General features: G+C 43.0%; 8 protein-coding genes and 1 non-coding gene across 12 annotated transcripts; 4 read left to right on the top strand and 5 right to left on the bottom strand.

Moving 5' to 3' along the window:
- The first annotated feature begins 8,029 nt into the window (after window positions 1-8,029).
- On the top strand, window positions 8,030-12,238 carry LOC142197280 (barrier-to-autointegration factor-like protein). The gene is made up of 3 exons (XM_075267452.1): window positions 8,030-8,063; window positions 10,557-10,687; window positions 12,089-12,238. Exons 2-3 carry the CDS (start codon window positions 10,562-10,564, stop codon window positions 12,236-12,238), a joined length of 276 nt encoding a protein of 91 aa, XP_075123553.1. The 5' UTR covers window positions 8,030-8,063; window positions 10,557-10,561.
- Window positions 12,239-18,353: 6,115 nt separating this feature from the next.
- On the bottom strand, window positions 18,354-41,487 carry ENTPD6 (ectonucleoside triphosphate diphosphohydrolase 6). Its single transcript, XM_075267427.1, has 14 exons — window positions 41,390-41,487; window positions 39,114-39,352; window positions 36,388-36,464; window positions 34,272-34,415; window positions 33,015-33,090; window positions 32,565-32,600; window positions 31,778-31,866; window positions 31,381-31,460; window positions 29,964-30,028; window positions 27,026-27,127; window positions 25,161-25,301; window positions 25,014-25,070; window positions 23,841-23,953; window positions 18,354-21,687 (listed from the first exon to the last, which is right to left on the bottom strand). The coding sequence occupies exons 1-14, from the start codon at window positions 41,395-41,397 to the stop codon at window positions 21,601-21,603; spliced, it is 1,314 nt and encodes a 437-aa protein (XP_075123528.1). The 5' UTR covers window positions 41,398-41,487; the 3' UTR covers window positions 18,354-21,600.
- A 103,379-nt stretch (window positions 41,488-144,866) lies between these two features.
- Window positions 144,867-147,631, top strand: VSX1 (visual system homeobox 1). The gene is made up of 5 exons (XM_075267436.1): window positions 144,867-145,323; window positions 145,870-145,948; window positions 146,285-146,408; window positions 146,624-146,804; window positions 147,155-147,631. The coding sequence occupies exons 1-5, from the start codon at window positions 144,942-144,944 to the stop codon at window positions 147,421-147,423; spliced, it is 1,035 nt and encodes a 344-aa protein (XP_075123537.1). The 5' UTR covers window positions 144,867-144,941; the 3' UTR covers window positions 147,424-147,631.
- Window positions 147,632-169,197: 21,566 nt separating this feature from the next.
- On the bottom strand, window positions 169,198-169,279 carry TRNAS-CGA (transfer RNA serine (anticodon CGA)). The gene has a single exon. It is a non-coding gene; the product is annotated as a tRNA-Ser (tRNA).
- A 25,488-nt stretch (window positions 169,280-194,767) lies between these two features.
- Window positions 194,768-608,687, top strand: ACSS1 (acyl-CoA synthetase short chain family member 1). Of its 2 annotated transcripts, XR_012715306.1 has the most exons (15): window positions 194,768-195,296; window positions 207,991-208,087; window positions 224,505-224,704; window positions 227,612-227,787; window positions 228,479-228,631; window positions 228,738-228,885; window positions 230,512-230,649; window positions 236,865-236,957; window positions 250,177-250,289; window positions 250,679-250,805; window positions 252,603-252,730; window positions 254,316-254,379; window positions 269,405-269,526; window positions 271,346-272,844; window positions 608,678-608,687. XR_012715306.1 is itself a non-coding variant. In XM_075267418.1 (14 exons), exons 1-14 carry the CDS (start codon window positions 194,921-194,923, stop codon window positions 271,520-271,522), a joined length of 2,112 nt encoding a protein of 703 aa, XP_075123519.1. In that variant the 5' UTR covers window positions 194,768-194,920; the 3' UTR covers window positions 271,523-273,242. The 2 variants fall into 2 exon arrangements, 1 of the variants encoding a protein (XP_075123519.1); XM_075267418.1 differs by lacking the exon at window positions 608,678-608,687 and having other exon boundaries at window positions 271,346-273,242.
- On the top strand, window positions 287,202-309,699 carry APMAP (adipocyte plasma membrane associated protein). The gene is made up of 9 exons (XM_075267428.1): window positions 287,202-287,362; window positions 290,639-290,755; window positions 293,977-294,092; window positions 295,500-295,592; window positions 298,789-298,905; window positions 298,981-299,155; window positions 301,173-301,307; window positions 305,166-305,358; window positions 306,534-309,699. Exons 1-9 carry the CDS (start codon window positions 287,262-287,264, stop codon window positions 306,741-306,743), a joined length of 1,257 nt encoding a protein of 418 aa, XP_075123529.1. The 5' UTR covers window positions 287,202-287,261; the 3' UTR covers window positions 306,744-309,699.
- On the bottom strand, window positions 314,066-329,104 carry CST7 (cystatin F). The gene is made up of 4 exons (XM_075266550.1): window positions 329,014-329,104; window positions 318,659-318,819; window positions 316,608-316,721; window positions 314,066-314,332 (listed from the first exon to the last, which is right to left on the bottom strand). The coding sequence occupies exons 1-4, from the start codon at window positions 329,081-329,083 to the stop codon at window positions 314,210-314,212; spliced, it is 468 nt and encodes a 155-aa protein (XP_075122651.1). The 5' UTR covers window positions 329,084-329,104; the 3' UTR covers window positions 314,066-314,209.
- On the bottom strand, window positions 541,799-716,327 carry SYNDIG1 (synapse differentiation inducing 1). Of its 3 annotated transcripts, XM_075267441.1 has the most exons (5): window positions 715,762-716,326; window positions 619,797-620,363; window positions 598,652-598,789; window positions 566,669-566,774; window positions 542,694-542,706 (listed from the first exon to the last, which is right to left on the bottom strand). In XM_075267441.1, exons 2-4 carry the CDS (start codon window positions 620,274-620,276, stop codon window positions 566,703-566,705), a joined length of 690 nt encoding a protein of 229 aa, XP_075123542.1. In that variant the 5' UTR covers window positions 620,277-620,363; window positions 715,762-716,326; the 3' UTR covers window positions 542,694-542,706; window positions 566,669-566,702. The 3 variants fall into 3 exon arrangements, with proteins under 3 accessions (XP_075123540.1, XP_075123542.1, XP_075123541.1); XM_075267439.1 differs by lacking the exon at window positions 566,669-566,774 and having other exon boundaries at window positions 541,799-542,706; window positions 715,762-716,327; XM_075267440.1 differs by lacking the exon at window positions 542,694-542,706 and having other exon boundaries at window positions 566,370-566,774.
- A 263,066-nt stretch (window positions 716,328-979,393) lies between these two features.
- LOC142197241 (cystatin-SA-like) lies at window positions 979,394-986,563 on the bottom strand. The gene is made up of 3 exons (XM_075267395.1): window positions 986,246-986,563; window positions 983,899-984,006; window positions 979,394-983,018 (listed from the first exon to the last, which is right to left on the bottom strand). The coding sequence occupies exons 1-3, from the start codon at window positions 986,474-986,476 to the stop codon at window positions 982,947-982,949; spliced, it is 411 nt and encodes a 136-aa protein (XP_075123496.1). The 5' UTR covers window positions 986,477-986,563; the 3' UTR covers window positions 979,394-982,946.
- Window positions 986,564-989,035: the final 2,472 nt, after the last annotated feature.

The raw sequence follows: 989,035 nt of genomic DNA, 5'->3' as shown, positions 1-989,035 counted from the left end.
TTTTCTATTCCATTTTAAATTCGCAAGGCCTAGGAAACCTGTGAACCCAATAGACTGTAATGGGGTCCATGTGGTTTCTGCTCAGTTTCCGCACGAAATATACAGAGAGAAAATTCCTGTAGGCAAATCTTTTCTCTCCACATGTTTTGTGCAGAACCACACGGACCCCATTATAGTCTATGGGGTCTGCGGGTTTCCTTAGGTAACCGCTGTTTTATGCGTAATGGTTTCTATTCAGGACTCCAGAAACGGAAACCCGAACGCAGATGTGAATAGGACCTAACCAATATTTACTTTCTGCTCTGTCATAGCTACAAAGTGTCAGCTAAGGCAAAATGTATCAGCCTGGAATCCAGGATGTTCAGCTCCGAGGGGTCTGCCTACACTGTGTGTATTGTAGGAAATTCTCAGTATTGGGTCTATATTGTGTTTTAGACTCTAGATGTACACAAGATGGTTCCCATACAGAACTACTGAAAATGTAAGAAACGGAATCAGAAAGGAACTGATTTATTAAGTGTCTAAAATTTCATCTGCATTGGGGTTTCCGTTCAGGGAGTCCACTTAGGAACACCCTCCCCCCTCCCCAAACAGAAACCTATCCACATAAAGAAAAGTGGTGACCTACGGAAACCCAAGACCCCATGGACTATAATGGGGTCCGTGTGGTTTCTGCTCTATTTTTGCACGAAAAATGTGGAGAGAAAAGTACTGCTTGCAGAACCTTTCTCTCCGCATTTTTCCTGTGGCTAGGTGAACAGAATGGCCCAAACACAGATGTGAACCGGGCCTTAGAACTAAATGCGGCAAAGTTATCACAGTGGCTCATGCTGGATGATAAAGTTGGCACGTTTTTAGATACCTCTTAGTTGCCTTATTTTCTGAGAGTATGATCACATGGGGTTTTTTTGGACCGGAACCTGAGGCGGGCGACTGAAACCAGTGTACTGCACCGGCATCCAGCTGCGCACTCCGCTCCGGATTAGGCCTAGTCCGGAGGAGGGGGTGTATTCAGGCTGAATCGGGAGGCGAAATGGCCTGAAGAATGAACATCTCACTTCTTTCTCCCGGGAGCTGGAAGAAATGGCTCCCAGAAAAAACTCCTGAAATCAATGGGAGCCGTCTTTTTGGTGAGGATTTTGAGGCGGATAAGGCCTCAAAATCCTGACCAAAAATCCCTGTGTGAACTCAGCCTAAGGGCCCCTTCACACAGAGGATACGCCGGCTGATTCTGAGCGTGTAAACGTTCCGAATCAGCGGCGTTTAAAACAGATCCCATTGCTTTCTATGGGAGCCGGCATACGTGCGCTCCCCATAGAAATGGATGGGCTGCTTTTTTCCATTCATTTCTATGGGGATCGCACGTATGCCGGCTCCCATGGAAAGCAATGGGATCTATTTTAAACGCCGCTGATTTGGAACGTTTACATGTTCAGAATCAGCCAGCGTATACTCCATGTGAAGGGGCCCTAACAGTTTGGCACGTCACTTACCCATTAGGCTACGTTCACATCTGCGTTGGATTCTCCACATCGAGACCCCATTGCAATAGGCGCAATGGTTTTTGAAATCACTGTGGATGTTATTCTGCAATGTGTGGATGGGATTAGTCGGAATCCCATCCACTTTGCAGGGACTGTAATACGTAGCACTTTTTGGTGCAAAATGCAGTGTGTTTGCAACGCGAGGTCCCGGCCTTCCTGACTTGCTGAGTGTTATTGTCTGTGAGCTGTGCTGAGTGCTAGTGGTCATGGCCAGCAGCAATAAGATGTCGCCTGCTTTTCTTTCCCTATTTTGGCGATTGAACTGCTGGGATTCTTACAGCAGAGGATATTGATTCTTTTGTTGTCCTATTCTTGCACCCTTCCCCTCCCCCATTGAAGAGGTTAACATCAAAGTGGAGTAAATGCGGGACCTGGACCTGCCTCTTCCTCAGGTGTCACAGGAAATATCTAATGGTGCAATACAAACTACTCTGGCTGGTAGGTCTGGACAAGTGCCGGACATCTGTCACTTCCCCACCTCCATTCCCCCTCTTGCCATTACAATCTTTTGTATTTTGTGTTTTTTCCCCTCTTCTCTTTTCCTGTAACACAATTTACATAAAACCAAACAGAAACGTGTTAACCCCTTCCCGCCTCAGCCATTTTTTCAATTTTGGTTTAGCACTCCCTGTCTTCCAAAAGTTACAATATTTTATTTTTCCATTCACAGAGCTGTATGAGCACTTCATTTTTTGGGGGGGACAACTTGTACTTCATAATTGTACCAGAGGGGAATCAGTGGTGGTGGTTCGGCTCTTATCGCTCACTGTATGAGAAAAATATTTTTAGAAGTTGTTAGACCAGGCCTGAGCGGTCCCTGATGTCACTCAGGAGGCTGGAAGAGTCCCATAGAGGACTGAGACATAACACTGGGGGAAGGTAACACTGTTTGTTATGTTTACTTACCTCCACCGGGCCTCTGCTTATTATATACTGGGCTCTAAAAGGACCCCAGAGAATAATAGCAGTTCATAGTAAATTCCCAAAATTTCATGTTTGGCTGAAGGCGAATTTTTTGGAAACGAGAACTCCTTTGGTTAAGCCTATTATACAGTATGGAGGGGCCACTATGGGACATTATACTGTATGGAGGGGCCACTATGGGACATTATACTGTGTGGAGGGGTCGCTATGGGACTTTATAATATGTGGAGGGGCCACTATAGGGCATTATACTGTGTTAGGACCACTATGGGACATTATACCATTCAGAGGGGCCACTATGGGATATTATACTGTATGGAGGGGCTACTATGGGACATTATACTGTGGGGAGGGGCCACTATAGGACATTATATTGTATGGGGGGCCACTATGGGACATTATACTGTGTGGAGGGGCTACTATGGGACATTATACTGTATGGAGGGGCCACTATAGGGCATTATACTGTGTTAGGACCGCTATGGGACATTATACCATTCAGAGGGGCCACTATGGGATATTATACTGTATTTGGGCCATTATAGGGCATCACACTGTGTGGAAGACCATATGTCTTCCACACAGTGTGATGAATGTGGGGGAGGGGGCTTTCTGAACATCCAGGGGCCAATGGTACCCTTAAGCTGCCCCTGTGTACTACCATTGCTCAATAGAGGCAGGAGACATGGGACCAATGTTATAAGTGATCCCCCGAATAGGTGATACATTGTAACAGTGAGACAATACCTTGTGTGGGTAAACTTCTGAATCTCTGATGAATTTCTGTAAGGCCTTAGGTAGGACATAATACCATACAAATTCAGTGCATGATGATTTAGTGCGTTGGGTTCTTACACATACAAGTGTTGGATTAGGCTGTGTCATTTCATTCCAGTGACTGTAATATATACCTTGGTATACATGTAGGGTTGTCCATTTGGGATATCATTGCTGTCTGCACTTATGCTTTCTTCTCTTATACACAGTTTGTAGAGCTCTACATTACCAGGGATTATTGTTTAAGATAATGCAGACATATAGCAGAACCACAGCGAGTGTACACCGCAATAATAATGATGTCATGTGATGTATTTATTGTAGGGAAACCTCTCTGCAGAATTTGCTAATGTACAGTAATAGAAAAGTAAACTAATGAGTATGGCCCGGGGCCCTCTGCTTCCAGGAATAGACAGACAGCAGGGGCAATTCTGTGATTTATTTAGTGAGAAGGGAAAGGAACAGTGAGAGGAGTCCTGCTCCTAGTCATGTACACAATGGCGGAATGACATTAGAAAGTTGGAGACTCTATAGAAAACAAGTAGGTGTATGTCGGCTCTGTGTACAGTAGTGGTGCCCATGTATTTCTGCTGTCACCAGTCTAATGAAATAATAATATTGTTTGAGGAAAACATCAAAGGACTTGGTGCTTGTTTGCTGCAGTTCTCAGACAACCCGATCCACAGTTACCCTGGAAATACAATTATTCAGAACTGCCTTGTCCCGGTCATATCTGCATTTAGTCTTTTTGTTTGTCCCCTGTCCTGCTCAGCGCTGCATTATTTTGTTGGACTGGGTGTACAGATAACTTTTGTGCCTGCTACATCGTTGCCAGATGCCGACTGTATTACTCAGTTAGGCCCAGTTCTTGCTAACTTAGTGAAATATCACTCAGACCCCATCCATTTAACTCCTTAGATGTCATGATAACGAGTGATCACAACATCTAAGTAGCTGGGTGGGGGGGGGGGGGGGGCGAGTCCCTTTGTTCCTCCTCCGCACCTTCCCCCCTCACAAGATTGTGAGATTACCACAGCGGCCAGAAGGTGTAACAATAGTCTCCATTGTCATGCCTAAATGCCCTGCCAGAAACAGGATCTAATACGCATATGCTGAAAATGTGCAATATACTGCAATGCAGAAGTACTGCCGTATACTGTACATGTGATCCCTTGTGGGACATGTGCTGTAGGTAATAATTGCATGTATATAAGATATGTTTCAATATATAAAAGAAAAATACGGCATCCCCCGCAGATTTCACCATAAAGGTGTCATTCAGGGGGTCACTGCCACAAGGACACTATGTCTATTTCTTTAAGGATTTGGTCAGATTTGTGTTATTTTCCATTGCGCCTTCTCTTTTAACCCTTTCCTGATAAAGTCTTTTTCTGCTCATACCATTTAATTTTTTATTGCCTGTCTTCCAAATCCCATAACTTATTTTTCCTTTCACCCAGTCATAGGAGGGCTTGTTTTTTTTGTGGGACAACTTTCTTTTTTAAACTGTACATTTTTATTAAATTTTTCATAACAGAGTAAATAACATAAGGAACAGCAACAACATCTGTGTGCAAAACATCTATTACAACATAGAACAGTACAGAGCATCTAATGCAATGGAGAAAGGAATAGACAAAGACACAAGACAAGACAAGGGGGGAGGGGAAGGGGGAAGAAAGACAGGGGATATACAAGTGGTCAAGGAAAACAAAATAAAAAATCATGAGTAATACAGTAAGCATCCCAGGACGACCAAATAAGAGAGGAAGGCCCACTATGGGACGTTATACTGTGTGGAGGGGCCACTATAGGACGTTACACTGTGTGGAGGGGCCACTATAGCACATTATACTGTGGCAGCGCCGCACCTCCCATGAGGCAACCTGAAGCGACCGCTTCAGGCGGCGCTATGCCAGGGTCTCAGGAGGGCGGCATTTTTGCTGACCTAAGCCAGTCCAGGACAAGCTGTCCTGGACTGGCTTAGCGTCATCGTGTCTGCAGCCCGACACGGGAAGCAAGCGGTGTATTGGGGCGGCCCTGCTGGACGCAGCGCTGCTCCAGCGGCCGCCCCGCACACTCAGGCATAGAGCAGGTCCTCTCCCTGCCTGCGAACGCCGCTCGCTCCGCTCGGCCACGCCCCCTTTCCGATCGGGCCCCACCCCTTTCTTGTGACCCCCAACCCCTCCGCTCCTCCTCCGGGGGGGGCGGCTTTCTGAAAGCCCAGGTTCACCCCTGGTGGAGGGGTCGCTGTAGGACATTATACTGTGTGTAGGGGCCACTGTGGGACATTATACTGTGTAAAGGGGGCCACTATACATACCTCCCAACTTTTGAAGAACCGAAAGAGGGACAAAATGTGTGGCAAATTTAGCCCCGCCCACTTTTGTGTTGACTCCACCCACTCGTTAATTTTTTATGTGCCCGCACACAGTATAATCCTCCTACAGTCACCCGTAAATTATATGTCCCCCCTCTATCTCTCCCCCAGTTTCATATACACCCTTCATCTGCCCCCAGTTTCATGTCCCTCCATCTCTGCCCCCAGATTCATGTCCTCTCCATCTCTGCCCCCAGATTCATGTCCCCCCATCTCTGCCCCCAGATTCATGTCCCCCATCTCTGCCCCCAGTTTCATGTCCCTCCATCTCTGCCCCCAGATTCATGTCCTCTCCATCTCTGCCCCCAGATTCATGTCCTCTCCATCTCTGCCCCCAGATTCATGTCCCCTCCATCTCTGCCCCCAGATTCATGTCCCCACATCTCTGTCCCCAGATTCATGTCCCCCATCCCTGCCCCCAGATTCATGTCCCTCCATCTCTGCCCCCAGATTCATGTCCCCCAATCTCTGCCCCCAGATTCATGTCCCTCCATCTCTACCCCCAGATTCCTGTCCCTCCATCTCTGCCCCCAGATTCATGTCCCCCATCTCTGCCCCCAGATTCCTGTCCCTCCATCTCTGCCCCCAGATTCATGTCCCCCAATCTCTGCCCCCAGATTCATGTCCCTCCATCTCTGCCCCCCGATTCATGTCCTCTCCATCTCTGCCCCCAGATTCATGTCCCCACATCTCTGCCCCAGATTCATGTCCCTCCATCTCTGCCCCCAAATTCATGTCCTCTCCATCTCTGGCCCCAGATTCATGTCCCCCATCTCTGCCCCCAGTTTCATGTCCACTCCATCTCTGCCCCCAGATTCATGTCCCTCCATCTCTGCCCCCAGATTCATGTCCCCACATCTCTGCCCCCAGATTCATGTCCCACATCTCTGCCCCCAGATTCATGTCCCCACATCTCTGCCCCGTTTCATGTCCACTCCATCTCTGCCCCCAGATTCATGTCCCTCCATATCTGCCCCCAGATTCATGTCCCCACATCTCTGCCCCAGATTCATGTCCCACATCTCTGCCCCCAGATTCATGTCCCCCATCTCTGCCCCCAGATTCATGTCCCCACATCTCTGCCCCCAGTGTCATGCCGTCCTCTCCTCCATCTGCCCCCAGATTCACGTTCCACCTCCACATTAAACTTACCTTCTCCTCCGCTCCCTCGCCGCTCTCTGCGCGCCTCTCTCGCTGACACATATGCGGCTGCCGCATCGCGTCTACAAGCCAGGAGCCGGCGGCAGCGGCGAAGCGAGGAGCTGACACAGGTCAGCTCCTCGCTTCAGCCGCATGTGTCAGCGAGAGAGAGACGCAGCGGCGAAGCGAGCACGCGAGCAGCTTCAGCCGCATGTGTCAGGGAGAGAGGTGGGCAGCGGCGAAGCGAGGAGCTGACCTGTGTCAGCTCCTTCCTTCAGCCGCATATGTGTTCAACTCAGATCTGCGTCCTCTGGACACAGATCTGAGTTGAAATCGGGACATACCTCCCTCCAACCGGGACCGCGGGACATGTCACCCAAATCGTGACTGTCCCGCGGAAATCGGGACGGTTGGGAGGTATGCAGTGTAGTTCAGTTTTTATAATAAGGATAAGTTCACACGGAGATTTTTGGTCAGGATTTTGAGGCCGTATCCGCCTCAAAATCCTGACCAAAAAGATGGCTCCCATTCAAATCAATGGGAGCTGCTCAGGGCTCGTTCACATCTGCGCCCGGTCTCCGTTATGCAGGTTTCCGTTTCCTGCACAAAAGAGTCGCCTCACGATTCGACCTGAAGACACTCCCTCCTCCGGACTAGGCCCATTCATTGGATCAAATCCGGAGCGGAGTGCGTGGCTGAATGCCGCTACAGTGTACCGGCATTCAGTTGCAGCTACCAGGCTTTTGGTCCGGAACCTGAGGCGGCCTCCGGACCAAAAAGCTCCGTATGAACTTGCAGCCATGTTTATCTAAACCTGCACATCCCCTTTAAGGGTAATGCCACACGGCGACTTTGGTTGTGACTCCCATCGCGCGAATAAAAACAGACATATGACTTCTTCACTTATGTTAGTGAATGGTGACCCCAGGGCGACTTTTTAGTGACTAGAGGTGGTGGCGCCCTCTGCGTACACAGTGCCACCTCCCTATTCACTAACATGAGTGAAGTAGTGGCTGCGTGGCCCTAGTCTTCCTTCACAGTATTCCCTGTCCATACACGTCACCGCCCTCCCTCATGTGAGGTGACACGGCCGCCAGGCGGATTTCCCGCGGATTCCTTCAGATCTCGCATCCGTGACGTCAAGGGGCGGGCTTTAAATAGCAGCGAAAGGAGGCGTGGCGTAGAGGATCCCCGCAGTCTGTGAGGCGGAGGTGGCCGCGCTCGGTCCTCCGGTGTCAGGCGCAGCGCTGTCCGTCCATCTGCAGAGTCTTGGTCTCTTTTCTGCCGCACCTTTAGAAGTATGACAGTCCTCACATCTATGGCGCTGCTGCCAGTAATTCTACCATAGATTGCACTGCCCCCTGCTGGACGCTTTGTGTTTGCTTTGAAATTGGTGCATTATTTTGCAGCTGGTTAATGTGAGGGAAATCTACAGTGATAAAGAAGACTGGAAATTGTGTTCATGTGTCCCGTGTAAAGCTGCTGATCCACTGCAAGTCATTTCCATGGGGCACCTGCTAAAGTTTGTCTTTTTCATCACATGGGTGCTTCCTGTACCCCTAGCTCAGGCTCCATGCACCCATCTGTATGTTTAGGTCGGTGTGCAACACATAGCAAGTGGCCGAGAAGTTGGGCTACAAAACTCAGGACGTGGCCTATAATGGTGCATTTTGCACTGCAGCTTCATTCATAGAAGCATATGGAGCTGTGCAAAACCTGGCCGGTGGCGTGCATGTAGGCTTATACAATGGTAATGGTCAACCATTTGTTTGATGCACCCGGTAATTCCTGAAACTGTGGTAAAGGACTCCTATCTTTAAGACTTAGGCCCAGTTCACATCTGCATTTGGGCCATTGCGTTTGCCTATCCACATGAAATATGCAGAGAGAAAAGTCCACTGTAGTCTATGGGGTCCTTAGTAGCGTTGAGTGAGTAGTATTCGATCAAATACCTCGTTGGCTTAGGAATGCGTGTAATCGGCTGAACACCAAGGGGTTAAACGCATCAAATATTCAAAGCGTTTAACCCCTTGGTGTTCGGCCGATTACACGCGAGGTATTCGATTGAATACTACTCGCTCATCACTAGTCCTTAGGTAACCGCTTTTTTATGCTGATAGGTTCCGTACAGGGGTCCCCAAGCAGACTCCCCGAACGGAAACCTGAACGCAGATGTGAGACTCCATGTTGCAGAAACTAAGTTTTTTTTTTTTGTTGTTGTTGCAGATTTTGCTGCGTTTTTGAATCAAAGTCAGGAGTGGCTACAAAAGGAATGGGAATTATATAGGAAGTTCTTCTCCCCACTGCTCAATCCACTCCTGACTTTGATTCAACAAACAGCAGCAAAATCTGCAACAAGAAAAGCAGCGTTTCCACAATGTGGAGACTCAGGGCAGCTCTGGCTCTCTATGGTCAACCTGTCATTTGGATGGTCTGCATGTAAATCTATTGCATTACAAATTGTGGGTGACTGTAAAAATGTCCATCTAAGGCTAGGTTCACATCTGCACTGGGCTCTCCATTATTTGGGTCCTCTGGGGCATCTGAACAATGGGACCCTGACCACCAAAACGGGTTACCTGTGGGCACTGGCAGTCCCTATGGACTATGATGTTGTCCACTATTTTTATACTGAAACAATCTGCCAATTTCTGACGGTCTCCAACGGATCACAGCGCAGATATGAACTTAGCTTCAAGCTATATTCAGATCATGTTTAAAGAGGACCTTTCATGTCCTCGGTCACATGCAGTTTTATACGCTGTTAGAAAGTTGACAGTACGCTGAATTCAGGGCACTGTCAGCTTTCCCGTTCTGTGCCCCGGGGTTGGAGATATCGGTGCCGTTCTCTGCCCACTGTCAGAATAGTGTTCCCGTTAGTCTAGCTGGGCTGTGAGGAACATCCCCCCCCCCGACAGTACTATCCATAACTCTGTACTGTCAGAGGAGGCGTTCCTTACCCCCCCCCCCCCCCCCAAGTACATGTCTATGGACGAGTGCAGTCAGGGTGGGTATTCCTCGCAGCCCAGCTAGACTATCAGGAATACTATTCTGACAGCGGGCAGAGACCGGCAACAATATCTCCAGGGCACGTAGCTGGGAAGTCGCTGGCTTTCTAGCGGTATATAAAACCACATGTGCATGAGGATACAAAAGGTCCTCTTTAATGGTTGTAAAAACGGACGCAAACAGATGATAATCCATTTATATAGACATCAATGTTTTGTTTTTTAAATAATAACAATTCAGCTCCATTTTGTACAACACTATGATATTGCTGACATAGATGTCCCTAAGGGTATGTTCACACGGCGGAAAATGGATTCCACGTGTGAACATTCAGCGCGGCTAGCCGCGACGGAATGCCGGTGCAGTGCATCCGCATCCCATCGTGATATTCCGTTCCAGATTAGGCCTGAATGAATGGGCCTAATTGGGAGGGAGTCTCACGCCGCGGCTGAGTCAGCTTTGGAATCTGCGAGAAGACAGGGCATGTCGCTTCTTTTTTCCACTACTAGCTAGCGGGGAAAAAAAAAGTGAGCGGCTCCTATTGAAGTCAATGGAAGCCGTTTTTGGCAGTGGATTTTGAGGCGGATTCCGGATTTGAGGTCTATAGTTCCTGAGTATTGTACCAAATATAGGCCGTAGTAACTGCGTACAGTATAATCTTGTGAAATGGTTGCGAAGGGAGGGTTGGCTTATTCACCACTAGCATGCCATGGTCTGGAAATGTCAGGTTTAACTTTGATAAATCTGTATAACTTTTTTGATACCTTTTTTTTTTTCTGCAGAAAAGATGTCTCACACGTCACAGAAGCATCGAGACTTTGTCTCTGAGCCCATGGGCGAGAAGCCAATCACAGCTGTGGCAGGTATTGGAGAAGTTCTTGGTGGCAAATTAGAAGAGCAAGGCTTTGATAAGGTAAAATATGTGGAGTATACAGGAGTAATCTGTTCCATTACAACAGACAAGTCTTCATTAGTGCATCACATTATTGAAGGCATTGTCTATTTCTTAAAGGGATCCTATCAATTTTTTTCTCAATCACACGTAGGAATAACCTTAACAAATGCTATTCTTCTCCTATCTTTAGATGTCTTCTCCGCGCCGCCATTCGGTAGAAATCCCAGTTTTCGTCTCGCAGCTCTGGGGGTGGTCCTCAGCACTCAAACAGCACTGGGGGCATCCCCAACGCTGCGAGAGAAATCTCCAGCGCGGCCTCTCTGTAAGTCGTCTTCAGGTGCTGGGTTCAAACTTCTACACATGCGCACGGCCGTTTTTTTTTTGTGGCCGCTTACCCAAGCTTACTGTGTAAACGGCCACAAGAAAATGTCCACTTACACCAAGCGAGCATGCGCAGTCGGCTCTATCCGAGGCCCGACGGCAGCACCGACTACTCATGCATAGAAGTTTGAACCAGTTCTGGAAGAAGATGTACAGAGAGGCCGTTCCTGAAGAAGATGGAGGCGGCGCTGGAGATTTCTCTCAAAGCATTGGGGACGCCCCCAGTGCTGCGAGAGAACTCATTTACATACAGACGAAAACCAGGATTTGTACCGAACGACGGCGCGGAGAAGACATCTAAAGGTAGAATAGCCTTTCTTAAGGCTATTCCTACGTGTTATCGAGAAAAAAATGTGATTTTAATGATAGAAACCCTTTAAAGTGGATTTTCCAGGACCCAATAGAGGTCTTTTTATGGATGACCTAGCTATAGGATAGGCCTACAGTATTGGATTGTTGGGGTCTGACCCTGCACCAAACGGCTGTTCTGGCTTCCCCCTAGTGCCGGATGTTAATGCTGTGGACATAGCAGGAGGCAGCCCTGATCACTCTATAGCGGTATGGTAGTGTCAGGGTCCTTTCACACAGAGGATAATGGTGAGGAATTTGGTGTGAAATTTTCCACGCTGAAAAAAAAAAAGCCTCCCATTGATTTCAATGGGTTCTGCTAGCTTTCCACTAGTGGGGGGGGGGGGGAGCTAACAGAACCCATTGAAATCAATGGGAGGCTTTTTTTTTTTTTTTTTTTTTTTTTCAAGCGTGGAAAATTCCACACCAAATTCCTCACCATTTTCCTCCGTGTGAATGAAGCCTTAGGGTTATGCATCTCTGTACTTATTTGAGTCGGAATTGCCCATTCACTTCAATAGAGCTCAGCGATACAATGCAAAACTTAAGCCACAGAGAGGTGTGGTACTGATTTGACAAGAACGTAATAATGTTTTTCTGATAACAGACCCGTTGCTGTCCGTTTTTGACTTTTCAAAAAACAGACCAGACCATCATGATGTTGAGAAGTCCTTTTTCTTTCTTCTTCAGGCGTATGTACTTCTGGGGCAGTTTCTTATCCTAAAGAAAGATGCAGATGACCTTTTTAAAGATTGGCTAAAGGATTTCTGCGGGGCCAATTCTCGGCAAGCAGAGCTGTGCGCTTCCTGTCTGAAGGAATGGTGTTCGTCTTTCCTTTGATGCTACCTCTTGCACTTTGTTCTGTCTCTTGTTCTTGTTGAAGATTTTACCTGCAATATAATTTCATTGTTTAAAATTTTCTACGGAATAAAAGTAAAGAGAAAAAGTTATGTCTTCTAAAATAGTGCGTCGTATTAACCTAAGTCATCACAAAATTCCAGTATCTTTGATAAATCGCTTCGTAGGCTCCTAAAAACACTTTCTTATAGTGGATTATTGGAAGAAAAATTCTGATTGAGAAAGTGGTGGAAGGTGTGAAATGGCATCCACCTCTCCTGTGTCTGATCACTGGGGGAACCCCTATGAGAACAGTCTCTGTTCCCCATTTAAAAGGAGCAACTTCGCACATAAGTGTACCATTCAATCTCTATAGGACTGGCATAGCCACGAGCAGTTCCTGCCTATGTTTGTCAGGGCCATAGATTTTGATTGTAGTTCATATGTGTGCCACAGTCACTCCATTCAACCATGAGACAAAGGACCCCCATTCTCGTAATCCTTGAAGTGGTGATATTTTTGTCAGAATATCTGATCCTTGGTTTTAAAGGAAAAACCTACAGCAACACTACTGGCCGAGAATAAGGGCTAGTTCACACGGGTGAGTGCAGCCAGTAGCAATGGGGGAAATTCACTAAGCTAAATGTGCCAGAAGACAAGTCTTGTACAACAATTTCTTGCATGTTTAAGAAACTAAACATGTGATGTGGTTTAGCAAGAATGGGCGCGACAATGAATGTGACATCCTGTGCCAAAATTCTGGCACTTGGAAGGACGGTAGGTGCTTTAAAATTAGACAAAAAGTTTCTAACACACATCTAGCAAAATGCCAAAAATGTATCTCATGGCGTGGAAATCTTTACTGGTTTGTGTCTGGGGCCAGTGAGTGGGGTAGTGATTGGGAATGGACATTCTTACTCTGTAGTCACATGCAACAATCATCATTGCTGTATGGGAACAACAAATTGTTCATCCACATCCAACTCACCTTTGCTGACAGATGACCTTTTTACCCAAGGCAACGTACAGTGTTGGCCAAAAGTATGGGCACCCCTGCAATTCTGTCAGATAATACTCTGTCTTCCAGAAAATGATTGCAAGCACAAACTCTTTGGTATTAATATCTTCATTTATTTTGCTTGCAATGAAAAAACACAAGAGATTGAAAAAAAGTCAAATCATTGATCATTTTACATGAAAGTATTGGCCCCCTCAGCCTAATACTTGGTAGCACAACCTTTACACAAAATAACTGAACAACTGCTTCCGGTAACCAGCAATGAGTTTCTTACAAGGCTCTGCTGGAATTTTAGACCATTCTTCTTTGGCAAACTGCTCCAGGTCCCTGAGATGTGAAGGGGGCCTTCTCCAAACTGCCATCAAGAGATCTCTCCCCCACAGGTGTTCTATGGGATTCAGGGCTGGACTCATTGCTGCCACTTTACAAGTCTCCAGTGCTTTCTCCCAAACCATTTTCTAGTGCTGACCTGAAGTGTGTTTTGGGTCATTGTCCTGCTGGAAGACCCATGACCTCTGAGGGAGACCCAGCTTTCTCACACTGGGCCCCACATTATGCTGCAAAATGTGTTGGTAGTCTTCAGACTTCATAATGCCATGCACACGGTCAAGCAGTCCAGTGCCAGGGGCAGCAAAGCAACCCCAAAACATCAGGGAGCCTCCGCCATGTTTGACTGTAGGGACCGTGTTCTTTTCTTTGAAGGCCTCTTTTTTCCCCCTGTAAACTCTACGTTGATACCTTTTCCCAAAAAGATCTACTTTTGTCTCATCTGACCAGAGAACATTCTTCCAAAACGTTTTTGGATTTCTCAGGTAAGTTTTGGCAAACTCCAGCCTGGCATTTTTATGTCTCTGGGTAAGAAGTGGGGTCTTCCTGGGTCTCCTACCATACAGTCCCTTTTCATTCAGATGCCCGACGGATAGTACGGGTTGACACTGTTGTACCCTCAGACTGCAGGGCAGCTTGAACTTGTTTGGATGTTAAAGGTTCTTTATCCACCATCCGCACAATCTTGTGTTGAAATTTCTCGTCAATTTTTCTTTTCCGTCCACATCTAGGGAGGTTAGCCGCAGTGTCATGGGCTTTAAACTACTTGATGACACTGCGCACGGTAGACACAGGGACATTCAGGTCTTTGGAGATGGACTTGTAGCCTTGAGATTGCCCATGCTTCCTCACAATTTTGCTTCTCAAGTCCTCACACAGTTCTTTGGTCTTCTTTCTTTTCTCCATGCTCAATGTGGTATACACAAGGACACAGGTTGAGTCAACTTTAATCCATTTCAACTGGCTGCAAGTGTGATTTAGTTATTGCCACCACCTGTTAGGTGCCTCAGGTAAGTAACAGGTGCTGTTAATTACACAAATCTGTCTCCCAAGATGTAAACAGGGAGACAGTGCCTCTGTTATCCTGCCCTCTATAGCAAGCACCCTGAACATCATGCCCGACTTCCCAGCTTAGAGAGAATTGATTTGGTTTAAGTGAGAGGCTGACATTTGCATATTCTTCCCATGTTCCCTTGCAGTGGAGCAACTATGGCTGTATAAGTCTCCACACACCTGAGAAGGTGGTCTCTCCCTAAGCAGTGACATTACCCCCATAATCTGGTCTCATAGCCTCTCACTTAAACCAAATCAATTCTCTCTAGGCTGTGCTGATGAAGTCCAAAGAGACAGAAACGGTGCCGTCCGTAGCTGAGAAACTGATTTGGTTATAACCTCGCATTATGCAGTGAAGACTTCTGGGAAGTCGGGCATGATGTTCAGGGTGCTTGCTATAGAGGGCAGCATAACATAACATATATATATATATATATATTTATTTTTTTTATGGTAATTTTTGATACACTACACCCGGCGGAGCAATGTACCCGGCGGAGTCAAAAGAAGAAAGGCCTTGCAAAGTTTACGTCATACTACAACAAAGAATTTCCATCTACAGACTATGAGCATCACCAATAAACAAGTACATGTCAGGTGACTGCAGGAACAATTTTTAGCTGCTGCTCCTTTGGCTTGGTGGGAGTCTGATACCAGGGATTCCAATGATCAGCTGATCAAAGCAGTAAGTGCCCCTGCCACGTCACAGTCCATATGACATCACGTTCATCGTGGCCTGTTTTTAGCTCATTCACATTCAAATACTGTAAATGAAACTCAGTTGCAATACAAAGCAAAGTTGCTGTAAAATGTGAGGTGCTTGGTTATCAGAGAAGAGGCTGTAGAGCTGGTCTGCACACTGCTGATCGGTGGTGGTGCTGTGTGTCACATGCCCATCAATATGATATTGACCTATCTTATCTGGAAAAAAAACTATGCCGAGCTGTGGAGTTTATCTCAAAATTCAAGGCCACTTTTAGGCTCTGTTCCCACGGAGTAACCCGCTGCTCATTTAGACACGTAAACACGTCAGAGCACAGCGCTTCAAAACAGATCCCTTTGACTTCATGCTTATTGGCTTATGGCTCATGCGCGCTACACATTGAAATCAATGGGAAGCTTTTTAACATATTGATTTCAAAGTGTAGCGCGCATAAGCCAGCACCCATTAAAGTCAATGGGATCTGTTTTGAAGCGCCGCGCTCTGACACGTGTTTACGTGTCTAAATGAGTGGTACATTACTCTGTGGTAACGGAGCCTTAGATGTCAGAAAAATATACTTAGTCCAAAACTGCCAATTTTTTTTTTTTTTTTTAGCCCTCCCTGCTATGGCCATTTTTTTCCCCCGATTTTCATTTATACTCACCACTAGAGATGAGCGAACAGTAAAATGTTCGAGGTTCGATATTCGTTTCGAGTAGCCCCTCAATATTCGACTACTCGAATCGAATATCGAACCCTATTACAGTCATGCACCGTATATACTAGAGTATAAGGCGAGTTTTTCAGCAGTTTTATTTATTTATTAATTTTTTTTTTGGGGGGGGTCCTATGTCCATGCAGGTCTATGATAAGCTGCAATAGTAATGTATAAATGTTTACAAAAAAAGAGACTGTAACAAAATGAAATAAAAGTTGTAAATCCCTCCTTTCCCTAGAATACATATAAAAGTAGAAAATGACTGTGACACACATACACAATAGGTATTCCTGTGTCTGACAGTGCCCGGTCTACTGAATATAGGGGATCTGCAGTGCTCCTGTCCAACGGGAAGGGGTTAATAGTAGCACTGCAGACACCCTATATTCATAGTAGGGGGAAAAAAAAAAACAGTCCTCAAGCTCAGGGAAGGGGCATGTCTATGGGGGGGAAAATGCTCGTTTCAGGGGTAGGCAACGTTCGATCAAATTATACTTACCAAGACCACGAGTGAGGGTCGGGCTGGATCCTCCGAGAAGTCTTCTCCGTGCAGCGTCCCCGCAGCGTCTTCCGGCTCTGAATTCACTCTGCCAGGCATCGGGCCTGGGCAGAGCCGACTGCGCATGCCTGCACTACAAGCGGACATGTGCAGTCGGCTTTGCCCAGGCCCGATGCCTGGCAGAGTGAATGAAGAGCCGGAAGACGCCGCGGGGAAGCTGCACGGAGAAGACTTCTAAAGGTAGGAGAAGAACCAGCATTGATTGGCCGACTGTATAGCTTTCGGCCAATCAATGCTGGTTCTGCATCGAACTTTTCCATTCGAACAGCGAGTGGCACTCGATCGAGTACGAGTATTTCGAATACCGTAGTAGTCGATCGAATACCTACTCGATCGAATACTACTCGCTCATCTCTACTCACCACCTTTCAAATGCTCTAAAGGGCTTCATTTTTTGAGAGAAAATTTTTACTTTACTTTGTAATGGTATCCTATAATCTTCCATATGGCAAATAAATAAATAAATACAAAAAAAAAAAAATCAGAAATGAGCAAATTTAGAGGAAAAACTGTGTTTGGGCAACATTCTTACAGGCTTTGTTATTTTTACAGGGTTCATTTTGAGGCCGGAATAACATTAGCTGAATTCTGTGAGTGCGCTCGCTTATGGAAATACCAAACTAAGGGGGCATTCACACTACATATACGGCAGCTTATTCTGAACGTAAAACACGTTCAGAATAAGCGGCATATAAAGCAGTTCCATTCATTTCTATGGGAGCCGGCCTACGAGTGCTCCCCATAGAAATGAATGGGCTGCTTTTTTTCACTACAAGCAGTCCCATTGAAGTGGATAGGAAGTGCCCGTGTGTACGGCTCAGCATTTTTTTTTTCCGGCTACAGATCTTGAGATAAAGCATTGCAATGTACGTTCTTACTCTGGGCCTGGCGATCCACCACAAAATGGCACCCCGGTCACGTTTGATCGACACATTAGCAGGGTTATTGTCCATGATCAGTGGGATTGCAGGTATTGTCGCTGAATCTCCACTGTATGACACAACGGAGACATGGCGGCCATTCAGGTCTTGCTATGGATTAAAGGGGCTCCATCACTAGATTTTCGTGTTTTTAGCTAAAGATATGCCTGAATAGCCTTTAAAAAGGCTGCTAATTGTTTGTAGAAAGACCCCCCCTTTTTTTGTTAATTACCGTGGAAATTGATATGCAAATCAGCTTCACCGTGCACAGTGGGCATTCTGTGCACCCCCTTGCGTAATACGTTCTGGACGCCCACCGCTGCCTCCAAGCCCTCCTCCTCCTGCTTATTCACAACCTCCATTGTTGGCGGTTTCTATTGAAGTCATGCGCGTGCTCAGTAGCGTTCTCTCCGGCGCGCTATTGCGCAAGCTCCAGTACCAGCTTGCAATCTTCTCTACAGGAAAATGGCATAGGAATTCACTGGCTTTTTTTGGCGAATTAGAGGAGCTTTACTGCTTCTGACTAACCAAGGTTGTCAGCCATTTATGAAGGTGTCAGATTCAGGCTGTGGAAAAATAGAGTCGTCAAAATTAAGACTTTGGCCTTACCAACTCCTCAACCCTCTGGAAAACCACTTGGAGACCGTGGCCCCACGTAGTGTAAACGCCACGTGCGGGTTAGACCGGGATGAAATTGCGCAAGCGTACATTAGTCACTTATTTTAGGCCCCCCATATATCAAAATTAAAAACACTACGCTTCAGATTATAAAACTACATCTTTATTAAATAGAACATTTACATATCTACAAAATGTATGTTCATAGTAACAGGTTAATAAGTTAAAACAGACTTTCCCAATCTCCTTCATGAATGTGCTATAAAATAATGGGAAGGATTTATGAAACCATCTAAGGGTGGGCCGGACCCACTGCCAACTCGCCCATGTGTCCCTAGTCTCTGTTATTCATAGAAACCAATTACAGCGCAGCTTTCATTTCTAAAGAGCAGAATACCAAATAAAAGCTCTGCTGTGATTGGTTGATACGGGCAAGGGAGACATTTTTCATAAATCTGACCCATCGTACCCACTAGAAGAGCAAAGTACCTCATAGTTTTCATGACAAAACTGCCCATAAAAAAAAAGAAATTAAAATGCGACTGTCGGCAATGAATCCGGAGATGTAGTAGAAGCCCCGTGAGGTAGGAGGTGGTCGGTGACAGTCGCCACAGTTTGGCTTCAACCCATTTTACAAAACGTTAATAGCTAGTACAACGGGATAGGATTAGTACCAAAAGCACCTTGTTAGGCTTCTGTCACACATCATGGTGGTGTCCTGTATTTGTCGGTGGCAATTCTTGTTACTAGTCCCGTGGGTGGTTCTACTCACTGACGGACAGCCATGCATGTATATACGGTATACACTCTTTTACGAGGTAAGCTGTCATCTATAAGAACACACTGGACTTATCTCAGAGAAGGAACTTACCACTTTTCACCACAATAAAATATATCCCCACTATGTCCCAATAGTGGTTTAGCAACATTTTTGTGGTAGTAGAGTCCTAGCAAATGGGGGGAAGGGGGGGCGTTGTACTGAAGCTTTCCCCCAAAAAACTTTATATTTATCTGCTGAGCAGCCCTGCTCTATATACTGATCTCAGATGATACTGCTTGTTCAATGTGACAGGTTCTCTTTAAATCTCTCTACAATACAGAGGATACAGGAGACTGATCTGAGCCCCATGGATCATAGGAACAGGGTGGGTCTTTCTTACCCTCAGTTCACATCTGCATTCTGTATTCTGTTTGGGGACCCCCTAAATGGAAACCTGTACGCATTAAAAAGCGGTTAGCTAAGAAACCACATGGACCCCGTAGATTATAATGGGGTCCATGTGGATTTCTTTCCGCATGTTTCGTGCGGAAACCACACAGACCCCATTATAGTCTATGGGGTCCATGTGGTTTCCGAGCTAACCATTTTTTAATGCGTACAGGTTTCCATTCAGGGGAATACCGAACGCAGATGTGAGCCGGGCCTTACTTATATGAATGAAGAAATAGTCAAGCATGCTCCATTCATCTCTACAGGGGTTCACATTGGTCAGAATATCACCGATTAGACACCCCTTTAATGGTAATTACATATTAAGCCATATACGGGATGCCACATTTTCATTTACAAGATTTTTACTTGCCGGACAGGTTGCTGATAAGATGCCTTTCATGCTCTAGGTGATCACAATGTAACATGTATAGTCAGTGCATGTTCAAAATCTCCTAAAAAGTTAATTGGAGCCTCCAAATCTTTGGTACAATGATGCTTCACAATTGAAATGTTTTCTGCAGCTTATACGGGATGTTATCAGCTGTCAAGTCATGACAAATATATAGGATGCCCAACACAAAAGATCAAGCATCTGCGCTTCCTCAGGTAAAGGGGTATTCTCGTCTTAGGGGTGTGGTCACAGAAATGCCAGATCTATAGGAATCCCAGAGATGTGACTGTCTTCAGAATGGGAATGCTGTAATCTCTATCTCAACTGCTGGCTGCCATGTACTGGCAAATATTAAATGAGGAGGTGGGTAGTCAGATATTTATGGCATATCCTATGTGTCTAAGATGGTAATACCTCATAACCCCACTAGCTATACATATTTGTAATTTTGCACGCTGATTGGATCTCCATTAATTAGATATGCTAAACATTATCGAGTTTATTGTCCGTTTACTGCAAATCAGGACTGCAGGAGTGAAAGCACGGATGAGGCGATGTTCACACTAGTGTCCTTCCATGATCAGTAGGACAAATCCCAATGGATTCTCATAGATCTGCTTTGAGTCAGTCGGGGGTTCCAGTGTTTTTGACGTCAAGAGTAAATGTGCGGTCTATGCCAATCTTTCTGTCAAATGAACAAGGAAACTCTGATGTCTCAAAAAACATCTATAGGAACCGAACTTTACTGTATGACAAAAAAATAAATAAATAAAAAAAATAAAATAAATCATATACACAGTCCAGTCATATTAATGTGACCACCGCCTACTTTATAACCAATCGCAGAAGGCACGTGTCATCAGCCATCTGGGTGCACTCATCATTGTGGAAGGCACGATGGATCAACACAAGTATGCATCTATCCTTGCGGACCATGTTCACCCCTACGTGTGAATTGTTTTTCCTCAGGATGATGGCATCTACCAGCAGGACAATGCGACATGTCATAAAGCTTGCAGTGCACGTGCGTGGTTGGAGGAGCACCAGGATGAGTTTACCGTACTCCCTTGGCCAGCAAATTCCCTGGACTTGAACCCAATCAGAATTTCTGTGACCACCTCAATCGGGTTGTTCACACCATGGATGCTCAACCGCGTAACCTAGCGCAGCTTGCCACGGCACTGGAGTCGGCATGGCCCAACATCCCAGTGATCATCATCCAACATCCCCTCTCTTCCTGCACGTCTCGCAGTGGTCCGCTCTCTGAAAGGTGGTTATTCTGGATTTTGACAGGTGGTCACATTAATGTGGCAGGACTGTGTAACTTAGAGCTTGGGCTACATTTAGGGTTACCCTGCCTGCATCACATAGAATGTAAATGTGGTCATGTGGCAACTTGCAAGTTAGCCACAACACTATGGGTGCAAAAAATTCACACTGGACAGATTTTTCTACCCACCAAGTTGCCATAAGTCTGCAGTTACTTGCATTACATTTTATCCAGGCAGGGCAACACTGGGATCTCTGGCCTTATGGCTTGTGCTGCAGCCAACATCGACGACTAACCCCAACCTTATGGACCATTTGAGATCAATATCATGAAAGTGCAACCAAATGAGTAAATCAGGAAGAGTCGAGTTATAGCAGGACTTACCACGTGATAGAAGTCTCAGTACAATCTAGAGGTCTCAAGTTTTCAATCAACATTAGTCAAGACAAAGAATAAAAGAAATCAACCCCAGCACCGGGTGATATGGCACATAGTATGGCAAGGTCTCTGACGTCATCAGAAACGGTTCAAGTATTTGCCCTTTCCCTATAGTTCATCATATTAAACGTGCTGCTCTAGACGTTGCTCTTCAACAGATCCATGTAATAAAATGTTGCACCGAGGGCCCAGCTGGTTTCTACGTCATTGATCTTCTTAACAAGCTGCAGAGACACAACAATACAAAGATTTGGATTTACTAAATACCTTAGTACATTTACTCTTTGCACAGTATACCAAGGCGTCGGGATGTGACAGAGCTAAGGAAGTGCCCAAGTTATCATGACTTACATGTAGAAATAGAAAAGTATATGGATACGTCCTGCAGAAAACATCTGTGCCCAATGCACATGGAAAGAGAACTACAATGCAGATTTTAAAGGGTCTTTGCCATTGATACAAAAGGCAATAGGTACAATCAATAAGTTTTTTAGAGAAACTTTGTGAAGTACGGTTTAAAAAAAAAAATAAATGTTTGACACATAAATAATAACATAATAATAATGTTTGTTTTATGTAGTGATGGGGAATCACTTCATTTTGGATACTAATGAGGAAATTTAAAGGGGTTTTCCCATGTCGCATACTCACCAGTCTTCGTTGTTGTGAAATCTTCTTTCTTCCGGTTTTGTTTCGTCATTGGTGGGCGGGGTCACATATGCAAAGCCAAGCGGCGAGATGACGCTGGCCCTGCGTGCGCGCTCATAGACCAGTTTAGCCTTCACAATGAGAATACAGACCCGACATCCGCCTCTCTCTATTACAGCAGATACCGGGTCTGTATTCGCATTGTGAAGGCTAGACTGGTCTATGAGCGCGCACGCAGGGCCGGCGGCATCTCGCCGTTTGGCTTTGCATATGTGAATACACACCCGGCATCCGCTGTAATAGAGAGGAGGAGTGTAGACGCCGGCACAGATGCCTGCAACATCGCTATGTGCCTGCCCTGCATGAAGCCAGCAGCGGCAGAAGTGATGCTGTTATTCCGCTCCTCCGCCCCCCGGAATAGCAGCATCGCTCCTGCCGCTGCTGGCTTCATGCAGGGCAGAAGCATAGTGGTGTTGCTGGCATCTGTGCTGGCGTCTAACCATATCTGGCATCCGCCTCTCTATTGCAGCGGATACCGGGTCTGTATTGGCGGCCCCTTCCCCCCCCAAAGGGTACCCCCCCCCCCCCCAAGGCTCGCTCCCGTGCACTTAGACCCTCCTCCCTCAGAGCAGCAGATACATCACCAGATACATCACTTGACTTATGACCAGATAAGTCAAGGGATGTGTCCCAAAAAAACGAATAAAGTAAGATAGTGGACAAACAAAGCAGCTTTGCTGAAGCAATGTATTTAGGAAAAGTCTTACATTCACATTAATAAGCAGTATAGATAGGATCCTTGTGATGGGACTACCCCTTTAAGAAATCTGATCATTACAAGTATTTACAACATTAACACTATAAACTAGCAGTGCCATGTTGAACTCTACAAAGTTAAAGGGGTTATCCACTTTCTAATATGGATGGTCTATTCTTAGATCTGCGCAGTTCCAACAGTCAGTCATCGCTATGACTAAGGGGCAACAGCCCTGAAACGCGTCAGCGGGTTTCAGTATGTAATGTAGGTCTTGTCTTTTTTGTATTCAGTATGTTCAATTCATATTTTTGATCATTTTTTCTCACTCAGTGTTCTTGTGAATGTTTTTTATGGACTTTCCTTTATTAAAAGTTATGTTTTAAACACACTGGATTCCTTGGTTTGCTGGACAGCTTTCAAATTTGGTTTCCAATAGCCAGGACCCCTGCAGATCAGCTGCTCTGGGACGGCGCAGCTTGCAGTAAATTCTACATGGTGGGAGACCTGCTGCTCACCTGCCGTATGATTTAGGTACAGCAGAACTCTGCCCTATTGAAGTGCTGCAGCTGTCAGGGTGTGGGCTGTATTTCCCTTTCAGAACTAAAGTTGTGTAAATGGCACTCGCTGAATCATAAGAGACTTATGGTGCGGCAAAGTCCTGAATGTCCAGATAACTATTGCACTGATGTGACAGCTTTCTCTCTAGTGATCTGGCTGCTTAGGACCTTACTGCATCATAAGTCACTTGGACGCATGCGAGTTCCAGTCTGGGATATATAACGCACATGCAGATCGAGTTTTCACAAAACAGGAAGAGTTGTGTGACTATAGCCTTGTACGGTACAGCTTCTGATGTGATGTATGTTTGAGATAACCGCTCCACACTGGTCCATCATGAACCATTGTTCAGTCCTCGATGAGGAGGAGAGAATCTTGGAGTGGCGAGGTCGACAGATTACATATATTAGGTACCTTTAGGCGTTTGTCTCTTGGGAAACCAAGATCCTGAAGAAGGTGTGTAATATACGTTAGATCCATACAGAGGTAAGGGTTGCCGCCTGCGGCCTTTTCTATACTTGTACATTCTGAGGCAAAGAAAGCAAAGATGGTGAGACAACGGGGCAGACATTTCCACATGCCACACAAAGGTATGTTCACACAGCACAATTTGGCACTAGATTTGAGATGGATTCCACCTGAAAATGGCCCCCACTGATTTCAGTCAGGTCAGATGCTGAGTTTTTCATCTAGCTGATTTTTTGATATTCAGGCAGATTTTGTCGGATAACTCCTATTGAAGTGAATGGTACGTGTAAAAATACCGCCTAGTTGCTGGCAAATTTGCTAATTCCACTGTGGAGTTTGGTGAAGCAGAAAAATTCAGCCTCAAATTTCTTTAAAGCAGAATTTTCAAGTAGGAAAAATTCAGCAGTGTGAACAAGTGTACCCTCAATATACATACACAAAGATGCATAAAACAATATACATACACCAGGATACATAACACAATATACATACACCAGGATACATTTCCTCTAAAGTGCCTGCCACTAGGTGTCTCCCTCCTTTGCTGTTCACTACCAGTCACTAGGGAATGACCGTCTTTAGAAATCACCAGGTTCAAAAAAGAAGTTTGGGGGGAGGCAGGTCGCTCTTCACAGTCTCTGCATGTTTACACACAGTCTTGCTGCTCTGTGCTCCCAGCAGAGAAGAGTCTGCACCTTTTCACCCCCACTTTTACGAGCAGTGGTCAACACATCCTCTTGTGGCTAGATATCCTTTATACACAATAGTAGAGTACACATGCCACTTACGATACAGTAGGTGTTAAGTCCAGATTCTGTTGTGGCATGTGCTGCAGATTCACTTTAGATTTCACACCTGCTACATTGAACATTGTGGAATCCACAACAGAATGAGCATGTGATAGATCTGGATCCCTAACATGCTTTTCTTACAATGTGGATGAGATGTGTAGATTACCATCCACTTGCCTTACACTGTATAACTCATTACACTCAACAGTGCTCAGGAAAGATGGCGGCCCCCATAATCTATTTCACCATCCAGTTTTAATAAAGAAAATGATGATTCGTTCCTTTTCTGGAAAGCCAACCAGCCGGGTGTTACATGTCAGGGACTCACCTTTTATTGCTGCGGCCTCAAAGTCACTCACTCTTACAAAGCCACCAACACTTGGATCTAAGCAGAAAAGAAAAGCTCTATAATATCTGTCCATACATGCAGGCATAGCTGCATGTGTATATACTTATAAAATCAGCAGTTACCTACCTATCAAATGTGTATCTTCAGCTCGATCAAAGTAATAAGAAAAGGCGTAAACGTACAGAGTCAGCACTTCATCCGCACGCTTTACTTTGCCAGTTAGCATCTTGGATACGCTTGTATAACACGACTGATATAAAGATTTTACTGCACGAAAACAGAGAACAAAATGGTAAAATACACAGCAAGAAAAGAATGGCCCACATACAGATGAACAGTAAGTACTGACATTACCTTAACATCTTTGTTGTATAGATTGGAACAGAAGGACCATTACCTCCCAAACATGTACAGGGGATCTCCCACTATTAAATATCTTTGTTAGGGGCGGTTTACATCTATTTAGCAGATGACATCACATGTATTCAGTTTTGCATGTTGCTGTTGGTTATCCTGCACAATAGCAACAATCCCTCATGACTGTGTACAAAGAGAACCAAGATATAGGACTTGGATACCGCACATGTGTGTCCATCAGCAGTGGACGCATTCGTTCAGACCTGGGCAAAGCCCGACCCCACGGGCCATATCCGGCCCTCTGACTGATTCAGACCAGTCCGCACAGCGTGTCTAGGGAGGCGTGTCTTAGTGCCAGCAGGACAGTGCAAGAAGATGGAGACATGTGGTGTGTATCCTAAGGTACTGAGAGGGGAATGTGAGATGCAGGGCGGAGAGTGTGTGTGTGTCCGTATGTGTGTCTATCTGTATGTGTGTGTCTCAGTAACCTAGGGGCAGAGATGGAAGGGGAATGTTATACTAGGGCAGAGATGGCAGATGGAGGGGGGGGGGACATGAAACTGGGGGAAAGATGGGAGGAAGGACATGAAATGGGGCAAATAAAGGGGGATATGAAACTGAGGGAGAAATGGAGGGGGGGGGGGCATTAAACCGTGGAGGAGGCTATAGGTGGACCTGTCTGCCTCTAGTTGCCCCCAGTTTAATGTCACCCTCCAGCTACCCCTACGGTTTCATGTCCCGCTCCAGCTGTCAATTTATTGCCCCCCCCTGAAACTACCCCCACTGTTTAATGTCCCCCTCCAGCTGTCCCAGCTTCATGTCCCCTCTAGTTTCCACCAGTTTACACTGGGGCACCAGGAGAGGGACCTAATACTGTGGGGCAGTTGGAAGGGAACATTATAATGTGGGGGCATATAATGTACGGGTGACTGTAGGAGGATTATACTTTGTGGGGGCACATGGAAAGATGACTGGGAATGGGTGGAGTCAATGTAGAAGTGGGTGGAGCTAAATTTGCTGTGGCACGGCCCTCTAGCATAGTTTCAATTTCTCATGCGACCCCATGGGAAAATTAATTGCCCACCCCTGCATTAGGTGGATGTTCTATGAAGTGACTGGAAAGAACACTAGGGGGTGCTACAACAAATATGTAACAAACTGTTATATTTTGCATTATCTACCAGAGATAGGAACTATTTGTGGGCTAAGCTCTTAAAGTGATCCTATCATTAAATTGTTATTTTTCCTCACTAACACATTGAAATAACCTTTAGATGTCTTCTCCACACCGCCGTTCGGTAGAATCCCCGGTTTTCTTCTGAATGCCTATGAGTTCTCTCGCAGCACTGGGGGCGTCCTCAATGCTGCAAGAGAAATCTCCAGCGCCGCCTCCATCTTCTTCTGGAATGGCCTCTCTGCGCCTCTTCTTCTGGCCCTGGCTTCAAACCTTCTACACATGCGCAGTCAGCTCTGCCATCGGGCAGAGCCGACTGCACATACTGCGGCTATTTTTTTTGTGGCCGCTTACGCTTGCGGCCACAAAAAAATGGGCGCGGGCATGTGCAGCCGGCTTTGCCCGAGGCCCCCAGTGCTGCGAAAGAACTCATTTGAATTCAGACAAAGTCCATACGTACCATCTCTCTGCCCCTTAACTTTGTAAGTTATCCCTGCATGGTCAAACTCGGTGGCAAAGCCTGGTGTTATACAAGGTGTTACTAACTCTGCACCGGGCTCCACTGCACAGAAGAAGAAGAAAAAAAAAATCATTAGATTTGAGTTTTCCAACTAAAATGAGCTTATAAAACAAATGCATTCGCCTTAGGATCAGGTCCCACTATGTCCTGGGCTAGTCAGTTAGCCAAGCCACAGAGGAAAAACCAAAGCCCTGCTACAGCTTATCACTGGGATGTAAAGGGCTGGAATTTAGAGAGGAGTCTGAGGTGGAAGTTGCCCAAGTTCCTTTTCACTTTCTACTGTATATGCCTAACCTAAGTATCCTGCGGAGATCCTCAATAGAGCACAACCTACGTGCGGTCAAGACGGTACCAATTCTGCAATAGGAAAGGAATGGGCACCCAGGTCCCTACTTCTTCCGTCAAGTCTCTTGGTATGACATGTACTATGGGAGCTGGCAAACTTGCTCACTGTAATTACAAAGCCAGCCTCCATTGTACATATCATGCCAAGCGAAGAGATGGAGGAAGTAGGGATCTGAGTACCAGACACCATGTAACAGAACCTGCCTGGATGCCTGAGAGCCCAGGTTGATAACTGGTCATTTTAATTTCTTGGATAATGGCTTTAAAAGGGATCCTATCATTAAAATGCAATTTTTTCTCGATAAAACGTAGGAATAACCTTAAAGGAGCTCTATCACTAGGAAAAGTCATTTTAACTAATCACATCCTTGCATAGCCTTTAGAAAGTCTATTCCACACTTACCTTTTGTATGTAGATTGCCTCAGTGGTTTCTGAATAAGTCCGTTTTTATTCATATGCTAATTAGACTGGTGCACGATAGATCGTGCACACCTCTCCCTGTTGTTTCCTATGCACAGGCTAATGATGATGATGACTCAGCTTCCTGTTTGCCTCACACACATAGGAGATAATAGAAAAGAGGAGGCTGCTGGGAACTTCCTGAGCTGTCTGGAGGCTCATTAGCATATGAATTAAAACGGACTTATTCAGAGACCACTGAGGCAATCTACATACTAAAGGTAAGTGTGCAGTAGCAATTCTAAAGCCTATGCAAGGATGTGATTAGTTAAAAATGACTTTTCCCAGTGATAGAGCCCCTTTAAGAGAGGCTATTTTTCTCCTACCTTTAGATGACTTCTCTGCGCCGCCATACGGTAGAAATCACGGTTTTCTTCTGTATGCAAATGAGTTCTCTTGCAGCACTGAGGGCGGTCCTCAGCACTCAAACAGCACTGGTGGCGTCCTCAATGCTGCGAGAGAAATCTCCAGCAACGCCTCCATCTTTTTCTGGAATGGCCTCTTCACGTGTCTTCTTCTGGCGCTGGGGGTAAAACTTCTACACATGCACAAGTCGGCTCTGTTGTCGAGCCTCGGGCAGAGCTGACTACACATGTGGTACACAAAAAATGGCCACCCGCAGGTGCAGTCGGCTCTGCCTAAGGCTCGACGGCAGAGCAGAGTAGAAGTTTGACCCCCAGCGCCGGAGGAAGACAAGTGAAAAGGACGTTCCAGAAGAAGATGGAGACCGCGCTGGAGAGTTCTCTTGCGGCATTGGGGACCGCCCCCAGTGCTGCGAGAAAACTCATTTGCATACCGAAGAAAAACAGGATTTCTACTGAACGGCAGTGCGGAGATGACATCTAAAGGTAGGAGAAGAATAGTCTTTCTTAAGGCTATTCCTACGTGTTATTTAATGATAGGATCCCTTTAATCTAGTAAACATAATAGTTACCTTTTGGTGAGACCAGCTGACTATCTATTATGTATGGGGTCTCCAACTTTCCCCAGACAGCAGATGGCTTTGAGAAGAAGGGTCAGGCTGTTGCCCCAATATCCCTTATTTCAGAATCTAATTGTTTGAAAATACTAAACGAACTATAAAGACATTTTTTTGTTAATTTGACAGTTCCATCCATTACTGTGTTACAGTCTGGGCCCACTGGAAGATCATCTGAATCTCTGGTGCGCCAATCCGACAATGGTCTCACATATCATATCCTTTAAAACATATCTTATTTTGAGGCATTTGTGACATTAATACATTTTGGCTCCTTAGGGCCCCTTCACACGGCGTAAGCGCGTCGCTCATTTAGACACGTATCCGAGCGCGGCACTTCAAAACAGAGCCCATTGATTTCAATGGGAATCGCGCGTATATCGGCATATATGCGCGCTTCCCATTGAAATCAATGGGCTCTGTTTTGAAGCGCCACGCTCGGACACGTGCATACGTGTCTAAATGAGAAGCACTTACGCCGTGTGAAGGGGCCCTTACTGTGAAATCTCGTTGAATCTCCTCCTTCAAAGTTATAATGTTCAAAATATAACAGTGACCCTCCCCTAGCCTCTTTTTTCTTTACACGTTACACCGCCCTATACTCCCGTATTCCGTACACAGTAACATTTAGCGACTGGCAGAAACAGCTCTCAATACTGAAGCAAGGGAAAGAGTAAAGAGAGGCAGGGTTTCACATAAAGGAACCAAAATTTGTTAAACTATATTACAAAATTTATTTATGACAGATGCTGCCGGAAAAACAAAGGTTGTCCGAAAATTTAGTTACGCTTTAAGTCCGGGGGGGCATCCATGGCGGTAAGGTTTCTTGCCATTAGTACGTTTTGGAGCCCCTATGGACATTGTAGTAAACATGTTCATTGAACTGTTCAACTATGAGGAGGTAAACGTATGTTTGATGGCTTGGAATTCCTGATCTCAAGTCTTAAACCAGATTGCCTAACCGTGCAGCTTCTTGAAACGGGAGCCTATACTTTCAGTAACTACTGAGATATTACAGCTCCTACATCACTATACATAGGCACAATTCTGCACAGAGGGATTGTTTCCCCCTTCTTAACAAGACAAAAACTTACATGGCTTTCCTTCAGTGCCTCCCATAATCTGCAGTCTTGCTGACATTAGTCCAAGTCCAAGGTAACTGCAGAGAAAAAAATTAAATAAAATAATGAAGCAAAAAAATCTGATCATCCTGTAATAATCCTGTTTACACTGTGAGCAGCTGAAGATGGGTGAGACTACAGGATGACTGACGGCTCTAAGGTCAATGCATACAGCATCATATAATATATACACAGACTATTTCTATCTATACGCATTTATAAAGATTATAACAGACTAGCCTCTGCCTGCAACTTCGTCTGCGTGCTGTTGGCGTCAATGATCCACTTATATTCAGCAAATTGCTGCCGCCGATGGTTTGCCTGCTCTGGCGTTTCATCAGCTCTTAAGCTGTCCTACTGCTGAACTCGTTCCTCATGCCATGCCTGTGATTGTTCCAGCATCTCAGCAGCTCGCTAGGATGCCATATAATGAGCGTGTTGTTGGCATTGACTATCCGCATGCTCCGGCGTTTTGGCAGTTCTTAAGCTGGCCTGCCGCTGAACTTGTACCTCACACCGTGCTTGTGATTGTTCCGGGCATCTCAGCAGCTTGCTGGGATGCCATATAATGAGTGTACTGCTGGCGCGGATGATCCCCGTCAGCTCCGCTTGAGGAGAACTCTGTGACTTCTGGCTTCCTTCATAGCTCTCGTTGTTTTAGAATTTTCCAACAATTTAGATTTTCTTTTTCCCGGCATGTTTAAAAGTAGCAAACTGCCAATTTGGAGTAAAGGTGTTTTCCCATCCAGTGTGTCAGCACTGCCTGGAGCTGATCAGATAATATGCAAATGCAGGTACAGAATCCACTGAGGGTTAGCTGTGTATTTACACATAGAGTTAACAGACCTGGCTTTATCAGAACCTGAGATAAGCTCCTGCAACAGCAGTGTAATATAGAATGTGAACATAAATTCATAACAGTCGTGAATAAAAAGTAGCCTGTGTGTTAATCGAGGTTACAAGCTATGTGCCAAATTTCATCCAAATCCGTTCAGCAGTTTTTACGTGATTGAGGAACAAACATTCAAACACACTATTACTAGTAGGAAAGGATAGGATACCCAGTATAGTGGCTGGGTGTCGCAACTGCAGCTCACCTCCCATTGAAGTCAATGTGATCTGAGCTGAGGTACCGGTTCCCACCCACCCGCTTCCCTCCGTGCAGTGTATAGTATGGGTGTTGTAAGATGCTCTGAACAAGTGACCATGCAGGGGCCACCTGACTCCCCCCCCACACCCCCACCGATCAAAAATAAATCCTGGCCAACCCTTTTAATGCAAAACTATTGACAGAATTGTTCTAACAAGCAAAATCTTAAGCATATACACTGCACAATCCTAACCAATATATGGCCAACCCTTTATGACTACAACTGATCAGATAACTCACCTGTGTGAATAGAGGTGGAATGTGCGGTTAAACAGCTGAAAGTTGGTAATATATCCAGCGGGTGCATCCGTAAATGTGGTCTGTATATGAAAGAATACAGTGTTACTACAGTACACGAATACACAAGACGACGTACAACCCAATCCTAAATATATTAAGCTGGCCTAGAGCTGAACATTCAGTACATAGCAGGAGTCAATTAGTGCAAGGAAATGTCTCCACCTAGTGGCCAAACTCTCTTCTACAGTCAAGTGGTCATCAATAATAAAATCTAAGGATGTATTTCTGGCTATGGCCGTTGAACATAGGGTTTCTGGCTATGGCCGGTGAACATAGGGTCTACAAGAAACAGATGGTTCATGTAACTAGAGGACGATTTCATCTTGGCCAACTCTACCTTTTCATATGGATAGAAGGTAATTTGCGTTGAGCCACCCCCCAGATCCAGCATGCCAGCCAACTTTCCAGAAGGATTTGTTAGACTCCCTGTTAGAATAAGACAAGATACACATGAGTGGCAGAAAATACATAATATTAAGTGAGAGCAAATAACACGTATCAAAATTTTTCATGTACGTCATTTACTAGTTATCGGAATACAAAGTGATACAGCGATTTTGGCTGTGACTCCCATTGTGTGACCAAAGCTTGTCACTGTGCACTGCAAGACCTAAAGTGAAAGGGGTCACATACATAAAGTTTGTTTCTTTTTTTTTTGTGATGGTTGAAGCAATCTCAGGATCACAGGGCCGCAATGACTTAGGCCCGATTAACATCTGCGTTCGGTAGTCTGTTTGGGGAGTCCGCTTGAGGACTCAGGAACGGAAACCTATACGCATTAAAAAGCGGTTAGCTATGTAACCAAACGGACCCCATGGACTATAATGGGGCCCGTGTGGTTTCCTTTTGGTGTTCGCACAAATCACACGGAGAGAAAAGTCTGTCTCCGTATGTTTCATGCAGAAACCACATGAACCCCATTATAGTCTATGGGGTCCAAGCAGACTCCCCGAATAGAATACCAAATACAGATGTGAACCGGGCCTGACATTGCTTCAGCTAAGTGGGAAAAAACGTAGATGAGAAAGTTGTATCTTGTTCCGATCCAAACCCTGGGTTACAGAACCCCTTTTAATTTTGGGATCTATGCAATGGGCACATCCGAGGCAGTAAATATTGCTTACCTGTTAGAAAGTTAACAGTGATCCAAGCAAATATTCCTGGAAAATAAAAATGTGCTTGTTCATGAACGATGGTATACATTTTAGGCGACAACAGCTGAATGAATATTACAGGTAACTGGTTATATGAAACTTTGTAATATCTTATCGGAGAAATATTTTCCTTTCTCCTCTTATCGGGCCGTTTTCTTGTTTTTCCCTCCCGATTTGTGCCATATCCGGCTTGAGATGAACTACAGGTCACACATAACTCAGATTACACGTCTATAGGAGTGACCAAGATGCCAGACCATGTAACATTACAGAGCAGAGTGCCTAGATGTATAGTAGTAGAAGTCTCCAATGCTCTATGCGCCTCATTCACTTCTATGGGATGAGGCTGAATACAAATGAACTGAATAACCCTTTAATTGTCAGTGCTTGGAAGTAGATGGAAAACATAGCCGAGCTCACCTTCATCCGTACCGTCCATAATAGAGACGCTTTCTTTTCCAACAAGGAAGGGGGAGGATTGAAAAAGGTTTTTCACCTGGAATATATAGAAAGTAGGCAAACCAAGAAGTTATTGTTACCCTTATGAAATGTAGAGGAAATCACTTTATACATTTACTACCTCTTCCATCGAATTGTAGCAGTGGATATACACCATATACCACATCCAACTATCACATCTACGGTGGATGAGCTTGTTTGACGTATTCCATATCTACGGCTGTTAATATGGAGTTGGAATCTGATCTGATGAAGGGCTTTGAGCCCAAAATGTGTTATCCAGTGGAGACTTATAATAATACAATACTGACTATAATATATCCTGGGAAGGTTTCCAGTGCTGTAGAGTATTGTACTTTATGTGATGATTGGCATTGTGCATAGTGATCTCTAAGGGGCGCTCTCAGCCTGAACCATGTGAAGGTACATCTACGCTCTAACCACATGCCGCACCTGTACATGTGACTGCTGCCTGCTGTTATACAGTCACTATGGCTGGAGCATACAAACACCCCGAGTCTCTGCAGTTATAAGTCAGAACTGACAGATGCAAACTCTGAAATGAGATTCTCCTAGCGGAGCCCATCGTCTAAGTCACGGACCACAATAACGCCATTCATGGTCACGTCACTGTTCATAAGATACAAATGTGGTATCCTAGAACAATTCATTCTATAGGGTAAAAGACAAAGAGATTGTTGTATCTGTTCTCTGCTCCAGCTGCGGAGGATATGAAGGAGGGACCTTCGTGGGTTAAAGCTAATAGTAGACGTGAATGCGGGTTCTCTAAGCGTGCCAGTAGATTTTCTCGTTTTGAAAAGGTTTTTTTTTGTTTTTTTTTTAAAGGTCAGGTGTGGATCATAAAGGAATCCATAGTATAAGCCTACAGGGTGCATGTACAAGTCATTGAGAAAGCAGAATGGACGGTACATGATGTCTGTGTGCAGTCTGTGACCTCCATATTCATGTGCCTGGGACGCATAACACAGAGGAAAGGACTTATCCTGAGTTTGCTCACAGACCCATGATAATGTGAATAGGACCATAAGAAAACAATGGGTCAGTGTGCTGGAGGTGCTAGAACACCGACCATGCGCACACTCATGTACTTGGGGACTAAAAAACAGATGGTACCTAAACCCACTGAAAAACTGAATCAAAAACGTGAACAAAACCTGTCTGTGTAAACATAGCTTTACAACAGGTTTAGGGTATTACCGTATCCAGTAGTTTCTGTGCTTTCTCTTCTGATAAGAGGCGTAATCCAGCAGTTGCCTTGAGGACGAGCGGAGTAGAGCTCCGGAGGGGCGCAGGTATTTCTTTTATTGCGATATCTAGCAGCTCTTTTATTCCTGAGGTACACTGAGAAAACAAGAAAGAAAAAAAGGTAATGGATGCATGTTCTAAATGTAAAATAAAGCTACTTTGGGCACTACCATATTTGCCATCTTGAATTGGGTTCGACTACAAGTCACCTCCTATTTTTACAAATATGACGCCACGTTTGACACATCCAACCATTTGCTGACCAAATATATCACAGGAGTCACTCACAGACGTGCTTTGTCCGAGGAGTCTTGTGCACAAGTTCTATTAATAAAGTAGGAGCCGTGCAGGACACCGTCCTTATGTCAGGTTGTGTCCTTGGTAACATCATCCTTGGTTTTACATGAGGCCAGATAATGGAATTAGAAGTACCCCTTATAAAGACTGCACTTTCCAAATACTTTTGACATGTCAAATTTTATTGGTATCTGGGGGCTGAGGAAACACTGATGGATGAAATGATGGACAGAAGTGCTGACCTGAGTGCTGTACCCCTTCAACTGTGATCTGCCCTTCCCTGCTGAAGTTGGGCTCACAGTCTCTAGCTACCAGGGAGAGCTGATCACACCGAGGGGACAGAGTGGTTCTGCCCCTGCCAGTGGCGACCTGCAATTTTTGATTTTCAGATGACTTGGTACACGGGTGTATTCTGTTACTGATCCAGACAGTAGGCTGGACAGCGGTGGATTCATGACGGAGGAAATCACCAGCTGTTTGTATTTTTGCAATATCCACACAGTGGACACTATGGAACGCCTTGCGTTTCCCTCCAGTGACCATTTATTTTCGGTTTCTGGAGAAACAATTCCATGTAACTGCTTCTATGGAAAACCTTGATCGCTGTACAGACTTGTGGTTTTTCTGGCTTAACGAGAATCCATGTTCATTGTGTTACAGGAGGACGCTCTTAGGTTATGTAACCACTGAGAGACCAGCACTGCAGAGGTTACTGCCTGTTATTTGGCATATTGCCTATATAAACAGGTTGTGTTCCAGGACATGGGCAGAAGGTAATGGTTTACTACCAAATAGCGTGACATTTAACAAGTGCTTCACAGCTGTAAGGCAATGAGTAACCTAATATTTGGTTGGGTACTGCAGCTATAGGCTAGTGTCAGCTCACACTTGCATTATGGGGATCCATTTCCACCTCCTCCAACAACAAATAGGTTCCCTTTACCTTGGCTCCGATCAATTTAATTTCACGACAAATAAAAAGAGGTTTTGGTTTTCAATATCTTCAGTGTCCCAAATTCTAAAATTTGCAAACAGAAAACTGACAGATGGAAGAAAGACTTTCACTCTGGTGGATCAGAACTTACCGTATATACTCGAGTATAAGCCGACCCGAATATAAGCCGAGGCCCCTAATTTTACCACAAAAACTGGGAAAAACTTATTGACTCGAGTATAAGCCAAGGGGGGGGGGATGGGGGGGTTTTGGGTGCAGTAGATGCTGGGGAAGGGGAGGGGGTGTTTGGTTGTCTGTCTGCCCCTTCCCTGAGCTTGAGGACTGGGTTTCTCCCCCCCCCCCCCACTTGGAAATCAGTCTGACGGAATATAGGGTATCTGCAGTGCTCCTATTAACCCCTTCCCGACGGAACAGGAGCACTGCAGATCCCCTATATTCAGTAGACCAGGCACTGTCAGACACAGGGATACCTAATGTGTATGTGTGTCACAGTCATTTTCTACTTTTATTTGTATTCTAGGGAAAGGAGGGATTTACAACTTTTATTTTTTTTATTTTTTTTATTATTTTTTAAAGCTTCGTTTTTTTCCCCCTATTTTATGGGAGATTCTATACATTACTATTGCGGCTGGTCAAATTTTTTTTTTTGCTTGACTCGTGTGCTTTTTCAGCACAAAAACTGTGCTGAAAAACTCGGCTTATATTCGAGTATATACGGTATTTCATGTTTATTACTTGTAATATTTCATCAAATCAGAACTTTCTAATATGAGAAAACATGGAGGTCTCTGCATGGACACTAAGCACGGTACTTACCTTATCTGGCTCATCAGCATACGCAGACAGTCCGGGTTTTATGGCCTTGAAGAGTTCGTGTTCCAGATGAGGAGCTCCTGATCGATAGACACAAAAATTAATCTGATCAGAAAAGAGTGTTTGACGAGTTTCTGGAGTGTTAAACACTGATGTCCTATTATTAGGATAGATCATCAATAACACACCTAAGATCACCAACTCCCACTTAGGTCTTTGGAGCAACGGCAACATCCTTGGTGCTCCAAAGAGGTGATATCTCTGCACTAGGGGCACTGATTCACAAAGGAAAAACACTGGTACCCCCAACCCATCCATTTGTGTGACTGGGTTGATATGGTGAGGTCTAGAGACAGACTCCCTGTAAACAGTACATTATATATAGAGATGAGCAAGTACTATTCGAAACTACCGTTTCGAATAGCACGCTCCCATAGGCATGAACGGACGCAGCCGGCAAACAGCCGGGGCCAGTGTCCGGCCACTTAACCCCCTGCTCGCCGGCCGCTCCCATTCATTCCTATGGGAGCGTGCTATTCGAAACTACCGTTTCAAATGGTACTCGCCCATCTCTAATTATATAAATGGATACATGATTGACCTGATAACATCAGCTTTTACACAAGGTTGGACTTGTAAAACATTACCGCAAGGGAGATTTAGATAAAGTTGTCGTCCCATTAGTTATAACCAAGTCACAGGATAAATGCTAAGCATCTTATTGCTGATAATCCCGCCACTGGAGGTCATGGTCATGATATTGGGGGTCCTGCTCCTTTTAATCACTATGGCGTTGATGGAAATAGTCACACACAGAGCTCCTCTATTTTTGTCAGTGTCAGTGTCTTCGATGAGTGGTGACAAGAATGTGTAAGCATGACACCGTTCTACCAGGGGGCACGAGACCCTTTTCTTGTGATTGGGACCCCTAGTGATCAGTTCACATCTGCGCCCTGCGGTCCTGTCCGCTTCCCCTGATACCCGCAGCTAGAGCCAGTATGTGTGCAGGTCCGATCATCTTTCTCCAGAACTGCCACCAAAGAGATCACCGGAGGTCAGTGATCCTCAACGAGTGGAATTTTTGCATATACTCAATAGACTGAGCAAAGCCTGGCAATCCGGGACAATACGACAACTTATAAAACAGTGGGTGACATTAAGAATTGTAGATAACATAAAATAAAATCTATATATAAAACAGAACACGAGTTACATGTCTGCTAGAAAATATACTGATCTGGCCAATCATATCAGAATAGGTGACACTTCCATGTCTTTTGTACATATCCTATGATTCAGTATGTACTAATGTAGATAGACCTGGTTTCCTAAATTCCTCTTTATAAAAGTTTAATTCATCTATAGCATTTACCCAAATGTGAATAATGACTAAGCCGTTCGCATTTAGTTGGAGTTCTGACACTCATACACACTCCTGTTATAGAACTGCAATGAATCATTCCGACTGCACGTTTCAATGAGGTCACTACGGCTTCGAGGATATTTGACAGTCTGGATGCCAGAGATGTTTAACAGCCGAATCCTTTGTTAGGCTGAGGTTCCACGTTGCAGAAGAACTGCTTTCATTTGCAGATTTTGTTGCGTTTTATTGAGCATAAGTCAAGAGTGGATTGAAATAGAGTGAGAAATATAAAGGAAGCTCTTATACTTGTTTCTTCTGTTAAATCCACTCCTGGCTTTGACTCAAAGAAAAAAGTGCCGCAAAATCTGAAACATAAAAAGCAGCTTTTTTTTGGGCCTCAGCCTTAAAGATGATTTCCAAGACCTGGTTCACATCTGCGTTCGGGGAATCCACTTGGGGACTCTTAGAATGGAAACCCAATCTGCATAAAAAAGGAAACCCGCAGACTCCATAGACTATATTGCAGCGCTTTTTTCGCATGCGGATAGGGGAATGGAATGGCTCGAACGCAGGTGTGAATTGGGCCTTACCTATATGTGGCCTAGTAAGGAGTCATCTGATATCTGATTGGAGAAGGACAAAAAACCAGGCCCACCACAGATCAGCTGCTCAATGTGGCAACAGCGCTCACGTTCACTCATTACCTTGCTTGCACCTCAGTCCCATTCAAGTAAATGGGACTAAGTTGTAATACCAAGCACAGTCCCTACACAATGTATGGTGCCGAGTCAGGTAGTCAATCAAGAGGCCTCAGCGCTCAGCCAAATACTGCAGTCTCTTCAATAAGCTAATCCTTCGGGATCCTGAGTACTGGACTTCATTGAGATAGATAGATAGATATAGATATTAGATAGATAGAGATATTGGATAGCTAGATAGAGATATTGGATAGATAGATAGAGATATTGGATAGATGGATAGATGGATAGATAGATAGATAGATAGATAGATAGATAGAAATCTATCTATCTATCTATCTATCTATCTATCCATCTATCCAATATCTCTATCTATCTATCCAATATCTATATCTATCTATCTATCTATCTATCTATCTATCGATATTAGATAGATAGATATGTATAGATATATGGAAAGATAGAGATCTATCTATCTCTCTAGATAAATAGATATGTATAGATAGATAGATATGTTATAACCTAAGAAAAGGTCATCAACAATATGTAACTCCCAGAAAACCCATTTAATCGGGTTGGTTCATCAACAACAGCCTTTGTTTTCTCAACACCCCCCCCCCCCCTCCGCCATTGCTCACCAATAGAAGCTTATACACAGGATCACTTACCTAAAGATGTTTGACTAAACTTGTAGACGTGCACTCGAGTACCCGTGCTCCCAGCATCAAACATTATACCATAGAATATTCCATCTGAAGCAGATATCCTCCTATTCTTTTGGTCTGACAAAGATTTCTCGCTTGGTATAGTGGGACTCCATCGGAGGTAGCTGACATACAATGTGACGCATAGAGCCACAAACAGGAGAAACGGGAGCTTGGGGATTTTCATGGTTGTCGTTTCAGAACTGTAAGACGAATAAAGAAGTTTCAGGAATGTGACAGCGGCGGATATTATAAGCCGACCTAGATACAAATACTACGTCATCATACAATAAAACGTCCAAACAATAAATGACATAAGCAATGTGTAAACCGGAAGGAATTCACTACATTAGGTTAACCCCAAATATGCTGCTCAAGAAGAATCGATAGTAAATATCCATCCTTTAAATCATCATGGATCATTTGTGGCTAAAATTTCTATCCAGTTCTTTCTTAAAAGGGCTGACCACTTTCTGATATGGGATAAAATAATGTGCTCTGATATAGTAAGGATTCTGGACTGCGGCTGGGCAACTGTGACCCAAATCAAAAATTGACTTTACAATTAATTGAACATTTTAACTAGATTACAATTAAAGAGCGATTACTTTAGGATACTCCACTTATATATAGTATAATATGGCATTATTATTAGAGATGAGCGAGTACTGTTCGGATCAGCCGATCCGAACAGCACGCTCCATAGAAATGAATGGATGTACCTGGTACTTCCGCTTTGACGGCGGCCGGCCACGTCCATTCATTTCTATGGAGCGTGCTGTTCGGATCGGCTGATCTGAACAGTACTCGCTCATCTTTAATTATTATATATATATTAATATAATTTATATCAATGAATTTTGGGTTCTGTTATTCACATATCAGCTATTCTAAGTGGATATTGTACAGCTAGTGACATATCCTTCAGCCAATGGCAGTGATGGGATATAATCATACAGTCCATGGTCATGTGATGCACAGTAATTAGGCATCTGCATGTTAATGAGCTGTGCACCTGTGTGTTCATCACATGTCCAGGGACTGTATATCAGAATTATATTCACTAGAAATTAGCAGAATTACACTAACATTGACTAGACAACCCCTTTAATAGTCAATTTTGCAATTCAGAAGTCTATAAAAGCCCTCCAATTACTGGCCTCAGCAACCATGTGCAGGTGGTTGGGTACTGGCATTGAAAAAAAATAAAATAAAAACATACTCACATGTCCCCAATGCTGCGGTCCTCCTGCTGAATGGGTCTCATTCAGAGTTCCACTGAGGCCAATCAGCGAATGGGAGACAAAGTCACTACCTGTGAGATCATGGACCTCTTCTTGAGAACTACTCATTGCCCTCAGCGGACTTCAGTGGAACTCCGGATAAGACCCGGGAGAAGCTGCCGGAGTAGAAGAATCGGGACATGCTGGGAGGACAGCGGAGCAACGGGGACTGGTATTTTTTTTTTCCACTGCCCCCGGCTGATTGTAAAGTTAATGAAGGTCCTTACTGGAGCGAGTTATCGAGAGGCACCCCGTGTACCAGAATGGGAAGCTATACCAATCACAGCACTGATTTCCTATAAAATTCCACACACATTCACTGAAAGTGGCAAGCGTGCTGCATATTTGGCCTAAGAAAGGGCTGTGCGCCAAAGATACGCCACTTTATCGCCCATCTAAGCCAGAACACTTGAATAGATGGGTGATAAATTCCCCTCACTAAGGTTAGGTTGTCTCGGCGATTTTGGCTACAACTCCTATTGCGCAACCAAAGATCATCTGTCGCCTTGCGACTTCTTCACGTACATTAGTGAATGGAGACACTGCCACAACTTCAAGTCGAACGCAGCTTTGACTTTTTTTGTGACGCGACGTCACGTCACAGCAGAATGCGACTCCCTTCAGTAACATAAGAGAAGGAGTCACAAGGGCGACCCAGTGAGCCTGAGCGGTGGCCAAAATCAACACAAAGTATCGAAACATGACAAGATTATACAGGATATATAAGGAGGACGGAGCGCAGATACAGGAAGTATTATGGGAGACAGCAAGTGCACAACATGGAATGTGGAACAATCCCTGGTACAACCTGTGGGGGGCAGTGTGGAGCAGTGCTAGTAAATACCCCCCTGTCTGTACAGACCACAATGAATACACATGAAGGATCCCTCTTCCTAGTCCTTCAATGTCTCCCTGGTAATGAATGTCACACAGAGCGGCAGCCATGTCTCCACTCACCTGCTCATAGTCAGAAGCCATAGGAGGAGTGTTTAGGTGCCGGCAGAGTCCCTGTCACCGCCGAATAGCTCCACATCAGTGCCCTGCTCTGCGCTACGTCATCCCAAGGCGTCAGGAGGCGGAGCTCGGAGAAGCGGCCGCTCTGATTGGCTACAAGATACACAGGAATGCTGGAAGGGAGGTCACGTGGTCAGACAAGGAAGAGGGCGGGGCCTGGAGTAGTGGTGTGTGTGACAAGGCTGTGCTATTACTGCACTGGGGACTGGCAGTGAGGAGGCATGTCCTCTGCATCAATGATGGGGAGGAAAGGAAAGAGTTAACAACAATTTCTAAATAGATCAAGGGATTTGTTATCAAATGCACATGCGCAGACCATGACATTAAAGGGGCTGTCCAGGAAAAACTAAGGTGAAAAAAACAAAACAAAAACACACCACATACTCTGCTGTCCCTGGTGCTCCAATGTCCAAGGCTGCTGTCATTCTCGTGAGCTTGTTCCAGCGGCAGTCCTCGCCACAAGTGACTACTGAGACCAATCAGTGGCCTAAGGAAAGGAACTGGGACTCGTGTACGTCACCTGTGACCTCCCGGGTCCTTACTTTAGGCTGATTGGTCTCAAGGACTTCCACCGAAACAAGTTGCAGGGACCCCAAAACATTGGGGACAAGTATGTTTTGGTTTTTTCACCTTTTCTGACCACCCTTTTAAAGGGGTTGTCCCACCACAAGGATCCTATCTATACTGCTTGTTAATGTGAATGTAAGAATTTTCCTAAATACAATGCTTCAGCGAAACTGCTTTGTTTCTCCACTATCTTACTTTATTCATTTTTTTTGACACATCCCTTGACTTATTTGGTCATAAGTCAAGTGATGTATCTGCTGCTCTGAGGGAGGAGGGGCTAAGTGCACGGGAGCGAGCCTGGAGGGGAGGGGTAGTTTACCTTTTGGGGGGAAGGGGCCGCCAATACAGACTGTGCCGGCATCTACACTTCCCGGCATCCGCCTCTCTGTTACAGCGGATGCCGGGGAGTGTAGACGCCGGCACAGATGCCTGCAACATTGCTATGTGCCTGCCCTGCATGAAGCCAGCAGCGGCAGGAGCGATGCTGCTATTCCAGAGGGGAGGGGGGGGGGGGGCAGAGGAGCGGAATAACAGGAGCTCCTGCCGCTGCTGGCTTCATGCAGGGCAGGCACATAGCAATGTTGCAGGCATCTGTGCCGGCGTCTACACTACCCGGCATCAGCCTCTCTATTACAGCGGATGCCGGGTCCGTAGTCGCACTGTGAAGGCTACACTGGTCTCACTAGCTATGAGCGTGCACGCAGGGCCAGCAGCATCTCGCCGCTGGCTTTGCATATGTAAACCCCGCCCACCAATGATGCAACAAAGCCGGAAGAAAGAAGAATTTACAGCAACAAAGACTGGTGAGTATGCGACGTGGGACAACCCCTTTAGGGGTAAAGGCAACAAAATGAACTAAACACGTGTTGTGTTGCTGTGTTTTTTTCCCCCGCAGTGTTTTCCAGAGTTTTTCTCTGCCTTTTTTTATTCCCCCCTATAATGCCACACACAAAACGCTCACAAAAATTGCAGACGTTTTTGAAAAAGCAGCTTTTCTCCAGCTCTTTTTTCCATCACATGTGGATGAGATAAACCAGAATCTCATTTTCTTTAGTGGTAATGTAAAATCGCACTGAATTTTCACAACATGGGGCCTTGGACTTAGACCACATTCACATGACAGCGAAAACTGGCCATTCGCATGACCATTATTTTGGCAGTCCGTTGTCACAGACCGTCAAAATATAGGCCATGTCCTATTTTTGAACATTGTCACGGATCCCTCCATACACTGGTGTATGGGAGGTTCGTGAAAACGGGGGTCCCTCTGGTACAAGACGTTTTGCACCTCTTTCATGTGCGTATAGCCTAAAGGTATGCTCACATGACAGATTTTGTTCTGAAACCACCATTAATATTCACAGCAGAAATCTTCCTGTCACCTACCTATTCCCACTCATTTCAATAGGGAATTCGGGAGGAATCTGCCGAAAAATCGGGTAGGATGCTTTCCCCCTCTAGCTTATTTTTTCAGATAGCGGAAAATGAAAAGTCTGCCTCCCTTTGAAATAAATGGCTGGCTCAATTTTTGAGGCAGATTCCACTGCAAAAATTCTACTGTGTGAACGTATTCGTAGCATCGATTATAATGGTGCCTGTAGAGGGGTGAGGCCATGGGCAGCCATGCAGCGGCCCTTTTTGTCACGCCAGCTAACCCAATGATGTAGGTCAGGACAGTCAGTGTCTTACAAACCCTAAGTGCTTCCTAATGCGATGTGGCCAAATAAGTACTCAGACACTTGAAGGATTCGTGCTCACTGGGCAGTTTACTGAAGTTACGCAGGGTTCACAGTGTAGACACAACATTTGACAGCCCTGAATGACATTGTCGGAATTGCAAAGCCTGCAGAGGTCTCAGCCACAATTCCTCTTTGCACAGGGAAACACACCCAGCTCACACGTACCTGTTACTCTGTGCTATTGCCACGTGTTACACTGCTAGCTTCCAGGACAGAGTTGCAAAGCTCTGAACAGGACACAGCTCTAACTTTCACTGGACTGGAGCTTGAAAAATCCAATTTGCGGTTTGTTCTCACTGAGACCATCTGAGACCATTCCCATTGACCAGTGGTGTAACTACCGCCATAGCAGCAGAGGCAGCTGCCACAGGGCCTGACACATCAGGAGGCCCGGGCCCCGACGTGTCAATTTGAAATTTTTTTACATTTTTTTTACTTCTGAAAGCTCGGGCACCCCCCCCCCTCCTCTCCGGTGGGAGCACTTGTGAAGGCACAGGTGAGCGCTGGCAGGCAGGACAGGAGTGCTGAGCGCTTGTAAAGATAGGTGCACTCAGTGCTGGTGAAGACATCGCTTTGCGCTTGCTGTGTGGTGGTGACGGTGTCCATGTTGTTCACCGTGAGTAACAGTGTTTTTTATGTTTTTCTCCCCCTGGGTCTCTGATTATTATACTCTGGGATCTGAAAAGACCCTAGAGTATAATAATTGTTTATGAGTGTCCACAGTGTGGCATAATACTGTGTGCAGGGGCAACTATGGGGCATAATAGTGTGTGCAGGGGCCACTAAGGGACATAATACTGTGTGCAGGGGCCACTATGGGGGATAATACTGTGTGCAGGGGCCGCTATGGGGCATAATACTGTGTGCAGGGGCCACTATGGGGCATAATACTGTGTGCAGGGGCCACTATGGGGGATAATACTGTGTGCAGGAGCCACTAAGGGACTTAATACTGTGTGCAGGGGCCACTAAGGGACTTAATACTGTGTGCAGGGGCCACTAAGGGACATAATACTGTGTGCAGGGGCTACTATGGGGCATAATACTGTGTGCAGGGGCCACTAAGGGACTTAATACTGTGTGCAGGGGCCACTAAGGGACATAATACTGTGTGCAGGGGCTACTATGGGGGATAATACTGTGTGCAGGGGCCACTATGGGGCAGAATACTGTGTGCAGGGGCCACTATGGGGCATAATACTGTGTGCAGGGGCCACTATGGGGGATAATACTGTGTGCAGGGGCCACTAAGGGACTTAATACTGTGTGCAGGGGCCACTAAGGGACATAATAATGTGTGCAGGGGCCAGTAAGGGACATAATAGTGTGTGCAGGGGCCACTATGGGGCATAATACTGTGTGCAGGGGCCACTAAGGGACATAATAATGTGTGCAGGGGCCACTATGGGGCATAATACTGTGTGCAGGGGCCACTATGGGGCGTGATACTGTGTGCAGGGGACACTAAGGGACATAAAAAAGTGCGGAGGAGGGGGCCGGTCGAAGTCTTCGGTGTCGGTTGGGGGGGGGGGGGGCATGTCAAAAGTTCGCCACGGGGCCCCGCCATTCCTAGTTACGTCACTGTACTTTGGGGATGCATATCTAAAAGTAATGTCTGTGATTAGAGTATCTGATCGCAGACAATAGCTCCAGGTCTCCACTGTGCAATATAGTGACTTGCCTACTGGAATCAGAGAGCTGCGCCTATTGAAGGATCAGGAGAATAGTAGTTGATGGAACTGGTGAAAAGTCCTCGAAAGGAAGGAGAAATATAGGAAAACATGAACAAAAACCTATCAAAAATAAATAAAGAAACTTGTGCGCAAATGAAAGTTATCTCATATTCTATGTACAGTATAACTATCTAAGCAGTAAGAGTCCAACCACAAGGAGCCGCTTCAGACTGGGGGTCATAAGTCCCGTCCATGTGAATAGATTGGCCGTCATACCTGCACATTGCTGCTCCATTTGTCTCTATGGGACTACCGGGTATATCCAAATCCTCAGTCCACTGGATTTGACTTGATGAAATCCTTATAAACTGTATGGATATTGCTGTTGTAACATTTACAGAACTAATCCAGCTTTGTGGTGCTACGTTAACTTCTCTGTCCAGGAGAGGGCACTGTCTGCATGTTTATCAAATCGCCACAAATTACTAAACAACTAAACAGAGAATATCGATTTACAGGATTTTTAGGCTGATTTCTGTTAAAACAAACGCCGTATTTGTCTTCCTGTAAAATATGTTACATTAAAATTTGTTTTATAGTCCGAAATACACTTGGAAAATTGCTGCGTAGAGATAACCTTTTGGACATATACATTTATTTGCTAACCAGAAAATTATGGGGAAAATTTATTAAAGACTGACGTATCGTATGTCGGTCTTAATCAATGGCCCAACTGGTGCAGGGACTTGGAAATTTATGACGATTTCCATTTTATTTCATGCCAGGAAACGGTTGCGAATTTTAGTTAAATCAGCCAGGTTAAGGTGTCCCCACTTTAGTCCGTCCTGCAATAACCACCTTCACATGAATATGGTGGACAAGGTGTAGATTGGGGCTTGAAGCACCTCACCTGACGTCACATCTTGCCACGTAAACAGAGGGTGTGCAGCTGACAGCAATGTGAAGTCGGTCATACACTTTAGATTTTCATCAGCCAATGGATGACCGGGTATCACATGTAGGTGCCTCAGTTGTTTGGGGTTGCACACTTTAATCTGCCAAAAATAGATCCGGTCACTTGTATTTTTGACTTAATAGCCCACCATGCAAACGATCTCTGCCTCAGTCGGGAAACCAAGTGAACATGGCTAGTGTCATACCTCCCAACTTTTGAAGAACCGAAAGAGGGACAAAATGTGCGGCGTGCGTAGCGTGCCGTGGCAAATTTAGCCCCGCCCCGCCCAAATTTTGACTACGCCCATTCTCATTAATTTTTCATGTGCCCGCACACAGTATAATCCTCCTACAGTCACCTGTAAATTATATGTCCCCCCTCTATCTCTCCCCCAGTTTCATATACACCCTTCATCTGCCCCCAGTTTCATGTCCCCTCCATCTCTGTCCCCAGATTCATGTCCCCTCCATCTCTGCCCCAGATTCATGTCCCCACATCTCTGCCCCCAGATTCATGTCCCCCCCTCCATCTCTGCCCCAGATTCAGGTCCCCACATCTCTGCCCCCAGATTCATGTCTCCTCCATCTCTGCCCCAGATTCATGTCCCCCCATCTCTGCCCCCAGATTCATGTCTCCTCCATCTCTGTCCCCAGATTCATGTCCTCTCCATCTCTGCCCCCAGATTCATGTCCCCCTCCATCTCTGCCCCCAAATTCATGTCTCCACATCTCTGCCCCCAGATTCATGTCCTCTCCATCTCTGCCCCCAGATTCATGTCCCCTCCATCTCTTCACCCAGATTCATGTCCTCTCCATCTCTGCCCCCAGATTCATGTCCTCTCCATCTCTGCCCTCAGATTCATGTCCCCCCATCTCTGCCCCCAGATTCATGTCCTCTCCATCTCTGCCCCCAGATTCATGTCTCCACATCTCTGCCCCCAGATTCATGTCTCCACATCTCTGCCCCCAGATTCATGTCCTCTCCATCTCTGCCCCCAGATTCATGTCCCCTCCATCTCTTCCCCCAGATTCATGTCCTCTCCATCTCTGTCCCCAGATTCATGTCCTCTCCATCTCTTCCCCCAGATTCATGTCCCCACATCTCTGCCCCCAGATTCATGTCCCCCCATCTCTGCCCCCAGATTCATGTCCTCTCCATCTCTGCCCCCAGATTCATGTCTCCACATCTCTGCCCCAGATTCATGTCTCCACATCTCTGCCCCCAGATTCATGTCCCTCCATCTCTGCCCCCAGATTCATGTCCCCACATCTCTGCCCCCAGATTCATGTCCCTCCATATCTGCCCCCAGATTCATGTCCCTCCATCTTTGCCCCCAGTGTCATGCCGTCCTCTCCTTCATCTGCCCCCAGTTTCACGTTCCACCTGAGTGTACACATTACACTTACCTTCTCCTCGTTCCCCCGCCGCTCTCTCCACGCCTCTCTCTCACTCGCACACAGTTGTAGATGCAATGTGACGTCATCACATCGCATCTACACAGGCAGTAGGCGGTGTGCAGCAGCGAAGCAAGGAGCTGAAATGTGACAGCTCCTTGCTTTAGCCACGTATGTGTTCAACTCAGATCTGCGTCCTCTGGACGCAGATCTGAGTTGAAATAGGGACATACCTCCCTCCAACCGGGACCGCGGGACACGTCTCCGAAATCATGAATGTCCCGCGGAAATTGGGACGGTTGGGAGGTATGTAGTGTAAGTGAATGGCAAGAGCAGTGTTATGAACCAAATGCAGTACAAGACACAAAGTTAGTCCTCGGAAACCAAACTCCCCTGCACACCGAGGTAAATCAGCACTAAGCATCCAATGCCCTCCAAACTGGAGCAGAACCAGGCCCCAGAAGTCTTTGCCAAAGCTCCTGATGGTGGAGATGGACTTGGTTGACTCTGAGGCCCAGCACCAAAGCCGCCAAAGAGAGCACCAAACGCACAGCGCACCTCAAGTCATATCAGGACCCAGAAACCCGAAAACCACTCACCTCTGCGGATGTAGAAGCAGATGGAACTGGCAGCAGAAATGGATGCAATTGCAAGAGTACTCCAGAAGATGGCAGAAGCACAGTAAAATTGTTGTACTAGTCAGGTCGGCACCAGGAGGTCGCCCAGTACCAATGGATGAGGCGTAAGCGTGTCAGGCAAGCTGGGTCAAACACTGGAGGTCACGCAGTACAGAAATACAGGTCAAGGAGAAGTGGTCTAGGAGGCAAGCAGGGTCATAACAGGAGGCAAAAACGGAGGTGCAAAATCGGCAGGCAGGAATTGTAGTCAGGAGAATAAAACGGGTAGTTCAGACATCAGGACACCAGGAAAGCTCAGGGAGGAGCGGACAAACAGAAAAAATTGAATAACTTAAATAGGCTCCGGCCCGCCACATGACCTCCTGCCCCAGAAGTCTGCAGTCTGGTAAAGAGGAGGAGGCCGGAAACCCTTCTGGTCCTCCACTGGGAGAAACCGTAAGTAGTGGGCCAGGGACTGCAAGAGGAGAGGGTCGGCAAGTTCCGTGCATCGCTGTGCAGGTTCTGACCCTGCTTCTGACAAGCAGTTTGCTAGAATGATCATTTGCTCATATTCCTCGTGATGACTTCAATGTGAACATAAAAGTTAAAAGGACCTTAAGAAGATCAACCTTTTTTTTTTTTTTGTATAATTTTCTTATACTTTCTATGTCCCTGGGTCCATGAAAAACGGATAACACACATTGTTTTTTTTTCACAGTCCCAGGTTTCTTAAGGCTGCATCCACATTGCTGCTATTGTAAAATGCTGCAGATTATTGTATTGCAATTTTATAGTGTTTCAGTCTTGTGGAGTCGTTTCATCAGCTCGGCTGGTCTGATGAAGAGGCCTCAGTGCTGTGAAAGCTTGCAAATATAGATTTTCTAGTTAGGCTAGATTCATATGAAGTTGTTCAATTTTATGGCCTGTTTGAGGACCAGACGAACAGAAAAAACGGACCACAAAAGTAGCGGACATGCATAAAAACCAAGGGAGCCCATTGACTATATAGGGTCTGTCGAGTGTCTGGTTTTTTTTAACTGAAGTCTCTGGATGAAAAGAGCAGCACTTTTTCATATGCCGTTTTATGACGGATCTGCACCAGGTGAACCTAGCCTTAGCCACTACAGCTATCACTCCTATAAAACATTTGTCTTTTCTTTTGCCCCTTGCCGACGACCGTGGTGTGGTTCAATGTGCTATCCAGGTTTATTCTGAATAGCACACTGACCCATTCGTTCCTGCCAGCCCATGCACATAAACTTGAATTACACGGTCCCATGTGCGGGACGACAGTCCGGGCTGTAAAATATAGAACAGGTCCTATTCCTGTCTGGTTTTGCGGCTGTGCTTCTGCGGCTCCCATTCATTGAATGAATGGGGCTTTGGAAACACGACCATTGAACGGGCGGAACATGGATGAAAACTCAGCTTTTCCAATTAACCAAAACCTCATTCGCTTTGCCGGTGTCCGTCAGTATGTCAATTGTTTTTAAATAGAAAAAAATAAGAGGCACATTATTTATTTATTTCTTACCTAACCCATTTGTGCGTTTTTTAACGTCATTGAAACTGATGACTCAAAAAACAGGCATTAAAAAAGATCCCCTACCTTGTATTTGGGTTGTTGGGGTGGAAAAATTAACAAAAGTAGGACATGTCCTATGGTTTACATTGACTTTAGTGATTAAAATAATGAATGAATTTCATTGGTCTTTCTTTTTTGACCCAAGCCACTGATCCATTTTTAACTTGGACAGTGATCTGTTTACCATCCGTTAAACTATCCATTGATTTCTATTAGGTCCGTGTATCTGTCACAACCAAGATCTTGTCAGTTGTTTTCTGTCAAAAACGGATATGTGAATACGCTCATTCACCCTCATTGCTTTTAAAACGGTCATGTGACGGCTGTTAAAAAGACAACCATGGCATAGACATTTTTCACTGTTGTGTGAATAAGGCCTACCTAAAAAACTGACTGCACTAAATTTGTTAAAGGTTCATGGTTCACATGTCCTAGCAATCCTTGAGGCAGAAAATAAATCGACACCAGCTATGACCTGATGTGGTTTTGCGCAATAAGGCTACATTCAGACGTCCGAGGTACAAAACGGCTATAAAAAACTTCCATTTTTCATGGCCTCATTGCACCCATAGATTGGAGTGTATGGAGGGATCTGTAACAACGGCCAAAAATAGGACGTGAACTATATTTTGACGGACCGTCAAAATAATAGTCATGTGAATAGCCCTCATTCACTGACATTTAATGCCGTGTGATTTCCCTTTAAAAAAAATGGATGTCCCATAGGCATTAATCACTGTTGTGTGAATGTGGCTTAGCGCACACAGCGCACTCTCAGCACTGCTACATCTCTGGTGTAGCAGAGCTCAGTGCACACTCAGCTCTACTACATCTCGGGTGTAGCAGAGCTCAGCTCACACTCAGGTCTGCTACATCTCTGGTGTAGCAGAGCTCAGTGCACACTCAGCTCTGCTACATCTCGGGTGTAGCAGAGCTCAGCGCACACTCAGCTCTGCTACATTTCAGGTGTGGCAGAGCTGTGTGCTCAACACTGCTACATCTGAGATCAGACTGTGGACCGATCTTAGACTCCGCCTTCTCCGGCACTCAGCTCTGCTACATCTCTGGTGTAGCAGAGCTCAGCGCATACTCAGCTCTGCTACATCTCTGGTGTAGCAGAGATCAGCGCACACTCAGCTCTGCTACATCTTGGGTGTAGCAGAGCTCAGCACACGGCCAGATCTGTTACATCTCAGGTGTAGCAGAGCTGTGTGCTCAACACTGCTACATCTGAGATCGGACTGTGGATCTATCTTAGACTCCGCCTCCTCCGGCACTCAGCTCTGCTACATCTCTGGTGTAGCAGAGCTCAGCGCATACTCAGCTCTGCTACATCTCTGGTGTAGCAGAGCTCAGCGCACGGCTATCTCTGCTACATTTCAAGTGTAGCAGAGCTCAGCACACACTCAGCTCTACTACATCTCTGGTGTAGCAGAGCTCAGCACACGGCCAGCTCTACTACACCTGTGCGCTCAACACTGCTACATCTGAGATCGGACCAGAATGGGGACTGCTGTGGACCGATCTTAGACTCCGCCTCCTCCGGCAGAACCAGCGTTGATTGGCCGAATGCTGTACTCTGTATGGCATTCAGCCAATCAACGCTGGTCAATGCATTGCTATATCACAAGCTGACAGGGATCCTGAAGAGATAGAGCCCCAAAGAGCTGTGTGAGTAACATTCCCATCTAAATAAAGGTAATCCCTAGCTAACCATGCCTGTACATGTATCCCTGTCTCACAGTCACACAGTTCACAGTCTCATATGACCCGAATCTGAAATCAACGATTCGTATAAAGTGGAGGTCACCTGATTTAGCCAGTCAATTACTTTTTCCGATTTTTTTTCAATGCCTCTGTTTTCATAGTTCCTGTCCCACCTCCCCTGCTCAGTTATTGGTGCAAAAAAAGCGCCAGGGAAGGTGGGAGGGGATACGCCTGCCAGTGTCCGGAGATGACTCTCAGCCTGCGCTGTGAACAAGCAGCACCCCAGCTCCCTCCATCCCTAAGAGCAGGGAGCGCGTCATCCCCCGTAGCTGCTGCTGCCCGGCCTGCAAGTGTCCGGAGTGCTTGTTCACAGCGCAGGCTGAGAGTCGACTTTCAGCCTGCACTGTGAACAAGCAGACACCGGGGATCCCTGACTGCATCCCGCGATTGACCCATACATCCTTTGCGATCGACCGGTAGATCGTGATCGATGTATTGGGCACCCCTGGCCTACAGTATCTTCCTATCAGGTCTGAGTCGGGTTCTTCCTTCCTATTTATTCTGTGCTCACATTCTCGTTGGTGCTTGCTATTGCCTTGTGCTTGCTGGCTGTTACTTTTGCTGATTTGTTACCTGTACTCATATTATTGACCTCTGACTTTACCTTTGATTATTCTCTTGGATCTCGTTTCTGTACTGTGTTGCTCAACTGTTACTGATCTCTTGGCTAACTGTCCTCCCTTTTGTTGTTGTTTGTCTTGTCTGCATTCTGTGTCATCACTTATATCTAACAAGGGCTTGTCGACCAGTTGTCGCCTGTCGCTTAGGACAGGGCAGGCAAGCAGGAAGGGATGGGAGGAGGTTCAGCTGAGGGCTCACTGTCTTATTGTGCTTCTCCCCCCAGGGTTCACCAGTTAGCCATTAAAAAGGTATCAACTACTGAAGATTATCAAGTTTTCTTGTTTTTTATATTCCCAACCCACTGGCTAACACGGTACAACAACGAACATTTTCCCAGTAGCTACTGGGAATTGCACAACACACTGACAACTTCATCTTTGACTTGGACTAGATAACGGAATGCTCATCCCTTTAATGAAATAACACCCTAAAGGTCAGTCTCACATTTGCATAGCATAGGCAGGGCATCATATTTGTAAGTTTGATGGTGCCTGAACTGTTCCTAAGCTATGAGCTGGTGTACATTTCAGTGTAGGTGCAGAACCCGCTGGAGGATGCACCCTCAAAATTCAGGCACATCACTTCAGCTTTCTTAATGAAAAAATCTGAATGGCCAAAGCACGAGACAGGAAGTGTTGTCCCGGGGAGAAAGCACAATCATCAGGTTTGTAGCCTCTAATAATGGGGTATAGTAAGCGAAATGTGTATAGACCTCTCTATTAGCTGCCCATTAAAGAGCAGGGTAGGATTATCCGAGTACTTGCTGTACACTGTAGAAGTGGATCTACAAGTATGACCCAGAAGAACATAAGGCTGCTCAGCAGCTGCCAACCTTCAAAAGTCAGAGATAATTAAAAATCAAGCAGGAATCTGTTCTTAGACATTCGGCATAAAGTGCATTTTCACCACTTCTTAGCCGAAACGTCTGCACTAAATTTCATTACCCATCCTTTCAACATCAGCCAAAAAGCAACACGCTGCATAATGAAACATTAATTCCGCAACTCCTCACAAGTGATGTGCTCGGGATAAGAAGTAGAAAGTGCTTAAATCCATTTTAATTATCCAAACACTTCAAAACCATTTATCCGCAAAGCTTTCTAATTCACTGGACAGTCCTAGCTGTCATACTAGCGGTGCGTGTAGATCGCCCTTCCCAGTTTTCTGTAACGCTCTATAGACAGAACGTGCATCCTTATGGCAATGTACAAGTAAAACTGTCAGAGGTTGCGGCATCAAGGCATCCCTTTAAGGGTGTATGATATCCTAGAGAGGGGGCCCCACACAGGAGTGTGAACATTTTTGCTTTGGAGGACCTAAATGGTCATCCATTGACTACAGTTAGCAGCTTCTAATACCACCCTTTTGTAGGAGTAAGGTGACACAATGGCAGCTTCACGTGGTAAGGAGGAGAGCTGCACAATGATAGGTTGTCCTTTGTGTCCATGATGCTAATACATTATTATGGTGTGGTTTTTTAAAAAATTTTTGTTACTTTTTTGGCCACTTACTTTCTGATCGGTGGGGGGTCCTAATGTTAGGACCCCAAATATTCAGGCTGGCAACTGGATTGCTACCAACCAGAAAGTGACAGCACATTCTAGTGATATGCCATCAAACTCATCCCAGTGGCTGACCATGAGTGATACGTTTGGTGTGTTATAAGATAAGATAAGATATTCCTTTAATAGTCCCACAATGGGGAAATTTCAGTGATACAGTTTCATAGATGGTACAGTAGTATATAACAAGAGAGAAACACATAGAAGCTCATGGCAGATAGAGAAATCCTAGGAATCATAGCAACTAGAAAAGAAAGAAACACAGACATACTGCAGGATCATTTAGTTCTCTGTGCAGATTGATGTTAATAATAATAATTATAATAATAATAATAATACAGCCGACTTGGTTGTAGGACACGAGGAGGGGGGTCACAGCATGTGGATATAACACGCAGAAATTTTTGCAGAGGTGGGGGACATATGCAGCTATCATGATAACATGTGGCAGTTCCTTTGGTAGGTGGTGAGATCTCCTGCTCACAGCTGATAGTTCGGTATCTTGCATCAGCACTATTGTCCTTTTAACCACAAAAAATGCCCCAAATGTCCTTCATCACAAGCCCTCCTCCTCCTCCTTACCACAGTGTTCTACTGCCCCAAGGAAGTCAGAGACCATCCAGGTATACATGGTGCTGCTCTCTTGCCAAGCTTCCATAACTCCTGGGGTAGGTGGGTGATGGTAGGTTCCCAGGTTGTAACAGTGTCCCACGTGTCCACAGTAATAGAAAGAAATACCAGTCAGCTGTAGCATCTTCACACATCAGCAATTGACGCCAGAAATCATCTCCTTGAACGAAGAAGTCCGCATTTCCATGTAGGTTTCTCTTCCATGCCGCATGTTGAGCCATGCTGTCCTAGCTGGGGGGATGGTAACAGGCACATGTGGAAACCAGCTGAACCAGGTCTTGAGTCCATGCTTTACAATGGAAACAAAAGGAACAAAAAACTCCACAGGGTCTTCCATTCGATTTATAGTTGCTAAATTCATAGTGCTAGATTGCTTGGTTACCAGATTCTTGAAGATATAGAGAAAAAGAGTGAAAAAGGAAAGAAAAAGTTTGCTCCCAGCTTGGAACACTGCATCAAGGCAGCCAGCCTCTCAGGGGGCGGCGCCTAAAAAAAAACAAAAAAAACACGCCAAATCATCTCCAAGTAGGTATAACGTTATAGGACTGCGTCACTAAGGACACTAAACCACCAGTCCATAAGGACACTTGGGTGGTTATTTGTTCCATATCGGCTTGGTAGGTTCCCTTTAAAACTCAAACAAATAATAATTTTGGTGCAAAACGTATTCCAAATTCATTGGCACAAATTTGAGTTGAAATTCGTTTGCATTTAGCTTAGTAAACCTCCAAGTTTGCCAATACATACCCATACCACTGGTGTTCCTATGTACATTGGTGAATACTTTGGTCCCTACAGGTTCCCTTGAAAAACGATAATAAAACAACGTCCAATTGAGTAAATTTAGCAGCCAATTGTGTAATTTGTTAAGTAAATAAAATTTTTATTGGTTATGAAAGTTATTTTTAATAGAAAATGAATAAACGATTTTTCTCAAATTCTCTTTTGTGTTCTTTACTTCCATTTTGTATATTGACTAATGGTATTGACAAAGTAACTAGTTTTCAATTTAGACAAATCTGTAGAAAACGTGCGAATGTTCTAATTTCTAAAAAATTCTAAAAAGTAAAAATTATAATATGTCTTCAAAGGTATGAAGAGGCCAGTCTGCTTTATGGTTACTGACACTTGTCTTGTCTAAGTAGACTATAGCTTGTTGGCTTTGACAACCACTTGGGTTCATTGCCCCTATTTCTAGGGACCTAATGCCTTGACAATTGTGGCACCAAATTGTATGTCCGGCTAGAAAAACAAACCTCACCTCTATGGTCTGGGTATGAATGGAAGTTAAAGTTTACCAGGCTACAGCGGCCATTCTCTCCTACTCCCTCTCTATTCATTACTTCCAATAACAATCATTAGCTTGAAAAATGGGACAATCTGTTTCTCAGGAAGCTTCTCACAAAATATATGAGCCAAGCCAATTAACGCCCTGAATCGGGCCGCTCTGGGAATTTCATTTGGTCTCTTGGCTGACTTAAGATACCTTCATATCTATGCCATTTCCAAAGAGGGAAACAATGTTGATTAAATGAGAGGAACCCCCAAAAGGCCATATGTTACTGATATACTCGCGTCTCTCGTTGAGCGGGGCCAATGGGGTGACAATGCTTTGTTGCAGACACATGGCTCCTGTATTCTCGTGACAGCTCACAGCAGCTGGACACAGACAGCACAAACTGTTGCCACCCGTGGTAGGCGGGACAGCTTCCCCTAAATAGCTGCACACTTGAGCAAGCCCATTGTCTACAGAGAAAGCATTTCAACTGCCCATTAACAGTCATCATAGGAGACAAGGCAGCTTCACAGCGGAGAAAACCTTTAGGGCATATTGTTTGGGACAATTAATTTGTAAATTGCCAGTTTGCAAAACACACCATGAATGAATTAGCTACAATGATCAAATAGGCTGAAAACCTCTAATAGCATGGAATTCCCATGAATAATGAGGGTAATCACAGCGCTTCAATCTCATGTCATCTTCATTGCATATATATATATATATATATATATATATATATATATATATATATATATATATATATCGCATCTCGATAAATTGGAATATCATCGAAAAGTTTTTTTGTTTTTTTTAAGTAATTCAATTGAAAAAGTGAGCCCCACATATTATATTGAGTCATTACAAACAGAGGGAACTTTTCCAAGCATTTCTTTCTGTTAATGTTGATGGTTATGACTTACAGCCAAGGAAAACCCAAAAGTCATTATCTCAGAAAATTAGAATATTATACAGTCCTATGAAAAAGTTTGGGCACCCCTATTAATCTTAATCATTTTTAGTTCTAAATATTTTGGTGTTTGCAGCAGCCATTTCAGTTTGATATATCCAATAACTGATGGACACAGTAATATTTCAGGATTGAAATGAGGTTTATTGTACTAACAGAAAATGCGCAATATGCATTCAACCAAAATTTGACAGGTGCAAAAGTATGGGCACCTCAACAGAAAAGTGACATTAATATTTAGTAAATCCTCCTTTTGCAAAGATAACAGCCTCTAGTCGCTTCCTGTAGCTCTTAATCAGTTCCTGGATCCTGGATGAAGGGATTTTGGACCATTCCTCTTTACAAAAAAATTCAAGTTCAGTTAAGTTTGATGGTCACTGAGCATGGACAGCCCGCTCTCAAATGATCTGAAAACAAAGATTGTTCAACATAGTTGTTCAGGGGAAGGATACAAAAAGTTGTCTGAGAGATTTAACCTGTCAGTTTCCACTGTGAGGAACATAGTAAGGAAATGGAAGACCACAGGGACAGTTCTTGTTAAGCCCAGAAGTGGCAGGCCAAGAAAAATATCAGAAAGGCAGAGAAGAAGAATGGTGAGAACAGTCAAGGAGAATCCACAGACCACCTCCAAAGAGCTGCAGCATCATCTTGCTGCAGATGGTGTCACTGTGCATCGGTCAACAATACAGCGCACTTTGCACAAGGAGAAGCTGTATGGGAGAGTGATGAGAAAGAAGCCGTTTCTGCAAGCACGCCACAAACAGAGTCGCCTGAGGTATGCAAAAGCACATTTGGACAAGCCAGCTTCATTTTGGAAGAAGGTCCTGTGGACTGATGAAACAAAGATTGAGTTGTTTGGTCATACAAAAAGGCGTTATGCATGGTGTCCAAAAAAAACAGCATTCCAAGAAAAACACTTGCTACCCACTGTAAAATTTGGTGGAGGTTCCATCATGCTTTGGGGCTGTGTGGCCAATGTCGGCACCAGGAGTCTTGTTAAAGTTGAGGGTCGCATGGATTCCACTCAGTATCAGCAGATTCTTGTGAATAATGTTCAAGAATCAGTGACGAAGTTGAAGTTACGCCGGGGATGGATATTTCAGCAAGACAATGATCCAAAACACCGCTCCAAATCGACTCAGGCATTCATGCAGAGGAACAATTACAATGTTCTGGAATGGCCATCCCAGTCCCCAGACCTGAATATCATTGAACATCTGTGGGATGATTTGAAGCGGGCTGTCCATGCTCGGAGACCATCAAACTTAACTGAACTTGAATTGTTCTGTAAAGAGGAATGGTCCAAAATACCTTCATCCAGGAACTGATTAAAAGCTACAGGAAGTGACTAGAGGCAAAAGGAGGATCTACTAAATATTAATGTCACTTTTCTGTTGTGGTGCCCATACTTTTGCACCGGTCAAATTTTGGTTTAATGTATATTGCACATTTTCTGTTAGTACAATAAACCTAATTTCAATCCTGAAATATTACTGTGTCCATCAGTTATTAGACATATCAAACTGAAATGGCTGCTGCAAACACCAAAATATTTAGAACTAAAAATGATTAAGATTAATAGGGGTGCCCAAACTTTTTCATAGGACTGTATGTGACTAACTGTAAAAATAATTATTTAGCACAGAAATGTTGACCAAATGAAAAGTCAGTCCAGTAAATGTCCTCAGTACTTGGTGGGGGCTCCTTTTGCTTGAATGGCGGCATCAATGCTGCAATGTGTCATGGAGGGACCGGCCTGTGGCACTGCAGAGGTGTTATGGAAGTCCAGGTTGTATGATAGCAGCCTTCAGCTCATCTACATTGTTGGGTCTGGGGTCTCTCATAGATCTCTATGGGGTTATGGTCAGGCGAGTTTGATGGCTCATCAAGCACAGTGATACTGTGATTATTAAACCAGGTCTTGGCACTTTTGGCAGTGTGGACAGAGGCCAAGTCCTGTTGGAAAATGAAAATTCCTTCTATGAAAATCTTGTGGGCAGAGGGAAGCCTGAAGTGCTCTAGAAACTCCTGGTAGACGACTGTGCTGACTTTGGTCTTGATAAAACACAATGGACCTACACCAGCAGATGACATGGCTCCCCAAACCATCAATGATTGGAAATGTCACACTAGACCTCAAGCAGCTTGGATTGTGTACAGCGGCCTCTCCGCTCTTCCTCCAAACATTTGAACAAACAAGTGAAAAAATTTTACTTTCATCTGAAAACACTTTTGACCACTGAGCAAGCCAAACCACGGAATTTCACTTTCCTTCACCCCTTTGGGCCTCCATCTGCCACTCTCTCTCAGATACAAGATACAAGTGAGCTTTACCTTACCAAAGAATAAGACATTTGGTGTTGCCAAAGCAAAGAAGGGGGTTGGGGGTGGTGGAGGGGGGTGGGTAAGGGGTCCGTGGGTCTCGTCGTTCTTCATGGTGACATGTGCCCGGGGTCACCGCTGAGGTCTGTTTCCACATTGTAGACCATTTCATTCAATGATTTAGAGTGCTGTGGAAAAGTTTTGCAGAGTTATGGAAAAAATACTACCTTGTAAGAAAGCTTTCAGTTCTATCCAAACTTGTTCGACCTGGAACCCGAAACAAAATGAATCTTCGTAAGTTTGCCCATCTCTAGTAACAAGCTGTTTATTACTGTGTATATGCTATTGACTTTTTGTACTGTATGGTGTAACATTGTCACTTCAACTATGTTGTCATTGGGGTATATTTATTAAGGCTGGTGTTTCGTACACGAGTTTTAATAAAGGGTCCAACAGATGCAAGACATGCCTGATTTATCAAGGCGCTCCGGCCTCTCCATACACTAGCACACCTATGCACCAGAATGGAGGTCTATCCCAATTGGGAACTAGTGCAGATTTCCTATATAATTGGGTCTTAACTAGAGATGAGCGAACACTAAAATGTTCGAGGTTCGAAATTCGATTCGAACAGCCGCTCAATGTTCGTGTGTTCGAACGGGTTTCGAACCCCATTATAGTCTATGGGGAACAGATACTCGTTAAGGGGGAAACCCAAATCCGTGTCTGGAGGGTCACCAAGTCCACTATGACACCCCAGGAAATGATGCCAACACCTCTGGAATGACACTGGGACAGCAGGGGAAGCATGTCTGGGGGCATCTAACACACCAAAGACCCTCTATTACCCCAACATCACTGCCTAACAACTACACACTTTCCACATTCAAAAAAACCTCTATCAAAGTGGGAAAATACCTGGAAACCTTCTTTACTCCCCAAATGGATGGACACAAACCCCAATTTAAGCTCAACAAACAGTAACAACCACCCCTTTAAATCACGTTCCCCATGACAACCACAAATGGAATAGGCAATGGGAATTCCAAAAGCCCTCACCCTTAACTGTCATTTTGAGTGTGTGTGTGTGTGTGTGTGTGTGATGTGGTAAGACCTTCCAAAATTCACTTTTCTAGCCCTTAACATGAGCCCTTCCAAACAAAGTTACATGACCTTAAGCTGAGCTACCAGCAGAGATTGAGGCCCTTGGCATGAGTAGAGCCTTGCACCAGCAGTGTTTTTGGCACTTAGGGTGAGTTGAGCCTTGTACCAGCGTGTGTCCCTTAACATCAGGCGGGCCCTAAGTTCTGCGCTTTGCACAAAAGTTCCACATTAACTAGGCTGAATGGTACAAAGATTAGTAGGCCCGAGAACCAGGAACAGGTCTTGCAATGGCTGTCGGATAACGCTTAAAGCACATTGTCCACCAGCCAGTCAGCCTCTACCTCCTCTTACCCAACAGTCTTGTCCTCCTTCCACCCAAAATTCCCAATCTTCTCAGAACAATAACCCCAACTGTCCCTGCTCCCCAGAGCTGTTCTCCCTTCCTTTGACTGTACCGCAACCTGCCCCTCCATTTCGCGATTCCACGGACCTAACAGACGAGTATCTGTGTCCAGATGCTCAAACACTAGAGTCTCCTCCATTCCATCTCCGGTCGATTTGGTGGCGGATGACCAGCAACCCACCCTCATCGACGACGATGAGACGCAGTTGCTGTCAGGGCAGCCAGTTGACATGCGCATTGTGCAGGAGGAGGAGGCGAGACAGGAGTTGGAAGAGGAGGTGGTGGACGACGAGGACACCGACCCCACCTGGACAAGGCAGATGTCAAGCTGGGAAAGTAGTGTGGATGTTGAGGCAGGTGCAGCACCAAAAAGGGTAGCTAGAGGCAGAGACATGTCCAGAGGCAGAGGTCAGCTGCTTTGCCGAAGCCAGGCCAGACCCGGAATGTCCGAAGATGTTCCCTTTTGTACCCAGCCCAGAAAAACTCCCCCATCGAGGGCACGTTTCTTGAAGGTGTAGAGTTTTTTCAAGGAATGCGCCGAGGACAGATATAGTGTCGTCTACACAATTTGCCTCTCGAAATCGAGTAGGGGCCCTGAGAAGAGCAACCTGTCCACCACTTCAATGCACCGTCATTTGGAATCCAAGCAATGGAATCAGTGGCAGGCAGCAACGGCAGGACAAACGTCGCCCGCCGTTCATGCCACTGCCTCTGCTCACAGTGCTGGCGATGCACTCCAGAGGACGAGCCAGGACATCACTTCATCTGCCTCCGCCACTTTGTTGACTTCTCCCTCATCCTCCCCTGTTTCTGTCTTATCTCCTTCTCCTGCACCATCAAAGGCACCATCAGGCGCTTCTTTACAACAACCCACCATCTCTCAGACATTGGAGCGCCGGCAGAAATACACCGCTAACCACCCACCCACGCAAGCCTAGAACGCCAACATCGCTAAACTGCTGGCCCAGGAGAGGTTGGCGTTCCGGCTTGTTGAAACTCCCGCCTTCCCGGACCTGATGGCAACTGTGGCACCTCACTATGCCGTCCCTAGCCGTCTCAACTTCTCCCGGTGTGGCGTCCCCGCCTTGCACCAGCACGTGTCACTCAACATCAGGTGGGCCCTTAGTTCCGCGCTTTGCTGCAAGGTCCACTTGACCACCGACACTTGGACAAGCGCCTGTGGTCAGGGATGCTGCAGTGCTTATCTTTAATGACAGGCAGGGTGAATGTGGTGGAGTCTGTTCCCCGGGTGCAAACTGGGGTGGCCTATCTCCTCTCCCAGGCCAAAATTCATGGCAGGAGTAGACTGAAACCCTACGACGCTGCAACCTCCACCACAGCTTCTAGCGGCAAACGCTAAAACACTGGTGTGGGGAGACGTCAGCAGGCGGTGCTGAAGCTCATCAGCTTGGGGGACAGACAGCACAGTGCCTCCGAGGTCAGGGATGCCATCCTGGCTGAGATGGCATTTTTTTTTCCCTGCTACACCTGGGGCCTGGCATTTTTACGCCTGTGATAATGGCTGGAACCTGGTAGCGGCTCTGGAGCTTGCCAGCCTCCAACACGTTCCATGTTTGGCCCACGTCTAACCTAGTGGTGCAAAGTTTTTTAAAAACATACCCAAATGTACCGAAGCTACTGTTGAAAATGCGGCGCTTGTGCGCCCACTTTTGCAAGTGCACAGGAGTCGCTGCTAGCCTAAAAACACTCTAGCAAGGCCTACATCTGTCCAAACACAGGCTGTTGTCCGTCATTCACACACGCTGAAACCCTACAATACCATATCTTGAGCAGGGTGTGTGAGCTGCACAGACCTTTGATGGAGTTCCATCTACAAAACCCAAGGGTTCCTCAAAGTCAGCAACCAAAGTTTCTGCACCATGAGTTTCCAGGGGTGGCAGAGTTATGGCTAGGGGAAGAGGCATGGATAGGGATGATGTCTAGGGGCAAAAGCAGTGTGGATGTGGAGGCAAGCTAAGCAGGAAAAACTGGGGGTACAAGCTAAGGCATGGACTGGGGTGATGTCTAGGGGCAAAAGCAGTGTGGATGTGGAGGCAAGCTAAGCAGGAAAAACTGGGGATACAAGCTAAGGCATGGACTGGGGTGATGTCTAGGGGCAAAAGCAGTGTGGATGTGGAGGCAAGCTAAGCAGGAAAAACTGGGGGTACAAGCTAAGGCATGGACTGGGGTGATGTCTAGGGGCAAAAGCAGTGTGGATGTGGAGGCAAGCTAAGCAGGAAAAACTGGGGGTACAAGCTAAGGCATGGACTGGGGTGATGTCTAGGGGCAAAAGCAGTGTGGATGTGGAGGCAAGCTAAGCAGGAAAAACTGGGGGTACAAGCTAAGGCATGGACTGGGGTGATGTCTAGGGGCAAAAGCAGTGTGGATGTGGAGGCAAGCTAAGCAGGAAAAACTGGGGGTACAAGCTAAGGCATGGACTGGGGTGATGTCTAGGGGCAAAAGCAGTGTGGATGTGGAGGCAAGCAAAGCAGGGAAAATGGTGGCTAGAGGCAAAGGGATGTCCATAGGCAGCAAGGGCAAAGATGCAAAACTCTCCCGTTTCAAGAATTTTCCTGACTTGTTTCCCCACAAAACATTCCTGGGAGGAGGGCTGAAACACCACCCTCCTCCTCCTCCGCTGTTAGATTGACCCCAGCTACGAGCTGAAAACGCTGCAACACTGGTGTGGGGAGACGTCAGCAGGCTGGGCTGAAGCTCATCAGCTTGGGAGACGGACAGCACACTGCCTCTGAGGTCAGGGATGCCATCCTGGATGAGATGGCAATTTGTTTATCCCCGCTGCCCCTGGGGCCAGGTTTTTTAGCTTGTTGGAGGGCTCTGGAGCTTGCCAGCCTCCAACACGTTCCATGCCTGGCCCACATGTTCAATGTAGTGGTGCAATGATTTTTAAAAACATACCCCAAATTAGCTGAGCTAAGGGTGAAAGTGCGGCACTTGGACACCCACTTTCCCAAGTCTACAGTACCTGGAGCTAGCCGCAATACACTCCAGCAAGGCCTACATCTGCCTGAAGCACCTACTGTTGTGCGAGGTCACCACACGCTCTAACCCTAGATACCGTATGTTCAGCAGGGTGTGTGAGCAGCAGAGACCTTTGATGGAGTACCAGCTACAAAACCCAAGGGTTCCTCAGAGTCAGCTCCCTCACTTTCTGCACCATGAGTTTCCATGGGTGGCAGACTTATGGCTAGAGGCACAGGCATGGATAGGGGTGATGTGTAGGGGCAAAAGCAGTGTGGATGTGGAGGCAAGCTAAGCAGCAAAAACTGGGGGTACAAGCAGCCGGTGACATCATCACTGACAAGCACAGCTGTCTGTCAGCTGACAGGCTGACTTTCACCAAAATGAACAGACAATGGATAGACTCATCATATACATGTCAGTTACATGACAAATTTAGTGCAATTTGCAAGTCCAAGATGGTTTGGAGATCTGCGGAGAGGAATCTCACCACCTCTTGCGGGTGCCATCATTTGGAAGGCAAGCCCTGGGCTCAGTGGGTGAGAGCAAGCGCAGGATAATCGTCGTTTGGCCTGGCGGCCACTGCCTCTTCCACTGTTGACAGGGCTGGCGCTGCAGTCCAGACCAGGAGCCAGGACACCTCCACATCTGCCTCTGACACTTTGGGGAGTTCACCCTTATCCTCACCTTTTCCTGCCATTTCTCCTTTTGCCCGCGCCATCATGCGCCTCTTCCCAGCAACTCCCCATCTCCCAAGCCTTTCATTTCATGCTAAAGTACAGCGCAACCCACCCACATGCCCAAGGCTTCAACGGCCTCATCTCAAGAAATCTGGCCCAGGAGATGTTGGAATCCCGGCTGGGGGACACTCTGCCCTTTTTGGGCAGAGTGTCTACTGCGCCACCGCACTGTGCCGTCCACACCAGCACTTTCCCCCAAACATGAGGCGGTCCCTAAATTCAGCGCTTAGCCCTAAAGTTCCATGTGACCAGTTACGAATGGACAAGTGCATGCCGACAGGGACGCTACCTTTCAATTTGGGCACAGTGGTTGAATGTAGTTGAGGCGTGGACCGGGTCGCAAAATGTGGTGGCCTGACTTGTCTCCCCACACAACATTCCTGGGAGGAGGGCTGAAACACCACCCTCCTCCGCTGTTAAATTGACCCCAGCTACGAGCTGGAAACGCTGCAACACTGGTGTGGGGAGACGTCAGCGGGCCGTGCTGAAGCTCATCAGCTTGGGGGCCAGACAGCACACTGCCTACAAAGTGAGTCATGCCATCCTCGATGAGACGGCAATGTGGTTTTTGCCACTGCACCTGGGCCCAGGCATGTTGTCATGTGTGATAATGGCCGTAACCTGGGATTGGCTCTGTAGCTTGGCAGCCTGCAACATATTCCATGCCTGGGCCACGTTTTTAACTCATTGCTGCTAATCTTTTGAAAAAGGTACCCCAATGTTCCTGAGCTACTGGTGAAAGTGTGGCGCTTGTGCGGATAGTTTTTAAAGTGTATAGTTGCCGCTGCTAGCCTCTATGCACTCCTACAACGCCTGTACCTGCTGGAACAACGGCTGTTGTGCGACGTCTCCACACTGCTGGCACTAAACATATCATGTGTTGAGCAGAGTGTGTGAGCAGCACAGACCTTTGATGTAGTTCCAACTCCAAAACCCTCGGGTTCGTCAAAGTCAACTCCCTCAGTTGCTCAACCATGAGTGGCCATGGGTGGCAGACTTATGTGAAATCCCATCCCATCCATTGCACTGGACACGAAACATTAGCATGCGCTCAGCACAACTTCGGATATGGCAGATGCGTTAAGCAGGGTGCAGGGTACAACACAGACCAGGCCCGAGCACCAGGAACAGGTGTTAGAAATACTGCAGCATCTGCCATTTCCTTCCAATTTTGGGGTTTTGGACCTGCCACCGACTTGTCTGGACCTAAGTGGGGATCATGAGACACAGTTGCCATCAAGGCAAGCTGTGGTCATGTGCGGTTTGCAGTAAGGGGGCAGTGCGCAATTGGAAGAGGAGTTGGTGGATGATGAGTCCACCGACCCCACATGGACAGGGGTGATGTCTAGGGGCTAAAGCAGTGTAGATGTAGAGGGAAGCTAAATCAACAAAAAACCTGGGTAGAAGCAAAGGCATAAACTGGGGTGATGTTTAGGGGTGAAAGCAGAGTAGATGTGGAGGGAAGCTAAGCAGCAAAAACAGTGGGTAGAAGCAAAGGCATGCAAAACTCTACCCTGTTGGAAGACTTATTCCTAGGTCTGGAACACGTTAATGGCCCCCCTGGACAAATTACTGCCACTCAGGGGCCTAGTGTCACCAGGAGGGACAAGTATAGGCGCATGTTGTGGGAATACCTGGCCGACACCAGCTCTGTCCTCTCCGATCCCTCTGTGCTCTACAGCCTAAACTTATTTTCTCATCTTTTTTTCTGAACTGCACATCTCTTGCCTGCTTCCTTTGGGATCTTAGAAATGGTGGTCCACTTCCACAGATGGTAACTTCAATAGACAGTGTAACGGGAGTAGCTGAGGGATCGCTGTCTTAACCACTTTTTGGCACAAAATTAACTTCCAAAGCCAAATATGGTGCAAGTATATGATGCAAGGACACCTACACACCTATCTCTGACACATTGGGGAGTTCACCCTCATGCGCCCTTTTGGCCTGCACCATCATGCGCCTCTTCCCAGCCACTCCACATTTCCCAAGCTTTTCATTGCAGGCAGAAGTACAATACAACCCACCCCCATGCCCAAGCCTGTAACAGCCTCATCGATAAACTGCTGGCCCTGGAGATGTTGGTGTTTGTTTATGCTTCTGGAGACCCAGGCCTTCCGTCAGCAGATGGCAGCTGGGGCACCTCCCTATGCTGGGCCTAGCCGTTACTACTTCTCTTGGTGTGCTGTCTCTGCCTTGCGCCTGCATGTGTCCCATAACATCAGTCGGGCCCAGAGCTCTGCGCTTTGCTGCAAGGTCCACTTGACCACCGACACATGGACAAGCGCCTGTGGTCAGGGATGCTGCAGTGCTTATCTTTAATGACAGGCAGGGTGAATGTGGTGGAGTCTGTTCCCCGGGTGCAAACTGGGGTGGCCTATCTCCTCTCCCAGGCCAAAATTCATGGCAGGAGTAGACTGAAACCCTACGAAGCTGCAACCTCCACCCCAGCTACTAGCGGAAAACACTGTAACACTGGCATGGGGAGATGTCAGTAGGCCGTGCTGAAACTGATCAGCTTGGGGGACAGACAGCACAGTGCCTCCGAGGTCAGGGATGCCATCCTGGCTGAGATGGCATTTTTTTTTCCCTGCTACACCTGGGGCCTGGCATTTTTGCGCCTGTGATAATGGCTGGAACCTGGTAGCAGATCTGGAGCTTGCCAGACTCAAACACGGTCCACGCATGGCCCACGTTTTCCAACTTGTTGGTGCCATGTTTCTTTGAAACCTACACCATTGTGCCTGATATACAGGTCAAAGTGGGGCCATTTTCGTAAGTGAGAACTAGCCTCTGCTAGGCAGAAAACATTCAGAGCACACTCCTCTCATCTTCGCACCGTTGGCTGGCGGAGGAAGACGAGGGGGTTGGAGTGGCATCTGATGTCCCTATCCCACACGAGGCTAGAGGGTGCACTTCAGTGCATCCCATTGCTTCACCACAAATGGTGTGAAGGGGAGTGGAAAATGGAGGAAATGGAGAGTGACCCTTACAGTTGGGGCCAGCAAAGGCATGCCAAGTAACACACTGGCACACATGGCTGACTTCATCTTGGGTTGCTTTTCAACACATATTTCACATCATGAAGAACAAATAATACTGGATTTTTTCAAGCCTCGAACCCCGGTCTAGGTCTAATGTCTGTTCCTTTCTTATATTAGGGGAGAGGGAAAAAAAATTACTTCAGTGATACGTTTAGCGTACATAGACTGACTATTAATGTGTATCCCACTTAGTGTTGTTAGGGTTACACACCGTCACAACCTGGCTAAAGCTTCTATAGCTGTTAATAAAGTCAACATAACTTTACGGTATCCAAAAAGACAGCTGGTACCGACAGAGAGCAAGACAAATGTCACCCAAAGCTGTGAGCTCTGAACACCCACAGTGACTTTGGCGTCATCATCATTATAAGGGAGCGGGTGGTAATAAATAACTTGGCAGTGCCTAAAACCCAAAAAGCTTATACAACTATATTTACATTAAGATACACAAATGAAACTTTTCAGTAGCATGTCATGAGACAAGCTGATAAGCTCTTCCTTTGTGCAGTGCTATTTGAAAGTTAAACGCTGCCTTTATTTTAATTCTGGAGAAGGTGCAGACATTAGATTTAGAACATGTTGTCTTCATTGTCCAAATCCTCTATATAGGTAACGTGTTTTTCGGGCCGAGCTGTCTGGGAACGAGCTGGTGCAGCACTGACAACCTGGGTGAATATGGCAAGAGCCTGAGATGTAGGGTGAATGAATCCCCAAATTATTTGTGGAATTCCCAGTGAGACAATGGCACTGTATACCAGTATTAAAAATTGTGGGTGCACATAACCCCCATATATTCTTTGAATTCCCAGTGAGACAATGGCACTGTATACCAGTAGTAAAAATTGTGGGTGCACATAACCCCCATATATTCTTTGAATTCCCAGTGAGACAATGGCACTGTATACCAGTAGTAAAAATTGTGGGTGCACATAACCCCCATATATTCTTTGAATTCCCAGTGAGACAATGGCACTGTATAGCAGTAGCAAAAATTGTGGGTGCACGTCACCCCAATATATTCTTTGAATTCCCAGTCAGACAATGGCACTGTATACCAGTAGTAAAAATTGTGGGTGCACATAACCCCCATATATTCTTTGAATTCCCAGTCAGACAATGGCACTGTATACCAGTATTAAAAATTGTGGGTGCACATAACCCCCATATATTCTTTGAATTCCCAGTGAGACAATGGAACTGTATAGCAGTAGCAAAAATTGTGGGTGCACATAACCCCCATATATTCTTTGAATTCCCAGTCAGACAATGGCACTGTATAGCAGTAGCAAAAATTGTGGGTGCACGTCACCCCAATATATTCTTTGAATTCCCAGTCAGACAATGGCACTGTATACCAGTAGTAAAAATTGTGGGTGCACATAACCCCCATATATTCTTTGAATTCCCAGTCAGACAATGGCACTGTATACCAGTATTAAAAATTGTGGGTGCACATAACCCCCATATATTCTTTGAATTCCCAGTGAGACAATGGAACTGTATAGCAGTAGCAAAAATTGTGGGTGCACGTAACCCCCATATATTCTTTGAATTCCCAGTCAGACAATGGCACTATATACCAGTATTAAAAATTGTGGGTGCACATAACCCCCATATATTCTTTGAATTCCCAGTCAGACAATGGCACTGTATACCAGTAGTAAAAATTGTGGGTGCACATAACCCCAATATATTCTTTGAATTCCCAGTCAGACAATGGCACTGTATACCAGTATTAAAAATTGTGGGTGCACATAACCCCCATATATTCTTTGAATTCCCAGTCAGACAATGGCACTGTATACCAGTATTAAAAATTGTGGGTGCACATAACCCCCATATATTCTTTGAATTCCCAGTCAGACAATGGCACTGTATACCAGTATTAAAAATTGTGGGTGCACATAACCCCCATATATTCTTTGAATTCCCAGTGAGACAATGGAACTGTATAGCAGTAGCAAAAATTGTGGGTGCACATAACCCCCATATATTCTTTGAATTCCCAGTCAGACAATGGCACTGTATAGCAGTAGCAAAAATTGTGGGTGCAAGTCACCCCAATATATTCTTTGAATTCCCAGTCAGACAATGGCACTGTATACCAGTAGTAAAAATTGTGGGTGCACATAACCCCCATATATTCTTTGAATTCCCAGTCAGACAATGGCACTGTATACCAGTATTAAAAATTGTGGGTGCACATAACCCCCATATATTCTTTGAATTCCCAGTGAGACAATGGAACTGTATAGCAGTATTAAAAATTGTGGGTGCACGTAACCCCCATATATTCTTTGAATTCCCAGTCAGACAATGGCACTGTATACCAGTATTAAAAATTGTGGGTGCACATAACCCCCATATATTCTTTGAATTCCCAGTGAGACAATGGAACTGTATAGCAGTAGCAAAAATTGTGGGTGCACGTAACCCCCATATATTCTTTGAATTCCCAGTCAGACAATGGCACTATATACCAGTATTAAAAATTGTGGGTGCACATAACCCCCATATATTCTTTGAATTCCCAGTCAGACAATGGCACTGTATACCAGTATTAAAAATTGTGGGTGCACATAACCCCCATATATTCTTTGAATTCCCAGTGAGACAATGGAACTGTATAGCAGTAGCAAAAATTGTGGGTGCACATAACCCCCATATATTCTTTGAATTCCCAGTCAGACAATGGCACTATATACCAGTAGTAAAAATTGTGGGTGCACATAACCCCAATATATTCTTTGAATTCCCAGTGAGACAATGGCACTGTATACCAGTATTAAAAATTGTGGGTGCACATAACCCCCATATATTCTTTGAATTCCCAGTGAGACAATGGCACTGTATAGCAGTAGCAAAAATTGTGGGTGCACGTCACCCCAATATATTCTTTGAATTCCCAGTGAGACAATGGCACTGTATACCAGTAGTAAAAATTGTGGGTGCACATAACCCCCATATATTCTTTGAATTCCCAGTCAGACAATGGCACTGTATACCAGTATTAAAAATTGTGGGTGCACATAACCCCCATATATTCTTTGAATTCCCAGTGAGACAATGGAACTGTATAGCAGTATTAAAAATTGTGGGTGCACGTAACCCCCATATATTCTTTGAATTCCCAGTCAGACAATGGCACTGTATACCAGTATTAAAAATTGTGGGTGCACATAACCCCCATATATTCTTTGAATTCCCAGTGAGACAATGGCACTGTATAGCAGTAGCAAAAATTGTGGGTGCACATAACCCCAATATATTCTTTGAATTCCCAGTCAGACAATGGCACTGTATACCAGTAGTAAAAATTGTGGGTGCACATAACCCCCATATATTCTTTGAATTCCCAGTGAGACAATGGAACTGTATAGCAGTAGCAAAAATTGTGGGTGCACGTAACCCCCATATATTCTTTGAATTCCCAGTCAGACAATGGCACTGTATACCAGTATTAAAAATTGTGGGTGCACATAACCCCCATATATTCTTTGAATTCCCAGTGAGACAATGGCACTGTATAGCAGTAGCAAAAATTGTGGGTGCACGTCACCCCAATATATTCTTTGAATTCCCAGTCAGACAATGGCACTGTATACCAGTAGTAAAAATTGTGGGTGCACATAACCCCCATATATTCTTTGAATTCCCAGTCAGACAATGGCACTGTATACCAGTATTAAAAATTGTGGGTGCACATAACCCCCATATATTCTTTGAATTCCCAGTGAGACAATGGAACTGTATAGCAGTAGCAAAAATTGTGGGTGCACGTAACCCCCATATATTCTTTGAATTCCCAGTCAGACAATGGCACTATATACCAGTATTAAAAATTGTGGGTGCACATAACCCCCATATATTCTTTGAATTCCCAGTCAGACAATGGCACTGTATACCAGTATTAAAAATTGTGGGTGCACATAACCCCCATATATTCTTTGAATTCCCAGTGAGACAATGGAACTGTATAGCAGTAGCAAAAATTGTGGGTGCACGTCACCCCCATATATTCTTTGAATTCCCAGTCAGACAATGGCACTGTATACCAGTAGTAAAAATTGTGGGTGCACATAACCCCCATATATTCTTTGAATTCCCAGTCAGACAATGGCACTGTATACCAGTATTAAAAATTGTGGGTGCACATAACCCCCATATATTCTTTGAATTCCCAGTGAGACAATGGAACTGTATAGCAGTATTAAAAATTGTGGGTGCACGTAACCCCCATATATTCTTTGAATTCCCAGTCAGACAATGGCACTGTATACCAGTATTAAAAATTGTGGGTGCACATAACCCCCATATATTCTTTGAATTCCCAGTGAGACAATGGCACTATATACCAGTAGTAAAAATTGTGGGTGCACATAACCCCCATATATTCTTTGAATTCCCAGTCAGACAATGGCACTGTATACCAGTATTAAAAATTGTGGGTGCACATAACCCCCATATATTCTTTGAATTCCCAGTGAGACAATGGAACTGTATAGCAGTATTAAAAATTGTGGGTGCACGTAACCCCCATATATTCTTTGAATTCCCAGTCAGACAATGGCACTGTATACCAGTATTAAAAATTGTGGGTGCACATAACCCCCATATATTCTTTGAATTCCCAGTGAGACAATGGCACTGTATAGCAGTAGCAAAAATTGTGGGTGCACGTCACCCCAATATATTCTTTGAATTCCCAGTCAGACAATGGCACTATATACCAGTAGCAAAAATTGTGGGTGTATATAGCCCCAATTCTATTGCTAGGGGACTTGCAGGGTATTTCTGAGGTGAAGGTGGGGGGGCACACCGTTGGAACGGGGATTTGGGGTGTATATATGGGGTATACGGGAATACACTGTCAGTGTGTTCCATTCAGGATCCTGGGAAAGCTGGGTTGCGGCGATTGAGCCCGTCAGTGCCACGTTACACTGACAAGCTTCTCCCTGGAATTGAAGTTATATGTAAGCCCAATATATTCTTTGAATTCCCAGTGAGACAATGGCACTATATGGCAGTAGCAAAAATAGTGGGTGTATATAGCCCCAATCCTATTGCTAGGGGACTTGCAGGGTATTTCTGGGGTGAAGGTGGGGGGGCACACCGTTGGAACGGGTATCGGGGGTATATATCGGGTATACGGGAATACACTGACAGTGTATTCCATTCAGGATCCTGGGAAAGCTGGGTTGCGGCGATTGAGCCCGTCAGTGCCACGTTACACTGACAAGCTTCTCCCTGGAATTTAGCTCTTACAAGAGCTGTTGTGGTTGTCTTCTCCTTCCTATCCTAGCCTGTCCCTGCCTACCCAGAATCTAACCCCTAGCTAACTGGACGGAAACCTCCGTCCTCGGTGAATTGCAAGCTCAGAATGACGCGAAGCTGGGCGGCGCTGTTCTTTTAAATTAGAGGTCACATGTTTTCGGCAGCCAATGGGTTTTGCCTACTTTTTTCAACGTCACCGGTGTCGTAGTTCCTGTCCCACCTACCCTGTGCTGTTATTGGAGCAAAAAAGGCGCCAGGGAAGGTGGGAGGGGAATCGAGTAATGGCGCACTTTACCACGCGGTGTTCGATTCGATTCGAACATGCCGAACAGCCTAATATCCGATCGAACATGAGTTCGATACAACACTGTTCGCTCATCTCTAGTCTTAACAATTAGACTTTTGGCAACTGACTGTGTGGCATCAAATCTTTGTGCAGATGTCCAGTGAGAATTTCATTCAGAGGAGTGAAATTAGCAACAAGTTTGACAAAACAAGACAAAATCTGCATGCGGTTGTGGTGTGAAAAGTCTGCAGCATATACTTTAATGTGTGTATGTAGTCTTATAGCGGTAAATCTACTTTTTCTTATCTTGGTCTTTACTTGTATTCTGCCCTATAAATAGATCAGCCCTTGACCTGGTAGCTGAAGCCTTCATCCAGATATTACCTGACATCAGACCAATCTCTGTCATAAAAAACTAGTATAGGCTAATATGAATTGAAACTGTTTCCCTAAAACACATTGACATGTCTTGTCTACATCTGCTTTCTGTTTAGAACAAGCTCACAAATTAGAATTGTACATGGGTCAATAAACATCTATAGTAAGGTCATTGCGAGCCTTCACGAGGGCTGTAAAAATGATAATTTTCCCGCGTAGAGATCGCTCAAAAGACTCATCTCAGACAGTTAACAAAGCTTTTGTTTTGCTTCTTTTTATCTATCTATCTTTCTATCTATCTATCTATCTGTCTGATATCTATCTATCTATCTATCTATCTATCTCCTATCTACAGTATCTATCTATCTCCTATCTATCTATCTATCTATCTATCTCCTATCTATTATCTATCTATCTATCTATCTATCTATCTATCTATCTATCTATCTATCATCTATCTATCTATCTATCTATCTATCATCTATCTATCTATCTATCTATCTATCTCCTATCTATCTATCTATCTATCTATCTATCTATCTATCTATCTATCTATCTATCTCCTATCTATCTATTATCTATCTATCTATCTATCTATCTATCTATCTATCTATTATCTATCTTCTATCTATCTATCTATCTATCTATCTATCTATCTATCTCCTATCTATCTATCTATCTATCTATCTATCTATCTATCTATCTATTATCTATCTATCTCCTATCTATCTATTATCTATCTATCTATCTATCTATCTATCTATCTATCTATTTATCAATCATCTATGTAACTGCCTATCTATCTATCTATCTATCTATCTATCTATCTATCTATCTCCTATCTATCTATCTATCTATCTATCTATCTATTATCTATCTTCTATCTATCTATCTATCTATCTATCTATCTATCTATCTCCTATCTATCTATCTATCTATCTATCTATCTATCTATCTATTATCTATCTATCTTCTATCTATCTATTATCTATCTATCTATCTATCTATCTATCTATTTATTTATCAATCATCTATGTAACTGCCTATCTATCTATCTATCTATCTATCTATCTATCTATCTGATATATATAATCTATCTATCTATCTATCTATCTATCTATCTATCTATCTATCTATCTATTTCATCTAATGCAACCCTTTTCAAAACACTCTCTTGATACCCCCCTAAACAATCAGTCAATATAAGGGGTGACAGAGGGTCTCACCCTCCCTCTGACTAACCTTAAAAACAGATCCAAAAGTCTGATTTGTGAAAAAAATAATGCACTACTTTTTCTTGAATTATGGACAGCACACAGCCAAGCAACTCAGTAGTGTGAATAAGGGTTTAGGAATCTGGATTCATCTCCAATTCTGGATGTTGCAGGGTCACAACCAGGTTCTGTCCTGATAGCGTGTACACAGCTCTTGTGCCGTATGGTCACAATGATACAAAGGTATTTTGAGAAGAAAAAACTTCATTGTTTTTATTTCCTTTATCAACTCCTCACTGATTTCTAGATCTCTGCTTTCTGTCTGATTATAAAAATCAGTATGTGGTCATGTGATATATACACAGGTGCACAGTGCGTTACAAGACAGAGCTCTGATTACTGTGCTGTGATAAGTAGTGTTGAGCAAATCAGTCTGCAACAAACCAGATTTGACCTGAATATTCCAATTTGTTCTTTTTTTAATGAAATCGAATAATTTGGGATTCATCTTGGATGTTCTAAAATGGCCGGTGTGATAGGAATTACTGAAAAAGATTACACTCTGGGGTTTATTCAGACCTTGGAGTATACAGACGTGGAGAAAATTGTTGGTACCCCACATTTAATTAAAGAAAAACCCACAATGGTCACAGAAATAACTTGAATCTGACGAAAGTAAAAATAACAAAACTACATGATGACAAGCCACAAAGCTTCTGGGAGAATGCCCTATGGACAGATGAGACAAAAATTGAATATTCAGCAAGGCACATCAGCTCTATATTCACAAATGGAAAAATGAAGCATATCTTGAAAAGAGCACTGTCCCTACTGTGAAACCTGGAGGAGGCTCTGTTATGTTCTGGGGCTGCTTTGTTATATCTGGCACAGGGTGTCTTGAATCTGTGCAGGGTACAATGAAATCTCAAGACTATCAAGAGATTCTAGAGAGAAATGTGCTGCCCAGTGTGAGAAAGCTTGGTCTCAGTCGCAGGTCATGGGTCTTGCAACAGGATAATGACCCAAAACACCCAGGAATGGCTAAGAGGAAAACATTGGACTATTCTGAAGTGGCTTTCTATGAGCCCTGACCTAAATCCTATTGAGCATCTTTGGAAGGAGCTGAAACATTCCGCCTGGAAAAGGGACCCTCCAAACCCGAGACAACTGCTGCAACTGCTGAGAGGTGCAGAAGTCTCATTGACAGTTAGGGAGCCTTCACACGATGTAACGCTGCGCTCATTCTGATCGTAAAAAGATGTTCAGAATGAACGTGTAAAAAGCAGCTCCCATTGACTTGAATGGGAGCCGGCATATGAGCGCTCCCCATTGAAATCAATGGGATGCTTTTTTCCCTAAGCTTTCAATGTATTACATGCGTAACCAAGTTTTTCTTTCATTAAACGAGGGGGATCAACAATGTGGTCCACGTGTGTAATAGGTGGAGGCCCAAGGGAGATGTAAAATAAAAAACATTTATACTCACCTTCCCTCACCTTTTTCAGGCCTCCTTGTGGCGTCCAGCGATCTGCATCTTTCTTTTCCAGGTGCTCTGGAACTCTTCTTTGACATCACGTGCCCGGGGTCACCACTGAGGCCCTCAATGGTGACATGGGCACGCCAAGCATCACGTCAATCACAAACCTCAGCGGTAAGACATTACAGAAGGCACTCTTCTGTGATATCATGCACCCAGAGGAGAAAGACACAGATCAGCGGATGCCATGAGGAGGCCAAAAAAGGTGAGGTAAAGTTAGTATAAATGTTTTATATTTTTTACACCTTCCTTGGGCTTACACCGATTATACGCTGGAGACCCCAGAGTATAATAATTTTCACATCTGGTTCTGTCTTAAAAAGTTTGGATCTGATCGCTTTGTCCGAATATCAGACAAAATCAATGTTCAAAGGTTTGCCCAGAGCTGTGTACCTATGTGTCCATCACATGACCACTAGAAGTGAACAACGAAGGACAGCAAGCAGGTAGGATCGAGTTAATATTATGGGTGATATGATAATTAGAGATGAGCGAGTAGTATTCGATCGAGTGGGTATTCGAAATACTCGCACTCCATCGAGAACCACTCGCTATTCGAATGGAAAAGTTTTATGCAGAACCAGCATTGATTGGCCGAATGCTATACAGTCGGCCAATCAACGCTGGTTCGTCTCCTACCTTTAGAAGTCTTCTCCGTGCAGCTTCCCCGCGGCGTCTTCCGGCTCTGAATTCACTCTGCCAGGCATCGGGCCTGGGCAGAGCAGACTGCGCATACCCGCTTGTAGTGCGGACATGCGCAGTTGGCTCTGCCCAGGCCCGATGCCTGGCAGAGTGAATTCAGAGCCGAAAGATGCCGCGGGGACGCTGCAAGGAGAAGACTTCTCGGAGGATCCAGCCCGACCCTCACTCGTGGACTTGGTAAGTATAATTTGATCGAACGTTGCCTACCCCTGAAACAAGCATTTTCCCTCCATAGACTATAATAGGGTTCGATATTCGATTCGAGTAGTCAAATATTGAGGGACTACTCGAAACGAATATCGAATCTCGAACATTTTACTGTTCGCTCATCTCTAATGATAATATGATATGAGTTAACACAATGGAAAGTATATTGGAAAATTGTATAATCATTACATTGATTTTCTGAAACTGGACAACCCCTTTAAAGAGAACGCGATCCTTGACTATTCTATCTGTGCGACCAATCTATACAGTAACAATCTCTCATAAGGTTAATGAAGCTAGCTATTTCAATGCACAAATTTGTCACCTCGCCATATCCTGATTAATGGACTGTAGTGTATGTCACGTTGCACATCACACCCAAGTCCGTTATCTGCTTAAGTCATGATGCGATATCGCTGCATGTAAGGTGCAGATACCGCCAAAGCATTTGTTCCACTTTCCTATCCCGCATAATGACCATTGCTGCTAATGAACTATGGCTGTTATTATTATCATTATTGTTATGATTATTGTAAGAAGAGATCTGCTTAGACTGCTGCTAAATGCTTAGTGAGTGCATGTAACTATTTTATCAGCGACATGCAAAATATAATCGGATAAAACGCTCACTTATTGGTGGATGATTATGGGGAAGCATTATGCCATTTTGCCTTTTTCCATCTCTAAAATCTCTACATTTTAGATCAGATTTTACTTTCATTTGCTGCCATTAACACTTAGGAATTACACAGGAGTATATTTCAAATGCTAAATTCTCTGGGATGAGGATTATGTTATCAGAAATAAATATGAATTTCTCAAGTTGGCCTTGACTGTGTTGGTAATCAGGAAATCGCTTATCCGTAAGCTAAAATAGGGGATTGTATTCTTAAAAAAACGAATCTAAAATGCTTTTAGGATGATTTATTTGGAATAAAACAAAGATAAAAGTGCACATTTATTGTCATAAACTCGGATAGAACCGAGACCTACAAAATGAGGTTTCTAAGCTAATATATCATCATGAGAATCATGTAAAAAAAAATAAATAACAGGATTTCATTACAAAAACAAAACAAAATAATAATTCCATGTAAGTCTAGACAAGGGGCTGCCAGGACATAGCTTTTAGCTAAACCTTAGATTCCAAACCTGGACCAATTTGCTTAACCAAAGCTTACTGTACCTCTAATACTCTATTATTTATTTTGTTTTTGCCAATCATCCATTCCTGTTGCGGCTCAAGTTATGAGCAATACACCTTTATTAACAAAACTGCGGGGTTTAATCTCCTTTAAAGCTCTGGAAAGCATTACCACATATAATCTAACTTACCGAGGTTAGCGCAGATGCACTTGAGAAAAGAAGACCATCTTCACGGAAATTAGGTATTTTTACCATTATGCTCAAAAATGTAGTCAGCTATTCACAAAGAAATTTTTGCATGAAGGTTGTGTCTTATCAACATTGTTGTGTGATCTCAGGAAAGATCGGAGGAAAGCAAATCGTGGAGACAAAGAGTATTTTTCAGTTGGGTAATATTTAAAGGGAGTCTATCATTGTCCCCAGGTACTTTAAGCTGCTCCCATAGTGCTGTAGATGCTGTTAGCAGAATAAAAACCCCATACCTTTCTTATGTTTCAGAGCCCCAGGGATGCAGAGAAAAAGCACTTTTATTCTTTAATGGAATGAGGATCTTGGAGCACAGGGGAGTTTTCTTCTATTACTGAGCACTGCTGCATCATCACTAAATCCACCAAGCCTGCATTGAGGTAATAGGGATACATACAACTTAAAGGGGCTCTATCACTGGATTTTCACTATTTTAGATAAACATATGCCGGAATAGCCTTTAAAAAAGGCTATTCAAGTCCTGCTAATTGTTTGTTAAAAGACCCCCCCACCCGTTTTAACGAATTACCTTTTAAGCTTATATATAAATGAGCCCTTCTGTTTACCGTGGGCGTTCCCGTGCACCCCTCACGTCATACTCTGTTCACGCCCTCCTTTGTGGTTCTTCTATGTAAGTCCCTCCTCCAGCTTTCGATTCCCAGCCTCACAACTGTGTCTTCCCTGCTTCTGGAAAAGGACCTGTGATGACGTCACTGCTACTCTGTGATTGGCTTGTCCCTGTGATGACGTCACTACAAGGTCCTTCGTCATCTTCTAAGTACTGAACTGTGTAGAGCAGGGGCTGCAGCTCCCTGTGTCTATCATAGCATAGATCTCCATGTGCACAGTAGATCTATGATGTGATAGACACAGGGAGCTGCAGCCCCTGCTCTGTATAGATCACTACTTAGAAGACGACGAAGGACCTTGTAGTGACGTCATCACAGGGACAAGCCAATCACAGAGCAGTAGTCCTTTTCCAGAAGCAGAGAAGAGACAGTTGGAGCTGGTGAATCGAAAGCAAAAGGAGGGACTTACATAGAAGAACCACAGAAGAGGGCGTGAACAGAGGGGTGCACGGGAACGCCCACGGTGCACGGAAGGGTTCATTTACATATACATCTAAAAGGTAATTTGTTAAAACGGGGGGGGGGGGTCTTTTAAAAAACGATGAGCAGGACTTGAATAGCCTTTTTAAAGGTTATTCAGGCATATGTTTATCTAAAATAGCGAAAATCCAGTGATAGAGCCCCTTTAATGTATTTCCATGGACTACAATGGTTGCGATTGGAGCTGAGATACTACTAGAGCTGAAAGAATGTTGCATAATAAGTGTTTATTAACAACATAAACAACAGGACATAAAACCCGGAATGAAAACAGTATAAAATGGCAGTATTGTCAAATAATGCAAAGAAAGCATAGGGTATCTGTAACATCTCTGCCTGTTCAGGCCTCTGCGCCACCCTCTGCTCGCGTGCTGCGGCGCAGGAGGCGTGTGCAGTTTGAGAATCTGCTTAAAGTTTTTAGTTGCACTGTGTGAACAGGGCTCTAGTCCTTAATTGGATTTGCACCACACCCGTCTTCTGCCAAGGTTGCCTCTGTCCATTAAGTGGTTAATCTGGCCTTGCCCTTTGATTGACAGCCTGCCTTTCTGTGAACTCCATGGGTGGGTTCTTCCTCCCTATTTAGCCTTGGTTCCCATTCACACCAGTGCTTGTTATTGCCGTGCGCATACCTGCTCTTACGTTCCCTGTTTGCTTATACTATTATACCTGACCTTTGGCTTTTCTCATTGACTATTCTCTTGACTCCGATTTGGCACTGCATCGCTCTCCTGTTACCGAACCCTGGCTAGCTGACCTCCCTTTGTTGTTGTTCGTCTTGTTTGTGTTTTGTGTTTCACATATTCAGGGAGGGATTGTCCTCGTGGTTGTCGCCTATTACCTAGGATAGGGCCTGGCAATAGGAAGGGAAAGCTGGGGGCTTCAGCTTAGGGCTCACTGTCTCTTGTGCCCCTCCCAGGGTTTAACAGTTCTGGGAATTGCTGTCTTAGCAATTCCCTTACAGTATCCTTGTAGCAGTGAATCCTATTTGAGCAATAGAAAACAGGAGTAAAGCACATAAAGCTGAATATAAATTAACAGAACTATGAATAGAAGGAAAGAAAGAGAGAGAAGAGAAAAAAGGAGGAGGGGATAACAACAACAACATAACAACTATACTAGGGTGCCATAGGGGAGGAAGACAACGAAAAAATGCAAAAAAGAAGAGTGGGCACAGGATGTATGGGAATGTATGGGCAGGTTTGGATTGGGGTGCCTAGGACTCACCATAGAAATAATTTTGGTGGCCCACTATACAGCTACATCCTAATTTTACAGTGCAATTCTGTCAGATAATACTCACTTTCTTCCAGAAAATGATCTCAATCACAAATTCTTTGGTATTATTATCTTCATTTAATTTGTCTTCAATGGAAAACCACAAAAAGAATTGTCAAAAAGCCAAATTGGATATAATTCCACAGCAAACATAAAAAAGGGGGTGGACAAAAGTATTGGCACTGTTTGAAAAATCATGTGATGCTTCTCTAATTTGTATAATTAACAGCACCTGTTACTTACCTGAGGCACCTAACAGGTGGTGGCAATAACTAAATCACACTTGCAGCCAGTTGAAATGGATTAAAGTTGACTCAACCTCTGTCCCGTGTCCTTGTGTGTACCACATTGAGCATGGAGAAAAGAAAGAAGACCAAAGAACTGCCTGAGGACTTGAGAAGCAAAATTGTGAGGAAGCATGAGAAATCTCAAAGCTACAAGTCCATCTCCAAAGACCTGAATGTTCCTGTGTCTACCGTGCGCAGTGTCATCAAGAAATTTAAAGCCCATGGCGCTGTGGCTAACCTCCCTAGATGTGGAAAAGAAAAAAAAAGAAAAATTGAGGAGAGATTTCAACGCAAGATTTTGCGGATGGTGGATAAAGAACCTCGACTAACATCCAAACAAGTTCAAGCTGCCCTGCAGTCCGAGGGTACAACAGTTTAAACCCGTACTATCTGTCGGTGTCTGAATGAAAAGGGACTGTATGGTAGGAGACCCAGGAAGACCCCACTTCTTACCCAGAGACATAAAAAAGCCAGGCTGGAGTTTGCCAAAACTTACCTGAGAAAGTCAAAACCATTTTGGAAGAATGTTCTCTGGTCAGATGAGACAAAAGTAGGAAAAGGCATCAACATAGAGTTTACAGGAAAAATAAGAGGCCTTCAAAGAAAAGAACACGGTCCCTACAGTCAGACATGGCGGAGGTTCCCTGATGTTTTGGGGTTGCTTTGCTGCCTCTGGCACTGGACTGCTTGACCGTGTGCATGGCATTATGAAGTCTGAAGACTACCAACACATTGTGCAGCATAATGTGGGGCCCAGTGTGAGAAAGCTGGGTCTCCCTCAGAGGTCATGGCTCTTCCAGCAGGACAATGACCCAAAACACACTTCAGGTCAGCACTAGAAAATGGTTTGAGAGAAAGCACTGGAGACTTCTAAAGTGGCAGCAATGAGCCCAGACCTGAATCCCATAGAACACCTGTGGGGGAGGAGAGATCTCTTGATGGCAGTTTGGAGAAGGCCCCCTTCACATCTCAGGGACCTGGAGCAGTTTGCCAAAGAAGAATGGTCTAAAATTCCATCAGAGCATTGTAAGAAATTCATTGATGGTTACTGGAAGCGGTTGTGCGCAGTTATTTTGTCTAAAGGTTGTGCTACCGAGTATTAGGTTGAGGGCGCCAATACCTTTGTCCGGCCCATTTTTGGAGTTTTGTGTAAAATGATCAATGATTTGATTTTTTTTCATTCTCTATTGTGTTTTTTAATTGCAAGCAAAATAAATGAAGATATTAATACCAAAGAGTTTGTGCTTGCAATCATTTTCTGGAAGAAACTGAGTATTATCTGACAGAACTGCAGGGGTGCCAATACTTTTGGCCAACACTGTACCAACGTCCTAAAACTGCACTGACACACATTTTTCAGTATTAGCCTGCAATCTAGTACTCGCAGTGGACCATTTATATGGCCATCTCACTAGGCTTCTGACTTGTTCTTGCATTAGACCATGGCCCCCCATAGTTCTGTGGGCAAGATGATTGGTGATGGGAACCCCACAGTGACATTAAGGAGTAAGATCTAGAAGAGAAAACAGTGGTCTGTGCCTAGATGTTATCTCACCCACCCACCCAATACCTTTCTATACAATAAACTGGGCAGATTGTGAAATATTTTACTAAGTTTATTATATGGGAGCATAGGCTGTGTGAGATGCTGTACACTGCCTATTCCATTGCAGTGCACCACGCTTGTAGGGTTAGGGGTTTGGGGTCCACCATGGGATTCTTCTGCTTCCCTGTGGGCCAGTCCATGCTTGTGTATAGGCTATTGCAGAGAAAGGAATTCATATCTATCTGTCTTGAAAGAGGTGAAGCGAAACCTTGTCCTCAGTCCAGCGAAGCCAAGACCCAGAGCCTAGGAGAGCCATCTGTGGATCACTGGGCCAGAGTAGAAATCAAGGCAGGTAGTACATACTATCCATTCTCTAGCTGGAGGGTCTGCCACCTTCCAATGTTGCAGGATGATCACTGTAGCCATGGTCAAAAATGCCTCAAGATGATGGAGTGATTGAGCCATGGCAGTATGTACAACCTTCACAAACTACATGGTTAACCCCTTTGTTATGCTTTCTTGAATCTTATTACATCCCCCTTCCCCCATGGAGCCCTCCATCAAAGATTCTACTAATAACATTTTTCAAGGCAGCATCCTCAGGGACCTCGGTGAAGCCCTCCCTAATGTCTGCTTGCAAGGCGTCCCTTTCCTACTACATCAGACATAACTATAGGGCTGTAGGTAGGACTATACAGGTCCCTTTAGGATGATCACGGCCGCAAAATAACGCGGCGTATACGATCCAGGCTCCCATTGAAATCAATGGCAGCTTTTACGGCGCTCAAAGTCTCACACGCCGTATACGTGCCACATCACGTGGCACGTTACTCCATGTGAATGGACCCTAGCTATTTTTCTACAGTCATAACAAGGCTAACCTTTTCTGAACGGTGCGGCTATTGTAATCCAATAGTATATAAGATTTTTTGTGTTCTACGTGTATTCAAGAATGGTATCCAGCACTGTGATCATAATAATAATAATAATAATACTATATATGAAAATAAATTCAGTTTATGGAAATTCCATGTATCCCTCGAATGTGTTATTATGATTAGGAGGGACTGATTTCTGAATTTATCAGAGGCTTCTATTGTGGTCTAAAATTTACGTGTGCAGGTGCATGATGCATATGGCTGCCATATGCAGGTTATATCCGCACACATATTTCATATTGTTTGGCAGTGTAGACCACATTTTTCTTTGTTATATTGTACATATAAGAGTATGGCTGATTCCATTTTTGCAAAATGGTATGGAGGAAAAATGGGGTTGCATAGAGCGCTGCTGATAATGTGTAGAATGGAGATCCTAATGCTGGCAAATCCAAATACTTTTATTCCATTAAAAATAAACTGGCAATGTGTTTCGACATTGAACAAACGTCTTCATCAGGCCAACAAGGTACATTGTGAAATTAGAGTGGATTATGCTGATTCCATTTTTAGTAGTGTACGTCAGTCATCTGCCCAGTGCTGTTTTAAAGTGTAACTAAACTTTGTATTTTCTGCCAGCAGTTGTGTCATTCAAACATTTTGTAATCTACTTTATTAACAGATTTTTTCTCCTGCACTGAATCCACTTTCTATTTTCTCTGTAATCTTTCCCCAATTATTGACAGAAGCAATCCTCACTGCTTCTGAATGTGTATGTCGGAGTGTGGGTGTAATACAGAGAATTGTGTTTCTGGTGTCATGTGAAAGATGAGATTCTCTTCTTTCATATGACACCAAGATTACAGTTCTACCTTTATTATTTCTGGAGCTATCCACAGTTGAAAATGCAGAATTGGGAGCAACTGCATATAAATATACAGATCCTAAACTAGGGCTCTACAGTTTATAATTCCTGAGATATAAGTGTCTGAAGTCTCAGTTTCTCTGTATTACACTGGTATACTTCAGACTCACAGAGGCAGTGAGGATTTCTGGTGCCAATAACAGGGAAAAGATACAGAGGACAGAAAGTGGATTTCATCACAGGATTTCGCGGAAAGGAGCCAAAATCCATATATTACAATTTAAATTTTAAGTGACACAAATACTGGCAAAAAAATTACAAAAAAATGAACTATTATTATACTCAGGGGTCTTTTCAGACCCCCGAGTATAATAGTCGGAGCCCCAGGGGAGATAAAAGAACATAATAAACAGTGTTATTCACCTGTCTGGGATCCAATGTTAATCCTAGCAGGCTTCGGGTCTATATGGTAATTCCCAGGCGCCACGTGGTCTGGGATATTACCATATAGGCCCAAAGCCTGTGCTAGAAGTAACAGGCTATTACTACTAGCACAGGCTTCGGGCCTATATGGCACTGCTAGCACAGGCTTTGGGCCTATATGGTAATATCCCAGACCACGTGACGTCTGGACATTATCATATAGGCCCGACCCATGTTAGGATTAACATCGGATCTAGGAGACGTAAGTAACACTGTTTATTATGTTCCCTCGCCTCCTCTGGTGCTCTAATTATTATACTCGGGGGTCTGAAAAGACCCCCAAGTATAATAATAGCATACCTCCCAACCGTCCCGATTTTGGCGGGACAGTCCCGATTTTGGAGTTCTGTCCCGCCATCCCGCTTAGCTTAGTGTTTGTCCTGCTCTACCCCGAGTGTTCTGTCCTTAAAAACTCTCTTTGCCCCGATCTCCCGGCTCTCTGCTGCATCTCCTCCCCCACAGCTCACTCCTCGCGGGTCGCGCGACCTCCCGCTGAGCCAGAAGAGAAGACTGAACACATTACCTATGAGCAGCAGCGGCTGCTCCCTCCCTCCTTCCTCTACAGCCCAGTCCACCTGAGAAGAGCAAGCTCTCCCTGTGTAAGTAATAATAAATGTCTCTGTGTGGGGTGAATCAGGTGTCCAGAATGCTTCACAAACCTGCAATCTGTGCACTGAGGGGAAAAAGGCAGACGGGTATACATTGTTTAATTTGAAACTTCATTTTGCTGAACTTTGGAATAAGTTGTAGTGATAAGTTATATGGAACTCCATGTCGTAGTGGCTGAAGGTTGGAGAGGGTGGCTTTTGTGGGGGGTTTTTGTGTATTTTTTTTTTTTATTTAAATGCATGGGACTGCATAAATTGTAGGGCTGCTTTATTCATGGGACTGCCTGCAGGATGGAGCTGAAGCAGGGGGAGAGGATAGTGCTGTCTGCATGCAGTCCCATGTTGTAGGTGGGGGGGGGGAGGGGAGAGGGGTAATGATTTTTACATGAGACTGCATATTGGGAGGCAGCTGAAGGGGAAAAAGTGAAGCTGTACATGTGTAGTGTGCGGGGATGTGGAAATTAGGGGATATTCACATGGAGTAAAGTGGCGCTGATTCTGCCGCAATTTATCGTGGCAGAATCAGCTCCACTTTACTCAATGTGAATGCCCCCTTAAATTGGAGTATGTGTATAGGCAGGTGAAAAGTAGGGTCATTAAATGTGTGGATGTGACGTACAAGGAACACTAGGTTCACACCTGTGATCATGTTTCCATTCTTTGGGTCCACTTGCGGACTCGAAAAACAGAAACCCAATCCGCTTAAAAAACAGAAAACCTTGCTTACAGGACTTTTGTCTCACTGTTTTATAATCCATACTCCATACTCACACAAATTGCTGTTTTAGAATGAGGCCCCACGTTGCAGAAATGCAGTTTTTGTTGTTGCAGATTTTGTTGCATTTTTTTGAGCCAAAGCTAAGAATGGCTACAAAAGTAATGGGAACTATATAAGAAGTTCTTAGAGTTCTACCTTCTGCTCAATCCACTCCTGGCTTTGGCTCAAAAAACCGCAGCAAAATCTGCAACAAAAAAAAAGTTGTGTTTTTGCAATGTGGGTTCTCAGTCTTAGGCTGGTCTTGCTGATCATCAACTTACACTCCGCAGATGTCCGTGAGCTGCCGCACTCGCCCATAGAGTTCTATGGGCGAGTCCGTGCAGTGCCGTGAATTGTGGCCATTGCGGCCATGTTCCAAAAAGTGCGGACCTCGGTTGCGGCCCGGCACACCATGGATAAAATATCCGGTGGTGTAAGAGGCCGCACTGAGTATAATGTGTCCGCAAATGGTCCGCAATTGAAAACCCACATGACACTGGGGGCAGAGATGGGGGGACATGACACTGGGGGCAGAGATGGAGGGGGGACATGAAACTGGGGGCAGATGAAGGGTGTATATGAAACTGGGGGTGAGATAGAGGGGGGGACATATAATTTACGGGTGACTGTAGGAGGATTATACTGTGGGAGCACATGTACAATGAATGGGCGGAGTGAACATAAAAGTGGGTGGAGTCAACATAAAAGTGGGCGGAGCCAAATTTGCCACGGCGCGCCAAGCGCGCCGCACATTTTGGCCCTCTTTCTACTTTTCAAAAGTTGGGAGGTATGTAATAGCAGTAGTGGGATCGCGGCCTGGGCCTATTCACTACCGCCCTCCATGGCCTATAGTACAAGGGGAAGCGGGGGCGGCAGTGAACAGGTCCGGGGAGGTTGGTAAATAGGCCGCTTCCTGCTGGGAATACTCCAGCAGGTAGCCGCCTATTATAAAACAACAAAAAAAAAGTTGTTATACTTACCGACCTCACTGAACTACAGGAGCGTACTGCACCTGCTCGCGTAAGCGGCCACAAAAAAATGGCCGCCTGCATGTGAAGTTGGCTTTGATTGCGGCCTGCTGCATCATTCGCATACCGACAAAAAATGGGATTTTGGGTGAACGACGGCGTGGAGAAGACAATGAAAGGTAGGAGAAGAATAGCCTTTCTTAAGACTTTTCCGATGTTTTTGTCATAAAAAAATGCGTTTGAATGATAGGATCCCTTTAAAATCACATCACCTTAAAAAAGTTAAAGCATTATAGGGATTCTTATCAACAGCTTTTAACACTCCAGCAGTTCCACTGGGACACTGCATATGGTGTTCATGGACGTTCCCTTTTCAATGCTTAACTTTATTCACTTTCATGACCCATTCTTTGGTGTAGTGAGTTTGCTTTGTGTCTTAAATGGGTTATCTCACAAAAACAGCTCCTTCTCCATATGGTTTTCCATTGGCTTTCTAAACTTCTTACAATGGTCACCAAAACATTATTACTTGGTCGCCATCCAAGCGAATTGTTGGCTTTATTCAACCAGAGCAAGAGCCATTACTTGTTAGTGTTTTCTAATCTTGCTAGAAGGCGGGGGTCCTGAGCAGTGGATCTTCTCTGTGATGTACATTTTCCCCGCCAAAATACGCACAGGGACTGTCTTTAAATAATGTCAATATCAAGCAAGTGAATATAAAAATCTACAATTTACATACAACACCAATGGCAAGAGATTATATCCTATTAAACTGTCCATTTGTGGCTTTCCCAATGTAAAGTACTGATCATTCTCCACAGTTTTACCGTTCAGCCAGTGGCGTAACTACCGCCATAGCAGCGGAGGCAGCTGCCACAGGGCCCGGGACATTAGGGGCCCAGTGACAGCCGCTACCGCTGCTATCATTATACTCGGGGGTCTTTTCGGACCCCCAAGTATAATGATCGGCGGACCGGGAGAGGTAAGGGAACATAAAAAACATGTTACTTACTTCTCCACGATCCTGCCTGACGTCCATTCTGACGTGTCTGACGTCACATGAACCTGGCCTGCGTCTCGGGTCATGTGACGTCAGACGTCATTAAACAAGGACGGCAGAGGAGAAGGCAGCGGAGAAGACAGCGTAGGAGCCAGGGACAGGTAAGTAACAGTAGTTTTTTATGTTTTTATTCCCCGAAAAGACCCCAGAGTATAATAATTGTCTATGGGTGTCCACTATGGGGCATAATAGTGTGTGCAGGGGCCCCTATGGGGGATAATACTGTGTGTAGGGGCCCCTATGGGGGATAATACTGTGTGCAGGGGACCCTATGGTGGATAATACTGTGTGCAGGGGCCCCTATGGGGGATAATACTGTGTGCAGGGGTCACTATGGGGGATAATACTGTGTGCAGGAGCCACTATGGGGCTTAATAGAACGTAGTAAAGACGTAGCAACAAGAAGAGATGAGCTTGCAGCACTCCGAAGTCTTAAAAAATCTTCAAATTTTTATTTAAGCATTTCTTTAAAAACAGATAGTCCACAAAACATCCAGTGTTAGACGGAAAAAAACACACACGTGATTTAAATGAATCGCTTACGCGTTTCGGGGGATAGCGCCCCCTTAATCATTGCTTAACCTTGTCTGAAATTCTCAACCTTATATATATACCTATATATATATACCGTTAAAAGCTGTTAAAAGCGGTTTTGAGATTATCAGTAGTGTGAAGTGTATACCGCAGTGCACGTGTAGCCATAAAGAATAAATTATGTGGCTATTTAAATGGTATATCTCAATCTAGGATCAAAAACCCCATTATAATATTAGAAAAACTTCAATGTATGCAAAGGTTGGTAGACTATATAATTGCATGTATCTAACGTGTTGGTTTTCTTCCAAGAGAAATGTAAGGCAGTTTCTATTAATACTTTGCGGTATATGTGTAGGGAGACTATTGATAGTATATGTAGCGAATAATGAACAATTTACCCAGAGTTCATAACCTGATAGTGTATACGAGTTATATCTATAACCTGCCTATACCTTTTATTCCACACTAGAATTGGGTTAGTGAACCGAGGAATTTTTTATATACAGAAGGTAATGTAGATACATTGGCATATACGGAACTCTTCTATTGGCCGGTTTGTACCACGTGACCCGGAAGTGTCAAAGAACGGGACTTCCACTCCATAATAAGGTACGAGATTTGATTAGGGCCATTATACTTAGGGATTTTCCCTTATATATAGAAGGTTATGTAGATATATATGTGTATATGGGACTCCTTTATTGGCCAGTTGATATCACGTGACTCGGAGATGTCTAATAGCGGGGTCTCAATCATACAATAAGGTATGAAACTTCATGATTATGTGACATAAGGGATCCACTTTGATTAAGAACTGGGATCTCTGAGGTTCTCTCTTCTTCTTTTCTCCAAATAACACTTTATTGTTGCGAGCAAGGTGATAAATAGGTTTATGGATTGATGACGAAATGTGTAGTTGGTAAAAAAACTTTATTGTAACTCATGTTGACAACCAATTACTGCGGCAAGTTCAGGTGTGTAGTGAAATGGACACCATATATAAGGTTGAGAATTTCAGACAAGGTTAAGCTATGATTAAGGGGGCGCTATCCCCCGAAACGCGTAAGCGATTCATTTAAATCACGTGTGTGTTTTTTTCCGTCTAACACTGGATGTTTTGTGGACTATCTGTTTTTAAAGAAATGCTTAAATAAAAATTTGAAGATTTTTTAAGACTTCGGAGTGCTGCAAGCTCATCTCTTCTTGTTGCTACGTCTTTAATCGGATCAGGTCCCAGAGGTCCAGGGACGGAGTTTGGCACCTCCCGTAAGTCGGCTACAAGGGGTAAGAAACAGTCCTACACTTTTTTGTTTCATTTTTTATTGTGCTTAATAGAACGTGCAGAAATGCGTAGGAGGGGGTCGGTCGAGGTCTTTGGCGTCTGTGTCGGTGGGGGGCCATGTCAAAAGTTCGCCACGGGGCCCCGCCATTCCTAGTTACGCCACTGTGTTCAGCCATATGCCCGGTTCACATCTGCGTTTGGTATTCTGTTTGGAGAGTTCACTTGGTGACCTCCAAACGGAATACCGAACGCATTAAGAAGCAGTTAGCAGAGAAACCACACGGACTCCATAGACTATAATGGGGTCCTTGTGTTTTCCGCGCGGTGTCCGCACGAATCATGTGGAGGGAATAGTACTGCAAGCATCACTTTTCTCTCCGCATGATTCGTGCAGAAAACATATCGACTAGAGATGAACGAACAGTAAAATGTCCGAGGTTCGATATTCGTTTCGAGTAGCCCCTCAATATTTGACTACTCGAATCGAATATCAAACCCCATTATAGTCTATGGGGGGAAAATGCTCGTTTCAGGGGTAGGCAATGTTCGATCAAATTACACTTACCAAGTCCACGAGTGAGGGTCGGGCTGGATCCTCCGTGCAGTCTTCTCCGTGCAGCGTCCCCGCGGCATCTTCCGGCTCTTCATTCACTCTGTCAGGCATCGGGCCTTGGCAGAGCCGACTACGCATGCCTGCACTACAAGCGGACATGCGCAGTTGGCTCTGCCCAGGCCCGATGCCTGGCAGAGTGAATGAAGAACCGGAAGACGCCGCGGGGAAGCTGCACGGAGAAGACTTCTAAAGGTAGGAGAAGAACCAGCGTTGATTGGCCGACTGTATAGCATTCGGCCAATCAATGCTGGTTCTGCATCGAACTTTTCCATTCGAATAGCGAGTGGTACTTGATCAAGTACGAGTATTTAGAATACCGTAGTGTTCGATCGAATACCTACTCGATCGAGTACTACTCGCTCATCTCTAATATGGACCCCATTATAGTCTACGAGATATGTGTGGTTTTTCTTCTAACCGCTTTTAATGCGTTCGTTATTCCATTCGAGGGGGTTCCCAAGCGGATTCCCCGAACGGAATACCTAACGCAGATGTGAGCCAGGCCATAGTAAGAAAAGGCTAAAATAATTCTCCTTTCAGTCATTCAAAGGAACTGGAAATTCTTAGTAGAGACAACGCGAAGAAAAGTACAACTAAAGCCTGCAGAGTAGACATCTAAAGGTGACGGAAATTACCCGCCTGTGACACGAGAAGCCATACTGCTTGTCTATGCAAGGGTTAAACACTTTATTCAGATGGCTTCAGTTTGGTTATGTTAGTGCTTTGGTCGTCCTGAGAATTAGTGAAAGATAAGCTAAAAGTTCATTTATAAGAGTATTAAAGGATAATTATGATGGAGTAAATGCAGAGGGTCAAAAGGCATTATGATGAACATAGACATAATATAGGGCTTGGGAAAATAGGCTGAAATGCATTCAGTAATACAGGACCTAATATTGGCCCAAATTCCGTTAGACTCCGTGCACACTTACTATATAATGTAATTAATAACAAAGCAAACATACCAGGTCTGGACGCCGAGCGGAGCATCCGGAAAATTGATTCTTGTAAGTCAAATTAAACTTTAAGACTGTTGCAAATTTGTGACCTTTTAATATCAGCAAATAATAAAAAAGATTTTAGAGGAAATCTGTTTCAATCAGATTATAAGAGAAGTGGGTAAAGCTGATTACAAGCCCACTAAACACAGTATTTGTGTGGTATTTGTCCTCAAACAATAGAGTTAATTCCACCTTAACAAGTATTATCTATAAAATCAATAATTAATGGAAAACCATTATTAACGTGTTTACAGATGTGAAGGATGGGCGGAATTCTGTTCAGGTTTCAGATATTTTTACATGTTTGCACTTTTGGCCCACAACCTGATATCCAACATGTCAAGGTGAATTGCAGAAGCCTTAAAAAATAAGAATCAACATTGAGTCTTGAGGTTTTTGTCAATGAAAGTTCAACTAAAATAAGGGATCCAAACAACCACAGCTGGAACCCCTCTCTCCGTGGGCCCCATAGTATCCACATACAGTAGGTTACCTCCACAGTATATACATCTGTGAATGAAACACATAACAGCATTCTATCAAGAACATCTTTTTACATAAAAATTTAGAGCCTTTTGGGCCCATTCACACGGAGTAACGTGCCGCCTGACCTGGCACGTATACACCGTGTGAGATTTTGCGGGCCGTATACGCTCCTATTGATTTCAGTGGGAGCGTGGATCGTAAACGCCGTGCTATTTTGCGGCCATGATTATACGTGCCAGGTCAGGCGGCACATTACTCCGTGTGATTGGGCCCTTTAGGGTAACATCTTGAGAGGCCAAGTGAACTAAAGCAGCCGTGTGGACAGCTTGCAGGAGAACAGAGGGACATAGCTGTACAATGCCAGCTGATTCAGTGCACTGGTGCACCTCTAACAATCACTTGCTAAGATCACATCTGCACCACCAGAAATGGGCAGAGACAAAAGTCCTGTACAGGCGACTTTTCAGTCCACCGTTTTCATATTGATAATTGACTCAGTATAGTGAATGGGGTCTGCCGGTGTCCACGGGCCTCAGCAGATGTGAACACAGCCTTAGGCCGGGTTCACACGATGTATTATGGCACGTAATGTGGTACGTAGACAGCGCTGGAGCTTTTGCGGGCCGTATACCCTCCCATTGTTTTCAATAGGAGTCGGGACCATATACGCGGCACTATTTTGTGGCCGCCGCAAAATCACGGCCGCAAAATAGCGCCGCGTATATGGTACCAGCTCCCATTGAAAGCAATGGGAGCGTATATGGCCCGCAAAAGCTCCAGCGCTGTCTACGTACCACATTACATGCCATAATACATCGTGTGAACCCGGCCTAAGGCTGTGTTCACATCTGCTGAGGCCCGTGGACACCGGCAGACCCCATTCACTATACTGAGTCAATTATCAATATGAAAACGGTGGACTGAAAAGTCGCCCGTACAGGACTTTTGTCTCTGCCCATTTCTGGTGGTGCAGATGTGATCTTAGCAAGTGATTGTTAGAGGTGCACCAGTGCACTGAATCAGCTGGCATTGTACAGCTATGTCCCTCTGTTCTCCTGCAAGCTGTCCACACGGCTCCTTTACGTGCCATAATACATCGTGTGAACCCGGCCTTAGACAGGAATATGGGTTCTGTGATGGTAGAGAGTGCATCATCCTCAACAGCAGCAGCATGTTGTTTGTGGCCATGGCCTGGAGAGGTGCACGGTTGCTTTACCACTCCACTTTGTTTGCCAACCATTTTAAAGACTTGCTGTACAGCAAACTTCTGCTGCAATGGGCAATGTCTAGGTGGCTGTCTGGGGGCAGACAGATATGGGTCAGATACAGTGGCGCATTGGCTACTGAAGAAAACAATGGCAGCGGCATTGAGCGACCACAATGCCACCCTCCCAGTGCCAGCAACTGCCTGTTCACATCTCTTACAAAGCAAAGAATGAGAAAGTTGTTTTTTGTTTTTTTTTAAATACTAACAAAACTACTGAGCTCACATACTGCACCAACTCTGGTGGTTGCTCTTTGTTTACTTGTCTTGCATTACTGATATCACGTATTCCCACACGACATTACAGCCATACACATTAGGGACACTTTAACCATAGGGTCAATGGTAGAACTGTACTGGAGGAGGTTGACCTCTTTGGAGTACTGGCAACGCTCTCACTGCTCCAAAGAGCTCATTCATATAGTAACAAAAAAGGCAATATCTCGGAGGCGCCAATTCACAAGGGGACTTCAGGGGACTTTAAACTATATTCTGATGACAGAGCCATTAATCATACATGAATAGTGTATGGACTATAAGAAACTTTGTAATATATCTTATTAAGGATAGGTGTTTCCTTCATCACTTATTAAGCCGTTCTCATGCTCCTTATCTATAATATGACTCCTTATTTACATTAGATTTGTCTTTGTAGTCAGCCTTGGATACAGAACTCTATGGTGAAGAGAGAGGAGAGTAGAGTAGAGTTGCTGCCAGTTTGTTAATTGACATTTCCTCATTCTGTGCACTGGTAGCCTCTTATCTACAAACCTAGCAGAGTGTAGCAGCAGAAATTATCTTTTCTAGTAGTCACTTCTTCCTTCCTCCCATCTTCATAGATATCATTAAAAGGTAACTCTGCCTGAAAAGTAGAGAAGAAAACATATTTCTTTAATAAGATATATGACGTTTCTTATATTTATGAAAAGCTGGAGGTACAGCTCAACCTTATTACAAATTCTAGAAAAGGTCTTGTGTCCTGCTCGCTTTTCAGCCATCTATGTACCCAGGAACTCTTTTTCATAGTGTACATATCTATCTATATATACATTGATGAAAATATGTTGAATATTGAATTTTATGAAAATCTCAGAACAAATATTCAATATTCACATGTAAAACTACTATTTCATATATCATGGTCGTCAATCATTACTATGTATCCAATAATTTCTCGAAGCAGTGGCGCATCCCTCGAAGTATTTATGACTTTGTGCATTTTGCAAGTCCAGATAATCTTCATGAGACTCCTCTCCTTGTAGCAAATACATAATAGCGGTTTTGGCAATCCCTTATCATGTCAAACCTTCCTAAAAAAGCATTATTGGTTCTAAAGTAGCATTAGCAGCATCAGTGTGAGAATTCGGCTTGGATAGTCCATGTAATTGGAATGAGGATTGTTGTGTAGCTTTTTTGACAATCAAGGACATTGCTGGCTTTAACCGATTTAGCAGATTGAAGGCAGATTGTGTGGACAAGGGGTACAGTTCTATATATCGAGGGAGTGGTTCTGGAGATGACATTTAATCATTCAACATTAACACAAGACATCTGTCACATGCGAGATAGTGGCGAAGATACTGAGCAGCTTGCAGTGATACAATTTCCTTTGTAACCCATAATCACTTGACAAATACGAGTTTCTGCAGGAACTTCGTTTGGTACTGACTCTAAATCCCTGTGTTTTATTATAGCGATGCCAAGTAAATCCTTCAGTAACTTTATTAAAGGACAAGAAATAAAATAAATGAAACAGAAACAGATTGATTTCTTAGTAGTTAAAGAGCATGGAGGAACGCCATATATACTGACATGTGCGGGTCTTAGGTTCAATCAGAGTTTGGCTACGAGATACTCTGTAAAACCAAGTCTTCTTGTAATGGTGCCAGCTGTGCCACTTAAGGTAAAGGGGTTGTTGTTTGTATAATGGAAAGTTCTACAATTTTCCTACAGAATTTCTCGGCTTGCTGTCATTCCTTGTTTACTTCCAGTGGATAAAATTCAGTCCATGGTCATGTGATGGACACACAGGTGCACAGCACGTTACAGTTACAACACATCAGAGCTCTGTCATGTAACAAGCCCAGCAGCTGTGTATCTATCACATGACCATGCCCCTGAAAATGACCATGAACTGTACATCACATGACCATGCACTGTAAGTAAAAATGGATGACAGCAGGCAGAGATATTTATACTGGTGCAGGACTTAGCTCTCCACCGATTTTTAGTGGATTCTGCAGCAAAGTCTCCAGTTCTGTATGTAACAGCTGGGATAACTGAGTGCTGTTCTCCTTTATCTTCAGTAGCCCTATCAAGATTCTATCAAGGGATTCTATCATTAAAATGCTATTTTTTGTCCTTAACACGTAGGAATAGCTTTAAGAAAGGCTATTCTTCTCCTACCTTTAGATGTCTTCTCCGCGCCGCCGTTTGGTAGAAATCCCAGTTTTCTTCTGTATGCAAATGAGTTCTCTCACAGCACTGGGGGCAGGCCCCAGCGTTCAAACAGCACTGGGGGCGTCCTTAATGCTTCGAGAGAACTCTCCAGCGCCGCCCCTATCTTTGCCTGGAACAGCCTCTCCCTGCGTCTTCTTCCGGCACTGGCTTCAAACTTCTAGGCATGCGCAGTCGGCTCTGCAAAGCCGACTTCCCATGCCCGCGGCCATTTTTTTTCTGTCTGCTTATCCCAGCTTACTGTGAAAGCAGCCACAAGAAAATGGCCACTTACACCAGTTTACTGTGTAAGCGGCCACAGGAAAATTACTCCTGGCATCTGCAGTCGGCTCTGCCCAAGGCCTAGAAGTTTGAAGCCAGTGCCGGAAGAAGACGAAGGGAGAGGCCGTTCCAGGTGAAGACAGAGGCAGCGCTGGAGATTTCTCTCGCAGCATTGGGAACTCCCCCAGTGCTGTTTGAGCGCTGAGGACCGCCCCCAGTGCTGCGAGATAACTCATTTGCATACAGAAGAAAAACAGGATTTCTACCAAATGGTGGTGCTGAAAAGACATATAAAAGTAGGAGATGAATAGCCTTTCTTAAGACTATTCCTACGTGTTAGGGACAAAAAAATTGCATTTTAATGATAGAATCCGTTTAAAGGTACAATATAGCTACATCATTTTGCATTACAGTACATTGTGTTACATGTGCAATTCAACCCAACACAAAAAGGCTGTGATGTTTGTGGTGTTCTGGGTGTTTTACACTTACATCTGATACTACACTGTTACACTTAGGGTGAATTCACACTGAGTAAACGCTAGCTTATTCTGAACGTAAAACACGTTCAGAATAAGCGGCGTCTAAAGCAGCTCCATTCATTTCTATGGGAGCGGGGATACGAGCGCTCCCCATAGAAATGAATGGGCTGCTTCTTTCACTCCGTGCAGTCCCATTGAAGTGAATGGGGAGTGCCGGCGTATACGGCAAGCTCTGCTCATGCCGGAGCGTACACGCCGGCACTCCCCATTCACTTCAATGGGACTGCACGGAGTGAAAGAAGCAGCCCATTCATTTCTATGGGGAGCGCTCGTATCCCCGCTCCCATAGAAATGAATGGAGCTGCTTTAGACGCCGCTTATTCTGAACGTGTTTTACGTTCAGAATAAGCTAGCGTTTACTCAGTGTGAATTCACCCTTACAGCTTTAGAAACGCCCACAAATATTCAGTGATATTCAACACAACTAAAGCAACTGGCTCAAGCACTACTGGAAAGTCAAGAGTTAAACTACAGATTAAATCAGGATTGAGGTAAATGTCAAAGTGACCTCTGGGTCACCACTGAGTTTCAGAGTACATACAACTTTGTTGGGAAGGAACCCAAGAACTGTATAGTTACTATGTAATAGTCACATAGAATCTCTAAGTGGCAATCTTGGAATGGACTAGGGTATGAAGTCCTCTGGTTTTTACCATTACCACTTGCCATGAGGTTTGGAATTCACTGCAGGAGGATTCCTAAATTACGGTCTTCAGGATAGTCATGGATTGGTGGAAGACCACTATCTCAGTTGTTACCCAGTGTGGAACAGAGATAAGGTTCATCAAGCCAGAAGATATACCTGGAACACAGACAGGAGATAGCCACAGGTCAAGACCAGAAGGACAAATCAAGAGAGTTGTGAGGAACAAGGCCGACTTCAGGACCAAGGTCAAGGTCAGCAGACAAATACTGAAGCAAGAAGAGTCAGGGAAGGATAACCTAATCCCCAAGCACTGAACTGCAGCTCGAGCTTCCTTCAAGCATTCCCAAACACGAGATCCCTTTAGTAAGGTTACAATGGCAACTAAGGCTGCTGTGAGAAAACAAGATATGAAGACACAACAAGAGCCACAAGTGCCAGGAAAGACTTGCCATAGGAACTGAGAGCAGTGATTAAAGGGGTTGTCCAGGAAGAATGGAGGTTTGACATATAAAAATGTCGCTGGTGCTCTGTTGTCTGCTTCAGCGGCGGATAATGGAGCACCAAGGGTGTGTGAGCATTTTTTTTTTTTTTTTTTTGCACCTGCCCCAGACCCCTCCATAATTTGTCTCGTTATTGAACAACCCCTTTAAAATATAACATGATATACAGTAGATATGTAGTAAATGTCTGGCTGTCAGTAATAACTAATAATAGTTACAGTGAATAAGTTGCTGTTTGTACCAAAATGCAATTTAGAAGCTACTAGAAATGTACTATAGTCTCTAGGGCTATAAGTCTTGTATACGTGTGTACATTTGCAATGTGACTCACTAATCTTTTTTAATACTTTCCTTTTATTGAAGTCATTAGTATAAACAATGAGATTAGTTACAAGCTGAAACACAATAGCAATGTGACCCACTTAGCAAGCGCCCTTAGTGAGCATGCGTGCGTCTATACTCTGGGTACTGTAGTGTGTCAGTCTATTATTTTATCTGAATTTCTGGTCTCCTACCAATAGTCAGGCATTACATAGATACATTGACATAACCCTTTGTAAATATTTATGGATTTGCCAAAAATATTAGAAATTATTAATCAATTATCATAAGCAAAAATTACATTAGTAAGACTGTTCTAACATAGAAGATTAGATAGATAGATAGATAGATAGATAGATAGATAGATAGATAGGAGATAGATAGATGGATAAATAGATAGATAAATAGATAGGAGATAGATGATAGATAAATAGATAGGAGATAGATAGATAGATAGATAGATAGATAGATAGATAAATAGATAGATAAATAGATAGGAGATAGATGATAGATAAATAGATAGATAGATAGATAGATAGATAGATAGATAGATAGGAGAGATAGATAGGAGATAGATAGATAGATAGATAGATAGATAGATAGATAGATAGACAGACAGATAGATAGATAGATAGATAGGAGATAGATAGATAGATAGATAGATAGATAGATAGATAGATAGAGTCCCTGACAAAAGTTCTGTCGCTTATCCATGTTGTGGAATCAAAAGCTTATAACCTGACTTTAAATTCATCTATTGGTTTAAGAAATGACTCATATGAAAGCTGAAACCAATAATTCAGTTCAAATACAGGTAGTCCTTGACTTACGACGTTGATCCGCGTAGGAACTGATCAACGTGATTTAGTGTGCAGCGAGGAAGACCATGTCACCAACGTATAATGTCATCTGGCTCATCTTGGAGCTCTTAAACAGAATTCCATTCACAAACTGGGTGTTAGGCAGTAGCCAAATACGAGACTTATTGCAGAAATCCTTACTCAAGCTTTAGTATATTAAATACAAAGATATAATGTACAGATATATAGAAATCTAAATCCCATCAATATTTGGTATGACTCTCCTTTTCTTTCCATCCGTTCTTCTCGATACACTTGTAGATAGTTTCTGATGGAACTCGGCAAGGAGGTTGTTCCCACCATCTTGGAGAACTAAGCACAGATCTTCTGTGGATGTAGACTTGCTCAAATCCTTCTGTCTCTTCATGTGAGCCCAGACAGACTGAATGATGTTGAGATCAGGGCTCTGTGGGGGCCAAATCATCACTTCTAGGACTCCTCCTCCAAAGGGCAGTCACACCAAATATTGATATTTATTCACTTAATTTTTTTAGTTGACAAAACTATTAACAATTCTATTTTTGGAAGCATTCTTACTTTGCTGCAATTTTTCAACATTTGCCTTAAACTTTTGCACAGTACTGTATGTCAGTTTTTAAATGGAGGAGCATCGGCATCCCGCTCCTGATTAGGCCTGGATGAATGGGCCTAAGCGGGAGGTGTGTCTCAAGCCATGGATGCTGAGTCAGCTGCGGATTCCACGTGAACATCGGTCATACCGCTTTTTTTTCCCGCTAGTTGAAAAATATCTCTAGTGGAAAAAAACTGCGAGCGACTCCCATTGAAATGAATGGGAGGCGTTTTTGCAGGCAAATTTTGAGGTGGATTCCGCCTCAAAATCTGCCTGCAAATAACTACATGTGAACATACCCATAGAACTAGCAGCAGCAGAAAGTAGGAGCCAGAAGGAGAATAGACGATGCACAAGCTGCCACATGCACTGTATAAGAAGATTTCAGTTATACAATACATTAAAGGGGCTCTATCAGCAAAATCTTGCTGAGGGAGCCCCACATATGCGTGAATAGCCTTTAAAAAGGCTATTCAGGCACCGCTAAAGTTATATTAAACTACCCCCCCAGTTTTAAAATAATACCCTAAAAAAGAATGTGATCTACTTACCCATCGTGCACACTGGGCGGGCATTCATGGTGCGCCGTCTTCTTCATCCACGCCTCCTCTTCCTGCGATGTCCTCGGGTCACGTCTTCCTCCGGCGCTCGCGAACTGACATTGATAAAAAAAAAAATGGCCTGGGCGCATGCGCAGTAGCATGCGGCTTCTACAACGGCTACTGCGCAGGGGGGTGGAGAGTGGGGACGCTATTACCTATGTGGTTAGGGCCACAAGGGGGATTATTACCTATATTGTGAGGGGCACGAGAGAGCATCATGGCCTGTATGAGAAGCACTATTCCCTTATGGGGTGCACAAGAAGAGCACTATTCCCTTATGTAAGAGACAAGCAATGCAGCTAAAATGACAGAGATAGATGCGCCAGCCATGAAAGAAGTTGTGAGTGAACAGGGGCACAAGCTGAACTTTTGCACCAGGGCACTTGACCCTCTAGCTGTGCCCGTGCATATAATGCAAACATCAGATGACTATTAAGGAAATATTGGTTAACACCATTAGCTCAATAAGACAACTGCCGAACCACATTGCCCAGTTACCCCTACTAGGACAGTCTGAGCCCACTGTACAGTAATACAATCCAGCTCAGATACCGGTGCAGTCCAGGGTTGAGGCAGTTTCGGACATCCACCCTTTACAATCCTGAATACAATGCCGATATTAATAGTGTAATTCTCAAGATGGAGCCATTTTTATGGCGTCCTTGTCCTCTGGGGATGAGCCTGCTTATTTCATCCCCTTCCAAATGAAATATAAGGTAAAAACTTTATGCTGTGACCAATGACCAGGCACATTGTTTCTCAAATCACTTCCATCATTTCCAATCATTTTCACGGCGCGTTTTCTCCCTGAACATTTTTCTTCTGCATGCCCAATTGACCTTTATTTCCTCATCATTCACAAGCCTGTCATTCTTCTTTGGCCTCTTAGCTGGACGTTTGCCATTCTAACAGCTGGAGATTTACTCTCTTTTCCCTTCCTGTTAGAACTGATAAAAGATCAACCCGTGCTCATGAGAAAGTCTCAGGTAGCGACACACAGAGGTAAATCGCAACCTACAAGAAGGGGTTAAGACGATCTCATTAAATAGGATATAGGAAATGACTTATGGTACGTCAAGTGATGACTGATACTATAAAAAAGTAAAAGTTAAAGGGATCGTCTGCTATTAACAGTCTTTATTTTCGGATGGGTCCCTTGAAATAAAGCTCATCATGGTGGGCTCTGGTACAATGAGCTGCAATCTTTAAAGGGGGGCTAAATTATTGAAGATCTATCCACAAGGTAGGTCATAAATATCAGTTCGGTGATGGTCCAACACCAGGCACCCCCATCCAAACTGCAGCATTCTCCGTCTTCATTACTTACCAGGCTCGGTGCCATGCACTGTACAGCAGCTCTGCTTAAAAGGGACTGAGCTAAAAACAGGCCATGTGACCAATGAATGGGCTGTGACATGGGAGTGGTCCTCAATAGAGCGCTGCCACCACTGCCGCCACTCATCTATGGGCATGTAACGGATTGTGGGTTGTGGACCTACCATGTCACCATGCTGATTTGACCTGTATATCCCTATACGGGGATCTGGACTTGCTGTGTGATGACTACCAGGTTGCTGGTGTCGGATTGGGGTGCCTTGAACCCACCAGTAAAATTCATTCTTCAGTCCCACTGAACATACAATTGTTATCTGACACTGATTTGCAAATTCCTAAAATATCACCAACATAAATTTATTTTCGAGTAGTATTTTACTGCCTAGCCATGCCATGACCTCTGACTGTTTCTATAGTCTGCTGCCTGGCTCTTGCCTTGAACTAAGGCCCTCTTAGCTATGTGAGTCAGGGATATGTGCCCAGACAGCAGTAGATCTCAGGCAGCAGAAAGACAAGGAAATGGGGGCCCTCCTGGCTCAGGGGCCTACTGGAGGTTTCATTTATTTGCCTGTGGGCCAGTCTGAGTTTGCAGGTCACTACTTCTGGGAGAGGTCCCAGTATAGGTGGCATCTGGCCAATTTTTCATGATGTCTTTTCTCCACAGACAGAATATTTTTTTCATACATCTAAAATGACTAAAAAATACAGAAAAGGAAATAGTTTACAAAAAAGTTCACTAATCGATATGGGACACAGCTTGTATGATATCAGGGATCAAGGGTTCAATGTTGAATTCTAGTAGTACTATAAGAGATTCATCATTATCAGAACTTTGGCGACAATTTTAGAAAACTTGCTTGACGGGGACTTTGACAGCCAATCCAGTGCTAACATCTAAGATAAGAGTAAGCGGGGATCTCAGATGGTTAACCCTTTCTGCTCCATGATCAAGGACTTCCCATTTCTACTGTGTTATGTGATATGATGTATCACTAGAAATAAAGGTAAGAATGAGAAAGGACGGGGTTTGGGGTGAGTTATGGAGGACAGTCATTTATAGTATAGATGTTGAAAAGATTCATCTGACCCAGTGGTGTAACTACCGGGTAGCAGCTTCCACAGGACCCGGGACATTAGGGAGACCAACGATAGCCGCTACCGCTGCGTTTTTTTTTCTTCTTAATAGGCCGTTACTGGCTGGAGTTACTCCAGTCGGTAACGGGCCCTATTTACTTACCGATCCTGGCAGGGGCCGGGATCGGTAAGTGACGCCACAGGCCCCACAAACACTATTATTATAGTCGGGGGTCTTTTCAGACACCTGAGTATAATGATCGGAGGCCCGGGAGAGGTAAGAGAACATAAAGAACTGTGTTACTTACCTTTCCACGCTCCTGGCATGCTTCAGGCCTACTACTGTGAGGTCCTTGACGTCACATGACTGGGGCCTGCGTCCCGGGTCATGTGACGTCCGAACATCAAGGAAGATGGCCGACACCACCGAGGACTGCAGCGGAGCCCGGGATAGGTAAGTGACTGTGGTTTTTTATGTTTTTATCCCCCCCTTGGGTCTTCGATTATTATACTCTGGCGTCTGAAAAGACCCCAGAGTATAATAATTGTTCATGGCTGTCCCCAGTGGGCATAATACTGTGTGCAGGGGCCACTATGGGGCATAATACTGTGTGCAGGGGCCACTATGGGACATATTACTGTGTGCAGGGGCCACTAATGGACATAATACTGTGCGCAGGGGCCACTATGGGACATAATACTGTGTGCAGGGGCCACTATGGTGCATAATACTGTGTACTGGGGCCACTATGGGACATAATACTGTGCGCAGGGGCCACTATGGGGGATAATACTGTGTGCAGGGACTACTATGGGACATAATACTGTGTGCAGGGGCCACTATGGGACATAATAGAGTGCTCAGGAATGTGTGAGTGTGTGTGTGTGAGTGTGTGTGTGTGTGTGGGGGGGGGGCGGTCATTAGGGTCTTCGGCATCGGTTGGGGGGCCCCATGTCAAAAGCTTGCCATGGGGCCCCACCATTCCTAGTTACGCCACTGATCTGACCTTTAGCAAGTTCTGTAACAAGTCACGTCTTGCCTCATTGCCCTAATAGATACTTGCACATTTATATATAGCCTTACATTATTTAAAAAAATAAAAGGAAAAGCCTCCAAAGAGATTAAAATAAAGAAAAATGTATTAAATTCTGAGATAAACAATATCGCAAAAAAAAGATAACAAGTACGATACGTACAACAAAAATTGAGGTAAGCAGTACATGGCATAAAAAACTATATTTTACAATACATGAATTAAAGGTTAATGTATATGTATTTTAGAATGCTTTATAAAATAAAAACCACATCCCTTATACAAAAAACAAGACCTTAAGCAACGTAAACAATGTATGTAACCAAGGGTAAAAAAAAAAAAAGTTAAATACATATAAAAAAGAAAAAACTAGAAAAACTCTATGATCCATAAAGGGATTTGGTTTCAGCCTTATTGATTTTTTATTTTTTATTTTTGAATCAAGTAAAATTGGCTGGAGATATGTTCTTTGTATCAGAGACATACCCATGTGTGACCAGTCATAAGGGTTAATGTGGAGACTTTGTTTTGGGTTATCTTTGGTGAATCTGGTTTAGACCCTATTCACATTGAGAGTAGGAACCTGAACCGCATTGACCAGGGATATATTCATCTTTAACCAGCTACAAGTGTTAATGTGAACACCCTAGTTATATATGGTCATCTTAGAGGTGTTCGTGTTGAACATTGTTCACACATATATCAGAAGTTAGAACCATACATGACCACTAGGTACCTAGCTTGATTGATTGAGTTTTTCAAAGCATCATTATAAGCACTATTCACACTGGTAGTGGGGGGGCTGCGTTTTTCCTGTAGGATCGGTCATGGAGGAGGTGCAACCAGTTGTGATGTTTGTGCAATGATAAAGAATGACATAAATCAAATTTGGTTTCAGCCTTATTGATTTTTTATTTTTGAATCAAGTAGAATTGGCTGGAGATATGTTCTTTGTATCAGAGACATACCCATGTGTGACCAGTCATGAGGGTTAATGTGGAGACTTTGTTTTGGGTTATCTTTGGTGAATCTGGTTTAGACCCTATTCACATTGATAGTAGGAACCTGAACCGCATTGGTCAGGGATATATTCATCTCTAATCAGCTACAAGTGTTAGTGTGAACACCCTAGTTATATTTGGTCATCTTAGAGGTGTTCGTGTTGAACATTGTTCACACATTTATCAGAAGTTAGAACCATACATGACCACTAGGTACCTAGCTTGATTGATTGAGTTTTTCAAAGCATCATTATAAGCACTATTCACACTGGTAGTGGGGGGGCTGCGTTTTTCCTGTAGGATCGGTCACTGCAGGATAGGGACTGTGATCAGGATGTAAGATCACAATGTAGGTGTCGAACGGCTTAATAATAGATCGATAACCTCCTCCAGTCCTAAATGTGGTATCGCATCTTGGAGATATAAACTATGTCTCTGATATGTTATTAGGGTCTAAATGATCCAATGATGCGAGACTAAAATCAGATATTGTAAGCCCGATGCCCACTTGATGTCACCAGTAATAGGACTTACTGTAGCCCCAGTCCGATACTCTGCCTGCATAAATATGAGAAATCACGTACGTTCTGGTTTCCTCCTGTCATAGTATAGTATAAGTGCTGGATAACAGAGCACCGCGAGAGTATGTACACGCCCACGGAAGGGGAGTTTCCCCTGTTTGGACACTCTGCAAGCTCATTGGTGGAGGTCCGCATGACGCATGGTGGGCGTGCCCGTGAGAGTGCGAGGGCTCTATTTAAACCCCAGCATGAGAGCGGTCAGCGTCTGACACTGAGTACTGGCTCCCACCATCGGGGAACCGGGAAATGCGGTTTTTACCGCAACATCTTCTTTATTATTTTTCCTTATCCTCTCCTGATGAGAATATGTAATCGAAACGCGTAGAGAGATTAATTATTTACAGCATATCTAGTGTGAACCCTATAGAATGGCATATTTATCAAATGGACAGGGACACTAGTTATATGTTTAGGTGTCAGGTTAACTTTGCTATTGAGTGGACGCTTTAGGGCAGTGTGAACAGCATCAAAACAGTAGGGGGGAAGAAGGTATTTACTCTATACAACATTGTTATCAGCTACAGTATCAGTGAGATTATCATCATCTAGGCACCTATTTAGTGCTAACCGTCACCTGTTAAGTTGTGATTATCACTCCCCTAAGCTGAACTACCCTGCAGTATCTAGGAACATTGCAAAAAAGCTATATCTCTATAGTGTTCCCTACTTTTCTTATTGAGTTATGTATTCTAATTTTAGCCCTAGCTATACCGTTGAAAGGTTTTAGATGACCATATTTGACATTAAAAGTTATGTTTTATGCTAAGTGTTGTTTGTTTTAAGAGAAAGTGTAGCAGTCAGTGCCCATTGAGATTGAGGCTCGGTTAGTGATATAGTGAATGGACCTTTTTTATGTCAGGGCCCCTTCACGGCGTACGAGCGCTCCCATTGAAGTGAATGGGAAGTGTTTAGAAGCGCTCGCGTGTACGGCTCGGAATGAGCCGAGCGCTTACGCCGTGTGAAGGGGCCCTTAAAGTGTAATCTTGACACTGAGAAGTCACTCCTGCTGAAGCACCCATTTTATTTTGTAGTCCCCACGGCTTCCCCTGCAGTGCTTTTTCACTGCAGCCCGCTGTGTGGGCCTTAGTCTAAAAGTGGGTTTTGGTGGTGGTAAGACCCCCTTTAAGAGCAAATATTAATTTTGTCCTAAGGAGCTAAGGTCCTGACAATATCATGACCCATTAGACTCTAGACTTTAAGTGCTCTACTTAAAGGGGTTATGTCACAAAAAATAAATAAATTATTCTCTATCCTTAGGATAAAGGTTAAGTTGTTAATTGCTAAAGTTCGGACCCCTGAGATCTCCACTGATCCAGAGAACGGGAATTGTTATACTGCCATTGAAATTGTAGCTGACATGTTGTATAATCAACATCAGGCTAAGCGAAGATCACTCCGCACAGAGAACTAAATGATCCTGAGTCTTTCTTTTCTTCTTAGTTGCTATGACTCCTAGTATCTTTTCTATCTGCTATTCTGAGCTTGTATGTGTTCTTTCTTGTAATATATGGCTGCATGCACACGGAGTTACGCCGTGCTTGTAAAAATACTCATTCACTGCCGTACACGCGAGCGCAGCGGACGGCTCCCGAACACTTCCCATTCACTTCAATGGGAGCGCTTGTAATGCCGGCGTTACGAGCGCTCCCATTGAAGTGAATGGGAAGTGTTCGGGAGCTGTCCGCAGCGCTCGCGTGTACGTCAGTGTATGAGTATTTTTACAAGCACGGCATAACTCCATGTGCATGCAGCCTATTACTGTATTATCATGCTGCTGTAACACACTGAATTTCCCCATGGTGGGACTATTAAAAGATTATCTTATCTTATCTTATTCTATGTGCCTGCTCAGATTTCTTCAGTGGGAGCTGAGTGTTGTATTTTTGCTATTTCCATTGAATGGAATCGGGGGTGCATCTGCGTCCACCACGTCTACATTGTCATTGGGAATAATGCACGGTCATTCTTAGGATTGGCGGGGGTCTCAGTGTTTGGACTCCCATCGATCAGATACTTCTATATTGCATGCATAAATTCTAAATCAGTTTTGTGGCCTGGCCCCTTTAAAAAAATTTTAAGTTAATTTCTACAAAACGTCGAATGTTGGTAAATGAACACGATCATGTATTGTCTATCCGTAAGAAGATTCAGATGTCTAATGGCGGCGTAGTTCTCTAAGTTCTACCAGGCAGTGTAGTAGTAACTGTAACTTTCCCCGGTCAGCCCATTGCAGTTGGCTGCAGCTTTCACATGGAGATATTTCCCTTATTGGAGTTTTTATTTCGTTTTAATGAGAGCTTCTCTCTAATTGACTTGATGATTTCTGTTTAATTAGCACATTTTGGAGGGTAGATCAAAACATAATAAGCTAAGGTAATCAGACAAGCATTCTGCAATAAAATATTAGAGCTTTTGTGGGGGATAATCAGAGTGGACAGTCTTTCTGCTAGTTTATGGCTGCTCACAGTTGGAGCCCTTCTACCCAACTCCGTCTAGTGCCCAAACTTTTCCAGGCAGGCGGTTCCACAGAAATAGCTCATACAGTCATATCAATTAGCCTTAATGAGCTTTAAGCCAGCCTAACTAATAAACTGCGACGCTCAAGCCAATTTGTCTTTCTTTTACAAGATTCCAGCATAGTATATGTTCCCCTGAATGTTTCGTAGCCTATATAAAGGGGTGTAAGCTTCTTGTTACAAATATTGCTTTTTGTACGAAGACTCCTCATAAATTCGTAACATATAGACTAGATTGCAATTATTTATTTCAGATTTTGTTACTTTTCTTTTTTGCTTTTTTTTATTCTATTTTTTTCTACAGCTCTAATGAAAAAAATTTGGAACAAACTTTTAATAAATTCCTGACCTTTCACCTTCTTGATATATGTTATTAGCCATACCATATATGTTATCTTTCATTCAAAGAAGGCTTTCCATAATTCCTAGTAATATGTTCTAGCCAAGGTTTTTTTTTACTACTTTGCCTGCTCCTGCACGAAATGTATATTTTTGTCCATGGTGACAACAGTTTGCAAAGTATGGCTGAGGTCTGATGTTGTTGCAGATTTTGCAGCATTTTTTTTTAAAGAGGACCTTTCTTGGGTTTGGGCTCAGGCAGTTCTATATACTGCTGGAAAGCCGACAGTGCGCTTCTCCACAGCAGCGCCAATAGCGCTGAACTGTGAGAGCGGGGAGGAACGCCCCCTCCCCTCCTGATAGTGCTCCTCTATGGATGAGTACTGTGAGCAGAGGGAGGGGGCGTTCCTCCCCGCTCACACTATACAGCGCTATTGACGCTGCTTGTATAGAAGGACGTTCCTGACAGACTGTCAGGAACGCCCGTTTGACTGTGAAGAGCTACGGTACCGGCACAGATCATGAAAGCCGACAGTGCGCTGAATTCAATCTACAGTAAAAAAAAGTTACGCTTCAGCATTGTGGAGCCTCTTAGCCTAAGGCCAGGGCCCCACGTGGCAGAAATGCCACGGAAAAAGTTGCGTTTTACAGTCAGAACAAAATGGATGAGATTCTAGCAAATCCCATGTGCACTTTGCAGTAAAAACCACAGTGTGGACACGTGATGATTTCCAAAGCCGCAGCATGTCAATTATACTTACGGAAATGACGGCGGTTTCCCCATAGGTATAATTGAAACAGAAAGTCCACAGAGGAAACCTCTGCAAACTTTTTGTCTAAAGTGCTGTGGAAAGAACCGCTATGCGATGTTGCTGCGGTTTTTCCCGCAGCGCTTTTTTGCTGCAGGACGCCATGTGGGGCTTTAGCCATAAAGTGGAAGCTTTTCCTTCTGCTTTTTTTTTTTGTGGAACCAAGGTACTGTATATACTCGAGTATAAGCCGACCCGAATATAAGCCGAGGCCCCTAATTTTACTACAAAAAACTGGGAAAACTTATTGCCTCGAGTATAAGCCGAGGGGGGAAATGCAGCAGCTACTGGAAAATTTCAAAAATTAAAATGGTCGGAGTTTTTGGGTGCAGTAGTTGCTGGGTGATGGGGAAGCGGAGGGGGTGTTTTGGTTGTCGGTCTGCCCCTTCCCTGAGCTTGAGGACTGTTTTTGTTTCCCCCTATAATGGGGTCCGTGTGCTTTCTGCACGGTCTCCGCTCGGAACATGTGGATAGGAAAGTAGTTCACGAACTACTTTCCTGTCCGCATGACTCGTGCGGAGACCGTGTAGTCTATGGGGTCCGTGTGCTTTCACTGCACACCGCTTGCCAATACTTTCGGTAGTCCATTCGGGGGGTTCCCATGCGGTCTCCCCCGAACGGATTACCGACGCAGATGTGACCTAGGCCTTACCGAGCTTTGCATTGTATTACATATTAGTTACAAGCACACATTATGCTCAGAAATTCAGTTTCTGATCATTTATACAGGTTGCCTTCGTTTAGTAAATAGAATATTAGAGAATATAGATTGGTGTCATTGTTCACATTCTTAATAATGTAAGTAAACTTGTTTATTTCTTTTTTAGATTTTGCCTATAACAAGTCTGTTTTTCTTCTAGTATTATAACATGCTGTATATAATATGGATATGACAGCTTACCTGATTCAGCAGACTCTTGATGAGGGACCCGAGGCTTCTGGCTTGGTTCTGACCCCTGAGTCACTCTGCCTCCTCCCTTAACTCACAGGTAAAGCTCTCATAGAACAGGTAACCTGTGAGATCAGGGAGGGTGTGGAATGACCTGGAGGTTCGAGCACTGGTTCTCTGTCTTCTGGTTGCTTACAAAAATATAAGGACGCACGTTTTGGTTTTGCTGATGAAGTTTTTGAAGCCAAAGGAGTTGGTTTAAAAAAAAAAAAAAAAAAAAAAAAAAAATGGAGGGCACTGTTCTCACCCTTTATGATTCACACCTGGTTTTGGCTTCAAATCTGCATCATCAAAACTTGAACATTGGTGCTTGCATTAAGGCTGGGTCCTCTAGCTGCTTTTTAAATAAAGTTTTGGAGTTGCTCATATGACTATGCATTACCTTATAATATAATGGATAATAAACTGAAAATCTCTGGTTTATTTCAGTAAAAAATTGATCAACCGTTTTTGTTAAAAAAAAAATACTATTGCTATACTCTGCAATATGTTGTATCAGAGAATAATAGACGGCACATGGATGGCATTCAGGTGATTTTTAAGAATCTGTCTTTAATAGGTGCTCCTCAAAATGGACAGAAATAGGGAATGACTTCATTTTTTCTTTCTGGACCACAGTTTCATAGAAAAAATGGACTTAAAGGGGCCCTATAAGCAAAATCATGCTGATAGAGCCCCACATATGCGTGAATAGCCTATAAAAAGGCTATTCAGGCACCGCTAAAGTTAGCGGCCCAGGCCATTTTTTTTTTTTATCAATGTCAGTTCGCGAGCGCCGGAGGAAGACGGGACCCGAGGACATCGCAGGAAGAGGAGGCGTGGATGAAGAAGACGGCGGACCCTGAATGTCCGCCCACCGTGCACGATGGGTAAGTTGATCACATTCTTTTTTAGGGTATTATTTTAAAACTGGGGGGTAGTTTAATATAACTTTAGCGGTGCCTGAATAGCCTTTTTAAAGGCTATTCACGCATATGTGGGGCTCTATCAGCATGATTTTGCTGATAGAGCCCCTTTAAAGAATCAGGGAGGAGAAAAAAACCTTCCAGCAGAAGAAATATTTAATGAAAATATTTCAGAGAGTATTGACTAAATAGTGGTGTAACCAAAGTCTTATGGGTCCTGGTGCAATTTTCTGTCCGGGGCCCCCTCCTCATCCCCACCTTAATATGGTTAGGGCAGTGGTTCTTAACCTTGTTTGAGGTACCGAACCCACCAGTCTCATATGCACATTCACCGAACCCTTCTTTAGTGATAAATCAAATATGATCCATTTCCAAATTCAAGACATAGGTATATGTTTTTTTACTGGTACACAAAATGAACCGTGCATATGGCCTAGGGTTTGATCGAACCCTGGTTAAGAACCATTGAGTTAGGGTAATCTATGGGTCTCCTTGGCTTACGGGCCAGATGGAAGCTGCAATCTCAATACTGATGCCAGTGCTTATGGGCTCCCTAAGGCTCCTGGGTCCCGGTGCGACTGCACCCTCTGCACCCCCTCAAGGTACGCCCCTGTGACTAACTATTAAGACAACATTAAACTATTACATTGTTGATACTCCTCATTTCTATGACTCCAATTCCAACATCAATAATTAATAAGGAATAATAATAGGGTTTACTGGTAAATATCAATATAGAATCGATCGCAAAAACAGAGGCAAGCCAACCTATATATAATGAGAGTGTTTAAAAAAAAACAAAAAAAAAAAAACCCTCAAATTCAATTCCAAATATCCAGGCAAAACTCAAAAATAAAATAATCAGTACAACATTATTATATTAATATATGTTAATAACATATCTTCTTATTTGTCTGATACATTACTTTATTGTATTATACCATATCGAGATTACCGGCCCATTTTATCATCCTCTTATTTTTATGACTAACCTTGTGTCTGTTTTTTTCTTATTATATATTTACATATATTGATTATTTTATTTTTGAATTTCGCTTGGATATTCGGTATAAATTTTGTAAATATGAGCATAAAACGTACTCCTATTAGTAACTTTTGTATGTATTTCCCGTAATATAATATAGGAATTATACCAAGTAAAACAAAAAATAGGGCATTTACATTTACAGCAAAAATTAATTTGCATAAGCCTCTCCATTTGCAGGACCCAGATCAGCTTATGCAAATTAAGCTGTTTTAAGATGTCTCGTTTTGCCCCAATTTGCTTAATGAGCAATAGACATGCAAGTATTTATATGAGCAAATTAGGGAGTACAAATACTTAGCATAAAAAACAGGTTTACAATTAAGCACCAGCGTGCCTGGCGATGGATGTAATGCCATTCTGGCCTAAAGTCTTATTTCATAAACTGGGTCAATTGGCAACCCCAGACCTTATGTAGAAAATTGCCTTTTTCAAATCAGGTTTTTAATTAGTGTCCTTAACCGTTTAATCATATGCGTCTTTTTAGCCATTGTTTTTCTCCATTGGTTTTGATATTTATTTGTCCCAGCCCAGTTTGGTCATGCGTAGGCTAATGCGGGTCTACAAGAATGGTTTATCCAAAACTATGACACTTAGAAAATACTAAAATATCTGCAGCTCTATTACTATTAGGTTTATATATAGGCCCTTTAGTGTTAGATTAATGGAAATCCCAAGAGTATTTAGTATTTAGATTAAAGGTAGTTTTAGAGTTCTATTATATACGGTAGTATAATATAAAGTATTTGGAAACTCAATGTAGACTATGCTTTATAGCTATATAGAGATAGGAAAGCAGGGATTGTCTTGTATGTAGCCCATCTATATCTTAAATATGTACTTTAGTGATACATACATTTATCGGAGGTTGGGGTCATATTTTAGTTTTATGGTAAGTATTCTTAAATCCTTAAAGAGGACCTTTCATCATTTTTCCCACAGGCAGTTCTATATACTGCTGGAAAGCTGACAGTGCGCTGAGTTCAGCGCACTGTCGGCTTTCCCGATCTGTGCCCGGTGTGAAGAGCTTACGGCCCGGTACCATAGCTCTTCTATGGTCAGAAGGGCGTTTCTGACTGTTAGCCAGGAACGTCCTTCTGCCTCGCGGTGCCTATCGCGCTGTGCTGTGGAGCGGGGAGGAACGCCCCCTCCCTCTCCTGATAATACTCGTCTATGGACAAGCTGTGTGAGCAGAGGGAGGGGGCGTTCCTCCCGGCTCCACAGCACAGCGCGATTGGCGCCGCGAGGCAGAAGGACGTTCCTGGCTAACAGTCAGAAACGCCCTTCTGACCATAGAAGAGCTACGGTACCGGGCCGTAAGCTCTTCACACCGGGCACAGATCGGGAAAGCAGAAAGTGCGCTGAACTCAGCGCACTGTCAGCTTTCCAGCAGTATATAGAACTGCCTGTGGGAAAAATGATGAAAGGTCCTCTTTAAGGCCAAATAGTGATATATAGGGTTTGGATTCTGTACGTAACAACTGCAAATTCTTAAGGCTAAATATAAAAATAAAGGGTTAAAAGAGTATATGGATTCTATATATAAAAAGTACAAAATTCTTAAGGTCAAATATAGAAATATAAGGTTAAATATAAAGTTAAATATAAGGTTAAAAGAATATATGGATTCTATATACAAGTTCAAAATTCTTAAAGAGGACCTTTCACCATCTGGGGCACATACGGTTTTATATACCGCTAGAAAGCCGACAGTGCCCTGAATTCAGTGCACTATTGGGTTTCCCGTTCTGAGCCCCCGATAAAGAGATATTGGTGCCGGTACCATAGCTCTTCACTGTCAGAAGGGTGTTTCAGAAGGGTGAATGCCCTTCCTCACAGCAGCATCTATAGCTCTGTACTGTGAGAGCGGGGAGGAACGCCCCCCTACCCTCCTCATAGTACATGTCCATAGACGAGGGGATGCCATCGCTGGGTGGTAAGCAATGACCCCTCTCACAGTACAGCATAATAGACGCTGCTGTGAGGAATGGCGTTCCTGACTGACTGTCAGAAAAGCCCTTCTGACAGTCAAGAGCTACGGAACCGGCACCGATAGCTCTTCACCGGGGCACAGAACGTGAATTCAGCGCACTGTTGACTTTCTAGAGGTGTATTACACCACATGTGCCCCAGGAGGTGAAAGATCCTCTTTAAAGCAATATATAGAAATATTGGGTTAAAATAATATATGGATTCTATATATAACAAATGCAAAATTCTGAAAGTCAAATATAGAAATATAAGGTTAAAGAGGACCTTTCACCATATCCAGGCACAGGCAGTGTTATATACTGCCGGAAAGCTGACAGTGCGCTGAATTCAGCGCACTGTCGGCTTTCCTGATCTGGGCCCGGTGTGAAGAGCTTACGGTCCGGTACCGTAGCTCTTCTATGGTCAGAAGGGCGTTTCTGACCATTAGCTATGGGAAAGCCGACAGTGCGCTGAACTCAGCGCACTGTCAGCTTTCCGGCAGTATATAACACTGCCTGTGCCCGGATATGGTGAAAGGTCCTCTTTAAAAGAATTTATGGATTCTATATAGAACAAGTGCAAAATTCTTAAGGCCAAATATAGAAATAAAAGGTTCAATATAAATTTAAATATAAGGTTAAAATAATTTATAGATTCTTATCTAAAAAGTGCAAAATTCTTAAAGCCAAATTTGAAAAATATAAGGTAAAAAGAATATTTGGATTCTATATAGAACAAGTGCAAAATTCTTAAAGTCAAATATAGAAATATAAGGTTAATTGAATATTTGGATTCTATACAAAAGTGCAAAATTCTTAAGGCTAAATATAGAAATAAAAGGTTCAATATAAAATTAAATATAAGGTTAAATATTAGGTTAAAATAATTTATGGATTCTATATATAACAAGTACAAAATTCTCAAAGCCAAATATAGAAATATAGGGTAAAAGAATATATGGATTCTATATGTAACAAGTGCCAAAAGTACACTATAGGGTCAATCTAATTCTAAGAAACGTATCGTCTATAAATTTAGTAAAGGCAAGTGGCCATAGGCTCAAGACTGTGTTTTTTTTTGATAATGAAGCAATCAGATCATGATAATCACAGGATGAGGTCATTAGAGACAAATCAATGTCTGCTTATAGAATCAATTGAAGTCTCCAGATAAAAAAAAATGGGATCAAAAGCTGGGGGACGTATCATTGATGGCTACTTGGCCACTGGAGATTACTTACCGACCTGAAGGAAAGCCACTAGGAGCTATTAAAAAGGTGTTGTAACAACTGCTCATATTTGCAAAGCGTGCACATCATTTATGGTCATGGACCATCTGGTGGGTCACCAAGCACAGCAAAAGTGTTATCCAACCCTCTGGGGAGCAGGATTGCATGCGTGTGCCATTAATGAGGGCCGTGGGTAGAAAATTAGAGCAAAAAGTGATTTTTTTTTTTATGTTTATGCTCTTTAGGAGATTAATAATCTTTCAGCTGGAGAATCGACTTAAAATCTTCCCTGGAAAATAATGAGCAGAGAAACATTTACTGATTAGTCTAATCCCAGATAATCTTATCTGATGAGCAGATATCAAGATATCCCTTAAATGATTTATGCTCCGAGCAAGACATGAACATAATTGTTTGATATTCACAGAGCATAGACTAGAAGTGTGCCAGATTTATTAAAGAGGGAAATGGTTACGCTCCTCTAATAACCCCAAAAAGATCAAATTTACGTAAAATCGCTTGGATAGAAACTGTGTATGAGTGAGTTTGTATGCGTACTCTCTTATTCTGCATATTATATCATGAAATGCATGCAGAATATTAATAAATAAAAAAATAATCTATATGGGAAACAAGGGGGTAAGTTTTATAAACTGGGGTATCTAAAATGGGTAACGCGAGCGTCAAAAAACAAAATATTCAGCTATAAGTAGCTTCTTCTATCATGTAGAATTTTTTTATTGAAACACAAGGGCTCTACAGTTGTATTGTTGACTGTTTGCTTTTTCTTAATAATATGGCTTATTCTATATTTTATCACAGCCTAGAAAAATTTTTACCGATGAATTTTTCAAAAACAAATTATTAATGCGTTACCAAGTCTATAATTTTTCTATTTTTCACAACGCTATATGATGGCTTGTTTTATTTGTGGGATAAATTGGAGTCTTTATTGGCACCTTTTAAGTTATTGGTTAGCTTTTATCATTTCTTTTGGTGGTCGAAAGTAAAAATACAGCCATTGTTTTTGTATTTTGTGTACACCGTATATTGTGGAGTATTAAATATTGTTTTTGATGACTCTGAATTTCTATAGTTTTTTATGTTTTAGTAATTTTGCTGAATAAAACATTTTACTGAAAAAATAAATTTTGCATTCTGTAGCCAACATAGCAGTATTAGGGGATGTTTTTTGAGGGATGGGTTGTATCTCCCGCTTAGACTACTGCAACACCCTTCTCCATGGACTCCCAGCTAACACCCTCGCCCCCCTCCAGTCCACCCTAAACTGCGCTGCTCGCTTAATCCACCTCACCCCCCGATCTTCATCAGCTGCTCCCCTCTGCCAGTCCCTCCACTGGCTACCTATAGCCCAGCGAATTGAGTTCAAGCTACTAACGCTAACATACAAAGCCATACATAACCTGTCCCCTCCATATATCTCTGACCTAATCTCCCGCTACCTGCCCACACGTAACCTCAGATCCTCCAATGACCTCCTACTCCGCTCTGCTCTCATCCACTCTCCGACCCCCACAATCACAGGATTCAAGAAGGCCCTGAAGACTCACCTATTCAGGAAGGCCTACAACCTCCAATAACACTATCACCACACCACAATCTGAACAGACTCCCCCCTCTCCTTCTGTCTCTATCCCCCTTCCCTCATAGATTGTAAGCCCTCGCGGGCAGGGCCCTCTACCCCACCGTGCCAGTCGGTCATTGTTAGTATTATATCTACCTGTATAATCTGTGTATTGTATGTAACCCCCAAATGTAAAGCACCATGGAATTAATGGAGCTATATAAATAAATAATAATACTAATAGTAATAATAATAATAATAATAATAATATTTTTTTGGGGGGGAGTACATACAATTCTTTATTTGACTTTTTATTTGTAAATTGGTTATTGATTTTAAGTTCCCATTAGTTTTGTTTGTCCCACTAGGGAATTAGAAGCTGGGATTCTTGACCACGATAACTAGTGATAACTAGAACAGATAAATGTGTCACATCGTGTTTAGAAATTTCAACAATAAAAGTCTCTAACTCTTCTCTTTCAGTTTTTTATCCTTGTACTGATAATGTACTGGAATATATAAATATATCTTTTTATAACTGTGTATTATGCCTGTAAAGACAAAAACAATTGATGTTTTTGGCCAGAGAAAATCCTTCCATAGACAGCAGTTGAGCTGCTGTTCTTCTGCCTCAAATACAATATATGGTTGCCTTCACACGGAGTAATGTCGGGCTGAATTTGTGCTTATTTTTTACAGATGTAGGAAAAAAAACGTTGCGTTTATGCGGCGTTTTTTTTACTATGAGCGCATACGCAGCGTTTTAAAAAAGCGGCGTATACGCTCATAGTAAAAATACGCCGCATAAATGCAACGTTTTTTTTTCTACGCCTATAAAAATAAGCACAAATTCAGCCCAACGTTACTCCGTGTGAAGGCAGCCTATCTCTGTCGGCAGGCACCACACCTCTATGAATGTCCCGAACCAGACCACAATATGGGGTCAGTGGATACCAATGTATCTCTGCTTCCTTGCTGCTTCTTTTTTTCTTTTGTGCTCCACCTTTCTCTTCTCCCTCCAGCTCCCATAAGGCAAACATGTACCTCCTTGATGATTCTTAATAGTCCAACATGAACACACTCTTTGCTTCCCCAGTAAATCCCTTTCACTTTTAACATATTTAAAGTTGCTCCACTGTGCACCTGACACCTGAGAAATATAGGTTCATAGCTTGCTAATTCCTGTGGAGGTCGGAGGTCTTCTGCTTCTCTTTGTCCTTCAGCCAGCTTTCACTTATACCAGGACCACTGTGAGAGGCAGCGACCTGGTCAGATCAGTGTCATTGCTGGGCAGTAAGTTACACTCTCCTGACTGAACTCTACAATAGACTTGTACTGTTGGGGGGAGGGGGGGGGGGGGGAGTTCCTCATAGCCCAGCAATGACGCTGAGATGTAAAGCATGCCTTTCCAACATCTCCAACACCAGGGTGCATACCGGGAAAACCAACTGTTGGCTCTCTAGTGTTATATAGTACTGCACATCAATGAGGACATGAAAGATCCTTTTTAATGTCCCCCCAGCATTGGCCCCTTTATCTAACTCTAATGGCCCTAGAAGTACCAGAGGAGAGGAAAGGTAAGTATTTACTAACTTTAAATTACGGTCATCTTGACATCATGTTGGACAGAACTTGTAGGTTGTAAGCCTAATGTGGCCTATGGCCTAAAGAAATGTAAAGGGTTTAGAATCATGTTGGTGGGTTCTTTTCTTTACAGTTCTTCCATTCCATTTGGATTGGGGCACATGTTTGAGACCCCTGGTCTGTAGCACTCCCAATATTTTCATCAGAGCCAAGGACCCAGGATGCAACACCAAAACTTTGATATAAGAAAATAAGTGCATTGGCAAAGTGTGAAAAATAAACCAGTAACCCTATTACAGGCTTTAGGAGTAATAACCGAACCAAGGTCAAACGAGGAAAGTATGAAATTGTCAAAAGATAACTAGAGAAATGTCAGAGTCCACATGCCATAGTCAAACCCAGGAGGTTACAAAAATAGCCAAATCAGAACCAAAGGGTAGATCCAGAAGAACAAGCCAAATGTCAATGTCAGGAGATCAGCAGTGGGAATGAGAGAATCAGGGAATAAACTCAGGGAACCCAGCAGCAGAAACAATCTCAGGCAAATGATTGTGCTAAAGTCAAGTTTAAATACCCCACCAGGATTGGATGGTGAAGCAGAGTTCTGATGGGATCTGCATCTTAAGGTTTTGACAAGCTAAGCAGATCCAGGCAGAGTTCAACTGGTGATAACCTTATTGTTATTATTATTATTATTTATTTATTTTTTATTTATTTATTTATTTATAACCTTAAAGAGGTTGTTCCATCTATACTGGTAGCTTATGTAAATGGAGGCCTTTTTCTAAGCTTTAGCTTTGTTTGCCCATTATGTGACCTTATTCCTCCCATTGTTTACACAACGTTGCTATAACCACGGACCTATAGGACAAGTGACGTCACTTCCTCACTGCTCTTGCTGGCAGGACAATCCGTTGAGATAATCACAGTCTTGCTGATAAAGCCCGGTCTGTTATCTTTCTATGTAAACACACAGATAGCACGGAGTTCGTTCTGTACAAGAATCTGCAGATTATTGACCTGCAGAAGTGTTGTTTGTCCCGGTCAGAAGGAGGGAGGGGGAGGGACAGAAGTAGGGAGGGGGAGGGACAGAAATACAGGAAGTATGAAGCAGACACTGCAGGCAGCCTGGCTGATACACTGCGATGGGAAAACCCCTTTAAAGTGAAAGCTGCAAGCAGGAATTTGAACACTGAGATTCATGAAAGCAAAAGTTTTATAGTTTTTGGGGGGTTGTAAAGATTTTGGAGACTGCAAATATGTACATCTTATTTACTCTCAAGTGTATGGTGGACCTGTCAACTGGAGTGACCAAAACATTCTAATGTGACTATGGTAAAGCAGACAATAATGGATTTAGACAATGTTTCTTTGCTTAGGTTAATATATTTTGTGCAAATTTCTTTGTGTAGCTATTAGAGATGAGCAAACACTAAAATGTCTGAGGTTCGAAATCCGATTCGAACAGCCGCACACTGTTCGGCTGTTCGAACGGATTTCGAACCCCATTATAGTCTATGGGGGGGAAATGCTCGTTTCAGGGGTATGAAACATTCGATCAAATTATACTTACCAAGTCCACGAGTGATGGTCGGGCTGGATTCCCCTTGAAGACTTCTCCCGGTGCAGCGCCCCTGCGGCGTCTTCCGGCTGGAATTCACTCTGCCTAGGCATCGGGGCCTAGGCAGAGCCAACTGTGCATGCGCGGTCGGCTCTGCCCGGCCCGATGGCTGAGCAGAGCCGACTGCGCATGCGAGGGCATGCCCGTGCATGCTCAGTCGGCTCTGCCTAGGCCAGATGCCTAGGCAGAGTGAATTCCAGCCAGAAGACGCCGTGGGGACGCTGCACAGAGAAGACTTCTAAAGGTAAGAGAAGAACCAGCTTTGATTGGCAGACTGTATAGCATTCTTCCAATCAACGCTGGTTCTGCATCGAACCTTAAACTTCGAACAGCTAGTAGTGTTCGATCGAGTACGAGTATCTCGAATACCATAGTGTTCGATCGAACACCTACTCGATCGAACACTAGTCGCTCATCTCTAGTAACTATATAATCAGCTTTAGTTGCAGGGACATATATTTTTATTACAAAAATAGGAGAATCTTAAGATTTTTCTCCTACAAAAATAGGAGACTATACGAGATATGACTTAACATTTTAATCCCTTAATGGGTAGTCTATAAGGAAACTATGTCGGAATTGTTGTTTTTTAAACATGACACCTGCTCAGGAGCTGAGTGGGGACCATAGCTATTATATCACTGCTGTTTTACACAAAAGTGGTCCAATGGCAGTGTTGGTAACCAGAGACATCTCTGACCACTGGTACTTAACTTTTCAGATACAGCCGTCAGGGGTTCTGATCAGGTTTACTTTCCTTTTCACTGTCACAACTGAGAGCCTCTTGAAGCTTCCCAGGCCTGTCATAGCAATATCACTACCTCAATAGTAATACAGGATTTTACCCTAGACTGCAATACGATAATATTGCACTTTGTGGTATAAGTGATCCAATTATCGCAGGTTCAAACCCCCTATGGAAAATGGAATTTTTTTAAAACATTTTGTTTAATGTAAAACCATAAAACAATAAAAATTCAAATAACCCCCATTTCTCAAGAATACATTTAAAACAAATAAACAAAAAACCATAAACACATTAAAGGAGGATTCCAATGTCCTTCTCTCAGCAGTTTGCCTGCTGTCTCTTCTTCTTACTTCCTGTATTGTTCCACAAGCTAGTGGGCGGGCTTTGATGGGCAGGTCACTATGAAGTACCTCAGTAAACATAGACATTGCATTTACCATAACTGATTGTTTCTTTATGATTAATAGAAATCTATAATAATGCAGATCAAATATGCACTGTAAATATATATTACATTACACAGGTTTGGAGAATACTTACATCCTACTAGGACAGACAACAGACTTGCAGTTAACTCAGTGTTATCTTTGTGTTTACATAGAGATTTGGCACTGTCTGAGCCTTTATCATCAAACTGCAATTAGCTGATTTGAATTGTCTGGATAGAAGAGCAGTAAATAACAGCTCTGAAAGTATTTCAGAGAACTCAGATCCCCTCCCCTCCAGAGAGCATTGAGTTATGTAATCTGAAATATAAACCTGATTAAGTAGATAGAACAGGTCAGGTTCCTTGACAACAATGTGTGGGAGGAATATTTTCACATGCTAGCACTACCTATAGGGAATGTTCACACTTAGGAAATTGACGCTGATTAAGGGGCAGTTTCCGCTCACATTCTGTCTCCCATTGTTTTCAATGGGAGGTAGAGATTGCAGAAGGGTGCTGAAAAGATATGCCGGTGGCCAGAAAACGCCAGCAGAAAATGAAGAGGAATTAGAATATATTAATATTGCATTTACACCATAAATACATTTTAATAGTAAGAAGGTGTTAGGATGACAGATGCAGTTCTGAGCCAATAATGAGAACTGGTACTACATACACTGATCAAAATGGTTAATACGGTGCTGTGTGTCCAACACCCCCCCAGGCCGCACCAACCCCAACCCCACAGTGGTGTTCACCAGAGCCCTAGATGGTGGGAATGAACTTGGCGGCACTGCCAGGCAGAGCGGTATGCACACAGTGCACCACAAATCACAGTAGAACCAGAAACTTAGATCTCTTACCAGCAGATCTTCAGGTTGCGGTGAAAGTCCAAGGAACCAGAAGGCAGCAGTGGATGGTCAGTAGGTGGCAGGAGAGAGTCAAACGTAGTCATTCAGTCCGGGTCGTCAACAAGAGGGCAGCGTAGTACAGAGGGTAATCCAAAGGGAAGATCAGGCAGGTCGAGTTGGTAACAGGAGCGGTTGAGCATTACAAAAATGGGTTCAGGAAGCGGAGGTCTAAAGGCTAGCCAGGGTCATTAACTGGAGCTTGCACAGTACACACATCATCAGGCAAAAGGCAGAATCAGAGGTCAAGGCAAGGGGTCAAAAACACAGGCAATCAGATACAGGAGAATGCTTGCTATCAGGAACCAGAGGAAACACTGAATAGCCAGTGGTGGTCTGGAGCCAGTGCCATCCTTAAATAGGCTCCGGCCTGCCGGAAGTCCTCCGAAAACCGGAAGTCCTCCGCACAATGCTGCAGAGGTTCCGGCCTGTCTCTCGATACCCGGAAGCAGAGGACTCTGGAGCGCAGGAAGGAGAGGACCGGCAGCCTCTGCACAGCGCTGCGCAGACTCCGGGCCTACTCCTAACAGAAGGCCTCTACAACACTTAGGACAGTATAAAAGTGCAAAGCTGCAGCCTAAATGTAGATTATTAACATAAGCCTAATACGTGCATGCTAGTGAGCTATAAAACAAATGCAAGCCTTATAAACTGATTGAAAGCAGATATAAAGTCTATGCTTTATGACTACAAATGACTTGTCCATATGCATATTTAAGGCTTCATCATCCCCTGTAGCTCAGCTTTAAATGTGAACTGCTGAAATTAAGCTGATTCTGCCGTAACATCAAAAATTAGGGTTTTATCCACTAATATCTGGTCAGACAGGAAATTTTCTGTGGGAGGGAGGCCGGATTACCACTTCTAATTACGACAGGAGATTTACTCTTAGTTGTGGAAGTGAAAGTCTTCTGGCCGACCTAGACTTTCAACAAAAAGCAGCAAACTAAGAATATAAACACCCAAAAAGCAAACGACTGCTAAGAATGAAGAGAATGAAGAGACTGCTGAATACATTCTATATAACACTGGTATGATGCTACTACACACTTACAGATATTCTGATAGTGAGGAGACAATTTGTCCCATTAAAACAATAAAAACTTGACAAAAAGTGTATGATAGTTACATGGATGTAGATACAGGTCCATCAAGTCCGACCTGTAACCCTACAGTGTTGATCCAGAGGAAGGCAACCCCCCCCCCATGTGTTAGGACTGGAGCCGGCACCTCTACAGTTGTGCAGTGAGATGACGCCCCTATCCTTTCATGTGCAGGTAGTCACGCTTGTCTCTTCAAGGGTTATTATTCCTCTTGCTCCCGAACTTATATCTGCGTACTTTCGCGCTCCTGCTCCACTGGCTATTGAGTTTCTCTGTGTGTTAGCTTCTGGATCTACGTCTCTCATTACTGTTTGTGTCTGACTTCTGACCCCCGCTCCCTGACTTTGTTTTCTGCCCTCCGATTCTGTACCTGCGCTCCCTCCTGTTGTGACCATCGCTTGCATTTTAGACCGCTCCTCGTTGATCCTTGATTCGGCACTTTGTTGACCTCCTGATACCGATCCGGCCTGCTGACTATTCTCCCATTGCATCCTTCTGTGCTGCGCTACCTCTGATTGCCAACTAGGACCACACGATCACGATAATCGTTTATCCCTTCCACGGTTTAGCACTCACTTTCTGCTACAGCTCCACCTGCAGATGCATCATCAACCTCAGCAATTGTTCAGGTGAGTGGTTTTGGAATTCTGGGCCTGCTGTGACTTATGGTGCACTGAGCGTTCTGTGCACTCTGGGCTACTGCTACTGTGGCCAAAGGAAGTCAAAAAGTCTACCATCAGGAACTCTGGTGAAAACCTCTGGAGGTTGGTTTCAGCTCAGCTGGGAGGACGGCAGATGCTTGGGGCTATTTACCATAGTGTGCAGGGGTATCTGGTTTTCTGGAACTTATTATCTATCTCGGTACTGCATTTGTTCTTAACACCATGAGGCTGATGCCAATTGTCCCATGTTCGGAGAAAAAATTCCTTCCTGACTCTAAATCCAGCGATCAGTATAAAATCCTAGACCCTTGTCCTTACCAAAAATCTAAAGTTCTGTAATATTTTACCATTCAAGAAAACATCCAAGCCCCATTTTGAACATGTGCATTGAATTCAGCATCACAACCTCCTGTGGCAGTGAGTTCCATAATGTCACTGCTCTTACAGAAAAGAATCCCCATCTGTGATGCTGGTGAAGTGTTCTTTCCTTTAACCTTAAAGGGGTTGTCCAGGTTAAACTTTTAAATAGAGATGAGCGAACAGTAAAATGTCTCAGATTCGATATTCATTTCAAGTAGTCCCTCAATATTCGACTACTCGAATCGAACCCTATTATAGTCTATGGGGGGGGGGAATGCTCGTTTCAGGGGTAGGCAACGTTCCATCAAATTATACTTACCAAGTCCACGAGTGAGGGTCGGGCTGGATCCTCTGTGCAGTCTTCTCCTTGCAGCATCCCCGCGGCGTCTTCCGGCTGTTCATTCACTCTGCCAGGCATCGGGCCTGGGCAGAGCCGACTGCGCATGCCCGCACTAGAAGCGGACATGCGCAGTCGGCTCTGCCCAGGCCCGATGCCTGGCAGAGTGAATTCAGAGCCGGAAGACGCCGCGGGGAAGCTGCACGGAGAAGACTTCTAAAGGTAGGAGAAGAACCAGCATTGATTGGCCGACTGTATAGCATTCGGCCAATCAATGCTGGTTCTGCATCGAACTTTTACATTCGAACAGTGAGTGGTACTCGATCGAGTACGAGTATTTCGAATACTGTAGTATTCGATCGAATACCTACTCGATCGAGTACTACTCGCTCATCTCTACTTTTAAAGTTTAAATACGTTGGGGACAGTGAAAAACCCCCAAAACATACTCACCTCTCCCAGTTGCTCCATTGGGTCACGCTTCGTTGAGGCCTCAGGAAGAGAACCGGTGATGTCACAGGTAGTGACATTCAGGCCCTTCACTGATTGGCCTCGGTGGCTTCAGCATAACGCCTGAAGACACTGCTGGAGGGTGGCGCTGGAGGACACTGAAGCAACAGGGACAGGTGAATATGGATTTTTAAAATTTCTTTCATTGGCCCCAGCTTATTTAAACTTTAAAGTGGTTGGCCATTTTTGCCTGGACAACCCGTTTAAGGCCTAGGAATATAAGGATCATTAGAAAGGTCTTCGTGCTGTCCCTCCATTTATTTGCATACTGTGATTCGATCTCCCCGTAGACGTCTTTTCTCTAAAATGAATAATGCTAAATTTGTTAATTTGTCATTGTAGTCCAATCCACCCATTCCCCAAATTATCTTGGTCGCCCTTCTCTGTACTCTTTCTAGTTCAGTTATATCCTTATACCCTCGACTGTACACTCAGTACTCAAGTGCATGTCCGTAATAAGTTCTTCCCTTGATTCCTTTCCTCTACTCTGAGACTTCTTCATATCAGCCATTAACCTAGAGATTCCCTGTGGGAAATTCCTTACTCACTTGTGATCCTTGAAAAATAGGCAGAAATAAGCTTTTGTATTGATCGGCTACTTTTCTGGACATGTGAACAGCCCCCTAGACTGTCATTGTTCTGGAAATGGCCAGGTGACTGTCATTGTTTACGGTCAGGCAACTAGGACATAGTTTGTGAATGACAGTTTTCCAGTTGCTAGGTTCGGAGACTGTCTTAAATGGTTGTAATCTAAGTCATTGATGGTATTAAGCCTTCTGACTTTGTGAATTGTGTTACCCGATGGTGGTATGATGACCCTGATGATGACCCTTGTAATAGATTAATAGACCAAATAATCAATCAATACAGTTTTATTACTGATCATTACTCATGTCAACAGGCTAGTGCACCCAATTACAATAAGAGCTTAGAAAACGGACAGCAACAATTACAAATCAATGAGACAGATTTACCAATCCTGTCTAGTTTTTAGACAGTGCAAACTTAGACTAGACAATCTAAGGCTACAAAAAACAGATGGATGCCCATAGCTGCCCATGCCAAAGGCACTAATACAACCTCATACTACTTGTAAATCAGGTCTCTCTCCTCTTTAGTCCGTAGGACACGGGATCTGTGGTTTCCATAAAGAATTTCACATTTTGATCATCGGACCACATAACAGTTTTCCATTTTATCTCAGTCTAATTGTGAATGAGTTTTGGCCCAGAGAAAATGGCGGTGTTTCTGGATTGTGTTGCTCACCCTTTGCATGATATAGCTTTAACTTGCATTTGTAGATTTCATGTCATACTGTGTTCACAGACAATGATTACTGGAAGTATTTCTGATGTGTGTTGCCGATTTATGCCTGTTTTTAATGCAGTGCTGCATGGGGGCCAATAGATCACAGTCATCCAATATTGGCTGGCAACCTTGTCCCTTGCATACATCAGTTTCTCCAGATTCTCTGAATCCTTTGCTGATATTGAAGAACCTCTGACCATCTTTGGTTCTGAGAGACTCTGCCTTTCTAACATGCTCTTTTTTTTTACATTTTTATGCCCAGTCAGTTGTTAGTACCACTTACTTTTCCAGCATTTTGTTAACCCTGTCCCAACTTTTTTGAGATATTAAATGGAAAATGTCTAATTTTAAACTTCTGAAATGTGTTCTGTTGTGAATAAAATATGGTTACGTACAGTAGTGTAACTAAAGTCTTGTGGGCCCAGGTGCAAATCTCAGATACTCAAATATCTCAGATACTTGAAAGGGGTACAGCTTCAGTACCCACAACTGCATTTATCAAGAATACGGTCAGTGAGCAGCACAGTGCCCGACATGTAAACAATACTAGGTCAGTATTACATGCTCCGTAGTGGAACCCACACAGTATTATAAGCTCCACAGTGGCCTCAACACAGTATTATTTGCTTACAGTGTCCCGCCAGAGCCTGAACCCCCATTTCCCCCTCTTGCTCATACACAGCCTACACCCCATATAATCCTATTGCCACACACAACCTGCACCCCCATTTCCCCCTTTTGCTTACCAACATCCTGCACCCCCATTCCCCCCTCTTGCTCACACACAGCCTACACCCCATGTCCCCCTCTTGCTAACACATGTTCTCTTCTCTCTTCCTTACTTTCCATCAGATCCCATTCCCAGCAGCTTCGACACTGTCCTGTACAATCCAGAATAACTGCGCCCACACAAGTCTGTCTAGTGGATTAAATGACCTTTTATGATGTCATGATGTCATCAAAGGTCCTTTACCCCATTAGGATTTAGCAACAACCTCAGGAAGATCCCTGGAGCGGATGCTGAGCTCCGGACAGGTGAGTATAAGAATTTTGTTATTTTTATATACCTCCCCTGGGCTGGCATTTAATGGAAAGGGGCCCAGTCAGGCCAATATGTATAGAGGTCAGGGACCAAGGTTTTCTCCGACCACTGTCATGATGGTTGGCCTTGGGCCCGATCGTTACTCCACTGATTACTTGAGTTTTCCCAGATCATTGGGTTGATGGGTTCCTTTTTCCGTGAACGGTTTCTTCCCACTCACAGAAAAAAGAAGTGACCTGCCCTTTCTTGACGCGGATTCAGCCACAGAATCCACGGTGTGAGACTCCCTCCCGACTAGACCCATTCATTTGGGCCTAATCCGGAGCGGTATGCTGTGACTGGATGCCGGAAAACTCATGTGCACTGCACCGGCATCCAGTTGCAGCTAGCCGCGGGATAGTTTTTATTGGAGCGGTTTTTGCGTGTCAAAACCCGCTCCAAAAAACCCTGTGTGAACCCAACTTTATACTTCCCTCATCTGTTAAATCCACTCCTGCTTTGTCTCCAAAACTGCTGCAAAATCTGCAACAAAAACTGCAACTTTTCAGCAATGTTTGGCCTCAGTCTAAAACACATAATAAACGTACTTCACGGTATGTAGTGCAGACTTTTGGTCACATATTAAGCTCGTGTAGCTTAGTAAATCTAACCCAACGCATTTCGGGTAATGATGGGTAATTACAAAGTAAGCAGGGCAAGGGGCGCTACCGATTTACTTTAATCTTATCTCAAAATGATAGTCATAGTATGAAGAACACACAGGCTGGTATTTTACTAGTATCAGCCATATCTAAAAGGTCTTACCCCTAGTTCATGGTCCACGTGGCCGTGCCACAATCCTGTCTGTTCCCTTGACATCGATATCTCTTATTGGTACCTGACAAAATACCTGATTAATTAGTTTTCTGCTTCCTCCGCAGCCAAGAATAAATTGTAATTGTCAAAAGCAAAGCATAAACCCAAGCAATTCAAATGACAATTATCCTAAATGAAAGTTATTATTTTGCTAATCCCGGGAACAGCTTGCAAAGGGAGATTTGGGTCTTTCTTTAATAATGTAAAGTTAATACGTAGTCCTCTTGTAATTATCTTTATCAGAAGGCCCTTGTTTAATCTGCATGTTTAGCAGAAAAGGACCAAATCAAAAAGAGATCTGCTTTAGAGCAGTTGATGTAAGCTGTTTGTAAGTCGTTTGCATAAACAGATGAAGCATGGAATTGCAATCCAGGTGCAGAAATGGAAATCACATAAACTGATGTGGTTAGGACAAGTCTAAGGTCATGTAACAAATTCTTCCTATTTCTTTCCCCCGAGTGAGAACACATGGCACAAGACTGCTGCTCTCTGCCTCCGACCATAATGATTTCATCTGGGGTGATTTCATTGCAAGTAGAGTAAGCCTAAATCTGCATGTAAGGACTAAGATCAGTCGCTGCCTATAGGATATACCACATGTACAATTCAAAGAACTGCTAATATTGTTGCTTGCTGAAAAAAAAGCATAGTACATTGCATTGAGAAGAAAAAACATGTCAAGACTTTATACTCCAGTTTTGTGGCATACTGTCATGGCCAAAAGTTTTGAGAATGATACAAATATTAATTTTTACAAAGTCTACTGCTTCAGTTTTTCTAATGGCAATTTGCATATACTCCAGAATGTTACAAAGAGTGATCAGCTTAACAGCAATTACTTGCAAAGTCAATATTTGCCTAGAAAATGAACTTTATCCCCCAAAACACATTTGAACATCATTGCAGCCCTGCTTTAAAAGGACTAGCTAACATCGTTTCAGTGATTGCTCCATTAACACAGGTGTGGGTGTTGATGAGGACAGGGCTGGAGATCAATCTGTCATGATTAAGTAAGAATGACACCACTGGACACTGTAAAAGGAGGCTGGTGCTTGGCATCATTGTTTCTCTTCTGTTAACCATGGTTATCTGTAAAGAAACACGTGTAGTCATCATTGCACTACACAAAAATGGCCTAACAGGGAAGAGTATCGCAGCTAGAAAGATTGCACCTCAGTCAACAATCTATTGCATCATCAAGAACTTCAAGGAGAGAGGTTCCATTGTTGGCAAAAAGGCTCCAGGGTGCCCAAGAAAGACCAGCAAGCGCCAGGACCAGCTCTTAAAAGTGTTTCAGCTGCAGGATCAGGCTACCAGCAGTGCAGAGCTTGCTCAGGAATGGCAGCAGGCAGGTGTGAGTGCATCTGCACGCACTGTGAGGCGGAGACTCTTGGAGCAAGGCCTGGTCTCAAGGAGGGCAGCAAAGAAGCCACTGCTCTCCAGAAAAAATATCAGGGACAGACTGATATTCTGCAAAAGGTACAGGGAGTGGACTGCTGAGGACTGGGGTAAAGTCATTTTCTCTGATGAATCCCCTTTTCGATTGTTTGGGACATCTGGAAAACAGCTTATTCGGAGAAGTCGAGGTGAGTGCTACCACCAGTCTTGTCTCATGCCAACTGTAAAGCATTCTGAAACCATTCATGTGTGGGGTTGCTTCTCAGCCAAGGGAATCGGCTCTCTCACAGTCTTGCCTAAAAACACAGCCATGAATAAAGAATGGTACCAGAATGTCCTCCAAGATCAACTTCTCACAACCGTCCAAGAGCAGTTTGGCGATCAACAATGCCTTTTCCAGCATGATGGAGCACCTTGCTATAAAGCAAAGGTGATAACTAAATGGCTCAGGGAACAAAACAGAGAGATTTTGGGTCCATGGCCTGGTAACTCCCCAGATCTTAATCCCATTGAGAACTACTTGTGGTCAATCATCAAGAGACGGGTGGACAAACAAAAACCTACCAATTCTGACAAAATGCAAGCATTGATTGTGCAAGAATGGACTGCTATCAGTCAGGATTTGGTCCAGAAGTTGATTGAGAGCATGCCAGGGAGAATTGCAGAGGTCCTGAAGAAGGGTCAACACTGCAAATATTGACTTGCTGCATTAACTCATTCTAACTGTCAATATAAGCTTTTGTTACTCAAAATATGATTGCAATTATATTTCTGTATGTGATAAAAACATCTGACAAACACACATAAAAACCAGAGAGCAGCAGATCATGTGAAAATATAATATTTGTGTCATTCTCAAAACTTTTGGCCATGACTGTACACTGCCTACCAATAAGTATTAGGACAGCTGTGGTAGAATAGAAAAAACACATTTATTCCTATACAATAGTTGGTAGACCCAGCATATGCTTCCTTACAGATGGTATTGAGCGACACAATACTTCCAGGTACCTGGTGAGACTCCTGGAGTATGTGAGCCATCGGTTGGGTGCGGTTTCTCTGGCCAGCACCCGTCGGTCTCTATGTCCCAGTTTCAGGGGTCTGCCAACTCAGGGCACATTCCGACAATCATCGTGCACCTTCCACTTAATTCAGTTCGCTTGCTATGTGCCTTAAGGATCGACCATTTCTGTGCTACGTCACAATTACCCCTTTCTCGAAATCGGACAACTCTGCACTTCGTGGCATCTTGCCAATGCTGTTTCCTATTTAACGGCAGAAGGCATGATGTACATCACAACCGCAGATACTGTATCTTCATTTGCATGGGTGCGCCAATACTTATTGCTAGAGAGTGTATAACTAGGGGCATAACTATATCAGGTGAAGTTGTAGCAATCACTAACAGACCCAGGAACCTGAAGTGGCCCAAAGCACTCTCTACAATATAAGAAGACACCAGTATTATAGATAGCACCAGGTAATTGGGGCCCCTTTATAGATCTTGTACTGGGGTCCAGGAGCTTGAACTTATACCTCTGCACATGTCTGGTTTTTTTACACTAAAATTGAGTTTTTTTCAATTTTGTGACCTGCTTGCCACTTTTCAAAAGAGTAGGAAGAGCGAGACGGGGATATAGGTGGATAAGGTCAGGGACTCTTTGACTGAGAAGATTGTTATAACTTATGTCAGAAAACCTTCACAAGTTATAGCTGAAGCCAACAACAATTTCTGGTCTTCAGACCAGGTTTCAATTCTGATCGAAGCCCCTTAATAATTCTGGCACACCTTGCTCCATGGGACAAAAGAATAAAGAGGACCTTTCACCACCTCCAACAAGTCCAGCTCTTTACATCAATTAATAGTGTCTGTTCCACTGATTCTGGCACAGTTAGAATTTTTTCTCTAGCCCCTTCCATTCCTGAGCAAGCAATGCTTCCATCTTTTGTGTCTGATAGCAATTTGTACTGTCAGGTGGGCAGTGTCAGGCAGGAGAGGGCGGTGTCAGGCAAGAGCAGACAAGGGGTGTGATTCTGAGCTCTGACACTGGCTGCCTCTGATTGGAGCTCTGAATCACACCCCCTGCCTGACACTTCCCCCTGACAGTACAGAGCTTAATAAATAGCATGTCGGGCAGGAAAGGTGAAAGCTAGAGAGAAAATTCCAACTGCGCTGGAATCAGTAGAACAGAGACTAGAATAAGTGGAGGTGATGAAAGGTCCTTTTTAAGACCAAAGCACAAAACACTGGTCTAAATGAATTGGCCCCATTGTTTATAGAAACGCAAAGCCTATTCCTCAAAGTAGGTCCCCAAATGAGTTGCAATCCTTTTTTATATATTATATAAATATATATATATTGCACTAGGTTCACACTAGCGTTGGGGTCTCTGTCACTCAGGTCTATAAAGCAATTACCTGTGAAACCCACAGACCCCATATACTATAAATGTTTTTATACTGAAACTAGAGGAGAAAAAAGTCCTTGTACGAACTTTCTCTTCTTAGGCGCAAACTGCGGCAGATTCTTGTACGGAGACTCCAAAGCAGATCTGAACCTAGCCTTATATATATATATATATATATATATATATATATATATATATATACATACTGGGCCAACTCCAGGTTTTTATGGACCCTTGGGCGACAGAGCCTCAGTGGGCCCCCTTGTGGAGGAGGTGGGGGAGTCGGGACACTGCATGTCGCAGATGAAGGGAGTGACGTCACGCAGGAGTGTGGCGTCACCAACGCCATACCTCCCAACTTTTGAAGAGTAGAAAGAGGCATAAGATGTGCGGCGCGCCGCAGCAAATTTGGCTCTGCCCTCTTTTATGTTGACTCCGCCCATTCTCATTCATTTTTTTTGTGTGCTCCCACACAGTATAATCCTCCTACAGTCACCCGTAAATTATATGCCCCCCTCCATCTCTCCCCCAGTTTCATATACACCCTTCCTCTGCCCCCAGTTTAATGTCCCCCCTTCATCTTTGTCCCCAGTTTCATCACGTTCTCCCCCTTCATCTGCCCACAGTTTCATGTCTCCCCGTCTCTGCCCCAGTGTCATGCCGTTCCCCCCTTCATCTGCCCCAGTGTCATGCCAATCTCCCCTCCCTTCATCTGCCCCAGTGTCATGCCATTCTCTCCTCCCTTCATCTGCCCCAGTGTCATGCCATTCTCCCCCCCTCATCTGCCCCAGTGTCATGCCGTTCCCCCCTTCATCTGCCCCAGTGTCATTCTGTTCTCCCCCCTCATCTTCCCCAGTGTCATGCCGTCCCCTCTCCATCCCCCTTCATTGCCCCAGTGTCATGCCATTCCCCCCTCCCCTTCATTTGCCCCCCAGTTTCATGGGCCCCCTTCATTATGTTCCACCTTAATGTTTAACGAAACAAACGAACAAACACTGACACTCATCTTCCATCGCTCCCCCGCCGCTCCTCTCTCTGCTCTCACGCCATTCACATAGTTGTAAGTGCGATGTGACGTCATCACATCGCGCCTACACACTCCGCAGTGTTAAAGCAGGAGCTGAGCTGTCACAGCTCATGCTTTAATCGCCTATTCAGCCGATGAGCTGAAATAGGGACAGGCAAGTGCTGAGGCGGGCAAGTGCCGGGGGGCCCCCAGAGGCTCTGTGGGCCCCGGCACTTGCCCGATTACGCCGTGTGCTGACGCCGGCCCTGTATATATATATATATATATATATATATATATATATATGTTATACTGCATTTATGTTATACTGTAAATAAACCACACCGTATAGTTGTTTTTGCCAGATAATACAGATAATATGGGATTTCATTGTAATTACACTGCAAAGGTGGATGTTTTACCATTAGGATATTTACTGATCCATCACATCCCAAAGTGAAGACCGACGCGTTTTCTGTTTTCATTCTGGCTACTGAGCTGGTGCTTATAATTGTTGTTAATCTCAGTAGACTGGTTAGGAATGTATTTCTTTCCCTTTCCTGATACTTTCATGGACAGACTGTATAGGCCATAAAGGCAGATAATTCACTTTTACTCTATTCCTTTTCCAAACAGAGCCAGGAAAAGTGACGCTGAGTAATCTTTTCTGAAAGATGTCTGTCCCTGCCAACTGGGATTGCCCACTTTGTGCTTATAATGCCTGGCTCTGTTTTCGCATTGGAAATATGCCGCTGGTGAGCAGACTCTGCCTTGCTTTGGTCAGATTTGCAGACCTCAATGAGATGTGCTCCGGTCTTATTAACTCCTCACATTGCTGTGGATTGAGTTTATTTTTCTGCAGTTTTCCCATTTACTTTATTTGAAGATATTGGCCTACATTTACTAATAATTAGACAGTTCAAAGTTAGACAGGAATACGCCAGATTTACCACAGTGGATGATGCTGGATGATATCCTTAGACTGTTGTATATTTAGGGTGCATTCACACGGAGTAACACGCCGCGTATTCAGGCACATATACACGTGTCAGAGCATGGCTCTTCAAAACAGATCCCATTGATTTCAATGTGTGCCGGCATACACGCGATACACATTGAAATCAATGGGAAGCTTCGTAACCCATTGATTTCAATGTGCATCGCGCGTATGCCGGCACACATTGAAATGAATGGGATCTGTTTTGAAGCGCCGCACTCTGACACGTGTATACATGCCTCCTAAGAGTTCAAGGTTGCAGCTGCAGTACGCAGCTAAAAAAATGCTGCGGATACGCATCACATCTTTTCCGTAGCTTTTTTCAGCACCAAATTCTACCGTGTGCACAGACCTTTGCTGATCACTCAGCTGATATAACTAATAAAATCTGTATTCAGAGGGGAACAGACTGTCAAACCTTACAAATAGATCAAATTTTGCTAAATCATAGAAATCTATGGAGAGGGGAGGGGGGAGAATTTGGTGCTGAACAGAGACAGAAGGAGAGTGATATAAGACTAAGTGAATTCATAAGGTAGAAAAGAAGATGCTACATATAGAAAGATATGACAATGTTTGCTATATTCACTTTTACTTTGCATTTTTGAAAGGATGTTTTATACTTGGAGACACGCCTTAAGGATCATACATCAGGCATTTCTATTCTGGTGCTTCAACCTTCAGGGACCCTTTACTCATTCCTTTAAGTATTTGTGTTGCAGGTACCCAATAATCCTTTTTTTCTAACTGTTGGTTAGTAGGATGGATTTTATAATCATTCTGACCTGGGTGTAATAAAATCAGATCAGTTAAAGGGGTTGTCCCAGCTCAAGGATCCTATCTATACTGGTAGCTTATGTAAATTGAAGACATTTCCTAAATATATTGCTTTAGAACTGCTGCTTTGTTTACCTGCTATGTGACCTTATTTCTCCCGTTGCTTACACTGCGTTGCTATAACCACAGACTTGGGAGATAGGACACATGATGTCACTTACTCAGTGTCAGAAGGAGGATCCGTTCAGCAAATTGCACTTTGCTGATAAAGCCGATTCTGTTATTTCTCTATGTAAACACAGAGATAACACTGAATCTATTCTGTACAAGAATCTGCATATTATCTGACCTGCAGAAGTGTTGTGTGTCCCGTTCAGCAGGAGGGAGGAGAAATACAGGAAGTGAGAAGCAGACACTGCATGAAGCCAGGCTGATGCATTGAGATGGGAGAACCCCTTTAATCCAGTGGTAAACTTGTGTTTGTACAAGTAGACAATCTGAAGAGACACAGCTGCAGGGAGGAGGCGTGTCTCAGACTACTTCAGACTTCCTGCAGACACTGCAGATAACTGTGATCACACCGATCACAGTTCTGCCCTAAGGAGCTGGTCTAAAAAGCAAGATCTAAGGAAACTGTAACAGGTAGCAGACTGTGAGCCCATTGAGACACCAAACTATACGGCGTTCATTGTCTAAGTAGTCTCCCCAGTCTTTACCCTTAAGCCCTCATACTGGGATCTGGTCTTTGCAGCATGGAGTCTACCAGATCACTACATTTCAGAGGAGCCAAAGGCTAGAGACACACCAGTCCTAAGCACCAGAAGATCAAGTGAAAAGAGGTCAAGTATGAGCCAAAGGTCAGTGGCAGACAGCAAGTGTCCAAAGCCACAAACAAGAAGCGCAGGTTCACAGGCCTGGGACAGGCAGAGGTCGTGCACAGGATAAGATAAGATAATTCTTTAATAGTCCCACAGTGGGGAAATTTCAGCATGTTACAGCAGCATAGTAATACAGATACAGGATAAAAAACCAGTAATATAATACAGAAATAGACACACATATGCTGAGAAAAGAAGATATACTAGGAGTCTGTAGCAGCTAAGGAACAGAAGAAGAAAGAAGGAAGGATGTCACAAGAACAGGATCAGAATCAGCAGCAAAGTCAGAAAACAGACCAAGGTCAATGACATCAGAAGCAACTTTTACCATTAATACGTTTTGTATCAATACACCTTTTAGATTTGAATAGAGAATAAATATTATTCAATGTTTAACTCCATTAACCACTTCCGGACCGCCCATAGACTATATACGTCCGGGAAGTGGTTGCCTAGTTCTGACACTTCTAAACCACGGAGATCGTGCAGCTGCTTTCAATAGGAGCCGGCTGTAACTTCAGCCGGAGCTCCCAGAGAGAAGACAGGGCAGATTTATTACCTCCCCTGCCTTCTCGATCGCTGTGTATACAGTGCTCAATGAGCGCTGTATACACGGCTATGGACGCAGCCATAATTCAGCTGCCCTCTGACCCGGCGGACACGTGATCCGCTGGGAGCAGATTCTTACCAGAGCTGCTGGGTCCTACAGGACCCCAGATCAGCTCAATAAGCTGTGTATACAGCGTGCAGGAGGCTGGATTTCTCCTGCAACTGAGGCTAAATGTAGCAGCCCCAGTTATAGGAGAAATCAGCCTCAAGTACAAAAAAAAGTGATCAGATGTCCCCAAAGGTCTCTTATCACCTTATGGGGACACAATCTGGAAAAAAAATAAAATAAAAATATAATAAAAAAGTTTTTAAAAAATGTAAATAAAATAATAATAAAAAATAAATAAATAATACGCTAATTAAACGCCGTTATTAAAGGTTATAGCCCCACCCCCGACGACACCATACAAAATAAAAATTACCGTAACGGAGAGGAAAAACTATATTATAAAGTTTTTCAGTGACACTTTGTGTTATTAAATTAAAAAAAATTATAAATTGAAAACCAGACACAATTTCCCTCCTATTTTGTTTATATTTTCCTGGATATAAAAAAAATTAAAACACATTCGAAAATAAAGATAACATAAAAATAAAGCCCTATGTGTCCCCGAAAAAAGACGGAAAAATTAGTTGACTGAGACCACAAATTGGCCCAGTACTGAAGTGGTTAAAGGGGCTCTATCAGCAAAATCATGCTGATAGAGCCCCACATATGCGGGAATAGCGTTTAAAAAGGCTATTCAGGCACCGTAAATGTTATATTAAACTACCCCCCCCCCCCCCCCCGTTTTAAAATAATACCCTAAAAAAGAACGTGATCTACTTACCGAACGTGCACGCTGGGCGGGCATTCAGGGTGTGTCTTCATCTTCATCCACGCCTCTTCTTCCTCCAATGTTGATAAAAAAAAATGACCTGGGCGCATGCGCAGTAGCATGCGGCTTCTACTACGGCTACTGCGCATGCGCCCAGGACATTTTTTTATATCAATGTCAGTTCGCGAGCGCTGGAGGAGGACGGGACCCGAGGACATCGGAGGAAGAAGAGGCGTGGATGAAAAAGACGGCGCACCCTGAATGCCCGCCTAGCGTGCACGTTCTGTAAGTAGATCACATTCTTTTTTAGGGTATTATTTTAAAACTGGGGGGTAGTGTAATATAACATTTACGGTGACTGAATAGCCTTTTTAAAGGCTATTCACGCATATGTGGGGCTCTATCAGCATGATTTTGCTGATAGAGCCCCTTTAAAGAGAGTCTATGACTACAAAATCACTTCTAAACCACTGGGTATGGGGTGATGATCACAGGTGAAAATGAGTGCCCTGCCAGACTCAACCCCGTGCCCCAGAAGCACCAAACAGCTAAAAGCTGATTTTCTTGGAAGCGAGATTGCACATGAATGGGGTGAATACGGTGAAATATAGATCTCACCAAGAGATAATACATTAAATGCACAATGGTTTTATTCAGGTGATGAATATATACAGAAAACGTTTTTCTGCGTATATTCATCACCTGAATAAAACCATTGTGCAGTTAATGTATTATCTTTTCGTAAGAGCTATATTTCACCGTATTGACACGGATTGGGACCCTATCCCACGTTATACAACCCAGTGTACCACCACACCTGCTATAGATATGAATGGGGTGAATGTCCTGCATATTTTTACAGGACATATTCCAAGTATGTTTCACATAATTTCCAAAAGTCTTGTATAAACCTAGAAATCTGCATTTTTAAATTTGACTTAAAATCTCATTCTAGTGGTTTGACAATTCTCGTCAATGTCACCGCTATTTTGAATCATCATAAAATCTGCTTTTAAGTATTGTTGGACTGTGGTCCCTTGGCTCCTTTAATGATCATTCTGGGGGCCCACTATACAGCTAAAGTGTCTTCTTAAAAGGTTTGGCAACTTTAGACAAATCTTATTGTATAATAAAAAGTTCTTCAATTTTCCAATATACTTTCTGTATCAGTTCCTCATGGTTTTCTCTGCTTGCTGTCATTTATTACTCCCAGTGGATTAAAATCAGTGCATGGTCATGTGATATACAGTCCATGGTCATGTGATATATAGTCCATGGTCATGTGATATACGGTCCATGGTCATGTGATCGACACACAGGTGCACAGCTCTTTACCAGGTAGATGTCTGAGTACTGTGACTATAACGAGCTGTGCACCTGTGTGTGAATCACATGACCATGGACTGTATATCACATGACTATGGACTGTATATCACATGACCATGGACTGTATATCACATGACCTTGGACTGTATATCACATGACCTTGGACTTTTATCCACTGGGAGTAAGCAGTATGAATGACAGCAAGCAGAGATCTAGAAGAATGTGAGGCTCTGTTACAGAAATTATATTAGAAAATTTTATAACTTTCTATTATACAAGCAATAATATTTGTGTCTCAAATGGTCTAAAAGTGGACAACCCCTTTAAATAATCTACCCAGAATATTATAAGGACGCACAGCCTGCTTGAGATGCTGTGTGATGAGTATCTGTATGACGTATAGTGAGGGTACTGTGCCATACCAGAGAAGGTGAAGGCCCACCTGATTCAGGGGCCCACTGGGGGATTCAGTTGTGGTCTATAGTATGTGCATTCTCCTTAGAATATAAGTTAATAGTAGGTACAGGATCCATTAGGAATAGCAAAAAAGTGTTGTCTGAATTACACTTGTAGGTGTTTCAACTTGGAGTAGGAGGGCCCTCAGCACAAAACAGGTCTTCACTTTCCTGGTGAACATAACTGGCATGGTTTACTATATATGTTACAATCTTTATGATCTTTTTCCTGAAACAGCACCATTGTTGTACATGGCTGTGTCTGGTACTGCAGTTCAAGCACATTTACATGAATCTCAGACCACTTTAATCAATTAATGGTTTTCTATTGTATTGTATAATATATATTGATTTTTTTAAGACCTTATGCATGTATAGATCTGCATAGGCTTACCTGAAATATAATTTTTTGTGCATTTCCCTTGTTGATTCCAATAAAATACACATACACATTCACTGATGTGATACTGCAGTAGGTAATAATTTTGCACATAGACGTGTGATCAGAATTTTTGGGTGTCACAATATGGCAGGTTTTGCGAATCTGCATGGGCTAGGAATCTTTGACCAGTCATTCTCCCTTTTTGTACACTTCAGTAAATCCATGGCTTCCTGTTGTCAACCTAGAGAGGATAACAATATACCCTGACTTTACAGACAGACAGTCCAGAAGTATCTCTGGCCCCAGGGACATTACAATTATGGAACTGTTAGCAAAACTTGCCTTACTGTACCAGGACCACCCCACATAAGTAGCAAGTTCACAGCAAAGAAAGTGTACGATTATTTTGGTCTCCTTACACACAGGAATAATGCACATAGTGATGTCACAGTACAGGGATAATGAATACACTAATGTCACAGTACAGGGATAATATACATAGTGATGTCACAGTACAGGATAATACACACAGTGATGTCACAGTACAGGGATAATAAACTCAGTGATGTCACAGTACAGGGTTAATAAACACAGTGATGTCACAGTACAGAGATAATATACACAGTGATGTCACAGTACAGGGATAATACATACAGTGATGTCACAGTACAGGGATAATACACACAGTGATGTCACAGTACAGGAATAATACACACAGTGATGTCACAGTACAGGGATAATAAACACAGTGATGTCACGGTACAAGCATAATACACACAGTGATGTCACAGAACAGAGATAATACACACAGTGATGTCACAGTACAGGGATAATATACACAGTGATGTCACAGTACAGGAATAATACACAGTGATGTCACAGTACAGGGATAATACACACAGTGAAGTCACAGTACAGGGATAATACACACAGTGATGTCACAGTACAGGGATAATACACACAGTGATGTCACAGTACAGGGATAATACACACAGTGATGTCACAGTACAGTGATAATACACACAGTGATGTCACAGTACAGGGATAATACACACAGTGATGTCACAGTACAGAGATAATACACACAGTGATGTCACAGTACAGAGATAATACACACAGTGATGTCACAGTACAGGGATAATACACACAGTGATGTCACAGTACAGGGATAATACACACAGTGATGTCACAGTACAGGGGTAATACACACAGTGATGTCACAGTACAGGGATAATAAACATAGTGATGTCACAGTACAGGGATAATACACACAGTGATGTCACAGTACATAGATAATACACACAGTGATGTCACAGTACAGGGATAATACACACAGTGATGTCACAGTACAGGGATAATACACACAGTGATGTCACAGTACAGGGGTAATACACACAGTGATGTCACAGTACAGGGATAATAAACATAGTGATGTCACAGTACAGGGATAATACACACAGTGATGTCACAGTACATAGATAATACACACAGTGATGTCACAGTACAGAGATAATACACACAGTGATGTCACAGTACATAGATAATACAAACAGTGATGTCACAGTAAAGGGATAATACACACAGTGATGTCACAGTACAGAGATAATACACACAGTGATGTCACAGTACAGGGATAATACACACAGTGATGTCACAGTACAGGGATAATACACACAGTGATGTCACAGTACAGGGATAATACACACAGTGATGTCACAGTACAGAGGTAATACACACAGTGATGTCACAGTACAGGGATAATACACACACTGATGTCACAGTACAGGGATAATACACACAGTGATGTCACAGTACAGGGATAATACACACAGTGATGTCACAGTACAGGGATAATACACACAGTGATGTCACAGTACAGGGATAATACACACAGTGATGTCACAGTACAGGGATAATACACACAGTGATGTCACAGTACAGTGATAATACACACAGTGATGTCACAGTACAGGGATAATACACACAGTGATGTCACAGTACAGAGATAATACACACAGTGATGTCACAGTACAGAGATAATACACACAGTGATGTCACAGTACAGGGATAATACACACAGTGATGTCACAGTACAGGGATAATACACACAGTGATGTCACAGTACAGGGGTAATACACACAGTGATGTCACAGTACAGGGATAATAAACATAGTGATGTCACAGTACAGGGATAATACACACAGTGATGTCACAGTACATGGATAATACACACAGTGATGTCACAGTACAGGGATAATACACACAGTGATGTCACAGTACAGGGATAATACACACAGTGATGTCACAGTACAGGGGTAATACACACAGTGATGTCACAGTACAGGGATAATAAACATAGTGATGTCACAGTACAGGGATAATACACACAGTGATGTCACAGTACATAGATAATACACACAGTGATGTCACAGTACAGAGATAATACACACAGTGATGTCACAGTACATAGATAATACAAACAGTGATGTCACAGTAAAGGGATAATACACACAGTGATGTCACAGTACAGAGATAATACACACAGTGATGTCACAGTACAGGGATAATACACACAGTGATGTCACAGTACAGGGATAATACACACAGTGATGTCACAGTACAGGGATAATACACACAGTGATGTCACAGTACAGAGGTAATACACACAGTGATGTCACAGTACAGGGATAATACACACACTGATGTCACAGTACAGGGATAATACACACAGTGATGTCACAGTACAGAGATAATACACACAGTGATGTCACAGTACAGGGATAATACACACAGTGATGTCACAGTACAAGGATAATAAACATAGTGATGTCACAGTACAGGGATAATACACACAGTGATGTCACAGTACAGAGATAATACACACAGTGATGTCACAGTACAGAGATAATACACACAGTGATGTCACAGTACAGAGATAATACACACAGTGATGTCATAGTACAGAGATAATACACACAGTAACGTCACAGTACAGGGATAATACACACAGTGATGTCACAGTACAGGGATAATACACACAGTGATGTCACAGTACAGGGATAATACACACAGTGATGTCACAGTACAGGGATAATAAACATAGTGATGTCACAGTACAGGGATAATACACACAGTGATGTCACAGTACATGGATAATACACACAGTGATGTCACAGTACAGGGATAATACACACAGTGATGTCACAGTACAGGGATAATACACACAGTGATGTCACAGTACAGGGGTAATACACACAGTGATGTCACAGTACAGGGATAATAAACATAGTGATGTCACAGTACAGGGATAATACACACAGTGATGTCACAGTACATGGATAATACACACAGTGATGTCACAGTACAGGGATAATACACACAGTGATGTCACAGTACAGGGATAATACACACAGTGATGTCACAGTACAGGGATAATACACACAGTGATGTCACAGTACAGGGATAATACACACAGTGATGTCACAGTACAGGGATAATACACACAGTGATGTCACAGTACAGGGATAATACACACAGTGATGTCACAGTACAGGGATAATACACACAGTGATGTCACAGTACAGGGGTAATACACACAGTGATGTCACAGTACAGGGATAATAAACATAGTGATGTCACAGTACAGGGATAATACACACAGTGATGTCACAGTACATAGATAATACACACAGTGATGTCACAGTACAGAGATAATACACACAGTGATGTCACAGTACATAGATAATACAAACAGTGATGTCACAGTACAGGGATAATACACACAGTGATGTCACAGTACAGAGATAATACACACAGTGATGTCACAGTACAGGGATAATACACACAGTGATGTCACAGTACAGGGATAATACACACAGTGATGTCACAGTACAGGGATAATACACACAGTGATGTCACAGTACAGAGGTAATACACACAGTGATGTCACAGTACAGGGATAATACACACACTGATGTCACAGTACAGGGATAATACACACAGTTATGTCACAGTACAGGGATAATAAACATAGTGATGTCACCATACAGGGATAATACACACAGTGATGTCACAGTACAGGGATAATACACACAGTGAAGTCACAGTACAGGGATAATAAACATAGTGATGTCACAGTACAGGGATAATACACACAGTGATGTCACAGTACAGAGATAATACACACAGTGATGTCACAGTACAGGGATAATACACACAGTGATGTCACAGTACAGAGATAATACACACAGTGATGTCATAGTACAGAGATAATACACACAGTAATGTCACAGTACAGGGATAATACACACAGTGATGTCACAATACAGGGATAACGAATACACTGATGTCACAGTACAGGGATAATACACACAGTGATGTCACAACACGTAAATAATGTACATAGTGATGTCACAGTACAGGGATAATACACACAGTGATGTCACAGTACAGAAACAATATACACTGTGATGTCATAGCACAGGAATAAGGAAAACACTGTTGTCACAGAACAGACATAATGCACATAGTGATGTCACAGTACAAGGATAATAAATGCTCTGATGTAACAGTACAGAAATAATACACACAGCGATGTCACAGTACAGAAATATTGAACACAGTGATGTCACAATACAAGGATAATAACTACTCTGATGTCACAGTACAGGGATAATCCACACAGTGATGTCACAGTAGTGGGATAATGCACACAAAAAAGATATCTCTGTGACATAATGGCATATACAGAAAGCAATTATAATGATGTCACATGCAAAGATTATGATGCCCTGTCCCCCGCGCTTCCAGTCTTGCTTGTGCCCTGATGGGACAGAGGACCCGCGGAGACACCAGAGCCGGGCTGCTGACACCTGTGACACTATGACATTGACATAATCGATAACCAAAGGCATCTATTGGATGAGAACATTTGCACAACAACAGATCCGACCCCTTGTTATAAGCTACAAGGTTAAAAGGAAATTGGAATTTTAGCTTTGTATGAAAGGAGAGTGCACAATACAAGTCTTATCAGTTCTATCTTCCTAGGATATAGAAGATGACTGAATAAATGATCTATACCCATATCCATGAAAGATATACAGTATAGGCATATATAGGCTAGTTAGATAATTCTTCCATAACTGGAAACCTAAGCGAATGTGGCTTCATGTATATATAGGGGTTAAACATCTTCAATATGACAAGGTATAGTACTACTAAGAACCTCATATATCATACAGCATAGAGAATGATCTTTATTGGGAAGACTATGGAAATTGCATATTATCCAGAAAATGCCTAATAGCAAAAAGTTTCTTCCTTTGCAAGGATTAACCCCAGATATACTGGATCACTGGTCACTTGAATGTCAGGAGGTTTAGCCTTGTGCTTCCTCCCTGTTTTCTCCTGGTGTTGGTAATATCAGTGCCCCCTGTTGTGGTCTGGTAGTTATGTGTCAGAATCAATCAGGGGGCAATGAAAGGGAGGGGTTTTAACTCACTCTGTTAGGTCGCTATGTGCCATTCACTAATAGACAAAGGGTCTCCTCAACAGATGTAAAGTTAAGTGAAATCTGTCATCCTGCATAGAAAAAAAAAATGACCACGAGGAGGAGGGAGAAGGAAACAGGAGGTTAGAGCCAGGGAATTTATCGGATTGAGAAGGATAGGGGGGGAGTTGGGGGCGAATTGGTGCCAATTAATCCTGTGGGATTGAGAGGGAGGTGGAACCCTCTCTAAACACGATGAGGGGCATGTCCAGGAGCTTATTGGAGCCGGGGAGCAACATAAAAACCCCCTGCCTGGCACTGACCTCTTATATCCTTCAGATCAGCCTGGTAGTAGGAAAAGAGAAAGTAAACTTATCCCACATTCATACAGTCATGACTGGGCGCGATGACATCTCAGAGGGTAAATCAAAAGTGAAGATCCTGGCCCCAAGTGCGGGAAACGAGAAATCGGGACGTTTTCATGGACCTGCAATGAGATCCAAAGGTTTTGCCATCACTGACCTACTTGGTCTAGAAGCGGAACTACAACCACCATCGGTTTCTATTCCCAGCTGCGAAGGTCCGGGAGGTGGTCTTGGTGGGGTCTCCCTGGCTAATGGTTCGCTGCCCCTTGGTTTGGGGTTTCTGTGTGGTTTTGCTTCTCAACAACCCACTGGGACTACTTGTCTTCTCCCAACTCATATACCATTTCTACAGCCTCGAGCAGATCATCAGTACCTGCACAACTCCGACAAGCACAAGGAAAATATCTCCGGTAACTAAAAATATATCTGTATCTAAAATATATACCTAGGTCATATGGAAAATATCATACGAGGGATGATATCAGCTTTTAAAATTGTGATAATGGGAATATGTCTTTAGCGGATAGAAAAGTTACTATTTTATCTCCTAAAAATGATCTCCCATGGGAACAATATTTGCATTCGTAGCTTTAAGTTTTACGTTGCGCTTGTTCTATATGTATCGGACATGTGTTCATTGCTTTCTGGCGTGACAGCAGCAGAGAAAGTGACTGCTGTAGAGAATGAGCCCTGGATCAGAGAGCTGTCCAGCTTGTATGACCTTTCTGTGGTGCTGAATGGTTGGTCGTAAATACATCACACAACTTTCCCCTTTAGCCTGAACGAAGCTTACGCCAAGAGCTAATGAATTGCTTTGCCCTTATGGTACACACATACGATCGCTATCACAATCCTTCACCAAGAAACATTTTGGTTTATGGATGTTTTTGTATCGGAATGTTTTTTATTGATTGGATTAAATTCCATGTCATAATTCGTAACGTTTGCATTTCTAGATGACGACAGTCTCCTAGGGGATAAGAGTGATCTGAAGGCATCTGGCTCACAAACAAAAAGAAAGAAAAGACGACACAGGTAATTTAGAGATCTTTATAGTTTGCCCAGCTATGGTGACTTGTAGGCCTCTCCACCCAGAAGTCAGACTCTATGGATATTGTTCCAACTTTTGACCTGTAATATCAAGATTAATAACATAATATCTATCGGAAGTAGCTGGTCCTAGGGTCAGCCATGACAAGTGTTCATATCTGGACCAAAAGACTTTAGGATACAAGCCCATGAAGTTCTTTGAAGCGTGTATTCCCAAAATTGTTTCTTTAACTTCTCATCAGAGAGATACTGGGGTGGGCAGGGGCTTTATATTTTGTCAATGGATGGCAATAGTCCATAATCATATGTCTATTTCTACAGGACTGTATTTACTGCTCATCAGCTGGAGGAATTAGAGAAAGCCTTCAATGAAGCTCATTATCCTGATGTCTATGCCAGAGAAATGTTGGCTCTCAAGACAGAACTGCCTGAGGATAGAATACAGGTAACATATGAGAAAAACCCATCTACTGCTACAAATAGGTTTAGATGTGACTGCTAGAGCCAAAAACAGAGAAGGTGGTGGTACAACTTTTTGAAGATCCTTCTAATTTAAGAACATTATAAGGGACTTTGCTATTTTAGTGTCTATTTACATAGCGTCTACTTTGTCCATGACATTTTGTAATATTGATTACATTTTCCTATTGTGTCATGCAGGTCTGGTTCCAGAACAGGAGAGCAAAGTGGAGAAAGCGTGAGAAGTGTTGGGGCCGAAGCAGTGTCATGGCAGAATATGGGTTGTATGGTGCCATGGTGAGACACTCCATCCCACTACCAGAGTCCATCATCAACTCAGCAAAGAATGGGCTTGTTGGCTCATGTGCCCCTTGGCTATTGGGTGAGGAAACTTTTTTGCGGTTCTTACCTTGAAGTCCATATTTCACATACGAGAGACGATCACAGAATATTCAGCCCTGGGCACCATTTACGAGCATCTGAATTACAGCTTTTATTAAAAAAAAACCCAAACCTACTACTTCTTAGGTAGAGTTGAAAATATTGCAGCTAATATCATAGAAAATTAGATATTATTATGATTTTCGAAAATTGAATTTGGAACTTTCAATAAAGTTTTCACAAATGGAAATACATACATTCCTAAAATACAAACATAAATTTTAGCATTTGTCAGCAGTGGTAATATTTGCAATTTGTAACTAAAATATGTATTTTTTTTTACTTTTTTAGGCATGCACAAAAAGTCTATAGACATCACCAAAAAGGCAGATGTGGATGAACAACTAACAGATAATTACAGGGGGGAACATCATATCGACAACCTGTTATCCAGGCCATCAGAATCCCATAGGAACATACAGGACAAAGGCAATAGTATGGACACTTCAGAAGAAAGAGCCATTGACCTCTCAAGCACAGCAAAACAAGAGACACCATGCAATATAAGGCATGGACCCAACAGAGACAGTCAAAATGACACCACAGACAGCGAGCACTGAGTCGACTGTTTTTAGATCAGAGCAAAGAGACAGGTAGAGAAGGGGAAGGAGCGAGGGAGAGAATGGTAGGGCCAAATACAATCACGGACATTCATTCTTGCACATGTATTTCAAGCAAAAATTTCTGAAAACTTTATTGCAGTTTTTTTTTTATTGAGGTTATTTCATCAGAGCATAAGCTAAATGTGTATTTGTGTAAATTATTGAAATATTTTCTTAGCTTTTTTATGTATAGAAAAAATAGTTCATAGTTCATTTGTAATTTTCTTGTACAAATTTTTTTTTTAAAATATGTATTTCTGTATATAGATAATATGGCGACGACAACAGATACAATGGCACGGCAACAGTCCGATACAATTTTTTACCAAAATTCACTCATCTCGTATAGACTAATAAAAAATAATAGGCTGTGATAAATATAGCTTCATCTATACATTTAAAGGAAATTGGTTAAAACATTTTTTTTAACATAACCCATTAAAAATTTAACTTTGGGGAAAATTTTACGCAAAATCCATAATTGGTTTTTTAATATTTTTTGTTATTTTAGCTAAATATATCCAGCACTTCTATATATTACTGTCCAATTATTTGAGGTTTTCTTTTTTTTTAATGTACAGTCTTATAAACCACTTTTTACATTTTAAAGCTCAGAAAAATGTTATTATCTTTACGTCAAATTAAATTGAAATTCGACATTTTTAAAACAATTTATTTGTAAAACGTATTCATGAACGTAAAGCCATTTCATGGAGAATAATAATTCTATATAGTAAAATACACATTTAATAAAAATATAAAAATTCCAAAAATGTCACTTCCTAAATTTACTTCTATACATTAGACATAGATCTAAATAAATTATTAGCTAAATAAATTAAGGATTTTATGGTAAAAACATAAAACGTTAATAGAAAAGAAACGCACATTTATAAAAACAAATTCCAATTTTTATAACGATCAAAATTCATTGAAAATTATTCCCCATGTTTTTAATATATACCATATCAGACTACATAGAGCTTTAATTTTTTTCTAGCAACAGAATGGCGATATAAATTAACCCAGATAAAATATACAAATTTTTTTCAATGTGAGTTACACAATAAGAAATACTAACTCTGTGTCCTATGGCTGAATTTTTTTTTTTTCTTAAAATGTAGGAACTTTTTGGGGGATTTTGAGAATTTTTTAAATCTAGTAGCCAAAAAAGTCAGTAATATTTTTGTTCACTGGGATGACCACTTTCTCTGAATTAAGTTTTATGTATTAGAAATTCAGATATTGGGTCTTGTTTTTCATCTAAAATTTCAATTATGGAAATTTAAAAAAAAAAATCACCAGCCTTAGATAAGAATTGTACATTTTGTATAGAAATATAAACTTTTATAAGCTCATAGAGATAAAATGAGCGTGTTCCTTACTTATCTATGCATAGAACGGGAGAGAAGATGGTGAAATCGTGAAGAGAAGACGTTTGCGTCTAACAAGGAAATATATTTTGGGGAGAGAGAATAGTCAATGTTTTGTAACTGTCTGTAACTCTGTGTTCTAATGTTCGGCTTGTGTCACGCCGCCATTTTCTATTTATGTATTGAAGCACTTTGGTAGCCAGGGGTTTTACAAATTTGTTTGTTATACAGTATTTTATCATATATTTATTATATACGAACCAATAAAATTTCCTGTATCTTTTACTTGTGTTTGTGATGGACATGTGACCAAAAGAACAATTGCTTGTTATAACGTAACCATAGACCGGTGATGGATAAACTCACTATCCAGGTTTGGATCAACTACTGTATAATATGGACAAGCAAAAAAAAAAAAAAAAAATCTGAAAAAAAAACTCTACAAAAAAAAGCTATAACTATCAATCACTTGACCATATATATCAGTTGGAAGCCTTGACGTAACAGTGGACGGGAGATTAATTTTTGCATGGAGGTCAATTTTTTTTAATTTAATTTTTGATTTTAAAAAAATTACACAGTATTTCAAAAATTGTTATAAAAATGCAGAATTCCAGGACTAAAAGGCAAAAATAAATATTATTCAAATGAAAAATGTTATAAAAAATAAAAATGACTTTTATTTTAAATATATCATATTTAAATATAAAAACAATATAAAAAAATATATGTAAAAAAAAAAATAATTAACTTAATCCTTTAAAATAAAATTGCAAAGTAATGACATATATGTGTTACTCATATGCAATAGTGAATGTAGTATGCAGAGATGGAGCATATTCTCTGAATATCTGGATAACAAATGGTATATCAATAATAGAAATAATATTTTCTGAATGAAGTTACAGTATTGCTGCAAAAAAAATATTTAAATGAGGAGATAGCAATGCAGAGTAGTTGCAGTAACAAAGCCAACCTGTGGACAGTTGTGGTGCTGATCCCTGCAAAATCCATTTTTTCTCAGGCACCCCTATATGTTTTTTTTTTTACCAAATTACCCAATATAATATAAAATATGTAGAGACTGAACTGGAGCTGGAGACATGGCAGTCAAGTTGTCAAGGCAGCTGTTTGACACCCAGTGAATATCTTCCTTGGTCGTCACGATTTCAACAGGACCTGTATACTGTACAATACTGTCTAGGTGTCGGTTACCCCACTTGAAGTTGAGTCTTTGTATTCCTGATGTTACATTGAGTAGGGTTGTGTGCTTGAACTACCGCTGGATATGCCTCTGATTTTGCTGAGGGCCTCACAATTGGGATCCTAAAGGTCTCTAGTGCAATGGTTTGAAGCATCGATTCATCTGCACCCACACACTCTGCTATGAAGAGGTGTTAGTATGTCATGCGGTCATGCATGCTCACCATGGGGGAGGTAGCTTGGTAGCAGCAAAGGTGCGGACCCAAACAGTCAAAGACAGAGACACGAAATATGCAACAAACAGGTTTATTTAGAAAAAAACTGAAAAATAAATGAACCTTCACTTAGGGCACAAAATGAGCAAAATTAAATACAGCCTTATCTTTAGGCAAAAACAAAACAATCCTGCTCGTCTGAGCGACTAACTAAACAGTAATGTTACCCTAACTATACATGTGGCTTACTTACTTACTTACAGCCACACAAACAAAACAAGCACAATATTGTCTCACTGGACTCAGGGTTACAGGACAGATCCAGATGCTTCCTTTCACAACCTGGATCTGCACTGGAGTGCAGGATCTGCAGCCTTTTTCTGGCCCAGTAATGAACCAAGGATCTGCACCTGGGCTAAGGCCTACTCAAGACCCGCACTGGACCACACATAAGTTACCTCTGCAGAAGACTACTCCTTTGAAGAATCTTTTATTTTTTTGCTTGTTTATGTAGATTGTGAGCCCTGTTTGGGGCTCCCAATGTACATTTTTCCCTATCAGTATGTCTTTAGGGTATGGGAGAAAATCCACACAAACACAGGGAGAACATAAAAACTCCTTACATATGCTGTTCTTGGCAGGATTCAAAACCAGGACTCCAGTTCTGCATGGCCTTCAATCTGCCATGGAAGTAACCCAGCATACATGCAAACAGTCACAATTTTGCTAGGACAATCTTGGGAACTGGGGGAACAAAAATGAACGAGTAGGTGCATGGAGATACATGGATAAACCAAAAGGAATATTTAGGATTTTTTGGAATATTCTTGAATTTACATGGTGATGTCTTCTTTAGGTAGGTAGTACTTGAAGCCGCCTCTGGGGACAGTTTTCTGCTGCCTATCCTTAATATACCATATTCCATCCTATTGCATGACATGGGAGACATGGGGAAAGATTAATGCAGACTGGTGTAATCAACGCCATACTTCAGATCCCATGTTTCATTGGATGGTGCACCTCATGTATGATGGTGTCCTCTCTGCCTGGAGCAAAATCTACACCAGCTCATAGTGTAGATTTCCAGCATCATTTATGCCATTTTTATGGCATAAACGATCATAGATCTGGCAGGGATAATGGCTTCGCATCCATCATGCCCTCACCAAGCCCCCTTTAAGTGGTGAAAATTGGTGTGGGTGGCTCAAGAACCTCAGCAGCAACGATATATGTCTCAACTGATGTAACAAACCCTGAGCTGTATGAGTAAGGCTTCAGTTAAAGGGGTTGTCCCATCTCAAGGATCCTATCTATACTGGTAGCTTATGTAAATTGAAGGCTTTTATTAAATATATTGGTCTAGAAATTCTGCTTTGTTTGCCTGCTATGTGACCTTATTCCTCCTATAGTTTACACTGTATTGCTATAACCCCGGACCTGGGAGATAGGGCAAGTAACGTCACTTACTCAGTGACGGCAGGAAATCCAATCCATTCAGATAATTGCACTTTACTGATAAAGCGGAGTCTGTTATCTCTCTATGCAAACACACAGATATTACTGAGTCTGTTCTGTACAAGAATCTGCATATCATCTGATCGGCAAAATGTTGTTTGTCCTGTTCAGCTAAAGGGAGGAGGGGAGAGAGAAATACAGGAAGTGCGAAGCAGACACTGCATACAGCCTGACTGAAACACTGGGATGGGAGTACCCCTTTAATGGACTGATGTTACTAAAAGACAATCTGCACAGGCTTCTTTATTATTCTGTATTTGTATATTAATATCACAAGGAAATATTCTGAGCTGGCTTGGATTTCCACCAATCACAAGAGGGCATAGCACAGAATAACCTACCAATAGAATGATGGACCGTGTTTCTCCATAAACAAGCCCTACCCCGAAAATAAACCCTATGTAGATTTTGCAGGGTTTTTGGCCTAGGCTTGAAATATAAGCTCTCCTAAAAAATAAACAGTTGCAGTAAGGTTTAACCCCTTCCCAACATCTGTCATATGATTAAAGTGGATGCCGTCTTCTTAAAGATTGCCACTATTCTGTTGCAGAGCGAGTGCCATAGCTACTGTACTGGGTCTCCGCTATAATATACAGTGGAGAGTTAATGCTCGCGATCAGAGTTCAATTTGTGACTGTTCAATTTGTGTTTGTGTCATCTTGAATCTTGCTGCATGACTGCATATACCTCTTGCATTTTTTAGGGGTTAAAAATAAATGTTAAGTTTTAATATTTGTGCATCAGTGCTTGTATGATATGATACTGGACACATTAGGTTAACATTCCGAGAAGGGAGTCAACACCAGGGGGCGCCATAACAAGTATATAAGAGCAATAGACATTGTACAAATCATTAAAAAATTGTCATGTTATGAAAGGTGTAAGAAAATAAGAAAATGCTCATTCGTGGGACAACCGCGACCGAAGTATGTCCTAGTAAGGTATTTGAAATGGGTTTTCTCAGCTAGAAAATCCCTTTAAGATGAGATTGTGGTACTAGTGGGGAGATTTGTGAAAAATGTTTTGATACTTGATGTTTTATGTAATATCCAGCATTGTGAAGGCTGGGTTGGGCCAGGAGACATATACCAGGGTATGATAGGCAGCTGTATACAAGCACTATAGCCGCTGTTCAAAGGTGGAATCAGGACAGGGTGTCCCACCCTAATTCCCGCCTCTCTAGGGGCACTGCATATTAGTATAAAGCCCCTTTAAGTTTATTTGTGTGATGGTTAGAAAAACAAGTTCTATAAAAAAAAAAAAAACCTGCCACAAAGTGCCTTGTTATCCCGGGGAAAGCAAAGTGTAATTAGACTGACAGTACAATACAGGAGCCCTGAAACATTTCCAGCACAATCCGCTGGCCAACTTGTAAATGAATAAAGGACAAAAGATTTATTAATTGAAATCAGGGTAATTCCTATTTGGAATGAGTCCCAAAACAGTATCACACATGACCGGCATGTTAATAAGCTGACCCATCTGCCTTTAGCTTTCTTCACTTCCATAGGACACAAACAGGCATAATTCATGGCTACTAAATGGGTCTATATTGTGCTGCAGAAGCTACAGGTCCATAAATAACCTATTAGGAGAATGATGAATTCAGGTCATGGTAACAGAAAGAATCCTGATGCAAAAATATATCTATATAGCTATACAAATACTGTATACATAGATACATATATAATTTCATTACGTTGTCTTCTGTGATAAGATATCACACTACAGCAGTTTAATCAGTTGTAGAAATATTAAAGTATTAAAGTAAGGCTTTCACAATTATTTATTTAAATACTATATTAATTAATTCAATAATTATTTTATATATATATATATATATATATATATATATATATATATATATATATACAGTACAGACCAAAAGTTTGGACACAACTTCTCATTCAAAGAGTTTTCTGTATTTTCATGACTATGGAAATTGTAGATTCACACTGAAGGCACTAAAACTATGAAGTAACACACGTGGAATTATATACTTAACAAAAAAGTGTGACACAGCTGAAAATCTGTCTTATATTCTCGGTTCTTCACAGTAGCCACGTTTTGCTTTGATTACTGCTTTGCACACTCATGGCATTCTCTTGATGAGCTTCAAGAGGTAGTCACAGGGAATGGTTTTCACTTCACAGGTTTGCCCTGTCAGGTTTAATAAGTGGGATTTCTTGCCTTATAAATGGGGTTGGGACCATGAGTTGTGTTGTGCAGAAGTCAGGTGGATACACAGCTGATCGTCCTACTGAATAGACTGTTAGAATTTGCATTATGGCAAGAAAAAAGCAGCTAAGTAAAGAAAAGCGAGTGGTCATTATTACTTTAAGAAATGAAGGTCAGTCAGTCCGAAAAATTAGGAAAACTTTGAAAGTGTCACCAAGTGCAGTTGCAAAAACCATCAAGTGCTACAAAGAAACTTGCTCACATGAGGACCGCCCCAGGAAAGGAAGACCAAGAGTCTCCTCTGCTGCGGAGGATAAGTTCATCCGAGTCACCAGCCTCAGAAATCGCAGGTTAACAGCAGCTCAGATTAGAGACCAGGTCAATGCCACACAGAGTTCTAGCAGCAGACACATCTCTACAAAAACTGGTAAGAGGAGACTTTGTGCAGCAGCCGGCCTTCATGGTAAAATATCTGCTAGGAAACCACTGCTAAGGACAGGCAACAAGCAGAAGAGACTTGTTTGGGCTAAAGAACACAAGGAATGGACATTAGACCAGTGGAAATTTGTGCTTTGGTCTGATGAGTCCAAATCTGAGATCTTTGGTTCCAACCACGTGTCTTGGTGTGACACAGAAAAGGTAAATAGATGGACTCTACATGCCTGGTTCCCACCGTGAAGCATGGAGGAGGAGGTGTGATGGTGTGGGGGTGCCAAGCTGGTGACACTGTTGGGGATTTATTCAAAATTGAAGGCATACTGAACCTGCATGGCTACCACAGCATCTTGCAGCGGCATGCTATTCCATCTGGTTTGCGTTTAGTTGGACCATCATTTATTTTTCAACAGGACAATGACCCCAAACACCTCCAGGCTGTGTAAGGGCTATTTGACCAAGAAGGAGAGTGATGGGGTGCTACACCAGATGACCTGGCCTCCACAGTCACCAGACCTGAACCCAATCCAGATGGTTTGGGGTGAGCTGGACCGCAGAGTGAAGGCAAAAGGGCCAACAAGTGCTAAGTATCTCTGGGAACTCCTTCAAGACTGTTGGAAGACCATTTCCGGTGACTACCTCTTGAAGCTCATCAAGAGAATGCCAAGAGTGTGCAAAGCAGTAATCAAAGCTAAAGGTGGCTGCTTTGAAGAACCGAAATATAAGACATACTTTCAGTTGTTTCACACTTTTTTGTTAAGTATATAATTACACATGTGTTAATTCATAGTTTTGATGCCTTCAGTGTTAATCTACAATTTTCCTAGTTATGAAAATACAGAAAACTCTTTGAATGAGGAGGTGTGTCCAAACTTTTGGTCTGTACTGCATATAAAGGGTGTGCCCCTTAAAAATTACACCATATGTGGTGTTTTATATAAAAAATACAGATAACAATAGAAACGGCCGCGCTTCTAGAAATTCAATATGAACAAATCCTTTTTTCCACTAGTGGAATGGTATAAACCCATACAACGTTCTACAGTAAGGATGGACGTGATCAGGTTTCTTTCACACCGTCTGGATAAGGCTGCGTTTTCGGTCATTCGACTCCAGGTCGACTTGAATATGAGAAATTGTAACTAAGGGATATACCCCTAATTTTCTTGACCTACTCCGCGCTCATTTACGGTAAAATGAAGAATCGGTTTGGATGTATTAACCACTATTTTATTACAGATAACGCGTTTCGGAGTTTTTGCACTTCAAAAGTGCCACCCCTTCATCAGATCTATTTAAAATACAAGCATACACAGAAAAAAACAATTACACTCAGAGCAGAGTACAGTATATATCTGAATAACAAAGGTAATGTGACCTTATATATTTGTGGATTACCTGTGAGATATATACTGAAGCATGTGGTGCATATTATGTGAATAGATAAGCATATGGTTTAGCCCTGTGTTTATAAATGGAGCAATGGAAATTGGATTGTCTTTTATATTTATATTTATTTTCTATATATATATATATAAAAAAAGGATATATACACTATATTATATTGTTTTATTCTAGTAAGATACTCAAGCTTTGGTGGAATGTATATGTATATAATAATTTTTTCTTGGTTATTTGATACCAGTTGTACTCTGCTCTGAGTGTAATTGTTTTTTTCTGTGTATGCTTGTATTTTAAATAGATCTGATGAAGGGGTGGCACTTTTGAAGTGCAAAAACTCCGAAACGCGTTATCTGTAATAAAATAGTGGTTAATACATCCAAACCGATTCTTCATTTTACCGTAAATGAGCGCGGAGTAGGTCAAGAAAATTAGGGGTATATCCCTTAGTTACAAATTCTCATATGTGGTGTTTTATCAGTTTATCTGCTGCTAAAGCCCTCATTATGGCTAAAGCATATTTTACTTTTCTGTCTAAGGCTGTGGGAGAGTACAATAAGAGTCAGTCTGCCCCCTGCCCTATCCATTATTACTACTACTGGCTTACTTGCATGTAACTTATTTTTCCCAGGAATAATTGTAAGGTAACATGTAAAATAATAAAAACAAATAGATGAAAAAACCCAAGAGAACATAATATAGGAGATACTAGAACACTGGACTGCAGATACAGTACATAATGCAGCTAAACAGATCCATGACATAAGAAAGAGAAAAATCTGAGCACAGTAAAGAACTAATACCTATCTGCAATAACAATATAGCTAGTCACAAGTATATAGAAATAAATACATCTTCTTATGTTAGGTTCACACTAGCCTTCACGACCCAAAAGACAGAAACCCTGTCTACTTAAAAACCGGTTACATTCGGATACCTGCGGACTCCATAGACTATAATGGGTCTGCCGGGTTTCTACCAATTTCATACTGAAACCGACGGAAAGAAAAGTTGTCCTTGTGGGACATTTCTCTCCACCGTTGGAGTCTCAAGTGCACATGTGAACCTTGCCTTACAATGTAGAAACTGTACAATTCCCTCAGTGCCTTCTGTGCACATAGAAACCATCTACAGACGTGCTGTAAGGAGAAAAGCATCCCCCCATATTACAAGGGAAGTTTTTAAAGGTTCACAACTGCATATATGACATATTTGCTCCATATGGACTATTGTTGTTAATGTTAGTCTATGGACCTATTCACACATTGGCATTTCTATACAGCCACATTTCTAGGATTTGTGTAACCCCCTCACAGGAGTTACTAATGGTTATTTGGCCATAGAAGTGCCTTACATGTTATGATGGATTGTATGTGTTGTTATGTTTATTCTGTATTCATTTGTGTAATGTTGTTGAGCTATTGTTCTCTGGTATCACTTGTCCTAGTGAGCTGTGGTCTCCATAGCAACACACACTATGGTGAGTGGATCTGTAGCTGGAACAGGAAATAGTCACAGCAGGGACAGGAAGTAGTATTCTGTAAGAGCCAGGGAAGGAGAAGCAAGGAGAAGTGTGGCAGTGGCCATCTTGTGTTTCAGACACTGTGCTGTGAGGATTGCCACAGCAGTAGCAGGACAGAGAAGCTGTGTGACAGAGCCCTGCATCACCATCAGTAAGAGGACAGGATTATATCAGGCTGAGCAGAGCTATAACCCTGGCAGCCTGCACCGACCTCTACTAGGTAACTGAGCCCCTGCAGTAGACCAGAAGCTGGATCTGCAGACATCTTAGACTCTCTGCTAATACATGGGAAGGTGTCATCCAGCTACAAGCCACTGTGCCACAGCTCACTGCTACAGGACAAGTGACCAGCAGATGCCAGTTACAATAAAGCAGTGAGCACTTCTACTGATCCTGGCCTGGACATTGCCTTCCTTGCAGCTAAGCCCTGGGCAAATGCTCTTTGTTGGAGTAGAGCACTGGCACCCACATCACCATCTCAGCCCAGGGACCAGCGGGTGTCTCAATACTCCAACTGGCGTCACATCTAACTGACTCTGCCTATTTCCCTGTGCACCACTCCTGGGAGTTCTGGTGCCTATAAGGTCACCGTGACAGTCCAGCCTCCTGCACGGTTCTCCCGGGGTGGTCGCAGTTGGCGTCACGAACAGGATTGCTGTGCCATTGAAAAAAAACAAGGGAGGCACTTGAGCTGCTGGCAGGAAAAAGGATCTGTGACTGCGACACTGTGCAATATCGCCATCTTGGCCCTGCATCGCACGCTATACCTGAATCTAAAGCACAGGCAAAAGCAGGTGAGCCACGTACCTCCAGTATGTTTAGGAACAAAGAAAAATGGGATTTTGTCAGTTTTAAACACCAAGGGTTCAGTAGTGAAGATGAGGAAGAGGGGTGTAGTGTTTCAGCCCCCACAGCTGCAGTAATGCCAATCACAATGCCTTATTACCCAGGCGTGCCATGGCTGCCGCTCTATGTAGGCGAGCCAAATACCCTAAAGGACTTTAAAGAAAAGATGCAAGCAACTTTCAAAGTTTATCCCCTCACTGCTGAGCAGAAGGTTGCCATGTTAATGGGTCAGATGGGAGGAGCAGCCCTCCGTGAAGTTAAGTCCTGGGATGTTAAGGAGAAACAAACTGTTAAGAAAATATTTGATAAACTGCGTGCCATATTTGAAACTAAGACTCTGTCGGAACTAAAAGCTCGGTTCTTTAGCCGCAAGCAGAACGCAGGTGAAAGTCTTAGAGACTATGCTCTGAGCTTGGATGAAGCTCTCCGCCAGGTTGCGCAACTAGATCCTCATGAGCTTCACAATTATGATTGCACGCTGAAGGAGCAATTCATCGAGGGTGCTACACCTGATGCAGTTAAAATGCAACTACGTATGCTTAACTCTCAAGACCCCGACCGACCCTTCAACCTATTTAAAGAGACAGCCATCCAAATCCTTAAAGTGGACACAATGCCAGAGGAGCAGCATAATGTGCCCTCAGCTTCTACAGCACCTCCGCCCTGTGTAATCCAACAACCCATTGCTCAGTGCGCACAGATCCAACCTTCTGACTCCAACATTGAACTCCAAGGACAAATTGCTGAACTTTCAAAGAATCTAATTAAGCTTTGCAAAAAAGTGGATGACCTTCAGCTGACACCACCGAGGTCTCCCTCATCCCGGCACTGGCAGCGACCTTCGCCACGTCAGTATTCACGCAGACCGTTATTCCGACCCGGTCGCAGGGTCACGGACCAGTTTGATTCATCCGGAAGGCCCATCTGTCGAAGTTGTCATTTACCAGGACATGTTGAACGAGAATGCCAGTCTTTAAACTAGGCCGTCCTGGGGCAGAGGACCTACCCCCAGGAGACAACCACCACCATGGTCCACTATCACCTGAATGGGGCCGACGTTTCATTGGAGACCGTCCTATCCTTTCCATCAATATGAACAACATCCCACTGACTGCTCTCTTGGATACGGGATCACAGACGACCACCATGCCCCTTGCCCAGTTTGAAAAATATTGGTCTCGAGATCAGCTACAACCATGCAATCCTCATGAGCAGGTGACTCTAATTGCCAGCAATGGACAAGAACTTAAACAGGTAGGATACTTCCTAGCCACCCTTAAGATTGGCAAAACCGAACTGAAGGATCAAGGGATTGTCATTGTGGACGTTGCCAAAGACAGAGACACTCCCTCCATCATCATTGGGACCAATGTCCTAGTTAATTGTTTTGATGAAGCCATTGCTGCCTTGTCTGACACTCTTCAAATAGCCGCTCCAAAAGAGAGACACATCTACCATAAGGCCATTAAGGTTTTGGTCCAACAACAACAGGTCCAACTTTCCCAAGGTGAGATCGGAAAAGCTAGGGTGACTGACGCTAGACCCATCATCTTACCACCTGGTCATGTGATGATGGTCTGGTGCCGGGCCAGGTTTGGTGTCAAAGGCAGGGATTACTCCGTGCTCATCGAGTCAATGCCTACGGATCGTACAGTTATTGCTGCCCGTAGTTTGGCTAAGGTGACCCATGGACGAGTCCCTATACAGTTGTTGAATTTTGGGGATTCTGAAGTTACACTACCTCGGTATACAGTGGTTGCCAAATTATCCAGAGTTCAGGATGCCGATTGCCTCCAGAGAGTCCATTGTGAAGCTCAGACCACCAATTCACAACCCACATGTAACCCCACTAGGGAGCAAAAAGAATGGTGGCAGGAGATTCACCTTGGAACCCCTGAGGCGCCTTCATCTCAGCTGGAAGGGGTATTGCGGGTAGTTCACGAATTCGAACACATTTTCAGCAAGTCCCCTATGGACTTTGGGCATGTCACTGCAGTAGAACACACAATTCAAACTGGTGATCATCCTCCCATCAAGGAAAGACATAGGCCCATTCCCCCAGCACAATACCAACAAGTAAAAGGCTTACTCCAAAACATGAAGGATTCTGGTGTCATAAGGGACAGCCGAAGCCCTTGGGCTGCTCCCTTAGTACTTGTCAAAAAGAAGGACGGTACCATTCGCCTTTGCGTGGATTACCGCAAATTGAATGATATCACCCACAAGGATGCATATCCACTGCCCCGGATAGAGGAGTCCCTTGCAGCCCTTCAGTCTGCAGCCTACTTCTCTGTCCTGGACCTTACCAGTGGATACTGGCAGGTCCCTATGTCCCCAGCTGATGCTGAAAAAACTGCCTTCACAACACCAATGGGTCTGTTTGAATTTGACCGGATGCCATTTGGGTTGTGCAATGCGCCTGCCACATTCCAACGGCTCATGGAGTTCTGTTTAGGTCATCTAAACTTTGAGTCTGTCCTGTTATATCTGGATGATATAATTGTTTACTCCAGGACATATGCAGAGCATTTGGATCACCTTGCGAGAGTGTTTGAGTCTTTGGATCGCTATGGTCTGAAACTCAAGCCTTCCAAATGCCATCTCCTAAAATCTGAAATCCAATACCTGGGACACATTGTGAGCGCTGATGGGGTGTCACCAGATCCTCAGTACACTGAACGGATACGCGACTGGCCAACTCCTGAAACGGTAAAAGACATCCGTAGATTCCTTGGGTTCGCCGGTTATTACCGCCGATTTGTAAAAAACTTTGCCCGGATTGCTGCACCCTTACAGGCTGTACTGATAGGTCAGTCTACCACCCGATCTGGTAAGAGTCCAACTATCCAATGGACCCCTGAAATGCAAAAAGCATTTGAGGAGTTAAAAGCGGCCTTAGTCGGTCCAAATGTCCTTGCTTACCCTGATTACAGTAAACCGTTCATTCTGCAAACAGATGCAAGTAAAACTGGACTTGGTGCTGTCCTGTCCCAGAAACAAGAAGGTTTGATTAGACCCATTGCATTTGCCAGTCGTTCGCTTCGGGCAACTGAACGTAATGACTCTAACTATAGCTCCTTTAAGTTGGAGTTTCTGGCCTTGGTTTGGGCGGTTACCGAAAAATTCCATCATTATCTCACCGCCACTCCTTTTGTTGCATACACAGATAATAATCCTCTGACCCATCTTAGCACTGCCAAATTGGGAGCAATTGAGCAGCGTTGGGCTTCACGTCTTGCCAATTATCAGTTTACCTTAAAATTCCGTGCAGGGAGGGAGAATGTTAATGCTGACATTTTATCTCGGTTACCCCAAGAGTCAACTAATGACCTAGATGACCCTGACATATGGGAAGAAGTTGAACTCCCTGACTTCTATGACAAAGTCACTCAACGTGTTAACCAAAATGTCCGGACCAAATATTGTAACCTTCAGACCATGCGGGTTGAGTCCCTCGATCATATGGATTGGGAACAAGTCCAAAAACAAGATCCAACATTGCAAAGATTAAAAGACCTTTTAAAAGATTCTAATTCAATAGGTCCAGATAACAATGCAAGCCCTGAACTTCAAAATCTTTGGCGAGAGCGCGGTCGTTTAACCTATCTGCAGGGAAAACTGGTCCGCCGTTATGTAAATCCTCGTACCCATGAGCGAGTGTTTCAGATTGTGATACCAAGACAAGACGCTCCTTTGATCTTGGATGCGTATCATAATCAGTCAGGACATTTCAATGCCCAAAAGACAGAACGAACCATTAAGGATCGTTTCTACTGGGTGGGAATGCGCCCTCAAATTGAACAGTGGTGCCGGGATTGTGCACAATGTGCTTTGCGGAGAGGATCTAACCAACGGGCCCCTCTACAGGGCATTGTCACAGTCAGACCACTAGAGTTGGTAGCGCTTGACCACGTCAAGTTGACTCCAAGTCGGTCAGGTTACACTTATGCACTAACAATGATTGATCATTTTTCAAAATTCATGGTTGTAGTCCCAGTAAAAGATCTCACTGGTAAAACAGCAGCTCGGGAATTCCAAAGACATTTTGGGCGACCCTACGGTTATCCTGAAAAGATCCTTACTGATCAAGGTCCTGCATTTGAGTCAGAGCTTTTTCAAGAGTTCTGCAACCTCTATGGGTGTCAAAAGATCCGCACTACAGCCTACCATCCCCAGGGTAATGGTCTTTGTGAAAAAGCCAATCAAATCATTATCAACATGCTGAGAACAGTTGCCCGTGAAAAACGATCTGAGTGGCCAGAGCTATTGCCAGAGATCACTGAGATCTATAATAACACCAGACAGGATTCCACAGGGTACACTCCTGCATACCTCCTTAGAGGACAGTTAGGACAGCTCCCCGCTGATCACCAAATGGGAGTGATTACAGAGGTTAGGTCCCCACCTTTACCAAATGACACTTGGGTAGCAGAAAGACTAAGGGTTAATAGAGAACTTCAGGAACTTGTGTGTAAATCTCTGGACCAGGCTAGACACAAACAGGCTCTCCAGTATGACAAAGGAGCAAATGCTCAACCCTTGCAACCTGGAGATAAGGTCCTAAAAAGGCGACATGTTAGGCATCATAAGTTAGAGGATCGTTGGGAAGACAACGCCTATGTTGTCCAAGAGGCACCACATGATAACCCTAAAGTGTGTAAAATTGTTCCAGAGGATGGAGAAGGTCCATCCCAGTTAGTGTCTAGAGATGATCTCAAAGTCTGTCCCTCCTCTTATACAAGTACTAGAGTGACCCGTCGGTTACCGGCTACTCCACACGCTCTGTCACAACCAAGACGGACATTACCCTGTATACCCATTCCTGGCCAATATGGTAAAGAATTAGGACTTGCTCTGGCTTCCCCTAACTTATACTTCTTTGTGAGACCTACGGTTACACCGTTGCAAAGAGAGACTCCTTCTGTGTCAAGGGAAACAAGTGACTCCATTTCCTCAGATGACTTTGTATCAGAGACTCCAGACACTCAGGTACTCCCTGTTGAGAGAGAGGAGGCCTCAGAGCCTGAAACAATTTCTCAAAGGAGATCCCAAAGGGTAAACAAGGGTAAACCCTCAGTTCGCTACAGCCCTTAAAGGAGCATGCCCAGATCAGCCATAGTAGACTGTGCATTTCAGCTGATCATCTGCCTTGGAGACTGTTGTTTATCTTCACTTCAACAAATAAGCCATATACCTGGTGCCATAGTGGCGACACCATGCTTGGACTGCCCAAAGTTCTACCTCTATGTTTATTATTTGTTCCTAACCCATTTAACGTGTATTCCATTTACTTTGGACTATGGGATATTTAAGCCATTGACTGTTTTCTGTGTTATTGGTAGCCCGAGGACGTGCTACATTCAAGAAGGGAGGGATGTAACCCCCTCACAGGAGTTACTAATGGTTATTTGGCCATAGAAGTGCCTTACATGTTATGATGGATTGTATGTGTTGTTATGTTTATTCTGTATTCATTTGTGTAATGTTGTTGAGCTATTGTTCTCTGGTATCACTTGTCCTAGTGAGCTGTGGTCTCCATAGCAACACACACTATGGTGAGTGGATCTGTAGCTGGAACAGGAAATAGTCACAGCAGGGACAGGAAGTAGTATTCTGTAAGAGCCAGGGAAGGAGAAGCAAGGAGAAGTGTGGCAGTGGCCATCTTGTGTTTCAGACACTGTGCTGTGAGGATTGCCACAGCAGTAGCAGGACAGAGAAGCTGTGTGACAGAGCCCTGCATCACCATCAGTAAGAGGACAGGATTATATCAGGCTGAGCAGAGCTATAACCCTGGCAGCCTGCACCGACCTCTACTAGGTAACTGAGCCCCTGCAGTAGACCAGAAGCTGGATCTGCAGACATCTTAGACTCTCTGCTAATACATGGGAAGGTGTCATCCAGCTACAAGCCACTGTGCCACAGCTCACTGCTACAGGACAAGTGACCAGCAGATGCCAGTTACAATAAAGCAGTGAGCACTTCTACTGATCCTGGCCTGGACATTGCCTTCCTTGCAGCTAAGCCCTGGGCAAATGCTCTTTGTTGGAGTAGAGCACTGGCACCCACATCACCATCTCAGCCCAGGGACCAGCGGGTGTCTCAATACTCCAACTGGCGTCACATCTAACTGACTCTGCCTATTTCCCTGTGCACCACTCCTGGGAGTTCTGGTGCCTATAAGGTCACCGTGACAGTCCAGCCTCCTGCACGGTTCTCCCGGGGTGGTCGCAGTTGTACGAACAGAGCTTGGAAACGAGTGATTATGAAGATAATCTTGTTTCCCTTAGTCCTAACAGCGGCACAATGTGGGGTATTTCTGCCCCTGTGTGCTGGTAGGACAGGCGGATATTTAATTAGCCAATCAAATGCGTGGCAGGCCCTATAAGAGGGCACAAGAACCTCCCCTCTGCGTGTAAATACAAAAGTACCTCCATTACATTTATATACAGTTTTATACATAAGATATGATTCCCAGGGTGGGAAATCTTGTGCCGCTGTTAGGACTAAGGGAAACAAGATTATCTTCATAATCACTCGTTCCCTGTCGTCCTCAACAGCGGCACAATGTGGGGATATAGCAAGCAGGTCCCCAAGATGGGTGGGACAAACCCATGACCGAACTTAAACTGGTCTGGGCAAAGGCAGTGGAATCTGCCACTTGGTCCTTCAGGCGGTAATGCCGAATGAAGGTGGATTCAGATGCCCAAGAGGCAGCTGCATATATTTGGTCCACAGACAAAGCACTTCTTTCTGCCCGTGAAGTGGACACTGCCCTGGTTGAATGGGCATGAAGGAAAGATGGAGCCGACAGCCCTTGGGCGGTATAGGCGACTCTAATAGTCTCGGTAACCCACCGTGATATTGTAGCTTTGGCGGCTTTGGCGCCCTTGTTTTTCCCCGTGTAGCTGACCAACAGGTTTTCAGTCCACCTAAAGGGGCGAGTGCGCTGCAAGTAGATCTGCAGGCATCTAACCACATCCAGCTTGTGCCATCTTTCTTCTTCAGCAGAAGAAGGGAACGGAAAAAAATACTGGAAGGGAAATCAGTTGGTTCCTGTTTACAGCAGATGGCACCTTGGGACGAAACCCAGGGAGGAACCTAAGCTGTACATGGTCAGAGAAAAAGGTGGTATATGGCTCCTCAGCGGACAAAGCTTGTAGTTCACTAACGCGTTTGGCAGGTGTGACTGCCAATAGCAGCGCCATTTTGCCGGTTAGCGACTTGAGGGAGACCTCTTCCAGAGGTTCAAATGGCTGGCCACATAGGGCGTTCAGGACCGGAATAAGGTCCCATTGGTGGACAGGGGTGTTTACCACCGGTCTCAGCCTAGTTGCCCCTTTAATAAAGGTGCTCACTAAAGGATCCTGAGACAAACGCCTCCCCAGATAGGCGGACAGGGCCGCTACGTGTACCTTGAGTGTGGCCGCAGCAAGACCTCTGTCTAGTCCGTCTTGAAGGAAGTCCAGGATCACCTCCGTAGGGGGATCGGTGGAGTCCACTTGATGCTGCAGACACCAGGCATTAAAGATGTTACCTATTCGACGGTAGTTCCTGTTAGTCGAATCTGCTCTGGCGCTGGATAGGGTCTTCAAGACGGCTTGTGACAGTCCTCTATTTCTCAATAGGGACTGGTCAACCTCCAGGCTGTCAGGTTGAGTCTCCTCAGATCCTGGCATCTCAGCTCTCCTTGGGTTACCAGGTCTGGGAGTGGGGGAAGCCTCCAATATATGCCCTGACTCATTTGTATGAGCTGAGCAAACCAAGCCCTTTTTGGCCAGAACGGGATTATGGCTATTCCCGAGGCTTGGTCCTGTCTTATTTTTATCAATACCTTCGGTATGATTGGAATTGGAGGGAATATGTAAAACAGCCTGAACCTCCATGGGATGGACAGGGCATCCACCGCCAAGGGATTGTCCTCCTGGTACAGAGAGCAGAAGGTCCCCACCTTGGCGTTGAGTCGGGTAGCCATAAGATCGACCTCCGGGAGACCCCATCTCTGGACGATCTGTTGAAATACGTCTGGATTGAGAGACCATTCTCCTGATACGGTAATACCCTGACTCAGCTGATCTGCTACTATGTTCAGGGAGCCCTTTATGTGAACAGCGGATAACTGGACCAGATTCTTCTCCGCCTAGGCAAATATGAGATTCGTCTCTCTCAGCAAGGTTGGTGACCTGGTGCCCCCTTGTTTGTTTATATAGACTACCACCGTCATATTGTCTGACCGGTTTTTGACAGACTTGCCTTTCAATTCTGGGGCAAAGTGTACTAGGGCCAGGTACACTGCTCTGAGTTCCTTGAGATTGGATGACCCCAGCTCCGGACATCTCCATCGTCCTTGTACAGTTTTGTCTTGACAATGGGCTCCCCATCCCCACTGGGATGCATCTGTTGTCAACAGGGTCCACACTGTCGGGACCGTGGACCTTCCGTCTTTCAGGTGTATCCACCATCTGAGGGAAAGACGGGTAGCGGGAGAAAGGCAGATCTTCTTGTGCAATCCCCGTGGAGACCTGTTCCAGGTTCTCAACACTTCCATCTGCAGGGGACGCAAATGCCATAAAGTCCAAGGCACCGCCCTGGCCGAGGATGACATCAGGCCCAGGACTCTCATGGCGGTCCGGATGGTTACCTGCCGAGTGCGCAATAGGAATCGTGCACTGGCTTGGATTCTTTCCTTCCTTGGACTGGAGAGGAAGATCTGCATCGCTTCTGAATCCACTAAAAAAACGAGGAATTTTCTTCAGGTGGATGGAACGATTTCGGACTTCTCCCAATTGATAATCCTAACTCCTGTAGGAAGTTGATGGCAAGGTTGAGCTGCTGGAGGAGGGCAGCAGGAGACTGAGCTTTCAGTAGCCAGTCGTCTAGATAAGGGACGATGAAAAGACCCTGAAGTCTGAGGGCCGCGGCGACCGGAGAAATCACCTTGGTGAATACCAGTGGGGCGGATGTGATGCCGAATGGCAGAGCTGTGAATTGATAGTGCTCCCTGTGGCCGGCCATAGCGACGGCAATCCTGAGGAACTTCCTGTGGAAATGAGCAATGGGGACATGTAGATAGGCGTCCTTCAAATCGAGGGTAACCATCACCTCTCCTGGCTGAAGAAACACAGCCACGGAATCCACGGTTTCCATTCGAAATGACCTCTTCCTGATAAACCGATTGAGGTACCTCAGATCTATTATCATCCTCCAGCCCCCGGTGAACTTGGGGACCAGAAAGACGGGGGAGTAGACTCCCAGACCGAGGTCTGAGGCTGGTACCTTCTCCAGGGCGCCCTTGGTAACATATTCGGCAACCAAGGCTTCTAGACTGGCCTGCTGAGAAGGTGGAAGAGTTTGGGTGGAAACGAACCGATCTGGAGGTGGAAGATGAAAGTCGATGTGATACCCGTGTTGTATGATCTTCAACACCCATGGGTCTTGGATATGGGTGAACCATGCTCTGGAAAAGGAGGAAAGACGTCCTCCCACAGGAAGGGGGGCCACAGGGAGCTGCCCCACGTCAAAACTCAGGCTTCCTCTTGGTGTCCTCCTTGGAAGCGCCACGACCAGCTCCCCTAGGGCGATATCTAAAACGCCGTTGTTGGGAAGGGCGTCTATAATTAGAGGAAGAACCTCTGCCTCTAGGGGGAGCACGTCTGCCCCTGGATGCTTGAGGTAGGGACCTTCCCCTACCTTCAGCTAATCCCTCCATAATGGCGTCTAAGCTTTGGCCAGACCCTTCCCGGCTCAAAGGGGAGAGCACAGAGTGCTGCTTTAGACGCAAAATCTGCCCGCCAAGGCTTTAGCCAAAGGGGTCTACGGGCCGCAGTAGACAACGCCATAGATTTGGCGGAGATTTTAAATTGATGGCAGGAGGATTCCGCCAAATAATCTGCAGCCCTATGAACTCTTTTCATAGAGGCCAGAATCTCATCTCTGTCTACGCCCAAGTCTATATCCCGCTCCAAGGCGGCTAAGCGGTTGCGGAAAAAGTCACAAACCATAGAGGAGGCTATGGCCACAGAGGCTTGCGCGGAGGAAGCTGAGTAGACCTTCTTCAGAACGGAGTCCGCCCTACGATCCAGAGGGTCCTGAAGATTTGAACCATCTTCCAAGGGCACCAGGGTTCTGCGGGACAGCTTTGCTACGGCCAAATCCACCTTCGGGGGAGGCCCCCAGGAATCCCACTTGAAGATCCTGGAAAGCGAATGTCCTTTCTCTGGCTGTTTCCACTGCTGCACCATAAGGTCGGTCAGCGTGGCGTCCGCATGGAAGGCAATATGTCCCCCAGAGGCAGACGTGGAGGCTTCCCCATCAACATCTCGGCCCACTGTAGACCGGATGGACTTCAGCAGCCTGCCCGTTTGTTCATAATGGAACGCAGTTCTGCTGGAATAACTGAGTCGTCCTCGGAGGAATCATCCTCTGCCACCCGCAGGTGTTACAAGGGGGGGGGGAGAGACGAGGAACGGAGCTCAGAGCATGGTCTCCTGGTGAGCTGAGACAAGGTGCAATGGATCCCTTTGAGGGAATCATCCTGCAAAACAAAAAGGAGAGTACAAGCAAGGGAAAAACTATTTACCCAAGCGATGCCCAAACTCACCATCTCCTTGACCCATGCCATCATATCTCTGGGAGAGGGCTCCACAGGTGGAGGACCTCTGCACCCGCGACAACGGGCCCACTCATAGCCTAAAAATAGGCAAGTTATAGGACCAGTAGTACCCCGCAGGGCACAACCTTTCAAGCCGCTACCTACCATCAGGGAGCGGTGTGTCGCAATCGAAGCAGGAAAGATGTTTCCTCTTGGAAGAGGTTTTCCTCCTACCATCCCCAGGAGGGGTAGTAGAGGATGACATATCCTACAGAGAGAGATAATAGACCATGCAACACTGTCACCATGACATCATACCAGCTTTTAAAAAAAGGGTAAATCTTACCAGGTCCTGTAGACCGGACAGAGAGGTGACTTGGCGCCCAACGTGCGACTCGAACCCACGACCTTGAGATTAAGAGTCTCATGCTCTACCGACTGAGCTAGCCGGCCTGGCGCTGTGAACAGGATCTGAACCTGTGCGGGGAGACCCCATTGGATTTCGAGTCCAAAACCTTAACCACTCGGCCATCACAGCCGGTTCCCAATAAAGTTTGCAAACTGGAAAAGAGTTCAAGATCAATGAACACCACAATCGCACGCCTTCAGCAGATACTGCAGGAAGGTCTCTGACACCAGGCCAGCCAGCCTCTTAATTCTGGCCGGCTGGAAGTGGGCGGAGCCACAATCAAAGCAGGTGAGGCAACCTGCCCAGACAACTAACCCTGTAATCAGGGGTCTGCAAAGATATACATTCCCCCCCACCAAGAGGCCCTTAACACGGGCACTTACCCCCACATCTCCCCGTCTTTTCCGGCCTTTAATAAGGCCTGAATCTTCCCTGAGTGAGCGGCCGCCAGCGCCAGGCCGTTGCCATGGCGCTATGATACTTCCGGCGAAACCGGAAGTGCGCGCTTACAGCGGCCGGCGGGGAACAGGATACACAACAGTGTGGTTCCACCCGCCGGCAGTCCGTGCGGCCACCAGAGGCGGCATGCGGAGTCCCCGGACTCTCACCAAAATGTCAGGTAAGTCACAAGGAGCAGGGGAAGCGGAGGAGAGGGGGGGCAGGGGGGATAGAGGGGGGTAGCCACACATGGCTAACAAGCACCTTCTCCCCGCAGGGCACAGAAGGTGACAAGAAGAAAACAACCGCTCAGGAGGTGAGTGATCCTGCTGAGCTTCTCTAAGAGGACACAAGTCCTCCCACCTGTCCTCTGTCCACACAGGACAGAAAAAAACACGCAGAGGGGAGGTTCTTGTGCCCTCTTATAGGGCCTGCCACGCATTTGATTGGCTAATTAAATATCCGCCTGTCCTACCAGCACACAGGGGCAGAAATACCCCACATTGTGCCGCTGTTGAGGACGACAGGGAACAAGAGATTTATATTACCGATCTGTATTTTACATCCATATGTCATCCACGTAACATCTTTAGTTGTATCTGATCACCTATAATATCTGAATGCAGGCGAAACAAAGATTTTGTCTCATGGGGGAAAAGTTTTATATTTATTTTTGCATATATTGCTGTTGTCATATAAAAGTCATCAGTTGCATGGAGGGAGAAGTCGCTTTAAGAGTTATTTGCGTTCTTCTTTATTGAATATCTCTGTACTCTTTTGTACCTGCATTTTATCTCATCTTGTTAAGCTGCTTTAGATGGTAAGATTACTAGAACATACTGGAGTAGCCTGAGAATAGATGGTGCAGGGCGCCCTCTAGGGGTGGACTATTGCAGCCAACAGAAAATCGGCTTTATTTAGTGTCATTTATTTGTGTTCTGAGTTGTCTATAGCTGTTATGGATAACTCATAGTAGATGTCCATGGGTCCATGATGTGCCTCTGTATGCCTAACATGTGCTTGACATGGATTTGGTGTATGATGTGTTGTGGAATGTGTTGGCCATATATAAGTAAGCAAAATATGTGTGAACCAGTGGCGTAACTACCGCCATGGCAGCGGAGACAGCTGCCACAGGGCCCGGGACATTGGGGGCCCAGTGACAGGCGCTACTGCTGCTATCATTATACTCGGGGGTCTTTTCGGAGCCCCGAGTATAATGATTGGCGGACTGGGAGAGGTAAGAAACATAAAAAACACTGTTACCTCTCCACGATCCGGGCCAGGCCTCCTTCCTGACGTCTCTGCGTCCCGGGTCATGTGACGTCCAACGTCATTGTACAAAGACAGCAGCGCAGAAGGAAGTGGAGAAGACCGCGTAAGAGCCGGGGGACAGGTAAGTAACAGTAGTTTTTTATGTTATTTTTTATGTTATTCCCCCAGGTCTCTGATTATTATACTCTGGGGTCTGAAAAGACCCCAGAGTATAATAATTGTTTATGAGTGTCCACAGTGGGGCATAGTACTGTGTGCAGGGGCCACTATGGGGGGTAATACTGTGTGCAGGGGCCACTAAGGGACATAATACTGTGTGCAGGGGCCACTAAGGGACATAATACTGTATGGAGGGGCCACTAAGGGACATAATACTGTATGGAGGGGCCACTAAGGGACATAATACTGTATGGAGGGGCCACTATGGGGGATAATACTGTGTGTAGGGGCCACTAAGGGACATAATACTGTGTGCAGGGGCCACTATGGGGCATAATAGAACGCGCAGAAATGCGTAGGAGGGGGGTCGGTCGAGGTCTTCGGCATCGGTGGGGGGGCATGTCAAAAGTTCGGCACGGGGCCCCGCCATTCCTAGTTACGCCACTGGTGTGAACATACCCTTAGGGTACGTTCCCATAGAGATTTTTGTCCAGGGTTTTGAGGCCGTATCCACTTCAAAACCCTGACCAAAAAGATGGCCCCCATTGAAATCAATGGCAGCCGCTCAGGTTTTTTTTTTTTTCCAGGAGTCATTTCTTCCGGCTTCCGGAAAAAAGAAGCGAGATACTCATTCTTCAGGCCGAGTCGTCTCGCGATTCGGCCTGAAGAAACTCCCTCCTCCGGACTAGGCCTATTCATTGGGCCCAATCCGGAGCAGAGTGCGCGGCTGGATGCCGATGCAGTCGCAGCTACCCGTATTTTGGCCTCCGCCTCAGGTTGTGATCCGAAAAACCCTGTGCCACCTAGTGTAGGCACTGCGCTGAACCTATTACTAGGAGTAGATCCACCTCTGGCTCCTACAGTTCTATACATCTGACCAGGTCAGCTGATCAGTGCAGGGTCAAGGTGTTGGACCCCCCCTCCCCCACCAATTATATACTCATGACTTAGGCTTTATTCACATGACAGTGCCATTGGTGATGGATCTAACGTCCTTAAAAAGATGGCTGTGAATGTCCATTTTTGATGGCCATTTTACATCTGTTCTGTTCTTTTTCCATTTTTTTATGGGTAGGAGTCATCCCTTATGAATGGGATGAATATTATTAGTATTTTTGGCCATCTTACAAGTGTGCTTTCAATAGACTCGGATGTCAGTTTGTTTTACATCCATTAAAAATGGGTCCATTGATTTCTGTTTGGTCCGTGAACACAGACGCAATAGAGCACGTCCTATTTTTGTGTAGGTCAAAAAAATGGACATAGGCTTACACTCTCTGTGACTAAGGCCCTAAAGCCGGGGACCCTGGAAATCCCGTGTAATAATATAAAAGATGTCACATATTAATGTGTCATGAAAGGGAATAGCAGTTTGGAGCAACAGAGACGCCCTCAGTGCTCCAGACATCTCATATTGTGAAATAAAAGAATATCAGCCATGGGGACGTGAATTATCATGGGGGTAAAGATGTTATGGGGATATTCTATAGTATGGGTTAGTGACTCCATAGCCATACTTACGCTCCCACCTCTCATACTTTTCGGGTTGGATCATAGTAGTAGTTTAGCAGTTGTTTCAGATTTATTTTAGACCACTATGTCAGCAGATTACTTTCCAGATTCTAGAAATATTTGGTGAAGTCCAGATATAGCTCAGGATGTAAGATGTAGGTTACATTTCATTTCCCGATTTAGATCTTGCTAAGCTAAGCATGCATGTTGATGGCGGAGTCTGGATAACCCAATGAGCATCTGTCTGACTGTTATTTCCTGTTTGTGACCTGTTTAAGGCCCATTTCACATCTGCGTTTGGGTTTCTGTTCAGGGAGGCTACTTGTGGGCCCCTCGAACGGAAACCTATCCGCATAAAAAAACGGCCACCTAAGGAAACCTGCCGTCCCCATAGACTATAATGGGGTCCGTGTGGTTTCCGCTCGGTTTCTGCACGAAAAATGCAGAGAGAAAAGGGCTGCTTGCAGGACTTTTCTCTCCACATATTTCATGCGGATAAGGAAACGGAATGGTCCAAACACAGATGTGATCCGGGCCTTAGATAAATATACAGCTGAAGCATGGCTACTTTTTGTCTATTCTATACACCTTGAGTTGACTCTGTAAGGTTAGGTTCACATCTGTGCTCGATCACCGTTCAGGGATTCTATCCCCCATTCTGCTTGAAAAATGTAGAGAGAAAAGTCGTGCAAGCAGAACTTTTCAGGCGGAAACCCGGCAGATCCCATTATAGACTATGGGGTCTGCGGGTAACTGCTTCTTAAGTAAATTGTGTTTCCGTTTTTCGTGTCCCCAAGCGAACCTGAAGAACGGAAACGCCCAACGCGTAAGCTAACCTAGTGTAAGATAATGGAGTTGAGGAAGAAGTAGAACGGATTTGCTTTTTAGGCTTTTATTATTTCATCACACACCGTATAGGTATAGACTTCACTTTCCATATATGATATATATATGATATGTATATGATATATATATGTATATATATATATATATATATATATATATATATATATATATATATATATATATGTTTCAAGTACCCCGTACTCAATAATAATATTTCCTGCAACAGCTAATAATGCAGTATCTGCAGTCCAGCACATCCTACTCTTATATTGGAGGACCAAAATGACGGAAAGTAAGGGTTGGTTCGCATCTGCGTTGGTATTCCGTCCGGAGGACTCCGCATGAGAACCCCCCGAATGGAATACCAAATGCAATTGCAAGCACTGTGCAGTAAAAGGACATGGATCCCATAGACTATAACGGGGTCCATGTGCTTGCCGCCAGATCTCTGTACAGAACATGTGGACAGGAAAGTAGTTCACAATCTACTTTCCTGCCCGCATGATTCGTGTGGGCAGTGCACGGCAATCACACAGACCCATTTATAGTCTATGGGGTCCGTGTGCGGACTCCCCCGGACGGAATACCAACGCAGATGTGAACGAAGGGTAAGTATAAATGTTTTTTTTTGTCTTCCTCTTATTACACTCTGCAGCAGCCATTAGTTTGCCAGAGACAAATCTGGAATTTGGAATATTCAGGTCGAATCGTGGCTCGGTACAAGTCAGTTCACCCATCTCTAGTCTATACCGCAGCCTATCTAAGAAGCAAACTCATAACTGGTGTCCTGTTCTACTTCTTCCTGGGCAAGTGATCAGTCCCATCTTGAATGTGGATCTGATTATACATTACCATTGGGAGAGCGCTGCCAGGCATTTTGCTTTCCAGTTAGGAAATTGCAGTATCTGCAGCCCTATATAAAGTACAGATAACATTATAATATCAATTGTGCCATACGACAAACTCAGGATTATAAATAATGCTATGCTATCAGGGCTCATGACCATGGCAGACCTATGTCATTCACTAGGGGGCGCTGAAGCAATACAAGATGCAATAACACTAATGTGCCTGGTTCTCAGTTAATATGTGGTTTTGGCTAATATTGTCCAAATATTTTTTACCAGACACCATATGGTGATCGCGCTATATAAGTAAGCATAAGAAGTCTTATTTACATATACATTTTTCTTTTTTTGTTGAGGCAGCCATCATGTATTGATACCCTTGTTAAATAAAAACTGGTAAAATATGATTTTGTCACTATATTCAATCAATAGTGATGTCCTTACCATGAATTTCTCCCGAAATGGAGAAACCATAAAGTTCAGTTCATCATGGTCTACAATAGATTTATATTATGGAGGATTTGGAGGATTTGCTCCATGTTCCTGACTTCTGACCTGTTGGACGTACATCCTTCTTCTTCCTTCTTTTGGATTATCTGGTGCTGGCCTCTTTTCTCTATAGATAGACATATAAAGATGTATATATAGATATACTGTAGTATACAGTGCAGTAGTTTTGTCCACATGAAAATTGTACCAATGACCCAAACAAGGTAATCTGACAAGTACGGGATTTAAGTTTTCTGCGAGTTATCTAAAGACCCAAATATCCTAATGGAAGTCACAATCGCTCCGTAACACAAGGATAAGCAAAAGTAAGTTTTTTAATCACTGGAGTGAGAAAATAAACAAATGCCCGGAGCTAATCCTGTGATCATCGAGGCTTTTAGTGGTCTAAAGTCTTTAACCCAGATAGACTTGAAGAAGGGTTCACTTTAATGGACGTGATCTGTCCGTATATCCCCTGATCTTAATAATGCCTTGAACTATTTTCTGTTCTTTTCAGCTGTTCCTGACCAATATCCTACACAGACACTCAATGGCGGCCTAAAGGATTTCAATTAAGCCTTCATGTGTTGATTCAATCAGGAAAAGTAAGCTGTGCGATGGCTGCCGGCAACATTGACAAGTCTCGGTAAACCGCAACAACAAATGGAGAAATGTAAGAAAAGTAAATGAGATATTTATATATATGATGTCCATATGTACTATGATGTCTATCTATCTATATATATATATATTAATAGAGTTAATGGACAGTGTAGAGACAACTTGAATACGTAGTCAAACTACACTCACCGGCCACTTTATTAGGTACACCATGCTAGTAACGGGTTGGACCCCCTTTTGCCTTCAGAACTGCCTCAATTCTTCGTGGCATAGATTCAACAAGGTGCTGGAAGCATTCCTCAGAGATTTTGGTCCATATTGACATGATGGCATCACACAGTTGCAGTCGCAGATTTGTCGGCTGCACATCCATGATGCGAATCTCCTGTTCCACCACATCCCAAAGATGCTCTATTGGATTGAGATCTGGTGACTGTGGAGGCCATTGGAGTACAGTGAACTCATTGTCATGTTCAAGAAACCAGTCTGAGATGATTCCAGCTTTATGACATGGCATTGCATTATCCTGCTGAAAGTAGCCATCAGATGTTGGGTACATTGTGGTCATAAAGGGATGGACATGGTCAGCAACAATACTCAGGTAGGCTTTGGCGTTGCAACGATGCTCAATTGGTACCAAGGGGCCAAAAGAGTGCCAAGAAAATATTCCCCACACCATGACACCACCACCACCAGCCTGAACCGTTGATACAAGGCAGGATGGATCCATGCTTTCATGTTGTTGACGCCAAATTCTGACCCTAACATCCGAATGTCGCAGCAGAAATCGAGACTCATCAGACCAGGCAACGTTTTTCCAATCTTCAATTGTCCAATTTCGATGAGCTTGTGCAAATTGTAGCCTCAGTTTCCTGTTCTTAGCTGAAAGGAGTGGCACCCGGTGTGGTCTTCTGCTGCTGTAGCCCATCTGCCTCAAAGTTCGACGTACTGTGCGTTCAGAGATGCTCTTCTGGCTACCTTGGTTGTAACGGGTGGCTATTTGAGTCACTGTTGCCTTTCTATCAGCTCGAACCAGTCTGGCCATTCTCCTCTGACCTCTGGCATCAACAACGCATTTCCGCCCACAGAACTGCTGCTCACTGGATGTTTTTTCTTTTTCGGACCATTCTCTGTAAACCCTAGAGATGGTTGTGCGTGAAAATCCCAGTAGATCAGCAGTTTCTGAAATACTCAGACCAGCCCTTCTGGCACCAACAACCATGCCACGTTCAAAGGCACTCAAATCACCTTTCTTCCCCATACTGATGCTCGGTTTGAACTGCAGGAGATTGTCTTGACCATGTCTACATGCCTAAATGCACTGAGTTGCCGCCATGTGATTGGCTGATTAGAAATTAAGTGTTAACGAGCAGTTGGACAGGTGTACCTAATAAAGTGGCCGGTGAGTGTATAGTGGTCCTTCTTCTCTATGTGCTGCGTGCTGCCCGCACAAATCATGCGGAGAGGAAAGTAGATTGTGAACTACTTTCCTCTCCGCATGATCCTTGCGGAGATCTGGTGGTAAGCACAAGGACCCCATTATAGTCTATGGGGTCTGTGTGCTTTCACTGGTACACCGTTTGCAGTTACATTCAGTATTCCGTTCGGAGGGGTCCTCATGCGGACTCCCTGAACGGAATACCGAACGCAGATGTGAACGAGGCCTTAAGGGCTTATTCCACTGTCTATTAATGATGGCTTACCCTAAGAATAGGTCATCAATATTAGATCTGTAAGGTCTGACATCTGGGACCCCTGCAGATCAGCTGCTTCAAGATATCCTAGTGTCCAGTAGCACTTTTTACAGACTTTCCCCTACCAGTATACCTATAGGGAAACTACCGGTGTTTACACCATGTGGGGCCCCAGCCTTAGTCAATCTTTTCCATCACAGAGGAGAGTCATAGGTGGGCAGGACTGTGGATTACATGTTAGCATAGTTGCTTTGCAGCATTGTAGTCCTGGATTTTCTGGTAACATCTGCAAGAAGTTTATAAGTTCTCCCAATACTTATCTAGATTTCTCCCCCACAAACACACTAACAAAAAAAACATAAACAAGTTATTGACTTCTGTTGAAATTCACCCATTGTGTCTTTTGAGATAAGAAATTAAGATTGCGACACCCACTGGGGGACGGACTGATACACACAGAGCATTGTCTTCCTTGCCTCCTGCTTGAGATTAATAGATTTCTATTTGTCAGCTCATTCAAGCAGAGGGAGCAGTATGAAGCTGCATGTGATAAGATACTGTACACTGATACTCTGCACACAGCAGATATCAGAAGTAGGCAGCGTGGTGGCAAAGTTTTATTACGTTACAGCCTATCTTTGTATGGACCCATTATATCACCGCTCTCTCACATTGGTTTGCTACATATTGGCGTGTTCCAGTGTTTGCTCATTGTATGGAGCATTAGTGTCAGCCGGCAGATAAGTTGGATGTATGGGCTTTATACTGGGTATTTGCATGTTTTGACTTTTGTATTTTGTACTTGGTGGCGCTACCATTTTTAAGTGAAATTTTAAAATGAATTTATTTGATATTAATCCATGATGTATTAATATTATTTGGACATAAGGTGAATATTTCAGAATCTAATTTTGCTGTTGTTTCCAATTCACCCGAGCCTAATGAGCGGCTAAAAGCCACAATGGAATATTGATGCTCCGTTTCGGCATTCTGCTGCGGAATTCCTCTTTATTTTCAAACCGTGATGGATTGCTACCGCGATTTATCCTGCAGCGATTTTTGCTGCATCCTACTACGTGGGTCCTTAGACTTAAAATGCAATTTCAGACGCAAAGTGCTGAGTCCAAAGAAGACACCTCAGTACATTGTAGTTTCAAAAACTTGCCCTGTAAGTTCATGTATTTCGGTAAACTATTATAAGGTGTCACGGCTGCAAGACGAATAACTTGTTTCTTTGACCGAGAGCAATAAGACATTTTTCAACTGTCTAATATGTTACCAAACTTTTTTATTTTGCCCAGATTTTAATACATCCAGCCCTTAATGCTGTCCTAGGCTACTGCCTGTTTTGCCTACTTCTTTGCTTGTGAATTGTACAAATGAAAGAGAGGATTATGATTGCAACGTGCTGAGGTACTGTGGAGGAGGCCAGGAAATTCCTCACAATTTTGCTATAGTAGAATTTTTTTTCTGTGTTGATATTGGATATTTTTGAGTCATATTTTCCTCTTGGATTTATGGGATTGTAAGGGGTTTTCTAGGACTATAATACTGATGGCTTATCTTGGATCTGACTCTTGGGCATGGCATTCCTGTTGTTCAGCTGACTGAAGGGGTTGAAGCACTTGACACTTCAGCTGGAAACTGTAGCTCAGTCTCATTCGGTGGAATGGGGCTGAACTACTGTGAGCTGCGTGTCTTTGATCTATTCTGTGTAAAACTAACATGCCAGCAGACAGTAATAAAGAGAAAATCAATCACATTAAAACACAGTTTTCCTATCTTAACGCTGAGTCTATAAAGTCATTAGGCTCGTCAATTTGCAAGTCCAGATAATGACACAATGAGGTCACAGTGACTTGTAGATTTTGATATCAGATTTACTGTATGTTATTAATGTGGGTTAATGAGTTTAAGAACTCTATATATTATATTCTAAAGTACAAGATAAAGTATACATTCTCCCTTGCTGAACCTACACTTATATAATCGATAATTAACAATACATGTAAAGAACCGATTCATTGTTACGAGGACGGACAAAGTAACTAAAACACCCCTTTTTTAAATAGTTAAGTTCCACTTTTCCTGACAGGCCTGCCATCACTGATATTGCCCCTTGTTCCCTCTATCATTTAGTACTAATGATAAACTTTGTAACTTGCGCTGTTCTAAAAATCTGCTTATTTGTTATAGGAGCATGCTACGCCAGACCTGACTGGTTTCCAATGATTGTTGTTGTGCACCTGGTAGGGGTGTCTATGCTTCAGTTTGATGAGTTACGCTGGGTTCACACCTGCGTCTGGGGTCTCCGTTCTATGGTTTCCGTCTTCTGCATGCCAGAAGACAGAAACCATAGACCGGGTCCGGCCGTGCGCGGCGGTGAGCGTTTTGCGCTCTCCGCAGCGAAACCGGATTTTTTTATCCGGACACAGAGTAGTGCATGTCCGACTCTGTGTCCGGATTATAAAACCCGGTTTCGCGGCGGAGAGCGCAAAACGCTCACCGCCGCGCACGGCTGGACAGCTTTCTCACCCATTCAAATGAATGGGTGAGAAAGTCTCCTGCAGGTTTCCGTATCCTGCCTGTGTTTTAGGCAGGAAACGGAAACCTAAGTACGGAGACCGGGCCACAGATGTGAACGAGCCCTTAATGGGTATTTTGTCTAAAGGTTCCCAGACAGAAGCAGCTGTGGTTTAAAATCAAAGCTTGACACAAAGCACAAAAGAGCACTTTGTCAAAGTATGCTCAAAATACACAAAACTGCAGAAAAAAATTACTGCAGAGCTGAATACAAGTTAAAGGGCACTAGTATCAGTGAAAACTGTCAGAGATTATATCATATATATTGTAAGAAAGTGACAGGAAAAGTCCTGGACGGACGCTATATCTCCCCCAGAGTCCTCTCATATGTGTGGTGAGTGAGGGCTTCATATAGCTGTAGCAAGGCATCTGTTAGTTTAAACCTCTTCTCATCCTACTGCAGGAAGGAGTTTTGTGCTCAGGTGGGAACAGTTAGGCCTAATCACAGGCCTATAAAACCTCTCAAGACTTCAGTCCTGGGCAGTTCCTGGGGGAGAGTGGTGGAGCCAGGTTCTGTCCATCCTAACTGAAAACTGGTGAGACCAGTGGGTGCTCCACAGCTTATATTTTTTGTTGCTTTGTTTTGTCCGTGTGGTTGAAGCCAGCCACATGTATAGACAGATTGCATCTGTGTAGTTAGTCGCCTAGCCGGGCAGGTATTTGTGTTTCTGTTTTTGCCTGAAGTAAAGGCCTGTTTATTTTGTTTGCCAACACCTTTAAACCTTTTTTGCAAAATAAACACACAGGGCTAAAACCCTGTTCAAACTGATTTTGGTGTCTGTCTCTGACTGTCTGGGTCCACTGCTGCTACCGCTGAGCCTACACCCCCCCCCCCACATTTGGTGCTTCGGATGCGGGCAAGCCCAGTTTAAAACAGCTCTTAAAGAGACAGATACCTTTTTTTCTCTCGCTCTATCACCGGATGTCCTGGGTGAAGGCGGTGGTAGAACAAAAGATGAACGCTGCCGCAATGGAAGACCTGGTTAAGTTGCTTGGACAGGCCCAGGTGGATGCTGAGAGGCGGCAACAGCGTGCAATGGAGGCCTCTGAAAAATGGCAGCAAGAGATGAATGTGATGTTCATGAAGCAGTTGACTGCGTTAAGTGAGACCTTGGCTGCTCAAAAGCCCAGGAGAGCGTCTTCTGCTGAGTCCCAAGAGGTGAGACCCACTGCTCGAGCTGCTGTACAGAGTTCGCTACAAAAGATGACATCCACAGACGATGTGGAAGCGTATTTACATATATTTGAGTGGGTTGCAGAACGAGAAAAGCTGCCAAGAGAACAGTGGGCAGATGTTGTGGCGCCTTTTTTTAACCGGGGAGCCACAAAAGGCGTATTATGATCTGTGTGAGACAGAAGCCAGGGACTATACCAAGCTGAGGGGAGAAATCCTAGCCCGACTTGGAGTAAACATGCATGTACGAGCCGGAAGGGTACATCAATGGACTTTCTCTGAAAGTCTCCCACCCAGGTCTCAAATGCATGACTTGGTCTACCTGGTGAAAAAGTGGCTCCAGCCAGAAGAAGCGTCCCCTGCCAAGATGGTAGAACGTGTAGTGCTGGACAAGTACACCCGCTCCCTTCCTCCTAAAATCCAACGCTGGGTTGACCAAGCAGGGCCCACGACGGCAGAGGAGCTGGTTTGCCTGGGGGAGAGATATCGGGCCACTGAGGAACTCCTCCAGACACCCTCCCGGCCAACCTCCCCGAAATCTGGCAAGATCATACCCACCAATAGGGGTGTGAGGAGGATTGGACTGGAAGGTTGTATACCCGGGGAGCAGGCAGCCGGAACCGTGTTCCCTAGATTCAAAACGCAAAATGGCGACCAATCCCATTTACGGTGCTGGCGGTGCCATGAGATGGTTCATGTGGCGGCACGTTGCCCTCTGACCAGTGAGCCAATGGACTGTAGCAGTGTCCGTCAAGTCTCGCTGTTTTCTCAACCTGCCTGTTTAGCCGAACTGCCGACGGATGAGGATCCTCCAATGTGTGTGGTAACTGTGGGAGGACAGTCTGTGTCTGCTCTCCTGGACTCTGGTAGTGTGGTGACCCTGATACGTGCAACTCTGGTGGAACCTGCCCAATACAATGGACGTACGGTGGGGGTCTTGTGCATCCATGGTGACATCAGAAAGTACCCAATAGCCGAGGTCCCCATCGAGACTACCTGTGGGGTAGTCCGTCACCAGGTCGGTGTAGTGCAGAGCCTGTTCCACAGTGTCATTCTTGGAAGAGATTTTCCTGGGTTCTGGAGCCTGTGGAAAAACCAAGATAAAGAGCAGGATGGGTGTGAAAGGTTGCCGAAAATGGATCCTGAACCTTTCGACCCGGACTGTGGTGGGCCAGCAATAGCCGCTGTCCCAGAAGACAATAGCTCGCCTCTTACCGTGTTAGCTGGTGACACTGAAGGTCAGCAGGAGGTGTCTGACCTACCAGAACTTGAGGTGTCCCATAACAATTTTGGTACTGCCCAACTCAGGGACCCACACTTGTCTCGGGCACGAGAAAATGTAAAGGTGATAAATGGTCAGTCCCAATATCCAGGGGCTGATCAAGAATTTCCTTATTTTGCTATGAACCAGGATTTACTGTATAGGGTAAGCAAAATAAGAGCTAATGTTATTGAGCAATTGTTGGTACCCCAACCCTTCCAAAAAGTGGTTCTAGACTTAGCCCATAAGCATGCACTGGGAGGACATTTGGGGTATGAGAAAACTAAAGAACGTATATTACAACGTTTCTATTGGCCGGGGGTGGACAGACATGTACGAGATTACTGTAGCTCCTGCCCAGTGTGCCAATTGACTGCACCAGTCTCCCACTTCAGGAGTCCATTAGTACCCCTCCTAATTATAGAGGTGCCCTTTGAGCGTATAGCTATGGATTTGGTGGGACCCCTGGTGAAATCGGCTAGGGGACATCAGTACGTATTGGTCGTAGTAGATTATGCTACCCGATACCCTGAGGCCGTGCCCCTCAGACATACCTCAGCAAAGCTAATCGCCAAGGAGTTGTTTTATATGTTTTCCCGGACTGGTATCCCTAAAGAGATCCTGACGGATCAAGGTACCCCCTTTATGTCCAAAATTACAAAGGAAATGTGTAAGCTCCTGGGTATTAAGCACTTGAGAAGCTCTGTCTACCACCCCCAGACAGATGGCCTAGTTGAGAGGTTTAATAAGACCCTTAAAGGAATGTTGAAAAGGGTGGTTAGCAAGGATGGTAAGGACTGGGATTGTTTGCTGCCATATTTAATGTTTGCCATCCGAGAGGTACCCCAGTCCTCCACTGGATTCTCTCCCTTCGAGCTAGTGTATGGAAGACATCCAAGGGGTCTATTAGATATTGCTAGGGAAACTTGGGAACAGGAACCCACTCCCTACCGTAGCGTTATAGAACACATAACCCAAATGCAAGACCGAATTACCGCAGTAATGCCCATCGTAAAGGAGCACATGGAGCATGCTCAGTTGGCACAAAGCCGTGTTTATAACCGAAAGCCTCAGCTCAGATCCTTTAACCCAGGTGACCGGGTGTTAGTGCTCGTGCCCACCGTAGAGAGTAAATTCCTAGCCAAGTGGCAAGGTCCGTATGAGGTAACTGAAAAAGTGGGAAATGTAAACTACAAGGTCTTCCAACCAGGCAGGAGGAAACCTGAACAGATCTACCATGTGAATCTGTTAAAACCCTGGAAAGAGAGGGAATCCTTGTCGGCCCTAAGTACCCCTAGAGAGATTGCCATTAAAGCAAGGGGTGCCATTGGTAATCATTGTCCTGATGTACAGATGGCGGTGACTCTGTCTAAGGTGCAGACACAAGAGACAAAGGAACTAGTACAGAGAAACACTGATGTATTTTCAGAGACCCCTGGGCGTACTAATCTAATAGAGCACGACATTGTAACCGAGCCGCAGGTACGAATCAGTCTGAAGCCCTATCGTGTACCGGAAGCTCGTAGACAGGCCATAACCAAGGAGGTTAGCGATATGTTAGCTCTTGGGGTCATTGAAGAGTCAAAAAGTGCGTGGTCAAATCCTATTGTCCTGATTCCCAAACCCGATGGTACAATCAGATTTTGTAACGATTTCCGTAAATTAAATGAAAATTCAAAGTTTGATGCCTATCCGATGCCCAGAGTAGACGAGCTGATCGAGAGGTTAGGGACTTCCAGGTATTTCTCTACTCTCGATCTAACAAAAGGGTATTGGCAGGTGCCGCTTACGGAAAGTGCTAAAGGGAAAACTGCATTCGCTACCCCAGATGGTCTCTTCCAGTACGTAACTATGCCTTTCGGATTACATGGTGCTCCCGCCACCTTTCAACGGTTGATGGACAAAATCCTCAAGCCACATCGCAGGTATGCTTCAGCCTACCTTGACGATATCGTCATCTTCAGCCCTGATTGGGGGAGTCACTTGCCGAAGGTCCAAGCAGTACTAGATTCGCTTCGGGCAGCCGGATTAACTGCTAACCCCAAAAAGTGTGCGTTGGGCCTTGAGGAAGCCCGGTATTTGGGGTACACAATAGGAAGAGGAGTAATCAAACCCCAGGTGAATAAAGTAGAGGCTATCCAGAATTGGCCCCGTCCCGTAAGTAAAAAGCATGTGAGGGCTTTCCTGGGAATTGTGGGGTACTATAGGAGGTTCATACCCAATTTTGCCTCCATTGCAGCTCCCCTGACTGACCTGACCAAGGGAGGGAGAACTGGCTTCATCAAATGGAGTGAAGGGGCTGAGGGGGCATTTCAAAAGTTGAAATCGGTCCTTTGTATACAACCAGTCTTGGTCACTCCCAATTATGCAAAAGAGTTTGTGGTACAGACTGATGCCTCAGATGTAGGGTTAGGGGCAGTCCTTTCACAGGTGGTTGAAGGTGAGGAACATCCAGTCACATACCTGAGTCGAAAGCTCACTCCTGCAGAGAAAAATTACAGTATTGTAGAAAGGGAGTGTTTGGCCATCAAATGGGCTCTGGAGTCCCTACGATATTATTTGCTAGGCCGACAGTTTCGGTTGATTACTGACCACTCCCCTCTCACATGGATGTCTCAGGCTAAAGAAAGAAATGCCCGGGTTACGAGATGGTTCCTTACCTTACAAAATATAAAATTTAAGGTCGAACACCGATCTGGTAAATTACAGGGGAATGCAGATGCTTTATCCAGGACACATTGTATGGTGGCGAAAGGTGTTCACCCCTATAGGTTCGAACAAAGGGGGAGGGTATGTAAGAAAGTGACAGGAAAAGTCCTGGACGGACGCTATATCTCCCCCAGAGTCCTCTCATATGTGTGGTGAGTGAGGGCTTCAATAGCTGTAGCAAGGCATCTGTTAGTTTAACCTCTTCTCATCCTACTGCAAGGAAGGAGTTTTGGGCTCAGGTGGGAACAGTTAGGCCTAATCACAGGCCTATAAAACCTCTCGACTTCAGTCCTGGGCAGTTCCTGGGGGAGAGTGGTAGAGCCAGGTCCTGTCCATCCTAACTGAAAACTGGTGAGACCAGTGGGTGCTCCACAGCTTGTATTTTTTGTTGCTTTGTTTTGTCCGTGTGGTTGAAGCAAGCCACACGTATAGTCAGAGTGCATCTGTGTAGTTAGTCGCCTAGCCAGGCAGGTATTTGTGTTTCTGTTTTTGCCTGAAGTAAAGGCCTGTTTATTTTGTTTGCCAACACCTTTAAACCTTTTTTGCAAAATAAACACACAGGGCTAAAACCCTGTTCAAACTGATTTTGGTGTCTGTCTCTGACTGTCTGGGTCCGCTGCTGCTACCGCTGAGCCTACACCCCCCCCCCCACAATATATATATATATATATATATATATATATATATATATATACAGTCCTATGAAAAAGTTTGGGCACCCCTATTAATCTTAATCATTTTTAGTTCTAAATATTTTGGTATTTGCAACAGCCATTTCAGTTTGATATATCTAATAACTGATGGACACAGTAATATTTCAGGATTGAAATGAGGTTTATTGTACTAACAGAAAATGCGCAATATGCATTAAACCAAAATTTGACCGGTGCAAAAGTATGGGCACCTCAACAGAAAAGTGACATTAATATTTAGTACATCCTCCTTTTGCAAAGATAACAGCCTCTAGTCGCTTCCTGTAGCTTTTAATCAGTTCCTGGATCCTGGATGAAGGTATTTTGGACAAACAATTCAAGTTCAGTTAAGTTAGATGGTCGCCGAGCATGGACAGCCCGCTTCAAATCATCCCACAGATGTTCAATGATATTCAGGTCTGGGGACTGGGATGGCCATTCCAGAACATTGTCATTGTTCCTCTGCATGAATGCCTGAGGATTTGGAGCGGTGTTTTGGATCATTGTCTTGCTGAAATATCCATCCCCGGCGTAACTTCAACTTCGTCACTGATTCTTGAACATTATTCTCAAGAATCTGCTGATACTGAGTGGAATCCATGCGACCCTCAACTTTAACAAGATTCCTGATGCCGGCATTGGCCACACAGCCCCAAAGCATGATGGAACCTCCACCAAATTTTACAGTAGGTAGCATGTGTTTTTCTTGGAATGCTGTTTCTTTTTGGACGCCATGCATAACGCCTTTTTTTATAACCAAACAACTCAATTTTTGTTTCCAAAATGAAGCTGCCTTGTCCAAATGTGCTTTTTCATACCTCAGGCGACTGTTTGTGGCGTGCTTGCAGAAACGGCTTCTTTCTCATCACTCTCCCATACAGCTTCTATTTGTGCAAAGTGCGCTGTATAGTTGACCGATGCACAGTGACACCATCTGCAGCAAGATGATGCTGCAGCTCTTTGGAGGTGGTCTGTGGATTGTCCTTGACTGTTCTCACCATTCTTCTTCTCTGCCTTTCTGATATTTTTCTTGGCCTGCCACTTCTGGGCTTAACAAGAACTGTCCCTGTGGTCTTCCATTTCCTTACTATGTTCCTCACAGTGGAAACTGACAGGTTAAATCTCTGAGACAACGTTTTGTATCCTTCCCCTGAACAACTATGTTGAACAATCTTTGTTTTCAGATCATTTGAGAGTTGTTTTGAGTAGCCCATGATGCCACTCTTCAGAGGAGATTCAAATAGGAGATCAACTTGCAATTGGCCACCTTAAATACCTTTTCTTATGATTGGATACACCTGGCTATGAAGTTCAAAGCTCACTGAGGTTACAAAACCAATTTTGTGCTTCAGTAAGTCAGTAAAAAGTAGTTAGGGGAATTCAAATCAATAAAATGATAAGGGTGCCCATACTTTTGCACCGGTCAAATTTTGGTTTAATGCATATTGCACATTTTCTGTTAGTACAATAAACCTCATTTCAATCCTGAAATATTACTGTGTCCATCAGTTAATAGATATCTCAAACAGAAATGGCTGTTGCAAACACCAAAATATTTAGAACAAAAAATGATTAAGATTAATAGGGGTGCCCAAACTTTTTCATAGGACTGTATATAATGTTGATTCGGTAATAGTCAAACCAAAGTCAAGCTTTGACTTTCAACCACAGATACTTCTATCTACAGATGTTTTAACAGTCAAAGCATATTCAGATATGATCACAGAATCAGTAGACCTCAACACACCTATCAACTCATCAACATGGATCACAGATGCTCCTCCCTGGTGAACACCAATAGTCAGTCCATTTTGGAACGCTTTTAGTTCTGACCCAGATATCATACCCCTAAGATAAATAAACTGATTTTTAGAAGAGCACGAGTAACAATATAAGATATCTGACTGAGAAAAAAGGGGGCCATTACCAGTGATGACAGGTGTGTCAGAAGACTTAAATTTGACTATAGGGCTATTATAGTTATTTTGTCCAGCACCTGTACACAGTATTATACAGTATATTTTAAATAGCTCATATATTAGGAAGAATTTTACAATGATATTAAATGCGTCTGGTATTCATCAGGGCATTGTGAGTAGCCATGATGGGTAATAAGGTTGGTACTGTTGGAGCATTATGGTTGAAAGTCTATGTAAGGACAGTCAGGCAGGTATTCATGAGGGTGGTGCTATAGCGTGCACCAATAGGTATTATATTGTTAAATGAGTCTATCATAGTAGCATGGGCTATGGGCCTAAACTGAGCTTTAGCACCAGGGCCTGTGAACCTTTAGCACAAATGATGGACATAAAGGGCTTAGCCCTGTTACAAATTTCTTAAATAACGTGTCCAAACTGTGCCAAACAGTACGGAGATAATACTGAAATACAGTGCCCAAATACAACGTCCATCTAAAGATAAATTCCCCAAATACTGGTGTCATTCAAATGCACATTTCTCTACATACATGCATACATGTAGCAGCCATTAACACTGAAATTGGTCTTTCTCACTGACTAGTCACACCCTTCAGATCTAGGCCACAGGACTAAATTATATGTTATGCAATTACAGAAAATACGCCGCCACCTTCTTATTATTATTTGCATCCGACTTCTGGCAAGTTGTTGTTAATGAAATATCATATAATTACTTCTCCTTAGCTCAGGACCAGCTGTCATATAGACGGAGAGATCTGTGTAAGATGGTGGTGACAGGACAGGTGATTGATTTCAATGGGAGCCTGGATCGTATACGCCGCATTAATCACGGCGGCAAAATAACGCGGCGTATACGAGACTAACTCCCATTGAAATCAATGGGAGCGTATACGGCGCTCAAATTCTCACATGGCGTATACGTGCCAGGTCACACGGCACGTTACTCCGTGTGAATGCACCCTTAAAGCGCTAATAAACCTCTATTATTGGTTTGGGAGTTGGCAGACTCCTTGTAGAATTTTAAGTGACAAGTGTCAGGAATCTCAGTTTAGTTGCTGTTGCTTTCAAGTTACTGTGTCAACCAGTGAAGATTCTGCAGTCTACAGGGCTCTTCTATGCTGAGCCAATTAGCAGGTGAGGACGGATATTTAAACCCCTTTCCTGCTCATCCAGGTGCCTGCTATTTAGTTTGTACTTATGGAAGGCTTCTGAACTCTTAACGTTTGTGCTGGATTGCTGTATCATTGGCTTGGAAATCCTTACTAGAAATCCATTTGTCTTCTGATTTTTGGCTCTGACGTTACCTCTGAGGCTGACCTTTGGCTTGTTAACTGGAAATCTATTTGTCTTCTGATTTTGGCACTGACTTTTGGCTTGGACACATTCACTTTCCTGATTCATCCTCCTGGTTTTGTTCTGCCTTGTGTGTTCTGCTTTACTTCAGATTGTGGATCATTTATTTCTTATATCAGTTTCTGTGGTAATACCTTAGGCCCCAAATTCAGTACAAGCTCATCTGGCGTCATGGTTGGAGCTGGTGAAGTCGTTTGGGTGTCTGGGGAACTATCTCTCAGTGCTGTATGAGATTGAAACAGTTTGTTCTACTGCTCTCTGTTGTCAGCCAGCTCCTGCAATTTGTGATATTTGCTCCAGCCGCACTATTATAACAACAACGTAGAGTTTGCTACATCTGCAGATGTGTCAGCTCAGCTACAATATCCAACAGGACTGAATGCCAGCTCAGTGAAAAAGGAAATGCCTTCCTTGAATAAATATTCCCCTTCCCTTTGCTGCGGCCTTCTTTTTTAAAAAAATATAGACATTGTGGTGGGCAAGGATAATGGCGATTGTGCCTTCTGCAGTTTTTATGCTCACCCGGCCTTTTGTTTAAGACTGTTTTTGTCTATGCTGTAGAGTAGACTGCTTCACGCAGTGGCTTATGGTAGTGTGCAAAAGTTTTTGGAAGGTGAGGAAATGCTGCCATGTAAGAATGCTTTTAGAAATAGAAGCTTTAATAGTTTACATTTGTCAACTAAAAATCCAAAGTGAATAAACAAAATCACACCAAATATTTGCTGTGACCTTTGTCCTCTGCTTTCCATCAGTTCGTCTTGGTACTTGCAGACAGTTTTTGAAGGAACTCGGCAGGGAAGTTGTTCCAGACATCTTGGAGAACTAAGCTCAGATACTCTGTGGCTTGCTCCGATCCTTCTGCCTCTTCATGTAATCCCTGACCGACTGAATGATGTTGAGATCAGGGCCCTGTGGGGGCCAAATCATCACTTCCAGGACTCCTCCTCCAAAGGGAAAAGGTCCCCCCAAACAGGGGCGTAACTACTGTAGAGGCAGCGGAGGCGGCTGCCACAGGGCCCGGGCCATTAGGGGGCCCGGTGACAGCTACTACCGCTGCATTTTTTTTAAATAGGCCGTTACGAGCCCTATTTACTTTCCGATCCTGGCTGGGCCGGGATCGGCAAGTGACACCGCGGGCCCCACAAATACTATCATTATATTCGGGGGTCTTTGCAGACCCCCGAGTATATTGATCGGTGGACCGGGAGAGGTAAGGGAATGTAAAAAATACTGTTACTTGCCTCTCCACGATCCTGCCACGCCTCCTTCATACTTGTCTGATGTCACATGAACCCGGCCTGCTTCCCGGGTCATGTGACGTCTGACGTCATTAAAGAAGGACGAGAGTGGCGGCCGACAACATAGGAGCCGGGGGACAGGTAAGCAACTGTTTTTTTTTTTTTTTAATGTTTTTATTCCCCCGGGTCTCCGATTATTATACTCTGGGGTCTGAAAAGACCCCAGAGTATAATAATTGTTTATGGGTGTCCACAGTGGGGCATAATCCTGTGTGCAGGGGTCACTATGGGGGATAATACTGTGTGCAGGGGACATTATTAGGGATAATACTGTGTGCAGGGGCCACTATGGGGGATAATACTGTGTGCAGGGGACACTATGGGGATAATACTGTGTGCAGGGGTCACTATGGGGGATAATACCGTGTGCAGGGGACACTATGGGGATAATACTGTGTGCAGGGGTCACTATGGGGGATAATACTGTGGGCAGGGGCCACTATTGCGGATAATACTGTGTGCAGAGGCCACTAAGGGACATAATACTGTGTGCAGGGGCCACTAAGGGACATAATACTGTGTGCAGGGGCCACTATGGGACATAATACTGTATGTTGGGGCCACTAAGGCACATCATACTGTGTGCAGGGGACACTAAGGGACATAATACTGTGTGCAGGGGTCACTAAGGGACATAATACTGTGTGCAGGGGACACTAAGGGACATAATATGATTATTATTATTATTATTATTATTATTTATATAGCACCATTAATTCCATGGTGCTTTACATTTGATAATAATACTGTGTGCAGGGGCCAAAGGGTTGTCCAGGAATTGGAGCAAGTTGTGTTGAGGTCAGAGGAAGTGTAAGATAAAAGAAAAATACAAAATACATACCAATCCCTGGATCTCCAACGTTGGTCCGTTCAGTTTCGTGCCAGTGGCTGGATGCACGTGACCAGGGAGACCAATCAGTGGCCTCAGGGGTCGCTGGCAAGGAACCAGTGATCTACTCCAGTCAAAGGAAGCCCTGATGCTTCCCTACACCATTGAATGGATCTATCCCTGACATACATTATGGCTCGCCAATTAGACTGCAAAATTTGACACGTCCTGGGGCACATAACACTCCTACACCACTTGGTTCTGTGGTTGCACCTTTCTCACCCTGATCACATTGTGGCTCATGCCTTTCTGCCTATCACTCTTCCATTGGACTTATTTGAGTTGTGCTTGTCTTACCTGGCCAGCTTTGCCATAGACATGGACTAGACTGTTCTCTGAGCTAATTCTGATCTTTCCTTCTACAAATGCAATTGCAAGTGCCGTGCTGTAAAAGCACATGGACCCCATAGACTATAATGGGGTCCGTGTGCTTGCCGTGCACTGCCCGCACAAATTATGTGGATATGTTGTTATGTAATTTTTAGCATCACCCAAGGCCTAGGTCTTAAGCGTAACTCACCCCTCTCACCACTGGCAAGTGTAAGGCAAACTTTTATTTTAAATTTGATTTTTATTGAAAAGAAAAAGGAAAGTTTTACAACATATAAAACAATAATACAAAAACCAACAGAGAACCGTACAGTAGAAAGTTAGACATAAGGTTGATGCTCCATTCAGCCGTCCAGGAGTGGAGGCAGCTGTGTAAAAAAGTAAGGCAAACTTTTAAGTCTCCTAGGAAAAGAATTATTGCTGTTTCAGGAACCTTGATCAGCACACCATAGCTTTGCTATGTTCTCTGTGCTAGTTGATCCAGGCTGCTCCTTCACAGCTACCTATATATGTCTTTGAGGTCACATTTCCCTTCATTGCTTTCACACATATGAATTAATTTGCTCGGTTGTAACACGTTGCGCAGTAGTTCGATGCCTCTTCAGGCCTCCAGGCAGTCAGTGCGATGTTGTAGTTGCTTTCAGCGGCCTCACTGTTGGACCACTTGACCCACTCATAGCCTTCCTCAGGTCTGAACCTAGCAATGCAGTCACTCCTCCCTGATTTCCTCCAGATTTCCATGAACCTCAAAGTCACAGCAGAATCTCCAGCCAAGACTAACTGCACCCCTTATGGCCATGTTCCCGGCCTTCACTGATTCAGCAGGGGCTTGCATAATACCCCTGCAGACCCTGTTTCCTCCACAACGAGCCTATCAAACCTCTCTGCCAAAGTCTTACTAGCCCACTGTCTACTCCTGTGATGACTTTGGTTTGCTCTATAGAACAGTATAACCACTCAGAGTTTGGCCTCAGTACCCCAGGTAACCCTCTGTGCAGCTTTCCTTAGACCACAATCATTTCTCCCCATCATTTCTTCCCATGGAATCCATCAAGCATCACAATGATCATACACACTTGCTCCCTATTTGCTCCTAACCACCATTTTCCTGCACTGTAAAGGATATCAGTATGATGGCATGCCACACTGTCCACATGCCGTATACAACTACCAGGAGGAAACCAGAGGATGGGAATGGCATTAGCTGTGTTGTGAAGGACACTCAACTAATTCCTCCAGCCCACCTCCCAAGTTAGGACAAGGTTGAGGGGGCCTGCAGTGTAATTTATGGTGGTGGTAGTTCCCTTGAGGAGCTTCCAGTTTGAGAGGGGTTCTCTCCTCTCCAGAGCTTGATGATGGTTGCTGAAAGGGCATGTATGCTGTTAGTTTTGGTGAAAGAATGGCAGTGTCTGCAAGGGGTGTGTGATTCAGATCTCCAATCAGAGGCAGCCGCTGTCAGAGCTCAGAATCACACCTCCTTGCCTGCTCCTGCCTGACACTGCCTACCTGACAATACCGAGCCTAAATAGGATATCAGGCATCAGAACTAACAGCATTGGTTGCTCAGGAATGGTGGGGGCTAGAGAAAAAAATCCAACTGTGTCAGACTCAGTAGAGCAGCAACTATTAAATGGTGTATAGAACTGGAGAAAGGTTCTCTTTAAATCGATGTTCCATGAATGCCTTTCATCTCCACTTTGTTATGACTATGTTCTGCTTCTATCACTATCCGCATGGGGCTATAGTTGAGTAAGTTCCTCTGGTACCCTATCTACCTGTATACATTAAAGTTGAGAATATGAGGTTCTGTAAAACCAATTTTCCTGTGTCCTCCCGGTGCTTCCTGATTCTTCTGCTCTGGCGGTTTCTCCTGGGTCTCTTCCAGAGTTCTGCTAAAGCTCCTGATTGGCCTCAGCAGTCACAAGACCGCTGAGGCCATTCAGTGGCTTTAGTGGAATTCCCGAAGAGACCTGTTCTGCAGAAGGACTGGAACACGCTGGAAGGACACCGGAGCATCAGGGACAGGTGAGTATGAATTTTTTTAAAATTTTTTCAATGCCTTGGCTGATTTAAAAGTTAAAAGGGTTGTCCATTTTTGCCTGGACAACCTCTTTAAGCAAAGTCCAGGGGATGCTGTACAAATTTTACCAAGTAGAACAGGTTCTTCATACTCACCATCCATATCTACCTCCGTTGTGGTAGAGAAGTGAAAACTGAATTCCCTTGGCCAGACACAGTGCCATATGGCAGTGTCACCCTGTAAGGTCTTAGGAACCACCATCTTCCAGAAAATGGCCTTAGGTGGGAGACTAGTGTAGATCATTGGCAAGATTGGATTGTACAACTTCTGTATGTATTTGATTTGTGCAGCGTTTCATGGTGTGTATTGTATTGAATATCCAGATGACATTGCATTATAAGATATTACACTGTCCCTTTAATTGTGCATTCGTTGCTGAGTCATCACATCTACTTTTGGTGGTTTTAGGAAAGAGGGCAGCATGGTATCTATCCAAATTGCATGCATTGCCTGTATAACAGGTAGTGTCCCTTTGGCACTACTCAACCTGATGCCTATAACCTCTGTGCTAATGGTTTGTCTTTCCCTCCATACAGTTGAGTCAAAGGTTTGTGCTATTGACTCCATTGTGATCCTGACAACCTGTCATGGTGAGTATTGAGCCCAAATCCATGTGTGGTCTGGACAATCACTATGTACAGGACCATCGTACCCTCACGCTTCGAGAAGTGTTCTGTTCCTATTGCGTGTTCTGCTGTTATTGATCTTATCTGTTTTCTACTGCTGAGCAACTGCTATTAACCTGTGTTGTCCTGGACGTCTACCTGAGTAAACAATGGTAACAATGTGCCTGTTCCAGTAATGTGTATTTCTTGGCTGCGACATCATTACAGTCTATGAACGGGAAGTCAGGCTGCTCTGACCTTGGGTAGTTTGGAGTAGGGGAAAGTAAACCAAGTCCAGACTATCATCAGTTTTGAGCAACGTTCATGTGCATGGGGGCTAAGGATACAACGCCAGAAGTTAAGAGTATAATTCACTCTCCTTATATACACATAAGCCTCATTTCTTTTGGTTTTCGATACATTTTCCATTGAGAAACAATAAATTCCTAATCGATTGATCGCTTTGTCCATCTACATCAGCCGGTCATGAATTTCTTCATAGGTTTGGTTTTTCGCAAGTCTACTTTTTACCCACAGCAGGCAGATTTTTACTCCGGAGCAGGAAGCTTTTGATAAAGAAAGCTACTAAGACATCTGTCTACAGATAAGAATAACCCACTGAGATGGCGGGAATCGAGAGACCAACCTGCCAGGAAAACTTAAGAGGCTCTCAGCAACATGTGTCCTATGCACATGGATTATACCAGGGGCAATGAACTGTGATAGAGGTGCAGAAGAAGTTTCATTTACATTTCCTGGGTATGAAATAAGGAGGAGCTCTCGGCTCATGTAATTCTATCAGCTCAGCTCCAGCAGATGGTTTTGCAGTTGCAGTTATCATCAGAACAGAAACTCTTCCATCTGGGAAGCTGTTGCAACTTTTTTTAATCACTCCGGTCTCCTAAAGTTATGGTACTATTATAAGACACTATTCTACTATTATTATACATTGTTCTAACTCGTGTATCATCAGCATGGCAGCGAATCTAACAAGCAGACTACTATTGCACCAACTCCTTACCAAGCAACAGGGACCTGCAAGAATCTGCCCCTGGAGAAGACTTGGGGTGCGATACTGCGCCTCATACCAGAAACAGAAGGTGCAACCTGCATACTATACACCAGGACCCCAATGGGATGTCCATTCATATATGCCAGAATCCACCGCTCTACCCAATGTACAGACATTTCAGGATCTCCTGCAATTCTCAAATGAAGACCCTGAGACATTTTGGGGTGTTCTCGCCAGGGAGAGGCTGACATGGGTAAAACCATACCAGACAGTTAAAGACTGTGACTTCACTCAAGGACGGGTAAAATGGTTCCTTGGTGGACAGCTAAATGTATCAGGTGAGTGTTATACCCGGATTATGGGTTTTAGGGGGTAGTTAGTTCTATATAGGATCAGGATTGGGCAATATGTCAAGGGACAAAGTAAGCTCTAAACGTTTCATAATGCAGTAGTGTTCCTTTTAAAGTGAAAGGGTTAACATAACATTATAAAGTGCTGGTTCTCTGCAGAATGTGAATACTGACATATATAGCGGGAATGATCAATATGCATAGAATATGATATTTGCAATACCCTTTAAGCCTCGAGATGCCTTATATGAACGCGGGCTGTGTCCCCATATGGAATAGATTAGCAACGTAGCTGCAGGAAACAATGATAATTCAGACTACTTATGTCTACGGCTTATAGTTTCTGCAGCTGTTTGAGCCCATATCTTACTTCTCAGCACCCAGTATATAAAGTTTCCCTTTTTGCAGCTTTGTTCCATATTTGACATAGTTACGCAATGACCCTATGATGCCGCGACACTTCCCGATACACCCGTAGTATTATTAGTATTACTATTAGCAGTGCTTTGGCATTTTTAGAGGAGCGTCTCCATTATATTTCTTTTCTATTTTGCTGCAAAGAACTAAGATGGACACTTTCTTTAACTCAGGGATGGCAGTGTAATCCGTTTGCAGGAGCTGAAAGAGTTAAACGCGTCTTGTGTGTGTCTTGGCCTGCATAACAGTGACAAGGCTTGTGCTGCATTAAAAGGAGAGGGATGGGCCCAGATCTCGCCCCTGATTGGTTAAGACCATAAGAGTGGGTGTGTCTGCTTGAAAAAAAAAAAAAATTCCTGAGAAACTTCTACTTGTGTCACATGTAGAGAACACAATGCACATGTCCTGCCTGCAGCCCAAACAAGTATTACCGGGACAAAATAATATCCAAATTTCCATCATGAATCCAGTCCTAATGATCATGTCCTTTTATGACCATAGACTCTAGGTGTGGTCGGACCGGGCACATGTACCAGTGTTGTAGGGTATTGCCAGGGCTCACATGGTATGTGGGTAGATCACTGTCTGTTGTGCAACACTGTTTTCTGTTTTTGTGCATCATGCAAATTTGTTCATGTGAGGGGGCATGGCAGGGTGTGGCAACACGGTGCCAACTGCGTCCTTTATTACAATGGCGCACATAGATAAAGTTTTAGATTGTAATCTATCACGTAGATTGTGCCAAGGTGCATAGATTAGCTCTGCTAGCTTATTGTCCTATGCTACATACGTAATAGTTTGCAGTGTCACTTTGTCACATACCTTAAATGTATCTATGTATGGAATTAGTATGTTCTGCTCATGGGTCCCCTATGGGGCAATGTGAGCCCTACTTGGGACAGTGAGTGATGACAATACCTGTGAGCGCTGCAGAACATGTTGGTGCTATATAAGTAAGCAAAATAATTATAGAAAAAAATAAGCCCCCATTTACCGACAGAGGATAAATTGTGTGCTTTTGGTCTCCTCGGGACTGGTATATACAGGTGTTCGGGATAAGACACATAGACTACCATACAGGATGTGTTTTTAATACGGAAGCTCATGGGTGACATATGGCACTGTGTCCACCTAGCAAACACTCAAACAAACCCAGATTATTGTGCCATGTAAACATGCCCAGCCAGTGAATGATCTGCAATATTTGCTCAATTATGGCTGATCATATCTTTTATGCTTACCCAAAAGTCAATGTTAGTTGGTAGTACATCCGCTCAGGTAAACATGGGATCACAGCTCAGTACCATTCAAGTAAATGCACCAAAAATGTATGACATTGTGCTTGGTTAGTACTGAAGAGGCTGCAGCACTCACCGAAACGTTGCAACCTCTTCAAATAGCTCATCAGCCAAGTGCCGGGGTGTCAGAATACTCCAGTCTTGAACTGACCTATAGACATCAGTTAATAAGACCCTGGAAACCCCTTTAACTATAGGACACATTTATGATACTGGTGTATGTAGTAACTGAAATCGACTATGGCTCCTTTACTGAAGTAGATTTCAGTTTCTGGTACACAGATCACAACGCCTCTACCTCTTAATAATTGTGGCGCATTTGATACCACTTTGGCAAACATAGAACTGGTTCCTACCCAGATGATCTCCTCCAAGTGGAACATGCCACTAGGTTTCAGGCAAATTTGGCACGGATCTATTGGGAGCTACCTTCTAAAAAGACTAGAATTCTTAATAAATCCCAACTCACCACAAGGTGACCTGATAAGGCAATAGACTTCAAGGAGTTGTCCAGGCTTATTTGTTTTTTTAAATTAGGCTGGGAAATGTATAAAAAAACCCAACACCCATATCCACCTGTCCCCAGTGTTCCGGTGTTTCCTAGAGTGGTTCGGTCCTGCAGCTCAATTGTTTTTTTTCTGACGGAAGACCCCGAGTCCCTTCCAAGGCTGGTGATTGTTCTCAGTGGTCACGTGGCAGTGGCCTCAGCGGAAAGAACACAGCATGTCCCAACTGGTGGGCACTTCCTGTGAAAGAAGACAGCCAAGTAGCAGGACCGGACCATGCTGGGAGGACACCGGAGCACTGGGGACAGGTGAGTATGTTGGGTTTTCTTTAACCTTCCTTGGCTTTCTTTTCAAAAACTATATCCTGGACAACCCCTTTTAGGAGACTTAGTACCCCTTATGGCTCACAGAAAAGTTCTAAGGTAAAGTTATATGCAGCATAGTAATGACTATGATTATTGCCTCACTGTGCAGTATCGTGTTAAAGGAGCTCTGTCAGCAAACTTATGCTGTATGAGCCCCACATATGCGTGAATAGCCTTTAAAAAGACCATTTAGGCACCGCTAATGTTATTTTAACACCCCCCCCCCCCCCCGTTTTAAAATAAAACTATAAAACTTATATGTAAATGATACCTGAACATGCACGCTGGGCGGTCGTGCACGATCCAACGTCATCTTCGGCCCCGCCTTCCTCTTCTTTCTTCTTCCAGTGACGTCCTCCTGTCCAGGCTCTTCTCCACCTTCATCTTCTTTTCTTCCGGAGTGAAGAAGTTCACGAGCGTACTGCGCATGCTCGCGTAGTTCTAATGGCTACTTAGAAGTACAACAAAAATGGCGTCGGCGCATGCGCAGTAGCTTGTCTTGACTACAGTCAGTGGTTTGTCATTTTATGCAGCTACTGAAGTTGTATGCATGGCATGTTCCCCTATATAGAATTACATGACAAATCAGTGGACCCAGTCTGTGTTGAGCAGGGTAAGAGCCCCTCTTCTGATAACATGCACATCTAAATGGGGCAAATGGAAAAGGGAAGTCTCATTGTTGTCTCCCTTAAGTTATCCCCTTAAAGTATCATAGACTGGCAGGATTCTTGCTATATATAGGTATACATGCCTTCTAGGAGATCTGCATGACACAGTAAGGCATCATTCACATCTGCGTTGGAATCTGCGTCGGAGTCTCCGTCAGAAACTCCGTCGCAGACTCCGCTGATCGTCATTCGGGTTCCAAAATGGATATGAACGACAGAGAGCATGGCGTAAGTGTGAACTTAGCCTTATATATACACCAGTATAATCTATATGCAATAACTAACCGGGGACAAATCTTGTGCTTGTCATTCCAGACCTACAAATAAATCTGTTGTTGTATAGTGTATGTTGTCTTGGTGACACAAGTGCCTGATACTGTATCAATTCTTTTCAATTGTTCCTGTATAGATCCGGCATACCTCAGATAAAATATCTATTAATATCAGAATCCTTAGGTAAATATTATTTATGCTGTTGAATTTTGTATCTGAACCTATTCACACTATGGCCACATTCAATAAGGCTGCTGTGTTTCGAAAGTGCCCAAAATTATGCCTCAACTTGGTGCATTTTTGGCACCCAGTGGCACATCTCAGCTTCTTTGTCCCACTTGCCTCTTTTTTTTAGGGAGAGGCCCCACGTTGCAGAAAAGCTGCTTTTTTGTTGGAGATTTTGAGAATTTTTTTGACCCAAAACTAGAAATGGATTCAGCAAAATGGAGAAGTACAAGAGCTTGTTATACATTTCCCATTCCTTCTGTAGCCACCACTAGGCTAAAAAAAAAAACGCAGCAAAAACAAAAGAAAAATCAGTGTCCACAACGTGAGGCCTTAGCCTTAGGCGGTTTAGTCAGTAAGGGGACACCTCCATCTGCCAGATTTACTATAATTCATTCCAGAATATTGGCATGAATTATTCCGCTAATCTACGCCAGTCCCTAACTGGTGCACATTCAAGATCAGTCACACCTACAAGCATTAGAATTACTAAGGGTTCGGAGCTTCTTAGTAACTCTGGTGAGTTGTGCACCTGTCAGGAAAGCAATAAAGACTGGAGTAAAAATCGCCAGTCTTAATAAAGTCTCCCCTGTGTTTCTGATACTTCAGTTCAGTTTGGACAGTAGCTTAGGCTAGGTTCACACTAGTGCTTGCTCTCCATCGTTTGAGTCTGTCGGTTTGAGTTGTCGTCATACAACCAAGTAGCAGGCTGGTAAGAAAAGCGGTTACACTCAAAGCCCAGCGGACCCCATTGGCTATAATAGGATCTGCGGGTGTCCATATTTTGAATCTGAAAGTGGTAGAGTAAAAGTCTTTGTCCAACGGAGACTCCAAAGCAGTTGTCAACCTAGCAGGAATTAAAGGAGAAACATAACAAGTCACCATGGGGCCCCACAACACAACTTAGAATGTAACCGTATTCTTGTAAAAATTAGCAGTTTTGTGCCAACTAGTTGAATGTTGCATATGCCATTAATTTAAGAATGGTGGGAGTCTGACCTCTTGGACCCCAATCAATCCTAAAAATAAAGGGATAACAGTGCTGGTGTAGAGTTGTACCCTCTGAGGTCCCCAAGTAGAGTAAATGTAGTACATGCTGCACTTCCTCACACTAATAGAGAGAAGCTCCAGACTCATCTCTGAGCAGTCTACAGGCCGGGAGCAAAGCTGTGTATAAATATGAAGATGCTGTGAAGAGGGACTTACTCCTCCCCTAACTCATATCTTCCATCTTGAGCCTATTGGTTTCTAAAGACTGACTTGCCCTAGTAATGGGGTGTGAACAGCAAAATAACAAGGAGTTTTAGAGGGATTTTTCAGGCAGAGAACAGCAACATTTTGAAATAAAATGCATTACATTTTTTTTCCTGAATCACACGCTCTATTAAATGAGACGTTTTCCAAAAAGTTATTATTTTTTTATGTGCACCGATGTGTGGCGATTGTATGATATTATTCTAAATAAATTATTGGTGATGATCACTTTTGGATCTTTCTGATTTGTACAATTATCACTGAAATGACAACTACAATTTGCAAAGTTTTGGTCTTCTGGATAAATCTAGCTCTACATACAGTACCTGGAAAAGGAATTCATTGCAACCCATTAGTCCTTCCTGTTGTCAAAGGAAATTCCACTGAAGAATTCTTTGGACTGAATATTACAAAGCTTTCCTTTTTTTTCCCCAAAGCCAGCTTTCTGGGTTCTACAATAGCCGTACATTGCTGTAACTGCTTTCCTGGGTCTTGTAGGATTGGCAGCCGGTTCGGTTGTCTTTGCTCCACAGGCAACTTGCCAAAACAACATGACCTGTCGGAGACCCCAGCAGGCAATGTGGAATGTAATGTACCAAAAACAAGCAGCTTACGGAAGCAACCAGGAGCGAGCCAGAGGGGACCTGCCAATCCTATTAGTATCTAGAGTAGGTTTGCAAAAATTATGCATAAATTGATCCTGTATATCTAATTCATTCCCTCAAGACATAATACACCTTATATATTTATATAAGACCGAAAATGTAGCTCAAACTTTATTTTGGACTCAGTACAAAAACCTCACACTGATCATTAGAAATAGAGTTAGAGCACCATAGAGGTCTTTGGTGCACTACATACGGGTCTAATGACCTGTTGTTGCGTCCAAAATACAGATGCAAAAATACATGTGTATGGCTATATGTACACTATGTGATCAAAAGTATCCGGACACGTGGCTGAAAATGACTTACAAGTTGGTGGCGCCCTCCATTGGTAATGCTGGATACAATATGGTTTTGGCCCACCCTTAGCCTTGATGATGGCTTCCATTCTCACAGGCATACGTTCAATCAGGTGCTGGAAGGTTTCTTGGGGAATGGCAGCCCATTCTTCACGGAGTGCTGCACTGAGGAGAAGTATCGATGTAGGTCGGTGAGGCCTGGCACGAAGTCGGCGTTCCAAAACATCCCAAAGGTGTTCTATAGGATTCAAGTCAGGACTCTGTGCAGGCCAGTCCATTACAGAGATGTTATTATCATGTAACCACTCCGCCACAGGCCGTGCAGTATGAACAGGTGCTCGATCGTGTTGAAAGATGGAATCACCATCCCTGTATTGCTCTTCAACAGTGGGAAGCAAGAAGGTGTTTAAAACATCAATGTAGGCCTGTGCTGTGATAGTGCCACGCAAAACAACAAGGGGTGCAAGCCCCCTCCATGAAAAACACCACCACACCATAACACCACCACCTCCGAATTTTACTGTTGGCACTACACACGCTGGCAGATGACGTTCACCGAGTATTCGCCATACCCACACCCTGCCATCGGATCGCCACATTAAGTACCGTGATTCGTCACTCCACACAACATTTTTCCACTGTTCAATCGTCCAATGTTTACGCTCCTTACACCAAGTGAGGCGTCGTTTGGCATTGACCTGCGTGATGTGTGGCACCCAATCACCTGACCACGTTCGAAGTCCGTGAGTTCCGCGGAGCGCCCCATTCTGCTCTCTCACCATGTCTAATGTCTACTGAGGTCGCCGATATGGAGTACCTGGCAGTAGGTGGCAGCACAATGCACCTAATATGAAAAACATATGTTTTTGGGGGTGTCTGGATACTTTTGATCACATAGTGTATGTCTTAATGTCAGACAGGAGGTTTGAGCAGCAGGTACCCACTGCTAACAGTCATGAACAGTGGATCGTGTTTGTCTTTCTCTGTTATCTGCTATGTCGCATGGGTTCCTCCATATTGGAATAGATCTCCGTCCCCTTGAAAGTCATAGGGGTGTCGTTTAGAGATGAGCGAACACTAAAATGTTCGAGGTTCGAAATTCGATTCGAACAGCCGCTCACTGTTCGAGTGTTCGAATGGGTTTCGAACCCCATTATAGTCTATGGGGAACATAAACTCGTTAAGGGGGAAACCCAAATTCGTGTCTGGAGGGTCACCAAGTCCACTATGACACCCCAGGAAATGATACCAACACCCTGGAATGACACTGGGACAGCAGGGGAAGAATGTCTGGGGGCATAAAAGTCACTTTATTTCATGGAAATCCCTGTCAGTTTGCGATTTTCGCAAGCTAACTTTTCCCCATAGAAATGCATTGGCCAGTGCTGATTGGCCAGAGTACGGAACTCGACCAATCAGCGCTGGCTCTGCTGGAGGAGGCGGAGTCTAAGATAGCTCCACACCAGTCTCCATTCAGGTCCGACCTTAGACTCCGCCTCCTCCGGCAGAGCCAGCGCTGATTGGCCGAAGGCTGGCCAATGCATTCCTATGCGAATGCAGACTTAGCAGTGCTGAGTCAGTTTTGCTCAACTACACATCTGATGCACACTCGGCACTGCTACATCAGATGTAGCAATCTGATGTAGCAGAGCCGAGGGTGCACTAGAACCCCTGTGCAAACTCAGTTCACGCTAATAGAATGCATTGGCCAGCGCTGATTGGCCAATGCATTCTATTAGCCCGATGAAGTAGAGCTGAATGTGTGTGCTAAGCACACACATTCAGCACTGCTTCATCAAGCCAATACAATGCATTAGCCAGTGCTGATTGGCCAGAGTACGGAATTCGGCCAATCAGCGCTGGCCAATGCATTCTATTAGCCCGATGAAGTAGAGCTGAATGTGTGTGCTAAGCACACACATTCAGCACTGCTTCATCAAGCCAATACAATGCATTAGCCAGTGCTGATTGGCCAGAGTACGGAATTCGGCCAATCAGCGCTGGCTCTGCTGGAGGAGGCGGAGTCTAAGATCGCTCCACACCAGTCTCCATTCAGGTCCGACCTTAGACTCCGCCTCCTCCGGCAGAGCCAGCGCTGATTGGCCGAAGGCTGGCCAATGCATTCCTATGCGAATGCAGACTTAGCAGTGCTGAGTCAGTTTTGCTCAACTACACATCTGATGCACACTCGGCACTGCTACATCAGATGTAGCAATCTGATGTAGCAGAGCCGAGGGTGCACTAGAACCCCTGTGCAAACTCAGTTCACGCTAATAGAATGCATTGGCCAGCGCTGATTGGCCAATGCATTCTATTAGCCCGATGAAGTAGAGCTGAATGTGTGTGCTAAGCACACACATTCAGCACTGCTTCATCAAGCCAATACAATGCATTAGCCAGTGCTGATTGGCCAGAGTACGGAATTCGGCCAATCAGCGCTGGCTCTGCTGGAGGAGGCGGAGTCTAAGATCGCTCCACACCAGTCTCCATTCAGGTCCGACCTTAGACTCCGCCTCCTCCGGCAGAGCCAGCGCTGATTGGCCGAAGGCTGGCCAATGCATTCCTATGCGAATGCAGACTTAGCAGTGCTGAGTCAGTTTTGCTCAACTACACATCTGATGCACACTCGGCACTGCTACATCAGATGTAGCAATCTGATGTAGCAGAGCCGAGGGTGCACTAGAACCCCTGTGCAAACTCAGTTCACGCTAATAGAATGCATTGGCCAGCGCTGATTGGCCAATGCATTCTATTAGCCCGATGAAGTAGAGCTGAATGTGTGTGCTAAGCACACACATTCAGCACTGCTTCATCAAGCCAATACAATGCATTAGCCAGTGCTGATTGGCCAGAGTACGGAATTCGGCCAATCAGCGCTGGCCAATGCATTCTATTAGCCCGATGAAGTAGAGCTGAATGTGTGTGCTAAGCACATACACTCAGCACTGCTTCATCAAGCCAATACAATGCATTAGCCAGTGCTGATTGGCCAGAGTACGGAATTCGGCCAATCAGCGCTGGCTCTGCTGGAGGAGGCGGAGTCTAAGGTCGGACCTGAATGGAGACTGGTGTGGAGCGATCTTAGACTCCGCCTCCTCCAGCAGAGCCAGCGCTGATTGGCCGAATTCCGTACTCTGGCCAATCAGCACTGGCTAATGCATTGTATTGGCGTGATGAAGCAGTGCTGAATGTGTGTGCTTAGCACACACATTCAGCTCTACTTCATCGGGCTAATAGAATGCATTGGCCAGCGCTGATTGGCCGAATTCCGTACTCTGGCCAATCAGTGCTGGCCAATGCATTCTATTAGCTTGATGAAGCAGAGTGTGCACAAGGGTTCAAGCGCACCCTCGGCTCTGATGTAGCAGAGCCGAGGCTGCACAAGGGTTCAAGCGCACCCTCGGCTCTGATGTAGGAGAGCCGAGGGTGCACTTGAACCCTTGTGCAGCCTCGGCTCTGCTACATCAGAGCCGAGGGTGCGCTTGAACCCTTGTGCACACTCTGCTTCATCAAGCTAATAGAATGCATTGGCCAGCGCTGATTGGCCAATGTATTCTATTAGCCTGATGAAGTAGAGCTGAATGTGTGTGCTAAGCACACACATTCAGCTCTACTTCATCGGGCTAATAGAATGCATTGGCCAGCGCTGATTGGCCAGAGTACGGAACTCGACCAATCAGCGCTGGCTCTGCTGGAGGAGGCGGAGTCTAAGATCGCTCCACACCAGTCTCCATTCAGGTCCGACCTTAGACTCCGCCTCCTCCAGCAGAGCCAGCGCTGATTGGCCGAATTCCGTACTCTGGCCAATCAGCACTGGCTAATGCATTGTATTGGCTTGATGAAGCAGTGCTGAATGTGTGTGCTTAGCACACACATTCAGCTCTACTTCATCGGGCTAATAGAATGCATTGGCCAATCAGCGCTGGCCAATGCATTCTATTAGCGTGAACTGAGTTTGCACAGGGGTTCTAGTGCACCCTCGGCTCTGCTACATCAGATTGCTACATCTGATGTAGCAGTGCCGAGTGTGCATCAGATGTGTAGTTGAGCAAAACTGACTCAGCACTGCTAAGTCTCTGCATTCGCATAGGAATGCATTGGCCAGCCTTCGGCCAATCAGCGCTGGCTCTGCCGGAGGAGGCGGAGTCTAAGGTCGGACCTGAATGGAGACTGGTGTGGAGCGATCTTAGACTCCGCCTCCTCCAGCAGAGCCAGCGCTGATTGGTCGAGTTCCGTACTCTGGCCAATCAGCGCTGGCCAATGCATTCTATTAGCCCGATGAAGTAGAGCTGAATGTGTGTGCTTAGCACACACATTCAGCTCTACTTCATCAGGCTAATAGAATACATTGGCCAATCAGCGCTGGCCAATGCATTCTATTAGCTTGATGAAGCAGAGTGTGCACAAGGGTTCAAGCGCACCCTCGGCTCTGATGTAGCAGAGCTGAGGGTGCACAAGGGTTCAAGTGCACCCTCGGCTCTCCTACATCAGAGCCGAGGGTGCGCTTGAACCCTTGTGCAGCCTCAGCTCTGCTACATCAGAGCCGAGGGTGCGCTTGAACCCTTGTGCACACTCTGCTTCATCAAGCTAATAGAATGCATTGGCCAGCACTGATTGGCCAGAGTACGGAATTCGGCCAATCAGCGCTGGCCAATGCATCCCTATGGGAAAAAGTTTATCTCACAAAAATCACAATTACACACCCGATAGAGCCCCAAAAAGTTATTTTTAATAACATTCCCCCCTAAATAAAGGTTATCCCTAGCTATCCCTGCCTGTACAGCTATCCCTGTCTCATAGTCACAAAGTTCACATTCTCATATGACCCGGATTTGAAATCCACTATTCGTCTAAAATGGAGGTCACCTGATTTCGGCAGCCAATGACTTTTTCCAATTTTTTTCAATGCCCCCAGTGTCGTAGTTCCTGTCCCACCTCCCCTGCGCTGTTATTGGTGCAAAAAAGGCGCCAGGGAAGGTGGGAGGGGAATCGAATTTTGGCGCACTTTACCACGTGGTGTTCGATTCGATTCGAACATGGCGAACACCCTGATATCCGATCGAACATGTGTTCGATAGAACACTGTTCGCTCATCTCTAGTGTCGTTCCTTTGTCATCAGAGGTTTTTGGGCCATATCCAAGAATGGATTCCAAAGGAATGAGAAATATATAGGAAGCTCTTATACTTCTCCCTTCTGCTCAATCTAGTCCTGGCTTTTACTCAAAAAAACAAAAAAAAAAAACAAAACAAAACGCAGCAACAAAAAAATCAGCCTCAGCCTAAGGGAGCCTTCAAACGATGTAACACTGCGCTCATTCTGATCGTAAAAACACGTTCAGAATGAGCGCGTAAAAAGCATCTCCCATTGACTTGAATGGGAGCCGGCATACGCGTGTAATACATTGAAAGCAATAGGGAAAAAGCCTCCCATTGATTTCAATGGGGAGCGCACATATGCCAGCTCCCATTCAAGTCAATGGGAACTGCTTTTTACGCGCTCATTCTGAACGTGTTTTTATGATCAGAATGAGCGCAGTGTTATATCGTGTGAAGGCTCCCTAATATTGTTTTTTCCAGTTCTACTTCCTTTGGAGAAAATAAATCATCATACAGCTATATGAATGGTAAAATACAAAACTTATGGCTTTTGGAAGGTGGGGAAGAAAAAAAACAAAACAAAAAAGCAAAAATTTTTAACAGCTTGAAAGTGTTAACATAGACATTCTTCACCTTGCTTGGTGTACCTGTGCACATATTATGGACACGTCTGGTACTTTTTGAACTGATCTATGCCACTTCAATAGGTCCAGGTTCTGATAGATCCAATGAACACTAACTGACCTCATTGACTTTAGTGAAGCCCGGGGCCGGCAGTATTTTTATAGCAAGAATTTTGCTGAACGTGATAAATTTAAGGGAACCGTCCATCTGGATGAGAACAGAGTCTTATATTAGGCTAGGTTCACACTATTTGTTCTCAGTGGTGTAACTACTAGGGTAGCAGGGGTAGGGGCTGCCACAGGGCCCGGGACATTAGGGGCCCGGCGACAGCCGCTACTGCTGCCTTGTTTTTTTTTTGTGTTTTTTTAATAGGCCGTTACCGGCTGGAGTTAGTTCAGCCGGTAATGGGCCCTATTTACTTACAGATCCTGGCACGGGCCCCACAAACACTCTTATTATACTCGGGGGTCTTTTCAGACCTATGGGTATAATGATTGGAGGCCCGGGAGAGGTGAGGGAACATATAAACTGTGCAGGGGCCACTATGGATCATAATACTGTGTGCAGGGGCCACAATGGGGCATAATACTGTGTGTGGGGGCCACTATGGGGCATAATACTGTGTACTGGGGCCACTATGGGGCATAATACTGTGTACTGGGGCCATTATGGGGCATAATACTGTGTGTAGAGGCCACTATGGGGCATAATAGAATGCACAGGAATTCGGGGAGGGGGGGGGGACGATCAAGGTCTACCGGCGTCTGTGTAGTTGGGAAGGGGGGGGGTTACCATGTCAAAAGTTCGCCAAGGGGCCCCACCATTCCTAGTTACGCCACTGATTGTTCTGATTTGTCAGTAGACCACAACAATGAAGAGTCCGACTGCTGAGATAGTATCTTACATTGTACCTGTTGTATTGTAACTTGCACGTTATCTTTGTAAATCATTTTGTACATTTCTAATCTTAAACTCTTTCTCCCTGTTTAGTGAACTGTCTAGACAAGCACGTCCATCAGTGTCCAGAAAGAGTCGCCTTAATCTGGGAAAGGGATGAGCCGGGTACTCAAGTCAACATCACATACAGGTAGGACACACACGTTATGTCTCCTTCTGAATGATGGTGTTATCACCGTACACACAAGTCAGAACATTCATACATCATAATTATATATTTTATTACTATTTCATTTTTGGGCACTAACCTATTCCTTTTCAGTTTCTGTTAGTTTCTGTTAGACCTTGGGGTCGATAACCATGCTAAAGTACTTTGGTAGACCAGTTCAATATTGATCACTATTTGGTCTTGCCAGAGGTCAGGGGGTGCAGTCAAACCTGGACCCAGGAGCCTATGGGAGTCCATAAAGTATCTCTTTCCAATATGAGGAGGAAATACTATAAAATTTTATCTTACCCAGAACGGTATACTCTTCTTCATTATCAATGGCATGGTATAATATCATTTTTGGTTTGTTATGTTGTCCGTGGTTGATCCATTTTTCATGTCCATAAAAAAGGTTCAACTTTTTCTTAATTTTCTATATTTTGCTATGTCACTGGGTCCATGAGAATCAGTATATGTATATAGTATAACTCTATATGACTTTGACAGATCCATAGACATTAATGGGCACATCTAAGGCCGGGTTCACACAGAGTATTCTGGCTCATCATTTGGTACGTAGACGGCCGTGATTTTGCGGCGTCTACGTACCAAATGACGAGCCAGAATACTCAGTGTGAACCCGGCCTTAGCATGGGCATGTCTCTATTTCATAGATGTTAGCAAGCGTCCATTAAAATCAATGGGTACACATGCCGTCTGTGAATAAGAAGGACAGCAAAATACGGACATGTGACTAACACCCGGTCCTATGTATTTATTATCTTTTTCATAGTTCAGACATCATACACAATTGGGTTTTGTGTAGATTGTTGCTTATGCAGTGTGTAAAAATAATGTCCATAAACCAAGATGGTAAAAGGAAAATGTTTGTTTTGGTACAATGTTAGCCAGTGGTTATAAAATATAAAAAACAAAAAAAACTTTGCAAGTCTTCAGTAGGTGATACCTTTTTTAATGGCTAACTCATAATGATGACAGAATATGACGTTTCGAAGCTTCCTCTGAGCTTCTTCTTCAGATATAACTAAAAACACTTTCTAGAGGCTGCATATTTATGTACAACAGGACACATAGGGATAGGATTACAGGAGGGAGGGGGGAAGAGGCTTATTACTATATACTTATAACAACAAACAATCAATTGCCAGATCCCCAGTTCTTATCTTAATGACTGTCTTAATGATGTGTATAAAAAGACATAAACCCACGTGAGATGTTCATCCCATTGTCCAACGTCTGGAATAGGGTCATGGCCTTGTACTCATAAATCAGTCGCTGTTTCCTTGATTTAAAGTTCCCTTTTAAGATCAAGATTTTCATGTCATTGATGATGCTGTGGTCTTCCTGGCAAAAATGATTTGGCACGGGAAGATCAGTTCTCTGTTGTTTGATTGTATGGCGATGTGAATTAATTCTCATTCTGAGTTTCTGTCCAGTCTCTCCAACATACAGATTTTCAGTGGAACATTTGGTGCAAATGATCAAATACACCACATTAGGTGTGTTACAGGTGAACGTACCTGGGATTTGATATTCCCTGTTAGAGTTTGGTATCTCTATCCTGTCAGTGGTCAGTATGTGCGGGCAGGTTTTGCACCTCTTCTGTCCACATGGAAATGTTCCTTTGTTAGTTGGAGGTGACAGTGAGCTGCTAATAATCATATTCCTGAGGTTTGGTGGCTGTCTGTAGCATAGGAGAGGGGGGTCAGAAAATATGGATTTTAGACGGTTGTCTTTTTGCAGTAGTGGATGTAATTTGCGTGTGATTCCTCTCAGCGTCTCCAGGTGGGGGTTGTATGTGACAACCAGGGGCACCCGAGTGTTCTCCTGTTTGGTATTGTATTTTAATAACTCCGATCTTGGTATTCTGGTGGCCCTGGTGATTTGGTTATCAACTGTTCTTGGATGGTAACCCTGCCTCAAGAATGTGTTTTTAAGGCCCCCAAGGTGTTCGTCCCTATCTGCAGGGTTTGAACATATGCGATGGTATCTGATGGCCTGGCTGTATACAATGGAGTTCTTTATGTGTTTAGGATGACAACTATCCCATCTTAGGTACGTAGGGCGGTCAATTGGTTTCCGATACAGCGATGTCTCAATTTTGTTGTCCTGTATCTTGATGACTGCGTCCAGGAAGTTTATTTCGGAGAAGGAGTGATTGAGCGTCAGGTTGATGGTGGGATGGAACTGGTTGAACTGTTCATGGAAGGTTTTCAGCTGTTCCTCAGACCCGGTCCAAATGATTAGGATATCATCAATGAAGCGATAGTAGGCCCGAGGCCTAATGGTGCAGGGGGATAGGAAGTCACTCTCCAGCTTGGCCATGAAGAGATTAGCGTACTGTGGCGCCATTTTGCTCCCCATTGCGGTGCCGGTCTGTTGTAGGTAGATGCAGTCACCAAAGGAGAAGTAATTGTGAGTGAGGATGAATTTTGTCAGTTTCACCACCGATTCAGCGTTCATACCTCGCTTTTCCATGAAAAACTGGCAGGCATTTATACCGTCCTGGTGTGGGATATTGGAGTACAGGGATTCTACATCCATGGTGGCCAGGATGGTTCCATCTGGAAGGGGACCTATAGTGGATAGTTTGTTTAATAGGTCTGTAGTATCCTGTAGGTAGCTGGCTGTATCCTTCACTAAAGGTTTGAGGATGCCCTCCACCCATCCAGAGATTTGTTCAGTGAGAGTCCCAACACATGAGATGATCGGTCTCCCTGGGTTCCCAGGTTTGTGCAGTTTTGGAAGCATATAAAAAGTCCCTGTCCTAGGGCTTGCCGGTATGAGGCTGCTTAGGCTTATTGCTCCATCAGATAGGCCGGAGATAACCTTTTTTTAGTTTTTTGGAGTATTCCACTGTGGGGTCTGAATCCAACTTGGAGTAGTAGTGTGTGTCATTCAGCTGTCTGTGTGCCTCCTGTATGTAGTCTGATGTGTTCATCATGACTATAGCGCCACCCTTGTCCGCTGGTTTAATGATGATGTCGTTATTATTTCTCAGAGATTTTATGGCCCTTCTTTCTTTTCCTGTTGTTATAAGTATATAGTAATAAGCCTCTTCCCCCCTCCCTCCTGTAATCCTATCCCTATGTGTCCTGTTGTACATAAATATGCAGCCTCTAGAAAGTGTTTTTAGTTATATCTGAAGAAGAAGCTCAGAGGAAGCTTCGAAACGTCATATTCTGTCATCATTATGAGTTAGCCATTAAAAAAGGTATCACCTACTGAAGACTTGCAAAGTTTTTTTTGTTTTTTATATTTTATAAACCAAGATGTGAGTGAACATGATACACAAAAACATAATAAGATATGAAATGTTCATTACCCCAAGCTTATATATTCTTACTGGAGAAATTGTCTGAATGAAATAACCACAATGACTGTTATCAACACAATGCAGATCCATGTTGTGAACTGTGAACTAAGTGTGAATTGAGCAGACACAGCACTGGGTGGAGGCTTACCACTGCAGCCTGGTCGGCAAAGACAAGTAGTAGAGCTCAATGGGGGTCAATCAGCCGAAATCTACATCTATGATACAATCTATGAGTATGTTGGAACACCCGAAGAATTCAACATCTAAGATACAGTCCATGAACATGAAACACAGCCAGCCAAACTTTATATCTAATATACAGACCACAAATATGGTGGATAACCAGCTGAATTCTACATGTAATATAAAGGCCATGAGTATGGTGAGCACCCAGCAGAATGTTATATCTAATATGCAAACCATACTAATTCATTCAATTCAATTCAAGCAATTGGGGGCTAGTCATGTGACCGTTATTTTGACATATATGTATATATATATATATATATATATATATATATATATATATTGTGGGGAAGATAGCTCAGTAACAGCAATGGTGCAGGCCCACAGGGACACAAAACTGTAGCATCAGGTTTATTTAAAAAAAAACAAAAAGAAAAACAGAAAAATAAATAAACCTTCATGTCAGGCTCAAAAATGAGCAAAATAAAATACAACCTTAACTTCAGGCAAAAACTGTATGAAACAAAATCCTGCTCATCTGAGCACTAACTAAACGATATATACTAACTGTACAGGTGGCTTACTACCAGCCACACAAATCAACCAAAAAATACACACTACTGTTTCGTCAGACTCACAGTGTCAGGACAGAGACAGGCGCTTCCATTTGCTCCCAGGATCTGCCCAGACTCTGCAGCCTTGTATGGGTCAATAACCTGGCTGGAGGTCTTTTATGGAACCACACTGGGGCTGAGGCCTATTCAAGACCGTTCCTGGACCACACATAAGTTTAAGTTAGAAATCTGGGGCTTCAGCACTATGCCTGTCACCTTCTCACTATTCTATATCTATTATATAGGCCATAAGTATGGTGGACAACCAGTAGAATTCTACAATACAAAGACCATCTATACTGTAACCTAATTGTAAGAAAGAGCAAACCTAACTGAATGATCTTCCTTACAATCCATGCTCTGTCGCATGTCCTTAAGAACATGTCTTACCCAAATCTAAACCCAGCAGCCAGCATACTTTACATATCTTGGCCCTGCACGTTGTTATTGAGCTTCTGGTGGCTTTGAGCTGGAAGATCTCTTGAGCTTCATCTTACAAAGTTATATCCCCACCTGAGTGTTTGAGGCAGTAACAATAGTTATTGGCAGGCTACAGATCTTTCATCATCTACAGTAGGACATGATGTACCACAGCTTTCTGGGCATAACATCCTCCTTTTCATAAACCGGTTTGTCGACAATTGTACCAACTGGTAGAAATGTCAACAAATGAGGAAGACATTAAAATGGCATCAATGTTGAAGATAGTTGCATTTTCTTCATTAGGCTATGCTGATATCTTTTAGGATTGTCTTTGGAACCCTGGTGACTTTGAAGCCATAGATGCTACTTACAAAGGTCACATGACTGCTTTAGGGCTAATTTGCATGTTTGACCTTGTCAGGGCAAAATTATTAGACAGTGTGAATCTGACCTATTGCCTACAGCCAGATTCCTATACTTTCTGTATGGTTATGTCACGTGGCTTTGACATGATGTAACCTGAAACTCGGGACAGGAACGTTGCATCCTCTTCCAACAGTTATCATAACCTGGTGCTGTACCTGACCCCCCACCAAAATCACTGCGTTTTCTGATTCATTGTATTCTGATGAAGCATTCATGCCACATTGGCCCTGGCCTAAAAGTAAAACAGTGTAAACTTACCCTAGTCAGTCTTAAAGGGATCCTATCATACAAACGTTATTTTTTTTTTCTGAGTAACACGTCAGAATAGCCTTAAGGATGGATTCACACTAAGTATACACTCATCTCATTCTGAGCATAAAACACGTTCAGAATGAGCGCGTACAAAGCAGATCCCATTCATTTCTATGGGAGCCGGCATACGTACGCTCCCCATAGAAATGAATGGGCTGCTTTTTTCCCTATTTCTTTCAATGTGATACGTGCGTATCACATTGAAACCAGTCAGCGTATACTCATTGTGAATGCACCCTAAGAAAGCATATTCTTCTCCTACCTTTCGTTGTCTTCTCTGCGCCGCCGTTCTGGAGAAATCCCGGTTGTTAACGGTATGCAAATGAATTCTCTTGCAGCACTGGGGGTGGGCCCCAGCACTCAAACAGCACTGGAAACATCCCCAATGCTGCGAGAGAACTCTCCTCAGTGCTGCCTCCATCTTCATCAGCAACGTCCTCTTCATCCTCTTCTTCTTGTGCAGGTTTCAGACTTCTAGGCCTCGGGCCGAGCAGACTGCGCATGCCCACAGGCCACGAGAAAATGGCCACTTATAATACTGTGTAAGTGGCCATTTTCTCGTGGCCTGTGGGTATGCGCAGTCTGCTCTGCCCAAGTCCTGAGGCCTAGAAGTCTGAAACCTGATTCGGAAGAAGAGAATGAAGAGGACGTTTCTGACGAAGATGGAGGCAGCACTGGAGAGAGTTCTCTCGCAGCATTGGGGACGTTTCCAGTGCTGTTTGAGCGCTGGGGCTCGCCCTCAGTGCTGTGAGAGAACTCATTTGCATACCATTTAAAACTGGGATTCCTACGGAACGGCGGCACGGAGAAGACAACGAAAGGTAGAAGAAGAATAGCCTTTCTTAAAGCTATTCCGACGTGTTACTCAGAAAAAAATGTGTTTGAAAGATAGGATCCCTTTAAGTTTATTGTGTTGGGGGTGTTTAGTGAACATTTGTGTACTATACCAAATTAACATATCTAACTTCCTTTTAATAGAAAACAGACTCTAATATTCTCTCTAGCAACCCTCTAACTGAGCTGTTACCAGGTAAAATCCATGCACATTTGTATTGCCAGTATGTAGAGCTGTAGCATTTCACTTCAAATAGCTGTATCTCTGGTTTTATACCACGTAGAACAATTGTTTTGGTGTCATATAAAATCTGAGACTCTCAGTTTTAAAAATAGCCCCCAAAACTGCAAAGTTAATAACACAGCTGGGAATTAGAGCTGCATGCTTCATATAAAAAAATCACATTCCTGAATGTTTTTAACTAGTGATATTTGCGGTTGTTTTACAAGCAGAAAGTAGTTCAAACAGGAAGTAAATATGGTACGTGTGCCAATTTTTCTGAGAACACATTTTCAATAGTAAATCAGTCTCAATGTGCCAAAGTTGATTTGATTTGTAGATTGTAAACTGTAATGGATATGAAGATATTACATAGATATAATATATATACAGATATGACAACTTGTTGCAAAGTGATATCATATCACAGATCGCAACAAAGTAGTGTAGTCATCGCAGTAAGCATTAAGTTACACTATGCTACATAAACTGTACTTAGGTTATTGAGGCCACTTACTTGACTGGCACATCTTTGCTTTATATGATTAGGGGTTGTATGGAAACTGCAAATATAGTTACAATGTGTCATCCTACTCTAGCATTGTAGATCTATAATAGGAACAAGCCCAGTTTGGCATGAAGAAAAGTGATGGGATCACACAATGGGATGTTTCCTCTACAAATGAAATGACATGTCACCCGACTGCTATAAGGAAATCCTGATTATTGAAAGGGAAAAGTTTACATAAATGCTGAAGTTCTGTATCAGACTTTCCTATGACACGTGGCCCTCAGGCAGTTCTGTTATCTCTTGTTAGAACCTTACTCTTCATAATATCTATAGTTATATAAGGTGATTTTCTGGCTTGGGAACAAGCTATTCTTCATTTACCTGCACTTTGATGTAAATAGTCAAGGTGTTCTAAACAGTATATTATGCTCCCCAGACCCCCAGTATAATGCTCCACAGTGGCCCTACATAGTATAATATGCTCCCCAGAGCCCCACACATTACATTGTTCCACAGTGGCCCCACACATAGTGTAATATGCTCCCCACAGTAGCCGAATACAAGTATAATGCTTCCATCACATGGGATATAGCGCAGATAGTGGTCAGAGAACCGGGCTTTTCTTTTCTGCTATCATGGTGCTGTGTGACTGGCCGCAGTCCTGGTCACAGTCGCACCCCTTGCAATTGCTATGCCCCTGCTAACATGCCCTATTCTCAGAAGCATAGAAGCAACATGAGATCTCAGTCACCAGAAAAATAGGTAGAAACATAACAGGAAATTTATTAGAGTGGCCTTTGTCCTTTGACAATTTGGTTTTTGAAGGAACTCGGCAGGCAGGTTGTTCCAGACATCTTGGAGAAATAAGCACAAGTTTTTTGTGGATATAGACTTGCTCAAATCCTTCTAATCATGTAATCTCAGAACTTTACTCTTCATAATATCTATAGTTATATAAGGTGATTTTCTGGCCCGGGAACAAGGTATTCTTGTGCCCTAGACAGTGTAGGCAAACTGCCCCCCCCCCATTCACCTGCGCTTTGATTTAAGTAGTGAAGGGGTTCTAAACAGTATATTATGCTCCCCCAGACCTCCATAGCATAATGTTTCACAGCAGCCCTATACAGTATAATATGCTCCCCACACTTTCCCCCTAAACACATTGTTCCATAGTGGCCCCTCACAGTATAATATGTTCCCCACAGCCCCCACACCCACAGTATAATTCTCCACAGTGGCCCCACACAGTATAATATGCTCCCCACAGTGGCCACACACAGTATAATGCTTCCATCACATGGTTCCGGGCCCTTTAACATTAACAAAATATATAGCAGAGATAGCGGTGAGGGAACTGGGCTTTCCTTTTCTGCTATCATGGTGCTGGGTGGCTGGCCGCAGGTCCCCTACCCTTCCCTGGATGATGATGAGATCAGGGCTCTGTGGGGGCCGTATCATCACTTCTAGGACTCACACCAAATATTGATGGGATTTAAATTCCTCTTTTGTTATTCACTTTATTTTATTAATTGACAAAAATAAACTAACACTTTTATTTAAAAAAAAATTCTTACTTTGTAGTAGTTTTTCCACCCTTGCCCAAAACTTTTTTGCACTCTTCTATATCTACCATTGCCTTCTGTCTTCTATAACTCCTACAGCAATCCAAATTGACCTGGGCTCTAACATGAAATCGCCATCCACGTCTGTCTTAAAGTGATTCTACCATTAAAAACCTTTTTTTTTATCCTACCTTTAGATGTCTTCTCTGCGCTGCCGTTCAGTTAAAATCCCGTTTTCCGCCAGTATGCAAATGAGTTATCACGCAGCACTGGGGGCGGACCCCAGCACTCAAACAGCACTGGGGGGCGTCCCCAATGCTGCGAGAGAACTCTCCAGCGCCGCCTCCATCTTATTCAGGAACAGGGTCTTCACTGCGTCTTCTTCCGGGGGTTGGCTTCAAACTTCTAGGCCTCGGGCAAAGCCAACTGCGCATGCCCGCTGGCCACAAGAAAATGGCCACTTACAAAGTATTGTAAGTGGCCATTTTCTTGTGGCTGTCGGGCATGTGCAGTCTACTGTCTGAGGCCTAGAAGTTTGAAGCCAACCCCCGGAATAAGACGCGAAGAGAGTCCGCTCCTGAAGAAGATGGAGGTGGCGCTGGAGAGTTCTCTCGCAGCATTGGGAACGACCCTAATGCTGTTTGAGCGCTGGGGCCCGCCCCCAGTGCTGCGAGAGAACTAAAAAAAAAAAAGGTTTTTAATGGTAGAATCACTTTAATTAAATTTTCCCATCCAGAAAGGATAACTTGGGATGTCTGTAATCCTTTGATACTGCGTCATGTATAAGACTATAAGCAAGAAAAGCCGGTATATAGTGATATAGTAAATCGCTCTGCTTGTGTTCAATGACTGATTCAGAGCACTTGCCTGCTGGGACTGAGAACAAAGACGTAAAGCTATTTTGGAGAGCAGGACTTGGAGCCAAGTTTCCAGAGTCAGAGGGGTATGGGCTCAGCAACAAGAGGCTGTGTAGGAAAGAATGCCTGCCGCTAGAATGTAAATGAATGGCATGCTTAGGACCCAAGTGCTTGGAAAGGCTGCGGGACGGAAGAAGGTGGCAGGAACTATGGACTGTAGCGGAGATACTTGTATTTCATGTTACTGTACATATCAGGGTATTTCACCTTTCTCATATGTTCTAACATGTCGCACCAAATGAAGGCCCTTCTGTGACCGAATTATACCATATTTGTTCAGGACACAAAGCTTGTTGCTCCTACCCCGTCTTGGACATAAGAGAATTTTTTCTATTCACTTGTTTGGTATCATTATGGAATTATAGAGGCCTGTGCTGACCTTGTCCCTATTACCCCCAAGCGGAGCGCATGGTAGACCTCCTCCGAACCAAATGCACTGACTCCATGATAAGCTTATTAGCTCCTATGTATATGGTCTGCTTACTTGTAGCAATTGTTAGTAGCATACTGTATATGCACCGTCGTACGCCGTAGGGTGAAACCAATACTCTCTGCTCCAGCTCAAGGCTGGTTCAGACTAGTCTTTCCAACTTTACCTTCCATTACCCTCAAGCTAATTTCTAAATAGAGGCGACTTTTGCACGATACGTGTGCAATGTCAGGACAAGGTGATAGCCAGCACGTTACACATAGCAGGGTGACACCATGCATACTAGCTGTATACAAATGTATCTGTATGATATTATTGTATATGTGATATGTTAACAGATTTTTTGAGAAAAACTCACAAGTTCGTAATTCTAAGCATCAAATGGATGTAGTGTAGTTGATATAGGCTCAGTCCTCTGCCAATATCTTATTTATTGCCTTATTAATAATCTGTAGGAATTATAGAACTAATTTAGAACTAGAGTTTGTATTAGAATAAAAGAAAAACAAAACATGGCCACTTACCTCCGTGTGTTTTCCATGCAGTGTCCGCACGAATCATGCGGAGAGAAAGTGCTGCTTGAAAACACATGGACCTCATTACAGTCTATGGGGTTCGTGTGACGACTATTTGCTGTGTAGGGGGTAGTCTCGACGCTCTGTAACAGATGTTGGGGAAAGAAGGATCAGGCATGTTGAATTTTACATGCCCAATCTATTGGTTCTCTGGGGTGATAGACATCTCCGGCAGCAATTTACTCTCTTCGCCATAGTCAGAATTTATGCACACTTGGCCAAGCAGGGCATGCATGTGTATGGAGGGTAGGGAGGAATAACTGTTGGATACATTTGGTTGACAGGTATATGGCTACCTTTACTATACCTTGGTCATCTCATCTCCATTATCTTGCATACCTATCTTGCAGGAAATGTTACTTTGTGTTGATATATAGCAAGGTCATGTTTTTATGAGCTGCACGTGAATGTGCTGTATAAACAATAAGTAACGTACACAATAACATTTACATATCCACGAAGGGCAAGTACAATGTGGGCCATTCACTATATATGTTTACCAGATATATTTCATTCAGTGATAATTATATTGTTATATCTCCATAGACATATCCAAATGGTCTAAAGGACTTACCGTAAGTTATTGGATAGAAAATTTTACGTTTAAATGCGGCATCCCTCTCCCCTTGTGACCATCCCAGTTGTCAGGGAGCACAAGACGTCACCTCCAAAAACCTATCTATCTGCAGGGCTGGGTGATATGCTGGGTCTGGTGACACTAACCTATCTATCTGCAGGGCTGGGATGACATGCCGGGTTCTAATGACAAATTCCCTTTAAGGTGTTATTCATTCAATAGATTCATTATTTGGAGAGTTCCACTAAAAACGACTACTTATCTTCAGTGTACTTCTTTATTCCCAATACAGACCACACCAGAGAGAAGATGTAATTATAGTAATAATCTCTCGAGTGCCAAGTTCTTTCCTACATGGTGGAGCCAAGAAGTGTTCAGGAGAGAAGTCTTCTTGGCAAGGGATGGGGTTGTCTCCCTATGGGGTCATGGTTGAGAGGATATCGTCACTCCATAGGGAAAGACCACCATTTAGGTGTGTGGAGTATTATTAAGCCATGAGCGCTCCACTGTGCAAAGGAACATGGGAAGAATTTGCAAATCTGACTTCCATGATGTAATTAGGAAGCCAGTGCCTCAGTGTTGCAAACCAATAGAGGGCGCTCACTGGAATGTGCAAGTCTATCTTCCATGATGCAATTAGGAAGACAGAGTCTCAGTCAAGCAAACCAATAGAGGGCGCTCCCTTTAACATCATGCCGACCTTCTCAGAGGCCTTTGTTTGCAATGATGTTGGGATTTTACCAAATACAGTCTCTCAGCCAAGGACAGCTGTTTCGATGTGTTGCATCTCATCAGCTTGGCGCAGAGAGGACTGACCTGGCAGAGGTGTGGTCATGCACATGAGGTCATGCACAAGGAATCCCTGCAGTTCCTTATTACAAGGCCATAGGCATTCCATGAGCCGCCATATTTTCCTCTATATTAAATGCTATGACTGCTTTAGTACAGATATGTACAACATGGATTTATAGGTCTGGATAAGCCAGCTTGGAGAAGGAAGAAACTTACCCGGCAACTGTTATCAGAATTTTACGCTGCCCGCTCTCAATTTTTTACGCCCGAAAAACCTGTTTCATCTATAACATAGAGAAGAATGTGAGATAACTCTGGCGGTGATAGCATCGGCTGGATGCTTTGTGATGATTGTGGAGCATATGGCGGGATAATAAGGCTAATGTTTGGATATGGCATTGTAGACAACTATTACCCGATAACATTGAAGTGAATGAGGATTTTATGTGCGAAGCTGGAAATCTGAGCGCGAGGTGTTACGGAGTGTCTGTCAGGTACTCTATATAAATAGGTTTACGATTCATTTCTTTTTGTTTCCTTGTGGCTATAAAAAGCCAAGATAACGTTATGCGTCATATGTAAAAACAACAACATAGGGGCCGTTACATAAATATTATATAGAGGTTTAAGGTTCGGTAATAAAGTCAGGATCAGAGGACACCCGGCAACCCACCTATCAGCTGTTTGAAGAGGCCACAGGGTATAGATGACTATTGCAGCCTCTTCTCTATTTACCACCCCACAGCGCCATACATTATATAGTGGCTGTGCTTGGTATTGCAGGTCAGCCCATTTGCCTGATTAGGAGGGAACTGCAAACAGGCTACATGATTACAATGTTACATGATCTATGACATGGAATCAGTGCTCACCCAAGTGTTGTTGACACATTGAACATCTGATGGTGGGGTTGCTGGTTGTTGTTGGGCTTCTACCAATCGGACATAGATGATCTACTCAAATCAATATATAAGTCCTGGAAAAAACATTGATAGCTAGTTCGCAGCCCTATGTATTGCTGTATTGTACGACTCTCTAGTAATTTTCTGCATGCAGGTACTTATTAGGCCAAGAATACAAGGTCTGTTCCTAGAAACAGAGGGCCTCACAGTACAAGTATCCTATGAATAGAGTGATAGACAGCCTCTCCTCGGATGACGCGGTCTGTGTCAGACATAGTTCAGCCTTGGAAGAGAATTATCTTATATGGCTTGGCTTTAGGAGTGACCCTGGTATTCATCATTGGCCTGGGTCTTCTTATTATGGTGTCCATTAATGAGGACAATGATGGATTTATTTACATGTATAGGCTGATATCGTCACTTTAGGTAGCCATGCACCTTCATCAGCTGGTGACTGACAGCTATTCTTCCCATACACATGTATACTTGGTTCAGCTAAGGGTACATGTGTACTAAGTGAGCAGAGAGGGGTAGACTACTGTCAGACACCTGAATGAAAGCTCATTTACATCAAGGTCAAAGCCCATTATTTACAAGGTTACTCATTTTGGTGTTTTATATATCTAAATCTGTTCAGCTATTCCATAGATATAAGCCCTTTTAGTGTTCTTATAAATTAGGGTTTAGTGGCCAAGTGGGCGGTAACACGGTCTCTTCTTGGGGCTTCTATGTATGTCATGCAGTGTTACTCAACACTTGGTTAGTATACCTGAATCTGCATCAGCACTAAAGGGGCTTATATCTGTGGAATGGCTGAACTAATTTGGGCGGAATCTTAAAACAAACACATGCCCATTAGAGATGAGCGAACACTAAAATGTTCGAGGTTCGAAATTCGATTCGAACAGCCGCTCACTGTTCGAGTGTTCGAATGGGTTTCGAACCCCATTATAGTCTATGGGGAACATAAACTCGTTAAGGGGGAAACCCAAATTCGTGTCTGGAGGGTCACCAAGTCCACTATGACACCCCAGGAAATGATACCAACACCCTGGAATGACACTGGGACAGCAGGGGAAGCATGTCTGGGGGCATAAAAGTCACTTTATTTCATGGAAATCCCTGTCAGTTTGCGATTTTCGCAAGCTAACTTTTCCCCATAGAAATGCATTGGCCAGTGCTGATTGGCCAGAGTACGGAACTCGACCAATCAGCGCTGGCTCTGCTGGAGGAGGCGGAGTCTAAGATCGCTCCACACCAGTCTCCATTCAGGTCCGACCTTAGACTCCGCCTCCTCCGGCAGAGCCAGCGCTGATTGGCCGAAGGCTGGCCAATGCATTCCTATGCGAATGCAGAGACTTAGCAGTGCTGAGCCAGTTTTGCTCAACTACACATCTGATGCACACTCGGCACTGCTACATCAGATGTAGCAATCTGATGTAGCAGAGCCGAGGGTGCACTAGAACCCCTGTGCAAACTCAGTTCACGCTAATAGAATGCATTGGCCAGCGCTGATTGGCCAATGCATTCTATTAGCCCGATGAAGTAGAGCTGAATGTGTGTGCTAAGCACACACATTCAGCACTGCTTCATCACACCAATACAATGCATTAGCCAGTGCTGATTGGCCAGAGTACGGAATTCGGCCAATCAGCGCTGGCTCTGCTGGAGGAGGCGGAGTCTAAGGTCGGACCTGAATGGAGACTGGTGTGGAGCGATCTTAGACTCCGCCTCCTCCAGCAGAGCCAGCGCTGATTGGCCGAATTCCGTAATCTGGCCAATCAGCGCTGGCCAATGCATTCTATTAGCCCGATGAAGTAGAGCTGAATGTGTGTGCTAAGCACACACATTCAGCTCTACTTCATTGGGCTAATAGAATGCATTGGCCAATCAGCGCTGGCCAATGCATTCTATTAGCTTGATGAAGCAGAGTGTGCACAAGGGTTCAAGCGCACCCTCGGCTCTGATGTAGCAGAGCCGAGGGTGCACAAGGGTTCAAGTGCACCCTCGGCTCTCCTACATCAGAGCCGAGGGTGCGCTTGAACCCTTGTGCAGCCTCGGCTCTGCTACATCAGAGCCGAGGGTGCGCTTGAACCCTTGTGCACACTCTGCTTCATCAAGCTAATAGAATGCATTGGCCAGCACTGATTGGCCAGAGTACGGAATTCGGCCAATCAGCGCTGGCCAATGCATCCCTATGGGAAAAAGTTTATCTCACAAAAATCACAATTACACACCCGATAGAGCCCCAAAAAGTTATTTTTAATAACATTCCCCCCTAAATAAAGGTTATCCCTAGCTATCCCTGCCTGTACAGCTATCCCTGTCTCATAGTCACAAAGTTCACATTCTCATATGACCCGGATTTGAAATCCACTATTTGTCTAAAATGGAGGTCACCTGATTTCGGCAGCCAATGACTTTTTCCAATTTTTTTCAATGCCCCCGGTGTCGTAGTTCCTGTCCCACCTCCCCTGCGCTGTTATTGGTGCAAAAAAGGCGCCAGGGAAGGTGGGAGGGGAATCGAATTTTGGCGCACTTTACCACGCGGTGTTCGATTCGATTCGAACATGGCGAACACCCTGATATCCGATCGAACATGTGTTCGATAGAACACTGTTCGCTCATCTCTAATGCCCATATAAGACGACCTGCATCCTTCTAGCACATCTCACAGCTATGATAAGAGGCATTAATAAGCAGAGGTGCTTGGCCTTGCGCACACTGTTCTGCTTGATAAGGTCTGGAATGTGATTGTATTTCAAGGGTAACCTGATATTGCATTACCTAACTGTGAAATATGGCGCGGTGACAGGAGGAGAACTGGAGCTATGCAACAGATCGCTATTAGGGCAGCCTTTAGTGTACAGACACCCCTGTGGTCCTTTATGAATCCCCCCACAAGCCGACTAGAGGGGAGACCCAACTCGGATCACTCCGTCACCTAATGGAGCTGCTTATCTTAGCACAGGTACAGAGCCGTATAGAACATACAGTATAGTACTGCACTATGCTATAGAGAGGCGCTACTAGTCAGCCAGTCAGTATATGCAGTACATTAGTACAGGGGTTTGTATCAGAAAACAGTCCATATTGCTTAGTCAAATCTTCCATCCAGTCCTACACAGTGCTGCTAAATATGTGTGCACTACTGTATATTAAAATGGATTTACACCTGTTAGATGGAGCATAGTATACAGTACTATGCCATAGCCACATGAACTACGATACCACACACAACCTGCGGACAAGCTTGGCACCGTTTTTGACATAGCCTTGTACTGTCAGGCCGTTCCTCACCACATAGCGATGACGCTGAGCTGTAAGGCCCGCCCCTCTGACAGTGCAGTGATATCAGTACTGAAACTAATGGCACCAACACCTCTGCAACTGGGGCATATACTGCCAAAGTTGAAGGTGTGCTGAATTCAGCGTACTGTGAGCGGTATATAACACCGCCAATGTTAGAGGTCATGAAAGGTCTTATTTATACATTGCAGTTGGTGTAAACTTGGTTATACAGTATGTCACGGTTGTGATCATTAGATTTGGATATGTGTAGAAGAAATATTCCTTACAAATACAGGAATGGAGTCCTCTTCATTTTATCAATAGACATAAAGAAGAATTCGGGTTTGGACAACCCCTGTTGATCTCATCGGTCCCCTATGCCAATAACCTGTTATTACAGGGACTTTATCTCTTCTGCATTGTCAATGCTTTGTCTCCACAGATTGAAGGATTTTTAGGGTTAATGTGACCTGTCTTCATCCCTCTACAGGGAGCTTCTTGATACCACATGCCGCATTGCCAACACTTTAAAAAAGTATGGAGTTAAAAAAGGTGACCGAGTGGCCATCTACATGCCGGTTTCACCCCTCGCTGTGGCCTCCATGTTGGCTTGTGCAAGGATCGGAGCCGTCCATACCGTTGTCTTTGCTGGTTTCAGTGCTGAATCCTTGGCCGGACGTATTAATGATGGTAAGTAGTATTTTATTTTAGTGTTGTGTGACATTAGCCGCAATATTTTACAAACATGAGATAAAATGTCTTTTGAGATATTAATATTGATTTGTAGGCTAGGTCATTGATATCAGATTGATCACTATTCCATGCAGCTAAAAATTGTCTCCCCCTATTGGTATATCTGATACTTGCACGGGCAGCTTTTCAAGTGGATAATTGACATGGTGCGATTTCCAAAACTGCAACTATTGCATGTCCACTGCGCTATATTTCTGCAATGTGTGGATTTGATTCAGTAGAATCGCATCTACATTGCAGTGACTGTATAATGCCATGTTTTTTTTGCATTTTTGCCACGTGGGGCCCCGGCCTTATACAGATATAAGGATATTGTTGATGAGATCTACTAAAATGAGTTAGTCAGCTACAACTCGGCTGAAGGGACATGGATGAATATGACTGTAGCATGCACAACCTGCTATGGTACCTGACTCCTATATCTAAAATAATCAAAAATATATTAATGATGACCCCAAATTTCTTCTTGCACGCAATGGTCAATGTCCTATAAATTTGGCAAATATACTATATATTAGTAGAGTTCTCAGTTTGCGTTTGTAATGTTCAACATCCTATAAATTTGCCCTACAAGGCTCCTAAAATAAAAAGTTGCATGCAGGGAGAGACACAGACAGCAGGGGGGCCCTGTGCAAAAACTGTATATGGGCCCCTCACTCTCCAATAGTATAGCAAATAACAATGTATTAGCTCAGGACTTTTCTTAAGTAGCTCCCTGACAGCTGAAACGTCACATTGACTATTAATAGCTCTTGGTTTCTGGATCCTGGATGGTGTCCTGTTGGACATGGACCAAGTATTCCAGGCTTCTGATTTCTTTAGCTATTCTCCTGGGGCTATAGGATGTTAGGTTCACCCTAATTTCGCGTTCATTTTGTTTGTAGGTGGAGCGCTGTAATAGCGACAGGAATGATCAGATAATGCTTCAGGTTGCTGTTTTTGAGGGAAATGCGTGTGAATATGATTTATAGATCTAGCCCTGTGAATACGATAGTGTAATACTTGCCGGTGCAATGGGAATGGGTTCTCAAGTTCATGATGGATTAGTCAGGTTTCTATTTAGGTTCATAACGCAAGTCAATGAGATGGATGAGACAGTTACGGCTACTGCAGCTGGTACTACTTATACTTACTAGGCCTCATGTATAAATACTACTACACACCCACATACACGAACACCGAAGCTCTCCATTTATCTAAGACATGCTGTTGGATGAACAAATAAACTTCCTTCCTTCCTTCCTCTATATCCATATAGTATAGGTGCAGCATGAGAGAAGTCCTGCAGATCAGAGGTAGACTATGTGATAAGACAGCCATTGATCTCTTCACGCGTAGTGTAGGCCTGCACCAGTGAGTCGCCGGTATTGGGATGGTGCTCTGCTGTGGCTGACATGGCACCGCTCTGCAGTCAACTGCTCATTGTGTCCATTCTTTCTTGTCGACCTGCTGCCCAAACTATGATTGTACATAAACATCCATTGAGGCCTGGTGCACATCTGTGTTCGGCGAGTCGACATGGGGACCCCCCCAAACGGAATACCAAACGCATTGAGAAGTGGTGAGCTTATGAAAGCACGCGAACCCCATAGACTTTAATGGGCTCCGTGTGTTTTCCGTGCGCTGTCCTGCACGAGTCATGTGGAGAGAAAATTACTTCATGAACTACTTTCCTCTCTGCATGACTCGTGCGGACACCGTGTGGAAAACACACGGACACCATTATAATCTATGGGATCCACGTGCTTTCATTCCTCATCGCTTGTCAATGCATTCGCTATTCCATGCAGACTCCCTGAACGGAATACCGAACGCAGTTGTGAACCGGGCCTAACAATACAACGTTTCGGTCAGTAAAAGACCTTTATCAAGTGTGATCTGTGTACAGGGTGGGTAAGAGAAGAGCTGCTAGATAGCAGATCATACTTGATAAAGGTCTTTTACTGATCGAAACATCTTAGCGTTAATGGATCTGTTATATGAAATTTCTTTATATCCGCCCATCGGATGGATATATGTATAGTGTTTATGTAGCGTTTTTTTGCATGTGGCGTTTCATGGAGCGGTTTTGGATGTTTTTGGTGTTTTTACGTGTGTAAAAAAACCTCTTCCATAAACGCATCAACAAAAGTCGTAAAATGCGACTGAAACGCCACGCGCAAAAAAAAGCTCCAAAAAAATTTACACGCGTAAAATTACACTCCACAATACACGCCATTTTACTCCGTGTAAACTACCCTTAATACATCCCTTGAATGACAAGTGATTCAGATCTCTGGAACAATGTGTCCTGTGGATCTCTACTATTCTGATATTCTTGTTGGAGAAGTCATCCACTTAGCACGACAACCATAGAGAGCGCGGTACCATTACTACTACATAACTCCAATACTCTGGCCTGATGTCTGGGGCGGAGAGCGTTGTTACTGATGGAGTCATCATGGTGGAAAGATTATATGGCTTTTATGGTACTTGTAGAATTATATTTTCCTTGTTGTCTCCATGTCCCCTCCATAAGTGTTACAAGGAAGGTAATGCAAATTACATTTAATGGTAAGGGGCAGCATAAAAGCGACTTTACTCCATTATCACATTGTCCGCCTTCATTGACTGCAAAATTCTTGGTAACTTTTTAACTGGCCAGTGTTATATACTGCATAATAATAGTAAAAAGAAAACCACCACACTGCACAAACCGTACAGTGTGGACTGAGCTCTGGAAGACTATCACAAGTAAGATGATCTTAGTCTCATAATACTTAGGCCGCACGTGTCTACCAGACTGACTAAATGTTCTCCAAAAGTGAAATGGACACCTGACTCATCTTCACATTATTTCACTAGCTAACTGCAAAGCTGTCATCACTGTCAACCAAGGCCTGAGGGGCGGACGAGTGATAGAGCTGAAGAAGACCGTGGATGAAGCTGTCAAGAGCTGCCCATCCATTAAACATGTCTTTGTTGCTCAGAGGACGGACAACAAAGTCCACATGGGTAATCTTGACATTCCTCTGGAAGAAGTACGTCGTATACAAGTGTACATTATGGTGGCCATAGCAAATATCCTGATAGAAGAATTTATATTATAGGATATATATTGTAGGGTTAATGCAGATTATATATAGTGAGAATTACTTTACTGTATATATGAAATGGGACTAGAGTCTACCTGTGCCGGTCAAAATTTATCCAATCTCAGCCGGGCACTCTAGTCATTGACTATTTTTGGTGACTTTTGATCGCTTGGAAAAATGGTGGTTCCACCATTTAGAATTTTTTTTTCCCCGCTATGACTTTCACCGTATGGGATAAATGTTTTTATATGCTCGGCCAATTTTTGTCTATTAATTTTTATATGTGATCTAGCAAGGGGGAGGGTTATATTATATGTGATCTAGACAAGTGGGAGGGTTATATTATATGTGATCTAGTAAGGGGGAGGGTTATATTATATGTGATCTAGACAAGGGGGAGGGTTATATTATATGTGATCTAGCAAGGGGAGGGTTATATTATATGTGATCTAGACAAGTGGGTGGGTTATATTATATGTGATCTAGCAATGGGAGGGTTATATTGTATGTGATCTAGCAAGGGGGAGGGTTATATTATATGTGATCTAGACAAGTGGGTGGGTTATATTATATGTGATCTAGACAAGTGGGTGGGTTTACATTTTATTTTTTTATATTTTTGTCTGTGTTATACCAGGAAATGGCCAAAGCTGAACCAGTGTGCCCTCCAGAAACAATGGACAGTGAAGACATGTTATTTATGCTGTATACATCCGGCAGCACTGGACAGCCAAAGGGAATTGTGCACACACAGGCGGGGTACCTGCTGTACACATCCATAACACACAAGGTAAGTGCATGCTGGGGATGCGGAGCATTGATGATATTCTCTTCTGCTTTGTCTCCCACTGGTATTACATACAGTCTAATATCACTAATGTCTATTTTCCGCTTAGTACATATTTGACTACAAACAAGGAGACGTATTCGGATGTGTCGCTGATATTGGCTGGATCACTGGCCACAGCTATGTTGTCTACGGACCACTCTCCAATGGAGCCACCACTGTCCTGTTTGAGAGTACCCCAATTTATCCCGATCCAGGTGAACACAAGGGTTTTCTAATATTCAGATTAGTTTTTATTACTTAAATATGTTATTTGTAGTGACTGGTGCCTGTACTAACAATGTAAGATAATGGAGCCGCAGGTAATCTGTGTGATAAGCAGCACCAGATTCATTCATATAAGCAGCAGTGGCAGGATCATTCCAGATGTAATGCAGGTGGAAAAATGAGTCTATCATTTATTAACTTGTCATAGTCATACTGGATAGATCCCAATAACACAGAACTATAACAAAATAACACAACACTACAATACATTAACATAGCACTATAACACAACAGTCCTATAACAGAATAGCACAGCACTGCAATACAATAGCATAGCACTAAAAGACAACAACACAACACTACAATACAATAACACAATAGCACAACAGTACAATACAATAACATAGCACTATAACACAACGCTACAATACAATAACGCAGCACTATAACAAAATAGTCCTATAATACAATAACACAGCACTATAATACAGTAGCACAGCACTATAACACAACAGCACAACACTACAATACAATAACATAGCACTATAACACAACACTACAATACAATAAAACTGCACTATAACAAAACAGTCCTGTAATACAATAACACAGCACTATAATTAAGTAGCACAGCATTATAACACAACAACAAAACACAATAATACAATAATATAGCACTATAACACAGCACAACACCACAATACAATAAGACAGCACTATAACACAACACCGCAATACAATAAGACAGCACTATAACACAACACCGCAATACAATAACAGCACTACAACACAATAACAGCACTGTAACACAACAGAGAGCCCTTTAATACAACAACACAACACTACAATACAATAACATAGCAATAACACAATAACACAGCACTACAACACAATAGCACAACATTATTACAAAATAACACAACACTATAACACAGAAATATAGCAATACAAATCCAATAAATCAGCACTATAATACAATAGCCAGTCCCATAACACAATAACACATCACTACAGTACAATAGTATATCACTATAACACAACAAACAGTCCCATAACACAATTACACAGCACTACAACAGAATAGCACAGCACTATAACACAATAGTACTTTGTGGTTGAGTCCAGTTTTTGAGGGTTTTTGTGGGGTAAATTGATGCTAGGTTCACACTAGCCTCAGCTATCCATTGTTCTGGTCTGTTGGAGAACCCGAACAATAGACAGGCTGACCGTTAAAATAGCGGTCACACACAGAGAGCCCGACAGATCCCATTGACTATAAGGGGTCAATCGGGTGTCTCTGGTTTTTAAACCGAAAGCAGCGGATGAAAAGGTTCACAAAAATAGATACTTGCCATATTGTTAGTGTTGTTCGATGATTACCTATTTTAAGAGAAAATTCTTGAGATTCCGGCAGATTATTCATTACACAATTTAATGTGTATTTTATAAATATGTAGGTAACATTCCGACATGAGCGCAGGCGACTTTTATTTGTATATTGCTCTTTTACGGGAAACAGCCGCGTTTTACTAGTGGGCAGAAATCTTTTGGCGTGAGTTAAAATGTGGACGATTTTAATGACATTTACTATAAAGAATGTTGTTGATGTTGCTTAGGTCGCTACTGGGAGATGGTGGAAAGGTTAAGGATTAATCAGTTTTATGGCGCCCCAACTGCGATACGCCTTCTGCTCAAATACGGAGATGAGTGGGTAAAGAAATATGATAGGTCGTCTTTGAAAATGTTGGGCTCAGGTAGGTGAAGAGCACATGTCTAATACCTACATTTGTATATGTTGTAAGATTTCTGTAAGGCTGTTGTCACACCAGCATTGGGTGACCGTTCAGGGACTCCGTCCCCCATTCTGCTCGAAAGGCCTTTTCTCTCTGCCAATTTCAGGCGTAAACCTAAGGATAGGCCATAAATATCAAGTCTTGGACAACCACTTTCATGAGTCAAACACGATCCGAAAGATTAAACCTTGGGCTCCATTTGACCCGCTTTGTATTGGATATGTCTTCTGTGCTGGACAGATTAGAGCAGTCGTCTGTCTTATTCTGTCCAATATAGAAGATGGAGATGAACAGACCCCTTCTAGCATCAGGTCATGTTAGAATCCAATATCTTTACACCCCTAACACCTGCCATAAGTTTTTGAGTTGATATGCTCTTGTAGAGTAAAAATAATATTCAAAATTAATAAAAATATTAAAATTGGTTTTATAACTAGGTTCTATCACCGTGTGCAATAACATGTGCGGTTCATTTATATTCATTGTCATTGAACTTTAGTTCAGAAATGTAATATGTTCGAAATCAATATAAATGAATGGCTCTGGCGTCAGAATACAGTCACACTATCCGGCTTCTATTAAAAGCGGGTCCAGACTATCTAAAGGGAAAATGTGCAATTTCCATATGGTCTGTGTCACGGGATGGTTAGAGTCTATACTATAGGCAATGTGTAATATATATTTCATGTGGAATGTATTCTCTAACCTGTTGTATACATCAATGTGTAGTTGGCTGATTAGGGTCTAGTGTGTTAGTACATTGTATGCAAATACCTCTAACTAGTGAGGACCAGTGAGGACAATGGGTGGAGATAATCTGATCAGTGTCTCCAAGAAGATGTTGGATGGTGCATTGTCCATAGTAGACAGGGAGTCTGCTCTCCTTGGTATAGGTGAGGGGGGAAGGATCTGTGACTCAGCCCTTCCCACCCACAGATATAGGTGTAACAGTCTTAGTATATAGTTGTAGCTAGGAGTTAGTATGTGTTAGCCGGCCTGTGCACAGCTCTGCAGAGAGCCAGGATTTAGTTACAGGACCAAGGAGCCAAAGCTATCATTGGATTGTGACTTCTGTGGACTTATTGTTATTACGGATGATGTGACCGCCGCCGGCTACTAACTTTGTGGATTACAATAAATTGCTGTTGTCTCCCGACCTCTTGCGTCCGTGTTGATTCAAAAGACCATCCGGAGGAAGACGTATACCTTTGCTCCGTGACAACTGGTTGGCAGCGGTGGGATCAACAGCGGACAGCGAGATGGACTACAACAGCCCAGCGATTAATGGAGCCACAACCTCAGAATACAGGAACTGGACTATGGCAAGTCTACAAGTAAGGGCCCGGGAACTAAACCTGAGTTATCAGGGAAGAACGAAAGAGCAACTGATCGAGGCACTGGAGGAGATGACCCTGCAAAGCGACCATGAGGAGGGCTTCCCCCAGGAGACTGGAGAGATACAGGAGTGGCAGGTACAGACCCAAAAGAGCAGATGGGTTGTTTTGTATGAGGAGGAATTGGCAGTGCTGGGGCTAGGAGCAACTGCAGAGCAAAGGAGTAGAGCATTACAGAGGGCTCAGGAAACGGAGAAGGAGGAACAGAGAATGGCGCATGAAAAGGAAAGAATGGCGCATGAAATGCGAATGGCTGAGATAACTACGCGGAATTATAATCAAACGTCGACCCCCAGCCCAACAGTGAGAGAACCACCATATGTCTCCCATAAACACTTCAAGACCTTTGATGAAGCGGCTGGGGATGTTGATGGATATTTTCAGGACTTCGAACACCAGTGCCACCTGATGGAAGTCCCAGAGAAGGATTGGGTCTGGTATCTGGTGGGGCACCTACGAGATGGGGCTGCGGAAGCTCTCAGAGCCATGGACCCTAGTGATCAGCGGGACTATGAGGCCATTAAAAGAGCGGTGCAGAAGTATTATGCAGTCACTCCAGAGACCTACCGAGTTCAGTTCCGCTCTTTGCCTTACAATGGGGGAAGCTCCTTCCACATGTTCGCCCACAAGTTGAAGCAAGCATGCAAGCGCTGGCTAGAAGGAGAGGGGGCTGTCACAGTCGATAAGATCCTCCAAGTCATACTTAAGGAACAGTTCTTTTCCCAGTGCCCTGCTGAGATCCGTGAGTGGGTGCTGGAACGGAACCCAGCCACAGTTGAGCAAGCTGCTTCCCTTGCAGATGAGGGCCTGACCATCAAGCCGCAGTGGAAGAGGTTGTTTGCAGAGGAGCGGAAAACTACCACAGTCCGCCAGACACCCTTCATCCAGCCACCCACCTTTCGTGCCCGGCCTCAGGATTACAATTCCCCCTCTACCCCTGCCCCAGCCCATCGGCCTCCAGCTATGAACAACCCTGTCCCTAGACAACGACCTACTGGAAGAATGCTAGAGCGCAGATGTTTTGGGTGCGGGCGGCCTGGACATTTGCAAGCTAGTTGCCCTGTTAACATGGGGGCACGGGCCACCGTGGCATCCCGGCCTATTCACTACCTGGGAACCACCCCTAGGACAGAAAGTTTGGCCCCATTTCCAGATGACTCCATGAATGACCCATCTGTTCCACCTCCAGGGGTCTATGGGATTCAGCCTTCCACCACACATCCCGCAAACCTTCAGCGGAAGCACTTGCAGGAGGTCCTACTGGATGGCCGAACAGTTGTTGGATTCCGGGACTCGGGAGCTTTCCTAACGGTAGCGGACCCCCGAGTGGTTCAACCCGAGGCCCTAGAGGAGGGCCCTGGCCTTTCTATCGAGTTGGCAGGAGGTACTCGGAAACGTATTCCTAAAGCTACCGTGGAACTCGACTATGGTTATGGACCAAAACGATGCACAATTGGTGTGATGAGCGGGCTGCCGGCCGATGTTCTGTTAGGCAACGATGTTGGAAATCTACAGTGCCACTTTGTGGGAGCAGTGACCCGAAGCCAAGCTCAGAGAGACGCCAACATGGATCGACCGGATTTTCTGCCAGATGCCAGCCCTTCAACCCTACAACTTTACCATTCAGTACCGCCGAGGGAACCAACACCAGAACGCGGATGGGTTATCCCGGCAGGAGGACATATGAGCTATAGAGACTGATGTGCATTCCCCAATTTACCTGTGTAGGCCAATTGTGTCATGCACATGTTTTGAGAGGGGGAGGGGTTGTCACGGGATGGTTAGAGTCTATACTATAGGCAATGTGTAATATATATTTCATGTGGAATGTATTCTCTAACCTGTTGTATACATCAATGTGTAGTTGGCTGATTAGGGTCTAGTGTGTTAGTACATTGTATGCAAATACCTCTAACTAGTGAGGACCAGTGAGGACAATGGGTGGAGATAATCTGATCAGTGTCTCCAAGAAGATGTTGGATGGTGCATTGTCCATAGTAGACAGGGAGTCTGCTCTCCTTGGTATAGGTGAGGGGGGAAGGATCTGTGACTCAGCCCTTCCCACCCACAGATATAGGTGTAACAGTCTTAGTATATAGTTGTAGCTAGGAGTTAGTATGTGTTAGCCGGCCTGTGCACAGCTCTGCAGAGAGCCAGGATTTAGTTACAGGACCAAGGAGCCAAAGCTATCATTGGATTGTGACTTCTGTGGACTTATTGTTATTACGGTTGATGTGACCGCCGCCGGCTACTAACTTTGTGGATTACAATAAATTGCTGTTGTCTCCCGACCTCTTGCGTCCGTGTTGATTCAAAAGACCATCCGGAGGAAGACGTATACCTTTGCTCCGTCACAGTCTGTTTTACCTAAGGACCGTCACTTTTTTTAACCACTTCCGGACCACCCATAGACTATATCCGTCCGGGAAGTGGTTGCCTAGTTCTGACAGGACGTACCGGTATGTCCTATCAGAACACAGCAGCTGAACGGAGATCGTGCAGCTACTGAAGCTGCGAGCCGGCTGTAACTTCTGCTGGAGCTCCCAGAGAGATGGCAGTGAAGATTTATTACCTCCCCTGCCATCTCGATCGCTGTGTATACAGCGCTCAATGAGCGCTGTATACACAGCTATGGACCCTGCCATGATTAAGCCGCCCTCTGACCTGGCGGTCACATGATCCGCCGGGAGCAGCGTCTTGCAAGAGCTGCTGGGTCCTACAGGACCCAGATCAGCTCAGTAAGCTGTATATACAGCATGCAGGAGGCTGTATTTCTCCTGCAACTGAGGCTAAATGTAGCAGCCCCAGTTATAGGAGAAATCAGCCTCAAGTACAAAAAAAAAGTGATCAGATGTCCCCAAAGGTCTCTTATCACCTTATGGGGACACAATCTGAAAAAAAAAAAAAAAGCTTAAAAAGATGAAAATAAAATAAAAAATAAATAAATAAAATAATACACTAATAAAATGCCGTTATTAAAGGTTATAGCCCCACCCCCGACAACACCATACAAAATAAAAATTACCGTAACTGAGAGGAAAAACTATTTTATGAAGTTTTTCAGTAGCACTTTGTGTTATTAAATAAAAAAAATAAAATGAAAACCAGTCACAATTTCCCTCCTATAATGTTTATATTTTCCCGGATATAAAAAAAAAATTAAAACACATTTGAAAATAAAAACAACATAAAAATAAAGCCCTATGTGTCCCTGAAAAAAGACGCAAAAATTAGTTGAATGAGATGTATGAGAAAAATGTTACAGCCCTCAAAAGCGCACATACAAAAAAAACCCTGAAAATGTGTCCGGCCTGGATGACAAATTGGCCCGGTACTGAAGTGGTTAAGAAAAATGTTTTTTCTCCTGTTAAAGGGATCCTATCATTAAAATGCAATTTTTTCTGACTAACACGTAGGAATAGCCTTAAGAAAGGCTATTCTTCTCCTACCTTTAGATGTCTTCTCCGCGCCGCCGTTCGATAGAAATCCCAGTTTTCTTCAGTATGCAAATCAGTTCTCTCGCAGAACTGGGGGCGCCCCCAATGCTGCGAAAGAAATCTCCAGCGCCGTCTCCATCTTCATCTGAAACAGCCTCTCCCTGTGTCTTCTTCCGTCCTGGGTTTCAATCTTCTAGGCCTCAGGCAGAGCTGGCTGCAGAAGCCCGGGCCACAAGAAAATGGCCGCTTACACATTAAGCTGGTGTAAGTGGCCATTTTCTTGTGGCCCGGGCATGCTCTGCCTGAGGCCTCGAAGATTGAATCCCAGGACGGAAGAAGACACAGGGAGAGGCCGTTCCAGACGAAGATGGAGGCGGCGCTGGAGAGTTCTCTCTTAGCATTGGGGACTGACCAAAGAAAACCCAGATTTCTACCGAACGGCAGCGTAGAGAAGACATTTAAAGGTAGGAGAAGAATGGCCTTTCTTAAAGGGGCTCTATCAGCAAAATTATGCTGTATGAGCCCCACATAAGCGTGAATAGCCTTTAAAAAGGCTATTCAGGCACCATTAATCTTATTTTAAACCTCCCCCCATTTTAAAATAAAACCATAAAAACATATATGTAAATTATACTTATCGTGCACGCTGGGCGGTCATGCACTGCCCGACGTCATCTTCTGGCACGCCTTCCTCTTCTTTCTTGTTCCAGCGATGTCCTCCTGTCCTGGCTCTTCCATATCTTCACCTTCTTTTCTTTTGGAATGAAGAAGTTTGTGAGCGTACTGCGCATGCGCATGACTGTAACCCCATCAGTCCCGGGAATGGGGGAGCTGCATTGAGCATATAGGGTCACCACGCCATGCACTTCTATGGGATATGGAGCATTCAGGAGAACTCTTGGGCGTCCTCTGGAGTCATGGAGGTTCCCAGCAGTCATATACCCAACAATCAGACATTTATTCCCTAATATCTAATATATCTCTCTAATTTTACATTCTGTAGATTGTAAAAAATTGATGGATTTTATCGAAAGCCAAAGAATCCATCTGGTTAAATATTGCCTTGGACACAATTCACATGCAGGTTGCCGGAGTTTGGCAGTCACTAGTGTTATATGTCACACTTCACAAAGGACACAAATTCCTGCTGTCATTATTAACACACTCGAGAAGGAAACACCTTACTGTGACCCCAGTTATGTCGTGTGATCTTGTCACATGCTGTGGAAAAAGCTGCACTTGTGTGAACTTGTGTCTCCTTGTCCTGCTCTGCTAGGTCACCTCCATTAATGCAAACAGTGCGACAAGTGCCAGCGGCTTCATTAATCCTGTTCTGTCATTTTAGTGGGTGAACCGATAAACCATGAAGCTTGGGACTGGTTTTACAATGTGGTCGGGGAAGGACGGTGCGATCTTGTGGACACATGGTGGCAGACAGGTAAATCCATCTGATAAGTGATGCAGCACCTGCATGGAAGACTGTGAAAATGCACACTGTGTGTCTGTGTATGTTTGTGCTGGAAAAGCTTCCACATTAATCGGCAGAGACCAAAAGAGTGTATACCCACATGGTGACATCATAGGTACAGGCAATATAGGTAATACCCACACAGTGACATCATAGGTACAGGTAATATAGGTAATACCCACACAGTGACATCATAGGTACAGGTAATATAGGTAATACCCACACAGTGACATCATAGGTACAGGTGATATAGGTAATACCCACACGGTGACATCATAGGTACAGGTGATATAGGTAATACCCACACAGTGACATCGTAGGTACAGGTGATATAGGTAATACCCACACAGTGACATCATAGGTACAGGTAATATAGGTAATACCCACACGGTGACATCATAGGTACAGGTAATATAGGTAATACCCACACAGTGACATCGTTGGTACAGGTGATATAGGTAATACCCACACAGTGACATCATAGGTACAGGTAATATAGGTAATACCCACACGGTGACATCATAGGTACAGGTGATATAGGTAATACCCACACAGTGACATCATAGGTACAGGTGATATAGGTAATACCCACACAGTGACATCATAGGTACAGGTAATATAGGTAATATCGGCACAGTGACATCATAGGTACAGGTAATAAAAGTTATACCCACACAGTGACATCATAGGTACAGGTAATATAGGTAATACCCACACGGTGACATCTGAGGTACACATCATAGGTATTGTGTCAACGTTTTAGGCAGGTGTAGAAAAAATGCTGTACAGTAAGAATGCGTTCAAAAATAGATGAGTTAATACTTTATTTTTGTCAATTGACAAGATTAAGTGAATGAACGAGAAATCTAAATCTCAGTAATATTTGGTGTGACCTTTGCCCTTTGCCTTCCATCAGTTCTTCTCGGTACTTGCAGACAGTTTTTGAAGGAGCTCTTCAGGGAGTTTGTTCCAGACGTCTCTGAGGACTAAGCTCAGATCCTCTGTGGATATAGGCTTGCTCCAATCCTTATATCACTTCATGTAATCCCAGACAGACTGGATGATGTTGAGATCAGAGCTTTTTGCAGAAGGGAAATATAAGACTTACCAGGACATTTCCTGCACTGGATGAGTTTTATTACCAATATAAATGCAGGCCCCTGAGCCCTGAAAATAACCATGGAGAGCGTTGTGCAGTGTCCGAAATCTTGCCGTCTGCTCCTGCACTGACATCCTCTGTCTGCATGCCCCCTTTAGCTCTGTGTGACAGGAGACCTGTCATAACATCCTTAAAGGGGTTGCCTGCCACAGACCGATTTTTCATACTGATTGTCTGTACACAGGATAGAACATCAGTCTGTGACGGTCCAACACCCTGATCCCACACAGATCATCTGTTGTGGCTGCCTCCAGGTGCTGCTAATGGACAGGCAGTGCTTTCAATGCGTCTACTCAGGTAATAGGAGCGGTGCAGCAGCCCATCCACTGCATAGTGGGGGTTTGGGGGAATTGCAGCACCACTTCTATTACTTATAGGGGTGCATTTCTAAATTTACAACCTGTCAGCAGCTTCTGGCACTCGAAGGGCAGCTGGAACTGCTGATCTGTGTGATGGCCCCCACAGATCATATACTGATGGTCTATCTTATGGATAGGTCACCAGAATGAAAAATTAATTTTGGGCTGGACAACACCTTTAGCTATCAAGTCGTTTTACCAAGAAGAAGATGGTTACATGTAATCTCCCATTCATTAGTGACTAAAATGTCCCTCCACACATGGCTATACACTGGGTTAGTTTCCTATAAGGACACATTTGTCTCATCAGTTTATTACAGGACTGGTCACACATATGCACAACCTCTTATTCCTACTGTATACTACAGGGATCAGCAGCCTTGGCCCTTCAGCTGTTGTGAAACTACAACTCTCAGCATGCACACTTGCTTGGCTATTGTCAAAACTGCAATAGAAGTGAATGAAGGACCCTGGGAATTACGGTGCTAAAGGATATTGACCCCTGGTACATAAGGGATAATGGTGAAGGGTGAAGGGTTTGCTAGAGAAGACTTCTTTCGTGACCACCTCAGTCTCTAGAAGTTAGCCCCAGGCCCACAGGGAGACAAATACTGTTCGTGCACTGAGGCCCTCTTCTCTCTGGGTCGGTCCTTGGTCTAATGCTATAGCACCACAATGTAGGTAATATTTAACATGTATAAGCCCTATGTAGAATAATCGTGTGACTTTATCGCTAGTCTGTAAAGTTCACGCCTACTCAAATATCTTCTCCAGGGCTGGAATTTTCCACTGCTTGGTATTTATTATGTAAGGCTGGCCATTATATAATGTAGCACCTCTTATACAATATTAGACAACCCAAACCTCTGAAGATATGAAATGAAGTACATAGTGCAGGATCCAACCACTAGTGCTCACACTGCCTGGCTATAGTGCATACAACGCTTATGCACACTTCAGAATAAAGGGGTTATTTTCCCATTATATGATTGTATGCATTAAAAAATTCCTACTATTTTCTTCTGTAACTTGCATGTAATGCCATACATTACAAACTGCTCATCATCTAGATATTTTACTGTAGAATCATAAAGGATATGCTTTTATTTTTGCTGACCTTTTATTAAGGGTTTATTAAAGGGATTTATTAAAGGGATCCTATCATTCAGACGACATTTTTTCTAAGTACCACATCGGAATAGCCTCAAGAAAGGCTATTCTTCTCCTACCTTTCGTTGTCTTCTCCGTGCTGCCGTTCGCCTACAATCCCGGTTTCTTTCGGTATGCAAATGAGCTCTCTCGCAGCACTGGGGGCAGGCCCCAGCGCTCAGACAGCACTGGGGGCAGTCCCAATGCTGCGAGCGAACTCTCTCCAGCGCCACCTCCATCTTTCGTTAGGAACGGCCTCTTCATTCTCTTCTTCCGGCGATGTCTTCTTACTTCTAGGCCTCGGGCAGAGCAGACTGCGCATGCCCACAGGCCCCGAGAAAATGGCCGCTTACAATACTATGCAAGCAGCCATTTTCTCGAGGCCTATGGGCATGCGCAGTCTGCTCTGACCAAAGCCGGAGGTCTTAGAAGTTACAAGCCACCACCAGAAGAAGAGGCTGAAGATGATGCTGCTGAAGAAGAGGAGGCGGTGCTGGAGAGAGTTCTCTCGCAGCATTGTAGCCGCCCCCAGTGCTGTCTGAGCGCTGGGGCCCGCCCCCAGTGCTGCAAGAGAGCTAATTTACATAACAACAAGAACCAGGGTTGTAGGCAAATGCCGGCATGGAGAAGACAATGAAAGGTAGGAGAAGAATAGCGTTTCTTAAGGCTATTCTGACGTGGTACTTAGAAAAATTGTTGTCTGAATGATAGGATCCCTTTAAGAAATAAGGTTATATTTTTAGGTCAGTGATATGTACCTTCTTGTCCTTTACTAAGCTTTGCAGTCCTGCCCTGAATTTCATGGGATACAGTTTCTTTGGAGAAGGCTCAAATAAGGGCATGCTTATACTGCTACCATTCTGTCTGTTGGTCTCATCCATCATAGGATCAGAACAACGGGCTGAAAAGCTGACGATAACTGATGTAGACCGAGTACTCTCCTTTTACATCCATCTCCACAGAAGAAAAAGTCCTGCATGCATGCTACTATCTTTTTTTTAACATTAGTATGAATGGAGTCAGATGCAGAGAGAGGGTGCGCCGTCTACAAAAGTCATTCTGCAAAACAGACAGGAATAGGACCTGTCCTGAGTTTTGCCCCGGGCTCTTTGAAAATACTTAGCCATGTGTCATAGAAATGAATCGGTCAGTCGATTAGCCTTGGAAAACATCGATACCACACTGACAATGCACAAGTGCTCATGTGCATGCAACCTAAATCTGTAGATGTGCCGTATCATGAAGCCAGATATTGTGATAACAGCCGTATTGCTCTAAGCTGAGCAAATATGTTTGTTAATATACAGCTTCAGTGACCGAGTGCCAGACAAGACACATTTGCGTTATACAGGTTACATGAAGATCAGATGTGTGCCCAGAACGCACTGACTAAGAGAAGTCAGGGGATAAGGATTCTATATAACCTATTACTTGCACAAATCACTATTGTGTAGATAATAGAGGTAATGGATGCAGCACTGAAGCTGTCTCAGTGTATGGGAAAGTCACTGTAGCAAGCCAAGTGAGATATACTGTAGCTTCCTACATTCTCTATATACACAAGGAAGCTTTCTGGGTTAATGGTATGTAAGCAAATAAAGTATGGTTCAGTTTACATCTGAAGCAGCCAGGGTTACAATGAAAGTAAACGCTGAGTGGCCATGTGATATAGTTTATGGGTTTATGGCTTTGAACTGTGTGCATGTTTTATGTATAGTAATCTATGGATTTACCAATGTGCAGGATAGCCTCCTGTCATAGTGGCTCAGCATATAGGGATGGTAGGGGGCAATAAAAAGCAGCTGCATTCATACTACACAGATAACTTCTATGCACTTGTATACTCTTTCTCTACATGAAAAACTGTTACAAAAAGACTATGGGGGATTTGTCAAGGCTGGCATTATGTATAGCAAGGTACACCCTTACTTCTTCCATAGGAATTAAGGGGGTAAGTGGCATCCAGGTGCTGCTAATTAAATGCCCTTGATTAATTAATCATCAGGCGTGATAACCTCTATAAAGGAAGACGTTTTGGCAGCTCGCTGGTCTGCAGCATTCACAGTTAACAATGCCAAGGAGGAAAGACATCAGCTGTGATCTTAAAGAAAGATTTGTTGCTGTCCATCCCCCTAGAAAGCCCATTTCCAAACAGTAAGACAGATTATTCATAAGTGGCAGGCCTCCTTCCTGACGTCTCTGATGTCACATGAACCCGGCCTGCGTCCCGGGTCATGGGACGTCCGATGTCATTGTACAAGGACAGCAGCGCAGAAGGCAGCGGAGAAGACAGCGTAGGAGCCGGGGGACAGGTTAGTAACAATAGTTTTTTATGTTTTTATTCCCCCGGGTCTCCGATTATTATACTCTGGGGTCTGAAAAGACCCCAGAGTATAATAATTGTTTATGGGTGTCCACAGTGGGAGACAGTACTGTGTGCAGGGGCCACTAAGGGACATAATACTGTGTGCAGGGGCCACTAAGGGACATAATACTGTGTGCAGGGGCCACTAAGGGACATAATACTGTGTGCAGGGGCCACTGAGGGACATAATACTGTGTGCAGGGGCCACTATGGGGGATAATACTGTGTGCAGGGGCCACTATGGGGGATAATACTGTATGGAGGGGCCACTATGGGGGATGATACTGTGTGTAGGGGCCACTAAGGGACATAATACTGTGTGCAGGGGTCACTATGGGGGATAATACTGTGTGTAGGGGCCACTAAGGAACATAATACTGTGTGCAGGGGCTACTATGGAGGATAATAGAACGCGCAGAAATGCGTAGGAGGGGGTCGTTCGAGGTCTTCGGCGTCGGTCGGGGGGGCCCCAAGGCGAGGCGTCAAAAGTTCGCCTCGGGGCCCCCGCCATTCCTAGTTACGCCACTGCCTGAAAGTATCCCAAAATAAATAAAAACACATTAAAAAAAAAAAAAACGATGAATTAAAAAACAAATCAGTAAAAAAATGCAATAATATATTCAATATCCCAAGTATTATGCTGGTAGTGAAAGCATTACAGGACGCTGCTGTTGTGAATGATTATAGGACGCTGCTCCCATAATACAATGTCACCCCCATTTGTCCAGAAGGGGTTAATTGTCATTGCAGAGGGATAAGCATCATGCGTATTAAGCATCGCTGCCTTCCAAGGGACCTACTGTACCAATTACAGTTGAGCTTCATTTAAGGAGATTTCAGGCGATTAAGTTACGGTAATTAGTGGGGTCTCATTTGCATGTACTTAGTCAAATTAATTTGCAGAGATTTGTGTAATATCTTTTTAATTTGGTAAGTGGTCCTCGTGGATCCAGATGAATTTTGTTTGTAAACATTACAATCCCGTCTATATCCCTTATGTCATTTTAGATTCCTCATAGTCATTGGCTATTTGGCCAAAAGTAAATTTTTAAGGGTCCAATTAAGTCGGATCCACCGGAGAAGGAAATCTCTGAACGCATCTAATTCGGATCTCCCCAGAAGGAGAATGATTAAGATTTGTGGTGGTGCAGCGGCGTAATCTCAGGACGCAGATAATGGGCAGCATCGCCTAATACTGAGTAATAAAAGTAATTTGGTGCCCTAAAGCTCTTTATATATTCACTTTACTTCTTTCCCGATAAGGCAGAGGATAAATCTTCCCCTGGATAAATGAGTTCACTTTGCCGAGGCTTAGTTAATTGTTAAAAATGGCTGCTTACCGTGTAACATGTCGTAATGAAAGCGCCCGGAGATTTGTGGTTTCATCTGGGGCTAAGACAAAGCCCCGAATGTATCAATTAAAGCCTGGAGTCATTGAAGAAAATCACCAATTTAGTAACAGCTTGATGGATAGAGATATATTTGGTATCTATAGGTACAGTATATATATTACAAGATAGATGGATAGAGATATATATGATATCTATAGGTACAGTATATATAATACAAGGTAGATGGATAGAGATATATGTGGTATCTATAGGTACTGTATACTGTATATTCCATGATAGATGGATAGAGATATATGTGGTATCTATAGGTACAGTATATACCTTACAAGGTAGATGGATAGAAATACAGTGGGGCAAAAAAGTATTTAGTCAGTCACCAATAGTACAAGTTCCACCACTTAAAAAGATGAGAGGCGTCTGTAATTTACATCATAGGTAGACCTCAACTATGAGAGACAAAATGAGAAAACAAATCCAGAAAATCACATTGTCTGATTTTGTAAGAATTTATTTGCAAATTATGGTGGAAAATAAGTATTTGGTCAGTAACAAAATTTCATCTCAATACTTTGTTATATATCCTTTGTTGGCAATGACAGAGGTCAAACGTTTTCTGTAAGTCTTCACAAGGTTGGCACACACTGTTGTTGGTATGTTGGCCCATTCCTCCATGCAGATCTCCTCTAGAGCAGTGATGTTTTGGGGCTGTCGCTTGGCAACACGGACTTTCAACTCCCTCCAAAGGTTTTCTATAGGGTTGAGATCTGGAGACTGGCTAGGCCACTCCAGGACCTTGAAATGCTTCTTACAAAGCCACTCCTTCGTTGCCCTGGCGGTGTGCTTTGGATCATTGTCATGTTGAAAGACCCAGCCACGTTTCATCTTCAATGCCCTTGCTGATGGAAGGAGGTTTGCACTCAAAATCTCACGATACATGGCCCCATTCATTCTTTCATGTACCCGGATCAGTCGTCCTGGCCCCTTTGCAGAGAAACAGCCCCAAAGCATGATGTTTCCACCCCCATGCTTTACAGTAGGTATGGTGTTTGATGGATGCAACTCAGTATTCTTTTTCCTCCAAACACGAAAAGTTGTGTTTCTACCAAACAGTTCCAGTTTGGTTTCATCAGACCATAGGACATTCTCCCAATACTCTTCTGGATCATCCAAATGCTCTCTAGCAAACTTCAGACGGGCCCGGACATGTACTGGCTTAAGCAGTGGGACACGTCTGGCACTGCAGGATCTGAGTCCCTGGCGGCGTAGTGTGTTACTGATGGTAGGCTTTGTTACATTGGTCCCAGCTCTCTGCAGTTCATTCACTAGGTCCCCCCGCGTGGTTCTGGGATTTTTGCTCACCGTTCTTGTGATCATTTTGACCCCACGGGGTGAGATTTTGCGTGGAGCCCCAGATCGAGGGAGATTATCAGTGGTCTTGTATGTCTTCCATTTTCTAATTATTGCTCCCACAGCTGATTTCTTCAATCCAAGCTGGTTGCCTATTGCAGATTCAGTCTTCCCAGCCTGGTGCAGGGCTACAATTTTGTTTCTGGTGTCCTTTGACAGCTCTTTGGTCTTCACCATAGTGGAGTTTGGAGTCTGACTGTTTGAGGGTGTGCACAGGTGTCTTTTTATACTGATAACAAGTTTAAACAGGTGCCATTACTACAGGTAATGAGTGGAGGAAAGAGGAGACTCTTAAAGAAGAAGTTACAGGTCTGTGAGAGCCAGAAATCTTGATTGTTTGTAGGTGACCAAATACTTATTTTCCACCATAATTTGAAAATAAATTCTTACAAAATCAGACAATGTGATTTTCTGGATTTGTTTTCTCATTTTGTCTCTCATAGTTGAGGTCTACCTATGATGTAAATTACAGACGCCTCTCATCTTTTTAAGTGGTGGAACTTGCACTATTGGTGGCTGACTAAATACTTTTTTGCCCCACTGTATATGTGGTATCTATAGATACAGTATATATTACAAGATAGATGGATAGAGAGATATATGGCATCTATAGATACAGTATATATATATTATGAGGTAGATGGATAGAGATATATTTGGTATCTATAGGTACAGTATATATATTACAAGATAGATGGATAGAGATATATGCGGTATCTATAGGTACAGTATATATCTTACAAGGTAGATTGATAGAAATATACATGGTATCTATAGGTATAGTATATATTACAAGGTAGATGGATATATATATATATATATATATATATTATATCTATAGGTACTTTATATATTACAAGATAGATGGATAGAGATATGTATGGTATCTATAGGTACAGTATATATATTATGAGATAGATGGATAGTGATATAAATGGTATCTATAGGTACAGTATATATACTACAAGATTGATGATAGAGATATATATGGTATCTACAGGTACAGTATATATATATATATATATATATATATATATTACAAAATAGATAGATAGCGATATATATGGTATCTATAGGTACATTATATATATTACAAGGTTGATGATGGCGATATATATGGTATCTATAGGTACAGTACATATATTACTGGGTTGATGGATAGCGATATATATGGTATCTATAGGTACATTATATATATTACAAGGTTGATGATGGCGATATACAGTGGGGCAAAAAAGTATTTAGTCAGTCACCAATAGTGCAAGTTCCACCACTTAAAAAGATGAGAGGCGTCTGTAATTTACATCATAGGTAGACCTCAACTATGAGAGACAAAATGAGAAAACAAATCCAGAAAATCATATTGCCTGATTTTGTAAGAATTTATTTTCAAATTATGGTGGAAAATAAGTATTTGGTCACCTACAAACAATCAAGATTTCTGGCTCTCACAGACCTGTAACTTCTTCTTTAAGAGTCTCCTCTTTCCTCCACTCATTACCTGTAGTAATGGCACCTGTTTAAACTTGTTATCAGTATAAAAAGACACCTGTGCACACCCTCAAACAGTCAGACTCCAAACTCCACTATGGTGAAGACCAAAGAGCTGTCAAAGGACACCAGAAACAAAATTGTAGCCCTGCACCAGGCTGGGAAGACTGAATCTGCAATAGGCAACCAGCTTGGATTGAAGAAATCAGCTGTGGGAGCAATAATTAGAAAATGGAAGACATACAAAACCACTGATAATCTCCCTCGCTCTGGGACTCCACGCAAAATCTCACCCCGTGGGGTCAAAATGATCACAAGAACGGTGAGCAAAAATCCCAGAACCACACGGGGGGACCTAGTGAATGAACTGCAGAGAGCTGGGACCAATGTTACAAAGCCTACCATCAGTAACACACTACGCCGCCAGGGACTCAGATCCTGCAGTGCCAGACGTGTCCCACTGCTTAAGCCAGTACATGTCCGGGCCCGTCTGAAGTTTGCTAGAGAGCATTTGGATGATCCAGAAGAGTATTGGGAGAATGCCCTATGGTCTGATGAAACCAAACTGGAACTGTTTGGTAAAAACACAACTTTACGTGTTTGGAGGAAAAAGAATACTGAGTTGCATCCATCAAACACCATACCTACTGTAAAGCATGGGGGTGGAAACATCATGCTTTGGGGCTGTTTCTCTGCAAAGGGGCCAGGACGACTGATCCGGGTACATGAAAGAATGAATGGGGCCATGTATCGTGAGATTTTGAGTGCAAACCTCCTTCCATCAGCAAGGGCATTGAAGATGAAACGTGGCTGGATCTTTCAACATGACAATGATCCAAAGCACACCGCCAGGGCAACGAAGGAGAGGCTTTGTAAGAAGCATTTCAAGGTCCTGGAGTGGCCTAGCCAGTCTCCAGATCTCAACCCTATAGAAAACCTTTGGAGGGAGTTGAAAGTCCGTGTTGCCAAGCGATAGCCCCAAAACATCACTGCTCTAGAGGAGATCTGCATGGAGGAATGGGCCAACATACCAACAACAGTGTGTGCCAACCGTGTGAAGACTTATAGAAAACGTTTGACCTCTGTCATTGCCAACAAAGGATATATAACAAAGTATTGAGATGAAATTTTGTTACTGACCAAATACTTATTTTCCACCATAATTTGCAAATAAATTCTTACAAAATCAGACAATGTGATTTTCTGAATTTTTTTTTTCTCATTTTGTCTCTCATAGTTGAGGTCTACCTATGATGAAAATTACAGATGCCTCTCATCTTTTTAAGTGGTGGAACTTGCACTATTGGTGACTGACTAAATACTTTTTTGCCCCACTGTATATGGCATCTATAGGTATAGTACATATATTACAGGGTTGATGGATAGCGATATATATGGTATCTATAGGTACAGTACATATATTATGAGATAAATGGATAGATAGATATTTATTTATGGTATGAACAATTGCTCCCACATATGGCTCCCTATCATCCACCATGAGGAGTTCCCCATATTACTGAAGAGCCTTTGCTTTCTATCATATATGCTGCAATATGCATGAGGTCTTACTATACCGAAAGATGGGGTTTGCATTGGACCGCTACAACCATTTCTAATGTATCTACTACTGTGTCTTCCATTAATATCTTACATATCACACCTCACTATTGGAAGACCAGAAGAACGGGATAATGGTCTGTCTGACAGACAGGAATGGATCTTGCAGGGCCCCATTGATTATAATGGGGTCCATTAACGGTCCTTTATTTTTTTTAAAGACAATGCTGGATGGAAAAGTCAGGTTTGCAGAAATTTTTCATCTGGGATTTCAGTCAGACCTTACACCGTTGACTCTGAGCGGAGATGTCAATGCAGATGAGAATGGAGCCTTAGCTTTCAGGTGTTGTTACAAAGGACCCTCAATGACCGTATGGGTGGGATGGTAAAGGTGTAATGGTTTTATTCAATATATTTTTTTACTTTTAATTTCTGTATTTTCAAACTTTTTATTTATTTGTATTGGAACTTTTTTTTTTTTTTTTTTTTAAACCGTTTTATCTCGTAAACCCCCAGGGTTATCCGTAAAGTTGAATACATGATCCGCATTGTCTAAGACCGCACTTGCCAGTGATCTAATGACTAGTTTTAATCCCTTCTTGCCCCAGTGATTGCAGAAGAACATAATGATGTCACAGCAAACACTTAGTGATATATACTGTGCAAATTCTGTTACATTTCATCATGCGATAATAATATAAGCTTTTGTCATATTGAACTGTAAACCTTTAAGGATGAAGAAAAATTTAAGAAATCAGCAAACTACACCAAACCCCAAAAACCGCCATTAGTGGCAGAGCCATAGCACGTAGAAAGGATGTGGTAACCTACATGCTTATGGTGTGTGTGAGAACATATATTCTAGAATTGTTTGTTACAGTATAGAATTTCAGAATAAGAATAGAAATAGAACATATAAACATACTGTATAGAAACAACATAATAATATATAGAACAAATGCAGAAAATATATAGGGAAACTTTATAGAACTAGATAGAATCTGAAAAGAAGCAAAGAGAACGGCCTCCATGGTTGATGCATGAAGTCATTCTGAGTAGATCTCAACAATCAAAGGTAAAGGAGAGTTATTGATTGTGAGGTTGGTGTATTGCGGTACAATATTGCTCTTTGGATTCCATCTCATAGATCGTACACTCTTGCGCGCAGGATCCTTTATCCCACTGTACCTGTCAGTCACTGTTAGTATTGTACTTGTGGTGTATGTTTTGTGTATTGTATGTAAACCCGTCAAATGTACAGCACCATGGACTTAATATAATAATGTACAGCACCATGGAATTAATGTAATAATGTGCAGCACCATGGAATTAATATAACAATGTACAGCACCATGGGATTAACATGTTAATGTACAGCACCAGGTTATTAATATATTAATGTAATAATGTACAGCACCATAGGATTACTATAATAATGTCAAGCACCATGCAATTAATACAATAATATACAGCACCATGGAATTAATGCAATAATGTACAGTACCATGGAATTACTATAACAATGTACAGCATCATGGAATTAATATAATCATGTACAACACCAGGTTATTAATATAATAATGTACAGCACCATGGAATTAATGCAATAATGAACAGCACCATGAAATTAACATAATAATGTACAGCACCATGGAATTAATGTAATAATGTACAGTACCATCGAATTAATGTAATAATGTACAGCATCATGGAATTAATATAATCATGTACAACACCAGGTTATTAATATAATAATTTCCAGCACCATGGAATATATATAATAATGTCCAGCACCATGGGATTAATATAATAATGTACAGCACCGTGGAATTAATATAATAATATACAGCACCGTGGAATTAATATAATAATGTCCAGCACCATGGAATTAATATAATAATGTACAGCACCGTGGAATTAATATAATAATGTACATCACCATGGAATTAACATAATAATGTACAGAACCATGCTATTAATATAATGTCCAGCACCATGGGATTAATATAATAATGTACAGCACCATGTTATTAGTATAATAATGTACAGAACCATGGAATTAATATAATAATATACAGCACCATGTTATTAATATAATAGTGTACAGCACTATGGAATTAATATAATAATATACAGCACCATGGAATTAATATAATAATGTACAGAGCACCATAGAATTAATATAATAATGTACAGCACCATGGAACATATATAATAATGTACCGTACTTCAACATCAAATCAATATAATAAGAATGAATAATAATAATTTGTCCTGTAACAAAAACAGACTATACGTACCAAATCACCAGTAAATATAAAGTTAATGGGTTCATCATGTTTTACAGAAACTGGAGGAATTTGCATTTCACCTCGACCTTCAGAGCCTGACGCTGAGATCATCCCAGCAATGGCCATGAGACCTTTCTTTGGGATAAGGCCAACACTCCTAAATGAAAAGGTAAGTGATGATCAACACAATGCAATGTCCAATACACGGGATATATCATTGTTTCCCATTGCCTGTAGCTGTGGCCCTATTTCATAATAATGTCCATCAAGCAGATGTCTCTGGGCTGCCACCCCCGCAATGAGTATATAGTGTAATGCAGTGTGGACTGGGTCACATCACAATAGTCACATTTATGATCATCATCACATTGTTTTCTGGATGAGAAATACCAAACGCTCGTCCAGACATGGATTTCTATCATTCAACCATTTTGGTAATTTGATGTCACAACACCTTTTGGTCATAGATGAGAAATTTTAGGAAGAGGAGATGGGGGTACAGTAGCTACCACTCATAAGAAGGCACTCAAGATATAATATCTGTATTTCTGTTACCAGGGCAAGGTTATTGAAGGTGGTGATGTTTCTGGTGCACTCTGTATTTCCCAACCATGGCCTGGCATGGCTAGAACCATATATGGAGACCATCAGAGATTTATTGATTCTTATTTCAAGGCATATCCAGGTACTAGTTGTTGTATGTCAGATATACCTTCAGTGTCCATTATACTATATGTTGTATTCTCTAAGGGAATGAGCTATCTCTTCCGATCCATTGACTTGGCCAAGAGTGTTCCCAATAAGGGAAGCGGTTAAGCCACCATTAGGCACCTCTTGTGGTGGTGGTATATCTCACCAAGAACAAAGTCCAACAAGCTCAATCCTTCTCACCCCCGGCATCTGCTGAAATTGGCAGGTTCGGCCGTCTCATGGATTTTTTATGGCATGAACAAATAGTTAAAGTAGTTTATAATAAAGCAGACATAACAATTTTCCCATATAACATGATATTGTACAGTATATATTTCTTATACCTCTGCCCTACCAGGTACTTATTTACTGTAACCAACGCCTAAAAGCATTCAATGAGAAAACAATATGTGATTCTTAAGAAATAGGACAAGATTACTGTACTGGTTAAAGATCAATACGCTGAGTCTGTATCGTAGTGTGACTATAGCAAAGAATAGCAAAGTCATCATTGATAAGAATGCAAGTCAGGAATCACTGATAAAGCTGGAGACAGCCATTCATGAAATAAGGCCTCCGCCCGCGAAAGGTGTCAGCGTTTATGAAGCATTACTGTCATTATTGTGTTGCCTTATAATAATATACATACCTACCTGTTGTAGGGTTTGGACATGCACTACTATGCATGCATGTATGATGGGGGTCAAACACAAGTCAATGGGGAAATGCATTAAAAGGGTTTCCAATAGGGACAAGTTATATCCTATCTACAGGATAGGGGATGACTTGTGAATTGGTTGGGATCTTAATTCTTATGTCCCCATTGTTCAGGAGAATGGGAGATTTGGGAGTATCAGAAGGCGAGGTAGAGGAATGAGAATTTTGGCCTCCCCAGCTGCCCTCCGCAAAGGTGATAAACAAGGTTCTGTGGACTGGGGTGTGTATTAGTAATAAAGGTTCAGACCGCACCTCCAATGCTCCATTCATTTCAATGGGAGTGCTGGAGATACTTATTGTTCTAAAGGGGTTAACTACGGAATAATAATGTGTATCGGTGCACTCCTAGTGATATATACTCCAGTCCTTAGAGCAGGGGTAGGGAACCTACAGCTCTCCAGTTGTTCCAAAACTACAACTCCCAGCATGCATACTCGCTCTGCTGTTCTTGGAACTCCCATGGAAGTGAATGGAGCCTGTTGGGAGTTGTAGTTTCACAGCAGCTGGAGAGCCGAAGGTTGCTGACCCCTGGTCTAGAGTCTCAATTTTTCCTTTGTGGAGGGCAGCAGGGGAGGCAGAATTCTTGTTCCTCTGCCTCCCCTGCTGACACGCCGACTCTCGGTCACATGACTGCCTCCTCTCTACTCAATAGCCATATGGCCTGGGTTCCGACTTTCCTAGCCGTTTTTGGCAAAGGTACTAAACAAAGTACCGGGAACAGGGTATATATCAATAATACAGCTTTACCAGTGCAGGGAATGGCAATATTATATTATATAATAACCCCAAGTCCAAATCGGGGGCTATACAGCAAAGATTATGGCCGTACTGCAGTCTTCTGGTGTTATATAGATATGTTAGCAAATTCCCTGACTGTATATAATAACATACTCTTATTTTGGATCAGCTCTACATCCATAGCTTCTTATACTTGCTGCACTTTATTTTATTGCTTTTCATGTAGACTCATTATAGGATTAGAAGAATTATTTTCCACTAAACTGCGACTAAAGTATAACTTATGTAAGCCATTATCTCCTGGCACATGACATGACATTTTCCATACCTGTTCCAGGCTATTATTTTACGGGTGATGGAGCTTATAGGTCAAACGAGGGCCATTACCAGATAACAGGTCGGATGGATGACGTCATAAACATCAGTGGACATAGACTCGGCACTGCAGAGATTGAAGACGCGTTGGTAGGTAGCACTCCACTATTTCAATAAGTAGTGAGAATGTAGGTTGATGGTTCTGGTCTGTCTGACATATCCATGACAAAACCCCCCCTGCAAAATGGCTTGGTTAGTGATAGCAGATGATAGATGATCAAACATATCCAACAAATATTCCTCCTGATGCTCCCATACACATGCATGCTTGGTTCAGCAATGCAATGCAACATTACCAGGGTTCTGGGTACGGTGCTATATACATTTGGCCTGTTTACATATAGAATATACTACCATGAGTACTGTATAGGAAACACAAACCACCTTAGAATAAGAATTTCCTTGTACTCATGGTAAAACAGTTTTATAAAGCAACATGGCCGCTGGATGTTTGAGAATGGACAACATAGACGGGCCTCAGGTATCAAAACTGTATAGAAGAAAAAACTATCTTTATGTCCCAAAGCAGCCAAGCAGGGTTCCGCTTCCATTTCTTAACCTGATCTGGTAAAATGACGGATGGTTTTCTTTCAGACACTTTCATAAATTTACTCCATTATGTTTACTAACTCCAGTAACCCAGTAATCTGTGGGTGACATCAGCACCTATTTCTGCTACCCTGGAAGTCACAACCAAGGCCTCCTGTAGGTCTTCTAAGATTTCTAGAAAGGGATAGCGAGAAGTCAGGTAAACCTAGCAAGAATTCATCAGCAGGGTCCCAATACTTACCATATGGCAGTAACCTTATAGGATACACCCACCCTATGGCAGTAACTTTATAGGACATACCCACCATATGACATTAACCATACAGGACATACTCAACATATGACATTAACCATACAGGACATAGTCACCATATGGCAGTAACCATACAGGACATAATCACCATATGGCAGTAACCATACAGGACATACTCACTATATGGCAATAACCATACAGGACATACTCACCATATGACATTAACTTTATAGGACATACCCACCATATGGCAGTAACCATACAGGACATACTCACCATATGGCAATAACCATACAGGACATATTCACCATATGGCAGTAACCATACAGGACATACTCACCATATGGCAGTAACCATACAGGACATACTCACCATATGGCAGTAACCATACAGGACATACTCACCATATGGCAATAACCATACAGGACATATTCACCATATGGCAGTAACCATACAGGACATACCCACCATATGGCAGTAACCATACAGGACATACCCACCATATGGCAGTAACCATACAGGACATACTCACCATATGGCAGTAACCATACAGGACATACTCACCATATGGCAGTAACCATACAGGACATATTCACCATATGGCAGTAACCATACAGGACATAATCACCATATGACATTAACTTTATAGGACATACCCACCATATGACATTAACCATACAGGACATAATCACCATATGACATTAATCAATACCCACCACACAGCATTAACCATATAGGACTTACCCACCACATGGCATTACCTATACCAAACACACCCATTACATGGTAACCATACAGGACATATACATACCTAAAACAGTTTCGTACATACATCCCACTAATGAAAGGTTATTTATCTATTCTACTATTTAGGATGAACATCCAGCTGTTCCAGAAACCGCTGTCATTGGTTACCCCCATGACATCAAAGGAGAAGGTACAATGTCCTTATTACCTTATTTGTGATAGGCTGAAGAGCTTGTCTCACTGTGAAACCTATTTTTAAATGGCTTAAAAACTTTCCTGTTTCGGGGGGCTTCCTGGGACCCTGCAAGCCTTGACTTCCTGGTCCCTGTAGACCCTGGATGTGACCACTCAACCCAGTGGTGACCCAATTTAGACCGTGATTGGCAGTGAGTAGTCACACTTCTGTGTCGGGAGGGACCAGGAATAATAGAAAGGCAGGGGACATCAGAAAGTGTGAGAACAGGACTGGGTATGGATCAGGTGAGTATGTTTTTGTGATTTTTTTTTTAGTTTTGAAGCCATTCTGAGTTGTTTAGGTATTCAATGTTATTAAGGGCTTGTTCACACGGGGAAAGAGGGGGCGGATTTTGGCGCTGAATCCACGTCATAATCCGCCCCCTCACAATGGAGGTCTATGTAGACCGCTACTTTACTTTTTTACTTGGAAAAAAGAAGCGAGCTGCCCTTTCTTCAGGCGGATTCCGCGGCTGATTCAGCCCCGGCGTCCGCCTCGCAGCAGCATCCTCTAATCTAGGCCCATTCATTTGAGCCTACTCCGGAGGGGGAAGCTGCGACTGTCGGAAGCCGCAACAGTCATGGCAGGCGCATTTTGGCCCTATTGTGACACGGCTTCACTCTCAGGACCAAAATCCGCCAATCTGCTCCCCATGTGAACAGGGTCATTAATATTCTGACTATTTTGTATTTCCAGTAGCAATGTAGTACTCTTTATTACAGACAGTCCCATTTACTATATCAGTAACTGAAGGTTAAGGGGATATCGTCACTCCATAGGGAGAGACCACCATATAGGTGTGTGGAGTCTTATTAAGCCATGAGCGCTCCACTGTGCAAAGGAACATGGGAAGAATATGCAAATCTGACTTCCATGATGGAATTAGGATGTCAGTGCCTCAAGTGTGCACACCAATAGAGGGCGCTCACTGAGAATGTGCAAGTCTATCTTCCATGATGTAATTAGGAAGACAGAGTCTCAGTCAAACACACCTATAGAGGGCGCTCCCTTTAACATGCTGACCTTCTCAGAGGCCTTTTTTTTGCAATGATGTTGGGATTATACCAGATACAGTCTTCTCAGCCAAGGACAGCCGTTTCGATGTATTTGCATCTCATCAGTTTGGCGTAGAGAACTGAAGGTTAGGAGCTCTAGGCTAAGACCACCTGGGTAGGGTCTGCTGCATTGGTCCTGTCCATGGCATAAAATGGCAAAGCCGTCTGTTTTCGCAGCAGCTTTTAGATGCAGTTCCTAAATAACCGGTCCAGCTATCATCCTTTGGTTTTATTCTTGGAAGGTCCATACTTGGTTAATTATACATGCTAAATAGATGTAGCTTAATATGTAACGAAGATGAGTTCACGTAAAAAACCCATGAAAGCAGTAGAAGCACGAGACCACACATTCGTGTAAGTGCCAAACCACTTCACTAACCTCGTATCTATTTGATGTTATTACGGGTTGAATATTAAAGAGTGACCGATCTCCAGAGGTGTCTGTTCTGGAACATATTTTTATTCCCCAGAAAGGAACCTTTCGGGAGAACCTTTTCTAGGAACTCTTCGTCTGTAATTTTTCCTCGAATGTATGAATATTACGGTAACTGGATGTTCTATAGCCACCAACATTGGAAGTTAAATCCCTCTGACTGCTCTCTCCTAATTTAAGAAAAAAAAAAAAAGATTTTCACGTGCACATCCCCCATAACTGCGGACAAATGATGGCCCTATAAAAGTAAGTTCTAGCCATAGAAATCCACTTAATAGTGTATTAGGTTAGCCATACACATCAGAATTTGGACAGTATGAACAATCCCACCATCACATTTATCAGCCAGCTTTCCCATTGCGGGGAAATTTTGGTAAAATTAAGTGGCTTATTGGTGCCCTTCTTGCACAATTGACACATGCCGAGAAAGCTATCACTATAGCTATGTCCCTACACTTCACTGTTCATATCATCATATCCGTGTCAGTCAAAACATGTCAGATATATAGGACAGAACCTTCTGGAATCATTTCAAGGACAGTCAATGAGTTCTTATACATAGCGAGTCACTTAGGGAGCTAATACATGGAAACTCCTCATTGACGACTATCTGAGCTAATGAGTAACCAATCATAAAAGTATAATCCAAGTCTCTTGAGCACAAGGACTGTCATAAATCATTATCACTTCTACTTCTTTGGAAGTTTTTCTTCACAGCCTTCTAACTACTTGGAAAATGGAAGAGTGGGAAAATAGCGCAGCATTGTGGAAAGTAATAGTACTTACACAATGACTTTACCAATAACCTTACCAATGGTGCCTTTATTTTACGGGGTTTCAGAGATTTACTGATTGATGATCTATCAATTAAAGATAGGCAGGGATCCGACTCCCGGGCCCCCTGCAGTTCAGCTGTTTGAAGAGGCTGTAGCATACATGTAGCATTCAAAACATAGGTGTTATACAGTTTCTGCAACACACTAATTGGGGCCTTAGCCTAAAGGAGTTGTTATGACACATCATACATGTGCACATGACTGCTCCATCTAATCAATGGCTTAAGAAGTCATAAATCAATTATGCTGGCATCCACACTGAGAACAGGGTTTGGATGTAGCAGTCACATGCACATACACTATGTGATCAAAAGTATCCAGACACCCCCAAAACATATGTTTTTCATATTAGGTGCATTGTGCTGCCACCTACTGCCAGGTACTCCATATCAGCGACCTCAGTAGACATTAGACATTGTGAGAGAGCAGAATGGGGCGCTTCGCGGAACTCCCGGACTTCGAAAGTGGTCAGTTGATTGGGTGCCACACATCACGCAGGTCAATGCCAAACGTCGCCTCGCTTGGTGTAAGGAGCATAAACATTGGACGATTGAACAGTTGAAAAACGTTGTGTGGAGTGACGAATCACGGTACACAATGTGGCGATCCGATGGCAGGGTATGGGTATGGTGAATGCCCGGTGAACGTCATCTGCCAGCGTGTGTAGTGCCAACAGTAAAATTCAGAGGCGGTGGTGTTATGGTGTGGTCGTGTTTTTCATGGAGGGGGCTTGCACCCCTTGTTGTTTTGCGTGGCACTATCACAGCACAGGCCTACATTGATGTTTTAAACACCTTCTTGCTTCCCACTGTTGAAGAGCAATTCGGGGATGGCAATTCCATCTTTCAACATGATCGGCACCTGTTCATACTGCACGGCCTGTGGCGGAGTGGTGACACAACAATAACATCTCTGTAATGGACTGGCCTGCACAGAGTCCTGACTTGAATCCTATAGAACACCTTTGGGATGTTTTGGAACGCCGACTTCATGCCAGGCCTCACCGACCTACATCGATACTTCTCCTCAGTGCAGCACTCCGTGAAGAATGGGCTGCCATTCCCCAAGAAACCTTCCAGCACCTGATTGAACGTATGCCTGTGAGAATGGAAGCTGTCATCAAGGCTAAGGGTGGGCCAACACCATATTGAATTCCAGCATTACCGATGGAGGGCGCCACCAACTTGTAAGTCATTTTCAGCCAGGTGTCGGGATACTTTTGATCACATACTGTATTTACCAGCATTTTTGAAAAAAAGACATGGACCACACATCACAAGAATTTTTGTTTAGTTAGGCCCTACATCCTACTCTATTGGGTGCAGCACTGCACAGGGACCACCATCACTGCAATACAGTGCTCACACGGGTTGCGACCCAAAGCCCCTGTGACATCCTTGCTGCTAGGCTACCAGGTCCCCACGTGTGTAAAGCCACACACGGAAAAATTAAGCAAGCTGCTCTTTCTTCAGGTGGATTCCGCGGCTGATTCAGCCGCGGTGACCACTCGCCGCAGCACGCTCTGGACTAGGCCCATTCATTTGGGCCTACACCGGAGAGGGAAGCTGCGACTGTCGGAGGCCGTGGCAGTCACGGCAGGCGTATTTTGGTCCTATTCTGACGGAGCTTCCCGCGTCAAAATCAGGACCAAAATACGCCCCCCTTGTCCCGTGTGAACTAGGCCTTATGCAGTCTAATTACATGTCTATGGATGGTCCATCACCCGTGCAGGCAGTATAGACTGGCCAGATAGTGCTGTAGTGATGGCAAGCATGAACAGTCAACTGTTGGTTTTTTTTTTCCGTTTTATTACATCCCCTCTTCTCTGTATTGCAGTCCAGCTCCATGTATTCTCAGCTGGAAGCAACTGCAATGTCAGAAATAGTCTATGGACACGAGTAATGCCGCTTCTAGAAAATGACCAAATTCTTTATCTAATCCTAGAAAACCTCTTTAAAATGTACAAAAATTCATTGTTTAATATAAGAATCAAGTGTGTGCGCCAAAGATAACAGCTGGAGGTGAGAAGGCTGTTAATCTTTCATCTAAATCATGTGAGTGTTTGACAATTCTCGCATTCACTGTCCAGGCAATTCACTTTATACAGATCAGAGTTTTCTGCTATTAACACAGAGTTTCCCTGTCGTCCTCAACAGCGGCACAATGTGGGGTATTTCTGCCCCTGTGTGCTGGTAGGACAGGCGGATATTTAATTAGCCAATAAGATGCGTGGCAGGCCCTATAAGAGGGCACAAGAACCTCCCCTCTGCGTGTTTTTTTCTGTCCTGTGTGGACAGAGGACAGGTGTGAGGACTTGTGTCCTCTTACAGAGCTCAGCTGTTGAGCTTGATGTTTTTGTCAAGCACCCTCTTTCCTATGGAGAGGGTGCTGGTTAGCCTGCGTTGGCTTTTTTCCCCTGAATCCTCCTTCTCCTCCCCCGCTCCCTCCCCTCTCCTCCTTACCCTTTCAGCTCTGTTGAGCGCTGATCCTCAGAGCCGCACCACGCCACTGCGTGGTTACGGCGGGTCCGTGCGGCAGCCGGAACTCGCTCTGTATGGCTGCATTCGCGGCGGCCGCACTTTGCTTGCGCGCACTTCCGGGTTTGACCGGAAGTTCGCGGCGCGGGTTAGAGGTCAGGCCGGCCGGCGGCACGGCCAGCTGAACTATCGTTCACTACACTTCAGGCTCCACTCCAGTGTTCGGAGCCCCAGCGGAGGAGAGGGTGAGTGTTCCCCTGGCTTGGGGATTGCTGGGGAGGGGAGACAGTAGCCTTTATTAACCCCTGTTTGGGGTAGTGGATGGGAGCGGTTAGCTCCTCCCATTTCCGGCCGGCCAGGTTAAAGGTCAGGCCGGCCGTGTCACTTGTACCTTCCTGCTGCATCTGGAAGGCTGTGCTATTATTGTGAGTCTGGTTATTGGTCTCACTGGCATTGCGTTTTGCGTTGTTAACCTGAGTCTGGTTATTGTCTGTCACCTTTACTCATCCGGTCTTCTGAACCTGGTAAGATCTACCCTTTTTAAAAAAAAAAAAAAAAAAAAAAAGTGCAATGGTATGATGCATGGTGACAGTTTGCATGGTCTATTATCTCTTTATTGCAGGATATGTCATCCTCTACTACCCCTCCTGGGGATGGTAGGAGGAAATCCTCTGCCAAGAGGAAACACCTTTCCTGTTTTAATTGCGACACACCGCTCCCTGATGGTAGGTAGCGGCTTAAGGGGTTGGTCCCTTTCAGGTATTGTGGTCCTATAACTTGCCTATTGTTTTTAGGCTATGAATGGGCCCGTTGTCGCGGGTGTAGAGGTCCTCCACCTGAGGAGCCCTCTCCCAGAGATATGATGGCCTGGGTCAAGGAGATGGTGAGTTTGGGCATCGCTTGGGTAAATAGGTTTTCCCTTGCTTGTTTTCTCCTTTTGTTTTGCAGGACGATTCCCTCAAAGGAATTCATGCCACCTTGTCTCAGCTTACCAAAAGACCATGCCCTGAGCACCGTTCCTCCTCCCTGCCACCTTTGGAACTGTTGCGGGTGGCAGAGGATGATTCTTCTGAGGACGACTCAGTAATTTCCGGCAGACCTGTGTTCCACTATGAACAAACAGGCAGGCTGCTGAAGTCCATCCGGTCTACAGTGGGCCGAGATGTTGACGGGGAAGCCTCCACGTCTGCCTCTGGGGGACATATTGCCTTCCATGCGGACGCCACGCTGTCCGACCTTATGGCACAGCAGTGGAAACAGCCAGAGAAGGGACACACTCTCTCCAGGATTTTCAAGACTTTGTTTCCTGTTGACACTGCCCAGTGGGATTCCTGGGGGCCTCCCCCGAAGGTGGATTTGGCAGTTGCCAAGCTGTCCCGCAGAACCCTGGTGCCCCTAGAAGATGGTTCCAATCTTCAAGACCCTCTGGATCGCAGGGCGGACTCTGCTCTAAAGAAGATCTACTCCGCTTCCTCTGCACAAGCCTCTGTGGCCTAGCCTCCTCCACGGTTGGCGACTTTCTGCGCAACCGTTTAGCCGCCTTGGAGCGGGATATAGATGCGGGTGTGGATAGAGACGAAATTCTGTCCTCTATGAAGAGAGTTCATAGGGCCGCAGATTATCTGGCGGAAGCTTCCCGCCATCAATTGAAGATCTCCGCCAAATCTATGGCGTTATCTACCGCTGCCCGTAGACCCCTGTGGCTAAAGCCTTGGCGTGCAGATTTTGCATCTAAGGCAGCTCTCTGCGCTCTCCCCTTTGAACCGGGAAGAGTGTTTGGCCAAAGTTTGGATGCCATTATGGAGGGTTTAGCTGAAGGTAGGGGAAGGTCCCTACCTCAAGCATCCAGGGGCAGACGTGCTCCCTCTAGAGGCAGAGGTTCTTCCTCTAATTATAGACGCCCGGCTCAGCAGCGGCGTTCTAGATACCGCCCTAGGGGTGCCGGACGTGGCGCTCCCAAGGAGGATGCCAAGAGGAAGCCTGAGTTTTGACGTGGGGCAGCTCCCTGTGGCCCCTCTTCCTGTGGGAGGACGTCTCGCCTCCTTTTTCAAAGCATGGTCCACCCACATTCAAGACCCTTGGGTGTTGAAGATTATACAGCACGGGTATCACATCGATTTTCACCTTCCTCCTCCAGATCGGTTCGTCATCACCCGAATCCTTCCACCTTCTCAGCAGTCCAGTCTGGAAGCCTCGGTCGCCGATTATGTTACCAAGGGCGCCCTGGAGAAGGTACCAACCTCAGATCACGGCCTGGGAGTTTACTCCCCCGTCTTTCTGGTCCCCAAAGTCACCGGGGGCTGGAGAATGATAATAGACCTGAGGTACCTCAACCAGTTTATCAGAAAGAGGTCATTTCGAATGGAGACCGTGGATTCCGTAGCTGTTTTTCTTCAACCAGGAGAGGTGATGGTTACCCTCGACTTGAAGGACGCTTATCTACATGTCCCTATTGCTCCTTCCCACAGGAAGTTCCTCAGGATTACCGTTTCTATGGCAGGCCACAGGGAGCACTATCAGTTCACAGCTCTGCCTTTCGGCATCACATCCGCCCCACTGGTATTCACCAAGGTGATCGCTCCGGTCGCTGCGACCCTCAGACTTCAGGGTCTTTTCATCGTCCCTTATCTAGACGACTGGCTATTGAAAGCTCAGTCTCCTGCTGCCCTCCTCCAGCAGCTCAATCTTGCCATCAACTTCCTACAAGAATTAGGATGGATTATCAATTGGGAGAAGTCCGAAGTCATTCCATCCACCCGAAGGAAATTCCTCGGTTTTTTAGTGGATTCAGAAGCGATGCAGATCTTCCTCTCCCGTCCAAGAAAGGAAAGGATCCAAGCCAGTGCACGATTCCTATTGCGCACTCGGCAGGTAACTATCCGCACCGCCATGAGAGTTCTGGGCCTAATGTCATCCTCGGCCAGGGCGGTCCCTTGGGCTTTATGGCATTTGCGTCCCCTACAGATGGAAGTGTTGAGAACCTGGAACAGGTCTCCACGGGGACTGCACAAGAAGATCTGCCTTTCTCCCGCTACCCGTCTTTCCCTCAGATGGTGGATACACCTGAAAGACGGAAGGTCCACGGTCCCGACAGTGTGGACCCTGTTGACAGCAGATGCATCCCAGTGGGGATGGGGAGCCCATTGTCAAGACAAAACTGTACAAGGACGATGGAGATGTCCGGAGCTGGGGTCATCCAATCTCAAGGAACTCAGAGCAGTGTACCTGGCCCTAGTACACTTTGCCCCGGAATTGAAAGGCAAGTCAGTCAAGATCCGGTCAGACAATACGACGGTGGTTGTTTATATAAACAAACAAGGGGGCACCAGGTCACCAACCTTGCTGAGAGAGACGAATCTCATATTCTCCTGGGCAGAGAAGAATCTGGTCCAGTTGTCCGCTGTTCACATAAAGGGCTCCCTGAACATAGTAGCGGATCAGCTGAGTCGGGGTATTACCGTATCAGGAGAATGGTCTCTCAATCCAGACTTATTTCAACAGATCGTCCAGAGATGGGGTCTCCCGGAGGTCGATCTTATGGCTACCCGACTCAACGCCAAGGTAGGGACCTTCTGCTCCCTGTACCAGGAGGACAATCCTTTGGCAGTGGATGCCCTGTCCATCCCTTGGAGGTTCAGGCTGTTTTACATTTTCCCTCCAATTCCAATCATACCGAAGGTATTGATAAAAATAAGACAGGACCAAGCCTCGGGAATAGCCATAATCCCGTTCTGGCCAAAAAGGGCTTGGTTTGCTCAGCTCATACAAATGAGTCAGGGCATATATTGGAGGCTTCCCCCACTCCCAGACCTGGTAACCCAAGGAGAGCTGAGATGCCAGGATCTGAGGAGACTCAACCTGACAGCCTGGAGGTTGACCAGTCCCTATTGAGAAATAGAGGACTGTCACAAGCCGTCTTGAAGACCCTATCCAGCGCCAGAGCAGATTTGACTAACAAGAACTACCGTCGAATAAGTAACATCTTTAATGCCTGGTGTCTGCAGCATCAAGTGGACTACACCGATCCCCCTACGGAGGCGATCCTGGACTTCCTTCAAGACGGACTAGACAGAGGTCTCGCTGTGGCCACACTCAAAGTACACGTTGCGGCCCTGTCCGCCTATCTGGGGAGGCGTTTGTCTCAAGATTCCTTAGTGAGCACCTTTATTAAAGGGGCAACTAGGCTGAGACCGGTGGTAAACACCCCTGTCCACCAATGGGACCTTATTCCGGTCCTAAACGCTTTATGTGTTCATCCATTTGAACCTTTGGAGGAAAGCTCCCTCAAGTCATTAACCGGCAAGATGGCGCTACTATTGGCAGTAACAACTGCCAAACGGGTTGGTGAACTACAAGCCTTGTCCGCTGAGGAGCCATATACCACCTTTTTCTCTGACCATGTGCAGCTTAGGTTCCTCCCAGGTTTTCGTCCCAAGGTTCCATCCGCTGTAAACAGAAACCAGATAATCTCCCTTCCGGTATTTTTTCCTTTCCCTTCTTCTGCTGAAGAAGAGAGATGGCATAAACTGGACGTGGTCAGATGCCTACAGATTTACTTACAGCGCACTCGCCCTTTTAGGCGAACTGAAAACTTGTTGGTCAGCTACACGGGGAGAAACAAGGGCGCCAAAGCCGCTAAAGCCACAATATCCCGGTGGGTGACCGAGACTATTAAAATCGCCTATACCACCCAAGGTTTGTCGGCTCCAGCATTTCTTCATGCCCACTCAACCAGGGCAGTGTCTACCTCTCAGGCAGAGAAGAGTGCCTTGCCGGTGGATCAAATCTGTGCAGCGGCCTCCTGGGCGTCGGAATCTACCTTCATCCGGCATTATCGCCTGAAGGACCAAGTGGCAGGTTCCACTGCTTTTGCCCATACCGTTTTAAGTTCGGTTATGAGTTAATCCCACCCATCCTGGGGACCTGCTTGCTATATCCCCACATTGTGCCGCTGTTGAGGACGACAGGGAACGAGTGATTATGAAGATAATCTTGTTTCCCTAAGTCCTAACAGCGGCACAAGATTTCCCACCCTGGGAATCATATCTTATGTCTAAAAGCTGTATATAAATATTATGGAGGTACTTTTGTATTTACACGCAGAGGGGAGGTTCTTGTGCCCTCTTATAGGGCCTGCCACGCATCTTATTGGCTAATTAAATATCCGCCTGTCCTACCAGCACACAGGGGCAGAAATACCCCACATTGTGCCGCTGTTAGGACTTAGGGAAACAAGATTATCTTCATAATCACTCGTTAATGCACTGAGCGATTGTGTAGGATCATTTACCAGCGAAGGATAGTCTAATAAGACTGGAATGTCTCCTGCCAATCTACACCTACCTCACATTGGACATAAGACTGGTATAAATATTCCAAATTTGCAAAACTTATTCCAAAAATTCCATTTGGTATTCGCTGCCCCCCCATATAATTATAGAGGTACATAGTGGCTCTTCCCTTATAGACACTCTGCTGCCCCTAAAGACTTATAATGCCTTTATAAACATAGCAGCTCTGCCCTTATACACAGTCTTCTGCCCCCATAGAATACTACCTCCATAGACCTAATGGGTCTACTCTAAAATCCTCCTCTCCATACACACCTACTACCAATGGTCTATCTGTGTGGGAGAGGGATGCCTCCTCTCCGACACACTGCGTTCCAATGTGACATCACTAAGGGGCGACTCTTTCAGAGTTCTGGGGATGTCTCCTAAAGTTCCAGTACCCCGCAGGCCACAGATGTTAGCTTCAGGGGTTGCATGAGGCCCATGGGCTGCGTGTTAGAGAACCTTGTTCTAGGCCTTCAGCTCCTACATCTCTGTCTCCTTTTCCGTACGCTCAGTAAAACTGTTCATACACGATAGCTACAGTCCTATGAAAAAGTTTGGGCACCCCTATTAATCTTAATCATTTTTAGTTCTAAATATTTTGGTGTTTGCAGCAGCCATTTCAGTTTGATATATCTAATAACTGATGGACACAGTAATATTTCAGGATTGAAATGAGGTTTATTGTACTAACAGAAAATGTGCAATATGCATTAAACCAAAATTTGACCAGTGCAAAAGTATGGGCACCTCAACAGAAAAGTGACATTAATATTTAGTAGATCCTCCTTTTGCAAAGATAACAGCCTCTAGTCGCTTCCTGTAGCTTTTAATCAGTTCCTGGATCCTGGATGAAGGTATTTTGGACCATTCCTCTTTACAAAACAGTTCAAGTTCAGTTAAGTTTGATGGTCGCCGAGCATGGACAGCCTGCTCTCAAATGATCTGAAAACAAAGATTGTTCAACATAGTTGTTCAGGGGAAGGATATAAAAAGTTGTCTCAGAGATTTAACCTGTCGGTTTCCACTGTGAGGAACATAGTAAGGAAATGGAAGACCACAGGGATAGTTCTTGTTAAGCCCAGAAGTGGCAGGCCAAGAAAAATATCAGAAAGGCAGAGAAGAAGAATGGTGAGAACAGTCAAGGACAATCCACAGACCACCTCCAAAGAGCTGCAGCATCATCTTGCTGCAGATGGTGTCACTGTGCATCGGTCAACAATACAGCACACTTTGCACAAGGAGAAGCTGTATGGGAGAGTGATGAGAAAGAAGCCATTTCTGCAAGCACGCCACAAACAGAGTCGCCCGAGGTATGCAAAAGCACATTTGGACAAGCTAGCTTCATTTTGGAAGAAGGTCCTGTGGACTGATGAAATAAAGATTGAGTTGTTTGGTCATACAAAAAGGCGTTATGCATGGTGTCCAAAAAAAACCAGCATTCCAAGAAAAACACTTGCTACCCACTGTAAAATTTGGTGGAGGTTCCATCATGCTTTGGGGCTGTGTGGCCAATGCCAGCATTGGGAATCTTGTTAAAGTTGAGGATCGCATGGATTCCACTGAGTATCAGCAGATTCTTGTGAATAATGTTCAAGAATCAGTGACGAAGTTGAAGTTACGCCGGGGATGGATATTTCAGCAAGACAATGATCAAAAACACTGCTCCAAATCGACTCAGGCATTCATGCAGAGGAACAATTACAATGTTCTGGAATGGCCATCCCAGTCCCCAGACCTGAATATCACTGAACATCTGTGGGATGATTTGAAGCGGGCTGTCCATGCTCGGCGACCATCAAACTTAACTGAACTTGAATTGTTTTGTAAAGAGGAATGGTCCAAAATCCCTTCATCCAGGATCCAGGAACTGATCAAAAGCTACAGGAAGCAACTAGAGGCAAAAGGAGGAGCTACTAAATATTAATGTCACTTTTCTGTTGAGGTGCCCATATTTTTGCACCGGTCAAATTTTGGCTTAATGCATATTGCACATTTTCTGTTAGTACAATAAACCTCATTTCAATCCTGAAATATTACTGTGTCCATCAGTTATTAGATATATCAAACTGAAATGGCTGTTGCAAACACCAAAATATTTAGAACTAAAAATGATTAAGATTAATAGGGGTGCCCAAACTTTTTCATAGGACTGTATATACATTACAACATATAAGTACGTCTTAGGTGTGCTAAGGTTTGTTCTTTTAACTCTAAAAGTGGCTAAATGCTTGTTCAGCTGATGGCGATTCACTTCGGCCTACTCATACACTTGCACCATTTTGAATAGGTTTTGAATAAAAAGGGGTAATGAAAATTGGACATTCAACATTGCTAACTTCCACCCCTACATTGTTAGCCGAATAAACATGGGTTGAATGATTCGTTGGTTGGCTGAGTCTGATGTGTATGGCCGCCTTCAGCCATCCATTTATATTCTTTATCCTTTTGCTGTAGCTGGATTCAGCCATTTTGAGTAGCGAGTAGCCATGTAACTATATTTAAAGGGATTCTATCATTAAACTACTTTTTTTTCTAATTACCACGTCGGAATAGCCTTAAGAAAGGCTATTCGTCTCCTACCTTTAGACGTGGTCTCCGCCGCGCCATTCCGTAGAAATACCGGTTTTAACCGGTATGCAAATGAGCTCTCCGCAGCAATGAGGGCGGACCCCAGCGCTGAAAGGCCGATGAGCACATCCCCATTGCTGCCCGAGAGCTCTTCTGGCTTCTCTTGCTCTTGTAGTTCTATACAGGAGCATAGAGAGGCCACCCCAAAATGGCCGCCGGCCGGTGGCCATTTTTGGGTAGCCGCTCTTGCAGTTCAATACAGGAGCTGGCTGGCGGCCATTTTGGGGTGGCCTCTCTATGCTTCTGTATCGAACTACAAGAGCAAGAGAAGCCAGAAGAGGTGGAGTTGCTGCAGAAGAAGGAGGCGGCGCAGGAAAGAGCTCTGGGCAGCAATGGGGACGCGCTCATCGGTGTTTCAGCGCTGGGGCCCGCCCTCATTGCTGCAGAGAGCTCATTTGCATACCGGTTAAAACCGGTATTTCTACGGAACGGCGCGGCGGAGACCACGTCTAAAGGTAGGAGACGAATAGCCTTTCTTAAGGCTATTCCGACGTGTTCATTAGAAAAAAAGGTAGTTTAATGGTAGAATCCCTTTAAGTCAGCCAACCTTCACATAACGCCTACTTTCTGCCCCTTCCACCCTCTTTATCCTTTTCTCACTAGTTACTCCTTTTATATGCTGTACCTAATCTCCAAGTTTAGGATTTTTTCTACTCCAAATCCACTCGGAGAGAGAACTACCATGAAGCTTCATGGCAATAGCTTTGGATCCACTTTCAGAAAACTTTTTAAAGGGTCATAAAGTGAACGCCAAATTGCAGGCGATTGGCAGCTTTCCCGGCTGCCCAGTTCTTGTGAATGGTGACGTTTACGATTTCCTGAGTCAATAGATGATATCATATGGCTAAAGCCAAGGATAAGCGTCGTCCGGGACTAAAGTCCTTTACAGGTTGTTCAGTTTAATAAGAATGACAACGCATTATCAATAAATGTTTATCAGTTTGATCATCTTCCAGCTTCAGTTTCATTCCGGGTTCTCAGCCTGTCTTAATCCGTTTCTTGGAGAGCAGCCATGTAGTCTTCAAAATCGCCGAGCCTCCGCTGAACTTGGCAGACCTCGCCTCACAATCACCTTTTAATTGTGCGATTAGAAAGTCTCCTAGAAGTGTTTATAGCGGTAAAATTGTGATCTTACCAGACACTTAGGCTGCGGCTCATGGAGACTTTCTGTTTCCAGTTTTAACCACTGAGTGACAGCTGCGATCCTCAGCACGATATTGCTGTGGGCTTATGCATCGCGGATCGGAGACCTTCCAGATCCCTAGTATGGAGCCAAGTAGATGTCAAGTGCCTTATGTACAAAGATATTCTCCCTAGTAGGAATCGAAGGAAAAAATCCACTTACCTACACCAGCTTTCTGTGATAATGTGGCGCATCTTTGGCGCAAGACCCTTTCTTGCACCAGAGTGGCAACACATCCCCCATTTTGCCCTCGCTTGTCACTTTCAGCTAATGTGGACAGAGAAGCCTCGGCCCAACATATTTATTATAATTATCGCCAGTAAAAAGCACTTTCCATTGACCATTCTGGCCAACAGGCCAAAACCTCGTCTTGATATATCAGGCCCGCCTGTTGGGCCCTTTAAGACTGGCAACACCAATCTTAATAAATCTGCCCCCTTGTTTTTAGAAGAGAATACTTCCATACATACAGCAGTCAATGAAGCGACTCGTTTTATTTCTATAGTAGAGAACTTGGCAAATCGGAGGCATATGGAGATACAGTAGAGGCCACATGTGCAAGAGCCCTTATTCAATATATTCGCCTAAGCCTGTCCTTTGGAATATAATAATACACTTAACTAGTAGGTGCGGTTCCTAGTAGGTGGGGGTCCGACCGCTGAGAGGTGTTTTACCCCCGTTGTGAATGTAGCAGAGATAAACGCAGACACACACCTACTCCATTTGTTTCAATGGGAGAAGTGGAGATATAGCACTAAAATATAGCACTAGGCCACCTTCGAAGCTCCCATTGTAATGTATGGAGTGGGGTTACGCCATCCTGTTCTCAGGATTGGTCGGGTTTGGCAATGGTTTATCTTCTATCGAATGGTTAAAACAAATAAATATCTTTCGTGGCATAATCTCTTTAAACAACCCCCATGTCAGACTTCTTATCGGTATATTTGGCGCTGTAACCTACTGGTCTATAAGGACATGCTGGTAAATTGTGTACAGTTAGGCATTCACATATCTATTGTCTCTTTCTTTCAGCTGCGTTTGCTTTTGTTGTATTAAAAGATGATACTACAGTCACTGAGGACGCTATAAAGGAGGATTTGAAAGCTATAGTAGCCACAAAAATAGCAAAGTATGCCGTACCTGATCATATCCTGGTAAGTGACATCTTACAAAAGAAGTTCTATGGTGCAGGGGCATAACTACCGGGGATACCAGCAGTAGAGACTGCCACAAGGCCCGGGACATCAGGGGGACTGGCGGCAGCCACTGCCACTGCAGATTTTATTTATTTATTTTTTAATAGAGTAACTCCAGCCACTAACGGGCGCTATTTACTTACCGATCCTGGCTCCTGCTCACGGCCGCCAGTGCTTCCTCTTCTGTGGAGGAGGCTGTGAGCAGGAGCCAGGATCGGTAAGTAAGGCTGCAGGTCCGCGAACCCCACGAACACTATCATTATACTCGGGGGATCTTTTGATCTAATGATAGGAAGGCTAGGAGAGGTGAGGGAACATAAAAAAAACACTGTTACTTACCTCTCCTGGGCTCTGGAAGGCTTCAAGCCTACTTGTGTGACTTCCCAGATGTCACATGGGCCGGTGCTTTCATCATTATGTGTTGCGACGCAAGCCCCGGCTCAAGTGATGTCTCTTCCATCATTGAAGATGGCCGAAATCAGTGGGGAATGCGCCAGAGCCTAGGAGAGGTAAGTAACAGTGGTTTTTTTATGTTTATATCCTCCCCTGGGTTTCCTATTATTATATTCTGATGTCGGTCGTAGAGGGTGGGGGGGCATATCAAAAGTTTGCCAGGAGGCCCCGCCATTCCTAGTTACACCACTGCTATGGTGATCTTATGAGGTTACTGGATATTGGAAATAATGTTGACCTTATTCCTAGTGTATAGAATCTTAGTTATTGCATTTCAGTCCCAGTCACTGACGCTAGGTTCACACTAGTGTTGGTCACTCCGTTGTTCATGATGGAGAGCTCAACTACTAAAAAAGCGGTTACCATCAGACCCCATAGACTATAAAAGGGTCCAACAGAGACTCCAACGCAGATGTGAAGCTATTAACACAGAGTCCATGAACCTGTGACACTGTTTTAAGGAAAAAAAAAACAGCCCTATTTTTATCATCTGATATAACCACAAAATACACAGTCTTTCCACACTTCAGCTCCTTGTGACTTGCTCATTTTTTTCTCCTCCCTCCTGTAAACCTCAAACCACTCTTTTCCTCCTTTCTGGTTTTACCCTTCCTTCTATGGATAGGTCATCAATATGAAAATTCAATTTGGGGCCAGAAAACCCCCTTACAATCCTTTTCTACATTTACACAGTCCAGTTACATTAATGTGACCACCTATCAGAATCCAGAATAACCACTACGAGACGTGCAGGAAGAGAGGGGATGGTGTGATGATGTCACTGGGTTGATGAGCCATGCCGACTCCAGTGCCGTGGCCAGCTGTGCTAGGTTACGCAGTTGAGCATCCATGGCGCGAACAACCCGATTGAGGTGGTCCCACAGATTCTCCATTGGGTTCAAGTCCGGGGAATTTGCTGGCCAAGGGAGTACGGTAAACTCATCCTGGTGCTCTTCGAACCACGCACGTACACTGCGAGCTTTATGACATGTCGCATTGTCCTGCTGGTAGATGCCATCATCCTGAGGAAATACAATTCACATGTAGGGGTGAACATGGTCCGCAAGGATAGATGCATACTTGTGGTGATCCATCGTGCCTTCCACAATGATGAGTGCACCCAGATGGCTGATGACACGTTTCTTCTGTGATTGGTTATTTAACAATGACGTCAAAAGTAGGCGCTGGTCACATTAATAGGACTGGACTGTGTATATCCACTAATTATGAAATATTTCCATTGTCTAGAATAGTAATTTTATATATTTTTTTAGAAATGGTAGACTAGTAATCCTCTGTAACATGCACTTTCTCTGTCTATAAGATGGTGAAGCGACTTCCAAAAACACGATCCGGAAAAATAATGAGGCGTGTGCTGAGGAAAATCGCCAGTGATCAGACAGAAGATCTGGGAGATTTAACCACGCTGGAGGATCCAAGCATCATTACCGAAATACTGGAGGCATATCACAAGTACAAGACACAAAAGGCTGCCAAATAACCTGATAACGGATAACATTGGATAGAAACCATAGGGCGGAAGATTACAACAGTTACCACAGTGCTAGTACATCAAAGTCACAGAATGTCATCGTGCAGATATTTTGTAAACTGGATAATGGAATATCTAAAGGACCAGGTACAAAATTCTCATTCATTTAGAAAAATGTGACGTGCCAAATCCCCTAGAAACAACAAAAACTACTGTGGACTGGTAGGGTTAATATGTGTCTTATTACCTGCTCTAATATACAGTTATCACCATATACCTGAGTCCCAGTCAACAGATGTAAAAGGACAATAGGGGTAGTGGAAGACTTCCACCTCCGAAGCCTTAGGCACATAACATAAGGCCCCGTTATCATTGCCCTGTTCTCGGGCCAAACATTGATTGGACATTTAGACCGATCAACCCCCTGCCGATCACTATGATCAACCATAGCCAGGTCTATATTATGTTGCTCTACTCTTTTTCTCCATGGGTAGGGGAATCTGTACGGGATGGCCATATCTGGCTTTCAGCCAAATGGTCTATTCCTCATGACACCCCATCCACATACATACTTGATGGCCAAGTATGCAAGTGTTCTGAGTAGGGAGTATTCTTTTATCAGACTCTTCTGCCATTGTATATTTCCTTAGTACCAAAGGTTTAGGGATGTTGAAACCCCACAATTTAGTCCTTTCCTCCTTCCTCTACTGTCAAAGGATTGTCATAAGGCCCCCATACACATTATAGGGTTGCTGGTCCCACCAAAACTGGCAGATTTGTCGAACCTTAATCTAGTATGTATGGACAGTTTTACGTTACACAAATAAGAAATAGGAGAATCATGGACCCAAGCACCAGAGATGGCATCGGGCGGGGGGGGGTATTTGAAGGGGTTCCCATTACACTCTTGTTATAGCTCCATTTTCACCATGCACCCTATGTACATAGTGCCTTATGATAGAAGGAGTCAATAAATTTCTGATTGTCGGGGTGTCTTTTGGTGCCATTTCGAGGAAATATGCTCAAGATGCAAAATATCCATATATCAGAAAATCATAATTTATGGTCATTTCAGAATTTTTATTTTTATTTTGGAAATGCCCTTTTTTGGGTAGTTTTCATGCATCGCTTAGCAAAAGCTGGAAGAGGAATCAAAAGAAAAGCAAAATAAAATTAAAGAAAAAACTGGCGATATATTTGCAATTGAAACCAATAAAATTACTAAACGGTGTCTAGTGTAAAATCTGGTTTATAAATATATGGCCCGTTTTACATTTTGGGTGTAAATCCTGTAAATCTAATACATATTAGCAGCGGTGTATACTATGAGTGTGTTCCTGGATGGAAAAAGGAAAACTGTGCCTCTAGCGCCACCTACACACCTTAGAAGAACTGCAGATAGAAAGAACTCAGGGACACCCGTAATAAATTGTATATAGAAAGGAGAAACTTCAACATTTTTAGGGACGAGATGCAATAAGACCAGACCCCCTCATTGGTTTGGGTGAGGATAATATATGGTTGAGGGTCCATGTCCTACAAGCGACTATCCTAGTATGGTGTTAGAATGACACATCTGAATTCACATTTGGTTTAGAAAGAGAAATAAACCATTCGGCTTCTCGTTTTATTTGTATAACATGATATATTTTTTCTGCTGTTTTCGCACCACATTTCTCGGTTCATCTTGGTTGAACAGGTCATAAAGTCCAGGTAAAATAAATGTTTCAATAAAGTGAATTTAACCGTTTCTATGTCTTTTATTTGACTTGCACTGCGACCTCCCAGATCAAACAGTAGATGCCAATGCAAAGACATCCGACTGGGCCATAGATCTGGGTTTGGCTCAGGCTTTGTTCATGTCTGTGTTGTTTAACCCCTTCTGCTGGACCATCGTAGGAACAGAAGAATGAAATAAACAATAAAAACAGACCCGATAGACAACAACTGATCCTGAGGGGCCCCATTGACTGTAATGGGGTCATTGGGTATCCCTTAAAGGGTTCCTGTCATTAAAGTCGAATTTTTTGTCCCTAACACATAGGAATAGCCTTAAGAAAGGCTATTCGTCTCCTACCTTTAGATGTCTTCTCCGCCGCGCTGTCGGTATATAATCTGGTTTTCGTCGGTGTACAAATGAGTTCTCTCGCAGCACTGGGGGCGGGCCCCAGCACTCAAACAGCACTGGGGGGGTCCCCAATGCTGCGAGAGAACTCTGCAGCGCCACCTCCATCTTCTTCAGGAACAGGTCTTCTTCGCATCTTCTTCCAGTGGAGGCTTCAAACTTCTAGGCCTCGGGAAACCGACTGTGCATGCCTGCTGGCCACAAGAAAATGGCTGCTTACAATACTGTGTAAGCGGCCATTTTCTTGTGGCTGGCGGGCATGCGCAGTCGGCTTTGCCCTAGGTCCGCAGCCTAGAAGTTTGAAGCCACCACCGGAAGAAGACGTAAAGAAGACCTGTTCCTGAAGAAGATGGAGGAGGCGCTGGAGAGTTCTCTCGCTGCATTAGGGACTCCCCCAGTGCTGCGAGAGAACTTATTTGCATACCGGTGAAAACCAGGATTTCTATGGAATGGCGGCACAGAGAAGACATCTAAAGGTAGGAGACGATTAGCCTTTCTTAAGGCTATTCCTACGTGTTAGAGACAAAAAATTCGATTTTAATGATGGGATCCCTTTAACATAACATCATTAGATGAAAAAGTTGGTATTTTATTATCCGTAATTCTGGACAGACTCTGCACCGATGTCGCCAGTGCTTCAGAAGTATGGAACAGATTTTCAGATATGCCACAGGTGAATTTGTCCTTGTTATTCTGATGCAGAATCAGCATGGAAAATACCTTGAAATCTGCCAATAAGCCCCTTTCACACTAACTATAGTTTTCTGTCTGTGTGCTATCTGGGGAAAAATTGGACCCATTATATGGAGTTGATGGAGTTAATCCCACGTCCATTGTTTTTCATAGACCGAGAGGCACTGACAAAAATAGCATTAATTTCACTTTTTTCTACATGTCTTGGCCATTCAAGTGTAGTGTCAGAGTCTTGTACAGAGACTTGAACGCTAGTGTAAACCTGCTGTTATTTATCCCTGAATCCCATTGTATTCTGCCACGATATCCTCCAGCTTGGACATACAGAATACCGCCCTCTGTTGACTTCAACCTCCAGCAAAACAATCCTTGAAGTTTTCATTTTGCCGTGGAATTTATGGAATGATTATCTAGAAAGCTCTGCGCCCCTATTAATAGACTGCTGGTCATGAGAGCCGGCGCTATGTTAGATGGAAAGTTTGAATCAGCATACAAGGAATGGAGACTGTCATCCAGAGACTGGTTTACGGAATAGATATCCCTGCTGTCCAATGTCTGGAATGTAAGTTTATATATAAATCACATAACAGAACAAACATACGCTCTGTTATGTAAAAAGAATATCTCAGGAAAGGAAAACAAAGGCTTATAATAACAGTGTATTAATAACACATTAATACTAGAGATGAGCGAACACTAAAATATTCGATGTTCGGTATTCGTTTTGAATAGCCGCTCAATATTCGACTATTCGAACGAATATCGAACCCCATTATAGTCTATGGGAGAAAATGCTTCGTTTCAAGGGATCCCACCATTCGACTCAGGAGGGTCACCAAGTCCACTTTTAAACCTCAGCAAATGATGCCAACACCTCTAAAATGCAACTGGGACAGCAGGGGAAGCATGTCTGGGGGCATCTAACACACCAAAGTCCCTCTATTACCCCACTATCACAGCCTAACAACTACACACTTTACACATTCAAAAAAACCTCTATCAAAGTGGGAAAATACCAGGAAACCTTCTTTACTCCCCAAATGGATGGACACAAACCCAAATTTAAGCTCAAAAAACATTAACAAGCACCACTGCTGTGGATCGATGCTATGTTTCAGGCCCCCCAAAATTCTAAGCTTTTTCCAGCGATATGAACTTGTAACTGCTGTGGATTCCGGCTATTCTGTGTGCGGACAGCCAAAATGAAAGCTGTTTCTCCGCTATATATGAACTTGTATCTGTTGTATATCCCTGTTTTCCACCGTCCGGGGAAAGCTGGACTGATGTCCCTACAGTGTATAGCTCTGAGAAGAGCTGTTGGTTTTCTTCATTAGTTCTTGCCTGCCTATCTGAAGCTAATCGCTATCTAGCCCTCAGCAGATTTGTTTCTCTCCCTATGTCTGACGGCAAAAATGGCGAATAGGGCGGCGGCCGTTCTTATGAATGGGAGGTCACATGTTTTTGGCAGCCAATGGGTTTTTTCAATTTTTTTTCACTGCCTCCGTTGTCGTAGTTCCCGTCCCACCTCCCCTGCACAGTTATTGGTGCAAAAAACACGCCAGGGAAGGTGGGAGGGTGTACGAATTTTTACTGCATATGCGGCCTGGTATTCGATTGTAAATGAATACATCGAACGCCATGATATTCAATCGAATACTTATTCGATCGAACGGCGTTCGCTCATCTCTAATTAATACATCAAGTGTCCTATACCGGCTGTCACTCTAATCTGCATCAGCCTGTGTGATGATGGGATGTTCTCCTTGAAGTTTTGATGCCTGACTCCCTTCTGTCAAGTGGGTGGAATCTAGCAGGAGCAGGCTAGTATATTAGGCACCAAAACGTACTGCACTGACTGGTCAGAAAATGCTATAACTGCACAAGCATATTAGTGTATAGTGTAAATACTGAAGACTACGGTATGACATGTATCCTATAAAATAGTGGGTATATCTAATAACTCAATAAAACACCAGATATCAAAGTATGAATTTAGGACCGGTTAACATCTGCGCATGGCTTTCCGTTTCAGGGTCTGATCGGGGACCATCCTGAGTGGAAACCTAATCCGCATATAAAAGTGGTTACCTTAGGAAACTCGTGGACCTCATAGACTATAATGGGGCCCGTTTGGTTTTCACACAAAAAATGCGGAGAGAGGAATGGAATGGCCCGAATGCACATGTGATATGAACTGGGCCTTAGAGTGCTGTTTTGTGAATACTGAATCCGTTATATGTCACTCCTCAGAAGTAGAAAGGCAAGCCGCGACGGAATGCCCATGCAATGCACTGGCATCCTGTTGTGGCATTCCACTCTGGATTAGGCCCAAATGAATGGCCGAGTCAGCCCAGGAATCTGCGGCAAGATAGGGCATGTCGCTTCTTTTTTTTGCTACTAGCTAGTGAAAAAAAGAAGAAAGCAGTTCCCATTGAAGTCAATGGGGGCTGTTTTTGGCAGTGGATTTTGAAGCGGATTCTGCGTCAAAATCCGCTGCCAAAAAACTCAATGTACAGTCATGGCCAAAAGTTTTGAGAAAGATACAAATATTAATTTTTACAAAGTCTACTGCTTCCGTTTTTCTAATGGCAATTTGCATATACTCCAGAATGTTATAAAGAGTGATCAGCTTAACAGCAATTACTTGCAAAGTCAATATTTGCTTAGAAAATGAACTTTATCCCCCAAAACACATTTCAACATCATTGCAGCCCTGCCTTAAAAGGACCAGCTAACATCGTTTCAGTGATTGCTCCATTAACACAGGTGTAGGTGTTGATGAGGACAGGGCTGGAGATCAATCTGTCATGATTAAGTAAGAATGACACCACTGGACACTTTAAAAGGAGGCTGGTGCTTGGCATCATTGTTTCTCTTCTGTTAACCATGGTTATCTGTAAAGAAACATGTGCAGTCATCATTGCACTGCACAAAAATGGCCTAACAGGGAAGAGTATCGCAGCTAGAAAGATTGCACCTCAGTCAGTCAACAATCTAAAGCATCATCAAGAACTTCAAGGAGAGAGGTTCCATTGTTGGCAAAAAGGCTCCAGGGCGCCCAAGAAAGACCAGCAAGTGCCAGGACCGTCTCTTAAAAGTGTTTCAGCTGCGGGATCGGGCTACCAGCAGTGCAGAGCTTGCTCAGGAATGGCAGCAGGCAGGTGTGAGTGCATCTGCACGCACTATGAGGTGGAGACTCTTGGAGCAAGGCCTGGTCTCAAGGAGGGCAGCAAAGAAGCCACTGCTCTCCAGAAAAAAACATCAGGGACAGACTGATATTCTGCAAAAGGTACAGGGAGTGGACTGCTGAGGACTGGGGTAAAGTCATTTTCTCTGATGAATCCCCTTGTCGATTGTTTGGGACATCTGGAAAACAGCTTATTCGGAGAAGACAAGGTGAGCGCTACCACCAGTCTTGTCTCATGCCAACTGTAAAGCATCCTGAAACCATTCATGTGTGGGGTTGCTTCCCAGCCAAGGGAATCGGCTCTCTCACAGTCTTGCCTAAAAACACAGCCATGAATAAAGAATGGTACCAGAATGTCCTCCAACATCAACTTCTCCCAACCGTCCAAGAGCAGTTTGGCAACCAACAATGCCTTTTCCAGCATGATGGAGCACCTTGCCATAAAGCAAAGGTGATAACTAAATGGCTCAGGGAACAAAACAGAGATTTTGGGTCCATGGCCTGGAAACTCCCCAGATCTTAATCCCATTGAGAACTTGTGGTCAATCATCAAGAGACGGGTGGACAAACAAAAACCTACAAATTCTGACAAAATGCAAGCATTGATTGTGCAAGAATGGACTGCTATCAGTCAGGATTTGGTCCAGAAGTTTGAGAGCATGCCAGGGAGAATTGCAGAGGTCCTGAAGAAGAAGGGTCAACACTGCAAATATTGCAACGCTGCATTAACTCATTCTAACTGTCAATATAAGCTTTTGTTACTCATAATATGATTGCAATTCTATTTCTGTATGTGATAAAAACATCTGACAAACACACATAAAAACCAGAGGGCAGCAGATCATGTGAAAATAGAAGATTTGTGTCATTCTCAAAACTTTTGGCCATGACTGTACATACCTTTAGAGTGGCGGTGGGCAAAGAAGCAGGGAAAGGCTTATTAGTGCATGAGTCATACACTGTTAGAAGCCTCTGTCAAGTGGGTGGTGTGTAGCAGGAGCAAGCAAGGGGGCATGTTAGGAGATTAGGCACCAAAACTATCTGCAATGACTGGTCAGGAATAGTGGGGGCTAGAGAAAAAATTCCAACTGTGCTAGAATCAGTTGAGTGGAGTCTATTGAATGATGAAAAGTACATAAGTTGGTGCAATAGGTGAAAGGACTATTTTAACCAATTCCTAGGGATGCTGAAGATGTAACTATAGTTTCTTCACCTTCTCCAGCACAAAGTAAACATAACTTCTGCAGAGACTCCTCAAAGAATATTCCTGATTTGTTCCAAACAATATTATTCACGTTGACTGATGAGCATGCAGGATACCTAGAATGACTAAGGTCAATAAGAAGAAGGCCACTAGATTACTAGATTATTGCCCAGATTTCCATGCTAGCTTTCTCCTGGTCAATGCTGCCATCAAGAATGCAATGGACAGAAGTCCCAGGAACTACATTAGGGGTGAAACTGCTGTCAGGGCGAGGCCATAAATAGAAAGAGAATGGATCTTCTCAATACTAAGAGGGCCAACATAACAGTCTCTAAGATTTTGTGAAAAGAATAAGCACTATTAAGTATAGGACAAATGCACATGGCTACAGGTTGCCATCCCCCACCCCACGCTCTTAGGCCCTGTTCTTACGGAGTAACGCGGCGCTCATTCTGACACGTAAGCACGTGTAAGAGTTAGCGCTTCAAAACAGAATCCCATTAACTTTAATGGGTTCCGTCTTATGCGCGCTACACATGAAAATCAATGGGAGGCTATTTAACACATTGATTTCAATGTGTTACGCGCGTTAAACGGAACCCATTGAAGTCAATCTATACTTTTTCTTTGTAAACTATTATGTTTAGACTCCCTAGCGGTCTTAGTTTCATGTGATATGATCACTAATACAATACACTGTGATGCTAATGCATTGCAATGTATTGTAAAATAAATAGACTTCTATAATATACTGCATAGCGCAGCCTGTAATGGAAGATCATTGAAGACAATCCTGGGAGTCTTCAATAGGCTCCTGGCTGTCCTAGAAATAAACTGCTGTCCCTGGATCTTGTTCTGGAGGACGAAAATTATATGGAAAATGGCGATGCCTACATGTTGCCAGTAACATACCTGACTGAGGCATCAGTAGGGTTAATGCGTGTGACTTGCTGCGGGGTCTCCACTGTATTACACAGCACGGCAGCTATGACGGCTGCTCAGTGTCTGCTTAAAGACCTGACGTCGCCTTAATAGTGTGTCAGATTTACCTCTGGAATAATGTCCTCTAGGCAGACAACTCAACATATCAGTGCAAACAAATCACAGCAATTGCCCAGCATGTAGGTGGAAAGGTGGTAGGTGGAACAGCTACGCTGTTTCCATAACTCCCATAGAAGTTGAGTTACAGATGTTTCTGTAACTCCCATTAATCTCTATGGACGTGGAAGAAACAGCGTAGATCAGAGCTATACTGTATCTGTACAGTCCAAGTAAAGCTGCAAGTCTTCTCAGCGAGGTTACTGCTGGATAAGCAGCGGGGCATGGAAGCAAGAGGGGATTATTTTAGGGATAAGTGTCGGTCCTGTGGCTATGCCATAAATGTCTTTCATGGTAAACCCTTTACCCAGGCTCTATGAGCTTGTACACAAATGAACGCCCACAAACCTCAATGAAGTAAAGCACGGTATTGCAAAGACGAGTTGGCCAAAATTCCTCCAGAACAATGTGAGAGACTGATAAAGTTGTACCGAAAACCATTACTGCAAGTTACTGCTGATACATGTAGTTCTACAGGCTAATAAGTCATGGGGTGCTCTTAGTTTTTCACATATGGCTTTTCCATTGAGATGTCATTTTTGTTAAGCAAATACTGTAATAAAAAAGAGGAACCTGTTATGTGTTGCCGCATATCAGGTTGTACTTACCTACTTGTAAGACTTTCTAGGGATCATATAATTTTATTAGGTCTGAATACGATAGAATTCAGAGGGGTTGGGCTTTGTTTTTTTCATGACTTTCGTTAAAGACTAGAGATGAGCGAGTAGTATTCGATGGAATACCTCGCTCCCATAGGAATGCATGTAAGTGGCCGATCACCAACAGGTTAAGCGCAGTGAATATTCGATGTGCTTAACCCGTTGGTGATCGGCCGCTTACAAGCATTCCTATGGCAGCGAGGTATTCGATCGAATACTACTCACTCTTCTCTATTAAAGACAATTTCTTCAATGCTACATTACAACATGGCTTTGGCAGGCTGCAATTTGCAAAACCACCACTAGATGGCCAATACGCTGCATTTACTCATACTACAGTGAGCCTGCACTACAGTATATGGAGAGAAGTAGATTCAGGTAATTCATTCCTATTGTTCTTGATGTATATAATCCAGCACGCTTGGCTCCTTGTAAAGAGGTCACTGAATTCTAGCATGGTACTGTAATATCACCACTGCAATAAGTCAGGCTGTGAAATTTATCCCTCATAGATATTCTAACATCACCAGTGCATGATATCACGAAAAAGTGGAGGCGTTTAGAAACCACAGTGTGTACGTAGACGGTGCTGAGGAGCATAATACAGAAATGTCACCAACGCTATGCTGACTCACTGAGAGGGATTTGTCAAACGGGGAGCCGGCTGTAACTACAGCCCGAACTCTCATAGAGAAGGCAAAGATGGTTTATTACTGTCCCTGCCTTCCCGATCGCTGTATAAACAGCTATGGGTGCCGCCATGACGCAGCTCCCCTCTGACCCAGCAGGCACGTGATCAGAGTCTGTTTAAGTTGCTTGGTCCTACAGGACCCAGATCAGCTCTATAGTTATGGACAGGAGGCTGTATCCACTTGTAACTGGGGCTAAATGTACCAGCCTCAGTTAAAGGGGAATTCATTCTTCCCCACTAAAATAAATAGTGATCAGATGTCTCCAAAGGACAAGTCTACAGTATTATGATGTTATGGGGACACAATGGAAAGAAAAAGAAAGGAAGGAAGGAAAGAAGGAAGGATGGAAGGACGACAGATAAAAGAAAGAGTGGAAAAGTAAAAAATTTTAAATGAAAGTAAAATAATTTAAAAAATTAATAAAATACCGTATATACTCGAGTATAAGCCGAATTTTTCAGCACAGTTTTTGTGCTGAAAAAGCCCCCCTCGGCTTATACTCAAGTCAGTAAAAAAAACAAAAAAATATTATTATTATTATTTTTTATTTGGGGGGGGGGGGGGGCTATGACCCGCCACAATATCATTGTATAGAATCTCCCATAAAATAGTGGGGGAAAAAAAGAAACTTAAAAAAAAATTAAAATTAAAAGTTGTAAATCCCTCCTTTCCCTAGAATACATATTAAAGTAGAAAATTACTATGAAACACAAACACATTAGGTATCCCTGTGTCTGACAGTGCCCGGTCTACTGAATACAGGGGATCTGCAGTGCTCCTGTTCCGTCAGGAAGGGGTTAATAGGAGCACTGCAGATCCCCTATATTCAGCCAGACTGAATTCCAAGTGGGGGAAGAAAAAACAGTTCTCAAGCTCAGGGAAGGGGCAGACAGACAACCAAAACACCGACTCCCCTTCCCCAGCACCTACTGCACCCAAAGACACCGACCTTTTTAATTTTTGAAATTTTCCAGTAGCTGCTGCATTTCCCCCCTCGGCTTATACTCGAGTCAATAAGTTTTCCCAGTTTTTTGTGGTAAAATTAGGGGCCTCGGCTTATATTCGGGTTGGCTTATACTCCAGTATATACGGTAATACGTCAATAACACGCCCTTATTACACGGTTCTTGTTCTGTACAGTGATGAGCTCCGCCTCCTGAGCTTTCCTCACCCCTCTCATTGGAGGGCAGCAAGAGAAGGGGGAGCGTCCTATATCCGTGCTGTAGCAGGGCACCAAAGGGACCCTCCCCCTTCTTTAAATAACTGCAGGTCTCTGGCTGCCGTGCCAGCAAAATATGCCACAAGTGCCAAAAGTGACATATGCATGCCAGGGATTGCCAATCCCTGGTATAGGAGATGCAGAGGTAATGGACTCCAAATCCAGGCTATGATCCAGCAAAAAAGATCCTTGACAGAGAAAAAGAGAAATATGAACCCAATCAAGAATGCTCTTGCTGTCTATGACTAAGATCCCATCAGCAAAAACACAAGGAGCTAGTCAGAAGTAGATAGACTCTCTTTACATTCACTTTGAGCTGATCCTCTTTGTACAGTGTACACACAGTGATCACAAAACAGAAGTGGCTTCGAAGAGAGACCTGCCCCTCCCCCCTCTTCCTGTGTAATGTCTTGAGCTTGTTGATTCATAAAGACGTCTTCTCTAACAACAGGGAGTGAACGGCAACTTAAAGGGATTCTACCATTAAAAACTTTTTTTGTTGTTGTTAACATGTCGGAATAGCCTTAAGAAAGGCTATTCTTCTCCTACCTTTAGATGTCTTCTTACTTACTGTGTAAGTAGCCATTTTCTTGTGGCTTGTGGGCATGTGCAGTTGGCTCTGCCCAAGGCCTACAAATTTCACCGCCTGCGCCGGAAGAAGATGCATGAAGAGGACGTTCCAGAAGAAGATGGGGCCGGCGCTGGAGAGTTCTCTCGAAGCATTGGGAACGCCCCCAGTGCTGTTTGTGCGCTGGGCCCCGCCCCCAGTGCTGCAAGAGAACTCATTTGCATACCAACGGAAAACGGAATTTTAACCGAACAGCGGGGCGAAGAAGACATCTAAAGAGAGGAGAAGAATAGCCTTTCTTAAAGCTATTCCGATGTGTCAACGACAACACCATATCATACGACCATCACCCGTCATACCATATGATTTGAACTGAAACACTTCAGATTTTTAATCTCCCTAGATGGAAACCTGTTCTGACGTGTATTTATTATGCAGGGGAAAATTCTAGATGCGAGGTACAAGAGTTTACGGGAATTTTTCTGCCTGTTTCGTCCTCTATAAACTTTTAGAAATTTCATCACAAAATAAACATATAAAGTGACACTAATCCAGGGATGGGCAACCTTTGGCCCTCCAGCTGTTGTGACACTTCCCAGCATGGACACGTGCTTGACTATTCTTGGAACTCCCACAGAAGTGAGTGGAGCATGATGGGCGCTGTAGTTCCAACAACTGAGGCTTCTGATCTCAAACACAAATCTATTTCTTTATTTATTAGACTTAAAGGGGTTGTCCAGGATAAACTGATAATTAATCCCTAAACCAAACCCCCTTCCCCTGAATAACTTCTGGGTGGGATCGCTATTCTACAGAGAGACAGCGGAGGATGGTAATTGCTAGTGATGGGCTAGATCGCTATTCTAAAGAGAGTCATCTAGTAATGGGCGGGATTGCTAGGTTACTGAGACAGGGAAGAGGAGTGTATGAGTGAGAGGGAGTTAGTGCAGCAGCTATACAGGAAGCTGCACAATAGGAAGCTACACCATTTAAAACAAAGGGAGAGGATGCCAGCAGCTGCCAGAGAAACCTAGAAATCACTCCAAACCCTGCTAAAGGTATATGGGTACACTTCTTAACCCATTACTAGCACTAAGACACCTTTATAATAAATAAAAAAAATCGACCCGGAAAACTCCTTTAACATTATTAACATAGATGAATACGAAAGGACAGAAGATCACTGAGTTCTGTATAAGTGACTTATATCATATTATATATCACATCTGTATCACCATCCATATACAGGTTATATTTTCTTTCATACAGCTGTACATTGTAGCACCATTGTCGCAGATACCCCACCTACTACCACTATTGTCCCTTCTCTGCTCAACTCTAAACCACCCAGAACTATATAGAATAATTCAGTAGTGATAACTGTAACATTGCTTCATAGAAACTGCACATCATTACATCCTGCACCAAAATGTCTACCCATAGAATCAATTCACTTTCGCCTCTCACCAGCTTGTTTAAATAGCGACACAGTTAGATAGGGCAGGCTCACCTGAATGCATAGCTCCCAATTGTCCCGGATCTAGTGGGTCAGTCCCAGTTTTTCACTGCTGTCCCGGATGGCCTAAAGTTGGTCCCATTATGCCCCTGTAGTGTTTTGCTGTTAACAAACTTTGCGATCCACCGGCTCTTATCTCAGGGTAGGGTAATGGCTAAACAGTAGATGCTAAATCCTAGTGGGCTTAAAGGGGTATTCCCATGACGCTTGTTCACTAACCAGCTGTTGTGCTCTCTTCACTTCCTGCTTTTCTCGGCACATAGGTGGGCGGGGTTTCACTTGCACGGGATTGGTTGTAAATGAATTACCACAGTGTGAAGCTGATGTAGCAGAGCTGGATTTCAGTCAGTTTGCATTACATACAGAGGAAACGGACTCCCTATCTCAGCCCTTATCAGCCAAATTCAATTAAACCGACTGATAAGAGCTCAGAAATCCCGGAGCTCTCACCTCCCCTATCTGAGAAGCTCCGCTACTTATCAGACACAAACAGCTCAGAGCTGCTCCCAGCCCCTCCCTCCCCCCCTGAGATCAGGCAGCTACATCACTTGACAAATAAGCAGATAATCCCAAGGGCCATAGAAATGGAGTGTAAACAATAAAGTGAATAAATTAAAATAGCAGCCAAACAAAGCAGTTTTGATAAAGCAATGCATTTAGGAAAAGTCTTATATCCACATAAACTAGCAGTATAGATAGGATCCTTGTGACGGGACAACCCCTTTAAGTACATTTGAAGTCATGACCATGTGATCTTGTGTGGGTGGAGATATTCTGGATACTACAGGACAGTGCGGTTGGTGTTACACCGAAAGAGGAAACAGAGACTGATGGGTGGTAAGAAGGAGGTAAGAGACATCAAATATGAGCAAGAGGGGGGAACTTGGGGGCAGATGTAGGGGGAAATTAAATTGAAGGCAGATGAAGGGGCAATTGAACTGGGGAAAAAAAAGGGGGCAATTAAACTGGTGGTAGATGTAGTGGTAATGTGAGGGCATATAATGTTAGGGTGACTGTAGGAGCATTATACTGTGTAGGGGCACATATTAGCCACTTAGGTCTCAGCCTAAGCCACTCATACATATTAGATTTTACTCAACCGAAATGACTGATGCACAGCAGGTGATGGGACATGTAGAGGCTGCAAACAACCTGGGTCTTGTTAGCCGGCTGTTGGCCAAAAATACCAAGGTTTGGCATAAATGGCCGATCATTAGCGAACATGTGTAGACTCATTGGGGCAGGTTTGTCGCTCCTTTTACACCACTTTTCTAAATGGCATTAAAAACCACAATTTTTATTTTGCTTTTTGAGGGTGGGTCACCAGCCTTTCCCAAATCTGGTATGCATAAATTCTGAAATCTATGCCAACTCTGAGTCTTTATAAATGTCCACGACTGTGAAACCCCCACATGATGGCTGTCCGAATTGTAAAGTGGCCTCATACACACAACCACAAAATACGGCTCCATGTTCATTTGCTTGTTGTCCGTGTATCTTCAGCATCTGTGCCGCATGTCTGCATGTCCGCATGTCAGTTTGCATCAGTGTCATATTTGTATTTGAAGATCCACAGACCCCCCCCCCTCCCCAAAAAATCAAATACCTCGTGTGTAGCTAGGTGACTGGTCCACAAATAACAACCCCACAAAGATTACATCTGTGTGATGTCTCGTTTTCTGTGTCCCATAGGCTTCTAAGGGCTAGTCCATGCCGCAAACACTGAGTAGATTAGGACATACTTTGAGTTTTGTGCAACAGGCTCAGGGCCCATACGGACCTGTGGAAAACACAGTAGTGTACATGTAGCCATTGAAATGAATGGGTGAATGAGCTGGGGACACATACTGCAGGCATGCCGCTGAACTTAGCTAAGGGGACATGTGTCGTGCAACAAAAAGTGGCATTACTAAGTTAAGGTTAGGCCTCAAGCAGCCTCCCCGAAGAGAAACTGGAACGCAGATGTGAACCGGGCCTTAAGTAGTAGTAGACATGTTGCATGTGATTGCACCTCACATGAGACCTCTATTGAGACTATGGTAAAAACGTTGCATGCAACTTGCGACCAAAACCCCGCAGGTTTGGATTTTCTGTGATGGTTGTATGACATCACAACATGACATCACAGGATTTCCTTGCTAGTTGTGGTTTTGCTGTATCCCTGATGGGTGACACGGGCAGTGGATGAGACTGGTCAGGGTGTGATCCTGCACCAGAGAGATCTGCAGACTCGGCCACCAATGGTGACAGTATAAGCCGGACTTCTCTATCATGTGATCATACTCTTTATATGCGGCTTTGATGTCCCCCTCACCGCAATGTCTGAATACAGCCTTAGCACAACAATGTAGCCATTAGTTTCCCAGCAGCCGAGCTAGTCAAGGGTCTGTACCGCCATTGGTGAACCTCCAGCAGTAGCTTATACTATGGTGAACACTGCTGTGACTGTATCCTGCCATGTGCTATGACTACACTCTATATACCCGCTCTAGTATCATAGTAAACACATTTCATTACGTCACAGACTCCATCGTGACGCTGCGTGTGAACCACAAGTCCCAGAATGCCCCCAACCCAGCCGTAAGGTTAACGAGGGGTCACTGTCAGCGCGCGCTGGATTGCCTAGACCTCGAGCCCCCCTATTGGTCAGGCCGCGCAGACACGTCCATTCCTATTGGCTGGGCTTTGACAGATCAGCGGTGATTGGCTGCCCCGCAGAGTCGTCCTTACTCTATGTGACTGCGCCTGTGTACTGTGCCCTTGGTGTGAGCGCTGGATGGGCAGCGGATGACCATGGAGGAGGGAGACGGACTGCGCCAGAGGAGGCCGATCCGACCGCAAGTCATCACGGAGGATGACACCCTGGTCCAGGAGACGCAGAGCACCAGGTGGGCATGGAGGGGGCTATTCACACATGACAGCGGTGGGGCGGTGCACGCTTGCGTTACTGATGGTATTTCAAGGGATGCTCCATATTCCAACCTGACCTGATTGATGCCCTCGCCTGCAGCCTGAGGTGTGTGACCCAGCAATGCACTTACCACTAGAGGATCCTGTATGTGTTGAGTGATCACTGACTGCAGCTCCTGCCTATCTGACATAGGGAATGTTCATACCTGGCAGATCTCATGCAGATTTTATTGTCTGGGCGTTACATGTGGAATTCATGGTGTATCGTATTCACACGAGGCAGAAAAATCTGCTGTACAATTTTACCTGTGGTGCGTATAGTAAGAAATAGAGATGAGCGAGTAGCATTCAATCGAATACCTCGCCGCCATAGGTATGCATGTAAGCAGCCGAACACCAAGGGGTTAAATGCCTTGAATATTCGAGGCGCTTAACCCCTCGGTGTTTGTCCCCTTACACGCATACCTATGGCGGCGAGGTGTTCGATCAAATACTACTCGCTCATCTCTAGTAAGGAAACTTCCACATGGGATGGACACACAATATGGTAGCCATCTTGCTGGTGGCAAAGCGAAAAGCCACGTCTGACCCGCATGGCAATGCAAAGCGTTTACTTTGCAGTGCGTCCGCAACGTTCTTGTTGAATTCTGCGCCAGAAATTGATGGCTAGTTTTTTCTGCTGCGGAAATCTGGCCAATCCACTGCGGAAAATTAGCATTGGACGTATAGGGCCATACATAAGGGATCTACGTGTTAAAAATCCCGTTATGTTCACTCCTGTAGTTTGTGGGGGGTCTCCGCAGTTAGGCCACATGTACACAACCCACTCTGTCGTCCAAGGGGGGGTGTTTGATACTCTGTCCCGATGATCATAGAGCCGGTCATATCATGCAGAATGGAAATCAATGGGGGGGGGGGGGAAGAAGACCCTTGGATGTCACCTGAGTGCATTCTGCTATGAAATCGCCCCCTGCCGCACCCCTCACCCCCGGTCGTGTACATGACATTTTGATTTCCCCTGTGGCCATTTATTAAGTAGTGCAGTGCGGCTCTTGTTCCTATTCACTGAGGCTTCTTACTATGTGTGTGTGTATGGTGAGACATGTGCGTGTCATGTGTCTCCTCCTTAAATTGTCAGCAGGAGCACCCATCATTAAGGCTGACACATGCTGGGCGGACGCCAAGAATGGATGTGAGAGCTGTCACTGCAGAAAATGCAATAATTGTGCTGACGCCATTGTAACCTGCCGAGGTGTTACTATAGGTTGTGGACTCCATTCTGACCATTTCAGGAGTTCTGTGTGTGTATTATCAGGGAGTCATTGCTGACATGGCCGGGGGGGCTCCAGGAGCAACAAGTAAAGTCTAAGCACACGGACGTTCACACTTTGAGGCCCCACAGCTGGTTTTTGTTGCAGATTTTGCTGCGTTTTTTGGAGCCAAAGCCAGGAGTGGGGTTAGCAGAGCGTAGAAGTATAAGAACTTCCTATATATGTTCCCATTCTTTTTGGAGCCACTCTTTGATTTGGCTAAAACACTGCAGCAAAATCTGCAACAAAAAAAAAAACACTGATTTTCTGCAAAGTGTGGCTTCAGCTTAAAGCTCTATGCAGGGAGCTACGCGAGAGTTTTTGAAATCTCAACATTTCCACTGCAGATTTTTTTCTGGGATTAGCCAGAATTCTATCCACTTTACAGGTAATGTAAAAATCGGTTGTTTTTGTTGTGGCGCTCTCGCCACCGCGAAATCGTGACATATACTATGTAGGGGCCCCGGCCTAAAGGTGTTTTTCCAAAAGATGATATTGTTGGGCTGTCCTTAATTTAGATCATCAGTATTAAATTGGTGGCGGTCCAACACCAAACACCCCCTCTGATCAGCTGCTGCGGCCACCACAATCTACATAGTATATGAAGCTGGAAGTGGACAGCTCTGTACACTGTGTAGTGGCTGTGCCGGGGATGACGCCTCTCAGCTCTCTTCCAAATAAATGGGAAACAGTGTAGTGCAGCCCACTTTCACCCACTGCATCCAGACAAGTCAGGACCAGATTGGTGGGATTCGCATCTGACACTTTCTACAGGATACATTAGAAAGGGGTTTCTGAGCGACCACTGATGTTACGTTCATATTAGCACTGGTTATTGGAGGATCAGAACAACGGACAGTGGTGACATATAGAGCCCAATGAACCACATTGACTGTTATGGGGTCTGTTCGGTGTTTGAAACCATTTTAGTCTTCCTATAGACCTTTCGGTGCAGAGGAAATTGTCCGTGCTGTGAGTTTCATCATTTGTGATCTTTGGGATGTTGTGTAAGAAATGACACAACTGTCAATGTTGTAATGTGTGTGCAAGGGCTGAGAGCAATGGAGTGCCCTGAATCATGCTGGGAAACAGAATTTTGCAATGAACAGGGAAGAGAATGAGTAAATAATGACTACCGTACTTAGCTGCTCCCTTATTCCTCAGATAGATATTACCGCAGAGCAATCGAGTTTCAGGAACTGTTTATGCATAAATTAATGCATAAATGAAAGTATGTGTGTGTATGTATATATATCTTCATAATTCAAAATGATTTTAACATATATATATATATATATATATAAAGCTGAGTTTGCAGTTTGTGCCGTAGACACATCCTAATAAGCCGGTGATGATCTGCAGGCTTAGGTATAGTGTCAGCTGCATGCTGGATGTGCCCACCTATAATTTGTACTATGTACTATCTTTCTATGTATTGTACCTTGGTGGCCGCAACCTTACAATACAGTCTTGATATCTAAACCGGGCAATGCCCTTGGCTCCTCACAACCCATTTCCGTGTAACTAAAGGGAGAGACGCAAATAAAGAATACTCCTTGTTCCTCAGCACCCATAAGTCAGTGGACGGCTGCCATGTAATACTACAGTTCACTTGCATCGGCCTCCGCAGGGATTATAATGGTCAACAACTTCTTGTTTTATTACCAGACGATCCCTACAATTCAAAATTAGATTCTAGAGAGGAGACCACCCCTTAAGACTACATGTACCGTGCCGTGCTTTTCATGGCTACCACCTTGACTCATTATATTCTAATGGCCCCATACACATGACATGTATTATCCTCGGGCCGTGACCTCATGGGAAAAACAATGATGTATGCTGGGTAGCGTATATGTCTTTTGGAGATGGGGTCAGTATAGTCTAAGTTGGTATTTGTTCATGTCTATGATATAAAATCTTCTTCTCTATTATCTCCCGCAGCACATACAGTGGAAAAATCTTCCGGGCCACCTTTACATGCGTGTTGCTGTCACTCTTCGTACCGTCTCTGGGAGTCCTATGTTTTCTCGAAAGCCCGATAGAGCCGCAGTCACTCAGGTACGTCTAAGTGCGTCACCACTGTAGGGTTTTTTGCCTTTCGTGGGAGTCAAAGATATCACAATTTGGGTGGGTTCACTGAGCCCTGGCCAGGCTAAACTGTCTGTATGTTGGCTGGATTTACATGTCTGTTCAGCTAATCCAAGTTGTATTTAAATGTCAATATGGCGGATACACAAATTCCGGGATCTGTCCAAATCTGCACAGCAGGGGCTGAATGAAGGTTTGGGGACCACTGTAGATCTTAAATGCTGGAACGTGCAGTTAAGAAGAATTAAGAAGAACCTTTTTACTGCCTCTGCCGACTTCAGAGCACTGCATCCTTAAATAGGTGACACTCCACTGATTTTGGTAGCGTTGTAAGTTTTCCTCCCTAGCCCCGACGTTCCTGAGTTATCAGTGCTGTTAGCTTATGCACCAAATATGCTTATTGTACTCTAAGTCCTGGGCGGACCAGGTAGACAAGGACCACCCTCTTGACAATAGAGAGCCTAATTAGCATATAGGATGCCGAGACTTAGGGCTCATTCACACGGAATTTTTTGGCAGTGGATTTTGACGTGGAATCTGCTGCCAAAACAGCCCCCATTGACTTCAATCTATTCATTCGGGACTACACAGGAGCGGTATGCCGATGCTGCAATGGCATTTAGTCACGGCGAGCCCTGTGGAATGTTCACACGGCGGAAAAGATTTCCACGACCTCTTCCTCTGTGTGAACATACCCTAACTGCGCTGATTGCTCAGGAACGGTGGGTGCTAGAGAAAAGAACTGCAGATGTTGGTGGTGAAAGGTCCTCTAATAACTTGGCTAAAATAATATTAAAGTGAGTCTGTCAGCACCAAAACTACCACATATATGCTGTTGTGGGGCTGCTGGTGACGCTGGGTTCACATTAGCGTTCGGGTTTCCATTCTGTGGTTTCCGTCTTCTACATGCAGAAGACGGAAACCTGTCTGACCGGGTCTGGCCGTGAGCGTTTTATGCTCTCTGCCGCGAAACCGTTTTTTTAAAAATCAGACACAGAGTACTGCATGTCCGACTCTGTGTCCGGTTTAAAAAAAAACGGTTTCGCGGCGGAGAGCATAAAACACTCACCACTGCTCACGGCCGGACATCTTTCAAACCCATTCAAATCAATGGGTATGAAAGAGTCCTGCTGCTTTCCGTCTCCTGTCTCTGTTTTGTGCAGGAAACGGAAACCTGCAGAATGGAGACCGGGCGCAGATGTGAACGAGCCCTTAGTGACATAGTGAGCACACATTTCTTTTGTTAGGGGGTGTTCACACTAGCGTTGCTGTCTGCCTCAGGGTTTCCATCCTAAACCCCGGGGAAACTGGACAGGGGACGGCTTTAAACCCATCCACGGTAACGGCCGGTGTCTATATGCAGCCTTTCCGGTTTTTTTGGCCAGACACAAAGTCCTACATGTATAAAGGATATCTTTCTCTCAGGCAAAATGGCCGCCCCCCAAAACATATAAAAAACTCGAAGACTAGTGAATGATGATCTAGTATTTCTGAGCCGCTCACTGCTAAACAGAAAGATTATAATGTATTTCTTAGGGATTATCTTGGAGCTTTTTCTTAACCTCTTGGTCAGTCTGAGGATCGGTAATAAGATAACATTTTCTAATCGCTTAGATAAAGACTTGGGGATTTAGAAGAGGTGTCTGATCTTTACTCCTGGAAAACCGTATATAGAAGGAATGAATAATGACGTACACCTCAGGGATATTCTGAAGTCTACACACGGCTCATTTTGATGACATCCAGGTCAAAGCCATTGGCGCGTTGTCATCCTGACTACATGAGAGGTTTCCTGATGAGTATCTGCTTAGCAGTATAGTGCGGTGATATTTCCTCTCACTAGCTTGCTCTATATCTCTCCATAAAACGGGGCTGGAACGTTCTCATGGGGCAGAATCTGTAGTTGTTGGGTAAACAGACTTGCTAGACCTGTTAGACTTTACAGTTCCTGTTGCTATACATACGCCATGTTCTCCTCTGCAATGACTTCTTGTAAAGTTGTATAAAACTGGTTATACGGATACAGAAAGGCGCGGCAGACGTGGAGCGCTCAAGGTCCTCAAACCATAAAAAGTCATGGTCTTAAGATTACATGATAGCAATGGCTCCCACGTGACTGCTACAGCCGATCGTGGACCTCAGTGGTAACATGCAGTAGTTGGGTATGATTCTGGCGATGAAACGGTGTCGTGCCAGGCGACCGCATGTGACCACTGAAGATGGACAGAAAGATCTTTGTTCTGGTCCGTCAAAGAACAAGTAATAGGTGGACTGCTAAAATCGTGGTAACACACGGAGTGGATCCCATTGGCTATAATGGGGTCTGTCGGTTGGGTCCATCGTTTTAGAATTGAAACAGCGTTTTTTCTCAACCGATTCTCAGGCTGACATTGTGCAGTACAGATGTGAATTTGCCCCTCCCTTCCCTGTGCGTGCTATAACTGGAATTTGCAGTCCTCTCCGTGTTGGGGGTTGAAGATTGCCATATATTGCACACAGTGAGTAGAGGAGAATCTGCTCTATAACTCTCACATGCTCAGAAACATCCTCAGCACCATGCAGGACATATATAGAGAAGTACTGACCTGTACTGATGAAATTAAATTGTTTTCGCTATGGGTCAGACTAGAAGCTGTCTTTCCTGGCTTATCGCCCTCTACTCACTTTTCCCCACATGCTAAGAGGGGTTGGTGGAAGCATTTTGCATGTGGGTCTTTCATGTTTTACACTATGTTTACGTCTGTGCCTGGGTGTCCGTTGGGGGACCACAACAATGGACACATGCAGACCGCTAAAATAGCAGACCTCATGGAGTATAATGGGATCTATCAGGTGTCCGTTCTCTTATACTGAAACTGCCAGATGGTTGGGTTTCCAGTACTCTTTGGTTTGCCAATTTTTGATGGTAGATGCATCGAAGTCTGCAGACGGAGATTTGGTGCAGTTGTGAACCCAGCCAAAGCATGTAAGGCGGTTAGATTACTGGGAATCTGGAATTGCTTTCAGCTCATTCAAAGCCGTAAGTCAAAATGGAGACGATCAAAGCTAATTGATTTCTATTGGATTAAAGGCCATATATGATATTCACTAATAATCATCTATAGGAAGCTTCTCATAACAGAATATCCGTGCAAGAGTATATGAGCATGATGACTGCTGTGATATTATTATATATCTATTGTCTGTTTTAGCTTTCAGACACCGCCTCTTATGACCGGCGTTCTCGAGCCAAATCTGAAACTGAGAAAAGCTGAGAGATTGTTTGAAGGCCAACTAATAGGCCCAGAGTCACTAGCAAACATTGGAGGTGAGTTGTTGTTGTTATTGATAATAATAATAATAATATAATATTATTTAAAAAAAAAAAAAAAAAAAAACATTTAGAGAGAGAAAAAAAAACTTAAAGGGATTCTACCATTAAAAACTTTTTTTTTATTGTCGTTGTCACGTCGGAATAGCCTTAAGAGAGGCTATTCTTCTCCTACCTTTAGATGCCTTCTCCACGCCGCCGTTTGGTTAAAATTCAGTTTTCCATCGGTATGCAAATGAGTTCTCTCGCAGCACTGGGGGCGTCCCCAATGCTGTGAGAGAACTTTCCAGCGCCGCCTCCATCATCTTCTGGAACATCGTCTTCATGCGTCTTCTTCCGACGCAGGCAGTGAAACTTGTAGGCCTCGGTCAGAACTGACTGCGCATGCCTGCAGCCACAAGAACAATGGCCGCTTACACAGTAAGTAAGCGCCCATTTTCTTGTGGCCTGTGGGCATGTGCAGTCAGCTCTGCCCAAGGCCAGTAAGTAAACGGCCATTTTCTTGTGGGCAGGGGCATTCAGCTCTGCCCGAGGTCTACAAGTTTCACCGCCTGCACTGGAAGAAGACGCATAAAGATGACGTTCCAGAAGAAGATGGATGTGGCACTGGAGAGTTCTCTTGCAGCATTGGGGATGCCCCCAGTGCTGTGAGAGAACTCATTTGCATACCGACGGAAAATGGAATTTTTAACCAAATGGCAGGGTGAAGAAGACTTCTAAAGAAAGGAGAGGATTAGCACTTCTTAAGGCTATTCCGACCATTCAACAACAACAACAAAAGTTTTTAATGGTAGAATCCCTTTAAAGGGATTGTCCAGGATAATCTTTTTTTTTTTTTTTTTTTTTTTGCAAGAGGGAAAGTGAAAGAAAATAACCCTTAACTGTCTCTGGTACTATGGTGTCTCCCACCAAAGTATTTTCTTTTTTTCACTTTTTCTGGCCCTCTTGCAAAAAAACAAAAAAAACCCCAAAACAATGCTTATCCTGGGCAATCCCTTTAAAGGGAAATAGAGAGAGAAAGGAGCTGTTTACTTCCTGCTCCATTCACTGTGTATTGGCTTCTGAGAACAGCTGATCGGTGCGGGTGCCGGGGAGTCAGATCTCCTCCCATCAGATATTGATGATCTATTCTTAGTATAGGTTATTTGTTTTTAGCCTGGAAACCTCCTTTATATATTTTATTTAGATTTCCTTTTATGTAAATTTGAAGATGTCCCAACCAATATTACGCTACCATGTGCTAAACAAGCAAATGTGAAATTCCCCTTTTACTAGTCTTTTATTATAAATATTGTATGGTGAGTTCACCCCAGTACAGGTCATATATTCTTTCTTATGTAAGGTGCTGGCTATGTACTATGTGACTTGCACAGTCTTATATTTCTACTCCTGCTTTTTCTCTAGACGTCCTCTTTACTGGCACTTCTGATGGCCAAATTCTGAAGATCGAGGATGACAATATCCACACCATAGCAAGACTGGGGAGACCTCCATGTGGTGAGGAATGCAGATATCATAATGGGGATATTAAAGAGGCTCAGACATATCTCTTAAAGGCGGTATAGGATTGGGGAATGGCGCTGAGCTTCCAGTTATAGCCTTCCTAGCCCTCCCATGCTGATGGATTGCTCTCGCTGTATTCACACACCTACAGGAAAAGCTGTCAATCACTCTCCGCGGGGGAGGCAGGACTCTCACATTTACTCCGCAGTTTTTAGATCTCCAGTATAAATGGTTTGAGAGTTGCACATGCTGAGCCATCTCTTCATTCACAATGGTTGCGAGATGGGTTTTCTAGACTTTTGTTCTCAAAATAGCTGCAGGTGTCAGAGGTAGGACCAGCTTCTATAAAGGGTGTGATGCGGTATTGTTCTGGAAGAAAGCCGTCATGTTTTACTAATCCTGGACAACCTTATTGGCTTTATAGAATTATAGACTTTCCTAATATAGCTTGTGGATATTCCAGAAATGTCTGGAATGGGAAAAACCCTTAGAAGAGGCTATTCTGCCTAAATTACTAATCGGTAGGAGTCTGACCACTGAGAACGGGGGTTGGCTTACTCCCTTTGTGAATGACAGTCACCAATCCTAAGAATGGAGATTATCTCAGCGATCCTATGGATAAAGGATAAATTATATTTTATATATATATATATATATATATATATATATATATATATATATATATATATATACACACACGCATATATATTAGCCTCTACCTGCGACTTCGTCTGTGGCTTGTTGGCGTCGATGGTTTCCCTGCTCTGGCGTTTCGGCAGCTCTCAAGCTGTCCTGCTGCTGAACTTGTTCCTCGCACCGTGTCTGTGATTGTTCCAGCATCTCAGCCACTCGCTAGGACACCATATAATGAGTGTGTTGTTGGCATCGGTGATCCCCATCAGCTCCACTTGAGGAGAGCTCTGTTGACTTCTGGCTTCCTTCATAGCTCTTGTTGTTTTAGAATTTTGCAACAAATTACATTTTCTTTTTCCCGGCATGTTTAAAAGTAGCAAACTGCCAATTTGAATTAAAGTGTTTTCCCATTCAGTGTGTCAGCACTGCCTGGAGCAGATCAGATAATATGCATAAAATACATGTACAGAATGGACTGAGGATTAGCTGAGTGTTTACATAGAGTCAGGTCTGTTAAATTCTTTCTATCAGCAACGTCAGATAAGCTGCTGCAAGAGCAGTGTAATATAGTATGTGAACATAAATTCATAACAGTCGTGAAGTCATGTCATTTACCGGGATAAAAGGTAGCCAATGTGTTAATCGAGGTTACAAACTATCTATGTGCCAAATTTCATCCAAATCTGTAGTTTTAGTGTCTTCTGGCATGTTTGTAATCTCCTATAGCTCTCTATTCTTTTCTAAAAATTTCACCTATGTATAAAGGAAGAATTTTCTACCAGTATTTACTTCTCCATTTCCCTACAAGCCATACTTTAAAGGCAAGTGCAGACCTGTCAGATATGACAGATTTTGGGTCAGGTTTGGCTCTACAATCCATCCTATACATGTCATTAGGGTTTCTGCAATCCTTTTCACATGCAATGGAAATTTACCCAGCAGATTTTTAATGCCACAGCTAGGAGATCTTACTATGCTACTTATTTTTAGCAAAAACTCAGAGGAACAACCCCATTGGCTCGGCTGTGGCAGACCTGAGTGTAATCCTGAGGTTTCTGCTCTTGATCTTGTAGTAACATATGCATTGGATTTGCAGTATTTGGTGTATAGGGGAAGTGTTCCTTCTGTGGTGCGCACGGCGTTCGAGAAGGATTGTATAGGTCTTGTGTTCCCAGCTTGTACTCCAGACAGGTTTAAACAAGACATTGCCTTAGGATATTGTCCCGTACTTTCAGCCGCTCAATGGGTTGGAGTGGTTTTGATGGATGACAGCGGAGGATCATGGTGCACAAATACTTAAGTCTGATCAATTGCTTAGTATTTGTTAAATGATCCCCTCAATGTAATTAGAAGCTTCAGGAAATGTTCTGTCTATTCCCATTGTCATGTTCTATCTAATCCTGGAAGTATCCAATACGGGCTCACACGTAAACCTGTTACTGATCTTGTGGGGTGCGGAATAGGAGTATAAGCATACAGTACAATTAATGGGGGAGGGGCATATACATGTACAGTATACTGTCGTTGAAGGAGACTCTTTAGTCGGGTCATCTGCGAATTATCTGCAAATACTGCTTGCTATCGGAAGACAGGGACGCTGGATACGTCTTTCTGCAGAAGTGCCCTGTTCGATCCTGCCTGCGGATTTTGCAGCTGACTCCGTCGCAGAATCTGCGGCACAAAACTAGGCCCATTGTAAACCTGCAGCGGAAAGCTGAAGCTCTGCTCTGAAATTGCGCTGTGGGAAATACATTGCTGCACAATGTAAGACCACCTTGTGAATGGCCCCTTATATAGCACGATTCAGCGACCTTAACATTGACATGGTGTGCCTTGGTAAAAAATATGCAAATCTATTCTCCAGGATGTAATTAGGAGAACAGTGCCTCTGTATGTTGCCCTCTAGAGGGCAGCCTCCTTAACATCATGGATGACTCAGTTAATAAGCCTACTAACATGATGTGGATTTAACTGCCAAATTAGTATTTCTATTCCAAAAGGAACAGATTCCTAGCTATGGACAGCGCTGTTCCTGTCTTTTGGACCTCCTCAGCATAGCGCAGGGATACTGATTTGGCAGTGTATGATTATCCCCTGACCCTGGTCTATAGTATCTCACTCTGCCAAATCAGTATCCCTGCGCTATGCTGAGGAGGTCCAAAAGACAGGAACAGCGCTGTCCATAGCTGGGAATCTGTTCCTTTTGGAACAGAAATACTAATTTGGCAATTAAATCCGCATCATGTTAGTAGGCTTATTAACTGAGTCATGCATGATGTTAAGGATGCTGCCTCCTAGAGGGCAACATACAGAGGCACTGTTCTAATTACATCCATAGATTTGCATATTTTTTACCCAGAATCCCTAGCGGAGCAGGAATGACTTGTAAGTCTCCATACTGCCTATGTAGGCACACACTCTCCCTAATGTGTATGATTGTCCCCTGACCATGGTACGCCTTGTGTAAGTGTACGTAGACTTTTATCTATTCTTCAGAACTCAATGATGCTCATTTGCTCAATTTTGGCTTATCTGTATTTTACACTATTATTAAAAGGAACCCGAGACAATGAACCAAACTGTGGAAGACCCCTTGGACTCCGAGTTGGCCCCAATGGGACGCTTTTTGTTGTGGACGCTTACCAAGGAATATTTGAAGTGAATCCTGTCACAGGTTTGTGATGCCGGAGTGCGCTGGTACTTGTGGTGGTAACATTATACTATTCTAGTAATCCGTCTTCTTCTGTAGGTGCGGTGAAGCAGCTGGTATCTTCCAAGACTCCAGTCCAGGGGAAGAAAATGTCCTTTGTCAATGACCTTGCGGTGACCAGTGATGGCAGGAAGATCTACTTCACAGATTCCAGCAGTAAATGGCAGAGACGGGATTACCCTTATCTGGTCATGGAGGGCACAGATGATGGACGGCAAGTATTGGATATAATGGGCTTGTCTAATTGCTGTTGTCCCAACTATTGAGACCCTCACCAATCACTAAAAGGGGGTCCTGAGATCCCTTTCCCACCCAAATGTTTTACTGCAGTGAGGAGGGGTTTAGATAGGACCTGAATAGGTTTTGACGCTGCATAGCCTTATGGCTATGAGTAAGGAGCGCTATTAGGCTCCGTAACGCGGTGGCCAGACACTTTTTTTCTGTCATCATGAGCTATTGGTATTCATTATTTAATGGACTACATGATGTTCCTGAATTTTTTCAATAACAGTTAAGTTTTATGTATGGGATTGCTGGATATACGTATCAAAAATCAGGCTAATCCTCCGCTGGCACGGGTTATTAAGACCACCATAAAATACAGTGGTCATTATTATTATTATTATTATTATTTATTTATATAGCACCATTAATTCCATGGTTCTTTACATTTGGGGGTTACATACAATACACAGAATATACAGGTAGATATAATACTAACAATGACCGACTGGTACAGTGGGGTAGAGGGCCCTGCCCGCGAGGGCTTACAATCTATGGTCATGTTGCAAGATCCAACATTCACCCAGAAGAGAGAAGGTGAGGCTGCCAGGAGGAGTTAGAGGAGGGACCGCCTCACAGTAACACATGAAAGGTAATCACAAAGGGCGGCGCCCATAGATAGCAAGGCAGGTACAGTCCACAGAGCTAGGCCACAGACATTGTTGTCCATAGGAGCTACTGGAGGGTCACATGCAGAGCAGCGTTGACAGGTGACATAGGAGCCAACTTACATGGATTCAGAAGGACAGGGCCGCTGTAGGAGTTCCAGGCCAGGGAGAAGCCTCCAGTCCCAAGAGGCTCACCTCTGGTATGCAACTGGATACAGTCCTGGCCCATGCTGGACAAGATTGCCCCCGGCAGCGTGAGAAGGTGGTAGGCCCCAGGTCTTCAGGCAGCACCCCACTACAGACCACAGGCCTCGGAGGCAGGATAGGGACTCCCTGAGGCCACAGGGAGATTGTGGGGCCAGAGGCCACTGGTATCCGGCAAAGCGGGAGTGCGGGGTAAAAGGCTGCCAGGCTGAACAGAAGGCCGCAGCCTTATGAAAGCCACGAGGCAGCAGGCGGTTCCGGAGTCAGGAGGGGATCCACGGGGGTCTGCAGGAGCGAGTGAAGACCTGGGGTATCAGGTACAGCTGGAAAAAAAACGGATAAGATGAGTGAGCACTGCTTACTGGCGACCAACCACGATGAGTGCTTGTCACTAGAGATGAGCGAGTACTCGCATAGAAATGAATGGACGTAGATGACACGCGGGGGGGTTAAGCGGCCGGCCGCCGTCAAAGCGGAAGTACCAGGTGCATCCATTCATTTCTATGGAGCGTGCTGTTTGGATCGGCTGATCCGAACAGTACTCGCTCATCTCTACTAGTCACGCCCTACAGTGGTCATGTTGAGTCTCTCCCCTAAGCGTCTATGGAGCTGAGGAATCACAGCTGTTGCCTGTTTCCATCAGCCACATAGACACTGAATAGATGCCCATGCAATGCCCATGTCTGAACAGTACTCAATTCCAACCCCCCCCCTCGCTACATGCCCCATATAGAATTACAAAGAGAAGCTTTCCCGATGCAATTCACATATACTGCATAGACAATAGGGGGCAGCGCTGCTGCAATGGGTACACATGGTTCAGTGGGCAACGAGGAGACAGACCACAACATGGGATACCAGGAGCAGAGATGTGGACGGACAGAGACATCTGACAATGATGTGTACAGCGCCGTCTTTTGTAGTCCTAAATCCCAGCAGGTGACAACTTGTATAACACAGACATACAGCATGTAAAGGGTTATTTGACAAACTATGGGAAGGTTTTTAAAGATTATTTTCCATTGTGTTTGTTATGAGAAAAACTGTTTGAAAGGGAATTTACTGATGAAGCCCCTTCAATTCATGGACCTGACAGTCACGGGATTACCTTAATCCGTCTATTATGTTACTTTGTAGCTTGCTGGAGTATGACACATTGACAAAGGAAGTGAAGGTTTTGATGGGAGGATTGCGATTCCCTAATGGTGTGCAGCTTTCTCCTGCTGAAGACTTTGTGCTTGTTGCAGAAACCACAATGGCACGTGTGAGGAGGTAGGTGGTGGCGGTGTGTGGTGTGTCGTGTCCTGCGCTCGCTCTTACATTAATTACTTACCACAAAGGAACATAAAACCGTATTTATACATCTAACAAGGAGCCTGAAAGAAAACAAGAGGCGCATTGTCATCTGCTTCCTCAATGAGTAGTCCTGTGCTCTGGTTACATATGTAAAGATTAACTCCAGCAGGGGTAGGCAACCTTTTTGTTCGGCTTGCCGATTTCAATTAAAAAAAAAAATCAAAGATGATGTACTCGAAGTGCTGGGAAATAATTGTAAGGCTGACAACCCCTATACTAAAGTAATACCAGAAACCATAACACAGAAATGCTGCCACCAGCTTAGTGCAAAAACGCACCATTAGGGTGCATGCACACTGAGTAACGCCGGGCGTGTATGAGAGCCATACACGCCGGCATTACAGCAGACTGCCGAACACTTCCCATTCACTTCAATGGGAGCGCTCGTAACAGCGGCGTTTACGAGCGCTCCCATTGAAGTGAATGGGAAGTGTTCGGCAGCCCTGCTGTAACGCCGGCGTGTACGGCTCTCATACACGCCCGGCGTTACGTAGTGTGCATGCACCCTTATACAGAGTAATTTCACATGGTGACCCCTGCAGGTGGTTCTCTGCCCCATGGTGCTCCCTGCAGGCGGTACTCTGCCCCATGGTGGCCCCTGCAGGCGGTATTCTGCCCCATGGTGGCCCCTGCAGGCGGTATTCTGCCCCATGGTGGCCCCTGCAGGCGGTATTCTGCCCCATGGTGGCCCCTGCAGGCGGTATTCTGCCCCATGGTGGCCCCTGCAGGCGGTATTCTGCCCCATGGTGGCCCCTGCAGGCGGTATTCTGCCCCATGGTGGCCCCTGCAGGCGGTATTCTGCCCCATGGTGGCCCCTGCAGGCGGTATTCTGCCCCATGGTGGCCCCTGCAGGCGGTATTCTGCCCCATGGTGGCCCCTGCAGGCGGTATTCTGCCCCATGGTGGCCCCTTCAGGCGGTATTCTGTCCCATGGTGGCCCCTGCAGGCGGTATTCTGCCCCATGGTGGCCCCTGCACATAATATAATATTCCAAAAAAATTTTGCCACTCACTAGCTATTATTATACTAAGGGGTCTCTTGGAAGGCCAAGAGAACAAAAAAACAGTATTACTCACCTCTCCTGTGCTTCGTAGCGGCTCTGTTCTCTTCCGCGCTTCTGTCTGACGTCAGTGACTGCTGATTATGTGTAATGACCGACATGAACACTCACCTTATCAGTGGTCTCTTACGTCAGACAGGACCGCCAAAGACAGCAGGGTGTTGCTCCGGAGCGCAGGATAGGTGAGTAACATTATTATTTTATGTTTGACCCCTCTCAGCCCTCCACTGAAGAGACCCCACAGTACAATAGTAATTTTGTTTTGGCCTTGTTTGGTCCGATCAAATCTTCTGGGCAAGGCTGCTGTGCCAGGAGAATAAGCAAGCCTTGTGTGCCACTCTTGCCACATGTGCTGGGGGGTTGCCAACCCCTGAACTACAGTTACCCATAATAAGCTAAGAGGGAATTTAAAGCTGAAATCCAATTGTTGGTAAGGGCGATAGTTCTACTTTTTTTCTTTTCTTTAGAGGATAACCCACCCCTCCCCCTTCCAATTGCATTAAAACATTAACTCCGAGATACTGGTAACTTTGCTGTCACACCAGCTTTTGTTCTAAAGATACTTATAACACACAGACAGATATTACAGAAACCCCTTTCTTCATAGTGATTATACGGCTCCATCCAGCAGTCACAGCAGACGCCTTCCTCCAGGTATATACTTCCCGTATGCTTCTGCAGGGTGCCCCCTGCTGGTAGTAAGCTGCAGTGAAGCAGCCTATTGTTGTGTCTGCAGGATGTAGTTCCTTGCTTCTTATCTTACCATTAAGTATAGATTTTAAGGAAAAAAAATAATTGCTTCAATTTTCCTTATTTAACTTACACAGCCTGGTACGTCTGACGCTCAAAGCATTTCCCAATATGCACAGCCCCCTCCTGAACCATGTGCCAGAGGCTAAGCATGCTCAATTACTCTCTCACCAAGATCATCGCCCTGAATTTGGGGTATTGATCCTGCTCTATGTACATTGTATTCCAGCCAGGGAAAATCGCTTTCATCCCTGCATGTCAGGAGAGGTTACGAATTAAGAAGCCGCATCAGTTCTCCCTCCAAAAATACAGGATTTATTAACTCAAGGCACAATCTTTCTGGCGTTGCGTGGACACTACCTGCAAACTTCTATCTATTCATGCCCATAACCATGGAGGCCAGGAAAAGAACATCATGTAGATTCGTAAGCTTAGGGGCAGAGACGGCCTCAGATTTCACAAAAATCCAAACATTACAGATCCTATTTATTTCAGTGCTTGTCCAAAATGTATCAGTCTTCGTTTTCTGCCATTATATATATATATATATATATATATATATATATATATATATATATATACTCACCGGCCACTTTATTAGGTACACCTGTCCAACTGCTCGTTAACACTTAATTTCTAATCAGCCAATCACATGGCGGCAACTCAGTGCATTTAGGCATGTAGACATGGTCAAGACAATCTCCTGCAGTTCAAACCGAGCATCAGTATGGGGAAGAAAGGTGATTTGAGTGCCTTTGAACGTGGCATGGTTGTTGGTGCCAGAAGGGCTGGTCTGAGTATTTCAGAAACTGCTGATCTACTGGGATTTTCACGCACAACCATCTCTAGGGTTTACAGAGAATGGTCCGAAAAAGAAAAAACATCCAGTGAGCGGCAGTTCTGTGGGCGGAAATGCGTTGTTGATGCCAGAGGTCAGAGGAGAATGGCCAGACTGGTTCGAGCTGATAGAAAGGCAACAGTGACTCAAATAGCCACCCGTTACAACCAAGGTAGCCAGAAGAGCATCTCTGAACGCACAGTACGTCGAACTTTGAGGCAGATGGGCTACAGCAGCAGAAGACCACACCGGGTGCCACTCCTTTCAGCTAAGAACAGGAAACTGAGGCTACAATTTGCATAAGCTCATCGAAATTGGACAATTGAAGATTGGAAAAACGTTGCCTGGTCTGATGAGTCTCGATTTCTGCTGCGACATTCGGATGGTAGGGTCAGAATTTGGCATCAACAACATGAAAGCATGGATCCATCCTGCCTTGTATCAACGGTTCAGGCTGGTGGTGGTGGTGTCATGGTGTGGGGAATATTTTCTTGGCACTCTTTGGGCCCCTTGGTACCAATTGAGCATCGTTGCATCGCCAAAGCCTACCTGAGTATTGTTGCTGACCATGTCCATCCCTTTATGACCACAATGTACCCAACATCTGATGGCTACTTTCAGCAGGATAATGCGCCATGTCATAAAGCTGGAATCATCTCAGACTGGTTTCTTGAACATGACAATGAGTTCACTGTACTCCAATGGCCTCCACAGTCACCAGATCTCAATCCAATAGAGCATCTTTGGGATGTGGTGGAACGGGAGATTCGCATCATGGATGTGCAGCCGACAAATCTGCGGCAACTGTGTGATGCCATCATGTCAATATGGACCAAAATCTCTGAGGAATGCTTCCAGCACCTTGTTGAATCTATGCCACAAAGAATTGAGGCAGTTCTGAAGGCAAAAGGGGGTCCAACCCGTTACTAGCATGGTGTACCTAATAAAGTGGCCAGTGAGTGTATATATATATATATATATATATATATATATATATATATATATATCTCCCTCTTTCTCTCTCCTATCTATCTATCTATCTATCTATCTATATCTCATATATGATATCATATATTTTTATTTATTTATTTTTTCTTACTAATATATATCCTTGTTGTTCTATCTAGATATTATGTTTCTGGGCTCACAAAAGGTGGGGTGGACATGTTTGTGGACAATTTGCCCGGATTTCCTGATAATATCCGCCCTAGTAGTTCAGGAGGATACTGGGTGGCCATGTCTGCTGTAAGGCTTAACCCTGGATTTTCCATGATGGATTTCTTAGCGGACAAACCTTGGATTAAGAAAATTGTTTTTAAGGTATGTAAAAAAAAAAACAAAAAAAAAAAAACTTACTATGGGCAAGTTCACACCTTGCGCACAGTCTCCGCTTTCAGGTTTCCGTCTTCTGCTGGAGAAACTGGACAGGAGACTGAAACCGGCAGTCAGTTTTCAAACCCATTCACTTGAATGAGTTTGCAAAGTGTCCGCCCGTGAGCATCTTCTGCCTGTCCGCAGCGTAACGTGTTTTGGTTTTTTTTTAAACTGGACACAAAGTTGGACATGCAGGGGGCCACACGGTGGCTCAGTGGTTAGCACTGGAGTCCTGGTGTTCAAATCCCGCCAAGGGCAAAAAACCATCTGTAAGGAGTTTGTATGTTCTCCCCGTGTTTGCATGGATTTCCATCCCATATTCCAAAAAAGACATACTGATAGGGAAAAATGTACATTGTGAGCTCTACGTGGGGCTCACAATCTACATTTAAAAAAAAAAGTTGGACATGCAGGACTTTGTGTCCGGTTAAAAAAAAAAAAACTGTTTCGCCGCAGAGACTAAAACACTCTCATGGGAGGACACTGAATTCCGGGTTTCCGTCTCCTGTCGGCTGAAGACGGAAACCCATAAAGCGGAGACCGGGCGCAGGTGTGGACCCGCTCTAAGATGTAAAGTGAACGCAACCTCTGTAGAAAACAGTACGGTACAGAAATCTATATATTTTACTTGTATAGCCCAACATATTCCTTAGCGCTTTGCAGAGCTATTGTTCACTCGCTGCCCCAGTAGGGCTCACAATCTAAATTCCCTATCAGTATGTCACTGTAGTGTGGGAGGAAACCGGAGTACCCAGAGGAAAGCCGTGCAAACATGGGGACAACATACAAACTCCTTGCAGATGTCCTTGGTCGTATTCGCACTGCCATCCCTATGCCGTTACCTAATATCCCTATATCGGGCTCAAGGCAGTTTATAGTAAACTTGTTAACCATTCGAGATGTGTTTGGATCCCATGTAAATGCTGACTCCTTTACTGCAAGGAAATCATGTTAACCCCTGCACCAACCTACCGGGAAGGGCCTGGTGTATTCTAATTTCATTTACTACTTATCATTAGATATACCATAACGGAAATGTTATATTAAAGGGAACTTGTGAGCGTGAAATGTCTAAGTCCTGACGTGGATAAAGTGTTTTTCTGCTCTGTTTTGATCTGTAGATCTTCAGCCAAGACACTGTGATGAAGTTTGTTCCCAGGTATAGCCTTGTCTTAGAGCTGGGCGAGAAGGGATCTTACAAGAGAAGTTTCCATGATCCTAATGGAGAGGTGGCCACCTACATAAGTGAAGCTCACGAGCATGACGGATACTTGTACTTGGGATCTTTCCGGTCACCATTTATCTGTAAATTGAACCTTAAAGATGTTTGACATTTCCTTGTAAATGAAGGACAGATCTTCCAGGACCCCAGAGCACAGCGGTCACCATGTCGGCTGCCCCTGGACCGTTCTCTGCTCTGGCTCATAGAGGCGCTCTCTAATTTTGCGATATATTTTGGATCATCGTAGAGTAATGTTGAGTCTTTGGTTTCTAGAGAAACCCGATAATATATTTTTGTTTTTCATCAGTTTTGGATGATCTGTAATGAATTTCTTGCCTTGTTTTATGTGATAGAGAATGTATGGAGTAAGGACGGGTCCAGGTATACATCCTAATAGTATAGGTGAGGGGTCAGCAATCTTCGGCACTCCCGCGGGTGTGAAACTACAACTCCCAGCATGCTCCATTCACTTCCAAGAACAACAGAGCAAGTATGCATGCTGGGAGTTGTAGTTTCACACCCGCGGGGGTGCCGCAGGTTGCCGACCCCTGGTATAGGCTGTAGCGGAGTAAGGAAGTCTGTGTATTTGGAGCAAAAATTCCACCATGCATTGTATTTTCTAAGTTGGGATCCAGTTCTTTCCATCCCAGATGGTCAATAACAATAATACTGGTGTGAGGTATATATCCCTAACATAAGAATATCCTGTATCCATTTATATCCTGATCCTACAGGTTCTGGATATTTTTATTTTATTTTTTTTTAGCCCATTATAGACTCGAAGGAAATAACCAGCATGAAATCCAGATTTTTTTTAATTTTTGGAAAACTTATTCATGTATAGCTATTTCATTTTTTTATATGCATGAGTATCTGCATGAATCTCTATGGTTTGTGCACGTAGAAAAGTACTATAAAAATACCTGCTATACGATATGTGTGTGTCTATAATGGTCTAGACACGGCCTTAACCAAGATTATGTTGCCAGAATAACCCAAATTCACAAGTGGTTCTTTAGGAAAGCAGCGACCATGCCTTCAGTTTGACAGGTAAAACGCCCAAAGTCGCCTTCACACGGGCATATTCAATTTATGCAACATGGACTGTATTTCCTGACCAGACACTCAGCAGGGACCTGTACGTCGAACATCATAGACCTGTGCGACTACGGTCTCCTACTGAAGACGGGATTACGATATGGGTCAGTGGTCCCAAGGGGTGGCAGACTCCAAGCATCATACATGACTATGGTACTTTGAGTCCAGGTCTCTGCTCAGTCATTGGCAGATGGTCCCTGTTTCACAGTAGAAATACACGCATGTGATGCCAGCCTTAGGGGGCCCATAATGAGCACTGATTGGCAGTAAAACAAGTGTGTGCTCTGAACCTGAAGAACTGGGTTACTGTTTCCCTTTTTCTTGCCCCTTACAGAAGGCAAAAGAGGGGTCACGTGGAAGAAAGTCAGAAATGACCTCAGTATTACATATAGACACCTACAAAGCTGCTGTATACACAAGACGGTAGGATATCTTTATTCAAGCTCATATGTATAATTGATCGATTGCTCATTTTGGTTGCTTTGGATCAATACATATTATATATTGCATTTAGCATTTCTATCTTGTACCTGATTCGATAGCACAATCTTTATATGATGTACATACAGCCTGGGGGCAAGGGTGAAATGAAGAGTCGCACCCCAGTGTATGGAGTGTATGTGTTACCTGGGGTGCAAGAGCACCTTGCATGAAAGAGACTGCTTAGTAAAGCTTCATCTGTTAGCTTCTGTATTCATAGGCTAGATGGAGTATATTCGTTTAACCCAAGTAAATGGGAAGTTACTTGTTCATTGAGGGGTGAAAGGTTATCTCCCACTTCTGAAATGATTGGGCACATCAGTGGGGTCCAAGAGCTATGATCAGGGGTCACCTGAATTGAGGTATGGAAGCTTGTCCACTAATAGCGACTACTGCTCAGTAGGACTCGGCCTAGTCTTCGTACTATGTATATTTGACTGCCAGGCTGACTTCCTTAGGGTAAGTTTACACAGATTTTTTTCGGTCAGGATTTTGAGGCCATATTCGCCACAAAATCCTGACCAAAAAGTCAGCTCCCATTGAAATCAATGGGAGCCACTCAGGAGTTTTTTCTGGGAGATGTTTCTTCCGGCTACCGGGAAAAAAAGAAGCGAGCTGCTCATTCTCCAGGCGGAGTCTCCTCGCGATTTGGCCTGAAGACACTCCCTCCTCCGGACTAGGCCCATTCATTGGCCTGATCCAGAGCGGAGTGTGCGGCTGGATGGCGGTGCAGTGCTCCGGCTTTCAGTCGCAGCTACCTGGCTTTTAAACCGGAGCCTGAAGCGGCCTCCACCTCAGGTTCCATTCCAAAAAACTCTGTATGAACTTACCCTTAGACTGGTTTCATATGGTTGTGCTTGGGCCGAGATAAACACTTGATGTGTCGACCATATTTACCCGCCTGACCGCCGCTTGTCTGAGATGTACTCCGCTCTACTGAGCTGTATATGGGCAGTAAATGTGACCGATACATAGAATGTTGTTCCCAGCCCAAGAATGACCATGTGCAGCCAGCCTGATGAAAGGGTTATCCCGATAAGGACTATCCTATTGAGACACCCCTTTAAATTTAGAATGGGGTTGCTAGTCTAATAATTTAAGAATTATTATTTGCTGCTAAAAAATTTCATCTTAGAATATTTGTAAAAAATAGTTTGCAGATTATAAAAAGACCAAGATGTCAAAGGTCATTTATACAAAAAGGACATTTGTGTGTTCTCTGCAGTATGACCATGCAGGCTTCATGGGTCCCACCATGTTGTCCACACTCAATGTAGCCATGCATTCCTACACAAGACTGTTAATTTACTATGACATAACTTACAGCACTAACCTACTGTACTCACCAGTAATCTTTGGTCGTTAATTAAAAAAAAAAATGTAATGATCATCCACATAGACGAAATATTGCATTGATGTCGTCTTTGCCGTTGCATCTCTACAGTACATTGTTAATCTAATAAAATGTTTCGTTTTCTTTTTTTATACTGATTTTGAGAAATTCTTTGCATCTACTAAATGTGGTTGAATGCAGATTTATGTGGAAATTCCATAAAATTACAAATTCTGAGTAGAGGCTATGCATAAACCTGAAATAAAAGTACTGAACATGATATGGTAGGTTGTAAAGGGGTTAATAGATAAACCTTGCCGCACGTGTCCATGGTTGTCTGATATTGCGGCTCCGCTCGATTGCAGTGAGTGAAATCGTAGTTTCTTAAAGGAAAAAATTTCCCTGGTTTCTTTACAAAAATTGGGATGTGGTTAGAATTTATTGCATTAATATAGTAGTTCTGGTGTGACCGATTGTAGGCAACACATAGAATTGTGAAAATATCACATTTGTCCTATGTCTGCTTCATAGGAGGTTGTTACAAAGAAGACGGGTTGTGTAAACCACTAATGGAAATTACAGATGTGATAGATAATGAAAGAAGAAGTTGCTATTTGTCTGCCTGACACAGAAACCACACTGTCACCTTAATACTAAGGTCAATGTGACTTGATTATATATTGTGAGTGTAGGCTGTGGATAGTTATCCTGTAAGTCTATGTCTAACCCAACAGGCCTTGTAATATAACCTGGATAAATGCTGCAGATATGTATGTATGTATGAATGAATATTTCTGGGATTCGCAGTGTGTACCGCCCTTGTTAGGTGCTGTTTAGTTGTGTGTTGTTCTTATATCACCCAATATTTCTTCAGCGTAAGGTCGTAGACTGCTGCCCTTACCCTCTCCTGTAAAATATTCAGCTACACTTTACAAAGAAGAACAATGATTTCTGAGGTGCAGGACGTTACTAAAATTTTGGACAACCCACCACCATCACTTACAACTTGCACTGCTTGATCATTTTGTGACTAATAGTTGAAGTTCTGGCACCCTTGCAATTATCACTCCCATTAACGTACGTTAGTGAACAAGTTGTAGGGTGACCTGGCAATCTTGGGTCATGTGAAAGGAGTTGCTCCAACATCGCCATGTGCCCCAACCTAACTTTCAGCTGCCTTGTGGATGAGGGTGATACGTTTATATTGTATTCTGTAATGAATAAGCAGTATCCTGACACCCATCATGTGCGGGGCCGATTTTCATTCAAGGCAGAAGACTGCAATGAATAAAGAATGGTATCTGACCACCTCCCAAGAGCAATTTCCCCCAAACATCCAGGACTGAACTGGTTATGAACAATGCTTTTATGAATCCCCCATGTCACAAGGCAAAAGCGATAACCGTGGCCAGTGTTGGGGACATCAAGGGGTCCCCATGATAGAGTATGTTGCTGAGTTCCAAATTAAATATCAGGCCTGAAGTAATTACGCCCATTATCAGGTCTGGAGAAGTCACACACACACAGCTGATGGTGTATCAAGTGAGTTCTAATTTAATGGTGCACAAAGGTGGTTTAAATACAATACAGACAAGAGCAGGTTGGACTATTCTAACATGGTTGGCATAAAATGATTGGTTATAAGATAAACCTGGCACATGACTATTGGCTGAGGCCTCATGTAATCTGCATATCATTATAGCTTAATGGACTTTGTCCTTTAAACAAAGTTTCAAAAATACTTATGTGTGAACTAACAGCTCTCACTATGTCTATATGTATATATCATGGAAACAGAGATAAGATGTCATGTTGGTGCTAAATGAGTCTCAGTGACCTCCATATACCATGAAGATAAGAGATATACAAATAGCCAGCTGCGACTTACTTATACAGTTTATGTGTGAAAGGTTACAAGATGACTGACGAAATACAAAGATGGAGGATTTGACTCTAACACCAGGAAACTCCCCAGATTTCACTGAGATCCTGAGATGGACAAACAAAACGTAGAAATTGTGAGGAACTCCAAGCACCGGTTAGTAGAGATGAGTGAACACTGTTCGGATCAGCCGATGTGAACAATATTCGGAACAGCCGATCCGAACAGCACGCTCCCATAGAAATGAATGGAAGCACCTGGCACGCAGACTTTGCCGTCGGCCGGCCGCTTAACCCCCCGCGTGCTGGCCACTTCCATTCATTTCTATGGGAGCGTGCTGTTCGGAACGGCTGTTCCGAACAGTGTTCGCTCATCTCTACCGGTTAGGACTTTATCCGGAATGCCATGGGAATTGCAGAAGTCTTGAAAAATAAGGCATTAGATCACTGATCAGAAGGTCACAATGTAAAGTCCCTTAGTGGGAAAATTTAAAAAAAAAAAAAAAAAAAAAAGCACCCATAAATATAAAGCAAAGTTTTAGAAAAAAAAAAATCACAGTATTTTTTTTTTTTTAATAAGGGGATTATTATAAAAGTAAAACTAATGCCACCTTCATCACAACCCATAACAGAAAGTTAACACGTTATATACACGTCTTCACCCCAATGGCAAAGGAAAAAAAAATGTCTCTTGGATTTTGGCACTATAAAAAACCTATTTTGTCTATGAGGTGTGCTATTATGTTACAGAAGCAGTGAGACAAAAAAGATCGATATATATTTATTATCAACTTATTTCTACTGACCCATTGCATAAAATGAAAATGCAAAATCAATATCCAAATTGGTATTTTATATTCTGCTCCTTAATTAAAGAGAGTTATTATAAGTGAATGAGTTAGTGATATGGAGAGCACTGGAGACTTGTAAAGTGGCAGCAATGAGTCCAGACCTGAATCCCATAGAACACCTGTGGGGGAGGAGAGATCTCTTGATGGCAGTTTGGAGAAGGCCCCCTTCACATCTCAGGGACCTGGAGCAGTTTGCCAAAGAAGAATGGTCTAAAATTCCAGCAGAGCCTTGTAAGAAACTCATTACCGGAAGTGGTTGTGCGCAGTTATTGTGTCTAAAGGTTGTGCTACCAAGTATTAGGCTGAGGGGGCCAATACTTTCGTCCGGCCCATTTTTGGAGTTTTGTGTAAAATGATCAATGATTTGACTTTTTTTTTCATTCTCTTTTGTGTTTTTTCATTGCAAGCAAAATAAATGAAGATATTACCAAAGAGTTTGTGCTTGCAATCATTTTCTGGAAGACACTGAGTATTATCTGACAGAATTGCAGGGGGGCCAATACTTTTGGCCAACACTGTATGTATTTAGACATGTCTGTAAGTCTTTACACTTAGTATGTATGGCAGGAATCCCCAAGCCATAGTCCATAGGCATCTGCGGCAGGTGTAACAGACCGCTCACACATGTAGGGAATAAAGCTGCTTATATATAAGAGAAGGATCCGTAAACAGGCCATAGCATTGCTGTGACTGTGTGACGGCCTCGTCCTCCTCCCTTTTTTTTTTTTTTTTTTTATAACAATACCTATGCAGGGGGTTATTCAATGGAATATACTCTCTCATCTCTAGTCTTTAGCAATGCTTCTGTAGCTTGATGCATCTTTATAACATGTCTTCTGAAAGTGGTTTGTGTCGAGTCCTGATTCACACTAACTGAGAAGAACAGGTTTGTCCATAACCAGGCTTTGTGTGCCTTTCTTTAATGAACAAAGCCCTTGTGAAACCAATACTTTCAATCTCATCTCAGAAACTGATCTTTTTGTAATTAGCTCTCTGAGAGTTTATTAAAGGCAGCGGCGACATATTATGCAAAATGTGTTTTTTTTTGTTGCAGATTAAAGGGCCCCTTCACACGGTGTAAGCGCGCCGCTCATTTAGACACGTATACACGTTTACAAGCGCGGCGCTTGAAAACAGAGCCCATTGGTTTAAATATATATATGCCAATATACGCAAGCTTCCCATTGAAATCAATGGGCTGTTTTCAAGCGCCGCGCTCGGACATGTGTAAACGTGTCTAAATGAGCGGCGCGCTTACGCCGTGTGAAGGGGCCCTAAGAGGTATTTTTTTCTTTTGTTATCCAAAGCCAAAATTGGCCTTACAGTGAACATGGAACATAAAGGAATCTCTTTCTCCCTGACTTTGGCTGAAAAAAACGCAGCAAAAGTTGCAACAAAAACACAGCTTTCTGCTGTATCCAACAGAGAACTGGACTTCGGCTATCTCCAGCAGTCCTCTATTAATCTGCAACATACCCTGTATTTTGTGGATAGAGGATAAATCGTTGTGCTGACATTATATCCATGTGAGGTCATAGAATGGGGGTCACTGAGCTTAGGAGCACAGAAGACATTTTTACTTCCCAGAAAACTCCTTTAAGAAAATATGAAGTTGTGCGAGTGAGAGAAAAAAATTACAATGGATGCACCGCATAGAGTCATTTACATACTGCGACATACTGTATAATAGCATCCTATGCACACTTCATGTTTGATCATCGAAAAAACCATTTATTACAAAGAAGAATACACGGAATAGTCTAAAATATTGGGCACTATAGTCACTAAATTTCAACCAAGACGAATTCTACCACTAAACTTTGGAAGACTCTGGTCATAGTCATATTGGCTTGTGTAGAGTTGCCCTCTCTATATATTTACAGTGCTTATTTTTACATCTCTCCGCTTTGGCTCATCTTTAAACAGCAGAGTCTAAAGTAAGCGACTGTCGTCTTGGGTGCTTTGTGTAGACGGATCCGGATGACATTCTAAGATGGACACTTTCTCAAAGTTCATCCAGCTGATCTTCCATACTTCAGAATAACACGTCACCACCTACACGGAAGAAATTCAGCAGGTTATAACAGAAGGTTATAGGATACAATATGATAAAGATATAGGATAGAGAGGTTGTCTAGGAAATATTTTCTTTTGCAAAAATTTGCTAATATTAGGGGGAAAAAAACAACATACTTTATTCATTGACTTTGTTATAGGTCAGCCATGTGACCTTATTCAAGGACTTTTACATAATTTTGTGTTCATCCTACTAATATTATAAAGTTGAAAGTATGTGTATTTGGATGTTGGTGGGTTTGTGTGTTTGGATGTTTGTTCCTCAATCACGCCCAAACCGCTGAACGGAATGGCGTGAGATTTCACACATACCCCTAGATGGCCACCAGGACTGAACGATAGGCTACTTGGTATACCGCTCCAGCCCCCGAAATCCAGAACGTTACCGGCGAAAGTCTGCTCCGACTCCGCTGCGGGACCTCAGATGATGTCACCTCGGCTCTTTCAGATGGCCTCCGATAGGTTCGCGTCACATGCGGGGCGGGACGATGGACACTGTGCGCTACAGAGGGGGCGGAGCTATAGACACACAAGCCGGCCGCCGAGTGACAGGAAGAAGATGGCGTCGCATATGCGGATGGCAGAGCAGGCTGCCTCACATCGCCTCATTAGAGATGCAGCCCTGGGTGGAGGTATATAGGATGAAGCTGGACAGTGTGAAAGCTGAAGAAAATGGAGTCTCATGGAAGATCAGGAGACTACAGAACATGCAGACTATGTCTGTGCAAGAGGAGTATATCGGGTGTAGAGTTTCAGTGAGTAAGATGGGGAATGTGTTGTTCTGCCTCTGATGGAGGAGGGGGGAGAACTGTGGCACATTTCAGCAAGATCCGTTCAGCCCTTTGTAACACAGGAGCTGCTCAGACAGTCACATAACAAAACCCCTGTAATCACAATTGCCCGATGTAGCAGAGTTTAGGCAGCGCTGTAGCACAGCTCAGTAGGCTCTCCATATGCAAACATGTACATACAGCTGGGTATCCTATGCATATGCAGCGATGTAGCAGAGCCGAGACGCGGCAGCAGGCTGATCGAACTCTGGCACATTTCAGCAACATCCATTCAGTCCTTTGTAACGCAGAAGCTGCTCAGACAGTCACATAACCAAACCCCTGTAATCACAATTGCCCAATGTAGCAGAGTTTAGGCAGCGCTGTAGCACACCTCTATAGGCTCTCCATATGCAAACATGTACATACAGCTGAGTATCCTATGCATATGCAGCGATCAGGGGTAAACCTACCTTTTTCGCCACCCGAGGCGGACAACAGAAAGCAGGCAGAAAGAGGACCTGCTCTCTGCCTGAGCGTCAGGGGAGGCTGGTGGAGCAGCGCTGCGTCCACAGGGCCTCCCCAATCCACCGCTCACTTCCCATGCTGGGCTGCAAGACGGTGACGCTAAGCCAGTCCAGGATAGCTTGTCCTGGACTGGCTTAGGTAAGCAAAAATGCCGCCCTCCCCGGGGCCCTGGCATAGCGCCACCTGAAGCGGTCGCTTCAGGTCGCCTCATGGGAGGTGCAGCACTGGCAGCGATGTAGCAGAGCTGAGATGCGGCAACAGGCTGATCGAACTTTGGCAAATTTCTGCAACATCCGTTCAGCCGTTTCCACCACAGAAGCTGCTCAGACACTAACATAAGAAAACCCCTATAATCTAAATGGCCAGATGTAGCAGAGCTTAGGCAGCGCTGTAGCACAGCTCAGTACACTCTCCATTTGCAGAGATGTACCTACAACTGAGTATGCTGCGCATATGCTTCCATGTAGCAGAGCCGAGATGCGGAAGCAGGCAGATCATCCACAACAACAATTGGCTAAATATAAGCGGCTCAGCGCCAACACAAACCCGCAGACGAAGTCGCGGGCAGATGCTAGTAGAGATATAAACTCTAAGGACAACTAGATCGTCACTCTGCAGCTCTTATCTGGTATGGCACGAAGCTGACTGCAGATCGGTATAAAACACCTTGGCATCCATGATTGTATATCCCCATTAACTAGGCTATAATTGTCTACTTTTAATGTGAATTGGCACCAAGCTGACATCCGACAGGTGGAAAACACCTTGGCATCTGTCAAACTATACCATTCCTAATCTCCTGTGCTATTAAAATTAATTATCAATGAAGTCAACATCGCAACGGCGGTCATGATTTTCTCAAAAAGAACAAATTACATTTTTAAAATTGTCAATTATGGCAATAAAATTCCTTATCTGTAAATACATGAAGATATGAAGATATATCACTGTCTTACTCTTTTCAGAGGCTCTTTTTGAAAGTCACATTCATCCAAGATGTACTCCTTGTCCTTCCTACAGACAGTTCTCGCCAACTTCATCTTTAGCATATATTTAATTCCTTTCACAACCTATGAAAAAAATATGCAATTTACATTGAGGTTTCCATGAGGCCTTAGATAAGAGTGTTGTAATATTAATAAAAGGAGTAATATATAGGTATATTTATGCATTATTAGGGTCAGCGGATTGTCTAAGCAGCTTCAATAGTAGTTACTAGAGATGAGCGAGTAGTGTTCGATCGAGTAGGTGTTCGATCGAATACTACGGTATTCGAAATACTCGTACTCGATCGATGCAGAACCAGCGTTGATTGGCAGAATGCTATACATTCTGCCAATCAACGCTGGTTCTTCTCTTACCTTTCCGAAGTCTTTCTCCGCGCTGCGTCCCCGCGTCTTCTTCCGGGTGGAATTCACTCTGCCTAGGCATCCGGCCTAGGCAGAGCCGACTGCACATGCGCGGGCATGCCCTCGCATGCGCAGTCGGCTCTGCTCAGGCGTCGGGCTGGGCAGAGCCGACCGCGCAGTCGGCTCTGCCTAGGCCCCAATGCCTGGGCAGAGTGAATTCCAGCCGGAAGACGCCGCGGGGACGCTGCGCCGGGAGAAGACTTCAAGGGGAATCCAGCCCGACCCTCACTCGTGGACTTGGTAAGTATAATTGTATCGAATTTTGCCTACCCCTGAAACGAGCATTTTCCCCCATAGACTATAATGGGGTTCGAAATCCGTTCGAACAGCCGAACATTGTGCGGCTGTTCAAATCGGATTTCGAACCTCGGACATTTTAGTGTTCGCTCATCTCTAGTAGTTACCCTTTAAAACCTGCACAAGGATGTGGATTATGTACCAAGTGCCAGGTTGATACTTCCTGAGGTGGTCCTGGTGTTGGTAGTAGCTGGCCAGCAGGCCAAGGATCAGGCAAGAGAATGGTCTGGTCCAAGCAGTTGGTTAAAGCAAATGTCTATGGTACAGGAGTCAGGAACAAGTAAATGGTCTGGACCGGTGGCAAGGATTTAGTGGCTTGATACATGCCAAGGTTCAGGCACGAATATCACAGAACGGGAAAAGCAAACAGGAACCTAGCAATAAACTGAGGATCAGTATAATTTGTCAGGATAACAGGTACCCCTGCAGCATACCAGAACCTTATTGCTCATGTGTACGGTAGAAAGCGGAGCAGACTTCTTTAGTTAAGGTCCAGCCAGGATTTTCTAGGAGCACAATTACTAGCACGTACTGAACCAGTGAAGCCTTGCTGCTTGTCCAGACCTTTTGCTTGTTCCTGACTCTTGAACCATAGCTCTCTATTCCTGCATGTACGTGACAAGCACCAATCCCCGGACAGAAATGGACAACCTGGGACTGAGAGCAAGGCACTGATACATAGATTGGTAAGCCAGGAGGAGTGAGAAACAGAACCCTGGCTGCAATGAATTGGTGTTAAAATTATGATCATAATTAAGCTTTTGTCCAGTGTGAGAAAGTGAAGGGTGTGGTCTGGAAGGACAGGTATGTTCTCAGCCAGGCAGCTAAAGGGTGTTTAGTAAAGACCCACACCAGGGAGGTCAGCTGTGTAATTAAGCTTTGATATAGTCTGTGTGTCAGGACTAGGAGCTGTGGCACCACACTGACAAAGCTGAGAGTTCCTGTGTGAACTGAACCTACAAACCAGGTACTGTGCCACCGTTTGATGTACCCAGAGCGAGAGTCTGGCAGCCAGGCTCCTGTATAGTCAGGGAATATTTTCTGTTATAGTTAGTTCTCAGCCGAGAAGGCTTTTGTTTTGTTTGCTTATGCCTTTGCAAAAGCAGTTTATGCACCACAAGTGAAATAAATGCTGAACTTGTGTGCAACCCAGTCTCTGTGTCCCCGTTTCCTGCACTGCTACCAAGCATCTACCACACCAGACTTCAGCAAAATTGCAATGAAAAAATTCAGTTTATTATAAATTACAGCAAAATCTGATCTGAATACAATGTGTGAATATACGTTTAAAAATTACTCACCTGTATCATGGCTTTCTGTATCTCTAACTCTTTAGAAAGATAGATATCATTGGACATGTTATTATAGGCATAGACCGTGATCCTCACTGCTTTCTTTACTTCAGGGTCATTGGTGCTGGCATTTCTGGGAAATCCAGGGGCTACCGTCGTCCTGCAGGCTCCTGTAACAAAAAAAACATATCTATCAATCTGTATTGTGAAAGACAAAAACATTCCTAGTCAATTCCATTGTAATACCGTCTCTATACTATATTGTAAAAACAAATCTACAAATCTCTATAAAGTTGACTAATTGAACCCTCCTTGGTATTGCCACAGCTACTATTCCAATACTGTACCTATATGGACAGGTCTCTGTCAGTTTTGGTCCTTACGTTGCTAACATTGACCATACACATTAGATTTTAGACCTCTGAAGTGTCAGATTTTAGACTGTCTGGTGTTGGTTGGATGTACAGAAACCTATGATAGACTGTCCCATATAGTCAACTAAAGTTGGTCACAACCAAAATCTTGTGTGGTGGATTTTTTTTCCCTCTGTCATTGTTTGTCCTTGTGATCTGTTTTGTATGGATTACACTGACAGACCTGTGGGCAAATTTTTGCATTGTGGGCATATGTTTGTACTACTTATGCCACAGCCCAGATTGAGGGATCTGGAGGATGGGAGTAATAATGGCGGATGGCTGTGCCACCAGGTAGGCCGAGTGCCCTCAACCACTCTCCACAGCTCTGCGCCTAGGCCGGACACCAATGAGGAGGGCCTGCTTTGCTACCAGATGTTGGTAGTAGTAGTTCACCCAGGGCACTTCCAGTTCTGAGCCGGGGTTGTGGTTTTCGGAAGGGCCTTGGTGGTAATGCCAGAAAGACTCAGGAAACTGCAGTGCAGTTGAAACAGGTTACTACTTTACTCAGCAAACTGTAAACCATTGTGCTTCCAAATGGGTAGTAGTCTCCCACTGTTAAGTTCTTCCAGCCTTGGTCTTGAGGTGTGCCCAGTGATGACAAGGCTCTCCTAAGACTTGTTGGACCGATCTCCACACTCACGCCACCTCCTGCAGAAGATAGTGGGATCTGTACTCCTAGGAAGTCCTTGCAGGAGTCTAGTTATCTATTAGCAGCAGGTCCTAGATCACACTTGCAGACACAGGATTCCTTCTCTACTACTGGCTCAGTGTCCAAATATCAGACAGCTGAAATCCCTGTCTCAGGTCTTTATGAGAGCCATAGGCTTGTATTTCTTCCCTCTGGGGCTGAATGGAAGCCATTGGACCTTAGTGCAACAGAACTGGCTTGCTCTCTCTCCTTTGCACTACTCCAACTCTAGAAACAGAGGGTCCAATGGTTCCCCTGAAGACAAAAGTCTCCTCAGACACCACAGAGTGACCTGTGATCAAGACAGGACTGTACCAAGTGTGAGAAAGCAAACAGTATGGAGGAGCAATTGGGAGAGCTGTAAACAACGACATAGAACATATAGACAGGACATACAAACATACCCAGAGGTTGGGTATGCTGGGATGCTGCATTAACACATACCTATGAAATGTACAGAATTTCCTGTTTTCAGGATTTCATTAACATTAAATGACTGTCATCTGTTGATTTTCCAAGTGTCTGGGGTTGTCGAGAATTTGTCGGAAGGTTCATGATTTTTAATATTTATGGCCAGCTCTCCTCTCCTCTGTATGTCTGTGCAGGCACTACCAGAAATCATATTCCCAATAAGACAGAGACGGATTCTGGCACGGCCATTAAAGGACTTCCAAGGTTGCAGGAAAATTGAGCAAGGTCTCTGATTTTTAGGTTTGCTCATTCTCCAGGGCCTCCGATCATTATACGTTGAGGTCCGAAGAGACCATAGTGTATAATAGCAGGTAATGGGCCCTAATTATCTACCGATCCCCCTCTCCTGCTCACAGCCACCTCAGCTTCCCGTTCTTCCCTCCATGGGGACCCAGCAACATGGTCTGAGATGCCCTGGAGGCAATACGTGAGCAGGAACTGGGATTGGTAAGCAAGAAGGGCCCATTACTTGTTGGGTCTAATCTATTGAAGAAAAATAAAAAATCCAGCAGGGGGCCCCCTGTGTAAATCATCCATATGATCATGAGCATGCTCATAAGTGAGGAGACTGTTGCAAAAATAAATCACCTAGATAACAAGATATGGAAGCACATAATTTGGCTTAGTGGTTAATGTGAGTACTGCAGGATTTTTACAAACATAGGCTGCATGCACACGGAGTTACGCCGGGCTTGTAAAAATACTCATTCACAGCCGTACACGTGAGCGCTGCGGACGGCTCCCGAACACTTCCCATTCACTTCAATGGGAGCGCTCGTAACGCCGGCTCGTAATGCAGCTATAGATAATAACATGGAAATTTAAAAAATGTAAAAATAGGTTTAACATAAAAAGATTGGATTTAAATAATAGAGATCTTTCTGGTGACAAAATCTATAGTCATCTGATAAATCTCCCACCATAGCTCCAATGGTCGCTGCTGATCTTTTGTGATCTTCCATGTGACTATTCTAATCTGCCAAGGTCAGTCATGTTGTGAGGCACTGTTATAGCTTGTGTTATAAATGGACGTGAACGAAGCCTGAATCTGCCAGTCATTATATTGCAGTATCATAAGTACAGCACTGTAATGACTATGTGTCACATTATGCAGCATATGCTGAACATAGTCTTATCCTGATCATGGAGTGGGTGGAAATGAGACAAAGAACATTTAGCCTGAGGTCTAGACTCTTTATCTATTTTATGACAAGCAATGAATGAAAGCAAAAGGCATTGTGTTCTCTGCAAGAATATAAAGAGAGATAACTTTGCAGTTCTTCTGGCAGCGCTGTGTACTCAGTGGCGGTTTGTCAGTATGTCACAACCCTATCTCTGTAACCGAAAACCTGACTGCATAGATATCTGCTGCCTGTCTGAGCCCTGGTGTATTTCCCAATCCAAAGATTAGCCCAGCATCACTCAATAGACACGATAACTGAAGGCTAGAATGAATTTTGCAAGCATAAAGATGAGCAGACAGACCAAAATTTTAGGATTGTCCAAGTTTTCCAAACACATTGACAAGCGTTGAGTTTATGAAAGCACACGGACCCCATAGACTATAATGGAGTTTTCTGCGCGGTGTCCGCACAAATAATGCATAGAGAAAAGTACTTCATGAACTACTTTCTTCTCCGCATGACTCGTGCGGAAACCGCGTGGAAAACACACGGACCCCATTATAGTTTATGGGGTCCATGTGCTTTCATAAGCTCACCGCTTGTCAATGCATTCAGTATTTCACGGGGGGTCCACATGCGCAATACCGAACACAGATGTGAACCAGGTCTTAATAAGGAACCATATGCTAACATACTGTAATGGGAAAGTACTGCACTTGCTATCTGTGATGGTCCCATAAAGTTGAACGATATGGCAGTAGACATGTGTATCTTCATGGAGTGAACCGTACCCCATTCTTGTAAAGGCCCCCTAGCAACGAGGATAATGTACCCTGCAACATGGCACAAATTGTTCCAAACATGAACAAGGGTTCACTTGCGGATTTCAAAGCAACTAAGCATCTGAGAGATATACTAGAAGAACAAGTCCAATGTGTCACAAGGGAACAAGGGAATGAGTCACCAGAAAATGACCTATTTTTAACAATGTTTTGATCTTAAGACTATTTAAGAATTTTTTATATATTTTTTTTTTTATTTTCCAAGGTAGTGTCTATGTTTTTAAAAAAAGTATTTTTTATGTAGATTGTGAGCCCCATATAGGGATCACAATGTACATTTTTTTTCCTATCAGTATGTCTCTGTAGAATGGGAGGAAACCCATACAAACACAGGGAGAACATACAAACTCCTTGCAGAAGTTGTTTCTGATGGGATTCGAACCCAGGACTCTAGCGCTGCAAGGCTGCAGTGCTAACCACTGAGCCATCGTATTGCCCCTTGTTTTAAAAAAAAGTATTGCATCCCGCAATTTCCACTCTGGCCAATAAGCCTAATAATAGACTTACACTTGTCAATTCAGAAGCGATTTTATTTTCAGCAGTCACTGTACTTACAGAGAGGATTACAATAGAAGATAACAGGTCTATAGATAACGAAATGGCCCATCATTACATCTATTACTGACAGTAGATAAAATCACAGCTCATTGTTTGTATAGAAAATACCTAGAAAACTCTCCCACACCTCAAAGAGTTGGATACAGTCTATTATATATATTTTTTTATCATGCACACCTTGAAACCTTTACTCTGCCCACCCAAATTTACACAGAAAAATAATCTTTTACAGTATAGATCCACTCAAACGAAAAAGTATACAGCATGCAGGATAACCCCTCCCCCCTTACATTTTTCAGATTTTCGTTTTCATCTCCCTGCTTCAACTCCTCCCCCATAACATTTTTATTTTTCTGTTTACAGAAAATGGTACCATTTGATATTCCATGCAGCAGGGGTGCCCAATACGTCGATCGCGATCTACCGGTCGATTGCAAAGGACGTATGGGTCGATCGCGGGATGCAGCCAGGGATCCCCGGTGTCTGCTTGTCTGCTTGTGAACAAGCACTCCGAACACTTGCAGGCCGGGCAGCAGCAGCTCCGGGGGATGACACGCTCCCCGCTCTTAGGGATGGAGGGAGCCGGGGTGCTGCTTGTTCACAGCGCAGGCTGAGAGTCATCTGCCGCAGCCCCAGCCCCAGCCTGCCAGTGTCCAGAGATAACTCTCAGCCTGCGCAGTGAACAAGCAGACACTGGGGATCCGTGGGCGGCCACAGAACGCCGCTGTCTCCTGCTCTCACGCTCCGCCCGACCCCACATGCACGGCCCCTCCCACAGACATGCCCCGCCCCACCCAGTAGATCTTTTGCCTTGGTCAGTATATAAAGTAGCTGACATACTGAAAAAGTGTGAGCACCCCTGCCATACAGTGTACTGGGAAGTTGTAAAAAAAAAAAAAATTTAGAATGAGGTGGAACTGGAGAAAAACTGCATTTGGGCATCATTCTTACGGACTTTGATTTTATGGTGTTCACCTTGCAGCCAAAATGACATGTCATCTGTATTCTATGGGTTGGTAAGATTCCAGGGATACCAAATTTATCTTTATTTAGTGTTTTTCTTTTTTGTTTTGTTTTTTACATTTTAACTTAAAAAAATCCAAAATTTAGCCAAATTCTTGTAGTTGCCATATTCTGACACCTGTAACTTTTTTTTAATATTTCCATGTACGGGGATGCATAGGCGTAACTAAAGTCTTGTGGGCCTGGTGCAATCTTTTGTCCGGGGCCCCCTACTTCATCCCTACAGTGAATTCTTGATAGTGATGGTTACGGGTGCTAAGGAGTTTAATCCACCTCAGTGTGGTTAGGGGAATCTGTGGGTCTCCTTGGCTTATGGGCCAGATGGAAGCTGCAATCTCAATGCTGATGCCAGTGCTTATGGGCCCCTCAAGTTACACCCCTGCTCCCCTTTCCATTGTAGTGATGATGGTAAATCGCACTCTAAAAGACAGATAGAGCGGCACTGCCTATCATTAGATCTTCATTTTACATGTATATTTGTTATGTTGTGTCCTCTCAGAAGCCTCTCCTATCAGATTGACTAGGAAACTGACACTATGCGGAAATAACACTCACTGTGTGATTCACACTTTGTAATATAAGACCCCTTACCAAAGAGGAAACCACACAAGGTTACAAGAAACTATTACTACTAATTGAAAGAGGGAATGTCAGAAACTGATGCCAGATCTATGCAACACTCAACGGCCTCATACACAAGAGTAGGCATGGAGAGTAAGAGAAGCAAATCATAGGAAGGTCTCTGGATGCCCCTGGGCAGGACATTTTGTAGGTTCTGCCCTCTCCTAATATGAATGGTGTTAAAAAAAAACAAACAAAAAAACAAACACCCAAACTGTTCCCCACTATGTAGAACTGTCTGCTTTGCTTTCCCTTCTACCCGTAGCTTAAAAAAATAAAAATAAAATAAAATAAAAAAGTTATGCCAGTTGTCATGGATCGGAGTGACACCCAAAGATATACCCACTCACTATATACCAATTCTGGGGGTTATCCATTCATCTTACTCAACAAACACATAGGACTGGTTTTTTGCTCTTTAGGTTGGGGCCCCACGTTGCGGAAACGCAGGTTTTTTTTTTGTTACAGATTTTGCTGTGGTTTTTTTGAGCCAAAGCCAAGAATGTCTACAAAAGGAATCAGAAATATATAGGAAATTCTTATACTTCTACCTTCTGCTCAATCCACTCCTGGTTTTGGCTTTAAAGACCGCGGCAAAATCTGCAAAAAAAAAAAAAGCTGCATTTCTGCAACGTGGGGGCTCAGCTTTACATCGCTCACACCCGTTACACAGACTGTGCTCTCCCGTTCTAACTCCCAGCAGAATCGGCGCTGAAATAAAGACTCCCATTGACTTGCAAGGAAAATGGAAGTCAATGGGAAGTCAATTTTTTCAGCGCTGATTCTGCTGCAAGTTATCGTGCCAGAATCAGCGCCAACTTTCTCCGTGTGAATGACCCCTTAAAAGGATGCACTTTTGGCCTTCATTGAGTAAATAAGGGCTATGGCTACATTCAGGATATATCAGATATGTTCATAGAACAAGAGTGAACCCTGGCAAAAACTCCATACTAAATGTGGAGGAGAAACGCAATAGGAGCAGGAACTTTTTGAACACTTTGAGGTATACTTTGCTTTTTTCAAAGGCAGACATATTGAAATGTCAGGGGTGATGTCTTTGTATATAGGTCTCATTTGCAGAAGACATTCGTAGGGTGCAGTCACACAGGGGAAAATGGTGCTGAATTTGGTGTGGAATCCGCTAGCAGAAAAGGAACCCATTAAAGTCAATAGGAGGCTTTTTTTTCCCACGTGGATTTTGAGGCGGATTCCACTCCAAATTCAGCACTGTTTTCCTCCATTTCAATGCACCCTTCCTTCTACTTAAAAGAAAACAAAAACCTATAAAATACACACATAGCGGATATAAAGTCACATCCATTTTTTGAAGGTTAACTTTTTTTTTGGCCAAAGATACAAGTATGATGTGTCCCACCAGTCACTTGCTGAATTCTCACATTCTGTGGCCTAGTTTTGCTTCCGAGTGAAGTTCTATTTCAGATTTATCTTCGGTGTACATCTCTACATTCACACCGCTTAGCTCATCGCCTATGTGTGTGTATAACACACCGCCATAGCGTCCTCTTAGTGAATGGCATTCAGGCAATATTTTCTAAGGTTTGACATAATTCATCAAAAATTGCAAGGGAAAACAGAAATATTCTCACAGGTAAATATTAGGAATTCTCCTCTTCTTCCCCTGTGCTAGGATCCTGCAGAACTAGGTATATGGAGTGTTACATGAGTTGCTCGGGATTAAGGAAAGATGACGTCTTCTAGAAATATCACCATACATATCCATACTAGCCACCACTGCAGACCAAGTATATACTCGAGTATAAGCCGACCTGAATATAAGCCGACCCCCCTAATTTTACCACAAAAAAAACTGGGAAAACTTATTGACTCGAATATAAGGCGAGGGGGGGGGGGGGGAATGCAGCGGCTACTGGAAAATTTCAAAAATTAAAATGGTTTTTGGGTGCAGTAGGTGCTGGGGAAGGGGAGGGGAGGGGGTGTTTTGGTTGTCTGTCTGCCCCTTCTCTGAGCTTGAGGACTGGGTCCCCGTCCCCCCCCCTTGGAACTCAGCACTGCAGACCCTATATTCAGTAGACCGGGCACTTTCAGACACAGGGATACCTAATGTGTTTGTGTTTCACAGTCATTTTCTACTTTTGTATGTATTCTAGGGAAAGGAGGGATTTAGAACTTTTATTTTTTTCCCCCACTATTTTATGGGAGATTCTATACATTACTATTGCGGCTGTCACTGTCATTGACCCCCCCCCCCCCCAAAAAAAAAAAAAAAATAAAAAAAATAATTTTTTTTTTTTTTTTTTGCTTGACTTGAGTTTAAGCCGAGGGGGGCTTTTTCAGCACGATAACTGTGCTTAAAAATTTGGCTTATACTCGGGTATATATGGTAATAGGTATATTTAATTCCGCCCCGAATGCGTGGATACTTAGGATATCCTGTCCTTTTTAGGGCTAGGACATGCTTACATTTGCTGGGACTAGTGCTACTGAAAAATTGAGACAGCTGGAAAGTTTCCATGTCCATAAAAAAAAAACCAAAACGATAATTGCTCTGTGCACCACTGGATGAAGTTTTAGGATATGTTCAAACAGAGGAAAAGGTGGCGGAAACCATTCCGTTGCAGTATACTACTCCTGATTAGACCCAAATGAATGGGCCTAAACAGGAGCGTGCCTCGAGCCGTGGACACTGCGGCGAATTTACCTGTGGAATCCACGGCAAGATACAGTATCTCGCTTCTTTTTTCTGCTACTAGCTAGAGGAAAAAAACAAAAACACGAGTGGCTCCCATTGAACATCCCATCGCAGCATCCCACTCCTGATGAGGCCCGAATGAATGGAAGAGGAGGGAGTCTCGAGCCGCGGACGTCATGGCTGTCTCAGCCACGGAATCCGCGGGGAGAAGGGGCATTTCGCTTCTAGCGGAAAAAAAGAGCGAGCGTCTCCCACTGAAATGAATGGGGCCTTTTTTGCAGGTGAATACTGCCTCAAAATCTGACTGCAAAAAACTCTGTGTGAACTAGCCCTTAATCTATTTTATGGTGCTGTTCTCATTAGTAGGCTCATCAGGAAAAAAGTTTTATCTCCCTGCTGGAGATTTTTTACAGTCTGAACATTAAAGGGCAGTCTAATTTAATTATTACTACATGTTTCATACAAAAAGCCTAAAGTCCATGAACGGTGAACATGACAATGGAAAATGGATGTTTTTTGAACAGTTGCCACAGGGCCATTTTGAAACACTTTATTTATTTTTTTTACCGCAGACCCCATATTGTGTAAAAGCTCCTTTTTTTGTTGCAGATTTTGCTAGTTTCTTTTGGGTCAATGCACACAGAGTTTTTGGCGAGGATTTTGACGCTGAATCCGCGTCAGAATCTGCCTCCAAAAAACGCCTCATCAAAGAGTTCTATGTATTCCGCTAGCTTTTTTTTTTTCCTGCTAGCGGATAAAGAAAGCGACATGACCTTTCTTCAGGCAGATTCGGCCTGAAAAAAACAATGGGAGTCAAAGGGAGGCGGAAAAACCGCTAGCAGTTTTTTCAAAGTCCATACACTGTGCTGGAGGAAAAAAACCTAAAAAAAAAACCGCTCCAAAAAACCATTTCCTAATTCCTGAAGCAGATTTTTTCCTTTGCAAAATACTCCGTGTGCATTGACCCTTTAAGTCAAAACCAGGTAGGAAATAGAAAATATATAGGAAGTTCTTACGCTGAGTTCACTCATAGTTTTAAGGTCAGGATTTTGAGGCCAAATTCGCATCAAAATCCTGACCAAAAAGATGGCTCCCATTGAAATCAAATCCACCTGAAGACACTCCCTCCTCCCGACTAGGCGCAGTCATTGGGCCTAATCTGGAGCGGTGTTCGCGACTGGATGCCGGTGCACTGCACTGGCATTCATTCGCGGCTACCCGTTTTGTGGCCCAGAAACTGAGGCGGCCTCCACCTCAGTTTCCGGACCAAAAAACTCAGTGTGCACTCTGCCTTATATTTCTCCCTTCTCCTGGCTTTGACTTAGAAAACTGCAGCAAAATCTGCAACAAAAAAAGCAAATTTTCCACAATTAGCCTTAAAAACGTCTGTGTACAGGCCATTATACAGTGTATATAAGGCCTTAGCCTACATTCAGACCATGGGTGAAATTGGCCGTGAAAAATGTCAGTTTTTCACCCATGGGGCACCCGTCCTCTCTGATCCCTCATACACTGCAATTAATAATGGACAAACATAAAGCGTGACCTGTATATGGACGGTCCATTACAACAATATTGGTCATGTGAATAGCCGCCATGTGCAATAATGAATATTAATGAATGGCGATAGCATTGATGTGAATATATGATTAGACTAAGGCCACATGGGAAGTATCCGCAGGGGGTCAGCCATAGCACTAGTAGCACAGAGAATAAAATTTAAGCAAATCCACCTGCTGCCACTAACACCCGCACGCAACGTGAGGACAGATACAGGTTTGTAACCTACAGAATGTCAATTACAGCTGCAGTTTTTACCTACAATGACTCTTGTAAGCGAGCCGCAGCTCGGATGGATTTCTCCATGGTGGGAAGTATACCGCTGGTGGAAATTGAGCAGCACTTGGTGTATGTGGTGCAGCCTTATAGAGGAGATATAAAAGCACTTACCACTATGGATCCCAGCTGAAGCACCGACTGCTAGGAATAAGAGGATTGCAAAGCTCCACGGGGCAGACATGGTCACAGAGGAGATGGTGATGAGAAGACGGCAGGCTGGAGTATGTCAGATTGTCACAGGAAGATAAATTCGTATGTGGAAACTTAGTGGTGACAAATGGTTAGTACTGTATTCTTCCTGTTACTAGCAATGCACAGCCCCGTAACCACTCCGACCACTGCCAACGCCAGCCCCACACACTCATAACAGCTCATTTACATAATTAGACAATTAGGGAACATTTGTTAGTTATAGATTAGACTATACAGAAGCTTTATATGGAATATACGATGGACTATGACTAGTGCTTTGCTAGGATATTGTCTATTATGTGATTTCTATATTACTATACTGACAGAGCCAGCACATGTTAACCACTTCCTAGCTAGATCTTTAACTAGTAGCAGATCTCTGCTGTCAAGGCTTGCTACGGTTTAAAGGGGATGGCTAGAATTAGGCAAACATGACAGCTTTTTTTTTTTTTTTCCAAAAACAGCACCACGCCCGTCCACAGGTGGTGTATGGCATTACAAGTTTAATTCACTTTAGTGAAGCTGAACATCTAGGCACAAGCCATGGAGAGGTGTGGCACTGTTTCTGAAATAAGGTAGCCATGTTTTTCTAATCCTTGTAATATTATAAATGTGAAAGTTTGTGTGTTTGGATGTTTGTTACTCAATCACACAAAAACGGTTGAACGGATTTGGCTGAAATTTGGCACATAGATAGTATATAACCTGGATTAACACATAGGCTACTTTTTATCCCGGTAAATGACATGGCTTCATGACTGTTATGAATTTATGTTGACATACTATATTACACTGCTCTTGCAGCAGCCTTATCTCAGGTTCTGATAAAGCCAGGTCCACTGTGTACACGTATTTGCATATTTTCTGATCTGCTCCAGGCAGTGCTGACACACCTGATGGGAAAACGCCTTTAATCAAAATTGGCAGCTTGCTAATTTTAAATGTGCCTGGAAAAAGAAAATCTAATTTGTTGCAAAATTCTAAAACAACGAGAGCTATGAAGGTAGTCAGAAGTCACAGAGTTCTCCTCAATCGGAGCTCAGGGGGATCATTGACGCCAACAACATGCTCATTATATGTATATATGTATATCCCAGAGAGCTGCTGAGATGCTGGAACAATCACAGGCATGGCGTGTGGAACAAGTTCAGCAGCAGGACAGCTTGCGAGTTGTTGAAACTCCGGAACAGGCGAACCATCGACAGCAGCAATTATTGAATATAGGCAGATCATCAACGTCAACAACACGCAGACGAAGTTGCGGACTGAGGCTATCCCATGATATTTGTATATTTTTGCTCAGCATAGCTTTAGACAAAAAATAAGACTAAGGTTCATTTCCCACTTAAGGCTATGTAGCGAAACGCTGCAAAAAAACATGGCAGAAGCGTATTGTATTTTTTTCCCCGCAGCATTTATTATCGCATTTTCCCAGAGTTTTCTTCTGCGGACATTCTGCCCCTATTATATCTGTACAGAAAATGGCAGTTTTTCCATAGGTATAATTCACATGCTGTCGATGGAGTCTGAATGTAACCTGATACAGTAGTTACATACTTTATGGGAATAAAAGGATTGAAAAAAAAAAAGAGAAAATCCATGTGAATAAAAAAAAAAGGGGCCACACGGTGGCTCAGTGGTTAGCACTGCAACCTTGCAGCGCTGGAGTCCTGGTGTTCAAATCCCGCCAAGGGCAAAAAACCATCTGCAAGGAGTTTGTATGTTCTCCCCATGTTTGCATGGATTTCCATCCCATATTCCAAAAAAGACATACTGATAGGGAAAAAATGTACATTGTGAGCTCCATGTGGGGCTCACAATCTACATTTAAAAAAAAATAAAATTACAGAAAGTTCATAAAAAGAAAGCATACGGTACAAATAGTGAAAGGGAAAAACCTGCATCGGTCTTTTAAAGTGCAATGAGGGAGAAATCGCAGAGGGCGATAAGGGGAAGGCAAATTTACTAAACAGGTTTGTCTCCTCTATATTCATAAAGGAAAACAAAATGTCATGTGAAATGCAGAGGGACAAAGTAGGCTTTACATTAAATGTCATCTGTTTCACCAAGGAGGAAGTGCCGAGCTTCCTTAACCCCTCGATTTTCCGATTTTATGCTTTAGCTTTTTTCCTCTCCACTGTCCAAAAACCATAAATTTGAGTCATATGAAGGAGTATTGTTTGTGGAGTACCATAGTGGTACCATTACTTTTCCTTGACCTGTGGTTTGACCTTGGCTTGTTCCTGACTGCATGCATTTCTGCTGGTCCTGTTCTGCTTGTTATTCCTGTCCAACTTTCTGTCTTCTGCAATGCCTTGGTGCTTTGTATTAATATCTCTCGGCCCCCTGGACCAGCTGCTACCATTACCAGCAACACCTCAGTTTGGTGGACTGTGATGTCCTGCCCAACTAGTGCATGAGAATACATCAGGGGGGTTTAGAGGAAACAGTATTTGAGCTCTGTGCACATCTTTATAGGCAGCTCATCTGATTTGGATGCCTACTAGTCCGTTACTATTATTATATTGTACAACGTACAACCCCGAAGAGGAGACTGGAGAGTGAGAGTAAAGATGACACTGGCTGTGCCACCTGCTAGGCCGAGGGCGCTCCACTCTCACCCCAATCTCTCTCCAGGGCTGTGCGCAGCCCAGGGGAGTCCTGCAGCACTACCTAATGGAGATGATAGTGGTCTTGTTTTCCCCGGGGCACTTCTAGTTGGGAGAGGGGACCTCTCCTAGCTGAGCTGGTGTGATGGTGTTTGAAACGGCCTTTGATGTTGAATGCAGGCACCACTCATGCGTCCAGTGTTGCAGGGTAAACCAAAGAACTCTTTTATTGAACAGCTTTAACAGATTCATCAGCAGCTTCTCTCGAAGCATTGGGGCCACCCCCAGTGCTGTCTGAGTGCTGGGGCCCGCTCCCAGTGCTGTGAAAACTCATTTACATACCGAAATGTACCAGGATTGTAGGCGAACGCCGGCGAGGAGATGACGATGAAAGGTAGGAGACGAATAGCCTTTCTTAAGGCTATTCCGACGTGGTACCTACAAAAACTTGTATCTGACTGATAGGATCCCTTTAAATTCACATAAGCTAGCAGTATAAATAGGATCCTTGAGATGGGACAACCCCTTTAAGCGGATTGGTCCCCAAGCAGACCCAAAGAATGGGAACACAAACGCTAGTGTAAACCTAGTGTTACATTGCTTTCTAGAAAACCATATTGTATGCTACCTTATAATACATCACTCGAGCACTCTATATTTACTTTCGTTACTTACGTTGTTTTTGCATACTATTTAGTGCAGTCACATTCATTTCAGAGAATTATTGATGTGTAACATCTTTCATTCTCACTATCCATTTGTATTTATTTTATATAACCGGACAAAGGATTTATGATGACAACCCCGCGTTCTGTGCCATCCCAATAACAATAATTCTCATCTTTATTCACATCCACTTGGTTAATGATAGTTCTCCTTTGATGATGATCACATCCGGGCACATGTCCTTGTCTCTCTAATATAAAAGTGACACATGGCACATTTACTCATCTGCCATCTTTGAGACTTAGCCAAGCATGAAAGTAGTATTATAATGTTTTCTATGGTTCACTGATAAGGAAATAAGCCAAATGCTTCTACAAAGTATTTCTATTAAAATCATTGAACAACCAGTTTCTAAATTTTCGTTTTGCTCAGGGCTATCTTGTGAACGTATAAATAGTGACCTCCAATACAATAATAATTTGTTAAAGGGGTTGTCCATGAATTGGACAAACTTTGAAGGGTCCTGGGGCAAGTGTAGCATAAAACAAAGCTCATTTGTCCCTGGCGAAGTCTATTTGGTCACCTGCCTTGCCTCAGTCCCCGGAAGTCTCTGTGATCATTGAGATCAATTATATAAGAGGGAATGTGGGTAAAAAATATGCAAATCTATTCTCCAGGATGTAATTAGGAGAACAGTGCCTCTGTATGTGTTATGGTCAGCAGGGTTTATTAAAAAAAAAACTAAAATGAAGACCCTGCGGAGCCCTCTGGGCTACTGACTACTAAAAGCCTGGTGTGAACAGTGTCTGACAGTTGATGTCACTGCCAGCAAAATTAAATGACCAGGTGTGCTCTGCTGCAACTCACAGAGGCCTGTGCAGTCAGAACAGCCGCACAAATAAACAAACTGGCTAGCCTGAACTCCAGGACTAGCCAGAGACCATGTAAACCCTGTGTGCAGTTGTTCCACCCAACCACCCAGGCAACTACTGCCAAGCCCACTCCCAGTCACCCTGTCTGAGAAGTATTGCTAGCTGACCCTACTGAGTTTTACCACAAACACACAAGGCAGCATGCTGCCTAACAGTGACATTGCTATCTCAGGGGCAATTTACTAGCTAGGGCAATTCTTGTTTACAGGCTGGAACCCATACATACACACATCATTTCAGGTTTTGGAATGTGATCATAGAACGCCAGGCGTCCAGACCAGCCCCCTTATATAGGCAAGGGGCGGTCACCAGCCCAGCTGCCCAATCCGAGCGTCCATTGGTCGACACACCAGTCTATCAAAGACCCGACCACACCCGGCTATTGCAAGGCAGGTTAACCCCTGCAACCCTGGACTGTGCAGAGGAACTGACAGCAACGCCCAGATCATGGCCGCAGTTACTGCACAATCCTAACAGTATGCTGCCCTCTAGAGGGCAGTCTCCTTAACATCATGCATGACTCAGTTAATAAGCCTACTAACATGATGCGGATTTAATTGCCAAATTAGTATTTCTATTTCAAAAGGAACAGATTCCCAGCTATGGACAGCACTATTTCAGTCTTTTGGACCTCCTCAGCATAGCGCAGGGATACTGATTTGGCAGATTGAGAGACTATAGACCAGGGTCAGGGGATAATCATACACATTAGTGAGAGTGTGTGCCTACATAGGCGTACGGAGACTTACAAGTCATTCCTGTTCTGCTAGGGATCCTGGGTAAAAAATATGCAAATCTATTCTCCAGGATGTAATTAGGAGAATAGTGCCTTTGTATGCTGCCCTCTAGCGCAGGGATACTGATTTGGCAGAGTGAGAGACTATAGAGGGAATGGTGACCTCACTTACATATTATTATTATTATTTGATGATGGATACTGGAACGCCAAGGACAGGTGAGTATGCTTTTTTCTTTGGAAATCTAAAGAGTCGCGCTGGTACTTCTTTCCCTTGGTTTCACGTATATGTTTCTCGATTTGATTAATCGCATCATCAATCTCTTTCTTAAAAGTTTCCAGTTCTGAATTAGATAACTTCTTTTTCAAATCACGTTCAAGTTTTTCAATATCAGTGGTGAGTTCATCAACCATTTTTGAATTGTATTCTACAATTAATTCCATTAGGGACTTGCTTGCTCCATTGCATATGGTTTCCCATTTATTCAAGAAATCTTGATGTAATTCATTAAATGATGGAAAGATTTGAATTCGTAGGCCCCTAGGAATAAGTTGTTTACTTATATAATTTTCCAGAAAAGATTTGTTCCACCACATTTTAAGTTGTTTAATCTGTTGTTGTTTAAATTGTTGTTTAATCTCACGAATTGAACGTTGATCTGCAGTCTCAGAAGGTGCACCATTACCTCCAAAAACAGAATCTAGTTGGATACGCCATGACGCTTCCCTAGCCCTAAAGTCCATCCTATTAAATGGAATAATTAAACAATTAGTGTCAAACAAAAAATATAGGGCAATTTTAGGTAGTATTATCAAAACCATACACATTGGCCTACAGGCCAACTACCACATAAAAGACAACAATATTATAAAAAAATATATATAAATTTATTGGAAAAATACATAAATAAATAGTAATATAAATTCAGAGGTAATTGGTGCAACCAGCAATAGATGCAATGAAATACATACTAATAGGCTTCCATGGGGTAATATGCTTTATAATTAGTCAATGCAATATTCAATGAAGAAGATACTCATAAAAGTGGGTATCATTTGCTATATATAAGTATACAGAAGCTTTGAATCACTAAGATTCTTACTAAGAAGCCAATGTGTTTACATTTGAGTGTTTTACAGACATAGTATTGCAGACATAAAGAAAAGCATGTGAGCTATTTGAACATTACCTGTACGTATATCATGCACCGATACGTGCCCCGACGCGCGTTTCACCACGCAAGTGGCTTCGTCAGGGGGAGATAGCTATGTGGCTGAATGCCTATTGCAACATATATATAGTGTCTGGGTAATTCTAAATTATATCCAGCTGCCTGAAGAAAAACCATGCCGGAACCTAGGCCAGAATGGCCGTACATTGCAGACGCGTCCGCGCACTCCAAAACAATTAGTGCGCATGCGCGAGTATATCAAAGTATCGCGAGACGCCTACATTATGCTGTGTGTAAGGAACGAACCAACATATACTGCGCATGTGCGAGACGAACCTCGCAAAACACCGCACATACCACAGGATGTATATATCTACAAGGATTGGCATAAGAAGTTCTAACTAGGATATATAGCTGCACACGGAGAACAATTAGATATATACTGTGTACATAGAGGAAACATCTTAGAGTGCAACATATACCAGATGGCAAAGACGGCACATTGCATCAATTTATATAGCAGATCATCCATTCTTATTAAGAGCAGTGCCATTACTGCAATAGTAACGCATCAAGTGTGAACAGTGCTAAAGGTTAAATACCTATGAATTCAATGTAAGTGTAAATAACAACAAACAATTATATAAATTATTACATGCAAATAGTAATACATTATCAATACATACTGCAGGAAAAAATATATGCAGTACAAAATAAAGTGACGTGAATGGTGAGAAGTGCGCAGTGGCGAAGTGAAAAAATAACAGTGTGATAAATTGTATATATGATATATAATAAACTCTAGTTAAGAACATAATGCATCATATATCCCATAGGGAGCTCCATACAATAAGTACCATAATAAAGTGCACAATATACATATATATCATTTAAGTATTAATAAAAACTGTGTAAAGAGTAAATGATGCGTTGCGGTTTTCAATTCATTGAATCTTTTTCTTGTTCTTATAATGGTTCATATAATGTAGATACCAGAACACTATATAAAAAAGAAAAAAATAAAGAAAAAACTTTATAGCTATCTCCCCCTGACGAAGCCACTTGCGTGGTGAAACGCGCGTCGGGGCGCGTATCGGTGCATGATATACGTACAGGTAATGTTCAAGTAGCTCACATGCTTTTCTTTATGTCTGCAATACTATGTCTGTAAAACACTCAAATGTAAACACATTGGCTTCTTAGTAAGAATCTTAGTGATTCAAAGCTTCTGTATACTTATATATAGCAAATGATACCCACTTTTATGAGTATCTTCTTCATTGAATATTGCATTGACTAATTATAAAGCATATTACCCCATGGAAGCCTATTAGTAGGTATTTCATTGCATCTATTGCTGGTTGCACCAATTACCTCTGAATTTATATTACTATTTATTTATGTATTTTTCCAATAAATTTATATATATTTTTTTATAATATTGTTGTCTTTTATGTGGTAGTTGGCCTGTAGGCCAATGTGTATGGCTTTTTCTTTTAAAGCGGTATTCCCACCTCACATACTCATCAGTCTTTACTGCTGTAAAATCTTCTTTCTTCCTGGTTTCTTGCATCATTTGGTGGGCGGAGTTTCACATGCAACCTGCAGTTTAGCTCCGCCCCCAAATTCGCGTGTAGCTCCGCCCACCCATATTGGACTATGAAGTACAGGCAGCAGCAACTCCATTCTGTGTTACATACAGAGACTGCCTGTCTCTGCCATAATGAACACAAATGAGTTAGCTGGCCTGATAACTGGGAGAACAGAAGAAATGAAAGTAAGATATCACTGTTTTTGCGAATATGCAAATGATCTCTTTGGAGCAATGAGGACATTTCCATTGCTCCAAAGAGGTAAGCAGTAAATCCATCATTGCTCCTGTTATGATATAACCTGAGGAGCAATTTCTAAAAATTGCAGAAACTGCTAGAAAACAGAGAGCAGTAGAACAAGCTAGCAAAACCTCACACTGCACTTGAAGATGGGACTAAGGCAACCCAAAGGTCACTTTCCACCAAAGTCTTCTGCGAAGGCGGTTGGACTTAAACTGGATTTGGACCCAGGAGAGGGGACGCTCACACTTGCCCCCGTGTGCGCCCGCCGAGTCTCCATCCTGTTCCCCAGAGAAACTGCATAAGGGACAGCGTCCCAGCAGTCATTTTTAAAACCCATTCATTTGAATGGGTTTTAAAAGCAAACAGCCAGTGTTTGTATGTAGTCTTTCTGTGGAGAAACCATTTTTTGGCCGGACACAAAGTCCTGCATGTCTGCCCCCTGTGCTTTCTGAAGGTTCATTTGCATACAGCGAAGAAATGAAAAAACACCGGTACGGCGGTGCGAACAGAATAATAAAGGTAGGAAAAGAATAGTCTTTTTTTAAGGCTATTCCGACATGGACTTAGTTAAAAATTGGATTCTAATGATAGAATCTCTTTAAAGTAGTAGATGCGGTGCAGCAGCCTCATTTACTGCCTAGTGGTGGTTCTGGGGAAGTGCAGCCCCGCTCCTATAACTTGAATAGAAGCACCTGTCCATGCCGCCAGTGCAACGCTGTAACTTGCCGATCTGCATGGGGTTCAGGTGTCAGATCCCCTCCGATCACATACTGATAACCTACTGTATACTGTGGATAGCTCATCAGTATGAATACATCTATAGTGGCTATCTGTACAAGCAGAGCGCTCCGAGAAGGATTAGAACATTTATAACACTGAGCGAGCTCTTTCTAACCTCTCAGAATTGCATTTTTGGCCTCTTACTTGTTAAAAAAGCAATTTATTTTCTTTAAACTCTCCTATTTCTGATTTATGAGAATTAAAGGTTTTTCTTGATAGGCCTGGCGTATCAGCCTCCTCAAAGATCCTTCACCGGTTCTATCCTCTTAAGAAATGAATACTGGCACATACTGTAATTTCCAATTTAGAACTGTAATACAGATTTATCATAGGTCAAAGCGAGTCTTTGCTGGATCTAATGACCCTTATATTGAATTGTTAATGAAATGCCTGCTGGGCTTTAATGCCGACACCAGTAATTGAGTTATCAAATGAATACTTAACTGCTGAGAACAGTCTGCATGCAGAGGTCCCTGGCTGCGATGTGACTGAGCTACGGATCTATTATTTTCTATAGGGACATAGGATGCTTGGAGGATCCAGTATGACAATGCGCTATACAGTGTTGGCCAAAAGTATTGGCACCCCTGCAATTCTGTCAGATAATACTCATGTTCTTCCAGAATGATTACAAGCACAAACTCTTTGGTAATATCTTCATTTATTTTGCTTGCAATGAAAAAAAACCACAAAAGAGAATGAAAAAAAAGTCAAATCATTGATCATTTTACACAAAACTCCAAAAATGGGCCGGACAAAAGTATTGTCCCCCTCAGCCTAATACTCGGTAGCACAATCTTTACACAAAATAACTGTGCACAACCACTTCCGGTAACCAGCAAGGAGTTTCTTACAAGGCTCTGCTGGAATTTTAGACCGTTCTTTTTTGGCAAACTGCTCCAGGTCCCTAAGATGTGAAGGGGGCCTTCTCCAAACTGCCATCAAGAGATCTCTCCTCCCCCACAGGTGTTCTATGGGATTCAGGTCTAGACTCATTGCTGCCACTTTACAAGTCTCCAGTGCTTTCTCTCAAACCATTTTCTAGTGCTGACCTGAAGTGTGTTTTGGGTCATTGTCCTGCTGGAAGAGCCATGACCTCTGAGGGAGACCCAGCTTTCTCACACTGGGCCCTACATTATGCTGCACAATGTGTTGGTAGTCTTCAGACTTCATAATGCCATGCACACGGTCAAGCAGTCCAGTGCCAGGGGCAGCAAAGCAACCCCAAAACATCAGGGAACCTCCGCCATGTTTGACTGTAGGGACCGTGTTCTTTTCTTTGAAGGCCTCTTTTTTTTTTTTTTTTTTTTCCTGTAAACTCTATGTTGATGCCTTTTCCTACTTTTGCCTCATCTGACCAGAGAACATTCTTCCAAAATGTTTTTGGCTTTCTCAGGTAAGTTTTGGCAAACTGCAGCCTGGCTTTGTTCTGTCTCTGGGTAAGAAGTGGGGTCTTCCTGGGTCTCCTACCATACAGTCCCTTTTCATTCAGACGCCGACGTATAGTACGGGTTGACACTGTTGTACCCTCGGACTGCAGGGCAGCTTGGACTTGTTTGGATGTTAGTCAAGGTTCTTTATCCACCATCCGCACAATCTTGCATTTAAATTTCTCTTCAATTTTTCTTTTCCGTCCACATCTAGGGAGGTTAGCCACAATGCCATGGGCTTTAAACTTCTTGATGACACTGCGCACGGTAGACACAGGAACATTCAGGTCTTTGGAGATGGACTTGTAGCCTTGAGATTGCTCATACTTCCTCACAATGTTGCTTCTCAAGTCCTCAGACAGTTCTTTGGTCTTCTTTCTTTTCTCCATGCTTAATGTGGTACACACAAGGGCACAGGACAGAGGTTGAGTCAACTTTAATCCATTTCAACTGGCTGCAAGTGTGATTTAGTTATTGCCACCACCTGTTAGGTGCCTCAGGTAAGTAACAGGTGCTGTTAATTATGCAAATTAGAGAAGCATCACATGATTTTTAAAACAGTGCCAATACTTTTGTCCACCCCCTTTTTTATATTTGGTGTGGAATTATATCCAATTTGGCTTTTTGACAATTCTTTTTGTGATTTTCCATTGAAGACAAATTAAATGAAGATAATAATACCAAAGAATTTGTGCTTGCAATCATTTTCTGGAAGAAAATTAGTATTATCTGACAGAATTGCAAGGGTGCCGATACTTTTGGCCAACACTGTACTGTGATGAAACGAGCCAACTTGTGTACTGTATATATTCATTACTGAATTATATTGTTCATGTATATATCAGTAGTGAATACTTAGTCACTACCGTCATTGCAATATGATATGTAATAAGCAATATGTTACACTAGTATGTGTGTTATAAGGGCCAAGGACTGGTCAAGAGTAGAATATTTTCTCACTGTGAGCACTGGACCAGACTCCCTGTTGTTTTATGAATTGGTCTGGCAACCGTTCTCTTTGAAGTAATAAAGACCAGGCCAGGTTTGCGGCCTAACAACTCTCTGTCACTGCCAGGCTCACTCAGACCGAAAAGAGGGGGGGTTGTGACACTAGTTACCTCAAAAGCCAGCAGGGATCCAACTTTCTAAAGTGGAGATAGTAAAATTCATGCACCAACTTTCCCAGATGAGGATGAATTAGCTCATGCCCCACCTTAGGGAGCTGTAGAAGTGGAGCACCCTGGCAGGGGCGCAGCTAAGGACAAGTCAGTATTCACTAAACTGTGAATACTTTGGAGCTTTTGTCACACTTTGGAAGTCAGCGAACAAGTTGGGTACGTACATCTCTTCAAGTTTCCTGAAAACAAAAGAACTCTAAGTTAAGGTTCCTTTTATTTCTAAAACTGTTTGTTTTTCACACATGCATATATATATGTGTGTGCATATATATATATATATATATATATATATATATATATATATGTGTGTGTGTATATATATATATATATATATATATATATATATATATATATATCATGGTACTCTGTGTGAGCTATGAACCCATTACCCTTGGGTAGTATGTTTGTGTCTGACTGCTATAGAGAAGTGGGGATATATAAGCGAGGTTTTTGCTTAGCCTGCCAAGTCAATAGTACTTTTGGGGTGCAAGGACTGTGTTAGGATGCAAATTGAGCATAAACCACACCCTGAGTAAAGGGTGGGTGCAAGTTTTTTTTCTAAATGTAGATTGTGCGCCCCATATAGGGATCACAATGTACATTTTTTTCTCCTATCAGTATGTCTTTGTAGAATGGGAGGAAATCCACACAAACACAGGGAGAACATACAAACTCCTTCCAGATGTTGTTCCTGGTGGGATTTGAACCCAGAACTCCAGTGCTTCAAGGCTGCAGTGCTAACCACTGAGCCACCATGTTGACCCAAGGGTGGGCGCAAGTTTGAGTGTGTGACCCCACGTCACGTGCTAGGATGGTCTGTATGTGACCTATACAATGTATAATAAAGTCTTTGTCATTAAATTGTTCGGCCTCGCATGAGTTAGGCATATGACATAGATGTGTAAATACCGATTTAATAACATATAATACTGTAATACATGTTTAGAAATCAACCGTCTCCATAAAGAAAGGCGTAGGTGTCTTGGTTGTATCTGTGTTTTTGTATGCCTCAGTAATACTCCTTATTCAAACATTTCCATGAGGAATAACAAAGGAATCGCACAAAGCAGAAATGTCCCAGAATTGTTACTGTATGTGGAATACAAGGACGAAGAAACCTTTCCAAAGGATCATTGAAAAAGTTCACCCCTTTATCCAGACCAGTTCACATAGACATATATTTAATTCCGTCATATACTGTACATACTGACTATATTCTTTGATAAAACCCACACTTATTCTCAATTTTGGGTTTTTGGTTTTAAAAAACAGGTTTGTCAGGAGTAAAATTAATCATAACAAATAAATAAATAAATTAAAAAAAAATATACCGTATGTGACACTACTTTTTATGTGTGTATATTTGCCACATTATTGCTCTACTGGCACGATAACCATATTGGAAGATCTAGTTATACAGGGGTTAGTGGTTAGACCACCGCTGTACAATGTCTAAATACTGCTATAAGATTATTAATATTCATGGTGCCAAGTCTCGTTTGTTAGGCTGTGTGAAGTGCTTTGGGGAGGGAGGCCATTACAGTCACCTAGGGTCTCCTGCACATGTATGCAGATGGAGGGGGGCAATTTTATAATGGATTGCACATCCGTGCGTCTTCCATCCACCATTGATTTCAATGAGGGGCTTCAGATGCATTGAGGGTTTGCCAGACCTACAAAGGCTTGCCGGTATAAAGGAGTTGAGTCTTGGAAGCTCTTTGCTCTGAAAATCCCAGGATGAGCAGACGATTAGGGTCCAAACACGTTGGAATAGATCAATAGGATTTGTCTAGGGTCAGGGGATAATCATACACATTAGGGAGAGAATGGAAACTTCCAAGTCATTAATCGAGTCATGCATGATGTTAGGGGGCTGCCCCTAGAGGGCAGCATACAGAGGCAGTGTTCTCCTAATTACATCCTGGAGAATAGATTTGCATATTCTTCACCTAGGATTTGTCTAAGGACAGTTGTTGGGCCGCCCTTGTTAGAGGCTAGTGGTCACTTAGGGAAATATCTCTATTTCCCTATGCGTAGGACTCGGTGATCCACTGTGAAGACATAACTTTCTGTCCCCACTGACCACTATTTACGACTAATTGGTAAGACGGTTGTAACTTAACTCACATCATATTATATTTGCACTAATTTTCTTGACTCATAAGATTTTTATTTTTTTTTAAATTTATTAAAAGTTGCTTTTTTACTTTCTGCTCGATGATGCTCGAGGAGTTCCGGCTATGCTAAGAAACAGTCATCGTACACAGTTACCTGAAGATGTTTCTGTTCCTGGTTTTTGCTTTGGAGTGTAAAGCAATGAGAAATAGAGAAGGCGAAGATCTAAAGGCTGTTTTTCCACTGTTCTGTATCATTGCCGCGTGCCGTAGACCTGCGCTTTAACAAAACCATAAAAGATACGTTTGATTCCAGTTGGCGTTCCTAATACCTGCAAGGGGCGACCTTACTCTTTGTAGATTAGTTTGTCGCTTTAGCAAACATCTTTGAGTCTTGTGTCACCGCTAAGGATTTATAAAAGCTTCATAAAGATTTAGTTTGCATCCTCATCTCCCTTTGTCAAGAAGAGTGGGAGGTGACGTGGCATTTCCATAGCTTTTAGCAGTTCAATAAAAGTGAATAAAGTCGTTGTTATGTAAGATTTCAGACATCTGAAACTGAACAGAACATAAGATAATACCTACAGCATTACAAGGCGCTAGTGTCAGAGGTGCAATCAAAGCGACAGATGTATTTTTAATCTCTCTGAAATGATTTCTTTACCTATACACAATAGAAGAAAAGTCTGTGTCCCCGAATTATTATCTGTAGGTCTAGTCACATTACAGAATGTATCAGGGATTTCATAAAAAAGCAAGAACCTCATTCTGAGGAATAGTATTAATTGTATTGCCATCCCGGAAACTGACTTTTTATTTGTCTGCTCTTCTTCTAAGTTATCCAGCGTTCCTCTGCACAAAATGCAGTATGTAGTATGTGAACTGAAACCAATAAAGTATATGGGCAAAGGTATGTGGGCCCCCTAAAGGAAGTCTGTCACCAAAATCCAGGATATCATCCCACATAGATAGATAGGCTTAGGCCAGCTGAATCATATGGAGTTTTCCCCTTGTGAATCCGTGCCTCAGTTTCTGAAATATCGCCATTTATGTCTACATGAAATGAAGGTTGTACCACTTAAAGGGATCCTATCATTCAATCACTTTTTTTTCTCCCTAACTTCTTCTCCTACCTTTTGTTGTCTTCTCCGTCCACCTAAAATCATGTTTTTACTCAGTATGTAAATGAATTCTCTTGCAGCACTGTGGGCAGGCCCTAGTGCTCAAACAGAACTGGTAGCATCCCCAATGCTGCGAGAGAACTCTCCAGCGCCGCCTCCATCTTCTTCTGGAACGAGGTCTTCACCGCGTCTTCTTCCGGTGGCAACTTCTAACTTCTAGGCCTCGGGCCTAGGGCAAAGCCGACTGCGCATGTTCATGGCCACAAGAAAAATGGCCTCTTACATAGTATTGTAAGCGGCTACTTTCTCGTGGCCGACAGGCATGCGCAGCCGGCTTGCCCTAGAAGTTAGAAGCCACCACTGGAAGAAGACGCAGTGAAGACCTCGTTCCTCCATCAGAAGAAGATGGAGGCGACGCTGGAGAGTTCTGTTGCAACATTGGGGACCCCCCAGTGCTGCGAAAGAGCTCATTTACATATCGAGAAAAACTGGGATTTTAGGCGAACGACGGCGCGGAGAAGACAACGAAAGGTAGGAGAAGAATAGCCTTTCTTAAGGCTATTCCGAAGTGTTAGGGAGAAAAAAAACTGATTGAATGATAGGATCCCTTTAACACTTCGGAACACCGTCATTGCTCCAAAGAGCTCATTTGCATGTTGATATATTTTCTTCAGTTTTTTTTTATCTCGGCAATGGAGATACACACCGATACACATTTTGCCATTTTACCCATATTCCTTGCTAACTGATTCATAGTATTAAATGTAGGATGAGGAAACCCCCATGTCAAATCATCCGATGGTAAAAATGTTGGTGTCTATAGTGCAAGTAACAGCAATAGTAGCTCTGTTGGCACCTGTTATCCAGTTAGTGCTAGCAAACCACTGTTGGCCACCACTTACAGCAGGCGTATTCTTGCAAAATAAGCAGACTGGATGTTTTACTCATCATCTCAATCACAGTGGCAAGATAATGTTATCTTTGACAGCGATACTGTGACTTGGAGCCAGTGGTCTGCACATTCCTCCTCCTCCTATACAGTTAATTTTTAGCCCAATTTTCCTATTCCGCCAGCTCTATCTTTACTGATCCCTGGTGGAACACGTGTTCTGCTAAGAGAATATACTGTAAAGCAGAGTGTCCTATAGCCCAAATATCAAAACCTGCCAGAAGTGGATCTGCTTCTACTGTGGTCAGCTTGGGAGTTGGTGACACTGTAGTCTCAAAAGACAGACCTAGGGCATGTTCCGGTGGTGGTGGCAGAAATATTTTGAGCATTGCTAGTGGTGGGTTTGTGTTGGTATCTTCCATGCAAGAATTTTTTTCTACATTTTCGACAACAAATATACTGCAGTTTTCAGGCCGTGGCTGATCAGGCACTAATATAGAAGCTACATAATGTGGCATTCCCTGCTCCTGCGGAAAAATAAAATTGGACAGTAATGGGAGCAAAACCATCCTCCTCCTCGTTGTCCTTCCAGTAGACAGGCCACACCCATAAGTAGTAGCTTGGTCATTGTCATTATTTTCATCTGCTTCTCCTAGGCCTCTTCTTCTATGACCAGGAAACAACAATATGCACCCATACCCAATGAACTTTAGATTGAGCAGATTGGACCAGTGGTAGGAACTGGACACGTTTTCCATGGATGTTTTGTCTTGTCCACCCTTCAGTGTTCTGTAAGAGAAGGGATTCAGCGCTGCAGATGGCGTCATCATACAGGAACAAACAAATTTGTTCTCCACAGGTATTGAAACAGAATTACAACTGCGAAAAAATTTCCTACTGTGCCAGAGTCAGTGCAGCAGCTCCTATTGGAGGATGCAAAGACTTGGAGTTGGTCGATGTTCGTTTAAAATCCATCCGGGATAAATTAATCTTTACAATTTAAGCTAAACACCCCAACCCCCCCTTCCCTCCTCCCCCGTGTACCTTCTAAGTTACTTACTGTATATTTTCCAATTTTCTGGTGATGTTCTGTTTCCAAAAGGGGAGAAACGGAACGTCACCAATACTAACCGTCCCCCATCGTGCTTACCTATTTTCCATATTGGATCTTCTGGGCACGGGATGCCACTTCATCTGGGCTACTGCGCATGCCAGCACTCCCGCTCTATGGGAGGAAGTGCTGGCCACCCAGATGAAGTGACGTCCCATGCACAGAAGGTCCTGTCCAGAAGACCGGTAAGTATGATGGGGGGGGGGGGGGGGTTGAGCTGGTTAGGAAGGCCTAGTAGTGGATGACATAGCTGGTGAAAAAGGGAGGGGGAGTGAGTGAGAGAGGGAGGTGGTGTGAGTCAGCTATGAGTGGCCCAAGGCATCATAGTAGTTGTAGGAAAACAGAACAGGAAGATGCCCATGTAAACAAATGCAGAAGTTGCTAGAAACTCCTTTAGAAACCCAGAAATAACTCAAAACACTGAATTCAGCACACTGTCGACTTTCCCGTTATGTGCCCCGGGGGAAGAGCTATCGGTGCCCTTACTGATATCTCTTCACTGTCAGAAGGGCATTCCTGACAGTCTAACTGGGAACGCCCCTCCTGTACTGTGTGTAGCACTATACTGTGAGGGGGCTTTCCTCACCACTCAGCATCATTGCTGGGCGGTATGAAATGCCCCCTCACAATATAGCGCTACACACAGTACTGTTAGGAGGGGCGTTCCGAGTTAGACTGTCAGGAACGCCCTTCTGACAGTGAAGAGATATCAGTAACAGCACCAATAGCTCTTCCCCCGGGGCACATATATAAAGTATATAAACCCGCATGTGCCCGAAGACGTAAAAGGTCCTCTTTAATAGAACTATCTAACTTTTTTTAAAAAATTATTTTGTGTCCAGAAAACCCCTTTAACATTAATCAGTTTGCCATACATGGATTTTTGTATTCTGTAGTTTAAGTATACAGTTTCATAAGTTAATACTTTTATACCAATTTTCCTTTCACAAGAACAGATATTTTTCGTACTTTATGTTCTGATCAGCAATTATCTACAAGGAAAAAAAAGTCATTACAGATTATCTGTTGAATACATGAATAAGATTTAAGTTCTGTCCCCGATGTATTTAGTGTTGAGATGAGATAATAGTTGGTATGTATTAAAATGTCATACTACCTAATTTGAGTTCTTGACATTTCAGTGTATTCAATTGATTGTGATGTAACAAGGACAGCCACTTCTCCCTTAGAAATATCAACCTTTTATCTATACTTGCTTTTAAGTTATCCAAAGATGAAGATTACAACTTTGGAGGGTTTTTTATATAATAGATTCTATTGAATTAAAAATGTATAAGTTCTTAGTATTAAAAATGTAATTTAAAGGGACCTGATACTGGTATATTATTGAATTAACCCAGGCAAGCAGAAAAACATCACAACGTCTCATGCACTTGATAGATTTGGGGTACAGCATTCTGCTTGGCTTACCGTACACCCAACTATGCTACTTCACATCTGCGGACCCCATAGACTATAATGGGGTCCGTGTGGTTTCCACTCGAAATATACAGAGAGAATAGTGATTCTTGCAGGACTTTTCTCTCCAAACGGACTGCATAGTATTCTATGGGTCCGTGAGTTTCTTTAGGTAACCGCTTTTTTATGTGTCTAGGTTTACGTTCGGGGGGTCCCCAAGCAGACTCCCTGAACGGACACCCGAACGCAGATGTGAACCTAGCATAAGGCACCATATTTGTCCTCGAAATAATGACTATGATGTGTGATCCAGATAACTGAGCAGTTTTTTGTGTCTCCCAAGACTTTTACAACTTAGACCCAGTTCACATCTACGTTCATGTTTCCGTTTGGGGAATCCGCTTGGGGACCCCTCGAATGGAAACCTACATGCATAAAAAAGTGGTTACCTAAGGAAACTCGCGGACCCCATAGACCAGGGGTCGGCAACCCCTGGCACGCGTGCCAAGACTGGCACGCGAGGCATATTTTGCTGGCACGGCAGGCAGCCTGCAACTTTCATACACTAAATTGAGAGAGAGAGCGTCCTTTCAGTGCTGTGGTAGAGCTGTGGTGTAGGACACGCCCCCTTCTCTCACTGCCCACCAATCAGAGGTGAGCCTCTCACTGCACAGGATAAGGGCTCCCTGGACCTGCTGCTACATGTGAGGAGGAGCTCCTGCCGTCTGCAACCCTGAGGAGGAGAGGAAGCTCCGGGGAGCAAAGTGAAAGTAAAAACACCAGGTATGTGTGTGTTACTAACTATTCTTATTACTGTCAGGCATTTGGGGTGATTAAATTAGTTTCAGTAACTCCATGTGCCTCACATTAATAGCAGTTAACCCCATCATGTCCCTCACATTAACCCCCTGTGTGCTTTACATAAGGGACACTGATATGTGAGACATATGGAGGTACTAATAAAGGACCTATATAATGAAGATATTCACTTATTACCTCCATATGTCTCACATATCAGTGTCCCTTATGTAAAGCACACAGGGGGTTAATGTGAGGGACATGATGGGGTTAACTGCTATTAATATGAGGCACATTGAGTTGTAACCTGCAATGCACATGACCAGGCTCTTTATCTACAACTGCAGATAAAGTACAGACCTATATATTTCAATTTACCCATATATACAGCCATTCTTTTTGTGGCTGTGTATCTGGGCCAAATTGAAGAGCTGAAAACTATTGAGCAGGTCCTATACATACCCTATATCTGTCTGCACTTGCAGCCCTGTCAATTCATTTTTAATGTATAGGTCAGTGAAAATCACATGCGTGCCACTTGTATGTAGGAGTCGTAAGGCTGAGGCCCCACGTTGCAGAAATGCAGCATTTTTGTTGCAGATTTTCATGTGGTTTATTTCAACCAAAGCTAAAAATGGCTACAGAAGGAATGGGAAATATATAGGAAGCTTCTTATACGTTTCCCTTCTGCTCAATCCACTCCTGGCTTAGGCTCAGAAAAACGCAGCAAAATATGTAACAAAAAAAGCTGTGTTCCAACAACGTGGGGGCCTTAGGCTAAAACCCCACGTTGCAGAAACAGCTTTTCTTTGTTGCAGATTTTGCTGGGTTTTTTTGAGCCGAAGCCAGGAGTAGATTGAGCAGGAGGGAGACATATAAGAAGCTTCCTATATATTTCCCATTCGTTTTCTAGCCATTCTTGGCTTTGATGGAAAAAAAACCGCAGCTAAATCTGCAATAAAAAAGCTGCATTTTTGTAATGTGGGGCCTCAGCCTTAGTGTGATTCTATTGGGTGGTGACACTGTAACTAGATGCAATTATAGCCAAATCCAGTTCCTGGGCACCAGTGCATTCACTTTGTTGAAAGTGTGACACCCATTAATTCCTGGCGGGGGTTTTGCTGTTACTGCACCGCCAGGAACTAAAAGTGACAAATTAATCTGCGTTTCACTTAGGGGGCGTTCACACTACCGTCGGTGTCCGACAGCTAGTGTCCGCTGCTAATGTCTGTTCAAAATCTTGTGTGGACATTAGCAGCGGACAGTAGCTGTGTCTGTGACATTTTGCATTGATTTAAATGGACATCGGGTGCATTCGTTTACTGTCTGTGGGTGTCCTTAAGTGTCCGTTCCCAAAGATGTCCGACTTTTCAAGCGGACAGAAAAACCTACATGTCGGGTTTTGCTGTCCGCTTGAAAAGTCGTACATCTTTGAGAATGGACAGCTAAGGACACCCACGGAGTGTAAAACAACGCACCCGATGTCCGTTTAAATCAATGCAAAATGTCACGGACACAGCTAGAGTCCGATACTAATATCCGCACAAGATTTTGAACGGACATTAGCAGCGGACACTAGCTGTCGGACACCGACGGTCGTGTGAACGCTCCCTTACAGAAAACTGAAGTTACTAACGGCCGAGGACTGGATGGAGCATACAGGTACATTGTGTGTCAGCGCTTTACTGGTATGACCTCACTCTGCTCCCAGTCACATACATTACCACTAATTGTGGGTTACGCATGTACTTACATTGCTTCTAAAGGAAAAGAACATGTGTATCCAGGCAAATAGTGGTAAGCGCATGTGGCTGGGAGCGCAGTATGACAGCACCCCTATGTTGTGGTTTGTGCTATATGACTTTAGTGTAGGTGTCGTCAGCTTCATAATTATTGCCCGGCACTCCGAGGACCTCATCTTTGATTTTTTAATTTAAATCGGCACACCGAACAGAAAAGGTTGCCTACCCCTGCCATAGACTATAATTGGGGCCGTGTGGTTTCTGCTCGGTTTCTGTAAGGGTGCATTCACACTGAGTAAACGCTAGCTTATTCTGAACGTAAAACACGTTCAGAATAAGCGGCGTCTAAAGCAGCTCCATTCATTTCTATGGGAGCGGGGATACGAGCGCTCCCCATAGAAATGAATGGGCTGCTTCTTTCACTCCGTGCAGTCCCATTGAAGTGAATGGGGAGTGCCGGCGTGTACGCTCCGGCATGAGCAGAGCTTGCCGTATACGCCGGCACTCCCCATTCACTTCAATGGGACTGCACGGAGTGAAAGAAGCAGCCCATTCATTTCTATGGGGAGCGCTCGTATCCCCGCTCCCATAGAAATGAATGGAGCCGCTTTAGACGCCGCTTATTCTGAACGTGTTTTACGTTCAGAATAAGCTAGCGTTTACTCAGTGTGAATGCACCCTAAGTATCACTATTCTCTCCACATGTTTCATGCAATAACCACACGGACCCCATTATAGTCTATGGGGTCTGCGGGTTTCCTTAGGTAACCACTCTTTTATGCGTATAGGTTTATGTTCGAAGGGTCCCCAAGCGGAAACCCAGGGACCGTTTGTGGACCTAATCCGCTTAAAAAAGCAGTTACATGAGGGGCAACACGGTGGCTCAGTGGTTAGCACTGCAGCCTTGCAGCGCTAGAGTCCTGGGTTCGAATCCTGCCGGGAACAACATCTGCAAGTATTTGGTATGTTTTCCCTGTGTTTGTGTGGATTTCCTCCCATTGTACAAAAAACATACTTAAATGAGAAAAAAAAGTACATCCCTATATGGGGCTCACAACATTAGAAAAAAAAAATGGGGTTACACTCGGAAACCCGCAGAACCCATAGACTATAATGGGTCCACCAAGTTTCCGCCCGAAAAGGTGGATGCTTGCAGCAATTTTTGCTTTTTTTAATCCCCAAGGGAGACCTAGCACAGGTGTAAACTTAGGCTCAGGGCCCCTTCACACGGAGTTTATGCTCCGTTTATTCAGTCTACACTCCGTGTATTCTGTCCATTTTACACGTGTAAAAATACACGTGTAAAATGTAGTTATCCATTGACTTCAATGGCTTGTTCGTATAACGTGCGTCTATTTGTGCACGTTATATGAACAAGCCATTGAACTCAATGGATAACTACATTTTACACGTGTATTTTTACACGTGTAAAATGGACAGAATACACGGAGTGTGAAGGGGCCCTTACAATGGAATCTTACTATAGCAAGCAGAGTACCTATGGTTAAGTAATAAGGAATCATAGGAGTCCCAATGTTCAGCACCCTATGAAAACAAGGTCATATTATAAAAAGGGCAAACACTAAATTCCCTCCAGCCTTTTCCAAATACTCGCAGAATCTGTCAAAAATCATGCAGCGTGTTAGTGGGGTCAGTCGGGCATCGTGTCCATCATAAGTCACATCCGTCACTGCCATTTTTTTCATTCTGCTGTTTTTATGAACAGCGGTGTACGTGTGAATTTAACCTTAGATGACATTTCCGTAAGATCTATGGACGGCATACATTTCAGGACACAATGCTCCACGCTTCTGTAGTAAACTTCCAGATCATATTACTTGTTGAACCATAGGGCAAACCTGCAAATACTAAAAACCCTGGCCGTTATGGCTGAAATCTCACTGAAATAAGATAATATAATGTGTTTTGTGTGCTCATAATATTTTATGCAATCCCATTGCAGAAAGTGCCGGCTTACTACATAACCATTGTTTAGCTTCTATGCCAAGGGGAATTAGTCAGCACCATTCATGGGACCGGCGAAATGAAAAGGGATTTTAATCAGAAAATCAGCTTGGATCAAAATCTCATGTTGCCTTGGAGGTGACTTGGCGAGAGAATATGTATAGCTCAGCAATGGAAGTTTTCTGTGTACCTGGCAGCTGACTTCTTATTTGTTCCTAGTAATCTTTTGTTTGCTCCGTTTCTGGTTAAAATATTTATTTTGATCTAAAAAGCTTTAGAAAAGTATGGAATCGGCAAATAAATACGGCGTCCGTAACCTTGTGCTATCTCAGGAATGAGTAAAGATTATATTTAGAGAGGAGTTGTCGGCTCTCCTGACATGTCTTCTAAGAAAATAATGGCTCTATTCTATTCTATATTCTATATTCTATTCTATATTCTATTCTATATTCTATTCTATTCTATTCTACTATTCCTTTTACAAATTTATTAGTAAATTGACAACTGGCTGTTACCATTCCACTTGTCAAAGGAGTGATACTACACAGTCTGGCACTGTCGGTCCTTATTGGACAATGTCACACTCCGTAGGGACCCTCAACACACTAAGGGGCTTTTTACTTTTTAAAGATTAAGGGCCAAATAGTAATAATAAAATGCATCAATACAAAACATTTCTTAATATATTCGGCACCATTTATCTGATTTATTTTTAGGTCATTAAGCACAGATGAGATGTTCTGATTGCAAGCTTACTGCCCCTCCCTGTGAGCAGTTCATCCAGCAAACGAGACATCACATTAGCATGCTCTGTGGGAGTGATTTATTGGATGGTCAGATGTGCAGAGGAGAGTGGCTTCATGCATGGACTGAAGAAGTGATACTCAAGACAGAGACTGTGACACAAAACAGACCCTGTAGCAAGTGAGAGCAGGCAGACAAACCATGGGAAATTTAGTTTGTTTACAAATTCACTGCATGTACTGTACATAACTGTGATACAAGGAGCAGCAAGTAAAATAAAAAGGTAACAGTAAGTACATAGCACTGCTGTGGATGTATTTCCAAACACTTTCTGATTTCCTTTGGTGGCTAGCGGTCTGTGCACCATAAATATATTACTTCTGCTCTCTGATGCACTAGAACGAGATAGGGGAAGGCGATTTAAGATACATAATGAGCATTTTATCGTAAGAAAGGAGAAAATTAACTGCTTAATTTTAACACTAAAATTGATACTGTGCTCAATAACAGTCACTTTGCTCAAGCTGGTAAGGGAATATTATTATTTATTTTTAGAGCTCCTTTAATAACGTAGTACTGTACATTATTATATTAATTCCATGGTGCTGTACATTATTATATTAATCCCATGGTGCTGTACATTATTATATTAGTTCCATGGTGCTGTATATTATTATATTTGGTGCTGTACATTATTATATTAATCCCATGGTGCTGTACATTATTATATTAATTTGGTGCTGTACATTATTATATTAATTCCATGGTGCTTTACATTATTATATTAATTCCATGGTGCTGTACATTATTATATTAGTTCCATGATGCTTTACATTATTATATTAATTCCATGGTGCTGTACATTATTATATTAATTTGGTGCTGTACAGTATTACATTAATCCCATGGTGCTGTACATTGTTATATTAATGCCATGGTGCTGTACATTATTCTATTAATTCCATGGTGCTGTACATTATTATATTAATTCCATGGTGCTGTACAGTATTACATTAATCCCATGGTGCTGTACATTATTATATTAATCCCATGGTGCTGTACATTATTCTATTAATTCCATGGTGCTGTACATTATTATATTAGTTCCATGGTGCTGTACATTATTATATTATATTCCATGGTGCTGTACATTTATTAATTCCATGGTTCTGTACATTATTATATTAATTTGGTGCTGTACAGTATTATATTAGTTCCATGGTTCTGTACATTATTATTAATTCCATGGTGCTGTACATTGTTATATTAATGCCATGGTGCTGTACATTATTCTATTAATTCCATGGTGCTGTACATTATTATATTAGTTCCATGGTGCTGTACATTATTATATTATATTCCATGGTGCTGTACATTATTATTAATTCCATGGTTCTGTACATTATTATATTAATTACTAGAGATGAGCGAACGCCGTTCGATCGAATACAGATTCGATCGAATATCAGGCTGTTCGGGATATTCGATTACAATCGAATACAAGGCCGCAAACGCAGTAAAAATTCGTATTCCCCTCCCACCTTCCCTGTTGCACCAATAACGGTGCAGGGGAGGTGGGACAGGAACTACGACAACGGAGGCAGTGAAAAAAAATCGGAAAAAGTAATTGGTGGCCGGAAACAGATGACCTCCAATTTAGACGAATAGTGGATTTACCATTCAACTAATTTGGGACTGTGAACTATGTGACTGTGAGACAGGGACAGATCTACAAGCAGGGTTAGCTAGGGATTACCTTTATTTAGGGGGGAAATGTTTCCCACACAACTCTTTGGGGCTCCATCTCGTTGGGATCCCTGTCAGCTTGCGATATGCGAGTACGGCAGTACGGCATTCGGCCAATCAACGCTGGTCAATGCATTCCTATGCCGAGATGAAGCAGAGCTGAACCTGCTACACACTCAGCTGTACCGATGTAGCAATCCGATGCAGTAGCGCTATGTGTTTAGAAGGTCCAGCTCTGCTACATTGGACCTTGCTACATCGCCAGCACATAGGGTTGAGCCGATCTTGACATTTCAGGATCGTTTTTAAAATCCAATTTCCAATCATTCGGAGATTGGATTTTAAAAACGATCCTATTCACTACACAGCATGTAGTCCAAAAATTGTTGGACCCCACGCTGTGTAGTGATTACCCCCCCCCACCATTGTCCACTTACCTGCATAGCTGCAGCTCCCAGCTCTTCTTGGTCTGGTCCTCTGTCCACTTGTCTTCAGAGTCTTCTGACGTCTCCCCGCCCACACTCTCCAGCCGCACTAAGCCCCGCCTACTCCCTGCATCTCTATAATACTAGTCTAGGGAGGCTAGATTAGTATTTTAGAGATGCAGGGAGTAGGCGGGGCTTAGTAGGTGGGGCATCACTCACATCTCCCCTCCCAGTACCCGCTCATACTCTCCTAAGTCCCGCCTTCTCTATAATACTAGTTGGGGGAGAGGGGGGCAGGGCGCTCTGAAGACCGGACAGAGGACCGGACCGGACCAAGAAGAGGAGCTGGGAGCTGCAGGTAAGTGGACAATGGTGGGGAGGAGGAGGTTAATCCGATACTGCACACTCAGCTCAACTACCCCAGAGTTGAGCTGAGCGCACGGCCCAATGCAGCAGAGCTGGCAGATGTAGCAGTTTGATGCAGCAGACTAACACACTCAGCTCTGCTGCATCGGACTTCTAACATCGGCCAGCTCTGCTACATCTCTGGTGTAGCAGCTCTGCACTACTCCCAACCATCCCTCCATCTACTCCTCCTGTCACACACATCTTGTGTGTAGCAGAGCTCAGCACACCCTCAGCTCTGCTACATCTCTACAACAGAGTGTAGAGATGTAGCAGAGCTGAGTGTGTGCTGAGATCTGTTACACCAGAGATGTGTGTGACAGGAGGAGTAGCTGGAGGGATGGTTGGCAGTAGTGCAGAGCTGTGTGTGTGACAGGAGGAGTAGCTGGAGGGATGGTTGGCAGTAGTGCAGAGCTGTGTGCGTGACAGGAGGAGTAGTTGGAGGGATTGTTGGATGTAGCAGAGCTGAGCTCTGCTTTATCTCCGGTGTCCGGAGTAGCCGAGCTAACCGCATGGCTAGCTCTGGTTCATCTCGCCATAGGAATGCATTGACCAGCATTGATTGGCCAGTGTACAGCATTCGGCCAATCAACGCTGGTTCTGCTGGAGGAGTCGGAGTCTAAAATTGGACCAGAATGGAAACTGCTGTGGACCGATTTTAGACTCCGCCTCCTCAGGCAGAACCAGCGTTGATTGGCCAAATGCAGTACACTGGCCAATCAACGTTGGTCAATGCATTCCTATGGGAAAAAGTCAGCACCGGCATATCGCAAGCTGACAGGGATCCCGACATAATAAAGGTACTTGATGCCCCCAGACATGCTTCCCCTGCTGTCCCAGTTGCTTTCCAGGGTGTTAGCATCATTTCCTGGGGTGTGATAGTGGACTTGATGACTATCCTGAGTCGATTGGTGAGATCCCCTGTAGCGAAGCATTTTCTCCCATAGACTATAATGGGGTTCGATATTCGTTCGAATAGTCGAATATTGAGCGGCTATTCGAAACGAGTATCGAATATCGAACATTTTACTGTTCGCTCATCTCTATTACTTCCATGGTTATATACACTATTATATAATTCGATGGTGCTGTACATTATTATATTAATTCCATGGTGCTGTACATTATTATATTACATAATACATTCTGGCTAAGGGCTAGTTCACACGTGAGTATAAGGGGAGGTTTTTGACAGCGGATTTCGCGTCCAAAACCTCCCCTTATAATGGTGGTCTATGGAGACCGCCGGGCTTCTGTTCTCCGCTAGCGGCGAGCTGCTGCTAGCGGAGAAAAGAAAGGACATGTCCTTTCTTCAGGCGGAAGCCGCGCAGGCTCAGCCGCGCGGCTTCCACCCCCGGCAGCTCCCTCCTATGTCGGCTCATTCATTTGAGCCGACAGCAGAGGGTTAAGCCGCGACAGCGATGGTCGCGGCGGGCGGGTTTTGACAAGAGAGAGACGTGGCTCGCCGCGTCTCTCTCTCTGTCAAAACCCGCGCGGGCAGTTCACGTGTGAACTAGCAGTCTTCCTCTGCATGGGGACTACACAGCAGGAGTAAAACATATCAAGTATGGTACTTGTGACACAAAGGAGTGGATCATAAAATAACATACCAGGAGCAGAGTTATTGTGGGCTCTTGTGTCATGGATATGGCAATGATCACGCTTTGTAGTATGGTCTTGGAGGAAGAAGAATAGGGCTATATTAGGCCTCGTTCACACGGTGTAACGTGCCGCGTGATGTGGCACATGTACGCCGCGGGACCCTTTGCGTGTTGTACATGCTCCCATTTATTCACGGCCGCAAACTAGCGCGGCGCATACGATCCCCGCTCCCATTGAAATCAATGGGAGCGTGTACGGCACGCAAAGAGTCCCGCGGCGTACACGTACCACATCATGCACCAAGTTACACCGTGTGAACGAGGCCTTAGGGTCTGGGTCTGCTCCACTGAAAACAGGTCTGACATTCCTACTGTTTTAATGGTATAGGATACTGATAGCAAATCTGCTTGTCTCCAGGCACAGTATATGCCCTTATCTCACCTTCCTGCTGTAGACAGATAACTAAAGATTGTTTTATATATTTACTAGAGGTCCGAACGCTGAGACCCCCACTGATCGGGACAATGGGGGACTTTTGTCTTCCTTTTTCCATTAATTTCAATAGTAGTGTCAGGGATAGCCAAAGTACAGACCATAGCTATCTCTGTTCTCATGATCGGTGGGGGTCTGAGTGGTTGGACCCCTACTGATCTGCAGGTTATCTCCTATCCTATAGATTGGGGATATTTTCCTTTTCTGGGTAACGCTTTTAATAATTCTGACCGATCTTGTGCCAGCAGAACTAATGTATTAAGACTGGTATAAGAAATGTCAGTCTTTATAAATTCTCCCCATTGTCAACACTGAGTTACAACCTAAATTCCCTATCAGTATGTATTTGGAGTGTGGAAGGGACCTGGAGTACCCGGAGGAGACCCGTGTAACCCCAGTGAGAACATACAAACTCTATGCAGGGCTTGTCCTTGGTCCTATAAGAAACCCGGACCCCAGTGCTGATTTCCCTATAATATACCAGTGAGAAAACACAGGATGTGAAAACAAAAGAACAAATTTATTTTCATAACATCTAATAAACCATAAGTGCGAGAATGTTTGAGATGATATATTGAAGGTGTTTCCAGCCAGGTGGGTCAGGTAGTCCAGGGGTCTTCATTGTTCTTACTCGGGTGCCTTTGTGTTGCAGCAGCAGAACATCCTCATCCATGGTATTGCTGTCCAGGTCTTTGGGTGCCACCACTCCGATCCATCTTCAGGTGTCAGTTGTTCCTCCTTTGCCTCGCTTGCTGCACTTATAGCACCTGGTTCCCTGGTTATGATGTTCTCTATGTTGTTTCTTTCTGTATAAGGCCAATCTTCAGATGTTGTTTGGGCAATGATCTTAACTGCAGTCTCGATTTCCTCCGTTACCTCCTCTTCCTCCTCCTCCTCCTCCTCCTCCTCTATTATGAAGGTGTCGAGGTTGGGCCAACAGGACACCTCTCTATAGCGAAACGGCTTGAATGCTGGCTTTGCGTTTTTCACCATTTGCAGCCATTTCTCATCTGGATAATCGTCAATTTCCAACGTACTGATCATTTTATTCACTTCTCTCAATTCTACTCTCTGCACTATCAACTGTAACCCTCAAAGGAATGTCAGTGCGGCGCCCCCTATATAGTGTGCATGATGTCATACTGTTCCGCAGAGCTAACAATCCACAACATTCCATGACATCTGCAGATTTTTTTTGTTTTTGAACATTATATCTTTATTAAAAATAAAGCAACATAAAACCACAACATGTCAGTTACATAGTATACAAAATAAGGAGGATGTGTCAAGGGTTTGGAAATGGAAGCATGTCAATTCTATCTAACAAGCTGTACTCAATCTGGATATTTGCTGACATTGCATCACATTTTTACTGAATATGTGTTTTTTAGGGGATATTAATTAAAAGTTAAGTTTTATTATGATTATGTTCATCAGTCCTGCAACTATGTCACTTGTGAGCCCCCCAACATAACACTGCCCTGACTGACGTTACATTGTGATTTATACTCCACTAGCCTCTGCCCGCGACTTCGTCTGCGTGTTGGCATCGATGATCCGCCTATATTCAGCAAATTGCTGCCGTCGATGGTTTGCCTGCTCCGGCGTTTCAGCAGCTCTTAAACTGTCCTGCTGCTGAACTTGTTCCTCACACCGTGCCTGTGATTGTTGCAGCAGCTCGTGGGACGCCATATAATGAGCATGTTGTTGGCATTGATGATCTGCCTGCTCCGGAGTTTCGGCAGCTGTCAAACTGGCCTGCCGCTGAACTCATTCCTCGCGCTGTGCCCGTGGTTGTTCCGTCATCTCAGCAGTTCGCTGAGACGCCATATAATGAGCGTGTTGTTGGCGCTGTCAGCTCCGCTTGAGGAGACCTCTGTGGCCCTCTGCCCCCAGTGTTGTTTGAGCGCTGGAGACCGCTGCCCAGTGCTGCAAGGGATCTCATTTGCATACCGATGGAAACCCGATTATATACCAAACGGCGGCACGGAGAAGACTTCTAAAGGTAGGAGAAGAATAGCTTTTCTTAAGGCTATTCCTATGTGTTAGGCAGAAAAAAAAGAGTTTTAATGATAGGATCCCTTTAAAAGTATTAAACTGCAAATTTGGATTAAAGGTATTTTCCCATCCAGTGTGTCAGCACTGCCTGGAGCAGATCAGATAATATGCAAAGGCATGTACTTAATGGACTGAGGGTTAACTGAGTGTTTACATAGAGAGATAACAAACTTGCCTTATCAGAACCTGAGATAATGCTGCTGCCAAAAGCAGTGTAATATAGTATGTGAACATGAATTCATAACAGTCGTGAAGCCGTGTTATTTACTGGGATAAAAAGTAGCCGATGTGTTAATCGAGGTTACAAACTATCTATGTGCCAAATTTAGTTGAAATTCATTCAGCCGTTTTTGCGTGATTGAGGAACAAACATCCAAAATAATATATAATATATATATATAGGAAGGATAGGATAGGAGGATAGGATAGGATTAGTAGATAGGAAGGATAGGATAGGATAGGAGGAAGGATAGGAAGGATAAGATAGGATTTTTCGAGGTGTAAGAATGTATCTTATATATTATGCATTATTTTTTTTCCCTTTTATTACATTTCCTTATTTTTGTCAGGATATTACCCTGAGTTAGAAATGATCATTACTGTGAGATGATATGATTCATATGGCCTTCAGCGTAACTAGTGCTACACATGTAAATTATAGACAATCCTAATTAAATTCCTTCATTAAGACACAATTTATATTAATACATAAATAAAAGACTTGGCAATTCTAATACAATATGGTGACTACTTGTAATGTTTCTTATAGGCAAGAAGAGGGCTCCGCAGAACCAAATGACACCCTCGTTGGATTTTCTTGAACATATGACATCTGAAGTTACTGCTGTTTTCTAAGTCAAGCAAGGTTATTCCAAGTAAATAAGTCTGTGTCATTTGAATGAGATGTCTGCTGCTTGCAAGCTTCACTGGACATGTTATCTTACTGAAGTCCAGAAAGCTGACACTGTTTCCAAGTAAAAAGCTCAATCTCCCGTGAACGTGTATTAAAAATGCATCCTCTTTTTCTGCATGATCTAAACCATGGGAATATAAAAATTAACACAATACCAGAACAAAAAGGAAACGGGCAAATCCCTCGTTCCACACTGACTCAATGACCACAGAACACTTTCAATCAAACAGACCAAGTTGATTCAAAGCATGCCCCTAAATGTAGCTTAACATGTCACTGACTAGCTCTGCACCTCGGCTGATCAATCTGACCTATTCTGCACCTATAAGAACATTGCTGGTCATTGCTAATGGAAAAGAGTTTTTATGAGAAAATACAGTTCAAAACTCAGACGGACGGGGTTAAAGGGGTTGTCCCATTAAAAGCATCCTATCTATACTGCTAGTTTATGTGGATTTAAGACTTTTCCTAAATACATTGCTTTATCAAAACTGATTTGTTTGGTCGCTATCTTAATTTATTCACTTCATTGTTGACACTGCTTTCTATGGCCACTGGGCTTATCTGCTCATTTCCCAAGTGACATAGCTGCCTGCTCTCAGGGGGGAGGGAGGGGCTGACAAGCAACGGAGCTCCTCAGATAGGGGAGGGGGAGGTGAGAGCTCCAGACTTACTGTGCTTTCTATCTTCAGCTTTTCCACTTATCACCCGGTTTAATTGAATTTGGCTGATAAGGGCTGAGATAAGGAGTTCATTACCTCTGTATGTAATGCAAGCTGACTCAAATCCAGCTCTGCTACATCAGTTTCCACATCAGCTTTATACTGTGGTAATGCATTTACAACCAATCCCTCATTACTGACTGCAAACATAGAAGATAGCAGAGCAAGTAAAACCCCGCCCACCAATGTGCCGAGAAATCCAGAAAGTGAAGAGAGCACAGAGCCTGGAGGCTGCAGAACAAGAGTTATGGGAATACCCCTTTAGTTCTAGAAAACCAGGTTCCACTAGAAGCTATGGTCAGCCTCTGGACATGTTCACCAGGGCTCTTAGTGGTGGGGTTGGACTTGGCAGATTCCTTCAGCCAGAATTAGTAGCTATTGAAGAGAGTACAGCAATCCAGGAGCACCAGAGGCAACAGCGGACCCAGAAAAGTAGAATAACTCACCAAAAATGTATTGGACCTGGCAGATGGTCTGAAAGAGCCTGTAGCAGGAGGAGAGCAGCTTCAGCTGCAAGGTTTGTGGCAGAGTATATCATAGTCATTGGTGTGGCCATTAACAAGAGGTCAGAGGAGTACAAAAGGATCAGGCAAGATAATAGTCCACAGTCCGGTTGACAGCGAGAGAACGGCGTGGTACAAAGTCAGTTCAGCTGAGAGAAGTCTAGGAGGCAAGCAGATGTCGTAATAGAGAGGAATCTAGGAGCAGATTCAGAAGGCAGGGACGTAGTTAGGAACTGAGGCCAGGTGTCAAATACAGATGGTGAACAGGAACAAGTACAAACAGCTAACCACCAGGAATACTAAATAGCCAGCAGTGAGGGAAAGATGGAAGTGGACTAATAGAGACTCATGAAGACAGACGAGCAGTTCTTAAAGCGGATCAGTAGCAACTTTAGAGGTCCCAGGTTTATTTCTTACAAGAGTAATAAAACAAAAAAACTGGAACAAAGGCGCAGGGTTAAATCTAAACTGTTGTGGATCTTGACAAATGATCACATAACAAGTATTTTTGTCTGATAATCAGCAGAAGTTTAATATGGGGGTCATGAAAATCATATCCAAGCAGTGACAATGTTTAGACAAGCCTTTCTTGGTGATCCTACTTTCACCTTTGTCGATGTTTCTTGTTCTTAGTCTTTTTGTTACGTTTGACTTTCCAGTTTGAATAGAAATATTACATTTATAATGTCTTGTACATTCTATCTCTGTGCCATAATCTGCATTTTACCAAAAGAAGAAAAACAGCCCCGAGCCGGACCTCGTATGATACCGTCTCAGGTAGTGGTGTGGGACATTTACAATGAATTCCTGCTCACCTTATTTGGTGGTGAAGAAGTCACAACAACCATAAATGCATGTAGAGAATAGCCAGGTAACTTGGTAGCAGCCAGGATGCAGGATTCAGTGGTCCAGAACCAACCAGGATGGTGGAGTGGAAAAAAATGATCACCCAATGGATATGTAGCAATGGTGCCAAACAAACACAAGTGTAAAATATAGGCATTTGATAAAGAGGCACTAACGCTTCGAAATGCGTTGTGTGTGTTTGGCACCAATAAAGAAGGACTACTTCATATCCATTGGATAAGCACTGATCATTTTTTTTCTACTCCCCAATCCTGGTTGGTTCCGGTCCACTGAATCCTGAATAATCTGCATTATGTACACGGTATTTGAACACTGTGAATATGCGACCTCTGCACCCCGTATAGCTATGCCCCTGCCCACAGCTATTCTTTGGATACCAAATTCAAGGCAATTTCAAGGATTTAGACCCTTTTCTTTCTCAGATAATTATATCACGAAAGTCAGTGACTTTTTCTGAAATCGTCTGGCATCTGTCAAATATCAATATTGTTTCAGCCAGGAAGACTTTATTATTTTTGTTTTTTCATCACCTTCAAAATATCTGAATTGTGTTCGGCTGCCAAAGAAAACTTCAAATACACAATAATTTACTGACTTGGCAAAGAAAGAAAACAAACATCATCTATTGGAAGTGTGATAGAAATGGAGATAAAAAGTTAGGAAATGTAAGAAGACGATAATCTCCAGACCTGGTAGATAGGTTACTGACCATGTATAAATGCAATGGCCATGAGGGAATAGAGGGCAGCACTCTGTGATGTCATAGTACAGGGATAATGCACACAGTGATGTCATAATATTGGAATAATGAGCACAATGATGTCATGGTGCATAGATGATAGTCTGAAACTTAAAGGGGTTGTCCAGTTTCAACAAATAAATGTTACTGTTTACATAATGAAAACTATTTTCCAATATACTTTCGGTGTCATGGACTTCTAGATCTCTGCCTGCTGCCATTGCTTGATTACCTCCAGTGGATAAAAATCAGTCCATGGTCATGTGATATACGGTCCATGGTCATGTGATGTATACACAGGTGCACAACTCATTACAAGACAGATCTCTGACTACTGAGCTGTGACTGTAACGAACTGTGCACCTGTGTGTCCATCACATGACCATGGACTGTATATCACATGACCATAGACTGTATATCACATGACCATGGACTGTATATCACATGACCATAGACTGTATATCACATGACCATGGACTGTATATCACATGACCATAGACTGTATATCACATGACCATAGACTGTATATCACATGACCATAGACTGTATATCACATGACCATGGACTGTATATCACATGACCATAGACTGTATATCACATGACCATGGACTGTATATCACATGACCATGGACTGTATATCACATGACCATAGACTGTATATCACATGACCATAGACTGTATATCACATGACCATGGACTGATTTTTATCCTCTGGAAGTAAAAAAAAGAATGACAGCGAGCAGAGGTCTAGAAACTGTAAGAACTTATTATACAAATTATTACATTTATTTCCTGAAACTGGACAACCCCTTTAAGTTTCACCCATCGGAATTTGGAATCTTTGATATATACACTGCAGGTTGCCCCATGAATTAAAGGGGTTTCCAGGCAAAAATTATTATTATTATTTTTTAAAAAAGGTCTGTTAGTGCTATCAATGGGTTAATACGTACATCCATACACCTTTAGCAGAGTTTTTAGTGATTTCTGTGTTTTTCTAGGAACTCCTGGCATCTGCTACATTTGTTTACAAATGCTTCTAGCCTACAACTACCATAATGCTCCCTTCCCTCTCTCATTCTCTTAAACCCCTCCCTCTCTCACTAGCCGGCCAACTATTAGCCTTTCCAACTAACTAACTCAGCACACTCATCCCCATGCCCCACCACATAATACTTACCTGTCTACGGTAAGTATGTCTACGCTCCAAGACATGTCGAGAAGAGGAAGAGACAGGTAAGGTTCATTCACACGGCTTTTTCAGTACTGAAATTCCACACCAAATTCCTCACCATTTTCTTCCGTGTGAATGCACTCTACCTGTCTCTTCCTCTTCTCGACATGTCTTGGAGTGCTGCAGGCCTGCCTTGCTGCCTGGAGCCATGCCCGATGTCACTTCTGTAAGTAATATCACAGCTCAGCTCTAGACCAGAAGCAAAAGAGAGAGGTAAGTATTGTGTTCCAGCTTCCCATTGTGAGAACATGGGGAGCTGGCACACAGAAGAAGAAATGGTAAGTGTAATGAGGTTTACACTGACGTAACTTGTCAGGATATGGATTATACTGATGACCTGTTAAATCAGCGGAAAGTTAAAAAATATAATATATGTAGGTCACATGACCTACATAGTGTTAGGACTGTGCGGCAGGTGTGGCAAAGGTATCAGGGTCGCTACTGAAAGCACACAGCCATTGTTAAGTTGTGTTTGGTCTTGCAGTGCAGTAACTGCTAAGACTTTGTAGTTCATTTGTGGCTGCTCTGTCCTGCAGAGAACTTATCTATTTAGTTTCAGTTTGTACCCAGATGGTGCAGTTGCCCAGCAGTGACATTAACCGTCGGGCTTTGTTCACACCAGGGTGCTCTGCGGTTCAGAGCCCAGTAGGGCTCCGCAGAATATGTATTATTTAGTTTTTTTAAAAAATATATCCTGCCAATCATAACACATATTATTGAAAAACTATCCAATATGGGTAAAAAAGATATATTAGAAAGTTGGAGGGGGGGCAAAGGCAACTTAGCCATGAATTGTCAATTTATACTTGACCTTTAAGTGAAAACTTTGCCTAGGCAGAAAAGATAGATGATAGACAGATAGATAGATAGATAGATAGATAGATAGATAGATAGATAGATAGATAGATAGATAGATAGATAGATAGATACTGCAGATATATACTGTAGATAGATAGATAGATAGATGATAGATAGATACTGCAGATACATACGATAGATAGATAGATAGATAGATAGATAGATAGATAGATAGACTATATAGATTGGCAGAACTGGCAAACTATTATTAACATTTATTTGTAGACATATCTTACAATTCTACAAGGGTAACCTCTGAAAGTCAAATATCCTTAGAAATAGCTTTTACTCTGCAAAAAGGTGACTCTATACAAAAAATGGCTCATAACCTCTATGTAAACCAAGTTCTACCATGAAGAAAATGTCCATTTAAGTTATTACTGGCGGCAGCGTGTGCACTGACACCTCCTATTTAACTACTTGGCACTGATGTTCTTTTACCTGCTGTCTTCTGTACTCATAGGAAATAGATTCTGACATATTTTCAGTGCACTAAACTGCCATCTGCTTTCCAGGCTACTGCTTGTGAAGGTCTCTATGATCGGATCCTGATTGGAATCATCTCGGCCTAATACATTACCCCGGCCCTTCTGTAGATTAGCTGTCATTACCATAGATGTGTATAGGGAATGGTAAATAGAGCTATGAATAGATAATTTACTTTGCTGTCTTTTATATAATATATGATGCAAATATATGATGTTTAGCAGTCAGCTCTAGCCTACAGCGCGTTGCATATTTATGTGAATGCTCTCTGGTCGTATCATGAATCTTCTTTACTTTGGTAAACCTTTAAATTATTTTTCCTCTGGAACTGTGTAAAAGCAGGTGCCTTACTTTGCCCAAAATATTGTTGTTGTTTTTTTCCCATAATTTATTGCTAACATCTGGTTCGCGTGGACGGCGGAACTGCCAAATATACACAAGTGTCCCGAGAATTTTTGTTGCATGGTCCAAACAGTTGCGTGAAGTATACTTGTACTTTATTCTTAAAGGGGTTGTCCCATAACAAGGATCCTATCTATACTGCTAGTTTATGCGGATATAAGACTTTTCCTAAATACATTGCTTTATCAAAACTGCTTTGTTTGGCTGCTATCTTAATTTATTCACTTCATTGTTGACACTGGCCCTTGGGATTATCTGCTCATTTGTCAAGTGAAGTAGCTGCCTGCTCTCGGGGGGGGGGGGGGGGAGGGAGGGTCTGACAAGCAACGGAGCTCCTCATATAGGGGAGGGGGAGGTGAGAGCTCCGGGATTACTGTGCTGTCTATCTTCAGCTTTTCCACTTACCAGCCGCTTTAATTGAACTTGGCTGATAGGGGCTGAGATAAGGAGTACTCTGTATGTAATGCAAGCTGACTCAAATCCAGCTCTGCTACATCAATTTCCACATCAGCGTCATACTGTGGATCATAGCAGATAGCAGAGCAAGTGAAATCCCGCCCACCAATGTGCGAGAAATCCAGGAAGTGAAGAGAGTACAGAGCCTTCCGGCTGCAGAACAAGAGTTAGGAGAATACCCCTTTAAAGTAGCACTCCCACAAAAAAAAATCTCTGGTCTCGTAGACAAATACATGAAGTCAATCTGTAGTGTAGGTAATCTAATCTTATTACTGGTAGTTGTATTTGTCAGTAGTTCACTCCCTTGTGGTCCTCAGCTGTGTCATGTGACCAGCAATAAGACTCTCTAATAGACACAGCATTCATCCTTATGAGAGGCATGATGGGAGTGTCATAGAAACAAAAGCAAAAATTGGGATAGAAAAGGGGAAGGGAAACACAGCCCAAAACACAACACCATATGATAATTATGAGACACACTCACGATCCCTTGGATGAAGATATTGCCCGGACCTCCAAAAGTTTCCTCCAACCCAGGAAATGACCCTTGTGGGAATACTTGACAAAAAACAGAAGGAGAATCCAGCAAAATTTCTTCCAGCTGGAATGTTAGAATAGCAGTCACATGACACAGCTGAGGACCAGAGCAAAATGCATAGCTCACAAATGCAGCTGCTGGTAAGAAGATTACTTTTACTACTCCTTATATCATGTACTTACTGTATGGGAAGAATATGTAAATCTGTCTTTCATAATGTAATTAGGAAGTCAGCTGCTGCCTCAGTGTTGCAAACCAATAGAGGGCGCTCACTGGAATGTGCAAGTCTGTCTTCCCTGATGTAGTTAGGAAGACAGAAATTCAGTGAAATAACCCAATAAAGGTTTACTCCCTTTAGCATCATGCTCGACCTTCCAAGAGGCCTTTGTTTTGCAATGATGCTGGGATTATTACCAGGTATAGTCTCTCAATCGAGGACGGCCGTTTTGATGTACTTGCATCTCATCAGCTCGATGGGAGCTGGTTTTTACGCGCTCATTCTGAACGGCTTTTACGTTCAGAATGAGCGGAGGGTATACTCCATGTGAAGGCTCCATTAGTATAGTCTATAGTCTTTACATGCTGGGAACTTTGTGCCCAGGGAAACAGCTGAATATAGGGGTCCCGACAATCAGGCGATAGGCCATCAATTTGAAAAATCTGTATTAAATATTCAAAAATTGGAGATTTTGAGCATGAAGGACATTTACAAATGTGTATGTTATTTTAATGGACAGCACAGAAAAATCTAATAAAAAAAAAATAAAATTGAATGTCACAGGGGCCATACGGTGGCTCCGTGGTTAGCACTACAACCTTGCAGCGCTGGAGTCCTGGTGTTCAAATCCCGCCAAGGGTATTTTTAATTGCAAGTGAATATCTAATATTTTTAGATAGCCAGAATACATAATTCTTAAAAATATTCAACCAAGTTGAAAAAAATGCCAGCAAAAGAAAAAAAAAATACTTATGGTTATTGTCCATATATTCTATTATCATTGTTTAATTAGTTCATCCAGATCCACGTCCATGTTAACTATATACAGTAGTCAGTATAAAGGCTCAAGACAGATTGATCACAGTTCACCAAAGTCAGAAGATGAGGTTATAAGTGCGGGTCCAAATGCATGGACGTGGACATCAGATCTACTACAATGAATACTGTGGCCATAAACTGATAGACAGTCTTCAGTAGAGTTATGGTTATATGGTCACATTTATCCATTGGCGATAAGGTTCAACAATAAACCTATGGACATGCTCCTCTAATGTCCACCCAAATCTCCAGGTTCAATGGAGACAGTAGGCTATTCAAGGGACCTAGTTACTCTAGTTGACCACCATTGTAGGTTCTCCCTTGCCAGGTGTACAACACACATTTAGAGAAGCTCAAAAATCACTCAAAACATGGCTATAGATATTTGGGCACACTTATTAACCCATTAATTGCTCTAACAGACCTTCTTTTTTTTTTTAAATTCTGCCCAAAAATCCCTTTTAGGCTAAAGCCCCACAGGACGTCCCGCAGTAAGAAAGTGCTGCAGGAAAAAGCGTGGTGGCAAAGCATCGCAGTTCTTCCCGCAGCGCTTTAAACAGAAAGTTAGCGGAGTTTTCCTCTGCGGATTAACTGTTACAATAATACCTATGGGAAACCACTGCCGCACCTGGTATAAACAATGTGATTTGCCCACAGAGCGTTTTACAGTCTAGTAAATCCCACGCCCACTTTGCAGTAAAAACCGTAATAACCTCACAACCTTTCGTAAATTTTGCAGAATTGCTCTATACAAAAATATATTTTGACAGATTTACTATTGAAAATGCGCCAAGGTGAGAACACAAGGAATCATTGAGAATAATCAGGAAACTCACCATCAGGACTGAGAACCAAGGGAGGAAAGTATGAAGGAACTCGCCTGTAAAGCTTTCTGGCCATTGATGTGAGAAACTTCAGTCTTAGGGTGCATGCACACTGAGTAACGCCGGGCGTGTATGAGAGCCGTACACGCCGGCGTTACAGCAGGGCTGCCGAACACTTCCCATTCACTTCAATGGGAGCGCTCGTAAACGCCGCTGTTACGAGCGCTCCCATTGAAGTGAATGGGAAGTGTTCGGCAGTCTGCCGTAATGCCGGCGTGTACGGCTCTCATACACGCCCGGCGTTACGTAGTGTGCATGCACCCTTAGGCCTGGTTTACATCTACGTTCAGTATTCCATTTGGGGAATCTACATGGGGACCCCCTGAACGGAATACCGAATGCATTGACAAGCGGTGAGCAATGAAAGCACATGGACCCCATAGACTATAAAGGCTGAACATGCAGAAAGAAAAGTACTTCATGTATTACTTTCCTCTCCACATGACTCATGCGAACACTGCGCGTAAAACAAACGGACCCCATGTGCTTTCATTGCTCACTGCTTGTCAATGCGTTTGGTATTCTGTTTGGGGGTCCCCATGCGGACTCTCCAAATGGAATACCGAACACTGATGTGAACCATGTCTTAGCTGGAGATGCGTCAATACTAGAGATGAGCGAACACTAAAATGTTCGAGGTTCGAAATTCGATTCGAACAGCCGCTCACTGTTCGAGTGTTCGAACGGGTTTCGAACCCCATTATAGTCTATGGGGAACATGTACTCGTTAAGGGGGAAACCCAAATCCATGTCTGGAGGGTCACCAAGTCCACTATGACACCCCAGGAAATGATACCAACACCCTGGAATGACACTGGGACAGCAGGGGAAGCATGTCTGGGGGCATAAAAGTCACTTTATTTCATGGAAATCCCTGTCAGTTTGCGATTTTCGCAAGCTAACTTTTCCCCATAGAAATGCATTGGCCAGTGCTGATTGGCCAGAGTACGGAACTCGACCAATCAGCGCTGGCTCTGCTGGAGGAGGCGGAGTCTAAGATCGCTCCACACCAGTCTCCATTCAGGTCCGACCTTAGACTCCGCCTCCTCCGGCAGAGCCAGCGCTGATTGGCCGAAGGCTGGCCAATGCATTCCTATGCGAATGCAGAGACTTAGAAGTGCTGAGCCAGTTCTGCTCAACTACACATCTGATGCACACTCGGCACTGCTACATAAGATGTAGCAATCTGATGTAGCAGAGCCGAGGGTGCACTAGAACCCCTGTGCAAACTCAGTTCACGCTAATAGAATGCATTGGCCGGCGCTGATTGGCCAATGCATTCTATTAGCCCGATGAAGTAGAGCTGAATGTGTGTGCTAAGCACACACATTCAGCTCTACTTCATCGGGCTAATAGAATGCATTGGCCAGCGCTGATTGGCCAGAGTACGGAACTCGACCAATCAGCGCTGGCTCTGCTGGAGGAGGCGGAGTCTAAGATCGCTCCACACCAGTCTCCATTCTGGTCCGACCTTAGACTCCGCCTCCTCCAGCAGAGCCAGCGCTGATTGGACGAATTCTGTACTCTGGCCAATCAGTGCTGGCCAATGCATTCTATTGGCGTGATGAAGCAGTGCTGAATGTGTGTGTTTAGCTCAACTACACCGGTGGAGTAGTTGAGCTAAGCACACAGATTCAGCTCTGCTTCAATCAGCGCTGGCCAATGCATTCTATTAGCTTGATGAAGCAGAGTGTGCACAAGGGTTCAAGCGCACCCTCGGCTCTGATGTAGCAGAGCCGAGGGTGCACTTGAACCCTTGTGCACCCTCGGCTCTGCTACATCAGAGCCGAGGGTGCGCTTGAACCCTTGTGCAGCCTCGGCTCTGCTACATCAGAGCCGAGGGTGCGCTTGAACCCTTGTGCACACTCTGCTTCATCAAGCTAATAGAATGCATTGGCCAGCGCTGATTGAAGCAGAGCTGAATCTGTGTGCTTAGCTCAACTACTCCACCGGTGTAGTTGAGCTAAACACACACATTCAGCACTGCTTCATCACGCCAATACAATGCATTAGCCAGTGCTGATTGGCCAGAGTACGGAATTCGGCCAATCAGCGCTGGCTCTGCTGGAGGAGGCGGAGTCTAAGGTCAGACCAGAATGGAGACTGGTGTGGAGCATCGATTGACAACTTGTAAGGATACTTGTGTGTATTGTAGGTATATAGGTATACATGCAAGCAGCTCTTCATCATAGTTTATGAAGCTCTCTATTTCCATAACTAAAATTGGCTATAGTGGAAAAAGCCATGCTCATATGTGGTCTCTTCATCTGTGGAGTGCCAGATGTAGGGCCTACCATTTTTACAAGTTGTAATTAGAGATGAGTGAACAGTAAAATGTTCAAGATTCGATATTCGTTTCGAGTAGCCCCTCAATATTCGACTACTCGAATCGAATATCGAACCCTATTATAGTCTATGGGGGAAAATGCTAGTTTCAGGGGTAGGCAACGTTCGATCCGAGAAGTCTTCTCCTTGCAGGGTTCCCCGCGGCATCTTCCGGCTCTGAATTCACTCTGCCAGGCATCGGGCCTGGGCCGAGCCGAGTGCGCATGTCTGCACTACAAGCAGACATGCACAGTCGGCTCTGCCCAGGCCCGATGCCTGGCAAAGTGAATACAGAGCCAGAAGACGCCGCGGGGAAGCTGCACGGAGAAGACTTCTAAAGGTAGGAGAAGAACCAGCATTGATTGGCTGACTGTATAGCATTCTGCCAATCAATGCTGGTTCTGCATCAAAATTTTAGCACTGACATCCCACCTGATGAAGGTCCTAGAGAGACTGGTCCTGACACACCTACGCCCCCTAGTGAGCTCCGCTCTGGACCCCCTCCAGTTTGCCTACCGGCCAGGCATTGGGGTAGATGATGCCATCATCCACCTTCTTCATAGAGCTCTCTCTCACCTGGAGAAACCCGGGAACACTGTGAGAATAATGTTCTTTGATTTCTCCAGTGCGTTCAACACCATTCAGCCAGAGCTACTGAGGGAGAAGCTGAACCTTGGTGGAGTGGACCATCACCTGTCCAACTAGATCCTAGACTACCTGACAAACCGCCCTCAGTATGTGAGAGCCCGGGACTGTGTGTCTGACACTGTGATCTGTAGTACGGGGGCACCACAAGGTACAGTTCTTGCCCCATTTCTCTTCACACTGTACACTGCTGACTTTAGGCACAACTCCTCCAGCTGTTACTTACAGAAGTACTCCGATGACTCTGCTATAGTCGGCCTTATCACTGATGGCGACGATAGTGAATACAGAGACTTAAACCGGGATTTTGTTGAATGGTGCCAGCGGAACCAGCTCAGGATTAATGCTGGGAAGACCAAGGAGATGGTGGTGGACTTTGGGAAATGGAGGAGTGCTCCGACCCCGGTGGAGATCCAAGGGACATGCATTGAGATAGTCAGGACCTATAAGTATCTGGGTGTGCTCCTCAACAATAAACTAGACTGGGCTGATCACCTGGAGGCGCTGCACAGAAAGGGCCACAGCAGACTCTACCTGCTCAGGAGGTTGAGGGCCTTCGGAGTCCAGAGGACACTTCTTAGGGCCTTCTTCAACTCTGTGGTTGCCTCAGCCATCTTTTTCGGTGTAGCCTGTTGGGGGAGCAGTATATCAAGCAGGGACAGAAATAGACTTGACAGGCTGATCAGAAGGGGCAGCTCTGTCCTGGGGAGCCCCTTGGACCCAGTACAGGTGGTGGGTGACAGAAGGATACTGTCTGTGGTGACCTCCATGCGGGAGAACAAATCCCACCCCATGTATGAGACCTTGATGGGACTTGGCAGCACTGTAAGTGACCGTCTGCTTCACCCCAAATGTGAGAAGGAGATATCGCAAGTCCTTCCTTCCAACCGCGACCAGGCTGTATAATCTACATCAGACCAAGCGAAGACACTCCGCACAGAGAACTAATGATTATGAATGTCCTCCTTCTTTCTTCTCTGTTCCTAAGCTGCTATGGACTCCTAGCATATCTTTCTCAGCATATGTGTGTCTACTACTTCTGAAATATTTACTGTGTATTATCCTGTATCTGTATTACTATGCAGCTGAAACATACTGAAATTTCCCCACTGTGGGACTATTAAAGGATTATCTTATCTTATCTTAAATAGTGAGTGGTACTCGATTGAGTACGAGTATTTCGAATACTGTAGTATTCGAGCGAATACCTACTCGATCGAGTACTACTAGCTCATCTCTAGTTGTAATCTTGTAATTTTCTATGTATGAAAGGATCATTAGGTGGGACACTTAGCAATATACAGGTACAGGCACACACAAAACCTGACTTTAAAGGGAGTCTTCAGATATTTTAGATACAGATATTTGCCTAGAATATCATAAATACGGACATGTGAGTAAGTCAGTTTGGGTAATAGTTTGCCTGGCCCATTAGACAGAGGTTAATGGTCACAATCTCTGTACCGCACTTCAGAATATGTTGCTGCTCTACAAGTATTAGAAATATTGTCTTGGCTATACCTTCACGATTCAATGATTCAGCAGCCATTAATGGCCTATTACTGATCATCTAGCATTGTAGATTTTAGCTTCATTTAGATCAGATTTACAGTATATATCTCCGACTGCCCTCACTAACTCTTAGAAAGAAACCAGATCGGAACATTACCATAGAAACCTGATATACTGTACAAGCATTGACACCAATAGGAAGATCCATATCAATGTACACCAGTAAATTGGCTGTGTTTGATCAGTCTAGTGTACAAGATGATTTATGGGATGAAGCAGCTGAGACACACAGTGGGATAGCATTCGTTATATCATATTACCATTACTGGCTCCTGCTCCCTGAGCACCAGCTGCTGACAGCTGAGAAGCAAATGATACAAATCTCATAAAACAACTGCTGACGATTAAGAAAATCTCGACTGAATGACATAAATAAGCGCACAAAGTATACTGCTCCTCAAGGGGTTAACCAGCTCATCGCCAGCATGACCCATCTAGGCAGGGTATCCTGTGCATTCAATGGGCCAATTAGGGCTACATGTGCACAACAGTAAAAAAAAAGAGTAAGAAAAAATACATTCTATAATGTGTGTTTGCTATCAATTTTCATCAGTTTTATGTCCGTATGTTCATAACATCCGTTTTACATGACTTTGTCACCTGTCAGTTAAAAAAAATGGGATGACTTTCATCCAATGGTCTTGGTCCTTTTTTATTGTTTACCTTACCCACAGTTTTTTTTTTTAACATCAGGGAAACGGAAACACTAAGTGAAAAAATGAATGCTAAAAACTAACCCATAGACCTGTATTTAGTCCGGCGGGTTGGAAAAGCAGACAAAAATAGGATATGTCCTATTTATAATGCACATTATTATTAAAAAAACAGCTATGTGTATTTACCTATTGGTCTCCATTGTTTTATAAAGGTACATGTGATGGACATTCAAAAAACGTGGGCCTAAGGCTACATGTACGTGACTGAGTGTATTCTGTCCAAGTGGGGCTCCGATTGTCAGCTGCTATACCTTTAAGGTTATGGTGTCAACAGAAGTTCCCTGAGATTGTCCAATTAGCAGCTGAGGAGGACTATAAGACCCGACCCTCCTGACCCAGGTGCCTGCTATTTAAGCTTCCTATCTTGGCTCTAAACTTGATAGTGTGAAGTGTATTGCTTTTTCGATCCTTGGCTTGATTTCTGCTTATTCGTTTACTTGCTGATACTGCCATTGATGTACCTGTTTGGATTTATCTCTTGGCTTTCTATTGGATATTGCTTTTGTCTCTTGATTCTACCTCTGACGACTTATCCTGGTTTTGACCATTTTGCCTGGATGAAACTCGTATATCATCTGAGTGTTATCTGAGAGCCTTCCATTATAAAATCGACCCTCCCCCTCTTGGCCTGCATCTTGTGCATGAGGTTTACATCAAACAAGTAATCTCCAGTAAAGTGCAAATTAATGGTCTCCAACCTGTAGCTGTCCAGGTTTAGATGGAGATTGTAGGGAGACTGAGGTCAGGAGCTTTTAGGTCACCTGGTAAATCCAGCTCTTGTATGCCACTTAGTCAATCTGATGACATACCGTAGCATCACATAGGATTTCAATTAGGAGTCACGGACACTTTGTAGCCGGAATTTTTTAATGGCAGATAATAAACATAATATAATAATAGTAATAATAATAATAATAATAATAATTTTGGTCTCAAGATTGAATGAATTTCAATCCTATTAACCTAACAAATACCTTCACACCCAATGGGAAAGATTTATCACATGGGATTTTTTTAAGTCAGTACTCCTTGAGTCAGTATTACTGATTATTGTTCAAATTATTGTAATTTGGCTCATCTTTAAATTTTACATTTCTGTCCTGAGTTGTTGCATCTTCTTCTACTGGAGTGTAAGGCCGGGTTCAGACAGGGTTTTTGGGCTGGATTTTGACGTGGAATCCGCGTCAGAATCTAGCTCAAAAAACTGACTCCGATTGAAATCAATGAGAGCCGGTTGTCCCCTTTTTCTGCAAGTGGTTTGTTCCCATTCGCGGAAAAAAGAAGTGACATTCCTTTGCTTGAGGCAGATTCAGCCACGGACGTCTGCGACCCAACACTCCCTCCCGACTAGACCCATTCATTTGGGCCTAATCCGGAGTGGAATGCCGCAACTGGATGCCGGTGCACTGTATGCACAGTTTTTTGGACCGGATTCTGAGGCAGCCTCCTTGTCAAAATCCCACCCATGTGAACCCAGTCTAAAATAAATACCTCCCAACCGTCCCGATTTCCGCAGGACATTCATGATTTCGGTGACGTGTCCCACGGTCCCGGTTGGAGGGAGGTATGTCATGATTTCAACTCAGATCTGCATTTGAAGGACGCAGATCTGAGTTGAATACATATGCGACTAAAGCAAGGAGCTGTCACATCTCAGCTCCTTGCTTTGCTGCTGCACTCCGGCTAGTGGCTGTGTAGACGCTATGTGATGATGTCACATCGCACCTACAACTGTGTTAGTGAGACTGCGGAGAGAGCAGCGGGGGAGCGAGGAAAAGGTTAGTTTAAGTGGTTTTTGTGTGTACACATGAAACTGGGGGCAGAGATGGGGGGACATGATTCTGGGGCAGAGATGGGGGGACATGATTCTGGGGGCAGAGATGGGGGGACATGATTCTGGGGCAGAGATGGGGGACATGATTCTGGGGGCAGAGATGGGGGGACATGATTCTGGGACAGAGATGGGGGACATGATTCTGGGGGCAGAGATGGGGGGACATGATTCTGGGGCAGAGATGGGGGGACATGATTCTGGGGGCAGAGATGGGGGGACATGATTCTGGGACAGAGATGGGGGACATGATTCTGGGGGCAGAGATGGGGGGACATGAAACTGTGGGCAGAGATGGGGGACATGAATCTGGGGGCAGAGATGGGGGACATTAATCTGGGGAAGAGATGGAAGGACATGAATCTGGGGGCAGAGATGGGGGACATGAATCTGGGGGTAGAGATGGGGGACAGGAAACTGGGGGCAGAGATGGGGGACATGAATCTGGGACAGAGATGGGGGGGACATGAAACTGGGGGCAGATGAAAGGTGTATATGAAACTGGGGGAGAGATAGAGGGGGACATATAATTTACAGGTGACTGTAGGAGGATTATACTGTGTGGGGGCACATGAAAAATGAATGAGAATTGGCGGAGACAACATAAAAGTGGGTGGAGCTAAATTTGCCAAGGCGCCACAAATTTTGCCCCTCTTTCAGCTCTTCAAAAGTTGGTAGGTATGAAAATATAGTATGTAACACCTAAACCTTCTGCATTAGGACAAATGATGCAATCCTATGGCATTCCTATAATCCTATTATCTTTGCCTACAAACAGCAGACATCTGTATGGAATGAAGGAATCTTACTTTCACAAACCAAGTCGCCTACTAATATACTTCCATGTTTGCTTTTGCATGCAGTTTTTAGGATTGTTCCCCTAGATGGCGCTGTGTCACTGTCTGCTTTTTCATAAAATTCCATGTTCCTAAGAAATGGTCATAATAATAAAAAAAAATTAGCAATTCACATGATTAGCTAGAAATAAATGATTATTATCTGCCTTCATTCGCTCCTTTTAAATAATGAAAACCTTTATCTATTCTCTAATTCAAAGACTTTTCTCTCAAACTGGAAATTCATAGGAAGTGAACCAGATTAGCTCATCCGAAACTTAAATAGTCATGTGAATCTTATCTCAATAATGCACGAGGCCTATCTATTCATCTCTCTATCCATCACTCTACTGTCTATCAGATATCGTTCTGCCCATCCAGTCATTTGTCCTCTGACAGAGGTAGGAGAAGCAAATTAGTCTTTGCGTTCTGTGCGACTACATTGCTTGTGATATGTCGCCGTGTAGCTTTCTAAATTGGGTTAACGCTAAATGTTGGCATGTGGTCCTATGATAAATCACCAGTGATATCACAATGTAACAAATGACAAACCAAGCTCTGCTACATCTGATAGGTCTTTGATGCATTTTGCTCTTCTACATCCATATTATTTGTTAATCTGTTACAGGGATTTTAAAATCCATCAATGTATCTGTTATGCGATAAGTGCAATTGTCTGATGTATGGTGCATGGGGAATACAGGAGAGATATAGGGGCGCAGTATGAATAGATGGGATATGTAATGCCTTATCAGAATACACCTGACTATACCATAAAATAATAGATGTGAATATCGCTATATTGCTGGAAAAACTTAGAATCCAAAATAATAACAAAATACCAGTGCAAGCAATATGGCTGCCATACCTGAGGGTCATGACCAATTTTATATCTACAGCTATGTTGTTGTTTTATGCTGGACCGCCAATGGTTATACAAGTATGAATCCTGTTTGTCATATAACAATAGGAAAAAAGAAAAGAAATAATGTAGATTTTGTAGTAAATCTGGCAACGACTGTCATGTAGTGGGCACTAGAGATGAGCGAGTAGTATTCGATCGAGTAGGTGTTCGATCGAATACTACGGTATTCGAGATACTCGTACTCGATCGAACACTACTAGCTGTTCGAAGTTTAAGGTTCGATGCAGAACCAGCGTTGATTGGCAGAATGCTATACATTCTGCCAATCAACGCTGGTTCTTCTCTTACCTTTAGAAGTCTTCTCGTGCAGCATCCCCGTGGCATCTTCCGGCTGGAATTCACTCTGCCTAGGCATCCGGCCTAGGCAGAGCCGACAGTGCATGTGCGGGCATGCCCTCGCATGCGCAGTCGGCTCTGCTCAGGTGTTGGGCCGGGCACAGCCGACCGCGCATGCGCAGTCGGCTCTGCCTAGGCCCCAATGCCTAGGCAGAGTGAATTCCAGCCGGAAGACGCCGCGGGGGCGCTGCGCCGGGAGAAGACCTCAAGGGGAATCCAGCCCGACCGTCACTCGTGGACTTGGTAAGTATAATTTTATCGAATGTTGCGTACCCCTGAAACAAGCATTTCCCCCCATAGACTATAATGGGGTTCGAAATCCGTTCGAACAGCCGAACAGTGTGCGGCTGTTCGAATCGGATTTCGAACCTCGGACATTTTAGTGTTTGCTCATCTCTAGTGGGCACCCCTAGATTTTAAAGTCTTGGCTATACTAAAACATCAACATAGGCAAAAAAAAAAAAAGTTGTATACCAAAACCAGACGCTTGACCCTTCATTATACAAAAATATATCAAATTCTATCAGGTTAGGGAGGGTTCACACCTGCGCCTGGTCTCCGCTTTGCAGGTTTCTGTCTTCTGCCCGAGAAACTGGACAGGAGATGGAAATTGGCAGTCCGTTTTCAAACCCATTCACTTGAATGGGTTTGCAAAGTGTCTGCCCATGAGCGTCTTCTGCCTCTCCGCCGCAAAACCAGTTTTTTTTAACCGGACACAAAAACAGACGTGCAGGACTATATGTACGTACTGTAAGGAATACACTATACATTTGTATACAGCTCTGAATTCTATTATTGGAGCTACTCACGACTAAAGGCAAATGTCACCGGCTCCAACTCCCACATGTGTAAATTAATACAATTATACCAGCACATAAACAAATGAGTCAGAAACTTCATGTGTGGATGGAAAAGATGATCTTATGTATCATGGATAACCAAACAGCATCCATGTGTATAAACAAGGACTACAATGTATACAATACAGATAGATGCATCACCATAATGAAGGAGTGAAAATACATTAACAAACCTAAACTCTGAGACCTCATCTAATCCCCCAAGTCATTAAGTATCTAGACCAAACCCAGGAGAGCTCATTACCACTTAGCTTTTAGGGTCTGTGTTCATAATATGCAGGCATTAATAATAGAAAAAACAAACCCTAACTTAATCTAACCTAATTGTTTTTGTATATATATATATATATATATATATATATATATATATATATATATATATACACACACACACACCACACACACAGTATATATATATATATATATATATATATATATATATATGAATAACAATACCTATCTATCTATCTATCTATCTATATATATGAATAACAATACCTATCTGAATTTAACCAATATAAGAACATTTTAATTTTACTAATGGAATAGAATTTCTTCCTATTATCATATTTGCAGTTTTCCAATATGAGCGTCAAACATCCAATGCAAGGATTTTTTTCCAGTCTGCTCACTACCATTGGCTGTAGTCTATGCTAAAAATGTCCTTACATGTATCCCGAATCTAGCACAACATTAAAAAGAGCAACACACATATACAAATATGCAACTCTCATAATACAAAGTCCAGCCATATTAATGTGACGTCAATGTTCAATAACCAATCACAGAAGACACGTGTCATCAGCCATCTGGGTGCACTCATCATTGTGGAAGGCACGATGGATCAACACAAGTATGCATCTATCCTTGCGGACCATGTTCACCCCTACATGCGAATTGTTTTTCCTCAGGATGATGGCATCTACCAGCAGGACAATGCGACTTGTCATAAAGCTCGCAGTGTACATGTGTGGTTCAAGGAGCACCAGGATGAGTTTACCGTACTCCCTTGGCCAGCAAATTCCCGGGACTTGAACCCAATCGCAAATCTGTGGGAACACCTCAATCGGGTTGTTCACGCCATGGATGCTCAACCGCGTAACCTAGCGCAGCTGGACACGGCACTGGAGTCGGCATGGCTCAACATCCCAGTGATCATCATCACAACATCCCCTCTCTTCCTGCACGTCTCGCAGCGGTCCGCTCTGCCAAAGGTGCTTATTCCGGATTTTGACAGGTGGTCACATTAATGTGACTGGACTGTGTATGTTTCAATTGATGAACTGCCCAATGTGAATATACAGTATACGGATGTCTTTTGTAGGCAGCTGGTGGGGCAGACAACTTCCATATTGTGTGAAAATGTACATATAATTGATGTATATACACTCAGGGGTTGGATGCTGCTGATTCTTCCTGGTTCTGCCAATATAATAGTTAAAAATACTTCCAGATCACAGGACCTGAGAGAATTGGAGCCCCTACCCACTTCTGTTACTGGTAGAGCAGGAATCCATAGGCTTCTGACTTGTAGGCCGCATGCAGTGAGAGGTAAGTATTAGTGCAGTACTTACCTCTCTGCCCTCCCATTCTTTCCTGCTTATCACAGCGACATGTCACAGCAGTGTATCCCAGGCAGAAGACCATGATCGGGATATTGCTGTAGTGAGGTGAGTAAGTGTGTGTGAGGGCATTGTTTGGGGAAACTCCTGGGGCCAATATCAGTATTCAGAATGGGGTGGATTCGAAGATAAAGTGCATTTCTGCGACATTCTTACGGGCTTCGGTTTTATGGCGTTCACTGTGCAGTCAAAATGACATGTCCCCTGTATTCTGTGTTTTGGTACAATTCTGGGGATACCAAATTTATAGGGTCTTATTTACATTTTAACCCCTTAAAAATATCCAAAACTGTTAAATTTTTTTTTTCTAAAAGTCGCCATATTCTGACAGCCGTAACTTTTTTATACGTCAGTGTACAGGGATGCATAGGGCGTCTTTTTTTGCGGGGCTGGGTGTACTTATTAGTTATACCATTTTCGGGAAATGCTATTGCTTTGATCACTTTTTATTAAAATTTTTTATCAGAATCAAAATAGTGAAAAAACAGCAGTTTGGCACTTTTGACTATTTAGAGATACCTAACATGTAGGTGTTTCACAGTATTTGACTATATGTGTTCCAGGGAAAGGGGGTGATTTGAATTTTTAATACTTCTTACATTTTTTTTATATATTTTTTTTAACTTTTAAATTTTTTTTTTTTTTGCATTTATTAGATCCCCTAGGGGTCTTGAACCCCAGGGGGTCTGATAACTAATGGCATGCATTGCAATGCTAATGCATTGCAATGCATTGCAAAATAAAGGCACTTCTATTTCAGGCTATGTAGCAAAGCCTGCAATAGAAGCAATGTAATGACAAGCCTGGGAGCCTTCACAAGGCTCCCGGCTGTCATAGTAATGTGACGTTGGCCTCGGAACTTACTCCGGGTGCCAGCGATCACCAGAAAAATGGCGGCGCCCACGTGCTGTCGGGAAAATGGTGCCTCGGTCAGCTTTGACTGAGGTGCCAGAAGAGTTAATGCCTCCAATTGGTCCAGGGATGTCGGGAAAGGGTTAAAGAGGTCAATGTACTGGGGACATTATACTGTATGGGGTTATTATACTGTTTGGGCACAGTAACAGGGGCAATTTTACTGTATAGGTGAATGATTGGGCCATTATACTTAGGGGGCCTTTAAACACTGTGAGGGACTTTGTGGGCAGCACTATAGCTCAGTAGTTAGCTCTCCAGCCTTACAGTCCTGGGTTCAAATCCTGTCAAGGAGTTGGTAAATTCTCCCAGTGTTTGCATGGGTTTTCTCTGGGTACTCTGGTTTTCTCCCACACGCCAAAGCCATACTGTTCAGGAATGTAAATTGTGCGCCCTTTCTGGGACAGTGACTGACAATGTCTGTAAAGTGCTACGGAGTAGGATGGTGCTATATCAGTAAACTAAATAACTAATAATAATTTAAGTGTATATTCACAGGATGGAATCTGGCGCTGATTATGAGGCATAGACTTCCTCAATAGGAGACAGAGATGCTGAAAAAAATACATTTATTCAGCGGCATGATCGGTCCCATTCAATAATAACGCTATACACTGCCGACTTGCGGAAACACTGCCACATGTTATCCAACTGATAAAGCCTACATAACATCATCTATTGCACCAACATTATTCCAGTGCAGAGATAAAACTCTCATTCTGTTTCTTGTGTGAAAACTTCTGCCAACTATTATTTCCTTGTCTTGTGTATATACTTAGATACCCCTTGTGTTGTCTTGCAGATTATTCCTCCTGGCAGCACATCCTCCATTCTCACCATTTCCTCCTTTCCCTGCATTTTTTCACCCTTTTGTTCCCACTTCTGACAACAATTTTGTCCACAGTCTCTTCCCTTATCAACAATTGCCAAACATATACTCCCCACCACCTCTGGCAGACGTACAGTTAGGGCCAGAAATATTTGGACAGTGACACAAGTTTTGTTATTTTAGCTGTTTACTAAAACATGTTCAGAAATACAATTATATATATAATATGGGCTGAAAGTGCACACTCCCAGCTGCAATATGAGTTTCCACATCCAAATCGGAGAAAGGGTTTAGGAATCATAGCTCTGTAATGCATAGCCTCCTCTTTTTCAAGGGACCAAAAGTAATTGGACAATGGACTCTAAGGGCTGCAATTAACTCTGAAGGCATCTCCCTCGTAAACCTGTAATCAATGAAGTAGTTAAAAGGTCTGGGGTTGATTCCAGGTGTGTGGTTTTGCATTTGGAAGCTGTTGCTGTGACCAGACAACATGCGGTCAAAGGAACTCTCAATTGAGGTGAAGCAGAACATCCTGAGGCTGAAAAAAAAAGAAAAAATCCATCAGAGAGATAGCAGACATGCTTGGAGTAGCAAAATCAACAGTCAGGTACATTCTAAGAAAAAAGGAATTGACTGGTGAGATTGGGAACTCAAAAAGGCCTGGGCGTCCATGGATGACAACAGTGGTGGATGATCGCCGCATACTTTCTTTGGCCAAGAAGAACCCGTTCACAACATCAACTGAAGTCCAGAACACTCTCAGTGAATTAGGTGTATCTGTCTCTAAGTCAACAGTAAAGAGAAGACTCCATGAAAGTAAATACAAAGGGTTCACATCTAGATGCAAACCATTCATCAATTCCAAAAATAGACAGGCCAGAGTTAAATTTGCTGAAAAACACCTCAAGAAGCCAGCTCAGTTCTGGAAAAGTATTCTATGGACAGATGAGACAAAGATCAACCTGTACCAGAATGATGGGAAGAAAAAAGTTTTGAGAAGAAAGGGAACGGCACATGATCCAAGGCAACCACATCCTCTGTAAAACATGGTGGAGGCAACGTGATGGCATGGGCATGCATGGCTTTCAATGGCACTGGGTCACTTGTGTTTATTGATGACATAACAGCAGACAAGAGTAGCCGGATGAATTCTGAAGTGTACCGGGATATACTTTCAGCCCAGATTCAGCCAAATGCTGCCAAGTTGATTGGACGGCGCTTCATAGTACAGATGGACAATGACCCCAAGCATACAGCCAAAGCTACCCAGGAGTTCATGAGTGCAAAAAAGTGGAACATTCTGCAATGGCCAAGTCAATACCAGATCTTAACCCAATTGAGCATGCATTTCACTTGCTCAAATCCAGACTTAAGGCGGAAAGACCCACAAACAAGCAAGACCTGAAGGCTGCGGCTGTAAAGGCCTGGCAAAGCATTAAGAAGGAGGAAACCCAGCGTTTGGTGATGTCCATGGGTTCCAGACTTAAGGCAGTGATTGCCTCCAAAGGATTCGCAACAAAATATTGAAAATAATAATATTTTGTTTGGGTTATGTTTATTTGTCCAATTACTTTTGAGCTCCTAAAATGTGGAGTGTTTGTAAAGAAATGTGTACAATTCCTACATTTTCTATCAGATATTTTTGTTCAACCCTTCAAATTAAACGTTACAATCTGCACTTGAATTCTGTTGTAGAGGTTTCATTTCAAAACCAATGTGGTGGCATGCAGAGCCCAACTCGCGAAAATGGTGTCACTGTCCAAATATTTCTGGCCCTAACTGTATTCCACCCTTTCCTTTCCTCTTCCCTTGGCAAGTGTATTCTTTCATTTTCTCCATTCTATTTTCTTCTGCAGTATTGTCCATATTTACCTATATCTCGACAAGCTTCCGCGCGGGCGCACTATATTCATCTATATGCATTAGCGGTCATCAAATCTAGAAAATTGTAATGTTAATGTAGCCACAGGATGCAATGAGCTAAACAGGATCAAGGGATGTGCCCTGCTCAGACTACTTGACTTTGCAGAGTTCTGGAATTTCAGACAGTCCCCCGAATTCTGAGTTCAGTAATAAAGAAAAACTGCCGAGACTGCATTGCACAATAAGGCTTGCAGCAAAGCAAGGAGAGCAATAAAAGTGAAAATTAAATATATGCTAAGTGACTGGTGCAGTGCATGCTTCATAGTTGTGTGAGTGACTTTATGGCTTGAAACAAAAATGTAGCTTCTAACAGAAAGAGGCAATTAAGGGCAATCTATTGGATCATCACAAATTAACTCTCTTTATAAGCTTAAGCCTTATTATGCTGCGAGAACAGAATGTGCTGTTATTAAACTCTTGATCTCTTTAATGTGTCGAAATACACTATGCAAATCCAAAGCGGCGCTGCACAAATTGGGTTATATTGTCCAGAATTTTACATTACTTTGAAACCTTTATGTTTTCTTCTCAAGTCAAACATAATCAGAGCTGTCAAGACTTCGGCTGCGTCTGGTACTTGGTTTCAGTCCAAGATGAATACAGGGCACGGAGTGGAAGCAAAAGTCTAGACATCACCATGTTCTTCATATATGATTTGGAACCTGAACCCAGACTATAGTATCTCAGGCGGAGTTCACACCGGTTGAAAAATGCAAACAGGACTTTTCTTTGTGCATTTTTATGGCGGAAACCCGGCAGACCCCATAATAGTGTATGGGGTCCGCAATTTCCATGGGTAACAACTTTGAACCCGATTGGGTTTCTGTTTATTAGGGAAACCTTAACTTTTGTACAGTATACTAGTAATATTTACACATAAATTATAATATAATCATAATTCTATATTTCAATGACCACCTCTACAATTATACATATATAATAATGTACAGTATAGGCATGCCAATATACTGATATTAGTTTGCACTTCTAATACCTGTTAGGAGCCTGACCGGAGCCTCGGCTACAGCGCACGGAGATTACTGGCCCGCTCCTCTGTCTGCGCCGAGTCCTGCACTTCCAGGTCCTTTAGCAGGAGGACCGGAACCTCCGCAGTAGTTTGCAGGGATTGCCTTTCTCCTCCTGGACCAGAGCCCGGACTTCTGGGGTCAGGGGGTCAGGTGGCGAGCTGGAGTCTATTTAAGTTTTACTCTGGCTTGCCGTTGGTTATTCAGTTCCCTGGAATCAGCTCGTCATTGTTATCCTGGGTGCCCCTGTTCTAATTTCCTGCCCTCCTACTTTGTATCTGTCTTGCCCCCTGTGTATGACCCTGCTTGCCTTCAAGGCCACCTCTCCTTGACCTGCGACTCTGTACCTTGTGACCTCCAGTGTATGACCCGGCTTGCCTGACTTCCCGTTTTGCTCCATCCTTCTGTACCATGTGACCTCCAGTGTATGACCCGGCTTGTCTGACTACGTCTTGTTTCATCCCTGGATACTTCATGACCTCCTGATTACTGACCCGGCTAGTACGACTACTCTGACCAGCTTCATCTGGTGAGTGGTTTTCAGGTTTCTGGGTCCTGCTGTAACTTGTGGTGCTCTGTGCATGTGACGTTTGGAGGTTGTTGGATGCTCAGTGCTGTTTTGCCGTAGTGTGCAGGGGAGTCTGGTTGCCCGGTACTAACTGTCCGTTCTATGCTGTATTTGGTTCCTAACAGTAACCTTATTATTTTGATAATATTGTGTATTCTGACCTTCTTATAGCTAGAGATGAGTAAACTGATTTCTAAAAAAAAAAACAGATTCAATGCAAATTTTTCAATTTTAAATTTTGCCAAATCATTTTGCTGAATTTTTTATTTTTTTTTGCTGTATATTTGGTGATTTGTTTTGGATAAATAACCTAAAATGGCTACTCCCATATGAAAGCAAAGCAGCAGAGAGAGGAAGGATTGGATGACCTTTAGGACCAGGGGGGTTTCCCCATAATATCTTGCAGGCAGCCCCCTCAGCTAATCATGAGCAGTTGTGAGTGTCAGGATATGTTCACACAGTTGGAGCTGATTTTGTGAAGGACCCTGCCCCAAATAAGTGGCTCCCAAAACAAACTCCTCCCAAATTCTGTTGTTTCGAGATGTAGAAAGTGAAGCAGAATGCTGAAAAAATAAGTGTCTTGAGAAACTCCAATGACTAGGCCCATTCTTCTGAGTCTCATCAGAGTGAAAGTCGTAGCAGAAATTCCTCTTTCTATATTTTTGAAAATAATTTGTTTTCAAAGACCAATAGTATTTTACTGTTCAATCCACAGAGTTGTAAAAGGGCTTGTTTTTTGTGAGATTTTTTTTTAATTCAAAAGTTTTATTGAAATTTTTTTCAGTTTACAGCGTTTTATAAGTAACATACATAAAGTATACAAATAAGTAATTTAAAGCAAAGGAAACATATCTCCATGTTGATGCATAGAAGAAAAGGAGGGAAGGGGAGGGGGAGAAGGGAGATTAGTATAGGAAACATAAGGTGGTGAGGTAAGGGGAAGAAGGAGCAAATGGGGGGAAGATAAACGAAAGATTAGAGTAGAAAGCTGAGAGAGAGAGAGAAGAGAGAGTAGGATGAAGAGGAAAATGAGTGAAGAAGAAAAAGAAAAGAAAGAAAGAGAGAAGAAAAAGCAAAGGACTTCTGAATGTGTCTACTCTTGACCAGGAATCTGTGGGATTTCAAAGAATGGGGCCTATCTGATTCCTAAGTTGAATGTTGCAACCAGGGTGACCAGATCTTCAATAAATGATCATGAGATCTACGAGACCAACTCAGGAGTTCTTCAAACTTGGCAATCTGGTTTACCTTCTCCTTCCAGTGTGCGATTGATGGAGCGTCTTTTTGGAGCCAGAAAAGAGGAACCAAAGCCTTGACACCCGCCAGGAGATGTGAGATGAGAAGATGTCTCGAGAGCTTGTAGTCATCTGTAGGCATGGAGAGAAAGAGCATGGACGGGGGTGATTTTGAAGTTGGGGTAACTCAGTCCTTTAACAGTATCCTGAATAGTCTCCCAATAAGATCGAATAACCGCCACAGATGTAAATAGGTGCCTGTGGAGTCCAGGCATCTCCAGCACTTGTCTGAACTACTTAAGTGCTTGCAATAGAGCCAGTCTGGAGTTGTATACCAGCGGGACACTAGTTTGTAGTGTTGTTCTCTTGCAACCTGATGCGTCTCAAGAATCCATGGGAGTTTTTCAAGATAGAATCAACTTCTTTTGAGAAAGAAAGCTGAAGAAGGATAGGAAAGCTGGCTTGTGATAGATGATTGGATCCACAAAATGATGGAGGAAGCGAGAGGTTTTCTACAACAGACCTGTCTTGGAGGCAAGGAATTTTTCAAATTCTGTCAGCTGAGTCCGAAGTGTCTAAATGAACCTGGAGGTGTTGCTTATGCAAGAACAAAAGTACAGCTCCTGGGATCAGTTTTAAGATTTCGTAGTGACATTGCGCAAGGTCAGTGAGTTCAACTTAAGTGGAAGTAAATTTTGCTGCACACACTATATTTGCATTGGGAAACTGTAAAGATTTATTTTACAATAGAACAAACGCCATTGACACAGTGCAAAGAAAAAATTGAAAAAGGCAAACTAGATCAATCAATGTTTTGACATTTCTTTCGTTAGACCTTCATCGGAATAGATCTAGTGCATAGCATGGCAGGGAGAAGTGTCAGTGAGTTCAACTTAGACCACATGGAGTCATAGGAATCTTCCTTCACCTCTAGAAGAGTCAGAATCAGATCTACTGGGAGGTGAAGATGAGGGGCCAGGATTGGGCCAATCTCAGACCACACAGCTACGGAACCCTGAACAATGGACAGGTCATGGATCTCCTTCCACGAAATGATTTTGGTTGGCATAGGTCTGCTAAGAAAGTTGTAGGCCAGGATTTCTGAAGCAGATGTTCTGGGATAGAGGATCTGATAGGTGCAACTAGTTCAGCCCACCAGTTCAGTTGACCCGCTTTACGATATTTCTGTATGTCTGGAAGACCAATATACCCTTGCAGTTTCTTCTTGGTCAGTTTAGCCCATGAAAATCTGGGTGCTTTACAACCCCTGGAAAAAATTATGGAATCACCAGTCCCTGAGATTGTTCCTTCAGTTACTTAATTTTTTTAGAAAAAAAAAGCAGATCACAGACATGACAAAAAACTAAAGGCATTTTGTATGGCAACTTTCTGGCTTTAAGAAACACTAAAAGAAATCCAGAAAAATAATTGTGGTAGGCAATAACAGTTAGATTTTTAGAACAAGCAGAAGGGATAAATTATGGAATCACTCAATTCTGAGGAAAAAAATATGGAATCATGAAAAACAATAAACAAAATAACACTCCAACACATAACTAGTACTTTGTTGCACCACCTCTGGCTTGTATAACTGCTTGCAATCTCTGAGCCATTAACTTAGTGAGTGATAAACAGTACTCTTCATCAATCAGGCTTCTCTCATTGCTGTTGCCAAATCAGATTTGCAGTTTGGAGCCTTGTCATGGACCATTTTCTTTAAATTCCACCACAGATATTCAATTGGATTGAGATCCGGAGTATTTGCCAGGGGTTGTATTCCTCCATATGCATCTTGTGAATAAGTTTCAGAGAGACTTGAAAAAAGAGGCTGGTAGGTTGATGGGAAGCATTGAAATTTTGTATTAAATTTTTGGAACCAGATGAGTCTGAATCAGGTTTTTCCTGCCAATCCAAGAGAGTAGGATCGTGGTATAAGAAGCTAGGCTCCTAGTGAGTTCATCAAGTAATGTTAGCGAGATGACTTTATCTCCAAGATAACTCCAATCCTCGTCCAACCTCTGTCTGTGCTAGAGCCATCCCTATACCATAATATAAAGCAACGGGCATTAACTACCTTCTTACTACTAGACACCATGTTCCAAATTATTACGCAACTTATATTTTTCTCTGATTTTCCTAAATGGTCGATGCAAATGACAGTCAGTATAACATTCAAATCTTCAGTCGATAGAGTATAAATCAGATTTTATTGGACTAATCTCCCAATGATAACATTTTTTTTTCCACAAATTAAAAATTTAAATCCGCTGTTCCAAATTATGATGTGCAACAGAATTTCTAAACATTTAATAGGTTGTAAAGAACTGGAAATGGTCATTGTTTAATTTGCAGCATTAAGAGGTCCCAGTTTCTGAAATCCAAAGCTATTTCAATCAAAAACATCTTAACAGGCAAAATTACATGTTAAGATGTCACCGTAACAATTCTTGCATTCACAGAACTTGTGAGTTTTTGCATAGTTTCTGCTTGAATTCCTTTGCAGGACCTTAGGATAGTCTTCTAGACCTTCTGTTTTGATGCAAACTGCCTCCTACCATCATAAATCTGTTGCTTGAAGATCCTCAATAGGGTAGAGGTCAGGGGAGGATGGAGCCACACCATGAGTTTCCTTTTATGCCCATAGCAGTCAATAACTCGATTTATTCTTTGCTGAATGAGATGGTGCATTGCCATGCATGAAGATGATTTTACTACAGAAGACACAGTTCTTCTTTTTGTACCATGGAAGAGCGCAGTCAGTCAGAAACTCTTATATACTTTGCAGAGGTCATTTTATATCATCAGGAGCTCTGACTCCATCACCTACTTGTTGATGTTGCAGCCTTGGAAAACTTGGTGGCCATCCACCAACCATCCACTACTCCATCCATCTACATCGTCCAGAGTTGAACATCACTCATCAATAAAGAAGTCTCTCAAAGTTAGTCTTCATGTATGCCTGGGCTCACTGCAACCATTTCTGCTAATGAGAAGAAGTGGCGAAATAGTAGGTTTATTGCAAGACTCTGGAAGATCCTACAACTTGAGGCTTGTGCCACTCCAGAGACACCAGTAGCTTCAGATAACTGTTTGCTGCTTTATAATGGTATTTTAGCAACTGCTCTCTTAATCTGATGAATGTGTTTAGCAGAAACCTACCTTCATTCTACCTTTATCTGCACTAACCCATCTGTGCTCTGAATCAGTCACACATCTTAATATAATAATAATACATTTTCTTTATATAGCGCCAACATATTCCGCAGCGCTGTACAATTTGTAGACTTCAAATACAGACAGAAAGATACATTACAAAGAAAGTCGTTTCACACAATGGAACTGAGGGCCCTGCTCGCAAGAGCTTACAATCTATGAGGTAGAGGGGGTGACACGAGGTAGCAGGAGCGGTATTGCTTATACAGGGGTCAGACACTTTTGTAATAGAGGTGACTGTCATTACACAAACATAAAACTTTATGAGCCGTCACCAGTCGTGTCCTGTAACATGTGGATGGAGCTTGGACCTATAAAGTTATCCTGAGATGACATCATATCATGTGGGGGAAATGTGGGAGCGGGGACAGAGGAGGGTTAAGGGTTTACGTTAGACATTGTGATAGGCTTGTCTGAAAAGATGCGTCTTTAGTTTGCGTTTGAATCTGTAGAAATTGGGAGTTAATCTGATTGTCCGGGGTAGAGCATTCCAGAGGAGTGGTGCAACTCGGGAGAAGTCTTGTATACGAGCGTGGGAAGTTCTGATAATAGAGGATGTAAGTGTTAGGTCATTGAGCAAACGGAGAGCACGTGTTGGGCGGTAGACAGTGATGAGGGAGGAAATGTATGGAGGTGCAGCATTATGGAGAGCCTTGTGGATGAGAGTGATAACTTTATATTTTATTCTAATTTGAATAGGCAGCCAATGTAGCGACTGGCACAGACCAGAAGCACCGCTATAGCGTCTAGCCTGATAGATGAGCCTGGCCGCTGCATTCAGAATAGATTGTAGAGGGGAGAGTTTAGTGAGGGGAAGACCGATTAGTAAGGAGTTACAGTAGTCAAGGCGAGAATGAATCAGAGAGACAATAAGTGTCTTTAGTGTATCTCTGGTAAGGAAAGGGCGTATTCTGGAGATGTTTTTGAGGTGGAGGTGACATGAACGTGCGAGTGATTCAACATGAGGAGTGAAGGAAAGGTCTGCGTCAAACATGACCCCAAGGCAGCGGGCCTGCTGCCTAGGAGTTATAGTAAGGCCTGAGACTGCAATGGATATATCAGGGACAGATCTATTAGATGGTGGAAACAGTAGTAGTTCAATCTTGGAGAGATTTAGTTTCAGATAGAGTGAGGACATGATATTTGAGACAGCAGAGAGACAGTTGCTGGTGTTCTGCATGAGTGCAGGGGTGATGTCACAGGAAGATGTGTATAATTGGGTGTCATCAGCATAAAGATGGTACCTGAAGCCAAATCTGGCGATGGTTTGTCCAATGGGGGCTGTGTAGAGAGAAAAGAGCAGGGGGCCTAGGACCGAGCCCTGAGGAACCCCAACAGCAACTCTCTGATCACGCTTACGTTTACATGAAATATTTAATATTTTCATACCTTGTCCAAGGCTTTGCACTATTTGACGCTTTTCGGCAGCACAGAGATCCTTTATCTTTCCCATATTGCCTGAAACCTGGGCCTGCTTAATAATGTGGAACATCCTTCTTAAGTATATTTTGTTTAATTGGGCTCACCTGGCAAACTAATTATCACAGGAGTTTTAGATTTATTTTTAGTGATCCAAAGAGACCTGAGACACAAAACCAGCCATGAGTTTCATTGAAAAACCAAAAATTACATCTTTATGGCACTTAAATCCGATTTGTATAATAATTTGTATAATAATTTGTAATACAGTGTATACTATTATAGGAAAGGGGTTATTGACTGTTTATTTGTGGACTATGTAGAAAGAAAATAGAAATCTTCAGATGGGAGAATATAAGAGAATGTATTGTGGGGGAGGTAACTCTGTAGCAGCAAAGGTGCAGACCCAAACAGTCAAAGACAGGGACACAAACTATGCAGCAAACTGGTTTATTTAGAAAAAAGCAGGAAAATAAATAAACCTTCACTTCAGGCACAAAATGAGAAAAATAAAATACAGCCTTAACTTCAGTTTAAAATAAAAAAAAATCCTGCTCGTCTGAGCAACTAACTAAACAGAAATGATCACCTAACTATACTTGTGGCTTACTAACAGCCACACAAACAAAACAACTAACTGTACTAAATAGATATGTGGCTATATCGACAATATTTTCCAGATGCACCAGCAAAATGTATTACGTTTTCCCACAATTTAACATTTTTATAGTAATAACGTTACCCATACCAGGTAGCAATTTTGCAAACAAGGCTTATCTGAAGATGTGTATAAAACCCCTCAATTGAGACAATGATCCTTGGCCTTGAGGTGGCTACTACTGACTCCATACAATGAAGTCACAGTTAATTACTCTGCATACAGAGAGCGAAGCAGGGACAGACTGTAAGATTTAACATATTGTATAATGTAGCATTACCAGTAATAACATGAGACCAACCACCAGCACAGGGAAGCGACTCTGACATTGTTCTCACACAGCAGTTTCATTGCCATGAACTAATCCGAAGGATTAATGATCCATAAGACTATACATGACAGCAAGGAACTAAAGCTGACAAATAAAAACTAATACACTTCTAGCAGTTACCAAGCTGGCGCCTCCAGAAACATTGAAGGTGAACATAGCAAAATGCAAATGACACTTCGAATACAGAATGTACCCAAAAGAAGACAGAAAACACATACGTTTACACTTCTAAGAAATTCAATATGATCTGGAAATGCGTGTAACTTAACGTTTCTGGTGTCCCATGCAAGATCAGTAACAGGAGCTTTAAACTACCCTGAGCCATATATGATAGTAAAATTGGAACAGAGAAGTCATTGGGTGCCCTACTGTGGCAGAACCTGGGTGAAAGGTCAACCTCTGCACCCCCAATGTGAGCACTAATTCAGAAATGTGCCTAGCAGCAGAGGCCTATACCCTTCCTAGGTTACCCTTCCTAGGGCCTATACACCCATCTTTTGCCTGATGCCCATCGATTTGTTTTTTGGCATGCCATGATGCCATAGGAATCTTCAAAATTTACGAAAACTTCTAACTTCTTCCTAGTCCCTTCTCTTTGTGTTATTGTATCATGGTTTGCCTCTCCCTTTATCTAAAAAGATGTGCCCCAACAATCTGCACAGTAGTGTACAGGTAGTCCTCGACTTACGACGTTGATCCGTTCTTGTGCGGTGTCGTAAACCAAATTTCGACATAAGTCGGAAACCTACCATATCGACGCCGCGTAGGAACGGATCAAACCCCCCCCACCTTTAAAATAAAACCCTGAAACAGAATGTGAAACTTACCGTACGGTGCAGGGTGGGCGGGCGGGCATTCAGGCCTCCTCTTCCTCCGATGTTCCGTCCTCCTCCTGCGCTCGCAAGCTGATAATGGCCTGGGCGCATGCGCAGTAGCCGTAATAGAAGCATCATGATACTGCGCATGTGCCCTGGCCATTAACAGCTCGCGAGCGCCGGAGGAAGTGGTCAGGACGGAGGAAGAGGAGTCCTGAATGCCCGCCCGCCCACCCTGCACCGTACGGTAAGTTTCACATTCTGTTTCAGGGTTTTATTTTACAAGCTCACTTGTAACAGCAAGCTGCCAGCATTGATTTTCCGCAGGCTAGTCCTTGCTAGCTGGGAGTGCTGGCAGTTTTCTGTTACAAGGGAGCTGTCGTAACCCGAGACCGTCGGAACCCGAGGACTACCTGTATATAAGCCTGACCTTACACTTTAGACTTCTATTAATGATCGGAAACATTTCTAGGAACAATCCCACCATCAACAATAGCAACTTAACTGCCCGATCGGGGGGCAATTTAGTTGTAAAAGAAAAGAAGCCTCGAGTCAGTACAACTCGGCTAGTAATCAGAAAATGTGGCCACGTATGCCAAACATTGGGATTTTCATCTGACTTCTGGCCGAAATTATCCAGTATGGCATATATGTTTTCGGCAGATTAAAGTCTACCATCATCCAGTCGTAAATGACTGTTCATGGCATCTGCATGTCAGCTGTTCATCGGCCAAAAAGAACGGCATTGCTTTGGACCATGTAAAATACTAATTTGTTGGCCAATTGTAGTTTTTTTAATGCTACCTGATATTAATTGTTGCCGATAATGATTGTTTGTCACCATACAGGTTTTCACTGGACTATGAAAAGAACCTTTACATAAACACCGATCAGTTTGGTTTATTTTTTTGGCACTTGTTCTCAGTACAAACTGGCCCATGTAAGGCTAGATTCGCAACTGCACTGGTCTGTCTGCCATTCGGGTCCTCCGGTGAGCCAGACTCCTAAAACAGTGGCTACCAGCAGACCTGATAGACTATAATGGGGACCCACAGGTATCCGTCAGATTTCCAATTCTTTTTTACTGAAAGCAGTGGAGAGAAATTCCTCTAGGTAGGTTGTGGCCCAATTGCGAAACTTGCCTTAGAAAACCTTAACCAAAAAGGGTGTTGTTGCAACCAAAGAACCTAAGAGCAGGGGCGTAACGATCGTGGTCACGGGAAGTGCAACCATGACCAAGCCTGGCATAGCATGGCCCGTGGCCAGCTAGAGATGGCCAGGGCCCTGTACAACTATGGCAGTAGTTGGGAAGGCCTGGTTCCTCGACCTCTATATAGGAGCTATACTCACCTTTTCTGGGCTCAGCGTCCTCTCTGGCGCTCTTCTGTCTCGTGACTGAGGCCTATGATTAGGCCCCAGGAGTCAAATGGGGGGCGGCAGTGTAATGATGTCAGTATGCCCCCATGTGACCTCTGAGGACCAATCACAGGATTCAACAGGGACGTCGGGAAGATGCCCAAAGATGCTAAAGACATCCGGAGCCATAATGTCCAGGAAAGGGAGGGGAAGGTAAGTAGTAGTATTTGTAATTTTTATTCACCTTCCCTGGGCCTCTGATTATTATACTCTGGGGTCTGAAGAGACCCCAGAGTATCATAATAGCACTGGAGCAGAGGGGGGCTGTTGGGAGCATTTAATACTATTGGAGGGGGGAGGACACTGCGGGGATACAATACTGTGTGTGGGGACGACGACATTGGTGGGCATGTAATACTGTTGGGGGGGCACTGGTGGGCATGTAATACTGTGGGGGGGGCCACGGGGGCATGTAATACTGTGGGTGTGGGGCCACGGTCACTGGTGGGTATGTAACACTGTGGGTGCGGGAAGCCACTGCTGTACATATAATACTGTGTGGGTGCCACCATTGGGAGGGGGGGCTGGGATGCAGGGGGGCCCAGAAGAACGTTTGCACCCGGGGCCACAAGACACTTGTTATGCCACTGCCCAAGGGAGGACCAAAATATTGCATATGTCTCAACTAAGGACACTTTTTGAGAGGTCCTGTGACCAGTCTACATGTTATGCATCATACTATACACAAGAAGGCAACATGATGGCAGTGAATCGATCAACTAATATTGATTTGCAAAAGTTTCTATTTGTGATAGACCTATAGTAACTCAAGTTTTTTTTTCTTCCAAAACATATTCAACATGAACAGGATATTAAATAGGCACGGCTTACTTTCTTTTTTTAATATAATTGAATTATTTTGACAAATAATTTGTGCGGATCAAAGTGAAGCAATTATTTTAATAGGTCTACAATTTAGAAGGAAGAAGAAAAGTATTTTGTCATTTCATACACAGCCCCTAAATTTCCCCAATTATACCAAATTGTGTATTCATTTGTCCAGTTTGCTATTAACTGCAGAACACGGCTTTATAGCCGTTCAATAACAAAAAAAGTATTATTACTGTGTGTCTGGATAAGTTATTACTTGCTCTACACTTCAGTACACAGAACAGGAATAACCATAAAACTCAGTGAAATAAGAAATGATCGGAAAGACCATGAGCTCACTGCTGCCGAGATTTATCAATGTTATCTAAGGGTACAAAGAATATCATTTAAATCTCTAAGTATCATAAGCGACTGTGAAATATTCTGTACTGAAAAGAGAAGACTTAGAAAATGGATGGAATTTTGCTCTATAATCAATAGCTAACATCATAGATATAGCCTTGAACAATATGTATGTGAACCCAGGGCAAACGTCTGTATGGCTAATATCTTGCTTAGCATAAAGGGGTTGTCCGGGGACTTCACTTTACCTTGATTTATTCAATGGAATCTTCATTATGAAACTGGGGGTTCCGACCTGGTTCCAATCCCTGGATCACGTGATGTGAACCAGCCCCCAAGCCAGAGGTCACTTCTCCCCTCGCCTACCTGTGCTATTGGGGCTGGCTTTACCATACTCAGCCAAAACCTGTAGCACAGGTAAATTACCAGAAAGATCAAGAGAGGAAAGAGTGGTGGAGCAACCCAGGGTCAGGGCTGGTTCCAATTATGTGATAAACAATCCTCCGGCTAAATCAAGGACAATTTAGGTCCCTGGATAGTCCCTTTAACATCTTTCTATTTTACTCCTTGCCATTCATCTAATTTTAGATTTCATGGACCAATGCTAGAGATTAGAGGAGCTTTATATGGTATTTTGTGAGAGAGGCTCAAGAGTAATACAATATGATGATTGCAGATTACCACTTCAGGTTGTTCATCTGTAATCTGTGGTGGATCCTGACATGAAGCATTCAAATCCCCTACAGCATCACCACAGGGGAAACTAAATAGCTCAAAAGGGGTTATTAGGGCCCAACAGAGTCTTTATGCCACAACCCAGTGGAGGAGACCGGAGGATGAGAGTAGTAGTGGTGTTGGCTGTGCCACCTGCTAGGCTGCGCACACTCCACATACAACCCAATCCCACTCCAGGGCTGGACACAGTCGTAGGGGGACCTGCAGCACTACCGAATGGTGGTGGTAGTAGTAGTATTTCCCCTGGGGCACTTCTATTTTGGAGAGGGAACCTCTCCTCTTTGAGCCGGTGTGGTGGTTTTTAGAAGGGCCCTGATGGTAATGCAGGCATGACTCAGGAGTGCAGTGAAAACCAGGTAACTGTGTATTAACTTCAGATAACTGACAAACCAGCAGCTTTCAAATGGGGTAATAGCTCACAGTCAAATCCCCCTCCCTTGGTCATAGAAGGTTTGCCCAGAGGTGTTACAGGCTCAGAGATAAAAGTCCACAACTACTACTCCTCTCATGCCACTCCCCATCTGGGATATTGGGGTTTGTAGTGGAGCAAGGAGTCCTGATAGGGATCTGGATTCTAGGTCCGAATGAGTTTCTCCTGTCAGGATCCTCCATTGCTCCTCCTGGCACAGCTGGCAAATGTTATATCAGAGATGCACAGAATTATTCCCTGTCTCAGGGCTGTCTCTGGATGAGCCTGGGGTGTTGAATAATCCTCCTAGAGGCTGTACTAGCAGCCTTTGAGCTCCAGTCCTGGTCTTCCACCTGCACAGCCCAGCATGACCTGTGCAGGGTGACTGCTCTCACTAGACTGACTTTCAACGGTTGCTGGGGAGACTGTAGTCTTCCTACAACTCCACCCAGTGGCCTGTGATTGAACAGGGCTGAACCAAGGCATGAGTTTTGTACTGTGAAGGTGGAAAAATACAGCGAAAAGCTGCAAATAAATACATGTAAGGGCTCGTTCACATCTGCGCCCGGTCTCCGTTCTGCAGGTTTCCGTTTCCTGCACAAAACAGAGGCAGGAGATGGAAACCTGCAGGACTCTTTCTCACCCAATTATTGTACGGGATGGAACAAAATGCAGTGAAATGGGTGAAATGCTTATCTAATTGCGTTTCATTTCACTGTTTGCATCAGGCCATCTACATTTAGATATAATCCCTGCTATCCAGGCTGTTTTTTCTCTTTAAGAAGCAAAGGCAAAGACTATGTCCAGCCTAAATGATACAGCAGAAGCTGTACTGCATTCAGTATTCAGTACTGTACTGTATTCTGTATACTTTCATCCAACTTTATTCTGTTTTGCTTTTGAAAACAGAATTCTGAGGAAGCAATTGTTACAATTGCCTTGTTCTAATTCTTTTATTTTCTTGACCATCCATTCAGAGATGTAATTTGAAGCTCCTGAGCCCCAATTCAAAATCTGCAATGGAGCTCCTATCTACTATGCACTATTGAGAATATTGGTATATTCTTTGGGACAAAAGAACCCTTGCCTCCCCTACCCTCCCAGGATCCAGGGCCCTATAGCAACTGCTCCCTCTGTACAACCTATTATTTTTATTAATCAAGGGATTCCTATAAAGACAGCGTGGGGGAATTGACTATTTCTTCCACACCAGATGTTAGACATCTTTGGCGCCACTTCCCTATTTCTGCAGCCCATTTATCACTTTTTATGAAAGTGTGCGGATTGGGACCGAGACCAAGGTAAGGCAGGGACACTTTGGCCTGACAAATTTATTGGGGTGAGTTATATAGGAAATCTATGCTGGTTCCTGACTTGCATAGATTTCCATTCTGTTGCACAGGAATGTGCCAACATTATTAAGAAATTGAAATCTCTTAATAACTCAGGAACCTCTTGAACCAGGAATGTAAATGATGATGACTGGCATACAGAATGGCAGTCTATATAAATTCCACCCAGTGGTTCACATTTACTAATAGATCTCCATCTACACCCTTGGCCTGGGCTAACTCATAGAATCTCATGGTTTTCAACACCAATGCTATGCTGTTGACACTCAAATACGTCTCTCTGGACTAGACATAACCTCTCTGTTGGCCAGAGTTCCAGAGTGTTTAACAGCCGTAGCCTCCTTTCTCTCCTCCCGCTTTCTCAAACTCAACATGGAGAAAACGGAGTTCATCATCTTCGCCCCACCACGCATGTCCCCTCTACCTGATCCATCTATCAAAGTTATTGGAACCTCAATTACCCCTGTCCCACGGGTCCATTGCCTTGGGATAACCCTGGACTCTGACCTATCCTTCAAGTCGCACGTTCAAATCCTCAACAGCTCCTGCCACCTCCAACTCAAGAACATCCATTGAATCTGCTCCTTCCTCAACCCTGGAACTGCAAAGATGCTAGTCCATGCCCTCATAATCTCTTGCTTAGATTACTGCAACACCCTTCTCCATGGCCTCCCAGAGAGTAATCTCGCCCCCTTCCAGTCCACCTTAAACTGTGCTGCTTGTTTATTACACTTCTCCCCCCCCCTTCTTCATCAGCCGCTTCCCTCTGCCAAACCCTTCACTGTTGCCCAGCGAATAGAGTTCAAGTTACTAAGACTAACATACAAAGCCATCCACAACCTGTCCCCTCCATATATCTCTGACCTAATTTCCCACCACCTGCCCACACATAATCTCCGATCCTCCAAAGTCCTCCTACTCCGCTCTGCTCTTATCCGCTCTTCAAACAACCATCTCCAAGATTTCTCTTGTGCATCCCCATACTCTGGAACTCATTACCACGACACATAAGACTGACCCCCACAATCACAGGCTTCAAGAAGGCTTACAACCCCCAACAACACTACTGTCACCACACTATCATCTGAACAGCCTCTCCCCTCACCTTCTGTCTATATCCCTCTTCCCTCATAGACTGTAAGTCCTCTCAGCGGGGCCCTTTATTACACTGTGCCAGTCGGTCATTGTTAGTGTTATATTATATATATATTTGTGTACTGTATGTAAACCCTCAAATGCAAAGCACCGTGGAATTAATATAATAATGTACAGCACAATGGAATTAGTATAATAATGTACAGTACCATGGAATTAATATAATAATGTACAGCACCATGGAATTAGTATAATAATGTACAGCATCATGGAATTAATATAATAATGTATGGCACCATTGGATTAATATAATAATGTACAGCACCATGGAATTAGTATAATAATGTACAGCACCATGGGATTAATATAATAATGTACAGCACCATGGAATTAATATAATCATGTACAGCACCATGGAATTAGTATAATAATGTAAAGCACCATCGAATTAATATAATAATGTACAACACCATGGAATTAATATAATAATGTAAAGCACCATGGAATTAATATAATAATGTAAAGCACCATGGAATTAATATAATAATGTACAGCTTCATGGAATTAATGGTGCTATATAAATAAACAATAATAATAATAATAATAATAATAATAATAATGTAAACTTAGACAAACATTGTTTGCGACAAAGTCAGGAGTGGCTACAAGAGCAATGGAAAATATATAGGAAGTTCCGCAACATGGGGACTTAGCCTAAAACAGGAAAATAGTAACCTTTCCCCAGTGTATAAGATTAAATAGAGTCTGATTTTTTTCAAAAGTAGCATTTTTTTTATTGCATTGACTGTGTCTAGTACAGCAGCTTAGCCTCACGCGTCATGGTACCGAGTTGCAATACCAGACACGACCTACGTACAACAGGGGTGTTATTACCGGAGGAAATAAAAACAAGTGCAATTCACTTTGATGCAAAGTCTACAATGTTATTTTATTCCTTCCCCACTTACAATCTCCGCTATTTATAACACGGTTGCCATAATCCATATTTATGTTAGAAAATTGGTGTCTTAATTTTCATCTTTCTGTAAGAATTCTGCATAATAAACACATTAGATAGAAAAAGATTTATTAAACATCCCGCTCGGGTTGTATCATCTCGGTTGTTAATGTTCTCACTCTTTATGTCGCCTGTCTTCATCTTGCAATTTACATCACAATTATTCATACACGACTCACGGAGCCAAAATGTACCACGGCTACTTTTCATCACTATCTTTGTCATTATCAAATGAGCTGCTCGGGTATACAATAGACTTTCACCGCTCTTGTAATGGCAAGACAAATCTATATGGAGTCTGTTTGCGATGGGCAGAGAGACAATCCGTCAAGGTATACGGTGAACAATAAGTCGCCATTATTCCGTAATGAATACAGTCAATCAAATTTGCATGTTTTGAAAAACTAATAAGCCTTTTCAGAAAAGCAGATAAAAGTGTAGCAAAGTATTGTAGTTACGAGTAAATTCTCTCCATAATAACAATCCATTGTAGTCGCGAATCAATGTAACGTGTTATACCATCTCAATAGAGGTAAAATTGCATAAATCGGGCTAAGCCTTTAAGATTATCCCTGTAGTACATCGCAATAAAATCGTATCAAACGAGGACAGAATATTCAGTATAAATATTATATTTTTTAAAATGCGTTTTTTTTTTCTTTAAATTTTTTTTTTTACGACACGCTACATTAAGATGGTATTCTTTGTACGGAACTTGAATTGGCCATCCATATCTTCTTTCCTTAAAATGCCGCTGAAATGATGTTGCTTACAGTCCCATTACTGTTCCATTTTCAAGAAAGCCTTAGAGAAAGAGCTTGTCAAAAGCTTTCTGAAAATCTAATTATAGCTCATCAGCCGGCCTGGTTACTCATAAAGTTAAGAATTTTTTTTTTTTTTCCGAAGATTTCCAACAGAATTAATCATAAGCGAAGTAGAAATAGGCAGTGCTAAATGTTCTGCTTTGTATGTTCTGTAAAACGCCTATGCATGGTATTAGTCATGTACCGTATAGTGACGGTAGATCCTTACAACCACGTCTTGTTAAATCTCATCTGAAATGAAATAGAATTTATCAATATAATTCCTGCACGTTGCCATCTATTTGCCTCATCTAGGGGGTGGATGGAAGGGACTGTAACTACAGAATCTAACTACACATCTTATTTGAAGTCTGTTACCAAGGCAGCGCCGCACCTCTCTTCAGGTGGCGCTATGCCCGGGCCCCGGGGGCCGGCACGGGAAGCGAGCGGTGGATTGGGGAGGCCCTGTGGATGCAGCGCAGCTCCAGCAGCCTCCACTCACGCGGTCCTCTCCCTGCCTGTTCTCTGCCTGCTAACGCCGCCCGTCCACCCCGCCCCCTCCGCTCTGCCCCACCCCCTCCTCGGGGGGGGGGGGGGCGGCTTTCTGTCGTCCGCTTCAGGCGGCAAAAAAGCTAGGCTCACCCCTGTACCAAGGAGACACATAAGGTCTTGAAGGAGTCAGGCTGGAACCTCCGCGGCGATGCATGGAGGTTGCCGGCCCTCTTCTCTTGCACTTCCAGGTTGCTTAAGTGATAGTCAATAGCTTGTGGGGTTGCCCGTTTTCTGCTTGTCTCGGAGCATGGACTTTCGGGTCAGGGGGTCAGGCAACAGGCTATTTAAGTTTGACTCTGGCTCGCCGTTGGTTATTCAGCTCCACTCTGCATTTCTTCCCTGGTGTCCTGCTTCCTGACTACCTTCTGACCACAATTCGTGCCTGCTGATTCTGTACCCTCTTTGGGCTTCTGTTGCAACCATGCTTGCCTTCCATCACCACCATGTGTACCTGTACACCTCCTTTTAAGATCTTACCTGAGGAAGATCTTTTGACCAAAACATCCTAAATTTTGCAATCTACTTTCTTTTTTGTACGTATGGTCTCTAGAGATGAGTGAGTAGTGTTCGATCATAGACCTCCCCTGTATAGTCATTGGTGTAATCGGTCGAATACCACGCGGTAAACGCAGTAAAAATTTGATGCCCCTCCCACCTTCCCGTTCTTTGGTTGCAAGAGGTGGAGCAAGGCACTTTCAGGTTGGAGATGAAGCATCTGATGAAAATAAGGACCAGTTGTTTCGAATCACCTCCTCTGGGGTAGATGCTAGAACATTTTGTCCCATTTTGGTAATGATCAACATCACGGGGAAGACCTATACATACTGTATACCATACTCTCGAAATATTCTGGGGACGGCTGCAAATGCTCAGCGGCAGCGAAGGTCACTACGTGTAGTCTGCATATATTGAGATGGTTTTGAACCTGTTAGGTAGTGAGGGATCTGCTGGATAATGTCCAGAATAGTTTCTTTAGTATGGCAAAAATGTATTCCAGTAATAATGTCCCTTGGTCGGGTGGGTTCAAGGTTTTTAGGCTTAGGTAGGGGAATGAGCACTAGCAATTATTAGGTCGGATTGAGATACGTTTGGGAAGAGACAAGCCAACTAATCCATCAGGAAGAAGTTGGTTATATTTTACATCTTCTGGAATATTGCAGAATTATACTCCCACTGTTGGACATACGCGCACCCAAAGAGGTAAACTTAGTCTTACTAGTGACGAAAACCTTCTGCAAAATGTCCTCCTTCTTAATGGAGGTATAGAAAGTAGTTTGCAGTTTTTCATGGTGGCTTCTGTTATGGGGGAGTTGGAGATATCAGGGGGTGTCACTAGAATAGAGAGACGTAGTTGGTGCTGCTGTGACTCTTACCCTTGTTCTATTGAACAAAGCAGCCTGGGATGGCCTTCTGGGTTGTTGTGGGCCTCATGACTGTGCTATCTTGGTGTGCCTGGGGGGTTAATATGGACAGGAGTGTATGGGCGACACCATCTAAGTCCAGGGAGAAGAGAAGTACAGAAAGCAGTAGGTCTCTATGTGGTTATTCTGTCGGGAATGTTCCTGAGATGAAGATGTAGCTATAGGGTCTTTCCTGTCATGTGCAATTTCAGCGACTTATGTTGCTTGAAAATAATTTGGTCAATTTGAGTGGGTTCTTAATTTCCTCCCCCCCATTAGTATGTCTTTGTAGTGTGGGAGGAAACTCATGCAAACACTGGGGAAAATACAAACTCCTTGTAGATGTTCTCCTTGGTTGGCTTCAAGCCCAGGACTCCAGAGCTGCAGTGATAACCACTGAGCTACCGTGCTGCCTTGGGCGCTTCATTTTTTTCTCCCCTCACCATGTTGGCAGATGATAGAGGTTGAATATGGTTCGATCCGAACTGGTTCGGTCATGTCTACCTGTTACCAAGTGCCAAATACCCATATTCTTCTTGCCTGTTCACAAGGCTTCATGTTCTCACTAGGATGTAGCAAAGTGGATGGGACAAACTAAGAACCCATGACAGCCCATGATCTTCCTTTATGGTGTCCTTTCTACTTATCAAAGACAACATCTCATACTTTAGAACACATACTTAAATCTAATTTCGGAATAATTTTTTACTACTATATTTTTCTGAATATTTTTACTATTTTGAGATGTAGTCGGGTGTTTCTAGGTATATATTGCAACATTTCTAACTTTTTTACCTTGTACAATTCATGTATATTGTGTGACCCTTTCTGCTTGACAACACCTCTTAATATTTCACCCCGAATTAATTGGATTTATGTAATTCTGGTTTAATGAATAGTGAAGTTAGTCTTACCTAACCGATTGCCTGACACTTTTATATGTAGCTATATTATAAATTAATATGTTCTTGGTATCGGATGCTGTAAGACCTCAAGCAAAGAAAATTTTAATAAAAAGGACTTTGGCAATTCAAGTCCTATGTAATAAAATCATAATTTCCTTCTGTGCGAAGATTATCATTTTGTTCCCACAGGATCCATTATCTTTACGATCGCTCTGCACAAGTTACTTTACAAGTTATGAGATGCAGTAAATGCTTGGGTGCCCACTTCGAGAGAGTGAAGTGGAAGGTCTATATGTAGGATTTCGCTAAACAATGTGAATATTGGCCAAGTAGTGCCCAATGTGAGGCGCAGGTGCATTGTGGATGGTTTCTAACTTAGTCAATCAACATAGTGTCCTCCTGGTGAAGTTGGGTAGTGAATAGGGTTGAGTCGATCTTGAGATTTCAGGATTGTTTTTAAAGTCCGATTCCTGATCATTTTCCATTCGAACCCGATCCCAATTCCAATCCTAGTGCAAGTCAATGGGATTTTTTTAATAATCGAAGATCAGATTTTAAAAACAATCCTATTCACTACACAGCATGGAGTCTAAATATTGAGCGCTTTAATTTTTAGACTCCATGCTGTGTAGTGATTAAAAAAAAAATCCTCCGGCTGTTCTCGCTCCTCTTCTCAGCTCTTCTCGCCTCACTGCCCCTGCCTCCCACGTTAGTGTTACAGGCCTAGGAAGAAGGCGGGGCTTGTGGCTTAGTAGAATGTGGGCAGGTACAGGGTGGGGAGATGTGAGTGCATCACTCACGTCTCTCCTCCCAGTACCCGCCCACACTCTCCTAAGCCACAAGCCCCGCCTTCTTCTTAGGTCTGTAACACTAACCTGGTAGGCGGGGGCAGCAAGGCGAGAACAATGGACAGCGGCAGCGATCTGTGCAGGTAAGTGTTAGCTACTAGAGATGTTAGCTAGTCCTAGAGATGAGTGAGTACTATTCGAAACTGCCGTTTCGAATAGCATGCTCCCATTAGAATGAATGGACGCAGCCAGCATGCAGGGGGTTAAGCGGCCGAACGCCAGTACAGGCTGTGTGCTGGCTGCATCCATTCATTCCTATGGAAGCGTGCTATTCGAAACGGCAGTTTCGAATAGTACTCGCTCATCTCTAGCTACTAGCTAACATTGTTAGCTTTTCCCACAATGCTTGGCTAGTAACAAAGCATTGTGGGAAATAACCTCTGACTTCGATCCCACCTAAAAAGATCAGGATTGGAATTCCGATCGCGATCGTGAAATTTACTCGATCGCCGATCGGAATCCGATCTTTTTCGATCCCGATCGCTCAACCCTAGTAGTGAAGTCATGTGCCTTCTCAGAGACCACTCTTTGGCCTCAGCGCTGACATGCGGCGGGGACTTCTGCAGGAAAACAAAGGGCTGGGGGGGACTAGAACATGGGCCTGGACAGCCCCTTTAAGCTTAGAAGGAACAGAGAAATAAATATATAAATGACAGACTATACTGAATCTCTTCCCATAAACTATACACCAAGCTTCTCCTGCTCGATAACATGCTACCTGAAAATTTCACAGCATTCATGGTGACAGGTTCCCCTTTATGGGTCGATACACTCACAAGTGCTTTACAGCTTGCACAAATGCCCACCACATTGCCCCATAGGTACCAGTCTCATTAGCCCCATATATACCATCTATAGTAGTTATCTGACTTTTTATGAAATGCCAAATGTAGTTATCTCTGGTTTATTCTTAGATGGGCATGGGATTGTTTTTATATAGTTGTGGGCATGCTTTTGTGAAGGTTTGCCATGGATGTTTGCTCAACAATGACGGGTATGTCTTTTTAGGTGATGATTATCAACTTTTTCTCCCACAGTGCATGCTCCTTGGCTCAGGTCCATTAGGATAGAGGTGGTCGATGACTTCAATATCTACATGGAGTCTGAAGTAGTCTGAGACACGCATCCTGTTTCATGATTGGCTCAATCTGGTGGACCCTCCTCTACCCTTCAGCCTTGCCTCTTCAGATTGACAGCTGTGTATGAACACAAGTCACCCCCTGGTTTACTTGGAAATCAGTCCGAGAAAAACTATTTATAAATGGCAGATACCATTTATACTGTGTGTCCAACGCCAAAAGAACCCTTATATGGGAACCACTTTGGTAAATGCTATTGTATCGGCAGTAGAATGGCAACTCTTTGGAATAAAATGAAGTTCCATTATACAAACTATACCAAAGGGAAAATGAACAGCTCCAGGCCAGTAAATAATGGAGGATGACCATGACGGATGGAGGTTAATAAATAATGAAGAGATCAATCTGCAAGATTTTAAATAATGAAGAATCCAATACGGAGAACACAAAGCAATGATTCCATCCAGAATGGAAGAATGGTATATTCCCCAGTTGTAACCTTAAATAACATACAGTATATAACACAGTGCACGGCATTGTAGAATGTATCTTATTCCATGACCAGTAAAGAAAGTACACTTATATCCAGTGGCTTAACAAGTGTTTTGTGGGCCCGGGTGCAAACTTTTGTCAAGTCATTTGGACCTGACCAGTGAGGTGTCTCCCAAGTTGATGGGGAGGTGCAGCTGGAGAACATATGGTACATTGCTTTTTGTGGCTGCATTACTTTCTGGATAAACACACAGAGGGAATTATTTCTGAGCACGGTGGCTCAGTGGTTAGCACTGCAGCCTTGCAGTGCTGAAGTCCTAGGTTCAAATCCTGCCAAGGGCAACATCTGCAAGGAGTTTGTATGTTCTCCCCGTGTTTGCGTGGGTTTCCTCCGGGTACTCCGGTTTCCTCCCACACACCAAACACATACTGATAGGGAATATAGATTGTGAGCCCTATATGGGACAGTGACTGACAATATCTGTAAAGCGCTGCGGAATATGATGGCGCTATCTAAGTAATCATAATAAATAATTTCTACCTTTATTTTAATCAAATTTTTAGTTTAAGAAAAACGTTAAAGATACCGTATATACTTGAGTATAAGCCGACCCGAATATAAGCCGAAGCCCCTAATTTTACCACAAAAAACTGGGAAGACTTATTGACTCGAGTATAAGCCGAGGGGGGAAATGCAGCAGCTACTGGAAAATTTCAAAAATTAAAATGGTCGGAGTTTTTGTGTGCAGTAGTTGCTGGGGAAGGGGAGGGGGTGTTTTGGTTGTCTGTCTGCCCCTTCCCTGAGCTTGAGGACTGGGTTTTTCCTTCCCCAACTTGGAATTCAGTCTGGCTGACTATAGGGGATCTGCAGTGCTCCTATTAACCCCTTCCCGACGGAACAGGAGCACTGCAGACCCCCTATATTCAGTAGACCGGGCACTGTCAGACACAGGGATACCTAATGTGTTTGTGTTTCACAGTCATTTTCTACTTTTATATGTATTCGAGGGAAAGGTGGGATTTAGAACTTTTATTTTTTTTAAATCTCCTTTTTTTTTTTTTGCACTATTTTATGGGAGATTGTATATATTGATATTGTAGCTGGTCACCCCTCCCCCCCCCTTCCCTCCTAAAAAAAATTATTTTTTTCTTTGCTGACTCGAGTATAAGCCGAGGGGGGCTTTTTCAGCTCAAAAACTGTGCTGAAAAATTCGGCTTATACTTGAGTTTATACGGTACATTGAAGTAAATGATTAATTTGTGACATGTAATTGGGACAGACATCAAAGTCTTACGAAAGGTTAGGGATCAGGATTAGAGATGAGCGAACAGCATTATCAGGCCGTTCGAGGTGTTCGATTACAATCGAACACCAGGTGGCAAACTCACTAAAAATTTGTATCCCCTCCCACCTTCCCTGGCACGTTTTTTGCACCAATAACTGCACAGGGGAGGTGGGACAGGAAAAAACCCATTGGCTGCCGAAATCAGGTGACCTCCAATTTAGACGAATGGTGAATTTACCATTCACTTAATTTGGAGCAGTGAACTATATGAATGTGAGACAGGGATAGATCTACAGGCAGGGTTAGCTAGGGATTACCTTTATTTAGGGGGAATGTTACTCACCCAGCTCTTTGGGGCTCTATCTTGTCGGGATCCCTGTCAGCTTGCGAAATGCGCGAGCTTACTTTTTCCCATAGGAATGCATTGACCAGCGTTGATTGGCCGAATGCCCGTACCCTGGCCAATCAACGCTGGTCAATGCATTCCTATAGCGAGATATAGCAGAGCCCGTGCGATTAGCCCGGCTACTCCAGACACCGGAGATGAAAGAGCTCTGCACTTCACCCAACCATCCCTCCAGCTACTCCTCCTGTACTAACACGACTGGTTCAGCTTGACTATTCCTTAGTGTAATAGCTGAGCTGAGCGTGTTAGTAGTACTAAGGAATAGCCAAGCTGAGCGTGTTAGTCTTCTGCATATACAGTATATCTGTAATTGGTTTTCTTTTCTGAATGTAGATGGTTTTGACACATATTAGGGCGGCCATCTTTCCTGACCCTATAAATAGTAACAAGCAGAGGATCTGTATTCTGGTCTCTCTATCTATAAAAAAAATCTTTGGATCGTGACTTTCTTTAGTGAAGCAAGAATATAATTGTAACTTTTTTTTATTTCAAATTCTTTTTATTCAATATTTTGAATTCCAAAAAACAACGCGACAACATATTATTTCTCTTCCCGTTTCAATAACTCTGTGACTTTTGAGATCTAAGACAACTTTTTTCTTTTTTATTGAGACATGAGAAAGACATTGGTGATCTTATATTAAATGAAGTTGGGTTGTCATGGTTCTATCAGTTCAGGGTTACAACAGCTGTAAAGTGAATTGGCGTTGCAGTGATTGCTGATAAAGTTTTATAGTCGCTGTTGTCAATAACATGTAACATTGTGTTTGGAGTCTCGACTCTTCATCAGCTGTATAGTAATGCCATGGTAGCGCCTAACAGCAGAACGAGCAAAACGAGAAAATCACAATTTTTTTCACACCGCAAATGTATATCAGGATTATTAGAAAAAACATAAAGAATAGCATAGAGAGCTGACAATAGGTTATTGACTAGAGCCAAGACTAGGTAAAGCGAGGACAGATTTACATCTCTCCAAGGCACTTCTGTTGGGATTTATTGCATGTAATAGAACTGGGGGAATGGGTGGAAGAGTGAACTTAAATGATGTAAAAAAAAATAATAATTAAAATTTGAGTTAGGGAACCGGAGAGTTTGGCAAAAACAGAAATTCTACCAAAAATATTTTATACATGGATGTAGTTATCACCCACTTAGTATAACATTACTACCGTGTTTCCCCGAAAATAAGACAGTGTCATACATGTCCATGACTGAATCAATGGGCATGTATGTGGTTGCTAGACCAGTCAGCCTTCCCTGAATTAGTAGATTTATGGAGCTGACACTCTCATTTTTAGGCGCAAGGATTGCACAAAGCCACTGCTGGTTGTTAAAATATCAGAGAAAACTTGGTCAATAAGTTTCACTACCGAAGTTGTCATTTCACAAAAATTTTCCGGAAAGTAAATGAGACCAGTAGTATAATCAGTAGGGAACTTGTCATTTTCAAGACCTAGTAGCTGGTGTGTAAATTTATCTGCAGTTGTATTTCCCATCAAATGAACCCACATATTAGTAGTAAGAGTTTGCTTCTGAACATGTATCCACAGATAAGAAGATTTTAGACAGGTATTCAGCTTATCCACCGGTGTTGCTCCATTAAGAACAGGTAACGTCAGGCAGAAGTCACCTGCAAAAATTGCAACAATTCCCCCCATTAAACAATTGGTTCCCTGATCCTTCAAGGTGCAATCAAGGGCCTTCACTAATTTCTTGTTCGCCATGGTACATTCATCCCAAACAATTGCTTTGCAATTTTGCAACATCTTAGCTTTCCCAGAGCCCTTAGGCTTGGTTCAGATGGGATTTTTTGCACCGGATATTGACACCTCAGGTTCCGGACCAAAAAATGGGTAGCTGCGACTAAACGCCGGTGCACTGCACTGGCATCCAGTCGCGCACTTCGCTCTTAATTAGGCCCAATGAATGGGCCTATTCGGGAGGAGGGAGTGTCTTCAGGCCGAATTGTGAGGCGAATCGGCCTGAAGAATGAACATCTCACTTCTTTTTCCAGAAGCTGGAACAAATGGCTCCTGGTAAAAAGACCTGACTGGCTCCCGTTGATTTCAATGAGAGCCGTCTTTTTGGTCAGGATTTTGAGGCCGTATCTGTATCCTCAAAAAAGCTCATGTGAACTTACCCTCAGAGTTCGGTCTGAAAAACGGCTAGCCGTGACTGGATGCTGGTGCAGTGCATACAGTGCACTGGCATCTAGTCGCAGCATTCTGCTCCGGATTAGGCCCATATACCTGGGCCTAGTCGAGAGGGAGTGTTGCGCTGCGGACATCTGTGGCTGATTCAGCTGCGGAATCTGTGTCAAAAAAGGGCAGGAACAAACTGCTCGCGGAAAAAGGAACCCATTGAATTCAACGGGAGGTGGGTTTTTTTAGCCAGATTTTGATGCGGATTCCGTGTCATAATCTGGACCAAGAAACCCTGTCTGTCCCAGCCTAAGTGATATTACAGGCAGCGCTAGATTAAAGGGCAATCCTAATGCTGAATGAGCCATGCACCCTCCATCTAAAAGAGTGGCCATAATCCCAGACAAAATGCAACAGCAAAGGCAATGTCATTGTTTAAGCTAATAAGCAGCAAATTAATTAAAAATGTTTTACCAGTATCTCCTGCTGCATCTAGGAAAAATAAGCTCCCATTTCCACTGGAAATCTGACCCATAATTGCCCAAATTCACAACTTTGTGCACAAAGAAATCTATGGAACCGCCAAATCCATTGCCTGCGTGTATGTGCGCAGTGCAAGTGTCCATCCGTGCAGTAGTTGTGTGTGAGTACGCATGTGCTCTGTTCATCCGTATGCGTAGTGTGTATTCATCTGAGTGTGTTTGCGTGTGTGTGTGGTCCTTGTGTGTGTGTGTGGTGTGCATGTGGTATTTAAGTGGTGGTGTTTGTGTTGTGTGTCTAGAGTGCTCTGGTGTCTGTGTGGTGTGTTGTGACATTTGTGTGGTGTTGTACTTGTGGGTGTGTGTATGTGTGTTGTCTGTGTGATGTTCATATGGTGTTTGTGTGTTGTGTGTGGTGGTGTGGCTCCTTTCGCAGCAACTCTTTGGCGCCGTCACTATAATCCCTCCCTGTCAATCACAACTGTTGTTTTCCCCTCAGCAGTTTCGCTTTCACTTTTCCCCATTATATGTATAGGGTCTAAATTTGGGGGCCCCAATCTCATGATGGGGGGACGCTAGCGAGATGTAACATGCGCAGTATTCTGCTCCTGTGTGTGGAGAGGGGGCGTGACAAATTTAACCTAAATCAGGCGAGAACTGTGGATTTGAAAAGAGCAGACTACTACAGATGTTGAGTTTTATATACTGTATATAGATATTTATTTATATAGATAGAAGGAAGCAGTCATGATGACCTTTGTTATATTATTTATGTCAGCAGGGTTATATATAATGGAAGGAATAGACATCAAGCAGGAATACCTTGCATACCGACATTTTTCTCCAAGACTCTAACATAACAAAATTCAGAAATATATTTATCTCATCCACTCTCCCTCTACATGTGACTCCACTCGAAATTTTCCAAAGTTATACCCTAACACCCTCTTACACAGATGGTACCGAGCAAAAAGAAAAATAGCACAGAACAGCAGAGTTCAGGGAACAATCCTGCTTCAGGTGATCACCCATAGTCCATTTACCTATGTAACCACAACCCCCCTTGCAGTGGGGTAACTAGGAATGGCGGGGCAAACATTTGACATGGGCCCCTCCCCAAAGACCCCAACCGACCCCCCTGCTCCTGATCACAACTGTTTTTGTTTCAGCAGAAGGGGAAGCGTGGGCGGCCGTGAACAGGTGCCCGGATCGGTAAGTAAATAGTTATTCTCTGCTGTTCTGTTCTTTATTGAATCGACAAAGTATCATAGTAGAACAAAGGAAGAATCATTTCTGTATATATAATAAATAAATAAATAAATAAATAATATATGTATTATCCTGGTCAGACATAGACATTTATGCATATATTATTTTACATGGTGTAACTGAATGTTGTGAGTAGAGCCATAGTGGGCGAGGAAGCTTCCATATGCAAAGAACCATCTGGCATCTTTGAGAAAGTGATCAACAAAAGTACTAAAGTGCTAAGGAATGGAATTATGTACAGTACAAACCAAAAGTTTGGACACACCTTCTCATTTAAAGAGTTTTCTGTATTTTCATGACTATGACAATTGGAGATTCACACTGAAGGCATCAGAACTATGAAGTAACACATGTGGAATTATAGACTTAACAAAAAAGTGTGAAACAACTGGAAATCTGTCTTATATTCTAGGTTCTTCACAGTAGCCACCTTTTGCTTTGATTCCTGCTTTGCACACTCTTAGCATTCTCTTGATGAGCTTCAAGAGGTAGTCACCTGAAATGGTCTTCCAACAGTCTTGAAGGAGTTCAGAGAGATGTTTAGCATTTTGTTGGCCCTTTTGCCTTCACTCTGCGGTCCAGCTCACCCCAAACCATCTCGATTGGGTTCAGGTCTGGTGACTGTGGAGGCCAGGTCATCTGGCATAGCCCCCATCACTCTCCTTCTTGGTCAAATAGCCCTTACACTGTATATCTGGTACTCTTTAGACTAAAAGTTGATGGACTATTCTTAAAGGGGTAAAACCATTTTAAACATTGATAACTAATTCACAAAATGAATGTTTTATCTACTAATCTAAGCTATATATTTAGTATTTTTGCTACTTCAAATGACTAATACTTACACTTACCCCTTACAACTGGTATTGTTGTGTTACTGTTGTTGTCATATATCATTTAATGTTAATATTATTATTGTTATTATTTTTATATCTCAATTATTCCATGTACTTCATGACATAAAAGCAACCACATGTTCCCTAATTTGAAATTCAATTTAGCCTTTGTAAAGGCAGAAAATATATCATAAATGTCTCGTACAATCGACTGTCAGTTAGATAGAAAATCTGGCAAATTACTGTCATTTCATTATTTCACATTTCATAAAGGTAATGCTAACGTGCCATCCACAGAAGATCATTTCTATGTAAAAATTTGCAGTGATGGATGGGAAGCCATTTCTTTTATCATGCAAAGTATGTTAAACAGAATTTATGATGACAAATATAAAATTAATTAGTTCATTTTGATAAAGTTGTAATAAGCATGGCGGTTGTTCTCTCTGTAATATACGGTCATGTAAGAATATTTGGTTATCAACTTGTTTTGGGTTTAGGGGATATTACTTGGTGCATCATATAAAAGCCACATTTACCAGATGAATCCATGGTGCACTTATCTGCAGGAAAAAAGTTTCACTAATGCACTGCGAATGTCATGTTCAGGATAGTTAAAGTGTACCTCCGGGTTTAACCACTTCCGGACCACCCATAGATTATGTACGTCCAGGAAGTGGTTGCCTAGTTCTGACAGGACGTACCGGTACGTCCAGTCAGAACACAGCAGCTGCATGGAGATCGTGCAGCTACTGGAGCTGGGAGCCGGCTGTAACTTCAGCCGGAGCTCCCAGAGAGATGGCAGGGAAGATTTATTACCTCCCCTGCCATCTCGATTGCTGTGTATACAGCGCTCAATGAGCGCTATATACACAGCTATGGACGCTGCCATGATTCAGCCGCCCTCTAACCCGGCGGTCATGTGATCCATCGGGAGCAGAGTCTTGCAAGAGCTGCTGGGACCCAGGTCAGCTCTGCATACTGTGTATACAGTGTGCAGGAGGCTGTATTCCTCCTTCAACTGAGGCTAAATGTACCAGCCCCAGTTATAGGAGAAATCAGCCTCCAGTACAAAAAAAAGTGCTCAGATGTCCCCAAAGGTCTCTTATGAGCTTATGGGGACACAATCTGAAAAAAAAAAAAAAAACGCTAATAAAACGCCGTTATTAAAGGTTATAGCCCCACCCCCGACGACACCATACAAAATAAAAATTACCGTAACAGAGAGGAAAAACTATATTATAAAGTTTTTCAGTGACACTTTGTGTTATTAAATAAAAAAAATATATAAATTGAAAACCAGACACAATTTCCCTCCTATTTTGTTTATATTTTCCCGGATATAAAAAAAAATTAAAACACATTTGAAAATAAGAACAACATAAAAATAAAGCCCAATGTGCCTCGAAAAAAGACGCAAAAATTAGTTGACTGAGACATACAGGAAAAATGTTACAGACCTAAAAACTGCACATACAAAAAAAACCTAAAATGTGTCTGGTCCTGGAGCACAAATTGGCTCGGTACTGAAGTGGTTAAACAACTGTTCATAAATGAATAGCGCATTTGAGTATAAGTAACTTTTGTCAAATTTGTTAAAGAAACCTGTTTAGTTTTCTACCTCTTAGATTTGTGATGGTGAACCTATGGCATACGTCGTCGCCCGAATCGCTCACTAACAGGGAATCCGGAACAGGATTCCCCATTAGTGAGCGATCACTACTTTCAGCTTTCAATGTAGGCTGTGGTCTGCGTAACTGCAGCCTACAGTGACTGCAGAGTGTGTCCTCTGGGGGAAGAGGCTACTGTGCATCATTTAATACTGTGTGGGGAGGGGAGCTACTGTGCATTATTTAACACTCATAAAGCAACAGAGTGTAGCAGTGACAATTATTAGCCTTACAAAACATTGTATGATATGCACTTTGAGATAGACCAACTTTGCTCAAATAAAGATAAGGTATTTTTGGATTTTGGATTGGCAATCTTTGAGTCCATGGGCATACGGGGACCTCATTTTGATGCTGCCCATGCTAAATACATTAGATAGATAGTATGGAGAAGGTAGCTCGGTAGCAGCAGTGGTGCAGACCCAACCAGTCAAAGACAAGGACAAAAAATATGCAAAAAGCAGGTATATTTAAAAACAAAACAAAACAAAAAACAGGAAAATAAATACACTTTGACTTCAGGCAGAACATGAGCAAAATAAAAAACAGCCTCAACTTCTGGCAAAACAATAAGGAAACAAAATCCTGCTCGTTTGAGCAACTAACTAAACAGTAATAAGAAACTCACTATACATATGGCTTACTAACAACCACATGAACAAACTAACAAGCACGAAACAGTCTCACTAGACTCAGAGTAACAGGACAGACCCAGACGCCTCCTCTCGCTCCCTGGATCTGCCCTGAAGTGCAGGCTGAAGTATTAAAAATTAAGAAAGTGTCTTTTCCAGGGTCCTCCTCTCCATCCCCTCTCTATAGACTTGTATGTAGAAAGTAACTCAACATAAAAAGTGGAGAAGGAAACATTTCTTGAATAATATATATTACAACGTTTCTTATATTCACATCTGGTTGTTGAGGGGCCCAGGTGTTGGACATCCATAGATATCAAATGAAAGGACTTTTTCAAGCTTTGTTGATTGATGGTCAATCCTTGGAATGGGACACCAATTAAAGATCAGTTCTATCTATCTATCTATCTATCTATCTATCTATCTATCTATCTATCTATCTATCTGCTCTATCTATCTATCTATTTTTATAGAGGACCACCACCATGTTTAGGTCCCAGTGAGCCCACGCCATTTTCCAATACAAAGTCCAAATACGGTACTAGAAGGGCACATCACATAAAACAATTGCATCAGGTGTATCAGGTCTTTATTGGATCGAAGTTGTTCCATCCCATAGTGCATATCATACAATGTACAGTATAGGCAGGCATTGGTAGATAAAGGCAAGTATTCCTGCTGAAATGTTGCACAATATGACTTTTTGATGTACCCGCTTTCATCCCATAGACACAGGCAGTTCTGTCACCCGATACAAGCCTCTGCGGTGCTGTGACCTTCCTCTACGATCCAGTATCTATAGAACAGAATATTGTATTGCCTTCTCCTTTTATTGCTCTCTTTGTATATATTGCTCTTCCTTTCCCCCTATTATAACAATATCCAGGTATTACGGTTATGGTTTTCCTCTGGCATAGGAAGATATTTTCATACACAAAGCAATAAAAAAGCTTCCTCCTCCGTCTACCCAAATATCACAATAATAAAGTCATGTATTGTGAGACTTCGGCTTAATGTTTAAGCACAACCTTTCGTTCCTTAGACTTTATGTGTAATTAGTTACTATCATAGGACTGGTATTTAATTGATTTATGGCATAGTATGGCGTTATTACAGTAAACAGCTGCAACATACAATTTTCTGTTTTCCTCTGGAAGAAGTAATCCACCCCCACATTTCCTCCTAGAATTCAGTCCATTAATCTTCTGTGTGTGTACAATCTCTTATGTGCATTAACTATTTATTATTCGTGTAGGAAAGAAAGTCGTTCTACGGGAGAAAAAGCTTAGAAGGCAACTTACAGAACTTGTACGGGTTTAGTGTTTTTACTAAATTCTTCATATCAATGCACATGTTATTTTTGTCCTAATAAAACTGCTGCATTACAAATGTTCTTAGGGGAACAGGTCATGCGAAAAAGGCAGTTTGATGTTACAGAGCAGAAGGGGTTAAGCAGATTGATGTATCACTTTAAAGTAAAATATTAGATATTCCTTAAATTTTATTTGTCTAAGGCTGGGTTCACACCAGCGCTTGCTTGGCATTTGAAGATTCCGTTCCCGAATCCGCTTGAAGCATTCGGAGAAAAAAGTCCTGCTTCTATGGGGTCCTCAGGTTTCCGCAGGTAATCGGTTTTATAAGCAGATTAGGTTTCTGTTATTCAGGTCTCCAAGTGGATCCGAAGGACGGAAACCCAAGAACAGGTGTGAACTTAGAGTAAGCCCCTGCTAATTCTTACCCCTCATTTGCATCTGCGTTGGGATTCGTTCCAGGGGAGTCCTATCGAAAATCTGAGAGAAGCGTTTTAAAGCCAGAGATCTGCCCTACCAAAATATACCAGAATTGTTCTTCTCGGACCTGATTTGGAGGAGCTGCGGCCTCCCAAAGTGGGCCTATTTCACCCCATTTGGAAGCCATTCGCGCTTAAAGTTGCCTCTCTTCCGGGAGACGTAGCTCCGCCTCCTTACATTCGATCGACTGGTTTCTTGTTTCCTTGAAAAGTAGAGATCTAGAGCTTCCCAACGAGGGGTCAATCAACCCTGTATCCCCAAAGTCCCCGGAGTGGCGTGGCGGTGTGCCAGTGAAAGCACAATGACCCCATAGATTATAATGGGGTCCGTGTGCTTGCCGCCAGATTTCTGCAGGGATCACGCGGACAGGAAAGTAGTTCACAATCTACTTTGCTGTCTGCATGACTCTTGCGGGCAGTGTGCGGCCAGCACACGGACCCCAATATAGTCTATGGGGTCCATGTGCTTTAACTGCACAGTTGCGTTCGGTATTCTGTTAGGGGGGGTCGCCATGAGGATTCCCCAAATGGAATACCGAACGCAGATGTGAATGAGGGGTAAGGGGCAGTCCCATTTAGTGATCGGCAGCCTTTCTTGGAGTAATGCATACATGAAATTGCTGTCAATCATTGTTTGGAAATTTAATTTTGCCCACAAAACTCAGTCCGTATGTACGCCAGATTTACCGACCTGAACACTATGTGGGGAGATAGACTCTTACTATCTATGATGCAAAGAATTCCTGCCTCCCTATGAAATACTGAGATTACAGTAGGGGACAATATTTCATGTGAAGGCAGGGACATCAGACTGTAGAGAACTACAACACTAGGAGTCCATCTTCCTTCCGGGTGGTAAATCCGGCACACACAGAGGCCAATTTTCATGTCTGAAACTGAGGCTGGGTTCACCTCAGCGTTGGCTCTCTATACGGGTTTCCGTTCCCCTCTCTGCTTGAAAAATGTGGAGAGAAAATCACTGAAAGCAGCGCTATTCTCTCCACATTTTTCACCTATATAAATAATTACCTTAAAATGTATACCCAAAGTATATCCATGAAAAAAGCGTATAGCATACATATGTGAAATACAGACTTGTGAATAAAGCCTTAGGCTGCAGTGACACTCGTGTTCGGGGAGTCCATCCCCCATTCCGCTTAGGCAGAAACCGGGCAGAAATCTGGCAGAAACCCGACAGACCCCATGGAGTGTGGGTTTACATGGGTAACTGCTTTTTAACGCTAGTGTTATCCTAGAGTTACTCTAACTACTAGTAAAGTTGATTAAGGAATAGAGATAAGCGAGTAGTATTCGATCGAGTAGGTATTCGATGGAATGCTACAGTATTCAAAATACTCGTACTCGATCGAGTACCACTCGATATTCGAATGGTAAAATTTGATTCAGAACCAGCGTTGATTGGCCGAATGCTATACAGTCGGCCAATCAACGCTGGTTCTTCTCCTACCTTTAGAAGTCTCCGCGCAGCGTCCCCGTTCACTCTGCACTCTGGACTCTGCACGGAGAAGACTTCTCGGAGGATCCAGCCCGACCCTCACTCGTGGACTTGGTAAGTTCAATTTGATCGAATGTTGCCTACCCCTGAAACGAGCATTTCCCCCCATAGAGTATAATAGGATTCGATATTCGATTTGAGTAGTCGAATATTGAGGGGCTACTCGAAACGAATATCAAATATCGAGTATTTAACAACTCGCTCATCTCTATTAAGGAATATTACTGTATAGAAAACCACCACAGAAATAGATGGATAAAAAACCTCTTCCCACAGTGTAAATAGGGGGTCAGATTTGTACCCAGTGGCATCAGGTTTGCCAATGTCTTCCTCTGCCAAACAGATAAGCCCTGAATAGGATATTTTTCTGTCCGGTTCACATCTACATTTGGGTCATTCTGTTCCCCTCTCTGCATGAAAGGGAAACCGAGTGGTAAGGTAACCATTTTTTTATGTGGATTAGGTTTCTGTTCATGGGGGTCTCCAAGTGGACACCCCGAATGGAAACCCATGCGCAGATGTGACCGGGCCTTACTGGTCGAAGGCAAAAGTAACAAATAACAAAAAATCTGCTTAGAATTAAAAACATTCTTAAGGTTTAATAAGAAAACGCTTAGACATTAATCTTGACTAAAGTAAAAAACCTTTATCTTCTATATTCTGCTCTAACTCCGTGATAAGTTCTGGAAATCACACTGACCGGGGTAATGAATGGTCGGAGAATAAGAAAACTGCTCAGTTGTGAAAATGGCAAATTAAACACTTTCTGATCTGCAAATGAAAGAGACAATGTGATCATTATTATATCACCTCGCAGAGAGAAAATGTGCAATTAACTCATACAGAAGACTCTGGTATCTGCAGACCTGACCCCGTGCACTGGAGGTATGTCTACTATGCACAAAAATTCGGAATACCAAATAGTAGAACTGGTTTACTTACAATCTGCAAATATATAGATGTATTACATAAAACAATATATCTCCCACTTTGAATCACAAAAACATAATCTCAAGAGGTTATTGTTTTAGGATGCTGCAGGACGAATACGGGAGATCCTTGTTCAAGACTCCAGAGCAGGTCTCACTCTGGAGAACTCAATACAACTCGGTATTACTATAAATGAGTCCACCAGGTTTCAGCCCAAAAAATGCTTGCAGGACTTTTCTCTCCGCATTCTTTAAGTCGATTCGGGGACGGAAACCCCGAATGTAGAGCAAGCGTTGGTGTGAACCCAGCCTTACATAGTTATGGTTAAAAACAAACGTGTCAGGGGCAAAACGGTAGCCCAGTGGTTAGCCCTGCAGCGCTGGAGTCCTGGGTTTGAATCCTGCCAGGAACAACATCTGCAAGGAGTTTGTATGTTCTCCCCACGTTTGCATGGATTTCCTCCCATTGTACAAAGACATACTGATAGCAAAAAAAAATGTACATTGTGATCCCTATTAGAGATGAGCGAGTAGTATTCGATCAAGTAGGTATTCAATCGAATACTACGGTATTCAAAATACTTGTACTCAATCGAGTACCACTCGCTATTCGAATGGAAAAGTTTGATGCAGAACCAGCATTGATTGGCCGAATGCTATACAGTCGGCCAATCAACGCTGGTTCTTCTCCTACCTTTAGAAGTCTTCTCCGTGCAGCTTCCCCGCGGCGTCTTCCGGCTCTGAATTCGCTTGTAGTGCGGGCACGCGCAGTCGGCTCTGCCCAGGCCCGATGCCTGGCAGAGTGAATTCAGAACCGGAAGACGCCGCGGGGACGCTGCAAGGAGAAGACTTCTCGGAGGATCCAGCCTGACGGTCACTCGTGGACTTGGTAAGTATAGTTTGATCAAACGTTGCCTCCCCCTGAAACGAGCATTTTCCCCCCATAGACTATAATAGGGTTCGATATTCGATTCGAGTAGTCGAATATTGAGGGGCTACTCGAAACGAATATTGAATCTCGGACATTTTACTGTTCGCTCATCTCTAATCCCTATATGGGGCTCACAATCTACATTAAAAACAAACAAACAAACATGTCCTTTAGTTTAACCAGTGGAAGGGAGACATTGTAGATGAAAGGAAAGAGAAGTGTTACATCCATCATATTGATTCAGGGAATAGAAAAATACATTATTTTTTGAACTGAAAGAAAAAAAATCCTTCTTAATCTCAAGGATCTACATTCAAACAAGAATACTGTAAATTCACATAAACATTGATTTTATTCTAAGAAATCACCTCGGTAATTCTTTAAGCCATTATCTGTTTCTGCTAAATCCAGGAGGTAGGCTATTCCACAGATATGAAAATCCCAATGACATACATTATCTTACCTTGAGCATTTTTGATGTTTTGTTTATCCAAATCGGTTCAGTCATTCCAAAGATAGAAACCTTCATAGCCAAGTGGGCAGTGACACTGTGGCCTCTGTAGGGGTGGGGTCTCTGTACTGTATGTCATGCTGTTACTGTCCACTTGCCCAGCATAGCATTTGCAAATGGTCTTATACCTTTGAAATGATTGTCATAAGGCTTTTCAGTCCTGTTGAAATCCCAAAAGTAACCCAAAATTCTAGTGCCACAGATTTGAAACCTGAATTTTATTTCATCAATAAATTCTACTTGACCTACTGTGGCTTCCAGCTTTGATATTTCAAATAGAGTCTCATTAGAGTAAAAGCCAACTCAGCCTAGAAACTGGTAAGCGTAAAGCTGAGTAGGTTTTATATTAAGTAACTGCGGCATAACCGTGACATTATTACTGTGTTTTACAGGTAAAGGTTATTGCTTGGTCAGATAGAGTACTCTTGTTTCAGTTATTTGTATTATTATAGTTAATTTTAGTATTTGGTTAAAGGGGTTATCCAGAGAAAGTAAAACTTCCCTTGTGGCAGGAGCTGACATAACATAACAAGTACAACCGTACTCATCCCTCCATGCTCCACCATTGCAGAGCAGTAGTTCCCATTATCTTCTCTGGTCTATGTTGCTGGTCCTGTAAGATGACGTTACTGACTCCAGCTACAACCAATCACTATACCCTGTCACTGGCCAAAGATGGATTCTACCACTTCCGCCAAGCCGAAAAAACAACTTTGAAATCTTATGCAAATGAGTTGGTGCAGAATGCGGGGGGGGGGGGGGGGGGTTCTTCAGTTCCCTGGAAGACTGCCTTTGCTACTCATACCTCTACCATCGACTGCTTGTACCATTTCATGCAGTGAGTTGATCCTTCCACTGTTATGACATCATCCATCCTACTTGAGCTGCAAGAGCAGTGCTGCCGGGGCTGAAGACCCGCCCCCAGTGCACCAACTGTTGTGTTCTCAAAAGTGACAAACATAACAGATGTGTTGTTTATCACATTCTGTTACATGGTGATTAGAGATGAGCGAACAGTAAAATGTTCGAGGTTCGATATTCGTTTCGAGTAGGCCCTCAATATTCGACTACTCGAATTGAATATCGAATCCTATTATAGTCTATGGGGGGAAAATGCTCGTTTCAGGGGTAGGCAACGTTCGATCAAATTATACTTACCAAGTCTACGAGTGAGGGTCGGGCTGGATCCTCTGTGCAGACTTCTCCTTGCAGCGTCCCCGCGGCATCTTCCGGCTCTGAATTCACTCTGCCAGGCATCGGGCCTGGGCAGAGCCGACTGCGCATGCCTGCACTACAAGCGGACATGCGCAGTCGGCTCTGCCCAGGCCCGATGCCTGGCAGAGTGAATGAAGAGCCGGAAGACGCCGCGGGGAAGCTGCACGGAGAAGACTTCTAAAGGTAGGAGAAGAACCAGCGTTGATTGGCCGACTGTATAGCATTCGGCCAATCAATGCTGGTTTTGCATCAAACTTTTACATTCAAACAGCGAGTGGTACTCAATCAAGTATGAGTATTTCGAATACCGTAGTATTCGATCGAATAACTACTCAATCGAGTACTACTCGCTCATCTCTAATGGTGATAGTCGGTGAATATCTTGGGGGAGATTTTACATTCCTTTTAAGGTACACCAAAAAAAAAGAAAGTTAGATGGCGAATTATTTTACAATATCTACTATGATGTATTAAATATTCACAGTACTTGCATGAAATAACGTATTGTACAACCATATCATGAAATTTATGTCCTGTACCTCGAAAGGTCCAAAAGTCATTAACCTTCATCCCATCTCCCATAGCAATTAATCTAGTGCAAGTCTGACTGTTTCTATCAAGGAAATCAATTCATGAATTATGAAGGATTCTGGCTCGAGTTCAATAATCTCATTTGTTGTATGGCTTCATTAGTATCATCTGGTGTCCCCTATGTAGAGAAATCCACTGTTGAAGTAGCATTTCTGCGTTGTAATTTCCTGTATGTATCCATTTGTTTAGACGTATTATTTTTTTAATAATCGCAGAAATAAAATTTAACCCCTTCCCGCCATAGGCATTTTTTTTTATTTTTGTTTTTTAACCCTCTATCTTCCAAAAGATTTGTTTTTATTTTTCCATTCAGAGCCATACAAGAGCTTAATCTTTGTAGGATAAATTGTACTTCTTAATGGTACCATTTAATATTCCATATGATGTTGTTAGGGGCACAAGACCCCTGAGTTATGTTGTCATAGTTAGATATCAGGCCTGGAGAAGTCACACACACACAGCTGATGGTGTATCAAGTGAGTTTTAATTTAATGGTTCAAAAAGGTAGCTTAAATACAATACAGACAAAAGCAGGTTGGACTATAACATAACATGGTTGGCATAACATGATTGGTTGTAGAGTTGTAACATAAACCTGACACATGACTATTGGCTAAGGCCTAATGTAATCTCCATCTCATTATTACTTTTCAAACTGGGATGGACTTTCTCATAAAACAAAGTCTAGATGCATATATCATGGCAAGAGAGATATAATGATCACATGCTGGTCAGGCCACTCCAGCCTTGAGGCTAACGATCAATAGGCTATAGAACCTGTTTTTACACACCCAGTACATCTTCAAAGGTGAGGCCCTAAAGACAAACAGAGTGATAAGGATTCATAGCCCATTCACTAACATTTCATACTCCTTATAACCTAAAAAGGGCCATCTTAGGGGCCACACGGTGGCTCAGTGGTTAGCACTGCAGCCTTGCAGCACTGGAGTCCTGGTGTTCAAATCCCACCATGGGCAAAAAACCATCTGCAAGGAGTTTGTATGTTCTCCCCATGTTTGCATGGATTTCCATCCCATATTCGAAAAAAAAAAAAAAAAAAAAGACATACTGATAGGGAAAAATGTACATTGTGAGCTCTATGTGGGGCTCACAATCTACATAAAAAAAAAAAAAAAATAAAAAAAAAGGGGCCATCTTGGACTCTCTTCTTTGATCTTTTGTATACAGCAACATGAACCCAGCCCATAGTCCCAGCCTAACTGGCTCCATCTCTGAGAGGGAGATGGAGAGATAGAGCAATCTTGGCTCCCACCTTCTTATACTTAATTTTTCAAGAGATATTGTTGGCCCCCCACAATGTATGAGAAAGCTGGAAAAAAAAATTAAGTATGGGGTAAAATTAGAGAAAAACTGCAGTTAAGCAAGTTTCTTATGGGCTTCATTTTTATGCCGTTAACTATACACTCAAAATGACGCCATCAGCTGCTGGTGAGCCATGAAAAAATGGTGGTGCCCATGTTCCTCTAGAAAGATGGTGCCATGGGAAGCTTTGGCCAAGGCATCAGGAGTGGTAATACATGTCCTCTAGGTCTACACTATATAATTCCCTGGAAACCCTACGGTTATGTCATTCACTCAGCTCCTGAGCGGCTGCCATATTTAAACACTCAACATCTGACATAATAGTACAGTGGATGTTGGATAGCCATATACTGCTAGAAACAGCATGGAGTAACAGTGATCCCTCAAATAACAATATTAAGGTGGGTTCACACTAGTGTTCTCGTCTGTCACAAGATGAATGCAGGATGCTTAAAAATGAAGGGGCTGCTGGAAGCCTTAAATAAGTTTCTGTTTTGAAGACAAGAGCATCTTTAGCAATGGGATAACGATTGTGGTCGCAGGGGGTGTGACCATAACTGAGCCCGGTGAGGAACCACTATTATACTGGTTGGGGGAAGCCTGGTTCCCCGACCGCTATACATATTGTAAATGAATAGATGCTAGCCCAGGTGAGGTGACTTAAAATAATAAATATTTATGCTCACCTCTCCTGGGCACAGCTTCCTCTCCGGCGCTCTTCAGTCATGTGATTGAGGCCTGTGATAAGACCCCAGCAGTCACATGGGGAGCAGCGCCATAATGTGTGTGTCCCCATTTGGCCGCTGAGGACCAATCACAATGCTGAAGATAGCCTTCCCAAGCCACGATACCCAGGAAAGGTGAGTATCAGTGTTTGTTATTTTTATTCACCTTCCCTGAGCCTGGGAGACCCCAGAATATAATAATGGCACTGGAGCAGAGCGGGGCTGTTGGGAGCTTATAATACTAAGTGGGGACCACTGCTGGGCATATATTACTGTGTGGGAGTCACTCTGGAGCATATAATACTGTGTGGGAGCCACTGTGCAGTATATAATACTGTGTGGGGGCCACTGTGGATCATATAGCACTAAGTGGGGGCCACTCTGGAACATATAATACTGTGTGGGAGCCACTGTGCAGTATATAATACTGTGTGGGGGCCACTGTGGAGCATATAGTGTGAAGGTAGACCATGTCTATTCTTATTTTTATACATGCTTTATACTGCTTAAGAAATTATATTTTTCTTTGTGCAACGTTTATACATTAAGATGGCGCCTGTATCCAGTACCGCACCCAGATGCTGACGCACACGATCGTCATGTGGTTTACAAGAAAGACAGTATCATTTCTGGGGAAATCGAAAGCTAAGAGATGTTGAAATTTAAGAGCCAATGACTGATCGCCAGTGTATTCGGATACAAGACGTATATGCTTACAGCCTGCCGTTATCTTATCTTTCTTGCATTCCTGTATAAAAACTGTAACTTCCTCAATAAACCTCAGTACTGTGTGAGCAGCCAGAGCGTCCAGTTGCATGGACTGAGATGGAAACTGCATCAATGTCAGTGTTTATCTTTGTCAGCACGCACATGCATGATTGATTTGGAGCAGGTGACTGACCACTGGAAGTGACCCGTATTCTGGCGGAGGTCACTACCTCAACAATAGCACTATGTGGGGGCCACTCTGGAACATATAATACTGTGTGGGAGCCACTGTGGAGCGTATAATAATATGTGGGGGCCACTCTGGAGCATATAATACTGTATGGGGCCCCTTCACTATTCATAGCACACCATCTGTTTTATAGCAACTGTGCAGTAATAACATTGTTTGGTGATTATAAAACTGATGCTGTGCACCATAGTAACTTCAAAGAATTGATCAGCATGGGCCCCAGATGTTGGACCCCCACTGATCATTATATCTCTTAGACTGTTAGGACCCTCCAGATCAGCTGTTCCCAAAAGCACACAGCTCCTGTTTTATATGCCGGGTGCTGAACTGATCACTCATATTCTTGATTACTGCTGTTTTGGGTACTACAGTTGTATCCTTTTCAATTACCTAAGATACAACTGTAGAATCCGTAACTGTTACTGTCAAAAAATTGCTGTAGGGAGGGGGTAGGGGTTTGCACTGGGGCCCACAAGACTTTTGTTATGCCACTGATCTTCAGGATCCTGTATACTAGACAGGGCACGGTGAATTACAAGGAGTTGTCTTCTTCTGGTGTCCAAAGGGTCAGCTCATCCTAGTACAGATTAAGCAGATAACTGTAAAAAGAGTCTGTCTGCAGTAAACTGGTTTTAAACCTAATCCCAGGACCTTGTAGAGGTGTTTCTAAATATGCCTTGATGAAGGAAATAACTATTATACTCTTCATTAATAATTAATTGCTATTGTATTGCAATATTGTAATCCCATGGTATATATGTAATTTTCGAATTTTCACATTTGGCCTTGTGATGTTCACCTATGATCTAGTTACTTGGATCCTAGCAAGTCCACAAACATTATTTTACGTACATGAGTCAAAACAGTAGATACATGGGATTCCCTCGAACGTAACCGTGTTTAAATTTGAAGATAGTAAAAAGTTAAACATTTTTGCAAATACAAAGAATTAAAAATTTGCAGAGTTTTGGGCTAAGGCATAATATACAACAGGGGTGCCCAATACGTCGATCGCGATCTACCGGTCGATCGCAATGGACGTATGGGTCGATCGCGGGATGCAGCCAGAGATCCCCGCTGTCTGCTTGTTCACAGCGCAGGCTGAGAGTTATCTCTGGACACTGGCATGCTGGGGCTGTGGCAGCCCCGCCTGCCAGTGTCCGTAGATGACTCTCAGCCTGCGCTGTGAACAAGCACTTGCAGGCCGCTGTTAGGGATGGAGGGAGCTGGTGTGCTGCTTGTTCACAGCGCAGGCTGAGAGTCATCTACGGACACTAGCAGGCGGGGCTGCCACAGCCCCAGCATGCCAGTGTCCAGAGATAACTCTCAGTGAACAAGCAGACAGCGGGGATGCCTCGGCGGCCACCTCTCACGATCCGCCCGGCCACGCCCACATACCCAGCCCTGCCCACAGACACGCCCCATCCGCCTACAGGCCCACCCTGGCCCCGCCCTGGCCCCGCCCATAAGAAGTGGGTAGTCGATCTTAGGGCTTGGTCATTTAAAGAAGTAGCTCACATGCTGACAAAGTGTGAGCACCCCTGATATACAAGCAAGCATAACTAATAGAGATGAGCGAACAGTAAAATGTTCGATATTCGATATTCGTTTCGAGTAGCCCCTCAATATTCGATTACTCGAATCGAATATCGAATCCTATTATACTCTTTGGGGGAAAATGCTCGTTTCAGGGGTAGGCAACGTTCGATCAAATTACACTTACCAAGTCCACGAGTGAGGGTTGGGCTGGATTCTCTGAGAAGTCTTCTCCGTGCAGCGTCCCCGCGGTGTCTTCCGGCTCTGAATTCACTCTGCCAGGCATCGGGCCTGGGCAGAGCCGACTGCGCATGCCCACACTACAAGAAAATGGCCGCTTACAGTCAAAGCGGTCATTTTCTTGTAGCACGGGCATGCGCAGTCAGCTCTGCCCAGGCCCGATGCCTGGCAGAGTGAATTCAGAGCCCAAAGACGCTGCGGGGACACGGAGAAGACTTCTAAAGGTAGGAGAAGAACCAGCGTTGATTGGCTGACTGTATAGCATTTGGCCAATCAACGCTGGTTCTGCATCAAATTTTTCCATTCGAATAGCGAGTAGTATTCAATCGAGTACGAGTATTTTGAATACCGTAGTATTCGATCGAACACCTACTCGATCGAATACTACTCGCTCATCTCTAATAAATAAGTAAATAATAAGTCCTAGGTATACTCCAAATTTTGTAACTTGTGATCCCACTGCATATATATCGTGGATATCACACAGTCTAGTATTGACAAACTTTGGTATTATCAATATATAGCATCCTACAAAAACCACAATTTCGTCAAAAGCGCCAGGTTACAGCTGCAGGAACATTCTTTATATAGGCCCTCCAGGGAGTTAAAATATTGCACTTCCCCAGAGTCACTGCAAACTTTTAAAGGCTGGTAAGAGGGAATTGTAATGAAAACGCGTCGTGCTACATTCAGGTATATCTTTTGTAATGTATTATGACTGTTATTCCTATTATTTTCCTTCTTCTTGGCTATTATCCAAGCAGTCTTGTGTATCATACTTGCTGCTGGACCCTCACGGTTATTCATTGTCTTTAATTCACAGTATAATATATGTGCAATCTCATAATCTGTGACCCCGAAGGAATTCCCAAATATGTTTGAACATTGCCGTCTTGAAGAAGTCACCACCAGTAGAGTTAATTAAGCCAGAAAATAAGATGTGAACCTCGGCAGTGTACTCGGCTGGAACATTTGTTATGAAACAGTAAATTGTAAGTTCACATAGGGAGAAAGAGGTGAACCCTGCTGCTGCAGTAGATACTTCCAGCGGGGTGCCGACGGTGATTGATCATTCTACACTGCAACTAAACATACAATATTTAACCATCAAAACAGTTTGTATTGATGCTGCCTGATGCATTATAATGAATGCCTCTTCCTTATGTTTGGAGCACCAGCCAAGATCAAAACAAAGACATTAAATTTAATTGGAAAGTGAAAATTTACAAAAGTTTATAAAAAAAATATTTGTTAGTTCACGTTCTGGAAAATGATGGCATGACAATTACGACTACCCTGCAGCTTAAAAAAGCTCCCAGATGTTCGCGACAGTTCAGGGGTTGGCGGTTTCTGTAACTAACTAGTATTTAATTAGGGGGAGAAGGCGGTGTCGCGCTGGGGTTTAGTTTCTATTGCATAACCTTCGCGAACTAAAATATAAATTATTATGAAAAACAGAAGAATAACTGAAAATCAGAAACTGCTGGCTTTAGCATGTGAACAGGCAACATTTAGTCATTTAGTCAGGCTACAAATATTTATGACCTAAGGATACCAGATTGATGGGAGTCTGACAATGGCCACACCCACCAATCAGCTCTTCTTAGCACAAGATACACAGAGAATGGAAAAGGAAGCAGACTAGAGATGAGCGAACAGTAAAATGTTCGATATTCGATATTTGTTTCAAGTAGCCGCTCAATATTCGACTACTCGAATCGAATATCGAATCCTATTATAGTCTATGGGGGGAAAATGCTCGTTTCAGGGGTAGGCAACATTCGATCAAATTATACTTACCAAGTCCACGAGTGAGGGTTGGGCTGGATCCTCTGAGAAGTCTTCTCCGTGCAGCGTCCCCGCGGCATCTTCCGGCTCTGAATTCACTCTGCCAGGCATCGGGCCTGGGCAGAGCCAACTGCGCATGCCCGCACTACAAGAAAATGGCCACTTACAGTCAAAGCGGCCATTTTCCTGTAGCACGGACATGTGCAGTCAGCTCTGATCAGGCCCGATGCCTGGCAGAGTGAATTCAGAGCCGGAAGACGCCACGGGGACGCTGCACGGAGAAGACTTCTAAAGGTAGGAGAAGAACCAGCTTTGATTGGCCTACTGTATAGCATTCGGCCAATCAATGCTGGTTCTACATCGAACTTTTACAATTGAATAGCTAGTGGTACTCGATCGAGTACGGGTATTTTTAATACCGTAGTATTCAATCGAATACCTACTCGATCGAATACTACTCGCTCATCTCTAAAGCAGACAGTTCTGTTCTCTGTCTAGTGGCCAGACTCAACATTTATTTGAATAGCAGTTAAGATGCAAAAACACAAAGAAACGTCAAGCGGCACAATAGTGTGACACAATTTCAGAAAGGAGCTGTGAAAATTGTTTATACTAGGAGAGCCTGAATGGCCTCTTACCTTCTATAGTTGTGAGTAGTCACAACAACAACTAAGGCATAAATGAGACCTAATTCGGAGATGGCAGCTGTCTTGTCCTTTACATCACATGGAGACAAATGGGAACAAAAAATTAGGGTGGAGCACCCACAATAGTACTAGTACAAGGTTAGAAATAAATTCACTCTTTATTTGAAACAAGAAGTACCATGCGTTTCAGGATCACACTCCCTTTCTCAAGTACATACACTCAGGAGTTCGATGAATATCAGGGCTTGCAAGCACCAAGTATTCATCGAACTCCTGATTGTATGCACTTGATAAAAGGAGTGTGATCCTGAAACGCGTAGTGCTCCTTGTTTCAAATAAAGAGTGAATCTGTTCCCACTTTTGGGATCCAATCAACGGAAACCCAAATGATAGTGTGAACCTCAGACGCTGAAAACAGGTGATCGGTGAGGTGCTGGGTGTCAGGCTCCAACATATATGACATTAGCTACTTATATTTAAGAGAGGAGATCAATATTTTTAGCCTGAAAAAAACCCTTAATGCTCAGTGCATTTTCTGTTGTGCCACCCAATATTCATGACACAATTGTGCTTATATATCACTATATTCTTTATCAGGATAGGTAGTAGGGAATCTTTGGTTTCCCAAAAATGCCAGGATGTGCTCTCTCCCTTCGGAATACAAGACACGATACACTTATGGTACTCGATAAAACGTGGCATTTTATTGATAAGGATAACGCGTTTCTGGGCTCAGAGTACACTTACCACCAGTTTCTGGAATTACAACGCTTCTGATCTCTTCAGTACACTGCTGCAGAACTCCTCTAGTGCACTTTGGATGTGATGAAGGAGCACGCTCAAAGTAGCGTGTAATAAAGCCCCGAAACGTGTTATCCTTATCAATGAAATTTCACGTTTTATCAAGTACCACAAGTGTATTGTGTCTTGTATTCCCAAGGGAAAGTGTGCATCCTGAGTACACATGACTCCAGAAATATTTGTTAGACGTAAGCCAATGGGCGCTGCCCTCCTGGTATCCTTGGAACTTTAAGCGATTTCTTCATAAGAAGCCTGATATCCCAGTCGTGGATTGGATGAGCACCCCTGCTGGTTGCTCTCCTATACAAAGTCCATTGGTTTAATCTAAAGAAGGTCAGCCATCTTGGATTTTGGTTTACTCATATCTAGAGATGAGCGAGTAGTACTCGATCGAGTAGGTATTCAATCGAATACTACGGTATTTGAAATACTTGTACTCGAGTACCACTCGCTGTTCGAATGTAAAAGTTCGATGCAGAACCAGCATTGATTGGCCGAATGCTATACAGTCGGCCAATCAGCGCTGGTTCTTCTCCTACCTTTAGAAGTCTTCTCCGTGCAGCTTCCCCACGGTGTCTTCCGGCTCTGAATTCACTCTGCCAGGCATCGGGCCTGGGCAGAGCCGACTGCGCATGTCCGCTTGTAGTGCCTGACAGAGTGAATTCAGAGCCAGAAGATGCTGCGGGGACGCTGCATGGAGAAGACTTCTCGGAGGATCCAGCCCGACCCTCACTCGTGGACTTGGTAAGTATAATTTGATCGAACATTGCCTACCCCTGAAACGAGCATTTTCCCCCCATAGACTATAATAGGGTTTGATATTCGATTCCAGTAGTCGAATATTGAGGGGCTACTCGAAACGAATATCGAACCTCGAACATTTTACTGTTCGCTCATCTCTACTCATATCTTCTATGCACATACTTTATATATTATATGCTATCCTTTGGGTATCTGAGCAATCTGTTCTGAGATTCTCCATCAATGCAAAGGTATTTTTTTATACTGTCTTCATATCTTACGTTAACCCATTCCTGTTATTTTGATGTCTACCTTCCCTGTTCTCTGCCTGTAACGTCTGGGTGAAATGGCGGCAGGCATAGACACAATGTGGGGTTGACACTTTTTCTGTACTGAAGTGTATTGAAGAAATATTTGACAATAAAAATTAAGACCTGGTCTCAAAAAATCTTGCACCTTTACAGCAAACATGATCCGTGTCTCTTACACATGGCTGGGTCAAGGGTTAAGCTATGTGTCTCTTACATATGGCTAGGGAAAGGGTTAAGTAAATGCAAATAAAGGAAAAAAAACATTACATCCATAGTGACCAATATTGGAAAAAAAAAATGTAATATTCATGTCATATAAACAGCAGTCGCACTTCTCTGTACTACTATGACTCCTGGGTAGCAGTAGAATATGTTCTCTGATCTTTCCGTATACATAATCTGCATGGTTTCCCAACTCCTATGACTACACGGTTCAGTAACATTATCTGTGGAGAATAAATAATATACCGACATCAAAGACTGGTACAGTTATGTTGTCATGAAATGCGTGGTTGTTGCTAGGGGTCTAAATTTACAGAAGTATTTCACCATGAATGTCACTGAAGAATTGCATTTCTTACTTCTACAGTGATGTTATTCCTTGAAGTTCTTTTCAAGCATAAAATGTGACAAATTCACCATTCATTAGGCCGGCCAAGACACATGGTGGTCCCTTCAAGTGCACTGGCCTTGGAACTTCAGCTTCTATAGATAATGACTAGAGGTGATCGAACAGTAAAATATTCAATATTCGTTATTCGTTTCGAATAGCCGCTCAATATTCGACTATTCAATTGAATATCGAACCCCATTATAGTCTATGGGGAAAAATCCAAATCCACTATGACACCTCAGCAAATGATGCCAACACCTCTGCAATGCAACTGGGACAGCAGGGGAAGCATGCCTGGGGGCATCTAAGATGCCCAAGTCAATGTATTACGTCAGGATCCCTGTCAGCTTGCCATATGCGGGAGCTGACTTTTTCCCATAGGAATGCATTGACCAGCGTTGATTGGCCAGTGTACAGAATTCGGCCAATCAACGCTGGTTCTGCTGGAGGAGGCGGAGTCTAAGTTCCATCCACAACAGTTTCCATCGTGGTCTGATCTCAGATGTAGCAGTGCTGACACAGCACTGCTACACGGAGAAGCGGCAGAGCTCAGCACACACAGAGATGCAGCAAAGCTGAGTGTACACTGGCCAATCAACGCTGGTCAATGCATTCCTATGAAGAGTTGTAGCAGAGCTGGCCTCGCGCTCAGCTCGACTACTCCGAAGATGCAGACGAGCTGTGCGCACGGCCAGCACTACTACATCTCCGCAGTGGTGAGTGTGCGTTGAACCATGCTGCACACTCAGCTCAGCTGCATCTGATGTAGCAGTGCTGTGTGTGTGCTGAACCATGCTGCACACTCAGCCCTGCTGCATCTCTGTGTGTGCTGAGCTCTGCCGCTTCTCCGTGTAGCAGTGCTGTGTCAGCACTGCTACATCTGAGATCGGACTACAATGGAAACTGCTGTGGATGTATCTTAGACTCTGCGTCCTCCGGCAGAACCAGTGTTAAACACTGGCCAATCTACGCTGGTCAATGCATTCCTATGGGAAAAAGTCAGTTCACGCATATCGCAAGCTGACAGGGATCCCGACCAGATAGAGCCCCAAAGAGCTGGGTGAGTAACATTCCCCCCTAAATAAAGGTAATGCCTAGCTAACCCTGCCTGTAGATCTATCCCTGTCTCACAGTCACAGTTCATATTCTCAAATTAATCGAATGTTAAATTCACCATTCGTCTAAAGTGGAGGTCACCTGATTTCAGCCGCCAATTCCTTTTTCCGATTTTTTTTTCGATGCCTCCATTGTCATAGTTCCTGTCCCACCTCCCCTGCGCAGTTATTGGTGCCAAAAATGCGCCAGGGAAGGTGGGAGGGGATACAAATTTTTACTGCGTTTGCCTCGTGGTATTCGATTGTAATCGAATACCTCGAATGGCCTGATATTCGATCAAATCTGTATTCGATCGAACGGCGTTCGCTCATCTCTAGTGACTACCTCATGAAGCTGATAGAATGCCAAGAGTGACAAACTGTCATCAAAGCAGAAGGGAGGCACTTTAAAGAATATAAAATGTAAAACATATTCATATTTGTTTAATCCATTTAGGTTCCTCCATAATCCCATATGTGTTCCTTCATAGTTTTCATGTATTCAATACGAATCTACAATGTAGTAACTACCAACCAAAAAAGAAAAACCATGGAGTGAAAAGTTCTATCCAAACTTTTGACGGGTACCTAAGCTGTGCTTGAAGTGATGAATAACGTATTTGAAAGGTTACAATGTAAGCGAACACCTCTGCAGATTATTTTCACATCTAACCAGGAATAACTTTTTTAGGCAGTGAAAACATCTTCCTTTTATTTTCCTTACAGTCTTATATTGATATTATTCTGCCTTTTTAGCTTAAATACCATTTGACAGCAATTTCCAACACTCTACCATCTGTCTCGTTCGCTCCTATTTCTCATCTACATAAGTAAGGCTTTTTGTGGAGCGAATATATAACATTTTGAAGATTCAAGGGAAATCCATTTATTCTATTTCCATGCTTACACATACAGAAATATAGAGTAATGAGATTGAAACAGAGAGGAGAAAGTGTCTAGACAAAATTATGTAATGCTGACGACAGCGCCATCAGCTTTTCTTGCATCAACAAAGGTCACTTCCAGGAGGGCTTTTAAGATGTGATATATTGGTTTTGGCAGCCTACAGAGAGGGGTATAATTTACGGAAGCATTGGAAACATGCAGTGGGAAATGCATCAAGGCATGGAGGTGCAAAAAAGGGAATTGTATACAAAATGTAATAAATCGCATAGCAATGTGTGTTAGAATGCTGTGATGGCAAATCTAGAATGCTACATAATATACAATGTAAGGTGTATACGCACCCTTGACCATAAATAACAATAAAAACAATATCGTACAAACCATTGAAATTAGGATAAAATAGGATAATCCTTTAGTAGTCCCCCCCATGGGGAAATTCACTGTGTTACAGCAGCATGGATAATACAGTAATATATTACAAGAAAGAACACATACAAGCTCAGAATAGCAGATAGAAGAGATACTAGGAGTCATAGCAACTACAAAGAAAAAGAAAGTCAGGATCATTTAGTTCTCTGTGCGGAGTGATCTTCGCTTAGTCTGATGTTGATTATACAGCCTGACCGCGGTTGGGAGGAAGGATCTCCGATAGCGCTCCTTCTCACACTTAGGGGGAAGCAGTTGGTTACATACCGTTCCTATAATGGTGTTGACTTAGGCAGGGGTAGGGGTCTTAATGATTTTTTTGTTCTACTTAAAGAGGACCTTTCACCATATCTGGGCACATGCAGTGTTATATACTGCCAGAAAGCTGACAGTGCGCTGAATTCAGCGCACTGTCGGCTTTCCCGATCCGTGCCCGGTGTAAAGCGCTATCGGTCCCGGTACCGTAGCGCTTTACAGTCAGAAGGGCGTTTCTGACCATTAGCCAGAGACGTCCTTCTGCCTCGCGGCGCCAATCGCGCTGTGCTGTGGAGCGGGGAGGAACGCCCCCTCCCTCTCCTGCTAATGCTCGTCTATGGACAAGCTGTGTCAGCAGAGGGAGGGGGCGTTCCTCCCGGCTCCACAGCACAGCGCGATTGGCGCCGCGAGGCAGAAGGACGTCTCTGGCTAATGGTCAGAAACGCCCTTCTGACCATAGAGCACTACGGTACCGGCACCGTAAGCTCTTTACACCGGGCACAGATCGGGAAAGCCGACAGTGCGCTGAATTCAGCGCACTGTTAGCTTTCCAGCAGTATATAACACTGCCTGTGCCCGGATATGGTGAAAGGTCCTCTTTAAGACAGGGCACAGTAGGTAGGCTCCTGTAGCAGCCACACGACTATGTAAAGGAAGAGTTGCCTAAACCAGTCTGTAACAGGAGACAAAACAGAATCAAGGGAAAGGAGATTAATAGAGGAAAGGCTGTGAAATTTTAGAATTTTCTGGGTTTTATATTTATTAATTATATTATTATTATTTTACATTTATTATTAAAGTAAATCTCTTCTAAACTTGTTTTATCTTATCAGCACTTTGTCTAGTGAGTCATTGCCTGCAACTGCCTTTAAGAGCCCTTCAAATTCCACATGTACACCAAGACTGAAGACAGTTAGAAAGCGCCCCAGTGGAGCAATATAACCACCATCTTGTACTCTTCAGACCCCTTTAGCTTTGCACCAGCCCAGGAGGTACACTGGAGGAATTGAATGATTGTACTAGCCATTATTGACTACTCCTATTGCCTATGCCAGCCTATGGGTCCTTCCAACAGATTTCTAAAAATTCACTGTCGCTGTACAAATTTGTCCATCTCTCCTAAACTCACTGTGTTTCCATCCAGAGCTTGCTAGCGTCTAAGGACGGAACTTCCCTAGTAACAGGAGTGAACATAAAATTAGGAAGGTGGGAAACACCAAGTGGCAGCAACTTTATAGAGGTTTATCAGGCAGAAAATAGGAACATTTTGGTCTAGAATTACATGCTATAGTAAAAGACTAAGTTGTCTGAAAAGTTAATGATTATTTAAGTAAATCACATATCACAATGTTAATATACTAAATTTATCTCCTAGTGGTGTCAACATAAGGACATTATTAATATGGCCAGAAGTTTTAACTAAGTGGTGACACTATATATGTTTAATATACTATGCTGTGCCCTTTCTCCCTTTATATCATAGGGAGAATATATATTGGAAATTGGGTTGATATTTAATCACCTCCAGACAGTTAGTTCATTGGACTTGTGATAAGGGACACAAAGTGCAAGTGTCAAGCTTGACCTATTGGGAAGCTTTAGACTAATTGGGTAACTGAGCTTCAGCAAACAGAATGGAAAGAAAATGTGGAAATCTAATCTTTTTTATGTATATTTTTTTTAGCAACCATAGAACATTTTCCTTTATAATGTCAGTATTGAAATTTGTATAATCTAAAAATGATGAAAATGTGAAAAAATGTAATATATTTCTTCATATAGGAAAAAAAAGATAAACAATAGATAGTATTACTCCCAATTAAGTAGTCAACAACTGAGAATACTAAGACTGTACATACCTGATGATAAGCAATAGCAAAATATACTATATTGAATAAGTCATCTTCCTTTTCCCTGACTTTGTGTCTGTGCACCTCTGCCTCGATCTCCACTTTCAGGTTTCCGTCTTCTGCCCGAGAAACTGGACAGGGGATGGAAACCGGAAGTCACTTTTCAAACCCATTCATTTGAATGGGTTTGCAATGTGTCCACCCATGAGCGCCTTTGAGCGTTTTGTGGTCTCTGCAGCGAAACGGTTTTTTTTTTTAACCGGACACAAAGTCAGACATGCAGAGACCATAAAACACTCACAGGCATTCACGGGCAGACACTGTCTGCTGGGTTTCCGTCTCCTGTTGGCAGAAGACAGAAATCTGAAAGCGGAGACCAGGACGCAGATGTGAACCCGCTCTCACCCTGTGGAGAGGCTGCCTACGGACACCGGGGGTTTGTCTTAAAATCCCATTCAAATGAATGGGTTTTAAAACTGAACGCCGACAAGCCTTCCCCTGTGCATTTTCAAGCAGGGCTTAGGATGGAAACCTCATGGGCGGACACAGGCGCAAGTGTGAACGCCGCAATATGTTAAATATTATTTATTTAGCTCTTTATATGGAATGACTACTTGTACTCACAAATAGGTTATTACTCCAATGCCAGGGTATTCTTTATCTTTTATACCTATAGTAGCCATGATAATACTTCGGACCTGATCAAAGAACACCTGAAACGGTTATAATAATATAACTGATTGCAGACCCCAGGAGGCCTAGGGGAAGAGTTATATTCACCTTGCCTGTCCTGGACTGGCTTAGCACCGAGCGGTGGTTTGGGGAGGCCACTGGAGCAGCGCTGCTCCAGCAGCCTCCCCTCATGCTCAGGCAGAGAGCAGGTCCTCTCCGTGCCTGCGAACTCTGCTAAGCCCCGCCCCTTCACTTAGCCCCGCCCCTTCACTTCACCACACCCCCGCTCCGCCCCCTCCTAGAGGGGGGGGTCGGCTTTCTGTCATTCGCCTCGGACGGCAAAAGGGGCAGGTTCACCCCTGCGTGCACCGGGGTCACTGCTGAGGCTTTACTGGTCCTCAGTGATTACTTTTGGAAATTCAGGTCAAATCTTGTTTGAGCTAAGGCCCGCTTTACATCTGCGTTCGGGTTTCCGTTCGGAACTCCCCAATGAAACCTATATGTATTAAAAAGCGGTTACCTAAGGAAACCCGTTGACTCCATAGACCGCAGAAACTGGGAGGAAACCGCACTGACCTCATTATAGTCTATGGGGTCTGTAGGCTTCCTTAGGTAGCCGCTTTTTAATGCATATAGGTTTCCGTTCAGGGGGTCCCCAAGCAGACTTCCCAAATGGAACCCCAAACACAGATGTGACCCAGGCCTGAACCAGTTGATCATCTCTACCTCTCTACAGTATGAAGCAATTTATAAGAGATGTGGACTTCTCCTTCAAGTGACCTGATAAACAAGATCTACATTGTCCTGTATAAAGAAATTCTTCATAGCTATTACACAACCTTTCACATGTTTCTTATTTAATGTTGTACCAATTTTTTTATTACCGTAGTTCTAATAACCGGGCTTATCACTTTTCCCGTACCTTACATTTCCTGATTATTGTTTCACATCACATGCTGTGAGGATGTGACACCGTATTGTATTTTCTTATGTGAACTTTAAAATATAATTGGATTTTATTTGTAATTGGTGTATGGCAGCGCTGTGCTGGGGTGATATATTATTACAAGGCAAAACACTGTTTAATGACCTATTTCATGTCTAAAGTGCCTGACTACAGACTGCAGTATGTAAAAAGGTTCCATTAAATACACTTTAATATTGACATATATACACAAATGTATAGGAATATAAAATATGTAATGTATTAATTTAATAATATTCTGATTATAGCAGGACATACTATACTTAGCAGAAGTAATAACAGTGGAACCAATAGTTTTAAAGCAATAGTATATTATGTCTTATTATTATTCAACACCTTCCAAGATACATGCTTTAGGCTTTGAAAACACATTTTAGATTTTATTATTTACCAGGAATAATTTGTATTTTGGAATTTTAAAACATTTGTCGTGGAAAAATTCTTTACCTATAAAGATGTGTATAACAAGCAAGAACATGGTTGTTGAAAGTAACAGTGAATTGATGCATGGAAAAATAGCATGCATTTTCCAACAGTAACCAGATATGTGGAGCTGTTAAAGGGGTGTGAGTCTGAGCTCTGACAGTGGCTGCCTCTGATTGGAGTTCTGCTTCACACCCCCTGCTTGACACCACCCTTCTAACATTACAGAACTTACATAGCACATCAGGCATCAAAACTACCTGCGCTTGTTACTCAGGAATGGTGGGAGAGTAGAGAGAAACTAGCACTATTTTAATCCTGTCGTTCTGAGCTCTGACACTGGCTGACTCTGATTGGAGCTCTGAAGCACACCCTCTGTCTGACACTGCCCACCGCCCATTGTAACCTGTCTGATCTAATTGGGATCATTAAAACACTTACCAGTCCTTATAGACAATTGTTTTATTGTTCCAACCAGCCCTATTCTAATCCTGTCTGTCTGAGCTCTGACAATGCCTTCTTCTGATTAGATCTCTGAAGCACGCCCCCTGTCTAACACCACACACCTGACATTACAGAGTTTACATAGCAAATCAGGCACCAAAATTACCTGCCCATGTTACTCAGGAATGGAGAGGGCTAGAGAGAAAATTCCAACTGCACTAGAATCAGTGGAGCAGCAACTATTAACAGACAGAAATAACTTGAATTAGGGGAGGTGGTGAAATGTCCTCATTAAGGGTGCAGGCTTAGTTCATGAGTCTACTCCATTGTGAGCCAATAAAAGTCTGGTACATTGCTTTAACTACCTGGTGCCAGTGCAATAAATATATGGTGGATGGCTTCCCTGTCAATGTATTATAGTTTATTTTTAGAACAGCCTGTAATCTGTATACCTTTCACAAACACTGCAGATTATAGCCTGCTGATAGATATGCAAGGTGGAAGTGGGAAACTTGAAATACAGCAGTACTTCACTAATATAATCTGGTATTACTTTCTATTCTGCTCACCAAAGGTGGACACTTTGATTAGGATAATATACATTTTATGACCATAAGGCCTGGTTCACATCTACATTCGGTATTCCGTTCGGGGAGTCCGAATGGGGCCCCCCCGAATGGAATACTGAATGCATTGACAAGCGGTGAGCAATGAAATCACATGGACCCCATAGACTATAATGGGGTCCGTGTGTTTTCTACGCAGTGTTCGCACGAATCATGCGGAGAGAAAAGTACTTCATGAACTACTTTCTTCTCCACATGACTCGTGCGGACACCAAGTGGAAAGCACACGGACCCCATTATAGTCTATGGGGTCCTTGTGCTTTCATTGTTCACCACTTGTCAATGTGTTCGTTATTCTGTTTGGAGGGCCCCATGCGAACTCCCCAAATGAAATACTGAACGCAGATGTGAACAAGGCCTAAGACATCAATTTTTTACATGTATCCATTTATTCATCCATCCAAACTAATACTGTGGGAACCATTTGCAGCCAAAGCATTAGAAGAGTAACATGGTTTCATATTGAGTATTTGAAGGATTTTGAACTGAACAATTTTCCCTCTTAGCATCGATGTTTAACCCACTTATTTGCACATAGCATATGATAAGTCCTGACTAGGGTTGAGCGATCATGTTCGGAAAAAATTGGATTCCGATTGGCGATCAAGAAAATTTCACGATCGCGTTCAGAATTCCGAACACGATCTTTTTAGGTGGGATCGAGATCGGTAGTATTTCCCACAATGCCTTCACACTGAGTATATAGTGTATACTCAGTGTGAAGGCTCCGCTACGGTTCCATAGGAATGAATGGAAGCAGCCGGCAGACAGCCTTAACCCCCTGCGCGCCGGCTGCCTCCATTCATTCTAATGGGAGACTAAAGTAACATCTCTAGTAGCTACTTACCTCCAGAGATGGCTGCGCCGCTGCTCTTCACCTCACTGCCGCTGCTCTTCGCCTCACTGCCGCTCCAGCTGCAGTCTTCCTCGCCTCGCTGCCCCCTCCCTGCCAGGTTAGGAGAGTGTGGGCGGGTTAGGAGAGTGTGGGCAGGTACAGGGTGGGGAGACGTGACGTCTCCCCTCCCAGTACCCGCCCACACTCTCCTAACTCGCCCACACTCTTCTAACCTGGCAGGGAGGGGGCAGCGAAGGGAGAAGAAGACTGCAGCTGGAGCGGCAGCTAGGCGAAGAGCAGCGGCAGTGAGGTGAAGAGCAGCGGAGCAGCCATCTCTGCAGGTAAGTGGACACCAGGGGGGACTAAGTAGCCAGAGGATTAAAAAAAAATCCTCTGGCTACTTAGTGATTCACTACACAGCGTGGATTCTAACAATTAAAGCGTTCAATTGTTAGATTCCATGCTGTATAGTGAATAGGATTGCTTTTAAAATCCGATCTCCAATTAATAAAAAAATCCCATTGACTGCATTGGGATCGGAATTGGGATCGAGATCGGGTTCGAATGAAAAATGATCGGAAATCGGATTTTAAAATCGATCCTGAAAAGTCAAGATCGGCTCAACCCTACTCCTGACTCATTCCTTTCACTGACACTTGTTCTCATTGGCAAGACTAACAAAGCCATGTTTGTATTAAGGGTGCATTCACACGGAGTAAAATGGAGTGTAATTTGGAGCGTTTACGGAGCGGTTACGGAGCGTTTACGTAAATGCTCCGTAAACACTCCGTATACGCTCCGTATACGCTCCGTAAACGCTCCAAATTACACTCCATTTTACTCAGTGTGAATGCACCCTTGCACTCATTACTAGTGAAAAAGGAGAACCTATAAGTAGCATCTTGTTATTTACTGAAGGACATAGACTCGTGGAATTTCAACATCTCAACTACTAGTGGGAATCAACTTTAGCCTTTGTAAAAGAATTTTTGCTATACGTTTGTCTAAGAATGAAATAATGGAGTATTCTACTTTTATATAAAAGAACAACATTTAGTTTAGATCTATAACAACATGTTCTTTCTGAATAGTTAAAATTTTTGAAATATGTGTTCTGTTATCTGAAATGATCCATTCAAAGGTGGGGTGGGGGGATTTTTATATTTGAATCAAAACACAGAAATATATTGGAAAAAAAAATTGTGTACAGGTTGTCCTTGATATACAGCAACCAAAGTCACATACACAATAGGACAAGTGCGGATCAGCTTCAAGTTTGAGTCCTTGGTTCATTAGTGGGCCAGAAAAAGGCTTCAGATTCTGCACTCCAATGCAGGTCCAGAAAATGAAAGGAGGTGTATGGTTTTGTCCTGTAACCCTGAGTTCGGTGAGACAATATTGCCCTTGTTTTGTTCATGTGGCTGATAGTAAGCCACACGTATAGTTAGGTTATCATTTATATTTAGTTAGTTACTCAAACAAGCAGCATTTTGTTTTGTTTTTGCCTGAAGTTAAGGCTGTATTTTATTTTGCTTATTTTATGCCTGAAGTCAAGGTTTATTTACTTTCCTAACGTAGAAACAAAGAAAAAATTCTGGAGCTCACCGTGATATATGTTATTTCTATCTTCAGGGTGTACAATCCGCGAATTCCGGATTTAAAGAAGCATGGTAGCTGATGTGAAGAGATAGAAATATATCGGCTATATAAAATATAACTTTGAATCCTGGGAAATCAATAAAAAATACAAACAAAGATATAGAAAAGATAGAAAAAACAAAAAAAATCTATATTAAAAAACGCTAAAGCGTTTCGGAACCATGTGTTCTTTAGTCTTAGAATCAAAGGAATGACTATGATAAAGCTATGACTAAGGAACACATGGTTCCAAAACACGTTAGCGGTTTTTAATATATTTTTTTGTGTTTTTTTCTATCTTTTCTATATCTTTGTTTGTATTTTTTTAAATTGATTTCATGGATTAAACGTTATATTTTATATAAAACCGGAATGATGCCGATTAGAGATGAGCGAACGGTAAAATGTTCGATATTCGATATTCGTTTCGACTAGCCGAATCAAATATCGAATCCTATTATAGTCTATGGGGGGAAAATGCTCGTTTCAGGGGTAGGCAACATTCAATACTCGATCGAGTACGAGTATTTTTAATACTGTAGTATTCGATCGAATACCTACTCGATCGAATACTACTCGCTCATCTCTAATGCCGATCCATTTTTATTTATTTTCCTGTTTTGCTGCATATTTGGTGTCCCTGTCTTTGAGTATTTGGGTTCACACCTGTGCCGCTACCGAGCTACCTCCCCCACACCAGATTGACCAAAAACTAAATTAATAATCGTTTTCTAGATTTCGTTGGCGTTATGGTCTATGTTTGGTTCCATCAGTTCTTTTTTTCCACTGTTACACAATGTACTTTTTTTTATTTACACTGCAACATCAGGGAATCATAAAAGATTAAGTGCGGGTTGTTCTACTGTGTACTTACTAAGTATTGCTGTACAATTTGTGCAGAAAGCAGATATGCGGAATTTTTATGCATTATCAAATAAGTACATTGATTTATGAATACCATATTACAGTGAATAATAAGCAGCCAGTAAAACAAGACAGGCGCTATATTGCTGACTATCTGGAGGATTCTCAGCACATCCTCATGAAAGAAACATTCTTGACCTTTACGCTTTTTCAGTTCAAGCACTGTTTCCCAACAGCATCAGGTATTTGTGTTTTCTTAACTCTCTTTCAAGCACTGAAATAACACCTATAATTAAAAAATAATACCGTCACTAGGAAATTACGGTAATAATGGCTGGAACTCGCTGTCGGATAATTAGCAACCTCCGGAATATTAATCTGTGATATTTTTCACTTCTAAAACTGCAAAAACATAACATGTACTTGTGATTAACAGTTATATATGTATATAGAACATATATTTCTCTAAAGCTACAATTACTTCAAGAAATATCTGCATGAAAGCCTGATAGCACTACGAGGGGAATAATTCTTTAGGCTAAAGCCTCATGTACCAGGCGTTGTGGGAAAAACGCTGCAGGAAAAACGCAGTGTTTTTCACAAAAAGTCCGCAGAATCTTCTGTGGACTTTCTGCTTCCATTATACCTGTAGGGAAACCGCCGGCGGCCCGGGAGAGAGTTAAGAAACATAAAAAGCACTGTTACTTACCTCTCCACGATCCGGTCAGGCTTCGGCCTAGTCGTCTGATGTCTCATGACCCCGGCCTGCATCATGGGTCATGTGATGTCTGACGTCATTGAAGATGGATTACTTTGGAGGCTGACAGCGTAGGAGCTGGGAGATAGGTGAGCAACAGAGTTTTTTTTAAATGTTTTTCTCCCCCTGGGTCTCCGATTATTAAACTCTGGGGTCTGAAAAGACCCCAGAGTATAATAATTGTTTATGGGTGTCCACAGTGGGACATAATACTGTGTGGAGGGGCCACTATGGGGGATAATACTGTGTGCAGGGGACACTATGGGGGATAATACTGTGTGCAGGGGCCACTATGGGGGATAATACTGTGTGCAGGGGCCACAATGGGGGATAATACTGTGTGGAGGGGCCACTATGGGGGATAATACTGTGTGGAGGGGCCACTATGGGACATAATACTGTGTGCTGGGGCCACTATGGGACATAATACTGTGTGCAGGGGACACTATGGGGGATAATTCTGTGTGCAGGGGCCACTATGGGACATAATACTGTGTGCTGGGGCCACTATGGGACATAATACTGTGTGCAGGGGACACTATGGGGGATAATTCTGTGTGCAGGGGCCACTAAGGAACATAATACTGTGTGCAGGGGCCACTAAGGGACATAATACTGTGTGCAGGGGCCACTATGGGGGATGACACTGTGTTGAGGGGCCACTAAGGGACATAATACTGTGTGCAGGGAACACTATGGGGGATAATACTGTGTGGAGGGGTCACTATGGGGTATAATACTGTGTGCAGGGACCACTATGGGGGATAATACTGTGTGGAGGGGCCACTAAGGGACATAATACTGTGTGCAGGGGTCACTATGGGGGATAATACTGTGTGCAGGGGCCACTATGGGGTATAATACTGTGTGCAGGGGCCACTATGGGGCATAATAGAGCACGCAGGAATGCGTAGGAGGTGGTCGGTCAAGGTCTTCAGCGTTGGTGTTGGTCGGGGGGGGCCATGTCAAAAGTTCGTCATGGGGCCCAGCCATTCCTAGTTACACCACTTGTTGTGGGACCCCCAATTATTATGTGCTATCTATAGTATTGTGACTTTTTGCACTGTAGAAACGCCTTTCGATCCCCTGAGGCTCCAGAACCTATCAGTGATTTCTAACTCTGCGCCCCCTATAGCTACACCCCTGACACTGTCCATACGTGGTGGAGGCTGACAGCAATAAGACAATTTGGAGTTTCTTGGTGTTACATCATTTAGATTATTACTATTGCTTATGTTTGAATAGTTCACACATGAGGTTTGGTAAACCATCGTCTGTAAAAAAAATTGGCAGCTACAAAGCTATATCGCATCTATCCCGCCATGTGACTTGCCTTGCGTCTCTGTGACAGATTGGCCTTTTAAGTGTTTCTTCAGAATACTGCTGTCCCTCTTGAGATACAATATGGGATTTAAAAAGCTCTGTATTGCTTGGAAATATCTTACAAAATATTTTTCTGTTACCAGTGTCATTTTAGTCTGGATTCCTTGTTGTAAAAATCATAACTCTGAAAGGGTTCATGTCAAGCCATCAATCTGATCATAGCCCGGAGGCACCGCAGCATATTTAGTAGCTCCAGAACAGAGTGGAAAGCTTTCAGGTATCAATCACTTCCTCGGATATAAAGTCTCAAACCCGCTGTACTTGTAAAAGCACATGTTACTCTAAAAATAGAGAATATGAACAGATAATTCTTATCCAATATTTCTTTTAGGGACCTGTAACTTATGTGGGATGACAGAACATAAACATTATCAGCAGATAAACATTTGGGTCATCAAATTGTGATAATCTCTTAATTTATTCATCCATTTCCTAAAAAATATAATATAATAGTTTAAACTCATATGACAGTGATGAAGATCACCAACACATAAAGGGGTTGTCCCATCTCAAGGACTCTATCTATACTGGTAGCTTATGTAAATTGAAGACTTTTCCTAGATATATTGCTTTAGCAATGCTGCTTTGTTTGCCTGCTATGTGAACTTGTTCCTCCCATTGTTTATACAGTGTTTCCATAACACTGGACCTGTGAGATAGGACAAGTGACGTTAGATAGCAGGCAAACTTCTGAAAAAGTGAGACGGTACATCTCCCTGTCAATGTGCATGCTCGGGACCTCAGGCGCATGTGCAGTTATGCTGAAGTGTACCTAACTGGCTTCACAACTTTACCGGAGTCAAGAGCAACAGAGATGAGACTCACTGGACCCAGGATCGCTAGGAAAATATAAAGGTTTGTTTTTTCACCAACATTTTAGATAAAAAGATGTAGCCCATACATCTCAATACTCTACATTAATCTACTCATCTCTGCAAAATCTAGGCCACTACTGCAGCAGAGCACCCAGAGTAACCAAACAGCACAACAGCACCCCTGAAGCCATACTAAGCCATACTAAGTAGGTAGATCTATTGTTGAATCTGGGAGGGGGACAGAAAATTTTAGAAAATGGACATGACCCAGACTTCCCATTAATCTATGCTTTCCAGCAAAGTCTGCAAACTGAACACAAGGTTCTTACTATACTCCTTGATCAAGGTGTATAAGTACACTAGAAAGTTCACGTCAATCTCTGTATAGTGGGTTCCTCTTCAGTGTGCACCCACAGCTATTGCAGCCATAGACAGGTTTAGCACAGTGATATTTTGAATACTAAACCAAAGGTCCAGGGTTGGTTAGTGGCCAAATAGATCTGAAAGGGTTAGCAGTTTAGGATAATCCCTACTTGTTAGGGGGCATTCACATGGAGTAACGCTGGGCGTGTATCACAGCCGTACACGCCGGCGTTACTGCAGACTGCCGAATACTTCCCATTCACTTCAATGGGAGCGCTCGTAAACGCCGCTGTTACGAGCGCTCCCATTGAAGTGAATCGGAAGTGTTCGGCAGTCTACCGTAATGCCGGCATGTACGGCTGTGATACACGCCCAGCGTTACTCCGTGTAAATGCCCCCTTAGGTGTCAGGTATTGGGCCGAAGCCTCCACTATGATGCACGGAGGCTGCCGGCCTGCTCTACTAACTGCGCCAGGTCTAGCCCTTTTGAGTCCTTCAGGGGGAGGACGGGACCTCCAGGGTCAGGGGGTAAGGCAGCGAGCTGGAGGCTATTTAGGCCTGACTCTGGATCCGGCTCGCTGCTGGTTATTCAGATCTCCCTGGTATGAGCTTACCCTGCGTTCCTGTCTATCCCTGACCTTCTTTTCTACCTCCTACTGTGTACCTGCTATTTTGCCTCCCATGTATGACCCTGCTTGTCTTCCAGACCTCCTCTTCTTGACCTGCGATTCTGAACCACGTGACCTCCAGGGTATGACCCGACTTTCCTGAAGACCACCTCTCCTTGACCAGTGACTCTGTTCCTCGTGAACTTCAGTGTATGACCCTGCTTGCCTTCCAGACCTCCTTTCCTTGACCTGTGATTCTGAACCACGTGACCTCCAGTGTATGACCCAGCTTGCCTGAAGATCACCTCTCTTTGACCTGCGACTCTGCACTTCATGATCTCCAGTGTATGACCCGGCTTGTCTGATTGCTTGATCCTTTTGTACCACGTTACCTCCAGTGTATGACCTTGGCTTATTAGACTACATCTTGTCTCATCTTTGGAAATTGCGTGACCTCTGGACTACCAACCTGACCTGGCCAACTCTGCGGTGCTTCTGCCATCTCCTAGTGAACGCCCATTACAGCACTCAACTCCGCTGACCAGCTTCATCTGTTTTTCTTTACCCACCTAGTTGAGTGGTTTTGGGTTTTCTGGGTCCTGCTGTAACTTGGGGTGCGCTGTGCATGTGACGCTCTCTGGATGGCTGCGGTTCTGGGTCCCAGAGTTAACCAGTCCATCTCCACCATCAGGAGCTCCGGCAAAGACCTATGAGGCCTGGTTCTGCTCCGGTTTAGAGGGTGTTGGATGCTCAGTGGTGTATTGCCTCGGTGTGCAGGGGAGTCTGTTTGCCCGGGACTAACTGTCCGTTCTATACTGTATTCAGTTCCTAACATTAGGCTAAGCTAATAACAACTCTGTTGAAAACCCCAAAATTCAGCTATAATATTTTAGAAAACTGTCCACCACAGGGAAATTAAAGGAGTTGTCCACGAATTCGGACTCTATGGCCTTTCCTTAGAGTATAATGCAGCAGCCTATACCAGAGTCTAATTTTATTTTGCCCAAGATGAATCTACATTCGTTCGGTTTCATAAAGAAGCAAACAATTTGGAATATTCCAGGTCAGTACAAGTCAATTCAACTATCTCTATTAAGGAAAGAAATTTCATTTGTTAATTATAAAACCTATTAATATTTTGTTAATGTAATTAGAAATTCTGATGGTTTCATCCACATTTTCTATCAGGTCAATGTAAAAGTACATTTGCTCTGTATTATCTATGTACAAGGCATGTGAAACGTACAAGTATCATTCATTGGCTGCATTGCCGGAGAACCGTACATTTCCTAGGACTTAATGCTTAGATAAGAATAAAGGTCTGAACACGATGTTCGAGAAAACTAAATCCCAAAGGTTTGGGCCGACTGAAAATTAAAATATATTCTGCGTTCACAGTTACCAGGTTTTGGTTGATAATGAAGTTCAGAAGCGCATAAATTACAGCCTTTAGAAAGACTCGGAAATTCTATGGAGAGTCGGAAAACGTATTGTAGATTGCTATAAAATCACTACTAAAACACAGCACTTGTTTCCAGATTATACAGGGACAAATATATTTTTAAATTGACTAAAGGCATGAATTGTAAGAATGAAAAACCCAAATGTAAATGGAAGACATTGAGTTACAACGATGGTAAATGGTTATCAAGAGGAATATATGATAGATCAATTCTTTATTAGACTATCTACAGTATAATGTTTCTTAATAGACAGCTGAGCACACTTGATATTTTTACTTAAGTGGGCATCTATGAAGAAGACAGTGGGCATTGATGAGGGTAAGAGGGGTGCCGAATGATGAATGGTCAGTCGTAGAGATTCAGCCAGGCATGGAAAGAATGACTTGAGAATCTGCTTATTCTTAACAATTACCAAAATGGTTTAACAAACTTTGCCCACATGAATAGTACTGGCGAATACAAGAAACATTGTAATATATCTTATTAGTGAAAAATGCCTCTTTCCCTACTAATTCGGCTCCTTTTCTCCCTCTTGTTACCGAAACTGTTCCCTCACTTTACATTTACTGTTGAATCCGTCTTGAGAGACTGCATGTAGTGACTTTTCCCATAGAAGCATTGACTTGTGTTGAGCGATCGGGATCGGAAAAGATTGGATTCTGATCGGCAATCGAGCAAATTTCATGATCGGGATCGGCTGGAAAATGATTGGAAATCAGATTTTAAAATCGATCCTGAAATCTCAAGATCAGCTCAACCCTAATGTAGAATTAAATCTCAGGCTCACCAACTGGCTAACTGCTTCCTGTCAGCCTATATATGTCCTTCTAGAATGTGCCATTTACACTATGAAAATCTATGCACATACTTTCAGAGTATGATTTTGGTTACATTCTTAGATACTGTTGTCAATATCAGAGTAGTCTGACAAATGGGAGCGTATTCCCTCTGTTACTACATCCGAGCCCCATAATTTAATAGTAATATATGGATGAAAAAGCTACAAGGCTCTACTGCAATTTTAACAACTTTTAGAAAAGAGGAAAATATTAGATTTTTTTTAAATGTATATTGTGAGCCCCATATCGGGATCACAATGTCCTTTTAAGTATGACTTTGTAGAATGGTAGGAAATCCACACAAACACGGGGAGAACATACAAACTCCTTGCAGATGTTGTTCCTGGCGGGATTTGAACCCAGGACTCCAAGGCTGCAGTGCTAAGCACTGAGCCACCGTGTTGCCCTGAAAAGATTTGATTTAAACCACACCATACATGACTAGAAAAACATCCACACCCTATGTGACTAGATCAACCGACAAAAAGTAAAAAGGTTTTCAAAATACAGCATGGCTACACAATGGTTTTTCCCATTCGAAAAGCAAAATAGCAAAAAAATAAATAAAAATAAAACATAAATAAAACTATATAGGTTTGGTATCCTCATAACATGCTATGTATACCACACTGCCCATAGTGTGTGATAAAACATGTAATACAATGGAGGAATTACAATTTTTTTAATTCCCTTTTCCCCCTAAGTATAATAAATGTTCATCAATAAGTAATACGTAACTCAGAATACTGCCAAAACATCTTGGCACACAGAAAAAGCCTTCATACAGTAGAATAAAATCTCTTGCAATATATGAGTGACATTTTTAAAAACATTTCTCAGATCAAAATGCTCAGAATAGCCTGGGCCTTAAGGGGGTATGTAATAAAACACATAGGCCGGTGGCTTTGGCTTTCTCCATTCTTTTATTGCATACATCTTATGCTTATTTATATTCTTAAAGTCTGAATTTCTGGCAGTATTTGTGACATTAATAAATGTTGTAATATACTTTATTAATGCGTGTTGGGTCCACTCTGCGAAATCCTGCACTGAAATCCACGTCTTTCTCTTTCCTCGTTCCTCTTCCTGGCCTCTCAAGTGAATCTGGGGGTCACTTTAAACAGTTATATCTTGGCCATTATAAAACATAGAGAAGTGCTTTTGGTGTCATATGACAGATGAGATTCTATTTTCTCTGTTATCTCCAGAGATGTCATAAGTTAAAAACACAGAGAGAATTGACATACAGTCCTATGAAAAAGTTTGGGCACCCCTATTAATCTTAATCATTTTTAGTTCTAAATATTTTGGTGTTTGCAACAGCCATTTCAGTTTGATATATCTAATAACTGATGGACACAGTAATATTTCAGGATTGAAATGAGGTTTATTGTACTAACAGAAAATGTGCAATATGCATTAAACCAAAATTTGACCGGTGCAAAAATATGGGCACCTCAACAGAAAAGTGACATTAATATTTAGTACATCCTCCTTTTGCAAAGATAACAGCCTCTAGTCGCTTCCTGTAGCTTTTAATCAGTTCCTGGATCCTGGATGAAGGTATTTTGGACCATTTCTTTCTACAAAACAATTCAAGTTCAGTTAAGTTTGATGGTCGCCGAACATGGACAGCCCGCTCTCAAATGATCTGAAAACAAAGATTGTTCAACATAGTTGTTCAGGGGAAGGATACAAAACGTTGTCTCAGAGATTTAACCTGTCAGTTTCCACTGTGAGGAACATAGTAAGGAAATGGAAGACCACAGGGACAGTTCTTGTTAAGCCCAGAAGTGGCAGGCCAAGAAAAATATCAGAAAGGCAGAGAAGAAGAATGGTGAGAACAGTCAAGGACAATCCACAGACCACCTCCAAAGAGCTGCAGCATCATCTTGCTGCAGATGGTGTCACTGTGCATCGGTCAACTATACAGCGCACTTTGCACAAATAGAAGCTGTATGGGAGAGTGATGAGAAAGAAGCCGTTTCTGCACGTACGCCACAAATAGAGTTGCCTGAGGTATGAAAAAGCACATTTGGACAAGGCAGCTTCATTTTGGAAACAAAAATTGAGTTGTTTGGTTATAAAAAAAGGCGTTATGTATGGCGTCCAAAAAGAAACAGCATTCCAAGAAAAACACATGCTACCCACTGTAAAATTTGGTGGAGGTTCCATCATGCTTTGGGGCTGTGTGGCCAATGCCGGCATCGGGAATCTTGTTAAAGTTGAGGGTCGCATGGATTCCACTCAGTATCAGCAGATTCTTGAGAATAATGTTCAAGAATCAGTGACGAAGTTGAAGTTACGCCGGGGATGGATATTTCAGCAAGACAATGATCCAAAACACCGCTCCAAATCCTCAGGCATTCATGCAGAGGAACAATTACAATGTTCTGGAATGGCCATCCCAGATCCCAGACCTGAATATCATTGAACATCTGTGGGATGATTTGAAGCGGGCTGTCCATGCTCGGCGACCATCTAACTTAACTGAACTTGAATTGTTTGTCCAAAATACCTTTATCCAGGATCCAGGAACTGATTAAAAGCTACAGGAAGCGACTAGAGGCTGTTATCTTTGCAAAAGGAGGATGTACTAAATATTAATGTCACTTTTCTGTTGAGGTGCCCATACTTTTGCACCGGTCAAATTTTGGTTTAATGCATATTGCGTATTTTCGGTTAGTACAATAAACCTCATTTCAATCCTGAAATATTACTGTGTCCATCAGTTATTAGATATATAAAACTGAAATGGCTGTTGCAAATACCAAAATATTTAGAACTAAAAATGATTAAGATTAATAGGGGTGCCCAAACTTTTTCATAGGACTGTATTCCTATGCGGCTGCCAGTGCCGCACCTCCCATGAGGCGACCTTCAGGCGGCGCTATGCTGGGGCCCCCGAGGGGGCGCATTTTTGCTGACCTAAGCCAGTCCAGGACAAGCTGTCCTGGACTGGCTTAGCGTCACCGTCTTGGCAGCCCAGCACGGGAAGCAAGCGGTGGATTGGGGAGGCCCTGTGGACGCAGCGCTGCTCCACCGGCCTCCCCTGACGCTCAGGCAGAGAGCAGGTCCTCTCCCTGCCTACTCTCTGCCTGCTAACACTGCCCCGTCCACCCCGCCCCCCTTCGCTCTGCCCCACCCACTCTGCCCCGCCCACTACGCTCCGACCCGCCCCCTCCGGGGGGGGGTGGCTTTCTGTCATCCGCGGCATAAAAGCTAGGTTCACCCCTGGCGGCTGCAGCTGCTCATAGTCCCAATTGTGTTTTAGCTGATGACATCTCTGGAAAGACTAAAGCTAGATCCGTGATCCTGATGCCATATTAACCCCTTTCATTTATGACTCCCTGCCTTCCTAAAGCCATAGGAGGGCTTAATTTTTGCAGGACAAATTGTACTTTGTAGTGGTACAGTTTTATATTCTGTATGATGTAATCTGGTAAAAAATCAATTGGAATTGGAGAAAAATGTTCACTGTGGAGCCCAAATGATACATCACCTGCATTCTATTTGTTAGGGTGAGTTCACACTGAGTTTTTTGGCAGCAGATTTTAACGCGGAATCCGCCTTCAAATCTGATGACAAAAAATGGCTCCCATTGACTTCAATGGGAGCTGCTGAGTTCTTTTTTCCACTAGCGTTTTTTACCGCTAGCAGAAAAAAGAAGCGGGGTGATCTATCTTGCCACGGATTCTGCGGCTGACTAAGCTCCTGACTAAGTCCATTTATCTGTGCCTAATCTGGGGCAGAATGCCGCGCCAGAATGTCAATGTACTGCATCAGCATCCCATTGCGGCTAGCTGTGCGGAACGTTCACACGCAGAATACAAATTCCGCCATGTATGATTATGATGATACCACTTTTTTTTACGTTTTAACCCCTTATAAAAAATCCAAAACTATGAAAAAAAAATTCTTACAGTCGCCATATTCTTTGGGATATTTCTGCGTGATACATTAAGTATCTTTATTTGCGGGGCCAGTTATTTTTTCTATTTATTCCAATTTGAGGAATATCTATTGCTTTGATTGTTTTTATCCAGTTTTTTTTATGGCAAAGCAGTGAATAAGTTGGCTTGGCACCATAAGTATAAACCCCAAACATATGTGGTTAAAAAATGGTCCCAAAACTTGGCTGGCCATTTTGACGCAACTAAGACTAATGGATAGAGAGAAGTTTCATTCAACGGACCTAATCAAAGTCCCCTGGCCTATAATGAATGTTCTGTAAGGCTGAGTTCAGACGGGTTTTTTGGTCAGGAATTTGAGGCGGAATCCGCCTCAAAATCCTTACCAAAAAAACGGCACCCATTGGAATTAATGGGAGTCGGTAATTTCTTTTTTCCGCTTCCCAGTAAAAAGAAGCGACATGCTCATTCTTCAGGCAGATGCAGTTCTGCCGCGGATAAGAAGACACTCCCTCCTGACTAGGCCCATTCATTTGGCCCTAATCCGGAGCAGAGTGCCACAACAGGATGCTAGTGCACTGCATCGGCATCTAGTCGCAGTTGCCCGTTTTTTGGTCCAGAATCTGAGGCGGTGTACCGGACCAAAAAAAACCCACGTGAACTCGGCCTAACTATAGCCGCATTAAATCTAAATCTAGACTTCCAGGTAACAGTCCACAGTGTTGCCATTGCCATAAAGAAATTCCAAAAATAAAATGTGTCATTTCCAGATATGTTTTTGGGCAAAATGGAAAAAAGCAAAAAGTTAGAAATAAAAAAAACAAAAGCAAAAAAACAAAATAGTATATTAAACCATTATTGTTCGAGGGTTCCATAACCATTTACAGTCACTTTCCATTCCCAGTCTATGTCTTAGATGACTCCTTATTATTTCAGAATTGTGAGATTTTAGTAAACTGCTTGGTTGTCAGTTTAGGCTTTAAATTACCAACAACAGTCAAATTGGATTTCCTCTCTTTCGGAGATGCCAGGCTTGTACGGCACATTAGGTTACCACCTTATGAGCTTCCTTTGAAATGTAAGACAGACATAAAAAATCTGAATTGGACAAAACACCCTGTGGATGAACTAGCAAGTTACTGAGGTTACAAAGAGACATAAGTGCAAGAGTTCAACTCTTTACTCTTAAAAGAGGAAAAATATCCACTGAAGCAATTTCAGGCTTGTCTCAGAAGACTGACGCATTGTTCTTCCGAAAACACAAAATTCTTCAGACTAAGCGGCTGGTTAACACATCATTGTTTTCTAACTTAAAATAAGAAAAGTCGTTAATATCCTATAGATAGGATATCACCCAGTAAAATACAAAAAGGAAAGGTAGATTGTCTTCAAAAACTAGACTTCTACATTATAAAAAATGTTGGCTATAGGTAGGTTAATATTAGAGATGAGCGAGTAGTATTCGATCGAGTAGGTATTCGATCGAATACTACGGTATTCGAAATACTCATACTCGATCGAATACTACTAGCTGTTCGAAGTTAAAATTCGATGCAGAACCAGCGTTGATTGGCCGAATGCTATACAATGCCAATCAACGCTGGTTCTTCTCTTACCTTTAGAAGTCTTCTCCCTGTGCAGCGTTCCCGCGTCCTCTTCCGGCTCTGCATTCACTCTGCTTAGGCATGGGGCCTGGGCAGAGCCGACTGAGCATGTCCGCGCTACAAGAAAATGGCCGCTTACACTGCTACGCAGGGAGAAGAATCCAGCCCGACCCTGACTCATGGACTTGGTAAGTAGAATTTGATCGAATGTTGCGTACCCCTGAAACGAGCATTTCCCCCCATAGACTATAATGAGGTTAGAAACCCGTTCGAACAGTCAAACAATGTGCGGCTGTTCGAATCGGATTTCGAACCTAGAACATTTTAGTGTTCGCTCATCTCTAGTTAATATGACAAATGACTCAGTTTTTCAAACCCCTTATTAATGATTGTGTCATCGCCCTCCAATGTTTGTTTCCAATTAGAGAAGGTTGAACCTCACAAAATTTGTTTCAACAAATATTTGTGAAGTTTAGGCCTCTGGTTTATCTTGGGCCAAACTTGAAACAAGCCAGAAGTATCATTATTATACTCTCGAGGGTCCTAAGACCCCAGAGTATAATAAGTGGAGGCCTAGGCAAAAATAACCAACATTCATAGTACACAGCCCCTGGCTGACATCACAGTGAGAGCTGCGATTGGGCCTTAGCGGTCACGTAGATTGTGACGACATCATGAGACTGGGGGTAAAGCTGTGGCCCAAGGGACGTGACATCAGCCAGAGGCTAGAAGTGGCCTGAAATGGACAGCAAGTCATTATGTCATGATGCTGGGCATGCCCATGTGACCACTGGTGGCCCAATCACAGGCCTCAGCGATGGCCCTCAGGAGATGTCAAAGAAATAGGTAACGGAATGTATGAATGAAGGTTTTGTTTTTTTTTCATGATTTTTTCACCTCCCCTTGGCCTCTACCTATTATACCCTGGGAACTGAAGAGACCCCAGAGTATGATAATGTCACTTTCACATTGATAGAACTTTGGCCGTGTTTGCCTTAAAGAGCTTGAAATTAGATACATAGGTTTGTACCTAACTTGTTTGACCCAAAATGATTCAGAGACCCGAGACACTGAACCCATGCCCGAATCTTGAAAGGGTAAGACACAAATAAGTTGATAAGGCTTAGCTTCCCAATCATTACACAGACCCCATTATAGTCTATGGGGTCCGGGGGATTCCCAGGTAACCGCTTTTTAATGCGTATAGGTTTCCGTTCAGGGGGTCCCCAAGTCCCCAAATGGAAACCCAAACGCAAATGTGAACCAGGCCTAAGCCTGTTAAAGTGAATCAATATTGTAAACCAACAATACACACTATACTATAAAGTTGACAGAAGAAAGAAAGTTCAACAATAGTTTGTTCCTTTTGACTTTCAATTCTTCTGGAAAAATCCGATCTTCTTCACTTCTACCTACGATATAATGAGCCATAGGATGCCATAAAAACTGACATTTCCATGACTGATGCTGAGGCCGAGAACAGCCAAAGTGCTCATTGGACTTTACAAACACCTAGAAGCAGAGCGAGCAGCCAGAACACCAAGAAAATACACAGAATCGCAACATTAATGAGGAATGAAAGTCCGATAAATCTACAGAGTCACCTCGGGGAACTCAACCAGCAAGTGAACTGCGGAAGATGTACGGGTAAATAATTGTATGGCTGGAAGATGATTATGATGCTGATGATTTTCTTCTTCTACCTTCTTCCATAATGTATCTCTGCAGATTCCAGCACAAAGAATTTCAAAGTTTCTGTTACAGTTATGGATATTCGTGGATAATACATTCCAGATCTTACATTTGCTGTGATTTACTTTTTTTTAGAAATTATATTGCAATATTGAAATATGAACTTTGTTGCATACAAGGTGATTGAATGTAGCGTTTCTTTGTATCTTTTAGAATAACTGACCTTCCAAAAAGAGATCGGTGGATATTAAAGGGAGTCTGAGTGACATGTTAGGATGGAGTTACCGTTACCGTGGACATAATTGTTCCCCCCCTCGTTTAATGAGGAAAGAAAACCCCACAATGGTCACAGAAATAACTTGAATCTGACAAAAGTAATAATAAATAAAAATTCTATGAAAATGAACAAAAGAAAGTTAGACATTGCTTTTTGCTTCAACAGAATTTTTTAAATAATAAATCTAATGAAACAAGCCTGGACAGAAATGATGGTTCCTGTAACTTAATATTTTGTTGCACAACCTTCTGAGGCAATCGCTGCAATTCAGACGATTCCTGTAACTGTCAATGAGACTTCTGCCCCTCTCAGCAGATATTTTGGCCTCCTCATAAGTAAAAACTTCTCCAGGTGTCTCAGGTTTGAAGGGTGTCTTGTCCAGTCGTAATGTTTTAGCATCTTCCAAAGATGCTCAATAGGATTTAGGTCAGGGCTCATAGAAGTCACTTCAGAATAGTCCAATGTTTTCCTCTTAGCCATTCTTGGGTGTTTTTAGCTGTGTGTTTTGAGGTTATTATCCTGTTACAAGACCCATGACCTGTAACTGAGACCAAGCTTTCTGACACTGGGCAGCACATTTCTCTCTAGAATCTCTTGATAGTCTTGAGATTTCATTGTACCCTGCACAAATTCAAGACACCCTGTACCAGATGCAGCAAAGCAGCCCCAGAACATAACAGAGCCTCCTCCATGTTTCACAGTAGGGACAGTGTTCTTTTAAAGATTTGCTTCATTTTTCCATCTGTGAACATAGAGCTGATGTACCTTGCTGAAAAGTTCCATTTTTGTCTCATCTGTCCATAGGACATTCTCCCGGAAGCTTTGTAGCTTGTCAACATGTAGTTTGGTTAATATTACTTTTGTCAGATTCAAGTTATTTCTGTGACCATTGTGATTTTTTCTTTCATTAAACGTGGGGTACCAACAATTTTGTCCATGTGTGTACACAGTCGCTGTGTTGTAACTTTGCAGCAATTTTTTCAGGTAACGTCAGGGGTAGATTCAAATTGAATGGGAAATATAATGGAAGGACTTAGTGCAACCTCAGTGCAAAAACTACAGCAAAAAGTGCCACAAAAAGACTGTGGGGGGAAAATGTAATAAATCTATTACGCTACCTTTGTGGGGTATAATAATTGGTGATAAGATGCTAAATCACAAGGGGAGTGTTTGCATTGGCCCAGCCACTTTTTGAGAAGAAGGCAGGGCAGGGGCTTGGATGGGGCTTATGTTTGCACCATGTTCGTTAATATTATCATTTTTGTGGCATAAATGAACTTAGAATCTACAGCAGCCCCAGGGACTTACACCTAGGTGCAAGGGTACGAGAGGGCGCACCGAATTCATGAAGAGGCACAACCTTATCATGACCTTAGAGCACCCTCTGCTGGTGCAGGGGATATATGCCAGTCTTAATGAATTCCCTATATGTGCAACATCATCCTAAAGTAGCTAAAGGGTAAGTGGTATTATTATTATGATATGCAAGAATTATATGTTATTCCTGGGGTAGGGGATATATATTCTATCTCCAGTATATATTCATATTCATCCACAGCTAGGAAGATAAATAGAAGAAAACAACTATATATGTTTTTTTGGAGCTGGAGTTTCCTGGCACTACAACCAGAGAGCCCTGCACTGTGGTCGTGGTGTTATGGACCTGCAGCGACGCTCCCCATTACAAGAATAGGTGCAAAGCTGCTTCTGGCTGTATACTCTGCATACGGTTGAATCAGCTAATGGTGCAAGGTCCAAATGTCCGAACCTCACTGTGGATAAGACATTAATATCCAAAACTAGAGATGAGCGAACAGTGTTCTATCGAACTCATGTTCGATCGGATATTAGGCTGTTCGGCATGTTCGAATCGAATCGAACACCGCGTGGTAAAGTGCGCCATTACTCGATTCCCCTCCCACCTTCCCTGGCGCCTTTTTTGCTCCAATAACAGCGCAGGGTAGGTGGGACAGGAACTACGACATCGGTGACGTTGAAAAAAGTAGGCAAAACCCATTGGCTGCCGAAAACATGTGACCTCTAATTTAAAAGAACAGCGCCGCCCAGGTTCGCGTCATTCTGAGCTTGCAATTCACCGAGGACGGAGGTTTCCGTCCAGCTAGCTAGGGCTTAGATTCTGGGTAGGCAGGGACAGGCTAGGATAGGAAGGAGAAGACAACCAACAGCTCTTGTAAGAGCTAAATTCCAGGGAGAAGCTTGTCAGTGTAACGTGGCACTGACGGGCTCAATCGCCGCAACCCAGCTTTCCCAGGATCCTGAATGGAATACACTGTCAGTGTATTCCCGTATACCCGATATATACCCCGATACCCGTTCCAACGGTGTGCCCCCCCACCTTCACCCCAGAAATACCCTGCAAGTCCCCTAGCAATAGAATTGGGGCTATATACACCCACAATTTTTACTACTGGTATACAGTGCCATTGTCTGACTGGGAATTCAAAGAATATATTGGGAATACAAATACCCTCATTTCTTGCTACTGCCATATAGTGCCAGTGTCTGACTGGGAATTCAAAGAATATATTGGGGTTACGTGCACCCACAATTTTTACTACTGGTATACAGTGCCATTGTCTGACTGGGAATTCAAAGAATATATTGGGAATACAAATACCCTCATTTCTTGCTACTGCCATATAGTGCCAGTGTCTGACTGGTAATTCAAAGAATATATTGGGGTTACGTGCACCCACAATTTTTACTACTGGTATACAGTGCCATTGTCTGACTGGGAATTCAAAGAGTATATTGGGAATACAAATACCCTCATTTCTTGCTACTGCCATATAGTGCCAGTTTCTGACTGGTAATTCAAAGAATATATTGGGGTTACGTGCACCCACAATTTTTACTACTGGTATACAGTGCCATTGTCTGACTGGGAATTCAAAGAATATATTGGGGTTATAAATACCCTCATTTCTTGCTACTGCCATATAGTGCCAGTTTCTGACTGGTAATTCAAAGAATATATTGGGGTTACGTGCACCCACAATTTTTACTACTGGTATACAGTGCCATTGTTTGACTGGGAATTCAAAGAGTATATTGGGAATACAAATACCCTCATTTCTTGCTACTGCCATATAGTGCCAGTTTCTGACTGGGAATTCAAAGAATATATTGGGGTTACGTGCACCCACAATTTTTACTACTGGTATACAGTGCCATTGTCTGACTGGGAATTCAAAGAGTATATTGGGAATACAAATACCCTCATTTCTTGCTACTGCCATATAGTGCCAGTTTCTGACTGGTAATTCAAAGAATATATTGGGGTTACGTGCACCCACAATTTTTACTACTGGTATACAGTGCCATTGTCTGACTGGGAATTCAAAGAATTTATTGGGGTTATAAATACCCTCATTTCTTGCTACTGCCATATAGTGCCAGTTTCTGACTGGTAATTCAAAGAATATATTGGGGTTACGTGCACCCACAATTTTTACTACTGGTATACAGTGCCATTGTCTGACTGGGAATTCAAAGAATATATTGGGAATACAAATACCCTCATTTCTTGCTACTGCCATATAGTGCCAGTTTCTGACTGGTAATTCAAAGAATATATTGGGGTTACGTGCACCCACAATTTTTACTACTGGTATACAGTGCCATTGTCTGACTGGGAATTCAAAGAATATATTGGGAATACAAATACCCTCATTTCTTGCTACTGCCATATAGTGCCAGTGTCTGACTGGGAATTCAAAGAATATATTGGGGTTACGTGCACCCACAATTTTTACTACTGGTATACAGTGCCATTGTCTGACTGGGAATTCAAAGAATATATTGGGAATACAAATACCCTCATTTCTTGCTACTGCCATATAGTGCCAGTGTCTGACTGGGAATTCAAAGAATATATTGGGGTTACGTGCACCCACAATTTTTACTACTGGTATACAGTGCCATTGTCTGACTGGGAATTCAAAGAATATATTGGGAATACAAATACCCTCATTTCTTGCTACTGCCATATAGTGCCAGTGTCTGACTGGTAATTCAAAGAATATATTGGGGTTACGTGCACCCACAATTTTTACTACTGGTATACAGTGCCATTGTCTGACTGGGAATTCAAAGAATATATTGGGAATACAAATACCCTCATTTCTTGCTACTGCCATATAGTGCCAGTGTCTGACTGGGAATTCAAAGAATATATTGGGGTTACGTGCACCCACAATTTTTACTACTGGTATACAGTGCCATTGTCTGACTGGGAATTCAAAGAATATATTGGGGTTATAAATACCCTCATTTCTTGCTACTGCCATATAGTGCCAGTTTCTGACTGGTAATTCAAAGAATATATTGGGGTTACGTGCACCCACAATTTTTACTACTGGTATACAGTGCCATTGTCTGACTGGGAATTCAAAGAGTATATTGGGAATACAAATACCCTCATTTCTTGCTACTGCCATATAGTGCCAGTTTCTGACTGGTAATTCAAAGAATATATTGGGGTTACGTGCACCCACAATTTTTACTACTGGTATACAGTGCCATTGTCTGACTGGGAATTCAAAGAATATATTGGGGTTATAAATACCCTCATTTCTTGCTACTGCCATATAGTGCCAGTTTCTGACTGGTAATTCAAAGAATATATTGGGGTTACGTGCACCCACAATTTTTACTACTGGTATACAGTGCCATTGTTTGACTGGGAATTCAAAGAGTATATTGGGAATACAAATACCCTCATTTCTTGCTACTGCCATATAGTGCCAGTTTCTGACTGGGAATTCAAAGAATATATTGGGGTTACGTGCACCCACAATTTTTACTACTGGTATACAGTGCCATTGTCTGACTGGGAATTCAAAGAATATATTGGGGTTATAAATACCCTCATTTCTTGCTACTGCCATATAGTGCCAGTTTCTGACTGGTAATTCAAAGAATATATTGGGGTTACGTGCACCCACAATTTTTACTACTGGTATGCAGTGCCATTGTCTGACTGGGAATTCAAAGAGTATATTGGGAATACAAATACCCTCATTTCTTGCTACTGCCATATAGTGCCAGTTTCTGACTGGTAATTCAAAGAATATATTGGGGTTACGTGCACCCACAATTTTTACTACTGGTATACAGTGCCATTGTCTGACTGGGAATTCAAAGAATATATTGGGGTTATAAATACCCTCATTTCTTGCTACTGCCATATAGTGCCAGTTTCTGACTGGTAATTCAAAGAATATATTGGGGTTACGTGCACCCACAATTTTTACTACTGGTATACAGTGCCATTGTCTGACTGGGAATTCAAAGAGTATATTGGGAATACAAATACCCTCATTTCTTGCTACTGCCATATAGTGCCAGTTTCTGACTGGTAATTCAAAGAATATATTGGGGTTACGTGCACCCACAATTTTTACTACTGGTATACAGTGCCATTGTCTGACTGGGAATTCAAAGAATATATTGGGGTTATAAATACCCTCATTTCTTGCTACTGCCATATAGTGCCAGTGTCTGACTGGGAATTCAAAGAATATATTGGGGTTACGTGCACCCACAATTTTTACTACTGGTATACAGTGCCAATTTCTAACTAGGAATTCAAAATGCGCAAGGCTCCCGGAAAGGGACGTGGACGAGGCCGTGGGCGAGGTCGGGGGAATGGTTCTGGGGAGCAAGGTAGCAGTGAAGCCACAGGGCGTCCCGTGCCTACTCCTGTGGGGCAGCAAGCATTGCGCCACTCCACAGTGCCAGGGTTGCTTGCCACATTAACTAAACTGCAGGGTACAAACCTTAGTAGGCCCGAGAACCAGGAACAGGTCTTGCAATGGCTGTCAGAGAACGCTTACAGCACATTGTCCAGCAGCCAGTCAGACTCTGCCTCCTCTCCTCCTATTACCCAACAGTCTTGTCTTCCTTCCTCCCAAAATTCCGAAGCTTTACAGAACAATAACCCAAACTGTCCCTGCTCCCCAGAGCTGTTCTCCGCTCCTTTCATTGTCCCTCAACCTGCCTCTCCACGTCACGATTCCACGAACCTAACAGAGGAGCATCTGTGTCCAGATGCTCAAACACTAGAGTCTCCTCCATCTCCGTTCGATTTGGTGGTGGATGACCAGCAACCCACCCTCATCGACGATGATGTGACGCAGTTGCCGTCAGGGCATCCAGTTGACCGGCGCATTGTGCGGGAGGAGGAGATGAGACAGGAGTTGGAAGAGGAAGTGGTGGATGATGAGGACACTGACCCGACCTGGACAGGGGGGATGTCAAGCGGGGAAAGTAGTGTGGATGTTGAGGCAGGTGCAGCACCAAAAAGGGTAGCTAGAGGCAGAGGCAGAGGTCAGCAGCTTAGGCGAAGCCAGGCCACACCCGGAATCTCCCAAGATGTTCCAGTTCGTACCCAGCCCCGAAAAACTCCCACCTCGAGGGCACGTTTCTCGAAGGTGTGGAGTTTTTTCAAGGAATGCGCCGAGGACAGATATAGTGTTGTCTGCACAATTTGCCTCTCGAAATTGATTAGGGGCTCTGAGAAGAGCAACCTGTCCACCACTTCAATGCGCCGTCATTTGGAATCCAAGCACTGGAATCAGTGGCAGGCAGCAACGGCAGGACAAAGGCCGCCTGCCGTTCACGCCACTGCCACTGCCTCTGCCACTGCCTCTGCCTCTGCCACTGCCACTGCTGACTGTGCTGGCGATGCACTCCAGAGGACGAGCCAGGACACCACTTCATCTGCCTCCGCCACTTTGTTGACTTCTACCTCATCCTCCCCTGGTCCTGTCTTATCTCCTTCTCCTGCACCATCAAAGGCACCATCAGGCGTTTCTTTACAACAACCCACCATCTCTCAGACATTGGAGCGGCGGCAGAAATACACTGCTAACCACCCACACGCGCAAGCCTTGAACGCCAACATCGCTAAACTGCTGGCCCAGGAGATGTTGGCGTTCCGGCTTGTTGAAACTCCCGCCTTCCTGGACCTGATGGCAACTGCGGCACCTCGCTATGCCGTCCCTAGCCGTCACTACTTCTCCCGGTGTGCCGTCCCCGCCTTGCACCAGCACGTGTCACTCAACATCAGGCGGGCCCTTAGTTCCGCGCTTTGCACAAAGGTCCACTTGACCACCGACGCGTGGACAAGTGCATGCGGACAGGGACGCTACATTTCACTGACGGCACACTGGGTGAATGTAGTTGAGGCTGGGACTGCTTCCCAAACTGGCCCGGTGTACCTCGTCTCCCCGCCTAACATTCCTGGCAGGGACACGAGAAGAACACCCCCCTCCTCCTCCTCCTCTACCGCCTCCTCCTCCGCCACCGCCTCCTCCTCCGCCACCGCCTCCTCCTCCGCTGTTAGATTGACCCCAGCTACGAGTTGGAAACGTTGCAGCACTGGCGTTGGTAGACGTCAGCAGGCTGTGCTGAAGCTGATCAGCTTGGGGGACAGACAGCACACTGCCTCCGAGGTGAGGGATGCCCTCCTCGATGAGACGGCAATATGGTTTGAGCCGCTGCACCTGGGCCCAGGCATGGTCGTTTGTGATAACGGCCGGAACCTGGTAGCAGCTCTGGAGCTTGCCGGACTCCAACATGTTCCATGCCTGGCCCACGTCTTCAACCTAGTGGTGCAACGTTTCCTAAAGAGCTACCCCAATGTTCCAGAGCTACTGGTGAAAGTGCGGCGCATGTGCGCCCACTTTCGCAAGTCGACAGTAGCCGCTGCTAGCTTAAAATCTCTCCAGCAACGCCTGCATGTGCCACAACACCGGCTTTTGTGCGACGTCCCCACACGCTGGAACTCAACGTTTCAGATGTTGAATAGAGTGGTTGAGCAGCAGAGACCTTTGATGGAATACCAGCTACAAAACCCTAGGGTGCCACAAAGTCAGCTGCCTCAGTTTCACATCCATGAGTGGCCATGGATGAGAGACCTTTGTGACATCCTACGGGTCTTTGAGGAGTCCACAAGGAGGGTGAGCTCTGAGGATGCGATGGTGAGCCTTACAATCCCGCTCTTGTGTGTTCTGAGAGAATCCCTGATTGACATCAGGGATAACTCAGATCACACAGAGGAGTTAGGGATAGCATCCGATCCGTCACAGCTGGAGAGTAGGTCCACACATCTGTCCGCTTCACTGCGTTTAATGGAGGAGGAGGAGGAGGAGGAGGAGGAGGAGGAAGAAGAGTTGTCCGATGATGTGATGGTGATACAGGAGGCTTCCGGGCAACTTCGAATCGTCCCATTGTTGCAGCGCGGATGGGTAGACATGGAGGATGAGGAGGAAATGGAGATTGAACTTTCCGGTGGGGCCAGAGGAGTCATGCCAACTAACACTGTGGCAGACATGGCTGAGTTCATGTTGGGGTGCTTTACAACCGACAAGCGTATTGTCAAAATCATGGAGGACAACCAGTACTGGATCTTTGCTATCCTTGACCCCCGGTATAAAAACAACATCTCGTCTTTTATTCCGGTAGAGGGGAGGGCCAATCGCATCAATGCTTGCCACAGGCAATTGGTGCAGAATATGATGGAGATGTTTCCAGCATGTGACGTTGGCGGCAGGGAGGGCAGTTCCTCCAGTAGGCAACCAAGTTCTCACCGGTCCACACAAACGAGGGGCACACTGTCTAAGGTCTGGGACACCTTGATGGCACCCCCTCGCCAAAGTGCCGCCACGGAGGGTCCTAGTGTCACCAGGCGTGAGAAGTATAGGCGCATGTTGCGGGAATACCTTTCCGACCACAGCCCTGTCCTCTCCGACCCCTCTGCGCCCTACACGTATTGGGTGTCGAAGTTGGACCTGTGGCTTGAACTTGCCCTATATGCCTTGGAGGTGCTGTCCTGTCCTGCCGCCAGCGTCCTATCTGAGAGGGTGTTCAGTGCAGCCGGTGGCATCATCACTGACAAGCGCACCCGTCTGTCAGCTGAGAGTGCCGACCGGCTCACTTTGATAAAAATGAACCACCACTGGATAGAGCCTTCATTTTTGTGCCCACCTGTGTAAAGCACCCCAACATGAAACTCCATGTCTGTACTCAACCTCTCCAATTCCTCCGCATCCTCATACTCATCCACCATAAGCGTTGCACAATTCTGCTAATACTAGGCTCCCTCCAACATGATTTCCCCCAACTCTGCTGGTTAGAGGCTCCCTCCACCCTGATTTCCACCAACTCTGCTGGTTAGAGGCTCCCTCCACCCTGCTTTCCCACAACTCTGCTGGTTAGAGGCTCCTTCCACCATGAATTTGCCCAAACTGGGCTGTTTAGAGGCTCCCTCCACCATGAATTGGTCCAAACTGGGCTGGTTAGAGGCTCCCTCCACCATTAATTGGTCCAAACTGGGCTGGTTAGAGGCTCCCTCCACCATGAATTTGCCCAAACTGGGTTTTTTAGAGGCTCCCTCCACCATGAATTGGTCCAAACTGGGCTGGTTAGAGGCTCCCTCCACCATTAATTGGTCCAAACTGGGCTGTTTAGAGGCTCCCTCCACCATGAATTGGTCCAAACTGGGTTTTTTAGAGGCTCCCTCCACCATGAATTGGTCCAAACTGGGCTGGTTAGAGGCTCCCTCCACCATGAATTGGTCCAAACTGGGGTGGTTAGAGGCTCCCTCCACCATTAATTGGTCCAAACTGGGCTGGTTAGAGGCTCCCTCCACCATTAATTGGTCCAAACTGGGCTGGTTAGAGGCTCCCTCCACCATTAATTGGTCCAAACTGGGCTGGTTAGAGGCTCCCTCCACCATGAATTTGCCCAAACTGGGCTGTTTAGAGGCTCCCTCCACCATGAATTTGCCCAAACTGGGCTGGTTAGAGGCTCCCTCCACCATGAATTGGTCCAAACTGGGGTTTTTAGAGGCTCCCTCCACCATGAATTGGTCCAAACTTGGCTGTTTAGAGGCTCCCTCCACCATGAATTGGTCCAAACTGGGGTGGTTAGAGGCTCCCTCCACCATTAATTGGTCCAAACTGGGCTGGTTAGAGGCTCCCTCCACCATTAATTGGTCCAAACTGGGCTGGTTAGAGGCTCCCTCCACCATGAATTTGCCCAAACTGGGCTGTTTAGAGGCTCCCTCCACCATGAATTTGCCCAAACTGGGCTGGTTAGAGGCTCCCTCCACCATGAATTGGTCCAAACTTGGCTGTTTAGAGGCTCCCTCCACCATGAATTGGTCCAAACTGGGGTGGTTAGAGGCTCCCTCCACCATTAATTGGTCCAAACTGGGCTGGTTAGAGGCTCCCTCCACCATTAATTGGTCCAAACTGGGCTGGTTAGAGGCTCCCTCCACCATGAATTGGTCCAAACTGGGGTTTTTAGAGGCTCCCTCCACCATGAATTGGTCCAAACTTGGCTGTTTAGAGGCTCCCTCCACCATTAATTGGTCCAAACTGGGCTGGTTAGAGGCTCCCTCCACCATGAATTGGTCCAAACTGGGTTTTTTAGAGGCTCCCTCCACCATGAATTTGCCCAAACTGGGCTGTTTAGAGGCTCCCTCCACCATGAATTGGTCCAAACTGGGTTTTTTAGAGGCTCCCTCCACCATGAATTGGTCCAAACTGGGCTGGTTAGAGGCTCCCTCCACCATGAATTGGTCCAAACTGGGGTGGTTAGAGGCTCCCTCCACCATTAATTGGTCCAAACTGGGCTGGTTAGAGGCTCCCTCCACCATTAATTGGTCCAAACTGGGCTGGTTAGAGGCTCCCTCCACCATTAATTGGTCCAAACTGGGCTGGTTAGAGGCTCCCTCCACCATTAATTGGTCCAAACTGGGCTGGTTAGAGGCTCCCTCCACCATTAATTGGTCCAAACTGGGCTGGTTAGAGGCTCCCTCCACCATTAATTGGTCCAAACTGGGCTGGTTAGAGGCTCCCTCCACCATTAATTGGTCCAAACTGGGCTGGTTAGAGGCTCCCTCCACCATGAATTGGTCCAAACTGGGCTGGTTAGAGGCTCCCTCCACCATTAATTGGTCCAAACTGGGCTGGTTAGAGGCTCCCTCCACCATGAATTGGTCCAAACTGGGGTTTTTAGAGGCTCCCTCCACCATGAATTGGTCCAAACTTGGCTGTTTAGAGGCTCCCTCCACCATGAATTGGTCCAAACTGGGGTGGTTAGAGGCTCCCTCCACCATTAATTGGTCCAAACTGGGCTGGTTAGAGGCTCCCTCCACCATTAATTGGTCCAAACTGGGCTGGTTAGAGGCTCCCTCCACCATGAATTGGTCCAAACTGGGGTTTTTAGAGGCTCCCTCCACCATGAATTGGTCCAAACTTGGCTGTTTAGAGGCTCCCTCCACCATTAATTGGTCCAAACTGGGCTGGTTAGAGGCTCCCTCCACCATGAATTGGTCCAAACTGGGTTTTTTAGAGGCTCCCTCCACCATGAATTTGCCCAAACTGGGCTGTTTAGAGGCTCCCTCCACCATGAATTGGTCCAAACTGGGTTTTTTAGAGGCTCCCTCCACCATGAATTGGTCCAAACTGGGCTGGTTAGAGGCTCCCTCCACCATGAATTGGTCCAAACTGGGCTGGTTAGAGGCTCCCTCCACCATTAATTGGTCCAAACTGGGCTGGTTAGAGGCTCCCTCCACCATTAATTGGTCCAAACTGGGCTGGTTAGAGGCTCCCTCCACCATTAATTGGTCCAAACTGGGCTGGTTAGAGGCTCCCTCCACCATTAATTGGTCCAAACTGGGCTGGTTAGAGGCTCCCTCCACCATTAATTGGTCCAAACTGGGCTGGTTAGAGGCTCCCTCCACCATGAATTTGCCCAAACTGGGCTGTTTAGAGGCTCCCTCCACCATGAATTTGCCCAAACTGGGCTGGTTAGAGGCTCCCTCCACCATGAATTGGTCCAAACTGGGGTTTTTAGAGGCTCCCTCCACCATGAATTGGTCCAAACTTGGCTGTTTAGAGGCTCCCTCCACCATTAATTGGTCCAAACTGGGCTGGTTAGAGGCTCCCTCCACCATGAATTGGTCCAAACTGGGTTTTTTAGAGGCTCCCTCCACCATGAATTTGCCCAAACTGGGCTGTTTAGAGGCTCCCTCCACCATGAATTGGTCCAAACTGGGGTGGTTAGAGGCTCCCTCCACCATTAATTGGTCCAAACTGGGCTGGTTAGAGGCTCCCTCCACCATTAATTGGTCCAAACTGGGCTGGTTAGAGGCTCCCTCCACCATGAATTTGCCCAAACTGGGCTGGTTAGAGGCTCCCTCCACCATGAATTGGTCCAAACTGGGTTTTTTAGAGGCTCCCTCCACCATGAATTTGCCCAAACTGGGCTGGTTAGAGGCTCCCTCCACCATGAATTGGTCCAAACTGGGGTTTTTAGAGGCTCCCTCCACCATGAATTTGCCCAAACTCTGCTGGTTAGAGGCTCAATCCACCCTGATTTTCAAAACAAATGTTGGTGCCAACCTCAACTTACTACAAGGGCCAAATTCACTGCTGGTGACAAGCTCTCCTCACTGCAAGTGCCAAATACACATGTTTCAAGGTGTTTTCCTACTGTCAGAGAGGTGGTATTGAGTGTGTAAAGTGTGTAGTTGTTAGGCTGTGATGTTGGGGTAATAGAGGGTCTTTGGTGTGTTAGATGCCCCCAGACATGCTTCCCCTGCTGTCCCAGTGTCATTCCAGAGGTGTTGGCATCATTTCCTGGGGTGTCATAGTGGACTTGGTGACCCTCCAGACACGGATTTGGGTTTCCCCCTTAACGAGTATCTGTTCCCCATAGACTATAATGGGGTTCGAAACCCGTTCGAACACACGAACATTGAGCGGCTGTTCGAATCGAATTTCGAACCTCGAACATTTTAGTGTTCGCTCATCTCTATCCAAAACATATGAGTCTTGCTATGCCTAGTCATGCACTCCATGACCTACATAGCATGAGTATGGTTAAAGGGAACCTGCTGATTTGGGACTCTAATCCACTCATGGGTCTTTATGGACCAGTGTCCCAAATAGACCAATTGTAATACTGCAGCAACCCAGAGGGAGCTGCTAAACGTTTTGTGTTTGTCATTGGTACCTGCAGGTTGTCTTGTTTGTCTTGTCTTTTATATGTATATGGTAAATGCAATATGTCTGCCATTTCTCTGTATAAATGCACTTTTCTACAATTTGATAAATGCTGTGCTACCTCATGACCAATCACAGGCCACTGGGCGGGGTTGAAGAAAGGGTATATATTCTCCTGTAGCTGTTGCAAAGTTAGTCTAGGTTCAGGTCTGGGTCCAGTATCCAATTGCAGAGTGCAGTGGTTATCCTAGTAACTGAGAGCGAAGCCATGTTATTCCAGGTATATCTGGAGATGGCCCCAGAGTTAGTGAGAGAACTTGGGGTGTCACTGAGTGACATCTGTGTCCGTGCCATTAGGAGCTACAGGGGTACCCGACAGGAGTATTGAATATGGGCCCACCTTCCAGGTACCGAGGTTTCCCTATCAGGACTCTTAGCCCCGCTACAGCCCATATCTGCTGATTTAGGGAGTGGTACGAGAGGAGAAAAGTACGTGTAGAACTGGAGAGCCTAAATTACCCTTGGCGAGTCTCTTAAGTCTAAGACACTGCATATTGAACTGTATGCTGTAACCATCTTGCAAAGCGGCTGGTGAATCTGTTGGCACTGTTAAATAAAGAGTTAGTTGGTTTACTCTGCAATCCTGGACTCCTGAGTCGTTGCCTGCATCACCATCAGGTCAGCTCCTGTACAACACCACGCCGGCTCAGTATTGAGAGGTCCCCTCTCCAACAAGGAGTGCCCCGGGGGATAACAAGGACTCTATCACATCCAACAGGTAGAACTGCAGGACCCCCTTGTCTGTGCACAACTCTGGGGAGGGATGGGAGTGTATGAACAGCATACCAGGCCTAGCAGGCAGCACTGCCCATGTCATCTTTACACACACTCACTTATCCCCTCCACTGGGTTGCTGCAATACTATCCATGATTGCACAAAAAAATAACCTCTTTATACTTATCTAAGAAAAAGAAAAGAATGGAGTGCATGTGTTTTCCTTCTGTTGTCCAAACGAATCATGAGGAAAGTAGTTCTTGAATTACTTTTCTCTTTGCATGACTCCTGCGGACACCGCGTGGAAAGCACACAGACCCCATTATAGTCTATGAGGTCTGTGTGCTTTCATTGCTCACCCTTTTCAATGCGTTCGGTATACTGTCTGGGGGGTTCCCAAACGGAATACCGAACACAGATGTGAACCGGGTCTCACAATAGAGCTATTTGAGATACTAAACCAATGGTCCATTAGGACCTGTGGGTAGTCTAGTTTCCCAAATTGACCTGCCAGGTTTAACCTATGAAATTGAATTTCCAAGGATTCCTCACTTTTACCATACCTCCCAACCGTCCCAATTTCCGTGGGACATTCACGATTTCAGTGACATGTCCAGTGGTCCCAGTTGGAGGGAGGTATGTCCCGATTTCAACTCAGATCTGCGTCCAGAGGACGCAGATCTGAGTTGAACACAAACGCGGCTAAAGCAAGAAGCTGTCACAGTTCAGCTCCTTGCTTCGCCGCTGCACGCCACCTACTGGCTGATGACGTCACATCGCGTCTACAACTGTGTGCAAGAGAGAGAGAGAGGCGCGCAGAGAGCGGCGGGGGAACGAGGAGAAGGTAAGCGTAATGTGTACACTGAGGTGGAACGTGAAACTGGGGGCAGATGAAGGAGAGGACGGCATGACACTGGGGGCAGAGATGTGGGGACATGAATTTGGGGGCAGAGATGTGGAGACATGAATCTGGGGGCAGAGATGGAGAGGACATGAATCTGGGGGCAGAGATGTGGGGGACATGAAACTGGGGGCAGAGATGGAGGGGGGACATGAAACTGGGGGCAGACAAAGGGTGTATATGAAACTGGGGAGAGATAGAGGGGGAACATATAATTTACGGGTGACTGTAGGAGGATTATACTGTCGGCGGGCACATGAAAAATTAATGAGAATGGGTGGAGTCAACACAAAAGTGGGCGGGGCTAAATTTACTGCAGCGCGCTACACGTGCACATTTTGTCCCTCTTTCGGTTCTTCAACAGTTGGGAGGTATGCTTTTACCCTAGCTTTGGTGAAATGGCATATAGATATGTGTGTGTGAACAATAACAAGTTGCAAAAATGTGACCAGTTAATAACTTGTCTCCTCTTGTATTCACTATCTGTAGGTATCAGAGATAAGTTTTGTGTGCGGTCGCTTCTTGCTGTGTCTGAGCTTTATTCTGGAAACCAGCAAAGATTCTTCCTGTTAATTTGTAGTAATAGATGAGATGATGGCTCTGACATTTAGATCCACAGCAGTACATTGTGTCCATTGCTTCTACTCAGCACTATCTCTGCTCAGTACAGCAGTAAGTGCACACAACTGCTGGCAGTGCAGAACACAGAGATACCGAACATCATCATCTCTAGCTCTCACGCTTATGTGCTAACATGGCAACCGTGACGTGTTATTTCTATATGGAACGTCAGTATGATTATGAACATATCGAGCCTGCCGAGTTTTGTTATATTTCACTGCTACAAAAAATAAAGGTATAGTAAAAAAAAAAAAGTATACTAAGATTCATAACTCTATTGTCCATTGATGGAGATGCATTAGGGCTTAATTTCTGAGATAATATGACTTTGACACCTTGGATTGGCTTGCAAGCAAATTTAAAGGATGGGCAGATGGATGTGTGACTATCCCAGCTGGACACCCCCCATCAGATACAGGCATCTGAACTAAGAGACCAGAGACTAATTAATATTCATGGTACTTATTAATCTTTGCCCAGACACAGAGGAGGGATCTGTATAAAGACTAAGGCTGGGTTCACACCTGCACCCAGTCTCTGCTTGGCAATTCCTTTCCCCATTCCACTTTAAAAATGCCAAGAGAAAAGTCCTGTAACATGCCTAAAACTTTTGCAGATTCCTATACATGGCACATTCCCTTGCATGTGTTGCACCAAAGTTGCTGCTGCCCAAGATGTCGTAATAGTATATGATACCTCTTATTGGTGTCCACACAATATAATGTCCCTCAGTGGCCTCAGACACAATATAACACTCCCTAACATCCCCTGCACCATATAAAGCCCCCTTAGTGACCTCCATACACCCTTAGTATCTCCACACAGAATAATGCCAACTTATTTTCTCCCACACATTATAATGCTACTCAGTTGTCCACTACAATGTATAATACTCCCTTAGTACCCTGCACACTATTATGGTCTCTCGTCTAGTATAATGAATGTCAATATAATGGCCCCTCAGTGGCTTATTACTCCATATAGTGTAATGCTCCCTTAAAGGGGTTGGCCACCCTTAAGCTGAAAAAACCAAAGTGCCCCAGGCAATTCAGAAAGATGGTTATAGGACAAATGTGCTGAAAAAATGAAATTTATCTTACCTGTTCCCCATTAACATGAGATATTGTAGTGTGAGCTCAGCCGGCCTGTGTGGGCGGGACATCAATAAACTGAAAGTAAAACTCCTGGCCTGCATTCCAGGCTGAGGCGCATCACAGCGCTGCCCACACATAGGATGTGATCACACAGCTTCATTCACCTCAGCACCTCCAGCCAGCAGAATGCGCTCACAATGGCTGTCACTGTCACAACACTGGGCTGAATCCCCGAGGAAACTGGACAGGGGACGGCTTCCCGCGGTCAGCTTTAAAACCATCTATTTGAATGGGTTTTTAAAGGTGACCACCAGTGTCCGTATGCGGCCTCTCTACTTGGAAACGGTATTTTATTGTATGGACACAAAGTCGTACATGCAGAAAAAGCCATCCCCTGTCCAGTTTCCCCGGGGTTTAGGACAGAAACCCCTGGGTGGACAGTGGTAGTAGCGTGAACTTCCCCTTACAGTAAGATACTCCTCAGTGGTCCCCTACACATTATAATGCCTCTCGATGGTCATGCCCCCTCAGTGGCCTCATACAGCATAATGCCACCTTAAGCTTCCCCTAGTTACTGTAGGCAAATTTTAACTTTACACATCTTAATTAGAGATGAGCGAACAGTAAAATGTTCGAGGTTCGATATTCGTTTCGAGTAGCCCCTCAATATTCGACTACTCGAATCGAATATCGAACCCTATTATAGTCTAAGGGGGGAAAATGCTCGTTTCAGGGGTAGGCAACATTCGATCAAATTATACTTGCCAAGTCCACGAGTGAGGGTCGGGCTGGATCCTCCGTGCAGTCTTCTCCTTGCAGCGTCCCCGCGGTGTCTTCCGGCTCTTCTGGCTTTTCATTCACTCTGCCAGGCATCGGGCCTGGGCAGAGCCGACTACGCATGCCTGCACTACAAGCGGACATGTGCAGTCGGCTCTGCCCAGGCCCAATGCCTGGCAGAGTGAATGAAGAGCCGGAAGACGCCGCGGGGAAGCTGCACGGAGAAGACTTCTAAAGGTAGGAGAAGAACCAGCGTTGATTGGCCGACTGTATAGCATTTGGCCAATCAATGCTGGTTCTGCATCGAACTTTCACATTCAAACAGCGAGTGGTACTCGATCGAGTACGAGTATTTCGAATACCGTAGTATTCGACCGAATACCTACTCGATCGAGTACTACTCGCTCATCTCTAATCTTAATGTGTATTTAATTTTATTTATATGCATAGGATATATATATATATATATATATATATATATATATATATATATATATGTCTAGCCAGACAAGAGAATGCAATGCTACAATACATGGAATTATGGGAGGGAAAGAACTGTGACTGTGTAAGAGGCCATTTTTCTTGTGGCCTCGGGCATGCTCAGTCGGCTCTGCCCGAGGCCTAGAAAGTTGACCACCGGCATTGGAAGAAGATGTGTAAAGAAACCATTCCTGAAGAAGATGGAGGCAGTGCTGGAGAGTTCTCTCGCAGCATTGGAGACGACCCCAGTGCTGTTTGAGCGCTAGGGCCCGCCCCCAGTACTGCAAGAGAACTCATTTACATACCGACGAAAACCGAACGGCGCCCTGGAGAAGACATTTAAAGGTAGGAGAAGAATAGCCTTTCTTAAGGCTATTCCTACGTGTCAACGAGAAAAAATTTATTTTAATGGTAGAATCCCTTTAAAAAGAAGAGGATACAGAAAACCTCATGAATAAACCATACTATAATTTAATGGAAGTTAATATATTAGCAGATTTTAAGGTTCTGGCTCTTTCTAAGTGTTCTGAAGTGACTTATTTCCATAGCCGTTCTATCCAGTTACGTACGGGAAAGATGTCGCTTTTCCGAGCCGTCCAAAAACCTACATTAAGCAGTACGGCTCAGCAGCCATTTCACCACTGAACCTATATCTATTAAAATGTAATTCCAAGAGTTTCTATGAATTACCGATCACCAACAGAGAAATGAAATTTTAACTGAATAGAAAACTTTGATCAAGAGCCTTGTTTAACATTCAGTACGTGGGGAACAAAATGAATAAATCAGCCTAGTGAAATATATTAACATGTACAGCATGAAATCCTCCATCTTATCAGATGCTAGGTCAGCGGTATCCAAGGGAACAGATTTTTATTTTTTTTTTACAATTTTTATCAATTTTAGCAATAGCCGCATTTAAAGGGATTGGAAATAAGTCATTTTTCGCGTTCCCTTGTAATACAGAAAAAATGTTTGTGTTGATCTCATAAGTGGGATGAAATAAGGACAACTTGAGCAAAATCAATTTCACACATAACTATGTCAGTCCTCCTACTCCGTTACACTCCCCCGCTGCTAGAGATCACGATATGAGTCACTAGTTAACTTCAATACTTAAGCACAGAGGATGACAAATAATACACATTGGTAACAATTCACACGATCATCTAAATATGTGATTTATAAAAGAGAAGCAATAAAGCTACAGCAGCAAATTCTTCAATGCAATGAAATATATGGAATGATTTTTTTTTTTTTACATAGAGTAGGTAAATGGTTTACAAGATTGAAATAAAATACAGTATAGTCCTAACATTTTAATGCAGAGATAGGCAATATCTTATATTAGGGGAACAATTCCTACCCAACTCCAAATATAGCAATCAAAACGAAACCCAAGATCAAACTCCCATCTCTAGAAATCTATGCCCATAACTTGAAATATTATTGTAAAATGTCATCCAGACTCCTCTAGAACTTGTTCACCATCACAACATCTCTGGGCAGAGAGTTCCATTGTCTCGAGGGCTGTGGAGTCAGTAGGCCAAACCACAGGCTCCGATTTCTCTATTTTTACACACCCCGACTCCAACTCCGACAAAATCCTCAAATTCATGAAAATAATAATAATTAAATTCCTATGAAAGTAAATATGTAGCAAACTATGTATCAAATTAATTATACAATCAGGGGTGGAACTACATCCAGTAACTGCCCCCCCGGACAGTAACATTAGGCCAATATGTAAGTAACGGCTGCTATCCTTTTACCAACCTGCCTATGGGCTCCTCTGCTTCCCCTCCAGCCAGCCTCCATCATGTCCCAGTGCATTTTTCCAACAGCTTATCTCAGCTAATTGCAGGTTGCTAATAAAGCCTGGTCTGTTATCTCTCTATGTAAAGACACAGCTAACACTGAGTCCATTGTGTACAAGCATTTTCATATTATCTGATCTGCTCCAGGCAGCTGCTGACAAACCCCTTTAATCCAAATTGGCAGTTGACAATTTTAAACATGCCATAAAAAAGAAAATCTAATTTGTCACAAAATTCTAAAACAATGAAAGCTATGAAGGTCAACAGACTTCTTCTCAAACGGAGCTGAGGGGGATTATTGACGTCAATAACACACTCATTACATGGTGTCCCAGCGAGCTGCTGAGATGCCGGAACAATCACAGGCACAGCACGAGGAATAAGTTCAGTGGCAGGTAAGCTTGAGAGCTGCCGAAACGCCGGAGCAGGCGAACCATCAATGGCAGCAATTTGCTGAATATAGGCGGATCATCAATGTCAACAACGCGTAGACGAATTTGCAGGCAGAGGCTAGTATATATATATATATATATATATATATATATATATAGTTAGCTTGATAGCAGCAATGGTGAGGACCCAACCCAACCGAAAAACAGCAAAATAAAATAAACCTTTACTTCAGGTACAAAATAAGCATAGTAAAATACACCCTTAACTTCAGGAAAAGGATGTCAAAGAAAACCCTGCTTGTCTGAGCGCTAACTAAATAATAAGGTACTAACTGTATGTGTGGCTTACTACCAACCACATAAATAAACAAAAATAGCGCAATACAGTCTCACCCGACTCTCGGTGTGTCATGACAGACCCAGGAACCTCCTCTCGCTCCCAGGATTTGCACTGGAGTACAGGTGTTAGGACTGTGCGGCAGGTGCGGCCAAGAGAGCAGGGTCGCAGCCTGTTCCGCTGTCACTGCTCAGTCCAGCATGCATGGGGTTAATTCCCTTCCAGACAATGGGTGTGGTCGGTCTGCTGACTGACAGTGGTGTCAGCCTATGGACACCTGGCTTGGGCACCTAGGCTGGTTGCTCAGGCCCACCTTCCCTCCATTTAAGGAGGCAGGCGAGTGCTCTAGCCTCAAATGCCATATTGTGCACATCTGTGCAAGTCATTAGTTTTGGTAGTAAGCTGTCTTAGTTAGGCAGGTAGTAAGAATCTCCACCTTAAGTTAAAATTGTGGGAATCCTCCCCTTAGGTAGAATTGTGGGAATCTATCTCTTAGTTTGTATTGTTGGAATCTCCTACCTAGTCAGTCTGCTACTTGTACTGCTGCAACTGCAGGTGGCTGTGGTGGGTGTGGCCCGGTAAGCTACTGGGAGCACACGGTCATTGTTAGTTTGTGTTTGGTCTTGCAGTGGAGTAACTGCAAGACTTTAGAATTCATTTGTGGCTGCTCTGTCCTGCAGTGAATTATCTTTAATTTACTTTAGTTACCCAGATGGTGTTGTAACTTGGCAGTGACACTGTCTGCAGTTCAGAGCCCAGTTGGGCTACGCAGGACATTTATTATTTAGTTTTTTTTATAGTATCCTGCTGACCGTAACAACAGGCACTGCAGCCTTTCATGGCCCAGTAATGAGCCCAAGACCTATATCTAGGCTGAGGCCTACTCAAGACCTGCTCCAGACCACACATAGGCCAGAAACCTGGGGCTGATATTGATCGGGATTGGGACTCCAGCACTCTGCCTGTCATCTTCTCACAACATATATATATATATATATATATATATATATATATATATATATATATATATATATGGCATTTTTCTCAGTAATGCCTTCATTCTCTGTAGATTGCATTGCTGGTTTTGGCTTACTACAACTGATTCAAAATACTGACCTATACACTCCAGTGTGAAATAGGCCTTAGTATAATATATTTGCTATGAGAATCATCGCGGTCATTACTGTTCTGCTCACAATCAGACTAGAGTAATATTTTCAGTGCAGCCGTGATAGGAATTTAAGGCGACAGTAACTTTGGTTTCCATGAAGCAGATGGAAGGTTTGTGCCCTATTTATCTTAACTCATCTCACTAATTGATTAAGTGGCCTTGCCTCATGAATATTAACACAGTGTAAAGGGCAGGCATGTAGCAATTCATCTTTCCAAGGGAGCCCTAATGTAAAATGTCAGTTATTGTTAACATTTTTCTAAGGAGTATTTGCTAAGCAAATAAGTTAATAATTTACCTATTGATAAGATTAAACCTGATGCATTGAGACCCTACAAAGGATGGTGATATACTGGTAATATACTACAAGGAGAAGATATACCTTTGTACTGTATATACAGTAGCAACTCTTGTTTTGCCTTGTGAAAAGTCAAAGGCAAATTAACGTTGCTTGGGTTCAGTACATACCACACCTACCGTTGTTCTATATGTCCATATTCCCATAGACTTTACAGGAAAATGTAGAGATGTAACAAGGTTTACTATAACAATAGGCACTCAATGTGTCTCTTTATAGTGCCTTAGTAATACAGTGTCCAGAATAATTCTCTGTATGCCTGCATTTGAAATGGGAAAATTGCGGTAGTAATTGCGGTAGTATATATTGATCTCTCAGACTATAATGGTATGTTATGGCTTAGAGTCCATTGCAGCTGTAATAGGCTACTTTGCATGACTTCTTACTATGATATATATATTTTTTACTAGCAGGAGGACCCAGCTTCGCGCGGGTATATTTCATTTTTTGTTTGTGTAGTGGCCCTATAAGATTTGCTCAGTTTTGCACTTGTGTATTTTGTATGTTGTTTGTGTGTGTGTGTCTCTGCCCGCGACTTCGTCTATGTGTTGTTGGCACCAATGAGCCGCCTATACTCAGAAAATTGCTGTCATAGATGGTTTGCCTGCTTCGGCGTTTCGGCAGCCATGCCTGTGATTGTTCCGGCATCTCAGCAGCTCGATGGGACACCATATAATGAGCATGTTGTTGGTGATCAGCCTTCAGCTTTGCTTGAGGAGAACTCTGTGGTGTTTTTGAATTTTGCAACAAATTAGATTTTCTTTGTCCCGGCATATATAAAAGTAGCAAACTGCTAATTTAGATTAAAGGTGTTTTCCCATCCAGGGTGTCAGCACTGCCTAGAGCTAATCAGATAATATGAAAATGCATGTACATAATCCCTGAGGGTTAGCTTGTATTTACAGAGAGAGAACAGACCTGGGACCTGAGATAAGTGGCTGCAAGAGCAGTGTAATATAGTATGTGACCATAAATTCATAACAGTCGTGAAGCCATGTCATTTACCGGGATAAAAAGTAGCCTATGTGTTAATTGAGGTTACAAACCATCTATGTGCCAAATTTCATTCAAATCAGTTCAGCCATTTTTGCGTGATTGACTAACAAACCTCCAAACACACAAACTTTCACATTTATAATATTAATAGGATTGATCCGATAGCACCCCATATACACAAAATGTAAGACCCATAATAAGTGGAAATTCTGACCATGGTCATGTGATGAACACACAGGTGCACAGCTCGTTATAGTCACAGCGCAGTAATCGGATGTATGGTCACATGATCATAGACTGTATATCACATGACCATGGGCAACCCCTTAAAGAAGGAGGGCATCATTGGACTGAGAAGCAGGCTTGCTGTTCTGACAAAATTTGGTGCCACACACCCATTCTGTGTCTTGCCATTGACATCCAGCCACTGTTACCTTAATTTGCAGTGGCTTCATGAACAAGTACCTGGACTGCTCTAGACAGGCTCTGATTCACATCTTATGATTGTTGGAGGTCTTATGGTTAGAGATGGGAGAACATCTCAAGATTTGTTTTGTGTTCGATGGCTAAGGGCCCAAGTGTTAGTTTTGGGATCAACAAGATTAATTAAAAATTTAAATTGGTTTATACCATAATTTAGGTTACTCTTAGGGCTCCTAGGAACCTGTCTATCTAATGTCTAGCTTTCCAAGGAAAACAAAGCCAAAGTTATGTCAAAGTGTCATTATTATACTCTGGGGGTCTCTTCAGTATAATAGGTGGGGGCCTGGGGAAGGTGTAAAACATGAATAAAGGTATTCATACTGACCTTCTGTTACTTCTTCTTTTGTGATGTCATCGGCCCGGAGGTCACAGCTTAGGGCTGTGATAGGGCCACCAGCAGTCATATCAGCATGCTGAGCATCATAATATCATGATGTTTGGAGCACCCAAGTCAGTACTGAGGCCCTGTCTCATTCCTCAGCGCTGAGCCTGGGCCGATGATGTCACAGAAGGGCACCGGACTTCACCAGGAAAGCGCTGGACGATGTAAGGAGGCCAAGAAATGTAACAGAAAGTGAGTATGAGTGTATTATTTTTTGTACCTTCCCTGACCCTCTACGTATTATACTCTGGGGTCTGAAGAGACCCCAAAGGATAATGTGACAGCCATTTTAGTTTGTCCGAGATGAATCTCCATTTGTTCGGTTTCCTAAAAAAGAAACAATTTGGAATATTCACCCATGTCTACTAGAGCGCGTCTACCATGCCTTTGTTGTGGAGCAATATACTGCCCCAACTGCTGGTGTGATAATATGGGGAAGGATTACAAAGACAGTCGGTCACCCCTATTAGTGATAAGAGGGTCAATAACACTTCAGTGATATGTGGAGGACATCTTCCAGTCACATATATTACTTCTCATGGAAGAGCACTTGAGATCCTGCAACAAATATAAGTACAACATCTGTAGGCCTATGTGCCATGGCGCACCAGCTCTGCTATGTGTTTTTTAAATTTTACATAGCAATATATTATCCTTGATTTTTTAGCAATGTGATGGAAGGGATGATGGAGTTAGGTGCTGCCTGGCAATGCCTATGAATTGCAAGGTGTGTCCTCCAATGCAAATACATGCAGGGACCATATTGCAATTCAAATGAGTTGCCAGGCAGTGCTGTACAATTTCATACTAGCGTGAACCACCTATGTAACTCTGCTACATCTCTTCTGTATATAGTTTATTATTTAAAAGTACAACTTTAAAGTCCAAGTCATTACTTCACATGTGACATGCCAAATTACAGAACTGTCTGCGGCAGCTTTAGGCTTAGCAATATGTTAATTATACAAAAACACATTGTAAGCATCCTCATTGCTTAAATGTTCAAAGTTAGTTGTGTAGAGCTGCCAATGGCATCTTGTTGACAACTGAGCTATTGTTTTACAGTAAGCGAGCTCTGTCAGCTAAATGTAAGAGTGGAAGAGACATCATTCGGGTAATGTATTAGCGAGATAACTGCAGGTAACAGAACTTGCAAACCTTGGATATTGTAGACCTGGCTGAAAAGCAATCTCGGGCAGAAAACAAATGCAAGTGATCAAACCTTCAAGTGAAAATATCACTCAGCTTTCATCCAGACTGGCGTGCCTTAGGTAGTTCTATACATGACTGTTTTATGTGCCAATGTTTTATTTTATCATTATTATTATAATTATTTACAGAACATTTACTATCTTGAAATGTCTTCTACACAGGGAAACACGGGATCTACTATCTATGACAGTGATAGGCAATGGCCTAGGTACCATATGGGTTTTCCGGTGGTTAACCTATGGCTCCTAGATATGGTCTTCTATGTGTTTACTGTACAGTTTGTTCAGTATCCAGCATCCAGTATCCAGCACCCTGCTATACTACATGTTGTACATAAGGCACACCTCTCTGTAAGATAGATCAGAATTTTACAACGTAGTAATGTTGAGAAAGTAGGAGGTTTAGTTTTCTGGACATCTGGAGAAGTGCTGTTTCGACTCCCACCAATAATGAATATGAGGGCTCTGTGTTCCCATTTGCAAGAGATGGTGTTACATGTTTTTTTTCCCTATTTTCGAAAAGGTGCATGAGAGAGATTTGGAAAAACAATGTAAGGCTCACATCTGCATCTGTATTTCGTGCGGGATTTCTGTCCCCAAATCCGCTTATAAAATGCGAAGAGAAATATCTTGCAAGCAGAATTTTCTCTCCACATTTTTCTGCCTTTTTGTGCAGAAACCAGGTGGAAACCCGGCATACCCCATTATGGTCTATGGGCTGTGGGGGTTTCCATGAGTAACCACTTTTTAAGTGGATTGGGTTCCTGTTCTTTGGGTCCCTTAGCCGACCCAAGGATCGGAAACCCGAATGCAGTTATGAACCTAGTGTAATCAAGCAATAAAAACATAATCCCTTACCATATACAGTATATAAGGAGCATTGCCAACCTTAGACATATGAAGTACTAAATATGGCCTCCTTTAACAAACTCAAAAACTAATATAGACCCAGATCTGATCCCATATAGAAATACAAAACCAACACCAGACTTCCTAAACAAATACAGTCCTCAAACTAGACATCCTAAACAAATACGGATCCCGGACGAGACCCCAAAATATAAATCAAATATCAAACACCTAAATAAATACAAGTAAACAAATACAAACCCCTTACCGGACATATAAATTAATACAAACTCCATACCAGACCACCTCAACAAATACAGATACCAGACCAGACCCCCTAAGAAAATACAGATCGCAGACACCCTAAATATAAACTGAAAGCTAGAAATAGGTAAAAATAATTTACTAGTAAAAAAACAGATACCATAGAAATATTTGGCATCACAGTGTTCCCCTACAGCGGCAGCCATAACACCCCATAAATCATACACAGCATTATTTTATATCTTTTACTTTCTGACATTAGTATTCCTGGTTTTTGTATGTAATAAACAGACTAATAAGTCAATCTTAAGACTTTTGAAACTCATTTATTCTCGCATTTCCTTTCCCAATTTTATGTGAAGTTGAAAAAGCTCATTCCGGAATCCGCATAGATCATAATGATAGAAAAATACAGTAATTAACTTCTACTTCATTTTAATTACAGCTTGACAAAATGACTGAAAACACCTCCATATTATAATTTATGGTTTATTATAAGAATTCTGACTTTGTTTTCTTTTTTTTTTTTTTTTTTGACTTACATAAAAACTTTATAAATGAGTTTTTATTTCTGTATCATTAAATGAAAGCAAAAATGCTAAAATAAACTAATGCCATAATGATTGAGATCATATCACAGCACAAGGCAAGGCGGTATAAATATATAGCAGATGTAAGCAGAGCCTGCAGTATTCTAATTTGGCCAGTATACATACCAGTTCAATGGTCAGGAGACTGAATTTTGGATATCGTCTGATATCGCCTTTTAATTCCCCCCCCCCCTTTCCAAATCTGATTCCAGCTCCAACTGTTTCTGATAAGTTCTAGCCTATAGTAATGCAACTTGTCTGTAAAAAAGGCTTGGATTTGGATTTCTGAAGTTAATGAAACAGAATCATGGTTAACCCCTTCCAGCCTTTTTTGATTTTCGATTTTATTCCGCGCCTCCCAAAAACCTTCTTTATTTTTTCCATTCATAGAGCCGTACGAGGGATTGATTTTTGGAGGAAGGAGGAGTAGGAGAGTGTTAGGAGACTGAGATCAAGTCCCTGGTTAGGTCCACCTCAGGCCAACTAAAACCCAGCCTTTGTGTGCTTGTTTAGTCAGGAGATGGGAGTAATCCCTGCTCGATTGAAAGGTATTGTATGCAAGAAGAGACTGTTCAGGTAATATTATATGGATCTCATAGCTATGACTCTGCCTGTTAGCCACAGGTCTGGCATGGCAACCTGTTTTGGATCTGCACCAGGGGTGAACCTGCCCCTTTCGCCGCCTGAGGCGAACTACAGAGAGCCGCCCCCCCGCCGGGGAGGGGGCGGGGTTTAGCGTAAGGGGCGTGTCAGATCAAAGGGGACGGGGCTTAGCACCGTTCGCCGGCAAAGAGCAGGTCCGGAGACTGCCTGCTCTCTGCCTGAGCGTGAGGGGAAGCTGCTGGAGCAGCGCTGCTCCAGTGGCCTCCCCAAACCACCGCTTGGTGCTAAGCCAGTCCAGGACAGCTTGTCCTGGACTGGCTTAGGTTAGCAAAAATGCCGCCCTCCCTGAGGCCCTGGCATAGCGCCGCCTGAAGCGCTCGCTTCAGGTCGCCTCATGGGAGGTGCGATGCTGATCTGCACCCTTCAGAGCATTGCAGGCACCTTTGTGGATTTATAGACTGATATCTTAAGGCTGGGATCACATGGGTTTTTTTTTAACTGGATTTTGAAAAAAAAAGCCTCCCATTTACTTCAATGGGAGCCGTTCACTTCTTTTTTTCGCAAGTGGTTTCTTCCCGCTCCCGGAAAAAGAAGTGACCTGCCCTTTCTTGCCGCAGATTCCGTGGCTGAATCAGCTGCAGGCGTCCGCGGAGCAACACTCCTTCCCAACTAGGCCCATTCATTTGGGCCTAATCTGGAGCGGAATGCCGTAACAGTCTCGGCTCTCCGCGGGAGGCATTTTTTTGGACCGGATTCTGAGGCGGATTCCAGCATAAAAATCTGGTAAAAAAAACCCAGTGTGAACCCAGCCTAAATAGAACCTTTCATGTCCCCATGCACATGAAGTTTTATATACTGCTAGAACCCGCTTTTCCATTATGTGCCCCGGGGCTGGAGATATTGGTGCTGTTGGTTTCGGCGGTGATCTATCCCCACTGTCAGAAGGGCGTTCCTACCATTATAGCCCCAACCTCAGTGGATGGTGCTTAGTACTGTATCTCAAGCATCTGAAAGAAGTTGTTTATCACCTGTTCTGCTCCTTTATTACTTCATTTTCAATCCTGTCTCCAAAGTCTTACCCCTGCATTTATTATATGTATACTATATATATATATATATATATATATATATATATATATATATATATATAGTATATACAGTCCTATGAAAAAGTTTGGGCACCCCTCTTAATCTTAATCATTTTTAGTTCTAAATATTTTGGTGTTTGCAGCAGCCATTTCATTTTGATATATCTAATAACTGATGGACACAGTAATATTTCAGGATTGAAATGAGGTTTATTGTACTAACAGAGAATGTGCAATATGCATTAAACCAAAATTTGACCAGTGCAAAAGTATGGGCACCTCAACAGAAAAGTGACATTAATATTTAGTAGATCCTCCTTTTGCAAAGATAACAGCCTCTAGTCGCTTCCTGTAGCTTTTAATCAGTTCCTGGATCCTGGATGAAGGGATTTTGGACAAACAATTCAAGTTCAGTTAAGTTAGATGGTCGCCGAGCATGGACAGCCCGCTTCAAATCATCCCACAGATGTTCAATGATATTCAGGTCTGGGGACTGGGATGGCCATTCCAGAACATTGTAATTGTTCCTCTGCATGAATGCCTGAGTTGATTTGGAGCAGTGTTTTGGATCATTGTATTGCTGAAATCTCCATCCCCGGCGTAACTTCAACTTCGTCACTGATTCTTGAACATTATTCTCAAGAATCTGCTGATACTGAGTGGAATCCATGCGACCCTCAACTTTAACAAGATTCCCGGTGCCGGCATTGGCCACACAGCCCCAAAGCATGATGGAACCTCCACCAAATTTTACAGTGGGTAGCAAGTGTTTTTCTTGGAATGCTGTTTCTTTTTGGACGCCATGCATAACGCCTTTTTTTATAACCAAACAACTCAATCTTTGTTTCCAAAATGAAGTTGGCTTCTCCAAATGTGCTTTTGCATCCCTCAGGCAACTCTATTTGTGGCGTACGTGCAGAAACGGCTTCTTTCTCATCACTCTCCCATACAGCTTCTCCTTGTGCAAAGTGCGCTGTATTGCTGACCGATGCACAGTGACACCATCTGCAGCAAGATGATGCTGCAGCTCTTTGGAAGTGGTCTGTGGATTGTCCTTGACTGTTCTCACCATTCTTCTTCTCTGCCTTTCTGATATTTTTCTTGGCCTGCCACTTCTGGGCTTAACAAGAACTGTCCCTGTGGTCTTCCATTTCTTTACTATGTTCCTCACAGTGGAAACTGACAGGTTAAATCTCTGAGACAACGTTTTGTATCCTTCCCCTGAACAACTATGTTGAACAATCTTTGTTTTCAGATCATTTGAGAGCGGGCTGTCCATGTTCGGCGACCATCAAACTTAACTGAACTTGAATTGTTTTGTAGAAAGAAATGGTCCAAAATACCTTCATCCAGGAACTGATTAAAAGCTACAGGAAGCGACTAGAGGCTGTTATCTTTGCAAAAGGAGGATGTACTAAATATTAATGTCACTTTTCTGTTGAGGTGCCCATACTTTTGCACCGGTCAAATTTTGGTTTAATGCATATTGCGCATTTTCTGTTAGTACAATAAACCTCATTACAATCCTGAAATATTACTGTGTCCATCAGTTATTAGATATATCAAACTGAAATGGCTGTTGCAAACACCAAAATATTTAGAACTAAAAATGATTAAGATTAATAGGGGTGCCCAAACTTTTTCATAGGACTGTATATATATGCTTACTCATATAGCACCACTTTACAAATATTGTCAGTCACTGTCCCATATAGGAAACCCCTGAAAACACTGGGAGAACATACAAACTCCTTGCAGATATTGTCCTTGGTAGGGTTCGAACCCAGGACTCCAATGTAGCAGTGCTAACCACTGAGCCACTGTGTTACCATCTAGGGCATTCCAACCACCATCAGACTCACTTAATCTTTTGATCTTGTGAGATTCCAGATTCTCGTGACATATTAGAACTTGCTCCTGGATAATGAGGATTAAGGGAATTTTAAGCCTTTTAATGATAATAACTGTTTGACATTGTATTTTCCAGCATTGCTGTAGCTTTAGATCTTCATTGTGAAGTGTCTGCGTCTATTGTGTACTACAGTAGAATGTACATTGGATTCAGAGAACGATTTTTTTCCTAATGACTTCTGTCTCCATTATTTATCATTCCCCACCAAGCACTTTGGCTGCAGCACATTGCTTCATTTGTCTTTATTATTTGCTCATGTTGTATACCGGCCCTGTACATAAATACTGTATGACACTACCGCACCTTCATTTGTTATTTCCCACATAAAGACTCTAGTGACCGGAACATGCCATGACTTTATAGGCATCTACGTACAGCATAACCTTTAAATCACTTCATATTTCAGGAGCTTCCCCCAGTACTTCATTCTCCTCAACATTGCATTTTCAATTTATTTTTCAAAGAATATATTTGTTATAGAGAGACACAGACTGTATGAAAGACACTGCATAATCCATTCCTTCCCAAATTTTTGGCCAGCACCAAATCCCAAAGGCAACAATGTGTGTCTTGGCCCATTTGCCATAGTTCAGTTTATAGCAGCCCTTGCACTGCCTTTGGAGATGGAGATGGAGATAGAGATGGAGATGGAGTTTTTTTTTAATCTAACCCGCCCCGTGTTTGTGATATGATGTCACTTGTTATGGTTAATAAACTTTATAAAAATCGGGGGCACGTGGGGTTCAGGTCTCTTACCCTTCATCCAGTCCAACGTGAGGAAACGCCCGCCCACCCTTGCTCTTGCGGTATTTGGTTAATTTTCTAGTTCTGTGTTTTTGTAACTTTTCTTTGTCGTTACAGCCAGGCGGGAGTGCGCCACATTCCGTGGCGAGTTGAGATGTCATGAGGGGGCCCGCTGTCCACCAGCGGGCGGTTCAGGAGTCCGTCACGGATGTAGATTTGTTTTCATTTTGTTTATTTAATAGGTTTGTAAATAAAGCTGTGGCCAACCCACTTAAAACCATACTTGGATTCGTGTGGATTTGCTGAGGTGTTTTACACCGGGGTGGTTAATTTAAGAGTGAGAGTGGTCAGTCACAGCAGTCTTAACTAGATAGATAGATAGATAGATAGATAGATAGGAGACAGATAGATAGATAGTGTTGGGGGAACACCCCAGGGATAGATGTTGCCCATTTCCAAATCTGGGAAAGCTGTGTACCAGCGCTCGTAAAATCACAGACACAGACATACACTCAGATGCTGTATTCAAAGTGATCTAATTTAATAGTGGGAAACAGGTAGTTTATACAGATACAGATAAAGAGCTGGCTTGGCTATTCTAATTAGTATAACATGATTGGTTGTAGAGTTATAAGATTAGGCTGGCACATGACTATTGGCTGAGGCCTAATGTTACCTGCATCTCATTATAACTTTCCAGAGCAGGATGAACTTTCTCACTTAACAAAGAAGAATACAGAATGCTTAATATGTTAGCTGACATCCCCCATACTATATTCAGATGTATATATCATGGCAAGAGAGATAAGGAGACATGCTGGGTGCCAGACGTCTCCCAGACTACATCCTTGGAGATAACAAACCATAGCCTACAGAAAGTCTGTGCCTACATTCTTTCACACTCTGAATGACCTCACCTCATGGTATATGTGTTAGAATTCACAGAAAGGAGACACAATCTGTTAATAAAATGTATTACACAATTTATTAATGAGCCAAATACTGCCATAAAATCAAAAGTTGTTGATAGTATAAAAAAAATCACAATTTCTACATTTAGGTTCATAAATATCCAAATTGCAGCGTCATGTTCCAAAAAGCTGGATTAAGAAACTATCAAAAAGTCATGGTACCAATAAAAACTACAGCTCATCCCGCAAAGAGCAAGCCCTAAAACAGCTTAGCAGGCAGAAACAAAAGGATTTTTTTCCTATTCCACCCCACAAATATTTTTTTCAGTTTTTGAATGCAATATATACAAGAAGATAAAAGTGATGTTGTAATGGCAAAAGGTTATAATATGAAGTGTAAAGTCAAAGCACGAGAGAACAGAATATCTCATTTAGCAACATGCGCTATGTTTCCGCCATCGGGGTATATTTTATTAGGATTTCATTTACATGTAGATGAAAACAGTCGAGACAATGATACATTTTCCTCTCCTTTCACCTCATTGCTTTTATAACCATGCGCTCCTGTGTCTGTTGATCCGTCAGGCAACAGTTCCAAATATTGCTATGAAATACTGTAATCTGATAACGTATTTGCAATGTGATTTCTTCTGGGACGCGATACTTAATTATTACTAATGTGCAAGCACTATTCATTAGGGAAGTAGTTTGATGTTTCATTTATACACATTTTAATTTTTTGCCTTCCAAATGGATTCTATTAATTAATGACAAATCAAGAAATATCTCATCTGCGTAGCTCACGCACCTAACTCTTCGTTCCCATGTATATACATGGCCATATACACCTTATCAACCACACCTTTTTATTGTCTCTGTAAATCTAAGGCCTGGTTCACATCTGTGTTCGGTATTCCGCATGGGGACCCCCCGAATTGAATACCGAACGCATTGACAAGCGGTGAGCAATGAAACCCCACAGATCCCATAGTCTATAATGGGTCCGTGTGTTTTCCACGAGGTGTCAGCACGAGTCACGCGGAGAGGAAAGTACTTCGTGAACTGCTTTTCTCTCTGCATAACTCAAGCAGACACCATGCGGAAAAACACACGGACCCTATTATAATCTATGGGGTCAGTGTGCTTTCATAAGCTCACCTCTTGTCAATGCATTCGGTATTGCATTCGGGGGGTCTCCATGTGGACTCCTTGAATAGAATACCGAACGCAGATTTGAACTAGGCCTAAGACAAAGCAAGTTTGCAATAGATCATAACTGAACATTAAAATCAATTTGCTTCTCTGGTTCCTTGGCAATGTTTTATATAAAATGGAAGAATTAAAACAAAAAATTTCAAGGGAAGTTTTATTATAATGGCATTTTTTACATATTTCAGATAAGGAAATCTTTACTTATAGGCATAGGCTGATCTTCACTAGCCTGGTACAGTACAAGATATTGCCAGGGCGTGCTTCAGGTGCAATAACTGAGGCCGATGAAATATTATATAGGTATGTCAGAACTGTGACATGGTGAGGCTGGAAGATGGATGTGACAGGCCAAGAGATGAAACAGGTGCAATGTCAGGAGACAACCCGGAGTCAGGACCAGAAGTAGGATTACAAGGCTCATGCTAGATACAAACTAACAATGGAGTTTCTGTCCTTTGTGTCCACATGGGGCCCAAAAGACATAAAAACTGTCCGCTTAAAAAGCAGTTAAGCGTGGAAACCCGCAGACCCCATAAGCTATAATGAGGTCTGTCCAGTTTCCGACCGGTTTCTGCTGATTTTATACTGAAACCAGTAGCCGATTTTAAGCAGGATCTCGGATGGAGTCTCGTATGCTAGTGTGAACCTAGCCTAGCTAAGCCTTATACATCAATTATCTGGTGTACAAAGCTTAAAAAATTCATATTTTTTTTATTCAATATGAGTTTTGCAAAATAAATGAATAGGCAGGGACGTGAATTGTGTGCTAAATTTCCTATCATTTACTTCACTTTACTGAGGTAAACGATCCCTTACATCCAGGGGTGTAACTTGAGGGGGTGCAGTCGCACCAGAGGCCGAGAACCTTACGGGGCCCATAGGCACTGGCATCAGTATGGAGATTGCAGCTTCCATCTACTTATATCTGTCCAATAAGCCAAGGAAACCCACTGATTACCCTAACCACAATAAAGGTTGATTAAACTCCTTAGCACCCATAATCATCAATAACAATAATTAATTGTAGGGATGAGATAGGGGGCCCAAGACAAAAGATTGCATCGGGGCCAACAAGACTTTACATTACGTTACGCCACTGCTGACATCTATGCCAACTATTAGCTAGCGTAGATTTCCCTCTAAGCGCACCGCCCTGCAGAGGGTGCACTTGATTTATGGGCAGGGTGTATCTTGTCATAAATGAGGCGCATCCTCCTCCATCACAGGGGATATGAAGATTGCTCTTGACGTGGGAGAAGAGGCAGAGAAGAAGATGGAGGCAGCGCTGGAGAATTTTCCAAAAACACAGGGGACGCCCCGTGTGCTGTCTGGAGACTCATTAGCATAATGACAAAAACCGGGATATCTATCGAATGGTGGCACGGAGAAGAATTCTAAAGGTAGGGGAAAAGTAGTCTTTCTTAAGGCTATTCCGATGCAGGCTTAGTTAAAAACGGGATTCTAATGATAGAATCCCTTTAAGGTTACAAACTATACGACTACTATACAGTATGCTGCTGCCACGGCAGGAATGGCAATGGTTAAATTTCTTCTTTAATACACTAAGGCAGGAGTGGGCAATTAATTTTCCCATGGGGCCACATGAGAAATTGTAACGGTTCTAGAGGGCCATGCACGTCGTGGTAAATTTAGCTCCACCCACTTCCCCACTGAGTCTGCCCATTCTCAATCATTTTTCCCATGTGCCCTACAAAGTAAAATCCTCCTACAGTCACCCTAACATTATACCCCCCACATTATAACGTTTCCCTCTAAATGTCCCACAATATTAAGTCCCTCTCCTTGTGCCCCAGTATAAACCAGTAGAAACTAGAAGGGACATTAAACTGGGGCAGCTGGAGGGGGACATTAAACTGGGGGCAACTAGTGGCCAGCTACCTCCCATGGTTTAATATCCTCCTCCAGCTGTCCCAGTTTAATGCCCCCCCCTCCATGTGCATTCAGTTTAACTGCCCCCCTACATCTGCCCCTAGTTCCCCCCGTCTTGCTCACACATGCTGTCTCTTCTCTCTTTATCATCCAGCCGCCTCCATTGCCGGCAGCTTGCAGCAAGCACAGAGTCCCGTGTGGCTCCCCCCACTAACGAGTCATAGCCTATCCTGATGATAGGTTGTGATGACATAATCATAGGTCCTTGAACAAATTTCCACTAGCTATGAGGGCCGGATAGAAGCAGTCAGAGGGCCGGATGTGGCCCGCGGGCCGCACATTGCCTAGGTCTGCAGTAAGGCTTCGTTTATATATTTGTCGGGGTCTCCGTAAGAGACTCCATAGCAGATTCTACCGAAAATTGGTGGAGAGAAAAGTACTGCATGAAGGACCCCACTATAGTCTATAGGTTCCTCTGGTGTCTGTTTTTGCAGGTGGCCGCTCCGTCATTCTGGTCCCATGGTGGATCCAAATGACGAAGAGCACGGCACAAGTGTGACCCTAGCCCAAGAGTTCATGGGAAAATGTCTGCCTTTACAGCATGAATACGTGAAATGCGTTGTATCACCTGTAGCAGCTTGAGTTCTTTTACGTTATCACTGCAGAATTTGCATATATAAAACAGAAATTACCTCCAGTAATTATACTTCATAGTATACAAATATGAGCGTTCTTCTCACTTCAAGTGATCTCGAGGTATATAATCTGAAAGTCTATTTTACAGCTGTGCTGGAGATAAATTAATAGACGTGAAGGATCCTGTAGGCAAATGCCCCAGTGATTCCTGCATTAAATATTTGATGTAATAAATAAGTAGAAGAGACATGCTTTCAGTTTTGCTATAATATATACATGAATTGTAATGAAGTTTGCTTACTGACTGTTTATCAGTACAAGATCTAAATTCACTCATTTTTACGGTACGGTAGTTTGGAAGCATCATTTTGAGATATAGAAACAAACAGATACTGTATAAATTTATGAGGCTGCGTTCTGCTCTACTACGGGGGATTTACATGGCTATTACATACATTTTATGCAACTTTCAGAATGTATTATCATATATAATAGAAGCAGCGGGAGTGAAAACAACTCCGGTAACTTTCTAGATCTCAATACATTGGAAGAATGTCCCATTGCGGCCAGGGTTGGATTATAATAAGGGTGAAATGTGGGGTTGTCTAGGGCCCGAAGCTGCAAGATCAACTATATACACTATGTGACCAAAAGTATCCGGACACCTGGCTGAAAATGACTTAGAAGTTCATGGCGCCCTCCATTGGTAATGCTGGAATTCAATATGGTGTTGGCCCACCCTTAGCCTTGATGACGGCTTCCACTCTCGCAGGCATACGTTCAATCAGGTGCTGGAAGGTTTCTTGGGGAATGGCAGCCCATTCTTCACAGAGTGCTGCACTGAGGAGAAGTATCGATGTAGGTCGGTGAGGCCTGGCACGAAGTCGGCGTTCCAAAACATCCCAAAGGTGTTCTATAGGATCCAAGTCAGGACTCTGTGCAGGCCAGTCCATTACAGAGATGTCGTGTAACCACTCCGCCACAGGCCGTGCAGTATGAACAGGTGCTCGATCGTGTTGAAAGATACAATCGCCATCCCCGAATTGCTCTTCAACAGTGGGAAGCAAGAAGGTGTTTAAAATATCAATGTAGGCCTGTGCTGTGATAGTGCCACGCAAAACAACAAGGGGTGCAAGCCCCCTCCATGAAAAACACGACCACACCATAACACCACCACCTCCGAATTTTACTGTTGGCACTACACACGCTGGCAGATGACGTTCACCAGGCATTAGCCATACCCACACCCTGACATCGGATCGCCACATTGTGTACCGTGATTCGTCACTCCACACGGCATTTTTCCACTGTTCAATTGTCCAATGTTTACGCTCCTTACACCAAGCAAAGCGTCATTTGGCATTGACCTGCGTGATGTGTGGCACCCAATCACCTGACCACGTTTGAAGTCCGTGAGTTCCACGGAGCGCCCCATTCTGCTCTCTCACGATGTCTACTGAGGTCGCTGATATTTAGTACCTGGCAGTAGGTGGCAGCGCAATGCACCTAATATGAAAAAAATATGTTTTTGGGGGTGTCTGGATACTTTTGATCACATAGTGTTCATCCATAGTTGGTTACTGTTGTGAGGCATTCAAGTCTACTGGAGGTGAGTATTTGATGGGCAAAACTTGCAAGATTTGCAAGCATTGCCCGGTGGTTTTGTTCGACTAGAACTGCTATTATTATGCTCTGGTGTCTCATGGGTGACATCAGCCTTAAGGAACTTGTCACTCATGATGCTAGAGTGATCCATGTGACTGCTGAGGCCTCAGAGTCAATAATGTCATTTAGGTGGCCGCAGGAGGGCGTGGACTCACACCAGATCCCAGGGGTGGTGAGTAAAACTATTTATTATGTTTATTCATCTCCCTTGGGTCTCCAATCATTATACTAGTATTTTGTGGTGGCAAACCCCAAACATTTCAGGGCATAATAGTAGTTTGTGTGTTTATTTTACTTTATTTCTTGTAGGGGCCACATTATACTGTGTGGAAGCCACTATGGGACATTATACAGCATAGAAGGCCAATATGGGACATTATACTGTGTGAAGGTGCTGCTGTGGGACATTATGCTATGTGGAGGGCAGCTATGGGACATTATTCTGTGTGAACTATCAGGGCCAATCTGCCATAAGGCAACCTAAGGCTGAGCCTCTGGGCAAAAATGGAGGGGCAGCATTTTTTTAAATTGGTCGCTACCTATTGAATTATTGTATTTTGGGTTTTTTTTTATGTAGATTGTGAGCCCCATATAGGGATCACAATGTACATTTTTTTCCCTATCAGTATGTCTTTTTAGAGTGCTAGGGAATCCACGCAAGCACGTTGAGAGCATACAAGCTCCTTGCAAGTGTTGTTGCTGGTGGGATTCGAGCCCAGGACTCCAGTGCTGCAAGACTGCAGTGCTAACCACTGAGCCACCGTGTTGCTCCTCCCCCCCCCCCCCAATTAAATCATTGCAACAGGTAGTGACCCATATTAAACTCACCAATCCCGGCTCCTGTCCAGTCCAGCCTCTGCTTCTTTCTCTAGAGGCAACTGCAGAGTTCTTCACCATCCACACCGTGGAGGGAGAAGCAGAGGCCACAAAAGACAGGAGCAGGGATTGGTGAGTGAAACATTGGGCGATAACTGTTGGAGTAATCCAATAATTCAATATGCCATTGCCGAACTATTGCAGTACCAGGGAAGGTAAATATAAACAGCTTTACTCACCTCTCCTGGGCATCCAGCCGTCTCCAGCCATCCTCTTCTAGACTGTGGCTAACTCCACGTGCCCCGGGATCACCACTTAGGGGAATATGATATTTGTTATTTTTAGCCACATCTCAAAAATAGAATAGAATAGTGCTTTGTGGGTGATGAAACCCAAAAGTTTTAGGGGCCACACGGTGGCTCAGTGGTTAGCACTGCAGCCTTGCAGCGCTGGAGTCCTTGGTTCAAATCCCACCAAGGGCAAAAAGCCATCTGCAAGGAGTTTGTATGTTCTCCCTGTGTTTGCGTGGATTTCCATCCCATACTCCCAAAAAGACATACTGATAGGGAAAAAATGTACATTATGAGCCCTACGTGGGCTCACAATCTACATTTAAAAAAAAAAAAGAAAAAAAAAAAAAGAAACCCAAAAGTTTTGTGTCCAGCCTGTGCCTGAAATGTTTGAAAAAATTGGGTTGAATCTAAATTCCTTATTAGTATATTACATGAACACAGGGAGACTATACAAACTCCTTATAGATGTCCTTGGTTGTCCTTGCTTGAATTCAAAACCATGACCTTGGCATTCTCTCTTGTTTTATCTTAGTTGCTGATCTAATCCTGGTATTGATCCTCATCTCCCAATTTGGTACAATGGTATCAGTGCTGATCCATCAGGAGGGGGTTATGTGTCTTAGACCTTCATATAGCACTATGATGGGGGATCAGTACGGATGAGTGCAAAGAACATGGGAGAAACACAGGGTATGTTGACTATTGATCTGCCATATACAGTCAAATTTTCAGTTTTGACTGAAGTTGTTTTAACTTTAACACTGTGGAATATATAATACTGTGCAAATGTTTTAGGCAGCTGGTAATAGAATACTGCAAAATAAAAATGCTTTCAAAAGTAGAAGTGTGGATAGTTTATTTTTGTTAATTAATAAAATACAAAGTGAACAAATAAAAGAGAAATCTAAATCGAGTCAATATTTGGTGTGACCTCTGCCCTTTGCTTTCCATCAATTCTTCAAGGTACACTTGTAGACAGTTTTTGAAGGAACTTGGCAGGGAGGTTGTTCCAGACATCTCGAAGAACTAAGCACAGTGGATGTAGGCTTGCTCAAATCCTTCTGTCTCTTCATATAATCCCAGACAGACTGGATAACAACATCGGAGTGGTCAAACCAAATACTGATTCGGTTTAGATTTCTCTTTTGTTTATTAACTTTGTTATAAATTGAAAAAAATAAACTATCCACACTTACTGTATATACTTGAGTATAAGCCGACCCGAATATAAGCCGAGGCCCCTAATTTTACCACAAAAACCTGGGAAAACTTATTGACTCGAGTATAAGCCTGGGGGGGGGGGGGGAATGCAGCAGCTACTGGAAAATTTCAAAAATTAAAATGGTCAGCGTTTTGGGGTGCAGTAGTTGCTGGGGAAGGGGAGGGGGTGTTTTGGCTGGCTGTCTGCCCCTTCCCTGAACTTGAGGGCTGTTTCCCCCCCCCACTTGGAATTCAGCCTGGCTGTATATAGGGTATCTGCAGTGCTCCTATTAACCCCTTCCCGACAGAACAGGAGCACTGCAGATCCCCTATATTCAGTAGACCGGGCACTATCAGACACAGGGATACCTAATGTGTATGTGTTTCACAATCATTTTCTTTTGTGTATGTATTCTAGGGAAAGGAGTGATTTAGAACGTTTATTTTTTTAAATTTTTTTTAAAGCTTCCATTTTTTCCCACTATTTTATAGGAGACTCTATACATTGATATTGCAGCTGGTCATAGACCCCCCCTCCTAAAAAAAAAAATAATAATTTTTTTTTGCTGACTCGAGTATAAGCCGAGGGGGGCTTTTTCAGCATAAAAACAGTGCTGAAAAATTTGGCTTATACTTGAGTATATACGGTAATTTTTTAAAAAGTGTTCTTACTTTGCAGCATTTCCCCCAAACCTGGCCAAAACAATTGCACAGTGCTGTTTATGTGAACAACTGATCACAATCACTGGTGCTAATAGCCCAAATAGTAAAATCTCCAAGACCATCCATCAGATCAATATGCAGTGAACGTATGCCTGTATGATATCCATAACCATAAAAACATAAAGAAATGCTGGACAAAAAGGAGAAATATTTTCAATTTCTTGCTCATATTATTTTTTAGAATTCAGTAAGTGCATTGAAGAGATATTATAAAAGATATTATAAAAGATAAGATAGCAATCATATTAGAGCCCTTGGCTTTCCGGAGGCCTCTAGCACCATCTTTTTGATAGTTAGACTGACAGCACAAATCAATATGGTTGACGCTTACAGGAGACGTTACCTTACTTAACCCATCTAGTCTAGGCTTTGACTGGAGATATAATTAGTGAGAAGGCAGATACATGCTACAAAAACACGGCGCTGCCCTCCTCCCCTGCTCAGGAGTTGCCTTGGGGTCATAGCCTTTTTTTAATGTGGGAGCAAAGCAGTGAGCACATCCTCTACCATATTCCTACAAGCGCTGATATAATTGGTCTAACCATTTTATGTAACTGTTAAAAGTTTTGACTAAACTTCTAAAAGAAGACTAACTAACATGATTTCCATGAGGCCTCTGAAATTACTCGATTTCTAAGACGTCTCTTGTAAACCATACAGATGAGAAAGTTGTAAGGGCAGCACAATTGATATTATAACCTGATGCCCAATATAATATCTTCTAAAAAGGGGCCCACTTTAGCCATCCATCTCTGTAGTATCACTACATACAGTACAGACCAAAAGTTTGGACATACCTTCTCATTCAAAGAGTTTTCTGTATTTTCATGACTATGGCAATTGTAGATTCACACTGAAGGCATCAAAACTATGAATTATCATATGTGGAATTATATACTTAACAAAAAAGTGTGAAACAACTGAAAATTTGTCTTATATTCTAGGTTCTTCAAAGTAGCCACCTTTTGCTTTGATTCCTGCTTTGCACACTCTTGGCATTCTCTTGATGAGCTTCAAGAGGTAGTCACCTGAAATGGTCTTCCAAAAGTCTTGAAGGAGTTCCCAGAGATGCTTAGCACTTGTTGGCCCTTTTACCTTCACTCTGCGGTCCAGCTCACCCCAAACCATCATGCTTGGGTTCAGGTCTGGTAACGGTGAAGGCCAGGCCATTGTTTGTTCATTTCACAGCCCCCAGTGTCCCCTTTACCCGGAACCTAATGACAATATACTATGAAAGAATCCATAAAGGACGACTTTACAGAATCGAACAACTACTCTAAATCAGAATTAGAATCACATGATCTGTTAATTACATCATTGTTATGTCTCTCCATCCCAACACTCTCCTTTAGCCAGATGAAGTGCTGGAGATATATAAAGGGTATGGTATCTCTGCATAGAATATCTCAATAGCCTCTCCAGTCTTCTCCACCATTTCCATTCTCTGCCATGATAGCGTAGATAACATGAGAGGGACTAACCATTAGACTGTGTCACTATCTATAAAGGGGTATTCCATTTCTATCTTCTAATGCCTAAAGAGGCTTAAAGTAACAAACACTATATACTCATCTGTCCATTCTACCAAGGATTTCGAGGAGAGTCTCTGTTCAGGTCCCCGATCCTTCTGACCTTTGGCTCACATATCAGTATATATGTGAATCATAGCAGCCAATCAATGGAGAATCAGCACCAATGCTGGCCGACACACTCATGTGCATCATAAGATAAACGAAGACCGGGGACTGAAAAGTAGACTCTCCATTGGATCCCTGGTCTAACAGACAAGTGAGTATATTGTGTGGGTTATTTTAAACCTAACTAGAGGTTAAAAATGAATTGGAGTACTCCTCTAAACATATGGTTTTGTATATCGCTAGAACGCCTATAGGGCTCTGAAGGCTGACAGTGCTGGAGAGATATTTGGTAGCACTGGAACTAATACCAATCTCACAATAAATTTAACACAATATTTAGAATGATTGGTAAATGGCATCAATAATAATGGCCCAACTGAATCATGAATTCCAATGAAAGCTTTATATAATATAACTCAGATGTGTAAATGAAGCCAACAAGTAATAGTTATCAGGACCTGAGTATTTTATAAAAAAATTGTGTGTTCTGGTGGGGCTTGGTTGGGGATTTGACCTGGTGTTCTGTGGCTCTCTGGTGGTTTTCTTACCACTAGGCCATTCATATGGGTGTTGAGTATCGGCCTTCAGTGTACACTTGAGGTTTCTTTGATTTGAGCCTCAGGTGTTTGTCATACTCATCATCCTATCAGATTGTTCCAGGGCCTGTATAAGGTAGAGGGCTGGCTTCAGTCTTTGCCAGTTTTTGTTGTTACCAACCTGAATTCGTGGCCAAGTTAGGAGGAGTTACTTGTGGAACTTGCACAATTAACCCCTTCCCGACATGCGCCGTACTAGGGCTTCCCGCAAACCGCCGTACTATTACTGAGGCTGCATGGTGTGCACACAGAACCTGTGTGCGCACCATGCGCTGCGGGTGTCAGCTGTATGTTACGGCTGACAATGCCCCGTAACACCCGCGGTCGGAACCGGGTCAACATGACCGCCGGCACCTCCGGGGTTTCGTGTCAAAATGGTGGCGATCGGCACCCCCCGCGCCGGTTTCGGGGGGTGCCAGTGTTCGTAGGGGGCAGCCCGGGGTCTGATCAGTGACCCCGGGTCTGTCCCATCACTTACCCCCTTCACTACCTGGTTGATCCTGCCGTAAAGGAAGCTGTCAGCCTGTGCGTCCACACAGGATGACAGCTTCCTATACAATGCAATACACGTGTAACACGTGTATTGCAGCGTATATCTATTGAAGCGGTGATCAGCCGATCACTGCTTCAATCCCCCATGGGGACAGAAAAAAAAAGTTGGAAAAAAGTAAAAATAAAAAAGTTTAAATAAGTTTAAAATAAATTAAAAATAAATAAAGCCCCAAAAATCCCTTTTTCCCCATATAAAATGTTTTATTATGTACAATAAAGAAAAAAAGAAAAAAAATTACATATTTGGTATCGCCGCATCCGTAATAACCTGAACAATAAAATTAAAACATTATTTAACCCAAATGGCGAACGGCGTAAAAAAAAATGTAGAAAACCGCACAAAATAATGATTATTCACCACCTTTCCCTTACAAAATGTTCAATAAAAAGTAATGAAATGGTCAGATGAAAACCAAAATGGTATCAATAAAAATAAGAGGTCTTCCCGCAAAAAATAAGCCCTCAACCAGCTCTGTCTAGCGAAAAATAAAAACGTTATGCCTTTCAGAAAATGGCGATGCAAAAATAATTGATTTTTTTCCCTAAATTGAATTTTATTCTGCATAAATAGCAACGCATTATAAAATAATATAAATGAGGTATCGCCGTAACCGTACCGATCCGCAGAATAAAGGTAACATGTTACTTATGCTGTACGCTGCACGGGAAAAAAAAAAAATGCTAAAAAGCAATGCCAGAATTGATGTTTCCTTTTACATCCCACCCAGAAAGAGTTAATAAAATGTAGTCAATAATTTACAGGCCCCAAAATGGTGGCATTGAAAAGTACATCTAATACCGCAAACACCAAGCCCTCATATGGCCACATTGCCAGAGGATAAAAATAAAAATCTAGCTTATACAATATGAAGACAAAAACCCTAAAAGTCACCAAATCATCAGAACATAAGTGGCTGCGACTAGAAGGAAATGTATAAGCTGTGCGAGCGTTTTCAGGGGACCCCCATATTTAGAGCTTATGAGAGATAATACACCAGCGCTGACCCCCCAGAATGCCCCTCTTCCCCGTCCGCGTCATAGGAGCTAGGGGGAAAATAGAATGGGATTTGGTGTACCCAATTTACTCCGCACAGCTTACAAATTCACTTCGGGGTTACTAATGCTCACTACATCACTTGATAAATTCTTTGAGGGGTGCGGTTTTCAAAATGGGGTCACTTTCAAGAGGTTTCCACTGTTTTGACTCCTCAAGGGCTTTGTAAATGCGACATGGTTCCTGAAACTGATCACAGCCAGATCTGCCTTCTAAAAGCTCTTTGGCGCGCCTTCCCTTCTGCGTCTCGCTGTGCGTCCATATATTAGTTTACACCCACAAGTGTAAAGTGTAAAGTGGGGTACTGTGGTAGTCGGGAGAACTTGCCTAACAAATTGTGGGATGCGTTTTCTCCTTTAACCCCTTGTGAATGTGCAAATTCTAGGGCTAAACGAAAATATTAGTAAAATAAAATCAAATTTGAAAATTTCACCTCCATTTTGTATTAATTCCTGTTAAGCACTTATAGGGTTAAATTACTAGGTATATGTTGTTTTGGCTTATTTAAGGGGTGCAGTTTTGAAAATGGGGTGATTTATGGGGGGCTTTAATACAAGGGTCTTTCAAAACCCCTTCATAACTGGATTAGTCCCTTAAAAAATGGGTTTTGGAAATTTCTTGAAAATTTTGAATATTGTTGTTTCACTTGTAAATCTTATAATGTCCGTAAAAATTAAAAGGGCGACTAAAGTTTGATGCCGACATAAAGCAGAGATCTGGGACATGAGATTTATGATATAATTTTGGCGGTCTGACTATCTGTATGCAATGCACATCATTTCAAACTTTATAAAATGCATATTTTTCAAAATTTCCACCAAATTTCCTATTTTTTCATAATTAAACACAAAACATATCAACCAAAATTTACTAGTAACATGAAGTACAATGTGTTACGAAAAAACAATCTTAAAATCACTTTGGTAAGTTAAAGCGTTCCAAAGTTATTGCCACATAGTGACACATGTCAGTTTTGAAAAATCGAGCTTGGTCAGGAAGTCAAAAAGTGCCATCGGCGGGAAGGGGTTAAGGAACTGATTTGGAAACGGTGTGAGTGTTACCTTGTGTGAGAGTCTGCTTTTCCCTCTACACCCCTACTCAACCCCTGTCCTACATACAGTAGTCTGGTTGCCTGACACTGTCTTGGTATTTGTGAGGTTTTGTTTAGGGTTTCAGGTTTATTTTGCCCCTGTTCTGTGTAACCCTTTCCTCACTGTTCCTCTCCTCATACTCCTGTTTATGTTGTGCTGCGTGTTTGTTTTCCAGCACATCCCGTCCTAGTTGTTTCTGTTTGCGGCTGCACCTGTTCTTCGCTAGGGTTGACCACCTTTAGTATCCCCAGTCCCTAGCCTTTTTCAGCTCTCTCCCTACCTATCCAATAGGCAGGGGTGAACCTAGCTTTTAGGGCGCCTGAGGCGGACGACAGAAAGCCGCCCCCGGGAGGAGGGGCGGAGCGAAGGGGGGGGGGGGGCGGGTGGAGTGAAGGGGGGTGGGGCGGAGAGGACGGGGCGGCGTTAGCAGGCAGAAAGCAGGCAGGGAGAGGACCTGCTCTCTGCCTGAGCGTGAGGGGAGGCCGGTGGAGCAGTGCTGCGTCCACAGGGTCTCCCCAATCCACCGCTCGCTTCCCATGTCGGGCTGCCGAGACGGTGATGCTAAGCCAGTCCAGGTCAGCTTGTCCTAGACTGTCTTAGGTCAGCAAAAATACTGCCCTCCCCGGGGGCCCAGCATAGCGCCGCCTGAAGCGGTCGCTTCAGGTCGCCTCATGGGAGGTGCGGCGCTGCCAATAGGTCTTCGTGTTTAGAGAGCTAGAAGTTGTCGGGGCCAGGCTTAGCTTGGGAACAGCCAACCAACACCCTCAGGCAGGGCCTAGTCAGCTGTGGTAGCGCCAGGGAGAGTTTCCTACCCCATTCCCTTAGAGGTGCACGCTGCATTCAGTATCCGGTTGCTTGGGCATAGGCACAATTGTGACAATAGTGTCCGGAATAGGGTTTATATTTTATAGGGTTGCCATTATGGATTTAGTTAGATGTACTTTCAAATAGTATGAGCATATATAGTATAATATTACACTGCAAACTTTTATATACATTCCCTTTAAGAGTGCCTTGATTTTGACCACACTTCTAGTATTACTGTTGCTATATACATATACAGTAAATGAATTTGTATGACTACTGTATATTTTAGTATAAAATGCATTAGTGATACATTACAATGGCGTAGTCATTAAGAAGTGTGAAAACTATAACCATATTTAATGACTTTAATCATATATCAGTGATCCATCATAATCGCTTACTGTCTAATTAAAAGTCTCACCAGCCGTTTCTACTACATCAAAGATAAAACTCATTAATTATTGCTTAAGGAGGCCGGGCAACACTTGCCAACAACTTCTGCATATTACAATTGTTCTCTTACCATGCTAACAGTCTAAAGAAAATGTAATAAAGAATAGTTAACAAAACACTGATCTCTTACTCCATAAGTTATATGCATAAAGAGGACCTTTACCACCTCCACCAACTCCAACTCTTTGAATCCTTCCATAGGTCTCTATTTAGGAAGCAGACAAGCAGAACTCACACATGGACGGGGGTGTTGGGTGAACCATTCCAAGGATGACTGGCTGGATTCCTCCAGAGTTTGCTTATTATAGTATCATCAGAGTCCATGTAAAGCATAAAGTCGCATAGTACATATTACATAGGTAGCATAATAGGTGGCTGTAACTACCAACCTGAATTTCTCAGGAATGGTGGGGGCTAGAGAAAAAAATTCTTAAAACTGCATAATACATATAACATAATCATAGGACTTGAGAAACGTTTCAGGCTATTGGAGCCCTTCATCGGGCAAATGTGTAGTGTCAAAGGGAATATGGCTATAGAGATGAAGAGAACAAAGTGTAAAAAATGGAGCCCAAGTACTAAGCAGCTAGAGAGCAAAGCTGGACCTGGACATCACTGAGGAGGAGTATACAGCAAGGAGACCCCGCAGGTGCACTTCTTGTATAATGGACTATTATATGCTCTGCATAGATTACTACTTAGAAGACGATGAAGGACCTTGTGGTGACGTCATCACAGGTCCTGTGCCTCTAGTAGGGAAGAGACAGAGGCTGTGAATCGAAATCAGCAGGAGGGATGTACATAGAAGAACCACAGAGTATGACGTGAGGGGTGCACAGGAGCACCCACATTGCATTTACATATACGTTTAAAAGGTAATTCATTAAAACAGGTGGGGGGGTCTTTTAACAAACAATTAGCAGGACTTGAATATCCTTTTTAAAGGCTATTCAGGCATATGTTTATCTAAAATAGCGAAAATCCAGTGATAGAGCCCCTTTAAGGAGTTAAAATACATCTATAAACCATTAGACTTTTTTCTGCCTCCTCTAAAATTCCTACAATTTTTTCCTTCTTAGGACTCCTGTATCCTGCATGTAGACATATATACGCAGTACTTAGCACTGATTCCAGATTGTCTCAAAGGATTTAATAATAAAAAAAATCTTTTGAGAGTTAGCAATGAAACAAGATACTTTTTAATCTCACCTATCAATATAATAGTCTTTCTAGGTAGCAATTCTGTGCACTGGTGCGTAATTCTTCTAGGACTGTAAATGGAATAATAAACTCTAATTGTTTGTTACTGTCTCACCCAGCAGATAAGTTAGAATTACTATTGATTGTGTATGTCATCCGAGTCTACAGAAATTTCATCATACACACTCAGCTGGTTGTATTTGTTCATGTATTTTTTATAAATGCTATCTTCTCCTGGGTTATCCAGTTACTCAGCCAGGTCCATGTCTATTTATCCTTGGATTCTTTCTCAAGTAATATTGGCTTTGTAATTCTTTTTTTATGAAAAGGGGATTTTTATATAAAAATCAATAAAACATTAAATGATTAGAATAACACATAAGACAGCACATTAATTCTCTCTAATTTGTAATGATTTTCCCACGTATGTCATTATTGGATCACCATGCTGTGTATTTGTGTATATATATATATATATATATATATATATATACAAACACACATTCCTACATTCATGGTCATAATATATATATATATATATATATATATATATATATATATATATATATATATATATAGGGGAAGGAAGCTCGGTAGAAGCAGTGGTCCGGACCCAAAGAGTCATGCCAGGCACAAAAATGGGCAAAATAAAATACAGCCTTCACTTCAGGCACAACAGTAAGAAACAAAATCCTGCTCGTCTGAGCTACTCACTAAACAGGAAATACTAACTGTACATGTGGCTTACTATCAGCCACACAAATCAACCAAGATACATTGTACTGTCTCAGCAGGTTATCAATGTCAGGACAGACCCAGACGCCTCCTCTCGCTCCCAGGATCTGCCCTCTTCAGCCTTTTATGGCCCAGTAATGAGCTTAGTACCCACAGCAGGAGCTGAGGCTTATTCCAGACCCGCAGTCAGCAGTGACTGGATGCTTATGCAGTGCGTTGGTATTCCGTCTCAGATTCTCGCTGCTGAAAAGGCCCAGATGAATGAGCCTAATCAGTAGGGAGTCTCGGGCCGTGAAATCCGTGGCTGATTCGTGGCAATATCTGCATCCTGCTGCAATCCATGCCTCCCATTGAAAACAACGGGAGGCGGATTCTGCCCTCGATTTGGGGGCGAAATCCACCCTCAAATCTGCAGCAAGAGAAATATACTTATTGTGGCCGGGCTATTTTCTTGTGCTTGTTTTTGCAGAAATCTGGATTACTAACCAGAACCAGACCATACAAAGTTCCTAGATTCATGGTCATATCTATTCCAATTTGTCTAGAAGTCTTTAGAAAAAAATTAAGAAAATAGCGTTTCATTTCCTAGGGGGCTAAGATCACCCCTCAGATCAGATCTATTATAGATTAGAGATGAGCGACCACTAAAATGTCCGAGGTTCGAAATCCGATTCGAACAGCCGCACACTGTTCGACTGTTCGAAAGGATTTCAAACCCCATTATAGTCTATGCGGGGAAATGCTCGTTTCAGGGGTACGCAAAATTCGATAAAATCATACTTATCAAGTCCACGAGTGACGGTCGGGCTGGATTCTGCTTGAAATCTTCTCCCGGCGCAGGGTCCCCGCGTCTTCTTCCGGGTGGAATTCACTCTGCCTAGGCATCCGGCCTAGGCAGAGCCGACTGCGCATGCGCGGGCATGCCCTCGCATGCGCAGTCGGCTCTGCCCTGGCCCGCCTGAGCAGAGCCGACTGTGTATCCACGTGCATGCCCGCGAATGCGCAGTTGGCTCTGCCTAGGCCGGATGCCTAGGCAGAGTGAATTCCACCCGGAAGAAGACGTGGGGACGCAGCGCGGAGAAGACTTCGGAAAGGTAAGAGAAGAACCAGCATTGATTGGCAGAATGTATAGCATTCTGCCAATCAAGGCTGGTTCTGCATCAAACCTTAAACTTTGAACAGCTAATAGTGTTCGATCAAGTACGAGTATTTCGAATACCGTAGTACTCGATCGAACACTACTCACTCATCTCTATTATAGATCACGGCCTTATTATAGGATATGAATCCAAAGTACATTAAAATATACTCCAGCAAACCTCTTATCTCATTGAAATAATCTCTTTCCACAAAATGTCATTTTTCACACTTCCGCTGCCACCGTTTTCCTTTCTTATTGGGCTGTTTAAACATCAGTCCAATAAACTAGAAAATCAAGTCAACAAATTCCATGTAATCCTTTGTCACTAGACGGAATATAAATGAGACAATATTTCCCTAAACTGTGTCTAGAAAGTGTTGTGAGCCGCGTTATAGGCTGCACGCATAAAAAATCAAGTTCAGAATTAGTCTGTACAGCAAATAGAAGTGCAGATTTCTCCGATAAATCTCAGTAATATCTTTCCTAAACAGCTCTGCTCCGGAAAATAAAACGCCTCAACTTCTTTTCAGTACACACGAGGGAAATCTATTCCGTTTGCACTAATCTTTTATGTCCGGATACAACATGTCAGGTCTAGTTAGAATATCTATAATGTAACAAATATAACTCAGCCAATACTGATATGATATTGTCATGTGCCTATGGCTCGCTCTATAGATGGATAGCAATGTCTTACAGGTCAGACTCAGTTTACTGATGTAAATTTTGTTCTTATTTTGTCTCTTTAACCTTATATTTTATAAACTTAGAATATATATAGTTAAAATATTAACAGAAGTATCGTACTATGATATCCTATTTATACTGTATATATTAGTATTAGGGGGCTTTTACGCTTAGTTTGTGCATTCCACTGGGTTTCCATCTTCAGCACCGGCGAAACTGGACAGGGGACGGAAACCCGCTGGTTAGTTTTAAAACGCATTCGCTTGAATGGGTTTGTAAAGTTGACCGCCGGTGTCCGCCTTCTGCCTGTCCAGACTTTGTGTCCGGCTAAAAAAAACGGACAGGTGGAAGGCGGGCACCAGCAGTCACCTTTACAAACCCATTCAAGTGAATGGGTTTTAAAACTGACCGCCGGGTTTCGTCCCCTGTCCAGTTTTGCCAGGGCTGAAGATGGAAACCCGGCACAAACCAGACTCCGCCCCTTACACTGAATATGCATATATGAATGGGCATAGATCACAGATTGGAATGGCAGACAAAAAATAGATAAAACTTAGCTTTATTAATACTCATAAAGAGTGGATATACCACCAAACGTGTGGGAGAACTTTTTAAAACAAGCCCTAGGCCATGAAAACTTAGGAGACATTACATCATAGAGTGGCGAGAGTAGGTAATAAGAAGTGTCTTTTCCCTGTATACGATAAACAGTGTAATTGGGGCTACACTCACATGTTCAAATTTGTGGTGGACTCCATCGCAATGTATGCCTGAAAACGTCACATGGCTTCTTCATGCCTCGCGGTCAGTTTTATAACAATACCCTTGATGGACACCTTTATAGTCAATGAGGTCCGTTGGGCCTTGTATGTAACCACCATTTTAGCAGTCCGCCTAGGTGTTGGTCTTTGGGGGCCAAGGAAAATGGAGAGCTGATTCTAATGTGAACTTAGCTCAGATAACTATGATAGAAGATGGTCTTGATAAAGATGGTCCATTTTCAGTCACCCTTCATGCATTTCAGTGCATTGAGGGATATGTAAAAATGGGTAAAAATAGGGCATGATCGTCAAATTATCGGTGATGTGTATAGCTCCCACGGCGAAATTAATGCCGCCATGTGATGATCATTAAAAAAACAATAAAAACAATAAAAAAAACAAAAAAACAAACAGCTGATCATCACTGTTGTATTAATATAGAGCAAGATGTAAAAGGGTTGTCCCATCTCAAGGATACTATTCATACTGGTAACTTATGTAAATTAAAGACTTTTCCTAAATATAAAAAAATGCTGTAAAAATGCTGCTTTGTTTGCCTGTTATGTGAACTTATTCCTCCCAATGTTTAAACAACGCTACCATATCCACAGACCTGTGAGATAGGACAAGTGACGTCATTCACTGCTCGGCCAGCTGGACAATCAGTTCAGCTAATTGCAGTTTGCTGATAAAGCCCGGTCTGTTATCTCTCTATGTAAACACACAGATAACACTGAGCCCTTCTATACAAGCATCTGCATATTATCTGATCTGTATAAATATTGTGATACTTCAGTGTTCCTTTCAGTAAGGGGGGGGGGGGGGTGGTTTAGAAATACAGAAAGTGAGAAGAAGAGACAACAGGCAAATTGCTGAAACAGTGAGATAGGAAAACCCCTTAAATTCTGAATTAGAACCATACTGAGAAGTTAGAGATAAAACTGAAAAAAAAAACCAAAAGCTAAGCTAATGTACCTATTAGGTCCAACCTGTACACATATAATTTCTAACGCTAAATTGAACTTTAGGATATGAGCTATATGCCATGAAATAATATTGCACAGACCCACCTGGGATACTTTTTGGAGTTCTTCCATAACATCTAGCACAAAATTGAATTCTTCTTCCTGACTGCGGCCTAACCGGCATTGCAGTAAACTAGACATGCACCCATGTGAGATCCGCCTAATATCCCTGCCATCCAATTTTACAGTGCCATAATGTTACTCATCAGTGTATCATCATTTTAATAGCGCCCTGGAATAGGTCTATGATATACTGAATAATGATGTAATTGGGCAGGGGAAATAATGATGGCTTCTCGAGAAATCCCTCCAACTGCAGAATGTTTTGCAATTTGCTCTTTTGGATTTTTTTCATTCGTTTTTCTTTCAGGTATAAATCAGAAGCAATGTGCGGCTGTGCAATAGTTTCCCATTTCCCGGGAATTTTGTCATGTTCTTGGCATTGAAGAATTTCGCATTGCCATTTTTAATATAGATGTTCCTCTTTGGCCGTGGCGCCTGAATTTCCGCTGTTGTTTATGTAACTCCTCTTGTAGATTTTCCTATAAAAGTACAGTACATGCCGCATTTTGTAACTCGGGACAATAGCTAATTTTCATTTTTATGATTTACTTGCCATGCATAATAGCCGCAGCAATCTGTTGTTTGCTTACATTATTCTGTATCGCTGACAAAATATTTCCATAAAAATGTATTTGTTTCATAAAAGGGCCATAGAGAGGATAAAACATAGGGGTCTGCGCAATAAGGGAAAAATATGGCTTTTATGTTTTCCTTTGTATCTCTCTAATGTGATGATTGCACAAATGGCAGCGCCAAGCGCCATAGAAACGGTATAGGGAAAAAAGGGGAATCTGAATATTTACGATGCATATCACATAAAACTAAAAAAATTGGAGCTGTTTATGTAGTTCCATTACTTAGTGCATGTTATAGGCAGTGACAGGTTTTTGAACAATAGACAAAGGGCGCGGGAGTTTGCTGACAACTGGGAACTCTCGTAATGTTCTCTTTCACGGTGTACTGCCTATGAGGACAACAAACTAAGAATAATGGTGACAACAATGACATTTATTTGCTACTTCAAGCTTTACCCTATTACACCATGCTGTACAATATTTCTGTCTGAATGAGTTTCCCAAGAATTGGTATGGTAGAGTTTGCTACATGCAAAAAAACAAAAAAAAACAACAACAACCCCCCCCCCCCCCCCCGGCATAGTGGTGCTTATGGCTTACAATCCAGAATTATAAAATATCAAAATTGTACCATATTCCCACACCCATACAAGGTGTCTGAAAGGAAAAACCTTGTAAAAAACTAATAATTGAAAAAAAAAAAACCCAGCATTATAATACTATATTTACCCAGTGTCTTTTGTATGAAAGAATAATACACTGCTCAAAAAAAATAAAGGGAACACTCAAATAACACATCCTAGAAGTGAAGGAATGAAATCTTCTCATGGAATACTTTGTTCTGTACAAAGTTGAATGTGATGACAACAAAATTACAGAAAAATCATCAATGGAAATCAAATTTATTAACCAATGGAGGCCTGGATTTGGAGTCACCCCACCCCCCACCCCGAAATTAAAGTGGAAAAACACACTACTGGCTGATCCAAATTTAATGTAATGTCCTTAAAACATGTCAAAATGAGGCTGAGTAGTGTGCGTGGCCTCCACGTGCCTGTATGACTTCCCTACAACAGGGGCGGATCCAGGGCCGGGCGAGCCGGGCAACCGCCCGGGGCCCCGCGCTTAGTGGGGCCCCGCGGCCCGGCCCTAACAAAATGGTCCCGGTCAGGCAAGTGCCGGGGCCCACAGAGCCTCTAGGGGCCCCCCGGCACTTGCCTGTCACGATTTCAGCTCATCGGCGTCCGTCCGCCGATGAGCTGAATGCATACGCCATTAAAGCAGGAGCTGTGAGATCAGCTCCTGCTTTAAAGCTCCGGCCCGGCTTGCGTGTGTAGGCGCGATGACGTCATCACATCACGCTTACACACGCAAGCCGGGCCGGAGCTAAGCAGGAGCTGATCTCACAGCTCCTGCATCGCGTATGTGACTGCACTGGAGTGAGAGAGAGGAGCGTCGGGGGAACGATGGAAGGTGAGTGATAGAAGGTGAGTGTAAGTGTTTGTTTGTATTAAATATTAAGGTGGAACATAATGAAGGGGGCCCATGAAACTGGGGGGCAAATGAAGGGGAGGGGGGGAACGGCATGACACTGGGGCAGATGGAGGAGGGGAGAACAGCATGACACTGGGGCAGATGGAGGGGGGGAGAACAGCATGACACTGGGGCAGATGGAGGGGGGGAGAACAGCATGACACTGGGGCAGATGGAGGGGGGGAGAACAGCATGACACTGGGGCAGATGGAGGGGGGGAGAACAGCATGACACTGGGGCAGATGGAGGGAGGGAGAACAGCATGACACTGGAGCAGATGGAGGGGGGAGAACAGCATGACACTGGGGCAGATGGAGGGGGGGAGAACAGCATGACACTGGGGCAGATGGAGGGGGGGAGAACAGCATGACACTGGGGCAGATGGAGGGGGGGAGAACAGCATGACACTGGGGCAGATGGAGGGGGGAGAACAGCATGACACTGTGGCAGATGAAGGGGAGAGAACGGCATGACACTGTGGCAAATGAAGGGGGGGAACGGCATGACACTGAGGCAGATGGAGGGGCGAGAACGGCATGACACTGGGGCAAATGAAGGGGGAGAGAACGGCATGACACTGAGGCAGATGAAGGGGGGGATGGCATGACACTGGGGCAGATGAAGGGGGGGAGAATGGCATGACACTGATGACACTGGGGCAGAGACGGGGGGGGACATGAAACTGTGGGCAGATAAAGGGGGAGAATGGCATGAAACTGGGGACAGAGATAGAGGGGGGGGACATGAAATTAGGGGTAGATGAAGGGTGTATATGAAAATGGGGAGAGATGGAGGGGGGACATATAATTTACGGGTGACTGTAGGAGGATTATACTGTGTGGAATCACATGAAAAATTAATTAGAATGGGCGGAGTCAACATAAAAGTGGGCGGGGCCTAATTTACTGCGGCACGCTGCGCGTAGGGCCCCGCCAAAGTCAATTGCCCAGGGCCCCGCAAACCCTGGATCCGCCACTGCCCTACAATGTCTGGGCATGCTCCTGATGAGGTTGCAGATGGTCTCCTGGGGGATCTCCTCCCAGACCTGGACTAAAGCATCTGGACAGTCTGCGAGACATGATGTCCCAGATGTGCTCAATTGGATTCAGGTCTGGGGAACGGGTGGGCCAGTCCATAGCTTCCATTGCTTCATCTTGCAGGAACTGCTGACACACTCCAACCACATGAGGTCTGGCATTGTCCTGCATTAGGAGGAACCCAGGGCCAACCGCACCAGCATATGGTTTCACAATGGGTCTGAGGATCTCATCTCAGTACCTAATGGCAGTCAGGCTACCTCTGGCGTGTACATGGAGGGCTGTGCAGCCCACCAAAGAAATGCCACCCCACACCATTACTGACCCACTGTCAACGCGGTCATGCTGAAGGATGTTGCAGGAAGCAGATCGGTCTCCATGGCATCTCCAGACTCTGTCACATCTGGAGACGTGAAATGTGATGTGTTATTTGAGTGTTCCCTTTATTTTTTTTAGCAGTATATTTTGTGAGAAATAACTAAAAATTTAATTTTTCCTGAAAAGAAAGAAAAATAGATTTTGGAAGGTGAAGAGTAAAAATGAGAACTCAATAATGAAATGTTAGGCATTATACCGCACTGTTTGTATGTCAAAAGAATTCTTCAGGGTGATGCGGATTTAAGGGTTTCGCTCCTGTGAGTTTAGGAGAGGGTTTAACTCCTCCTGTGCAATGCCTGGTTCATATCTGCGTTTGGTAATCCATTCGGGGAGTCCACATGGGGATCACCCAAACAGACTACCGAAAGCACTGGCAAGCGGTGAGCAGTGAAAGCACATGGACCCCATAAACTATAATGAGGTCCATGTGTTTTCCGCGCGCTGTCCGCATGAATCATGCGGACATAAAAGTAAATAACGAAGAACTTTTCTGTCCGCATGTTCTGTGTGGATGTGTGGACACCGCACAGAGAGAACATGGACCCTGTTATAGTCTATGGGGTCCGAGTGCTTTCACTGCACACCGCTTGCAAATGTGTTCGGTAGTGTGTTCGGGAGGTCTTCATGCGGACTCCCCTGAATGGATTACCGATGCAGATGTGAACTAGGCCTAATTGACATTGATTTTAAGGACATACTTTATTGATAGCCTAAGGGAGAGTTCACACTACCGTCGGTGTCCGACAGCTAGTGTCCGCTGCTAATGTCCTTTCAAAATCTTTTCCAGCAGACATGTAGGTTTTTGCTGTCTGCTTGAAAAGTCGGACATCTTTGGGAACGGACAGTTAAGGACAGACACGAACTGTAAAAGAACGCACCCGATGTCCATTTAAATGAATGCAAAATGTCACGGACACAGCTAGTGTCCAATGCTAATGTCCGTGCAAGATTTTGAACGGACATTAGCAGCGGACAAACTAACTGTCGGACACCGACGGTAGTGTGAACGCCCCCTAAGATAGGGGTCAGCAACCTTCAGCACTCCAGCTGCAGTGAAACTACATCTCCCATCATGCTCAATTCACTTCCATGGGAGTTCCAAGAACAGCAGAGCAAGAATGCATGCTGGGAGTTGTAGTTTTACAACAGCTGGTGTGCCGAAGGTTGCCGACCCCCTGGCTTAAGGTAACAGTAGACCCCATATGGGACTTCCTTACTATTGATAAGAGAAGATCGACTGTCCCTAACCATAGTGGGGCCTAACGTTTGTTTTTCATCTGTGTTTGAGTTTCCATTTGGGGGGGGTGGAAACTGAATGGAAATCCAATCCACTTAAAAAAGTGGTTACCCGCGGAAGCCTGCGGAAACCATAGACTATAATAAGGTCCAGCAGGTTTACCCCCAAAAAGGGCAAAAAATGCAGAGAAAAAAGCGCTGCTTGCAGGAGTTTTCTTTCCACATTTTTTAAGCGAGTTCAGGGACAGAAACACCAAGCGGATTTCAAGCGCTGGTGTGAACCCAGCCTTAGTTGGGGAATTTGTTAGCAGCTTGTAACAGATTGCATTCTTATGTACTTTCTCACACTAGTGTTCAGGTTTCCGTTTTTCAGCTATAATGGGATCTACTGGGTTTCAGCCCAAAATCGGCAGAGAAAAAAGTCCAATGCAATGCCCTGCGCATTTTCAAGCGGAATAGGTCTGGATCACACTGGCATTGTTTGACCGTCCTCAATTCCTTTTGAAGATGCGGAGGACATTACCTTGGACTAGGTGTTAAAAAACAGGAAAATAGTGATCCAGCAAACGTTGGCACCTGCAGCACTTCATCTGAGATGATAGAAGAAGTTCCTGGAAAGGCATAAAAGAGATATTCCATAACAACTACAGTAATATATAAATTGTTATAAAGTGAAATACAGAGTCTAATGTCTAACATTGGAGCAGATCGGAGACGAGGAGCGGAGAGCGGACTGTTCACCTTTTCCCCTTATTAGACTTATCAGTTTCAATTCCTCTTACCATTTGTCATATCAAACCATTTATTAGAAAATATAGTACATTTAGTGCGGCTACAGAGAGACGCTCAATCATAATAATGCCGGATCACAAATGCTTAGAACAAATCCGTTCCTCCATTTCCAGGAAACGTCGTTCACTTGACCTTGCCTTCACTATATTCTACGTCTTAATGGCCGAACACATATTTAAAGAATAAAAAAAACAAAAAAACAAAAAAAAAAACACGTTTTTTCACGCACATAGTGATTTACTAGGTAATGTAGGCCTCGTAATCGCTGGTCGTATGTAAATCTATACACCTGACATTATTTCACTTGCATAAATGGAAAGCATCAACTTTGAAACACATTAAAAATGGATCAATAGTCAATTTGGTTTAAAGTCGGACGACTTTCTAGCAGTCTAATACGCTAAATACGCTAAATACGCTGATTCTGAAATTGGCCTTTCATAAATTGCCGTATTAAAGTCGTGCGTATTAGACAGTACATTAGCAGTGGCTTAATGAGCTAGGCTAGGACGAAAAATAAAATAATTTTATGCAAAAATAACCAAAAATACAAAAATACCCTCCTAAGAAACATACACACACACATAGAAGGAGAGAAATAAAGGAATAAAAAATTGTAAAGTATTTTTGCCTAAAATACATATTGACATTTTTGTCAGCCTTTATTATGTTACAAAGATGGATTTTGAGGGCAGCTTTCACCTTCATAACAGGACAGGATTTTTTGTATTTTTTCATGTTTTGAGAGCCATAACTTTTTTAGTTTAGTAAAAGTAAGTAAGCGGCCATTTTCTTGTGGCCTGTGGGCATGCGCAGTTAGCTCTGCCCAAGGCTTACAAGTTTCACCGCCTGCGTCGGAAGAAGACACAGGAAGAGGACGTTCCTGAGGAAGATGGAGGCGTCGCTAGAGAGTTCTCTTGTAGCATTTGGGATGCCCCCAGTGCTGTTTGAGTGCTGGGGCCCGCCCCCAGTGCTGTGAGAGAACTCATTTGCATACCGGACGCAAATCGGAAGTTCTACAGAATGGCGGTGCGGAGAAGACATCTAAAGGTAGGAGAAGAATAGCCTTTCTTAAGGTTATTGCAACGTGTTAGTCACAAAAATTTTCATCTGAATGATAGGATCCCTTTAATACAATGAAATGAAACTGGATGCGGTCAAGAAAACAGGTAAGGGAGGACACATCTACAGTCCTATGAAAAAGTTTGGGCACCCCTATTAATCTTAATCATTTTTAGTTCTAAATATTTTGGTGTTTGCAGCAGCCATTTCAGTTTGATATATCTAATAACTGATGGACACAGTAATATTTCAGGATTGAAATGAGGTTTATTGTACTAACAGAAAATGTGCAATATGCATTAAACCAAAATTTGACCGGTGCAAAAGTATGGGCACCTCAACAGAAAAGTGACATTAATATTTAGTAGATCCTCCTTTTGCAAAGATAACAGCCTCTAGTCGCTTCCTGTAGCTTTTAATCAGTTCCTGGATCCTGGATGAAGGTATATTGGACAAACAATTCAAGTTCAGTTAAGTTAGATGGTCGCCGAGCATGGACAGCCCGCTTCAAATCATCCCACAGATGTTCAATGATATTCAGGTCTGGGGACTGGGATGGCCATTCCAGAACATTGTACTTGTTCCTCTGCATGAATGCCTGAGGATTTGGAGCGGTGTTTTGGATCATTGTCTTGCTGAAATATCCATCCCCGGCGTAACTTCAACTTCGTCACTGATTCTTGAACATTATTCTCAAGAATCTGCTGATACTGAGTGGAATCCATGCGACTCTCAACTTTAACAAGATTCCCGGTGCCGGCATTGGCCACACAGCCCCAAAGCATGATGGAACCTCCACCAAATTTTACAGTGGGTAGCATGTGTTTTTCTTGGAATGCTGTTTCTTTTTGGACGCCATGCATAATGCCTTTTTTTTATAACCAAACAACTCAATCTTTGTTTCCAAAATGAAGTTGGCTTCTCCAAATGTGCTTTTTCATACCTCAGGCAACTCTATTTGTGGCGTACGTGCAGAAACGGCTTCTTTCTCATCACTTTCCCATACAGCTTCTCCTTGTGCAAAGTGCGCTGTATTGCTGACTGATGCACAGTGACACCATCTGCAGCAAGATGATGCTGCAGCTCTTTGGAGGTGGTCTGTGGATTGTCCTTGACTGTTCTCACCATTCTTCTTCTCTGCCTTTCTGATATTTTTCTTGGCCTGCCACTTCTGGGCTTAACAAGAACTGTCCCTGTGGTCTTCCATTTCCTTACTATGTTCCTCACAGTGGAAACTGACAGGTTAAATCTCTGAGACAACGTTTTATATCCTTCCCCTGAACAACTATGTTGAACAATCTTTGTTTTCAGATCATTTGAGAGCGGGCTGTCCATGCTCGGCGACCATCTAACTTAACTGAACTTGAATTGTTTTGTAGAAAGAAATGGTCCAAAATACCTTCATCCAGGATCCAGGAACTGATTAAAAGCTACAGGAAGCGACTAGAGGCTGTTATCTTTGCAAAAGGAGGATCTACTAAATATTAATGTCACTTTTCTGTTGAGGTGCCCATATTTTTGCACCGTTCAAATTTTGGTTTAATGCATATTGCGCATTTTCTGTTAGTACAATAAACCTCATTTCAATCCTGAAATATTACTGTGTCCATCAGTTATTAGACATATCAAACTGAAATGGCTGTTGCAAACACCAAAATATTTAGAACTAAAAATGATTAAGATTAATAGGGGTGCCCAAACTTTTTCATAGGACTGTATATCGGCTACCAATGTCTGAAGTTTAAGACACTTTGTCATTTGAGGCCTAACATGTTAGTGGGCCTGTTCTCCGGAATTTCAACTGACAAAGAGCCATGGTTGGCCTTGACCTTCAGACACCTCAAACCTAGATATCCTATCCTCCCTTACCTCCTGTTTTTTTGGCCACTTCCAGTTTCATTGTCCATGTATTAGTTTCTGGTAATCAGTTGAAGGTCCAAGATGTTCCGAAGGATACATACCGTATATGGTCCAGAAATTATCTGCTCTGATTCCCGACATTTGACATACACGTCATTTGACTTACCTGTTTTCTTTAAAGCGGCAAAAGTTGCACATCTGGTATGTCCGCCCCTCCTCCCTTCATAATCTGTTATTGCGTTGGTGCTCAGGAATGATGTTTGCAGCATCAAGAAGCCATCCACTGTATAAAAGTAATGTAGCCTGTACTGCATCAAATCTTCAGCTCTATTCAGTAACATAGTAACATCTCTGATAAGCTTTTGCGTTTGATCCACATCGGCCCTTATTCTTACCTGAATAAACACACGTATACCTCTAATAGAATAAACGCATCTGTGATTTTAATAAGAGATTGAATGAGGCTGAAGATTTTACATTGTCCATGGTACAGGGTTCAATGCTTTTATTATCTCGTTTTATGAAAATAACCGTTGCATGACTTTGGTTACTGTCATCAACCAAGCATGACAATTGTAGATGTAGCAGTGATGAATTTGATATTTAGCAGTCTCCAGACCACATCTTAGTAAATTAAGATAACATATTGTGATATGACAATGAGTTGTGCAAAATGCCAAATTTGGCTTTATATATACAGTCCTATGAAAAAGTTTGGGCACCCCTATTAATCTTAATCATTTTTAGTTCTAAATATTTTGGTGTTTGCAGCAGCCATTTCAGTTTGATATATCTAATAACTGATGGACACAGTAATATTTCAGGATTGAAATGAGGTTTATTGTACTAACAGAAAATGTACAATATGCATTAAACCAAAATTAGACCGGTGCAAAAGTATGGGCACCTCAACAGAAAAGTGACATTAATATTTAGTAGATCCTCCTTTTGCAAAGATAACAGCCTCTAGTCGCTTCCTGGAGCTTTTAATCAGTTCCTGGATCCTGGATGAAGGGATTTTGGACCATTCCTCTTTACAAAACAATTCAAGTTCAGTTAAGTTTGATGGTCGCCGAGCATGGACAGCCCGCTTCAAATCATCCCACAGATGTTCAATGATATTCAGGTCTGGGGACTGGGATGGCCATTCCAAAACATTGCAATTGTTCCTCTGCATGAATGCCTGAGTCGATTTGGAGCGGTGTTTTGGATCATTGTCTTGCTGAAATATCCATCCCCGGCGTAACTTCAACTTCGTCACTGATTCTTGAACATTATTCTCAAGAATCTGCTGATACTGAGTGGAATCCATGCGACCCTCAACTTTAACAAGATTCCCGGTGCCGGCATTGGCCACACAGCACCAAAGCATGATGGAACCACCACCAAGTTTTACAGTGGGTAGCATGTGTTTTTCTTGTAATGCTGTTTTTTTTGGACGTCATGCATAACGCCTTTTTGTATGACCAAACAACTCAATCTTTGTTTCATCAGTCCACAGGACCTTCTTCCAAAATGAAGCTGGCTTGTCCAAATGTGCTTTTGCATACCTCAGGCGACTCTGTTTGTGGCGTGCTTGCAGAAACGGCTTCTTTCTCATCACTCTCCCATACAGCTTCTCCTTGTGCAAAGTGCGCTGTATTGCTGACTGATGCACAGTGACACCATCTGCAGCAAGATGATGCTGCAGCTCTTTGGAGGTGGTCTGTGGATTGTCCTTGACTGTTCTCACCATTCTTCTTCTCTGCCTTTCTGATATTTTTCTTGGCCTGCCACTTCTGGGCTTAACAAGAACTGTCCCTGTGGTCTTCCATTTTCCTTACTATGTTCCTCACTGTGGAAACCGACAAGTTAAATCTCTGAGACAACTTTTTGTATCCTTCCCCTGAACAACTATGTTGAACAATCTTTGTTTTCAGATAATTTGAGAGCGGGCTGTCCATGCGCGGCCACCATCAAACTTAACTGAACTTGAATTGTTTTGTAAAGAGGAATGGTCCAAAATCCCTTCATCCAGGATCCAGGAACTGATTAAAAGCCACAGGAAGTGACTAGAGGCTGTTATCTTTGCAAAAGGAGGATCTACTAAATATTAATGTCACTTTTCTGTTGAGGTGCCCATACTTTTGCACCGGTCTAATTTTGGTTTAATGCATATTGCACATTTTCTGTTAGTACAATAAACCTCATTTCAGTCCTGAAATATTACTGTGTCCATCAGTTATTAGATATATCAAACTGAAATGGCTGCTGCAAATACCAAAATATTTAGAACTAAAAATGATTACGATTAATAGGGGTGCCCAAACTTTTTCATAGGACTGTATATATATATATATATATATATATATATATATATATATATATATATATATATATATAATCATGGGTACAAATACAAGACCTTAAAGAGGTCCTTTCATGTCCTCGGGCACATGTGGTTTTATACACGGCTATGTTCCCCCAGGAAAGAGATATCAGTGCTGTTGCCGATAGTTCCTCACTATCAGAAGGGCATTCCTGACAGTCTAACTGGGACTGCCCCTCCTGACAATACTGTGTATAGCGCTATATTGTTAGAGAGGGCGTTCCTTACCGCCCAGCCATGATGCTGAGCGGTGAGGAATGCCCCCCCCTCTCGCGACAGTACTCGTCCATACACTAGTACTAGGGGGGCGTTCCTCACCACTAGACTGATAAGAATGCCCTTCTGACAGTGAAAATCTATTGGTAAGTGCACCGATATCTCTTCCCTTGCGGCACATGAATTCAGCGAACTTTCGGCTTTCTAGCAGTATATAAAACTGCATGTGCCTGAGGACATGAAAAGCCCTCTTTAAATGGGTCATTCAGGATAAAAAGATAATTAAATACTAAACTAAACTCCCTTTCCCAGTCTAACGTCTAACCAAGTCACTCTAGCAAAAATGTATATTTTCCCATATCGTTGGGGACGGTTATGTGACCAGGCACATTTTCTTAGTTTTCGGTGATGTTCTCTTCCCCCATTTTCAGAAACAGAACGTCACCAATACTCCCTCCATCTCATCATACTTACCTGTCTTCATATCCTGATCTTCTGGGCACGAATCTTCAGTTCCATCACTTCTGCCGGCGCCTTCAGACGGCTCTATTGTGCTGGTGATGGCAGACGTGAAGAGGAGAAAGAGCTAGCCACCCCCGCCTTCACGATAGAGCCTGAGCACTCCGGCTCTATTGTGCAGGGGCCGACAGACAAGAAGAGGAGGAAAACAGAAGGATCTCCTGTTCCCAGAAGATCTGGACAGGAAGACAGGTAAGTATGATGGGGTGGAGGGTGGGTTGAGTTATTTAGTTAGGTAAAGCTAGTAGTCCACAGGTTAGCTAAGGAAATAGGAGGGGTGTGTAAGAGAAGAAGGAAGAGGGAGACAGAGGGGAAATCTGAGTAAAGAGCAATACACCATGGTAGTTGTAGCTTAGGAGCAGCACCGCACCTCCCATGAGGCGACCTGAAGCGACCGCTTCAGGCGACGCTATGCCAGGGCCTCAGGAGGGCGGCATTTTTGCTGACCTAAGCAAGTCCAGGACAAGCTATCCTGGACTGGCTTAGCATCACCGTGTCTGCAGCCCAACACAGGAAGCTAACGGTTTATTGGGGCGGCCCTGCTGGACGCAGCGCTGCTCCAGCGGCCGCCCCTCACACTCAGGCAGAGAGCAGGTCCTCTCCCTGCTTGCTCTCTGCCTGCGAACGCCGCTCGCTCTGCTAGGCCACGCCCCTTTCCGCTTGACCCGCCCCCTTCCACCTGACCCCACCCCTTTCTTGCAACCTCGCCCCCTCAGCTCCGCCCCTCCTCGGGGGGGGGGGGGGAGGGCAGCTTTCTGACGCAGCTTCAGGCGGCAGAAAGCCCAGGTTCACCCCTGCTTAGGAGAGCAGGAAGATTCACGTGTAAACAAATGCAGAGGATAGCAGGAGCTCCCAGAGAAATCCAGAAATCACTCAAAACACTGCTAAAGGTATTTGGTGCACTTATAAAAAAATAAATACATTTTGCCCGGAAACCTCCTTCAACATAATATATTATTACGAATAAATTATTATTATTATAACTAGATCTAACATCTTACAAATCATGTTGTTTCTTGTGTTTTGTTTTCTTTTTATTTTAATCCTTGAGTTGAAAAATCTTAATAATTAATGTAAAATTAGAATCCAGGAGGTGACGAATTAACACCATATCTTAATTTCTGTTGTTAGGCTGACAGATCATCGCGTCTGTTGGATTCATTTCACGGTCTAGTTGATCAGCTATAGTTACAGAGCAGAGTGAAAAAAAAATACTCTAATGCTCAGGGTGAGAAGCAAGGCTCAAGACGATGCAGCGCCATGACTGTGATGAAGCAGGCCAGACATTTCATGCAAAATACAGTTATGTCTCTGACAAATACTCTGTATCCACACAACTGACATACGCCTCTTCCTGCAAATATGTACATTTCAGTAGGTTTGTGCCTATAGGTGGACTTAGAAGAAGACCATCTGCTGAAAAGATAATGGACAGCACCTTGTTTATTTGTGTACATTGCCATCATTTCTACTGTATTATTAGGTATTCACAGTACTGTGAGAGGTGTGAGAAGGTGACAGGCAGAGTGCTGGAGTCCAGATATATCAGCCCAAGGTTGCTGACATATGTTTGGTCCAGGGCGGATCTGGAGTAGGCCTCAGCCCTAGTATAGATCCTGAAAAAAACTGCAGATCCTCCATTCCAGTGCAGTTCCATGAGGTGAAAGGAGGTGTATGGTTCTGTCCTGTAACCCTGAGTCCGTGAGACAATATTGTGCTTGTTTTGTTCGTGTGGCTGGTAGTAAGCCACATGTATAGTTAGGCTATCAATTCTGTTTAGTTGCTTGCTCCGACGAGCAGGTTTTTATTTTGTTTTTGCCTGAAGTTAAGGCTATATTATTTTGCTCATTTTGTGTCTGAAGTGAAGGTTTATTTATTTTCCTGTGTTTTTTCTAAATAAACCAGTTTGCTGCACATCTTGACTGTTTGGGTCCGCACCACTGCTTCTACTGACCTACTTCCCCCCAACATGTATAATGTGCATTCGTTTTATGATGCCCGGGGCCTACACCCCGGCTTTAATGCACATGCGCACTGAATCCAAGGTGTACATCTTCAGCTTCACTGAATACTCAGAGGGAGTAAAGCCACTGGATAAGTACATGGGTTAATATTTAATGCGGTCATGGACAGCTTTGCAACAGAGCAAAACCCATGGTCCAAAATCTGTGGGTAGCTTAGCATCCCAAATCATCTTGACAGTTTCGCTTCAAAGTTTATTGTACGTTATTCATAATTGCTCATTATTAGACAGTTACTTTAGACGGATTGATAGTCTTATCTGAAGCCGCGCAGAACCTCAAAGACAAATAATACGGTTCATTTTCAGCTACTAAGAGGTTTTCGAGCACAATCCAGCACATGGGGTTTTCTGATGATGAATATTGTTCAAATTTGTCATTTAGCTTTGTTTGCCCTCAATATTGTTTAACATTAGAGTTGTCCACAAAATTACAAGTGGATTTTTTTTTTTTTAATTGTAGATGCGCTTTCATTTGTGGATTAAGCACCCGGCTAATTAAATGCAATTATTACAGTGCTTTGAAGTAGCGAGTCCTTTTTGCTGTAGCTGTTGTTTTCTCCCAAGTGTTTAAACAGATTTCAGAATTTCAATAATTAAACAGGTTTCACAAGTAAATGTATCCCCCGCTTTATTATCAAATAAAAGAGCAGCGACATAAAAGGCTACTTTAGATGGCAGCGCAGTAACGCAGCACACCACACGAGAATGAATAATATATAGAAATATCAAGACTTACACGGTGCTTCTCATAAGAAAATGTATAAAATACTGCCAAAGACCTACTTTTCATATACCTAAGTACAGTGCTTAAATTCTGAAAAATTGTTAAGGGGAACTCTGGAATAATGGCCTCCCCCCCCTCCCAAGACTCTGACAATCTGACCGACTACCCCCCCCCCCCATATTCCTGCACACACTATTATTCTTCATAGTGGCCCCTGCACACGGTATTATGCCCCATAGTGGCCCCTCCACAAAGTATTATGCCCCATAGTGGCCTCTGCACACAGTATAATGTCCCATAGTGGCCCCTGCACACAGTATTATCCCCCATAGTGGTCCCTGCACACAGTATTATGTCCCATAGTGGCCCCTGCACACAGTATTATCCCCATAGTGGCCCCTGCACACAGTATTATTCCCCTTAGTGGCCCCTGCACAAAGTATTATGCCCCATAGTGGCCCCTGCACACAGTATAATGCCCCATAGTGGCCCCTGCACACAGTATTATCCCCCATAGTGGTCCCTGCACACAGTATTATGTCCCATAGTGGCCCCTGCACACAGTATTATCCCCCATAGTGGCCCCTGCACACAGTATTATTCCCCTTAGTGGCCCCTGCACAAAGTATTATGCCCCATAGTGGCCCCTGCACACAGTATTATGCCCCATAGTGGCCCTGCACACAGTATTATGCCCCATAGTGGGCCCTGCACACAGTATTATGTCCCATAGTGGCCCCTGCACAAAGTAGTATGCCCCTATAGTGGCCCTGCACACAGTATTATCCCCCATAGTGGCCCCTGCACACAGTATTATGCCCCATAGTGGCCCCTGCACAAAGTATTATGCCCCATAGTGGCCCCTGCACACAGTATTATGCCCCATAGTGACCCCTGCACACAGTATTATGCACCATCGTTGCCCCTGCACAAAGTATTATGTCCCATAGTGGCCCCTGCACACAGTATTATCCCCCATAGTGGCCCCAGTACACAGTATTATGCACCATCGTTGCCCCTTCACACAGTATTATGCCCCATAGTGACCCCTGCACACAGTATTATGCACCATCATTGCCCCTGCACACAGTATTATGCCCCATAGTGACCCCTGCACACAGTATTATGCACCATCGTTGCCCCTGCACACAGTATTATGTCCCATAGTGACCCCTGCACACAGTATTATGCACCTTCGTTGCCCCTGCGCATAGTATTATGACCCATAACAACCCCTGCACAAAATATTATGCCCCATAGTGCCCCTTGCACACAGTATTATGTCCCATAGTGTCCCTTGCACACAGTATTATCCCCCATGAACAATTATTATACTCCGGTGGTCTTTTCAGACCCCAGAGTATAATAATCGAAGACTCAGGGGGAGGATTCAAACATAAAAAAACACTGTTACTTACCTTTCCTTGGCTCCAGTTCACTCCCCGCCATTTTGGCCATCTTCTATGGGACGTCACCTGAGCAGGGGATTGCGTCGCGACGCATAAGGAAGCAAACCCCAGCGCATGTGGTGTCAGGGACATCACCAAGTAAGCCTGAAGCCTTCCAAAGCCAGGAGAGGTATGTAACTGTGCTTTTTATGTTCCGCTTCAGACACACTTATACCAGCGCGTTCCGGCCCAATTTAAGCACTGCCTAAGTAACCAGTAAACGTAAGTCAATTAAAATGAAACACAGAACACATTTTTTTTAATTAGAAAAAGCCAACATGACAGTGTTATGGGAATTTTTTCATCACAATGTCCCAAGTGTACAATTTCCATGGTATTACAGGTCCTGTACAGTATAGGTAATTAAAGGCGTACTACCAACTTGGGGGGGGGGGGGGTCAAACTACCTTTACTAATGCCCGTTGCTGTCTTTCTCTGTGAAAGCTATTGTCTGTTATGTCATCCTATGACAGAAGACAGCAATGGACCCCTATCTTACAAGGACCACTGGCTATCTGCTGAGAATTGGGCCCCAACTTACTTGCTCCATCTCCTTCACCAATTCTCCCACTCGGACTCATTCTGTACAGGCTTGGATCCAAGTCTACAGTCTAGCAATCGCTGTGGGACAAACTTAACCTTTTAACTTTACAGGATGTCATGAAAGGGGATGACCTTCTACCACTGGATGCAGGCGTGAACCTACCCCTTTTGCCGCCCGAGGCAAGCTACAGAAAGCCGCCACCCCCCGCAGGAGGGGGCAGAGCGAAGGGGCGTGGCCGAGGGAAGGGGGCGTGGTGGAGTGAAGGGGGGCGGGGCTTAGTGCCGTTCGCAGGCAGAGAGCAGGCACGGAAATGACCTGCTCTCTGCCTGAGCGTGAGGGGAGGCACACCAACAAGGATTGGATACTTGCATCTAAACACAGTACTACACGGGGAAGGATTAGATACAGCTTTACTCCAGGTATCCAAAACAACTGATCACAGGTTTTTCACTGAAATTCAAAATGAGATACACATAATCACATGACGCTTATGGACATACACACAAACCACATACAAAATACACCAGTGCAAAATTGGACAATTCTTATGGGGCCACTACACAAACATAAAATGTAATATACCCGTGCGAAGCCAGGTCCTCCCTCTACTGGTATATAAAACTGCATGTGCCCAAGGACGTGAAAGATCCTCTTTAAGCATCTGAGTGGTAGCAATGCCAGAACCTGCCATGGCTTTTTTTTTACTTGAAACCTGACATAGACTATGGTAGGGTTTCAGGGAATTCCAGAAATAAAACAGTGGCTCAGATGAGCGACCTAAACCTAATTTATCTTTGTGCAAAAGTGGAAGTTTTTGGTACTCAGACTTCAAAGTTGTAGATAACCTAGGAGATGGGAGATGGTCTTCAGTTTGTGATGAAGCTTCTTTTCTTTCTATTACAACTGTAACAAGACAAAGACACAGGTAATTGAAGAGGAAACAGGGAGCAGTGAGATAGAGCTTAATGGGTAATACGTCCGCCATACGAAAAGCTTAGACTCATTGCCAGAGCCTTCCATACTATTAAACCCTCTGCACAGAGTAAACTTGTTCTATCAAGACACTAACAACTAGCGGCTAATGAAATAATTCATCTATGTCGAACTATGGTCGTAGCCTAGAGATGGAGGTGAGCGCAGATATATTGATCTATATATCATTGTACAGTTTGTGATGAGGATTTTACTTTCACTCCTCCTTCCTTCTTCAGGTTATAATTAGAAAGTATTAAATAATGTAACCTTGTTCCTCATCGGCCTCAGTAACTCAAATCCTTTGCACATTTTTGTAGTCACTTTCTTGCACTTTTGTTTCGATTTAGCTTCCTTTTTCCGATTCTTTATGCAGTTTTTGCCACAATTTAGGACAGAATTCCGTTACAATTTGCTTGAAAAATCTCATTCCACCATGTTCATTGATACTAAAGTAATAACAGTGGAGTAACTAGGAATGGCGGGGCCCCGTGGTGAACTTTTGACATGCCCCCCCCCCCAAACCGACACCGAAGACCTCGACCGACCCCCTCCTCTGCACTCTATTATGTCCATTAGTGGCCCCTGCACACAGTATTATGTCCATTAGTGGCCCCTGCACACAGTATTATGTCCCTTAGTGGCCCCTGTACACAGTATTATCCCCAATAGTGGCCCTTGCATGCAGTATTTTCCCCATAGTGGCCCCGGCACACAGTATTATCCCCCATAGTGGCCCCTGTACACAGTATTATGTCCCATAGTGGCCCCTGCACACAGTATTATGTCCCATAGTGGCCCTTGCACACAGTATTATGTCCCATAGTGGCCCTTGCACACAGTATTATGTCCCATAGTGTCTCCTGCACACAGTATTATCCCCAAAAGTGGCCCCTGCACACAGTATTATCCCCAAAAGTGTCCCCTGCACACAGTATTATCCCTCATAGTGGCCCCTGTACACAGTATTATCCCCAATAGTGGCCCCTGCACACAGTATTAACCCCAATAGTGTCCCCAGCGCACAGTATTATGTCCCATATTGTCCCTGCACATAGTATTATGTTCCTTAGTGGCCCTGCACTCAGTATTATGCCCTACAGTGGCCCCTGCACACACTATTATGTCCCTTAGTGGCCCCTGCACACACTATTATGCCCCATAGTGGCCCCTGCACACAGTATTATGCCCCACTGTGGACACCCATAAACAATTATTATACTCTGGAGTCTTTTCAGACGCTATAATCTGTCATTATTATGAGTTAGCCATTAAAAAAGGTATCACCTACTGAAGACTTTCAAGTTTTGTTTTTTTTTTAAATTTCCTACCCACTGGCTAACACGGTACAAAAACAACATTTTCCTTGTACATGTTAGTAACGCCAGTCTTCATAAATCTCCCCCATTGACATCATTAAATTTCCATTATTTCCATATTGACTGTACTTAAAATCTAAGAAATTGGTAACATTAGTTAAACTATCTACATCAGATCCACCTTAGTAAATAATGGAATCCAGCGTAGATTGAGGTATTTAACATTGAGCCCTGGAAATGTTAACTCCATAGGGTTAAGCCTGCAGATAATTACCAGTTCCTCAAGTGCCTCCTTACGGTTTTTGTTTTTCTCTTCTTTTCTTTTGTTGTCAGGCTATTAGAACATTGAGTCCTTTGTAAATTCATCTGCATGAGTAATAATATACAAATGTCAAGAATGGGAATTATTTGAATATATTTTTTCTTTGCAGCCATCAATGCTTGACAGAACATGTAATTTACTTCCAAATAGATTTTTTTTAGAATTACTAATTATTTTGAAATCCCACTGACAAGAGGGAAAAAAAGTGTCTGACCGATAAGTTGTCTTGTATTCTTACCGCAGGTATCGCGCTGTATGCGGCAGCAATGGCATGGAGCACAGAATAGACCAATTTCTGGCAACTAGAATCCTTAGGCTGGGTTCACAAGGCAGAATTTGGTGAAAGGTAAAAAATTCTGCTTCGGGGACTGAGATAAATTATTTTTTTCGATTAGGCAAGTGTGCAATGGAATACTGTAACGTCCCTGCCTGTTCGGAGCTCTGTGCCATCTTCCGCGCGCACGCTGCGGTGCAGGAGGTGTGTTTAGTTTGATTCTTTGTTGAGAGTTTTTCATTGCTCTGTGTGAACACTGCTCTATTACTTATCCTCTGTAATTGAAAGTCTATCAGACCCATCTCCTGCACCTAGTTTCTCTCTGTTCATCAAATAGTTAATTCTAGCCTTGCCTGGGTGATTGACAGCCTATCTACCAATCAATCCTGGGCTTCCTATATACAGGTCATCAGCCCACACAGGCTTGCTGGCTATAGTGACTCTGTCCTATGACTTTGTCCCTGCTAAGCTCCTTTTCTGCTATTATTGTATTACTGACCTCTGACCCTTGACTTCCCTTGTGACTACTCTTTGGATTTCAATTTTGCACTGCTTTGTCTCTCTGGCTTTGACCCTTGGCTTGCTGACTCCTTTTCTGCGTTGTTTGTCTTGTCTGCGTTCTGTGTCATCACATATATCTAGGAAGGGCTTGTCGACCAGTTGTCCTCTGCAATGAGGCAAGCAGGTAGGGGCAGCGGTGGGTTCAGCTTAGGGCTCACTGTCTTGTCTCCCAGGGTTCCCCAGCAGCTACTGAGGAGTTGCTCCGATAGCAATTCCCTTACAAATACACTTCAGAATCCACCGTGGAATTTGGAAATACCACGTCAAATTACACACCGACCAATTGGTATTTTACTGCTTTTATTTTATTTCAATGGCAGTTCTCGGGTGGAATTCAAGTGAAGATTGACCATGACACTGAGTATTTCCTCTAGCCGAAAAGATCCACTTTCCTCTAAAAATCAGTGTCTGCCTCCTATTGAAATGAATGGAGCTTATTTCAGGTAGAATTTAGAGCTTATTTTGAGGCAGAATCCATCTCAAAATCAGTTTCAAATTTGTCTATGTGAATATACCCTTAGTATGAATAGTTTCTACTTTACACTGTACTGTATAAGAGGTAAAAATATGAAGATTATTTTCTTTGCAACATTCAGCACAATATTCAGTATTTCTATTTGCTCAGACAGCTCAGCTTCATTAACATGCCCAAAGTGTAGTAGAAAAGAATCAGAAAGGAGCATTTGATGGATATTGCTGCGGCTAGCGCTGATGTCAAGCACCCTGGAGGACGTCAATCAAGGAGGAATGATAAGAGTTATGTCTCCATAACCGCAACACTTCAGCACTACCCCGAAGACTCCAGGTACACTCTGTACACATAACCTGCACTTATACAAAAGTCCTTTTTTGCCAAAATATAAAACAGATACTTTAACAAGTGAATGCTTGGAATACAGTTTACAAGTTCTATAGGATCCTACTATCAGCTCTGATAGAAAAATCAGGTGAGAGAATCTTCCAAGATCCGATTCAGTTTTGGGTTCATCAGTTCAGACCAAAATTTCAATTTGAGCCTGAAAGGCAAATTAATTATATGCCTGACAATCCGAGGGTTCCTAAGCCTGTATCTAACCCCTTTCTATAACCTGACAATGTACAAAGTACTTTATGGGAAGAATATGCAAATCTGACTTTGTTTGCAATGATGTTGGGATTATACCAGATACAGTCTTCTCAGCCAAGGACAGCTGTTTCGATGTATTTGCATCTCATCAGCTTGACATAGAGAGGACTGATCTGGCAGAGGTGAGAGGCTTAGACAGGGTTAAGGGGATATCGTCATTCCATAGGGAGAGACCACAATATAGGTGTGTGGAGTCTTATTAAGCCATGAGCGCTCCACTGCAAAGGAACATGGGAAGAATATGCAAATCTGACTTCCATGATGTAATTTGCACACCAATAGAGGGCGCTGACTGAGAATGTGCAAGTCTAACTTCCATGATATAATTAGGAAGACAGAGTCTCAGACACACGTATAGAGGGCGCTCCCTTTAACATCATGCCGACCTTCTCAGAGGCTTTTGTTTGCAATGATGTTGGGAATATACCAGATACAGTCTTCTCAGCCAAGGACAGCCGTTTCGATGTATTTGCATGTCATCAGCTTGGCGTAGAGAGGACTGATCTTCCATTACATCATGGAAATTAGACTTGCACATTCTCAGTCAGCGCCCTCTATTGGTGTGCATACTTGAAGCACTGGCATCCTAATTAGATCATGGAAGTCAGATTTGCATATTCTGCCCATGTTTCTTTGCAGTGGAGCGCTCATGGCTTAATAAGACTCCACACACCTATATGGTGGTCTCTCCCTATGGAGTGACGATATCCCCTTAACCAAAGTACTTTAGTAATGTCAAAGTGTCTTCAACAGATGTGGTTAGAGGTTATCCGATGGTAGTTGGTAATAAAAGCCTGTTTGAAAAAACTAAGATTTTTTTTTTTTTTTTTTTTTAATCAATGGTTTTTTTGGTGTTCAGAAAAAAAAAAAAAGAGGACGAATTTTGCAATATCATTTTTAGGCAAAAAAATCAATTGAATAGGTAGTGTATATAACTTCACTGTGTTTTGCATTTGGCAGGAAAGAAGTAGGCAAATCATTCCTACAAGACTAAGACTAAATTATCTGTTCTCAGTCTTGGACACAGTACATACTGAATTTGAATGTTTTGACTCTGAGAATTGTGATTGAGATCGACGCATCTTCTACAGCACATCACACACATGACAGATAGACGCACTGACACCTATCTCTCTACCTAATGAAAGTCTTTTTTTCCAGTCCTAACACTATACTAGTCCTGAATTCCCACACTGTATTAGTTTTAATGCCTCTAATCTCTTTTATAACTCCTCACAAAATCGACAACTTCATGTTCTGTCTGGGATTTTTAATATCTATGAGTCATTAGTGACTTTTAATCTTTAGTCCACCTGTAAGAGAATTGCTAGTGGAACAATTCCCTACTGCTGCTGTTGCTTACACCAGGGAGGAAATGAAAGACAAAGACAGTGAGTCCTAAACTTGACCCAGCCCCTGTCCCTACCTGCTTGCCCCAACTGTCCTATTGTCAGGGACAACTGGGTGACAGTCCCTTCTCTGAATAAGGGCAAACACTAAATGTGGACAAGACAACACAACACTACACAGAAGAGGAGTCAGGAAGCCAAGGGTCATAGCCAGAGAGACAAAGCAGTACCAACTCGAAATCCAAAAGAGTAGTCACAAGAAAAGTCAAAGCTCACAAGTCAGTAAGTAGAATAAGTGAAAGTAGAAAGCTTAGCAAGGACAAAGTCACAATAGCCAGCAAACCTGTGTGGCTGATGACCTGTTTATAGGAAGTCCAGAACCCACCTCAGACTTCATTTGCAGATCAATCACACAGGCAAAGCAGCGATAAACTACCGTATATACTCGAGTATAAGCCGGACCCAAATATAAGCCGAGGCCCCTAATTTTACCATAAAAAAACTGGGAAAACTTATTGACTGGAGTATAAGCCGGGGGGGGGGGGGATGTAGCAGCTACTGGAAAATTTAAAAAATTAAAATGGCCAGAGTTTTTTGGTGCAGTATTTGCTGGGGAAGGGGAGGGGATGTTTTGGTTGTCTGTCTGCCCCTTCCCTGAGCTTGAGGACTGTTTTTTTTTCCCCCACTTGGAATTCAGCCTGGCTGAATATAGGGTATCTGCAGTGCTCCTATTAACCCCTTCCTGACGGAACAGGAGCACTGCAGATACCCTATATTCAGTAGACCGGGCACTATCAGACACAGGATACCTAATGTGTATGTGTGTCACAGTCATTTTCTACTTTTATATGTATTCTAGGGAAAGGAGGGATTGTGCTGAAAAACTCAGCTTATACTCAAGTATATACAGTCTTATAGGAGCAGAGGGAAGCCAAGGTGAAGGAGATGGGTGTAATGGAAAATCTATTACAGAGGTGAGGGAATAGGACATTGTACAGATGATACAAGAAGAACCCAAAGCAAGGAATGATAACTGAACATACCTCCTGTGCCGCAGTATGCAAGTGGAGGGTGGTGCAGGGGCCTGGACAGGCAGAGACATTACACCATCATAGCTGACTGCCCCTGTCATGAGAGCTACTTGCAAGGTTTTAGGAGAAACCCATCGGACCACTGAGGACATATGATTATCCTTATCTGCTTTCTCCCTAGTTACACCATTTTAGCTGGTTTGAGCAAATTGAAGTACAAAAATTTGAATCCAAAATTTTTGAAATGTTCAGGTCTTATTTAGTTCAGGACACGCATGTCTACTTCCAAATAATATAAAACAGAAAACTGAAATCAGATGGAAAGGACCATATAATTTTGTGCAGGGGTTGTCAATTAGGACTGTGTTTCTTCGTAAATTTCATCCATCACAATTAAGGATAGATCATGTCCCACATTGATATGTATCTGGAATATGTAATAATCTGGCAACAACCAGGTCTGATTCAGGCCAGATTAAGTGAACTTTACTGTACGTAATTGAACGGAGTCAGAAATGTCTTGTAAAGGTTTTCTGTCTCTCTTTTCATTAGGCATTAGAGATGCACAACACGCATTATATAGGATACCTGTAGTGGGCATTCAGCCCATTATATAACATAATGAACCATACTTTCAGGGCCCATTTGTTACAAACCCCTATATATTTAATTTTAGGCTGGCTCATTGAATATTTGCGGATCTACCGGTAGCAGATGTCACCTGGCGTGTCTGTCGTTGCTGGCAATAAAAGAGAATGTCATCGTGCATCGGATCAATCAATTATCTCTTTAATATACATTTTTAATGTGATATTTGCCACAAAAAACTATATGCCATACTGAGATGTCACACAATACACCAGGGATGAGTTTGGCTACCGTATAGCCGTCGTGTAGATTGACAGTGCACATGGTTTATTTTAGTCATGTCACATTATCAACAGGTCTGTCAATCTTAGTCAAAGGTATCTTCCTGGAACGTCTGCACAGATGGTAGCGTAATATGGCAAAGAGTAGGTCGTAATAGCACAGAATGTGAAAGGAGACTGAATAATGTATAAACCAAAAGAACTATCAAATCTGAAGGCACATAATCCAGAATAATCATGTTTGATGGCATCTAATATTAATCCTCCATTTCTTAGCTCTCATGTCACCCTCGTACAACCTCAGACAGCTAAGAGTAAGGCTTCTGCTTAGTCGGGTCCTCACATGGTTTAGAAACTTCTAAAAAGTTACTCTTCATTTGATAAACTAAAGTTTGTAATAGATTTCTAGGACAGAAAAATTCCTCTTTCTCCACTTATTAGTAGAGAGGAACAAATTACCGTATTTTTCAGACTATAAGATAAACCTCCCCCTCATATTTAGGAGGAAAATGCGGGTGTGTCTTATAGTTTAAATGTAGAGGGGGTGGTTTGGCAGGGAGTGCAGAGGAACAGAGTCGCTGCATCGCCCCACTCCTTCTGCCACTGGCTCGCTGCAGCTGCAGGAGTGGGATGATGTGTGGGCTCTGGGCTTCAAGGAAAGGGTATCCCAGCAAAACCATTCCAGAATCCTCCATGGTATTACACCGGATGCTTGGTCTGTATAAATGATGGTGGCTGCTCTACTGTAGAGTGGTCGCATAGCTACTGGGTCTCTGCTGTAATGTACAGCAGAGACCCAGAGCTATTGCCTGCGATCAGAGTCTGCTCTTACTCCCTTTCCTTAGAATACATATGAAAGTAGAATATTAGTGTGAAACACATGCATATGAGGTATCCCTGTGTCTACAAACTTATAAAAATATTATTCATAGCAGAAAAGAAAATCAACAGTGTGAAATTACGTTTTTTTATCCGCACTACAAGCGGACATGCGCAGTCGGCTCTGCCCAGGCCCGATGCCTGACAGAGTGAATTCAGAGCCGGAAGACACCGCAGGGAAGCTGCACGGAGAAGACTTCTAAAGGTAGAAGAAGAACCAGCATTGATTGGCCGACTGTATAGCATTCAGCCAATCAATGCTGGTTCTGCATCGAACTTTTACATTCGAACAGCGAGTGGTACTCGATCAAGTACGAGTATTTCGAATACCTACTCAATCGAATACTACTCGCTTATCTCTAATCCTTACCTTTCTGCTTAACTGGACATGTCCAAATACTTGTCATGGTTTTTCAAAACATCTGCCCAGAGATGTCTGTTTCCCTGTGTCTATGTGTGACCCCCGAGTGGTTACATTAAGGACTGCAGGTTGCTAGCATGTTGCCATTTTGTATTCAACAGATATTACAACAAATTGTAGTTTTTATCCAAATTTAAGCTAAGGTAATGGTATACACATCCATAAAAACAGGTCTCTGGTGTGTTCTCAGGATTTTTCATCTGGGTGAACCATTGGTTTTAAAGTATTTTTGGAACTTGTTAACAACCATGCTGTCCAAATAGGATAACCTCTTGCTTGGATAAAGTAACATGTTTTGATGTCTTAGGAAAATGTAATAGAAATTGTTAGAATAAAGTTTCCGTTAGTAATCTAAGATAACATTATTTTTCTGTACTGTATAGTAAGTACAGCCAGCCCAAAATATTTTATTATCACATTGTATCTTCATTTCTGACTCAGATAATCAGGGTGGAACTGGAAATTCAGGTGGTCCCAGGTTCTAGCCCAATAATAAGCCCTATAGGTGACTGGATATTCTGCTGGTCTTAGGCTCTATCTCAACTATAAGTCCTAAAAGTGACCAGATATTCATGAAGTCCCAGGCTCTAACACAATTATAAGCCCTAGAGGTGATTGGAGAGTCAGGCGCTCTTAGGTTCTAGCCCAATAAAAAAAAAAACTTAAAAGTAACCGGATAGTCAAGTGGCCTTAGGCTCTAGCCCAGGGGTCCTCACACTGCGGCCCGAGGGCCACATGCGGCCCGCCAAGCACCTCTGTCTGGCCCCGCCGACAACTCCGGCAGGCGTGCATTTATAATGAAGCTCCTGGGGAGCTCGGGCCAGGCCATGGAGCGCACTTCACTTTACCTATTGAAGGGCACCGCTCCCGATGTCTGTGCGACCTTCTCTGCCTCTGGCCCACTGTTTAAAAAGTTTGAGGACCCCTGCTTTAGCCCAATAAGCCCAAAAGATGACTGGATATTCAGCTGGTCTTAGGCTCTCTCTCAACTAGGTGGTCCCAGGCTCTATCACAATAATAAGCCCTAGAGGTGACTGGATATTCAGGTGCTCTTAGGGTCTAGCCCAATAAAAATCCCTAAAATTGACCGGATATTCAGGTGGTCCCAGGCTCTAACACAATAATGAGCCCTAGAGGTGACTGGATATTCAGGTGCTGTTAGTCTAGCCCAATAACAAGCCCTAAAATTGACCGGATATTCAGGTGGTCCCGGGGTCTAGCCCAATAACAAGCCCTTAAAGTGACCGGATATTCAGGTGGTCCCAGGCTCTAACACAATAATAAGCCCTAGAGGTGACTGGATATTCAGGTGCTGTTAGTCTAGCCCAATAAAAATCCCTAAAATTGACCGGATATTCAGGTGGTCCCGGGCCCTAAAACAGTAACAAGCCCTAAAAATGATCGGATATTCAGGAGGACACTTCCAACCAAAGTCTGTTTTTTTCTGGATTGATTGAAAAATAACCTAATATTATATCTCCTGTGTGTGCAAAATTACCAAAATTTATGATGTAATGAAGGGCGGGCCATCGGCTCGGCACTGCACACTATGGACATCGAAATGTACTGTGGGACAAAATCTGTTATTTTGTTTATTACACCAGAAAAGTTGTCCTTGTATGTAGGTCAAGATTAGTTTTTTTTTTTTTTTTTTATAATACTGAAACATTTGAGCATATGTGTACTTGTCAAGTATACAAACATACAACAAGTTTCTTCATACATATTTTATCACAGTTACAGACATCAAAACACAGCATATGAAACAATGGCACCAAATTTTTTTTGTAAGTGAGATTTGTGATTTCACTTATTTACCCTGGGCAAAGTTTGCTACCCCAGTCCGGTATCCATACACCCTGGTAACAGTAGTCCAGATTTTTGCACCCCCACTTTCCTTCTTGCTGAGCACTAGTGTTGAGCGAATAGTATTCATCGAATACCTCGCCGGCATAGGAATGTGTGTAATCGGCCGAACACCAATTGAATCCTCAAAGCTTTTAACTCCTTGGTGTTCGGCCGATTACACGCATTCCTATGCCGGCGAGGTATTCGAGGAATACTATTCGCTCAACACTACTGAGCACATATCATTAACCCCTCTCTTGCCTCCGGGGAAGTTCACTTACTTTTCAATATGAAATGGTAATTTCCACGTTCCCCTTTATTCAATCACCACTCAATCCTTAAAATTGCTGAATACATTTATTTCATTTATTCATTCATAAAATGTACCTGTGAAATTAAATGCAGGGCTTTCTAAAAAATCCAATAAACAATTGGGAAAAAAAAGCAAATATTACATAAAGAAAGCAAACAAACAAAATCTGGTTAGACTTTAGTTTCTACAGAACTTTGTAAACATTCACAATGTTACATACATTGATAATGGTGATCATGAAATGTAAAAAAGTTGGAGAAACTGTTAAAAATCATCAAAGGGAAAAAATGATTGTGAACTATTACATCCGTGCCTTGTAACGGTTCCTTACACCATGGATGTTCACCATGAATGTGATCTCAGTGATAGAGGAAATGGACGTAAAACTACCTGTGTGCACAGATCCTAAACCCAAGCAAATTATTGTGAGACTAGTACAATAAACCTGAAGAGTTTAGATGTAATGCATCTTACAGTCCAAAAATAGCAAAATAACAAAATAGTGGCTCAGCATGTGCTGGCACTTGATGTGCCCTGTGATCAGCAGTTCTCAGCAGCTGATAGGCAGAAAATGGAGCAGGAAGCAGATAGCGTCATTCTCTGTGTAGTGGCCAGACCTGGTATTGCAGTGACTGAGTGCTGACTGCTTCCTGCTCCATTCTCTGTGTATTCCCTTGCTGATAGGACCCAGGACAGACCACCACCAATCTGCTATTAGTGACCTACCTTTAGGATAGATCATCAAATTATCGTTTTAGCCCTGAAAGCCAATTGAAATCTGATTTTTTTAAAACTTATGACCAATGTGTTCACTCAATATCTTAGACAAGCATTTGGGCATCTAAGATTGGACTCAAGTGTTTGGACCCTACCAGACAGCATATTACAGACTTAGGTTAACTGTAGTAAAATTTATTATTTGTAGTGATAGTTAGATTAGACTTAATATAAAAACTAGAGATGAGCGAATAGTGTTCGTCGAATACCTCACTCCCGTAGGAATGCGTGTAAGCGGCCAAACACCAAGGGGTTAAGCGCAGTGAATATTTGATGTTCAGCCGCTTACACGCATTCCTATGGGAGCGAGGTATTCGACGAATCCTATTCGCTCAACACTAATAAAAACTAACTGTAAAAGTAAAGAGATATCCAAATGCCAACATGATGTGCCTGTAATGAACGTCCACCATAACATAACAGTAAAAATAAGGGTGAATTTTTGATAGATCACCTATAGTAACTAGTCATTGTGTATGTAGACTTGGCCCATTAGGTATGTTTAGACTATTGGAACTAACAAGGCTCGGACCATATAGTCCCCAAGTTTCAAGCACCACAATGGATAACAAGCTCATCGTAACCCATAGCTGTTTCGCAGATGTATATTTTCCAATAGCAACTTTTTTCCCATGTCTGTGACTCCAGAAGCCAACTCTATTTTATTTTATCTCATCGATATGATAACTAGCAAACATTTTAACAAAAAAACCCCCAACTTTTTCACCTTTTATTTTTTGGTCATTTAAACTCCTACTTACTATAGGCTTAAGAGTCCAGTAGGCGGTCCTTATTAGTCATCACCAGGAAGGACCGCCCACTGGGCTCCTACTGCTTGGCAATTCCTGCTGCCCACATATTGGTCTCCATGTCCAATATGGCAGGTTCACTTTTAGGGAAATCGAGAAGAATTATCTAGATGCATAGGACATCTGGTAAGTAGGTTGTCACATGAAGGTTGTGGAAGGTGTGGGTTGGCACATAGAATACTAAAGCTACTAAGATTTAGACTGCAGAATCAGTACCGGGCACCAAAACATCATAGTCAGACCCAAGCTTGAAAAAAAAAATAGGTTTTTGGCACAACATTTTAATAGATGAAAATGAAATGAAGGATATAAAAATGCTGAAGCCGAAGACGTCTTCCTTGTACAACATATTGAGACAGTGGAGTGAAAATTAGAACAGACATTTTTCAAGACCCAAAATGTAGAATTACATTTGTTCCGATTTGCAATAAAACTTTATATATAAGACATTTTATAGAGTCAGTGATAACCCAATATCTGACACCAACCCAAAATTATTAGTATTTGTTCATTTTGGCGAGTGCTATAAAAGGATAAAATATAGTCATATCTTAGCTATATGTTTTAAGGTCTTCCGCAGATCAGTGCAGCCCTGGCAAGTAAGTGTTAAGGATGGACAAGCCCAATTGATTAGAACTGGATTCAACCCGGGTTCACCAAAATTTTTGGAGTTTATCACTCACATAATATTATTATATTCTGAGGCCTCAGAGGCCCGAAGAGGAAACCAGGGAATCACTAGATATGGCAAGGATGCCCAGGAGGGGCGAGATTAGGGGAGTATAACTGGTTCTTACTTTTTCTCACCTCCCTTAGGCCTCCACGTATTATACTCTGGGGTCTGAGGAGACCCCAGAGTGCAATAATAGCACTTCCGGTCCTATCTGAACAAGATCAGCCCGGAACGAACCCCAGGGGTTTGACAAAACAAATCTCATGAGGTTCGCTCATCTCGAGTAAGTAGTTCTCATGATTTGCATTGACTCTACTTAAAAGCTCTATAGGTGTATAGGTCTCCATGATTTACCCCATGCAGGTGAGATGATCTATGTTATGCTGGTGTATACAGTTATTGACAATAGGTCAAAGTTCACATGGATAGAATCATCAAATAATTCCCAAATGAGGGAAAAAACTACCACATTACTAATATAAAATCCTCCCATATTATTCCCATTCTATAGTTATATTACATTTTTAGAGGCCATGTTGATGCCTTTATGACATATTTTAATTTAGCAAATCCATAATGACTGTCTATATCCTAAATACAGTTCTCATATCAATCTGTTACATTGTATGGGAAGTTGTCTAAAATATATGACCAATCCATCTAACGTTCGTATAGAAAAGTTAAAGCATATCTTCAATAATGATAAATAAAACACTTTTGTACAGGGAAGTATAAGACACTTTGCAATGTATCTCCTTTAAGATATATGTTTCCTTCTCCATTTACCAAGCTGAGTTACTTTTTACATATTAGTCTATGGAGAGGGGAGGGGGAGGAAGAGGCTGGTGGAAAAGACATACAAATAACCGCAGCTGCTATTCTGTCACTCGGGTCACTTTTTTAACACTGCTATGTTTCCAGATAACAGGGTATCAGTGCATAGAATGAGGCAATGAACAGCCTCCTCCTCCCCTCTCCATGAGGATGGCAGCCTAATAAGAGGAGAAGGAAACAGATTTATGTAATATGATATATTGCAAAGTTTCTCATATTCACCGGCACTATTCATTTATGAAAAGTTTTTCTATTATTGTAGGTTGCTTTAAGTGAAACATGACATACTCCTATCTACAGGTAGTGTGCTATAGAGAAGGGGTACTATGTTGAGAAGATTGATATATAGTTTGGTGGTCCTACAGGTGGTCCTACTGTCTACACATTCATATTAGATTGTAAACACTGAGTATCACTGCCCTCCCCATACTAAAAATTATTAAACTTCTTTTTATCTTTGCATTGTAAATTTTCACTCCCTGTCCTCTGGTGCACTGGCATGAAACAGGGGAAGAAGATTTATGATACACAGCCTTTCACATTCAGGAAGGAGAAAATTAACCTTTTAATGCCAGAAGTGGCAGGTGGTCAGTATGAAGTCAAGGCGGGATTCGGTGGAGGGAGGCTGGGGTAGAAACATTAGCACAATTACTATACGGGGAAATGGGAAGAATATGCAAATCTGACTTCCATGATGTAATTAGGATGCCAGTGCCTCAAGTATGCACACCAATAGAGGGCGCTGACTGAGAATGTGCAAGTCTATCTTCCATGATGTAATTAGGAAGACAGAGTCTCAGTCAAGCAATCCAATAGAAAGCGCGCTTTTTAACATCATGCCGACCTTCTCAGAGGCCTTTGTTTGCAATGATGTTGGAATTTTACCAGATACAGTCTCTCAGCCAAGGACAGCTGTTTCAATGTATTTGCATCTCATCAGCTTGGCGCAGAGAGGACTGACCTGGCAGAGGTGAGAGGCTTAGACAGGGTTAAGGGGATATCGTCACTCCATTAGCACTGGAATCCTAATTACATCATGGAAGTCAGATTTGCATATTCTTCCCATGTTCCTTTGCACAGTGGAGCGCTCATGGCTTAATAATACTCCACACACCTAAATGGTGGTTCTCTCCCTATGGAGTGACGATATCCCCATACAGGGAAACTGATACGGATGGGAACGATAGGAAGCTTGGGTGCACAGGCATGTTATGAAGAAGTCTTCTTGGTGGTTCGAGCCCAGAATGAGAAGGAACTGGAAATGGTAATGAGGTTAAATTGTATGGGTGGGATGGAGCTCCTGGTTGTTAGGTGAAGTTGCGCTTGGAGGCCTAAATAAAGCTTTTGCACTAGGGTCTGTGAGTCTTTAGCTATACCCTTGCACCTGACCCTTCTTTGTAAATTACTTAAGCTGCATGGACACACATGATCTCAATATAAGCCTGCTGTTTTTGATCTGGGGTCCCTATCCGTAGCCTGGCTTGTACTAGGATCCTCTTAGCACTGTAAGCTAGGGATAGGTGCTAACACAGCAGCAGGCCTCAGGCAGCAGAAACGCGCTGCAAGACGACTGCCAATGGTGCACATGTAGCAATGTTGAGAGGGCAGGGCTTGGGGAAGCAGGATACTGACTACATGTCTATATGTAGTACGCCGCTCATACAGGAGGCGGAGGTTGGAACCCACCATGGCTCAGGGACCTTCCATGACTCTGAGACCCACTGGTAGATTCTCGTTCTCCCTTGTCACGTAGTCCAAAACTGCAAAAGGTTGATACATGCAGATAGAAAAACAGGTTCCCTTTAAAAAATAACCAAAAAAAAAACACCTTATAGATAGTAATTGAGAAGTTTTACTAGAAAGATGTGAATCCTGAGCCAATTAGAAAAGTAAAAAATTAAAAATGATAACATGGCGATGTCCGTCTTCCCCTATCCAATGTATATTTAGTAACTGATACAAAAGATTGCAGTTCCTTGCCTATATTTCTCTCCAAACATATTTTTAATATAACATAGCACTGAAAAGAATGGATTCAGAACATGCTCAATGTTGTTTTACTTCAACCCAATCAACAAAGGCAATGTCAAAGGAGCGGAGACGGCTTCTATTAAGTTAAGAAGGGCAGGGGATCTCATGCTGATTTACTGAATGAAAGGTTGTTTCGTTACTAAGGAGCCTGGGGCAGACATTAATTGATTCCATCAGCCCATGAGAATGAATCATGTGCATATTAATATATTGCTATAATTTGGGATTTACAAGCCAGAGACGCTGGTTTACAATGGAATGCAGGAGCCATTTTAACCTGTTGCGATGTCACATTAGCAAACACTTACAAAAGGTGACTTTCTTGGTGGTCACCATCTGCCATGTCTCATACAAAAGCAGACTTCCCGGGCAGTCTTGACTTGGATGCTTAGAACAACGGCAAGACACTTGATTTGGAGAAAATAATCCATGATGAAAAATAACGTACATCCAAGAATGAATGAGAAGATCCAAATATTAAACAGCGACATTCCATATAGAGCGTGATTCTTCTCCTCTCTCCTTCTCCGTATGGTTGATATCAGTTCAGTCTTGTGCCTTTTTTCCTTAGTGAGTCCTGTTTCATGAGCTTTCTATAGTTCATAAATGGTTGTTTTTGGAAAGGTACGCTATAAGCGCTACAGCCACGCCAACGTATATTCCTGTTCCTATGGTGATGGACAGTACTGCTAAGAAGAGGGCTCTCCGAGAACTGGAACTTGCTTGATGGAAGTCGCCTTTAGCCACCGCTTTGTTGGTCTACAATTTGCAAAATAAAAAAAAATTACAAATTAGTTTTATGAATATAAAGACAAATTATTTTATTATATATGATGATTTTTGTATTCCTCTGTTATCATGTTCATTTCCACTGCTTTACTATTTTGTACTATAGTACTATGTACCGATGAGTCTACGAAGACCAAGACTAAGAGTCAATGGCTAGCTTGATGCACGCGAGTGGAAACTATAATCTTGGAGAACTTGAGATAAGATAATAACATTTTGTGACATGATAGCCCATAGGCAACAATTTTTCATTGTTACACCATTCAGTTTGCATAGACTTAATGTGAAGTTGGAAGAAAATGGACATTTGACAAGTACATGGATACAGTAATGCACCCAAAAGATAAGTATAAAAGCAGTATATATGCTGGTAAAACATCAAGAATATCAGCATCAGTCTTCTACTAGTTCTTAAAGGTCACGATTAGAGGATAACTCTAGAAAACTCTCCCATAGACCTCAATGAGTCAGTTCCAGACTAGTGCTGTCTATGGCCATGACTATGCTGTAAGTCATATCACTAAATGCTAACAATATGGTAGCCTCAATAATCATGCACAGAAATAAGTCTATAAATAAGACATTAAAAACAGATTAGAAAAATGGTGGATTTCACTGCCCGGTTTTAATAAATGCATGTAAAGGGGCTCTATCATTTTAGATAAGCACATCCTTGTATAGGCTTTAGAAAGGCTATTTCACACTTACCTTTTGTATGTAAATTGCCTCAGTAGATTTTGAATAAGTCCATTTTTAGTGTCTGTGTGCACTGTCTGCTCTATATGTATACACTCACCGGCCACTTTATTAGGTACACCATGCTAGTAACGGGTTGGACCCCCTTTTGCCTTCAGAACTGCCTCAATTCTTCGTGGCATAGATTCAACAAGGTGCTGGAAGCATTCCTCAGAGATTTTGGTCCATATTGACATGATGGCATCACACAGTTGCCGCAGATTTGTCGGCTGCACATCCATGATGCGAATCTCCCGTTCCACCACATCCCAAAGATGCTCTATTGGATTGAGATCTGGTGACTGTGGAGGCCATTGGAGTACAGTGAACTCATTGTCATGTTCAAGAAACCAGTCTGAGATGATTCCAGCTTTATGACATGGCGCATTATCCTGCTGAAAGTAGCCATCAGATGTTGGGTACATTGTGGTCATAAAGGGATGGACATGGTCAGCAACAATACTCAGGTAGGCTTTGGCGTTGCAACGATGCTCAATTGGTACCAAGGGGCCCAAAGAGTGCCAAGAAAATATTCCCCACACCATGACACCACCAGCCTGAACCGTTGATACAAGGCAGGATGGATCCATGCTTTCATGTTGTTGACGCCAAATTCTGACCCTACCATCCGAATGTCACAGCAGAAATCGAGACTCATCAGACCAGGCAACGTTTTTCCAATCTTCAATTGTCCAATTTCGATGAGCTTGTGCAAATTGTAGCCTCAGTTTCCTGTTCTTAGCTGAAAGGAGTGGCACCCGGTGTGGTCTTCTGCTGCTGTAGCCCATCTGCCTCAAAGTTCGACGTACTGTGCGTTCAGAGATGCTCTTCTGGCTACCTTGGTTGTAACGGGTGGCTATTTGAGTCACTGTTGCCTTTCTATCAGCTCGAACCAGTCTGGCCATTCTCCTCTGACCTCTGGCATCAACAACGCATTTCCGCCCACAGAACTGCCGCTCACTGGATGTTTTTTCTTTTTCGGACCATTCTCTGTAAACTCTAGAGATGGTTGTGCGTGAAAATCCCAGTAGATCAGCAGTTTCTGAAATACTCAGACCAGCCCTTCTGGCACCAACAACCATGCCACGTTCAAAGGCACTCAAATCACCTTTCTTCCCCATACTGATGCTCGGTTTGAACTGCAGGAGATTGTCTTGACCATGTCTACATGCCTAAATGCACTGAGTTGCCGCCATGTGATTGGCTGATTAGAAATTAAGTGTTAACGAGCAGTTGGACAGGTGTACCTAATAAAGTGGCTGGTGAGTGTATATGTATAGCAGAGGCTTCTGTGCTGATGAGTCTTCTCTGCTATACATACACATAGAGCAGACAGTGCACACAGACACTTCCGGTGCACGGTCTAAGTTCATTAATATATGAATAAAAACGGACTTATTCCAAATCTACTGAGGCGATTTACATACAAAAGGTAGGTGTGGAATAGCCTTTCTAAAGCCTATGCAAGGATGTGCTTATCTAAACATGACTTTTCCCAATGATAGAGCCCCTTTAAATAACAGCAATACATTCAGGACTGGTGACCCAATGCTGCTTTCTTCTCTGTATATGGAGCAGGAAAACCTGCCCTGTACTTGTGTTCCACGTAAATTTCACTGGCGATCTTTGGTTGCATGATTAAAATTTTAGGCCATATCCCTTCCATTGGCAGATCAAAAATGCCCTTATTTAGCCCATTCACATTATAATACAGCCTTTTACTGGCCTCCACTCAGTATAACACCTCTTTTACTTCCCTTCAGTGTATTACCCCCTTTATTGACCCCCACAAAGTCACCTTTACTGACCTTCACACAGTATATTGCCCCCTTTACTGGCTCACACACAGTACATTGTCCCTTTTTAGGCCTTTTTGTTCCCCACACATAATATAGCCCTAGTCTTTTTGTACATTGCCTCCTTTTTGGCCCTCACACGGTGATATTTTAGCTTTAGACTCAAGCCGAATTTGGGTTCTCAGACCAGACAGTATAATAAGAGGTCTAGGGAAGCTGAGGAAACCTTAAACTCACCTTGCCTCACCTTTCCTGGGTATCTTCTTGGCATCCAGCTATACCTGATGTCCTCTTCAGGCCTCTGTCTGATGTCACCACACGCAGAGGGGAGTCAACACTGAGGCCTGTGATGAGACCCGATCGCAGGCCTCAGCAGTGACCTCAGGCATGTGACGTAAGACCGCAACAGGATTGAAGAGATTCCAGGGGACCACTGGATGTCCAGGAGAGGTGAGTACCACTCATGATGCCCAATTATGGCCACTACCTATTGGATTAGTGCTCCTGATCTGAGATACGAAAGGTCTATATATCATTACTTTATGTCTACCACTTTAGGTTCCTCTACATAAGCTGCATTATGTCCTATACTGAATTCTGAACCAAGTTCACTGCAATTCTTACTAATACACATTGTACTAGTCAAAATAAACTATGTATCTGGACTTTTGGGGGAACCATTTGCAATTTTTCTGTTACAGCCCAAAATAATTTGCGAGATATGATTTGTAAGATAATACATATATTTGGCAGGCCATATATATGGTGGATTGTGATGCTGTACGTCTAACTTTTCTGCTTTTTTAAAATCTCCAACCTAAGGAGCTCTTCATATTATTTATATCAGATTATGTCGGGTTGTGTAACTTCAGCGAACAGCACAATTGATTTTATATTAAAACCTCGGAGTTACAGTTGAAGATAAAATGCGTGATCGGAATAGAAACATGGACGGGAAAGTTTACTAAGTAGCCGGCAGATTTCTGACAGGTTGTACAAAAGAACAAAGAAAGCAATACAACGCAGGGCAGGCATATATTGTGCTAGGAGGTAGTGTTATATATAACTACGTGAGTCTCTGTGCTTGTCCTTGGGTATTTCTGTCTTATCAAATGTCCTTGCTATTTTTATTTCTGACCATCTTCACAAGTATCATTTTTTGACTTCCTTTTTCTACTTCTATTACATTCATATTTGTTTGACAGGTTATATCCCACCTAAACTGTATATGCCCTAACCTCCTGTCACTGCAAATCTCTGGAAGACTTATTTTTAGAGATCTTACAATATGGGATTCACATACTGTGCTGCATATGGTAAAAATTCTAAATCGCAAATTGGTCAATGTTACAGCCCTTTTATTATAGCTGTTTCTGCGTAAAATGGGTGACCACTAGAGATGAGCGAGTAGTATTTGATCGAGTAGGTATTCGATAGAATACTATGGTATTCGAAATACTCGTACTCGATCGAGTACCACTCGCTATTCGAATGGAAAAGTTCGATGCAGAACCAGCATTGATTGGTCGAATGTTATACAGTCGGCCAATCAACGCTGGTTCTTCTCCTACCTTTAGAAGTCTTCTCCGTACAGCTTCCCCGCAGCGTCTTCCGGCTCTGAATTCACTCTGCCAGGCATCCGGCCTGGGCAGAGCCGACTGCGCATGTCTGCTTGTAGTGCGGGCATGCACAGTCAACTCTGCCCAGGCCCGATGCCTGGCAGAGTGAATGAAGAGCCGGAAGACGCCGCGGGGAAGCTGCACGGAGAAGAATTCTCGGAGGATCCAGCCCGACCCTCACTCGTGGACTTGGTAAGTATAATTTGATCGAACGTTGCCTACCCCTGAAACGAGCATTTTCCCCCCATAGACTATAATAGGGTTCGATATTCGATTCGAGTAGTCAAATATAGATGGGCTACTCGAAACGAATATCGAATCTCAAACATTTTACTGTTCGCTCATCTCTAGTGACCACCAATTTATACATCATTTTACCTACCACAAAAGAAGCCCATACATAGGGGTGTAACTTAAGGGGTTGCAGAGGGTGAACCAGGGACTAGGAGCCTTAGGAGGCCCATAAGCACTGGCATCAGTATTGAGATTGCAGCTTCCATCTGGCCCATAAGCCAAGGCGACCCACAGATTACCCTAACCACACTAAGGTGGATTAAACTCCTTAGCTCCTGCGGCCATCACTATCAAGAATTCACTGTAGGGATGAGGTAGGGGGGCCTGGACAAAAGATTGTACCGGGGCCCACAAGACTTCAGTTATGTCACTGTATAAAAGTATCGACTGCATTAAAGGGGTTCCAGGATTTACATATTGATCTGTGGTGGTCCTGGGTGACAAGTTCCCACTTGTAGGATAGATCATCAAAATGTAAGTCCCAGAAGTCCCACCTCACATTCATTTCAATGGGAATACTCAGGCAGAATCAAATATGGTGCTTTTTTTTTTTCTGCAAGCGGGAAAAATCAGCTAGGAGGAAAAAATGCTTCCCATTGAAGTAAATGGAGACTGATTTCAGGGGGAACTTGGAGCTGATAATGGGGGGTCGAATAAACCTCAAAAAGCCTATGAACAACAAGTTAAAAGCAAGGATCCAGTATATGTGCATGTGTATATAATGTGCTGGTCAGTGGCGTAAATAAAGTCTTGTGGGCCCTGGTGAAATCTTTTGTCTGGGGCCCCCTACCTCATCCCTACAGCGAATTCTTGATAGTGATGGTTACAGGAGCTAAGGAGTTTAATCCACGTTAATGTGGTTAGGGTCATCTGTGGGTCTCCTTGGCTTATGGACCAGATGGAAGCTGCAATCTCAATACTGATGCCAATGCTTATGGGCCCCCTAAGGCTCCTGAGCCCTGGTGTGACTGCACCCTCTGCACCCCTTCAAGTAATGCCCCTGGTGCTTGTTGCTTTTTGACTAATAGAAATTACCTTAATCCATTGATGCACTTTTCATTGCAGGACCAGGACTAGGATTTAAAACACCCCCTAGTAAAGTCAGAAACTATCTTTTAGACCAGGGATCAGCCGGCTTTGGTACTCCAGATACTGTGGAATTATAACTCCCAGCATACCCCATTCACTTCTATAGGTAGCTCCAAGAAGAGCAGAGAAAGTAGCCATGTTGAGAGTTGAAGTGCCAGATGTTCCTACCCCTGTGTTAGACTGCAAACCAAATTTTAATAATACCATGTGACTCTAAGCAACTAAAAACATTTAGCTTAATTTGTATTTACTACACATTGTCAGGATTTGACCCCTTTGACCAGACAAGTCAATGTTAAATTCCCGTTATACCAGATATTAATATATGCACCAGTTACAAGTTCAAATGGTTAAAGGGTTACATTTTAGAAATTCCATATAGTAGGGCTATACAACTATATCTATAAGAAATCTCCAGACTAAGCTCATGAGCGGTCAGGTCTGGCTCAATAATAACTATAAGATTTTGCTATGCACAGAGTGAAGTGGCCACTTCAATTACCGAATTTGTTGGATTGTGATAGGAATACTCTGAAACACGGTGCATGACCATCGGATAATAGGATAACTGAGATGTTCTAGATATTTTAATATTCCACACAATACATCATTTTTTTTTAGAAATTAGATAACTGTAGGTATTGTATACATTTTGGCACATAACCTGTATAGCTTTAATGTTAAATTCTATAAGCAGGTTTGAGTACTACAATGGGTTTGATGTTCATACAATGATTTACAAACCAGGGGTGACTTTAAAACAACGTACTATCAAAGCTTCTGTAGACCAAAATGCAAAGAAAGTTAAAGGGGTTGTCCGGGATAGATGGAAATCCCTACACTAATCTAAACCCTCTCCCCCCCTCCTACTTTCTAAATAGCCTAATTAATCAAAAATGAATGGTTAACCATGTCCATGGGGTGGTCATGTCCCGAACCGTGCCGATCCGTTTCCCCATTTCCAGAAATGGATCATCACTACAACTCCTCCCCCATCCACCCCATTATACTTACCCTCCACACCTCTTCCTGGGGGATGGCTTCTCCTTCTTTACTGATTCTGCAGGTGCGCGCTCCTCTCTAAGCGCTGCTTTGCGCACTGCTGCCAATAATCCCCCTCTACTGCGCATGCGGAAGCTGCGGTGTAACCTTACTGCAGAGAACAGAGCAGTGATGGAGAAGAGCGCGCGCCATCTCACATGTAGGTAATAGAGATGAGCGAGTAGTATTCGATTGAGTAGGTATTTGAACAAATACTACGGTATTTGAAATACTCAAACTCTTTCGAATACTATCGCTATTCGCAGTAAAGATTTGATTCAGAACCAGCATTGATTTGCCGAATGCTATACACTGTATAGCATTCGGGAAATAAACGCTGGTTCTGCAGCAGGCTCTTCTTTGCTAGTCGGGAGAGCTGGCAGCTTGCGTTTATGCGGGAGTTGACTTTTCTCATAGGAATGCATTGAGCAGCATTGATTGGCCAGTGTACAGCATTCGGCCAATCAATGCTGGTTCTGCCAGAGGCTCGGCTGTGAGGAGGCAGAGTCTAAGATCGGACCACAGCAGTCTTCATTGTGGTCCGATCTTAGACTCCGCCTCGTCACAGATGAGCCTCCGGCAGAACCAGCGTTGATTGGCCGAATGCTGTACACTGTATAGCATTCGGCCAATCAACGCTGGTCAATTCATTCCTATGAGAAAGTCAGCTCCCGCATAAATACAAGCTGCCAGCTCTCCCAACTAGCCAGGACTAGTCTGCTGCAGAACCAGCGTTGATTTGCCGAATGCTATACACTGTATAACATTTGGCCTATCAATACTGGTTCTGCAGGACGAGAGAGGGCCAGTTCACATTAGCGCTTGCCTCCCAGAAGGAGTCCGCAGGAGGACGCCCCGAACGTAATATCAGCGCAACTGCAAGCGCTGCGCAGTTAAAGCGCACGGACCCTATAGACTATAATGGGGTCCATGTGCTTTAACTGCACAGTGCTCCTCCTAAACACTCTCCTCCTGCTACTCGTGGACTTGGTGACTCTCCTTTCGTCGAATAGTGGTTTCCCCTGAAATGAGCATTTTTCCCCATAGACTATAATGGGATTCAATATTCGATCGAGTAGTCGAATATTGAGGCTCTACTCGAAACGAATCTCGAATCTCGAATATTTCACTACTCGCTCATCTCTAGTAGGTAAGTATACTGTATAATGGGGTCAGGGGTTGGGCTGAGTAGGTAAGGAAGGGCAGGTAAGCTAGGGAGACAGGAAAGGGGTGTATGGGAGGGAGTGAGAATGGAGAGAGAGAGAGAGGATGGAGAGAGGAAGGAGGGGGAGTGAGGGAGCAGCAGGGAGTGAGATGAGAGGGGTTAGTGAGGAGTTACATAGCAGCAAGCTGAACCAGGTAAACAAATGCAGTAGATACCAGAAGCTCCCAGAGACACCCGGAAGTCACTCAAAACACGGCTAAAGGTATATAGGTGCATTTATTAACCCATTAATAGCTCTAACAGACTATTTAAAACAAACAAACATTTTTTTTTGCCCGGAAAATCCCTTTAAGGGTGCAAAGATGCAAATGCACAGAAAGTCACCTGGAAATTACCAAAATATATGGTGAAACATCTGATCTGGAAAATACACTGAGCACAACACAATACACTCTGTATATAGACAGTGTAAGGTTCACCCACCACACTTCGTATACATTTTACCAATGACATTTATCATTCACTTCCATAAGACTGCAGCTAGGAGATGCCCATTGGAAGAAGCTGCAAAACATCAAGCAACACTAGGGTTGACATCACATGTAGCAATGAGGATATCTAGAACTCAGGCTGTAAGGAACATCTGAAACTAAGTAAGCAGTAATACTGCCTGTCCTTGGATTACTATTGAAAGCTTTCTTCCTTTTTGAGTTTAATATTCAGTACATTGAATACTTTCTTATCTACTGGTGTTTCGTAAGTACATTTATATACTTTATCATTTATTAAATGGCTTTAATAATTTAATATCAAGCAATATGGAATCACGCTAGATAGTCTTTTCTTCCCCATCACTAGGGCAACAGAATACATAAACAGTAATGTAGATGTCCTTAATAATTTATAAGAGCGAGCTCACTGAGGATTCTGAGAGTTTATGTAGAGACATTACTTGGTGTGTCAAAATAATGAATCATTAGATGTCAACCTGCAATATAAATCCTTACAGCACGTCCATATTAGGCAGATATGATATAGATAATCCATAGAACCAGATGGGTCTACGTTTATCTACTTCTATAGATTCTGGTTGTGTGGAAATAGTTCAGGAAACAGGTCTTAGATGGACAGGGATCATGATATGTCATGCAACCTGGACGTACAGATGTGTCCACCCTTAACTTAGCTCCAGTTTGGTTACAGGCTCCAATTTGTCATGAATACAATTCTATGCAATATCATCTGCATGTTCACACAATACATAAAATATTTTATTATATGTAATAATATATAAGCATAATATGGGGCGAGTGCTGCAAATGTCATACAAAAATAAAAGGACTTACACAAACCTCAGCTGATACCCTATCCAAACCAAGTCCGGGTCCTATACGCTCCACTCTCTGCTCCCATCCTGACATGGCAGGAAATGACTGAGAATCAATCAATCAGTCAATCACCACTGCAGCCAATTATTGACTGAACTGATATTCCCAACCAGTTAAAGGGAGTCTATCAGCAGGAAAATCAGTATTAAGCTAATGCCAGTACCTTGTAGGGTGGCTGCTACACTTTCCAAAGATACATTTATTTGTCTGCATCACAGCTCCATTTTCATTAAAAATAAAGTTTTATTCTTATACAAAAATGTTGAAAATGGCATTAGGGGCAATTCCTCCGCCAGTGCATTGCTCTCTGCTGTAGATATTTACCGCTGACTGCCACTCAGCTCCACCTCCCATTGATTTAGTGACAATTTCCAATTTTACACCTAATTTGCATGAGATTAAAATGCTGATTTTTCGTGCAAATGGAGCTGCCATGCCAAATAAGAAAGACATCTTTGGAAAGTGTAAGCCACAACACAAGGTACGGTCATTAGTTTGATACCGATTTTCCTACTGACAGACTCCCTTTAATGCCACATCTGGAGGGAAACGGGAAGCGGAGTACATACTCTGACGGAAAAAATGGAGGGTCCCAATAAATGTAAACAGGCAGGTATCTTAAAAATGAATTGAATACATAAATTATAATAGACAATTAAACAAGGAATAAGCTGTATTTTGCTGGAATAATTTTTGATGCGCAAGAAAATGGTTGTCCTAGGTAAGGAGGTTTTCTGGGACTTACATATTGATGACCTATCCTACAGGAGGGGGTTTGTCACCCAGGACCACCAGAGATCAATATGTAAATCCTGGAACCCCTTTAATGCAGTTGATACTTTTATACAGTGGTGTAATTAAAGTCTTCCGGGCCCCGGTGCAATCTGTTGTTTGGGGCCCCCTACCTCATCCCTACAGCGAATTCTTGATAGTGATGGTTACGGGTCCTAAGGAGTTTAATCCACCTTAGTGTGGTTAGGGTAATCTGGGGGTCTCCTTGGTTTATGGGCCATATGGACGCTGCAACTCAATACTGATGCCAGTGCTTATGGGCCCCTAAGGCTCCTGGGCCCCCTGTGCGACTGCTCCCTCTGCACCCCCTCAAGTTATACTGTAGTCTCAGAAAAGTCTAAAACAAGACTGTTTTTAGCTATAGAAAAAATTAATATAATGATGATAATACCAATAAAACTATATACAATACACATCCCAAACAAGCCCTACAGGTCTGGATTATAGACTTGCAGTAGATATTTCGGTGCACTCAGTAATGGCCCTATCTCTCATCTTTTATACATTACTTAGAGTAATTCCTTTTCTGTCACATGTGGATATTTTCCATTACCATGCCACTTCTTAACAAGCTGTAACATGATATTACATTACACTTCATTTTACAGTATTTTCATTCCTTTTCATCTTTCTTCTGTCCAAAGACATCAATTTCTATCTGTTAGAATTTTTCCATAAATAAAACATGATTGTGTTTCCCTCTGACAACCTTACTGATCTGCAGATTAAAATCTGAGAAATATATAAAATTATAGCATTTAATAGATTAATACACTATTTCTAGGATATGTATTTTGGTCTGGGCACTAGATATTATGAAGATATGGAGAGAGACAAGCAACGAAGGGAACGAGTAGGTGGGATCGGCTTGGCTACAAGAAGATATACTGTGGTTAATTTCCCGCTAGACTAAACCCCAACTTCCCCAATAAAATTTACTTTGCTCATCTTGGTCTGAAATTGTCTAATATCATATCAGCTCAATTCTCAGTTCTGCTCCATAGCAGTTTATCTGAGATCTTAGGCCTAGTTCACATCTGCATTCGGTATTCCTTTCAGGGAGTCCGCTTGAGGACTCCCCCAAACGGAATACCGAATGCATTAAAAAGCAGTGAGCAATGAAAGCACATGGACCCCATAGATTATAATGGGGTCCATGAGTTTTCCGCACGATGTCCGCACGAGTCATGCGAGAGATAAGTTTTGCAAAAACTTCTTTCCGCTCTGCATGATTCGTGTGGACACTGCGCAGAAGACACGTGGACCCTATTATAGTCTATGGGGTCCATGTGCTTTCATTGCTCACCGCTTTTCAATGCATTCAGTATTCTGTTGGGGGGGTCCCCAAGTGGACTTCTTAAATGGAATGCCAATCACAGATGTGAACCGGGCCTTATAGTGAGACTTTACAGAATCACCTGCCAACACTACATTGTCCACAATGCAAATCGAAGAGCAAAACCTTAAATACCATGATGCTTGTAGAAGATGGAAGGCCACCCACCTCTATGAAGAGCTAAAGAGGCTTTTTAAGCTTAGTTATTGATGACCCATCCAAAGGATAGGTCATGACTTGAAGAATGGCATGGCTTCGACACCAGAGACCCCCACCAAACGTCAGGTCAATTGGCCTTTGAAGTGGAAGAGGAGCAGAGGGATTAAAGATGTTGCTTCAAACAGCTGATTCATAGGGGTCCCGAGTATTGGACCCTAAGTATAGGCCATCAATTAACATCGTCTGGAAAACCCTTTTAACCCCTTCCCGCCGATGGCATTTTTTGATTTTCGTTTTTCGTTTTTGACTCCCCTCCTTCTAAACCCCATAACTTTTTTATTTCTCCGCTCCCAGAGTCATATGAGGTCTTAATTTTTGCGGGACAAATTTTTCTGGATGATGCTACCATTAATTATTCTATATAATGTACTGGGAAGCAGGAAAAAAAATTCAGAATGGGGTGGATTTGAAGAAAAAATGCATTTCTGCGACTTTCTTACGGGCTTTGGTTTTACGGCGTTCACTGTGCAGCCAAAATGACATGTCCCCTATATTCTGTGTTTCGGTACGGTTCCAGGGATACCAAATTTATATGGTTTTATTTACATTTTGACCCCTAAAAAAAATTCCAAAACGGTGTTAAAAAATTTTTTTTCTAAAAGTCGCCATATTCCGACGGCCGTAACTTTTTTATACATAGGTGTACGGGGATGCATAGGGCGTCTTTTTTTGCGGGGCCGGGTGTACTTTTTAGTTCTACCATTTTCGGGAAATGTTATTGCTTTGATCACTTTTTATTCAAATTTTTATCAGAATCAAAACAGTGAAAAAACGGCGGTTTGGCACTTTTGACTATTTTTCCTGCTACGGCGTTTACCGAACAGGAAAAATATTTTTATAGATTTGTAGAGCGGGGATACCTAACATGTATATGTTTCACAGTTTTTAACTACTTTTATATGTGTTCTAGGGAAAGGGGGGTGATTTGAACTTTTAATACGTTTTATATTTTTTTATATTTTTTTTAACTTTTTTTTTTTTTTTTTTTTTTTGCATTTATTAGACCCCCTAGGGGTGTTGAACCCCAGGGGGTCTGATCACTAAAGAGAGAATTTGCAGACCGGCTGGGAGCCTTTAACAAGGCTCCTGGCTGTCATGGCAACATGACGTCAGCCCTGGAGCATGCTCCAGGAGCCGGCGATCCTTGCCAAAATGGCGGCGCCCATGCGCCGCCGGGAAAATGGCGCCTCCGGCGCCTTTGACAGCAGCGCCGGAGGGGTTAATGCCTCCGATCGGTCCGGGGACCGATCGGAGGCATTAGAGCCGGTTGTCTACTGCTTAAAGCAGTAGACACCCGGCGGCTATGACGGCCGCCCGGCTCCCGGGCGGTCGCCATAGTTACAGACCCGACACGCGCCGTACTATTATGGCGCATGTCGGGAAGGGGTTAATAATGTGCCAGTAGGAACGTACAGTAAATTTATTTCGCCCTGGCCCCTGAGGGAATCCAAAGGATCCTTTGTCACACAACAGGACACCAATACTCTTAATGATATATGGCATTAGAGTTGGGGGGTTCTTTGTTATTTAAGATTTTGTGAGTCCTAAAATAAATATTACATCATAACTAAGATTCCAAAAATTTCCCGAGGATGCAGAGGTAGCAGGTTGGCTTTAAAAAAAAGAGTGTAGACATTGAAAGTCCCACTGCCTCAATTCAATATGGTTTCTTCAACAGATATTGGTATGGGGTTATACCAGCCTGATGAAGGGACCTTTGAAGTCCCGAAAGCTCACAATATGTCATCATTTTTAGTTAGCCATTAAAAAAGGTATCAACTACTGAAGACTCTTCAGAATTTTTTGATATATTTCAGTACTGACAACCGATGGCGATTACACTGCGGCTCTGTCTCACTTACTGATACCTATAATCATATTAACAGGATGTTGTGTACATTCTCCCATCTCCCATGGACTTCCATTGATAAAGTTAGTAAAGTATAGGTCATGGCTGTCTGTTTTTTATGGATCGCATTGTCAAGAACCAACTATGAAGGCCGTGTGAACTACAGAATTTAAGACACACAACTAAATAGTGGAATTTACCCGGCACATAAAATATACTGACAATATAAATATCTATATCTCTATATCTATCAAATAACTTTACAATAAAAAAAAATATAACCTTAAAATCCATAACAGTGTTTAGTCGAAATCATCAAAGTCTTTATAGAACCCAATGTTGCATGCAAGTCCGAGACATCAAAAGAGAATGTCTATTCCGTACCGATATAAAATGATTTTATTCCCTTGTTTTTCAGTTTACAGTAAATCAATAACTTGGCTAAAGCTACGAAAATCCAGTATTCTGCCCAGAAGTAAGGATTTGTTTAAGAGATATTTTTGCCATCTGAGAATTGAGGCCAAGTGTCAAGGTAAAGCCGAGATAACAAAACAGAAGACGTCTTGCATATCAATTATTGGGAATAGCTTAATATGCTTTAATCAGGATAGCAATACCATTAGAAGATCCCTACTAATGCCGATCCCTCGCTAAAATGCATTATAAATAAATAATCCTTCCTGTCACATAGGACGAAATCATGTAGTGTAGAGGTGACTGAGGCACTTAAAAGACTGCATAAAATATTCCATTAGCATTATAGCACCGAGAACATTTCCTATTACTTCTCCAGTAATATAATCACATTCTGTTACACAAAAGCCACCGGTGACAATGAGGTCATTTCGACTCCTGGTTTGCAAAAACAAAATGTTTTCTTTGAGGTAAATGTCAAACTTTAAGCACTGATGGAGAAGGTAACTCTTCCATAGATTGTGGCCATCCAATGTAGCGAGGCTTTCTTCTACCAAAGGGATAAGATTGATCTTCTACCCTAGCTGTGTATCTAAATGTCCTGGCCAAGTTAATACTTCATTTTGGCACCCCTTGTACTCATCAGCACCCAGGACACATGACCCAGTTGGCCACCCAACTATGCCTTTGGCTACAGAATTATCTAACTCAATCAATTCTCCGACAATTCATCCACCGGACATGTCTGGAACTGCTGACTGCTTCCCCTGACTTCTTGTATCTACTCACTATTCCTAATATGATGTCCACCTATCTAATGTATCCCCTAAACACGGTTTTTGTCTGTACCACACTGTCATTGGTACTTGCTATAACGTGTTACCCCAATATTGTGCTAGGGAACATTGACGGAGCTGCATAAGAAAATTAATTGCAATAATATTGCCAAAATCTTCCTATTCTGGACCTCTAAAAGTAACCACACAGGCCTGGTCCACATCTGTGCTTGGTATTCCATTCAGGGAGTCCACTAGGGGGACACCCCTCTGCGAACGGAATATCGAACGCATTGACAAGCAGTGAGCTTATGAAAGCACACGGACCCCATAGACTATAACAGGCTCTATGTGTTCTCCATGCAGTGTCCGCGAGGAACATGCGGAGAGAAAAGTACTTCATGAACTACTTTCCTCTTCACATGACTCTTGCGGACACCGCATGGAAAACAAACGGACCCCATTATAGTCTATGGGGTCCATGTGCTTTCACTGCTCAATGCGTTTTGTATTTCATTCAGGGGGTCTCCAAATGGCCTCCCCGAACAGAATACTGAACGCAGATGTGAAACGGGCCTCAGTTTCCAATCATAAGCCTCCTTTTTTTTAGAAGATCTGTCAAAAAAAATCTAAAAAGGCCTAAAAAATACTTTTTGTGAAGATGCACTTTTTACTCTCCATATGCTACAAAAACTAAATGGCACAAACCACATAAGAGAAGATGGGGTTGAATTGGAAGAAAATCTTTGTTTTTGGGTTGTACACTCAGGTTTTGGTCTTGTACACTCAGGTTTTGGTCTTGTACACTCAGGTTTTGGTCTTGTACACTCAGGTTTTGGTCTTGTACACTCAGGTATTATAGGTGTTTTGGTTTTAAAAAATTTCATGTTTTCAGTTTCAGTCCTTAGCAGCTCTCATGGGGCTAAATGTTTTGTCATCTGGTCACTCCTATTGTTCATACACACTGAAAGCCAACCATAATAAGGAAACTCTTCCTTCTCCCCCCCTTCCCCTTACTATGCAAAGAAATTCTTACTGGATCCATGTTTCTAGCATTTAGACTATATATCAATGATAAAATGTTTGACCGTCACAAAATTTTTTTTTGTTAACAAACAAGTCCATTTATTAAGATCAGCTTTCTGTGAATGACTTAAAGGGGCTCTATCAGCAAAATCATGCTGTTAGAGCCCCACATATGCGTGAATAGCCTTTAAAAAGGTCATTCAGGCACCACTAAAGTTATATTAAACTACCCCCCAGTTTTAAAATAAAACCCTAAAAAAGAATGTGATCTACTATCGCATCGTGCACGCTGGGCGGGCATTCAGGGTGCGCCGTCTTCTTCATCCACGCCTCTTCTTCCTCCGATGTCCTCCGGTCCCGTCCTCCTCTGGCGCTCGCGAACTGACATTGATAAAAAAAAAAATGGCCTGGGCGCATGCGCAGTAGCCATAGTAGAAGCTGCATGCTACTGCGCATGTGCCCAGGCCATTTTTTTTTTAGTAATGTCAGTTCGCGAGCGCCGGAGGAGGACTGGACCCGAGGACATCGGAGGAAGAGGAGGCATGGATGAAGAAGAAGACACACCCTGAATGCCCGCCCATCGTGCACGATGTGTAAGTAGATCACATTCTTTTTTAGGGAATTATTTTAAAACTGGGGGGTAGTTTAATATAACTTTAGCGGTGCCTGAATAGCCTTTTTAAAGGCTATTCATGCGTATGTGGGGCTCTATCAGCATGATTTTGCTGATAGAGCCCCTTTAATACAAAATTCACCAGAATTATTACGAGGCTCCGGCATCTTAATAATTTTGGTAACTCATTTCAGCCTGCCTTACCCCAGCCCATCTGTCGTGCCCACTTATGAAACGTGTGGCACTAAACGGTATAAGTCACAATTTTTGCAACGTGCAACGAAAAATGTAACCCTTTATGTCCTGGGGATCATGATAAATTGGCCGCAGTGGGTTTTGGGAACTATTGCCAGTGATCTGCATTAAAACAGAAGTAATAAGTTTCTTCTCCTACATTAGGACACAATACACAGCGGCCGATTACCTGGGGCAGATGTATATAAAAGCAAAAACAGATAAGACATAAGATTTTTATTAGACATCCTGAGATACCGACCCTGAACAGCTTTGTTTCAATCTCCAGAAATAAGCTCAGCACAGGCTATAAAAGAGCAGATACTGGATCATGTAGTCATATAATGAATAGCCGTGTAATATATATATTTTTTTATCAGTAGCGCCCAGACGCCTACAATGCCGTAAATATCACAATGTGCATGTCTGGATTATAAAATTCATCTGCTGCCCTTTAACAAGACGGTCATACCTGGCTTCAGTTTGTTTGTTTTTTTTATTTAAAAACTTTTGATGGTGGTTCTAAAAAAAAAATTGGATTATAAGCTACATTTAATTTCTGATGTCATAGTAGAAAACAGACAACCGAACTGACCAAATCACTTAACCAAACCATCATTCTATTAAGTCTTATTCACACAACTGTGAAAAGCAACCAGGCTGTTTTTTGGAATGGCCGACACGCAGCCATTTTTAAAACTATGAATGTCTATGGGTGTATTCACATGTCTGTTTTTTTTAGACAGACAGCTTATGACCACCAAAAAAATTGACGTTTTGTTTTTTGTTTCATAAAAAACGGTTGTCACTCGGTTATGTGAATAAACCCCTTCAACGAGCTTCAATGGATCGACATGGCCATTTTTCATGGACGTTATGTCATGTGAATGTCATGGCCTTGAGATGGCCATACCCAGTGGCGGAACTAGGAATGGCGGGGCCCCCCGGCAAAATTTTGACATGCCCCCCCCCCCCCCCCGACCGACACCGAAGACCTCGACTGACCCCCTCCTATGCATTCCTACCCCATAGTGGCCCCTGAACACAGTATTATACCCCATAGTAGCCTCTGCACACAGTATTATCCCCAATAGTGGACCCTGCACACAGTATTATGCCCCATAGTGGCCCCTGCACACAGTATTATCCCCAATAGTGTCCCCTGCACACAGTATTACTCCCCATAGTGGTCCCTGCACACAGTATTATCCCCCATAGTGGCCCCTGCACACAGTATTATGCCCCATAGTGGCCCCTACACACAGTATTATCCCCCATAGTGGCCCCTGCACACAGTATTATCCCCCATAGTGGCCCCTGCACACAGTATTATCCCCAACAGTGGCCCCTGCACACAGTATTATCCCCCATAGTGGCCCCTGCACACAGTATTATGTCCCACTGTGAACACCCATAAACAATTATTATACTCTGGGGTCTTTTCAGACCTCAGAGTATAATAATTGGAGACCCGGGGGAATAAAAACATAAAAAAACTACTGTTTCTTACCTGTCCCCTGGCTCCTACGCTGTCGGCCTCCGCTGCCATCCTTCTTCAATGACATCGGATGTCACATGACCCGGGACGCAGGCCAGGTTCATGTGATGTCAGAGACTTCAAACAACTAGGAAGGAGGCCTGGCAGGATCGTGGAGAGGTAAGTAACAGTGTTTTTTTATGTTTCTTACCTCTCTCAGTCTGCCAATTATTATACTTGGGGCTCCGAAAAGACCCCCGAGTATAATGATAGCAGTGGTAGTGGTAGCGGCTGTCACCAGGCCCCTAATGTCCCGGGCCCTGTGGCAGCTGCCTCTGCTGCTATGGTGGTAGTTACGCCACTGGCCATACCCACTAGAAAGTTGTTCTTTCAGCGGCTATAACTCCTAACTCCCTAACACACATGCACAGTTTGTTCCACCAAGTGCCAGTGTATTCTATCTAGGGAGGGGGAGAAGTCACTGCCAGGCATCTCTGGTGATGGTTTATTTTCATATAAATAATTAGCCATGTTGAAATCCAAAATCCTGATCCTCATCTCACCCCACATCTGCCATCAGGGGACTGTCAGGAGGTCCCCATACCAATCAGATGGTCGGTGGAGCCAGTTAAAATTAGGTTCAATCAGCCTTACTGTAATGTAACTCCTCAGCCCACCATATTGGTGCTGGAATCTATCACAGAGAACAGAAGGACATGGTATCCTACATGGAAAATTTAGAACTCCCTTTTAATCGAAAACAATACAATTTCTGTAAAAAAGGAAAGTTCTCATCATCCAATAGTAAAGGTCATGGAACCAACCATGAGCCCATATTGGCTGTCTCTATGTTCATTATATCCCAACAAGTTGGCCAACAAGCAGACAATAGAACATATCACAATATACAGTATAATACTAGTGAATCTGATAAGGGGCAATGTTAGTTTATGATCCCAGTTTCAAAAAATACTTTAATCTTCAAAACCAAGTTCTAATTCACATTATTGCATTATTAATTATTATTATTATTATTATCCATTTTTACATCATCAACAATTTTAGGGCCATTTTAGCACTTATGTGGCCCAGGTCCAAAAGTTTCAAAGGTGTCCCCCACTGATAAGGTGTAAATCTTGATTGTTAAAGGACATAAAGAGAGAGAAATTTGGAGGAACACACACAAGATGACTACCATGTTTATGTTAAGCAGTACCCTTAGCCCTGCCCATGACCCATCCCACCCAGATCCTTTGGGCTCCAAAATAGTATCAATGCTTTCAGTATCAGTGCCCCCACATGTATAATTTCTTTTTGGTGGCCCCACTAAATATACTGTTGCCTTTATATCCTCACACAGTATAATGCCCTCTTAGTGACCCTCACATAGTATAAGGTCCCCTATAAACTTCTTCCTAGTGACCTCCACAAAGTATAACGCCCCTTGAGAGGCCACACACAGTAAAATACCCCTTAGTGGTCCACACATAGTATATGGCCCCCTTATAGCTGAAATTGGATCATGTAACTCAAGACAATATGAAGATCCCATTGGATGGGATCCAGATGATAGTGGTACCACCCTTGCAATGGGCTCCAATCCATTGCCGTACGGTTAAAGGAGCTCAAACTTATTTTACACTGTACAGAGATTTTCTTCACTAAAAACATTCCCTGTCTTCACTGAGGTTCACAATCTAATCTTTGTGCCGAAGGACACAAACTTCACAGAAACAGACGTTGCCTTAGCACAGATTTGAACCCAGGGCCCCAGCACTGCAAGGTAATAACTAACCACTGAGCCACCATGTTATGTCTACTGTTGTCTCACTTGGCATCACATGGACCAGCATGCCTTGCATGTGATTATGCAAAACAGTATGTAAACAATCAGGCTTATTTCTATGTACCGATCAGACAATGGTCAAACAAATACAAATATAATATTTAAGAGCATGGTCACTTTTAGCTTGAGTTCATTCTCCCTCACAGAAAAACTTCTTTTAGAATACTGAGGTCTATGAGAACCGGATATGTATGACTTATATAAATTACACAAAAAATGCAAAATACTCAAATTAATAGTCAAATGTAGCAAATGAAAATATCACCATGTGAACTGACACATAGGATGTATTGTGCGGGAGATGTTATGTCTTCAATCCTTTGCTTTCCTCTAATTCACACAAGCTATGTATGTACCATATATACTCGAGTATAAGCCGAATTTTTCAGCACAGTTTTTGTGCTGAACCCCCCCTCTTGGCTTATACTCGAGTCAAGAAAAAACATTTATTTATTTATTTATTTATTTATTGGGAGGGGAGGGGTCTATGACCAGCCACAATAGTAATGTATAGAATCTCCCAGAAAATAGTGGGGAAAAAAAGAAGCTTTAAAAAAATATAATAAAAAATAAAGTAAATAAAAGTTCTAAATCCCTCCTTTCCCTAGAATACATATACAAGTAGAACATTACTGTGAAACACAAACACATTAGGTATCCCTGTGTCTGACAGTGCCCGGTCTACTGAATATAGGGGATCTGCAGTGCTCCTGTTCCGTCGGGAAGGGGTTAATAGGAGCACTACAGATCCCCTATATTCAGCCAGGCTGAATTCCAAGTGGGGGGAAAAAAACTCAGTCCTCAAGCTCAGGGAAGGGGAAGACAGACAACCAAAACACCCCCTCTCCTTCCCCAGCACCCAGCAACTACTGCACCCAAAAACTACGACCATTTTAATTTTTGAAATGTTCTAGTAGCTGCTGCGTTTTCCCCCCTCGGCTTATACTCGAGTCAATAAGTTTTCCCAGTTTTTTGTGGTAAAATTAGGGGCCTCGGCTTATATTCGGGTCGGCTTATACTCGAGTATATACGATAATATAAGAAATTGCTTTAACTGTATAGATTGATGATTCACAACCATTATAGCTTAGACCCAAAATACACAATATTACCGTAGAATCATAAAACAAATCTGACATTTCCTTGCCATGTTGATCCAGAGTAAGACAATAACATAACCTTGACAGCTAGTAGGGTTTTGTATGTATTTTGTGTTGAGTTGTAATGACACATTTTGCCAGATTTTCTTGATTTTTTTAAATTTTTGTATTTATTTTTGATACATTTTAGATTGTTCCCATATATCAGGAAAGACGAACGCACGAGCAACAAAGAAGCAGTGCAACAAAATAGATGAGAAATTATTTTATTCACATTTTCTACAGTCATCCAAATGTTTTCAGTTTACAAATCGTACAGAATGGATCCAGTAGTTCATGGAGGGTGCCGAGCCTTGAGAAGGGCCACGGAATAGCTTGGATTTGGTAATGACCGTGGTGTTAGTTCACACACAAACCTTACTGTAAGACCAGTGAGTAAAACATCAGTCTATAAACTATGAACAATAGTTGGATTTTACACCAGAATGTAATAATCTTTCTGATTTTTGTGTTTTGGGTTCATTTAGAAAGATACGACCATGTGGCCAAATGTACAAGAAATCTCCTGGGGAAGTCATTTTTCAACACTTTTCAGTTGAACAACAGAATTTTTGTATTACTATGAATTATGTCACCTGTATGCACGTAGATCTATGTTCTCTTTCTTTTTTTTAATCCATTATTACTATTCTTGGTAATAAAGGGTATATAGATTGGTACATGAAAGTTACAAGGGTTGTCCACTGTAGACAACCACTTTGTTAGATGGATTCTCAAAGACAAGCTCATCACATTCACCGTTTTCATTGAAATCTATGAACTTTTCATGTAATATATAGGTAGGCTGGGTCCTCTTTCTAGGATACTTATCCAGGAAACCCCCTCTATTATTATTTTTTCTTTCCATAAGGACACACGCCAAAAGACCACTTCTTTGAGAAGACCACCTTCCAGACCACATTTCATGTGACATATTTTAGTTTCACAATATATTACACGGTCGTCTTATGTGAGAAGGCCAACCCCACAGTAGGAAAGTTTTTAATGCAGTTGTGAGGGGTCTTCTAAAAAAGAATTTCACTATATTTTAGATATTTTTTGATACTTTTTATATATGAAACCAGACAGCACTTGTAACTTTCATTTACTGGTGGAAAACTTTTAATTTGACCCTTGACAAAACGGTGACCCAATTCTCTACAAACCAGCACTTCTACTTCAGTGCCTTGTAGAAATTTCAGAAAAGCCTACATTCCCCCCTCCCTGTTAGTACATCTTTGGAGCGTGGGAAGAAACCCACATAAACACATGGAGAACACGCAAACTCCTTGCAGATGTTGTCCTTCAAACCCAGGACTCCAGTGCTACAAGGCTTCAGTGCTAACCACTGAGCCACCATGCTGCCAGAAAACCCTAAATTTTGTGAGACTCATGACAGTTAGTTATAATGGTTGTCCAGCTGTCCATATTTATATTTTTTATGGGTGAGAATGGCGTACAAAATTATTAAAGTCCTACTCACTTTACCAATCCCTTCTGACACTTTAAGGGTCCTCCTTTACCCTCTGGAGAGAGGTAAGTACTAGAGATGAGCGAACAGTAAAATGTTCGATATTTGATATTCGTTTCAAGTAGCCCCTCAATATTTGCCTACTCGAATCGAATATCGAATCCCATTATAGTCTATGGGGGGAAAATGCTCGTTTCAGGGGTAGGCAACATTCGATCAAATTACACTTACCAAGTCCACGAGTGAGGGTCGGCTGGATCCTCCGAGAAGTCTTCTCCGTGCAGCATCCCGCGGTGTCTTCTGGCTCTGAATTCACTCTGCCAGGCATCGGGCCTGGGCAGAGCCGACTGCGCATGCCCGCACTACAAGCACTACAAGCGGACATGCGCAGTCGGCTCTGCCCAGGCCCGATGCCTGGCAGAGTGAATTCAGAGCCGGAAGACGCCGCGGGGAAGCTGCACGGAGAAGACTTCTAAAGGTAGGAGAAGAACCAGCGTTGATTGGCCGACTGTATAACATTCGGCCAATCAATGCTGGTTCTGCATCGAACTTTTCCATTCGAACAGCGAGTGGTACTCGATCGAGTATGAGTATTTCGAATACCGTAGTATTTGATCGAATACCTACTCGATTGAATACTACTCGCTCATCTCTAGTAAGTACATATTATAGAGACTGCGGAGGGGTCTGGGAAGTATTTGATCAAGTGTTGATATTGGTAAGATCAGAATAACTTTTTTATTTTTGGGACCTGCCAATCCTTTTAAAAATTATTTCAGCCAGACAATCGACATTGGATACTAAGAATTTGCCAAATTTGTTGGATTTCAATAAGGACATAAGGACTTGGCTTTACTTCAATTGGCTTTACGATGGTGGACAACCACTGATTTTGACTTACTTATATCTACTGTTATTTTTATATAATGAAAAACAGGAAGAAACTGTGAAGTTGCCTTATTTGTAAAATGTCGTAATCCTTAGAGGAAGTTTTAATATCTACAGTCGGAGTTTACATGCAACTGTACAGCAGTACATACAACTGATATGAAAGATTACATCATGTAAAAAATGGAAGCAACCTATATACAGCATGGATAAAAAAGTACTGATATTCAATAACATAGGTGGTGGCAGCCATTTTGTTGGGTTGAACCAATACGTATAAATGGCTATTGAGGATATACCAATTCATCTTTACATGTCAATGAGCCTGGGATACTGTAGTCATTGATATAATGGCTGACACCTACTATGTGTATTCCACTCGTGGCACTCTTCTATTTCGTATCATCCATAAGGATACGTCATTGCCACGACTCATTAAAAGTGACGCCATGTTGTTTTACCCAAAAATATTGAACTATATACAATAAAACACTGTACTAGTATCCAAACCCATACAATCCACATTAAAACAGAGCGTGGAGTTAACATGTGAGGATTTTGTCATTGTCTGCGGTATCAGATGGCGATGGTGATGTACACGTCAATGAGAGAACACTTTTCTAAGACTGGGATTTGGTTCCAATCGCATCTGACTACTTTTACATCACAGCCCAATTCAAAGCTAAGAGATCATGCGCACATTAGGATAATGAACAAAATCCCACCATGCAGTCCCATTGATCATGAACAGAGCTAGCTCTACACAATCAATAAGTTATTTTCTTTTTCTTGTTTCAGTAAAAGCATTTTTTCTGCCGATCCATCTTCTTTCTGGAAGACAGAAAAGAAAAAGAAAATGCATGTGGGAGTTACATATTAATAATAGAACAATCACATAGCAATTGTTACATTCACTTTCCACTATGATTAACAGAATACAATATCATGTCTATTGTTAGGTCTGCATTACATCATAGTGTACTTAAAGGAGAACTCCACTTATGACAGAACTTTAATGAAACACTTACGGAACCTTGCTAACAAACCTTAGAAAACCTACAATGGAAAATCCTGTAAAGACGTAGCTTTCTACAATCTCTTTTGTAACTGCAGCACCCCCGCAGGAGAAATGAAGTATTACAGGATGCTTATTCAAACCTATGCTTAGATATGCCAGGTCTCCTACACAGAGAGACATCTTTGGTAACATGTCTCTGCTCTGGGTAATAGATAAGGGTCCTGAATGAGGGACCCCCTATAGTGACTTAGAATGTTCTTTTATGTTATTCAAAAATTTTCCTAAATCATACAAAACTGTTATACTTAACTTAACAGTTCAAAAATAGGGCATTTGTTTTCGTTCGTGACCAGATATAAATTTTTTGCACTACATGAGGGTTTGAAAGTTATTTAAATATTTTTTTTTCTTCGATACATAGGGCTTTCTTACAGCATTTTATCCTTATTTTACTAATTTTGTATATCTGTGAAAAATAATTTTAAAATTTAAATTTAAAAATTAAAAAAATAAATTTTAAATTTCTTATCTTAAAAAAAATAAAATAAAATATAATAATAATCAACTTATCATCTGGAGATCCATCTCAGTTTTTGAACTTTTTTGTTTGGTCACATGATATGTAATTTCTAGAGATGAGCGAACAGTAAAATGTTCGAGGTTCAATATTCGTTTTGAGTAGCCCCTCAATATTCGACTACTCGAATCGAATATGGAACCCTATTATAGTCTATGGGGGGAAAATGCTCGTTTCAGGGGTAGGCAACGTTCGATCAAATTATACTTACCAAGTCCACGAGTGAGGGTCGGGCTTGATCCTCCGAGAAGTCTTCTCCGTGCAGCGTCCCGGCGGCATCTTCCGGCTCTGAATTCACTCTGCCAGGCATCGGGCCTGGGCAGAGCCGACTGCGCATGCCTGCACTACAAGCAGACATACGCAGTCGGCTCCGCCCAAGCCCGATGCCTGGCAGAGTGAATGAAGAGCCGGAAGACGCCGCGGGGAAGATGCACAGAGAAGACTTCTAAAGGTAGGAGAAGAACCAGCATTGATTGGCCGATTGTATAGCATTCAGCCAATCAATGTTGGTTCTGCATCGAACTTTTCCATTTGAACAGCGAGTGGTACTCGATCGAGTACGAGTATTTCGAATACCGTAGTATTCGATCGAATACCTACTCAATCGAATACTACTCGCTCATCTCTAGTAATTTCCACTTGCCATTTACTTCCCAAGCAAAAGCTTATGTGTCACACACTGGATCTACACTTGGTAGGGAACAATTCTGTAGTCAACATACAGTGGACACATTCTTTTAACATGGTAAAAATTCAATAGCCACGTGTCGCTACAATGTAGAAAATATTCTGCAGCAACGAATATGGAGCAGACAAAGTCTTTACAGCATTCAGTTAGAAAACTGATTTTTTTTTTTTACTTGCAACTGGAGTTTTCCTCGAAGAACTGATTCCATATTCAGTAGCAGAGGGTTAAACAGGTATAGCATAAATCCATTTATTTTCTAACATTTTGGGTCTATAGCAATTTAATAGATGAAATCTCAAAATTTCTACCGAAACAAAATAAATGATTCGTTATAAAATAATTGATGAGTTGTAATTGTTCTTCCATTCATAACTCCATGGTCGGGTGCAAAGCAGTGACATATTCATGGTAATATAGAGCACAATGTGTTATCTTACAGGCTTCAGTAATAGGATGGTAGAATTGTTGGACTAATGTCAAATATGCACCAAGTGTTTATGGGAATAAGCAGTTTGGAAATGCCCATAGCACACACCGCTGACTCTAAAGCGAATATACTTGTAGATATGACTGACTCTTAGTTTTTCTTCACAGATATGTGATAAGCAAGATTTTTAAATTAAAAACTCCTTTGGTTGTGATGCAAAGGGAGACACAAAGTCAGTAGTTTTTTAAAATACATATTGCACTCTTAAGATAGGGACCCCATTGGACACACCATGTACAAGGTTAGGCTGGAATCACATCTACGCTCAGGACTGCTTTAACAATAGGGCCAACGGTGCACTTGCATTGGGTCCTATGGTAGTGGGGGCCCCTTTGGACAGTGGGACAGTCCTACATTTGCTGTCCAGGTCAGTGGGTCCAAGTTACACCAACTCATTGGCGTCCTCTGTACACCAATGAGTTGAAGCCAGTGATGAAGTAAGGAGCCGTCGCTTCCTGCTTCACCACCTGGCCAGCTGTCTTTGCTCCCAGTATCCTAGAAGTAGGATTTGCAATGTAGTGACGTCACTTACATTGTGCCTGTTGCTCCTAGAAGACTTCAGGACCAGAGAGAAATGAACGGGGAAAGGTGAATATTAAGGTTTGAGGATTTTTTTTTATACACAGTGGGGACAGGAAACTATGGAGACAACCTTGGAGGGAGGGGGCATGACACAATGGAGGCAACTTGGGAACTGAGGGGACACAAAACTGTGAAGGCAACCTGGAGGGAAGGACACAAATAACTAGGGGCAACTTGAGGGGGGCATGAAACTGTTGGGGCAAACTGGGGTGAGGGCATGATACTGGAAGGGGGGAGGGGATAATGACACTATTGGGACAAGCTGGGGGCTAAGAGGACTTGATACTGGCGGGGAAACCTGGAATGAGGACATGATACTGTGGTGACAACCTGAGGAGGGCATGTCAGTGTGGGGGAACATGATACTGTGGGGGCAACCTGAGGGGGGCATGACACGGTGGGGCAACTTTTAGGGAGAGTGACACTGTGGGGGAAATCAGGGGGTGGGGGGACATATACTTGTCGCGGCAACATGGAGGGAAACATTAATCTGTGGGGGGCAACCTGAAGGAGGACATTATAAGAGGCATATTGTATGGGGTCACTAGGGAGCCATTATACAGTGTGAGAGCCACTAAGGGGCGTTATACTATGTGGGAGCCATTGAGGGAGTATTATAATTTGTGCAGGTCGAGTATTTCTGGGTGGTGGTGATTGGGGAGCCCACTTATGAAATCTTTGCACAGGGTCCACAATGTGTTAAAACATCCTTGTCTATGATTCGTCAGTTTGTCCCCCTTCCCGCTTGAATATTTGAAGAGAAAAATCCTACAAGTAGGACTTTTCTCTCCGCATTTTTCAGGTGGAAAGCAGAGGACCCACTTATAATCTATGGGGCCTGCATTATTTAAGTGAATTCGTTTTTCATTTTTCAAGTCTCCAAGTGGACCTGAAGAAGGAAACCCAAGTGTGAACCTAGCGTAACAACTACAGCTTTGGAACAATAACTGGACTCCTTCAAATGGATGCTAAGTATAACAATGCAAACCTTTTCACTATCATCTTAGTATGCTGTTTTTATATATCGCATGTGCTGCTTGATATCTTTTGTCTTTTATGTATCTTTTGATGATCGATATATTTATATAGTAGTGAGATTTAAAAAAAACAAAAACAAAAAAAAACACTCTATTGTTAGAGAGTTACAGATCAAGATAAAAAAAGGGAAAATTTGGAAATTCTGAGATTACAGTTATATTTTTGACATTTTATCTGAAAATTCTGTCTTAATGAATCCAAAATTCCAAAGATTTATCTCAAAATTCATTTTTTTTTTCTGAATTTAAATAATAATAGAAATTTTAATAACAAGAAATAACAATTAAAAATATATGTTAATAATTGTCACCACCGTAGGGTTATACATGGACATAAGGGATCTGGGTCGTCTTCCAACCTTATCTGCTATGTTACAATTAGTATATTATGCACATTATATTATATTTTATTTTCAATTTTTGATACCCCACCTTCCAAACCCCATCACTTTTTTAAATTTCCATTCACAGCCATACTTTGTATTGGTACCATTTAACATTCTGCAGGAAATAATGGACCTTTTTTTTTTATCATTATGTAACTATACAGTACGTGTCTAAAATGAGAAGTTACCAAATAAAAACTGCCATAAAAAAACTTTATGTTGTAACAAATTGGATAATAGAATGTGCATTGCTATTTGTTCATTGTGTTAGCAAAACAGTGCACTAAAAAGAATGACTGAACAAGCTTTGCTCGGTAGATTATGACATGTACAAATGTCGCCATCCTTAACACTTTGTGAATTTCTTTACTGACTCCAATTTATCATGGTGCAATTCAACCACTAGACAACAACCACTAGATGGCCATATAGACACATATGACATAAACATCTCCCAACAGAGTATCCAGAAATCATGTGGTTTTTAAAAGATGGTCATCTTATGACACTGATCTTGTAACATTGATCTCTGGATATATCAAGCTAAGAAGTCCACCCTGTCAATTACTACAAGCAATGGTGTCCATTGTTCTTCCAAGTGCCATGTTCCTTTCCTAAAACATCTGACTTGCCTCTATGTTACACTAACAATATACAAAATTGGAGTTGCACTTTTAACACAATAACCATGTTTGATAGCATCAGCAGTACATTATGTCCCTCCTCATCATCCAGTAAGCTTTCCTCAAATTAATTGTAGTTTGCGGCAGGAACCATTGAATGTTAATGCTTCCCAATGCAGCTACCACTTGATACAAATTGCTAGGAGTTGTGTACTGCTACCTTATAGCCTGTTCTTTATTACAGGGTCTATAGGCTTATGAAATCTAGGCTCAGCAATAAAAGCTACATACAAAGTTAAAGGGATTCCACCATTAAAAATCTTTTTTTCTGTGGCTAACACATCGGAATAGCCTTTAGAAAGGCTATTTGTCTCCTACCTTTAGATGGGATCTCCGCCGCGCCGTTCCTTAGTAATACCGGTTTTTACCAGTATGTAAATTAGTTCTCTGGCAGCGATGGGGGCGGGCCCCAGCGCTGAAGATGCGATGAGGGCGTCCCCACCGCTGCCCGAGAACAGGATCCTGCGCCGCCTCTATCTTCTTCTGGATCCTCCCCTTCTTTCTTCGGCGGCTTCACCTCTGTCAGCTCTGACACTAGTAGAGCCAAATGCGCATGCGCGCAATTGCGGCCTCGGAACTAAGGCCGCGCATGCGAATTCGGCTCTACTAGTGTCAGAGCCAACAGAGGTGAAGCCGTCGAAGAAAGACAGAACCATGGAATATAATAATGTACATCACCATAGAATTGATATAATAATATACAGCACCATGGAATATAATAATGTACAGCACTGTGGAATTAATATAACAATGTACAGCACCATGGAATTTTATAATAATGTACAGAACCATGGAATTAATATAACAATGTACAGCACCATATAATTAATATAATAATGTACAGCACCATGGAATATAATAATGTACAGCACTGTGGAATTAATATAACAATGTACAGCACCATGGAATTTTATAATAATGTACAGAACCATGGAATTAATATAACAATGTACAGCACCATATAATTAATATAATAATGTACAGCACCATGGAATATAATAATGTACAGCACTGTGGAATTAATATAACAATGTACAGCACCATGGAATTTTATAATAATGTACAGAACCATCGAATTAATATAATAATGTACAGCACCATAGAATTAATATAATAATGTACAGCACCATAGAATTAATATAATAATGTACAGCACCATGGAATTAATATAACAATGTACAGCACCATATAATTTTATAATAATGTACGGAACCATGAAATTAATATAATAATGTAGAGCACCATGGAATTAGTCTAAGACTGTACAGGGACATGGAATTAATATTCTAATGTACAGCACCATGGAATGAATAATGTACAGCACCATGGAATTAATCTAATAATGTACAGCACCATGGAATTGATCCAATACTGTACAGCACCATGGAATTAATATAATCATGTACAGCACCATAGAATTAATTTAATAATGTATAGCACCATGGAATTAATACAATAGTGTATAGCACCATGAGATTAATGGTGCTCTAATAATAAATAATAATAATAATAATAATAATAATAATAATAATAATAATTACAGTACATTGTAGCACATACCTTTAAAAGCAACTATTTCATAAATAAAGTCTAAAGTCAGAAGAGGATTTCTGTTATGTCAGTCCTGGTAGCTGCAACGGGGCTAAGGGATAGCAGTAGGGAATCTCGCCCTGCACTACTCCCACTAGCTAACCCGGTCCCTGCCTCACGGGTGTAGGTCGGCTGTTCTCAGGCTAAGCCTGACCCCGACAGCTCCTCTCTCACTGACACCGCAGGCCTAGAGGGAAGTGGGAGAAGGAATGCCCTATAAGATCTCTAGGGACTGGAGACTAAAGGGGGTCACCCCTAACGAACAAGTGAAGCTGCTACTGACAGGGACTGACAAGGGTGTGCGCTGACTAACAACACAAGCAGCACACAGGAAACATGTAGGAAAGGAATTCCCCAAACCAATATGGGAAGGAACTTTACACTAGGAAACAAACACAGGGAAACTGAGTAGAAATCAAAGGATAAGGCAATTCACTCACACAGTCAATTATACACAGAGGGAGGATTGGTGAACACAGAAGGGAAAACACACACACCAACTCGTTCACCCAAACCTCCCAAAAATCAACCACGGAACTTCCTCTATCCCAGAACACCACCTACTCCTCCTGCTAAGGCCTAGCTCTGTAAAAGCGACACTCAGCACAGAACCATGGGAGGCATGGGTTTAAATACCGAGTAGAGACCACTCCTCCCAGGTGCAAATGGGAGGACAGACTAATCAACCAGGAAAGAAAGCAATGAACCTAAATACTCCTAACAGGATCCTCCCCTCAAGGAGAAGACTCCGGATTCTCTAGGAGCATCCTTCTTCGGGAACTCCTTGTGGAATTTCTCCACGAGTCTGGGGGCTGACATATCCGACTCCAGAACCCAAGAATTATCCTCAGGACCGTATCCCTTCCATGCCACCAGATACCGTAGCTTCCCCCGAACATATTTGCTATCCAGAACTCGGGATATCTCATACTCCCCGGACTCAGAAACTGGTGGAACCTTAACAGGAGACGTTCCCTTCTTGGCCTTCTTTAACAAGGAGACATGGAACACCCGGTTTATCTTCCACCTTTTAGGTAGTTGCAGCTGCGCCGCCACTTCATTAACCATCTTGATGATCTTAAAAGGACCCACAAACCTGGGACCCAGCTTCTTGCAAGGAACCTTCAACCTGATATTCTTGGTGGACAACCAAACCATCTCACCAGGGAAGAACTGCAACTCTCCTCTCTTCCGATCCGCCTGGACCTTAGCCTGGTGCGACGCCCGCACCAGATTCTCTCGGATACGGGACCATACCCCTTGCAGCTTTTTAGAAAATAGCTCCTCCTCCGGAACTGGGGAAGAAATGGAAGAAAATACTCCGAAAACAGGATGTCTACCACCGGAGCAAAAAAAAGGTGTGGTACCTGTGGCATTGGAATCATGGTTGTTTAGGGAAAATTCTGCCAGGGGGAGAAAGGCAGCCCAATTATTCTGGTTCTCTCGAACAAAACACCTCAAAAACTGTTCCACATCCTGATTCTTCCTTTCTGTTTGTCCATTAGACTCAGGGTGAAACCCGGAGGAAAACGACAGTGTAACTCCCAACCTGCTGCAAAAAGCCCGCCAGAATTTAGCCACAAATTGCGGTCCCCTGTCCGAAACGATATCCTCAGGAAGACCATGCAACCTTACAATTTCTTTAATAAACGCCTCAGATAGTGTCTTGGCACATGGCAGCCTGGAAAACGGGATCAAATGGCACATTTTCGTGAAGCGGTCAACGACTACCCAAATGACCGTGAAACCCTTAGACACCGGAAGGCCCGTGATGAAATCCATAGACAGATGAGTCCAAGGTGCCTTAGGAGGTTCCAATGGATGTAGAAGACCGTGGGGACGGGTATGCGACGCCTTGGCTCTTGCACAGACCGAACAATTTTGAACAAACTGTAAGACATCCTTACTCCACCCTGGCCACCAAAAATTCCTAGACACCAATCTCATGGTCTCTGAAACCCCCGGGTGACCAGCAAGAACCGACTCGTGACACTCCCTCAGGAGACTTTGTCGGAGAGTAGTTGGAACAAAAAGCTTGTTTCTAGGTATCTTGGAAGGTGCAGCGTGTTGCGCTTCGATCAAGGCCTTCTCCAATTTCGCGCCCAATACTGCTACCACCACTCCATCCCCAAGAATAGTGGCAGGCGCCTCTCGTTCCTCCTCAGTCGACATATACCGGGATAAAGCATCAGCCTTAACATTCTTTGAACCCGGCACATAAGTCACGGTAAAATGGAACCGCGCAAAAAATAGAGCCCATCTGGCCTGCCGTGCATTTAATCTCTTCGCCGACCCAAGATAAACCAAATTCTTGTGGTCAGTAAATACCTGGACTGGCCTTCTGGCCCCCTCCAGGAAATGACGCCAATGTTCGAACGCAAGTTTTATTGCCAGTAGTTCCCGGTCTCCGATGTCATAATTCCGTTCAGAGGCAGAGAATTTCTTAGAAAAGAAGGCACAGGGATGCGTACCCTCCTCGAACTCCTGAGAAAGTACTGCTCCCACCCCCACCGAGGAGGCATCCACCTCCACTCGGAAGGCCAACCTCTCATCCGGCTGTCTCAAAATGGGAGCGGACGAGAATCGCTTCTTCAGTTCTTCAAACGCAGCTAGCGCCTCTGGCGACCACTTAGCACAGTCAGCCCCCTTCTTAGTCAAGTCCGAGAGAGGTTTCACAACCTCAGAAAATCCCTTGATAAACTGGCGATAATAGTTGGAGAACCCCAAGAACCGTTGGACCGCCTTTAGGTTCTCGGGTCGCGGCCACTCCAAGACTGCCCTGACCTTCTCAGGGTCCATCTCAAACCCCTTGTCCGATAGGATATAGCCAAGGAAACATAATTTATTGACCGCGAACACACATTTCTCCAGCTTAGCACTTAATTGGTTAACCCTCAGGAGATCTAAAACCTCTCTCACTCTCTCCCAATGAGTCTCCAAATCCGGGGTGTAAATGAGTATATCGTCCAGATAGACCACAACCCCCCTCCCTATGACGGCACTTAGTACATCATTAATAAAATTCTGAAAAAACGCAGGCGCATTGGTTAGACCAAAAGGCATCACAAGATTCTCAAAGTGTCCTAGGGGTGTGTTAAACGCTGTTTTCCACTCATCCCCCTTCTTGATTCTCAGCAAGTTATATGCCCCACGTAAATCTATTTTACTAAACCAGCGGGCTCCCGTAATCTGGCTGAATAGATCCGAGATTAACGGAATGGGATAGGGATTCCGCACCGTGATTTTGTTAATCTCCCTAAAATCCAAACAAGGGCGCAACCCTCCATCTTTCTTCTTTACAAAGAAAAACCCCACTGCTACTGGGGACTTAGATGGGCGAATATGCCCCACCTCTAGACTCCCCTCAATATACTCTTTGAGCGCCTCCCTCTCCGGAATAGTGAGATTGTACAACCGTGTCTTGGGTAGCACTGCATTTGGTATGAATTTAATCGAGCAATCATAGGTGCGATGTGGTGGTAATGTCTTGGCTGCCCTTTCCTCAAAGACCTCCCTAAACTCACATATTTCTTGAGGCAAATTGTCTATAGACAAAGACATAACGGATATGGGCAGACATCGACCATTACACCCCTGCCCCCAAGAAACTACTGACTCGGTCTCCCAGTTGATAATAGGGTTATGCTGCTTCAGCCAGGGCCACCCCAACACTACTTGTGCTGGTAATTTAGACAACAAGAACAAGTCAATCTCTTCCCGGTGGCCACCCACAACAAACTCCAGACCCTCCACCTGTTTGGAGATGACAGCTTGCTGTAGAGGGGTCTTATCAATAGCCCACACCGGTATCTGAGACTTCAAGACCAAAGGACTCACCCTTAATTGCTCACAAAACTCTGAGTCAATAAGGTTGACTGCCGAACCACAATCAACCAAAATCCGGCACTTCTGCCCATTTACCCATCCTTCAAGGGTCAACCCGGCAGTCTGAGTACAGGAAATATGCACACCTCCCTCCTTAGTAGGTTTTCTCCCTTTACCCTCAATAGACCTGGGGTTATTACTCTCCTTGGCGAACCATTCTCTGGAGGGGCATACCCTTGCTACATGTCCCATCCCTCCACACACAAAACAGCGTACTGTGCGGGACCCTTCACTCTTGGGTCTAGCACTTCGCACAGTGGCCCCAATCTGCATGGGTTGGTCCCCCGGGTCCTCTCTAAAAACGGAGAATTGAGGAGGGTTAAGCCCCCCAGGACTCTTGTCTCCACGCTCCCGGAGGCGCCGTCCAACTCTAATTGCCAGCTGCATGGCCTCATCTAGATCTCCCGGAACAGGGTGAGAAACTAGATGGTCTTTAACCTGGTCTGAGAGTCCTGTCTCAAACTGACTAAGTAGAGCGGGGTCATTCCAGTGTACTTCTGCTGCCCACCTACGAAACTCTGTGCAATATTTCTCTATAGCGTGATCCCCTTGCACCACACGTCGTAGGTTATACTCAGCCGTGCGTACCCTGTCTGGGTCGTCATACAGTAACCCCATTGTGGAGAAAAACGCCTCTACAGTTAGTAAGCAAGCTGAGTCGGCTGGTAACGAATGTGCCCAGATGAGGGGATCATCTCTCAATAAAGTAATAATAATCCCAACTCTCTGTACCTCAGAACCGGAGGAAAACGGCCGTAGCCGGAAATACAAAAGACAGTCCTTTTGAAATCGGAAAAAATCTGACCTCTTACCTCGGAAGGGTTCAGGTAAGCTGACTTTTGGCTCCAGAGGCCGACCCACAGGGGCGCTACTCACCTGCCTCTGTATGCCCTCCACCTGAGAGGCTGTGTGTTGAGCCAACTGCTGTACTTGAGATACGCCAGAAGCTTGGATGGCATCCATTCGTAGCTTGATCCCCTCCATCTCAGTGGAGATCTGCTGCACCGCCTGGTACAACTGTTTCAGGTCCGTCATAATACAAACGAACCTTTTTTTTTTTTTTTTTTTACCGGCTGAGTGTACTGTTATGTCAGTCCTGGTAGCTGCAACGGGGCTAAGGGATAGCAGTAGGGAATCTCGCCCTGCACTACTCCCACTAGCTAACCCGGTCCCTGCCTCACGGGTGTAGGTCGGCTGTTCTCAGGCTAAGCCTGACCCCGACAGCTCCTCTCTCACTGACACCGCAGGCCTAGAGGGAAGTGGGAGAAGGAATGCCCTATAAGATCTCTAGGGACTGGAGACTAAAGGGGGTCACCCCTAACGAACAAGTGAAGCTGCTACTGACAGGGACTGACAAGGGTGTGCGCTGACTAACAACACAAGCAGCACACAGGAAACATGTAGGAAAGGAATTCCCCAAACCAATATGGGAAGGAACTTTACACTAGGAAACAAACACAGGGAAACTGAGTAGAAATCAAAGGATAAGGCAATTCACTCACACAGTCAATTATACACAGAGGGAGGATTGGTGAACACAGAAAGGAAAACACACACACCAACTCGTTCACCCAAACCTCCCAAAAATCAACCACGGAACTTCCTCTATCCCAGAACACCACCTACTCCTCCTGCTAAGGCCTAGCTCTGTAAAAGCGACACTCAGCACAGAACCATGGGAGGCATGGGTTTAAATACCGAGTAGAGACCACTCCTCCCAGGTGCAAATGGGAGGACAGACTAATCAACCAGGAAAGAAAGCAATGAACCTAAATACTCCTAACAGATTTCTATTATTATCATATAAACTAGAAAAAAAATATAAATTTTCCTTTTTAACAAGTTCAAGATTAGGCTATTTTCCCTCTATTCATAACCGAGGCCATTTTCAGTTCTTGATTTTTTTAAAGAGTTCTTTTCTTTTCTTTTTTAAGTTTGGATATTTAACACTTATATATATATATATATATATATATATATATATATATATATATATATATATCCCACCAAGAAGGAGTTGTCGTTGTTTTGTGCTGGCGAGCATTATCCTGTTGAAAGATGCCAGTAACAAGCTCTGCTATTATAGGTAACACATGTGGCCACAAGATATTCTGCACATATCAGTTTCACACGCTGGAGGATTATATACGCGCGTCTGCACACAGTACCATACGCCGGGGGATTGGATACATGCGTCTGCACACAATACCACATGCCAGAGGATTGGATACGTGCATCTGAACACAGTTCTACACACCAGAGGATTAGATAAGCAGGTCTGCACACAGTACCACATGCTGTAGGATTAAATACGTGAGTCTGCTTACAGATCCACATGCCAGAGGAATAAATACATGCATCTTCACACAGTTGTACACGCTATAGGATTAGATACACACGTCTGCATACAGTACCACATGCTGTAGGATTAGATACGCATGTCTACACACAGTTCCACACGCCGTAGGATTAGATACACGCCTCTTCACACAATACCACACAGGGGAGGATTAGATACGTGCATCTGAACACAGTACCACACTTTGGAGGATTAGATACAGGCCTGTGCACACAGTACCACATGCCAGAGAATTAGATACGCGTCTCAGCACACAGTTCCACATGGGGGAGGATTAGATACGCGCATCTGCACACAGTGCCACACGCCAAAGTATTAGATACGCGCATGTGCACACGGTACCCCACGCCAGAGTCATTAGATACGCGCGTCTGCACACAGTTTCACTTACTGGAGGATTAGATACGCGCCTCTTCACACAATACCACACGGGGAGGATTAGATATGTGCAAACTGCACACAGTACCACACCAACAAGGATTAGATACTTGCGTCTAAACACAGTACTACACGGGGAAGGATTAGATACAGCTTTACTCCAGGTATCCATAACAACTGATCACAGGTTTTTCACTGATATCCAAAATGAGATACACATAATCACATGACACTTATGGACATACACACAAACCACATACAAAATACACCAGTGCAAAATTGGACATTTCTTATGGGGCCACTACACAAACATAAAATGTAATATACCCGTGCGAAGCCGGGTCCTCCCTCTAATATATATATATATATATATATATATATATATATATATATATATATATATTGTATATAGTGAGAAGGTAACAGGAAGAGTGCTGGAGTCCAGATATATCTGTGTGGTCCAGGGCAGATCTGGAGTAGACCTCGGCCCAGGTGTAGATCCTTGGCTGATTACTGGGCCAGAAAAAGGCTGCTGATCCGGCATTCCAGGGCAGTTCCTGGGGAAGAGTGGAGGAACCGGGTTCTGTCCCAACACCCTGTTATCTGGCGAGAGACCAGTGTGGGTTATAGCTTCTGCTTTGTTTTGACCATGTGGTCCACACCACCACAACATACATATATATATATATATATATATATATATATATCAAATCAAACAAGCTTTATTGGCACGTCCGAATAGATATTTGGCATTGCCAAAGCTAGTAAAGTGGGGGGTGGGAGTTGGATTCGGGTGGGTGAGTTGTGGGTGGGGGGGGGGGGTTGGTGGGGTAGCGGGGGGGGGGGGGGGTTGGTGGGGTTGGTGGGGGTTGTATAACAGTCCATGGAGTCTCATCTTCCTCTGGTTTGGTGACAGCTGGACATGTATTGGGCAGCGATCTCCACAGTGGCCTCTTCTTCTCCCAGTAGGATGTAGAGTTTCCTCTTCTCGTCTGCAGATATGAAGTCTGGGATGTGGGCAGAGAGTCTTTGGTAGTAGACGGCCCTCACAGCTGAGTATTTGGTGCAGTGTAGCAGGAAGTGGGTCTCGTCTTCTAGGGCCCCCTGGTCACAGTGCTGGCACAGTCTGTTCTCCCGTGGCTTGCACGTCTGCCTGTATCGCCCTGTATCCATCTCCAGGTTGTGGGCGCTCAGTCTGTAGCGGCTCAGGGTCTGTCCGTGTTTGGGGTGGCGTATTCTCTCCAGGTAGGTGGCCATGGTGTAGTCTCTTTGTAGGGGTTGGTACACGGTGAGTTTCTTGGAGTTAATATATATATATATATATATATATATATATATAATTTTTTATGCATTTTATTTACAAATGGGTGAGATTCTTCCATCAGTTGAGCCACTATTCACATTTTATGCTAATCTAGGCCGTTACTGAATGAGTTGACTTTTAGTGTTTTTTTGTTAGACTGGTATTTGATAAGAAATCTCATTTAAGTGAAAGGATTTTCCAGAGAGATTTATAATCCTCATAAAAACTTTCTAAACACAAGCGATGACAGAATTATTAGGCATCTTTCTCCCCAGTGTCAACTGCTTCTTCTATTCACTTGAGGCAGCGTGACTTGATCGTCTCCTCTAGACTTCCTTGGCTTGCCACTGGGATAGTGCACTTTATTGCTGTGAGTAATATATTTACACGCTGTAGGTTCCTTTTTCTCGAGGCTTTTACTGAAATGGCAATCTGTAAAATTCATTTTAGCTTATTCATGTTTGGACAAATGTGCGCCCTAAGAACTGGAGGTCCTGCAGCTTTAAGCTACAAATAGGTTCTTTAAAGAAAAATGCAGGGAAGAAGTCAATAGTTAGGTCAAAATGAAGAAAATTTACCAGAATCGCTCTAGTTCATTTGCTTGACTCCTCTTGACAATAGAACAATAATTCTAGGCATGACTGATCCCTCACTTATAGTGGAAGAGTAATGAAAGGCACGTGGAAGGATTGCACAGCTACTGTAATAAAATGATGTTAGAGTAATAGTAATGCAGTGATCTACTAGAAAACTGAAAAAAAAAACATAATGTGAACTTGCACAAATGGAAAGGAAAATTTGGTAGAATTCTTAGAAATTCTTATACTTGATTTTATTAAAAGGATTCTATCATTAGAATCCCTTTTTTTAGTACAACCACATCGAAATAGTCTTAAAGGGATTCTGCCATAAAAACCCTTTTTTTGTAGCTAAGACATCGGAATAGCCTTTAGAAAGGCTATTCGTCTCTTACCTTTAGATGTGATATCCGCCGCGCCGTTTCTTAGAAATACCGGTTTTTACCGTTATGTAAATTAAAGAAGAGCCGACTACTAGTGTCTCACTGGCAGAGCCAACTGCGCAGGCGTCGGAGGTGACAACACTGAAGAAAGACGAGGAAAGAAGGGGAGGATCCAGCAGAAGATAGAGGATCCTGTTCTCTAGCAGCAGTGGGGACGCCCTCATCCCATTTTCAGCGCTGGGGCCCACCCCCATCGCTGCAAGAGAACTAATTTACATACTGGTAAAAACCGGTATTTCTAAGGAACAGAGACCACATCTAAAGGTAAGAGACGAATAGCCTTTCTAAAGGCTATTGCGACGTCTTATCTACAAAAAAAGGGTTTTAATGGTAGAATCCCTTTAAGAAAGGCTATTTTTACACTACCTTTAGAATTCTTCTCCGCACTGCCATTTTGCTGATATTCCTGGTTTTCTATGTATGCAAAAGAGTCTCCAGACAGCACAGGGGGTGGTCCCCCTGCACTCAAACATCTTCTTCTACAGCCACACGTGTCCTCCTGTGCAGTGGCGGATCCAGGGTTTTCGGGGCCCTGGGCAATTGACTTTGGTGGGGCCCTACTTACGGGGGGGTCTCGCACTTCTAACCTGTACTTCCCAACTGTTGAAGACTAGAAGGAGGGAACAAAACGTGCGGCGCGCTGAGCGCGCTGCAGCAAATTAGGCCCCGCCCACTTTTATGTGGACTCCACCCATTCTCATTCAATTTTCATGTGATTCCACACAGTATAATCCTCCTACAGTCACCCGTAAATTATATCTCCCCCCCAATTTCATATACACCCTTCATCTACCCCTAGTTTAATGTCCCCCCTCTATCTCTGTCCCCAGTTTCATGCCATTCTCCCCCTTTATCTGCCCACAGTTTCATTTCCCCCCCCGTCTCTGCCCCAATGTCATGCCGTTCTCCCCCCTTCATCTGCCCCAATGTCATGCCATTCTCCCCCCTTCATCTGCCCCAGTGTCATGCCATCCCCCCTTCATCTGCTTCAGTGTCATGCCGTTCTCCCCCCCTTCATTTACCCCAGTGTCATGCCGTTCTCCCCCCTTCATCTGCCCCAGTGTCATGCCATTCTCCCCCCTTCATCTGCCCCAGTGTCATGCTGTTCTCTCCCCCTTCATTTGCCCCAGTGTCATGCCGTTCTCCCCCTCCATCTGCCCCAGTGTCATGCCGTTCTCCCCCCATCATCTGCCCCAGTGTCATGCCATTCTCCCCCTTCATCTGCCCCAGTGTCATGCCGTTCTCCCCCCCTCCATCTGCCCCAGTGTCATGCCGTTCTCCCCCCTCCATCTGCCCCAGTGTCATGCCGTTCTCCCCCCCTCTATCTGTCCCAGTGCCATGCCATTCTCCCCCATCTGCCCCAGTGTCATGCCGTTCTCCCCCCCTCCATCTCCCCAGTGTCATGCCGTTCTCCCCCCTCCATCTGCCCCAGTGTCATGCCGTTCTCTCCCCCTCCATCTGCCCCAGTGTCATGCCGTTCTCTCCCCCTCCATCTGCCCCAGTGTCATGCCGTTCTCCCCCCTCCATCTGCCCCAGTGTCATGCCGTTCTCCCCCCTCCATCTGCCCCAGTGTCATGCCGTTCTCCCCCTCCATCTGCCCCAGTGTCATGCTGTTCTCCCCCTCCATCTGCCCCAGTGTCATGCTGTTCTTCCCCCCTTCATCTGCCCCAGTGCCATGCCGTTCTTCCCCCTTCATCTGCCCCAAGCCCCAGTGTCATGCTGTTCTCTCCCCCTTCATCTGCCCCAGTGCCATGCCGTTCTCCCCCCTCCATCTGCCCCAGTGTCATGCCGTTCTCACGTTCTCTCACACACACACACATACACACACACACACACACACACACACACACACACACACACACACTCACCTTTCCTCGTTCCCCCGCAGCTCTCTCCCTCATACACATATTGTAGCCGCGATGTGATGATGTCATAACATCGTGGCTACAAATGCCGGAGCTCAGCGTTAAAGCAGGAGCTGAGCTGTCACAGCTCCTGCTTTAAACGCCTATGCATTTAGCTCATCGGCGTCCTACCGCTGAAGAGCTGAATACATAGGCGTTTAAAGCAGGAGCTGTCAGCTCCTGCTTTAACGCTGAGCTCAATTGGAATCGGAACATGCCGACCGGGACCATTTTGTTAGGTCCCGGCCGCGCCGCGGGGCCCCGCTAAGCGCGCCCGGCCCTGGATCCGCCCCTGCTCCTGTGTCTTCTTCCGGCGTAAGTAATGCCGGTACAGAGCTACTGAGAATGCTCAGTATGCCCTGTACTTCGTAGAACTACACGAGCAATCTGCACATGTGCAGTACACTCATGTAGAGGCCACGAAAATATGGCCGACAAGACATGCGCAGTTGACTCTGCCCAATGTCTTGTCAGCCATTTTTCTGTGGCCGTTACATGGGTGAATGCAGTCTCACCAGAAGACGATGTAGGAGGACACACACGGCTGTAGAAGAAGAAGGGCGTCGCTGGAGAGTCTTTAGGCAGCACAGGTAACGACCCCTGTGCTGTTTGAGCACAGGGGGACTGCCCCCTGTACTATCTGGAGACTTATTTGCATACGGAGAAAACTGGGAATATCACCGAAATGGTGGCATGGAGAAGAGATAAAGGTAGGGGAAGGATAGTCTTTCTTAAGACTATTCCAATGTGGTAGTACTGTTAAAAGGGACTCTAATGATAGAAACCCTTTAAGTGCTAACCAGGAACTTGGATAAGGGATGATCAGTAAATGTCATATACCTGGATGTTTCCAAAGCATATCATTCTGTTCCCCACATGCAGATGTTGTACAGATTAAGGTCCTTGATTTAAATAATAGCATTGGAAAATCATGGCAAAGACCATATTCATCGTGTAGTTATACATGGGTCATATTCAACCAGGACTACTAATGATATAAATGGAGTCCCCCAGGAGCCTGTGCTGGGACCATTACTGGTGGTAATTATTACAATTGGACTTAATAGTACCTTCTCTGTATTTGCAGATGGCACACTGCTCTGCAGTGTTGCCAATTCAGTTTGGAATGTCCAATCCCTATAGAGTGACCTGTGTAAGTTGGCCAAATGGGCCAAGCTGGTCAATGGAGAAGGATAATGGATAAATTATAGTATGTAATGTCAGTCTGCTGCACCTAAAGCCAACAGGATAATGTCTGTATTAGGAAAGCCATGTCTTCTAGAGAGGGAAGCATTATTTTACCAATGTATAAAGTACTGTTACAGCCATGCCTTGAGTATGTCATCCATTGTTGGTTAGCAGTTATTAAAGAAGAAGTCAAAGAGCCGAAGAAGGGTTCAGAGAAAGGCAACCAAATGAATACGGAGCATGGAAGAGCTCACTTATGAAGACAAGTTTTCAGAACTAAATGTATTTAGTCTACAGAACAAGAGTCTGAGGGGGATATTATATTTTATATAAAAATTTTAAGGGTCCTTATAAAATTCAAGATAATAAATAATTTGTTCTATGAATCCAACAAAGAACCCAAGGTCACCGCTTACGGGTAAAGGATGTTTTCAACCCACTAAGTATGTAAAATACGCTTCTGTAATTTTGTTTTTCAATGTCCTTACATAATAAAGATATACTAAGGGTTCGGGTCAACAATTATATCTCTTGTGAAACCATTTCTGAAGTCTGAAGGACTCTTCATATGCCAATGACTATGACCATTTTTTCCTGGGCCCTGATACAAGCCCATATTGTGAGGTATGCCACAAGAAGGAGTAGCACATTACATTTATAAGACAGGGCTATTTTCACTAGGGTTAGCTTTATAGGATTGCTTATGTGGGCAAGTACACTATAGTAGGACGGATCATGTCATCCATTTCCACCATTAGTCCTATTTAGCTTTCCCATGGATGTGTCGTGTGTGCCAGCCCGGGACATGTATGTACCTCAGTTGCTTACTAAATGTTACAGGTTGCATGATGTGTCACTTGACCGGCACCATGTTTAGTCTTATTCTGTTAGCCCGTGGATGTATTACATAGCACTGAGTCATTGGCTATGTGGCTGAGTGCTTGACGTCATGTGATGTCTATTACAGACTGACAATAGTGTCGAGCGAGTAGTATTCGATCGCCGGCATAGGAATGCGTGTAATTGGCCGAGCACCAAGGGATTAAACATTTCGAATATTCGATGCGTTTAACCCCTTGGTGTTCAGCCGATTACACGCATTCCTATGCCGGCGAGGTATTCAATCGAATACTACTCGCTTAACTCTAACTGCCAATAGTAAACAGCAATGACATACCAAGGAGTCTTCCACAAGCTCAAGTCTCTCATGGTAACAAATCACTGCCACTGGATCTTGCTTCAGGGTAAGATGATCCTATTATACATGGCAGTGGCTGTGGTCTTCAGATGCCTTGATCACATATGACTAACTTTAGCTTCACACTACAATCCAAAGACTATAATAGGGTCCACCGGGTTTCCACCTGAAAAATGGAGGGAAAGCATTTTTCAAGTGAAATCGGGGACGGAATCCCTGAATGGAGACCGAGCACCAGTGTGAACTTGGCCTTAGGCACCTGAAAGGAAGAGTGCCTGCAATGTTTAAAGTCCTGACATCCGCTGGAGTGGGACTAACAAAGCATGGCCAGCACAATGGGAGCAATGTGGAACATAATGGCCACTTCATACCTGGCCCCTCAATCTTGGAGAACAAAGACTTGCAAAGGAGCTGTATAAGGAAAATGTTTGTTTTTGTACTGTGCTAGCCAGGAGTATGAGATATAAAAAACAAAAAACTTGCAAGTCTTCAGTAGGTGATACCTTTTTTAATGGCTAACTCATAATGATGACAGAATATAACGTTTCAAAGCTTCTAGGCTTCTTCTTCAGGTATATCTAAAAACACTTTCTGAAGGCTGTATATTTATGTACAACTGGACACATAGGGATAGGATTTCAGGAGGGAGGGGGAAGAGGCTTATTACTATATACATATAAAAACAAATAAACAAGTCACAGTTCCCAGGTTCTTTATCTTTATGGCTGTCTTAGTTCACTGATTTGTATAGAATGACATGAACCCATGTGATGCATTCATTCCATTATCCAGAGTGTTAAGTAGGTTCATGCACTTGTATTCATGAACCAATTTCATGTCATTGGTGATATTTAGAGATGAGCGAACACTAAAATGTTCGAGGTTCGAAATTCGATTCGAACAGCCGCTCACTGTTCGAGTGTTCGAATGGGTTTCGAACCCCATTATAGTCTATGGGGAACATATACTCGTTAAGGGGGAAACCCAAATTCGTGTCTGGAGGGTCACCAAGTCCACTATGACACCCCAGGAAATGATACCAACACCCTGGAATGACACTGGGACAGCAGGGGAAGCATGTCTGGGGGCATAAAAGCCACTTTATTTCATGGAAATCCCTGTCAGTTTGCGATTTTCGCAAGCTAACTTTTCCCCATAGAAATGCATTGGCCAGTGCTGATTGGCCAGAGTACGGAACTCGACCAATCAGCGCTGGCTCTGCTGGAGGAGGCGGAGTCTAAGATCGCTCCACACCAGTCTCCATTCAGGTCCGACCTTAGACTCCGCCTCCTCCGGCAGAGCCAGCGCTGATTGGCCGAAGGCTGGCCAATGCATTCCTATGCGAATGCAGAGACTTAGCAGTGCTGAGTCAGTTTTGCTCAACTACACATCTGATGCACACTCGGCACTGCTACATCAGATGTAGCAATCTGATGTAGCAGAGCCGAGGGTGCACTAGAACCCCTGTGCAAACTCAGTTCACGCTAATAGAATGCATTGGCCAGCGCTGATTGGCCAATGCATTCTATTAGCCCGATGAAGTAGAGCTGAATGTGTGTGCTAAGCACACACATTCAGCTCTACTTCATCGGGCTAATAGAATGCATTGGCCAGCGCTGATTGGCCAGAGTACGGAACTCGACCAATCAGCGCTGGCTCTGCTGGAGGAGGCGGAGTCTAAGATCGCTCCACACCAGTCTCCATTCAGGTCCGACCTTAGACTCCGCCTCCTCCAGCAGAGCCAGCGCTGATTGGCCGAATTCCGTACTCTGGCCAATCAGCACTGGCTAATGCATTGTATTGGCGTGATGAAGCAGTGCTGAATGTGTGTGCTTAGCACACACATTCAGCTCTACTTCATCGGGCTAATAGAATGCATTGGCCAATCAGCGCTGGCCAATGCATTCTATTAGCTTGATGAAGCAGAGTGTGCACAAGGGTTCAAGCGCACCCTCGGCTCTGATGTAGCAGAGCCGAGGGTGCACAAGGGTTCAAGCGCACCCTCGGCTCTGATGTAGCAGAGCCGAGGCTGCACAAGGGTTCAAGTGCACCCTCGGCTCTGCTACATCAGAGCCGAGGGTGCGCTTGAACCCTTGTGCAGCCTCGGCTCTGCTACATCAGAGCCGAGGGTGCGCTTGAACCCTTGTGCACACTCTGCTTCATCAAGCTAATAGAATGCATTGGCCAGCGCTGATTGGCCAATGCATTCTATTAGCCCGATGAAGTAGAGCTGAATGTGTGTGCTAAGCACACACATTCAGCACTGCTTCATCACGCCAATACAATGCATTAGCCAGTGCTGATTGGCCAGAGTACGGAATTCGGCCAATCAGCGCTGGCTCTGCTGGAGGAGGCGGAGTCTAAGGTCGGACCTGAATGGAGACTGGTGTGGAGCGATCTTAGACTCCGCCTCCTCCAGCAGAGCCAGCGCTGATTGGTCGAGTTCCGTACTCTGGCCAATCAGCGCTGGCCAATGCATCCCTATGGGAAAAAGTTTATCTCACAAAAATCACAATTACACACCCGATAGAGCCCCAAAAAGTTATTTTTAATAAATTCCCCCCTAAATAAAGGTTATCCCTAGCTATCCCTGCCTGTACAGCTATCCCTGTCTCATAGTCACAAAGTTCACATTCTCATATGACCCGGATTTGAAATCCACTATTCGTCTAAAATGGAGGTCACCTGATTTCGGCAGCCAATGACGTTTTCCAATTTTTTTCAATGCCCCCGGTGTCGTAGTTCCTGTCCCACCTCCCCTGCACTGTTATTGGTGCAAAAAAGGCGCCAGGGAAGGTGGGAGGGGAATCGAATTTTGGCGCACTTTACCACGCGGTGTTCGATTCGATTCGAACATAGCGAACACCCTGATATCCGATCGAACATGTGTTCGATAGAACACTGTTCGCTCATCTCTAGTGATATTATGATCTTCCTGGCAGAAATGTTTTGGCATGGGAAGGTCCATTCTTTGTTGTTTAATTGTATGGCGATGTGAATTAATTCTCAATCTGAGTTTCTGGCCGGTCTCTCCAACATACAGATTTTCAGTGGAACATTTGGTGTAGGCAGAAAACAGCAAGATATATTCTTTTTCTATTAATGCAAAATGACTTTACATTTTATTTAAGAACCAAAAATCTTTGGACAGGTGTAAATATCCTTTAATGTCAGAAGCCCATATGTCTCTTTCCTATAGCAGCTGCAGCCTTGTATGTAAATCTCTATTGTCATATTCAAATCAAAATTCTATAGCGGTGCAAAGCAAATGAGATTATTCTAACAAGGGAAAGTATCTGGAGTGGATCTAAATGTCTCTAATTCAATTCTGCACGTGTATTCCCATCCACACATATATGACATGTGCATCTTCTTATCCTTGTCACTCATGTGTTTTGCTTGTATTGAGTTTTTTGGAGCATTAATGATTTTTTTCCTCTTAATGCATCGCATTCTGAGCCAGAAAAATGTCAAGATAAAATGCAGCTCTGCTCTGTCAAACACTGATATGTCCGCTATTATAATACACTCATCTGAAATGTCTACAGACACTACAAAATAATTCATTTATTTGGTTCAGTCATAAGCTCTTACTAAGCCTTCATGATCTCCAGGATTTATTTATTTTTTTCAATAAGGTACATGAAATCCGGGCATTAACATGGATACTGAAAAGTTTTATACAATATTTTTATAACTTATAGCATTGGGTCCACTGGTTTCATGAACCTGCCCTTCCTGGCCTCCTCCTACCTCGTCTGGTGCTCCGAGACTGTGTAAATTCTTTTGAAAAGCAAATACAGAAAATTTGATGACATTACATTCTAAAAATACAGGTATTAACCTGAGGATGGTCCCCCCTTTTACAGCTAAAACAGAGTTCACTCTCCTGGGAAGGTTTCGGAGTGTGCCTGTGGGGATTTTCACCCATTCATCCAGAAGAGCATTTGTGAGCTCCAACACTGATGGTGGCTGAGAAGGTTTGGCTGGCAATTTCCATTTTAGGTTATCTTAAAGGTGTCGAATGAGGTCAGGGCTCTGTGTAACCACTCAAGTTCTTCCACACCATACTTACCTACCCAACCATGACATTATGGGCCTTGCTATGTTCACTGGGGTACAGTCCTACCGCTACAAAAAAGGGTGTTCCTCAAACTGTTCCCACATGGTTGCAAGCATACAATTGTACAAAATGCTTTGAAAATGTATCTTCAGGTCTAGGTCAGCTCCTGAAAAGCAACAACATAGCATTGTCCTCCACCAACCCTTACAGTTGGCACAATACAATCAGACAGATAACGTTCTCCTGGCATTCACCAAACCCAGACGCAACCATTGGACTGCCAGGTAGAGAAATATGATTCGTCACTCTTCAGAACATGTTTCCACTGCTCCAGAGTCCAGCAGCGGCCTACTTTTCACCACTCCATTTCACGCATGACATTTTGTTGGGCGACTTTAGGCTTACCAGCCATGGAAACCCTCTCGACACACATCTCCTGATGCTAAGACCAGAGATGCTTTGGCACTCTGCAGTTACTGAGTGAGCAGAACTTCGGAGACTTTTCTGTACCTCTGAACTTGACACCGCAATTCTGTAACTTTACATGGTCTGCTACTTTGTGGGCGAGTTACTGGGGTCTACTTCACAATACTCGCTCACAGTTTATCGTGGAATATCTAGGAGGGGAATGAAAATACATGCAACAAAAATAAATTCAATGCACTCTGATCTACACGAATGTCTGTTCTGCTGAATTTTTGAGGGTTAGAAGTAACATTGAGAAACATCTGTCTTGGGCACCAAAGGAGTGAATCATACATTAAAATCTGAGCAGCCGCTGATGTCTGAGGTTGTGCTGATTTTCTATTCACAATGCCTATGATAGTAGGAACCTCTTGAGTTGGGACTGAGATATCTTGACGCATCCAGTCTGATTTTCATCTCTTGCACTTCTTAGGAGACATACACTTTTAGTCTTACATCGACAATGGTTACTTGAAAATATTTGATGAAATAAATACCAGGAAACCTTGTACGTCACTATTCTACCAAGTCCTCTCATTTACGGTATCTTCATGTTTGGGCTTTATACAAGGGGCCCAGATGGTTGCGATGCCAGGTGACAGCTTAATAGACCATTCCACACTGTCTATTAAATTCCACGTATGGATTGAGCTAATAATTGGGTCACTACTGATGGATTGTTAGACGTCATGGGGATGAACAGTTTTGCGAGAATGGTCCATATACTGTTCTAGTATAGGGTCTCTCTGTTATGTTTCCCATTAATGCTTACACATTTTTAGCAAACGGGAACCACAAAATATCATTAATAATTGGAATTCAGACTCAGTAATGCAAAGTTGCCCTTTACATAGTCCTATCGGATATCAACTGATTTACTTATTTTTACTAGATATCAATATAGCTTCACACATTCCATCATAACCTTATCAATTATATTAATATAACATTTATAGTTCTCTTAGGATAACACTATAACAACATCACTGTACAATTTCATCCCATTAGTAGAATAATATACAGGAACAATATCATATACAATGCATTTGATACACAGAGCGTAATCCAGGGACAAGGCAACAGAAGTCCAATATCATATAACCATAGTAAGAGTTGAGAATGGATTTCGCTTTCACTAGTCTTTCTTATGACCATTAATATGATGATAGACACCGACATTTATTGTATACTTGTTTATCAGATTGATGTATTCCCGGAACAGACTTTCCATGGCACATACAGTCAACATATGTGATGTCCGCCAGCAACCGGGTGCAAGAGGCTAGATTCCAATTGACTAGTATTTTATGGCAAATGCTACTGACATGATACGCTGTAAGTGGGGTTGAGCCGATCTTGAGATTTCAAGATCGATTTTAAAATCCGATTTCCGATCATTTTCCAGCCGATCTCGATCCCGATTGCGATCGTGAAATTTACTCAATCGCCAATCGGAATCCAATCTTTTCCGATCCCGATCGCTCAACCCTAGCTGTAAGTAAAGGATTTGATTGAACTAGTAATATAAAACTTCACTTCTTTTTCAGGCCCATCACAACGTATATAACCCCATTTTTTTGACCCACTACAAGGTATATGAGCCCTTTCTTATGCCATCCCCAAAGTATATGACCTCTTTCTTATGGCCCTCCCTCAATATATGGCCCTTCAATTATTCCTCCACACAGTATATGACAGATTTTTTATGGTCCCCACACAGTATATATTTTTTTTACCCCCACACAACATATGATGACTCTATTTATGGCCCCCACACAGTTTATAAACCCCATTTTGTACCCCCTACGCAATATATGACCCATTTTTAAAGCCGCATGCAGTATATGACCCCCTTTTTTTTACAACCCCCCCCCCCTACACAGTTAAGGACCCCTTTTTCAAAGTCCACACACAATATATGACCCCCTTTTTTTACACCCCTAAAACACAAAGTTTAGGATCTCCTTATTCTTCCACCACCACACAGAGTAGAGGGCGATAATTTATTTACCTGTCTACACTCCAGTTAAGGCCGCCCGTCTACTGCCACCTCCAGAGAGTGCTGTAGTCGATGCCAGAATGGTGTACTTGGTGTCCTAGCATTCTTCATCGTTGTGAAGTAATTGCAGCACCACCTAGCGGCAGCAGTGAAGGGTGCCTGGACAGGAGTGTGGACAGGTGAGTATAAATTATTGGCTGCTATGTATTTCAGTTTATTCCATGAGGCGCCGCCTGAGGCGAACACCTCAGGTTGCCTCATGAAAGATACGCTCCTGGGTTGCATCTTTCCACTATATGACGGGCAGCAGTGTACAAATGAACAAATCCTTAAAGATTCCAATTTTTTTTATTTGCATGTGAATGTAAAATTAGATGTCCCGCAATTATTATTCCATCATCTTCATGTCCACCACTATCTAGTGAGAGACAGAACCAGATACAAAAAGAAGCAGATTTGTACAAGATGGTCTGTATATCAGAGTCTCTGGTTTGAGAACTAGTTTCCTTACAGGTTGTGAGTTGTAATTCCTTGAATAATAAAGACTATAATATCAACGTGATCTGGTAAAAAGACAATGTTGGTCTCACAGACAAAACTACAAAGAATAAACCATGTTTGTATCATCAAGTTCCATCAACCAAGTTCACAAACTGTCTAACACGGTGGCTCCGATTCCCAATCCCCTCTTCATTTCTTGCTGTGCTTGAGTAGATCAACTGACCACAAGGGGGCGTGTCTCAGACTACCAAGCACAGTGGGCATAGAGTAATCTGAGATTATGGAGGCTAATCTACAGAAACTAACGGAATAATATGGAGGTCACCGGATATTTTAACTAAACATTATGTGTTTGATATGACATTTTTTATTGTGAAATAGAGAGTGACTTTAATTGGTATATATATTGTATTCCTGTAGTAATGCTTTGATAGACCGGTTCTCCGTACATTCACCAGACCTAAACCCATCTGAGCTCTTGAGGGATGAGCTTCACTATAAGGTCAGAGTGAAACGTTCCTTGAGTCAATCATACCTCTGTCAAGATGTTTGTCAAAATTTCTCCAAAATATCTTTAAAAACTGACAGCTAGACTGGTAGATATCCGCAAACCTGTGAATCCTGCAAACAGATGATTCTCTGATGGATGCCAAATTTCATGAATAGAACAGATATCAAATTGCCAGTACAATATTGTATCTAACGTACACTAAATATCTTGCTGAAATTCTATACGGTATATACAGTGGGGCAAAAAAGTATTTAGTCAGTCAGTCACCAATAGTGCAAGTTCCACCACTTAAAAAGATGAGAGGCGTCTGTAATTTACATCATAGGTAGACCTCAACTATGAGAGACAAAATGAGAAAACAAATCCAGAAAATCACATTGTCTGATTTTGTAAGAATTTATTTTCAAATTATGGTGGAAAATAAGTATTTGGTCAGTAGCAAAATTTCATCTCAATACTTTGTTATATATCCTTTGTTGGCAATGACAGAGGTCAAACGTTTTCTGTAAGTCTTCACAAGGTTGGCACACACTGTTGTTGGTATGTTGGCCCATTCCTCCATGCAGATCTCCTCTAGAGCAGTGATGTTTTGGGGCTGTCGCTTGGCAACACGGACTTTCAACTCCCTCCAAAGGTTTTCTATAGGGTTGAGATCTGAAGACTGGCTAGGCCACTCCAGGACCTTGAAATGCTTCTTACAAAGCCACTCCTTCGTTGCCCTGGCGGTGTGCTTTGGATCATTGTCATGTTGAAAGACCCAGCCACGTTTCATCTTCAATGCCCTTGCTGATGGAAGGAGGTTTGCACTCAAAATCTCACGATACATGGCCCCATTCATTCTTTCATGTACCCGGATCAGTCGTCCTGGCCCCTTTGCAGAGAAACAGCCCCAAAGCATGATGTTTCCACCCCCATGCTTTACAGTAGGTATGGTGTTTGATGGATGCAACTCAGTATTCTTTTTCCTCCAAACACGAAAAGTTGTGTTTCTACCAAACAGTTCCAGTTTGGTTTCATCAGACCATAGGACATTCTCCCAATACTCTTCTGGATCATCCAAATGCTCTCTAGCAAACTTCAGACGGGCCCGGACATGTAGTGGCTTAAGCAGTGGGACACGTCTGGCACTGCAGGATCTGAGTCCCTGGCGGCGTAGTGTGTTACTAATGGTAGGCTTTGTTACATTGGTCCCAGCTCTCTGCAGTTCATTCACTAGGTCCCCCCGCATTGTTCTGGGATTTTTGCTCACCGTTCTTGTGATCATTATGACCCCACGGGGTGAGATTTTGCCTGGAGCCCCAGATTGAGGGAGATTATCAGTGGTCTTGTATGTCTTCCATTTTCTAATTATTGCTCCCACAGTTGATTTCTTCGATCCAAGCTGGTTGCCTATTGCAGATTCAGTCTTCCCAGCCTGGTGCAGGCCTACAATTTTGTTTCTGGTGTCCTTTGACAGCTCTTTGGTCTACACCATAGTGGAGTTTGGAGTCTGACTGTTTGAGGGTGTGCACAGGTGTCTTATTATACTGATAAGTTTAAACAGGTGCCATTACTACAGGTAATGAGTGGAGGAAAGAGGAGGCTCTTAAAGAAGAAGTTACAGGTCTGTGAGAGCCAGAAATCTTGATTGCTTGTAGGTGACCAAATACTTATTTTCCACCATAATTTGCAAAAAAATTCTTACAAAATCAAACAATGTGATTTTCTGGATTTGTTTTCTCATTTTGTCTCTCATAGTTGAGGTCTACCTATGATGTAAATTACAGACGCCTCTCATCTTTTTAAGTGGTGGAACTTGCACTATTGGTGACTGACTAAATACTTTTTTGCCCCACTGTACAGTATATATCGTTATAAGACCGAGCTAGTAGGAAATGGGACAACAATCCATTCATTATTCATTGTAATTATTCTATACATTGTCTGCTCTACCCCTGTTCTTGAGTAGACCAGATGATAACAGCGGGGAGTGTCTTAGACTACCAAAGCACAGTGTGTACAGAGTCATCTGACAATATGGAGGTTAATTTCTGGAAAGCAACTGGGAATCAGAAGAATTTCTCTTGAAAAAAAAAAAGGGCACTATGTATTTCAATTAGACATGGGCGAATTGTTTTGTATGAGCCGGGTTGGACCTGAATATTCAAAATTGTATGTTTTTTTTCCCCCACAAAACAGAGCAAATGGGGATTTGTCTTGGACAAACTAAAGTGGCCACCCCTACATGAAGGGAGCCCAGTGTATAATAGGTGGAGGTCTAGGGAAGATGAAACAAATATTCATACTCACCTTCCGTTAACTCAAGTGAGTCACGTCGTGGTGCCCAGTGCATTCTTGGTGAGGTCGGGGGCTCTTATGTGATGTCATTGCCCTGTGCTCAGCTGTGCCTCAGCAGTGACTGGAGCACACCAAGTGCCCCGATGCCATGGTGCTCAGTCTACCCAAGTAACTTCTGGTGGCCCAATCACAGGCTTCTGCTGTGGCTCCCAGGCTGATTATGTCACAGAAGAGTACCAGATGTCACAAGGAGAGTGAAGGACTCTGTGAGGAGGCCCAAAGAGGTAACAGAAGGCGAGTATGAATGTTTTATCTTATTTTTTTTACACCTCCCCTGGGCCTATACCTATTATACTTTGGTGCCTGACGAGACTCCTGAGTATAATAACATTACTTTCACTTTGACATAACTTCGGCTGTGTTTGCCTTATGGAGTTATATATTGGATAGGTAAATTTCTAGGAACCCTGACAGGATTATACACTATGTTTTATAGATAGGTTCCTAGTAACCCTGACAGTGTTCTATACTATGTTATATAGATAGGTTCCTAGGAGCCCTGACAGTGTTCTACATTATGTTTTATAGATGGGTTCCTAGGAACCCTGACAGTGTTCTATACTATGTTATATAGATAGGTTCCTAGAAGCCCTGACAGTATATACACTATGTTTTATAGATATAGGTTCCTAGAATCCCTGTGAGTGTTCTACACTATGTTTTATAGATAGGTTCCTAGGAGCCCTGACAGTGTTCTACACTATGTTTGATAGATAGGTTCCTAGGAGCCCTGACAGTGTTCTACACTATGTTTGATAGATAGGTTCCTAGGAGCCCTGACAGTGTTCTACACTATGTTTGATAGATAGGTTCCTAGGAGCCCTGACAGTGTTCTACACTATGTTTTATAGACAGGTTCCTAGGAGCCCTGACAGTGTTCTACACTATGTCAGGACTCCTAGGAACCTATCTATAAAACAGTGTTTTATACTGTGTTTTATAGATAGGTTCCTAGGAGTCCTGACAGTGTTCTACACTATGTTTTATAGATAGATTCCTAGGAGCCCTGACAGTGTTCTACGCTATGTTTTATAGATAGGTTCCTAGGAGTCCTGACAGTGTTCTACACTATGTTTTATAGATAGGTTCCTAGGAGCCCTGACAGTGTTCTACACTATGTTTTATAGACAGGTTCCTAGGAGCCCTGACAGTGTTCTGCACTATGTTTTATAGATAGGTTCCTAGGAGTCCTGACAGTGTTCTGCACTATGTTTTATAGATAGGTTCCTAGGAGTCCTGACAGTATTATACACTATGTTTTATAGATAGGTTCCTAGGAGCCCTGACAGTGTTCTGCACTATGTTTTATAGATAGGTTCCTAGGAGTCCTGACAGTGTTCTGCACTATGTTTTATAGATAGGTTCCTAGGAGTCCTGACAGTATTATACACTATGTTTTATAGATAGGTTCCTAGGAGCCCTGACAGTGTTCTACACTATGTTTTATAGATAGGTTCCTAGGAGCCCTGACAGTGTTCTACACTATGTTTTATAGATAGGTTCCTAGGAGTCCTGACAGTGTTATGCTGTTATACACTATGTTTATGTCAATTTAAGGTGCGGTTTATACTGAACTTGTTCAACCTGAAACGAATAAAGGACCCAAGCTGCAGCACACAAAACAAATCTTAAAAGGTTCACCCATCTCTAATTTCATCTATACATTGTGTATTTAATGTATTTTTTAATTGTTAGATGGAAGGTCCCTTTAATTGGTACATATTTTATTTAACAGCAGTATATAGTCATCTAAACCAGGCAGCTGCAGTAATGCTTTGATGGACTGGTTCTCCGTACATTCACCAGACCTAAACCCTTTCAAGCTCTTGACAGATGAGCTTTACCATAAGGTCAGGGCAAATGTCCATTGATCCAGTCATACCCCTGGCAAGGTGTCTGTTAAAAATTCTCCCAAATATCCTTAAAAACTGAGAGCTAAAAAGGCAAATATCTGCAAACCTGTAAATACTGCAAACAGATGACTGTGATGAATGCAGAGTTTCAGGAATAGAACAGATATCCCACAGTCAATACATTATAACTATCATTGCTGGTCATTAAACGGCACCTTGACTAAATTCTATAGAGTATATATATAATATATTTCTAGGTTGGAGACAATGGCTATCTGTCTGATAATTATAACTGGCCATAATACCAAACTAGCTGGAAATGGAACTACAATCCATTGACTATCAATGTAATTACTCTATAGCTATCTGAAGACATAAACAATTCATTAAGACGTAGAATTGAAGAAAATGTAGATAATAATGTAAATGATTAACAAGCCTATTACATATTGCTCCGAAAAAACCAAGACAAACCATCTCAGGCTGCCAACATACTGGCTTACAATCATAGGCATAATGTTTTATGCATGAATAATTTATCCTTGAGAAAGCTGCCCCGCTGTAAAAAGAAGGCGAAACGCTAATCCGGTAGAGCAAGAAAGAAGGATCTCTGGGAGACATATACAATGCAGAGCTTCATTATTCACCGTATTTGACAGGTATGTGTTAACAATTGTCATCAGCCTCAAACTTACCTCATGTGACAAATAAAAGGCAGCAATCCCCAAAGGCCAGAAGCAGCACAGCATGGAAAATACACTGAGGCCAAGATGGTCTCTTGGTGGCATCATTAAGAAGTTGTCTTCACTTTCGGTGTCACTTGAATAGTCGCTCTGGAAGAACATAAACAACAAATAGCAAATGTGTTAAAGAGAAATGACAATATGGGAAGAAAAAAGCAAATTATAGCCAGCTGTAGCATAAAAACACTCCGGCAATTCAACCATTCAGTGCATAAATCTTTTGTAGAGGATGCCGGAAATAATGCAGGTGTCTGATAGAAATTCAGCTGAAAGCAGATGGGTCAATGGAAAGAACTCAGTACACAACTAGAAACGTCACCATAGTTGGTCAAACCATGGAGTCTTTTATATTGCACAATTTGCAATAGTGTTAGACTGAACAAAATAAGAAAAATACTCAGACTAAAAAAGATTGCTGTATGTTGGGCAGCATGGTGACTTTGTGGTTTAGACTGGTCTCATGTAGTGCTGGATTTTTAGGCTCAAATCCAACCATGACCAACATCTGCATGGAGTTTCTATGTTCTCTCTGTGTTTGCATGGGTTTCCTTCCACACTCTAAAGACATACTAACTAGAGATGAGAGAACACTGTTCGGATCAGCCGATCCGAACAGCACACTCCCATAGAAATGAATGGAAGCACCTGGCACGCAGACTTTGCCGGCGGCCGGCCGCCTAACCCCCTGCGTGCCGTCCGCTTCCATTCATTTCTATAGGAGCGTGCTGTTCGGAACAGCTGTTCCGAACAGTGTTCGCTCATCTTTAATACTAACATTAGTGTTTTGGTTTCCCTCCTTGGGTCTGAATGGGCACCCAAAAGACAGAAACCCCATCTGTTTAAAATGCAGTTACACGCGGACCTCATAGGACTTTTTTCTTATGCCAATTTTAAGTGGAATCTGGGACAGAGAGGCTCGAATGTTAGTGTGAACCTTACATTTAGAAATTCAATATCTCTATGAAGTACTGTGGAATATGATGGCGCTACGTAAGTGTTGACTCCATTTGTAGACAGTGCCATAGTTCGCTCACAAGTGTTGCATTCACATTTTAACATTGGCCCCTTCCATCATGCTGTCAATTTCTTACAAAATAACGTAAATGTCAACAAGTTTCAAGAATGGCTTTTCACGGTTTTAATGATACAGAACAAGACCTGTACATTTTCCCCTCTAAACAGATATTTCCATCTTAAAAAGATATGGCAAATTGTTAAGATATACTCTTCGCTTTCTAATCTATCTATCTATCTATCTATCTATCTATCTATCTATCTATCTATCTATCTATCTACTCTGTTGATCCAGAGAATGAAGTACCTCTGCCTAAGCTGCATATAACATGAGACCTGTATAAGTTCAGATACTGGGACCAACTTCAGAACAGAAAATTTGACCAGTTTAACAAGGCAACAAGGCCGACTAGAGAAAAGTCAGAAACAAATAGAAAAAGAAAATACAGTAGAAGAGGAAGAGCAAAGAAGAGAAGAAAAAGAAATAGAGGAGAGAAGACAAGAGCTGAAAAATGGAGTGTTTTGTAAGGACTCAAAACAGTAGAAATTCCACATCAGAGAAAAAGGAAATTGTCAACAATGGCCCCACCAATGACAGACCACCTTCCTTATGTCCCTAAGTTGTTCAGTTTCACCCCAAGAGGTCTTGGTAAGCCAGGGAAAAGAATCCAGAGTTTCCATGCCAAATCAAAAACACTGTGGGTGTAACAAAGGGAAGTGATAAGTTTCTACATCCTCTGTATGTCTTCAACTTTGTGGACCCAGTGGCTCAGCAAGAAAGGAGAGGTGGAACTCCAAGAAGGTTAGGACACATGACCGGCCTGTACTGAGCAAGTGTTTAATGATCGTCTTCCAATAATTCCTCATCTCAAAATGTTGGTTTAGATAAAAGCCAGAGGTGTAGAGAAGATTTTCAAGATCGCATGCTGGATCCTCTCTCAGAGACCATACAACTCTATGCTGTCTTAGAACACATCCAGCAAGGTACGTTCCGCTGACCCACAGGCTCTTATATCTTGCCTATACTTGAGCTGCTTGGGATAGCATATACTCTGGATACCCAGGAACTGACGTGTTTCTAGTTAGACAACCTGCTTTGTAGACCCTTTAGGGGTTAAGAATGTACATGCTAAGAATGTAGATTGTTCTATTTTCCCAAGGTGCAAACCATGATTTAATGGTTAATTATAATATTCAATAAATCTATAAATAGATTATGTATAATATGCCATCAACTGCCGCACCATACACCATGTGTTGAGATATTTCTAAGGCGCTGCATCTGTTTTAGACTACATGAATTTGTGAGTCCAGACACGCTGTAATTATATCATATTTAGGTATTCAAATTTAGAGATAATAGCGATCTGCAAAGCTAGCTAAGAAAAAGCGCTGTCAAATTTAATACAGGGCTTCGCAACTGTTATAGGAGGGGGGATGTTTGAGTTTTCGGAATATTTCTTTAAGTGGATATACAGTATTTTTATACACTTTGAAAAAGTAGAGCTGAAACAGAAAAGCTGCCAGAAGAGATGGGAAGGATATTCAGTGAAATCTGAAATGTGTGATGAGTCAGGAAGCTGAAGTAGCAAACTGTGGCTTAGCAATAGGAAAGCAATCAAACTAAGAGCCTGTCAATCAGCACTTTGCTTAACGAAGTTGTGGCATAGAGTAGTTGTCTTATATGCTGCCAAGCTGCAGAGAATGAAAGTATTAGAAGGAAAGTAATGATTGATAGCTCTGTAACATGGTCTTTGGCAATTCCAGAAAGACAATTCAATGTGTCACACTCAGTGTTTCAATTGTCTTACATCAATGGTTGGGAAGATTTAGAAAGATTGTTATTTAACATATAGAAACATATTGTATATTGAAGAATAAAAATCATCAAAGAAAAAAAAGCAAATGCTATTAATTAATTGAATATTTAAAGAGTCTCTCTCTATCTCCAATTTACCCGGTGTCCCATCTTCTCACTTCCTGTATTTTTTTACAAGCTGGTGGGTGTGCTCTACTGTTTAACGGACAGGACACTATGAAGTGCCTCAGTAGATATAGACATTACCTTTACCATTGAAGAATATTTATTATGATTATTAGAAAACTAACATAAATGAAAGATGAAATAATATGTACAGTAAATGTATATTACATTGCACATGTTTAGAGAGGAAAAAAAAGCTAGACATGCTACTAGGACTGACAGTGGACTTGAGATAAACTCAAAATTACCTTTGTGCTTTTTAACTGTCCAAGCCCTTATCAGCAAACTGCAATTAACAGAAGATAACCGCTCTGAGAGCAAGAATAATCCAGAGAACGCAAGTATGGTAAACTCATCCTGGTGCTCCTCGAACCACCATGTACACTGCAAGCTTTATGACACGTTGTAGCTTTATGATACACATGTAGGGGTGAACCTGATCCGCAAGGATAGATGCATACATGTGTTGATCCATCGTGCTTTCCACAATGATGAGTGCACCCAGATGGCTGATGACACGTGCCTTCTGCAATTGGTTATTCAACGTTGAGGTCAAAAGTAGGCAGTGGTCACTTTAATATGGAAAAAGAAGGAGTCCAGCAGCCACAGATTCAAAATTCACAATTCTTTATTCAGTCCATTTAAAAACGGTACAAGATCGCATAGGTGACATAAGGTATTTCCCAGAGAACATACAGTAGATGGTACTGTAGCATCGGCTGATGCGTTTTGGAACTTGTGTAACGTCTCTGTCTGTTCGGGTCTCTGCGCCACCCTCCGCTCACACAATACGGTGTGTTCAGTTTGATTTTTTTGCTTAGAGTTTTTTGTTGCTCTGTCTGAACACTTCTCTATTACCACTCCGCTGTAATTGAATTCCCACCACACCCATCTCCTGAACATTGTTTCCCCTATGTTCATCAAATAGTTAATCTTAGCCTTGCCTGTGTGATTGACAGCCTGCCTACCAATTTATTCTGGTGGAGGTCCTAAGCTTCCTATATACAGGTCATAAGCCCACACAGGTTTTCTGGTTATAGTGACTTTGTCCTCAACTTTGTCCCTGCTAAACTCCTCTTTCTGCTATTATTATATTACTGACCTCTGACCTTTGGCTTCCCTTGTGACTACTCTTCGGATTACGATTTTGTACTGCTTTGACCCTTGGCTCTCTGATTCCTCTTCTGTATTGTTTGTCTTGGCTTGTTCTGTGTACTCTTATTGAGAGAAAGGGCTGTCGCCAAGTTGCTCCTGTTACTAGGACAGTGTGGCAAGTAGGTAGGGACAGGGGCTGGGTCAAGTTTACAGCTGACTGTCTCTGTATTTCCTTCTTCCAATGTTCCAGCAGCAGCTAGCAATTCCCTTACAGTGAGAGTCTCAGTACCCTAAGAGATTGTTCTATATACAGTTCCCTAAAGAGTTCAGAAGCAAAATATATATAAATACCACACAAAACAATAAAACACAAACATGAAAAAACACATTCTGCTACATTATTACATATAACTTGTAACTACAAATGAGTAAACTTCTTAGTTAAAGGTTACACCAAGGTTCCTCTATTCACGGTTTTCTGACGCTAGGTTCACACCTGCGTTCGGGTCTCTGTTCTGTGGCTTCCGTCTTCTGCATGCAAGAAGACGGAAACCACAGATCGGTCCGGCCGTGAGTGGTGGTGAGCGTTTCATGCTCTCCGCAGCGAAACCGTTTTTTTTTTTTTAAACTGGACACAGAGTACTGCATGTCTGACTCTGTGTCCGAATTAAAAAAAAAAAACGGTTTCACGGCGGAGAGCCTAAAACGCTCACCACCGCTCACGGCCGGACATCTTTCAAACCCATTCAAATGAATGGGTGAGAAAGAGTCCTGCAGGTTTCCATCTCCTGCCTCTGTTTTGTGCAGGAAACGGAAACCTGCAGAACGGAGACCGGGCGCAGATGTGAACGAGCCCTTAATAATTGACTTCAATGGCATAGTTATAATTGTGGAAGAATAGATTCTCGCAATGTAATTGAATCCTTAGTGAACGTGAAACATCTGTTTTCTACCTTAACACTAGTGAGATATCATAAAACAATGTTCTTATAATATATTACTACAGCTAGGGATGTCGCCAGGTTGGCAAACGCAATAGGCAATGTGTAATTTCTACGCTGGTTCAGAGCTTGGCACATTTTTTACATCAGGAGATTATATTTTGATCAACTTTACTCATGAACCATGCAATACGGGTTCACAAAGCATGAATATAAAGATCACATAGCATTTCAAAGCTGGAACCTTCGGGATGAGGCTGAAGCCGAGTCACATTAATCAGGCATAGTCTGCGGTTTCAGATGGCTAATTCCTCGCATCAAATCCTCAGCACAGGGACAACTTTGGTTTCTATGGGCTTTGTCCAGACGACATCATTCCACTGGAAAGCAGAAAATAAAGCTTCGGGTTCCTTTTTGATGCTTTCCATCAGGCAGCCACGTCACCTTTTTTATGTGTTGTCACTCTGACCCTCACATAAGGAATTTACTTACAAATGAAATCTGCTGCTTTGCAGTGATTGATGGTTTGGCGAATTGTATCTGTCAGAAGTTGCTTTATCCACATTGGTGTATAAACTGGATGAGCCCATTGAGGTTTGGGAAATGCTAAACTCCACGTTTTCAAAAAACCTCCTGACATCTTTCTGTCTCCCCGGCCCTTAGTGGTGTACGTTGGATTCTTACAGAAACTGCAAACCTTATAAATACTGTGACAAATCCTACAAGCGTAAAATATCAAACATTACACTGTGTTCTGCAGACAACAAAGTTGTGGTTTTATTTCTTTGAATTTTTTAAAAGCGGCGGATCGAGCGGTGGAGGATAGACTAAAATATTTACACTATTTATTTCCTCACTCCTTGTTGATCAATGTTTCATAGCAATTGTTTTCCATGAAAGACTCCTTGAGATGCATTTTGCTTACAGTATGCCTATATTTCCTATATTTAGCCTCTAAGGGACTCGACTTCTTTATATTTTGCATTACATTTGTAACACATAGTAGCTTCCATTTATATATATATATATATATATATATATATATATATATATATATATGGACCTATGGTCACATGACCATTCTGTACAAATATTTAAGTCAGGGAGGATTGATCCAATTAACATGGTCTATATGTTTTATATAGGCGCCTTAGATTAGTAGAATCAGTGGCGTAAACTATCGGGGTAGAAGGAGTAGCGGCTGCCACAGGGCCCGGGACATTAGGGGCCCGGCAACAGCTGCTGCCCCTGTGTTTTTTTTCTTTTCTTAATAGGCAGTTACCAGCTGGAGTTACTCCATCCGGTAACGGGTCCTATTTACTTACGGATCCTGGCAGGGGCCAGGATCAGTAAGTGACGCTATGGGCCCCACAAGCACTATTATTATACTTGGGGGTCTAAAAAGATCGGAGGTCTTCGGTGTCGGTCAGGAAGCAGGGGGGGGATGCCAAAAGTTCGCTACGGGGCCCCGCCATTCCTAGTTACGCCACTGAGTAGGATAGAATAAATAATTATATGATTACCTGATGACTTCAACTCTGCTAATATCTGTCTTCATGACTTTAATTCTCCATAACCCCATGGCCGTGCTGGACAATGGCCTTATTTTTCCCCAACCTACAAAGTAATTCTGTTGTCAAAATAGAACGTATCACTATTGATATTGAAGCCTTATTACTATATGATATGAGTGACGTATCTCACCTACATTCAGTATATTGAGAACCTAAGGTATATGGACTCTCTCTATACCTCTGGCAAGTTTACAAAGATTTACTAAGATAAGTCTGTTTCAGATGTACATCATGGTTTTACTGAAGCAAATCTAGATGACTATGGAAGACTACGGTGACCCAGGTCTGACAGCATTAAATTGAAGCAAATTACTGTAAATCGTCAACTGCAATCATCTGAACACAAGATGACTATGATCTTCTGCCCCCGTATACATTAAATATGTGAACTATATGAAGCATCTGACGCAGGAACCTATGTGACAAGAGTGACAGTCACAGGACCCGCATAACAATGACAGCTATGAGCTTCCATACCCATCAAAAGGAATAGAAAAAAGACCTGGGAATCAATCACTAGAAAACTCAATATTGAAGGGATTCTATCATTAGAATCCCTTTTACAGATAATATCACGTCGGAGTAGCCTTAAGAAAGTCTATTTGTACCCTATCTTTATATTTCTGCTCTGCGCCGCCATTCTGTTGATATACCGTTTTTCCTGGTATGCAAATGAGTCTCCAGACAGCAGCGGAGGCGTTCCCCCTATGTTGCCTGAAGACTCTCTAGCAACGCCTCCATCTTCTACAGCCACAGCTCTCTGTCGCATCCTTCGAGTGTACTGTTCCTGTAAGTGACCACAGTGAAATGGCCAAATAGACATGCGCAGTCAGTTCTGCCCAAAGCCCATTGGCAGAGCCAGCCGCGCTTGTGCGGAATTTAGATTTCGAATGCAGGCTTGCTGGAAGAAGACTACACAAAGTACGTGGTGGAGAGTCGCGGCTGTAGAAGGTGGAGGCGTCAATGGGACGCCCCCTGTGTGGTGTTTGAGCACAGGGGTAACGTCCCCTGTGCTGTCTGGAGACTCATTTGCATACCGGGATACAACGGTATATTAACGGAACGGCAGTGCGGAGCAGAAATATAAAGGTAGGGGACATATAGCCTTTCTTAAGGCTATTCCAACGTGATATTATCTGAAAAAGGGATTCCAATGATAGAAACCCTTTAAGCCACCTGCAATGCATTATAGGATACATGATGCTGAGCACCATCATACCCTTAGATCTAACAAATGCAATAATTTTCTTGAAAAAAACATTTTTATAAATATTCAAAAGAGGGTCATGTAAAATTGGGCAGGCTAGAGTCTCAAGGAACTTTGTATTCAGGATTGAAAGGGGACCACTGAGACCTGTGATTGGGCCACAGTGGCCACAAGGGTAATGACAAAGTCATTAAACTGCCATTAAAGTGTCATGATGTTGGCACGCCCTATGTCCCACTGGGGACAGCCAAAAGGGGGCATCGGAAACCGTGTGGGAGCCCAGGAGAGCTGAGATAAGGAGCGTATAAGTTGACACGTATCTCGTGAAGTTCACCCATCTCTACTCAGCTCTCAATGTCATATCTGCAATTTAGGCGTGATGCTGTGACTAGTCTGGAGAGCTGATCCATCAGTCTGTAGGGTTTTTTAATGGGTAGTAAATTTACTTAAAAATTAAATTAGAAACACAGAACAGATGTTTGTAAAGCAGCGTACAACATATGTCACATAGCGCAATAATTAGGCTGGCGTTATGACTGACAGTCAGTCACTCTGACACTTTTATTATCTCTCACTTTCATTCGTGAGTCTTTCTGAACATGTTTTGTGAATCCTAAGCACAACAATCCTAAAAGTTATTTATCTGGATCCCCCAAGATCAAATACCGAGCAAATGACTCAATGTGACTTCCCCGAGAAGTTGTCAATATTTGTTGAATTTACATTAAAGGTTATTTAACACTATTGGCACAGTGAGGAAATATATAAAATATCCAAAATGTCGTTCTTTCCATCTGTTGCTTGACAGGTTTTTATAGAGAACCTTTCGTGTCTTCTGACATCAGCGGTATTATATGCCGACAGCTCCCTGAATTCAGAGCACTGTCAACTGTGTCGGGTTGTGTGAAGGATACCACTTTGCCAAGCTGCTTGGCACACTTGCGATCACCCTTCTTACCTACTTACGGCCCGTGGGTGTCTGAACTTTATAAATTTTATATATTTATTAACCTGAGTGGGTCAGTACTAGCAGAGTTGTTTGGGTTTACTGGGGCCTAGGTCTCAGGGCACTTGCTTAAAGGAATTCTACCATTAACCCCTTCCCGCCGATGGCATTTTTTGTTTTTCGTTTTTGACTCCCCTCCTTCTAAACCCCATAACTTTTTTATTTCTCTGCTCCCAGAGCCATATGAGGTCTTAATTTTTGCGGGACAATTTTTTCTTCATGATGCCACCATTAATTATTCTATATAATGTACTGGGAAGCAGGAAAAAAATTCAGAATGGGGTGGATTTGAAGAAAAAATGCATTTCTGCGACTTTCTTACGGGCTTTGGTTTTACGGCGTTCACTGTGCAGCCAAAATGACATGTCCCCTGTATTCTGTGTTTCGGTATGGTTCCAGGGATACCAAATTTATATGGTTTTATTTACATTTTGACCCCTAAAAAAAATTCCAAAACGGTGTTAAAAATTTTTTTTTCTAAAAGTCGCCATATTCCGACGGCCGTAACTTTTTTATACGTGCATGTACAGGGATGCATAGGGCGTCTTTTTTTGCGGGGCCGGGTGTACTTTTTAGTTCTACCATTTTCGGGAAATGTTATTGCTTTGATCACTTTTTATTCAAATTTTTATCAGAATTAAAACAGTGAAAAAACGGCGGTTTGGCACTTTTGACTATTTTTCCTGCTACGGCGTTTACCGAACAGGAAAAATATTTTTATAGATTTGTAGAGCAGGCGATTTCGGACGCGGGGATACCTAACATGTATATGTTTCACAGTTTTTAACTACTTTTATATTTGTTCTAGGGAAAGGGGGGTGATTTGAACTTTTAATAATTTTTATATTTTTTTATATTTTTTTTTACTTTTTTTTTATTTTTATTTTTGCATTTATTAGACCCCCTAGGGGTGTTGAACCCCAGGGGGTCTGATCACTAATGCAATGCATTACAATGCTAATGCATTGCAATGCATTGCAAAAAATCATCATCTCTTTTGCAGGCTGCATACACCAGCTTGCAAAAGAGAGAATTTGCAGACCGGCTGGGAGCCTTTAACAAGGCTCCCGGCTGTCATGGCAACGGGGGGTCGGCCCTGGAGCATGCTCCAGGAGCCGGCGATCCCTGCCAAAATGGCGGCGCCCATGCGCCGCCAGGAAGATGGCGCCTCCGGCGTCTTTGACAGCAGCGCCGGAGGGGTTAATGCCTCCGATCGGTCCGGGGACCGATCGGAGACATTAGAGCCGGTTGTCTACTGCTTAAAGCAGTAGACACCCGGCGGCTATGACGGCCGCCCGGCTCCCGGGCGGTCGCCATAGTTACAGACCCGACACGCACCGTACTATTACGGCGCATGTCGGGAAGGGGTTAAACTACTTTTTTTTTCTAATTACCACGTCAGAATAGCCTTAAGAAAGGCTATTCGTCTCCTACCTTTAGACGTGGTCTCCGCCGCGCCGTTCCGTAGAAATACCGGTTTTAACCGGTATGCAAATGAGCTCTCCGCAGCAATGAGGGCGGGCCCCAGCGCTGAAAGGCCGATGAGCGCATCCCCATTGCTGCCCGAGAGCTCTTTCCTGCGCCGCCTCCTTCTTCTGCAGCAACTCCGCCTCTTCTGGCTTCTCTTGCTCTTGTAGTTCTATACAGGAGCATAGAGAGGCCACCCCAAAATGTCCGCCGGCCGGCTCCTGTATTGAACTGCAAGAGCGACTACCCAAAAATGGCCGCCGGCCGGCAGCCATTTTTGGGTAGCCACTCTTGCAGCTCAATACAGGAGCCAGCCGGCGGCCATTTTGGGGTAGCCGCTCTTGCAGTTCAATACAGGAGCTGGCCGGCGGCCATTTTGGGGTAGCCGCTCTTGCAGTTCAATACAGGAGCTGGCCGGCGGCCATTTTGGGGTAGCCGCTCTTGCAGTTCAATACAGGAGCTGGCCGGCGGCCATTTTGGGGTGGCCTCTCTATGCTCCTGTATAGAACTACAAAGGCAAGAGAAGCCAGAAGAGGCGGAGTTGCTGAAGAACAAGGAGGCAGCGCAGGAAAGAGCTCTGGGCAGCAATGGGGACACGCTCATCGGTGTTTCAGCGCTGGGGCCCGCCCTCATTGCTGCAGAGAGCTCATTTGCATACCGGTTAAAACCGGTATTTTTACGGAACGGCGCGGCGGAGACCACGTCTAAAGGTAGGAGACGAATAGCCTTTCTTAAGGCTATTCTGACGTGGTAATTAGAAAAAAAGGTAGTTTAATGGTAGAATCCCTTTAAGTCAATGGCATGACTTGTCTCCCATGTCTCTCAGGATGGATCAGCATAAGTGTAGAAGGTCTTCTTGTACAGAAGGGACACCCCAGCCAACCCTTAGCTGCCTCCTTGCTGAGTGACCCAGAATATCGGTCTTCCTCTCAGTAAGGCTAGTGTCCAGCCACACCTCCCTTCCAGGTAGTCCCCCTCCTCTTCCACCCACTGCAGGATCTTGAGAAAGAGGAATGTCTTCCTGGTTGGGGAAAGATGTGTGTCTGGGGTTCATCTCAGGGTCATTAGCCCTCTCTACCTCCTTTCACATTTATTGTCCATGGGTAATAAACTGGCTGGTCAGAAAGAGCCATCTCCCATGGTATACCCATAAAACCACTGAAGTGAATTGACCACCAATGTGAACACAGCTTAAAAGGGATCCTATCATTAAAACTCTTTTTTTTCTGCTTATCACGTAGGAATAGCCTTAAGAAAGGCTATTCTTCTCCTATCTTTAGATGTCTTTTCTGCGCCGCCGTTCGGTATATAATCTGGTTTTCTTCGCTATGCAAATGAGTTCTCTCACAGCACTCCAGCGTTGCCTCCATCTTCTTCAGATACGGGTCTTCTTTGCGTCTTCTTCCAGCAGTGACTTCAAATTTCTAAGCCTCGGGCAGCCAACTGGGCATGCCTGCTGCAATATTGCGTAAACGGCCATTTTCTTGTGGCGTGCGGGCATGCACAGTTGGCTTTTGCTCTAGGCCTGAGGCCTAGAAGTTTGAAGCCTCCGCCGGAAGAAGACCCGTTCCTGAAGAAGATGGAGGCAGCGCTGGAGAGTTCTCTCGCAGCATTGGGGACGCCCTCTGTGCTGCGAGAGAACTCATTTGCATAGCGAGGAAAACCGGATTATATACCGAATGGCGGCGTTGAGAAGACATCTAAAGGTAGGAGAAGAATAGCCTTTCTTAAGGCTATTCCTACGTGTTAGGCAGAAAAAATTAGTTATAATGATAGGATCCCTTTAAATACAACATTCCTAAAGCCAAAAGGGTTTGGATAACAGTCATAAACGCACTCTTTGTAGGGGTAATATGAACAAGTGATAACACACCAAAGCCAAATAGATAACTGGAAAATACATAGTTGGGGGTTTTTCATCATCACTGTGTGTCAGAGATATCGGTGCTGTTAGGTTCGGAACCAATATCCCTCCACTGTCAGAAGGGCGGGTGTTACAGCTCAGCGTCATCAGTGGGCTGTGAGGAGGGCCCCCCACCCCGACAGTAAAAGGCTATGGAAGAGTAAAGTCAGGGGGGCATTCCTCACAGCGATGGCTGAATTCAGCCTACTGTCAGCTTTCCAGTGGTATATAATACCGTAGATATCAGAGGACATGAAAGTTCCTCTTTAAAAATTTGCAACTATGTATTTGGAATGTCTATCTATCTATCAATCATCTATCTATCTATCTATCTATCTATCTATCTATCTATCTCCTATCTATCTATCTATCTATCTATCTAACATCTATCTATCTCTCTATCTCTCTATCTATCTCCTATCTATCTATCTATCTATCTATCTATCTATCTATCTATCTATCTATCTATCTATCTATCATTAATTAAATTTTGGGACTGCTCCTTTATTGTGGTTATACATTGGATACATAGGCTTATACAATATGTAAGATACAAGAATGAATTAATTCTTCTGATGGATCTGATACTAATTTCATTGAATGTTCTCTTATAGGGACTACTGTATATTTATGGTGTTTTAAGATGATTTGACAGAGAGATAAGTTAAACAGGATCTCACAGTACAAATATTTCTATATATGACATATAATAAATCGCTCTAGGGCTCAGTTGATTCTCAAGTATGATATTTAAAGGAGAGTCTTGAAAGACAGTTTAATGAATTACAAGAAAACTGTAAAAGTGTAAATGTGTTGAGATGTGATGGTGCGATTCCAGCTATTCTGAAGCTCGGAGCGGGACTAAACCAAAAAAAAAATCAACATGTGATATAATATAAGGATTTGGAGTGAAGAATTGCACTTCACCATCTGGCTGTCTGGATTTTGCAGATGCTAGGAGAAGACTTCCTCATACTGTACATTGGATAATGGCAACTTTTATGTAATGGTCGATTTGTTTCACGTTTTGGGCTAAGACCCAGTTAAAGGGGTTATGCCACAAAATTATTCAACCTCGATCTATAGGATAGACAATAAACTAATGATTGGTGGGGTCCAACCATTGAGAATGGATGTGTGGTACTCCCAGTAGTAGATGCAGATGTAAGTTTTGCCATTTTGTTATATCCATGTTCTTGACAAATAATGTATAGTATAGGGCATATCTACCACCACACCAGTCACAGCAGCTGCTATGGTGCCCACCATGTAAGTGGGGCCTGCCAACGGCTACATGATCAGGGTAGTACGATCGTTCCTTTGTCCGAGACTCAGCCACACAGGATAAAAGAAAGGACCAGGTTGCTGTCTCCTCTTTCACCTTGTATGCAGTGCTCCAGTAGTAGAGAGGAAGGAGGGGGATAGAGGTGAGAGGGGTTAGGGTATGTTCACACTGAGTTTTTTGAAGAGGAAAAAATCCGCTTCAAGAATTAGGAAATGATTTTTTGTCGCTTTTTTAGTTTTTGGGTTTTATTTCGCTTCAGCACAGTGTATACACCTCTTTGAAAAACGCTAGAGGTTTTTGAAGCGGTTTTTGCAAAAACTGTGCCAAAAAACAACAATATTTTTCTGCCTCCCATTGACTTCAATGGGTTTTTCCAGGTGGAATCTGCCTGAGGACCCGTTCACACGGAATAAACGCGCGTGTATTTTGACAAAATACATGTGTAAAAATCAGACTCCCATTGACGTCAATGACATTTTACACGTGTATTTTGACATGTTTTTTTTACACATGTAAAAAAAAATTTCATTGACGTCAATGGGAGTCTTATTTTCACACATGTATCTTTTACACGTGTATTTTGCCAAAATACACGTGCGTTTATTCCGTGTGAATGGGCCCTCAGTATAGGTCATGTTGATTTTTTTTCCCGCTAGCTGAAAAAAAACGCTAGCGGAAAAAAAAAAAAGTTAGCGGCTCCCATTGAAATGAATGGGAGGCATTTTTTGCAGGCAGATTTTAAGGGGGATTCCACGTCAAAATCCGCAGGCACAAAACTCCATGTGAGCATACCCTTAGTAAGGAAGCTACATAGCAGGAAAGCAGAAGGAGGTCAACAAAAGCAGGAGACACCAGGGGCCCCTAGAGACACCCAGAAATCACTCAAAACATGCTAAAAAGTACCGTATTTTACGGACTATAAGGCGCACTGGACTATAAGCCGCATTGCCCATGAGCGCCTTATAGTCCGTCTCGGTTCATATATAAGGCGCACCGGGCTATAAGGCGCAGTCCGGTGCGCATTATATGTTATTGAAAGCGCTCGACAGGCGAGGAGTTAAGGGGCTCTATCAGCAAAATCATGCTGATAGAGCCCAACCGTAAAAGTTATATTAAACTACCCCCCCCCCCCCCGTTTTAACATAAAACCCTGAAACAGAATGTGAAACTTACCGAACGGTGCAGGGTGGGCGGGCATTCAGGCCTCCTCTTCCTCCGATGTTCCGTCCTCCTCCTCCTCCGGCGCTCGCGAACTGATAATGGCCTGGGCGCATGCGCAGTAGCCGTAGTAGAAGCATTATGATATTGCGCATGCGCCCAGGCCATTATCAGTTAGCGAGCGCCGGAGGAAGTGGTCAGGACATCGGAGGAAGAGGAGGCCTGAATGCCCGCCCACCCTGCACCGGTCGGTAAGTTTCACGTTCTGTTTCAGGGTTTAATATAACTTTTAAGGGTGCATTCACACTACGGAACGCCAGCGTGTATCGCAGCCGTACACGCCGGCATGACAGCAGGGCTGCCGGACACTTCCCATTCATTTCTATGGGAGCCGGCATGCGAGCGCTCCCCATAGAAATGAATGGACTGCTTTTTTCCATTCATTTCTATGGGGAGCACTCGCATGCCGGCTCCCATAGAAATGAATAGGAAGTGTCCGGCAGCCCTGCTGTCACGCCGGCGTGTACGGCTGTGATACACGCTGGCGTTCCGTAGTGTGAATGCCCCCTTACGGTGCCTTTACGGCCCCCTTTTACGGCGACTTTGCCGCCGCTTCCATCCATATATAAGGTGCACCGGACTATAAGGCGCACTTACAATTTCTGAGGAAATCGTAGGTTTTTATGTGCGCATTATAGTCCGGAAAATACGGTATATGGCTACATTAACAAATTAATAGCACTAATAGACACTTTAAAAAAAAATTTAAAAAAATTTGGCCCGGAAAACCCCTTTAAGGCGCCTTGCAGATGACCGTGCAGGCTGTTTGCTACGATTGAATGGCACAGCCAGCACACGGGCGGCACATGCATGTCATGCGTGTGCCTCCCATGCACCGACAATGCTTCCATGGCCTCATTCATTCAATGAATAGGAGCTGCAGAAGCACGACCACAAAACTAAACAGGAATAGGACCTGTCCTGAGTTTTGCGGCCCGGACTGTCAGCCCGTACACGGGATCGTATAATTCATGGTCATGTGTGGACCAACAGAAATGAATGGGTCAGTGTGCTATCCAGGAAAAACCCACCATGAGGTCATCTGTAAGGGGCCTAAGGGGGCGTTCACACTACCGTTGGTGTCCGACTGCAGTGTCCGTTGCTACTGTCCGTTCAAGATTTTAGCAACGGACACTAGCTGTGTCCGTTACAACTTCCATTAATTTCAATGGGATTTCATCTGTTGTCAGTTTGTGTCCGTTTGTGTCCTTAAGGGTCCGTTAACAACCATGTCCGTTTTTTCAAGTGGACAGAGAAATCACGCATGCAGGATTTTTTTGTCCGTTTGAAAAAACGGACAGAAAGTGTCCGTTTTTTATTTAACATTGAGGTCTATGGGCAACGGACATATAACGGACAGTAACTGATGGCCATCAGTTACAGTCCGTTATTTTCTGTCCGTTTATTTTCTGCACATGCTCAGAAAGCATAAACAGCAAAAAGAAAAAAAACGGACAGTATAAAAAACGGACACTAACTGATACTAAAGTATCCGTTTTTTTTAACTGATCCATTAAATGGATCAGTTAAAAAAACGGACACATTAACATCAGTAAGGGCTCGTTCACATCTGCGTTGCCCTTTCCGTTGTGCAGGTTTCCGTTTCCTGCATAAAACAGAGGCAGGAGACGGAAACCTGCAGGAGTCTTTCTCATCCATTCATTTGAATGGGTGAGAGAGATGTCCGGCCGTGAGCGGCGGCGAGCGTTTTGCGCTCTCCGCCGCGAAACCAGGTTTTATAATCCAGACACAGAGTCGGACATGCAGTACTCTGTGTCCGGATTAAAAAATCCGGTTTCACGGCGGAGAGCATAAAACGCTCACCGCCGCTCACGGCCGGACCCGGTCTGTGCTTTGCGTCTTCTGGCATGCAGAAGACGGAAAGCACAGAACGGAAAGTAGAACGCAGGTGTGAACCTAGCGTTAGCAATGTCCGTTATGATAGGTGTCCGTTTTTTTCTTTTAAACGGACACCCTCATAACGGACACCAACGGTAGTGTGAACGCCCCCTAACAGAGAAGACTGTTGGCCGAGTCCATACTGTATGGCTTGATATATTTTTCATTTGCACACAATTACAGATGAGTAAATTTTTCAAAAATTTGATTCAGCAGCTTCATTGAATTTTCCAATACTATTCGATTTAAATCAAGTTAATTTGAGGCCGCAAACTAGCGCGGCGCATACGATCCCCGCTCCCATTAAAATCAATGGGAGCGTGTACGGCACGCAAAGGGTCCTGCGGCGTCTACGTGCCACGTCACACGGCACGTAACTCCGTGTGAACTCCCCCTAATAGTACGGTGCTGCCAGGAAGGACTTCCTGCAAACCACGCGGAAGTATGGTGCGCACACAGAAACTGTATGTAACGGCTGACACTGTGCTTTAACACCCCCGGTTGGAACTGAGCTCTGATCACGGTTGTTAACCCCTGAGATGCCACGTGATCACTGGGGCCCAATTACAAGCCCCAGCAGTGAGGCCTGGGGAGCAGGACCTTAGTCTCTGGCCGGAAGAGCTCAGGAGCAGATGCTGAGCCCAGGACAAGTGAGTATCAGTATTTTTTTTTATTTTTAATCTCACCGCGGGGTGTGCCGAGTGGAACATGTAGCATGGCGGAACACCTTGGATGCAGTGGTCATGTTTGACCGCAGCATCCAAGGGGTTAAAACCACCGATCAGAGCTATGCGATTCGTTACTACGAAGTGCGAGAAAATCTGGCTTCAAGAAGAATCGACTAATTCCTGAAATTCGAATCGAATTCCGCTTAGTCCGCTTCGATTCGCACATCTCTACGCACAATACTCTGTGGTCTATTACACGGTTACATATAATATAACGCCATTACTGGATAGTCAGATCGTTCTGCCCACACATCATTCTAAATTCATAGTTACATTTTTGTGAAGTATTATTTTTGCTTTTTCCCTTTAGATTATTTCACTGTATATACAACTTAATGTACATTTCAATCTTATGTTTGTTAAGCAGAGGTTGAGAGAGTTATTCTAAAGAGCCTTCATGCTGCGAGAAGATATTAAGCTCAGATAATGTGAGATACTTGCTGGTCAATGTGGGCATTTCTATGGCATAAAATATATCTATACTCACATAGTAAAACTGCAGGGATCTCAACGCAGACCAGAAAGAAAATCATGTTTACCCAGGAACCGAGACTAATGCCCTTACGAAAAGTAAAATTGATTTAGTTGATATTATATTCCATAATTCACAGGGCATGCACACCAAGCCATTAACATTATACACTGTCAATTAAATTACAAGAAACTAAAACCTGCAAATGGTTTGTTCTCACATGAATGGGTCTTCATCCAACCTCATCTACTATGTAACTATGTAATACATAAATAAAATTTATATACACTGAAATTAAAACTATTTAAAAAAATAAAATTATAATTTAAAAAATAAGTGCAATGAAATAAAAGAAACATCATCCTATATATAGATAAAATTTATTTAAAATTAAACTATTTAAAAAAAATTATAATACAACAAATTTTTGTCAAACAAATGCTATTCAACCCAATTCCTCATCTCCCTCATCTCCTACAGCCTCATTTCCTCTTACCAGTCTTCACCTGTACACTTTTAGCCGTCGAATCGAGGAGATTTTTCCATCTTCTTAGAGTATTAAACCAACTTTTTTAATGCCAAATCCCAAACTCTTTGCTCAATGAGGCTGTCATAACTGGTTTTCAGATTAGTCCTATAGTCCCAGCCATGTACTGCGGCTGATTGTACTATACTAAAAAAAAAAACCTCTATGTCAAGCCTTTTCATTTTGCAGTACAATGGAAAAGACTTGCCTAAGGCTTTCCCTCCTGCAATGATTATTCATTTTAAAGAAGACGTTTATCAGCACCACTGTGTTCCTCTAGTCCTGGAAGCCAAAGCATAAAAGTCACACTTCAACAAATGACAATAGGAAAACTGTGATTCACTCTTTAATATCTGGCAGTGAAACAGAAGTCTAATTCGCAGATTCCCCGCAGGTTTAAACACAATTGCTCATTTTTGGATCAAAACCATGCAATAGCATATGCAATCCCTCTACTAATGGTACGGCGACAGACTAATTCTACAGATATTGTTTAATCCTGATAGCAAACCCTCAAAGAACTGCTTCATTAGGATCACCAAGGGGCAAATTTGGTTCATATTTTATGCAAGATTCCTGGCATAGAACAAGTCTCCTACCCCCTGTTGGCAAAATCATTGCTCATTATAGATATCCCCCTATGTGTTTTCCATACTCAGACTAGAAGACTCTCGTCACAATAAAGATGCACAGTTTCCGCATTATCAGGATGCTTGGCATGTAGAATATTGTTCATTCTAGTGTCGGGTGATCATTTTTGGAATACGTCTGCTGTCAGAGTCAGCCATTCTAAATGACTAAAGTTAAACAAGCATGACAAGAGATAAGTGATGAATGATGAGAAATGGAAGTGACATGTCATTATGCTGCATCTTATACTGTTTATGTAATTAATTAGTTAATTAATGATTTTTTCTTCTAATCAGCAGTGAACCGTTATATACTTCAGCCACAATAACCTTTAAAGAAAACATTTTTTCAATAGTTACATGTAAGGCTCCATTCAGGTCACGCTTTTAGGATCCGGTAAGAAAATATGTATAACGCACAAAAAAATGGACACAAACTGATGGCTATTTGTTTATACATAGAGATCAATGTTAAAAAGAAAAAAACAAACATATCAGTCTCTTTCTTTTTTAAAAAAATGTAGATTGTGAGCCTCATATAGGGATCACAATGTACTTTTTTTTTTTTCCTATCAGTATGTCTTTATAGAATGGGAGGAAATCCACGCAAACACAGTGAGAACATACAAACTCCTTGCAAGTGTTGTTCCTGGCGGGATTTGAACCCAGGACTCTAGCGCCACAAGGCTGCAGTGCTAACCACTGAGCTACCGTGTTGCCCCAACAAACATATCAGTTTCTGTCCATTTTATTGAATGGGCAATGTATCTGTAAAAGCATCAACAACGGAAAAAAAAATTACTTTTTTTTAACATTAAAGGGGTTTTCCAGGCAGAATATATATATATATATATATATATATATATATATGTATATATATATATATATATATATATATTTATAAAAGGTGTGTTAGTGCTAGTAATGAGTTAATAAGGACATCCATATATCTTTATCAGTGTTTGGAGTGATTTCTCGGTGTCTCTGGTTGCTGCTGGCTTTCTCTGCATTTGTTTACCGGTGTTAGCTTCCTGCTGTGCAGCTTCCTGTGTAGCTACTATACTAGTTCCTTCTCCCTCAGCCCCTGCCCCCTCCTCTCTCACTCCTACACTCCCCCTTCCTCCCTTCCTTTGTCTCTCTTTAGCCTAGTAGTCCTGCCCATTTCTAGCCCCTCCCACCTTTCCCCTGTCTCCCTAGTTAACTTATTCCACCCTCTACTAGAAGACAGGAAGAGGGGAAGCGCCGTCTTGAACACAAGAAGGCTTGGTAAGTATTGAAGCGGATATGGGAGGGGGAAAAGTAATGGTGACATTCCATTTTGGAAGCGGTGAATGGAACATCACCGGATTATCAGAAAGTGTCCTTGGAGTGGTCACATGACTGCTCCAGGGATATGGGTAATTACAGATTTTTTTTTTTTTTTTAAATTGAAGTAAATTAGAAGCTAGGTGGGGGAGGGGATATAGTTTAGGGGTTAATTTGTAGTTTATCCTGAACAACCCCTTTAATCTCTATTTAATGGCATAGCCATCTATCTGTGTCCAATTTTTGCATCCATTAAATAGATGTAAGAAAAGGTGCTCTGAATGTGTTCTTCTTTACGCTTCTTCTTGGCTGCACAAGTCTATATATGTATATCACAAGATGACCAGCTTTTCAAAACAACACAATTTCATTATATTTTGTTGGGAAGTGATAGCCTTTGGGTGTCTCAGTGCAGCCACCCAATGGTTATATTATGAGTTATGGCCTGGCATGTGTTCTGCTAGCATTTCTATGATAAATTGAGGGCCTTAACCAAATGTGAGATCGATTTTGTCCTCCTTTAACCTATGTCCTTCTGTATAAGAGAAATAATGCATTTCTAGATTGAAAAAAAAATTATGGAGAAACAGATAAATGGATCAAATAAACTAAGGTAAAAAAAATATTACAATATTTGGGCCCAGTCTTTCCCACATAAATTCCAAAAAAAATAAAAATTTACTCAAAGCCTAAAACTATGGTCATGAAAGTGTAAAAAAGAGATGTGTATTATCTTATATCTTCTTTATCCATGATGACCTTCCCAACGGATTCAATTGTTTGCCCCAAACATACAATGGAGTGGTATCTACTTCTAAGACAGTGATCAAATGGTTAAACTAACCTCTAACTCTTGGAATTCTTCCTCCTCTTCTACATCATAGGAAAGAGTATGAATTTTGATATCTTCAGAAGAAAGGTCAATGAACTTGCTATCTGGGTAGTCAAGACTGTCTTTGGTTGGGGACCTATCTTCAATGAAGGTGGTTTCGCAACACTCAGTGCTGACATTTTCCCCCCAAGAGCGTAAGACATTCTCGGAATACAGAATGATGTTGGGGCGATAGTGAGACTCCACAGTCTGTTGCAGCATGTTAGGATCCAAGAGCTGTTGAACTGGGTCATTTTTTATGTTGTCTATGCCAGTCTGAGAAGAAATACTTCCAACAATGTGACTCTGATATTGAGGGGTCGGATACACCGAGACCATTCCATCTTTATTTTCCGCCATTAGATTTCTCGTGTTGATTAAGCCATTCCTTTTTCCGGCCTCTGTGATTTTATTATGCATAAGCACACTGTTCTGTTCAATTAAACCATCCATATTTTGAGCTTGTGTGTTTTGCTTGCTTCTGTAGCTCCCGTTGTAGAGGAAAATGCAGGTCACATTTGCCTAATGGCTTTTATTTTCCTAAAAGCAGTAAAAATAAACGATGTAAGAAAAACAGAAATGCAAGCCAGCGACATCCAAAATGAATAATCAGACAAGTCTGTGTAATTTAGTCATTATGCCCGATAACGCACACCGCATTCTAATCAGTAGCCCGCAACTCCGAAGCGTATAACTCACACAACCATGGACCATATTCAATGTGACCCGGGTATTTCCATATTAATTCAATCAGAAGTTAACTGAAAAGGGAACTTCAATTTCCTGAAAATTTGACACTGAATATGTATTTCCTGATCCACGTCTATGATGGCTGACTCACAATGTGATGGAAGTTAATAATTCATGGATTGGATGACACTCAAGCTTCAATTGATCAGAATGCCAAATTTAATTAGGATAATGGAACAATAGTCTGGGTAATAGTTTATCCCAATTTACATACTACAAACCAAGCAATTGCAAGGTACCTAAAAATATCCATTTCCCCAAAAATCTGGTAAAGGTCACGGTTGGCAGATGGTTGGCTGGTTCAATGTAAAAAATTAAAATAGGCTGTTCCTATGATCTATTCGGGTATATAATCCTACTTGCACACCTATTCTATTGGACAAAGGAGACAATTGCCAAAGGTACGGAACACATAACAGCAAAGTTGAACAAACCGACCTATTTCTAATGTGTATAGGGGTTGTGGGGAAGTTAGCTCGGTAGAAGCAGTGGTGCGGACCCAAACAGTCAAGACAGGGCCACAAAATGTGCAGCAAAATGGTTTATTTAGAAAAAAAAACCAGGAAAATAAATAAAGCTTGACTTCAGGCACAAAATGAGCAAAACAAAATACAGCCTTAACTTCAGGTAAAAACAAAATAAAAAAACCTGCTCGTCTGAGCAACTAACTAAACAGAACTGATAACCTAACTATACGTGTGGCTTACTACCAGCCACAGAAACAAAACAATATTGTCTCACCAGGGTTACAGGACAGAACCGTAAACCTTCTTTCATCTCATGGAACTGTAATGCAGGATCTGCAGCCTTTTCTGGCCTGGTAATGAGCCCAGGATCACACATAAATCAGAAATCGGGGACTGATATATCTGAACTCCAGCACTCTGTCTGTCACCTTCTCACAGGGAATACCTACTCTGTCCTAACAGATGATATTGGCAGAAGAACTGAGCGCTCAACCGAACCAGGATTACACCTGTATAGGGCAAACAGGAGGAATAACTTCTTAACTAAACAAGTATATGACGACAGCTACATCTACCAAACCAAGGAGGCACTCTCGGCCTTGTAGACCCGACCATTTGACATACTACACTTGAACCATTCGACTCAATTACCAGCATGTAATACTGTACATTACCCTGTAGTATAGAAAGGTATAGGAGATGCTCACCCATTATAAAAGGGGCAGTTTTTGTAAGTGCACATTAAAAATTCCATAGTATTGTTACATTACCAAATTGATTCCTTTTCTTGCAAGAGCAATTTGGGTGATTTAGGAGAAGAAGGAGGCGAACAATATTGCTGATCATCAAAAGGAACCTAAAGAATACACATTTCTTAAAGGAAGTTGGTGGTGAGAACTGAGCCTTTATGCTTGTCTATAGTAGGGAAGACCAACTTCAATTCTGGCAAACAGGACCGCACATGGAGCCTCTAAATAACTCTGGTGCTTTTCACACCAGCATATAAAGGGATTACAATGAACGCACAAACTGCCAGTCTTAAAAACCAGACCCCACTGTGTATAAAACCACCCTTTAAGGATTTATTTTATATCCCATTGATCAAAATTAAATCTGGAAGAGTTATTTTAGGAGTATTTGTATAGGACAGTGTATACACTGCGTAAAGCTAAGAGAATCTCTGTATCACTGTCATGTTCTTCCCCGAGGCGCTAAGCATAAAAAGGCAGGGGCGTTACGACTGTGGTCGTGGGCAGTGCGACCTCGACTGGGCCTGGCAAAGTACAGGGCCCGTGGCCAGTTGGAGATGGCTAGGGCCTGGTACCACTATGACAGCTGGTTCCCTAACTGCTATACATATTGTAAATGAAAAAGGGGCCCTGGCAAAGTTTGCGCCCAGGCCCACTGGAAACTTGTTACGCCACTGAAAATAGGTCTTCAGTTCTGGCCACAGTGTTCCTTCAAGATGACTTTGTACATGAAATTTACCAAATACAGTCACATAAAAATGGGTTAAGGTTTACTATAAATGCACCCACATAATAGGCTATAAGAGGGGTTATAGACATTATAGCTAAAACAAGGAGCTCTTTGGGAATTTAAGTAATGGCTAGGGTTGAGCCGATCTTGACTTTTCAGGATCGATTTTGAAATCCGATTTCCGATCATTTTTCATTTGAACCCGATCTCGATCCCAATGCAAGTCAATGGGATTTTTTTACTAATCGGAGATTGGATTTTAAAAGCAATCCTATTCACTATACAGCATGGAATCTAACCATTGAACGCTTTAATTGTTAGAATCCACACTGTGTAGTGAATTTTTTTAATCACTAAGTAGCCAGAGGATTTTTTTTTTTTAATCCTCTGGCTACTTAGTCCCCCCTGGTGTCCACTTACCTGAAGAGATGGCTTGTCCGGTGCTCGGTGTTCTCAGTCTTCTTTGCCTCGCTGTCCCCGCCTCCCAGGTTAGTGTTTAAAGAGCTAGGAAGGCGGGGTTGTAGCTTAGGAGAGTGTGGGCGGGAACAGGGCAGGGAGCCGTGACGTCTCCCCTTCCAGTACCCGCCCACACTGTCCTAACCCGCCCACACTCTCCTAACCTGGGAGACGGGGACAGCGAGGCGAAGAAGAACGAGAAGACCGGGCACCGGACCAGCCATCTCTTCAGGTAAGTAACTACTAGAGATGTTAGCTAGTCTCCCATTAGAATGAATGGGAGACTAGCTAGCAGAGCATTGTGGGAAATGATCACCTATCTAGATCCCACCTAAAAAGATTTTGTTCGGGATTCCGATTGCAAATTTTTCTCAATCGCCGATCAGAATCCGATTTTTTCCGAATACGATCGCTCAACCCTAGTAATAGCACTTAAGAAAAACAATATGGAAGTCCATAGTCTGTATATAACCCATAGCTAGAACAGATATGCCCTTTAGATAACGTTATGGAATATTCTACTTCCCCAACACTAGTACACTAATGTAGAGGGCACGTATATGTATATAAGACACTAAGAATTATTATATATAATAAATGTATCAAATATTTCATTATATATATATATATATATATATATATATATATATATATACACACACACACACACACACACACACACACAATACTCAATGGACTAAACATTTTATGTTCCAATACTCAAAATCTAGAAAATAAATGTAAGACATAGACCGTAATGTAATAATTGACTTGCAGGTTTGTGTTACAGCTGAAAAAGGCGAGACTGTAAAAGGTGGAGAAGGTTCTAATCACCACTTATAAAATAACCCGCAGAGCACATTATTATAAGCACTGTCTTAAAAGAGAACAGGAGAAAAATCCAAAGATCTTTTATCACCATTACACAGCACAATGACTGGAAACAACAGACGGTAAAAGTTTAAAACCATTTACAGAAGTCTAGTAAAGACGAAGGTGACTCTGCCCGAACTCATTACAGTCATTTTATAGAAGAATAGAGAATGCTTTGTGCAGGCTTTGTTCATAATATTCAAACCGGTCTCTAGATGATCTGCTCCTTGAAAGGCGTGAAAGTCCATTCAAAAGGACAGAAGATGCTTTATAATAATAAAAAGACATTACAGAACATGCAGTGAAATTACAAGTCAAGTAGAAATCCTTCTGTATAAGGCTAAATACTATTGAGACAAGACCAATAGAGACAAACAGATCAATAAACACAGACATTCATCTCTATTAATGTCTTAGGGCTCGTTCACACGGTGTAACGTCCTGCGAGATTTGGCACGTGTACGCCGCGTGACCCTTTGCGTGCCGTACATGCTCCCATTCATTTCAATGGGAGCGGGGATCGTATGCGCCGCGCTAGTTTGCGGCCGTGCATTTATTATGCATTTATTCACGGCCGCAAACTAGCGCGGCGCATACGATCCCCGCTCCCATTGAAATGAATGGGAGCATGTACGGCACGCAAAGGGTCACGCGGCGTACACGTGCCAAATCTCGCAGGACGTTACACCGTGTGAACGAGCCCTAACAATACTTTAACACACAATAAAGGGACCACAAAGTCAAATGGCGGTAAGTGAACAAAATGATAACAGCAATATTAGTGGACTACTAGGGGCAGAGTAAGGTTGCCATGAACTCTGGGCTGTATGGAGATTGTGGCCCTCATCACTTTTTGACACTTACAATGTGCAGTGTCTGTTTTCTCTCTATGTACACACAAAGATAACACCGAGTCCATTGTCTGTAGAAGCATGGCAAGTGTACCTGTGTAATGTAATATACATTTACTGAGCATGGTAATTGATCTGCATCTATATTAGATTTATAGTAATCATAAGTAATAATCTCTCATGGTAAAGGTAAAGTCTATATCTATTGTGATATTTCATAATTTCCTGTTCATCGAACATTCAAAGTTCCCTCCCCCCCAGCTTGTGGAAGAATAAATGAAGAGAGAAGAATGGACAGCAAGCAAAGCTGCTGAGGCAGGGAGATGGGAAAACACCTTTGATATGCAAAAACATTGTAAGTGGTAGCTGTATAATGCCAGAATTGTATCATATTATATTATGTTTATGTAGAGTATTTGGCGTTTTGCTTTGAAAAAGCACTGAACTGATAAAATTATATTAAAGAGGTTGTCCAGGGAGTTTTGCTTGGTTCACTTCCATTTCTTTTTTTCATACTGGACCTGGAGGTTCTGGTTCCAGCACTAGGTTATGAAATCAGAAACTAACAACTGGCCCCTAGTATTAGTGTTTCCCAACCCTATTAAATCACATTTAATTGTACTATGGGGACTGGCAGACTATAGTAAAGCTAGCTCCATAGCACAGGTATCTACCCTAGAAATCTGGTGAGGAGATGGATTGACCCGCGGGATGGTTGCTGGTTCCAATCATTGACCTAGGGTCAGGGCCAGCCCAGAACCTTGAAAAAAAACTCAGAAGAAGTGAGCAAAGTAAAACTCCCTGGCCAACCCCTTTAAGAAACAAACAATAACTTGTCACCAGTATGTCCTTATGGGCCATTGGTTTATTGTCCAAAATATACCTATATGCAAGACCATATCGAGGTACTAATTAATTTAATTAAATTAAGCCAATAACCTAGAGATGACCTAGAGACTAATTTCTGGTGTTCCTGGTTTATGCTCAGTTCTGCAATGTTGTCCGGCATTTTACTGGTGAACTACTCATCGGCACACTAGAGATGCTTAACCACCAGCTGTATGTCAGGGGATAATCATACACATTGGGGAGAGTGTGTGCCTACATAGGCGTACGGAGACTTACAAGTCATTCTGTTCTCCTAATTACATCCTGGAGAATAGATTTGCATATTTTTTTACACCAGCCATATGGACATGCTAGTAGTTAAGCTTGTAACTCCTTACTAATCGGTCTTCCCCTTACTAAACTTTTCCTTCTACAATCTATTCTGAATGCAGAATACAATATAAAGTTATCACTCTCATCCACAAGGCTCTCCACAATGCTGCACCTCCCTACATTTTCTTCATCTCTGTCTACCGCCCAACACGTGCTCTCCGTTCACTCATTGATGTAACACTTACATCCTCTATTATCAGAACCACTCACAAGACTTCTCCTGAGCTGCACCACTTCGCTGGAATGCTCTACCCCGAACAATCAGATTAACTCCCAATTTCTACAGCTTCAAGTGCAAACTAAAGACACATCTTTCCCGACAGGCCTATCACAATTTCTAATGTAAACCCTTCTGTACTGTAATTAGAATCCCTAAAATGAACTCTCCTTTGTTCCCGCTTCCACATTACCCCACATGATATAATGTTGTTTCAGGCTAACTTTATATGTCCAGGCACCATCCACATGTTAAAGGACACGAGTGGTGATGGCTCGTACAGTTTTATGTTTGTGTAATATGTCACCTCTATTACAAAATTGTCTGACCTCTGTATAAGCAATGCCACCCCTGCTACTTCTTGTGTCACCCCCTCTACCTCATAGATTGTAAGCTTTTGCGAGCAGGGCCCTCAGTCCCATTGTGTGAAGTGACTATTTATTTGTAATGTTACTTTTTGGCTGTACTTGAACCCTACAAATTGTACAGCGCTGCGGAATATGTTGGCGCTATTATTAGAGATGAGTGAATAGTATTCGATCGAGTAGGTATTCGATCGAATGCTACGATATTCAAAATACTCGTACTCGATCGAGTACCACTCACTACTCGAATGGAAAAGTTCCATGCAGAACCAGCATTGATTGGCCGAATGCTATACAGTCGGCCAATCAACGCTGGTTCTTCTCCTACCTTTAGAAGTCTTCTCTGTGCAGCGTCCCCGCAGCGTCTTCCGGCTCTGAATTCACTCTGCCAGGCATCGAGCCTGAGCAGAGCCGACTGCGCATGTCTGCTTGTAGTGCGGACATGCGCAGTCTGCTCTGCCCAGGCCCGATGCCTGGCAGAGTGAATTCAGAGCTGGAAGATGCCGCGGGGACCCTGCAAGGAGAAGACTTCTCGGAGGATCCAGCCCGACCCTCACTCGTGGACTTGGTAAGTATAATTTGATCGAATGTTGCCTACCCCTGAAACGAGCATTTTCCCCCCATAGACTATAATGGGGTTCGATATTCGATTCGAGTAGTGGAATATTGAGGGGCTACTCGAAACAAATATGGAACCTCGGACATTTTACTGTTCGCTCATCTCTAATTATTATTTATTATCCACAGTTTATCTGGCAGGTTCCCTTTCAGTAACATTCATTTCAATGGACCCCAATTGCACATGCATAGCCTCCACTCCAATGAGAACAAGGTCTCATTCAGGTCTCCCCAAGGATCTGACTTTCCAGACACATATTACACATGATAAAATTTGGCAGTATGGTATCAGCTGAAATATTTCAGGTTTTCCAGAATTCCAGCTCTAGACGATACTGTCAGAACAATGTATTACTGCCACTAATATTTTACTACTAATAATTCTTAGACTAATGAGAGGGCATAAATATGTAATATTACCAGAATCTCTAAATAATAGAAAATGATGAATGACTAGCACATTATTACTGTTTCCATTTACATAAAACCTACCAATTTTTTGTGTAATCCATATAATAATTACTTTCTGTAATTAGATAATAACCGCCACTATTCACATGACTCAGTTTTCATTATAATATAAAAGCAGGTCACGGGAGTATTTTTGTTTGTACGTGAACCTCACTGCACAGCACATTTCTGCTTGATAATTTTATCCTTTCAAATCCTTTATTCAAGTAGTAGTCAAGAATTAATAATGGATATTCTGGATTTTCAATAGGAGAGATTTACACCGAATGTGCAGAAGGACGTATTGTGCCTAAATGAGTAATTTGCAGATTAGTTATTTTTGCACAGACGTTTGGTTTCTACTGAGGATTACATCGAATATATGTAATTCTATTTCTGCAAATCCGTCGTAGCAAAAATGTTACAAGTTTTTTCTGACGGTCTTAAGCTGCCAAGTGGTGTAAAGAAGACTAGAAGTTTGTCGTCAATATATCTGTATCAGGGGTGTGAGTAAGAGCTCAGGGGCCCAGTGAAAAGGCCCAGCTTGGACACCTTGACGCAACGTCTACTTACAAGTCCCATATGTACATTTTAAGGATCCATTCACACGGCGGAAAATGAAGAGGAACTTCCTCTTCCTTTTCCACCGCCGGCATTTTTGCGCAGCTAGCCGTGACAGCATGCCAATGCAGTGCATCAGCATCCATCATGGCATCTCGCTGCTGATTAGGCCCGGATGAAAGGGTGTAGTTAGTGGGGAGTCTTGAGCCGTGGACCCCATGGGCGGAATCCGTGACAAGATGGAGCAGGAGGCTTCTTTTTTTCCGCATCCTGCTGCGATCTCTGCCTCCAATTGAAAACATTGGGAGGTGGATTCAGGAGGAATCTTCTCCAGATTTGGGGGCAGAATCCGTGGCAAATTAATCCGTGTGAACTGACCCTAACAGCATTTCCTTTTTCCTTCTCTATCTGGGCCCAGACCACATTGAACAAAAGGGAATATAGACACCGAGCAGACCGTAGTGTAGTATTTTTTAAGAACGTTTAGAGCGTTAAACAGAGGAATGACGCTCACCTTGTAGGGTTGTGAGCCCAAGTCACAACTCTGAAATCGCAGTACAAGGAGACTGAAGGGTTAATCTTCGGGTTGAGGCAGCATGTTCCTAACACCACATGGGTGTATAAGCGTATACACAGAGGACCAATCCGGATGAATCCGGCAAAAAAGGAACTGCGCTCTTCTTATTGGCAAATACAGATTTATTGGCATCAAACTCACACACAACGCGTTTCGGGCGTATACCACGCCCTTCTTCAGGTGTAATAGTTTCTGTGATGTTCCCAGGTCCCTTCCTTAGGCTGAGTGGTCTAAAGAAATGGAACCAGGACTTCACAACCGCCGAGGACTTCTGGCAAAAGACAGCAGAGCTGCAGGACTGGAACTGGACAGTGCTGGGAGGCATTGGGGCCCCAATGCCTCCCAGCACTGTCCAGTTCCAGTCCTGCAGCTCTGCTGTCTTTTGCCAGAAGTCCTCGGCGGTTGTGAAGTCCTGGTTCCATTTCTTTAGACCACTCAGCCTAAGGAAGGGACCTGGGAACATCACAGAAACTATTACACCTGAAGAAGGGCGTGGTATACGCCCGAAACGCGTTGTGTGTGAGTTTGATGCCAATAAATCTGTATTTGCCAATAAGAAGAGCGCAGTTCCTTTTTTGCCGGATTCATCCGGATTGGTCCTCTGTGCAGACCACATTGAAGACTTCTTTACAACCTGTCTGTGCACTCAATCTTCCCATTCCCTATCAGTGACCCCCACACAACAATTGTTTCCCCTTATGTGTTCCAACCTTCCTCACATAATCTGTCAATGACTATATTCTGACCAGTTGCTCCTTTCAGCCTTAATGTGGTGAGGGTGACTTAAGAACCCCCTAGCTTATGGATTCAGTGGCAAGTGTGACCTTTTAGGTTATGCCAGTGCTTATGGGACCCCAAAAGTTCCTGTGATTGCACCCTCTAACCCCCTCAAGTTACAATTCTAATCTATCTATGAAATGCAAACAAGGCTTTCATCACATTCTGTGCATCCTCTTGTCCATACCGGACAGTGGCAAAAATCTCAAACGTTGAAATTTTGCCAATGTCTGTCATACATGGCATATTATTATGATATTAACTACGGTAAAACATTTTAATGTTGGTACAGATGTGTCTGTCCCGAACTCTCCTTGAATTTCATTCAAGGATTCAATTTTTTCATGATAATATTTCAGTAGTATAACATGTTAGCAAAATTCTCAACAATAAAAACGTCCATTTTGGCCAGCACAAATCTGTTTTTTGACAAAGCCAGACCAGATACAAGACCAGTTTAACCCAGGTCATATTTCTTCATCTTCATCGCCATTACTGGTCCAAAATTTCCCAAGCTACTCTCCAAATGACATCTCACCACCTGCACACTTGACCCGTTCCATTACAACTTAATCCCCAACCGTACTACTGTGTTTATCCCACCTCTTCATCTTCTCTCTAACCGGTGGCATCCAACCCTTTACCTTTAATCACACATCCATCACACCTTCAGAAATCATCCATCAACTTATCCTTTCTGTCCAGCTATCGCCTGATCTCACTACTCCCATTTATCTCTGTAATGGAATAACTGCGTATATCTTTTTTACACGTGGATGAAAACAGAAAAAAGTTTAGTTAGAGAACTATCGGTAGGAGAGAACTAAGAGAAATGATAGAATAATTGAAACAGAAATTATTGTGGTCAAGAAGATCTCTTAGAGGGTAAAGAAATCTAGCTCCTGTATCAAAACAGGGGTTCGAAACAAATTTCTGGTAAACCACCATCAGGGTTTTCCCCAATATTCCCACCTTACCATCAACCTAACTCTCGTAGGAGAATTTGCATAATTATTCATGTGACATATAGTTTAAGGGTTTTTTGAGCACCAAATCTATTTCTCATACCGATATCCTATCCAGTGATCTGCGTGGGTGCGTTCCCTGCTCAGACCAGCTATTCCCACAGTCTCGGGCACCAGACGTTACAGTGGTGGATGGGGAGTGCATGTATGCCTCTCTTATTCAAGGTTGGGGGGATATTGTCACTCCTTGGGGAGATACCACCATATAGGTGTGTGGAGACTCATTAAGCCTTGGTTGGCAACACTGAGGCACCTGACTTCCTAATTACATCATGAAAGACAGATTTGCATATTCTTCCCATGGTCTCTTATTCAGGTAATAGAAAGTGGTGAAGCAACCTGTCTTTCAAGGCATATCTAACCTCTGTACATCCTTTAGGCCTGATAGTCCCTAAACAAAGCTAAACCAAGGTTTCTGGTGATGGTAGGCAGAGCAGATTGTAAAAAATTAGATCATAAGTGAAGGTAACAAGTCCACATCTGAAAGAAAATAATGATTATAACCATTATAGCAACTCAAAACTCCTTGAACATCTTCACTTTGACTTTCCTTAAACCTCTCATTCAACGCACCCTTCAACTGGCTACATTGTGGCTTCTGATCCCAGCACTCTACTGAAACTGCCCTAACAATAGTCACTAATGGCCTATTAGGTGCCAAAGGCAAATGACAAATGTGCTCTTCCTTCTACTGCAGATCTTTGCTCTGTCTTTGACACAGTCAATGACTTCCTATATTTACGAACCCTGTCATTTCAGACCCCGGCCCTTATACTACTGAGCCCTGTATATATCAGTGTCTTTCAGAGCTCTATCCCAGGACCTACTCTCTAAAATCTCCACCCATGAGCACCACTTTTATACTGTGGCTACTCAAACATACCTCTTTGTTACCTATTACCCACAATTCCCTAGGGTTTATTTGTTACATACAGTGCTCTTTGATCTGTAATTCTCAACTTCACCTCACACAGTCCTCCGACCTGACCTATCAATCACAGCTGATTTCAATGGGAGCTGAGTAGCAGTACTGGCACCTGACCACTATGGAGGGAACAAAAATTACTTCCACCCCCATGTTGTGCATAATATCGGCATCTGAAGTAGCCCCATATAACTTATCCATGCAGAAGCTGACCATCCTAAGGATAGAACTTAATCCCATCCCTTAACAGTCATTTTTCGATTTTTATTTTTGACCCACTGCCTTCTGAGAGCCATAACTTTTTTATTTTTCCATCCACAGAGCCATATGACCACTTAATTTTTGGAGGACAAATGTTGTACTTCATAATGATACCAGTTAATATTCCATAAAATGTACTGAGAATCTGGAAAAAAAAAAAAAGTCAGAATAGGGTGGAATTGGAGAAAAACTGCATTTGTGCGATATTCTTATAGGCTTAATTTTTACAGGATTCTAAGGGTGGGTATGATTCCAGCATATTGGAAATTTCTGATGTTTTAATTGCTTTTACTAATATTTTTATAGTAGGAGAAATGGCAAAAAAAAACAAACAAAAAAACGGTGGTTGGCCTCATTTGATCCCCCCCCCCCCCAATGGTAAAAATAGATTTATATGTTTATAGATCGGTGGGAAAGGCGGATTTAATTTTTTCATTTTTGATATATTGCAAACTTTTGATTGCATTTTCCATAGACTGCAACACAAGTGTATTTCAGTCTATTTGAGATTCATTGCATAGCTATTGAGGCCAGTCATTGACCAACCTCAATAGCTATATTCGTTTGACAGACCTGGGCGCTAAGGAACAGGGTAGCTCTGGCAATCATTTCCAAGCCCTTGACATCTGCTGCTGTCTCCAACTTAAAATCATTTATTGAAGTTGCTCTCTCCTCAACGATGAGTTTGAAATAATGCTCGTCCATGTCGCCATTATCTCTTCCCTAGACTGCTGTGACTTCCTTCTCTGTGGCCTGTCATCTAACTGTAGCTCCTCTCGAATCCATCCTCAAATCTTCTCTCCACTTAGTCCATTTCTCCCCTCATTTCTCATCTACCTCTCCCTTCTGCCAATCCCTTTACTAGCTGGCGACACAATACCGGATGAATCCAGTTTAAAATTTTAACACTGAGATACATGTCCCCTCCATACCTCTCTAACGTAATACCGCCCTTTCTTGCTCGCTTCTTGACTGCTTGTCACACATCTTCAAGATTTCTCCGATACTCTGGGACTCAATTTCAAATACAATGAAATCCCTTCTTATTCGGGACTTAGCAATTAATAACTTTCTTTATATGGACACTTATAGTCACTCATAGAACTGTTCACTGGACTTCGTTGCAAAAACGAGCAGGAATTTCGATTGACAAATTAGAACAAAATTTACTGATATTTTTCCCATAAAACTATATATCAATCTGCTAAACTCTTCCTGCTCTTCAACACGATGCAGACAAATCAAGTTTAATTTTCAACATGACAGGGTCCCTTTAAGTCATCCTCTTTAATAAGCCAGGTATACACAGAAGTGCACTCTACATTATAGTCTATGGGGGCTACAGAAATAGAAATGCATTCTCACTTGGATTTCATTATGTTCTACATGTAGATTGCTGAATTTTCTGAGTTCACTCTCTGCGACTGGATATGCATTGGTCATGCACCCATTAAACAGATATTTATGGCATATAGCCTTGGTGGCGAACCTATGGCACATGTGCTAGGGTGGCACTTAGAACCCTCTCTGTGGAACACATTGTATTGCTTGGGGGCCACTAACAGCAGATTGTATTGTGTGTGGAGCCCACTGTGGAACAGTTTGTACTGTCTATGGGCCACTGTGGGGCAGATTGTATTGTGTGGAGCCCACTGTGGAGCATGTAATATTGTGTGGGGGCCACTGTGGAGCACATAATACTGTGTGTGGGTCACTGTGGAGCATATAATACTGTGTGGGGCCCACTATTAACCCCTTAACGCTAAATCACGTACCTGTACGTCAGGGAATGTGGTTAGTTCCCGCATTCCCACGTACCTGTACGTGATTGAGATCGCACGGGTTCAGAAGCAGAGCCCGTGCGATCTCCACGGGAGGCCGGCTGTATCTGACAGCCAGGCTTCCCCTGTAGCAGCAGGGACGGTGATTGCACCGACACCCCCACGTGTATTGCAGTCTGTAGTTAGTATAGAACCAGCGATCCTCTCTGATCGCAGGTTCTAGTGTGCTTACAGCACAAATGTAAAAAAGTTAAAAAATAAAAAAATAAATAAAGTGTGTAAAACAAACAAACAAAACAAACAGTTACATTTCTTGTAAATCTGGAAAATCGCTGTTACACTTGTAAGCCTTGTAACGTCCAAAATAAATTAAAATACAATCAAAAGATGATGCCGATATAAAGCAGAGATATGGGAGATACTATTTATTACTGTATTTGGGTGGTATAACTATCTGCATGAAAAGCAGAGAATTTCACATTTTGAAAATTGCATTTTTTTTCCAAATTTCCATCAAATTTCCTATTTTTTTAATAAATAAATACAAAAATATTGATTAGTGTTTACCACTAACATGAAGTATAATGTGTTACGAGAAAACAGTCTCAAAATCACTTGTGTAAGTTAAAGCGTCTCAAAGTTATTGCCATTTAAAGTGACATGTCAATTTTGAAAAAATAGGCCTGGTCCTTAACATACTTTTGGGCTGTGTCCTTAAGGGGTTAAGCATATAATACTGTGTGTGGGTCACTGTGGAGCATATAATACTGTGTGGGGCCCACTGTGAAGCATATAATACTGTGTGGGGCCCACTGTGGAGCATATAATATTGTGTGGGGGCCACTGTGGAACATATAATACTGTGTGTGGGTCACTGTGGGCATATAATACTGTGTGGGGCCCACTGTGGAGCATATAATACTGTGTGGGGGCCACTGTGGAGCATATAATACTGTGTGGGGGCCACTGTGGAGCATATAATACTGTGTGGGGCCCACTGTGGAGCATATAATACTGTGTGAGGGTCACTGTGGAGCATATAATACTGTGTGGTGGCCATGGTGGGGTGGATTTTACTGTGTGGGGGCCACTGTGGGGCAGATTGTACTATGCAGAGGCCTCTTCATTATTTATATCACACAGTATCTGTTTTATAGCAGACGTGATATTAATACAGGCTGTAATAACATTGCACGGTCACTGTAAAACAGTCCTTATGCGATGTCTCATTAAAAGCTCTGTAAAACCCCATTCACACGACCGTATTTTGCGCATACATAATTGTCCGCAATTGTTGATCCACACAGTATTAAGGTTAAATTGTCATGGCACTTTGCCATAAATTAGTGGGTTTTGGGTTTCAGTTTGGGCACTCGGGCTCTAAAAGGTTCACCATCACTGACCTATAGCATCAAAATGATAAAACCCTTTAACGTCTAAGTACAGGGTATGTATATACTAATGGAACAAAACCATGAGTTTGCAAGATCTTTACATCAAAAGGCTCATTTATTTCTGTTTTTACCATTTTTTATAATGCATTGAAAAAAATGATCACATCAGGAATCCGGGTCTCTGGAGTATTCTAGATTTTAATCTAATAACTAGAGTCTATAAGAATAAAATAATAATATAAAGCCACCCACATTGCTCTCTTCCATTCCTAATAGACTTTATCACTTGCATGGTATATTTTTGTGCTTCTATAAGGCTGTCAGTCTGTTGTATGCTGATATTTGCTGAGCCATTCAGTGATGCATGACGCTCCTCGGAAGGTCACAGTGGAGTAAACTGCAAGAAATTGCACTGTCTAAGAAAACGGTTTAACCTAATGTCATTTTAATCTTTACATTGTTACAACGCGAGCATGTGACGGAGCGATGAAAGAGGCATTATGGCTCTAAGTATATAATTAAAGCATATTACTGGCTACGTCGTCATCTAAATTCCTATCAAATACTCTATATAGTTGAGCGAGTTTAGAATACCTGACCCATAAAGGATTTTCATATTTTGGTAATGCAGAAGAGCTTGTGATCAGCAGCCATGTCCAATATAAAGTCCAAATAAAAGGGAACGGGGACCTTTTTAATGGATCACTGCTTTTAATCTGTAGTATAATGAAACATGTTACCTGAAAAATGCTATCTTCTTCATAATTCTCCCTGACGACGGCCCATGCTTCATTGGCGAGCCCCTTTCACCCAGCCAAGCAAAAGTTTAATCCTTAAGCATTAAAGTATTAAATATTGGATGCAGTGAAATTACTCTCCAATGTCAATAGATATTTCTATTACCAGGTTAATACCAAGAAATACATTATTTATGATATTATCATATCAGAGCCTTATAGTCCACACTATATAGAGTACAATAGGGTGATGGTCATCATTTGCATCGGTATCTGACTGCACTACGGCTCACAGTCAAATTTCCCTATCTCCGAATCAAATACCTAAGACTAGCGTTGAGCGAGTAGTATTCGATCGAATACCTCGCTGGTATAGGAATGCGTGTAATCGGCCGAACACCAAGGGGTCAAACACTTTGAATAGTCGATGCGTTTAACCCCTTGGTGTTCGGCCGATTACACGCATTCCTATGCCGGCGAGGTATTTGATCGAATGCTACTCACTCAACACTACCTAAGACCAATTTCATAGGAAGTCAATTAACCCTATGTGCGGAAGACCAACAGACTAATGGGAGAAATCCTATGCAAACACAGGAAGAACATACACACATTGTGTTTCAGCCTTAAATTCAGTATAGTCCAGAACTGAACTTATAATTGTGCTCATTGGAAACAGTTGATAAACTTGTCCTGAGGAACATCACTGATGTTCTATACCTTGAGAGAACAAAAAAGGGGGATAACACCGAGCATGCTTATAGGGTAGATCAGTTTGCAATGGATGTTGGGAATAAAAATGTACAGAGAAATGGAGCAGTTGGTCCCTCACCTTCAGGTGTTGTGAATGAGTCACAATACCAATGGAAACATAGAGGTTGAGGTGGCTTCAGAATCCACAGACTGGTCACCGAGGACCAGACGATAATGGAAGGAGGCCAGCGGCTAGGCATGGATGTCTGCGCTCTCTGGTCCACAGATTGGAGTGTCGACAAGGTGAATAAAATATATGACCTTTATTGGACAAAATAGTACTGCACAACGCGTTTTGAGCTCTACAAGCTCTTCTTCAAGTACACAATTACTTGCCAGGTGAGGTCAGATGTGTCCATTCTATACCTTGTGGGTTGCCCAGAATTAAATAAGAAGTACAAGGAATAGTGTGGGTTTAAGAGTGGAGAACAGGGAGATATGTTGGTCATTACACATTAGTCTGGCCAATGCCAAATTTACTGGAGCTTGGAGAATCCAGATCTCCAGTAACGAACACAGAGTACAGATATAGCAAAGTTTAATTATACGTTGATATCTTGTCACAGAAGCATGAAATTCCATTGAAATCTATTTTATAATTTAGGAAACGCTTTGTGCTACAGTGTAGTTAAAGGGGTTTTCAGGCTTATAAATGGATATCCTAATGCATTCATAAAATAGGCCAAGATTCTCAGGGGGTTCTGATACCTGGGACCCCCAGCTGTTTGAAGAGACTGCAGCAGCTGGACAGGAAGTCTCAGTACAATTGCTTACTTCGTGCTTGGTATCACAGATCGATCCTATTAAGTTGAATGAACAAGTCATGTGACCAATGAATGTGACGTCACATGGTCCTTGAGCACCACTACCATTCAAAAAGCAAAGAGGTCTTGAGTGTTAGACCCCCACCAATGACCTGTTCTAATTTTAGATCATGAATTGGGCTCTTCTTGTGGTAGATGCTAAATCCTAGTGGGTTAAAGAACCTTTGACCAAAAGGCTTTCCCCGACTTCTGTGATCAGGACTCCAACCATTTCCAGCTGGCCATGGGCTGGCCATGGGCCCCATACCCATCATCATCAATAAACAATCCCTTTAAGGCATTATTTGTAATGTTAAACTTTGCTACATCTGTAGATTATCTACAATACATCTAAACTGTAAAATGGATTACTTAAGTATCCCTTAAGTCAAGAAGAAAGAATTCCGATCATATTCCAAAATTCTCAGGGTTTACTTTTTAGGTCGGAATGAATCAACTTATGTAACACACTGAGTCATAGATTACTTGGGAAAATAAAGTGTGAACATGAGTTAATAATATAACAATACATCTGCCCATTGCTTTTACACATATCTCCGTTATTGCCGCCCAAGATACTGTATAGAAAAGAGCTTCTTTCTTTGGGAACACAAATCCAATCCCCTTCAGCTGCTGAAGCATTACACTGTTTGTCAATGTTATCGAAAGCGGTGCCTGACATTAATAAAACCACTTCCTTCCTCTCTCTTGCCTCAAACAAAATCAATACAATGGCAGCAGAAATTCTATCCTTTTCGACCGAGGAGATTACAATATGCCAGAAATATTTACAATGGACTCACAAAAAAGATACTCCGAAAACACTGCCGTTTCCTCTAATAATAATACGGCCAGACACGCTTCAGGGTAATATATGGCTGATCCAAAACTAAATATATGTATCTGTCCTTAACCTAAACCGCAGCTGTTCACAAGAACAAGAAGGAGACACTGGTGTTCGAGATGAACTGAAACGCGAGACAAAAACAGGTTTTATATTGCCAAGTGGATTGAGATGCAAACACAAAAAACAGTTTGCCTTCCCAAACTATAGCGTAAAGCCTGCTTTGTCTAGAGGGGCAGATCATGTTGAAAAACAGTGGCCAGTGGTGTAACGCCAATCAACGCTGGTCAATGCATTCCTATGGGAAAAAGTCAGCTCCCACATATCGCAAGCTGACAGGGATCCCAATGTAATACAGTGACTTGGGCATGTTAGATGCCCCCAGACATGCTTCCCCTGCTGTCCCAGTTGCATTCCAGGGTGTTGGCATCATTTCCTGGGGTGTCATGGTGGACTTGGTGACTCTCCTGAGTCGAATGGTGGGATCCCCTGAAACAAGCATTTTTTCCCCATAGACTATAATGGTGTTCGATATTCATTCGAATAGTCGAATATTGAGGGCTATTCGAAACAAATATCGAATATTTTACTGTTCGCTCATCTCTATATATGAGTAATTCCAACAATTGTTTCAGGGGTATTTCCTTATTTTATTTAATAAGGAGTAGAGATGAGCGAGTACTGTTCGGATCAGCCGATCCGAACAGCACGCACGCATTGAAATGAATGGACGTAGCCGGCACGCGAGGGGTTAAGCGGCCGGCCGGCGTCAAAGCGGAAGTACCAGGTGCTTCCATTCATTTCAATGCGTGCGTGCTGTTCGGATCGGCTGATCCGAACAGTACTCGCTCATCTCTAATAAGGAGCAGAAGCTTGTATCCGAGGTAAAGGTCAGCATGGTTGGCATTTAATGACATTGGACATTTCGAAGATTTTTCTTATACATACATATATCAAAGTTTCCTTGTCCACAGTTAATCCAGTGTATATATTTTCTGATTAAAGCAATGGAAGTGCCAAAAAGATTAGAGTGAAGGATTCCCACAGAGATTGTAATGGCTTTCTAGTGAAATCGAGCAGAGATGACGAGTGAAGTTGTACTCAGAAGATAAGAACATGCGGATGTTCCCTGCAGGATATATGTACTATTGGTTATGAGACAAGTGCTCAGAAATACCCAATATCATGACAATCCTAAGATATGCATTCTGTGAGCTCATAAGCTATTATATGCCGAAATGATATCTTAAAGGGATATTCTATGTTAATAAAATAAGCCGCTTTCTTCCAAGAATTTGAAGACACAAATACCAATCTTGAAATAAATTTGCCATATTTTTCTATTTTCATAAATCCCTTAATTTTTTTTTTTTACATATAGACTATAAAACACCCATATATCTAGACAATATTAACCCTTTATGGACAGAACCTATTTTAGCATTAAAGCGGATGTGCAAGATTAGAAAGCATGGCTGCTTTCTTCTTCTCTGGAAGTGACCTCACGCCATTGATTACATGGCAAGGCAATGCTAAAGATCAATCCCACTAAAATGAAACTGCACCATGGCCATGGGACCAATGCGCATGATGTCACTCCCTAAGAAGAAAAATCAACCATGTTTCCTAATCCTTCACAAACATTTTAAGGCCAAAGTAGTTTCAGACCTTAAGGGGTTAATATTGTCCAGCTATAGGAGCATGTTATAGTCCATATGTATAAAATTTAACTGGTTCTTACAGGACTAGTGCCAGGTTGCCCATAGAAAAGAGTTCCTGTATCCAGAACACAGTGGTGAACCCAGCCTCTCTGCTGCCTGAGGCGGACGATCGAAAGAAGCCCCCCCCCCCCAGACTGAGTCCAGGGTGGGGGGTGTTGTTCATCTTTTGATTGTCCGCCTCAGACAGCGGGGAGAGGGGGCAGGGACTGGGGGGGGAACATTACAATTAATAAAATGCAGTAATACTCACAGGAGAGGTCTCCCCACATTTCCCGTCTCTTCCACTTCTTTCAGCTGTGACTTGAGTCTGTAAAGTTTGAAACACAGACATCTTTGACTCCTCACTTCTCCACACACCCAACCCTTATATACATATTCCTCCCCGCTCACACTGTACAGCGCTATAGGCACTGCTGGGAAGAAGGATGTTCCTGACAGACTGTCAGGAACGCCCCCTCTGACTGTGAAGAGCTTCAGTACCGGGACCGATAGCTCTTCACCTGGGGCACAGATCAGGAAAGCCGATAGTGTGCTGAATTCAGCGCACTGTCGGCTTTCCAGTGGTATATAAAACTGCCTTTGCCCAAACCCATGAATGGTCCTCTTTAATCCTAGCAGGCTTTGAGCCTATATGGTACTGCTAGCACAGGCTTTGGGCCTATATGGTAATATACCAGACCACATGACGTCTGGGCATTACCTTATAGGCCCGAAGCCAGCTAGGATTAACATTGGATCCCGGAGAGGGGAGTAACACTGTTTTGTCCCCTCACCTCCCCTGGAGCTCCGATTATTATACTCGGGGGTCTGAAAAGACCCCCCCCCCCCCCCGAGTATAATAATAGCGGCAGTGGGATCACGGCCTGACCCGGGCCTATTCACTGCCGACCTCCGCGGCCTATAGTACAAGGGGAAGCGGGAGTGGCAGTGATCAGGTTCGGGGAGGTTGGTATATAGGCCGCTACCTGCTGGAGATACTCCAGCAGATAGCGACCTATTATAAAACATAAAAAATGTTACTATACTTACCGATCGCGCTGCTGCTGCTCCCGCTGGCTCTGCGATCCTCTTCTCTCGGCAGACGTTTACATATCAGATACGTAGACGTCTGAACGAGCGCAAGGAGAGCACTGGTTCAAAGAAAAAAAAAAGTTAAAAAAGAAAAAAAAAAAAAATGGCCCGGGCTGCCGCCCCCTCCCATGCGCCGCCTGAGGCGGGCGCCTCACCTCACTTCATTAGAGGTGCGGCGCTGCCGGAACAAAAGGAATGCTTTTTTTTTGCAACAGCATTAAACCTTAAGTACTATCATGGTATCTATCATAATGATATGTGTATGATAGACACCATGATAGTACTTAAGGGTTAAGAGAGACAAGTTTTTCATTTTTTTCCATCGATGTGGCCACATTTGCTGTTTGCAGAATGAGTTACATTTTCACTAGAACAATTTTGAGGTACTTTTCAATTATTGATTACCTTTTTCATTAAGAGTATGTTCACACAGGAGAATATGCAGAAGTCGGAAAAATTCTGCAAAAATTTTAGCAAATCCACTGCACAATCTGCCAAGGGATTCTGTTGCTGAATTTGCAAATTTCATGTTAAATTCCGTGCCAGTATTTTTCCATCTTCCACTCATTCAATGGGAGTTCTCAGGTGGAATCTGCCTAAAGATCAAGGATGACACTTGTCTTTCTGATGGCTGGAAAAAAAAAATCAGATAGAGGAAATTTTTTTCCTCTGTCTTCCATTGAAGAGAAGCAGATTTTGGAGCTGATTTTGAGATGGAATTTGCCTCCAATTCAACACTAAATAATCCTGTGTGAACATACCCTTTCTGAGAGATATAAAAAACCAGCAAGTCCACTGTCAATTTACACTTTTTACATTTTTTGACATTCACCCCCTTCAGTGCCGCACCTCCCATGAGGCGACCTGAAGCGAGCGCTTCAGGCGGCACTATGCCAGGGCCTCAGGGAGGGCGGCATTTTTGCTAACCTAAGCCAGTCCAGGACAAGCTGTCCTGGACTGGCTTATCACCGAGCGGTGGTTTGGGGAGGCCGCTGGAGCAGCGCTGCTCCAGCAGCCTCCCCTCACGCTCAGGCAGAGAGCAGGCAGTCTCCGGGCCTACTCTCTGCCGGCGAACGGGGCTAAGCCCCGCCCCTTCACTCGGCCACACCCCCGATCCACCCGGTCACGCCCCTGATCCACCCGGCCACGCCCCCGATCCACCGGCCACGCCCCTGATCCTCCCCCTCTCACGGCGGGGGGGGGGGGGGCGGCTTTCTGCAGTTAGCTCGGGCGGCGAAAGGGGAAGGTTCACCCCTGACCCCCTTCATAAAAGACACGTTCCCTTTTTTATAATGGATGGTACAATGACACTAGTACCAAAGATGCCACATTTACGAGTTTTTTGTATGTTTTACAACAACCATGGAAAAAAAATATTGACAAATTTCACGAGTCATGGTAATTTTTGGGGTGAGGAGGAAAAAAGTGTTTCCACCATTGATTTTTTTTCCATCAATAGACCAGAATAACGGACAGTTGGACCACTGTAATAGCGGTTATACACATAGCCCGATGCACCTCATTGACTATAATATGGTCCGGTGCATGTTTATCATTTTAAAACTGAAATCTACAGATGAAAGAGTCCACCATGCAGGATTTTTTCATCCACCAATTTCAGGTGGACATTGCAACGGATTCTCCTGTGTAGATGTGAATGTAGCCTTATAATGGTCCTTAGGACCGCAGCAATACCAGATTTTTTTCACCTCTACAATGCTATATTGCATTCAGTTTCCCGAAGCATAATTGCCCGTCAGTAACAAACTTTTAATTAGAATAATCTACACAACAAAGCCGATCTGAAATCTACATTCATTTGGGCTCTCCCACCAAATTTGTGATAAGGAACATTTTTCGTCGCAGCCACAGAAGCCTGAGAGCGATGCCTGTGGTTATGTCTTTGTTCTTGATGAGCAGAGCCATGTACCCCATAGAAGTGCCGTCATGTCTGCCTTAAGACATGTTGATAGAACTACTAACCGCGCAAAAAGTTTCTTTTTGCAGCAGCAACTTCCAGGTAAGACAAATTTTATTTGTACTTGAGACTGTCTGCAACATTTCTAAGAAGGGTCGGAGTCAGCAGAAGAATGTTGTTTTCTTGTACCTATTGTCTACTCAATTGGCTCAAAAAACCGCAACAAAATCTACAACAAAAAAAGTTGTATATCCGCAATGTGGTGCCTTAGCCTTAAAGACGTTTTCCCATTAATAAGAATTACAACTATTGACAGGATATCCCTGATGGTCTGACATTTAAAATGGGGTCCCTGAGTTCTGTTGTGTGCCTGTGTGACCACCTCCCCTCACTCTGTCCATCCTTGTGAAGTGAATTGTGAACCTTGCCAAACCCTCTGCTCCAGAGACAGAAGAAATATATTCCTGCATATACATTAATATGTATTTCCTCCTCTTATAATTACAGTCAGTCATTCTAAACTATTTTCTTACATAAGATAATGCTGAAAAATCGGATACGAAGAAAGGTCAAAACTTTATTATACGGAGCTGTTACACTGTATATGGTTTATTCACCACTTCATAGAGTTACCGTATATACTCGAGTATAAGCCGAATTTTTCAGCACATTTTTTGTGCTGATAAAGCCCCCGTCGGCTTATACTCGAGTCAGCCACAATATCAATGTATAGAATCTCCCATAAAATAGTGCAAAAAAAAAACAACAGTTCTAAATCCCTCCTTTCCCTAGAATACATATAAAAGTAGAAAATGACTGTGAAACACAAACACATTAGGTATCCCTGTGTCTGAGAGTGCCCGGTCTACTGAATATAGGGGATCTGCAGTGCTCCTGTTCCGTCGGGAGGGGTTAATAGGAGCACTTCAGATACGCTATATACACCCAGTCTGAATTCCAAGTGGGGGAAGAAAAAACATTCCTCAAGCTCAGGGAAGGGGCAGACAGACAACGAAAACACCCCCTCCCCTTCCCCAGCAACTACTGCACCCAAGAACTCCGACCATTTTAATTTTTGAAATTTTCCAGTAGCTGCTGCATTTCCCCCCCTCGGCTTATACTCGAGTCAATAAGTTTTCCCAGTTTTTTGTGGTAAAATTAGGGGCCTCGGCTTATATTTGGGTCGGCTTATACTCGAGTATATACAGTATATACTTTACTTCTAGTGTTTTACCAGCCTCCTTAGTCACCACCAGATTTTTAATAAACATTCTTAAAGAACTCCTCTATAATCCAAGGTCATATATGTGTATATGTCTTCAGGTTGGAACGACCTTGGGATACAAAGGATGGAGAAGCTGGTATACTATACGATACATATTTTCTCTGTAAAATTAAACCATCTATCACAAGACATTGCTTGTGCCCTTGAAACAGATTCTGGCTGGATGAATTTCATTATTAATACACCAATGAACATCCAACTAATACATTTTGTGATGATTTAATAGAATTTAATGTATCTGCCAAGTTTTTGGATAGCCAAAATCTGATAATTGTCCACATATCATAGCTAATTATTCTTACTCTTTAACTAGTACTTCAAGGTAACATAACAATGGATAGAACATTTTGCAAAGCTCCAGACTCCCAATGCAATGTGAATAATACATCATTTAAACCTGATAAAACACTTGACACATGGAAGTGCAGGTTTCTATGTACTGGTTCATTGAATCAAGGTAGTGGATCTGAAGCATGATAGTGAGGTGTAACTCTACAGGAATGCTTTTATCAAGCTACAGGAATGTTTTGTGATGCATGAGTGCGGCACAGTGTGTGTTGCGATACCATCACCTGCAGCCCCTGCTCTACCTGTGTCCTTTACCTGCGCACGCTTCAGTTTTCAAAAGCACCACAATCAGACGAGTCTGTGAAAGTGACCCTATTACTACGAAGACGGGGAATAGAAGAGCAGCATTTCTATGTGACGTACAAAAATGTTTTAAGAATACAATTCAAATGTATAAAACTAGGGGGCAACACGGTGGCTCAGTGGTTAGCACTGCAGCCTTGCAGCTCTGGAGTCCTGGGTTCGAATCCTCCAGGAATAACATCTGCAAAGAGTTTGTATGTTCTCCCCGTGTTTGTGTGGTTTCCTCCCATTCTACAAAGACATACTGATAGGGAAAAAAATGTGCGTTGTAATCCTTATATGGGGCTCACAATCTACATACAAAAAAAAAATGTCTAAAACTAAACGCAACAAGAAATATAACAGAAAAGACAACTAAAACCCCCATGACAGTAAAAAAAAGGCTGACTTTCTATATACTATATTCTCTCACATACGATTATGGAACCTAAATTAATAATAATAATAATAATTCACTTTTCTTCCATGGTGCTGAACTGTTAAGATAGTATCATGGTAGTGACGTCCCGTGTCCTTTCCTTAGGCTGCTGATAGGCTTTTGCTGTCACAAGATCGTTGATGCCAATCAGCAGCTTAAAGGGACACAGGACATCACAGTGCGGCACAGACTTCTGCCGGAAAAAAAACACCATAGCGGCCCAACTGGACCAAGCTGGGAGACACCGGGGTATTGGGGAGAGGCGAGTATGGTTTTTAGTTTTATTACCTTCCCCAGCCTCATATTAAAAATGCAGTTACCCCAGACAACCCCTTTAAAGGGAGTCTATCATTGCTATAATCAATTTTTAGCTGATACCACATTCGAATAGCCTTTATAAAGGCTATTCTAATCCAGCCTTTGTCTTCTTTTTGCTTCTGTTTTTGAATAAACTTTGTTTTTTCATTTATGCTTAGAGAGCACAGGGGGCGCAACGCTTAAAGGGATCCTATCATTTAAACTGAATTTTTTTCTGCTTATCACATAGGAACAGCCTTAAGAAAGGTTATTCGTCTCCTACCTTTAGATGTCTTCTCTGCGCCGCTGTTCCATAGAAATCCCGGTTTTCGCCGGTATACAAATGAGATCTCTTGCGCTCAAACAGCATTGGGGGCGTCCCCAATGCTGTGAATGAACTCTCCAGCGCTGCATCCATCTTCTTCAGGAACGGGTCTTCTTCCGGGGGTTGGCTTCAAACTTCTAGGCCTCGATTGCACATGCCTGCCGGCCACAAGAAAATAACCGCTCACAATATTGTGTAAGCGGCCATTTTCTTGGGGCTGGCGGGTATGCGCAGTCGGCTTTGCCCTAGGCCTGAGGCCTAGAAGTTTGAAGCTAACCCACGGAAGAAGACACAAAGACGATCTGTTCCTGAAGAAGATGGAGGCTGCGCTGGAGAGTTCTGTGCTGTTTGAGCGCTGGGGCCCACCCCCAGTGCTGTGAAAGAACTCATTTGCATACCGGCGAAAAGCAGGATTTCTATGTAACAGCAGCGCAGAGAAGACATCTAAAGGTAGGAGAAGAATAGCCTTTCTTAAAGCCATTCCTACGTCATAAGCAGAAAAAAATTCAGTTTAAATGATAGGATCCTTTTTATTATATTCGCGCCCTCTGGATCTTCCGTCGACCTCTTTGCTGACTCCCACGCATGCGCTTTCGTCTCTGACTCTTCGGACACGTGCTCCTTCTGCCATATTGCTTCGATAAAGAACAGAACTGCTACTAAAGCAGCGAAAAGGATGGCAGAGTATCGAGGGAGCGTGAGTATAATTAAGCGGAGGCGGTATACTTATGAGATAATGGTGAACTTGAGGAACAAATATTTTATATCTGTGGAGTCAAAAGGCCTCAGTTCCTCAAATCAACTTCAAGCCAAATAAAGTCCTTGATAATATCTCCAAGAATAATGTCTTACATGTCTGTACCCAGGTGAATTAGACATTGTGTGGTTTGTGTATATCATTTAATTGTGAAGTGCAAACAGGACCGAGATGACATTCTCCATATACCAGTGCTGAGCGATGTATGAGTAAAGGGATGTTTGCTAAGAACGCCTAAGATCACCCTGGTGCTTTTTATTTTTCACAAATGCTTCAGGAACACCACCGGGAAGGTTTTCTGGGCTGTAATCTGGTGAGCTTGGGGTTCAACGTCAATCTTATTTCTCTCTCATCTAGCGTAGTCTATTTCCAGGTCTGACTGTGCTTTTCTTTTTGGTTTGCCACTTTAGTTCTCAGACATTTTTTATATCTCAGGCTTTTATCTTGAGCTCCTTCCTAAAAGGAACGTCTTAAAGGGGCTCTATCACTGGATTTTTTCTATTTTAGATGAACATATGCCTGAATAGCCTTTAAAAAGGATATTCAATTCCTGCTAATTGTTTGTTAAAAGACCCCCCTCCCCATTTTAATGAATTACCTTTTAAACGTATATGTAAATGAGCCCTCCTTGCACCGTGGGCGTTCCCGTGCACCCCTAACGTCATACTCTGTTCACGCCCTCCTCTCTTGGTTCTTCTATGTAAGTCCCTCCTCCTGATTTCGATTCACAGCCTCTGTCTCTTCCTGGCTAGTAGCACAGGACCTGTGATGATGTCACTACAAGGTCCTTCGTCGTCTTCTAAGTAGTGATCTATACAGAGCAGGGGCTGCAGCTCCCTGTGTCTATCATAGCATAGATCTACTGTGCACATGGAAATCTATGATAGACACAGGCATATACATTGAAAAGTTAATTCATTAAAACAGGGGGGGTCTTTTAACAAACCATTAGCGGGACTTGAATATACTTTTTAAAGGCTATTCAAGAATATGTTTATCTAAAATAGCGAAAATCCAGTGATAGAGCCCCTTTAAAATCCCAATCTGTTGTTAAAGGGGTATTACCATCTTGGTATTTACGGCTATATCCATTGAATACGTCACATCTAGCAAAAAATTATGGCATATCCTATGGAGATATGAGATTATGCCTTTAAGGTTTCTTCTTACAATAGACCAATGTGTATTGTGACAATGCCCCACGTAAAGCAGTCACATTGCTATTATCAGAACAGGGGTCCATTACTATAAATGTTACAAATATAACGTAACAGGAAAGTGAAGCTCCGGAAATCTACAGGTTAATAATATGCAGGGAGGATATTCATTTCAAGGCGCTGCAGTAATCTTCTGGGTTTATTAAGCTTCACATGCAATATAGACAGATGTTTTCATCTGTGAGCTCGGGACTCCATGGGACCCCAACTATGGTCTAGTAATTTACTGCCACAAGCAACGTCTATCACCTGGAGATTTCCAAGTGTTAAATTTAATGGTTCCTTTTATTTCACCATTTGATAGGGGTCACGGCTAATGGATCTCATCAAACCTTTGACATGCCATGTAGCCTGCTGTGTTTAATACGTCCCTACAGCACCTTCACCCATTCAAAGTTGCAAAAAGGTACAGATATGGCAGAATTGACTTGAATACGGTAGACTTGCTGTACTGTGATAATTCACAACAAAAGACAGAAAACAGTCAAGTTAACCCATTAACTGCCATGATCCCCAATTGGGGATAGGGTACTTTAACCCGCCTATGAACGCCATCTGTCATTGAAGAATAGAAGCAGGACATTCAGGTGGGTCGCCCGTCATAGGAAACCTAAACTGATCACGTGCACGCATTGCTTTGCGCACGCGGGGTCATTTTCACGGAGCAGTTCCCATATTATTGAAAAAAAAGAAAAATTGGCAGTTAATGGGTTAAAGTCTGCTTTTCACCACATATTCACAGATTATATAACCATTCGTGTATGTCCATTGCCCCAGTTTTCATTACTATTTCTGGTAGATGGTGAAGTGTTTTCCTGTAAAGTACAGAATAGAGGTGAATCAAACCAGATTTGACTCAAATTTTCCCGAAGCTTAAGGAAACTTGTGAAAGCATCTGGACATCGGAGCACCGTGTGACCACTGACCCAAACATCAGCTGCCCCTCCAAAGCATAACCCAGAAGGTTGGAAGGGGATCTCGGGGGAGCGCTGGATGCCGAGAGGATGCCCAGGAGAGGGGAGAGAAAGTGGGTGTAACATTTTTTATGATTTATTACGCACATTAATTTATTATACTCTTAGGTCTAAGGAGACCCCATAATATAATAATAGCACTTCCCGCTCATGACAAACAAGTTTGTCATGAATCGAACCTTTAGACTGAATCACCTGAACCCAAAATCTTTGGAGGTTCACCTATCTCTACATCTGGATCTCTATCCTGAATTTAATAACTCATACGGACATCAGCAGGTTTCCACAATTGGCAGCGCCGCACCTCCCATGAAGCGACCTCTTGCCAGGGCCCCGGGGGGGGGGGGGGGGAGGGGGTTGCGTCATTTTTGCTTACCTAAGCCAGTCCAGGACAAGCTGTCCTGGACTGGCTTAGCATCACCGTCTCGGCAGCCCGGCACGGGAATCGAGCGGTGGATTGGGGAGGCCCTGTGTACGCAGTGCTGCTCCAGCGGCCTCCCCTCACGCTCAGGCAGAGAGCAGGTCCTTTCCCTGCCTGCTCTCTGCCTGCTAACGCCGCTCCGCCATGCCCCCTTCGCTCCGCCCCCTTCTCTTCGCCCCGCCCCTTCACCCGCTTCGCCCCCTCCTCCGGTTGTCCGCCTCGGGTGGCAAAAAAGGTAGGTTCACCCTGACAATTGGCAGTCTAGTCCAGGGTACAGAGTAGTAATGTATCTGATAAATAGCTCTGGAATAAGACCACATGTCACGTATTTGTGTTGTGCAGTAGATGGTGGGTGAATTAGAGCTAGAATTGCTCCACTGCTCTCTTGATCAGTTAAGAAAGTGTTTTCTAGGTTTGCTAAGTCATGGTATAATTTTAACTGTGAAACCTAAAATATCTTTGTACCGTGTTAGCCAGTGGATATGAAATATAAAAAAAAAATTTCAGGAGTCTTCAGTAGTTGATACCTTTTTTAATGGCTAACTAAAAATGATGACATATTGCGAGCTTTTGGGACTACTAAAAAGGTCCCTTCATCAGGCTGTTTTCAGATATAGTGTTATACCAGCCTGATGAAGGGACCTTTTTAGTAGTCCCACTAGCGGAAAAAATAAGCGAGATGACCTATCTTGCCAAGGATTCCGTGGCCGCAGCATCCACGGCGCGAGACTCGCTCCCGACTAGGCCCATTGATTTGGGCCTAATCCAGAGCGTAATGCCATGGCTAGCCGCGCGGAAGTGTTCACCAGCTGAATGCAAATTCCGCCCTTACAAGGCTATAATACAGGTACACATTCCCCTTTACACTCAGGACATGAATAAAAGAATATCTTCCTATTAATAGAAAATAAATAAATAATAGTAAAAAAAAAAAAAAATCACTGAATTAAGAAATCGAGCTGACAGCTCCGGGTAGCCATTTAGCTTGACAAGTCTGAATATTCATGAATTATGATGAATTAATATTAATCAATGTGAATGAACATGAAAACAATTTAATAAATAACTGCAGCAGAATTAATATTTATGGATGGGAAAGTAGATTGTAATAAATTAGCGACATTGGAATTATAAGATCTGAACAGGAGAAATAAATCAAAGCGAGAGAATAAACATTTTTATTGTATTAGTAACAATCCTATTAAATTGTCGTCCGGGTTGCGGGAGGATTTTAGCTTCCACATGAAGTTTAATTAAAATGTAAGAAGCAATAAATATTGAAATACCCAAATTCTCCTAAGTATGGTAGTGATAATGCCATAAACGTGTAGACTTTGTGTCACCGGGTGCATTGGTATCCCAATGTAAGTGACAGCTGACCCCAGTGGGTCGGACTAGGGAAGCAGAGACAGAGAGAAAGGGCAATTGGAGGTCAGGGCAAGCTGAGTTTGAGCAAAACAGCATCAGGCCAAAGTCTGGGAAGGCAGAGTAAAAAAAAAAAGCAATAGATAGTCAATATCATATACTTATTGATTATCAATAAATAAAGTATTTATCAATTGACAACTCTGCATTTCTGTTTAGGAGTGGTCATGGAGGAGGGTCTATCAGTGATTGACAGCTATCTCTGTATACCCTCAGTCATTGTTAAAGCCGCCTCTTGGGTCTATACCATTAAGTGTATGTTCACATGGTCGAATTCCGCATGAGAACACTTCTGTGCGGCTAGCCGCGGCATTCCGCTCCGGATTAGGCCCAAAGAATGGGCCTAATCAGGAGAGAGCCTCGCGCTGTGGTCGCTGCGGCTGAATCAGACACGGAATCCTTGGTAAGATACAGAAACTCGCTTCTTTTTTTGCTACTTGCTAGTGGAAAAAAGAAGCGAGCGGCTCCCATTGAAATCAATGGGTACCATTTTTTGAGGCGAGTTTTGAGGCGGATTCCGCTTCAAAATCCGCTCCAAAAAACTGTGTGAACGTACCTTAAAGATTTTTTGTATTGGATTTTGATGCACAAAATCCACTCCAAAAAACCTTTCCCGCGGCTAGCCACGACTGGATGCCGGTGCAGTGTGCACGGAGTTTACCGGCAGCATACCACTCCGGATTAGGCCCAAATGAATGTGCCTACTCAGGAGGGAGTCTCACACCGTGGATTCTGCAGCTAAATCTGCCGCGGAATCCACGTCAAGAAAGGGTAGGTCGCTTGTTTTTTCAGTGAACATGAAGAAATCGCTCATGGAAAAAGGAACCCATTGAAGTCAATGGGAGGCGTTTTTTTTTTTTAGCCAGATTGTGATGCAGATTCCACGTCAAAATCCGGTCCAAAAAACCCCGTGAACCCGGCTTAAGAGAGTTTTTGCCTCTCTCCATGTCTCCTGTGATTTATAGAGCTTTTTTTCAGCCCAGTAACTATATAACTATATGTATACACACCTAAAAAGAAAGTTGTTTTTTTTTTTCTGCATGAAAATATCCATGACTATACTTAGCAACATAGCTCGACTGTAAAATATCTCAGAAAAACCTCAACAAGCAGTTGGTCTGAGCATGTAAATGGCAGAGGAAATGTAATAAATGCAAAGTTAAGCACCTAGGTCGCATTTATAGTCTGGCTGCCTATTCATTACATTGAATACAAAAATAGGAAAAAAGTAAGCAGGGTAAAACCTTGGGTCTAGTGACAAAAGAGCTCAATGTCAAGCGATAGCTATAAAAGAAATGACAACATAATGGTGCACAAAAAGAGAAAATAAACCTGTATGCGGTCACCAAATGTGCTGCTAAAGGGGATCCAATTCTGCCAATTTCATCATCTTCTGTGTATGGTGGTGTCCCGACTCTACCGCTAATAGTCAGGGGAAAGAAGATTTGGGTATGTCGGATTTCTATATGACTGATCCTTTCTCGCAGAAGACAATCAGCAGCTTATTCCCCATGACCTACACAGAACATATTCTCGAGACATCTGATCTGTATGACCTCAATTAAAGGGATCCTATCATTCAAACATTTTTTTTTCTGACTACCACGTCGGAATAGCCTTAAGAAAGGCTATTCGTTTCCTACCTTTCGTTGTCTTCTCCGCGCCGCCATTCGCTGTAAATCCCGTTTTTTGTCAGTATGCAAATGAGTTCATTTGCAGCACTGGGGGAGGGCCCAGCACTCAAACAGCACTGGGAGCGTCCCCAATGCTGCAAGAGAACTCTCTCCAGCAAGACCTCCATCTTCTTCAGCAACTGCCTCTTCACGTCTTCTTCCAGCTGAGGTCACACGCCTGCGCAGTCGGCTCTGCCATCGGGCCTCAGGCAGAGCAGACTGAAGATGCCGGCGACCATTGTTCTGTGGCCGCTTACACCACATTGAACCCATTGAAGTCAATAGGAGGCTTTTCAGCACCATTTTGCTCCGTGTGAATGCACCCTTATAGTACTGCAAGTAGTACCATAGTTCAGGAGACAGCATGACCGGAAGGACATTCAAAGAAGAAGAGGTAAACTTAGGAGCCTGGATGTAAGGGTGACTGCTGTCACCCCTATAGCTCTTTGTTCAGTCTTTGGCCAAAAGGTCCATAGCACTCCCAACCATACATTTCACTGTATAGAACTATAGGCAGTGGTGTCTATAGCTGTCATGTGACACGGCTTAAGTGCAGCCTATGATTGAAGAGGGCCTATGATTAAAGCAGCCCAAAATACAGGGTCACATACTGGATTTGACCCAAGGCCTTATGTCTACATTCCTGGACAATACTATGTAACTTCATTAAATAGCTCATTTTCCCCAGTACATATTGGTTACGTATAGAAAGCACAGCCCAATTATGGAACCCGTTATGGACATGTAGACTTGGATGGCCGAGACATTGGAGAATAAATGCAACAATATTAGGATATTTTGTGGAAATGGTCATTTACCTTTTTAGAAGAAAAATGTACATTCCCTAGCTGGGCAGGTCCGGGGAGGTAGAATAGAAGCAAGGATATAATGAGATGAAGCATGAGAAGTATGATATAAAACACAAGGCTACAATATGCTGCGGCATCAAGTTTGTCCCAGATGTTTAATTTTCACATCTCAATGTAGAAAAGTAACTTTGGGAGCAATAAAATATCTAGAAAGGATTAAAACACAAATTAACAAATTATTTTAGTATCATAAAACAGATGGTAAAACGACTGCACAAGGAGAAAAGTTCCTCCATGAACTGTACTCGGAGCCGCCTCAGGACGATCTGGGCAGTTATTAAATGTCTTCTATACCCCGCAGTGCAGCAGAAATGTGGAGAAAATCAATCTGAAGAATTAATTTTAACAGTTGCAGGTTTAGGATCAACACAAGATCATCTCCCGATCCTCAAAAGACGTTCAGAGCTCTAAGCTATGTAGCAAACATCTCGTAACCGATTCCCTTTGTAACTTCAGAGACTTTTGAGAAGAGATTTGCTGTTATAGATAGAACAATGTACAATACTTTAACATGTTTGTATGAACTAGGACAAGATAGGAATATGGTATATTTGTTATAAAGCACTAGATGTAGTGTCCTTTAAGGATTTTTATAATACAACCAGTGACCTGCCTTGTAGTATGAACTATTAGCCTCCGCCTGCGACTTTGTCTGCGTGTTGTTGGTGTCGATGATCCACCTATATTCAGCAAATTGCTGCAGTCATGGTCCGCCTGCTCTGGCATTTCGGCAGCTGTCAAGCTGGTGTGTCTCTGAACTCGTTCCTCGTGCTGTGCCTGTGATTGTTCCGGCATCTCAGCAGCTCGCTGGGAAGCCATGTAATGAGCATGTTGTTGGTGTCAATGAGCTACATGCTCCGGCGTTTCGGCATCTCTCAAGCTGCCACTGAAGTTTTTCCTCGCCTGTGATTGTTCTGGCATATCAGCAGTTTGCTGGGATATAATGAGTGTGTTGTTGGCATCAATGATCCCCCTCAGCTCTGCTTTAGAAGAACTCTGTTGACTTCTGGCTACCTTCACAGCTGTCGTTGTTTGTGAAAAATTAGATTTTCTTTTTCCCGGCATGTTTAAAATTGGCAAACTGCCAATTTGGATTTAAGGTGTTTTCCCATCCAGTGTGTCAGCACTGCCTGGAGCTGGTCAGATAATATGCAAATGCATGTACACAAAGGACTGTGGGTTAGCTGAGTGTTTACACAGAGAGATAACAGACCAGGCTTTATTAGGACTTGAGATAAGCTGCTGCCAAGAGCAGTTTAATATGGTATGTGAAAATAAATTCATATCCATCGTGAAGCCATGTCATTTACCAGGATAAAAAGTAGCCTGTGTGTTAATCAAGGTTACAAAACTATCTATGTGCCAAATTCCATTCAAATCCATTCAGCCTTTTTTTGCGTGATTGAGGAACAAACATCCAAACTTTCACATTTATTGTATTAGTAGGATTATCTGCCCGAGTCAATATAAAGGTAAAAAGTGAAGAATGAAATAATAAATGACATTTTCTATGTATAAAGATTGTTCTCTGACTGATTAAAAATTCAAGGGATTTTCCTATAAACATAACCATATTTAGATTTGTAGACGATGGATATGACCATGACTGTAGTAACGTTCTATGATCTACAACTTTTCAGAAACCTAGCCTTGATTTCCTTATGGTGAACAGCTCATCCGGCAAGTACTACATATATGAGAAGATAACCCGGCCACAATAAGGAAATCATGGGTGGAGTCCCAGACCATAGAACGTTCCATAGGCAACCAATCAAGACACTGTCACCACGAAGATCGGTAGAGAAAATCTTTTTAAAAATCTGCGAGTTTTTAATTATTTATATTTGCTACAATGTTTAACTTTTAATTGTCTACAAATCTAAATGTTCCTGGAAATTCCCCAGGTTGTATGTTGCGAGGTGAATTGCTCAATGCTCACTAATATACTGACTTGAGTATGTGGGCTGGACTCTTGCATAAAGCAGGGAATCTTAGGTTTGGGGGATGCTGTTACAGTTACAATAAAATGCAGAACAGTTCTAGTGTCATATGAAAGAAGAGATTCCCAGCTTTCATATGTCACCAAAATCTCAGTTCTGCCTTATTATATCCAGAGATATTACCAGTTCAAACACAAGTATAATAGGGAACAGTAGTGAGGAGCAGATTAAGGCTCCTTGCACATGACTGTGCTAATTCAGTGTGCTATCCAGGTTCTTGGACCTTGTTGATAAGAGCTTATGCTCTAAAAGGAATGGAAGAAATAGCTTAATATGAATAGAAATGTTAATTTTGTCTTGTGCTAAGTAACTGCACAAACTAGTCACTCAGTACGAAACATTTTGTGATGAGATCTTATCTGAAATAAGTTAATGAGTTAATAAAAGCTACAGAATGATGAGAGGAAGAAAGTTGTGAACTCCATAAAGAAATTTGTTTTCAAGGAATGACTAAAACTGGGAATGTTAGGAGCAACTTTAATAGTCGAAGGCAGTGAGCTCCATAGAATAGGTGCAATAATGGAGAAATCCTGGAGTGAGCGGGTGTAATAAGGCAGAGAATATCATGTCATTGGTAGAGCGAAGAGCACAAATCGGTTATTAGATGGACATAAGACCTACAATATATGACATTAACAAGAACAACCATATTGTAAGGGAATTGCTAGAACAGCAATTCCCCAGTAGCTGCTGGTGAACCCTGGGGGAGAGGCACAATAGACAATGAGCCCTAAGCTGAAACCCCCCGCTGTCCCTTCCTGCTTGCAGGTCCTATCCTAAGCAATAGGTGACAACTGGTCAATGGGCCCTTCCTATATATATGTGACAACACAGAACACAGACAAGACAAACAACAACAAAGGGATGTCAGCTAGCCAAGGGTCCGGTAACAGTCAAGCAATGCAGAACAGAATCGTAGTAATCCAAGAGAATAATCACAAGGAAAGCCAAAGGTCAGAGATCAGTAAAACAATACTAGTAGAAAGAGGAGTTTACCAGGGACAAAGTCTAAGGACAGAGTCAAAATAGCCAGCCTATGTGGGCTGATGGCCTGTATATAGGAAGCCCAAGACCTGCCCTAGGCTTGATCAGAAGACATTCTGTTAATCAAAGGGAAACTAGGTGCAGGAGATGGGTGTAGTGGAAACTCAATTACAGAGATAGAGCAGTGTTCACACAGTGCAACAAAAAACACTAAGCCGAACTAAAACCAAACATGTCTCCTGCGTCACAGCGTGCAAGCAGAGGGTGGCACAGAGACCCGAACAGGCAGAGATGTTACACATATATTTAGGACAGGTCATCAATATTAGATTTGCAAGGGTTCCCTGCAGATCAGCTGCTCATGCGTCATACAAAATGTAGCAATTTTATGTACTGTCATGTGCCCATAGTCTCTTCCAACTGCACATATAGAATGTCAATGTATATTTTACTGATGAGATGCAAAGGCAGACATTGGGAAATGTACAAAGTTATTTGTGAGATTCTTTATTTAATGACACTATAATAGTCATTTATGTATAGACAAATAAAGGATCGTAATAAAATATCGCACATGGACACATGATATGAAGAAAGCAATTTCTCTTTACAATTAGTCTTTTGCCATTTCTATATATTGAAGGTCATCTCTAAAATGTAATGTAGAGCCTGACAGATGGCTGATGCAAACTGTCCAAAACTAGCGTTCTCCAACGTAAATGCAGATGGCTACTTGGCAATAAAGTGGATGCAAGCTGGATAGATATAAAGATCCTATATATCACAGTGATTAGCATACACAGTCTCAAAAATCACCACTTTACCCTCAGAGGGTTCGGACGTATTTTCGAAGTTTCCTTGTCTTGACATCTCTTAACCTGTAAAGACAAATGGATTTCTTGCAGCTGAGGATCGTCCTTAAATTATCTGGTGTTTCTAGTCTGCTCTCTCTTGAGAGACGCACATTAAGCGTAATTTGCATGACTGATGATCATTTTGTTGTGAATGTATAAACAGTGACTGTAATTATAACGAATGCAGAAACGAAGCCCAACGAACCCAAGACGGAGGAAGCAAGTATAGAGATGAAGCTACTGTAAAGCAGAGAGTGCAGTTTTTACTAGAGGTTCTATCAGGTCTCCGAATAGTAAATACTTGTGGTGTTCACAATATGACAATGATAGGGCTTCTTTATTATATAGCAGATCCATGTTATAGGAGTCCTCCAACAGATTGGGTATGTTGGGAAAAAGGATGGAGCCTTAGCAAGTCTCATTTCTCAACATGTATTCTAAGTAGCAATACTGCAAGACCCATATGTGCCGGATGAAGAGCAAGGAGGGATTGATAAAATGGATTTCAATGGAAACATATTACAAATTGTACTGAAGACTCCATTTAAACCCCACACCAATTCTTGGGCAATAGTGAGATGGGAGGACTGGTGCTAAAAAAGTCAGACAGGGAAAATTAACAGACCCTTCTGCAAGTTATAAAAGGAAGCCATGATGCAGCATAAGTGAAAAGTCTCTCATTGCTGGTAGGGTTGAGCGATCGGGATCGGAAAAAGATTGGATCCCCATCAGTGATCAAGCAAATTTCACGATCGCAATCGGGTTCCGATCCCACCTAAAAAAGTTCAGGAACGGAATTCCAATCCCGATCGCTCAACTTACCTGCACAGAAGCACTTCCGCTGATGCTCCCTGTTGTTCTCGTTCCTCTTCTCTCTACTTCACATGCCTGCAGAGCACCGTGCGTGCCCCCGCCTCCAAGGCTAGTGTTACAGATGCTGGGAGAAGGTGGGGCTTGTGGCTTAGGAGAGTGTGGATGAGTACTGGAAGGGGAGACGTGAGTGCATCACGTCTGTACCCGCCCACACTCTAAGCCATAATAAGCCCCGCTTACTCCCAGCATCAGTAACACTAGCCTGGGAGGCGGGGGCACACACGTCGCTCTGCAGGCATATGAATTAGAGAAAAGAGGAGCGAGAACAACAGGGAGCGGCAGCGATTCTGTGCAGGTAAGTAAGGGGGACTACGTAGCCGGGGGATTTTTTAACCACTTCACAGCGTGGAGTCCAAAAATAGAAGCCTTCCATTTTTGGACTCCATGCTGTGTAGTGAACCGGATTGCTTTTAAAATCCGATTTTCAATCATTAAAAATACCATTGACTGCATTAGGATCGGAATTGGGATCGGGATCGGTTTTGGATGGAAAATGATCGGAAATCGGATTTTAAAACGATCCTGAAATCTCAGGATCAGCTCAACCCTAATTCCTGGGAGTTCAACCACTGGGATTCACAATATCCCCAGGTAGAAGGATTAATAGTGCATATGCTCAGCTACTACTAAATTCACTACTATGGGACTGCTGGAGATCACACCAGCACATAGATTTGTAGTCATCCAGGATTAGAAAACATGGCTGCTTTCTCTCAGGAAGCTCTACTTCCTCTTCTCTGGATGTGATATCACATCTGTTGGTCAGATGGCCAAGCTGGAGCTCAGCCCTATCCCTTTGAATCCGACCAAGCTGTAACATGGCCATGGGACCAAAAGATGTGATGTTACATTACCGGTATACGCGGCTGGAATCCGGGGGCCAGATGAAATAAGCCAGGAGCAGATAGTTACTGAGGAGTAGTAGTCCAAGGTGCAACTTGAAGGGTAGAACACAAGGGCAACAACGCAATAGAGTAGAAACAGTCTGGAGAAGACAGTTCTGGAAGCAGTAGACTGGAAACAAGTCACAATATTCGAGCAGAGTGTTGTACTGCCTCATGGGTAAAAATAAGCCCAAACAGGAAAAAGAATGCTTCACATTAGTACAGATAGGACCTAAGATGAACACAGCTGCCTCCAGTGGTGAGGAGTGGAAGTGCAACAATGTTTCAAAGTAAGAGGAATAGTGGCCACTAGTGGTAGACTAGCAAAATACAGAATTCTGACTCGTGATGTCACTTTCTGAGAGTAGGAGGTGGAGCTGTTTCTGAAAAAATGTTCACATTTTTTATCCAGGAGAACCCCTTTAATTATTAGCCAGGATAGGGAATAAGCTGTGGATTGCTGTGCTCCATTTACTGAAGATATTCTTGCCAGAGTTATATTCTGTCTTCTCATGATTGGTGGGGTCGGACCCCTATCAAATTTCAATGAATCCACTTAACCCTTTAAAATTTCCCTCCTTCCCCAACAACTACCCTTATCTCCATTTGTAATAATGTATAGAATAATCCAGAAGTACAGAGAATAATATACGTATTTCTGTTGATGGAGACGTAACCTTGTCATTTCTGTATACCGTAGACTAGCATCCGTATACTCATGGATAAAGACAACACAGCTAATTACTATGAAATGAAATTACTAATATACAACAAGAAACTCATCATTAAAGTCCCAATTTCTGAATGTGTTTTGAGGTCAGAGAGTTGGAAACTGAGGCAATATTTTGTAAGGAATGTTCCAATGAAGTTGTTTGACATGAAAATAAGTTAGGTGACATATATAATTTTAAGTATATTGTAAAGTAGATGATGAGACATTCTGCAGTAAATCCTGGGCCCTGTATACTGCCGCAACATCATCATCTGTCATTTTTATTGCCCTTCTGCAGCACTAGCTGTAGACAAATGCAGACAAGTGTAATATACTTCTCTCCTAGTCACAGTCCACTAATGCCCAATCACACCAAGTTCACCGGCACATGGAATTATTGGAAATCTATTACTGAATGGATAATGACAAATTACGTAGGAAGTTCGTCAATGATTTAGCCTTGAGGCTTTATTACTGGTGGAACCAGTTCTTTTATACTAGTAGTTTTATCAGTATAGAATCATTTTTTGAGGCAAAATCTCATTATAATTACAATTTTATGTCTGCTATCTTTTTTTTTTTAGTTAATGCGGTTTTCCCATCTCCCTCATTGTCTCTTCTCATTTCCTGTATTCTTCCACAAGCTAATGGGTGGGCTATGATTGTCTGATGAACAGGACACTATGAAGTACCTCGGTAGATATAGACATTGCCTTTAACATGAGAGATCATTTATTATCATTACTAGATATCTAATGTGAATGCAAATCGCATAATATGCACAGTAAATGTATATTACATTACACAGGTTTGGAGAGAAAAAACATTTGCAGGCTTCCAGGACACAGGAAGGAGAGTTTGATTGTATTGATCTGTGTGAGATCACAGGCACTGAGCAAGACCCCTATATAAGCCCTTATCAGCAAAATACAATTAGTTGACTTGTAAGAGCAGGATATGACAGCTCTGAAAGCAAGCTTGATCCTGAGAACTCAACTCCCCCCTCCTCCAGAGAGCATTGATCACATAACAGGTTGAGGACCAAGGAAACATACTATATAGAATGGGAGGAATACTCTCACAAATTAAGCAACATTACTAAAGCAATATATTTAGGAAAACTCTTGCGTTCACATAAGCTATCAGTTGCACCATTACACCTGCATGACATTCATTGCTATGTGGCTACTAGGGCTGCAATCTCCAGCGGCCCCATAAAAGTAAACGGAGAACTTGTCATGCGAGTAAACTGGGGCTTCATTCACAGGAAGAATGCAGGGGATCTTTCAGTCCCGCCATGGTAGACTCCCAGTAATGTGACACTTAGCCTCTGTCCTGTGGATAGGGGATACATGACTGTAATGGCACAGCTCCCTTAATCATTGATGGCCTATCCTTAAGGTATATCATCAATATCTTATCACTGGGGGTCCAATGCCTGCTGCATTTGGGTGACCCCTGGAGCAGAAGCCTCGTAAGTGAATACCAAGCACTGTTCCATACATTATATAGGGACTATGCTGGTATTGCAGCTCAGCCCATTCACTTTACATTGTAAATTATACTATACACCTGCTACAGTGTCAAGAGCTCTCCTGATGTGTATTCACTGCTGCTTATCTCATTGCATACATTGTGGCTTTTTTTGAGTGGACTTGATGAAGATTGATTACCGTATTTTTCGGACTATAAGACGCACTTTTTTTCCTCCCAATATGGGAGGAAAATGTGTGTGCGTCTTATAGACCGAATGCAGCGTGTGCAGCGTCTGTGTCCTGTCTATGAGGAGCAGCACGGAGAGCAGCACGGTGCCTGCCTGCTCTGCCCCTCCTTCCCTGTCTGTGTCGCATGTTTGCAGGAGCGAGATATGAGAGGCAGCGAAGTAGGGGCGGGCCAGACAGGTGAAGGAAGCCTGGTTTCAAGCTTGCCGAGAAAACCACGCCTCCTTCTCCCATCTGGCCCGCCCCTCCTTCACTGCCTCTCAGATCTGGCTCCGGCAATGATGCCACACAGACAGGGAAGGAGGGGCGGGCCAAACGGGAGGAGGAGGCGTGGTTTTCTCGGCAAGCTTGAAACCACTCCTCCTTCACCCGTCTGGCCCGCCCCTACTTCCCTGCCTGTGTGGCTTCATTGCAAGAGCCAGATCTGAGAGGCAGTGAAGGAGGGGCGGGCCAGATGGGAGAAGGAGGTGTGTTTTCAAGTTTGCTTAGAAAACCACACCTCCTTCACCCGTCTGGCCCGCCCCTTTTTCTCTTCTTGCATAGCTTCACTTCCATGGATGAGATAGATTAGATATAGATGGATAGAAAGACAGACAGACACAGACAGATAGATGGATAGATAGGAGATAGGTAGATAGATAGATAGATGGATAGATAGATAGATAGAAAGACAGACAGACAGACAGATAGATAGATAGATAGATAGATAGATAGATAGATAGACAGATAGATATAGATATATGTTCAAATCACCCCCATATCCCTAGAATACATATAAAACAAAAACATTACTGTGAAACACATACACATTTGGTATCCCTGTGTCCGAAAGCCCCCGGTTCTATTTACATTGGTGAAATATTATATTATTAGGTTATTAAATATTTCACCAATTTTTTTTCCTTAAAATTTTTTTTTCCCTATTTTCCTCCTCTAAAACCTAAAGTCTTATGGTCCGGTGCGTCTTATAGTCCGAAAAATACGGTAAGGCTGTTAAGCTATAAAACTGGCTATAGAAAACCCTGCCAAGTAAGTGGCCTAATATACAGTAAGATCATTGCATTTCTGTACCATGGCGGCGGAGTATAATTACTACACATACGCGTTACTCCGGGGGAACATTAATGTTATAGCAAGGGGCGAAAAAAAAGCGAAGCATCACTAAAACCGAAAAGAATAACACAAGTATGAATTGTATGCTTATATTTTATGTAAATTCACAGGATGGGATATGCAGGTTCATGCAGGGGACAAGTCTGTGAAAACCTTAATTGCGCCTTAAACCTTAAGTACTGTAGATTCAGCAAGGTTATGGGTATGTGCAAGAATACTGGGAGATGGCAATATCTTTGAGAACTGGTGCTGGTTATTCCACTAAATATCACATGCAAAGCAACCTGGATATCTATCTATCTATCTATCTATCTATCTATCTATCTATCTATCTATCTATCTATCCATCCATCCATCTAACTACCGGTATCTATCTATCTATCTATCTATCTATCTATCTATCTATCTATCTATCTATCTATCTATCCATCCATCCATCTAACTACCGGTATCTATCTATCTATCTATCTATCTATCTATCTATCTATCTATCTATCTATCTCCCACATAACATACCTTATGCAGCTCCTTCGTCATACATAGCTGCTTTTGCACTGTACTTATATGACAGTTGCACATAACAATGGACGAATAAAGCAGATCCCATAGATGCACACTGCTTTTTGTATAGTGTATGGCATAGCTCAGTCTGCTATACTACTTCATACTTCAAAAAAATGAAAATCCCAACATTTATTCAGACACGTTTTTATCCTTTACATGTGAATAGGGGTCTGTGTATCCAGTGGTGCGATCAGACAATGATCCTGTAATAAGCCATTATAATTTGACAACCCTTTCAAAATAAAATTCCAGCTTCCCGCACCTACCACTAGAGGGAGTTTAGGAGCTTACCGCAGACTCTTCTATTATTGAATACGTAAAAAAGCTATACTATTATAATGTATGTCCATGCAGGTAACAAATAGTCTAGAATGTTCACTTTTTAGATTGGGAAAACAGAATGCTGTTCATAGGTGGAAATTCACTTAAAGAGGACCTTTCATCAGATCGGGCACATGCAGTTTTATATACTGCTGGAAAGCTGACAGTGCGCTGAATTCAGCGCACTATCGGCTTTCCCGTTCTGTGCCCGGTGTAAAGCGCTATCGGTCCCGGTACCGTAGCGCTTTACAGTCAGAAGGGCATTTCTGACCATTAGCCAGGGACGCCCTTCTGCCCAGCAGCGCCTATCGCGCTGTACTGTGGAGCGGGGAGTAACGCCCCCTCCCTCTGCTCACACAGCTCGTCCATAGACGAGTATTATCAGGAGAGGGAGGGGGCGTTCCTCCCCAGTCTTAGAGCACAGCGCGATAGGCTCTGCTGGGCAGAAGGACGTTCCTGGCTAAGTGTCAGAAACGCCCTTCTGAATGTAAAGCCCTACAGTACCGGGACCGATAGCACTTTACACCGGGCATAGATCAGGAAAGCCGACAGTATGCTGAATTCAGCGCACTGTCAGCTTTCCAGCAGTATATAAAACTGCATGTGCCCAATCTGATGAAAGGTCCTCTTTAAAGGGGTTTTACTTTTTTTTTTTAAAAGGTGTGTTCGTTATTAACATATTTTTAGGTTAGTAAATGCACCCAAATACCTTTAGCAGTGTTTTCAGTGATTTATGGGTGTCTCTGGGAGCTTCAGGCATCTTCTGCATTTGTTTACATGGGTAGGTTCCTGCTCTCTTATCCTACAACCACCTTGATGCATTGCTCTTCACTCAGATCCCCCTCTTCCTCCCTTCCCCTCACTCTCTCAAACCCTGTCCCTGTTTCCCTAGCTAGCTCATGTACTACTAGTTCTACCTAACTAACTCAGAAACCCCCCCACCCCTTCACACTTACCTGTCTTCCTGTCCTCTGGCTCTATTGCACAGGTATGAGAGGCTGGCTCCATCTCCTCTTCACGTCTGCCGGTGCCTGAGCCATCTGCAAGGCTTCGGAAGAAGGTTAAGATTTGTGCCCAGAAGATCAGGACATGAAGACAGGTAAGTATGATGGGGAAGGTGCAGTATCTGTGGTGTGATGTTTCTGGAAATGGGGAAATGGAACGACATCAGGAAATCAGAATATGTTCCTGGAGCCGTCACATGACCGCTCCAGCCTTATGATAAAGTAAGTTAGTTAGTAGTTAGCCGTGGGAGGGTGTTTAGTTTACTATTAAACTATGTTTTTATTCTGGACAACCCCTTTAAGCAGCACATCTGGAGCAACTGCATATATAACAATGACCTAATAGCGTTTTAGCTGCAGATCTGATAAAGTTGTACGCTTAACTCTGCACTTGAAACTATGAAGTGATAAAAAGTGTTTACTTGAATCATCGTTGTAATTTGGCTTAACAGGCCATGCGAAGGTGAACACTCAGCTCTGCATGCTCAGCCGAACGCTGCAGAGAGCATTGTATGTCAGTATCTTGTTAGGTCACCTACCCTACAGCGCTTTCCGAAGTATATGATGCTTGAAATGCAAATCTATAAAAATATTTGTAAGACAAAATGAACTGTGTAAAAATGAACTTTCAATGACTCTTTGCAATCACCAAACCTTGCAATAGTCGGCAATAAAGAGGAGTACATAATACGGTATAAAAAGAAAGAATTGAAAATCTTTACCCGAATACAACATACTTACTTTCAATACGATGCAGTGATTTTTTGGTTTTTTGTCTATGTATTCTCAGGCAGCATAGCCATAGAACAACTCGATTTTGTGAGACAGGTTGTATTTTTAAATGGCATTATTTTAGGGTACGCATAATCAGGGGCAAATACAAGATTTTGTTAAGGAGAACCCACCCTCCGAATCACCCCCCAACCTGAAAACTTCCCAGCATAGCCTTAGTGACAGAGGACCTTCATGGTCTCCACCTCTGCTCCCCTGCTGTGTCACCGCCAACTGCTGGGACTTTGATCATGATAAATCATCATCATGTTCCCAGCACAGCAGGGGGCAGTTATGGTACATTAGAAGGGCATCGGGACTGCAACAGGGCAGTTTTATCCTTAAAACTACTTTCTTTATATATACTGCACTGTCCACTAAGGGGAACTGAATACATGATCTTCTGATTGCTCATATAATATATTGCAATACCTATATGTTGCAGTGTATTTAGGGGTAAATGATCAGTATGGACATGTGGGCAGTGCGTGAGAGTCAATGTCCAAAGAGGGTCAAAGCCTCGTAATCAAACACAAAATCTTCGCAAAAAGCGTCTCCACTGCGGGCAAATCGTGGCATTTACGTCCAGTGGGGCCCCGGCCTTAAAGGGAATCTGTCACCAGAACCCTGCAAATCAACCCAACCCAACAGATAGGTTAGTGTCACCGGAATCACACAGGTTACCCCCTTTTTTAATTGATGCCAAAATATGTAAATATGCATATGAGAGTGTTGCAGTTGTTCCAAAAACCTAAGTGGTAATGCCCTTGTTGCCCCAAAGAGAAAATTTGCTTCAGGTGACATTAACCTATGTATCTGCAGGGATGGAGTGATATACTGGGTTCTGATGACACTAACCTATCTATCTGCAGGGATGGAGTGATATACTGGGTTCTGGTTACAGACCCCTCTTAGAGTTCACACAGGCGGAGCCTGCCTTAGGTTCCGGACCAAAAATGGGTAACCGTGACTGAAAGCCAGTGGACTGCACCAGCATCCACCTGTGCACTCCGCTCCAGATTAGGCCCAATGAATGGGCCTAGTCCGGAGGAGGATGTGTCTTCAGGCCAAATCGTGAGGCGAAAGAATGAGCATTTCACTTCCAGAAGAAACGGCTCCCCAAAAAAAAAATCCTGAATGGCTCCCATTGATTTCAATGGGAGCCGTCTTTTTGGTCAGGATTTTGAGGCAGATATGGCCTCAAAATCCAGACCAAAAATGTCCGTTTGAACTTGACACTGAAAATATAAGCGCCCTGTTTATTCTTCAGGTGCCTGAGAATTCCCATTGAAATGAATGGGATGCGGAAAATACACTTTTTCCATCAGCGCAGAATGGACGCATAATTTGGACTTTGGCCCTGCCCAATAAAGGTAAAATACAGTGTCAGGTTTTTTATGCTTGACAAAAGCTGACGCTGAATTTGAAGAAATTTTCTGCTCGACAAATTCTGCATCCCACTCGTAAGGGTGAACAACCCCTCAGTGCCTAGTCCACAAAATATTAATAGCAATAGCTTTGGCAGTGGGGGGAGGAACCCTCGGTGATTCCTTTACTACCATGATAGTAAATATGGTTGTCATACATGTTGCACTTATTATATGCAGAGATCACATCTCATACGTCTCCTAAAGTTGTCACTCTATTTAGAGAAGTGGATATTGTAAAAGGCGCAAGATGATGGATGGTGAACAACACCAAGTGACATATGGAGGAATTCTGATCTGGTACATTTCTGTATTATGTATCTGAAATAATATGCTATGAAAACTTCATTTACGAAGAGTAGGAAAATGTGTAGAATTCCCAGGGACATGATTCTTATATATCTTTTTATATGGTTTTATATCCACATAACGGAGGACTGTGATGTATTTTACATATCATGAAGTCACATGCTTCTGCAATTCATTAAGATAATATATACAAATGAATTCTTTGGAGACAGATCCAGTGTTAATGCAAACATAAAAATTCAATAAAACAACATATGGCGACAAAAAAAAAGAAAACATTCTGCCAAACATCACTTACAGCTAAATACGGCTCCACATTCTGTAGTTACAGTACTTTTAAATACATCAAACATATCCTTATTATATTGCATGAACATGGCCGAGCTCTAAAGCTTAATTAAAGGGGTTGTCTCATCCTACTGAATACCCTTTAATAAAAGGCCCAGCCTAAAATAGGTCTGTCCTCCTACTGGGTAATACCACCGCCAATTCTAGTTCTTTGCATCCATTATTAGGCGCTGATCCACTTATTCTTGCACAATTGAAATTTTTGCTCTAGCCCTTTTCGTCGGCTTCTTTTCCTGTAGTTACACTCACACAGCAGGGGTAAAACACCATGATTCTCAGGATCGGAGGGGGTATCAGCAGTCAGAGCCCCAACAATAAGCAATTTATCCTCCAGTCTATGGATAGAGGATAAAGTATTTTTTTTTTTTTTATGTAGATTGTGAGCCCCACATAGAGCTCACAATGTACATTTTTCCCTATCATTATGTCTTTTTTGGAATATGGGATGGAAATCCATGCAAACACGGGGAGAACATACAAACTCCTTGCAGATGGTTTTATGCCCTTGGTGGGATTTGAACACCAGGACTCCAGCGCTGCAGTGCTAACCACTTAGCCATCGTGTGGCCCCTGAGGAGAAAGTATTTTTGTGTGGAAGCCTTTAACCTCACATTCATCTTATCTTGCTATAAGGTTCAGGCTTCATATTCTATTCATGAACAAGCTTTCCATAAGATGATGAGAGTCTACATAGGAAATAGTAGACAATGTGACATCTGTTAAACCTAATACATATTGTTATGGAATGAACAGACATGTCACTTTCCTTTCATAATCCATTGGATGGACTTAAAGGGGTATTCCCACGTCGCATACTCACCAGTCTTCACTGCTGGTTCCTGGTTTCTTGCATGATTTGGTAGGCGGGGTTTCATGCAACCTGCTGTTTACCTCCGCCCCAAAATATACTAAATATACTGTAAACAACAGTCGCCATCTTTGCGTTTAAAACACATCACAGCATCAAAATGTACTATATTTCCTCATATAATATATTGTATACGGCCAAAAATCTCATTGAAATGCAGCGGTATAACAGGGTTAGCACTGACGGCATAAAAAGAAAAGTACCGCCACTTCAGTGTGACATGACCTGCTAAAATTCTGCAAAGGGTGAAGAAATAAAACAGCTCTCCTCCTAGCTTTCATGTTTTCTTTTTTAAGCACGTTTTCCATCCCGGCGCAGACATGTCTTTTACTTTTTACTGACTTGTCACATCTCTCTCTCCTCTTCAATAACAAAGCTGTCATCTTCACAGAGTATATATATGAGCTCAAACTTTTCTTCTTGTTTTCTATGGACATATCTGACAATTTCTGGAAGACTAATTACAGTCAACTCTTCGCTCTCATTTTGCTGTTTTCTTTGCTTAATAATATTTTGGTATCATGTTCCATATAGAAATGTAATGCCAGGACGAAGAAGGAGGTTTGTAATGAAAGCCAGGGTCGTAACTTGAGGGGGTGCATAGGGTGCAGTCACATCGGGACCCATAAGCACTGGCATCAGTATTGAGATTACAGCTTCCATCTGGTCCATAACCCAAGGAGACCCACAGATTACCCCAACCACACTAAGGTGAATTAAACTCCTTAGCACCCGTAACCTTCACTATCAAGAATTTGCGGGAGGGATGAGGTAGGGGGCCCTGGACAAAAGATTACACCAGGACCCACAAGACTTTAGTTACATCACTTTATTATTATTATTATTATTATTATTATTATTATATATTTATTCACTTCATTGTTTACACTCCGTTTCTATGGCGCTTGGGATTATCTGCTCATTTGTCAAGTGATGTAGCTGCCTGCTCTCAGTGGGGGAGGGGGGGCTGGGAGCAGCTCTGAGCTGTTTATGTCTGATAAGTAGCGGAGCTTCTCAGATAGGGGAGGTGAGAGCTCTGGGATTTCTGAGCTCTTATCAGTCGGTTTAATTGAATTTGGCTTATAAGGTCTGAGATAGGGAGTCTGTTACCTCTGTATGTAATGCAAACTGACTCAAATCCAGCTCTGCTACATCAGCTTCACACTGTGGTAATTCATTTACAACCAATCCCGTGCAAGTGAAACCCCGCCCACCAATGTGCCGAGAAAAGCAGGAAGTGAATAGAGCACAACAGCCTGCAGGTTGGTGAACAAGCGTCATGGGAATACCCCTTTAAAGAGGACCATTCACGTCCTCATAGATGTGCGGTATTATATACTGCTAGAAAGCCGACAGAGCATTCAATTCACTGCACTGTTGGCTTTCACCCCAATGCTGAAGATATTGGTGCAGTTAGTTTCGGCACCAATATCTCTCCATTGTCAGAAAGGCGGGCCTTAAGGTCTAGTGTCATCGCTGGGCTGTGTGGACACCACCTCCACCCCAGACAGTACTCTTCTATAGACCACACATCAATGAGGACTTGAAAGGTCCTATTTAAGCTTCGGGGGAAAAATAATGTGTAAAATACTAATATTTCAATCTTCTAGGAGTATACAGGATTTTGTATTGAGTGTGAAGTCTCTTACATGTAGGATTTTGTGCAGGGGACTGTTCAGGCTGCAACAAATTTGTTTGTTTTCACCAATGCCCCTAACCCCACTCATTTCCTCTTTGTTCGGCCCAGTCTCTTTGTTTCCCCACAATAGTACTAGTGCCCTTCCTTTTCTACCACACCGCATAATGCCCCCTTAATGGCTCCCACATAGTATAATGTCACTTTAGTGGACCCACACAGTATAATACTCCCTTAGTGCCCACTCTACAGTAAAATGCGCTCCTACACTAGGTTCACACCTGCATTCAACTTTCCGTTCATGGAGTCTGCTTGGGAACTCGACGAACAGAAACCTAATTTGCTTAAAAAGTGGTTACCCATTTTTTCTCTGCATTTTTTAAGCAGCATGGGGAACGGTATCAAATGGACTAAAGGCGCAGGTGTTGACCTAACCCGAGTTCCCACCTCACAGAAGCCTTGCCATAAAAAAAAAAATTCTGGCTCTCTGAAGACATTCCCTCTGGTATGTGACATTTCTGACTTGAGGTGTCATATACAAGGTGGAAACAGGGACACAATAAGGAGATAGCTATTACTGCATTGCTAGTAGTGGCTCATGATTCATGCGGACAGCACGCGGCAAGCACATGGACCCCATTATAGTCAATGGGGTCCGTGTACCGTCTCTGCACACCGCTTGCAAATGCGTTCGGTAGTCCGTTAGGGAGGTTCCCATGCGGACTCCCTGGACGGATTACCAAATGCAGATGTGAACCAAAGGTAAAGGATACTACTATGTGCAATATTCAGTTACAGATTAGAGATGAGCGAACAGTAAAATGTTCGAGGTTCGATATTCGTTTCGAGTAGCCCCTCAATATTCGACTACTCGAATCGAATATCGAACCCTATTATAGTCTATGGGGGAAAATGCTCATTTCAGGGGTCGGCAACGTTCGATCAAATTATACTTACCAAGACCACGAGTGAGGGTCGGGCTGGATCCTCCGAGAAGACTTCTCCGTGCAGCGTCCCCGCGGCATCTTCCGGCTCTGAATTCACTCTGCCAGGCATCGGACCTGGGCAGAACCGACTGCGCATGCCCGCACTACAAGCGGACATGCGCAGTCGGCTCTGCCCAGGCCCGATGCCTGGCAGAGTCAATGAAGAGCCGGAAGACGCCGCGGGGAAGCTGCACGGAGAAGACTTCTAAAGGTAGGAGAAGAACCAGCGTTGATTGGCTGACTGTATAGCATTCTGCCAATCAATGCTGGTTCTGCATCGAACTTTTACATTTGAATAGCGAATACCTACTCGATCAAGTACTACTCGCTCATCTCTATTACAGATGAATATTACACTTACTGTAGGTAAATTGGGAAATGAACCCATTTTTTATTATTTTTTTTAACAATAAATTTATTCTATCTTTGTCCTTCCAATGTCTTCCAAGAAAGTATGGGAGGAAGAATCGTGACATATTTTACTTTGCTAGTACGCCATAGACTACAACCATACATAGACTATTATATGCAAACCAAGGCAGAACAATAACCAAATGGGATTCACGTAGGAGCAGTAAATCAAATGATAAAGTGCATGTCTCAGTTACCATAGCATTTCTTGTATCATGCAAGACAGAAAGTGTGGTTTGCATATTTATCACAATGTTCTCTTTCTCTTCACATAACCATTGTCAAATGCAGCGTGCTGTAAAGGAGAGTGTTTAACTCTGTCATATCAATAGACAAAGTTAAGAAGAACAGAAGCCGACTTCATACACTATGTTGTAAAATACTGAACTGGAAATTGCTTGTGGAAGACTATCTTACAGCCAAGGATACAGAATTGTCTGCATGCTCCAAACATCTTGGTAGAAAGCTTATAGAGAACATAGGTCATCAATATCAGGTCGGTGGAATTCGACAACCGGCACCCCCACTGATCAGCTGTTCTCAGTGAATGGAGCAGGAAGCAGACAGCACTGTTCTCTGTGTAGTGGCCAGAACAGGTACTGTAGATCAGCTCCCTTTCATTTGAATGGGAGCTAAGGTACAGTGATTCAGTTCCGCCACCGCACAGAGAATAGAGCTGTCTGTTTCCTACTCCATCTTATATGTATGAGCAGCTGGGGACAGCTGATCGATGAGGGTGCCAATTGTCAGACCCCACCAACTTCAGACCTGAAAACCACTTTAATCTTCTGGACCCCTCGTCCATGTAAAGGGGTTGGATGGTTTCTTGTAAAATTCCAAAATGCATTATACGTTTGTGTTATGGCCTAAAGAACAATACAAACCTTAAAGGGGATACCTTGGCCCCTTGCATGAATTCCACCCTACTGGTGCAACAGTTGGCAGTGTAAGAGCTGCATCCATGGCTGGTCCAACATGACAGTGGTTTGCTGTACTATATCTGTGCTGATGGTGTACATTACAGGTGCTGGTGTGGGACATCCACAGCCAGTCCAAGATCTACTAAATGCCATGAGCTCAGGTACAACACACAGAACTGCCACCATACTGGACCAGCCATGGGCATGGCACTTGTCTGCACTAGCAACATCCATGGGGGACCTCATGCAGAAGTTTAACATAAGCCCTGAGAAATGGTTTCTTGCTTATGTCATTAGACAATGGCCTATAAAATTTTGGCAGTTTTATAACAAATCAGCAATTTCCTTTAAGGTTGAGGAATAACTGATTTGGTGGGCTTGGCCAAGGTGGTCACAATCTAAAGCAGACAGGGAAGACGTGGGAGGCTTCTACTCCATCTAACTATCTTACAACTAGACATAGGACAGTAAGGATAGGGACATAACTGAGTTCTTGGAACACAGAGAGAAGGTTTATTTAGGCCCCATGCACACAACCGTGTGCTAGTTCAGTGTCCTATCCGGGTTCTTCTATCAGCATGTGCACACGCCAGTGATTTTCATTTGCTTTGGCCTACTGACTCCACAGCTCGACACCAACTCATCCAAATTTTCATTCATCTTTATGGCCCCATACACATGCCCATGAATTAGCACAGGCCATTTTATGCAGCCGCGAACAGGGGGCAAAACTCTAGACAGGTCCCAAACCTGTCCACTCTGTTGTCAAGGCTCACTGTGAGAAGCGAATAGAGTCATGGAGGCAAGCATGACACACATGGTCTTCCATGTCCGTCGATGATGGTCAACCCAGGATTGGCTACATGCACAGTGTCATGTGCACCCTAAACCCGGTCTGTACCACACATTTTTCAATGCACTTAAAAAAAAAAACACAAAAAAATTACACAAAATGTTGCAAAACTTGCTGGTTTTGATACAATTTTTAAAGTGGCTGTCCAGGATTTAAGGTTTTCATGACATGTCCTTAGGATAGTCCTTAAATATGAAACAATTGTGATTTTTATGGTTATATTTTATACTTAAATGACGCAATGATCCAACGATTGAGCATGTTGACCATTATTCGGTACATTTACATGGGTGACATATCAAGAATAAGTCTTCCTAGGAACACTTGTTCTCAATATTTGGCCAAAGCATTGTAAAGGGGCTCGGTTTTGATGTGTTCATACTTGATTCCCGGTTCTGGCTGTAAAAAAGGCATTAAAACTGCACTGTGTGAACAAGACTTGTGATGCCTAAATAGTTGAAAAGCTTTCAATTGAAATAACAGGTGTGTGAAAAGCAATCTCTATTTCTCACATAATAGACGTTACAAATCAAAGTCTAATGAATTCTTTCATCTTTTAAAAGACATTTCTCACCTATACTAAACACAAATGACTATGAATGAAAGCAACAAAAGCAGAAAGACTGGGAATTCAGCCGGGAAAAAAAATCATTAAGTAACACAAAACAACATTAATTTCACTTAGCCGATATCTAGAGACTATTTGTATTGGGTTAAATGCTTTAAACAATATCTTTCTACTTGAAGAATTAGAGCCTTTCCATCGAATGAAAAGAAGCTTCCATAGAAATGCCAATGCCAAGCGTCTCCTTTCAGTCTGTTCATCCTTCAGCGAGAGTTTTCAGAGCACAATTCAGAAAGTTACTGATAGAGAACATTCACCTGTTCATGGCTTGGTGGGTCGTATTGGCAGAAGGGAAAAAGCTCCGGTGTGGAAAGATTTATTTCAGATTTATCCAGTAAGAAAGTCTGGAAATTAATCCATTGTGTTGAGGAAGGTCTGGGTACGGGTAAGATTTTCCACTGAAACACGAAGTCCATGGAAAGATTACGTAGGACGCTTATTTCCCTTCTTCGAGCTCTGTCTCCCATTATAAACAATAGGAGACAGATTCAGGGCAGCATTAGGTATTGATGGTGACCCAAAATCAAAACCAAATTCTACCGTATGAACATACCCTCAGCCTAGATTCACATGATCAGGTTTCACCGGTGAAACTCGGTACATGTCTGAGCTAGATTTACTGGCCTGAACACTATGTTGTGAAGATACTCCCAATATTCTTGTTATTTATGATGGCTACCACCAGGAGGGAGTGGACTTGTACCACAGTTTATGGTCCTGTACAAGGGTGCAGATGTTCTGGGCCATTCACAATTGCTCACCTTGATCCCACCTCAGCAATACTCAGCTACCTAGCTAATGAAAGAACCCTTGTACCCCGGGCAGTAGATTCCTATTACATGTTGTAGCAGCGGGATTCAAGATATGGATACATCCCAACCACTCTCTCCATTTAAATTTTTTTTAGAAAAACTGTCCTACATTGTGAAAATGGACTGGTAGAAGCTTCAGTCAAAATGGAGACTGGGGTGGGAAAGTTCTTTGATTGTTGGGAAAGCTTTCTACTGTAGATATTTGGTCCCCACAGACTAAACGTCAATAATTGACCTCTTGGTACCTGAATCACCTGAGTCTTTGTGAATCTGGTTGCTCCTTCTGCTTCCCTGGGTTCTCCAGGGGTTCATCGTATGCAACATACAGTCCTATGAAAAAGTTTGGGCACCCCTATTAATCTTAATCATTTTTTGTTCTAAATATTTTGGTGTTTGCAACAGCCATTTCAGTTTGATATATCTAATAACTGATGGACACAGTAATATTTCAGGATTGAAATGAGGTTTATTGTACTAACAGAAAATGTGCCATATGCATTAAACCAAAATTTGACCGGTGCAAAAGTATGGGCACCCTTATCATTTTATTGATTTGAATTCCCCTAACTACTTTTTACTGACTTACTGAAGCACAAAATTGGTTTTGTAACCTCAGTGAGCTTTGAACTTCATAGCCAGATGTATCCAATCATAAGAAAAGGTATTTAAGGTGGCCAATTGCAAGTTGATCTCCTATTTGAATCTCCTCTGAAGAGTGGCATCATGGGCTACTCAAAACAACTCTCAAATGATCTGAAAACAAAGATTGTTCAACATAGTTGTTCAGGGGAAGGATACAAAAAGTTGTCTCAGAGATTTAACCTGTCAGTTTCCACTGTGAGGAACATAGTAAGGAAATGGAAGACCACAGGGACAGTTCTTGTTAAGCCCAGAAGTGGCAGGCCAAGAAAAATATCAGAAAGGCAGAGAAGAAGAATGGTGAGAACAGTCAAGGACAATCCACAGACCACCTCCAAAGAGCTGCAGCATCATCTTGCTGCAGATGGTGTCACTGTGCATCGGTCAGCAATACAGCGCACTTTGCACAAGGAGAAGCTGTCAGGGAGAGTGATGAGAAAGAAGCCGTTTCTGCAAGCACGCCACATACAGTCGCCTGAGGTATGCAAAAGCACATTTGGACAAGCCAGCTTAATTTTGGATGAAGGTCCTGTGGACTGATGAAACAAAGATTGAGTTGTTTGGTCATACAAAAAGGCGTTATGCATGGCGTCCAAAAAAACAGCATTCCAAGAAAAACACTTGCTACCCACTGTAAAATTTGGTGGAGGTTCCATCATGCTTTGGGGCTGTGTGGCCAATGCTGGCACCGGCAATCTTGTTAAAGTTGAGGGTCGCATGGATTCCACTCAGTATCAGCAGATTCTTGAGAATAATGTTCAAGAATCAGTGACGAAGTTGAAGTTACGCCGGGGATGGATATTTCAGCAAGACAATGATCCAAAACACCGCTCCAAATCGACTCAGGCATTCATGCAGAGGAACAATTACAATGTTCTGGAATGGCCATCCCAGTCCCCAGACCTGGATATCATTGAACATCTGTGGGATGATTGGAAGCGGGCTGTCCATGCTCGGCCACCATCACACTGAACTGAACTTGAATTGTTTTGTAAAGAGGAATGGTCCAAAATACCTTCATCCAGGATCCAGGAACTGATTAAAAGCTACATGAAGCGACTAGAGGCTGTTATCTTTGTAAAAGGAGGATCTACTAAATATTAATGTCACTTTTCTGTTGAGGTGCCCACACTTTTGCACCGGTCAAATTTTGGTTTAATGCATATTGCACATTTTCTGTTAGTACAATAAACCTCATTTCAATCCTGAAATATTACTGTGTCCATCAGTTATTAGATATATCAAACTGAAATGGCTGTTATAAACACCAAAATATTTAGAACTAAAAATGATTAAGATTAATAGGGGTGCCCAAACTTTTTCATAGGACTGTAGCCTCTTGGAGAATTCAGGAGGTGACTTCCTGCATCCCTTGAGTACCTTCTTTCCCTGCTGGGTGGGAGAGGGGGTATCCTCCTTTTTGGCACCCCATCTCGACAACAACCCAGAGACCCTATATGTTCTAGGTTTGGTTCACAACTTGGTCACAACTGGAAGATATAACAGTCTAAAGTGAGATGTCTTTGCCTTATGCTTTGACCTTCATTGCCTTTATGGTGGGGTGCTGCGTCACCTCTTGTGTTATTTATTTTTTGATGTTCTTGTGTTATTGTGCTGAAAAAGTTAGTAGTAGTAACAGTGGTCAAGAATGGAACCTCCTTGTAGAACAATCCTGACAGATGTTCCGTCTGACAATGATTCAATAATGGTGACTCTCACGCTTTATGGTGTGTTGATGGGTTGAAGCAGAGTGGGATGAGCTGCGTCTACCGGTTTACGACTCCAGGCCGACCAAACATGTAGAACGTATTTTTGGGAAAGAGTTTCCCAAAACCAAACCAGGTTGCGCGCTCTCTCGGAAGAACAGGAATCCGTTAGGCAGAAGTAGTGGCAAAAGTGGATTTTTATTGGCATAAGATAACGCTTTTCGGGATAATAGTACTTAGTGCAGAGGCACCACCCCTTCTTCGGAACTTTAACCTTTTGTCCATTCGGCGTGCTGAAAAAGTTAGCAATACATAGTTATCTGATATATTATATGATGATAGGAGTCCCTGACTCACAGCAAAGTATTGTTTCATAGAGATTTCAAACGGTCAGTATGTTGCTGGGACTCCTGGCCGCATAGATAACTATAATGTTAGGAGTTCCACTCCTGCAATACTGTTCCGGGCGGTAAGTCCGGCTCACACATGGACCAAGTTTTAAGAGTGAAATTCAATTGTGTGCATTTAGGCTTATGGTAAAAGTTGCATTCTTTTACCAAAGTCACTTGAAGGCTATCCTGCCCTGTTGGTACCTATAAGTGTCATATGGTGGAAATTGGAACCCCCAGCAGTATTGGAGATATATTATATATAGCTAATGTATAGATAATATATTATATCTAGATAGATACCGTATATACTCGAGTATAAGCCGACCCGAATATAAGCCGAGGCCCCTAATTTTACCACAAAAAAACTGGGAAAACTTATTGACTCGAGTATAAGCTGAGGGGGGGAAATGCAGCAGCTACTGGAAAATTTCAAAAATGCAAATGGTCGGAGTTTTTGGGTGCAGTAGTTGTTGGGTGCTGGGGAAGGGGAGGGGGTGTTTCGGTTGTTTGTCTGCCCCTTCCCTAAGCTTGAGGACTGTTTTTTTTTTTCCCCACTTGGAATTCGGCCTGGCTGAATATAGGGGAACTGTAGTGCTCCTATTAACCCCTTCCCGATGGAACAGGAGCACTGCAGATCCCCTATATTCAGTAGACCGGGCACTGTCAGACACAGGATACCTAATGTGTTTGTGTTTCACAGTAATGTCCTACTCTTATATGTATTCTAGGGAAAGGATGGATTTAGAACTTTTATTTACTTTATTTTGCTATTGTATATATATATATATATATATATATATATATATATATATATATATATATTTTAAAGCTTTTTTTTTTTCCGCTATTTTATGGGAAATTTTATACATCACTATTGCGGCTAGTCATAGTCACCCCCTCCCAAAAAAAAAAAATGCTTTTTTTTTTTTTGCTTGACTCGAGTATAAGCCTGTGCTGAAAAATTCGGCTTATACTCGAGTATATACGGTAACTACACATACATAAATAACATGGTGCAGATTGTACTTTCAGTAGAGATTAGTAGTTGCCAATACAAGATTCAGTGATGGATGACTAGGTCAGTATTGTGCATATTCCTGCTCTATGATCATACAGTGTGGTAAAGTGTCACCCTATGGCCAGTGTTTATGTAGTGCAGCTACTGGCGCCCTCCTATACACCTCCTATACATATACTCTGCACCATTTCCTTGGCTCAGACGCCGCAGTATCTTCCAGCTAATTACAGTGTAAATCTCTTCTCCAGTCTGCACAGCGAGCTATGATATGATCTCCAGTCACAAGGTAAATGTGCCATTCTGTGTCAGTGTGAAGAGGAATGAAAATGTCCTATGGAGCACCTGAGGCTTTTACACTGCTCTCTGCATTCGTGTAAAACCTCCGCAGATGGGTCTCCTGTACAGAATATTAACAATCTGGACTATACTTTTGCTTATTATCTATGTATAATATGATATTAACATTTTCCTTATACACAGTAGTTTGCCAAATATATATTTTTGACAACATATTTGTGAATGTATTATTATATAGCAACATGTACGGTATTATACACAGTTCTAACTCATACACTTTCCTAAAACTAAATTTATAGATTTCTATGGTCGCTGTACTTCATCTCACTCTCACTGCTGCAGATACTCTAGTTGCCACACATCAGAGCACACCGAAAGCTGCAAGCCCAGGGCTAATATCAGCTGTCAGCTACAGTAGCTGTCACTGGTCTGAAGTCTTGTAATAGTGGAGTATAGCAAAGTCATCACTGTATCTAGCTAAACAGAATTGTATTATATACCATACTACTGTAATACAGAATAAAGCTAAAACAGACAACAAAAATCACCCCAAAATAGGGGCCACACGGTGGCTCAGTGGTTGGCACTGCAGCCTTGCAGCACAGGAATCCTGGTGTTCAAATCCTGCCAAGGGCAAAAAAATATCTGCAATGAGTTTGTGTGTTTGCATGGGTTTCCATTCCAAAGACATACTGATAGGGAAAAATGTACATTGTGAGCTCTATGTGGGGCTCACAATCTACATAACAAAAAAAAAATCACCCCAAAATATTCCTCATCCACCCTAACATCTCTCTTAATTTATTATGTCCAAAATCACATAATTTTTCACTTAAAGGGGTTTTCCCATCTCCTTGTTTCAGCAGGCTGCCTACAGTCTCTTCTTCTCACTTCTTGTATTTCAACCACCTGCCTCCCTGTTGCTGAACTGGACACACAACACTTATACAGATCAGATAATATGCAGATGCTTGTGCAGAATGGACTCCGTGTCATCTGTGTGTTTACATAGAGAGATAACAGACTCGGCTTAATCAGCAAACTGGAGTTAGCTGCACTGATTGTCCTGCCGGCAAGAGCAGTGAGTAAGTGATGTCAATTGTCCTACAGGATCGTGATTATAGCAACGCTGGGTAAACAATGGGCGGAATAAGGTCACATGGCAGGCAAACAAAGCAGCATTTCTAAAGCAATAAATTTAGGAAAAGTGTTCAATTTACATAAGCTACCAGTATGGATAGCATCCTTGAGATGGGACAACCCCTTTAAAGGTGTTATCCGGGACTATGATATTTAGCTCCAATTCTTCTTTTCAGGCCAGTGACATCACACCCTGTGACATCACATAAGATCTGTATCTATGCTTTCCTTCACCTGGGGCAAAGATTCAGCTCAATGACTTTACTAAATAGTTAAAAGTGAATTGACAGCCAGCACCTGGGACATGTGCCACGATTGCCCCCTTAATAATAATAATAATAATAATACATTTTATTTATATAGCGCCAACATATTCCGCAGCGCTGTACAATTTGTAGGGTTCAAATACAGACAGAAAAATACATTACAAAGAAAGTCATTTCAAACAATGGGACTGAGGACCCTACTCGCAAGAGCTTACAATCTATGAGGTAGAGGGGGTGACACAAGAGGTAGCAGGGGCGGCATTGCTTATGCAGAGGTCAGACATTTTTGTAATAGAGGTTACTGTCATTACACAAACTTAAAACTTTATGAGCCATCACTAGTGGTGTCCTTTAACATGTGGATGGAGCTTGGACCTATAAAGTTAGCCTGAGATGGCATCATATCATGTGGGGAAATGCGGGAGTGGGGAAAGAGGAGGGTTAAATTTTGGGGGTTCTAATTATAGTACGGAAGGGTTTACGTTAAAAATTGTGATAGGCCTGTCTGAAAAGATGCGTCTTTAGTTTGCGTTTGAAACTGTGAGTTAATCTGATTGTCCGGGGTAGAGCATTCCAGAGAAGTGGTGCAGCTCGGGAGAAGTCTTGTATATGAGCGTGGGAGGTCTGTGGCTCACATGGCCATGCTGTAGTTCAGTCCCATAAAGTCAATGAAGCTGAGTTGCAATACCAAGTCCAGCCACTATACAATATATGGCGCTGTGTTTGGTAATCAGGGAAGAGGCCTCAGCAAACAATATCATAGTTATATCATCATCGGACAACGCCTTTGGAATTCATTGTTTGGATAAGATGGGACATCTCATTATTTTACACTTTGCAATATATCATCACATCTTTGGCATCTGAGCCCCATTCTATCTCCTATACTGTTACTGATACTATATCTCCTATATATTTTCCTCCATTAACAAGTAGTCCCCTATTCTTCCAACCTGCACCATTCTCCTAACTTTGCCATCATCTTATCCACACCTTTAAGGAATGTCTCATGTCCCCTGTAGGATATCCCTTCATTCTCACCTCCTCTGGTCACCTTTTCTTGCTCATTTTTCAGGGCCTAATGGCAAGTAGGCAATGGCTAGGACTCCACTTGGCAGAGCAACATTACAATGGCAAACGTTCTGCCTGTTGCACCAAATATTAGGAAATGCAGGATCAGAATTAGATTTCTGCCGACTTTTCGCCGTGGCACCTTCATTATCATTAGTTAGAAAAAAGTACAGTTTCCTTCTCCATGACCCCAAGGAACAAAGTCTGATAAAGTGGAATGAGAAACTGCTTTTATCCTCAGACCAATGTACCACCCAACAGCCCCTTCTGGATTTCTCGTTTTACGGTCTCAGCATCTCTATGATCAAACAAACTCATCACAATGCCTGGGGAAAGGAAGAGACTAAAGCAAGAGCGAGATCATAGAACTTACACTAAGGCCATGAACACTTTGGATGAAAAATCCTAAATAAAAAACAAGCTAAAATGCAGATGATAAACCGTATATTACACAAACAAATGCAATTTATCGAGTAACCTTTATCGTGTTTCAGATTTTGCTTTATTTCTTAAGCTCAAGGTCGTAAACGTTAAGATGGATTGTAAAGATCATATAATAGTTGTGTCTTGTAGGTGGAATAAATTAGATTTTTATTTCTTTAATTTACTGCCTATTTACATGAAAGAATTGAAGTCGTACAGACCCGATGCGACGGATAAAAGGAAACACATTCGTAGAAGAAAGACGGGAATTCTCATCATCCCTAACCCCGAATAGCATTTACAAATTTCTGACTTGGCAAGAATAAGCTATCGATTTCTCTGAGCTTTTGTGTAGGATGAATAAGACATTTTAATAAGAATAATCTGCTGCATTATATAGATCTAAACTGGCGCAATTGTAAGTCTTCGGAAATATTTCAAGGTCACATTCAGGTGGATTTTCCCTTTAAGGAGGACTTCACTACTCCTTCAGGATTTCTGTTTTTATGTTGTGTTATAGGAACAGAGCCACAGAAAGGGAGACAGGGATGGATTTTTCATATGACGGACACAAACCGATCCCCCAGGACCCCACTGACTATAATGAGGTCTGCCGAGTTTCTTATGGTGTCTATCATTTTGCTGAAAGAGATAGCGTAACACGCTTTGCTGTTTTGCTGATGATTTTGGATTATAGCAGTTCCTACCTGAGCCTCCAACTTCGATGTGAAGACTTTGAAAGATTTATCTTCTCTTTAGTTGGTAAAACGGATACCAATCCAAGTTTATAAGTAACACAGTAAGGAACGTGTATTTAGTGTATTCTATAGGTCGGTACAATTCCAAGGATGCCAGACTTATATAGATTTATTTTAGTATGTTTTTAAGCCCTTAAAAAATGACAAATCTTTTTTCCAAAAAAAAGTCACCATATTCAGACACCCATAATGCTTTTAACGCTTTTTTATATCTCAGTCTTTTTGGAGGTTCTATACGTACTTTTTATTTATACCATTTCGGGGAATGTTGTCAATGTATTAAGTTAAAAATACTTTTTATATGTTTTCTAGGGGAATGGAGATGAATTTTTAATACTTTTTAATATTTAATATTACTTTTTAGTTTTAGAGATGAGCGAACAGTGAAATATTCGAGATTCAATATTCGTTTCGATTAGCCCTTCAATATTCTACTATTCCAATGAGTATCAAACCCCATTATTGTCTATGGGGAAAAATGCTTTGTTTCAGGGGAAGCCACACTTCGACTCAGGAGAGTCACCAAGTCCACTATCACACCCCAGGAAATGATGCCAACACCCTGGAATGCAACTGGGACAGCAGGGGAAGCATGTCTGGGGGCATCTAACATGCCCAAGTACCTATATTACGCCACTATCTTGTCGGGATCCCTGTCAACTTGTGATATGCGGGAGCTGACTTTTTCCCATAGGAATACATTGACCAGCGTTGATTGGCCGAATGGCCATACAGAGTACAGCATTCGTCCAATTAATGCTGGTTCTGCTAGAGGCTTGTCTGTGAGGAGGTGGAGTCTAAGATCGGTCCACAGCAGTCTCCAATATCGCAAGCTGACAGGGATCCCGATGAGATAGAGCCCCAAAGAGCTGGGTGAGTAACATTCCCCCATAAATAAAGCTAATCCCTAGCTAACCCTGCCTGTAGATCTATCCCTGTCTCACAGTCTCATAGTTCACAGTCTCATATTACCCGAATCTGAAATCCACCATTCGTATAAATTGGAGGTGACCTGATTTAGAAAGCCAATTACTTTCTCCAAATTTTTTTGATGCCTCTGTTGTCATAGTTCCTGTCCCACCTCCCCTGCGCAGTTATTGGTGCAAAAAACGTGCCAGTGAAGGTGGGAGGGGATACAAATTTTTAGTGTGTTTGCCTCGTGGTATTCGATTCCAATCAAATACCTCGAACGGCCTGATATTCGATCGAATATCAATTCGATCGAACGCCGTTCGCTCATCTTTATTAATTTTTAATTTTTTTTTTATTTTTTAGAATTTTTGCTTTCACTTTTAGATTTTTCTGATCACCAAGTCAATAAAAACACAGAGACTTAAAGTATATTGAAATACCCGACAGCGGTATAGAACTGTGAATGATGGGAAAGGGTTAAAGTATACCTCCAATTATAAAACCAGTTTTCGTAAATGAACAGAACAGGTGAATATAAGAAACCTTTAGAGAAATCTGTTTCCTTCCACACTTTTCACTGTTTCCTTTCCACCTCTTTATCTTCACTTGGATTGTTTATTTATATAGAATCCAGCTCGAAAACAGAAGGCTATGGAGAGGGGAGGAGACTATTAACTGATTTGTTGCCTTATTTGGTACAGTGGTAAGGTCTTATTGTAAAGATACAGCAGTGTGAGAAGTACTCACACTGTAAGTTGCGGTTATTTGTGAGTTTTTCCTGTAACCTCCTCCTTAGACTTCTATGTAAAAAGTAACAGACTGATGAATGGAGAAGGAACCATATTTCTTTATTAAGATATATTACAAAGTTTCTTATATTCACCTGAACTATTTATTTAGGGAAACTCGATATATAATATGAGGTACACTTTAAGATTGGCCATAAGCATTGAGTAGAGGGAAGTAGTATGTCCAGTTGTTACCTCCCTCCAAACCGGAGAATTGGTGGCTGTTTAACGGATGCCATATACAATCGCTTTCACTGCATGTTAGACCTGGAGTAATCCCGATCGAGTCCCCCGAAGTACAGTAATAAACCATACACGATGTGTCAGTGACTCAGACTATCTCTCCAGCTAAAGTTACCGGAAATGTATTCACAACTTTTCTTTACAAGCGAATCCTGTATGTTAATTAAAACAGTAAAATAAAATGAAGAACATTTTCTTTTCACATCGTCGCGCTTTGGGCTTACAGGTGTCCTTTCTTATTTACTGAAATTGCTCCATCATCTGCCGGCGTACTAAGAAGGATATGTAATTGCGGTGCTTAAATGATAATGCAGAAGAGAGTCCTCTCCTCCTGATAATGGACCGCTATCTCAGTCATTATCCCTCAAACAATACATTCCCTATGTGATGAAATTTTTGATTAAGTAGATTAGTGGCAACCAATTACTGTAATATATGAGATGCCGGTCTTCTGGATTTCATTTGTGCTCAAGTGGCGGCTGTCTGCTATGTGACGTGTTTGCAAAAATTAGAAAGGTTTTTCTATTTTCCAAGGTTAGGAGTGGAAATCTCAGAAAACCTTTTGAATGCTTTGATACAATAAGTTCAATATAAGCGGATACAAATAAATAAATAAAAATCATCTCGGTAATAAACAGTCTTCCTTGATGCACAATCTGACTGAACATGTGAACTAGGAACATAAATGCAAAGCATTGGTAGCTTTTTGGTCTATAATTGTGTCCACTTATATGATAGGTCTATGACATTTATTGGGTCTACTTAGCAAAACTGAACAAGGCTCAAAATCTTGCAAATTGCATTAAAAAAATTCTAAAAAAAAAGTCTAAGAGCCCTCTCAGCAAAGTGAGTGATTCACATTTGCCAAATCTGATGGTGCATGATAAAGGTGACAGCAATCTTGCCAGTGCTACATGTCTGCTTTGTTAACAGCAGTTCAAAGCTGCACGGACATAGCCAGTGGCATAACTAGGAACGGTGGGGAACATGCAGGACTTTGTGTCCGTGCAAAAAAATGAGGCCGCACATGGACACTGGCGGTCACTTTCAAAAACCCATTCAAATGAATGGGTTTTAAAGCTGACCGCCGACAAGCCGTCCCCTGTCCAGTTTCCCTGGGGTTTAGGACGGAAACCCTGGAGCAGACAGTGGCGGTAGTGTGAACCCAGCCTTAGTAACGTCTTCAGATTTGAACAACATTTGCTCAACACTACTCTAAAGTCTATAGAGAATATTATACACACAGCATCTTGGATTTTGGCACTTGGTGGCCTTTCTGGCATGGGGTGTTGGCTCAATGGTTAGCACTAGAGATGAGCGAGTAGTGAAATATTCGAGATTCGATATTTGTTTATAGTAGACCCTCAATATTCGACTACTCGATTGAATATCGAATCTCATTATAGTCTATGGGGGGAAAATGCTCGTTTCAGGGGAAACCACAATTGGACAAATGGGAGTCACCAAGTCCACGAGTATCAGAAGAGTGTGGAGGAGGAGCGAAGGAGAGTGCGGTACATGGGCAGTTAGCACTGGGAACTATCTAGGGCCGGATGCAGTTTCTGTATATTACCAGAAGACGTGCAATTATCGACCAGAGACTGTCAAAACTAGCCTAGTACCCGAGCGCTGGACGAGTAAAAGCAAAGCGGAAGGAGTCTGGGCCCACATACAGAGAAAGAACCGTACAGAGCAGGACACGGCGCGGGGAGAATGATAGACCCGCAGGATAGTATTTTACCTTTGAGTAGCAATCCCCAGCAACTCTCCTGCAGAACCAGTGTTGATTGGCTGAATGCTATACAGTGTATAATAATGCAGTGTATAGCATTCGGCCAATCAACGCTGGTTCTGAATCAAATTTTTAATGCGAATAGCGAGTGGTATTCAATAGAGTACGAATATTTTGAATACCGTAGTATTCTATCGAATACCTACTCGCTCATCTCTAGTTAACACATCTGCATTGGGGTCCAGGCTTTGATCTGACCAAGGGCAACATCTGCATAGAGTTTGTATGTTTTGCCTATGTTTGAGTAGGCTTCGTCCTCCACATGCCAAAATCTACTCGTAGGTAAATTGGCATCCTATAAAACAATTGCCTTTTGTGAGTGAGCACTCATATGGCAGCCGCTAACCCCACAACACTCCCTGCGTTGTCCTTTGAGTCCCCTCTGCGAGAAAAACACCTTACACAGCACATTTTCCACTGCAACATTCCCTGGATATGGCTTTTTTTTAATGTTTTCCCATAGGACTTGAAATTCATAGTGACTTAAAAACTGAATAAACGGAGAACGACATAGTTTTCATGTTTCGATTCCCATTTAGTTCACTACTTTATGTCCATCAGTAATACTAATATTTTCCATATTATGAAGAATTATGAATGGAAATCTATACCGCACACTGATAGAAAGACTTGAAATGCAACACAAGACCGTAATCCTACTGGGCTAATGTGCAGATTGTTGTTTTCTGACCTTTAGCAAATAACATGCAATCATCGAAAATTACTGGATTCTATTCTGGCGCAAAGCAGATGATAAGTAATAGACCAGATTTACCAGATAATAAAGAAAATTCGCCACTGCCGTTTCCTTCTGTGTTGCTATTCCAGTCATTTGTGGAGAAAGATCGAGAACAGATAAAGTAAATATATAACAAATGAATGTTTAGATATGGGTGACGCTGGGTTCACACTAGCGTTCGGGTCTCCATTCTGTGGTTTCCGTCTTCTGCATGCAGAAGACGGAAACCCGTCAGACCGTGTCCGGCCGTGAGCGGTGGTGAGCGTTTATGCTCTCCGCCGCAAAACCGTTTTTTAAAATCAGACACAGAGTACTGCATGTCCGATTCTGCGTCCGGTTTAAAAAAAAATGGTTTCGCGGCGGAGAGCATAAAACGCTCACCCGCCACTCACGGCCGGACATCTTTCAAACCCATTCAAATGAATGGGTGAGAAAGAGTCCTGCAGGTTTCCGTCTCCTGCCTCTGTTTTGTGCAGGAAACGGAAATCTGCAGAACGAAGACCGGGCGCAGATATGAACAAGCCCTTACAATGTATAGATATAGGTATAATACAGTACTGTGCAAAATATATATTACTTACAGTATTGTGAAAAAGTTTGTCCTTGCGTACTCTAAAGACATACTAAGGGTGAATTCACACTGAGTAAACGCTAGCTTATTCTGAACGTAAAACACGTTCAGAATAAGCGGCGTCTAAAGCAGCTCCATTCATTTCTATGGGAGCGGGGATACGAGCGCTCCCCATAGAAATGAATGGGCTGCTTCTTTCACTCCGTGCAGTCCCATTGAAGTGAATGGGGAGTGCCGGCGTGTACGCTCCGGCATGAGCAGAGCTTGCCGTATACGCCGGCACTCCCCATTCACTTCAATGGGACTGCACGGAGTGAAAGAAGCAGCCCATTCATTTCTATGGGGAGCGCTCGTATCCCCGCTCCCATAGAAATGAATGGAGCTGCTTTAGACGCCGCTTATTCTGAACGTGTTTTACGTTCAGAATAAGCTAGCGTTTACTCAGTGTGAATGCACCCTAATAGGGAATTCAGATTGTGATCCCTATATGGGAGAGTGATGTCAACAGGACCCAGGAGCCTTAGGGGGCCCATAAGCACTGGCATCAGTATTGAGATTGCAGCTTCCATCTGGCCCATAAACCAAGGAGACTCACAGATTACCCTAACCACACCAAGGTGGATTAAATTCCTTAGCACCTGTAACCATCACTATCAAATATTCGCTGTAGGGGTGAGGTAGGGGTCCCTGGACAAAAGATTGCACCGGGGCCCCAAAACTTTAGTTACGCCACTAGCAGTAAATATTTCGGGTCACTGCCGTCAATATAGACTTTGAAGTCATCAAGAGAAATGAAAACCTGCCAAATGGTATAAACCCCAGAATCTAGACAGGAACTTACTACAGTAATAAGGTTTAATGGTACTTATAATGTAGTTATCTTGTAGGAACATAATATTCTGTTTTATACTTCATAAGACATGTACAATAACATTATGCAGAAAATCCAAGCATGAAAAACATTTTATTACAGCTTAATGGAAATAATATATTAGAGTTCAGATGAGCGAGTAGTATTCCATTGAGTAGATATTCGATTGAATATTACAATATTCGAAAAACTCGTAGTCGGTCAAATATCATGTGGTAAACGCAGTAAAAATTCGATTCCCCTCCCACCTTCCTTGGCGCTCTTTTTTACACCAATAACTATGCAGGGGAGGTGGGACAGGAACTAGGACAACGTAGGCATTAAAAAAAACGTATACAGTAGATATGAGCGAGTAGTGAAATATTCGAAAATTCCAAATTCGATTCGAGTAGACCTAAATATTCGACTATTCGATCGAATACTACTCGCTCATCTCTATTTAAAGGGGTTATCTGGTTTCTAGTATTGATAACCTATCCTTAGCATAGGCAATTCATCTGGTCTGACACCCAGGACCCCTGCAGATCACCTGTACCGACACAGCGCTGCTCTCAGTAATGTTGCCATACCATGAACCGTGCTGCTTACTCACAGTACAAACTGTAGTGGCAAGTGTAGGTACTGCAGCGCTACCTTGTAAACATCAAAAGGACCATGCTGCAGTACCTAAACTTGCCCTGTAGCGAAGGAGTAGCATGGATCGCAGAAACATTACCGATAGGCGCTCTATCTCAGTAAAGGTGATCTGCTGGGATATATCAATACTAGAAACCGGATATTCCATTCAAAGGGGTTGTCCCATCTCAAGGATCCTATCTATACTGATAGCTTATGTAAATTGAAGATTTTTCCTAAATTTATTGCTTTAGAAATTCTGCTTTGTTTGCCTGCTATGTGGACTTATTCTTCCCATTGTTTACACAGTGTTGCTATAACCACGGATCTGTGAGAGAGGACAAGTGATGTCACTTACTCAGGACAATCAGTTCAGCTAATTGCAGTTTGCTAATAAAGATTCTGTACAAGCATCTGCATATTATCTACAGTCCTATGAAAAAGTTTGGGCACCCCTATTAATCTTAATCATTTTTAGTTCTAAATATTTTGGTGTTTGCAACAGCCATTTCAGTTTGATATATCTAATAACTGATGGACACAGTAATATTTCAGGATTGAAATGAGGTTTATTGTACTAACAGAAAATGTGCAATATGCATCAAACCAAAATTTGACCGGTGCAAAAGTATGGGCACCTCAACAGAAAAGTGACATTAATATTTAGTAGATCCTCCTTTTGCAAAGACAACAGCCTCTAGTCGCTTCCTGTAGCTCTTAATCAGTTCCTGGATCCTGGATGAAGGGATTTTGGACCATTCCTCTTTACAAAACAATTCAAGTTCAGTTAAGTTAGATGGTCGCCGAGCATGGACAGCCCGCTTCCAATCATCCCACAGATGTTCAATGATATTCAGGTCTGGGGACTGGGATGGCCATTCCAGAACATTGTAATTGTTCCTCTGCATGAATGCAGAGTCGATTTGGAGCACTGTTTTGGATCATTGTCTTGCTGACATATCCATCTCCGGCGTAACTTCAACTTCGTCACTGATTCTTGAACATTATTCTCAAGAATCTGCTGATACTGAGTGGAATCCATGCGACCCTCAACTTTAACAAGATTCCCGGTGCCGGCATTGGCCACACAGCCCCAAAGCATGATGGAACCTCCACCAAATATTACAGTGGGTAGCAAGTGTTTTTCGTGTAATGCTGGTTTTTTTGGATGCCATGCATAACGCCTTTTTGTATGACCAAACAACTCAATCTTTGTTTCATCAGTCCACAGGACCTTCTTCCAAAATGAAGCTGGCTTGTCCAAATGTGCATTTGCATACCTCAGGCGACTCTGTTTGTGGCGTGCTTGCAGAAACAGCTTCTTTCTCATCACTCTCTAATACAGCTTCTGATTGTGCAAAGTGTGCTCTATTGTTGACTGATGCACAGTGACACCATCTGCAGCAAGATGATGCTGCAGCTCTTTGGAGGTGGTCTGTGGATTGTCCTTGACTGTTCTCACCATTCTTCTTCTCTGCCTTTCTGATATTTTTCTTGGCCTGCCACTTCTGGGCTTAACAAGAACTGTCCCTGTGGTCTTCCATTTCCTTACTATGTTCCTCACAGTGGAAACTGACAGGTTAAATCTCTGAGACAACTTTTTGTGTCCTTCCCCTGAATAACTATGTTGAACAATCTTTGTTTTCAGATCATTTGAGAGTTGTTTTGAGTAGCCCATGATGCCACTCTTCAGAGGAGATTCAAATAGGAGAACAACTTTCAATTGGCCACCTTAAATATCTTTTCTCATGATTGGATACACCTGGTTATGAAGTTCAAAGCTCAGTGAGGTTACAAAACCAATTTTGTGCTTCAGTAAGTCAGTAAAAAGTAGTTAGGAGTATTCAAATCAATAAAATGATAAGGGTGCCCATACTTTTGCACTAGTCAAATTTTGGTTTAATGCATATTGCACATTTTCTGTTAGTACAATAAACCTCATTTCAATCCTGAAATATTACTGTGTCCATCAGTTATTAGATATATCAAACAAATTGCTGTTGCAAACACCAAAATTTTTAGAACTAAAAATGATTAAGATTAATAGGGGTGCCCAAACTTTTTCATAGGACTGTATATAAGTATTGTGATACCTCATAGTGTCATTCAGCAAGCTGGAGGGGGGAGAAATACAAGAAGTGAGAAGAAGAGACTGCGGGGAAAGCTGAAGCAGTGAGATGGGAAACCCCCATTAAGGCTAAGGCCAAACGTAGCGGGCCTCAGCAAAAAAAGCACTAATGGGAAAGCCGCGGCGGCAATTCTAATTTTTATTTGAGATTTTGCAATAATTAAAAGGGACATGGACATGCACATGGACAAAGGTGAGAACAAGGGAATATCACAGTATAAAAAGAAAATAGTATATCTTAGAACATACTGGACAGAGATGGATCAGTTGTTTGCTGTTCCTTACACCCCCCTGACCTTACTACACTTTCAACCCTTCTGTCCTTGAATCAGTTATGATTGCCACAATATATGGCCAAAGATCTACTGAACTGTGACATCACTGTGTGAAAGGTCCTGGAAGGGCTGCAGTGAAGAGTCACCTATTACAGTGGATCACTGATCACTGAGTAGCTTTACCCTGTGTTAAGAAAAACAGGACTAGGATAGAATTTTTATTAAAAAACAAAATTACTATAGACCATGCGGTGAAGTTAGCTTGGTAGAAGCAGAGGCGCAGACCCAAACAGTCTAGGCAGGGACACAAAAATATGCAGCAAATGGTTAATTTAGAAAAGAAAAACAAGAAAATAAATAAACCTTGACTTCAAGCACAAAATGAGCAAAACAAAATACAGGCAAAAATAAAACAAATCCTGCTCGTCTGAGCAACTAAAGGCACTCTAATGGTACGTGTGGCTTACTACCAGCCACATGGTCAAAACAAAACAGAGGCTATGAGCCACACTGATCTCTCACCAGATAACAGGGTGTTGAGACAGAACCCGGCTCCTCCACTCTCCCCCAGGAACTGACCTAAAGTGCAGGCTTTGCAGCCTTTTAAGGCCCAGTAACGAGTCTATGACCCACACTAGGGCTGCAGCTTATTCAAGATCCTCCCTGGACCACATATGTCAGGAACCTGGAGGAGATATACCATGACTCCAGCACTCTGCCTGTCATCTTCTCACAACCAATACAAAAATAAAAATGCATTATATTTTATATAAAAAAGCTAAGGAAGACCAAATTGATCAAGACATCCGAGTCTAAATCGGCCAATCAGTTGAAAGTTTAAGGATCTCTATCATTTTTACGGAACTCAGGACTGACCTTACTGAACCCGCATTATATGGCAGTATAGTAGGCAGAAACTGAGCAATACTTGTAGGGGTATAACTCATGGGGTATTTTGCCTTACCCTGGATCAACACTGTAGGGACTGTAGGGTTATAGGTTGGACTTGATGGACTGATGTCTTCATCCAACCTCATCTACTCTGTAACTATATATTTGTAAAATTCCAACAAAAAATTCCAATACTTGAAATTATGGGTGCCATATAACATCTTTATACAACTCGGAGGGAGGTGTAATATGGCCATGTGAACATGACCTTACAATATGATCAGTCTTCCAATTTGGCTTTAATTACATTACACGTTCCCTATAGGAGCCCGGCCATTCCATGCTGGTAATACCTCTTCATGACAGCAGTGTAAATGCTCGTACCTCGTCCTTGACAACATAATTCACTACCCTTCCCCCCTCCCCTTCCATGAGCACCTGGCTTTTCAGGGATTTGAGCGGTTGTCCTTCCTTCTAACAACCAATTCTTCGTGTTCCTCTTCTATCAGGTACAAGTGCTCTATATTATAGCCATTAATCTAATTACTTAATGTATGTTTTTCACCCATAAATCCGAAAGTTTAGGATCTGATCAAATCTGTACATGTGGAAAATTAGCTGGTCATGACAAATGATATATCCGACCCCAAAGCCAGAAAGGAATATGACCCCAATTCATCATAGTATGACCCATGTACCTAGCAAAGATCACATGGCGACTCCCACCTATCTGAACATATAGGATCACAAGGCGATTAATTCCAGGGTTTCTGGTTTCCTTGACAGCCTATTTTTCAGTGACACCGCCGTTTTAATGCTTTTGGGGAATACAGAAATTATATTAGTCACATTTATATTGGTTTTCGGGAGAATATTATTCTTACAAGTAAGATGTGTTTGCTACATGGCAGAAATATTCACTTTAAGGGGTAGTCATAATGAAATGTTCTGTATATTAACCCTTCCCACTATATTATACATTGAATTGTTTCCTTGTTCTTTAATCTGTCGTATTATAATCCAGATGATCTGCTGGCTCCGAACATCCTGGAGTTTTAGCAAATAAGCAGCAATGAGAATCCCCTAAACACTATAAAGCAATGACTAGGAATGGCGGAGCTCCGTGGAGAACTCTGACATGACCCCCCCCCCCTCCCCTGAGGACCCTGACCAACCAACACCCCCCCCCCCCCCCGCATTCCTGCATGCACTATTATGCCCCATAGTGGCCCCTTCACACAGTATTATGTCCCATTGTGGACATTCATTAATAATCATTGTACTTTGGGGACTTTTCAGACCCCAGAGTATAATAATTGGAGACCCAGGGGAAGATATAAACATAAAAAAACACTGTGACTTACCTCTCCCTTGCTCCGGTGCACTCCCTGCTCACTTGAGTTGGGGCTTGCATCACAACGCATAAGGATGCAAACCCCAACCAATGTGACATCTGGGACGTCACCCAAGAAGGCCTGAAGCCTGCCAGTGCCAGGAGAGGTAAGTAACAGTGTTTTTTTTATGTTCCTTAACCTCCACCGTGTGAACGTACCCTTAAAGGGGTTTCAGGACTAAAATACTGATCATCTATTCTAATGACGCCTGACACCTTCCCACATCAGAATACACTTTACAGACCATGTGATGTCACATTCATCGGTCACATGGCCTGTTTTCAGTCCCCTTCAAGTGAACGGGGCTGCGCTGCAATACCAAGTACAGCTGCTATGTAATAGTTGTGCGCATGGTAAGTAGTGCAGAGGCTGAATACCACAGGATCGTGGGAGTATTAGAAGTCAGACGCCACCATTCTGATTCTGATGACCCATCCTAGTGATAGTTCATCAATATTTGAGTCTTAGTAATCTTCCATTCCCTAGAACACTTCAATAAACTGAAAGCATTCAGTGAGTAAGACTCCTGTCCTATAGGCCTTCTGTAGTCAAAAAAACCACAGAAAATCTACTATAAAAAATACTAGGTTTCTGTAACGTGGTTTCCGATAACCCTAAAAGGGTTATCTGGTTTCTGATATTTATGGCCTACACCACAAAAGCTAGCCCATCAATCCTGACACCAGATAACCCCTTTAAGTGATTTTTACTGCAATAGTTTATATGTAATGGTAAATATTAAGAACCAATTTACTTTTCTGACTCCTGTGGTGACTTTGTTAGGCCTTCTGAAAATGTATGAATAAATTGCCAACTGGGCATGTATCATAGGAGTGAGGAGGCCACACACAGAGGGCAGTACAAGCCAATGTGTACTGGTATAGTCATGTTTTTTTGGAAATATTTTAGGTGACTCAGGGTAATAACAATAGGTTATGTTCCATGGATGGGTCTTTTCTTTCTGTGTTATCCTACAGTGCCAGCCAGAGAGTCTCCGGATTAACAATGTCAGCCAGAGGCGGTCTACAGTTATCAGTGGCAGCCAAAGAACAGTCATAAATAGTGCCAAAGTGCCGCTATAAAGGGTGGCAGCCGGAGAATACTCAAATTAATAGTGTTAGCTAGTACGTTTCAATACTGAAGTCCCAGCTGAATGTATATACTGTGTATTTAGGTAGAACTGCCTGCCCGCCTGTGAGTGTGTGCGTTGCCTATCTGTTCTCGGTAGACTCTTGGCCATTCAAGGGGTTTGGAAAACAAACATGTATTTTTGCAAGAAATGATTCTAGAGATTCTATTTCCAAGTCCTGTCCTTAGGTGTAGCAGTACTATGGTTTCCAACTTCTTCCCTTCATGCTGCATTCATGTGACAAGCACAGAGCATATAGGTACATGATGGAATGTGCTAATGCATTGTGTATGTGATCTGTACATACGACCAATGGAATTTCCAGCTATTGAAATCCCAATATCATTGAAGGAGTCGAATGTCAGATACAAATCATGGAGCCAAACTCTTTACATCAGAGGAACTAGGCTTTGACTTGTATTACATGACCTATAGCAAAAACCCTGTACCCAAAAATTTGCAGCATCAGTGATGCAAAAATATGTCATATTTATGTTTTTGGCATGGCTAGAACAGGTGCGTAAAATAATAGTCTCGGAAGAAACCCTTTAAGACCTCTTGTAGATGACCGTGGTGTGGGTCAGTATGCTATCTGTGTATCGGATAGCACACTGACCCATTCTTTTATATACACAAAGGACCAATCCGGATGAATCCGGCAAAAAAGGAACTGCGCTCTTCTTATTGGCAAATACAGATTTATTGGCATCAAACTCACACACAACGCGTTTCGGGCGTATAACCACGCCCTTCTTCAGGTGTAATAGTTTCTTCACCGCTGGGAGAAAGGGAACCCTTTCTCCCAGCGGTGAAGAAACTATTACACCTGAAGAAGGGCGTGGTTATACGCCCGAAACGCGTTGTGTGTGAGTTTGATGCCAATAAATCTGTATTTGCCAATAAGAAGAGCGCAGTTCCTTTTTTGCCGGATTCATCCGGATTGGTCCTTTGTGTATACGGTTATACACCCATGTGGTGTTAGGAACATGCTGCCTCAACCCGAAGATTAACCCTTCGGTCTCTTTGTATTGCGATTTCAGAGTTGTGACTTGGGCTCACAACCTTACAAGGTGAGCGTCATTCCTCTGTTTAAACGTTCCAAACGTTTTGTAAGAATACTACACTACGGTCTGCTCGGTGTCTATATTCCCTTTTGTTTTTGAGATCCATTCTTTTATATGGGACCGTACACACGACCGTGATTTTCACGGTCCTGTATTTGGGCCAACAGTCCGGGCCACATCAGATAGGGACAGTCCTATTGTCCTATTTTGTGTCCTATGGTTCCATGGCTCCTATTCATTTAATGAAAGAGGCCGTGGAAGCATAACCTGTGCATGGGCGGCCCCAGGGGACATCCCCGTGTCCCCCATGTGCAGCCTGTGCTTTTAATTCACAACAGGGCGGTTGCAGCACGGTCGTCTGCAATCGGCCTAACGCCTCGTTCACATCTGCGTTGGTATTCCATCCGGGGGAGTCCGCATGAGGACCGCCCCGAACGGAATACCGAACGCAACTGCAAGCGGTGTGCCAGTGAAAGCACACGGACCCCATAGACTATAATGGGGTCCATGTACTTGCCACCAGATCTCCACAGGGATCATGCGAAAGTAGTTCACAATTATAGTCTATGGGGTCCGTGTGCTTTACTGCCCAGCGCTTGCAGTTGCGTTCGGTATTCCGTCCGCCACCATGCGGACTCCCCGAACGGAATACCGAGTGCAGATGTGAACGAAGGGTAAGACTAAGGCCTCATGGAGTGAGCCGCAGCAAAAAAAACCAAGCCCAAGCCACTAAACCCAAGCACAAAACAAATCTTGATAGGTTCGCCCATCTCTACATGTGAATATCCTCATTTATCTCAAAGTGAACTAAAAATTACAATTACAAAAACAGTCATTACTCAGCCTTTTTCATTGTTGCGTGCACTAGGCCTGAATGGCATTGGTTTTCCAAGTGCCAACCACAAGTGACCACCACTAGGATGCCGTAGATTCGGACAGGACGCACTTCTTCATAGTGTAACAAGGACAGAGGGAGGTTTGGAATTTGGAATCTTTTTGTGTCCGTTTATTGCATTTCACTTATGTTTGACTAGTAATATCCTGTATACTGCAGGTCTGATACATGGAAAATGACACTTTAAGGAGTGGAAAAAAGTGGTCGAAGGTTTATAAAAAAAACCTCCATGCCTGCACATCACATTACCCAATCAATCACGTATTGTGCGAATACAATTGTCAATAACTTCAGTCTTTCAATTCGCTGCCGCTGCTTTATATTCCCCGGGGCACCCCATTATTATTCTCCCTTCAGAGCAATTGTCAGAGATATTCTTCGACTTGTATCTGAAAACAAACAAAGCTCAGTATTTTATACCTTGTACTAGATATGCCTTAGTATACATAGGTCCCCGAGTCCTCTCCTAGAAATAAATAACTCAAGAACTTACTGCCATGCAGGGAGTGCGACTGAACGGTCCTCATCAGGACTGGAGACAGCAGTAGTATATAGTTATATACGCCAGCACGGCACTCGCCGTCTGAGCAGGGTATGGAGATGGGAGCCAGGACTGGGGGAAGAGATAGACAGATGTGGACAGATACTGCAACTAAACTTACACTAGGTCCACAATAGTGTTTGGGTTACCATCCTACGGGTCTGCTTGGGGACCCGAAAAACAGAAACCCTATCTGCTTAAAAAGCTGTTAGACTTCATATATAGACTATAGTGGGGTTCACCGGGTTTCCGCCGAAAACATCGGAGAGAAAAGTCATCCTTGCATAGACTTTTCTCTCTGCTTATTTTAAGCAGAATGTGGGGACAATGTCTCGTACTGAGACTCAAATGCCAGTGTGAACCTAGCGTCACTGGGCTTGAGGAACCCATGGTGACCTGGGGAAATGGGTACATACTCTGTAAGGCCCCGTTCCCACGGAGTAACACGCTGCTCATTCTGACACGTAAACACGTGTCAGAGTGAGGCGCTTCAAAACAGATCCCATTGACTTCAATGGGTGCAGGCTTACGCGCGCTACACATTGAAATCAATGGGAGGCTTTTTAACCCATTGATTTCATTGTGTAGCGCGCGTAAGCCGGCATCCATTGAAGTCAATGGGATCTGTGTTGAAGCGCCTCACTCTGACACGTGTTTACGTGTCAGAATGAGCAGCGTGTTACTTCGTGGGAACGGGGCCTAAGAGACCACACATACTGGATGACTGCCTTGAGATGAGTAATTGTCTTCTGATCACATTTCATACTTGTTGGAAGTCAAGTTAAAGCTTTGTACCATGATGCATTTAACATGTTACGCAAAGTTCACATCAGTTTCATTTTGGTCTATTGCTCTAAACCATCACAGGATCAGAGCAACGGACTGACAAACTAGTATAATGATGGATGCCGATGGAACACATTCAGTCATTCAGTCTGCATTCATCATCATTCACTGTAATGTAAAAACAAGATGAAACTTTTCTTCCATCTTATTCTTGTTTTAGGCAGAAGATAAAATTGTGCCTGAAGGACTTTATCTTCTGTGTAAAAAGTAACTAAACTACATGGCAAGTATGTGGTGGTGTGTCTGCTGCAGGTACATCCATTGTGGACCCTGCCTTAGAGAGGACCTTTCACCACCCCCACCATTTCAAGTTCTTAGTATTTGTTAATAGGTGATGTTTCACTGACTCCAGTTGAAATTTTTCCTTTAGCCCCCAACATTCCTGAGCAACAACTGCAGGCAGTTTTGATGCCTGATGTGCTGTTTAATGACAACTTTTCACCATCTCTAGCAATTCTAGTTATTAACATCTGTTAATAGGCTCGGCTACACTGATTCCAGCTCAGTTGGAATGATCTCTCTAGCCCCCACAGTTCCTGAGTAACATGCGGTGCTATTTAAGCTCTGTAATGTCAGGTGGGCGGTGTCAGTCAGGGAACGTAATTCCAGGCACCAGAGGCAGCCAGTGTCAGAGCTCAGAATCACACCTCTTGTCTGTTCCTGCCTGACACCGCTCACTTGACAGTACAGAGACTGAATAGCACACCAGGCAGTAAAACTAACAACATTGATTGCTCAGGAATGGTGAGGGCTAGTGGAAAAATTCCAACTGTGCCAGAATCAGTGGCACAGAATCAGTTAGAGAAGGAATACAGCCTGCAGTACTCTAGAGCTTATCTGAGTCTCTAGGGCGCAGCTCACAGAGTTTCTGGTCCCCTAGTGGTCATGTGACCACGAGTTCAGATGGGAGCCACATCATGGCTGATTGAGCATCGGCATCCCATTCCTAAAGCTGTATAATTTTGTGCAGCAGGTTAACCTTGCAATGACATATATATGTCTTTGCAGGCTTAGAGGTGCACCGTCCAGAACTATGAGTGATCCAGAACCAGTTAAAGAAGCACTCCACTATTTTTGCAGGTTTTTTTTTTTGTTTGCCACTTTCTAAAAAGGGAGTATGGCAAGGACTTGCTAAGGACATCACTCCCGATTTCTGGCTTAAAATATAACTAATATGTCTGCTAGCTATGAGCCTGCACCGGCGCATCTCATCATAAATCAGGGTAATTTTCCAGTGGCTCAAGGATCATCAAGAATAGACTACAATACACCAGTCTTGATAAATCCTCCCCAGTGTTTCGGAGATTAAACTCACAATGCAAGTCTATTAGATCCTGGATCTGCCTCCAGTAGACCTGTGCTATGACAATCACCTCCTTTTCATACAAGAAACAATATGCGCATCAGAGGAGCAGAGACCTCATGGCACAATGCATTCATCTTCTTTATTCCACATCATTTTTGTCATGATCTGACATTTTACTTTTTTTTTTCTTTTATGTCAATGAAATGAAAACCGACACGAACTGACCTCAATTTATCACTAGTTTTTCAGATCAGCCATAGTAAAAAAAAAAAAAAGAACACGTGTGAACTCAACCCTAAGATCTTGACTACAAAACAAGTCGTACGAACAGGAGAACAAACTCACAAAGCAAGTCTATTAGAACTTATGTCTGACTCCGGTAGACCTGCATTATGAGTATGGCCTTCTATTCGTACGGGAAACACGGGGAGATTTATCATGTTTTTTAGAGTCAGTTTTGCTGGAGTCTGTATTGGAGTAATTTGCACCAAATCATATATGATCGATAAATATGGCTCATCTATAAGTCTAATACTTTGTCCTGAGCTGGAACACTTAAGCGCTTCGAATATTCGATACGTATAACCCCTTGGTGTTCGGCCGATTACACGCATTCCTATGCCGGCGAGGTATTCGATCGAATACTACTCGCTCAACACTAATATCTAAGTCACGTATAAGGACCATAGTACAAGTCGGTCGGAAACTAGTAGGTTTTTGTAGTGTACCGTTTCCCCTATTTATTTTTTTTTTTGTACTGAATAAAAGTTGATTTTATGAAGATTCCCCAATGTAATGAACTACATTTTGTCATTCTGGATCTATACTGCTGATGCTGATAACCAACAAAAACAGCAAAACAGGTGTAAACAGTAAAACCCTTGTAAGGGGCCCCAACCTAGAACATGCACCCATACCAAAAGGTAGCATGGAGCACTGGGTTTTTTCCCACTATGTGCATCAGAGGATCAGAGAGGAGTTCAAGGCTCCAGTGCTGAGAAAATAACTTCACGATAAAGCTGTCAGTATGTCATACACTGTTACTACATACTGTATAATCTATAATCTACATATAATCTAATACTACATCAGACCAAGCAAAGATCACTCCGCACAGAGAACTAAATGATCCTGAAGTCTTCTTTATTTCTTTTCTTCCTTAGCTGCTATGGATTCTTAGTATTTTCTCAGCTTATGTGTGTCGTCTTCTGTAATATATTACTGTTTATTATCCTGTATCTGTATTTCCATGCTGCTGTAACATACTGAAATTTCCCCACGGTGGGACTATTAAAGAATTATTTTATGTAATCAGTAGGGTTGAGCGATCGAGATCGGAAAAGATCCAATTGGCAATCGGGTAAATTTCATGATCAGGTCCGATCTCGCCTAAAAAAAGATCGGGAACGGAATTCCGATCCCGATCGCTCAACTTACCTGAACAGAACCACTGACACTCGGTGGAGCTCCGGGCCATTGTTCTCAGTCCTCTCCTCTCTCATTCACATGCCTGCGGAGTGCTGTGCACACCCCCACCTCCCTAGGCTAGTGTTACTGATGCTGGGAGTAGGCAGGGCTTGTTGTGGCTTAGGAGAGTAACGGGAAGGTACAGGGCAGGGAGACGTGAGTGATGGCTGTGAATGAGAAAGGAGAGGACCGAGAACAATGGGGAGCAGCAGCAGCAGCGGCTCTATGCAGGTAACCTGACAGCAGGGGGGACTAAGTAGCCGGTGGATTTTTTAAATCACTAGACAGCGTGGAGTCCAAAAATTGAAGCGTTCAATTTTTGGACTCCATGCTGTGTAGTGAATAAGATCATTTTTAAAATCCAATTTTCAATCATTAAAAAAATTCCATTGCATTAGGATCCGAATTGGGATCGGGTTCGGATGGAAAGTTTTCTACCAGGGGGTAGGGGGGAAGATTTACTAAAGTGCCTTGTAATATACTAAATAATAGTACAGACAATTAAAAAAATGCATACACATACTTTTTATACTTCTAAATACTATAGGAGTAATGCTCAGGCCACAATGTATTCATTTGCTTTACTTCTCATAATTTCAGAATTTTTACGTTAATTTTTACTAAGGTCAATAGTTGAAACTAGACACTCTGACCTCAATTTATTACCAGATTTTCAGATCAGATGTAGAAAAAAAACATAGTGTGAACTCAACCATAAATATAACAGATCTTGACTACATAGCCACCGTTTATCAATGCCGAGGTTCATGAGTACTATAGAATGTTTGTATAGAAACCTGTTTGTCCCACCTGGGACTGACCCCCTTCATCTTCCACATCAATGGCTTATCTCTGCAGTACTTCACATGAATGCTATCTTTCCATGTAGAAGAGATGGCGAACACCCAGGAGACAAGCAATTACCAGTCTCATTAAAACCATCCAGTACAAGGACGTTGCATCTCCTTATAACATATCACTACTGAAAGCATAAAAATAATCCAATGAAGATGATGTAAAGAATGGCTTAGTGCAGCCTGACATCTTCATGGCGAACGTGACACGTGGATGTATGTAGTAATAAATATGGCTTTGGAGCGCTGCTGTTTGATGCACAAATGAAAAAGAATTTATTCATTTTACTACGCACAGCTTTTCCTTTGTGTAACTCTTCTCATATTAAATCTACTTATCATGCCCGGGCTCCTGTCATTCCAATGCACTGAAGTAATGCAACTTAGAAAGCACATATTTCCATGTCTATGTAAATTATGGGAGAATTATGAGAGAATTACAAGTTTGCTTTAGAAGGAGGGTTTATTGGTTAACCTGATGAAACAGGATTATCAAATCTGACCAAGATGTCGACTCATTCACATATTTCTAGGAGACATAAAAGAGTAACAAATGAGTACCCGACCACTTTAAAGCGTATCCAACCTCTCAGCAGACTTTGCATAAACCAATAGTACAGTCTATGTTCATGAGGAGTAACACTAGTCCTGGCCATTAAATAATTCACATTCTGCATTTTTAGCAGTTTTCTACTCTGCATGTTCTATATCTAATTTTCAGTTCTGCCTGAGTTGGTGTTAAATATTATGATATTACAATATGCATGGCATACATAGGGTTAATACTCTGCTGACTTCATTCTTCTATATTTTGGTACATGGGTGCGGTTGGCGTACACCGTTTTAGAGTTGGCCTTACAAAGCAACAAGATGGAAGGCAACAACCCCTCTCATGAACATAAATGGGTGACAAACACACATCTGGGCCATTGTGGGTGGTCATCGTGGGTGGTGGTGGTCACCCATGGGGGATCTATGACAGGTCTGACTGCTATCTCTCTCTGTCATACTGAACAAGAAGCTGTGACCAGGCCAGAGTCCATCAACCAGATGACCAAGCATGAACTAAGCTGTAACTCTACAAGATATCCAGATGAAGAAACCTACCTATGAGCTTCTCTGATGATGTAAAATAATGAGACATTGACTGATATTTCTGTTATTCTGCAAGTTGCCCTGTTCCTGTGTTTTCCTTGGAGACATTAATACACAACTACATTGTTTTTATAACATACTGACTCTTCCTATCATGTTACCTTATGAGTCCTATTTCTTAGGATGCCTTCACACGGAGTAACGCCGGCTGCCATTCACAGCCGTACACGTGAGCGCTGCGGAAGGCTCCCGAACACTTCCTATTCACTTCAATGGGAGCGCTCGTAAAGCCGGTGTTATGAGCGCTCCCATTGAAGTGAATGAGAAGTGTTCGGGAGCCTTCCTCAGTGCTCGCGTGTACGGCTGTGATTGGCAGCCAGCGTTACTCCGTGTGAAGGCAGCCTTAAGGCCTCTTAACACATCACAAGTTTCACCAAATACTGGATATTTTACAGCTGGTGGACAAAGAATAACTGCTAAGATGTCTTAAGTAGTCAGCACACAGAAAGAAAAGGAGAATCTGCTTACCTAACATTCAGAACAGGATGATATGGAGAAGTACATCGCTAAGTAGTACAGAACTTTATGGAGTGAGATACAAAGCTTACAGTTATACGTAAGACCCCATTCACACGGTGGAATCTACCACTGATGTTTGGGATGTTTTCAATGAGAGGAAGAGATTGCAACAGGAGATTGAAAAAGTAGGTGATCTGCTCGAGATTCCCCTCTGATTAGTCCTAAATCAACAGTGGGGGGCGAAAATGAAGAGGAATTCAAGGGCTCAAGTTCCTCCTCATTTTTCACAGTGAGAACATAGCCTTAATGTGTATGTCCGTGATGTATTTCTCCTCTGTCATTCAGCTCTTGCTCCTCCTCTCCCCATAGACTTCTATTGTGAGTTGTAATATGACCCCTCTGTAAGCTGAGGTCCTAGAGCAAGATGGAATCTCAACTCCAGGATCAACTTCAATGGAGGATCAAGAAAAGAGCCAGATAAGCAGAGAAATTGCTTCTCTGATAAGGGTTTTTATATATGTTTGTACCACTGACTGTGTAGGCTACTGTCTGCCTAGTCTAAATGCAAACAGAACAACAATAAAAAAAAATTACTATTGATAAAAATTGACTGTACAACCATAAAATCATTGTTAGGGGTATCAGAAAAAGTACATATCGGTAATTCAATGCTTACATTCACAATACAATACAATACGACACTGTGATCAAACTTAAGGGTGCATTCACACTACGTAACGCCAGCGTGTATCACAGCCGTACACGGCATGCGAGCGCTCCCCATAGAAATGAATGGACTGCTTTTTTCCATTCATTTCTATGGGGAGCGCTCGCATGCCGGCTCCCATAGAAATGAATGGGAAGTGTTCGGCAGCCCTGCTGTAGCACCGGCGTGTACGGCTGTGATACACGCTGGCGTTACGTAGTGTGAATGAACGTGAAATTGTGACTTGATGTATGAACCAATGGCGGTGCAGACTGGCATATCTTGCCCTATTTTTAATAAATGGCCCGACTGTCACAGGGACCTAGTGATATATGAAGAGGCTGCAATCTCTTCATAAAGATGTCCCGGTGTCAGAACGGAAATCTATACCAGAATGTGACGGAGAAGCACAAATCAGTGTTTGAAGCAAACATTTGGCGCAAGAAGTCACTGGCATATGTATTACACTTATGAGAAAGTGACAGGCAGAGTGCTAGAATTTCACTATGTCTCCCCAAGGTTTTTAACATATGTGTGGTCTAGAGCGGATCTTGAGTAGGCCTCAGCTCCAGGTGTCCTTGGCTCATTACTGGCCAGAAAAGGCTGCAGATCCTGTACTCCAATGCAGATCTATGTAGTCAGAGGAGGTGGCTGGGTCTGTCTTGCAACCCTGAGTCCGGTGAGACAATATTGCGCTTGTCTTGTTCATGTTTCTGGTAGTAAGCCACATGTATAGTTAGGTTATCATTTCTATTTAGCTAGTTGCTCAGACGAGCAGGATTTTGTTTGGTTTTTGCCTGAAGTTAAGGCTGTATTTTGTTTTGCTCATTTTGTGCCTGAAGCCAAGGTTTATTTATTTTCCTGTTTTTCTAAATAAACCAGTTTGCTGCATAGTTTGTGTCCTTGTCTTTGACTGTTTGGATCCGCACCTCCGCTTCTACCCAGCTAACTTCCCCACATACTGTATTGCCCTATTTTTTCAGTTTGGTGCAATGAGCACAATGATGATGCCAAAACAGCTCATTAGCATATTAGGAGAAAGCAAATATCTTAGCAATAGAGGCACCGATGCAGAAAAATCATTTTATTCATGACTATCTGACTGTGCTTACAGTTCAATATGGACTATTCTGATGACAGACTCCCTTTAAATATATGACTGGGTACGACTGCCTTTGAATAGAGACTGAGTAAATTGTAATATGATAACATTTTTCAAGTGGGTTCAAGGGCACCCACTGAACGTAGTCCCATGAAACATTGGCTGATCGTGTAATTGTATTTTCACAAATCTTCTGATGTCAGAGCTTTTGAGCAGTGAAGGGTCCAGGTCCTAAGAGCACAACCAAAAGCTAAAAAAAAAGGTCCAGAATCACTCATTGAATTGCTATCTTTCCTCGGTAGCTGAAGACAGGCTCATAGTGTGAAAAGACAATGCTCTGCTGAACACTGCTGACCCTTAAAAGATCACTGGCTCCCTATACTGTGGGAAGGTAGCTCGGTAGAAGCAGTGGTGCGGACCCAAACAGTCAAGACAGGGACACAAAATGTGCAGCAAACTGGCTTATTTAGGGGAAAAAAAAACAGGAAAATAAATGAGCAAAACAAAATGCAGCCTTAACTTCAGGCAAAAACAAAATGAAAAGCCTGCTCGTCTGAGCACTAACTAAACAGAACTGATACGTGGACCACCACCAAAATAAAACCCTCTAACATACCCACATGACAGAAGAAGAGTTTTGTGACAGTGCCGTAATAATTTAGGGCTAAGGCCTCACATAGCAAAAAACGCTGCAGAAAAGATTGTGACATTTTAGTTTTTCTGCAGCATTTTTCAGTTTTCCTCTGCAGATTTTCTGCCTCTATTATACCTATATGGGATACGCCAGCATTTCCATAGGTATAACTGACGTGCTGGATTTACAGAAACGCAAACATTTTTGAATTCGCAACATTTCTGCAGAAGATTTTTTTTTCTGCAATGTGTAATACAGGTAATGTAAAACAAGGTATTTTCACATTCAAAATGCTGTGTTTTCGCAATGTCAGGCTCCGGCCAGTGTCTACTACAGCCCTGTCTATGGGCAGTATAGAATAGAGGGGAGAGGTGAAACTTGATGATTTATAGTCGGTTTCAGTATTTTCGTGTAAACAGCAGTTTTAATGCTGCCAAGAATCAGAAAGTGATGGACAGCTCATTGACAGCTCTCCTTGTGTGGGCGGGAAAAAAAAGGAGTTACAGGCTTTCTCCATGTGTCCTCACAGTATGCTAACAGAGACACGAAGATAATGGATCAGTTTATAGAAAACAACATGGATATAGGTAGATGCCCAAGATCAGCCTTTCCTTCTCTTTCCCATGCTGGCTGGTGCAGTGAATTGGTAATAAACCTATTGCCAGGACCTTGTAAAGGGGATTCTACAGTTTACCAAATATGTTCAGCTTTCATGTAAATCAACATCTTATCCACATGAAAATGATGGGGAAGTGCTTTTAGGGTGGGTCTTATATTGCCAGGGATTCAACCTCAGCTCTAGATTAGTTGCCAACATATTCCACCGCACTTTGCAAATCGTAGGGTTCAAGTACAGACAAAAGGAGACATTACAGAGTAATAAATCAGATTGTACAATAGATAGAAGTGAAGGCCCTGCTCACAAGAAACACTGTGGCCCAAAATACTTAAAGGGGTTTAAAAAGGTATTTTAGTGCTGTTAATGGGTTAATAAGCAGTGTTTTCAGTGATGCCTGGCTCTCTCTGGGACCTCCTGGCATCCTGTGCATTGGTTTACATGCTTCCCTAGCTTCCTGTTGTCCAAGCCTACAACTCCCATAATCACCCTCTCACTCTCTGTTTCCCTAGCTAGCTCGTGGACTACTAGCCCTATCTACCTACCTAACTAACTCACTCAGCCCCTATTTCCCCCGAAATCATACTTACCTGTCTTCCATATGTCCCAACTTTTGAAGAACTGAAAGAGGGACAAAATATGCCGCGCTCCACCCACTTTTATGTTGACTCCGCCCATTCTCAGTCATTTTTCATGTGCCCCAACACAGTATAATCCTCCTACAGTTACCCGTACATTATATGTCCCCCCCTCCATCTCATGTCCCCAGTTTCATATAACCCCTTCATCTGTCCCCAGTTTCATGTCCCCCCTCCATCTCTGTCCCCAGTTTCATGTCCCCCCTACCTTTGTCCACAGTTTCATGTCATCCTTCCATCTGCCCCGTTTCATGTCCCCATCTTTGTCCTCATTTTCATGCCGTTCTCCCCCCCTTTATTTGCCCCAGTGTCATGCTGTTCTTCACCACCACCCTTAATCTGCCCCAGTGTCATGCCATTCCCCCCCCCCTTTCATCTGCTTCCAGTTTCATGGGCCCCTTACATTATGTTCCCCTCAATGTTTAACACAAAAAACACTTATACTCACCCTTCCAACACTCCCCTGCCATTCTCTCTGCAGTCTCACTCACTCACATAGTTGTAGGCGCAATGTCACATCATCACATCGCGCCTACACATGCAGGAGACAGAGCGCAGCGTTAAAGTAGGAGCTGAGCTGTGACAGCTCCTGCTTTAATCGCCTATGTATTCAACTCATCAGCGTCCTCCGAACGCCGATGAGTTGACACCAGGCCATACCTCCCGCCAACGGGGACCGCGGGACAGGACACCAAATCCGTGAATGTCCCGTGGAATCCAGGACAGTTGGGAGGTATGTTGTCTTCTGTGTCCTGAAGATCTGTTTCTTCGGTCCCGCCAGCATGTTCTTCTGTGGACTTTTTGCGCATGCGTGATATGCACTCTTCACTCTTGTATAATAAAGCTCTATTGCGCAAGTGCCGGCAGAAGCGGAGGAAGTGACGCTTGGTGCCAGAAGAGTTAAGATAGGTACGTATGAGAGGGATGGTGGGAGGGGAGAGTATTGTGATGCTTTGTTTCCGGAAATGCAGAAACGGAACATCACTGGATCATCAGAAAATGTGCTCGGGGCGGTCACGTGACCACCCCAGGTATATAGGTAAATATAGATTTTTAAAAAAAAAATAGAGTTAGAAGTTAGGCGGGGGAGGGGGTTTAGTTTAGAGATTAATTTTCTATTTATCCCTGGACAACCTCTTTAAGCAATGCAAAATTAATCACCTTTTATGGATATGTAAAGCAGACTCCAATTGCTTTTGAGGCGTGGCCTAATTTTCTAGACATTCCTCCAAATAACAATGATGTGAACAGAGGCTTAAAACGTGAATTATGGCTAAAGGAGAGGCATTGGGCACCAACTGCAGAGGGGAACCTAGGCCAAATCAGACATACCTTAGTTGCACTTACAGGCTGATTTGCATATATATAAAAAATAATTCTCTCTGCATTTCTTCATCAGTTTGCGGTTACAAAGAAAGATTATGAATGATAATCTGTTTTCCCTTAGCCCAAACAGCAGCACAACTGAGCCTTGTGCTGCTGTTGGGCGTAGGGGGAAAGGTATATTATGTCTCCTAGTAAAGGCGACTACCTGGCAATAGTATTAGTCTGGGAGGTATTTCGACCTGACACACTCCCTATAAAGGGACAGTAGCAAAGAGGACTTCAAAATTTGTACGAGGAAATTCCTGTTCAGTTTACATATATAGACCAGTGTAAAAATGGATTTGTGGACCATGAAACAAAATAGAAGCATTTTTACTTTGCTCTCAACATATAAATAAAAAAGCAAAGCATGTAGTGTAGTGTTAGCTTATTTGCATTTCCATTCAACTCTATGTGGAAATTGCCTGTCGTGAATTGGTGATCTGAGGTTAAGAGACCCTCATTTTTTTCCATATATGAAAACGTACGGCATATCCTATTCATTTTATGATCTTTTCATGCAATTTGCATTTCCGCAATATGGTGGATATTGGATAAATTGTGAATTTCAAATAAACAAAATATCAAAGCAATGGAAAACATATGCAAAAATGATATTTCGGAGAAAAAAAAAAAAATGAGGCTTTTATAGGAAGAGAGCCATGAGTCACCCACTCCTCCTCCCGCAATCAGTACTTCACTGCTCCGGTTAAATGACACATTGAAGAGTATCTGCATTCACAGCTGATATTAACATCTGAGATATCTGCAAACATTCCAAGTGTAATGAGGTTACACTGGCAGGATACAGAATAGAAAAAGGAACGGAATTCGGAATTCAGTGATGTATCAACCTTGGAGGCAATCTGGTGACCAATGTACAGGAGATCTACCCCACCCCACTGCCAGTCTGTCCCAAGATTGGTAGTCCTTGAGAACTATCACTTAGGATGCTCACCGGTGCCGGCAAGAAGTAAGGGAGGAGTTAATATAAAACTGGGTAGAAATCTAATGGCTGAGGATATGTAGAACTGTGGAGTTGGAATGAGATGAGCGAGTAGTATTCGATCAAATACCTCGCCGGCATAGGAATGTGTGTAATCGGCCGAACATCAAGGAGTTAAACGCATCAAATATTCAACACGTTTAATCCCTTGGTGTTCGGCCGATTACACGCATTCCTATGCCGGCGAGGTATTCGATCGAATACTACTCGCTCATCACTAGAAAAGTTCAAAATAAAATGATTAAATATTCTTAATTTTATTATAGAATTATTGGTATCCAATAGATACATAGTTTGTTACATAGTTACTTTCATAGGAATATAGTCCCTGACTATTTTCATGAATTAGAGGTGCTTTACTGCTTCTGATTGGCCATGACCATCAACCATTTATGAGGGAGTCAAAGTCGGACTGTGAAAGAATAGAGTTGGTGCTTTGTCCTACCAGCTCCACATCCCTGATGACAAGGACCAGAATGTACAGTGTTGGCCAAAAGTATTGGCACCCCTGCAATTCTGTCAGATAATATTCTTTGTCTTCCAGAAAATGATTGCAAGCACAAACTCTTTGGTATTAATATCTTTATTTATTTTGCTTGCAATGAAAAAAAAATAAAAATAGAGAGAATGAAAAAAAAAAAAAAGTCAAATCATTGATCATTTTACACAAAACTCCAAAAATGGGCCGGACAAACGTATTGGCCCCCTCAGCCTAATACTTGGTAGCACAACCTTTAGACAAAATAACTGCGCACAACCGCTTCCGGTAACCAGCAAGGAGTTTCTTACAAGGCTCTGCTGGAATTTTAGACCATTCTTCTTTGGCAAACTGCTCCAGGTCCCCCCTGAGATGTGAAGGAGGCCTTCTCCAAACTGCCATCAAGAGATCTCTCCACAGGTGTTCTATGGGATTCAGGTCTGGACTCATTCCTGGCCTCTTTACAAGTCTCCAGGGCTTTCTCTCAAACCATTTTCTAGTGCTTTTTGAAGTGTGTTTTGGGTCATTGTCCTGCTGGAAGACCCATGACCTCTGAGGGAGACCCAGCTTTCTCACACTGGGCCCTACATTATGCTGCACAATGTGTTGGTAGTCTTCAGACTTCATAATGCCATGCACACGGTCAAGCAGTCCAGTGCCAGGGGCAGCAAAGCAAACCAAAAACATCAGGGAGCCTCCGCCATGTTTGACCGTAGGGACCGTGTTTTTTTCTTTGAAGGCCTCTTTTTTTCCCCTGTAAACTCTATGTTGATGCCTTTTCCCATAAAGCTCTACTTTTGTCTCATCTGACCAGAGAACATTCTTCCAAAACGTTTTTGACTTTCTCAGGTAAGTTGTGGCAAACTCCAGCCTGGCTTTTTTATGTCTCTGGGTAAGAAGTGGGGTCTTCCTGGGTCTCCTACCATACAGTCCCTTTTCATTCAGATGCTGACGGATAGTACGGGTTGACACTGTTGTACCCTCGGACTGCAGGGCAGCTTGAACTTGTTTGGATGTTAGTCGAGGTTCTTTATCCACCATCCGCACAATCTTGTGTTGAAATCTCTCGTCAATTTTTCTTTTCCGTCCACATCTAGGGAGGTTAGTCACAGTGCCATGGGCTTTACACTTCTTGATGACACTGTGTATGGTAGACACAGGAACATTCAGGTCTTTGGAGATGGACTTGTAGCCTAGAGATTGCTCATGCTTCCTCAAAATTTTGTTTCTCAAGTCCTCAGACAGTTCTTTGGTCTTCTTTCTTTTCTCCATGCTCAATGTGGTACACACAAGGACACAGGACAGAGGTTGAGTCAACTTTAATCCATTTCAACTGGCTGCAAGTGTGATTTAGTTATTGCCATCACCTGTTAGGTGCCTCAGGTAAGTAACAGGTGCTGTTAATTACAGAAATTAGAGAAGCATCACATGATTTTTCAAACAGTGCCAATACTTTTGTCCACCCCCTTTTTATGTTTGCTGTGGAATTATATCCAATTTGGCTTTTTGACAATTCTTTTTGTGGTTTTCCATTGAAGACAAATTAAATGAAGATAATAATACCAAAGAATTTCTGATTGCAATCATTTTCTGGAAGGAAATGAGTATTATCTGACAGAATTGCCAACACTGTAGGGGCGATTTTCATTTTGGTACTGGGGCAATATCCTGTATCTTTTTCATACCAAAGAAGTTTATGGGGTTTAAGAGATTGTCTGCTTTTAATATGTCTTCTTGGTTCAAAGCATTCCAGAAGTTGGTACTATGAATGAATGGATGGATGGATTGGTACTATGAGGTATAATCCGTGGTGAAACCTAGCAGCAAACATTCAATTCCCCTGCTGCACCGCCAATAGAGAAATGTCATACTTCACTGTGCCCATTGAATTAAATGGAATATCCAAAGAAAAAGTAACCGCACCAGATGATAAAAAGGGCACCCTTTTTCCATCACAGTTAAGTGAGGTTTAACCTGTAGTATAGGACACGGAAGGAAGCAGAATTTGTTGAAAGTCTTAATTCATTCCGCAGGGTGGTTAAGCCCCGAGTAGAGAACGGTGTAGCAAAGAGGTCAGCAGTCAATTGGCAAGAGACTAAAGGGATAGAGTAAAACCAGTGGGAGGACAGCATCAGCCTTCCAGTTAATTTGGCACTGAGGAGAGGAGCCCGTGCACTGCTGTCATCCCCCCAAGTCAATTGGCTCCTTAATACAGGTTAGAGAGTTAGAAAACACTCAGAATAGGTAGAAAGATTAAGAGACCACAAAGACACCAGAGATTTACAGGGGATCCAAACAAATGTCAGAAGGCACCTGTGTAATAACATAATTATAAAATAGTAGACTATTGAGACAGTGTTGTGTAATGTTATTAATTTATTGTTGTGTGAAGATATTAATTTAAAGGGGTCTTTCAGGATAAATGACTTATCCTCAGGCAGATAATCAATATCAGATCGTTGAGGGTCCAACACCTATGACCCCTATTAATCAGCTGTTTTTAGAAACAGATACACAGAGAATGGAGCAGGAAATATACAATCATCATGCAACCAGATCAGGCTTGATAATGGTCCGGGACAACCCAAAATATCACCTAAAATTTGACATATTATATTCATTTGGTGGATGGACTGATACCATTGAAACACACAGACTTACAGAAAAGGTATTGACTGTCTTATTAAAATTATATATATATATATATATATATATATATATATATATAATTATTTTCAATTTTAATTATATTATACAATGTTTAATCTAATATTATGAATTAGACATTTAATTTGTTGCATATATACATTAATTGTAATTCACTCACTAGATTTTTAATGAATATGGCCCGTTTAACATCTGTGTTCGGGTTTCCATTCGGAGAGTCCACTTGGGAACCCCCAAACGGAAACTAATGCGCATAAAAAGCGATTATCTAAGAAAATCAGCGACCCATAAACTATAATGGGGTCCATGTGGTTTCCGCAAGAAATATGCAGAGAGAAAAGTGCTGAAAACATGCAGAGAGAAAAGTTTGGACTCCCCAATCAAAAACACGGATGCAGATGTGAACCGGACTTAGAGGAAAGGTTGGAGCAGGAGTCTGAGTCGGTAGTTTGACCTACGACTCCACTGCTCTGTGGACATCCCCTTTAACTTGTGACTAGCCACTAATTAACCTGCAAAACCACAAGGTCTGTAACAAGTTCACAAGCAATGTAAACATTGGCAGTATAATACCAATGGGCGACCAATGGCGTATTGTATAACCTGAGCCTGACACTTACATGGGCCTACTATTGGGAATGAACGTTCCTATGAACACTTGTTCTCTATAACTGGGCCATATTATAGTACAGTATAACATAGTATAATCTATTGCCTGTGCTCTTTGCCCTGGAAAAGTTCTGCCATACTGTACATAGAAACATTGAATTTTTTTTATTTGAGAATTGTTATCCTTTTTTAGGCCACTTTTTCATGGTCAGTATTTGGTCAGTATCATGTATCAATATTTGTAAGCCAAAATCAGTAGTGGATATAAAGTAGGGTTGAGCCGATCTTGAGATTTCAGGATCGTTTTAAAAATCTGATTTCTGATCATTTTCCATTTGAACCCGATCCCAATCCCGATCCTAATGCAAGTCAATGGGATTTTTTTTTTAATGATCAAAGATCGGATTTTAAAAACGATCATATTCACTACAAAGCATTGAGTCCAAAAATTGAAGACTTTAATTTTTGGACTCCATGCTGCGGAAACACACATACTATTCTCTGTTGTATCCAATCCTGTGGTTGGCTCATGTTTTGTATGCATGCTTATCTTAAAGGGGTTTCTGGGGCTTACATACTGATGACCCACTATATCCTTAAGATAGGCCATGAATATATGATATGTGGGGGTCTGACACAGAAGATGCAGTATATGTCAGTGGCACCGCAGCCTCTTCACTGAATAGGAGGCATAGTGCCGTACATTGTGTCTAGGCTGTTTTGGTACTGCAGCTCACCCTCAGTGACTTGAATGGGACTGCTACTGTACTACGTGACCGAGTTACATGACATCACCAATACAAAGAAGAAGTCATATGGCTTCTAAGTGCTGCAGCCACTTCAGCCAGCTGATCTTCGGGGGCCGAACCGATCACATAATGATTACCTATCCTAATGTTAGGTATGTCCCAAAAAAAAACTTTAATATTAAATTAGCCCCTACTTCCAGTTATTTTTCCATCATCATTACACAGTTGCTCACTTTTTGCTAAATACGCAAATCCTGGAGTATCCCACTGCTTTGATCACCAGCTTTAAACTGTAGAAGGACTCTAGCAACAAGTGTTACATTCCCCTGCAGCACCCCCGCAGGGCAATAAAGGCATTGCAGCTTCCTACTAAAAAGGAATGTGCTAAGTAATGCTTTGATGTGCCATATTTTCTAGAGCTAGGGATGCTGTTTATACCTGCACTTGGCTCTAACTGATATATAGTAGTTTGACCACCATCCCCTAACTTCAGTTTTCCTGGTGGGATCTCTGGAAAGGATTTCTAGACCAGATAATCTTTGGTGGAATTTATTTAAAAGGGAGTCTATCACCCGCCCCCCTTACATATTCAGCTGCCACCACCATGTTAAAGAGCACAGGGATAAACATCAAACATTTGTTACATATGTCTTGTTCATAGATTTAGAGAAAAAAAAACCTTTGAAATCTTATGTAAATGAGGCAGTTGGGGGCGGGCATTCAGCTCTTGCTGCTCAAATAGGATGGTGGGAGGATCAAGTATAACTACATGGGATAGTGTAGGAGGGAGAGTGGAAGTGCTCCAGGGGACAGAAGTCCCGCCTCCAGTGCACCAACTGCCACATTTGCATAAGACATAAAAGTTGTTTTTTTCCAAATTGACATATACAGAAAAGGTATATTGTTTATTACTGTAATGTGTTCTGTAACGCGATGGTGACAACTGAACCTATAGTTAGGAGAGCTGATAGACTCCCTTTAAGGCAGTTGATTATTTTCCTCATTAGAAAGGGACGGTGGCCATGGAGTGACATTTATCTAGTAATATAGTATATATTGAAGACATCATAACCAGCCTTCTCAGAAGAAAGTATTCCTAGTGTACATGGCTCGTAGAGCCCTAAACATAGTGGCAGGTTTGCATTTCTAGTAAGTGATATAGTGAATGGATTTTGTTCCAATGATTTCCCTTGGGAACATGGGAAGATTGTCGACATTCTCCTGGAAAAAGGATCATCAAACAAGCAATTACGCTAAGTATAAAGAACAATGCGCCTTTGTACATGTCTCCTGCCTCTTTATATGTATAATAGAGATACATTATAGAAATCCCATCCTACAGATCATTTCATTCTCAAAAAACATAATCCCTCGGAAATCCTGAAATACGTAGGAAGTAGCGGATACCATTGTTATATCATTATACGCAAATTGCTGAAAGAGTTAGTATATCATTATATATAGGATTTCATATAGTTTCCTATATAGAAAATAATATTGGCAATGCAACATATACTGGGTTGTTGCCATAGGTGGTAAACAGTTGTAAAAATAAAGTAAGAAACACAATTGGTCAAATATTTTCTTTAGGTAACACATAAATGTCAATATTATTCTTCATATAGTAACATCATATTAAACAGAACAAAGCGATCCTTGCCCATAAGAGCTCACAATCTAAACAAAACTTTACCAATAGGCTTTACTGTGCATCACGCCTGCTTCCAGCTCATTGCAACCCACCGTGCCAGGAAGGCTTTCTTAGGTTAAGTACTACATTTAAGAAAGAGTACATCACGTCCCAGCGATTTACAGGGTACAAATGCAGCAGCACATGAAAATTGGCTAAAAGGAGCTTTAACTCAGGGGAGCCATTGTGACACCAGCAATGCAGTAACTAAGTTTACAGGAGCACAGTGGGTTATCCACTATGTTACTTTCCGAATGTAAAACATACACAACACAGCTGAGTTATAAAGTGACTTCTATAGCAACCCAAGTTCCTGTATATAAAAGTTTTCCTATACACATAATAGAGGCTAATATGCCAATGCAGGATAAGATGCCAATGCAAATTCCCAATACCACAATTTAAGCACCCAGTACAGTAATAAATAACCAAGTAAAGCCAAGTAGTAACACCCTATGCAGTAATGTTGTTTACAACCTGCAGTAGTCTCAGAGAGGGAATCCTGAGTGCTCACAGACATTGATCCTCAGTCCTGGAGCTACTGATCTGCCTGGCATTACATTCCCCTGCACAGATAGGCTTGGACAGCAGATGCAGGCAGCATATTAACTTCTGTCTCTAACACACAACCTATGTGCTGCATTATCAATTGCATGAAGCCCTGATCTATTCTATAGAGATGCTCATACATAATACACTGCAGCATACAGGCACAGTAGAGTATACAGGCACAATGGTGGGGGGGGGGCATACAGACACAATGGGGCAGCATACAGGCACAATGGGGCATTCAGCAGGCAAAATCCCAAGGCAAGTAAAAGGGACCTTACCTTAACAAGGTGAAGCACCTCAGAGCAGTGATAAAAGTTATGTTAATGCTGGAATAGCTGCTCCATCCGATCCATAGAAGTGATGGGAGTCAGTCTTGGACTTGTTGGTTGAGGATGCAGCAATGAGCCCAAATGCACAGCAATGATCAGCAGCCAGCCCCGATGCACAGCAGCTGAGAGGAGCTGGAGATGAACCTGAATTGGCCAGAGGTGGGAGGGAGGGGTCCATACAAGGGGATACACACCGAGAAAGAATGAAGAAGGCTTTGCAGATCTTCCAGTGCCAACTGCAATGAATGGGATAGGGATACACAAGGTGAATGGGGCCAACTTTTCTACTGCAGCAGCCTGCTTGACTGTTTAATACATTTGCAGCTTTTCATGAAGCTCAGCAGAGGGAGGAAGAAATAGATGTGTGTAATGAGGGAGAGGCTGGATGAGGTGGGAGATAAGGGCAGCAGCCACTGCCAGGCTGACAGTAATTTACAGCCCCTGCACAGGAGAGGTAGAGAGACATGGAGGGAGGAGGATCCTGCTGGGTCTTAAAGAGAGCTGCTCATACTGCAACTGATCTCATTCGCCTGCTCTTAGTGAAAGAGATGGGGAGATATTTCACCCTTGGATACAGTAATCCCTGTCATAGGAGTAAGTGTTTTATGCCTCTGCATTATGTATAGGCTGTGTAGCCTCAGTGATCAGGAGGAGATTCCCCAGTCCTTGCACGTCCATCCTGTACTGTGGCTGTCCTGCAAATAAATTCATCAGAGCAGGAGGAATCATCTCATGTATATTGGATGCTGTGCAATAGAGAAGCCACACATGGAGAGAAGTGCAGATATGTACAGTGTGTGGTACTGTGCAGTCATTTCTGCAATACACTTTATACATAGTGATAGGTGCAGGGATATGCTCAGTGTGTCAGGGTGACTTGATCTGTTGTCAATTCTATAATACACTATACATGGAGAGAGGTGCAGGGATATGCTCAGCGTCAGAGTGACTTGTTCTGTTGTCAATTCTATAATACACTTTATACATAGTGATAGGTGCAGGAATATGCTCAGTGTGTCAGGGTGACTTGTTCTGTTGTCAATTCTGTAATACACTATACATAGTGATAGGTGCAGGAATATGCTCAGTGTATCAGAGTGACTTGTTCTGTTGTCAATTCTATAATACACTTTATACATAGTGATAGGTGCAGGGATATGCTCAGTGTATCAGGGTGACTTGATCTGTTGACAATTCTATAATACACTATACATGGAGAGAGGTGCAGGGATATGCTCAATATGTCAGGGTGACTTGTTCTGCTAGTGTAATTTCTCCAATGCACTTTATACGTGGAGAGAGATGCAGGGATATGCTCAGTGTCAGGGTTATTGTCATATCTCCTCTGCTTTCTTCATGGAGAAAGGTGCAGGGATATACTCAGTGTCTTACACTAGGTTCGCACTAGTAGCATTCAGGTTTCCGTTCTTTGGATCCACCTGGGGACCCAAAAAATAGAAACCCTATCCACTTAAAAAGAGATTTCCTGTGCAAACCTATGGAAATTGGGTATTTATTATGGGGCAGATCTACTGGAGTGGAGTGTATTACAGTCCATTCCATACAAGTAGATACAACATTTTCAGACTTCAGAAAGTAAAGAGGAATTTGAGGCAGACGACTGCCCCAGATCCTTCTTTATTTTATGCCTCGGCTCACAGTGTAGAACATCAGCATTCTCTTGTGGTTTCCACCACTTATTAGGCCCAAATAAATGAGTCTAACCAGTGCGGAGTCTGAAGCTGCGGCCTCCGTATCAGCTACAGTGTCTGCGGCAAGATGCAGCAGAGTAATAGGAGGCAGAATGAGGGAGGAATTTGCTGCTGATTTAGGTGCAAAATCCTCGGCAAAATCAGTGCCAGTTTCCATCATGTGAACAGGGCCTGATACTGTTAATAGTGCCACCCCACAGTATTATATTCCCACAGTGGGTCCCACACAGTATTAAATGCTCCATAGTGGCGCTCACACAGTATTATATGTTCCACATTGGCTCCCACACAGTATTATATGCTCCACAGTTGCCCGCACACAGTATTATATGCTCCACAGTTGCCCTCACACAGTATTATATGCTCCACAGTTGCCTGCACACAGTATTATATGCTCCACAGTTGCTCCCACACAGCCCCTTCTCCTAGAGTTGGTGCTATTATTATACTCTGGGATCACCTCAGGCCCCAGAGTATAATAATCAGAAGCCCAGGGGAAGTGATTAAAAGCAACAAACACTTATACTCACCTCTCCTGTGTATCCTCGCTACTTCCGACTGTCTTTGACATCTTCCTTGGTCCTCTTCTGCCTTGCGACTGAGGTCACGTGACCCAGAGGTCACTGCTGGGGCCTGTGATTGGTCCTCAGCAATCATGTGGGTCGTGATGACGTCATTATACCTCAGTCACCAGCTGGAAGAGCTCCGGAGAGGATGTGGAGTCCAGGAAAGGTGATTATAAGTATTTTTAGTTTTAGTCACCTACCCTGGGCTGGCATCTATTGGAAAAAGGCCGGCCATTGTCAGGCCCCTTTTCATTAGCAGTATGTACTGTATAGTGGTCGGGGAACCAGGCTTTCCCCGACCACTATCATGATGGACTGGGGCCCGGCCATTTCCAGCTGGCCGCAGGCCCTGTACACCATGCCATTACAGCACTGCCGAGTGGGCCCTCTCAGGAGCTTGGGACCCCGTCACTTGCCCGTGTAAGCTGAGTGCTGAAACCAGTCCTGGTTACGTGCTCTTCTGCTGTCATTTCTCTTTATACATGTAGAGAGGTGCAAGGATATGCTCAGTGTTGGGGTGATTTGTTCTGCTGTCATTTTTCCAATACATATTATACATGGAGAGAGGTGCAGGGATATGCTCAATGTGTCAGAGTTATGTGCTCTACTACTGTCATTTCTTCAATACACTTTATACATAGAGAGAGGTGCAGGGATATGCTCAGTGTCAGGGGGACTCGTTCTGTTGTCATTTTTAAAATACACTTTATACATGGAGATATGTACAGGGATATGCTCATTGTATCAGGATTGTGTCAGGGTGACTAGCCGCTCTACTGTCATTTCTCCTGTGCACTTTATACATGGAGATACTGTATGTGCAAGGATATGTATGTGCTCTGCTGTCATTTTCCTAAAACACTTTATACATGGAGATATGTGCAGGGATATGCTCTGTGTGTCAGGGTGACTTTTTCTGTTGTTATTTCTCCTGTGCAGATTATACATGGACATATGTGTAGGGATATGCTCAGTGTATAAGGGTGACTAGCCCCTTTGCTGTCATTTCTCCTGTGCACTTTATACATGGAGATACTATATGTGCAGGGGTATGCTTTGTGTGTCAGGGTGACGTCACTGACGTGTCCCTCTGCTGTCATTTCTCCTGTGCAGGTTATACATGGGATATGTGCGGGGATATGCTCAGTGTATCAGGGTTGTGTCAGGGTGACTAGCCCCTCTACTGTCATTTCTCCTGTGCACTTTAATACATGGAGATGCTGTATGTGCAGGGGTATGCTTTGTGTGTCAGGGTGACTTGCCCCTTTGCTGTCAGTTCTCCTGTGCACTTTCTACGTGGGATATGTGCAGGGATATGCTCAGTGTATCAGGGTGACTGGCCCTTTACTGTCATTTCTCCTGTGCACTTTATACATGGAGATACTGAATGTGCAAGGATATGTATGTGCTCTCCTGTCATTTTCCTAAAACACTTTATACATGGAGATATGTGCAGGGATATGCTCTGTGTGTCAGAGTGACTTGTTCTGTTGTCATTTCTCCTGTGCACTTTCTACATGGGATATGTGCGGGGATATGCTCAGTGTATCAGGATGACTTGCCCCTTTGCTGTCATTTCTCCTGTGCAGGTTATACATGGAGATACTATATGTGCAGGGATATGCTCCGTGTATCAGGGTGACTTGCCCCTTTGCTGTCATTTCTCCTGTGCACTTTCTACATGGAGATACTATATGTGCAGGAATATGCTTTGTGTGTCAGGGTGACTTGCCCCTCTGCTGCCATTTCTCCTGTGCACTTTGCAGCTTCCAGCACAATACTGGCCACTTAAAATAGTTGTCATTGAGCTTATCTGGGATGAGATAATGTCTTTTGACTGCAGATTTTCAACTCTTATCTGTGGAATGAAAATTCGCATTCTAATATGGGCATTTTGCCATAAGGCTGAATTTATATCGGAGGTGCCTGGGTACTAAACTTGGAATAGCAGCTCTGTTGTGATTAGCAGTCCTGGGGTCACTACAGTCTGTGCTGCACTGACATAAATTACATGGTAAGGGAAGTATATTAACACTTTATTGTGTCCAAAATTTACTGACATGAGAGAATCAGCGGCAAACCAGATCCAGTGAGTCCCAACATGTGCTAGCTATGTGTATGGCCAGTTTTAGCCTCATTGTGATTCCATGAGGTTAATAGTTTTTTTCTCCTGTATTTTTGAAAATGTATCCCTTTCAAGCACCAAAAATCTGCCTGAAAATGTCCTCGTGTGTGAATTTGGTTTCAGATATACCATTCACAGCAAATAAAAAAAGCGTACCTTGTCATTTTTACCTGTGGAAATGTATTCCCTATAGATCTGATAAGGGAAGAAAACACACAAAGAAAAATGCAGCATAAATGCTACAGATGCCATAAGTAGGCCCAAAAGAGGTAAGGGAAGGTGAGTATGAATATTTCCTGACAGTGAGCCCTGACAGTGTTCTACACTATGTTTTATAGATAGGTTCCTAGGAGCCCTGACAGTGTTCTACACTATGTTTTATAGATAGGTTCCTAGGAGCCCTGACAGTATTCTACACTATGTTATATAGATAGGTTCCTAGGAGCCCTGACAGTATTCTACACTATGTTATATAGATAGGTTCCTAGGAGCCCTGACAGTGTTCTACACTATGTTTTATAGATAGGTTCGTAGGAGCCCTGACAGTGTTCTACACTATGTTATATAGATAAGTTCCTAGGAGCCCTGACAGTGTCATACACTATGTTTTATAGATAGGTTCCTAGGAGCCCTGACAGTATTCTACACTATGTTATATAGATAAGTTCCTAGGAGTCCTGGCAGTGTTCTACACTATGTTTTATAGATAGATTCCTAGGAGCCCTGACAGTGTTATACACTATGTTTTATAGATAGGTTCCTAGGAGCCCTGACAGTGTTATACACTATGTTTTATAGATAGGTTCCTGGGAGCCCTGACAGTATTATACACTATGTTTTATAGATAGGTTCCTAGGAGCCCTGACAGTGTTCTACACTATGTTTTATAGATAGATTCCTAGGAGCCCTGACAGTGTTCTACACTATGTTTTATAGATAGGTTCCTAGGAGCCCTGACAGTGTTCTACATTATGTTTTATAGATAGATTCCTAGGAGCCCTGACAGTATTTTACACTATGTTTTATAGATAGGTTCCTAGGAGCCCTGACAGTGTTATACACTATGTTTTATAGATAGGTTCCTAGGAGCCCTGACAGTGTTCTACATTATGTTTTATAGATAGGTTCCTAGGAGCCCTGACAGTGTTCTACACTGTGTTTTATAGATAGGTTCCTAGGAGCCCTCACAGTGTTATACACTATGTTTTACAGATAGGTTCCTAGGAGCCCTGACAGTGTTCTACACTATGTTTTAAGCCAATTTATAGTGTAGTTCATACTGAACTTCTTCGACTCAGAACAAATTTTGTACCTGAGCCACCAGAACCTGAAACAAAGTGAATACTGAGAGGTTCGTCCATCTCTAGTCCTCTCATAGACAGGTGACCAATGAAGCCAAAGACTGCCTGTAGCAGTGACATGTCAACACTATGGATAGTTATTGGCTGCAGTGTAATAAGTCCGTGTCAGGATGTCACCTTTAAAGTCTGTATATGGAGACTGTTGCAACATCAGGAAGCCTGGAAATGAGATCAGCAGGGTGAAAATGAGTTTAGTGTCCTACACCAATCTCAAGTAATTTGTAGATTTATATGCCAAATTTTTAGTTGTTTTATTAATTATTTGTCAGTTATTCAGAAAAAAATAATAAAGTATAAACAAAATCTGAACGGGAAATTTCAGGTCGATTTGGGACACTAAGCCATGCACAGGAACTTCTAAATCAGGGATTTAGAGTACCAAATCGCCCTGTTTTAAATTCATCCGTGTCCACACTTAAAAAAAAATAAACCTTTATACTTACCTGGGGAGATCTTCAGTAAGGCCGAGGGTTTACACCCCAGCTTCACTGAGCAAGTGCTGGAGGTATGGGGCATGGGCGCAGAAGCCAAGGTGTACTATCTACAAAAGTTGTGTACGTTGTGTTATCACTGTAATGTGCTCTGTAATATGGTGGTAGTAGTTGAAAATGCTTGGGTGGGAGTACAACTAGGTCAAAAACTTTAAATTGGTTAAAAAAACATTGCAGTAGCATACAATACGTGTATCTTGTACTTCTCATCTACCATATACTACAGTAAATCCAACCTTGACTCAAGAGACTTTATTCCTTCACAAACTGAGCCAGAATTCTGGTGCTAAAGACTTAGTGTTTCTGCCACTTTATGCATAGATGCAAAGAATATGTAAATAGTCATTTTTTTGTAAAGCTGGATGTATCAGACCAAACATCTCGGATCACGTCACACACCAGACATCTCATGTCAGCCAAGAGGAAATGTAAGTATATGAATATGCATGGCCATGAGGAACCGTTCGGAGACACAAGAGTATCATGTCACACCCACTGCCAGTACTGGACAGGGAAACAGTATGCTATAGATGAATTTAATATACTCGAGTACAAGCCGAATAACTTATACTCGAGTCAGCAAAAATTTTAATTTTTTTTTTATTTTAGGGGGGTGGGGGTCTATGACCAGCCGCAATATTAATGTATAGAATCTCCCATAAAATAGTAGGGTGGGGGGGAAGAAGCTTTAAAAAAAAAAAATTCTAAATCCCTCCTTTCCCTAGAATACATACAAAAGTAGAAAATGACTGTGACACACATACACATTAGGTATCCCTGTGTCTGACAGTGCCCGGTCTACTGAATATAGGGGATCTGCAGTGCTCCTGTTCCGTCGGGAAGGGGTTAATAGGAGCACTGCAGATCCCCTATATTGAGCCAGGCTGAATTCCACGTGGGGGGAAAAACCCCAGTCCTCAAGCTCAGGGAAGGGGCAGACAGACAACCAAAACACCCCCTCCCCTTCCCCAGCACCCAGCGACTACTGCACCCAAAAACTCTGACCATTTTAATTTTTGAAATTCCCCCCCCTCGGCTTATACTCGAGTCAATAAGTTTTCCAAGTTTTTGTGGTAAAATTAGGGGCCTTGGCTTATATTCGGGTCGGCTTATACTTGAGTATATACGGTATGTGAAAATGTGCATTTTAGCGATTATTAGCGTCACGCTAGGTTCACACTTTTTCTGGGTAACAGTCTGCTTGCAAACCATCTAAAAAAAACCCAATTTGGTACAAAATGGATTCCAAGTGGTTACACGGCGGATACCCAAATTTGTCTTTTTAAACAAATTAGCCAGTTGGTGTCCATCAAAAAACCTGACCATTTGTATCTATTTGTGTTCCATTCCTGTCCGTTTTTGACCAATGTTTTTTTTTTTTCTCCTTCTTCATTGTAAGCATGCACAGAAACAAAAAAAAAAAACAAATTGCAATACAGGCACAAACTAATTAGGGAGGGTTCACACTTGCGCCTGGTCTCCGCTTTGCAGGTTTCTGTCTTCTGCTCGAGAAACTGGACAGGAGGCGGAAACTGACAGTCAGTTTTCAAACCCATTCATCTGAATGATTCTGCAAAGTGTCCACCTGTGAGCGTCTTCTGGTCTCCGCGGCGAAACCATTTTTTTTAACAGGACACAAAGTCGGATATGCAGGATTTTGTGTCTGGTTAAAAAAAAAAAACAAACAAAAAAAAAAAAACGTTTTGCCACGGAGACCAGAAGACGCTGATGGGCGCTCACGGGCGGACACTGACTGCCGGGTTTCCGTTTCCTGTCCAGTTTCTCGGGTAGAAGACGGAGACCCACAAAGCAGAGACCGGGCGCAGATGTGAACCCGCCCTTACTATCCATTTGTAATCAGCCTTCCACAGACCTCAATGTTAAAAAAAAAAAAAATACGGATTGGTTGCTGTCCATCTGGTATCCTTATTTTTTTGGATGGAGAAAAATTCCTGCAAGTTCAAATTTTTTCTCCACCCAAAAGAGTGAATACCAGACAGAAATGCTCCAAACACTACTCTCCTGTCGATGACCGGTGATTTATGTGCGAGAAGATTCATGGAGTAACCTCTTTAATACATAAGGGTAACAGAGCTAAAGGATCTTGTATCAGTTCAGATGTTGTAAATGATATGAAGCAGCACCACCAGTAGGGGGCCCAATTTGGATGTTTTTGTTATGTGACCTATCACATTGAATTCCTTATATAATTGCCTGGAAATAGATCTATTCTCACCTTAAGTGAATTTTAGTGAGAACATTCGCACCGACCTCCTCTCCTTCCCTGATATCACTCATCCCCCTCACCTGATTTGCAGCACCGTTTCTGCATCTGTTACCTACCGGGCAGACCTGTAATCCGGTGACATTTACACATCCTTCAGCATATCTTCATGTTTCTTTTTAGCATGCCTGTTCTGTTAACATCAGGGCTCTGCCTGCACTGCGGAATAACTGAGAACCTTTCTTTTATTGTTACAAGCCATCACAATGTACACGCGGCCTGTCACTCAATACTTCCCCGCTCGTAACGTCATATAGATTAAAAACTGCAAATAAAGGAAGAGGAAAATGATCTAAATTGTGACTTTTCCACTTTAAATGGGTTATTTAAATTTCTTTTAATGATGTGCTTAAAAATCGACTATTCGCTTATCTCTACTTTTCTTTACTGCTTGCACATGCTGCATCAGCTCTGGGTGACAGGACTGCTGTCTTATCAAATGGCTTCTTCATTCATCTGAGTTTAAGAGGGCGGCAGAGCTGCTGGAACTAGTGAGAAAGTCATATTCTCTTAAAATAAATATATATATATATATATATATATATATATATACGGTTGCAGAAACAGACATAAAGAATCTGCCTCGCTTTGTAATATATCTTGGGATTATACATCACCTTTAAAGTTGGCTTTATTTCATTTATTTTATGTAGAACGCAATTGGTATAAAGAATTGTGATACAATCTGTGGTTTTAAGCTGCATTGTGGGGATAAAATCCATACGTTTCACTGTCCGAGGCTGGTGGCATAGAGTCAATATATGTCACTAGCACCTTTACAGATCAGTGGGTGAGCAACCATTGAAGACCGATATTAAATTGAATTTTCACCCTTGAAAAATTATCCCCCATTTAGTCTTACTGATATAGAGTGGAAAATCTCCTGCATAGACCTGAATTCTAAATATAATATCTAGACTACAATCAGCCACCAACAGAGGGAGCTAGTCAGCAATCTGCTTACAGTCATAGGTTGAACATAATGACAGTGTGCAGTTATCTCTCATGCTATCTCTAGTAGTAAGTAAGATAGTTGTGGGTGTCCAAAACCATAAATTTTTCATAAATCAGAAGTACAAGCAGATGCATATAACTTTGTAAAAATCATTGTAAATTCTCTCTGAATTTACAGAGGTATCAAAATACATAGAAGTGTATGAAAAGGAAGGGGGAAACAGTGTGATGTGAGAGAGATAGAGAGATGGATACTCCTTTAATAGTCCCACCATCGGGAAATTCATTGTGTTACAGCAGCATGGATAATACAGTAGTAATACAAATACATAGGCTCCACTGTACAGGCATTACAGTGACAGAAGGTACAGATAAAAAGGTAAAGGTAAAAAATAGTGAAAAGGATATCACAAACTTAAAGAGCTTTCAGTTCTCAGTACGGAATGATCTCCGCTTAGGCCGCTGTATTCAGAATAGATTGTAGAGGGGAGAGTTTAGTGAGGAGAAGACCGATTAGTAAGGAGTTACAGTAGTCAAGGCGAGAATGAATCAGAGAGACAATAAGTGTCTTTAGTGTATCTCTGGTGAGAAAAGGGCGTATTCTGGAGATGTTTTTGAGGTGGAGGTGACATGAACATGCGAGTGGTTCAATACGAGAGGTGAAGGAAAGGTCTGCGTCAAACACAACCCCGAGGCAGCGGGCATACTGCCTAGGAGTTATAGTAAGGCCTGAGACTGCAATGGATATATCAGGGACAGATCTATTAGATGGTGGAAACAGTAGTAGTTCAGACTTTTATAGATTCAGTTTCAGTTAGAGCGAGAACATGATATTAGAGACAGCAGAAAGACAGTCACTGGTGTTCTGTATTAGTGCAGGGGTGATGTCACGGGAAGATGATGTCATCAGCATAAAGATGGTACCGGAAGCCAAATCTGATGATAGTTTGTCCAATGGAACTGTGTAGAGAGAGAAGAGCAGGGGACCTAGGACTGAAGCCTGAGGAACCCCAATGGCAAGGGGAAGACGAGAAGAAACAGAGCCTGCAAATGATACACTGAAAGTGTATTTTTGAACTTTGATACTATTCATTCAAAAAGTGGCAATCCAGCTCTATTTACAACTTTTTACACCTAGTTCACATTAGTGCCACAGTCTCTATCATTCAGGTACTGGGGGATCAGAATGACAGAAAGCTGGACTGCTAACATGGACACTGGTGTCTTCTGCTGCAAAACTGAAAGCATAGTAGAGAAAATTCCTCCATGATGGAGGATTCAGCGATGGAGTCGCTCCGGGGCAGACGTGAATCCAATGTATGCTATAGAATGTTGTTGATTTTCCAAAAATCACCGCTTTGTCTGAACCCATAATTTCTGGACTTCAACCTCCCCCCCCCCCCCCAAATCATTGTTTAACTCCAGTGAATAATCAGAACCCAGAGTATAATAGAGGGAACACCGGGAGAGATGTGGAAAATAATAAACAGTCATACTCACTTTTCCTTACCTCTTTGGGACTACCTTGTGGTGTTTGATGCTTAATTGGGGTATCTCTGGTCTTCTTCCAGCCTCCTGGAATATGTCATAATTTAACATACCAAAATGTATTTCCTTAAGGGGTTAAACAAAATCAGAATCCTGTACTAAAATTTTTAATAATTCATACTTATCTCACTGATGCCCCCTACTGGTATCTCTTGACAAACAGGAAATGACCGCTTAGACAGTCACTGTTTGAAGAGGTGACCTGCGGCAGCCATTGATTGATTCAATGGGACCAGAAAAGAGACCTGGGAAGATTCAAAACAAGAGGTGGGGATCAGTGAGATGAGTATTCATTTTATAAAAACATTTTTAATTTACAATTTTTTTTTCTTTTTGGATGTTTAGAAAATGCTAAGCAAGAAATGTTACTTTTTAGTAATATAAAACTAATTTCTGGTCCTAACTATTATATGACTACCTTGTCCTATGGGAAGAATATGCAAATCTGCCTTCCATGATGTAATTAGGAAGACAGTTGCTGCCTCAGTATTGCAAACCAATAGAGGGCGCTCACTGGAATGTATAAGCCTGTCTTATGACAGGATTCCAGTGAAATAACCCTTCGAGCTCAAGAGATCCAAGTAGATCGAAACAGCTGTCCTCGATTGAGAGACTATACCTGGTAATAATCCCAGCGTCATTGCAAAACAAAGGCCTCTTGGAAGGTTGGGCATGATGCTAAAGGGAGCAGCCATTATTGGGTTATTTCACTGGAATCCTGTCATAAGACAGGCTTGCACATTCCAGTGAGCGCCCTCTATTGGTTTGCAATACTGAGGCAGCAACTGTCTTCCTAATTACATCATGGAAGACAGATTTGCATATTCTTCCCATAGTTCCTTGCAAAGTGGAATGCTAAAGGCTTAACAAGTCTCCACACACCTATATGGTGGTCTCTCCCTAAGGAGTGACAATACCCCCTTTACCTTGTCCTAGTCGTCTGTCCATCAAAAAGACACTATAATACTTCGTGGTGACAATATTGTGCAATTTGGTTTGACAAAAATCACAGCTGCGTCTGGCATTGGGCCTTTTCTGTTTTTATGATTAAAAGAGCTATTATTATTCTTATTATGGCATTATCATTACATTGACTTACAAGTCACAATCAGCGGAGTAATTTTGAGTCAGCATTTGTGGAATAAACAAGCCGTGAAATGCATACCTTGGCTGCTCATTACTGAACCACTGAAATAGAATGGGAATCAATAAAATACGGGTTCCTGCAATGTTTCTGAGCTGCCCCTCCAGCAATCAGCATAGCGAGCCGGGCTAATGAGTTCAGAAGATATTTGGGGATTTTTTTTACATTATTTATATGCAATATATGTAAAAACAATCAAATGAATACATGATGAAATTTCTATTTATGTGCATATTTACCAGCTAAAAAGCAGAACTGGAAATTATATAATATTATATGAGCACAATATTAATAGTGCAGAAAACATATAGTAAACATATTGTACTGTAGGTTCACAACATTCTTGAAAAAAGGAAACCCAATCCACTTTTACGTTCACAGCCACAAAAAAAAAATGGCCGCGGGCATGTGTAGTCGGCTCTGACCGAGGCCTGATGGCAGAGCTGACCGCGCATGCGTAGAATTTTGACCCCCCGTGCCGGAAGGAGAAGTGTAAAGAGGCCGTTCCAGAGATTAAGATAGAGGCGGCACTGGAGAGTTCTCTTGCAGCACTGGGGATGCCTTCAGTGCTGTTTGAGTTCTGGGGACCGCCTCCACAGTGCTGCGAGATAACTCATTAGCATACCGATGAAAACTGGGATTTCTACCAAACGGCGGCACGAAGAAGACATCTAAAGGTAGGAGAAGAATAGCCTTTCTTAAGGCTATTCCTACGTGTTAAGGACAAAAAAATTTCATTTTAATGATAGAATCCCTTTAAAGGGATTTTCTCATTGGAAAACTCATTTTTAACTAAGCACATATTTGCATAGGCTTTAGAAAGGCTATTCCACACATACCTTTAATTTGTTAATTCTCTCAGCTGTTTTTGAATTAGCCTGCTTTTATTGATATGCTAATTAGCCATCTCAGAGCACCCTGAAGTTCACTGAGAACTATGTGATGTCTGTAAACAGGGGGAGGTGAGAGCAGGGAAGGCTGCTGCTGCTGATGGCTCATCAGCCTCCCTGCTCTCATCTTCCCCTGTGTACACATAGCACACAGTGCTCAGTGAGGATTAACAAATTAAAGGTATGTCTGGATTAGCCTTTCTAAAGCCTATGCAAATATATGCTTAGTTGTAAATGAGTTTTACCAATGATAGAGCCCCTTTAAATGGTATAGGTTTCTGGTCGGGGGTCCCCAAGCGGACTCCCTGAACGGAAGCCCGAACGCTGATATAAATGGGGCCTCACTGGTAAGTTGGGTGGGCAAAATATCGGGGGGTGGGGGGGAGTCAGTGCTCTCATGGATGTAGATGACTTATAACTATGAGTTCACCATATTTTTTTATTAGACTCTATTATCCAAATTGGGCAGTATTTTAGCTAACATATGTTCGAGATCCATTTTAATTAACCTTTATTATATGAATACTAGAGATGAGCGAGTACTATTTGAAACGGCAGTTTCGAATAGCACGCACCCATAGGAATGAATGGACGCAGCTGGCACGCAGGAGGTTAAGCGGCAGGACACCAGCCCCGTCTGCATGCTGGCCGGCTCCATTCATTGCTATGGGTGCGTGCTATTCGAAACTGCCGTTTCGAATAGTACTCGCTCATCTCTAATGAATACATTTGCAATAATTAAAAAAAAATATTACATTGCTGTGATAGTAAATATGAGTTTAATAGAACGTCGGCCATATAATGATATACAGTATAAATGCTTATCTAAAGCTCGTATAGCCGAGCAGGTCAATGGAATGTTTTAATACTAATAATGCTAATGTATATTGACTGTACCTGTCATAAATTTTTAAGTTGTTCGTAAGTCTTGTGTTTCATTAAACATTTATTAGGTTTATTTATTGTGCTGTCTATTTTAATGAATATATTCATATTTCTTTTTTGTTACTATGTTACCTTCTTTGTATTTCTAGTCATTTCAGCCTCTGAAACCTCACATCGAGCAGATTGATTTCCAGGATTTCCAGGATAATTGATCCCCTGTAGTTTTTTCTGCATTAATGTACGTACTACTGATCAATGGGAGAGACAGGCCAGACATTATACTTGGGAATTTTTGTAGCAGTATTGCAGAGAGTGTATTAAGACTCCTTCAGACTGGACATTCCTCGTAATGATTTACTCTCCAGTGATTTTAATACATATGGACAAAGGAAAGAGAAAAATAAATCTCTGAAATATACAGTATGTTAAAACCATCAAGAGCTTTTGATTTCCTTAAAGAGGTTATCCTTTGAAAAGCATTACAAAAACCAACCAGACGACTTAAGGAATTACTGAGAGATCATGTACCTATAGATATTAGAGATGAGCGAACACTGTTCGGATCAGCCGATCCAAACAGCACGCTCCCATAGAAATTAATGGAAGCACCTGTGACGCTGACTTTGCCGGCGGACGACCGGCGTCACAGATGCTTCCATTCATTTCTATGGGAGCGTGCTGTTCGGATCGGCTGATCCGAACAGTGTTCGCTCATCTCTAATAGATATATCCAACCTTACATAAACTGTGATTTGGACTCCAGTTTCTCATGAACAATTAAATACTACAACATGCCAGAAAGTCCCTACAATTTATCCTTGGGGGCCACATCGACACATATAGAATAGACATCTCATGACAGAATATTGCAAAAACATCTCGGGAAATGCTGCGCCAAGAAGAAAGATAAGGACACATTCATACGCGGAGGGCTTGCAAAGGTTGGAGTCTTATCGGGGCCCTGGAGATTGAAGGTGTCCAAAGCTCTCTGCAAAACATCAAGAAATCAATAAATTGGGTAACCCATCAGAACCCTGCAATCTGGTTACAGGGGGCTGGGGGCATGGAAGAAGGAGCTGTCATGTGAGTTGACATCTAAGGGGTTAATCTATCAGAATAATTGCTCTCCTATTATCAGAGAGTTTCACAGCTTCTGAGCCTGATGCACGTTAATACTGTTTTATTACATTCATGTTTATTGTCTATATGCTCAGTGCACCATGATAATATTGCCCTGAAAGGGAAGGGTTAATGAGGTTGGAGACTTAACCTTGTCTTTTTTTCAGATTCCTTAAACTATTATTCAGAAGAGTAGCCGACAACATAGCCATATTAGTCGTATATTGCCTGTAATTTGTGCAAATTGATAGACCAGCCTTTAAGGGTGACATTGTAAGTAATGGAAGCACATTTACCCCTGCCCCACAGTTCCGTTGCCTTGGGATAGCCCTGGACTCTGACCTATCCTTCAAGTCACATATCCAAACACTCAACATCTCCTGCCGCCTCCAACTCAAGAACATTCATCGAATCCACTCCTTCATCACCCCTGAAACTACAAAGATGCTCGTCCAGGCCCTCATAATCTCCCGCTTAGACTACTGCATCACCCTTCTCCATGGACTCCCAGCAAACACTCTCGCCCCCCTCCAGTTCACCTTAAACTGTGCCGCTCGCATAATACACTTCTCTCCCATTCTTCATTGGCCACTCCCTTTCGCCAGTCCCTCCACTGGTTACCTATAGTCCACTGAATTGAGTTCAAGTTACTAACGTTAACATACAAAGCCATCCACAACCTGTCCCCTCCATATATCTCTGAACTAATCTCCCACTACCTGCCCACACATAACCTCAGATCCTCCAACGACCTCCTACTCCGCTCTGCTCTCATCCGCTCCTCACACAAGATTTCTCCCCATACTCTGAAACTCCTTAACCAAGACTGAGCACCACAATCACAGGCTTCAAGAAGGCCCTGAAGACTCCCCTATTGAGGCAGGAGGCTACTGTCACCACATCACCACCTGAACAGTCTCTCCCCTCATCTTTTGTCTCTGTCCTTCTTCCCTCATAGACTGTAAGCACTTGCAGGCAGGGCCCTCAACCCCACTATGCCGGTAGGCCACTGTTAGTATTCTATTTATCCGTATATTTTGTGTACTGTATGTAAACCATCAAATGTACAGCACCGTGGAATTAATGTGGCTATATACATAAATAGAGATGAGCGAACAGTAAAATGTTCGAGATTCAATATTTGTTTCGAGTAGCCCCTCAATATTCGACTACTCGAATCGAATATTGAATCCTATTATACTCTATGGGGGGAAAATGAACGTTTCAGGGGTAGGCAACATTCGATCAAATTACACTTACCAAGTCCACGAGTGAGGGTCGGGCTGGATCCTCCGAGAAGTCTTCTCCGTGCAGTGTCCCCGCGGCGTCTTCTGGCTCTGAATTCACTCTGCCAGGCATCGGGCCTGGGCTGAGCCGACTGCGCATGCCCGCACTACTAGTGAATGAAGAGCCGGAAGACGCCGCGGGGAAGTTGCACGGAGAAGACTTCTAAAGGTAGGAGAAGAACCAGCGTTGATTGGCCGACTGTATAGCATTCGGCCAATCAATGCTGGTTCTGCATCGAACTTTTCCATTCGAATAGCGAGTGTTCGATCGAGTACGAGTATTTCAAATACCGTAATATTCGATCGAATACCTACTCGAACGAATACTACTCGCTCATCTCTATACATAAACAATAATAATAAGTATGTTCAGGGTATCTTGTGCACCCCCATGTGTGTGTACTGTCTCACCCCATAAAAAAGAGTATGCCTGTAGGCAGGCACTGCCATTTGAAATTACATCCAGACTGTATGGGGCAGATTTACTAATATTGTCTTAATTTTAGACAGTGCAAATGTTGGCTAGTCAGTCTTAAACTGTGCCAGATTTCTCTAAGTGTCTAATGTTATTTGATAAATATGACGGGTCTTGTCTAACTTTACACCACTTATCAGTTGGCTTAGATGGTGTCCAAATTTTTATGCATATATTATACTCTTAGTCTAGCAACGTATACGGTATGTTTAAAACGTATTTAAAAACAACATAGTTTTTTAGTTTTGGCAATGTATAAGACGGCAACACAAGCTTAAAACTGCATGAGTCCCAGTCAATATACGACTAATATTCTCTTTCATATATAGTCTGTAGGAAAGTTTCGCTACATTCTGGGGAGTTACTCATCGATCCTTCTGCCCTTTGCTATGACCGTGCTACATAATCTTATAAATTAAAAATCTAAATACAGTTCACCTTCATAATTTAATATAGAAGCTCAAAAATCTTATTTGCACAAGGTCTCCCTAGATCACATTAGATGGTAATATACAGTTTAGTTTGTTCACATTTGATGCCGTTATAATATCTTCAGTAAAATCACTTCCCCTTGAAAGAAATGCCACATTATTGTACTAATAAGGTTAAATTCTCAATATGAGCGCATTTTTAGAATGTGCATAAATTGGCAGTGACATCGATAAGTCACGCAGCGAGAACTACAAGGCTTATGTGTGAGTCATTATATTTAATCTTTATAGCCACATATTCCTTACGTGTGTTCTCTATGGCACATATGTCAAAGTGTCACTCGAGGATCTGCAAATATGAGAAGCAAAGAACGATGCATTTATGGTGATTTGCCTATATTATATTGCTTAGCTCAAGAGCCTAATTTACCAAGACAATAGTCAGGACCGAGCTTGTTCTTTGGTGTGAAGGAATGGGAAACCTCACTATCTTGACAATTCTTTATGTAATATATATATATATATATATATATATATATATATATATATATATATATACATATTCCTAAAATGTATATAGTTTGCAATTGGTTCTCATTTCATCAATGCTTTTATATATATATATATATATATATATATATACATATATATATATATATATATATATATATATATATATATATGGGGTTGTGGGCTAATAATATAGAGAAATATCTGAATAGCTGAATTCTTTCCAGCTTATACAGTTTTTGTTTTGTTTTTTTTTAATCTTGCAAGCTCTGTTCCGCACCTTTGTTTTGATGCCGCCAGGGTTCCTCTAGGTAATAATGCTCTACAAAGGACTACATTTCCCATGATTTCTCTTTCTTCTCACACATAATGGGGGAGATTTAAGAAACTACATGAAAGACAGGTTTTATTTTAGATAGTTTCATAAATCCTTCCAATGTCTTTATGTACAGAAGGATGGATGGACCTCGGACAACTCCTTTAACTTTGCAAATAGTCTTTTTTTTTTTTCTTTTTAAGAAATATCCAATAATTATGTGGTGTACACTTCCACAGATGTGCCCTTCCTTAGCTTACTTCTACGCTGGACACATATGTCATAAGATAAATGGCCTTGTGTTGTATTCTATGTATGTCCGTGTGGACCATAGACACCCAGTGGCAATGTTGGGGATGAAAGATGTAAGGGAGTCAAACAGGGAAAGAAGATCACACACAGTGTATTTTTGAAGTCAATAACCTTATGGTACCCAGGGCCCAGTGCAAAGGTTTCATAAGTGGGCCTCCCATCACCACTACTTAGAAATACCTGGCCCTCATAGATTATAATGCTCCTTATTGGCCCTCTCACAGTATAATGCCTTCCTAGTTGTCCTACACAATATAATGCCCCTCAGTGACCCATCACACAGTCAAATGCCTTCAAGCATCATTCTTTAACCTGTCCCCCCATAGCCCCTCAGACATTAACCTGTCCTCCTCCACAGGTCTCCCACACAGTTTCATGTCCCCTTTCACTTGCCCCACTGTATATGTCAAACAAATAAAAAACTTTAATATTTTCCCCATTCCTTTGTTCCATCCTATCTCTGGTCCTGGAGTCTTTAGGGAGCAACAGACTCAAAGTAAGTGATGTCAACACAATCTGGACATCGGGAGCAGAGACAGCAGCTGAATGGTGAAGCAGGGAGCAGAGGGTTCCCTGCTTCACCATTGTCTTCAAAGAATACAGATGAGTTGAAGTTTGGCCCATAATAGTAAGACAGCAAATGCAGGACTGTCCCACTGTTCCAAGGGTCCCCCACTACCTTAGGGCCTGGTGCAAGCACACAGTTGGACCTATGTTTAAAGCATCCCTGCATGGGCTCTAGGGTCTAGTTGTCAGTGTATGCGCCACTTATGTAGCACCACCGAATTCCGCAGAGCTTTACAGATAGTGTTAACATTATAACCTATAGGGCTCACAATCAATATATTTTCTGCATTTAAATACAGAGTAAGGACAGAGAACTGAACCTTCGCCCCTGGTGGAGGAAAAGCTAGTTACAGTTCTGATATGGACGCCAAGTAAGAAACGTTAGGTTGAAAGAATTATAGAAAAAAATACAATAAAGACATCCTTTCAAGTCAGATTTTTCGTTTTCTGCATTAACAACTTATTGTACCTCCACAATGTATTTAGTTGTCACGAGAAGACCTAAGTACTGAATTTCTCTTTGAAGAGCGATGTCTCTTCTGATCTACCACTCTATGATCATACCAACGTGGAGATTGTACATTTTAGAACCCATTAGTAATATTTCAATTAGAGTTTCATAAGTGTTTATGCATATTTTTTTTTCAATTCTTTAAAACATGTCAAAATGTGCGATACAAAAGATTGTATGACATATCCAGTAAGAAGGAAACCAGATTATTCTTAAAAGGAATGGATCACCATTTTTTAATACCTAATTATCTTGTCTGAGCTTCTCAGTTTACTCTGGGAACAGCATTTACACTAGGTTCACTCCTTTGCTTGGGTTTCCGTTCATGGGGTACGCTTGGGGACCCCCAAACAGAAACCTAATCCACTTAAGAAAGTGGTAACCCACAAAATCTGTGGACCCCATAGACTCTAATGGAGTCTGTTGGTTTTCCACCCAGAAGGACTTTTCTCTTCGCATTTTTAAAGCAGAATGGGGAATGGAATCCCCAAGTGTAGACCAGGTACAGGTATGAACATAGCCTAAGTGTTATACTCTATAGCAGGGGTCTCAAACTTGAGGCCCACGGGCCAACTGCGTCCCTCGGGACAATAGTTTGTGACCCCCACCTCAATATCAAAGTTTAATGTTGGAGGCGTGGCTAGCCATCTACAAAAGCGGTCGCACTATCCTGAGCTCCTTGTGCACCAGCTTTAATCTACACCATAGACGGCCATCCACTGTTAGTGAGACCCCGAGGCTCTCCCCCAGGCCTCAGTCCACAATTTAGGGGTACTGTGGCCTGCTTAAGTGCAACTGTTAAGCACTGAGATATTGCAGCCTACCTCTGTTTCAGAGCCCGACCACAATCTTGAAATCCGAGCCTATCTGTCTGCAGCCTGTACTCTGCTCCAACATGGTCCCCGGCTGCTTTGTTTGGCCACTATCTTAATTTATTCACTTCATTGTTGACACTGGCCCTTGGGATTATCTGCTCATTTGTCAAGTGACAGTAGCTGCCTGCTCTCAGGGGGGAGAAGGGGCTGACAAGCAACGGAGCTCCTCATATAGGGGAGGGGGAAGGTGAGAGCTTAGGGATTACTGTGCTGTCTATCTTTAGCTTTTCCACTTATCAGCCGGTTTAATTGAATTTGGCTGATAAGGGCTGAGATAAGGAGTCCGTTACCTCTGTATGTAATGCAAGCTGACTCAAATCCAGCTCTGCTACATCAGTTTCCACATCAGCGTCATATTGTGGATCATAGCAGATAGCAGAGCATGTGAAACCCCGCCCACCAATGTGCGAGAAATCCAGGAAGTGAAGAGAGTACAGAGCATTCAGGCTGCAGAACAAGAGTTATGGGAATACCCCTTTAAGGCTATTCCGACGTGTCAGTGAGACAAAAATGAGTTAGGATCCCTTTAACCTTTTGTTCTGTAGTGTTTTTTCGCATTGAGTTTTTGCTGCTTTTTCCTTAAGAGTTTTTTCTTCCCCTGTTAAACCTATAGAGCAAACAAACATGATTGTGCAGCAAAATTTAACATGTTGCAGTTTTCAAAAAGCTATTTTTTTTATATTATTATTTTTATTATTATTAATAAACAAACCTCAATCACTTTGCTGTTACTGTAAAATACAGCGTTTTTTTTTTTTTTTTTTTTTTTTTTGCAGCAGCAGCAGCCATAGACTGCCTTTCTGTAATGCGGAGCCTTAGCCGAAACCCTAAATGGGTTAAGCACCAGATTTTACAGTTTATAAACTACATTGACTGAGCTCAAGCAAAATAGTTGATCTCATTAGCATTACTTCAGTGATTTAGCTAATAAACTTTAGAAGATTGCTAGCTACACATACAGAAAAGATTGATGATAGAAAGTACTAGCACAGCAATTAGGCTCCATTTATTTAATAAGCATTTGCTTTCATCGAAGAAAGATATCCATACTTTACAATATCCATATGCATTGAGAATGTTGCGCTGCCATTTGGATTTTCGGACAATCCAGTTAAGGGCTGTCATCGAGTCAATGTAGATTGTTATAACAGCCCATATAAATATATAGATCTACTGATGTACATCATTACTTGCCAAAACAGCATTTCTCCATTAAAAGTCAATAACTCGCATAATTATATAATATAATCGTTGCAATGATGACATTTATTTAAAGAATTTAAAGGGAACCTGTCCTGTAGTTTTTTCCACCATATCCTGGCTCCATCGTGTGTAGGATGAAATAATTCCCTTTCCATTGCTGCCCCTCTGTAATCTTTCTGTTGCAGTAAAGTGAAGTTATAAATTATTGAAAGCACAGAAAGTGAGTAAAGAAAAAAGTAAGAGAAAAAATACTTCAGTTGAGTCTAATGGAGCGCATGGCTCAGTCAGTAGGGAGGCGACCTTGTATACATTGTGTTCTGGGTTCAGACCCAATAGAGAAACCTTGAATGGAAAAAAAGTGACTGTTTAGTGATAGAGATGAGTGAGTAGTATTCGATCGAATACCTCGCTCCTATAGGAATGCGTGTAAGCGGCTGAACACCAAGGGGTGCAGTGAATATTTGATGCCCTTAACCCCTTGGTGTTCAGCCACTTACACGCATTCCTATAGGAGCGAGGTATTCGATCGAATACTACTCGCTCATCTCTATTTAGTAGGTGAGTTGGCGTGAGGTTTCGTACAAAGCAAAGGACAATCAAACTAACATAGGCAAGATCCTGACATTAGGGAACTGCTTTTTATACAATATAACTACATAATACAATATTCCAGTTTGTGAATGACATTCTATTCCTTATTAAGTCATAAGTGCTCATTTATTATGGCATACAATCCATGAAAAGAAATAAAAAATTTTTGTACAAGTCAAAATTTATGTGCAAAAATTATGGGTTTTTTAAAAAGTTTTTTTTGCCATCAGTTTTCTAATGGCCAATGCACATTACTGAGTCTGTCCTCACACGTTCTGAAGAACTTGGTTGCTTGGTGCTTATTCACACAACAGGGTTCAATAGCTGTATGCTATACCTCTTTGTAACAGCCAGCATTGGCCCCAAAGAAAAAAACTGATCAATTTACACATCCATTTTTATAAAGGTCTGTGTGACCGATATGTCAAATAATAGAAATTGCTATTTCTTAGATCTTTTTCATGGACCCCGATTAGACTCAAGTCTATGAGAACGGGTTACCACTTTGGGTGCATGGCACAATTGTGTGAATTTGCACATACCGTATATACTTGAGTATAAACTGACCCAATATAAGCCGAGATCCCTAATTTTACCACAAAAAACTGGGAAAACTTATTGGCTTGAGTATAAGCTGAGGGGGGGAAATGCACCATTGAAGATAAAAAGCCTGGTCATGTGCATTACAGCTTAGTAACTCCATGTGCCTCATAGTAATAGCAGGTAACCCCATCATGTCCCTCCTATTAACCCCCTGTGTGCCTCACATAAGAGTTACTGATATGTGGGACATATGGAGGTAGTAATTAGGTATCTTCATAATTAAGGTCCTTCATTAGTACCCTCATGTGTCTCACATATTAGTAACCCTTATATGGGGCACACAGGGGGTTAATATTAGGGACATGATGGGGTTAACTGCTATTAATGTGAGGTACATGGAGTTACTGAAACTAAATTAATAATCCCAAATGCCTGACAATAATAGGCAGAGTAACTAAAGGAAGGTCCCTGTGTGTGTCACTTTCCTGTAGCTTCCACTCCTCCATACAACAGACATCTTCTATAAGACACAATGAATCCTGGCCACTCATCTGCAGGGTAGATGCTAAATCCTAGTGCGCTAAAGGAGCTCTGATGACGTCATGACCATGTGATCGGACTCTGGTGTGGGCGGAGCTACTAGGATTTAGACTTAAAGGGGTTGTCCCACCACAAGGATCCTATCTATACTGCTTGTTAATGTGAATGTAAGAATTTTCCTAAATACAATGCTTCAGCGAAACTGCTTTGTTTGTCTATTTGTATATTACTTTATTCATTTTTTTTTTTACACATCCCTTGACTCATAAGTCAAGTGATGTATCTGCTGCTCTGAGGGGGCAGGGAGGAGGGGCTAAGTACAGGGGAGCGAGCCTGAAGGGGGGGGGCAGTTTACCCTTTGGGGGGAAGGGACCGCCAATACAGACTGTGGCGGCGTCTACACTCACCGGCATCCGCCTCTCTATTACAGCGGATGCCGGGGAGTGTAGACGCCGGCACAGATGCCTGCAACATCGCTATGCTCTCTGCCCTGCATGAAGCCAGCAGCGGCAGGAGCGATGCTGCTATTCCAGAGGGGAGGGGGGGGGGGCGGAGGAGCGGAATAACAGGAGCTCCTGCCGCTGCTGGCTTCATGCAGGGCAGAGAGCATAGCGATGTTGGAGGCATCTGTGCCGTCATCTACACTACCCAGCATCCTCCTCTCTATTACAGCGGATGCCGGGTCTGTATTCGCATTGTGAGCGTGCACGCAGGGCCAGCGGCATCTCGCCGCTGGCTTTGCATATGTAACCCCGCCCACCAATGACAAAGCAGGAAGACAGAAGATTTCACAGCAATGTAGACTGGTGAGTATGCGACGTGGGACAACCCCTTTAACCTTATCTGCATATGTTACATACCAGTGGTTACAGGACCTTTGATGACATCACAGTCACGTGATCTCATGACAAGCCAATCACAGAGCAGTAGCACTAAAGGACCTCCCCCTTCCAGGTCCTTCCATTTTTCTGTGCTCCGTGGACCCTGACTCGTGTATAAGCCGAGGAGAGCTTTTTCAATATGAAAAATGTGCTGAAAAAGTTGGCTTATACTCGAGTATATACGGTACTCTGATTAATATACTGGGTACACAGTGATATAGTGCATTAATATAACGGATTTACTATTACACTGGTGACAATGGTGACAATTTTCAGCCCTCAAGTGCTACTAAATGACTAGTCTCAGCTCAGATAAAAATAGAAGTGACAATTTTCTTTGCTAAGTAATTCTGATAAGAAGACGCAGGGCTTCTCCTGTGATGAGAGAGTGTTCTTCAGAGATATCTGTTATTGATCGCGGGCTGTTAATCACCGTGGCACTTCCCAAATGCTGGTGGAAATAGAGGACCTCATTTCCAATACTATGAATAGAAAACACATTGAAATGTCATAAGCTATTTAATCCTTCTAGAATGAAGACATAATTGTAATAACTGGTCCCTACTATGTTATCGTTCAGGCTTACTACATACAGATGTAATGTGGCAGAGCCCAATGCATCATTTAGCTCTGCATTGTTACTGGATCATGACAACCCATGAGAAATAATGACAACACATGGCAGTGATGTCACGAGCTTGGAAAGATGAATTGTTCTCCATTACTGGTATGAGTTGTGTAAGATGACACAATATCTTTGCCATAAAGTTTCAAAAGCCATTTAGTAAATTTGCAGAAACGCAGCTTTTTTAGTTGCAGATTTTGTTGCAGTTTTTTGAGCCAAAGCCAAGAATGGCTAGAAGTGGAATGGGACATATAAAGGAAGTGCTTTTACATCTACCTCCTGCTCAATCCACTCCTGGCTTTGGCTCAAAGAAACACAACAAAATGTGAAAGCGGCCATTTTTCTTGTGGCCGCGGGTATGTGCCGTCGGCTCTGCCAGAGGCCTACAAGTTTCACTACCCGCGCTGGAAGAAGACGCGTGAAGAGGACGTTCCTGAAGAAGATGAGGCGGCGCTGGAGAGTTCTCTCGCAGCACTGGGGACGCCCCCAGTGCTGTTTGAGCGCTGGGACCTGCCCCCAGTGCTGTGAGAGAACTCATTTGCATACCGGCAAAAACCAGTATTTCTATGGTACGGCGGCGCGGAGAAGACATCTAAAGGTAGGAGAAGAAGAGCCTTTCTTAAGGCTATTCCTACGTGTCCACCAGAAAAAGGTGTTTTAATAGTAGAATCCCTTTAAGTAAATTGGGCTTCATTAAAAAAAAAAAAAGTAACCCCTGTGGGTAAAGGGGATAGGAGACTATACAGCAGCCATGGCTCCCCTACTCCACAATGCTCCCTATGCTTTGGGTTACAAATGTTTGCTGCTGTCATTAAGTAGTTATTTCTTGTGTGGCAAAATGGCACTCGGTGATGGGAGCATCATCTTCTTTAAGTTCAGTTAAAACTTAAAAATTACACATTTTTTAAGATTTCAGATTTTTTTAAAGGCTGACTATCCTTAGCTCCGGGACCATTAGTAAATTTCTGGTAAGTTTTGGTGCTTTTCATGCAAAAGGTAATAAGCTCTGTAGATACACACCAGAATATCTTACTGTTGGCCAAGGATCTGACGCTATAATGGTTTGGAAAGGTTCAATGAAAAACCATTTGGAGCTGACTTTGGACCAGTCACCTGCTAACAGGCCCTAACTCTTAAAAAACAAACAAACAACTGAAATGAGCAACAAGAAGGCCGCACATTAAATTACAATATGAAAGATCTTTGGCTCCAATGGGCCCATATGGCAGTGAACTCCATGTGGCAGATATATCACTGATGGACCACTAGTTTTCAGGATTCAAAAGCTGTCAACACACTGTATGATCACATGGCACATCACATAATCTACCATGGGGAACATGGTAAATTTTGGGGTTCGCCAAACACTGCACACCGCTTGCCAGTGCATTCGGTAGTCCGTTCAGGGGGTCCCCATGCGACTCCCCGAAAGGATTACCAAACGTAGATGTGAACTAACCCTTACTCACTGATCCTGGGCTCCATTGTGGTGTTCTCTTTAAGCCTCCACTTATTATATTCTGAGGTCTGATGTAGCAGTCCCGGTTTGGACTGATAACGTTCAGCCTGAAACTGAACAGGTAGACAAAGCCCACATATACTCACTGAGATTCACCCATATCTGGTGAGAGAAAGTAGGGCAGAATTACTAGTTTTTTTCTGATCTTAAGGACTTCTTAAGACATTTTCTTTATACTAATTGCTGCATCTGCAAACCACAGAGGATAATAAAAGCGTGGGGCTCTGTGTGATGTCAGTGTAAAGTCAGAGATCTGATACTTCGCTTCACTTTGACTATTCTGGTCAGCAAAACAGACCACAATAGTGCATGCTGCAAAAAGTGGAAATGGAAAGAAAGAGAAAAACAGAGCGCTTATAGGGTAATAGCGTCATGGTAATATATTCAATGAAACCCCAACAACCTCTCCTTTGATCAGTCAGTGTAGCCAAAGTGCATCTCATAGATAGTTACAGTTGTGCTAAAAAGTTTACATACACCAGCAGATTTTTTTTGTTTTTTGGCCTTTTTTCGGAGAATATGAATGATAACACAAAAACTTTTTCTCCACTCATGGTTAGTGGTTAGGTAAAGCCATTTACTGTCAAACTTCTGTGTTTATTCTTTTTAAAGGGATTCTACCATTAAAAATGTTTTTTTTTTCTAGTTGACACGACGGAATAGCCTTAAGAAAGGCTATTCATCTCCTGTCTTTAGATGTCTTCTCCACCCCGCCGTTCGGTTAAAATCTTGTTTTCTACCAGTATGCAAATTAGTTCTCTTGCAGCACTGGGGGCAGGCCCCAGCGCTCAAACTGCACTGGGAGCGTCCGCAATGCTGCCAGAGAACTCTCCAGCGCCGCCTCCATCTTCTTCAGGAACAGGGTCTTCACTGCGTCTTCTTCCGGGGTTTGGCTTCAAACTTCTAGGCCTCAGGCAAAGCCGACTGCGCATACCCGCTGGCCACAAGAAAATGGCCGCATACACAGTATTGACAGGAATGACCGCTATGATCGCTGCCAATCAGTCCTGGTGGTCAAAGTGTAAAGAGTGAATAGAGAAAAGACTTCTACTGTGTACTGGCCAGGTGAGGATCGCGCCACAGTATACAGCGGAAGTGTTCTCTATCTACTCCTTTATGCTGCAAAAAGGTAAGTGTTAGGACGGACAGTGCTGCGCGGAGGCGCTCGACCCGATCCCTGTCCAGCGCCGGAGTCACTGCTGGTTCCGGCGCTGGGGTAGGCCGGAGGCCTCTGCTTGAGTGTGCGGAGGTTCCGTTTTCTCCCTAGCGCCGGGACCAGGCTATTTAGATGGTATCAGCTCCCCTAGCGACGAGCTTCTCTCCAGTACTGTGTCCCCTGTCCTGCTACCTCCTGCCTCTGTCCCTGTACCTGGATTTCCCTGGATGTGTATGACCCGGTTTGCCTTACAGACCTCTCCTCTGTGATCCTGATTTGGCACCTTCCTGACCTCTTGTAATGACGTTTGGCTTCCACCTGACCTCTCTTTTGGATCTGGATTTGGCAACTCCATTTACCTCCTGTGTATGACCCGGCTTCCTTCACTTCTGCCTTCTGCTACCACGTGACCTCCAGTTTTCGACTCGACTTGCTTGACCACAAATCTGCTCCTTGGGTTTCTATGTGACTCCTCTGGATCACCCTCCTGTTCACCTACAACTCCAGACCATCTTGCTCTCTTGGACTTCACTCTAAAGTTTGTGTCTGGGTCCTTCTAGGTCCTCCTACTTGGGGTTCGCTGGGTGTGTGTCGCTTTCTGGGCAGTTGCCGTTCCGGGCCTCGGAATTTTACCAAGTCCAACTCCACCATCAGGAGCTCTGGTGAAGAACTCCGGGGCCCGGTTAGGAGAGTGTTGTACACTCAGGGCTGTTTTTGCCTCAGCGCTTGGGGATTCTAGTTGCCCAGGACTTACTGGTTGCATCAGGTTCCTAGCAGTAAGTATGTATGGCCTTATTCACTATGATGTGCTGTTCAACTCTAGTGCATGCAGACTTGGATTACACAGATGTCAAATACTGCTGTCTGAATAATCCATGCGAATACGTCCTTATACAGTGTAATCATGCTAGATTGTCTGCAGTTTTAGACTCCACCACCTAATTTTTGGCTTACAGAACTTTTCTATCCGCATTTTTCAAGCAGAATGGGGGACGGGATCCCCAAACAGAAACAGAGCGCTGGTGTGAACCTAGCCCTGGGTGGAGAGTTATTGACCATATTTTTGCAACTCAAGTGGAAATAAAGATTAAAAACATGGCAGCCAAATAATGGTAATGTGACCCCTGACTTTGTATCATTCCCCTGTTTGTGTCCTTGTGGCTCTTTTAATTTTAGCATCTTTTCATTGTTCACTAAATAATTTCTTTTTGTCCTTTTTTCTCCTCTAGTGATACATTCTCCTAGCTATCCTGTTTGGCAGTCATTTATGATTTGATATTCAGAGACTGCTCCATCCAAGCACAGGAGACAACTCAAAAATATCCACTTTTTTTGTCAATACTATTGACATGTCCTTCACTTCATCTGTTGCACTTGTCATTTTTGTCTCTTGATTTTTTCCTCGCCTGATATTTTTGCTGGGTTTATCAGTGTACCCATCCTCATGGATTTTTCTTCAGGTAAAGTTTTTGCTTTTGGCTTATTTATATTTCCATATCTTTTATGAATTATTCATTTGCACTTTTTGCAGATAATATTCACATACTTCATATACACATTTATTTGATACATTATTTATTCTCAAATATTGTGTTTCTCTTATCATATACATATATTAATTGAGGATTATACAGGTACAATGAATTGAGGGTTTGGGCGTTACACTATGTATACTGGTTCTCCTGTATGGCATGTATGTTATTCACTTTCCCATTTTATCGCTATCATTGCACTGCTGTTAATAACATATAGTATTGTCATATATATTATTTTTATGTGGGATTTTGTGAAATGCTCTTAATAATAGATGTTCTTATTATTTAGTTTTTTATTTTCCCCTTTACTAGTCATTCGGACCCACAAAAATACTTAATATGATGCACAAGTATTGTTGGACATCAGTTCTCAGCTCCACTAGGAAAACCACCCTAATGTACAATATACTGCACCCTGTCTCTAAAGATGGTCCCCCCACTACAACTGGGTCCATTGGGTGTCCTTCAGATGTCCCTTATTTTTAACTGAAATTAAGGGACACCAGGTGTAGATGCGAACCCAACAGATTGGGGACGTTCTTGATGCTGGATTCCAAGTGTAAGGGAATTATAATAGGATCAATTCCCCAAAAGCTGCTGGTGAACCCTAGTGGAAGGGGCACAACAAGACAGTGAGCACTAAACTGAACCCACCGCTGCCTCTACCTGCTTGCCCCACTGCCCTAGGTGGCAGAGGACAACTGGTCGACAAACCCTTCCTACATATAAGTAACAAAACAGAACGCAGACAAGACAAACAACAAGAAAGAGAAGTCAGCTAGCCATGGGTTCGGTAACAGTCAAGCAATGCAGTACAGAATCATATTCCAAGAGAATAGTCACAAGGGAAGCCAAGGGTCAGAGATCAGTAATACAATAGTAGCCGAAAGTGGAGCTTAGCAGGGACAAAGTCTAAGAACATAGGGAAAGAAGGTGCAGGAGATGGGAGTGGTGGAAATTCAATTACAGAGATAGGTAATAGAGCAGTGTTCACACAGTACAATGAAAAACTCTAAGCAAAGAATCAAACTGCACACGCCTCATGCACCGCAGCGTGCGATCAGAGGGTGGCGCAGAGACCTGAACAGGAAGAAATGTTACACCAAGTTTTTCTTCATGCTATAATAATAATACCAAACCGTTTGATGGAATTAGAAGTGGTCATGTACATGTTCTCCATTGGTGGACATAGCGTATGGCCCTCAGAATCATTTCCCCGTAGGACAACCTTGTATAACATTGTCCTAGTCGACGTCAATGTCAATGGCTTTCCTGTTGAAGTTCTGGTCCCAGAGCTGATATCGATGGTGTCAGTAATACGTTCTAGATCCTGCATTAATGACATGGACATTACTGACATTACATATTAATGATGGTCTTTGCCTCCACCATCACCTGTCATAGTCAATTAGGATTGGATGAAAAAAGTAAGTAGTAAGACCCTAAGCAAAAGTCATAAAACCCCGAAGATTCAATATCTCCCGCCAGTTATAATTATATTCCGCCATATCTTGTCCTGCAATGATTCCAACTTACTTGTAGTTCTCAATGTGGTTTTTTATTAAGTTATTTATGTATTCCTGATTCAGAGTCAGTCTCCGTGAACTGGAAGTCTTAATGCATTCTTCTTTACTAAGACTAAATAGTTTTACTCCTGATGTGTTTGTTTGAAGGGAACCCGTCATGTTCAGCATGGTGTCTGACCAGCAGGTATCATACTATAGCCCTCACTGAGATATACTGTATGTTTCTGTAAAAAGATTCAGTATAACTTGTATTTTATTCTTTGATATTGTTGCTATTGCTATGGTTAGGAGTCCTATGCAGTACCTGACAGCCTTCCCTGTGTGCATGCAAAGATAGCTGTCAGCCGCTGTGTAGGGCTACCCACTGGATGTCTGAGCATAGGAACAGGGACTTAGAGCAAAATAATAAAAAGCTATTGTGTTTGAATCTTTTGCCACAAACCAAGAGTATGTATGAATATATTCAGCTCTTCAGGCTCTATACCAGCATGTGGCCCCTGGGAATGTAATCTGTGGCAGAACTGGTGACCCGCTTCTAAAGGTTCCTGAACTTATAGCCTGCAAAGCTATGGCCTATTTACCTCTCTTCTCCCTGGCATCTCCCTGGTCTGGGCGCAGCACTGTGATGCACCAGGGGCAGCAGTAGAGAGCACACCGGCGAGCAGTGATGGGTGGGAGACAGTACACTATATGGGGCCACAATAAACTGTGGGGGGCTACTACTGGAGGACATAATGTCACTGCTGATTGACATTAAACTGTATGGGGCCACTGTACATTTTGCACGGCCGAGTTTGAGACCCTTGCTCTATACCAGGGGTAGGGAACCTTTGGCTCTCCAGCTGCTGTGAAACTACAACTCCCAGCATGCTCCATTCACTTCCATGGGAGTTCCCAGAACAGCAGAGCCAGTATGCATGCTGGGAGTTGTAGTTTTGCAACAGCTGGAGAGCCGTACGTTCCCTACCCCTGCTCTATACCATGCAGTCCACAAGCAAAGAATACAATGTGACAGGTTGAATGTTGAAAATATCATTTTGACACAGTTTTCAGGAGCATGTCAAGATGCTAATTAGTATGTAGTAACATTAGTGGCCGTGAGTTCCTAGTAGATTCAATGGCCAATGAGATTTTTTATGTTAAACTTATTTTAAAGAAATGTTGGTTACATAGAAAAAGATTTTGAAATGTATAAAGGTACTAAAGTTAACAATTTTCACTCTGACCACTAAGCCTAATAATAAACTGACACTTACTAATTGTGTAAGAGTTTTTTTTGTTTTTTTTTGCAGCAGTCACCTCATTTACATAATGGACAGGAATACAATAGAAATTAACACCTCTATAGACAATATTAATGAGTCATTAAATCCACTCCTGACAATAGTATATTACAGCTTATCTACTCCACCTCTGCTCCAGAGCATGCCTGGAAAATTCTCTCATAGACCTAAATAAGTCAACTTCAGTCTTTTGCTCCCTATCGCCATGAGACTGCTGTAAAGCATATCAATAAATGCTTAAAGGCCAAAGTGGAAGCTCAGGCAAAATGGCAGCCCCCATGCCGAAAACCTCAACTGACCGACCCCCCCCCCCCCTCCCGCATTCCTGTGCACTCTATTATGCCCCATAGTGGCCCCTACATACAGTATTGTGCCCCATAGTGGCTCCTGCACACAGTATTGTGCCCCATAGTGGCCCCTGCACACAGTATTATGCCCCCATAGTGCCCCTGAACACAGTATTATCCCCCATACTGGCCCATGCACACAGTATTATCCCCCATAGTGGCCCTTGAACACAGTATTATGCCCCATAGTGGCCCCTGCACACAATATTATGCCCCCATAGTGCCCCTGAACACAGTATTATCCCCCATACTGGCCCATGCACACAGTATTATGTCCCATAGTGGCCCTTGCACACAGTATTATGTCCCATAGTGGCCCTTGCACACAGTATTATTCCCCATAGTGGCCCTTGCACACAGTATTATGTCCCATAGTGGCCCTTGCACACAGTATTATTCCCCATAGTGGCCCCTGCACACAGTATTATTCCCCATAGTGGCCCTTGCACACAGTATTATGTCCCATAGTGGCCCCTGCACACAGTATTATGTCCCATAGTGGCCCTTGCACACAGTATTATGCCCCATAGTGGCCCTTACACACAGTATTATGCCCCATAGTGGCCCTTGCACACAGTATTATGCCCCATAGTGGCCCTTGCACACAGTATTATGCCCCATAGTGGCCCTTGCACACAGTATTATGCCCCATAGTGGCCCCTGCACACAGTATTATGTCCCACTGTGGACACCCATGAACAATTATTATACTCTGTGGTATTTTCAGACCCTAGAGTATAATAATCGGAGACCGAGTGTTAATAAAAACATAAAAAATGCTGTCACTTAGCTATCCCCAATCACAGCCGGACGTCACATGACCTGGGACGCAGGTCTCGGTCAAGTGACGTCAGGGACGTCAGACAACTAGGCTCGAAGCCTGTATGGAGTACGGAGAGGTAACTAACACGTTTTTTTATGTTCCCTTACCTCCGATCATTATACTCGGGGGTCTGAAAAGACCCCCGAGTATAATAATAGTGTTTGTGGGGCCCATGGTGTCCTTTACTGATCCCGGCCACTGCCAGGATCAGTAAGTAAATAGGGTCCATTACCGGCTGGAGTAACTCCAGTCGGTAACGGCCTATTTAGAAAAAAAATGCAGCAGTAGCGGCTGTCGCCGGGCCCCTAATGTCCCGCCGGGCCCTGTGGTAGCTGCTACCCCGGTAGTTATGCCACTGCTCTGTACTCCATAGAACTACACAAGAGACCACTGCAAAATGGCCGACGGAGCATGTGCAGTTGGCTATGCCTGAACCCAACGTGGCAGAGTCGACTGCACATACTCAAGATTTCAATCCTGAACAGAACATTATCGTATGCTACCAGAGGAGAAGATACAGGGGGAAGTGAACATGCAACAAGGGGCGGTGGGCGGCAATGATGCTGGTGTGCTCGGAGCACAGGGAGAACGTCTCCTGTACTCCCTGAGCATGATTTGCATATGAAAATACACAAATATTTTTTCACAGAAATGGCATTACTTAAAAACGTGATTTTCAAATAATAGAATCCCTTTAAAGAGATTTTTTACAGTTTCTATTGAGTTCAAAGCTTTCTGTATTCATTCCTATGCACTGAGTGACGTGTATATAGGATAGTTATCTATGCATCATTCCTGCTGTCTAGTGTAGGTACATTGCAAAATATAGAGGCTAATTCATACTAGGAATAGTGCTATTTTTGACACTAAAATGGTAACTTTTCCCCATCTGCACCCACAAAGGGCCTATCATAGGACCTATGTTTTTCTATAGGGCTCTATGATATCAGTGTACGCCCCTGTCCATAAACTGGGCACCTGCTTCCAAAGCCTGGGTTTGTTACAATCCGGGACTTTTAACCCTTTAGATATCACTGTCAATAGCGACCTCAGCATTTCAATGTCTCCAGAGGAAGGAGTCCCGCTCTATTAGGCCCCCTATATAACACCCCCAGGTTTGCTTTCAGTGTATCCCTATTAGACATTTAGTTACAAGAGCGATACATTTCCATATTATATTATTTTATCCTAATACTCATTGTATATTGTATTCTACCATGGTGAAAAATATAAAAAGCCTGTATAAAGTATAGGATATTGCGTCTGTAGTATGTTATGCAGCAACAGCAGTGAAATAGTGAAATTGCTAGATGTAATCCTGAAAATGATTAAAACAATATAATATCCTGCAAGGTAGTGTCATGTTTATTACACCAATTGCACCCCGCTGTCTTGTGGATTTCAATGGAGATTGCATTCTCTTAGCCATAGTATGTAAAAGGAAACAGGTAAATACGAGGAAACCATGAAATATTAATGAACGCTCCAAATGCAGTCTTTTACTGGGTGAGCTCGCTGTTGCTTCTTTATGATCTATATAAACGTTCATTTAAAGAAAATGTAAAGAAAAAAGGTACATTTTTGTGTTTTTTGTGCTCCTGTTAAATTTTTATTGGCACAATGTCTGGTACTCTCAATTCTAGCCCAAATCAGATGCCCGTGCTGTGTCACAGATGCGCCATGTTTATGCCAGTGTCTAGTCGTATCCACAATAGTCAATATGGTCCACTGTGCGGTATGTTTTATAACCCCTTAATGACCAAGAGCGTAGTAGTACATCCTTGATGTGGATGGAGAGGGCTCAGGAGCTGAGCTCTTTTGATACACGGTGGATGGTGGATGTATAATACAGCCAGGGCCACCTGATAACTGTGATTGGTGCTGACAGAAGGGGAAGCGGAGGCAGCCGTGAGCAGGAGCAGGGTTACTCCAGCAGATAATGGTCTATTAAAGAAAAAAAAAAGCGTCAGGAGCCCTCCAGACCCCCTAAGTTCCCGGGCCCTCTGGCAGCTGCTGTGGTATTTACACCACTGGCTGCACCTCACCACATCTCGTGCCTTGTCAATGTCTACCGACCTAACCGTCCTCCCCGTTTTGCCAATGATCCTATTGACCTTAAACTTGTTTCCTCTGTTATTCGAATATCCCACTCCCATCTCCAAGACTTTTCTTCAGCTGCACCAGTGCTCTGAAATGCTTTACCCCGGACAATCCGATTAATACCCAACTACAGCAGCTACAAAACTGCCCTAAAATCACATCTGTTTAGACAGGCTTATCACATTACCTGATCACATTGTATTACACCTCAGCACACTACGCTAACATTTCTTATTCTAAACTATCCTTCCTATTCTATTCCTCAGAACCAGACCCCTCCATCTAGAAGTTACCCTGCATGTCATGCACTGAGTATCTTTATACTCAAAGATCCCGGCTGGGGACGACTCATACAGCTTCAGTTATATGACTTTGCTTATTAAAGGATGGCTGGAACATTGTACCAACCAAGCCCTCTGACCCCTTGTGTCCCCTATTTCCTCATAGATTGTAAGCTCTTGTGAGCAGGGCCCTCACTCCTATTGTTCGATACATTTATTTCTTTGTCACATTGTTATGTTGCTGTGTCCTCTGACTTGTAAAGAACTATGGAATATGTTGGTGCTATATGAATACAGTTATTATTAGTGGCACATTAGGGTTAATATTATGTGACTACTCAATGGGGGTGGGGGCTTTGAATTGCATCTTTTCAAGTCACAGTGTAACACTCAGGAGGGCCAGGACTGATGTCACTGGTAGTATGTCAGATGTGGCCGGCTTGTAGAAAGGCTCTTGATCTCAAATGTGCAGAAAGCCTTTTTGATGTCCTCGACTACCCACCCCAATGTGGTACCTGACAATGACAACAACCAGATAACCAGGTCTCGGGGGTAGTCGTTGTTCTTTTACTAGCAGGACGAGGTAATACAAATGTACAGATGACGGAGTAATTCTTCACATACAATACTGTGATCCCTGCAGGTAGTGTCCAGGTGGTTGGAGTAGGAATACTTTGGTCTTGATTAACTAGTAGTTGCTTGGGTAGTTTAACTTGTATATACTTGTAAGGAAGACCTGTATCTAGAGGGGTTATACCTCAACAAACTGGGTACACGTATGTAGAAGAGGAAACAGGGGTGCTGACAGCAGGAGACCCTCAAGTTCTGTCCGACTAGCTATGAGCTCCTTAAATATAGATTTGTCCCAAAGACTTATTTGCAGAGAAATATGTGCGGAGTTCCCAGATGTATGGATAACAGGTCAGTATACTTTAGTACTTGCAGACTTGGGACTTCAGAGGAAAACACTCTCTGAGGTCTATCTTGAGCACAGAGGAAGAAACATCTCTAGTTGAAGTGCACTGATGCTTGGCTAACATGTCCAGCCCTGCTCCACGTGTGCAGATCTCTGCACACACACCGATCAACAGGGTTTCCAACCCTCTCCAGAGAGGGCTGTAAATTGACTCCTCCTCCAGGCCAATCAAGGGAGCTTGATTGGTTCTGAAGGTCACCTTGATCATACTGGACACTCCTTTACATTAACACACTAGGATGATGCAATCACAGACATAAATTAAAATGAAAAGTATAGACAGGTGCAGTTCACAAAACATCCACAAGATGGTAAATTAATAGACCCCCATGTGTGCTGGCTCTTGTGAAATAAATATATATATATATTAAATATATAGGAAGGAATCTGGAGATACCTCTTTACCTTATATGCAAATGTCCATACCATCTCGGTCTGCAAGGACTATTAAAGGGAATGGGACGAGAAGTACCTGGACATTACAACAGTATGGTATTGAATTGTTCTGAAGACAAACCTAACTGGAAATATGTTAAGTATGGACACTTTAATAGTTAGCCTTCTTTTGGAATTGGTTGTGGGCTACTGCAACTATTCTTGGAGGAAGCGGTGATTTCAGGGGTAGTCCTTCAATGGCAAGCAGATCACAGAGAGATTGCCAGGACATTGGCATAGGTAGGTATTATATATGACCGGTGCAGCTCTAAGTTGAGCCCCTATGGATCTGTTATTAATCTGATATTCATAGATATTACCATCCTGGAAACCTCTTTACTCATTCTATATCTGAATACGTATTCGGTCAGCATAACCCACTAACATGAGAAAGTTCACTTTCTATATTTTATTAGATGAAAGTGATTCCGGTAATCCGTAACTGTTTACTTTTTACATTTTCATTTTTAGGTTTAGTTCCACTTTATTGCTCACAATAAGGAATAGAGCGATTCTTAATGGTATTTCCATTTAAATGTGGTTTGGAAATATAAGATAGCAAAAGAAGAAGGCAAAAGAAGAAACAGACAAGGAATGGCAAAGTATACTTCTAGTAAAGATGTGTCATAGGGAATCCTATTAAAACACTATAGTTTATAGTCTTATTCAATGGAATCCCATGATAACTGCCCAGTTGTAGGTGGACTATCATGTGGATGACTCTACATCTATTTTCAATTGCCTTGAAATTGGAAATGCTCAGGTTCATCCCCAAAACTTGTGAAATTATTATACTCTGGGGTCAGGGATGGTCTAAAAAATTAATAAACAATTATACTCACCTCTCCCAGGCCTCCGTATGGTATCCACATTGTTCTCCAGATTTACTACCAGGGTGACATCATGTGCCTGGGGTCACCACTGAAGCCTGTGATTGGGCCTTAGAGGTCACATGTGGCATGACTTTCACAAGGTAAAAGCACCACTTGATTCAGGTGACCCTAACCTACCCAGGGCTAACGCAGATTAGCTGTTTGAAAAGGCTGCAGCATTCTGGCAAGAGCTGCAATCTCTTTACGGGAAACCAAGGCTAGTGCCATACAATTGTACTGCAGTTGTGCTTGATATCATAGCTCAGTTCATTCACTTGAAAGGGACTGAGCTGCAAATAGGTCATTTGACTAATGAACATGATGTCACATGACCAATGAAGCAAAACTCATCTAGCTGTTAGGGTGCATGCACACTGAGTAACGCCGGGCGTGTATGAGAGCCGTACACGCCGGCATTACGGCAGACTGCCGAACACTTCCCATTCACTTCAATGGGAGCGCTCGTAACAGCGGCGTTTACGAGCGCTCCCATTGAAGTGAAAGGGAAGTGTTCGGCAGCCCTGCTGTAACGCCGGCGTGTACGGCTCTCATACACGCCCGGCGTTACTCAGTGTGCATGCACCCTTACTTGCAAAAATACTCCGATGACTCTGTAATAGTAGGCCTCATTACAGATGGAGACGACAGGGAGTACAGAGACTTAATCCGTGATTTTGTAGAATGGTGTCAGCGGAACCACTTCAGGATTAATGCTGGGAAGACCAAGGAGATGTTGGCGGACTTTAGTTAGTGGAGAAGTGCTCTGAACCTGGTGGACATCCGGTGAATGGACATTGAGATAGTCAAGACCTATAAGTACCTGTGTGTGCTCCTCAATGATAAGCTGGACTGGGTTGATCACCTGGATGCGCTGCATAGAAAGGGTCACAGCAGGCTCTAAATGCTCAGGAGGCTGAGGGTCTTTGGAGTCCAGGGGGCACTTTTTATGGCCTTTTTCAACTCTGTGATAGCATCAGCCATCTTCTTCGGTGTGGCCTACTGGGGGAGTAGCATAACAGCCAGGGATAGAAATAGACTTGACAGGCTGATCAGAAGGGCCAACTCTGTCTCGGGGAGCCCCCTGGACCCAGTACAGGTGGTGGGTGACAAAAGGAAACGGTCCGTGATGAGCTCCATGCTGGAGAACAACTCCCATCCCATGTATGAGACCGTGACAGCACTGGGCAGTACTTTCAGTGACCGACTGCTTCACCCCAAGTGTGAGAAGGAGCGCTCTCAGAGATCCTTCCTCCCAACCGCGGTTAGACTGTATAATCAACATCAGACCAAGCAGAGATCACTCTGCACAGAGAACTAAATGATCCTGAAGTCTTCTTTTCTTTTTAGTTGCTAAGGCTCCTAATATCTTTTTCATACATTTAATGAAATGGGAGATACACGTCTTTTAACTTACAATATAATATTTTAAAAAATGCGTAGTATTTAGTAAGAAAATTCTCAAATACTGTTTCCTGAATACTGAAGAATACTGATTCCATATTTGTTGCATGGAACATAAATGCTTGCTTGAAGATGTTTAATGTTTTCATTTATTAAAACTTGTGAATTTATTGTGTTTTTTTCTTGCAACTCAAGTCTTGTGCAATGAGACTTATTAACAGACAATTTCTTTGACTGACAGCAGAATGTGCAATAACTTTGGGAAAGTTTCCATATTAGATCACTGTCTCTTCTACACAAAGCGGATTGTGCCAAATTCTTATTTATTATTAATTTTGTTGTTTGTCCTGAGCTCTAATTATAGTAAAGAATTATAACATTAGCAAATGGAAATGTATTGGAATGATTAATGAAATTATTAATAGTAGATGCAGATAGAGCAATCTCCATAGACAATGAGCACTAAACATATGGCAGGCCGCCGTCTCCTGGGTGCTCTGTTCATTTTATTTTGGTATTAAAAGCAGCACTGATAATTTTATATCTTCATTTTAAATATTTGTGTTGATAAAACTATAATGTTATAGCAATGTATTCAAGGAAATAGGTAATGTAGGTCTCATGATCAGTTATAGCAAAACCTCCTAACATCTAGTGCTTCAAATGCCTGGTATAGGAAAAGAAAATATAGACAGTGGGAACAATTCAGAATGGTGTTCTGTATGCCAATCTTAAACGGGGTTGTCTGGGATAAAATAAAAATTAACCCCTAAACTAAACCCCCTCCCTCCCCAACACAGCATCACCAATACTCTCCCCCCCCCTTCCCCTTCATACTTACCTGTCTTCAGTCTTCAGGGCACACAGCGTCACTTCCTTCCGATTCCTGCACAATAGAGCCAGTGATTCTAGCTCTACTGCACAATCTCCAGCAGAATTGAAGAGCTGAAGGATCCTGCCGATCAGGAATGTGCAAGAATCCCCTAGAAGAAGAAGCCAATGAGACAGAAGAAACTGATCTCCAGGGCACAGAAGACAGGTAAGTATGATGGGGTGGGGTGGGGGCTAAGTTAGTTAGGTAGATAAGTAGGGCTAATAGTCTGTAGGCTAGCTAGGGAAACAGGGAGGGGATCTGAGAGAAGGAGGGGATGGGAGTAAGAGGGGGATCTGAGGCTAAGACTGCAGGATGCTAGCCATGTAAACAAATGCAGAAGATACCTGGAGCTCCCAAAGAAACTCAGAAATCACTCAAAACACTGCTGAAGGTATTTGGATGCACTTATTAACCCATTAATAGCAATAACAGACCTTTTTTAAAATAAAGAAAAAAAAAAAGTTTTTTTCCCGTAAAACCCCTTTAAGGGTGTAGGCCCTTTCAGACCAATATAGAGAGACACATTTTATTGTTTGTATAATAAAAAGTTGCAAAATTTTCCAGTATACTAATGGTATCAATTCCTCACGGTTTTCTAGATCTCTGCTTGTTGTCATTCATTCTGTTTACTACCCGTGGATAAAAAAAAATCAGTCCATGGTCATGTGACATACTGTCCATGGTCACATGATGTATATACAAAGGTGCACAGCTGGTTATAGTCACTACACAGTAAGCAGACATCTGCCTGGTAACGAGTTGTGCACCTGTTCATCATATGACCGTGGACTGTATATCACATGACCATGGACTATATATCACATGACCATGGACTGTATATCACATGACCATGGACTGTATATCACATGACCATGGACTGTATATCATATGACTATGGACTGTATATCACATGACCATGGACTATATATCACATGACCATGGACTGTATATCACATGACCATGGACTGTACATCACATGACCATGAACTGATGGAAATATGGTATATATTTAATACAAATTAAAGAAAATAAGTCCGCCATTTTACTAAATTTTTGTAAACTCTTCTATGACCAAAAATATAATAATTTAGGAGCATCTTTTCTAAGAACTCTGGTTTCTGCTTTTTGCTTTATTCCTACTAAAAATGTATGGATTGATGGCGTTACCAGTTGGGGATGAGTCATTGACAATGCCCAATCTGTGCTGACAGTATCAGACTGTGTAGGGATACACCACTTTGACAATAACACCCAATTTTAAATTTATTCATAAATTTATAGGAAGAATAACAGATAAACAGCAGAACACAGAATTCTTAAAAAGTGCTCTAGATTTGTAATTTCAAATTGAATTCAAGTTTTTTCTAAAACAGACACGTCAGAAGAGGTTGTAGGTCACCTTTAAGGCTTTCTTCATACAGTTTTGGGATGGTTTTGTGCTTGTAAAAATGCAATGAATTTGAAATAAGTTCTCAATGATGGAAAAGAGAAATGTCTTCCTAGCACCACCCTTAGGAAGGTTGCTCTCTATTGATCAATGTCTGATCTTCAAAGAAACCTTAGATATAATCTGGAAGAGGTCTACATATTAGTCAGAAGCAGGACCAATATTAGTATAGAGTTTTGGGGGAACCATTTGGACATCGGGACAGTCCTGCATTTACTGCACCAACTCCCTGCTTCACCACCCGTTCTCTGACTTTGCTCCCAGTGTCCTGGGAGCAGGAGGTGCGATATAGTGACGCCACTTGCATCATGCCTGTTACTCCATTGAGACTCTGAGACCAGAGAAGAGTAAGGGACAATAGGAAAAGGTGAGCATTAAGGCTTGTTTTTCTCTTTGATATATACAGTTGGGGACATAATACTGTGGGGGAAATCTGAGGGGTGGGGGGGCATTATACTGTGGGGGCAATTTGAGAGGTGGAGGGGGACAAAATACTGTGGGGGGCAACCTGAGGGGGATATGACAGTGTGGGGGCAACTTGAGGAGGAAACATGACACTACACTGTGGGGGCAACCAGGGGTGGGGGGACATGAATCTGGTGGGAGTAAACTGGAGGGGGACATTAAACTGTGGGGGCAACCTGTGGGGGGAATGTGACACTGATGGAACAACTTGATGGGGACATGAAACTATGGGTGAAACCTGGGAGTCATGACACTGTGGGGGCAACCTGGGGTTAACATGACACTATGGGACAACTTAGTGGGTGGTGGGAAGAGCAACCTGGGGAGCGTGGGGACAATCTCAAGGGGACATGAAACTGTGGTGGCAACCTGAAGGGAACCATAACAGTGTAGGGCGACATGAGAAGCAAAAAAGAACATAATACATCTTTACTGAACATCAATTATGTTAAAAATATACAACTATCTGGAGATATCTTCAGATATTTGTATGTTTTTAACACAATTGATGTTCAATAAAGACATATTATGTTCTTCCATATTGACATCAGTAAAAACTACAAATGACTAAGGAGAGCGAATCTATTTTTTATAGAGCTAAAAAACTCTATAAATTCGACATCGAGAGAATAAAAGCAATTGTCATTTTTTACCATGTAGCGAATGCTTTTAAGACAAAATTCTAAAAACAATAGTGGATTCGTTTTTTTCCCCCTTTCCACCCTACATTTTTTTTTTTATATTTTTGCAAAATTTTACGAGACCACAGAAAATACAACTTATCCTGTAAAAAACAAGCGTTATATTGCTATGTTTATGGAAAAATAAAAAAAATGGCTCTTGTAAGATGCGGATGAAAACAAAGGAAGATGGTCTTTTGTGCAAGAGGATGAAATGAGTGTTTACTGAGCTGTTTCTTTAGATTGCCAAACCAGAACATTCTTCCTATTTCCTCTTATTCCCATCTCAGAAGACTCTCATTAGGAGGAGAAGTGGAATTTACATGTAAACAGTTGGGGAGAAGTCGTTCACGTGTAAGAAGCCATCATCTGGAAAACAGAATATAAAACCTTAGATTATTTACAATGCACAAAACTCTTCATTAAAACAAGCCGAAGCCCGTGCACGCTACTGGAGCCGTTACAATCCTCCAAATAATATATATCGTACAAAAACTGGAAGAAGAACATCAATACATGTGAAGAGGTCACTCCTAAAGCTTTATGTGTTGCATTTTTATTTTCAGACTACAATGTTACTTATCCCTTGCCAACATATCATCATAACACTAAATCTCTTCTTCCACCCTGGGTATACTAGCTGTTAAAATACTTCAGAACAGATTCTTGGAGGAAAAGAGATTTTGAAGTCAGTACATTAATATTGCACTTAATAAGTTCCCTTGACAAACAGCGGGTTCACTTTTATCCTCTCGATGGTCTTATAAGCGTCTCCCGTGATAAAAAAAGGGTCATCGGATCTTGCGATGGGGATGTTTTCACTAATGATCCATCTACTATCGAAATGAATGACAAACGGTGAAAATAAATGACATTTATCTTGCTGCATTCCTGCGGGAGGGAAAAACAAATTATATTTTGAGACCATTGTAAAATTGTTTCAAAAACACATTTTTTTTCCTGCACATTGATAGCCTTCATCTTGCGTACCGCAACGCATCATAATATAGAGATGTCCCTAAAGACGTTTTGCCTTTCACATTGAAAATTTGAAAGGGAAAATAATGTACAAAATTAATTACCAGCGAACTTTTGTCTGTTCTCGGCAAGTAACAAAAGAAATGAAAATGTCTTCAAAATTTATAAGTGTTCCCTGAGCGCCACCGTATGATAAGTTGTTATGCACAGGGCTGTATTATATAGATTGGGAAGATGGGGACCATACATGGTTTACTATAAGATAAGATAATCCTTTAAAGGAATTCTACCATTAAAACACATTTTTGTTCTAGTTGACACATAGGCTAGCCTTAAGAAAGGCTATTCGTCTCCTACCTTTAGATGTCGTCTCCGCACCGCTGTTCTGTAGAAATCCCGGTTTTCGTCGGTATACAAATGAGTTCTCTCGCAGAACTGGGGGCGGGCCCAAGTGCTCAAACAGCACTGGGGGCGTCCCCAATGCTGCGAGAGAAATTTCCAGTGATGCCTCCATCTTCTTCAGGAATGTCCTCTTTACGCGTCTTCTTCCAGTGCAGGCGGTCAAACTTGTAGGCCTCGGGCAGAGCCAACTGCGCATGCCCGCAGGCACAAGAAAAATGGTCGCTTACACGGTAAGTAAGAGCAGAGAAACTGGGACTCTTTGCCGCAAGATACAGTCATGGTGAACAAGTTGATGGCCTTGGATCTTCTTTTTAATAAAATATAAAATAGCAAATTGTACTTGATAGACTTCTGGGGATGTAATTAGAGATGAGCGAACACTGTTCGGATCAGCCGATCCGAACAGCACGCTCCCGTAGAAATGAATGGAAGCACCTGTGACGCTGACTGTGCCGGCAGCCGGCCGGTGTCACAGGTGCTTCCATTCATTTCTATGGGAGCGTGCTGTTTGGATCGGCTGATCCGAACATTTTTCGCTCATCTCTAGATGTAATATCAGTCCATGGATTTTCTTTGATTGAATTGTTGGATTTGGAAAGATTTTCTTCCAGATATTGGTTAATCACTGCCTTGCTTTAGGTTAATAAGAAAGAGTAACCAGAGTACCAGGATCGAACCCGAAACTTTTGGAAAATTCTGGCTGAATGTTGTACAATTACAATCGGTTTGCTCATCATCACTGCTTACTAGAGATGAGCGAACAGTGTTCTATCGAACACATGTTCGATCGGATATCAGGGTGTTCGCCATGTTCGAATCGAATCGAACACCGCGTGGTAAAGTGCGCCAAAATTCGATTCCCCTCCCACCTTCCCTGGCGCCTTTTTTGCACCAATAACAGCGCAGGGGAGGTGGGACAGGAACTACGACACCGGGGGCATTGAAAAAAATTGGAAAAAGTCATTGGCTGCCGAAATCAGGTGACCTCCATTTTAGACGAATAGTGGATTTCAAATCCGGGTCATATGAGAATGTGAACTTTGTGACTATGAGACAGGGATAGCTGTACAGGCAGGGATAGCTAGGGATAACCTTTATTTAGGGGGGAATGTTATTAAAAATAACTTTTTGGGGCTCTATCGGGTGTGTAATTGTGATTTTTGTGAGATAAACTTTTTCCCATAGGGATGCATTGGCCAGCGCTGATTGGCCGAATTCCGTACTCTGGCCAATCAGTGCTGGCCAATGCATTCTATTAGCTTGATGAAGCAGAGTGTGCACAAGGGTTCAAGCGCACCCTCGGCTCTGATGTAGCAGAGCCGAGGCTGCACAAGGGTTCAAGCGCACCCTCGGCTCTGATGTAGGAGAGCCGAGGGTGCACTTGAACCCTTGTGCACCCTCAGCTCTGCTACATCAGAGCCGAGGGTGCGCTTGAACCCTTGTGCACACTCTTCTTCATCAAGCTAATAGAATGCATTGGCCAGCGCTGATTGGCCAATGTATTCTATTAGCCTGATGAAGTAGAGCTGAATGTGTGTGCTAAGCACACACATTCAGCTCTACTTCATCAGGCTAATAGAATGCATTGGCCAGCGCTGATTGGCCAGAGTACGGAACTTGACCAATCAGCGCTGGCTCTGCTGGAGGAGGCGGAGTCTAAGATCGCTCCACACCAGTCTCCATTCAGGTCCGACCTTAGACTCCGCCTCCTCCGGCAGAGTCAGCGCTGATTGGCCGAAGGCTGGCCAATGCATTCCTATGCGAATGCAGAGACTTAGCAGTGCTGAGTCAGTTTTGCTCAACTACACATCTGATGCACACTCGGCACTGCTACATCAGATGTAGCAATCTGATGTAGCAGAGCCGAGGGTGCACTAGAACCCCTGTGCAAACTCAGTTCACGCTAATAGAATGCATTGGCCAGCGCTGATTGGCCAATGCATTCTATTAGCCCGATGAAGTAGAGCTGAATGTGTGTGCTAAGCACACTCATTCAGCACTGCTTCATCACGCCAATACAATGCATTAGCCAGTGCTGATTGGCCAGAGTACGGAATTCGGCCAATCAGCGCTGGCCAATGCATTCTATTAGCCCGATGAAGTAGAGCTGAATGTGTGTGCTAAGCACACACATTCAGCACTGCTTCATCACGCCAATACAATGCATTAGCCAGTGCTGATTGGCCAGAGTACGGAATTCGGCCAATCAGCGCTGGCCAATGCATTCTATTAGCCCGATGAAGTAGAGCTGAATGTGTGTGCTAAGCACACACATTCAGCACTGCTTCATCACGCCAATACAATGCATTAGCCAGTGCTGATTGGCCGAATTCTGTACTCTGGCCAATCAGCGCTGGCTCTGCTGGAGGAGGCGGAGTCTAAGGTCGGACCTGAATGGAGACTGGTGTGGAGCGATCTTAGACTCCGCCTCCTCCAGCAGAGCCAGCGCTGATTGGCCGAATTCCGTACTCTGGCCAATCAGCGCTGGCCAATGCATTCTATTAGCCCGATGAAGTAGAGCTGAATGTGTGTGCTAAGCACACACATTCAGTACTGCTTCATCACGCCAATACAATGCATTAGCCAGTGCTGATTGGCCAGAGTACGGAATTCGGCCAATCAGCGCTGGCCAATGCATTCTATTAGCCCGATGAAGCAGAGCTGAATGTGTGTGCTAAGCACACACATTCAGCACTGCTTCATCACGCCAATACAATGCATTAGCCAGTGCTGATTGGCCAGAGTATGGAATTCGGCCAATCAGCGCTGGCCAATGCATTCTATTAGCCCGATGACGTAGAGCTGAATGTGTGTGCTAAGCACACACATTCAGCACTGCTTCATCACGCCAATACAATGCATTAGCCAGTGCTGATTGGCCGAATTCCGTACTCTGGCCAATCAGCGCTGGCTCTGCTGGAGGAGGCGGAGTCTAAGGTCGGACCTGAATGGAGACTGGTGTGGAGCGATCTTAGACTCCGCCTCCTCCAGCAGAGCCAGCGCTGATTGGCCGAATTCCGTACTCTGGCCAATCAGCGCTGGCCAATGCATTCTATTAGCCCGATGAAGTAGAGCTGAATGTGTGTGCTAAGCACACACATTCAGCACTGCTTCATCACGCCAATACAATGCATTAGCCAGTGCTGATTGGCCAGAGTACGGAATTCGGCCAATCAGCGCTGGCTCTGCTGGAGGAGGCGGAGTCTAAGGTCGGACCTGAATGGAGACTGGTGTGGAGCGATCTTAGACTCCGCCTCCTCCAGCAGAGCCAGCGCTGATTGGCCGAATTCCGTACTCTGGCCAATCAGCACTGGCTAATGCATTGTATTGGCGTGATGAAGCAGTGCTGAATGTGTGTGCTTAGCACACACATTCAGCTCTACTTCATCGGGCTAATAGAATGCATTGGCCAGCGCTGATTGGCCGAATTCCGTACTCTGGCCAATCAGCACTGGCTAATGCATTGTATTGGCGTGATGAAGCAGTGCTGAATGTGTGTGCTTAGCACACACATTCAGCTCTGCTTCATCGGGCTAATAGAATGCATTGGCCAGCGCTGATTGGCCGAATTCCGTACTCTGGCCAATCAGCACTGGCTAATGCATTGTATTGGCGTGATGAAGCAGTGCTGAATGTGTGTGCTTAGCACACACATTCAGCTCTACTTCATCGGGCTAATAGAATGCATTGGCCAGCGCTGATTGGCCAGAGTACGGAATTCGGCCAATCAGCGCTGGCTCTGCTGGAGGAGGCGGAGTCTAAGATCGCTCCACACCAGTCTCCATTCAGGTCCGACCTTAGACTCCGCCTCCTCCAGCAGAGCCAGCGCTGATTGGCCGAATTCCGTACTCTGGCCAATCAGCACTGGCTAATGCATTGTATTGGCGTGATGAAGCAGTGCTGAATGTGTGTGCTTAGCACACACATTCAGCTCTACTTCATCGGGCTAATAGAATGCATTGGCCAGCGCTGATTGGCCGAATTCCGTACTCTGGCCAATCAGCACTGGCTAATGCATTGTATTGGCGTGATGAAGCAGTGCTGAATGTGTGTGCTTAGCACACACATTCAGCTCTACTTCATCGGGCTAATAGAATGCATTGGCCAGCGCTGATTGGCCGAATTCCGTACTCTGGCCAATCAGCACTGGCTAATGCATTGTATTGGCGTGATGAAGCAGTGCTGAATGAGTGTGCTTAGCACACACATTCAGCTCTACTTCATCGGGCTAATAGAATGCATTGGTCAATCAGCGCTGGCCAATGCATTCTATTAGCGTGAACTGAGTTTGCACAGGGGTTCTAGTGCACCCTCGGCTCTGCTACATCAGATTGCTACATCTGATGTAGCAGTGCCGAGTGTGCATCAGATGTGTAGTTGAGCAAAACTGACTCAGCACTGCTAAGTCTCTGCATTCGCATAGGAATGCATTGGCCAGCCTTCGGCCAATCAGCGCTGGCTCTGCCGGAGGAGGCGGAGTCTAAGGTCGGACCTGAATGGAGACTGGTGTGGAGCGATCTTAGACTCCGCCTCCTCCAGCAGAGCCAGCGCTGATTGGTCGAGTTCCGTACTCTGGCCAATCAGCACTGGCCAATGCATTTCTATGGGGAAAAGTTAGCTTGCGAAAATCGCAAACTGACAGGGATTTCCATGAAATAAAGTGACTTTTATGCCCCCAGACATGCTTCCCCTGCTGTCCCAGTGTCATTCCAGGGTGTTGGTATCATTTCCTGGGGTGTCATAGTGGACTTGGTGACCCTCCAGACACGAATTTGGGTTTCCCCCTTAACGAGTTTATGTTCCCCATAGACTATAATGGGGTTCGAAACCCATTCGAACACTCGAACAGTGAGCGGCTGTTCGAATCGAATTTCGAACCTCGAACATTTTAGTGTTCGCTCATCTCTACTGCTTACAACTCCATAGTTCAGTTTATGAAATTTTACAGATATACATTTCAACAAACTATGCTAATTTTTTGTCAGAAATATACCAGACTTTATCATCAATGGAGATATCACCAGCTTTCGGCCTGGCTCACAACTACGTTCGGTATTCCATTCGGGGAGTTTGCTTGGGGACCCCTGAACGGAATACCGAATGCATTAAAAAGCAGTTAACAGAGAAACCACACAAACCCCAAAAAATATACTTTTTTTTTTTTTTTATTGGTCAAAGTACAAAATCAAGTGAATGAACAAAAGAGAAATCTAAATCCATCCAATACTTTACTTAGTATGACCACACTTTGTATAAAGAGTTGTGGAAGTGATGATATGGCCCCCACAGAGCCCTGGTCTTAGCACTACATGTAGACACAGAAGGATTTGAGTGAGCCTACAACCACCGAAGATCTGAATTAAGTTCTCTAAGGTGCGAAACAACCTCCCTGCCGAGTTCCTTCAAAACTAATTGACGGCAAATGGGAAAAGTCACACCAAATAAATATTGACTTAGTTTAGATTTCTCTTTGGTTCATTGACTTTTTATTTTGTTAAATCAGTTCTATTTTTGAAAGCATTCTTACTTCCCATCACTTTTTCCAAACCTGTATAAAACTTATGCACAGTACTGGATTTAAATTCCATATACTTTGTGATCTAATCCCCTGCTATGGTATAAATTAGCTAGTATATGCAGGCTACTCTACACAATGCAGCTTGTTAAACCAGTGATCATGTGATTCCTAAATAAGGGTTTTGTCATATCTTTGCCTGTTCAGGTCACTGCGCCACCCTCTGCTCGCATACGGCGGTGTAGGAGGCGTGTGCAGTTTTGTTCCTTGCTTAGAGTTTTTGGTTGCACTGTGTGAACACGGCTCTAATTCTGTAATTGAATTTGCACCACACCCATCTTCTGCCCTTGTCTGTCTCAGTCCATGAAGTAGTTTGGTCTTGCCCTGTGATTGACAGCCTGCCTTCCTGTCAGGTCCAGGGCGGGTTCATCCTCCCCTATTTAGTCTTGTCTCACATTCACACTGGTGCCTGTTATTGCCTCGTGCTTGCTGGCTTTCTCTTGCTGTTTATTTACTTGTATTCTTTATCCTGACCTTGGCTTTTCCTATTGACTATTCTTTTGGACTTCGATTTGGCACTGCATTGCTCGACTGTTACCGAACCTTGGCTAGCTGACCTCCCTTGTTGTTGTTTGTCTTGTCTGCATTTTGTTTTTCCCGTATATAGGAAGGGATCATCTCCAAGTTGCCACCTATTACCTAGGATAGGACCAGCTAGAGGAAGGAACAGTGGGGGGCTTCAGCTTAGGGCTCACTGTCTTTTGTGCCCCTTCCTCCAAGGTTCTCCAGTAGAGATGAGTGAACACTGTTCGGATCAGCCGATCCGAACAGCACGCACGCATAGAAATGAATGGAAGCACCTGTGACGCCGGCCGGCCGCCGGCAAAGTCAGCGTCACAGGTGCTTCGATTCATTTCTATGGGTGCATGCTGTTTGGATCGGCTGATCCAAACAGTCTTCGCTCATCTCTATTCTCCAGCAGCTACTGGGGAATTGTCATCTAAGCAATTCCATAACAGGTTTACAATGGTTAAAGCAAACCACCAGTGGAAACACAACTGTGTTACCACCATCTGTGCCTTTCGAGGAGTACACCGCGATTCTACTTCTCTCTATATTCTTATATGTACGGTAAGAGACCATATGTATACAGAAAGGGAGGCTACATTTTCATTGTCTCCATTATAACTGTGCGACAGAAGCTGTCTGACTGTCAGCAGTATCTGGGAGACGAGTTTATGTCCCCCTTTGGAAAACGGGTGTGAGACAGTCCATGTACTCTCATCCTCCAGGACCTGCTAAAGCCTGTACTGTGTAACACATAGCTCTTAATAGACTCAAGTAGAGAGGCAGACTGGTTCCTGATTCCCCCTGTTCCTTGGCAATGGCACCAGGCTAATAAATAGATACAAAGAGATGTACTTGCTTACCTGTTCTCTTGGCTGGACTTGTACAGATATCCTGATAGGATAACCCAAACTCAAAGGTCTATGCTGACAATCCTATTTGTGTATGTATGTGGCCATCCTGTTAAAGGTGAAGAAGGGGAAAAGTTGTACATTGAAGCCTTTTAAGGCTTTTGTTAGCATGTGTTGAATTACTTGCATGGGAATTTGCATAATTAACTAATTAATTAACAAAACTGGAGATCAGGAAGCTCTGGTCACATCTGTAGAGGAAGCAAGCGATGTGTTACCACCGCGGTTTCTCCCACAGCTGTGGGACGTCCCGTGGGATCTTAGTCTAAAATAGTTTTTCCTCTCCATTACGGTAATTTTTATTTTGTATAGTGTCATCAAGGGTGGGGGTAGAACCTGTAATAAGTGCGTTTTATTGGCATTTTTTTTCATTGTGTCCCATACATTTAGCCCCAGTTGCAGAAGGAATACAGCCTCCTTGGTCCTGTAGCACCCAGCAGCTCTAACAACCTCCGATCCTGTCGGATCGCGTGACCACCGAGTCAGAGAGGAGCCACATCATGGTGGCGCTCATAGCCATGTACACAGCGATCGGGAAGGCAGACACGGTAATAAACCGTCCCTGCTTTCTGTAGAGGAACTCCAGCTGTAGTTCCAGCCAGCTCCCCTTGTTAGCAGCTACATGATTTTGTGCAAACTGCAAGGACATACCAGAACAAGAGAGGGACTGCCTGGATATAAATAATCTATGGGTGATCCGGAAGAGGTTAAGATTATAAACCTTTCTTTGTAGTCAGATGTGTGATGCTCTATACTACTAGAGCTAATGAGAGCCTTAAGTAATTGTACGTATAGTAGAATGCTCATAGATATTGATAATGTTTTACAATTTATACCACTCCATCTTAGTACTTGGTTTAGTCATTTCTACCAGCAGACTTTTCCATGCTGAGTTAAGTATTCTCTCTAAACAAGATCTTTGCTGGAGGACTACATCCCCCGAGGGACATGTGTGTTTTGATCAGTTTGATCAATTTCAAAGAAAATCTAACGCAATCTAGCAGCCAGTATGTAAGTTTACGCACAGTGATGGAACATGATATGACAACCAATATGTAGCTTTGCTGACCTTGTTATTTTAATAAGAACTTCTGCAATTTACGTGAGAGTTTACTTAGTAGTTTGTGGGTTGTAGTAAAGTATATTGTTAATGAAGTCAATATACATACATATATACAGAATTGTTTTCCGTATGCCAGGTTGCCATAGTGAACTCATTTAAATAATATAAAGCAGATCTTAAAGTGACTCTTATTCCCCAGACTCATTTGCTTCAGTATATGAGCAGCAATTACCTGATGATATTCGTTATCTCACTGGTGGTGTAATAATCTGTCCGTTATAGTACGTCTACCCGAGCACTGAACTTCCTTCTGGGACTTGTGTCGTGAAATAGAAAAGCTGCAGTAAGGAGGGAAAGAACAAAACTCTAAGCTTAAAGGATTTGTCCAATAAATATATGTCTAGATTTTTACTTTTACATCCCCCCCCCCCCCCGTGCCCGATTAAAATACTGGGGGGGGGGGGGGGCACAGAGAGGCTAGGTTCACCACTGACTGTCCGTAGCGGCGTTATACTTTCAGAGGGGGCACTGGTGGGGGGGGTCCTGATCAACAGAAAAGCTAGCACACATGATCACAGCAGTGAGTAGAAGCACACATTTTTTTGTTGTTGTTTTATTTTCAACTATTCTAGCCTCAACCTTGTCTCCTTCGGACAGGTATTCTTTAATGAATGGTCAGAGGATTTTATGGGCACATATACATTTTTCAAAAAATCATATGGTTTTCTGATAAAAAATTGTTGTGTCATGGGACCAGTTTGTGGGATTCTGCTTTAGGCCGGGTTCACATGGAGTATTGTGGCTCGTCATTTGGTACGTACACGCCGAGGCATCTTTTGCGGGCCGTATAAGCTCTCATTGTTTTCAATGGGAGCCGGTACCGTACACGTGGCGCTATTTTGCGGCCGCCGCAAATTCACGGCCGCGAAATAGCGCCGCGTGTACGGTACCGGCTCCCATTGAAAACAATGGGAGCGTATACAGCCCGCAAAAGATCCCGCGGCATGTACGTACCAAATGACGAGCCACAATACTCCATGTGAACCCGGCCTTACAGACATGTCAATTTATATACAGATACACATGCATATTCTTATATACTATATACACACATACATTTGCATATATATATATATATATATATATATATATCTCACACCTTTATGCCATTGTTCATCATTTCATTTATTAAACGTTTAAAAGTTAAAATGTAAGCAACCCTATCCACATTAAATACTCGGGTGCAGCAAACAATATGAAGAGGTGTTCAATTCCTCAAAGGTCATCATTAGAGATGAGCGAACAGTGTTCTATCGAACACATGTTTGATCGGATATCAGGCTGTTCGATGTGTTCGATTCGAATCGAACATCACGTGGCAAACTCCAAAAAAATTCGATTCCCCTCCCACCTTCCCTGGCACTTTTTTTGCACCAATAACAGCGCAGGGGAGGTGGGACAGGAACTACGACAACGGGGGCATTGAAAAAAATCGGAAAAAGTCATTGGCTGCCGAAATCAGGTGACCCCCATTTTAGACGAATAGTGGATTTCAGATCCGGGTCATATGAGACTGTGAACTTTGTGACTAAGAGACAGGGATAGCTGTACAGGCAGGGATAGCTAGGGATTACCTTTATTTAGGGGGGAATGTTATTAAAAATAACTTTTTGGGGCTCTATCGGGTGTGTAATTGTGATTTTTGTGAGATAAACTTTTTCCCATAGGAATGCATTGGACAGCGCTGATTGGCCAGAGTACGGAATTCGACCAATCAGTGCTGGCTCTGCTGGAGGAGGCGGAGTCTAAGATCGCTCCACACCAGTCTCCATTCAGGTCCGACCTTAGACTCCGCCTCCTCCGGCAGAGCCAGCGTTGATTGGCCGAATAATGTAAACTGGCCAATCAGCGCTGGCCAATGCATTCTATTGGCGTGATGAAGCAGAGCTGAATGTTTGTGCTGAGCTCAACTACGCTGGTGGCGTAGCCGAGAGTTCAGTGCACAGCCAGCTCTGCTATGTCGGAGATTGAACTCTCAACTACGCCGGTGGCATAGCCGAGAGTTCAGTGCACGGCCAGCTCTGCTATGCCGGAGATTGAACTCTCAACTATGCCGGTGGCGTAGTTGAGAGTTCAGTGCACGGCCAGCTCTGCTATGCCGGAGATTCAGCAGAGTTGGCCGTGCGCTCCGATAGTGTAGCAGAGCCGAGGGTGCAGAAGGGTTCAAGTGCACCCTCGGCTCTGATGTAGCAGAGCCGAGGGTGCAGAAGGATTCAAGCGCACACTCGGCTCTGATGTAGCAGAGCCGAGGGTGCAGAAGGATTCAAGCGCACCCTCGGCTCTGATGTAGCAGAGCCGAGGGTGCAGAAGGATTCAAGCGCACACTCGGCTCTGATGTAGCAGAGCCGAGGGTGCAGAAGGATTCAAGCGCACCCTCGGCTCTGATGTAGCAGAGCCGAGGGTGCAGAAGGATTCAAGCGCACACTCGGCTCTGATGTATCAGAGCCGAGGGTGCAGAAGGATTCAAGCGCACACTCGGCTCTGATGTAGCAGAGCTGAGGGTGCAGAAGGATTCAAGCGCACCCTCGGCTCTGATGTAGCAGAGCCGAGGGTGCAGAAGGATTCAAGTGCACCCTCGGCTCTGATGTAGCAGAGCCGAGGGTGCAGAAGGGTTCAAGCACACACTCGGCTCTGATATAGCAGAGCCGAGTGTGCACAAGGGTTCAAGCGCACACTCCATCCGGAGATGTAGCCGTGCTGATGCTGTCAACACTGCTACATCTCAGATCAGACCACAATGGAGACTGCTGTGGAGTCCACAGCAGTCACCATTGTGTTCCGATATCAGATGTAGCAGTGTTGACAGCATCAGCACGGCTACATCTCCGGACGGAGTGTGCGCTTGAACCCTTGTGCACACTCAGCTCTGCTACACCACCGGAGCGCATGGCCAACTCTGCTCAATCTCCGGCATAGCAGAGCTGGCTGTGCACTGAACTCTTGGATACACCACCGGTGTAGTTGAGAGTTCAATCTTCGGCATAGCAGAGCTGGCCGTGCACTGAACTCCCGGCTACACCACCAGCATAGTTGAGCTCAGCACACACATTCAGCTCTGCTTCATCACGCCAATAGAATGCATTGGCCAGCGCTGATTGGCCAGTTTACAGAATTCGGCCATTCAACGCTGGCTCTGTCGGAGGAGGCGGAGTCTAAGGTCGGACCTGAATGGAGACTGGTGTGGAGCAATCTTAGACTCCGCCTCCTCCGGCAGAGCTAGCACTGATTGGCCGAATTCTGTAAACTGGCCAATCAGCGCTGGCCAATGCATTCCTATTGGAAAAAGTTAGATTGCGAAAATCGCAAGCTGACAGGGATTTCCATGTAATAAAGTGACTTATATGCCCCCAGACATGCTTCCCCTGCTGTCCCAGTGTCATTCCAAGGTGTTGGCATCATTTCCTGGGGTGTCATAGTGGACTTGGTGACCCTCCAGAGACGGATTTGGGTTTCCCCCTTAACGAGTATATGTTCCACATAGACTATAATGGGGTTCGAAACCCAGTCGAACAGTGAGCGACTGTTCGAATCGGATTTCGAACTTCGAACATTTTGGTGTTCGCTCATCTCTAGTCATCATATCAAACTGTTGAGGTTCACCAGGGATCTGGATACAAATCAACCAGGAACAAACAATCTCTCCCTTCTGATCTGCACCAAAGTGGACAATTCCTTCCAGACAATTTCAGTATAAACTAAAACTCCTCTGTGATAAAATGCATCTCCTTCTTTTTCTGTTTGGGAGAAAGAAAAATAAGCAAACAGATTGTACTCAACTCCCAACTGGTTATAAAATAGGTGTTTATTCATGGTCACAAACGGCAATAAAATTGATCCATGTAACACTTGAATCAAGGCCGATCTGAACTCAAAGCCTTTTATCACCTGAGTCGAGGTTTGACTTTAGTCCTTTATCTGGTCCATAATCTTTGATGTGACAAACTAATATATAAGGTTTATTAAATCCCCCTAATAAAAATATGTCCCCCTTACATCAAAATCCATATATAAAAATCTATGAAAACAACACACTTTGGATGTTAAGACCCAGCCAGATGTTTGTACAGTTACTGCCATGAATGCTGGTTTGACAAAAATGGTCACTTTGTCCATGTGGACTGAGCAAACATTTGTGAGACGTAAGAATGTTTTAAAAAATAGAAATATTAATAGTGTATTATGTCAATTAACAAAATGAGAAATGTAAATGAAGTCAGTACTTGATGTAAGTACCCTATTCAACAACATGAATTTTTCTAGGTACACTTGTACGGTTTTTAAGAAACTTGATAGGGAGGTTATTCCAAACATCTTGGAGAACTAAGCACATGTGGACATAGGCTTGCTCGAATCCTTCTGACTCGTCATGTAATCCCAGACAGAGTTGATAATGTAGAGATTGATTTGAGATTAGGGCCTCGCATCACGTTTCTTCCCGCAGTGCTTTAAATAGAAAGTTAGCACAGGTTTCCTCTTTGGAATTTCTGTTACAACGATACCTATAGGGAAACCACTGGTGCTTCCGTAGGTATAATTGACACGCTGCAATTTCCAAAACCGCGCCAGTGTTGGAAATCACGGCGTGTCTGCACGGCGGTTTTTGCTGTAAAGTGTGCATGGGATTCGCTAGAATTGCATCCCCTTTGTACTGTAAAACACTGGCAAATTGCGACATTTCCAAGGGGCCACACGGTGGCTCAGTGGTTAGCACTTCAGCCTTGCAGCGCTGGAGTCCTGGTGTTCAAATCCTGCCAAGGGCATAAAAAAAAAACTCATCTGCAAGGAGTTTGTATGTTCTCCCCGTGTTTGCATGGACTTCCATCCCATATTCCAAAGACATACTGATAGGGAAAAAAAAATGTACATTGTGAGCTCTATGTGGGGCTCACAATCTACATTTTAAAAAAAAATAAATAAAAAATTGCAACATTTCCATCCCATGGGGCCCAGCCTTATATTGTTTCCAGCAAACATATATTCATGAAAAAAGCCCAACTTACTTGAATTCTATGATTTTACATATTAGGACATAAAAAACAACATTTTTTTCCTTAGAACGTCTTAAAGTTATGTACAAACAACCTCAGATAAACCATAGTGATGTAATCGTTCAATATTTGTGAAGTTTACTGGGAAATTTTGTTTCGAAACAGAAGCACAAAGGCTCAGACCTGAGAGAATAATAATCGAAGGCCAGGCAAGGTGTGTAAGAATGAAAAAGAAAAATGTCCTCATCCTTTCTGGATGTTCTTTAGCCCCATATAAGGGAAGTTAACACCATTTTCCCCAATTCAAAGATGAGGTTTGAATTTGGACCTGAGTGTTCATGTAAGGAGCCTCAATCAGTGGCGTAACTAGAAATGGCAGGGCCCCGTGGTGAACTTTGTCACGGTCAGCGCCTCCCCCACAAAAAAGACCTGATGTCCCGGGCCCTGTGGCAGCCACTACCACTGCTACCCCAGTAGTTGCGCTGCTGGCATCAATGTCATCTTTTAGGCCTCAGAGAGCAATGCAGACACCATTCCGTTAACCACTTCCAGACCGCCCATAGAGTATACAGATGTCAGAACACAGCAGCTGCACGGAGATTGTGCAGCTACTGAAGCTGGGAGCCAGCTGTAACTTCAGCCGGAGCTCCCAGAGAGATGACAGGGAAGGTTTATTCCCTTCCCTGCCATCTCAATCACCGTGTATACAGCGCTCAATGAGCGCTGTATACACGGCTATGGGCGCCGCCATTATTCGGCCGCCCTCTGACCCAGCGGTCACGTGATCCTATAGGACCCAGATCAGCTCTGCATACTGCGTATACAGCGTGCAGGAGGCTGTATTCCTCCTGCAACTGAAGCTAAATGTACCAGCCTCAGTTGCAGGAGAAATCAGCCTCCAATACAAAAAAAAAGTGATCAGATGTCCCCAAAGGTCTATTATCTTATGGGGAAACTGTAATGGAATTGCTAAGACAGCAATTCCCAGAACGGTTAAACCCTGGGAGGGGCACAAGAGACAGTGAGCCCTAAGCTGAAGCCCCCCTCTTTCCCTTCCTATTGCCATGCCCTATCCTAGGTAATAGGCGACAACCACGAGGACAATCCCTCCCTGAATACGTGAAACAAAAAACGCAGACAAGACGAACAACAACAAAGGGAGGTCAGCTAGCCAGGGTTCGGTAACAGGAGAGCAATGCAGTGCCAAATCGGAGTAAAGAGAATAGTCAATGAGAAAAGCCAAAGGTCAGGTATAATAGTATAAGCAAACAGGGAACGTAAGAGCAGGTATGCGCACGGCAATAACAAGCACTGGTGTGAATGGGAACCAAGGCTAAATAGGGAGGAAGAACCCGCCCATGGAGTTCACAGGAAGGCAGGCTGTCAATCAAAGGGCAAGGCCAGATTAACCACTAAATGGACAGAGGCAACCTAGGCAGAAGACGGGTGGGGTGCAAATCCAATTAAGGACTAGAGCCGTGTTCACACAGTGCAACTAAAAACTTTACGCAGATTGTCAAACTGCACGCGCCTCCTGCGCCGCAGCACACGAGCAGAGGGTGGCGCAGGGGCCCGAACAGGCAGAGATGTTACAGAAACAATCTGAAAATAAAATAAAATAAAAATCTAATAAAAAAGTTTAAAAAAATGTAAATAAAATAATAATAATATGCTAATAAAATGCCGTTATTAAAGGTTATAGCCCCACCCCCGATGACACCATACAAAATAAAAATTATTGTAATGGAGAGGAAAAACTATTTTACAAAAGTTTTTCAGTGACACTGTTATTAAATAAAAAAAAAAAATAATACATTGAAAACCAGACACAATTTCCCTCCTATTTTGTTTATATTTTCCCGGCTATAAAAAAAATTAAAACACATTCGAAAATAAAAACAACATAAAAATAAAGCCCTATATGTCCCCGAAAAAAGACGCAAAAAATTAGTTGACTGAGACAAACAGGAAAAATGTTACAGCCCTCAAAACCGCACATACAAAATAAACCTAAAATGTGTCTGTTCCTGGACCACAAATTGGCCCGGAGTTGAAGTGGTTAATTTCACTGGGATCGCTGGACATATCCAAGTGCTCTACTTCAGCCATCTTTGGCACTCCCACTGGTGTCCGACCACTATGTAACCACCACTCCATTCAGTACGGGAGACAAAAATCTCCTTTTCTCCTGAACGGTGGGGGTCTCAGTGATAGGATCCCCAACCATCTGCAAGGTATCCTCTATCCCGATGGATAACCCCTTTAATAAATGACCCCCTGGATATCTATTGTGTACAATGCATCTGGATACATCGTAGAAGGAATTGTTTACAGACATGAGCAGAAACATTTACAAATCGTCTCCATTAAAGGGGAAATAATTTTAATATTTTAAAAGAAATGCAGGGATAAAAATAAGCAATGAATAAATGGTGAGCTGTTAGGTTTAAAGGCTTGTTTTTAATGAGTTTGTCAGTGTATGGCGGTATGAATTACTGAAAGGTTGAATGCATTTTACAGGAAATATCTTCAACGCGTATCTCATTTATGCAATAACAATATCACATCCTATAATGTGTTTTTGCCAGAGGATAAAAATAAAACTCTTCAGCATGAAACAAACTGTGAAGTGCCCTTCTGCTATATAGCGGCATTTAACATTTGTAAGCTCAAGCAATGGCGAAATATAAAATAGTCAGAGACTAAGTGTTCGACAGCTGCGGTATCTCGTCAAGAGCAATAAATAATCGTTTGCATGTTTGATGACTGGAATAAACTTCCGCGATGACTTTACTGTATATCCATTATTACGTGGTTACGTTATATTTCAACATAATATTCCTACATTTACAGAAAGAAGTTCTGTTACATTTCACTTTTTACAGCCAAGAGACATCCTTAGTAGAGATGAGTAAGATTCGGTATTCGTTTCGAGTAGCCCCTCAATATTCAACTACTCGAATCGAATATCGAACCCTATTATAGTCTATGGGGGGAAAATGCTCGTTTCAGGGGTAGGCAACATTCGATCAAATTATACTTACCAAGTCCACGAGTGAGGGTCGGGCTGGATCCTCCGAGAAGTCTTCTCCTTGCAGCGTCCCCGCGGTGTCTTCCGGCTCTGAATTCACTCTGCCAGGCATCGGGCCTGGGCAGAGCAGACTGCGCATGCGCGCATTACAAGCGAACATGCGCAGTCAGCTCTGCCCAGGCCTGATGCCTGGCAGAGTGAATTTAGAGCCGGAAGATGCCATGGGGAAGCTGCACGTTGAAGACTTCTAAAGGTAGGAGAAGAACCAGCGTTGATTGGCCAACTGTATAGCATTTGACCAATCAATGCTGGTTCTGCATCGAAATTTTACATTCAAATAGCGAGTGGTACTCAATCGAGTATGAGTATTTCGAATACCGTAGTATTCGATCGAATACCTACTCGATCGAGTACTACTCGCTCATCTCTAATCCTTAGATTATTGCTTCATCAGGGGGAATAATACTCTTGTATAGAGTTGGCGGAAGGCTCTTTGTTGTGCCAAGCGTGTACCACTTTATGTGTATGTGGGTGGATCGGGGCAGGGAGCCGTGGCCCAACATACTCATAACTCGTGCCAGTTTTCTGATGTGAGTTATAAAGGAAATCCATGCCATTTCCTAATTGGCGTAGATTTCCATAGTGGCACTCCATTGAGCACTTGAGTATCTTAACCATTAGTTTCCACAATGGTGTCTTAGAAAAAATGTCTTCAGTTTATTTCAATAGTCTGTTATAGTTCTGCGAAATTAAGACTATTTCGTGTGGCAAACCGCCAAGATATCATATGAGATATCATATCATACTAGTCCCTTCACAGACCAGCACAATCTGGCACGAAGCAGGATAGAGAGATGTGGGAGTCTCAGTGTACTGCTGTACAGATGGATATACCCAGTACATAGCACACCAGAGGATACAAGGAGCACCGCACAGGTCCTCAGCGCGCACCTTTATGAAATGGTAGAAATGTGATGATTCGGGGGTGTCGAGAACAATAGACGAAGTAAAGGAAGGAAGAATGTCACATGTCTGTGTAGCTTTACTTCTTAAAACTTAAGGATTTTTTTTATAAATGCAAATTTTTTATTTTGCAATTATTACACTTAGCCTTGTCCTAACTGTACTAAATGTTCTGTTAAATTGGGAAATAAATGTAATTTTTTTGGCACATTTTCTGAGTGATTTCCAACGTGACTGTTGTTTCAAAGGCACGATACCCACCATCAGTGTATGATAGAGGTTGTAGTTAATCAAAAACTGAGGAATCAAAGCTTTGAGCCATGTTTAGGAACTGATGCATGTGTATTATTATCATATGACTGTCCTGCTACAAGCTCCATCAAGTACAGAGAGTCATCATATATAACTTGCCATATACCACTATATCATATATAATAAGTTAAAGGGCCTTATAATATGCTATCTCCAACAGTCTCCAATGGACTGACACTCCATTCACCCCAGTTTTTATGATCACAGTTGTCAAATTCCCACCTTTTGGTGTAACTATAGGGTTGCAATGGTCACAGTTACGACTTGGCTCAGAAGCCAAGGAGGCCTACAGGTCACCTTCAACACACAAGTGCTGGATAAACTTCACTGATCTCCTTTCTGATTCCCTTTTATGGCTGATAGATTGTGCATCATACATTTATTATCCCTGCCCTCTGGTCACTAGAGTGAAAAATTTATGATACACTGCCTACCACTGTCAGACAGGAGAAAGTGAACCCATTAAGGGAAAAAAAGCAGCATATAGTCAAGAAGTGATTTTTGGGGAAGGCTGTGGCACATATGGGGGCATAGTTACTGTATGGTGTGTGTGCACAGACATACAGTCCTATGAAAAAGTTTGGGCACCCCTATTAATCTTAATCATTTTTAGTTCTAAATATTTTGGTATTTGCAACAGCCATTTCAGTTTGATATATCTAATAACTGATGGACACAGTAATTTTTCAGGAGTGAAATGAGGTTTATTGTACTAACAGAAAATGTGCAATATGCATTAAACCAAAATTTGACCGGTGCAAAAGTATGGGCACCTCAACAGAAAAGTGACATTAATATTTAGTAGATCCTCCTTTTGCAAAGATAACAGCCTCTAGTCGCTTCCTGTAGCTTTTAATCAGTTCCTGGATCCTGGATAAAGGTATTTTGGACAAACAATTCGAGTTCAGTTAAGTTTGATGGTCGCCGAGCATGGACAGCCCGCTTCAAATCATCCCACAGATGTTCAATGATATTCAGGTCTGGGGACTGGGATGGCCATTCCAGAACATTGTAATTGTTCCTCTGCATGAATGCCTGAGGATTTGGAGCGGTGTTTTGGATCATTGTCTTGCTGAAATATCCATCCCCGGCGTAACTTCAACTTCGTCACTGATTCTTGAACATTATTCTCAAGAATCTGCTGATACTGAGTGGAATCCATGCGACCCTCAACTTTAACAAGATTCCCGATGCCGGCATTGGCCACACAGCCCCAAAGCATGATGGAACCTCCACCAAATTTTACAGTGGGTAGCATGTGTTTTTCTTGGAATGCTGTTTCTTTTTGGACGCCATGCATAACGCCTTTTTTTATAACCAAACAACTCAATTTTTGTTTCCAAAATGAAGCTGCCTTGTCCAAATGTGCTTTTTCATACCTCAGGCAACTCTATTTGTGGCGTACGTGCAGAAACGGCTTCTTTCTCATCACTCTCCCATACAGCTTCTATTTGTGCAAAGTGCGCTGTATAGTTGACCAATGCACAGTGACACCATCTGCAGCAAGATGATGCTGCAGCTCTTTGGAGGTGGTCTGTGGATTGTCCTTGACTGTTCTCACCATTCTTCTTCTCTGCCTTTCTGATATTTTTCTTGGCCTGCCACTTCTGGGCTTAACAAGAACTGTCCCTGTGGTCTTCCATTTCCTTACTATGTTCCTCACAGTGGAAACTGACAGGTTAAATCTCTGAGACAACGTTTTGTATCCTTCCCCTGAACAACTATGTTGAACAATCTTTGTTTTCAGATCATTTGAGAGCGGGCTGTCCATGCTCGGCGACCATCAAACCTAACTGAACTTGAATTGTTTTGTAGAAAGAAATGGTCCAAAATACCTTCATCCAGGATCCAGGAACTGATTAAAAGCTACAGGAAGCGACTAGAGGCTGTTATCTTTGCAAAAGGGGGATGTACTAAATATTAATGTCACTTTTCTGTTGAGGTGCCCATATTTTTGCACCGGTCAAATTTTGGTTTAATGCATATTGCGCATTTTCTGTTAGTACAATAAACCTCATTTCAATCCTGAAATATTACTGTGTCCATCAGTTATTAGATATACCAAACTGAAATGGCTGTTGCAAACACCAAAATATTTAGAACTAAAAATGATTAAGATTAATAGGGGTGCCCAAACTTTTTCATAGGACTGTATCATGAGTAAGACTTCATCATGATCTAGGTGCAGATAGAGAAGGCAATGGAAATGGAAATGCCACAAAAATTTATGGATGGGACACAGCTGATGGTTGGGAAGAGACGATGTACAGGAGTGTCCAAGCTGAACTTTTGTATCAGGGCCCTTGAGCCTTTTTATGGCCCTGACCCCAACCAATATGCATCGACTAACCCCTTTAGACAGATAGATAGATAGATAGATAGATAGATAGATAGATAGATAGATAGATAGTAAATAGAGATGAGCGAGTAGTACTCGATCGAGTAGGTATTCGATTGAATACTACAGTATTCGAAATACTCGTACTCGATCGAGTACCACTCGCTATTGGAATGGAAAAGTTCGATGCAGAACCAGCATTGATTGCTATACAGAATGCTATACAGTCGGCCAATCAACGCTGGTTCTTCTCCTACCTTTAGAAGTCTCTGTGCAGCTTCCCCGCAGCGTCTTCCGGCTCTTCATTCACTCTGCCAGGCATCGGGCCTGGGCAGAGCTGACTGCGCATGTCCGCTTGTAGTGCAGGCATGCGCAGTAGGCTCTGCCCAGGCCCGATACCTGGCAGAGTGAATGAAGAGCCGGAAGACGCCGCGGGGACGCTGCACGGAGAAGACTGCACTGAGGATCCAGCCCGACCCTCACTCGTGGACTTGGTAATAGAGATGACCGAACATCTCTGAATTCACTCTGCCAGGCATTGGGCCTGGGCAGAGCCGACTGCGCTTTGCCCGCGCTACAAGAAAATGGCCACTTTGACTGTAAGAATTCAGAGCCGGAAGATGCCGCGGGGACACTGCACGGAGAAGACTTCTCGGAGGATCCAGCCCAACTCTCACTCGTGGACTTGGTAAGTATAATTTGATCGAATGTTGCCTACCCCTGAAACGAGCATTTTCCCCCCATAGACTATAATAGGATTCGATATTCGATTCAAGTAGTCGAATATTGAGCGGCTACTCGAAACGAATATCGAATATCGAACATTTTACTGTTCGCTCATCTCTAATAATAAATAGATAATGGTGGCACTTTATAAATAAAAAGATTATTATATTATTATTATTATAGTTAGATATGACATGTATTCATACCAACAAAGAAATATTAGTCTTCGTGCGTTCCCTCTTAAGCTTATGCTATAATTACAATGTTTATCTGGTCTTTTAATTAACTATGCTTGATACGTTAATTAATCAGCTGCAGCGCTTACGAGGAAGCTACATCTGCATATTTATGTAATTAGTATATTGGTCTAGCAAGGAGAAGACCTGGAAAATTGAACTTATCCATGTCATGTCTGTGACATTTAAACACAGCTCTTCTCCGCTTAGAGGGGTCTCTGTATGTGACACGGGATTGTCTCTGGAGCAGAAATAATATCTTATCTTCCTCTATACTCTACTAATCAGAGCAGAGAGTCTGCCGAGCAACAGCAATAGATACTGATGGACCAATGCACATGGAGAGTCTAGTTCCCCAGTATACTGTAAAGTCAGAGTGTAATGTGCATTAGAGTAATGGGGCTAGAGGACGCCAACATGATAGAAATGTCAACTTCCCTAGATCTGTCATACCATGCGGATAAACTTAGTGCAGGGTGCAGGCTGTCAGGTAAAGACTTGCTGGAAATGCCTACAGCAAACTGAACTGAATGTGCTATACTGTACACTATGTATTTTCTTCATCCACTGCTTATATAAATAGATGAGCGTTCTTTCCTCTCCGTCCCGGGATTTTTCTTCATTATTCAGATCTACATTAGCTATTGCCTATGCATTATAATTATTATCCATTATGGTGTGGACAATATTGCCTAATACGCATCCAAAAGAACATTTAGTATTTGAGTACAAATTTATTTTCTTGAGTGTTTGCTGTTTTTTTAGTTCGGCTCAGTTAGGGTAGGGTTAACGTAAGCGATTTCAGGATAGGTAACTTGTAATAAGAAGGAGTCAGAGACTGCAGCTGAGGCATCTTGTAAGTAAACTCAATTCAGAGCTTGGAGAGGATATAATAATTATATACTGCTAGTTATAAGTTATAAGGAGGTCCTCCAAAAAGTTCTAGGTTCACATCTGCATTCGGGATTCCATTTGGGGATATGCTTGGGGAACCTCTGAATGGAAACCTAATCCAATTAAAAAATGGTTACCATTGGACCCCATAGACTATAATAGAGTCCGCCGGGTTTCTGCTTGCAAAGGGTGAAAAATGCGGAGAAAAAGCGCTGCTTACAGTACTTGTCTCTTCGCATATTTTAAGCTGGCGCGGGTGCGGAATCCTGAACGGAATTCAAGCACCGGTGTGAACCCAGCCGTACACTGATGTCACATTTATGACCTTTTAGACTCTTGTGTACTGTACTTGGACTGGTTATTTGCACTTTCTAGCTTTATGCTGGTTTTGTAGGAGTTACTATACCATTTCTGTATTGCTGTGTGAGTGTGAGTGGCTTATGACATGGGTTTTATAGCAAGTGGAATGAGTTTAATGACTGCTAGGAACCCCGACTCTACAGCCAGGAGGTATACCGATTCAAGTCAGTTGAGAGCTAGCATTAGAAGAGGGCTGTTTAGTTTCTCACAGAGCACTTTCAGTTCCATAGGGTTAGGTAGCGGAAGTTAGAGTTAAAAGACACTTCATTGTCACCAGTCCAAGGCTCGATGAACCAATTTTCAATTTTCAGGCTTTACAATTCATCAAAAAATAATTTGGGATTGATAATCTTACTAAATTAACACAGATTATGTTCAACACTTTGCAGCTAATCTTTTAGGCCTGGTTCACATCTGTGTTTCCGTTCCTATCTGCATCCATTCCATTCCCCTATTTGCATGAAATATGCGGAGAGAAAAATCCTGCAAGCGGAAACCACACGGAACCCATTATAGTCTATGGGGTCTCTGGGTTTCCTTAGGTAACCACTTTTTTATAGGTTTTCCATTAGGGGGGTCCCCAAGCGGACTCCCCGAATGGAACCCCAAACGCAGATGTGAAGGGGGCCTCATATGCTTCATGTTTGTCCCTGATAATGAATGAATTAAAAGATACCGTTGACCTCACCTCTTCATTACATTGCAACAATGTGATGTAAAATGCTAATTCTACTATTGTCTCCCGTCCCGCCATGCTTGTGATACTCTTCTCTGGCAGGCTTTTTGGTGTCTTGTAAAGATTTGAAAAAATACTCAACTATATTTATATTTTCCATGTTAGCACCATAGGATATAAAAGAGAAACACATAAGTAGCCCTTGATAATGATTCCTATGAGCCACATATCTATGCCAGCCTCATATTGTCAAGAGTAGAGCATGAATATTCAGATTATTAAGATCACCAAGGGCCTAGTAAGCCTAGTGGGTTCTGGCAACTGTGCATGTTTGCCCGGTCCTGATGCCAGATATGGCTGCCGTCGTGCTATTGTCATAGAAAAGAGACAGACGTGTGCATATATGACAAACGGGACTGTAGGGTTCAAAAGTGCTCAAAATTTCAGTTTAGTATGAGTTGTTTCTATACTGCAGTACTAGATAAAACTGCTTCGATGGGTGTCTGTTTACTCAATTTTTGGGGTGAGACAAAAATGGAAAAAACAGCAATTTGACCATTTAAATTTTTGAGAGGTTCAAGGTATGGGATAAATAATTTTGTAGTTGGAGCATTTTTGGATGTGGGAAACCTAACTCTTTTTTAGGTCTGTGGGAGGGGGGGGGGGTGATTTTGTTTTGTGTGTCTTTTTATTTTATCAATTTTTATTTTATCAATTTCCTTAAAGGTTTGATCCTGTAGCTCTAATGTATTGCAGTATATTGTGAAATCCCTTTACTTCTATCACATTCTATCTTCAGGAGACTTTCTGCAGTGTGAGAAACATAGAATAGTCATAGAAGACTATAAAAGCCATTGAGAGGCCATTAAAAGCATCAAGATAACTGTGTGACAGTGTTAAATGTCAAGTTAATCTTTGCTACATTTCTACTCCCTTGCCATAAGGGAGGATAGGCATCATTAGATCATTAGAATCTCTTTTTCTACAAAGACCACGTTGGAATAGCCTTTAGAAAAGCTATTCTTCTCCTACCTTTCTTTTTTTGATCTTCATCGCCGTTCCTTAGAATTTTCTTTTTTATTCCTTATGCAAATGAGTCTTCAGAAAGCACAGGGGGTGTCCCCAATGCTGCAAGAGAACTCTCCAGCCCCGCCTCCATCTTCTTCTGGAACGAGGTCTTCACTGCATCTTCTTCCGGTGGCGGCTTCTAACTTCTAGGCCTCGGGCCTAGGGCAAAGTCGACTGCACATTCTCGCAGCCACAAGAAAAATGGCCGCTTACATAGTATTGGAAGCAGCCATTTTCTCGTGGTCAGTGGACATGCGCAGTCGGCTTGCCCTAGGCCCGAGGCCTAGAAGTTAGAAGCCGCCACCGGAAGAAGAAGTGGTGAAGACCTCATTCCAGAAGAAGATGGAGGCGGCATTGTAGAGTTCTCTTGCAGCATTGGAGACGCCCCCAGTGCTGTTTGAGCACTGGGGCCCACCCCAATGCTGTGAAAAAACTCATTTACATACCGGAAAAAAACAGGATTTTAGGCAAATGGTGGTGCAGAGAAGACAATGAAAGGTAGGAGAAGAATAGCCTTTCTTAAGGCTATTCCGACGTGTTAGGTAGGAAAAAAAAGTGATTGAATGATAGGATCCCTTTAATAGTCATTGGAGAGTAAGGATAGAAGTGTGTTTCTCAAAGCAACAACTGATAAGAAGACTAGGTGATATCGTCCCATAACCACAACTTTACTGGTAATACTTCTATATAACTTAATGCTTTAAGCTTCGCACCGACTAGGACTCTCTCTAAAATAATGCTCTTGTCAGGGGAACCCATTATTTAGGCAGAATCCTTACAAAAACTCTCAGGAAATGTAGACTCTGACATTCTGTTAATAAAGCGGAAAGGAGATTTATCAAGTTCTATGCACCAAAGCAAGAATTCCCTGAAGATCTTAGGAAGCTGTCTGTTGCTCAGTACAGATGCAACGTACATCTAAATGGCGAATGGCGCCTCAGGAGGGAAAGAGTTAAGACTCAGTACATGATTTAATGTAGGTCCCCTGAGATAAAAGCTTACAACGCTAAACCACTGCTAACCCACTTAGCCACTTTCATTTCCATACTGATGTATTTTTTAATTACTACACTAATGAAATCCACAGCGCTCTAGTTGTTAAAAATGCAATAATATATGCAAACACATATCATTAATTTACCTTCCATCACACCATCTAGAAGGTCAAAAGACAAAGTAGAACAGATTCGAGCACAAGAAACATAACCATAAAAGTTGCTTGTTCTTTAAATAGACAGAGTTCATTGGAAGTTAGAACATGACTAAAGTCAAGATTGTAGCGGAGCAAATCCTCTTACATCTTCACACAACAGCACACTTGTCATTTATCAGGGTCATTAAGACGGAAGGGAATTACTAGATAACAATGGGAGTTACTAATAGCGATGGGGTAGACTGGCTCCGGTCTCTTCATAGACGAGCGCGTGTCCCTGCATCAGAATGGAGATCTACTGCTGTGGATTTACGTTATGACTCATGTCAGGAAACTGCAGTGAGTTATAATGAATATTTTGGGACAAGGCATCCCAGCCCTGCTCTGCCCACATTACACAATGAGGTGCAGAATGAGGATTGTGGCACAAGAATGAGACGTGTCAAATCTGCCCCAAAATGCAAACACAACAAGTAGCAACAGCACCAAGAGCATTACTGCAAATACTGACTGTATATAAGGATACATGAAAAGGAGGTTCTTGGTTTTTACAAATTGATCAAACTGTATTTAAGTCCATCTACCAAGGATAAGTCGACCTCCATGAGATGAGTCCTTACACTAAAATGACCACAAAATGGACAGCATTGCCAAACAGTATGAACAAGGAATGTAAGTGCATGTTGCCATTGCTGCCATACAAATGTGAACACAAGTTACACCAGAGGTGTGCTAGCACCAATAGCAAATACTGGCTGTATATAAGGATACATGAATATGAGGTTCTTGGTTTTTACAATTTGATAAAACTGTATTTAAGCCCATCTACCAATGACAAGGCCACCTCCATTATATGGGTCTCTAGACTAAAATGACCACAAAATGCCAAAAAATATGAACAAGGGATGCAGGTGCGTGTTGCTGTGGCTGCCATACAAATGTGAACAAAACAAGTTGCACCAGCACACTGCTAGCACTTTCACATGCACTAGATCAGGGGTGCCCAATACGTCGATCGCTATCTACCGGTCGATCACAAAGGACGTATTGGTCGATCGCGGGATGCAGCGAGGGATCCCCGGTGTCTGCTTGTTCACAGTGCAGGCTGAGAGTCGACTCTCAGCCTGCGCTGTCAACAAGCACTCCGGACACTTGCAGGCCGGGCAGCAGCAGCTCTGGGGGATGACGCGCTCCCCGCTCTTAGGGTTGGAGGGAGGCGGGGTGCTGCTTGTTCACAGCGCAGGCTAAGAGTCATCGCCAGATACTGGCAGGCAGGCTGCCATAGCCACAGCCTGCCAGTGTCCAGAGATAACTCTCAGCCTGCGCTGTGAACAAGCAGACACCAGGGATCCCTGGGTGGCCATAGAACGCCGCTGTCTCCTTCTCTCACACTCCACCCACTCCGCCCACAAGCCCGCCCCCGCCCACAGACATGCCTGCCCCGCCCACAGGCTCGCCCCGGCCCCGCCCTCAAGAAGTGGGTAGTAGATCTTTTGCCTTGGTCAGTTTATAAAGTAGCTCACATGCTGAAAAAGTGTGAGCACCCCTGCTCTAGATGAATGGCCATTAAATGGGTGTGCCCACAAAAGACAGTTATGGTATATCCACACAATATCCACACTCAATACTCAGCTGCCAACACCATCTTGGTGCTCTTTCACATGGGGCAAGAGGTGGCGGATTTTGACGCGGAATCCGCCTCAAAATCCGCCCACTCACAATAGAGGTCTATGTAGACCATTAGCGTTCCTATTTCCGCTATCGTTTTTTTCCGCTAGTGGACAGAAGAAGCGACATGACCTTTCTTCAGGCAGATTCCACCTCTGGAAATCAATACAAGTCAATGGGAGGCGGAAAAAACTCTAGCGCAAAAAACAGGCATTTTTTTTCAAAGTACATTCAATGTGCTGGAGGAAAAAAACTGAAAAAAAAAATGCCTCAAAAAAACGCTCCAAAAACCTCATGTCAAAAAACGCTACAAAAAAGCTTCCTAATTCCTGAAGCGGATTTTTTCCTGACTAAATTCCTCGACCACCCTAACACGTGTGAACTAGCCCTTACAGAGTATGATACAGTGATAATACCTTTTTTATGTACGCATATGTAGATTTGGAGAAAAACTTTCAAGTATTATGCAAATGAGGCATTTGGTTCAATGGAAATGCAAGTAGGATGGGTGATGTCATAACAGAGGGAGGATCATCTCTGAAGGTAGGGCCTGAGTGGCACAAGCAGTATTACCAGAGCCGAAGGTCCGCCCAGGGTCGGACTGGCCCGCCGGGGAACCGGGGAATCCCCCGGTGGGCCCCGGCCCCCGAGCCTTGACTGTCAGTAAGCTCGGGGCCCCAGGCTGCCGGCAGCGTTATAATTACTAAAGATGGCCGGCTGCCGGCAGTTTCCAGGGCCCCGACACTTACACAGAGGGGCCTCCTGCCAGTGGTATACGTTCCCTATTAATATAGGGAAAGTATACATCGGGACTCGGGAGCACACCAGGGGCAGCAGCTCTCTCTCTCTTGCAGTATTTAGAAGTGCTCTCTCTGCAAGCTGGGACTTTCCCCCCTCCCCCTCCTCTTCAGAGTGAGTCATCGCTTACATCGGACCGTGTGGGGACAGAGGAGTCTGCTGCTGCAATGATCCACAAATGTGAGTATAGAGTATATTTTTTTTCTTTTTTGGGGGGTAAAATGTAATGTTTAATATGTATTTGTGTACATTTGTTTAACCCTTAAGTCCTATCATAGTGTCTATCATACACCACTATCATACACATATCGTTATGATAGACACCATGATAGTACTTAAAGAGGACCTTTCACCACTTTTAGGCACATGCAGTGTTATATACTGCCAGAAAGCCGACAGTGCGCTGAGTTCAGCGCACTGTCGGCTTTCCTGATCTGTGCCCGGTGTAAAGAGCTTACGGTGCCGGTACCATAGTGCTCTATGGTCAGAAGGGCGTTTCTGACCATTAGCCAGAGACGTCCTTCTGCCTCGCGGCGCCAATCGCGCTGTGCTGTGGAGCGGGGAGGAACGCACCCTCCCTCTGCTCACACAGCTCGTCCATAGACGAGTATTATCAGGAGAGGGAGGGGGCGTTCCTCCCCGAAGCAGAAGGACGTCTCTGGCTAATGGTCAGAAACGCCCTTCTGACCATAGAGCACTATGGTACCGGCACCGTAAGCTCTTTACACTGGGCACAGATCGGGAAAGCCGACAGTGCGCTGAACTCAGCGCACTGTCAGCTTTCTGGCAGTATATAACACTGCATGTGCCCAAAAGTGGTGAAAGGTCTTCTTTAAGGGTTAAAGTATGTGTCTTGTATACTGTGTGAGGACTGTATGTTTGTATACAGGTATGTGTGTGTATATACAGTATGCTATAATAATGTGTGAGTGTATGTATATATGGGAGTATATATGGTATATGAGTGTATATAAATGTCTATATGCTAATTATATATATATGTGTGTGTGTGTGTGTGTGTGTGTGTGTGTGTGTGTGTGTGTGTGTGTGTGTGTGTGTGTGTGTCTGTTTATATATGAATATAAATGTATGAATTTGTAGGTAACTTGCAGTTTTTGGAAATCGCGGCACTTATACCTACAGAAACACCGGCGGTGTCCCTCTAGGTATAATGGAAGCAGTGAGTCCTCAAAGGAAACCTCTGTGGAGTTTCTGCAAAAAGCGCTGCAGGAAAAACTGATGTGTTGCCGCCGGGGTTTTCCTGCAGCGCTTTTTTGCTGTGGGACGCTGTGTTAGGCCTTATCCTTATAGTGTGATGTACAGTATATTGAGATGTTAAAGAGGAGCTCTCACCTCCTGGGACACTTGCGGTTTTATATACCGCTAGAAAGCCGACAGTGCGCTGAATTCAGTGCAGCTTTCTGTTCTGTGCCCCTGGTGAAGAGCTATCGGTCCCGTACCGTAGCGCTTCACTGTCAGAAGAACGTCACAGAACGTGAAAGCTGCACTAAATTCAGGGCACTGTCGGCTTTCTAGCGGTGTATTAAACCGCATGTGCCCCAAATGGTGAAAGGTCCTCTTTAAGGATTAGGCACAACGGTGAGACGCAGTGTTTTTCATTGAGCTTTTGTCCCAACGCCCCGTTATCCTCCTGCCTGTGTCTGTTCAGTCTCATGGTCTTATTTCTGGAAATCCTGTATCTAATTGGTTTCAGTGGTCACATGAGGTGCAGGACTCCCAGCAAGGAGGCGCCGGCACGAGACTAAATGGACACTGGCGGCGGACAATGGAGTAATGGAGTAATGAGGACAGGTGAAGGCGCTTTCTATTTATTTATTTTTTATTTTACACCTCCCGTCCGGCACATTGGTTGATCCAATTCCTGGACAAATCTTTAAAGGGGCTCTATCAGCAAAATCATGCTGCTAGAGCCCCTCATATGCGTGCATAGCCTTTAAAAAGGCTATTCAGGCACTGTAAAAGTTAAATTAAACTACCCCCCCGTTTTAAAATAATAACTTAAAAAAGAATCTTCTCTACTTACGGAACGTGCACCCTGGGCGGGCCCTGGGCGGGCATTCAGGGTGCGCCGTCTTCTTCTTCCCCGCCTCTTCTTCCTCTGACGTCTTCGGGTCCCGTCCTCCTCCGGCGCTTGCTCGCGGACACTGATAAAAAAAAAATAGCCCGGGCGCATGCGCAGTAGCACGCGGCTTCTACTACGGCTACTGCGCATGCGCCCGGGCTATTTTTTTTTATCAGTGTCCGCGAGCAAGCGCCGGAGGAGGACAGGACCCGAAGACGTCAGAGGAAGAAGAGGCGGGGAAGAAGAAGACGGCGCACCCTGAACGCCCAGGGTGCACGTTCCGTAAGTAGAGAACATTCTTTTTTAAGTTATTATTTTAAAACGGGGGGGTAGTTTAATTTAACTTTTACGGTGCCTGAATAGCCTTTTTAAAGGCTATGCACGCATATGTGGGTCTCTATCTACAGGATTTTGCTGATAGAGCCCCTTTAAAAGGATTTATCCATTGTTATAATATTGATGGTCTGTCCTTAGGATAGGCCATCAATATTACATCTGTGATGATACAACAGCCAGGACCTCTGCAGATCAGCTCTTCCAGGACAGTGTGGCTACAGGTAATGGTAACATTTCTAGGAGCTGTGCTGTTCACTTTCCATACAGAGTGTAGCAGTAGGTTTAGGTAGTATGTTGTTGCACATTGTATGGCAGGTGAGCTGCATGGCTCCCGAGATGGTATTACCTTTAGCTGCCCTGTCTCGGTATCGCTGGTCTGCAGGGGTCCTGATGATGGGCCCCTAGAAACAATTCCACTGGTGGGCCCTAGAAACCCCAGTCTGACCCTGGGTCCGCCCCCAGTGCTCCAAATGCAGCATTTACATAAAACTGCAAAGTTGATTTTCCCTAAATCTATGAAAGTGACATACATAACAAGGTAACATGCTTATCACTATAATGTGCTCTGTAACAAGATTGTGACAGCTGAATATGTTGGGGAGGTGCTATATTGTATAGATGTGGCTGATAGTTGTGAGGATAAGTTGCATAGGAGGCCCAGCATGAGCTTTTGTACCATGGAGGTTGAGCTTTTAGTTCTGCCCTTGACTCTGCCAAAGGTAAAAATTACTTAAATTTTTGTCCTTTAATTTTGTCCACTTTACGCTCAACAGACATCATGTAAAATAGAAGCCATTTAAAATGCAAGCCCTCATTTTCTGGCAATGCTAAATCACGGTAATGTTTGGGTTTTAATAGTACAATGTGCTGGCGCAAACTGACATTTACTTAGAATTACTTCTCATTATGATCTCCATTCATATTCATTGAGTTTGCCGAGTCCAGGACATTGGCAAACTTACATTAATGTGGAGAATTAGGAAAAGCCGCTACAATCGTATCTTACGTGACAGACAGAGCATTTGCAAACACATTTGTCATACAGTATTGGAAGTTTGCGCAGGTTCAGCCAAGTTAGCAGCCTCGCTTCCTTCTATCGATCTGTCAGTCTGAATTTTGCATGTTCTACCGTAATTAGGAAATTCTAGGCACAAGCAAAACTCTAGCAGGGAAAATAAGGTGACGGAGCAGCCGGTCCAAAACCTCAGTTAAAAGACGATTTCTGCAGCTACGCCGAAGAGGATAAACACTACAGATGGTGTGTAAAATTAATATGTTGCTTTGTGAAGGACAAAGTCAGATATATCATTACAATTCTGCCAAATTACATTTATGTTATCAACATGCACCTGGCAGCTGGCACATTAAGGAAACAAGTCATTGGGAATGGCGATAAAATATTCTGTGTCACTTTCTCCGACAAAGTTCTGCAGGTACAAAGAGCGTAGGATGTTATTCTAACATGGATTTTAGGAAGATTTAATGCTGGGGGAAAGGTTCTGTCTTGTTCAGTAATCTACTATGCTGTATCTATGTGTAATACGTGGCTAGAACCAGGTTTAAATTTATTCTAGAAAATAGTTCACAATCTACTTTCCTGTCTGCATGATTCGTACGGGCAGCGCGCGGCAAGCACATGGACCCCATTATAGTCTATGGGGTCCATGTGGTTTTACTGCACAGCGCTTTCAGTTGCATTTGTTATTCCATTCGGTGCGTCCTCATTCGGACTCCCCGAACAGAATACCAAACGAAGATGTGAACGAAGGGTAAGTTTTCGACTCTGACCCCCCCCCCTTTCTTTTTATTCGCATTGTATCCCCTCCTTTGCTAGTGTAAGGCAGGGTGGGATTTTGTTAGACATGGCAAGTGGTAAGAACTATAAGGCCGGTGCCTCACGGGATGGAAAATCAGTGTGAAAAATCAGCGCGTTTTACAGTAAGGGCAAAGTGGATGGGATTCAAGCGAATCCCATGCCCACTTCGCGGTAAAAATTGTCACAATTAGAGATGAGCGAACACTGTTCGAAATGGGCGTTTCGAATAGCACGCACCCATAGGAATGAATGGAGCCAGCCGGCACGCAGACCTTGCTGGCGGCCGGCCGCTTAACCCCCTGTGTGCGGCTACGTCCATTCATTCCTATGGGCGCGTGCTATTCGAAACGGCCATTTCGAACAGTGTTCGCTCATCTCTAGTCACAATCCCTAATAGACTTCAGTTTACTGCAGGATCCATAAAATGGCCAGAAATAGGACATGATGTTAAAACGCAACGCCAAGTAAACAGTCAGGTGAATAGTCCCATTCACATGAGTTGAATTATATGCAGTCTTATGGCGGGCATTAAAAAAATATGGCCATTATCATTGGTTGCATGACTAATGTAATATGATATGATATACGAGTATGATATATATATATATATATATATATATATATATATATATGATATATAACACTCGTATGTGTTCACTGGTTTGTAATCTGAGAATTTTATATGCTACATAGATTTTATGTTTTGATAGGTTCACACCTGTGGCGGGTCTCCATTCAGGGGTCCGCTCGGGAAATGGAAACCTAATCCGCTTAAAAAAAAGGTTACCCACGGACCCAGTAGACTATAATGGGGTCAGCTAGGTTTCCACCCAAAAAGGTCAGAAAACGCATGTTTGCAGGACTTTTCTCTCTGCATTTTTGAAGTGGAATGGCCAAGGAATCCCCAGGTGGAGACCGGGCGCAGGTGAATACACAATCAATCATGCGTTTTAATTTTTCTATGTATTCTTGTTTCAATAAGCCATTTACGTAAGGGTATATTCACACTTTGCAGTCATAAAAGTGTTTTTGTTGCCATTTTTTCAAAATCAATAAACACAATGTAATGTGACCACAATGTATAAAATACACCCTAAATGAACTAAAACCGCAAAAACATGACTTACCTGACATTGATCCTCAGCATTTATCGTAGCCCGCTTTTCAGCAATACTTCTTTTGTAATCCTGTTGGATCTGAACTGACCTCACCCAGAATTCCCCGCTGACATATCTGCACATAACTCGCTCTGGCAAATTGCATTTTGGGAAGTTCAGCTTCTATATCAAACATCTGAAAAACGACTATAGTTGTCAAAGAATAAAGTTCAGCAGAGGGCAATGCATGATGGGAACTAACTAGAGATGAGCGAACAGTAAAATGTTTAAGATTCGATATTCGTTTCGAGTAGCCCCTCAATATTTGACTACTCGATTTGAATATCGAACCCCATTATAGTCTATGGGGGGAAAATGCTCGTTTCAGGGGTAGGCAATGTTCGATCAAATTACACTTACCAAGTCCACGAGTGAGGGTCGGGCTGGATCCTCCGAGAAGTCTTCTCCGTGCAGCGTCCCCGCGGCGTCTTCCGGCTCTTCATTCACTCTGCCAGGCATCGGGCCTGGGCAGAGCCGACTACGCATGCCTGCACTACAAGCGGACATGCGCAGTCGGCTCTGCCCAGGCCCGATGCCTTGCAGAGTGAATGAGGAGCCGGAAGACGCCGCGGGGAAGCTGCACGGAGAAGACTTCTAAAGGTAGGAGAAGAACCAGCGTTGATTGGCCGACTGTATAGCATTCGGCCAATCAATGCTGGTTCTGCCTCAAACTTTTCCATTCGAACAGCTAGTGGTACTCGATCGAGTACGAGTATTTTGAATACCTTAGTATTCAATCGAATACCTACTCGATTGAATACTACTCGCTCATCTCTAGAACTAACCATTACAGGGTGCAGACATTTCTCATTTTTGGGTTTCTTACTCCCTGCCTTACAAAAGCCATAACTTTTTCCTTTTTGCGGTTTACATAGTCATATGTGGACTTGTTTTTTGCAAGACAAATTATACTTAAAATGGTACTTTTTAACATTCTGTACAATGTACTGAGAAGCTGGAAAAAAAAATCAGAATGGGGTGGAATTGAAAAAAAAATGGGGTGATACTAAGTTCTTATGGGATTTGTTTTTATAGTTTTCATTGTGCAGTAAAAATGACATATTAGCTTTACTCTATCGGTTGGTATGATCACGACAATACCAGTTTTATACTTTTTTTCATGTTTTACAACCTTTACAAAAATGTTAAATTTTTAAGAAAAAGATATATACATATATATGGGAGAGTAGGCTCAGTGGTAGCAGCGGCGGACCCAGACAGTCAGAGACAGAAGCATGAACATCAGGTATCGACAGGTTTTACCCTGTATGTTTGGCAAAACTGGTAAACCTAAACAAGCCTTAACTTCAGGCAAAAAAAACGATAATACAAAACCTGCTCGGCTGAGCTGCTAACTAAACACAAGTACTCTAATTATAAGTGTGGCTTACTTCGGCCACACGGAAAAACAAACACAAAACAGAGGCTGTGGTTCACCCAGCGGTTAGGCAGTAGAGACAGAACCCGGCTCCTCCACTCCAGGATCTAGGAAAAGGGGGACTATTTAAACATTTAGGTTTGTTTTACATTTTTGAAAGCTTTCTCATATTTCTCAACCTTCTACCAATCATGAAAGGGAAAGTGACTGGCTAAGGTAACATTTGATTTTCGGGGTTCCAAACATCAGACCTGCTTATCCTTGATTGATGACCTATCCAAAGAATGAGCCATAAATCTTACAAGGTTGAATAGACCCGTTAAAAGTGTATGTCCAGCATTTCTTTTTGGACCCCCGAGTATAATGATTGGCGTAGCAGGAGAGGTAAGAAACATAAAAAACACTGTTACTTACCTCTCCACGATCCTGCCAGAACTCCTTCCTAGTTGTCTGACGTCTCTGACGTCACATGAGCCCGGCCTGCGTCCCGGGTCATGTGACGTCCGACGTCATAGAAGAAGGACGGCAGCGGAGGCCAAAAGCATAGGAGTTGGGGGACAGGTAAGAAACATTAGTTTTTTGTTTTTCTTTATTCCCCCGGGTCTCTGATTATTATACTCTGGGGTCTGAAAAGACCCCAGAGAATAATAATTGTTTATGGGTGTCCACATTGGGACATAATACTGTGTGCAGGGGCCACTATTGGGGTTAATACTGTGTGCAGGGGCCACTATGGGGGATAATGCTGTGTGCAGGGGCCACTAAGGGACATAATACTGTGTGCAGGGGCCACTATGGGGGATAATACTGTGTGAAGGGGCCACTATGGGGCATAATACTGTGTGCAGAGCCCACTATGGGGGATAATACTGTGTGCAGGGGCCACTATGGGGGATAATACTGTGTGAAGGGGCCACTATGGGGCATAATAGAGCACGCAGGAATGCATAGGAGAGGGTCGGTCGAGGTCTTTGGCGTCGGTCGGGGGGGGGGGGGCATGTCAAAAATTCGCCACGGGGTCCTGCCATTTCTAGTTACGCCACTGATGTCCAGCTTTAGTTTTATAGTACATTTTTGGGGCAACATTAGCCATTAATACAAACCTGGGTCTATAGTGTTAAATGAGTTATTTGTTATCAGAAGAATGTATCCACTCAGTGCCTTAAATGAACATCGATTGGATGCAAATAGTTAGTATTCTGAAATACCATTACCGTTTGAGCAACAAGGCTATCTCTCATCAGATTATATTTACATATCAGGAAGCTCCCTATCTATACAAGCGTACAGTATAATGAGCAGATCATTGAGGCAAAACCAATTAATCTTACTTCTTCAGGAACAGACACAATTACTAGATTGGTTGCAAACTTTTCAACTGCTTGTAATTATGTAAAAAAAAAAAAAAGCTGTCAGAAGTATCTTCTCCGTGAACTTATATCAATGAAGATAAATATATATGTAACTTTCAAAGTGATCTAAACTTTCCAGAGGACGTTGATAGTAGGGATCCCAAAGAAGGTAGTTCCAATGCTACATGGAGCTTTGTCTGGGGAAATGTGTTCTCAGAAGGTTTGCTGTACAGTCTGTGTATATGGGAATGTACAGTACGAAATGTGTAAGAATACACGGGTGTCCACACTTAACTTATTTCCATTTTGGTTAAAGGAGGTTATTCAGAAATTGGGGCAACTTGTTGGGCGCCAGGGCGCTCTCCTCGGAGCTTGCTGCATGGCTGCATTTTAACCCAACTACCATAGAGTATGGCTGCGATCTGTAGATACAGGAAGCCTGCAGTAGTTGGAGGCCTACCATTACTGGTTCAGGCTGCTTCTCTCTTGCGCCCCCTACAGCTTTGCCTCTTAAGATTGGCTGCTGTGTATACTGTCAAATGAGCCAATGTCAAGGACAACTTGCTTTGGGGAGGATGTATGTTAAGAAAGACAGACAAAGAGTAGATGAAATTCTAATACTGCAGTTTTCTCCTACAGGGGATGGATTAACTATGTAAATCCAAAGTGAAAATAAGGGGTATGTTCTCTAGTCGCATCTTTTAGGAGGGAACTCCCTATAGATCACTGCCTGGTTTTCCTGAAAGCCAAGCCAGAATTCCCAGATCACATCCCAAGATTTTAGGAAAACCAAGCATTGATCTGTAGGCAGTTATCTTCCAAAAGGTGGCACTAGAGCAAGTTCCATTTTTTCCACCAAGGAGAGCATATTTGCATATTCTTTTCCTTAAATCCATAGTAGGGTATGTATGTATTTTGCCTTCCTCTGGATCAACACTGTAGGCTTATAGGTTGGCATCCAACTTCATCTACTTACTAACTATATAACTATATATTTTATACAGTTTCTTGCCTTTACTGATATTTTTTTACATGTTGGCAATCCCTTTAAGTGTCCTCCTAAAAACCAGACAAGAAAAATAACTTAGTAGTTTTAATTGTAAGATTGTTTAAGACAAGTCAACATTTTTCACCGTGCTACCGTATATACATAAGGAGAGAGGGACATGCTCGCGAGCTTCGGTTCTATGGGGAAAAGATGTGATACAATTAAAAACAAGGTTATTTATTGCACTAAATGAATCCGTCAATATTAACAAACAGGGTAATTGGAATGCTAATGCATAGGTGGAGAGGGTCAGCCACCATGTGGGATTCTGGGATCAGATAAGCCACAAGGGAACGTTAATATCTTATGCCAGAGCTGGGATATGTTGGAATTTCAGATAATAAGCATTGCTGTATTTCCTATTTGCATTCCATACTAAAACTCTATCTTAAAGGGGTTCTCCGCTTTATTTTTTAATGGATATTCCTTGTATGGTATCTGATTTGACCTTTATTATAATACAAGCTGATGAGACACCTTTAATTCCTATCAGATATTTTCATAGCACTTCTCAAAGATTAGGTGATATTATACTAAGGTCAGTAATACCAACATCTGACCAACCCCCGAATAGTCCTAGCATGTGTAAGAGGCTACTCCAATAGTGTAAGTAGAGATGGACGAGCACTCTTACCAATGACAAATCTTTTTTTGTATGGTAGCAAGTTTGAATATATGGTGATGACCATTGCATATTGTCTTATTGCTTGATATTATAGACATGTCAGAATTTTTCATGTCAGAATTTTTCTCAAGCCTGTGACCCCCCCCACCCACCTACCACTTTAAAAAGGGAGTCAGGCCCAGTTCACATCTGCGTTTGGTAATCCGTTCAGGGAGTCCGCATGGGGACTACCAAACGCATTGTCAAGCAGTGTGCAGTGAAAGCACGTGGACACCATAGACTATAATGGGGTCTGTGTGCTTTCCGCATGGTCTCCACACGAGTCACGAGGACAGGAAAGTAGTTCATGAAGTACATCGGACACCGCACAGAAAACACAGACATCATTATAGTCTGTGGGGTCTGTGTGCTTTCACTGCACACTGCTTGCCAATGTGTTCGGTAGTCCGTTCGGGGGGATCCCCATGCGGACTCCCCGATGTGAACCAGGCCTCAGAGCAATCCTTTCATCTTCTAGCTTGAAGTTCTTCTCATTTCCAAGTCTATCACTTTAAATCTTCCATTTATTGCAATATGACTGTAATGTGTCTGCTGGACAATCTGTTGATATTCACCCATGAACATAACCTTGTACAAATTTTTCCAAATATGAATAATTAATATTTTTTGAGAATTTTAAATAATTCTAGGTCGTAGACAGGTTATCAGTTAGGGACATTACATGCATGAAGTGATAACCGGGCCACAATAAGGAAATTATGGCTGGATTTCCAACAACAGACAGACCATAGACAGTTTCTACATTCATGGTCATACCCACTGGAAACCAATTATAACAGAAGACAGTCGCCCGTAATATGGTTAGAGGAAATCTTTAAAATGCTGCCAAATTTATAATTACTTATGTAAAATGTTTCACTTCAATTGTCTACAAATTTAAATATGGTTATGGCGTATATCACTTTAAGGTTAAGGCCAGACGTAGTGAAAGACAACTAAAACAGACTTTGTAAACTCAATGCAGTATAAACGTAGCAGAAAAGAGTAAGTTTTCAGCTGCTTTCTCAGTGCGTCTTGCATTACCACCTCCCCCATATCATCCATAGTAGTGGTTCTCAAGGCACGGTATATGTACGTCCAGTTTTCCCCCGGGTATACACCTTGGTGAGATTAACCCCCTCTGCCCTTAATGGTAATCTTTGGGGTTTTCTACCACAGTTGGTAGTTGCTACTATAGTACATTATACTGTATGGGGTCGACTATGGGACATTATACTGTATGGGGTCGACTATGGGACATTATACTGTATGGGGTCGACTATGGGACATTATACTGTATGGGGTCGACTATGGGACATTATACTGTTTGGTGGCGACTATGGGACATTATACTGTTTAGGAATCACTATAGGAAATTATACTGCATGGAGAGATGCTATGGGACATTATACTATGTGTAGGGCTGGTATGGGACAATATACAGTGTAGGGGACTACTATAGGACATTATACTGTGTGAGGTCCACTATGGGACATTATTTTGTCACAGTGATCTTTGGCATGAATGGGTTGTTAACAGCCTGAGATCCATGGGACCCTTAATCAGTGTTGGGCTGAAGTTCCTGGGGCCCACCAGAAAAATTCATTCTGGGTGCCAACTATACAACTACAGGCAAATATTACCTATCATTCATTCACAAATTCTTAAAATGTTGTCAATATAAAAAAAAAATTCAGTACTAGATTCCTGCTGAGCCCTTGAATCAGATTTTTATATCAATATTCTGATATCTGGCTCTTCCCTTGAACAGACTTCTTTTTAGTTCTATGAGCTGCGCATATGGGCCTACATAGCAGTAGACCACATGCAGCTGCAAGATGATTGGTGATGAGATTCCCTGCAGTGTAATTGAAAAGGTGGGGCCCAGGGAAAAAGCATACTGGTTGGCCTGACTCTGCACCCACTTGTCATCTCAACCCCCAAATTTGCCTACAGTATACTAAAATAAACTAGGTAGTTTCCTAAATAATCTACCCAGCTGTTTGTATGAAGTGCAATGAGTGTAGTGTGCCATGCCAGGGTAAGATGGTGGCCCACCTGGCTCAGGGGCCTCCGGGGAGTTCACCTGTTACCTGTAGGCCAATCTGAACTGACCCTTAATCTGCCCAGGTGGTAAGTAATGAGTGCAGCTTACCAATCACTCTTCAAACATCACTGAGCATGGAGGCCATTTTATTATACATATGTATGTATGTGGAGGCCACCATGGGAGTCATTATTTGACATGTTGAGGACATTATACTACATGTAGCGGCACTGAGGGGGCCATTATACTGAGTATGAGTGCACGGATGTGGACATTCTACTGACTGTGGGGGTACCAAAGTGGACCATTCCACAACTTTTAACAGAAGATCCAAATATAGCCTTATTTTATTAATACTTATACCACTACTTTAGGGGTACTCGGTTGGGACTTTTTCTCACTAGGTGGTACTTGGCTTGAAAAGGTTGAGAATCACTTACATATAGGGAAAATGCAGGATTTTAGCAAGTAAAACTAACATTTTTTTCACATGTGGGGATGAAATTAAATACAGTCTCATTCACCTTGCTGGGACAGTAAACTGCACCATGTTTCTCCATTATGTTTCCACTATGCGTGGTCTTAGCTTAAAGCCTACAGTTAAGGGGGCATTCACACTACCGTTGCTAATGTCCATGCATACAGGGCTTTATCTTACATTACTAAAGTAAACATACATGATGGAAGCAAGTTGTTTATATTAGGATCTATGGGAATGGACACAGAATCAGTCTGTGGCCATTCTCTGTGACAGTTTAATGTCCGTTGTCCATCCTTTGATGGAAGACAGCAATGGACATTAGCAATAGAGATGAGCGAGTAGTACTCGCTGTTCGAATGTAAAAGTTCGATGCAGAACCAGCATTGATTGGCCGAATGCTATACAGTCGGCCAATCAACGCTGGTTCTTCTCCTACCTTTAGAAGTCTTCTCCGTGCAGCTTCCCCGCGGCATCTTCTGGTTCTTCATTCACTCTGCCAGGCATCGGGCCTGGGCAGAGCCGACTGCGCATGTCTGCTTGTAGTGCGGACATGCGCATTCGGCTCTGCCCAGGCCCGATGCCTGGCAGAGTGAATTCAGAGCCGGAAGACGCCGCGGGGACGCTGCAAGGAGAAGACTGCTCGGAGGATCCAGCCCGACCCTCACTCGTAGACTTGGTAAGTATAATTTGATCGAACGTTGCCTACCCCTGAAACGAGCATTTTCCCCCCATAGACTATAATAGGGTTTGATATTCGATTCCAGTAGTCGAATATTGAGGGACTACTCGAAACGAATATTGAACCTCGAACATTTTACTGTTCGCTCATCTCTAATTAGCAACGGTAGTATGAACACTCCATGAAAGATACAGATGTAGCTAATTTAACCTCAACTTCTGTAATTGGTTAAACTACTGCATGATACGTTATCACACAACGCAACAAAAGTGACTTTCCATAGTTTTTTTTGTTGTCTTCTGTGATAAGATACCAATTGTAGGTTCAAGTTACTGCTACATCTGTACATGGTAGTACACGGTAATGGATTCCCTTACATAACACCCAGAATATTGTTCTCGCTTTAGATTAGAGTGATCATCTCCATAACTTTGTATGTCTGTATTTTCATTCCGAATCATCTCAATTTATGTAATAATTACAATAAAACAAACCAGTAGTTACATAGAGCAAACAGCAGCCATGGGTCTGGAAGATGAGACATATAATCATGTCATCTGTGTGAATGAGTATCAACAGTACAACATTTAGTCATAGTGCCCCTGCCAGGCACACTGCCAATGCAGCTGCCACCATTAGCACCTTCTGCAACACTAATTGTCACTTTTCGGATGTGCTTAATTTGTAATGAATGAAGAAACTGCATCCCTAAATTCTGAATTTATGACACCAAAAAAGCTATCGTACAATTTAGGCAAATATGACAATACAGCTGTCACTGACACTTGTCAAGTTATTCTGCACCCCATGGATTTTTGCAGAATATAAATCAACACCTGCACATCTTTGTTTTATCATGTAGAGTAAATATCCAAATGCTAAGCAGTTTCCTCATCTATCAGGATCCGGTGTCTGCACAGAAGTCACGGCTCGTGTGGATTAATCACACAACTCATCTGTGATGGGCTTTTGTTGTGGGAGTTCATGAATTCATTGCTGCATCACTTGTACCTTAGCATAGGGAGTGTAATTGCTTGGTATATGGAGGGGTAAGTTACAGGAGGTTTAAAGTTTTCATTAACCATTCATTCTAGGATCATCTAAACAAACATTTGCCATGTCTGGCGGAACCACAATATAGTGAGGAGGGAGTAGGTCCAAAATGGCAGCTCTAGTCCCTCTCTCTCTATGTCCAGGGTTCGGTCCTGGTGTTTTTCTGCCAAACCTGGATGCAATGATGAAGTTGAGTGGATGGTGGTGACTCATACCCCAAGGCAGACTCCACTGTGTTCAGGTCTCCCCTCTACAATGGATGGTAAATTGGGGTGCTCTTGATGTTATCAATTATGGGGCAGATGACACTCTGGCAATTAACATGGCACTTTTATTTCAGAATTACAAGTCCAGTCGAAATGGAGGCTTGCTCTTCTTACAAGGTCCATTTGCGTGGTGGTGTGCAGTAGAGGCAAATTCGCTTTCCACCGGATGCTTTTTTGTGGTTATTCTGGGTAACCCCAGGCTACTACAGCTTCTTTCCTGAGAACACTAAGTAGTAGTGGAGGTCTTCTCAGAAAAAAAGAGATCCTCAAAGGTTCTTTTTCTCATACAGTACATTTACTGGAACTGTCTAGACATCCAGCTCCTAGCTAAGGGGTTTGGGACCTCATAAATCTGTCCTGCACCTAGATGCATTGAAACCGTGGCTCAATGTACTAAACAGAAGTACAGGCATGTGATCCTCCAGACTGTTGCTTATACTTATGCTGATCTGGTTGAAAGGGGAGTTGAGATGATTCTCTTGAAAACCACTTGAGTCGGTTGCATGTTCCTGGTCATTTCAGAACCATAAGACTATTACTGTATTCAAAATGGTTTATGAGCCACAAATCATTTAGTGTGTGAACCTCTCAAGATTAGTTTTGATTCAAGTGGCTCAGGACTAAGATTTCTTTCAGGTCAAACAAATTCAGTACGAAGCACAGCTTAATTTGGCTTAAGACATATTGAATATCAGTGTCAGGGCTAGGGTTGAGCCGATCTTGAGATTTCAGGATTGATTTTAAAATCTGATTTCTGATCATTTTTCAGCCGATCCCAATCGTGAAATTTACTCGATCGCTATATCGGGATCTGATTTTTTCCAATCCCGATCACTCAACCCTATTCATGATATATACGTGAATAGGGTTGAGCCAATCTTGAGATAACCTCCAACCTCAATCCCGCCAGAAAAAATCGGGATCGGAATTCAGATCGCGATCGTGAAATTAATTTGATCGCCAATCGAGATCCGACCTTATCCTGATCGCTCAACCCTAGTCAGGGCTTCTATGAAGTTTCTAGCTTTCTAAGGCAAACTCAGCTGACGTTATGTCAAAGTAATGATGATATAACTTCTAGAAGGTCTAAAGGGAAATAGGAAAGAGGCATGTCCAAGAACAGACAACTCCTTTGAATGAATTGCAAAGCAAAAACATGTTGCGAGGGCACACACATGTGCATGCTGGTGTGAGTTGGAGTATGTTAATTAGGGCATGTACTCGTAAAACAAGACACGCAACATTGCTTCATTCCGTTTTTTGTCACTGTGTGCCCCTGCCAATGGTTGACACGGGTGATGATCGGTTGTAGGCTCCTGGTTCGGAACAATCTATGGCCTTAAATTATTTACCCTTTTTCTGTCGCCTGACTGCACGAGGCGAAAAAAGAAACTCACAGTTCTGTCCCTCTAATGCATTTAAATGACATTTCACGAGGTGCAATGACCTTTTCTGTATGTCACTGTATTTTTTCTGCATTCAGCGTTAACATTCATACCTATTACAGCATGTCATATGTAACAGTATTGATCCCTTTTATCGCTTCAAACTGTTCTTTTCCATCTAAAAACTTGACAATTAACACAACTGTACTTTTCAGGGTAGAACAAATTCTGGTACATTCTGGAAATATTTTCCGCTAATCAAAGTCATCCAGGATAGTAGGAGACATGTTTCCCTTTCAGTAGTATAATGGTATTGAGTGCTGAATTCCTATACAAAACAATCATTAGATAATTCATGTTCTAAGAGTTACATTTTCAGTTGTCACAATAATCTCTCAGAATGTGACGTCATCGGCAGTCTCTCGAAATGAGAAAGATGGCGGTCAAAATCACTCGTCCCCATAAGATACTTGAGGTGTCCACTCCTCAAACCACAGATATTGGGAGGTGGGAGTAGGAGCTGGTGTTTCTCTGGATTCAACCCCCACTATTACTATTAGGATGAGCAAATTTTTCAAAAGTTTGATACGGCAGCTTTGCTGAATTTTCTCATACTATTGAACTTTCTACGAATGAATTTGCGGCGAATCGTGTTAACCCCTTCCTGACATCCACCCTAATAGTACAACGCTGCTGGGAAGGGCTTCCCGCGAACATGATGCACACATAGAAACTGTGTGCAACGGCTGACACTGTCCTCTAACACCCCCGATCAGAGCTGAGCTCTGATCGCAGGTGTTAACCCCTGAGATCCCCTGAGATCAAACATGACCGCGGCATCTCAGGGATTTACTTATATTTTGGGGTCCCCCTCAGCACCCCCACAATGAGATTGAAGGGTGCCATTGTGATTAAAAATAAAAAATACTGATACTCACTGGTCCGGGGCTCAGCATCCACTCCGTAGCTCTTTCGGCCGGTTCCCCCGTCCTCACTGCAGGGGCCTATGATTGAGCCTCAGTGGTCACGTGAGGCGAGATGACCCCCAATCGCAGCTCGTTACCACGAAGTGTGAGGAAATTCGGCTATTTAACTCTTGAGTGCCATAGTCTGCTCTTAGACTATATTATTTCCTGTCCCTGCCAAGTCAATACTTATGTGTAAGCCAATACAAGATCATGTAGGCTTGCTTTTTGGGATCATTTTCTTGTTATCTAACCCAGGTAAACTTCAACTTATAAACAGCTATTTACTTATCTAGGTCCACACACAGCAAATTTTCCCAAGAAATGCTCGGCGAGAGAACCAAATCAAAATGTCCAATTGGCCTATGGGATGCCAGCATCTTCTGTTTGGGTCGTGGTTTTCGGTTGATGGACAATGCAGAAAAAATTATCAGAATTGAGAACAATTCATGTCAGAGAATCACAAGTCAAGAGGTCAAATAATGAAGTCTCAGAAATTCTAGAGCTTGTAAATTAGGCACTTTAGCTACCGGATGGTTTTGGTGACTTGGGTCCCTGTTTTTTTTTTGTTCTTTTTTTGCCACATTGTTTGTCCATGCTGAGAGAGCGAAAGTCTACTCAGTAAATATAAGGCCTATAGGGTTAGCAGATGACTGTCCTGTTAGTTTTCACAGGAAAATGGTTGGATATTCAGCTAATTTTATACTGCATTTTGTCTTATATTAAAATTTAAAAGCAAAAAATGAATAAAAACTAGATATTTGTCTCCTAAGAAGCACGTTCACACTCCTTCCTCATCCAACTTAAAGGGGTATTCCCATGACGCTTGTTCACTAACCTGCAGGCTGTTGTGCTCTCTTCACTTCCTGCTTCTCTCGGCACATAGGTGGGCGGGGTTTCACTTGCACGGGATTGGTTGTAAATGAATTACCACAGTGTGAAGTTGATGTAGCAGAGCTGGATTTGAGTCAGTTTGCATTACATACAGAGGTAACGGACTCCCTATATCAGCCCTTATCAGCCAAATTCAATTAAACCGACTGATAAGAGCTCAGAAATCCCGGAGCTCTCACCTCCCCTATCTGAGAAGCTCTGCTATTTAAAAGACACAAACAGCTCAGAGCTGCTCCCAGCCCCTTCCTCCCCCCCTGAGATCAGGCAGCTACATCACTTGACAAATGAGCAGATAATCCCAAGGGCCATAGAAACGGAGTGTAAACAATGAAGTGAATAAATTAAGATAGCGGCCAAACAAAGCAGTTTTGCAATTAGGAATGCAATTAGGAAAAGTCTTAAATCCACATAAAATAGCAGTATAGATAGGATCCTTGTGATGGGACAACCCCTTTAAAGAAAAGGCCAATGTCTTACTGGGTGGGTGGCTGCTTGTAGCAGGAGAAACATTCCCCAATGTTCTTAGTCCTTAGCTGAATAGAAGAGGCTTAGAATGGCAGATCTCCTGCTTACCAACTCTCCAGCCATTTTAACTGTCACCATGATGATACACAACTTACCTTTGTGATTTATGTCACTTTTGTAGATTTTGCGAAAAACAGTTTTATGCAAATGAGCTTGCTGGTGCACTGGGGGCGGGCTTTCTGCACCCTTCTTGCCACTCGGATCCCTACCATTTCCTGCACCACTCTTTGCACTGAGAGTTGGTCCTCGTACTGTTATGACATCATTCAACCTACATGAGCAACAGCAGCGGTTCTCCCAGGGTGGAAGCACTACAAAATCTACAAAATCTACAAAAAAAAAAAAAAAGACATAACAAAGATATGCCCTTTATCACTGTAACATGTTCTGTAACACAATGATAGACTCTCCTTAATCTGTAACATTTCTGTGAGACTGTTCCAATGGCAAAAAGCAAAAAGTCTGACAAATAATTTAGTGATTCCTTTCTCTGTCTATATCCTTATTCATTTCTTGGTTTAATGTCCCTTTAAATCAATTTGTAATGCCAAACCTTTTACATTATTCTGAATTGTGGGCGCTTCCCTTATAGTCTCTGGCAATATTTTAGTTTTATATGTTATTTATTTTTGAGCCTATTTTTAATCTAGATGGAATTTCGCTATATGATCTGTGAAAAAAAATTAGGAAATCTGAATCAGTGGAACATTTTTATTTGCCATTCATCACCTAAACTCTTTGCCAACCCTAATACCATGCCATATGTGAGATATACCTGGACATGGAACTGTAATTTCTATTTTAATTAGCTCTCTAATCCTATTTCTATAGTAAAACATGGTGTACAAACAACTTGGTAGGTTATTAGAATAACATAAATCTGAAATGTGAATAGAATTTACCACTTAACGTGTTCCCACAGCTCTTCAATTGATATGTTCAAGGCAATAAAAATGCATCCTACTGATATTTTGCTCTGGGCAAGGTGAGTCATATAACATCAAAATAACCTGCTATCCAAAGTAAATAAAATTGCTATGCAGCACTAAAAACCTGCTGAACCATTGTTAATCTTCCCCAGCCAACTCAATCCAATCCCTCTTTCATATTAAGATGCAGTTAAATTTTGCATTACATAGAACTTTCCATGCGTAAATGGTTTCGTGGACATGTCAAGATAAATATCAACCTATATTTCACATGCAGGGTTATTACTTTTTGTAAAGCTCTGAAAGTCAAATTTCCAACCTTGAGTTTAATAAATAGAAACTCAAGAATACCATGAAAACCATAAAATAGTAACCTATGCTACCGCACCAATTTCTGTATAGAATAGACTCCACAGTCAACACTTTGAACTGCCGACACCCTTGGACTTGCAAACGCAAACATTTGTATCAAAAACTCCATCGTAGATTGTAGATTGGAGTGTCGGCAATTTCGGTGTCCTGCGTCTTTATGCAGGTTGCTGCCGTCCAGTCTTGGCTTGAGACGGGGAGTTCGTACTTGGTCATTCGCCTGAGTTTGTTTCTGCAGCTGGGCTCCTTGATTCTCTTCGTTACTCACTGACATTGTTGATCTCCTGGTACTGAAATTTGACTTGTCCTTCATCTGTTTCTGATTTGGCTATTTCTGTGATCTTCTGGATTTCTCTGGTTATATTTTGGCTATTCTGTACTCTACTGGTTTGACCTTGCCTCATTTATAATTCCCTCTGACTGCCATAGGGTTAATGACTTGGGTCTGTCTCTCTGACTTATTTTCTCCTACCAAGTTTTGTCTTCGTCTAGTGCAGTCTGTAGTAGAATCCTATTGAAGACAAGTCTGGGAGCCTAGGCAAGGGACCACCAAACTTATAGGATCTTATTTTGGGGAATGGCAATACTCTAAACATGGCAGTACCTCTGGAAAAATAGTGCCTCGATCATGTTTGACTGAGGCATCTGCAGGGTTAATACCTGTGATCAGGATGGGAACTCAACACTGGCATTACCAATGGGACTTCACCGTAGAAGGATATTATCTGTGGTGAGCTCCATGCTGGAGAACAACTCCCATCGCATGTATGAGACTGTGACAGCACTAGGCAGTACTGTCAGTGACCGACTGCTTCACCCCAATTGTGAGAAGGAGCGTTATCGGAGAGCCTTCCTCCAGGCTGTATAATAAACATCAGGGTAAGCGGAGATCACTCCACACAGAGAACTAAATGTTCCTGAAGTCTTCTTTTCTTCTTAGTTGCTATGACTCCTAGTATCTTTTCTATCTGCTATTCTGAGCTTGTACGTGTTCTTTCTTGTAACATATTACTGTATTATCCATGCTGCTAGCTAATGATATACGGTAGACTCAATGTACCCTATACGGTAAAAGGAAGCTTACGATTTCCCTTCTGATGTGTAGGGTTGTCTTTGTTTCATACCATAATCAATGCATAGTAAAACATAATAATAAAATGGTAGCGAGAACTTGTCTGATTTACAAGAACAATCTGCAAGAATAGTTCGAAGTTCTCATTTCCAGTTCTGCATCTCCAGTAAATTCTGAAAACTCTAGCAGTAGTTAAAAAACATTATTACATGTTACTATTCCTTGTCATCGCTGCCAGGACATGGTTCAACAGTTCTAAGAAATAGCCAGCAAAAAGGTATAATTACAGTCACAAGAAATATTATAATGAAAATCCATTACTTACAACTTTTGCTCACATAATGAATTCTAAGAAAAAGGATCCTGTGTTATAGTCAGTACAGTTAAAGGAACACTAAACCTTACATTTTCTGTAATGCCATGGGGACCTAGACATAAGGATCACCATGCTTCACCAAATGGATATAGAGCCAAATCTTCTTTATTAAAGTCCAAGAGTACACAATGCGTCTCGGCTTACAGTTGCCCTTTCTCAAGTGCAATGAACTGCACTTTTTTTTTTGTTAAATTTTTCCTATCAGTATGTCTTTGTAGAATGGGAGGAAATCCATGGAAACACGGGGAGAACATACAAACTCTTTGCAGATGATGTTCCTGTTCGAACCCAGGACTCCAGTGCTGCAAGGCTGCAGAGCTAACCACTGAACCACCATATTTCCCCCCAAATCAACTGCACTTTCAGCCTCCTCGCGCTGTTGTAGTTCTAGCAGTGGGTGTAGTAAGATGGCGGCTCTTGACTTTCAGTGGGAGCGCGGCCACCGGAAGCCAAGAGCTGGAAGTACAGTTCATTGCACTTGAGAAAGGGCAACTGTAAGCCCGAAACGCGTTATGTACTCTTGGATTTTAATAAAGAAGGTTTGGATTTATATCCATTTGATGAAGCGCAGTCATCCTTATCTTTTGGTCCCCCTTTCATTCGATTGACACCTATGGTGGCACAGGTCCTGCGGCTGTACATCACCTAGGGAGCAACCCCCCCTATTAAATTGTTCAGAGACTATCTGGTTGTTGTGGTTTCCTCACAACCACATAAGGTGAGAAGCTTTTTGTTTAGCTATATACCATCTCATCCTACGGTACTTTACCATGTACAGTTCGATGCTGTTTTTGTTTTTACATTTGTTGCAAGGTTAACTGAAATCCATGTTAGATGTTTGAGGTTGGTGACAGCAAGCCATAGAGTTCTCCAATGAGATGACTACAAGGTAGCCCTCAGGCCACAAGAAAATGGCCGCTTACACAGCTTACTGTGTAAGTGGCCATTTTTCTTGTGGCTGTGGACATGCGCAGTCTGCTCTGCCCCAGGTCTAGAAGTTTGAACCCAGCTCTGGAAGAAGACATGCAGAGAGGCCGTTCATTAAAAAGATGAACGCAGCGATGGAGATTTCTCTCACAGCATTGGAGACGCCCTCAGTGCTGTTTGAGCACTGGAGACCGCCCCCAGTGCTGCTAGAGAATTCATTTGCATACAGACGAAAACCAAGATTTCTACCGAACGGCGGCGCGGAAAAGACATCTAAAGGTAGGAGAACAATAGCCTTTCTTAAGGCTATTCCTATGTGTGATCAAGAAAAAAATGTGATTTTAATGATAGAATCCCTTTAACCCCTTAAGGACCAGGCCATTTTTTGGTTTCGCATTTTCGTTTTTCCCTCCTCACATTTCAAGAGCCATAACTTTTTCATTTTTCAGTTCACAGAGTCACATGATGGCTTATTGTTTGCGGGACAAATTGTACTTTGTAATGGCATCATTCAATATGCTGTGCAATGTACTGGGAAGCTGGAAAAAAATTCAGAATGAGGTGCAATTGGAGAAAAAATGCATTTGCGCCATTTTCTTATGGGTTTAATTTTTACAGCGTTCACTGTTTGGTACAAATGACATGTTACCTGTGTTCTACGTGTCAGTACGAACGCGGTGATACCAAATTTATATAGTATTTGAAATGTTTTGATACTTTTAAAAAAATGATAAACTTTGCAAAATAGAAAAAAAAATTTGTGTCATCATGTTCTAACACCTGTAACTTTTTCATATTTCCATGTATGGAGCTGGTTGTGGTGTCTTTTTATGCGGGACAAGATGACGTTTCTATTGATACCATTTGGGGAAAGATCTGATGGTTTGATCACTTTTTATTCAATTTTTTATAGGAGGCAAAGTGTTGAAAAAAACGCTTTTTGGCTGTTTTTATTTTTTTTGCCGCTACGCCGTTCGCAGTACGGGATAAATGTTTTAATATTCTAATAGTTCGGGCATTTTGGAGCGCGGGGATACCTAATATGTTTATGTTTAATGTTCTTTAATTACTTTTATAGCTAATCTAGGGAAAGGGGGTGATTTGAACTTTTATATTTTTTTATTTTTTTAATACTTTTAAAAACTTTTTTTTTTCTTCTGTTACATTTATGATCAGACCCCTTAGGTACCTTGAAACCTAGGGAGTCTGATCGCTCATACTATTCACTGCAATACTACAGTACTGCAGTGAATAGGAAAATCGCAGCACTTCTATTAGACGATGCCTCTGGCCTCTGGCATCGTCTAATAGATCTAGTGCAGAGACAAGCCTGGAAGCCTTCAATAGGCTTCCGGCTGTCATAGCAACCGATCACCGCCCTCATGTGACGTTCAGGAGGGCGGCGATCGGGGAAACATGGCGGCGCCCATGCCGCCTGCGCTGTTTACACGCTGCGGTCGCGTTTGACCGCAGTGTGTAAAGGGTTAACAGCAGCGATCGGCTCGGGCACCGACCGCTGCTGTTATTGGCAGGTCCTGGCTGTATTATACAGCCGGCATCTGCCGTGTATGGAGCGAGCTCAGCGTGTGAGCTCGCTCTATACATCCCCATGCGACCCATGACGTACAGTTACGTCAAGGGTCGCTAAGGGGTTAAAGGAGTATGACAAAAACATAACCATATTTGAATTTGTAGACACTGAAAATGTAAACATTTTTGCATATCTAAATTAAAAAATGGTTTAAAAATTTTCTCTTATCATCTTAGGGGGCGTTCACACTACAGTCAGTGTCCAACAGGTAGTGTCCACAGAAAAAAACCTACATGTCGGGTTTTTCTGTCCGCTTGAAAAGTCGGACATCTTTACAAGCGGACAGTGAAGGACAGGCACGGAGTGAAAAAGAACGCACCTGATCGCCATTTAAATGAATGAAAAGTGTCACGGACACAGCTAGTGTCCGCTCCTAATGTCCGTGCGAGATTTTGAATGGACACTAGGAGCGGACACTACATGTCGGAAATTGACGGTAGTGTGAACGCCCCCTTAGTGGTGACAGTCTTATGTTATGATTGGTTGCCAATGGATACGACCATGAATCCCTAGAATACATACAAAAGTAGAAAATGACTGTGAAACACATACACATTAGGTATCCTTGTGTCTGACAGTGCCCGGTCTACTGAATATAGGGGGTCTGCAGTGCTCCTGTTCCGTCGGGAAGGGGTTAATAGGAGCACTGCAGATCCCCTATATTCAGCCAGACTGAATTCCAAGTGGGGGAAAAAAAAACAGTCCTCAAGCTCAGGGAAGGGGCAGACAGACAACCAAAACACCCCCTCCCCTTCCCCAGCACCCAGCAACTACTGCACCCAAAAACTCCGACCATTTTAATTTTTGAAATTTTCCAGTAGCTGCTGCATTTCCCCCCCTCGGCTTATACTCGAGTCAATAAGTTTTCCCAGTTTTTTGTGGTAAAATTAGGGGCCTCGGCTTATATTCAGGTCGGCTTATACTCGAGAATATACGGTATTTCAAAATGTTCTACGAAACGTTGTACAAATTTCTCAGTGAGAAGTGAACAGAGCCTGAATGTCCAGTATAGAGTTACTACAATGGAGTTAAGCTTCACCACCCACATGATAAGTCGACATTTTATTAGGTTTCATTAAAACTATTTCAATGGGAATAAAAACAATAAGTTGTTCTAAGACATGAAGACTTAAATATATAGAGAAAACGTAATAATAAAAAAAAATTGTGCCCAAATTCAAAAATCGATAAAAATAACATAAAATGAAGAATGATATATATTAAATCAATAGAATATAATATAAAAGTCTACTCTATAAGCCTGGTGACGGATGAGAACGATACTGCTGAGGGCCTGAATAATATTTAGCTCTCGGATATGCATAATTTCATGAAGGCCGAATCTAAGACTGGAACATGTTTTGCTTTGGGCGTATGGAGTGCGGGAGATTAAATATGGATAAGAAAGCTCAGAAATTAAAACTTTACAATGTGTAAACCTTGTGTCCAAATTCATTCAGTTCAAGAAAAGTGACAGTCTGTTAAGGCCTGAATGAAATTCTGCCTAAAGTTTATGACTGAAAAAGTTCATGAAATGTCCTTGTCCTGCATAAATATAAATCATGGCGAGGCACTTTCACTATATATTACAGGGGGCGCCGAGGGGTCAGACAAAGAATGGTCAATGGTAAATTCACTGATGGGTGAAAAAAACTCTATGTGACATTTCTTGTCTTAAATGATAATCGCTCTGATGTAATGTAAACCGTCGGCCTAGTGAGCCTTGTTTTTGCGTCCGTTGCGTCCATGAAAATTTTTATTACTTCGTGTGCATGATACATAATAGAAATTCACTATGTAATGTTGTAAAGAAAAGGGGGTGCGCGATGTGCAGGATCATAAAACTACTGAATTCACCTAAAGGTGTTACCAGACACAACACTATTATGGTCTTGACAATTTTATGCCACCCGTTCACTGCAGCTACTGTATGTCCCGACTGACAAGCGTCAACGGTCCTCGGAAATGTATCTTCCATATATAAATGGTCTTTTCTATTGGTGCAGAGAACCTGGATGTGCTTCAGACTAAGTATGTTCATTGATGTTACAAAGGCAACCCATTTCGGATCATGGAATTAATCTTTTCTGAAGGCAGTTGTCTGAAGGCAGTAAGAAATAGCAAAGATTTACATAAAGGAAAACCTGGGTTTTTGGAAGAGATGCATGATGAACCTCCAGTTGAATATGTTGAGTATAATAATGATTAGAGATGAACGAACACTGTTCGGATCAGCCGATCCGAACAGTACGCTCCCATAGAAATGAATGGAAGCACCTGTGGTGCTGACTTTGCCGGCGGCCGGCCGGCGTCACAGTTGCTTCCATTCATTTCTATGGGAGCGTGCTGTTCAGATCGGCTGATCCGAACAATGTTCGTTCATCTCTAATAATGATGTTTGTGGGGCCCGTGGCGTCACTTACCGATCCCAGCCACTGCCAGGATTGGTAAGTAAATAGGATGCATAGGAAAAAGCCTATTAAGAAAAGATTTAAAAAATGCAACGGTAGCGGCTGTCGCTGGGCTCTGTGGCAGCTGCTACCCCTGCTACCCAGGTAGTTACGCCACTGCTGATGAGCTATCCACAAAATAGGTTATCAGTATCATATCAGTCAGGGTCCGAGCCTTAAACTGATCATCTGAAGTGACCTCCGGAAGCCATATACTAGACATAGGTCATCAGTATCAAAAATGTTCAGATCCTGGACAACCCCTTTAACTATATGCTCAATGTTACATCACCAGTATATAATTGCTGGGTTTCTGACAATTCCTGCATTCATGATCATATCCATTAGCAATTGACCAAGACAATAGCTTTTTATTTGTGAGAGCCCCAGCTATCTGACTCCTTTTAGCTAACAATAGAGGATATACTTTTTTGATGGTCTCCAGCGCTAAAATGGATCAAAAAATTCATGTGAACGTTTCCATTTTCCAGCCTTTTACTTAGTTCCATGTGAAGCGAAGATGTGACGCAGGTTGTTACTTTTGTAGCAAATGTAAAAGAATTCAAGAGGAGGATAACACAGAAAATACTGTATATCCCATCTCATGTCTGCCAAGGCAAATAAATGACTATCTCTCCCTTTATTGCAGCCACTTGTGTGCGGTTTATACCATATCCAGATAGATACTGTTTTATTCTTTATAATCATTTATTTGTTTTACTGCAAGGTGCCCTTTTTATTGCAAGCTTTGTTGAATGAATTATACATGATGCAAACAAGATTTCTGATCATAAATTCGTGAAAAAAGAACATTTTGTTTTATTGCACATTTCATTTTCCTATGCATGTGATTCCGCAACACCAAAAATGATGCAGTAAAGAAATAGCTTTATATTATTCTAGCAGGGTGCAGTAATTCAGTGGTAGATACTCATACATTTACATATATCCAATTTATATAAGGATCCACAACACATCATGTTCAAAGATAAGCCATGTATGTTATTGAAAAAGAATTGTAAAAAAAAAAATCCAAAATAGATAAAAATAGCAAAGTAAAATATGAGAAACTGCATGAGCATGATGGTTACCAATACTCAAACTATGGAGCTGAACCCTTATCCTGTTCCTGGGCATTTCCAGTGTCCAGCAGCAGAACTGTGAATGCTGTTTATGACCGCGGGTTGTCTTTAGACCTGAACACTGTTTTGTACTTTGCTGCCGCTCCTGTTACTGACTCGGCCTTCCTGACGTTACCTTTGGATTTCCCACTGTACTGCGTTGCCCTCTTGTTGACAACTACAATTTACTCTCTGCTGCCACCCTTCTTCAGCCTTTTGGATCCCTGGACCAATACCGCATCCGGAAACGTCTGCTGGTAAGAGATCTCAGTGTCTGGTTTACCCTGATTTGTGGTGCTCTGCTTGTTTTGCTTATCCCGACCCATACTGCTCTGCCCAGCAGTGCAGACAATTCCATCTCCACCATCTGGGGCTCTGGTGAACACCATTGTGGGGTTGGAGTGGGTGCGGCCCGGGAAGGGGGGGGGGGGGAGAGTGTTGAACACACGGCGCCGTGTTAACCATTTAAATCCATCTATCTAGTGCTGGTTCTCACTTTGTCTCTGAGCTGCATCTGCTATCCTAACAGATTCTCTGCTGGATCCATGGCCAAATGGGAAGGTGAGTACGCATATTTTATGTTAACCCTCTGGAGGGTGCAAAAAATGTATTGGAATACCCATTAAATGAACAAATCTGCCCATCCTTTCTTCTTTGCCTGACCTATACCAAAAGGAGTGGCTCAAGATGACCACCTTCAGAGAAAAAAAGATTTTGTGATACTTTGTCAGGAGTTCTTTGCTATATGAAACTATATATATATATATATATATATATATATATATATATATATATACAGTATATATATCACACAGTATATATATATATAGAGAGAGAGAGAGAGAGAAGGGTTTAAAGACTTTGGTAAAATCTTTTTATAGAAAAAAAATATCCCTGCATTGGCCTCTGCTATGTTTTACATTACACAGCCAGTTGCAGAATGCTGTTAAGAAGTAAACCCGTCAGACTGACCGTCTCAAGGCTCCTTCTCCAGCTCGTCTCTGAACTGTTCTACTTGACTTCAATCGGGTCACCTAATAGGAATATGCAGGACTAGAGGGACATGACGATCCATCAGACTGTATAGTGTAAAACGTAGCAGATGGAGAAGCCAAAGAAAGTAATTTTTTACTAACAAAATAAGGCTGCGTTCACGACTCCATTAAAGTGGTTTTCTGTTTTTTATTTTTTAAATGTACTTGTCTATAGAAATGGATATCATGTCTAGGGTTGAGCCGATCTTGACTTTTCAGGATCGATTTTAAAATCCGATTTCCGATCATTTTTCATTCGAACCCGATCTTGATCCCAATTCCGATCCCAATGCAAGTCAATGGGATTTTTTTTATTAACCAGAGATCAGATTTTAAAAGCAATCCCATTCACTACACAGCATGGAATCTAACAATTGAATGCTTTAATTGTTAGAATCCACGCTGTGTAGTGAATTTTTTTAATCACTAAGTAGCCAGAGGATTTTTTTTTAATCCTCTGGCTACTTAGTCCCCCCTGGTGTCCAGTTACCTGCAGAGATGGCTGCTCCGGTGCCCGGTGGTGTTTGCCTCGCTGCTCTTCTCGCCTCGCTGCCCCCTGCCTCCCAGGTTAGGAGAGTGTGGGCGGGTACTGGGAGGGGAGACGTCACATCTCCCCACCCTGTACCCGCCCACACTCTGCTAAGCCACAAGCCCCGCCTTCCTAGCTCTTTAAACACTAACCTGGGAGGCGGGGCAGCGAGGCGAGAAGAGCAGCGTGGAGCGGCAGCGAGGCGAAGAAGAACATCGGGACCGGAGCAGCCATCTCTGGAGGTAAGTAGCTACTAGAGATGTTACTTTAGTCTCCCATTAGAATGAATGGAGGCAGCCGGTACGCAGGGGATTAAGGCTGTGTGCCGGCTGCTTCCATTCATTCCTATGGAACCGCAGCGGAGCCTTCACACTGAGTACACACTATATACTCAGTGTGAAGGCTAAGCAAAGCATTGTGGGAAATAGTACAGATCTCGATCCCACCTAAAAAGTTTGTGTTTGGAATTCCGATCGCGATCGTGAAATTTTCTTGATCGCCGATCAGAATCCAATTTTTTTCCGAACACGATCGCTCAACCCTGATCATGTCATTTTATTATATACATATATTTACAATTCTGCTTACATATATTTATTTTATCGGTGCAGACCCCTTTCTGAACAGTAGAATGGTACAGCCCATGAATCAATCCTGTGTAATATATCCATGGGATAGCAGAATAAGACTAAACATGGCATTATAGGAGAGATCATGTGACTCTTAACATTTAGTAAGAAACTGGGTAAGGCCATTGTTAAAGTCCGTTGCTGTCATCCATCTAAGGATGACAGCAACGGACACTAAATGTAGCAGAGTAAAGAGACATAGAAGGCGCCCCTCCATCTGGGTTTACTTAGGTAACAGAACAAAATGTCCTGTAAAGCTATGTTCTATTACACTATGTAACTAATTTTTAATTTTGTTATGTCTTTGTTTTAATAATGTTATTTTCTGATTATTTAGATCTGAAAAGAATATTAAAAAATAATTTCAACTCATAAACTTTGCTTTTGGTATCAGGACATCGATATTTAAAAATCTTATATTTTAATAAACAGGCATATCATATGTCTAGATGTTGGTGAAATATTCTAGACTGTTCTGAAAACTTCCAACGTCTACATCATTCTAGCCATTAGAGATGAGCGAGTAGTGAAATATTCGAAATTCGAGATTTGTTTCGGGTAGAGCCTCAGTATTTGACTACTCGATCGAATATCGAATCCCATTATAGTCTATGGGAAAAAATGCTCGTTTCAGGGGAAACCACTATTCGACTAAAAGAGAGTCACCAGGTCCACAAGTAGCAGGAGGCAACAGAAGGACCAACAACACAGACTGGGAATGCCACAACTGGTTGGGAAGGAACCAAGAAAGTTGGAACAAAACAGTTTTATTCAATGATTTCCAGCACTACGCGTTTCGGGCGTAACACTCCGTCCTTCATCAGGTACAACAATACTTTTTTTTTTTTTTTTTTTTTTATATAGATTGTGAGCCACATATAGAGCTCACAATGTACATTTTTCCCTATCAGTATGTCTTTTTTTGGAACATGGGATGGAAATCCATGCAAACACGGGGAGAACATACAAACTCCTTGCAGATGGTTTTTTGCCCTTGGCGGGATTTGAACACCAGGACTCCAGCGCTGCAGTGCTAACCACTGAGCCACCGTGTGGCCCCTGGATACAACAATTCTTAAGCCATTGGGCATTCCCAGTTTGTGTTATTGGTCCTTCTGTTGTATTCTGTATACGCTCATGAGGCGCCAGGAACCTTGCAGCTACACCGGATCTAAAGGGGACTCCACTGTTACTGTTATCTCATAGTTGTGTATTCACAACTCCATAAGGTGAGCCTTAATTTCACCTTTTTGCTTGGTACGTGTCTATACTACACTACGGGCAGCTCGGTGTCTCTTTTTGTCTTTTGACAAGTAGCAGGAGGAGAATGTTTAGGAGGAGTGCTGTACTGTACTGTTAAAGTGCACAGACCCCATAGACTATAACAGGTCCATGATTCGTGTGGGCAGTGCACGGCAAGCACATGGACCCCATTATAGTCTATGGGATCCATGCGCTTTAACTGCACAGCGCTTGCAGTTGCACTGATATTCCGTCCGGGGGGGGGGTGTGTCTTCCTGCGAACTCCTTCCGGACGGGAGGCAAGTGCTAATGTGAACCAGCCTTTACTCGTCCTGCAGAACCAGAATTGATTGGCTGAATGCTATACACTGTATAGCATTCAGCCAATCAATACTGGTTCTGAATCAAATCTTTACTGCGAATAGCGAGTAGTATTCGAATGAGTTTGAGTATTTCGAATACCGTAATATTCTATCGAATACTACTCACTCATCTCTACTAGCCATGTCTAGACGTCGGTAGAATATTCTAGACATCTGCCTATTTACTATAAAAGCACGTCTGCTGGACGTCTACTTATTGAAATTGCAGTTGTAGTGTGATAGTGGATAGCGATATAGTATGAGAGCAAATGCAGCAACTGAATAGGACTGAGAAATATAGTCTGTAGTAAGATTCAGAGATGGCATCAAGAGGCTGGAAGCATTCTGCTGATTCGTTTTGCTACACATGTGGCGAATTCATCAAAACGCGAGCCAAGAAATATTCAATGAGAACATCGGTCAGGATGTGTGAAGCTATACATATATAAGCTATACATCGGAGTAAAGGTTGGGGACCAGGACAAACCCTGGGCACCTCACTAAAGTTGTGAATACTGCAAAAGAACACTCAAGTGATGGCTCCAAGGGGAAAGAAGAGCCATGAAGTTTGCTATTCCAAGAATTTGGCAGAGCCTACCGACCATTCAACCTACTGCTACTTTTGCATGATCGATCCTTCCAAACAAGTATCCATCTATTCCAGGGGTCCTCAAACTTTTTAAACAGTGGGCTGGAGGCAGAGCAGGTCGCACAGACATCGGGAGTGGTGCCCTCCAATAGGTAAAGTGAAGTGTGCTCCATGGCCTGGCCCGAGCTCCCCATGAGCTTCATTATAAATGCACGCCTGCCGGCGTTGTTGGCGGGGCCAGACAGAAGTTCTTGGCGGGCCGCATGTGGCCCGCGGGCCGCAGTTTGAGGACCCCTGATCTATTCCTTTGGCTCACTCCGTACACTTAAAGGAGGACTACAACAATGTCAAGACTTTGTTGGAGATGCTGAAATATGCTCCTCATTATTGGGATGTTATTGGAGATTTTAAGACGGTAGCGTTTCTTATGGGTTCACAGGGTGGTAACACAAAATCTCCCTGCTACCTTTGCCTATGGGACAGCAGGGACAAGAATGTGCATTACCACCAGAGGGACTGGCCACAACGTACTGAGTCATCTTTAGGACAGAGCAATGAAAAATGGAAGTTTAATATCTCGACTCTTATAGTACTGTGTAATGACATTATTTTTCTATGATGCTTTGTTATTGTATATGAAGCTAGACAGATGAATATAGTCGTTAATTTTACTATCAGACATTTTTAGTTTTCGATGCCCTGGTCATAAAAACAAAGTTGATTAATAATAATTTGTATTTTCTGCAATGCCAACCTATGCACTGTTAGGAAATAACATTTGATTTACAAGGACAAAAACTCTGTTACATAGTGTTATGCCAGTTGAACCACCTCAGGATTAATGCTGGGAAGACCAAGGAGATGGTGGTGGACTTTAGTAAACGGAGAAGTGCTCCGACCCTGGTGGAGATCCAAGGAACATGCATTGAGATAGTCAGGACCTATAAGTATCTGGGTGTGATCCTCAGTAATAAACTAGACTGGGCTGATCACCTGGAGGCGCTGCACAGAAAGGGCCACAGCAGACTCTACCTGCTCAGGAGGCTGAAGGCCTTCGGAGTCCAGGGGCCACTTCTTTGGGCTTTTTTCAACTCTGTAGTTGCCTCAGCCATCTTTTTTGGTGTGGCCTGCTGGGGGAGCAGTATATCAACTAGGGACAGAAATAGACTTGACAGGCTGGTTAGAAGGGCCAGCTCTGTCCTGGGGAGCCCCTTGGACCCAGTACAGGTAGTAGGTGACAGAAGGATACTGTCTGTGGTGACCTCCATGCGGGAGAACAAATCCCACCCCATGTATGGGACCTTGATGGCACTTGGCAGCACTGTAAGTGACCGTCTGCTTCATCACAAGTGTGAGAAGGAGCGCTATCGCAGGTCCTTCCTTCCAACCGCGACCAGGCTGTATAATCTACATCAGACCAAGCGAAGATCTCTCTGCACAGACAACTAATGATTATGGTTATGAAGTCTTCCTTCTTTCTTCTTTTGTTCCTTAGCTGCTATGGACTCCTAGTAAATCTCCTCTTCTCAGCATATGTGTGTCTACGTCTGTAATATATTACTGTGTATTTTTCTGTATCTGTATTACTATGCTGCTGTAACATACTGAAATTTCCCCACTGTGGGACTATTAAAGGATTATCTTATCTTATCTTATCTTATCTTATACGTTGGGGTGAATGCAGATGGACTTCCAATGAAGGGGGATCCATCTGCACCTGTCATTTAATGCCCATTGTTCTCATCCTGTGACAGATTAGAGCAACATACATTAATTAACAATAGTGTGAACCCACTCTTACATACAGTGGGGCAAAAAAGTATTTAGTCAGTCACCAATAGTGCAAGTTCCACCACTTAAAAAGATGAGAGGCGTCTGTAATTTACATCATAGGTAGACCTCAACTATGAGAGACAAAATGAGAAAACAAATCCAGAAAATCACATTGTCTGATTTTGTAAGAATTTATTTGCAAATTATGGTGGAAAATAAGTATTTGGTCAGTAACAAAATTTCATCTCAATACTTTGTTATATATCCTTTGTTGGCAATGACAGAGGTCAAACGTTTTCTGTAAGTCTTCACAAGGTTGGCACACACTGTTGTTGGTATGTTGGCCCATTCCTCCATGCAGATCTGCAGATTCTGAAAACCTCTGAGAAGTCACTGCTGGATTTGCAGGACTGTGGGAAGTGAGAAAATAATATTAATAATGGAAAGTAGAGAAAAAAATAAATGACTTCATATTATCAGCACATTGCTAAACAGATGCACATAGCAGCCTTTGGGCCACCTCCTGACTATTTATAATGCACAGTATACAGGATTGCAGTGAAGAAGCCGGTGACTCAGGAGCATGAGAACTCATCAAGATAAAAGGGAAATCTTGTTGATGTGTTTTCGCCTTCTGTGCACCGTATAAAATAGCCACTTTAATGAAGTTTATGCTAAATGTTATTGACGGGAAATCAGAATGTGTCTAGCACCCGGGATGGAAGAATGAGCTATGGAAATGATTGCTGCGCGAGGCATTGAGATGCGATGACCAAGTGGCTAAGAGTGCTGAACTCCATAATCCTTTTCAATTAAAAAAACACTTTATAAAATTAAAATGACAAGTTTGTTTGTCTCATCTGATACATCAAATGAAAAATTCCCATGCAAGCCCTTCAACACCGTGAACTCTACAATGACAGATGGGGTGAGCGGAATTAATATTTCATCTCTGGCTTAATAATTTCTATGAAAAGTAGGCCAAGGCCTAATGCCGTGTCTGTCAACCTTATCAAGACAAGTAACCCCTGGTGAGAACAAGTCACAACTGAGTACCCCCCAAGTAGTGATCACTTACATTAACCAAATATAACTTAATTTAGAGCCTCCATCCAGTTATGTCATAGTTGCCTCAGTGCTCCACATGTAATATAATGACCCAGTCAGTGCCCCCACATGTCGTATAATGATGGGTTATGTAGATAACCTGTTTTCCCTAAGTCCCAACAGCGGCACAATATGGGGTATTTTCTGCCCCTGTGTGCTGGTAGGACAGGCGGAATTTTTAATTAGCCAGACTTAACACCTGGCTGGACCCTATATGAGGGCACCACACCCCTCCCCCTGCGTGTTAATATTAAGTAACCTATAATAGGCTCTGTACAATACAATATGTTTACAGTATAGATATTGGTATTTTCCACATACATACAATCTTTACAAGTGCATACAGGCAACTTTTACACATTTTAGTCTGTTTTCCTCTACCAAATTATAGGGAGGGAGACTTGTGCCGCTGTTGGGACTTAGGGAAAACAGGTTATCTACATAACCCATCATTCCCTTGCGTCCCACCAGCGGCACAATATGGGGAGATAGCAAGCATAGTCCCTTTATTAGGGTGGGTGTTCTACAGAACTCAATACTGTACGGCCGAAAGCCGAAGCTTCCGCAGACTGGGTAGCCAGTCTATAATGCTTTACAAATGTGGAGTCTGAGCTCCACGACGCCGCCACACAGATCTGGTCAAGCGGCAAGGCGCACCTTTCTGCCCATGAGGTAGAGACTGCCCTCGTGGAGTGCGCTGTTAAGAAGGCCGGAGGAGATAAGTCCTGTATCTCAAAAGCAATTTTAATAGTCTCCTTCACCCACCTAGAAATGGTGGGTTTCGAGGCCGCCAGGCCCTTTAACTTCCCGAAAAAGTTTACAAAGAGGTTTTCTGATCTTCTAAAAGAGCCCATGCGCTCTAGATAAATCCTTAAACACCTTGACAAATCAAGTGAATGAAGTTTAACCTCCTCCGGAGTGAAGGGTGTTGGATAGAATACTGGAAGTGTGACCAGCTGGCATCTGTTGGTCACAGAGGGAACCCTCCCCGTAGATATCTTAACTGGACTCTGTCCTCGTAGAAGCTGATGTATGGTTCTTCACAGGAGAACGCCTGTAATTCTCCTACCCTCTTGGCTGATGTTATTGCCAAGAGGAATGCTACCTTGTAGGAGAGGAACTTCAGCTCTACCGACTCCAGAGGTTCAAAGGGTTTACCACATAGTGCCGAAAGGACCGTGCTGAGATCCCACTTGTGGACTGGAGCAGATACTGCTGGTCTCAACCTCCCCGCCCCTTTAAGGAAGGAACTTACTAGGGGGTCTTGAGATAACCGCCTCCCCAGACAGGCGGACAGGGCGGCCATATGCACCTTCAAGGTGGCAACCGAGAGGCCCCTGTCAAGGCCGTCCTGAAGAAAGTCCAAGATCACACCTACTGGAGGATCCACGGAGTCCACTTCGTGCTCCTGGCACCAAGTTTTAAAGATGTTACCAATCCTCTGGTAACTTCTATTTGTAGCTTCTGAACGGGCACAGGAAATCGTCTTTAGGACGGCCTTTGAAAGTCCTCTATTCCTTAATAGGGACTGGTTAACTTCCAGGCTGTCAAGTTGAACCTCCTCAGATCCTGGCAGAGTAGCTCTCCTTGAGTTACCAGGTCTGGGAGGGGGGGAAGCCTCCAATAGATGCCTTGACTCATCCTCATGAGCTGGGCAAACCAAGTCCTTTTTGGCCAGAACGGGATTATGGCGATGCCCGAGACTTGGTCCTGTCTTATCTTCATCAATACCCTGGGTATGATGGGAACTGGAGGGAAGATGTAAATCAGCCTGAACCTCCATGGGATGGACAGGGCATCCACTGCCAAGGGTTGTCCTCCTGATACAGGGAACAGAAGGTCTGTACCTTGGCGTTGAGTCGGGTTGCCATAAGATCGACCTCTGGGAGACCCCATCTTTGGATGATCTGCTGGAATATTCCTGGATGAAGCGACCATTCTCCGGATACGGAAATACCCCAACTCAACTGATCCGCTACTATGTTCAGGGAGCCTCTGATGTGAACAGCGGATAGATGGGACAGGTTCTTTTCTGCCCATGAGAAGATTAGATTCGTGATTCTTTGAAGGGCCCGGGATCTGGTACCGCCTTGTTTGTTTATATAGATGACCGTCGTCATATTGTCCGACCGGACTTTGACCGCCTTCCCCTTGAGGAGGGGGGCGAAGTGACACAAGGCAAGGTACACTGCCTAAAGTTCCTTCAGGTTGGATGACCCCTGTTTCGGATGTGCCCAAACGCCATGTATAGTTTTGTCGTCCAAGTGGGCTCCCCATCCCTGATGGGATGCATCCGTTGTCAGCAGGACCCACTGTGGAGGGACCGTAGACCTTCCGTCTTTCAGGTGTATCCACCATCTGAGGGAAAGAAGGGTAGCGGGAGAAAGGCAGATCTTCTTTTGCAGTCCCCGTGGCGACCTGTTCCAGGCGCTCAGCACTTCCCTCTGAAGGGGACGCAAATGCCATAAGGCCCAAGGAACCGCCCTGACTGAAGAAGACATCAGGCCTAGAACTCTCATGGCGGTCCGGATGGTTATTCGCCGAGTTCCAAACAGAAAGCGGGCAGCTGCCTCTATCTTGAGTTTCCTTGGGCCGGAAAGGTAGATCTGCATCTTCTGGGAATCCAGAATAAATCCGAGAAACTTCCTCCGGGTGGACGGCACCGTCTCGGATTTCTCCCAGTTGATCACCCATCCTAGTTTCTGAAGGAGGGATACAGCGATCTGAAGATGTTGGCGGAGTAGAGAAGTAGACTGAGCTTTTATGAGCCAGTCATCTAAATACGGAACCACGAAGAGCCCCTCTAATCTTAGAGCGGCGGCGATGGGGGCGACCGTCTTGGTGAAGACGTACGGGGCTGACGCTATGCCAAAGGGGAGGGCGGTAAACTGAAAATGCTCTCTGCGGCCAGCTATTTGAATAGCTATTCTTAGATATTTCCTGTGTGGGCAAAAAATAGGGACATGCAGGTAGGCATCCCTGAGATCTAGGGTCACCATTACTTCGTCCTGCTGGAGGAAGGATGTTACAGAATCTACGGTTTCCATACGGAATGGTTTTCCCTTTAGAAACCGATTGAGATACCTTAAATCTACTATCATCCTCCAGTCCCCAGATGGTTTGGGGACGAGGAAAACTGGAGAGTAGATACCGAGGCCTTCCTCCCGAGGGGGGACCCTCTCCAGGGCCCCCTTTGTCCTGTATTCCAAGACGGCTGCCTCTAGGATAGACTGCTGGGCAGCAGGCAGGATACGAGTGCTGGTGAAATGATCGCGGGGAAGCTGCTTGAATTCCAAGGCATAGCCCTGGGCCACCACCCAAGCATCTCTGATGATCTGATCCCACACCCTGGCAAAGTGGGCCAGACGCCCACCTACCGCAAGATTGGCCGCAGAGAGCTGCGCACCCTCAAAAGGTAGGTTTACCTTTTGAATCATCCCTGGCGCACCCCCTGCCCATACCTCTAGGTCGTATTCTGGACCTCCTCTGAGGTTGCCTGGCTTGAGCTCCTCGCCCCCTACCTGGGGGAGGCCTTCTGCTTCTGGAGGCCTGCGGCAAGGTTCTGCCCTTGTCTTCGGCCAGACCCTCCATTAGATCGTCGAGGCTGCGCCCGAACACCTTGCCCGGCTGGAAGGGTAGACCGCACAGGGCGTATTTGGATGGTAAGTCCGCCCTCCAGGGACGGAGCCACAGTGGTCTTCTTGCGGCTGTGGTCTGAGCCATGGTTTTTGCTGACAGACATAACTGTTGTCTGGATGACTCTCCCAGGTAATCTGCTGCTAGCTGAACAGAGGACATAGACGATAAGATCTCGTCTCTATCGACGCCAGTATCTATGTCCCGCTCCAGTTGCGTCAGCCGGGCACGTAGAAAATCCGCCACTTCGGTGGAGGCAATGGCCACAGAGGTCTGAGCTGAAGCAGAAGAATACGCTTTTTTAAGTGTGGAGTCTATTCTTCTATCCAAGAGGTCCTGTAAGTTAGAGCCGTCTTCAAGAGGCACAATGGTACGCTTGGGCATCCTGGCTACCGCCAGGTCTACTTTTGGGGGTGGCCCCCAGGAGGACAGCTGGACAGGATCCACCGGATACAAATTCTTAAATACCCTGGAGGCCACATGAGTCTTCTCAGGAAATTTCCACTCCTGCTCCATAATGGCCATTAATGCCGCATCTACCTGAAAGGCCCTCTGCCCTTCAGCGGTAGAAGCGGAGGCTTCCCCCAAGTCATCCAGGTCCCTTGACCGGATGGCCTTCAGCAAACTGGTTGTTTTGTCCCATGAAAATATGGGTTTGCTGGCCACGCTCGACTGCACCATGGATGGGCAGGAGTCATCCTCCATCTGCAGTCTTTCCAGGGAGGGGGGAGAAGCAGAGCGCCCTTCTGTCTGCTGCTTCTTGGAGAGCTGGGTGATGGACACGCGGATGTCCTTTAGCAACTCCTCCTACAAAAAAGGGAGGAGGAGCTTACCAGAAGTGGGGAAACCATCTTTCCTCTTGTTCTCTGCACCGTACTCACCATATACTCCTTCATCCATATTACCATGTCCCTGGGGGAGGGCTCATCAGCAGGAGGCCCTCTGCAGGACCGACAACGTGACCAATCGTATCCTGGAATATAGAGGTTAATTAGCAACCTCCTACTGCAGAGAGCCCCTACCCCAGATCACACTTACCATCAGGTAAGGGAATATCGCAATCCCGGCAGGAAAAATGCTTTCTTTTGGCCGAGGATTTCCTCCTCTCCTGGTCTCCAGGAGGAGTGGTGGAAGAGGACATGGTAGCGGAATATAGCGACCACTATGTTCACCTAAATAGATTTAGTGTATGAGAGGAGTACATACATGAAACACAATAATGGTTTCTTACCAGGCGTTGGAAGAATGGCTTAGACCAGGATTTGTCAAAAGCTCAGCTGCCACCAGCGAAGTGCAAACTAACTGCAACTGCAAACTGCAAACTGCACCAAACATAAGCCCCACTAGTGGGAAACTAGGAAGGCAAGGACTGAGTGTCCTGCCCTCCTTTTTGAGCTGGCCGCCGAAAAAAGGGGGCGGGTCCGCCGAAACCCCGCCCCCTTCCCGCTTCCCACCCCCCCAAGGCCCCTGAACAAAGAATTGTTCTATCTAGTGGGGGGGGTATTGGGGCCAGGGGACTGCCTTACCCTGCCCCAGACTAGCTCCTTTCCGGAGCTATAGTAAAAAAAATTTCGGCCGCCGCGAACCGGAAGTGCGGCGCCGGAAGTGTGTCGCAAGTTTTCCCTCCCCGTCCAGGAACGAGGGAGCCGGCCAAAGGTTCCGGCCCCTACCCGTTTCCAGAGCCGACGGCAGAAGCCGAAGCTTCCGCATGAAGCGCCGACCCTGCAAGTAAGTGTCAGTGGACGGGGAGGGGGGGAAGGAGAAAGACCCTGCTGACACCCCTGCCTTCTCTTCCAGGTCAGGAGCCCCAGCGAGGGACTGGACTCAGGATCAGGTAAGTGATCCACAGAGCCCTATAGGAGGACACCAAGTCCTCCCCACCTGTCCACACACAGGACAGAAAAAAACACGCAGGGGGAGGGGTGTGGTGCCCTCATATAGGGTCCAGCCAGGTGTTAAGTCTGGCTAATTAAAAATTCCGCCTGTCCTACCAGCACACAGGGGCAGAAAATACCCCATATTGTGCCGCTGGTGGGACGCAAGGGAATGGCCACTTCAGGGCCTACTCATGTAGTATATTGCTCCTCACACTTACACTGATGGCAGTAGAATGACACCTTCAGAGCCTTACATGTAGTATAATGGCCCTCACAGTGCCCCACATGTAATATAATAACCTACAGTGTTCCCGCATTGGAATATAATGGCCCTCAATGCACCCCCATATTTAACATAATACCCCGAGAATGCCCCCACATATGATATAATGGCCTCACCAGGGGTGTAACTTAAGAGGGTGCAGAGGGTGCAGTTGCATCGGGGCCCAATGTCTTAGGGGACCCATAAGCACTTTTATCAGTATTGAGTTGCAGCTTCCATCTGGCCCATAAGCCAAGGACACCCACAGATTACCCGAACCACACTAAGGTGTATTAAACTCCTTAGCACCCGTAACCATCACTATCAAGAATTCACTATAGGGATGAGGTAGGGGGCCCGGGCAAAAGATTGCACTTTAGTTACACCACTGGGTCTCACAGTGCTCATACACTTTGTATAATGACCCCCACACCCAGTGATGTCTAATATGTGAGTGATGAGCTATAATAATTAGAGATGAGCGAACAGTAAAATGTTCGAGATTCGATATTCGTTTCGAGTAGCCCCTCAATATTCGACTACTTGAATCGAATATCGAACCCTATTGTAGTCTATGGGGGGAAAATGCTCGTTTCAGGGGTAGGCAACATTCGATCAAATTATACTTACCAAGTCCACGAGTGAGGGTCCGGCTGGATCCTCCGAGCAGTCTTCTCCTTGCAGCGTCCCCGCGGCATCTTCCGGCACTGAATTCACTCTGCCAGGCATCGGGCCTGGGCAGAGCCGACTGCGCATGTCCGCACTACAAGTGGGCATGCGCAGTCGGCTCTGCCCAGGCCCCATGCCTGGCAGAGTGAATTCAGAGCCGGAAGACGCCGCGGGGAAGCTGCACGTAGAAGACTTTTAAAGGTAGGAGAAGAACCAGCATTGATTGGCCGACTGTATAGCATTCGGCCAATCAATGCTGGTTCTGCATCGAACTTTTACTTTCGAATAGCGAGTGGTACTCGATCGAGTACGAGTATTTCGAATACCGTAGTATTCGATCGAATACCTACTCGATTGAGTACTACTCACTCATCTCTACTAATAATCCCTCACCAACCTGCTGTGGCCTACTGTGAACTCAGTGCCTAAAGCACCTGTAACTGTACCAATGGAAATGCTCATTGCACTTCTAAAGTAAGGATTACACCTGTGCATGGACGTCGATTCGGTTCTGGTAGGATAGGGGTTCTCAGTCATGGCACACACCTCCCAGGTGACCCCCTTAAATACGTGTACTATAGGTTGAGAACCACTGGCCTAACTCACACAGTTGATTTATGGTCTCCTTTAAGTAAGACACCCCAGCCATAGCCTGAATTACTCTCAACAGCCACATTTTCTTTGTATACAAGCCTATATAAAATCTATATATTTCTTCTATACTTGCATCATGTCATGTTGTGAAAATTCTAGGGGACATCTGATGCCTTACAGAATTTCTACATGTGATGTGCTCCCATACAGGATACGATATCCAGGAGACCAAAAATGTATATTTTTTAATATTTAAAAAGTAGAATTTGTACAATTGTTCTAAGAATGAGGCTTTGTATTAACAAATGACTTGTAGACTAAGCAAAAACCTGGAGCAGATTGTCTGTTCATTCCCATGGTTATTCCAGTGCATATCAAGCACTTTCACAGGGGGGGGGGGAGTTTTTCACATCATTAATTGACTATAAAATAAGCAATTTTACAATATTAAATATAAAGTAAGAGGAAATCCATTAGTCATCATGTGAATATGTTTTCTGAGCTATTTTTGGAAGATAATGCGTTCACAGTGTGATTCTGTTTAACATGCATTTAGATACACAGAGAGCTGTATATAGAATGAAATACTACCTGCACACTTTGTCTGCTACAATCATATCATGTGAGGGCTAAAAATCAATTACAATTTCTTCGAATGTCAGATATCTTGTGGTTAGAAGAAAACTGGAAGACATCAGCACCTTGCAAGGTTGGGCAGAAGCCAGGACCTCTGCCGCTCTCTCCCCTGATTTTATGACTTACGTAATTTCTCTTACACAAGAGACACTACAGGGGACTGATCTCTTAAAGGGGTTGTCCAAGACCAGATATTGGGACCTTAGGATAGGTTAATGGCAGATCATTCAAACTCTGACACCTAGCACCCACACACAATCAGTTGCCAAATTGCCGGATCTGTACAGTGTACAGAGCTAGAGGCAAACAGCTTCATACATTGTGTAGTGTCCATGTAAGACTGTTTTAGATTAGCACCCACTGTCTTGAGTGGGGGATAAGTGGTAACCCCAGCGCAGCCACTACACAAATTACAGAGCTGTAGGTACAGATGTCAGACCTTTACCAAACTTATAATGATTAGAGATGAGCGAACACTAAAATGTTCGAGGTTCGAAATTCGATTCGAACAGCCGCTCACTGTTCGAGTGTTCGAATGGGTTTCGAACCCCATTATAGTCTATGGGGAACATAAACTCGTTAAGGGGGAAACCCAAATTCGTGTCTGGAGGGTCACCAAGTCCACTATGACACCCCAGGAAATGATACCAACACCCTGGAATGACACTGGGACAGCAGGGGAAGCATGTCTGGGGGCATAAAAGTCACTTTATTTCATGGAAATCCCTGTCAGTTTGCGATTTTCGCAAGCTAACTTTTCCCCATAGAAATGCATTGGCCAGTGCTGATTGGCCAGAGTACGGAACTCGACCAATCAGCGCTGGCTCTGCTGGAGGAGGCGGAGTCTAAGATAGCTCCACACCAGTCTCCATTCAGGTCCGACCTTAGACTCCGCCTCCTCCGGCAGAGCCAGCGCTGATTGGCCGAAGGCTGGCCAATGCATTCCTATGCGAATGCAGACTTAGCAGTGCTGAGTCAGTTTTGCTCAACTACACATCTGATGCACACTCGGCACTGCTACATCAGATGTAGCAATCTGATGTAGCAGAGCCGAGGGTGCACTAGAACCCCTGTGCAAACTCAGTTCACGCTAATAGAATGCATTGGCCAGCGCTGATTGGCCAATGCATTCTATTAGCCCGATGAAGTAGAGCTGAATGTGTGTGCTAAGCACACACATTCAGCACTGCTTCATCAAGCCAATACAATGCATTAGCCAGTGCTGATTGGCCAGAGTACGGAATTCGGCCAATCAGCGCTGGCCAATGCATTCTATTAGCCCGATGAAGTAGAGCTGAATGTGTGTGCTAAGCACACACATTCAGCACTGCTTCATCAAGCCAATACAATGCATTAGCCAGTGCTGATTGGCCAGAGTACGGAATTCGGCCAATCAGCGCTGGCTCTGCTGGAGGAGGCGGAGTCTAAGATCGCTCCACACCAGTCTCCATTCAGGTCCGACCTTAGACTCCGCCTCCTCCGGCAGAGCCAGCGCTGATTGGCCGAAGGCTGGCCAATGCATTCCTATGCGAATGCAGACTTAGCAGTGCTGAGTCAGTTTTGCTCAACTACACATCTGATGCACACTCGGCACTGCTACATCAGATGTAGCAATCTGATGTAGCAGAGCCGAGGGTGCACTAGAACCCCTGTGCAAACTCAGTTCACGCTAATAGAATGCATTGGCCAGCGCTGATTGGCCAATGCATTCTATTAGCCCGATGAAGTAGAGCTGAATGTGTGTGCTAAGCACACACATTCAGCACTGCTTCATCAAGCCAATACAATGCATTAGCCAGTGCTGATTGGCCAGAGTACGGAATTCGGCCAATCAGCGCTGGCCAATGCATTCTATTAGCCCGATGAAGTAGAGCTGAATGTGTGTGCTAAGCACACACATTCAGCACTGCTTCATCAAGCCAATACAATGCATTAGCCAGTGCTGATTGGCCAGAGTACGGAATTCGGCCAATCAGCGCTGGCTCTGCTGGAGGAGGCGGAGTCTAAGGTCGGACCTGAATGGAGACTGGTGTGGAGCGATCTTAGACTCCGCCTCCTCCAGCAGAGCCAGCGCTGATTGCCCGAATTCCGTACTCTGGCCAATCAGCACTGGCTAATGCATTGTATTGGCGTGATGAAGCAGTGCTGAATGTGTGTGCTTAGCACACACATTCAGCTCTACTTCATCGGGCTAATAGAATGCATTGGCCAATCAGCGCTGGCCAATGCATTCTATTAGCGTGAACTGAGTTTGCACAGGGGTTCTAGTGCACCCTCGGCTCTGCTACATCAGATTGCTACATCTGATGTAGCAGTGCCGAGTGTGCATCAGATGTGTAGTTGAGCAAAACTGACTCAGCACTGCTAAGTCTCTGCATTCGCATAGGAATGCATTGGCCAGCCTTCGGCCAATCAGCGCTGGCTCTGCCGGAGGAGGCGGAGTCTAAGGTCGGACCTGAATGGAGACTGGTGTGGAGCGATCTTAGACTCCGCCTCCTCCAGCAGAGCCAGCGCTGATTGGTCGAGTTCCGTACTCTGGCCAATCAGCGCTGGCCAATGCATTCTATTAGCCCGATGAAGTAGAGCTGAATGTGTGTGCTTAGCACACACATTCAGCTCTACTTCATCAGGCTAATAGAATACATTGGCCAATCAGCGCTGGCCAATGCATTCTATTAGCTTGATGAAGCAGAGTGTGCACAAGGGTTCAAGCGCACCCTCGGCTCTGATGTAGCAGAGCTGAGGGTGCACAAGGGTTCAAGTGCACCCTCGGCTCTCCTACATCAGAGCCGAGGGTGCGCTTGAACCCTTGTGCAGCCTCGGCTCTGCTACATCAGAGCCGAGGGTGCGCTTGAACCCTTGTGCACACTCTGCTTCATCAAGCTAATAGAATGCATTGGCCAGCACTGATTGGCCAGAGTACGGAATTCGGCCAATCAGCGCTGGCCAATGCATCCCTATGGGAAAAAGTTTATCTCACAAAAATCACAATTACACACCCGATAGAGCCCCAAAAAGTTATTTTTAATAACATTCCCCCCTAAATAAAGGTTATCCCTAGCTATCCCTGCCTGTACAGCTATCCCTGTCTCATAGTCACAAAGTTCACATTCTCATATGACCCGGATTTGAAATCCACTATTCGTCTAAAATGGAGGTCACCTGATTTCGGCAGCCAATGACTTTTTCCAATTTTTTTCAATGCCCCCAGTGTCGTAGTTCCTGTCCCACCTCCCCTGCGCTGTTATTGGTGCAAAAAAGGCGCCAGGGAAGGTGGGAGGGGAATCGAATTTTGGCGCACTTTACCACGTGGTGTTCGATTCGATTCGAACATGGCGAACACCCTGATATCCGATCGAACATGTGTTCGATAGAACACTGTTCGCTCATCTCTAATAATGATGACATATTGTAAGGAACCTACTAATATTATAAATGTGAAAGTTTGGATGTTTGTGTGTTTGGATGTTCGTTCCTCAATCACGGCCACACGGCCGAACGGATTTGCCTGCAATTTCACACATACATACACTGAGACCCAGATTGAAACATAGGCTACTTACTTTGCCGGTAAACACCCGGACTGCACGACCGCTACCGGCAAATTGCCGTTCTGGCTAAACTCAAGGACCTGTGATGACATCATCCCAGGCCCTTGAACCAACGCCCAATTGGCTGGCGCTGCTGTATGGGCGGAGCTATCAGGCCGACTACAAGCTGAAGAAAATGGTGACGCACACACGCTTGCGAGAGGAGCGGACATGCAACCTTAGTTAGAAGAGGAGCGGACATGTAGCCTTAGTTTACGGCTGCGTGAGGAGTGTATCAGCTGGACAGTTTCGGTAAGTACATTGCCGAGCGAGTGGAGAGCTGCATCCCCTTATGCTGGGACCTCCGTACACCAGCGTAGGCTGTGATTTAGTAGTGCCGCCATGCCATGTAGCAGAGCGCTGAGGGCTGAGGCCACGGGGGAGGGGTGCAGGGGCCGCGCGGGGAGGGGGGCCGGTGGCACGCGGAAGAGAGAGGGCTGGGGGCGCACGGGGGGGAGGCCGGGGGTGCAGGTGGAAATGGGTTGAGGGGGCTGCAAGGGGGAGGGGGCGCAGGGGAAGTGGCATGGGCGCATGGGGTCAGGGGCGAGGGGGTGGAAGGAAAGGGGACAGGGGAAGGGGGGGCGTGGCCAAGTGGTAGGTAGGGATCCCATGGGGGTAAGCAGGAGAGAAGAGGTTGCAGGGCCATGCGGCAGATCATACACACCAGCAAATTGCTAAATATAATCGGCACAGCGTCAACAAAAACCCGCAGACGAAGTCACGGGCAGAGGCTAGTAGGCTATAAATATCTAGTCTTGGACAACAAAGATTCCTTATAAGTCTTGGTAGCTCCTGTGTGGAGTGGCTAAGAAGTTGGCCAATGATCCATCAAAAATTTCAGGTTTGGCTTAACCCAAAATTTTTGGGAAAATTGAACATGAAGTGGTTTGCTCATCCCTATTATTTTTATGCTTCATGTTTATAAAGCTGTTGTGAATTTAGGCTCTTTTATGCTGTCTACATATTCTAAGTGTGAAGCACGCACTATATCAGGAATACATTATAAACCATAGTTTTCTATATTGTTTTCTGCTTCAAAGTTTCATGCTGGCAGCTGAACATTGTGTGCGGGGAACACCAGGGATTGGTCAAATCAGAAAAACATGTTTGTTGCTTTCTCTAGATGTCTCAGAAACAAAGGCTTTGTTCTTAATATCATTGTTACTGTTTGACAGCGTTCGGAAAAAAAACAAAAAAAGAAGGAAAAAAAACATAAAACTTTAGCTGGCGTGATCTACTTTTCAGCTACAGAGACATTTTGAGTGTATTACATTTTCTAGGTCAGATTGTCTGAAGATACATGTACAAATATGAAATAAAATAAAGTACATCTTGTACCAACATAGAGCAAGCCTGTCTCGACTCTCTTTCACTGAGAACCTCCTATAGTGGCACTCATGATAGACGTCTGTTATGTACCACTTATTGGAAATTACGGCAATTGTTGCTTGGGGGTTGGCTACTGTAGACTATTTTTGTGACACAGCTTCATTCAAATGAATAGGGTCGGCCGCAGTTTATTAGACTGTTGGTGGTTGGGAGCGTCACTGCGCAGGGAAAACGTTGAAGGGTTACACAGGGTTAAATGCATGCTGTCATATCTTTATTCTCGGGATCGATGGTGGCATCAATCCATATATCCACATTTATATATATATATATATTTCATGAATGTAGAAAGGGCCAACACCAAGATTAAGTACCAGCGTGCTGTTGGTCATGAAGATTTCCATCCAAAGTCCACATATTACATAGGAAGGTTCCAGCACCGTAGAGGCTTCTATCAGGTGAAAAGGTGTTTTTATTTATGAGATCAAAGTCGGTACATCCCAAAGATCGTATCATGCAATGTTTTGGCAGTGTTAGGAGGAGGTCCGGATCCTCCACAGTGCTGTGCAGAGGTTGCCATTAGAGATGAGCGAACAGTAAAATGTTCGAGATTCGATATTCGTTTCGAGTAGCCGCTCAATATTCGACTACTCGAATCGAATATCGAACCCTATTATAGTCTATGGGGGGAAAATGCTCGTTTCAGGGGTAGGCAACATTCGATCAAATTGTACTTACCAAGTCCACGAGTGAGGGTCGGGCTGGATCCTCCAAGCAGTCTTCTCCATGCAGCGTCCCCGCACCATCTTCCGGCTCTGAATTCACTCTGCCAGGCATCGGGCCTGGGCAGAGCCGACTGCGCATGTCCGCACTACAAGAGCCGGAAGACCCCGCGGGGAAGCTGCACGGAGAAGACTTCTAAAGGTAGGAGAAGAACCAGCGTTGATTGGCCGACTATATAGCATTCGGCCAATCAATGCAGGTTCTGCATCGAACTTTTCCATTCGAATAGCAAGTGGCACTCGATCGAGTACGAGTATTTCGAACACCGTAGTATTTGATCGAATACCTACTCAATCGAGTACTACTCGCTCATCTCTAGTTGCCATCCCTCTCCCCACTGCGCTTCCAAGTTCACCACTTCTGGGTCTCGAGAGGCAGGCCAGGACCTCTGCAGCGTTGTGCAGGGGTTGCCAGTGTCCCGGACGGGGGAATTCCGGTTTTGGCTTAGCAGCAGTCCAGAGCCTGTTTAAGGAGGGCTCCGGCTCCAGACCGCTGCTGGCTATTCAGCTAACCTCCACATCCTGGTAGTAAGCCTTCCCCGATCTGATTATCTGTGTTCCTGACCCCTTTGCCTTTACCTCTGATCTTGCCTCCGCCTCCTGATTCCATACTCTCCCTGGTCCAGTTAACAACCTCTGCTTGCCTCTAGTCCTCGGCTCCCGGACCCCGTTATGTACTCCGCTACCGTTCCTGTTACCAACTCAGCCTGCCTGACATTCCATTTGGATTTCCCTCTGTACTGTGTTGCCCTCTTGCTGACGACCTGGACCGTAAGGCTATGAATTACTCTTTGCCGTTACCTGCTGACCACCTGCTTCAGCCTTTTGGATTCCTGGACCAACACCGCAACCTGAAATGTTTGCTGGTAAGAGTCTCAGTGTCTGGGATTTGTGGTTCACTGTGTGTTTGGAGTTTCCCGACCTGTACCGCTCTGCCCAGCAGTGCATCCAAGTCCATCCCCATCATCTGGGGCTCTGGTAAACACCATTGTGGGGTTGGAGTTGGTGCGGCCCGGGGGGTGTTGGACACATGGTACCATATTAACCATATCTAGTACTGGTTCTCACTTTGGCTCTGAATGGCACCTGCTATCCTAACTGGCAGAAACACTTGCCTCTGTATGTAGCGCTGCAGGAAAAAACGCGATGTGTTGCTGCCACATTTTTTCATGCAGCGCTTTTTTTGCAGCTTTTTTTTTTTTAGCCTTAAGAGGCCGAGGCTTGATGGGCATTGACATGGATCATTTATGTAACTAAAAAGAATAGACTTAGCAAGGAAGAGAATGATATCAAACGGCGCTAACCATCTGACGTGTTCTGGATGTCAAAGCAGATTCAATCAATGGAGTCTAATATCTATTATTAGATGCCGGATTCAGGATAGCATTTGCTTTATTTACATAAAATAGTGCGAAAATGTTAAATTACCATAGGCATTCAATGTTTGGTGACATATAGTGGCATTTCCTTGCCGAGCAGGGTGAACGAGCTTATTGAGTACGCTGACCTTCTATGAAGGAATACTCTCCGGATGGCACAGTTATTGGTCAGGAGGGAAATCAGTCTAATTAAAAAGTGAATTAAAATACTTGCAACCAAGCTAAAAATGATATTACTATATAGGACTAGATCATTGAGGCAAAACAATCAGACATTTGGAACAAACGATTTAAAGGGGGCAATTACAGCGAAAAAAAGGTAAAACCTGAATGCTACATTTCCTGGGGGTTTGTTAGTATGGAATAGTTTACACGACAGATGCAATCCAGGATCTGAAATTATTTCAAAGAAACAAAAACAATTTGCATAAATTAAGATAATACTTATGGCTGGAAGTAATTAACAGGAAAATTAATAAAAATTACAATTATAATTATCTAGGCTTTTTTTAATAACAGGATTTGCAATGTGCAATTTGCAATAGGCCATCTTTTGCTGGTTAAATTAATTAGTAAAATATAATGGTAAAGCAATGGACCATGGACCCTGTATAATGGGACACTGAGACCCTACAAGTCAGGGGTACAGGCCTATGGGTACTTGGCGTGCGGCTGTATGGTAAAGCAGTCATTTCTTGGAAAATTATAGGGGTTTATAGTAGGAAATGACTCACTTTAGCAATGGAGGAGTCAAAGTCGTCCTGTTTCCTATCCCCCCTCTCTTTACTCATACTCTTTACCGGGCCTTTGATTGTCAAAGCTGCGTTGTGATTGGCCAACAGCTGATGATGGTGTATTGAGGAAGGCAGCCACAGATGGCGCCGGAGGAACCAGTCCCATTAGCTGGGAGTTGACTTGCTTTACTTGAATAAACCATTCTTATATAGATATATATATGTGTCTGCTAAATCTTGCCTTGTTCTCTCTCTCTGGGCACTAAACCTAATAATCCTATGGCATTTTCCAATTAGGCATGGTGGTCATAGTGAAAATTTAACTATTTACTACTTTGGAGAAGCCCAAACAAGATGGCAGCCACCACAATCATATACAGAAAATAGAATAAAAAGGGGCAACATGGTGGCTCAGTGGTTAGCACTGCAGCGCTGGAGTCCTGGGTTCAGGCCCCCCCAGAGAAGACTTCTAAAGGTAAGAGAAGAACCAGTGTTGATTGGCAGAATGTATAGCATTCTGCTAATCAACGCTGGTTCTGCATCGAACCATAAACTTCGAACAGCTAGTAGTGTTCGATCGAGTACGAGTATTTCGAATACCGTAGTATTCGATCGAACACCTGTTCGATCGAACACTACTCGCTCATCTCTACATGTAACCATACCCTAAAATTTCCTTGGATGGTGTGAACACAACAAAGCATTGCATTACAACTACAATGTCACAGACAGTACTAGAAAAGCGCCATGTCCACGAGTCGATTTAGATAAAAAATTAACACTAGCCCTAGAGAATTAGTCACCACCGATGGTTCACAGTCGTTTGCCATTTAGTACGAAACACAGCGATGAAGAGTTCCCATTGAGTCATCTCAATGATTTACTATGTAAAGTATATTCTTGTGCTATTTTCGCCATCTAAAATGAGATGCATGTACAGTAATTTCAGCTCATTTTAGATGGAAGCCTTGGCGGCATTATTTCTGATTGGAATGAAGACGTTCTGTCACTGGTAAACCAAATGCAATCCAGATCATAAATTATAATAATTTACATATACTGCGCATTGTTAATGACTATTTACTCAAAGGACATAGAGAAAAAAATCTTTAATACAAGTCTTCTAAATAGTCTATTAAAGTTGTCACCTAAAAAATCTCAAAAATTTCCAACTTTACAAACAAAACTTTTATATTTAAGAATGTCTATAAGGAGGAACCAATTTAATCAAATGCAGTTTAATGGTAGAAATTATACCGCAATCCTCTTTACTCCGCTTGATCATTCTTTTAGAACGCGCTCACTTGTGGAACACTCTGGAAGGATGATCTCAAATTAAATTCATGTGTCTTTTTCTGCTGACTTTTCAGGCTTCTATCAAATGTAAAATCTACTCTCTGCTTAGAATATGCAAGATAAAGCCACTTCTTTCATCCATTGGAGAATTTTTTTTAATGATTCTGCTAAACTGTACAGCCTAAAAATCAATGTTAGTGGCTAACTGAGAAAATATCAGGTAACTGTAAAATGTCTTATTGCGTTGTATGTTTTGTTTATTACACCATTAGGTATTTGCTATTTAATGAAGATAAGACGTATCTAAACAGGCCAAGTTATGGCGGAGATGTTGGAGATAGATGGGTAATATCTAGAGATGAGCGAACAGTAAAATATTCGATATTCGTCTCGAGTAGCCCCTCAATATTCGTCTATTCGAACGAATATCGAACCCCATTATAGTCTATGGGGAAAAAATGCTCATTTCAGGGGATCCCACTCTTCGACTCAGGAGAGTCACCAAGTCCACTATGACACCCCAGGAAATGATGCCAACAATGTGGAATGCAACTGGGACAGCAGGGGAAGCATGTCTGGGGGCATATAACATGTCCAAGTCACTGTATTACGTCGAGATCCCTGTCAGCTTGCGATATGCGGGAGCTGACTTTTTCCCATAGGAATGCATTGACCAGCGTTGATTGGCTGAATGCCATACAGAGTATAGCATTTGGCCAATCAACGCTGGTTCTGCTCATCTGTGAGGAGGCGAAGTCAAAGACCGGACCAGAATGGAGACTGCTGTGGACCGCTCTTAGACTCCGCCTCCTCCAGCAGAACCAGCATTGATTGGCCGAATGCTGTACTCTGTATGGCATTCGGCCAATCAACGCTGGTCAATGCATTCCTATGCCGAGATGTAGCAGTGCTGGCTGTGCACTCAGCTCGTCTACACCGGAGATGCAGCCGAGCTGAGCGCACGGCCAGCACTGCTACACCGGAGATGTGAACCCTGCTGCACACTTAGCTCTGCTGCATCAGAGATGTTCCTGTCCTCACCTCCCCTGCGCAGTTATTGGTGCAAAAAAAGCGAATTTGTAGTGCATTTGTCTCGTGGTATTTTATTGTAATTGAATACCTTGAACGTCCTGATATTTGATCAAATATCTATTCGATCGAACAGTGTTCGCTCATCTCTAGTAATATCATGTTGCTATATCTAGGTAATGTTTAGTATCGGCTATAAGCTCGGTGATGCTTAGCCAGTCCAGGACAGCTTGTCCTGGACTGGCTTAGGTAAGCAAAAATTCCGCCCTCCCCGGGGCCCTGGCATAGCGCCGCCTGAAGCGGTCACTTCAGGTTGCCTCATGGGAGGTGCGTCGCTGACTAGCACCACCGACAAGGCCAGATGAACTTTGCTGAATTTGGGTTCCGAGTTATGACTACCAGAAACTGTACGAGAAATAGACACTCCACAATTAATTTACAGGGAAAATCTGAAACAGGAGAATAAATCTTCAGGCAAATGGTTAGTAGTATCAAGAGATCACATCAGAGGCAAAATCAGGAGACAAAACCAGATATCCAATATAAAGTCAAGGTTCAGTTCCAAGCAGTCACGTCAGAGACAGAATCAGATGAATAACCAGAAAATAGCCGAGAGTCAGAATAAAACAATCCAATTCTCATGGTCAGGATTCAGAGCCAAACTAGAGTACCAAATTAGCAGGCAGCCGATTCAAGAGGAAGGGGCTTTTGATATCCCTCTGCAGCTGCTAATTGAACAAGTCCAGGGAACTTCTGATACTGCAGAAGCTTCTCAGGTCAGCATGGATTCCGGACAGTACTGATGGTTCACAGTCATTTGCCACTTAGCTTGAAACACATTTCCTTTATGGTTCCACAACATTGAAGAGGTCCCATTGAGTCCTTTCAATGATTTAAAATATATTCTTGCAAGATACTTGTGTAAAGAAATAGTTTTTCCCTCTAAAATGAGAGGCTTGTACTGTAATTTAAGTTCATCTCTACAGAAAAACAAAATCCATTCTGAAGATATGAAAGGCATGGCAGCATTATTTCTGGTTGATCGGAAAGGGTTCTGTCGCTGGTAGACCAAATGCAATCCAGATCATAAATTGTGCTTAAATCACTGTTAGCAGTGAAGCCAACCAGACCAAATGATGCTTGGGAATAATAATACTCCACAATCGGGCATTACACTTTACAAGGAATGACCAGAGTTCTTTCAGAAACTCCTACACAACAGTCAAGAGAAACAAGAAATCGTGCAGAAAAATCCAAATAGACTTGCTAAATTTGGCATGAATTTTCTATTAAAAGCAATGTAATGTATGCGGCCTTATGATGCAGTTGGTATAACAAGAAAATATCAGGGCAAATTCCAATTTTATAATTTAAATAATCCAAAATACTGAATAGAATGAGTAGGAAGCAATTTATTAACTTTTTCTGTGTATATCCAATGTTATACTCTGCAAACTCCTTTATATATTGTATATTTGCCAAGAAAGTAAGTGGATTTAAGCAGCTTTAGCTTTTCATCCTCTGTAGAATATGGGCACATATAAAATAAAGAATGATGTGTAAGATCTGTCCAAATCAACTGTAAGTGCTATTATAATGGCCAGGAAACATAAAGGAGCAACAAGAAACAAGAAAGCAGTGGATAAAAATTCATTCAAGGCTAATTTATCATGTAGGGATTACTAGAGTTTCGGGGGGAGGGGGGTGATGTTTGCATCAGGGGCTTCAAAAACTGGATATTTATGGTTGAGCAGCTTAAGTTCAAGAGTTGCCTAATATTGATAGGATTATATATATATGTATATCTATATTGGATGACATGAGATGACATGAGAGAAGTTATAACTGAATCTGTAAGGGGATTGCTAGAAGAGGAGAAATTTACTTGTAGCTGCTGGTGAACCCTGGGGGGAGGGGCACAACAAGACAGTGATCCCTAAACTGAAACCCCCTGCTGTCCATTCCTGCTTGCACGTCCGGTCCTAAGCAACAGGTGACAACTGGTCGACAAGCCCTTCCTATATATATGTGACAACACAGAACGAAGACAAACAACAACAAAAGGAGGTCAGCTAGCCAAGGGTTCGGTAACAGTCGAGCAACACAGTACAAAATCGTAATCCAAGAGAGTAGTCAAAGGAAAAGTCAAATATCAATAATAAGAGTTCAGGTAACAGGTAAGTAAGAGTAATGCCAGCACACACAGGGCAATACCAAGCACCAATGATAATGTGAACCAAGAATAAATAGGGAAGAAGAGCCCACACTGGACTTGATAGGAAGATGTGCTGTCAATCACACAAGTAAGGCTAAAATTAACTATTAAAGGAACACAGGAAAACCAAGGTGAAGGAGATGGGTGTGGTGGAAAATCAATTACCAAGGTGATGGAATAGGACAGTGTTCAGACAATACAAGAAGAACCCAAAAGAAGAAATCACATCCATACATGTTTCCTGTGCCTCAGCACGCGGCTGGAGGATGATGTCAAAGCCGAGAGAGGCGAAGATGTTAAATGATCTTTGTAAGAATTGCAGGGCACATGAAAGACAATACAGTCCTATGAAAAAGTTTGGGCACCCCTATTAATCTTAATCATTTTTAGTTCTAAATATTTTGGTGTTTGCAACAGCCATTTCAGTTTGATATATCTAATAACTGACGGACACAGTAATATTTCAGGATTGAAATGAGGTTTATTGTACTAACAGAAAATGTGCAATATGCATTAAACCAAAATTTGACCAGTGCAAAAGTATGGGCACCTCAACAGAAAAGTGACATTAATATTTAGTAGATCCTCCTTTTGCAAAGATAACAGCCTCTAGTCGCTTCCTGTAGCTTTTAATCAGTTCCTGGATCCTGGATGAAGGGATTTTGGACCATTTCTTTCTACAAAACAATCCAAGTTCAGTTAAGTTTGATGGTCACCGAGCATGGACAACCCGCTCTCAAATGATCTGAAAACAAAGATTGTTCAACATAGTTGTTCAGGGGAAGGATACAAAAAGTTGTCTCAGAGATTTAACCTGTCAGTTTCCACTGTGAGGAACATAGTAAGGAAATGGAAGACCACAGGGACAGTTCTTGTTAAGCCCAGAAGTGGCAGGCCAAGAAAAATATCAGAAAGGCAGAGAAGAAGAATGGTGAGAACAGTCAAGGACAATCCACAGACCACCTCCAAAGAGCTGCAGCATCATCTTGCTGCAGATGGTGTCACTGTGCATCGGTAACAATACAGTGCACTTTGCACAAGGAGAAGCTGTATGTGAGAGTGATGAGAAAAAAGCCGTTTCTGCAAGCACGCCACAAACAGAGTCGCCTGAGGTATGCAAAAGCACATTTGGATAAGCCAGCTTCATTTTGGAAGAAGGTCCTGTGGACTGATGAAACAAAGATTGAGTTGTTTGGTCATACAAAAATGTGTTATGCATGGTGTCCATAAAAAGCATTCCAAGAAAAACACTTGCTACCCACTGTAAAATTTGGTGGAGGTTCCATCATGCTTTGGGGCTGTGTGGTCAATGCCCGCACTGGGAATCTTGTTAAAGTTGAGGGTCGCATGGATTCCACTCAGTATCAGCAGATTCTTGAGAATAATGTTCAAGAATCAGTGACGAAGTTGAAGTTACGCCGGGGATGGATATTTCAGCAAGGCAATGATCCAAAGCACCGCTCCAAATCGACTCAGGCATTCATGCAGAGGAACAATTACAATGTTCTGGAATGGCCATCTCAGTCCCCAGACCTGAATATCATTGAACATCTGTGGGATGATTTGAGAGCGGGCTGTCCATGCTCGGCGACCATCAAACTTAACTGAACTTGGATTGTTTTGTAAAGAGGAATGATCCAAAATACCTTCATCCAGGATCCAGGAACTGATTTAAAGCTACAGGAAGCGACTAGAGGCTGTTATCTTTGCAAAAGGAGGATCTACTAAATATTAATGTCACTTTTCTGTTGAGGTGCCCATTCTTTTGCACCAGTCAAATTTTGGTTTAATGCATATTGCACATTTTCTGTTAGTACAATAAATCTCATTTCAATCCTGAAATATTACTGTGTCCATCAGTTATTAGATATATCAAACTGAAATGGCTGTTGCAAACACCAAAATATTTAGAACTAAAAATGATTAAGATTAATAGGGGTGCCCAAACTTTTTCATAGGACTGTATACATTATCTACAATATATAGGGATTTCTTGTTGTCTTTAATGGGCTTGACTTTTTCTGGCAGTTGCTTCATACTGGGGTTCCCTAGAGTTACAGCTTGGTTCTGATTCTGGATCACATCCCACAACCCCCTGGGTCAACTTTCCATCTCCCTCCTCTCCTGATTTCACAGGTAACTACCTATACTTTTGGGGTTGGAAGACTATGGTAAAGCCAGCCTCCATAGTAAAGGCAATTACCTGTGAAAGCAAGAGAGGAGGGAGGGGATGGAGCGATCCTGGGTTCCGGGGCTGGTTCCGATGAAGTGCCCTGGGGTTGAAACCAGAGAGGAACTGTGGATCCAGAATGGAGAAACCACCAAAGGGAGGCAGGTAAGTTTAACTCCCTGGACAGCTCCTTTAACTAGGGACACAAACATCCCTGTATAGGATTGGTTGATTGATGTCCCTGTACAGGAGTGGTCAAAATGAAATTAAGATGATTTGCAACATTGTTTCCTATATTTTACTTTAGATGAACTAAAACGATAAAAAATAGAAATAAGAATGTAAAGCTGATTCTGAAAGAATATTTTTTATTAATTTTAGCATATTTGCTTTAAGGCAGATCCAGGGACATATAACGGCAAAAAGAAATAAACTTTGTGATGACAATTCCATATACTTTATGCCCTTGTAGATCTGCAAATGTATTCAATGGACAATTTGAGCAAATGGAAAAAAACTGAGACATGTCTTGCTTTGCATTTCCAGTAATGGCTCCTGATGATGTCCCTGATGGGGTGTAATAAGACAGAAGCCTCCTGAATGTGACACATCTGCCATTTTTAATCCTGCTCATGATATACAATAAGCAGTCATTTTCTGAAAATGAAAGCTCTCTTCTAGCCAAAGTTTAGAAATCCGGCATAACTTACTGGAAATTCAATGTTTTTAAAGTATATTTGAGCAATGTGTCTTGCAATTCTAGAGGCATTCAATACTAAAGATCAATAATCTTCCATGAATAAATGAGAGAATGTAAAAAGAAGAGAGCAGTGTACTAGTGGAATCATAGAGCCACATGAAATTTGTAATAGCGTAGGAAACCATGTTCAATATGGATTCAGGCCAAACCATAAATATTCTCTGGCTCATTCTATTTTAATAATATTCTACTGTTTTTTAGCATTTCAATGGGGCTGGCATGTAAATGTCTATCGAGGCTTCAGATATTTTATTCCACTCTGTTCACCCAGCTGCAGGTGTATGGAATGTTAAAACATCTGTTCCCTGCCAAAGAATTGTCAATGTTTAATACACTCAGAAGATGTCTTGCAAGAGGCCAAAAAAGTTGAGTTGAAGTCAAAATGTTTCTTTTGCTGGATGCCCCCTATCTCTTGTTACTGGTTGCCCCTATCTCTTGTTACTGGATGCCCCTATCTCTTGTTACTGGTTGCCCCTATCTCTTGTTACTGGATGCCCCTATCTCTTGTTACTGGTTGCCCCTATCTCTTGTTACTGGTTGCCCCTATCTCTTGTTACTGGTTGCCCCTATCTCTTGTTACTGGATGCCCCTATCTCTTGTTACTGGATGCCCCTATCTCTTGTTACTGGATGCCCCTATCTCTTGTTACTGGATGCCCCTATCTCTTGTTACGGGATGCCCCTATCTCTTGTTACTGGATGCCCCTATCTCTTGTTACTGGTTGCCCCTATCTCTTGTTACTGGATGCCCCTATCTCTTGTTACTGGATGCCCCTATCTCTTGTTACTGGATGCCCCTATCTCTTGTTACTGGATGCCCCTATCTCTTGTTACTGGATGCCCCTATCTCTTGTTACTGGATGCCCCTATCTCTTGTTACTGGATGCCCCTATCTCTTGTTACTGGATGCCCCTATCTCTTGGTACTGGATGCCCCTATCTCTTGTTACTGGATGCCCCTATCTCTTGGTACTGGATGCCCCTATCTCTTGTTACAAGTCTCCCATTTATGACACATTCACAGGATATTTTGTAAATCATAGATACAGCTCCGAACTTTGGAAACTACATCTATTTCGAGAATGAGGCTTTCTGTTTGGCTACTCTCAGTCCTATAAAAGATAAGATAAGTTAATCCTTTAATAGTCCCACCATGGGGGAAATTCAGTGAGTTACAGCAGCATGGATAATACAGTAATATAATACAAGAAAGAACACATACAAGCTCAGAATAGCAGATAGAAAAGATACTAGGAGTCATAGCAACTAAGAAGAAAAGAAGGATCATTTAGTTCTCTGTGCGGAGTGATCTTCGCTTGGCCTGATGTTGTTTATACAGCCTGACCATGGTTGGGAAGAAGGATCTCTGATAACGCTCCTTATCACACTTGGGGTGAAGCAGTCGATCTCTTACAGTACTGCCCAGTGCTATCACGGTCTCATACATGGGATGGGAGTTGCTTTCCAGCATGGAGGTCACCACAGACAGTATCCTTCTGTCACCCACTACCTGTACTGCGTCCAGGGGGCTCCCCAGGACAGAACTGGCCCTTCTAACCAGCCTGTCAAGTCTATTTCTGTCCGTGTTGGTATGCTACTCCCCCAGTAGGTCACTGTGAAGAAGATGGCTGATTCTACCACAGAGATGGAAAAGGCCCTGAGAATTGCCCACTGGACTCCAAAGGCCCTCAGCCTCCTAAGCAGGTAAAGCATGTTGTGACCCTTTCTATGCAGCGAATCTAGGTGATCGACCCAGTCCAGCTTATTATTGAGGAGCACACCCAGGTACTTATAGGTCTTGACTATCTTAATGCTCGTCCCCGGATGTCCACAAAATTCGGAGCACTTCTCCACTTACTAAAGTCCACCACCATCTCCTTGGTCTTCCCAGCAAGTGAATAGAGTGAGCCACACAGACACAGCATACTATCTGCTCACTGCAGCAGTGAAACCGGGATCATGAACTTCCGTGTTCAACACAGATGTGGATCACAAAAGTGGAATCTATTTGACATTTATGATTTATACTGCGGAAAAGCCATAATATCACAGTTCTATGTGCTTAAAAAGGACCTGTCAGCTTTTTTGGCTCCTTTTTTTATCAAATACTAGAAAAAGTATCCTGGGTGACAAGTGTCAGTCTGTGTGTGTGTTCATTGGATTAGCTCCAAGAGTGCCCAGGTGGTCAAACCATGTCTTAAACCAAAGAGAGATGGAGACAGTTTAACCGTGGCTGGCAACAAGCGCTCCTAGGAACAATTGTTTCCAATAATAGCCCTGTGTAATATTGCTGCAGATCAGCATAAGGAAGGATAAAAGATGCAGATTATCAATAGAACATTTTCCTACGTAATGCATTAGCAGCATATCACCCTGTGGGCAATGACAAACAGTAGCAGTAGGGGTCTGTGACCAGTTATCAAGGTGACCCTAGAAGACTATGTGCAGGAGGAGAAGGAGACTCCCAACTCACAGTTGTGCTTCTAAAGATCTGGTAACTATGTAAAGCAATTTGCTTCCTGATTGAGTGCTTGCACGTTTTGTTGAGACCCCAGAGTATAACAATAGCACTTTCTGTATAGCCCAAACCAAATCTTGTGGGTGATCCTCCTGAATATTGGTAAGATCATTCTTGAGAGGTTCGCCCATCACTAGTCTCTACTGCTATATACCATTACAGATATAAGTAGACATGCTCCCAACTGGATTTACTAAATAGACATGTATTCTCTATCAGCAGACAGCGGACAGACCCTCCTTAATCAGTATAAACTGGGGTGTTTGCGTCTGTAATAATAAAATGTAATGGCAGCGAGGCTTTGATGTGCTGCTGTAAAATAAACATCCAGCATTAGAGCTGTCATTAATATTAAGAAAGTTAATGAGGATGTTTTTTATCACTGTTTTTATATTAAGTGACATTTTTATTGGAATTAATTTACTTTCACTAGAGCAATACATTCTCAGAATAGGCTTTAGACTTGTCTCATATTGAACAAACAGTGGTCTTCACAGTAAGCTATATTTTAATGACCCAACAAGTACATGAATGAATAATGAATACAAAATCAATCATTACTCAAAGCCTTAAGACTCGAAAAAGAGGTGAAGGATTTTGGAAGAAATTGTTTTTCAAGATCTAATAATCTTTACAGATGAAGTGTTAGGCTGGGTTCGCACTATGTCCGTTGCTGTCTTCCATCATAGGATGACAGCAACGAACATTAACCTGTAGCAGAGAAGGTCACAGACTAATTCTGGGTCTGTTCCCATCGACAGTAATGCAAACAATATGTCGAAAACTATCTCCCATCATATGTGTTTACTTTTGTAACAAAAGATGAAATCCTGAATGCAGGATACAGATTCAGTCTATGACTTTTCTCTGAAACTGTTTAATGTCCGTTGCTGTCATCCTATAACGGAAGACAGCAACAACGGTGGTGTCAATGCCCCCTTAGAAAAAATAGTTTGCAGTATACTTAAACAAATAATTCAACAACAAACACAAAAGATATTATTTGGATAAAAATGCTGATATATTCCCTGAAGAAATATGACAAGGCCAAGTTTTATATGGGGCCTACTAGCTTCAAGCCTACAAAGTAACTATAAAAAGCTCCATCTGGGTCAGTTACCATGAACTGTATTACAGATTATTAGATTGTAATGACTATACCCCTTATAAACTAAGGGTAAGGGGGGTATCATCACTCCTTGGGGAGAGACCACCATATAGGTGTGTGGAGACTTATTAAGCCTTCAGCACTCCACAGGGAGCAGCCTTTATTGGGTTACTTTCACTGAGATTCTGTCTTCCTAATTACATCAGGGAAGACAAGCTTGCACATTCCAGTGAGCGCCCTCTATTGGTTTGCAACACTGAGGCACCTGACTTCCTAATTACATCATGGAAGACAGATTTGCATATTCTTCCCTTGCGAAGTGGAGTGCTAAAGGCTTAATAAGTCTCCACACACCTACAGTCCTATGAAAAAGTTTGGGCATCCCTATTAATCTTAATCATTTTTAGTTCTAAATATTTTGGTATTTGCAACAGTCATTTCAGTTTGATATATCTAATAACTGATGGACACAGTAATATTTCAGGATTGAAATGAGGTTTATTGTACTAACAGAAAATGTGCAATATGCATTAAACCAAAATTTGACCGGTGCAAAAGTATGGGCACCTCAACAGAAAAGTGACATTAATATTTAGTAGATCCTCCTTTTGCAAAGATAACAGCCTCTAGTCGCTTCCTGTAGCTTTTAATCAGTTCCTGGATCCTGGATAAAGGTATTTTGGACAAACAATTCAAGTTCAGTTAAGTTAGATGGTCGCCGAGCATGGACAGCCCGCTTCAAATCATCCCACAGATGTTCAATGATATTCAGGTCTGGGGACTGGGATGGCCATTCCTGAACATTGTAATTGTTCCTCTGCATGAATGCCTGAGGATTTGGAGCGGTGTTTTGGATCATTGTCTTGCTGAAATATCCATCCCCGGCGTAACTTCAACTTCGTCACTGATTCTTGAACATTATTCTCAAGAATCTGCTGATACTGAGTGGAATCCATGTGACTCTCAACTTTAACAAGATTCCCGATGCCAGCATTGGCCACACAGCCCCAAAGCATGATGGAACCTCCACCAAATTTTACAGTGGGTAGCATGTGTTTTTCTTGGAATGCTGTTTCTTTTTGGACGCCGTGCATAACGCCTTTTTTTATAACCAAACAACTCAATTTTTGTTTCCAAAATGAAGCTGCCTTGTCCAAATGTGCTTTTTCATACCTCAGGCAACTCTATTTGTGGCGTACGTGCAGAAACGGCTTCTTTCTCATCACTCTCCCATACAGCTTCTCCTTGTGCAAAGTGCGCTGTATAGTTGACCGATGCACAGTGACACCATCTGCAGCAAGATGATGCTGCAGCTCTTTGGAGGTGGTCTGTGGATTGTCCTTGACTGTTCTCACCATTCTTCTTCTCTGCCTTTCTGATATTTTTCTTGGCCTGCCACTTCTGGGCTTAACAAGAACTGTCCCTGTGGTCTTCCATTTCCTTACTATGTTCCTCACAGTGGAAACTGACAGGTTAAATCTCTGAGACAACGTTTTGTATCCTTCCCCTGAACAACTATGTTGAACAATCTTTGTTTTCAGTTCATTTGAGAGCGGGCTGTCCATGTTCGGCGACCATCAAACTTAACTGAACTTGAATTGTTTTGTAGAAAGAAATGGTCCAAAATACCTTCATCCAGGATCCAGGAACTGATTAAAAGCTACAGGAAGCGACTAGAGGCCGTTATCTTTGCAAAAGGAGGATGTACTAAATATTAATGTCACTTTTCTGTTGAGGTGCCCATATTTTTGCACCGGTCAAATTTTGGTTTAATGCATATTGCGCATTTTCTGTTAGTACAATAAACCTCATTTCAATCCTGAAATATTACTGTGTCCATCAGTTATTAGATATATCAAACTGAAATGGCTGTTGCAAACACCAAAATATTTAGAACTAAAAATGATTAAGATTAATAGGGGTGCCCAAACTTTTTCATAGGACTGTATATGATGGTCTTTCCCCAAGGAGTGATACCCCCCTTACCCTGTCTAAGCCTCTCACCTCTACCAGGTTCTAGTCTTCTCTACATCGAACTGACGAGATGCAACAACATCGAAACGGCCGTCCTCGGTTGAGAGACTATACCTGGTAATAATCCCAGCATCATTGCAAAACAAAGGCCTCTTGGAAGGTCGAGCATGATGTTAAAGGGAGCAGCCTTTATTGGGTTATTTTCACTGAGATTCTGTCTTCCTAATTACATCAGGGAAGACAGGCTTGCACATTCCTCTGAGCGCCCTCTATTGGTTTGCAACACTGAGGCACCTGACTTCCTAATTACATTATGGAAGACAGATTTGCATATTCTTCCCATAGTCCCTTATAAACTACGGAAACTTGTTTACCTATGAATTTCCACCCTGCTGGACAAACAGAAATTGCAGACAAACAGACACCTTATTGCAGATCTTCTTAAAGTACCCATCCATAAAACCTGTATGGCCATCTGTTTCAACTTTGGGGCTCCTCGGATTTAGAATAAATCTTATTCCTCCTGCATTAAGAAAAGTGATTTGTCATATTTTTACAATTAGTTTATCTTCAATAAATCAAAAACAACTAAAGAAAGTCAAGTGTAAATCCAAACCGAGAAGTAACTGATGCCTACCCTTCCTATCCCATCCCACCCTTATCCACTCTCACTTCTTGTTTCTTGATAAACATGCACTGTTAAACTTAACTTGTTAAGTTTAGTTATCATTAATTACCCAAAAACTAAATGAAATTTGAAGGTCTACATACAGGTGACAGACCCATTTTTTGGCCAAAAACAGGAAATACAAATGCTGCTGATACATTTTGTGCCATTGGTTTATACCGATGAGTAATATTTTCCTTCAATGTTTGCATATTCTAATAAAAGCGTTGTTACATTTGTTTATTTCATGGTCAGATTCTGCTTGCTTTCAGAGTTCAGAGCCATTATCTGCTCTGCTGTCAGGACAATTGGTTGAGTGTTTTGCTGATAAAGGCTCGGACAGTGTGTTATCTCTCTATCTAAACACAATGTTAAAATTGAGTTTACTGCAAGCCTATTGTCCGGGAGTATGGTAAGTGTTCCCTTTAAGCCTGTGTAATGTAATATATATTTACTGGGCATATTATTTGATCTTCATTTACAATAGATTTCTACTGATGATAAACTCTCATGGTAAAGGCATTGTCTATATCTATTGAAGTACTTCATAGTGTCCTGTTCATCAAACAGTCAAAGTCCAGCAAAGGAAATGAGAAGAACAGACAGCAGGCAAACTACTGAGAGAGAGAGAGAGATGGGAAATCCAGTGTTAGGGGGAGTTCACACGGAGTAACGTGCTGCGTGATGTGGCACGTATACGCCGCGTGAGACTGCGGGCCGTATACGCTCCCATTGATTTCAATGGGAGCCAGGATCGTATACGCAGCACTATTTTGCGGCCGCAAACACAAACACAGATGTGAAGCAGGCCTTAGAGAGGTTGTCCAGGCAAAAAATTTATTTTAAATTGGCCAGGATAGGTGAAAAAAAATTAAAAAAATTAAAAAAATTGGGGCCACACGGTGGCTCAGTGGTTAGCACTGCAGCCTTGCAGCAGTGGAATCCTGGTATTCAAATCCCACAAAGGGCAAAAAAACCATCTGCAAGGAGTTTGTATGTTCTCTCTGTGTTTGCATGGATCCCATATTCCAAAAGACATACTGATAGGGAAAAAAAATGTACATTGCGAGCTCTATGTGGGGCTCACAATCTACATTTAAAAAAAAAATGTAAGAAATCAAACTCACCTTTCCAAGGTTGCCTCCCAGCGTGGTCCAGTTCTGCCGGTCTATTCTTGTCTTTTGGTGGAAGTCTCTGAGGCCAATAAGTAGCTTCAGAGGAAGAGATCAGAGACGTCACAGCTGACGAGGAGTTTTACTTTTTCAAGACCCCTGAGCAGCAGGACTGGACCACATTGGGAGGACACCAGAGCCCCGGCTACAGGCGAGTATGATTTATTTTTTTATTTTTTTCACCTCCCACGGCTTCCTTTAATTTTTATTTTATTTTTTTGCTGAATACTTTTGCACACTTTCCAGATTTTTATTTGATGAAAATTTTGAAAGCCATGCATCATTTTCGTTCCACTTCACAATTATCTGCTACTTTGTGTCGGTTATCTCTTACAATCTCAATAAAATACATTTAAGTTTGTGGTGGTCAGGTGACAAATTGTCAAAAAGTTCAAGGGGTATGAATACTTTTGCAAGCCGCTGTATAATCTGTAGTAAAGTCACCGCATATATTACTGATGTATCCGCGTCCGTGACTCCAGTTGTACCATCCGTAAAACCACCATATTGATACAATGACCTAAATGAAAGAACTATTGACACCCACAAATGTTTAATGGAGCCCTTATTGTCATCTTGGTTGTTTCACCATGTAATGAAATAACTTTCAAGTCTACAATGAAAAATCCATAGATATAAAGAGGTTGTAATGGCTTCTTATTAATATTGTAGAGGTTTATACACATCCATATTAAGGCCCCGTAAAGTCGCCATTTTTATTTACTTCAATCCTTTCCCTTATTCAGCAGTTTAATAGCAGACATATAATGGCCTGTTACATTTTCTTAGGGAAAATAAAGTAAATTTTCTCTTGTTCCTACTGTGTAAGCAGTGCTCGATTGGCGGTATTAATTGATTTCCCTGTTGTATGGCGGTAAGCTCATGCTTCAGCGTCTCTGTCACTGTTGTCAACTTACACCAAATAGCATTTCTAGTCCCGATAGATGTGAAACTTCAATCAATGTACCTATATGTTCTGAATTTCATTTCCCTTAGAAATTCTTGTTTAATGGGTCATAAAGCAATCAGATTCTCCCGCGTGGACTACTGATCTGACTTATATTATTGGAATGTTTGCTACAAATTGTTATTTTGTGATACTTCCCTGCAATACAATTGTGTTTTACAAGGGAGTAAATTGATCAAATGTACGTTTTATTTATAATGCAGCGCAAATAATGATCAACTATTATCCATTACCAGGGTAATTTACAGAGGTAGACATTGATCCCAACATGGCATCCGTTACTGGAATATACAGATACACTTGGCTGTTATCACTTAGGTCCCTCTCACATCAGTAAGAACATTTACAATATATCAAATATATTACATATGTACTATAAAATGTGTTTTTTTTCCCTAGAGCTTTATGCTGAGGCCCGTTACATGGGGCCTTAGCCTAAAATAGTTTTCCCTCTCTGTTACTGTCATGTTTATAGGGTACAGTCACCAGAGGTGGGTCTAGAACCTGTGATGTGAGTGTGGTTATGACTCCTTTTTCTTTATTATTATTATTATTAGAGATGAGCGAACAGTGTTCTATCGAACACATGTTCAATCGGATATCACGCTGTTCGCCATGTTCGAATCGATTCGAACACCGCGTGGTAAAGTGCGACAAAACTCGATTCCCCTCCCACCTTCCCTGGCACCTTTTTTGCACCAATAACAGCGCAGGGGAGGTGGGACAGGAACTACGACAATGGGGGCATTGAAAAAAATCGGAAAAAGTCATTGGCTGCCGAAATCAGGTGACCTCCATTTTAGACGAATAGTGGATTTCAAATCCGGGTCATATGAGAATGTGAACTTTGTGACTATGAGACAGGGATAGCTGTACAGGCAGGGATAGCTAGGGATAACCTTTATTTAGGGGGGAATGTTATTAAAAATAACTTTTTGGGGCTCTATCGGGTGTGTAATTGTGTTTTTTGTGAGATAAACTTTTTCCCATAGGAATGCATTGGCCAGCGCTGATTGGCCAGAGTACGGAATTCGGACAATCAGCGCTGGCTCTGCTGGAGGAGGCGGAGTCTAAGGTCGGACCAGGATGGAGACTGGTGTGGAGAGATCTTAGACTCCGCCTCCTCCAGCAGAGCCAGCGCTGATTGGCCAGAGTACAGAATTCGGCCAATCAGCGCTGGCCAATGCATTCCTATGGGAAAAAGTTAGCTTGCGACAATCGCAAGCTGACAGGGATTTCCAAGTAATAAAGTGATTTATATGCCCCCAGACATGCTTCCCCTGCTGTCCCAGTGTCATTCCAGGGTGTTGGTATCATTTCCTGGGGTGTCATAGTGGACTTGGTGACCCTCCAGACACGGATTTGGGTTCCCCCTTAACGAGTATATGTTTCCCATAGACTATAATGGGGTTCGAAACCCGTTTGAACAGTCGAACAGTAAGCGACTGTTCGAATCGGATTTCGAACCTCGAACATTTTGGTGTTCGCTCATCTCTAATTATTATCATTTAGTTTTTTTGGGATTTTTTACATATAGATAGTGCTTTAATTGGGCCAGAATGCGCTGGAACTCAGTTTCGGCATAGAGACAAACCGTCTTTCAGTGTTACGGTATAAAGGATTCCTCAAACACCACTATCATTATACCCAGGGGTCTTTTCAGACCCCCAAGTATAATGATTAGAGGGCTAGGAGAGGTGAGGGAACATAAAAAACACTGTTACGCTGGGTTCACACCTGCGTCTGGGGTCTCCGTTCTGTGGTTTCCGTCTTCTGCATGCCAGAAGACGGAAACCACAGACCGGGTCCGGCCGTGCGCGGCGGTGAGCGTTTTGCGCTCTCCGCCGCGAAACCGGATTTTTTTATCCGGACACAGAGTACTGCATGTCCGACTCCGTGTCCGGATTATAAAACCCGGTTTCGCGGCGGAGAGCGCAAAACGCTCACTGCCGCGCACGGCCGGACAGCTTTCTCACCCATTCAAATGAATGGGTGAGAAAGTCTCCTGCAGGTTTCCGTATCCTGTCTGTGTTTTAGGCAGGAAACGGAAACCTAAGTACGGAGACCGGGCCGCAGATGTGAACGAGCCCTTACTTACCTCTCCTGGCCTAGAAAGCTTTGGGTCACAGATGACACGTGGGTCGGGCTTGCGTCCTTATGCATCACAACGCAAGCCCGGCTAAATTGACGTTTCTTCTCATTGAAGATGGCCAACATCAGAGGGGGTTGGCCAGATCCCAGGTGAGGTGAGTAACATTGTTTTTAATGTTTGTATCCTCCACCTGGGTCTCCGATTATTATACTCTGGGGTCTGAAATGACCCTACAATATAATTTTTTTTTTTGTATATTGTGAGCCTCATATAGGGAACACAATGTCCTTTTTTTTTTCCTATCAGTATGTCTTCGTAGAATGGGAGGAAATACATGCAAACACGGGGAGAACATACAAACTCCTTGCAGATGTTGTTCCTGGCGGGATTCAAACCCAGGGCTCCAGTGCTGCAAGGCTGCAGTGCTAACCACTGAGCCAACATGTCGCCCCCCTACAGTATAATAATTGTACATGGGTGGTCCACAATGGGGCATAATACTGTGTGCAAGGGCCACTATGGAGGATAATACTGTGTGCAGGGGCCACCATGGGAAATAATACTGTGTGCAGGGGCCACTATGGGGGATAATACTGTGTGCAGAGGCTACTATGGGGTATAGTAGTGCGTTCAGGAATGCATGGGGGGGAATCGATCGATTAGAGTCCTCGGGATGGGGGGGAGGCATGTCAAAAGTTTGCAACGGGGCCCCGCCATTCCTCGTTACGCCACTGGCATCACAGCTTCAAATAATTCTAGATCTGTTACTATAAAAAACAAGCTATAACAATATACATAGTCAGTATTAACAGTCTCCTGGTCCGCATATACATAATACAAATGCTCAGCATCTTTTTTTGTGGCCAGGAGTGGATTCTAAAGAAATAGGAATAAAGAGAAAGGAAATATTTCTTCCCGCTGCTGCTGCTGAAAAAACTGCTGTGATGGTTTCTCAAAAATGCTGAGTATAAAACAACATTTAGTCACTTATGTAGACTTTATCAGACATTGTGAACTCAGAAAACAGCTAAATAATTAAATATAATACAGAAATAAGTAGACTGATAGAAAATAATTTATTAGGCCCCGGATGCTAGAATGGTGGAATCAAAAAGTTGTAGAAACAGAGTATCACAACATTTTGGGCCTCTTTGTACAAATTTTTTTAACCTTTTCACATTTTTTGCAGCACTCACTCCACTTTTGAAATGTAAGTGGGAAAGTAGACAAGTTACCAACCCCACTGATGTATGTCTGAGTTACCAAATGTGGCTTGTAAAATATGTTTAAAAAATGTAAGCAATCTCTCTCCAGAATGGGTGGTATAGAAAATGGAGTAACATCTTAGGACAGAAGTAGAAGGGTAAGTTCAGACAGGTAGCCGCGACTGAAAGCCGATGGACTGCACTGACATCCAGCTGCGCACTCCGCTCCGGATTAGGTCCAATGAATGGGCCTAGTCCGGAGGAGGGTGTGTATTCAAGCCAAATCACGAGGCGAAACGGTCTGAAGAATGAGCATCTCACTTCTTTTTCCGAGAGTCGGAACAAACCGGTTGATTTCAATATGATTTTGTTCTGATGTGAGTTAGTGTCTGTTTTCGGAAAATCCATCATAGGTCCAAAATAACAGACTTATGGCAGATGTTAAATGGTTAAGTGTCCTTTTTTTTTTTTTTTTTTTTAAAGAAGACCTTCCATATCCTTGGGCACATGTAGTTTTATATACAACTAGAAAGTATACAGTGCGCTGAATTGAGTCATTATGTGCCCCGGGGGAAATATATATCAGCACAGTTACCGATATCTCTTCACCGTCAGAAGGGCGTTCCCTCTATACTATCAGAGCAGGCGTTCCTTACTGCCCAGTCATGACACTGAACGGTGAGGAACGCCCCCCAGTACTAGTCTATGGACGAGTACTGTCTGGAGGAGGGGGCAGCATTCCTCACCACTCAGCGTCATGGCTGAGCAGTAAAGAACGCCCTCTCTGACAGTACAGGGTAACAAACACTACTGTCAAGAGGGACGTTCCCAGCTAGACTGTCAGGAAGGCCCTTCTGACTGTGAGAGGTAACGGCACTGATATCTCCTCACCCGGGGCACATAACGGGAAAGCCGATAGTGCACTGAATTCAGTGCATTGTCGGCTTTCTAGCAGTATATAAAACCGCATGTGCCCGAGGATATGAAAGGTCCTCTTTAACATTATGGCTAATGGACACATGATGGATGGTAACAGACGGTTATACCGTCCATTGTTTCTGTATAATAGGACATAATATAATATGATTGTATAGTAATGGACATTAATAAGCATTAGGGGACGAACTTTTGTCCTTTTCTACAAAATTTATTAACAAATCTGTTTAGTGGACTCGTTAAAAAATCTGACACATTAACATCTGTTAGCGTTGTTTACCATTCCTTATGATAGGCGTCCATTTTGTTTTTTTCCTTTAATGGAAACTTAGACACTCATGTCACATAGACTATTTGTCCTAAGAGTTGGTCATCAGTTTTGAAAATCTGGTTGGTCAAAATGGACTTCTAACAGTAGTGTGAACCTAGCCTTAGACCTAAAGAAGTACTACATCTATCTAACATTATGCTACACTTTATAACTTTGGAACAAATTACGGCACGGTCAAGTCCAGCAAAGACTTATATTTGAGGATATGTTTATTTTAGGGCAAAAATACTTTCTAAACCTTTTCTTGCTAGTTCGGAGTTCTCAGAATTGGCTTTTATTTACTTGCATATACAGTCGAGCCGTTTACCATCTGTAATAAGCAGAAGCAGGGTTCTTCTGAGACTAAGCACACAAGAGAATCATTTTACACAGCAGGTTTTCTCACTCCCTCCACACCTCAGAGCGGGAAAACAAAGCAAAAGAACCTGCCTCGTGTGACCCCGACAGTAAAATGGATCTATTGGTAACGCTAAGACATTTTATGTAGCCTGCCGACAAGTGTCTTTGCAAGCTAAAACTGGATGTGAGGCATATAAAATAAGATAAGAAACTCGCTAGTGTCGCCAAATACTTTATTATTTGGTTTGTTATTAAAATATATATCTATATAAAAAAAAAAATGGGAAGAAGTTTTTGAGCTGTGTTTTATATCATTCATTTAGAGTACATGCCCGCATAGGATTATTGTAATAAAAATTGCCACATTCTTTATTTGACTTACATTGTTGCAGTAAACTCGGGGGCCAGATGGTACAGTTGTAGCATAATAGGGAATGGTGAAACATGGCGCATGCACCGTTAAAGTGGCCAAAGTGGGGTATTTTTGGTGCACTCTAATGCATTTCATCCTCTGCACTTCACTCACTACTTTTTTAGACAGTAAGTGGAGAGGAAATCAAGTTGAGCCATGGTGGGACATCCCGGTCCACCAGATTTACTATAACTCAACCTAGAAAACTGCAGTGAATTATACAACCAACCTATCACAATCTTAGTAAATTGTGTAAACTAGAGTGTTATGCGCCTGGCAAAAAAACAACTACAGGTAAGTACTGTGTAAGTGGCCACAAGAAAATGGCCCCAGGCATGGGCAGTTGGCTCTGCCCGATGGCAGATGGCATGCGTTCTATTTAAAGCCAGAAGAAGCCATCTGAAAAAGACATCGCCAGAAGAAGACAGAGGCCATCGTTGGAGAGTTTTCTTGCAGCACTGGGGACGCGTACCAAAGAAAACCGGGATATCTACGGAACGGCGGCGTGGAGAAGACTTTTAAAGGTAGGAGAAGAATAGCCTTTCTTAAGGCTATTCCTATGTGTTAGGGAGAAAAAATTTTATTTTAATGATTGAATCCCTTTAAATACTTTTCCTTGAGTGAAAGGGTGTGGCCTGTCTGAAACGGGGCATGGCCTCACTGGAAAGGGCGTGGCATACGTTTTGACTCTATGTGCCAAGAACTTTCAAGTAACTGCATAAAAAACTTAGACACTCATCTCACATAGACAATTTGTCCTAAGAGTTGGTCATCAGTTTTGAAAAGCTGGTGGGTCTCTTTAAAGGGGACCTGTCATATCCTCATAAATGTGCGGTATTATAGGAACCTCCTACATAGTCTATGGAGGGGGCAGGAGAAGGGGGCTGTTACTTGATTTATTACCCCATTCTATGCAGTGATAGGCCCTTATCTTGACACATACCACTGTCTCAAGAATTTAGTTTCAGTGCAGCAGAGTTTAACTTGGTGTTTCCTCCCATGTCTCCTGATACCCTTATGTAGTTATCATTATTAGCATGGCTGGTGATTGGACGTCTTAGGATATTTAAGGGGGTCTTCTCTTTTAATCCTCAGACAAAGCTGGATTGCCTATCATGTGTTGGGGTCTGAAGTCCATTTCTGGTCTGGATTTTTGTACCTTGACACATCACTTCCATTACTGGTATATTTATCAATTACACATGTTCACGCGCACATCGAGTGGGTTATATGAAGGTTTATGTAGCCTTTTTGTCTCTCTAGGAGGCAGTATAGATACATACCTATGGCTCCTGTTCGTGGGTGTGTTTTGTACTCACCTTTTGATAGTTGTCTCATCAATACTCTAATGGAAATTGTTATTTTACTTTGGTTATTTTATGTGACGGTTTTTCTTTCAGGGTTAATGGATTGTGTCACACTCGGAACCATTTGGCTTTTTTTCCATCAGGCTCTGTTTTGTCCGTTTATTATACATGTATTAAATAGAACCATTGTCTCTCTATAGCAGAATTTTACTTACTATTAACAGTTTGCATAACCTAATTTTTAAAGGTTACTGTTGACTTGTGAACAAGAGCCAAATTTCATATAATCTTTTGAATGGGTGGAAAGAATTGAAAAAAAAGCCAAATTGCCGGGGCACAATGGCAGACCAATGAGTAAGCCATTTAGCGTTTTGTACTTGGTGACAGGTTGGCCTTTTTAGGTCAATGTGCAAAATTTAATGCCCTATGTACACAAATAATGAGCATGCTGATATTCTTGGTTGTCTTATGAGTAGGTTTAAGCCGATCTTGAGATTTCAGGGTCGTTTTTAAAATCCTATTTCCGATCTTTTTCCATTTGAACCTGATCCCGACCCCAATTCAGATCCCAATGCAAGTCAATGGGATTTTTTTGATAATCAAAGATCGGATTTTAAAAACGATCCTATTCACTACACAGCATGGAGTCCAAAAATTGAACGCTTTAATTTTTAGACTCCACACTGTGTAGTGATTAAAAAAAAATCCTCTGGCTACTTAGTCCCTCCTGGTGTCCGCTTACCTGCACAGATCGCTGCCGCTCCCCATTATTCTGCTCCTCTTCTCTTTCATTTGCAGGCCTTCAGAGCGCCGTGCGCGCCCCTGCCTCCCTAGGCTAGTGTTACTGATGCTGGGAGTAGGCAGGGCTTGTTGTGGCTTAGGAGAGTGTGGGCGGGTACAGGGCGGGGAGACGTGAGTGCCTCACTCACGTCTCCCCTCCCATTACCCGCCCACATTCTCCTAAGTCACAAGCCCCATCTTCTTCCTAGGTTTGTAACACTAACCTGGGAAGCAGGGTCGCGCACGGCGCTCTAAAGGCCTGTAAATGAGAGAGAACCGGACCAAGAAGAACGGGGAGCGACAGCAGAAGCGGATCTGTGCAGGTAAGTTGAGCGATCGGGATCGGAATTCTGTTCCCGATCTATTTTAGGTGGGATCGGAACCCGATAACGATCATGAAATTTACTCGATCGCTGATTGGGATCCGATCTTTTCCAATCCCGATCGCTTAACCCTACTTATGAGGTCAAGTAGATGTTTTGGGATTCTAATCAGAAAGACATCATAGACATTACCTAAAATGGTTACATGATATCAAATAGGGAACAAGAAGGGCCTGAACATTTTACAATGGGAAATTAAATTTTTGTCATTGGGAATAGATATAGATAAAGGGGGCGCTCCATCTGTGTCTGTTACTCCACTATGACTAATGGTAATGACCTGTAATAACACTAGTGTGAACATTCCCTTACTGTTGCAGATTAGTTACATGGGTTGTATGCCTTTGAAATTCCTCCACTGACTTACCACAATTGATCATACTACAAAGGATTTCCACTATAATGCAAATGTGACGTTTTAGCATCACCCTAGATAGGCAGATACCTATAAAGCTCCTAGAAAACCCAATGGTTCTTGGTTGAACTTGTGGAATATTCGACTTTTGTCCGACTTTGATGACGGCTTCTATTTTATACGACATATATGAGTATATAAATCATATTTTTACTACAAATATTTAGAAGATGTTTGGCTTATTGCTTTGACGAACATCTTAGTTGCCATCACGTAGACGTTCCGCGATTTAGTTGCTATGGTAACATAGAGATGTATACTATGTACGTAGCTAGATGAAAAGAGAAACGCATTAATAGAAGGTAAATATTATTCCATTAACCTATACTGCATAGGATGTTGTGTTTTACAGAGAAGAATTTTAAGCAATGAAGAAATGTCATTATTGCTCAAGGAAAATATGTAAATGTTAACCATGTACGGCTGGATTGACATTGCGCAGAAATAGACGAGACTCGATCAACAGAAAAGTCCAGCATGGAGGACTGTTCTCTCTGCCGCTTTCAGTTTTCGAATAGTAGATACCTGGTAGACAATGGGGTCTGCCACACTCCATGTGTAACCACCGTTATATCAATCTGGTTCCTGCTCAAGGCCGCTGGCATTTCCCCTTCTATGGAGGTGGCTGTGATCAGGAACTGGGATTGGTAAGTAAGCCCACGAACCCCACAAACACCGCTATCATTATACTTCGGCGTCTTTTCAGACCCCCAAGTTTAATGATTGGAGGGTTAGGAGAGGTGAGGGAACATAAAAACAACGTAACTTACCTCTCTCCGGAAGGCTTCAGGCCTATTTGGTGACGTCACATGGGCCTGGCTTGTGTCCAGTGGTGTAACTAGGAATGGCGGGGCCCTGTGGTGTACCTTTGACATGGGGCCCCCGACTGACGCTGAAGACCCCGATCACCTCCCCCCACCCCCGCATTCCTGCGCGCACTATTATGCCCCATAGTTGCCCTTGCACACAGCATTATACCCCATAGTGGCTCCTTCACCCAGTATTATGCTCCATAGTTTCCCCTGCACACAGCATTATACCCTATAGTGGCTCCTTTACTCAGTATTATGCCCCATAGTGGCCCTATCACCCAGTATTATGCCACATAGTGGCCCCATCACCCAGTATTTTGCCCCATAGTGGCCCCATCACCCAGTATTATGCTCCATTGTGGACACCCATTATACAATTATTAGACCCCAGAGTATAATAATCGGAGACCGAGAGGGGATACAAACATAAACACTGTTACTTACCTATCCCTGCGCTCCCCGCTGTCGGCTATCTTCAATGACGTCAGGGACATCATGTGACCGGGGGCCTGCATCACAACACATAAGGACGCAGGCCCAGGTCATGTACATGTAGGACAAGTACTCTACGAAGCCTTCGCGGAGCGTGGAGAGGTAAGTAACACTGTTTGTTCTGAAAAAGACCCCTGAGTATAATAATGATGTTTGCGGGGCCCTGTGGCAGCTGCCTCCGCTGCTTCCCCAGTAGTTACGCCACTGCTTGTGTCCTTATGCGTCGCAACGCAATTCCCGGCTCAAGTGACGTCTCTTCCATCATTGAAGATGGCTGACATCAGTCGGGATTGCTTCGGTTCCCAGGAGAGGGAACTAACAGTGTTTTTTTATGTTTTTATCCTCCCCTTGAGTAATAATTGTACATGGGGGTCCACAATGGGGCATGATACTGTGTGAGGGGGCCACTATGGGAAGGTCAGTTACGCTAGGTTCACACCTGCGTTCTGGTCTCTGTTCTGTGCTTTCCGTCTTCTGCATGCCAGAAGACGGAAAGCACAGACCGGGTCCGGCCGTGAGCGGCGGTGAGCGTTTTATGCTCTCCACCGTGAAACCGGATTTTTTAATCTGGACACAGGGTACTGCATGTCCGACTCTGTGTCCGGATTAAAAAAACAGTTTTGCTGCGGAGAGCATAAAACGCTCACCGCCGCTCACGGCCGGACAGCTTTCTCACCCATTCAAATGAACGGGTGAGAAAGACTCCTGTAGGTTTCCGTCTCCTGCTCTGTTTTATGCAGGAAACGGAAACCTGCAGAACGGACACCTGGGCGCAGATGTGAACGAGCCCTGAGTTGCAGTCTTCAGGGGCGGGGGGCGTTCGGGGGAGGGGGTCCATGTCAAAATTTCACCATTCCTAGTTATGCCACTGGTTCTGATGACAGATTCCCTTTAAATGTAGAGAGAACAAACTATTCGATAAATATAAGGATGCATTCACACCTCATGCCATGTGTCCATTGTTCTGATCCATCAAAGGACATTAAAGTTTTCCTGATTGACCAAAACAATCCTAAATGATTTGTAGTATTAACAGAATTTCTATATAGATGTGGCCATATAATATAATATGCATATAGTCTATCTACAGCCAAAACAACCAGCAATGATTAAAGCGAATTTCTACCTAAGTAGGACATTGCTTAGAAATATAAATCATCCTTTTAAAGTTACTAAAAATTCTACTCAGCAAAAGCTACTGATTCTCTTAGAGGTTAAGCTGGTGGGGAGTCGAGGACTATAAGAAACAGCTCGGTGAGGTACAATAGCTGAAATAGCTAAAAAATACTCTTTACTGATAAGAACAATGATCTCTGAGACAATACTGTGCACAGCAGGGGCGCACACACAATTTTGTAAGGAGGGGTCATGGCCATGAAGAAGCTTGCATAGAACAGAACTTGTATTACATACAGAAAACCTGTAATACACCCACTGTGAGACACATGAAAACATACATATACCTACACAAGTATATATACACACACAAATAGACATACAGGTTATAGACGAACAGGCATACACGCTAATCCAAAAACAAAACACCCATCTCTGAAGATTTTTATGTTTTGTTTTTGGATTAGATTCGATTTGTGCTTTTATTATACTTTGTGGTTTCTTCAGACCACAGATTATAAGTGAAGGTGGTGAAGAACCATAATAAGCAGGAATACTCACTTTCCCTCACCTCATCCTTCCTTAGATCTCTCAGGGCCTTCTTCCAGGCTCCTGTGTGAAATCTCCCGCTCCGGGGCAGGATGGAGGACTGTGATTAGGCCTCAGAGGTCACAAGGGATGCTCCAACGTCAGGATGCTTTAACACAAGCACCTGTGGTGCTTGATGTCATCCAAGAGGCCGGAAGAAGACCCAGCGGGAGCACAAGACACTTTGAGGATGCTCAGGATGTTCTTAAGAGACTCCAGAGCATAATAATAGTATGTGAGTTTTGGGTTCAGATGGAGCCAAAGACTGCACTGATAATACAAGGCTTACATTATTAGTGCAGTTTCAGACTTAGTTCCTGGTTTGAGCCAAAACTGATACTGGCGTTGACCTGCGTCTCATAGTTTGAGAAGCACTGGTCTAGAGAAATGTCTAACAACTGGTCTAGAGAGATGTCTAACAACTGGTCTAGAGAGATGTCTTAACAACTGGTCTAACAACTGGTCTAGAGGGATTTCTAACAACTGGTCTAGAGATATTTCTAACAACTGATCAAGAGAGATGTCTAACAACTGGTCTAGAGAGATGTCTAACAACTGGTCTAGAGGAATTTCTAACAACTGGTCTAGAGGGATTTCTAACAACTGGTCTAGAGAGATTTCTAACAACTGATCAAGAGAGATGTCTAACAACTGGTCTAGAGAGATGTCTAACAACTGGTCTAGAGGGATTTCTAACAACTGGTCTAGAGAGATGCCTAATAACTGGTCTAACAACTGGTCTAGAGGGATGCCTAACAACTGGTCTAGAGGGATTTCTAACAACTGGTCTAGAGAGATGCCTAACAACTGGTCTAACAACTGGTCTAGAGAGATGCCTAACAACTGGTCTAGAGAGATTTCTAACAACTGGTCTAGAGAGATTTCTAACAACTGGTCTAGAGAGATGCCTAACAACTGGTCTAACAACTGGTCTAGAGATATGTCTAACAACTGGTCTAGAGAGATGGCTAACAACTGGTCTAGAGAGTTGTCTAACAACTGGTCTAGAGAGATTTCTAACAACTGGTCTAGAGAGATGTCTAACAACTGGTCTAGAGAGATGTCTAACAACTGGTCTAGAGAGATTTCTAACAACTGATCTAACAACTGGTCAAGAGAGATGTCTAACAGCTGGTCTAGAGAGATTTCTAACAACTGGTCTAGAGAGATGCCTAACAACTGGTCTAACAACTGGTCTAGAGAGATGTCTAACAACTGGTCTAGAGAGATTTCTAACAACTGGTCTAGAGAGATTTCTAACAACTGGTCTAGAGAGATGTCTAACAACTGGTCTAACAACTGGTCTAGAGAGATGTCTAACAACTGGTCTACAGAGATTTCTAACAACTGGTCTAGAGAGATGTCTAACAACTGGTCTAACAACTGGTCTAGAGAGATGTCTAACAACTGGTCTAGAGAGATTTCTAACAACTGGTATAGAGAGATTTCTAATAACTGGTCTGGAGAGATGTCTAACAACTGGTCTAGAGAATTGTTATCCTAAAACGTGAAAACATTTCATAACTTGTTTTTGCAAAACTATAATTCTATGTTTTTTCTATAGAACTTAGATTTCCCTTTATTTAAACAAAGGATCTAAGTCCTATCCATGGAAACAGTCACTATGTAAGGCTGTATTCACATTAGTATTTTCCCCATGATATTGGGACTCACTTATTTTCTGACAGTATGAATATTGTTGCCTACAGTACTAATCTTAATAACCAAAGCTGATGGAAATCTAAGTTTCCATACTACATCATTGAGATCCATCAGGTTTTGTTTGGATCTGTCATAGCTCTTGGGGAAACCACGCTGCTTCAATAAACAGAGCCTTTTTGCTTTGTCTTCTGTTTCATGATTTGCCATCCTGCTGCAAAATGGCAATATATTAGTAAAATATATCATGACCAAGCTTTACTTATATAGTTCTTATATAGTTACTATTTGGTTAAATTTATATTACCATTGTGTAAATATATATATATATATATATATATATATACATATAAATATATATATATATATATATATATATATATATATATATATATATAATTTTTAAATATTTCTAACTAAAGCACAGAATATTTGTGCCCTACGGTACAAAACGACTTAGACTATGGATAGCAGAACAATAACCACTTATCTCCTCTGCTCCACCTTAGAATCTTGTACACAAGTGATTAATGGCCTTCTTGGAAATCAGAGAGCAACAGAAACGGAGAAATTTCGATGGATAACAATTCCTGCGTCCATTTAGACTTTTACTTGATTAACTAATTTCCTGTAAACTTCATTGCTGGCGTTATCTTATGTATATTCCAGCCATCCAAAGCACATATTGGCTGTGAAATAACTCTAGGTCTCCAGCATCTGCTGAACATTTTGTATACTTGGGCAGTATAATATTTGTATTTAGAATTCTAGGATTTTGTTTCATAATGATTAATATGGAAGATAGAATTTTAATAAATTTAAAGGGAGCCTATGACCAGAACCCAGCACATCAAACCAGCCCCCTCAGATTGATAGGTTACAGTCACCCGACTCAAATGATGTTCACCACTTGTGAATCGGTGGCTTTGTTGCCTATATTATATTACTATATAATACACTATATTGCTGTTTTTGCCAAAATCAGAATGAGTTTTCTGAAGCAATGAGGACTAGGGTTGAGCGATCGGGATCGGAATAGATCGGATATCGAGTAAATTTCACGATTGCGATTGGAATTCAGATCCCAATCTTTTCCAGCAGGATCGAGATCAGCGGTTATCTCAAAATCGGCTCAACCCTATTCATGTATATATATATATATATATATATATATATATATATATATTCATGTATATATATCATGAATAGGGTTGAGCGATCGGGATTGGAAAATATCAGATCCCGATCGGTGATCAAGCAAATTTCACGATCGCAATCGGGATTGGCTGGAAAATGATCGGAAATCGGATTTTAAAACCGATCCTGAAATCTCAAGATCAGCTCAACACTAATGAGGACCTTTTCATTTACCTCTTTGTTGCAATGGCAACGTCCTTGTTGACCCAAAGATTTCATTTGTATATTGAAAAAACTGTGATATCTCAACAATTGAAGAACTCCCGTAATTCACAAGGTGTAAACACTGATTCATTCAGGTGACCTATATATCTACTGGGCTAGGTCGATGTGTTGGGATCTGGTCAAAGACTACTTTAAGTCTTTACTCAGCAATATAAATAATGTTCCAATATCGTATCACCTTTCCCAACTATGTTTACGGCAGGTTCACACCTGCGCCCGATCTCCGCTTTGCAGGTTTCTGTCTTCTGCCCGAGAAACTGGACAGGAGACGGAAACGGCAGTCAGTTTTCAAACCCATTCACTTGAATGGGTTTGCAAAGTGACCACCTGTGAGCACTTTGTGCCTCTCTGTGGCGAAGCCATTTTTTTTTTTTATGGAAACAAAGTTGGACATGCAGGACTTTGTGCCCGGGTCTCCATCTCCTGTCCAGTTTCTCGGGCAGAAGACAGAAACCCACAAAGCAGAGACCAGACGCAGGTTTGAACCCGGCCTTAGCTGTCACTACCTTGTTACAAAGCACATTACATTGATATACAACATACCTTTGTTATATAAGTCACTTTTGTAGATTTGGAGAAAAACAACTTTGAAGTCTTATGGAAATGAGGCAGTTGGTTCCCCATGGGCGGGCTTTCAGTTCCCTGGAGCATTCTTCCTTCTGCTCAAGTAGGATGCGTAATGTAATAGCAGTGGGAGGTTCAACTGTCACTGTGTGGGGTGGTGCAGGCAGAAGATGATAGAGATCTGAGTGGCAAGAGCAGTGCTCCAGGTAGCTGAAGTCCCACCCCCAGTGCACCAACTACCTCTTTTGCATAAGACGTCAAAGTTGTTTTTCTCCAAAGCTACAAAAGTGGCATACCTAATAGAGGTATGATGATTACCACTGTAATGCCCTCCTTGGCATGGATTTGACAGTTGAATACGCTTGGGGGAGGTGGTAGACTCCCTTTAGACCAACCAAGGACAGTATTGCCACTTTTTGAATTACAACTAAAAATCATCTACGGATATATCACCTATTCATAGACAGCAAATGTATCAAACTGTAAAATACTGTCAGAGAATCTATATTTGTTCTTCTCCATAGTTCAACTGGGGACATAAAACAAATAGGCTGAATAGTATAGAGTCCTTTCTTACGTTGGGGGTCACAAGATGAGCAGCTTCGACCATCAACATCATTTTGTGATATACTTTCAATGTTGGACTGGAAACAGTTTTCTCAACAGGCATGACCCTGAAAAATCCAGAGTATCCAAAAAATTACTGAAGAGGAACCGGCACTGCAGCAAAGTTCACAGACGTGAAAGAGCAAGGTATATATACCACCAATGTTTCAACTCCACAATGGAGCTATTTTTAACCTAGTTTGTTGTTGCTGTATACCACGGGTGAATAAAGCCTCTCCTGTTCTTTGAACTTTGCTGGATGACGTTTCTTCTTTGCTGATTTGTCACAGATTGATAAGCTATATGTGTCTGTGTGTGACTCCTTATTAGTTATGTTGTGAAATGCAACCTGTCAAGCGTTTTCCAAACATATTGCGACATTGGATTTAAATTGACTTCTTGAGAAGTTGGAGTCAAGTTAAGGGTAGACACATCTGTACACAGTAATATTTTCCAATAAATACAACTCTGCTGTAAGAAATGTTATTGGGTCAGACATTGACTTCTATGGGCAGCTAGCATTTTTCTTCATAATAATGTGGTGGTAATCCAGGATCTCGACAATGGTAATATATAAAAATGAATTTTCTGTGTGATATCATTTACATACAGTTGATATAGTAATTATTCAGACAGTCTTCAATGGTACATTGTTACGGTTAAGCTTTTTTGTTATTGTTACATAATTTCTTTCCTTTTGATACTGTTTTTTTTATTTATAAGATCATGGATATCAATTACGGGAAGAAAATTTTCTTTTCCATTCTGATAACCCCCTTGCAAACAAATTGGAGGAAATTCATCATTCCATTTACGCCAGTTTTCTAGTGTAAAGGGGTGATAATGATATAGCATGTTCGGTGCACGAACCTTTCTGAATGCAAATGTGGATGGATCACGGCGGGACAAGCAGGGGCCTGAGATATTATAAGTGACACCAGTTTTCTGTTATGAGTTAGAATGGAAATATAGGCCAGTTCCTACCTGGCCTATATTTCCATTCTGGTGCCAATATGTCCAATAGATTTATGAAGAGATTGAAGCCCCTTCATAATTCTCTGGTGCCCTGAGCCAGTTGGCCCGTTTATTAAGACTGGCATGCAGTATGCCATGCATAATAAATTTGCCCCATTGTGCGCTATGGGAAATATATCAATGTGTTATGACTAGCAGGATACTTTAAAAAAAAACTAAATAATAATATCCTGCGGAGCCCAACTGGGCTCTGAGCCGCAGAGCTACCCTGGTGTGAACAGGACCCAACAGTTAATGTCACTGACAGGTTACAACACCATATGGGTAAACACAGAAATTAAATAGAGTTCTCTCCAGGACAGAGCAGCTGCAAATGAATTCTAAAGTCTTGCAGTTACTCCACTGCAAGACAAACATAACCTATGACTGTGTGCTCCCAGTAGCTTCCCGGGCCGTACCCACCACAGCTACCTGCTGTTGCAGTACCACAGGTAGCAGACAAGCTGTGTGAACTGAGTCCTATATAAAGAGCCTAAATTTCGGAAGAGAGACCCACTAACACAAACATAAAAGGACACAGACAAGCACATAGATCAGTGCTGGGCCACACACAGAGCCGCAGCACCACACACAGCATATACCGAAGTGATTCAGAATTGAGGCTAGGGCCCCAGGCTGACAAACCTGCCTCAATAAATGGAAGGAAGGTGGGACTGATCAGCAAGCCCAGGTGCTCATAGGCTGACAACACTGTCAGTCAGCAGACTGACCACACCCATAAGCTATAAGGGAATTAACCCCTGTTATGCAGGACTGCCAGCAACAAGGAGGGAATGACAGCGTATTACGGCGCCACAACAGAGGAACGGGCTGCGACCCAACCCCTTGGCCACATCTGCCACACTGTCCTAACACAATGTCTGTTCAGGATTCAGAGACCCTATATGTTAACTACCTTAATAACAATGAACTTAATCTTTCATTTATACATATACGGCTGAAATTAACTCATTGATAATATGCATAGTTTATCATCCTCACTTGTACTATAGATTTATGAATTAAAAGTTTAGGTACCCTTTAATGTGTGACTATTCTACATGCAATCACTTTCTATAAATTACCAATATTATTCCAAAACTTTGGAAATTGTTTAAGACATTTAACATGTGAGTTTCTTTGTTACAATGAATTTAAATTTGTTTTGAGAAAATAGAATCGTTACGTAATCTTTCCTTTCCAAGAAGGTCATAGACCTCCACTAATGAAGATGTAAGCAATTAGATCAGCTTATGAATCACAATGCATTTACTAATTGCTGGTTACTGACTAATTACAATGACTAAATAAACCATTCGCAGACACACAGGAAATCCCAGCTAAACAAATGTTCATTTATGAAAGAAAAGCCCATTAGCTCTTCCTTTATGGAATATAGAATGTAGAACTGACACATTAGCTCCAAATGAATGATTGCAGGATTACATTGTATTTCTAGTTAAATTTACAATAATTATTTCACGCATTACAATTTTTAGTAATGTCAGTTCACCAATAGAATAATCTCCAATGCTTTGGTGAAGGCAATGCATTATCCAAACCTATTGTCTAATGGAATGGGGCAGATTTATGATGGTTGGGTTTATATCCTTCGAGAGACTCCGTTGCAAAAAAAACGCCAAAAATCAGTGGAGAGAAGTTAATCGCAGAGGATTTTATTTTCTGCCGCTTTCAGTTTTGAGAATGGGACTTTATTCAATGGGGCCTCCTGTGTCCATTGTGTTTTAATAGTCCAGCTTTCCGTCATCCAGGTCCCCCAATTGTCTTTGTCACATGCCTTACAGTACTTATTGTATATTGCCATTCAGTCTATCAAGAACATAATTTCTAACACTTTGTTAGAAAACATTGACAATTTACCAACAAGATAATCTCCAATACTTTAGACAGAAGGGAGGGGTGCCAAAGAAGTAGCAACTTTATGCTTTTTTTTGGAAATTTAGCCCACTGTTAGGTGGTTTAAAGGGGTTTTCACCAGCTCACTGTTTCAGCTTTGCCTGCTGTCTCTTCTTCTCACTTCCTTTATTTCTCTCCCCACCCAGATTGCTGAACAAGGTATCACAATACTTATGCAGATCAGTTAATATACAGGTGCTTGTAGAGAACGGGCTCAGTGTTATCTGTATTTTTACTTAGAGAGATAACAGACTCAGCTTTATCAGCAAACTACAATTAGCTGAACTGAGCAGGCAAACAAAGTAGCATTTCTGAAAAAATATATTTAGGAAAAGTCTTCAATTTACATAAGCTACCAGTTTAGACAGGATCCTTGAGATAGGACAACCCCTGTAAACTTACACTAGACATACTAAAGATATGAGAAAAATATGGATGTTGCTGTTGTTGAAGCCAAAAACTGGTGTGGATCATGAGCGAGTAGAATGTATATAGAACAGCTATTCCTCTTCCTCTGGTGTTCTATCCACTCCTGGTTTTGGCTTTAAAAATGAGAAAACCTGACCAAAGCCTGACTGTGGAAACCTAGACTTACAGAGTAAGAGACTCCTAAAGGAAAAGATCTCTGCAAACAACCGTTTCTCGGTTCTGGTCCCTTGTCAGTAGGGGACATGGTACTTGTTGGTTGGATGAACCAGGTCAAGGAGTATTGGTTCTCCTTGAAGAGATCCAGGTGGTTTATAAAAACTTAGAGGCAATTTTGTATGAGAAAAGTATCCATAAAACAGCTCTTCCATATGGAGGTGTCTCTATTTTGACTTATATGAGATAGTTTTCTTCATCATAGGGAATCTGGTGGAATAATTCATTTTACTCCCTTTGAGCATTGGCTGTAAGAACATCTCCATACACCACTTGGATCTCTTCAAGAACAGCATCACCAAGCTTCACTTGTACTGAAAATGGAGAGACCTACAGAACTGAATATGCTTATGTATTTTAGAAAGGAAGCCAACTTAATTCACTCAATATGTTACAATGTCTCCCCTTGATTCTTCTAAGGAGAGCAGAATTAATGGCATTAAGATCAAGAATAAATAAAGTCTCTGTATATAATGGAGAAATCCTGAGATTAAAAGCAAATGATTTAATATACGAGAGCCCGGTGTGGAAACGTTTCAGGGATTATCTAGAATCTGCTTGCAGACTACAACAGTATCAAAGCTAATTAATGTAGCTAGTTTATCGGTTAATCTCTTATTATGCTAATGAGGCATCATCTTTACTGTAATTGTATCGATCGAGGACTTCTTCTGAAGTAAATTAAAAAACAGCTAAAACAAAAGAGGAGATAACATTCATTATTATACTGGACTGAAATGGAAGCAAATACCATTTATATCAATGAGATTACACTGGTGGGTAAGGGAAAACGGGTGCAGATTGTGATACTTGTGTCTAAGGAATACTACGGATATATACTGAAAATTACAATCTGAATGTACGTATCTCAGGAGACATCTACTGTGATGACTTCTCAAATAATGAATTAGGCACATCAATGGCAATTTGTTGTAACATCAACCTTACTAAGCCTGGGTCACACCTGCGTTCGGTATTCCATTCAGGAATTCCACTTGGAGGACCCCCCCGAATGGAATACCAAACGCATTATCAAGCGTTAAGCTTATGAAAGCACAAGGACCCCATCCTACTAATATTATAAATGTGAAATGTTTGTGTGTTTGGATGTTTGTTAGTCAATCATGCAAAAATGTCTGAACAGATTCGAATGAAATTTGGCACATAGATAGATTGTAACCTCGATTAAAATATAGGCTCCATTTTATCCCGGTAAATGACATGGCTTCTCGACTGTTATGATTTTATGTTCACATACTATATTACACTATTCCTGCTGAAGTTTATCTCAGGTCCCAGGTCTGCTAACTCTATGTGTAAACACACAGCTAACCCTCAGTGGTTTGTGTGCAAAGGGGGAGGGGGAACATCTACGCCAACAACACAAGCATTATATGGCATCGCAGTGAGCTGCTGAGATGCCGTAACAATTACAGGCACGGTGCGAAGTACAACTTCAGTGCCAAGCCAACGTGACAGCTGCCGAAATGCTGGAGCAGGTGGATCATCAACACCAACAACATGCTCATTATATGGCGTCCCAGAGAATTGCTGAGATGCCGCAACAATCATGGGCACAGCGCGAGGAACGTGTTCAGCAACAATACAGCTTGACAACTGTCAAAACGCCGGAGCAGGTGGATCATCAGCGCCAACAGCACTGCTACATCTTAGGTATAGCAGAGCTGAGAGGGTGCTGACTTTTTCCCATAGGAATGCATTGACCAGCGTTTATTGGCCGAATGACATACAGTGTACAGCATTGGCCAATCAACGCTGGTTCTGCCGGAGGCTCGTCTGTGAGGAGGCAGAGTCTAAGATCAGTCCACAGCAGTCTCCATTGTGGTCCGATCTCAGATGTAGCAATGTTGAGCTGTGTCAACTCTGCTATACCTGAGATCGGACCACAATGGATACTGCTGTGGACCGATCTTAGACTCCGCCTCCTCACAGACGAGCCTCCAGCAGACCCAGTGTTGATTGGCCGAATGTTATACACTGTATGGCATTCGGCCAATCAACGCTGGTCAAAGCATTCCCATGGGAAAAAGTCAGCTCCCCCATTATTAGCGGCGTAATACAGGGTCTTGGGCATGTTAGATGCCCCCAGGCATGCTTCCCCTACTGTCCCAGTTGCATACCAGAGGTGTTGTCATCATTTGCTGAGGTGTCATAGTGGACTTGGTGACACTCCTGAGTCGAATTGTGGGTTCCCCTGAAACGAACGGTTTTTCACCATAGACTATAATGGGGTTTGATATTCGTTCGAATAGTCGAATATTGAGCGGCTATTCGAAACAAATATCAATATCGAATATTTTACTGTTTGCTCATCTCTACCAAACATACAAACACACAAACACATGCATATGGGATAAAGACTGAATTTCTCAGCAACAGGATTGCACTTTGACACAATTAAACTATATTCAGTATGCCACTAATAACCCCTGCAACGGTATATAAGTGGTTTAGAATCAATGTTGGTGATGGTAGACTCCCTTTAACTATAAAAAGGGGATACATAGTAACATAGTTGATAAGGTTGGATAAAGTCATAAGTCAAGCACAACCCAATAACCTACCATGGAAGAAAAACTCATGGCTGATGCCAATTGCCCTGTCAGAGGAAACAAATTCCAATAATGTCAATGGTACTAAGTCCCTGGATCCACATCCTGCTCCAAAAATTCTAGTTTCCATAGTCTGTGATATTTTTACTTTCAAAGAAAGTCATTCAGGACCCTCTTGAACTTATAAAAGTTATCACCATGTCTTCCACTTTTTTATAATGAGCTCCATTACAAACATAATAAGATTTATGCTCCATACATGCAGTCATCCTGGGTGAAGTAAACCATACTCTGCATCAGTGATTTCAGGTTTTGGCCCCAGTATGTACCGTAGCTATTTTAATAGGGGACGGTTTGCCACGGTCAGTTTTAAAACCCATTCATTTGAATGGGCTTTTAAAGCAAACCGCTGGTGTCCGTAGGCCGCCTCTTCATGGTGAAAACGTTTTTTTTTTTTTTTGCACAGACACAAAGTCCTGCATGTACGACTTTGTGTCCATGCAAAAAAAAAAAAAAAATTTGATTGCGGAGACAATACATACAGTGTTGTCCAAAAGTATTGGCTCCCCTGCAATTCTGTCAGATAATACTCATTCTCTTCCAGAAAATCATTGCAATCACAAATTTTTTTGTATTATTATCTTCATTTAATTTGTCTTCAGTGGAAAACCACTAAAAGAATTGTCAAAAAGCCAAATTGGATATAATTCCACAGCAAACACAGAAAAGGGGGTGGACAAAAGTATTTGCACTGTTTGAAAAATCATGTGATGCTTCTCTAATTTGTGTAATTAACAGCACCTGTTACTTACCTGAGGCACCTAACAGGTGGTGGCAATAACTAAATTACACTTGCAGCCAGTTGAAATGGATTAAAGTTGACTCAACCTCTGTTCTGTGTCCTTGTGTGTACCACATTGAGCATGGAGAAAAGAAAGAAGACCAAAGAACTGTCAAACAAATGGGTTTTTAAACTGGCCATCAGCAAGCCATCCCCTATGCAGTTTTTCCAGGGCTTAGGACAGAAACCCCATGGATGGACATGGACGCAAGTGTGAACGCCCCCTAAGGGTGAACATGTATGATGCAGTCAACACGATATCTTTCCACATACAGTATATGCTACTTATGCATTGAGACTATTGGACACATGCAGTTTTGGGGAACAGAGTGTGGTCATTGGCCACCAGTGGAGGTGCATGGCTCCAGATGTAGGATGGGCGCACAACCTTAAAATTAGAACTGGCCTCAAGCCAGTCAAAAACATTTGCAAGAATGTACTAACATTGCTATGCCAGTAAAGTATAGGTGCACAGCCCTGACTTACACCTATAATGCATCATATCAGCTATGTTGGCACCGGACCCACTTTGGGAGGATGCCAGGGACTGCGACGGTGAGGTCAGTATTCCTTGTTTTCCTATCATCTCCCTTACCTTTGTTTTGTGTGAACCGTTCCCCCTGTTGTTTATTTCCTCATTACCTGTGCCTGTGATCTTGTGTGTCTCCCCCTGTCATGCTTTTCACCTGGTCTGTGCATATGGTTTCGCCCGTGCTTCCCCAGCTAATTTGGGGCGTGTCCAAACTTGGTTTGGCCCGTCCTCTTTTATTCCCAGGCAGCGCGGCCATCTTCCTCTCCGGTTGCCTGTCCAGACGAGCGAGCTTCCCACCCTCCCTCCCCTTTGTTTCTAGTGTGTGTCCTCAAGTCTTTCATTTTGGATGAAACCAAAAAAAATATATATATATAATAAAGTATAAAAAAAAATAAAATTAAACGGTCATAGTGATGGAGTGAACGTGTATGGTATTTTTGTCTCTGTTTTGTTTGGGTTGTTTTTTTCCTGCGTTTTCCTGATGTTTGTTCTCTTTTGGGAATTTTCTTTGTATAAAAAAAAAAAGAGAGAGAGGGGGAAGAATATGGTGGTTTTGTTGCCATTCATTGGTTTTAATTTTTCTTTGGATTTTCTTTTAGTTAATCCCAGGATTCTTCTACAAAGTCACAGCTGGCGTGCGGTTTTTCAGAGGAAATAATGGGGAGGACGGGAAATGGGAGTGGCCTCCTGGAAGTAAAGTAGGCCGGGTGGCAGCCTTCCGTCCTTCATTTTGTTATTAATAGTTATTAGTTATGCAAATTCAAGGTTAAAGGTTAATTGGAAATAAACGCTGTGGCCGACCTCCAGCCCAACAAAGGTTAAAACTGTTGTCTTGTCTTTATTCATTATCGTCTGGGTGTAATTCTCCTTTCCAAATGAAGGGAGTGGGTTTTAAAGGTAGTATTTCATCCTCGCAGTCGTTTTTGCCCACATCACCACTTTTTAAGTCAGGATAGAGAGTGGTAGGGACCTAGAGGGGTCAGGACATTTTTCTTGAAATGTAATTCAGCTTTTAAAGTTCTTTCAATTTCTATGAGAAGTTGAATAACTTTGCATTATATCGCTATATTTTTAGGTACTGTAGTTTTATTCTCTCCTATAAACAAATACTTTGAAAGTGCTGTAGGTCACTCCTGGCAGATGATAGCGGTTTATCTCTTCTTTGCTGTCAGGCAAGTATAACTGTCATCTGAGCACTCGCAACACTTTGCTGCTCCATAACCAGAATGCAGAAAAATTCTGTGTTCTGAATTGAACTTTAGATCCTAAAAGGAGACTACTACCGCCAACATCTCTTCTAAACCACCTATAACCATGTTCCATATGCAAATTAACAATTTGGTGCAGTTGGCGTATGGTTATGGCTGTCTGCGATGGAATATCTGTCATGTGTTCACCAATACAATATCAAGCAAATACAAAGTGCGACCCGTCTCTATTTGTGCTGATTTCAACAATTTATGTAAATTTGTAAAACTTATTCCTTGCCAGGATGTTTCCCTGAACCCTCTTCCTTCTGCTAAACTACCTTTCACTGTGCAATCACTACTTTATCCATCTGCAGGTCGCATGATTCAGATTACTTATATCTCTAGAAGTCTATGGAGAGGGAGGAGGGAGAAATTGAATTAGATAACAGAAGAAAGGCATAGACATTGACTGATGCTGGATCTTTCTATCACAACCAAAGTGCTTCATTACAGCTCTTTACATCATTACAGGTCAGTACTTCTCTACATATGTCCTTCATGGTCCTAGTTCTGTTCTGAGTGAAAGAGAAACATTTATATAGCAGGTTCTTCCTCTACCGGCTGTATACAGTGCAAGGCAACTAATCTCCATCCACCATCGTAAAGGAAACCACAAATTCCAGATACCACATGCAGAGTGGTCATTTATGCACGTATAACAGCTTATCCTGAAAGGTGAAGTGACAGGTAGACTTTATCTATCCATTTGATTTAAAACTCTGAATAAAAAATGAAATAGAAATAAAGATAAATCCATAGTGTAGGTAATATACTTTATCAAAGCAAAGTGCCTGTTTCTTCCCTTATTTGCCTCCTGCTTCCACTGATCAAATTTATAAAATAGAAGTATATGAAGAGGGGAGGGGAAGGAGGAGCAGAGCTCCCAAAAGTGGAGAAACACTTGCACTGTAGAGAGACATTTTTCTTTCCCAACACAATTGGGTTTTCATGAATTACTATCCAGCCTTCTCCTGGCAGGAATGAGTCATGTAATGTTTCAGACAGTCCCATATCTCTTCTTCTCCTCCTCCCCTTCCCCTCTCCATAGAGCTCATTGTAAATTGATAATGCTTTTGTATGGAGTATGGGATGAAATCACTCAGATAAGAAGTAAAGACAGGGGTAATAGTTAAAGAGACTTTTTATTTTAATACAATATAATGGACAGTTTGGTCCCTTCTATTTCTTTAGGAAAAAAAAAATAGACACTTTAAAGATATAATAGTTAACCAAGTATATTTAGAGACCCTTATTATAATTTGCAATCTAACCAATACCAGACAGCTGTTGCTAAAGCAAACTGAATTACTGAATCCATCAAAAGCTACGTATATGCCCATCATGACAACAGGCCGGCCACACTTGGAACGTTACATACACTTTTGAACACCTATGGGAAATCTGATGCACATTTCAATGGAGCGTCTAGAGTGTAAGCCCCAGATTTTTACTGTTGATGTGTCATGGCTTCACAGGGGGATTAGCTCTATTGTGATTCAGGAAGGCTAATCTGCAGATTCTCCATGAGTAATGAATAATGAATATACTTGCTATTCTTTTGGCAATAACTCATTCACTTGCAAGGGAGGTAGACCGAACATGGAGCAGATGTAAATTTTTGATCTAACTTAATGCAGAAATCTGTGTCAAATCCTTAAACTATGAATATATCCTAAAAAGGCTCTGTCTACTAGAGCAGTGTTTCTCAGCCTTATCAAGTGAAGTACCTCCTAGTGAGACCATGTCCCCAACTATGTATCCCCAAAGTAGCAATCCCTTAGAAATTACAAAATAGGATTCCTTTAGAAGTTATGTGAATGGCCCCCTCAGTGACTCAACATGTAGTATAATAGTCCCCTCAGGGCCCCCACAAGTAATATAATGGCCCCCACACTCAGTAGAATGGCAGCAAGATCCCTCAAAGTACCAGACCGATTGGGAAAGGAGGAGCGGGAGAGAGGTTACTGAGTAACCCTCCTGCAATGGAAAGAGTTCGGCCACAAGCTGGAGCTACAATTGAACTTGATAAAGGGCCCAGGGCCCAAAACATGTTGTTCCTAGCATTCAATAAAGGTGTTGGAAATTCCGTGAGGACCATTTGGTTTGTGCGCGCCTCTCTCCCACTCCACCTTTCCCAATCGGTCTGGTACCTTGAGGGATCTTGCTGTTGATCACGTATGCACTGCTTCAGACAGCGTAAGGGAAGGAAACTGCTGCCACCACTTTGTAAAGTTTTGCATCTATGGTCTCGTGACTTATTACAACGCTAGGCGGTAAGAGGATAATCTGCTTTTCTTACCCCACGGTTTGACCGATATTACTACACTATATAGGCGCTCGGTGTTTCTCCCATTTTTTTTATTTTTCACACTCAGTAGAATGTCCTCGACAGTGCCCCTGCATGTAGTATAATGCCACAGTCAGTGCCCCCAAATTTGGTATAATGGTCCACAGCACCCCTTATGTAATATAATGGCCCTCCACAACTTTCTCACATGTGATAGAACAGCCCTCCACACTAACCCTCATGTACTGTAATGGTCCTTCACAGCTTTCCACATGTAATATAGTGGCCTTCTGCAGTAAAGCCACATTTAGAATAATAGCCCCCCACATGTAAGATTATGCCACCCCATATAAGATAATGGTCCCCCACAGTGCCCCCACATATAAGCTAATGGTCCCCCACAGTGCCCCCACATATAAGATAATGGTCCCCTACAGTGCCCCCATGCTCAATGGTTAAGAAACTAGGGGTAAACTGCATCTATTCCTTGCCTCTCTGCTCCATACTTCCTCTCTGCTCCAGGGCTTGGTGTAATGTCAGTACTTGGACCCCAGGGCAGAGAGGAAGTGGGGAGCAGCGCCCTGAGTACTGAATGCAGCTTACCACTGGCTTCCTGGGGTGCCGGTATCTGCAATGAGTGTCTCCATCAATGCTGATGAAAGCACTTATTGCTCTCGGAAGGCAAGGATGGCTTCCATGGTAGTCTGCAGGCATTCATCCTTGGTAAGTGGAAAGTCAATATTTCTCACTGCGAGACGTATCCCCAAGGATAGCAAGGCATACCCCCAGTTGAGAATCACTTCACTATGGAAGGTTTCTGAGCGATACTTGATTATTTAATATTCTAATATAAAATTGTGTAGTTTTCTAATATACATTTATTTAATTGTGCTCACATAACTGCACCGGAGGGACATGAAGTCCCCAGGACCTTGTAGAAGGAGGATCTTATGAATTTTGTATATGGATTTTTTTCTGCCCATTATAGAATCCCTGCAATGTATGAATTGCCTATATAAAGTATTACCAAAAACTAAAGAGAAAAAAAAAAATAAAAATCATATGATGTGAGATTTTAGCTAGTAGAAAAATCCAATTACTAGTCATGGCGGTCACAAAGATGTACAGTGGCGAAATGGGGAATAGGGTAGACCAAAAGTGTGCGGATACCTAAAATACAAATAAGCACCAGCTACAAAAGTAGAGGAGTAAAGCAAAGCCGGAGACATCACCAACCAACACCCATACACTAAATTCTAGAACAGCAGGTCAGATCAGGAGATGCTGGAGAGCACAGACTAGACGCCAAACAGGGTTCAGCTTTTTTTCTAACCAATTAACATTGAGGCCAAGGCCCCACACGGGACATCCCACAGCAAAAAAGCACTGCAGGAATAACCGTGGTGGCAACGCATTACGGTTCTTCAGGCAGCGCTTTAGACAGAAAGTTCGCAGAGGTTTCCTCTGCGGAATTTCTGCTTCAATTATACCTATGGGAAAACTGACAGTGTTTCCATAGGTATAATTGACATGCTGCTATTTCCATTTTCGATAATCACGGTGTGTCCCCACCGCAATTTTACTACAAAGTGGGCATGGGATTCGCTAGAGTTGCTGACCTATAGGAGACCTAGCAGATTTTATAAATTGTGTTTGTTCGCTACTATTATTGCTTTGCTATTTTATGTGAACATTTCAAGGCGCTTACTTGTGCGAAAATTTTGCAACCTTTTACTGTGTGTACAGTACCCTCATGTAAGCAGCCACAAGAAAATGGCCACAGAAATGCGCAGTCGGCTCTGCTTGAAGCCCGATGGCAGGGCTGACTGCACATACCTGGGATTTAGAAGACCAGCACCAAAAAAAGACATCACAGAGGATGCGGCGGAGAGGCGTGCCAGAAGAAAATGAGGCGACGCTGGAGAGTATTGTACAGCGGATGCCCCCAGTGCTGTTTGAGAACAGGGGACCGCCCCCAGTGCTGTGAGAAAACTCATTTGCATACCGAAGAAAACCGGGAAATCTACTGAACGGCGTCGCAGGAAGACTTCTAAAGGTAGGAGAGGAATAGCCTTTCTTAAGGCTATTTCTATGTGTTAGTATTGAAATACGAGATTCTATTGATAGAATCCCTTTAAGGAGTAGGTCCTATTCCTGTCTGTATTTGCGTTTCAGTCCATTCATTTCAATGTATGGCTCAGTGAAAAGCACGGATGACACAAAGACCAATCCGTGTGTCATCCACGCCATTTTTACTGACCTGTACACTGTACCCCATCGTGTCCATAGCCTCTCAAGCTATCGTAAAACATTTTTCTCAAATGCAACTTTTAATAGCAAAAAATGTTGCAGTCACTCCATAAAGGGTGCACCAAACATTGTACAGCATTAGAAAAAAAAATGGAGCAAGTTACAGCAAAACTGTCTTTAAAAATTCCCCTCGTGATAGATTTTCACCTATATGGGCAGTGATGTGACGGAGAAATATCTTGCATGGGTTCCGATGCAGATGCTGACGGCATTAGCCTTGTATTCAGATTCAATTAGTCTGTGCGAGTTGTGAATGTTCTCCGCTCGCCGGTATTGAACTGAACAATCACTGCTCAAATTACCTCAACTGTCAGCGAAACTGCTTTGGGCTTTTTTGGCAAATAAACAGTAAATGAAAGAGGAAACGCACACGTAATGTACAAAACAGAAATATGAGGTATATGATCCTTCCGTTAGACTTGTTACGGGGGCCTGAGGACAAGTCAAGAGTGTTACCTGAAATTAGGCAAAACAAAAATCCTATATAGTAGAAATACCGCAACACATATAGGACTGTGTTTACGTAAACTAGGCCTATACAAAGGGTTAATACATACAGCAGATTCTGGCCATTCCACTTATTCATCAAGACAATCTGATCATGTGGAGGAGGAGGAGGATTCCATTCATGGGAACCCTAGAAAATTGCAAATTTAGTTATTGCACAACATTGCCATCTTAGGCCCTAGTTAGAATTGGTTGCTGTTGTTGCAGTGGGAGCCTGTCTGTCAGTTACAGTTCACATGGGCCTTGGTTCTGAGTGTACATGATCACTGTCACCATGTTATTTCACTTAAAAATTCAGGATGTACCCAGGGCTGCACCTATCATGAGGCGACCTGAGGCTGTCGCCTCAGGCGGCGCCTCTCGACACAAACTGAAGAGTGAAATTTTTTTAATTGGCTGTTAATTGTTGGTTTGCTCCAACAGGTAGTGGCCAATATTTTACTTACCAATGGCCACTCCTGTTCAGTCCTTGTTTCCATTTCTTCCTCAGCAGCATGCTGGAGGCATAAACGGAGGCCAGAAATGATAGGAGCCGGGATCAGTAATTAAAATACCAGGCTCTACCTATTGGAATAATTGAATAGCTGGCAGTGAAAATTGTGCGACTCCAGGGGAGGTAAGTAAAAACAACAAACAGTTATGCTTACCTCTCCTGAGTGTCCAGTGGTCTGTTGGCATCCTCTTTAGGCCTCTTCTCCCAATCATAGAACTCTGCAGTGACCCCATGGAGTGTAATATCAGATGGTTGTACGAGGAGGACATCCAATTCTGTCCATGACAGGTGAGGCAAGGAGAATATAAGGAGGACTCTCCAGCGATGCCTCCATCTTCTTCTCTGCCTCCACCCATTCTTACATGCCTCACCCGTTCGGTCACTGGAAAATGGCCAACGGACATGTGCAGTCGGCGCTTTTGGATGAAGATACGACGGTGTCACAGAAGAAGAGGCGGAGAAGAAGATGTAGACGACGCTGGAGAGTTTTCAGACAGCACAAATGCCCCTTGTGCTGTCTGAAGACATAAGGAAGAAAGAAGATATTTCTCAGGAATGGCGGGGCAGATCAGAATAATAAAGGTAAGAGAATAACAGCCTTTCTTAAGGCTATTCTGACTTGTACTTAGTTTAAAAAGGGACTTTAATGATAGAATCCCTTTAAAGGGGGAATTCACACATAGTAAAGTGGAACGCAATCTGGCACGTTTGCGGCCGCAAAATTACGGGTGCAAAATTATGCGGCGTATACGCTCGTAACTCCATGGGATCAATGGGATCTTTTTGAGGGCGCAAACTCTGACATGCCGTATACGTGCCAGATTGCGCTCCACTTTACTACATGTGAATTCCCCCAAAGAGATCACGTGTTTGTGTCAGTGCTGTGGTCTCTTCACTGAATACCAAGCACAGCGCCATACATTGTGTTGTCTGTGCTTGGTATTGCAACCTAGCATCATTCACTTGAATGGGACCGAGTTGCTAACACGTCACCTGAAAAATGAATGTGATGTCACTGGCGCTCACGTGAGTGCTACTTGCTGCTCCACATGTCAGACCCCTTACAATCTGATGGTCTGTCTCAAGATTATGTCATCAACATCTAACTCTTGGAACACCCATTTAACCAAATATAAGGTAACGGGGAACACATCTATACGATATTATATAGGGTAGAGTCAAGCAAAGTCAGCATTGCATCAAGGGCATACCAGAGGACGAAAACTTGTACCTAAATTTCATGCATTACTCTAAGTAGTGTCACCCATAATCTCTTGGTCATAGTCAGTGTGAGATTATATTATAGGAATTACATTATAGGATTAAAGAAATATATTACGAGAATAATTCCGTATAGGGGGCAAAATAAAAAATGCTGGATGTGAGCAATGCACAGAGCGCAGATATAATAGCCGTCTCCTTGCTGTAGGTTCTGATATCCTGACAGCTCGCCTCTAGACTGCTGATCTCTTTTTTTGCTTTCATGTTATTAAAATTGTAATAATGCGCTGGCATTTCATGCTGAATATCCGACTTCTTGAAGCATGGTAAATCACTAGACCTCTTGCTTCTTGTACTCTTTATCACTAGGTACTGTATTACGGCTCGGCAGATTATGTCTGCATCCTGGAAATAAAACTGCTTGTTATTACTTTGATTTTACTTCTCGTGTCATATTTGTGAGATAAGTCAGGACTTTAGAGGGTTTCTGTAATTTCTTTCTTACTAAGGGTACGAATGAAAAGTTTTTACGCAATTAAAATACACAGTCCAGTCCTATTAATGTGACCACCGCCTACTTTTGATGTCAACGTTAAATAACCAATCACAGAAGGCATGTGTCATCAGCCATCTGGGTGCACTCATCATTGTGGAAGGCACGATGGATCACCACAAGTATGCATCTATCCTTGCAGACCATGTTCACCCCTACGTGTGAATTGTATTTCCTCAGGATGATGGCATCTACCAGGACAATGTGACGTGTCGTAAAGCTCGCAGTGTACGTGCGTGGTTGGAGGAGCACCAGGATGAGTTTACCGTACTCCCTTGGCCAGCAAATTCCCGGGACTTGAACCCAAACAGAATCTGTGGGACCACCTCAATCGGGTTGTTCACGCCATGGATGCTCAACCGCGTAACCTAGCGCAGCTGGCCACGGCACTGGAGTCGGCATGGCTCATCATCCCAGTGACATCATCACACCATCCCCTCTCTCCTGCACGTCTCACAGCGGTCCGCTCTGCCAAAGGTGGTTATTCTGGATTTTAACAGGTGCTCACATTAATATGACTGTACTGTGTATATTGAAGTAATTTTGTGAAATATTTTTTGAAGAATCATACTTGACCCTGGCAAATGTAAATTATATAGGGTTGTGTGTACGGTAACACTAGAACAATTTCATACACACAGTCTGTAGCTTGTGCAGACTGTTTTAGGCTGGGACCCCATGTAGCGTGAACACCGGGATTTGGCCACGGCGGAAACATTGTAGTAAAGATCGAAGCGTTTTACATTAACTGTGAAGTGGATGAGATTCTGGCTGATGCCAACCACACATTGCAGAAAATAATCCGCAACAGAAATGATGTGACTTGAAAAACGCTTGTTTTTTTGCAAATCGCAGCATGTCAATTATATCTATGGAAACGCTGACAGGGGAATAGATAAGCTGTGACATCATCTATGGTCAGTGGTGGATACACTCTATTATTAGGCTTAGTGGCCATAGTGTACATTGCATGATATAGTAATTTTTTTAATGTTGTGACATGGAAAAATAAAAATAAACTCATCAAAAGTTTTTTTATCCTCCCAACTTCTGCTGTGCCATTATGGAAAATGGTGGGTTGGTACATATGGCACCCACTCATAAGCAGAGCAGTCTAACCAGTACCTGTTTTGCTGCATGATGGCTTTTGAGTTCTTCTTCTCACTTCCTGTATTTCTTCCCCCCTTGCTGAACGGGCTTGAGAAGTATTACAATACATATACAGATCAGATAATATGCATAAGCTTGTAGAGAACAGACTCAGTGTTATCGGTGTGTTTACACAGAGAGATAACAGACTGCAAATTACAATTAGCTGAGCAATGAGTAAGTGATGTTACCTGTCCTATCTCACAGGTCTGGAGCTATGGAAACGATGTGTAAACATTGGGAAGAATAAGTTCACATAGCAGGCAAACAAAGCAACATTTCTAAAGCAATATCTTTAGGAAACGTCTTCAATTTACATAAGCTACCAGTATAGATAGAATCCTTGAGATGGGACAACCCTTTTAGCCCCCTAAGGGGTCTAAAAACACAGTAAAAAATGTTTGCAGTTTTTTTAAATATAAAAAAAAAAAGTTTTTAAAAACCTAAAAGTTCAAATCACCTTCTTTCCCTGGATCTCAAATGAAAATGAGTAAACAAACCAAAAAAGAACAAATTATGCACCCACATAGTCCAAAAATCCCAAACTACACATATATAAAAAATATTTTTTCCATATGGCAAACTTCTAAAGTGGGGGAAAAAAATCAAAATGGCGAAACTTACGTACTTGTGATTGTTTTAGATACAAAAAGAAAAAATGATCCAAATGTCAAGCCATGCAACAAATGACACCTTAAACAGCCCATATATGGAAATATAAAAAATATTTGTTTTTTTTCCCAATATTTTGGATTTTGGTTAAGGTGTTAAAACATAATAAAAATTATATATATTTGGTATCATAAGAACTGCATGATATAGTTAACGTCATTTTCTTTGCACAATGAATACCAAGAAAATAAAACCCATAAGAAGATGATGTAAATGCAATTTTTATCTAATTCTGATTTTTTTTATTTTTTTTATTTAATGGTTCCACTATAAAGTACAATCTGCTCTGCAAAAATAAATCCTTATACTGCTCTGTGAATGGAAAAATAAAAAAAAATTATAGACTTTGGAAGGAACAAAGAAAATGGCTGCAGCGAGAAAGGGTTAAAAATATGTTTTGCGTAAAAACTTGGCTTAAAAGGCCATTTTTGATGACCAAGTCCCTTTAAGAGAAAGATAAAAAAGTATTAGCGGGCATTCACACGAAGTAACGTGGTGCTGATTCTGGCACGAAAACTCGCATAAGAATCAGCGCTGCAAAACAGAATTCCTATTGACTTCAATGGGTTCCGTTTAACACATTTAACACATTGAAGTCAATGGGATACTGTTTTGCAGCGCTGATTCTTACGCGAGTTATCAGCGCCGCGTTACCCCGTGTGAATGCTCCCTTACACATTGAGCTGTGCTGCGGGATATGTTGGCGCTATATAAATAAATATATGTATTATTATTAAATTTCAAAAATTTTAAAAATTTCATATTTTTAAAGGATAACTTCCCCATTAGTTACACCACATCTGAATACAATCTAATAGCGATTACAATGAATAGACGACTTTTTTTTAATATTTGTTGTCTCTACAATTGTCAAAAAAAATCATGTTTGCATAATTAGTCAGGAATTACAAAGAACATAATGGCAGCAACTTTGGTAATGTGTTCTGTAATTACATACAACATAGACCGTAATGTACTCTGATGCTAATATAATAGAGAATTAATTAATTGTCATCAAATCCTTTAAAATTGGTTTATTTTCAAAAACTGCAAAAAAGTATAATAAGATGACAAATGTATAATAGAATCTGAATAAAATGATGTTATTATGTTATAATGGATGGTATCTGCCATCAACAAGCAGTAGATTGATTGGGGACCACACAAACAGGATAAGTACTCAGTTTCCCTACTGGTATTGATTCATAATAGTTATACTGATGACTTTGTAAACACACAACATAAGTTGTTGCAAGTGGCATTTTATACACTGCCCTCGACAGTTTCCTGAAAAAAGGGAGTTGCAGTGTCGGCAATAATACTGACCCGTCCAAATTTACGCCAGTTTACCCACTCATACCTCCCAACCGTCCCGAATTCCACAGGACATTCAAAAATTCGGTGTCTTGTCCCATGGTCCCAGTCGGTGGAAGGTATGTCTGGAGGACGCCGATGAGTTGAACACATAAGCGAGTAAAGCAGGAGCTGTCACAGTTCAGCTCCTGCCTTACCGCTGCGCTCCGGCTTCTGCTTGTGTAGGCGCGATGTGATGACATCTCATCGCGCCTACAACTATGTGAGTGACCACGGAGAGAGTGGCGGAGGAGCGTTGGAAGGTGAGTATAAGTGTTTTTTGGGTTAAACATTGAGGGGAACATAATGAAGGGGGACATGAAACTGTGAGCAGATGAAGGGGGGAGAATGGCATGAAACTGGGGGCAGAGATGGGGGGATATGAAACTGTGGGTAGAGATGGGGTAACATGAAACTGTGGGCAGAGATGGGGGACATGAAACTGTGGGCAGAGATGGGGGGACATGAAACTGTGGACAGAGATGGGAGGACATGAATCTGGGGGCAGAGATGGGGGGACATGAAACTGGGGGCAGAGCTGGGGGACATGTAACTGAGCAGAGATGGGGGGACATGAAACTGTGGGCATAGATGTGGGACAAGAAACTGTGGGCAGAGATGGGGGACATGAAACTGGGGGCAGAGATGGGGGGACATGAATCTTGGGGCAGAGATGGAGGGACATGAATCTGGGGGAAGAGATGGGGGGACATGAAACTGTGGGCAGAGATGGGGGACATGAATCTGGGGGCAGAGATGGGGGGACATGAATATGGGGGCAGAGATGACACATGAATCTGGGGCAGAGATGTAGGACATGAATCTGGGGCACAGATGGGGGAAAAGAAACTGTGGTCAGAGATGGAGGGGGTACATGAAACTGGAGGCAGAGGAAGGGGTATATGAAACTAGGGGAGAGATGGAGGGGGGCCATATAATTTATGGGTGACTGTAGCAGGATTATACTGTGTGGGAGCACATGAAAAATGAATGAGAATGGGCGGAGTCAACATAAAAGTGGGTGGAGCTAATTTTGACGCGGTGCGCTGCACGTTTTATCCCTCTTTTGGGTCTTCAAAAGTTATTTTACATATTAAATCTATTGCAAAACAATGCTTAACAAAATTAAATTTGGCACTTAAAAGGTGACTTGGCCAGTGAAACTAATGTAGGACACTCAATGAGATGATAGTGGAACAGTGACTGCATTTCTAACACTTTTTTTTAACATCTACTGAATAAGAAAAAGCTTAACGAAAAGAGATTTATGGCACTAAAAAGGTGACCTGGCCCGTGTATGTGTAACACAGTGGACTCTTCAGTCATAGTACAGTGCGGAGCTTCTCCACACACTCCTAGCCCTGTTCTCCTAAAATTCTATAGTACTATTGCAATATTAGTGTTTTTATTTCACGATCGATGTGCTGCCTATTTTTGGATCTTTTCTCCCTGTCTTCTGCCTCTCCTTCTCTTTGTGCATTCTTATATCCTGCTGACATCATCACAGTGTCTTCTTCATTCACCACTCATACTTGGCTGAGAGTCCTATCAGGTGATGAGGCTGCCTACGTCACACTGACCATTTCATCTTCTACTTTATCTTACACTTGGCAATGGATATTTTACAGGTTTGCCCAAGACAAATCACTACAAACCAAAACATTTGGAAAATTCAGGTAACTTCCAGTTCATTCTGAACCAGTTTGCTCATCTCTAGTGGTGACCATCTTGGTATTGTACAACTTCCATCTATCCATGTCTAGATTTAATTCAAAGGTTTTTTTGTGTTTCTATAAGATTGAGGACCAGTATATTAAAATATACTGTAGGTGGTCATCTTAAAACTGGGACCTTGGATGATGAAATGTTTTAAGAGACTTCAGTATTCAAACAAGCATTGTTGCTTCTTCTCAGGAAACCAAGCAGAACACCGTACATTGTACAACAACTGTGATTTGTTATGCACCTCAGACCCATTCCCTCAAATAGGACTGAGCTGTACAGGGGTCCTGTGATGTATAAACATGATGTCACATGACCTGTGAAATAACTGATGCACTGGCGTCCCAGGTGTTGGATACCCACTGGATAGGTCTTAGATTATTGACTTATCCAGTGGGTCAATCCCTTAAATCCTTTTTATATTTAGAGTCACTTTGCTACATACCATGTTACCATATCCATGCTAGGTAATAAATATGCAAATCTATTCTCCAGGATGTAATTAGGAGAACAGTGCCTCCGCATGCTGCCTTCTAGGGACAGCCCCCTTAACATCATGCATGGCTCAGTTAATAAGTAGAGATGAGTGAACAGTAAAATGTTCGATATTCGTTTCGAGTAGCGCCTCAATATTCGACTACTCGAATCGAATATAGAACCCTATTATAGTCTATTGGGGGAAAAATGCTTGTTTCAGGGGTAGGAAACGTTCGATCAAATTATACTCACCAAGTCCATGAGTGAGGGTCCGGCTGGATACTGCGAGAAGTCTTCTCCGTGCAGCGTCCCCGCGGCATCTTCCAGCTCTTCATTCACTCTGCCAGGCATTGGGCCTGGGCAGAGCCGACTGCGCATGTCCGCTTGTAGTACAGGCATGCGCAGTCGGCTCTGCCCAGGCCCAATGCCTGGCAGAGTGAATGAAGAGCCGGAAGATGCCGCGGGGAAGCTGCAAGGAGAAGACTTCTAAAGGTAGGAGAAGAACCAGCGTTGATTGGCCGACTGTATAGCATTCAGCCAATCAATGCTGGTTCTGCATCCAACTTTTACATTCGAACACCGAGTGGTACTCGATTGAGTACGAGTATTTCTAATACCGTAGTACTACTCGCTCATCTCTATTAATAAGCCTTCTGACATGATGTGGGGTTTAATGCCAAATTAGTATTTCTATTCCAAAAGGAACAAATTCCCAGCTATGGACAGCGCTGTTTTGGTCTTTTGGACCTTGTCAGCATAGCACAGGGATACTGATTTGGCAGAGTGAGAGACTATAGACCAGGGTCAGGGGATAATCATACACATTAGGGAGAGTGTGTGCCTTCATAGGCGTACTGAGACTTACAAGTCATTCCTGTTCTGCTAGGGATTCTGGGTATAACATGTACAAAGAAGCAAGAAAGACGGGATGGGGAAGGGGGAATTTATGAAGATTGGGCGTCCATGCGCCTAGTCTGAAATCTACACTAGCTCCCTGCTGCCGTTGGTCTCAATCATAATTGACTACAGAAAACTAGCCTAAATGATGATAAATCTGTGGCCGCACCATACCCCCACCATGCCTTCTTTTCCAAAAGTGGTGAGGGTAGCGTAAAAACTCCAGTTGCGACAATTTTTGTTGCAAGTAAAGTTTAATCAGAAAACTGGCATACTGTGTTACTTACTTCTTTAATAGAATTTGCAGCGATACATTTTCTCTGCTTGGTCGGCTCACATGTTTACTTTGAAACATTTCAAAACGGCATAAAAAGAAATATTGATATTTGAGCAAGGTTTTCTAAGGAAAACCACAGTAAAATGCCTATTTAAGAAAAATATGCCTGTACTTTCGGGCTTTTTTGTTTAGAACCTTAGGTGATAAGTATGTCTGAATTGTGAGCTTAAAAAGAATTGTGTCTTTGTATAGGACATCAGTATTATGGATGTGGAAATTGAGCGAACGCACTGCGTAAAGATCAATAAACCTCGGTGACAGCGGAAACAGAAAGAGGATGCTTTAAAGTATATGTTTGAGAAATGAATTGATGGATTTATCAAAAAAAAAGGATGAATGTGGTTTTATATTACTGTAAACTATGGATAAAAATAATAACTGGTTACATAATAGATGGACATGTAATACTATATACTGTGAACAAATAAGGTAATAGAAGAATTTTTGCAATGATCAAACATAGAATGGTTTCAAATGTTAGAATGGTTTTCAATGGTCTCCAATGATGTGTCAGTATGTGGTCTGTGGGGGTCCGACATTCAGACTCTGTACAGATTCTGGTGCCTGGAGACTGCCAAAATGACTTGTTCAGTATCTGGGTGTTAGACCCCCACAGATCATCAGTATGAGAAATCCATTTGGAGCCAGAAAACTCCTTTAGGCTAAGGCCCCACGGGCCATATCCGCAGCACTAAAGCGCTGCGAGAAGAACCGCTGCGTGATCGCATTGCGGTTCTTTCCGCAGTGCTTTTAAGAGAAAGTTCACAGAGTTTTCCTCTGCAGACTTTCTCTTAACATTATATCTACGGGAAAGCCGCCGGCATTTCCCGTAGATATAATTGACATGCTGCGATTTGCAAAGCCGTAACAGCTTTGCAAGTCACAGTGTGTCCGCGCTGCGATTTCTTCCGCAAAGTGAGGATGGGATTCGCATGAATCCCATCCACTTTGCTTGCACTGTACAATGCCGTGATTGCGGTGTTTGTGTCCCATGGGGCCCCGGCCTTAGGCTGAGGCCCCAAGTTACAGAAACGCAGCTTTTTTTTTTTTTAAATGTAGATTGTAAGCCCACACAGAGCTCACAATGTACATCAGTATGTCATTGGAATATGGGATGTAAATCCATGCAAACACGGGGAGAACATACAAACTCCTTGCAGATGGTTTTTGTCCTTGGCGGGAGTTGAACACCAGGATTCCAGCGCTGCAGGGCTGCAGTGCTAACCACTGAGCCACCGTGTGGCCCCCCCAGAAACGCAGCTTTTTTTGTTGCAGATTTTGTTGCGGTTTTTCGAGCCAAAGCAAAGACTGGCTACAAGAGGAATGGGAAATATATAGGAAGCTCCTATATTTCTCCCTTATGCTCAATCCACTCCTGGTTTTGGCTCAAAAAACCGCAACAAAATCTGCAAGGAAAAAAAGCTCTGTTTCCACAACACGAGGCCTTACCCTTAGGCTAAGGTTCCACGTTGCGGAAACGCAGCTTCTTTTGTTTCAGATTTTGCTGCATTTTTTGAGTAAAACTTAGGAGTGGAAACAAAAGGAATGGGAAATATATAGAGGTTCTAATACTTCTACCATCTGCTCAATCCACTCCTGATTTTGGCTCAAAAAAACTACAACAAAATCTGCAACAAAAAAAGCTGCGTTTCCACAATGTGGGGCTTCAGCCTTAGGCTAAGGCCCCACATTGCGGAAACGCAGCTTTTTTTGTTGCAGATTTTGTAGCGTTTTTTTGAGCCAAAGCCAAGACTAGATTGAACAAAAGTTAAAAGTATAAAAGCTTTCTATATAGTTCTGATTCCATTTGGAGCCATTCTTGGCTTCGGCTCAAAAAAAACAAAATCTGCAACAAAAAAAGATGCCTAAGCCTTAAGGCTAATTGGGGGCCAACAGCAAAAAAAATTGCTATGGGAAAAACTGCGTATATTTTTTCGCAATGTGTGGAAGGGAATTGCTAGAATCCCATCCACCTTGCAGTGACTGTAAAACGCTGCAGTTCCACGGAATTTCCATTGCAGGGTTTCCGCCACGTGGGGCTCCGGCCTTACAGTAACAGCTAAAGGGATTATATAGTGGCATTTGTGTAAGATACATTAACCCTTCCATTGTCAAACAATTGCGGCTTTGATCATGGTATCATTTTGAAGTCCGGATATTACCAAGATCAAAAGCTCTAGCTGCAGTATTCAGGGAGCAGCATGTGTTTGATGCTGAGGAACAGGACGAAAAGTTTTACTTTCTGGTACTGTGTCTGCGTAGGAGAGAGGGAGCTGCAAGTAACTGAGAGCAGGAATAAAGATCACAGGATGGAGATGGATTTTACTGTAATTTCTTCTGGTGTCTTTCCTTCTGATCACAGATCTACAGTATGATATATAGACTTTTGTTCATGTTAAGAACCTTCTCTTCTCAATTAGTATGTATATACATGACTGTGTATTGTAGAGTGTTGTGCTTAACAAGATACACCTAACACTTGATCTTGATTTGTTTCTCCAGAAACCTGTTCCCCAAACCAACTCTCCAGAAACTGTGGCCATATTATCCATGCTACAAATGACACTGAGACTTTTTGTTGGATAATTTTTGGCCACAGCAGCCAGTTAATTGATAAAATGTACAATATAAATGGGTTAACACTAATCTAAAACCATTGTAAACTCAAGCCTTTAATGGAGCTACAAAAAATGATCCTGCCCCCACGAATATATATAGCTAAGTTTGAGCATGTTCTGCCACCAGTTTGGTGGCACCACACATGGCTAACCAACTAAAGGGCCTCGTAAGGACCTTCTGAGATCACCACCATGCACCAGACCACCCATAACCATGATCATTCCAATTTATAGACAGAACATCACCACGATGCTTCCCACCCCCACCAATTTCCAACTCCAAGGTCCCCTGCCCAATACAGCAAACATGCTATTGAAACTTCAAGCATGCAAAGACGCCAAGAAAAGTAAGGCCCAATCAATCCCTTCCTGTAGTCTAATTGACCACAATTCGATGCTTACAGCATTAAGATGCACCCCATCTCGCAGCCACTAACCACCCTATCCGGATTCCAGATCAATATGCCTCATCGTAAGACCGCTGTTTCTCCCGGAAAGGGCGGACACCCAAATTATTGTCTCCAGCATGCAACAACAGGATATCAGGTGAATCGTCCAGATGAACAAATCTACTCATTTCCAGCAGAATCCGCTGCCATAGCACACGTCCGAAACCCATCCAAAGAAGCACCGCAGCATCCCTCTCAAATCCTACTCGTCTACCATTGTGCCGCATGTCTGCCTAATACTGGACAAGAGACCCCTGCTGACCACCTCTGCCTCCATTCTAATCCAAAAAGAGTGTGCGGCCAAGGCCTCACCATACAGCCCTAGCCTGTTGAAACATCTGTGTAATAGTGCCGGAAATTGATACCAAGTCAATGAAGAACCATCTACATGACACAACCAGGAGCCATCTCTCATCCATACCCCAAAAAACACCTAAAAATCTCACCATGCAAACCCTGATGATGAATTAACCCTCAATATTAGACTTTCCCCTACTGAAACCTTTTACTCTCCGCGGCGAAACCGACTGCATGTCCGACTCTGTGTTCGGTTAAAAAAAACTGGTTTCGCCACGGAGAGCACAAAACGCTCACCGGCGATCACGGCCAGACACTTTCCAAACCCATTCCAATGAATGGGTTTGAGAACTGACTGCAGGTTTCCGTCTCCTGTCCAGTTTCTCAGGCAGGAAATAGAAACTTGCAAAACAAAGACCGGGCGCTGTTGTGAACCCGCCCTAAGTGGTAATAATGTTGTAAGCATACTTCCCTTTCATCAATCTTACTATACAGATTCCAAGTGCCATAGTCAATTAGAAGCTTCAATTAAAATATAACTTTAAAAAAAAAATGACTGGGTGTATTTTATAGAGACACATTCTGGTTAGGATACAGCAAAGCGTACAAATTAGTGAGTAACTCGAATGATTTCTCTACTCAAGGTCATCTTAAATAGTGGGAATGATCGGCTTGGCGGTACGGCGTGAAGTGCTGCTATTATTGCACTGCAGTATGAATGAAGCTGAAAGTATTAGAGACAAAAACTAAAGTGATGTGTCTCCTGAAAAGTCACCCTCGCTCCTGTGGAGAGCTTCATTTCGGTTGCTCTTTCATCAGGTCCTTAAGGATTTCAATTTTAACATCAAAAGCGAGTCTTTTCTTGTACTTGATTGTGCATCACAGAAGACAGTTTTATGGCTTGTGTTTGATTGATATAATTAATTTCTGGAAGAGGTAGTAGAGGTTAAATCTACTTGAGAGATGGCATCTGTCCAATGAGTAGTTTCTTTAATGAAATAAAGATAAGAAATAAAAATGACGACATTTATAATGCTGCCGCCAAGGGAAACCAATATAGAGATCCACAAAGCAATCTCTAAACTTTATCTAAGTGTTTTGTATTTGGGAATCTTTTAAGTGAGTTCTACAGCGCTATGCAAAAGTTGTAGGCAGAAAATGATATAATGTAAGAAGACACCCCCGGAGTCATTAGCAAAGGGGGACATGACTTTGGGATGGGGCAACCAATAACTCCTGCAGGTCCATCTTTGTGCTGTAGTTGTGTAGATTTATATAGGCTGGTTCAGCTTCAAGAGTATATATGTGTATATTCAGCTTTAGGAGTATATATGTGTATATTCAGCTTTAGGAGTATATATGTGTATATTCATATTTAGGAATATATAGTGCTTAGTGTGTGAGTTTACGCTCCGTGTATTCTGTCTACGCACTGTGTATTCTGTACATTTCACACGTGTAAAAATACACGTGTAAAATGTAGTTAGCCATTGAGTTCAATGGCATGTTCATATAACGCGTGTCTTTTTACGCACACGTCTGCGCACGCGCAAAAAGACGCGCATTATACGAACATGCCATTGAACTCAACGGCTAATTACATTTTACACGTGTATTCTTACTAACTAATTAGCATACCGCTACAAACCGGTTTTTCGGACAAACACCGCGGCGGAGATCACTTCCAAAGGTAGGAGACGAATAGCCTTTCTAAAGGCTACTCCGACGTGTTACCTAGAAAAAAATGGTTTTTTTAATGGTAGAATCCCTTTAAGAAAGGCTATTCTTCTCCTATCTTTAGATGTCTTCTCCGCGCCGGCGTTCGGTATAAATCCCAGTTTTCATCGGTATGCAAATGAGTTCTCTCACAGCACAGGTGGTGGGCCCCAGTGCACAAACAGCACTGGGGGTGTCCCCAATGCTGCGAGAGAACTCTCCAGCGCCGCCTCCATCTTCTTCAAGGAACAAGAAAATTGGCCACTTATTTACTGTGTAAGCAGCCATTTTCTTGTGGCCTGTGGGCACGTTTGTTTGTGGCAAGGATGGTATAAAGGGATTATTTGGCCTCAAATGTATTTTTCATGCTGATGACTTATTCATGGTATAGATCGTGTGAGAAGGTGACAGGCAGAGTGCTGGAGTCCAGATATATCAGCCCCAGGTTTCTGACATGTGTAGCCCAGGGTGGATCTGGAGTAGGCCTCAGCCCAGGTGTGAGTCCTTGTCTCATTACTAGGCCCAAAAAGGCTGCAGCTCTTGCATTCCAGTGCAGTTCCATGGGGAGAAAGGAGGTGTATAGTTCTGTCCTGTAACCCTGAGTCCAGTGAGACAATATTGCACTTGTTTTGTTCGTGTGGCTGGTAGTAAGCCACATGAATAGTTAGGTTTTCAGTTCTGTTTAATTACTTCATCAGATGAGCAGGTTTTTATTTTATTTTTGCCTGAAGGTAAAGCTGTATTTTGTTTTGCTCATTTTGTGCCTGAAGTCAAGGTTTATTTATTGTCCTGTGTTTTTTTTCTAAATAAACCAATTTGCTGCATATTTTGTGTCCCTGTCTTGACAGTTTGGGTCTGCACCACTGCTCCTACCAAGCTAACTTCATCACAGTCATCATTATGTCATCTGTGGTAGTCCAGATCCCACACAGATCAGCTGTTTCAGAAGATAACATATCTTTTGGATAGACCTTTGGTATGAAAATTTGTTTTAGGGCCGTAAAAACCTCTTTAAGGGTTTTCCATTAGTGAAAATATTTTTAAAGGATCTTCCTGTGGACATAATTTTGTGAATTTTCTCTCTAGTGGCGGACGTGGGAATTGCATATTAGTTAATTTGCCCCCTTATCCTCCCCATATCAGCAGATGATTGAGATCTGGCATTTATATGAGCCTATAACCTGTCTTAGCAATATGTAAAATGAAAGAATAACATAACCTCATTGTGCAGAGCACAGATAAGATGTAAAGAGTCGGCCTCCTTCAGAATGAATTCATTAAATGAATGTCAATGGGAGGGATAATTGGCATGTTCCTGGCTAGTCACCGTACAGACTGTCATAGGCTCCTGGATAATTAGTCTGATATTACTGATAATAAGCCTTGCCGCTGATCTTTTATACATCTACCACAATGAAACAATGGCTTCACTTTTTTTTATTGACGGAAATTGGCTCCATCTGTTGAAAACAAATCAAAAGTTGTAATTTCTGTCTCTTAAAATCATAATTATTTCTATCAAGCTGTTAGACAAGTAGGTTAAAATGGCAGACATTTAACTCCTTAGATGTCTCGATTAACTGCAAATAAGGCGTTTAAAGAGAAGCATCGCACGGGGGCAGCCATTTTGTTTAACATCGCTGTAACCCAGAGTGTGAGTCAGGATCAGTGATCGGTTACTGTGATATCTGGGATCCCACTGAAGAGTCCTAGACCTGCCATTGGTACAACATGTAATAGAAGGGAATGGATTTTACAATATTCTGAAATACATAATTTGTGCAGTATGTTAGATGGGGGATCAGACCCCCTACAGTTCAAACTTTTCTTAGAGGGTTTGAAAATAAAATTTAAATAAAAAAAAAAAAAAAAAAAAAAATATTTTAAAAAAGTTAGTCAGTCCCTTTTCTTCCGTTTCTTTAAATACAAAAATAAACATAAAAGTCTCATTTACACGTAAACACATTGAAAAAAACTAAATCTCAAAAATGTATCAAGAATATGCAAATAAGTCCTCTATGGTGGAAAATAAGTATCTGCTCTAACTAGAGATGAGCAAGTAGTACTCGATCGAGTAGGTATTCGATCGAATACTACGGTATTCGAAATACTCGTACTCGATTGAGTACCACTCGCTGTTCGAATGTAAAAGTTTGATGCAGAACCAGCATTGATTGGCCGAATGCTATACAGTCAGCCAATCAATGCTGGGTCTTCTCCTACCTTTAGAAGTCTTCTCCGTGCAGCGTCCCCGCGGCATCTTCCGGCTCTTCATTCACTCTGCCAGGCATCGGGCCTGGGCAGAGGCGACTGCGTATGTCTGCTTGTAGTGCGGGTATGTGCAGTCGGCTCTGCCCAGGCCCGATGCCTGGCAGAGTGAATGAAGAGCCGGAAGACACTGTGGGGACGCTACAAGGAGAAGACTGCTCGGAGGATCCAGCCCGACCCTCACTCGTGGACTTGGTAAGTATAATTTGATCGAATGTTGCCTACCCCTGAAATGAGCATTTTCCCCCCATAGACTATAATAGGGTTTGATATTCGATTCGAGTAGTCTAATATTGAGGGGCTACTCGAAATGAATATCGAACCTCGAACATTTTACTGTTCATTCATCTCTAGCTCTAACTCCACTTATATAGCAATGATATACATCAATTATTTATCTACTGTATATATATAGATATATATCTCAACATTTAGTTTTCTTGAAACTTAGTGATCTAGCGAAATACCAAATATCTTCACGAAACAATGCAATTTTAACATCCATTTCCGATTAGCCTGTCACATATTTTTCATTCATTTTCTGCCTTTCTGTCCATTTTCAATGTTCATTTCTATATTTCAACCCAACCCAATGATCTGTTTTTAACATCCGTGAAACAGTCACATTAGCCAAAAAAGACATTAAAAATGGCCATAGATACCTGTGGGCAATGAAAGGTTATGCATGGGTAGAGTTGACAGTAATAGATTGTGATTAGCAATGGACGAACCTTGCAAGATTTCTTTTGTGAATATTTGCAAGGTTCTCCCACCAGACTTGTTGAGATCATACTTGTTCAGCCCCTATGTGAAGTGCTATTTTTATACTATGGGGTTTCTACACAGAATCTAATAATTGGAGGCTCCCTTTTCCTCACTTCTGTGTTCTTTTACAAGTTGTAACGTCTCTGCCTGTTCGGGTCTCTGCGCCACCTTCCGTTCGCATGTTGCGGCGTGTTCAGTTTCATTCCTTGTTTAAAGTTTTTTGTTGCTCTGTCTGAACACTGCTCTATTACGTATCTTCTGTAAGTGAATTTCTACCTCACCCATCTCCTGCACCTTGTTTTCCTCCGTTCATCAAATAGTTAATCTTAGCCCTGCCTGTGTGATTGACAGCCTGTCTACCTTTCATGTCTGGGGCAGGTCCTGGACTTCTTATATACAGGTCATCAGCCCACACAGGTTTGCTGGCTATTTTGATTCTGTTTTGTGACTTTGTCCTCTCTAGCTTCCTACTTCTCTTACTATTGTATTACTGACTTCTGACCTTTGGCTTCCCTTGTGACCACTCTTTTGGATTACGATGTTGTACTACTTTGTCTCTCTGATTTTGATCCTTTGCTTGCTGACTCCTCTTCTATGTTGATTGTTTTGTCTGCATTCTGTGTCATCACGAATATCTAGGAAGGGTTTTGCCACCAAAGTTGTCATATGTCACCTAGGACAGTTCAGGCAAGTAGGCAGGGGCAGTGGGGGGTTCAGCTTAGGGCTCACTGTTTTGTTGTGCCCCTCCACCAGGGTTCACCAGCAGCTACTGGGGAATTGCCAGAGAATTGCTCCTTTAGCAATTCCCTTACATTAATCTCTTCCGATCTCTGTGTCAGTGGCCCTGGAAGACTTCTTAAGATGGTGGTTGGGACTCTGTGGTCACATGGGACAAGTTGACATTATGACTATTCCCTGAGCCTCTGTTTAATATACTCTGCCATCTGAAGAGACTCCAGAGTATAATAAAAATTTGGGAGCAGGAACCCAAAATTCTCATGTTAAGCTAAACCCAAGTTTTTGCCAAATTCACAACAAATCCAGCTCATTACAAACTAGTATGCGTATCCGTAGTTGTGACCTTTCTTCCTGTCATTTACAGCTATCTTACCTACACACACAAAGACAGGAGATGCTGTAACATTTTTTAGCCTGCTCCCTGTTTCCAATCACTGCTACACCCTCAATGATGTGCCTAGAGCCCTGGTTTCATCTCAAAGCTAGAGGCGCCCAAGCACATACAGTAAGAGAATAGGCAGCCATATATAAATGCCATTTTTAGCTGGACCAGGCAGGTATCTCATGTCTGTGGGAGTCTGCTGATTTTCCCCTTGATGGTTGTTGCCAGGTAAAGGATGGATCAGGTAACTCAACTCATGTGTGAAGGTCTAACGCTTACTGTTCTGCCTCCATTGAAAACACGTGGATGCTTAATAGAGATGAGCGAACAGTGTTCTATCGAACACATGTTCGATCGGATATCTGGGTGTTCGCCATGTTCGAATCGAATCGAACACCGCGTGGTAAAGTGCGCCAAAATTCGATTCCCCTCCCACCTTCCCTGGCGCCTTTTTTGCACCAATAACAGTGCAGGGGAGGTGGGACAGGAACTACGACACCGGGGGCATTGAAAAAAATTGGAAAAAGTCATTGGCTGCCGAAATCAGGTGACCTCCATTTTAGATGAATAGTGGATTTCAAATCCGGGTCATATGAGAATGTGAACTTTGTGACTATGAGACAGGGATAGCTGTACAGGCAGGGATAGCTAGGGATAACCTTTATTTAGCTCTACATCAGAGCCGAGGGTGCGCTTGAACCCTTGTGCACACTCTGCTTCATCAAGCTAATAGAATGCATTGGCCAGCGCTGATTGGCCAATGCATTCTATTAGCCCGATGAAGTAGAGCTGAATGTGTGTGCTAAGCACACACATTCAGCACTGCTTCATCACGCCAATACAATGCATTAGCCAGTGCTGATTGGCCAGAGTACGGAATTCGGCCAATCAGCGCTGGCTCTGCTGGAGGAGGCGGAGTCTAAGGTCGGACCTGAATGGAGACTGGTGTGGAGCGATCTTAGACTCCGCCTCCTCCAGCAGAGCCAGCGCTGATTGGTCGAGTTCCGTACTCTGGCCAATCAGCACTGGCCAATGCATTCTATTAGCCCGATGAAGTAGAGCTGAATGTGTGTGCTTAGCACACACATTCAGCTCTACTTCATCGGGCTAATAGAATGCATTGGCCAATCAGCGCTGGCCAATGCATTCTATTAGCGTGAACTGAGTTTGCACAGGGGTTCTAGTGCACCCTCGGCTCTGCTACATCAGATTGCTACATCTGATGTAGCAGTGCCGAGTGTGCATCAGATGTGTAGTTGAGCAAAACTGACTCAGCACTGCTAAGTCTCTGCATTCGCATAGGAATGCATTGGCCAGCCTTCGGCCAATCAGCGCTGGCTCTGCCGGAGGAGGCGGAGTCTAAGGTCGGACCTGAATGGAGACTGGTGTGGAGCGATCTTAGACTCCGCCTCCTCCAGCAGAGCCAGCGCTGATTGGTCGAGTTCCGTACTCTGGCCAATCAGCACTGGCCAATGCATTTCTATGGGGAAAAGTTAGCTTGCGAAAATCGCAAACTGACAGGGATTTCCATGAAATAAAGTGACTTTTATGCCCCCAGACATGCTTCCCCTGCTGTCCCAGTGTCATTCCAGGGTGTTGGTATCATTTCCTGGGGTGTCATAGTGGACTTGGTGACCCTCCAGACACGGATTTGGGTTTCCCCCTTAACGAGTATATGTTCCCCATAGACTATAATGGGGTTCGAAACCCATTCGAACACTCGAACAGTGAGCGGCTGTTCGAATCGAATTTCGAACCTCGAACATTTTAGTGTTCGCTCATCTCTAATGCTTAACCATCGATTGACAATTATTGAAGGTGTATGTCCAACTGAAAGGGATACAGTATTTAGGAATTATCAAGTTATCACTTATCTACTGGATAGGTGAGCACTGTTATATCGATAGGGATCTGACCAGTGAAACCCCAACAACCACCAAAATTCCTCAAACAGCAATACTACAGACAGGAGCAGTTGAATGGTGGACTATTCATCCATTAATCTCTTGGAGACTGTTAAGAGAAGCTAAGTAGCGCTTGGCTAATTCTCATAGTCCAAATTGGACTGGCAATTTTCATGAGTAACCATCCGCCATTCTACTCTTCTTGGCAGTTTTGCTGCCGTGGGGAAATTCGGGGACTCAAAACCTCTATTCTGGTGTTCAGTGAGGGTCCCGGCAATTATTGTTACTATATATCCAATGACTAAGTGATACATTGATGTGACCTGAATACTCTGGTTCTGGGCTTTAATATGATAACACAAACCATATCTCTTACAGTTTAGTAATTATTTATGTCCTTGGCAGTGGGAGGGTTAAGAGTGGAATACCAGGGTCAGGTTCACCTCCTAGCAAACGCATTATTTGCTTTACACGGTGGACAGACTTGAAGTATGGCCGAACTGTATGAAGTTTATGCAATCTTTATCACAATAGGCCGTGTTTGTACTGCGGTAAGTTTTTAAGACAATTAAAGTTTGATACCCGGCCAACAAACAATGGGACCGGCCGCATTTCACTCCTTTTTTTTTTCCATTGTTTGCAACTGTGTGTTTCTCAGAATAGATTCTGCCATCTGCACAGTGTCTCGTTTCATAATCTATGGAAGCCTTCCCACCACATTTTATTAGCTTCATTTTCCTCTTCGTTGTGTGCCTTGTGATAACATTTTCCCGCATCGCCACTGAATGATATAGCAAGACGGCGTTTAAATAGCAAATTTACAATAGGTTAGGAAATATTATTTAAACAATTGTGTGAAAAGTAGCAGGGGAGTTACAATATCCGAATGATTAGAATTTGCCCAGCAGGCTTTTTACTTCTCTGACTCAAATATATACAGCACAGAAATCATTAGAGTTGACCTTGCTGGCAAGAACAGTCTCTCAATGGGGTACAGTTTCTTAACAAAGTCCCTAAGTGGTTGGGATGTAAAGACAGTTGCATATCAATTGAAAGTTGTTACTTAAATAAATGAGATGTTTAAGCATTCCGATGGTTGGCCTGAATGGTAATAAGGGAATGGCCGCTGTCAGTGCTTGTTCATTCTCTGTCACAAATGTCAGTGATGGAATGAGTTACTGAGCGGTACAAGTCACGTCTAGCAATCTGCAGAGACAGGTTAAAGATGAAGCGTCCTACACGAGCCGCTGTCATAGATACTGTATGTGGAATAACTGTCATGTCTATAGGATTTTTTTTTTATGTAGATTGTGAGCCCCATATAGGGATCACAATGTGATGGAGTATGGGAAGAAATCACCCTCATCCACAAGGCTCTCCATAATGCCTAACCTCCCTACATTTCCTCCCTCATCTCTGTCTACCGCCCAACCCGTGTTCTCCGTTCACTCAATGACCTAACACTTACATCCTCTATTATCAGAACCTCCCACGCTCGTATACAAGACTTCTCCCGAGCTGCACCACTTCTCTGGAATGCTCTACCCCGGACAATCAGATTAACTCCCAATTTCTACAGCTTCAAGCACAAACTAAAGACACATCTTCACATCAGACAGGCCTATCACAATTCCTAATGTAAACCCTTCCGAACTGAAATTAAAATCCCTAAAATTTAACCCTCCTCTGTCCCCGATCCCACATTACCCCACATGATATGATGCCATTTCAGGATAACTTTATATATGCAAGCACCATCCACATATTAAAGGGCACAACTGGTGACGGCTCATACAGTTTTATGTTTGTGTAATGCGTCACCTCTATTACAAAAGTGTCTGACCTCTGTATAAGCAATGCCGCCCCTGCTACCTCTTGTGTCACCCCCTCTACCTCATAGATTGTAAGATCTTGTGAGCAGGGCCCTCAGTCCCATTGTAAGAAATGACTTTCTTTGTAATGTTGGCACTATAAATAAAATGTATTATTATTATCCATGCAAACCCAGGGAGAACATACAAACTCCTTGCAGATATTGTCCTTGGCAGGACTCAAAACCAGGACTCTAGGGCAGCAAGGCTGCAGTGCTAACCACTGATCCACCGTGTTGGCCCATTAATGCATTGTATATAGGGAAGGAAAAATATGTCACCAGAAAATGCCCTATTTTTAACTATTTTAGGTAATCTTTCTGGAAGGGAATAACCAAAAGGGTGCCATTAAATTTTCCTATTTATCCTGCAAAAACAAGCCCTTATACAATTACATTGATGGAATAATGAAAAAGTTATGGATCCTGATATGCAACACTGGATAAATGCAAAATATGGTTTGGTCAAGGAGATCTAAAACATCCATAAGTAAGGGGTCTGGTGCCCTGAAACGCGTAGGCAGGTTGTGTGTTTTTTTGGGGGGTTTTTTCAGAGATCCGTGACTGTTTAAATTTTTATTTTAATTTATATGGATTAAAACTTATTTTTTATATATTTTTGATGCTGAAATTTTATCTTTTTTGGCAGATCTAAAACAGGCCAGTCACTTTTATGCTATAAATTTTTGCACCATTTACTATGTATCTTAAATTACCCTATAAACACAGTCTCTGGTTCAGTACAATTACATCAATAACAAATTTGTATAGTTTCATTTTAAGATTTGCTATTTTTGCACAGTAAAATCTTTTTCTTTACTAATTTTTTTTTTTTTTTGCATCGCCACATTCCATGACCCACAGCTTTATTGTTTTAGGGGGTGTTCAAGACCTGCTCGCTCTTCCGAGCAGGTCCGACACTACATTAACTCCTATTTGGTTTCCGGGACAGTGATCTCCAGCAGCACCGGCAACCCATTCACACAGAGGAAAATGGTGAGGAATTTGGTGTGGAATTTCAGCGCTCAAAAAAAAGCCTCCCATTGACTTCATTGGGTTCCTTTTTCTGCTAGCAAGGGCTGGTCATGTAAGTGCACTGGTGCTCTATGTATAAGGAGGATTAAGGCTAAGGCCCCACTGGGCGTAAACGCAGCGCTAAAGCACTGCGGAAAGAACTGCTGCATGAACGCATTTCGGTTCTTTCTGCAGCGCTTTTAAGAGAAAGTTCCCAGAGTTTTCCTCTGTGGACTTTCTCTTAACATTATATCTACGGGAAAGCCGCCGACGTTTCCGTAGCTACTGTATAATTGACATGCTGCAATTTAAAAAGTCGCAAACGCTTTGCAAATCGCAGCGTATCCGCACTGCGTTTTTTTCCGCAAAGTGGGCATGGGATTCGCATGAATTTTGAGGTGGAATCCACTTCCAAATCTGCCTGAAAAACCGTCTCCCATTCATTTTAATGGGAGTCACTAGCAGTTTTTTTCCAGTACTGTTTTTTTTCGGCTAGCAGAAAAAAAAAGCAACATGATGTATTTTCAGGCGGATTTTGCCTGGAAAAAAACATCAATCGGAGGTGGAAAAAATGCAATGTGTTTTTCTGGCGTGTTTTTTGCAAAAACCACTAGCTTTTATTTAAAGAGAACCTTCCAAGTCGATACAGTGTGCTGGAGCAAAAAAAAAGTCAAAAACTGTGTAAAAAAACCACATCAAATACCATGTAAAAAACAGTGTTAAAAACCGTGTTGTGCCAAAAACCGCGTCATAAAAATGGTTCCTAATTCCTGATGCAAATTTTTTCAGTTTGCAAAAAACTCCATGTGAACTGAGCCTTAAGCTAAGGCCCCACGGGACGTCCTGCAGCAAAAAAGCACTTCAGGAAAAATCGCAGCGGCAACGCATCTGGGTTCTTCCCGCAGTGCTTTAAATAGAAAGTTCGCGGACGTTTCTTCTGAAGACTTTGTTACAGTTATATCTATGGGGAAACCGCTGGCATTTCCATAGGTATAATTGACATGCTGTGGTTTCCAAAACTGCACTAGTTTTGGAAATCACAGCATGTCCGCACCACGGTTTTTACCACAAAACGGGCATGGGATTCAGTAGAATCCCATTCACTTTGCCCTCACTGTAAAACGCCACGATTTTCCCTGCGACATTTCTGCCGAGGGCAAATCACTGCTATTCCGTTCCGTGGGGCCCCGGCCTTATGGAGACTTTTGATCCTATGCCCTCCTGATCACTGTGGAACCCAGCAGTAGTGGATAGGGCTATGTGTCCATGATGGAATTACCTTAAACCTCGGTTTAAACTAAGATAGTTAAAGTGGACCAAAAGCAGTATGGATGGCAGCCATGGACTGGTGTTAGAAAGTTACCAGGGACAACACGTTAAGGCAGACCTGGGAAATGTGCGGCCCGCGGGCCACATCTGGCCCTTTGACTGCTTCTATCCGGCCCGCATAGCTAGTGGAAGGTTTTTGAAGGACCTGTGATGATGTCATCACAGCCTATCACCAGGATAGGCTATGACTCATTAGTGGGCGGAGCCACACGGGACTGTGTGCTTCCTGCAAGCTGCCAGCAATGGAGGCTGCTGGATGATAAAGAGAGACGAGACAGCATGTGTGAGCAAGAGGGGGGACAGATGTAGGGGGGCAGTTACACTGAATGCACATGGAGAGGGGACATTAAACTAGGCGGCAGATGGAGGAGGACATGGATGAGAATGAGCGGAGTCAGCAGAGAAGTGAGTGGAGCTAAATTTGCCGCGATGCACATGGCCCTCTAGAACCGTTACAATTTCTCATGTGGCCCCATGGGAAAATTAATTGCCCACCCTGCGTTAGGGGTATTATGAGGTATGGATAGGGGATTGAGGGGTAGAAAGGAGATGATGGGCTCCTTGTAAGGCCGGGTTCAGATGGGGTATTTTGGACCAGAATTTGACATGGAGGCCACCTCAGGTTCTAGTCCAAAATACAGGTAGTCGCGACAGGATGCCGATGCAGTGCACCGACATCCAGTCGCAGCACTCCGATGCGGATTAGGCCCAAGTGAATGGGCCTAGTTGGGAGTGTCTTCAGGTGGAATGAGCATGTCGCTTCTTTTTTCCAGGAGCCAGAACAAAGGGCTCCTGGAAAAAAGAACTGACCGGCTCCGATTTTAATAAGAGCCATTTTTTTTGGTCAGGAATTTTTTTTTTTTTTATGTAGATTGTAAGCCCCACATAGAGCTCACAATGTACATTTTTCCCTATCAGTATGTCTTTTGGAATATGGGATGGAAATCCATGCAAACACAGGGAGAGCATGCAGTCTCCTTGTAGATGGTTTTATGCCCTTGGCAGGATTTGAACACCAGGACTCTAGTGCTGCAAGGCTGCAGTGCCAACCACTGAGCCACCGTGTGGCCCCCTTTTTGGTCAGTATTTTGAGATGGATTCAGCCTCAAAATTCTAACCAAAATACCCCATGTGAACTCAGCCTATGCCATCATACAACCTGAATTACTCCAGATAACTGCATTGGCTTGTCAGAGAGAGAATCTGGAAAAGTTTTGCTTTCACCAATGGCTAGTTTTCAACGTGAAACTTGAAACTGGTGGACTGGTTTATTCTTCTCTCCCTAAAAGATATAATATACATAAAAGTACCTAGAAAAATCTTGAGAAGTTCCATTTACAGCAAGTCTTCCTCTTAAATTTGATAAAACAAGTTGTACTTTGTATATGAATATAAGTCTATGGAGTCTTGGTATTAGGTTTATTCATGTTTTTCAATGAAGTCATTAATCTTGATAGTGATAACAGCACAACAAGCTAATTCAGCATATGATCCCATAAATCCTTTATCTAATGCCTCGGTGGACCACTGGGACATCGTTGCATCTGCTCTGGTTGATGCTTTTGCAGAAAATTCCAAGGCAGCAACTGATATTCCATGCAGGTCACTGTGATGGGATTATTTATCTCATAGAGGGTTAGTGATTCAAGAAGAATACACAGTCCCCAGAACATATGGCCGTGCGCAATTACAGAGTCGGTGTCACTACTGTCATAGGTTATAAAACCAAAGTGTACGTGAAGAGGTAAAAAATTGAAAAAAAATGCGTAATTTCTGATGGAGAAAAATACCTTCTAAAGGTTTTTTACGTATAAATGTTACTGTTTTTTTCTAACATGGTTTTTAATAGAATATGTGATTACAAAGCAGTACATGATATATGGAATAGGACATGTGTCATAAAATCGGAATGTCTTATTGATGTGATAGGGCAGGGTAAGGCTGGGTTCACACCTGCGCCTCATCGACGTTCGGGGTTTCCATCCCCAAATCCACTTAAAAAATGGAGCCCATTACAGTCTACGGGATTTGGGGGTTTCCGTCCTCGAAGCTGCTTAAAAAAAACACGGGGAGGAATTTTCTCTGTGCATTTTCCCTCTCAATTTTAAACTACAGATCCCCATTATAGTCTACGAGATCCGTGGGGAACCATTTTTTTTTAAGTGGTTTAGGTTTTGGTTTGGGGGGCCTCCAAACAGATCCCCCGAAAAGAAACTTGATCGCAGGTGTGAACCTAGCACAAATATCTTACTGATCACTCTGTCTATATTCCTTACAGGTCATCTATAGGTAATTTCTATAATTTATCACTGATTACTCTGCTTGTCGTTCTTGCTGTCCATCTATGGATAATTTGTATTACTAGGGCTCACAATCTACATTTTTCCCTATCAGTATGTCTTTGGAGTATGGGAGGAAATCCACACAAACAGGGGGAGAACATAAAAAAACTCCTTACAGATGATTTCCTTGGCAGGATTCAAGCCCCAGACTCCAGCACTGCAAGACTGAAGTGTTAACCACTGAGCCACCGTGTTGCCTCCATAAATGGACATGTTATGACCAGACACACTCAGTCCCGGAAGCCTCCTCAACCCCCTCTAAAGGTACTATAAAACTCCATAGTATGCTACATACTGTTGGGATCATAAGGATGCCCAGTAACCTTTGGATATCATCAAATGAGATAGATGTATATTAGAGCATCATAGGCAACGGGGACCCCATTTCATCATGTGAACCCCAATTCATCTTTTTTCAATTAGTAAATACTTTTTATTCTATTACATTATGGTTATTCTTAGAGCATTTTTATGTTACCTATTATAAAGACCCGTTTGCCCCAGTAAGTTCTGACCTCAATTAAATATATTGACATTAAAAATAACAAAATTGACCCAAAATAAAACAACTTTCAAAATAAAACTACACTTTATAAAGTGACTAAACAATTGGCTATGACAATATAAAACATATAATTCTGTATAAGTATAAAATACTGTGATTCTGACACACTCAAGAGGAAATATTGCTAATTTTTTGGGCCTGATGACTCCAATGTTAATAACTTGAGGTCACTTCAAAGTATTCCTGACGGTTCAACCCAGTTCGTCTGTGAATGGCATCCCTTTGAAGCTACAGCAACCCAGAGAAGAGGGCTACAAAAATGCAGGATGGGCCAAATTCAAAGAGAAAGCAGGGAAGGGATCTGCAGGATACAACTTACCCAGGTTCTATAGATAGACAAATAAAAATTTCAACCTCCATCCCAAATATGGGGGTGAATTAAACAAAAACACTTAATATTCATGGGACTCACTTCCTTATTAATTCACTATCTAGAGACTGACAGAAGATTAGATTAATGAACGTGAGGGCGTCTCTGAGATATCATATAAAATAATCCTTTGATAGTCCCGCGATGGGGAAATTCAGTGTGTTACAGCAGCATGGATAATACAGTAATATATTACAAGAGAGAACACATACAAGCTCATAGCAGATAGAAAAGATACTAGGAGTCATACCAACTAAGAAGAAAAGAAAGACTCAGGATCATTTAGTTCTCTGTGCGGAGTGATCTTCGCTTAGCCTGATGTAGATTATACAGCCTGACCGCGGTTGGGAGGAAGGATCTCCGATAGCACTCCTTCTCACACTTGGGGTGAAGCAGTCAGTCAATGACAGTACTGCCCAGTGCTATCACGATCTCAGACATGAGAGAAATCCTAACATTATAACAATTGTATGGTGATCAAATTTTTTTTTATCACACCTGGAGAGACAGCCATCTTAGTTTCTTCCTAAATTCCATGGGATGAGAACAGGGCCAGACCTCTAATGAGGCGAGGTGGGGCTGCCGCCTCAGGCAGCACTTTCGGAGGGGCGGTTGCAGCCACGGGACTTTTTATTATAGTTAGATGGGCAACTGTGTTGCATAATAGAGGTTGCAGGGGCCACTGGATCAGAAGAACTGTAACTTGTAAAAGTTTTTTTGTCTTTTCCTCCCTTTTTATTTTATAAAACTTTTCTGTTGTATATGACTTTTTATTTTGTCTGTTTTTGCAAGCACTGAACCTTTTTGTATTAAAACATTCACCTTAATGTTATTCCATATATGCTCTAAGGATCCATTGCCTTTTAAAGTATATTTCACCATCTGACTGTTGGAGAGATGTATGCCTATGTGAATTGGATTCCTACTAACCAGATCAATAGGTGGTGGCAGCATGCATCTGTTCCTGTGGGAAATTTTGTTCCTGGTTAGGCTGATCTCATAACAGCATAAATATTCTACTTGTTGTTCTGAATTCAGGAAATGGGAGTAGACCCTCCTCATTTAGAAGATATTGTGTGAAAAAGAGAATTGTGAGGGTAATGTTATTCGAACGCTATAGCTACAACCCTGTTTGTGAGCCTCTGGTTAGACAGGGCAACCTTATTTTGGATAAGATAAGATAATCCTTTAATAATTTCACCATGGGGAAATTTCAGTGTGTTACAGCAGCATGGATAATACGGATACAGGATAATAACAGTAATATATTACAGAAGGAAACACACATAAGCTCAGAATAGCAGATAGGAGAAAAATACTAGGAGCCATAACAGCTAAAGAAAAAAAAAAAAGAAGACTTCAGGATAATTTAGTTCTCTGTGCAGAGTGATCTTCACTTAGCCTGATGCTGAATATACAGTCTGACTGCGGTTGGGAGGAAGGACCTCCGATAGCGCTCCTTCTCGCTGAAGCAGTCGGTCACTGACAGTGCTGCCAATTGTCGTCACGGTCTCATACATGGGATGGGAGTTATTCTCCAGCATGGAGCTCACCACAGACAGTATCCTTCTGTCACCCACCACCTGTACTGGGTCCAGGGGGCTCCCCAGGACAGAGCTCGCCCTTCTAACCAGCCTGTCAAGTCTATTTCTGTCCTTGGCTGATATACTGCTCCCCAGCAGGCCACATCAAAAAAGATGGCTGAAGCAACCACAGAGTTGAAGAAGGTCCTAAGAAGTGTCCCCTGGACTCCAAAGGCCTGGGGTGTCATGTTAATAAAAGTGGTCTAATTATATTAAACCATGCCTACTGATACAAGCCACACCTTTATGAAAGCGCTCTTCCATTTTTGCTGCAATCTGCAAAGATAAAGATAAAAATTGGTAAGGTAGACTAGTAATGTCACCCAATTGGAATGAGAAGTGAAGCTATACAAATGCTGACCTATTTTGGTTGGGATTGTGTAAAGCAATGGGTGGTGGCCAATGCTATAACCTGGTTCTGGAATTAGACTACATATATTCAGCACAGGTTACAATATTCTGGCTGTTACAATTTCATAATATAAAAGTAACTAAATCGGGTGAAAGATAATGATGTATCACTCTGTATGTGCTATGTAGCTATGATAACACTTTGTTCCAAAGTACAACACTTTCTGATGTGCCATACCACTCAATGTACAGTTTCAGGGGTATGTCGGAATAATTTGCCTAACAAAATCTACTTTCTTCCTAATATTGTCACTCTGTCCTTGTTGATTATGATATTCCGTAGCAAGTAGGAATTCATTGCTTGCCTCAATAACATCTTCCATCCTGGAACGATTTGTAATTTGTCTTGAAATATATACCCTGAGGATAATACATTATATCAGTGTCTTTTGCTAACAAGCCAGTAAATTGGTCTCTCACTTCCATTTTATAAAACAAGGATAAGATGGTTTACAAGCCAAGAAAATAATGGTGCCAACACAATGACAGTCATACGAGCAGGATATTCAGCGACTGTGCCTGTCACTTGTGGTAAAACATGTTTCCCCTATTCATAAAAGACTAAACTTAGTCATCCTTATAGACAGAATATGTACGGAACAATATCAAGAAATATCAAGAATAAAACTAGTTAGTTATAGTAAAATGTTGCAATCCTACTAATATTGTAAATGTGAAAGTTTGTGTGTTTGGATGTTTGTTCCTCAATCATGCAACAACGGCTTAATGGATTTGAATACATAGATAGCACATAGATAGATTATAACCTCGATTAAAACATAGGCTACTTTTTATCCCGGTAAAAGACATGGCTTCACGACTGTTATGAATTTATGTTCACATACTATATTACACTGCTCTTGCAGCAGCTTATCTCAGGTTCTGATAAAAACAGGTCTGTTATCTCTCTATGTAAACACTCAGCTAACCCTCAGTCCATTCTGTACATGCATTTTATTCATATTATCTGATCTGCTCCAGGTAGTGCTGACACACTGGATGGGAAAACACCTTTAATCCAAATTGGCAGTTTGCTACTTTTAAACATGTCGGGAAAAAGAAAATCTAATTTGTTGCAAAATTCTAAAACAACGAGAGCTATGAAGAAAGCCAGAAGTCACAGAGTTCACCTCAAGCGGAGCTGACGGGAATCATCGGTGCCAACAACACGGTCATTATATGGCATACCAGCGAGTTGCTGAGATGCTGGAACAATCATGGGCACAGCGCGAGGGAAGAATTCAACAGCAGGCCAGCTTGACAGCTGCTGAAATGCCAGAGCAGGTGGATTATCAATGCCAACAACACGCTCATTATATGGTGTCCCAGCGAGCTGCTGAGATGCCGGAACAATTACAGGCACGGTGTGAGGAACAAGTTCAGCAGCAGGACAGCTTAAGAGCTGCTGAAACTATGGAGCAGGCAAACCATAGACGGCAGCAATTTGCTGAATATAGGCGGATCATCAACGCCAACGACACGCAGGCGAAGTCACAAGCAGAGGCTAATATGTACATATACAGCGTTTTGGAGTTTGATGAATTTGTAGTAGTTTGGAGGTCAGTAGCATTTGCATTATCAGGGGCGTAACTACCGGGAGAGCAGTGGTAGTGGTTGCCACAGGGACTGGGACATTAGGACGCCCAGCAACAGACGCTACCGCTGCGTTTTTTTTATTTTGTAACAGACCGTTACTTTATGTGTCCTTATGCGTCATGACGCAGGCCCCGGGTCATGTGTCATCCCATATGTCATTGAAGATGGCTGACATCAGCGGGGAGTGCAGCGAAGCCAGGGAGAGGTAATAGTGTTTTTTATGTTTTTATTACCCCCTGGGTCTCTGATTATTATACTCTGGGATCTGAAAAGTCCCCAGAGTATAAAAATTGTTCATGGATGTGTACAAGAGCCACTATGGGGCATAATAGGGCATCATACTATGTGTGGAGGGACCACTATGGGGCATCATACTATGTGTGCAGGGACCACTATGGGGCATCACACTCTGTGTGCAGGGGCCACTATGGGGCATAATACTGTGTGTGTGCAGGGGCCACTATGGGGCATCATACTGTGTGTGCAGGGGCCACTATGGGGCATCATACTGTGTGTGCAGGGACCACTATGGGGCATCATACTGTGTGTGCAGGGGCCACTATGGGGCATCACACTCTGTGTGCAGGGGCCACTATGGGGCATAATACTGTGTGAAGGGGCCACTATGGGGCAAAATACTGTATACAGGGGCCACTATGGGGCATAATAGTGCATGCACAGTGTCCGCTCTAATCACGCAGAGAAAAAAGTACCATGAGCACCACTTTTGTCTCCATATGATTTGTGCAAACCCCGCGCGGAAACCACAAAGGCCCCTTTATAGTCTATGGGGTCCATATGGTTTCATTGCTCACGGCTTTTTTTAATGCGTATAGGTATCCATTTGTGGGGTCCCCAAAGGGAATACCAAACGCAGATGTGAATCAGGCCTTGTCTAGGTCTTGCAATGTTCCATCCTTCCACCACTACTGACAACACTATGTATAGCTGTCTACAGTTAGAGCCATACGTGAAGCCCAACATTGCAATGCATTTTATAATAATCCCTTATTTTTCTAAATCTATATTTCTGACCATTGACTTCATAATCTTCTCTCTCTCTCTCATTAATTATTAATTGATATGAGAAACGGCCGGTCCAGAAGGTGCCCGATCTCTCCAATGAGATTTTATAATGCAGACTAAAAGGTTTGTTAAATATTCATGACGTATTTTTTTTAAAATATATTTTCTACGATTTGCCATTGACTGTGGGATATCCTTGGACACTGCAGACAGCGTGATTAATGAGTCACAAAAAGAAGACAATGAAGAAAGGCCCAGACAGATGATTACTGTTTTCTCCTTCTCCTTCAGCTGAGCAGCCTCTGTCTTAATTGAAGCATCACCGCAATGTTATTTATCTCCGAGTGTCAAGCAAATTGTACAGGTTGAAAGTACTTTATTGGTATTCCAGCTCACCTGTTTTTAATGCTGAAGGGTACTTAAATCTTTTTGCAAGGAGATTTTGTTTTATTGCTACCTTTCAGCATACTGCAGAATTTATTTACTGCCGAAGTTGGAGGAGAGATACAAGGGAAGCAAAACAACAACACGACGTAAAATATTGCAATATAATGGATGGTAAAGCTATCATTTTCGAAAGATACTTCTAGACAAGCAGCCCATAAAATAATATAAATTACGGTTAAATGAGCTGCCCAATGTTCTAGAAATAATTCTAATCAAAGTCCTGCAACTTTATAAAATCTAGTGTAACGAAACCAACACCTGTACAGGGGACGGTCACCCTTGTGCCCATGTCCACCCATCGGGTCTCCGTCCTATTCCCTGTGGAAACTGGATAGGGGAGTCAGTTTTAAAACCCAATAATTTGAATGGGTTTATAAAGCAAACCGCCGCTGTCCGTAAGCGGCCTCTCCGCGGGGAAAGCATTTTTTTTATGCACTGACACAAAGTCGGACATGCAGGACTCTTGTCCATGCAAAAAACTTTGAGTACATTAAACTTTTTGATCGCTTTTGATTCATTTTTCCAGTGTATAATGGTCGGAAAAAAAACAGCAATTTCTCGCACTTTTTTCGTTTTTTTTGTTCACAGAGTTTGCTGTGCAGAATAAATATCATGATATTTGTGTGCCTTAAGTTGTTGCAGATGTGACAATACCAGTTAGGGCAGGTTCATATTTGCACCCCGGTCTCCGCTTTCAGGTTTCCTTCTTCTGACGACAGGAGACGGAATCCCAGCAGACAGTGTCCATCCGTGAGCGTCTTCTGCCCTCCTGCATGTCCGACTTTGTGTCCGGTTCGCTGCGGAGACCACAAAACACTCACAGGCGCTCACGGCCGGAGACTTTGCAAACCTATTCAAATGAATGGGTTTAAAAAGTGCTGGTTTCCGTCTCCTGTCCAGTTTCTCGGGCAGGAAACGGAAACCTGAAAGCGGAGACCAGGCGCAGGTGTGAACCCGCCCTTATGTGTATATGTATTTCTTTTTTATTTATTTGTATTCATTTTTGGAGGCGAATTGTGATTTTCTTTTTTATAACACTTCATTGAATTTTTTCGTGTGAATTTCAATGATTGCATAATACATTGTTCTACTTATGTAATACAGTGGATTATTCTGTAAGCAAATAGGCAGACACTGATGGCAGATTTGATGGTCTTCAGTAGACCCCCAGGCTACTATTTATTGGCATCCATGCCTCTATAATTGTATTTGCGGTAATACCAATTCCTGACAGTTTGGGGTCTCTTCCTTTGAAACCACTTGACCACAACATCTAACGGGTTAAAGCCCAGGATCAAAATTTCTTTCTGATACTGAGTATTAAAGATTTGTAATAGTTTACCATTGGGATAAACCACCAATATATGATCAGAGGGGGATGACACCTGGACCCACACAAATAAGCTGTTCACAGGGGCATCATGGTGGCTCAGTGGTTAGCACTGTCGCCTTGCAGTGCTTGGATCCTGGTTTCAAGTCCCACCAGGAACAACATCTGCAAGGAGTTTGTATGTTCTCCCCATGTTTGCGTGGATTTCCTTCTTTTCTACAAAGACATACTGATAGGAAAAAAATGTACATTGTGATCCCTATTAGAGATGAGCGAACAGTGTTCTATCGAACTCATGTTCGATCGGATATTAGGCTGTTCGGCATGTTCGAATCGAATCGAACACCGCGTGGTAAAGTGCGCCATTACTCGATTCCCCTCCCACCTTCCCTGGCGCCTTTTTTGCTCCAATAACAGCGCAGGGTAGGTGGGACAGGAACTACGACACCGGTGACGTTGAAAAAAGTAGGCAAAACCCATTGGCTGCCGAAAACATGTGACCTCTAATTTAAAAGAACAGCGCCGCCCAGCTTCGCGTCATTCTGAGCTTGCAATTCACCGAGGACGGAGGTTTCCGTCCAGTTAGCTAGGGCTTAGATTCTGGGTAGGCAGGGACAGGCTAGGATAGGAAGGAGAAGACAACCACAACAGCTCTTGTAAGAGCTAAATTCCAGGGAGAAGCTTGTCAGTGTAACGTGGCACTGACGGGCTCAATCGCCGCAACCCAGCTTTCCCAGGATCCTGAATGGAATACACTGTCAGTGTATTCCCGTATACCCGATATATACCCCCGATACCCGTTCCAACGGTGTGCCCCCCCACCTTCACCCCAGAAATACCCTGCAAGTCCCCTAGCAATAGGATTGGGGCTATATACACCCACTATTTTTGCTACTGCCATATGGTGCCATTGTCTCACTGGGAATTCAAAGAATATATTGGGCTTACATATAACTTCAATTCCAGGGAGAAGCTTGTCAGTGTAACGTGGCACTGACGGGCTCAATCGCCGCAACCCAGCTTTCCCAGGATCCTGAATGGAACACACTGACAGTGTATTCCCGTATACCCCATATATACACCCCAAATCCCCGTTCCAACGGTGTGCCCCCCCACCTTCACCTCAGAAATACCCTGCAAGTCCCCTAGCAATAGAATTGGGGCTATATACACCCACAATTTTTGCTACTGGTATACAGTGCCATTGTCTGACTGGGAATTCAAAGAATATATTGGGGTGACGTGCACCCACAATTTTTGCTACTGCTATACAGTGCCATTGTCTCACTGGGAATTCAAAGAATATATTGGGGTTATGTGCACCCACAATTTTTACTACTGGTATACAGTGCCATTGTCTGACTGGGAATTCAAAGAATATATGGGGGTTACGTGCACCCACAATTTTTGCTACTGCTATACAGTTCCATTGTCTCACTGGGAATTCAAAGAATATATGGAGGTTATGTGCACCCACAATTTTTAATACTGGTATACAGTGCCATTGTCTGACTGGGAATTCAAAGAATATATGGGGGTTATGTGCACCCACAATTTTTAATACTGGTATACAGTGCCATTGTCTCACTGGGAATTCAAAGAATATATGGGGGTTATGTGCACCCACAATTTTTAATACTGGTATACAGTGCCATTGTCTCACTGGGAATTCAAAGAATATATTGGGGTTATGTGCACCCACAATTTTTACTACTGGTATACAGTGCCATTGTCTGACTGGGAATTCAAAGAATATATGGGGGTTATGTGCACCCACAATTTTTAATACTGGTATACAGTGCCATTGTCTCACTGGGAATTCAAAGAATATATTGGGGTTATGTGCACCCACAATTTTTACTACTGGTATACAGTGCCATTGTCTGACTGGGAATTCAAAGAATATATGGGGGTTATGTGCACCCACAATTTTTAATACTGGTATACAGTGCCATTGTCTCACTGGGAATTCAAAGAATATATGGGGGTTATGTGCACCCACAATTTTTAATACTGGTATACAGTGCCATTGTCTCACTGGGAATTCAAAGAATATATTGGGGTTATGTGCACCCACAATTTTTACTACTGGTATACAGTGCCATTGTCTGACTGGGAATTCAAAGAATATATGGGGGTTATGTGCACCCACAATTTTTAAAACTGGTATACAGTGCCATTGTCTGACTGGGAATTCAAAGAATATATGGGGGTTATGTGCACCCACAATTTTTAATACTGGTATACAGTGCCATTGTCTCACTGCGAATTCAAAGAATATATTGGGGTTATGTGCACCCACAATTTTTACTACTGGTATACAGTGCCATTGTCTGACTGGGAATTCAAAGAATATATGGGGGTTATGTGCACCCACAATTTTTAATACTGGTATACAGTGCCATTGTCTGACTGGGAATTCAAAGAATATATTGGGGTTATGTGCACCCACAATTTTTACTACTGGTATACAGTGCCATTGTCTGACTGGGAATTCAAAGAATATATGGGGGTTACGTGCACCCACAATTTTTGCTACTGCTATACAGTTCCATTGTCTCACTGGGAATTCAAAGAATATATGGGGGTTATGTGCACCCACAATTTTTGCTACTGCTATACAGTTCCATTGTCTCACTGGGAATTCAAAGAATATATGGGGGTTACGTGCACCCACAATTTTTGCTACTGCTATACAGTTCCATTGTCTCACTGGGAATTCAAAGAATATATTGGGGTTATGTGCACCCACAATTTTTACTACTGGTATACAGTGCCATTGTCTGACTGGGAATTCAAAGAATATATGGGGGTTATGTGCACCCACAATTTTTACTACTGGTATATAGTGCCATTGTCTGACTGGGAATTCAAAGAATATATGGGGGTTATGTGCACCCACAATTTTTAATACTGGTATACAGTGCCATTGTCTGACTGGGAATTCAAAGAATATATTGGGGTTATGTGCACCCACAATTTTTACTACTGGTATACAGTGCCATTGTCTGACTGGGAATTCAAAGAATATATGGGGGTTACGTGCACCCACAATTTTTGCTACTGCTATACAGTTCCATTGTCTCACTGGGAATTCAAAGAATATATGGGGGTTATGTGCACCCACAATTTTTAATACTGGTATACAGTGCCATTGTCTGACTGGGAATTCAAAGAATATATGGGGGTTATGTGCACCCACAATTTTTAATACTGGTATACAGTGCCATTGTCTGACTGGGAATTCAAAGAATATATTGGGGTTATGTGCACCCACAATTTTTACTACTGGTATACAGTGCCATTGTCTGACTGGGAATTCAAAGAATATATGGGGGTTATGTGCACCCACAATTTTTAATACTGGTATACAGTGCCATTGTCTGACTGGGAATTCAAAGAATATATTGGGGTTATGTGCACCCACAATTTTTACTACTGGTATACAGTGCCATTGTCTGACTGGGAATTCAAAGAATATATGGGGGTTATGTGCACCCACAATTTTTACTACTGGTATATAGTGCCATTGTCTGACTGGGAATTCAAAGAATATATGGGGGTTATGTGCACCCACAATTTTTAATACTGGTATACAGTGCCATTGTCTGACTGGGAATTCAAAGAATATATTGGGGTTATGTGCACCCACAATTTTTACTACTGGTATACAGTGCCATTGTCTCACTGGGAATTCAAAGAATATATGGGGGTTACGTGCACCCACAATTTTTGCTACTGCTATACAGTTCCATTGTCTCACTGGGAATTCAAAGAATATATGGGGGTTACGTGCACCCACAATTTTTAATACTGGTATACAGTGCCATTGTCTGACTGGGAATTCAAAGAATATATTGGGGTTATGTGCACCCACAATTTTTACTACTGGTATACAGTGCCATTGTCTGACTGGGAATTCAAAGAATATATGGGGGTTATGTGCACCCACAATTTTTAATACTGGTATACAGTGCCATTGTCTCACTGGGAATTCAAAGAATATATTGGGGTTATGTGCACCCACAATTTTTACTACTGGTATACAGTGCCATTGTCTGACTGGGAATTCAAAGAATATATGGGGGTTATGTGCACCCACAATTTTTAATACTGGTATACAGTGCCATTGTCTGACTGGGAATTCAAAGAATATATTGGGGTTATGTGCACCCACAATTTTTACTACTGGTATACAGTGCCATTGTCTGACTGGGAATTCAAAGAATATATGGGGGTTATGTGCACCCACAATTTTTAATACTGGTATACAGTGCCATTGTCTCACTGGGAATTCCACAAATAATTTGGGGATTCATTCACCCTACATCTCAGGCTCTTGCCATATTCACCCAGGTTGTCAGTGCTGCACCAGCTCGTTCCCAGACAGCTCGTCCCGAAAAACACGTTACCTATATAGAGGATTTGGACAATGAAGACAACATGTTCTAAATCTAATGTCTGCACCTTCTCCAGAATTAAAATAAAGGCAGCGTTTAACTTTCAAATAGCACTGCACAAAGGAAGAGCTTATCAGCTTGTCTCATGACATGCTACTGAAAAGTTTCATTTGTGTATCTTAATGTAAATATAGTTGTATAAGCTTTTTGGGTTTTAGGCACTGCCAAGTTATTTATTACCACCCGCTCCCTTATAATGATGATGACGCCAAAGTCACTGTGGGTGTTCAGAGCTCACAGCTTTGGGTGACATTTGTCTTGCTCTCTGTCGGTACCAGCTGTCTTTTTGGATACCGTAAAGTTATGTTGACTTTATTAACAGCTATAGAAGCTTTAGCCAGGTTGTGACGGTGTGTAACCCTAACAACACTAAGTGGGATACACATTAATAGTCAGTCTATGTACGCTAAACGTATCACTGAAGTAATTTTTTTTCCCTCTCCCCTAATATAAGAAAGGAACAGACATTAGACCTAGACCGGGGTTCGAGGCTTGAAAAAATCCAGTATTATTTGTTCTTCATGATGTGAAATATGTGTTGAAAAGCAACCCAAGATGAAGTCAGCCATGTGTGCCAGTGTGTTACTTGGCATGCCTTTGCTGGCCCCAACTGTAAGGGTCACTCTCCATTTCCTCCATTTTCCACTCCCCTTCACACCATTTGTGGTGAAGCAATGGGATGCACTGAAGTGCACCCTCTAGCCTCGTGTGGGATAGGGACATCAGATGCCACTCCAACCCCCTCGTCTTCCTCCGCCAGCCAACGGTGCGAAGATGAGAGGAGTGTGCTCTGAATGTTTTCTGCCTAGCAGAGGCTAGTTCTCACTTACGAAAATGGCCCCACTTTGACCTGTATATCAGGCACAATGGTGTAGGTTTCAAAGAAACATGGCACCAACAAGTTGGAAAACGTGGGCCATGCGTGGACCGTGTTTGAGTCTGGCAAGCTCCAGATCTGCTACCAGGTTCCAGCCATTATCACAGGCGCAAAAATGCCAGGCCCCAGGTGTAGCAGGGAAAAAAAAATGCCATCTCAGCCAGGATGGCATCCCTGACCTCGGAGGCACTGTGCTGTCTGTCCCCCAAGCTGATCAGTTTCAGCACGGCCTGCTGACATCTCCCCATGCCAGTGTTACAGTGTTTTCCGCTAGTAGCTGGGGTGGAGGTTGCAGCTTCGTAGGGTTTCAGTCTACTCCTGCCATGAATTTTGGCCTGGGAGAGGAGATAGGCCACCCCAGTTTGCACCCGGGGAACAGACTCCACCACATTCACCCTGCCTGTCATTAAAGATAAGCACTGCAGCATCCCTGACCACAGGCGCTTGTCCATGTGTCGGTGGTCAAGTGGACCTTGCAGCAAAGCGCAGAGCTCTGGGCCCGACTGATGTTATGGGACACATGCAGGCGCAAGGCAGAGACAGCACACCAAGAGAAGTAGTAACGGCTAGGCCCAGCATAGGGAGGTGCCCCAGCTGCCATCTGCTGACGGAAGGCCTGGGTCTCCAGAAGCATAAACAAACACCAACATCTCCAGGGCCAGCAGTTTATCGATGAGGCTGTTACAGGCTTGGGCATGGGGGTGGGTTGTATTGTACTTCTGCCTGCAATGAAAAGCTTGGGAAATGTGGAGTGGCTGGGAAGAGGCGCATGATGGTGCAGGCCAAAAGGGTGCATGAGGGTGAACTCCCCAATGTGTCAGAGATAGGTGTGTAGGTGTCTTTGCATCATATACTTGCACCATATTTGGCTTTGGAAGTTAATTTTGTGCCAAAAAGTGGTTAAGACAGCGATCCCTCAGCTACTCCCGTTACACTGTCTATTGAAGTTACCATCTGTGGAAGTGGACCACCATTTCTAAGATCCCAAAGGAAGCAGGCAAGAGATGTGCAGTTCAGAAAAAAAGATGAGAAAATAAGTTTAGGCTGTAGAGCACAGAGGGATCGGAGAGGACAGAGCTGGTGTCGGCCAGGTATTCCCACAACATGCGCCTATACTTGTCCCTCCTGGTGACACTAGGCCCCTGAGTGGCAGTAATTTGTCCAGGGGGGCCATTAACGTGTTCCAGACCTAGGAATAAGTCTTCCAACAGGGTAGAGTTTTGCATGCCTTTGCTTCTACCCACTGTTTTTGCTGCTTAGCTTCCCTCCACATCTACTCTGCTTTCACCCCTAAACATCACCCCAGTTTATGCCTTTGCTTCTACCCAGGTTTTTTGTTGATTTAGCTTCCCTCTACATCTACACTGCTTTAGCCCCTAGACATCACCCCTGTCCATGTGGGGTCGGTGGCCTCGTCATCCACCAACTCCTCTTCCAATTGCGCACTGCCCCCTTACTGCAAACCGCACATGACCACAGCTTGCCTTGATGGCAACTGTGTCTCATGATCCCCACTTAGGTCCAGACAAGTCGGTGGCGGGTCCAAAACCCCAAAATTGGAAGGAAATGGCAGATGCTGCAGTATTTCTAACACCTGTTCCTGGTGCTCGGGCCTGGTCTGTGTTGTACCCTGCACCCTGCTTAACGCATCTGCCATATCCGAAGTTGTGCTGAGCGCATGCTAATGTTTCGTGTCCAGTGCAATGGATGGGATGGGATTTCACATAAGTCTGCCACCCATGGCCACTCATGGTTGAGCAACTGAGGGAGTTGACTTTGACGAACCCGAGGGTTTTGGAGTTGGAACTACATCAAAGGTCTGTGCTGCTCACACACTCTGCTCAACACATGATATGTTTAGTGCCAGCAGTGTGGAGACGTCGCACAACAGCCGTTGTTCCAGCAGGTACAGGCGTTGTAGGAGTGCATAGAGGCTAGCAGCGGCAACTATACACTTTAAAAACTATCCGCACAAGCGCCACACTTTCACCAGTAGCTCAGGAACATTGGGGTACCTTTTTCAAAAGATTAGCAGCAATGAGTTAAAAACGTGGCCCAGGCATGGAATATGTTGCAGGCTGCCAAGCTACAGAGCCAATCCCAGGTTACGGCCATTATCACACATGACAACATGCCTGGGCCCAGGTGCAGTGGCAAAAACCACATTGCCGTCTCATCGAGGATGGCATGACTCACTTTGTAGGCAGTGTGCTGTCTGGCCCCCAAGCTGATGAGCTTCAGCACGGCCCGCTGACTTCTCCCCACACCAGTGTTGCAGCGTTTCCAGCTCGTAGCTGGGGTCAATTTAACAGCGGAGGAGGGTGGTGTTTCAGCCCTCCTCCCAGGAATGTTGTGTGGGGAGACAAGTCAGGCCACCACATTTTGCGACCCGGTCCACGCCTCAACTACATTCAACCACTGTGCCCAAATTGAAAGGTAGCGTCCCTGTCCGCATGCACTTGTCCATTCGTAACTGGTCACATGGAACTTTAGGGCTAAGCGCTGAATTTAGGGACCGCCTCATGTTTGGGGGAAAGTGCTGGTGTGGACGGCACAGTGCGGTGGCGCAGTAGACACTCTGCCCAAAAAGGGCAGAGTGTCCCCCAGCCGGGATTCCAACATCTCCTGGGCCAGATTTCTTGAGATGAGGCCGTTGAAGCCTTGGGCATGTGGGTGGGTTGCGCTGTACTTTAGCATGAAATGAAAGGCTTGGGAGATGGGGAGTTGCTGGGAAGAGGCGCATGATGGCGCGGGCAAAAGGAGAAATGGCAGGAAAAGGTGAGGATAAGGGTGAACTCCCCAAAGTGTCAGAGGCAGATGTGGAGGTGTCCTGGCTCCTGGTCTGGACTGCAGCGCCAGCCCTGTCAACAGTGGAAGAGGCAGTGGCCGCCAGGCCAAACGACGATTATCCTGCGCTTGCTCTCACCCACTGAGCCCAGGGCTTGCCTTCCAAATGATGGCACCCGCAAGAGGTGGTGAGATTCCTCTCCGCAGATCTCCAAACCATCTTGGACTTGCAAATTGCACTAAATTTGTCATGTAACTGACATGTATATGATGAGTCTATCCATTGTCTGTTCATTTTGGTGAAAGTCAGCCTGTCAGCTGACAGACAGCTGTGCTTGTCAGTGATGATGTCACCGGCTGCTTGTACCCCCAGTTTTTGCTGCTTAGCTTGCCTCCACATCCACACTGCTTTTGCCCCTACACATCACCCCTATCCATGCCTGTGCCTCTAGCCATAAGTCTGCCACCCATGGAAACTCATGGTGCAGAAAGTGAGGGAGCTGACTCTGAGGAACCCTTGGGTTTTGTAGCTGGTACTCCATCAAAGGTCTCTGCTGCTCACACACCCTGCTGAACATACGGTATCTAGGGTTAGAGCGTGTGGTGACCTCGCACAACAGTAGGTGCTTCAGGCAGATGTAGGCCTTGCTGGAGTGTATTGCGGCTAGCTCCAGGTACTGTAGACTTGGGAAAGTGGGTGTCCAAGTGCCGCACTTTCACCCTTAGCTCAGCTAATTTGGGGTATGTTTTTAAAAATCATTGCACCACTACATTGAACATGTGGGCCAGGCATGGAACGTGTTGGAGGCTGGCAAGCTCCAGAGCCCTCCAACAAGCTAAAAAACCTGGCCCCAGGGGCAGCGGGGATAAACAAATTGCCATCTCATCCAGGATGGCATCCCTGACCTCAGAGGCAGTGTGCTGTCCGTCTCCCAAGCTGATGAGCTTCAGCCCAGCCTGCTGACGTCTCCCCACACCAGTGTTGCAGCGTTTTCAGCTCGTAGCTGGGGTCAATCTAACAGCGGAGGAGGAGGAGGGTGGTGTTTCAGCCCTCCTCCCAGGAATGTTTTGTGGGGAAACAAGTCAGGAAAATTCTTGAAACGGGAGAGTTTTGCATCTTTGCCCTTGCTGCCTATGGACATCCCTTTGCCTCTAGCCACCATTTTCCCTGCTTTGCTTGCCTCCACATCCACACTGCTTTTGCCCCTAGACATCACCCCAGTCCATGCCTTAGCTTGTACCCCCAGTTTTTCCTGCTTAGCTTGCCTCCACATCCACACTGCTTTTGCCCCTAGACATCACCCCAGTCCATGCCTTAGCTTGTACCCCCAGTTTTTCCTGCTTAGCTTGCCTCCACATCCACACTGCTTTTGCCCCTAGACATCACCCCAGTCCATGCCTTAGCTTGTACCCCCAGTTTTTCCTGCTTAGCTTGCCTCCACATCCACACTGCTTTTGCCCCTAGACATCATCCCTATCCATGCCTCTTCCCCTAGCCATAACTCTGCCACCCCTGGAAACTCATGGTGCAGAAACTTTGGTTGCTGACTTTGAGGAACCCTTGGGTTTTGTAGATGGAACTCCATCAAAGGTCTGTGCAGCTCACACACCCTGCTCAAGATATGGTATTGTAGGGTTTCAGCGTGTGTGAATGACGGACAACAGCCTGTGTTTGGACAGATGTAGGCCTTGCTAGAGTGTTTTTAGGCTAGCAGCGACTCCTGTGCACTTGCAAAAGTGGGCGCACAAGCGCCGCATTTTCAACAGTAGCTTCGGTACATTTGGGTATGTTTTTAAAAAACTTTGCACCACTAGGTTAGACGTGGGCCAAACATGGAACGTGTTGGAGGCTGGCAAGCTCCAGAGCCGCTACCAGGTTCCAGCCATTATCACAGGCGTAAAAATGCCAGGCCCCAGGTGTAGCAGGGAAAAAAAAATGCCATCTCAGCCAGGATGGCATCCCTGACCTCGGAGGCACTGTGCTGTCTGTCCCCCAAGCTGATGAGCTTCAGCACCGCCTGCTGACGTCTCCCCACACCAGTGTTTTAGCGTTTGCCGCTAGTAGCTGTGTTGGAGGTTGCAGCGTCGTAGGGTTTCAGTCTACTCCTGCCATGAATTTTGGCCTGGGAGAGGAGATAGGCCACCCCAGTTTGCACCCGGGGAACAGACTCCACCACATTCACCCTGCCTGTCATTAAAGATAAGCACTGCAGCATCCCTGACCACAGGCGCTTGTCCAAGTGTCGGTGGTCAAGTGGACCTTGCAGCAAAGCGCGGAACTAAGGGCCCACCTGATGTTGAGTGACACGTGCTGGTGCAAGGCGGGGACGCCACACCGGGAGAAGTTGAGACGGCTAGGGACGGCATAGTGAGGTGCCACAGTTGTTCTGGGAAGATTGGGAATTTTGGGTGGAAGGAGGACAAGACTGTTGGGTAAGAGGAGGTAGAGGCTGCCTGGCTGGTGGACAATGTGCTTTAAGCGTTATCCGACAGCCATTGCAAGACCTGTTCCTGGTTCTCGGGCCTACTAATCTTTGTACCATTCAGCCTAGTTAATGTGGAACTTTTGTGCAAAGCGCAGAACTTAGGGCCCGCCTGATGTTAAGGGACACACGCTGGTACAAGGCTCAACTCACCCTAAGTGCCAAAAACACTGCTGGTGCAAGGCTCTACTCATGCCAAGGGCCTCAATCTCTGCTGGTAGCTCAGCTTAAGGTCATGTAACTTTGTTTGGAAGGGCTCATGTTAAGGGCTAGAAAAGTGAATTTTGGAAGGTCTTACCACATCACACACACACACACACACACACACACACACACACACACACACACTCAAAATGACAGTTAAGGGTGAGGGCTTTTGGAATTCCCATTGCCTATTCCATTTGTGGTTGTCATGGGGAACGTGATTTAAAGGGGTGGTTGTTACTGTTTGTTGAGCTTAAATTGGGGTTTGTGTCCATCCATTTGGGGAGTAAAGAAGGTTTCCAGGTATTTTCCCACTTTGATTGAGGTTTTTTTGAATGTGGAAAGTGTGTAGTTGTTAGGCAGTGATGTTGGGGTAATAGAGGGTCTTTGGTGTGTTGGATGCCCCCAGACATGCTTCCCCTGCTGTCCCAGTGTCATTCCAGAGGTGTTGGCATCATTTCCTGGGGTGTCATAGTGGACTTGGTGACCCTCCAGACACGGATTTGGGTTTCCCCCTTAACGAGTATCTGTTCCCCATAGACTATAATGGGGTTCGAAACCCATTCGAACACACGAACATTGAGCGGCTGTTCGAATCGAATTTCGAACCTCGAACATTTTAGTGTTCGCTCATCTCTAATCCCTATATGGGGCTCATGATCTACATTTAAAAAACAAATAAACTATTCGGGACTTGTAGGAAGGAGGATGGCATACAAAGGCTGCTAAAGGGCCAGTAAATTGTAAATGGCATCAAGGAGGAACTAAACAAAAGGGATCTTAGGGTAAGGGCCGGTTCACACATGCTGATGTGTTCTGTCCGGAAGGAGTCCGCATGAGGACCCTCCTGGACAGGACACAAGTGCAACTGCAAGCGCTTTGCAGTTCAAGCACACTGGCCCCATAGACTATAATGGGGTCCGTGGGCTTGCCACGCACTACCCCCACGAACGATTCGTGCGGGTAGTGTGCAACAAGCCCACGGACCCCATTATAGTCTATGGGGCCCATTCGCTTGAACTGCACAGCGCTTGCAGTTGCGCTTGTGTCCAGTCCGTAGGGGTCCTCACGCGGACAACTTCCGGACGGAACACATCAGCATGTGTGAACCGGGCATAAGTTCACAGGACACCTGAATCCACCACAAAAAAATAATTGTTTCCAATTCATTTCAATGGAAGGCAGATGTCTCTTTTTTTCTAATAACTGAAAAAATCAGCTAGCAAGAAAAAAAATAAACCTTCTGCTTGCCAATGCACTTTTCTATCGCTCGCCTCGGGCAGCGGAGAAGCTGAGTTCACCCCTGCCAACATCTAACAGACTCACTTTCCTTTTCACCTACAGTAAAATCACCTGCGGATTACATTCAGGTTATATAACAAAGGAAAGTCAAACGGGCAGGTGAACCCCATGTGCAACCCGTGCTACTCTACAAAGGCCTATGGGGGGGCACCAGTACCATAACAACACTGTGGCACTTTACTGTCTGCTAGATTGCATGCAAGGAACTCTGCACATAAATTCTATTAATATGCAAATCATTTGCCGGTCACTTTGGGTGCTGATGGATAGATATGTATAGATCCTTAAACTTCAGCCACACGTTACGACCCTTATAAGTATCTGAATTCAATAGCTCCTAAATACTGATCCATTAGCCCAATTGTGAGTGATAGATGTCACATTAGGTAAGCAGCAGGAGAGTAAGGGCCCCGTATACTGCACAGGAGCCCTTATGCCGTTGCCTCTGGATAGTTGCGGAGCTTTCCACTAGCTAATTACTAGGAAAGGAATGTCAAAATAGCAATTTGTTACTATGGTCATAATTAAGATTGAGCCTTAATAGAAGTGCCTTATGGGCAGATTACAGTAATAATGTTAGAGAGCCTGCCAGGACTGTCATAATACCAATGACATCTTATATACAGTACATAGCTGGAGAGGAACTTACAGTCAAGTAAAATATTAATTATGGTCGTAGAATCTGTCTCCCTTCTCTATGGCCGTGATACCTTGTCTCTGCTGCAGGGCACTGTCACTGTCAGTAAGACATTACGTATTATGGGGAAAGTTACAAGTTGTATAATAAAAAAAAGTATCCATAAAAGAAAGTTTTAATCAGTCTTTTTATTTCCTTTATAGCTAGAATATTAAGCTATAACTTAAAGTGCGAAAAACCTGAAGAGTCTAATATTTTTGGATGTACGTTTTTTACCAGTATTTGTCGGGGGAGGGAATCTAGAGCTGAGATCAAAGCCCAGGCAAGCGACGAGAACCCTCAAAGCACTTCCCCTCATGAATAATAGATGAGAATTGGATGCGAAAGGTGAGTAATAGAGGCATATTTGGAAACTGTATAATCACCTCTATAAGGTACTGGGATTAGGGCTCTGTCCTAGGGTTCTGCTTCTCACTTTCTGTATTTCTCTGCTCCCCCCTCCCACTGAAGGGGACACACAACACTTATGCAGATCAGATAATATACAGATGCTTGTACAAAATGGACTCAGTGTTATATGTGTGTTTACATAGAGAGATAACAGACTCAGCTTTATCAGTAAAGTGCAATTAGCTGAACTGTTTGTCCTGCCAGCACTAAGTACGTGACATCACTTGTCCTATCTCACATGTCTGTGGTTATAGCAACGCTGTGTAAACAATGGGAGGAATAAGGTCACTTAGCAGGAGAACAAAGCAGAATTTCTAAAGCAACATATTTATTTAGGAAAAATCTTCAATTTACATAAGCTACCAGTATAGATAGGATCCTTGAGATGGGACAACCCCTTTAAGCTAAACTTCTAACCTCACCTAGTCTTCTTTGTCCAACCCAATCCAACTTGGTCCTCTTTGTGCCCAGACAGACTTCCATTGGATTCAAGCAACACAGAAATGTTAAAATTTGGAGTTTTAACTGGCTTTGTAAGATTTTGGGTCTAGTCTGAAAGGGATTGTATTGTGATTTTATTTATTAAATCCAGATAGTGATACTATTTTTCTAATCTGTTTTTATTTGCTACTTGTATATTTTAAAATTTTATTTTCTATACAATTTTTCCTTCAGATTCTCCTATGTTCTGTAAACAACATGAGTGATATATTTTACAGCCCGGTCATGGCCATAGGCAGCAATAGATTGGAGATGATAGATTGAAGACTATGGGAAAGGTTTCAAGAAATACACTGTGCATTAATGGGGTGAGGATAGGTTGTGATCTCAAGTAGTGGATGTGATGATGGGTGTAATGCGGTGTGAGCTATACAGGTGCAATCTTCTATTGTAATTCAGTATTGTCTGTGGTGTAAGTGAGGTGACTGCTGCAAAGAAAACTCCTATAGAATTGGAATTGGAAGTTTAATATTAGGTTTAGTAGCTAAAGTGAGAACTCCAGGATTAAAAAAAAAATACACAGTGTGAGAAAGTGAAGGGTGTGGTCTGGGAGAACAGGTATTTCCCAGCCAGGTAGCTAAAGGGTGTATGGTAAAGACCCACACCAGGGAGGTCAGCTCTGTAATTAAGGCCTGATATAGTCTGTGTGTCAGGACTAGGAGTTGTGGCACCACATGAACAGAGCTGACCTGTCCATACTGAACTAACAAACCAGGTACTGTACCACCATTTGAAGTTTCCAGAGCAAGAGTCTGGCAGCCAGGATCCTGTATAGTCAGGGATCAGTTTCTTATGTTTAGTTAGTTCTCAGCCGAGAAGGTTTTGTTTTGTTTGTTTGTGCCTTTGCAAGTTAAATAAACGCTGAACTTAAGTGTAACCCCGTCTCTGTGTCCCTGTTTCCTGCACTGCTACCAAGCATCTACCTGAGCGGTTCCCCAGAACAGTGATATAGAAATTTAAAATTAAATAATCAACAACTCTTAAAAAATATTTTTAACATGAAAATATGCAATTTTCTGGTGACACTTTCTCTTTAAATGCATCACAACAACTATTAATAACTTACAAACAATAGATAACAAATGGTTTGACATTGTATGGTTACATTATCTAGAAATGGCAGCGTGACAAATCCGTACCTATAGGTGTGCTATGAAATATTATTATTTCTATTGTAATACAATATTGTGCTTCTTGATCTACACAATAGAGTGGAAACTGTTTGTCTTTCTAATGAATACAAACATTAAGAGATGAAATGAGTGTTACAAGTGTCAAGGTGCCAACAAAGAATATCACATAATACATTAGAAATTACCCTATATAATACTGTATACGAATATAAAGAAGTAGTGAGAAGGTGAAGTTGTTCTGAACCCGACTCACCCAGGTTGTTCTATTTTAGCTTGTGTGTAATTCATGGAAATAGGCAAATAAAAGCATAAGAGCGACTCTTTGAAGGCTGCTCACATGAATTATGGTGAAATAAAATAGGTTATACATCTTCTGACAAACAAGCTTGCATTTCGTGGCTATTAACCTTTCGCTACGTTGACCTTCCACTTCTCAAACCAAACGAATATCATCTTCATGTCACAGGGCATTGTTTTCATGTGCCGCCAAAGCCCAAAGAACATAAAAGCTATGACAAACCATGACAAGTATTTAGAATAATTCTTTACCATTTCTAATCTCCGGAAATAGACATAGCAGGCACTGGGGAAAAGGACTGCGCCTTTTACGATTACATACTCAATCAAAGTGTAATTTTATATTAATGATAATTTTGCAAAATATATTTATCAAGATTAAACCTAAAAAAGTAATAGAAGTAATGAAAGACAGTTTGCATCTTGTTGACCTTCTTCTCACTAGTAAGAGGTAATAGAGCATCTTCCGTTAGGCTCAGCAGCCCAATGTGTAAGGGCTATTGAGCAGATTATCTGCAGCAATCGACTGCTCGATGAAAGGTCTTATACACTGTCTACCAATAAGTATTTGGACACCGAGCGGCACGAGCAGCAATTACAGTCTCAATCTGTTATGATCTGGGGATCCTCGACCACAGACTGGCCCTGGACTGATAACTTCTCAGTCCAGTTAAGGAAAAACATATATAAAAAACAAAAATAAGTATGAGCAGTTTGGACTTCTAGTGTGGATCCTCCTACACCCTGCCTCGCACAACTAGAAGTAGCCGTGGGCCCGACTAACTTGCCTGTATGGGCACGAGCACAGCCGGAGAAGTAGCTAACCTACAAAAGGGAAATAGAGCCCCTGTCTAGCTTCACGTTTATGAAGGAGAGGCAGATACAGAACAAGCCCCCCACGGATGTCCAGACTTGGACTAACGGTGAACATGAGTAACGAAAAGCATAGGGAGAAAATAAACGTGAAACACAGAATAACTGAACTAAAGCAAGGGATAGGAAAAAACAGAACTGAGTATCACACACTATAAAAACCCCTACCAAAAAAAATTCCAAACCTCCAAACAGAAAAATACCTAGGGCTCGCTGCGCCCGGAACACTATGTCTGGATATAAGCTCAATACTTAGCGAACCAGTCCTGTGTGAACAGGAGCAAGAAACTGGATGGGCCGGGATGCAGATGGTAGCAGCTTCAGACGACAGACTGGGGAACAGGAAACAGACATTTAAGACCGGCATCAGATAGCAAGTGCAACAGCCTTATATAGTAAGGAGAAGGCCTCGCCCATGGCCTGTAAAGTATTCAGCACTGCAGAGAACTTAACCCCTTCAGAGGCCAAGACACACCAGGCACTGATCCACCAGGCAACTCACCACGTGAGCCACGCCCGAGTGCCAGAGCAGAAACAGCATGTCTGGTGTGAATATTCCCCTGCCGTGCATCAGGTGATTCACGCACTGAATGCCGTCCGGACACTCCGCGCCTGAACCTAACAGGCCGAGACTGCTGAGACCGGGTCATAACACAATCCTCCGGGGCGTCCTTGTATGACGGCTAGTGGTATTTTATTCCATTTGGCTTGGAGAAGACAGGTAAGTTCTTTCACCAATTTTGGACGGCTGCTGCACCACTTGGTTTGGCGATCCATCTCGTCCCATAGGTGCTTGATAGGGTTCAAGTCTGGGCTCTGGGCAGGCCAGGCCAGTTGGTTAACCTGGTTGTCACTGCACCAAGCCATATTAGACCTCACTACATGACATCTGGTCGTTGTCTTCCTGGAAGTAACATTGGTCCGACACATAGAACCACCATAATGTAGGAAGCACACTGTTATCTAAAACAGTGCAATAGGCATCGGCGTTGAGTTTACCATGCGCTGGGACCAAGGGTACCAGTCCATACCAGGAGAAACACCCCCAGACCATAGCTCCACCTCCGCAGAACTTTACTGGGCGTCCAAATACTTATTGATAGACAGTGTAGTAGAACGAAATTTGACATATTGGTTTGGATTGTTCCTAACACAGAAATCACACTTTGCAAAGTAAACTCTGAAGTGCCAGATTCCTTATCTTCATACTATAACTGTGTAGAAACTGTGACTTCCAATGACTAGTATGAGAGAGTGTGACAGAAATAACAGCAAATTTAAGACATCAGCTCCCCATTCACACCTGAGACCTTGCAACTCTTAGTATTGCCCAAAGGTAATTCCCAATCAACACTGCTAGGGAAAAGGAAGACAGAGATAGTGAGCCCTAAAACTCGACCCACCCCATGCCCCTGCCTATTTGCCGCAACTGTCCTAATGACAATGACATTGTCATAATAGTGTCCTAATGACAATAGGATGACAAACCCTACTCTAGATAAGTGATACACAGAACAAGATAAGACAACACAACACAGAAGAAGAGTCAGCAAGCCAAGGGTCAAACCAGAGAGTACACAGTGCCAAACAGTACCAAATCACAATCCAAAAGAGTAGTCAAAAAAGCCAAAAAGCAGAGGTCAGTGAATACAATACAAGATCAAGTGAAAATGCTTAACAAGTTCAGAGACACACAAAAAATACAAATAATGATATTAACATTAAATATAAGTATAAAAAATGGGTTTAACATTAAACTTGACTCCTACAACTAAGGAAACTAGATACAAGAGGTGCAGATAGAGTTTCGCTTCCATAGGGTAAATAGCAAACAATTTAATATTCTCCTTTAACAGCAAATAATCATGTTTTCTATAGATAGAAACATCTTATCTTTTGTATCTTCTTGTAAGAAGAATCAAGCTGGATAGCAAATTAAACTTTGAACAGCTATTCTCATACTTATCAACTATTCTATACGTAGAAGAGATAAATTGGAAAAAAAAAATCTTGTACGTCGACTGTTCCCTGCCTCTGCCATTGACAAAAGCAAGTCCTCTACAATAAAACATCTTGATACAAGTCATTTCCTGCAACAAAATTAAATTATATTTGTTCTGTGAGTGATACGCATCTTTCCGGGAGAAATGTGTTTCGACTCTTTTCTTCTAAAGTTGGTTCACTTTCTGCATGGAAAGAATAATTTCTTGTCTGTGGAATTCTATTAGAAGAAAAAAAAATTAATCATCAGACGTCTTTGGATGTAAGTGACTTCTAGGCATTGTGTTGTGGTCTATGATATATGTCTCCCTGACCGTGGTTGATCTTGTAATATTTTAACTTTTTTTATTTGTTCTTTGGGACTTATGTACAAACGTTAAAATGGATCCTGAAGCTATTTAATCATATTCTTGGAACCGGAGTCATTAAGTTACTGACCTCAATTAGTTCCATCCAAGGAGAGGAGACCTTGGAAGGAGATTCCAGCACAATACAGATTTAAGGACCCCTTAACTTTTATTTAAATAGAATATCCGACTAATGTGTTCATTGAATATCCGAGTGGCTATTGCCATTGACAAAATATAATGTAAGCAAGGACGGTAATAAAAATATATACTAGTGCAGAATGTGCAGGTTTAAAGAGGACCTTTCATGTCCTCATGAATGTGTGGTTTTATATACTGAATTCAGCGTAATATCGGCTTTCTAGTGGTATATAAAACTGTACATTCATGAGGACATTAAAGGTCCTCTTAACTTCTAGGCTGAGGCTCCAGACAGATCTTGTTTTTAAGGCCCGGTTCACATCTACGTTCGGGGAGTCCACTTGGGGACCCCCAAACGGAAACCTATATGCATTACAAAGCGGTGACCTGGAAAACCCACAGACCTCTAGACTATAATGCAAGCAGTACTTGCATGTTTCGTGCAGAAACCGAGGGGAAACTACACGGACCCCATTATGGTCTATGGGGTCTGAAGGTTTCCTTTAGGTAACTGCTTTTTAACGCAATCCATTCAGGCGATCCCCAAGCAGACTCCCTGAACGGAAACCTGGACGCAGATGTGAACCGGGCCTTATCTGTTTATCAAATTCTTTTAATGGATACAAAAAACTAACCTAAGCAAGATCAATGGGTATAAAAATAAAAAATAAAAAACATCCATTTCTGACAGGGTTTTTTTGTACAGATACAAAAGTAGCATACTATATTTTTGTGTCGGTAAAAAAAATGGACAGAAATTGATGGCTTCTTTTTCTTTTCTTTTACATTCCTCTATATGTAAATTATATGTAAATGGAGGTCAGGTCACATCTATTTGTGTCATTTGTGTTCAATAGTTAAACAAATATTTAAAAAGTCACCTGAATGGAGCGTAAAAGTGACTGATTTCCTTTTCCCTCCCTCCCTATCAGAACATCTATGGCATACAGGAGGAAATGCATGCAAACGCATACAGGACATATAAACTCCTTGCAAATATTGACCATGGTAAGATTTGAACCCAGGACTCCAGCGCTGCAAGGCAACAGTGCTAACCGCTGAGCCACCGGACCAATTTCCACCAAGCCGTAATAAATGAACATAAAAGGGATTGTGGAAATGTAATGTCACCTTATACAATTCCACTGTAATGTACAGTGATAAAACCACCCATTTCACCAGTTCTGTTCTATGCGGTGTCCTGTTGTGTATTGTATATTCTTATAGGCTACGCTCGAGGAACAGGTCCAATATAGGCTGCTGTTTCCTGCCACACTTTCCCCGGTCATTTCCTTACTGTACCGTTGACCTCCTTCGCTAAGATTTCCAGTTTTATACTTGAACTAAGTCTATGAACACTTTGAGAGATTGATCCTGATCTCGCTATTTCTTGTAATATTTAGTACCAGGTTCAATCCAATTACAGAGCAAGGATAAAGCAGCGTAATAATAATTTCATGATAATGATAAATTGTAAACAGAGATGAAGCTGCTGCTTTATGACTACAGTAGGTCTTCTCTGGAGCCGCTCTGTATGAGATTAAAGAGGTTGCTATAGGAACCGCAGTCAAAAAAAACTTACCTTTGGGTATATTTTAAGAACCCAGCAACACTATTTTTAAGAAATGTTAAATTAAAATATGATAATTGCATATAAATAAAATTGGAATTTTCTCATCGCTCATAGTACTCGGTGTGATATTCTGCCAAGAGCAATGTGATGAAAACAACAATTTATTGGAAGTAAAGCAGAAGGTTCGCTCTTATTTGTTTTTATTTTCAAGCATTTAATATTTCACATGAAATACTAATGTGATGTCTAGGTAAGCCAAACCATGAAACTGCAGGAAAAAAATCATATATTAGTAAAAAAAAAAAAATTGCATAAAAAATTATACATAATCTATGTCAATACAAGTCAGAGTATGGGGTCCAGAAGCATACTGCACCTTTACAGCAGATGCTTTAGGAAAGAGGCCATGTTGTATTTTTTTTATTATAGATTATTATTAGGGTTGAGCGATCGGGATCAGAAAAGAACGGATCCCGATCGTATTCCGATCCCACCTAAAAAAGATCGGGAACGGAATTTTGATCCCAATCGCTCAACTTACCTGCACAGAAGCGCTGCCGCTGCGGCTCCCCGTTGTTCTTGGTCCAGTCATCTCTCATTCACAGGCCTGCAGAGCACTGTGCGCGCCCCTGCCTCCCACACTAGTGTTACAGATGCTGAGAGAAGGCAGGGCATGTGGCTTAGGAGAGTGAGAGGGAGGGGAGACGTAAGTGATGCACTCATGTCTTCCCGCCCTGTACCCGCCCACACTCTCCTAAGCCACAACAAGTCCTGCCTACTCCCAGCATCAGTAACACTAGCCTAAGGAGCAGGGTCGGACTGGCCCGCCGGGGTGCCGGGGGATCCCCTGGTGGGCCCCAGCCTTGACTATTACCGTAGTGCTCATTTCCCCAATGCAGAAGCATTGGTCAGGGGCCCGATCAGGATTTTCAGTGGCCGGGTCGGGCCCCTGAACCAATGCATTTGCACTGGCAAACTGAGCACTTGATAGTGGCAGGGGCCGGATCTGTAAGCTCGGGGCCCCGGCTGCTGGCAGCACTGTAATGGTTAAAGATGCCCGGCTGCAGGCAGTTTCCCAGGGCCCCGACACTTACACCGAGGGGCCTCCTGCCAGGGAGAACTGAAGACTCCGGGACAGCAGCTGCAGTAGCTATTGCTACCTTCCTATGTAGCACTCTCTGCCCGGAATTCCCCCTCCCCCTCCCAGCAGTGAGTCATCGCTCACATCGTACTGTGAGGGGACAGAGAGAAGTCTGCTGCTGCGATCAGAGCATCACCTTTCTACTTCACAAATGTGAGTATATTTTTTTTTCCATTTTTTGGTAAAATGTAATGTTTAATATGTATATGTGTACATTTGTTTAACCCTTAAGTCCTATCATGGTGTCTATCATACACCACTACCATACACATATCATTATGATAGACACCATGATAGTACTTAAGGGTTAAAGCATGTGTCTTGTATACTGTGTGAGGACTATGTTTGTATACAGGTATGTGTGTGTATACACAGTATGTTATAATAATGTGTGATTGTATGTATATAGGTGAGTATATATAGTATTCATATATGTGTATATATGGCTTATATATGAATGTATATAAATGTATATATGCTATAATAATGTATATGAGTGAGCCGCTTATATGTAGCGAACTCATGGTGGCTATGATCCACCGCACTCCTTACGCCATCGGACCCCCTCCCTATTTACGGCTTGCCCCCCACGCACCAGCGCTCTCCCCCCCCCCCATACATGCGCTTCCGCACCCATGCGCCTTTCCCCGCTCTTACGTCTGCCTGTGCCCATGTCCCGCCTTCCCTTGCAAGTACTGGGGGGGGGGGGGAAGCATTCCTCACCGCTCAGCATCATGGCTGGGCGGTAAGGATCGCCCCCTCTCAGAGTACAGCACAATAGACGCTACTGTGAGGAAGGGGCGTTCCTGACTGTCAGAAACGCCCTTCTGACACTGAATAGCTACGGTAATGGCACCGATAGCTCTTCACCGGTGACACAGAATGGGAAAGCTGAATTGAGTGCACTGTCGGCTTTCTAGCGGTGTATTAATCCGCCTGTGCCCCAAATGGTGAAAGGTCCTCTTTAAGGATTAGGTGCAACAGAGAGACGCAGTGTTTTTCATTGAGCTTTTGTCCCCAGCACCCCGTTATCCTCCTGCCTGTGTCTGTTCAGTCTCATGGTCTTATTTCTGGAAATCCTGTATCTAATTGGTTTCAGTGGTCACATGAGGTGCAGGACTCCCAGCAAGGAGGCGCCGGCACGAGACTAAATGGACACTGGCGGCAGACAATGGAGCAATGGGGACAGGTGAAGGCACTTTTTATTGATTTATTTTTTATTTTACACCTCCCTCCCAGCACATGAGTTGCTCCAATTCCTGGACAAATCTTTAAAGGATTTATCCAACTTTATAATATTGATGGTCTGTCCTTAGGATAGGCCATCAATATTACATCTGTGATGATACAACAGCCAGGACCTCTGCAGATCAGCTCTTCCAGGACAGCGTGGCTACAGGTAATGGTAACATTTCTAGGAGCCATGCTGATCACTTTCCATACAGTGCGTAGCAGTGGGTTTAGGTAGTATGTTGTTGCACATTGTATGGCGGGTGAGCAGCATGGCTCCCGACATGTTATTACCTTTAACCGCCCTGTCTCGGTATCGTTGGTCTGCAGGGGTCCTGATGGTGGGCCCCTAGAAACAATTCCACTGGTGGGCCCTAGACACCCCAGTCCGACCCTGCTAAGGAGGCACGGTGCTCTGCAGGCCTGTGAATAAGAGAGGACCAGACCGAGAACAACGGGGAGCGGCAGCGGCAGTGGTTCTGTGCAGGTAACCGGACAGCAGCGGGGACTAAGTAGCTGGGGGATTTTTTAATCACTACACAGCATGGAGTCCAAAAATTGAAGTCTTCACTACTGTCACTGTCCGCCCAGGGGATTCCATCCTAAACCTCTGAGAAAATGGACAGGGGACGGCTTGCCGGTGGTCAGCTTTAAAACCCATTCATATGAATGGGTTTTTAAAGGTAACCGCCGGTGTTCGTATGCAGCCTCTCCGCCTGGAAACAAAGGACGTACATGCAGGACTTTGCGTCCGTGCAAAAAAAAAAAAAGGTTTCCAAGCAGAGAGCCTGCATACGGACACTGGTAGTTACTTCAAATGAATGGGTTTTAAAGCCGTCCCTTGTCCAGTTTCCCAGGGGTTTGGGACAGAAACCCCTGGGTGAACGGCGGTGGTAGTGTGAACGCCCCCTTATAGAAAGCAGTATCCACATTTTTGAGATGGATGAAAGTGGTTTCTGGTTTTATGTCCCTCCTCTTGTCCTCTGTCCCTTTCCAAGGTGGTGAATCTGAGGTGACCTGTGTGACTTGATCCTCTGTTTTAGTTACTATTGAGAAGATGCTGGGCACATATGACCATGGATACCTCACTGATATAACAATGGAGACGTTTGGTTACAAAATTCGGCTTTTTTGTGAGCTGCGGGGTGCATTGGTGTGGGACTGCCTGCTTTGACCTATCTGTAACTAACTAAATCTAGAAAGCTGAAGATCTTTTATTACAAACATTTGCATTGTCGCTTTCCTGCTGGCTTTCCAGATCCTGCTAGGCCTCTAGGTCCTACAGATAACTGTCTAAAGGTGGGTGTGGCTAAATAACAGCTGACTCCTCCCACCGTCTATAAAACCCAGAGCAGAAAGCACTCCCGTCTACACAGAAGCCTACGCTTCAGGAACCTGAGGTAATGAATGATAAAAGAGAACTTCATTTCTAAGATTAAGGAAAAAACCCTGATGAATGACTAGCTATTCATGAGATAAAACATTTCATACGATAAAGTTTCCGAATTTCTACTCTGCCATATGTAGTCCATCATAAATACAAGGTTTCATTACCGTTTACTTTTTGCAAACCCTGAGAAAAGTGTAATAGATAAGTGCGATTTTCTTGCAATCCTTGTCTATTGGAAATAGTTTACCGTACCCGGCAGAAATGTATTTTTTTAATACAAAATAGCAACAGGCAGCCAAAAGACTCTAATTTTGCAGATGATAGGCTCTGATCATGGACATGAATTTCAGAGTATTCCTTTTCAAGAATCTGAATAAAAAAGTGACAAACTAGTTCCTTAGTATATCAGAACCTTAAGGTTGGAGCTTCACTGATAGAATCAGCCGCTGGTTATGGGGTCACAATGGTCGGAACTGCGTCCGAGCACATAAATCAGGGGTCTTACAGGTCACCCTCACCACACGGAAACACTGAGTACTTTCACACTACCGTTATTATAGTCTTTTGCTATAATCCGTGCTATAATTATAGGATAAGAGCAGTGAACTTCAATGTCTATTTCTGTTTAGTCTTAAGTACTTTTCTAATGGAAAAAAAAAGTCCAACACGCACAACGTTTTCTTCCATTAGAAGAGTAAACTAAAAGGGGGCATAATCACTATTTGGGGGTACCGGCTGAGGATGGGAATGAGAGGAAGCTTGTGTGCACAGACATAATGTGAACAGTCTTTATATCGCTTTGGGTCTAGGTAGAAAAGGAAATGTAAATGCTGCTAAAATGTGTAAATTGGGGGGGCAACATGGTGGGTCAGCCTTGCAGCACTGGAGTCCTGGGTTCAAATCCCCCCGGTACAACATCTGCAAGTAGTTTGTATGTTCTCCCCATGTTTGCATGGATTTCCTCCCCTTCTACAAAGACATACTGATAGGAAAAAAATAATGTGTATTGTGATCCCTATACGGGGATCACAATCTACATTAAAAAAAAAAAAAAAAAAATGTGTAGATTGGATGCAGTTGATGGTGTTAAGAATAAGTAGCGTAGGGGGACCACGCTGAGCTTTGTAGATAGCCCCTTACCTGCAGTCCTACTCAACTCAGCGAACCTGAAGGATTTTGCACCCTAAACTGGCTGAAGGAGCTGCCCACTCCTCAAGACTAGAGATGAGCGAGTAGTATTCAATCTAGTATGTATTCGATCGAATACTACGGTATTCTAAATACTCGTACTCGATCGAGTACCACTCGCTATTCGAATGGAAAAGTTCGATGCAGAACCAGCATTGAATGGCCGAATGCTATACAGTCGGCCAATCAACGCTGGTTCTTCTCCTACCTTTAGAAGTCTTCTCCGTGCAGCTTCCCCGCGGCGTCTTCCGGCTCTGAATTCACTCTGCCAGGCATCGGGCCTGGGCAGAGCCGACTGCGCATGCCCGCTTGTAGTCGGCTCTGCCCAGGCCCGATGCCTGGCAGAGTGAATTCAGAGCCGGAAGACGCCGCGGGGACGCTGCACGGAGAAGACTTCTCGGAGGATCCAGCCCGACCCTCACTCATGGACTTGGTAAGTATAATTTGATCGAACGTTGCCTACCCCTGAAATGACCATTTTCCCCCCATAGAGTATAATAGAATTCGATATTCGATTTGAGTAGTCGAATACTGAGGGGCTACTCGAAACGAATATCGAATCTCGAACATTTTACTGTTCGCTCATCTCTACTCAAGACAAATTCAGAACTGGTTCACACTAGCAGGACTTTTCTCTCCACCCATTTCAGGTGGAAACCAGGCAGAAACTGGGCAGACCACCTTTTTTAAGCGGATAGGGTTTCCGTTTTTTGGGTCCCCATGCGAACCCAAAGAATGAAAACCCAAATGCTAGTGTGAACCTAGCCTCAAGTACATCAACATATTGATTGATGTAAATGTTAAAAAGCTTATGATTTTTGAGGAACTTTTGTAAGACCACCATAGGAAATGTTATTACTTGTTCATGTTTAGGCCAGTTTAGGAAATGGTCTCACTGCAAATGATCCTGAAATGTTACCGTGTCTACAAAGGAAGGTCTAAGGAGGCAAAAAACTCCACCACCCTATCATCCCTTCCGGGGCATGAAAATAAGCATTCTGTTAATACAACAGCCAAAATATGAGCAATCTCTTAGAATTAGCTGTAAGGATATTCTGACTAAAAACATGCAAGATTTTAATTGCACTGTCCATGAGTAGCGACTCTGGAAGCAGTGAAGAGGTGTAGAAGGAGGGATCGTCTTTCAAGAAAAGGGTGGTGATAAACAGAGGGAGCTGATGATGCAGGGGTGCTTGGAGCACAGAGATAACACCCCTGAACTCCCTGAAAAAAAATGGTTTCATTCAAAATCGGAAAAAGGAAAGACAGATATGTCTAGAATAGTCTTGCTAAAGGCTATGTAAAGCTACACTAAGGCCTGGTTCACATCTACATTTGGTATTCCGTTTGGGAAGACCGCTTGGGGCCCCCCCGAACAGAATACCGAACACTTTGACAAGCGGTGAGCAATGAAAGCACACAGACCTCATAGACTATAATGGGGTCCGTGTGTTTTCCGTGCGGTGTCCGAACAAGTCATGCGGAGAGGAAAGTAGTTCATGAAGCACTTTTCTCTCTACATGTAGTCTATGGGGTCCATGTGCTTTCATAAGCTCACCTCTTGTCAATGCGTTCAGTATTGAGTTCGGAGGGTCCCCAAGCAGACTCCCCGAACAGAATACCGAACGCAGATGTGAACCAGGCCTTAGTTAAAAAATGTTATAGGCAATGATAAACTCTCTTTACAAACTTCAGGTGTATATTCACATTACCCATCCCCGGCTGCTCCTATTTTGATGTTATGGATTGGTAACGTGACTTTTTGCACAGCATTGGGAGTCTTGTGAGCCTAAATGTAATATTAGTGCAAAACACAAGCACTGCATATGTCCATGGACATTGGTGTCGCATCTTATCCCCATTCAAGTGAATGCAACAAAACTGCAATACTAAGGCAAAATAAGTCAAGAATTTTCAAACTCATTCAATATTTCTGTAGATTTTAAAAGTGGAGTATAAAAATGTTGGAAAATCCAGATGAACCCATAGTTATTGGCAATGTAATGTGAGTGCTACGCCCGTATCCCCCCATTTTAAAAAAAGCTGGATGTGGTGCACATTGGAGCCAGAAAGGGCTTTGCACTAAATCTATGCACATTATCACACATCTAGGCCAATAAACTGGTGTGAACGTGTAGATAGATTCCCCCCATTATCCGTATATCTTGTTTTTTCAATTACAGTATAATATAAGTAATCTTTGTATATACTATTTGGTTTTAGTAGGCTTTGGTGTGATTAAATAAAGTTATGAGCGCAAGATAAAAAGAGTTAAAACTTGGCAGCAGCTGGCAATAACCAGAACAGTGAAATACTTTATGTGAAAGAGAATTTCTGAGACAGCTATTCAAGGCAAATGAAATTGCTGTGTGAAGAATATTGAGAACAGATAACATTGTAATTTATTGTTGCTCAGTTAGAATTTCTAAAAAATATTTTTCTATTTATATTTCACGAGCTATAGACTATAATCAGTTTTGACATTTGGTGGGAAGTAAGGTTAAAATATAACTCCCATTTTATTTTTATTTTTTTGCTATTGTGTCATGGGGTGTGTGGTATTACATACTTGTAATATACTTTATTAACCTACTAGCTTCTGCTCGCGACTTCGTCTGCAGGTTGTTGGCGTTGATGATCCGCCTATATTCAGCAAATTGCTGCCGTCGATGGTTTGTCTGCTCCGGCATTTTGGCAGCTCGCAAGCTGTCCTGCTGCTGACCTTGTTCCTCACACCGTGCCTGTGATTGTTCCGGCATCTCAGCAGCTCGCTGGGACGCCAGATAATGAGTGTGTTGTTGGTGTTGATGATCCACCTGCTCCGGCGTTTTGACAGCTGTCAAGCTGACCTGCTGCTGAACTCGTTCCTCGCACTGTGTCTGTGATTGTTCTGGTGTGTCAGCAGCTTGCTGGGACACCATATAATGAGCATGTTGTTGGCATTGATGATCTCCCTCAGCTCCACTTGAGGAGAACTCTGTGACTTCTGGCTACCTTCATAGCTCTCGTTGTTTGCGACAAATTAGATTTTCTTTTTCCAGGCATGTTGAAAATTGGCAAACTGCCAATTTGGATTAAAGGTGTTTGCCCATGTCAGTTTGTCAGCACTGCCTGGACCAGATTAGCGTCTGTTTACACAGAGAGATAACAGCCCTGGCTTTCTCAGAAGCTGAGATAAGAGCAGTGTAATATAGTATATGAACATAAATTCATAACAGTCATGAAGCCGTGTCATTTACCGGGATAAAAAGTAGCCTATATTTTAATCGAGGTTACAATCTATCTATGTGCCAAATTTCATTCAAATCCGTTCAGCCGTTTTTGCGTGATTGAGGAACAAACATCCTTCACATTTATAATAGTAGGATCTAACTTCCTTTTAATAGAAAACAGTCTGTAAAGTTTGCATTAGCATTGATCTAAACTAAGCATTGCCAGAGAGAGTCTGTCTGTACACTGGCCATATCTCCGGTTTTATACCACCTAGAAAAATGGTTCTGGTATCATAAGAAACATGAGAGATAAGAAAATAATGAGAGATATCATGTATGTATGTAACTAATAGGCTCATATTTTTAAGCCCTAGTGTACAGCATTGCATATGCTGGTAGGGGTGTTTAAAATTATTTATTATTAGTCTGCTATGGTAGACAATCAGAGAACCCCACCCTAGGACAAAAAAACTGCTCTGCTGTACTAGTGTGAATAGTGGTGAAGAGAAAGGAATCGTATCACCACGTTTTAACATACTATATCTGAACTGTGACGTCATTATTTTAGTAGAACCTATTAAAAGTTAAGTTTTATTGTTGAGGGTACCCATTTGTTTATGGACTTTTGCTATCGACAAAAGGTTACAGCCTGTGTTACAATAAAATGGAAGTTGGATAGGTTAATAAAGTATATTACAAAAATGCAAAAATGGTCATCAAACACCCCTGACACAACATAGCAGAAATAGGACAATGTCTAGAATGCACAGACACAACCTTCTTTACCGGATATCTTGAACCAACCAAGAGATGTGAGTCCTGAGATGGCCAGCTTTTCAAAAAAAAAATATGGTTTTGTGATTCTCTGTCTTAAGATTTCTATCCTAAGTGTATCTATGAGGGCCAACACAGAGATTGTGTTATGAAATATAGGTTATTAAGAGCTTGTTTGCAATGTTGTATGAATGAGTTTCTAGAAGTTTCAGAGTCCATAACCAAATTGAAGCTAAGGAAAGGGTGGACACATATGTATATAGGTACATTAGAGCATATTCACACACAGCTATTTGGTTGTAGACTAAAAGTCCATTCCAAGGAACTAAATAGAATTATTTTTACATTAAACAAATGGATTTCTGTAAATCCCATTCAGATTAAAAGTGTGGCCACAGCTCCAATCATTTCTAAGGGGCTGTTAGAGATCACCATCCTGGTAATCCAATAGAAGTGAATGGCGTGATAGGCATACACTCCAATCACACTGAACATTTTGGGAAATTTGCTGACCCCTACTTGATTGTTTGGGGTCGCAGTGGCTGGACCTGCAGCGATCAGACACATCTCCTTAGATAGGGAATAAATATCCTGAATGGGAAACCCCTTTAATGAAACAGTCAGAGAAATATCTGCTACAAATCTGCATAGTGTGAATACACTGTATAGTTACTGATCAAGTTTAAAAATACTGCACATAGCAATAAGCTGCAGACCAACTCCAAATAAACCTTTTTATTATTTTCCCAAAAATTTTGTGTCATGCTGTTCCTCTGTTTTTGGTGTTGAACTCTAATACCAGATACAATCCATGGATAAGCATGGTGCTTTTTCTGGAAGAAATTCGCCATGTTTTTCCAAACCTGTAAACCCCTTTAACAAAAGAAATTGCAGGGGCCACATCCTTCAAGTTTTGGGTTATGTCTCAGATTCAGACAGTTTCTTTACAGTGGGTGGAAATGGGAGGTCTTACTTGGAGGGGAGATGTGAGTGATGCACTCACGTCTCCCCGCCCACACTCTCCTAAGCCACAACAAGCCCTGCCTACTCCCACCATCTCTAACACTAGCCTAGGGAGGTGGGGGCACGCACGGCAATCTGAAGGCATGTCAATGAGAGAGGACCAGACCGAGAAGAACGGGGAGCAGCAGCGGCGGCGGATCTGTGCAGGTAAGCGGACACCAGGGGGGCTAATTAGCTGGGGGATTATTTTTTAATCACTACACAGCGTGGCTCCAAAAATTTAAACAATTTTTGAACTCCATGCTGTGTAGTGAATAGGATCGTTTTTAACCCCTTCCCGCCGATGGCATTTTTTGATTGTCGTTTTTCGTTTTTGACTCCCCTCCTTCTAAACCCCATAACTTTTTTATTTCTCCGCTCCCAGAGCCATATGAGGTCTTAATTTTTGCGGGACAAATTTTTCTTCATGATGCCACCATTAATTATTCTATATAATCTACTGGGAAGCAGGAAAAAAATTCAGAATGGGGTGGATTTGAAGAAGAAATGCATTTCTGCGACTTTCTTATGGGCTTTGGTTTTACGGCGTTCATTGTGCAGCCAAAATGACATGTCCACTATATTCTGTGTTTCGGTACGGTTCCAGGGATATCAAATTTATATGGTTTTATTTACATTTTGACCCCTAAAAAAAATTCCAAAACTGTGTTAAAAAAAATTTTTTCTAAAAGTCGCCATATTCCGATGACCGTAACTTTTTTTATACATAAGTGTACGGGGATGCATAGGGCGTCTTTTTTTGCGGGGCCGGGTGTACTTTTTAGTTCTACCATTTTCGGGGAAATGTTATTGCTTTGATCACTTTTTATTCAAATTTTTATCAGAATCAAAACAGTGAAAAAATGGCGGTTTGGCACTTTCGACTATTTTTCCCGCTACGGCGTTTACCGAACAGGAAAAATATTTTTATAGATTTGTAGAGCGGGCGATTTCAGACGCGGGGATACCTAACATGTATATGTTTCACAGTTTTTAACTACTTTTATATGTGTTCTAGGGAAAGGGGGGTGATTTGAACTTTTAATTCTTTTTATATTTTTTTTAACTTTTTTTTTAATTTTTTTTTTGCATTTATTAGACCCCCTAGGGGTGTTGAACCCCAGGGGGTCTGATCACTAATGCAATGCATTACAATGCTAATGAATTGCAATGCATTGCAAAAAAGCATCCTTTCTTTTGCAGGCTGCATAGACCAGCCTGCAAAAGAGAGGCTTTGCAGACAAGCCTGGGAGCATGTACAAGGCTCCCGGCTGTCATGGAAACGGGACGTAAGCCCTGGAGCATGCTCCAGGAGCCGGCGATCCCGGCCAAAATGGTGGCGCCCATGCGCCGCCGGGAAAATGGCGCCTCTGGCGCCTTTGACCACGGCGCCGGAGGGGTTAATGCCTCCGATCGGTCCGGGGACCGATCAGAGGCATTAGAGCCGGTTGTCTACTGCTTAAAGCAGTAGACACCCGGCGGCTATGGTGGCCACCCGGCTCCCGGGCGGTCGCCATAGTTACAGACCCGACATGCGCCGTACTATTACGGCGCATGTCGGCAAGGGGTTAAAATCCGACCTTTGATAATTAAAAAAAATCCCATTGACTTGCATTAGGATCGGGAATGGGCTCAAATGGAAAATCGGAAATCGGATTTTAAAAACGATCCTGAAATTTCAAGATCAGCTCAACTCTACCTATCAGGAGATCATTACTATCAATTATACAATATAGTTATAGATTTGCATTTTTAGCCAGAAGCTCCATATTACGCCACTGTTATGGCCTGTCCAAGGTGTAAGGCTCTATTCAAATGACAGTGAAATCCGGCTGTGTAATGGATGTTTACCTTAATGACCTTCACATTACTAAAATGAATTGATTTCAGTGAGTCTATTCCCAAAACCATTTTTTATGGTAAGAAATAGGACATAGCAGATCACTCAATATTTTCGAGTGATCCATAAAAAAGGGTTCTGTCTGGAACCAAATCCACCCTGAAAAATGCTCAGTAAATAAAGTCTTAATTAGATAGATAGATAGGAGATAGATAGATAGATAGATAGATAGATAGATAGATAGATGATAGATAGGAGATAGAGAGAGAGATAGATAGATGGATAGGAGATAGATAGATAGATAGATAGATAGATAGATAGATAGATAGATAGATAGATAGATAGGAGATAGATAGATAGATGATAGATAGGAGATAGAGAGAGAGAGAGAGAGAGAGAGAGAGATAGATAGATAGATAGATAGATAGATAGATAGATAGATAGATAGATAGATAGATAGATAGATAGATAGATAGAGTCCTATGAAAAAGTTTGGGCACCCCTATTAATCTTAATCATTTTTAGTTCTAAATATTTTGGTGTTTATAACAGCCATTTCAGTTTGATATATCTAATAACTGATGGACACAGTAATATTTCAGGATTGAAATGAGGTTTATTGTACTAACAGAAAATGTGCACTATGCATTAAACCAAAATTTGACCGATGCAAAAGTATGGGCACCTCAACAGAAAAGTGACATTGATATTTAGTAGATCCTCCTTTTGCAAAGATAACAGCCTCTAGTCGCTTCCTGTAGCTTTTAATCAGTTCCTGGATCCTGGATAAAGGTATTTTGGACAAACAATTCAAGTTCAGTTAAGTTAGATGGTCGCCGAGCATGGACAGCCCGCTTCAAATTATCCCACAGATGTTCAATGATATTCAGGTCTGGGGACTGGGATGGCCATTCCAGAACATTGTAATTGTTCCTCTGCATGAATGCCTGAGGATTTGGAGCGGTGTTTTGGATCATTGTCTTGCTGAAATATCCATCCCCGGCGTAACTTCAACTTCGTCACTGATTCTTGAACATTATTCTCAAGAATCTGCTGATACTGAGTGGAATCCATGCGACTCTCAACTTTAACAAGATTCCCGATGCCGGCATTGGCCACACAGCCCCAAAGCATGATGGAACCTCCACCAAATTTTACAGTGGGTAGCATGTGTTTTTCTTGGAATGCTGTTTCTTTTTGGACGCCATGCATAACGCCTTTTTTTATAACCAAACAACTCAATTTTTGTTTCCAAAATGAAGCTGCCTTGTCCAAATGTGCTTTTTCATACCTCAGGCAACTCTATTTGTGGCGTACGTGCAGAAACGGCTTCTTTCTCATCACTCTCCCATACAGCTTCTATTTGTGCAAAGTGCGCTGTATAGTTGACCGATGCACAGTGACACCATCTGCAGCAAGATGATGCTGCAGATCTTTGGAGGTGGTCTGTGGATTGTCCTTGACTGTTCTCACCATTCTTCTTCTCTGCCTTTCTGATATTTTTCTTGGCCTGCCACTTCTGGGCTTAACAAGAACTGTCCCTGTGGTCTTCCATTTCCTTACTATGTTCCTCACAGTGGAAACTGACAGGTTAAATCTCTGAGACAACTTTTTGTATCCTTCCCCTGAACAACTATGTTGAACAAACTTTGTTTTCAGATCATTTGAGAGTTGTTTTGAGTAGCCCATGATGCCGCTCTTCAGAGGAGATTCAAATAGGAGATCAACTTGCAATTGGCCACCTTAAATACCTTTTCTCATGATTGGATACACCTGGCTATGAAGTTCAAAGCTCACTGAGGTTACAAAACCAATTTTGTGCTTCAGTAAGTCAGTAAAAAGTAGTTAGGGGAATTCAAATCAATAAAATGATAAGGGTGCCCATACTTTTGCACCGGTCAAATTTTGGTTTAATGCATATTGCACATTTTCTGTTAGTACAATAAACCTCATTTCAATCCTGAAATATTACTGTGTCCATCAGTTATTAGATATATCAAACTGAAATGGCTGTTGCAAACACCAAAATATTTAGAACAAAAAATGATTAAGATTAATAGGGGTGCCCAAACTTTTTCATAGGACTGTAGATAGATAGATAGAATAGTCTTTGTGCAACTTATGTTTTACATTATGTTCTAAAAGAAGATGAAATGAAGAGTTAAGAAAGCCATCTCTTACTTGTTTAGTCTGAGAACTCATTTATTCCTCCGCACTCTGGCTCTCCTGCCGGCGGTAGTGAAGCTGGTTAATTGAGACAAATTGAATGAATTTTAAATACGTGTTACGATTCATTTAATTGGACTAGAATTTGGTAGAGTAAAACATTTTATCATTATGCCCCCTGCTAGTTTTCTTCGTTCTTTTTGCAAAATGTCAAATCTAATGAAAACTCATTCACAATTTTAAAATATAGATGTAAAGTGGTTGTGCCGCTACTGACATGTATCCCTACCCACACAAAAGGGACCCCCAGTGTGCCCCGAAAGCTTCTTGTGAATGGGGAACCAGTGCACAGGCATGGACAGTGCTTCATTCACTTCTACGGAGCTCCTTCACTGCAATCTCTGTATATCGCCACTCTTAGTTATACAGTGGGGCAAAAAAGTATTTAGTCAGTCACCAATAGTGCAAGTTCCACCACTTAAAAAGATGAGAGGCATCTGTAATTTTCATCATAGGTAGACCTCAACTATGAGAGACAAAATGAGAAAACAAATCCAGAAAATCACATTGTCTGATTTTGTAAGAATTTATTTGCAAATTATGGTGGAAAATAAGTATTTGGTCAGTAACAAAATTTCATCTCAATACTTTGTTATATATCCTTTGTTGGCAATGACAGAGGTCAAACGTTTTCTGTAAGTCTTCACAAGGTTGGCACACACTGTTGTTGGTATGTTGGCCCATTCCTCCATGCAGATCTCCTCTAGAGCAGTGATGTTTTGGGACTGTCGCTTGGCAACACGGACTTTCAACTCCCTCCAAAGGTTTTCTATAGGGTTGAGATCTGGAGACTGGCTAGGCCACTCCAGGACCTTGAAATGCTTCTTACAAAGCCTCTCCTTCGTTGCCCTGGCGGTGTGCTTTGGATCATTGTCATGTTGAAAGACCCAGCCACGTTTCATCTTCAATGCCCTTATTGATGGAAGGAGGTTTGCACTCAAAATCTCACGATACATGGCCCCATTCATTCTTTCATCTACCCGGATCAGTCGTCCTGGCCCCTTTGCAGAGAAACAGCCCCAAAGCATGATGTTTCCACCCCCATTCTTTACAGTAGGTATGGTGTTTGATGGATGCAACTCAGTATTCTTTTTCCTCCAAACACGAAAAGTTGTGTTTCTACCAAACAGTTCCAGTTTGGTTTCATCAGACCATAGGACATTCTCCCAATACTCTTCTGGATCATCCAAATGCTCTCTAGCAAACTTCAGACGGGCCCGGACATGTACTGGCTTAAGCAGTGGGACACGTCTGGCACTACAGGATCTAAGTCCCTGGCGGCGTAGTGTGTTACTGATGGTAGGCTTTGTAACATTGGTCCCAGCTCTCTGCAGTTCATTCACTAGGTCCCCCCGCGTGGTTCTGGGATTTTTGCTCACCGTTCTTGTGATCATTTTGACCCCATGGGGTGAGATTTTGCGTGGAGCCCCAGATTGAGGGAGATTATCAGTGGTCTTGTATGTCTTCCATTTTCTAATTATTGCTCCCACAGTTGATTTCTTCAATCCAAGCTGGTTGCCTATTGCATATTCAGTCTTCCCAGCCTGGTGCAGGGCTACAATTTTGTTTCTGGTGTCCTTTGACAGCTCTTTGGTCTTCACCATAGTGGAGTTTGAAGTCTGACTGTTTGAGGGTATGCACAGGTGTCTTTTTATACTGATAACAAGTTTAAACAGGTGCCATTACTACAGGTAATGAGTGGAGGAAAGAGGAGACTCTCAAAGAAGAAGTTACAGGTCTGTGAGAGCCAGAAATCTTGATTGTTTGTAGGTGACCAAATACTTATTTTCTACCATAATTTGCAAATAAATTCTTACAAAATCAGGCAATGTGATTTTCTGGATTTGTTTTCTCATTTTGTCTCTCATAGTTGAGGTCTACCTATGATGTAAATTACAGACGCCTCTCATCTTTTTAAGTGGTGGAACTTGCACTATTGGTGACTGACTAAATACTTTTTTTCCCCACTGTATGTTATCTGAAAGGAAGCCACCTCTATGCTTGTCCAGGATAAATATTGATGGCATAGGCTAAAGATGGGTCCCTGGTATCAGATCTATGGAGGTCCAAAACACCATCAGTTAGATGTTTTCATACATAAAGAATGAAAAATCAAGCAGACTGATCTGTTCTCTGTGTACATCTACTGTGAACAACTGATCGGTGGGAGTGCTGGGGTGTTGTAACCCCACAAATCTGATAATGATGACCTATCCTTAGACCTTAAGATAGGTCATCAACATTGTAAGCTGTGAAACCCCTTTAAGAAGTGTAATTTAATTTTGGCACTGGTGCTACTCAGTGCAATGAAACATGCCTAGGTTCCTTGCATCACCATTTGGTGCCTTTGTGGTGCAGGCAATGCTATGATGTCATCAAGCCATGCTGTTCAACAGGACCTGGTTACAAGTGGCTGTCAGTGCTTGTGGATCAAGAGGTTATGATTATGGCGCCTGCTCTGCTTCTGAAGCTAGATTCACACTAGTGCCAGATTCTTGCCATAAAAAAGCCTCCCATTGACTTTAATTGGTTCCTTTTTCTGCTAGAATATTCTGCTAGCAGAAAAAGGAACCCAGTGAAGTCAATGGGAGGCTTTTTTTTCAGCGCTGAAATTCCACACCAAATTCCTCACCATTTTCCTCCATATGAATGGACCCTTAGGGGGCCCATAAATACTGGCATAACTGTAGAGGTCACAATGGCTGCTGCTATGCCTGGCCCATATGCCATGGGCCACTCTCATCCCACTATAGCCCTAAGGATTATACTTATTTGATCTTCAGTATGTGTATGGTAAACTTATTACCCCTGCCCTCTGGTGCACTGGAATGAGACAGGTGAAGAAGATTTATAATACATTGAGTTTCAATATAGGAAAGGAGAATATAGGAAAGGAGAACTGAATCATTGAGTAATTAAAGATAATAACCCATATTACTCACCTCTCCTGGGCTCCATCCTCAGTCTTTCAGCCTCTTCTGGTTTTAGAGGTGTCAGGAATGACATCAAAGACTTCTGCTACCAAAAGGAGCAATTGGCCAGAATATAGTCTAGGATGGTTACTGTGGCACAAAGGGGGTACTATTATTGTGTGGAGGACACTGACAGGGAATGGGAGCTTGTGTGCAATGACATGATATGGATAAGTACTCAAGGTGGTTTGGGCCCAAATCAAGAAGGAAAGGGAAATGTCAATGCTGCAAGATTGTACAGATGGGCATGGGTCCAAACTGAGCTTTTGCACTAGATACCTTGAGCCTTTATCTATGCCCTTGTACTATTACTAATACTAAGTCCTAATACAAATTACCCAAACTTGTGCAGATGAAACATAAAGACAATGGATGGCGCCCATTTACCTTTTACACCGACTAATGGAAAGTATATGGCCAAAAAATGATCCCTACTGCGATTGTTTCTCCACCATTACAGTTTTATAGATTTTCGATAGCAGATTCCCGTTTGCACATGGCCATTATGAAACACTATACAGCTATGTATCATATATCATATCCAAGATCCTCCAAGCTGTAATTTCATTCTTCCAGTAGCTCATTATTTATGGTCTGATATGGGTCATTTGAACTTCAGAAACTACCGTCCATAAAACCTCTCCATAAAGGAACTTGTTTGTAGACTCGGCGGCTCCTCCGTTGGGCTTGGCTTCTATCTTGTTCGAAAGACTGGGAGTATGAATATGACTGTAAAGCAGAAATACTATGAATATATATTATCTGATTTGACGGCATGTGCCAATAATCTCGTGCCCGCTATCTTTCATCGTAATCCACAAACACTGGTTTATATTGTCGAGACTGATTTAAAAATTGGATGGAAATCTACAGCCTCGATGCCGATGACATTTCTATTTCATTATCTTGGCCAACTCCGGAGTTCAATTTGCTGTGAAGATAATTTTTTACATGTGTTAATCGTCTCAGTGGAATCATCTTCCCTGGGGAGAAGGAGATTAAAATCCATTACTGTGGTTAAGGGCTGGGGGTTGGATGTGCAGAATCACTTCTTTTATTCATCTTGGATCAAACTAATACACGAGTCTCCGGTTTATTCCAAAGTCATGAAGTTGTTCCTAGTAGCGAAGCGTCGCAAAAAAAAAAAGATATCCCAAATAGTACATTAACACACGAAGCAGTTAATCAATAAAATTAAGCCTTGGAAATGGCTTCTCATTTCACTGACTTATTTCAGCATATTTAAGTGTTTCTGCGGCGTGACATATTCGAGCATATTGGGGGAAAGCTTCATATAGAGAAGATTTATTAAAATGAAATTAGCAGCATCTTCATGCAGAACCTCATAAATAATCCAGAATTTCTTAGACAGGAAAATAATGAATTTATTCAGGATTTCTGCCTGCATGTTTATAGATTTTGTTTCTCACTGGTTCAATATGGGAAGCTTGTCTAGTAATATAAGCGCTGAATTATGGGAAACTTGATATCAAACCATTATGCCGGATGCCATCATACCTTTAGGTCAGTGGTCCCCAACAAACTCGGGAGCCATTATTGATTCATGACCCCATCTGTGTTCAGACGTCCTCAATTATGGCCAGTATGACCAATACTGGCAATATTGACTATGTATCTGGGCCTCTTAGCAGTGCCAGTTTAGATCATATAATATAACACCGCCTGGTAATTGCAAAAAATACCTGCAAATGTTGGTAATTTCGTAATTTATTCAGGACATTGTACAACAATAGATGTATTCTTCTTCACACTTCCTCTTGGCTGGCTATGTCCAGATACACTGTATATTGGGATACACCTCTTGGTTTTATTCACACAACTCCTGTCTGTGTATTGTCCATGTGCAGGCCATATTTCTCACATTGAGAATGGAACCTTCCATAGCACAGGAAGTTGAGGCTTAAGGGAAGTAATTAAAGATAATAACCCATGTTACTCACCTCTCCTGGGATCCATCCTCAGTCTCTTCTGGTTTTAGAGGCGTCATGAATGACGTCAAAGACTGTTGAAGCCACATCACAGGGTTCATTGGTCATTTTGTCATGACACAAAATGATGGCAGCGTAACCCATGTAACGTTACGTCAACATTACGCCAATCACAGGCCTCAATGGTCTGTAACATCAAGATCGGTACCAGAGCCAAGTCAAGGTGAATAATACTGTTGATTATGTTCAATCACCTCCACTAGCCTTTGCTCATTATACTCTATAATAGAGATGAGCGAGTAGTATTCGATCGAGTAGGTATTCGATGAAATAGTCGAATATTGAGGTCTACTCGAATCGAAATTCGAATTTTCGAATATTTCACTACTCGCTCATCTCTACTGTATACGTTGTTTTTTTTTTAATGCCTATGTTGTCCTAGTTCATGTCCCACCTTCCCTGCATAGTTGGTGTAAAAAAGAGCGCCAGGGAAGGTGGGAGGGGAATCGAATACCTACTCCGTTGAATACTACTCACTCATCTCGACTCTATAATAATGGTTCATGGGCGGCGATCCTGCTTGATTTTCTGTGTTTTGCTTTATAAGACGCATTGACCTTTTCCCCCCACTTTGGATGGAAAAAAGCAAATAATATGTTATATCTTAAATACTGTACTTAGATCACCAAGGATGCTGATACTAAGCAGTTACATTACTAGACCACTAACAATACTTATAGTATCCCCAGCAGTGTTGTAAACCTCCAGTAGGGCAAACAATTGCCCCTTACATTGATAGACTACAGGTACCAGGATCCAAGGATTGCACTTCCCTTATCAGTACTCTACACCACCAAGAATGTTGGTATTAACTAGAGATGAGCGAGTACTGTTCGGATCAGCCGATCCGAACAGCACGCTCGCATAGAAATGAATGGATGTAGCCGGCACTCAGGGGGTTAAGCGGCCGACCGACGTCAAAGTGGAAGTACCAGGTGTATCCATTCATTTCTATGGAGCGTGCTGTTCGGATCGGCTGATCCGAACAGTACTCGCTCATCTCTAGTATTAACCTCTTCACTACTAAAAACCCCAAACATATTAGATGAGAAAAAGCCTTCAAGAGAACCTAGGTATCCAAAATGGTACCTTAATTTTATCCAGATGGTATGTACTTAGCGGAAAACGGGAAAATTACACAATATTTATAGGAATGTATGCATCCAGACTGTTGATATATGTGTAATCCAGAGCACATAGCCAAACCCCTGTTAGAGCAGACGATACATTCGATATCTTAAGGGAGAAATCTTGTCTATCAAAATATTCTACAATTGTTGCTGAGTTTTCTATATTCCAAGAGGATCTTTACTGTGTAACCTACATCTATTAACTGGCCCATGTTATAGTTCCACGCATAAATACTTGAATTTTGTTTATTACAATTTTGGCGTGACCACCATCACAACGCACAGCAATGGTCCAGACTGATACGTAACGATGAAGAGAGTTTCTAAACCATTGGCTTTTCATGGTATTTTTTTGCACTTAATAGATTTGTTGCAAAATCCGAAACTGAAAATCTGTTGCGTACATCTGACTTATTTCTACGGCACGTGAATAGATGTTCCCAATCTCTCGTTCAGCTGAACAGACCAGTCACAGATATTTCTGTAACCAATCTGCTATGTGTGAACATAGCTTTTTAGAGATTAGAACTGTATCAATTTTCTAATTCCCTTCAAAAGAGTTTTGCTTCTCGGTATAGGCAAAGGTTAAATGCGAGTTGTAAAGGAAAAATCCAATAGTTGTTGCCACAGCAGGCTCGGAATTATCTCGTCCAGAAAAAGAACAGCGATTAAGAGCTGTATAGGGGTATACGGTGTATGGACAGAAATAGCGCCGAAGTACTGAGGAATTTACAGACGTTACTAGGTAGACTTTTCCTAAACATCATTTTTCTTTGCGGAAGCCTACGAGGATGCTAGAATAAACACATTTTCAATTATAAACAGAGCTACCTTTTTGCAATATCAATCAAGATAAAAAATACATAAGATCACCTGATGTTTTTTTAATTAGATTGAGAGCGGGGTTTTTTTCCCCATGTACTCGGAGGACACAAACAACAGCTGGTACAACTCCAATCTGAAATGCTAAGTTGATCACAGAAATCATTTTCAGAATACAAGTATCGGGCTTTTATCTTTCCTTAAGAAGCTCTTAAGGAAAAGAAAAACACACCCAAGACAATGATTCTCAAAATTTCATGTTAATACCTAAAAAAAAAAAAAATTCTCAAGGCCATGTTGTTATAGAAGGTTTTTATATCACAAATACATTAAAATGTAAGGTGCCATGATGCGGTATAATTCATAAAATAATATTCTGTCCACATTTTAGAACATTAAAGAATATACTTGATGCAGGAATCTTTAGACTCTCTCCAAATATAACAACCCTTTGTTTTTCTTACATATTATTGTATTACCGCTATATACAATGTTGGAGATAGAAGTCCCGGTTCACATCTGCTTTCGGTATTCTGTTCGGAAAATTCGCTTGGGGACTCCTGAGCAGAATACCGAATGCATTATAAGGCGGTTAACTAAGAAATCACACAGACCCCATAGAGGTGATGAAAAAGAAAAATATAAAAGAAAATATAAAAATAGTATACCCACATATAGCGTAAATCCAAAAAATCAAGTGCAGTATAGAACAAGTTGCTAGTAGAGATGAGCGAGTAGTACTCGACCGAGTAGGTATTCGATCGAATACTATGGTATTCGAAATACTCGTACTCGATCGAGTACCACTCGCTGTTCAAATGTAAAAGTTCAATGCAGAACCAGCATTGATTGGCCAAATGCTATACAGTCAGCCAATCAACGCTGGTTCTTCTCCTACCTTTAGAAGTCTTCTCCGTGCACCTTCCCCGTGGCGTCTTCTGGCTCATCATTCACTCTGCCAGGCTACAAGCGGACATGCGCAGTCAGCTCTGCCCAGGCCCGATGCCTGGCAGAGTGAATGAGGAGCCGGAAGAGCCAGAAGACGCCGCGGGGACGCTGCAAGGAGAAGACTTCTCGGAGGATCCAGCCCAACCCTCACTCATGGACTTGGTAAGTAAGGAGCATTTTCCCCCATAGACTATAATAGGGTTCAATATTCGATTCGAGTAGTCGAATATTGAGGGGCTACTCGAAACGAATATCGAACCTAGGACATTTTACTGTTCGCTCATCTCTAGTTGCTAGTTGCTACCATGATAGCAGCTAGAGACTGAAGTTTTAACTCCTTGGGGACTGGTGAAAGGGACAATTCTATGGTTTTCAGTCCCTGTTTTGCGTGGCATTAAGTGGTGGTTTTCACAAAATAGACTATAAGGATTTATTTATCTGGAGTTGGGGGGTTTGATCTCTGGTTTTATTTACTACCAAATCAGTATAAGAACGTTTAGAAAGTACGAGGACCTATTTATTTTTAGTGAGAGATGACTGCTAAGCAGCATGGTGAATGGTGCCAAATTTAAAGCGTAAAAAGTGGTGGAATTTCATTTTTTATTCCTTCCTAGAAAGAATTAGTATAAGGTCATTAATGAGATGGTGACATTAAACACTACAACTCGTCCTGCAAAAAACAAGTCATCATATAGTTACATTGATGGAAGAACAAAAGTCATGGCCCCTGGTATGCAACAATGGAAAAATGCAAAAAAACAATGACTTGGTTATTGAGAGACCGATCATTAAGGGTTAAGCATGGAAGCATTATGGATACAGTATTGGTTCATTTTATTAAAATGAGAATCTTATATTGAATGGATTTAAAGAATCAAAATATTTTAGAAATGATTATAGAAATTTCTATGCTTATAAAAACTATACATATAGTAGATTCACTTTACTCTCTTGAGTATACAGATGTGGCCTTTCTTACTTTTTCTCTTAATTGGATTTGTCCAGATATCTGTGTCACAAGAAGACCAACTTTTAAAAACGCAGAATTATTTTAAAGCCTATCTCCAATTATAAAACAACTTTCTATAAATGAATAGTACAGGGGAATATAAGAAACTTTGTAGTATATCTTATTAGAAAAATATGTTTCCTTCTCATTTATCAAGCTGAGTTATGTTTTATAGATTAGTCTATGGACAGGGAAGGAGGAGGCTGAAAAATATATACTCTACTACACTGTAAGTATGGGAGTCCATTTAATGCTGTTGTATCTTTAAGGAAAGAATCTAAGCAGCATGTAATAGACCTGTATGAATATCACAATATACTGCAATGCAGTTGTTTTGTAGTATATTATATGGGTGATCTGACCCCCTAGGGTTCAAGTACCCCAGAGGGCCTAATAATAAAAAATAAAATAAAATACACATTTCAAAAAGTATAAAAAAATATATAAAAGTTCATATGACTCCCCCTTTCCCGAGATTGCACATAAAAATGAACAAACAGCAATGAACATAAACAAATTTGGTGTCCCCACATCCGAAAGTAAAAAAATATAATCTGTGAGTTTATTTACATATTTTCTTTACACTTGTTTTTATATTTATATTCATTGCTACTTATTTTATTGGTTGTGTTTTATGATGATACCATTTACGTGTAATGGAATTGAAATAGGGGCAATTCCCCAGTCGCTGCTGGTGAACCCTGGGGGAGGAACACAATAGACAGTGAGCCCTAAGCTGAATTCCCCCCACTGTCCCTTACTGCTTGTTGGTCCTATCCTAAGTAATAGGTGACAACACAGAACAAAGACAAGCCAACAACAAAGGGAGGTCCGCTAGCCAAGGCTCCTGTAGCAGAAAAGCAACGCAGTACAGAATCAAAATCCAAGAGAGTAGTTAAAGGGTAAGCCAAAGGTCAGTAATACCATAGTAGCAAAAGAGGAGCTTAGCAGGGACTAGGTCTAAGGACAGAGTCTCAATAGCCAGCAAGTAAATGAGGGCCGATCTCCAGTATATCAGAAGCCCAAGACCTGCCCTGGGCTTGATTGGAAGACAGGCTGTCAATCACACAGGCATGCCTACAATTAACCATTTGATGAACAGAGGGAAACAGGATGCAGGAGAAGGGTGTGGTAGAAATTCAATTACAGAGATAGAGCAGTGTTCACACAGTGCAACGAAAAACACTAAGCAAAGAACCAAACTGGATATGCCTCCTGCACCGTAGCGTGCAATCGGAGGGCGGCACAATGTTTATCATTAGTCGTTCCAATAATTAGTGCAAAAAGATTTTAGCATAACCACTATGTAGTCATTAGTCATTACAGTCTTCCTATTTTAGAAATGTATTCTTTTTTTTTATTAAGACATAGTATGTTTAGGTAGTATATTTACTAATACGATTGAAATGTTTAGATGATACTTATATGTTTTTAAAGGGGCTCTATCAGCAAAACCATGCTGATAGAGCCCCACATATGCGTGAATAGCCTTTAAAAAGGCTATTCAGGCACCGCTAAAGTTATATTAAACTACCTCCCACTTTTAAAATAATACCCTAAAAAAGAATGTGATCAACTTACCCATCGTGCACGGTGGGCAGGCATTCAGGTTCCGTCATCTTCTTCATCCACGTCTTCTCTTCCTGTGATGTCCTCCTGTCCCGTCTAACTCACGAACTGACATTGCTAAGAAATGGCCTGGGCGCATGCGCAGTAGCATGCTGCTTCTACTACAGCTACTGCGCATGCACCCACGGCATTATTTTAGCAATGTCAGTTCGCGAGTTAGACGGGTCCCGAGGACATTGCAGGAAGAGGAGGCATGGATGAAGAAGACAGCGGACCCTGAATGCCCGCCCACCATGCACGATGGGTAAGTTGATCACATTCTTTTTTAGGGTATTATTTTAAAACTGGGGGGTAGTTTAATATAACTTTAGCGGTGCCTGAATAGCCTTTTTAAAGGCTATTCATGCATATGTGGGGCTCTATCAGCATGTTTTATTCTAGCGAAAATTTCCTTTTTGATATGGGTACAGTTACATGTCTATGGTTATGTTATTTGTTTGTATAGCTCTGATGAAGGGGTATGGGGTTAACTGCTATTACTATGAGGCACATGGAGTTACTAAGCTGTAATACACATGACCAGACTTTTTATCTGCAATGGTGGATTTCCCCCCTAGGCTTATACTCGAGTCAATAAGTTTTCCCAGTTTTTTATGGTAAAACTAGTGGTCTCGGCTTATATTCGGGTCAGCTTATACTCGAGTATATGATATTTATTCCATAAGGTGAAAAATGATGCAGGAGAAAAAATTGGTATTGCAGTGATGGTACCAACCCACAGGTAACATCTCATTTTTACCACAAGGTGAACACCGTAAAAAACTGTAAAGTCTATAAAATGATTGTCCAATTGTGTTTTTTTTCCCCCATTTCCACTCTATTCTCAATTTTTTCCAGTTTCCCAGTACAGCATATGTAAAATCAAATTACTCTATGAACCGTAAAGATGAAAAAAAAAGTCATAGGTTTGAAAAGTGGAGAAAATCAGAAAATTGATGCGGCTTAAAGGGCTAATAAATGGAGAAGAAAATAGATTTCCTTAATAAAATATATTACAAAGTTTCTTATATTCAACTGCACTATTCATTTATGAAAAGTGGTTTTATAATTGGAGATACACTTTATAATGTGCTCTAGGAATGTTAAATGCAATTTATAATAAAAAAAAATATGCAATTTAAACTAAGTATTGAAGGTTCATATCATGAACTTGAAAAAAGAGCTAAGAAATAAATGGTCTTCAGTTTACGAAATATTGTACAATATAAAAGCCAATGGAAACTTGTTGATCTTGCAATGACCTTTAGTGGTGGTATTTATCCCAAATCTACTGATTTCTGGAATCCAACGATACTGTTTTTTGGCGCAAATTACGCCAGAGGTCTGGCACATTTTTCTTAAAAAACCTTCCCCAATGTGTGCCACCGTATTGCATTCCTGCAGTGCTGTCCTGTATGTCAGTGATATCCTCGACCAGAAGCAATGCGTATATAGAGGGAGTAACTCTATAATATGGAATCCATTGCAGACAAGGAAGCATTGTAAGGCTCCAAGGGCGCAAGAGGCCATGTGTGTGAGGCCTAGTGTTGTCTCCTAGTCCATTGTTCTTAATGAGTACTATGCAGTGCTTCATTGCCCTCCCGGTCCTTGTAGTAGCGCTACTTATCTTATGCACTTGAAAAAGGGATATTTACCGAAATTCGTAGAGCTCGGTACCCGAATAAAGATTATATCTGTTTCCAATTATACAGAGTTTGACGTATTGCATGTACAAGTGCGCACATTGTCCTACCTTACCTATGGATTTCTGACCCTGATGTACCTTTATAGGTCTATAATATGGAATCCATTGTAGAGAAAGAAGCATTGTAAGGCTCCAAGGGTGCAAGGGGCCATGTGTATGAGGCCTAGTGTTGTCTCCTAGTTAGGGTTGAGCCGATCTTGACTTTTCAGGATTGATTTTAAAATCCGATTTCCGATCATTTTTCATTCAAAACCGATCTCGATCCCAATTCTGATCCCAATGCAAGTCAATGGGATTTTTTTATTAATCGGAGCAATCCTATTCACTATACAGCATTGAATCTAACAATTTTTAGAATCCACACTGTGTAGTGAATCACTAAAGTAGCCAGAGGATTTCTTTTTAATCCTCTGGCTACTTAGTTCCCCCTGGTGTCCACTTACCTCCAGAGATGGCTGCTCCGGTGCCCGGTGCCTTCCTTCTTCTTGTCCTCGCTGCCGCTCCACGCTGCAGTCTTCTCCCTTCGCTGCCCCCTCCCTGCCAGGTTAGGAGAGTGTGGGCGGGTTAGGAGAGTGTGGGCGGGTACTGGAAGGGGAGACATCACGTCTCCCCACCCTGTACCCGCCCACACTCTCCTAAGCCACAGCGAGGCAAGAAGACTGCAGCGCGGAACGGCAGCGAGGACAAGAAGAAGGAGAGCACCGGAGCAGCCATCTCTAGAGGTAAGTAGCTGCTAGAGATGTTTAGTTTAGCCTCCCATTCGAATGAATGGAGGCAGCCGGCGCACAGGGGGTTAAGGCTGTGTGCCGGCTGCTTCCATTCATTCCTATGGAACTGCAGCAGAGCCTTCACACTGAGTATACAGCGTATACTCAGTGTGAAGGCTAAGCAAAGCATTGTGGGAAAAGATCACCGATCTCAATCCCACATAAAAAGATCGGGTTCGGAATTCCGGTCGCGATCGTGAAATTTTCTCGATCTCCGATCGGAATCCGATCTTTTCAGAACACGATCGCTCAACCCTACTCCTAGTCCATTGTTCTTAATGAGTACTATGTAGTGCTTATTTCTACAGAGTGATTGTGGTGCCCATATGAAAAGGGGGTCCAATTAGTGCCATTTTGTTATGGACAATATGAACCGTACCAGGGCATTGTTATTATTCTTATTTAACATCTTGTAGCTCTCAATTAAACATACCATAATTTTGTCAATAGTGCAATGTTCCCAAAAGCAAGATAAACCCTGGAAACAGCTGAACATTACGATCAGATATTATAACTTGAATGCATACCCCATGCCTTTGCCAAAATACATTTATACTTTTGAATAAAGCTTTGATATTGTTTGTTATGAACTTTCTATATTATAGCTCTGTCTCCCATGATTTATTGGACTCACGCGCTTCAGCAAACATAAAAAGTTTACTGTAAATATCTCCTTGCATCAGCAGCCACAATATAAAAGTGAATGGATAAATATAATTACCCCTCCAGCTTGCCATTTTTTGCCAATGTTTCTGTAATCGCTACGATTGCTGCTTTTGTAGAGTATAAAGAATCAGATTAACTCCCAATTTCTACAGCTTCAAACGCAAACTAAAGACGCATCTTTTCAGACAAGCCTATCACAATTTCTAACGTAAACCCTTAACCCTCCTCTGTCCCCGCTCCCACATTACCCCACATGATATGATGTCATCTCAGGATAACTTTATCTGTCCAAGCACCATCCACATGTTAAAGGACACGACTGTTGACGGCTCATAAAGTCTTATGTTTATGTAATGACAGTCACCTCTATTACAAAAGTGTCTGACCTCTGCATAAGCAATGCCGCCCCTGCTACCTCTTGTGTCACCCCTTGTAAGCTCTTGTGAGCAGGGCCCTCAGTCCCAGTGTGTGAAATGACTTTCTTTGTAATGTATCTTTCTGTCTGTATTTTAACCCTACAAATTGTACAGCGCTGCGGAATATGTTGGCGCTATAGAAATAAAATGTATTATTATATTATTATTATTATTCTAACTTTTATAGTTCCTTATGCAAAAAAATACAATGTTCATACAAATTAACTAAAATTCCAGGACATATCAGGCCTACGGATGGGCAACCCGATTTATAGAGACCAGGACTTGACCTGAAATTTCTAAACATTTCTGAACATAAAACTTTAGGGATTCACCAACCACGAAGCACTATTATACTCTAAGGCAGGGGTGCCCAATACGTCGATTGCGATCTACTGGTAGATCGCAAAGGATGTATGGGTGGATCGCGGGATGCAGGGATCCCCGGTGTCTGCTTGTTCACAGTGCAGGCTGAGAGTCATCTACGGACACTGGCAGGCTGGGGCTGCCACAGCCCCAGCCTGCCAGTGTCCAGAGATAACTCTCTGCCTGCGCTGTGAACAAGGAGACACCGGGGATCCCTGGGTGGCCACAGAACGCCGCTGTCTCCTGCTCTCACGATCCGCCCGGCCCCGCCCACATGTTCGGCCCCGCCCACAGATATTCCCGGGCCCGCCCCAGGCCGGCCCTAGTAGATCTTTTGCCTTGGTCAGATAATAAAGTAGCTCACACGCTGAAAAAGTGTTTCTTGTAACCCCAGAGTATAATAAGTGGAGAGACCCAGAGGAGGTGAGGGAAAATAACAAACACTTATATTCAACTTGTCTAGATATCTGCCGACTTGTGGTGTCCTCTTCAGGCCTCTGGTTGACATCTCAGGCCTCAGCGGTGACCCTGGGGAATGAGGCATCAGATGGAAGCTGGAAGAGGCCTGAAGAAGACGCTGGGGATCGCCAGATGCCACAAATATGCCAGGGGAGTTGAGGCAAGATAAGTAAATATAAGTGTTTGTTATTTTTCACTTCCCCTGGGCCTTCAATTATTATACTCTGGGGTCTAATGAGATCCCAGAGTATAATAATGGCAAACAAGTTCAGTACAATACAAATCGGGAGGCCGTACCTCATGAATATCCACTAAGTGAATCTTGTGAGGTTCGCCCATCGTTAGTCAAGCACAAAATACCTATCAAAACAATAATTACGCCTTTATTAGGAGGAGAAACATGTCTCTGTGACCATAAACTGATAAAGCAATACAGACATAAGTAATAGAGTTTTTACAGAGTAACGGCACGGAGATGATATATCAGAGGTATCCCCCTCTACCTCATAGATTGTAAGCTCTTGCGAGCAGGGCCCTCAGTCCCAGTGTGTGAAATGACTCTCTTTGTAATGTATTTTTCTGTCTGTATTTGAACCCTACTAAATGTACAGCGCTGCGGAATATGTTGGCGCTATATAAATAAAATTTATTATTAATTATTATTATTATATAGGAAAGATTAATTTTTGCGTCTTGGTGGTTCCTCCATTTTCAAGCTTTGTTTGTGCTTTGTAAGAGGTCTTCGTACTGCCTGATACTATGCGTCAGGTGCCATTCCCAAAACAGTGACCATAAGAGATGCACATAACAGAACTTCTGGAAAATTCCATAGAGGCTGGATGCCTATACAGGCTAATTGTACAGGGTGGGCCATAGGTATGGATACACCCAAATAAAATGGAAGTGGTTGCTGATATCACCTTACCATGTGGCATATTAGTACATGGTAGGGGGAAACATTTGAGGCTAGGTGACGCCCATGGCAGCCATCTGCAAAACTGCCATTTTGGATTCAAGTTTACTTCTTTCAATGGGAAGGGAGCCATGTGACACATCAAACACATGGAGAATTGCACAAGAAAACCAATGGTGTGCTTATTTTTAATGTAGCTTTATTAATTATCAAGTTATTGACACATTTGGGACATGGAGCAATGACAGTAACCCACTAAAGGATGTGCTCAAAGTGCTGCCCATTGTGTTGAATTGTCAACACGATTCTCTTCTCCCACTCTTGACACACCAAGAGTGAGATCCAGAGATCTTGGGTGTATCCATATCTAGGTATATCCATACTTATGGCCCACTCTGTATGATATACTTGGTAATATATAATATAAAATATGTCTGCCTGCATACATCTTGAGGTGTCAGCATGCATTACGGATGGGTTCCACCACTTGAATTGTAAGTGTTGCTTCTTGTTTTTTTTTTTTATCTTTTACTTGGTTGTCTTTTCTAGCCCTAAAATCCCTTAAATCAGTGGTGTTTGAGATTCCCATTCTCACTATCCTTAGAAGCCGACATATAACAGATGGCAAATATCACTTTACGGAGGCACAAAGGAGGTGCTACTACTTTATGGAGGCAATTGGGCATATGGTTGTACGTAAAAATGCATTTATAATTGTTGAGGGCACTATGGGGAATTATTAATGTGGGGGGCACTACCATTGAATACAATTGTGTGGGACTCAAACAGAGGCAGTAGGATGGGAGGCTTGTGCCACGAGATGAGTTTTATGGTTATCTTTATTGAACCCCCCCAAAAAAATCAAGCTCATATGTCCAACCCTAAGAATATCAACATCCTTTAATATTCACAGTACGATTCCAGCAACACTCTGCCTTCCTAAACGCTAAAAGATATTGCTAAATATACGTTGTGAGAGATTAAACTTTTAAATCTTCCCAACACCGCCAAAGCCATACAAGTAAAATAAAAAAGTAACATGTACTTCTATTCATAGCCAACAGCAAGACACCTGCTAAATAATTAAAAATCAGATCTCAATGTTCGATGATTCTGTTTTAATGATATTAATATTCTTTAATATTACAAACATGGAAAGAAGTTCTGTTCTCCATCTTTTCATTTGCCAGAGGATACAATTAAGATCTGAATTTCAGAAAGACTCGCTTTTTTTTCGTTCAATTAAATAATTGCGTCGGCCGGGCGGGGGATGGGCATTTCACGGGCGGTGAATGCTAATTAGCTGATTAAAGTGTTAAAAGGTTATTTAGGAGTCTATTATGCAAGGCTATTGGTTTATTATCAGTCGCCTCCCGACGTTCCTGAGCTATCGCAGATTTGTCCTTTTCTATTGTAGGCCGGCGTATTATTATTATGTAAATGTTGCATGCGGTGTCCGACTTCATCGCTTTGGTTTTTATTAGCTCTTTTATCACGCCATAATAACGGTATCGGAAGATATTAATTCAAAACAATAAAAAGCGAATTTTATGTCAATGTAATATAAATATGTGATACGCAGGTAGGAAAGATATGTTGACCTTGAAAAGGATTCTGTAATTACAGAGCACGGCTTGACATTCCCACTCATAACATGACTTAGAATTTACTATACATGTCTACAGGACGTAGAGATAAAGCTCCGTTTTTGCATAGCAATGGACTGATTTGTTTTGTCTGTTGCCCAGTTACTAGTCCGGTACAAAAGATTAATGTGCGGTGTAGATTTGTGTTATTTTAGCTAGACGTGGTCGTTTCCACTAACATTAATCCTGTCTGTATTTAGCGCTCCTGTGGTGCAGATCAGATGTGCAAAATGCTATGATCAGACAGACAGGGTCAGCTAAGAGGAACACAGCAAAACAAATAACGTTTCCCGAAAAGGTTTTGCATCTGGTAAACAGACATTTTAATGGAACATTTCCTATTATGGAAAGGTTATATTTTTCTGTGCTTGTTCCATGAAAATAGTTTTCATCTTCATTATAGTTTTACAAAATAATAGGAAAAGACACGCGGCGCGCCGTAGAGTAGTACGGCCATGGTAGTGGAACAAAATATGAAATGTCAGGTTGTTCACCTCATATAGTTGTGCTAACTTAAGCACCATTCTAATAGAATCAAAGGAGAAAGACCATGTAATAATGGCTGCTGTGTATCCCAAAATCCGGTAGAACTAATGGCTTAGAAATGGGTCACATCTGCATTCAGTATGCTGTTCGGGGAGTCTGCTTGGGGACCCCCAAATGGAACACCAAATGCATTAAAAAGTGGTGAGCAAAGAATGCACATGGACCCCATAGACTGTAATGGGTCCGTGTGTTTTCCGCACGGTGTCCGCACAAATCATGCGGAGAGCAAAGTAGTTCTTGAAGTACTTTTCTCTCCTTATGAGTGGTGCACAGAAAACACACGGACCCCATTATAGTCTATGCGGTCCATGTGCTTTCATTGCTCACCGCTTTTTAATGCGTTCGGCATTCTGTTTGGGGGGTCCACAAGCGGGCTACCCGAACAGAATACTGAATGCAGATGTGAACCAGGCCTAAGCTATTGGTTGCCTCAGAAGATCAACTCATAGGGCATATTGAGAAATCCAGAAATCTAGACATTATTTGGGAGACACATTTCTGGAACATACTGCTCCTTTCGTTACGTCCAATATTGGCCACCATATAAATGCTGCCTTATTGGTAGGTCTAGATTTCAACACAAGTTCAGATTTTTTTCTGAAGAAATCCAGAACCATCAATAGAAGCTCCAGAAGGCCGCACTTTATATGGTGGTCAATATTGGATCTGATACTTTATGGGTTACCAAATTCTAGTTACTGATGCTTGGCTTGAAAATTAAAGACTTGACTACTGTTATTTGGACATTGTATAGGGCTGTTTTTTTTACACAGTCCATGGCGGTGTAGTGAATTATCTTTATGCATTATAAATTATATTTAAGGAGTTTTCCCATCTCAGGATTGCAGCTTCCCTCCGGTCTCCTCACCCCTCCCCTCCCAGTTCAGCAGCCTCAGGCTAAGTTCACAAGTGTGAGCACTCAGGGATTCTGTTTCCAATTCCTCTTTAAAAAATGTGGAGAGAAAGGTTGTGCAAGTTGGACTTTTCTCTTCGCATATTTCGGGCAGAAACCAGGTGGACCCCATTATAGTCCATGGGTTTCCATGGGTAACCACTTTTTAAGCAGATTGGGTTTCCACTTTTCGGGTCCCCCAGTGGACCCGAGGAATGGAAACCCAAGCACAGATATGAACTTAGCGTCATAGTGATTGTTGTAAACTGCTCAGCAACTGAAAGCAATATGCAGAGAGAGAAAGTATATGCGGAGGTCTGTAGCCTAGGCATCTATCATTAAAGGTAGTGTGTCCCAAACTTTAGGGCCACAAAACCGCCATCATGTCCTTCTAACTGGGTATTAGGGTTTAGTCCAGGAGTCATCTCTGGCGGCATCAGGCACATGTGCGTTGCACCATTGACACATTTAGTTTAAGCATTCAGCACTAAAATGGAAAACAAGATCCCAAGGGGTCACAGGATTAGGTGTGCGCACTGGGGTGTTTTGGTCCGTAAAATGAGGAAGAGGCGGCCTCAGTTTCCGGGCCAAAAAAACAGGTAGCCGCGAATAGATGCCAGTGCACTGCACTCCGTTCCAGATTACGCTCAATGAATGGGCCTAGTCGGGAGGAGGGAGCGTCTTGAGGCGGATTCGCGAGGCAAATCGTCCTGAAGAATGAGCATGGCCGTTCTTCAAACGGCTCCCGGAAAAAAGACCTGACCGGCTCCCATTGATTTCAATGGGAACCGTCTTTTTGGTCAAGATTTTGAGGCGAACACGTTCTCAAAATCCTGACCAAAATACCCCGTGTGAACTCAGCCTTAATTAGAAATTTCGTCTTTCCAGGATTATTACATTTTCTTTAAAAAAAAACCATCAAGATTCTTGTCACTAATTCCTTTTCCTTAAACAAAGTCTTTTAGAAACTTAAAAATGTTTTCAGATTCGAAGTTCGATTCAGGGAAAGAAATGTGAAGGAACGTCATGCTGCTGCCTCTGTGTGTGTTAATGGAAGCAGAAACAAACTTGCTGGAGTGGAGTCAAAATCAAAGTGAATGTATTCAGGACACAGAATGCGTCCTACCAAGTCTGTAGTGTCTGCCATAAAAACAGTGCAAGCCGTGCCCGTGAAATGTTTACACACAGAACATTGAACATTTTTGTGTTGTGTTTAAATGCCTTGACGTAAAGTTGGCAATGTGAAGTGTGAATTTATGTAGTGAGTTACTAACTTCTCAATGTAAGACAGGTGGGTAAGGTTTGGGATCACCGAGGAAAATCTATTGGAAGAATATCCACAATTCTATATTATACTATTGATTGCCTAGAAAAATACATCAGTGGTTCAATGGCGAATGTCTGCTGGAAATAAAAATCTCTTCTTCTTTAGTTGTACACCTATTTTGCTTCGGGCTTGGGCAGAGCCGACTGCACATGTCCACTTGTAGTGCGGGCATGCGCAGTCGGCTCTGCTCAGGCCCGATGCCTAGCAGAGTGAATTCAAGGCCGGAAAAGGACGCGGGGACGCTGCGCAGGGAGAAGAATCCAGCCCGGCCCTCACTCATGGACTTGGTAAGTAGAATTTGATCGAATGTTGCGTACCCCTGAAACGAGCGTTTCCCCCCATAGACTATAATGGGGTTCGAAACCCAGTCGAACAGTGTGCAGCTGTTCGAATCGGATTTCGAACCCCGAACATTTTAGTGTTTGCTCATCTCTAAAATTAAACCTTTCAAAAATGGAACTTCTTGTGTTCCCTCCCTCTTCTAACTCACTTAACTCTGATATCTCCATTTCTGTCTGTGGCCTTACTATTACACCGAGGTGGCATACCCACTGTCTTGGGGTTGTATTTGATTCAGATCTCACCTTTACCCCACAGATACTTGCATGCTCTTGCCACCTGGATCTCAAAAACATCTCTAGAATTTGTCCTTTTTAGAGATGAGCGAGTAGTATTCGATCAAATTCCTCGCCGCCATAGGTGTTAGCGGTCGAACACCAAAGGATTAAGCGCATCGAATATTTGACGTGCTTAACCCCTCGGTGTTCGGCCACTTACACGCATACCTATGACAGCGAGGTATTCGATCGAATACTACTCACTCATCTCTAGTTCTTTTCTCACCGTGGAAACATCAGAACCCCTCATTGTCGCTCTGATTCTCTCTCATCTTCACTATTGCAATTCTCTTCTAATTGGGCGTCCTCTTACTAAACTTTCCCTCTACAATCTGTCCTGAATGCAGCCGTCAGACTCACCTTTCTGTCAAATCGGTACACAGATGCATCTACCTTATGTCAGTCGATGTATTGGTTGCCCATCCATCACAGAATACAATTTAAATTTATCACTTTGACCCACAAATCCATCTATAAGGCTTCATCCCCTATATCACCTCTCTTGTCACTGTCTACCGCCCTAATCACCCTCTCCAATCTGCCAATGATCTTAGAATTGCATTCTCTGTTGTCCGAACATCCCACTTCTGTCTCCAAGACTTTTCTCGCGCTGCACCAGTGCTCTGGAACGCTTTACCTGGGACAATGCGATTAATCCCCAACTACAGCAGCTTCAAAACTGGCCTAAAATAACATCTGTTTGGTCAGGCTTATCACGTGACCTGATCCCAGTGTAGTGTGCAGAGGTGGAGAACAATAACTCTTTATATCCTTCCTCCTCTGTTCCTCAGATCCTGTCCTCTCCATCTAGAAGTTACATTGCACTCCTTGCATTTACTATCTGTTTATTCACAGATACTGGCAGGTGACGGGTTCATACAGCTTCAGTTACATAACCTTTTTGTATTATGGTTTCCCAATCACCGGTTTGTTCAACCTACAATATAAGTTTTCTTTAATTTCCTTGATCTAGTTGACCTTCCTACAGGCTGGTGTTGTGGCCTTTAGCAAAGTTGACAAAGAATTACCAAATCCAATGCTACTTTGTCCTGAGACAGTCCTGCAGATCATTTGGTTTGACTGACATGGAATCAATTTGTAGAATTTCTTAAGGCAACTGTCAAAAACTATATATTTACTTTGATTCTCTTACAGAGTATTAGTTTTTAGGATTCTCTTACTTTATTATCGCCACCAATGCTTGGAACCGTATACCGTCAAAAACCCTACAAATCCTTTGCAAACTTTGTTACCATTATATCTACAGGAATGCCACCAGCGTTTCCGTAGCTATAATTGACATGCTGCGATTTCCAAAACCGCACCGGTTTTGGAAATCACAGCGTGTCCGCGCTATGGTTTTAAATGCAAAGTGGACATGGTATTCACATGAATCCCATCCACTTTGCCTGTACTGTATAACGCCATGATTTTTCCGCCGTGGGTAAATCGCGGCTTTTCCAGCCCATGGGGCCCCATCCTGAATAAGGTTTCTCTCCACATTTCTATGAGACACATGATTGTAGTACACATTTGTGTTGTGTAACCCTGTATAAAAATCTATGGACGTATAATGTACCTCTGTATGCCTCTATAAGTTCTCATGAATCCATGAAGAAAAGTGTGAAGTCTTTAGTCACATGTCTTAAATGATGACAAAGCTGGTAAGCACTATTTGTGGCATATCAGTATTGCTGACTGTATACATGGCAGGTGGCAAAGTCATATGCATGAGCCCTAAGGGCTAGTTCACACGGTGTTGGAGACAGCATATATTGGTCCTGATTTTGACACGGGAAGCCGCATCATAATAGGACCAAGATGCGCCTGTCGCGGCTTCCGACAGTGGCGGCTTCCCTCTCTGGAGTGGGGTTCCAATATCTGACCCCTTATATAAATAACCTACCCCCTTGTATTCATAATGCCCCCTAATAACCCTTATATAAATGACCTCCCTTATGTTCATAATGCCCCCTTATATAAATGCCACCTTATAGTTATAATTCTCCCACCTAACCACCCCTTATACTATTAATATACCCACAACTGTGCTAAAAGAAAAATAGAAAAAAAAGTTATAATCCTGTCCACACAAAGGACGTTTTTGTCACATACACACTTGGTCATTACAGTACTGTATCTATACAGCATATCAGGCACTTATTTCTCAGGAATAGTGGGATCTAGAGAAAGAATTGTGGCTGAATCAGTGAAGTGGCGCCTACTAAATGATGCAAAGAGTTGGACTTTGTGGAGATGGTGAAAGGTCTTCCTTAAATGGCCAGATATTATCATCATCAGATTCTATATCATCTTAATAACTTTTTTGTGACTCATCATGGCAATGAGATTCCTGTATACCCTCCAATTCCTAACAGATTTCACCCTTGTGCTCCTACCAGCACTAATACCAGTAGCACAACTCCAGCACTACTACCACCATTCATATCTTGCACCTCTACCTCCTCTACATAAAAAAAAAAACAATGAGAGTTCTCATCCAACTCATCAAAAAGAGGGGGAAGAAGAGGAAGTCTTGGGCTATGAGAAATATCTCTCACACCAGATGCAAAATGACTACTAGAGAATGGGATTTGTGTCAGTGAAGATAAAGGAGAAGATATGGTAGATAGGACAGAAAGACATCGTGGTAAATTACATGTCTGAACACATCCAACCCTCACCCAATATTTGTGGTTCACTACTTTCAAAAAAGTTTTGTGGGTGCTCTAATGGGGCCTTATACCACGTGGAGACCACAAATGAGACATTATATTGTGTGGGGAGAACTAAAGGAGTATTATACTGTTTGGTTACACTAAGGGGGCATGATACTGTATGGGGGCACCAACAAGACTTCATTACTGTATGTTATACAGAGAAGGGCACTAAATGGCTCCATGGGGTCAAAGTGGGCACTGAAAGAGCTGGATGTGGTTAGAGGAATATCTTAACACATGTAAATATATGACATGTTCATGTTGGACCTTCACCTCATGGTAGACTCGGGTCAATGGACATTTACTAAAAGTAGTTGAGTACCCCTGGCCTAGAACATAGGTATAAATATATGTACAGAACCTGGTTGGTGGCTGTTGCTTCTTTGGAGCTTTGAGTGCAGCTAAGGCACAGTATACTGTATAATAAAAGACATATTTTAGCAGTAACAACATACTGTATGTATAAGGTACAAAAGAGATTTATCTCCATTCTCCAGAAGAACTGTGCTGTGAAAAGCGGAGCTTGTAGGTGAATGCAACAGACACATTTGATGTGTGCCGGGGAACACTGACATTGTATCCCTCATTGCATTGTGGATATTAATTAACAGAGTTCTGGAACACCTTGAAGTTGTGTCTTTTTTCACATTTTTCTATATTTTAGAAATATCCTATGCCCGGAATTGGTCTCTTTTTGTTACTATAGAGATAACATTGAATAGAAAAGAATATAGCTGGATAACTCACAATTCGCTAACAAAAGACGTTTATACCTGCGGATTTGTCCAGGCCAATACAGGATTTATATGTGCAATATATACGTGTACTTTATGTAGTCTTCAGAATCAGATTTAATAGAAGGATATATGCATCACATTACTAATGTTATGGGTATATACTGTACATTTATGGGTGCCCTAATAGCCCCTAAAAAGAATGTAGAAGCCTATGGGCATGACACGATTTACCGTCTCGTGATGTCCATAGTAGATGTGTCTTACAGGATGCCTGGACAAACTTTTCCCTAAGCCAGTATTTAACCCTTAACCCAAGCCTTAAAGAGCCCTAATGGCCAAACATATGTGATGCATACGTATATGGTGCACATCTAGTGCGGATGTACGCTCCTACAACCCTTCTGGTTGGATGTCCATTGAATTATTCAGACCGTCATTGGCGTCACACTGGATGATGACCCTGGTCCCCTTCTTCTTTCTATCTTTCCGCATAAGTTCAAAAAGCACACCCATAAACTAGTAGGCTTTCTATCAGTAGCAGCGAGATCCGTTATTCCTAGGTTGTGGAAGTCCGCGACACCACCCTCACTGTTGTCTTGGCTTCAGGAGGTTCTACACATATGAAGTATGGAAAACTTGCTTGCAGTGTTGAAACAAGACGATAGAATCCACCAACAAACATGGCTCCTGTGGAACCACTTTCATTACTCTGCTGAGTTTTAGACCGCCTTCCCCTCTGTGTCCTCCTAACCTTCCTTTTATTTTTCTTTCTTTCTCTTTCCTCTCCTTTTTTCTCATTGACATAATATATAATGTGTTTGGTTTTACTGTTTGACTTTGCTGTGAAAGCCTTTGTTGTTTGCCTCCAGTTTTTCCCTTACTTCCCGATGTTGCTTGTTGGGGTGCATGGTTAACTTGGGGGTAGTGTGGGGGTGGGGATTTAGTGTTGTGTTACTATAGGGGATGGCAAGTTATGGTCCAGGTTTGGTAGATTTAGCAAGTTGTGGCCCTGTGGGGCTGAGCTGCCGGGGATAGCGAGTTCGATACCTTTGTGAGATGTATTAGGGCTCATTCACACAGAGTAAACGCCAGCTTATTCTGAACATAAAACACGTTCAGAATCAGCGGCGTATAAAGCAGTTCCATTCATTTCTATGGGAGCCGGCATACGAGCGCTCCCTATAGAAACGAATGGGCTGCTTTTTTCACTATGAGCACTCCCATTGAAGTGAATGGAAAGTGCCCGCGTGTACGGCTCTGAAGGAGCAGAGCTGGCCGTATACGCCGGCACTTTCCATTCACTTCAATGGGACTGCTCATAGTGAAAAAAGCAGCCCATTCGTTTCTATAGGGAGCGCTCGTATGCCGGCTCCCATAGAAATGAATGGAACTGCTTTATACGCCGCTGATTCTGAACGTGTTTTACGTTCAGAATAAGCTGCCGTTTACTCCGTGTGAATGAGCCCTTACTATGGGGAATCTAGAGAGACACCGAGGCTGGATACTTCATGCTCAGCCATGATGCTATAGTAACATGTAAACTATCAGGTAGCGTGTCATCTTAAGCAGCTACACCACTATACAGGCCCTCTGCAGCCAGGAAATACCTGTTTTTTTAATACAATTCTTCGCAAATAAATTTGGATCAAATCGTTTCAGAAAATTCTGCAAACTGGCCGAATCAAATTTTTGAAAAATTTGCTCATCTCTAATAATGACACCTAATGCAAATGATAAGGAATAGAGCTCCAACACCACCGCACCATAAAAACCACTATAAAAAAACCAATGTAAATCTAGGAAGTTTTCGACATGGTTCTGCCAATACTGGAGGCTACAGATTACTTAGACTGGATTACCTATTACATTTTTGAAGCCAAAACAAAGTGGAAAGATGATATCTCTGCTCTTCTTTTTGGACCATTCCTGGTTTTTGCTGCAAAAACTGTGTTATAAAACCTGAATGTGTTATAAAACTCCCAACATGAAGTTCAAGCCAGTAAATCTGGATAACACACGGACCTTGTTTCATGGATGAAAGACGGTTGTGTGCTGGTGCCCTTAGTTTACTACTTAGCCCACCTTACACCAATTCTGTCCTCTCATTATTAGGGTTGAGCCGATCTTGACTTTTCAGGATCGATTTTAAAATCCGATTTCCGATCATTTTTCATTGGAACCCGATCTCGATCCCAATTCCGATCCCAATGCAAGTCAATGGGATTTTTTTATTAATCGGAGATTGGATTTTAAAAGCAATCCTATTCCCTATACAGCATGGAATCTAACAATTGAACGCTTTTAATTGTTAGAATCCACGCTGTGTAGTGAATCACTAAGTAGCCAGAGGATTTTTTTTAATCCTCTGGCTACTTAGTCCTCCCTGGTGTCCACTTACCTGCAGAGATGGCTGCTCTGGTGTTCTTCTTCACCTCGCTGCTGCTCCACGCTGCTCTTCTCGCCTCGCTGCCCCCTGTCTCCCAGGTTAGGAGAGTGTGGGCGGGTTAGGAGAGTGTGGGCGGGTACTGGGAGGGGAGAAGTCACATCTCCCCGCCCACACTCTCCTGAGCCACAAGCCCAGCCTTCCTAGCTCTTTAAACACTAACCTGGGAGGCGGGGCAGCGAGGCGAAGAAGAGCAGCGTGGAGCGGCAGCGAGGCGAAGAACAACACCGGGACCGGAGCAGCCATCTCTGGAGGTAAGTAGCTACTAGAGATGTTACTTTAGTCTCCCATTAGAATGAATGGAGGCAGCCGGCATGCAGGGGGTTAAGGCTGTGTGCCGGCTGCTTCCATTCATTCCTATGGAACCGCAGCGGAGCCTTCACACTGAGTATACACTATATACTCAGAGTGAAGGCTAAGCAAAGCATTGTGGGAAATACTACCGATCTCAATCCCACCTAAAAAGATCGTGTTCGGAATTCCGATTGCGATCGTGAAATTTTCTCGATTGCCGATCGGAATCCGATCTTTTCCGAACACGATCGCTCAACCCTACTCAGTCTATTGACTGGCTCTTGTCTTGGGGTCCTATAGTTACAGTACGGTGACAGAGTTTACGATGGAGGACAGTGGCGAACCTGCCCCTGTGCCTAGGTCATCTCACCACCTAATACACCTATTCAGACATTAAGTGCTTGTAGAACTAATTCTATACCAATATTCTACTAATATATTCGTTTAAACTTTTCTTGGGTAGTGCGGCCATTTACAGCGTGTAGGGTAATGCTGCCATCTACAGTTCAACATTACATATGGCTGCCCATTCTGCTCTGTTTTACACCTTACAGTATGTAATCCGGTGAGTTCAATAGACAGAGACATTGCTATTACACAGGGGCCTTGGCTGATTTATCTGTCCTTGTGTCACCATTGTACAGAGGAAGCCAAACAATAAGACATTGGTAGAAAACCTCTAGGAATGTTTAGTGAATATACATGTGCCCTCCCTGTATGTCACGCTGCAGATAGTATATAGGTTTCAGATACAAACACCATTGTAGAAATCTAGATATTTTATTTTAGGTATGCAGATAAGTAAATAGTAAGGATTGGCTAACATGATATGCTGTTGTTTTTGGTGTCCTATTGCAGTAGATTAATTGGGGGGAGGCTCCTTCTGCAGCCAGTTGTCTTACAACCAGACACAGGACTGTAATGAGGTGCAGGGGGAATGGCTGATCTGCCGGGACACACACAAATTAATTCTTTATGCATTTCTCAGTTTCGAGTACAAATTGAGGAAAAAAGCAAGTAAAGAAAAGGAAAAGATTAAGTGACAAATGGTGTTATTTTTGTTCTAGGCTTAGTGGTCTTTGTTATTGAAGAGTTAATTTAGTCAGCTTGTATGTAGGGATGAACCTAGCTTTTCTGCTGCCTGGGGCGAACTATAGAAAGACGCCCTCTTTCATTTCCGACCCAACTCGGCGAGCTTTGGTTGTGTGATTGTGCCCCATAAATAAAATTGTAAACCAAGTCCACAACTTTCAGATCAAGAAATCCCCTTATTTGGCCCCCATACATTATAATGTCCCCACAGTGTATTATCCCCTTCACTGACCATCCCCCATACACATACACAGTATAATGCCCCCTTTACTGACCTCCACAGTATACTGTCCCCTTTACTGGCCTCCACATTGAATATTGTCCCTATTTAGACCCTAACACACAACATTGACTCCTTGTTATTGCCCTCTGCTTTTGGCCGACACACAGTATACTTCTCTCTACTTTTTGGCCCCCCATGTAGTATATACTACCCCACACGCACACAGTGATATAGGGATGAAACTGAATTTTCCAGAAGTTTTGGCTCAGACCTTGAAAGTTTGGGGGTTTGATACCTACAAAGCTCCTAAGAACCCAGCATATAATAAGTTTGCCTCTGGGTCACACGTGGGGCATGCCTCCGTAATGATGGTGCCCCACATGACTGCTGAGGTCTACTCACAAGCCACAGCGGTGACCCGGGGATATGTAATGTCATCCAGTGGCCAGATGGAGACCGCCAGATGCCAAGGAGAGGGGAGTATAACTCTTAGTTTTATTCACCTCCTCTGATACTGGACAAGTTCAGTTGCTACCTATTGGATTATTTCAACAGATAGCAGCAACTGTTTTACTCACTGATCCCCCTCCTGTCTTGTCGATCCTCAGTTTCTGCACCCAAGGCACAGACATAGAAAAATGCAGCTATCAAAGTGATATCTTTTTTTGAACACTAGAGGTCGCTGTGTTATAAGAAATGCTTCATAGTAGGCATAAAGATATTGGTGCTTATTAGAGATTAGCGAACACTATTCAAAACAGCTGTTTCTAATAGCACGCTCCCATAGAAATGAATGGACGTAGCCGGAACGCGGGGGTTAAGCCACCAGCAAAGTCTGCGTACCGGCCACTTCCATTCATTTCTATGGGCTATTCGAAACGGCTGTTTTGAATAGTGTTCGCACATCTCTAGTGCTTATGTTTGTATAGTAGTTATTGCTCTGATTTTCATATGTATGTTTTTGATTATTTTTATGCATTCAGTGTTACAGTTTGTTACACACAAACATAAAATTAACTTATATATTGCATGCATATTACTATATACTTGCAACATAATTAGTAAAAATGCACTCACTGGATGGATTTCTGCCCCCCTCACTATGTAATATCCTCCCAAGCAAAATCACTCAAGACAAATGCACAAAACACTTTAAATTGATGTTCAATTAACCAAACTTTATTGAAAATCACATTACTATTATTTTCATCAGCAGCTCAAATTTATAATCAGACAAATTGCTACTAAAGAGACTGAATATGGCGAACCCCTGACTCACAAAGAGTCACCCCCCAGCACTCAGGAGAGGAAAAAACCCCTATGGGGGAACCTCTAGGGAACCAAGGCTGGAGGATTGCCCTTCCCTTGGGCTTAGAAGGTTAACGCCAACATGTCACAGTATATTTTATCAGAATGTTACTATGTATATAGTGAGACATAATATATATTTCCTATAGATATAATAGTGACATACAATAGTCATACAGGAGAAACACATAAACAGATTAGTAAAGACCTACTAAATATGGTAAGGGGAAAAGCCCTGTGCAAGTGCCTTGTGGAGATGGCCAAATGTGACCTCTCCAGGCCTCACATATACTGTATAAGTGAAGCAGATTGTGCCGGATGTGAAGAAGATCTGGCTACAACATCTGTCACTCCATTGATTGCTAGGCCTGGCTAGATGGATATGGCTGATCTGGCTAGCTAGGAGGATACGGCTGATCTGGCTGGCTAGGAGGATACAGCTGATCTGGCTGGCTAGGAGGATACGGCTGATCTGGCTGGCTAGGAGGATACGGCTGATCTGGCTGGCTAGGAGGATGCGGCTGATCTGGCTGGCTAGGAGGATACGGCTGATCTGGCTGGCTAGGAGGATACGGCTGATCTGGCTGGCTAGGAGGATACGGCTGATCAGGCTGGCTAGGAGGATACGGCTGATCTGGCTGGCTAGGAGGATACGGCTGATCAGGCTGGCTATGAGGATACGGCTGATCAGGCTGGCTAGGAGGATACGGCTGATCTGGATGGCTAGGAGGATACGGCTGATCAGGCTGGCTAGGAGGATACGGCTGATCAGGCTGGCTAGGAGGATACGGCTGATCAGGCTGGCTAGGCGGATACGGCTGATCTGGCTGGCTAGGAGGATACGGCTGATCTGGCTGGCTAGGAGTATAATGATGTCATCAGGCTGCACTCAGAAGAGCAGGAGTGTGAGAAAATTGGAGATGCGAATCAAGCAGACGGCGACAGGCCGAGTGGCAGCAAGTGCTGGTTCTAGAGCTGAGAGTGAAGCCCAGCAGGAGAAGAAACGTCCTTGGCACTGGCAGCCCGAGTCTTTGCCGCAATAAAACTGCTATCATTATACTGTGGGGTGTCTTCACAACACAGAGTATAATAAGTGGAGGTGATCGAACATAAAAAATAATGTTACTCACCTTCCCTGTGCTTCCGAATAGCAGGGGATGCTATGGGACATATACTGTGTACAGGGGCTGCTATGGGACATATACTGTGTACAGGGGCTGCTATGGGACATAATACTGTGTGCAGGGGCCACTATGGGGCATAATACTGTAGCAGTCAGTAGTCCCTATTGTCTTAACAGTGTTGTTCTGCTGCCACCTACTGGTGTGAAGAATTATAGCCTGGGACTGTACTAATGTGAGAGACAATAATCTCCCTGATTTTGCCTAATTAATAGTGTTTAAAGGGGTTGTCCCATCACAAGGATCCTCTCTATACTGCTAGTTTATGTGGATATAAGACTTTTCCTAAATGCATTGCTTTATCAAAACTGCTTTGTTTGGCCGCTATCTTAATTTATTCACTTCATTGTTTACACTCTATTTCTATGACCCTTGGGATTATCTGCTCAAATGTCAAGTGATGTATCTGCCTGATCTCAGAGGGAGAGAGGGGCTGGGAGCAGCTCTGAGCTGTTTGTGTCTTTTAAGTAGCGGAGCTTCAGGATTTCTGAGCTCTTATCAGTCGGTTTAATTGAATTTGGCTGATAAGGGCTGATATAGGGAGTCCTTTATCTCTGTATGTAATGCAAACTGACTCAAATCCAGCTCTGCTACATCAGCTTCACCAGCTTCACACTGTGGTAATTCATTTACAACCAATCCCGTGCAAGTGAATCCCCGCCCACCTATGTGCCGAGAAAAGCAGGAAGTGAAGAGAGCACAACAGCCTGCAGGTTAGTGAACAAGCGTCATGGGAATACCCCTTTAATGGAGCAGTCCAAAGAAAGTGATGTGGAGCAGGAAGCTCAGAGCAGCCAGTTTGGGCCCAGATTCTGTGCTGTGAGGACCTGTTAGATGCCATTGCTGATTTAGGGCACAGTAGAAGGCCTGAAGCACTGCAGAGACTTACAAGAGAAAGCAGAAGTGTTGCCTGAATCGGGGGAGCACCACAGAGAGCTAAGAGACTTTATAAACCCGGTACCATACACTTATCTCAGGGACAGATAGGGCCAGTTTATATAGTGTGTAATTCTCATATTGTTATATATAACTTATTTGTTTCCCTTGTTATTTCATTCCCATTTCCCATAAGTAAACTCTGTTATATACCAGCTAGTGTGCGTCTGTCTCCTAGTTGTGGATCCTCGTTACCTGCTGGCCCTGACTTACAATACCGTGTGCAGGGGCTGCTATAGGACATACCGTATATACTCGAGTATAAGCCCACCCGAATATAAGCCGACCCCACTAATTTTACCACAAAAAACTGGGAAAACTTATTGACTCGAGTATAAGCCGAGGGGGGGAAATGCAGCAGCTACTGGAAAATTTCAAAAATTAAAATGGTCGGAGTTTTTGGGTGCAGTAAGTGCTGGGGAAGGGGAGGGGGTGTTTTGGTTGTCTGTCCGCCCCTTCCCTGAGCTTGAGGACTGGGTTTTTTCTTCCCCCCACTTGGAATTCAGCCTGGCTGAATATAGGGGATCTGCAGCGCTCCTATTAACCCCTTCCCGACGGAACAGGAGCAATGCAGATCCCCTATATTCAGTAGACCGGGCACTGTCAGACACAGGGATACCTAATGTGTGTGTGTGTCACAGTAATTTTCTACTTTTGTATGTACTCTAGGGAAAGGAGTGATTTACAACTTTTATGTTTTAATTTTTTTTAAATATCTTTTTTTTCTTTTGCACTATTTTATGGGAGATTCTGTACATTAATATTGTGGCTGGTCATAGACCCCCCTCCTAAAAAAAAAATTAAAAAGAATTTTTTTTTTTGCTGACTCGAGTATAAGCCGAGGGGGGCTTTATCAGCACAAAAACTGGGCTGAAAAATTTGGCTTATACTCGAGTATATACGGTAATACCATGTGAGGGCCGCCATGGGACACAATACCATGTGCAGGGGCCACTAAGCCTTACAATTAACACCCGGATCTCCGAGGACCTCATCTTTGATTTTTGATTTTTTTTTTTTTCATTTAAATCATCATGCCAAGCAACAAAGGTTGCCTACCCCTGATCTAGACTGTCAGGGAATGATATGTCTAGGGACCTACATATTGATAATTTGATTTCTACACAGCAATTCAGCCAACAACAAGAAACTAGCACAACACAGAAAATGTGATATTACATTTTTAAAGACATAATACATAATATGTAATTCAATACACAATGCAAGAACATCTTCTGCATGCACGACTATAGAAGATGATTCTGATTTTCTGAGAATTGACAAGCAGTATTCAATAGGATTGATCTTGATATTAGTTTCATATTTATCTGCAAATACCACTTAGCATCCTCTTATGTTCATGCCACAGAATAATTTCAACGTAAAACTTGCACCTCTGTGAAAAAAGTAGAAGAAAAGTTAAAAGCATTATAAAACAAATGTATAAGCATATTCATGTCACGGGTAATATGCCATAGGAATTATGATCTGTTATGTGATTCATAATCCATTCTGCCTATGACCAACAGCTAGATATTTATGCTCAATGACACTGACATTATATGACAAAAACACCATAATCACATGTACAAAACACTACAAAAAACACGTGAAATGCTCAGCACTTTGTACAGTATGGTACAAGCATGGATCAGCCTGTTGAAGGAGCTTCTGTGCTTTGAAAGCTTGCAAATGTAATTTACTGGTTAGGGGGTGTTCACACTACCACCGCTCTCCGCTCAGGGGTTTCCGTCCTAAACCCTGGGGAAACTGGACAGGGGATCAGCTTCTTTTTTTTTTTTTGCATTCGGCCTGAAGACACTTCTTCTTCTGGACTAGGCCCATTCATTGGGCCTAATCCGAAGTGGCGTGCATGGCTGGTTGCCGGTACAGTGCACCGGCTTTCAGTCGCAACTACCAGGCTTTTGGACCAGAAACAGAGACGGCCTCCGCCTCAGGTTCGGGTCCAAAAAACCCCGTCTGAACTTACCCTTAAGGCCTCCCCTGCAACTCGTCGCAAAAATAATGAATGGGGCTCAGGGAGACCAGGGTGTACAAGACCCTTCTACTCATGGATAACACATGATCCTCATCAATTTCTGGTCGTGTGTTGTCCATGGTTGTTCTGCATAGTGTTACATACAAACGAGGTGCCATATATTTAAACGCAGTAGAAATTTGTGATTGAAAACTCTATTCCATTCATTAAAGGAGAAATTGCAGAAATGTATGTTATAAAGAAATCTTCTGTATCCTATCATTTATAAAGATTTTACCTTTTTCATCTTTCTATGATTTTGACATTCTCCTGTAGCCGGATCCTTCTCAAAGCAGACACTGACAAGAGCCTCAACGTCCACTGAAAATACTGAACCAGCGCTCACCTAAAGCAAAGTAAGTGTCAATGAAATGGTTATTACAGAAACCCAAATCTGGTGCTAGAGGCGGAATGCTAAATGTCAGCACATGGAAGTCATATTAGGCTTGAATTACACATGAATTTTTGATACAGTCTTGAAAGGGGTTAAAAATGAGGTCATATGAAAACGCTGCGGGAAGAACTGCGATGTGTTGCCACCGCGGTTTTTCCCGCAGCGCTTCAATGCTGCGTGACGTCCCGTGGGGCCTTAACCTTAAGACCACTGGTCTGAATAATTGGTAGCACCATAGATATACCAGTCATAACTATAATCAATGAGTTTAGCCATATTTCTAGAGGACCTGTCACCTCTCCTGACATATCTGATTTAGTATTTACTGTACAGACACTGGTTGTAGACTAGACCGCAAAATAAGACTTCACTTAAAGCAGTCGGCTTTCCCACTTTCTAAGTGTGGCTCGTGGTACTCATTTACCTCCAGTAAGATTAATGACACATATAATACTGAGAATAGAGATACAGAAATCCACTGGTGGCTTAGACGAATCAAGTAATGAGGAATTGCAGAAGGAGGAGATGATCCAGCAATGGAGCGATTGGCGGAAGTATGGCATACAGGTAGATAGGGGATAATATGACAATGAACAGAAAAGAAGCAATGCTTAAAGGGGTTGTCCCGTTATGGACACCTATCCCCTATCCACAGGGCTGGCGATAAGTGTCCAATCACTGGGGGCTTGTTCTCCAGTTCCCCCAGTGATCAGGGGGACATGGACCTGAAGTCCCCATAAGTCCTTCTTGTAAATGGAGCACCAGTGCACTTGCATGACCAGCGTTCCATTCAATTTCAGGGGGCTGCAGACACTGCCACAGATTACAGTCCCGGCAGCTCCATAGATGTGGAGTAGGGGTCACACAAAAGCACTGGTGCTCCATTCATAAGGAAGCCTTAGGAGAACTTTTGGCCCTGTCCTTCTGTGAATTCAGCCCAGCTAATAGTCAGGATGAAACTGCCCAGCAACCATCCAACCAAATCCAAACACAGACACAAACTAAACATTTCTACCAATTTGCAAATTTTGTGTTCCACTTAAAGTGTTAGCGTAGGATTGGTCTTAAGATGATGATTCCTGGATGAGTCTGGTTCACACCATGTTTAGTCCTGCACTGGGATTTCCGGATGACTTTTTAATACCTTAAAAAAAGTATTGTCTGTGATGGATCCATTGACTTTAATGGGACAAGTGGACTTATTTGCCCAATGGATCCATGTGTTTAAATACTGTTTTGGGACATTCAAAGGTTAAAGGCTAAAGAGTGGTGTGAAAGTGGGCTTAGATGTCATATTAGCATCACCTGGACTATGGCACAGAAATACAGAGATCCCTAGTAGAGCTGCTGAGTGACATGTCACCTACTCTACACATTCAGTCAATAGGTAGCTACAGAAGAAGACGACTTATTGTATAATCTTCTAGCCCAGATAGTTGATGTTGACTACAGACACAGAGTAATAAAGCAGCAGTGGGGAAGGAACGAGTCCGGGAACAGCCCAAGGTTTAGGGTTTACTTAATCCATGGTTGTTTTAATGCAATGTGTGATAACAGAGAATGCCAAGTGTCAGGTATACATCCAGTGATGCTATTATGTTTATGTATTTATAATGATATTCATTTTTCCCTTTTACCTTGCTATAAAGTATATGCAGCACTTATCGGATCTACAGAAAGTAATGAGTTAACAATGGACAGGCTCTGTTCCAGCATTAATCCTACCCGACTCTTTACCTAAGCCCTTAGTCAGTAAAGACAAGGGGGAGACATAATCTTGTTTAAAGGGAACATTCATTGAAAATATTTGTTTCATTTATCAAGAATAAAATGACTTTTAAATTGGATGTCTCTCTTTTTTTTTATTTGCTCCACTGTGGAACCTCACAGAGCTGAGCTTCATGGCACGTCAACTTTGCTCTGGTCCTTAAAACATACATGCCCTCTTCTCCTGTTCTCTTCCAGTCTGTACATGTGTCATCCCTCATTGTATAGAAGGAGTTCATAGTTGTGGATATGGCACACACTGACACATAAGAACCAACAAACTCTTCCTGTGGAATGTACAGATGCGTCCACCCTTACAATAGCTTAAGTTTGGTCAAGAACTTCCAGAAGAAGAATTAAATTAAGTTAGGAGCCATCTGTATACACAGAGTAAATCATTAATGTATCTGTTCTCATTACTGACCTGTTGCTTTAGTTCATTAATCCTTCTGATTTCGATGATGTTACCATCCGTCCTGTCTTTGTTGTATTCGTCTTTGACAAACTGCAATGTTATCCGGGCAAGCTCACTGTCTTGCTCAACATCTCTATATGGCCCTAGAATATCCTCGATAGTCATTTTCTTCTTTTGTGCATGGACTTGTGAATGTAGAGCCAAGATGACTGCAAAACATATTTTCCAAAGGAAGGCCATCTCCGTTGTTTCTCTTCTAGAGTTCTGGTGTTTGCAGTTTCTGATCTTCTGGAGTGTGCAGAGGAACCAGACCTTCAGTATGTAAGCTGATCAGGCCCAGGATTTGCCAAGTCTCTGAATCATATGTTTGGCGTCCAGCAAGAAATTACAAAGGAATTTCTAAGAAAACAGTTACAAAATATGCAGGGATACTTTCAACTCAACTTTTTAGCTCTGTTGGACTTCAGGAAAACTTCTGTCAAATAATGGATGTTGAAGCTTACCAGAAAGTCACAATGGGAGGGACATGGGTGCCTGTTTATAATATTAAAAAATTACTCATTACTTATTTCTGGAAACAGTGACCCCTGTCCTTTAATAAACAGTGTAATCCCAGCTATATTGTATACTCCATATCTTGGTTTATAAGTTACTGGCCATAAGTGTCAAGTGAGGTTTCCTGGGACCACCAGAGAATTTGATTCCCATCTATATAGAACATATACTAACATGCATACTAACATACATCCCTCATGTTATCTCTAATCCAAACAAGACCTTATTCTTCATTCCGTTCTTATCCTCTCTCCTCCAAGATTTCTCTAGTTCATCCCTCAACCTCTTAGGTTGTAAGCCAGTTAAGTCAGGGGTCTCTTTCCTACTTGTGTCTGGTTAGTTGTCTAGTTAGTTTTGTGTTTATAAATGATGCGTTACACAAACCTGGAATGGTGGCCAGAAGAAAGGTGAAGAAGTCTCAACTTCAATATTGTCATAATTGTTGGCTCCAGTTTGCAAAAACGTAAGAAATGTGGACAGAAGAAGATTGGAAATGGGTGATTTGGATTTGAATGAAGGAACTAAATGAAGGATTTCAATTGAAGGAACCTTCAAGTTAGAGGAATCCTGATGATAGGTTGTTTTGTTCCACAGCCATAGGCATTGGATACTTGATGAGGATCGATGGTGATCTCAAGTCTGAGCTATATGTGAGTATCTTACAAGACAAATTACTGAGTGCTATGGGTATGAAAAGCGCAACATAGTTCTCCAGAAGGACAATAACCCAAAGCATACATCGAGATTAGCAAAGAAATGGTTCAATGACAATGAAGTAGAGATGTTGGATTGGCCCCCTGGACCTAGAGAGTCTGCCCCTGATATAGAAGAATAGAAAAATCCTACTAGGAAGGCTCTGACGCAAACTCCTTTAATTTTTTGTTATCCAGATACCCCTTTTTATTAAGAGACAGATATTCCTTTTTTGGGTCTAAGTATTTTTAATAGCAGTAAATGACGCATTTTGTGGTTCGCAGTCCCCTCTCTCAAATAAACAAAATGGATATACAATGCAATCAGATGCTTAAAAGCAAAATGGAAAAAATGCTTAATGTGAACGCCCCCTTCTTGATTTAAATACCAAGGGGGTTTGGGGAACCACTCAGGTAGATGCTTGGTAGCAGTGCAGGAAACAGGGACACAGAGACGGGGTTGCGTTTCAGCGTTTATTTCACTTGTGGTGCATAAACTGCCTTTGCAAAGGCACAAACAAACAAAACAAAACCTTCTCGGCTGAGAACTAACTATAACATAAGAAACCATTCCCTGACTATACAGGAGCCTGACTGCCAGACCCTCGCTCTGGTTACTTCAAACAGGTGGCACAATACCTGGTCTGTAGATTCAGTTCACACTTCAGCTTTGTCAGTGTAGTTGTAACATCTTTGCCCGTCCAGGCTTTGGTGTCATCATCTGGCTGCATGCTGCGGCACAAGAGGCGTGTTCGGCTGTGATTTCTTTCCTTGGGTTCTTCTTGCATTGTCTGAACACTGTCCTATTCTTTCACCTTGGTAATTGATTTTCCACCACACCCATCTCGTTCAACTTCATTTCCCTCTGCTCTTCTAATAGTTAATTTCAGTCTTGCCCTGTGATTGACGGCCTATCCGCCTATCATCTCCGGGGCGGGTTTTTCCTCCCTATTTATTCTAGGCTCACATTCACATTGGTGCTTGCTATTGCCTTGTGCGTACTTGCTTTTTTCTGTCGCTGTTATTACTTGTATTCTAATCCTTGAACTCTGGCTTTCCTATTGACTATTCTCTTGGACTCCGATTTGGCACTGCATTGCTCGACTGTTTCCTGACCCTTGGCTAGCTGACCTCCCTTTGTTGTTGTTCGTCTTGTCTGCATTTTGTGTATCACATATATAGGAAGGGATCGTCTTCGAGTTGTCGCCTATTACGTAGGATAGGTCCTGGCAATAGGAAGGGACAATTCAGCTTAGGGCTCACTGTCTCTTGTGCCCCGCCCCAGCGTTTCCAGCAGCTACTGGGGAATTGCTTTCCTATCAATTCCATAACAGTGGTGCCACAGTTCCTAGTCCTGACACACAGACTAAAAAGGCCTTAGTTAGTCAGCTGACCTCCCTGCTGTGGGAGAGAAATTTGTCCCACAAACATTAAGACCTCATATGGCTCTGAGAGCGGAGAAATAAAAGTGCTATGGGGTTTGGAAGGGGGGAGTCAAGAAATAAAAATGAAAACTGCCTGCGGTAGTAAGGGGTTACAATGTTTAATAAAA

This window comes from Leptodactylus fuscus, chromosome 3 (assembly GCF_031893055.1).
Source record: "Leptodactylus fuscus isolate aLepFus1 chromosome 3, aLepFus1.hap2, whole genome shotgun sequence".
Taxonomy (NCBI): domain Eukaryota; kingdom Metazoa; phylum Chordata; class Amphibia; order Anura; family Leptodactylidae; genus Leptodactylus; species Leptodactylus fuscus.
This window is presented reverse-complemented; position numbering and strand designations above follow the sequence as displayed.

Excerpts from the sequence above, each read along its gene's own strand:
- ENTPD6 (XM_075267427.1), bottom strand. Across the intron at positions 25,071-25,160 it reads TGAAGATACACATTTGATAG|ATCCAAGTGTTGGTGGCTTT; the intron begins GTAGGTAACTGC and ends TTTTCTGCTTAG. Across the intron at positions 21,688-23,840 it reads CAAGAGACAAACGCCTAAAG|CTTGTTAAGAAGATCAATGA; the intron begins GTACCTAATATA and ends GTGTCTCTGCAG.
- ACSS1 (XM_075267418.1), top strand. The coding sequence starts at position 194,921 with ATGGCAGCGAATCTAACAAGCAGACTACTATTGCACCAACTCCTTACC. Across the intron at positions 228,886-230,511 it reads CCCAATTTATCCCGATCCAG|GTCGCTACTGGGAGATGGTG; the intron begins GTGAACACAAGG and ends GATGTTGCTTAG. Across the intron at positions 230,650-236,864 it reads TTTGAAAATGTTGGGCTCAG|TGGGTGAACCGATAAACCAT; the intron begins GTAGGTGAAGAG and ends CTGTCATTTTAG.
- VSX1 (XM_075267436.1), top strand. The coding sequence starts at position 144,942 with ATGACTGGGCGCGATGACATCTCAGAGGGTAAATCAAAAGTGAAGATC. Across the intron at positions 145,949-146,284 it reads AGAAAGAAAAGACGACACAG|GACTGTATTTACTGCTCATC; the intron begins GTAATTTAGAGA and ends CTATTTCTACAG. Across the intron at positions 146,409-146,623 it reads TGCCTGAGGATAGAATACAG|GTCTGGTTCCAGAACAGGAG; the intron begins GTAACATATGAG and ends TGTGTCATGCAG.
- LOC142197280 (XM_075267452.1), top strand. The coding sequence starts at position 10,562 with ATGTCTCACACGTCACAGAAGCATCGAGACTTTGTCTCTGAGCCCATG. Across the intron at positions 10,688-12,088 it reads AAGAGCAAGGCTTTGATAAG|GCGTATGTACTTCTGGGGCA; the intron begins GTAAAATATGTG and ends TTTCTTCTTCAG.
- CST7 (XM_075266550.1), bottom strand. The coding sequence starts at position 329,083 with ATGTCTGCCCCGTGGAGCTTTGCAATCCTCTTATTCCTAGCAGTCGGT. Across the intron at positions 316,722-318,658 it reads TACAGAAAGCCATGATACAG|GTTGTGAAAGGAATTAAATA; the intron begins GTGAGTAATTTT and ends TTTTTTTCATAG. Across the intron at positions 314,333-316,607 it reads AAAAAGAGCCTCTGAAAAGA|GTGGTGACGTGTTATTCTGA; the intron begins GTAAGACAGTGA and ends TCTTCCGTGTAG.
- LOC142197241 (XM_075267395.1), bottom strand. The coding sequence starts at position 986,476 with ATGGCCTTCCTTTGGAAAATATGTTTTGCAGTCATCTTGGCTCTACAT. Across the intron at positions 984,007-986,245 it reads TTAATGAACTAAAGCAACAG|GTGAGCGCTGGTTCAGTATT; the intron begins GTCAGTAATGAG and ends ACTTTGCTTTAG. Across the intron at positions 983,019-983,898 it reads ATCATAGAAAGATGAAAAAG|AGGTGCAAGTTTTACGTTGA; the intron begins GTAAAATCTTTA and ends CTTTTTTCACAG.
- APMAP (XM_075267428.1), top strand. The coding sequence starts at position 287,262 with ATGACCATGGAGGAGGGAGACGGACTGCGCCAGAGGAGGCCGATCCGA. Across the intron at positions 295,593-298,788 it reads ACTGGGGAGACCTCCATGTG|GAACCCGAGACAATGAACCA; the intron begins GTGAGGAATGCA and ends TATTATTAAAAG. Across the intron at positions 299,156-301,172 it reads GAGGGCACAGATGATGGACG|CTTGCTGGAGTATGACACAT; the intron begins GCAAGTATTGGA and ends GTTACTTTGTAG.
- SYNDIG1 (XM_075267439.1), bottom strand. The coding sequence starts at position 620,276 with ATGGATGGTTTAATTGAACAGAACAGTGTGCTTATGCATAATAAAATC. Across the intron at positions 598,790-619,796 it reads AAGAATTCCAAGAGTTAGAG|AGCGACTATTCAAGTGACAC; the intron begins GTTAGTTTAACC and ends ATGTTCTTCCAG. Across the intron at positions 542,707-598,651 it reads CCTTTTATTTGTCACATGAG|ACCAACAAAGCGGTGGCTAA; the intron begins GTAAGTTTGAGG and ends TGCAAATTGTAG.